The 1,153,433-nt window shown below is 41.1% G+C and overlaps 2 protein-coding genes, 2 long non-coding RNA genes and 1 pseudogene across 5 annotated transcripts; 3 read left to right on the top strand and 2 right to left on the bottom strand.

Moving 5' to 3' along the window:
* The first annotated feature begins 157,024 nt into the window (after positions 1–157,024).
* Positions 157,025–365,525, top strand: LOC110535564 (cadherin-12-like). Its single transcript, XM_021620630.3, has 12 exons — positions 157,025–157,596; positions 243,578–244,004; positions 275,712–276,006; positions 283,038–283,157; positions 287,949–288,116; positions 294,502–294,689; positions 319,234–319,487; positions 327,925–328,061; positions 336,356–336,477; positions 344,514–344,631; positions 346,329–346,580; positions 364,137–365,525. The coding sequence occupies exons 2-12, from the start codon at positions 243,759–243,761 to the stop codon at positions 364,679–364,681; spliced, it is 2,445 nt and encodes an 814-aa protein (XP_021476305.3). The 5' UTR covers positions 157,025–157,596; positions 243,578–243,758; the 3' UTR covers positions 364,682–365,525.
* A 66,192-nt stretch (positions 365,526–431,717) lies between these two features.
* LOC110535563 (cadherin-18) lies at positions 431,718–936,083 on the top strand. Of its 2 annotated transcripts, XM_021620628.3 has the most exons (12): positions 702,326–702,547; positions 736,889–737,478; positions 771,164–771,458; positions 791,280–791,399; positions 863,994–864,161; positions 865,150–865,337; positions 878,155–878,408; positions 893,502–893,638; positions 907,957–908,078; positions 912,122–912,239; positions 925,946–926,200; positions 935,230–936,083. In XM_021620628.3, the coding sequence occupies exons 2-12, from the start codon at positions 737,242–737,244 to the stop codon at positions 935,763–935,765; spliced, it is 2,430 nt and encodes an 809-aa protein (XP_021476303.2). In that variant the 5' UTR covers positions 702,326–702,547; positions 736,889–737,241; the 3' UTR covers positions 935,766–936,083. The 2 variants fall into 2 exon arrangements, with proteins under 2 accessions (XP_090045995.1, XP_021476303.2); XM_090189869.1 differs by lacking the exons at positions 702,326–702,547; positions 736,889–737,478; positions 771,164–771,458; positions 791,280–791,399 and adding an exon at positions 431,718–431,898.
* On the bottom strand, positions 447,783–448,278 carry LOC149979542 (uncharacterized). The gene is made up of 2 exons (XR_016484273.1): positions 448,054–448,278; positions 447,783–447,951 (listed from the first exon to the last, which is right to left on the bottom strand). It is a non-coding gene; the product is annotated as an uncharacterized LOC149979542 (long non-coding RNA).
* On the top strand, positions 549,423–616,346 carry LOC149979541 (uncharacterized). Its single transcript, XR_016484443.1, has 2 exons — positions 549,423–549,893; positions 616,251–616,346. It is a non-coding gene; the product is annotated as an uncharacterized LOC149979541 (long non-coding RNA).
* A 33,256-nt stretch (positions 936,084–969,339) lies between the features above and the next one.
* On the bottom strand, positions 969,340–1,024,856 carry LOC149979540 (uncharacterized; annotated as a pseudogene).
* Positions 1,024,857–1,153,433: the final 128,577 nt, after the last annotated feature.

Below are 1,153,433 nucleotides of genomic sequence, written 5' to 3'. Positions count from 1 at the left end.
TGTCACAAGTGCTCAGTGTGAACCTGCTTTCTTCTGTGAAGAGCACAGGGCGCCAGTGGCGAATTTGCCAATCTTGGTGTTCTCTGGCAAATGCCAAACGTCCTGCACGGTGTTGGGCTGTAAGCACTACCCCCAACTGTGGACGTCGGGCCCTCATACCACCCTCATGGAGTCTGTTTCTGACCGTTTGAGCAGACACATACACATTTGTGGCTTGCTGGAGGTCATTTTGCAGGGCTCTGGCAGTGCTCCTCCTGCTCGTCCTTGCACCAAGGCAGAGGTAGCGTTCCTGCTGCTGGCCTCCTCCACGTCTCCTGATGTACTGGCCTGTCTCCTGGTAGCGCCTCCATGCTCTGGACACTACGCTGACAGACACAGCAAACCTTGCCACATCTCGCATTGATGTGCCATCCTGGATGAGCTGCACTACCTGAGCCACTTGTGTGGGTTGTAGACTCTGTCTCATGCTACCACTAGAGTGAAAGCACCGCCAGCATTCAAAAGTGACCAAAACATCAGCCAGGAAGCATAGGAACTGAGAAGTGGTCTGTGGTCCCCACCTGCAGAACCACTCCTTTATTGGGGATGTCTTGCTAAATGCCTATCATTTCCACCTGTTTTCTATTGCATTTGCACAGCAGCATGTGAAATGTATTGTCAATCAGTGTTGCTTCCTAAGTGGACAGTTTTTTTTTTTACAGAAGTGTGATTGACTTGGAGTTACATTGTGTTGTTTAAGTGTTCCCTTTATTTTTTTGAGCAGTGTATATATAAATTATTCACAGATTACTGCACCTGTCCATAGCCCATCTATAATTTAGCCCAAACAATTACTCCTTACCCTACTTTAGTTATTTATTTTGCTCCTTTGCACCCCATTATTTCTATCTCTACTTTGCACATTCTTCCACTGCAAATCAACAATTCCAATGTTTTACTTGATATATTGTATTTACTTCGCCACGATGGCCTTTTTTTGCCTTTACCTCCCTTATCTCACCTCACTTGCTCACATTGTATATAGACTTATTTTTCTACTGTATTATTGACTGTATGTTTGTTTTACTCCATGTGTAAACTCTGTGTTGTTATATGTGTCAAACTGCTTTGCTTTATCTTGGACAGGTCGCAATTGTAAATGAGAACTTGTTCCTGGTGAAATAAAGGTGAAAAAAAATAAAGTATGTGTTATTTTATAGTTTTGATGTCTTCACTATTATTCTACATTGTATAAAATAGTACACATATAGAAAAACCTTTGAATGAGTAGGTTTGTCCAAATATTTGACTGGTACTGTATATAAAAATAAAAAAACTGGAAAAAAGCATTAACATAAGTATTCAGACCCTTTAATCAGTACTTTGATGAATCACCTTTGGGTGCATTGCTGCACAGCTATTTCCAGGTCTCTCCAATTGTCTTGGCTGTGTGCTTAGGGTCGTTGTCCTGTTGGAAGGTGAACTTTTGCCCTAGTCTGAGGTCCTGAGTGCTCTGGAGAAGGTTTTCATCAAGGATCTCTCTGTATTTTGCTCTGTTCATCTTTGCCTCGATCCTGACTAGTCTCCCAGTACCTGCCACTGAAAAACATCCCCACAGCATGATAATGCCTCCACCATGCTCCACCATAGGGATGGTGCTAGGTATCCTCTAGACCTGACACTTGGAATTCAGGCCAAAGAGTTCAATCTTGGTTTCATCAGACCAGAGACCAACTCCAAGAGGGCTTTCATGTGCCTTTTACTCAGGAGTGGCTTCCGTCTGACCACTCTACCATAAAGGCCTAATTGGTGGTGTACTGCAAAGATGGTTGTCCTTCTGGAAGGTTCTCCCATCTCCACAGAGGAACTCTGGAGCTCTGTCAGAGTGGTTCTTGGTCACCTCCCTGACCAAGGGTATTCTCCCCGATTGCTCAGTTTTGCTGGGTGGCCAGCTCTAGGAAGAGTGTTGGTGGTTCCAAACTTCTTCCATTTAAGAATGATGGAGGCCACTGTGTTATTGGGGACCTTCAATGCTGCCAAAATGTTTTGCTACCCTTCCGCACATCTGTGCCTCGACACAATCCTGCCTTGGACCTCTACAGACAATTCCTTCGACCTCATGCGTTGATTTTTGTTCCAACATCCATTGTCAATGCTAAAAAAACATTTTCTCTTTGTCGTTATGGGGTATTGTGGGTAGATTGATGATGAAAAATATTATTTAATCCCTTTTAGAATAAGGCTGTAACCTAACTGTCATGATATTTCTCCTCTTCATCTGAAGAAGAGAGGCGAGAAGGATCGGAGGACCAATATGCGGTGTGGTGTGTCCATGGTTTTAATAGGTGCAGTAAACACAAAGACAGGAAACAATCACCCACAACATACCCAAAGAATATGGCTGCCTAAATATGGTTCCCAATCAGAGACAACGATAAACACCTGCCTCTGATTGAGAACCACTCTAGACTTACCAACTAAACTGAACACAACCCCATTAATCGAATAAAACCCCTAGACAAGACGAAACACAATAAACCACCCATGTCACACCCTGGCCTAACCAAAATAATAAAGAAAACAATGATAACTAAGGCCAGGGCGTGACACTAACAAATTGCGTAAAAAGGGAAGGGGTCTAAATGCTTACCAAATGCACTGTATGCTATTGGATAAATCATAATTTAGTTGTGTTTATGAATGTCTTGGAAAGAAAACTAAAACATATATACATTTCAAAGAACACAATAGCATTTATTAGTTTATGTTACTGTAGGCATTCTGTTGCCAGTGTGGACACATGTGGAGTGCAATGGAACAGCGATTATTCTAGGAAAAAATGATAGACCTCATCTCTTCAATTTTAAATGTTATTTGGCAAACGTAAGTGTTTTGGAAACCTCAATCTGCTCTTGTCTTATTATATATAGAAATCAGAATGTCTTACCTGCATGTGATTTTATAAAGTAACTTTTTAGTGCTCCTGAAAAAAATTACTTGTCCTCTGAAAATCGCTTATAACACATTATGTTTGGGATATTACAATTCTAACGTACCTGTGTAAAATCAACTTTTTTAGGACAAGTCAATGATGGAATCGGGTAAAGACAAATATTTGCAGAGATGTTTCAGTTTTAAATTCATATGAAATCAAAATGACTTCCTTGGTGGTTGTAGTGTTAAACCACCTACAGTATATGCTTCTTTGTGGCCCCCCTTTTTTATAGTCACTTAGATCTCTTCTTCTAGCAACTGGGAATGTGTGCATGATGGGATGTTAATTTCTTAATTAATTCTGGAACCACACACTCTCAAAACAAATGCTGAGTTGTTTGGTTAACCCAACTGCTGAGTTGTAGGAGTTGCATCACAGGCAGCCTTCTTTTTCCCCACTAATTGGTCTTTTGACCAATCAGATCAGCTAATGATAAATATCTGATGTGAAAAGATCTGATGTGATTGGTCAAAGTTATCATATGTTAAGGTCATACATTGACATTTTTGCAGGTTCAATGAGTCTTACAGAAGTGTGTTCCTGAAAACCCTAAGTAAATCCCTTTGTTGGGATACAATAAGATGGTAGACATTATTGTTATATGTAATAAATCATTGCAATATTATATAAGAATATGTCAAAAGCAAAAATATTTTAAAAAATATTATGAATTTTCAGATTTGCATCTTAACATGATGAACAGGAATGACATTTACACTCTGTGGTGGCCAATATTATCTAGATGAAAGCCACACCCATAATAAGCCATTTCACCAGAAAATAACATAAGGACCCAGCTTCTAAATCAACCCAGCATGAGAGTAAAAAATACACAACTGATAGTTAAATTAACCCATGTTTGGGTAATCCCAATGACACAAATTGTTGAGTTACTCACACAACCATACGGGCTTGGTAAAAAATCATTGAACAATGTCAATTCCAAAATAAATGCTATTTTGAAGCTCATCTTTTTGAATTTATATTAGGGTATTGGATTTTAATTTAATGTTTTTGAATTTATAATGCACATATGTTATTATTAAATTCATATTTTGAACTTGTATTGCATGATTTGAAACAGAATTGAATAAATGTTGCATTCCGTTTTAAAATTAAATGTATATTCAGTTTCAATATGGTAAATAATGCATTCATTGTTTAGAAACTATAATTTTAAGTTGATCAACGTTTCATATATTCAACTTCTCAGATCCATTCAGATTCAGTTTTCAGTTCTCTCAATTCAGATTCAAAACCTGAGACAATATCCTGGTACTTTGCCAGCCAGGAAAGACACATCCATGCTCCAGAGAGTCTTAGCTTTCAGGAATGGGGTCATAATAGATTATAGCCAAAGCGGTTCAAATGCGGTTTAAACACTAAATCCAAAATCATAGGAAGAAAATACATTCAACATTGCACATTGTGTTCAGAAATCATCAGATGCTTCTGTTTACTACAGAGACCATTTTATTCTATTTGTTCTACCTTACCTGGCTGTCAAAATGCCAGGACATTTTCTCTGGTTTTGAATTTGAATTTAGATAACTGAATCTGAATGCATCAAAGAAGTTGAATGACACTTTGATCAACTTGAAATTATGGTTTGTAAACTTGATACTAAAATGTTATATTAATTCAGTTCAGTTTCAAATCATGAAATACAAGTTTCAGTTATTAATTAAATAATCACATAATTACAGTGCCTTGCGAAAGTATTCGGCCCCCTTGAACTTTGCGACCTTTTGCCACATTTCAGGCTTCAAACATAAAGATATAAAACTGTATTTTTTTGTGAAGAATCAACAACAAGTGGGACACAATCATGAAGTGGAACGACATTTATTGGATATTTCAAACTTTCAAAAATCAAAAACGGAAAAATTGGGCGTGCAAAATTATTCAGCCCCTTTACTTTCAGTGCAGCAAACTCTCTCCAGAAGTTCAGTGAGGATCTCTGAATGATCCAATGATGATAAATACAATCCACCTGTGTGTAATCAAGTCTCCGTATGAATGCACCTGCACTGTGATAGTCTCAGAGGTCCGTTAAAAGTGCAGAGAGCATCATGAAGAACAAGGAACACACCAGGCAGGTCCGAGATACTGTTGTGAAGAAGTTTAAAGCCGGATTTGGATACAAAAAGATTTCCCAAGCTTTAAACATCCCAAGGAGCACTGTGCAAGCGATAATATTGAAATGGAAGGAGTATCAGACCACTGCAAATCTACCAAGACCTGGCCGTCCCTCTAAACTTTCAGCTCATACAAGGAGAAGACTGATCAGAGATGCAGCCAAGAGGCCCATGATCACTCTGGATGAACTGCAGAGATCTACAGCTGAGGTGGGAGACTCTGTCCATAGGACAACAATCAGTCGTATATTGCACAAATCTGGCCTTTATGGAAGAGTGGCAAGAAGAAAGCCATTTCTTAAAGATATCCATAAAAAGTGTCGTTTAAAGTTTGCCACAAGCCACCTGGGAGACACACCAAACATGTGGAAGAAGGTGCTCTGGTCAGATGAAACCAAAATTGAACTTTTTTTTTTGGCAACAATGCAAAACGTTATGTTTGGCGTAAAAGCAACACAGCTGAACACACCATCCCCACTGTCAAACATGGTGGTGGCAGCATCATGATTTGGGCCTGCTTGAATCCAATCGAGAATCTGTGGAAAGAACTGAAAACTGCTGTCCATCCAACCTCACTGAGCTCGAGCTGTTTTGCAAGGAGGAATGGGAAAAAAATTCAGTCTCTCGATGTGCAAAACTGATAGAGACATACCCCAAGCGACTTACAGCTGTAATCGCAGCAAAAGGTGTCGCTACAAAGTATTAACTTAAGGGGGCTGAATAATTTTGCACGCCCAATTTTTCAGTTTTTGATTTGTTAAAAAAGTTTGAAATATCCAATAAATGTCGTTCCACTGTACAATTAAATACAACATGAAAAAACATTGAATTCAAATGAAAAATCCTGTTGGCACTGAAATCAATCCATACAAAATAAACCAGTATTTACCCAGTGCTGGTTTACCAAATAACCAAAAAGTGGGTAGTTTTTAACAAAGCATTTTTGTGGAACCTGTGTGGAAGCACCTACTTTCATTATACATTGTATTTTCTGGCAGTTATCTGTAGAGACATTTCTCTTCACCTGGCTTGGGGTGTTTGGAGGGCCTAGGTCAGGGGTCCCCAACTACGTTCAGCCACGGGCCATTTGTGTCGCGTTCTTTATAAGGTTCGGACCAAGGCGCAGCGTTGTATGCGTACGTTCTTATTTATTAAAAGACTGAACACTGAACAAACTAACAAAATAACAAAATGAAACGTGAAGCTATACAGACGAGTGCTGACAGGCAACTACACATAGACAAGATTCCACACCAGAAAGTGGGAAACATGGCTGCCTAAATATGATCCCCAATCAGAGACAACGATAAACAGCTGTCTCTGATTGGGGACCATATCAGTCCAATATAGAAATACAAAACCCCTAGATCTACAACAACCCTAGACATACAACACTAGAGTACCCACCCTAGTCACACCCTGACCTAACCAAAATATATAGAAAACAGAGATATCTAAGGTCAGGGCATGGCAATTTGTTTCTTGAGTGGATGACCAGGGAGCCGGGAACATATTTAAAAATAATTTGTACACTGCAAACTGACCCCAAGAAGCCCAAAAATACATAATATATTACTAAAACATAATAATTTCATACCTTGATTACATTGGGATACAATCACATCTCTCTGTTATGCATGGAATACTTAGAAGCAGATTTCCTAAATTAAAATGGCCTATTCCCCCCCCCCCCCCCACACACACACACACAAAAAATATAGATATTTTGTTTTCCTTCTTAGAAAACTTGGGAGGCTAAATCAAATCAACAGCTTATTGAACAGTGGAGTAACTGATAGATCTCAAACACTGAGAGTGATAGTGGCATGAATCAAATGTCTTCATTCTATTTTCCAAATCGCCCCTGTGACATACTTTTTTCTGTTCGTCTTCTTTTCAAAACTTCGGTGAAGTTCAGTGGATATACTCTGTAAAATCGGTAATGTTCTGTTTAATTAAATGTCTCTATGCTTTTGTGGCCCTGTGGAATGAAGTTCAGACTTTAGAGAGATGAGAGGCTTAAGAAGTTGTACTCTATATTCCCAGACTGCTCCTGCACTTTCCAGTACTGTGATGTCACTCATTCCTTTCCAGGGCTTTCCAAGGCCATCGCTCCGGCCCAGTTTGAGATTATTATTCAGCTTTGCATCCCAAATGGCACCCTGTTCCCTATATAGTTTACTACTTTCCACAATGGTCCATTCAACTTTGGTCAAAAGTAGTGCACTTTATAGGGATTAGGGTGCCATTTGGGATGCATGGAACTGAAATATATTTTACTACCAGGACTTCTACTTTTACAGACAGATTTACAATTCACTTATCACATTTTCTCCACTGGACCCACAGTCAGTGTCTTTGCATGCCAGATATAGTCCTGGGAAATTCAATGAAGGGAAGTAGACTTCAAAGAATGACTGCACATAGGTGCAGCTAATGTGGTTAGTAGAAATGATCAAGCCAACAACTAAAGATGAAGATAATATGTATTTTTCACTTTATAATGCATTTGAGCTGTCAGATAGGAATGAAATTGGCAGGACATAAGGGAAGTTGTTAGGATTTAAAACTTGTAATGTTGGACATCTGCTATTTTTAAATGGCATTTCATCATGATCAGTTCATATTTAGATTATTTTCAGTTAGCTACCTACAGTATCTAGTTATGTCAACCACTCCATCTCCCATGTTTTGGAACATTCACCCTCTGAATGGCACACATGGGTCTTTCTATAAATAAATGGGGCCAATATGGGATAACAAATGGTCCAGCGCCCACATCACTCTCCGCCACATGGCCTCTAACTGCACCATTTTGTTTCTCTCTATCGCCCACACACTTTCAACATTTAGATAATAAAGCACTTTACTTTTCCATTGTGTTAACGACAGAGGATTGGTTGATTACCAGTTTTTAAGTATACATTTTTTCAAGATGATTGACGAGAAAAGTATCATGCAACCCATCGGGTATCTCACTGCACCCTCACATGCCATGTCTTGAAATATACAGACAGGTTAAAAGTACATTTACTTTGTAATACTTCTGACAACTAACTTTTTAACTCTGCCCATAACTTTTGGACTTTCTAACATTCCCAGAAGGCATGGATTATTGAGTCATTGTTAGTTTTATACTTAAGACATGGCTCTGCCGTTGTGCTGTAGAACTTTTGAGTTTTGTCTATTATGACCTAATTGGTCCCACTTTAAATGACATTCAGCTTATAAAGCCTTCATACTGCTTTCATAAGCGCTACATAAATGTGTTACAAAGTATCATAACTGTGTGACATAATCATCAATGTCAAATAACTTATTTTTATCTAACTAGGCAAGTCAGTTAAGAACAAATTCTTATTTACAATGACGGCCTACCGGGTAACAGTGGGTTATCTGCCTTGTTCAGAATGACAGATTTTTACCTTGTCAGCTCAAGGATTCGATCCAGCAACCTTTCGGTTACTGGCCCAACGCTCTAACCGCTAGGCTACCTGCTGCCCCAAAATGTTGAATATGTAATAAACATGGTTTAGACATCATTATGACTTGGTGGCTCTCCTTCAGAAATCAGCAGAATGTTAATTACCTATTTATTGACACTTTATGTAGTATTACTTAGTTTGAAGTGAGACACCTTCAGTCATTCATAACAAATCCATTACGACTTTATATTGCATGATGCTGTACTTAGTTGAAACTCAGACGCCTTTTGTAATTTATAACACACACATAAATGTCAGACACCTTTGGTCATTCATAACACATGCATAAAGGCTTAATAATGCAAGCACAAATGTATTAACACTTAGGGAATAATAAAAAACAGCTCAAGTAAATAGACGTTAAAGACATTTAAAGAACACATTTCTTTATTTATTATTATTTATATATTTTTTACAATAAATACATGAAGTTTCAACATTTTCCATACAAACCTGCTGTTTATTTCGCTCATATTTTGTATATGAATTTGTTTACATCCCTGTTAGTGAGCGTTTCTCCTTTGCCAAGATAATGCATTCCCCTTAAAGGAGTTGCATATCCAGAAGCTTGTGCTGAGGACAATAAAATGTGCAGTTGGGTCACACAAAACACAATGCCAGAGATGTCTCAAGTTGAGGGAGTGTGCTATTGGCATGCTGACTGCAGGAATGTCCACCAAAGCTGTTGCCAGAGAATTTGGCAGTACATCTAACCAGCCACACAACCACAGACCATGTGTAACTACGCTAGCCCAGGACCTCCACATCCGGCTTCTTCACCTGCTGGATCGTCTGCAGAATTTCTGCACTAACTGTCAGAAACCTTCTCAGCGAAGCTCATCTGCATGCTCATCGTCCTCACCAGGATCTTGACTTGACTGCAGCTCGGCATCGTAACCAACTTTAGTGGGCAAATGCTTAACTTCGATGGCCACTGGCTAACTAACTCAACAATTAACTACTACAAACAAATGTATATTACAATAAACTAAAAGGTTAACTTACTTGTTTGTTCTCTGTCCAGAGGCATCACAATTTTGTGACCTCTTCACATGTGCACATTGACATTGACATTGGTGGTTATGTCAAAGTTGTGACACATTTATGAACACTTTATAGAGCATGAAATATGTTTATAGATAACTTGTGACATATTTATGTAGGCTTTATGAAGCCTTTATAAGCTGCATGTCATTTAAAGCGGAGCTGTATAGGTCACCTATCATATGAATATCCTTTTCTGACTCAAATAGGATCCCCTCAAGATTGCTCTGATGTCCTCAAGATTTGAAATCAAAAGTTTGTAATGCAAAACTTTGAAGTTGCATGTAAATTATTTGAAAATATCTACATTGGTCAATCCAAAATTGCCTTTTAAAGATTCATGGAAATACAGGTATTTCCTATAACCAAGTAATTTACGGTTTCTTTACGTTTAGTTTTCCATGTAGACCAATTTATTGGTGACTACTGAAAAGCTTTCCAAGGATTGTTCCATGTGGTTGTGTGTTTAGGGAGTGATATTGTTTGGACCCCAGGAAGAGTAGCTGCTGCATTGGCAGGGGATCTAATAAATACAAATGCTGGTTCTTGTAGAATACTAAAATGTTCTTCCATGTTGTTATAGTGTTATTAACTATGCAGTTGTTGATTTTCTTAGCTTTATCCTTAGGAAATAGGCATGGGATGACCTCAATGTTGTGCAATTATATAATTTATTTAATTGTATATAATGTATAGGGCCTAATATAGACCCCCCTCAAGAAATAATAATAATAATAATAATAATAATAATACAAGTATTGCATTGATATTCAAATTAATATTACATTCTAAAATGTATGAGAATAATACGGACATTGTCTGACTAAATAGATTGGATACATGCATGGAGATTTTTCTGTAGCCTACGCAGGCACGGATAATAAAGCCATGAATAGCAATAGCATTCATCTCACCATCTGAATCAACTTTTGAATCTCACCATCGCTGTTTTTATAATGTGAAAATTACCAAAAAACAAGGTTCCTCTTTTAATGAAAGGATTTGTATGGAAAATCAAGTTGAAGCCAACATGAAATGTTGTCGTCCTCATAATAACCGCATGTGGTTTTACTGCAACAGAGCTGCGCAACACCCGTCAATTGAAGCAGTGGGAAACAAACAAAAGTGGCCGCCTCTCAAAAATGAAATCAAGGATAATTATAAGGGAGTAGGACAACTTGTAAATTGGCTACAATAATTACAAGGACTTTTCAAAAACAAATGTCTGATTTCCATGGTAGGACTAGTAATCCAGTACTTGAATTTCTGAGCTCCAAGTTCATTAAAATTGCAGGTGTAATATGGAAAACAAAATGTATTTGTTTACCAGATCACATTGTGAATTAACCCACTAGGCTATGTAATTTGTTGTAATTATATCCAGAATATTTTATAGGAATAGTGTTGGGCGTTGCACAATAATCTATCCTATTCAATTGTGTAAAGTAGGTTGACTCATTGTCCAAGCCGAGGCACACAATATCAAAAAGATGAACCCATTAACTTGATGCTTTCTCTGTTAATGTCACACCCTGACCTTAGAGATCATTGTTTGTTCTATATATTTTGGTTAGGTCAGTGTGTGACTAGAGTGGGTACTCTAGTTTTTGTATATCTATGTTTTCTTTTTCGGCCTAGAATGGTTCCCAATCAGAGGCAGCTGTCTATCATTGTCTCTGATTGGGGATCATACTTAGGCACCCTTTTTCCCACCTTCAGTTGTGGGATCTTGTCTTTGTTTGGTTGCATGTATTTTTGCACGACAAAGCTTTTCGTTCGTTGTATTGTTTTTTTGCTGGGTCACATTTTAAATAAATATGATGTCCTCAAATCCCGCAGCGGCTTGGTCTACCCTTAACGACGAGCGTTACAGTTAAATCTAACAAGACCCTGCTGTACATCAAGCAGATGATCAATATTAATTTGCTAAGCATATTAGTTCCAACATGGTTAGAGGTACAACTGTCTTCACCAGCATAAGGAATGAGATGCCAACATTTTCTGGACATTCCTCGTGAACACCTTTTTCCAGCCCTTGCATCTCAACAGCAGTTCATTGCTTGACTGTTATTAAAAAAAACGTTTAATTGCTTCCTGGATCAGATGATGTGTGAAAATATCACTGGATAACTAACTAATCTGCTGGACAGAAAATGGTATTCAAAAAGTTGTATGCATAATTATTGAATAATTAACATTAATGACTGTAAGGGGTGTGTACTGTAACTGGTGGCAGGGAAGTTAGACGCAGGAGAGCAAAACAAGATAATAGCCGGAGCAGTTTAATTCCAAAACCAACGGCCTCAAGAAAATAACAACTTAGGTACAAAACCCGACGCGCACCAGTCAACATGTGCACCAGCACTTACAAACAAACAATACCACACAAAGACATGGGGGGAACAGAGGGTTAAATACACAACATGTAATGAGGGAATGAAAACCAGGTATGTGGGAAAACAAGACAAAACAAATGGAAAATGGAAAATGGATCGACGATGGCTAGAAGACCGGTGACGTCGAACACCGGGCGAACAAGGAGAGGAACCGACTTCGGTAGAAGTTGTGACAATGACAGTATCGCTTTAAGTGTAAAGGTGACTCTTTCGGTTAGATGCATGCGATTTTGCAATTTATTATTTTTGATTTGTTTGCCCATAAACTGTTCAATTAAGCTAAGAACATAAAAAACGTCATAGTTAAGAATACTATAACAAGAAAATTAACCGTATTCTACAATAACACTACCTGAAAACACAACCTTATGGAACAATCCCTGGATAGCTTTTCAGAATTCAGCAATGAATTGGTCCAGATGGAAAACTGAAGGCATGGAAACCTTAAATTACTTGGTACCAGGAAATAACTTTGGACTCAACAGTGTAGATAGTTTCAAATACATACAACTTAGAACTTAAAAATAACAGATCTTGGCATAAAATGGAGGGAAAGTTGGTGCATAACAAATGAAATTACAGTTAACAAAAATGTATTCTAAATCTAGTATAAATTAATGTATCAAATGTATTATATACAGTCTATTCAAAAGTATTCAGACACCAATCTACACACAATACACCATAATCACAAAGCAAAAACAGTTTTTTATACATTTTTGCACATTTATAAAAATAATAAACTGAAACATCTTATTTACATAAGTATTCAGACGCTTTGCTATGAGACTCGAAATTTACCTCAAGTGCATCCTGTTTCCATTGATCATCCGTGAGATATTTCTCCAACTTGATTAGAGTCCACCTGTGGTAAATGCAATTGATTGGACATGATATAAGGTCCACAGTTGACAGTGCATGTCAGAGCAAAAAACAAGCCATGAGGTCGAAGGAATCGTCAGTAGCAGTAGAGCTCCGAGACAGGATTGTGTCGAGGCCCTGATCTGGGGAAGGGTACCAAAACATTTCAGCAGCATTGAAGGTCAACAGGAACACAGTGGAATCGGTCATTGAAATGGGAGAAACTCTTCAAATACAGGTGTGCCAAGGGTACTGTCATACCCAAGACTACCTGAGGCTGTAATCGCTGTCAAAGGCGATTCAACAAAGTACTGAGTAAAGGTTCTGAATACTTATGTAAATGTGATTTTTCAGTAAAATTTTTTGCTTAGAATTCAAAAACGTGTTTTTTCTTTGACTTTATGGAGTATTGTGTGTAGATTGATGAGGGAAAAAAATGATTTAATCAATTTTAGAATAAGGCTGTAATGTAAAAAGATGTGGAAAGAGTGAAGGGGTCTGAATACTTTCTGAATGCTAGAGACAAATTTCACAAATTCTACAGCACAATGGTAGTCATGTCTCAAGAGTAAACCTAATAATTACTCAATAATCCATGCTTTCTGGGAATGGTATGAAGTCCAGAAGTTGTGGGTGGAGGTAGAAAGTTAGCTGTCAGAAGTATTACAATGCAAGTATACCTTTAATCTGTCTGTCTGCATATTTCAAGACATTTGGTGTGGTGGACAGTTCTCTCATCACTCCTCTTGAAAACATGTACCGTGCCTTCAGAATGTATTGAGACCCCTTTGACTCATTCCACATTTTTTTATGTTTCAGCCTTAATAAAAATTGAATAAATGTATGTTTTTTCTCACCCATCTACACATAATAAATACCCCATGATGACAAAATGAAAGCATATTTGTATACATTTTTAGCAATAATGAAATACAGAAATATCTAATCACATAAGTTTTCACACCCCTGATTCAATACTGTGGCTTGCAAAAGGTATTCACCCCCCTTGGCATTTTTCCTATTTTGTTGCCTTACAACCTGGAATTAAAATATATTTTTTTTTTGGGGGGGGGGGGGGGGTTGTATCATTGATTTACACAACATGCCTAGCACTTTGAAGATGCAAAATATTTTATTTTGTGAAACAAAAAGACAGAACTTGAGCCTGCATAACTATTCATCCCCGCAAAGTCAATACTTGTAGAGCCACTTTTTGCAGCAATTACAGCTTCAAGTCTTTTGGGGTATGTCTCTATAAGCTTGGCACATCTAGCCACTGGGATTTTTGCCCATTCCTCATGGCAAAACTGCTCCAGCTCCTTCAACTTGGATGGGTTCCTGCAGGTGTACAACAATCTTTAAGTCATGCCACAGATTCTCAATTGGATTGAGGCCTGGGCTTTGACTAGGCCATTCCACAACATATAAATATTTCTCCTTAACTCCTTAAATCACTCAAGTGTTGCTTTAGAAGGTCATTGTCCTGCTGGAAGGTGAACCTCTGTCCCAGTCTCATATCTCTGGAAGACTGAAACAGATACCCTCAAGAATTTCCATGTATTTAGCGCCATCCATCATTCCTTCAATTCTGACCAGTTGTATACCTTCCTGGTGACAGTCCTTCTCATAGGGATAGTAAAGAAGAACTCCCTAAGACACTACTGGAGCACAGATCCTATATATGCAACTCCCTTCTGTGCCACCCTCTTTTTCCAAGACCGCTTCCTAGTTCTGCTGTGGTGCCTGCATTTCATCAACAATGCTACTGCGATCCTAAATGAACTGTTATACAAAAGAAGAAATGTTCTTATCAGCCTGACATCAGCATTTGGTCAGGTCTTTGTGTCATACAAGGACCTATACATTGATATGTCCCTGATGTTATGGAAAGGTAGGCTGGCGTTCCGTCAATATTTTCCCTCCAAAAGGCACAGGTGTGGGGTCAAGTTCTTTGTCATGTGCGACGTGAAGACAAGATTTGTCCAGGACATTAAAGTTTACACAGTGTCCACAACTGATATCCTACATTATGAGGGGCTTGGGGTGTCCGGGTCCATGTTGATGACCATGCTGGCTCGTCATCTCGGCAAGGGTCACACTTTGTATGTGGACAATTGGTACAGCAGTCCCACACTCTTCCACCATCTGCTCTCCAACAACACAGAGACCTGTTGCACAGTCAGGTCGAACAGGAAGGGGATGCTGGCATTCGGATGCAGGAAGATGCAGAGAGGGGAGCTGGAGTTCAAGGAGAATGGTCAACAGCAGGCAGTAAAGTGGCATGACAAATGAGACGTCAATGTCCTCTCCACTGTCCATACACAGGAAAGGTGGACCACCTGTATGCCTGACTATAACCTCAAAATGGGGGCAGTGGATAAGGCGGACATGATAAACAGCTTTGTGGAATGCACTCGGAAAACAACCAAGTGGTATAAGAAGATATTTTTCCATCTAATCCACACTGCTGTCCTCAACAGCCGCAACTAACAGGTGAGAAGATTACTGAACTGCGCCACTTGGGAGTCATAAGGCCAGAGTAGCTTCAAAATACAACACAAGGTAATACTTCTCTGACACAATTAGCATTGTTTTTTCAGAGCTAATAGAAGATTGTAGCTAGCTACATAAGCACAATTGAATATACACCATAAAGTTTATGAAATGAGTAACGTTACCTCACGTGTCTGCGGTTATAAGAAATATACACAAATATATTATGCTCCATACATAAAGTAAGCTACAATAGAACACAGTGGCCTCCATCATTCTTAAATGGAAGAAGTTTGGAACCACCAAGAAATCAAATAAAATCAAATTTAGTTCAAATCAAATTCATTTTTATAGCCCTTCGTACATCAGCTGATATCTCAAAGTGCTGTACAGAATCCCAGCCTAAAACCCCAAACAGCAAGCAATGCAGGTGTAGAAGCACGGTGGCTAGGAAAAACTCCCTTGAAAGGCCAAAACCTAGGAAGAAACCTAGAGAGGAACCAGGCTATGTGGGGTGGCCAGTCCTCTTCTGGCTGTGCCGGGTGGAGATTATAACAGAACATGGCCAAGATGTTCAAATGTTCATAAATGACCAGCATGGTCCAATAATAATAAGACAGACAGTTGAAACTGGAGCAGCAGCACGGCCAGGTGAACTGGGGAAAGCAAGGAGTCATCATGTCAGGTAGTCCTGAGGCATGGTCCTAGGGCTCAGGTCCTCCGAGAGAGAGTAAGAAAGAGAGAAAGAGAGAATTAGAGAGAGCACACTTAAATTCACACAGGACACCGAATAGGACAGGAGAAGTACTCCAGATATAACAAACTGACCCTAGCCCCCCGACACAAACTACGGCAGCATAAATACTGGAGGGGTCAGGAGACACTGTGGCCCCATCCGAGGACACCCCCGGACAGGGCCAAACAGGAAGGATATAACCCCACCCACTTTGCCAAAGCACAGCCCCCACACCACTAGACTCTTCCTAGAGCTGGCCTCGCGGCCAAAGTGAGCAATAGGGGGAGAAGGGCCTTGGTCAGCGGAGTGACCAAGAACCAGATGGTCACTCTGACTGAGCTCTAGAGTTCCCCTGTGGAGATGGGAGAAACTTCCAGATTGACAACCATCTCTGCACCACTCCTCCAATCACGCCTTTATGGTAGCGTGGCCAGAAGGAAGCCACTCCTCATTAAAAGGCACATGACAGCCCGCTTGCAGTTTGCCAAAAGGCACCTAAAGGACTGTCATACCATGAGAAACAAGATTATATGTTCTGATGTAGCCACGATTGAGCTCTTTGACCTGAATGCCAAGCGTGACGTCTGGAGGAAACCTGGCACCATCCCTACGGTGAGGCACGGTGGTGGCAGGATCATGCTGTGGGGATGTTTTTCAGTGGCAGGGACTAGGATACTAGTCAGGATCGAGGGAAAGATAAAAGGAGCATAGTACAGAGAGATCCTTGATGAAATCTTGCTCTAGAGTGCTCAGGACCTAGACTGGGTTGAAGGTTCACCTTCCAACAGGACATTGACCATGAGCACACACCCAAGACAACGCAGTAGTGGCTTCGGGAAGTCTCTGAATGTCCTTGAGTGGCCCAGCCAGAGCCCAGACTTGAACCCGAACTAACATCTCTGGAGGGACCTGAAAATAGCTGTGCAGCAACACTCCCCATCCGACCTGACATAGCTTGAGAGGATCTGCAGAGATGAAAGGGGGAAACACCCCAAATACAGGTGTGACACGCTTGTAGCGTCATACCCAAGAAGACTTGCTGTTGTTATCGCTGCCTAAGGTGCTTCAACAAAGTACTGAGTAAAGGGTCTGAATACTTGCGTAAATGTGATATTTTGTGTTTATTTTTTTTAATATAAATATCTGTTTTTTGTGTGTAGGTTGATGAGGCAATTTTTTTTATTTAATCCAATTTAGAATAAGGATGAATGAAATGTGGAAAAAAATCGGTGGTCTGAATACGTTCTGAAGGCACTGTATTGATGGTTACTTCATGCATCACTGAGTCTACCTTTTAATATTCAATTTTTGAAATGTCTCAAACATTATAAAAATAAAAAAAGGCATCTCTTAGGAATATTTTAGCCCTAATTCATTTTGGCTCAGCATGTTGCAGCACTCCCAAATGGGCCTCATCATTATGTTTCCCAATATCAGAGAAGCAGCTAATAAAGGCAGGCAGCACAGATGCCAACTGCATTTTGACAGTAACCCCGAGCTTATGCGGTGACCTATCTATTTGCTAATGAAGGCCCAGAAGGCACGGATTGACATTTCTCTCTTGTTTGTGTCATTCAGAGGACTGGATCTATGAGAAGCTGTGCAATGGATGGGTCCCAAATAACAACCTATTCCCTATATTTAGTGAATAGGGTCCCGTTTGATATGCAGCCAGTGTGTCAGGTGATGAGGGGCTTGTGATGCAGAGACCATTAATTGGAGAGGGTGTAATTATCACACAGTTTCTAAGTAAGCAAGGGAAATACGACTAACAAAAACAAGCAAAATTCACTGTTCCATTTAACCCTCTGTCTTACTTTTTTCTGCAACCTGTTTCTTTGTGTGCCTCATGTAAAAGGTAGATCTCACTCAAAAAATCGTATTACAATCCGTTCAGACAGTTATAAATACCTCTGCGCTTGTTTACAATATGTCTTTGTGTTACATTAGACTGCATCACAGTCAGAATACTGTGCCAGTCCCCTTTCATATTGTGACAGCTTTGTCAAAGGCACTTGCCAATTTCTGCTGCATTCTACATCTAACTAGCTCTCACAGTCTCATGTCAGAATTTGATGTTCATCCATGTTTCTCAAACACCAACTTTCTAAGTTCTTCCAAGCATCACATTTTGAAGTGTTTAAGGCATGGCACAAGGTTTGAGATAAGTTTAAAACGAAAATCTCAAAAAACAATTTCTATCGCTGGATTAAAAAATGCATCCTTTGGCACCAGAGGCAGATGCTTACTCCCATCCTTCATCCCCTTCTACAATGCCTTAGCTTGTAAGTTCGTGTTGTATTCAGCATATGTGCCAAATAATATTTGATTTGATGTCTGGGGCGGCAGGTAGCCTAATGTTTAGAGCGTTGGGCCAGTAACCAAAATGTTGCTGGACCGAACCCCATAACTGACAAGGTACAAATCTGTCGTTCTGCCCCTGAACAGGCAGTTAACCCACTGTTCCTAAGCCGTCATTGAAAATTGCCATACCAGGCAGTGATGCAACCCGTCAGGATGCTCTCGATGGTGCAGCTGTAAAACCTTGAGGACGCATGACAAATCTTTTCAGTCTCCTGAGTTGGAATAGTTTTTTTTGTGGCCTCTTCATGACTGTCTTGGATGTGCTTGGACCATGTTAGTTTGTTGGTGATGTGAACGCCAAGGAACTTGACATTCTCAACCTGCTCCACTACAGCCCCATCGATGGGAATGGGGGCATGCTCAGTCCTCCTTTTCCTGTAGTCCACAATCATCTCCTTTGTCTTGATCACGTTGAGGGAGAGGCTGTTGTCCTTGAACCAAGTGGTCAGGTCTCTGACATCCTCCCTCTAGGCTGTCTCATCGTTGTTGGTGATCAGGCCTACCACTGTCGTGTCATCGGCAAACTTAATGATGGTGTTGGAGTCGTGCCTGTCCATGCAGTCATGAGTGAACAGGTAGTAGAGCAGGGGACTGAGCACTCACGCCTGACGGGCCCCTGTGTTGTGGATCAGCGTGGCAGATGTGTTGTTACCTAACCTTACCACCTGGCGGTGGCCCATCAGGATGTCCAGGATCCAGTTGCAGAGGGAGGTGTTTAGTTCCAGGGTCCTTATCTTAGTGATGAGCTTAGAGGGCACTATGGTGTTGAATGCTGAGCAGTAGTCAATGAATAGTATACTCACGTAAGTGTTCCATTTGTCCAGATGTGAAAGGGCAGTGTGGAGTGCAATAGAGATTGCATCATCTGTGGATTTGTTGGGAAGTTATGCAAATTGGAGTGGGTCTAGGGTTTCTGGGATAAAGGTGTTGATGTGAGCCATGACCAGCCTTTCATAGCATTTCATGGCTACTGACGTGAGTGCTACGGTTTGGTAGTCATTTAGGCAGGTTACCTTCATGTTCTTTTGCACAGGGACTATGGTGGTCTGCTTGAAACATGTTATTACAGACTCAGACAGGGAGAAGTTGGAAATGTCAGTGAAGACCATTGCCTGTTTGTCATCGCATGCTCGGAGTACACATCCTGGTAATCCGTCTGGCCCTGCGGCCTTGTGAATTTTGACCTGTTTCAAGGGCTTACTCACATCTCCTGCGAAGAGCATGATCACACAGCCATCTGGAACAGTGTTACTTGCCTCGAAGCGAGCATAGAAGTTATTTAGCTCGTCTGATAGGCTCATGTTACTGGGCAGCTCTCGGCTGTGCTTCCCTTTTTAATCTGTAATGGTTTGCAAGCCCTGCCACATCCGACGAGCGTCGTAGCCAGTGCAGTACGAGTCGATCTCAGTCCTGTATTGATGATTAGCCTGTTTGATGGTTCGTCGGAGGGCATAGCGAGATTTCTTATTAGCTTCAGGGTTAGAGTCCCACTCCTTGAAAGCATCAGCTCTACCCTTTAGCTCGGTGCGAATGTTGCCTGTAATCCATGGCTTCTGGTTGAGGTATGTACGTACAGTCACTGTGGGGATGACGTCGTCGATGCCCTTATTGATGAAGCCAGTGACTGATGTGGTGTACTCCTCAATGCCATCAGAAGAATCCCAGAACATATTCCAGTCTGTACTAGCAAAACAGTCCTGTAGTTTAGCATCTGTTTATCTGACCACTTTTTTATAGATCGAGTCAATGGTGCTCCTTGCTTTACATTTTGCTTGTAAACAGAAATCAGGAGGCTTGAATTATGGTCAGATTTGCCAAATGGAGGGCGAGGGAGAGCTTTGTACGCGACTCTGTGTGTGGAGTAAAGGTGGTCTATAGATGTTTTCCCTCTGGTTGTACATTTAACATTATAATAGAAATTAGGTAAAACTGCTTTGAGTTTCCCTGCATTAAAGTATATGGATGGATGTTGAATACTGACTTGTATCACGAGTGACCTGGCTGTCTACATTAGCAGTGAGCTGGCTAAAAGTGTGGCAATGAGTCACAGGCCAGAAAGCAGACAGACAGATACAGTAGATTCTACAGAGGGAATCATTTGGTTGATATCTGGACAGGGTTATACCAGTTACTCAGAGCTCCTGTTTGCTTTTGGTATACTCCATGGGCTGGCGTTGTCACTGTACACATGTTACCTATGTCTTATCTGGCTATGTAAATACATCTGAACTATTGATAAATAACAAATGCAATATTTAATCATATCCAGGTGGCAGACAGGAGCTGCATATGTTTCCTGATTATAGGATGCAATATTTGTTTACTCTCTGGCAAATTTCCTTATTTCCAATTCCCATACCTCAACACATAGGGTGCGTGGGTGGATTCTAATTAGATACAGAAACATATATAACAACTGTGCTTTTGGGATAATTTAAAGCTCTAAGGGGAAACTTGGCACTGATTCAAGTCTTCATTAGAATAGGCAGCATCCAAGGAGCATTGTTTTCAATATTCTATTTCAAATCCCTGTGCTAAGTGTGGTGTTTCCATGGAAATTAATAAATGACGTGACTTCCCACCCAGAGTTTTCAAAGAAAGAGCGAAAGAGTTTATAAGTGAAATTAACAGCAGTATATTGCACCATTCAATGCCAAACTTCACAAGTCTCACAATGCCAAGTAAAAACCAAAGAGCTAATGAATGATGACAAGGCAGATTCATTCAGGTTCTGTCTACATGTAGGAATGCAATTGGCATCCATTGCATTTCACTGAAGCCTATTAATGTTAGTGTCAGAATACAGCATGTTGGGGAAAAATAGCATTTTTTACAAGGCCATCACCTTGATATAACTGTGTCCTATTATCAGCTAGATGCACAGGTCAACACAACTCCATTGGTAATTAAAAATCCCTGTATCCTGCCAAAGTTGTACAGAAAATCTAATTTGCAATGCATAAAGGAAACTGGCTATGCAATGAAAGCTCTTTTTCCTCATTCCCTTTCAAAAATACTGTAGCTTTATCTGGGAATACCAGCTGTTATAGATAGTACTTAGCTATAATGCAAACTCAAATATGATTGCTTAATACTTGCAAGACTTGGGTTTTGATTTATGCATTTATACTGTATATCCAAAATACATAATTTGCAAAGCCTTGCCAACACTTCGTTACATGGCATTGTACATTATTAACATTGTATCTGATATTTAGTCATAATATTGATTACAAAGATGGTCCTTCCCCTACAGTTGACTGCATTGCAACAACTTGTTTTCAGCTAATCATTTAGCTAGCATAATGACAGAATCAATGCTTATTCCACGCAGACAATTAACATTAGCCATGTAGCAGTTTTTACTTTTTATATTTTATTAGGGGCTATTATATCAAGCCAGGGAGCCAACTTGAGCTAGTGCCAGAGCACCCACATGCTAGGTGTTGAATGTGATACACTCACACTGGAGGGTAATTACTAGAAAAGCCTTTTCAACTTGTATGTGCTTCCTAGAATGTCACAGAGAATGTGTTACTGGTCATGGGGAGTTCATGGCCATCTTGGACATTCACTAAATCCATCACTGACAGATGGCTCCAATAAAGCCCTGGGGGCAACAATGATTCTCCATGGTAACCATTGTTTTCTAACATGTTATTTCGTCCTGGTCGAAGTGAAAAATAATGGCATGCTTCAAGTTTTGGCCTCCCACTATAGATGATATGCACTACCCCATGTCCCACTACCTTTAAAAATATAGTACACTGTAAAGGGGTTACCATGAGTTTGACAGTAGCTTGCAGGCAGCTCGCTGGCAAGTAAAATTCTGTATTTCATGTTACAGCACAGCTACTGTAATATAAATATGGTATCAAAGCAAATACTGTTGTCACGACTTCTGCCGCAGCAGTCGTTGCCTCTCCTTGTTCGGGCGGTGCTCGACGTCACCGGCCTTCTAGCCATCATTGATACATTTTTCATTTTCCATTGGTTTTGTCTTGTCTTCACACACACCTGTTTTCAATCCCATTCATTACCTGTTGTGTATTTAACCCTCTGTTTCCCTCATGTCTTTGTCAGAGATTGTTTTATGTCAAGTGTTGTTTTATAGGTGTGCGACAGGTCCTCGTACCCATGTTCGTTTATGGATGTACGTATTTAGTGTTTGGAGCATGTTAAGTGGACTTATATTAAAAGACTCCATTTACACTCCGTTTGACTCTCCTGCGCCTGACTTCCCTGCCACCTATACACACGACTCTGACAACTGTGTAATGACACACAATACATTAATGTAGAATTGACTGTTGTCCTGTAAAAAACAGTAATGCTACTGTAATCGGAATGAATGAATGAAAGAATGGATGACGTAATGAAATTCATTGAGGGGAGGGGTTTGTATTTCACAGTATTTTACTGTAATTACAAGGGATTGGTGCAAGCAGGTTGACTGCTAGGTAAAGTGTTTAGACATTACCATATTAATGAATATTTGGTGTTTTGTATCACTTCATGGGAGAATTAAGCTTTCTGCAACATTGAGGTTTTCCAGCAAATTGTGTCAAAAATAGATTAATTACTCAAGGTGTTGATTAACAGTATACACTAGTGGCACCTGCTGGTCAAAATTATTTTGAGCAGCCAAATTATTGTAGATGACGTCCCACACCCTGTAGCGTATGCTACAGTGGGCGTTTAGCCTTTTTGTCTTCTACCAAACCCAAACCAATCAGGGGGTTGTTTGACAGAACAAAGCTTCGGACGTCATTGATCACGTGCTTCTGATAAAGTGAAACAGGCATCAGCACACTGCTTCGAAGTACACTGCTTGGCAATTTGCCTCGGAGCTCTGGTATCAAACATAACATCACTATTCCAGAGTTCTTAACAAAGTCTTCCAAACTATAGGGCAAAACAGACCAAAAGGACTTGATGATTGAGTTGGAGCATGCTTGGTCACATAGTCATGGGTGAACAGGAAGTACAGGAGGGAACTGAGCACACACCCGTGTGGTGCCCCAGTGTTGAGGATCAGCAAAGAGGTGTTGTTTCCTACTGTTTAAGTTTTAATTAAGACTAGCTCCCACTCCAATGTGTTCCGTATACAAGTCAATGTGGCTCAACAAAAATATACGAGTTAAAATAGTACAGCATTCTCACTCATTTGTACAAGACTCCCGCAATAGTTTCCTACAATGCACCATATTTTACAGTATGCTGCAGTAAAACATTTCAGATTATTTTATTGTTGCTAATACCCACAATCCTGTAAAATTTACAGTTTTCCTTTCCAGTGTAGGACACTTCAATTTTATGAAGGATCTTTCAAACAATCACTTGACAATTTTAGTGCATCCTCCCTGGGCTCACTACTTAGAATTATAACTATGTACAGTATGTCTACTAGTGTGACTTGTTATTGGATGGCCTTTACAAACCAAATCAAATTGTATTGGTCACATGCACGTGTTTAGCAGATGTCATTGCGGGTGTAGCGAAATGCATGTGTTTCTAACTCTGACAGTGCATTAATGTCTAACAAGTAATATAAAACATAACATATACCTAAGTAAGGATTGTATTAAGAATATACAGTTGAAGTCGGAAGTTTACATACACCTTAGCCAACTACATTTAAACTCAGTTTTTCACAATTAATCCTAGTAAAATCCTAGTTAAAAATAAGTGTCTGAGTCATTGAATTGTGATTCCACTTTGTCTCTGTACTGGCGTTTTGCCTGTTTGATTGCCTTCCGGAGGGAATAACTACACTGTTTGTATTCAACCATATTCCAAGTCACCTTGCCATGGTTAAATGCGATGGTTCGCCCCATCAGTTTTTCATTCATGGCTTCTGGTTTGGGTAGGTTTTAGTTGTCACAGTGGGAATAACATCCCCTATACACTTCCTGATGAACTCAGTCGCCCTGTCCGTGTATATATTAACGTTATTCTCAGAGTCTACCCGGAACATAAAGTTGAAGTCGGAAGATTACATACACCTTAGCCAGTTACATTTAAACTCAGTTTTCACAATTCCTGACATTTAATCCTAGTAAAAATGCCCTGTTTTAGGTCAGTTAGGATCACCACTTTATTTTAAGAATATAACATGTCAGAATAAAAGAAGAGAGAATGACTTATTTCAGCTTTTATTTACTTGATTTCTTTCATCATATTCCCAGTGGGTCAGAAGTTTACATACACTCAATTAGTACTTGGCAGCATTGCCTTTAAATTGTTAAACTTGGGTCATAAGTTTAGGGTAGCCTTCAAAACTTCCCAGAATGAGTTTTGGCCCATTTCTCCTGACAGAACTGGTGTAACTGAGTCAGGTTTGTAGGCCTACATGCTCGCAACACACCTTTTGAGTTCTTCCAACAAATTTTCAAAAAGATTGAGGTCAGGGCTTTGTGATGGCCACTCCAATACCTTGACTTTGTTGATCTAAAGCCATTGTGCCACAACTTTGGAAGTATGCTTGGGGTCATTGTTCATTTGGAAAACCCATTTGCAACCAAGCTTTAACTTCCTGACTGATGTCTTGAGATGTTGCTTCAATATATCCACCTATTTTTCCATCCTCATGAGGCCATCTATTTTGAAGTGCACCAGTCCCTCCTACAGCATAGCACCCCCACAGCATGATGCTGGCACCCCCGTGCTTCACGGTTGGGATGGTGTTCTTCGGCTTGCAAGCCTCCCCTTTTTCCTCCAAACAAAACGATTGTCATCATGGCCAAACAGTTCTATTTTTATTTCATCAGACCAGAGGACATTATCCAAAAAGTACGATCTTTGTCCCCATGTGCAGTTGCAAACCATAGTCTGGCTTTTTTATGGCGGTTTTGGAGCAGTGGCTTCTTCCTTGCTGAGCGGCCTTTCAGATTATGTCGATATAGGACTCCTTTTACTGTGGATATAGATACTTTTGTACCTGTTTCCTCCAGCATCTTCACAAGGTAATTTGCTGTTGTTCTGGGATTGATTTGCACTTTTGTTTATACTTGCATACTATTCTTTGTACAGATTAACTAAGTACGTTCATGCATTTGGAAATTGTTCCCAAGGATGAACCAGATTTGTGGAGGTCTAAAATTGTTTTTCTGAGGTCTTGTCTGATTTCTTTTGATTTTCCCATGATGTCAAGCAAAGAGGCAATGAGTTTGTTAGGCCTTGAAATACATCCACAGGTACACCTCCAATTGACTCAAATTAGCCTATCAGAAGCTTCTAAAGCCATGACATGATTTTCTGGATTTTCCAAGCTGTTTAAAGGCACAGTCGACTTTGTGTATGTAGACTTCTGACCCACTGCAATTGTGATACAGTGAATAATAAGTGAAATTATCTGTCTGTAAACTGGATGTCCTAACCGGCTTGCCAAAACTATAGTTTGTTAACAAGCAATTTGTGGAGTGGTTAAAAAACGAGTTTTAATGACTCCAACCTAAGTGTATGTAAACTTACAACTTCAACTGAATATACATACATATCAGAGCGGCATTGGACTAAGATACAGTGGCAAAGTATAAAGTACAGTATATTAATGTGAAATGTGTGATGCAATATTTACAACAATTAAAGTGACTAAGATTCTGTAGAATAGTATAGAGTACAGTTTACGCATATGAGATGAGTTATGCAAGATACGGAGACGTTATGAAACGGGACAGTTGAAAATCATTCAGAGCATTATGTCAAGGTCGCAGATGTTAGAGTAACAACAAATGTTGGAACATATAAGTGTCTTATATCAGCTGAAAGCTTCAATTCTTGTTCACATAACGGCACTGTCCAATGTACAGTATCTATTACTGAGAAAAAATGCCATGCTATTATTTGAGAGCTCCTAACAAAAAAACTGTTTTTTTTGTTCACCGCGATAGGTTTGATAAATTCATCTATGAAGGTGAAATTGTACTTCCATTCTGAATTCTTGCTCTGATTTATCATCCAAAGGGTCCCAGAGATAACATGAAGTGTAGTTTTGTTAGATGAAATCATTTTTCATATCCTAAAAAAGTCCATATAACATGCACGATCGATTTTGTATTTCCACTCATTCAAATGCAAAGAAAGGATTCTGTGAAAATCTCACCCTAAACTTTGTTTCAACGTGTCAAATCATGTCCGTATCTATTTCTCAGAGATCCTAGAAGGTAACAAGACTTCACTATTTCATTAGGGGTGTAGTATGTCCGAAAGGGCACCATATTTGTTCAGAGCGCGACGCTTTCATTAAGCGCCGATGACGCGGGCGGCCATCACTTGAACAACTGTGTCAAATAAGCACCAATCGGGGTAAAACAAAGCGAGCTAGAAGGCCAATGAGCTGGGCTTTACGGGAGTGTCCAGAACCCATGTGTATATGACGTAAAACATAGCTTCTAACCTTGTACGACAACATGCCTTTTGATTTTGGGCAAAAATTGTAAGGACATTCAGAGTTATGAACTCATGAAATCTGGTTGTTTTGCAAATGTTGAACTTATAATATGGCTACTAATACTTGGAAAGCTAAATCAAGTCCAAGTATACAGATTTGATAATATTCTTGCTGAGAAATGGAATATGAATGCAAGTGTGTCCTTCACGATTTGCGCAAATGTACATGAGGAATTCACACTAAAAGTCTTGAGGATCAGTCATACTCCAAGATATCCGAAACATTGCACATAAACTGCTTCCATCCTGTGGACACTATCGGAATTACAACTAGAGTGATGGCTATAACAGAGACCTTTCTCTTGCATTTCAAAGATGGTGGTAAAAAAACACTGGTTGGTTATTTCTTTGTGTTTTCTTCTACCAGATCTATCCTCTACCAGATGTTATATTCTCCTACATTAAATTCACATTTCCACAAACTTCAAAGTGTTTCCTTTCAAATTTTACCAGGAATATGCATATCCTTGCTTCAGGGCCTGAGCTACAGGTAGTTAGATTTGGGTGCCATTTTGGCAAAAATTGGAAAAAAAAGGGGAGCTTTCCCTAAGAAGTTTTAAAGTGGCCAGTGATTCCTAATCTATATCTATAGAAGAAGCCTCTGATGTGCTGGAGATGGCTGTTTAGTCAGTGGTGTTGTATAGAATACAGAACATAAATAATTTATGAAATGGGTGATGCAACATGGAAACATAATTTAACCTGTTATGGCTGCAAACAACTACCAGTGAAAATAGAGGGCGCCAAATTCAAAGCACAGAAATCTCATAATTACAATTCCCAAAACAAACATGTGTCATATCATTTTAAAGCTATTCTCGTTGTTAATGCCACCAAAGTGTCAGATTTCAAATAGTATTTTCAGCGAAAGCACTACAAACGATTGCGTTAGGTCTCCACCAAACCACAATAAGCACAGCTATTTTCTAGCAAAATATAGCATTCACAAAAAGCATAAATAAAGATACAATTAATCACTAACCTTGAATTATCTTCATCAGATGACACTCATAGGACTTCATGTTACACAATACATGCATGTTTTGTTTGATAAATTCATATTTATATAAAAAAATCTGAGTTTAAATTGGCGTGTTAGATTCACTAGTTCCAAAAACATCAAGTGATTTTGCATAGCCACATCGTTTCAACTTAAATACTCATCATAAATGTAGATGATAATACAAGTTATACACCTGGAATTATAGATATACCTCTCCTTAATGCAACTGCTGTGTCAGATTTCAAAAAAAGTTTACGGAAAAAGCAACCCATGGAATAATCTGAGACGGCGCTCAGAACAGTAGCCAAATTAGCCTCCATGTTGGAGTCAACAGAAACCAGAAAATACATGATAAATGTTTCCTTACCTTTGATGAACTTCATCAGAATGCAGTCCTAGAAATCCCAGGTCCACAATAAATGCTTGATTTGTTCGAAAATGTCCGTTATTTATGTCCAATTAGCTACTTTGGTTTGCGCGTTTGGGAAACAATTCCAAAGTCACAAAGCGCGTCCACTATAAATGTCCAAAAGTTCCGTAACAGTCAGTAGAAACATGTCAAACGATGTACTGAATCAATCTTTAGAATGTTGTTTACATATATTTTGAATAACGTTCCAACCGCAAGTCCTTCCCCTGTGAACGCGCCTGGTGAAAGCATGGTCCACTCATGGCTGTGGTGACTTTTTCCTGTGTCAATCGGAAAACTCATGCATGTCTCACTGTAATTTCAATGAGACCTTGGTTGAAAATCTGCCACCTCCAGAAAAAAAACAGGAAGTGGAATTTCTCAGGTTTTTGCCTGCTATTTGAGCTCTATTATACTCACAGACATAATTCAACCAGTTTTAGAAACTTCAGAGTGTTTTCTATCCAATACTATTAATAATATGCTAATATTAGCAACTATAACTGAGGAGCAGGCCGTTTGATATGGGCACCTTTCATCCAAGCTACTCAATACTGCCCCTACAGCCATAAAAGGTTAACAGTGACTAAGATACCGTAGAATAGTGTGGAGTGCAGTTTATACATATGAGATGAGTAATACTAGATACAGAACATTATTAAAGTGGCTAGTGATCCATTTCTAAAGGTTGTCACCACACTCTGGAGAGCTTTGCAGTTGTGGGCGGTGCACTTGCTGTAGCAGGCGGTGATACAGCCCGACAGGATGCTCTCAATTGTGCATCTGTAAAAGTTTGTGAGGGTTTTAGGTTTCAAGCCAGATATCTCTAGCCTCCTGAGGTTGAAGATGCATTGTTGCACCTTCTTCACCACACTGTCTGTGTGGGTGGACTATTTCAGTTTGTCAGTGATGTGTACGCCGAGGAACTTTCCACCTTCTCCATTGCGGTCCAATCGATGTGAATAGGGGGCTGCTTCCTCTGCTGTTTCCTGAAGTCCATGATCATCTCCTTAGTTTTGTTGACGTTGAGCGAGAGGTTATTTTCCTGTCCTCACCTCCACCCTGTAGGCTGTCTCATTGTTGTTGGTAATCAAGCCTACTACTGTTGTGTCATCTGCAAACTTGATAATTGAGTTGGAAGCGTACTTTGCCACACAGTCATGGGTGAACAGGGAGTACAGGAGGTGGCTGAGGACGCACCCTTGTGGGGCCCCTATGTTGAGGATCAGCTAAGAGGTGTTCTTTCCTACCTTCACCACCTGGGGGCGACCCATCAGGAGGTCCAGAACCCAGTTGCACAGGGTGGGGTTCAGACCCAGGGCCTCAAGCTTGATGATGAGCTTGGAGAGTACTATGGTGTATAATGTTGAGCTTTAGCCAATGAACAACATTTTTACATAGGCATGCCTCTTATCCAGATGGGACAGGGCAGTGTGCAGTTTGGTGGCGATTGCATTATCTGTGGATCTATTGGGGCAGTAAGCAAATTGAAGTGGGTCTAGGGTGACAGGTAAGGTGGAGATAATATGATCCTTGACTAGTCTCTCATAGCACTTCATGATGACAGAGGTGAGTGCTATGGGGCGATAGTGATTTATTTCAATTTCATTTGCTTTCTTAGGTACAGGGATAATGGTTGCCATCTTGAAGCATGTGGGGACGATTGTCTGTAGACCCTGTCACATACGTCTCGTGTCTGAACTGTTGAACTGGGACTCAACTTTGTCCCTATACCAACGTTTAGCCTGCTTGATTGCTTTGCGGAGGGAATAACTACTGTTTGTATCTTCCATTTTCTCAGTCTTCTTGCCCTGGTTACATTTAGTGGTTCGCACTGTCAGTTTTGCTCGAATGCTCCCATCTATCCACGTTTTCTGGTTGGGGTAAATTTTAATAGTCAGTGGGTACAACATCTGCTATGCTCTTCTTGATTAACTCATTCACTGTATCGGTATATGTGTCAATATTATTTTATGAATCTACTCTGAACATATCCCGGTCCGTGTGATCAAAACAATCTTGAAGCGTGAATATCTGAGCGTTGAACAGTCCTCACCACAAGAGGTCAATCTCTGATCTTCTGTGTTACATAGTTAATAAAGACATCAAATGTTTGGTCAGTGTGCATGCAATATTTGACAATCACTATGACGTCAAAGAAAAAAGATAACTTGAAGTTGAAGGCTTTTCAAAGTATTTCACTTTCTGTCATTGACATTTAAAGATTTTCCTGAAAAAATATAGATGTACTCAGAAAATATCAGTAGGTAGTTATAAAAATAGTGCTTTGTATTAATAAAGTACTTAAAGTACATTATCTCGGTTGGTGGTCTTAGCTGCTTCACACATTGAATATCTTGAATAACATACGTACGTCCATCTCTCTTCAGAATTAATTCCCTATGGGGTCCACTAATGGACGGAATAATTTCATTGTGTCTTAAAGTAAAACCTATTTAATTCTTGGAATTTGGAATAAAGAATTTCTAACAAAAGCCACTAACAAGTAGGATGCAGATAAGCCACTGTTATGGGGAACGTTACCTCAGCTGAACCTTATTCAGCCGCAGATGTTATTGTCCATGCTTGTATCATGATCCGAGGTTATTACCTTTGACATCCACACACAATAATCATACACTAGGGCTGAGTCCCAAATAACCCAAATATGCTTTACAGTAAGCAAACTAACAGTAGTCGGAATGGCTGATATCATAATGATAACCCAAACTAACTTAACCATTTTGAAGCTACAGCAACCTTGCATTGTTAAATGTGCGGTGATGGTGAGTATTAACCAAGTAAGATAAACCAAGGAGAGAAAATTGCATAGGAGTCTAGAATTATAATTGAGAGAGGTATAGAGTATTTATTTTTGATGGAGATCTGAGAAGTGCTTTTTCTCTGTGTACTAGTCATGGCAGCGATCTAATTAGACTGATGCTAATGAGGCTTGTTTACCCTTATCTGACGTCAAAGTGAAATTGGTAAGAATCTAAATAAAGGTGTCTGTGAATACTCCCTGCCAAGTATGATAAAGAACATAACAAATGTAATTGTGTTTGTGCACTCAGACACAGTATTCCAGTTTATATAGTTATATTGAAAGCCTTGTTGTCATGTCACACCAGTCACAATAACTCATGAGACATACATATTTTAGTAACATTACCATCCTTTCTGATATATCTCCAGGCCAACCCTTTTGGCACAAATATGAAATTATAATATTTTAAGGTTTTGTAATGAGTCACCGGAGTGAATAATGGAATAAGACAACAAAACATTTAAACAAAGCTAAACAGTACATGATATGGCAGTGCCTTGGCAGGTGGAGCTAAAAACATTGTGACAGTTTACAGCCACATTTTTTTTTAATTAGCTTACTGAGTCTTGGGGGAATAATGCCCAGCTATACTGAGATATGAGGTCTTACACGACTTGGAGAAAGACCACGAAGTGGCTTTCATATGGAGTTTCTGAATTGACCCCATTATTTTGTATATCACAATAGTTGTTCTTTGGCATCCTATACGTCTGGTAATGACAAAGATATGCATCCCAAATGGCACCCTATTCCTATATAATGCACTACATTTGAGCAGGGCACATAGGGATCTGGTGAAAAGTAGAGCACTATAAAACCTATGTATATTAATCATTATTAGTTATTAAGTATTGGGACGGCTCATTCTTCTGTTTAGGCTGACTGTGCAAATCAACTTGTGGTGAAGAGAGGTCACTCTTACGGAAAAACCACATGATTTCACATGTGACATTTCCACATTTTTCACATGATAATATTTCACATGAAGTTTCATGTGTGTGTTTTCACATGATCACATAGCCTTTCACTTGAAATCATGTAAAACCATGTGGTTTTGGAACACTTCACCTGATGATACAGTGGCTTGCGAAAGTATTCACCCCATTGGAATTTTTGCTATTCTTCAAGGCAAGACGGCTCCATCTGCTTTAAGTTGGATGGGTTCCACAATATTTAAGTCATACCACAGATTCTCAATTGGATTGAGGTCTGGGCTTTGACTAGGCTATTCCAAGATATTTAAATGTTTCCCCTTATACCACTCGAGTGTTGCTTTAGCAGTATCCTTAGGGTCATTGTCCTGCTGGAAGATGAACCTCCATACAAGTCACAAATCTCTGGAAGACAAACAGGTGTCTCAAGAATTTCCCTATATTTAGCGCCATCCATCATTCCTTCAATTCTGACCAGTTTCCCAGTCCCTGCCGATGAAAAACATCCCCACAGCATGATGCTACCACCACCATGCTTCACTGTGGGGATGAGGTTCTCGGGGTGATGAAAGGTGTTGGGTTTGCGCCAGATTTGGCGTTTCCCTTGATGGCCAAAAACCTCAATTTTTGTCTCATCTGACCAGAGTACCTTCTTCCATATGTTTGGGGAGTCTCCCACATGCCTTTTGGCAAACACCAAACGTGTTTGCTTATTATTATTTTCTTCAAGCAATTGCTTTTTTTCTGGCCACTCTTCCATAAAGCCCAGCTCTGTTGAGTGTACAGGTTAAAGTGGTCCTATGGACAGATACTTCAATGTTATCTTTGGTCTCTTTGTTTTCTCTCTGATTAATGCCCTCCTTGCCTGGTCTGAGAGTTTTGGTGGGCGACCCTCTCTTGGCAGGTTTGTTGTAGTACTATATTCTTTTAATTTCTTATTGGATTTAATGGTGCTCTGTGGGATGTTCAAAGTTTCAGATATTTTTTATAACCCAATCCTGATCTGTACTTTTCCACAACTTTGTCCCTAACCTGTTTGGAGAGCTCCTGGGTCTTCATGGCGCCACTTGCTTGGTGGTGCCCCTTACTTCGTGGTACTGCAGACTCTGGGGCCTTTCAGAACAGGTGTATATATACTGAGATCATGTGACAGATCATGTGACACTTGGATTGCACACAGGTGGACTTTATTTAACAAATTGTGTGACTTCTGAAGGTAATTGGTTGCACCAGATCTGATTTACGAGCTTAATCGCAAAGGTGGTGAATACATATGCGCTCACCACTTTTCTGTTTAATTATTATATATTTTTTTAAACAATACATTTTTTTCATTTCACTTCACCAATTTGGACTATTTTGTGTATGTCCATTATATGAAATCCAACTAAAAATCAATTTAAATTCCAGGTTGTAATTCAACAAATTAGGAAAAACACCAAGTGGGATGAATACTTTTGCAAGGCCTTTTCCCATATTGATGGGAAATAAAGTATATTCCGCAAAGGCTGGGAGGACTCAAACCCACTCCCTCCAACCATGAACCATCAGTATGCTTTTTAGGCAAAATCAGAGCTGTTGACTTATGGTTAAGCCTCTGTTTGACGGTTTTCATTAATTTATCCCTTACAGTAGTTGTTGCGGTTGCACTTTTGTATTTTCACCCAATGTTCAGCACTTGCTTTGTGGAGTCATTTGCACATGATGTCCATTTACTCTTTGCAGGTAGGCCTTAGACTGATGAATGAAAGAAAATACATCTGACAAGTATGCAGCTTAGAAAATATTGAAATATTGAAAATATGTAAATTATTTTTCACATGATAATTATTATTACACACAATAAGAATGGCCCCATGCAGATTCTCATTTAAAAGTCGTATTTATAAACCACCCTCAAATTTGATTATCAGCCTTTAACAGGTTGTTTGATCTCTGAAGACCATGTTGTCTCAGAGGCATTATTCCTCCACATGAACACTCAGAATATAGAATAATTTACCCTGTGGAAAGAAAATGTTAACTTTCATAAAGTTTTATTTGATACGTTTTTCTTCTAAATCGCACACCTTGCAACATTAAAGTGGTTAGGTATTACAGCACTAAGGGTTGTGAGATCGTACAATTATCATGCTATATGCACCATTACCCTACATCTTTACCAATTTTCTGACTTTCACATGTGAAGTACGTCACTCCCTTTCGCCTTTGAGGATATGTCTCATGCAGCTTCTCAGGGTACTTATCCTGCAAAAGTCATGATGAGTCTTGCATCTGATAAGGTAGGATCTAATGGGACATGCATTACTGTATCTTGAATAACAGCAGCAGAATATAACTTCTCTGTCTGATACCCTGTTATTTAACATCTCTGACATTCTAGAACTGGGGCAGAAGCTGCACAGGAAATATGCAAGTTGTAAAATCTCAGTGATGTGGTAAAAAGTGTTGTTAAATCTGAGTGTGTCACATTCGTTATAAGGTTCGGACCAAGGCGCAGCGTGGTATGTGTACATTCTTATTTATTTACAGAATGAACACTGAACAAAATAACAAAACGAAATGTGCCGCTATACAAACGCGTGCTGACAGACACATAGACAAGATCCCACACCAGAAAGTGGAAAACAGGGCTGCCTAAATATGATCCCCAATCAGAGACAACGATAAACAGCTGTCTCTGATTGGGAACCATATCAGGCCAACATAGAAATACAAAAACCCCTAGACCCACAACAACCCCAGACATACAAAACCCTAGACATACAACACTACCCAACCCTAGTCACACCCTTACCTAACCAAAATATATAGAAAACAGAGATATCTAAGATCATGGTGTGACAGAGTGGGGTTAATTATTCTAGTGGGGTTAACACCAGATATTGAAATTGACACCACCTGCTTTGAATAAATGAAGTGTTATTTGAATCACAGTGGAATCAAAGGTTCATGCTGTTGTTGTTACTCAACTGTGTTGAGTTCATTTTCGTTACCAGAGAAAAATATGTGGGAGGGGCTTCATTATCATGACTTTCATGCTTTGCTGCATGTTGAAGTTATTGAATGCAACAACCATGTCTCTCTGTCACTAACAAAAACATTAATGGGTGGGTACCTATTACATTCACTCAAAAGGCTTGCTGGGAATTATGCAAATAAGGCTTTACACCTTACAGTGTTAAAACAACACCACCCCAAAATAATGTTACACTAAACACTATTCACTTTTCCCTAACCCTGAGAAAGTGTAACAACATCAAATCTAATAGTGTTATTTTAAGTGGAAATTTCCGACACCAACACTAGGGGTGTTAGTTTGTCAACACTTTGAAAAGTGTTAGTTTAACACTAGTTCAGTGAGTCACATATTATTTCTAAGAGAGTGCTAAATTGAACACTGCGGGTGTTAAAATGTTGATCTCAAATTGCTATGTAGGATGAAATGGAATGATACTGTCTTATTCAATAAATGTACCCATTTCACTCTGCAGTGGAGGGAGATAAAAGTATTGCTGAGTTATGTAGTGTGGACATGGTCTGTTTATATTGAGGACTAGCTTTCTGCCAGCATCATGCACCACATGGAACAATCTTATGAGACAAAGTGCCACCCACACATACACCATATTGCAAAACTAATGGTTCAGGGTATTGAAACATGAAACATTTTGATGTAAAATTGCATCAAACCAATGCAAATAACCAGAGAGAGAAAATAAATAAACTTTTATTCAGGACAGAGAATACTTTTTATTTGACCATGACAAACCTTATGGATTTCATACACTTGTTTGAAGTCGGAGTCACAGTAGGATGTGGGAAGATGTGACATGACAGCCTTGGAATTAAATTGTCAGGGCCTCGGCATTGCACCACATTCACACCTCTTGTTCAGGTTAATGGCTTCAACTTTTTGGCCCCCGATGCATTGATTACAATGGAGTCCAGCATCTACGTGAAAGGTTTGCCCTTGGATGTTTCTAGGCGTATCACAGAACATATCAATTATTTCTGTATCTGCCAAGGGTTGAAACCTCAAGGTGCATTTTAACAATGAAAATATCCAAGTCAGCAGAGTTGCCAACATCTCTTCCCCATATAGTTTCAGTTATTGGAGGATGCACTAGTTGCACAGGGAAATACTCTATGTACACAAAAACAATTTGCATAATGCATATTTAACTTCATTCATGGTCAGATTTGTAAAAACCCGAGTGGCCAAAGTTCCCTGAAGAAAAACATTCATAAAGTTACATAAGTGCCCAGTTAATTTGTTCTGGATAATTTATCCAGGTATTGCACACCTAAAATCTCTGTGAATTAACCAAATCTGATTTCCTTTGAAGTAAGTGTGAAAGCTGATAAAGTATCAACGGCGTGTGTGACTTGTGCATGTAGTAGGATACCCTACACGGGCCTGGAGGCATCATTGGGGATAGCCCTATCAACTGACAGATATGGTGCAACGATAGTGTCCATTCTAGGCCTTTGCAAGGGCATTACTGTATGATAAGACATCTGACACACTTAATACACACTCCCACTGTCCAGCATGTTCTATGTGAAAAAGCATGACCTTAAAACGAGCAACAGATGATCGCGTGAAATGGTGATGTAAGCAATTTAATAGGTCTCCTTCCCTTTTTTATAATTTTGCTTTTAGGGGTTGGTTGGTGTCTGTATACGTGTCAGAGAAACCTAGTGACCATTACCTCTGAGCTCAAGGAGGATGCAGAAGGATTTGTGTTCTGCCTCACAGCTGCATGCATAATGGTAATACAAACGTTCTAATCCTGCCTATAGGCGGGACTATCTGAGTCCCAAATTGTATCCTATTCCCTATGTAGTACATTACTTTTGATCAGGGCCAATAGGGCTTTGGTCAAATGTAGTGCAATACAGGGAATAGGGGGCCATTGGAACGTAACCTACGTTATTGGATTGATCTATAGTTCCACATGTGTTCCAATAAAATGGAAACCTAATCTGTTCAAAAGAAGAAAATACATATACCATAATATTTCCGATAGTAAAGGTTTTTGGCTAGCACAGCCGTTAAGAAATTACAACAACAGCCTTTATACATGCGGTGACAACTAACCCGGGCACTGCCTTGATGGTCCTGTAAGGATGTCACATTTGACATAACCAAAAAATCATGAAGGTGAAGACATTACATGATCGCTCAACAAAAAATTATAATTTACCCCATAAATGTGTGTGTAACTGTAAACCACTGAGCAGTGAGCAGCAAATGGTTGCAGGTGGTAAGGCTTTGGGGAGGGAGAGGGTAAACGGATATGTCACCAGTCATAAATCACAGTCCACGATTAACAGCTAAACACATTCATCTTCTTAACCTCTTAAAGCAATATTGCAAAGCCCCTGGATTAGGGCACAGCATGCCTGTAATAATTGTTGAGAGATAAAGAGTCACGTCTTAAAAAGGCTTCAATTAGACAAGATATACCACCTGTCAACCATTCAATGGTATTTATCATATTCATAAGATTCAAACATAACACTGAGGAACATTCACATAATATGGCTGTTTAACTACGGATTACTTCCCCCAATGAATCGTAAATGTATGGTTGGAATTCTTAGGAATGACAGACTTGAAGACTTATCAAGGCCTGTGATGGTGAGGACCCTGGAACTAAATACCTCCTTCTGCAACTGGGTCCTGGACTTAACAACACATCCACCATGCTGGTCCTAAACACAGGGGCCTCTCAGAGGTGCGTGCTCAGTCCACTCCTGTACTCCATGTTCACTCATGAATGCTTGGCCAGGTACGACTCCAACACCATCATTAAGTTTGCCGACGACACAACAGTGGTAGACCTGATTTTTTGTATTTTTCCTTGATTTAACTAGGCAAGTCAGTTAATTAAGAACAAATTCTTATTTACAATGACAGCCTAGGAACAGTGGGTTAACTGCCTTGTTCAGGGGCAGAACGACAGAATTTTACTTTGTCAGCCCGGGAATTCGATTTAGCAACCTTTTGGCTTACTGGTCATCCGCTCTAACCATTAGGCTATCTTCCCCCCCTGATCACCGACAACGACGAGACAGCCTATAGGGAGGAGGTCAGAGACCTGACTGTGTGGTGCCAGGACAACAACCTCTCCCTCAACATGATCAAGACAAAGGAGATGATTGTGGACTACAGGAAAAGGAGGACCGAACACACCCCATTCTCATCGACGGACCAGTAGTGGAGCAGGTTTAGAGCTTCAAGTTCCTTGGTGTCCACATCAGCAACAAATTAACATGGTCCAAGCAAAACAAGACAGTTGTGAAGAGGGCACGACCTATAACCTATTCCCCCTCAGGAGACTGAAAAGATTTGTCTTGAGTCCTCAGATCATCAAAAGGTTCTACAGCTGCACCATCGAGAGCCTCCTGATGGGTTGCATCACTCCCTGGTATGGCAACTGCTCGTCCTCCAGATCCAGATCTTCTTCTGACAGCTAGCTTGAATGACAGCTACCTATGCAGATGCGTTCTGCAGGCATTGCACATGTGGATAGTTAGCTGTCATTTAACTCATGTAGGCTAGCAGCTCCCTCTTCATCTACGGCTGCTTCCAATGTCAACAACAAGGCAAACAACCCAGTCCCTGTCAAGAAGAGAAAATATGACCTCGACAAATATGGTTATACGTACAGTACCAGTCAAAAGTTTGGACACACCTACTCATTCAAGGGTTTATATTTATTTGTACTATTTTTTTTACTAGAACAATAGTGAAGACATCAAAACGTGGAATCATGGAATCATTAAGTAACGAAAAAGTAACCAAAATCTGAGATATCTGAGATTGTTCAAAATAGTCACCCTTTGCCTTGATGACAGCTTTGCAAAGTCTTGGCATTGTCTCAACCACCTTCATGAGGTAGTTACCCGGAGTGCATTTCAATTAACCGGTGTGTCTTGATAAAAGTTCATTTATGGAAATTCTTTCCTTCTTAATGTGTTTGAGCCATTCAGTTGTGTTGTGACAAGGTAGGGGTGGTATACAGATGTTTAATCTTGTAACTACCCCTCCCGGATCCGGGAGAATTGTCATCAACTACACTAATTAGCAAAAAATATTACTAGAAAATATTCATATTCATGAAATCACAAGTGAAATATAGTGAAACACAGCTTAGCCTTTTGTTAATCACCCTGTCATCTCAGATTTTGAAATTATGCTTTACATCCAAAGCCAGACAAGCGTTTGTGTAAGTTTCTCGATAGCCTAGCATAGCATTATGTCCAGCTAGCAGCAGGAAGCTTGGTCACAAAAATCAGAAAAGCAATCAAATGAAATCGTTTACCTTTGATGAGCTTTGAATGTTTTCGCTCATGAGACTCCCAGTTAGACAGCAAATGTTCATTTTGTTCCATAAAGATTATTTTTATAGCCAAAATACCTCCTTTTGTTGTTCACGTTTTGTTGAGAAATCCACCGGAAATTGCGTTCACGACAACGGCGAAAAAAAATACAAATTAGATCCATAATATCGACAGAAACATGGCAAACATGTTTTATAATCAACCCTCAAGGTGTTTTTCAAATATCTATTCGATAATATATCAACCGGGACAATTGGCTTTTCAGTGGGAGCGAGAGGAACAATGGCCGCCTTTTGTCTATTACGCACAAATCACTCTGAGAGCCACCACCTGACCACTGACGCAATGTTGATGTTCACGCTCATTTTTCAAAATAAAAGCCTGAAACTATGTCTAGTGGCTTTAGACACATTAGGGAAGCCATAGAAAAAGGAATCTGGTTGATATCCCTTTCAATGGTCAATAGGGATGCATAGGAACGCAGAGGTTTCAAAATAAGAGTAACTTCCTGATTGGATTTTTCTCAGGCTTTCGCCTGCAATATCAGTTCTGTTATACTCACAGACAATGTTTTTACAGTTTTGGAAACTTTAGTGTTTTCTATCCTAAGCTGTCAATTATATGCATATTCTAGCATCTGGTCCTGAGAAATAGCCCGTTTACTTTGGGAATGTTATTTTTCCAAACATGAAAATAGTGCCTTAAGAGGTTTTAACAAGAATTTAAGCTTTCTGCCAATATTAAACATGTCTATGTCCTGGAAAATGTTCTTGTTACTTACAACCTCATGCTGATCACATTAGCCTATGTTAGCTCAACTGTGTGGGAGGGGACCCACCAATCATGAAGAAGTTTTAAATGAAAGACGTTTGGAACACCAACACTCTTCTTAGAGCTTGCCAACCGGCCAAACTGAGCAATCGGTGGAGAAAGGCCTTCATCAAGGAGGTGACCAAGAACCCGATGGTCACTCTGAAAGAGCTCCAGAGTTCCTCTGTGGAGATTGTAAAACCTTCCAGAAGGACAACCATCTCTGCAGCACTCCACCAATCAGGCCTTTATGGTAGAATGGCCAGATGAAAGCCACTCCTCAGTAAAAGGCACATGACAGCCCGTTAGGAGTTTGCCAAATGGCACCTAAAGGACTCGCAGACCATGAGAAATAAGATTGTCTGGTCTGATGAAACCAAGATTGAACTCCTTGGCCTGAATGCCAAGCATCACGTCTGGAGGATACTTGGCACTATACCTATGGTGAAGCATGGTGGCGGCAGCATCATACTGTGAAGATGTTTTCCAGAGGCAGGGACTGGGAGACTAGTCAGGTTTGAGGGAAAGACGAACAAAGCAAAGTACAAAGAGATCCTTGGCGAAAACCTGCTCCAGGGCGCTCAGGACCTCAGACTGGGGTGAAGGTTCACCTTCCAACAGGACAGCAACCCTAAGCACACCGCCAAGACATCACAGGAGTGGTTTCGGGACAAGTCTCTGAATGTCCTTGAGTGGCCCAGCCAGAGTCCGGACTTGAACATGATCGAACATCTCTGGAGAAACCTGGAAATAGCTGTGTAGCAACGCTCCAAATCCAACCAAGCAAAGTTTGACAGGATCTACAGAGAAGAATGGGAGAAACTCCCCTAATACAGGTTTGCCAAGCTTGTAGCATCATACCCAATAATTTTTGAGGCTGCCAAAGGTCTTTCAACAAAGAACTGAGCAAATGGTTTGAAAACTTATGTACTGTAAATGTGATATTTAAGTTATTTTTATTTATTTTTGTTTTTGTATTAACATTTTGGGGTATTGTGTGTGGATTGATGAGGGAAAAAAATACATTTGTATCTGTTTTAGAATAAGGCTGAAACAAAAATGTGGACAAATTCAAGGGGTCTGAATACTTTCTGAATGCACCGTATTCAGAGCCATATCCCCCTAATTCTTAGAGAAGATCTTAGGTCAAGTTTTATTGAAGTGTTGTGGTTGCAAGTACACCTGGCACATCTAAAGCCTTTTATTTTGGGGTGTTGCTATAGGCCACCAAGTCCTAACAGTCTGTACCTAAATAATATGTGTGAAATGCTTGATAGTGTAGGTGATGTAAACAGAGAGGTCTACTTTCTTAGGGACCTGAATATTGACTGGTTGTCATCAAGCTGTCTGCTCAAGAAGAAGCTTTTCACTGTAACTAGTGCCTGTAATCTGGTTCAGGTCACTAATCAACCTACCAGGGTAATTGCAAACACTACAAGTAAAAGATCATCCATATGTATAGATCACATTTGACTAATACTGCAGAACTTTGTTACAAAACTGTATCCTTACCCATTGGATGCAGTGTTCACAATATAGAGGCTAGATCCAGGAAAGCCAAAGTTCCAAAAGCTGGGCCTAAAATAGTGTATAAGATAAATATTTTGCTGTGACTCTTATGTGGGTGTCATGTGGATCCAATGACTCAGATCAGCTTGGCAAATGGCTGACGATGACCAGACCCCCCTCACCCACAGAAGAGGAGAAGGGGGGGATATCGGAACAATATTTATAAGATAGGAATGTTAAGAATGGTCTGTGGGAATCTAAAGAACAATAATGCTGCGTTGTTTATTATTTTGTTATGTCATTAGGAATGGTATCAACAAAAACTATAACTCAGAAAGTGTACACATTGTATCTGTCAAGTTTGCATCCAAATGTTGTGTAAAATACATGATTAAGGATTATAGTATTTCTGATAGGAATGTGATTTTAGTTTTCTAATGAGATAGTTTTTTATATAAACTTTGCACAGTGACTAGACATGCCCCGAATAAGGTCAGAGAGCTTGTCAGCATGGCGGAACTGACCTTTTCGATCAGAGTGCTTAACTTGTTATGGCTGCAATCCCGATATCGGGATAAGTGTCATCAACAACCGCCGAATAGCATAGCGTTACATACGATAATTATTACTATAAATATTTATATTCATGAAATCACATGTGCAATATAGGAAAATATATAATCCACCTGTCGTGTCAGATTTTGAAATTATGTTTTACAGCGAAAGCAATCCAAGCGTTCGTGTAAGTTTATCGATCACATGATAAAACCTTAAGTACACTTAGCATCAGGTAACTCGGTCCCGAAAATCAGAAAAGCAATCAAATTAATAATTTACCTTTGATGAATTTCGGATGTTTTCACTCATGAGACTCCCAGTTACACAACAAATGTTCCTTTTGTTCCATAAAGATTATTTTTATATCCAAAATATCTCCATTTGTTTGGCGCATTATGCGCCGACAGAGATGGCCACCTCGCTTCTTGTTCCTAGGAAACTATGCAGTATTTAGTTTTTTTACATGTTATTTCTTACATTGGTACCCCAGGTAATCTTAGGTTTCATTACATACAGTCGGAAGGAACTACTGAACAGAAGAGCAATGTCAACTCACCATCATTACGACCAGGAATATGGCTTTGTCCTGTGTTCTGCCTTCCACCCAGGACAATGGGTCGGATCCCAGCTGGCGACCCAAAACAACGATGACGTAAAAGAGGCAAATGAAGCGGTCTTCTGGTCAGGCTCCGAAGACGGGCACAACGCGCACATCGTGCACCACTCCCTAGTATACTACTTGCCAATGTCCAGTCTCTTGACAACAAGGTTGATGAAATCCGAGCAAGGGTAACATTCCAGAGAGACATCAGAGACTGTAACGTTCTTTGCTTCACGGAAACATGGCTCACTCGAGAGACGCTAACGGAGTCGGTGCAGCCAGCTGGTTTCTTCACGCATCGTGCCGACAGAAACAACCATCTTTCTGGTAAGAAGAGGGGCGAGGGGGTATGCCTTATGATTAATGAGACGTGGTGTGATCATAACAACATACAGGAACTCAAGTCCTTCTGTTCACATTCCTCACAATCAAATGTCGACCGCATTATCTACCAAGGGAATTTTCTTCAATTATAATCATAGCCGTATATATTCCCCCCCCAAGCAGACACATCGATGGCCCTGAACAAACTTTATTTGACTCTATGCAAACTGGAAACCACATATCCTGAGGCTGCATTCATTGTAGCTGGGGACATTAACAAGGCTAATCTGAAAACAAGACCCCCTAAATTGTATCAGCATATCGATTGCGCAACCAGGGCTGGTAAAACCCTAGATCATTGTAATTCTAACTTCCGCGACTTATATAAGGCCCTCCCCAGCCCTCCTTTTGGAAAAGCTGACCACGACTCCATTTTGTTGCTCCCAGCCGACAGACAGAAACTAAAACAAGAAGCTTCCGCTCTCAGGTCTGTTCAACGCTGGTCTGACCAATCGGATTCCACGCTTCAAGACTGCCTCGATCACGTGGATTGGGATATGTTCCGCATCGCGTCCAACAACAACATTGACGAATACGCTGATTCGGTGAGCGAGTTCATTAGAAAGTGCATTGACAATGTCGTACCCATAGCAACGATTACAACATTCCCAAACCAGAAACCGTGGATTGATGGCAGCATTCACGTGAAACTGAAAGCGCGAACCATTGCTTTTAATCAGGGCAAGGTGACCGGAAACATCACCGAATACAAACAGTGTAGCTATTCCCTCCGTAAGGCAATCAAACAAGCTAAGTGTCAGTATAGAGACAAAGTAGAGTCGCAATTCAACGGCTCAGACACAAGAGGTATGTGGCAGTGTCTACAGTCAATCACGGATTACAAAAAGAAAACCAGCCCGTCGTGGACCTGGATGTCTTGCTCTCAGACGGACTAAATAACTTTTTTACCCGCTTTGAGGACAATACAGTGCCACTGACACGGCCGCTACCAAAACCTGCGGACTCTCCTTCACTGCAGCCGACGTGAGTAAAACATATAAACGTGTTAACCCTCGCAAGGCTGCAGGCCCAGACGGCATCCCCGGCCGCGTCCTCAGAGCATGCGCAGACCAGCTGGCTGGTGTGTTTACGGACATATTCAGTCAATCCTTATCCCAGTCTGCTGTTCCCACATGCTTCAAGAAGGCCACCATTGTCCCTGTTCCCAAGAAAGCTAAGGTAACTCAGCTAAACGACAACCGCCCCGTAGCACTCAGTTCCGTCATCATGAAGTGCTTTGAGAGACTAGTCAAGGATCATATCACCTCCACCCTACCTGACACCCTAGACCCACTCCAATTTGCTTAATGCCCAAATAGGTCCACAGACGATGCAATCGCAACCACACTGCACACTGCCCTAACCAATCTGGACAAGAGGAATACCTATGTGAGAATGCTGTTCATCGATTACAGCTCAGCATTTAACACTATGGTAACCTCCAAACTCGTCACCAAGCTCGAGACCCTGGGTCTCGACCTCCCCCTGTGCAACTGGGTACTGGACTTCCTGATGGGCCGCCCCCAGGTGGTGAGGGTAGGTAACAACATCTTCACCCGCTGATCTTCAACACTGGTGCCCTACAAGAGTGCATTCTGAGCCCTCTCCTGTACTCCCTGTTCACCCACAAGTTTGCGGATGACACTTCAGTGGTAGGCTTGATTACCAACAACGACGAGACGGCCTACAGGGAGAAGGTGAAGGCCCTCGGAGTGTGGTGTCACGAAAATAACCTCACACTCAACGTCCACAAAACAAAGGAGATGATTGTGGACTCAAGGAACAGCAGAGGGAGCACCCCCCTATCAACATTGACGGGACAGAAGTGGAGAGGGTAGTAAGTTTTAAGTTCCTCGGCGTACACATCACGGAGAAACTGAATTGGTCCACCCACACAGACAGCGTCGTGAAGAAGGCGCAGCAGCGCCTGTTCAATCTCAGGAGGCTGAAGAAATTCAGCTTGTCACCAAAAGCACTCACAATCGAGAGCATCCTGGCGGGCTGTATCACCGCCTGGTACGGCAACTGCTCCGCCCACAACCGTAAGGCGCTCCAGAGGGTAGTCAGGTCTGCACAACGCATCACTGGGGGCAAACTATCTGCCCGCCAGGACACCTACACCACCCGATGTCACAGGAAGGCCATAAAGATCATCAAGGACAACAACCACCCGAGCCACTGCCTATTCACCCCGCTATCATCCAGAAGGTGAGGTCAGTACAGGTGCATCAAAGCTGGGACCGAGAGACTGAAAAACAGCTTCTATCTCAAGGCCATCAGACTGCTAAACAGCCACCACTAACATTGAGTGGCTGCTGCCAACACACTGACTCAACTCCAGCAATTGATGTAAAAATATATCACTAGCCACTTTAAACTATGCCACTTTGTTAACATACCCTACATTACTCATCTCATATGTATATACTGTACTCTATACCCTCTACTCCTTCTTGCCTATGCCGTTCTGTACCATCACTCATTAATTTATCTTTATGTACATATTCTTTATCCCTTTACACTTGTGTGTATAAGGTAGAAGTTTTGGAATTGTTAGGTTAGATTACTCGTTGGTTATTACTGCATTGTCGGAACTAGAAGCACAAGCATTTCGCTACACTCGCATTAACATCTGCTAACCATGTGTATGTGACAAATACATTTGATTTGATTTGATTTACGTTCAGAAATCCACAGGCTTGAGCAGTCGCGACATCGCAGACAAAAATTCCAAATAGTATCCGTAATGTCCACAGAAACATGTCAAACTTTTTTTTTGTTTTTAAAATATATAATCGATAAAATATCAACAGGGACTGTCGCTTTTTCTATAGGAGAGGGAGAGACAATGGCTGCCCACTCTGTTGTGCAAGCAAAACTCTGCGAACACCCAGCTATCCACTGACGCAATGTTATTATTTTCTTTATTTTATTTTTTATTTTTCAAAATAAAAGCCTGAAATTTTGTCTAAAGACTGCTGACACCTTGAGGAAGCCATAGGAAAAGGAATCTGGTTGATATCCCTTTAAATGGAGGCAAGGCATCCAATGGAACAGAGAGTTTTCAGGAAAAACAGCACTTCCTGGTTTGATTTTCCTCAGGTTTTCGCCTGCAATATCAGGTCTGTTATACTCACAGACAATATTTTGAAAGTTTTGGAAACTTTAGAATGTTTTCTAACCTAATCTGACAATGAAATTCATATTCTAGTGTCTGGGCCTGAAAAATAGGCAGTTTCAAATGGGTACGTTTTTTAGCCAAAAACGAAAATCCTGCCCCTTACACTCAAGAAGTTAATGGAAGTCACATCACAACAATGGTAAGAATATTTATTGGTCTGATGTGATTAATAAGGAGCATCCAAACACTGCACTTGATGAATTTATGAAATTGCATCATCTAATTATTGATAAACATGCACCTGCTAAGAAACTGACTGTTACTGATGATGAATTGAAAAACTGTATGCTTGAAAGACATGGGGCAAAAGGAGTGGATAATAAGTCTGGTTGCATATTTGACAGGCTGACTTATTGCATATTAAAAAATTACGTGACTAAACTCAACAAAAGGAAGGATAAACTCTTATGAACCCAAGATCAATGATATAGAGAATAATGGGGAAAAAAATCTTTGTAGTACTTTAATTGAAATTATGGGCAGAAACCGATAGATAATTCATTACAAAAACACTTGATGTTGCCAATTATTTTAATAATTACTTAATTTGAAAAGGCGGCAAACCTAAGCATGAAATGCCAACAATGAACAGTGAGCGTACTCATGCATAAAAAAAAACAAATACTGAAAGAATAGCACTGTAAGTTTGAATTTTGTAAAATTAGGTTGAGAGTGGAGGACAAATTATTGTTATCAATCAAAAAATGACAAACCCCCTATCCTTGACAACTTGATGGAAAGCTACTGAGGATGATAGCTGACTCTATAGTCACTCCTATCGGTCATATCTATCATCTGAGCCTAGAGGGAATCAAAAGTCATTCCTCTACCCAAGAGTGGTAAAGCAGCCTTTACCGGTTCTAACAGCCAACCTATCAGCTTGCTACCAGCCTAGCAAACCTTTGGAAAAAACGAGTTTGACCAAATACAATGGTATTTCTCTGTAAACAAATCAACAACAGACGTTCAGCATAAATTTAGGGCACTCAACATGTACTGCACTAACAAACATGACTGATGATTGATTGAAATAAGTTGATAAGATGATTGTGGGAGCTGTACTGTTAGGTTTCAGTGCAACGTTGTTGAGAAAACATATGTGTTACAGCTTTTCAACCTCTGCCATATTGTGGACCTGCGTCATGATCGCGTTTGGTGTGGGGGGACAAAATACATATATGCACGATGTCGCACGCCCGCAGCCGTTTTGGGTTCCGTGTTTGTGATGTTGCAGACTCTGGGACCTTTCAGAACAGGTATAGTTCCACAGATCATGTGAAACTTAGAGTGTACACAGGTGAACTTTATTTAACTAATGATGTGACTTCTGAAGGTAATTGGTTGCACCAGATCTTATTTAGGGGCTTCATAGCAAAGGGGGTAAATACACGCACCACTTTTTGTTTTTGAAAAAGTTGTTTTTTTAATTTCACTTCACCTATTTGGACTATTTTGTGTATGTCCATTACATGAAATCCAAACAAAAATTCATTTACATTACAGGATGTAGCTGTAATGTAGCAAAATAGGAAAAATGCCAAGGGGGATTAATACTTTTGCAAGGCACTGTATTGACTCAGGGGGTTGAATATTTATGTATCAAGATAAATGTGATTTTTATTTTTCATTAAAAAGTATGTGTCTTAGAAACAAAAATCCACTTTGACAACACAGAGTAATTTGTGCAGATTGTTGACAAAAAAAATCATATTAAATAATTTTTACTCCCACTATGTAACACAACAAAATGTGGAACATTTTTAGGGGTGTAAAATAAATACTTTCTAAAGGCACTGTAATTGAGATACCTATATACATAAGTAGGTAGGGGTAAAGTGACTATGCAACAGCAGTAGCAGCAGTGTATGTGGTGTGCATGTGTGTGCGTGATATGTGTGTGTTGAGATGTCAGTGTAAGTTTGTGCGAGTGTGTGGGTTGAGTCCAGTGTGTGTGCATTGAGTCAGTGCAAGAGAGCAAAAAAGGGCAATGCAGGTAGTCCGGTTAGCCATTTGATTAGCTATTTAGCATTCTTGTTTAGTAGTCTTATGGTTTGGGAGTAGAAGCTGTGCAGGGTCCTGTTGGTTGCAGACTTGATACACTGGTACCACTTGCCATGCGGTAGCAGACAGAACAGTCTATGGCTTGGTTGGCTGGAGTCTTTGACAATTTCCGGGGCCTTCCTCTGACATCGCCTGGTGTGGAGTTCTTGGATGGCAGGGAGCTTGGCCCCAGTGATGTACTGGGCCATACTCACCACCCTCTGTAGTGCCTTGCATTTGCCATGCCAATCGGTGATGCAGCCAGTCAAGATGCTCTCAATGGTGCAGCTGTATAATTTTTGAGGATCTGAGGGCCCATGCCAAATCTTTTCAGCCTCCTGAAGGGAGTCAGTATTTAACCCCTTTGTTATGGCAAGCCTAAATACATTTTAATGACATCTTTACAACTGTGTGGGTGTGTGTGACCATGTTAGTTCCTTAGTGATGAGGACACAGAGGAACTTGAAACTCTAGACCCGCTCCACTACAGCCCCATCGATGTGAATGAGGCCGTGCTCGCCCCTCTGTTTTCTGTGGTCCACGATCAGCCCCTTTGTCTTGTTGAGGCAGAGGTTACTACCCTGGCACCACACTGCAGAGTCTTTGACCTTCTCCATATACAGTGCCTTCAAAAAGTATTCACACCCATTTACTTTTTCCACAGTTTGTTATGTTACCACCTGAATTCATTAAATTGAGATTGTATGTCACTGACCTACACACAATATCCCTTAATGTCAAAGTGGAATTATGTTTTTATAAATTTTTACAAATTAAGAAAAAATGTAAAGCTGAAATTTCTTGAGTCAATAAGTGTTCAACCCCTTTGTTATGGCAAGCCTAGATAAGGGGTAAAAATGTGTTTAACAAGTCACATAACTCCCTATGTGTGCAATAACAGTTTTAACATGAATTTTTAATGACTACCTCATCTCTATACCCCACACATACAATTATCTGTAAGGTCCCTGTCGGGCAATGAATTTCAAACAGATTCAATCACAAAGACCAAGGAGGTTTTCCAATGCCTCGCAAAGAAGGGCACCTATTGGTAGATGGGTAGAAATGTAAAAAGAAGACATTGAATATTCCTTTGAGCATGGTGAAGTTATTAACTACACTTAGGATGGAGTATCAATAAACCTAGTCTCTACAAAGATGCAGTTGTCCTTCGTAACCCTGTCCTGCAGTCATGACCAAAAGTGCCCTCTTTGGCCTCGTGTGGAATATTGTTAATAATTTCATTATTAATAAATATGTATTTATTTTTACAATGACAATCTGGTAGTTCTAAGTCAAACAGTTTGTTATATTTCAGTATTCTGTGATGCATTTAAAGTGGAATATTGGGATGCAAACAAAACATTTAATACAACTCTAAATCTGACATGATACAGGGGTCTTTTTAACACCATAACCATGTCTGTGAGGTGTATACTTTTGTATCAAAGTATATTTGTTTAAGAATCACTCTGTTTGACCCTGATTTAGCACATTTCAGTAAAAGGTTAACTCATTTGCCAGAGAGGAAGGAAACAGCTCAGGGATTTCACCAGAAGGCCACTTGTGACTTTAAAACAGTTACAGGGTTTAATGGCTGTGATAGGAGAAAACTGAGGATGGATCAACAACATTGTAGTTACTCCACCATACTAACCTAAATGACTTGGTGAAAAGGAGGAAGTAAGCCTGTACAGAATAAAAATATTCCAAAACATGCATTATGTTTGCAAAGTAAAACTACAAAAAACGTGACAAAGAAATTAATTTATTTCCTGAATACAAAGCATTATGTTTGGGGCAAACCCAACACTGTAAGGACCGACGCCGGTCAGGAGAAGCAGGTACGGGGAGTCAAACATTTATTCAGGAACAGACATAGAACAGGACAGGAACAGCGTCAGGGCACGGGAAAACAAGGACATATGACAAACAATCCCGAAGCAGGGAACAGAGCTTGGGAACAGACAGATATAGACGCACAATTGGCCTAGCGTCGCCCGGGTTAGGGAGGGCTTGGTCGGTAGGGGTGTCCTTGTCTCATCCCGCACCAGCGACTCCTTTTGCGGGCTGGGCGCAGTGTACGCTAAGGTGGCCGGGTGCACAGTGTTTCCTCCGGCGCATGGCTTCCGGGTTGGATGTGCGCTGTGTTAAGAAGTAGTGTGGCTTGGTTGGGTTGTTTATCGGAGGACGCATGACTTTCAACCTTTGTCTCTCCCGAGCCCGTACGGGAGTTGTAGCGATGAGACAAGATAGTAGCTACTACAACAATTGGATACCACGAAATTGGGGAGAAAAAGGGGTAAAAAAAAGAAAAAAAGAAAAAAAAACGAAAATCTATAGCAAGACATGAAAATGATGTCTTGCAATGATCAACAACCAACTAAAAGTATAATGTGCAAATATTGTACAATCCACGTATGCAAAGCTCTGAGACTTACCCAGACACAGCTGTAATTGCTGCCAAAGGTGATTCTAACATATTGTTACGTCCGTCGTTAAATGAAGACCAAGGTGCAGCATTGTAGACATACATTTTCCTTTATGGAGCCCCTAGTTCCACTATTCTTACCTATGATACCTCCTTTGTACCACCTCCCACACATGCGGTGACCTTACCCATTACAACTAGCATGTCCAGAGATACAACCTCTCTTATCATCACCCAGTGCCTGGGCTTACCTCCGCTGTACCCGCACCCCACCATACCCCTGTCTGCGCATTATGCCCTAAATATATTCTACCATGCCCAGAAATCTGCTCCTTTGCTTTGTCCCCAACGCTCTAGGCGACCAGTTTTGATAGCCTTTAGCCGCACCCTCCTTTGTTCTGCGGGTGATGTGGAGGTAAACCCAGGCCCTGCATGTCCCCAAGCACCCTCATTTGTTGACTTCTGTGATCGAAAAAGCCTTGGTTTCATGCATGTCAACATCAGAAGCCTCCTCCCTAAGTTTGTTTTACTCACTGCTTTAGCACACTCTGCCAACCCTGATGTCCTTGCCGTGTCTGAATCCTGGCTTAGGAAGGCCACCAAAAATTCTGAGATTTCCATACCCAACTATAACATTTTCTGTCAAGATAGAACTGCCAAAGGGGGCGGAGTTGCAGTCTACTGCAGAGATAGCCCGCAAAGTAATGTCATACTTTCCAGGTCCATACCCAAACAGTTCGAACTACTAATTTAAAAAAATAATCTCAATCTCACACAAATCCTCAAGGAACCCACCAGGTACAACCCTAAATCTGTAAACAAGGACACCTTCATAGACGTTATCCTGACCAACTGGCCTTACAAATACACCTCCGCTGTCTTCAATCAGGATCTCAGCGATCACTGCCTCATTGCCTGTATCCGCTACGGGTCCGCAATCAAACGACCACCCCTCATCACTGTCAAACGCTCCCTAAAACACGTCTGCGAGCAGGCCTTTCTAATCGACCTGGCCCGGGTATCCTGGAAGGATATTGACCTCATCCCGTCAGTTGAGGATGCCTGGTAATTCTTTAAAAGTAACTTCCTCACCATCTTAGATAAGCATGCTCCGTTCAAAAAATGCAGAACTAAGAACAGATATAGCCCTTGGTTCACTCCAGACCTGACTGGACTCGACCAGCACAAAAACATCCTGTGGCGGACTTGAATAGCAACGAATAGTCCCCGCAATATGCAACTGTTCAGGGAAGTCAGGAACCAATACACGCAGTCAGTCAGGAAAGCAAAGGCCAGTTTTACAAGCTGCATCCTGTAGCTTTAACTCCAAAAAGTTCTGGGACACTGTAAAGTCCATGGAGAACAAGAGCACCTCCTCCCAGCTGCCCACTGCACTGAGGCTAGATAACACGGTCACCACTGATAAATCCATGATAATCGAAAACTTCAACAAGCATTTCTCAATGGCTGGCCATGCCTTCCTCCTGGCTACTCCAACCTCGGCCAACAGCTCCGCCCCCCCCGCAGCTACTCGCCCAAGCCTCCCCAGCTTCTCCATTACCCAAATCCAGATAGCAGATGTTCTGAAAGAGCTGCAAAACCTGTACCCGTACAAATCAGCTGGTCTTGACAATCTGGACCCTCTATTTCTGAAGCTATCCGCCGCCATTGTCGCAACCCATATTACCAGCCTGTTCAACCTCTCTTTCATATTGTCTGAGATCCCCAAGGATTGGAAAGCTGCCGCAGTCATCCCCCTCTTCAAAGGGGGAGACACCCTGGACCCAAACTGTTACAGACCTATATCCAACCTGACCTGCATATCTAAGTCTTCGAATCCCACCGCACATTCTCCGTTGTGCAATCTGGTTTCCGAGCCGGTCACGGGTGCACCTCAGCCACGCTCGAGGTACTAAACGATATCATAACCGCCATCGATAAAAGACAGTACTGTGCAGCCGTCTTCATCAACCTGGTAAAGGCTTCTGACTCTGTCAATCACCATATTCTTATCGGCAGACTCAGTAGCCTCGGTTTTTCTAATGACTGACTTGCCTGGTTCACCAACTACTTTGCAGACAGAGTTCATTTTGTCAAATCGGAGGGCATGTTGTCCGGTCCTCTGGTAGTCTCTATGGGGGTGCCACAGGGTTCAATTATAGGGGCGCCTATTTTCTCTGTGTATATCCTCTTCATCCTACCCCCTCCTTTTTCGAACATTCTGTTAAAAATCGCGCAACTTTTCAGCGTCCTGCTACTCATGCCAGGAATATAGTATATGCATATGATTAGTATGTGTGGATAGAAAACACAATGAAGTTTCTAAAACTGGTTAAATCACGGCTGTGACTATAACAGAGCGTGTGTTTCATCGAAAAGCGCAAGAAAAACTGCTCACTGAAATTTGAAAAAAGTATCCATGCGCCCCTTTCATGGATTATTTAAAGGAAACCAAATTTAATATGGAAACGGATGCAATTCATACAGCTTCCACACGATGTCGCCAAAAAAAAATTTATTGACAAAAATCCATTGAGACATTACGAATAGATCATTGATTCCATCCAGCCTACCTCAATCGATTTTGGAAGATTGAAAAATGGACACTGTTTTCTTTTGTAGCTGCTATTGAATACAGATCGCCCAGTGATCAATTTGATCGCTTATTAACGTTTACAAATACCTAAAGTTGGGTTATAAAATTAGGTTGAAGTTTTTTGTCAAAGAATATAGGCAACTTATATCATTTTTAAACATGACGTTGCGTGTTGGAAGATAGCTTTTTTCGTGATGCAGACAGGCCATACAAATGGATATTTTGGGCATTCATGGACGGATTTTATCGGGAAAAAGACCAATTTGTGATGTTTATGGGACATATAGGAGTGCCAACAAAGAATATCATCAAAGGTAATGAATGTTTTATATTTTATTTCTGCGTTTTGGGTAGCGCCGGCTACCGCAAAATCTGTTGTTTACGTGTCGTGCTGGTATTTTGGGGGGTGCATGCTATCAGATAATAGCTTCTCATGCTTTCGCCGAAAAGCATTTTAAAAATCTGACTTGTTGGCTAGATTCACAACGAGTGTAGCTTTAATTCAATACCCTACATGTCTATTTTAATGAACGTTTGAGTTTTAACGAGTACATTTAGCATTTAGCGTAGCGCATTTGCATTTGCCTACTTGAGACGCAGACGTCTACAACACCATTTTGTATACTTCTGGCCCTTCCTTGTGCTATCTAACCTTCAAATGAGCTTCAATGCCATACAACACTCCTTCCATGGCCTCCAACTGCTCTTAAACGCTAGTAAAACCAAATGCATGCTTTTCAACCATTGGCTGCCTGCACCCGCACGCCTGACTAGCATCACCACCCTGGGTGGTTCCGACCTAGAATATGTGGACATCTATAAGTACATAGGTGTCTGTCTAGACTGTAAACTCTCCTTCCAGACACATATCAAACATCTCCAATCTAAAATCAAATTTAGAGTCGGCTTTCTATTCCGCAACAAAGCCTCCTTCACTCACGCCGCCAAACTTACCCTAGTAAACTAGTAAAACTGACTATCCTTACGATCCTCGACTTCGGCGATGTCATCTACAAAATAGCTTCCAATACTCTACTCAGCAAACTGGATGCAGTTTATCACAGGGCCATCAGTTTTGTTACTAAAGCACCTTATACCACCCACCACTGCGACCTGTATGCTCTAGTCGAATGGCCCTCGCTACATATTTGTCGCCAGACCCACTGGCTCCAGGCCATCTACAAGTCTATGCTAGGTAAAGCTCCGCCTTATCTCAGTTCACTGGTCACGATGGCAACACCCACCCGTAGCACGCGCTCCAGCAGGTGTGTCTTTCTGATCATCCCTAAAGCCAACACCTCATTTGGTCACCTTTCCTTCCAGTTCTCTGCTGCTTGTGACTGGAACGAATTGCAAAAATCGTTGAAGTTGGAGACTTTTATCTCCCTCACCAACTTTAAACATCTGCTATCTTAGCAGCTAACCGATCGCTGCAGCTGTACATAGTCCATCGGTAAATAGCCCAGCCAATTTACCTACCTCATCCCCATACTGTTTTTATTTATTTACTTTTCTGCTCTTTTGCACACCAATATCTCTACCTGCACATGATCATCTGATAATTTATCACTCCAGTGTTAATCTGCTAAATTGTAATTATTTGCCTACCTCCTCATGCCTTTTGCACATAATGTATGTAGACTCTTTTTTAAATTTTTTCTACTGTGTTATTGACTTGTTTATTGTTTACTCCATGTGTAACTCTGTGTTGTTGTCTGTTCACACTGCTATGCTTTATCTTGGCCAGGTCGCAGTTGTAAATGAGAACTTGTTCTCAACTAGTCTACCTGGTTAAATAAAGGTGAAATAAAAATACAAAATAAATAAAATATACTCCAGATTGCGGCGGTCAGTCCAGATGAGGAAAGGGTGCTTAGCCCCCTCAAGCCAGTGTCTCCACACCTTCAGGGCTTTTACCATAGCTATCAACTCCCGGTCCCCCACATCGTAGTTCCGCTCCGCCGGACCCAGCTTCTTAGAAAAGAAAGCGCAGGGGCGGAGCATCGGTGGCGTGCCCGAGCTCTGTGACAGCACGACTCCGACCCCAGCCACGGACGCATCCACCTCCACTATGAAAGGCTAACGAAGGGTCCGGATGCGCCAACATGGGCACGTTAGTAAACAGCGCTTTCAGCTGGTTGAAAGCTCCATCTGCCTCGGCCGACCACCGTAAACGCAGCCCCCCCCCCCCCATTCAGCAGTGAGGTAATAGGCGCCGCCACTAGGCCAAAAGTCCGGATAAACCTCCGGTTGTAATTGGCAAGCCCTAAAAACTGCTGTACCTCCTTTACCATGGCGCTCCTCGTCTCCTGTCTGAGGTGAAACAGTCGCTCACCCGCCGCTCGGCCCTCAGGAGGGTGGTCGAACACCCCCCGAAAACGGCGGGTGAACTCCGGGTAGTGGTCCCGAGCAGAGTCTGGGCCGTTCCAGACAGCGTTGGCCCATTCCAGGGCTCTACCCGTCAAACAGGAGATGAGGAGGCTCCCATTCTCTTCACCCGAGGGAGTCGGACGAACGGTAGCCAGGTAGAGCTCAAGCTGGAGCAAAAAACCCTGGCACCCAGCCGCCGCTCCATCATACTCCCTCGGGGGCGCGAGACGCAACGCGCTGGGACCAGACGATGACGGTGGAGTAGTGGGTTGCGTCGTCTGTGCGGGAGCTGGGGTGGATGCCGGGAGACCACTCCTCTTCCATCGCTCCATCCTCTCCATCATCAGGTCCATCGCCGAACCGATCCGATGGAGGACGGCTGTATGATGGAGGACACGCTCCTCCATTGATGGAAGAGGGGTGGTCGCTGCTCCTGCTGACTCCATGGGTTTGGTGCGGGCTTCTGTCATGTACTTCTAGAAGTTGTCGGTGGAGGAATCAGGCGCAGAGAGCAGGGTAGTTGATATGTGGAATGTTTATTCCCAAAACAACAGTGTCGGTCACACACGGCGCAATAAGTCCCAGTCCAAAACAACAGGACGAAATGGATCGAGAACAAAATGCTTCCACAGAAATCACACACATGAAATAACAGAAAACAAGCCCGCACAAAAGCCGGCGGGCCTACCGGTTTTAAATAGCCCAAAACCAAAACCTAAACAAGAAACAGGTGCAACTAATCAGACAAAACTAAATGAAACAGAAAAGGGGATCGTGGCAGCTAGTAGGCCGGCAACAACGACCGCTGAGCGCCACCCGAACAGGAAGAGGCACCATCTTCGGCGGGATTCGTGACACGGTCGGTCACATATGAGTTACTGTTCCCTATCATTCTTTTGTAAAACAGTAATTCCTGTTTCCTTATTGTTAATAATGTACAATATGTTTCACAGTCTGGATAATACAACAGCATAGACAGAAACAAACAATATTTATCTTAGCAAGCACCAATTTATGCTTTAAATATTCATGAATAGGTGCTATTTGCATTTCAATAACCTTGTATTTAAATAATCTTTCAGAAAATTACATTTCATTTGGAATGCTCAGGCTTAAGCAGAGTTTTTAAACAAATGGCAGCATGTGTGTATTCTAATTTAACTTTTTTCATTGGCAGTTTGCAGATGCATTTAATAACTGTTTGTTGAAGAGGATATTGAACATTTTACAACCTAATTTCATGACAAAGACCATGTAAACAGAGGATAGATTGAATTTAGTGGCACTAGATGTTTACAGCAACTGGCTCCTGATAAATTATAATTTGTTTCTTATTTACCAGTACTACACTATTACTAAGACTTCTATTTGTTAATAATACATTATATTATTTGTCATAGTTTCATGTAAACCCTAATCAAGTGGATACATTTACAGCTTGAAAGCACAAAGGCTAAAGGGAAACTACTACCTCCCCATATAAATATATGAGCTTGGAATATAGGCTACTATTGACGATTAAGTGCTAATCTTGTAAGTGCTGGAGTGCAAATCATACATTAAACAAAATCGAACGCAATATAAATATTTAAATTCCATGATCTATTAATTTTGAGTTTGAAGAGTTGTTTGATATACTGTAGAGGTCTGAGTCATATAGTTATCTACTTTTCTCACATTTGCATCCTTGGTCTTAAATTTGCCTTGTGGGTTTAGCAGAAGGAATTGGAATCAGTGAGTGTATTGAATTCCATATATACAAGCTGACAAAAGGCCTCTCCCAATCTGTAACATTTTCCCTCGTGATAATGGTATTTCTTAGCCTAAGCCCTGCAGCAACTAAAAAAGTTTTCAATTTTGACCTCCATTTTCTGGGCTTAGAGTCTTACTCCTTCATCTGTGTAGGTAAGCTTTTTCTTTTTCTTAGTGTAATATGAGATATTCATAATGTGATGGTCAAGGTGCTTTTGTACAATGGTATGACATGAGTTGGTAAAGTAAAGGAACCTTGATGAAAAAAACTTACACACATTTTTTTCCACATGAAATTGCAGGAAAATTTCCAAGTGATGCCTAATGAGTTATGCCTAATATGTTATGAGTTGAGGGTGAATGTTGAATAGAATCACATGCTTTTTACAAATAATTATGTATTGTACTTGTTGGGTTTAGTGTTATCTCAGAGTCTTTAATGAAAGAAGCTATGATAAATTGCCAATGAAACCCGGTAAAAGGCCACACTGAAGCACTGAGAAAATAATGTCATGGTGTAATCATTGGAGAAGCAAATTAAATAAAGTATATTGATCATCAAAAGGATCTAAAAGCACTGTGAAGATTATTATAACAGAAAGTCAACAACATCAACATGTAGGTAGAAAGTACTAACACCAGAGTCAAGCAAGTTAAAATAAGAACAATTTAAAGAAATGCATCTGTACTATCAAATTATGCAGTATTGTCTTTCTGATATAATTTTTTTTATAGACAAGCAAATGCAATTCTCAATTTTGAAATTATTTACCCCATGGTGGCGGGCATACAGCGTGTGTAGGTTTACACTGCAGTTTTTGTTGAATATCTTGTTTTCATTTCATGGCTGTGCAGTGGACCCCATACAAGGTGGACTTCATACAACAAAATATTTCTGACAGAAATGGGCAAACTGATTAGCTAGACAGATGGCTGTAAATTAAAGTTGCTGTTACGTTGGAGAGTCATTGAACCTTGAGTTATTCACTGTTGGACATCATAATGAAGAATGTTCAGTTTGTAGTGGACAAACATAAGCAGGTGTTGGTCAGTGAAAAATAAAAAAAGGAAGTACATGCAATTTTAACAGCGTGCCAACTTAACCGACACTCCTTGGGCTAGAAGCAATTTGCCCGCATACCTAGCTTAACACAGACAAGCGCTCACTGATGTATAAGCACATTAAGACATACCAGAAGACAGCCCATTCATATTTGATGTGCTTTGTCTCTCTAACCCCATCGTTAAAAAAACATTAACAACATTTTCTGTCTCATTATTGTGATAGTTTTCTTCCTTGTGGAAGTGTGTGTCACGGGCCTGTGGTGGTCGGCAGGGCCATTAGCCGAGCAATGAGTGGTCTTGGAGGTTGGCCAGCAGCTGGCTCCATCCCTGCCTGGCAGAACGTACTCCAACACAGCTACGTCCCAAATGGCATCCTATTCTCTATGTCATTAACTACCTTTGACAAGGGTCAAAAGGGCTCTGGTCAAAAGTAAAGCAATATGTAGAGAAAGGGGTGCCATTTGGGACAGCCATAGTCTCTCCTTGCAGGTACCTCAACAGCAGGTGCCCCCTAGTAGCACTGATCCACTGGGATAATTGAGGTAGCCCTCTCTAGCTAATGGAACACAGTTAATGTTCATCCTGTACGGTAGCATTACCATCATAAAAGGGGGAATATATACAGTGGGGCAAAAAAGTATTTAGTCAGCCACCAATTGTGCAAGTTCTCCCACTTAAAAATATGAGAGAGGCCTGTAATTTTAATCATAGGTACACTTCAACTATGACAGACAAAATTAGAAAAAAAATCCAGAAAATCACATTGTAGAATTTTTTATGAATTTATTTGCAAATTATGGAGGAAAATAACTATTTGGTCACCTACAAACAAGCAAGATTTCTGGCTCTCACAGACCTGTAACTTCGTCTTTAAGAGGCTCCTCTGTCCTCCCTCGTTACCTGTATTAATGGCACCTGTTTGAACTTGTTATCAGTATAAAATACACCTGTCCACAACCTCAAACAGTCACACTCCAAACTCCACTATGGCCAAGACCAAAGAGCTGTCAAAGGACACCAGAAACAAAATTGTAGACCTGCACCAGGCTGGGAAGACTGAATCTGCAATAGGTAAGCAGCTTGGTTTGAAGAAATCAACTGTGGGAGCAATTATTAGGAAATAGAAGACATACAAGACCACTGATAATCTCCCTCGATCTGGGGCTCCACGCAAGAAAACGTGGGGTCAAAATTATCACAAGATCGGTGAGCAAAAATCCCAGAAATACACGGGGGGACCTAGTGAATGACCTGCAGAGAGCTGGGACCAAAGTAACAAAGCCTACCATCAGTAACACACTATGCCACCAGGGACTCAAATCCTGCAGTGTCCCCCTGCTTAAGCCAGTACATGTCCAGGCCCGTCTCAAGTTTTCTAGAGAGCATTTGGATGAACCAGAAGAAGATTGAGAGAATGTCATATGGTCAGATGAAACCAAAATAGATATTTTTGTAAAAACTCAAATCGTCGTGTTTGGAGGACAAAGAATGCTGAGTTGCATCCAAAGAACACCATACCTACTGTGAAGCATGGGGGTGGAAACATCATTCTTTGGGGCTGTTTTTCTGCAAAGGGACAAGGACGACTGATCCGTGTAAAGGAAAGAATGAATGGGGAAATTATACATGGAATCATGTAGTAACCAAAAAGGTGTTAAACAACTCAAAATATATTTTATATTTGAGATTCTTCTATTAGCCACCCTTTGCCTTGATGACAACTTTGCACACTCTTGGCATTCTCTCAACCAGCTTCACCAGGAATGCTTTTCAAACATTCTTGAAGGAGTTCCCACATATGCTGAGCACTTCCTGGCTGCTTTTCCTTCACTCTGCGGTCCAACTCATCCCAAACCATCCCAATTTGGTTGTGCTTGGGTGATTGTGGAGGCCAGGTCATCTGATGCAGCACTCAATCACTCTCCTTCTTGGTCAAAAACCATTACACAGCCTGGAGGTGTGTTAGGTAATTGTCCTTTTGAAAAACAAATGATAGTCCCACTAAGTGCAAACCAGATGGGATGGCGAATCGCTGCAGAATGCTGTGGTAGTCATCGTGCTTAAGTGTGCCTTGAATTCTGATCAAATCATTGACAGTCACCAGAAAAGCACCCTCACACCATCACACCTCCTCCATGTTTCACGTTTGTCAACACACATGCAGAGATCATCTGTTCGCCTACTCTGAGTCTCATAAATACACATCGGTTGGAACCAAAAATCGCAAATTTGGACTCATCATATCAAAGGGCAGATTTCCACTGGTCTCATGTCCATTGCTCATGTTTCTTGGCCCAAGCAAGTCTCTTCTTATTATTAGTGTCCTTTATTAATGGTTTCTTTGCAGTATTTCGACTATGAAGGCCTGATTCACGCAGTCTCCTCTGAATAGTTGATGTTGAGATGTATCTGTTTCTTAAACCTTATTTGCCCTGCAATTTCTCAGTCTGGAAATTCTAATGAACGTATCCTCTGCAGCAGAGGTAACTATGGGTCGTCCTTTCCTTTGGCGGTCCTCATGAGAGCCAGTTTCATCATAGCGCTTGATGGTTTTTGCAACTGCACTTGAAGAAACTTACAATGTTCTTGAAATTTTACAGATAGACTGACCTTCACATCTTAAAGTAATGATGGAATGTAATTTATCTTTGCTTATTTAAGCTGTTCTTGTCATAATATGGACTTGGTCTTTTACCAAATAGGGCTATCTTCTGTATACCTTGTCACAGCACAACTGATTTGCTCAAACGCATTAATTAAGAAGGAAAAAATTCTACAAATTAAACTTTAACAAGGCACACCTGTTTTGTTTGTCAAGCCTACCAGTGGTTTTCCCCTTGCTCCTGTCTTTTTCTTAGTTCATGTATTCTAGTTTTCCTGGTTTTGACCATTCTGCCTGCCCTTTCCCTGAGCCAGCGTGCCATTCTGTACCTTGTCACACCACACTGGATTATTGGCCTCTTCCTGCCCTGACCCCGAGAATGCCTGCCGTTCTGTAATTTATGGACTCGTATCTGGATTACTGACCTCTGCCTGCCCTTGACCTGTCGTTTTGCCTGTCCCCTGTTCTAGTAATTAACCTTTGCATTTTCAACACTGTATGCATCTGGGTCTTCTCCTGAAACATTAAAAAATATTTTGATTTGTTTAACTGTTTTTTGGTTACTACATGATTCCAAATGTGTTATTTCATCGTTTTGATGCCTTCACTATTATTCTACAAAGTAGAAAAAAGTTTAAATAAATAAAAACACTTGAATGAGTAGGTGTCCAAACTTTTGACTGGTACTGTATATTAAAATAAACATTGTACCATACTGTTTTTAATCTCATAGATGTCATGAAATATGGTGATCATCTTGTATGAAAACCTTATTATTAAAGCACAGATAGATAATCATATTGTGTCCCGTGCTGCGTCACAAATGGCAAATATTTTTCTTATATAGTGGTGCACTGTGTAGGATATAGGGTGCCATTTGGGACACATCCCTGGTCTATTCAGATATGAAAAGGCCATTTCCAAACATTTTAGATACACCAGATCAAATAAACTTGTAGCTATCGCATCTCCAGATCTCCAAAGTACTAGCTCACAGTACACATTTTTGCCATTTACCAAGTTCTCAGAGTCAGAGAAGGCGCAATAGAGAGCTGACTGATGTTTCAGGGTATTTCTGGAGATCAGAAAAATTTGGCAGCTACACAATAGGTGCTGTCTAGAACCTAACCAGGGCTCTTTGGCTGTCCCAGTAGGATAATCCTTTTTTTCCCAGGTAGAACCCTTTTGAGTTCCATGTCGAGCCCTTTAAACAGAGGGTTCTACATAAAACCCAAAAGAGTTCTGACTGGAACCAAAACGTGTTCTTTATGGGGACAGCCAAAGAACCCTTTTGGAACCCTTTTTTCTAAGAGCCTAGGCCTTTACTTCATGCTGGTTGGTTCAGTGGCTGATCACAGTTGCTTTACCACAAAAAGCAACAAACGTGGTTCCTCATTCATCGTTCAAATGTCCTTCAGAATTTTTCTATTAGAAATATTCTGCCGACCTGCTCTCATTATTACATCATCATAAGGTTGTCATCTTTTAAATTCATCAAAATAATTTGCCCCATTTTCTTTGAATCAAATGAGTGAGAGGGGGCCAGGCCTGACGACAAGTCTGTGTTGGTATGGATATATGCCAACCTTTAAAAAGACCAGTTGTAAATTTGGTTTGGAGTGAATCTGTCATCAAACATCTGGCCGACCTAGAACAGCATCTCACTGGTCTCCTTTACATTTCAGTAGACACTCTATTCAGAGTGACAATTTTCATAACATTTGTACATTTTTGTTCTGGTCCCCCATGGGAATTAAACCCACAACCTTGGCATTTCAAGGGTGATGTTCTACCAGCTGAGCCACACAGGACCTGCTTTCTGGAAGGAAAAGGAGAGCACTGTGGTGACATAAGATGCACAAAATGTACATTTTGTCTGTGCATATTGATTGAAATAATACATTGACATGACATGAATTTATATGACAATGATATGACAATATTTAAGGTCACCAGCCAACATCAAACTGTTACAATCTGTTACAATACAACTAGAAAGTGATTTGAGAGGAAGCAATCTCGTAACAAAATCTATAGTGACAAAAAAGCCTTTTGTCGCAGGGATAAATAATACATGTGTTTGAATAAAGCCAGACGGTTGGTAAGTAGACTCATAAAAAGATTCAACCAAATTAAATGCACACATCTAAAACAGTTAATGTGTCACATAAAACTGGAGAAGCCACCGTCTACGTGTCCTCCCGAAGGGAAAAGAAGAGGGGGAGGAAGTGTGTAGGGGGAAATCATACAAAAATTGAAGTGTTTACCTTTTGTAAAATGAATCCTCATTTTTGTTAATTTATGCTGTGAATCTAAAAAAACACGTCTTACCAGACTGGTTTCCTTCCATTTCTAACGCGTTTTCTCCTATAACCCCAGGGCTTCTTTTATTTCAATTTATTGGGTGATATATTACTCCATCTCACCACACTTAACACTTAATGTCAATTCATGTACACCGGGAAATGGATACAATGCCATATGATATTAGCTCCAAAGACCTACACTACATGACCAAAAGTATTTGGACACCTGCTTGTCGAACATTTCATTACAAAATCATGGTCCCTCCTTTGCTGTGATTAGGCTGTGCTCGAAGTCGGCGTTCCAATTCATCCCAAAAGTGTTCAATTGGGTTGGGTTCAGGGCTCTGTGCAATCCAGTCAATTTCTTCCACACCGATCTTAACAAACAATTTCTATATGGACCTCGCTTTGTTCACAGGGGCAATGTCATGCTGATACAGAAAAGTGCCTTCCCCAAACTGTGTCAAGAATGTCATTGCATGATGTAGCATTAAAATTTCACTTCAATGAAGCTCTTGATGAATGGTTCTTGTGCTGACATTGCTACCAGAGGCAGTTTGTAACTCGTTAGTGATTGTTGCAACCAATGACAGGCGATTTTTACGCGCTACGCTCTTCAGCATTCCCGTTTTGTGACCTTGTGTGAACAACCACTTCGCGGCTGAGCCGTTGTTGCTTCTAGACGTTTCCACTTCACAATAACAGCACTTATAGTTGACCGGGGCAACTCTAGCAGGGCAGAAATTTGATGAACTGACTTGTTGGAAAGGTGGCATCCTATAACGGTGCCACGTTGAATGTTTATTTTTTGTATATTTTTTTTACCTTTATTTAACCAGGTAGGCTAGTTGAGAACAAGTTCTCATTTGCAACTGCGACCTTGTCACATTCTGACCTTAGTTCTTTTGTTTTGTCTTTTGTTTTAGTATGGTCAGGGCGTGAGTTGGGTGGGTTGTCTATGTTAGTTTTTCTATGATTTTCTATTTATGTGTTTGGCCTGGTATGGTTCTCAATCAGAGGCAGCTGTCAATCGTTGTCCCTGATTGAGAACCATATTTAGGTAGCCTGCTTTTGATTGTGTTTTGTGGGTGGTTGTTTTCAGTCTTTGTGTATCTACACCAGACAGAACTGTTCCGGTTGTTTCTTTGTTGTTTTGTTGACGGCTGACTGGCGGGAGGCTCCGGCAGCTCCTGACTGGCGGGCGGCTCCGGCAGCTCCTGACAGACGGGCGGCTCCGGCAGCTCAGGACAGACCGGCGACTCCGGCAGTTCAGGACAGACGGGTGACTCCGGCAGCTCAGGAGAGACGGGCGACTCCGGCAGCTCAGAACAGACGGGTGACTACGGAAGCTCAGGACAGACGGGAGACTCCGGCAGCTCAGGACAGACGGGAGACTCTGGCAGCGCTGGACAGGAGGGAGCACCTGGAGGAAGGAGACTGAGAGACAGCCTGGTGCATGGCGCTACCACAAGAGGCCTGGTGCGTGGAGTAGGCACTGGATAGACCGGACCGTGGAAGCGCACTGGAGGTCTCGAGCACCGAGCCTGCACAACCCTACCTGGCTGGATACTCCCCGTCGCCAGGCCAGTGCAGCGAGGTGGAAAAGACCGCACTGGGCTGTGCTGGCGAACCGGGGACACCGTGCGTAGGGCTGGTGCCATGTACCCCGGCCCAAGGAGACTCACTGGAGACCAGATGTGCTGAGCCGGCTTCATGGCACCTGGCTCGATGCCCACTCTAGCCCGGCCGATACGAGGCGCTGCGATGTAACGCACTAGGCTATGCCTGCGCACCGGGGACACCGTGCGCCTCACGGCATAACATGTTGCTTGCCCGGTCCACCTCTCTCCACGGTAAGCACGGGGAGTTGGCTCAGGTCTCCTACCTGACTTAGCCACACTCCCCGTGTGCCTCCCCAATACATTTTTGGGGCTGCCTCTCGTCTCTGTTGCACTGCCGTGCTAGTTCCTCATAGTACCACCTCTCGGCTTTCGCTGCCTCCAGCTCTGCCTTGGGGCGACGATATTCCCCAGCCTGTGCCCAGGGTCCCTTGCCGTCTAACATCTCCTCCCAAGTCCAGTTCTTCAGGTATCGCTGCCTCTCGTCACCACGCTGCTTGGTCCTTTCTTGGTGGGTGATTCTGTAATGGTCGTCGGTGGAAGAAGGTGAGGACCAAAGCGCTGCGTGTTACTTGTTCATGTTATTTATTTAAACTGAAAACTATCAAACAAAGAAACAAAAAAGCACAACCGAAACAGCTCCGTCAGGTGCAAAACACACTAAACAGCAAATAATCACCCACAACTCAAGGGTGAAAACAGGCTGCCTAAGTATGGTTCTCAATCAGGGACAACGATTGACAGTTGCCTCTGATTGAGAACCATACCAGGCCAAACACAGAAATACCAATTCATAGAAAAAATAACATAGACTGCCCACTCAACTCACGCCCTGACCATACTAAAACAAAGACATCACAAAGGAACTAAGGTCAGAACGTGACAGAACGGCTCAACCTGGAGATTGCCGCAGTGAAGGTGTGACTCTCTCCTGTGAGATGCAAATACACAGCCATCCATCCAAATAATGCCAAATTGAATCAACAAGCCAGGCAGTCGTTAGCCTCAAATTTTTCCACTACAGTAACTGAATCTAACTGTCAGAACAAGCAAAACCGGAGGCGTGCGTATAGGCATGCCACTGATCCTCTGAGAGGAACAGCTTAAGGGAACGTGGATGTCTATTACCACCCCTGCCAGCCTAAAGCCATTGCTTCGGTTCGTTTAATCTTCATAGGGGACATCAAATGGGTTAATGTGTGCAACAAATCTTAAATTGGAACCCAGCTTGGCTTGACTTCCCTTCTTGGAATAAGATCTAATTATGGTCACTAGTTCGTTCAGAGTTATGTTTTTCTCAAAGTAAAATTCTCTATTGTTCCTTTTTTTTCTAGTGGCATACTTACTCAACATACCAACATTTTCCAAATGTAAATGTCCCTTCTCAGCAATAACTGAAGGTCATAAAAAGGAGAAACAAAACAGTTTTGAAATTTCAACAATCCAAAAAGGTATTTTAACAAATCAAAATAACACTATAAAATCTTCTGTGTGTCTCTGCCTGTGCTCCTTTAGATGTGTAGGAGTCAGACATACAGACAGACAGTCAGAAGAGCACAGCCTGCAGAGATGCTCTTTAAACAGTCTGCATGGTAGCGTGCCAACAACACATTTACAGAATTACTCACATCACTGCTCCTGTGTCTGACAGAAAAACCTGCAGACAGGAGAACAGAACACCAACCCCTTTCTCATCTTCTTCTCTCTAACAAGGGCATTTGGGAGACAATCATATAACCAACATGTCTTTAAAACATGAAGGGGTAGGATATGTAAATGTAGAAAAGAGTCAAATCCCTGTGCTCTCACTTTATTTTGGGTGAAACAACCGAAAGAAAGATAACCAGTGTAAGAGGAGATGTCTGTAACGAGGGAGGCAGGGCGGTGCGGGTAGATTATTTTAAAGGCTATATTGTTATGTAAGTTGCATCAAGTTGTATAAAAACATATTGTTCTTTATAGTATATTGAGGCTTGAGGGTAAATTCTTACAACTCTGGAACAAAACCCACTTTCAAGGAGACAATCAATGTCAATGGTTTGACATTACATTTTATCATATAGGGCTTACTTATTCCCCTGTACTGCAATTATACTGACTCTCTAACCTGACATGAAAACCAAAAGATTTGAGCTACACTTGGGACTTTTTTATTATAATGCCATTGTTCCTTTATCCATAAATGGGATGCTGAATAATTAATGCCAGTGTTACATTTTGTTTCCTCTGCTGTTTAAGGTTGGGTATTTGTGTGTTGCATATTTACAAGTGTGTAAGGCGTCCCCTGCATAAGGCGGAACATCCATAATGCTATACTCAGTGTAACCTTGGCTCCCTATAACAGGGGCAAGTAAATCGTGAATAGAATACCAAATAAGATGGAAGATGACTTCCGCGAATACACTCCCTAACTGTAGCACCTTGGCAGTGACACTGATTTTTTTTTTCACTTTTATTTGTATTTTGTTGCACTGTAATACTGTTGCAAAAGTGGCATCTTCAGCAAGTGGGGCCATGGCATTTTTCAAAGTCAAATCAGACTTCAAGAATATTTATATTGTGAAAAAAATGACTCATTTAGTCCATACTTGCGAACATTAGAAAAAACATGTTTTGTCTCAAAATCGGCATCAACCAATTAAAATTGTTGACGTAGTTGCACGAGATAGAACACTATATGTTAGCTGTTCCCATTAGATAATCTGTCACATTTAGCCCTATGCTAACCTGACCAGTTGGCAGGGATTATTTCCTGTAACAAATTCCGCACCAGCCTATCAAAGATCTTAGACTTTATATCCACCATAAAATGGCTTTTCTTAAAATAGGTCAACTCTGCCACCAGAGGGATATTTTAAACCTCCACATTCAAGGTTTACTTTAAATGTACTGTGCCTATATTGCATGATGCATCCTTGACTAGGCTACTAGTTACTAATGTTTGAAACAATTCTAAAGGCACGTTTTCACAAATATGACAAAATCCCACATTTTTGCTTATCCATTTTACACACATTCATGTGCTATACAGCATTTATGTTAATTGTACATCATTCAAAAAATGTTAACGAGCCTTATGGTCTTGTCAGATATCTCTCATGTACCACAATTACAATTGCTGCTAGGTGGTATACACCGATAAACCAGTTAACTGGGAATCTGCGTGGTACAGTAACAGTGAGTTAGAGGCCTCTTTGCATGTGTGAGGGGGGAATAAGGAGAGAGCGAGTGGGGTACTCAGAGGGGCCATTTAGATATTGTCACCCTTAACCAAAAAACATTTTTGTCGAAGGGATAAATAATACATGTGTTTGAATAAAGCCAGACGGTTGGTAAGTAGACTCATGAAAAGGTTGAATCAAATGAAATGCACACATCTAATACAGTTAATGTGTCACATAAAACTGGAGAAGTCACTGTCTACGTGTCTTCCAGAAGTGTGCAGGGGGATATCGTAAAAAAATAGAAGTGCTTATCTTTTATAAAATGAAAACTCATCTTTGTTGATTTATGCTGTGGATCTAAAAAAAACAGCCGTTACCAGACTGGTTTCCTTCCTTTTCTAATGCGTCTTTTCCTATAACCCCAGGGCTTATATTATTTCAATTTAATGGGTGATATATCACTCCATCTCACCACACTTAGGCACTTAATGTCAATTCATTTAATGACATTGCATGCTGTAGCATTATGATTTCACATCACTGGAACTAAGGGGCCTAGCCCGAATCATGAAAAACAGTCCCAGACTACTATTCCTCCTCCACCAAATTTTACAGTTGGCACTATGCATTGGGGCAGGTATCCCTCTCCTGGCATCCGCCAAACAGCCATATGGTGAAGAGAACACGTTTCCACTACTCCAGAGTGGAGCAGTGGAACCACTCCAGCCGACGCTTGGCATTGCGCATTGTGATCTTAGGCTTGTGTGCAGCTGCTCGGCCACGGAAACCCATTTCATGAAGTTCCCAACAAACAGTTATTCTGCTGACATTGCTTCCAGAGGCTGTTTGGAACTTGGTAGTTGTTGCAACTGAGGACAGAAGACTTTTACTATACGCTCTTCAGCACGCGACGGTCCCATTCTATGTGCTTCTTTCTGTGGCCCACCTCTTCGCAGCTGAGCCGTTGTTGCTCCTAGAGGTTTCCACTTCACAACAACAGCACTCGGGCAGCTCTAGCAGGGCAGAAACTTGAGGAACTTACTTGTTGGAAAGGTGTCTTCCTCTGAGATGATTATGGACGGGGCTGTAGTGGAGCAGGTTTAGAGCTTCAAGTTCCTTTGTGTCTACATCACCAACAAACTATCGTGGTCCAAACACACCAAGACAGTCGTGAAGAGGGCACGACAATACCTATTTCCCCTTAGGATACTGAAAATATTTGGCATTGGTCCTCAGATCCTCAAAAAGTTCTACAGCTGCACCATTGACTGGTTGCATCACCGCCTGGTATAGCAACTGCTCAGCCTCCGACCGCAAGGCGCTACAGAGGGTAGTGCGTATGGCCCAGGACATCACTGGGGCCAAGCTTCCTGCCATCCAGGACCTCTATACCAGGCGATGTTAGAGGAAGTGGGTTGCATTGATCCTCCCCATTTTTGTTTATGATGCTGTTACATGCTGTTTATTATCTATGCAGAGTCACTTTACCCCTACCTACATGTACACATTATCTAAATTACCTCGACTAACCTGTCCCCCCGCACATTGACTCGGTACCGGTACCCCCTGTATATAGCCTCGCTATTGTTATTTTATTGTTGCTCTTTTATTTTTTACTTTAGTTTATTTAGTAAATATTTTTTCTTAACCTCATTGATAGTTAAGGGCTTGTAATTAAACATTTCATGGTAATTTCTACACCTGTTGTATTCGGCGCATGTGACATAACATTTGATTTGATATGACAGTGCCACGTTGCACGTGACTGAGCTCTTCAGTATGAGCCATTCTATCAATGTTTGTCCATGGAGATGGCATGGCTGTGTGTTCGATTGTATACACCTGTTAGTAATGGGTGTGGCTGAAATAGCCTAATCCACTACTTTGAAAGGGTGTCCACATACTTTTGGTGTATATAGGCCTAATAAAACTTGATTATTAACAGAGTGCTTATCTACAAGGCAGAAGAGAGATTTTTAAATGTTATTTTTATTTAAGCTTTATTTAACTAGGCAAGTAATTTAAGAACAAATTCTTATTTACAATGACGGCCTACCACATGGATGCAGCTTCTCTTTAATTGTGTTCTTAATCTTCGTTTTCAATGTGTTGACTGCACTTCCCTTCACAACACACTAACAAAATAAATATAATTCTAAATTTTAAAGGAAAAAACAATATCTCACATGGGAATTGAACTTACCTCCAACTATTCATCCAGTTTCAGCAGGTGTGATGAGGTGACGTTCGACTTCTGTGAAGGACGCTCTCATGCAAAAGTTTTTTATTATATACAACTACGTCAACATTTCAAATTGGCTGATACAGAATTTGTTCAGGGAAATAATCATGTCCAGCTGGCGTTGTTAGCATGGGGATAAGTGTGCTAGGTCATCTGATGGGAAAAGCTAACCATTTGTGTCCTTCACGTGCAACTACATCACATATTTGGATTGGCTGATGCAGATTTTGAGACAGAATAAAATTTTACATTTAAACTTTTTCTGATGTTCACATTAAGTCTGTACAACATACTTAGGCACATCAGCATAGAAAAATAGATAGAGACAATGGCTTTTTGAATTGATTTGATTGAATGGTCCAAACACACACAGACCTCCAGTCTTATATTGTAGGAATAGGTAAACAAATCAAGGACACTTAATTACAACTGAGATTAATGGGAATTAGGCCTATCTCATTAAAACATTTGCAACAATCAAGGCATTGTCAGCAGTGTCTATCACTAGGGTTATTTGACAAACAGTCTGATGGAGGAGTAGAGAGACAGAGACTGAGAGAAGGTGGGGCCACAACGTGAAAATGTGGGTGTTTGATTGTCATACACTAACGGGAGTTATTTTTTGTTTTGTTCTGGTATATCTAAAATGCAGTTCTCAGCATGCTTCCTATAGGTGGTCAGGGTAGTCTGACCATGGTGTGTCTAGGTAGAAGAATACCCCCCTGCCCATCCATCCATCCATCCACCCATCCGTCTGTCTTCCATCCCGATGATGCTGTGCCGAAGCGCTTAACCTGCCAGCTGGGCGCTCGACGGGGGGTCCGGCACCTGAACACTGCTGTCACGAGAAGGAGGTCCGCCGGGACCCGACACAAAAGGCTTGTAGCACGCAAGGCCAGCCACAGTCTGTCTAGTTCGGCACTTACACCAAACAGACAGGACTTGTGTGCATGTTGGTATACTGCTGAGCTGCATAAAATAACATGTGCATTATTCCACCAGAAATGTTTCCATCAAACTGACTTAATGCTGATAAAAGTCTGTGAGTGATGACGTTGTGCACATAAAAATAACATTTACAGTTAAATACAAGTTAAATGGGTTTCCATCAAATTGTAACCTCTACTGATGGTTTTGTCACAAAAACTGTTGCGTTATGTAGCCAATGTGCCCGCTCTGGTTTCGGCATGTGCGCTTGAACCAACAGCTCAATGGCTCGCAGATACAGCGCAGGCAGGCAACCTACAGTAGATTATGAGATTATTATGGATAAATGATTTGTATTTGTCAAATGGCAGCCAAGCTTCGACCATGATGTCACAAGAATAAGACCCTCAATATTTAATGGAAAGGAGCATCAAGCTCATAACTTTCATCACCCTGTGAAGTTCATGATTACTTATTTAATCTATAACCTAAAAGCCTGCATTGTTTCCCAAGTTGTAGTGGGAGGACCACAAAACATACAGTGCAGTCTCAGAAAGTATCTTGTGCTTGTCTCCACACCCCACCAGGTGTCTCCCATTTTCTCTCAATTTCTCCTGTGTACTTATACCTGTATTTTCTGTTTGTCTGTTGCCAGTTTGTCTTGTCTTACCAGACAAGTCTTACCAGCATGTTTTCACATTTTCCAGTAGCTCTAGTTTCTGTTATCTAGTCCTCCCGGTTCTGACCATTCTGCCTGCCCTGAGCCTGCCTGACATTCTGTCTGTGATTTATGCTGCCTTGGATTACTGACCTCTGCCTGCCCTGGACCTGCAGTTTGCTTGCCCCCTGTTTTGTAATAAACATCTGAGATTCGAACAGTCTGCCTCCTGTGTCTGCATCTGGGTGTTAGTCGTATTAGTCATAGATTTTCAAGTAGATGTAAGTCAAAATTATAACTCTGCCACTCAGGAACATTCACTGTCTTCTTGGTAAGCAACTCTGGTGTAGATTTGGCCTTGTGTTTTAGGTTATTGTCCTGCTGAAAGGTGAATTAATCTCTCATTAATGTCTGGTGGAAAGCAGACTGAAGCAGGTTTTCCTCTTAAATTTTGCACGTGTTTAGCTCTATTATGTTTCTTCTCTATCCTGAAAAACTCCCCAGTCCTTAACGATCACAAGCATACCCATAACATGATGCAGCCACTACAATGCTTGAAAATATGGAGAGCTGTACTCAGTAATGTGTGCGTTGGATTTTCCCCCAAAATAACACTTTGTTTTCAGGACTAACAGTTAATTGCTTTGCTACATTTTTAGCAGACTACTTTAGTGCCTTGTTGCAAACAGGATGCATGTTTTGGAATATTTTGGTACAGGTTTCCTTCGTTTCACTCTGTCAATTAGGTTAGTTTGTGGAGAGACTACAATGTTGATGATTCATCTTCAGTTTTCATCGATCACAGGCAATAACCGCTGTAACTGTTTTAAAGATACCATTGGCTTCATTGTGAAATCCCTGAGAAGTTCCTTCCTCTCTGCCCAATTGGACTTCCAATCACAGCCGGTTGTGATACAGCCTGGAATCAACCAGGGTCTGTAGTGACGCCTCTAGCAATGAGATGCAGTGCCTTAGACCACTGCGCCACTCGGGAGCCCAAGTAAGGAAGGATGCCTGTATCTTTGCAATGACTGGGTGTATTGATACAGCATCCAAAATGTAATTAATAACTTCACGTGCCCAAATGGATATTCAATGTCTGCTTTTTTCTTTTTACCCTTCTACCAATAGGTGCCTTTCTTTCCCCTTGAATTTGTAAACATCCGTGGTCTTTGTGGTTGAATTTGTCTTTGAAATTCACTGTTCGACTGAGGGACATTACAATTTGCCGAAACCGGGATTTGCAGATTTTTTATTTTAATTTTTGTATACCTTTATTCAACTATGCAAGTCAGTTAAGAACACATTCTTATTTTCAATGACGGCCTAGGAACGGTGGCTTAACTGCCTTGTTCAGGAGCAGAACGACAGATTTTCACCTTGTCAGCTCAGGGGATCCAATCTTGCAACCTACAGTTAACAAGTCCAACACAATAACGACCTGCCTCTCTCTCGTTGCACTCCACAAGGAGACTGCCTGTTACGCGAATGCAGTAAGCCAAGGTAAGTTGCTAGCTAGCATTAAACTTATCTTATAAAAAAACAATCAATCATAATCACTAGTTACTACACATGGTTGATGATATTACTAGATATTATCTAGTGTGTCCTGCATTGCATATAATCTGACTGAGCATACAAGCATACAAGCATCTAAGTATCTGACTGAGCGGTGGTAGGCAGAAGCAGGCGCGTAAACATTCATTCAAACAGCACTTTGATGCATTTTGCCAGCAGCTCTTCGTTGTGTGTCAAGCATTCCGCTGTTTATGACTTCAAGCCTATCAACGAGATGAGGCTGGTGTAACTCGCTCTGAGCCTTCTGGTAGTTGTTTCTCTTGCTCCGCATGGGTAACTCTGCTTCCATGGTGGCTGTTGTCGTTGTGTTGCTGTTTCAAGCCCAGGGAGGAGCGAGGAGAGGGACGGAAACTATACTGTTACACTGGTAATACTAAAGTGCATATAATAACATCCAATAGTCAAAGGTTAATGAAATAAAAATGGTATAGAGGGAAATAGTCCTATAATTCCTATATTAAATACAACTTAAAACTTCTTACCTGGGAATATTGAAGACTCATGTTAAAAGGAACCACCAGCTTTCATATGTTCTCATGTTCTAAGCAAGGAACTGAAACGCTTTCTTACATAGCACATATTGCACTTTTACTTTCTTCTCCACCACTTTGTTTTTGCATTATTTAAACCAAATTGAACATGGTTCATTATTTACTTGAGTCTAAATAGATTTTATTGATGTATTATATTAAGTTAAAATTAGTAATCATTCAGTATTGTTGTAATTGTCATTATTACAAATACATTTTAAAAATTCTTCCGATTAATCGGTATCGGCGTTGAAAAATCATAATCGGTCGACCTCTATTAGAGAGATGAGGTAGTCATTCACTATTCAGATGAAACACTTAGTGAGTCCATGAAACTTATTTTGTGACTTGTTTAGCATATTTTCGCTAACGAGTTGCTTATTTAGGCTTGCCGGTACAAAGGGGTTGAATACTTATTGACTAAAAACATTTCAGCTTTCATCTCAAATTTATTTGTAAAACTTTCGAAAAAGCATCATACCACTTTGACATGATGTGTAGACCAGTGACAAAAAATATGATTTTAATAAATTTAAATTCAGGCTGTAACACAACAAAATGTGGAAAAAGTCAAGGGGTGTGAATACTTTCTGAAGGCACTGTATCATTGTGTGACTCCAAGGGCTCTATTTTAACAAACCTAACGAAATTGTAAATCTAAGTGCAGGCGATAGCACTATAGGTTCATGGGTGTGTCAGAAATATTTTAGCTATTTTTACTATCACAAATATTGGTGCACTTGTTGCCGTTGGCGTGAAAGGGCTGGGTTTTGATTAAAAAGCAAGTTGTGGGTTTGTCCAGGCTTGGCCTCTCAGTGGTCAATCAGAACATGCTCCATGTCAAAATATGTGGTCGTTTCAAGTTGTGTATTTACGATCTTGTATGTTCTGCCTTCAAATCAACTCCAATCCAATACTAGTCCGTTATAGTTTGTTTTAAATGGCTTACAGAAACTAAATAACAAAATGTAGACCTATCTTCACGAAATTTGTTAACTTGAACCCATTTGTAGTCCACTTTGTTTTAAGTAATTGCATGCCTTCAATAGTATTCACACTCATATAGGGGCTTGGCCTACTGTAAGATTGCATTATGACGGAGCATGGACATGCCAAAAATAGTCAATGAGCAATATTAAATTAATTATTGTATAAGGCTTAAAAAGAGAATGAATACATGCGTTTTATGTAATCAGAGGACTGTTATTAGCATGTTGTAACCACTCATAAAAATGTGGATTTGGTCTTTTACCAAATATCTTTGGTATTCCACCCCTACCTTGTCACAAAAAAACTGATTGGCTCAAACACATTAAGAAGGATAGAAATTCCACACATGTACTTTTAACAAGGCACACCTGTTAATTGATTCCAGGTGACAACCTCATGAAGCTGGTTGAGAGAATGCCAAGAGTGTGAAAACCTGTCAACAAAGCAAAGGGTAGCTACTTTGAAGAATTCTCAAATATAAAATATATTTAGATTTGTATACCACTTTTTTGGTAACTACATGATTCCATATGTGTTATTTCATAGTTTTGATGTCTTCAAATTGTCTTCACTATTGTTCTACGATGTAGAAAATGGTTTTAAAAAAAAAATACTATGAAAAACACTATAATGAGTAGGTGTGTCCAAACTTTTAACTGTTACCATATATAAAAAACAACAACATTTGCAAATCATAAAGTTGGAATAGTTACCACTTTATGTTTGTATGTAATCAGCAGTGATAGGTTCTAAATAACAGTTTTTACTAAGCCTGTGGAGACCAGTAGTGTTATATGAATACGTAACTTCCTGGTCTGTCTAATTCTGAATTACTTACACCGAACAACAATATAGCCGCAACATGAAACAATTTCAAAGATTTACTGAGTTAGTTCATAAAAATAAATCAATTAGGCCCTAATCTATGGGTTGCACATACAGTTGAAGTCGGAATTTTACATACACCTTAGCCAAATACATTTAAACTCAGTTTTTCACAATTCCTGACATATAATCCAAGTAAAAATTCCCTGTTTTAGGTCAGTTAGGATCACCACTTTATTTTAAGAATTTAAAATGTCAGAAAAAGTAGAGATAATAATTTATTTTAGCTCAATTGGTAGCACTGCCTTTAAATTGTTTAACTTGGGTCAAATGTTTCGGGTAGCCTTCCACAAGCTTCCCAAAATAAGTTGGGTGAATTTTGACCCATTCCTCCTGACAGAGCTGGTGTTACTGAGTCAGGTTTGTAGGCCTCTTTGTTCTCACACACTTTTTGAGTTCTGCCCACAAATTTTCTATAGGACTGAGGTCAGGGCTTTGCGATGGTCACTCCAATACCTCAACTTTGTTGTCCTTAAGCCATTTTGCCACAACTTTTGAAGTATGCTTGGGGTCATTGTCCATTTGGAAGACCCATTTGTGACCAAGCTTTAACTTGGTGTCTTGAGATGTTGCTTCAATATATCCATATCATTTTCCATCCTCATGATGCCATCTATTTTGTGAAGTGCACCAGTCTCTCCTGCAGCAAAGCAGCCCCACAACATGATGGTGCCACCCCCGTGCTTCAAGGTTGGGATGGTGTTCTTCGGCTTGCAAGCCTCCCCCTTTTTCCTCCTAACATAATGATGGTCATTATGGCCAAACCGTTCTATTTTTATTTCATCAGACCAGAGGATCTTTCTACTAAAAAGTATGATCTTTCTCCCCATGTGTAGTTGCAAACCATAGTCTGGCTTTTTTATGACGTTTTTGGAGCAGTGTCTTCTTCCTTGCTGAGTGGCCTTTCAGGTTATGTCGATTTAGGACTCGTTTTACTGTAGATACTTTGTACATGTTTCCTCCAGCATCTTCACAAGGTCCTTTACTGTTGTTCTGGAATCGATTTGCACTTTTTGCACAAAAGTACATTCGTCTCTACGAGACAGAATGTGTCTCCTTCCTGAGCAGTATGACAGCTGCGTGGTCCCATGGTGTTTAAACTTGCGTACAGTTGTTTGTACAGATGAACGTGGTACCTTCAGGAGTTTGGAAATTCCTCCCAAGGATGAACCAGACTTGTGAAGGTCTACAATTGTTTTTCTGAGGTCTTGGCTGATTTCTTTTGATTTTCCCATGATGTCAAGCAAAGAGGCACTGAGTTTGAAGGTTGGCCTTGAAATACATCCACAGGTACATCTCCAATTGACTCAAATGGTGTCAATTAGTCTATCAGAAGCTTCTAAAGCCATGACATAATTTTCTGTAATCTTCCAAGCTGTTTAAAGGCACAGTCAACTTAGTGTATGTAAACCTCTGACCCACTGGAATTGTGTTACATTGAAATAATCTGTAAATAATTTAGGGAACATTTTATTGAGTCATGCACAAAGTAGATGTCCTAATTGACTTGCCAAAACTGTAGTTTGTTAACAAGAAATGTGTGGAGTTGTTGAAAAATGAGTGTATGTACATACATGTATGTACACAACCTAAGTGTATGTACATTTCTGACTTCAACTGTACCTATAATAAAATTTGGGACATGGATCAGAAAACCAGTCGGTATCTGGTGTTACCACCATTTGCCTCATGCAGCGTGACACATCTCCTACGCATAGAGTTGACCAGGCTGTTGATTGTGGCCTGTGGAATGTTGTCTCACTCTTCTTCAATGTCTGCTGCTGGATATTGGTGGGAACTGGAACACGCTGTCATACACGTCAATCCAGAGCATCCCAAACATTCTCAATTGGTGACACGTCTGGTGATTATGCATGCCATGGACAAACTGGGATATTTTCAGCTTCAAGGGGGCTCTGTATTGTCATGCTGAAACATGAGGTGATGGCGGGGGATGAATGGCACGACCATAAGCATCAGGATCTCGTCACAGTATCTCTATGCATTCAAACTGCCATCGATAAAATGCAATTGTGTTCGTAGCTTATGCCTGCCCATACCATAACCCTAGCGCCACCATGGGGTACGCTGTTCACAATGTTGACATCAGCAAACCATTCACCCACCCAACGCCATAAGCGCTGTCTGCCCGGTACAGTTGAAACCAGGATTTATCTGTGAAGAGCACACTTCTCCAGCGTGCCAGTGGCCATCAAAGGTATGCCTTTGCCCACTGAAGTCAGTCACAACTCCAAACTGCATTCAGATCAATATCGTAGTGAGGACGACAAGCACGCAAATGAGCTTCCCTGAGACGGTTGCTAACAGTTTGTGCAGAAGTTCTTCAGTTGTGCAAACCCACAGTTTCGTCAGATGTCTAGGTGGCTGGTCTCAGGCGATCCCACAGGTGAAGAAAACGGATGTGAGGTCCTGGGCCGGAGTGGACATGTGGTCTGTGATTGTGAGGCCGGTTGGACGTATTGCCAAATGGATAGAAATTAACATTACGTTCTCTGGCCAAAGCTCTGGTGGATATTCCTGCATTCAGCACGCCAATTGCACGCTCCTTTAAAACTGTGGCATTGTGTTGTGTCCCCAGCACAAGGTGCACCTTTGTAGTGATCAAGCTGTTTAATAATCTATCTGATATGCCACATCTATCAGGTAAATGGATTATCTTGGCAAAGGAGAAATGCTCACTAGCAGGACTATAATCAAATTTGTTCACAGAAGTTGAGAGAAAAAAACATTTTTTGTTTGTATGGAAAATGTTTGGGATCTTTTATTTTAGCTTATGATACATGGGACCAGCACTCAACATGTTGCGTTGATATTTTTGCTGAGTATACAGTATATTAGATTGAAAACAGTGTTAAGAAGATTGCCTCTTACACCGGTGTCACTGAGGCTAAACACTTCTGACAAAACAAAGACTATTAGTGTAACTGGGCGTGACATGAATTTCCAATAATGTAAAAGTAATGGCATTTTGATTTAAGTGCCTATTAATAATAACTTTTATGAAAACAGAAGGTGAATTTGATTGATACAATTTTGATTGCAACGGACAAAGAAGTGCAAGACGAGGAGTGACCCAGTGCCTCGCAATGAAACAGTGCAATACATTACCCTTGTCTGAAAAATTTGCACACTCACATCAGAGCACTGAGGCTGAAAATGGCTGAAAATGCGGTGCGAGTGATTGTCAGTCTGCAGTCTGAGTTTCTACAATGTAGCCCCAAAGGCTGATTTGCCAAAGTGTTGTGAGTAGCGGAGGAGTCAAGCTATGTCACCTGTCCCCCGTCTCACCCCCCTGCCAAGACTTCAGAGGAGTGCTAGGACTCTAGGGAATCTGACGAGGCTATTCAATCATCCAGAATTGATTGACAATGAGAATCATGTCCAGAGGATATAAATTAGAACAAAGGAAAAAAAGAAAATGAAGGCTAGACACGGTGGGTTGTTTGCTGCAGCACATGAGCTGAGACTGTTAGGGACGAAACTGTCTCAAATCAGGGAATAGATGTCGAGGATAAATGTGAGGCTATCGTGTCATGACTATGAGCCATTCCCATGCACGGCACAAGTGGGGTGTTAATATGATTTCGACCATGACAATTTTTTACAGTTTTTTTTTCTTAATTTTTTTGACTGATCTCATAAAAAATAAATAATGAAGATACAAAGGCATATTTTAATTCATATTCAAAGTGAACATTACATGTCTTGTAAAGATTGTTTGAAGAATAACTCAAAATGTCCATAATGTTGGAAGACTTACAGTGGGGCAAAAAAGTATTTAGTCAGCCACCAATTGTGCAAGTTCTCCCACTTAAAAAGATGAGAGGCTTGTAATTTTCATCATAGGTACACTTCAACTATGACAGACAAAATGAGAAAAAAAATCCAGAAAATCACATTGTAGGATTTTTTATGAATTTATTAGCAAATTATAGTGGAAAATAAGTATTTGGTCAATAACAAAAGTTTATCTCAATACTTTGTTATATTTCCTTTGTTGGCAATGACAGAGGTCGAATGTTTCCTATAAGTCTTCACAAGGTTTTCACACACTGTTGCTGGTATTTTGGCCCATTCCTCCATGCAGAATTCCTCTAGAGCAGTGATGTTTTGGGGCTGTTTCTGGGCGACATGGACTTTCAACTCCCTCCAAAGATTTTCTATGGGGTTGAGATCTGGAGACTGGCTAGACCACTCCAGGACCTTGAAATGCTTCTTACGAAGCCACTCCTTCGTTGCCCAGGCGGTGTGATTGGGATCATTGTCATGCTGAAAGACCCAGCCACATTTAATCTTCAATGCCCTTGCTGATGGAAGGAGGTTTTCACTCAAAATCTCACGATACATGGCCCCATTCATTCTTTCCTTTACACGGATCAGTCGTCCTGGTCCCTTTGCAGAAAAACAGCCCCAAATCATGATGTTTCCACCCACATGCTTCACAGTAGGTATGGTGTTCTTTGGATGCAACTCAGGATTCTTTGTCATCCAAACACGACGAGTTGAGTTTTTACCAAAAAGTTATATTTTGGTTTCATCTGACCATATGACATTCTCCCAATCTTCTTCTGGATCATCCAAATGCTCTCTAGAAAACTTGAGACGGGCCTGGACATGTACTGGCTTAAGCAGGGGGACACTGCAGGATTTAAGTCCCTGGCGGCATAGTGTGTTACTGATGGTAAGCTTTGTTACTTTGGTCCCAGCTCTCTGCAGGTCATTCACTAGGTCCCCTCGTGTGGTTCTGGGATTTTTGCTCACTGTTCTTGTGTTCATTTTGACCCCACGGGGTGAGATCTTGCGTGGGGCCCCAAATTGAGGGAGATTATCAGTGGTCTTGTATGTCTTCCATTTCCTAATAATTGCCCCCACAGTTGATTTCTTCAAACCAAGCTGCTTACCTATTGCAGATTCAGTCTTCCCAGCCTGGTGCAGGTCTACAATTTTGTTTATGGTGTCCTTTGACAGCTCTTTGGTCTTGGCCATAGTGGAGTTTGGAGTGTGACTGTTTGAGGTTGTGGACAGATGTCTTTTATACTGATAACAAGTTCAAACAGGTGCCATTAATACAGGTAACGAGTGGAGGACAGAGGAGCCTCTTAAAGAAGAAGTTACAGGTCTGTGAGAGCCAGAAATATTGCTTGTTTGTAGGTGACCAAATACTTATTTTCCACCATAATTTGCAAATAAATTCATTAAAAATCCTACAATGTGATTATCTGGATTTTTTTTCTCATTTTGTCTGTCATAGTTGACGTGTACCTATGATGAAAATTACAGGCCTCTCTCATCTTTTTAAGTGGGAGAACTTGCACAATTGGTGGCTGACTAAATACTTTTTTGCCCCACACTACAAGACATTGGCCCCAAGTTCAATGAGATCGGAAACAAAATCCCCATGTCCTTGCCTACTCGGGGCGCGCGGCCGTCACCAAGGCACGTTTAATGTGAGCGGGTCGGAGAAGCAATCTGATGGCTCACCTTCCCAGAAGTCACAATATTTTAAAACATGTTTAATTAGCATCAAATCTTAAAATGCTCTTGTTGTGTCAGATGTGCATGTTTTGAGTACGGTGATCAACAATAGCCAATGAGAGTTCGGCAGAGAAGAAGTCAGTGAGATGATGACGTTGCATTGCATCCCCCAGAATGTCTAGACTCTCGAGCAGGAGCGATGACTACTACTAGAATGCCTTTCTACTTGACTTTAACCAAAGTGTCAAATCTTTATATCTATGAAGACCACAAGCAATGTGGGAGGCTTGTCACAGCTCAATCTAGCTACATTAACAATAATAACATCATCACTCATTGTTTCCACGGGATGGCGTGATATCGAGAATCCTCACGACCAAGTGAAGAATTTGTGGTGCGTGACCCCCGTCTGTGCCACATCGTTAAGTTTTCACACCACTACATTGGTAACTCAACAAACTATAGGAAAGATGGTCATTTAATGTAAGAAGCTCAGCGATGTTCGGAGTTTGAAAGTCGTGTAGTGTACGCCCGGCATTACAGAAAAATACTTACAGGAAGTGAGAGAGATTATACATTACAAGGTTTCTACGCTTGAACGTAAAGGGTATGCTGTCTTTTTTAAATATGTGGCTCAGCTCCCATCCATTTCACAATTAATTTATTTACAGCTCTCTGCGACTACCTGCTACACATACTTTCTGTTCATTGTAGTTCACAGCAGGAAAGGTGTCAGCCAGAATAGTGAAGGACCTGCATGGACTCATGAGCATTACATTACAGTATGTAAAAGAAAAGACAAATGAGAAATGAATATCTATGTTTCCACAACATGTAACGGCTTGGCAAATTAGAAAAATGCAACAAGGCATATGTAGAGCTTATCATTGCACTGCACGATTGCTCTTGACAGCATCTGCAACCATTATGCCATCTAGCTCAAGACTGAGTCCAAAATTAGGGTATCACTGAAACGAGACGCAATTTCCACACTTTGTGATTCAAATGGGGGAGGAGAATTGATCCCACCTTACACATTTAGAAGGGTATTCTATTGAAGGGCACCGTGCCTTAATGGGCACCGTGGCCTAATGGGATCGATAGAGGTATACAAATCTTGGCCCAAGTGGCTGACTAAGGAGATCAGGAGGATAGTGGATCTTAACTGCACCAGAGACTGATTCATCAAGTTTTACAGTTCAAATAAAAGTTAGTGCTGCTTGCCAACTTCATTATCAAGTTCCCTCTGTGCTGCATTAGATTAAATTAAAATGGCACACTTTACTTTCTCTGCATGAGGGAGATGAACTATTGAGATCAATGTTATTCATTCATTTCCTTTCAAAATAGAGCATTTAGCTCTTTCTTGGTGGACAACTGCCAATGTATCTCCTTCCAATGACTGTTTCAAATGATTTCTACACTATCACTGTTCAAATCACTTTTCCAGATTAGGAATAATAATTTATTCAGGTTCATCCAATTAACAGATTAAGTGCTCTCCATTTAATTATTGATGGCGTGGGATTGATTTTTGAGAAATGTAAGGTTGCCATTATCTCCTCTCCTCTCCTCTCCCTTGTCATCCCCAAGTAATCCTTGAGCTTTTAGAGCTACACTCAAACAATAGATCCCAAACATCCTAAGACCGAGCAGAGCATGGGTGGACGGAGTTGAGGTAAAGCACTATTTCAAATCATATCTTTTGACAGCTTTGCTCCTCTTAACATTTCTCCCAAAAACAACATATAGTCAACAATGTTGGGTACCTCTAAAACCTCTCAAGTCATCAGAATACAGCACTACTTCCATCATGCCTTCATAGAATCATATCTTTTGACAGCATTGCTTGACCCGACTGTACCTTTCCTGTTGCAAAACAGCATTGCCTGAAGTAGGCTCTTTCAGAAAAGCCACAGAATTTCAACAGCAGCAAGTTTTTCACATTTGAAAGTGTACAGTGCCTTGAGAAAGTTTTCCTCCCCCTAGGCATTTTTCCTATTTTGTTACAATCTGAAAATCAAATGCATTTTTGGGGGGTTGTATCATTTGATTTACACAACATGCCTACCACTTTGAAGAGGCAAATATTTTTTTTATTGTGAAACAAACAAGAAATAAGACAAAAAAACTATTCACCACCCAAAAGTCAATACTTTGTAGAGACACCTTTTTTTGCAGCAATTACAGCTGCACGTCTCTTGGGATATGTCTCTATAAGCTAGGCACATGTAGGCACTGGGAATCTTCAAGGAAAAACTGCTCCAGCTCCTTCAAGTTGGATGGGTTCCTGCAGGTGTACATCATTCTTTAAGTCATACCACATATACTCAATTGGATTGAGTTCTGTGCTTTGACTAGGCCATTCCAAGACATTTAAATGTTTCTCCTTAAACCACTTGAGTTTTGCTTTAGCAGTATGCTTAGGGTCATTGTCCTGCTGGAAGATAAACCTCAGCACAAGTCACAAATCTCTGGAAGACTGAAACAGGTTTCCCTCAATAATTTCCTTGTATTTAGCGCCATCTGTCATTCCTGACCAGTTTCCCAGTCTCTGCCGTTGAAAAACATGGTGTACTCGGTGTGATGAGAGGTGTTGGGTTTGTGCCAGACATTGCGTTTTCCTTGATGGCCAAAAAACATAAATGTTTGTCTCATCTGACCAGAATACCTTCTTCCATATCTTTGGGGAGTCTCCGACATGCCTTTTGGCGAACACCAAATGTGTTTGCTTATTTTTTTCTTTAAGCAATGTCTTTTTTCTTGCCACTTTTCCGTTCCGTAAAGCCCAGCTCTGTGGAGTGTACGGCTTAAAATGGTCCTATGGTCAGATTCTTCAATCCCCGCTGTTCGGCTTTGCAACTCCTTCAGGGTTATCTTCGGTCTCTTTGTTGCCTCTCTGATTAATGCCCTCCTTGCCTGGTTCGTGAGTTTTGGTGGGTGGCCCTTTCTTGGCAGGTTTGTTGTGGTGCCATATTCTTTCCATTTTTTTATGATGGATTTAATGGTGCTCCGTAGGATGTTCAAAGTTTCTGATAATAACCCAACCCTGATCTGTACTTCCCCACAACTTTGTCCCTGACCTGTTTGGAGAGCTCCTTGGTCTTCATGGTGCCGCTTTCTTGGTGATGCCCCTTGCTTAGGGGTGTTGCAGACTCTGGGGCCTTTCAGGACAGGTGTATATAAACTGAGATCATGTTAGAGATCATGTGACACTTAGATTGCACACAGGTGGACTTTATTTAATGAATTATATGACTTCTGAAGTTAATTGGTTGCACCAGATCTTATTAAGGGGCTTCATATTAAACGGGGTGAATACATATGCACGCACCACCATTCTGTTTAAATTTCTTTGAAACAAGTAATTTTTTTCATATCCTTACACCAATTTGGAATATTTTGTTTATGCCCATTACATGAAATCCAAATAAAAATCTATTTCAATTCCAGGTTGTAATGCCACGAAATAGGAAAAATTCCAATGTGGGATGAATACTTTTGCAAGGCACTGAAACTCCACATGTGAGAATTTGATTTTCACATAGGAAATCATGTCTGTTTTTCATAAGGGGGAAAGGGAAGGGAAAGGAAGGCAAAGGTTTCTGCCAAGCTGTCCTGTGTTTCTTCAAGCACTTGTCATATTTTGACACAGATCAGTGCAGCACAATCTCAATAATGTTTGCATATTACCCAGGACTCTATCTAATGTGAACAAACATCAATTCCTGCTGCAACGTGTTCCTTCAAAAGCTTTCAAGCCAGCAGCACTTTGGATTTGAAGTGATACAATTACTATGAGGTTAAATGCATACCGTTAGTGTTCATTTGAGGATATGATCATCTGTATCGGGTGAACAGTTTAGAAATTACAGCACTTTTTGTACATAGTGCCACCAAAATGGACCAAAATATTGGGACAAATTCACTTATATGTGTATTAAAGTAGTAAAAGGTCAAAAGTATTTGGTCCCATATTCACAGCACGCAATGACTACATCAAGCTTGTGACTGCACATTTGTTGGATGCATTTGCTGTTTGTTTTGGTTGTGTTTCAGATCATTTTGTGTCCAATAGAAATGAATGGTAAATAATGTATTGTGTCATTTTGGAGTCACTTTTATTGTAAATAAGAATAGTATATTTTTTACCAAACACGTCTACATTAATGTGGATGCTACCATGATTACGGATAACCCTGAATGAATCGTGAATAATAATGGGTGAGAAAGTTACAGATGCACAAATATCATACCCCCTCAGCTAACCTCCCCTGTTATGGAGATATGGAGTGAGGTTATCATGTCTTGGGGGTATGATATTTGAGTACAGAACCAAAACAACAGAACATTTGTCACTGTCCCAATACTTTTGGATCTCACTGTATTTTGATGTTCACGCATCCGCCCACACACACACACACACACACACACACACACACACACACACACACACACACACACACACACTGACTTCACACACAATTTATCAACAGATATTTCTCTCTTTCAAAAGATACTTTGATTTAGATATATCGCAATCGTAAGTATGTTTGAAGTGCCAGTTGCTGCAAGGTGCTAATTGCACTTTGATTTGGAGAGGCCAACGGGCCCCCTGCCAAGGTGCAGATTTAAAGTGGCCTCCCAAACTGCACACCCTGGACTGCATCAGTATCTCCACAGGCAGCTGTGGCCGGTACGGAGAAGGAAGAGGCAGAGCCTGCAACCTGTATTACTGGTTGCATCCCAAATAGCACCCTATCTATATGCCCTGGTCAAAAGTATTTCTCTTTATAGCGAATAGGGTGCCTTTTGGAATGCAACTTGTGTCTCTCACTCTCTTCTGAAGGTCAGGGAGGGGAAAAACACTTTAGCATCCTATAGAGCAACATGATCAGAAGACCAGATAACTGACAAACTGAGGGTTTTACAAAGTCATTTGAGTGTCCAATAGTCTACAGGTCCAATTGAAAAAAATAGGAAGGAAAGTAGAAAAGTTGAATATGACCCACTTAAAAGTTACAGTAGGAAATATCAAAGAAAAGTCAATTGTAGAAGTGGCTGGTATCCAGGAGACCTGGAGTACTGTACAACTGCAATTAAAACCCACATGCTAATCATGCTCTGTCAATCCCAGTGGTGTTCTGTTCACACTGTGTGGAGGTGGGGTGTTGTACTGAGTGCTCAATGGAAAGTAAAATAGCTCAGATCTCTGCATGGAGGCGTACATATTTAACTTATGCCACCGACATTGGATTATCCTAATATTCAGTGTGTCTTTTTTGGGACAGTGGGTGGATTGATTTTGCATGCCCCTTTCAAACTAATCATTGGTCAATTCTATTCTAATGTATTCCACATGTTATTGTAGTGTATGATATACAGTCATAATGAACAACATGGGGAAAGAAAAAAACTGCTCCTGCCTCCTACAGAACAGTATGAGCATATTATCGCTATTCACTGCATCCCAAATAGCACCATATTTCTTAAATAGTGCACCACCTTTGAAAATGGGCCCTGGTCAAAAAATAGTGCACTACATAGGAAATTGGGAAATTAGGACATTTCTTGGATACCTGAATAATTGCAGGACAAATGCAATTGGAAACAGCGCACCAATGGTCCCTGGTTTTCAGCAGCTCATCATTATAACAAGGGCCCAGCGGAGCTCGTTAGAAGAACGAGGTGAGACGTGGTAAATTAGGTTAATTGGGCTATCTGTCAGACCAGGGAAGATGCACATGCTGACACAACAAAACCTGTAACATGATTACATTTTTTTCCTCCCCTGCTACTCGCTGTTCAGGTGGAGATGGTGACATGTCCATGACTGCTGTGGTAGCAGCAAGGTTATTATAGTTTTGAGTTCATATATTCATTTAAAAATAAAGATTTTTATTTGAAATTCAGATTAGTTTCAGTAGTTTAAGTTTAAGTTTTATGTAAACATTAAATTTTTATATTATTTAATTTAAGTTTTAGTGTTAGGGACAAAAAGTAGCCTATGAATGCTTGGAGCCATTTATGTGTTGTAAAGTTTCTGGGAATGTCACTCATTGCCATTGTGGGGCAGTAATGCATGTGGTGATGGTCAGGTCATAGATTAGGTTTAAAAAAATAGACTCAGCGAGATGATGTAGATTAGCGTTTACCAAAATTGGGCCTTGGAGTGCACTTTTAGTTTCTTGCCCTAGCACGAGAGAGAGAGAGAGAGAGAGATTCCTACACCACTCTCATTCAGATTCTTGTCCTCTAGTTCTGCTGTTGCAGGTGTGTGTAATTACGGTACACCAGAGCTTTAATATCCCCTTTCATTAGCATCACAACCTTGGAACTTTTCTGGGTAGAGCCAAACAAGCCCCTTTGATACCAACTGCCCAGACCAGCCGCCCAATAAAATTGGGAGTTAATCACTCGCCCTGTCACCTGCTTTAGAGCACTGTGATAAGTGCACAACTGTTCAGTGTGCAAAAGGCATGTGAAAGAAATAAGCAGTGTTAATGAGATTGATAAGACAATTACTTCCAAGGCTAACTCATTAGTTGTGAGTGAAAAGAGAGGACAGACAGGAGAAAAAGGAAGGCAGAGGGCTGGTTGGTTGGTTAAATATGCATGACATCACCATGCTCAGTCCTGAAAGGTTTCATTTATTAATTTAATAAAAGGATATGCTCCTCTTTACAGTTAAATGTCACCCCAGAAAACTCAATGCAAGAGGCTATAATTCTGCGGTGCCTCTCAACCACTCAAGTCGTCACATTACGGCACATCTCATGTCACAGACAGAGGGACTGTCAATCTGGTAATTAAAGTTCAAATCCTACGATAGTGAGATTCTATTTTGACTCCAAAACATACTCCTGTCCTGCACCTTTTATGAAATCTTAAATGACCGTACTGCTGTTTGGTCCACATACCCCGCCCACACACACACACACAAACACACACACAGGTCCAGGGGTAAACTACTATTTGAGAAGGTCCAGTCACACATACACTACATGACCAAAAGTCTTCGAACAAATCATGACAATTAATATGGAATTGGTCCCCCCTTTGCTGCTATAACAGCCTCCACTCTTCTGGGAAGGCTTTCCGCTAGATGTTGGAACATTGCTGGGCGGACTTGCTTCCACTCAGCCACAAGAGCATTAGTGAGGTCAGGCACTAATGTTTGCACTTGCAGTCGGAGTTCCAATTCATTCCAAAGTGTTCGATGGGGTTGAAGTCAGGGCTCTGTGCAGGGGGCATTGTCATGCTGAAACAGGAAAGGGCCATCCCCAAACTGTTGCCACAAAGTTGGAAGCACAGAATCGTCTAGAATGTCATTGAATGCTGTAATGTTAACATTTCCCTTCACTGGAACTAAGGGGCCTAGCCCGAACCATGAAAAACAGCCCCAGATCATTATACTCCTCCACCAAATTTTACAGTTGGCACTATGCATTGGGGCAGGTAGCGTTCTCCTGGCATCCGCCAAACCCAGATTCGTCTGTTGGACTGCCAGATGGTGGAGCGTGATTCATCACTCCAGATAACACGTTTCCATTGCTCGGGAGTCCAATGGTGGCACGCATTACACTACTCCAGCTGATGCTTGGCATTGCGCATGGTGACCTTAGGCTTGTGTGCGGCTACTCAGCCATGGAAACCCATTTCATGAAGCTCCAGACAAGCAGTTTTTGTGCTGATGTTGCTTCCAGATGCAGTTTGTAACTCAGTAGTGAGTGTTTCAACCGAGGTCAGATGATTTTTATGACCTACACGCTTCAGCACTCTGCAGTCCCGTTCTATAAACTGTGTGGCCAACCACGGCTGAGCCGTTGTTGCTCCTAGACGTTTCCACTTCACAATAACAGCACTTACAGTTGACCGAGGCAGCTCTAGCAGGGCAGAAATTTGACGACCTGACTTGTTGGAAAGGTTGCATCCTATGACAGTGCCACATTGAAAGTCACTGAGCTCATTCCTTTCAGTTCTACACTTTTTAAATTTTTTTTGTCTTTTGATACCTGAGTGACTCAACAAAATTAATGACGCCACCCTGGGGGTCGAGGCCCCTCGGCATGTAACCTGGCCATGATAACTGCAATTTTTAGATAGCTGGTTAGCCTAGCTAACATCGCCAGTAGTGATCAACAGGACAGTGAATGTGAATGACATAACAAGAGGAAAAGTCGGGACCGATCATATTGGCCCCGTTCTGTCTGCCCTACACAAAAAAGTGCTAAGTGAAACCATGTAGTGATCTTCGGTTTGTTCCCATAGGGGAACACTTTTTGATGCTAGTTAGAACCTTCTATGTAGGATTCTTAGTAGACCCCTTGTAAATGGTTATACATAGAACTCTCTGTCAAGGGTTATGCATAGAACCCTGAAATGTTCTACTGAGAACCCTTTTATATTGGGAGGGTTCTTCCTATGACACACTGAATGGATCCACCAGCCTCATTAGCCTTTAAAATTAAACTAAGTATGACAATAATTTACATACACTGAGAGTACAAAACATTAGGAATACCTTCCTAATATTGAGTTGCACCCTCTTTTGACTTCAGAACAACCTCAATTCATTGGGGCATGGGCTCTACAAGATGTCTAAAAAGTTCCACAGGGATGCTGACCTATGTTGATTCTAATTTTCCCTCAGTTTTGTTAAGTTGGCTGGATGTTCTTTGGTTGGTGGACAATACTTGATACACACGGGAATGTGTTGAGCGTGCACCTGGCACATACTACCGTAGCCCTTTCAAAGGCACTTAAATATTTGAATTCCCCATTCACCCTCTGAATAGGACACATGCTGTACATAATCCATGTCTCAATTGTCTCAAGGTTCAAAAATATTTATTTAAGCTGTCTCATCCCCTTCAGATACACTGATTTTAAGTGGATTTAAGAAGTAACATCAATAACTATAATAATAGCTTTCACCTGCTCAGTCTATGTCATGGAAAGAGGTGGTGTTCCTAATGTTTTGTACACTCAATGTAAATCATATGTCATTTCCTTGATGGCCTAGTTACATCCCAAAACAGTAGTTACACCCCATCACTTTGCAAGTCCCATTATGCTGCCTTGCAAAGTGATGTACATTTCCTATTAGAATCCAGCTAGGATAAAATAAAGACAAAACAAAGGAAATAAAGGTCAGAACGTGACATCACCTAACAGTACGAACTCTGAAGATAGATTGGGGGCAATCAATTCACATATTATGTCCAGGGCACAACTGGGGGCCGAGGGGTCAATAACAAGCGGCAATAGTGAGAGACTTGTTTCTGGAAAGGTGGATTTTAAAAGTAGAAGCTTTAATTTTTTGGGCACAGACCTGGATAGTATGATAGAACTCTGCAGGCTGTCTCTGCAGAAGATTCCAACTCCGCCCCCTTTGGCAGTTCTATCTTGTCGGAAAATGTTATAGTTAGGGATGGAAATTTCAGGGGTTTTGGTGGCCTTTCTAAGCCAGAAATCAGACACGGCTAGGACATCTGGGTTGGCTGAGTGTGCTAAAGCAGTGAATAAAACAAACTTAGGGAGGGGGCTTCTAATGTTAACATGCATGAAACCAATGCTTTTACAGTTACAGAAGTCAACAAATGAGAGCTCCTGGGGAATGTGAGTGATGCTGGGGACTGCAGGGCCTGGGTTAACCTCTACATCACCAGAGGAACAAAGGATGAGTAGGATAAGAGTACGGCTAAAGGCTTAAAGAACTGGTCGTCTAGTGCGTTCGGAAAAGAGAGTAAAAGGAGCAGGTTTCTGGGCGCGGAAGAATAGATCCAAGGAATAATATACAGACAAGGGTATGGTAGGATGTGAGTACATTGGAGGTAAGCCTAGGCATTAAGTGACGATGAGAGAGGTTTTGTCTCTAGAGGCACGATTTAAGCCAGGTGAGGTCACCGAATGTGTGGGTCATGGAACATAAGAGCTAGCTATAACATATTGAGCAGGGCTGGAGGCTCTATAGTGAAATAAAACAAAAATGACTAACCAAAACAGCAATAGACAAGGCATATTGACATTAGGGAGAGGCATGTGTAGTCGAGTGATCATAGGGTCCAGTGAGTAGCTAGGCGAAATGTCACCAACCCAAGGTCACGCTATCTCAACCACCTCCGGCACAGTCATTAATTAGAATAGGCCACTCATTGGATTAAAAAAATTGTTTAGATGGGCATCAGGGTTTAGAGACACTTTGCTTGCTTCATTATTTTCTATACGCCATACTGGAGAGAATTAACCTTTTGTAACTAGGGGGCAGTATTTTCATTTTTGGATAAAAAACGTTTCTGTTTTAAACAATATATTTTGTCACGAAAAGATGCTTGACTATGCATATAATTGACAGCTTTGGATAGAAAACACTCTGACTTTTCCAAAACTACAAAGATATTGTCTGTGAGTGCAACAGAACTGATGACACACTTATTTATCCGTCCTTCTGATGATGATGCATAAATAAATGAAAGGATAAACTTTGGGAAGTTCCCACATATACAACAGAAAACGGTCTAAAATGGTCACCTCTTGTTTGTCCCAAATGGCACCATATTCCATCTGTAGTACACTACTTTTGACCCCAGATAGGGCTCACCTAGGGCTCTGTTCAAAAGTAGTGCACTATTTGGGGCAGCAGGAAGCCTAGTGGTTATAGCGTTGGACCAGTAACCAAAAGGTTGCTGGATTGAATCCCCAAGCTGACAAGGTAAAAATCAGTTGTTCTACTCCTGAACAAAGCATTTTATCCACTGTTCCATGGTAGGCCGTCATTGTAAATAAGAATTTGTTCTTAACTGAATGCCTAGTTACATAAAAAAGGCAATAGGATTCCATTTGGGACATAGCCTTGATGTGGGAATGGTTTATGGGCTGAAGGAATAAATCCTTCCCTTTAAACACACCTTCATTTAATTTCCATAGGATTGAGGGGGATGCATCGATACAGCTAGTATGACTCCCAAAAGAGGAAACGAGCCACAGGGATGATATATCCTATGCTGTCAGTCCCACAGTGTTATTCAGACCCCTTGACTTTTTCCACATTTGGTTATTCTTAAATTGGTTAAATAAAACATTTTCCTCATCATTCTACGTACATAATAATGAAAAATTATGTTTTTTTTGCAAATGTATAACATTTCTATAACAGAAATGCCTTATTCACATGAGTATTCAGTCCACTTGCTATGAGACTCAAAATTGAGCTCAGGTGCATCCTGTTTCCATTGATCATCCTTGGGATGTTTGTAGAACTTTATTGGAGTTCACCAGTGGTAAAGTCAATTGATTGGACATGATTTGGAAATGCACACACCTGTCTATATAAGGTCCCACAGCTGACAATGCATGTCAGAGAAAAACCTAAGCCATGAGGTTGAAGGAATTGTCTGTAGTGGTCCGAGACAGGATTGTGTCGAGGCACAGATCTGGGGAAGGGTACCAAAAAATGTCTGCAGCTTCGAACGTCCCCAAGAACACAGTGGCCTCCGCCATTCTTAAATGGAAGAAGTTTGGAACCACCAAGACTCTTCCTAGAGCTGGCCGGCCCAGCAAAACTGAGAAATCGGGGGAGAAGGGCCCTGGTCAGGGAGGTGACCAAGAACCCAATGGTCACCCTGACAGAGCTCCAGACTTTCTCTGTGGAAATGGGAGAACCTTCCATGAAGATAACCATATCTGCAGCACTCTACCAATCAAGCCTTTATTGTAGAATGGCCAGACGAAAGCCACTCCTCAGTAACAGGCACATGACAGCCCCTTTGAGTTTGCCAAAAGGTACCTAAAGGACTCTCAGACCATGAGAAACAATATTATCCAGTCTGATGAAACCAAGATTGGACTCTTTGGCCTGAATGCCAAGCGTCACATCTGGTATAAACCTGGCAAAGACAGATCCTTGATGAAAATCTGCTCCAGAGCTCTCAGGACTTCAGACTGGGGCTAAGTTTTACCTTCCAACAGGACAACAACCCTAAGCACACAGCCAAGACAAAAGCAGGAGCTGCTTCGGGACATGTCTCTGAATGTCCTAGAGTGGCCCAGCCGATCCTGGACTTGAACCCAATCGAACATCTCTGGAGAGACTTGAAAATAGCTGTGCAGCGACGCTAACTATCCAACCTGACAGAGCCTGAGAGGATCTGCATAGAAGAATGTCAGACTCCCCAAATACTTGTGTGCAAAGCTTGTTGTGTCATACCCAAGAAGACCCAAAGTACTGCCAAAGGTGAACAACAAAGTACTGAGTAAATGGTTTGATTACGTATGTAAAATGTAACATATTTTTTAAATATGCATTTGCAAAAAATTCTAAAAACCTGTTTTTGCTTTGTCATTATGGGGTAGTGTCTGTAGATTGATGAGGGAAAAAACAATTGAATACATTTTAGAATAAGGCTGTAACGTAGCAAAATGTGGAAAAAGTCAAGAGGTCTGAATACTATCCGAATGCACTGTATGTTCATACTTGTGTGTGCTCACTTCCCAGTTTGTTTTGTACTGCATTATGTGTACACTGTAAACCCCAACGTGCTGTCATTACTCAAAACCTTTGAGGAAATGTATTGCACTTAATATATCTGAGTTCAATAGTGGGTCAAGATTTGAGTTGTTATGCCCCCACTAGGCCAAGCCTCCAATATAATTTCCCATTGTGTTTAGCCTTTTAGAGAATTGTAGAGTTACAACCCATGACTGTATTTGTTAGTGACGGAGAGATGATTGTTGAATCCATCAAATGTAATTCCTGTGAGAGTCTAGGAAAATATTGTCATTATAACTCTTTATGGCAATACATAACATATCTCATTTGGCCTCCAGAGTGGCCCAGCAGTCCAAGGCACTGCATCTCAGTACAAGAGTTGTCACTACAGTCCCTGGTTCACTTACACCTTGTATCACATCTTGTTGGGATTGGGAGTCCCGTAGGGCGACGCACAATTGGCCCACCATTGGCCCAGAGTCGTCCGGTTTTGGCCGGGGTATGTCGTCATTGTAAATAAGCACCTACTCTTCATGGGGTCCAATTAATGCTGTTCAAACATTTTTAAAAACATTACAATACAATTACAGATTTAACAACACACTGTGTGCCTTCAGGCCCCTACTCCAACACTACCACATATCTACAGTACAAAATCCATGTGTACCTGTGCATGGTGCATGGTGTATGTTATTGTGTGTGTGTATGCATGTGTCTGTGCCTATGTGTGTGTTGTTTCACATTCCCCGCTGTTCCATAATGTGTATTTGTATCTGTTTTTTAAATCTAATTTTATTGCTTGCATCAGTTACTTGATATGGAATAGAGTTCCATGTAGGCATGGCTATGTAGTACTGTGCAGACTCCCATAGTCTGTTCTGGTCTTGGAGACTGTGAAGAGACCTCTTGTGGCATGTCTTGTTGGGTATGCATCGGTGTCCAAGTTGTGTATCAGTAGTTCAAACAGACAGCTCGGTTTCATTCCACATGTCAATACCTCTCATAAATACAAGTAGAGATGAAGTCAATCTCTCCTCCACTTGAGAGATTGAGAGATTGAAAGATTGACATGCATATCCAACTGGACCAACAACTTCGGTAACAAGTGCAAAAAATCAAACTAAATAATTTAATTAGTTTTGAAAAGATGTTATTTATATTTGTGTATCATAAGGTTAATAAACCAACCATTCAATGTACATGCAAAAACAAAGATATTAAAAACAATATTAAAAAAAAATCTACCTGCAGTAGAGCATGCTGGCTGAAAAGTTATTTTGTTATCTTGAAAATTTTTTGTTGATGTGACTTCTCATTTAGTTTGGAGTCAAGTACCACATACTAGAAGTAGTTGAGTTAAAAATGCATTGGGATTTACAGTTTAGTGTATTATAGTTTATTGATTTAGTGTATTTTGTATATTGTGAATTTCCATGCAAATGTAAAGTTGTTGTATATCATATCCTACTTCTCAACATTGACTCTCAAATGACATTGATGGCAAACAAATCAAACATTTTGTTTTTCAGAGACAGAGAGTACACGTAAATACCTCTTTATGATCAAATGTCATGTGCTTCGGATGAATAGGGTGTCAGTTGGAACCTAAATGTCAGTAAAGGCATTGTAAAGGGAAAAGCTCCACCTGTTACCTGTGTCCCCTATACGTCCTGGGTGACGTAGAGAGACAACACGATCCAAGGTTTACACCAGATGAGCAAACATATAAATGCTAGAGTGTGTCATGCACTCACAACTCCTACACAAGAACACATGCAAACAAACTCTTTTCCCTATAGTGTACTACTTTTGATCAGGGTCCATAAATAGGATGCCATTTGGGATGGAGACCCAGAGTCACTCACAGTTTGTTATTTGAATGCAGAGGAAAATAAAAAAAGGCCTATTCAAATATGAATGGAATGCTTTTGTTTCCTGATTATTTCTTTGCAGCTTTCTAATCATCAGGCTATTGCATTAAGTAGTAAACTATATGGGCTTATAACAAAGTAAACTGTCAATACAATGTTCACAATTTCATATTATTTGCTTGCTGTTATAATCAATAGCTTGAGTATTTCTAATCAAACAAAATGTTCCTCTTTAGCTGCAAATTGTAGTTTCATGCAGTGCAATTCACAATTATCAAAATGATTCAACGGTATCAATTGAATGTTGCTAACAATGAGAACATAACAATTTTATAAACACCAATTAAGGCCAGCGGGTCTGTGACTAATAATGCATTTAAATGGGGATAAATCAAGATATTTACAGGACTTTTAGCTCATTATGTATTTTTTGACAGCACAACATGTGGTTAAATAATCAACACAGATTTCCCATTCACCGCACAGTGAAACGTTGTCCCCACGTAGGCTTAGCTAATAACGATACATCATCTGAAGACTATGGGGCTCCAAACTAAATTACTAAGGCTTTCTTTGTCTAGCTTGCCACCTTTGTCTAGAATGACACCATATTCCCTATATACTGTAGCACACTACTTTTGACCAGACCCCAAAGTGAAAAGGGTTCCATTTGGGACACAACGAAAGCTGTGCATGCCTTAGATGTATCTGATATAATATCCTAGCTACTGTGAGGTCTTACTTGCTTTATAGCTCTCTAATTCCTAACATTAGAGCCTGCAGATAAGTGTATGGACCGGCAATGGGAGAGTGTCCTTCATCTACAGCTAGACGAATGTTGCTCCAGTTACAACGCCACTCGATTGTTGTGCCATGAGATGTGTATAAGTCCTCTTGTGCTGACACTGTAGTCTTGTCTGAGTCCACCACAAACACATTGGGCACCACACGCACGATTAAGAGTCCATATAATGCAATATTTACTATTGTAGAGCCTTGAACAGTAATTATCTCAAAGAGCAGAAACTTGTAATCTTGGAGAAAAATCCCTTTCTTTTGTATAATCGCAAATGATTCTCAACTGTCAATGTCATGCGTATTTTGTACTGAGTTCGTCAAAACAAATGTAAGCTATTATTTTGTGATGAGACTAAAAAGTGCTTCTACTTCTACTTCTTCTTGGTTACCTGAGCTGGTCCCAGTAATATGGCACTGACAGACATGGCAGCTCTGCTTCTAGTTGCTAAAGAACTTTGTGTTATTTCTTACATTATTAGCCCAGAACGTTTTTTTGTTTTGTTATTGCATACAGCCGCATCACATACTCACCAGCATTACAACCAGGAACACAACTTTCCCAAATTGGATCCTTTGTTTGTACCTCCAGGGCAATTTAACTTATCCCCGAGGCTGCTCCAAGACACCGCCGGCGGAGAAGAGGTATTCGGTGTGGACTTCTAGTCTGACTCAGTAGGAGTGAACTCCATACATCGTTTCCGAGTATATTACTTCCTAATGTTCAGTCTCTGGACAATAAAGTAGTAGAGCTTAGGGCAAGGATCTCCTTCCAGAGAGACATCAAGTAATGTAACATACACTGTTTCACAGAATCATGGCTCTCTCCGGATATACTGTCCCCGTCCATACAGCCAGCTGGGTTCTCAGTACATCACGCAGACAGGAATAAAGAACTCTCCGGGAAGAAGAAAGGCTACCACGAGTACTTAATCATGCATGTTTCATGATTATCTACTTATGGTGTGATTGTAATAATGTACAGAAACTCAAGTCCTTTGTTCACCTGACCTAGAACACCTCACAATCAATTTGGTCTGACAAAATTGGAATCCATGCTTCAAGATTATTTTGATCACACAAACTGGGATATGTTCTGGGGATCCTCTGAGAATGACATTGACGTATACACAGACACAGTGACTGAGTTCATCAGAAAATGTACAGGCGATGATGTTCCCACCGTGACTATTAAAACTTACCTGAAACAGAAACCGTGGATAGACGCCAGCATTCGCACTAAACTGAAAGCACGAACCACTACATTTAACCAGGAGAAGGTGACTGTGAATATGTTTGAATACAAACAGTGTAGTTATTCACTCCGTAAGGCAATCATTCAGGAAAAACGTCAGAACAGAGACAAAGTCACAATTCAGTCTCTCCCTATCCCCATCTGCTGTCCCCACTTAAAGATGTACACCATTGTTCATGTACCCAAGAAAGCAAGGGTAACTGAACTCAATGACTATTGCCCCGTAGCACTCACTTCTGTCATCGTGAAGTGATTTGAGACACCCTAGACCCACTTCACTTTGCATATTACCCCAATAGATCCACAGACGATGCAATCACCATCGCACTGCACATTGCCCTATCCCATCTGGACAAGAGGAATACCTATGTAAGAATTCTGTTCATTGACTACAGCTCAGCCTTGAACACCATAGTACCCTCCAAGCTCATCATTAAGCTTGGGGCCCTGGGTCAGAACCCTGCCCCGTGCAACTGGGTCCTGGACTTCCTGACGGGCCGCCCCCCCCAGATGGTGAAGGTAGGAAATAACACCTCCACTTTGCGGATCCTCAATACAGGGGCACCACAAGGGTGCGTGCTCAGCCCACTCCTGTACTTCCTGTTCATCCATTACTGCGTGGCAACACAGGCCTCCAACTCAATCATCAAGTTTGCAGATGACACAACAGTAGTAGGCCTGATTACCAACAATGACAAGACAGCCTACAGGGAGGAGGTGAGGGCCCTGGCAGAGTGGTACCAGGAAAATAACCTTTCCCTAAACGTCAACAAAACAAAGGAGCTGATTCTGGACTTAGGGAAACAGCAGAGAGAGCAAGCCCATATCCACAGCTTGAATTTTCTCTGCGAACACATCACCTACAATCTAAAATGGTTCACCCTCACAGACAGTGTGGTGAAGAACAACACCTCTTCAATGTCAGGAGGCTGAAGAAATTTGGCTGGCCCCTAAGACCTTCAAAAACTTTTCCAGATACACAATTGAGAGCATCCTGTCAAGCTGTATCACCTCCTGGTATTGGAACTGCACCTCCCGCAACCACAGGGCTCTCCAGAGGGTGATGCGGTCTGCCCTATGCATCACTGGCTGGACACTGTCTATCCTTCAGGACAAATACAGCACCCAATGTCACAGGAAGGCCAAAAAGATAATCAAGGACATCAACCACCCGAACTATGGCCTGTTCACCCCTCTACCATCCAGAAGGTGAGGTAAGTCGAGGTGCATCAGAGCTGGAACAAGAGACTGAAAAACAGCTACTATCTGAAGGCCGTCGGACTGTTAAACAGCCATCACCAGCCGGGTACCACCCGGTTACTCAACCCTGCACCTTAGGGGCTACTGCCCTATATACAATAACATGGAATCACTGATCACTTTAATAGTGGAACACTAGTCACTTTAATAATGTTTTCACAGAGCTTTACTCATTACAAATCAAATCAAATTGTATTTGTCACATGCGCCGAATACAACAACCTTACAGTGAAATGCTTACATATAAGTCCTTAACCAACAATGCAGTTTTAAGTAAATACCAACAAAAAAAGTATGAGATCAATAATAAAGATCAGCAGTAGCTAACAATAGTGGGGCTAAATACAGGGGGTACCGGTTCAGAGTCAATGTGCGGGGGCACCGGTATCTAGGTGGTTGAGGTAATTATGGACATGCAGGTAGGGTTAGTAAAGTGGCTATGCATAGATGATAACAGAGAGTAGCAGCAGTGTAGGGGGGGGGGGGGGGGGGTTACATTGTCTGGGTAGCCATTTGTTTAGCTGTTCAGGAGTCTTATGGCTTAGAAGCTGTTTTGAAGCCTCTTGGACCTAGACTTGGCACTCCGGTAACGCTTGCTATGAGGTAGCAGAGAGAATAGTCTATGACTAGGGTGGCTGGAGTCTTTGACAATTTTTAGGGCCTTCCTCTGACATCGCCTGGTCAGGAAGTCCAGGATCCAGTTGCAGAGGGAAGTGTTAAGTCCCAGGGTCCTTAGCTGAGTGATAAGCTTTAAGGGAACTATTGTGTTGAACGCTGAGCTGTAGTCAATGTATATCATTCACACATAGATGCTCCTTTTGTCATGGTGGGAAAAGGCAGTGTGGAGTGCAATAGAGATCCACACTGGATCTGTTGGTGCGGTATACAAATTGGAGTGGGTCTAGGGATTGTTGGATAATGGTGTTGATGTTAGCCATGACCAGCCTTTTAAAGCATTTCGTGGCTACAGATGTGAGTGCTTCATAGTCATTTGGGCATGTTACCTTAGTGTTCTTGGGCACAGGGCACCACTATGGTGGTCTGCTTGAAACATGTTGGTATTACAGACTCAGACAGGGAGAGGTTGGAAATGTCAGTGAAGACACATGCCAGTTGGTCAGCACATGCTCGGAGTACACATCCTGGTATTTTGTCTGGCCCTGCGGCCTTGTGAATGTTGACCTGCTTAAAGGTCTTACTCACATCGGCTGCGGAGAGCGTGATCAGACAGTCAATTGGAACAGCTGATGCTCTCATGCGTGTTTCAGTGTTACTTACCTCGAAGTGAGCATGGATGTAATTTAGCGCGACTGGTAGGCTCGTGTCACTGGGCAGATCTCGGCTATACTGTAGTCTGTAATAGTTTGCAAGCCCTTCCACATCCGATGAGCATCGGAGCCGGTTGATGTACGATTTGATCTTTGTCCTGTATTGATGCTTTGTCTGTTTGATGGTTCGCAGGAGGGCATAGTGGGATTTCTTATAAGCTTCCGGGTTAGAGTGCCAACCTCGCTCTGTCCAGGTAGAGAAATACAGATGAAAACTCTCTTGGTAGATAGTGTAGATAGTGTCATCTACAGTTTATCATGAGATACAAAACTTTGAGACTTCTTTAGATATTGTGCACAAGCTGTTGTTTACATAAATGCATAGGCCCCCGCCCCGTGTCTTACCAGAGGCTGCTGTTCTGTCTTGCCAATAGAGTGTATAACCCGCCAGAAGTATGTTTTTAATGTCATCATTCAGCCACGACTCGGTGAAACATAAGACATTACAGTTTTTAATGTCCCGTTGGTAGGATATACTTGCTTTCAGTTTGTCCCATTTATTTTTCAGCGATTGAACGTTTGCTAGCAGAACAGAAGGCAAGGTCAGAATAGTCACTTGTTGCCTGATCCTCGCAAGGCACCCGATATTTTTCCTCTAAATCTGTTTTCTTCTCCAGCGAATCACAGGGATTGGGGCCTGGTCGGGTGTCTGCAGACTATCCCTCGCGTCCGACTCATTGAAGAAAAACTCCTTGTGCAATTTGAGGTGAATAATCTCAGTTCCGATGTCCAGAAGCTCTTTTCGGTCCTAAGAGATGGTAGCAGAAACATTATGTACAAAACATGTTACGAACAACGAGAAAAAACGAACAAAATAGCATGGTTGGTTGAGAGCTGAGAAGACGTCAGCCTGCGTCTGCGCCATCATTTGGAACACTGGTCACTTTAATAATGGAACACTAGTCACTTTAATAATGATTACATACTGCTTTACTAATTTCATATGTATATACTGTATTCTATTCGACTGTATTTTAGTCAATGCCACTCCAACATTGCTCTTTCCAATATTTATATATTCCTGATTTTATTTAGATTTGTGTGTATTGTTGTGACTTGTTAGATACTACTGCATTGTTGGAGCTAGGAACACAAGGATTTCGCTACACCCGCAATAACATCTGCTAAATATGTGTATGTGACCAATAACATTTGATATGAATTGATTACAAATGAGGACATCCGTTCACCTACTCTGCATCTCACATAGCATTACAAGATGCCGTAGCAGTCGGACGTGTTTGTGTTGTCCCGTGTATATATAGTTTTCCCCCTGTTTTTTTCGTATATATTTCGTATATATTTTAATCTCACTTTCCATCTACGGACTGAAAATACTCTCCTGCGACCCACCTCACCCAATGTGGTACAGATCTGCTATTTTTATACTTTAGAACTGGAAACCCCTTCAGCGGCTAGCCAGCTTACTAGCTACTAGCTAAAAGTCAGTTAGCCACTGCTAGCGATCTTCACTGTTAACTCGGAAATCAGCCAGCCTCAGCTCGGTCAATACATGCCAGTCTGCACAGCGCAATATCAACACAGAGCATATCGGACTGCTTTTTCTCTACCACATCTCCAAATTCCTACCTCAAGTTTTGAACCTTTACACCGGATCATCGCAGCTAACTAGCTGAAATCCGAGTGGCTACTCCTGGCTAATGTCTCTGTCCAAAGCAAGCACCAGTTAGCCTGGAGCTAGGCCCATCTCCCGGCAAGCCAAATAGTTCTACCAGCCAATTCTTGGGCTGCAATCCTCTTTTGCCAATGCGCCTGGACCCTTTACTGCTGACACGTTGCCCCGCCGATCCATCACGACTGGTCTGCCGAACGTAACCGTCCGAGGGGGTTTCAACAGGCTCTTCCGTTGCGATGTCGCCGGTGGCCCATGTGCTAGCCCTGGCCCGCTAGCTGTCTGAATCGCCGTGTCTCCAGCTCACCTAGTGTAGTAGTGATTTGGCTCCCTGACTTATCTATTGCTACTCATTGGACCCTATGATCCTCCGGCTACACTTGCCTCTCCCCAATGTCAATATGCCTTGTCTATTGGTGTTTTGGTTAGTGATTATTGTCCTGTTTCACTGTTGTACCCCCAGCCCTGTCCAATATGCCTTAGATACGTAGCTATTTTGTTCCACCCCCCACACATGCGGTGACCTCACCTGGCTTAACTGGTGCCTCTAGTGAGAAAACCTCTCTCATCATCAATCAATGCCTAGGTTTACCTCCACTGTACTCACATCCTACCATACCTTTGTCTTTGCATTATGAATGGAATCTATTCTTCCACGCCAAGAAATCTGCTCCTTTTACATTATGTTTCGAACGCACTAGACGACCAGTTCTTGTAGCCTTTAGCCGTACCCTTATCCTACTCCTTCTCTGTACCTCTGGTGATGTAGAGGTTAACCCAGTCCCCCAGCACAACTCTCAATACCCAGGAGCTCTCATTCGTTGACTTCTGTAACCATAAAAGCCTTGGTTTCATGCATGTTAACTTGGTGACAGGGGGCAGTAATTTTCACGTCCAGATGAAATGCATGCCCAAAAACAACTGCCTGCTACTCATCCCCAGAAGATAAGATGTGCATATTATTAGTAGATCTGGATAGAAAACACTCTGAAGTTTCGAAAACTGTTTGAATGATGTCTGTGAGTATAACATAACTTATTTAGCAGGCGAAACCCAGAGGACAATCCATTTAGATATTTTTTTTTTAGGTCACTCTCTTTTCAATGACTTTTCATTGGGAATCCAGATTTCTAAGGGATCTTCTTGCAGTTCCTACCGCTTCCACTGGATGTCACCAGTCTTTAGAAATTGGTTGAGGTTTTTCCTTTATGTAATGAAGAAGTAGCCCTGTTCAGAACGAGGGTCACTTGAAGTGTACTGTTAGATAGAGGCGCATGACCAGAAAGCTAGTTACAGTTTGTTTTCCTCCTGTATTGAACACAAATCTTCAATTTTATCGATTATTTACGTTAAAAAATACCTAAAATTGTATTACAAAAGCAGTTTGAAATGTTTTGGCAAAGTTTACAGGTAACTTTTGAGATATTTTGTAGTCACGTTGCGCAAGTTGGAACTGGTGTATTTCTGGATCAAACGCATCAAATAAATGGACATTTTGTATATATATCGATGGAATTAATCGAACAAAAGGACCATTTGTGATGTTTATGGGACATATTGGAGTGCCAACAAAAGAAGCTTGTCAAATGTAAGGCATGAATTATATTTGTATTTCTGCATTTTGTGTCGCGCCTGCAGGGTTGAAATATGTTTTACTCTCTTTTGTTTACTGAGGTGCTATCCTTTGCTTTCGTCGAAAAGCCTTTTGAATTCTGACATGTTGGCTGGATTCACAACAAGTGTAGCTTTAATTTGCTATCTTGCATGTGTGATTTAATGAAAGTTTGATTTTTATAGTAATTTATTTGAATTTGTGCTCTGCATTTTCCCTGGCTTTTGGCCAAGTGGAAAGCTAACGTCCCACATATCCCAGAGAGGTTATTAACATTAGAAGCCTTCGTCCTAAGATTGTTTTATTCACTGCTTTAGCACACTCCACCAACCCTGATGTCCTAGCCGTGTCTGAATCCTGGTTTAGGAAGGCAACCAAAAATCCTGAAATTTCCATCACCAAGTACAACATTTTCTGATGAGATAAAACTACCAAAGGGGGCGGAGTTTCAATCTACTGCAGAGATAGCCTGCAGAGCCTGCTTCTACTTTTAAAAATCCACCAATCCAGAAACAGTCTCTCGCCTTTGCCGCTTGTTATAGACCCCCCTCAGCCCCCAGCTGTGACCTGGATACCATTTGTGAATTGATTGCCCCCATCTATCTTCAGAGTTTGTACTGTTAGGTGACCTAAACTGGGATATACTTAACACCCTGGCCGTCCTACAATCTAAGCTATATGCCCTCAACCTCACACAAATTATCAAGGAATTTACCAGGTACAACCCTAAATCCAAAACCATATCATCCTGACCAACTTGCCCTCTAAATACACCTCTGCTGTCTTCAACCAGGATCTCAGCAATCACTGCCTCAAGCCTGCGTGTGTAATGGGTCCGCGGTCAAATGACCACCCCTCATCACTGTCAACAATCCCTAAAACACCTCAGCGAGCAGGCCTTTCTAATCGACCTGGCCCGGGTATCCTGGAAGGATATTGACCTCATCCCATCAGTAGAGGATGCCTGGTTGCTCTTCAAAAGTACTTTTCTCAACAAGCATGCCCCATGGAACGAAATTAGAACTCAAAACAGATAAAGCCCTTGGTTCACCCCTGACTTGATTGCCATTGAACAGCACAAAAACATGGCGTTCTGCTTTATTCAACTTTTCAGGGAAGTCAGGAACCAATATACACAGTCAGTAAGGAAAGCTAACGATAATCGATCATTTCAATAAGCATTTTTCTACGACTGGCCATGCTTTCCCATACTTTCCCATGCTTTCCTTCTGCTCCCCTATCCCAGCCAACAGCTCCTCACACCCTGCAGCAACTTGACCAAGCCCCCACCCCTCCCTACAAATCAGCAGCGATAGACAATCTGGATACTCTCTTTATAAAATGACTTGCTGAAATTGTTTCAGTCCCTATTACTAACCTGTTCAACCTCTCTTTCGTATCGTCTGAGATCCTCAAAGATTGGAAAGCTGCCTCGGTCATCCCCTTCTTCAAATGGGGAAACACTTTAGACCAAAACTGTTACAGACCTATATCCATCCTGACCTGCCTTTCTAAAGTCTTCGAAAATCCAAGCGAACAAACAGATCACCGACCATTTTGAAACCCACCGTACCTTCTCCACTATGCAAACTGGTTTCCGAGCTGGTCATGGGTGCACCTCAGCCACGCTCAAGGACCTAAACAATATCATAACCTCTATCGATAAGAGACTACTGTGCAGACATCTTCATCGATCAGGCAAAGGCTTTCGACTCTGTCAATCAACACATTCTCATTCTCATTCTCAGACTTAATAGCCTTGGTTTCTCAAATGACTGCCTCGCCTTGTTCACCAACTACTTTTCAGATAGAGTTCAGTGTGTCAAATTGGAGGGCCTGTTGTCTGGACCTCTGGTAGTCTCCATGGGGATGGCACAGGATTCAATTCTCGGGCCAACTATTTTTTCTTCATCATATCAATGATGCCACTGTTGCTGCTGGTGTTTCTCTGTTCCACCTCTATGCAGACGACACCACGTCACTTACAAAATAGCCTCCAACAATCTCCTCAGCAAACTGGATGTAGTCTATCACAGTGCCATCCGTTTTGTTACCAAAGCCCCATATACTACCCACCACCGTGACCTGTATGCTCTCGTTGGCTGACCCTCGCTACATATTTGTCACCAAACCCACTGGTTTCAGGTCATCTATAAGTCTTTGCTAGGTAAAGCCCCGCCTTATCTCAGCTCACTGGTCACCATAGCATCACCCACCCGTAGCACGTGCTCCAGCACTTATATAGCACTGGTCATCCCAAAGCCAGCGCTTCCTTTTGCTGCCTTTCCTTCCAGTTCTCTGCTGCCAATGACTGGAACAAATTGCAAAAATCACTGAAGCTGGAGTCTTATATAGCCCTCTAACTTTAAGCATCAGCTGTCAGAGCAGCTTACCGATCACTGTACCTGTACATAGCCAATCTGTAAATAGCACACCCCACACCTCATGTGTTGCCTACCTCCCTACTCTTCTACATTTGAACACACTGTACATATATCTTTCTATTGTGTTATTGACTGTATGTTTGTCTGTGTAACTCTGTGTTGTTGTTTTTGTCGCACTGCTTTGCTTTATCTTGGCCAGGTCGCAGTTGTAAATGAGAACTTGTTCTAAACAGGTTTACCTGGTTAAATAAAGGTGAATTAAATAAATAAAAAAACAGACACGGTGGATGGAACAAAACATCTCAAATGTGCATTCATCAGACCAAAGGACATATTTCCACCTGTTTAATGACCATTGCTCATGTTTCTTGGCCCGAGCAAGTTTCTTCTTATTATTGGTCTCCTTTAGTATTTGTTTCTTTACAGTATTTTGACCATGAAAGCCTTATTCACGCAGCCTCCTCTGAACAGTTGATGTGGAGATGTGTCTGTTACTTGAACTCTGTGAAGCATTTATTTGGCTGCAATTTCTGAGGGTGGTAACAGTAATGGACTTATCCTCTGCAGTAGAGGTAACTCTGGCTTTTCATTTCCTGTGGCGGTCCTCATGAAAGCTAGTTTAATCGAAGCGCTTGATTGTTTTTACGACTGCACTTGAAGAAACGTTCAAAGTTCAGGAAATGTTCTGGTTTGACTGACCTTCTTTCTTAAAGTAATGATGGACTGTCATTTCTCCTTTTTTTGCTGTTCTTGTCATAATATGAACTTGGTCTTTAGCAAACAGGGCTATCTTCTGTACACCACCCCTACAAATGTCACGCCCTGGCCTTAGTTATCTTTGTTTTCTTTAATATTTTGGTTAGGCCAGGGTGTGACATGGGTGATGTATGGTTTTTGTCTCATCTAGGGTGTTTGTACTGTCTAGGGGTTTTTGTAGATTTATGGGGTTGTGTTCATTCTAGGTGTTTATGTAAGTCTATGGTTGCCTAGATTGGTTCTCAATCAGAGACAGGTGTTTATCATTGTCTCTGATTGGGAACCATATTTAGGCAGCCATGTTCTTTGGGTATTTTGTGGGTGATTGTTTCCGTGTCTGTGTTTGTTTCACCACACGGTACTGTTTAGGTTTTCGTTCGTTTCCTCTATTGTTTTTGTATCAGTTGTGTTCATGTTGAGTATTTCTTATTAAATACCATGAACTCTAACCACGCTGCGTATTGGTCCGATCCTTGTTTCACCTCTTCAGAGGAAGAGGAGGAAATCTGCCATGACAATCACCCACCAGTACAGGACCAAGAAGCGTGGTGACAGGCAGCGGCAGGAGGAGCAGCACAATCAGGACTTCTGGACTTGGGAGGAGATCCTAGACGGGAAGGACCATGGGCACAGCCAGGAGAATATCGCCGCCCCAAAGCTGGAGGCAGCGAAGGCGGAGAGGAGCTGGTATGAGGAGGCAGCACGGCGGCGCGGATGGAAGCCCGAGAGTCAGCCCGAAAAATGTATTGGGGGGTGGCACACAGGAAGTATGGCGAAGCCAGGTAGGAGACCTGCGCCAACTTCCTGTGCTTACCGGAGAGCGAGAGAGACCGAACAGGCACCGTGTTATGCTGTGGAGCGCACGGTGTCCCCAGTGCGGGTGCATAGCCCGGTGCGGTTAATACCAGCTCCTCGTATCAGCCGGGCTAGAGTGTGCATCGAGCCAGGTGCCATGAAGCCAGCTCTACGCATCTCGTCTCCAGTGCGTCTCCTTGGGCCGGTGTACATGGCACCAGCCTTACGCATGGTGTCCCCGGTTCGCCTGCACAGCCCAGTGCGGGCTATTCCACCTCTGGCACTGGCAGGGCGACCAGGAGCATTCAACCAGGTAAGGTTGGGCAGGCTCGGTGATCAAGAGCTCCAGTGCGCCTGCACGGTCCGGTCCATCCAGTGCCACCTACAAGCACCAGCCATCTGGTGGCAGCCCCCCGCACCAGGCTTCCTATGCGTGTCCAGAGCCCAGTACTCCCTGTTCCTCCTCCCCGCACTAGCCCTGAGGTGTGTGTCCTCGGCTCAGTACCACCAGCGCCAGCACCACGCACCAGGCCTACAGTGCGCCTCGCCTGTCCAACGCCGCTAGAGTCTCCCGCCTGTCCAGAGTTGCTAGAGTCTCCCGCCTGTCCAGAGTTGCTAGAGTCTCCCGCCTGTCCAGAGCTGCTAGAGTCTCCCGCCTGTCCAGAGCTGCTAGAGTCTCCCGTCTGTCCAGAGCTGCTAGTCTCCCGCCTGTCCAGAGCTGCTAGAGTCTCCCGCCTGTCCAGAGGTGCTAGAGTCTCCCGCCTGTCCAGGGGTGCTAGAGTCTCCCGCCTGTCCAGAGGTGCTAGAGTCTCCCGCCTGTCCAGAGGTGCTAGAGTCTCCCGCCTGTCCAGAGGTGCTAGAGTCTCCCGCCTGTCCAGAGGTGCTAGAGTCTCCTGCCTGTCCAGAGGTGCTAGAGTCTCCCGCCTGTCCAGAGCTGCTAGAGTCGTCAGAGCCGCAAGTCTGCAAGGAGTCGCCAGAGCCGCAAGTCTGCAAGGAGCCGCCAGAGCCGCCAGTCTGCAAGGAGCCTCCAGAGCCGCCAGTCAGCCAGGATCTTCCAGAGCCGCCAGGATCTTCCAGAGCCGCCAGTCATCCAGAATCTTCCAGAGCCGCCAGTCAGCCAGGATCTGCCAGAGCCGCCAGTCAGCCAGGACTCCAAACATTCCAATAATGTAAATTGTGAACTGTTTTTCAGCACCAGCTGTTGAAAGTGCCAATGCCTTCAGAAAGCTCATCACTACTTTAAAGTATTACATTTGTAAGTCACAGAATTGACACCACATGAATGCAGCTAGCACGTCTTTGTCACTAGCTAACACAATCATGGGTGGTACTGGTAACTCAAAAATTCACCTGGGAAATATGCAAATAAGGTGTAAAACCATACAGTAGGGATCTACTCTCACTATATATTTCTAAAAATGGTCAAGAACCTTAGTTGGTTACAATTATCACCTTTATTTTTAAGAGTGTACTAAATGTTTGAGGATTTGGAAAACTGAATTTCAAGGGAATCCATTTTAACATAAATGGAATTATTTATTCTTGATCCATCCACTACTTATGTCAAATCAGGAGTGCTGGCCGACATGTGAATTTATATTTCAAATGGGATTTACCCAAAGGTAGTTTACCAATCAGCCACCAACTAATTTTCAATAACAACAAAACCTTCACATTTGTTTTTTTTCTTCCTGCGTTCATTCATTAATTATAATGGATTTCAACATAGGTAAAGTAAATGCAAATTACTGATCCACAAAACTTCAGAACACGATTTCACCTCACGGCACCAGCACATTTCCTAATATGAAAATATATTTTTTGATGAACGTTTTTGATGAATGTCGCGAACCGAATTGAATTTGGCTCCCTGATTTGTAAACTGCGACTACTGCTTTTTGAGCTTCACTAACATTTAGCCATGTATGGGTTAAAGCACTAAACAGCTTAAAGTCAGTGAGAATGTGTCCAGAGTAGAGCTTTCACAGTTATTATCCCTTAAATGATTCATGATTCATCTTTAGAGCACTTTCAAAAAGCAAATCTAAAAACTACATTACATTATTGATTACAGAGCTACAGTCATTGATCCAGAAATGTCATTAAGCTGCTATTCCAAGATAAGAGCCTATTATTCACAGACACACTTTATTCTTCCAAGTTCAGGGTTGCAGGCAGGTCTGCTGAAAACTTATTGAAAGAAATAGTAAACATTCTCCACCTAGATTTGTAGATTGCCACAGATGATTTGATAAAATGTCCCTGTAGATATACTAGTTATACTAAAGAAATCAATAACTCTCCTCCAGTAATGTGAAGTAATTTATATAAAGTTATACAACAGCATTGTTTAGTACTAATTTCTGATTGGCTAGAAGGGCATATGATAGTTCTCCTAGTAGCATGTGGGGATATTCATAGACAGCTTGATTCCATTGCAGATCATCTGATTTGATCATCTCATACATTCTCAAAACTGTACTCTGGGGAGAATCCAGTCAGAGAAAGTTCACACAAAGTACTGAAACATTCATATCGGCTGCATTTTCACATTTCTGTGTTACCACAAATGTATTATGTATTGTTGGGGGATGAAGTTGAGTAGTAAGAAAAGGTGTGGAGGTTTGAAATAGGGGTATCCAAAAATACTTGATGTTCAAGATTTATCTACTTTAGCACTTGAGCTTTGTCATGGGTCCTTTTCCAAAAATCTTAAAGATGAAGTTCAAGATATTACAAAGGATATTACACACATGTGCAAATGAAGTAAGGAGGTAAGGTAATAAATAGGCCATAGTGGCGAAGTAATTACAATTTAGCAACTAACACTGGAGTGATAGATGTGCAGATGAGGATGTGCAAGTAGAAATACTGGTGTGAAAAAGAGCAGGAGGCTCCGGACTGTGGATCGTCGCTGGAGGCTCCGGACTGGGGACCGTCGTTTGAGGTTCTGGACTGTGATCCGTCGTTGGAGGTTCCGGACTGTGAAACGTCGCCGGAAGCTCTGGACTGGGTACTGTCGCCGGAAGCTCTGGACTGGGTACTGTTGTCGGAAGCTCTGGACTGGGTACTGTCGCCGGAAGCTCTAGACTGTGGAGGCGCACTGGAGACCTGATGCGTGGTGCCGGCACTGGTGGTACCGGGCTGAAGACACGCATCTCAGGGCGAGTGCGGGTAGGAGGCACAGGACTTACTGAACTCTGGATGCGCACTGGAGATCTGGAGCGTAGAGCTGGCACAATGCATCCTGCCTGGAGCACGACAAGTGCAGGGCGCTAGCACAGGACACACTGGGCTGTGCAGACGCACCGAAGACACAGTGCGCAGAGCCGGAGCAGGATATCCTGGTCCAAGGAGGTGTACTGGAGACCAGGAGCGCTGAGCCGGCACCATCCGTCCTGGCTGGATGCCCATTCTAGCCCGGCAAATGCGAGGAGCTGGAAAAGAGCGCACCGGGCTATGAATGCGAACTGGAGACACTGTGCGCATCACGGCATAGCATGGTGTCTGACCAGTCAAACGCTCCCCACGGTGAGCACGAGGAGTTGGCTCGGGTCTCCAACCTGACTCAGCCAATCTCCTCGTGTGCCCCCACCAATTTTCTTTCTTGGGGCTGCCTCTTGGGCTTCCTCTCTGGCTTCTGTGCTAACCGTGTCCCCTCGTATCGTCGCCGTTCCTCCTGCGCTATCTCCCCCTGCTTCCATGGCAGTTTCCTGACAATATTTCGTCCCACGTCCAGGATCCTTTACCGTCCAAAATATCGTCCCATGTCCATGATGTGTGCTCCTCCCGAACACACTGCTTGGTCCTTATATGGTGGATTCTTCTCTCACGTTCATTATACGAATGAGACCGAGGCGCAGTGTGGTATGCGTACATTCTAATGTATTAAAATAATGAACACTGAACAAACTAACAAAACAACAAAATGAACCGTGAAGCTAATATGAATAGTGCAGACAGGCAACTAAACATAGAACAAGAACCCACAAACACCAAAGGGAAATGGCTACCTATATATAATCCCCAATCAGAGACAACGATAAACAGCTGCCTCTGATTGGGAACCATATCAGGCCACCATAAACATACAAATACCTAGATCTACAAAACCCTAGACAATACAAAAACCCGAGACAATACAAAACCCCTAGACAATACAAAAACTAAGGTATCCACTCAGTCACACCCTGACCTAACCAAAATATAAAGAAAACAGAGATATCACAGGGTGTGACATTAGGTCATTATTATAACTACTCTAAGGTGCATTATTGATCATTTAGTTTGAATGCCACTGGTGGGTTAATGCCAAACTACTGTTTGTGATACTATGGTGCTGCAAAATCCAGGAAATTAAAACATTATGCACTAACAAGGCTTTTCAGCATAAGCAGCTTGACTACTGCTAGAGTACTTTAGTTTCTTGCTATATTTTACTTCAACAACATACCAATATGTACTCACATTGGAAGGGTTGATTAGGATTAAAACCTTATCTCAAACAGCCTAATATGTGACTCGTTTTAGGAAACTAGGCATATGTCACGCGTCAGTGCTTCACAGGAGAGCCATTTGAACGTAAATGTTTTTTTTTTTTATCAAAATGACTTCTGGAACATGTGAACTTTCATCTGCCTTAATAACAAACTTGTATGCCATCTGGCCGGGTGGCGCAGTGGTCTAGGGCACCAGAGACTCTGGGTTCGCTCCCAGGCTCTGTCGCAGCCTGCCGCGACCGGGAGGTCCATGGGGTGACGCACAATTGGCGTAGCGTCGTCCGGGATAGGGAGGGATTGGCCGGAAGGGATATCCTTGTCTCATTGCAGACTAGCGACTCCTGTGGCGGGCCGGGCGCAGTGCACTCTAACCAGGTCGCCAGGTGCACGATGTTTCCTCCGACACATTGGTGCGGCTGGCTTCCGGGTTGGATGCGCGCTGTGTTAAGAAGCAGGGTGGCTAGGTTGGGTTGTGTTTCAGAGGACGCATGGCTTTCGACCTTCGTCTTTCCCGAGCCCGTACAGGACGTGTAGCGATGAGACAAGATAGTAACTACTAACAATTGGATACCACAAAATTGGGGAGAAGAGGGGGTAAAATGACATTTTTTAATAATTAAATTATGAGCATAGTTGGTTTAGCCACAGACAAAGTCAGCAACCATCCCGCTAGCCATGATTTTCAAACTAAGGGCAATCATGGTATCCGTGACAAAGAGGGAGAAGAGTCCGTCCATGTAAGATAGTTTAGCTAGCTACATTTTCATAAATTGCACTTTTCAAAATTTGACAGAAGGTAGTTTTTATATCAAGTTACAGTGCACTGCTAGCTGGCTGGCTTGCTAGCTAATGTTATGTGTATGACCTATGTAATAATATTATTCAGATCTCAGAGCCATTAGCTTTGTTAGTTATAGCCTAACCTTAGCTACCTAACATTGAACCTGGTTGGTTTGATACCTGCAAATTCATGCCGGGTAGTAACGTTGTGAGTTGGGATTATTGTTAATTGTTTACCTAGCTAGCTAGTTACATGTCTTAATAAATCCTCTTAGAGCCATGTGAGACGCTAGCGTCCCACCTAGGCAACAGGAAATGGAAGTGCGCAATGCCAAATGCTAATAGTATTCGATAAAACTCAAACTTTCATTAAAACACACATGCAGGGTACCGAATTAAAGCTACACTCGTTGTGAATCTAGCCAACATGTCAGATTTTTAAAATGATTTTAGGCAAAAGCATGAGAAGCTATTATCTGATAGCATGCAACACCCCAAAATACCTGAAGGGGACGTAAACAAAAGAAATAGCGTAGCCGGCGCTACACAAAACGCAGAAATAAAATATAAAACATTCATTACCTTTGATGAAATTCTTTGTTGGCACTCCATAAACATCACAATTGGGTCTTTTTCCCGATTAAATCCGTCCATGTATGCCCAAAATATCAATTTGTTTAGCCTGTCTGATTCAGGAAAAAGCTCCGTTCCAAAACGCAACGTCATTTTTTAAAATTATATAAGTTGACTATATTCTTTGACAAAACACTTCAAACTACTTTTGTTACCCAACTTTAGGTATTTGTAAACGTTAATAATCGATCAAATTGATCACTGGGTGATCTGTATTCAATAGCAGCTACTCAAGAAAACGTTGTCCTTTCTCTCTCTTCCAAAAGTCTCTTCCTGTATGCTGGACGAAAGGAAGGATCTATTTGTCATTACACAAAGGATTTTTGTCAACGAAAATAACGTTATTGGGGACATCGTGTGGAAGTTGTAGGAACTGCAAGCTCACGGTTATATATTTTTGCTTGCAATAAACATTTCAGAGACTGGCGGATTAATACTTTTCTGTGGTTTTTGTGACCAGGTTTTTCCTGGGATTTCGCTTGATGTCACAGACATTATTTAACCAGTTTTAGAAACTTCAGAGTGTTTTCTATCCACACATACTAATCATATGCATATACTATAATCCTGGCATGAGTAGCAGGACGTTGAAATGTTGCGCGATTTTTATCAAAATGTTGAAATAATTCAGGGGAGCTTTAAGAGGTTCCACAATGTAAGTAACCCGATTTCAGTGTGCCAGAGCACAGAATTACTGACAAATTTACGTACACTCAACACCCGTTGAATATGGGTGGTGTCAGTAAACGTTAATTGTTGACAGCAGCACATTTGCAGTCACCAACGCTCTGGATAACATAAAAACAGCCTAACCAGCTCTGCTAGGGTGAGTAAAATGGTCAGTGAGCTGATCTCTCATTTGTGTCTGGAAGTAGCTTGCAAGATAGCCAACATTAGCCCATTAGCTTGGTTGCATGACTGCTGTTGTTTAGAAAGAATGCTCGGATCAACCCTTAAAGAGTAGTATGTACCAAATCATTCAAAGGCCATTTTCTCTAAATGCATAAGCCTACTCAGACAAGGTAGTTGACAGCTTTTGAACATCTTTTGAAGGTTTATATGGTTCCTGTTATAAACAATGGAGTAATGCAAATTCTTTGATAAACATTCATTTGGCCTTTAGCCCATTTAGCCCATTGGCAAAAAAACTGCAGAAAAATTTACCAAAGGAATAAGGTTTTGAAGTGTCTGTCCTACAGTTGAAGTCGGAAGTTTACATACACTTAGGTTGGCGTCATTAAAATTCATTTTTCAAACACGCAAGTTGGTTAGGACATCTACTTTGTGCATGACACAAGTCATTTTTCCAACAATTGTTTACAGGCAGATTATTTCACTTATAATTCACTGTATCACAATTCCAGTGGGTCAGAAGTTTACATACACTAAGTTGACTGTGCCATTAAACAACTTGGAATATTCCAGAAAAGGATGTCATGGCTTTAGAAGCTTCTGATAGGCTAATTTACATAATTTGAATCAATTGGAGGTGTGCCTGTGGATGTATTTCAAGGTCTACCTTCAAACTCAGTGCCTCTTCGCTTGACATCATGGCAAAACCAAAAGAAATCAGCCAAGAACTCAGAAAAACAATTGTAGACCTCCACAAGCCTGGTTCATCCTTGGGTGCAATTTCCAAATGCCTGAAGGTACCACGTTCATCTGTACAAACAACATAATATAAACACCATAGGACACCGCAGCCGTCATATCGCTCAGGAAGAATACGTGTTCTGTCTCTTAGAGACGAACATACTTTGGTGTGAAAATTGCAAATCCATCCCCGAACAACAGCATAGGACCTTGTGAAGATGCTGGAGGAAACAGGTACAAAATGATCTATATCCAAATCACAACGAGTGCTATATTAACATAACCTGAAAGGCTGCTTAGCAAGGAAGAAGCCACTGCTTCAAATCTTCCATAAAATAGCCAGACTACTGTTTGCAACTGCACATGGGGACAAAGATCATACTTTTTGGACAAATGTCCTGGTCTGATGAAACAAAAATAGAACTGTTTGGCCATAATGACCATTGTCATGTTTGGAGGAAAAAGTGGGCGGCTTGCAAGCTGAAGAACACTATCCCAAACGTGAAGCTTCTTTCTTTGCTGCAGGAGGGACTGGTGCACTTCACAAAATAGATGGCATCATGAAGAAGAAAATTAGGTGGATATTTATTTATTTATTTTATTTTACCCTTATTTAACTAGGCAAGTCAGTTAAGAATAAATTCTTATTTTCAATGACGGCCTAGGAACGGTGGGTTAACTGCATGTTCATTGGCAGAATGACAGATTTGTACCTTGTCAGCTCGGGGGTTTGAACTTGCTTCAGGAAGTTAAAGCTTGGTCGCAAATGGGTCTTCCAAATGGACAATGACCCAAAGCATAATTCCAAAGTTGTGGCAAAATGGCTTAAGGACAACAAAGTCAAGGTATTGGAGTGACCATCACAAAGCCCTGACCTCAATCCTATAAAAAATTTGTTGGCAGAACTGAAAAAGCGTGTGCGAACAGGGAGGCCTACAAACCTGACACAGTTACACCAGCTCTGTCAGGAGGAATGTGGCAAAATTCACTCAATTTATTGTGGGAAGCTTGTGGAAGACTACCCAAATTCTTTGACCCAAGTTAAACAATTGTAAGGCAAAGATACCAAATATTAATTGAGGGTATGTAAACTTCTGACCCACTGGGAATGTGATGAAAGAAATGAAAGCTGAAATAAATTCATAATTCTCGCTTTTATTATTCTGACATTTCACATTCTTAAAATTGAGTGGTTATCCTAACTGACTAGGAGTATGTAAACTTCCAACTTCAACTGTGTATCTTGGAGATATGAGAAAGCTCAGGAAATATTTTAGTTTTTTTGTACACATATTTATCCCCTTATTTTTATTTGGCACAAAACTACCTCCATACTTCCATTAATTTGCACAAGTTACCTTCAGACAAGTCCTGTGACACTTGTGGGGGCCGTAGAGTAAAACGGAGAACACCAGCATGTTTGTGAGTCTCCGCTTTCACAGAGGGATCGTATTAGCTTATGGACCAAACGGTTCGCACACATGCTTTCACATCCGTGTTACCAACTTCAGACGTGTCCCATTGTTACGTTCTGACCTTTATTTCCTTTGTTTTGTCTTTATTTGGTATGGTCAGGGCGTGAGTTGGGGTGGACAGTCTATGTTTGTGTTTCTATGTTTTTCTATTTCTTTGTTTGTCCTGATATGGTTCTCAATCAGAGGCAGCTGTTTATTGTTGTCCCTGATTGAGAACCATATTTAGGTAGCCTGGGTTTCACTGTTGGTTTGTGGGTGTTTGTTTCCTGTGTTAGTGTTTGTGCCACCGGGACTGGTTCGGTTCGGTTATATTCACGTTATTGTTTTTGTATTTCATAGTGTTCAGTCTTTTCTATTAAAACATGGACACTTACCATGCTGCGTATTGGTCCGATCCTTGCTACACCTCTTAAGACAAAGAGGAGGAAATCTGCCGTTACACCCATGGAGCAACCAACATATTAAATTAACACTGAATTATATATTTTCCTTAAATTATTTGAATCAGTAAATTCATAGAAGATATATTCTGGACAAATATCTGATTGTTAGTTATTTTAGTCATGTTGCTACAGACGTGACCCAGTCGTAAAAATGTTGCCATAGTTGTTCTAGACATGTTGGTTGTTCAGCAACAAAACCAACGCATACGCAACTATGGGGCAAAACAGATGGGGTTGGTTTAGACTGTTTACATGGAAACTACATTTAGTCTCCAAATGTTTATTGAAAACATTTACAGTTGTTGGTTAGCTAGCTAGCAAATTTTTGCCATTTTAGCATTGACATGATATCATTTAAATAGCCTCAAAACAAGACATGGTAACAATAAAAAGATACAATGAGGTGAAACAAGCCAGCTACGATTCCCCACAAGGCAGCTTCTTTTCACTGTTGCTAGCTATCTGACCATTCTGAAACAAAGCAATGCACACCTTCCGGCCACATCGATGTGTGCTCATCAAATTGGTGAGTTATCAGCCAACCCATCTATGCAAAATTATTGGTTGTTCATTCTAAACAAAATGGTTGCTATGCAGGCTGGATAACGTTCCTTTAATTTGCTAGCTAGCTAGAGCTAGACAACTCCAGATAACTCAGTCACTTCCAACATTTCACCGGGAATTATCATTTTTCTTTGTTTGAGCTTTTTTTTCTATTGGCATTTACATGGCTGTATCCATGATAATGACATTGATGCGTGATTTCGCCTGGCCCAGAAAAAGTTGTCTTATCTTGACCGGGAAGCATCCCTATTGTACAGAGAATGAAATTAAAAAGTGAAACATAATTTCCGATGTCAGACACTCAGACAGCAAGGCGTATATTAACACCTGATGTACCAAACCAAATGCTTGGCTAGAAGCAGGGAGAAAGAATGTGCTCATTAAGAACATGACAGAAATAGCTTCCCGAGTGGCTCATTGGTCGAAGGCACTGCTTCACAGTGTTGCGGTGTCACTACAGCCTGGGGTTTGATCCGTGTTATAACTGCTCTTGACCGTGAGTCCGGGTTAGGGGAGAGTTTAGCCCGTGGGGCTTTACTTAGCTCATTGCACTCTAGTGACTCCTTGTGGCGGGCCGGGCGCCTGCAGGCTGACTTTGTGGTTATCAGTTGAACTGTGTTTCCTCTGACACAATGGTGCAGCTGGCTTCCGGGTTAGAAGCCAGGCTTGGCGGGTCATGTTTTGGAGGAGGCATGACTCGATCTTCGCCTCTTCCGAGCCCATTGGGGAGTTGCAGTGATGAGAAAAGGGGGTAACAAATAAGAACGTGCCATAAGCTCACGCCACAGCTACGTCATGACTAACTAGCCACGGCTAGCTCATGGCTAACTTCTAGGAAGTTTGAAAAGACAGTCTGAGTGGGCAGGGAGTTTATATTCATGAGCTTTCCTTGACTGACAGCTTTTTGAAATGCCTATGTCAAGCAACTTGGATGCAGTGAGCAGTGTTGTAGTAAAATCATCTCAATCAAATTCGGTGATATACACGGCAAATCAAACAAGATTGAAATTGCATCAATAATTGATTAAAATACAGATATATATATATATATAAAGTAAACAAATGTAAATGCAACATGCAACAATTTAAACAATATTGAGTTTACAGTTCATATGAGGAAATCAGTGAATTGAAATTAATTCATTAGGCCCTAATCGATGGATATCACATGACTGGAAATATAAATATGCATCTGTTGGTTACACATACCTTAAAAGAAATGGGCCTCACAATGGGTTTTGGGATCTTGTCGCGGTACTTTTGTGCATTCAAATGGCCAATCAATAAAATGTAATCGTGTTCATGGGGCATGCTGTTCACAATGTTAACATCAGCAAACTGTTCACTCACATGACGCTATACACATAGTCTGCAGTTGTGAGGCCGGTTGGACGAACTGCCAAATTGTCTAAAACAACGTTGGAGGCGGCTTATAGTAGGAAATGAACATTAAATGTTCGACCAACATCTCTGTTGGACATTCCTGCAGTCAGCATGCCAATTACATGCTCCCTCAAAACTTTAGACATCTGTGGCATTGTGTTGTGTGACAAAACTGCACATTTTAGAGAGCCCTTTTATTGTCACCAGCAAAAGGTGCACCTGTGTAATGATCATGCACTTTAATCAGCTTTTTGATATGCCACACCTGTCAGGTGGATGGATTCTCTTGGCAATGGAGAAATACCCACTAGCAGGGATGTAAACTGATTTGTGAATACAATTTGAGAGAAATAAGCTGTTTGTCCTTATGGAACATTTCTGGGATCTTGTATTTCAGCTTACGAAACATGCGACCACTACTTTACATGTTGAGTTTAAATGCTTGTTCAGTGTATATCTATAGATATATAAAGTGCATTGGGAAAGTATTCAGACCTCTTAATTTTTTCCCAAAATATGTTACGCAACAGCCTTATTCTAAAAAATATTGTTTTACCTCATCAATCTACATACCATACCCCATAATAACAGTGAAAACAGGTTTAGAGATTTTTTTGCAAACGTATTAAAAATAAAAAACAGAAATAACTTTACATAATTATTCAGACCCTTTGCTATGAGACTCGGAATTGAGCTCAGGTGAATCATGTTTCCATTTATCATCCTTGAAATGTTTCTACAACATGATTGGAATACACATGTGGTAAATTCAATTGATTGGAAATTAATTGGAAAGGCACACACCTGTCTACAGTATATAAGGTCCCACAGCTGGCAGTGCATGTCAGAGCAAAAACCAAGCCATGAGCTTGAAGGAATTGTCCGTGGAGTGCTGAGACAGGACTGTGTCGATGCATAGATGATTGGAAGGGTACCAATATTTTTTTAATGGAAATTATCTCAGTCGAATAACAGCACCATGCAGTGACTCAAATAACACTTTATTCACCTTACGTGGTGTCAATGTTTGTCCCACTGGTGTTAAACCCAGTATAATCAACACTAACAACACTTTTTACCTTCACTCCGAGATCTTAACACTTGCAAATGTACCCTGTGTAAAGGTGTAAGCATCTCTTCAGACAGACAGACAGACAGACACTTGCAAAAGAATGCCAGCATGGCCATTAACCCAAGCCATCCTTTCAGTGCTAAATGCCAAGCGGTAAGTTGATGGTAACCTTCTCTTAAATATGACTGGAATAAATATGATGCCTGTCAGCGAATTGAGCCAACTTTGTAATAAGACTTAAGACTCTGTTTCATTCCAGAAGGAAATGGTGTCTAGTAATACTCATCTTTCTAGGAAGTACCCTGTGTAATATGTGCACTTTGAAGTCCAGTCATCAACCAGAACATTTACTGAAAATGTATCCCCTATTCATATTAACTAAATGCACTCTCTTAATATTAACCACAGGAGGCCCTTTACTTAAATTGTCATTACCAGCTCCATAAAATGTATGTTAGCATTATACTAATATTTTAGATATTCTCAAAGGGGATGAGGAAGAAGCGGCATGTCAAAGCATTGGGGATTTTTATTTGAAATTATACCATTAGAATAACTTTTAGAAGAAATCAAATTGCAGACTTGAAGGTCATGGTAGAGTAAGTCATTTAATTAAACTTGCTATACATAAAATCCTTAGTGAACTTTTGAAAACTGTTATGCAAGTACGAGTTTAATTATTACCAGAGTGCCTTTGACTGCCTTGTCTGCTTTCGGTATTCCTTTGTGATTCTCCTATAACTCGCACCCCAAACCACATCCTCCTAAATTTAAAGACATTGTTCACAGCTTGAAAAAGTTTTTCCATGTTCATTTTAAGATCAACGGCATTATCTGGCTGCCCAGTCTAACCTAACCGATTATGGAGGATATGTGCCAACACATAACAACACAAAGGTTTAAGCCAAGCCCATTATTATAAAATTGGTCATTAGATGAAAGGAGAACTCTGTTTAGAGGGATAATTTATCGTTTTAAAATGCTGACTCACTAGCTCAGAAAATCCTACAATGGATAATAGGGATTAGATGACCAAATCTAATGAAGTTGGAGCAATTTGTTCATCAAAGGCATTTGACTAATGAAAAGGTCAGTGGATTCATGTGCAGGTATTTGATTGGATGAAAGTTATACTACACCTAATAGTGCGATACAGGGACCTGGGGAGGAGGACTTCTGACACGAACATCTGACCAGGAACATATTCTGCTTTGAAGGTAGAGAAGGAACAAACACATCATTTTTGAAATAAAGATCCAGGATTTAGTGATGATTGTTCAATTTTCTGTGATAATGTCTTGTCTTGAGAGTTTGTTTTGAGATAATAGTTTGCCAAAGGCTTCATTATTTTCACATAGATCCTTTGCTTGATTACTAACTCTTTGTATTTACCTTTTGCTCAAATCATGTATACCTCATGTGTAAGCATGTGTATTTGACAGTTTCCCAATCACATGGAAAGTCAATTTTAGCACCTTCAGATCCATTAACGGATGCACATGACAGGTTTCTCTTTGATTATCCTGAGGTCTGCTTTTTCCTAAAGTATCTACTCTATAACCCAATGAATGTTGATCATGGGGTTGTATGTGCTCAGGAAAACAAATATTGGCAGTACCTCAATCACAATATAAAGGAAGGGCAGGAATTTAAAAGCCCAAGAAAAAATGTGGAATGTAAGCTCCGCTGACTTGGACCCAAGTCAGATATTGATTTGTGTGGCAGCACAGTGAAAATTGCTGAGTACTCGTAAATCCATACTGTGGAATTTTCCAAGACATGGGCTTCCATTATTTAATTATCACTTCCTGGAGTGGGATCAGCTCTCCAGCAGTGCCCTGACAGCCTCCCCTTGAATAGGACCTGCCAAAGGAAGCAAGGACTGTAATTTGCAACTTTCACTTTCTCTCATTTCCGCATAGCTGGTTCACCCTGAAAGCACAGTCGATTCAATCCTTCTGCTGTGAAGAATGCAGTACTATTTCACCATGAGTAATGGCGCTGGTAATGGGATTGATCACCAGAAGAGAGTATAAAGTATAAGAAAATGCCCATGTATGAAACATCCATATTCGGGCAATAAATTCAGAGGTTATACGAACAGCCTTCTTCATCACAGCAACAGAGGTCACAGCAACAGAGAGGCGTATTATGTAAAGATTTGTGTACCTGGATTTCAATAGTGTTGAGGTTCTACCATGTCTAAGGATAGGAACATTATAATAACACTTCTATATGCCGAACTTCCAAGTCAATAATAATTGTCTAAAATCTATAATTTCTTCAAATTTTCAATATGTACTTATAGTTGTTTTGCGAAACGATCCTGTGACGGACAAGAAGCACGCAATTGCTTGCATTAATCTAAACTGGCAGTGCCTTAAAAATAATTGCCTTTCAGAAAACAAAAGGGGTATAAAATATAAGACAAAGATCATACTTTTAACAGAGTTTAAGGCTTATCCAGCAATTCAACCTGCTCTTCCAAAACAAACCAATAATACCACTGGGTGCTGTAAAGTAGCCTCCACACTTCTGAAGTTTGTCATCAAGTACTTGCACCCAAAAAAGCACAGGATGTTACCGGCCTGCACTTACTGTGAACTGAGCCTTAAAAAGCTAAATGCATGGAACAGATAAATAAGTAAACATACACTCACCTTGTATTCTCCATCTTTATACACCCTCTGACTTTAATTCCCAGACCTTTCTTCAAACAAGGTGAAAAGAATAGTCCCCTAGACATTAGAAGTGCATTCGATTTCCCAAACACTACATTAATAATGAAATATATAGACTGAGTTTATCAAACATTAGGGATACCTTCCTAATATTGAGTTGCACCCACCATAGACTCTACGAGGTGTCTAAAGCATTCCACAGGGATGCTGGCCAATGTTGACTCCAATGCTTTCCACAGTTTTGTCAAGTTGGCTGGATGCCCCTTGGGTGGTGGACGATTCTTGACACAAACCGGTGTCCCTGGCACCTACTACCATAGCCCATTCAAAGGCACTTACATTACATTTTGTCTTGCCCAATAACCCTCTGAATGGCACACATATAGAAGCTATGTCTCAAATCGTTCTTTAACCTGTCTGCTCCCCTTTATCTACACACATTTAAGTGTATTTAACAAGTGACATTAATAAGGGATCATAGCTTTCACCTGGATTCACCTGAAAAGAGCAGGTGTTCTTAATGTTTTGTATACTCAGTATAATTTGGTTTATTTAAAAATAATTGAATGCCCCTGCTACCAAGATTATTTATTATTATTTCCATGTGCAAAAGGGAGGAAACGCATCAGAATAAAAAAATAGTTAGATGCCAAACAGTGCCATCAAATAGATTTATTTTCCAGAACAGTGCAAATGGAAGCCATAATGTGTTTGTTCTTAGCTACTGTTCTGTGTGTATGTCAATCCCAAGGAGATTGTGGCCAATGAACGTGATGCTTTCACAGTTGCAGGGCATCTGATGGCTCTTTATCTATGGTATCTACCTGCGTCACTCAGAATCAGAATCGGAGCTATGTTCACCTCCTCCTACACACTGAGTGATTGACACAGATTTGTATTTCCCTCTTACCCCCACCCTATATCACATTCCCATCACCTAAAATACACAAACAGGCATACTCAAGCATGCACACACATCCTCAGACACAACTGCTACCTTCATCCCCCCTTCACCCTCCACAAAACCAGCTCTCTGTATCAGTGTTGCTGGTGTTGCTGTCCTGATACCACAGCATAGCAGTCAGCTCTGATTTGACTCATCCTCCCCTGACCTGCTTGCTACCATTCGCCCACTCTCTTCTCCATTCCAAATTGAACCCTATTCCCTATAGAGTGCACCACTTTTGACCAGAGCTCTATGGGCCCTTTCAAAAGTAATCTACTATAAAGGTAATAGGGTGCCATTTGCTATGCAGATCCACTCTTTTCTATTCTATCCTGTTAGAGTTCTCTACATCACTCCTGAACTGACTCACCTGCTCTTACAGAGGACAATTAGTGGGTCCTGGGTTGAGTGGCTAGAGGTACAACGTGCCAAATCTTCTCTTGACTACCTCTGTTAGGAAACCTATTGGTAATTATCCTTCAACTCAGATTCACCTGATTCTAGGCCTGAAACCAACCAGGCCTAGAACTCACCTCACCTCACCTGTCCAAACGATGCAACGGATAACAATGATGAACACCATGTGAAGACCATGCTCAATTACTACTAATACAAAACCAGGGTGATAGTGCTGTATATACTGTATATACTGTAGGAACAATATGAATGGATTTACTTGTCACAGCTGAGTAAATAAGGGATAGGTCTCCCAGTGGGTATAGATGGATATACTGTACATGTACTGGTAGTTCTCTACCTAAAAAAGTGGTGTTCTCTTTCTGTTTTGTGTTGGTCCACTCTAGAAAAAATGCTGAGTTAAAAACAACTCAATTTGGATAATAGTGTGCCGTGAAAAAGAAATTGCCCCCTTACACTAACTGGTTGTGCCACCATTAGCTGCAACCATACACTTCCTGTAGATGTTGGTAAGTCTCTCATATCATCGTGGAGGAATTTTGGCCCAATCTTCCATGCAGAACTAAACTCAGCAAAAAAATAAACTTCCTGTCAACAGCGTTTATTTTCAGCAAACTTAATGTGTAAACATTTGTATGAACATAACATTCAAATACTGAGACATAAAGCCCTCACTCTCCAATCAAACAGGTCCCAGACGTGCTCAATGAGATTCAGATCTGGGGTCTTCACAAGCCATGGCAAAACACTGACATTCTTGTCTTGCAGGAAATCATGCACAGATCGAGTAGTATGGCTGCTGGCATTGTCATGCTGGAGGGTCATGTCAGGGTGAGCTTGCAGAAGGGTACCACATGAGGGAGGAGGATGTTTTCCCTGTAACGCACAGCATTGAGATTGCCTGCAATGACAAAAAGCGTAGTCCGATGATGCTGTGACACACCACCCCAGACCATGACGGACCGTCCACCTCCAAAATCGATCCCGCTCCAGAGTACAGGCCTTGGTGTAATGCTCATTCCATCGACGATAAATGCAAATCTGATGTTCAGATGTGCCGATTCTGTGCAGGTATTGTTACACGTGGTCTGCCACTGCGAGGATGATCTGCTGTCCGTCCTGTCTCCCTGTAGTGCTGTCTTAGGCGTCTCACAGTACGGACATTGCCCTAGCCACATCTGCAGTTCTCGTGCCTCCTTGCAGCATGCCTAAGGCACGTTCATGCAGATGAGCAGGGACCCTGGGCATCTTTCTTCTTGTGTTTTTCAGAGTCAGTATAAATGCCTCTTTAGTGTCCTAAGTTTTCAGAACTGTGACCTTAATTACCTACCGTCAGTAAGCTGTTAGTGTCTTAACGACGGTTCCACAGGTGCATGTTCATTAATTGTTTATTGTTCATTGAGCAAGCATGGGAAATGGTGTTTTAACCCTTTACAATGAAGATCTGTGAAGTTATTTGGATTTTTAGGAATTATCTTTGAAAGACAGGATCCTGAAAAAGGGATGCTTATTTTTTTGCTGAGTTAACTTTACCCCATAAGAGTCTAAGCCCTGTCTAAGCCGGGGGAGGGTACTACTAAGCTATAAATAATTATTTTAAGATGGTCATACACAGAATAATTTTGCTGCTTGATTTAGAATTTGAATAAGACCCCTTGTATTATATGTTTATATATATATTTTTTGAATGACAGATGTTTTCTGGCCTTACTGCTTAATTACGGGAACGGTTGACCACAACCCTCCGACCCCGGCACTCATCCTTCCTGGCGTTTCTTCATGTTCTTTTTCAGATAGTGTTTCAGTACGTCCTTTCAATGCCACATGTTCAAAGTGGATGGCCCTCTCCTGAGCCGCCACTGTCCTTTACAGTCCATTTTCCTACCGGTACACCAGCAGCATGGGAGAAGTTTGGACTGGATCTCTTTCCATGCTCATTCCACACAGACCCATGTCACACTCCTGAGAGAAAAGGCCGTTGATAGCTTCGACTGGATGCTGTGTACAGATTGCTGGCTCAGACTCAGGTGTCATGGGAGAAGATGTGAAGGACCATATTGAACGTCATTTTCACCATTGCTTAAGCCGGTTAGAGGGGGTGTTGAGGTTTACACAGTTCTTGGTCAAATTATCTTCCATGCATCTAGATACCATCTGTGGCCACCTTTGCTGAGAGAGAGAGAGCGAGAGAGAATCCAGACTTTAAGACAAATGTCAAAGAGAATACACATACAGTTGAAGTCGTAAGTTCAAATTCACTTAGATTGGAGTTAACTTCTTGATGCACCCATCCCGTTAGCGGGATAATTTTCGTCAACATCCTCTGAATTGCAGAGCTTCAAATTAAATTACTAAAAATATTTAATTTTCATGAAATCACAAGTGCAATATAGCAAAACACAGCTTAGCTTGTTGTTAATCCACCTGGCGTGTCAGATTTCAATAAAGCTTTTCGGCGAAAGCTATCCAAGCGTTTATGTAAGGACATCTCTCTCAGTAGACAAAACATTACAAACAGCTAGCAGCAAAGTAGATTGGTCACAAATCAGAAAAGCAATAAAATGAATCACTTACCTTTGATGATCTTCGGATGTTTGCACTCATGAGACTCCCAGTTACACAGTAAATGTTCCTTTTGTTTCATAAAGATTATTTTTATATCCAAAATACCTCAATTTGGTTGGCGCGTTATGTTCAGAAATCCACAGGCTCGAGCGGTCATGACATCGCAGACGAAAATTCCAAATAGTATCCGTAAAGTTCGTAGAAACATGTCAAACGTTTTTTAATCGTTTTTTAATCAATCCTCAGGTTGTTTTTACAATATATAATCAATAATATTTCAACCGGGACTGTAGCTTCTTCAATAGGAGAGAGAGAGAAAATGTCTGCTCCAAGCTGTTGAGCATGCAAAACGCTGCTGGCACCCAGCCATAAAAGCCTGAAACTATGTCTAAAGATTGTTCACACCATGGGGAAGCCATAGGAAAAGGAATCTGGTTGATATCCCTTTAAATGGAGTGAATGCAGGCAATGGAACAGAGAGCTTTCAGGAAAAACATCACTTCTGGGTTGGATTTTCCTCAGGTTTTCGCCTGCAATATCAGTTATGTTATACTCACAGTCAATATTTTGACCGTTTTTGGAAACTTTAGAGTTTTCTATCCTAATCTGACAATTACATGCATATTCTAGATTCTGGGCCTGAGAAATAGGCAGTTTCATTTGGGTACGTTTTTCATCCAAACATCAAAATACCGCCCCTGACACTCAAGAGGTTAAAACTCGTTTTTCAACCACAACAAATTTCTTGTTAACCTCTTGGATTTAGGGGGCGCTATTTAAATTTTTGGATGAAAAACGTTCCCGTTTTAAACAATGTATTTTGTCACGAAAAGATGCTCAACTAAGCATGTAATTGACAGCTTTGGAAAGAAGACATTCTGACGTTTCCAAAACTGCAAAGATATTGTCGGTGTGTGCCGAAGAACTGATGTTACAGGCGAAACCCAGATAAAAATCCAACCAGGAAGTGCCGCATTTTTTAAAACCGCCTCATGCCATTGACTCCTTACATGGCTGTGAATGAGCTATGAATGAGATTACATTTTCCACGTATTCTCCAAGGTGTATACAGCATTGTGACGTCTTTTTAGGCATTTCCATTGAAGAATGGCTGTAAGGGACCATACAGTGCCTTGCGAAAGTATTCGGCCCCCTTGAACTTTGCGACCTTTTGCCACATTTCAGGCTTCAAACATAAAGATATAAAACTGTATTTTTTTGTGAAGAATCAACAACAAGTGGGACACAATCATGAAGTGGAACGAAATTTATTGGATATTTCAAACTTTTTTAACAAATCAAAAACTGAAAAATTGGGCGTGCAAAATTATTCAGCCCGCTTAAGTTAATACTTTGTAGCGCCACCTTTTGCTGCGATTACAGCTGTAAGTCGCTTGGGGTATGTCTCTATCAGTTTTGCACATCGAGAGACATCATTCCTCCTTGCAAAACAGCTCCAGCTCAGTGAGGTTGGATGGAGAGCATTTGTGAACAGCAGTTTTCAGTTCTTTCCACAGATTCTCGATTGGATTCAGGTGTGGACTTTGACTTGGCCATTCTAACACCTGGATATGTTTATTTTTGAACCATTCCATTGTAGATTTTGCTTTATGTTTTGGATCATTGTCTTGTTGGAAGACAAATCTCCGTCCCAGTCTCAGGTATTTTGCAGCTTTTCTTCCAGAATGGTCCTGTATTTGGCTCCATCCATCTTCCCATCAATTTTAACCATCTTCCCTGTCCCTGCTGAAGAAAAGCAGGCCCAAATCATGATGCTGCCACCACCATGTTTGACAGTGGGGATGGTGTGTTCAGCTGCGTCGCTTTTACGCCAAACATAACGTTTTGCATTGTTGCCAAAAAGTTCAATTTTGGTTTCATCTGACCAGAGCACCTTCTTCCACATGTTTGGTGTGTCTCCCAGGTGGCTTGTGGCAAACTTTAAACGACACTTTTTATGGATATCTTTAAGAAATGGCTTTCTTCTTGCCACTCTTCCATAAAGGCCAGATTTGTGCAATATACGACTGATTGTTGTCCTATGGACAGAGTCTCCCACCTCAGCTGTAGATCTCTGCAGTTCATCCAGAGTGATCATGGGCCTCTTGGCTGCATCTCTGATCAGTCTTCTCCTTGTATGCAAATCCGGCTTTAAACTTCTTCACAATAGTATCTCGAACCTGCCTGGTGTGTTACTTGTTCTTCATGATGCTCTCTGCGCTTTTAACGGACCTCTGAGACTATCACAGTGCAGGTGCATTCATACGGAGACTTGATTACACACAGGTGGATTGTATTTATCATCATTAGTCATTTAGGTCAACATTGGATCATTCAGTGATCCTCACTGAACTTCTGGAGAGAGTTTGCTGCACTGAAAGTAAAGAGGCTGAATAATTTTGCACGCCCAATTTTTCAGTTTTTAATTTGTTAAAAAAGTTTGAAATATCCAATAAATGTCGTTCCACTTCATGATTGTGTCCCACTTGTTGTTAATTCTTCACAAAAAAAAGTTTTATATCTTTATGTTTGAAGCCTGAAATGTGGCAAAAGGTCGCAAAGTTCAAGGGGGCCGAATACTTTCGCAAGGCACTGTATATAGCATGGTGTCTCCCGCAGAAAATCTTGCATAAAATACTGAGGTAGCCATTTTTCCAATCGCTTCTTATGAGGAAACCAATTGCCTCGACGAATATATTATCGAATATATATGTTAAAAACACCTTGAGGATGGATCCTAAACAACGTTTGCCGTGTTTCTGTCGATATTATGGAGCAATGTTTGAAAAAAGTTTGGCATTATAGTTGTAGCATTTTCCGATCGATTTCTCAGCCATGCATGATGAAGAAACGGGAGCTATTTCGCCTACAAAAATAATCATTTTGGAAAAAAGTAACATTTGCTATCTAACTGGGAGTCTCCTGAGTGAAAGCATCTGAAGTTCTTCAAAGGTAAATTATTTCATTTGGTTGCTTTTCTTATTTTCGTGAAAATGTTGCCTGCTGCCAGTAGAGCCTAGCATAGCAGTATGCCATGATAAACTTACACAAATGCATGTCTAGCGTTGGCTGGAACGCATATTTTGACAATCTGAGATGACAGTGTTGTTAACAAAAGGCTAAGCTTGTGTTTGAATATATTTATTTTATTTCATTTGCGATTTTCATGAATAGGAAAAGTTTCTAGGGGTATTTTATGTCCGCTGCGTTATGCTAATGCATTTGAGGCTATGATTATGCTCCCGGATACGGGATTGCTCGTCGCAAGAGATTTAACAAACTATAGTTTTGGCAAGTCGGTTAGGATATCTACTTTGTGCATGACACAAGTCATTTTTCCAACAATTGTTTACAGACAGATTATTTCACTTATAACTCAATGTCTCACAATTCCAGTGGGTCAGAAGTGTACATACACTAAGTTGACTGTGCCTTTAAACAGCTTGGAAAATTCCAGAAAATGAAGTCATGGCTTTAGAAGCTTCTGATAGGCTAATTGACATCATTTGAGTCAATTGGAGGTGTACATGTGGATGTATTTCAAGGCATACCTTCAAACTCAGTGCCTCTTCACTTGACATCATGGGAAAATCAAAATAAATCAGTAAAGACCTCAGAAAAAGATTTGTAGACCTCAACAAGTCTGGTTCATCCTTGAGAGTAATTTCCAAATGCCCGAAGGTACCATGTTCATCCGTACAAACAACTGTACGCAAATATAAACACTATGGGACCACGCAGCCTTCAGTAGAGGAGGAGATGCGAGAAGGATCGGAGGACCAAGATGCGGCGTGGTAAGTGTTCATGATGTTGATTTTAAAGACAAATTGAACACTAAAATACAAAAACAAAAATAAACATAACGTGAATAACCAAAACCGAAAACAGTACCGTCTGGTGAACAAACACAGACACGGAAACAAACACCCACAAACAAACAGTGAAACCCAGGCTACCTAAGTATGATTCTCAATCAGAGACAACTAATGACACCTGCCTCTGATTGAGAACCATACTAGGCCGAAACACAGAAATCCCGAAATCATAGAAAAACAAACATAGACTGCCCAGAACCTGAGAGTACCCCCCCCCCCCCCCCCCCCCCCCCAAAGGTGCGGACTCTGGCCACAAAACCTGAACCCATAGGGGAGGGTCTGGGTGGGCGTCTGTCCGCGGTGGCGGCTCTGGTGCTGGACGTGGACCCCACTTCACCACAGTCTTTGTCCGCTTTAGTCTCCTCCTAGGAACGGCGACCCTTGCCGCCGACCTAGGATTGGCAACCCTACTAAATGGCCCCACTGGACTGAGGGGCAGCTCGGGACTGAGGGGCAACTCGGGACTGAGGGGCAACTCGGGACTGAGGGGCAACTCGGGACTGAGGGGCAGCTCCGGACTGAAGGGCAGCTCCGGAAGGAAGGGCAGATCCTGGCTGACTGGCGGCTCTGGCGGATCCTGGCTGACTGGCAGCTCTGGAGGATCCTGGCTGACTGGCGGCTCTGGCGGATCCTGGCTGACTGGCGGCTCTGGCGGATCCTGGCTGACTGACGACTCTGGCGGATCCTGGCTGACTGACGACTCTGGCGGCTCCTTGCAGACTGGCGGCTCTGGCGGCTCCTTGCAGACTGGCGGCTCTGGCGGCTCCTTGTAGACTGGCGGCTCTGGCGGCTCTTTGCAGACCGTCGGCTCTGGCTGCTCATTGCAGACCGGCGGCTCATGACAGACGGGAGACTAGCAGCTCTGGACAGACGGGAGACTCTAGCAGCTCTGGACAGGCGGGAGACTCTAGCAGCTCTGGACAGACGAGAGACTCTAGCAGCTCTGGACAGACGGGAGACTCTAGCAGCTCTGGACAGATGGAAGCACCTGTAGGGAGGAGACAGAGAGACAGCCTGGTGCGTGGGGCTGCCACAGGACCCACCAGGCTGGGGAGACCTCCAGGAGGCTTGGTGTTAGGAGGAGGCACCTGAAGGACCAGGCTGTGGGGAGCACTGGAGCTCTGGTGCGCAGCCTTGGCACCACTCCCCCAGGCTGGATAACTACTCTAGCCCGGACCCTCCAGAGTGCAGGCACAGGTTGAACCGGGCTGTGGGTAAGCACAGGAGATCTGGTGCCTACTACGCGCACCTCTCCCTTAGGCTCCACTCCCACATTTGCCCGGCACGAGCGGAGCGCAGGCATAGGATGCACTGCACCCCCCAGCGCCGCGGAGACACAGCACGCAGAGCCGGCGCAGGATACCCTTGACTGAAAAGGCGTACCGGCGACCAAACACGCTGAGCAGGCACCATACGCCCCGGCTGGATGCCCACACTCGCATGACACTTTCGGGGGGCTGCGCTGTAGCGCACCGGGCTATGGGCACGTACTGGTGACCCCGTGAGCTTAACCGCATAACCCGGTGCCTGACCAGTAACGCGCTGCTTATAATAAGCACGAGGAGTGAGCTCAGGTCTGCTACCTGGCTTAGCCCCACTCCTTGTGTGCCTCCCCCTCATATCGCCGCCAATCAGCTTTCGCTGCCTCCAGCTCTGCTTTGGGGCGGCGATATTCCCCAGCCTATGCCCAGGGTCCTTCTCTGTTCAAAATCTCCTCCCGTGACCAGGAGTGCTTGCCGCTGCTTCTGCTGCTGCTGCCGCTGTCTGTTAACACGCCGCTTGGTCCTTGGTTGGTGTGTGTTTCTGTAACGGTTTTCCTCCTCCTCTTCGGCTGAGGAGGAGAAGCGAGAAGGATCGGAGGACCAAGATGCGGTGTGGTAAGTGTTCATGATGTTTATTTTAAAGACAAACAACACTCAAATACAAAAACGATAAACATAACGTGAATAACACTCCTAGAGATGAACATACTTTGGTGCAAAGTGCAAATCAATCCCAGAACAACAGCAAAGGACCTTGTGAAGATGCTGGAGGAAACAGGTCCAAAGTATCTATATCCACAGTAAAACGAGTCCTATAGACATAACCTGAAAGGCCGTTCAGCAAGGAAGAAGTCACTGCTACAAAAACGCCATAAAAAAGCCAGACTACGGTTTGCAACTGCACATGAGGACAAAGATTGTACTTTTTTGAGATATGTCCTCTGGTCTGATGAATCAAAAACAGAACTGTTTGGCCATAATGACCTTCTTTATGTTTGGAGGAAAAAGGGGGATTCTTGCAAGCTGAAGAACACCATCCCAACCGTAAAGCACGGGGGTGGCAGCATCATGTTGTGGGGGTGCTTTGCTGCAGGAGGGACTGGTGCACTTCACAAAAAAGATGGCAGTATGAAGATGGAAAAATATGTGGATATATTGATATATTGAAGCAACATCTCAAGAAGTTAAAGCTTGGTCGCAATTGGGTATTCCAAATGGACAATGACCCCAAGCATACTTCCAAAGATATTGCAAAATGGCTTAAGGACAACAAAGTCAAGGTATTGGAGTGGCTATCATAAAGCCCTGACCTCAATCCTATAGAACATTTGTGGGCAGAATTGAAAAAGCATGTGGGAGCAAGGAGGCCTACAAACCTGATACAGTTAAACCAGCTATGTCAGGAGGAATGGGCCAAAATTCACCCAACTTATTGTGGGAAGCTTGTGGAAGGCTACCCGAAACATGTTACTCAGGAATGTGAAATAAATCATTGTTTCTAGTATTATTCCGATATTTCACATTCTTAAAATGAAGTGGTGATCCTTTCTGACCTAAAACATGGAATTTTTACTAGGATTAAATGTCAGGAATTGTGAAAAACTTAGTTTGGCTAAGGTGTATGTAAACTTTCGACTTCAACTCTATATCACTCGAGGTGAGAATCTTAAACCAATCAACTTCAAATAATTGTATCCCATAAGCACTCTCTCTCAGTCCTTCTCGTGGTCCAAATCACATGTAGGATTATTGATAAATTATACATTTATTTGAATTATTTGTACTTTACACAGCCCATAAAAAAATATTTTCTCCTGTCTTCTAGTCATGGTGAACGCTATTAATAAGTGAGTGTTTGTTCTCCTGTACCTCAGACATTATTTAAAGATATTTCAAACTATTTGTGTATCAGGTTTACATTGGGTTGTTCAGTACATTTCTTCTCAAGATAATGTTTTTTTTTCACCTTTATTTAACCAGGTAGGCAAGTTGAGAACAAGTTCTCATTTACAACTGCGACCTGGCCAAGATAAAGCAAAGCAGTTCGACACATATAACAACACAGAGTTAGACATGGAGTAAAACAAACATACAGTCAATAATACAGTAGAAAAATATGTCTATATACAATGTGAGCAAATGAAGTGAGATAAGGGAGGTAAAGGCAATAAATAGGCCATGGTGGCAAAGTAAATACAATATAGCAATTAAAACACCGGAATGGTAGATTTGACAGTAGATGAATGTGCAAAGTATAAATACTGGGGTGCAAAGGAGCAATATAAATACATTAATAAATACAGTAGGGGAAGAGGTAGTTGTTTGGGCTATTTATAGATTGGCTATGTACAGGTGCAGAGATCTGTGAGCTGCTCTGACAGCTGGTGCTTAAAGCTAATGAGGGAGATAAGTGTTTCCAGTTTCAGAGATTTTTGTAGTTCGTTCCAGTCATTGGCAGCAGAGAACTGGAAGGAGAGGCGGCAAAAGTAGGAATTGGCTTTGGGGATGACAAGTGAGATGTGCTACGGGTGGGTGCAGCTATGGTGACCAGCGAGCAGAGATACGGCGGGACTTTACCTAGCAGGGTCTTGTAGATGACTTGGAGCCCGTGGGTTTGGCGACGAGTATGAAGTGTGGGCCAGCCAACGAGAGCGTACAGGTCGCAATGGTGAGTAGTATATGTGGCTTTGGTGACAAAACGGATGGCACTGTGATAGACTGCATCCAATTTGTTGAGTAGGGTGTTGAAGGCTATTTTGTAAATTACATCGCCGAAGCATATAAGAATGTATGTGTGTGAAACCAAAACTCAATAGACAACAGAAACTAGAAACTATAGAATAGTTTCATTTGTGTACAGCATCCATACTACACTGTGAATAAATCCCTAAAACCAAATATAAAGACCCCACACCATAAATCTGTATTAACACCACTAACAAATACTAATTAACAGGTAGGTTGTGTGTGGGTGCTGGTGTCTGTGTGGCAAAAATTGTAGGGTAAACACAAACAAAATTTAATGGCCTTGCTTAATTTTGGGATGTCTCTTAACAGCTGGATCCGGTCACTTTTAACTGCTCTCCCAAGGTACCTGTCTCAGAAAGCCTTTCAAAGGGAGAGATACAGAATCATTGATAAACATAAAAATAAACTTGTAGCGGACATTCCATCAGTCCCGATAGAAAGAAAATAAACATGTACTTAGTTTTCACTATGCTACACATTAATCAATCCTAAAATATCTTAATCATTAATCGAGTTTACTGCATCTTGGGCAGAAAGTATTAACAAACCCATGCATATACACAATTATACTTTTGTACACACACAGTATGTACTTCAGACACATCAGATGATACAGTGTCCCGTAAAGCTGAATTGGGCACCTTCTAAAGTAAACAACTCTCTTGTAATATAAATATTTTTGACCTGTTGCATTGACATACAATTCTGAACAAACTGTCCATAATTTCCCCACTGTGTCTCTCACAGCCTGTTTGAGTTCAGTGTCTACTGGCGACCATCCATTGTTCCACAGGAAGCTTATCTTAAATCGCAAACAACAGAATACTTAAACACGAGAGCAGAGGACCAGGCCTTCAAGAGTGAGCAGCCATTAATTTAAGTCGCAATGCTCAATCCCTCTGTTTTACTAATTCAAATGAATAAGATATTGCATTATTTGATTGCTATCTGAAAGTCAATTACCATTCACTTTTACTTTCACTAGTCATGTTTCGTTCAACTAGGACTCCGTATTGAAAGGCATTGTTTTCATTTTAGTATAAGTTCAAAAAGTGACTCTATATTTTTATTACCAATCTCTGTTGGATATTCACTTTCTGCTTCAATATTTATTAAATGTCTATTATTTTAAGATTCATATCTAATGCTTCGGAGGGATCAATATGTATTAACTTGGTTTGCACTGTCTCAGTCCCCAGTAGATGGCATGCCCTTTCCATAATAAGTCTCTACTTTTAAACGGTTGAGTAGGTGAATACAGAAAATCATTGGTTATATTTAACAGGGCTTATTAAAAATTGCTTTACCAAGGTGGAGGAAATCTTCTACCTTTATTTGTATTGTTTTATTGGTTAGGAGTAAGTCAAGTCCCAAACAATGCTTTTACCTTATCATAGCTCAAATGATCCATAAAGGAACCACTCTGAACATTTCTCAGAATACTTTTTACACCACTTACATAAGTCTACGTGTGCATGTGCAGGTTATATATTATAATTCGTTTTCTATTGTTACTTCATCAGATCATCACATTAACCCATTATACTCAATATTATGCTACTTCATCTCTAGTAACCCATCATACATTTGTGTTACATCACAAACTCCTCCTTTAGACTAGTGTTCTATTCATACAGGGGTTTAGATATTTACACTTGTTCTATTTAACAAAAGGCTAAGCTGTGTTTCAACATATTTCACTTGTGATTTCATGAATATGAATATTTTCCAGTAATATTTTTTGATGCTACGGGAGGGGTAGTTCTAAGAGGTTATTTATAGCATATTTGGAAATAGTTCTGTCTTTTGTATATCCATACATAATAATGTTATACCATCAAACTCCACTGATGAGAAACATTATAATTATATAATCTAAAGTCATGTTAACCTCAGAGACATGTTATCTTCATTTCAAATGAGACATGTCATCTAAACATGTTATCCACATTCCTAACGAGACATGTCATCTTCTGAGATGTTACGTATACGATTTATACCTGTAGATCCAACGGCGGCTTTGGACAGACCCCTAGATAATGTTACATATCGAAAAACTCTCCTCACAGAATTGGTTGTGGCATTCATTCACCTCTTTCACACGTGAGCTAGTTCCATGACAGTTCTCATTCACTTAGTCATTTAATAACTCAATTTCAATCCTCTTATTTTCTAAATTTCAATCAGCTCATGCTGTCCAAATATCATTCTTTCAGCTTATTCCATATCTCACAATCACACAACTTTCACATCCACATTCACTTAGAACTATTCCCAAACACACTCGGTAATCTCCTCATCACCCCATGTGCATTGTCAACGATTCTCTGTTGTCGTTACTTGCTGTGCACCATATGTATCATTAACCAAAGCCCCATATACTACCCAACACTGCGACTTGTTTGCTCTCATTGGCTGGTCCTTGCTACAAATTCATCGCCAAACCCACTGACTAAAGGCAATCTATAAGTCTTTGCTAGGTATAGTTCCGCCTTAGCTCACTGGTCACCATAGCAATACCCACCCGTAGCACGCACTCCAGCAGGTATATTTCACTGGTCATCCCAAAGCCAACACCCCCTTTGGGCACCTTTTCTTCCAGTTCTCTGCTGCCAATGACTGGAACGAATTGAAAAAAATCACTGAAGTTGGAAACTCATATCACCCTCACTAACTTTAAACATCAGCTGTCAGAGCAGTTTACCGATCGCTGCAGCTGTACAAAGCCCATCTGTAAAAAGCCCATCCAACCAACTACCTACCTCATCCTCATATTTGTTTTTGTGTTTCTGCTCTTTTGCACATCCTACTTGCACATCCTCATCTGCACATATATCACTCCAATGTAAATTGCTAAATTGTAATTACACTGCTCATAAAAATAAAGGGAACACTTAAATACTTACACAGGGATGCTGAAAGCCAATCTTAATATGAATCATTGCTATTTTTCAGCTCGCTGGAGAGGTTCCAACCAACTCAGTGCACCATAGTACACATGTCAACCAGGAGCTCTCCTTGGGCAGTTCCAGCAGTTGTCCTATATATGAGTATACACAGACAAGTTATATTTGCATTATTTAGCATAATGAATGAATCGTTACAGTTTTGTTTCATTCATGTGACTAACCAATACTGGTTCATAACATGTGACATGCCAATACCTAATGAAGCTTGTTCTCTCTAAACTGAGACCTTGAAACTGGTATTTCATTCTCAAAACAAGGTCTGGGTGTACCGCCAAAAAAGCTACTGATAGTGAAGATTCGTTCAGTCAGCCACTTATTTGTTTTTCAGGGGTGGATCAGTTTAATATTGCGGAAAAAAAAATTGGTTCCATCGATGTAATTGTCTTGCATCATTTCCAATCCCCCATATATTTTTGGGGTAAATATATATATATATCCATACACGCATGCATGCATACATATACACATATATACATACACATACCTATATAGACATACATACTTTTTTTTAAAGAATATACCTTTATTATTATTCCCCGCAAACCCTACCACCGATCTCCCAATTGGAGTAAACACTTTAGCTTTTACCTTCAATTTATACACATTTTACAGACACAGTCTATTTTACAATAGTTATTTTTGGTTTGTTTTTAGTCCTTCCTCTATTTCTGATGTCCATCCAGTTTGATTTATATTTGTATCTGTGCTATTTCACAAAATTTCTGAACCAATATACATTTGACAGGCCCCGTAGGTTTTACATGTTTTAACTTGCAATTAGTCCCACCCTTCAGCTCCATTCAACCTCTCCCATCTATCTCTCAACATCATCCATTTTGGATTTCTATTTGCCATATATTTTTCAACTGTGCTGTGATGCTTCACAAACAAATTGAACCTTTCTATTCTCATAGCTTCTACAGATTGTAAATTAAAAATAACAATTTTTGAAAAAATAATTATTATATTATTGATTGATTGACTGACTATGGCTCTTCAAATCACCCAGTATTGCTATCTGCAGTGTTAGTTCTCGGTAAATGTTTCAATTCTCCAGCCATTCCTGGACCTGTGACCAAAAACGAGCTACACATGGACAAAACCAAAATAAATTATCTGATGACTCTGCCTCCTCACAGCAGAATCTGCAGAGCTGGGAAGATTGTATCCCCCATATATAATACATTCTATTAGTTGCAAGAATTTTGTATAGTAATTTAAATTGAAAAATTTGAAGTTTTGCATCCGGCGTTGTTTTGCGTATCAATTCATAAACCATGTGCCATGGAATGGGTACATCAAAAATCTCTTCCCAACTATTTTGCAATGTATATGACACAGCTGTCAGTTTTTGGTCCTTAAATGAAATTGGTATGTTTTTATTTATCACATTTTTCTTTAACCATTTATGTTCTCAATACAGGGCCGACATACAAGTTCCTTACTTTTTTCCCGTTCTACTTGCCTCTTCCATTTTTGTGGTAATGCAGCAATTAATTTGTTGTAATTTTGGGTAGAGCAGACATTTCCATATGTCTGTATTAGCTGCATGTGTGACATAACTCCACCAGTCCTATTTATGATATCATTCACAAAAATTATACATTTTTTGAACCAACCAAGTTTCTAAGGCTTTTAAAAAAAATAAAGATATTTTGGAGATTATTTCCTTTTCAAACAATCGAAAGTGGGCTGGTGTAATCTGAATAAAGGGAAAAGGGCCCTTCTTGAACATAGGATGGAGACAATCATACCAGTTTACTAGAGAACCACTCTGGATTTAAGTATAACTTTTGTATGACTGGTGCCTTTAGTGAGAGGTCTAATGCCTTAATATTTAATAATTTCTGCCCCCCGAATTCATATTTGTTATATAAATAGGCCCTTTTAATTTTATCTGGCTTGCCGCTCCAAATAAAATGTAAAACTTTATGTTCATGTAATTTAAAAAGCAAGTCACTAGGTGTAGGCAAAACAATAAGCAAATAGGTAAACTATGATATGACTAAATAGTCAGGGTGATTTTTCCACAAATAGACAAGTATTTTCCTTTCCATGGTAGCAAGGTCTTTTTGCTAACTTTCTATAAAAATCTATTCGAGTGAGATAATTTCTTTCTTTTGGGATTTGTTTACCGAGTATGTCCACATCTCCGTCAGACCATTTTATTGGTAAACTACATGGTAATGTAAAATTAGCATTTTTTTAAGTGATCCAATTCGTATTATCATAATTTGGTTTTAATCCAGAGAGAATAGCAAAAGTATCTAGATCCTCTATGAGGCCGTGGAGAGACTCTAATTGTGGTTTTAAAAGAAAACATGAATCATCAGCTTACAATGACACCTTAGTTCTTAAACCACGGATTTCTAATCCCTTAATATTATTGTTTGATCAAATCTTAACAGCCAACATTTTGATGGCAATAATAAATAGATGTGCCGATAGTGGACAACCTTGTTTTACTCCTCTAGAGAGTCTTAAACTTTCTGAGATGTAGCCATTATTTACTATTTTACACCTAGGGTTTCTATACATATCTTTAACCCATTTTATAAGAGATTCCCCAAAATTGAAATATTCAAGGCATTTATATATAAACTCCAGTCGTACTTTATCACAAGCCTTTTCAAAATCAGCTATGAAAACCAGGCCTGGTGTCCCCAATATTTCATAGTATTCTATTGTTTCCAGTACTTGTCTTATACTATCTCCAATGTATCATCCATGTAAAAAAAAAACCTGTCTGATTAGGATGAATAATATCTGACAATAATTTTTTAATTCTATGCGCCAAGCATTTTGCTAGGATTTTTGCATCACAACACTGAAGTGTAAGAGGTCTCCTTTTTTTAAATGGACTGGATCTTTATATATACCACTTGGGTCCTGTTTCAGTAGTAATGATATCAGACCTTCTTGTTGCATGTCTGATAATCTACCATTTATATAGGAGTGGTTAAAACATGCTTGTTTGAGTATATCAAAAAAGGTTTTGTATACTTCCACTGGTATGCCATCTAGCCCTGGAGATTTCCCATCCTTAAAGGCCCCAATTGCATCAAGCAGTTCCTCCTCTGTAATATGGCCTTCACGTGAGTCTTTCTGTACAGATGTTAATTTTACAATATTATTAGGAACAAAATCCATACAATTAGTTCCAGTTAGTGGAGATGGAGGAGCCTGAAACGAAAACATATTCTTAAAGTACTTTACTTCCTCTTTCAAAATATAATTTGGTGAATCATGCGTGACTCCATTATTTGTAACAAGTTTTAATACATTGTTTTTGGTAGCATTCCTATGTTGAAGATTGAAAAAGATTTGGTGCATTTTCCCCCATATTCCATCCAGTTCGCTTTATTTCTATAATCTATTACACTGCATCTTTCTTGAACAAGTTCCTCCATTTATTTTTGTTTTTCCTCTAACTTATTCTGTGCCTCTATGGTACAGTTTTTATTGCTATCTAACTATACTGTTAGTCCTTCAATTTCCTTTGTTAATATGGACCCTTTTGATCTAAGTTGATTTATTCAGTACTCATGCTTATTGATGAGTACTGAATTGCATGGCCTCTAAAGGCACACTTAAAAGTGTCCCATAACATAAGGTGATCTGCTGTACCTATGTTATGTCTGAAGTCTGTTATAAATTCTTCTGTTTTAGATCTAAACAATTTATCATCTAGAAGTCTGATTAAATTTCAAATATCCTCGCTCACGTGGAAATTCTGCAAGAGTAATATATAGGCCAATTATGTGATGATCCGAATGCATTCTGTCCCCTATCAACACTTTTTAAACTTTTGGTGCCAGGCATAAGAAAGTAGTCAAGACGACTAGCTTGATTAAGTCTCCGCCATGTATATCTCACTAGGTCAGGGTATTTAAGTATCCATGTATCCACGACATTCATGATTTCCTTAAGTGCCTGAGGGTGATAGTTTGTAGTGTGATTTCCTTTCCGGTCCATAGACCATCACCCCTTTTGAATTTCTTTGACCATGGGAGAAATATATTTTGTCCATCCCAGTTCTTTTTCCACAAAAGTTCATCTAAAATTGTTGAATGGGTTTCCTGTAAACAATAGATATTATATTCCTTCTCTTTTAGCCAGGTAAATATGGATCGTCTTTTCTTATTACCTGCTAGGCCATTACAATTGTAACTGGCTATACTTATTTCACCACTAACCATCATGAGACACAACTTTCAATTCTGTTTATCAAATATATGTTTGTAAACGTACCATTAAAAAGTAACATGATGATTGAGTGTCTATATAGCTGTACAATGACATTTGCATTGCTACGAAGTAAACCTCCAATTGGTCCCCACCATTCCACCCGCTTAAAGCCCTCCTCATCCCGAGCTGGGCCGTCATCTCAATGCCCGGCAGACGACCTCCGACCCCCCGCATCCCATAGCCCTGAACAGACTGGGATCCATCCTTCGAAAAGAACATACAGTGCCATTTAACGAATTGAAGTAGATCAACTGCCAAATGCCTTTCCATCGCCCTCACCTCAATTTGTATTATATATAGCTGTGCATAATCCTCTATTGTCCCTAACATCTTTTACTCCTTCGCAACAGTTGTGGGATACACACATACACCCACTCAACCCTTTCCCCCCACACAACCATAAACTCACATGATCAACAGTTCCAGACCCGGAGCCCAACTCAAGAAATGTCTTGATTTACAAATGCACTGCATGAGAAGGCCTGCAAGACCGCGCAAAAAAAATGGGCAGAAATGTAGAGATTTTATTAACCATTGTTACATCCTAGATGATGGAGGTCAAATATACACCTTTTCCCTGAAACGCCCACAATACTGTCACCCGTATTGACCATATTCCAAAATATCTCCATGCAGTCAGACTTTTGATTTTGTGCCACCAGTGACACAATAATACACCCCCTCTCTGAATGTCCGAGTGTGACCCCCTCCCCATAGGTTACTGCAGCTAGTGTTGCCAGCACCACCACTGCCTGGGTGGGGGTACCCCACCGGAATCCCCACGACTAGGTACAAGGTCGTCAAGGTTCTCATTAGCAGCTTTGACAATTTCCTTGTATTGTCAGGACCCAGTTACGAACCCAGGTCTCCAGTGTGATAAACAGTCACTTAGCAAACTGAGCCACTAATAGTCGGCAGAACCCAGAAGATGAGGCAGACACAGCAGTACTTGAGACTGTGTTTTAATAAAGTAAAAAGGAAAGTTCTTCAGGCAAAAATATAAATCCACAATGTCAAAAGTAATTCCAAGAGAACAAAGGTAATCCTCCAAGTCAAAAAGGTAAATCCACAAGGTGGTAGGTACATCAGAAAAAAGCCTCAAAAGATAATCAAAAATAAATAAACAAGAACAAAAACAGAGTACCACAAGAGAGTCCAACTGGAGCAACAAATGTTCACAGCATCACTGGGGCTGGGTGCTAACATTCAAACACAGAGCAAAGAACTGAGGAAAACTAAGGGTTTGAATACAATCAAGGGAAACGAGGCACAGATGCAAATAATAACTGGGAACAAGGGAAAACAAAAAGGGTCAATAAGCACAATGGGGGCATCTAGTGACCAAAACCGGAACAACCCTGGCCAAATCCTGACATGTATAGTATGCTCTCACTTTAGGGGACTTATCGTGGACATATTCAAGGAAATGCCAATAGGATAAAAGATCTCATGGGAATTCAGCTAGTTTACTATTATTCCAGGTTCAATGTTTGACGTGACTGAGTTAGCTGAAGTTGGCTAGCTAGCTAGCAGGGGACGAGAACGTTATCAAGCCTGCCTAGCAACCATTTTGTCTAGAACGGACAACCAGTTATTTGGCATAGCAAACATGTAACAACATGACCAAAATAACTAAATGTTTGTATTCTTTGTATTTTGTCGACTGTAGTAAGACATCTGGGAACGTTTGGCTTACGAACTACGACCCATATGCACTCTACATACTCAATTTACGTCACAAATAGTACAGTGAGTGCAGTTAGTATGAGTATTCGAACACAGCTAGGAACTTTTCCTGGAATGTATTTGCTCAATGTATAGACACTGGTTGACTTTAGGCCTACATGGGGAAAGATAGACATTTATCTGTGCCAGTTATAGTAATAACTGATTATGCTGTGTATAAAAGGGCATTTTCATTATTATTATAATTTTTTTATGTTCAACATGTTTTGTTCACTTTTTTATGTTCAAAAGTGAACACAACTTTTTATTGTATTTTATGACTAAGGAAATGGATATGTCAAAGCAAGCCTGGTGATTTAATCAATAAAATGACAATCAATAAAATGACAAGCTGTACTCTCACAGAAGGACATTTATGAGCCTAATTAATGAAATGCTGGGAGGGTGATGTAAAGTTTTGGAGAGCAATTTGTATTCCCGAACTTTAGTGTCACTCCTTTGTCATGTCGAGAGAGTTGAGAGAGGTGTTTATTATACCCTCTGAAGGGTAGACAAAGGCATTCCGCTCCAGTATTGAAATAATATTTTAATAAAATGTAAGGCGGAGCGGGGTGGTGTGTGTGTTTGTGTGTTGCATGCAAGAATACAGATTAATATTAATTTTGGCTCCCATGCCAAAAACAAGCCGGTGCTGCAGGGCAGACGGGTGATTCTCTAGCTTTATTGACACAAGACCATATTATTTTCACTTGGCCACAGTGGACAGTGATTTATTGACCAAATTTCAAAATCCCCTTATTCACCAGATAATTATTTTCTGAATGATAACCATTTAAAAAGTAACCCTGTGCACTGGCAACATCTGAGGCTAATCCTGAATGATATGGCTCATTAGCCGTATTGCCAATGGCTGAGAGAACACGTGGCTATGGTGTGGAGACTCACATGCGACAGTGGTGTAGAGACACACATTTAGAAATTGTTCATAGAACCCATGTGGCAATGGTGCGAACCGGCCTCAGCAATGTTGATCTATAACTGGAAAAGTTGTTTGTCTTAGTTTAATCAGAATAGTAATGCATACAGTTCACGAATTACAACAGCGTGTGTTTTTAAGTTGCACAACATTTTTATTAACAATGGCACTATCTCTTCCCTCCATTTGAACTCAAGCTTAAAGTCATCCATGTATTACATCCATCCAATCCCTAATGAACTGAACACACAGTCCTGGCTTTTTACAAAGGACATAACATGTCGTCTCCTAATGGCAATGTGCTGGAAACCTATGTATGAATAAAACATAGAGCCTATCACAACGAATTCTGTCACGACCCTTCCAGTGATATGTACATTTCAGAGGGAGGCTTGCTGTAAGGCACGACGAAATCTGTTTTAATGCATTTTTGATTGACCACAGCATGGGATCAAAGGCTCTGCATCCCAAATGGAACCCTATTCCCTATATAGTCCACTACTTTTAAGCTAGGGAACATAGAGCTCTGGTCAAAAGTAGTGCTCTAAATGTGGAATAGGGCACCATTTGGGGAGCACACAGATAATAATAACCCTGTGACTTTAGCAGCCTATCAGTGGGGCAGAGGGGCCTAAATCCATTCAGTTGACTAGGAGGAAAGCTGCTTCCCTGGCACAATGCTCCACTCGCAGATTACATGTTTCGGTACAACGTAACAACATCCAAGTTGGCATCACATCAGTGAGAAGAAAGACCTCAATACTCACTTACCCTAAAACAAGCCGCAAGTGGCAACAAAAAAAAAATAAAATGTGTCAAGGGCCACTGGACAATTGAGGGAAAAATATGACACCTTAACATACAAAATATGATTAACACTACACTGAAAAAAATTAAGGTTCTTAAATCATGCTTCCTCAGCTCTTAAGGTTTCTTGGAGAACTATTCCCCAATAAAGAACCTTTGAGTTAAGTGTGGGGTTATTGGCGTAGCATCCATGGCTTTTCAGAGTTCTCAAAGGTTCTTGAAATGTATGGAAGCCTGCAAATTCATAGCACACAGAATTGTTAACTAGTGGGGATTTGTCATTGTAATTGTAACTTTTCTAGTTGATTCAAGATTTAACTTAACACAGCAAAGAGTTAACACTCAGTGGTGTAAAATAACCCCAGTGTTGGTGTTAATAACCATCACAAGAGGCCAGCATACTCTAGTGCAGGTTGATTTTTAAAATGTTTTTTCAATATCTATATTTTTGCATTATCAACCCTTGGCCTACAATTTCTGCACCCCTGTGGACATCTAATTAACATAATACAAAATCCCCATCAAAATCTATCTGTTTAAGCTACAGATATCTACATGCTGCGTTTCAATCCACCGCATCCGCCGATATCGCACTTCCACATCTGAGGTGAAAGGTGGCAGAGCTAGAGCGATGTTTGTCAGACCATGAGACATCCCAAAAATGTGTATTTTCACAAAAACGTCTGTAGCGTCCGCACGGTTTGGCCTACAAAGAATTATGACCCCTATATGGACATCTGAGATGCTCACAAGACATCTGAAGGTCCCAGGTACCAGTTATAAAATTATGGAAGTAAATATGATGTTTCATCCCCAAACATTTTTATATATATATATTTTTAGGGCTTAATACATCTGTTTGTTATTCCAATATAATTAACATACATTTTTATAAACTATACCAATTTGTTACTTGGACTTATTGCACCCATTACTTAAATGGTTTCTGCAGTTTAGATGTTTACGGTAGTCTCATATCTTAGTCTTCCCAACCCTGGCATTCAGTCTGAATGCAGGTTGCGGATGAATAAAAATGCCAAATGTTGGGTATACCCACTCTGGCTGCATTCCAATAGCAATTTCACATTATTTTGCAAGCCAGCATAATGTGACTTGCAGGCCTGATGTGTTGGTAAACTATGACATTCAGGCCACATTATTAGGGTAAAGAATACCCTCAAAAGAAGGCCTTATGAATTACTTTAATTTGAATGACATATTCCATTCTGATCTCATTTTCTGAAGCCCAGGGGACTATGAGTTATTGAATGTCACAAGCATATCTCTGTCATGAACAAACACAGTCATGGGCGGTACTGGTAACTCTAAAATTAACTTGAAATACTTAAAACCCTAAAGCAGGGCTATTCAATTCTGTTTTTTCATTTTTGTATGGTTCTTCAAGGACCAACCCCATGTATAGATCTTCAGAGACCCTAAAATGGTTCCCCTATGGCAGGGTTTTCCAAACTCGGTCCTAGCCCTCTACCTGTGTATGTTTTGTTTTTGCCCTAGCACATCACAGGTGATTAAAATTATCAAAACTTGATGATGAGTTGGTTATTTGAATCAGCTGTGCAGTGCTTGCGCAAAAACAAGTACCCATGGGCGGGCCCAGAACCGACTTTGGGAGACCCTGCTCTATGGTATCGCTCTCAAGAACATTAATTGGTTCCCACTTGCACCTTTATTTTTAAGTGTACTGTATTATGTCAATCTAATGGTCTGTCAGTTTTTGCATTCAAATATCTACCTATTAATTAGATAGTGGATAAATGTTAAGTAACATTTTGTTCTGTTCCAAATCAAGTGGTGGGGGGGTGTATTTTTTATACAATATGAGACAGAGACTTCAGATTGTGGCTGCTTTAATAATAGAGTGACAGTTAACCATGAAAAAACAACAACATCATAATCTTGGAAAGAAAAATGTGTGATTCATCTTCCTTTTTCCCCCTTATGTTATTACAAATACAGCCATGCTATTGTAGATGAAAATACAGCTGGAGTAAAACTAATTGCAACTTTCAAGGGCTAAAAACATCTAATAGAGTTTCTGAAAGAGAATCGTCTGAAAGGGTTGTAGTTCCAGCTAGCATGCAGCCAGGTGAACGCCATGCAGGAGAAAGTAATATAGTGTAGCTGCAGAGCACAATTGAGAGCGTGCCGAGACTGTTACTGCATCTTAGCCCTTCCTCCCTCCCAGCTTCCTTCAGCTGTGGACTGTTCCGTTCTTGTCGCTCAAAATACCTTTGATATTGCATGCTGTGTCCCACACTGGCACGGTGCCTTCATCTCAAATCTCACTACACCCTGTCTGATGTGTTTTCTCCCCCCTGAACCCACTTAGAATCATCCACCAATTCTCCAGCCCCCACACCCGTTAGAACACAGATCCCCCAACCCATATAGCAGACAAATAGTAATTTCGTAGGAGGAGGAAGACTATAGCGGCTGGAATGTTGTGGACGCCCACCTCCCACCTCCTGACCAATGGCCAAAGTATTGCACAGCATAATGGTTATTTGTTCAATTGAGCACATTGTTCATTAAATCAGATATTATTCGGCTGTCTAGGTTTGAGATATTGGAATAGTTGTTTAAAATGTCTGCTTTACTTTCAATTATTCCTCTAAGAAAATGGGTTCTGTGTGTGATATTCTATACAGTATGTGGTTCAGAACTATGCGTAAATTACATCATTACAATAGCTTTTATCTCCTTATTCCCTACATAGTGCTCTACTTTTGACCAGAGCCCTAATGAGCTATGGTCAAAACTAGTGCACTATGAAGGTAATAAGGTTCCATTTGGGACGCATACATCATCAAGGAAACACTAAGACCCTCTCAGGCCCGACCTTGCTAAAATAAGCGTTTAATCTGTTTCATTAGGTCTGCATTACTGCTCTGAGCGACTGATTAGATGTCACAGTCATTCCAAGTGCCTGCAGTGATTGTCGTTAATGGCAACCTGTATTGCCCTGTAATACCCAGCACTACACTTAAAAAAAGGTGCTATCTAAAGGTAACTGCCAAAATAAAGGAAACACCAACATAAAGTGTGTTAATAGGGCATTGGGCCACCACCAGCCAAAACAGCTTTAGTGCACCTTGGCATAGATTCTGCAAGTGTCTGGAATGCCATTGGAGGGATGGAACACCATTATTCCTCGAGAAATTCCATAATTTGGTGTTTTGTTTATGGTGGTAGAAAATGATGTCTCAGGCGCCACTCCTGCATCTCCCATAAGTGCTCAAGTGGGTTGAAATCTGGTGACCCTGAATTATGGTTTATAAAATGTTCATGCTCATCAAACCATTCAGTGACCACTCGCGCCCTGCGGATTGGGACATTGTCATACTATAGGGCATAGCCATAGTAGCCAAAATAATGTCCTGCCCAGCATTTTTATACATGACCCTAAGCATGATGGGATATTAATTGCTTAATTGACTCAGGAACCACACTTGTGTGGAAGCACCTGCTTCAATATACTTTGCATTCCTCAGGTGTTTCTCTTAGTTTGACAATTACTTTTAGAACCAAAAGAGGTTATTTTGGTAGCTGTCCCCATAGGATAACCCTTTGAAGAACCCATTTGGGTTCCAGGTAGAACCCTTTCCACAGTGTGTTCTACCTTGGGTCAAAAAAGCCTCAGAACCTATTTTGGAACCCTTTTTTCTAAGAGTCTATTGCCAGGTAAAATGCAACAACCTCATTCTCTCTTGCAAGCAACACAGTTGGAACACATGGATGTTTTAATTACAGTAATGCAATGTCTGCACACACTGATTGACTTATAAGCCACTGCTTTTCCCCCTACATGTGTGGCTCAGGAGTTGAATGTAAGGGACATGATTGGGGGCGGCAGGTAGACTAGCCTAATGGTTAGAGTGTTTGGTCAGTAACTGAAAGGTTGGTGGATCGAATCCTCGAACCGACAAGGTAAAAATCTGTTGTTCTACCCCGAGAGCAAGGCAGTTAACCCATTGTTCCCAGGGCGCTGAAGACGTGGATGTCGATTATGGCAGCCCCCCACACCTCTCTGATTCTGAGCGGATGGGATAAATGTGGAAGACACATTTCAGTTGAATGCATTCAGTTGTACAGCTGACTAGGTATCCCCCTTTCCCTGTTTGTGTGTGGATGGTAATCAAAGATTCTTCAGCTATGGTTTTAATCACTCCTGTGTGGATGAGGATGAGGGCGGAAGGCTGCATGGTGTGGACAGGATCAACAGAGGGAAAAACCAGAGGCAGCTAGACAGCTCTCTGGCAACAGGAGAACGACAGAGAGTCTATATACTATAACTAGGGTTGTGTCTCAAATGGCACCATATTTCCTATTAAGTGCACTTCTTTTGACCAGGACACATAAGGCACTGGTCAAAAGTAGTTCACTATATAATGAAAAAGGTGCCATTTGGGACAGAGAGAGTCTGTGATAATACTTTTCCATTCAAGGCAGTCAGGGTAGGTGTCATGATCGTCGTAAGAAGCGGACCAAAGCGCAGCGTGGTATGAATACATCCCTTAAATGATAGATGAAAACAAACACGAAGTACACTAAAACTAACTAGACGAACATGACCACTATAGAAACAGAGTGCTAACATGCAACATCACATAGACAATAACCCATGAAATAGCCAAAGAGGATGGCTGCCTAAATATGGTTCCCAATCAGAGACAACGATAAACAGCTGCCTCTAATTGAGAACCAATCTAGGCAACCATAGACATACATGAACACCTAGATGGTAAACAACCCCATAAACCTACAAAACCCCTAGACATTACAAAAACACATACATCACCCATGTCACACGCTGACCTAACCAAAATATATAAAGAAAACAAAGAATACTCAGGTCAGGGCGTGACAGTAGGTGTTACTTAGTAGTCAACCAACTGGATTCTGTTTACCTCTTCTTCACGGCATGCTGCAGTGCTTTTAAGCCTGGCAGTCTAATGCAACATATAAACATAAACTTTTTTTTTCATCTTAGCCTTGACTCCCAAAGGGACATAAAGCTCCCAGCTGTGTTTTTCTTCTTTGGAGCAATGTCAGTGCACATTGTTATGGAACAAATTGTCAGTTGCACACAGTTAGATAGCTACCTAATGACATCATTTTCTCAGATATATGTGGTTAGTAACCATATACAAACCTCATCAATTATAGATTGACTAGATTCTCTTTTTCTCATGGCAATGTTTCCTGCGATCAAGACAATGATGGACATAGAAATGCTATTGTTAGGAATATTCCCTGACACTCCCAACCATCATAACTCCCTAAATGCAAACACAGTTATTTCCCTTTGAGCCCAATCAGAGTCAGACACACAGTGTGTTCCTTGTGATCCTCAAGACACCACACCAGACCAAGGTCCTCGTGTGTTGTGGTGAGGCTGTTTGGACCAATTTTCCTGCCACTCCTCCCAGTGTTTGCAATGTCTGCCACAGAGCAAAGACAGAGCAGACAGTGCCGCTGCCCTCCACTGATCCTGGGCTCCCCCGGGACAGGCTGGTCTTGTGGTCTGGAGAAAGAAAGAAAGGCAGAAGGCAGCCATTCGATTAGCTCACACACTAATGAGAACCACACCTGGGTCCTCATTGTCCGACTGGGCTGCCTTCAACCCCCCCCCCCCCAGCCACTCAGGGAAACTGAAGCAAGAAAAAAACAATAGTCACTGACAGGGAAAATAAAAAAACAGATGTCTAAGTATCAGATATCTAAGTATTTACTCTCCTTTACAATAGGTTTCATATCAGTTGTATACAAAATAGAGAGAAGCTTCCTAATTGTATCTGTCTGAGCTGACACAACTTGTATGAAAACAACAAACCATATCATAGTTAGATACAGTAGAAAACTGGACGGTCTAATCTCTCATCTGTAAAATAAATGATGGAGCACTCCTCAGCAGTTTGGCTAATAAAAGCACTGATCAGCCATGATTTTCTGAAAACTTCAAGGATTTGAGTTAAACGGTATGATAATCCAGAACATTATGGAAAAAAAATGAAAACACCAGAGTTGATTTTATCATTTTCATCTTCTTGACTGTACCAGCTCTACACATCTGAACCTAAACTCTGAGTTTGTGTCAATGCTTTTACATCAGTGCCTTGGCAAATGAAAGCCATTCCTTAAAGGACATTTTATCTTTGATAATCATGGCTTCCAGTAAAGCACGAAACTCAGTACTGGATTTATGGATCCTACATACTGCACATCAATTTCACACATGTATTGGAGGGATTTACTGTATAGGTAGTTATGCAACTTTTTCATTTTCATTTTTGTAACCTACAGGAGTCAAGGCCCCTCTGTAACCAACAGTAGACATCTAGAGCCCTCAGAGTGCAACAGTAGGGGAATGCCCGTATACACTTCTGTGCGTAGTGGTGGTGGGGGGGTTGGGTTGTGTGTACAGTGTATTTTTCCCCAATGGCAACCTATTCCCTATTATACATACACTGCAAAAAATAATAGGGGGGGGGGTCAACCTAGAAGATCATAATTCATCTGGTTACAAGAAAATGAGCTAGGTTTTCTCAAATTAAGTAACTACATTTGTTGAAACCAAATATATGATTAAATGCAAACTGTTATATTTGATTATTAACAAACCTATATGTTCAAGTAGCAACCTACAGTATTTATTTCAAATCTCAACTTAATTTTCCTCTTTGGTTAAACCTAATAAATAGTATGAATACAAACTAAGATGGGCCATATTTGTAATTTGTATTACACTGGGCTGAACTTACACTCCAATGTATTTTGTAACAAGATACTTTTGAGAGCTGTAATTTGTATTATTTTAAAGTGGTTCACCACTTTGTGGCACCCTTTCACACTGCATTGGTATCAGATGTCTGATGGCACTATGGTGTAATAAGATTGTCTGCTAAATTAACTAAATATAAATGTGAATGCAAAATTTGACAATTCCAAAGCATGCTGAGTATTATTCCAATGAATGCCACCAAAACAAGGTTTTGTCTAGTTCCTTGGTGTCCACATCAACAACAAACTAGAATGGTCCAAACACACCAAGACAGTCATGAAGAGGGCACGACAAAGCCTATTCCCCCTCAGGAAACTAAAAAGATTTGGTATGGGTCCTGAGATTCTCAAAAGGTTCTACAGCTACAACATCGAGAGCATCCTGACCGGTGTCATCACTGCCTGGTACGGAAATTGCTCGGCCTCCGACTGCAAGGCACTTCAGAGAGAGTGCGTACGGCCCAGTACATCACTGGGGCAAAGCTGCCTGACATCCAGGACCTCTACACCAGGCGGTGTCAGAGGAAGGCCCTAAAAATTGTCAAAGACCCTAGCCACCCCAGTAATAGACTTTTCTCTGTACTACCGCATGACAAGCGGTACCGGAGTGCCAAGTCTAGGACAAAAAGGCTTCTCAACAGTTTTTATCCACAAGCAATAAGACATTATTAGAAACATGATGCTTGGTAGAGCCCTGTCGCGAGTGGTGTCTGACACAGTCGGTGATTGATGGTGTGAGGGTGCGTACAATATAGCACTTTTTGTCCCAAAATGATGATGTTACCTGTACAGGTAACCAAATGGTTACCCGGGCTATTTGCATTGTGTCCCCCCCCCCACCCCTCTTTTACGCTGCTGCTACTCTCTGTTTATCATATATGCATAGTCACTTTAACTATACATTCATGTACATACTACCTCAATTGGCCCGACCAACCAGTACTCCCGCACATTGGCTAACCCTATCTGCATTGTGTCCTACCACCCGCCAACCCCTCTTTTTACACTAGTGCTACTCTCTGTTCATCACATATGCATAGTCACGTTAACCATACCTAAATGTACATACTACCTCAATAAGCCTGACTAACCGGTGTCTGTATATAGCCTTGCTACTGTTATTTTCAAATGTCTTTTTACTGTTGTTTTATTTCTTTACTTAACTACACATACACACACATACATTTTTTTTTCGCACTATTGGTTAGAGCCTGTAAGTAAGAATTTCACTGTCAGGTGAACACCTGTTGTATTCGGCAAATAAACTTTGATTTGATTTGAGAAAGCTTACAGCTTTTGTAAAAATGTACTTTTCGTTGCAGTTTTTGGAGATTTTACGCAGCAGGTTGGTGACAGATCGAAATTTACTGGGAGGGAGGAGTGGTCGAAAATAGGAGGTTTGTCAATCATTTTTTTTGTTTGTTTTGGGGAGGATTGTGTGGGTGTTTTTGGAGCACAGGGGAGGGCAGTGTCTTTTTTTACATTTTACATTCACTCTTCTGCTTGTATTTTCCCTATAAACAACATCTTGACTTACTTTTGATATTACTCTAATAACGTTTTGAAACATTTGTGAAGGTTTGGTACAGCATGGTGTGGCTATTATTAATCTTTAGCTACTATAGGCCTATGAGCGCGTTGGACTAGTAACTGAAAAGTTCAAATCCCCGAGCTGACAAGTTGAAAATATGTTGTTCTGCCCCAGAACAAGCCAGTTAACCCACTGTCATTCAAAATAAGATTTTTTTCTTAACTGACTTGCCTAGTTAAATAAAGGTAAAATAAATAAAACATATGAGGGCAATGCATCCTGCACTCAAACTGACTCTGTTTAGGCCTACAAGTGTTACTCCTATCATCTAACACTATAAACTTTATCTTTATAAAAATTATTTTGATCGGAAATGAATGATGCAGTAGCCATCGGCATATCTACCCATTTTTTTTGCAGAAAAAGTTTTTTCTGAATTTGTTTCAGGCTGTTTTTAAGGACATGTAAATGTGGCTCATTTGGCCAACATCCCTTGTTTATTGATGTCGCTGGCTGCGCCAGGTTGGATCTGAATGCATATAGATGTACATTAAATTTCACAAATGTCAGTTAAATTAAATCTTTCCTGTCATGCTGTCTGGAGCCAAATTTTCCTTAAGGAAACTCTGAAATGGCAAGCTTGTAAGAATTGTACTTAAACTCTCCCCTCAAACTAATCGGGAGGTTGAGAAGTTTTTTGTCTCTATCTCTGTAATGTGTCTGTATCAATCTCCCGACCTCAAATAATAATACACAGTTTGCTTTGCAGTTCATTTCAGTATGATCATTTCCACATGTGCATTTACATGTTGGTCATTTAGCAGACACTCTTACGGTCAGTGCATTAAACTAAAGGTAGATAAACAACAAATAGTCATAGCAAGTAAAATGGTTTCTGTAACAGTTACTGAGAATATTGTTGCTGTTCAGGTCGGCTACTTGCAAATTTATTGATGTATTTTAAAATACAAAATATATGCATTTTAATTAAATACAGTACATTTCAAAATACAAGTATGCTTTAGTTTATTTTGATACATTTGAGCTTTTTGGTATTTTATAATTGTGTTTTGTCATTTTTGCCCGTCCTTGTATAAACCCCATTTTGTCATTTTGTTCCCAGTTTACTTTCTATTCTGGAATTATCTATGTACATGTATTCAATAGAGTGCAAGCAACTAAAACAATTCCATGTATATTAAGAAATTACATTTCTTTGATACCAGGATATACCATTTCCAAATTTATTTTTTTACAGAAGACCTTCACATTTAGTAACCACTTTTTACAGTGTAGGGAAAAAAAAATAAAAATTGTGACGCACTCCCAGTGACTTTACTGGACCATTCTGACTAAAACTCCCCCCCCCAGGCTGACGCCTCCTGACTCTGAGCATCCGTTCCACCTTTCTCTCGCTCAGTGAAGCATGTGCCAAGAGGATTAAAGATGGCGTCCTCTAGGGCGGCGACATGCCATCTGGACAGGAGTTGATCCGGGAGGGAGGGGTGATGGAGGGGGATAGTAATGAAAGCATCTCAACTGAGTGACTAATTAATGTTTGGTCTGTGCTGTTTATAATTTGGGTTGGTAGTGTTGTCAATCTGGAATATTATTTATCTCAAAAAGAGGACTTTGAGTGCCTGTAATTTTTACACATTCTACAAACAACAGTATTGCAAGGTGTAGTGGAGCATTGCATTTATGACAGATTTTTGTTTCGTTTTTTTGGCACACAAATCCTCTCAATTACTTCCCTAGTGACATTTCAATTGTACTACTCTACTGTGGGTGTTTTAGTACTTTAACTCCAAGGCACTGTTTTTGCCAATACTTTTTTTTTATCAAGTCCACCATATAACTCAGTTTTTTTTAAATGTCTTTCAACTTACTCTTGAAAGTTGTAATAGCAGAATGTACAAGGGAAAAACAATTGGTGGTGCAAAATCTTAAATTGAAAGCTGGACTACATTCCTGCTGACCCCTCAGTTTGGGAACCACTAATGCAGGGGATGGAGAGGTTGTTGAAGTTAGCCTCTCAATTTTAACTGCCTTGATGACCTTGTTGTTGTTGTTTTCCCCCTTGTATCATTGAGCTTGCTATTTTTTAGGTGCCATGCACCTTTGTTGTAATGCACTTTGCTTTTAGTATTTTCATGTTAAAAATTGCTATTACATTTTATTCCTTACTCTGTATGTTTCCTTGGGTATCTTGAAAGGCGCAAATAAAATGCATTATTATTATTATTGTAGTATTACAATCTCCAAATTAAACTTAGTCATGCAGTGGATGTTCTAATGCAGTAAAAAATGGATCATCCTCAAGACAATCCTACTGTGATGTGGATTAGACATGCTAAATGCTAATGCCTCCGTAACCTTTCCCCAGGACTGATGTGTGTCATCTCCGTTTTTCTCATCACATTAAGATCTCATTTGAAAGGTTAAATCTCATGTTTCCTCTTCAATTTCCCAGAGGTGAAGGAGAGACAATGTCTGATGTTACCCATCATGGCCAAGTGGAGTGGAGGAGTCCTCGTCTACAACCCAAATGGCATCCTATTCCCTATATAATGCACTACTTTTAACCAGGACCCATAGGGCTCTGGTCAAAAGTTGTGTACTGTTTAGGGAATAGGGTGCCATGTGGGATGCAATCGATGAGTCCACCTCCAAGTGGAGGAAACTAGCAATGCATTTTAATCATGCAAGACATGGAAATATGAGAATGTAGGTCACATGTTAACGACAACTGACAGACTTCAGAGGGACCAGGAAGTTTGTTTTGATGTTTTTTTTACAGTTTTTGCTTTACTGCAGGACATAGAAAAGGTAAAGGGCTTGTTGTATTGTTTGTGTTCTGTGTGACGGGTTATGAGGGCGTATTAGTGGAAGCCTGCTGATGTACCTGACTCTAATAAGAGTTAAGCCCTAATGGTAAACCAACCCCCTCCCCTTTTGCTATCTCTGTCTCTCCCCTCACCACACTACTACAGTACTCCCCCATTTCCGTGGAATCATCTGTGAACACATTAGCTTGGACGAGATGCCATCCCCAAGTGGCACTACTGTCTTTCTGATTAGAATATCCCCCCAGTGACCACAGCGTACATCACTGGCTCTCTCACTGTAGGAGGGAGGGCTCTCCAGCTCCCTATAATCTGCTTGATGAAGATCCCAGTGCCCCGGGGACCTGACCGGGGGCTGCCTCACACCAATCACGGCTGCCCCAGCTCCCAGCGTACACGCAAGCCCTTCGCCACTGAGCCAGTCAGCGAGCTAGTCAGTGCTTACAAACCCTCTCTCATTCTGTCGCTCTCTTCCACTCGCTCTCTCACACACTCATACAAGCTTGCTTGCTCTCTCTCTCTCTCTCCCCTCTCTCGCTCGCTCTCACTCGTCATTGTAAAACCACAGGGAGACTCATTGTGGCTCCTACATTACCTCTCTCTCACCCTATTGTTTTATACTTCTAGTGGCACACGCTCCGGGATCAGCTCTGGCGTGGGCACTAGGCTATGCACAGAGAAGGATAATGAAAGAAACGCACCAACGAGAGAGGTAGGGGTAAATGAGAAAAGAGATAATTAAAGAGCGGAGGAAAAAAGGAGAAGAGAGGAGAAGCTTGCATTGTATTCTTCACAGGGAAAAGAACCTTGGATTAAGCTGACTTTGAAACTGTTTGCTATAATTTTGATCATTCAAGGTAAGTGTGCTGTTTAATTATATCTTAGTTGGGCTGTGTTTCATTGTTGTTTTTTTAGAAGGTAGGCTATGCTGATAATGAATATATTTCTCCTCCAAGTCAATGATGAACTAACTGAGTTACAGTGCCAGCAACTCATGGACATTTCTGTCACTGCAGCTGCCCCAAATGGCTTTCAAAGCCTCCTTGATGTCAATGCTTTTTTCTATGATATATATTTTGACTTGTCAATAAAGTCTCTTTCATTAACCCCCACCCCCCGGCACATGAGTAAGTTGTTATATGTTATCCACACCACACGTGAGTAGGAATTGCATACAGAGGGAACAGAACCTGCGGGTGTCCTTGAAACAGTTCTTGCAGAAAGAGTTTGAGAGAGACAGGAGGTTTGTGTTCAGAGTACAGTCAGTCCTACTGAAGAATGTCTCCCATGCATGACTGTACTGTCTTTGTGGTCTTTAGGTCAAAGCGAGCCTATCCATTTGTTCATAGATGACACAGTAGGTGTCAGCGAATGCAGATTGGCACATGCGTCAAAGCATCCCTCACTTGGACTGTGTGATGACCCTGTTTAGAAGTCATAGTGAGTGATTTTTGTTCATTTGCATTTAAAAGGCAATATTGATGTTCAACTTGGCATTGGAAAGTGTTCAAACATTGGATATCAAACCATAGCCTGTCAAGTAGTTTGGGCAACATCAAGGAGCTGATTTCAACACTGCCTTGAGGGAAACCAAAAAGCAGAAGTCAACATTTCTTGATTGCATGTGGTTCAGCTTCACAGCAATGTTTAACACTCTTGTAAATCAGATGAAAACAAAACATTTTATCATTGAATTTGCTAAAATAGTTTTAGTAAGAGATTCCATTTAAGGAATATAACTTCACAATGTGAAATCATGTGAAACCATGTTTTTGGAACACTTCACGTGATGATATTTCATATGAAGTTTTACATGTGGATGTTCATGTGATCACATAACCTTTCACATGTGGATTCAGATTTTCACATGTGAATATATTTTTCACACGATACTTAACAGGTGATGCTCTGCAAACAAAATAAATTGTGTCCTTGGGATACAGACACAAACAACACTTTAGAACATAGTGTTTTCAAATCATAAATTTGACACAAATGATTACATTGTGTATGTTTATTGAGATAGAAATTATTCTTCAACAGGTTCAACAAACCTGGGGTTTGAACTCACAGCCTCTTGGTTTACGGCATGCCAATCTTCCTGCTATGCCACCATGTCCGTCTCAGTAACTGATTTCACCTGTATTCCTACACTTTGGACTTATTAAAGTAAAAATATAATATTTATAATATTATATTTATAGTGATTGAGGCATTGCATTAAAACGGAATAATATGGCCTACCAATATTAGACAACTATACAGAAAACCCCTCAAATTGCTGAAATAAATAAATAAAATCAATGAGGAGAGAAAAGTCATATTTAACCGATAACTAAAATAGCAGTGCAGATGGTACTCTTTTGTGAAGATATGTATTATAGGTAATGAATGTGTAGCAAAATGCTACAGAATTTGCAACGCAGAATAATTGTGATTTCAAATCTCAGGTGCAGTCATATTGAAAAGACAGAACTATGTGATCATGTCAAATAGAATCATATTGTCATTGATGAAATATTTGCACACTATTTTAGCTGAATAACGTACCACTTACTTTAAAAGGAAAAGATTATGCATTTAACACATTTTAACACCTCCATTTCACATGTGAGTGTAACGGGGTGAGTGACTGGTTTCCGGGAATTCTATCGCAGGAGAGCAGAGATGGGTGATAACAGGAGAACTTTAATATACACTCTGGCCCAAAGGCACAGGCGAGGCAGCACAAAGCACAACCACGGTAACATGAACTTGATAAACAAAACAAACAAACCTAAGTTTGAAACAAACCTAGCGCAAGCCAGCCTGAGGCGTAACACCCTACACAAAGAACATTTCCACACACAGACATGGGGGAAACAGAGGGTAATATACATTTAGTCTGATGAGGGAATGTGAACCAGGTGTGCGGGAAAACAAGACAAAACAAATGGAAAATGAAACGTGGAGTGGCGATGGCTAGAAGACCGATGACGTCGACCACCGAACGCTGCTCGAACAAGGAGAGGGATCAACTTCAGCGGAAGTTGTGGCAGTAGCCCCCGCTTCAGGGACGACCCGGAGGGCGAGGTGCAGGGCAATCCGGAAGAAGACGGTGGAACTCCCGCAGCATAGAAGGGTCCAGCATCTCAACCTCCGGACCGTAACCCTCTCAGTCCTTTCGCCGAATGCCTCAAATCCAGTATGGAGCGAACGGAGTACGCCGGGACCCCCTCGATGTTTAAAGGGGGCAGAGGAACCTCTAGCACCTCAGACTCCTGGAGCGGGCCAGCCACCACCAGCCTGAGGAGAGACACATGGAACGAGGGGTAAATACGGTAATCGGGGGGAAGCTGTAAGCTGTAACTAACCTTGTTCAGTCTCCTCAGGACTTTAATTAAATGGCCCCACAATACACAGCCCCAGCTTCCGGTGGGGCAGGCGGAGCGGCAGGTTTCGGGTCGAGAGCCAGACCCGGTTCCCAGGTGCGAACACCGGGGCCTCACTGCGGTGACGGTCTGCGCTGGCCTTCTGGTGCTGGAGGTGAACATGGGCGACGTCCCAGGTCTCCTCCGCACACCTGAACCAGTCATCCACTGCAGGAGCCTTGGTCTGACTCTGATGCTAAGACGCCAGAACCGGCTTGTACCCCAGTAAGCACTGGAAAGGATAGAGGTTAGTGGAGGAGTGGCAGAGCGAGTTTTGATCCATCTCAGCCCCGGGCACGAACGCCGCCCACTCCCCCGGCCAGTCCTGACAATCATACCACAGAAACCTACCCACATCCTGGTTAACTCTCTCCCTGTGCCCATTACTCTCAGGGTGAAAACCAGAGGTAAGGCTGACCGAGACCCCCCAGACGTTCCATGAACGCCCTCCAGACCCTCGAAGTTAACTGGGGACCACGATCACACACTATATCCTCAGGCACCCCTTAGTGCCCGAAGACATGTGTAAACAAGGCCTCCGCAGTCTTTAGGGCTGTAGGGAGACCGGGCAGAGGGAGGAAATGGCAGGACTTGGAAAAACGGTCCACAACGACCAGGATTGTGGTGTTTCCCTTTGAGGGAGGTAGATTGGTGAGGAAATCAACCGACAGATGCGACCAAGGCCGTTGTGGAACGGGTAAGGGCTGTGGCTTACCTCTGGGCAGGTGCCTAGCGGCCTTACACTGGGCGCACACCGAGCAGGAGGTAACATAAACCCTCACGTCCTTTGCTAAGGTGGGCCACCAGTACTTCCCACTCAGACAGCGCACCGTCTGACCGATGCCTGGATGACCAGAGGAGGGTGACGTGTGGGCCCAATAGATCAACCGGTCATGGACAGCAGACGGAACGTACAGACACCCAGCAGGACACTGGAGATGAGTGGGCTCTGCAGGTAAAGCCCGCTCAATGTCCGCGTCCAGCTCCCATACTACCGGTGCCACAAGGCAGGAGGCCGGGATTATGGGGGTAGGATCCATGGGCCGCTTCTCTGTGTCATACAGCTGGGAGAGTGCATCTGCCTTAACATTCTGGGAACCTGGTCTGAAAGAAAGGGTGAAAACAAAACGGGTAAAAAACATGGCGCACCTTGCCTGACGAGGATTCAGTCACCTCGCTGTCTGGATGTACTCCAGGTTGCGGTGGTCAGTCCAGATGAGAAAAGGGTGTTGAGCCACCTCAAGCCAATGTCTCCACGCCTTCAACGCCTTGACCACAGCCAACAGCTCCCTTTCCTCTATATCATAGATTAGCTCCGCCGGGCTGAGCTTCTTCAAAAAGAAGGCACAGGGGTGGAGCTTCGGTGGCGTACCCGAGCGCTGAGAGAGCACGGCTCCTATCCCAGCCTCGGACACGTCTACCTCCACCGTGAACACCAAAGAGGGATCTTCTTTTTAGAGAAGGCGAGCACTCTCGCGACCACCCCGTGAGAGCCCTCCGTTGCCATGAAACAGTGTGGTCATGACAGGCTAAAAAGGGAAGGCCTAGCACCACGGAAACGCAGGAGAGTCAATGAGGAAGAGACTGATTCTCTTGCTGTGACCCCCCATGCGTCACCATGACCAAAGGAGTGGTGGCCTCCCTGATAAAGCCAGACCCTAATGGTCGACTGTCCAACGCATGAACTGGAAAGGGCCTAACCACTGGAACAATGGGGATGCCTAAACTATGGGCAAATGCTCTGTCGATAAAATTCCCAGCCGCGCCTGAATCGACGAGCGCCTTATGCTGGGAATGTGGGGAAAACTAAGGAAAGTTGGCTTGCAAAAACAGGTAGGCAACAGAGGGCTCTGGGTGAGAATAGTGCAAGCTCACCTGGGATGACGCCAGAGCGCTCTGCCTACTGCCGCGACCCCCAGAGGAACCAACCCGACACCGACTGGCAGTGTGACCTCTGCGGCCACATATGGTGCAGGTGAAGAGCCCCCCTTCAGGGCTTTCCCCGAGAGGCACGAGAAGAGGGTGGCCACCCTCTCACATCCTGAAGGAGCCCGTGGACGGTCCCCAGATACAGGTCCAGCTGCAACAGGAACCCCTGGCAGAGTGCCGCCATCCCATCTAACTCTGGGAAGGGTGAGATGAATCCCACTGGGACCGGGTGCAGGGGAGGCGAGTAGTGGAGACCCCTGTTGTGCTGGTGGGGGCGCTGAAGGGACTCCCTGTATCTCCCAGCGGTCCATAGTCTGGGCGACGCGGTCCATGACAGCGCTGAGATGGTGAAGCATCGCCGCGTGCTCCCAGATGCGCTCTTCTACCCCCACAACGGGGGCACCCGCTCCTGCTGACTCAATTGATCGGTGTGGAATTCTGTAACGGGGAGAGTGACTGGTTGCCGGGAAGTCAGACGCAGGAGAGCAGAGATGGGTGATAACAGGATAATGTCAATATACACCCTAGCGCAAAGGCACAGGTGAGGCAGCACAAAGCACAACCACGGTGACATGAATTGGATAAACAAAACAAACAGACCTAGGTTTGAAACAAATCTAGCACAAGCCAGCCTGTAGCGTAACACCCAACACAAAGAACATTTCCACACACAGACATGGGGGAAACAGAGGGTAATGTAAATTTAAAATTTAGTCTGATGAGGGAATGAGAACCAGGTGTGCGGGAAAACAAGACAAAACAAATGTAAAATGAAAGGTGGATTGGCAATGGCTAGAAGACCGGTGACGTCAACCGCCGACTGCCAAACGCCGCCCGAACAAGGAGAAGGACCAACTTCGGTGGAAGTCGTGACAGTGAGGAGAATAACATTTGTTCAACTCACATGTTAATTGCAGATTCAGATGTGGAGTTGCATTTTCACATGTGAAAAACTTTGTTGAAATGTTGCATCCCCATGTTGTCACATTTATTTGACCATTATATCATGTTTTCACATGCGGAGCTTCATGTTATCACTTGTTACTTGTACATGTTGTCACATCTTATCACTTTAACTTCACATAAGATCACTTGTTAAACACGTTATTACATGTGAAATGAATGTGTTTTTTCTGTAAGGGATCAGATACTTTAATATTTAAATAATAACTGCAGAAGTGACAGTAAAAATGTGGGTGTGCTTTTCATATGCACTTTTTTTAAATCCAGAAACAACACAGCCTTCTTTGGAATGCTCACATTGCAGGTACGACTTTATATACTGCATATTATAGCCCATGTTTATGTACATTTCTGAATTACCTTAGTGGATTAGAAGATTTCTGGTAGTATCCAAGGGGATTTGTACCAACAACCTGAGAGAATATGAAAAGGCAACACACACTACAGTATATGCTACATGTAGAATAAGGGATCATAGATGCACCATGTTATTCAGATGAGCTGTAGAAGAAGATATGAGTACACCATATTAAATATCTACACTGCTACACCGCACATACCTGTAGGGTTTACATGTGTGGAGACAAATTGAATGCACATGTAGAGAGTTATGCATCTCAGTGATCCATTTCTGTGGAGTATTTGTTTGTCGAAAATCCAATGCATTCATAATGCATTGCATACTGGATATGACAGGATATAGATTTTAGGGAGAATTGAAAGCGGTGAGCAAGCATTTTATTCAGTGGCTGTTTTAGTACATCTACTCTGCTGAAAGTATTTATTTTTTAAGAAATGATTTGGTAACATAATGGTAACATTTTAACTAAACCCAACAGGTACTTTGATATGTGAATATAGGTAAATATTGCCAATTGGAATGCTGTACTGAAAACAATGCAAATGCTGTGTGCATTCACAGTCCTTTCATCTCCATTTTCTGTAATGGAATTCCAAAGGAGAATATAATGTATATATGACAGTGATGACATGTGACACTTCATGAGTTTCCTGCATCTCGTCTGACATCATATTTATGCACAGGCATACTCCCCGACCTATGCCTTCAGATTGCATGCAAAACCCACACTTGCCTACACTGCTCTGCACCACTTTCTCAGAGCAGATCTAATGTCGCACTCTTCAGAGGCATATACATAGCAGTATTTGGGCTGTGTTGCAAATGGCACCCTATTTCATACATAATACAGTACTTTTGACAAGTGCTCATAGGATAAGATCTTTGGGCCCTGGTCACAACAAGTGCAATATATAGGGAATATGCTGCCATTTGGGACACAACCTTGTCTTATCACCATTCAGCTGGAAACACTTGCTTTAGAATAATCAAATCATTCTCCAAGGAGTCCACTATTACATAGAACAGGAGATGGCCCTCTTGAGCAGTATCTATGGAGGGTATACAGGAGAGAGATTAGCATTCAAAACATGCACCCACACTGGCTGTAACTACATGAATTATGTGATAAGCGAGGGAGACATATAATGCATTAATGTACACTGGCGATGGTGATGCTTCATGACTACAGCACATGTCTTGTCTGTTACATTGCTTAGCACTTCTGGAACTGACTTGTGTCAATAGCATTTAGATAGCCTTGATGGGCCGGATGGAGTGCCCTACTAATTGTGTTAATTTATTGACAATCCCATTTTATACAGGTCTGGTTAGATTAACAAAAGTAGAGTCAGGTGACAATCTATTAGATTTGTTAATTGTAAAACTTTACAGTAAACTCAACTGTAACTGTTCTGTAAACCTACCTGTAAATGTTCTGTAAACCTCATAGCTATCCAAGTATCTTTGGGTAATCCACTACACTTACTGTTGCATGACAGGCATGCATCTCCCACAACAAGACAGCAGCAAATACACTCAGCTGAGTTGTGACATCCCCTACGAACCCTCTAATGGAGTTCTTGAGTCCCAAATGGCAGCATATTTCCTACCTAGTATAATAGTTTCTAACCAGAACAATATGGGGCCTGGTCTAAAGTAGTGCACTCAAAAAGGGAACAGGGTACCATACCGCTTCTCATGGTTCTACCCACTTTTACTGCGCTCCATGTAATTTTAATGGCAATACTGAGTGGCTCCACAAAAAGACCAAGTCCGTCTGCAAATTCCTCACTGTCACTATATGAAATAATCTGCAGCACTGTTTGACCAGGGGAAAGAGAAAGGCCTGCATCACAAATGGCACCCTGTTCCATTTATAGTGCATTCTTTTAGGGCTCTGGTTAAATGTAGTGCACTATATAGGGAATAGGGTGCAATTTGGGATGTAGTCAGAAAAAGGAGGGTGTTTATGGATGTGTGTCCTGTATTTATTACCATAAGAAGAGCAGAAATGATCAGTCATTCGGATATGCCACCTATCACCCCCTTCTGCCGAATGTGTCGGTCAAGAGCCTTCTGCTTAAATGGGATCAATACTTGAGATTGTTTGGAGTCTTAATTGTAAAACTTTACAGTAAACTCAACTGTAACTGTTCTGTAAACCTACCTGTAACTGTTCTGTAAATCCACTACACAGAACTGTGTCCCAAATGGCACTCTATTCCCTACATAGTGCACATGTTTTGACCAGACCCTGCAGACCTTTAAGACAAGGCTCAGACAATCAACAGCATGATTCCTAAACATCTCAAATTAAGGTCCTGCCGTGATGGATGAGCCTCTGTCTACAGGAGGTATTGCTCCTCGTTTCCTCCTGACTGATGGGCACTCCAACTCTGCAATTATTTAAATAGATTTGTCACCATTACTTTGTCAAGTTTCTGGAGGTGGTAACTTCTGCTGTGTGCTGGAACACCTCTTTAGAGAGGAGAAAAGGAAACCTCCCCTAATATTTTCCAAATCATTTTGAGAACCACTCATCATTTCAATCAGATGACATTGGGTTAGTTTAAAAATCGACTGTAACGTTACAGATTTGTGATCCCCTGGGAGTGTAGTTAAATAATATGACAGAAGAACAGACATCATGTTGCATGGGTGTCTGTCTGTTTACCCTAGTGAACTGTAAGCTGTAAGAGTGTGATGCAGTGTGTTAGCTAGCTGGATGGCGAGCTTGTGGGCCCAGCAGAAACGGCCAAACCTAGTCCTCTGAGGACCCGGCTGGCCAGGAGATGTGCCGACTCTGCAGGACAGAGATTATTGTGTGGCCATATCAGAGTACAGCCACCACAGACTCCTCCCTCCCGCACTGCCATCGCTTGGTCCTGGCACAGGGGACAGAGTCAAAGCGAGAGAGAAAGGCATGGTTTTCCCTTTCACCCAAAATGTTATTGACATTGTACCCCTGTTCAACCTGATCTTTTATATTCTCTCCTATGGGATTTTATTCCATTCCATTCTGTTCTGTTCATTCTGTTCCAATTAAAACTGTTTCTGGAGGAAAGCTTGGAGGCAGTTTAGAAGTATCAGCTCCTAGAATGTGTACAGTGAAATAGAGACAGAAACCGACCCCTTGTCATTCAGTCAAGTTCATATTTGTCTTTTTCAAACATTTTGACTGGTGAATCATTTTGACTGGTAAATAATTATATTAAAGCATTAGCTAGTTGCCTTCCATTTCTGTTTTTGAATACCACAGCATTAAGACTTAAAAATAGCAGTCACAGCAGTGACTGCCTGAGGCTTTTGTGCCTTTGAATACATTTTGTTCCATGCCTGTGAAACATTCACCACAGAATCCTTGTAAACGGTCGACAGGTGTGGTAGCCATGAATTCACTGGAGGCCATCCATAAGCAAAGCCATGATGGAGAGTGTTGCATTACAACAATGTGTTATAGTTTTATGGTATGTGTCTGTGTCTGTGGTGTATTTGATATTATAGTCCAACTGCACAGGTAAATGGTTTGGCTGGCAGGCAGGCAGGCAGACAGGAAGGAAGGAGGCGGGAGGGAGGACGGACTGTTGGAGGAAAAATTCCACTGTGTGATGATGTGTGGGTCTGGTAGGAGTCCATAACCTTAAACATAACCTCCTTAGCTCCCATTGGCAACACTGCAAAGATTTCCTGTCACACAGGTGAATGACTATTAGTTTACTGACCCTAGAGGTAGAGGGAGATTGTAATGATTTCCAGAGAAGAAAGGTAGCTACTGTAGCTTGGGGCCATTTCAGGTTACTAGTGGCATACCTTGCCTCTGCTGGAGGATAGAGCTGGATATGTGAGGAAAAAATAGATAGGAATAGGAATACCCCATTCCTGGTGAATTCACAACATCTCTGATTGTACTCAAGGGCATTAGCATACCCTTTTAAAGATGATGTCTTTGAGTGTGAGATCAGTATCATTCAAAACATATATTAATTATCTTCTGGTGTTTGGATGTAACTGTACACTTCAAAACAGTATTGAAACACTTTGTGGAATTCATGATTTATTCCAAGAGGGAATAATACATGCGTGTCTGTAATTACTAAACTGGATAATGTATCTCTGCCTTTCACTAGGCATGACTGTGAATTTAGCCCATGTGTTACCATGAAGCTCAAGAGAGAATGATCAAAACCTTTGAATACTCTGCAACAAAAACACAATTTGAAAAATGCATGTGCTTTTATCATGGTTCTGCTGAGATTTTCAGCAGAGTATATGCAGCAAATATATAAAGGTATACACTATTACTTTGATCAGAGAAATATGAATTAATCTTTCCGTTTATGGGGGAAAAGCCTCTTAGCCAAGAAGATAGGCGGCTATCTAATGGATAAAACATATGTGAGAACTCTCACAATATTTATCTCATCTTATCTGTCTGTCTGTTTTTATCCAATCCTTTACTCCTACGCATTTAACATGTTATCCTGTACCGGATGTCACATAGAATTTGGAGTTCCATCCATGCAAAAACTAATCTTCGCTTCATTACAGAGAAACCTGTTCCTTTAAATGCTCCCAGTAAGGCAATGGACACCATATCCCTGTGAAACACCTCATGAAAAAAAATCGACATTCAACCTTTCAAATTTCACACTGGAACTTTTCTGTAATCATAATATAGTAGATTTTGCATTTTTGGATATAATATGTTTGTATAAAAAAAAACACATAAAGGACATTTGGGAATGCTTTTTGCTTCTTTATTCCTCAAATATCAATATTGTACTGATATATCTTTTTACAACAACTAACACCCTTAAAATAGTGGAGCATGGACTTGGATATAAATACTTTGTATTTTGATTGTATCAGCATCGAGCTGGATTATTGGACTGTGGATTCTTTCTGGTTTGGTTAGCGTGCGACTCAGCATTTCTGAGTTTTGACATTGGTTTCAGAGCATCTCTTCTTCCTGATTTACCTCCTCCCCTGTAATGCTTATCTTGACACGGCGGAAATTACATCATAACTTTAAAGAGGAGGTTAGAAGAAGAAGCACCTCTACTTAGCCAGCATAACCACTAACATGATAATAGTACAATCATTTGGTGGGTGCTTATATTTGTCCTGTTTAACACATGTACAAGTGTGTATTAACCCTTTACACTCGCGGGAATTGGCTTTTACGGATAGGGCTAAATTGAAATATTTCTTACAGAAGATATATGAAAATCATATGCATAAGTGTCACACTGTATAATGATAGGAAACAGGGACAGGAATACTTAATAGGGGTATTTATTTCTCCACCCAAAATAAAGTAAGTCATGAAAACAACGGAGACAAAGCCCAAGACAAATACGTGTATATATATATAACACAGGGATGTAATCCAAACAAAAGAGCGAGGTTTAAACCTCTAAAAACACACGGGACGAGACCCGTAATAACGTGCACAATAACGTGTAGCACGAAAGCCAAAACAGAGTACAGACCAACAGACATGGGACAATAATCAACAAGGACAATGGGGAACAGAGGGCAATTATATACACATACTAATCAGAGGGAACCAGGTGTGCGTAATGAGACAAGACAGTCCGGGGTTGGTGGTAATGAATCCAATTCAGTGATGCCTAGAAGGCCGGTGAGCTGGTGAACGGATTGAATAGCAGTACCCCCCCTCCCATCACGCTGCAGCAGGAAGACACCGGCCTTGGGGACGACCACAGGGACGTGGTGCAGGTCGGTCAGTGAGCCAACAGTGATAATCCCTGGTCAGCAAAGTGTCCAGGATGTCCATCACAGGAACGCAGCACTGCTCCTCTGGGCCGTACCCCGCCTTACACCTCAAATTCAGGACTTCACAGACCGAGTATTCCGGCCCTCCCTCGATGTCCAGAGGAGGAGGCGGGGCGCCACTGGATTCAGCCTCAGCGAAAGTACCAGGCACCACTGACCCAAGGAGAGACACATGAATAGTTGGGGTAATTACCCCTCCTCGGGAATTTAAATGGCCACACAGCCGCAAGCTCAGCTTCCGGCAGGGCAGGCGGAGGGTGGAGAGCCAGACCAGGTCACCTGGAGAAAAAACAGGCGCCTCAATGCGGTGGCAGTCGGCCAGTTGATTGTGTCGACGCACGGCCCGCTGGAGACGAGTGTGTGCAGCACTCCAGGTCTCCTCAGCGCGCCGAAACCACTTGTCCACCGCAGGGTCCCCGGTCTGGCTCGTATGCCAAGGTGCTGGCAGTCCCGCACACCCGTGGGCACATAGGCACGGTTCTCCGGTGTAGTTGCGGGTTCCCTGTGCCGGGCCTGCCATATATCAACGTTCATGTCCCACACCAATGGCGCAATGATACGGGCGGAGGGATAATGGGGGTTTCCTCTCCCAACGTCATAGAGGCGAGACAGGGCGTCCGCCTTTACGTTCTTCGAGCCTGGCTTATAGGAAACCGTAACTTGGAACCTGGCAAAGAATAGAGCCCATCTGGCCTGTCTCGGGTTTAGCCTCTTCACTGCCCTGATGTACTCCGGGTTGCGGTGGTACGTCCACACCAGGAAAGGGTGTTTGGACCCTTCCAGCCATTGCACATCAGTGTCTCGAACACCCTCTCCAACCTCCACTGTCCAACGATGCTGCTGGGGACCTCTCAACAGGGAGGTAAGAGGATGAAGCCCCGGATGAACCTCCGGAAATAGTTTGCGAACCCCAGGAATCGCTGGACTTCTTTCACAGAGTTGGGGATGGGCCATGACCTGACTCTGCTGATGCGTTGCTCCCTCCATGGATATAAGGCAGCCCAAAAAGGAGACGGACTGCTGGAAAAACAAACATTTATCTTGTTTAACTCTTAGAACTACCCATCCCGGATCCGGCAGAATTGTCATCAGTTACACTAATTAGCATAGCGCAACGGTCAAAAAATATTACTAGAAAAAATTCATATTCATGAAATCACAAGTGAAATATAGTGAAACACAGCTTAGCCTTTTGTTAATCACCCTGTCATTGAACATTTTGAAATTATGCTTTACAGCCAAAGCAAGACAAGCGTTTGTGTAAGTTTATCGATAGCCTAGCATAGCATTATGTCCAGCTAGCAGCAGGAAGCTTGGTCACGAAAATCAGAAAAGCAATAAAATTAAATTGTTTACCTTTGATGAGCTTCGGATGTTTTCACTCACGAGACTCCCAGTTAGACAGCAAATGTTCCTTTTGTTCCATACTGATTATTTTTATAGCTGAAATACCTCTGTTTCTTGTCCACGTTTTGTTGAGAAATCCACCGGAAATTTCAGTCACGACAACGCCAATTTAGATCCATAATATTGACAGAAACATGGCAAACATTTTTTATAATCAATCCTCAAGGTGTTTTTCAAATATCTATTCGATAATATATCAACCGGGACAATTGGCTTTTCAGTAGGAATGAGAGGAACAATGGCCGTTGTTTAACTCTTAGAACTACCCATCCCGGATCCGGCAGAATTGTCATCAGTTACACTAATTAGCATAGCGCAACGGTCAAAAAATATTACTAGAAAAAATTCATATTCATGAAATCACAAGTGAAATATAGTGAAACACAGCTTAGCCTTTTGTTAATCACCCTGTCATTGAACATTTTGAAATTATGCTTTACAGCCAAAGCAAGACAAGCGTTTGTGTAAGTTTATCGATAGCCTAGCATAGCATTATGTCCAGCTAGCAGCAGGAAGCTTGGTCACGAAAATCAGAAAAGCAATAAAATTAAATTGTTTACCTTTGATGAGCTTCGGATGTTTTCACTCACGAGACTCCCAGTTAGACAGCAAATGTTCCTTTTGTTCCATACTGATTATTTTTATAGCTGAAATACCTCTGTTTCTTGTCCTCGTTTTGTTGAGAAATCCACCGGAAATTTCAGTCACGACAACGCCAATTTAGATCCATAATATTGACAGAAACATGGCAAACATTTTTTATAATCAATCCTCAAGGTGTTTTTCAAATATCTATTCGATAATATATCAACCGGGACAATTGGCTTTTCAGTAGGAATGAGAGGAACAATGGCCGTTGTTTAACTCTTAGAACTACCCATCCCGGATCCGGCAGAATTGTCATCAGTTACACTAATTAGCATAGCGCAACGGTCAAAAAATATTACTAGAAAAAATTCATATTCATGAAATCACAAGTGAAATATAGTGAAACACAGCTTAGCCTTTTGTTAATCACCCTGTCATTGAACATTTTGAAATTATGCTTTACAGCCAAAGCAAGACAAGCGTTTGTGTAAGTTTATCGATAGCCTAGCATAGCATTATGTCCAGCTAGCAGCAGGAAGCTTGGTCACGAAAATCAGAAAAGCAATAAAATTAAATCGTTTACCTTTGATGAGCTTCGGATGTTTTCACTCACGAGACTCCCAGTTAGACAGCAAATGTTCCTTTTGTTCCATAATGATTATTTTTATAGCTGAAATACCTCTGTTTCTTGTCCACGTTTTGTTGAGAAATCCACCGGAAATTTCAGTCACGACAACGCCAATTTAGATCCATAATATTGACAGAAACATGGCAAACGTTTTTTATAATCAATCCTCAAGGTGTTTTTCAAATATCTATTCGATAATATATCAACCGGGACAATTGGCTTTTCAGTAGGAATGAGAGGAACAATGGCCGCCTTTGTCTATTACGATCAGAGCTAATGGGAGTGAGGGGCTAGGTTATTCAGGGAATTTAATGGGAAAACATACTGGTTGAGTTGACAGAAAAGGAGGGGAGATCTTGCATCCTATCTGGGTTGGAGCAGGGGAATTCCCGAACTTGTCACCCCCTCGCCTATTAGAGGATAGAGGGCAGGTCGGGGAGAAATTACCAAATTCTCCACAATAGGAGCAGAGGCCCAGAATGCTCTTCTCCTACGTTCTGCCTCAGGCAAATGTGCAGAGCCCACCTACATCGGCTCTGGCCATGGAGAAGGTGTACCCATGGGCTCCGGATTCCACTCAGGTCTTCGTCGGGACTGCAGGAGGTTGTCCAAACGGATCGCCATACTGATGAGCTGGCGGAGTGACAGGTTGTCATCACGGCAGGCTAACTCCATCTGTACCTCCTCCCGCAGTCCACTGCGGAACACTGTGACCAGAGCCGACTCGTTCCATCCGGTGGAGGCCATGATGGACGGGAACTCCAGGGTGAACTCCGAGGCAGTCCTAGATCCCTTGCATAGTTGGAGTAGGCGCTCACCTCCCTCTTGGCCTTCCACAGGATGATCAAACACCGAGTAGAAGAGGAGGGTGAAGCACTAGTAGAACACGACCTTGGGTCCACCCATTTCCCAGACTGCGGCACCCCAGTCCAGGGCCTGTCCAGTTAGTACCTAGATGACGGTGGCAACCATGTCTCTCCCGGAGACAGCTTCGGCGTAGGGAGCACGGTACAGGTGGCATTGCAGAAGGAATCCCTTGCATCTTGCTGGCGTTCTGGGAGGGACAGGGGTATTCCGCGGACCGGCTCAGGTGGGACGGAGGCCGGTAATGGTGGTGTGGGGGTTGGTTCCGGAACTGGTGCTGGAGACTGGATGGACAGCACATTCCCCTCCAAACGCAGGATGGTTGCCAGCACGCTGTCCATGGCGCTGCTGAATCTGGAGAGACAGTCCTCATGATGCTGGACTGTCTCTTTGATGGTCACCTGCTCGGCCTTTCCCGCTGTCTCCATTTAGATGGGTCGATTATTCTGTTATGCTGTATAATGATAGGAGACAGGCACAGGAATACGTAATAGGGGGTTTTATTTCTCCACCCAAAATAAAGTAAGTAATGACAACAATGGGGAAAAAATCCCAAAACAAAAACGTGTATATATAAAACACAGGGATGTAACCCAAACAAAAGAGCGAAGTGTAAATCTCAAAATAATACACGGGACGAGACCCGTACTAACAAGTGCACAATAACGTGTAGCATGAAAGCCAAAACAACAGAGCACAGTTACTCACAAGACTAACGGACATGGGACAATAATCAACAAGGACAATGGTGAACAGAGGGCATATACTGTATATACACATACTAATCAGGGGGAATGAGAACCAGGTGTGCGTAATGAGACAAGACAGTCCGTGGTTGGTGGTAATGAATCCAATTCAGTGACTCCTAGAAGGACGGTGACGTAGACCTCTGGAGCTGGTGAACGGAATGAGGAGCAGTACCGGGGGATCCATAACAATAAGCATGATAGCAATTGAAAGGGAATAGTGGAGATTATGGTGGAAATGGTTTTTGACCAAAGTTGAGGACACAACAGTTCACCTGACACAAGACTGAATCCAAACATTACACTGTTGATTTTATGTCCATTTTACTGTACTTTTCGGCACATTTGTTGGTAAAGAAATCTAAAAAATACTCTGGATACATTCAGTAGGATGATAAGAATATTCCTGGAACATGTGGGGTAGGTACAACATAAGACAAAAAAATGCAACGTTTTTGAGTGAGAGGATCAACTGTTGTCTCCAAGTGGCCACACACCCCTCCAAAGTATACAAAGTTCTTAAGTAATGTCAATGTGCTTGCTTGTATGACTCAAAGAAGAGTTTTCAACTAAAAGGTGCTTTTTCGAGCTCTCCTAACTGTGCCGTTGAGGAACTAGAGCGGGCACACTTGTAGTTATTTTGCTTGGAACACAAACCTGCATCCCCACCATCAAACAATGACTGTTGTTGTTTACGTAATCCAAAAATTACCCGTTATAAATCGCAATCTAGGTCAGGTGGACATAATTTGAAAGCTTGTTCTATTGCCAACATGACTGGCTAATATTGAAAATACAATCCAACAGGGTTAGGCTTTCACAAGGCAATTCAGACAAACAGATCATAATTCTGGTGCAGATTGAAATGAGTGCATTCAGGTTCGTGTTCCGCAGCAAATTTTCTTCACAATATACAACAGAACAATCCAGAGTATGACACCATGTCATCTTGCAAGTGTACATCAAGCATAGTGATAAAAAAATTACACTTTATGTGACATGAGTTTCATGATATAGAAATCTGAAGTTTCCCAACTAGCAGGAGGGATGGGGGCAACTTCTTGTTGTGTGCAGTGCTCAAGTTCAGAATTAATTTAAGTCAAAACCCATACAGCACTGTGAAGCGGAGAGCCCTGACGTAATTTATAGCATCTTATTGTACATCCACTGTGTTCCAATTTAGGCACTTATCAGTTCCCAAATCTGCCATTTTCAACATGTAAATGGTACGAGTGTAAATTCATTTTTTTGCATATCCTCTCTCCCTGAAACATCCTCAAAGAATTTGGTCACAGCCAAGGTCTGCCATGATGAACTGCAACCCTGGAGAAGTTAGGGTGAAGTGCCTTGCTCAAGGGCACATCAACATATTTTTCAACCTACCAACTTGAGGATTCAAACTAGCAACCTTTCAGTTACTGGTCAAGGCTCTAACTGCACCCAAAGCAATACCATACTCTGCTGTAGTTCCAGACTGTGCATCAGTTTCCAAAACCAGAAAAATCCCAAAGCAAACATGTAGTATTTACTCTTAAATCACTCTCTTCTTCTAAGAATGTAAGATAAGCACCTCCTACACTATCAGTTTTGCCTGCTGAAATATGGCCTTATCAACGTCCCACAAATCTGATGCTATAATACTGTTTACCGACAGTTTATAACAATTTGACTATATTATTGATGTTCATCCATCCTCTTACAGAGATATATTTACAAATACAAACAAGAATTGATGTTCCACATCTCAGACTCGCGATGCATGTTGCAAGGACTAATAGCTATCATAGACTACAAAGGCATATCCAGATGTGTGGAACCCAATGAAGCCTCTCTTTCAGACGAGCTTAACGTATTCTGTGCTCACTTCGAAGCAGATAATGCAGAGCCATCCAGAAAGGCACTCGTTCTTTCGGACGACCAGGTGACTTCGCTCTCCGAGGCAGACGTGAGAAAAACTCTCAAAAGAGTGAATACTCAGAAATCTGCCGTCCCAGATGGCATCCTTGGTCGCGTCATCAGAGTGTGGTGGTCATCTTCTCTGTCAGCTTCAACCTGTCCCTGTCCCAGGCTGTAGTGCCCACTTGCTTAAAGGAGACTACCATCGTCCCAGTGCCCAAGAGAACAAAGGTGACATGCCCAAATGACTATCGCCCTTTCGCACGCATCCCTGTCATCATGAAGTGCTTCGAAAGGCTGGTCATGGCCCACATCAAGGCCTACTCCAATTAGCCTACCGCTCCAACAGATCCACAGAAGATGCCATTTCCATTGCTATTCACACGGCCCTAAACCATCTGGACTAGGGTTGAATGGCGGGAAAACACTCCTATATTTTAAAACACTCCTATATTATTTATTTAAATCAGTGCATGAGCGAGCACTCTCTCACAGTCTTTCTCTCTCTCTCCATCAACTCCAGTCAAATTGCATCCAAAATTGATAGTCCTGTTCAAGATTGATATATAGGCCTATATACAGAAGTCCTAGCCTACTTCTTTCAGGTAATAAATGCAATGCAGTATTAGCCTTATGTTTAGCTAATGAATGAGGTGTTATGCATAATAAGCTTCTAACTTATACCCTCTGTCCCCTGCACAATACGCAGGCACATGTGCTCAACTGGCCTCTCGCTGTAAAAAGCCATGCAGAAAAAAAGTAGAATAGAATAGCTTGCTGGACATTATTTTGTAGCATTTCTTATACCAATAGACTATTAGAAGAGACAAGCAAGCTCTTGTTTGCTGAATGTTAAATACAGCAGCCAATAGAACTCACAGGTAATTTGAAAGAAGATGGCGGTAGGCTATAGCAGTTATATATTCAGACCCATAGCCAGTCAATCCTTGTGAAGAGAAGTTAAAGCCTTCTGTATGTCATTTTAGCCCTATATTATTCAAGCATGACATTAGAATGAGGAAGATAAAGACAACAAAACGAATTTAATTTAACTGTTGAAAGTGAGGAAGGAATGAAGAAACACTAGAGAGAGAATGAGGAGGTAAGCTAATAACAGAGGAAATATTATTACTAATGTAAATTAAATTTGCTAGCCTATAAGCCTACTTGTAATTTTATATGCTGCATTTGCTGCACCAGAATGTTCTCTCCTGATATACCATGGTTTGAACGAGGTGCATAATTCCAGTCCATATTATACAGTATAATACAGTAATGCAGTTCAGCAATACATATTTGCCTACTGGAGCTTGTTTAATTTCTTTACCCAAGAGAACATAGCTACATCTATGTACTTCTATGTTTTTATTTTGTGCGTAATGTGCAGTATCCTGTATATCATATAGCCTATGCATTGGATAATGGCACAGTCATTTGGGATTTTTTTGGGCTTGCGCTCAATAATTATCTTTAATGTAGGGCTCATAAAATGCATTTAATCAGGCTCAGGTAGCATCAGGCTTGACTTTCTGATCAAAGCATCAGGGTTGAATCTTCAATCAAAGTTCTAATCAAGTCAAGACATATTTATATGCTTTATAATGCTTTTGAAGGACACTTCCGGTTTTGGCGGGAAATACAAGGTTACTCGGAGAAAAGGGATTTTTTTTCTCCGTGATGAAACATTTGTAAAATGAAAATCTAGAGGAAGACCTTTGTGAGAATGCTGTTCATTGACTACAGTTCAGCATTCAACTCTATTGTTCCCGCCAAGCTTGTCACGAAGCTCAGAGCCCTGGGTCTGGAAAATACCCTCTGCAACTGGCCACAGGCTGTGAGGATTGGCAACAACACCCCCTCCACACTGACTGTTAACACAGGAGCCCCCCAGGAACTCCCACGACTGGCATTGTGGTGCCAGGAAAATAACCTCTCCCGCAACTTCAGAAAAACAAAGACGTTTTTTGACTTCAGGAAGCAGAGACGGGAACATGCTCTGATCAACATCAATGGGACTGCAGTAAATCAAATTGTATTTGGCATATGCTTCATAAACAACAGGTGCAGACTAACAGTGAAATGCTTACATACAGGCCTTCCCAAAAAATGCAGAGAGAAAAATAGAAACATTTTAGAAAAAATAATAACAGGGGAAATAATTACACAATGAGTAATGAAAACTTGGCTATGCACACGGGGCACCAGTACCAAGTTGATGTGCAGGGGTACAAGGTAACTGAGGTAGATATGCACATATAGGTATGGGGTGAAGTGACAAGGCAACACAATAGATAATAAACAGTAGCAGCAGCTTATATGATGAGTCAAAAGACTCATTGGTGCAAAACGGTCAATGCAGTGTAGCTATTTGGTTAAATATTTAGCAATCTTATGGCTTGTTGGTAGAAGCTGTTCAGGGTCCTGTTGGTTCCAGACTTGGTGCATTGGTACTGCTTGCCAAGCAGAGAGAACAGTCTATGACTTGAGTGGCTGGAGTCTTTGACTATTTTAAGGCCTTCCTCTGACACCGCCTGGTATAGAAGTCCTGGATGGTGCATGGCCACGCAGTTGTGGGTGATCAGGGAGTACTGGAGGAGAATAAGCACTCACCCCTGAAGACCCCCGCCTTAAGTGTCAGCCTGTCGGATGGGGTTTTGCCTACCCTCACCACCTGGGGGGCAGCCTGTCAGGAAGTCTAGGATCAAGTTGCAGAGGGAGGTGTACAGTCCCAGTGTCCTGAGCTTAGGGATTCCTTTAGAGAGCACTACGGTGTTGAACGCTGAGCTGTAATCGATGAACAGCATTCTCACATAACTGTTCTTCTTGTCCAGGTGGGAGAGGGCAGTGTGGAGTGCAATAGAGATTCGGTCATCTTTTGGGGCGGTATGCAAATGAAGGTGGGTACAGGGTGTCTGGGATGATGGTGTTGATGTGAGCCATGACCAGCCTTTCAAAGCATTTAATGGCTACAGGGCCTGTGGGGTGATATTAATTTAGACAGGTTACCTTAGTTTTTGTGGTCACAGGAACTATGGTGGTCTGATTGAAACCAGTAGAAAGAGAAAGCAGTTTTATTTTCTTCTGCATCCACATCACGAGGACTTGACATGGACCAACAACACCACAACTCTTTTCAAGAGGTCGCAACAGTGCTTCTATTCCCAATGCAGCTGCAGAAATGCTGCATGTCACCCGGGATCCTCTCCAAATACTACCGCTGCACCATCGAGAGCATCCTGACCGGTTGCATCAAGGCCTGGTACAGGAAATGCTCTTTCCACGACTGCAAGGCCCACCAGCGGGTGGTGAAGATGGCCCAGTACATCACTGGGCTGTGTTCAAACTCATCTAGGACATCTACTTGAAACGGTCCCTGAGGAAGTCCTGCAGCATCATCAAGGACCCCACACACCCCATCTATGAGCTGTTCAGTCCCAACTGCTGCTTCCAGACTCTTATTTTGCTATTGCTAAAACTCCACAATCCCCAATTCCCTGATACATATTCTACTATAAATTGTGCCTTTCTGTATAATATTTATGCTAAAAGGTTTATTCTACTGAGCCATTTACTTTAAGTTCATATTCTTATATTTTATTATTTATTATTGTTATTGCACTGTTGAGAAGGAACTTGCAAGTAAGCTTATTGTTGGAAGGTGTACACCATGGGTATCCTTGTCACGCCCTGGCCTTAGTTATCTTTGTTTTCTTTATTATTTTGGTTAGGCCAGGGTGTGACATGGGTGATGTATGTTTTTTGTCTCATCTAGGGTGTCTACTGTCTAGGGGATTTTGTAGATTTATGGGGTTGTGTAATATTCTAGGTGTTTATGTAAGTCTATGGTTGCCTAGATTGGTTCTCAATCAGAGGCAGGTGTTTATCGTTGTCTCTGATTGGGAACCATATTTAGGCAGCCATGTTCTTTGGGTATTTTGTGGGTGATTGTTTTCGTGTCTGTGTTTGTTTCACCACACGGTACTGTTTAGGTTTTCGGTCTTTCCCGTTTATTTTTTTTGTATCAGTTGTGTTCATGTTGAGTATTTCTTATTAAAAGAACCATGGACACTTACCACGCCGCATATTGGTCCTCCGGTCCTTCTCGCCTCTCCTCTTCAGTGGAAGAGGAGGAAAACCGTGACAATCCTGTACATATGACTAATAAATTAAACTACCTATGATGAAAATTACAGGCCTCTCATCTTTTTAAGTGGGAGAACTTGCACAATTGGTGGCTGACTAAATACTTTTTTGCCCCACTGTATTTTGCAGTTGTAAGGAAGATCAACTCTTATAGTTAGTAATTTTATAATTTGAAAATAATTAGAAAGCATATAAGTAATTTCAAGCCTTCCTCATACAGTTTTGTTGAATAGGAAATCATATACACTACCGGTCAAAAGTTTTAGAAATGCATTCCAGGTAGGGACCTCATAAAGCTGGTTGAGAGAATGCCAAGAGTGTGCAAAGCTGTCATCAAGGCATAGCTACTTTGAAGAATCTCAAATATAAAATATATTTTGATTTGTTAAACACTTTTTTGGTTACTACGTGATCGCATACGTTATTTCATAGTTTTGATGTCAATTTAGAAAATAGTAAAAAAGAAAAGAGAACCCATGAATGAGTAGGTGTTCTAAAACTTTTGACCATTTGTGTAAATAATTTCAGATTTTCATCATATTTGTATTGTGTACTCAAACGTGACTACACCTCAGCAATATATAACTATTTTTACCAGAAAGGTGGGATATGAACCATTCTTTGAGTATGCAGCATTACTAGTTATTATTTATGGCCCTCTCATGTTAAAAAACAACTTTTTGGGATAAACTAGATAACTTTTTTCGATTACGTTTAGTTGCATTTAACTGTTGTACTATAATATTGTGTGATTGTTAGCATGGAACAGCTCAATTTTTCTTTCAGCAAAATTAACATGAGTAAATATTTGTATGAACATAACAAGATTCAACAACTGAGACATAAAGTTCCACAAACATGTAAGTAACAGAAATTGAATAATGTGTCCCTGAACAAAGGGGGGGTCAAAAGTAACAGTCAGCATCTGGTGTGGCCATCAGCTGCATTAAGTACTACATTGCATCTCCTCCTCATGGACTGCACCAGAATTGCCAGTTCTTGCTGTGAGATGTTACCCTACTCTTCCACCAAGGCACATGCAAGTTCCCGGACATTTCTGGGGGGAATGGCCCTGGCCCTCAAAATCCGATCCAACAGGTTCCAGGCGTGCTCAATGAGATTGAGATCCAGGCTCTTCACTGGCCATGGCAGAACACTGACATTCCTGTCTTGCAGGAAATCATGCACAGAACGAGCAGTATGGCTGGTGGAATTGTCGTGCTGGAGGGTCATGTCAGGATGAGCCTGCATGAAGGTTACCACATGAGGGAGGAGGATGTCTTCCCTGTAAACGTACAGCATTGAGATTGCCTGAATGACAACAAGCTCAGTCCGATGATGCTGTGACACACCGCCCCAGACCATGACAGACCCTCCACCTCCAAATTGATTCCGCTCCAGAGTACAGGCCTCAGTGTAACGCTCATTCATTCAACTGTAAGTGTGAATCTGACCATCACCCCTGGTGAGACAAAACAGCGACTCATCAGTGACGAGCACTTTTTGCCAGTCCTGTCTGGTCCAGCGACGGTGGGTTTGTGCCCAATGGCGATTTTGTTGCCGTTGATGTTCTGCCTTACAACAGGCCTACAAGCCCTCAGTCCAGTCTCTCTCAGCCTATTGCAGACAGTCTGAGCACTGATGGAGGGATTGTGCGTTCCTGGTGTAACTCGGGCAGTTGTTGTTGTCATCCTGTACCTGTCCCACGTGTGATGTTCGGATGTACCGATCCTGTGGAGGTTTTGTTATATGTCGTCTGCCACTGCGAGAACGTTCAGCTGTCAGTCCTGTGTCCCTATAGCGCTGTCTTAGGTGTCTCAAAGTACGGACAATGCAAATTATTTCCCTGGCCACATCTGCAGTTTTCATGCCTCCTTGCAGCATGCCTAAGGCACGTTCACTCAGATGAGCAGGGACCCTGGTAATCTTTCTTTTGGTATTTTTCAGAGTCAGCAGAAAGGCCTCTTTGGTGTCCTACGTTTTCATAACTGTGACCTTAATTGCCTACCGTCTGCAAGCTGTTAGTGTCTGAACGACTGTTCCACAGGTGCATGTTCATTCATTGTTTATGGTTCATTGAACAAGCATGGGAAACAGTGTTGAAACATTTTACAATGAAGATTTGTGAAGTCATTTGGATTTTTACGAATTATCTTTGAAGTACAGGGTCCTGGAAAACGGACGTTTCTTTTTTTTTTTTAATGTGTTGTTGGAGCTAGAGCAAAGCATGCTGGTGTCCTGTGGATGAAATTGAGGCCACGTAGAAGAGGGCAATGTTTCAGCAATATCCCTTCACCCTTATCTCTTGCAAATGACACATAAAACATGTCATTGAGGAGATAGGGGAGAATTGTCATCTGCTTCTTATTTTATTATTCAGAAGACCGCTGATTTAACATAAAATTACCCACCATCCACCTCTCCTGCCCCTAAATCATTGTGACTGGGAAGGACATATTTTTGTGTACAGTGCTTTGACTAAACAGCTTACCATTTCAAGTAGGGTTGGCCCTTCTGCTTTATATAAACCATGACCCCTTTATATAAACCATTGCACTTCTTCTATTAAATGGAATAAGAAATCATCTTGACAGACCCTGAGTCCTGGCCTGGGTGAGTTGTCTTGCGAGAAAGACTTCCTCAAGGTCGGCTTGGTCATACTTTCCTCAGTCAGCACAGACTGGACTTTCCATGATGAATTGGGATTGGGAGTGGGGGGCAAGTGAGTGTGTGTGTTTTTCTGTGCGTGTGTGTGTGTGCATGTGTAGAAGTAGGGAAGCATCATGGGGGTGAAGCATCAGAGGGGCAGATTCACATGGGCTATGCATGCTTTCAATGGAGGCAGCGGAGAGTTGTGCATCTCAGTTGTGAGAGAGATTAAAGAAGCAGCGAGAGCAGAATACCTCTTAATTAATCCCCCATGAATCTGCCCCGCTGATGCTTCACCCCCATGATGCTTCCCCCCTTCTACAAACACATGCGTACACATACGCACGCACTTGACTCCCCCTGACCCCAATTGGCTGAGATGATGGAAGGGTTGAGCGTGCCGATGGTTGGCCATGCGTTTCCATGTGAATCATTAAAGAGATGTGTGGGTCTATATTTTAAGAGCATGTGAATGATTCTGAATGGGCATAAACAAAGAAGATCCCTCTAGCACTAAACAAAATCTTTCAAGGGAATTTTTCTCCTTAGTGAGAACACGTTTATCAACTTTTAAAGCAGCATAACCTTACCATGTTTACTCAAATCACGGTGTATGATATACAATTTTGTAGTTCTGAATCTGTAACATTTCTGGTTTAACATACAGTTATGGGTGACAGGTAACCTATCATTTAAGAGCGTTGGACCAGTAACCAAAAGGTTGCTTGTTTGAATCCCTTAGCTGACTAGGTGAAAAAACTGTCAATGTTCCCTTGAGAAAGCCACATAGCCCTAACTGCTCCTATAAATCGCTCTGGTTGAGAGCGTCTGCTCACGTGTAAAAGGTAGTTCCTGGAAGACTAAACACAAAGAAAACATTTCTTAGTAGATTGACTGTATTGTTGCTACATATAAGGTTGTGTGTATTTTGTCAACGTGTGTGGTAGGGTTGTAGTAGGGTTGAAGGTCTCCCTTCAATCAAGTCAGTCATGTAGGCTACTCACATTAGTATCCCTGGTTGTTTATATGGGCATCGCTGCATGGATGTATTATTCAGTGGTCAGGATGGAGGCAGAAGTTGACATTGTGACTAGACCAGTCGCACATATTAATGTTGTCTCTTCTCTCTCTTTATCAGACCAGACCTTGAGGGTGGAGGCGTCATAATTGTAGACTAAAATAAAAAGGACCAGAAGGTTTCTTTCTGACAATTACTGTTCTGTAAAGGAAAATGTACTTGACAAGCACGTTCCACTGACATCATCGTGGACAATACACAAACCCTATATTCACCCCGCCAGTCGTAACTGCCCACACAGAGTCAGTAACTGGGGGCTCACAAATCTCTCATCTTTTTCATAGGGTACAATACATAATTTTGGAAAGACAGTATACATTTGTGCTACAGCACAATACTGAATGGCTCAATTATGTCTGAGCATGAAATAGGAAATGTTTAGCTACTCAAATGTTTTAAATCTTTGTTTTGACAGCAAAATTGACAGCAAATTCAAAGAACATGTTAAATCAAGGAAAGTTGGTCTTAAGAAGGTTAATCTTGCCTTGGAGAACAAAACAACATCTTGGGAGGATTTGCATTTTGGCAATAGATGTTGCCTCCATTATATAGTCTGTATCCATGAGGGTCACCAGATAGGGGAAGAAAGCTTGTTCTACTTTGCAGAAGAAACCTCAATTCAAATATAAATAATACACTGTTTTCAATTGGGCCCATACAATGTTTGATGTACTGTACAGTATTTCTCAGTTGCTGTGTTACAGATTGGCAGCAAAACCTGAACAAACCAGCTGAACATTGAGAATGTGCATATGTGTCCTAAAATACTCATTAACTAGAGATTCCTCCATTCTTCTCTCACTTCCTTCTCTCTCTCACTTCCACCACAGTGGTGCTCCATGGAATTCCTTGGTGCCCATGTGTTTGAAAATCTAAGTTGCTTTCTTGTGGAATAAATGCTTCTGAAGTTATTGGTGCCTGTAATTTAATCTTGCACAATTATGCTTGCACAATTGCACAATTATACCTTACATTTTCTCCCTCTTAAAGGCGTTATGGTGTCCCTTACGTAAAAATCACATTATTTAACATGCGGAAAGTCACATGATTTCACATTGAAATTTTCACATGTTTTGTAATATAATTTTTGGGGGGAACACTTCACATGATGATATTTCACTTGTTATCACATAACCTTTCATATAGGGATTCACATTTTCACATGATGCCCTGCAAACAAAAAACACTGATTAAGATGTCACAAAATTGCCTCATTGTTTTCAACATAAACATTTTTCTCACTTTGACCTACATGATTAATGTGTATGTACTGTATAGCCATTAACATGAAGATTGCGCCGATAGACATGGCAGCTCTACTTCTAGCTCCTAAGCACAAGCATTTTGCTACACCAGCAATAACATCTGCTAAATATGTGTATGTGACCAATAACATATAACTTGATTTGAATTTTCAACATGCCCTCACCTGGGCTTTGAACTCACAACCTCTTGGTTGACAGCATCACAATCTTCCTGCTATGCCAACATGTCTGTGCCAATGAGTGATTTCACCTGTATTCCTACACTTTAAACTTCAAAGTCAAGCTCAGCTTTGCATAATACACTTAATAAAAACTATTATGATATACTGTATATATGTATCACAGGAAGTTGGTGTCACCTTAATTGGGGAGAACGGGCTCGTGGTAATGACTAGAGCGGAATCAGTGGAATGGTATCAAACACATGGTTTCCCGGTGACTTTGATGCTATTACATTTTGTGCCGTTCCGGACAATATTATGAGCCTCCTGAGATATGCATCATGGTGATTTAGGAGTAACATTAAAACTGAACAATATGCCCCACCAATGTTATTCAATAATACAGAAAACCCCCAAGTTTCTTAAATTCTTCTTCTTAATTAAATAAATCATGACAGAATAGTCGTGCTAACTGATAACTGAAATAGCAGTAGATATGTATTATAGGTAATTATTGTGTAGGGGACTTTGGAAAATTCTAATTCTAATCAGAGAGAGAGCATGCATGAGAATGTCACCAACAGCAGAAGAAAATGTGACATTTTTCAACAATTGAGGAAATACATGGATGAAGTATTATCTTTTTAGGAGGGTGAATTACATAATTAATAATTGCACTGGGGAAATCATGATTAAGCCTAGAAGCTGGAGGGTTGGGGGAAGGGAAGTGAAGAGTTTCTTAGCTAGTATCTTCAGATTAGTGAAGCAATGTCTCACTCCGACACTTCTCATCACCGCTGAATCAATACTTTCTCATTTTAATCTGAAACCTTTAGATTAATTTCACCACATGGTATAGTAGTAGCTACTAAACTAATAAGTCTGGCATGTAATTTATTTTGATTCTGTTTTCTTGATTGATTGTCTCACTGTCTCATCTTTTTTTATTTTTTTCAATTGCATTCCATTTTTATAATCAGTAACTTATTAATAATTATTTTGTGATGAACTAATGCAGTTTTCAGTGAACTATTTATAACATAGTGGTTCTTTCAGCATTCAATATAGTTTTTATAGCATTTTATAAAATAGTTATGATCATTAAAACCTTTTACTGCAGTGGGCTAAATCAGGGTCACACAGACTGTTTCTTGGTAGTCTTAAACAAATCTACATTGAAACAAAGGAATGCACATCACACACATGGTTATGGTCTTAAAAAAGAAGATACCTGTTCCATGTCAGATATAGAGTTGAAATGTATTCAATGTTGGGATGCAAATATTACACTTTATATACATAACAGAAGACTGAAATATAACAAAACCGTTTGACTTAGAAACACCAGATTTTTGGCGGGTTTTTGGAAAAATGGTTTATTAATTAGGAAATTAGGAAAAATATTAATAACATTCCACCCATGAGGCCACTAGGGGGTAATATGGGCATTTGAATGCAGGAAAAGGCTATCCTGCTTTAAACTGCATACAATTTTCCAGAAACTGTTTTCAATTTAGGAACTATTTTTACTTTTTAACAATTCAAATTGACCTTTACCTGTGAAAATACCTTTCAACATTTCTTAGAAATATTTCCAACATGAGTCAGAGCTAAACCAAAACCGGCAGTAGAAGAGAAAACGTTGTATATAAAGTTATTCATAAGCCTTTTATAGCTATTGTCAGCATTAGACTCTGGCTTTTCAATATTTCAGTAGAGCTTGCAAAGAGTGCTCAGAGGAAAAGGAGAGAAAATGAAAAATGTTCCTCCCTTTGGCCTCGTAAGGCAAATATAGGTGCCAAAACAGTCATTGCAAGGTGACAAAACAGTCATTGCAAGTTAAAAAGTAATATTGGGAAAAGTGAGCCTTTCCCATTTGTGTGCAAATGTTATCCTTTCCATGATAATATAGAAATATTTGATCCCCAAACACACATCATCAGTGATGTCAGACACTATTCTCCCTATTCTATATGTAGTGAACTAGGGCTCTGTTCAAGAATATTGCACAACGTAGGGAATAGTGTGTGATTTGTGACATAACTACAGACTAAGCTCCCTAGGAACAGCCTCTAGCCAACTGCTAAGATCACACATCTGATTCAAATCAGGGGGTAGTGTTGGCTTAGTTTTACAATGATGTATTGTGAGTTGTGTCAGTGCTCTGTACACTCTTAAAAATATAAGTGCAAGTTGGAACCAAAATAGGTTATCGAGAGCGATGCAATAAGAGAACCACACAACAGACGTGATCAGAGAGTGCAACAGATCAGTGTACTGTCTACACTCTGTCTGCTGTTTTTAGGAAATAGATTTCATTGAATCTTTTTTAATAATGTCAACAACATCAACATCTTTAACCATTGGAAGTTCCAATAGCTAAGGATTCCGCGACACAGTTAGATTTTTTGGTTGGGACCACAATTTTGTGTCCCAGATTTCTGCTATAAAAAAACAATAGTTAGCGATTAGTAATCATGTTAGCAGAGCAAGATAACGCTAGCAGTGCCAAAGTCAAACACCAGTCTTATTTGTGTCTGTCTTTTCTCAAATGGGCTAGGCTGCGAGATGATGTCAAAGCAAGGGGAGGAAAATAAGGTGGTACTGATAAATTAACATAAATTCTTTGTCTGTTCCAAATGTATCATCATCAAGCAGCTTAGGGAAGAGATTCTCTGGCTGCTAGCTCAGCTGCTGGAAAGAGAAGATGTGCTTTCTGAGATACTTTGTTGCAGCCCAGACACAGAATTTCAGTTCTGAATGCAGCCAGAGGTTGATGAGTCATGCAGTACTGACCTGCTCCAATCCACTGGATAGATGTTAAGCTCAACTCCATTACCAGTGGGAGACCCGACACTGGCAAGGTGAAGGTGGTTTGGTGTGAGGCAGTCTGGTCGGCCTCCATATATTCTAGAAGATCAAATCCTGCTATTAATCAGCTTTGCCCCGCTGGAGGCGGACATACCGGCCCCAGGAGTCAGCTCTGATCCTAGGAGTACACCCACAGCCAGAAGCCATCCAGGGGCACCCTCCACAGCTCTGCCGGTTGCTGACCAAAGGCAACAAGGTCTCAGGCCCTACTCCATCTTCCCGAGGATTCCGACGCCATCCGCTGCTACTTGTACATGTGCGGTGAGTCAACCTGGCATGAGTCGAAGTACACCTCCTCCCCCTGCCCTCTCTTCCTCTCTTCTCTTCCTTCCCCATCGGATTCCATCATGACCACCATTGTCGTGGGCAGCTCGATGGTGAGAGATTTTGGCCTACCTGAGGCCTGTGTCCAAGGACATCAACTATTTCCTGCCCACAGTTCTAGCCAACTACTCTAATATTGGCACCAGTGTCACTCACGTTGGATTTAACGACATTCACTTTCAGCAATCTAAGGAACTGAAGAAGGACAACAACATTCTCTTGAACATCCTTGTTTGTACAGGGAAGAGGACATTCATCTCTGGCTCTCTCCCATGCTATAGAAGGGGTTCGGAAGAAACTCTGCAAAGACAGGAATGGGATTCGCCCTAACAGTTTGGGTTCCAGGATTATCTCCATCAACATAGCGAACTGCTTAAGAGACCGACGGTCTGGGTTTGGTAGTGTTCCAGTCCTCCCTGTCATATTAAGCAACAGAAGACATTGAAATCATATTATATCCCAGAGAAATAGAAGTGCAGAAAATGTAAATAACCTAATCTATGTTCCTTAACTGTTAGCTCTGAGGGTATTGTCTGCAATAATCATATGTACGTATAATTGAATTCCACTGTTTGCACTGAAACTGTCTGCCTAAGGAAGAAGCCCACTGTGAGCAGCCCACTCAGTACCATTGATTGAAATGTCTACCTCAGATCAGCCTCTCAGAATAGCACTAAAAACAAACAAGAAAACCAGAAAAGGACTAAACATAGGCCATATTAACATATGTAGCCTGTTCAACAAGGAACATGAAATTGATAACTTATTAACAATTGAAAACAATCATACTCTGGCCCTCTCTGAAACACACTTAGATAATTCCTTTGATGATGCAGTAGTAGTTATACATGGTTATTGAATATATAGGAAAGATATAAATGCAAATGGAGGAAGTGTTACCATGTATGTCCAGACTCATATTCCTGTTAGCCTGAAAGAGGATCTTATGTCAGATGATATGGAAGTAATATGGCTACAGATTCATCTGCATCACCTAAAGACTGTTCTCGCTCACGACTTCCTCACCCCATTACACTCGCAGGAAGTTGATATTGACCATCAAGTGCTAAAAGTCAGTATTTAGACAATATATGTAAAATGTTGGATAATATGTGATATCAACAGAGGTATAATTTCTGGGTGACCTAACTATCGACTGGTTGGCATCAAGCTGCCCACTCAAAAATAAGCTCCAAGCTGTAACCAGTGCCTGCAATCTGGTTCAAGTCATCAGGTATTTACAACCAGAACACGTCTTTACTAATGTTGCAAAAATCTGCTCTAAAACCAGTATCCACACCCATCGGATGTAGTGATCGTAATATACTGTAATAGCTATATCTAGAAAAAAAATTATTGTGTATAAATTAGAGGTCGACCGATTAATCGGAACGGCCGATTAATTAGGGTCGATTTCAAGTTTTCATAACAATCGGAAATTGGTATTTTTGGGCGCCGATTTGCCAATTATTATTTTTTTATACCTTTATTTAACTAGGCAAGTCAGTAAGAACACATTCTTATTTTCAATGACGGCCTAGGAATGGTGGATTAACTGCCTTGTTCAGGGGCAGAACGACAGATTTTCACCTTGTCAGCTGCATGGGTAACACTGCTTCGATGGTGGCTGTTGTCGTTGTGTTGCTGGTTCGAGCCCAGGGAGGAGCGAGGAGAGGGACGGAAGCTATACTGTTACACTGGCAATACTAAAGTGCATATAAGAACATCCAATAGTTAATGAAATACAAATGGTATAGGGAAATAGTCCTATAATTCCTATAATAACTACAACCTAAAACTTCTTACCTGGGAATATTGAAGACTCATGTTAAAAGGAACCACCAACTTTCATATGTTCTCATGTTCTGAGCAAGGAACTGAAACGTTAGCTTTCTTACATAGCACATATTGCACTTTTACTTTCTTCTCCAACACTTTTTTTTTTTTTTTTGCATTATTTAAACCAAATTGAACATGTTTCATTATTTACTTGAGGCTAAATTTATTTTATTGATGTGTTCATTCAGTATTGTTGTAATTGTCATTATTAAAATAAAAAAAAAACGTCCGATACATCGGTATCTGCTTTTTTGGTCCTCCAATAATCGGTATCGGCGTTGAAAAATCATAATCAGTCGACCTCTAGTATAAATGATCATACAAGAGGTTTTGCAATGATTCCTATGTCGAATTTATGACAAATATTTGTTTGTCTGATGTGTGTAATGAGGAACATCTGGACGCTGCACTTGAAGCATTTATGAAACTGTCTCTTCCGGTTACTGATAGGCATGTGCCCAGTAATTGAAGAACTGTATGGCTGAGAGGGATCAGGCAAAGGGAATAGGTCTGACAACACAGCAGACTGTCAAACATACAGTAAATGTAGAAATCACATAACTAAACTAAACAAAAAGAATAAGAAACTATACTATGGAACATCCTTTATTGAAGCGATTGACTTGTTCTTAACAAAACCCTTTGATATTGCCAACCACATTGAAATATGTTTTAGTTGAAAGATTAGAAAACTTAGGTATGACATGCAAACAACAAATGCTGAGCCTTCATAATAATTCATAATGGACCAAACAATGAAAGACAAGCACTGTCGTTTTGAGTTCCACCAAGTGGGTGTGGAAGATGTGAAAAAATGGTACCGACAACCTGAATGGTAAATTGTTGAGGTTGTAATTGAATACATTGTGACTCCTGTTTGTCACACAAATTTAACTAGACTTTCAGCATGCTTATGGCACTCAGCATCCTCGACATTGACACAAATGACTGATGATTGGCTGATAGAAATGGATAGTAATAAGATATTGGAAGCTGTTTTTACGTCATTGATCATAACCTTTTGCTGAAAAAAATGTAGGTGCTATGGATTTGCATCCTCTGCCTTATTATGGATTGAGTGTTACCTATCTAATTTAACATAGAGGGTTTTTGTTGATGGAAGCCTCTCTCATGCAAATTCAGTTGAGAGTGGTGTACAGCAGGGCAGCTGGCAAGGGACATTACTGTTTTCTGTTGTTACAAATTACATTCCGCTGACCTTGAATAAAGCCTGTATGTCTATCTATGGATGCTGATGACTCAACAATATACACGTCGGCTATAAATAAATAACTAAGACACCCAATATAGAGTTCCAGTCAGTTTTTGAATGGATAACTAGCAATAGGCTGGTGCTAAATATCTAAAAAAAAAAAAAAAAGCATAATTTTTGAGACAAATGGCTCAATCAACAAGTGAAAAAAAAAGATAAGACAATGCCTTTTTATATAAACACAGCAGAGTTGACAGCCCTCTCACTGTCAACTGAATTTATTTTCAGAAAACTTAAGATGTGTAAATATTTGTATGAACATAACAAGATTCAACAACTGAGACATAAACTGATCAATTTCCACAGACATGTGACTAACAGAAATTGAATAATGTGTCCCTGAACAAAGGGGGGATGAAAATCAAAAGTAACAGTCAGTATCTGGCCACCAGCTGCATTACGTACGGCAGTGAATCTCCTCCTCATGGACTGCACCAGACTTGGCAGTTTTTTTTACCCTCCGAAACACAATCCAACCGAGCCGCACTGCTTCTTAACACAGTGTGCATCCAACCCGGAAGCCAGCAAAACCAATGTGTCAGAGGAAACACCATACACCTAGCGTCCTGGTCAGCGTGAACTGCACCCGTCTGCCACAGGAGTCGCTAGTGCGCGATGAGACAAGGATATGCCTGCTTGCCAAACCCACGCTAACCCGGACAACGCTAGGCCAATTGTGCGCTGCCCCGTGGGCCTCCCAGTTAGCTGTGACAGAGCCTGGGCTCCCCGGGAGGCCTTGATTTGCCAGTTCTTGCTGTGAGATGTTACCCCACTCTTCCACCAAGGCACCTGTAAGTTCCCAGACATTTCTGGGGGGAATGGCCCTAGCCCTCACCCTCCGATCCAAAAGGTCCCAGACATGCTCAATAGGATTGAGATCCAGGATCTTTGCAGGCCATGGCAGAACACTGACATTCCTGTCTTGCAGGAAATCATTCACAGAATGAGCAGCATGGCTGGTGGCATTGTCATGTTGGAGGATCATGTCAGGATGAGCCTGCATGAAAGGTACCACATGAGGGAGGAGGATGTCTTCCCTGTAATGCACAGCGTTGAGATTGCCTGCTATGACAACAAGCTCAGTCGGATGATGCTGTGACACACCGCCTCAGACCATGACGGACCCTCCACCTCCAAATCGGTCCCGCTTCAGAGTACAGACCTCAGTGTAACACTCATTCCTTCGACAATAAACGCGAGACCGACCATCACCCCTGGTGAGACAAAACTGCGACTCATCAGTGAAGAGCCCTTTTTGCCAGTCCTGTCTGGTCCAGCGACGATGGGTTTGAGCCCATAGGCGACGTTGTTGCCGGTGATGTCTGGTAAGGTCCTGCCTTACAACAGGCCTACAAGCCCTCAGTCCAGCCTCTCTCAGCCTATTGCAGACAGTCTGAGCACTGATGGAGGGATTGTGCGTTCCTGGTGTAACTCAGGCAGTTGTTATTGCCATCCTGTACTTGTCCCGCAGGTGTGATGTTCGGATATACCGATCCTGTGCAGGTGTTGTTACACGTGGTCTGCTACTGCGAGGGCGATCCGTCCTGTCTCCCTGTAGCGCTGCCTTAGGCTTCTCACGGTACGGGCATTGCAATTTATTGCCCTGGCCACATCTGCAGTCCTCATGCCTCCTTGCAGCATGCCTAAGGCATGTTCACGCAGATGAGCAGGGACCCTTTTTGTGTTTTTCAGAGTCAGTAGAAAGGCCACTTTAGTGCCCTACATTTTCAAAACTGTGACCTTAATTGCCTACCGTCTGCAAGCTGTTAGTGTCTGAACGACCGTTCCACAGGTGCATGTTCATTCACTGTTTGTTTTATTGAACAAGCATGGGAAACAGTGTTTAAACCCTTTACAACGAAGATTTGTGAAGTTATTTGGATTTTTACAAATTATCTTTGAAAGACAGTGTCCTGAAAAAGGGATGTTCATTTTTTTTGCTGAGTTTATGTATTGTATTGTAATTTACACTGTACTATGCATTAGACCTAGACAGTATGTGTATGTACTGATATGTAGGCTATGTGTGATGCTTTAAAATTATGTATTTCAGTCCTTGACGAATGATGTTCTGTACTATGTATTATGTCATGTTTCATGTGGACCCCAAGAAGATTAACTGACGTTCTTGGAGAGGCTAATGGGGATCCTAGATAAATACCAAAAATACCAAAAGTGTACAAAAGAGATTAGCTTAAAAATCTTAACTGGAACAACCATTTCAGTAACGGGTGTAATAAGGTCAAGTAACAGATTGGAATAGTTTAGAAAAATGTGTTTTATTTACATTTGAGTAGCATAAGGTAAATTAATCTATCAATTTGCATGCAAAAACATACCTAGGGAAATAAACAACTAAAAAAAAAATCCTGCAAAAGAGCATGCTGTGAAATATGAGCATGGTTCCAGGTCATCTCTGGTTATTAACATCAACACTGGGATTCTTTTAAACCACTGAGTGTTAATGTAATTCTTTACAGTGTTGATTTAACTACTCTTGAATCAATATCAGAACTTTTACACTGAAAAATCGACACTAGTTAACACTGGCCAATTTGATGTGTGCTATGAAAGTAACACATCTGCAGGCTTCCATACATTTCAAGAACCTTTCAGAATTCAGAAGAATCCCACACGTAACTCAAATGTTCTTCATTGGCAAGAGTTCTCCAAGGAACCTTAAGAGCTGAGGAAGAACCATTTTATTCAGTGTGTATGAGAAGTTCTTACTTCTAGTCTTTAGCTTGTCAATACCAAGGAAGGAAATGAGGCTGAGGTGTTAGGCACTCATCAACTTTACTGACACCTGGGAAGAGAAATGTACATATAATTCATAATCTATTTAACAGTATATTTTACTATAGTAAAGTATTGTCTCAGTGTGTCAACACCATCATGGGAGAGAGAGAGAGAGAGAGAGAGACTGACTGTTGATTGTTCATCCAGGCTATTGCACTTATATGACTCAGCCTCCCTGTGACCTCCACATGATAACTGTTTGGCAGCTATTTCACTTGAGTACTGTGTATCTGAAATAGGCCACCTTTAATAACTAGCACAGGGATTAAAGTTACCACGTTAGAGGTTCTAATATGAAGAATGAAATGCTTGATTACTATGCTAAGAGACCTTCAGTGAGTGGCAAAAAGGTATTTATTTAATTAACGCCAGCCAATTAATTAACCGAAACAGCTTGAAATACTTCTAATGCCCAAACTCCCTCTAAATATTGGGCCCTGGCCTGACTTTGTATAATGGATGTTTGTTGAATGCTAATAAACTCTGTGGACAGCAGCACTACATCATACATTAATACCCAGGCATAGTGGCAGCTGCCTATTAGCAATTTAGCATTCACCTTCTGCCATTAATCTAACCTTACAGTAATAATACATCTATTGACTCTCCGTAAAGCCAGCCTCCTTAATGTGGACAACAGCATAACTGCACCAGCCACACTGTCAAGAGGAGGATTCTTACCCTTTCAAGTCAAGACTACTTTCATTAAATGCTCTGAAAGTACTGCCCGTGTCACTCCAGTTCAGTGTTAAGAGCGCAAGTATTTAAGTAGCTTTATAAATGCCTTTGAGGGCCCAGACCACTCCAGAGTAATGGTGGGGAATAGCAGAGTGTTCATTAGATTATCTTGGGATTTGAGACTGAGGCCTCGGAAGAGTAACATGGATATTCAGAAAAGGGAAGAAGAGCCATGGGATGTATCCCAAGTGCACTACTCCCTAAGGAATAGGGTGCTATTTTGGACACAAATATGGTTTGGAGTGTTAGCAACAGGAAACAGGGAGGCTCTTTTATCAGATAAATAAATGAAAGGGGCTGGGGTAGCCGGGTAGCCAGGCCCCTCATACTTATTGAATCCTTATTCAATTCAAACAGAACACCAGGGTTTTCTAGAGCGAGGAAGACTTTAATGCAGGGGAACATAAAGAGGGACTTCCCCATTAATTGAAAACACATCACCCTCTGCAGCCCTAATGGTCCCTGTCACCTCTGTTGCCAGGGATTGTTTTCAGTATTCAGGACCTGATGACAAAAACACAGCAGTACTGCCACATTCACCACCACCGCATCAAGGCTCTAAAGATTTACAATAGAAGTTCATACCATTTCACCCTTAGCTTAATTTTGCATTTGGAGGTCAGTAAGGATGCTACTTGTTTACATGTTGTTATCAATTGCAGACCCATGATAACATTTGAACATAAACCACAGTACATTTGAACATTCAGATTTAGGATCTTAATTTGATTACACTGTTGTTGCTTACAATTTTCGTGCATCACAGGAAATGCAGATAAGCTTCGTGATTTACATAAATTCACTGCTAACAAGTATTCCACTTCTCATGCAGCCTAATTTTGACCAGCTAATATCCTATCGACAGATCAAGCAACACTCAAATCCTTTTGCTGCAGGATTATTTTCAAATCAAGTCGTATTTGTCACGTCCGTCGAATACAATGGGTTAGATGTCATTAGTACAGACTTATTCTGAAATGGATGAAATAGTTTATTTTTCACAATACCCCATAATGACAAAGCAAAAACAGGTTTTAAACTGAAAATATCACATTTACATAAGTATTCAGACCCTTTGCTCAGTACTTTGTTGAAGCGCCTTTGGCATCAATTACAGCCTTGAGTCTTCTTAAGTATGAAGCTACAAGATTGGCAAACCTGTGTTTGGGGAGTTTCTCCCATTCTTCTCTGTAGATCCTCTGGGGAGCGTCGCTGCACAGCTATTTTCAGATCTCTCCAGAGTTGTTAAATCGGGTTCAATTCCGGGCTCTGGCTGGGCCACTCAAGGACATTCAGAGACTTGTCCCGAAGCCACTTCTTCATTGTTTTGGCTGTGTGCTTAGGGTCTTTTAAAAAAAATAAATATGCATTTGCAAACATTTCTTTGCAAACACCTGTTTTTTCTTTGTCATTATGGGGTATTGTGTGTAGATTGATGAGGAAAATGTTTTACTTCATCAATTTTAGAATAAGTCTATAACGTAACATAATGTGGGAAAAGTGAAAGGGTCTGAATACTATCCAAATGCACTGTATATAGTCTTGTGAGTGTTTATATAGTCAGTGCAAGGTAGGGTCAGTGCAGATTGTCTGGGTAACTATTTAGCAGCTTGAGGATAGATGCTGTCTCGTAGCCTGTTGGTCCAAAAGCCGATGCTTTTGTGATACAGCCAGTCAAGATGATCTCGATGGTGCTGCTGTAGAACTTTTTGAGGATCCGAGGGCCCATGCCAAATCTTTGACAATACTGGTCAAATTAAGATCCTACATCTGTAGGCTACGTAATTGTATTGGAACAATAGAACAGTACATTGTTCATTGAGCAGAGGATGGTCAGATTAAATCATACATGATGTTAGAAAACATATTCATGGTCAGAAAGCAGCCCTAAGGCAGAAATTCCAAACACATTATCTTCCGCTTGTATACCATATGTCTGCATGCATTTAATTCAATGCTATAATTATTGTAATAATTTCCAATATCTATTTTAAAAGCCACATTAGTTCAAGATGAGGAGATTAGACCACTGAATCCATCCCTAACTGAGTTGAGTCAATGAACTACTGTAAGGCTATGAGAAAGTGTTGACTCCCTCGCCTCTGTCTGACAATCTGCTTCCATCAACACCCTGCGATGTTAGAACCATGGACCCCCTCTGAATGAGTCAGGACTGTGCACACAAACACACACACACACACACACACACGCTAAGAATCATTAGCATAAGCAGTATGATCATAGCGGTAGGCTTGGTTTCTGCATTTGTTTTTAACTCTATCATCTCATAATAAGGCTCTGTTTGAATAATAATCCACAGTGTGTTGGAACAAATATAATTTTTTCACATTGAACAGCAGTTGAGCAGAAAATGAGACTAACAAGGAGAAAAGTGTGGTGAGGGCTGGGGATGAATGAAGGAGTTTAAGTGAGCCAGTGGGGCAAGCAGTCTCTTAGCTAGCTCAGTTTGCTCGCCACGGCTGGTTTCAAAGCGAGGCCCTGTGCATTTAGCTCAAAAGGTCTGATTCACCATTTACCCCTTCCTAGCCCCCTGCTGAGACCAAGGTCAAATGCATCTTTTTTGGTTCGCTGAGTTGACAAAATCTACTCTTTAATGAAATTAGGTGCAGAGGTGCTACCTATGGTGAATTACATTCAAGGACAGGTCTATGCAGTGAAGGTGAAATCCCATTACACAGATAGCATTGTACCATTTACAAAACATACAGCACTATTAAAATACTTTAGAGAACATGTCATTATTTGGTGCAACTGAAATATGTGAACGTATTACAACTAAGATTTTTTGAGTGCATTCACATTAGGCACGCTCACGTCAGCAAACAGGTCAATAAATAAATAATTGGCAAAATGACCTGTGTCTGCTAGATTACGGATATCACTCCTAACAGATGGATAAGGGATTTGGTAGAGTTCAGTACTTAAGCAGATCCTTTGATCTCATTAGAATTGTAGAATAGATGTTTAAGAAAGACAAGATAAATTGCAGAGCGAAAGAAAACAAACCAAGTAACAGGTAACATTCATCTTCCTCCTGTTTTACTCAGTCAGCACAGACTTTTTCACACACAAAGCCTGTCGACCAACCACTCTTCCACAAGTTTTGCTGCATCATGCAAGTATAATGAAAATAATTATTGCAATCACAATTCATTAGTTTGATATATACAAATTGTTATACTTGCATTTCTTACCAATAATAAACTTCTGGATAAAGCTATTCTGAAATTAGAGTATAAACACAGTCCTTATGGAAAAAACACATCACGTTGTGGCGAAATCTGCACGTAGCCTTCACCGTGCACTGCCACTTTAAGAGCGCATGAGCAGTAAGGAAGGAGGAAATGAAGAGAGCTCATTCAGCTCTTTGGGGAGGGGCTCTTTGGTGGCGCGACAGTTTGATTGTGTGTGCTATGCTGCAGAAGTTTTGTTTGTTTTCAGCGTGTGTAGTTTATAGAGTATTTAACTCAATCATCGGTGTAATCGCTCGAGGTTGTTTTCGTTTGGGACCACGCCCGTTATGGATCGCATGGATTAGTAGCAACATTGTTGCGAAGCTTTAACATACAAACCATCGGACAGTCAGACAGTACACCTGCACGCCTGAAGACCACAGCTAAGATCTCTCTTGTTCTCTTTCTCTTTTTCCCCTATCGTTCCAGTGCTTTACCCTGCAACAGACTCTCTATTTTTCCAATGCACTTCCCATTAAAGTTCATTGGAGCTGGACTATTATTGCCCTGCCAGAAGTATTTGGACATTTTAGTTAAAAGGGAGGTTGCTTGCAAGTTGTGTATTGTTATGTGAACTGTATTGAGGTGTACTAATGACATGTAGCCGAGAAGACTGTGGACCTTTTTAAGGCCTTTTGTTGTGTCGATGAACACCCCCCACATTCATACCCTCTGCACTCATCCACTAGAAAATATACAGATTATTGCAAATCCTATGTTGATGACTGGGTTCGTTCTTGTATGAAGTTGCTGTTGAATTGCTCTGCCATTATTAGTATTAGTATTATTGTATGCGGTATTCTTGTTTGGGTTACCCCTGCGCTGTGATGTGGGTTTTATATGGTGTGTATTCTTTTTTCTTTCCACTGGCTATCTGGTAAACAGGCTACCCTCTAGGCAGTCTCTTCTGCTGATGTGTGTGGGTCTGGTAGTGGTACTCTCTCTATTCTACTCTTTTCCTTTTGGCATGGTTAATACCTGCCTGGCGCCCGAACAAAATCTTTCTTTACCCCTCTCTAATAAATACCGCTACAACGTGATCATGTGCAATTTGTGATAATGTGTGACAACATGTAAAGCAACGTCTGATAACATGAAACTACATGTGATAAAAGCACACGTGAAAACATGACCTCAAGTCAAATAAATGTTAAATAACAACATTGGGATGCAACATTTGTATATATTTGATATCATGAATCTAGACATTTGACAAAAGCACTTGTGAAAACATGATCTCATGAAATGTTTAATGTGAAATATCACGTGTGAAGTGTTCCAAAAAAATATGTTTTCACATTATTTCACGTCACATTTCAAGTGCGAAATTATGTGAATTTCCACATGTGAAATCATGTCATTTTTGCTTAAGGAAGTGTCTGAATGGAGTATATATGGTATGGAAGTTTGCATGGTAATTTACTCAGAAAACTGCTACAATAAAATAGAATTGTTCAAAGAAAAACTGTAATATAACACATAAAACACCCTTTACTATCTCTACAACGTCTAGAGATACCGCAACTCAGCATGCCAATATAAGGATGTGATGACTCCAGGGCTACTGCGCAATCAAGCCTACATTTTAGAGTCATTTGTGTACAGTAACTACACGCCGTGTGCCCTCAAGACATACTCTAAAGGCTATGTAAATATTCAATAAGCATTAGCAATATGTAGGTCACGAATACCAACATCTTGACTTGGGACACATACTGTACAGTGCTTTAGGAAAGTATTTAGACCCCTTGACTTTTTCCACATTTTGTTCCGTTACAGCCTTATTCTGAAATGGATTCGTTTTTTTCCCCTTCTCATCTGTCTACACATAATATCCCATAATGACAAAGCAAAACGGGATTAAAGAAATATTTGCAAATTTATATAAAATATAAAAATATTAAATATCACATTTACATAAGTATTCAGACCCTTTACTCAGTACTTTGGAACCTTTGGCAGCACCTTTGTAAGCGATTACAGCCTTGAGTCTTCTTGGGTATGACTCTACCTGTGTTTGGGGAATTTCACCCATTCTTCTCTGCAGATCCTCTCAAGCTCTGTCAGGTTGGATGGGGAGCATAGCTGCACAGCTATTTTCAGGTCTCTCTTGAGATGTTCGATCAGGTTCAGGTCCGGGCTCTGGCTGGGCCACTTAAGGACATTCACAGACTTGTCCCGAAGCCACTCTTGTGTTGTCTTGGCTGTGTATTTAGGGTTGTTGTCCTGTTGGAAGGTTAACCTTGCCCCAATCTGAGGTCCTGAGCGCTCTGGAGCAGGTTTTCATCAAAGACATCTCTATACTTTGCTGCTTTCATCTTTCCTTCGATCCTGACTAGTCTACCAGTCCCTGCTGCTGAAAAACATGCCAACAGCATGATGCTGCCACCACCATGTTTCATGGTGCCAGGTGTCCTCTAGATGTGACATTTGGCATTCAAACCAAAGAGTTCAATCTTGGTTTCATTAGACCAGATAATCCTGTATCTCATGGTCTAAGAGTCCTTTAGGGGCCTTTTGGCAAACTGCAAGCACGCTGTTATGTACCTCTTACTGGGGAGTGGCTTCCGTCTGGCCACTCTACCATAAAGGCCTGATTGGTGGAGTGCTGCAGAGATGGTTGTCCTTCTGGAAGGTTCTCCCATCTCAACAGAATAACTCAGGATCTCTGTCAGAGTGACCATCTCGTTCTTGGTCACCTCTGACCAAGGCCCTTCTCCCCCGATTGCTCAGTTTGGCTGGGTGGCCAGCTCGAGGAAGAGTCTTGGTGACTCCAAACTTCTTCCATTTAAGAATGATGGAGGCCACTGTATTCTTGGGGACCTTCAATGCTGCAGATATTTTTTGGTACCCTTCCCCAAATCTGTGCCTCGACACAATCCTGTCTCAGAGCTCTACGGACAATTCCTTTGACCGCATGGCTTGGTTTTTGCTCTGACATGCACCGTCAACTGTGGGACCTTATATAGACAGGTGGGTGCCTTTCTCAATCATGTCCAATAAATTGAACATACCACAGGTGGACTTCAATCAAGTTGTAGAAACATCTCAAGGATGATCAGTGGAAACTCGATGCACCTGAGCTCAATAGCAACTTGTCTGAATTTCTTATGTAATTAAGGCATTACTGTTTTTTAATTGTAAAACATTTGCAAAACATTCTAAAAACCTGTTTTCACTTTGTCATGATGAGGTATTGTGTGTAGATTGATGAGGGGAAAACATTATTGTATCATCTTAGAAATAAGGCTGTAACGTAATAAATTGAAAAAGGGAATGGGTCTGAATGCTTTCCAAATCCACTGTATTGGTGTGATAACGAGAGTTAAAGATTCTTAATTACAAATCAATCCTATACCAGTGGTTATCAACTGGGACCCAACATTGAAAATGACAATTGGGTCGCAACCCAATATTATGGACTTTTGAGGATTGCATTTTGTAATGTTGTATTGCAGCTGCCTTCTTGGGCAGGCTTCGCTTGCCGTCTCTGTCTCAATGGGCTACTATTACGGTATTAAAGAAAGTACTTACACAGCCATATTAACTGAGAAAACATGTATTAACATGTAACATGTATTATCAATTCAGGGGAGTAAGCCATTTAATTAGGCAACCAGTTCAGGAGTGGGGTGTAATAAATGATCAGATTGAAAACCAGTCCAATAAGGTTAATGAACAGTAACACACACAGTACCAGTGTTTAAAATAGAAAAAAACAACAAACATTAGGATATCGTAATCAGCAATTACCATGTGAATAGTTTCACAACCTTGAAAAGTTTTTTTAAAGGTGTACGTTTTTAACCAGTTCAATAAATGTAATATGAATGTCTGAATGAATTAACAATACTAATTATAATACTGAACAATAACTCATGTACCTGTTAATTTATTGTGTGAGTGAGTGTGTGTTTGGCCTATCAGTGGGAAAAGTGGGGGTGTTTCTTCAGTTTGACAAGTTTATTGATGTCTGGGGTGCTGGTTGACAGAGCAACTCGGAGGTCATGCTTCTGTCCAGTTTGTTTTTGCTTTTAGTTTTCAGCAACGGCCATAGCAACGAAGACATTTTCACACAGAGAGGTAGTGCTGAACAGTAGCATGATTCTGATTGCATGACAGGCGAGAGCAGGATACTCTCCGACTACACTCTGCCAGAACTGTAGCAGTGTCATTTCCGGGAAGCGCATGTTCAGTCCGCGATCAAATGACAGCTCAACCAGATGATCCTCTTCATTGCTTGGCAATGTGACACTTGTCATCTCCACTCGAAAGGGATCCTGTATCCAGTCGTCTTGTCTCCTGTTTTCCTCCGGGAAGTTGTTGCAAAACTTTCCCTGCAGCTTACCAAGATACTGTTTAACTGTTTTTTTTTGTGTCGCTGTGCACTTTTTTGATCAGATTCTGAATCTCAAAATCAGCATAGGGAATCATCCCAATCCTCCCGTTAGAAACATGATTTGCCAAACGGTAAGCTTCATCTTCAAGGCATCCACTTTATCATTCTGTTCAAATCGATTGTGCCCCCGTCTAGTGCTTTGACATATTGAGCGAATTCAGATGATCAAAAATATCCGCCAGGTAGGCAACCTTTGCAAGCCATTCCTCACAATCAAAATGTTCAGCCTGAGGTGCCTTGTTTTCCGAAAGAACTGCAGTTATCTCCGCTTGAAGCTCAAAAAGGCAACCCAACACTTTACCCCTGGAAAGCCAGCGGACATCTGCATGATATAGCACATTTTTGTGTTCGTTCCTCATATCCCTCCAGAAGGCCTGGAAACAACTGCTTTTCGTGATAGAGTTTACACACTTGATCACATCCTGGAAAAAGTCTTGGAGCTCAGGCACCATGTCCTTCGCTGCCAATGTCTCCCTGTGTAGGAAGCAGTGGTTCCACTTCGCACTTGGGGCACTCTCCAGGATGCGCTTTACTACTCCAGAGTGCTTTCCCATCCTCGCAGCTGCCCCATCTGTGGTCACACCGACACACCCAGGCCAGTCCCACAGAGCACAGTCACATATCCGGTGTGTTAAAGACAGCCACTACAGTGGTGGTGGTAGGCAAATCAGCACTAAAAAGGAACTGTTCCTCAAAGTTATTATCCCAGACATGTCTGACATAGACCATTAGAATTGCATGGTTAGTCACATCTGTGGATTCATCAAACTGCAGTGCGTAATTGACATTTGAACTGATGGGCTCTGATGTCTGGCGCGTTATGCTCTCAGACATGTCCTGGATTCTTTTTCTCATGGTGTCATTGGATAGGGGTATGGGTTTAAGTTTGTTGGCAGCTGGCTGACTCTCCTAAGATTTCAGTGCCCATATAATTTGCTCCAGGGAGCATGAGATCCTCTGCGCTGGTGTGGGCTTTTTTGCACTTGGCAAAGCACTGGGCCACAAGGTATGAGGCGCAAAGTGATTTTTCTTGTACCTTGCAGACATTCTTCAATGAATCTTGTGAGGCATCCAGATATTTACATTTTCTTTAAAAAAAGTCAGCTGTCTTATCTTTGTAGCTTGGATGCTTGGTGTCCAGATGCCTTTTCATTTTGCAGGGTTTCATGCCCTCATTAGCTAACAGCTCGTAGCATAGGACGCACAGCTGTCTACACTCATCCTACCCGTCTTCTATAACAGTGAAACCAAGTCGGGTTGTATTTTCTCTTGTTGACAAGGACTGGGTTGTCTGCCTTGTTGTTGACATTGGAAAGAGCAGTAGTTGAAGAGGGAGCTGCACGTTTTAAAAAGTTGTCCATGATTTTACTCTGACAGTTAGCGTACATGATTTAAATTACATGACAGCTAACCATCCACATGTGCAATGCCTGCAGAACACATCTGTATAGTTAGCTGTCAATCAAGCTAGCTGTCAGAAGATGTGTATTATCTGATTGGACGTGTCACATTTAAAACAAAACAATGTTGCAGAATTACATTTTTATTTGATCAGTGTGTGTGTGTGTGTGTGTGTGTGTGGGGCGAGGACATTTTTGTATTGGTCAGTGAGTCCGAACGTAGCCATTTCCTCACTGCAGATGTGCTGCACGTAAGCAACAATAAGCAGTGCAGCGCACGCCTGTGTGTAGCGGTACAGTCAGCAACAATAAGCGGTGTGGCGGTATCCTTTCAAAATAAAATAATTATTATTATATATATATTTGACATATTCTTGCACAAGTCCCGCAACCTTAAAATCCTCCCGCGACTCCCACAGTTGGGAATCATTGTCTTGTACAGCTACCCAGTACTGTCCCCTCATGCTGTTACATTAGCCTTGGCCACCAATCACAAGTGACATGCCATGGTGAACAGGCAAATGATAGTTCAAGAGTGTATCCTTATCATAGAGTGACATGTCAGGCCAGCTTGTCGTGCTAGTCTGTCAAGGTTCATCCTTGGAGACCATGATTTATCTTGTCAAAACAAGAGAAGTGGTCAAAAACAGGGAAGTCTTGACTCTTGCACATTCAATGCAGTAGCTTGTGTATGGGTGAAGACTCAGTGCAATTGTGCATGTATCTTCTATGTTAACTCTTCAACCATTTTTTATTAAACCTTAGGCCTTCTGAGGTAGACAGTATATGTATACAGATCTCAACAAAACATAGGTTAATTCAGTCAAACATGGAAAAACTAACACATTGTTATTTTTTGCTCATGCTGCATTTCAATTTACATTTGTAATCACAAAACTCATTACATTGTGTATACTGAAATGTAATGCATGCTCACCCTTTGTAAATAATTATTCACAGTGCAAGTTTTAGTTGCCCACATTGAATCCCGGCTTCCTTTAAGCAAGTGTGTGTGGGAACGTGGGTATACAAGAGATAAATCATCGATAAGGGGTAAAACTGTCATGGAAGAAGTGTTGCAAAATAATTCAGATTTGTCATTTTTGGTCAACAATCTACACAAAATACTCTGTAAAGTGGAAGAAATACAAAATAAAAACTGTAATCGTTAAGGCCAAGCACCACAGGATGAGATTACATTTTTGCATCGACCTATCCATTTTCAGATTTTGGTCAATTAATATACGTTTTTTCAAAAGGTAAACATTCAAATTTCAAAACTTGATTCAAATGTATATTTTCTTAATTTATCATACTACCGTCATCAACATTTTAATGAATTTTAACCACTTTAAAATGGACATTGCAAAGCTCACAACATTAAATTGCACATCATTTAAAAGTCAATTTCATAGATAATATTTCAAACTGGGCTATATTTAATAACTTACTTTGAAGAGGTGGTGATTGGGTCTAAATAGGCGTTTGGCGTTTGGTCGTTTAAATTCAGTGTATTTGTCATCTCCTGAAAGTCATGATTGTAATATGATTAAGGTCAAATGAAGTCAAATTATGAATCCATTTGTGGCTTTAAATAATTAATAATCAAAGTAAAAAAATATGAATTATGAATGCTTATTGGCCCTTATCAGATATGCTCTCCAAATTACTATTGGATTTTATTAAAATGTTAATGACATTTTTCCTAGAAAATTAAACACATTTATAGCACACATTACAGCAAACCCAAGAAAAAACAAACCAATTATTGACAATGAAACAACAATACGAAGTATAAGAACAAGAGCATAAAACAAATGGCTCAGTAGAACAGAATAAATACTTTACCATAATTATAATACAGGATAATGTACAAAGTACAGAGTCAAAAGTTTGAACACAACTACTCATTCAAAGTTTTTTTTTTGTTTTATTATTTTCTACATTGTAGAATAACAATGAAGACATCAACTATGAAATAACACATATGGAATCATGTAGGAAACAAAAAAGTGTTAAACACATGATTCACACGAAGTAGCCACTATTTGCCTTAATGACACCTTTGCACACTCTTGGGATTCTCTCAACCAGCTTCATGAGGTAGTCAACATGGAATGCATTTCAATTAACAGGTATGCGTTGTTCAAAGGAAATGTGGAATTTATTTAATTCTTAATGTATTTGAGCCAATCAGTTGTGTTGTGACAAGGTAGGGGTGGTATACAGAAGATAGCCCTATTTGGTAAAAGACCAAGTCTATACTTTGGCAAGACAAGCTCAAATAAGCAAAGAGAAACGGCAGTCCATCATTACTTTAAGACATGAAGGTCAGTCAATCAGGAAAATGTCAATTACTTTGGAAGTTTCTTCAAGTGCAGTCGCAACAACCATCAAGCACTATGATTAAACTGGCTCTCATGAGGACCGCCACAGGAAAGGAAAGCAATAGTTACCTCTGCTGTGGAGGATAAGTTCATTAGAGTTACCAGCCTCAGAAATTGCAGCCCAAATAAATAATTCACAGAGTTCAAGTAGAAGACACATCTCAACATCAACTGTTCAGAAGAGACTGCGTGAATCAGGCCTTCATGGACGAATTGCTGCAACGAAACCACTACTAAAGGACACCAATAAGAAGAAGAGACTTGCTTGGACCAAGAAACACGAGCAATGGATATTAGACCAGTGGAAATTTGTCCTTTGGTCTGATGAGTCAAAATGTGAGATTTTTGGATCCAACCGCCGTGTCTATGTGAGATGCAGAGTAAGTGAACAGATGATCTCCACGTGCGTGGTTCCCACCGTGAAGCATGGAGGAGGAGGTGTGATGGTATGGGAGTGCTTTGCTGGTGACACTGTCAGTGATTTAATTAGAATTCAAGGCAAACTTAACCAGCATGGCCACCACAGCATTCTGCAGCGATACACCAACCCATCTGGTTTGCGCTTAGTGGGACTATCTTTTGTTTTTCAACAGGACAATGACCAACACACCTCCAGGTGCCTCCACAATTACCTGACCTTAGCTCAATTTAGATGGTATGGTATGAGTTGGACCACAGAGAGTGAAGGAAAAACAGCCAACAAGTGATCAGCATATTTGGGAACTCCTTCAAGATGGTTGGAAAAGCATTCCAGGTGAAACTGGTTGGGAGATTGTCAAGAGTGTGTAAACTACTTGTCATTAAGGCATAAGTTGGCTACTTTGAAGAATCTAAAATATATTTGTACTTATCCAACACTTTTTTGGTTAATACATGATTCCATATGTGTTATTGTTTAGTTTTGATGTCTTCACTATTATTCTACAAAGTAGAAAATAATAAAAATAAAGAAAAACCTTGAACGAGTTTGTGTGTCCAAACTTTTGACTGGTACTGTGTAGTGTTATTGCCAATACTCACAGCCTGTGGTCCGCCCGTCAGGAAGTCCAGGATCCAGTTGCGGAGGATGGCGTCAAGACCCAGGCTCTGAGCTGGGTGTCGAGCTTGGAGGGAACAATAGTGTTGAATGCTGAACTATAGTCAATGAACAGCATTCTAACATACTGTAGGTTTTCCTCTTGTCCAGATGTGTGAATTGCGATAGAAATGGCCTCTTCCGTGGATCTGTTGCAGTGGTAGGCAATTGGAGTGGGTCCGGTGTGTCTGGCATGCTGTCCTTGATGTGGACCATGATCAGCCTCTTGAAGCACTTCATGATGACCAGGGTGAGTGTGACGGGGCGGTAGTCATTTGCCATTGTCAACTTGTTTTTCTTCGGCACTGGGACGATGGTGGTCTCCTTGAAGCAGATGGGGAGGCTGGGCACTACACAGACGGATTTGCCTTTGTAGTCAGTGATGGAATGTAGTCCTTGCCACATGTGTCTGAATTGTCAAACATAAATTCAAGTTTCAGTCTGTATTGTCTTTTTGCATCCCTAATGGATTTGCAGAGCTCGTACCTGCTTGCCTTGTACTCATTCATCTTTGAACATACACTAATCAGTATTCTCAAAAGTCCTTCACTGTGTTAGTAGCTCCCTCATTGTTGCTGCTTGTAGTCTGGTAGTAGGAACAGAGATATTTGATCTGATTGGAAGAAGTGGGGGTGGGGGAGGGCTTTGTATGCGTCATGGATGTTTGTATATACTGTACATGGTCCAACACACATGATTATTTTCATCTGGGGCAGGATGCATGTTGGTGATATTTTGGAAAAACATTTTAAAACGTGCTGTGTTAAAATCACCCGCAACATTTAAGACTGTTGTTAGATAATTATTGCTGGCAAATGATCTCGTACAGTTCGTGGAGTGCCGTCTTGGTGTTTGCTTGTGTCGGTATGTGCACAGTTGTACATACTGCATATAGTGGTGTTGGCATTTTAGCATCAGAAACTCCAGGTCGTGTAATCATGGGCTTGAGAAGTTTTCAATTTCGGTACACCAGGAATTGCAGACGAGGAACATACCTCTCCTCCCTACTCTTACCAGAAGCCGCCGTTCAATCCATACGGAAAATGAAAAAGCTGTCTGGTTGAACAACAGAGTCAAGTATATTGTTTGTAAGCCATGTTTCTGCAAATTGAAGCCTTGCTCTGAGTTCACAAAGTTTATTTTCCAGCAATTGGACAATAGCCATCAGGAAGACACTAGAAAGAAGAGACTGCTTGGAGTCCCCTTCCCTTCCTCTTCTTCATTGACAGCTTTGCATTTGGTCATCTTTGTCAGCAGAAACAGGTAAGCCTTCTCTGTGGGGAGCAAATGCAGTATTTGAGATCTGGGAGACTGAGAGATAAGTGTGTAGCTTCTGATTCATGATGCAGAAGTGTGTTTCGGTTGTAAGAAATTATTGAACAAACATTCGGTACAATGAAAGTAATAGTTAACGCCAAAGCAAGACGCGCGCCCTCCTCAGCCCCGCCATCTTATCTAAGCTTTTCACAGAGTGTGTCACATGACCCTGAAAGTCAAAAAGTGAACAACATTCCAACACAACGCTTGTGTGTCTCATTAACTGCATCAGAGTGAAGTGTGAATAAGGCAGATTCACAACGTCTTTGTCCCAAATGGCACCCTATTCCTGATATAGTGTCCAAACTGTAAGTGCAATGTCTGGCCTTGCCTTGCAAAAATTTACAGCAAGTTTGATAATACTCCAATCATGTTGTTTTTTTCATAGTACTGAATGCAAGGTGTTGTTTCCTATCAGTTTACCTGTACTAGTAAGATGGTATGTTTTGATGCGGTTTACATATAAGATTTTTCATACTCACACAGTATGATACAAATAGTTACTATGTGAAAGATGATATTACTTAATGTGTCAAGTTGTCCAATCTACTATCATCTTGTTGAACTTAGCCCATTAAAAGTGATGTTATTATTGTCATTTAACAAGTCATCCCTCACATGAGTCAGGCATAGAAAGACAAGGGTTAAGTAATCAGCAGAGCAGTTGGGGTATGATTTAATTACTTGATCAGGGTAAGCAAGGGAGCAAGTAGCGTTTCTACATCCAGTCACTACTTATCAAATGTGCAATTAGGCCACGGTCACCAGAAAACAAAGAAGATAAAGAAGATAGACAAGAGACACTGGCAGTGTAGGTACCACATAAACCTCAGAGCACCTCAGTTGAATTACTTCAGTTGAAACAGCTTCTACCCCCAAGCCAAAAGACTCCTGAACAGTTCTTGTTCAGGCTACCAAGACTATTTGCACCACCCCCCTTCTACGCTGCTGCTACTCTCTGTTATTATCTATAATAATAACTCTACATACATGTACTTATTACCTCAACACCGGTGCCCCCGCACGTTGACTCTGTACCAGTACCCCCTGTATATAGCCCCGTTATTGTTATTTACTGCTGCTCTTTAATTAATAATTTTCTTTTTTAAAAACTGCATTGTTGGATAAGGGGTTATTAGTAAGCATTTCACCTGTTATATTCAGCGCATGTGACAAGTACAATTTGATTAGATTATTTTGCTCTACATATTTATCTTACACAGGGAAGAAAGTGTAGAACAATTGAATAAGGGATGCGGACACAGGTATTTTTCCCCAGTCTCAAACCAATGGTTTTATACTCCTGTAATAATTCACTGCTCCGATACAGAGTGAAATAGAGTGACAAAGCAGAAGGGACAACGTGCAGGGGTGAGATTATTGGTATCAGACCACCAGCACGTGTTAAAGTTACACCTAACGGACAGGCAGGTTCACCTGGTGCATTATGGATGTTTTTGCGGAGGAACAGGAAGGGGAGATAGGGGAGAGCAACTCAGCTCTGTGTCACTCAGGACGACACCCATGCAAGGCAAGATTGATGGCAGAGGCAGAAGGGAAGGCAGGAATGATGAAGCCTTTCACTTCCACCAATCCATATCAGTGCATCCAGGAAGGCTGGAGACATAACGGTATGGGAACACAGTGGTTTTCTCCTCCGCAGAGCAAAGCTAAGCCGACCTGACCACTCAAATGGGAAGGGGAATGGAAAGGAAGGGCCAAAACCTCTTTGTATGTCTATCCAGGTGACAACTGCAGTATATCCACAGCAGCTTACTTACACAAATGTTATATCACAGAGGAATAGATCTAGGCTGGATTTTTATTACGTAACAAAAATGTAATAAACCATAGGCCTACCACACACTGCGCAGTGAGCTACGTGAGCCATGACTACACAATTGGTTTTCCTTTGCATTAGTAGTAACTGCTTTACGTTTTGTCTATAAAACCTAATCCAACACAAACCACCAACTACCAGTATCCCAGTGGAACATATGATTGATGCTCTGCCTTAAAACACCTAGCATCTTTGAAAGTGGCTTAATTTAGTTTGGTAACTCCAACCTAAGTGTTTCTAAGGCTGGGGGACATGCAGGGAGGTGTATGAGACCTGACTAGAAACACTGATGTTTCAGAGCATCTTCTTACATCATGTTAGCTAACTCAATCAGCCTTGTCGTCCTCATTCTTATTTAATTCCGCACAAAACACAGAGAAAACAGGGAGGGAGGAAAACACATCTTAATTCTAGTGCAGCATATCCTGTGCCAGATGCATGATCCCGGTGGAAAAAAAGGACACTTTTGAATTTGCATTTAGATTACTGTGGTAATAGAAACCGTGGCGATGAATCTCGTTGTGAAAAAGAGACCGATATGCTTGAATTCCGAATTAAAGCACACAACTTAAATAAAACATTGGTGTGAATTGCTGTGAAAACGGAATCATCATAATCAATCTATCATACTCAGTTCATAATAGATACAGTTTATAAGAGACCTTATTAAGGTTTTATAGCCGCCATTGTTGCAACCACTATTCCCAGTCTGTTCAACCTCTCTTTCGTATCGTCTGAGATTCCTAAAGATTGGAAAGCGGACGCGATCATCCCCCTCTTCAAAGGGGGTGACACTCTAGACCCAAACAGTTACAGATCTATATCCATCCTGCCCTGCCTTTCTAAAGTCTTCCAAAGCCAAGTGAACAAACAGATCACCATTTTGAATCCCACCGTACCTTTTCAGCTATGCAATCTGGTTTCCGAGCTGGTCCCAGGTGCACCTCAGCCAAGCTCAAAGTCCTAAATGATATCATAACCGCCATCGATAAATGACAGTACTGTGCAGCCGTCTTCATCGACCTGGCCAAGGCTTTTGACTCTGTCAATCACCACATTCTTATCGGCAGACTCAACAGCCTTGGTTTCTCTAATGACTTACTCGCTTGGTTCACTAACTACTTCTCAGATAGATTTCAGTGTGTCAAATCGGAAGGCCTGTTGTCTGGACCTCTGGCAGTCTCTATGGGGTGCCACATGGTTCAATTCTCAGGCTGACACTTCTCTGTATATATCAATGATGTAGCTCATGCTGCGGGTGATTCTTTGATCCACCTCTATGTAGACGACACCATTCTGTAGACATCTGGACCTTCTTTAGACACTGTTAACAAACCTCCAAATGAGCTTCAACGCCATACAACACTCCTTCCGTGGCATCCAACTGCTCTTAAATGCTAGTAAAACTGCATGCTCTTCAACCGATTGCTGGCCGCACCCGCCCGCCCGACTAGCATCACTAGTCTGGAAGGTTCTGACTTAGAATAAATACCTAGGTGTCACGCCCTGGTCTTAGTATTTTGTGTTTTTAATTTGGTCAGGCCAGGGTGTGACATGGGTTTTGTATGTGGTGTGTTTTGTCTTGGGGTTTTTGTTAGGTATTGGGTTTGTGGCCTAGTACGGGTATCTAGCATAGTCTATGGCTGTCTGGAGTGGTTCTCAATCAGAGGCAGGTGTTTATCGTTGTCTCTGATTGGGAACCATATTTAGGCAGCCATATTCTTTGAGTGTTTTGTGGGTGATTGTTCCTGTCTCTGTGTTTGTTTTGCACCAGATAGGCTGTATAGGTTTTCGTTACGTTTGTTGTTTTTGTACTGTTCGTGTTTCATCATTATTAAACATGTATCAAGAATACCACGCTGCATTTTGGTCCGACTCTCCCTCACCGAAAGAAAACCGTAACACTAGGTGTCTGGTTAGACTGTAAACTCTCCTTCTAGATTCGCATTAAGCATCTCCAATCCAGTTCAATCTAGAATCGTCTTCCTATATCGCAACAAAGTCTCCTTCACTCATGGTGCCAAACATACTCTCATAAAACTGACTATCCTACTGATCCTTGACTTCAGCGATGTAATTTACAAAATAACCTCCAACACTCTACTCAGCAAATTCAAAATTCAGTCTACCACAGTGCCATCCTTTTTGTCACCAAATCCCCATATACTACCCACCACCGCGACCTGTATGCTCTCGTTGGCTGGTCCTCGCTACATATTCGTCGCCAAAAACCACTGGCTCCAGGTCATCTATGTCTTTGCTAGGTAAAGCTCCGCCTTATCTCAGCTCATTGGTCACCATAGCAACACCCACCCGTAGCACGCGCTCCAGCAGGTATATTTCACTGGTCATCCCCAAAGCCAACACCCCTTTTGGCCGCCTTTCCTTCCAGTTCTCTGTTGCCAATGACTGGAACGAACTGCAAAAATCACTGAAGTTGGAGACTTATATCTCCCTCACTAACTTGAAGTGTCAGCCCATCTGTAAATAGCCCATCCAACCAACTACCAACCTCATCCCCTTATTTGATTTTGTTTTTCTGCTCTTTTGCACACCAGTATTTCTACCTGCACATCCTCATCTGCACATATACAGTTGAAGTCGGATGTTTACATACACCTTAGCCAAATACATTTAAACTCAGTTTTTCACAATTCCTGACATGTAATCCTAGTACAAATTCCGTGATTTAGGTCAGTTAGGATCACCACTTCATTTTAAGAATGTGAAATGTCAGAATAATAGTAGAGAGAGCGAAGTTTTTCAGGCTTTATTTCTTATGTCACATTCCCAGTGGGTCAGAAGTTTAAATACAATCAATTAGTATTTGGTAGCATTGCCTTTAAATTGTTTAACTTGGGTCAAAAGTTTCAGGTAGCGTTCCACAAGCTTCCCACAATAAATTGGGTGAATTTTGGCCCATTCCTTCTGACAGAGCTGGTGTAACTGAGTCAGGTTTGTAGGCCTCCTTACTTGCACATGCTTTTTCAGTTCTGCCCACAACTGTTCTATAGGATTGAGGTCAGGGATTTGTGATGGCCACTCCAATACCTTGACTTTGTTGTCCTTAAGCCATTTTGCCACAACTTTGGAAGTATGCTTGGGGTCATTGTCCATTTGGAAGACCCATTTGCGACCAAGCATTAACTTCCTGACTGATGTCTTGAGATGTTGCTTCAATATGTCCACATCATTTTCATGCCTCATGATGCCAACTATTTTGTTAAGTGTACCAGTCCCTCCTGCAGCAAAGCACCCCCACAACATGATGCTGCCACCCCCGTGCTTCACAGTTGGGATGGTGTTCTTTGGCTTGCAAGCCTCCCCCTTTTACCTCCAAACATAATAACGGTAATTCTGGCCAAACAGTTCTATTTTTGTTTCATCAGACCAGAGGACATTTCTCCAAAAAGTATGTATGATCCTTGTCCCCATGTGCAGTTGCAAACCATAGTCTGGCTTTTCTATGACGGTTTTGTTGCTGTGGTATCTTCCTTGCAGAGAGGCCTTTCAGGTTATGTCGATATAGGACTCTTTTAAATTCAACTTATTGTTTGGAGCTTGTGGAAGGCTACCCAAAACATTTGACCCAAGTTAAACAATTTAAAGGCAATGCTACCAAATGCTAATTGAGTGTATGTAAACTTCTGTCCCATTGGGAATGTGATCAAATAAATGAAAGCTGAAATTAAATAATTCTCTCTACTATTTTTCTGACATATCACTTTCTTAAAATAACGTGGTGTTCCTATCTGACCTAAGACAGGGAATTTTTACTCTGACTAAATGTCAGAAATTGTGAAAAACTGAGTTTAAATTTATTTGGCTAATTTGTATGTAAACTTCTGACTGTAGATACTTTAGTACCTGTTTCTTCCAGCATCTTCACAAGGTCCTTTGCTGTTGTTCTGGGATTGATTAGCACTTTTCGAACCAATGTACGTTCATCTATAGGAGACAGAAGGTGTCTCCTTCCTGAGCGGTTTGACGGCTGCGTGGTCCCATGGAGTTTATACTTGCGTACTATTGTTTGTACAGATAAATGTGGTACCTTCAGGCATTTGGAAATTGCTCCCAAGGATTAACAAGGCTTGTGGAGGTCTTCAATTGTTTTTCTGAGGTCTTGGCTGATTTCTTTTGATGTTCCCATGATGTCAAGCAAAGAGGCACTGAGTTTGAGGGTAGGCTTTGAAATACATCCACAGGTACACCTCCAATTGACTCAAATGATGTCAATTAGCCTATCAGAAGCTTCTAAATCCATTACATCTTTTTCTGGAATTTTCCAAGCTGTTTACAGGCACTGTCAACTTAGTGTATGTTATCTTCTGACCCATTGGAATTGTGATACAGTTAATAATCTGTCTGTAAACAATTGTTGGAAAAGTTTATTGTGTCATGCACAAAGTAGATGTCCTAACCGACTTGCCAAAACTATAGTTTGTTAACAAGACATTTGTGGAGTGGTTGAAAAATTAGTTTTAATGACTCCAACCTAAGTGTATGTAAACTTCCAACTTCAACTGTGTCACTTCAGTGTAAATTTCTAAATTGTAATTACTTTGCCACTATTGGCCTATTTATTGCCTTACCTCCTTATTTCATTTGCACACACTGTATACAGGTTTTTATACTGTCTTATTGACTGTGCGTACGGCCCAGTACATCACTGGGGCAAAGCTGCCTGCCATCCAGGACCTCTAGACCAGGCAGTGTCAGATGAAGGCCCTAAAAATTGTCTAAGACCCCAGCCACCCCAGTCATAGACTGTTCTCTCTACTACCGCATGGCAAGCGGTACCGGAGTGCCAAGTCTAGGACAAAAAGGCTTCTCAACAGTTTTTACCCCCAAGCCATAAGACTCTTGAACAGGTAACCAAGTGGTTACCCGGACTATTTGCATTGTGTGACCCCCCCCCCCACACACACTCCCCAACCCCTCTTTTACGCTGCTGCTACTCTCTGTTTATCTTATATGCATAATCACTTTAACTATATATTAATTTACATACTACTTCAATTGGCCCGACCAACCAGTGCGCCCACACATTGGCTAACCTGGCTATCTGCATAGTGTCCCAACACCCGCCAACCCCTCTTTTTACGCTACTGCTACTCTCTGTTCATCATATATATATGCATAGTCACTTTAACCATACCTACATGTACATACTACCTCAGTAAGCCTGACTAACCGGTGTCTGTATATAGCCTTGCTACTGTTATTTTCAAATGTCTTTTTACTGTTGTTTTATTTCTTTACCTACCCACACACACACACACACACACACACACCTTTTTTTTGCACTATTGGTTAGAGCCTGTAAGTAAGCATTTCACTGTTGTATTCGGCGCACATGACAAATAAACTTTGATTTGGAGAAGAAAACCTACAGTACCTCAAGAGGCAACATTGCTCTGAACAAGTGGTGATTTTCGTATTTATGAATGCTGTATTGTTTGTCAATATTGCTGCGCGTACTGAGAGGGTCTTTACATGTTCCAGCCTTCCCTCTTCCCTAATCACACAAATGATAGCAAGCTCCTCAGTATCTGACAAACTTAAATAACGATTCCATATTCTACAAACACACACACACAATTTAGAGATGTCACAAAATGAAATACTGATCCACCCATTGGGAACCCCTGTGTTTCTCCCTAGTTTTGTGATTTTGCGTAGTACAGGAAAAAAAATAAACGGGACATTAATGAGCATAAACAATGAACAAAAAATAAAGGGGACATTAATGGGCATAAAGTTGGGATCCATCCACCCCCTTCAGTGTTTACTTTTTTCATGCTGTAAATAAAGTCAGAATAGATTCCCCACCTGCTGGCATGGCCTTGAGTAATCCACTAGGCCCTAAGCAAAGGAGCGAAGGCTCTGTATGTGTCCCAAATGGCACCCTATTGCATTTATAGTGCACTACTTATGATCAGGGCCCATAGGGCTCTGGTCAAAATATGTGCTCTATAGGGAATAGGCTACCATTTGGGGCGTAGTCTCTGTCTGTGCATGGGGGCGCGGTGGAGTGAATCTGGGCGAAGGACTGATTAATTTCTCTGCAAAATGTGGAGGCAGACCTGTTGTTCAACAGAAAGCCTGTAAATGGCAATCATTGAACTGTCAGACACCATCAGCATTCAGTCGACTGTAGAGATGAAGACGTTGCCCCTACTTAAGCTTCAGAGGATAACAACACTGAGACAACCGAGACACTAGCTCACTATTCATATTTTAGAATCTCTAAATGCAGACAGAGTAAGATCTCACTGTGGGGAGAGATTTGTTAATTTTCTGATTACAGCATAAACAAGATAAGTGCAATGGAGCAGTTTATGTTGAATGATTTGAGGTTGCGATTGTGACTCCACTTCCCACTCACAGAGAAATCTCTTTGCCAACAATGAGATAGAGGTCTAAATATGTGTATAATTATTGTTAGACCTGTGCATGAGTGCTTGATATACATTTAGCTAGTGAATCAATAAAAAGGGAGTGGACTTCACTACATATTATTATTTCCCTCACCCTGATTCTATGTTGTTGATTTGAATAGGGAGTGGCATCCTTCAAAACACAACCAAAAGCAAACATGTCAGGGGCCCTTTGTGGCCATCAATACAGGAGGAATTGTGTTTGGACCAGTGACTCCACTCATTTTGTTTTATCTCCCTCTCTCTCTCCCTCTGTTCTAAAATTCATTGCCATCTGCCTTGGCGAGGTGTAAATATGAACTCAGACTGACTTGCTCACCCAAGCTTTATGTGTTAACATTTGACAATGTCTAATTTAGTGAAAATCAGGTTGTTTTGGCTAGAAAATGGTTGCAGCCTGATAATGGCAGTCATAATAGTTTGGGATATGTGTCTGTCATACAATGTAAATTAACTTATTAGATCAGGGTAATTAGCGCAAGACAACAGCTGTATTGGACAGAGCTGCTCAGCCATGATTGAAGAGGATCCATCTGATCTCAAGGCAAATCTCTGGATAGTCATGCAATTTAATGAGTGAGGTCACCAAGGCAACACATCAACATATTTTGGTGAATATGAAAGCTTGTTTAGACTTGGTTAAGCAGTCATACTGTAATCTACACTCTTGGAAGTAAAGGTGCCTGGAAGAACCTTTTGGGTTGCCACACCGGTGGAACCTTTCCAGTTGAAAAAGGCACCTCGAGGAACCCCTCTGAAAAGGGTCTTTGAGGAACCCCTGTGTAAAGGTTCAAATTGGAACCTTTGTGTGAAGGGAGGGGCTAAATGTTGAACCTTTTTAATAATACAGTATATTGTAGAGGTGGCAGCCTATCAGATTGGAGGTGTGACTTATTGGTGGCGTGGCTATCAGATAGTTAGTTATTTTTGGTCACGCGTCAGCGTAAATGTAATTTCTGTTAATCATGTTAAGTTTGTACACAGCAAATTTAAATGAGCCTTGAATATTTCTGCATATTATAAATTCTAATATAATATCAATAATATTAACATTGCTGATTACATACAGTAATAAAGTTGTACATTTTCCACTTTTCTGGATTTGCATAGACTCAATAGTGATGGGAAGTTCAACTCTTTTTACTGACTCTGATCTTTTTGACTCTTTCAGTCAAAATAACATTTGAGTCAGTAATGCCCAGAGCACACAGGACCCCCTCCTGGAAAATGATAAACTGAAAACCCAAGAGTCTAAAAGCCTCTTGTTCACCATAAGTGGAGAGGTAGAGGTGAAGTGAAAGGTTCCACTCGCACCAAAATCTGTCAAAAATAAGCCCAATGCTTTTCTGTGGGTTTATTTTGGACCTAAGCTTGTCGCCTACCTTCCTGCCTTTGGGACAACGACTCCCATTGGTAGTGCGGAGACAAGAGATCTTATCATTATATAGAGATCTCTGCCTTATATAGAGATCTCTGGCTTATATGAGGTGTCATTTGTGACTGAGACCTTTAAAAGTGTGCTTTAAACAATATGCATTTGTTGATTTCTAGGCATACTAATATGATGAAGTATCTAGCCTACTTAACTGTTCAGTTAAGAAATAGCTCCAGGAATGGAAATAATATTTCCAGACTAGATGACTCAATTTATGAATAAGATGCTTGTGTCATCTTTTGAGCACGTGCCCTTACCTCTATAAAAAGTACATATGCAGCATAATACACCATATCAGCTAAGTATATAAAGTTTGTTGATAAAAAAAAACGCATTATTTCCTAACCTAAGATATGTAATGAAAATCATACATTTTCAGTCAGTGTTAATAACTACCTTTGGGGATAAGTGCATTTTCTGTGAAGAATTTGTGCTCACAGAGTTAAGAAATATCAGTTGTGTCCTGGACTGTGCCCTTATTAAACAAACTGTTACAAATTAAAACAATTATCATTAACTATGTGGAAGCTCTTCTAGGAAAGCACATGGGAGCCATTACACAGTTTAATGAAGCATTTTAAATCACAGGGAGCAAATGTTGCCACTGGAAAGAATATGCCACTGGCATATTAAAATAGTAGAGTTCATTTCATTCACACTGATAAACAGTTCCATTCACTGACATTCACATGCCAGGGTTCCCAACTGAATTCTCCCTGAAGCACATGCATACATGTAGCCTGAAATCCAGAACCTGTTTTGTGCTAACATTCCACTGCTTGTACTCCATTTCATTGCCATGACAAGGAGTGTAATGATAGCACTAACAGACGCGGTTTCTCCAGGCTAGCATGCATGCACACATACATTGTACACTCTCAGAAAAAGGTTCAAGGTAGTACCAAAAAAGGGTTCTTAATTTTGAAACTGTTGGAGAACCTATTTCTTTTCTTCATTACACTGAGGATTCTTCATTACACCAGTGGGTTCTTCATCACACACTCAATTCCTGGCTACTGGTTGCTGTGGAAATATGGTAAATATACAAAAAGTTGCTGTATTTTTAGAGCTGGATTAAGGTAATATTGCTGTAAGGTATAGTATGCTGCTGTATTCTGATTACTTATAAATCAACCACACTTGGGATTTGAGCACACGGTTGCAAGGGACCTGACTTTCCTGCTAAGCTACCTTTTCTGTGGGCATGATAGAGATTGTTAAAATATTAGAACCAATAGCCACTTAGGACCCTTACATTTTTTAGATCCCTCTCACAAGGAAGTCAGTTTATTTGTCCCTGTAGGCAAACCCAATTGGGTTCTACGTAGAACCCTCTCATTCAGAACCCTCTGGCTGCAGGATTCTGTCATACTGTATGTTGCTACAGACTACAGGAAAAGGAGGACCAAGCACGCCCCCATTCTCATCGACGGAGCTGCAGTGGAGCAGGTTGAGAGCTTCAAATTTATTGGTGTCCACATCACCAACAAACTAAAATGGTCCAAATACACAAAGACAGTCGTGAAGAGGGCACGCCAAAACCGTTCCCTCTCAGGAGACTGAAAAGATTTGGCATGGGTCCTCAGATCCTCAACAGTTTCTACAGCTGCGTCACTGCCTGGTATGGCAACTGTTCGGCCTCCGACCGCAAGGCACTAGAGAGGGTAGTACGCATGGCCCAGTATATTACCGGTGCCAAGCTTCCTGCTATCCAGTACCTCTATACCATGCGATGTCAGAGGAAGGCCCTATTAATTGTTGAAGATTCCAGCCACCCTAGTCAGAGTCAATTTTTTCTGCTACCGCACGGCAAGCAGTACCGGAGCGCCAAGCCTAGGTCCAAGAGGTTTCAAAACAGCTTCTACCCCCAAGTCATAAGACTCATGAACATCTAATCAAATGGCTACCCCAGACTATTTGCATTGACCCTCTGCTCTTTTACGCTTCTGCTACTCTCTGTTATTATCTTTGCATAGTCACTTTAATAAGTCTACCTAGATGTCCTGTAGCTTAGCATCTGCTTCATCTGACCACTTTCTAATTGACCGAGTCACTGGGTCTTCCTGCTTTCATTTTAGCTTGTAAGCAGGAATCAGGAAGAGATAATTATGGTCAGATTTGTCAAATGCAGAGCAAGGGAGAGCTTTTACGCATCTCTGTGTTTGGAGTAAAAGTAGTCTAGAGTTTTTTCCCTCTGGTTTCACATTTAACATGCTGGTAGAAATGAGGTAATGTCACGACTTCCGCAGAAGTCAGTCCCTGTCCTTGTTCGGGCGGTATTCGGAGGTCCACGTCACTGACCTTCTAGCCATCATTGATCCATTTTTCATTTTCCATTGGTTTTGTCTTGTCTTCCTACACACCTGGTTCCAATCCAATCAATTACATGTTGTGTACTTAACCCTCTGTTTCCCCTCATGTTCTTGTCAGAGATTGTTTGTTGTATTTAGGTGTTTATTGTTAATTCTGGTGTGCGATGGGCACCTTCTATTAGTTATTTTGTATATTTTGGTGTTCTGAGGTTTTGATGTTTATTAAACAGCTTTGTTTTTACCAAGTTCATTCTCCTGCGCCTGACTTCCCTGCCACCAGCACGCACCACATTACAGGTAAAACGGATTTGAGTTGCCTACACTAATATCCCCAGCCACTAGGAGTGCCGCCTCTGGATGAGCGTTTTCCTGTTTGCTAATGACCTTATACAATCGCATTGAGTGCAGTCTTAGTGCCAGCATTGGTTTGTGGTGGTATATAGACAGCTACGAATAATACAGATGAAAACTCTCTTGGTAAATAGTGTGGTCTACAGCTTATCATGAGATACTCTACCTCAGGCGATTAAAACCTTGAGACTTCCTCAGATTTCATGATCCAGCTTTTGTTTACAAATATACATAACCCGCCACCCCTTGTCTTACCAAAGGCCACTGTTCTATCCTGCCGGAAAAGCTTATTACCCGCCAACTGTATGTTATTCATGTCCTCGTTCAGCCACGACATAAGATATTATGTTTTTTAATGTCACGGTGGTAGGATATACGTGATTGTAGTTTGTCTATTTTATTATCGATTTATTGTACGTTGGCTAAGAGGAGCAATGGTGAAGGTCGATAACCCTCTCGGCGTCGATTCCTTACAAGGCACTCGAACCTTCGTCCCCAATACCTTTGTCTCTTTCCCAGGCAAATGATGGGGATGAGGACCTTGTCAGGCGTCTGAAGAAAATCCTTTGCGTCTGACACGTTTGAAGAAAAAGTATTCCTTCAGTACAGGGTGAGTTATCGCTGTACTGAAATCTAGAAGCTCTTCTCGGCCATAAGACACAGTGGCAGAAACATTATGTACAAAATATGTTACAAAAAACGCGAACAAATATTAACAATAGCACAATTGGTGACGGGATCGTAAAAAGGCAGCCATCTCCTTCAGGCGCCATTTTTGCCAAATAATGTTAAGCCATCTCGTAATAAAGTTAATTGAAAGTACAGTAACTTACTGATAGCTATTAATAACAGAACATTCACAGCAACATCCAGGAAACTAACCATTACGTTACTGTGAAATGCACAGTAACCTCTTAAATGTGCAGCTCTTTATTGTCAAATGCTCTAACAAAGATTGGAGAACTGACTGTGTTTAGGTAGGTTCTTAACACTCAGAGCACAGAAATTCCACAACTACTAGAATGGAATGGCCATGATGGTCATTCTGACTGTTGATTTTTCAATTGTATAAATATTCCATAATAAATAATATACATTTTTTTTATTTAGGCATGAAGAATAAATTCTTATTTTACAATGACTGCCTATCCAGGCCAAACCTTCCCCTAACCGGACTGATTGATCGAGAATTGCATACATTGACTGTAAACACTAAAATAAGATGACAGTGTATTTTTTGATTGTAGGACAGCAGTTGCCAGTCCAGCTTGCCCTTCCAAACTGCACCTAAACTATACTGAACAAAAATATAAACGCATCATGCTAAATTTTCTATGATTTTACTGAGTTACAGTTCATATAAGGAAATCAGTCAATTGAAATGAATTGATTCGGCCCTAATCTATGGATTTCACATGATTTGAGAATACAGATTTGAATCTGTTGGTCACAGATACCTTTACAATAAGGTAGGGGCATGGATCATAAAACCAGTCGTCATCTGGTGTGACCACCATTTGTCTCATACTGCGCTACACATCTCCTTCACATAGAGTTGATCAGGCTGTTGATTGTGGCCTGTGAAATGTTGTCCCACTCCTTTTCAATGTCTGTGCGAATTTGCTGGATATTGGCTGTAACTGAAACGCACTGTCGTACATGTCAAACCACAGCATCACAGACATGCTTAATGGGTGACATGCAGGCCATGGGTGTATGCAGGCCATGGAAGAACAGAAAACATTTTCAGCTTTCAGGAATTGTGTACAGATCCTTGCGACATGGGACTGTGCATTAACATGCTGAAACATGAGGTGATGGTGGCGGATCAATGTCACGACAATGGGCCTCAGGATCTCTTCACGGTATCTCTGCTTTCAAATTGCCATTGATAAAATGGAATTGTGTTCGTTGTCCCTAGCTTATGCCTGCCCATACTTTAACCCCACCACCACCATGGGGCACTCTGTTCACAACGTTAACATCAGCAAACTACTCGTCCACACAACGACATACACGTGGTCTGCAGTTATGAGGCTGGTTGGATGTACTTCCAAATTATCTCAAACAACATTGGTAGAGAAATGAACATTCAATTCTCTAGCAATGGTTCTGGTGGACATTCTAGGAGTCAGCATGCCAATTGCACACTCCCTCAAAACTTGAGACATCTGTGGCATTGTGTTGTGTGACAAAACTGCATATTTTAGCCTTTTATTGTCCCCAGCAAAATGTGAACCTTTGTAATGATCATGCTGTTTAATCAACTTCTTGTTATGCCACACTTGTCAGGTGGATGGATTGTTTTAGCAAAGGAAAAATGCTCACTAACAGGAATGTTAACAAATGTGTGTACACAATTTGAGAGAAATATGCTTTTTGTGCATATGTGCAAAATCTTGGATCTTTTATCTCAGCTCACGAAACATAGGACCAACACTTGACATGTTCCATTTATATTTTTGTTCAGTGTATGTTGAATTCAAAATAATTTTTGGGGTGTAGTTACAGTGTGGATAGACATTGCTACATTGCACTTATGACTGATATACCTGTTTGCAGCTTGCGCATTTTAGAATATTTTGAAATATATGCTCATAAAGGTGATTTAGGAAATGTTCACAACAGGGTACTTGCATTTAGTTGGCAAGAAATCAGGGAACTGCTTCAGGTGATGCAATAATCTGGCATATTATGAATTCTTTTTTAGATATCCCTGGTTTTTCAACTCAGCATTTTGCTATTATCTTGTTCCGTTCAGCACAGGGTCACAAATATCTACGCTCAATGTTAGCTGTTATATTATAACAAATCTCATCTACCTTATCTTCTACTCCCTGTGCTTAGCTCTCTGTGCCACCAGCTCAGTTTTATGATGCATTAATGCTGTATAATACAGCAACAGAAAACCAGAGACAAAGACGATTTAGGGGCTAACTTCCTCTTTGTTAGCTAACTTAAAAGAACTAAACTAAAAAAATGAACTGTCTGTCAGTGCCTCTAGTGTGAGAACTCAAACTTTAAAGGGGTGGATAGTCAAGTTTCCTTTCCTGTCCATTTGGCCTGTGCTTTACAGTAAATCATGTTCTGACAGCTTTTTCCAAACAGGGCCTTTTGTGTCCAGATCTACTTTGTGAAGATTGGAGTATCTAACAGTGCCTCTGACCCAACGTCTCTGACCCAAACATGCACAACATGTCACTTTTGAAGGATTCAGGAAGCTCCATTATGTGATCAAGTACTCTGTTTCATTTTCTATGTACTGTGTGTCACAGTAGCTTTTACATCAGAGGATGGGAGAAGATACATAATTCAGACCCTGTGAGCGTTTTGGGCTGTCATAATTTTCACTTTTAATTGTAGAAGATCTTTCATTGGAGCTATATCTGTTGCATCATAGCTAGACCTTGTTGGCAGTGAGTGTATCGAGACACGTTCACACACAGGAGAACACTACATCAGTGTGTTGCTTCTTTTCGCCTCTGGCCATTTCTGTCTGCACAGTATAAAGCTTTCCACATCTTCAGGAGGAAGAGTTCAGTCTCACAGAGAGGCATTCGTTCAGTAGGACATGCATCTAATTGATTTATTTTCTGATGATTACGTTTCAGGTAACGTTTTAGGTAATATGCCAGCACTGGGAGTTTGCATACTCAAATTCATAGGGGGGTCTGAGCTAATTCTACAAATGTTACTACATTATTTTCCTGTAGTGCTTGAGGGGCTGAAAAACACATCACTTGTCACTTGATTGGGATCGAGTCCTCGGGAAAGCACAGAGATTAAGCAGGCCCAAGCAATAACTGACATGATTGGCTTTTAATCCAGTCAACCCCAATGTCCCTAGCAGCTTAAGACCCATCCATGGGCTCAGGCCCAAGCCACCAGCCTGCACTCCCCCTCTTCCCCCAGCCCTCTTAGCGCTTCCACAGGCCTGGGAGTGCCAGAGCCCTGAACGCTTTGGGTAGTGGACTGGTACTCTCACATCTAGAAAAGTGTCCGCTAGCGGAGTGTTTCAGGCAGTGGTCCCATATGGCACAGGGTTTGGGATAGGGGTCAAAATAGTGTCACAGCTCCATGTGGTCCTGAATCTGCCCATCTGCTAGCTAGGACACCAATTGCATGCTCAGTTTCTCACTCGCTGACGACTTTCAGCTGTGGGGGCTTCAGACTGACTCAGAAATACAGTATATCTGTATGTATCTGTCTGCTGTCAGTTTCTGACTGCTGCACAATGAAATCACTTGTGTCTAACACGATCATAGAATACTATCTGTACCTGTCACTAGACAGATGTCAGAATAAAACATTGGTGAACAAGATAGCATGGCAGAAAAATTATACCTGAGGTCAAAGCTATTCTGTGTTTCCCCATTTCATCTGATTGTTGTTTTGTTACTGAGTCAACTCAATAGGTTGATTACTATTTGCTCTGGTAGCATACTGTACGAATCAATACCCAACAGACTCAGGCTTTTTTCCCCAGTTGCTTACTCCCTGTACTGCAGATGGTGCATTTCTCTGAACATCAAAGAGCAATTATTACTGTAATAATTATTGCATTGAGAATAATTGGCCTTATGCACTATTAATAGCTTCCCACTGGCCACAAACTGGTTGAATCAACAGTGTTTCAACATAATGTGTCAATGTATTGTGATGTGGAATCTACGTGGAAAATACTTTGATTACTTTTTTCAAATCCAATGTATGTTGTTTTGAGGGTGATATTTCCACCACAGGATGATGTCATAATGGTAACCACTTTTCAGCATAGACAATCATTTTTGGGATAGGGGGCAGCATTTTCACTTTTGGATGAATAGCGTGCCCAGAGCGAACTGCCTCCTACTCTGTCCGAAGATGCAAATATATGCATATTATTATTAGTATTGGATAGAAAACACTGAAGTTTCTAAAACTGTTTGAATGATGTCTATGAGTATAACAGAACTCAAATGGCAGGCGAAAACCTGAGAAAAATCCAACCAGGAAGTGGGACATCTGAGGTTTGTAATTTTTCAAAGCTTGGCCTACCGAATACACATTGAGATATGGATAAAGTTGCACTTCCTAGGGCTTCCACTAGATGTCAACAATCTTTAGAAACTAGTTTAAGGATTCTACTATAAAGGAGGGGCTCATAAGAACTCTTTGAGTCAGTGGTCTGGCAGAGAGCCTTGGTCTCCCGACAGAGTTACCTCATTCCAGTGCTTTTCTGAAGACAAAGGAATTCTCCGGTTTGGAACATTATTGATGTTTTATGTTAAACATCCTAAAGATGTATTCCATACATCGTTTGACATGTTTCTAAAGGACTGTAACAGAACTTTTCGAATTTTTGGACATAAATGATGGAACGTTATGGAACAAATCAGTAATTTATTGTCGAACTGGGATTCCTGGGAGTGCCTTCTGATGAAGATCATCAAAGGTAAGTGAATATTTATGGTGTTGTTTCTAACTTTGTTGATTCCAAAATGGCGGATATTCCTCTGGCTGTTTCGGGTTCTGAGCACCGTTCTCAGATTATGCTTTTTCCGAAATCTGACACAGCGATTGCATTAAGGAGAAGTCTATCTTTAATTCTGTGAATAACACTTGTATCTTTTATCAATGTTTTATGAGTATTTCTGAAAAATCACTTGATGTTTTGGAATCAAAACATTACTGCACGTAAGGTGCCAATGTAAACTGAGATTTTTAAATATAAATATGCACATTATCGAACAAAACATGTGTTGTGTAACATGATTAAATCAAATCAAATATATTTATATAGCCCTTCGTACATCAGCTGATATCTCAAAGAGAGGACAGAAACCCAGCCTAAAACCCCAAACAGCAAGCAATGCAGGTGAAGAAGCACGGTGGCTAGGAAAAACTCCCTAGAAAGGCCAAAACCTAGGAAGAAACCTAGAGAGGAACCAGGCTATGAAGGGTGGCCAGTCCTCTTCTGGCTGTGCCGGGTGGAGATTATAACAGAACATGACCAAGATTTTCAAATGTTCATAAATGACCAGCATGGTCAAATAATAATAATCACAGTAGTTGTCGACCTAACATAATCATATGTTGTGCTTTAGCTGTAAAGCATTATTGAAATCGGACATGATGGGTAGATTAACAAGATGTTTATCTTTCATTTGCTGTATTGGACTTGTTAATGTGTGAAAGTTACATTTTTCTAAATAGTATTTTTGAATTTCGTGCGCTGCCTTTTCAGCGGAATGTTGTTGAGGGGTTCCGCTAGCAGAACGCCTGCACTAGAAAGGATGTCATATGTTCAACATTATAGCCACTATCTGAAGAAGAAAAAAATTGTCTGGGCAACACCTCTTACTGGGAAGTTGATCAATCTACTGCTATCCTTTCGGTCTCCCATTCAATGTTTTAACCAAGCTCAGCCATGCTTAGTGTCACTGGCTACTACCAATGTGCTATAATGAGAATGACTATTGAGAGATCTCTTAACTTGCTAGGTAAAGTCCCCTCTTATCTCAGCTCACTGGTCACCATAGCATCTCCCACATGTAGCACACGCTCCAGCAGGTATATCTCTCTAGTCACCCCCAAAACCAATTCTTTCTTTGGCCGCCTCTCCTTCCAGTTCTCTGCTGCCAATGACTGGAACGAACTACAAAAATCTCTGAAACTGGAAACACTTATCTCCCTCACTAGCTTTAAGCACCAACTGTCAGAACAGCTCACAGATTACTGCACCTGTACATAGCCCACCTATAATTTAGCCCAAACAACTACCTCTTTCCCTACTGTATTTTGTTTATTTATTTATTTTGCTCCTTTGCACACCATTATTTTTATTTCTACTTTGCACATTCTTCCATTGCAAAACTACCATTCCAGTGTTTTACTTGCTATATTGTATTTACTTTGCCACCATGGCCTTTTTTGCCTCCCTTCTCACCTCATTTGCTCACATCGTATATAGACTTGTTTATACTGTATTATTGACTGTATGTTTGTTTTACTCCATGTGTAACTCTGTGTCGCTGTATCTGTCGAACTGCTTTGCTTTATCTTGGCCAGGTCGCAATTGTAAATGAGAACTTGTTCTCAACTTGCCTACCTGGTTAAATAAAGATGAAATAAAAAATAAAATAAAATAACTATATACTGTAGATTCACTGTTGCTATCAAAGCCATTCCAACGGGCAGTGGAAAAAGTTCCCAATTGTCATACTTAAGTAAAAGTATAGATAACATAATAGAAAGGTACTCAAGTAAAAGTGAGTCAGCCAGTAAAATACTACTTCAGTAAAAGTCTAAAAGTATATGGTTGTAAATGTATAAATCATTTAAAATTCCTCAAATTTAGCAAAGCGCCACCATTTTTCTTGTTACAAAAATGTCCGGATAGCCAGGGGCACACGCCAACACTCAGACATTATTTACAAAAATGCATTTGTCTTTAGTGAGTCCGCCAGGCCAGAGGCAGTAGGGATGACCACATGTTCACTTGATAAGTATGTGAATTTGACCGTTTTCCTGTCCTGCTAAGCATTCAAAATGTAATGAGTGCTTTGGGTGTCAGGGAAAATGTATGGAGTAAAAAGTACAATATTTTCTTTAGGAATGTAGTGAATTAAAAGCAAAACTTGTCAATTATAAATAGTGCAGTGTACTTTAAAGTATTTTTACTTTACACCACTGCAAATGGGTAGGTTTAAGAGAGCAAATTAAATGTAACCATACTTTATAAGTCACATATCAATGATACAGTATACACTACCGTTCAAGAGTTTGGGGGCAAAGAAATGTCCTTGCTTTTAAAAAAAGCCCTTTTTTGTCCACTAAAATAACATCAAATTTATCAGAAATACAGGGTAGACATTGTTAATGTTGTAAATGACTATTGAAGCTGGAAACGGCAGATTTTTTTTAAATGGAATATCTACATAGACGTACAGAGGCCCATTATCAGCATCCATCACTCCTGTGTTCCAACGGCCTTTGTTAGCTAATCCAAGTTTATCATTTCAAAAGGATAATTGATCATTAGAAAACCCTTTTGCAATTATGCTAGACTTGTGAGGCATCTGTTTCTCAAAACTAGACACTAAATGCACAGTTGTGCACCGAAGCCTCCCACTACTCTTTCTATTCTGGTTAGGGCCAGTTTCCACCTTCCAGTGAAGGGAGTAGTACACAGCGTTGTACGAGATCTTCAGTTTCTTAGCAACTTCTTGCATGGAATAGCCTTCATTTCTCAGAACAAAATAGACTGACGAGCACAAATGCTGATGCTATCATGACACATGCGAGACCCAGATGCAGACACAGGAGGCAGAAGGTGTTGAGTCTTACAATGTTTATTAATCCAAAAGGAGTAGGCAAGAGAATGGTCGTTGACAGGCAAAAGGTCAAAACCAGATTAGAGTCCAGGGGGTACAGAGTGGCAGACAGGATGTGGTCAAGGCAGGCAGAAAGGTCAGGCAGGTGGGTACAGAGTCCAGAAACAGGCAAGGGCCAAAACCGGGAGGACTAGAAAAAGTAGAATAGCAAAAACTTGGAGAACGGGAAAACAGCAGGTTGACATATAAGACGGCCTAGCACAAAGACAGGAAATACAGGGATAAATACACTGGGGAAAATAAATAACACCTGAAGGAAGTGGAGACAATCACAGGTGAAACAGATCACCTGAAACAGATCAGGGTGTCAGCGGTAGAAATCGGTGATGGGGGCTGGGTCCAACATGTCTTTAGCAGGAACCCAGCACCTCTCCTCCGGGCCATAACCCTCCCAGTCAACCAGGTACTGGAAACCCCTGCCCCTTGGTGGAACCCTCAGGAGACATCTCGCTGTATATGCTGGCTGGCCATTGATTACTCGGGGGGAGGGATGGGCCTGGAAACAGAAGACAAAGGACAGTGAGAGACAGGCTTAATTCTGGACACATGGAAAGTAGGTGTACACGGAGGGTACTGGGTAACACAAGATGGACAGCAGTGGAACTCAGGACTCTGGAGATGGGAAAAAGGACCAATGAACCGGGGAGACAGTATGTGGGACTCTGCCCGCAGAGGCAGGTCCCGATTGGACAGCCATAACCTCTGCCCAATGCAGTAGTGGGGAGCTGAGGTCCGGGGACAGTCCACTTGTCGACGATACCTGGAGTTGGTCTTGAGAATAGTCACCCTGGCTCTTCTCCAGGTACGTCGACAGTGGCGGACAAACATCTGGGCCGAGAGTACGCTGACGTCCTGCTCTTGTTCCTGGAAGAGTGGAGGCCGATTCCCCTTTCGAGTGCTCCATAGGGTGAGTCCCTTGGCAGAACAGGGAAAGGTGTTCCGGGCTTGCTCCAACCAGACCAGTTGATGGCTCCAGGTAGTGGGGTTGGTTGAGACCAGGCGTCTCAAGGTGGTTTCCAGGTCTTGGTTGGCTCGCTACGACTGACCGTTGGTTTGGGGATGGAATCCGGATGACAGGCTGGCTGACGACCCAATAAGGGTGCAGAATGCCTTCCAGAACTGAGACAAGAACCCCGATCGGAGACCATGTCTACCGGGAGTCCATGTATCCGAAAGACATGCTGCACCATAAGCTGGGCCGTCTACTTGGCAGAAGGTAGTTTGAGGAGAGGGATAAAATGGGCGGCCTTTGTGAATTGATCCACCACTGTCAGAATGGCATGTTGCCATCAGACGGGGGAAGCCCAGTGACAAAATCGAGGGATATATGAGACCAGGGACGATGAGGGACCAGTAGTGGCTGAAGGAGGCCAGAAGGAGCTTGCCGTGGAGTCTTGTTCTGAGCACACACTGTGCATGCGGCGCAGAAGGCAGAGACTTCAGGAACCATTGCCGGAGGAAGGCTAGTGTATGACAGGACCCTGGATGACAGGTCAGCCTGGAGGAATGAACCAATTCCAGGAGCTGGGACCGGACTGGGTAAGGGACAAACAGCCTGTTAGCCGGACCCCCTTCAGGTCCAGGATGGGAGCGTTGCGCCTCGCGAACCAGGTTCTCAAAACCCCAATCCACAGTGGCAGCAAAGCTTAAGGTAGGGAGAATGGTTTCAGAGGTCGAGGATGTGACAGAGGAACTGTATCGGCGGGAGAGAGCGCCAGGCTTCACATTTTCTTTACCCTGGGCGGTAGGAAATGGTGAAGTTGAATCTGATAAAAAAGAAGGCCAACCGGGCCTGCCTAGAGTTGCGGCGCTTGGCTGTACAGAGATATTCCAAGCTTTTTTGGTCGGTCCAGACCAAGAATGGCGGTTCTGCTCCTTCCAGCCAGTGCCTCCACTCTTCCAACGCAATCTTAACGGCCAGGATTTTTCGGTTGCCTAAATCGTAGTTCCTCTGCAGGATAGAGATGATGCGACAGGAAGGCACAGTGATGAAGTAGTTGGCGATGGGCAGATCGCTGGGACAGGATGGCCCCAGTCCAACATCCGAAGCATCAACTTACAACACAAATTGACGTGAGGGGTCCGGATTGATGCTGTTGTGATCCGATGCTTCAGGTCCACAAAGGCTTTGTCGACAGCTGGAGACCATTTGAACGGTACCTTGGGAGAGGTGAGTGCCGAGAGGGGGGCCGCCAGGGTGCTGTAATCCCAAATGAACCTGCGGTAGAAGTTAGCAAAACCAAGAAACCGTTGCAAGTGCACCCTTCATGTTGGTTGAGGCCAATTCACCACTGCTTTCACCTTCCCAGGATCCATCTGAGCAATGACATATCCCAGAAAGGTGATAGTAGAGCGGTGGAACTCACTTCTCAGCTTTCATGAACAATGTTCTCCAGGAGGCGCTGAATGACCTTTCTGACATGAAGAACAGAACTTGGGCAGATCGGGAAAAAAACAGGATGTCGTCAAGGTAAATGAACACAAAACGGTTTAGCGTGTCCACTGGCTGTGTTGAATGCTGTCTTCCACTCATCCTCCTCGCGTATCCGAACCAGGTGGTAGGCATTCCAAAGATCCAACTTGGAAAACATGGTGACCCCCTGGAGAGGTTCAAATGCAGAGGAGAGGTAGGGGGGAGTAACGATTTTTAACCGTAATGTTGTTAAGTCCCCGGTAGTCAATGCATGGATGAAGGGTCTTGCATGGATGCAAAACCCTGCGCCGGCAGGAGATGCAGACGGACGGCTCCAGTGGCCAGAGACTCCTTTATGTACTCCTCCATGGCTTTGGTCTCTGGTCAGGACAGAGAATACAACCGACTCCTAGGTGGTGTAGTGCCTGGGAGAAGATCAATGGCACAGTCATAAGGACGGTGCAGGGGAAGGAAAGTAGCACATGCCTTACTGAACACTTCCAGGAGGTCATGGTATTCAGTGGGCATAGCAGAGACATCCACAGTCTTGCTAACATCCTGAGGAAGACGACTTGGGGAAGACTGTGCTGCTTGAAGGCAGCAGGAATGGCAAAATGGGCTCCAACACAGGATGGAGCTTGTGGTCCAGTCAATCACAGGATTGTGCTTTTGTAGCCAGGAAAATCCCAAAACATGGGGAGATGGAATGGGGAGGAACTGTATGGTCTCACTGTGGTTACCAGAAACGCGTAATTGAACGGACACAGTACTATGGGTGACTTCCCCTATAGAGTGGCCATCCAATGCCCTAGCATCCATGGGAACAGAGAGAGGCTGAGTGGGAATACAAAGCTCAGAAGCTATCGCGGAATCCATAAGACATTCTTCAGCCCCAGAGTCAATGAGCACTCGGAGAGACTTAGATTGGTCTCCCCGCAGCACAAGCACAAAAATGGGTGTGCGGGTGATGGGAATTAGGGAACTCCCAGTCTGACTCACCATAGTGCTGGTAGCCACTAGAGACAAGGGTTTCCTAATAGGGCAGTTAGCTATAAAATGTCTTGCCCCTCCACAGTACAGACAACAGTTACTGTTCATCCTCTGTGAGCGTTCCCCAACTGATAACCTAGCTCTTCCCAACTAAATAGGCTCAGGAGTATCCAACTCAACCCTCCTGACATTAGCGTAATAATATACGCTATCTTTGACTGGTCTGAAGGAAACACAGGATTCCCCGAATATCACTCCGGAGGTGGTACTTGGGGTTCTCGGGGAACCGGGATAGGCTGTACAAACTCACTACAGATAAGGAAAGAAATTACGGGGCGATTAGGGTTTTTCAGAGGTGACAGGTAGCCTCTGAGCTTATTCCCTGATTTGCTCCATAATAGCCTTTAACCCATAGTCGTGACCTTCAGTCAAGGAACTGAGCCCTTCCAAAAGGCCCTGTAACAACTCCTCATTTCTCCCAATGGTGGCTCCCTGCAGGGAGACAGCGTGGCGGAGCAGGTCCAAATCTGCTGGGTCTGTCATGGCCAGTTCGTACTATCATGACACAAGGCGAGACCCAGATGCAGACACAGGAGTCAGATGGTTGGAGTCTTACAATGTGTATTAATCCAAAAGGAGTAGGCAAGAGAATAGTTGTGGACAGGCAAAAGGTCAAAACCAGATCAGAGACCAGAAGGTACAGAGTAGCAGACAGGCTTGTGGTCAAGGCAGGCAAAATGCCAGGAAGGCAGGTACAGAGTCCAGAAACAGGCAAGGGTCAAAACCATTAGGAATAGAAAAAAATAGAATAGCAAAAAAAAACAGGCGAACGGGAAAACGCTGGTTGACTTGGAAAACATACAAGAAGAACTGACAAATAGAGACAGGAAACATAAGGATAAATACACTGGGGAAAAAAAGTGACACCTGGAGGGGGTGGAGACAATCACAGGGACAGGTGAAACAGATCAGGGCGTGACAGATACTCAACTAGTATAAAGAAGGACAGTTGTATTTCTTCTTTAATCAGACAACAGTTTTCAGCTGTGCTAACATAATTGCAAAAGGGTTTTCAAATGATCAATTAGCCTTTTAAAATTATAAACTTGGATTAGCTAAAACAACATGCCATTGGAACACAGGAGTGATGATTGCTGATAATGGGCCTCTGTACGCATATGTAGATATTCCATGAAAAAATCAGCCGTTTCTAGCTACAATAGTCATTTACAACATTAACAAGGTCTACACTGTATTTCTGATCAATTTAATGTTATTTTAATGGACAAAAAATGTGCTTTTCTTTAAAAAAACAAGGATATTTCTAAGTGATCCCAAACTTTTGAACGGAAGTGTATATAGCATATATAGCATTTGCAAAGTCATTGAAGCTATTGTTTCAAGTCAATCCGGGATTCAACTAAAAATAGACAATACATATAAGTTTGGATAACTGAAATGTAATCTTCAAGTTGATAATTGATATGTTGGATTTACATTTACATCTCAACCAAACATGAAAGTTTGAATTGATTTGATTTAGTCCTATACTTCAATTTAGATTTTGGTTGAGATGGAGACGTGAATCCAACATACTGTATCAATTATTAATTTCTAGACAAACTGGAGTTAAAGCCAGAATGTCAGTGGTACAAAAGATACATCTCCTTCAAATTGTGATATTAGGTTGCGTTGACAACCAAGTACAATGCAATTTTACTTTGTAATACGGTAAATAGCCTACAGCTATGACTACCTTACAAACTATTGTAGCAGTCTTTTTTCAACCTTAAAAAGAGTAACACGTCCATGGCCACATTTTGAGGTCACTTTAACTATAAATGTCTTCTCTTATGTAATCATAGAAAGTGCGCATGTTCAAGATAGCATGCAAAGGTTGCGGGTCTGTGGAGATCTTCACAATTGCTATAATAATCTACACAGAATCTCAAACCTCATTGATCACTTGCACAATTTACTTTTAATGTAATCTCAACTGCAACCCAGGTCATTTGATTGTGCTTTTAGATTAAACACAATGAGAACACATAAAGGGCTCTATTCAAACAGATCCACCTTAGCTGACATCCGCATAGCGGCTGTTTTGGCAGTGTTAGACGTAGAACTGCAGAGGTGGAACTGCGTTAGGAGCTCCACAAGCAGCTCCTGGCATTATACCTAAAGTGGACATTGCCAATGGCTGCAAGGAGTCGTATTACAAGAAATCCCATCCCATGTTAACAAATTCGAACATTGGAATGTGAGATGTAATCTACACCTCGATTTGGATGATAAAAACCAATCATTATTTAATTTAATGATTTTCAATTTGAGCGTCATTCTTTCTATATAGCCTACACTATAGCCTAACTTTCTCATTCTGAACATCTAATGCGAGTGGGATGGGTGTGGCTTTGTGACAATGTTCAAGAACAGCTGCTCACTGATTAGACAGCTGCTCAGCGATTTGATGCAGTCACACCTCAGACACCGCCGAAAACATTAGCTATGCAGGTTTCGGCTATAGCCGATTGACTCTTGATCTGATTGAATCTAGGCCTAAATTGTTGTACAAGTACTAAATATCTGATATTGTATTCCCATTTGAACTTTGTGGTGGTTTTAAATGGTTGAAAGAAGAGTTAAGACATTTAGATGATAACTACACAAAATCAAACATGGTCTTGCCAATGGAACATGTTTGTGCTTTTAGATGATTGAATGCATAGTAATACAGTGCATTTGGAAAGTATTCAGACCACTTGACATTTTTCCACATTTGTTACATTATAGGCTTTACGTAAAATTGATTTTTTTAAATGCCTCATCAATCTACACACAATACCCCATAATCAAAAAGCAAAAACTGGGTTTTGCAAATGTATTACAAATTAAAACTGAAATATCACAGTTACATAAGTATTCAGACACTTTACTCAGTACTTTGTTGAAACCCCTTTGGCAGCGATTACAGCCTTGAGTCTTCTTGGGTTTTCACATTATTTCACGTGACATTTCAAGTGCAAAATTATGTGATTTTTCACATGTGAAATCATGTGATTTTTGATTAAAATGTCAAAAGTGTCTGAGAATATATGTCGTATGGATATTTGCATGGTAATTTACTCAAACTTCTGCAATTAAATTGGTAAAATTAATACTTTTATACAACACGTAAAACACCCTTTACTATCTCTACAACTTCTCGAGCTCCCGCAACTCAACATGCCAATATAAGGCCGTGATGACATATGGACTCATATCAAGCCTACATTTCAGAGTCATTTGTTTAACTACCCACCGTGTACCCTCAAGACATACTCTAAAGTCTATGTAAATATTCAATAAGCATTAGCAATATGTAGGTCGCAAACACCAACATCTGGACTAGGGACACATACTGTACAGTACTTTTGGAAAGTATTCAGACCCTTGACTTTTTCAACATTTTGTTCCGTTACAGCCTTATTCTAAAATTGATTAAATGGGGGGGGGGGGGGGGGGGGGGGACAGGTTTTAAGAAATGTTTGCGAATGTATTAAAAATTAAAAACTGATATGGAATTTACATAAGTATTCAGACCCTTTACTCAGTACTTTGGAACCTTTGGCAGCACCTCTGGCAGCGATTACAGCCTTGAGTCTTCTTGGGTATGATGCTACAAGCTTGGCACACCTGTATTTGGGGAGTTTCTGCCATTCTTCTGTGCAGTTCCTCTCAAGCTCTGTCAGGTTGGATGGGGAACATAGCTGCACAGCTATTATCAGGTCTCTCCAGAGATGTTCGATCAGGTTCAGGCCCCGGGCTCTGGCTGGGCCACTCAAGGACATTCACAGACTTGTCCCGAAGCCAATCCTACGTTGTCTTGGTTGTGTGCTTATGGTTGTTGTCCTATTGGAAGGTGAACCCTCACCCCAGTCTGAGGTTCTCAGCGCTCTGGAGCAGGTTTTCATCAAGGATGTGCGTTCATCTTTCCCTCGATCCTGACTAGTCTCCATGTCCCTGCCGGTGAAAAACATCCCCACAGCATGGTGCTGCCTCCACCGTGCTTAACTGTAGGGATGGTGCCAGGTTTCCATCAAGAACCATCAATAGAAACAGGTAAAACTAAACAAAGTACAGCTAGTTTGAAGTCTTTCCAGCTGCAGTTTGAAGTGATTGTGTTAGCTGCGTTGTTGGCTGGCTCCTCTGAACAACATTGTCCTAATTAGAGAGCAGATTTTCTTTTCTGAAATCGAGCATCATTACCTCATTGTTATGGATGTAAATGTCACTGGAAAACAGCTTAAACAAATGCAAATGAAGCTACTTCGTTGTTGTTCTGGCTGCACTGTTTAACTTGACTGTAAGTTAGCCGCAGTTTGCTAGCTAGCAAGCAAGGGATAAGAACATTGCAAGCCAGTATGGCAATGGAACATTTAGAACAAACAACTGGGTCACGTCTCTGGCAATGGAACCAATAAAACCAGCGACCAGACGGCTTGTGTAGCAAGCCTAGATTTTTGTCAGGACTATATCTTGTGGAAGGATGAAATAGTGTGAATAAATTAATCAAAATAACGATTTTAATGAAAATATGTCAATCATTATTTAAATATCTTGTTAACCCGTTAAAAGTGATATTAAAAGTGTATAAAGTGATAATGCCCTCGAAGCTGGTATTTAGAGGATAATGTAAATTGGCACAGTTAACAACATCCGTGCCAATATATCCTCCCAACACCAGCTTCGAGGGCTGAGCACTACTACTTTTGACCACAGCCCTTTGGGCCCTTTACTCCCTGATTATTTATGTAGCCTGGCTGGAGAGTTGTTAGTCAATTTTTATTACCTTCCCCATCCTCTCACCCTCCAGGTAGTTTGTCCTCCTCTGACATGTTTTCTCTCTTTGACTACCTTTCCTTTCCCGTCTTCTTTACATTTCCACCAATGCTATGTTCTCCTCCTCTAGTCCCTGAGGCTCCCAGGCATATTAAGACCTGCTTTGGTCTGGCCGATGTAAACACGACTGCACTGGCTACGCTCTCCACTGATGTTGGAGGTGTTTTTCTCCTTATTTGGGTCGTGTCTCTGAATGCCTGTTCATATTTATTCAGTATGCGTTGTGCCAGCCCACCAGCCACAGCTTCCCTACAGTTTCTCACTCTGTGCCTTAAGCATTATGCTGAGTTTGTCGAACCCTGAAACATCTGCTGTCATTACCAGATGAGTTTCCAGTGCAGAAAAAGCACCTTAATCAGCTGTTATGCAGCATTGTGTTCGGCACTGACATGAACAAGCTCAGATTGACTCAAAGCAAATTGGTATACAACCCCATGCAGAGCATCGTAGAGAGAGAGAGAGAGAGACTTAACTTAGTAAAATTTGAAATTGTGTTTTTTTTACATTGGATAAAAGTAGAGACTCAGAGCTACAACATGGTATATCATACATAGCATTTGAGGAACAATGGGAAAGTAATTCTGCTTTGAAAGTTGATCAACTTGTAAACTCACTTTTGAGAAAATCACCTTTAACTGTTTTGGTATCTAGTGAAGAACTCTTCCTTGTCTACACCCATTCACCATCGTTCACACCCTCAAGCGTTAGCCATCTCGGAGCGCTCTCGGAGCTCACACTTGACGTTCTGGCAGATCATTTGTTTACCTCTGGATAATATGAAAACAGCCTAACCAGCTGTGCTGGCAATAATTTAATTATGCATTTTTTGCAGACATTTACTGACACTGGCCATATTCAACAGGTGTTGTACACATGTCACGTAACATCAGCTAACGAGCCAGTCAGCTAACGTTAGCTAGTTAAATATCAACGAACAAAGTGCCAAAAATGCCACAGTGCTGGGAGCTAACCAACCATGTCCAATGTTAGCTAGCTAACATTAGGCTTTAACTAGAAAAGCAAACAGCTCTGGGAAATTAATAATAACGTCAGCAAGGGAGCCAGCCAACTAACGTTAGCGAGCTAGCTATCAGTACACTTTAGATAAAGATATATAGTTAGCTAGCTAGCTAGATAGGTAAACAATGAGCCTAGCTAGGTAAACAGCGTTTAAGATCACACATGTCACATAACATTAGCTAATGAGCCAGCCAGCTAACGTTAGCTATTTAAACAACAATGAACAAAGTGCCAACAATGCCACAGTCCATGGAGCTCACCAACCAGGTTCAATGTTAGCTAGCCAACATTAAGCTCTAACTAGAAAAGCAAACAAATAATAACTTCAGCTAGGGAGCCAGCCAGCTAACTTTATCAAGCTAGCTAACAGTACACTTTAGCTTGAAATGAAAACACTTTCTGTCAAAATTATAAATGTGTAATATCTGAAAATGTAGCTAGCAAATGCTAGACTATCTTACTTGTATACATTATCATGCATGATGCACCCGTCTCCCTGTCAGGAATGCCCTACCATGGTTGCCCTTATTTTGAAGATGTAATCCAGATACTGGTGTTTTCTCCATCTCTTTAACTATCATACTCTAATTCCACTGTTTTCAAAACTTGATCACTACACAATACATTTTTAAACAAGCGGCGTTCGTCAGAATTACCAACACAGACTGACAAGTTCAAATAGACAGAAGCCATCTGTATGGCAGACCAATCCGAACTCCTGTCTCAGCATGTCCATCCCAATCGTGGCTATTAGAATGGTTGCTTACTTTTTCTGTGGCTTAACCAACAAGGCTCGTAATTTAACAATTTTATTCATATTTACAGATGGCATACAAATTTGTTATTAAGGCACATTAAAGTTGACATGTTTGAGAAGGCATTTCTGCCATAAAACACACTTTGATACAAAAAATATTCAAAAGGCTCTCCTGTGAAGTTATGGCTTGCAACAGATGCCTTGTTTCCCGAATCTGGTAAAATGTGTTATACAGAAATGACAGTGTGTATTGACCTACCACCATATAATGGTACATCTAAATATCATATTATGAAAAGTCTTTGACACCTGTCCCCTTAGAACCATGGCCAAACTTTGTAATATAAACAAAATTACAAGACATCTGAGAGTCATGTCTTGTTTTCAAACTCTTGAATCTGGTCCAGACGTGTCCTTAACCTTATTAAAACAACTTTGACTTCTCTGCACCTCAGGACGACACTCATGTCACCCAGCAACGCACCTGTGGTGGTGACACAATTAAAATATCACCCTCCACATCATAAAAAATTAAATATATGCAGAAGGAGAACTTCAACCCGATAACAGTTTTCTCTTTTTTAAAATCTGCCAGAGTCAATACCGTTTATCTGTTTGTCATGTTTACGACGGCCTTGACAACTAGTAACTTTCCGAGGGAGTCTCTTACGGTTCCCAATCTGCGCCACCAGCTCGGTGAGCCATATGTTCTTTGATTATGGGAGGTGATGTGTGAGAATGCTGTCAGCCGGCTGCGTGGTGTTATCTGAGGCAGACACGGTGGGTCAAGGCTTGGCACCGAGGGCCGACACATGCTAATGAACTTATCTCATTAAATATGCATCAAGCGCCCTCCAGGAACGCACAGCGGAGCGTAGACAAAATTCTCAGGAATTATGGGAACAGTCATTTCCCATTATGTCTCTGTTAAATAAGGAGTGACCTGTCTGATCAATGGGGTGACCTCAACGAGATAGTTCCTCCTGATTCTGCAAGGGAACTTTGCAGATTACTTTAGACTTTTAAGATACTGCAGTGACAGTATCAACTTAAATGCCCGAGTGTATGGGGGTGTAACCTTGGTATAATATGCTCCCTCTGACGCCAATGTTACAAGTCTATGAAATTAATCAAAGACAATGATGTCAATGAGGGTTGTGGTTATGCAATTAAAGTCTTGGTGCTCACGTTATTATATCACTCATAACTACATTAGGAAGGAACAAAAGAGAGTGTGTGTGACAGGTGTTGAATCATCCTAAACTAAGTTGTCTCCTTTGTTGATGGACAATTCAGAGTATATTTCCCATGGCTTTTACTCCTACTCCCACTCTTAATACAGGTGTATTATTGACTTCTAGTTTATTATTTTGGCATCCAATGGCTTAAATGCTACTATAAGAAAGTATTAACATTTACTATATATCGGCACCATTGCATTTCATCACATTGTAACAAGACCTTAGCTCAGTTGAAGCATAAAGTATTTCAGCAACTTACAGTTGAACGCTTGAGTGTTTTTAAATGGTTTTCCCATGGTATAAATAATGTTAATGGTTGCTCAATTTATGATTGGCAATGAACACATTCGGTTAATTCTCATTTATAGGGCTCTGTGATCAAATCAATTGTTCACTCATTGATATATTGCCAAAGTTTGGTTAAAATTATTTGTCCCACTTGCCCAGAACAACAGTATTTTGTTTGGATTTCACAAAACCTAGAAAATACAATCTTTTAATTGCTTAACTGAATTCATGATTGGGCCTAATTAGCTCAAATGTTATTTTATTCATGTGCTGTCCGTCTGGATTCATGATTGGGCCTAATTAGCTCAAATGTTATTTTATTCAGGTGCTGTCCGTCTGGATTCAATTGGATAATGTACAGCACATATACTGAAGATTGTCAAGTTCAACGTAAATGTACTGTCTGTGGATAAAGGGTTCTGAGCTAATACATAAATATCTACACAACAAATTCTCCAGTGTAAAAAAAAACAACAATTTTACATTGAGAGTGTTAAACCAACACTGAAAGTGTTGTCTGTGAACCCATATAGACACCGGAACAATGTTAAATTAACACACTGCTTAGTGTTTCCAAGAGTGTCTTGCTTTTCGAGAAAATTATATTTACTACCCATGACTGTATTTGTTAGTGACAGAGACATGGTTGTTGTATCCATTTTCTAGAAAAGCAAACTGCTTGAATAAATGTGATTGAAAATAATAAAAGTTGAAAATCCCCACACTGGCTGGATTGCACATCAGCTTGCAAACCAGCAAGTGACGAGCAGGCTTGACATAGCCTGTAAACTATGAGTTTCAGGCCTTTGTATTACAGTTCTTAGTGTAATGGTACTTTTTAAGGTCATTCTTTGTAGCTTCAGCAATGAGTACATAATTATACCTCAAAACTCCTGTCTAAAGGATTTCAGATTCCCTGCTTTTTTTGAGGAACCTGCCAACCAGGAAAAATGAAAATGATGGGTGTAGTTTTGGTTCAAAGTGATGTGTAGGAGTTTCAGGCCCATGTATTAGGGACCAACTAGGCCCTCAAAGTGAGGCTTCATGAACAACGTATAGTTTGTGTTAAATGTACAGCATATTAGATATTTTTTTGTTTGTGTGTTAACATATTCGCTTAGGATCGAGGGTATTTCAATTAATTATTGTACTTCGTATACAAATTTTAAGTTAACACAATGCAACTAAACTACACTACTAGCCCATGGCCATGTTGAATGGATAAGCTTTGTAAAGCATTTCTTAGCGTGGGTGATATGAAATCAGAATTAAATAGTATTTCTCATGTATTAGTTAATGTGAATACCGGACTGTGATAATTGGAGGAATGAGAGACACTGAAAAACAAACAGAGTATTGGCTTTTTCTGTTGACACTGGTTTGATATGTTTTCTTTCTGTTATTGTTGACAATGGTCTGTTTTTTTGTGTTTTTTGTTTTTAATCGGGCATCGCCGAGGTCTACTAAGCCACATCCAATTGCACACAGACTGTTATTTAAGTACACAGAACAGCAGATAGCTTATCTGATGGGTTTATTTAGTGTTTTTGGGGGAGAAGACTCCATATGTATCCCAAATGGTACACTATTTCCTATTTAGTGTCCATAGGGCTCTGGCCAAAAATAGTTCACTATGAAGGGAATAGGGTGCTATTTGGGTTGCACTACAAACTTTTCATTCCAATGTGTAATTGGAATGATTTGGGAGGCAGTGGGACAAGTAATGGCCTCTATTCATCAAGTTGTTTTTATGTGGCACACTGCTTTGCCAAAAATAGGCATCCTCAATTAAATTGTGATCGCTCCCTTTTATAACAAAAGAGGGAAATCTACCGTTCGTTTTATAAATTATGTCACAATCTTTATTCCTTCCGGTTGGTGTGAATTTAGACCTTTGATGGATTATTTCACCATGAAGGTCTGTGATAAGAAAAATGCATAGTTTCTCTATTCCATCATAGGTAGTAGCCACCTGCTAACCTATGGTGTGGTGCGTGCAAATCTGGAAATATGATAATATTGTACCTTTGGCATGTGTTCACTTCAAAAAGCTATTATCAAGAGCTTTTGAAACTATCAGGAGGCAGCAGGTATCAAGTGATGCTTGCTGAAAAGGACACTCCTACTATGCACTTTGTTACATTTTTTAACAAATATCCTGGATGGGTAAAGCAGGAATGATAGAAAAATAGATATACATTCAAGCATGTATGGCACATTTAATCTTCCACTTTCAGATAGGCACACACCCGCATTTGGAATTCTAAACCGTCTCCAATAGCTCAAATGGCATTTGAATGAAAATACAGTGGAAACAGTAAAGTAGGTAGAAAATATCATATCGGGACAAATAAAATATTCAATTGGATGGGAGCTGGGAGTTGAAATATTTGTTGTTAATCTCCAAAGTGTTCATTCACTCGGGCTCCTGAGTGGCGCAGCGGTCTAAAGCACTGCATCTCAGTGCAAGAGGCCTCACTACAGTCCCTGGTTTGAATTCAGGCTGCATCACATTCGGCCGTGATTGGGAGTCCCATAGGGCAGCGCACAATTGGCCAAGCGTCTTCGGGGTTTGGCCTGGGTAGGCAGTCGTTGTCTTATAAGAATTTGTTCTTAACTGACTTGCCTAGTTAATTAAAAAATGTAAATAAATAAAAGGTGTGTATAGCTGTCAAATTACAGAATTGTGATTGTTATGGCATAATTATGATATCATCCATAGTCATTTCTTTCCATACTCTGTTATACTCAAGGTGACATTTTGACCAAAAATGCAGAAAGTTTGTCTTCAAAATTAGTTGCTCTCTTTTGACACAAGCATTATTTTCTGTGTGTTGTGTAATTGGGGCCTATTAACATTATTCAACAGGTGACAGAGATAAAGGATACAGGCAAAGGAGCTTAACATTTCTTTCTGATTTCTCTCCTCCAGGTGATGAGCTCCATTAATCGTTGAATGTGACGGACAACCCACCCCGGCCAGCGGCTCATAATCTTGGCTGTGTCCAGTCCACTCCTTCACCACGGTTTCAGCATCCCTCCTCTTTCAGTTGTGATCTGGCTTTCCATTTGTTGGGACTTTAACTTGGAGACCTCAAACTCACAGACCGCCAATGCTTACAAGGAACTGCCTGCTACTGTTCCTTTGGTTTGTCTTCGACAAAGGCTCCCTGTCTCCTGTACGCCCGCCAGGCGCACCGCTGAGCAGGAGCAGTCTGGGAAAGGAGCATCCCAGGAGCCTGGTGGGCCCGATGAGAAATGGGGCATCTGGGTTTCCGAGAGTCAAGAGGGGCTGGGTATGGAACCAGTTCTTCGTGCTGGAGGAGTACATGGGGTCAGACCCACAGTACGTGGGCAAGGTAAGGATGCTTTATGTTGTTATTAATTGCATGGGAGTGTGTCATAAATCATAGAGCTAAGAGCTCGGGAGAAATTGATGAGGGTGAGAGAGGGATGGAGTTGAGACGGAAGAGCTACGTTGGTAGTGGTACCAGGAGTAGAGCATGTTTGAATGATAGAGTTCTATGTCCCTTGACATAGCCCGCTATTACCAATTGTCAATCTTTTACTTAGCTTCGCTCCTGGAGCTACATCTGACCATTTTAATCTTATGTTGGGTTGTGTTAGGAAAACGTCTCTTTTCATGAGTGTATTAGGATATGAATGAAAGAAAAATCTATGAAAAATGTCTTTCTTTTTGAGATTTATGCCAATGTTTCAATGTCGGGCAGACACTTTTTATTGCAGCTACACACAGCATTCGTGTGGTGAATGGATCAATGACCCGGCAGGAATATATTTAAATTATGGCTCTTGTAAATCTGTCAGAACATCCTAGTTACTAGGGAGGGAGGATTTTGACAGCAGTAAAAGACAGAGGACACGCACCTCCTAGACTTAAGCCGGGTGGAGACTACACGACTTTCAAAATCCTAACATCAATGAGCCTCTCATGTTAAACAACCCTCTTTCCTGTAGTTTTTTGTGTTGCCAACGATGTGGCACAGACGGTGGTCACACACTAAAAGATTCTTTACTTGGTTGTGAGGATTCTCGATACCATGCTGTCTCGCAAAAAAAATGTGATAAGAATAAATGTAGCAACAAGTTGTGGCTCAAAGCAACATTCACACTTGCCATACAGAGTTGAAATATCTAGCCAACATTTTGAATTTAATAACATTGCTTGTGAACTTCAGATCTGCAACGATATGACGCTTTGGTTAAAAGCAAGTACAAACGCATACTAGTAGTAATTGCTCCTGCTCGAGAGTCCACACATTCTGGGTGATGTGAAACAACGTCATCATCTCACTGGGTTTTTCCCTGGCAAGCTATCATTGGCTATTGCTGATCACCGTTCTAAAAACTTATCGTTGCACATCTCACACTACAAGAGCATTTGTGCCGATAAAATCAACGTTTGAAAATTTCAGGACGTCTGGGACTGCTCAAAGATGAGATCGGGAGCTCTCAGATTGCATCTCTGACCCGCTCACATTAAACAAGTGTCGGTGATGGCCACATGCCCTGAGTAGGCAATGACATGGGGATTTTGTCTCCGATCTCAAAAACTAGTTTTGGACAGCTAAATTGGGGCCAAAATTGTGTAGTGTACACCTGGCCTTATTGAACTGAATTGCATGAAGTCTGCAGTTCACAATATGTTTTTTTCTCCTTGCTCTGGCTTAAGACATCCTTTAACTAAACTCAGAGGGGTTTTAAGGCTGAAGTTGTAATTTGGCACCCCTAGCTTAGGCAGGATAATAGTAAGACTGACTTATCTACCCCGGTGCCACTGCAATCAGCCCTGACGTGCTGCACTGTTTGTGGAAGTCTCACAGGCTAAAGCAGCCCTGGTACTGTCTGTCTGCTGCACTCCTAAATCACTTAATCCCTGGCCGCTGCACCGCTTCAAAATAATTGACTGATTCTCTGCCATATCAAAGGCATTTGGAGATCAAGTCCCTCGACCTTCCGTAGGACAATCTTAAAGAGGGATAATCTGCTGCAACCAAATAAATAGTGTCACGGGATGAGAGACCTAGACAATGGACACTTGATTAACTGGGTGTCAGACAGTGGCTTTTCTTGCAGGGATTTAGATCAAGCACAGTCTTCGTACAGATACTGTATCCAAAATATATCCATAATTATGGTTTATTGTTTTACTGTTTTATTTTCCAGAGTGTAATTGACCAGAGTGGGCTGTAATGCGGCTGGAATTAATGTCTATAATACATCAAGACTAGACTTTGCAGCAATACATTCACATCAGAACACAAACATAATTACTATGCATTCAATTCTAGAATAGAGTTTACCAACATCCAACAACCAGCTTGTTTATGCACTTCGCCTAGCTACTTGTACTAACAGACACAGGATGAGCAGCAGAGAAGAGCCCTGGGATGCATCCCAAATGGCATCCTATTCCCTATATAGTGCTCTAGTTTTAACCAGGGCCCACAGTGTGCACCAGATATGGAATAGGGTACAATTTGGTAAGCAGACCAGGTCTCCTCTCTGCTGCTCAAATCAAATTTTATTTGTCACATGCACTGAACCAACAATGCATTTGAAGAAATATAGTTAATGCAGTATTTACTAAATCAAATAAAGTAAAAATATCTAAATAATCAAAAATTAATACAATACATTTACATAACAATAATGATGCTATATACAGGGGGTACCGGTACCCAGTCAATGTGCAGGGGTACAGGTTAGTCGAGGTAATTTGTAAAGTGACTATGCATAGATAATAAACATCTGCTGCTACTCACTGTTTTTTTGTGGGGGGTTTTACGGTTTCTTGGTCAGTGACTAGGAGATTCTTGTTTATTTCTAAATCATATCTTAAATGTGACTTTGATTATACCCCTGCTTACACATAGATGATTCCATATTGTGAATGTTCCCCATGGGTTAGGTTGAGGAAGGACTCTTGGACATGTTCACTCCAAATTAAGTATGATGGATAGGTTGTGTCATCTTGCCCTGCTGATAATCTCAGATGATGTCATCAAGGCTTCATGGGAAAACGTTTTTGGGATGTCATGAATTCACAACTTGGGGAGGCCTTATGAGGAAAATTCAAAGCTGCTGTGATTTATTCCAAAGATCTGAATTAATTTACAGAATGGGTTCTGCTTTCTAACTTAGACGAGACATCAAAATTGGTCCAAGAGAAGTGTGCCTGCCAAGAAAGTAATGACAACACTCTCTTGCAGTGGCCAAAACACAAAAGGGTGACAACCAAAACAGAATAACACAACAACAACATCCCTATTACTGAAAATAAAAAGTCTAATGAGATGCCCCCTGTTTAAACCTCCATAACAGTGCATCCCTCATGTTTGCATCTACTTGTATTGCAATCCAAATAAATGAAGGTTACAGTTCTGTGGTGAATAAAATGGTTATATTACTGGAGTAGGGAATGGCAGGGAAGAAAGGGAATTCTGAAAGGAATTTTTTAAGACTTCTTCACAAGAACTGCCTTCTCGTCTATTTCGGAATAATGAATGCAAGCAAAGCAACATTTGTTTTCTTCTGTGACACGCCAGAGGAGGAAAAATCTACGTTTGCATTTCCACTTGTCAATGTGTCAAAGGAATAAACGCAATAAAACAACAATGACTTGCATGCATTCGACTTTACTTATGCAAAAATAAATAGCATTTGGGGCATTGCATTGTTTTTACTTTGAGTACTAGCAAACCCCTAAAGCATAATTTCTGCAATGTTCCATATACAGAGATTTAAAACAGTAAAAAAAAAATGGTATTCTCTGCTGGTCTATAATGCCCTTCACACAGCACTTTATGAGGGCAATCCGTTATGCATTCACTTGATACATTAAATACAAACATAAATCTTTCTTTATTGATTACAAAATAACTTAGTTTGCTCTCTATGGGATTACATTACTGTCTGTACAAGCTGCGAAAAACACCACTGCCTTAGTAACAAAAACAGCTATATGCAGCAGATCAACAATTTAACATTTTATTACAAGGAAATAAAGGCCTGGAGAGCCTTAGGGGATAATGTAACAAGACTGATACACTCAACAATTAGATCATGTCCTACAGTCCCAATGTTGAGCAATGGCTATCTGCAAGAAAAACTGCTATCAGTTGATAGGCCATAAATCAAGTCCCGCTCCTTCTTCTCAATCACTATTAAACTCTCCCCGCTGTACTCAGCAGCATGCACTCTCTCTCTATAACATTTATTTTTGCCATCTTGGCAGACATCACTATAATGGTTATGAATGACTGTGTCCCACAAAAGTTGTAGTTTTGGAGAGTAGCTGACATACCAGGCTGTTTCGGCCCACTTTAGGCAATGTGTTTGTCAGAAATTACATGCAAGCTAGCTATCATAAAGCCACTGTACTGTGTATACAGTGCCCATATGGAAAGATATGTAAAATGTATTTGAAGTAGAAGTAGATGCATTTTAGCATAAATGAAAATGTATGTAATGCCTGACAATATTCCAGAAATGCATTGCTATGACATCTAGTCTACATGGTGGCCAAAGTGTTTTCTTAAATAACTCGTTAGGTATTGATCAATGGGGATATTTTTGGGGGGCCACCAAACCAAAACTTTGGCAGGGATATAATTTAAATTACACATTTTTACATCCTGTCATAAAGAGCACATGTTCAACTTCCTAAAAAAACAAGTTTCCCCATCTTAAGAGAAAAAAAAAAAAGTACTATAGTAAGTGCCTCTCTTGGTTAAATAATGAAAAACAATCTAGTGAGACCAGGCACCAGGCTTTTTTTATTATTATTTAAATTGTATTTTGTTTTGATTTATACAAATCTATACATCATACAACACTCCACAATATGTCACATTGTAGGTCCAAGTCTTGTGCTTCCAATTATTGGTATTATACAGCTCTACAGTAGATGATTAGCGGTGTTATGCTGTGTTTATAACTAAGTGGGAAGTGGGAATATACCACATCTGGGAAAAATCCACTTGAATGGCCCGCCAACTGGTAATTACTAGTTAAATCAGCCGTGAATCCCCTTCTGACAGGGGGAATGACATTTTGTTGTATGCAACAGGGAGGGGCAATTTAATGCAAGATTCACATTGTTAAAACTTTTCTAGCCTGTCTATGGGTAACAGGGTTAACGTGTCATGCTCAACCTGCTCAGTTTTTCACCACAAAACACCAGAAAATGGCAAAAAAGAGTAGAACCAGCTCACCTACTTTTTCCACCATGATTTGAATATTGGACATTCAATGTTTCGTTTAAAATTAATGTAAAAAGGAATAGTTTCACCATATTGAAACGAGAGTACAGTTCACGTAACAGGGTTGACCTTAAAATGAATCACTAATCACATTAAATAAATAATAATCTTCAGAAACAAATTTGTCAAAGTAACAAAATAACTATGGCTTTACAATTATGGTGAAAACTTGGTGGTAAGTGGGTTAGAATCTTCTTAGAAGTCACCGAGGGTGCATGGAGGGATGTGTTAAAATGCTTAATTTTTGCACTTTAGCAAGTCGTTATTCATATAAAAAAATCGGATTTATTAAATTCTACATGTGGTCTATGTTAAACGGCACTTCATTTCATATAACAGGCTTTTACATTTCAATATATATTTTGATGTATTCAAAATGTATTAAATAAATTAAAATAAATCATTTTTGGGCCAATTTATTATTTTTCACATGTAAAAATACATTTTAATTATTTTTTTTGTTTTTATTTTTCCATATGGATGGTACTTCCCGTTCAGTGAGAACTTAGAACATGTGTAATGTCACAGTATTCCCTTGACAACAGTTGATAGGGAAGTGGACACTACAGCTTGACGTTGGGCCGAAGTAAATAGATCAAAACAAAAAACAGTACAGTACGTTGTTTTCCCAGCACTTTAGTCATACGTGATAGAATGAAAGCAGATATCTTTTGATTATGATGCTGAGCAATTGATGAGACCTGCAATCTTTGAAAAAGGCAGCCAATGTTGCTGTAACAGCATACTAGCAGAAAATACTGTATGGATTGGATTTATTCCATTTTCAATGGAAGCAAAATTACATCTCTCTTTCTCTCAATCTTTCACCCCTTCTCGCTTTCTCGTTCTTGGTGTATGTGCCTGTGTGTGTGTTGCGACTTCTGTCACAAGAGATCACATAGTCTTTGTTCAAGATCACATACACCCCAATCAGTTTGATATGGGTTTCACTGGGCACACATAAAGCTTTCATGGTCTCTGGGCTCATGGTGTATTTACAAAGGCTGTGGCTCAGTGGGACACCCCTGTGTTGGTTTCCCTGAAAGAACCACACTGCAGACCCATGTCCTTTTCATAGGAATATGAATGGCATGAAAGGGGGGCAGTTGCTAAGGCTTTTTTAAAGAATCATAGTGTAGTATACTAGATCAAATCATTAAAAACGTAACCATGGAAAGTGTAAGGTTTAGCAATGACTTTAAAGTGGCCACGATGTACAATATAAAGCAGGGGTGTCAAACTAATGTTGCCCTGGGGGCCACATTCGGTCTTCATCAAGGTTCGAAGGGCCACACTGAAAATGTGTTATATTTCCTTTGCGTAAAAAAATATTCTATCGCTGTTTTGGGGGGACTTTTTATGCTCCCTCACTGTCTAGCTTTAATTTCAGTGATTATTAGCGAGCTGGACACAGTCAAGAAACTGTATGAATTATAAGTGTAACGGTCGTCGTCATCCAATAAGGAAGAATCGGACCAAAGCGCTGCGTGGTAAGTGTTCATGACTTTTATTTAAACTAAACACTAGAACAAAATAAAAAAGTGAATAAACGAAACCGAAACAGTCCTGTCAGGTGCAGAACACTAAACAGAAAGCAACCTCCCACAAAACATAGGAGGAAAAAAGCTTCCTAAGTATGGTTCCCAATCAGAGACAACGATAGTCAGCTGTCCCTGATTGAGAACCATACCCAGCCAAAACAAAGAAATTCAAAACAGAAAAAAGAACCCCAAATCACACCATGACCTAAAAATCTCTCTAAGGTCAGGGCGTGACAATAAGTATTCACCCGCCTTGGACTTCTTCACATTTTATTGTGTTAAAATGTTGGATTGAAATTGATTTAATTGTTAGTGATCTACACAAAATACTCTGTAATGTCAAAGTGGAAGAAATATGTATATATTTTTTTAAGATTATTAATGAAAATGAAACAAATATACACTGAGTATACAAAACATTATGAATAACTGCTCTTTCCATGACATAGACTGACTTGAGCCTTGAAACAATTGAGTATTGCGTACTGTGTATGAGTGCCATTCAGAGGGTGAATGGGCAAGACAAAATATTTAAATGCCTTTGAGGTATGGTATTAAGTGCCAGGCACACCGGTTTGTGTCAAGAACTGCAAAGCTACTGGGTCTTTTTCACGCTCAACAGTTTCCCATGCGTATCAAGAATGGTCCACCACCCAAAGGACAGCCAGCATTGGAGTCAACATGGGCCAACATCCCGTGGAATGCTTTTGACAGCTTGTAGAGTCCACCGTGTAGATTCCATGCCCAATGCCAACTCAATATTAGGAAGATGTTCTTAATATTCTGTACACTCAGTGTATCTTGATTGGATAAGTAATCACATCCCTGAGTCAATACATGTTAGAAACACCTTTGGCAGATATTATATCTGTGAGTCTTAAGTTAAGTCTCCAAAAGATTTGCACATCTGAATTGTGCAATATTTGCCCATTATTCTTTTCAAAAATCTTCAAGCTCTGTCGAGGTACTGGGGATCATGGCGAGGCAGCCATTTTCAAGTTTTGCAATATTTTTCAAGAAAATTCAAGTCAACCCTGCAACTTGCCCACTCAGGAACATTTATTGTCTTCTTGGTCAGCAATTACAGGGTAGATTTGTCCTTGTGAAAGGTGAATTCCTTTCCCAGTGTCTGGTGGAAAGCAGTCTGAAGCAGGTTTTCCTCTAGGATTTTGCTTGTGATTAATTCCATCCCGTTTCATTTTATGCTGAAAAACTCCCCGGTCTTTGCCAATAGCAAGCAAACCCATACCATGTATACAGCCACCACTATTATTGATAATAGGAAAGCATTTTTACAGTGATGTGTTGTGTTGGATTTGCGTGGATAACTATTCACCCCACCAAAGTCAATACTTTGTAGAGCCACCTTTTGCAGCAATTTCAGCTGCAAGTCTCTTAGGGCATGTCTCTATATGCTTGGCACATCTAGCCACTGGGATTTTTGCCCATTCTTCAAGGCAAAACTGCTCCAGCTCCGTCAAGATGGATGGGTTCCACTAGTGTACAGCAATCTTTAAGTCATTCCACGGATTCTCAATTGGATTGAGGTCTGGGCTTTGACTAGGCCTTTCCAAGACATTTAGATTTTTCCCCTGAAGCCACTCGAGTGTTGCTTTAGCAGTATTCTTAGGGTTATTGTCCTGCTGGAAGGTGAACCTCCGTCCCAGTCTCAAATCTCTGGAAGACTGAAGCAGGTTTCTCTCAAGAATTTCCCTGTATTTAGCTCCATCCATCAATCCTTCAATTCTGACCAGTTTCCCAGTCTCTGCCGATGAAAAACATCCACACAGCTGGCCACTCTTTTCTTCCCACTCTTCTGTAAAACCCAGCACTGTGGAGTATACGGCTTCAAGTGGTCCTATGGACAGATACTCCAATCTCCGCTGTGGAGCTTAGCAGCTCCTTCAGGGTTATCTTTGGTCTCTTTGTTGCCTTTCTGAATAATGTCCTCGTTGCCTGGTCGATGAGTTTTGGTGGGAGGCCCTCTCTTGGCAGGTTTGTAGTGGCGCCGTAATCGTTCCATTTTTTAATAGTGGATTTAATGGTGCTCCGTGGGAACTTCAAAGTTTCAGATATTTTTTTATAACCCAATCCTGATCTGTACTTCTCCACAACTTTGTCCCTGACCTGTTTGGAGAGCTCCTTGGACTTCATGGAGCCGTTTGCTTGGTGGTGCCCCTTGCTTAGTGGTGTTGCAGAATCTGGAGCCTTTCAGAATAGATGTATGTATGCTGAGATCATGTGACAGATCATGATATACTTAGATTGCGTGCAGGTGGACTTTATTTAACTAATTATGTGACTTCTGACGGCAATTGGTTGCACCCGATCTTATTTAGGGGCTTGATAGCAAAGCTGGTGAATAAATATGCACATATGCATTTTTTTAAATTTCACTTTTACCAATTTGGACTATTTTGTGTATGTCCATTACATGAAATCCAAATTAAAATCCATTTAAATTACAGGTTGTAATGCAACAAAATAGGAAAAACACGAAGGGGGATGAATACTTTTGCAGGGCACTGTTAGGCACTGCATTTTTTCCCGGTATAACTTTAGTGCCTTGTTGAACACAGGATAAATGTTTTTGGAATATTTTATTCTATATATTTGTATTCTTCTTTTCACTGTCATTTCGGTAATTATTCTAAAAATGTTCTGATTCATCCTCAGTTTTCTCCCATCACAACCATTAAACTCTGTATCTGTTTTAAAATCACCAATGGCCTCTAGGTGACATCCCTGAGCCGTTTCCTTCCTGTCCTGCAGCTCAGTTTAGAAGTACAACTGTATCTTTGATGTGAAGACTGAATCTGCAATAGGTAAGCAGCTTGTTTTGAAGAAATCAACTGTGGGAGCAATTATTAGGAAATGGAAGACATACAAGACCACAGATAATCTCCCTCGATCTGGGGCTCCACGCAAGATCTCACCCCGTGGGGTCAAAATTATCACAAGAACGGTGAGCAAAAATCCCAGAACCACATGGGGGGACCTAGTGAATGACCTGCAGAGAGCTGGGACTAAAGTAACAAAGCCTACCATCAGTAACACACTACGCCGCAAGGGACTCAAATCCTGTAGTGCCAGACGTACTGCTTAAGCCAGTACATGTCCAGGCCCGTCTGAAGTTAACTAGAGAGCATTTGGATGATCCAGAAGAAGATTGGGAGAATGTCATATGGTCAGATGAAACCAAAATATAACTTTTTGGTAAAAACTCAACTCGTCATGTTTGGAGGACAAAGAATGCTGAGTTGCATCCAAAGAACACCATACCTACTGTGAAGCATGGGGGTGGAAACATCATGCTTTGGGGCTGTTTTCTGCAAAGGGACCAGGACGACTGATCTGTGTAAAGGAAAGAATGAATGGGGCCATGTATCGTGAGATTTTGAGTGAAAACCTCCTTCCATCAGCAAGGGCATTGAAGATGAAATGTGGCTGGGTCTTTCAGCATGACAATGATCGCAAACACACCGCCCGGGCAATGAAGGAGTGGCTTCGTAAGAAGCATTTCAAGGTCCTGGAGTGGCCAAGCCAGTCTCCCGATCTCAACCCCATAGAAAATCTTTGGAGGGAGTTGAAAGTCCGTGTTGCCCAGCAACAGCCCCAAAACATCACTGCTCTAGAGGAGATCTGCATGGAGGAATGGGCCAAAATACCAGCAACAGTGTGTAAAAACCTTGTGAAGACTTACAGAAAACGTTTGACCTCTGTCATTGCCAACAAAGGGTATTGAGATAAACTTTTGTTATTGACCAAATACGTATTTTCCACCATAATTTGCAAATAGATTCATAAAAAATCCTACAATGTGATTTTCTGGATTTTCTTTTCTCATTTTGTCCATCATAGTTGAAGTGTACCTATGATGAAAATTACAGGCCTCTCTTATCTTTTTAAGTGGGAGAACTTGCACAATTGGTGGTTGACTAAATACTTTTTTAACCCACTGTACATGTGATAGTGTGCAAATGCCTTGACAGTATGGTCCGATACCACGTGTTATTTTTCACCACTTATATCGTAAAGGTCTCTCATTTGAATATGAGTCAATAAAAGTGTTTGTTGGAAAGGGCAGCCGTGTTTTCCCAACAACTTGTTTACCTACGTGGTGCTAGGCTGACAAGTACTGGCAATTCTTAATTTTATTGATGGCGCTCCCCTTGCCAGTTTCTTCGAACATTTTGCCACGATTTATGACTGGCTTTGGGTCTGCAATTTAATATTTTAGTGAAAACCTATTATTAGGCTGTAAACTTTTTCAAGAAGACTTATGTGTGATTGATCACCAGGTCCTCCAACAACAAAGTGAGATTTTCAATGCCGGACTGTTTGAGGTTTAGACACTTCATTGTTATTATCCCACATACTGCGTTCCACATTGCAATCAATGATAATGGTAAGCCTATAACAGCAGCATGGCTTTACCTGCTTTGCATAAGTGTAAAACAATGCATGGGTGACCAGCCTTTCCCCCTAGCCACTAATATGGTGGCCAGTGGACAATATAGTAAAATAGCTCAATTGTATCAGTTAATGGTTGGAAGCCAATGCTTAATTACTAGCCTAGAATCACAGGGTCATTAAATTGCATGTCTTGTACCATGCAATATCATGGAGAAGTTTGTTCAATGACCTTCAAGCTAATCAAGGTTGCCATGCATAGAGACATAGCAAAGGAGTTGACAATTATCATGTTGATCTATCCATGAAGCATGCCTAAAGCATTAAAATGGATGTCTGATATAATACAGTACTTTATGGAACCACAGAGGAGGATGAATTGAGGACACAGTTTTGGCTGTTCGCTCTGCATGTCAGATTGTTTGTGGTGTACATGCAGCAATTAGATATTTACATTTCATGATTTGTGAAACAGTATATTCTGAATTAGGGAAATATGTTTGAATGCAGGGATGAAATGTCATAATGAATATAGATTAGTCTCCTAACTGTAATGATGTTCTTATACTCTTTAAACACTCAAACCACTTTAATCTCATTCCAGTGTTTTGCTCAAAGACTCAATGCCAAAATAATTAATGGATGCAGATGTGAAGTAATTTCAACGGATCACTGTACCTATAATAATGCGCCAGGTCTGCCAGTAATTTCATTGCTCATTACAATTTGTTAGCTGATGGCATTTACAATTGTAATGTATGTTGATGATGAATATTGCAAGTCTCTGAAAGGAGAGGAGCTAAAATGAAAGATAATGATGACATTCATCTAGCTCTGCAAATATATTAAATGTTCATATTTTTGTCCACTTTAATAATGGGTTCTGCTTGAATCGGCTTTGGAACATATTTCAAAATGGTTAATGTTACAATCAGTATCACTTACCGGGCCTGCTCAAGAAATTGCTACCAGAACAAAGATGAATAATATCACAATGTCTTTTTACCAAATTCCAACCTATTTCCTGTAATGTACAATATATGGAATATTGTGCCATTTTGGATGCAACCAATGACTAAGCCTAGATGAGAAAATAAACTCAGCAAAAAAAGAAACGTCCCTATTTCAGGACCATGTCTTTCAAAAATAATTCATAAAAATCCAAATAACTTCATAGATCTTCATTGCAAAGGGTTTAAACACTGTTTCCCATGCTCGTTCAATGAACCATGAACAATTAATGAACATGCACCTGTGGAACGGTCATTAAGACAATAACAGCTTGCAGAAGTTAAGCAATTAAAATCACAGTTATGAAAAACACCAAAAGAAAGATGCCCAGGGTCCCTGCTCATCTCTGTGAAAGTGCCTTAGGCATGCTGCAAGGAGGCATGAGGACTGCTGATGTGGCCAGGGCAATATATTTTAATGTATGTACTGTGAGACGCCTAAGACAGCGCTACAGGGAGACAGGATGGATAGCTGATCGTCCTCGCAGTGGCAGACCACGTGTAACAACACCTGCACAGGATCGGTACATCCGAACATCACACCTGCGGGGACAGGTACAGGATGGCAACAACAACTACCTGAGTTACACCAGGAATGAACAATCCCTCCAGTGTGTCACAGCATCATTGGACTGAGCTTGCTGTCATTGCAGGCAATCTCAACGCTGTGCGTTATAGGGAAGACATCCTCCTCCCTCATGTGGTACCCTTCCTGCAGGCTCATCCTGACATGACCCTCCAGCATGACAATGCCACCAGCCATAGTGTTCATTCTGTGCATGACTTCCTGCAAGACAGGAATGTCAGTGTCAGCCATGGCCAGTGAAGAGCCCGGATCTCAATCCCATTGAGCACGTCTGGGACCTGTTGGATCGGGGGTGAGGGCCAGGGCCACTCCCCCCAGAAATGTCCGGGAACTTGCAGGTGCCTTGGTGGAAGAGTGGGGTAACATCTCACAGCAAGAACTGGCAAATCTGGTACATTTCATGAGGAGGAGATGCACTGCAATACTTATTTCAGCTGGTGGCCACACCAGTTACTTTTGATCCCCCCTTTGTTCAGGGACACATTATTCCATTTCTGTTTGTTACATTTCTGTGGAAGTTGTTCAGTTTGTCTCAGTTGTTGAATTTTGTAAAGTTTCTAAAAATATTTACATATGTTAAGTTTGATGAAAACTATGAGTTATTATGAGCTGAGTTTATATCGTAAGATATATGTTTTCATGTCTTTATTAGTGTTTAATCAACTGTGATATGAGAAAAGGTGTCATGTTTTGGCCCCCTAAGACCAATAATCAATCATTTGCGACAAATGATAAACATTATACAAATGCCATGTCATATAATCCGAAATCCAAACACAGGAGATTAATTGAACCCCAATAACATAATTTCTCTCAAAACCCCAAAGGATGTCAGATGGTAAGATTGCTAAAGAGTCTGTATAGACCTCAATTGCCATCCAGGAATATCCCATTTTGAATAGATAATCACTTCATAGGTCTTCATAGGTGATAGGCCTACGGTGTACTAGCTATCTACCCTCTGGAGCCCCACCATGCGCACATATAAAGTCTCTAGGCCAATAGTGTAGGTAGATACCCTCTGAGCTCTTCTATTGCTTTATTTAAGCCTCGTTCTCATTGCTCTCAGCTGGAGCCATGCTACTTAAGATGTTGCATTACCAACATGAAACTCTTATAATCCCGGGTTCGGGAATCCAATTATAGCGTTTTCTTCAGAGGTTGGTTACATTTATCAATTTAATCACTGGAATTAATCAATATGCGTCTCTACTGCATGACCAATGTGGGAGCAAAGCAGCCGTCGCTGAAAATCCTCCAGGAGAGTCCCAGGCAGGCTGCTCACCACGCAGACTCCCCATGAACAGAACAGGCCCCACAGAATAGACTGTCTATGTCACCAAATGGCATCCAACTCCCTACAGTACATAGTGCACTAGTTTTGACCAGAATAGGGTGCCATTTGGGATTACCTCTATGACAGCATCATGAGTAAAATTATATGCATGTACTGTAGCACACTATTCACACAAGACATTATTAAAAAAGGCCCTTCAAAATCTCCTGTGTGGTTTCTTAACTGTATCAGGTAATATTGTATTTTCATGTCTAAAACAGGACAGAAGGGTAAATGTTAATTAGATATTCACTGTACATTTTGTCATGTTATACTACAGGCATATTCTAGGATATACTTATTCATTGCCCTCAGTACCTGACTGTCTATGGTGAGCAATCAAAAAGGCTGTTTAAAGTTTGATTTTTAACTAGCTAAAGTTGTATTATTCCCCTAACAGACACACATTAGATGATAATGAGACATGCATATAATTATTCTTCTGACAACTTGTTTCTTATTATAGATGAATAGTGTCAACAAGAGTTGGGGATCTTGCTAATTGCACCTATTATGAAGAAGGAAGTGTCTAGCATTTAAGGGGCTAACACCTGTCTAACACCAAACACCTGCAATGGACCAACTCAATAGATGGATCATCTCTAGGGAAATAATCTGTTCAAATTAAAACAACAGCATTATTATCGTAGATAAAGCTATAAATTCAAAACATGTTTCTCAGGTATCTGGAGTATGTTTTATGTATGGCATTACATTGTGGCATAGTTCCTCAGTCTGCATCCCAAATGGCACCATACTTAATAGTGCACTAATTTGGACCAGGACCCCACTATTTGGGACGCGTTTCATTGTCTGTCTAAGTCAGCCCTCCACAACCCTAAACATCCATGCTTCAGACAGGAATGCATTGCATCGCTCAAATAGTGCCTTGGAAAAGTATTCACCCCATTGATGTTTTTCCTATTTGGTTGCATTACAACCTGTATTTAAATCGATTTTTATTTGGATTTCATGTAATGGACATATACAAACTAATCCTAATTGGTTAAGTAAAATTCAAAAAATTACTTGTTACAAAAAATAAAAAAACTGAAAAGTTGTGAGTGCATACGTAAGTATTCACCCCCTTTGCTATGAAGACCCTAAATAAGATCTGGTTCAACCAATTACCTTCAGAAGTCACATAATTAGTTCAGAAGTCCTCCTGTATGCAATCTGTATGCAGTCACAATTGTCAAATGATCTCAGTATAATTACACCTGTTCTGAAAGGCCCCAGAGTCTGCAACACCATTAAGCAAGGGGCACCACCAAGCAAGAGGCACTATGGAGACCAAGGAGCTCTCCAAACAGGACAGGAACAAAGTTGTGGAGAAGTACAGATCAGGATTGAGTTATAAAAAAATATCCAAAACTTTGAACATCCCACGGAGCGCCATTAAATCCATTATTAAAAAATTGAAAGAATATGGCACTATAACAAACCTGCCAAGAGAGAGCCGCCCACCAAAACTCACGAATCAGACAAGGAGGGCATTATTCAGAGAGGCAACAAAGAGACCAAAGATAACCCTGAAGGAGCTGCTAAGCTCCACAGAGGAGATTGGAGTATCTGTCCATAGGACCACTTGAAGCCGTACACTCCACAGAGCTGGGCTTTACGGAAGAGTGGCCAGAAAAAAAGCCATTGCTTAAGGAAAGAAATAAGCAAACACTTTTGGTGTTCGCCAAAAGGCATGTGGAAGAGGATAACTCTGGTCAGATGAGACGAATATTGAGCTTTTTGGCCATCAAGGAAAACGCTATGTCTGGCACAAATCCAACACCTTACATTACCCCGAGAACGCCATCCCCACACAGCATCATGCTGTGTTGCTGTTTTTCATCGGCAGGGACCGTGAGACTGGACAGAATTGAAGGAATGATGGATGCCGCTAAATACAGGGAAAGTCTTGAGGGATGATACAATCCCCCCCAAAATATATTTTAATTCCAGGTTGTAAGGCAACAAAATAGGAAAAATGCCAAGGGGGTGAATACTTTCGCAAGCCACTGTATATATTACAGCCTCTGTCTCTGTTAATTTGTTTTCTTTTGTTAAGCAAATACCTGTATGTCTTTTCATTCAAACCAAGATGGCGTAGCAGTCGGACGTGTGTTCTGTCTTGTCCCGTGTAAATATCATTTTTTTCCTTTTTTCCGTATATATTTTAACATCACTTTCCATCTACGGACTGAATGTACTCTCCTGAAAGCCGCCTCACCCAATGTGGTACGGATCTGCTATTTTTTATACTTAAGAACCGGGACACCCATCAAAAGCTCCTAGCTAGTTGTCAGTTAGCCATTGCTAGGCCCATCTTCTAGGCCCATCTCCCTGCTAGCCATAGAGGCCCATCAACCACTCCTTGGGCTACAATCCCTGGACCCCCGCCGACCCATCACGACTGGACTACCAATTTAATTCCAGCAGAGGTTTTTTTCAACTCCTCCGTCAAGACGTCCCTTGAATGCCCACCCGCTAGCCCGCTAGCCGTCTAGAACACATCGGATTGTTAACTTAAGAGGCCCATCGGACAAATTCTTTGACCACTCTACCTATTTTGCCAATTGGCCTGGTTTACCACACGGAGCCCTGCTGGTCCTTCCTCTGAACCGGAACTCCCCAACAGAAGCTAGCCAGCTAACTAGCTACTAGCTAGTAGTCAGCTAGACACTGCTTTGGCCATTAGCTACCTTTAGCCTGGACAATTCTCGCCAGTCTGCACAGCACAACTCAAACCAGAGCAAATCTGACTTATTTTCCCCATTTCTCCAGATTCTTACCGCAAGCTGTGAACTTTTTTTTCCCCCTCACCTGGATCATCGTAGCTAGCCGGCTGCTATCCGAGTGGCCACTCCTGGCAAACGTCTCTGTCCCGAAGCAAGAACCAATTAGCCTGGATCTAGCCTTGCTAGGCCCATCTGCTAGCCGCTGCCCGCTAGCTGTATAGAGCACATCGGACTGTTAGCTTAAGAGGCCCATCGGACAAATTATTTGGCCACTATACCTATTTTGCCAATGTCCTGAATTACCGGAGCCCTAATGAATTACACGGAGCCCTAATGATTTGTCTGCCGACGTCACAGCAAGAGCGGGCCACAACAGACTTTCTTCCGTTGCGACGTCCCTCAAAGGCCTTTCTGCTAGCTTGCTAGCCCCGGCTGCCTGAAGCCAGTCACTGGACCCTATGATCTCTTGGCTATGCATGCCTCTCCCTAACGTCAATATGTCTTGTCCATTGCTGTTTTGGTTAGTAATGATTGCCTTATTTCACTGTAGAGCCTCTAGCCGTGCTCAATACACCTTAGTTAACACTATATTTCTAGAGACAATATCTCTTTCATTTTCACTCTATGCACAGGCTTACCCCCAGTGTATTCAAATCCTAACCTACCTTTGTCTGTACATTATGCCTTGAATCTATTCTACCGTGCCCAGATATCTGCTCATTTTACTCTCTGTTCAGAACGTACTAAACAGTCAGTTCTTTTAGCCTTTAGCCGTACCCTTATCCTACTCCTCCTCTGTTCCTGTGGTGATGTGGAGGTTAATCCAGGCCCTGCAGTGGCTAGCTCCACTCCCATTCCCAGGCGCTCTCATTTGTTGACTTCTGTAACTGTAAAGCTTTGGTTTCATGCATGTTAACATTAGAATCCTCCTCACTAAGTTTGATATATTCACTGCCCTAGCACACTCTGCCAACCCGGATGTCCTAGGAGGGTCTGAATCCTGGTTTAGGAAGACCACCAAAACCCCTGAAATTTCCATCCCTAACTATAACATTTTCCGACAAGATAGAACATCAAAGGGGGCAGACTTGCAATCTACTGCAGGGATAGCCTGCAGAGTTCTGTCTTACTATCCAGGTCTGTACCCAAACAATTTGACCTTCTACTTTTAAAAATCCACCTCTCCAGAAACAAGTCACTTAACATTGCCGCTTGCTATGGACCACCTTCTGCCCCCAGCTGTGCCCTGGACACCCTATGCAAATTGATTGCCCCCCAACTATCTTTAGAGCTTGTGCTGTTAGGTGACCTAAACTGGGACAATCTTAACACCCCAGCCATCCTACAATCTAATGAATCCACCAGGTACAACCCCAAATTCATAAACACAGGCACCCTCAGATATCATCCTAACCAACCTGCCCTCCAAATACACATCTGCTGTCTTCAACCAGGACCTCAGTGATCACTGCCCCATTGCCTGCACCCGTAATGGGTCTTCAGCAAGCAGGCCTTTGTAATCAACCTTATTGATGGAATGATATTGACCTCATTCCATCATTAAAGGATGATTGCTAATTCTTTAAAAGTGCTTTCCTCACCAACTTAAATAAGCATGCCCCATTCAAAAAAATGTAGAACTAGGAACAGATATAGCCCTTGATTCACTCCAGACCTGACTGCCCTTGACCAGCACAAAAACATCATGTGGCGTACTGCATTAGCATCGAATAGCCCCCGTGATATGCAACTTTTCATGGAAGTTAGGAACCAATATACACTGGCAGTTAGGAAAGCGAAGGATAGCTTTTTCAAACAGAAATTTGCACCCTGTAGCACAAACTCCAAAAAGTTCTGGGACACTGTAAAGTCCATGGAGAATAAGAGCCCCTCCTCCCAGCTGCCCACTGCACTGAGGCTAGGAAACACTGTCACCAATGATAAATCCGCGATAATTGATCATTTCAATAAGAATGTTTCTGCGGCCGGCCATGCTTTCCACCTGACTACCCCTTACCCTGGTCAACAGCCCTACACCCCTCACTGCAACTTGCCCAAGTTTCCCCCATTTTCCTTTGTGGATTCACCCAAACCCAGATAGCTGATGTTCTGAAAGAGCTGCAAAATCTGGACCCCTACAAATGAGCAGGGCTAGACAATCTGGACCCTCTCTTCCTAGAATTATACACCGAAGTTGTTGCAACTCCTATTACCAGCTTGATCAAACTCTTTCGTATCGTCTGAGATCCCCAAAGATTGGAAAGCTGCTGCGGTCATCCCCCTCTTCAAAGTCGGAGACCCTCTAGACCCAAACTGCTGCAGACCTATATCTATCCTACCCTGTCTTTCAAAGGTATTCGAAAGCAAAGTAAAACAGATCACCGACGATTTTGAATCCCACTGTACCTTCTCCGCTATGAAATCTGGTTCCCGAGCTGGTCATGGATGCACCTCAGCCATGCTCAAGATCCTAAACGACATTATAACCGCCATCGATAAGAGATAATACTGTGCAGTTGGATTCATCGACCTGGCCAAGGCTTTCGACTCTGTCAATCACCACATTCTTATCTGCAGAGTCAACAGCCTTGGTTTCTCAAATGACTGCGTCGCCTGGTTCACCAACTTATTCTCAGATACAGTTCAGTGTGTCAATCGGAGGGCCTGTTGTCCGGACCTCTGGCAGTCTCTATGGGGGTGCCACAGGGTTCAATCCTCGGGCCGATTATTTTCTCTGTATGCATCAATGATGTCGCTCTTGCCACTGGTGATTCTCTGATTCACCTCTACGCAGACGACACCATTCTGTATACTTCTGGCCCTTCTTTGGAAACGGTGTTAACAAACCTTCATATGAGCTTCAATGCCATACAACTCTCCTTCCATGGCCTCCAAATGCTCTTAAATGCAAGCAAAACTAAATGCATGCTCTTCAACTGATCACTGCCCACACCTACCCACCCATCCAGCATCACTACTCTGGATGGTTCTGACTTAGAATATGTGGACAACTACAAATACCTAGGTGTCTGGTTAGACTGTAAACTCTCCTTCCAGACTTACATTAAGCATCTCCAATCCAAAACTAAATCTATAATTGGCTTCCTATTTCATAATAAAGCATCCTTTACTCATGCTGCTAAACATGCCGTTGTAAAACTGACAATTCTACCGGTCCTTAACTTCGGCAATGTCATTTACAAAATAGCCTCCAACACTCTTATCACCAATTTTGCCCCATATACTACTCTCCACCGCGACCTGTATGCTCTCTTTGGCTGGCCCTTGCTTCATATCTGTCGCCAAACCCACTGGCTCCAAGTCATCTATAAGTCTTTGCTGGGTAAAGCCCCGCCTTAGCTCACTGGTCACCATAGCAGCACCCACCCGCAACACGCGCTTCAGCAGGTATATTTCACTGGTCTCCCCCAAAGCCAATTCCTCCTTCGGCCGCCTTTCCTTCCAGTTCTCTGCAGCCAATGACCGGAACGAACTGCAAAAATCACTGAAGCTGGAGACTCATATCTCCCTCATTAGTTTTAAGCACCAGCTGTCAGAGCAGCTCACAGTTTACTGCACCTGTACATAGCCAATCTGTAAATAGCCCATCCAACTACCTCATATTGTTATTTATTATATCTATTTGGCTATTTTTCACCCCAGTACCGCTACTTGCACACTCATCTTCTGCGTATTTTATTTTATTTTTTTATTTATTTTACTTTTATTTAACCAGGTAGGCAAGTTGAGAACAAGTTCTCATTTACAATTGCGACCTGGCCAAGATAAAGCAAAGCAGTTCGACAGATACAACGACACAGAGTTACACATGGAGTAAAACAAACATACAGTCAATAATACAGTATAAACAAGTCTATATACAATGTGAGCAAATGAGGTGAGAAGGGAGGTAAAGGCAAAAAAGGCCATGGTGGCAAAGTAAATACAATATAGCAAGTAAAACATTGGAATGGTAGTTTTGCAATGGAAGAATGTGCAAAGTAGAAATAAAAATAATGGGGTGCAAAGGAGCAAAATAAATAAATAAATTAAATACAGTTGGGAAAGAGGTAGTTGTTTGGGCTAAATTATAGGTGGGCTATGTACAGGAATCTGTGAGCTGCTCTGACAGTTGGTGCTTAAAGCTAGTGAGGGAGATAAGTGTTTCCAGTTTCAGAGATTTTTGTAGTTCGTTCCAGTCATTGGCAGCAGAGAACTGGAAAGAGAGGCGGCCAAAGAAAGAATTGGTTTTGGGGGTGACTAGAGAGATATACCTGCTGGAGCGTGTGCTACAGGTGGGAGATGCTATGGTGACCAGCGAGCTGAGATAAGGGGGGACTTTACCTAGCAGGGTCTTGTAGATGACATGGAGCCAGTGGGTTTGGCCACGAGTATGAAGCGAGGGCCAGCCAACGAGAGCGTACAGGTTGCAATGGTGGGTAGTATATGGGGCTTTGGTGACAAAACGGATTGCACTGTGATAGACTGCATCCAATCACCCCAGTGATTAATTTACCATACTGTAATAATTTTGCCACCATGGCCTATTTATTGCCTCACCCCCTTATCCTACCTCATTTACAAACTGTATATAGACTTTCTCTATTGTATTATTGACTGTATGTTTGTTTATTCCATGTGTAACTCTGTGTTGTTTTTTGTGTCGCACTGCTTTGCTTTATCTTGGCCAGATCGCAGTTGTAAATGAGAACTTGTTCTCTGGTTAAATAAAGGTGAAATAAAAATAAAACATTTAATGAATAAAAATAATTAAAAAATGTACAGAAGACCATTACTAAAGTTATCATTTGAATGGAGCATGCATAGGTCTTTGTTTTGTTGATTCATGTGTTAAAAAAATGCAGTAAGGCAGAGGGTTTGAGTTGGATAGTTGGATAACTTATTTTCTTACTGTATAACAAATTGACTAAAATTACCTCTGCAGTGTTTATAGATGATTTTATCCTCCAAACCTCTAGCCCGTGAGGCCCTGGTGATTATGTGGCATGTTAAAAAAGTGTACTTGCCTGCCTTCACATTAATTAATCTCTTTGTATAATTGATTACCATTGTTAGCCTAATGGAATTTTTAATTAGTATCACTCAACTTTTCACTTCTAATTAATGTGGGGAATGGGCCTATTCCTTTTTAGGGGTTGTATTTAATTTTCATCTTTAATTGTGCAGTTATGAATCGATTTGCAGGGTCTGATTAAAATGTGTCACTCCTGGGGTTTCTGTATTGAATAAGATGGGTGGTGCGTTGCATAAACCAGAATAAGATACATTTACTCATTCTAAATGAATCCATCACAATACAGGCAGCCTCCCCTTCTGTCCATACATTGATTTACTTAGGGTACACTGAACAAATATATAAACGCAACATGCAACAATTTCAAACATTTTACTGAGTTACAGTTCATATAAGGAAATCAGTCAATTGAAATAAGTAAATTGGGCCCTAATCTATGGATTTCAGAATACAGATATGCATCGGTTGGTCACAGATACCTTTAAAAAACGGTAGGATTGGCGTGGATCAGAAAAACTGTCAATATCTGGTTTGACCACCATTTGCCTCATGCAGCGCGTCACCTCTCCTTCGGATAGAGTTGATCAGAATGTTGATTGTGGCCTGTTGAATGTTGTCCCACTCCTCTTCAATGGCTGTGCGAAGTTGCTGGATATTGGAATGAACTGTGACACCCTGTCATACACGTCGATCCAGAGCATCCCAAACGTGCTCAATGGGTGACATGTCTGGTGAGTATGCATGCCATGGAAGAACTGGGACATTTCCAGCTTTCAGGAATTGTGTACAGATCCTTGCAACATGGAGCATGCATTATCATGCTAAAACATGTGGTGATGGGGGCGGATGATCATTACAGTATCTCTGTGCATTCAAATTGCCATCAATAAAATGTAATTGTGTTCGTTGTCCATAGCTTATGCCTGCCCATACCATAACCCCACCGCACCATGGGACACTCTGTTCATAACATTGACAACAGCAAACCACTCGCCCACACAAAGCCATAAAAGTGATCTGCGGTTGTGAGGCCAGTTGGACGTACTCACATATTCTCTAAAACGACGTTGAAGGCGGCTTATGGTATTCTCTGGCAATAGCCCATGCCATTTGTACGCTCCCTCAAAACTTCAAACATCCGTGGTATTGTGGCCTGTTGAATGTTGTTCCACTTCCATGGAGTTGGACTCTGTTCCTCTTTATCGGTGAGGTAAAAACAATGAATTTTTTTGAGACTTAATGGGGCCACACTTGCGAACATAAGCAAGCATTTAAAGTTAAATGGGTTCTCACGCACAAAATGATTATCAGCCAATGAAAAGCATTGATTTACTTGCATGTGACCAGCACTTGTTCATGGATGGAAGTGTCCTTAACAAGTCAAATCAAATCCAATTGTATTCGTCACATGCGCCGAATGCAACAGGTGTAGATCTTACGTGAAATGTTTACTTAAAAGCCCTCAACGAACAATGCCGTTTTAAAGAAAATAGAGTTTAGAAAAATATTTACAAAATAAACAAACTACTTTTATGTCACAATAAAAGAACAATGAGGCTATATACAGGGGGTACTGGTACCGAGTCAATGTGTGCGGGTAAAGGTTAGTCGAGGTGATTTGAAAATGTAGGTAGGGGTAAAGTGAATATGCATAGATAATAAACAGCGATTAGCAGCAGTATAAAAACAAAGGGGGTGGCCATCTGATTAATTGTCCAGCAGCGGTATGGCTTGGGGGTAGAAGTTGTTACGGATCCTTTTGGACCTAGACTTGGTGCTACGGTACCACTTGCCGTGCGGTAGCAGAGAGAACAGTCTATGACTTTGTGACTGGATTCTTTGACAATGTTTTGGGTCTTCCTTTGACACCACCTATTATATAGGTCCTGGATGGCAGGAAACTTGACCCCACTGATGTACTGGGCTGTACGCACTACCTTCTGTAGCGCCGAGCAGTTGCCAAACCAGGTGGTTATGCAACCATATTGTCAATGGGGCAGCTGTAGCACTTTTTGAGGATCTGAGGAACCATGTCAAATCTTTTCAGTCTCCCGAGGGGGAAAAGGCATTGTCGTGCCTTCTTCATAACTTTCTTGGTGTGTTTAGACCATGATAGGTTGTTGGTGAGGTGGACCCCAAGGAACTTCAAACTCTCTACCCGCTCCACTACATCCCAATCGATTTGAATGGGGGCCTGTTCGGCCATCCTTTTCCTTTTAGTCCACGATCATCTCCTTTGTCTCTGACCCTTCCTATAGGCTTTTTCATCGTTGTCGGTGATCAGGCCTACCACCGTTGTGTCGTCAGCCAACTTAATGATGGTGTTGGAGTCGTGCTTGGCCACGCAGTCATGGGTGAACAGAGAGTACAGGAGGGGACTAAGGACACACCCATGAGTGACCAGTGTGGCAGATGTGTTGTTTCCCACCCTTACCACCTGGGGAAGGCCCGTCAGAAAGTCCAGGATCCAGTTGCAGAGGAAGGTGTTTAGTCCCAGGGTCCTTATCTTAGTGATGAGCTTCGTGGGTCCTATGGTAACCTATGGCGTTGAACACTGAGCTGTAGTCAATGAACAACATTCTCACATAGGTGTTCCTTTTGTCCAGGTGGGAAAGGGCGGAGTGGAGGGCAATTGAGATTGGGTCATCTGTGGATCTGTTGGGGTGGTATGTGAATTGGAGTGGGTCTAGGGTTTCCGGGATGATGGTGTTAATGTGAGCCATGACCAGCCTTTCAAAGCACTTTATGACTACCAACGTGAGTGCTACGGGGCGGTAGTCATTCAGGCAGATTACCTTCCCTTTCTTGGGGCACAGGAACTATGGGTCCTGCTTGAAATATGAAGGTACTACAGACTTGGTCAGGGAGAGGTGCTTGACTTGGTCTAGAATAGGTGCTGGTACCGTTCATATTTAGGTGCAACAACTCTACAATAATTTTTAGCGAATATTTTATAAGTGGTTCTCAAGCAGTAGTACATTTGAGGTGCCAGTACTCAGTTCTGGTGAGCCCTTGCCCGAGTCAAGCACATTATACTGGCTTGTAAAGTGACGTATAATTATTATTGGAATCCAGCCAGAGTTAAAAAATTCAACAGTTTGACTTTTTATTCACTTGCAACCTGCATTCATAATGACTGCCAGGGTCAAGAACAGTATGAGGATACAATCTAACCCATTTAAACGGGAACAACCATTTCAGTAACAAGTGCAAAAAATCGAACTAAAATATTGGATTAGTTTAGAAAAATGAATGTTATGAATCTTTGTGTAGCATAAGATTAATCAATAAATCACTCAATGTACATGCAACAACACAGGTATTAAAAACTATTCCCCCAAAATCTATCTGCAGTAGAGCATACTGGGGGAAAATGCAATTTGTTATCATAACTGGGGGTTATGGTGCAGGTAGAACCCTTTTGGGTTCCATGTTAAACTTTTTCCAAAGAGGGTTCTACCTGAAACCCCAAAACAGTTATCCTAAGGGGACACCAGAAGATAATTTACCTAACAGGGTTCTACCATGGTGACAGTTACAATACTTTTACAGTAGCTGAATATTAGACACAACACAATCCAATCTGTGAGTCTGATGTCCTGTACAGGAGGAAAAATGCTTCCATGTCAACAGGTGTACCGCTTGTAGCCAAAGAAAAGCGTTCTTATAGTGTTAGATTGTGTCCCAAATGGCACCCAATTCTCTTCATGTATTTAATAATAGGGTGCAATTTGGAACACAATCATGGTGTAACGGTTTTCCTCCTATTCTGAGGAGGAGTAGGAAGGATCGTAAGTGTTCGTCATTTTAATCAATAGCACTGAACACTAAAAATACAAAGTAGCAAAAAGAACAACCGAAACAATTTCGTCTGGTAAACTACATACAAAGACAGAAAACAACTACCCACAAATCATAGTGGGAAAACAGGCTGCCTAAGTATGGTTCTCAATCAGAGACAACGATTGCCAGCTGCCTCTGATTGGGAACCATACCAGGCCAAACACATAGAAATAGAAAACCTAGAAAACACAACATATAATGCCCACCCCAACTCACTCCCTGACCAAACTAAAACAGAGACCTAAAAAGGAACTAAGGTCAGGACGTGACACATAGCAATTGTAGAAAGAGGAACAGCACTGTGAATTGGAGAAAGAACTGGGTCAAGCCAGTACATATGCCCCCAGGCTGACAGTGAAAGTCAGATTTTGCAAAGGTGTTTAAAAACAATTTACCTGAAGAAAACACAAACATGCTAAGACAGTTCAGTGAGAGGATTGTTACACTCAAGGTTGAAGTAACGTTAGATGAAGCTAACTCAACACGAAATGTGTATTTCACATGATTTAACAATTTAAGGCAGCAGGGAATTTTTAAGGTCTATTTTATTATTATCATAATTTATTTAAAAAATACATATATTTAAAACATACAATATACTCGCAGTGAAGCCGCTCAACAACTACATCATGTTAGTAATCTAACAGACTGTTGATGATTAACTACAGGAGAGTGAGACCAAATCATGGACGCTGGACAGAGTGGATTTCAGTTGTAACAAAAAGGCAGTTTATTGAGTCAAAATATATCTTGTCCTGCAGTTTAACGTGCACAGACCTGATTCATACAGCTCAGAAGGAGTTTGCTGAAAAAGGGACCTAGACAAAGGTTGTAGCAGATTATATACATGGAATAATGTAGGTGGAGTCTTGTCGTGGTGGTCTTCTGACTGGTCCCGAAGAGTTGGAGGCGGGCCAGCTCCAGCCAGAGCAGGAGCCCCAATGGTGCACAGCAGAGTCCTCTGCTCTTGGCACCCGACCAGTAGAGGGGAGTGGAGTGTGTGTGTGTGTGTCCAGGAGTCGCGAGATAAGGGGAACTGAAACTGGCAGTTTATGGCTGGGGGTAGGGTGCTTCCTGTTTGGACAGGGGTGTGTGCAATGACTTGAGTCAGGCGGCTTAATATATGTGCTTGATATATGAGCTATGTATATGAATATGTGTATATATGACAAGACTCACATCAAGAGTGAAACACACAAGCTACCAGGGACACAACCCTGCTCAAGGGCACGTCGACAGATCTCCCACAAGGTCAACAACAGGGACCCGAACCAGCAATTCTTCAGCCACCGGCCCAAGCTCCCAACCGCCAGGCCACCAACCCTCCAAGATCCCCCCCACACATCCCCAGGAGCTGCCTCTCAACCATTTGATTCCACATCCCAATCCTCAGCTTCCCTCCAGTCTCTGCTGGTCACCGTCTTCGGATTTCTACGCACCATATATCTTTCAACTATGCTGTGACATTTAACACACCATTTTAATCTATCTAATCAAATAGAATCCACAGAGTAATGAAGAGAAATTATTTTATTAAGAGTATTAGTTTATTAGTAATTGACTGACCCAGTCTCTCCAGATCTCCGAACAGTACAGTCATGGCCAAAGGTTTTGAGAATATTAACTTTCACAAAGTCTGCTGCCTCAGTTTGTATGACGGAAATTTGCATATACTCCAGAATGTTATGAAGACTGATCAGATGAATTGCAATTAATTGCAAAGTACCTCTTTGCCATGTAACTGAACTGCATCCCCAAAAAACATGTCCACTGCATTTCAGCCCTGCCACAAAAGGACCAGCTGACATCATGTCAGTGCTTCTCTCGTTAACACAGGTGTGAGCATTGACGAGGACAAGGCTGAAGATCACTCTGTCATGCAGATTGAGTTCGAATAACAGACTAGAAGCTTCAAAAGTAGGGTGGTGCTTGAAATCATTGTTCTTCCTCTGTCAAACATGGTTGGTTACCTGCAAGGAAACACGTGCTGTCATCATTTTTTTGCACAAAAACGGCTTCACAGGCAAGGATATTGCTGCCAGTAAGATTGCACCTAAAAAAAAACATTTATCGAATCATCAAGAACTTCAAGGAGAGCAGTTCAATTGTTGTGAAGAAGGCTTCAGGGCGGCCAAGAAAGTCCAGCAAGCGCCAGGACCGTCTCCTAAAGTTGATTCAGTTGCGGGATTGGGGCACCACCAGAACAGAGCTTGCTCAGGAATGGCAGCAGGCAGGTGTGAGTGCATCTGCACGCACAGTGAGGCGAATACTTTTGGAGGATGGCCTGGTGTCAAGAAGGGCAGCAAAGAAGCCACTTCTCTCCAGGAAAAACATCAGGGACAGACTGATATTCTGCAAAAGTTACAGGGATTGGACTGCTGAGGACTGGGGTAAAGTCATTTGCCCAGATGAATCCCCTTTCCGATTGGTTGGGGCATCCGGGAAAAAAGCTTGTCTGGTGAAAACAAGGTGAAAGCTACAATCAGTTATGTGCCATGCCAACAGTAAAGCATCCTGAGACCATTCATATGTGGGTTTGCTTCTCAGCCAAGGGAGTGGGCTCACTCACAATTTTTCCTAACAACACAGCCATGAATAAAGAATGGTACCAACACATCCTTTGAGAGCAACTTCTCCCAACCATCCAGGAACAGTTTGGTGACAAACAATGCCTTTTCCAGCATGATGGAGCACCTTGCCATAAGGCAAAGGTGATAACTAAGTGGCCCGGGGAACAAAACATCAATATTTTGGGTTCATGGGCAGGAAACTCCCCAGACCAATTGAGAAATGTTGGTCAATCCTTAAGAGGTTGGTGGACAAACAAAAACCCACAAATTCTGACAAACTCCAAGCATTGATTTTGCGAGAATGGGCTGCCATCAGTCAAGATGTGGCCAGAAGTTAATTGACAGCATTTTACGACGGATTGCAGAGGTCTTGAAAAAGAAGGGTCAACACTGAAAATACTTCATGTAATTGTCAATAAAAGCCTGCTTGTAATTATATTTCAGTGTTCCATAGTAACATCTGACAAAAATATCTAAAGACAGTGAAGCATAATTTTAGATCAATGTTATGCAATTTCACCCATTCCTCAACCTGAGACAAGAAACAGGCTACCTGAGGACAATACCAAAATAAATGGCCTATTGATTCTGTATCCTCACAACAAAATCTGCAGAGCTAAGATGATTGTATGCCCCAAATGTTCAACATTTTGTTGGTGGAAAGAATTCCATATAATAATTTTAGCTGAAAAGCACGAAGGCTTGAATCTTGCTTAGTTTTATATATGAACTCATACACCCTGTACCACGGAATCGGTACATCAAAAAATCTGTATGGCACAGCTGTCAACTTCCTGGTCCTCAAATGAAACTCGTATAATTTTTTTTTTTTTTATTCGTCCTCCAGTTTTGATCCTTTATATTGGGCCTCCACCTGCTACCACCTGCCTCCTCCATGTTTGGGGTAATGCGGTTATTAATTGGTTGTAATCTTGGAATGAGCAGACTGCTCAAAGGCTGCTCAGCAAGGAAGAAGCCACTGCTCCAAAACCACCATAAAATGCCAGACTATGGTTTGTAACAGCACATGGGGACAAAGAAATTGAGAAATGGAGAAATATCCTCTTGTCTGATGAAACAAAAATAGAACTGCTTGGCCATAATGTCCATCGTTATGTTTGGAGGAAAAAGAGTGAGGCTTGCAAGCTGAAGGACACCAATCCAACTGTGAAGCACAGGGGTGGCAGCATCATGTTGTGGGGTTGCTTTGCTGCAGTAGGGACTGGTGCACTTCACAAAATAGATGGCTCATGAGGATGGAAAAGTATGTGAATATATTGAAGCAACATCTCAAGACAATCAGGAAGTTAAAGCTTGGTCGCAAATGGGTCTTCCAAATGGACAATGACCCCAAGAATACTTCCAAAGTTATGGCAAGATGGCTGAAGGACATCAAAGCCAAGGTATTAGAGTGGCCATCACAAAGCCCTGACTTCAATCCTATAGAACATTTGTGGGCAGACCTAAAAAAGTGTGTGCGAGCATGGAGGCCTACAAACCCGACTCAGTTACACCCGCTCTGTCAGGAGGAATGGGACCAAATGCTTGTGGAAGGCTACCTGAAACTTTTGACAGAAGTTAAATAATTCAAAGACAATGCTACCAAATACTAATTGAGTGTATGTAAACTTCTGACACTCTGGGAATGTGATGAAATATATAAAAGCTGAAATAAATCATTATCTCTACTATTATTCTGACAAAGTCAGAATAAAATCAAATAAAGTGGTGATCCTAACTGACATAAGACAGGGAATTCTTTACTAGGATTAAATGTCAGGAATTTTTAAAAACTGAGTTTAAATGTATTTGGCTAAGGTGTATGTAAACTTCTGACTTCAACTGTACATGGACACCTTTGTTTTTAAGCCTTGGATTTCTAATCCTCTAATGTTCTTATTTGATCTGATTTTAATAGCTAGCATTTCGATGGCCATGACGAATAGATATAGTGACAGCAGACACCCTTGTTTAACTACTCTTGACATTTCAAAACTCTCTGAGATGTAGCCGCTATGTACTATTTTACACCTGGGGTTGCTATACATTACCATTAACCATTTTATAAAAGAATCACCGAAATAAAAAAAAAACAGTTATTTATAAATACAATCGAGACTTACTTTATCAAATACCTTTTCAGAATCCGCTATAAATATCAGGCCTGGCTTCTTAGTTGTTTTAAGATGTTATTTTACTTCTAGTAGTTGTCGTATATTATCTCCAATTCATCATCCATGCAAAAAAAAACCTGTCTGATCAGTATGAACAATACCTGGTAAAACCTTTTTAATTCTGAGTGCTATGCATTTCGCTTGTATTTTTGCATCACAACATTGAAGTGTAAGAGGCCTCCAGTTTCTAAGATAGACTGGATCTTTATATTTGCCATCTGGGTCTTGTTTTAATAATAGTGAAATCAGACATTCCCGTTGAGTACCTGACAGACTACAATTTCTATAGGAGTAGTTAAAATAAGCTAATAATGGAGCTTGAGTATATAAAAAAAGGCCATATACATCTCCACCGGTATGCCATCAAGCCCTGGGTTTTTTTCAGACTGAAAGGATTTAATAGCCTCAAAAAGTTATTCCTCTGTAATTTTTAAGGTGTTTTAGCAAAGTACATAATAAACTCTTCTCAATTAATATTTGGCCAATCTCTTCCATGCCCACAGACCTTTTGGCATAGCAGGAAATTCAAGTCACTGGCAACCAATGGATTATGAGTTCAAATCCCAAATGAAGTGTTGTGTGCTCACAATGAACAATCTTAGAAGAATGTTACTTTTGACCAAAAGTTTCAAGTTCACTCAACAAGTTGTTAAATATAAATTTGCGAGCTTCACTTACTAACTAGGTTGAAGTAACTTTAGATTAAGTTTCCTGCAACAATAGGGTGATCAAATTAACCTCTGTATTGTTGGGTGTGTCATCATATAGGTAATATGCACATTCAAAATCCCAAACTTTTTCTACCAGATCTGGGCCAAACAGGTACACTACTTTGTATAGCATGAGTGTACAAAACATGAAGAACACTTGCTCTTTCCATGACATAGACTGACCAGATGAATCCAGGTGAAAGTTATGATCCCTTATTGATATCACTTGTTAAATCCACTTCAATCAGAGTAGATGAAGGGGATGAGACAGATTAAATAAGTATTTTTAAGCCTGGAGACAATTGAGACATGGATTGTGAATGTGTGCCATTCAGAGGGTGAATGGGCAAGACAATATGTACATGTAAGTGCCTTTGAAAGGGGTATGGTAGAGCCAGGCACAAGGGTTTGTGTCAAGAACTGCAATGCTGCTGGGTTTTTCATGCTCAACAGTTTCCCGTGTGCATCAAGAATGGGTCGCCACCCAAAGGACATCCAGCCAACTTGACACAACTGTGGGAAGCATTGGAGTCAACATGAGCCAGCATGCATCCCTGTGGAATGCTTTCGACACCTTGTAGAGTCCATGCCCCTACGAAGTGAGGCTGGGGGCGGAACTCAATCGTATTTCTTAATGTTTTGTGCACTCAATGTATATTGAATGTGGGGGGTTTTCTTTGTATTTTATAAGTGCAGTCAGTAAGTGCAGTGATTCCCATCGACTCACTTCATAAACTGCTTTAAAACATTAAATTGTTCTCCCTCAGTGGTCTCAATGAATCATTAGCAGTATGTTAGGACTGAACCTGTCCTTTTTCTCTTGTCTTGTAGCTGCACACTGACCTGGATAAGGGCGAGAGCGCAGTGAAGTACACTCTCATGGGAGAAGGGGCCGGCTCCATTTTCACCATTGATGCAACGACCGGGGACATCCATGCCTTAAGAAGCCTTGACAGGGAGGTGAAGCCTTACTATACCCTTCGCGCCCAGGCTGTCGATATCGATACAAACAGGCCCCTGGAGCCTGAATCACAGTTTGTGATCAAAGTCCAGGACATCAACGACAATGAGCCGAAGTTTCTGGAAGGTCCGTACACAGCTAGTGTCCCTGAGATGTCACCTGTAGGTAAGAAGAAATATCAGATAATAATGTGGCCTATTCCCTTTATAGTGCACTTCTTTTAACCAGAGACTTACAGGCTCTGGTCAAAAGTAGTACACTATGAAGAGAATAGGGTGCCATTTGCCACACAAACAAAATATCACAAAATACGTAATTTACTGTATCTGCTATAACTCTGTAGGGTATGTGGGATGGAAGCATCCCACCTGACCAACATCCAGTGAAATTGCAGAGCACCAAATTCAAAAACAGAAATAGTGATTATAAAAATTATTAAAATATACAAGTGTTATACATATGTTTAAAGATTAACTTCTTGTGAATCCAAACACGGTGTCAGATTTCAAAAAGGCTTTACAGCGAAAGCATACCATGTGATTATTTGAGAACATCACCCAGCAGACAAATCGTTACAAACAGTAACCAGCCAAGTAGACAGTTACACAAGTCAGAAGTAGAGATAAAATTAATCAGTAACCTTTGATGATCTTCATATGGTTGCACTCAGAAGACATTCATTTATTTAAAAAGTGTTAGTTTTGTTCGATAAAGTCTCTCTTTCTATCCAAAAACCTTTGTTCGCACGTTTTCTTCAGTAATCCACAGGCTCAAACACAGTCACAACAGGCAGATAAAAAAAATCTAAATTGTATCCGTAAAGTTCATAGAAACATGCTAAACGATGTTTATATTCAATCCTCAGGTTGTTTTTAGCCTAAATAATTGATCATATTTAAAATGGACAATAACATTAAGGTCAACAGGAAAGGCGTGCTCTCGGGATTGCGCATGAAAAAGCTCTATGACACTGTAGGGTCCAGTCATTCAGACTGGTCTTACTCCCTCATTTTTCAATTTCTAAAGACTGTTGACATCTAGTGGAAGGCATAGGAACTGCAATTTGAGTCCTAAGTCAATAGATACTGTAATGGCATTAAATAGAAAACTACAAAAATAAAACAATCTTACTTCCTGGATGGATTTGTCTCAGGTTTTCGCCTGCCAAATCAGTTATGTTAAACTCAAAGAAAGTATTTTAACAGTTTTGGAAACCTTAGAATGTTCTCTATCCAATTATATGCATATCCTAGCTTCTGGAGCTGAGTAGCAGGCAGTTCACTTTGGGCATGCTTTTCATCCGGAGGTGAAAATAGTGCCCCCTACCCTAGAGAAGATAACTTGTCATAGCAAAATAGATGCATTTCTTAGAATGAACAACACTGTATTGTACTGAGGTTTATATCGAGACATAGTAAAAAAAATACCATAAGAAAGGGAGTTTTATAATCACAGGTAAACAGGAGGGAGATAGAGAACATATGTTGATGTTTCTGTGAGCAAGCCAGTTTTGCACAATGTGCCTGAGTACATTGCAGATCGAGGCTTGCATTTATGATCTCTCCCCAGGGAAGGGAGATCAAGATAATTCAATTTGAGATTGACTCCTCTTGATCTGAATTGCTATGAAGCCCTGGCGAAGAGAACAGCAAATCAGATCTCTACAGTGCTCTGATAGAGATTGTTGAATGGAGCCGGGTACAGTCAATCTACAGGTAATTGCCAAAATAAAGGAAACACTGGCATAAAGTGTCTTAAATAGGCATTGGGGCACCACGAGCCACCATAACAGCTTAAATTTTGGGATAGATTCTACAAGTCTCTGGAAATCTATTGGAGGGGTGTGAGTGATACCATTCTTCCACGAGAAATTACATCAATTGGTGTTTTGTTGATGGTGGTGTAAAACACTGTCTCAGGTGCCACTCCAGAATCTCCCATAAGTGTTCAATTGGGTTGAGATCTGGTGACTGACTGACTGTGACACACACACACACACGAACACACACACATTTTAAACCCCTTATGCTCCTTTGTGATCCCCCTTTTCAATGTCACTGAGATCTCTTCTTCTAGCCATGGTAGCCCCAGAAAATTATCAACTGGGCATTTTTATACATGAACCTAAGCATAATGGGATGACAATTGCTTAAGTAACTAATTTTGCACGCCCAATTTTTCGGTTTTTGATTTGTTAAAAAAGTTTGAAATATCCAATAAATGTCGTTCCACTTCATGATTGTGTCCCACTTGTTGTTGATTCTTCACAAAAAAATACAGTTTTATATCTTTATGTTTGAAGCCTGAAATGTGGCAAAAGGTCGCAAAGTTCAAGGGGGCCGAATACTTTCGCAAGGCACTGTACACCTGTCCTGAAAGGCCCCAGAGTCTGCAACACCACTAAGCAAGGGCCAACACCAAGCAAGCGGCACTATGAAGATCAAAGAGCTCTCCAAACAGGTCAGGGACAAAGTTGTGGAGAAGTACAGGTCAGGGTTAGGTTAAAAAAACATATCCAAAACTTTGAACATCCCACGGAGCACCATTAAATCCATTATAAAAACATGGAAAGAATGTGGCACCACAAGAAACCTGCCAAGAGAGGGCCACCCACCAAAACTCACAGACCAGGCAAGGAGGGCAATAATCAGAGAGGCAACAAAGAGACCAAAGACAACCCTGAAGGAGCTGCAAAGCTCTGCAGCAGATATTGAAGTATCTGTCCATAGGACCACTAAGTCGTACACTACGCAGCGCTGGGCTTTACAGAAGAGTGGCCAGAAGAAATCCATTGCTTAAAGAAAACAATAAGCAAACACGTTTGTGACACATCTGCTCATGCCTCGCCCTCTAGTGCTCATCCGGTGTCTGCCACTCCTCCAGTGCTTTCTCCCTCTCCCTCTGTGTGTGTGTGTGTGTGTGTGTGTGTGTGTGTGTGTGTGTGTGTGTGTGTGTGTGTGTGTGTGGTGTGATTGTGTGGGCGGAGACAGGTTTGCTGGAGTCAGAGCAGATCCCCACCAGCGGAAATCTGTTCCATAATCAAGACCTCTACAAATACTCAGTCCTGCCACTTCCACACTGCCAGATTGTAATCTCTGCACAGTCAGTGCATGATTCTAGCCGTTTGTTCCAGTTGTGCCTGGTTTCCCTTGCCTGACTCCTTTTTCCTCTCCACCACAGTTCTGCCTGCTCTGACTCTGGTCCCTGTCTCCAGTCCGACTTCTCGTCAGTCATGCTACTCTGTCCTGGATTCCCCACTCTACGCTCCCTCCGGACCTGCTTACCCTGTCCCCACACCTCTCGCTCCAGCCTCAGCCTCCGCACTTGGTTTCCAGGAACCTGCCTGAGCTTTCCCTGGCCTGCACTCAATCTCCCCCCTGTGTTCAAAAAACACCTTGGTTATCTCATCCCAGTCTCCTTGTCTGAGTGTGCTCCGAGTGACAGTTTGGTGTTTGCCAAAAGGCATGTGGGAGAGTCCTCAAACATATGGAAGAATGGACTCTGGTCAGATGAGACTAAAATGTATATTTTTGGCAATAAAGGAAAATGCAATGTCTGGTGCAAACCCAACACCTCTCATCACTCCGAGAACACTATCCCCACAGTGAAAGATTGGTGTACACCTGCGAAACCCGTCCAACTTGAAGGAGCTTGAAGAATGGGCAAAAATCCCAGTGGCTAGATGTGCCAAGCTTATAGAGACATGCCCCAAGAGACTTGCAGCTGTAATTGCTGCAAATGCTGGCTCTACAAAGTATTGATTTTGGGGGGGTTAACTGCCTTGTTCAGGGAATATACTATTTAGCATTTTCAAAGTGGTAGGCATGTTGTGTAAATCAAATGATACAAACCCCCCAAACATATATTTTAATTAACCGGTTGCAAAGCAACAAAATAGGAAAAATTCCAAGGGGGGGTGAATACTTTTGCAAGCCGCTGTACATTTTCCCTGACACCCAAAAGCACTTGTTTCACTTTGGATGCATAGCAGGACAGAAAATGGTCCAGTTCACATACTTATCAAGAGAACAACCCTCGTCATCCCTACTGCCTCTGATGTGGCGAACTTTGTAAATGATTTCTGAGTGTTGGAGTGTAAATTTAAAAAACATGAACATCTGGCTGGCTTGATATTACTTTTGATACTTAAGAATATTTTAGCAATTACATTTACTTTTTATACTTAAGTATAATTACAACCAAATACTTTTACTCAAGTAGTATTTTACTGGGTTACTTTCACTCATTTTCTATTAAGGTATTTTTACTTTTACTCAGGTATGACAATTGGGTACTTTTTCCACCACTGCTTTGCATCCCTCATTTACTCAAGAGTTGCCTTCATTTTGGCAGTTACCTGTACACTCCACACACAAACTGTGCTCTAAATCCGCATGGTCCCTTTCACGCTAATCGAAAAAATGTTTCATTCTACAACTCACTGCAGGGAAACAAAGATGGAAGGCACTGAAGCAGACCTTAGTCTCTGTTTGTTGTGTGTTTTTTGAGAATTTAGGACCTGCCTGCGAAATAACTATTTCCTTTAAAGATGCAATATGTAACTTTTTGGGCAACCCATCCAAATTCACATACAAAATGTGTGTCATAGTTCTGTTATTCTCATTGAAAGCTGTTTCAGATTTGTACACCAGCTTTAAACTGCTGAAAATAAAATATTTTGATTTATTGAAAATACATTTCACAGTGGTTTCGATGGTACACGGATTCTGTACAATATACATTGCTTGCTTTGTCACAAACTGAAATTAGGTGAACTATTCAAATGTTATTGCACCTTTAAATGAGGGATTGAGCATGCTTTAGAAATAATTCTTATTTTCAGATTATTCTGCAGTCACTGTTGACAATTTAGCGACTTTGTCCTATATTTAGCGAGTTCAACTACTTTTCAGGCTGCCTTTGGGGAGTTTTGAGACAGAGGGTTTCTATGGTTTGATAGCATTTAGCAACTTTTCCCACTCAGTTCTGATGCAAACAAGAGTGGGAGAAGCTGTCTGAGCAACAGAAATCACAGCAACAGCGCACACACAGGCAGAGAAGAACAAGGGAAGGGGGTGTAAGGTGTCGTAAAAATCTTCGCAGTGTGAAATAGTTCAAAATCGTTTTGATTGTGTTCTGATTGTGATGTCATGCTGCAAAATCTCTCCCAGCGTGAAAATGTTCCCAGTTCAATAATTGCAGGCACATCTCTTTATATGGATGGCTGAGCTCGTGCTGCTGTTTCTCTCACATCCTCCCTCGAGCTCAAAAACTGTGCTAGTGGACACGCGCATTTGCTTCATACATCTGCCAATCAATGGTGGCCAGGAGTATTGAAGTTTGTATCAGAAGCTTGTTGAGACGTGAGGTCAGCATATAAATACCAGGACTTGCAAGTCAAAGTGCTGAGGGTTGATGTGAGGAGATTATTTGCGATTGCAAAGACTTGGGCACTACGTTTTAGATTGACAGTGCATACATATATTTGTTTGTTTGTTTGTTTGTTAGTTAGCTAGTTGTACAAACAAGTTAAAACTGCACGCCTCTGAGAACAAGCCATCTCAACCAGTTTGCAGCTAATTATGCTCATTAGCTAGCTAAATCAAGGGCGAGGGGGTGTGAGAGAAAAATCGGCACGAGCTCAGACATCCACACAAACGCACATGCAATTATTGAGTGGGAACATTTTCACGCTGTGAAAGTTTTTACAACATGACTTCACAATCACAACACAATCAGAACGATTGGGAACTATTTCACTCTTGAAAGATTTTTACATTACATGCGGATGGAGAGGGGGAAAAAACGCTATTTTGGGGACAGCAGCTGTGCCGTCATTGCGGCAACACGTGATCTAGCGACTTCCAGTGACAAATCATGTAGCCAATTGCGGATCTCCCTGAACAATAGTTGGCAACACTGTCTGCAGTGTGTGTGATAAATGGTTCAATAGGGTGTTTATGGAGCGTGTGCCAGAGAAAAATAGGAATCACTGCTAATTACATTAATGAATTTAATGGAACTGAAAGGCCTTCCTTAGGGAAATGGGTGTGGATTCAAAACACCAATTAAAACTGTAGTTTTATTTTCAAATAATATTAAGGAACTGGAATGAGCCAAGTTAAAAAGTGGTGCATAGCTTTGTTTAGCTATTATTAATACATTTTAAACCAAGCACTCGTATTTGAAAGCTTTATGGAAATAGAGGTGTTTCTTAAAGGATTGCATCACTAAAACGCACAAACAAAAACATGAATACAGCACATGCTGATAAACCAGCACAAACTGCCTAGTTGTAAATGAGTGTTTATCCATTAGCATTGGCATAGCAGTAATAGAGCGTGTAGAGCATGTCAGCTACATTCTACCCGGATGTGTGGTGCAGGGCTTAATCTCTCTCACCTAATGTTTTAATACAATTGTTACCATCTGCTCACAGCGCAAAGCCTGTTTAATAAAGGCTTGTTACAGCCAACTAAAAGATTAGCATGTGTCAATAGCCATTTGTGCATGTAGCTTCTCTTGGATGTCCACCAGCAGACAGTCCCAGCCTGTACATATGGAATAAAACAGAGAAATCTCATTTGGCCACAGGCGTGGTTTTATTGAGCTTATAGATACAATAATTGGATTTGTTGGTAGGTTTACATGCTTCTGTGGAGACGGTGGATAATTGCAATTGGTGTTTTAGATTGAAGCTTCAGTAATTACAGAGGATGAGCCCATACTTCTATAACAAGTAATTACTCTGTTCCTGGTACAGCAGGAAGTTTGGATGGCTGCCATCCTGTTTCCTATTCCTGCTGTGCATGGCTCTTTTTTTCCATAATGGAGGCAATGTCTAATGAATGCATGTCTGAGCAGCCATTTTACCCCTGATGTATGTTTCGGCTAAGCATCCACTTAGCTGCAAATGTATATTTCACATAGTGAATAATTCAACGTTCCAATGTTCCACACTCATCTTCTATCATATCCTCTTCACACTTTAGTCTAAGTGACTCTGTCCTAAATGGTTCCCTATTCGCTACATAGTGAACTACTTTTGACCTGAGCCCTGCTCAAAAGTAGTGCACTTTATAGGGAATAAGAGTGCCGTTTGGGAGGCATACATGGTGGCACAAGCTACTAAACTGGATGAAAACTATTCCATAAAAAATGACCCCATCTGAATGTTATATGTGTATGTTTTACAGGGACCTATGTGATGCAGGTGACAGCCACAGATGCAGATGACCCTACCTATGGAAACAGTGCCAGGGTGGTCTACAGCATCCTCCATGGCCAGCCTTACTTCTCTGTTGATCCCAAGACAGGTAAATAAGATGGGCAACGTCAGTCAGCAATGGGTCTAATTTGGTACTTGTTACTCTTTACATAATTGTATATGCCATTTAAAGGACACTTTTCTCCAAAGAAACTTACCGTTTCTATGTACATGTGGTCCTGGGAAGCACCGTGCTCCAACTGAGCCACGTAGGACCCATATGTTGGTCAATGTTGAATGCTGTTATGTTTGGGATTGTGTTAACTATTATCCAGCTTTCTTTGAAATGACAAAAAGGCATGATAATTATCTGTCAAAAAAAAGAATGAGTTTACAAAAAAACAATGAGTTTCCAAATGCTGTAATAATCGAATAGGTGGGCGTATATTCTAACTCTGAAGATTAGTATTGACAAAGTGTTTTCTTGAATTGAATTATACATTATTGATCCGATTAAACAAATGAGTGAGATATCTTGATTTGATTACATTGTAGCTGACCAGGGCAATAGATTAGAAACTGTGGCAAGCTAAAGTTCCTTAAGTTCCTTTATGGTGGACCACATTTCCATCCACACTTTTTAAAGTCACACTATTAAAAAAAACAAGACCGCTGTGATGGAAACAGGATGTTTTGGTGCAACTTTATAAATGACAACAGTTAATCTGTTCGTTTGACATGGTGGGATCTTTTTATATCTGTAAAATTAATGTGTGAAATGGAGGTTGAACCGCCTTTATGCTCCATTATTGATATGATAACCATCATATCGAAGTAAACTTGTAGTCACACGATGATATGGTGTATGGTCCTCCCACTATGAAACAATGCCGTTTATTAGGTTACAGATGAAATAAGTTATGATGAACTTCACATGGTGGTGAAAGTGCATAGTGATCTTGATGCTCCTTTCCAATAAATATTGAGGGTCTTATTCTGGTGACATGATGATTGATGCTTGACTGCCATTTGGCCCCCCAAAATATTCTCGCTCTTATCCACAATAATCTCATCATGCACACTAGCCTATCTGCAGCCAACCTGGTCTCGTAAAGTAGAGGTAACATAGTAAATATAAATCCTGGACATTCAATTTAGTACGATATGTTACATTTTGTTACATCTTATCATATCACTTTAGCATGTTAGCTAATTAGCAACTTTGAAACTACTTACTACTTTTTAGCTACTTTGAAACTACTTAGCTTGTTAGCTAACCCTTCCCCAAACCCTAACCGTTTTAGCTAACCCTTCCCCTAATCCTAACATTAATCATTTTAGCTAAACCAAACCCTTTAACCAAACTCCTAAACTTAACCCTAACCTTAACCCCTAACCATAACCCCTAGCCTAGTTAATGTTAGCCAGTTAGGAACATAACATACGTATTTGCAAATTCATCATATATTGTACGTTTTGCAAATTCATAACATTCAAATTCATAACATACATAGGTGATGGACATCCATAGATTAATATATACTGTACATTGGATTTACATATGGAATAATGCGAAATGCTCTGAGACCAGGCTGTAGTGCACAGCCTACCCACACTGTATCTGGGAGCTGTTGGCTGGAGCACACGTGCCAAGACCAGAGTAGGCATATTTGCTATTTAACAGTTATACAGTAGTGACAAAACTATTGGTAGAGTTGAACTTTTTTTTAAAAATCAGCATATGAAAATTTAAGCACACTTTTGTTGTATAGATCGTTGACAAAACAATTACAATTAAATCAATTTTAAGCCCACTTTGTAACACAACAACACGTGGAGAGAAAAAAATGTCAAGTGTGTGAATACTTTCTGAAGAAACTCTAATTAAATTCAATATACATGTACGTGCAGTGCACATTACTTTGTCCCCTGTAAAATTTTTAATTCAACCAGAAAAGGACATTTCTTACAGAAAATGTGTGTGCTTGCTTGTCTTAAAGTATTTTTGTGTGAAATAGTAGTAGTGGTAGTGCTAGTGGTACTGACTGCAGAAGTAATGGTAGTGGCTTGGCATCTATGACCGTGCCAAAGGATCAGCACCTCTCCGACCCTGCACGCTCCAGTTGTCATGTGTGTCCGGGAGCCAGCTTGTGCCATTGAACATCAATCTTATAATAGACAGCTAACTGTCGAGAACCCTACAACCCTCTTACAGTATGTATTTGATGTAGCCTAATGGTCGATACAGTTTCTACTTCTTATCAGTGTGTTCAAAGATCTGATTGTCTGTGTTATAATTTAGATATGTATTATGTCTTTTGAAAGCAAGTGAAAGAAAATGAATGTATGTCACAGAAAAGGTAGGGGAAAAAATAAAAGGAAAACATGATAACCATTTCCAACGTGATATCAGAGGGAGAAAGGGAATGGGGAGAATCTATCGGAGATTATGCCTTTCCTCCCTGGAGAATATACAGAACACACACTGTGACTGTATTTCAAACCTGATGGTGAAAAAATCCAACTGTTAAAACAAATGTTTCCCACGCTGAGCCTGCCACTACATACATCAATGCAGCTGAACAAACAAGCAGGAGAGAGAGAAAAAAGAAAGGGGAAAGTGGGGGAGGGAATCACATGCCTTAATCACCATGCACTTCACAGCATCATCCCTCCCTGTTAGAGCCGGCATTCAAAAAAGATGAGAAGAATGTCAAAAAACAACATCCTTTGTTGCACTCGCAGAAGACAGGATTTGAGGATCAAATGTGAAATCCGTCCTATTCATGTTACGAATGGGGGAATAAGAGAATAGGAAATGTACACCTTGCCACATTTCTATCCCTTCTATCACGCTGACATCCTCCTAGCTGACCTGGCCATTACTCGGCTGTATTTCCTCTGATGTCAAGGTCCCCCAGACCCTCTGGTGAATCATTATAAAGCCTCACTTAGTTCAGTATTGAATGTCAAGTGTCTCCACTTGGTGAAATGACCTCTATTTCTATATATCACAGCCTTGACTTCAGGCACATTAATGCACCTCTAAGTATAGGCTCTTTCTAATGGGGCTGCTACACTGTAAAACGTAATGTTGCCTTTTAGTTGTTTCAGCTCATTTTCCAAAGTCAACTCAACTGAAAAATACTGAAATTGTTAATTGTGTAAAAATATTTTCAACAAAAACGTGTGTTATCCTACTACCTTAAATGACTTGTTGCGTAAACTTCACACTTTCAGACAAATCAATGTGCTTCAGCTGTTTGTTTTTTGTTTTGCTGACAAAGCTACACTGTTAGCAATTGCTATAGATTTTATGATATGGATAATTGTATGGTACTGTATTACTGTTTTGCTGTGTATTTGCTGACAATCGCAATGTACTTGGTTACTTTTTGGACCGTCCTGTAAATTATCTTAATATGCCTCACTTGCAATTACAGTTATTATTATAGGATATTTCAGATGTGCTTACGGCACACACTGTTAAAAATAATTTATAATTTTAAAGTACTTCACCGGCTACATAGTTTCGGTGAAAATACAGCAAATATGCAACTACTATTGTATTTTTACAGTTAAACTGTATTTTCAAAAGTAAATTTACAAAAACATACTGTATTTTTACTGTCAAATTAAGTTGTTATTGCTGTAAAATGACAGCAGGGATGGTAGGACTCAACAGGCAGTTAGTTATTGTCATTGTACAGGATACATATTACAGTAAAATCTTGTAAAATTCTATACTGTGAGTACATTTTACACTCAACATCATGGGAATTGAACTCACAACCTCCTGGGATTTTAACCTCTATTCTTCTGGTTGCCAGCAACTAGAATGCCACCAGGTCTGTGGAGCTGACAGAGATTGGCCTGACAGATTTAATGTCAGTAATATATTTCTGCACTTTGCTAAAAAAAAATATGCTCAGAATAAAGTGAATACTTGTCCGATTATCTGACAACACCATCTTAAAAATAGCAGTGCTCAGGGACAATTGACGTAAAGTTTGCACAATCTCACTGGAGATTTTAACTTGAAACCTCTTGGTCGCGAGTGCATCAATGTTTCTGCAGTGCCTCAAGGTACATACTGTATTTATTACCAAGAACATACTGTATCACACTCTCTAAAAAGTGGTACAGTTAGAATACAGTGTTGTTCCCTGGTGTACACATAAGGTACCTTTAGAGGTACACATATGAGCTTGCATGGTTCTGCCCGGTACCAAATCTGAGATTGGCCTCAGATGAACAACACTGTACCCTAATCCTTCTCTGATTTTGCGAGTGAGTGGATACATGTTTGCAGTAACAAATATGTACCTGGTGGCACTGCAGAAACATCAATGCACTCCTGACCAAGAGATTGCAAGTTCAAATCCGAAGAGCTTATGCAAACTTCACGTCAAGTGTCCCAGAGCACTGCTACTGTATATGTTGTTGTGGTCAGATAATTGGACAAAGACCTAGTGGTGTAGAAGTTAATATTCAACCAAGAGTTTCTGAGGTCAAATCCCAGATAAGGTTGAGTCTCAAGTGTGCTCATAGTAAGAACTTTACAAGAATGTTACTTTTGACTAAAAGTATCAAGTTCACTCAACAAGTAATTACATCCAAATGTGTCAGTTTCACTCACTTTACTAGGTGGAAATAACTTTAGATTGGACTTGACTTAACATTTTAAGGCGGCAGGGTAACAAACTTGTTTAGTTTGACTCAACTATCATACAGCAACCATCAGCCATCCTTCAGAACACATGTTAACCCTCACCTTGTCCCTTCTCAATTATCTTGCTTCCAGCTATCTTCTATTTGGACTGCACAACTTATGATCATAATAGTGCCTAGATGTCAGATGTCATTTTGACGTGTTCTAAAGATATCATGTTACCATTAGGTATAATAAGGACGGCCTTGCCGAACATGGACCGCGAGGTGAAGGAGCAGTACCAGGTACTTATCCAGGCCAAGGATATGGGAGGTCAGCTGGGAGGTCTGGCTGGGACCACTACCATCAACATCACCCTCAGTGACGTCAATGACAACCCACCAAGGTTTTCCAAAAGTAAGTGAGAGAGAGAGGGAGGGGGGTGCTGTTCTGTGTATGAAGTTTACTTTAAAGTTCCATGTAGACATCTGTTAAAAAAGCATGTTGATAATATTGGTTTTAATATTCATGTTTCATTTTTTTATTGTATAATTGGTTATAATGCTGATTCCCACTGGGCAGATATCTATGTTCTTTCCATGTCTTACATATTATATATTATTTACTTGTAGCTTAGTACCTTTCCACGTAAACAGACATAGGTATTTACCTTCCATTAATCCATTAGTTTTCACTTGCAGTGTTGTTCAACTCAGTGGGAGCTGATGCCTGTAATAAAATAGTTGGAATTATTTACTTTAAGCCAGCAAACAAATCAATTCAATGAAATAGTTCATCAGTGTAAAACGTAAGATACAGGAGGCAGGCCAAACATACAGATTGTGTAATTGTGTAAGATTTTGCTATTCATTCATTTATTGATCTATGAAAGTCAGCATATTTGAACAACATGAATCAATGCCACAACTGTGAATATGCATATTTATGAATATTGCCTTTATACATATATTTAAGATCACTCTCCAAAACCCTGTAACTGAATATGAAAGGTTAATGGAATACTACAAACATGCAATTGTGACTGAGTATTCTGCTCTGGGGCCTCATTTATAAACGTTGCGTAGGCACAAGAAAACGACGCCACTTTCTAAGCAAACTTTGGGATTTATAAAAAACCACACTTGACAGGAGAATATGCGGTCCTCCACGGACACTTTGACATATACTTATGCACATGAACTGGAGTAATGAAAAACTGCGACTCCGATTGCGGAAGGATGAAACACTTTGAAATTGAAACCATTGTGTGAAATAAATCAGAATATTACCTCTCATATATGAAGAGTTCCCTGGACTGCACACAAAAAAACATGATTTAGGGTTATAAATACAAATAGAAATATGGTTTGCAACAAAAAAAAACTAAAACATGTTGTCCAGTTTAATTGAGAATCATATTTAATTGGCTCTGTAATTATTAAACAATACTTGCATGTTATGACATGTATTCTCATAAATAATAAGGTGAATAGTAGGACAAATTACATTTAAACTGATGTCGTTTTCGATGCCTCAGGCGGGAAGATACGAGTGCACAGTTTCATATGTCGTTATCACATGTTTGTTGCGCAGAACTGTCAATGTGATAATGACCCTGTCATTGTCAGTTACAATCAGGGTAATTACCACACCTGAAGGTGTTACGTAATTGGGTAGCTTTCACAATCAAATGGGTGGGTATAAAAAGGCATGCAATTACAATGCGTAATGATGCACAATGGCTACTTTGGCACTGTTGGAAGATTTGGCGAATGGAAGAATTCGGAGAGAGCGAATTCTCAGAGACAAGCAAGATTTACTTGCCAATGATGATTAGTGGCTTATGAGCCGGTTCCGATTACCAAGAGTGGTTCTCTTGGATCTATGTGCTGTAGTGTGCCCAGCCTTACAGAGAAGCACCTGCAGAAACCAAAAGGTGCCTGTCACACTTCAACTCCTTGGCAACCTCGTTAATAGCGTTGATGGTGTCGCTCTGCGTTTGCAGGACTGCATCTGTGAGGACACGGCCGCTGGAGGGTTGTGACGCACAAGGTGCTGTGGAGATGCTGGGGCTGGGCGCACTCAGCTCCTACTCAGCTGCAGCACCACCGACCCCAGTGGAACACGCAGTGACTAAAAACAATCGAAAATGTCACAATTGTCACAAATGTAAATAATTATTGAATGCTTTCGATTTACTCTTTTCAAATGAGGGAATACTAATTACATACCTGGATCATACCGTGCATCTTGCACCGTACTGACAGGATGTAAGAAAATAGCTGTTCATATACTGTGATAGACACAGTTCCAACCCGTCTGTTGGCCTATCACAGTAGAGGCTGCGCGGTTTAGACTTGCTCAGGCTGGTCCCCGCCTCTTGGCGCTTCTTGGAGTCCACCCTCTGTCGATGTATAGATTCTCACTGTTCTGGTATCACACCCTAGTTACTGCAGCTACTCAGTTCCCATTATATGTTATTGTGTTCTTCAGTATTTTCTAATTCAATCAAACCTTGTGATGAGCCTTCCCTCCCTGTACCTGATTAACCACAACTTTGTAAGATACAGCAAGTCACACCGTGTTGCTAAACATTGTCACATACAAACACAAGGACAAAGCATCTGCTGGGCTGTTATCTACAGTTTTGCAACATGCAGCAGTCTCAGCATGTTGCTCAGTCATTGACACACACACACACACACACACACACACACACACAGACAGCTGCTGTTCAAACAATTCAATCTTACGTGATAGAGTAGTGGGTTATAGAGCATAGACATAAATCCTCACAAAGGAAAGTACCTTTAGTCAATCTGCTTTCAGTGTGAGAGCTTCCCATGTCTGGAAAACCCTGCCATTAGACACACACAACTGTGATTAATGATGCACTGTCCCTGTAAAAATAAAAACTACTCAAACTGCAATCACCTTTAATGATCTGACATTGTTCCACGTAATGGAAACAGATTACAATGTTAGACTACATGAACTTTCTTGCTCAAATTCACTGGTGTTACCTAAACAATCAAACCAAGAATCAATAACCATCAGAATACATTATCACAGTGTTTCCTTACTCACACCTGAATCACTTTCAGCTTAACTCTCCTATTTATTTTTCCCCCAGTGGGCAAAAATATAACCCCTCTCATTTCAACGTTTCTCCTTACCTCTATCGTAAGATTAAAACCAAACTTTACAACTTTTTCTTCTCTTTCCTCTTCCCACTTATAAAATGTCCAAGACTATAAAAATAACACACACAGCGCCAAAATTATAACATGTGTCAGTCAATCTATTAGAATGAAAAACATTTCGGTGGGCACCACTCTATCGCCATTATTTCTCCGCTTTTATTTCGAATTTCTTAAATTTAGGCAACTGTCTCCTCTATGATACAGTCATTTAAATATGACTCAATTCTCAATACATTATTCCAGCTGATCATTTAGTGAACAGACACCGTCTTGCATCAAAATTTGTTTTGCTATTATTTTGAATGAATCTAGTCTATCAATTTAACCTAAACAATCTATTAAAAAGTTAAATGTATCCCTTCTTTCGATTTGAACCAAACAAGCTATTAAAACGTTCAGTTTATATCTTATACAAACACTAGTGACCATAACGTTCCAGGCAAAACATACAAATAGTTGAATTACAATCAAAAACTCAGAATTTAGTCAGAGCATTGGCTGGGAACCAAACCCAAGCATCCAGCTTGGAAGGCAGCTATGCTCACCACTATACCACCAACACTATGTGAATGACTAAGATTCTCCGCAAATAAAACCACTTTACAATTGTCCGTATTCGTAAAATCAAGACACGTCACTATCGAGACAATTCCCCCAAAAATAGCTCTAATTTAAAGGTCCAAGCGTTACTTCGGCTATGATTCTCAAATTCTTGCTCCTTTTAATAAAAGTAGATTTCAATTACTTTACTACATCACATTAATCACGCAATGATAATTAATTTGATGGAAACCTTAGGCTTTGAACAACATAAATTACATCGAGATTCCCTCTTAATTCACTCTAATTTATGGAAAACAGTTTATTCAATAAATCCCGCAACTCCTCTCATACTGGGAAGAATTTTTTTTTAAATCAGACCTTAAGGGCAGTTTTATTTCAAATGTTGTACCCAGACAGAGATAATCCAAAAAGCGTTTTATAGTTCAATCAAAGGTGGACACACTAATCAGTTTCTAGAGCTCAATTTCCCAGGTTTTGTAGACTAGTTTAAAAGTGCTTAAAACCTCATCTTTATCAAATTATCCAGTAAAGATACCAACTCAAAACTTACGTACATCTACGAATGGGTTGTTTAAATTGTATCTAATTATATTCTCAGCCATACTTTATGAAATCTCTAGTAATTGATTACACACATACAATTTATCACAATTTCAAATATTCACAGAATCCATATAAAACGTAAGAAAATCTTAGGTACTCACACAGAACTTTAAGGATCACCCACACAGGATTGGTCAGATGTTCACACAGAACTGGTCAGATGTTCACCCAGAACATCAGAACATTCTTGAAAGGTTACCCACACAGAGTCAACCTACCCCGCTCACACAGAACGCTCCTACAAATATTACCTAGTGATCCCATAACAAAATACTCACACAGAGTAACCCAGGGCATACCTGGCTAGCACATTTAAAATAATTGGAATTCACCACCTCTGAGAGTCACTTAGACAGTCACACAGACACATAGAATGAGTTCCTTCTTCCAATAGGGCTTCACCAAGTACCATGTTTCACACAGAACACACAATCATCCTGGCCCCTCACCCCCACAGACCGCACCAATCCCCACTGTGATCAATTCACTGCCGGGACGGCTCTTGGTCGCCCGCAACCAAGAGTATCTTTGAGCCCACAAACTCTCAGATTACTCTCCTCTGACTCGGCCTTGCTTACACCTCCAAGGTGCCCTCCTTACAAAGGAATTCACACTCCGAGTATACATAATAGAGGCATATTTAAAAACTCGACTTCAAGTGTGTGTGGTTCGCTCACCTCTTTCTTTAAAAAAAACCTCAGTTCGAGATGTGGTATCCACTCGGCTCGCTGCCTCTCAGATCAAAGGTTGGTCCATCTGCTTCGTTCCTGAAGTGTGGTTTCCCTGAGATCCCAAGTTTGAGGGATCCCTCGTGCACGATTTATTTACCTAGATCGTCAGGAACGGTCACCAAGTGAAGATTCACATCCGGTTCGTGATGCCAAATGTCGTGGTAATTACCTGTATTACTAAAAATTGAGAGAGCAAATCACACACAAGTCAGAGTTATATTATAAAGTCCATCTTTAATTATATATGAGCTTCACCATAGCCCTGTGACTCTCAGATCTATTCAGTGTCTATAAATTAATTCTCTGATAGTGCTTACAAAACAATTCTTAGTATCATTTATAGCCAAAACACACCCCTCTCAACTCACATGACGAATAACAGATCTTAGGAACATTACACAAAGAACCTTTTACTTGAAAGAGGAGTATCCCATAGCTAGATAGCATTAGCTATAAATTATTGTTCAGTTTGCTCTCTTAGACGAGATTTGAATCTAGTTCTTGGTACCACTTAGGACCAAAACATTACCTCATCCAATGGCATATATCAATGTCAATTCTAGATACCTCCATCTCAAATACACCTCCTCCTGGACAAGATCAGAAAAGACAGTGAGCCTCTTAGGTCATATACTAGGTCAAGATAAGGGCATCCTCAGAGGGGACATACAATAGTTACAGACATATTCCCATAAGAAGACAAGCCTCCATTCTGTCCTCCTCCCCTTCTGATATTCTTCATAGCATCTCTATGGTTTAACAGATACATTGACAAATGAAGACAAGCCTGACCTCTCCCCTTTCTGGGCCCCTAGTTACTAAGCCCTGGAGAAGAGAGAGGAAAATGCAACTGCCAACAGTATTATCCAAAAGAAAACATCATAATGACAAATATCTCACATCTCACAAGCATTATTATGTAAATAAAACATTTTATTTATCAATGTTACCTAACTAATTCTGATTCAGCCACGACAATTCACAGCATCCGCCACATGCTGCCACTAACGCCTTTTTGGAATTTGTAATGCCCACACTGTGTCCACCAAACAATATATTTTTTCTTGCTTCAACCTCTCCTACAAGAACTTTCATTTCACACTGGATGAAATGTATTTTTTTAGCCTTTCTGTCAGGATTTGCCATTGTCGTCTAGCAGTCAGTATGGATGAATATTAATTAGGCCCTGACTATTTATAGGCAACTATGGGTGTTAAAAGGGTGGGACAAGACGCTCACTCACGTGCGCCACATTTTGAGCTGATTGTGATTTATAAAGGGAAACCGGGCATAAGCACTTTTTGTTTCGTTCGTTTGACGTGAATCCTCCGCACAGTCTTATAAATGAGGCCCCTGGTTTTTTAAATATTTTTGACATGCCTTTTACAACAGGCTACTTGGGCAGGTAGTCACTCCACTCTACTAATACTATGATATTTCCATAATGATGTTACAGCACCAAGGTTCAGACCAGAGGTGAAGAGGTCTGTCCTTTCTTTATGTCATCTGCTCTCTCTCCCTTTCTCTTGCTGTATTGCACAAAAACGTACCATGCCAACAATGACAATTCGCAGATGCAGTTGCTCTGCTGCTCACTTCCAAACCATTTAGGGACACACTGAAAAAAAGATCAATACAATGCCAGAAGTTGAAAATGAACTAGACTCTAGATCAATCTATTTGTTTGTTTTTGTCTGTAAGGTTTCTTTCACCTGAGAGTCCCAGAGTCCTCTGCAGTGGGTTCTGCTGTGGGAAGGATCAAAGCTCATGACTTGGACATTGGGAAGAACGCGGAAGTAGAGTACAACATCGTACCGGGGGACGGAGGCAACATGTTTGACATCATCACCAATGAACACAATCAGGAAGGAATCCTCATTCTCAAAAGGGTAAGGGTCTTCATCAGTCACGTGATGGCACTTTAAATCAAAGGACAGGATTATAGTAATGGGCTGGAATGGAATGATTGGAATGTTCCCTTTCAGTGTTCCCTTTCAGTCAGTCCACTTCGGTACTACATACTATGGGTAGTCGCACTCTCGCAAGGATCTACAATCGCACCTGACAAGGCCTATCTTGACGATTGGCTGATCGTGGTTACAACAGATGTGTCCCCCCAAGGGTGGGGCACGCTGTGCAAGGATTACTCAATTTGGGGAGTATGGACGGTGTCACATAGTGCTTGCTATATCAATTACCTGGAACTTCTGACAGTGTACGTAACTCTCAGGCAGCTCTCACAAGTGTGCCCAATTTGACTGCCGCTTGTAGAGAGATTCCCAAAGGCTGGAGCATCACTTCACCAGCTCAGGGCATGCCCACACCAGCATGCATTTGTATTCTACTTGTGTGCTGCTGTAGCCCCTTGCTTTAGCTACCATCATGGAGTTCGGTAAATATTTACATAAAGAAACTGTTAAAACATACAGGTGCTAAATCAAGGTGACTTACAAAGATGAGGAGCAAGAGAGTGATTGTGATGTAAGGTAGTGTCCACAACCAAATAACCATTGTGGAATCTGAAAAGACAGCCTGATGGTGTACTTACAATGTGGACATGATAAAATAAAGGAATGAGGTGGGTAGATAACTAAATGTCAAAGTAGCAAAGTATTTTTAAACTAAAAATCAGATCTCTTAAATGTTTTGTTCATTTTAGTTCTATTAGATAATAGATGTACAATAGGCCATAATTTATATTTTGCCCAATAGGTCTGGCACATTCCCACGTTCAAGGAGCTTTTGATTGGGTTATTTTGCCTAAAAACCTTTAGGCAATGGTGGGCCGTCAGGGCCAGCAAGGCCTTCTCTACTGGCCTAAACATCATCAGAATATAATTTTTTTTAAATATATTTTCCCACAAATATGTATTAAATTATTCCCCAGAGTAAGAGTTATACTCTTCATTTCATAGCTTTCCTCTTGGTTGCACTGCTTCCAGCCCCAGGTTGAGATTTGGAGGGCTGGTCTTTATGTTAGATCTTTTATTCAATCATATTCAGCCATCATGTGTTGCCAGGGGTCTAAAATCTGCCCCCAGGCCTTCAGAATCAACAGTGCGGGCGCTTGTAGCTTAAAGTGAATGGAAATGAAAATTTTGTGTCAACCAATCAGCTTTAGAGTTGGCTATTGTACGCCTGCTGTCTAGCTCCAGTGTTACACAGGAGCCAGCTAGCAGGCGTAGTGCGTGCACGTCTTTTGATTGGATTACCAATATTGAGAGGCAGGTCCTTTGGGCAGGTCTATGCAGAACCTCAGAACTAGGAAACTGAATTTGATAAACAAATTCATTTGCGTACTACTAAGCTGTTTTTTCAACCCACAATGGCGGAAGGAGGAGAGGATATAATTATAACGCCATTCTCAAGACGAACTTTTCAAGAAAAGTTAGACATTGTAAGGAGAGGTCGCCCGACGCCGACGCTACAAAGCCTGTCACAGGCGGGAAAGGGGTTCGTTCGCCACTTTCAAAGTTGGATGGATTTTGTGTTCAAATAATCAGTCTTTGGTGAGTAGGCATACAATGCATTTTATTTTTTATTAAATGTGTATGTATGTTTCGCGTTTTATTTAGTTAATATGAAATAGCCTATATATTAACATAATAAAATGGCAAATAGCCTATGTTGCAAATTATTTGTTTTCTTTCTTTTATTTTCAGTGAATAGTTATGTGTCTTTATCATCACGGTGAAAATGCTTTGGGTGCGACAATGCGCTGTTTAGTGAACACACTGTATTATACTTTTTTTTAACTTAAAGCTCAAAGTTTGTGGACCATAAATGGATAGAAGAAGAATATTAATATAACTCTGTTGCACTCGACTATGTTCTTGCCTATTAGTTGAACTGTACTGTATTGTACTCTTCCCCTGCAATTCTCTGAATAAAAATGTCAATTTCAAGGTGACGCAACGCCTGGTTATACTGCGTTTCTGTCTAAATGTATAGTGTCTAGAGCCATGGCATCATAATGATGGTAATAAGAGGTGGATTAATTTGGGTGGGACTGTGTAGGACCTCACTGAAGGCCCAGGCCCCAGGCCCACGGCTCGCCACTGCATTTAGGCCTACCCATAGAAAAATCTAAAATAAACGTTGCATCTCTGCGAAGCCTGGCAAGACTGGCCAAAATGATGTTTAGCATCCCCAGTGGCCCTGCAAGTATGGAGAGGATATTCTCTGCTGCTGGTTGGCTCTCTAGGCACCATCACATGAGCCTGAAGCCACAGACTGGCCAAACTCGTGTTTCTAAGGCACTAATAAGTCCTTTTTCATTTAATTTGTATTTAATTATGAGTAAGTCACAGCCTATATGGGCAATGTATAGACTATATAATAATTTAATACAACAAAATGTTTTTCTTTACATGCTGAGCTCTTTATGTCCCTACCAGCCTCTTGTGTCACACTCACAAATGCTTCACAATTTACTTATTTGTAGGATATAACCTTGAAATAACTGAAATAATATAGCCTAATTATTCATTTTCATTTGACACACTGAACTCTAGTAGTTGGTAAACCAGGCGAGGCAATCATTTGAGAAACCAAGGCTGTCGAGTCTGCCAATAAGAATGTTGTGATTGACACAGTCGAAAGCCTTGGTCAGGTCTCTTATCTATGGCGGTTATGATGTCGTTTAGAACCTTGAGCGTGGCTGAGGTGCACCCATGAACAGCTCTGAAACCAGATTGCATAGCGGAGAAGGTATGGTGGGATTCGAAAGGGTCAGTAATATTTTTGTTAACTTGGCTTTCCAAGACCTTAGAAAGACAGGGTAGGATAGATATAGGTCTGTAGCAGTTTGGGTCTAGAGTGTCACCCCCTTTGAAGAGGGGGATGACCGTGGCAGCTTTCCAATCTTTGGGAATCTCAGACAGAAAGAGAGGTTGAACAGGCTAGTAATAGGGGTTGCAATAATTTCGGCAGATCATTTTAGAAACAGAGGGTCCAGACTGTCTAGCCTGGCTGATTTGTAGAGGTCCAGATTTTGCAGCTCTTTCAGAACATCAGCTACCTGGATTTGGGTAAAGGAGAAATGGTGGGGGCTTTGGCGGGTTGCTGTGGAGGGTGCCGGGCAGTTGACCGGGGTAGGGGTAGCCATGTGGAAAGCATGGCCAGCCGTAGAGAAATGCTTATTGAAATTCTCAATTATAGTGGATTTATCGGTGGTGACAGTGTTTCCTAGCCTCAGAGCAGTGGGCAGCCAGGAGGAGGTGCTCTTATTCTCCATGGACTTTACAGTGTCCCAGAACGTTTTTGAGTTAGTACTACAGGATGCAAATTTCTCTTTGAAAAAGCTTGCCTTAGCTTTTCTAACTGCTTGTGGGATCAGTGTGGTAGATGTGTTGTTACCTACCCTTACCACCTGGGGGTGACCCGTCAGGAAGTCCAGGATCCAGTTGCAGAGGAAGGTGTTTAGTCCCAGGGTATTTAGCTTATTGATGAGCTTGGAGGGCACATGGTGTTGAACACTGAGCTGTCTATGAATAGCATTTTCACATACAGTAGGTGTTCCTTTTGTCTAGGTGGGAAAGGGCAGTGCAGAGTGCAATAGACACTGCATCACCTGTGGATCTGTTGGGGCGGTATGCAAATTGGAGTTGGTCTAGGGTTTCTGGGATGATGGTGTTGATGTGAGCCATGACCAGCGTTTCAAAGCACTCCATGGCTACAGCCGTGAGTGCTACGGGTCAGCACTCATTTAGGCAGGTTACATTAGTGTTCTTGGGCACAGGCACTATGGTGGTCTGCTTAAAATATGTTGGTATTACAGACACAGATAGGGAGAAGTTGAAAATGTCAATGAAGACACTTGCTAGTTGGTCAGCGCATGCTCGCAGTACACGTCCTAGTAATCCGTCTGTGTGTAGACCCTGTGAATGTTGACCTGTATAATGGTCTTACTACATTGGCTGCGGAGAGCGTGATCACACAGTCTTCCGGTTCAGCTGGTGCTCGAATGCGTGTGTCAGTGTTATTTGCCTTGAAGGGAGCATAGAAGTAGTTTAGGTCACCCGGTAGGCTCGTGTCACTGGGTAACTCTCTGCTGTGCTTCCCTTTGCAGTCTGTAATGGTTTGCAGGCCCTGCCACATCCGACAAGTGTTGGCTTTGCGGGATTGCAGGATTTATTAGAAGCTTCTAGCCTTTAGCTCAGTGCAGATGCTGCCTATAATCCATGGTTTCTGGTCGGGGTATGTACGTACGGTCACTGTGGGGATGACTTCATCAATGCATTTATTGATGAAGCCAATGACATATGTGGTGTACTCCTCGATGCCACTGGAGGAATCCCGAACGTATTCCAGTCTGTGTTAGCAAAACAGTCCTGTAGCTTAGCATCTGCTTCATCTGACCACTTTTTTATTGACCAACTACCTCTTACATGCTCTGCCCCGCGTGTTTGTCGGGCGGCATGTGCAGGTCAATTTCCCGACAACATGACGACAGTGGCATACAGTACATCAACATGCAGGGGGGACTCAGTCCCTCCCCCTCCTCACCTTGACTCGCTCCTTGTTGCTGTTGAGCAGTGCACATTTGCTCTCAGGCGATGCATGTTCCCATTTGCCTTAACTCCAGTGCAGATATGCTATCCAGGGGATGGGGCGCTCTTCCACAGAATTGGAGACTACACCCCTAGGTGGTTGCCCAGATATGGGAGAGGTTCGGCAGTGCCCCGTTGGGAACTGATGTTCTGGCGTACCAGTGGCCTCAGACCTTCCTTAACGCATTTCCGGCGGTGGTTCTGATTCAGCCCATGTTGGAGATGGTGCGGCGGGAGGGCTTATCATTCATTCTTTTGGCTCCCCGTTGGCGCAAGGTTCCTTGGTTCACAGCGATCATTTTCCTTTTGGGGTGGGGACCTGCGGCAAATCCCAATTTCTTTGGTTATTATAACAAATGAACTTTTTTACCCAGCATGCACTAAGGCAGGTTGATTTTTTTTTAAATTGTTTTTAATATCTGTGTTTTTGCATTTACATTGAGTGATTGATTGATGAATCTTGTGCTACACAAAGATAAATCATTTACATTTGTCTAAACTAATCAAATCATTTTGTCATTATGAAAGCAGAAATTCCAGTGGGAAAATTCCTGGCAATACTCCAATAGGATTATAATTTTTTTATCTGGGATTTTTGGAAAAGGTAGTGACATTTTTTAACCCTATTTGCTGGCCTTGTCCCTGTTAACCAGGAGTTTCAGGACACTGTATTAGGGTAAAACGAGGCCTCAAAATAAGGTCTTAAGGTACACTATATAAACAAAAGTATGTATACACCCCTTTAAATTAGTGGATTCGACTATTTCAGCTACACCCGTTGCTGACAGGTGTATAGAATAGAGCACACAGCCACGCCATCTCCAAAAACAAACAACTACTCAAAAGCTCAGTGACTTTCAACGGGGCACCATCATAGGACAAGTCAGTTCGTCAATTTCTGCCCTGCTAGAGCTGCCCCGGTCAACTGTAAGTGCTGTTATTGTGAATTGGAAATGTCTTGGAGCAACAACGGCTCAGCCTCGAAGTGGAAGGCCACATAAGCTCACAGAATGGGACCGAACGGGACTTTGCTGAAGTGCATAAAGCATAAAAAACATCTGTCTTTGGTTGCAACACTCACTAAAGAGTTCCAAACTGCCTCTGGAAGAAACGTCAGCACAATAACTGTTTGTCGGGAGCTTCATGAACTAGGTTTCCATGGCCGAGCAGCCGCACACAAGCCTAAGATGCCAAGCGTCAACTAGTGGTGTAAATCTTGCCTCCATTGGACTCTGCGTTCTCTGAAGTGATAAATCACACTTCGCAATCTTGCAGTCCAACGGACGAATCTGGGTTTGGCGGATACCAGTAGAAGACTACCTGCCCCAATGCATAGTGCCAATTGTAAAGTCTGGTGTAGGAGGATTAATGGTCTAGGGCTGTTTTTCATGGTTCAGCAGACAATGACATTCGAGACGATTCTGTGCTTCCAACTTTGTGGCAACAGCTTGGAGAAGGCCCTTTCCTTTTTCAGCATGACAATGCCCCTGTGCACAAAGTGAGGTCCATGTTGGTTTGTTGGTTGTCTGTTGTTTTCCATTTGGTAATTTTTATTCAATTTGGATCATCGTCATCTAAGAACTGGAATTGTAAGGTGACCAGGGATTTGAAGAGGGTGGAGGTGACTAGGAAAGGATTTGTTGGCAGGGCGGAGGTGAAAGCTCCAACAGGGGTGGGGGCCGTTTCTGGGAGTTGGTTGGTGGGTATGGCGGTGTCTGTGGAAAGGTCTGGGACTGGCTCTTCGTTTCTGTTGTCTGGTGGAGAGGGCAGGGGGGTGGTGGGTTTGGGATTTGTGTTATTGTGTTAGTGGGTTTGGGGGCGGCAGCCCTTGCCCTGCCAGTGTCAAGAACTGAAGAAGTGGCCCTCTTCCCCGCATAGGTTGCAGGAGCTTATGGAGAGGTAAAATCTGTCTTGCAGATGATGGCTGTGCAGGCTGTGGCCAGATGGCCCAGTTGGCCGCAGTTCCTGCACAGTTTGGGAATGCCATAGTAGTGGACGGAGTCCCTGTTGTTTCCCAGCGTGATGATGCTGGAGGGTGTTGGACTCTGCCCAGCCATTGTCGTGCTTCAGTCCTGACGTTGTCTTCGTCCAGGACCCTCCTAGCTGCTGACTTGAGGGTGGCGAACTTGCTTAACCAAACTTGTACAGTTGAAGTCGGAAGGTTACATACACCTTAGGCAAATTCATTTAACTCAGTTTTTCACAATTCCTGACATTTAATCCTAGTAAAAATGTCCTGTCTTAGGTCGGTTAGAATCACCACTTTATTTTTAGAATGTGAAATGTCAGAATAATAGTAGAGAGAATGATTTATATCAGCTTTTATTTCTTTCATCACATTCCCAGTTGGTCAGAAGTTTACATACACTCAATTAGTATTTGGTACCTTTTCCTTTAAATTGTTTAACTTTGGTCAAATGTTGTGGGTAGCCTTCCATAAGCTTCCCACAATTTTGTCCCATTCCTACTGACAGAGCTAGTGTAACTGAGTCAGGTTTGTAGGCTTCCTTGCTTGCACACTCTTTTAAAGTTCTGTCCAGAAATGTTCTATGGGATTGAGGTTAGGGCTTTGTGAATGCCACTCCAATACCTTGACTTTGTTGTCCTTAAGCCATTTTGCCACAACATTGTCCATTTGCGACCAAGCTTTAACTTCCTGACTGATGTCTTGAGATGTCGCTTCAATATATCCACATCATTTTCCATCCACATCATTTTCCATCCTCATAATGCCATCTATTTTGTGAAGTGGACCAGTCCCTCCTACAGCAAAGTACCCCCACAACATGATGCTGCCACCCCCGTGATTCACAGTTGGGATGGTGTTCTTCGGCTTGCAAGCCTCCCCTTTTTCCACCAAATATAATGATGGTCATTATGGCCAAACAGTTCTATTTTTGTTTCATCAGACCAGAGGACATTTCTCCAAAAAGTACAATCTTTGTCCCCATGTGCAGTTGCAAACCATAGGCTGGCTTTTTTATGGTGGTTTTGGAGCAGGGGCTTCTTCCTTGCTGAGCGGCCTTTCAGGTTATGTCGATATAGGACTCGTCTTATTGTGGATATAGGTACTTTTGTTCCTGTTTCCTTCAGCATCTTCACAAGGTCCTTTGCTATTGTTCTGCACTTTTCAGACCAAAGCACGATCATCTCTAGGAGACAGAACGCTTCTCCTTCCTGAGCGGTGTGATGGCTGCGTGGTCCCATGGTGTTATACTTGCGCACTATTGTTTGTACAGATGAACGTGGTACCTTCAAGTTTTTGGAAATTGCTCCGAAGGATGATCCAGACTTGTGGAGGTCTACAATTGTTTTTCTGAGGTCTTGACTTATTTATTTAGATTTTTCCATGATATCAAGCAAAGAGGCACTGAGTTTGAAGGTAGGCCTTGAAATACATCCACTGGTACACCTCCAATTGACTCAAATTATGTCAATTTGCCTATCAGAAGCTTCTAAAGCCATGACGTAATTTTCTGGACTTTTCCAAGCTGTATAAAGGCACAGTCAACTTAGTGTATGTACAATTCTGACCAACTGGATTTGTGATACTGTAAAATAATCTGACTGTAAACAATTGTTGGAAAAATGACTTGCACACAGTAGATGTCCCAACCGACTTGCCAAAACTATAGTTTGATAACAAGACATTTGTGGAGTGGTTGAAAAATGAGTTTTAATGACTCCAGCCTAAGCGTATGTAAACGTCCGACTTAAACTGTTTGTCATAGTCCTGGATCCATACATTGTGAAACTGTACTGTAACTACTTTGGATTTGTGTGTCGGAAAGGGGGTATGCTTGGAATCTGTTAAACGATGCTGATTCTTTGCACTTTCAGAATTTTGACCAAAACTGGATCTTGAAACGGGCGTCTAATGATTCCTGTGGCCCTGGGTGTTTCACCAGGCAGTTCACATCACACTGTACAAAGCCCATACCTATCTGGAAAACTGTCTGGAGAACTAAAGTCAGTGTGGAAGAGGTGAAAAAAGTATTGTTGTTTATCAACAATGACAAGCCACCGAGGTCTGACAATCTGGATGGAAAATTACTGAGGATAATAGCAGACGATATTGCCACTCCTATTTGCCACATCTTTAATTTAAAGCGACTAGAAAGTGTGTGCCCTCATGCCTGGAGAGAAGCTAACGTCATTCCTCCACACTTGAGTAGTAAAGCCCCCTTAACTGGCTCAAGTAGCAGACCAATTAGCCTGTTGCCAACCCTTAGTAAACTTCTGGAAACAATTGTGTTTGACCAGATACAATGCTATTTCACAGTAAACAAATTGACAACAGACTTTCAGCACGCTTATAGGGAAGGATACTCAACAAGCACAGCACTTACATAAATGACTGATAATTGGCTCGGAGGAATTGATGATACAATAATTGTGGGGGCTTTTAGACTTCAGTGCAGCTTTTGTCCTTATCGATCGTAGTTGCAGCAGGAAAAACGTATGTGTTATGGCTTTACACCCCTTGCTATACTGTGGATAAGGAGTTACTTGTCTAACAACACAGAGGGTGTTCCTTAATGGAAGCCTTTCAAACAAAATCCAAGTAGAATCAGGAATTCTCCAGGGTAGCTGTTGAGGTCCCTTGCTTTTTAAAATATTTACTAGTGACATGCCACTGACTTTGAGTAAAGCCAGAGTGTGTATGTATGCGGATGACTCAACACTATACACGTCAGCTACGACAGAGACTGAAATGACTGCAACACTTTACAAAGAGCTGCAGTTAGTTTCAGACTGGCTGACAAGGAATAAGTTAGCTCTAAATATTTCTAAAACTAAAAGCATGGTATTTGGGACAAAACAGTCACTAAACCATAAACCTCAACTAAATCTTGTAATAAATAATGTGGAAATTGAGTAAGTTGAGATGACTAAACTGCCTGGAGTAACCCTAGATTGTTAACTGTCATGGTCAAAACATATTGATACAGTAGTAGCTAAGATTGGGAGAAGTCTGTCCATAAAAAAGCAATGCTCTGCCTTCTTAACAACACTATCAACAAGGCAGGTCCTACAGGCCCTCGTTTTGTCACACCTTGACTCCTGTTCAGTCGTGTGGTCAGGTACAACATAAAAGGACTTAGGAAAATTGCAATTGGCCCAGAACAAGGCATCATGGCTGGTCCTAGGATGTACACAGAGAGCTAATTTTAATAAAATGCATTTCAATCTCTCCTGGCTCAAAGTAGAGGAGAGATTGACTTCATCACTGCTGATATTTATGAGAGGTATTGCCATTATGAATAAATCGAGCTGTATGTCTAAACTATTGGCACACAGCTCAGACACCCATGCATACCCCACAAGACATGCCACAAGGGGTCTCTTCACAGTCCCCAAGTCCAGAACAGACATTGAGAGGTGCACAGTACTACATAGAGCCATGACTACATGGAACTCTATTCCACATCAAGTAACTGATGCAAGCAGTAAAATTGGATTTCAAAAACAGATTAAAAAAACACCTTATGGAACAGCTGAGACAGTGAAGCAACACAAACATAGGCACAGACAAATACATATACACACACACACACACACAATAACATACGCACTATACACATACATACACTTGGATTTAGTACTGTTGATATGTGGTAGTGGTGGAGTAGTGGCCTGAGGGCACACAGTGTATTATGAAATCTGTGAATGTTTTGTCATGTTTTTAAAATTGTATTAACTGCCTTAGTTTTGCTGGACCCCAGGAAGAGTAGCTGCTGCCTTGGCACGAGCTAATGGGGATCCATAGCAAATACAAATTACTCATAACTTATGAGGAAACATGTTGCACTATATGTATCTGCGTACAGTTACTTAAAGTGATTTTGTAGTCATTACTCAAACTGATATGGTCACTGTGACCCTGTAAGGGGTCCAGATGTGAGTATTATCAGCTTGAAAATGTTGAATAACGCCCCCACTAAACCACACCTACAATAAAATGTCCCAGTGTGCCTAGAGTGAACTGTAGCTCTACCACCCATGACTGTATTTGTTAGTGACAGAGACATAATTGATGAATTAGTTCATATTCAATTATTCACAAAGTGAGTTCCTAGTTTGATGTTAACATTATAATTAAACTCTTTGTGAAAATGCATATCTGATGATGCCATGCTTTACTTACTGTTTGAATGGTTTATTATTTATAATAATTATTAATAGAATTTTAATGACTTGAAACTGTAATGAATTTTGGAAATTCAATAATAAAAAAATTAATAAAAAAAATGACCTTTAACTCTAATACAGTGGCCTGAAACAGGCCTGTGAGTATGTGTTTAAAAAAATTGGTAGAATGATTTGGAGGAATCTTCCAATGTGGACTTCTGGAAAACCTGGGAAATTTGCCAAAATGTTGCATGCCTAACTGCAAGTCACTTTATGCTGGTTTGTAAAACAATACATATGTTATTTAACTTTGTGTAGCATAAGATTAACCAATCAATTACTCAATAGGCATGCAAAAACATTATTTTTTTTTACAATTCCAAAAATTCCACATGGGGGAAAAAAGTTAATTTGTTATCTGTTAAAAAATTTAATTGATGTGACTTCTCATTTAGTTTGGAGTCAGTACCACATACACATTTTAAGAAATACTGACTTTACATTGACTTTGAGTTCAACTTACTAGATGTATTTGAGTTAACTAAAGTCGATGTCCGTAACTCCTGACGAAATCTAATTAGTATAAAATAAAATCCCAATAAAAATCTGTCAGTCTAAAATAGAGATATATGAAAGGTGACAGAGCTAGAGCGGTGTTTGTCAGACCAAGAGACATCTGAAAATTGGCTTTCTCACAAAATCATCTGTAGCATTGCTCTAGGATGCCCATAGGCCTCTCAATATTCGTCTGAAGGTCCCCCGGTACCAGTTGAAAAAATGTATGGGAGTATATATGGAGACTGGTTAGTGCCAAAAATAAGGGGTTAAATACACATAAAAGGTCCAAATGATTTTTTGAAATAATATGGGGGATTCTTCAACGGGTCTTAAAATTCTAAATCAAATAGCTAAATAATCATTGGTATGACCTTCTTAAAACAATTCCATATAGCTTAGTAGAACACCCCCTCCCCCAGCTTAGGCAGGGCTTAGATTCTTATGGGTTAAAAATGCCTTGGGGTTTACAACGTATGAGCCGTCCTCCTCTTACCAGCCTCCATGGCTTCAGTCACACGAGCTTGTAAACTCATTAGTATCAGTCCTCCAGGGGATTGGGTATACAGTCTTTTATGACTTAAATACATTGCAGAAACTCTCCCTTTGGCTCTGCTGGATTGGAAGGCTGAAAATTCATTGTTACACAGAGACTTCGCCGCCAAAAAGTTCAACATCAAACAATAGACACTGGGACAATATATTTCAACATCCAAATGTTGGGAATGATGAGAGATGGAATATGGAAAATGAATATCATTAAAATTATCAGAAAGATGCTATAATGGAAACATTGTAACTTTAAGAGCTTTCACACGGTATATATGAAACTATTTTTGAAAAGATCAAAATGTGATTTTAGCCTAATAAATGAGAATTCTGTTTCATGCAAATGTGTGCCCAGTCAGTAGCCATGCCCAAGTGAGCTCAGAGTTTGTGTCAACATGACAGAATGCCCTCAAAGACTAGAGTGCTTAAAAGGACTTGCTAACGAAATTGACATTAGACCAAAACATGCCAGGTTGCTGCCGGCGTGTAAAGTGGTCCTAGCTGTACCCTGAATAATCAACCATTGAGACCAGAGACCGTGAGGCCATGGCCCACACATTGAAATGGTTAAAAAGACTAAACCAAACATTCACGGTTTGCAGCTGTGCATGTAAAGTAGTCTCGGACATTTGACCAAAGACGATAGGGAAGAATAGGTCCTCTCACCACCGCGTGGTATGCTTGAAGTATATATTCTAACGAACACTCCCAGACAGAAGAAGACTACAACAAAGAAGGACATTGTGACTTCTGGTGGACAACCAGAGACTTACATCGAACCACTTCCCATAGACGGATCGAGTGGTTTCAAATCAAATCAAATCAAATTGTATTGCTCACATACACATGGTTAGCAGATGTTAATGCGAGTGTAGCTAAATGCTTGTGCATTAATATCTAACAAGTAATCTAACACATTCACAATGATAACATTATACACACAAATGTAAAGGGATGAATAAGAATATGTACATATAAATATATGGATAAGCGATGGCGGTAAAGGCAAGATGCAGTAGATGATGTAGAATACAGTATATACAGTACATATGAAATGAGTAATGTAGGATATGTAGACATTTTTAAAGTGCCGTTATTAAATCCATTTATTAAATGTATTAAAGTGGCCAGAGATTTGAGTCTGTATGTAGGCAGCAGTCCAGCTATGTTAGTGATGACTGTTTAACAGTCTGATGGCCTTGAGATAGAAGCTGTTTTTCAGTCTCTCAGTCCCAGCTCTGATGCACCTGTACTGACCTCACCTTCTGGATGATAGCTGTGTGAAAAGGCAGTGACTCGGGTGGTTGTTGTCCTTGATGATCTTTTTGGCCTTCCTGTGACATCGGATGGTGTAGGTGTCCTGGAGGCCAGGTAGTTTGCCCCCGGTGATGCGTTGTGCAGACCCCACTACCCTCTAGAGAGCCTTGCGGTTGTGGGCGGAGCAGTTGCCATACCAGGCAGTGATACAGCCCGACAGAATGCTCTCAATAGTGCATCTGTAGGTTTGTGAGTGTTTTAGATGACAAGCCAAATTTCTTCAGCCTCCTGAAGTTGAAGAGGCGCTGTTGCACCTCTTCACCACACTGTCTGTGTGGGTGGTCCATTTCAGTTTGTCCGTGATGTGTACGCCGAGGAACTTAAAACGTTCCCCCTTCTCCACTACTGTCCCGTGGCTGGGGGGATGCTCCCTCTGCTGTTTCCTGAAGTCCACAATCCTCTCCTTTGTTTTGTTGACATTGAGTGAGAGGTTATATTCCTGACACCACACTCCGAGGGCCCTCACCTCCTCCCTGTAGGCCATCTAGTCGTTGTTGGAAATCAAGCCTACCACTGTAGTGTCGTCTGCAAACTTGATGACTGAGTTGGAGGCGTGCATGACCACGCAGTCATGGGTGAACAGGGAGTACAGGAGTGGGCTGAGAATACACCCTTGTGGGGCCCCAGTGTTGAGGATCAGCCGGATGGAGATGTTGTTTCCTACCCTCACCACCTGGGGGCGACCTATTAGAAAATCCAGGACCCAGTTGCACAGGGCGGGGTTCAGACCCAGGGCTTAATGACGAGTTTGGAGAGTACTATGGTGTTAAATGCTGAGCTATAGTCAATGAACAGCATTCTTACATAGGTATTCCTCTTGTCCAGATGGGATTGTGCAGTGTGATGGCGGTTCCATCTTCTGTGGACCTATTGGGGTGGAAAGCAAATTGAAGAAAACTGAAGTGGGTCTAGGGTGTCAGGTAAGGTGGAGGTGATTTGGTCTTTGACTAGTCTCTCAAAGTACTTCAGGATGAAAGAAGTGAGTGCTACGGGGCGATAGTCCACAGTCCTTGATAGCGGGCCGCGTCGGTGGCACTGTATTATCCTCAAAGCGGGCAAAGAAGGTGTTTAGTTTGTCAGGAAGCAAGACGTCAGTGTTCGTGACGTGGCTTGTTTTTCTTTTGTAGTCCGTGATTGTCTGTAGACCCTGCCACATACAGTGGGTCAAAAAAGTATTTAGTCAGCCACCAATTGTGCAAGTTCGCTTAAAAATATGAGAGAGGCCTGTAATTTTCATCATAGTGTACCTTCAACTATGACAGACAAAATGAGGACAAAAATCCAGAAAATCACATTGTAGGATTTTTAATGAATTTATTTGCAAATTATGGTGGAAAATCTGATGCAGCCCTCCATCAACCTCCTTCTTGGTCAAATACCTCTTACACAGCCTAGAGGTTTGTTGGATCATTGTCCTGTAGAAATACAAATGATAGTCCCACTAAGCGCAAACCAGATGGGATGGCATATCGCTGCAGAATGCTGTGGTAGCCATGCTGGTTGCCTTGAATTCTAAATTAATCACCAGCAAAACACCATCACATCTCCTCTTCCATGCTGCACGGTGGGATCCACTCATGCGGTTCTCATCCGGTCACCTACTCTGCGTCTCACAAAGACACGACGGTTGGAACCAAAAATCCCACATTTGGAATCATCAAACCAAAGGACAGATTTCCACCGGTATAATGTCCCTTGCTCGTGTTTCTTGGCCCAAGCAAGTCTCTTCTTATTACTGGTGTAATTTAGTAGTTGTTTCTTTGCAACAATTCGACCATGAAAGCCTGATTCATGTAGTCTCCTCTGAACAGTTGATGTTGAGATGTGTCTGTTACTTGACCTCTGTGAAGCATTTATTTGGGCAGCAATTTCTGAGGCTGGTAACTCTAATGAACTTATCCTCTGCAGCAGAGGTAACTCTGGCTCTTCCTTTCCTGGGGCGGTCCTCATGAGAGCCAGTTTCATCATAGAGCTTGAAGAAGAAGTTGAAGAAACTTTCAAAGTTCTTGAAATGTTCCCAATTTACTGACCTTCATGTTTAAAAGTAATGATGGGCTGTCGTTTCTCTTTGCTTTTTTGAGCTGTTCTTGCCATAATATGGACTTGGTCTTTTACCAAATAGGGCTATATTCTGTTTACCAACCCTACCTTGTCACAACACAAATGACTGGCTCAAATGCATTAAGAAGGAAATAAATTCCACAAGTTAACTTTTAACAAGGCACACCTGTGAATTGAAATTAATTCCATGTTGACTACCTTCTGAAGCTGGTTGAGAGAATGCCAAGAGTGTGCAAAGCTGTCATCAAGGCAAAGGGTGGCAACTGTGAAGAACCTCAAATATAAAATATTTTGATTTGTTTAATAACACTTTTTTGGTTACTACGTGATTCCATATGTGTTATTTCATAGTTTTGATGTCTTCACTATTATTCTGCAATGTTGAAAATTGAAAAAAAAAGGAAAACCCTTGAATGAGTAGGTGTGTCCAAATATTTTACCCGTACTGTTTATGATGCATAAATCAGCGAAAGAGAGAAGAATTACACAAATCTCATTTCATACCTTTGTGCCAGACTTAAATATAACAAAACTCGTAAATGCCACCCAACCAAGTGCTTTTATGAATTAAATTGTGCAGTTCAGACAAAACTACATTTGCAGCAGCTCTCTTGTTGTAGTTTTTCAGAGGTATTTCCCTTGAATTACAATAGTGGTTGCTTCATGTACAAATGTGCAAAATCAACGTTTGTGACAAATAGTTTTAAGGAATATACTGCATACCTAAAAAAAAGCTTTCTTCAAAACTTCTTAGTTGGGAAAATCCAGATTTGTTTTAATAAAGTTCAAAAGAAAAAGAGTACCTAAACCCATGCAGACATGGCAACATGGTGTCATTCATTGCTTCCTGTTTTTTTATCCTTGCCTTTCAAGTGATGTATGCAAATGTGACTGAATTTGACACTTTGGGGAATCACAAATCCTTCAGTTTTTCCTCTGGATTAAATTGGGTTTTTATTGCCTCCACCACTGGTTGGTGTACTCCCTTTATCCTAAACAATATGCAGGGAAATGTGTATGCAGAGTGCATATTCTGCATAGTTTGTGTCTGTGCGCGCATGGCTGCTTGTGTGTGTGTGTGTGTTTGTGTGTGTGCGCGCGTGTGCGCGTGTGTATTTTTAATGTATGTATGCATATGTTTTGCCTATGAGTGGATCGTAGATATATAGATATCCCCAACTGGTGATCACCACTGCTCCCTCCCTCCCCTCTAACTGACCATCAGATGCAGGCCATCAGTCCAGTAAAAAAAAATAAGCTAATTATTATGCTCACTCAGCTGTGCCTCACAAGTAATAAAGCAAAATGATATTTTACCAGTGTGTTCATATACCTACATTTTTTAAATATCATTTCAAAATGGTCTGAGAAGAACTACATTGGCAGGGAAATTCAAGCATAGCCAATATCATTGATATTGTATTGGGCCTATAGCATACGGCACAAACTTCATTGCTACAGAACTGTTTCTAATTAGTTAATGTTGAATAGGCTTACGTCTTTTAAGTCGTGTCTAAAAAAAATCAGAGCGGTAGATCCTGGCTTGCATTTTGACTCAGAATGTGATCTTGACTCAGAAAAGGTTGGTGACCACTGCAGTAGATCATTGAAACTGAACTGACTTGCTCCAATTGTGAATAAGGGAATTATAAACAAGACAGGCCCAGATTATGTTGTAAATGAGGACATTTCTTTGTTTACGTCGTAAAAACCACAGATTGATGGGCCAGGGATTCCTTTCCATCGTATCTCTCCTCTATTGTTTTACCTCCTGTGTTGATACGGTGCCATCACAACAGTGGAACAGTGTGATGTATTCCCCTCGCAGGGAGGCGACTGCACAAAGCTACCATCCATGGGAGACATCTTTGAGCCACTCACACTGGATCCCCCCACAGTGTAATTTTCTAAACGTTCCTTGACCCATCTCTGGGACACAGTGGGGTATGAGTAGAATGGTGTGAAAGGGGTGTAAGAGGGAGATGGAGTCTTTATGAGTTCTTGACGGTGTTACTTCAGAATGCTGACCTGCCTACACACAGTCTTAGAATGGATCGCTGTCCGTCCCTAGAGAGGTGTGTGCAAATAGGCCCTTGTTTGAATCTCTCCCCCTCTCTCTACTACCTCTCTCTTTGTCTCTATCCCTCACTCGCTTTCTTTCCTCTCTCATTGCCCCCACAGCAGTGGGTAGAGGGCAGAGAAACCCAGGAGCAGCAGCTCTGCACACAGTTTGGCAGACCCCAAATCAGGGGCTCAGTGAGGTTTGTTGTATGATAAGAGGATCAGGCAGGGTAACGGGTTCAGGGGATAATCATCGGCTTCCCAGTCTACCCATACAGTAACATGCAGGGTGAGGCGTGGAGGGATAAGGACATACGCATGCAGTGTTAGACATCCCTTCTGCAAAAAAAAAAGATTACCAGAGACAATAGACAGACGCCACAGTAGAGGAATCCCCAGTCCCAGTAAGAGATGTATGCACACCATATTCTTGGAGACACACACTCACACTTGCCTGAATATGCACAAGCAGAGGCACACTTACATGCAGGGAAACACACACACACACATAAACAAACCTACACACTTGCCCAAAGAATGAATGACAGAGGGAGAAAGAAAAAATGGCCCATGCATGATACAGTACATCCTTGGGTTGTGCTGGTAAGAGGCTTGTAGTCAGATTAGTGTGTTTGTGGTGCATTTGTCTGCTCGCGTGTTCATTCGCTTCCTCTAGTCTTCCTTTAAGCGTATGTGAGGGAAAATTGCTGGACTGCCGATATGTGTAATTGAAATGTACTAAGCCTGGAGGAATGGTATTGTTTAGCGGAAACATGTGTGGCATAAACCATGTTGGCTCCTGTCCAGGGGATCCAATTAAATACTATACAGGACTCATGCTGTCTCTCATTTAGAAACACTCTTTATCCCGCAAGCCAACCAGAACAGTAGGATATGACGAGTACCAAACTAGTGCAGCAAAAAATGTGAGGTTCTACTTTCCTCATGACTACTAGTATCACACATTCAAAAAGTACGCAAAAAAAATAGGGATCGTCAAGGGTTCTTTGGGAAGGGTGCTTCTTTGTAAAAAACATACTAACCCAAATAACCCTTTTAGCCATTAAATGGTTCTTTGTCGATCAGAAAAGGGTTACTTCCTCTTTTAGTAATAATAAAAATGTATGGCAACAGCTCATTAGAATTTTGGGGCGAGGTTTTTGCACAGCTCTTTTTGTGGATGAGTGAGTGAGAATGTCTTTCCAGTTTTAACACATTATTTGTATTATGCAATATTGACAATGATTATGGCCAGTGACAGTGTTTTGTGAAACACCAAAAAGGGATCCGAAGAACCATCATTCATTCTTCCCAAAGAACCCTTATTTGGCACTATATAGAACCTTTTGTTTTTAATGTGTACAATATCACATTAACCCTACCGCACCATGAGAGATGCATTTAGCTACACAATAAAATAACAAAGCACTGCAATTTTCAAACACAAAGCATGAAGCGCAATGAACAGCAAAACAGCAATATTGATTTAATAATTTGAAGAATGAACTGAAATGATTCCTTTAACTTGCCTCCAATTTTTCTTTTCAAAGTCAGAACCATTGTCAGTATTAAGCTAGTCTAGTGGACCTTTTATATCCCAGTCAGTTGTCATCAATTAAGCACTTCATTTAGCAAAAGCCAGACAGTCTCATTTCTCTATCAAAAATGTAATTACTGGAATTTTTGAACATTAAATTATCTGAAAGCCTCTAAACCGTTGGCACTTCTTGGGTCCTGATGAGTTACTACTGGGCTCTAAAAAGGTAATGGTCAGAGCTAAGTGCTAAGACGGCAGCACCATCTTCAGTGGAGAAGAAGTGAAAAGTTTGAGCCTGGATTTTCTGCTTGTCACATTGCCACCCATTGGGAACTTCAGAATCAATGGCTTCCAGTAAGCTTTTCAACATTTATTTAAGAACAAATTCCTTGAAAGTACAAAACCAACTAAACTAAGTGATGAAAATAAAACATACATGTGTTTCTGTTCATTTGAATGCTCAGTCTTCCTATACTGTGTATCACTGTTAGAAAAAGTGAGCTGATGGATATATAGCATATAGAGAGACCTTTGCTGACATACCATGCTGAAACAGGGAGAAGAGTCTTAGAACTAAAATAAGTGTTTTGAACTGGATGTTACACTAGGAGGTGAGGCGAGTTATTTTGGGCCTTGGTGTGCAAGGCACCCATGGAGGAGGATGTGGAGGAGGAAGGAAAAGAAGATGCCACAGATCAGCAGGAGATACAGGTGGCCCAACATAGACATAGAACCATCAAACCTTAAATGTGTGCGTGTGTGCGTGTGTGTGCGTGTGTGTGTGTGCGTGCGTGCGTGCGCGCATGAGTGTGTGCATGAGGTTAAGGAAAGAGAGAGCGAGAGAAAGGGAAATTAAGAAGACAAGGGGCAATGCACTCAGGATGGAGTGGTGGTTTTTTCTTTGGTGGTCTGGAGGTGTGAATGTGGGGGTGTAATAGATTAGAGTTGTGTGTCAGAGCTCATCTCGCAGCCAAACCCTGTCCTAGCTAATGTGAGGAGTCTCTCACAGGCACTGATTCCACTCCGCTGTAGGCTCAGCTCGCTGCAGTGTGGACAGCTAGGCAGGACTTCTGCTAGGCTGCTAGCTGGCTGGCAGGTCTTTCAGACCAACACCACATCACTGTGTCTGCGTCCCAAATTTCACACTATTCCAGATACAACCCACTACTTTGGCGAGATCCCTATGTGTCATGGTCAATAGTAGTGTACACTTAAGGGAATAGGGACGCAGTCTCATTCCGACACCACATCACTGTGAGAAGACTGTATGGAGGGAAGAGCAGTGAGAGAGCCAAGGACAATGACCAGTGTGACTGACGGTAGGACAATAAAGTGACCAGCCTCTTTATCTCAGCAGTGTGAGGCCACCAAATTCAATGGAACATCAAGGCACTCTCCCGGGACGTAAATGATCCCCTTACCCATGCTCAATTGACCGGTGATGTCATGGGAGGAGACGGAGGGTTAATGCTAGTCTGACACCCCCATGATGGGGTGAAATTTGTCAAGCTGTCAGTCAGTCAATGGCTGAGTTGACCCTGTGAAAAACACCACCCTAGCTCCAAACGGCTATAGGACCGACCCTCATCCACTGACCCATTTATTATACATACTGCAATGGCTCAACTGATCTGGGATCAGCAAGAGACCCTGTTCCTTTGCCTTTCCTGTAATTATTGTTGTTGTTGATTATGAAAATCACTGTAAAACACACGAGTGGAATTAAAAATGGTGTTGTGATGTTGTGTTGACAGCCCTGTTTGGCTGTGATTTTCTCTCATTGAGGCTGAAGTCAATGGAAGTTAATGCTTCATGAATGACATTGTACTACATACATAATACTAAATGGGATTTATGACTCAGCCACTTATGAAAGATTTAACAGGAAGAATTGCTCAATTTGACACCTGCATTCATCTTCAGGCTTGTTTGTTTGTCTGGCAGTTGTGTTATCAACACAGTTGTGTTGATAATTAGCTGTTGTGATGAAGTGTCATAATGCAACAATTATTCTGTAGAAAAACAGGTTTATATTTATCTCAGGGTGTTAGCATGAGATTGGACACCCTGGTTAGAGGGCTGGGAGGGGGAGGAAGGGAAGTAAGGAGGTTAGGGAGGGAGGGAAGTAGGGAGGGAGGTAGGGTAGGGGGAGGTGAGGTGAGGAGGTTAAGGAGGGAGGGAGGGAGGGAGGGATAAATGGGGAAAGAGGTAACAGGGGGACAGAGGTTGTTGAAAGATCTGTTATTGTAATATTGAACTCAACACAAACAAATGGAGAACCTATTAAAAATGTATCATCCTGCTTCCACTTCCAAAATAAAGCACCAGGGAGTAGCTAGGCTGAGAAATGCCTGCATAAAAAATGTTCATGCGCTCAGGGAGGTAGATCAGAGGGAGAAGCCAAAAGCAGCCCCCAAGTCAAAGCCAGAAATACAGATAAAACATAACGCACTTGACAGTTTACAATATACTGTATGTACTGGTGTTTTTTAAAGGGCTATTATAACAAATATTGTCACTTGTATTGTGTTTTGAATTCATAATTCTTTAAATCAGAGACTAACAACATATTTTCAAGTTTTGCTGAAATCTTAACATCTTTACCTAAGAGATTATGACGACAGTGCCTTGATTAATTCAAAATTAACAAAGTCCCTTGGATCATAAATAGTGTTCAATTGAAAAACCTTGGGTTTCCTTCATTCAGTATCACCGCCAGTGCAACGAAGGTGCACATTAACATATCAAAGGGCTAAACCAGCCCGTCTAGAATTTAAAGCATGCTCTGTTGTGATGTTGAAGAGCAGCAACACTGACATGAGAGGAAGTCTGCATGTCTGTCCTCTTTACACATTCCCCTCTGTTGAGAAGGGAGACCATGTGGTTGCGTCTCCAAGGGTACCCTATTCCCTATATCGTGCATTACTTTTCACTAAGACCTGGTTAAAAGTAGTGCTATATAGGGAAAAGAGTGGCATTTGTAATGCAGCTTTACCGCTCTCTGTCAGTGAGCATGCAATAACACACATTCCTGTCATAATTTAACACTTCAGGAATGTGGAACGCTGGAAATGTATTTACCCATAAGACACCAGACCATGGACATGGATAAGTGGGGCATGTTCTAGATAGGAAGGTAAGAGCATACTTCTCTCTTTCCTGACAGCAGACCCCCAGTACGTCCAGAATGACACCTTATTCCCTACATAGTGCATTCATTTTGAACAGAGCTGGGATTAGGGTGCCATGTGGGACACAGACTTGGAGATGTGATTTGATTACAGCTCAAGCATTGACACATTAGTTAGTTCCTCTCATTACCCCTCTTCACCCCATTTTGTTCCCTTTTCACAGCTTTTTAGCAGAAGCCATTAGCAGATACATACATCGCCAATCTAATAACAGGGCTATCACTGAAGTCAGACACATTAAAAGAGCGATGAAGCTCTTGACATTCTTCCCAACCCTCGCAACCCATGGGTAGTCTATGGGATTTATTTGACATGTAATCATCATAGTGTATGAGTTTGTATATTGTGAACAGGGTGTTCAAAATGGTTGCATTTTCTTACTACCTATAGGGTTGCAAAATTACAGTAACTTTCCCAAAATGTACTGGGTTTCTATGAATCCCAGGTGGAAGATTCACAGAATCAGGAGGGAATAAGCATGGATCCAGAATCCTCCAACCAGGATTCCTGGAAAATCTGGACATTTTGGGAAAGTTACAAGATTTTTGTAACCCTATTTCTGACCATGTATTGCTGAAAACTGTGGCTGGCCAGGAGTGCGTTTTCCAACTCTGACCTCATTCTCATTTTGTCTCTGCTGTTACGATGTTTTAATCCACTGCTTGGCACCCTATATTGTATGACAGTGTTTACAAGCCAAAGTGCTGACCTTGGAAAATAACTTTGTGGACGGGACTTGATAAAAATGTTACAGGACTAAGGAATGTGCAAGCAATAAAACCAGTGCCAGCTGGTATGTTATAGGCTTGGGGAAAGCTACTGCAATTAATTTATGTTCTCTTTCGACATATTTTAAAATATTTGAGTATAGGAACCCATTTACCTTGAATTTGTATATTGGCTTGTAGCATGGTTTTCCTCACTGGATATGGAGGAGGTGCTTTGTGGTGATGCTTTGTGTGTGTGCATGTGCATGCATGCGTGTGTGCTTGTTCTTGCCTGTGTGTGTGCCTTTGTAGATGCGTGCCTGCAGGAGTGGGTACTGCGTGTGTTTGTGGATATGGATATCTCTCCAGGTCTCCAGTGAAAGTATGTCTAAAGAGGTCTGCGCACCTCTCCTCTCAAGCATGGTGGTAGTAGTGTGATGGTTTGGGGATGCTTTACTGCCTCAGGACTTTACCTTAATAGAATGGACCATGAATTCTGCTCTGTATCAGAGAATTCTACAGGAGAATGTCAGGCCATCCGTCTGTGAGCTGAAGCTGGAGCGCAGTTGGGTCATGTAGCAAGACAATGATCCAAAACACACAATCAAGTCTACATGAAAATAGTTTAAAAGCAACACATTTTAAGATTGGAATGGCCTAGTCAAAGTCCAGACCTAATCCCAATTGATGTGGCAGGACTTCAAACGAGCAGTTCATGCTTGAAAACCTACAAATTTCGCTGAGTTAAAGCAGTTCTGCATGTAAGAGTGTGCCAAAATTCCTCCACAGCGATGTGAGACTGATCAACAACTACAGGAAGCATTTGGTTGCAGTCATTGCAGCTAAAAATGGCACAACCAGTTATTGAGTGTAAGGGAGCAATTACTTTTTCAAACAGGGGAATTGGGTGTTGCTTAACTTTGTTAATTAAATAAATAAAATAAATTGGGGGGGATTTGTAAACTCAGGTTCCCTTTATCAAATATTAGGTTTTGGTTGAAGATCTGATAACATCCAGTATCAAAAATATGCAAAAGTAGAGAATCAGAAATGGGGCAAATACTTTTCACTGCACTGTACATGTTAGCATACAAATGCCATCAAGACTATCACCATGTTTTTTCCTCATGTTAAATTCACAACTTTTCCCTCTCGCTTGCGGCCTCTTCAAAAATACATTTTACCTCAGCTTTTACCAGATGTTTTCACTTGTTAACACCATAAGGGGACTTATTTTGTGTGACACAGGACTAGTCGGGTGTGCCTACCATGCTCTGTCTGTCTGTTAGTGCCGCTGAGGCCACACATGAGAGGTCAGCGTGTGTGTGTACGTATAATATGTATGCGTGTGTGCATGTATGTGTGTATGTGTGGACGTACGTGAGTGGCAGCCAGCCACACATGAGAGGCCAGGAGACAGGCAACCGTGAGGACATGGTTGTCACCACTAGTGGATGTTTACATCGCGGCTGCAGACATGGTGTGGTTTCCGATGGTTACGGAGGCAACCCTAAGCTCTAGCTAACTGACCCGGTGCAGAGATGTCAGAGACATTGGAGCGAGAACACTTGAACCTGTAAACTGACATTTGTTGAGAGCTTTTATAGAGCAGTTAATGCTTCTGGACCGTGTAGGTGTATGCAATGCTGGTATTGAGGATATGGAACACATTGAGTGGGTGTAAACTAAATATGCATTATTGCAATTTCACCTTGTTGACGTCAATACATCAACACATCTAATCCCTGTCTTTGTTTCTATCTGTTTTTCAGCCGCTGGACTACGAAACGAAGAAGGCCTACACCTTCAAGGTAGATGCAGAAAACGCCCACCTGGACCCGCGGTTCCACAGCTTCGGGGCCTTCAAGGACACAGCCACAGTGAAGATTAACGTCCTGGATGTAGATGAGCCTCCAGTGTTCACTAAGCCCTCTTACGAAATGGAGGTATACGAGGACTCACCTGTAGGCGACATCATCGGAGCTGTCACCGGACAGGATCTTGATGCTAGCAACAGCCCTGTCAGGTAAAGTTAAAGGTCCTGAAAACTCATTCTGAAAGTACTTTTTCTCTCATGACTAACTAACAGGAAGTTTGAAAAGACGGGGAGATTATATTCATGAGCTCACCTTGACTGATAGCTCTTTGAAACACCTATGTCAAGCAACTTGGATGCTGTGAGCAGTGTTGCAGTAATATCATCTCAATGTATTGATACACAAAGCTACTCAAACAACATTGAAATACAGTGGGGGAAAAAAGTATTTAGTCAGCCACCAATTGTGCAAGTTCTCCCACTTAAAAAGATGAGAGAGGCCTGTAATTTTCATCATAGGTACACTTCAACTATGACAGACAAAATGAGGAAAAAAATCCAGAAAATCACATTGTAGGATTTTTAATGAATTTAATTGCAAATTATGGTGGAAAATAAGCCGGAAGTGGAGGTCCTGGGCTGGCGTGGTTAGACGTGGTCTGCGGATGTGAGGTTGGACCTACTGCCAAATTTTCGAAAACTACATTGAGGGTGGTTTATAGTAGAGAATTGAACATTACATTCTCTGTCATTAGCTTTGGTGGACATTCCGGCAGTTAGCACACCAATTGCATGCTCCCTCAAAACTTGAGACAGTGGCCTATTATTGTTCCAGCACAATGTGCACCTGTATAATGATCATGCTGCTCAATCAGCTTCTTGATTTGCCACACCTGTCAAGTGAATGGATTATCTTGACAAAGTAGAAGTGCTCACTAACAGGGAAGTGGACAAATTGGTGCACAATATTTTAGAGAAATAAGCTTTTTATGCATATAAAAAATTATTGGATCTTTTATTTCAGTTTATGAAACATGGGACCAACACTTTACATGTTGAGTTCATATTGTTCAGTATATATACATCTCCCAGAGCAGCAGTGACGGATGTGTTGACTTGACGACTGCGTTAGAGTTTTGAACGACCCTTCCCTCCTTTTCTTCCATGCTGGATGAAGACCTAGCTAGCCCTTAACTAGCTAACACCAGATACAGATGAAACGGGAAAGATAACTATCTTTGCCATAGATGAAAAGGGTAAAGTAGTAAATATATTTGCTGATACCATACAGTCAAATGTTGGCATCAGTAGAGTAGCTATCTAACTATATAAACCACACCCCTCTGCAAACATGCCTTATCCAATGTTGGTTAGAAGGCTGTACTTATTTACACTATTGGTGCATTAAAAATGAGCCGTGTCCCCTTAATAATAAATCCAAGTGTTTGACATAGGGAGGGGACCAGTAACTTTATGATCAAACTTTATCAATGTAGAAGCAACAGTTATTTTTCCTACTGGTCAGCTTATTTGAATATGTTTTCCTTCCAATATCATCCACTGTCATGAAAAACATGTTTTTGACTCGTCATGACCTTTCTAAATGTTTATTAAGGTTAAGGAAATATTGCAAATAGTATAGGTCTGGGCTCTTCAAGCCTGTTCCTGGAGAGCTACCCTCCCCATAGGCGTTTACTCCAACCCCAGTTGTAACTAACCTGATTCAGTTTTTACTTTAAAACCACACTCTAAAAAAATTATAGGCTAAAACTATTTGGGTTATTTGGTAACCCAGCGCTGTTTACGTAGTGGACTTAACATGTTGGCTTATTTAGACTCCCCAGCCAGTTGGATTGCGTGAATAACCCAACATGTTGGGTTGTTGGGATTACCAAAACATGGGTTAATTTCACCATCAGTTGCATATTTTAAACTCTCATGCTGGGTTGACCTAGCAGATGGGTCTTCTGTTATGTAATCCTTGGGTTGTTTTCAGGAGGTGTGGCTTATTAGGGGCATGGCTTTCACCCATGAGAGTAAATGTAAACTCAGCAAAAAAATAAACATCCTCTCACTGTCAACTGCGTTTCTTTTCAGCAGACTTAAAATCTGTTAATACAAATATTTACACAACAAAACTGAGACATAACCTGAACAAGTTCCACAGACATGTGACTAACAGAAATGCAATAATGTGTCCCTGAACAAAGGGGAGTAAAAAAAACAAAAAAACAGTCAGTATCTGGTGTGGCCACCAACTGCATTAAGTACTACAGTTCATCTCCTCCTTACGGACTGCACCAGATTTGCCAGGTCTTGCTGTGAGATGTTACCCCACTCTTCCACCAAGGCACCTGCAAGTACCTGGACATTTCTGGGGGAAATGGCCCTAGCCCTCACCCTCCAATCCAACAGGTCACAGACTTGCTCAATGGGATTGAGATCCGGGCTCTTCACTGGCCATGGCAGAATACTGACATTCCTGTCTTGCATAAAATCACGCACAGAATGAGCAGTATGACTGGTGGCATTGTCATGCTGGAGGGTGATGTCAGGACGAGGCTGCAGGAAGGGTACCACATGAGGGAGGAGGATATCTTCCCTGTAACGCACAGCGTTGAGATTGCCTGCAATGACAACATGCTCAGTCCGATGATGCTGTGACGCACTGCCCCCAGATCATGATGGACCCTCCACCACCAAATCGGTCCCGCTCCAGAGTACAGGCCTTGGTGTAACGTTCATTCTTTCGATGATAAACGCGAATCCGACCATCACCCCTGGTGAGACAAAACCGCAACTTGTCAGTGAAGAGCACTTTTTGCCAGTCCTGTCTGGTCCATCGACGGTGGGTTTGTGCCCATAGGCGATGTTGTTACCGGTAATGTCTGGTGAGGACCTGCCTTACAACAGGCCTACAAGCCCTCAGTCCAGCCTCTCTCAGCCTATTGTGGACAGTCTGAGCACTGATGGAGGGATTGTGCATTCCTGGTGTAACTTGGACAGTTGTTGCTGCCATCCTGTACCTGTCCCGCAGGTGTGATGTTCAGATGTACTGATCCTGTGCAGGTGTTGTTACACGTGGTCTGCCACTGCGAGGACGATGAGATGTCCGTCCTGTCTCCCTGTAGCGCTGTCTTAGGCGTACGGACATTGCAATTTATTTCCATGGCCACATCTGCAGTCCTCATGCCTCCTTGCAGCATTCCTAAGGCATGTTCACACAGATGAGCAGGGTCAGTCGAGGCCTCTTTAGTGTCCTAAGTTTTCATAACTGTGACCTTAATTGCCTACCGTCTGTAAGCTGTTAGTGTCTTAACGACCATTCCACAGGTGCATGTTCATTCATTGTTTATGGTTCATTGAACAAACAGTGCTTAAACCCTTTCCAATGAAGATCTGGGAAGTTATTTAGATTTTTACAAATTATCTTTGAAAGACAGGGTCCTGAAAAAAAGGGCGTTTCCATGCTGCAAATGCAATTATTACATATTTTTCTCACATTCTATAATATTTAGATGATTTATTAGATATTGTAATAAGTAGTGATGTTACGTTTGATACTGGAGTACTGAGACATGCGTTGAAATTGCTAAGCAGTTTACTTCAAATCACTTTATCAGAAGCACTTGATCAATGATGTCTGAAGCTTCATTTTGTCGAACAACCACCTGATTTGTTTGGCATTTGTTTCGGTAGAAGAAAAAAAGGCTAGTCTGCGCCAGTGCTACAGCGTGTGACATTTTTAGTAATTTGGCCAGCAGGTGCCAATAGTGTACAGTGTGTTGATCAAAGCCTTGAGCAGTGAACCTATTTTTGACACAATTGTCTGGGAAACGTCAATGCTTCAGTTTCCCATTACTAATAATATGGCATACCACCTTAATTTTTCACAAAAATGGGATTGACAAAGGCTTTTGGGAAGTTATACACTTCTGTAAGCTTCAGTCACACAACAGTAACACATATAAAAACCTTTATCTATAATACTTATACAATAGAATACATGAATAGGAATGACATTTACTCTCATGGATAGCGAAAAATAACTTGTTGAAAACACTCCCCTACTAAACTACGCCTCCAGTCTTCTGATCTGACCTGCTGGGTCATATCTCAGTAATCCAGCACCCAGCGTCAATAACCCAGCAGAAAACAACCTAAGTAATTGACCCAAAGCCTGCAACCCAGCATTTTTCTGGAGTAACTAACCTGATTTAGCTTATCAACCAGCTAATTATTAAAATCAAGTGCGCTAGATTAGGGTTGAAGTGAAAACCTACAGGACGGTAGTTCTCCAGAAGGAGGGTTGGAGAGTCCTGGTATAGGACACTTGGTGGCACTGTAAAATCTTTGTTCCAGGCCTACACTGAACTGATTCAACAACTATAAAGCCCAACCATCTCTACCTCTTTTGCTGTGTTACCCAGTCCTGTCAAGTAAGGTTACACGTTTAATTATGGTTTAAAAAATAGGATGAGTAACTATAGGACCTTGGGTAGTGCTGTACTACTATAATCTTAACTCCTGGACTCCTGGGCTTTTGTTACAGATGAACAATACTAATTTGATTAAACTACTCAACAAAAATGAAACCCAAAACTTTCTCTCGGTCTCGTTGCAAACCGCATTTAAAATAATACTCAGTGCATAGTATTGGCAATTGAGTGTTCTGGCACAGATGGAAACAGTGTGCATTGTTTTAAAAACTATGAGGGGTGATTTGTCTTGGAGTCTATTAGTTATTTTTGTTTAGAAAGATTGCTTTTTAGTTCTGCAATGATGATTTCACAATATGTACTACTCAAGGGTTGAACAATACACAGATGTAAAAGATAGCCTGTTGCATCCAAGAAAGTATTTGTTTTAATATGAATATTTAATCTTGTAAAATACAATAGAATGGATGAGGCAGAGATTTGTAGAACAAAAAGCCTTTGCTCTCTGTTGTTTAGATTTTTCACTTTGACTTGAGTGTGTTTAATTATTCAGCAACTCCATAGTTGACATTGTTCATTTTCATGCCATCAGAGAAGAGACTTTGCTTTCTCGCCTCCAAAACAATAGTACCAATGACCTTCCATGCATAGCGAATGGCGCTTTTAGAGTTTTGCCTCTCTAGCTGAGGGAAGAACATGCATGAATTCTGAAAGGAAGAGGTGCAGCATCCAGTGCCCTCGCCTTGGCTGTAAACTTTCAGGCTTCTCCATCATACTCTGTCCATAAAAGGCCTTTATGGCCTTCTGATAGTGACTCGATGGAGGCGAACGTTAGTTTGTGCTGTGGAGGAGAACGTAAGTTTGTGCCGTTTTCAACACAAATACTTGACTGCACAGTTCACATTATTTCAGAATGTTATGTTCAGTTTATGTGCAATCTTCTTCTGCACAGCCAATATTTCTGAGAAATATCGAAAGGAAATATGTTCCAATGTCATGATTGGCAAATTCGAATTCTCTTTTGAGTTAGTTCTCTTTGTGACAGACTACACATTATATGTGAAAGAGTAGAAGAGTAAGTGTGGTGAGGAGTTGTCTTTCCAACTACTCTAGTTTGAGGCTCAGGCCACACTTCAATGCCAATGGGTTGAACAGAGAAAGTTAAGCAGATGTGAACACTGCATAGATATGTGAAATTCAGTGCTATGTCGCTGTCCATCGCCAGTGTGGTGTCAAAGGGGCTGGAAATTAGTGGAGTTGCGCATGACACTGAACAGGATAGAGCTGTCCATGGTTCTGAAAAGTATGCAGTGCTGTCCATAGCCCTGGAAAGGGACTAGATAAGCCCATGGTACAAAACTATGAGTTGAGCTGTCCATGGTCCTAGAAAGTGGACTGAAGCACTGTAATTCTATCCCATCTGTTCATGGCAGTGGAATTCAGTTTTGTTTTGCTTCTCTTGTTCACTCAGTTATTCCAATGACTGACTACAAACATACAGTATGTTAGGTATTCACAATTAAGTATATTGATGTTACACAGCTGTTGATGTGTTTTTTATTGACTAATATTTGCATATGTGTTTTAAAATGAGACAAGAGTGTCGTGCATCTACTATGGTTAAATGAGATGTCATGCTATTTTCAAGTTGATTACCTAACATTTGATAGATTACATGATTGAATTAAACCATGCTACAAATAAACCATTAATAACTTGGGGCACCACGGAAGCATTAGTTTATATAGAACAGCTATCTTCCGAATCCACTCTTAAAGATATGAAGATCTTTTATATCAATAGCAGTCAATCATTATGCATGGTAAACACCCAGAAAGGGCCACGTCATGACAAGGGCATGATGATATTTTTTCTTGTAAACTTAAATATTAAAATAAAATACAAGACTGGATATTTAACTTGTTGGTACATGATAAGAAATCAGTTTGAAGGGATGGTACATTTTCATACTAACCATTACAAAGGATATTTTAAAACTAGCAATTCAAAAAGGGAGGTCATTTATAAATAGAAAGCTAAAGTGATGAGACAGGTTGAGATTCAACCATACAAATATGGGTAATGCCCAAAGGATGGATTTATAAGCATTCACGCATTTGAACCTGTAATCAGAGTTGTAGTATAATATTCATCAAAAAAGTAACATTGAGTGGTCCTTACTAAATCAGGTCTACTTCAAGGCCTTCAACTAAACAGGGTTAAAGAGAGCACTAAGGTAACTGGGAATTTGAATAGAAGGCCCCAAGAATATGGTTAGAACTTTACACTGTCTCTTTAATGATTGACTCTAAAACATGTTCTTGTGTCTCGCTCATAAATATGAGAGACAGGGCTTTAACCATTGACCTGTTCCTCAGCAAACAGAATCTCAGGGTCTACACACCAGATATCATGAATATTCAGGAAGAAATGCCTTATTATAAGTTTTGCAGAGCTGTGCTACCAGCATAGGAAAAGTAAAATATAGGACCAACATTTAATGAACATGCAGCTTGCATCCGTCTTATAATGTTGTGTGTCTTAACGATGTCACTGCTTTCAGTTGCACTTATAAACCTCATTAAATAACTTTTCTAGAGCAATGTTTCTTTTAAAGGCTGCTTGTCTTGAGTCCATTTGTGTTACTTTAGAAAATCATTTTGTTAGCATAAACCAATATACCTGTGCCCCTATTACTCAATTGGGATGCATGCTGCTTACCACAGCCCATTTTGTAGAAATGTACTTAGTGTATGAGTAATAAATAATTATTAACTGCATCCCAAATGGCACACTAGTACTTAAAAAGTGCAATACTTTTGACCAGGGCCCATATGGCTCTGGTCAAAAGTAGTGCGTTGCATAGGGAATAGGCTGCTATTTGGGATGCAAAACCTGGGTCACTATACAGTGCCTTGCAAAAGTATTCACCCCCTTGGCGTTTTCCCTATTTTGTTGCATCACAACCTGTAATTTAAATGGATTTTTATTTGGATTTCATGTAATGGACATACACAAAATAGTCCAAATTGGTGAAGTAAAATTTTAAAATGAATTGTTTATAAAAATTCAAAAAAGTAAAAACAGAAAAGTGGTGCGTGCATATGTATTCACACCCTTGCTATGAAGCCTCCTTAATAAGATCTGGTGCAACCAATTATCTTCAGAAGTCAAATAATTGGTGTCATGATCTGTCACATGATCTCAGAATATATACACCATTTCTGAAAGGCCCCAGAGTCTGCAACACCACTAAGCAAGGCGCACCACCAAGCAAGCGGCACCATAAAGACCAAAGAGCTCTCCAAACATGTCAGAGACAAAGTTGTGGAGAAGTACAGATCAGGGTTAGGTTATATAGAAATATTTGAAACTTTGAACATCCCACAAGCCACCTTTAAATCCATTGTTTAAAAATAGAAAGAACATAGCACCACAATAAACCTGCCAACAGAGGGCCGCCCAGCAAAACTCACGGACCAGGCAAGGAGGGCATTAATCAGAGAGGCAACAAAGAGACCAAAGATAACCCCAAAAGAGCTACAAAGTTTTGGAGATTGGAATATCTGTTCATAGGACCACTTTAAGCAGTACACTACACAGAGCTGGGCTTTATGAAAGAGTGGCCAGAAAATAAGCAAACATGTTTGGTGGGATGTGGGAGACTCCCCAAACATATGGAAGAAGGTACTCAGGTCAGATGAGACTAAAATGTAGCGTTTTGGCCATCAAGGAACATGCTATGTTTGGCGTAAACACCTCTCATCACCCTGAAAACACCATCCCCACAGTGAAGCATGGTGGTAGCAGCATCATGCTGTGGTAATCTTTTTCATTGGCAGGGACTGGGAAACTGGTCAGCATTGAAGGAATGATGGACGGCACTAAATGCAGGGCAATATTTGAGGGATAGTCATGCATGCTCAAGTTCTGTTTTTTTTTGTCCTATTTCTCATTCGTTTCACAAAAGAAATGTGCATCTTCAAAGTGGTAGGCATGTTGTGTAAATGAAATGATACAAACCCCCCAAATATCAATTTTAATTCCAGGTTATAATGCAACAAAATAGAAAAATGCCAAGGGGCTGAATACTTTTGCAAGCCACTGTATTACAACAAATTCTATATATTTGCCCATAGGAAAAATCAATTATTTGCTCTCCTCTTGTACATGTGGGAAATTACCTAATTTACCAAACTTTTTATTAGGTATTCCATTGACTGGAAAAGTGACCTGGACAGCTACTTTGACATTGATCCAGTGGAGGGAACGATTTCCACTAATGAACTCCTGGACAGAGAGAGTATCGCCCAGCACAATATCACCATTGTGGCCACCAAACTTAGTAAGTATGATCGTGATTCATGTAGGTGTCACTGTTGCCTTTCTCTATTGTTATCTACAGTATGTGACGAATTTAAGGTGGATTTAATCAAGTCAATCCCATTTTGTGTGAGTCGTTTATGGGCGACCGTAAAGCATGATGGGTCCTCTGGAGCGAGTTTGATCAGGACATTGTCTCCTCTGGCGTGCCCATCTTAACTGTCTCTTAAACTCTCTCTGTCTGACTCTTCATTCGTTACCCTCTATACATTTTCACTGCCTTCAATTAATGGTGTTCCTTTCATGACTAAAGCATTTTAGGATCTGAGTTTTCTTGAATCATCTTACATTGACGATGATGAAGAAATTGTCTGTTTTCAGTCACGTCACAAAAAAAGAGGTTCTGTAAAGTCAAATATATGCATGATGGAGAGCCCTGCCGTGTTGATTTAAGAGTTCATTTACATCACTGTTATTTTAAGACATTCTATCAGACTAAATCGTTTTTTATGAAGGAAAGTGAAGCAAATATCCATAGAAATAAGCAAATCCATCGTCATCAAGTCATCAAATCTGCTAAGAGCCATCAAAGTCATTATCTGGGAGGCAGGCTGGTGCTCAATCTAAATTACTCACGCTGTATTCTCATTAGGACAGACTGTGAAATAAGGGCCATTAAAAGTTGAGCTGCTTTTATCGCCTTGGAAACTAGAATTATTCACTTCCCCTCAAGGTCGTGTTGGGTGGTGGTGAAATGCTAATTCCTGTTTCTGGAGTGAGTGGAGGAATGGAAGGGGGAGGGATAGAGAGCTGGAGGGTTGGTTGGATAAGAGGCTCAGGCCGTCATACTCATCATGTGAATCAGTGATTGTAATGTTTTTTAGATGTTTGTCTGTCCGTCTCTTTTGTTATATTCACACATTGTGGATTATAATTCTGTTGGGGGGCCAACCATGCTAATAGTCGTAACATATTATTACACTACCCTACGTATTTATTTGGACAGTGAAGCTAAAACTTTAATTTGGCTCAACACAATAAAGGTGCAAGTTGTAACCAAATATGGTTCTTGAGATCGACGCCATAGGGGAACCATTTCAGGGTTTCTGAAGAAGCATATAAAAATCCAAAAGCAGTTTTTTTTTTTGGCCCTCCAGGACCGGAATTGAATAGCCCTGTGTTGGCTTTTAAGCCTTATTTATATTTTTCCCAGGGTGCCTTTCAAGTATATTTTAGAGTTACCAGTACCACCCATGACTGGGTTTGATAGTGACAAAGATATGGTTGTTGCATTCATTTCAATTTCTTTCTGTTGTCTACACCCAAGTCAGATCCTAGGTGAATATATTGTAATTAAACAGTACAACACATTTAATAAAGCCTTATTTTGAGGTTCTAGTTCAACCCTGACATTAAACTCAAGTTTCAGACCTGCAAGTCACATGATGTCTACTTCCTATTAAAATCCAGCCAGAGTGGGGAAATCTAATGTTTAGAATTTTTACTAACCATAACCTGCATATAGAATCACTGCCAGGGTTGGGAAGATATGGGACTACCTTAAACATCTAAACTGGAGCAACTATTTCAGTAATGGGTGCAAAAAGTCCCAAGTAAGTGAGATGCACAAAGGTAATGCCCCCAAAACATGCTAACCTCTCACCATTACCAATAGCAGGGGAGGTTAGCATAAAGATATCTATGACAATCTAACTTTCTCACTCATCATTATTCATGATTCGTTCATGATTATTTGTAATCATGGTAGCTTCCACATACATGTAGAAGTGTTCAGAAGTATTCACCCCCTTGGTATTTTTCCTATTTTGTTGCCTTACAACCTGGAATTTCTGGGGGTTTGTATCATTTGATTTTCACAACATGCCTACCACTTTGAAGATGCAAAATATTTTTTATTGTGAAACAAAAAATAAATAAGACAAAAAAACAGAACTTGAGCATGCATAACTATTCACCCCCCAAAGCCACATTTTGCAGCAATTACAGCTGCAAGTCTCTTGGGGTATGTCTCTATAAGCTTGGCACATCTAGCCACTGGGGTTTTTGACCATTCTTCAAGGCAAAACTGCTCCAGCTCCTTCAAGTTGGATGGGTTCCGCTGGTGTAGAGCAATCTTTAAGTCATACCACAGATTCTCAAATGGATTGAGGTCTGAGCTTTGACTAGGCCATTCCAAGACAGTTAAATGTTTCACCTTAAACCACTCGAGTGTTGCTTTAGCAGTATGCTTAGAGTCATTGTCCTGCTGGAAGGTGAACCTCCGTCCCAGTCCCAAATATCTGGAAGACTGAAACAGGTTTCCCTCAACAATTTCCCTGTATTTAGCGCCATCCATCATTCCTTCAATTCTGACCTGTTTTCCAGTCCTTCCCATTTAAAAACACCCCCACGGCATGATGCTGCCATCACCATGCTTCACTGTGGGGATGCTGTTCTCAGGGTGATGAAAGGTGTTGGATTTGCACCAGACATAGCATTTTCCTTGATGGCTAAAAAGCTACATTTTAGTCTCATCTGACCAGAGTACCTTCTTCCACATATTTGAGGAGTCTCCCACATGCCTTTTGGCGAACACCAAACGTGTTTGCTTATATTTTTCTTTAAGCAATGGCTTATTTTCTGGCCACTCTTTCATAAAGCCCTGCTCTGTGGAGTGTACGGCTTAAAGTGGACAGATACACCAATCTCCACTGTGGAGCTTTGCAGCTCCTTCAGGGTTATCTCTGGTCTCTTTGTTGCCTCTCTGTTTAATGCCCTCCTTGCCTTGTCCATGAGTTTTGGTGGGCAGCCCTGTCTTGGCAGGTTTGTTGTGGTACCATATTTTTCCATTTTTTAATAACGGATTTAATGGTGCTCCGTGGGATGTTCAAAGTTTCTGATATTTTTTTATAACCCAGACCTGATCTGTACTTCTCCACCACTTTGTCCACGACCTGTTTGGAGAGCTCATTGGTCTTCATAGTGCCTCTTGCTTGGTGGTGTGCCTTGCTTAGTGGTGTTGCAGACTCTGGGTCCTTTCAGAACAGGTGTGTATATATACTGAGATCATGTGACAGATCATGTGACACATATTGCACACAGGTGGAATTTATTTAACTAATTATGTGACTTATGAAGGTAATTGGTTGCACCAGATCTTATTTAGGGGCTTGATAGCAAAGGGGTGAATACATATGCACCAATTTCACCAATTTTGACTATTTTGTGTATGCCAATTACATGAAATCCAAATAAATTCAATTTAAATTACAGGTTGTAATGTAGCAAAATAAGAAAAATGCCAAATAGGATGAATACTTTTGCAAGGAACTGTAATATAGTTCGTGATTTGATACCAAATAGGCGTGAGTTGAAATTGCTAAGCAGATTATTTCAAAGCAGTGTGCTGATGATTGTTTCGCTTTATCAGAAGCACTTGAACACTGACGTCTGAAGCATAATTTCGACTAACAACCACGTGATTGGTTTGGTATTGGTTTCGGTAGAAGACAAAAAGGCTACACTGTGGCATGTGCGATGTCATCTATAATAATTTGTCTGTTCTACATTTTTGGGACCAGCAGGTGACACTAGTGTACACTGTGTTGATAAAATCCTAGAGTAATTCATTTTTTTTCTCGACACAATTGGCTGGAAATGCTCAATGCTTCAGGAAGCTTAATTTCCCCATCACTAATTATATTCTAATTTACAATAAAAGTGACTCCAAAATGGAACAATATATTATTTCCCGTTCTATTTCAAATCAGAACACATAACCTGGGTCGATATTCACTCTCACGCTGAGTGGCGATTTTTGTGCAAATCTTGGTGGGGCAAAATTATATGTGGGATGCATACAAAACACTAAACAATACATTAACCTCTAATGGATCGGTGAACGGGACGGGTGAACGGAACGGTTGAGCGGAACGCATGTTCTTTTCTTCGTATTATCTTTTACCTGATCTCATGTGCTATATTATCCTACATTAATTTCAGACTTCATCAAACTTCAAAGTGTTTCTTTCAAATGGTATCAAGAAAATGCATATCCTTGCTTCAGGTCCTGAGCTACAGGCAGGTAGATTTGGGTGTCATGTCATGTTTGGTGGAAATTTAAGAGGTTTTAATTGCACTTTAATGGTGACAAACCGTGCCCACAAACTGTTAGGGCCTACATAAAGCTGTCACAACTGCAGAGTCCCAACAGCAATCGCAACACCTTACCAATGCTACACATGGCTATCAGTGGAGCCTTGTCTGGCAGCAAAAACAGTTAATTCAGCTTTTTTTTACATAGCTGATATTGCTGACATTGAAATGTACAAACTATGGCATAAGGGGACAACAAGCGAATAAGAGGCAATCAGTAATTTCAATTAAGACATTAATGAGCGAGCTAGAATGGACATAGTCAAAATAACTATTTGTTTAGCACTTTTGAAATGTACAGCGACAGAATTCAGAACATGGGCCATTCTTAGATTGTTCTCCTTGTACACCAAGTCAGAACCGTTGGATACATAAAGGGGGTATATAAGCAGACAATGAAAGCTCTTACAATATTTGATGATTACATTTCTCGAAAACAGGTTATAGGCTACATGTGCACCACCAAGTCAGAACAGTAGGCAAAATTAAGAGGTGAAAATATACCAAATTATTAGGGTGAGGCACATGAGCTACTAACAGCTTACCACATAACATACACATAGTATTACTTTCTTAGCTACAGTACACATATCTCCCTGGCATATTGCATAATTTATGCAGCAGCATACAAGTCATTTTTGGACTCACCTTGTTGTGCAAATTTTGTCATTAAACTTTGTCATCAAAGTCTGGAATTCTCTAGATTTATGGTGCTTTCAAGACAACTGGGAACTCGAGAAAAAAAAAGTTGAATCATGTCAGTGATATTATACAATAGGGAATGGTAGATAATTGTACTATCTAGAGATCAAGGGTTAAAATCCTGATGTTATACATGCTTTTATTTCCTCACGCCTATATTTCTGTAACTATTTGTATACATGTCTCAGTCAGAAATCACTCAATCGTCTACAGTTAGTTCAAAATGCTAAAGCTTATAACAGGCACCAGAAAATGTAACCATATCACACCTATTTTTGCTTATCTACACATACTACCAGTCCCCTTTTAGAATAGATTTTACATTTGATTAATATTTAAGGCTTGGCTTGGTTTAGCCCCATCCTATATCTCAGATCTTGTTTCTCCCCACGAGCCAGGACGCAGGGCACTGTTGACCATTCCAAAGTCTAGGTTGAAATGAAAGGGGACTAGGCATTTGCCATTAAGGCCCCAGACTTTGGATGGTCTGTCAGAGGAGATCAGGCTTGCAGATTCAGTGCCTCTTTTTAAATCCCTACTGAAGACACACTTTTAAAGATGCTTTAATGTGTGATTTCAATGTATGATTTTCCTTTCCTTTTGTCTATGTTTCTTTGTTAGTACTTTTTATTTGATTATTTTATGATGTGAAGCACTTTGTTACTTGTATTGACAAGCGCATTTCAAATAAAGTTATTATTATTACTACATTGATTTTAACAACTAAACTATTGCACCATCTAGTGGGGAAACCATTGTGTCACATGCTAAAATGAAAGAACCATTCAGCAAATTGGATGAGGTTTCCCTTGCAGTTCCATGACTGATATAAATACCATTTATTTATATTATTTAGCGACCTCTATTTGATTGTAAATATAGTTTACGATACAAAAGGCCTACACCTCTTGCTTCCTGAAAGGATACAATTCACCTCTCATAGAAATAGTCATTAATAGACATAATTCTCAAAATATGTTTTGTTCATTCTATTTTGATGGTTCCATTGCTCAATGTTCTGGGTCAAAGAGGGCCAAGAGAAAACCCTTGACAGATAAAAAGATCACAGGGACGAAGAAATGAAATGTCCACAATTTCTGCCAACGGAGTAGGAGTGTTAGTGGTGGCGGTCGGTGCGATCAGAGAAAGAGAAGCAAATCCCGTACTCAGTGTCATTTTTCCTTCAGTGAAGAAGATTGCTTTTTCCATCAAGGTCACACACAGGTCTCTAGCTGAGCCTTAGCTGTATCTCTGATTCCCCTGTGGAGGGAGGAAGGCCATCCACCATTCAACGCACCCATCCCTATAAGCCTCCACTGCAAAGCTTAACCTATCCCCCCACTTCATAACCATCAAGTTTACCTTCACTTCTGCCTCGCACTACAAAAAATTAATTTCCTCCAGTGCCCCAGCTGTATAGAAATGTTGTATAAAAAGCACATTTTCTGGTAAAAGAGGTTTAAACTGGCATAAGAGAATGGTTTGAACAATCTTTACGCAAATAATGGGTTCAAGTGTAGCTATCAACTTTCAGTCATGCTGTGTTTATTGTTCATGGAATATATTCTTCTGTTTTTAGATTCCCTGAAGGAACAGATTTATGTAAAGAGGCAATCAGCAGTAGAAACAATAACAAAGCATTCTTCCCTCCCCCCCCCCCTTGTTCAGTAAAAAGCTGAGGGATGGTCCTGGAGAAATGTAACCACTCTCAAATTCATAGACAGTGATATGGATGAAAGGACTGACCTTCCATGATATCAAAATCATAGTTTTAACCATTTTTCTAGGCTATATGGTGTTTGTTTACATTGGAGTAAAACAAGCTTATACTAGTGGTTCTGATGGGGTATGGCAGTTGAACTAAGCTCATAAGCAATATTCTTCAACAATCAATAGGTACATGTAATTCATTTATAAGTCCAAAAATTGATTTAGAAACTGCTGATTGCCCCTTTAAAGGTACTGTCTTCATATATTATTTTCCAATACATTGACACTTTTAAGGAATCCATCAGGCATCTGAGAACTTACACGCATACCACAATGATCAGGTTGTGCCTGCCAGCGATGCACATAAAATTTACACATACATGCTGCTAGAACTGCCCGGGTAAACTATAAGTGCTTTTATTGTGAAGTGGAAACTTCTAGGAGCAACAACGGCTTCGCTGCAAAGTGGGTTGGCCTCAAAAGCTCACAGAACGGGACCGCTGAGCACTGAAGCGCACAGTGTTCCAAACTGCTACTAGAAGCAATGTCAGCATAATAACTGTTTTGTCGGGAGATTCATGAAATGGGTTTCTGTGGCTAAGCAGTCACACACAAGCCTAAGATCACCATGAGCAATGCCAAGCACCGGCTTGAGTGGTGTAAAGCTCACTGCCGTTGGACTCTGAAACAGTGGAAACGTGATGCCTGGAGAGATGAATGACGCTTCACCATCTGGCAGTCTGACAGACAAATCTGGATTTGGCGGATGGCAGGGGCACGCTACCTGCCCCAATGCATAGTGTCAACTATAAAGTTTGGTGGAGGAGGAATAATGGTCTGGGGCTGTTTTTCATGGTTCGGGCTAGGCCCCTTAGTTACAGTGAAGTTAAATCTTAATGCTGCAGCATACAATGACATTCTAAATGATTCTGTGCTTCCAACTTTGTGGCAACTGTTTGGGGAAGGCCCCCTACTGTTTCAGCATGACAATGCCCCAATGCACAAAGTGAGGTACAAGGCAGTTAACCCACTGTTCCTAGGCTGCCATTGAAAATAAGAATTTGTTCTGAACTGATTTTCCTACTCAAATAAATAAAAATTATCACTGCACCCTCATATGACATGTTGTGAAATATGCAGACAAATGGTTAAAAGTAAATTTACATTGTAATACTTCTGACACCCAATTTTCTAACAGCTCCTTTTGGGCTTCATAATATTCCCAGAATGCATGGTTTATTGAGTCATTCTAAGTTTTACACTTAAGACATGGCTCTGTTATTATGCTGTAACATTTGTGAATTGTTTAAAAAGTTGTATAATACTTGTATAACACATATATACATTAGATTATACTGGATTAAGCGTACATTTTTGTTAACTGTAAAGTTGTTTGTTTTGTTCCAACATTCCCTCCTTCTTGTTCCAAATATCAGTTATTTTTAAGCCTTGGGGTTTTTATATTTTAACCTGCATGTCATTATCGGGTCTGGTGTGGATGGACAGAATCAACATGCGGGCGGATGCACCCGGGTGGCCGGGTGTAGTCATCATTTTACCATTTGCCAATTCTAAGACTGCAGTGCATATTACAACCACATGATGTCAGGGTTGTAAAATCAATGGGGAATTGTCTCTTGCACAGTTTTCTCTTCATTAATGTACTAACCCACAGGCAAGCACAATGAAACTCATTAGAAACATTTATAACTGTTCATTGTTGTTTATTGTATGATTTTGACTCTTCAGATAGCCCAGTGCTGACCAGTAGAGTGGCTGTCACCGTTCATGTACTGGATGTCAATGAGTTTCCCCCTGAACTAGCCATCCCTTATGAGAGCTTTGTGTGTGAAAATACCAAAGTAGGCCAGGTAAGTGAATGTGTGTCTGAGCGTGTGGGCGTGCGTGTCTGCGTGTGTCATGTTGATGTATGCTCAGAGGCACTGTCTCGTTAAAGGTGCCATATTGATTAAAAGGTCAGTAGGGAATTTTGAAAATAACAAGCATGAATAAAATGCTAATAGTGAAGGGAAGGATGACTGATTCATAGTAATGGTATGAGCGCCCACACAGAGAGGCTACGTATCAAATGCACTACTTTTGACCAAGGCCCATAGGGATATGAACCAGTAAAAATAGAACCATTAAAATATAATTTTCAGCTGTGTATAATATGCCTTTAAATTATGGTTTAAAACCAAATAAATCATATAAAACAAAGGTATATTACCATGCATAGCACAGGTATCATTGTATCAAAGTTTTGCATGTTGCTAAAACCTTTTGCTTTATTTTAGCTAATGGAGGGGGCATGGTGTGCTTTCCACATCAGGAACCAAGTGTACATTCCAGATTCAATATTTGGATGCAGCGGAGTCTCTGCCTGTATGCATTATAAACCACTTGTGACTACAAATTAGCCTATTAGCAAACATCTCCATGCACGTGCCGACAGAGCTCCTTTGGCAGTTTAACAAATAGCTAGAAAGACTATCCCATCACACACTGGAGAAGCGTTGCTTACTCATGCCTTAATCGATGAACCGTTATTTTTAAAAGTCATTAAAAATCATGCAAAATAGCCTTTTGAGTGACTAGAACATTACACAATATTTCTTCCAGATAGAAAATACTTTTTCTCTCATGTCAAACTACCAGGAAGTCTGAAAAGACAGATTGAAGGGGCGGGGAGCTACTGTAGTAGGCCGAGTCAGTGTGGAGCTCACCTTGGGGGTTTTCTCATTTGGGCAAAATACCATCCTCCATCCTCTGTCCTCTCCTCCATGACCCAGAAACCAATATGTGGTTGAGTGGTCGAGAATTGTATCTGTTCATTAGTAGGCAAACAAAGGAGTGTCCTCCCTTCCTCGATAGCCATCTTTCATTTAGGATACTCACAAGTTTCCTAACGCAGAAAAGTTTTGAAATCTGCCACACCCCCTTTGAATCAACTTTTGTTTTGTAAGAGGAGAAAAACATACACGTTTTAAAAACATGCACAACTCACTTTAAACATGTATTTTGGAATCCACCCCTCTAACAGTAATTTGCCTGATGATGTGTGAGTGGAGAAGGACCATCTCATTTCAATCAAGTGCATTTCCATCCACGTTCACTCTCCTCGCCTACTCTCCTCGATTAACTTTGACCTTTTTCTAAAGGACACGAGAGAGGACGGAGGCGAGCAAATCTATTTGATGAAAGGTCCTTGACTGGCGGTTCTTTAATAAAGCTTATGTCAATTAACATGGACGCAGTGAGCAGTGTTGCAGTGAGATTATCTCAAGCAAATTTGCTGACACACAAAGCAACTCAAACAACATTGAAATTGCATGCAACATCCAATCCTGTCATAAATCACATCATGGTTTCACAAATTATGTGTTTATTCAACTGTTTGGTTATTGTAACAGCATCAATATAGACAAAATGTTAGCTGTGTAATTTTGCTAGCGAGCCCAAATGGAATTGTCAGCACTGTATATCAAGCTAGTTGTTAGTTCAGATTGGACAACTTCCGTTGAAATGTCAATGGGTGAGGTAGCAGCACTTTTCAATAAATATACAGACTGTCCAATGATGTCAAAAAGTTAGTATCCATTTTCAGTTAGGCATGTCCCTAACTGAAAATGTCTACATCAGAGTTTTGTGCAACCCACTTTTGTTCCTTGCTGGCTGAAGACCTTGCTAGCCAGATACTAGCTTACACCAGACACAGAAGAAAGCAGAAAACTAAGTATCTTTACCTTACATAAATAGGGGAAACCAGAATTATATTTGCTGACACGTTGAAGTCAAATTTTGGCACCAGTAGACTAGCTAGCTACATATACAGTTGAAGTCGAAAGTTTACATACACTTAGGTTGGAGTCATTAAAACTTATTTTTCAACCACTCCACAAATTTATTTTTAACAAACCATAGTTTTGGCAAGTCGGTTTGGACATCTACTTTGTGCATGACACAAGTCATTTTTCCAACAATTGTTTACAGACAGATTATTTCACTTATAATTCACTGTATCACAATTCCATTGGGTCAGAAGTTTACATACACTAAGTTGACTGTGCCTTTAAACAGCTTGGAAGATTCCAGAAAATGATGTCATGGCTTTAGAAGCTTCTGATAGGCTAATTGGCATCATTTGAGTCAAGTGGAGGTGTGCCTGTGGCTGTATTTCAAGGCCTACCTTCAAACTCAGTGCCTCTTTGCTTGACATCATGGGAAAAATCAAAAGAAATCAGTCAAAACATCAGAAAAAATGTGTAAACCTTCACAAGACTGGTTCATCCTTGGGAGCAATTCCCAAATGCCTGAAGGTACCACATTCATCTGTACATACAATAGTATGCAAGTATAAATGCCATGGGACCACGCAGCCATCATACTGCTCAGGAAGGAGACGAGTCCTGAAAAGCCGCTCAGTAAGGAAGAAGCCACTGCTCCAAAACCGCCATCAAAAAGTCGACTACGGTTTGCACATGGGGACAAAGATCGTAGTTTTTGGAGAAATGACCTCTGGTCTGATGAAACAAAAATAGAACTGTTTGGCCATAATGACCATTGTAATGTTTGGAGGAAAAAGGGGGACGCTTGCAAGCCGAAGAACACCATACCAACCGTGAAGCATGGGGGTGGCAGCATCCTGTTGTGGGGGTGCTTTGCTGCAGGAGGGACTGGTGCACTTCACAAAATAGATGTCATCATGAAGATGGAAAATTATGTGGATATATTGAAGCAACATCTCAAGACATCAGTCAGGAAGTTAAAGCTTGGTCGCAAATGGGTCTTCCAAATGGACAATGACCCAAAGCGTATACTTCCAAAGTTGTGGCAAAATGGCTTAAGGACCACAAAGTCAAGGTATTAGAGTGGCCATCACAAAGCCCTGACCTCAATAGAACATTTGTGGGCAGAACTGAAAAAGCATGTGTGAGCATGGAGTCCTACAAACCTGACTCAGTTACATCAGGACGAATGGGCCAAAGTTCACCAAACTTATTGTGGGAAGGTTGTGGAAGGCTACCCGAAACTTTTGACCCAAGTTAAACAATTTAAAGGAAAGGCTACTAAATACTAATTGAGTGTATGTAAACTTCTAAACCCTCTGGGAATGTGATGAATGAAATAAATGCTGAAATAAATCATTCTCTTAACTTTTATGCTGACATTTCATATTCTTAAAATAAAGTGGTGATCTTAACTGACCTAAGACAGGGAATTTTTACTAAGATTAAATGTCAGGAATTGTGAAAAACTGAGTTTAAATGTAATTGGCTAAGGTGTATGTAAACTTCCAGCTTCATCTGTATAAACCATGTCACTCTGTGATCACATCTTCTGCGATGTTGGTTACAAAGCTGTACATATTTCAATTAGGTAGAAAATAAGACTTCCATTGGTGTATTAAATGTAGACTTTTATGATGCCTTTAATTATCCCGCCTCCATTCTACCTCCTGAATCCAATTGTTTGACATAGGGGAGGGGACCAGTAACAATATGATGAAACTTTATCAATGTAGAAGCAACAATCATTTTGGTAGTCCTGCTTTGATCTGGTTTCATCCAAATCTGGTTTCATCATCACATTTCCATACTAGTACTTTTCACAGCAAGATTCCGCCAGGTTTTTACTCATAGCTGGTTGGCGATAAAGAATTGAAGTTCTTCTTTTGTAAGAGCCATCACAAGTCCCCCTTGATGGTTAGTTGCACTCACATTGCCTGCCAAAGTACAGACAAAGCACTTATAGTACAGTACAGGTATTCTGAAGCAGATCACACTGTGCAGTTGCAACCTCCCCTGAACAGTCATCTATAACCAGGTATGTATTCAAGTGAGAAAAACAAGAGATACATTTCCAAGTGAAAGCAGGGAGGAAGGCTACGGGACAAACACGCTGTTTCAACATTCTCAGGAAAATAGATTAAGCAGAGGAAAAACCATTATCATAAATACACTTGATTGCTTTCTGAGATAAAGAGGGTAGAGTTGAGTGAGGCAGTGGGCAGCCTCTTAAACTGAAGCCCCATGCACAGAGAGGAGAGTTGCGATGTGAGGAGAGGTGGGAAGGAGAGTAGGTGAGGAGCTGAAGAGAGGAGCTGAGGAAGGGAGGCTAAACAACCTCCCATTGAGATCATAACCCTGTGCACTGATTGATTTTTAGAAACACTGTTAAAACCTCTCTGGGATAGGCGGGACGCAAATGTCTCACCTGGCCAATTGCCAGGAAAAATGCAGCGCGCCAAATAAAAAATAAATGCTATAAAATTCAAACTTTAATTAAATCACACATGTACGATACCAAATTAAAGCTACACTCGTTGTGAATATCAGATTTCAAAAAGGCTTTTCAGCGACAGCATAAGAAGCTATTATCTGATGATTGCACAACAGTAAACAAAGAGACAATTGCATATTTCAACCCTGCAGGCACCACACAAAATGCAGAAATAAAATATAAATCATGCCTTACCTTTGACGAGCTTCTTTTGTTGGCACTCCAATATGTCCCATAAACATCACAAATGGTCCTTTTGTTCGATTAATTCCGTCGATATATATCCAAAATGTCAATTTATTTGGCGCGTTTGATCCAGAAGAAAACCGCTTCCAATTAGCACAACGTCACTACAAAATATCTCAAAAGTTACCTGTAAACTTCGCCAAAACATTACAAACTAGTTTTGTAATACAACTTTAGTTATTTTTAAACATTAACAATCGATTAAATTGAAGACGGGTCTATCTGTTTTCAATACATGAGGATCACAAACTAACACTACTTTTCAAGTCTTGCGCAACTCTCAAACAGTACACATAACGTTATCCTGTTCCAAGATGGCCATAGTTCTTCATTGCACAAAGGAATAACCTCAACCAAATTCCAAAGACTGGTGACATCCAGTGGAAGCGGTAGGAACTGCATACAAGTGCCTAAGAAATATCGTTTCTCAATGAGAACTCATTGAACAGACAGTGACCTCAATTGTTTTTTATTCTGAATGGTTAGTCCTCAGGGTTTTACCTGCTACATAAGTTCTGTTATACTCACAGACATGATTCAAACAGTTTTAGAAACTTCAGAGTGTTTTCTATCCAAATCTACTAATAATATGCATATCTTATATTCTTGGCATGAGTAGCAGGAAGTTTTAATTGGGCACGCTATTTATCCAAAAGTGAAAATGCTGCCCCAGGCTTTACGGCGAAAGCATACCATGCGATTATGTTAGCTCAGCGCCGAGTCACGAAAAAACATACAGCCATTTTCCAGCCAAAGAGAGGAGTCACAAAAAGCAGATATAGAGATAAAATGAATCACTAACCTTTGATGATCTTCATCAGATTGCACTCATAGGACTTAACGTTACACAATACATGTATGTTTTGACCGATAAAGTTAATATTTATATCCAAAAATCTCAGTTTACATTGGCGCGATATGTTCAGTAATGTTTTGCCTCCAAAACATCCGGTGATTTTGCAGAGAGCCACATTAATTTACAGAAATACTCATCATAAACGTTGATGAAATATACAAGTGTTATACATAGGATTAAAGATAAACATCTCGTTAATGCAACCGCTGTGACAGATTTCAAAAAAGCTTTATGGCGAAAGCACACCATGCGATACCCACCATGTTGTGGAGTCAACAAAAGTCAGAAATAGCATTATAAATATTCACTTACCTTTGATGATCTTCATCGGATTGCACTCCCAGGAATACTAGTTCCACAATAAATGTTTGTTTTGTTTGATAAAGTCCATCTTTATGTCCAAATACCTCCTTTTTATTCACACATTTAGTTCACTAATCCAAATGCACAAAGCGCGGGCACTAAGTCCAGATGAAAAGTCAAAAAGTTCCATTGAAGTTCATAGAAACATATCAAACGATGAATATAATCATCATCGTTAGGATGTTTTTATCATAAATCTTCAATAATATTCCAACTGGACAATTCCATTGTCATTAGAAAGGAAAGGGAATGGAGCTCGTGCTCAAGGCTGCGCGCGATAAACAACTCATAACTTTCAGCTGAGGCACTTACTGTGAGTGTTCTTGTTCTCTCCCCTGTCACAATAGAAGCCTGAAACAACTTTCTAAAGACTGCTAAAGTGGATGCCAACCTGTTAAAGCGAGGTGTTCCTCTCAGGGAACGCCCCCCCCCCCCCCCCCCCCGGCGAAAACACACCACATATTTATATTAGACCACCACCGAAACAAAGACAAGAGGCAGCCATTTTGTCCCAGAAATTATAAAAGCAGGATTAAAAAATAAATAATTCACTAACCTTTTGAAAATCTTCATCAGATGACAGTAATAGGACATGTTACACAGTACATTTGTTTTTTTCAATAATATGCCATTTATATCCATAAATCTCCATTTACATTGACTTCATGTTCAGAAAATACTCAAAAATGTCCGGAGAAATTATAAATAGTGCCGCAAGATAACATAAATAGACATCATAAACTTTGACTAAATATACATGTTCTACATATAGTTAGAAAGATACACTGCTTCTTAATGCAATCGCTTTGTCACATTTCTTTTTAACGTTACAGAAATCGTTCACTATTCAATAATCTGAGACGGCGCACAGACGTAAGCAATATTTCTCCGCTATGTTGGAGTCAACAGAAACACAAAATTACAACATAAATATTCCCTTACCTTTGATGGTCTTCGATCAGAATGTAGTGGAAGGAGTCATACTTACCCAAAGCATTGTTTGGTTTCAAGTCGTGTGTCTTTGTATTAGCATATGCTTCAAGTTCCAGCTGAAATCTATCCAAAAAGACTTCTGGTCCCGAACAGTTGCGCATCAAAACTTCAAAATTACATATTATATGTCGACTAAACTGGTCAAACTAAGTGCAGAATCAAGCTTTAGGATGTTCTAAACGTACAAAACAATTATCTAATCTATCGGAGATTCATGCTTCTTCTCTGGCATTCTGGAACAAAGGACCGTCTCTCCAAAAAGCGCGCTCTGGCCACCGTGTATTTTCTCGCGACACTCAGTCTTTTGGCTGCCAAATGGCCAAAACTCGCGGTATTTGCACAATTAAACGCTGTACTGAATGAGGACATCTAGTGGAAGACATAGAAAGTGTCTCCAGATCCATAGCTGGTTGGTAAGGGTGGGGGCGATGACGTCAAAGTTGCCCCAAATTTCAGGCTCCCAAAAATATGTTGGGAGATTGCCTGCCCTGTGAGTTCTGCTATACTTACAGACATAATTCAAATGGTTTTAGAAGCTTTAGAGTGTTTTCTATTCAATAATTATATGCATATATTAGCAATTTTAGACCGATTTTTTTTCAGTTTACTATGGGCACGCAATTCTTCCAAAGGGGGCAGTATTGTCCCAAGCCTTAACAGGAGTGCAATCTGACCCCATTTACACTGGATATTGGATAGGCAATCACTTAAAAACTACAAACCTCAGATTTCCCACTTTCTGGTTGGACTTTTCTCAGGTTTTCGCCTGCAATAAGAGTTCTGTTATACTCACAGACATCATTCAAACGGTTTTAGAAACTTCAGAGTGTTTTCTATCCAAATCTATTGACAATATGCATATCCTAGCTTGTGGGCCTGAGTAGTAGACAGTTTACTCTGGGCACGCTTTTCATCCAGATGTGAAAATACTGCCCCCTATCCCAAAGAAGTTCATTCATTTTCTCTTACAGATATGTCCCTGTTCAGTTCACCCTCATGCATTTGTTGATGTAATTTTTTATGAGTCATTGAACTTAAAGGATAACTTAACAAAATGACATCTTGAGTTTATTGTGTCTAGACGATACTAAAATAACTATCTCAACAGCCATGTAGTCCATTGATGATTCTCTTTCAATTTAATGTTCAAATGTTTTTCTCTCTCAGATAATTCAAATCTTCAGTGCAAAGGACGAGGATCTGCCACAAAGTGGTCATAAGTTCTCCTTCAAACCATCAGAGAGGGACATCAACAACAAGAACTTCACTATCCAAGACTTTGGAAGTGAGTTACAGTATCTTGACCAGGTTTCTGACACTGTGCCAGTGAGGAAGAAAAAGTAGTCCTCATAGTGAAGAAGCATGATGACATCACCTAACATATTTCTAGGTCATACAGTGAATCATTACACCTGCTACAAGGTCACATCAGTCTCCTTTAGACATATGTCGTTATGAGCACCTGATAGATAGTGTTATCATATAACCCAAGAAAAGTACTGCATATTTGTATTAATTTTGTGCAGCAGCCATAGCCATCATCAATGGTAGTCAACTATCTAAAATATTCATAAAATGAGTACTGTTGTGTCAATTCTATATGATTTAGAATATGTTGTCATATATACTTAACAAAAATATAAATGCAACAACTTCAAAGATGTTAATGAGTTACAGGTCATAGAAGGAAATCAGTCAATTGAAATACATTCATTAGGCCCAAATCTATTGATTTCACATGATTGGGCAGGGGTATAGCCATGGGTGGGCCTGTGAGGGCATAGGCCCACCCACTTAGGAGCCAGGCACAGCCAATCAGAATAAGTTTTTCCACACAAAAGGGCTTTATTACAGAACATTTCAGGGATCTTTTATTTCAGCTCATGAAACATGGAATCTACACTTTACATGTTGCGTTTATATTTTCGTTCAGTATAGTATGTTCTCAGAAATGTATCATGTCTCTTTCCAATGGGCATATTGCAAAACACACCCTTTGAAGACGGGTATGAGTATGACCCATTGCAGTATGAAGCTGTGGAAAGGAATGCATTTCTCAACCTTGAAGAGAGACCCGGCTTGAACCCCTGATCCAGATTTACCTTTTGGACACAGAGCATCACAGCTTTCCGCCCTGACGTCACTGTGCCAACAGACACAATCTCCAGATACAGGGATGAGATCTGATGCGCAGGGACAAGGCATTCAAAGCACCAAAGGCGAAGTCTAGCAAAGCAAGAGAAAATAGAAAAAACACATTCCGCATCCAAAATGGCACCCTATTCCCTTTATAGTGCACTATTCAAGTAGTGGACTATAAAAGGAAAGGGTGCCATTTGGAACGAACCCATAATCTGTGCATAACATGTAAGGTGTGTTGAGACACCTTGACCCTTCTGTCAGGAAAAAGTCCCCGGTGTTGTCAGAGGAACAAACCAATCTTGACAGGGGTCAGACAGTCTAGCCACACTGGTCAGGTCTGGGTCTGGTCCAACCTGACACATCGCCCTGTTCGTGAGAAACCCTGTCCAGGTCTATTCCTCTGACCAACTTCACACCTGCTCCAGCACCACCCCAACACCACCTTACTTTCTTAGTACATAATTACCTTACCTGTCCATAGCAGGCGACATGGTTCCTTTATTCTTAATCATTGTTTAACCTTCCAGTTTCCTATAATTATGTCGAATGAATGAACACATAGAAACCACAAATGTTCCCCAGCACACTCTGTTGTAGTGGATAAGGGTGTAAGGCTGCCGTGTTGTCCCGGAGGCAGTTTAGACATTTTCAGAGTTGACTTGCTGTCTGAGGTAACATCAGGTCACCCTTGTTCAAGACAAGGAACCAACTCACAACATTTCTGATGTAATTTCCAACAGGAATACACAGGTTCAGTAAAAGCATTACCATGGTCTCATTGTATAGGCTTGTGTATCCCGAATAGTCATTTGTAGTTACATTTGTTTCGTTCTGTTCCAGATAACACAGCGGGGATAGTGACTCTGCGGAGCGACTTCCGACGGCGTTCCCAGGAGATCTATTTCCTTCCTGTGGTGATCCAGGACAGCGGCTACCCCGTCCAAAGCAGTACGGGCATCCTGACCATCCGTGTGTGTGGCTGCGAGTCGGATGGATCGCTCCTCACCTGCAGTGCAGAGGCCATCTTCCTCCCAGTGGGGCTGAGTACAGGGGCCCTGATAGCCATACTCCTCTGCATTGTCATTCTTCTGGGTGAGTAATTTATTATTCCTCATTCACTCCTCCTAGTCATTGAATGTGTGATGGAGTTTAAGGCCAACCCTGGTTATCAACCAACAATCACAAAAACACTAACATACTCACAAAGCAGTGCCATAACCACTAGACTAACCAGCACCATAGTCAGTATATTATCATTCTATTGGGTGAGTATTGAGTAATTTACCCTTGTGGTAGGTCCTACTCAGTTATGACCGTGGAATTTTGTATTGTATGGCTGAGTACTGGGGCTTTGATAGCCATCCTCCTGTGCATCGTCATTGTACTGGGTGAGACATTTACAGCTAGGGTACGTCCTCCTAATCAGTAATGACTGTGTAACAGTTCAGCGTGTGTCCCTGTACGGCGACACAGGACACAAACCCACATTAACTCTGTATAGTCCTGTCTAAGCCAGGGGAGGAGGGGAGGAGGGTTCAAAGCTAACATATTGAATTATTTTAATAAACCAATTAAGCAAATTTGAGCAGTCTTGATACAACATTTTGAACAGAAATACAATGTTTCATTGAATCAGTCTAAAGCTTTGCACATATACTGCTGACATCTAGTGGCCAACATCTAAATTGAGCCTAACCTGGAATAGTACATTATGGCCTTTCTTTTGCATTTCAAAGATGACGGGAGAAAAAAATAATGTGTATGTTTTTTTTCTTTGTATTATCTTTTACCAGATCTAATGTGTTATATTCTCCTACATTAAATTCACATTTCCATAATCTTCAAAGTGTTTCCTTTCAAATGGTATCAAGCATATACATATACTTCTTCAGGTCCTGAGCTACAGGCAGTTAGATTTGGATATGTCATTTTAGTTGAACATTTAAAAAAAAGTGTTTGATCCACTCCGCCAGTGAAGCTAGAGGGCGCGCAATTCAAATAAACAATTGTAAAAATTATGGATATTAAACATTTAAGTACATACCAGTGTCTTATATCAGTTAAAAGCTTAAGCTTATTGTTAATATAACTGCATTGTCCAATTTACAGTAGGCTTTACAGCGAAAGCATGCCATGCAATTGTTTGAGGACGGCGCTCCACATAAAAATATTATCCACCAGCACAGGTTTCATAAATTCATAAATAGGGTTTAAATATTCACTTACTTTTTGAAAATCTTCCTCTGATTTGTCATCCAAAGGGTCCAAGTTACAGCATGTAGTGTAATTTTGTTAGATAAAATCCTTCTTTATCTCCCAAAAAGTCTGTTTAGTTGGCACTATCGATTTGAGTAATCCACTCATTCAACATGCAGAGAAAGGAATCCAAAAAGCTACCGCTAAACGTTGTTAAAACAAGTCAAAATACATTTCTATTTAATCCTCAGATACCCTAAAACGTGATTAAACTATAATATTTCATACGGAAAGAAGTATGTTCAATAGGAAAATTATATTAGCAGGTGCATGTCCTCTTAACGGTCGCATACACAAAATTGCAAGTCGGTGTCCCTGTATCAAAACTCATTATTCTTCCTCGTTTTGGAACAAACAAGCCTGAAACCTTGAACAAAAACTACTGACACTCAGTGGAAGCCACAGGAATTACATACTGGGAGCTAGATTTAATCTTTCCCCGTACGTTCCATTGGAAGAGCATGGGCTTTCAAAAAAAGAATTCCGGTTGGATTTTCTTTGGATTTTCACCTACCATATCTATTGTCTCATAGTCTCCTTCCCGTTTTAAACAAGATATTTTGTCAAGAAAAGATGCTCGACTATGCATATAATTGACAGCTTTGGATAGAAAACACTCTGCCGTTTCCAAAACTGCAAAGATATTGTCTGTGAGTGCAACAGAACTGATGTTACAGGCAAAACCCAGATAAAAAAAAACAACCAGGAAGTGCCGCATTTTTTTAAACCGCCTCATGCCAATGACTCTGTATATGGCTGTGAATGAGCTACGAATGAGCTTACGTTTTCTACGTATTCCCCAAGGTGTCTACAACATTGTGACGTCTTTTTACGCATTTATGTTGAAGAATAGCCATAAGGGACCACATTTAGCAAGTGGTCACATGATGGCTCCCGCAGAAAATATTGCGTAAAGTACACAAGTAGCCATTGATCCAATCGCTTCTTATGAGAAACCAATTGTCCCGACGGATATATTATCGAATTGTTATGTGAAAAACACCTTGAGGATTGATTCTAAACAATGTTTGCCATGTTTCTGTCGATATTATGGAGCTAATTTGGAAAAAAGTTTGGCGTTGTAGTTACCGCATTTTCCGGTCGATTTCTCAGCCAAACGTGACGAACAAACGGGAGCTATTTCGCCTACAAAAATAATCTTTTTGGAAAAAAGGAACATTTGCTATCTAACTGGGAGTCTCCTGAGTGAAAACATCCGAAGTTCTTCAGAGGTAAATGATTTAACCTGTCTACGATACTGGTTCCCAATTGGGGATCAACCCTCCCACGTTCAGCTGAAACGGTGGCGCATGGAACGCAAAAATATTCTTAAAAATATTTAACCTCCACACATTAACAAGTCCAATAGCTCAAATGAAAGATAAACACCTTGTTCATCTAGCCAGCAAGTCAGATTTCTAAAATGTTTTACGGCGAAAACATAGCACATATATATGTAAAACCACCACCAGACACAGCTCATTTGAATAGCCAAAACATGCAATCAACAAACGCAGGATTAAAAAATAAATCGCTCACTAACCTTTTGAAAATCTTCATCAGATGACAGTAATATGACATGTTACACAGTACATATTTTTTTTTCTCAATAATATACCATTTATATCCATAAATGTCAATTTACAGTGAGTTCACGTTCAGAAATTACTCAAAAATGCCCGCAGGAAATCTATGTAGCGCGGCAAGATAACGTAAATAGACATCATAAACTTTGACTAAATATACATGTTCTACATATAGTTAGAAAGATACACTGCTTCTTTATGCAACCGCTGTGTTAGATTTATTTTTAACGTTACAGAAATCGCACACTATTCCATATGCTGAGACAGCGCTCAGTTCCAAGCTACATTTCTACGTAATGTTGGAGTCAACAGAAACACAGATTTAAGCATAAATATTCCCTTACCTTCGATGGTCTTCGTTCAGAATGTTCTGGAAGGCTTCATACTTACCCAATACATTGTTTGGTTTCAAGTCTTGCGTCTTTGTATTAGCTACTGCTAATAACATCAGCTGAAATGCACCCAAAACGTCCTCTGGTCCGGAAAAGTTGCGCATTAAAACTTCAAAATTACATATTATATGTCGACTAAACAGGTCAAACTAAGTGCAGAAGCAAGCTTTATGATGTTTTAGACACGCAAAACAAACTTCAATTCAATCGGCCATCGTCTGCCCTTCTCCTGAGTGCTGGAACAAAGGAATGGCTGGGACCAATTCGCGCCCATACGCACAGCCTATTCTCTCGTGGCACGCACTAATTTCACTCCCATAGGGTCAATTCTCGCGATTTGAACGATTCAAAGCTCTACTGAAAGAGGACATCTAGCGGAAGAGATAGAAAGTGTCCCCAGAATCATAACTGGTTGGGAAGGGTGGGGGCCATGACGTCAAAGTTGCTCCAACTTTCATGGCCACAAAAACTAGTTTGGAAGAATGCCTGCCCTGTGAGTTCTGCTATACTTACAGACATAATTCCAACGGTTTTAGAATCTTTAGAGTGTTTTCTATCCAATAATAATTTTTATTTGCATATATTAGCAATTTTTGACAGATTTTTTTTCCAGTTTACTAGGTGTACCCAATCTCTCCAAAGGGGGCGTATGTCTGCCATATCCTTAACAGGTTTTAATTTGATTGCTTTTCTTATTTTCGTGAAAATGTTGCCTGCTGCCAGCAGAGCCTAGCATAGCATTATGTCATGATAAACTTACACAAATGCTTGTCTAGCGTTGGCTGTAAAGCATATTTTGAAAATCTGAGATGACATTGTGATTAACAAAAGGCTAAGCTGTGTCTCAAGATATTTCATTTGTGATTTTCATGAATAGAAAGATTTTGTAGGAAGATTTATGTCCGCTGCGTTATGTTAATTAGTTTGAGGCTATGATTACGCTCCCGGATCCGGGTTTGATAGTCGCAAGAAAACCTGTTATGGCTGCGATCCCTGTACAGGGATCAACATCAGAGGAAATTTCATTTAGAGTGACTACGTTTTCCAATTTAAACTAGCTATTACAGAGAATAAATACCATGCTTTTGTTTGAGAAGAGCAATCAACAACAAAAACATTTTCCGCCATGACAGTTTTTACACATTCACATCTGAAGGTAAAATTACGACTTACATTCTGATATCTTGCTCTTATTTCTCTTCCTGAGGGTCCCAGTGATCAAATGAAGTGCCGTTTTCTTTGATAAAAATCAATTTTTATAGCTTAAATCGAAATATTTTGTAACCTGTTTGTGCCGTGAATTCCATCTCGATCATTTTTTTACGGAGCATTCGACGTAATTACACACGGTAAACCATTGTTTAACTAGTCATGGTTGGTTTCAGTGCATTCCTCTGGATGTTTGCAAGACAGCCAAACATCATTGTTTTTTTGCTGTGAGTATTGACCGAAGTGAACTGATTTGAAGACAACGAGCAATGACTACCTTGCGCACCAATCGTTTTAGCGAAGCTTCGTTGATGGACTGTATTTCTGCCCAATGACCACTGATCTTCTTGAAATCTAGCTGGGTAGATAGCCAATGAGCTGAGGTAAACGCCAGTATGTAATGGTTTTGGGTTGGAGCACCATTCCTTGTTTGATATCGCATGCGTAACGAACTCCATTCTCGCCTTGACGATCAGAGGAGTTGCTGTGAGGCTTGTTACGTGCAGCTGTATTTCGGAAAGTTGTATTTTCAACGATTTCATTGAAGATATCATGGCAAATAAGTCAGGAACAGCAAAGTCAAAGTCTAAAGTGAAAGTGAGACAGATTTTTTGTTTGAGGAATCTTTGAGTGTTATGATTCAAACAGGAACTGAGGAGCTTTTTCTGCAAGGACAGGACGTACTTCTGGACGGGTAAGTGCTAATGCCGTTTTATGAAATATAAATATATATATATATATATATATATATATATATATATATATTGCAATGAAATGTGTGGTTTGTTTGTTTGGGTGTGTGTGTGTATATATATATATATTTATTCCATGTCAGATTTATATATTTTCCATGTCAGATTATATTTTCTGTTTTATTATTCAAATGGAATGGAGCAGAACAGCAAACACACACATGGCCACTGCGCCTGCTACTCCTCTTCATTTCCACATGAAATAGCCATTGGGTGCTGTTCAGGGGAGGGCATGCCCAAAACAATGGCCGGAGTTGAATGGAACAGCACTTCAATTTAGTGACTGTTCCCTCTGCTCTAGACAATACATATCTGTTTATTTTATGTGATGATAAAAGGCTCATACAATACAAATCTTTTTTTTATGTTTTCTTTCACAGTGATAGCGACTCCGACTGGGAGCCCCCGGTGCCAAGCTGCCCGCTCTACCTCTGCCCCCAGTGGTGTTCATATGCCACAGTTCATTACTGCAGGCATGACTGTGCCTCAGGGCCAAAATGACACAGCATGGAGGCGTTGTTGTGTTCTGTGTCGCATGAACTGCACGACTTGTTCAGTTTGCCTCTGCTTTACATCAGAAAGAGACTGCTATGTGACATGACACAGGCAGCAAAATATTGTGTCGAGGACTTCCAAAGGGTGTACTGTTTTTTTTAAATATTCATTTTCTAATATTTTTTTAAATGTTTTGTTTTTGTTGTGTGTGTGTGTTAGAATTGCTTTTTGATATGTTGTATATAGTTATTTGCACTGCTGTATATAGTTATAGGTCATTTCACCAATTCAGCCACTTGGGTACATTTGGGCAACTTGTGTGGGACACCTGGGTGACTTCATGCTAAATGTCATGTAGCTCACCCATTCCTGAAGTTATCAGTCTGAAGCGTTGCATACCTACAGTTGCCCTCTTGTGTCATCCATCAAAATTATCTCCAGCATCCTATCTGTCTGAGTGGCTATTCTAGTACATGTGAAAGATGATACTACAACAATAAAAACAGAAAACGTATGCTCTTTCTCTTTTCTTCCACCAGATCTACTGTGTTATATTCTCCTACATTCAACATTTCCACAAACTTCAGAATGTTTCCATTCAAATGATACCAATAATATGCATATCCTTGCCTCTGGGGGCTGAGCTACAGGCAGTTAGATTAGGGTATGTCTTCAGGCGGAAATTGAGAACAAAGGGATGCAGCCATAACAGGTTTAAGGCATAATATATATATATATATATATATATATATATACAACAAAAAATATTTGATGAAACATTCTTAAGGCTAGTGGGCACTATTTTCACATCCGGTTTGAAAAGTGTGCCCAAAGTAAACTGCCTGCTACTCAGGTCCAGAAGCTAGGATATGCATACAATTGGTAGATCTGGATAGAAAACACTCTAAAGTTTCTAGAACTGTTAAAATGATGTATGTGAGTAGAACATAACTTATTTGGCAGGCAAAACCCCAAGGAGGACACTCTCTTTTTTTCAATGGGATTTCTATGTGGATCTAGATTTCTAAGGCACTTGCTTGCAGTTCCTATCGTTTGCACTAGATTTCAACAGTCTTTAGAAATTGGTTGATGTTTTTCCTTTGAGAAATGAAGAAGTAGCCATTTCCTATCTGGGTGGATACCCAAGTGTACTGTTGTGGTTGGGGCGCACAACCTAAAAGCTCGCTCCACATTGTTTTCGTCCGGTATTGAACACTGTTTATTCCATCTTAAATTGATTATTTACGTTTAAAAATACCTAAAGTTGGATTAGGAAAGTTGTTTGAAATGTTTGGATCAAGTTTACAGGTAACTTATTAGATACTTTGTAGTCATGTTGCGCGAGTTGGAACCGGTGTATTTTCTGAATTAAACACGCCAAATAAATTGACATTTTGGAGATATAACGATGGAATGTATCAAACAAAAGGACCATTTGTGATGTTTAATGGACATATTGGAGTGCCAACAGAAGAAGATCCTCAAAGGTAAGGCATTAATTATATTGTTATTTCTGACTTTTGTGTCACGCCTGGCGGGTTGAAATTTGATTTTCATGTGTTTGTTTGATGGGGTGCTGTCCTCAGGTAATATAATGGTTTGCTTTCGCCGTAAAGCCTTTTTGAAATCTGACACTGTGGCTGGATTAACAAGAAGTTAATCTTTAAACCAATGTATAACACTTGTATGTTTTATGAATTAATATTATGAGTATTTCTGTTTTTGAACTTGGCGCACTGATATTTCACTGGGTGTTGTCAAATCAATCCCGTTAACAGGATTGGCGTGCGAAGGGAACACTAATAAAATGAGATTCACTACATGGAACAACAGGTAGTCCCCCCCAAAAAAATTGTTTTGAAGTGTCTGTCCTATATCTGAGAGATATAAGAAAGATCAGGAAACTATTTTTATTTTATGTATTTATCCCCTTATTTTAGGCACATCTCCAAATATACTTCCATTCATTTTTTAAACTGGTACCTGGACCTTCAGACGAGTCTTGTGAGGCTTGTGGGTGTCCTAGAGCAAAGAGTAGCAGCTTTCAATGGAGTTCTCTTAGTTTGTAAGCCAAATCATTCGGAAGGTACAGACGTTTTCGTGAGAAGACTGATTTTCGGGATGTCTCGTGGTCACAGAGGCTCACACCTGTCTATATAACATCCCACAGTTGACAGTGCATGTTAGTGCAAAAACAAATGCCATGAGATCGAAGGAATTGTCCGTAGAGCTCCGAGACAGGATTGTGTCGAGGCACAGACTCGGGGATGGGTACCAAAACATTTCTGCAACATTGAAGGTCCCCAAGAACACAGTGGCCTCCATCATTCTTAAATGGAAGAAGTTTGAAACAACCAAGACTCTTCCAAGAGCTGGCCGCCTGGGCAAATTGAGCAATCGGGGCAGAAGGGCCTTCGTCAGGGAGGTGACCAAGAAATCAATGGTCACTCTGACGGAGCTCCAGTGTTCCTCCGTGGAGATGGGAGAACCTTCCAGAAGGACTACCATCTCTGCAGCACTCCACCAATCAGGCCTTTATGGTAGAGTGGCCAGACAGAAGCCAGTCCTCAGTAAAAGGCACATGACAGCCAGCTTGGAGTTTGCCAAAAGGTACCTTAACCTGTTGCGACGAGCAATCCCGTATCCGGGAGCGTAATTATAGCCTCAAGCTCATTAGCATAACGCAACGTTAACTATTCATGAAAATCGCAAATGAAATAAATATATTGGCTCACAAGCTTAGCCTTTTGTTAACAACACTGTCATCTCAGATTTTCAAAAAATGCTTTTTCAACCATAGACACACAAGCATTTGTGTAAGAGTATTGATAGCTAGCATAGCATTAAGCCTAGCATTCAGCAGGCAACATTTTCACAAAAACAAGAAAAGCATTCAAATAAAATCATTTACCTTTGAAGAACTTTGGATGTTTTCAATGAGACTCTCAGTTAGATAGCAAATGTTCAGTTTTTCCCCAAAAAAAATTTGTGTAGGAGAAATCGCTCCGTTTTGTTCATCACGTTTGGCTAAGAAAAAAACCAGAAAATTCAATCATTACAACGGCAAACTTTTTTCAAAATTAACTCCATAATATCGACAGAAACATGGCAAATGTTGTTTAGAATCAATCCTCAAGGTGTTTTTCACATATCTATTCGATGATAAATCACTCGTGGCAGTTTGGTTTCTCCTCTGAACAAAATGGAAAAATGCACGCACCTGGAGATTATGCAATAGTTTCGACGGACGACACCGAGCAGACACCTGGTAAATGTAGTCTCTTATGGTCAATTTTCCAAAGATATGCCTACAAATACGTCACAATGCTGCAGACACCTTCGGGAAACGACAGAAAGTGTAGGCTCATTCCTCGCGCATTCACAGCCATATAAGGAGACATTGGAACACAGCCCATTCAAAATCTGTCTCACTTCCTGTATGAAATTTAATCTTGGTTTCGCCTGTAGCATTAGTTCTGTGGCACACACAGACAATATCTTTGCAGTTTTGGAAACGTCAGAGTGTTTTCTTTCCAAAGCTATATATGCATAGTCAAGCATCTTTTCGTGACAAAATATCTTATTTGAAACGGGAACGTTTTTCATCCAAAAATGAAATACTGCCCCCAGAGGTTCAAGAGGTTAAGGACTCTCAGACCATGAGAAACAAGATGATTCTCTGTTTTGATGAAACCCAGATTGAACTCTTTGGCCTGAATGCCAAGCGTCACGTCTGCAGGAAACCTGGCACCATCCCAACGGCGAAGAAGGGTTGTGGCAGCACGATGCTATGGGGATGTTTTTCAGTGGCAGGGACTGGGAGACGAGTCAGGCTTGAGGAAAATATGAATGGAGCAAAGTACAGAGAGATCCTTGATGAAAACTTGCTCCAGAGTGCTCAGGACCTCAGACTGGGATCAAGGTTCACCTTCAAAACAGGACAACGACCCTAAGCACACAGCCAAGACAATGCCGGAGTTGCTTCGGGACAAGTCTCTGAATGTCCTTATGTGGCCAAGCCAGAGCAAAGACTAGAATCCAAGCGAACATCTCTGGAGAGACCTGAAAATAGTTGTGCAGCGACTCTCCCCATTCAACCTGACAGAGCTTGAGAGGATCTACAGAGAAGAATGAGATTAACTCCCCAAATACAGGTGTGCTAAGCTTGTAGTGTCATACCCAAGAAGACTCTTGGATGTAATCGCGGCCAAAGGTGCTCCAACAAAGTACTGAGTAAAGGGTGCAATAAATCCAAGTAACAGATTGGATTAGTTTTGAAAAATGTATGTTATTTAAATTTTGGAAGCAAGATTAATTAATCAATTAATGTACAAACAGTTAAAACAATCAACCTCCAATAGAGTATGCTGGGAAATATAATCATGATGGTTTTGGTTTGACACTGGTTATTAACACCAACACTGGGCTGCTTTTACACCAATGAGTGTTAGATTAACTCTGTAAATCTCAAATTAACACCTGAATCAACGCTAGAAATGTTACACTGAAAAATATACACTTGTTAAAAAACATTAGCCATTTTGGTGTAGTAGTGAGAAAGTCAGAGAGGGGATGTAAATATCACTTTGTGATATTGTGTGATGGTCGGCTATTAAAACTGGTTCATTTTTTACAGTGTACAGTAGGTCAAGTATGGCCATGACCCATACAGAATAATCAAAAGAATTTCATCTTTAGCCATAAAATTAGTATTTTTCTCCCTCCACCCAGACTCCACTACAGAGCATACGATCAAGAAAAACTAAAGGGATATGATCAATTTGCAAACCAATGATGAATTACCTAATTGGTTATGGTTAGATGCTAAGATTAAGGGCAGGGTTAAGGTTAAGGTCAGGGTAATGGTTAGAGTTATGGGTTGGCATGCCAGTCACGTCCATTTAGTCACACCTATAATTGACTGAATGTGATTAAGCATCATTTCACTAAATGTCGGAGGCTCACATGTGAAAGTATCTGCAAATGCCTTGTGGATGGCTTCCTTCAAGGCCACCCAGTCTTACTGAACATCGGTGGTATTGCAATCAGAGTATCATTCAGGGAGGTTTTGTTCAGATGGACAGGACAGTCATTTAGCTCTTCTGCTTGTTGTTTGTAGATGTTGTATTTCTGTGTAGAGGTTATGGGTTGCTTTCTTTGCTTGGCGGCCAGTCTGATGGCCATCACAGATTTGATTAGGCGGTGGTCAGTCCAGCAGACTTCAGTACCTCTGATGGCATGGGTGATATTTACATCTCTGAGGTCTTGTGATCTTACAATGACGTAATCTATAAGATGCTATTGTTTAGAGCGAGGGTGCTGTCATCTTTCTTTGCGTTTGTTGCTTTCCTTATGCCATGCTTGTTTTGCTTTGCTCTGCTCTGCCTTGCATTGCTCTGCCTTGTGTTGCTCGGCTCTGCATGCTACTTCAGGGAGTGATGCTCCTGGCCCAAGCTCAGCTACAGTGGGGAGAACAAGTATTTGATACACTGCCGATATTTCAGGTTTTCCTACTTACAAAGCATGTAGAGGTCTGTAATTTTTATCATAGGTACACTTCAACTGTGAGAGACGGAATCTAAAACAAAAATTCAGAAAATCACATTGTATGATTTTTAAGTAATTCATTTGCATTTTATTGCATGACATAAGTATTTGATCACCTAACAACCAGTAAGAATTCCGGCTCTCACAGACCTGTTAGTTTTTCTTTAAGAAGCCCTCCTGTTCTCCACTCATTACCTGTACTAACTGCACCTATTTGAACTCGTTACCTGTATAAAAGACACCTGTCCACACACTCAATCAAACAGACTCCAACCTCTCCACAATGGCCAAGACCAGACAGCTGTGTAAGGACATCAGGGATAAAATTGGAGACCTGCACAAGGCTGGAATGGGCTACAGGACAATAGACAAGCAGCTTGGTGAGAAGGCAACAACTGTTGGCGCAATTATTAGAAAATGGAAGAAGCTCAAGATGACGGTCAATCACACTCGCTATGGGGCTCCATGCAAGATCTCACCTCGTGGGGCACCAATGATCATGAGGAAGGTGAGGGATCAGCCAAGAACTACACGGCAGGACCTAGTCAATGACCTGAAGAGAGCTGGGACCACAGTCTCAAAGAAAACCATTAGTAACACACTACACCGTCATGGATTAAAATCCTGCAGCACACGCAAGGTCCCCCTGCTCAAGCCAGCGCATGTCCAGGCCCGTCTGAAGTTTGCCAATGACCATCTGGATGATCCAGAGGAGGAATGGGAGAAGGTCATGTGGTCCGATGTGACAAAAAGTGAGCCTTTTGGTCTAAACTCCACTCGCCGTGTTTGGAGGAAGAAGAAGGATGAATACAACCCCAAGAACACCATCCCAACCATGAAGCATGGAGGTGGAAACATAATTCTTTGGGATGCTTTTCTGCAAAGGGGACAGGACGACTGCACCGTATTGAGGGGAGGATGGATGGGGCCATGTATCGCGAGATCTTGGCCAACAACCTCCTTCCCTCAGTAAGAGTATTGAAGATGGGTCGTGGCTGGGTCTTCCAGCATGACAACGACCCGAAACACACAGCCAGGGCAACTAAGGAGTGGATCCGTAAGAAGCATCTCAAGGTCCTGGAGTGGCCTAGCCAGTCTCCAGACCTGTAACCAATAGAACATTTTTGGAGGGAGCTGAAAGTCCGTATTGCCCAGCGACAGCCCCGAAACCTGAAGGAACTGGAGGTCTGTAAAAGTGGGCCAAAATCCCTGCTGCAATGTGTGCAAACCTGGTCAAGAACTACAGGAAACGTATGATCTCTGTAATTGCAAACAAAGGTTTCTGTACCAAATATTAAGTTCTGCTTTTCAGATGTATCAAATACTTATGTGATGCAATAAAATGCTAATTAATTACTTAAAAATCATACAATGTGATTTTCTGGATTTTGTTTTAGATTCCGTCTCTCACAGTTGAAGTGTACCCATGATAAAAATTACAGACCTCTACATGCTTTGTAAGTAGGAAAACCTGTAAAATCGGCAGTGTATCAAATACTTGTTCTCCCCACTGTAGCTCACGCTGACAGCACCTGGGTTACAGGATTAGCTGTATATTGAATTGCAATCAAATAGGCTGTAATTACAAATAGTACATTAATTATTTGATCTACAGTCTAAGGTGTAGGAGGAGACATAGGACCACCTGGGAACTGGATATCAAGACAACGATCCAAATGTCATATCATTGCATACTGTTGCTTACAATTATGCTATGTGCTTTAACTCAGTTTCCTTGTGGTTAGAGTATCCACTCTGAGGTTGGAAGGTTGCTAGTTTGACCTCTACGCCAAATTATACCAAAGACTGTAAAAACTGTACCTGATGCTTCTCTGCTTGGCACTCAGCAATAAGGAGATATACTAGTTTCCTGTCCAGGTGGTGTACTTGTACATCAAGCTGCCTCACGCTACAGAAAAAATAGATAAGCTCCTCCTTTATAAGCCGTTCCAGCTCGCTCATGCAAGGCTACTTACTTTACTAAGGGCTCGATTCAATCAGATCCTCTTCAGCCAATTTCCGCATAGCAGTTGTTTTGACAGTGTCAGGGGTGGAACTGTGTTAGAGCTGTCAAATCCACAAGTGGCTCCCGGCATTATACCTAAAGCAGACATTGCGATTGGCTCCATGGAGCTGCATTTACAGAAATACCATGCAGCCTTGTTTACAAGTTCTAACACTGGAATGAGAGATGTAATCTACACTTCCATTAGGATGATATAAATCCTCATTATGTTGTTTAATGATTTTCAATTTCAGCTTAATTATTTCTACATAGCCTACACTTTCTCGTTCTGAACTTCTACAGGAGTGGGGCGGGTGTGGCTTCGTGTCAATGATTGCAAGTGCAGCTGCTCACCAATTTGAGGGCTCCATCTCGACACAGCCAAAACATCCGCTACGCTGGGGTCTGCTATCGCCAGTAAACGCTTGATATGATTGAAACTAGGCCTTAATCTACTTAATTGCTTGTACATAACTTAAAAAGGTCTGAAGTACACAAGTCTTTTCCATCAACCTATGCCTCAGATCACACAGGACACTCAGAGGCAATCCAACCTTGAACTGACTCAAAATGCTGAATATCACTGTTCCAGACAACATTATAAAGTACTAGATGTATCACTGTTCTCATTGTTAAAGTGTAAGTTTATGTATCAGCTTCATATCAACCAAGTGTGTTATGATGCATGCATACGTAATTCAAGATGGTTTTGATCACGCGGACATGGAAATGTTCCAGGCATCCTCAGAGAATGACAAGGATTTATATGTTGACTCGGTAAGTGAGTTTATAAGGAAGTGCATTGGAGATGTTGTACACCCTGTGACTCTGAAAAAATACCATAACCAGAAACCGTTGATAGATGGCGGCATTCGCGCAAAATTGAAAGCGCAAACCACTGCATTTAACCATGGAAAGATGACTGGGAATATGGTCGGATATAAATAGTGTAGTTATTCCCCCCATAAGGCAATCAAACAAGTGAAATGTCAGTATAGGGACAAAGTAGAGTCTCAATTCAACGGCACAGACACGAGACATATGTGGCAGGGTCTACAGGCAATTACGGACTAAAAATAGAAAACCAGCCACGTCACAAACACCAATGTCTTTTTTCCAGACAAACTAAACGCCTTCTTTGACCGCTTTGAGGATAATACAGTGCCACCGACGCGGCCCGCTACCACAGACTGAGGGCCCCCCTTTCCTTCTCCATGGCTGATGTGAGTAAGACATTTAAACGTGTTAAACCTCGCAAGGCTGCTGGCCCAGACGGCATCCCTAGCCGCGTCCTCAGAGAATGTGCAGACCAGCTGGCTGGTGTGTTTACGGACATATTCAATCGTTCCCTATTCCAGTCTGCTGTCCCCACATGCTTCAAGATGGCTACCACTGTTCCTGTACCCAAGAAGGAAAGATAATTGAAATAAATGACTATCGGCCCCATAGCATTCAATTCTGTCATCATGAAGTGCTTTGAGAGACTAGTCAATGACCATATCATCTCCTCCTTACCTGCCACCTTAGACCTACTTCAATTTGCATACCACCCCAACATGTCCACAGACGACACAATCGCCATCACACTGCACACTGCCCTATCCCATCTGGAGAGGAATACCTATGTAACAATGCTGTTCTATTGACTACAGCTCAGCATTCAACACCGTAGTACTCTCCAAAATCATCATTAATTAACCCCGCCCTGTGCAATTGGGTCCTGGACTTTCTGATGGGCCGCACTCAGGTGGTGAAGGTAGGCAACAACATCTCCACTTAGCTGATCCTCAACACTGGGGCCCTACAAGGGTGCATGCTCAGCCCCTTCCTGTTCACTCATGACTGCGCGGCCATGCACGCCTCCAACTCAATCATCAAGTTTGCTAACGACACAACAGTAGTGGGCTTGATTACCAACAACAATGAGATAGCCTACAGGGTTAGAGGGCACTCAGAGTGTGGTGTCAGGAAAACAAGCTCTCACTCAACATCAACAAAAACAAAGGAGATGATCGTGGACTTCAGGAAACAGCAGAGGGAGCACCCCCTATTTCACATCAACGGGACAGTAGTGGAGAAGGTGTAAAGTTTTAAGTTCCTCGCCGTACACATCACTGATGAACTGAAATGGTCCACCCACACAGCCAGTGTGGTGAAGAAGGCACAACAACGCCTCTTCAACCTCAGGAGGCTGAAGAAATGTGGCTTGTCACCTAAAACCCTGATAAACTTTTACAGATGCACAATCGAGACCATCTTGTCAGGCTCTATCACCGCCTGGTACGGCAACTGCACCGCCCACAACCGCAAGGCTCTCCAGAGGGTGGTGCGGTCTGTGAAACGTATCACTGAGGGAAACCTACCTGCCCTCTGGGATACCTACAGCACCCGATGTCACAGGAAGGCCAAAAATATCATCATGGACAATAACCACCCGAGCCACTGCCTGTTCACCCAGCTACCATCCAGAAGGCGAGGTCAGTACAGGTGCATCAAAGTTGGGACCGAGCGACTGTTAAACAGCCATCACTAACACAGAGAGGCTGATGCCTACATAAAGACTCAAATCATTGGCCACTTTAATATATGGATCACTTGTCACTTTAAATATTGACACTTTAATAATGATTACATATCTTACATTACTCATCTCATATGTATATACTGTATCTTATGCCATCTATTGCATATTGCCTATGCCGCTCGGTCATCGCCCATCCATATATTTACATGTACATATTCTTATTCCACCTCTTTAGATTTGTGTGTATTAGGTAGTTGTTGTGGAATTGTTATATTACTTGTTAGATGTTAGTGCACTGTCGGAACTAGAAGCACAAGCATTTCGCTACTCTCACATTGACATCTGCTATCCATGTGTATGTGACCAATAAAGGTTTATTTGATTTGAATTAATAATGTCGATATAATATTGAGATTCAGAAAGCATAATTTGCTATTTGCCGCTAGTGCTAGTAGCCACATCATTTAATACTATGCCCTTGCATCTAAGATGTGCATGTACCCAGGATAATTCTTTATTAATGTGTTACTTGGACCACACCATGACGTCAAGTCTCCACGATGTCAACTTTTTAGAAATTACACGTCCACAAAGATAATGGGGTTTAGAGATTGTTCAACGAGTGTTCTTTCATGAATTAGTCTAGCCAACTTCAAGGAGTAATTGTTAGTATGAACATGGCCTTCTTCACCCACTTTGCTCTCTGTGAATGTAGAGTTAGTGTTGAAACGGTTGACCACTTGGTGAGAGAACTGTTATCAGAGCTCAGAGTCAACATGCCCTGAGGCTATGGTTGGCATCGATGTTATTCCATCAAGTCACGCTGTCCCAGAGAAAGTGCCAGAGTGAATCACAACTTACAGGGATAACTCTCTTTTTGAAAGCCAGTTAGTTTTTGTGGTGGATATGTCAAGCTGACACAGTTGTTCCCTCCTGCGTGTAAATGATGGGGGAATCAAGCTGTCTGTCAAACTGGCTGGCATGAGGGCCTGTCTGGCATTAGCGTTACCTCCCCAGACCATTATAATTAGACCACACCCAGCTACCACCCAAGTAAGTACTGTCCAAATAATAATGACCATGCATGTCAAACCTTGACCACTGGGGGGAGCTGACGCACTGTTTGACTAATATCGTAGAAGAGAAGGCAAAGGAGAAGGAAAAGAAGGGCAGTCAAGATTACAGCTCTCATGCTTTCTATTGTTTTTGTCAATTTTCAACCAATTTGTTTCTTCATTATAATTGAATACTTTCTATACATGTGTTGAACTGTGCATTTCTTTCCCTTGTGAATTGTCCAACAGAAGACCCATATGGGAAATGTACTGTTTTTACCACAGCAAGGAGGAAAAAACAGTGGAATAATCTTTCATCCCCTTACATTACAAAATGAGTGTAGGAGATGTGTGTTCGATATGGGCAGCTCCAGTTAGAGGGAAATTGGAAGGATCTGTGGAGGTACATTCTTAAGAATACCACCCCCATGCCGTGATCAGTGCTTGACTACAATGCAATGTCAGAAGACTATGTCATGTTTTTTGTCATGTCAGTACATAACGTCTGTTGCTAAGGAACAATATGTGTGGGAAATTTGGTAACTTCTTCTTTGGCAAGTCACATGAATGCATACCATGGAAATGTTTACCTTCTCAAGCCACCAAAAAAACAAACAATTGATCATTACATTTCCCTAATGCAAGTTGAACTTTATATTATCTCATACTTTTCATCAACCACTAATGTGTCATCTATCATCTTTGATCTCTCTCCAATGCTGTATTAGCAACATCATATAGCACCATTTAGGCTTCCAATACCATTAAGAGTGATTCATAGTTTCATAAACCACTAATGCGTTATTCTCTCTGTGATCTCTCTCCAGTGATCGTGGTCATCTACGTAGGTCTGAGACGACAGAAGAAGAAGGAGACTCTGATGACATCCAAGGAGGACATCCGTGACAATGTAATCCACTACGACGATGAGGGAGGGGGCGAAGAGGACACCCACGCTTTCGACATGGGCACCCTCCGCAACCCCAAAGTCATTAAGGAGAACCTTCTGAAAGAGAACCGGGACCTTCTCCGACGGGATGTCAAACCCGACCCCAAAACCGGCAAAAAACGAACTCCTGTTTCCCAAGACAGTGAAGATATCCGTGACTTCATCAATCAGCGACTGAAGGAAAACGATGTGGACAACTCGGCCCCACCCTATGACTCTCTAGCTACCTATGCCTATGAGGGAGAGGGCTCTGTAGCAGAGTCGCTCAGCTCCATCGAGTCTCTGGTAGTAGATGCCGATGAGGACTATGATTACCTCAACAAATGGGGTCCTCGATTTAAGACTCTGGCGGGAATATTCGGAGAGCAGTCGCATACTCAAGCAGACACAACGACAACAACAACAACAGAAAACAGACATTGATGATGTTATTCACTTAGTAGACTCCAAAAGTGGACATGAAATGGCATTCTTAACAAAATGTTTTTGTGTTTTTTTTCTATTTCAGGGTTTTATTTTTTGCAAATCAATTTGTTGAATTTTATTCTTTCTATCGTCAATCGCAATATGTTTAAAAGGAGGATAGATAGCGAGTTGAAAAAGACAGCCTTTCAATTACATTTATATTGAATATTGTTTTTTGTCTTATTTATTCTTCTTTATGTATTCACTTCTAGGGGGAATAAAGACAGAAAACACAGAAAATGCAAGCATTTTCTTCTTTGACATCCTTAAAAGTGCCTCAAAATAATTGTTTTCAGATTTTTTTTTTTATTCACTACACATACATTCTGTCTCCTTCTCTCTCTCTCTCTCTCTCCCTCTCTCTCTCTCAAAGACACTGGCATAAAACTGGTCATGCAAGCATAGGCTGACTGGCAGACAGAAGCATGTCGTTTTGGGACTACTCTCAGTTGGACAAGTTATGAGACAATTATGTGGCCCAAGTTTGGCCAAAAAATATTCCGAATGTTATTTATTATTATTATTTATTTATTGTCTGGGTGTTTTTGGTTTTGTTGGTTTCCTTTGGTAACGTATTTATCTATTTATGTCTTAACCATATACATATTTTTGATTTTTGAAGACACTTGAGGATTTTCTAATTATTCCATGACCCACACGAAAATTGACATTTCAGTCAGGTGAGTCAGGTGTATAGACTTGTACTTGTTGTTCAAATTAATTTAGGGCTAACCTAGATAATGCAGTTCAGCCAATGTAATAAATACTGTTTTCATAAATAAACACCACTGATAAAAAACAACCATGTTTAATTTATTTATGTTTTGTTCTATTTTATTTTAATGTTGGGAACGAACACTCAATCTGGTTTGGCTATGTGTGAAAAATGTAATATTATTTTTATCCAGAAAACAGGATACCAGTTTTGATTGAATAAGGACCCTATAGCCTCAATCTACTGAAATGCTGTCCATGGCCAATGTGAGCTGATTTAATGTCTATGACTTCTGGTGACAATATTGTCAAAGGGGAGCGGTATGGATGAGATGGATGGAAATGGGAACAGGCACCATCTAAACAGCTTTATACCCCGAGGCCAGAGACTGAAGTGGTAACTCTGTGGTCTTTGTTTATTTAAGTGATAATGCCCGAGAAGCTGGTGTTTTGTAGGATGGCTTGGGTGTTGTTAGGCCCAAGACGAAGTCCTCCAAACATCGGCTTTGAGGGCATAATCAGATTTATACAACGGGTTACCAATATATTTAAATAATGATTGACATATTTTCATTAAAAAATATATACTTTGATGAATTTATCCATACTATTTCATCCTTCTATAGGCTATAGTCCCAACACAAATCTAGGATTGCTGCCCTAGCCAGCTGGTCGTTTGTTCTATCTGTTCGGTTGCCAGAGACACGACCCAGTCTTTCAGTCTTTTGGTTCTTTTTCTATGAGCGCGACCGGCTATTATCCCTTGTTTGCTAGCTAGCCAACTACAGCTAACTTACAGTCATGTCAAACTGTGCAGCTAGTATAACAACAGTAGCTGCACTTGTAGTTGTTTAAGCAGTTTTCTAGTGACGTTTATTTGGATACATCCATAAAAATAAGCTAATCAGGCGCGATTTTGCCTAGCATAGTAAATGTTCTCTCTTGTCAGAGGAGCTAGCCAACAGCACTGCTAACACAATTACTTCAAACTGAAGCTGTAAAGACTGCAAACTAGCTGCACTTCGTTTCGTTTTACCTTTTTTCAATTGACATTTCTTCGTAAACAGTATATCTATAGAAATGATGTCAGCTGATTCATTATTTCGACTGGCTGAGAAACGCTGCCTGCCTGTCTTTCTCGTCCCGGCATGTTCATTACTATGAGATAGCTGGAGATTGAATTTGAAGATTGAAACAATGTTGCAAATTTTGGAGAGACAGACAGCAAGGTTTATCCAAATCTCCGCAGCTGAAAATGAAATGTTAGTCTAAAAGAAATGTGAGATCATGTCTAGATGTAGCACAAGTTTATAAATTGCCTGGCTGGGCTGATGAGACAGTGGTTTGAAAAGTCAGATGAAACAGTGCATTTAACATCATATATTAAGCCAGTGGTAATTTGTGGAATAGACACTGGCTGAAAATGAGGTTTTAACCAATCAGAATTCACGATTTGAACCAGCTATTGTATAATGAACAATAGTCACCCCCTTCACTCCTTATCAAGGTTGAATAGTGGGCTTTTGCAATTACGAATGTATTGTTTAATCTCTGTGTCTGTTGTTATGGACCAGCACATCCCCCTGCTGTAGTGTGGCCTTTCTGAAAATCACAACACTGCCATGTCAGCAAAGTCACCCTGTTACCGACAGTGGACAGACGCAGACAAACCAAATACAGACATCAGCACTAAGGGACGTTCCCCCTCCTGCATAAATATGAGAGAGAGAAAGTCATCTGACAGATACTGAATAGCTCAGGGATTTTAAACACACAGCACTCAAAGCCAAAGAGAAACTGAAGCAAATACGATTATGATATTTTTTTGAATAATTCTACCATGCCTCTGTGGTCTACTACCTCCAATGTCCATTTTCAGTGATAGGGGTTTACACATAATACCAGTATACACTCCCTGGTAGACGCATGCACTCCCTTCCTAATGAGGAATAAGTACATGCAGTTTTTTTAACCTACTATCGTTTTAACTTCTTGAATCTACTTGAGACGCACATGTCCCAAGTAGGCACCTGGAAATGCAAATGCGCTACGCTAAATGCTAAATGTACTCGTTAAAACTCAAACCTTGATCAAAATTCACAAGCAGGGTATTAAATTAAAGCTACACTCGTTGTGAACCTAGCCAGCAAGTCAGATTTTTAAAATGCTTTTCGGCGAAAGCATCAGAAGCTATTATCTGATAGCATGCACCCCCCAAAATGCCAGCTCGACACGTAAACAACAGATTTTGCGATAGACGGCGCTACCCAAAACGCAGAAATAAAATATAAAACATTCATTACCTTAGACGAGCTTCTTTCTTGGCACTCCTATATGCCCCATAAACATCACTATTGGGTCTTTTTTTCGTTTAAATCGGTCCATATATACCCAAAATAGCTTTGTATAGAAGTAGTGTCATTCAGAAAAATTCATCGTTTTTAAACGCTGCGTAATTTTTTAAAATTAAAAAAGTCGACGATAAACTTTCACAAAACACTTCGAAATCCTTTTGTAATCCAACTTTAGGTATTAGTAAACGTTTATAATCTATCAAAACGATTACAGGGCGATGTCTCTTCAATAGGTCCTCACTTCAAAAACAATGCAATCTGATCTCTCCTTGAACTGCATCCGGGTGAAGACTGGAAAACTTGGGGTCAGACAGATGGATTTTCCAACAATTAATTCGATTGAAAATTAGTACAATGGCGCCATCGTGCGGAATTTGTATGAAGTGCAGGCAAATTTCCATTAAATTCTGTTCTCCTTTAACAACTGGTGGAAGTGACTTATGGAAATTATTTTTTGCTTTCAGAGAGCAGTTTTTCTTGCGTTTTTCAATGAAACACACGCTCTGTTATAGTCACAGCCGTGATTTAACCAGTTTTATAAACTTCAGAGTGTTTTCTATCCACACATACTAATCATATGCATATACTATATTCCTGGCATGAGTAGCAGGACGCTGAAAAGTTGCGCGATTTTTAACAGAATTTTCAAAAAAGGTGGGGGTAGATTTAACAGGTTTTAAGACAGTTAAATTGTCAATTCTGGAGTAATTCAATAAGACAGAGCACGTGTGATTTGAAATATGAATTGTCATTGACTATCAACATTTCAATTGTTTGAGGCACCATACACATTTCCATATGTGCATTCGGAAAGTATTCAGACCAATTGACTTTTTTCATAATTTGTTACGTTACAGCCTTATTCTTTTTTTTCTCCATCATCAATCAACACAAAATACCCCACAAAGCGAAAACTGGTTCAGGTCTCTCCAGAGATGTTCGATTGGGTTCAAGTCCGGGCTTTGGCTTGGCCATTTAAGGACAGGCGGGAGACTCTGGCAGCTCCGGACAGGCGGGAGAGTCTGGCAGCTCCGGACAGGCTCGAGTCTGGCAGCTCCGGACAGGCGGGAGAGTCTGGCAGCTCCGGACAGGCGGGAGAGTCTGGCAGCTCCGGACAGGCTGGAGAGTCTGGCAGCTCCGGACAGGCGGGAGAGTCTGGCAGCTCCGGACAGGTGGGAGACTCTGGTAGCTCCGGACAGGCGGGAGACTCTGGTAGCTCCGGACAGGCGGGAGACTCTGGTAGCTCCGGACAGGCGGGAGACTCTGGTAGCTCGGGACAGGCGGGAGACTCTGGCAGCACCGGACTTGAGGGAGGCTCTGGCAGCGCTGGACATGAAGGAGAACCTTGAGGGAGGAGACGGAGAGACAGCCTGGTGCGTGGGGCTGCCACAGGGCCCACCAGTCTGGGGAGACCTACAGGAGGCCTAGTGTGTGGAGGAGGCACCGGATGAACCTGGCTGTGGGGGTGTACTGGAGCTCTGGTGCGCAGCCTTGGCACCACTCCTCCAGGCTGGATGACCACTTTAGCCCGGCCCCTCCATAGTGCTGGCACAGGTCGAACCGGGCTGTTGAGGAACACTGGAGATCTGGTGCATACCAATCACACCTCTCCCTTAGGCTCAATGCCCACATTTACCCTGCACGTCAGAGCGCAAGCATAGGCTGAACTGAACCCTCCCAACGCCCTAGAGACACAGTACGCAGAGCCGGAGCAGGATACCCTGAACCGAAAAAGCGCACCGGAGACCAAACGTGCTGAGCTGGCACAACCCCGCCCTGGCTGGATGCCCACTCTCGCATGGCACTTGCGGGGGGCTGGCCTATAGCACTCCAGGCTATGAGCGGGCACTGGAGACACAGTGCGCTTCATCGCATAACACTGTGCCTGACCGGTACCACGCTGCCTCCGGTAAGAACATAGGTGTCCCTTTCTGTTGCGCTGACTTACCTCATATCGCCGCCGCTCAGCTTTAGCTGCCTCAAGTTCTTCTTTGAGGCGACGATAATTCCCAGCCTGTGCCCAGGGTCCCTTGCCGTCCAATATCTCCTCCCATGTCCATGAGTCCAACACTTTCTGCTCCCTGTTACCCCGTTGTTTGGCCCGTTTGTGGTGGGTAGTTCTGTAATGGCTTTCATCGGAAGAAGAGGAATCATCGGACCAAAATGCAGCAGGGTACGTGTTCATCTTTAATAATTTCACTGAACACTGAATAAACAAAACAACAAAAAGGAAAACCGAAACAGTCCTGCAAGGTGAATAACACTAAACAGAAATTAACTACCCACAACCTAAGGTGGCAAAAAAGGCTACCTAAGTATGATTCCCAATCAGAGACAACGAAAGACAGTTGTCGCTGATTGAGAACCATACCCAGCCGAAACATAGAAATACAAAAACCTACACATACAAACATAGAATGACCACCCAAATCACACCCTGACCAAACAAAAATGTAAAGATACAAATTAATCTACAGTCAGGGCATGACAGGTACAGTGTGTAGATTGTTGAGGACATTTTTTTTTTTTTTTTATCCATTTTAGAAAAAGGCTGTAATGTAACAAAAAAATATATATAAACAGAGTATGCAACAATTTCAAATATTTTACTGAGGTATCATTATCATTTATCATTATCATTATCATTTAATTGAAATAGATTAATTCGGCCCAAATATATGGATTTCAGATGACTGGAATGCATCTGTTGGTCACGGATACAGATACCACCCTAACAGATGCACAGATGATGCAATCTCTAATCCACTGCCCTTTCCCACCTGGACAAAAGGGACACCTATGTGAGAATGCTGTTCATTGACCACAGCTCAGTGTTCCACACCATAGTGCCCTCAAAGCTCATCAATATCTAAGGACCCTGGGACTAAACACCTCCCTCTGCAACTGGATCCTGGACTTCCTGATGGGCCGCCCCCAGATGGAAAGGGTAGAAAACAACACATCCACTTCGCTGATCCTCAACACAGGGACCCCTGAGGGGTACGTGCTCAGTCCCCTCCTGTACTCCCTGTTCACTCATGACTGCATGGCTAGGCATGACTCCAACACCATCATTAAGTTTGCCAATGACACAACAGCGGTAGGCCGGATCACCGACAACGACTAGAAAGCCTATAGGGAGGCGGTTAGAGACCTGGCCTTGTGGGGTCAGGACAACAACCTTTCCCTCAATGTGATCAAGACAAAATGATTGCGGACTACAGGAAAAGGAGGACCGAGCACGTCCCCATTCTCATCGACAGGGCTGTAGTGGAGCAGGTTGAGAGCCTCAAGTTCCTTGGTGTCCACATCACCAACAAACTAACATGGTCCAATCACACCTAGACAGTCATGAAGAGGGCATGACAAAACCTATTCCCCCTCAGGAGACTGAAAATATTTTGGCATGGGTCCTCAGATCCTCAAAAGGTTGTGCAGCTGCACCATCGAGAGCATCACTGCCTGGTATGGTAACTGCTCGGCCTCTGACCGGAAGGCACTACAGAGGGTAGTACGTACAGCCCAGTACATCACTGGGGCCAAGCTTCCTAGCATCCAGAACCTCTATACCAGGCGGTGTCAAAGGAAGGCCCTACAAATTGTCAAAGACTCCAGCCACCCTAGTCATAGACTGTTCTCTCTGCTACCACACAGCAAGTGGTACCGCAGCGCCAAGTCTAGGTCCACGAGGCGTCTAAATAGTTTCTTGCCCCAAGCCGGAAGACTCCTGAACATCTAATCAAATGGCTACCCAGACTTTTTGCATTGCCCCCCCCCCCACCCCCATCCTCTCTTTTACACTTTTGATACTCTCTGTTAGTATCTTTGCATAGTCACTTTATTAACTCTACCTACATGTACATACTACCTCAATTACCTTGACTAATCGGTGCCCCTGGACATTGACTCTGTACTGGTGCCTCCTGTATAAAGTCTCACTATTGTTATTTTACTGCTGCTCTTAAATTGTTTTACCTCAGCTCTTAACGGATCGGTGTCCCTTCCACGGGACAATTGAGCTAACGTAGGCTAATGAGATTAGCATGAGGTTGTAAGTAACAAGAACATTTCCCAGGACATCAGATTTTGGCAGAAAGCTTAAGAGACTTTATTTTTTTCAGCGTACTATCACAAAGCCAGCTTCAAATGCACCTTTACAAAACTCACTTGCTCTTTTGCCCCACATACTGAATAATCATTACTGTAGTAATATCATGTTGGATGACCTTCTGGAATGTTCTCATAACTCTTTTTGTAATGTGAAATACTATTAATATGAAAAACACAATGATATTTCAAATAATTTTGCTGTTTGCATTATACAGTGTATATAAAGTTTAAAACAGTATGTAACATTAGTGACCAATGTTCAATGACTATGTACATAGGGCAGCAGTCTCTAAGTTATAGTTAGACCAAGCAGAGCTGTACCTTTCATCCACTATGTCATCTGCAGCATTAATATTCATGTATTTGTCCAACAGACCAACCCTGCAGAGGAGGGGTCAGGCCCTCGTCACTTCTCTCTTCTGAAACACCACTAACTGACTAGTAATGCATGCACTGCATCATAATTTGTATAATTGAAGAGAACAGTATGTACAGTACTTTTTTTGTATGTACAGTACTCTTTAACAAAGACCAACGACTTATGGTAAAGACAGAATAGCAAATCAAGTGCTATGAATAACCAGCTTGTGGAATTCTTTAACAACATAGCAGAAGCTACATTATGTAACTTCAGCCATAGACCAATACCTAAACCTAACCTGTTGTTAGTGCATGTAAATGTCAGCCACCTTATCTACACCATTTAAACAAGATTTCTGACACATTTTATTACTTAATCCTTTTCGCAAAGGCTTCCACAAAGCATCCACTGCTGCCAATCCTCAGCCTTTTTCGGGATAGTTTTCCATTACAGTTCTTCATCTTCTCTATGGTTTTTAGCGACAGGTTTCTTTTGGGCCACACTTCCTTTTCCATCTGCTGACACATTAATGTGATACTTCAGGATTTTGGCAATGAAGCCCTTTATCTACTTCCCCAGAGTCAGCTAAACTCGTGGATACAATGTCTATGTATCTACAGGAAGTTGCTAACAAGCATTAGTGCTATGACTGGAAGTCTATTGTAACTGCTAGCATGTACTGTAACTGGGAGTCTCCTGAGTGAAAACATCCAAAGTTCTTCAAAGGTAAATTATTTAATTTGATTGCTTTTCTTATTTTCATGAAAATGTTGCCTGCTGGTAGCAGAGCCTAGCCATAGCATTATGCCATGATAAACTTACACAAATGCTTGTCTAGCATTGGCTGTAAAGCATATTTAGAAAATCTGAGATGACAGTGTGATTAACAAAAGGCTAAGTAAGCTGTGTCTCAATATATTTAATTTGTGATTTTCATGAATAGGAAGATTTTCTAGGAAGATTTGTCCGCTGCGTTATGCTAATTAGTTTGAGGCTATGGTTACGCTCCCGCATTCGGGTTTGAGAGTCATGAGAAGTTAAAATGTTATTATTTATGACAAGCTTTAAACTGTATATCGTAAGGTCTTTCTTTGAGGGCCTAGTTATACCCTAACACAGTGGAGTCAGGAATCTCATGGTTTACAGGCCACATTAGGCCTGCAAGTCACAGTATGCCGGCTTGTAAAGTGATATTTAATTCATATTGGAATCCAACTAGAGTTATGATATGGCAACAAGTGGAATTGTTAATCACCTGCAACCTGCTTTCAGAATGACTGCCAGGGTAGGGAAGATTGAATAGAGAGACTACCTCGGTCATCTACACTGAAACAACCATCTCATTAACAAGTGCAATAAATTAAATTACTAACAGATTGGATTAGTTTAGAAAACTGTTATTTATCTTTGTGTAGCATACAATTTATTAACCAATCAATGTACATGCTAAAACAGATATTACAATAAAATAAACAATTCTGAAAATTGTTTGCAATAGAGCATGCTGGGACATATTATACAGTTGAAGTCGGAAGTTTACATACAACATTGCTAAATACATTTAAACTCAATTTTTTTCACAATTCCTGTCATTAAATCCTAGTAAAAATTCCCTGTCTTGGGTCCGTTAGGGTTACCATTTTATTATAAGAATGTGAATTGTCACAATAATAGTAGAGAGAATTATTTCTTTCATCTTTTATTTCTTTCATGACATTCCCAGTGGGTCAGATATTTACATACACTCAATTAGTATTTGGTAGCATTGCCTTTAAATTGTTTAACATGGATCAAATGTTTCGGCTAGCCTTCTACAAGCTTCCCACAATAAGTTGGGTGAATTTTGGCCCATTCCTCCTGACAGAGCTGGTGTAACTGAATCAGGTTTGTAGGCCTCCTTGCTCACACACGCTTTTTCAGTTCTACCCACACATTTTCTATACGATTGAGGTCAGGGGTTTGTGATGGCCATTCCAAAACCTTGACTTTGTAGTCCTTAAGCCATTTTGCAAGAACTTTTAAAGTTTTCTTGGGGTCATTGTTCATTTGGAAGACCCATTTGCGACCAAGCTTTGAGTTTGAGTTTTGAGTTTATTTCATCTTTACATTGACAGTGCACATTAATCAACATTTCAGCAAAAGTTTCGGTTTTAGCCAGCCGGCTAATTTTCAACCGCAGTCCCTGGGCAGATTAACTTCCTGACTGATGTCTTGAGATGTTGCTTCAATATATCCACATAATTTCCATCCCTCATGATGCCATCTATTTTGTGAAGTGCACCAGTTCCTCCTGCAGCAAAGCACCCCCACAACATGATGCTGCCACCCCCATGCTTCACGGTTGGAATGGTGTTCTTCAGCTTGCAAGCTGGGTTGGCATTCTATGTTGTGTGTCTAGTTTGTCCTTTTCTATGTATGGCCTGATATGTTTCTCAATCAGAGGCGGGTGTTAGTCATTGTCTCTGATTTGGAACCACATTTAGGTAGCCTGTTTTGTGTTGGGGTTTGTGGGTGATTGTTTCGTGTCTCTGTGTTCTCTGCACCAGATAGGACTGTTTTCAGGTTTTGCCACGTTTATTGTTTTGTAGTGTGTTCATGTTGAGTTTCTGTTATTAAAGAACCATGGACACTTACCACGCTGTTCATTGGTCCTCCGATCCTTCTCGCTTCTCCTCCTCAGATGAAGAGGAGGAGGAAAACCCTTACAGAATCACCCACCACAACAGGACCAAGCAGCGCGTTAACGGGTAGCAGGAACAGCGGCCGAAGACACAAGACTCCTGGACATGGGAGGAAATCCTTGACGGGAGAGGATCCTGGGCAAAGCCAGGGGAGTGTCACTGTCCCAAGGTGGAGCAGGAGAAGCAGCAGCGGCAGGAGCAACAGCAGCAGCAGCAAAAGCAGCAGCAGAAGAAGCAACAGAAGCAGCAGAGGAAGCGGCAGCAGCAGCAAAAGCAGCAGCAGCAGAAATGTCAGGATTCCTGGACATGGGATGATGTGTTGGATGGCAAAGGTTGCTACACATGGGAGGAGATCCAGGCTGGTAGGGATTGCCTACCATGGGAACAGGTGGAGTCATTGAGGAGAGCAGAGGCAGCCGGAGAGAGGAGCCATCGATATGAGGGAACGTGACTGGCAAGGAAGCCCAAGAAGCAGCCCAAAAATGTCTTGGGGGAGGGGCACATGGAGCTGTCGGCGAAGCTGAGGGCTGAGTCTGAGAGGATTGAGGAGTTATTGGACAGAATGGAGGAGAGTGAATGGATGGGAGATGAGGAGACACTCAAGGAGGTGTTAATAGAATTGAGGGAGAGTGAAGAGAGAGAGATCAGTTGAATTGGCGTAGTATGCGTGGTGCGTGTCCCCAGCCCGGTACCACCAGTGCCAGCACCCCACACCAGGCTGTCTCTCGGTCCCATCAATATAGGTGCTCCCGCCTGTCTGGCGCTACCAGAGTTTCAGCCCCTCAGTCCAGAGGCACCAGAGCCCTTCAGTCCAGAGGCGACAGAGCTCCTCTGTCCAGCGCGGCCAGAGCATTCCTCCTCTCCAGCGCTGCCGGAGTCTCCAGTCTGCCCAGCGCCGCCTGAGCTGGCCATCTGCCCAGTGCCGCCTGAGCTGCCCGTCTGTCCAGAGCTACTAGAGTCTCCCGTCTGTCCAGAGCTGCTAGAGTCTCCCGTCTGTTCAGAGCTGCTAGAGTCTCCCGTCTGTCCAGAGCTGCTAGAGTCTCCCGTCTGTCATGAGCTGCCAGATCCGCCAGTCAGCGTGGAGCCGCCAGTCAGCGCGGAGCCGCCAGAGCCGCCAGTCAGCGCGGAGCCGCCAGAGCCGCCAGTCAGCGCGGAGCCGCCAGAGCCGCCAGTCAGCGTAGAGCCGCCAGAGCCGCCAGTCAGCGTAGAGCCGCCAGAGCCGCCAGTCAGCATGGAGCCGCCAGAGCCGCCATTCAGCCAGGATCTGCCAGTCAGCCAGGATCTGCCAGAGCCACCATTCAGCCAGGATCTGCCAGAACCGCCATTCAGCCAGGATCCGCCAGAGCCGCCATTCAGCCAGGATCCGCCAGAGCCGCCGATCAGCCAGGATCCGCCAGAGCCGCCGATCAGCCAGGATCATCCAGAGCCGCCAGTCAGCCAGGATCTGCCAGAGCCGCCAGTCAGCCAGGATCTGCCAGAGCCGCCAGTCAGCCAGGATCTGCCAGAGCTATCAGTCAGCCAGAAGCTGCCAGAGCCGTCAACCAGCCTGGGCTATCTCTCAGTCCTAAGCTACCCCTCAGGCCTGAGCTACCCCTCAGTCCTGAGCTACCCCTCAGTTTCTTCAGCTTGCAAGCTGGGTGGGAATTCTATTTTGTGTGTCTAGTTTGTCTGTATGGCCTGATATGGTTCTCAATCAGAGGCAGGTGTTAGTCATTGTCTCTGATTGGGATCCATATTTATGTAGCTTGTTTTTTTTTTGGGGGGGGGGGGGTTTGTGGGTGATTGTTTCCTGTCTCTGTGTTCTCTGCACCAGAGGCTTGTTTTCGGGTTTTGCCACATTTATTGTTTTGTAGTGTGTTCATGTTGAGATTCTGTTATTAAAGAACCATGGACACTTACAACGCTGCACATTGGTCCTCCGATCCTTCTCGCTTCTCCTCCTCAGACTAAGATTAGGAGGAAAACCCTTACATATGATATGAAACACCAAGTTAAGTGGAGTGTAATGATATAATTGTTATTTTTTGATGTTTTAATAGTTCATTCATTTTAAAAAGTTAGTTAGCATAGAAGCTAACACCGGCTAAAGTTAGCATCAGTCAAGCTAGTCTTTGCCTAGTCATGGTGACAAGACCAACAAACTTTCACACATAGTGTAAACAAAGGGAAACGTGAGATAAGATCATAATTGAAAACCGGGAACGTTTCCAGTTCTGTGGTCAATATATCATTAAAATATCCAATGTTATTATCTACGAAATAAAAAAGAGGGACAATTTCGGTTTCATGTATTTAGTCTAACAGGCACACTGTGATAGAGAAATCAACTATATTACAGAAACTCTACCGACAAGACAGAACTGTCCGATCTGAACAGCCATTCAGTGGTCCTGGTAGGTCGGGTTAGAATAAGAGCAGAAGAGTACATGGGAAAAATTGAAAAAAACAGACAATAGTCTATGTGAAATACTTAACATAATAAAGAAACAAGACGATGATGAGATTATATTATGTAGTTACCATTTATACCAACCTAATATTTATATTTCTCAGAAGAATGTATCTTATTCAGGATTGCTCTGTCTTTGGCCAGCTTCTCCATTAACTCCTGGCAGGGGAGGTTAAAGTTTGTCTTCATAATAAGCCTGGCCTTGATGTTAGGAACAGTGAACCTATTTCTTGCTGCTGTCCATATGTCATTCATTTGGGAGAACACTCTCTCGACTGGTGCATTACTTCCAAGTAAGCACATGACAACAGACGTTAATCTAGCCAGGTTAGTGTGTGGGATGTCGTTCTCTTTGAAGTGGGGAACCACCGTGCTCCATCTCTGGCTAAGCGGTGTCTCTGATGTGGATCTCTTCACGCTGAGGTTGCCTTTTTAAAAGGAGACAATGTAAATATTTTAGATTATTTGTGTGCTTTCCCCAATGCCTGCAAGTAGTTCACAGCCGTAGTGAAGAATGATTGGGATGTTTTGAGAAAGCTCTCTTTAGACATTGCACCATTTCCCTCTAGCTCTCTCAGAAGTCCTCTGACCAAAGCTGGAATAAAGTTGTCATCACGTCACTTGCAGTCAATTGTGCCTCAATCTTTCTCAGAATTGCAGCTGACTCCACAGCACAGCGGTCCTGGCCTTCAAGCAGCTTGATCGTGTCACTGATCGTGTCAAGTTTCCATGGACAAAGTCAATCAGTGGATCTTCGAAAATTGTTCGCAGGACAACAGGGCATTTGTCTTCAGAAAGAAAAAAAGGATTTAAATGGTACATACCTTTTGAGCACTCTTTCTAGAGCAGGGAGCATGGACAGCCAGCGAACATTGCTGTGTCCTAAAATGTTATGGTACTCCTGGCCAACAAACTCACAAAAGCTCTTCAGTCTTCCTACTCTGAAGGTGAAAATATCTTTGTGAGCAGGTACCCAACATCAAGGGGAATCATATCCAAAGCTGTTCTGGTCGTGTTATGAATGATATGGGCAGGACAACCTAAGCCAATTACCTCCTGCTGCAGAGCATTTTTAGCATTTTTAACTTTGGTATGGACATTGACCCCCCCCCAGCCTATTCAGTCCTCCAAAGTTGGTATTTGTGTTGTCGGCAGAGAATGCCACAAATTTGTTTTGCAGGTTACATTTTTTGGATGACCACCAGGACCTCAGCTGCAATATCCTCTGCTGTTTCTCCTTTCAATTCAACAAAATCAAGCAGTTTTATTTCCACAGGCATGCTCCTGATGAGGTGGCGGATGGTCTCCTGAGGGATATCCTCCCAGACCTGGACTAAAGCATCCACCAACTCCTGGATAGTCTGTGATGCAACGTGGCGTTGGTGGATGGAGCGAGACATGATGTCCCAGATGTGCTCAATTGGATTCAGGTCTGGGGAACGGGCGGGCCAGTCCATAGCATCAATGCCTTCCTCTTGCAGGAACTGCTGTCACACTCCAGCCACATGAGGTCTAGCATTGTCTTGCATTAGGAGGAACCCAGGGCCAACCGCTCTAGCATATGGTCTCACAAGGGGTCTGAGGATCTCATCTCGGTACCTAATGGCAGTCAGGCTACCTAGGGCGAGCACATGGAGGGCTGTGCGGCCCCCCAAAGAAATGCCACCCTACACCATGACTGACCCACCGCCAAACCGGTCATGCTGGAGGATGCTGCAGGCAGCAGAACGTTCTCCACGGCGTCTCCAGACTCTGTCACGTCTGTCACATGTGCTCAATGTGAAGCTGCTTTCATCTGTGAAGAGCGCCTCCATGCTCTGGACACTACGCTGACAGACACAGCAAACCTTCTTGCCACAGCTCGCATTGATGTGCCATCCTGGATGTGCTGCACTACCTGAGCCACTTGTGTGGGTTGTATACTCCGTCTCATGCTACCACTAGAGTGAAAGCACCGCCAGCATTAAAAAATGACCAAAACATCAGCCAGGAAGCATTGGAACTGAGAAGTGGTCTGTGGTCCCCACCTGCAGAACCACTCCTTTATTGGTGGTGTCTTGCTAATTGCCTATAATTGCACAACAGCATGTGACATTTATTGGCAATCAGTGTTGCTTCCTAAGTGGACAGTTTGATTTCACAGAAGTGTGATTGATTTGGAGTTACATTGTATTGTTTAAGTGTTCCCTTTATTTTTTGAGCAGTGTAGTTAGTTCATAATAAAACATTTTTTAAGTCTGAAATGTAGAAGCATTCCCCTTCCTCCTGTCTGGTCTCACAGTTGACAGACAGTATTCCCAGCACAGGAGGTTAGTGGCACCTTACTTGGGGAGGACAGACTGGTAGTAATGGCTCGAGCAGAATAAGTGAAATGGTATCAAATACATCAAACACATTGTTTCCAGAGGAGATGTAGAATAGCTTTCGGGCCGGGATGTGTAAGTGCTGCAGGCGGCGTTACCCACCTGCCTCAGGCACAGTTGACTGCTACTTTTACAGAAAATTGAGACTCTCTGCTTTCTCTGTAATGCTCTGTCGACGGCCAAAGACAATCATGTTTAGCTCACATATAGAGTCCTGTGGGAAGTTTGTATCAGTAGGAGGAGGGATGAGACAGCCAAGAGGCTGCCACAGCCTTTTTTATTTGAAATTATTTCCACCTTTTATGTACCCACTCCAGTTTCTATTATTTCTCATGGACATCCCGCCATCGTGCCTCCTCAAGCCTTCTTTATTTCAGAATCATGTGGGATATCTTGTTTTGGCCTATCATTTGACGTTGTGCTCCACTTAAGCAGTCTTTATACAGTACCGCAGCACTCAACCAGCCCCAAAGCCTTTGCTGCTGGTGAGTCATATAAGGACCCATGTCCACCATGTTGCACTGCTTATTGTTCGTTAAATATATGATAAATATATGGTTAAGTGGTTTGGGATTAATGTGATTAGACATGGTGTGTGGATATAATTGCTTATTTGACCTTTCATATAATATTTGATAACCAGTTAGGCATAGTTGTACTAAAGGTGTACATTTTATGGGAAGTTCTTCAAAAGCATCTGAATTTGCTTGTGTGTGGGAATATATATATATATATTTTAAAGAACAACTTGCAAACTGCTCTTGCCAGTATCACTTTGGTTTGTTAAGCTTACGTATCCTCTTGGAAATATGAAATATGAATGTCATCCTGACACATGCCAAGAGCTGCTGTGAAAAAAATGCTTATGAAATTGAAGTACTTAGTTCACAGTAGGAGCACCACTTTCTCAATCTAAAGTGTGGCTAGGTGATTTTTCTTCCATTTACAGAATGTTCTATTGCCACTCTTGAATTATGTAATTTTGAAGGTAGATCAAAATCAGCATCTTAGCCATACCGACTCATTAAATACTCTCGATTCTGCTCCAATGTGTGTTTTTTAAGGTCTTATCTCCCATCCATTAAGTGATACATGTTTCTCATGACCTAGTTCCCTCTCCTCTTTTTCCTCCTTCTCTTTTCTTCCTCTCTTTTGTGAGATATGACAGACCAATACTTGCAGTGACAGGAGTGTGTGTGAGAATGTGCATTAAAATGCCTCTTCACTGAAGGAAGGAATGGTTTGATTCTATAGGAACTGTCAGCGTGGATTTGTGGCTCTGACTGCATGATAATGTGGATGGGAGCCGTGCTGAATTTCATCAAATGAGTCCACGTACGTAAACCTGAAGAAGAAAAACTTGAGAGTGAAACTCAAAGGTTTCTTCACAAATGGCACCATATTCCCTATACAGTGCAGTACTTTTGACCAGAGCCTTATGGGCCATGCTCAAAATGTGTGGACTTGGAAGCAAATATGGTGACATCTGGGACGTAGACAGTGTGCCACAATGTTTTGATTGTTTCAAAATAAAGTTTCTTCCTCACATTCAGTCTAACTTGGATGTTGTCACAACCTTGTCAGCACCTTTTCATTAATATTTTTCCCACCGTTTTCCCACTTTTGGCATATATGATGGGAAATGTGATCCCACAAAACCAAACAGAAACACTTTATTTTGATAGTTTTTTATTTGATTTTATTTCACCTTTATTTAATTTATTTCACCTTTATTTAATTAGGTAGGCCAGTTGAGAGTTCTCATTTACAACTGCGACCTGGCCAACATAAAGCAAAGCGACAAAAACAACAACATAGAGTTACACATGAACAAAAGTACAGTCAATACCTGTAACGGCTGTTTGAAGAAGAGGACCAAGGTGCAGAGTGATACGTGTTCATGATTTTTAATGCAACTGAACACTAGAACAAAAAATAACAAAGCTGAACTAACGAAACAGTTCTGTCTGGTGCAGACACACAAAACAGAAAATAACTACCCACAAACACAGGTGGGAAAAGGCTACCTAAGTATGGTTCTCAATCAGAGACCACGATAGACAGCTGCCTCTGATTGAGAACCACACCCGGCCAAACACACAGAAATAGAAAACATAGAACACAAAAACTTAGAATGCCCACCCCAACACACGCAGGGCGTGAAAACCAAAATAGAGACATAAAAAGGATCTCTAAGGTCAGGGCGTGACAATTACACAATAGAATAATCTATGTACAGTGTGTGCAAATGGAAAAGATTAGGGAGGCAAGGCAATAAATAGGCCATAGAGGCAAAATAATTAGAATTTAGCATTGTCACTGGAGAGATAGATGTAGAGATACTGGGATGCAAAATAGCAAAAATATAAAAAACAATATGGGGATGAGGTAGTTGGGTGAGCTATGTACAGATTGGCTGTGTACAGGTACAGTGATCAGTAAGCTGCTCTGACAGCTGATGCTTAAAGTTAGAGAGAGAGACATAAGTCTCCAGCCCCAGTGATTTTTGCAATTTGTTTGAGTTATTGGCAGCAGAGAACAGGAAGGAAAGGCGGTCAAAGTAGGTGTTGGCGTTGGGGATGATCAGTGAAATATACCTGCTGGCGCGTGTGCTAGGGGTGGGTGTTGATATGGTGACCAGTGAGCTGAAATAAGGCTGGGCTTTACCTAGTAAAGCCTTATAGATGACCTGGAGCCAGTGGGTTTGGCGATGAATATGTAGCGAGGGCCTGCCAACGAGAGCATACAGGTTGCAGTGGTGGGTAATATATGGGGCTTTGGTGACAAAGTGGATGGCACTGTGATAGACCGCATCCAATTTGCTGAGTAGAGTGTTGAAGGCTATTTTGTAAATGACATCGCAAAAGTCAAGGATCAGTAGGATAGTCAGTTTTATGAGAGTATGTTTGAAAGCATGAGCGAAGGAGGCTTTTTTTGTGAAATAGGAAGCCGATTCTAGGTTTCATTTTGGATTGGAGATGCTTAATGTGAGTCTGGAAGGAAAGTTTAGAGTCTAACCAGACACCTAGGTATTTGTAGTTGTCCACATATTCTAATTCAGAACCGTCCAGAGTTGTGATGCTAGTCGGGCTGGCGGGTGCGGGTAACAATCGGTTGCTAGTTTTACTAGAATTTTAATGCAGTTGGGAGGTCATGGAAGGAGTGTTTTAGGGCATTGAAGCTCGCTTGGAGGTTTGTTAACTCTTTTGGGATAGGGGGCAGCATTTTCAAAATCAAATCGAATGTATTTATACAGTGCCTTGCGAAAGTATTCGGCCCCCTTGAACTTTGCGACCTTTTGCCACATTTCAGGCTTCAAACATAAAGATATAAACTGTATTTTTTTGTGAAGAATCAACAACAAGTAGGACACAATCATGAAGTGGAACGACATTTATTGGATATTTCAAACTTTTTTAACAAAACAAAAACTGAAAAATTGGGCGTGCAAAATTATTCAGCCCCCTTAAGTTAAAACTTTGTAGCGCCACCTTTTGCTGCGATTACAGCTGTAAGTTGCTTGGGGTATGTCTCTATCAGTTTTGCACATCGAGAGACTGACATTTTTTCCCATTCTTCCTTGCAAAACAGCTCGAGCTCAGTGAGGTTGGATGGAGAGCATTTGTGAACAGCAGTTTTCAGTTCTTTCCACAGATTCTCGATTGGATTCAGGTCTGGACTTTGACTTGGCCATTCTAACAACTGGATATGTTTATTTTTGAACCATTCCATTGTATATTTTGCTTTATGTTTTGGATCATTGTCTTGTTGGAAGACAAATCTCCGTCCCAGTCTCAGGTCTTTTGCAGACTCCATCAGGTTTTCTTCCAGAATGGTCCTGTATTTGGCTCCATCCATCTTCCCATCAATTTGAACCATCTTCCCTGTCCCTGCTGAAGAAAAGCAGGCCCAAACCATGATGCTGCCACCACCATGTTTGACAGTGGGGATGGTGTGTTCAGGGTGATGAGCTGTGTTGCTTTTACGCCAAACATAACGTTTTGCATTGTTGCCAAAAAGTTCAATTTTGGTTTCATCTGACCAGAGCACCTTCTTCCACATGTTTGGTGTGTCTCCCAGGTGGCTTGTGGCAAACTTTAAACGACACTTGTTATGGATATCTTTAAGAAATGGCTTTCTTCTTGCCACTCTTCCATAAAGGCCAGATTTGTGCAATATATGACTGATTGTTGTCCTATGGACAGAGTCTCCCACCTCAGCTGTCGATCTCTGCAGTTCATCCAGAGTGATCATGGGCCTCTTGGCTGCATCTCTGATCAGTCTTCTCCTTGTATGAGCTGAAAGTTTAGAGGGACGGCCAGGTCTTGGTAGATTTGCAGTGGTCAGATACTCCTTCCATTTCAATATTATCGCTTGCACAGTGCTCCTTGGGATGTTTAAAGCTTGGGAAATCTTTTTATATCCAAATCCGGCTTTAAACTTCTTCACAACAGTACCTCGGACCTGCCTGGTGTGTTCCTTGTTCTTCATGATGCTCTCTGCGCTTTTAACGGACCTCTGAGACTATCACAGTGCAGGTACATTTATACGGAGACTTGATTACACACAGGTGGATTGTATTTATCATCATTAGTCATTTAGGTCAACATTGGATCATTCAGAGATCCTCACTGAACTTCTGGAGAGAGTTTGCTGCACTGAAAGTAAAGGGGCTGAATAATTATGCACGCCCAATTTTTCAGTTTTTGATTTGTTAAAAAGGTTTGAAATATCCAATAAATGTCGTTCCACTTCATGATTGTGTCCCACTTGTTGTTGATTCTTCACAAAAAAAATACAGTTTTATATCTTTATGTTTGAAGCCTGAAATGTGGCAAAAGGTCGCAAAGTTCAAGGGGGCCGAATACTTTCGCAAGGCACTGTATAGCCCTTCGTACATCAGCTGTTACGGTTTTCTTCGGGTGAAGTAGAGTCGGACCAAAATGCAGCGTGGTAATTTAGATTCATCTTTAATAATGATGAAAAACGAACAACACAAAAACAATAAACGTAACACGAAAACCTAACAGCCTATACTGGTGCAAAACAAACACAGAGACAGGATCAATCACCCACGAAACACTCAAAGAATATGGCTGCCTAAATATGGTTCCCAATCAGAGACAACGATAATCACCTGCCTCTGATTGAGAACCAATTCAGACAGCCATAGACTTTGCTAGAGAACCCCACTAAACCACAATCCCAATACCTACGAAAACCCCAAGACAAAACACACCACATAAATAAACCCATGTCACACCCTGGCCTGACCAAAAAAATAAAGAAAACACAAAATATAAAGACCAGGGCGTGATATCAGCTGATATCTCAAACTGCTGTACAGAAACCCAGCCTAAAACCCCAAACAGCAAGCAATGCAGGTGTTGAAGCACGTTGGTTAGGAAAAACTCCCTAGAAAGTCCAAAACCTAGGAAGAAACCTAGAGAGGAACCAGGCTATGAGGGGTCCTCTTCTGGCTGTGCTGGGTGGAGATTATAACAGAACATGACCAAGATGTTCAAATGTTTATAAATGACCAGCATGGTCAAATAATAGGTCTGGGACAGGTAGCACGTCCGGTGAACAGGTCAGGATTCCATAGCCGCAGGCAGAACAGTTGAAACTGGATCAGCAGCACGGGCAGGTGGACTGGGGACAGCAAGGAGTCATCATGTCAGGTAGTCCTGAGGCATGGTCCTAAGGCTCAGGTCCTCCGAGAGAGAGAAAGAAAGAGAATAAGAGAGAATTAGAGAGAGCATACTTAAATTCACACAGGACACCAGATAAGACAGGAGAAGTACTCCAGATATAGAAAACTGACCCTAGCCCCCCGAAACATAAACTACTGCAGCATAAATACTGGAGGCTGAGACAGGAGGGGTCAGGAGACACAGTGGCCCCATCTGATGATACCAGGGCCTAACAAGCAGGATATAACCCCACCCAATTTGCCAAAGCACAGCCCCCACACCACTAGAGGGATATCTTCAACCACCAACTTACCATCCTGAGACAAGGCTGAAAATAGCCCACAAAGATACAACCCAAAGGGGGGCGCCAACCCAGACAGGAAGATCACGTCAGTGACTCAACCCACTCAAGTGACGCACCCCTCCTAAGGATGGCATGGAAGAGCACCAGTAAGCCAGTGACTCAGCCCCTGTAATAGGGTTTGAGCCAGAGAATCCCAGTGGAGAGAGGGGAACCGGCCAGGCAGAGACCGCAAGGGCGTTTCGTTGCTCCAGTGCCTTTCCGTTCACCTTCACACTCCTGGACCAGACTACACTCAATCATATGACCTACTGAAGAGATGAGTCTTCAGTAAAGACTTAAAGGTTGAGACCGAGTCTGCGTCTCTCACATGGGTAGGCAGAACATTCCATAAAAATGTAGCACTATAGGAGAAAGCCTCCAGCTGTTTGCTTAGACATTCTAGGGGCAATTAGGAGGCCTGCGTCTTGTGACCATAGCGTACGTGTAGGTATGTACGGCAGGACCAAATCGGAAATATAGGTAGGAGCAAGCCCATGTAATTCTTTGTAGGTTAGCAGTGTAAAACCTTGAAATAAGCCCTTGCCTTAACAGGAAGCCAGAGTAGAGAGTCTAGCACTGGTGTAATATGATCATTTTTTGGGGTTCTAGTCAGGATTCTAGCAGCCGTATTTAGCACTAACTGAAGTTTATTTAGTGTTTTATCGGGGTAGCCGGAAAGTAGAGCATTGCAGTAGTCTAACCTAGAGGCAACAAAAGCGTGGACTAATTTTTCTTCATCATTTTTGGACAGAAAGTTTCAGATTTTTGCAATGGTACGTAGATGGAAAAAAGATGACCTTGAAACAGTCTTGATATGTTCGTCAAAAGAGAGATCAGGGTCCAGAGTAACGCTGAGGTCCTTCACAGTTTTATTTGAGACGACTGTACAACTACCAAGATCTCTTTGTTTCTTGGGACCTAGAACAAGCAGATGCAGAGCCTCAGTCTGACGCCATTAAAAGGTAATTTACCACCTTCACAAGTGCAGTCTCAGTGCTATGATGGGGTCTAAATCCAGACTGAAGTATTTCGTATACATTGTTTGTCTTCAGGGAGGCAGTGAGTTGCTGCGCAACAGCTTTTACATTTTTTTTTCAGAGGAATGGAAGATTCGATATAGGCCGATAGTTTTTTATATTTTCTGGGTCAAGGTTTGGCTTTTTCAAAAGAGGCTTTATTACTGCCACTTTTAGTGAGTTTGGTACATATCCGGTGGATAGAGAGCCGTTGATTATGTTCAACATACGAGGGCCAAGCACAGGAAGCAGCTCTTTCAGTAGTATAGTTGGAATAAGGTCCAGTATGCAGCTTGAAGGTTTAGAGGCCATGATTATTTTCATCATTGTGTCAAGGGATATAGTACTAAAACACTTGAGTGTCTCTCTTGATCCTAGGTCCTGGCAGAGTTGTGCAGACTCAGGACAACTGAGCTTTGGAATCCGTAATTTGCTTTCTAATGATCATGATCTTTTCCTCAAAGAAGTTCATGAATTTATTACTGCTGATGTGAAAGTCATCCTCTCTTGGGGAATGCTCATTTTTAGTTAGCTTTGCTACAGTATCAAAAATACATTTTGGATTGTTCTTATTTTCCTCAATTAAGTTGGAAAAATAGGATGATCGAGCAGCAGTGAGGGCTCTTCAATACTTCACGGTACTGTCTTTCCAAGCTAATCTGACGACTTCCAGTTTGGTGTGGCGCCATTTCCATTCCAATTTTCTTGAAGCTTGCTTCAGAGCTCGGGTATTTTCTGTATACCAGGGAGCTAGTTTCTTATGACAAATGTTTTTAGTTTTTAGGGGTGCAACTGCATCTAGGGTATTGCGCAAGGTTACATTTAGCTCCTCAGTTATGTGGTTAACTGATTTTTGTCCTCTGACGTCCTTGGGTAGGCAGAGGGAGTCTGGAAGGGCATCAAGGAATCTTTGGGTTGTATGAGAATTTATAGCATGACTTTTGATGCTCCTTGGTTGGGGTGTGAGCAGATTATTTGTTGCGATTGCAAACGTAATAAAATGGTGGTCCGATAGTCCAGGATAATGAGGAAAAACATTAAGATCCACAACATTTATTCCATTGGACAAAACTAGGTCCAGAGGATGACTGTGAGAGTGAGTAGGTCCAGAAACATGTTGGACAAAACCCACTGAGTCGATGATGTCTCCGAAAGCCTTTTGGAGTGGGTATGTGGACTTTTCCATGTGAATGTTAAAAATACCAAAAATGTGAATATTATCTGCGATGACTACAAGGTCCGATAGCAATTCAGGGACCTCATTGAGGAACGTTGAAAATGGCCCAGGAGGCCTGTAAACAGTAGCTATAAAAAGTGATTGAGTAGGCTGCATAGATTTCATGACTAGAAGCTCAAAAGACGAAAAGGTCATCTTTTTTTTTGTCAATTTAAATTTGCTATCGTAAATGTTAGCATCACCTCCGCCTTTGCGGGATGCACTGGGGATATGGTCACTAGTGTAACCAGGAGGTGAGGCCTCATTTAACACAGTAAATTTATCAGGCTTAAGCCATGTTTCAGTCAGCCCAATCACATCAAGATTATGATCAGTGATTAGTTCATTGACTATAACTGCCTTGAAAGTGAGGGATCTAACATTAAGTAGCCCTAATTTGAGATGTGAGATAGAGGAGGTCTTTATTCTAGTGAGATTGCTAAAGCGAACACCGCCATGTTTAGTTTTGCCCAACTTAGGTCGAGGCACAGACATAGTCTCAAAGGGGATAGCTGAGCTGACTACACTGACTGTGCTAGTGGCAGAATCCACTAAACTGGCAGTCTTGCACCCTATTTCATTGTGGAGCTAGAGGAGTTAGAGCCCTGTCTATGTTGGTAGATAAGATGAGAGCACCCCTCCAGCTAGGATGGAGTCCGTCACTCCTCAGCAAATTGTATATTTTGGGAGGGGCAGAAAACAGTTTTCAACCAGCGATTGAGTTGTGAGACTGCTGTAGAGCTCATCACTCCCCCTAACTGGGAGGGGGCCAGAGACAATTACTCGATGCGGACACATTTTTCTAGCTGATTTACATGCTGAAGCTACGTTGCGCTTGGTGACCTCTGACTGTTTCATCCTAACATTGTTGGTGCCGATGCTGATAACAATATCTCTATACTCTCTACACTTGGCAGTTTTAGCTTTAGCCAGCACCATCTTCAGATTAGCCTTAACGTCGGTAGCCCTGCCCCCTGGTAAACAGTGTATGATCGCTGGATGATTCGTTTTAAGTCTAATACTGCGGGTAATGGAGTCGCTAATGACTAGGGATTTCAATTTTTCAGAGCTAATGTTGGGAAGCTTCGGCGTCTCAGACCCCGTAACGGGAGGAGTAGAGACCAGAGAAGGCTCGGCCTCAGACTGACTCGCTGCTTAATGGGGAAAACCAGTTGAAAGTTTCTGTCGGCTGAATGAGCGACACCGGTTGAGCATTCCGAAAGCATTTCCATCCAGAAGCCATGAGAAAGTTGTCCGGTAGCGGGGATCGTGCTAGGGGATTTGTACTAACGTTACTCTCTGTACTTACTGGTGGCACAGACGCTGTTTCATCCTTTCCTACACTAAAATTACCCTTGCCTAACGATTGCGTCTGAAGCTGGGCCTGCAGCACAGCTATCCTCACAGTAAGGCGATCGTTCTCTGTATATTATGAGAACAACGACTGCAACTAGAAGGAATCTTGTTAATGTTACTACTTAGCTTCGGCTGTTGGATGTCCTGAAGAACCATGTCCAGATAAAGTGTCCGGAGTGAAATATTTGAATTTAAAAAAAAAGTTGACTGAGGGAAAAACTAAAATTATAAACGTAATTAAAAAGTACGAACCGTAAAGTTGTCAGGTAGCAAAGTAAGGTTGGCAACAAAATGCACAGCAACACATAAACAAGTCTGCAGGTTGTGACAGCCAAGTTCTACAGCCAAGTATTTCTTTAACCTTTCATTATTTGAGTTTTAAATAGTGAAAATATAGTTGAAATGTATCCAAAAAATAAAAATGAAGGATGAAAGAACACAATATGTCAGGGAATGCTATTCTGATATGTCCGATGAAGAGTTAGACCAGAAAGTCAGAGCCATTAAGGTCAAACAGTTCTATTTTTGTTTCATCAGACCAGAGGACATTTCTCCAAAAAGTACAACCTTTGTCCCCATATGCAATTGCAAACCGTAGTCTGGCTTTTTGATGGCTATTTTAGAGCAGCGGCTTCTTCCTTGCTGAGAGGCCTTTTACTGTGGATATAGATACTTTGTACCTGTTTCCTCCAGCATCTTCACAAGGTCCTTTGCTATTGTTCTGGGACTGATTTGCACTTTTTGCATCAAAGTACGTTCATCTCTAGGAGACCGAACGCATCTCATCCTGAGCGGTATGATGGCTGCGTGGTCCCAGGAAATTGTTCCCAAGGATGAACCAGACTTGTGGAGGTCTACAATAGTTTTTCTGAGGTCTTGGCTGATTTCTTTTGATTTTCCCATAATGTCAAGCAAAGAGGCACTGAGTTTGAAGGTAGGCCTTTAAATACCTCCAATTTAATCAAATTATGTCAATTAGCCTATCAGAAGCTTCTAAAGCCATGACATAATTTTCTGGATTTTTTAAAGCTGTTTAAACGCACAGTCAACTTAGTGTATGTAAACTTCTGACCCACTGGATTTGTGATACAGTGAATATTAAGTAAAATAATCTGTCTGTAATAAATTGTTGGAAAAATTAAATTACTTGTGTCATGCACAAAGTAGATTAACCGATTTACCAAAACTTTAGTTAGTTAATAAGACATTTGTGGAGTGCTTGAAAAACAAGGTTTAATGACTCCAAACTAAGTGTATGTAAACTTCCGACTTCAACTGTACAACAAAATAGGCAGAGAGGAAGAGAGAAAAAGAACACAGAATAGTTTAATTACCTCTGGTTATGGACACCTTTGTCAGCAATAAAGCTTCCACAGCCTGTCCTTCGGACAGTGAACATACATCTGGCAAAATTTACATTTTCAACCCCTTGATCAGCTCGCAAGAAAATAGCATATTTTTTTGGGAGATATGAAAGCAATAACAGAGATAGGACCGTCCATCTAAAGCAGCAGATGTCATTTTCAGGATACGTAAATATAGCACAGAACGCCATCTTAGGAGGTTTGTTGAGGAAGATGTCAAGGGTTTTTATACAGAAAGTAACTCCTCACAAGATGTTACAATATGCATAATACACAGAATTTCATTCTACTATATCAATATTTACCTTGAAGGCCATCCATTTCTGCCGACTCCATGCATTAAGTATCCAAAAGCAGTTGATGCTTTGTTATTGGCCGCGTTGTCCAGATAGAACATCTATACAAGAGGTAGCCTATGCTTAACACCAGACTGGTATTGTGGTTGTTCATTAGGTGATGGGAAATATGCAATATGCATACAAAATAATATACTATAAGGGCAAAAGGTGAGACCCAGATGTAGACACGGGAGGCAGATGGTTTGAGTCTTAATACACTGCTCAAAAAAATAAAGGGAACACTAAAATAACACATCCTAGATCTGAATGAATTAAATATTCTTATTAAATACTTTTTTCTTTACATAGTTGAATGTGCTGACAACAAAATCACTCAAAAATGATCAATGGAAATCAAATTTATCAACCCATGGAGGTCTGGACTTGGAGTCACACTCAAAATTATAGTGGAAATTCACACTACAGGCTGATCCAACTTTGATGTAATGTCCTTAAAACAAGTCAAAATGAGACTCAGTAGTGTGTGTGGTCTCCACGTGCCTGTATGAACTCCCCACAACGCCTGGGCATGCTCCTGATGAGGTGGCGGATGGTCTCCTGAGGGATCTCCTCCCAGACCTGGACTAAAGCGAGACATGATGTCCCAGATGTGCTCAATTGGATTCAGGTCTGGGGAACGGGCGGGCCAGTCCATAGTATCAATGCCTTCCTCTTGCAGAAACTGCTGACACACACACGTCTGTCACATGTGCTCAATGTGAACCTGCTTTCATCTGTGAAGAGCGCCTCCATGCTCTGGACACTACTCTGACAGACACAGCAAACCTTCTTGCCACAGCTCGCATTGATGTGCCATCCTGGATGAGCTGCACTACCTGAGCCACTTGTGTGGGTTGTAGACTCCATCTCATGCTACCACGAGAGTGAAAGCACCGCTATGCATTCAAAAGTGACCAAAACATCAGCCAGGAAGCATAGGAACTGAGAAGTGGTCTGTGGTCACCACCTGCAAAACCACTCCTTTATTGGGGGTGTCTTGCTAATTGCCTATAATTTCAACCTGTTGTCTATTTCATTTTCACAACAGCATGTGAAATGTATTGTCAATCAGTGTTTCTTCCTAAGTGGACAGTTTGATTTCACAGAAGTGTGATTGACTTGGAGTTACATTGTGTTGTTTAAGTGTTCCCTTTATTTTTTTGAGCAGTGTAGTTCAATAGTTCAATTGATAGTACAATCCAAAGGGGGTAGTAAATGGTCGTGGACAGGCAAAAGTTCAAAACCAGTTCATAGTCGAGGAGGTACAGAGTGGCAGGCAGGTTCAAGGACAGGGCAAGGCAGAATGGTCAGGCAGAATGGTCAGGCAGAATGGTCAGGCAGAATGGTCAGGCAGAATGGTCAGGCAGAATTGTCAGGCAGGCGGGTAAGCGACACCTGGTGGGGGTGGAGACAATCACAAGACAGGTGAAACAGATTATTACCTATTCACATCCAAACAAGATATGGATATGTTCGCACTTCCTACGCCTTGCACTAGATGTTAACAGTCAGTAGAATGTGGAATGAAGCCTCTAGTGTGATGTATGACCGGATGGGAGGGGATTGAGTCAGTGGTCTGTCAGAATGCCAGTTCCTGGTTGCGCACATAACTGTTGATATCGTCTGCGTTCCATGACTCTGTAGACAAAAACGTTAGAAAGTTATTGGATATATATGAAAATAACATCCTGAAGATTTATTCTCTACTTAGTTTGACCAGTTTATTCGACCGGGAATATAACTTTTTGAAGTTTTCGTCCGAGTTCGCCTGGACCAGTGGCAGCTTTTGGACATGTGAACTAACCGTGCTAGCAAAAGCAGATAATTGGACAATAGTAATGGACATTATGGAACAAAACAATGATTTATTGTGGAACTAGAACTCCTTGCACTGCATTCTGATGAAAGATCATCCAAGGCAAGGGAATATTTATGATGTAATTTCGTATTTCTGTTGACTCCAACATGGCGGAGAAATATATTTACGTCTTAGCGCCGTTTTAGATTATTGCATGGTGTGCTTTTTTCGTTTAAAAAAAATCTGACACAGCGGTTGCATTAATTGAAAATAAAAAAATAAAAACCTGCAGACATCAGGTCCTCCATGGAATGAGTTTGACCCCACTGTGCTGGAGGCCCTCATCTACCTCTTCAAAAAAATATAAGACCTGGACCCCCCATATCACACCCTGACAATACACTCAATACAGTCCAGATGGCTGTTCATTGTTGCCTCCCCACTAGGGAATCAATCTATAGATGGCACATGGTATGTACAGAGACTTGGCCATATGGATGCACTCACGCTGAACACACCTACCAACTGTTTGTGATTGCCGGGTGGGTCTGGGCCCTGTTTGTCCCCTCTGTCCTCCAGCATCAAGCCTTGCCGTCACATCGCTCCTTCTCCAGCACCAGCCCAGGCAGATGGACCTAACCTCCACCACCCTACTCTCTCTCCATCCCATTCCCTCTTCCTTCCTCTACAACTCTCCCTGTCACAGAACCAGAACCAGGAATCATTCATCACCACACCAGAAGAGATGTGGAGAAAGGATCAAAGATCTAGACTTACACCAGGACTGAGCAGGTCCAGATTTTGGGCTTCCAGGTGTGTCTGCTCTCTCTTTAGGTCGTCTTTCCTCCCCGCTGCAGATTTAACAACAGCCCCAGTTCCAGGACTGGACCCAGTTCCAACACCAGACCCAATCACAGCACCAGAACACCGGATGAGGTGTGGAAAGGAGGGACCAACGACCTTCACCGGAGTGAGCAGGTCACAGGAAATACAACCGTTGACCTTTGGGTCTAGGGCTCTCTTGTGTGTCTGCTAACTCCTCCACTCTACAGACCCAGATCCCAACCCAGCACCTGCACCAGCTCAATTTCCTGATTATCGGTTCTGTTTTTTCCAGTCCCAGCACGACTTCCAGTCCCTTACCCAACATCTGGACCAACCCAGGTTTTCCTGGTCCAAGTATTGGAAGTCCAGCACCAAACCTGTACATTTAAAAAAAAAATGTATACTGATCATAAGTATAAACACAACATGCAACAATCTCAAATATTTTACAGAGCTATAGAAATCAGTGAAATGACAATAATTATTTGAGCACTAACCTATGAATTTTAGATTACTGAGCGGGGGCGCTGCCATGGGTCTTGAAGCGCATAGACCCACCCACTTGGCAGTCAGGCCCAGCCAATCAGAATTAGTTTTTCCCATAAAGAGGGCTATATTACAGACAGAAATTCTCAGCACATACATCCACCCCCCCCCTCCCCTCAGATCAAATCAAATCAAATTTATTTATATAGCCCTTCGTACATCAGCTGATATCTCAAAGTGCTGTACAGAAACCCAGCCTAAAACCCCAAACAGCAAGCAATGCAGGTGTAGAAGCACGGTGGCTAGGAAAAACTCCCTAGAAAGGCCAAAACCTAGGAAGAAACCTAGAGAGGAACCAGGCTATGTGGGGTGGCCAGTCCTCTTCTGGCTGTGCCGGGTGGAGATTATAACAAAACATGGTCAAGATGTTCAAATGTTCATAAATGACCAACATGGTCGAATAATAATAAGGCAGAATAGTTGAAACTGGAGCAGCAGCACAGTCAGGTGGACTGGGGACAGCAAGGAGTCATCATGTCAGGTATTCCTGGGGCATGGTCCTAGGGCTCAGGTCCTCCGAGAGAGAGAAAGAAAGAGAGAATTAGAGAGAGCATATGTGGGATGGCCAGTCCTCTTCTGGCTGTGCCGGGTGGAGATTATAACAGAACATGGCCAAGATGTTCAAATGTTCATAAATGACCAGCATGGTCGAATAATAATAAGGCAGAACAGTTGAAACTGGAGCAGCAGCACAGCCAGGTGGACTGGGGACAGCAAGGAGTCATCATGTCAGGTAGTCCTGGGGCATGGTCCTAGGGCTCAGGTCCTCCGAGAGAGAGAAAGAGAGGAGAATTAGAGAACGCACACTTAGATTCACACAGGACACCAAATAGGACAGGAGAAGTACTCAACATCTTCAACCACCAACTTACCATCCTGAGACAAGGCTGAGTATAGCCCACAAAGACCTCCGCCACGGCACAACCCAAGGGGGGGGGGGGGGGCGCCAACCCAGACAGGATGACAAAATCAGTGACTCAACCCACTCAGGTGACGCACCCCCTCCAGGGACGGCATGAGAGAGCCCCAGTAAAGCCAGTGACTCAGCCCCTGTAATAGGGTTAGAGGCAGAGAATCCCAGTGGAAAGAGGGGAACCGGCCAGGCAAAGACAGCAAGGGCGGTTCGTTGCTCCAGAGCCTTTCCGTTCACCCTCCCACTCCTGGGCCAGACTACACTCAATCATATGACCCACTGAAGAGATGAGTCTTCAGTAGAGACTTAAAGGTTGAGACCGAGTTTGCGTCTCTGACATGGGTAGGCAGACCGTTCCATAAAAATGGAGCTCTATAGGAGAAAGCCCTGCCTCCAGCTGTTTGCTTAAAAATTCTAGGGACAATTAGGAGGCCTGCGTCTTGTGACCGTAGCGTACGTGTAGGTATGTACGGCAGGACCAAATCAGAGAGATAGGTAGGAGCAAGCCCATGTAATGCTTTGTAGGTTAGCAGTAAAACCTTGAAATCAGCCCTTGCTTTGACAGGAAGCCAGTGTAAGGAGGCTAGCACTGGAGTAATATGATCATTTTTTTTGGTTCTAGTCAGGATTCTAGCAGCCGTATTTAGCACTAACTGAAGTTTATTTAGTGCTTTATCCGGGTAGCTGGAAAGTAGAGCATTGCAGTAGTCTAACCTAGAAGTGACAAAAGCATGGATTAATTTTTCTGCATCATTTTTGGACAGAAAGTTTCTGATTTTTGCAATGTTACGTAGATGGAAAAAAGCTGTCCTTGAAATGGTCTTGATATGTTCTTCAAAAGAGAGATCAGGGTCCAGAGTAACGCCGAGGTCCTTCACAGTTTTATTTGAGACGACTGTACAACCATTAAGATTAATTGTCAGATTCAACAGAAGATCTCTTTGTTTCTTGGGACCTAGAACGAGCATCTCTGTTTTGTCCGAGTTTAAAAGTAGAAAGTTTGCAGCCATCCACTTCTTTATGTGATGCACGTGAAGATGCACGTGAAGAAGATGGAGTCCGGTTGGATGTACTGCCAAATTTTCTAAAATGAAGTTGAAGGTAGATTATGGTAGACAAATTAACATTCAATTATCTGGCAACAGCTCTGGTGGACATTCCTGCAGTCAGCATGCCAATTGCACACACCCTCAAAACTTCAGACATCTGTGGCATTGTGTTGAGTGACAAAACTGCACATTGTAAAGTGGACTTTTATTGCCCCAAGCACAAGGTGCACCTGTGTAATGAGAATGCTGTTTAATTCTTGATATGCCACACCTGTCAAGTGGATGGATTATCTTGGCATAGAATACATGCTTACTAACAGGGATGTAATCAAATCTTTGCACACAATTTGGGAGAAGTACGCTTTATGTGCATATGGAACATTTCTGGGATTTTTTATAACAGCTCATGAAACATGGGGCCAACACTTTACATGTTGCGTTTATATTTTTGTTCAGTGTAGTAACCATTTCATTAGCCTAAATTGGAATGGTCTTATTATGAATTTTACCTTAATGATATATTGAATGTTGTGAATTTCTTTTAAACTGTTTGAACTTTTTAAACGGTAATGAATTTTGGAAAAAAACAAATATATTGACATAAACTAAACTCATGAAAATGAATGACATGTCTCACATGTAACCCTAATACACTGGCCTGCTCTTCGTTGTTTACAGACCACATCAGGCCTGCAAGAAGAGTTACAAAATTACAGTAACTTTCCCAAAATTCATAGATTTTCCGGATTTCCTGATAATTTCCTCCAGTTTCGAGTTTTAGAGATTATATATCTGATGTTATGCTTGAAGGTCCAATGGAGCCATTTTGATCTCAATATGTAATAATTTCTAGGTCAAAATGAAGTACATTACTGTGATTGTTTTCAATCAAAATGGTCAAAAATATGAAACAATTGCTTGCTTCAAAGAGTAATTTCTCAAACAAACATTTTGCCATGACTATTTGGGATTGGTTTGAGTGAGGAGTATTTTAGTCTGAAAAATATTTTGCCTTTTGAAATATTTCAGGCTGTGACGTTTGCTAAAAAGCAGCTAAATATTTTCGGCTGTGAAGTTAACAGCGCTAGCTAGTTAGCTACATTGTTAGTGGCACTAGGTAAAAACTACTTATTCTTTGGTATTATGGCGGTCCGCAAACAAATGTTATAGTTGCATGCAAAAAAATTGCATATCAGGAAGGGTTCTTTACTGCTGTGATTGTTGTGAAGAACCATTCCACAAAGTTTTACATTTCCGTCATCTAGCAGACGCTCTTAGCGACACATAGTAGTGAGTGCACACATTTTCAGATTAGTCCCCCGTGGAAATCTGAACATTGCTTGCATTGCAAGCATCATGCTCTATCAAATAAGTTACATGGGACGTCTGACACTGTTAAACATTACAGGTTACTACTGGCTGCAGTGAAAGTATGGTAAACAACAACAAGTTACTGAATTTTGCGTATTTGTGCCAATCAAGTGGAAGTCTTGTGCCATTTTAAGTGGTTGATGGTTATGTTGTCAAAAGTTGAGCAGCGCTTTTAACACTTTCAGTTTTCGCCATCTTTGTAAGAGCATGTGACTTTTTCAATGCTCGTTAAGGATACTATAGCTATCACGTTTCACATTTGATTTATTAACTACAGAAATGTAAGATGTGTTTTTAATTCTAGTGCTGCTCTGCACACACAAGCTAGGTAGTTAACGTTTGTGCTAGTCCAACATCAAACAACTCGGAAGTTCAAAGAAATTCAAAGTTCCTCCATAGTAGCCGCTTCACCGTAGGTATAATTCTGTTGGCCTAATTCATATACTGCACTACTTTTTTAACCAGGATCAAAAGTAGTACACTATGTAGGATAAAGGGTGCCATGGGATGCACCCATTGACTCTGCAAAGTCTACATGTTGTTTAAGGCAATACTTTCTTCCCTGGCAGTCTGTGCAGTTATAATAAATTGGGAATCATTCCCGGACTGGAATGCTTTTTCCATTCAATGTTAATCTGTTAAACATTAAACACTATAACATGACATAGGGTGGTTCGAATGGGAAGGACGATTTGATGGATTGTACTAGAATGATTATGATCGGGTATTTTAAGTGTCATCATCACTTGGGTTGACCATTTTATGCAGAATAATTTTGGTGAAGGATGTGGGTCTACATAATGTTCAAACCTATAGGCTTCAGATTTCTGTCCATAAATTCATGATTTTTTATCCTAAGCTGACCTTACAAATGCGAAAACAGATTTATTACAAATTCTATTACAAGCCTTTGTAACATGTTGAACAATGTATGAATCAACTAGATTGGAAGCATTGTCAAATTTTAATGTTGTTTATTTTTCCTGGCAAGAAAATCATTCACTCACTGCAATGTGGCTTTTAGAGTGGTTAGATGGAGTTTCAAAGACTCTGTGATCTTCTCGACTCACTCAGTGTCCAGCAGCAGATAATTACTGATTTCTTAGTGTGCACACTATGAGGCCAAAGGGAATTGGGTGCCATTTGGGACGCTACCACAACCATTATGACCAGATTGATTAAGCAGAATAATTGGCATGTCCCCATAAATTGACACCCATCTGTGGGTGAAGTGTTTTTCATTACAATGATGGCAGAAACTTGAAAACCTAGTACCTGAGTAGGGTAAGCAAGACTATAGGACATACTGATTTACGTTACATGTACTCAATGAATCAAATCTTCAGTACAACAGTAGTGGCAATACATAAAGTAGGTACGTCAGAGATATACATTTTAGGTTTTGCAGTCATGCTGGTGTTGTCATGATATAACTATGTATCGTTTTGTCTCCTCAGGTGAGAAGCCAAGCATGTTAATAAGCTAAAAATAGGATGCATTTTTTCCTCTCCATATTTTGGTGCTGGGGATGTAATGAAATTAATAAAAAACTCCAGGCAAAGGTTGCTATCTCAGCTCTATTACATCTCGTGGCTTGGCACAAGCATTTTTGCCAAAGCAGTTGATATAAGATTACCACAAAGAAGTAAATGACTAATGGACAGCATGATATTGTCACCTTCATATTCATTAGTATACATATTTAGCTTCCCCTCATAATTGTTTAAAATGACTGAGACATTCAGTGAAAGCAATCAATCAATCATCCTGTTGACATAGAGGTGTCCTCTGAGGGTATTTTTTTGTATTTAACCACACAAGTCAGTTAAGAACAAATTCTTATTTACAATGACAGCCTACTGGGGAACAGTGGGTTAACTGCCTTGTCCAGGGGCAGAATGACAGATTTTCATCTTGTCAGCTCGGGGATTCAATCCAGCAACCTTTTGTTTACTGGCCCATGCTCTAACCACTAGGCTACCTGCCACCCTCCCTTTGGCAAATCAGATGACCACTCCATTCTGCTCTTCCCTTCCTATAGGGAGAAACTCAAACAGGAAGTACCCATGCTAAGGTCTATTCAATCCAAGCTTCAAGATTGTTTTGATCATGCATACTTGGATATGTTCAGGGTTGCCTCTGAGAAAAACATTGACGTATTCACGGACACGGAGAATGAGTTAATCTTGAAGTGTATAGGGGATTTCTTCCCACTGTAACTATTCAAACCTACCCAAACCAAAAACTTTGGATAGATGGAATCATTCAAGCAAAACTGGAAGCGCAAACTACCGTATTTAACCAAGGTAAGGTGACTGGGAATATGGTTGAATACAAACAGTGTAGTTATTCCCTGCGTTAGAAAATCAAACAGTCAGTACAGAGACAAAGTGGAGTCTCAATTCACCAGCTCAGACATGAGACATACAGTATGTGGCAGGGTCTACAGACAATCACAGATTATAAAGTGAAAACCAGCCACGTCGTGGACACCGTCCTCATGCTCCCGGACAAGCTCAACAATTCCATTGTCTGCTTTGAGGAGAACTCAGTGAGACCAACGTGGCATGATCCTAAGGACTGTGGGCTCTCGTTCTCCGTGAGTAAGACATTCAAACGTGTTAACCCTTGCAAGGCTGCCGGCCCAGACGGCATCCCTAGCCGCGTCCTGAAAATATGTGCAGACTAGCTGGCTGGAGTGTTTACAGCCATATTCAATCTCTCCTTATCCGAGTCTGCTCTGCTGTCTCCACTTGCTTCAAGATGTCCACCATTGTTCCTGTACACAAGAAAGCAAAGGTAACTGAACTAAATTACTATCGCCCTGTAGCACTCACTTCTGTCATCATGAAGTTCTTTGAGTAGGAAACAACATCTCTACCACTCTTACCAAAGTTAATTGTATGGATTTTTTTTCTATTAATAATGTAAAATTAACAGATATACAGAAAGACTCAAGTGAAGGTGAAAATACAGAGGAGGAACTTCTTGATGCAGTTAAAGCCTTTAAGTCCAGGAAAACTCCAGGGCTGGATGGCATACCAGTTGAGGTATACCAAACCATTTTTTGATATACTCAAAGGACTGTTATTGTCATGTTCTAACCACTCCTATGTAAATGGTAGATTATCAAACACTCAACAAGAAGGTCTGATTTCATTATTACTGAAACAGGGTATAAGTGGTAAATATAAAAATCCAGTCCATTTAAAACATTGGAGGCCTCTTACATCTAGCAAAATGTATAGCGCATAAAATTAAAAAAGGTGTTGTCAGACAATATTCATTCTAATCAGACAGGTGTAAGGAGTAAGGCAAGTACTGGAAACAATAGAACTCTATGAAAAATCTGGGAAACCAGGCCTGCTATTCATAGCGGACGTTGAAAAGGCTTTTGATAAAGTACGACTGGAGATTATATATAAATGTCTGGAACATTTCAATTTTAGAGAATCTATCATAAAATGTATAGTAATCCTAGTTGTAAAATAGTAAATAATGACTACTTCTCAGAATGTTTTAAACTGTCAAGAGTAGTGAAACAAGGTTGTCCAACATCAGCCAATCTATTTATTATGACCATTGAAATGTTAGCTATTAAAATCAGATCCAACATTAATGTCCCGCTAGCAGGATCAAATTCGACAACATCCAGTGAAATCGAAGTGTGCCAAATACAAAATACAAAATCGTAATATTAAACATTCATTAAAATGCAAGTTTCATACATGATTCTTTAGCTTAGAATCTTGATAATCGGCGAAAGCATAGCATTCGATTATCTGAGGACAGCGCCCCACAACAACATGTGTTTTCAAACCAGCACAGGTGTCACAAAATCATAAATAGCGATAAAATAAATCACTTACCTTTTGAAGATCTTCCTCCATTTGCAATCCCAAGGTTCCCAGCTACACAATGAATGGTCGTTTTGTTTGATAAAGTCCTTCTTTATATCCCCAAAAGTCAGTTTAGTAGGCGTCATTGAGTTCAGTAATCCACCAGTTCAACATGCAGACAAAGAAGTCCCAAAAGTTACTGGTAAAGTTCGTCCAAACAAGTCAAATTATGTTTCTAATTAATCCTCAGGTAGTCGTATATCTAAATAAACAATAATATTTAATACAGAGAATAGTATGTTCAATAGGGAAGGAAAATAACGAAGAGCGTGCCCTCATTCACTCGCTCAGAGACTACTTTTGCCTTAGTGCTCCACATGGATAAACTACTATTCCTCATTGGTTTTTCAAAAAACAAGCCTGAAACCATGTATAAAGACATCTAGTGGAAGCCATATGAACTGCAATCTTGGAGGCAGAAGTCATAGTTTTCATTAGCTTCACATTTGAAAATTCTGGATGGATTTTCCTCCGGTTTTTGCCTGCCATATCAGTTCTGTTATACTCACAGACATTATTTTAACAGTTTTCGAAACTTCAGAGTGTTTTCTATCCAATGCTATGCATCTCCTAGCTTCTGGGCCTGAGTAACAGGCAGGTTACTTTGGGCACGTCAGTCAACCGAAGTTCCGAACAAAAACCAGTCCCCAAAACAGGTTAAAAACAAAGGTTTCATTGTGTGCTGATGATTCATGTTTTCTTTTAAATCCACAACTTGGATCCCTCCACAGCCGTAATAGAGGATCTAGATAATTTTTCTTACCTCTCTGGATTGCAACCAAATGCTGATAAGTATATATATACTTATACTATATTATGTATTGGATCATTAATAAAAATGTATTTTAGATGTAGTTTACCAATAAAATGGTCTGATGGTGATATGTATATACTCGGTATACATATCCCGAAAATAAATAAAAGATCTCACTCCAATACATTTGTATAGAAAATTAGCAAACAAAGATAAGATCTTGCAACCATGGAAAGATAAATACCTTTCTATTTGTGGAAAAATCACCCTGATTAGCTCTTTAGTCATATCCCAGTTTACCTAATTGGTTATGGTCTTACCTACACCCAGCGAACAGTTTTTAAAATTATATGAGAAAAGAATATTTAATTTTATTTGGAACGGCAAGCAAGACAAAACTAAATGGGCCTATTTATATAATGAATATGAATCCGGAGGGCAGAAATTATTACATAGTAAAGCATTAGACCTCTCACTGAAGGCTTCAGTCATACAAAAGTTATACTTAAATCCGAACTGGTTCTCTAGTAAATTAGTAAGAAGGTCTCACCCTAAGTTCAAGAAAGGCCTTTTCCCCTTTATTGAGATTACAACCTCACACTTTCAGTTATTTGAAAAGGAAATCATCTCCCAAAGATTGCTATATTTAAAACAAGCCATAGAAAGTTGTTTGCAATTTCAATTTAATCCCCCAGAAAAGACAAAACAATAATACAACAACTATTGTGGCTAAACTTAAGTATACTAGTATACTAATTGATAAAAAAAACATAATTTGTTTAAAAAAGGTATAATCCTTGTAAATTATATCATAAATTTGATTGGTGGAGTTATGTCATACATGCAGCTAACTAAAACATATGGAAATGTCTGCTCTACCCAAAATTACAACCAACTAATTGCAGCATTACCGCAAAAATGAAAGAGAAAAAAAGTAAGGAACTCTGTCGGCCCTGCATTAAAGAAAATTGTGATACATGAAAAAGTATACCAGTTTCATTTAAGGAACAAAAAATTGTCAGCTGGGCCATATAGAATGCAAAATAGTTGTGAAGAGATTTTCGACGAACCGATTTCATGGCACATGGTTTATGAACTGATACGCAAATCGACACAGGATTCAAAACTTTGAATAAATTATTATAAAGAATTCTTGCAACCAACAGAATGTTATTTATATGGGGGATACAACCTTCACAGCTCTGCAGATTTTGCTGCAAAAAGGCAGAATCATTAGATAATTTGTTTTAGTATTGTCCATATGTAGCTTGTTTTTGGTCACAGGTCCATGAATGGCTGAAAATTGCATTATTTAGCTAAAGCTAACCCTGCAGATAGCACTACTGGGTGATCTGGAAAGTCAAAGTCAATCGATCAATAACATAATGATACTTTTAGCAAAAATATATATTTTCAATTTACAAACTGTAGGAACAATGAGAATAGAAATGTTCAGAACGTTTGTGAAACATCACAGCACAGTTGAAACATTTATGGCACATAGAATTCCAATATGGATTACGTTAAGACATCAGTCAGAAAGTTAAAGCTTTGTCTCAAATGGGTCTTCCAAATGGACAATGACCCCAAGCATACTTCCAAAGTAGTGGCAAAATGGTGGCTCAATTAAGGACAACAAAGTCAAGGTATTGGAGTGGCCATAACAAAGCCCTGACCTCAATCCTATAGAAAAGTTGTGGGCAGAACTGAAAAAGCATGTGCGAGCAAGGAGGACGACAAACCTGACTCAGTTACACCAGTTCTGTCAGGACGAATGGGCCAAAATTCACCCAACTTATTGTGGGAAGCTTGTGGAAGGCTATCCGAAATGTTTGACCCATGTTAAACAATTTAAAGCCAATGCTACCAAATAGTAATTGAGTGCATGTACATTTCTGACCCACTGGGAATGTGATGAAAGAAATACAAGCTGAAATAAATCATCAATCAAGTGCACCAGTCCCTGCAGCAAAGCACCCTCACAACATGATGCTGCCACTCCCCTGCTTCATGGTTGGGATGGTGTTCTTCAGCTTGCCACTCCCCCTTTTTCTTCCAAACATAATGATGGTCATTATGGCCAAACAGTTCTATTTCTGTTTCATCAGACCAGAGGACATTTCTCCAAAAAGTATGATCTTTGTCCCCATGTGCAGTTGCAAACCATAGTCTGGCTTTTGATGTCGGTTTTGGAGCAGTAGCTTCTTCCTTGCTGAGCAGCCTTTCAGGTTTTGTCAATATAGGACTCGTTTTACTGTGAATATAGATACTTTTGTACATGTTTCCTCCAGCATCTTCTGTAAATTATTATGCATTTTACAATAACTAGTAGAAAAATGGTTTGCAGTTAAGAAAATACAAATTCCCAGCAAATTCAAATTCAAAGTTGCTGTTAAATTACGTAGCGCAGTGATGATCATACCTTATAGCCTATTGAAAATATTGGTTACAAAAATGTCCCATTATACCTACAAGGTACCGAACTGTACCATGGGAGTTCATATACTGTATGTACTTGTTAAGTTAACCCTTGACTTTTTTGTACCCCTGGGAACAACACTGTACCCTAACCATACCCAAATACCCTCATTTATTTTTTGGATTAATACATGTTCAAAGCAATACGTATGAACCTGGTGGCACTGCAGAAACATTGAGGTTGGAAGTTGAAATATTCCAATCATTCATGTATACTCTATGTCAAGTGTCCTTGAGCACTGGTTGTTTTAAGTTGATGTAATGTTGGTTGTGATAATTGGACAATAATTTTTTCTGATTCTGGGCCGCTTTTAGCGACATGCAGGAATGTAATTCTTGCCAATAAGTCTGTAGTCTTTGCTCTTTTATGCTCACAGGCCTGATGGTGTAGCAGGACATGTACAGTGGGGCAAAAAAGTATTTAGTCAGCCACCAACTGTGCAAGTTCTCCCACTTAAAAGATGAGAGAGACCTATAATTTTCTTCATAGGTACACTTCAACTATGACAGACAAAATGAGAAAAAAAAAAGAGAAAATCACATTGTAGGATTTTGAATGGATTTATTTGCAAATTATGGTGGAAAATAAGTATTTGATCACCTACAAATAAGCAAGGTTTCTGTCCCTCACAGACCTGTAACTTCTTCTTTAAGAGGCTCATCTGTCCTCCACTCGTTACCTGTATTAATGGCACCTGTTTGAACTTGTTATCAGTATAAAATACACCTGTCCACAACCTCAAACAGTCACACTCCAAACTCCACTATGGCCAAGACCAAAGATCTGTCAAAGGACACCAGAAACAAAATTGTAGACCTGCACCAGGCTGGGAAGACTGAATCTGCAATAGGTAAGCAGCTTGTTTTGAAGAAATCAACTGTGGGAGCAATTATTAGGAAATGGAAGACATACAAGACCACAGATAATCTCCCTCGATCTGGGGCTTCACGCAAGATCTCACCCCGTGGTGTCAAAATGATCACAAGAACGGTGAGCAAAAGAACCACACGGGGGGACCTAGTGAATGACCTGCAGAGAGCTGGGACCAAATGAACAAAGCCTACCATCAGTAATACACTATGCCACCAGGGACTCAAATCCTGCATTGCCAGACGTGTCCCCCTGCTTAAGCAAGTACATGTCCAGGCCCGTCTGAAATTTGCTAGAGAGCATTTGGAGGATCCAGAAGATTGGGAGAATGTCATATGGTCAGATGAAACCAAAATATAACTTTTTGGTAAAAACTCAACTCGTCGTCTTTGGAGGACAAAGAATGCTGAGTTGCATCCAAAGAACACCATACCTACTGTGAAGCATGCGGGTGGAAACATCATGCTTTGAGGCTGTTTTTCTTTAAAGAATGGGGCCATGAATGAATGGGGCCATGTATTGTGAGATTTTGAGTGAAAATCTCCTTCCATCAGCAAGGGCATTGAAGATGAAACGTGGCTGGGTCTTTCAGCATGACAATGATCCCAAACACACCGCTCGGGCAACGAAGGAGTGGCTTCGTAAGAAGCATGTCAAGGTCCTGGATTTGAAAGTCCGTGTTGCCCAGCAACAGCCCCAAAACATCACTGCTCTAGAGCAGATCTGCATGGAGGAATGGGCCAAAATACCAGCAACAGTGTGTGAAAACCTTGTGAAGACTAACAGAAAACGTTTTACCTCTGTCATTGCCAACAAAGGGTATATAACAAAGTATTGAGATAAACTTTTGTTATTGACCAAATACTTATTTTCCACCATAATTTGCAAATAAATTCATAAAAAATCCTACAATGTATAAAAAATCCTACAATGTAGGATTTTTTCCCTAATTTTGTCTGTCATAGTTGAAGTGTACCTATGATGAAAATTACAGGCCTCTCTCATCTTTTTAAGTGGGAGAACTTGCACAATTGGTGGCTGACTAAATACTTTTTTTGCCCCACTGTAACAGGACATTTCAAGTGGTTTAAATTCAAATTGCAGTTAAGGCTGAGTCCCAACGCTACAAGATTCAAGTTATTTTATGTACTTCAGGCAGTGTTAAAAAATATATTCTTGGCAAAATATGTGTAGTCAATCTCTGTTATGTTCACAAACCTGGTGGGGCAGCAGGAACTTCAGGGGACCATGACACAATGTTCTAAACAAAAAAAGTAATTGGCGATGTCCTGGGAACTAGACAAAACCTGCAGGGGACCATGACTGTTTTAATTGAGTTCATCTCAATTATATATTATAATGTAGAATATTCTCAATTACATTTGACACCTGGGTTTTCACATGTCACCTGTAGTTTCATGTTATCACATGTTGATATTTTGCATCCCCATGTTGTCACATTAATATCACATGAATCACTTTTTCACGTTGTCACATTAACTTCAGAGAAAATCATGTGAATGTCATGTGGTTTTTCAGTTAGGGATAGACAGCAATTTTCAAGACTTGCCATAGATTGTTAAGCAGATGTAACTTGGCCACTCAGGAACATATACTGTCTTCTTGGTAAGCAACTTCAGTGTAGATTAGGCCTTGTGTTGTAGGTTTATTGTCCTGCTGAAAGGTCTGGTGTAAAGCAGACTGAAGAAGGTTTTCCTCTAGGATTTTTCCTGTGCTTAGCTCCATCCCGTTTCTTTTTTTCCTGAAAAACTCCCCATTCCTTATTAACGATTACAAGGATACCCACAACATGATGTAGCCACCACTATGCTTGAAAATATAGGGGCAGTTACTCAGTGATGTGTTCTGTTGGATTAGACCCAAACATAAGCCTTTGCATTTAGGCAAAACATGTATTCCTTTGTGATGTTGTTTTTTTCAGTATTACTTTAGTGCCTTGTTGCATACAGCATGCATGTATTTGTATTCTGTTATTGTGAATGAACTACAATGGTGTTGATCCATCCTCAGTTTTCTCCCTTCAGAGTACGTGGACTCTGTAGCTTGTTTTAAAATCACCAATGGCCTCATGGTGACATCCCTGAGCAGTTTCCTTCCTGCCCTGCAGCTCATTTCAGAAGGACGACTGTGTCTTCGTTGTGTCTGGTTGGTTTAATACATAAACCACAGCATAATCATTAAATTGATTGTGCTTAAAGAGATGTTCAATGTCTGGTTTGTTATTGTTATCCATCTACTAATCACTGCCCTTAATGAGGCATTCAAAAAACTCCCTGTTCTTCGTAGTTGAATCTGGTCAATACGTGCAATACTTGACTGAGGCACCTTACAGACATTGAATGTATGGGGGGCAGAGGAAGGGGTATATATTCAAAAATCATGCCAACCCCTATTATTTCACAGAGTGAGTCCATGTAACTTATTATGTGATTTGTTAAGCTAAATGTTATTCCTGAACTAACTTAGGCTTGCCTAAACAAAGGGGCTGAATACTTTTGCAACAACTATATTTTTTGTTACATTACATTTTTACAATTTTTTTACATTTTCTTTTCAATTTGACATTATGGAGTACGTCGTGTAGATCACTGATAAAAACGTAATATTTTTTAAATCCAATCCCACCTCATCACAAAACAAAATGTGAAAAATTATGCAGGGTGAATAATTATGATACCTGCTGTATCTCCTCTGCCTGGGGTCGACCATCTTATTCAAATGCTGCTGAATACTTTGACGTCCGGGTCAGCCAGGGACACTTTTGATAGAAGTGTTTGGCCAGTGGCAAAGTGGCAGCGTGCATCCAAAGATACATTACCTTCATACTTAACCTGTGGATGTCAGTATGTTATTCTGCAAATCTTTCCATCTGCTGCAGGTTCGGTAATTTATTTTTAATTCATTTCTTGTTTTTCCTTAAGTGATGCTTTTAATTATAATTTCCCCACAAGACAAAACAAAGCTCCATTTTAAGGGAGCATAATATGTTTATCATCTGTGGATCCAAACTCATAATGGAGGTCAGTAGGGTATATTCCTTTGCCTATTACGCTGATCTGCTGCTCGTACAAATATAATGGCATCGGTAATGCTCCTGCAGGGCCATTGGGATTGTGAGAGATGGTTAAAAGCTCAACTACAATACAATACCAGATGTTGAGGAGGAGAAACATTTTTGTTTTAGGAAACCGTTATAAATGGATGGGGATGGGTTGTGTGTGGGCTATTGGGAAAGATGGTGTAATATCTACAATACAATAGCAGGTGTCAGAGTTTCGGGAGAATATTTGTTTTTGGAAACAGTTGGATAGGGATGGGGATCAGTGGCGTGGTGTAACGTGGGCTGTTGGTCATGGCTGAGTGCTCTGAACCCCATATCTTCAGAGCCCAGACTCGGTCTCAGAGGTCACCTTTACCCACTCAGTGAAGCTGTAAAGGGTCTTCATGCATAATCCTCCATTCCAGGTGTGTAAAAACAGTCGCCAAACTGAGACAGCTTCTATGTTTGTAAAGACTTGTGTTCTTATGCTTGTTCAGGTGGCAGCATAGAATATATTACAAATTATTGCAGACAAAGGTGGATGTGCATTTCTGTCTTACAGGGGAAGTGGTGTTACATGCAGGGGCCATAATAAATCCACACATTTGCATAAATTACAATTTGTCTGTTTACAATTATGATTCCTTGTATGCTGAAATGAGGTGTGTTGGCAGAAGCATCAACTAATCCCACCAGACGGAACAGAGGTATTAGTGATATTGTATTGTCACTTAAATACCATAACCAGAAAGTTGTAATTTTTAAAGGTTCAATGCAGATGTTTTATCTCAATATCAAGTCATTTTTTGAGTAACAACTCAATACCTTAATGTGATTTTCTTCCCCCAATTAAAATAGTAAAAAATAGCTTCTTAGCTAAGCGCAAGAATTTAGCTTAGACTGTCTGGGAGTGGTCTGAGTGGGGAGGGGGAAACTGAACATTAACTAATATTGGCATAGATGTTTGGAACTGTCTTTCTTATTGGTCTATTAACTAATTTACCGCCTGGTGATGTCACCGGGCAGGCCAAAACTCCATCCAATCAAAGCAGGATGAAATGTCAGGCAATCTTTTCAAACAGGTCTTACACTAAAAGGGAATTATCATAAGTTTTTACAATTTCACAGTATTATTCCAACCTCATATTGTGGAAATATACTGTACAACAAAGAGAAATCAAATTTTGGACTGTACTGGGCCTTTAACCTGTTGGGGAATAATCAGAATTAGTTGGTAACATAGGTAAGATGTTTTATATTCATCATATGTTTGTAAGTTACTTCTCATCAGAATGTTATTTTTGTATAATACTGTGGCGGGGTTGCAGTATCTGTTCTATGTCAAGACTAAGATACTTGGGCCGGAGAGAGGTCAAGCGTGTATCTCTTGGCTCCACAATGTCTGTTTGCCAGTCAGGGTGTCTCTGTGATCTTGTCAAGATAGGATGGATTTGATATATGGCTGTTGATATGGAGGATTTGTTTATGGTTCTGAGTTTGAGAAAATAACATAGTTTAGGAGACAAAGCTGAACGATAAATTATGCCTATGCTGTCTGGCTATGTGTGTGTCATTGCTATAAAGGATCTCAGTTACAATGTGTAAGGAACTCTCAGAGAATTCATTGATAGACACTGAATTGATCTGAGAGTCACAGGGTTGTGATAGAGCTCATATAATTAAAGATGGACTTTGATGACTAACTCTGACTTGTTTGTGGTTTGCTCTCATGATTTGGTAAATAGAGGACATTTCCACGACAAACCAGAGACGTGCTCCACTAAACTGGAAACTCTGAGTGAAGTGAGGCAAAAAGTTTGTACTTTAAATGAAATGATCCAGACTTGTTTAGCCACCCACCAACTGGAATTACTTTATATTGAGTTAGAGGTTCTGCCTTGGATAGATGAGCATGTTTCATTAAACAAGGACATTAACATCACACTAACGTACAGTATGACTCTGAGTCGTCATTATGTTGCATCAAATGTACATGATCTTGGGGGCATTGGCAAACACAATGTAAGTAATTGATTTTATGTACCCCTAATTGCACCTAATACATTTATTTATCCTACAGCTATTGTAATCAGTAATCATGAGCCTATAAAACAGAGTTACACTGTTAGCACTGAGGCTAACAGTTTCAGGGTTTATCAGGGAGGTCACCGCACCTTTGTGTATGATAACGCAGGAGGGTCACAAGGAGAAGATTAGTATTTTCCTTATTGATTCTCCTACGTATTCTGTGGTGCTAGGCCTACCCTGGTTAGCTTGTCATAACCCCACTGTTTCTTGGCCACAGAGGGCTCTCACGCGGTGGTCGCAAGAGTGCTCAGGTAGGTGTTTAGGGGTTGGTGCTACTACGGTGGAAAGTCCAGACCAGGTCTCCACCGTGCGCATTCCTTCCGAATATACCGATTTGGCTCTCGCCTTTCTATAAAAGGAAGGCGACTCAATTACCACCCCATCGACGGGGGAATTGTGCGATAGATCTCCTGGTAGACGCTGCATATCCCAGGAGTCACGTGTATCCCCTGTCGCAAGCGGAGACGGTGGCCATGGAGACATATGTCTCTGAATTCCTGCGTCAGGGGTACATTCAGCCATCCATTTCACCCGTCTCTTCAAGTTTCTTTTTTTGTGAAGAAGGATGGCGGTTTACGCCCGTGCCTTGATTATCGAGGTCTAAATAAAATTACGGTGAAATATAGTTACCCACTACCTCTGAAAAATACGGTTATTGAGTCAATGCACGGGGCACGCTTCTTCGCAAAATTGGATCTCCGGAGTGCGTAAAATATGGTGCGTATTCGGAAGGGTGATGAGTGGAAGACGGCATTTAGCACCACCTCAGGTCATTATGAGTACCTTGTCATGCCATATGGGTTGATGAATGCTCCATCAGTCTTCCAATCATTTGTAGATGAGATCTTCAGGGACCTGCACGGGCAGTGGTGTATATCGATGATATCCTGATATACTCTGCTACACGCGCCGAGCATGTGTCCCTGGTGCGCAGGGTGCTTGGTCGCCTTTTGGAGCATGATCTATATGTCAAGGCTGAGAAATGCTTGTTCTTCAAACAATCCATCTCCATCCTAGGGCATCGGATTTCCACATCAGGAGTGGAAATGGAGTGCGACCGCATTGCAGCTGTGCGTAATTGGCCGACTCCAACCACGGTAAAGGAGGTGCAGCGTTTTTTAGGATTTGCCAACTACTACCGGATGTTTATCTGGGGTTTTTGTCAGGTTGCTGCTCCCATTACCTCACTGCTAAAGGGGGGCTCGGTGCGCTTGCAGTGGTCGGCTGAGGCGAACAGGGCTTTTGGACACCTGAAGACTATGTTTACCTCGGTGACTGTGTTGGCTCATCCGGATCCCTATTTGCCATTCATAGTGGAGGTGGACGCATCCGGAGCTGGGATAGGAGAAGTGCTCTCTCATCGTTCGGGTGCGCCACTGAAGCTTCTCCCCTGTGCTTTCTTTTTGAAGAAGCTCAGCCCGGCGGAGCGAAACTATGATGTGGGGCACCGGTAGCTGTTAGCTGTTGTAAACGCCTTGAAGGCGTGGAGGCATTGGCTTGAGGGGGCTAAACATCCTTTTCTCATCTGGACTGACCACCGCAATCTGGAGTACATCCGGCAGGCGAAGAGACTGAATCCTCGCCAGGCAAGGTGGGTCATGTTTTTCACTCGTTTTGTGTTTACTCTTTCTTACAGACCAGGCTCCCAGAACGTTAAGGCAGACGCATTGTCTCGGCTGTATGACACAGAGGAGCGGTCCATGGATCCCACTCCCATACTCCCAGCTTCGTGTATGGTGGCGCCAGTAGTGTGGGAGCAGGACGCTGACATTTAGCGGGCGTCACGTGCAGAGCCCTCTCCCCATGAGTGTCCAGCTGGTGGTCTGTACGTTCCGTCTGCTGTCCGCGACCGATTGATCTATTGGGCTCACACGTCACCCTCCTCTGGTCATCCTGGGATAGGTCGGACGATGCACTGTCTTGATGAGAGGTACTGGTGGCCCACTTTAGCTAAGGACATGAGGATTTATGTTTCCTCCTGCTCGGTGTGCGCCCAGTGCAAGGCTCCTAGACACCTGCCCAGAGGTAAGCTGCAACCTTTACCCGTTCCTCAACGGCTGTGGTCGCACCTATTTTTTGACTGATCTTCCACCTTCACAGGGTTACACCCTGATCCTGGTTGTTGTGGATCGGTTTTCGAAGTCCTGTCGTCTCCTCCCTTTGCCCGGTCTCCCTACGGCCTTACAAACTGCATAGGCCCTGTTTACACACGTCTTCCGGCACTATGGGGTGCCTGAGGATATAGTGTCTGATCGGGGTCCCCAGTTCACATCAAGGGTCTGGAAGGCTTTCATGGAACGTCTGGGGGTCTCGCTTAGTCTTACCTCAGGTTTTCACCCCGAGAGTAATGGGCAGGTGGAGAGAGTTAACCAGGATGTGGGTAGGTTTCTGCAGTCTTATTGCAAGGACCGGCTGGGGGAGTGGGGCGAAGTTCCTACCCTGGGCAGAGATGGCCCAGAACTCACTATGTCACTCCTCCACAAACCTTACTAATTTTCAATGTGTATTAGGGTATCAGTCGGTTCTGGCTCCTTGGTATCAGAGTCAGACCGAGGCTCCTGCGGTGGACAATTGGTTTCGGCGTAAGGCGCCAGAAAATTGGCGCAGACCGTCGCCGCAGTGAGGTCCCGGTGTTCGCACCAGGGGACAGGGTCTGGCTCTTGACCCGAAACCTGCCCCTCCGCCTGCTCTGCCGGAAGCTGGGTCCGCGGTTTGTGGGCCGTTTAAAGTCCTGAGGAGAGTGAACAAGGTATGCTATAGGTTACAACTGCCCAAAAATTACCGTATTAACCCCTCGTTCCATGTGTCTCTCCTCAGGCCGGTGGTGGCTGGCCTCCAGGAGGCTGAAGTGTGTGATGTTCCTCCGCCTCCTCTAGACATCGAGGGGGTCCCGGCATACTCTGTTCGATCCATTTTGGATTCGAGACGCCGGGCGAGGGGCCTTCAGTACCTCGTGGACTGGGAGGGGTACGGGACGGAGGAGAGATGCTGGGTTCCGGTGGAGGACGTGTTAGATCCTTCCATGTTAAAAGAATTCCACTGTCTCCCTCCAGATCACCCTGCACCTCGCCCTCCGGGTCGTCCCCGAGGCCGGTGTCGACGAGTGGCTCGTCAAAGGGGGGTACTGTCACGACTTCTGCCGAAGTCGTTGCCTCTCCTTGTTCGGGCGGTGCTCGGTGGTCGACATAGCCATCATTGATCCATTTTTCATTTTCCATTGGTTTTGTCTTGTCTTCCCACACACCTGGTTTCAATCCCATTCATTACTTGTTGTGTATTTAACCCTCTGTTTCCCCTCATGTCTTTGTCAGAGATTGTTTATATGTCAGGGTTGTGTTTGTTGTATAGGTGCGCGACGGGTCCTCGTACCTATGTTTGTTTATGTCTGTTCTAGTTAGTGTTATGGAGCATGTTACGTTGACATTTATTAAAACCTGTTATGGCAAGGCGATCCCCCAGGGGAACTCCAACCCCCCATTCAGCTGAAAAGGTGGCGCAGGGAATTCAAAAATATTCTTTAGAAATATTTAACTTTCACACATTAACAAGTCCAATACCTCAAATGAACATATTGTTCATCTACCCATCATGTCCGATCTTTAAAATGTTTTACAGTGAAAACACAACATATATTTATGTTAGACCACCACCAAATCAATGGAAAAACGCAGTCATTTTTTTCCAGCCAAAGATAGTCACAAAAGCAGGATTAGAGATAAAATGAATTACTAACCTTTTCAAAATCTTCATCAGATGACACTCATATGACATGTTACACAATACATTTATGTTTTGTTCGATAATATGCATATTTATATCCACAAATCTCGGTTTACATTGACGCCATGTTCAGAAATGCCTCCAAAATATCCGGAGGAATTATAGAAAGCTATGCCAGATAACAGAAATACTCATCATAAACTTTGACTAAAGATACATGTTCTACATATAATTAAAGATACACTGGTTCTTAATGCAACCGCTGTGTCAGATTTCTTTTAAACGTTACGGAAAAAGCCTACCATGCAATAATCTGAGACAGCGCTCAGACGTAAAAGTATTTCTCCGCCATGTTGGAGTCAACAGGAATACGAAATTACATTATAAATATGATGATCTTTCATCAGAATGCAGTGCAAGGAGTCCTAGTTCCACAAAAATGTTTTGTTTTGTTCCATAATGTCCAATACTAGTGTCCAATTAGCTGCATTTGCTACCACTTTCAGCTCACGTGCCCAAAAACTGACTGCTGGTCCAGGACAACTCGCACGAAAACTTCAAAAATATATATTCCAGGTCGAATAAACTGGTCAAACTAAGTAGAGAATCAATCTCCAGGATGTTATTTTCATATATATCCAATAATGTTCCAACCGGATCATGCATTTTCAGCTGCAGCCAAATGGAACGACGGTGGCACCCACAGAGAAATGCGCCACAGGAAAATGGCATTCTGTCGGGACAGTGACTATTTCCCCTCCCATTTGGTCAAAGTTCACAGCAAAAGCTCCATTCCACTTTCCACTGAATGAGGACATCCAGTGGAAGGCGTAGGAAGTGCTACCAGATCCACATCTTGTTGGGAAAGGAGGGGGCGATGAAGTCAAAGTTGACCGACATTCAGAATTTAACTTCTTGTTTGGAAGATTACCTGCCCTATGAGTTCTGTTATACTCACAGACATAATTCAAACAGTTTTAGAAACTTCATTAGTGTTTTCTATCCAATAGTAATAATAATATGCATATATTAGCAATCTAGGACAGAGTAGGATGCAGTTCACTATGGGCACGCAATTCATCCAAAGTGAAAATACTGCCCCCTATCCTCAACAAGCCACATGATTTCCCTACCTTTTGCCTCATCCCTCTCAACCACACCATTTTTTAATTCCTCATCAATCCAAGTGGATTTAACCGTTTTTACAGTCATTTTCTTAATGGGTCCGTGCTTACAGTATTAGTAACTGGAATAAGCAATTTCATAAATGTATCAAGTGCAGCTTCTGGTTGCTTCTCATTACACACCAACATATGAATCACTACAAAACATCTAGTTTGACCACTATATTAGTCCCAGCCTTTGGAACTTTGGTTTTCCTAGATAAGGCTATATTGTATTGAGATCACTACATCCTATGGATTTGAGACCTCCTTAAATTGTACTGAGGTACACCCTCTGATAGATCATTTATATGACAACAACAGTATGCATATTTCTACTATGTTATTGACTTGTTTATTGTTTATTGTTTACTCCATGTGTACCTCTGTGTTGTTGTCTGTTCACGCTGCTATGCTTTACCTTGGCCAGGTCGCAGTTGCAAATGAGAGCATGTTCTCAACTAGCCTACCTGGTTAAATAAAGGTGAAATAAATAAAATAAAATAAAAAGCATGACCACGCTACAACTGTCTGTATGCATGTTTGTGCAGGTGTGTGTAAGTAAGTAGCCTTGCACAAGCTTTGGCTTGTGCGAACCAGAATGGCTCACAGGGCAGGAGCCTATCTCCTGTTTCTGTAGCGTGTGGTAGGCTTGAGGAAGTTGGATATATAAGTGTGTGTGTGTGTGTGCAACATTTTTTATGCAAATAATCACAACATATGTGACCCGTTTCAGGAAAATAGGCGTATGTCGTGGGTCACTACTTCACACGAGAGCTGTTTTTTTTTATCAAAATTTATTTTTTCGGGCAGAAATGCCTTCTAGAACATGTGAACTTTTATGTGCCTTAAAAAAAACTTGTATGCCATCTATTATTATGAATAAAATTGTTAAATAACAAGCCTAATTGGTTTAGCTACAGAAAAAGCCAGCAACCTTCCTGATGGACATGATTGGCTGAGATAATGAGTGTGCTGGACATGTCGAGAGATGAATTTGGATTTGTATGCCATGTAGCACACTTCTGTCCATTTGAGCTGGTCAGTATGTGATGGTAATCCTATCTAACACGGCTTTTTTAAATGTATTGAGTAGTAAAACTGTGTCAAGTGTATTTCGCATCTTGGTGTTAGATGTAGAAATAGGAACCTGTAACCTCACCTATTATCTAATGCATGCCCTTATATGAAATTACTATGTCCTACTTGAGAGTGGAAAGTCATTGTGACCTTAAAAATAAGAAATATTGAGCAATTCCAAGATCCTTTTGGTATGTTTGATATGTTTTAGTAGTAGTGGAAAAGTTAGAAACACGATATTGCAGTGCGATAGGAATGTTATTTGATGCTGGGGTGCCCATCTTAGGCACAATAATAGTGAGTAAAACAACAATTTCACATGCAAATAAGACTTTTCTGAGATCCCAACTGAGACAACACTCAATCGGGATCGACCCTCTCAATTAGACTTGATTTCAAAGACCAAACACCAGAAAGCTTCCCCCACATTTCAAAACATTCGCAACCATTTTTTTTTTTTAGATGTGTGTTTCAAAGACTGTGCAGCGCGTGAGATTTACATTTTTCATGAACCTTCATTAACTTGATTTAGTTATTCAGAGATCCTCTTTGAAGAAAGCGTCTTAATTTTCACTCTCACTTCCTGCTCATTTTTTTTTTTACAGTTTGTCCCAAGAAGATCACCCAGGTGTATTACGTAACCAACAACTATTTGGAGATGGTGACAAACTGATGGACATTTTAGTTCAGTTATACCTTTTGTTCCTTGGTTTTTATAAGCATTAACTAAATACAAATATCAATTACATGAAGAATGATGGTAAAAATCTTTGGGGCACCTTAAATGAAATTTTAGGGAAAAAGGCCAACTCGGTTCCATCATTCATTGAATCAGATGACTCATTCATATTGTCAACTACTTTAATGACTTTTTCATTGGTAAGATAAGCAAACTTAGGAATGACATGCCAGCAACAAACACTGACACTACACATCCAAGTATATCGGACCAAATTATGAAAGACAAGAATTGTCTTGAGTTTCGTAAAGTCAGTGTGGAAGATATGAACAAATTATTGTTATCCTTCAAGGGGGTCTGACAATCTGACAATCTGGATGGAAAATGACTGAGGATGATAGCAGACATTATTGCCACTCCTATTTGCCACATCTTCAATTTAAGCCTACTAGAAAGTGTGTGCCCTCAGGCCTGTAGGGAAGCTACAGTAATTCCACTACCCAAGAATAGTAAAGCCCCCATTACTAGCTCTAATAGCCGACCAATCAGCCTGTTACCAACCCTTAGTAAACTTCTGGAAAAAATTGTGTTTGAACAGATACAATGCTATTTTACAGTAAACAAATTGACAACAGAATTTCAGCATGCTTATAGGGAAAGACACTCAACACGCACAGCACTTACACAAATGACTGAAGATTGGCTGAGAGAAATCCATGATAAAATGATTGTGAGGGCTGTCTTGTTAGACTTCAGTGTAGCTTTTGACATTTTTCCAAATCAAATCAAAGTTTATTTGTCACGTGTGCTGAATACAACAGGTGTAACCAATAGTGTAAAAAAAAGGTATTAGGTGAACAACAGGTAAGTAAGAAGAAATAAAACAACAGTAAAAAGACAGGCTATATACAGTAGCGAGGCTACAAAAGTAGTGAGGCTACATACAGACACCGGTTAGTCAGGCTGATTGAGGTAGTATGCACATGTAGACATGGTTAAAGTGACTATGCATATCCCGAATACACATTGAGATATGGATAAAGTTGCACATCCTACGGCTTCCACTAGATGTCAAACGTCTTTAGAAACTTGAATGAGGATTGTTGTTAGTGTTCACCCCAGTAATCCATCGTCATGAGGCGCGAGCACTTCCTCCAGACAAAAACTCGAAAAGTTCTGTTACAGTCTGTAGAAACAAGTCAAATTATGTATGCAATCAATCTTTATGATGTTTTTAACATAAATCATCCATAAGGTTCCAACCGGAGAATTTCATTGTCTGAAGAATAGCATTGGAACGAGAGCAAACTCTGTCGGGAGCACGCGTCATGAGACCGAGTCTCTCTGCCAGACCTCTCACTCAAAAAATTATTATGAGCCCCTCCTTTAAAGTAGAATCCTCAAACCAGTTTCTAAAGACGGTGACATCTAGTGGAAGCCCTAGGAAGTGCATCCTCATTCATATCTCACTGAGATTTCAATAGGCACTGTTTTGAAAATCGATTTCTCACTTCCTGTTTGGATTTCTTCTCAGGTTTTCGCCTGCCATATGAGTTCTGTTATACTCATAGACATCATTCAAACAGTTTTAGAAACTTCAGAGTGTTTCCTATCCAATACTAATAATAATATGCATATATTAGCATCTGGGACAGAGTAGGAGGCAGTTCAGTCTGGGCACACTATTCATCCAAAAGTGAAAATGCTGCCCCCTATCCCAAAAAGGTTTTAACAACACTATCAACAATGCAGGTCCTACAGGCCCTAGTTTTGTTGCACCTCGACTACTGTTCAGTCGTGTGGTCAGGTACAACAAAAAATGGCTTTGCAATTGGCTCAGAACAGGGCAGCCCGGCTTGCCCTTGGATGTACACAGAGAGCTAATATTAATCATATATTAGAGTAGGGGCCTGAGGGCACACAGTGTTGTGAAATATGTGAATCTGTGAATGTATTGTAATGTTTTTAAAATTGTATAAACTGCCTTAATGTGCTGGACCCCATGAGTAGTAGCTGCCTTGGCAGCAGCTAATGGGGATCCATAATAAATACAAATACACATACAAATTAGCAGTGTGCAAAGTGCCAGTCTCACCAGTTCATGCATAAATATGTTTGGTGCAACTTGAAACATAGAAACCAATATTGTTTTCTTTTCAAATGGCTAGCTGCCCAGTATGCAAATTATTAATTCACACCAACCTCGTTCTCTCTGTCTCTATCTATCTCTCTCACCCTCTCATTTCCTCTCTCTGCTGCATGTTTTATTCATTCTGGATCTCTTCCTTTGGTTCTTTAGTTGTTTGGTTTCTGATTTTGATGACTAGCATGCACTTACATTTCTAGCAGTGATATTGATAATCTATTTTCATATAACCACATTTCCGTATTGATTTTTAGTGTAATTTTCTTAAACAAAAGTTGGCTTCTCTATGAAATTGGTGAATGGCAAAGGCAACTACTTTTCTCTCAGGACAACTTAGAGAAACCTGTTTTTAGAACCATCTACACCCTGCTCTGAATACACACCATCCCTTCCTCTAACAGTAAGCTTGTCTGGCATCTGTCGCTTGTAGTTTTCCTCACATTTCTTTTGCATGAGATTTATACTGTTATTTGGCTCATAGAATCACCATGTCTGTACCTCACTCTTTTTATTGTTGTTGACCTCAGTAGGACAGGCTATATAAACTGGGCTTTGAATCCCACAATGAAATTACTGAATTTTATAAGTGAACGTTTTAAGAGTTTTATATTTTTGCACTAATGATAGCAGATTAAAGCATTTGCAGCAAGGGGCAGTTTGCATGTATTATATTGAGTGATGGATTGATTAATCTTATGCTACACATAGATAAAAATAAAAATAAATGTTTCTAAAATAATCCAATCATTTTGTTAGAAATTTACACCTGTTACTGAAATGGCTGTCCCAGTTTAAATGGCTATTCCTAACCCTGGCAGTCATTATGAATTCAGGTTGTGGGTGAATAAACGTTTCAACTGTTTGATAACTTAATGCTGTCTGCATTCCTATAGACACTTTGCAAGCCAGCATAATGTGACTTGCAGTTGCAAAATATAAATTTCACAGGTTTTCCAGAAATGGAATATTTATGTCTATCCTTCAACCAGATTTTATTTTAAAGGTCCTGAACAAACATTCTGAAAAGTACTTTCTCTTGCATTGTTAACTACCAGAAGTTTGAAAAGACAGGCTGAGTGGTCGGGGAGATTACATTAATGAGCTCGCTTTGACTAACAGCTCTTTCGAATGCCAATGTCAAGCAACTTGGATGCAGTGAGCAGTGTTGCAGTAGAATCATCTGTACATCTCCCGTTTGACATGTCTCTTGCGGTGCACTCCACAGCAGCACTCAGCACTGATGGATGTGTTGACTTGACAACTGTGTCTGAGTTTTGAATGACCCTCCCCTGTTTTATTCAATGCTGGCTGAATACCTAGCTAGCCAGTAACTAGCTAACACCAGACACTGATGAAATGGGAAATATACAAATATCTTTGCCAAAGATGAATAGGGTAAACTTTTAATTATGTTTGCTGACACCCTACAGTCAAATTTTGGCACCATTAGACTAGCTATCTAGGTATATAAACCAAACTCCTGTGCAAAACACCTTTTTCGGTGTTAGTGACAAGGCAGTAATTATTTAATTAGGTAAGAGAATATGTTGTCATTGGTGTAGTTCAATGAGAGTTAAGGTGATGTCACCTTGTCTCCTTAATAATGATGCATTCATGGTGAAGCTGTACTGTACCTACCTTGTATTCTGTTTTGTAAAGGGGGTATGCTCTGAGTCTATTAAATGGGGCTGAATCTTTGCATTTTCTGAATTTTGTCAAAAACTGTTCAAACTTTCACCCCTCCCAGCACCCCCCATTCTATCACCAAGTCAGTACTGGGGGTCACCAAGACCTGAGAACAACCAAGAACAATCCAACAACATAAACGACCAGCTTGAGCACAGGTGTGAGACTCATTCCACAGAGGGCTGAGTGTCTGCAGGTTTTTGCTCCTCCCATGTACTTGATTGAGGCACTAATTAGAAAGGGCACTCCCCACACCTGTCTAGGGCTTAAATCCTCTAAGAGGATTTTTTCAATTTCCGCATGAAGACATACACAAATCTAACTGCCTGTAGCTCTGGCCCAGAAGCAAGGATATGCATATTCTTCGTACGATTTGAAAGAAAACACTCTGAAGTTTGTGTAAATGTGAAGTGAATGTAGGAGAATATAACACAATAGATCTGGTTTAGATAATACAATGAGAAAAAAAACATGCTTTTAATTTTTATTGTTGTATCATCATCTTTAAAATGAACAACATAAAACAAACATTCAGATAGGATAATGGGGACAATTTCTGTGAAAAAATAATATGACTACTTATGTAGCGATCACCATATGTTGTGGAATTTCAGCCCGCTACCGGTTTCCGTGCTCAGAGAGGTTAAGCTCTCTAGGATAGGGGAAGCTAGCATCCCACTTGGCCAAAAGCCAGGGAAAATGCAGCGCGGCAAATTCAAATAAAATTATATAAAAATCTAAATTTCATTAAATCACACATGTAAGATACTAAATTAAAGCAACACTCGTTGTGAATCCAGCCAACATGTCAGATTTTAAAAAGGCTTTTCGGCAAAAGCATAAGAAGCTATTACCTGATGATAGCACAACAGTAAAAAAAGAGTAGCATATTTCAACCCTGCAGGCGCTGCACAGAACGCAGAAATAAAATATAAATCATGCCTTACCATTGACAAGCTTCTTTTGTTGGCACTCCAATATGTCCCATAAACATCACAATTGGTCCTTTTGTTCGATTTATTCCGAACATATATATCCGAAATGTCAATTTATTTGGCACGTTTGATCCAGAAAAAAACAGCTACCAATGTGCGCAACGTCCTACAAAATATCTCAAATGTTACCTGTAAACTTTGCCAAAACATTTCAAACTACTTTTGTAATACAACTTTTGGTATTTTTAAACGTTAATAATCGATCAAATTGAAGATGGGTCTATCTGTGTTCAATACAAGAAGACCACAAACCAACGCTACTTTTCAAGTCTTGCACAACTCTCAACAGTGTTACCCAGTTCCTAGATGGCCGTACTTCTTTATTGCACAAAGGAATAACCTCAACCAAATTCCAAAGACTGGTGACATCCAGTGGAAGCGGTAGGAACTGCAAACAAGTGCCTAAGAAATATTGTTTCCCAATGAAACCTCACTGAACAGACAGAGACCTAAAAAAAAATCTGAATGGTTAGTCCTCATGGTTTTGCCTGCTACATAAGTTCTGTTATACTCACAGACATGATTCAAACAGTTTTAGAAACTTCAGAGTGTTTTCTATCCATATCTACTAATACTATGCATATCATATTCTTGGCATGAGTAGCAGGAAGTTGAAATTAGGCACGCTATTTATCCAAAAGTGAAAATGCTTAAGAAGTTAATGACCATCATTATGTTTGGAGGAAAAAGGGGGAGGCTTGCATGCCAAAGAACACCATCCCAACCGTGCAGCACGAGGTGGCATCATCATGTTGTAGGGGTGCTTTGCTGTAGGAGGGACTGGTACACTTCACAAAATAGATGGCATCATGAGGTTGGAAAATGATGAGGTTATATTGAAGCAACATCTCAAGACGTCAATCAGGAAGTTAAAGCTTGGTCGCAAATGGGTCTTCCAAATAGACAATGACCCCAAACATACTTCCATAGTTGTGGCAAAATGGCTTAAGGACAACAAAGTCAAGTTATTGGAGTAGCCATCACAAAGAGCCCTGACTTTAATCGTATAGAAAATGTGTGGACAGAACTGAAAAAGTGTGTGCGAGCAAGGAGACCTACAAACCTGACTCAGTTACACCAGCTCTGTCAGGAGGAATGGGCCAAAATTCACCCAACGTATGTAAACTTCTGACCCACTGGGAATGTGATGAAATAAATTTAAGCTGAAATAAATCAGTCTCTCTATTATTATTCTGACATTTCACATTCTTAAAATAAAGTGGTAATCCTAATTGACCTAAAACAGGGAATTTTTACTCGGATTAAATGTCAGGAATTATCCAAAACTGAGTTTAAGTGTATTTGCCTAACGTGTATGTAAATTCAAAATAGAAGCCACTTCCTGTTTTGATTTTCCTCAGGGTTTCGCCTGCAATATCAGTTCTGTTATACTCAGACAATATTTTTACAGTTTTGGAAACTTTAGAGTGTTTTCTATCCTAAGCTGTCAATTATATGCATATTCTAGCATCTGGTCCTGAGAAATATGCGGTTTACTTTGGGAATGTTATTTTTCCAAAAATAAAAATAGTGCCCTCTAGTTTCAAGAGATTAATCATGCTCTCTCTCAAGCCATCTGTCTCGCATCTGCAGTTCTGTTTTGATGTGAGAGAGGAAGCCAGTCCCGTCATCGCCACCTCAACCACTCTTAAGATCACCTTCGGGCCAACTGGGAGCCCAAGGCTAGTTAGGAGACACCGCTAGAGACATTATGTAATTGTGATGAACTGAAAGAATATTAGGGTAGCACTGTAATTCATTAATAATATGCTGTCTTCCCTGCTCCTCTGTTTTATCTCTTTCCTTTTCTGTCTTCTACACCCCACCTCTTTCTTCCTCTTTTTTTTAATGCACAACATATTTGCATTGAAGTACATATTGAACTTGTATTTATAATATTACAATTATAATATCTATAATGCATGTAATATGTATTTATAACACCTTTATAATGAACTTTCAATATAGCGTTTCACATTCTCCAGTAGTTGAAAATAAGTATCTCATTGGAATACTACACCTATCCTGTGTCCTCAGACTAATGCAGATGAAGGGAGTTAGATATGCATAGGAAGTGTAGTGTACTGTTTTTTTTCTGTATATATGAATCACAAATCAGCCTTTACTTAAATCATGTTTCTCGTCTATTGCATAGTTACAGTGTGTAGTCATTGATGTCCTTGGAGCAGGAGTGGTAAACGCTGTTGAAGTGTATAATTGTAATACATACATGCAGGCACAGCATCATTCAAAGAATGGAGTTTGATACACCTGGTATTGGATATGACTGAAAAATAATGTCTCACAGAGATTCATACCTGAACAGCACCTTTATTTGCCAAGGAGGAGTACATGATCAGTGAATATATTCAATGTACAGGCTACAATGTGGCGATCTCATGCGTGGTAATAACTACAGTACATCCTTGGCACAATTATTATATTCTACTCAATCCATAGGCTTCATTAATGCCATTCAGACTTGAAGTCGATACACCTTTGATAGCTGAGGTTCATAGATAGGTTCTGAATTAATATTCATACCGAAGGTTTTAGAGTCCGTACACAGATCGGTTACATACTATAGCTAGCTACACATCCATAGGCATATAGTTATTTTTTATCCTCCACTACACAATAAGAAAATAAATAGTTAGCTAGCTATGTTATTTCAGCTGCATTGAATAGCAAATATAAGCAAGGCAAGCTTACACAATTGTATATTCAATTTGCAGTAAATGCTTTAGCTAGCTAGATTCTTTACATCCACTGTTTCACAAGACGACAGCCTGGTGTGCTGGTTTTCTCAGGAGTCCCTAAAACATTAAACAACACGAATTACAATGTCATACTCATGTCATAACACTAGCTAGCTATCTGGCTAATGTTAGCTAGTCAGCTAACTTGCTAAATAGCAATTTTTGTAAATTAACTTTATGACAAATATACACAATTGTTTGTCTCTACATGAACATATCCCTCTCAATTGTAAATGTTTTGCATAACTCATTATGATATTATAATTACTTTCATTTGTTTCCACCGTAATGTTTTTTTTGCTGAAGAAAGTCACCAGGGACAGATGGCTCGCCTCAAATTCGTCATTGGAACCATGATATAAAAAACTTGGGACCCAAATGCATAATGAGTGCTCTAACTCCCCTTGTGGTGGTCTGGAGCAATGAAACCGTGACGCTAGGTACCTCTAAGTCCCGCGGTGTAAGATCGCAACTTTTAAAGGAGGAACCACTGGATTTGGATTTGGATCAAATAAAATAAAATTTATTTTTATGGCCCTTCGTACATCAGCTGATATCTCAAAGTGCTGTACAGAAACCCAGCCTAAAACCCCAAACAGCAAGCAATGCCGATGTAGAAGCACGGTGGCTAGCAAAAACTCCCTAGAAAGGAGTTTGGATTATTACTAGATTTGGATATATTATGGATCCCCAAAGCTGCCAAAGCAGCAGCTACTCTTCCAGGGGTCCAGCAAAATGACTGCAGTTTATACAATTTTAAAACATTACAATACCTTCACAGATTTGACAACACACTGTGTGCCCTCAGGACCCTACTCCACCACTACCACATATCTACAGTACTAAATCCATGTGTATGTATAGTGCGCATGTTATCGTGTGTGTGTGTGCCAATGTTTGTGTTGCTTCACAGTCCCTGCTGTTCCATAAGGTGTTTTTTAATCAGTTTTTTTAAATCAAATTTTACTGCTTGCATCAGTTACTTGATGTGGAATAGAGTTCCATGTAGTCATGGCTCTATGTAGTACTGTGTGCCTCCCATATTCTGTTCTGGACTGTGAAGAGACCTTTTGTGTCATGTCTTGTGGGGTACGCATGGGTGTCCGAGCTGTGTGCCAGTAGTTTAAACAGACAGCTCAGTGCATTCAACATGTCACCTCTCATTAAAAAAGTAGTGATGAAGTCAATCTCTCCTCCACTTTCAGAAAGGAGAGATTGACATGCATATTTTAAATATTAGCTCTCTGAGTACATCCAAGGGCCGGCTGTACTGCCCTGTGCTGAGCCAATTGCAATTTTCCTAAGTCCTTTTTTTGTGGCACCTGACCACACGACTGAACAGCAGTCAAGGTGTGACAAAACTAGGGCCTGTAGGAACTGCCTTGTTGATAGTGTTGTAAAGAAGGCAGAGCATCGCTTTATTATAGACAGACTTCTCCCCATCTTAGCTACTACTGCATCAATATGTTTTGACCATGACAGTTTACAATCTAGTGTTACTCCAAGCAGTTTAGTCATATCAACTTTCTCAATTTCCACATTATTTATTACAAGATTTAGTTGAGGTTTAGGGTTTAGTGAGTGCTTTGTTCCAAATACAATGCTTTTAGTTTTAGAAATATTTAGGGCTAACTTATTCCTTGCCATCCACTCTGAAACTAACTGCAGCTCTTTGTTCAGTATTGCAGTCATTTCAATCGCTGTAGTAGCTGACGTGTATAGTTTTGAGTCATCCACATACATAGAAAGTCTGGCTTTAGTCAAAGTCAGTGGCATGTCGTTAGTAAAAATTGAAAAAAGCAAGGGGCATGGGGAAAAAACCCTGGGGAATTCCTGATTCTAACTGGATTATATTTGATAGTCTTCCATTAACCTTTTGTAACAAGGGGGCAGTATTTTCATTTTTGGATAAAAAAGGTTCCCGTTTTAAACAAGATATTTTGTCACGAAAAGATGCTCGACTATGCATATAATTGACAGCTTTGGATAGACAACACTCTGCCGTTTCCAAAACTACAAAGATATTGTCTGTGAGTGCAACAGAACTGATGTTACAGGCGAAACACAGATACAAATCCAGTATATTTTGAAACCGCCTCATGCCAATGACTCCTTATATGGCTGTGAATGAGCTACGAATGAGCATACATTTTTTACGTATTCCCCAAGATGTCTACAGCATTGTGACGTCTTTTTACGCATTTATGTTGAAGAATAGCCGTAAGGGACCACATTTAGCAAGTGGTCACATGATGGCTCCCGCAGAAAATCTTGCGTAAAGTACACAAGTAGCCATTTTTCCAATCGCTTCTTATGAGAAACCAATTGTCCCGACGGATATATTATCGAATTGTTATGTGAAAAACACCTTGAGGATTGATTCTAAACAATGTTTGCCATGTTTCTGTCAATATTATGGAGCTAATTTGGAAAAAAGTTTGGCTTGTAGTGACCGCATTTTCCGGTTGATTTCTCAGCCAAACGTGACGAACAAATGGGAGCTATTTCGGCTACAAAAATAATATTTTTGGAAAAAAGGAACATTTGCTATCTAACTGGGAGTCTCCTGAGTGAAAACATCCGAAGTTCTTCAAAGGTAAATGATTTCATTTGATTGCTTTTCTTATTTTTGTGAAAATGTTGCCTGCTGCTAGCAGAGCCTAGCATAGCATTATGCCATGATAAACTTACACAAATGCTTGTCTAGCGTTGGCTGTAAAGCATATTTTGAAAATCTGAGATGACAGTGTGATTAACAAAAGGCTAAGCTGTGTCTCAATATATTTCATTTGTGATTTTCATGAATAGGAAGATTTTGTAGGAAAATGTATGACCGCTGCGTTATGCTAATTAGTTTGAGACTATGATTATGCTCCCGGATCCGGGTTTGATAGTCGCAAGAAGTTTTAAAACACCCTCTGTGTTCTGTTAGACAAGTAACTCTTTATCCACATTATAGCAGGGGGTGTAAAGCCATAACACATACGTTTTTCCAGCAGTAGACTATGATCAATAATTTCAAAAGCTGCACTGAATCTAACAAGTCAGCCCTCACAATCATATTATCATCAATTTCTCTCAGACAATCTTCAGTCTTTTGTGTAAGTGCTGTGCTTGTTGAGTGTCCTTCCCTATAAGCATGCTGAAATTATGTTGTCAATTTGTTCACTGTAAAATAGCATTGTATTGGTTCGAACACAATTTTTTACAGAAGTTTATTAAAGGTTGGTAACAGGCTGATTGGTCGGCTATTTGAGCCAGTAAAGGGGGCTTTACTATTCTTGGGTAGCAGAGTGACTTTAGCTTCCCTCCAGGCCTGAAGGCACATGCTCTCTTGTAGACTTAATTTAAAGAGTTGGCAATATCGTCTGCTAAAATCCTCAGTAAATGTATTTATTTTTATTTAGTTTAGTCACATGATTGCATAATTTGCCATACGCTTGCCAATCAGTTGGGCTGACAGACTTATTTGCCATGCATTTTGCCTCCTCCCTCTCAACCATACAATTCTTCAAAACCTCATCAATCCAAGGGGATTTAACAGTTTTTACAGTTCATTTCTTAATGGGTCTGTGCTTATTAGTAACTGTAATAAGTAGTTTCATAAATGTGCAGTGTCCGGTTGCTCCTCATTACTCACCACAGACCAGCAAATATTCTTTACATCATCAACATATGAATCACTACAAAATTTGTCTAACCTATTATACACTATATTAGGCCCAGCCTTTGGAACTTTGGTTTTCCTAGATATGGCTATTATATTGTGATCACTACATTCTATGGATTTGGATACTGCTGTAAATCAAATATGTGCAGTGTTAGTAAAAATGTGATCAACACATGTTGTTGATCTAATTCCTGTGCTGTTTGTAACTCCCCGGGTAGGTTGACTGATAACCTGATCCCGTCAGAGTCGTGTGTATAGGTGGCAGGGAAGTCAGGCACAGGAGAGTCAAACGGAGTGTAAAATGGAGTCTTTTAATAATGCTGTATAAATCTATAGCATCATGTGTATAATGTGCTTATAGATGTGTTATGTATTCTTTATGAACATACCATTAACCTCTTGTAACAAGGGGGCAGTATTTTCATTTTTTTTTAAAAATAACGTTCCCAAATTAAACGGGATATTTTAGAATATGCATATAATTGACAGTTTAGGATAGAAAACACTCTAAAGTTTCCAAAACTGTAAAAATATTGTCTGTGAGTATAACAGAACTGATAATGCAGGCAAAGCCTGAGAAAAATCCAATCCGGAAGTGACTCATGTTTTGAAAGCTCTGCGTTCCGATGCGTCCCTATTGAGCAGTGAATGGGCTATCAACCAGATTACTTTTTCTACATATTCCCCAAGGTGTCTACAGCATTGTGACGTAGTTTTACACCTTTATGTTGAAGTATACCCGTAAGCGGCTACATTGTGTAAGTGGTCACCTGATGACTATCAGAGTGATTCTCGCATAAAATACAGAGGTAGCCATTATTCCTTTCGCTCCTACTGAAAAACCAATTGTCCCAGTGGATATATTATCGAATAGATATTTGAAAAACACCTTGAGGCTTGACTATAAACAACGTTTGCCATGTTTCTGTCGATATTATGGAGCTAATTTGGAATATTTTTGGGCGTTTTCGTGACCGCAATTTCCGGTCGATTTCTCAGCCAAAAGTGAAGAACAAACGGAGCTATTTCGCCTACAAAAATAATAATTTGGGAAAAAAGGAACATTTGCTATCTAACTGGGAGTCTCGTGAGTAAAAACACCCGAAGCTCATCAAAGGTAAACTATTTAATTTGATTGCTTTTCTGATTTTCGTGACCAAGTTACCTGCTGCTAGCTGGACATAATGCTATGCTAGGCTATCGATAAACTTACACAAATGCTTGTCTTGCTTTGGCTGTAAAGCATATTTTTAAAATCTGAGATGACAGGATGATTAACAAAAGGCTAAGCTGTGTTTCAATATATTTCACTTGTGACTTCATGAATATGAATATTTTCTAGTAATAATTATGTGTGTTGCGTTATACTAAATGAAAATACTGCCCCCTAGATTCAAGAGGTTAAACTGACTTTCAAATATTTTAGAAAGGCAGGTCAGGATGGATATAGGTCTAGAGTGTCTCCCCCTTTGAAGAGTGGGATGACCGTGGCAGCTTTCCAATCTTTGGCAATCTCAGGCGATATGAAGGAGAGATTGAACAGGCTATTAATAGGGGTTGCAACAATTTCGGCGGATAGTTTTAGAATTAGAGGGTCCAGATTGTCTAGCCCAGCTGATTTGTAGGAATACAGATTTTAAAAAATCTCTTTCAGAACATTAGCTGTCTGGCTTTGCTGAAGGAGAAGCGGGGGGTGAGGGGGGGGGCTGGACAAGTTGCTACTGGGGGTGCTGAGATGTTGGCTTGGGTAGGGGTAGCCAGGTGGAAAGCATGGCCAGCCGTAGAAAAAAGCTTATTGAAATGATCAATTATCGTAGATTTATCGGTGGTGACAATGTTTCCTATCCTCAGTGCAGTGGGCACACTGGGCACCTCAGTGTTCCTTTTCTCCGTGGACTTTACAGCGTTCCAAAACTTTTTGGAGTTAGTGCTACAGGGTGCAAATTTCTGTTTGAAAAAGCTAGCCTTAGCTTTCCTAATTGACTGAGTATATTGGTGCCTGACTTCCCTGAAAAGTTGCATATCACGCGGGCTATTCAATGCTAATGCAGAATGCCACAGGATGTTTTTGTGCTGGTCAAGGGCAGTCAAGTCTGGGGTGAACCAAGGGCTATATCTGTTCTTAGTTCTACAATTTTTTAATGCTTCCCACAGTTGTGTCAAGTTAGTTTTATGTCCATTGGGTGGTGGACCATTCTTGAAAGACACTGGAAACTGTTGAGCGTGGAAAAACCCAGCAGCATAGCAGTTCTTGACACACTCAAACTGGTGTGCCTGACATCTACTACCATACCCTGTTCAGTCACTGAAATATGTCGTCTTGCCAATTCACCTGCTATATGGTACACATACACAATCCATGTCTTAATTGTCTCAATGCTTAAAATTCCTTCTTTAACCTGTCTCCTCCCCTTCATCTACACTGATTGAAGTGAATTTAACAAGTGACATCAATAAGAGATCATAGATTTCACCGTGATTCACTTTGTCAGTCTATGTCATGGAAAGAGCAGGTGGTACACATGTTTAGTATACTCGGTGTATATGTACCTATATTAGCAAATGGGGAAAACAAAAATACAGTTTAAAACCTGTTAAGGATATGGCAGACATACGCCCCCTTTGGAGAGATTGGGTACCCCTAGTAAACTGGAAAAAAAATCTGTCAAAAATTGCTAATATATGCAAATAAAAATTATTATTGGATAGAAAACACTCTAAAGATTCTAAAACCGTTGGAATTATGTCTGTAAGTATAGCAGAACTCACAGGGCAGGCATTCTTCCAAACTAGTTTTTGTGTCCATGAAAGTTGGAGCAACTTTGACGTCATGGCCCCCACCCTTCCCAACCAGTTATGATTCTGGGGACACTTTCTATCTCTTCCGCTAGATGTCCTCTTTCATTAGAGCTTTGAATTGTTCAAATCCCGCGAGAATTGACCCTATGGGAGTGAAATTAGTGCGTGCCACGAGAGAATAGGCTGTGCGTATGGGCGCGAATTGGTCCCAGCCATTCCTTTGTTCCAGCACTCAAGAGAAGGGCAGACGATGGCCGATTGAATTGAAGTTTGTTTTGCGTGTCTAAAACATCATAAAGCTTGCTTCTGCACTTAGTTTGACCTGTTTAGTCGACATATAATATGTAATTTTGAAGTTTTGCTGCGCAACTTTTCCGGACCAGAGGACGTTTTGGGTGCATTTCAGCTGATGTTATTAGCAGTAGCTAATACAAAGACGCAAGACTTGAAACCAAACGATGTATTGGGTAAGTATGAAGCCTTCCAGAACATTCTGAACGAAGACCATCGAAGGTAAGGGAATATTTATGCTTAAATCTGTGTTTCTGTTGACTCCAACATTACGTGGAAATGTAGCTTGGAACTGAGCGCTGTCTCAGCATATGGAATAGTGTGCGATTTCTGTAACGTTAAAAATAAATCTAACACAGCGGTTGCATAAAGAAGCAGTGTATCTTTCTAACTATATGTAGAACATGTATATTTAGTCAAAGTTTATGATGTCTATTTACGTTATCTTGCCGCGCTACATAGATTTCCTGCGGGCATTTTTGAGTAATTTCTGAACGTGAACTCACTGTAAATGGACATTTATGGATATAAATGGCATATTATTGAAAAAAAAAATATGTACTGTGTAACATGTCATATTACTGTCATCTGATGAAGATTTTCAAAAGGTTAGTGAGCGATTTATTTTTTAATCCTGCGTTTGTTGATTGCATGTTTTGGCTATTCAAATGAGCTGTGTCTGGTGGTGGTTTTACATATATATGTGCTATGTTTTCGCCGTAAAACATTTTAGAAATCTGACTTGCTGGCTAGATGAACAAGGTGTTTATCTTTCATTTGAGCTATTGGACTTGTTAATGTGTGGAGGTTAAATATTTTTAAGAATATTTTTGCGTTCCATGCGCCACCGTTTCAGCTGAACGTGGGAGGGTTGATCCCCAATTGGGAACCAGTATCGTAGACAGGTTAAAGTCACACAATGTATAAACCTATTACAACTGGAGCAGGCCGACCCTGCTGAGTGTGCAGGCTTCAGTTCCAGCCCAGCACTAACACACCTGATTAAATGTATCAAATGTTACGCCTGCCCCCGCTCTCCCTCTCTGGCGCTCGAAGGTGCCAATCTGCCCTTCATTACGCACACTTGTCACCATCATTGTGCGCAGGTGCGTAATATTGGACTCACCTGGACTCCATTACTTTGTTGATTACCCCCTCTATATCTGTCTGCCCCTCACTTTGTTCCCTGTGTCAGCATTGATGTCGTTATTTTCCCACTGTTCAGCCGCTGGTCCTGTTCTATGTTCGTGTTTCATTAAATGTTCACTCCCTGTACCTGCTTCTCGTCTCCAGCGTCGATCCTCACATCAAACATAATTACTTGATAATCAAGTGTGCTATTGCAAATCTGGAAAATAAGTCTGCTCCCCAAGTGGGCAGGGATCAGTGGAGGGAGGTTGGACACCTCTGGTATTGATACTTTTTTGTTCACCTGAAATGTTGCTTTATTAATAATAGCATACTTGTTACTAAGATGTCCAACCTTTACATATGAGTTAGCCTACTTGTACACTTTGAGAATAGATTAAATAAAGTGTGTGAAGTATTTGAAGTGAAGTGTTTGCTTGTCTTAATTGTTCAATTAACTATTATTCAAGATTAACTACTGTCAATGTTGATTTGATCACAGTCGTGCATCAAAGAGGGGAAGGGATCTCTAATTTGTCTGTGTTTCTGTGTTGTATTCTCAAATAAACATAACATTTTTGATCAGTTGTAAGCTCTCCAATTCGTTTTATTTGATTGTCACTCTTTCTCAAGATATCAGCCATTTGCAGCTGATAATGGCATGCAACGCTAAGGCAACCATAGGCCTTGATACTGTACTATGATGGCATTAGCCTTATGGGCATTTGCAATGCACCCCTTGACATTGTGTATCTGAAGCAGAGAATAGCTTTAACTCAGACAATTGTTTACATATTGCTACAAAAAAATTATTTGTTCTCAATTATAGAAATGATACCAGTAGACAGTAGAATTATTCTAATATATTTTGTACATGCCTTGTGCTGACATGAAATTGTTTGGTGCAAATCCAATCCATAGTCGGTAGTGAAATATCTGGAAGCAGGAGATGATGGCATCCCTAGCTTAAAACACACACACAACTGCTACAACCAAGTTCAATGCCAGATACTTTTCTCCCAGAAGTTCTGAGTGGCACTTGTCTCTTGTATTTATTATGGATCCCCATTAGCTGCTGCCAAGGGTTATTCTAAAATTGATTAAAAACTGAAATATAACATTTACATACGTAAGTATTCCAACCCTTAACTCTGTACTTTGTTGAAGCACCTTCGGCAGCGATTACAACCTTGAGTCTTTTTGGGTATGACGCTACAAGCTTGGCACACCTTTATGTGGGGAGTTTCTCCCATTCTTCTCTGCAGATCCTCTGAAGCTCTGTCAGGTTGGATGGGGAGCGTTACTGCACAGCTACTTTCAGGTCTCTCCAGAGATGTTCGATCGTGTTCAAGTCCGAGCTCTGGCTGGGCCACTCAAGGACATTCAGAGACATGTCCTGAAGCCACTCCAGCAATCACTCCTGCATTGGCTTGGCTGTGTGCTTAAGGTCATTGTCCTGTTGGAAGTTGAACCATCTCCCCAGTCTGAGGTCCTGAGCGCTCTTGAGCAGGTTTTCATTAAAGATCTCTCTGTACTTTTCTCCGTTCATCTTTGCCTCGATCCAGACTAGTCTCCAAGTCCCTGCCACTTAAAAACATATCCACAGCATGATGGTGCCACCAACATGCTTCACCATAGGGATGGTGCCAGGTTTCCTCCAGATGTGACTCTTGGCATTCGGGACGAAGAGCTAAATCTTGGTTTCATCAGACCAGAGAGTCATGTGCCTTTTATTGAGGTGTGAGTTCCGTCTGGTCACTCTACCATAAAGGCCTGATTGGTGGAGTTCTGCAGCTCGGTGCATTCTACTTGTCAATTCTTCTCACAAATACAAGTAGAGATGAAGTCAATCTGTCCTCCTCTTTGAACCAGGAGAGATTGACATGCATATTATTCATGTTAGCGCTCTGTGTACATCCTAGGGCCAGCCATGCTGCCCTGTTCTGAGCCAATTGCAATTTTGCTAAGTCCCTCCTTGTGGCACCTAACCTCATGACTGAACAGGAGTGTGACAAAAATAGGGCCTGCAGGACCTGCTTTGTTGATAGTGCTGTTAAGAAGGCAGATTAGCTCTTTATTATGGACAGACTTCTCCCCATCTTAGCTGCTACTATATCAATATGTTTTGACCATGACAGTATACAATCCTGGGTTACTCCAAGCAGTTTAGTCACCTCAAATTGCTCAATTTTAACATTATTCATTAGTTGACTTAGTTGAGGTTTAGGGTTTAGAGAATGCTTTTAGTTTTTGAAATATTTAGGGCTAGCTTATTCCTTGCCACCTATTCTGAAACTAATTGCAGTGCTTGATTAAGTGTTGCAGTAATTGCAGTCACTGTAGTAGCTGACGTTTATTGTTTTGAGTCATCTGCGAACATAGACACAGGTTATACATAGGTTAAGTCAATATAGGACTTGTTTCACTGTGGATCTAGATAATTTTGTACCTGTTTCCTCCAGCATCTTCACAAGGTCCTTTGCTCTTGTTCTGGTATTGATTTGCACTTTTTGCACCAAAGTACGTTCATCTCTAGGCGACAGAAAGCATCTCCTTCCTGAGCAGTATGATGGCTGCGTGGTCCCATGGTGTTTATACTTAGGTACTATTGTTTGTACAAATTAACATGGTACCTTCAGTTTGGAAGTTGCTCCCAAGGATGAACCAGACTTTTGGAGGATTCCCATTTTTTTCTGAGGTCTTGGCTGATATCTTTTGATTTTCCCATGATGTCAAGCAAATAGGCACTGAGTTTGAAGGTAGGCCTTGAAATACATCCACTGGTACGCCTCCAATTGACTCAAATGATTTCAATTAGCCTATCAGAAGTTTCTAAAGCCATGACATCATTTTCTGGAATTTTCCAAGCTGTTTAAAACTTCTTAGGGCTGCAATCCCGTTAACGGGATGATATGACAATAGCCAGTGAAAGTGCAGGGCGCCAAATTCAAAACAACATAAATCTCACAATTAAAATGACTCAATGTATTTTATACCATTTTAAAGGTAATCTTGTTGTTATTCCCACCACAGTGTCCGATTTCAAATAGGCTTTACAGCGAAAGCACCACAAACGATTATGTTAGGTCACCACCAACTCACAGAAAAATTACGCAATTTTTCCAGCCAAAGAGAGGAGTCACAAAAAGCACAAATAGAGATAAATTAATCACTAACCTTTGATGATCTTTATCAGATGACACTCATAGGACTTTATGTTACACAATACATGTGAGTTTTGTTTGATAAAGTTCATATTTATATAAAAAAATCTCAGTATACATTGGCGTGTTACGTTCACTAGTTCCAAAAGCATCTGGTGTTATTGCAGAGAGCCACATCATTTTACAGAAATACTCATCATAAATGTTGAAAAATACAATTGTTAGACATGGAAATATAGATATACCTTTCCTTAATGCAACCGGTGTCAGATTTAAAAAAATATTTTCGGAAAAAGCATACCATGCAATAACCTGAGACAGCGCTCATTATCCGCCTTGTTGGAGTCATCAGAAATCACATTATAAATATTCCCTTACCTTTGACAATATAATATTGTCCATTATTTATGTCCAAGTAGCTACTTTTGTTAGCGCGTTTAGTACACAAATCCAAACGCTCATGCAAGTCCATCCGAACGTCAGACGAAAACTTCAAAAAGTTATATTACAGGTCGAAGAAATTTTTTATAGAATCAATCTTTAGGATGTTGTTATCATAAATCTTCAATAAAGTTCCAACCGGAGAATTCCTATGTCTGTAGAGAAGCCATGGAAAGCAGGTCGCTATCATGTGAAATGCGCATGACCAGGACCTGGCTCTCTGCCAGACCACTGACCCAAAGAGCTCCCATCCAGCTCCAGAACACAGTAGAAGCCTCATTCAAGTTTCTAAAGACGGATGACATCTAGTGGAAGCCCTATGAAGTGCAACTTTATCCATATCCCACTGTGTATTCAATACGGGCTGGGTTGAAAATCGACCAACCTCAGATTTTCCACCTGTTTGGATTTCTTCTCAAGTTTTTGCCTGCCATGTGAGTTCTGTTATACTCACAGACATCATTCAAACAGTTTTAGAAACTTCAGGGTGTTTTCTATCGAATTCTAATAATAATATGCATATATTAGCAACTGGGACTGAGGAGCAGGCCGTTGACTCTGGGCACCTTTCATCCAAGCTATTCAATACTGCCCCTGCAGCCATAAGAAGTTAAAGGCACAGTCAACTTAGTGTATGTAAATTTCTGACCCACTAGAATTGTGATACAGTGAATTTTGTGTGAAATAATCTGTCTTTAAACAATTGTTGGAGAAATTACTTGTGTCATGCATGAAGTAAATGTCCTAACCAATTTTCTGTCACGCCCTGGTCGAGGTATTTTGTGTTTATCTTCATTTATTTGGTCAGGCCAGGGTGTGGCATGGGTTTTTGTATGTGGTGTGTTTTGTCCTGGGGTTTTGTTAGGTATTGGGTTTGTGGTTTAGTGGGGTTCTCTAGCAAAGTCTATGGCTGTCTGAATTGGTTCTCAATCAGAGGCAGGTGATTATCGTTGTCTCTGATTGGGAGCCATATTTAGTCAGCCATATTCTTTGAGTGTTTCGTGGGTGATTGTTCATGTCACTGTTCGTTTGCACAAGATAGGCTGTTTCGGTTATGTTTATTGTTTTTGTATAGTTCGTGTTTTTGTCTTCATTAAAGATGTATCGAACAAACCACGCTGCATTTTGGTCCGATCCTTGCTACACCTCTTCGTCAGAGGAGGAGATAGAAGAAAGCCGTTACATTTTCCAAAACTATAGTTTGATAACAAGACATTTGTGGAGTGGTTGAATCATGAGTTTTAATGACTCCAACCTAAGTGTATGTAAACTTCCGATTTCAATTGTAGGTGTCTTGATAGAGGTCAGCTGGTGAACCTACAGTACATAAACAAATGAAAAGCACACCTGATGTTAAAATATCACTTCTTTAGGTCACCTACAGTATACCATCAGACTCTTGTTTGTTTTTGTTTAATTCATTCTGGTGTTTTACTGTCATATGAAGATTAAATCTATTGCTGGGCTGGAACAACCAACAAAGCAGGTTGTCCTATCCCATTTAGGCCTTTATCCTCCTTATGAATAAGTTCTCAACAAATTGTCATTGGGTCAGTGCCACTGGAATATTATGGACAATAACGTCCTCCGCCAGGCTATATTGTACAATTTGTATCTCCCCTTTTCGCCATCCTAGATTAGATGGTTGGATTCAAGACAAGGTTGTTTTTATTTATCTGTTTGTCAGTGTCAACAGAGTAGGCCTAGGCACCCCTGTGATGTGTCATATTAATAAGATTCTGTTAATGTCCACAGTCATGTAAAGTGTATTAGACTTGCACAAAATGTGTTAATCAAAGGCCACGTTTTTCCCTCACATATAGATTTATGCCACTACGCGCTCAGCAATCTACTAATTAGATTGAGTTACATTATTAGCCTAATAAATTATGACCATACAATCTACTCATCACATTAGGAATAGTGGTCTGCAAATGTAATGATAGATGGATGCAATGCTTTATAAGGTGCAATTTTACAGTGAAAAAATGGCTTCCCCAAAACTTGAAACTCACAAGCCACCTATGAGAGAGACACATGCTAATAGCTAGACTACAAGCTATTAGAAAGCTAATGTTGGCTAAATTAGTCTTGTTGTCAACACCAGGTTAGCATAACCGCTAACAGCTAAACTAAACTCGAAATCGATCAGACTTATGAGTGATAAAATGATCGACACAGACTCTGTACTGACATCTGTCTAGGCTCAGGTCTTGATGGCAAAAAGGCTTCTACGCTTATCTTGTCTTACATTGGCTTATTTTGTTGCCTTACAACCTGGAATTAAAATGGATTTTGGGGGTTGTTTGTATTATTTGATTTACACAACATGCCTACAACTTTGAAGATGCAAAATGTTTTATTGTGAAACAAACAAGAAATTAGACAAAACAGAACACTTGAGCATGCATATCACTTCCGGCGCCGACTGAGATGGCCGCTTCGCGTTCCTAGGAAACTATGCAGTTTTTTTGTTTTTTTAGTGTTATTTCTTACATTGTTACCCCAGGTAATCTTAGGTTTCATTACATACAGTCGAAGAAGTACTGAATATAAGAGCAACATCAACTCACCATCAGTACGACCAGGAAGATGACTTTCCCGAATCCTCTGTTCTGCCTTTCACCCAGGACAACGGAATGGATCCCAGCCTGCGACCCAAAACAAAGACGTCGTGAAAGAGGGAAACGAAGCGGTCTTCTGGTCAGGCTCCGGAGACGGGCATATTGCGCACCACTCCCTAACATACTTCTCGCCAATGTCCAGTCTCTTGACAACAAGGTTGATGAAATCCGAGCAAGGGTAGCATCCAGAGGGACATCAGAGACTGTAACGTTCTTTGCTTCACGGAAACATGGCTCACTCGAGAGACGCTAACGGAATCAGAGCAGCCAGCTGGTTTCTTCATGCATCGCGCAAACAGAAACAAACATTTCTAGTAAGAAGAGGGGCGGGCGCGTATGCCTTATGGTTAACGAGATGTGGTGTGGTCACAACAACATACAGGAACTCAAGTCCTTCTGTTTACCTGATTTAGAATTCCTCATAATCAAATGTCGACTGCATTATCTACCAAGGGAATTCTCTTCGATTATAATCACAGCCGTATATATTCCCCCCCAAGCAGACACATCGATGGCTCTGAACGAACTTTATTTGACTCTTTGCAAACTGGAAACCACATATCCTGAGGCTGAATTCATTGTAGCTGGGGATTTTAACAACGCTAATCTGAAAACAAGACTCCCTAAATTGTATCAGCATATCTATTGCGCAACCAGGGCTGGTGAAACCTTGGATCATTGCTATTCTAACTTCCGCGACGCATATAAGGCCCTCCCCCGCCCTCCTTTCGGAAAAGCTGACCACGACTCCATTTTGTTGCTCCCTGCCTACAGAGAGAAGCTAAAACAAGAAGCTCCCGCACTCAGGTCTGTTCAACGCTGGTCCGACCAATCTGATTCCATGCTCCAAGACTGCTTCCATCACGTGGACTGGGATATGTTCCGCACTGTGTCCAACAACAACATTGACGAATACGCTGATTCGGTGAGCGAGTTCATTAGAACATGCATTGAAGATGTTGTTCCCATTGCAACGATTAAAACATTTCCAAACCAGAAACCGTGGATTGATGGCAGCGTTCGCGTGAAACTGATAGTGCGAACCACTGCTTTTAACCAGGGCAAGGTGACCGGAAACATGACCGAATACAAACAGTGTAGCTATTCCCTCCGCAAGGCAATCAAACAAGCTAAGCGTCAGTATAGAGACAAAGATGAGTCGCAATTCAACGGCTCAGACACAAGAGGTATGTGGCAGGGTCTACAGTCAATCACAGATTACAAAAAGAAAACCAGCCCCGTCACGGACCAGGATGTCTTGCTCCCAGGCAGACTAAATAACTTTTTTGCCCGCTTTGAGGACAATACAGTGCCACTTTACACGGCCTGCAACCAAAACATTCGGACTCTCCTTCACTGCAGCCGATGTGAGTAAAACATTTAAACGTGTTAACCCTCGCAAGGCTGCAGGCCCAGACGGCTTTCCCAGCCGCACCCTCTGAGCATGCGCATACCAGCTGGCTGGTGTGTTTACGGACATATTCAATCAAACCTTATCCCAGTCTGCAGTTCCCACATGCTTCAAGAAGGCCACCATTGTTCCTGTTCCCAAGAAAGCTAAGGTAACTGAGCTAAACGACTACCGCCCCGTAGCACTCACTTCCGTCATCATGAAGTGCTTTGAGAGACTAGTCAAGGACCATATCACCTCCACCCTACCTGACACCCTAGACCCACTCCAATTTACTTATCGCCCAAATAGGTCCACAGACGATGCAATCTCAACCACACTGCACACTGCCCTAACCCATCTGGACAAGAGGAATACCTATGTGAGAATGCTGTTCATCGACTACAGCTCAGCATTTAACACCATACTACCCTCCAAACTTGTCATCAAGCTCGAGACCCTGGGTCTCGACCCCGCCCTGTCCAACTGGGTACTGGACTTCCTGACGGGCCGCCCCCAGGTGGTGAGTGTAGGTAACAACATCTCCACCCCACTGATCCTCAACTTCAGGACACAGCAGAGGGAACACCCCCCTATCCACATCGATGGAACAGTAGTGGAGAGGGTAGCAAGTTTTAAGTTCCTCGGCATACACATCACAGACAAACTGAATTGGTCCACCCACACAGACAGCATCGTGAAGAAGGCGCAGCAGCGCCTCTTCAACCTCAGGAGGCTGAAGAAATTTGGCTTGTCACCAAAAGCACTCACAAATTTCTACAGATGCACAATCGAGAGCATCCTGGCGAGCTGTATCACCGCCTGGTGCGGCAACTGCTCCGCCCACAACCGTAAGGCTCTCCAGAGGGTAGTGAGGTCTGCACAACGCATCACCGGGGGCAAACTACCTGCCCTCCAGGACACCTACACCACCCGATGTTACAGGAAGGCCATAAATATCATCAAGGACACCAACCACCCGAGCCACTGCCTGTTCACCCCGCTATCATCCAGAAGGCGAGGTCAGTACAGGTGCATCAAAGCTGGGACCGAGAGACTGAAAAACAGCTTCTATCTCAAGGCCATCAGACTGTTAAACAGCCACCACTAACATTGAGTGGCTGCTGCCAACACACTGACTCAACTCCGGCCACTTTAATAATGGGAATTGATGGGAAATGATGTAAAATATATCACTAGCCACTTTAAACAATGCTACCTAATATAATGTTTACATACCCTACATTATTCATCTCATATGTATACGTATATACTGTACTCTATATCATCTACTGCATCTTTATGTAATACATGTATCACTAGCCACTCTAACTATGCCACTTTGTTTACATACTCATCTCATATGTATATACTGTACTCGATACCATCTACTGTATCTTGCCTATGCCGCTCTGTCCCATCACTCATTCATATATCTTTATGTACATATTCTTTATCCCCTTACACTTGTGTGTATGAGACAGTAGTTTTGGAATTGTTAGTTAGATTACTTGTTGGTTATTACTGCATTGTTGGAACTAGAAGCACAAGCATTTCGCTACACACGCATTAACATCTGCTAACCATGTGTATGTGACAAATAAGATTTGATTTGATTAAATAGACCCCAAAATGTACTGCATATGTGTGCCAGTTCACGCAAAAGTTGGCATTCATAAAAACTGAACTTGATGTGAGAATGTGCATTCCTCCACGCAAAATTTAAACTATGCATATGCACATCTGCTAGTGGTTGAAAAGTTGCAATGCAAGCTGGCAAGTAAGTATTTTGTGCAAATGGCGGCTATGATGAAAAGCTTACTCATAAAAAATATTTAAACAGGAAAATATATTAACAAGAATGCAACCATTTGCTGTTAATGATGAGCAAAAATCTATTAGAATTTATTTATCTAAAATAATTAGACATAGGAATCTTATTCCTATTTATTTTATTTTCATAACCACTGCAGAATATATTCCTCACCTTTTCTAACCATGAAGGGTTCATATTCCCAAAGGACCCATACAACAAATTACCATGCACAGCTCTCATTTAATTGGACCTAGTAGCCTAGTAAATAGATAAGCTATATGTTTTTAATGTTTTGTAATATCATTGGCAGTGCGGTGTATAACACCTGTGTACAGTCAAATTTAACAGCGGATCTTTTACATTGAGGTAGGCCTATCCATCAAGTTATTGTCAGGTGCACAGGTACAGTGAAATGCCTTTCTTGCTCTTTCCCAACAATGCAGTAATGAATATCAGTAGCACTATCAAAAAAATGATACAAAAATCAAGTAGAAGAAAATAGAACTGTAACTACTGAAAGTAGTGTAATTGCATTTATTTGCCTGTCCTATAATGTTTCAGAATTCACGGGCATTCCATCATATTAAACAATGTTTTGCATCGACGTTTCCTCCAACCCGCTGACAGGTCCACGACAATTTACCATTGTTTTCTCTTCCAGAACCTGACAGTCCTTTCCCAGATACAGCATAAATTACTGCTGAAGATTAAAACATTCTGCCAGCACAGTAAATAGACCGGTGGCTTATGTAAAATATTTCACTGCTGTATGATGGGAGCGGGACATCATTGCCTATTTTATCTCAGAGACAATAGCATACCAAGGCAGAACACACAAACCCAATAATCTATTGAAAACTATTGATAAATGTTAAAAACAATTATTATTTTACATTCCATGGCCTAATAAAGGGTGTTATTGTCACCATAAAAAGGTGAATGGAGGCATTATCCAGGCAGCGTTATAATGCATTTCACACCCGCACAGTTTTATGAACGGTCAGATTTGTAACGGGAAACATGGGTATGTATGATGTGCGGCAAAATTATAAATCTCTATATTTTTGTATGTGCACAGATTTTACAGAAATGGCTCAGGCAGATATTTAGTGCATTTGTGAATAAGGCCCCTGGTGTTGGGACTGGTGCTTGTGCTGGGGCTGTGTCTGGTGCTGGAACAGGGATTAGTGTTGGATCTGCAAAGTGGAAGAAGGACAACCTGAGGAGCGAGCAGACACACTTGAAAGCCCAGGTTCTGAATGTCAGTGTTAGTACTCCCCTGTGGCCTGCTCGTTCTGGCATAGATCTTTGGTCCTTCCTCCGCACTTGGTGTGGTGATGGATCCTGGTTTTGGTGGGGTGGTGGGGGTATGGCCATCGGCCTGGGCTGCCATGGAGCACTCACAAATCGTTGGTACATGTGTTCAGTGTGAGTGCATTCATGGAGGCAGTTCTCTGTTCATACCTTGTGCTGTCTATGGATGGATTCTCTAGTGGAGAGGCAACCATGAAGAGCCGTCTGAAGAAAGTCTTTGTTCTGAGTATATTGTCAGGGTCATGATGATGGGTTATTAGGGGGTTTCCAGGGTTGGTCATTCTTTTGTAGAGGTGGATGAGGGCCTCTAGCGGGTCGTTGGTGTTGGGTGGATCTTGGCGGTTCATGGGTCTTGGCCTGCCTCCCCACTAACTGCCTGGCTGAGGAATGCTGGAAGGGGAATGCTGGAAGGGGTGATGGTGGTTCGGGGGTCCTGAGGCTGGCTGGTTGGCTGCTGTGCGAGATCAGGGCCTTGGGTGGCTGAATGGGGGGTTCAAGGGCTATAAGAAGCAGGATAGATAGATCTCAGCCAGTAAGGGCTGGGTGGAGGATCAAGGGTAGTAAAGAGTGGAGGGGATGTATAGAGTGGTATGGGGAAAGGTTTTGGAGGGGGATACGGTTCCTCTGAGGGGGTAGGGGACATAGGTGGGCCTGCGTGCTGGCTTTGTGGTTAGGGTTTTGATTCTGGGGTTGTTTTGTCGTCTGGTGTCTTGTCTGTGTGCTTTTTTGTCTACCTTTTACATTTTCCATCTGTCGTCTGGATTTTGTGTGTTCTGGCCACAGTGATTCTACTTATTGATTGTTAGAGAAGAAAATGAATTTTAAGAGGGGAAGGTTTCTGGGGGATCTTGGATGGTGGTGGGGCGTCTTGGGCCGTTTCTGGGGCGTCTTGGGTGGTCTTGAAACTGACTTCGAATGATTCCTGTGGCCCTGGGGGTTTCAACAGGCAGTTAAGGTCAGATGACACAAAGCCCATACCTCTCTGGAGAACTGCCCTAATTCATTCCAGGTGGGTCATGGTTTCTGGTCTGGTGGTTGTTGCAGTTGTTGCTGTTGTTCCTCAGCGATAAAGAAGTTCCTTCCTCCATTCCATGGTTGTGGTGGTGTTTTCTGTGTCTGGTCTCTCCTTCTGTTGAACTGCTCGGGATGGTTGACGGTCAGCTGATCCTGGTCCGGAAGGTGGGAGCATGATGGAGGGCAGATGGGAAAAAAAAGAAGCAGGGGAGGAGGTCTGCAGGCCATGTGGTGGAGAGAGTAAAGGCTAGCCACAGAAGCGCCTCGAGGCCTGCAGACCGTCGTCGCCTCAGGAGCTGCTCCGGTGCTGGTTCTGGGTGCTAGGGGGGTCCGTAATGTCTGTGGACTGGGGAGTCAGGTCAGGCCACGGTCAAGCCAACCTTCAGTTGTCGGAGCACTGTGCCACAGTCCGTCAAAAGAAAAAAAATGAGAAGAGAACCTGTCGCTGCATTGCAACATTAAAAGCGGGAGGTGGCGGGGGCTGAAGATGTCTATATCTTTAATACAGGACTAGTAAAGGCCCAGTGCAGTACTTTTGTGATGGGCCAATCAAGGACATTCAGAGACTCGTCACGAAACCACTTCTGTGTGCTTAGGGTCGTTGTCCTGTTGGAAGGTGAACCTTCTCCCCAGTCTGAGGTCCTGAGCGCTCCTGAGCAGGTTTTCATCATCTTCTCTGTACGTTTCTCTGTTCATCTTTCCCTCGATCCTGACTAGTCTCCCAGTCCATGCCGCTGAAAAACATCCCCACAGCAAGATGGTGCCAAAACCATGCTTCCCTGAAGGGATGGTATTGGCCAGGTGATGAGCAGTGCCTGGTTTCTTCCAGACGTAGTCACTTGGAATGTATTTCAATTAACAGGTGTGCCTTGTTGAAAGTTCATTTGTGGAATGTATTTCCTTCTTAATGCATTTGAGCCAATCAGTTGTGTTGTGACAAGGTAGGGGTGGAATACAGATTGTTTTACCTTTTTGGTAAGTGCATATTATGGTGAGAACAGCTCAAATAAGCAAAGAGAAACAACGGTCCATCATTACTTTAAGCCATGAAGGTCAGTCAATATGGAACATTTCAAGAACTTTGGACGTTTCTTCAGGTGCAGTCGCAAAAACCACCAAGGCCTATGATGAAACTGGCTATAATGAAGACTGCCACAGGAAAGGAACACAGAGTTAACTCTTCTGTAGAGGATAAGTTCATTAGAATTACACGCCTCAGAAATTGCAGCCTAAATAATTGATTCACAGAGTTCAAGTAACAGACATCTCAACATCAACTGTTCAGAGGAGACTGTGCGAATCAGGCCTTCATGGTCGAATTACTGCAAAGAAACCACTACTAAAGGACACCAATAAGAAGAAGATACTTTCTTTGGCCAAGAAACACGAGCAATGGACAATAGATCGGTGGAACTCTGTCCTTTGGTCTGATGAGTCCAAATTTCAGATTTTCTGTTCCAACCACCGTGTCTTTGTGAGATGCAGAGTAGGTGAACAGTTGATCTCCGCATGTGTGATTCCCACCGTGAAGCATTGAGGAGGAGATGTGATGGTGTGGGGACTATACATTTTTTACAACAGGACAATGACGAACACATTTTATATAGTTTGTCTTCACTATTATTCTATAATGTAGAAAATAGTAAAATAAAGAAAAACCCTTGAATGAGTAGATGTGTTCAAACTTTTGACTGGTACTGTATCTTTTTTATTTTGATTGTTCAGTGGGTGCTGCAGCACCTACTTCCAGCAGCTATGTTTGCTCTTAGAACCAGTGGTGTATTGTACTGAAGTAAAAAATACTTTAATGTACTACTTGTCATTTTTTGGGGTATCTGTACTTTACTATTTCTATTTTTGACAACTTTACTTCACTAGATTCCTAAATAAAATAGGGTACTTTCTACTCCATACATTTTCCCTGACTCCCAAAAGTACTCGTTATATTTTCAATGCTAAGCTGGACAGGAAAAAATTGTCCTAATCACGCACTTAGAGAAAATCCCTGGTCATCCCTACTGCATCTTATCTATCGGACTCACTAAAAACAAATGCTTTATTTGTAAATTATGTCTGAGTGTTGGAGTGTGCCCCTGGCTATCCGTAAATAAAAAAACAAGAAAATCATTCCTTCTGGTTTGCTTAATATATGTTGAAATAGAAAAATGTATACTTTTACCTTTGATACTTAAGTATGTTTCAAACAAAACACTTAGACTTTTATTCAAGTAGTATTTTACTGGGTGACTCACTTTTACTTGAGTCAATTTCTATTAAGATATCTTTACTTTTATTCAAGTATGACAATTGGGTACTTTTTCCACCACTGCTTAGAAACCAAGGCATGAAGTGGCTTGCAAAATTATTCACCCCTTGGTATTTTTCCTATTTTGTTGCATTACAACCTGGAATGAAAATGTTTTTTGGGTGGTTTGTATAATTTGATTTACACAACATGCCTACCACTTTGAAGACGCAAAATATTTTTGATTGTGAAACAAACAAAAATAACTAAACTTGAGCCTGGATAACTATTCAGCCCCCCAAAGTCAATACTTTGTAGAGCCACCGTTTGCAGAAATTACAGCTGCAAGTCTCTTGGGACACGTCTCTATAAGCTTGGCACATCTAGCCACTGGGATCTTTGCCCATTCTTCAAGGTAAAACTGCTCCAGTTGCTTCAGGTTGGATTGGTTCCGCAGGTGTACAGCAATCTTTAAGTCATACCAGATTCTCAATTGGATTGAGGTCTGAGCTTTGACGAGGCCATTCCAAAACATGTAGATGTTTCCCCTTAACCACTTGAGTGTTGCTTTAGCAGTATGCTTCTGTCCTTCTGGAAGGTGAACCTCCATCCCAGTCTCAATTCTATGGAAGACTGAAACAGGTTTCCCTCAAGTAGGTTTTCATCAAGGATCTCTGTACTTTGCTCTGGTCATCTTTCCCACGATTCTGACCAGTTTCACAGTCTCTGCCGATGAAAAACATCGCCGATGATGTTCTCGGGGTGAAACAAGTCATTTTTTCCATTTAACTTTTTTTGAAATCCCAATAAAAACCTATTTAAATTTCAGGTTACAATGCAACAAAATTGGAAAAACGCCAAGGGGGATGAATACTGTCACGATTCTTCAAAATCGAACCCAGAAGCAGACCAGGACAAGGAGAGTAGGAAGAAGGTGAGTATTTATTTACAAGTGAATGTGAATGGGTAGATATATCCAGGTGGTGTAGCGGGTAGCGGTGGTGAGTTGATGGGAGTAAATAGGTGGATCCAATGGGGAAGCGGAATCCTCTGACGACCAGGCGGGAATGGGGTAAATGACCCGGGTGAGTAACTGAAGACAGAACAAACAGAGGTAAGTTCAAGGCAAGCAATACGTAACAAACAACAAAACAAATTCTATCCAACTTGAGGCTGATACTCTGGCACAACATACTGTTCATGGCTAACGATCCGGCAGGGAATGGAAGTCAGGTCAGAGCTTTTGAAGGGGAGAGGTGATGATCAGGACAGGTGTGCAGATTACTGATGGGATACAGGTGCGGGTGAACATCGATCTCCCAACAAGCTAATTCGCCAGGCAACCAGACAGGGTGCGTTCCAGGACACCGGAAACACACTCCAGGACAGAAACACAGGCAAACACAGACTCAGGAAGCGGGATTTGTGACAAATACGTTTCCAATACACTATATTTCAACTATTGACCATGATGGCGTAAAGTAAACTTCCTGCTTCGTCCCTCTGTCTAGAAGAGGAAATAACTATCATGTCATAAACCTAGCAAGAGTGAACCTTTTGCTCAGTGAATTGGATAATTGTCACAGGAGTTGTGCGTGGGGAGATGACTATTGAAATATGTCAATCCATCTTTCAATGGGTAAAGCTACAATATATTTCATAGGCTATTTGTTTACAAAAGTTGCACTTTCACATCTACAGCCAAGTATTGTTGTGTTTTCAGTGTTAAATCCTTTGTTTGATCCTGAAACAGAGATTCAACTCAATGACATGCAACTACATTACTACTCAATGAAAGTTCCACCAACAATACTATATTGTACCTTAAGAGTATTTTGTAATTGAAAAGCCATAATAGATTTATAATTTAAGCTTATTGATGTTCAGTTTGCAATACTGTTAAAGAACATTACAAAACACAATGGCACTTTCATCATTTGGATGTGTCTGCTGGAGCTATATTGACAATTTATCTGGTATTCCAAGACCTCTGCATATTTAAGTTTTCTGCAGTTCTTATTAAAGAATATGTAAAAAGAGGGATTGATATAGAAAGCAAACTTTTAAATAATTGAGCAATCTGTTAAAATGAGCTAAAACACGGCTCTCATCATCAAGCAGTGCCTGATGCAGCAGCGAACAGCACAGCTCCGAGGTCTACTGCAGTCTCTCATCAATAACCCCCAACGCCTGAGTCTGTGATGTGTTCCAAATTGCACCCTATTCCCTGTATTGTGCACTACTTTTGACCAGTATCCTAAATAGGAAATAGGGTGCCATTTGGGATGAGCATAGCTGAGCCCCACTGTCTTTTATCTGCCCTGCTCCCCAAGCTGTCTCCTTAATGAACTGCTGCCCACACAGTCCCATGAAAGGCGGTGGGAAATTATTCCTATTTTAATAGATCCTTAACTCATAGCTCCATGCAGCCCCTGACAACACCAGTCCCTGATTGCAACTTACTCTGTGAAACTGCAAAGCCTCTGAACTTCAAATGTTCGGCAGCAGCAGAGTCAGTGAGAGTATCAGTTTCTGAACGTCTTTAAAACAGTGTTTCCAAAATGACATGTTAGGGGGTTAATGACTTACCACCATGTCTGGCTTCGTTTGAAAAGCATCAATCTGACCTAATGCATTGTTACATGTAATAGACCAGTAATGAATCTGTGGTATTATGAGTACTGCTACAGATCTATAGGTCAGGCATCAGATATCAGAGTTCTTAAGAACATTAACGTAGGCCTATGATTTTACACACATAGATTACAGCCTAGTTACCATTTAATGGATGACAGTGAGCGATTAAGGGATATTTACCAACAGTCCAGGTCAAGTGAGAGACCACAAAAGACAGAAACCCCAGTGGTTTGTATCAGTATTACAGTCTAAAGAATGTCCACCATTGTAAATGCATCTGAACATTGTGTTTTGATGTACCTGAAATCTGGATAAGGATAGGATTAGAAAAAAATAAGATATTACAGTATTTCTCAAAGCAACCTTTGTTGCCAATGCAGAGCCAAACTGCACAAAGGAAAAAGATCAGACGCAGGAATTTTTAATGAATAATTTCAATAGATGACCTTCAAACCTCCGGTGAAAGCGAGAGTGCAATGCTATTTTTTTCTATTAAGAGGAAACATTGGTAAGTAAAAAAGGTGAGTATTTCAATTCAGTTACTATGCTACATGACCAAAAGCATGTGGAGACCTGTTCGTCGATCATCTCATTCCAAAATCATGGGCATTAATGTAGAGTTGGTAGGCTTTCCACTAGATTTTGGACCATTGCTGTGGGGACTTGCTTCCATTCAGCCACAAGAGCATTAGTGAGGTCGGGCACTGATGTCGGGTGATTATCCCTGGTTCACAGTCAACGTTCCAATTCATCCTAAAGTTTTCGATGGGGTTGAGGTCAGGGCTTTAAGCAGGCCATTCAAGTTCTTCCACACCGATCAATAAAAAACAATTCTGCATGGACCTCAAATGGAGTAACCAAGTAAGTGTTAAACAAATCAAAATATATTGTATTTTAGATTCTTCATAGTAGCCACCCTTTGCCTTGATGACAGCTTTGGACATTCTCAACCAGCTGCATGAGGTAGTCACCTGGAATGCATTTCAATTAACAGGTGTGCCATGTTAAAGTTAATTTATTTCCTTCTCAAAGCTTTTGAGCCAATCAGTTATGTTTTGACAAGGAAGGGGTGGTTTACAGAAGATAGCCCTATTTGGTAAAAGACCAAGTCTATATTATGATGAGAACAGCTCAAATAAGCAAAGAGAAATGACAGTCCATCATTACTTTAAAACCTCTTCAGTCTACCCCCTCCTTTTTCGAACATTCTGTTAAAAATCGCGCAACATTTCAGCGTCCTGCTACTCATGCCAGGAATATAGTATATGCATATGATTAGTATGTGTGGATAGAAAACACTCTGAAGTTTCTAAAACTGGTTAAATCACGGCTGTGACTATAACAGAGCGTGTGTTTCATCGAAAAGCGCAAGAAAAACTGGTCACTGAAAGCTGAAAATAATATTCATGCGCCACTTGCATGTATGTATGACACCAAATTAAATAGGACCAAGGATGCAATTCCCACAGCTTCCACACGATGTCGCCATTGTCGTCATTTTCCTGAGAGTTATTTCTTGGTCAAACAAAGGAAAGGGATTCCATTTCTTCCGGTCTCCGACAGGATGTTTTGGAGGAGAGATTTCCGACCATGATTTCAAGACGTGGAGCTATTGAATACACATCGCCCCGTGATCATTTGGATAGATTATAAACGTTTACTAATACCTCAAGTTGGATTACAAAAGTATTTCGAAGTGTTTTGTGAAAGTTTATCGTCAACTTTTTTATTTAAAAAAATGACGCAGCGTTTTGAAACAATGTTTTTTTCTGAATTACACAGTTTCCATAGATGGCTATTTTGGGTATATATGGACCGATTTAATCAAAAAAAAGACCCAATAGTTATGTTTATGGGGCATATAGGAGTGCCAAGAAAGAAGCTCGTCAAAGGTAATGAATGTCTTATATTTTATTTCTGCTATTTGTGTAGCGCCGGCTACGCTAATTATTTTTTTTACGTCGCCTTCAGGCATTTTGGGGTGTTGCATGCTATCAGATAATAGCTTCTCATGCTTTCGCCGAAAAGCATTTTAAAAATCTGACTTGTTGGCTAGATTCACAACGAGTGTAGCTTTAATTCAATACCCTGTATGTGTGTTTTAATGAACGTTTGAGTTTTGACGAGTACATTTAGCATTTAGCGTAGTGCATTTGCATTTCCAGGTGCCTAGTTGAGACATCTGCCTCTCAGATAGGATTAACTGTTAAGAAATGAAGGTCAGTCAATCCAGAAAATGTCAAGAACTTTGAAAGTTTCTTCAAGTGCAGTCGCAAAACCCATCAAGTGCTATTATGAAAATGGCTCTCATGAGGACCACCACAGGAAAGGAAGACCCAGAGTTACCTTTGCTGTAGAGGATAAGTTCATTTGAGTTAACTGCACCTCAGATTGCAGCCCAAATAAATGCGTCAGAGTTCAAGTAACAGACACATCTCAACATCAACTGTTCACCAGTCTCAACGTCAACAATGAAGAGGCATCTCCGGGATTGTCAAGTCCTGACCTTAGTTCCTTTTTTATGTCTCTATTTTGGTTTGGTCAGGGCGTGAGTTGGGGTGGGCATTCTATGTTTTTCATTCTCTGTTTTGTTCTATGTGTTGTATTTCTATGTGTTTGGATTGGTATGGTTCCCAATCAGAGGCAGCTGTCAATCGTTGTCTCTGATTGAGAACCATACTTAGGTAGCCTGTTCCCACCTGTGTTTGTGGGTAGTTGTTTTCTGTTTTTGTATTCTGTACCAGACAGAACTGTTTTGGTTTCGTTCATTCTCTTTTGTTGTTTTTCCATTCAGCGTTCAATTCATAATAAAAGATGAACATGTACCACGCTGCACCTTGGTCCTCACCTTCTTCAACCTACGACAGCCATTACAGGGATGCTGGCCTTCTAGGCAAATTCAGCTGTTTATTTATCCATCAGTATGGTGACTAAGTCAGGGAAAGCTAAATCTAAGTCTAGATATACAGATGTACACACAATTTTAGAATAAATTGATTGGGAAAGTGAGAGAGAGATTGTTCTCAGATGATTCATTTAGCGATTGTGGAGGAATATATTTTGAATGGGAGAGGACATCGTTTTGGACTGGTAAGTTCTTATCATGCTAATGCCTTTGTTTGAAATTAATAATATAAAATGTTATTTGTGATTTTTATTTTATTTTAGAAGCTATATATATACATGTAATTTCATGAAATGTGAGATGCGTGTATCTGCCGTCCCACCCCAAACCACATGAAATAGCCTATTTGAGGCTGTTGAGGGGAGGGCAGGCCCACAACAATGGCCAAAGTGAAATGGAGACATGATAAATGTCATGTAGCACACTCATTTTGGAAGTTATCATTCTGAACCTTTGCACAAGTACTGTTGCCCTCTTATATTTTTCACTGAAATTGTCCCCGTCATCCTATCTGCATGTTTGCTAATCTTTTCATTTTAAAGATGATGATACAAAAATGAAATAAAAAAACATGTTTTCTTTCATAGTTTTATCATAACCAGATCTATTGTGTTCTCCTACATTCAATTCACATTTACACAAACTTCAGAGTGTTTTCTTTCAAATGGTGCCAATAATATGCATATCCTTGGTTCTGTGCCTGGGCTACAGGCTGTTAGATTTGGGTATGTCTTCAGGCGGAAATTGCACAAAGTAGGGGGGTAGCTGTATTATTAAAAAAACATATGTAAAAGCCGTTTCCAGGTTCAATAGTCATTTACATTAACAATGTCTACATTGTATTTCTGATCAATTTGATGTTATTTTATTGGACAAAAAAACATGCTTCTCTTTCAAAAACATGGACAAGTGACCCTAAACTTTTGAATGGTAGTGATATATATACATTACATACATACATACATACATACACACTTTTCGGTGGAAGCATACCAAGCGTTTATGTAAGGACATCTCTCTCAGTAGACAAAACATTACAAACTGCCAGCAGCCAAGTAGATTGGTCATGAATTTTGTGAAGCTGCCTCAGCTGGAGGCATCACATTCACAGGTGGCCCTGGTGGCTGGCGCGTTAAATGACTGCCGTGACCCGAGGAAGCATTAATTAGTGTTGTCATCGTCCTCCTTGACATCAGGCACTGTGCTGGTGATGGCAATCCATCTCTTGGTTAAGCAATCGCGTGCACATTTCTTTAAGTGGTGCTTGGCTGAGCGCAAGCGGTGCTAGACCATTTGGCGGCAAGCTTTACACCACTCCAGCCAAGGCTTAGCATTGGGCATGGTGATCTTAGACTTGTGTGTGGCTGCTCAGCCGTGGAAACTAATTTCATGAAGCTCCCGATGAACAGTTATTGTGCTGACGTTGCTTCCAGAGGCAGTTTTGAACTCGGTAGTGAGTTATGCCACTCGTGGGCAGGCAATTTTTATGCGGTACGTGCTTCAGCACTCGGCGGTCCTGTTCTGTTTGCTTGTGTGGCCTACCACTTCGCGGCTGAGCCATTGTTTCTCCATTCCACTTCGCATTAACAACACTTACAGTTGACTAGGGCAGCTCTAACAGGACAGAATTTTGATGAACTGATTTTTGAAAAGGTGGCATCCCATGACAGTGCCACATTGAAAGTCACTGAGACCTTCAGTAAGACTGGAACCTCGTGTAGGTGGAGGGGCTCTTTCATCTGATGTGGTTTGAGTATGTTGCAGGGCACACATTTGGACACCTCTGTCGATGTCGGCGTACATGAAGGACTAGAATATGGTTGCTCTGTCCCTGTTCTTTGTGACCTCAATGCGATGGAGGCCCTGATGGACCAATTTCGCTTACTATTGCTAGAGTGTGTGTGGTATGACAAACCTCTGACCCCATAGTAGGCTGCCGTCACTGACAGTGAGCTCAGTGAGCTAGTCCAAATTGGTGAAATTAAATGAAAAAAAAGAAAAGGCTGAAAAGAGGTGCGTGCATACGTATTTGCTTTGAAGCCAATAAATAAGATCTAGTGACAACCAATTACCTTCAGAAGTCACATTATAAGTTAAATAAAGTCCACCTTCGTGCAATCTATGTGTCACATGATCTGTCATATGATCTCAGTACATATATACCTGTTCTGAAAGGTCCCAGATTCTGCAGAAACACTAAGGGGCACCACCAAGCAAGCGGTACCATGAAGACCAAGGAGCTCTCCAAACAGGTCAGGGACAAAGTTGTGGAGAAGTACAGATCGGGGTTGGGTTATAAAAAATATCCAAAACTTTGAAATTCCCACAGAGCACCATGAAATCCATTATTAAAAAAATGGAAAGAATATACCACCACAACAAACCTGCCAAGAGAGGGCCACCCACCAAAGGTCACAGACCAGGAAAGGAGGGATTAATCAGCGAAGGCAACAACGAGACCAAAGAGACCAACAGCGGAGATTGGAGTATCTGTCCACAAGAAGAAAAAAAATTGCATCTTCAAAGTGGTAGGCATGTTGTGTAAATCAAATGACACAAACCATCAAAAAATCTATTTTAATTCCAGGTTGTAAGGCAACAAAATAGGAAAAATGCCAAGGGGGTGAATACCTTTGCAAGCCATTGCAAACAGGGTGTTTCCCCCAGACAGAGCAACCAGCAAGAAGATTGAATGCATGATGTTAGCCTTTGTCAGGCTAACCCAGATGGAGCAACTGAGACGCAGCATCACCCATCCTCAGAACCCTTTAGACTCAGCACCATTGAACACACTGTGCCCAATCACCACTGCATCACAAACAAACAAAATCAAATCAAACTATTTGTCACTTGCGCCAAATACAATTTCCTTACCGTGAAATGCTTACTTACAAGCCCATAACCAACAGTGCAGTTCAAGAAGAGTTAAAAAAGTATTTACCAAATAAACTAAAGAAAAAAAAAACAAGTTACAATAACGAGGCTATACACAGGGGGTACCGGTACCGAGTCAGTGTGCGGGGGTACAGAGGTAGAGGTCGGGGTGAAGTGACTATGCATAGATAATAAACAGCGAGTAGCAGTGGTGTACAAAACAAATAGGGGGGGCACTGTAAAAGTCCAGTGCCCATTTGTTTAGTTGTTAATGAGTCTTATGGCTTGGGGGTAGAAGCTGCTAAGGAACCTTTTGGTTCTACACTTAGCACTCTGGTACCGCTGTTTAATACATCTCAGAAAGACATCTCATGGATGGGTGTTCATCGTTGCCTCCCCCACAATCAATTTAAATCAAATGTATTTATAAAGCCCCTTTTACATCAACCGATGCCACAAAGTGCTATACAGAAACCCGGCCTAAAACCCCAAACAGCAAGCAATGCAAAAGCATGGGGGCTAAAAACTCCATACAAAGGCAGGAACCTAGGAAGAAACCTAGAGAGGAACCAGGCTCTGAGGGGTGGCCAGTCCTCTTCTGGCTGTGCCAGGTGGAGATTATAACAGAACACTAGGGAATTCATGTATATCCCACGGATGCACTGATACAGAAAACATCTACCACCTTTTTGTTGAGTGCTCCATGGCCAGGCAGGTCTGAACACTGTTTGTTCCCTCTGTCTCCCCCAACAGGTTGATGACCCTACCTCGCTTGACAGTGGAGAACATCCTGAATTGTCCTCCTGGCCGATGCACCACCCAACTCCGCCAGCAGTGGAAGACCATCATCGTCAAGTAGGTCCTTAGGGAGACAAGGAACACCAGGGGCTAACAATAACAAACCGTGGACTGAATGACCTTGAGGAGAAGGATCACCATTCTTCTCAGTGACCATGCCATCAGACTTCCATAAAGACCTGAACCAGGAGAGGACGGTATGGGGGGTGGCAAGATGGAAATACATCACCATCTAAACCTCCCTCCGTGCCACCCAAACCAACCCCAGACCTGTCTTAGGCCTTCAGCGTCCAGCCTCGCTGCTGCATCGCTCCTCCTCCACGCCCAATGCCACCCACTATGCCCCCAGCACCAGCCAGGGCCAATAGACACATTCTCTACCCCCAACCCTCCCTTACTCTCTCTACCCCTACCTCCCTCTAACCAGGACTCCCCAACTCTGCTCCTGAGGAGCTACTGTCCTATAGGTTTTCACTCCAACCCTAATCTAACGCACCTGATTTTAATAATTAGCTGGTTAATAAGCTGAATCAGATCAGTTACAACTGGGGATGGAGCAAAAACCTACAGGAGGGTAGCACTCCAGGAACAGGCTTGAAAGCACTGCTCTACACTTATCCCTCTCACCGAACAACGACCAGCCCAGAATCAGGAACTATTCACAACCACAAGAGGGCGGAAGTGGGACCAAAGTTCAGACCTTCATCCGGAGCAAGCAGACCTCAGGAGCACTGCCACCACTGACCTCCAGGTCTAGAGCTTCCATGTGTGTCTGCTTGCTCCTCAGGTTGTCCTTCCTCTCCTCTATAGATCCAGCACCAGTCCAAATATCAGCACTGACCCAGCCTCCTGAATTCAGTGCCAGCCTCAACACCAGAACACCAGACGAGGCGTGGAGGAGTGATCAAACATCTAACATTCACCCGGAGCGGACGGACCACTGGCAAGTTCCACCATTGACCTGCTTGATCCTCAGGCTGTCTTTCCTCCTTTCTACTGACCCAATACCAGCACCAGCACCAGCCTAATTCCCGTTTCCCACTCCCAGCAACAGACCCATCACCAACTCAAATTTTCCAGTCGAAGTCCCAACACCAGCACAATCCCAAGTTTCAGCCCCAGCACCAACCCCTCCAGCAACCATGGACAAAATAGGGGCAAACACAACTGTCACCTCCATCGAGCTGCTACTCTTCAACACCTTGCCCTTCCCTTATAAAAAAATTATAAAATTGAAAACACAGCCATGAAATCTCCATGGACAAACATTGGCAGTAGAATGGTCTTACTGAAGGTCTCAGTGACCTTCAATGTGGCACTGTCATGGGATGCTACCTTTTCAAAAATCAGTTCATCAAAATTCTGTTCTGCTAGAGCTGCCCTAGTCAACTGTAAGTGTTGTTAATGTGAAGTGGAAAGGAGCAACAATGGCTCAGCCGCGAAGTGGTAGGCCACACAAGCAAACAGAACAGGACCACCGAGTGCTGAAGCACGTACCGCGTAAAAATTGCCTGCCCACGAGTGGCATAACTCACTACCGAGTTCAAAACTGCCTCTGGAAGCAACGTCAGCACAATAACTGATCATCGGGAGCTTCATTAAATTAGTTTCCACGGCTGAGCAGCCACACACAAGTCTAAGATCACCATGCCCAATGCTAAGCCTTGGCTGGAGTTTTGTAAAGCTTGCCGCCATTGGACTCTGGAGTGGTGGAAACGCGTTCTCTGGAGTGATGAATCACGCTTCACCATCTGGCAGTCTGACGGACGAACCAGGATTTGGCGGATACCAGGAGAAAGCTAGCTGACCCAATGCATAGTGCCAAGAGTAAAGATTGGTGGAGGAGGAATAATGGTCTGGGGCTGTTTTTCATGGTTCGGACTTGGCCCGTAAGTTCCAGTGAAGTGAAATCTTAACCCTACAGAACACCCGAGTGGTGCAGTGGCATAAGACACTGCATCTCAGTACAAGAGGCATCACATCTGGCCATGATTAGGAGTCCCATAGGGCTGTTTTATTATTTTTTTTTACTTCACCTTTATTTAACCAGGTAGGCAAGTTGAGAACAAGTTCTCATTTACAATTGCGACCTGGCCAAGATAAAGCAAAGCAGTTTGACACATACAACGACACAGAGTTACACATGGAGTAAAACAAACATACAGTCAATAATACAGTAGAAACAAGTCTATATACGATGTGAGCAAATGAGGTAAGTAAGGGAGACAAAGGCAAAAAAAAGGCCATGGTGGCAAAGTAAATACAATATAGCAAGTAAAACACTGGAATGGTAGATTTGCATTGGAAGAATGTGCAAAGTAGAAATAAAAATAATGGGGTGCAAAGGAGCAAAATAAATAAATAAATAAACAAAATAAAATACATTCGGTAGGGTAGTTGTTTGGGCTAAATTATAGGTGGGCTATGTACAGGTGCAGTAATCTGTGAGCTGCTCTGACAGTTGGTGCTTAAAGCTAGTGAGGGAGATAAGAGTTTCCAGCTTCACAGATTGTTGCAGTTCGTTCCAGTCATTGACAGCAGAGAACTGGAAGGAGAGGCGGCCAAAGGAAGAATCGGTTTTGGGGGTGACCAGAGAGATATACCTGCTGGAGCGCGTGCTACAGGTGGGTGATGCTATGGTGACCAGCGAGCTGAGATAAGGGGGGACTTTACCTAGCAGGGTCTTGTAGATGACATGGAGCCAGTGGGTTTGGCGACGAGTATGAAGCGAAGGCCAGCCAACGAGAGCGTACAGGTCGCAATGGTGGGTAGTATATGGGGCTTTGGTGACAAAACGGATGGCACTGTGATAGACTGCATCCAATTTGTTGAGTAGGGTATTGGAGGCTATTTTGTAAATGACATCGCCGAAGTCGAGGATTGGTAGGATGGTCAGTTTTACAAGGGTATGTTTGGCAGCATGAGTGGAGGATGCTTTGTTGCGAAATAGGAAGCCAATTCTAGATTTAACTTTGGATTGGAAATGTTTGATGTGCGTCTGGAAGGAGACTTTACAGTCTAACCAGACACCTAGGTATTTGTAGTTGTCCACGTATTCTAAGTCAGAGCCGTCCAGAGTAGTGATGTTGGACAGGCGGGCAGGTGCAGGCAGCGATCGGTTGAAGAGCATGCATTTAGTTTTACTTGTATTTAAGAGGAATTGGAGGCCACGGAAGGAGAGTTGTATGTCATTGAAGCTTGCCTGGAGGGTTGTTAACACAGTGTCCAAAGAAGGGCCAGAAGTATACAGAATGGTGTCGTCTGCGTAGAGGTGGTTCAGAGACTCACCAGCAGCAAGAGTGACATCATTGATGTATATAGAGAAGAAGAATTGAACCCTGTGGCACCCCCATAGAGACTGCCAGAGGTACGGACAGCAGACCCTCCGATTTGACACACTGAACTCTATCAGAGAAGTAGTTGGTGAACCAGGCGAGTCAATCATTTGAGAAACCAAGGCTGTAGAGTCTGCCGATGAGGGTGTGGTGATTGACAGAGTCGAAAGCCTTGGCCAGATCAATGAATACGGCTGCACAGTAATTGTTCTTATCGATGGCGGTTAAGATATCGTTTAGGACCTTGAGCGTGGATGAGGTGCACCCATGACCAGCTCTGAAACCAGATTGCATAGCAGAGAGGGTATGGTAAGATTCGAAATGGTCGGTAATCTGTTGTTGACTTGGCTTTCGAAGACCTTAGAAAAGCAGGGTAGGATAGATATAGGTCTGTAGCAGTTTGGGTTAAGAGTGTCCCCCCCTTTGAAGAGGGGGATGACCGCAGCTGCTTTCCAATCTTTGTGAATCTCAGACGACACAAAAGAGAGGTTGAACAGGCCTAATAGGGGTGGCAACAATTTCGGCAGATAATTTTAGAAAGAAAGGGTCCAGATTTTCTAGCCTGGCTAATTTGTAGGGGTCCAGATTTTACAGCTCATTCAGAACATCAGCTGACTGAATTTGGGAGAAGGAGAAATGGAGAAGGCTTGGGCGAGTTGCTGTGGGGGGTGCAGTGATGTTGACCGGGGTAGGGGTAGCCAGTTGGAAAGCATGGCCAGCCATATAAAAATGCTTATTGAAATTCTCAATTATAGTGGATTTATCAGTGGTGACAGTGTTTCCTATCTTCAGTGCAGTGGGCAGCTGGGAGGAGGTGTGCTTATTCTCCATGGACTTTACAGTGTCCCAGAACCTTTTTGAGTTACTGTTGCAGGAAGCAAATTTCTGCTTGAAAAAGCTAGCCTTGGCTTTTCTAACTGCCTGTGTGTAATGGTTTCTAGCTTCCCTGAAAAGCTGCATATCACGGGGGCTGTTCGATGCTAATGCAGAACGCCATAAGATGTTTTTGTGTTAGTTAAGAGCAGTCAGGTCTGGGGAGAACCAAGGGCTATATCTGTTCCTGGTTCTAAATTTCTTGAATGCGGCATGCTTATTTAAGATGGTTAGGAAGGCATTTAAAAAAATAACCAGGCATCCTCTGCTGACGGGATGAGATCAATATCCTTCCAGGATACCCCGGCCAGGTCAATTAGAAAGGCCTGCTTGCTGAAGTGTTTCAGGGAGCGTTTGACAGTGATGAGTGGAGGTCGTTTGACCGCTGACCCATTACGGATGCAGGCAATGAGGCAGTGATCGCTGAGATCTTGGTTGAAGACAGCAGAGCTGTATTTAGAGGGCAAGTTGGTTAGGATGATATCTATGAGGGTCCCCGTGTTTACAGCTTTGGGGAGGTACCTGGTAGGCTCATTGATAATTTGTGTGAGATTGAGGGCATCAAGCTTAGATTGTAGGATGGCTGGGGTGTTAAGCATGTACCAGTTTAGGTCGCCTAGCAGCACGAGCTCTGAAGATAGATGTGGGGCAATCAGTTCACATATGGTGTCCAGAGCACAGCTGGGGGCAGAGGGTGGTCTATAGCACGCGGCAACAGTGAGAGACTTGTTTTTAGAGAGGTGGATTTTTAAACGTAGAAGTTCAAATTGTTTGGGTACAGACCTGGATAGTAGGACAGAACTCTGCAGGCTATCTTTGCAGTAGATTGCAACACCGCCCCCTTTGGCAGTTCTAGCTTGTCTGAAAATGTTGTAGTTTGGGATGAAAATTTCAGAATTTTTGGTGTTCTTCCTAAGCCAGGATTCAGACACAGCTAGAACATCCTGGTTGGAAGAGTGTGCTAAAGCAGTGAATAAAACAAACTTAGGGAGGAGGCTTCCAATGTTAACATGCATGAAACCAAGGCTATTACGGTTACAGAAGTCATCAAAAGAGAGCGCCTGGGGAATAGGAGTGGAGCTAGGCACTGCAGGGCTTGGATTCAACTCTACATCACCAGAGGAAAATAGGAGGAGTAGGATAAGGGTATGGCTAAAAGCAATGAGAATTGGTCTTCTAGAACATCTGGAGAGAGTAAAACGAGGTTTCTGGGGGCAATAAAATAGCTTCATGGTATAATGTACAGACAAAGATATGGTAGGATGTGAATAGAGTGGAGGTAAACCTATGCATTGAGTGATGATGAGAGAGATATTGTCTCTAGAAACATCATTGAAACCAGGAGATGTCATTGCATGTGTGGGTGGTGGAACTAATAGGTTGGATAAGGTATAGTGAGGAGGACTAGAGGCTCTACAGTGAAATAAGCCAATAAACACTAACCAGAACAGCAATGGACAAGGCATATTGACATTAAGGAGAGGCATGCTTAGTTGAGTGATCAAAAGAGTCCAGTGAGTAGTGAGGTTGGTTGGGGTCACGGCGATTCAGACAGCTAGCCGGGCCATCGGTAGCAAGCTAGCATAGGATGGAGATCTGTTTTTAGCCACCTCGTGCGTTTCCGTCGGTAGGAATAGTGGGGTTCCGTGTGGCAGAGGGGATCAATCCAATTTGCAAAAAAATAAACAGATATAGTTATAGAGGCCCATGAAAAAAGAAAAAAATTGTCCGATAGGTCTATTCAGATAGCAGCCGATAAGACAGCTAACGATTAGCGGACCGCAGATGGGCGTTCAGGTAACGTCGCGATGGAGGAGCCAGCTGGATAACTCCCTCGGGCAGATAACGTCGGTAGTCCAGTTGTGAAGGCCCGGTGGGGCTCCGCGTTGGCAGTAAAACGGGTCTGGATAGGTGATTGTAGCCCAGGAGAGACTGATGGAACTCTTCAGCTGGCTAGCTCCGGAGTTATTGATGTTTGCTCCGGAATCGACGTAAGCCGATAGTCACACGGATAGCAGCTAGCTAGCTGCCAGATCCAGGTATAAATGTCCAGAGCTTGCGGTTGAATTTCGTGAAGATGGAGAGAAAAATAGGTCCGGTATGTTCCGGTCCGAGACGCGCCGTACAAAACTGGCGATAGATTTTCGAGCTGAAGGATAGCTGATTACCACTAACCGTGGTTACCTGAATACTAACGATTAGCCAGTAAAGAAGCTAACTAGCTTCTGTTTAGCTTCAGGCTAGCTTCTGGCTAGCTTCTGGTTAGCTTCTGGCTAGCTTCTGGTTAGCTTCTATGGAGGATTACAGATTTGATTATTTTTTTAATATAAATTGGTGAGGCGCGTTGCAGGAGAGTGTTTTGAAGATGAGTTCATGGAAAAGAAAAAATATGTATATAAAAAGGTATCCGAAGAAAGTTGTAAATGTATTTGCGGGACACAACAAGACGAGGACAAAAGACGTCTGACTGCTATGCCATCTTGGTGACACTATGCTCAATTGGCCCAGTGTTGGCTGGGTTTGGCTGGGGTAGGCCATCAATGTAAATAAGAATTAGTTCTTAACTGACTTGCCTAGTTAAAAAAAATTGTAGATGATTCTGTGCTTCCAACTTTGTGACAATAGTTTGGGGAATGCCCTTTCCTGTTTCAGCATGACAATGTCCCTGTGCACAAAGTGAGGTCCATACATAAATGGTTTGTTGAGATTGGAGTGGATGAACTTAACTGGCCTGCACAGAGCTCTGACTTCAATCCCATTGAACGCTTCTGAGATGAATTGCAACACTGACTGCGAGCCAGGCCTAAGCGAGAGAGTGATGCCATATGGCACATATGTCAAGCTCATTTCATGGATGTCCGAGTGTCTGCACGTTTTCGCTCTTCCCTTGTATTTGATTGAGGAGTTAAGGTCACCAATTAGTAAGGAACTGCCCTCACCTGGTTGTGTAGATCATAATTGAAAGGAGAAAAAAACACAGCAGTTGGCTATGGAATGTTTGACACCCTTGCCATAAGGGAACCATTTTAGAGTATTTGAAGAATCATACATGGGATGGTTATTTAAAGAACCAGACAAATTTTCAAAACCAGAAATGGCAAAAAGCTCCAGGACCAAAATTAATAGCCCTGTTGTTTGTTTTTAAACCTTATTTGCATATTTCCCAGGGTACCTTTCAAGTGAATATTAGAGTTACCAGTACCACCAATGAATGTGTATTCCTAGCCACCGTGCTTCTACACCTGCATTGCTTGCTGTTTGGGATTTTAGGCTGGGTTTCTGTACAGCACTTTGAGATATCAGCTGATGGAAGAAGGGCTATATAAATACATTTGATTTGATTTGCTAGTGGCAGATACATGGTTGTTGATGTCTACTGTAAGAGTAACTACCATAATATGTAGACTACTAGTCTTTATTATTTGTCTTGTTTGGTGTGTCTTTCTAGTTTAAATGTTGTCCTCATTGTAGCTAGCTTAGTAGGGTGTTGTGCTAGATAGCTTGTTTTGTGTCCTGTGGTGTTGGTAGGCCCTGTTAGCCTTGCTTGGTCTTGCTTTGCCTGCTAGCTTCCTCGGCTTGTTTGCACCCACTTAGTTTTCCCTGATGTTGGGTTATAAAGGGAGTGGGCCTCTATCATGTCAGCAGCACAGGCTGGCATAAGGAGGCACCATGCTGTGCGCTTCCCCTCGTAGGATAAGGGAGGAATATTAATGGAGTTATCCCGTTTGATTTCTCCAGAAATTTCCATCAGAAGGAGCTCGGTTTCAAACCAGCCCAGCCACAATAGCTCAGCTGCGAAATGGTTGGCCACACCAGCTCACAGAACGGGACCACCAGGTGCTGAAGCGCGTAGTGTATAAAAATTGTTTGTCCTCAGTTGCAACACTCACTACCAAGTTCCAAACTGCTTCCTGGGGAAGTTCTGGGGGAAAATCCAGAACACTCTGAACACCCAGGGGTCCTTGACAGAGATGTTTGTGGTGACCAAGATGACGGACAACACCATTAAAACTGTTATTGTCCATGTGTACAATTAAACCGTACAACCAGAGGACATTGCAGTATGGTTGGGCAGGTACTGCAATGTGAAGGGGCCCCTAACCCAGGTGAAAGATCCAGATAGGATCTGGACAGAGACCTGGAGGGTCACTGTCCAGCAGAGGGAGGACCTCGGGGGCTATGGTGGGTTGAAAGCCATCCCATTCACCATAGTCCTTGGAGAGAAAAGTGACCATGTTTACTACCAGGGCCAAATCAAATCAAATCAAATGTATTTATATAGCCCTTCGTACATCAGCTGATATCTCAAAGTGCTGTACAGAAACCCAGCCTAAAACCCCAAACAGCAAGCAATGCAGGTGTAGAAGCACGGTGGCTAGGAAAAACTCCCTAGAAAGGCCAAAACCTAGGAAGAAACCTAGAGAGCAACCAGGCTATGTGGGGTGGCCAGTCCTCTTCTGGCAGTGCCGGGTGGAGATTATAACAGAACTTTGCCAAGATGTTCAAATGTTCATAAATGACCAGCATGGTCGAATAATAATAAGGCAGAACAGTTGAAACTGGAGCAGCAGCACGGTCAGGTGGACTGGGGACAGCAAGGAGTCATCATGTCAGGTAGTCCTGGGCCAGCCCAAGCTGTGCCAGAAATGTGGTGAACATTGCCGCCTGGCAGACACATGCGACAGGGTGATCTGCCTAAAGTGCAGGTGGAGGTGGGACACCACTACGAGAAGTGCACAGACGGAAGATGTGTTACCTCTGAGCAGTCCCACAGCTGCCCCTCCTGGGCCAATAAGGTCAAGGCTGGAAGGATGGTGGTGGCGGTTGCGGACCGAACTACATAGTGCCAAGTGGAGGACGCTGCAGTTGCCACAGTGATGGAGGAGTAGGTTGCAGTGGAAGAGGTGGTGAAGGTGGTTGTTGCGGAGGGTGTGGAAGAAGTGGGGAAAAAACCCTCCCCACCCCAATACCTTGACCAAAGTGACCCCTGAATGAAAAAGGGCAGAGAAAGACAGCTCTGGAGAGTTGCTGAGCAAGATCCTACCAAGTGGGTCAGACAGTATGGAGACGGTGTCAGAGGGCAGAGCATGATGAAATGGGAGCTTCATGAAATGGATTTCAATGGCCGAGCAGCAGCACACAAGCCAAAGATCACCATGCATACTTAACCTTTTGTAAAATGTTTATTTTTCCGTTCATGAAGTGCACAAATGTTTATGTAAAACTATGATCTGTTTTAATGACATTTTACCAATAAACTTTTTCCAAAATATTTTTTTTTTTTATGCATACGTCATGTTGTTATTAAGTTTTGTTGGAGAGGCAGACTGACTAACGTGAGCCTTTCATCATAAGAGATGCTTTGCGTCGTGTACATAATGACTGCGTCCCAAATGGCAATAGCCCTATAGAGTGCCACTTTGGACACAGTCAATGTAAATGAAGATGAAAGAGGCCTACTACAGCAGCAAATTACTAACTGTAAGTGATGGGTGTCAGAGGTCACAGTTATTTAGTGGCGTAAAGAACAGGAGTGAAAACAATCCAGTGCAGTTGTGGACAGCTAGGTTTTCGCTCTAGACAATAATGCACTCATCAATAATTGTTACATTATTTGAACGTAGTTATATTGTCTATTACTATCACTACAGTCCTTCACTTGATACTTTCAGAAAGTGTTAGATATTGCATCTTCAAGTGGAATATTTAATGTGGTAGAGAGAAGAGAACAAAAGCCAAATATAGAATTCTAGAACGCTGCTGTGAATCTAACTTTGAAGAGTGACTGTTGTTCAAAGCACCTTACACCTTTTACGTCATAGAGTGGCAACAAAGAATTCAGAGTGGTTTCAAAATGTTAGAATGAGAAAAAAATCACATGTAGAGTAAAAGTAGTCCCCTTACATTCACAAACGAAGGAAATATTCTAGACGTTTCCACTGATGGTCTCACTGAGAATATAATGAAACACATACAAAATACAACACTGATACTTTTAAAAAATGACTCTCAAACAAAATAAAATTGCTACAACTGATAAAAGTAAATTCAATTTAAAAAACATTTTTTAACCAAATATTTGATTATTGACAAACCAACTGTATATTTCAAGTTGCAACCTATTTATTTCAACACTCAACTTACTTTCCTCAACTTACTTTGGTTGAACATAATATATAACATACATGCAAACCAATACAGTACAGTGTCAAAAGTTTGGACACCTACTCATTCAATGTTTTTTCTTTATTTTTACTATTTTCTGCATTGTATAATAATAGTGAAGACATCAAAACTATGAAATAACAGATATGGAATCATGTAGTAACCAAAACAGTGCTAAAGAAATCAAAATGTATTTTATAGCTAGCCACCAGAGGACAATGCCGTTAAGCTAGTGAGCATACATTTTTGCGATGTAGCCTAGGACAGCAAACTAAAAGGGCTCCCGAGTGGCGCAGAGGTCAAAGGCACTGCATCTCAGTGCAAGAGGTGTCACTGCATTCCCTGGTTCAAATCCAGGATGCATCACATCTAGCTGTGATTGGGAGTCCCATTCGGAGGCACACAATTGGCCCAGTTTTGCCGGGGCAAGCTGTCATTGAAAATAAGAATGTGTTCTTCACTGACTTGCCTAGTTAAAAAAAATAAGCATGTACTGTATGACAGAGTGATAGAACATTTTGGCAACATGAACAAGAGGATGATGGCATTGGCCTTTCTCTACAAGTAGGATGAGTCAACATGTTTTTTTTTTACTTGCAAGTATGCATGCACACGCACGCTCACACACACATCAGTACCATGGACAGCCACATCATATTTAGTAGCTTACGTTGATTGAACTTAGTAGTTTTTGGTATCCTTTAGTTGCCACTGTATTAGACTAAGCATAGGTGAGTTGATGTTGAAATGGTGCTGGTATATTGAAGGCAGCTTCAGTTTTCTTTGTGACTTGCGGTAGCCTAATTCTCCATGGTTCTAAATCAATAGTTGTTTAATAGTCAGAAAATGTCAGGAAAATTAGCTCTAGGTCATGTAAGTGTTTGTTAAATGCAATATGCTATTTGGAATTCACCGGACAGATGTTGCTCTACGGTTTTGTCTTCTTTGTCTCGGCCTTAGGCATATATATATATATATAACAGTTGCAAGGCATATAAACTAACAGGTTATAGGGCAAACAATGCAATTATCATAACACATAATATGGCAATATTTTCCTGGCTTGGCTTCCCCAGTGATTTTACCCACACACTGCTGCCCACAGTAACATTTAAAACAGAATGTTGTATGCTTGCTGCTTATAATTGGGGGAAGACAAACTTCAAGTGTATTTTCCCCCAAAATATCCAACCCCAAAAAGCTGTGGTTTTGACATACACTGTTGGTCCATGCTAATTTTTCTTCCCTTTTTCCCCAGTGTATCTGAAATACTAAGTTATGTATGTGACATCCAATTATGTCGTAGATAAAGTAAGTACTGTATGCATGCTTTAGCCATTTCTATTTTCCACCATTAACACAACTGTTTTTTTACACAGTTATTCTCAGTTTTTCAGATTGTTGCGAAAACTTTAATAATTTGTCTTAATTTACGGCATTGACATCCATACAAAAGATGATTAAGCTGTCCTTTTGAATGTAATTACTAGAGAGAACAGCACACACATTAATTGCACACGGCCTTTCAGTTATTGTGGAACAGATTTGATGTATTGCACAGTTAAAAAAAACTGGGTTATTGTCACCCCTCATTGGTCACTGCTCTATTTAAGAGTGTCTAACTCTTGCTTACTATACACAGAGGGAGGGCTACTGAAGACCTGTTAGTTAGTGTTGCTCAGGGATTAAAGCTTTAAAAAATAGAACCAGCACAAATCAAAGTTACACTATTACTGTAGCTGTCCAGAAGCCTTCAGTATGTCCAAAGTAATTGTTGATGGCTAATAACACACATGCACAACATGCACACCACCCCCTGCACACATCATCCATGTCTTGTGTTGGTATGGTAACAAGCTAATCATAATCCAAGGTAGTCTGCAGCCTGGGGTTAGTATGATGTTTGCATTTCCAAACACCTCTAGAAGGGGAGTTTAAGGTGAACCCATTATTGAGATAGCCAAAGGGCTAAGCTGCCTGGACTACTTATTTCCTGTGTAGGTTGAGAGAAAAAAAATGGGCCTTAAAACATATTTTGCTCATTAGCAAGAACAGGGAGTAGGTACCTGAGGGGTTTTTTGTGATGCTGCTTTAAGGTGGTGCTATTATGAAGCACATTTTCTAAACAACTGACCTTTTCAGGACTTAGCCTACCATACACTCTTATAAATAAGGGTACGGGATTGTTCCCTGGGTTACAAAAATATGTAAATACACAATGTACCTTCAGAGGTACACACAATGATCTCACGTGGTACTGTTCAATACCTTTCATGTGAGGATAGAGTATATATTTTTTAAATTAAGTACATTCATCACACTCAAAAAAGGGGTACATTTCTGTTTTCCAGGATACAATCTTATTAAGTATACCCTCAATACCCACTAAGTTATAATGAGGAATTATTGACACATAAAAGGAAGTAAAGTTTGTCACTGGGGTGGTACCCTAAAAAATGCAAATTTGTACAATACTTATTATCATCCTCATATTTTCTAGCATGCTTTACTGAATGTAGATTTTTTAAAATGTTTTAAATATCCGTGTACATTGATTCATCTTATGCTATACAAAAGATAAATACTGTAACATACATTTGCTAAACTAATCCAAGCAGATCTTTTGAAATGGTTGTTCCAGTTTAAATGGTTTAGGTAGTCTCCTCACAATGTTACTAATCCTGATGTTACCGTCATTATGATTGCATGATGCTAGGCCCCTGGGGGCTAGTTACTCCTTAATGGAAATGAATGTGGGTCTACCTGTCATTTAGACAATGACTAGCCCAGTTAGCACAAGTTTATGCTAACTTGCTAGCCAGCTAGCTTGTTAGCATAAGCTGCTAGGAATGCTAGCTAGCAACCTTACTACCAGATCCTGAGGTAGTAAATACAGTATATATATTTTTTTAAGTAACTTAATTGCAGTTGTAAATAATTCCACTAGTGATTATTTCCAACAGTTCATGTTACTTTATATTATTTTAGCTATTTTACACAACATTTTATGACATATACCTAGATAGCTACGTACATTTTTAAGAGAGAGCTTCAATTGGCATCTCTCCCCTGCAATGATGCAGGAGGTGGGCTCATGAGTTGTACTCCTATTTTAGCAGTTATCCTGGGATATAAAAAAAACCTGCCCCTTTCTGAAAGCATGTCATGAAATAACTAAAAGAAGTGTAAACAGTAGCCATTTATTTCCATTTATAATTTATTCACCTAAGCATCACCTTCATTCACATACAATTTTTTCTCCAAACTTTGTTTTTTTGTGTCAGCAATTAGACATTGTTCTTAGGGGGGGCTTGTTACCCCCTAGTATCCTATGTAGTATAAGTGACAGTGGCTACCGATAGTGGTTAATATTTAACATGATACAAATTGTAAATAATATAGTGAAAAGTTGGCTCAAACACTCTAGAAATCATGAATCAATTTGGTAGATTTGGAGCTACTGTCAGTGTGCACAGATTTCCATAGGATACAACCAACAGATTATTAAGCCATAGGACTGCAATTACAATACTAAAAATAAGACACAGCTATATATACACTTCACTGTGGAAAAGAGACTGAAATACCTGTCATGTTGTCATGCTTTTCAGTTTGCTGAAATATGACTTGTTTCACATTTGTCTCCAGCAATCATAAGGTAGAATAGATCTAAAACAATTGTAATTTATATTTACAATTCCCTTAACCAAACAGATTACTCATTTACCTAGCTCTTATCAATAGCTGTTCAATTAGTAAATTACAGTGGATGGAGAATGGTGTTATTAATAAAAAATTTAGGATATTTTTTCCCACATGGAACCTGCAGGTTCAATAGACCTTATTCAAGGATTCTCCACGCATAAAAGTGGTGGTGGCAAATTTCAAAATACAGCATATTTGTAATGACACCTCTACAACACAATTTCTTTGATCTCCAATTTCTGTGGCTTGAGGCAGCTTGACGTACAAGTACACCCCCTGGAGAGGAAGGACACTAGTATATCGCAGGGTCTTACCCCAAAACTATCTCCTAAATGATGAGTGCCAATCAGAGCCTCATCTGGTCCCATTTCCACAGTCTTTGGTATGACTCAGCCAGGGTGGACACTAACCACAAGGCCACTGAGTTTGTAATTAATAGGTGCTAATTATTAAACCTTATTAGGTTTGAGTTGTGTTTATTAATATAGTATAGTATATTTTGCAGAATTCCATAAATTTGGAAAGACCTTGGTTTGTGTTGTGGTTATCAATGTATTGGAACTAAGAAATAATCCAGATAGTATTGTTTCGACCACATACAGTGGCTTGCGAAAGTATTCAACCCCCTTGCATTTTTCCTATTTTTGGGGGGTTTGTATCATTTTATTTACACAACATGCCTACCACTTTGAAGATGCAACATTTTTTTTCTTGTGGACAGATACTCCAATCTCTGCTGTGGAGCTTTGCAGTTCCTTCAGGGTTATCTTTGGTCTCTTTGTTACCTCTATGATTAATGCCCTCCTTACCTGGTCTGTGAGATTTGGTGGGCAGCCCTCTTGGCATGTTTGTTGTGGTGCCATATTCTTTCCATTTTTTAATAATGGATTTAATGGTGCGCCGTGCGATTTTCAAAGTTTCTGATATTTATTTATAACCCACCCCTGATCTGTACTTCTCCACAACTTTGTCCCTGACCTGTTCGGAGAACTCCTTGGTCTTCGTGGTGCCCTTTTCTTGGTGGTACCGCTTGCTTAGTTGTGTTGCAGACTCTCAGATGCCTTTCAGATGTGACAGATCATGTAACATTTAGAATGCACACAGGTGGACTTTATCTTATTTAGGGGCTTCATAGCAAAGGGGGTGAATACATATGGACGCACCACTTTTCCGTTTAATTTTTTATTTTTTTTTATTTTTGAAACAAGTTATTTTTCCCATTTCACTTCACCAATTTGGACTAATTTGTGTATGTACATTACATGAAATCCAAATAAAAAATAAATTTAAATTACAGGAAAATAGGAAAAACACCAAGAGGGATGAATACTTTTGCAAGGCATTAGTATCCATGAAATATTCATGAATCTTAAGTAATGTGCAGATTTGAGTTGTATGCATCAAAACATGTGAAATGAAAAAAAAAATTATTGGCATAATTCCGAGGTCTGTTTCTACCACATCTTCACGAGTCCCCAATGTCTGGTAATGTTTTCTCCAACAAAAAGGAAACCCAGCAAATAATGGAATAACTCAAGTTACAGGCTCAGGCTCCACAGTCAGTTCAGTGAACACTGTCCCTGTCTTGCTCTGCTCTGCCATGGCTAAGGACTGAGATTTTTTCTACATTAATCAGTCCACATACAATATCACCCCTCAGTGCAGCAGAAGACAGTTGCACTGAGAAACGACTAGGCTATATTTATTCATCAGGACTATCTGGTTGTTGTTGTTTGTTTGTGTGTGTGTGTGTGCGCTTGTGTGCATGTGTGCATGTGTGCATGTGTGCATGTGTGTGTGTGCGTGCGTGCGTGCGTGCGTGTGTGTGTGTGTGTGTGTGTGTGCGTGAAATGCACAAATGCTTTGTCCCCCAGCTGCATTTCAGCAACTCAGTGCTTTGCTCGATTAAAAAAAAAACACTGACTGGCATTATGTTCCTTGAGGTAATACAGTTGTCCTGTGTACAGCTTTGTGCTGCATTTGGTATGAGAAGTGGATTTTTTTATTTTCATCATACAAATCACGCGCCCTGTCCAAACTCATATAGCTCTTGAAATTAAAGGATGATGCCTAGTCTGATTTACGTTAATTCAATTAGGAAGTGTTTCAGTTCAGTTTTAGTTCAGTTTCAGCTCCATGTATTTCAGTTTCAGCTTGATTACAGATGTTATTAAAGATCAGCAGTGGGACCCTATTCCGTATACACTGAAAAAAGAAAGGATCTAAAATGGTTCCTCCTCAGCTCTTAAGAGGCTCCTCTGTCCTTCCACTAGTTACCTGTATTAATGGCACCTGTTTGAACTTGTTATCAGTATACAAGACACATGTCCACAATCTCAAACAGTCACACTCCAAACTCCACTATGGCCAAGACCAAAGAGCTGTCAAAGGACACCAGAAACAAAATTGTAGACCTGCACCAGGCTGGGAAGACTATCTGCAATAGGTAAGCAGCTTGGTTTGAAGAAATCAACTGTGGGAGCAATTATTAGGAAATGGAAGACATACAAGACCACTGATAATCTCCCTCGATCTGGGGCTCCACGCAAGATCTCACCCCGTGGTGTCAAAATGATCACAAGAACGGTGAGCAAAAATCCCAGAACCACACGGGGGGACCTAGTGAATGACCTGCAGAGAGCTGGGACCAAATGAACAAAGCCTACCATCAGTAACACACTACGCCACCAGGGACTCAAATCCTGCAGTGCCAGACGTGTCCCCCTGCTTAAGACAGTACATGTCCAGGCCCGTCTGAAGTTTGCTAGAGAGCATTTGGATCATCCAGAAGAAGATTGGGAGAATGTCATATGGTCAGATGAAACCAAAATAGAACTGACTAAATACTTTTTTTCCCCCACTGTATATGCATATTCTAGCATCTGGTCCTGAGAAATAGGCAGTTTACTTTGGGAACATTATTTTTCCAAAAATAAAAATAGTGCCCCCTAGCTTCAAGAGGTTAAAGAAGAAGTTACAGGTCTGTGAGAGCCAGAAATCTTGCTTGTTTGTAGGTGAACAAAACACTTATTTTCCACCATAATTTGCGAATACGTTCATAAAAAATCCTATAATGTGATTTTCTGGATTTATTGTCTAATTTTGTCTGTCATAGTTGAAGTGTACCTATGATGAAAATTACAGGCCTCTCTCATCTTTTTAAGTGGGAGAACTTGCACAATTGGTGGGTGACTAAATACTTTTTTGCCCCACTGTAATTGACAGCTTAGGATAGAAAATACTCTAAAGTTTCCAAAACTGTAAACATATTGTCTGTGAGTGTAACAGAACTGATATTGCAGGCGAAATCCTGAGAAAAATCCAATCGGGAAGTGACTCTTATTTTGAAAACCCTGTCTTTCTTTGCATCCCTATTGCCCATTGAAAGGGATATCAACCAGATTCCTTTTTCTGTGGCTTCCCTAATGTGTCAACAGCTTTTAGACGTGGTTTCAGGACTTTATTTTGAAGAATGAGCGTAAACGTCCACATTGCGTAAGTGGTCAGATGTTGGCTCTCAGTGTGATTTTTGCGCAAAACAGAGAGGTAGCCATTTTTCCTCCCAGTCCTAGTGAAAAGCCAACTGTCCCGGTTGATATATTATCGAATAGATATTTGAGAAACATCTTGAGGATTGATTATAAAAACGTTTGCCATGTTTCTGTCGATATTATGAATATAATTTGGAATTTTTGTCAGCGTTTTCGTGACCGCTATTTCCGGTGGATTAGTAGGCATAACGCATCAAACTAACGGATGTATTTAGATATAAAAAATATCTTTATGGAACAAAAGGAACATTTGCTGTCTAACTGGGAGTCTCGTGAGTGAAAACATCCAAAGCCCATCAAAGGTAAATTATTAATTTGATTGCTTTTCTGATTTTCGTGACCAAGTTACCTGCCGCTAGGTGTACATAATGTTTTGCAAGTATATTGATAAACTTACACAAACGCTTGTATTATTTTCGCTGTAAAGCATAATTTCAAAATCTGGGACAACAGGGTGATTAACGAAAGGCTAAGCTGTTTCGCTATATTTCACTTGTGATTTCATGAATATGAATATTTTCTAGTAAGATTATTTGACCGTTGCGCTATGCTATTTAGCATAGTTGATGACAATTATCCCGGATCTGGGATGGGTGGTTCCAAGAGTTAAGGTTCCATGGAAAAACTCTTGCTAGATAAATAACCTTTGAGTTAAGTGTGGGGTTCTTGACTTGGCACCTACGGTTCTTCAGAATTCTAAAAGGTTCTTGAAATGTATGGAAGCCTGCAGATGTGTACCTTTCCTTGTATGAGCTGAAAGTTTAGAGGGACGGCCAGGTCTTGGTAGATTTGCAGTGGTCTGATACTCCTTCCATTTCAATATTATCGCTTGCACAGTGCTCCTTGGGATGTTTAAAGCTTGGGAAATATTTTTGTATCCAAATCCGGCTTTAAACTTCTTCACAACAGTATCTAGGACCTGCCTGGTGTGTTCCTTGTTCTTCATGATGCTCTCTGCGCTTTTAACGGACCTCTGAGACTATCACAGTGCAGGTGCATTTATACGGAGACTTGATTACACACAGGTGGATTGTATTTATCATCATTAGTCATTTAGGTCAACATTGGATCATTCAGAGATCCTCACTGAACTTCTGGAGAGAGTTTGCTGCACTGAAAGTAAAGGGGCTGAATAATTTTGCACGCCCAATTTGTCAGTTTTTGATTTGTTAAAAAAGTTTGAAATATCCAATAAATGTCGTTCCACTTCATGATTGTGTCCCACTTGTTGTTGATTCTTCAAAAAAAAAATACAGTTTTATATCTTTATGTTTGAAGCCTGAAATGTGGCAAAAGGTCGCAAAGTTCAAGGGGGCCGAATACTTTCGCAAGGCACTGTATATATATGCAGTGGGGAGAACAAGTATTTGATACACTGCCGATTTTGCAGGTTTTCCTACTTATAAAGCATATAGAGGTCTGTAATTTCTATCATCATAGGTACACTTAAACTGTGAGAGACGGAATCCAAAACAAAAATCCAGAAAAACACATTGTAGGATTTTTAAGAAAATAATTTGCAGTTTATTGCATGATATAAGTATTTGATGCATCAGAAAAGCAGAACTTAATATTTGGTACAGAAACCTTTATTTGCAATTACAGAGATCATACGTTTTCTGTAGTTCTTGACCAGGTTTGCACGCACTGCAGCAGGGATTCTGGCCCACTCCTCCATTCAGACCTTCTCCAGATCCTTCAGGTTCCGGGGCTGTCGCTGGGCAATACGGACTTTCAGCTCCCTCCAAAGATTTTCTATTGTGTTCAGGTCTGGAGACTGGCTAGGCCACTCAAGGAAATTGAGATGCTTCTTACGGAGCCACTCCTTAGTTGCCCTGGCTGTGTGTTTCGGGTCGTTGTCATGCTGGAAGACCCAGCCACGACCCCTCTTCAATGCTCTTACTGATGGAAAGAGGTTGTTGGCCAAGATCTCGCGATACATGGCCCCATCCATTCTCCCATCAATATGGTGCAGTCATCCTGTCCCCTTTGCAGAAAAGCATCCCCAAAGAATGATGTTTCCACCTCCATGCTTCATTGTTGGGATGGTGTTCTTGGGGTTGTACTCATCCTTCTTCTTCCTCCAAACACGGCGAGTGGAGTTTAGACCAAAGAGCTCTATTTTTGTCTCATCAGACCACATGACCTTCTCCCATTCCTCCTCTGGATCATCCAGATGGTCATTGGCAAACTTCAGACGGGCCTGGACATGCGCTTGCTTGAGCAGGGGCAACTTGCGTGCGCTGCAGGATGTTAATCCATGACGGCGTAGTGTGTTACTAATGGTTTTCTTTGAGACTGTGGTCCCAGCTCTCTTCAGGTCATTGACCAGGTCCTGCCGTGTAGTTCTAGGCTGATCCCTCACGTTCCTCATGATCATTGATGCCCTACGAGGTGAGATCTTGCAAGGAGCCCCAGACTGAGGGTGATCGACCGTCATCTTGAACTTCTTCCATTTTCTAATAATTGCGCCAACAGTTGTTGCCTTCTCACCAAGCTGCTTGCCTATTGTCCTGTAGCCCATCCCAGCCTTGTGCAGGTCTACAATTTTATCCCTGATGTCCTTACACAGCTCTCTGGTCTTGGCCATTGTGGAGAGGTTGGCGTCTGTTTGATTGAGTGTGTGGACAGGTGTCTTTTATACAGGTAACGAGTTCAAACAGTTGCAGTTAATACAGGTAATAAGTAGAGAACAGGAGGGCTTCTTAAAGAAAAACTAACAGGTATATGAGAGCCGGAATTCTGGTTGGTAGGTGATCAAATACTTATGTTATGCAATAAAATGCAAATTATTTACTTAAAAATCATACAATGTGATTTCCTGAATTTTTGTTTTAGATTCCGTCTCTCACAGTTGAAGTGTACCTATGATAAACTTACAGACCTCTACATGCTTTGTAAGTAGGGAAAACTTACAAAACCGGCAGTGTATAAAATACTTGTTCTCCCCACTGTATATTGCCTTTGGAAAGTATTCTGACCCATTGATTTTTCACATATTTTGTTACGCTACAGCCTTATTCTAAAATGGATTACCACTTTCTTAAATCCTCAGCAGTCTACTTACAATACCCCATAATGACAAAGCGAAAACAGTTTTTTTTTACATTTTTGCAAATATATTCAAAATAAAAAACAGAAAAACGTTATTTACATAAGTATTCAAACCCTTTGCTATGAGACTCAAAATTGAGCTCAGGTGCATCCTGTTTCTATTGCTCATCCTTGAGATGTTTCTACAACTTGATTAAACTCCACCTGTGGAAAATTGGACATGATTTAGAAAGGCAGACACATGTCTATATAAGGTCCCACAGTTGTGTGCATGTCAGAGCAAAAACCAAGCCATGAGGTCAAAGGAATTTTCTGTATAGCGCAGAGACAGGATTGTGTCGAGGTACAGATCTGGGGAAGGGTACCAAAACATTGCTGCAGCATTGATGATCCCGAAGAGCACAGTGGCCTCCATCATTCACAGATGGAAGAAGTTTGGAACCACCAAGACACTTCCTAGAGCTGGCTGCTGAAAATAGCTGTGCAGCGATGCTCACCATCCAACCTGACAGAGCACAAAACCATTTCATGTCAGCACCAGGCATGTACAAAATATATTAGGATAATTCCACTGTCTACTGGTATCATTTTTAAATTGAAAACATGTAGCTTACTGTAGCAATATGTAAACAATGTCTGAGTCAAGGCTATTCTCTGCTTCAGATACACAATGTCAAGAGTTGCAAAGCTTGTAGCGTCATACCCAAGAAGATTCAAGGCTGTAATCTCTGCCAAAGGGTGCTTCAACAAAGTACTGAGTAAAGGGTCTGAATACTTATGTAAGTGTGTTATCAATTTTTTTTTTACATTTGCAAAAACGGCATTATGGGGTATTTTGTGTAGATCGGTGAGGGGGGGAGAATAAGGCTGTAAAGTAACAAAGTGGAAAAGTCAAGAGGTCTGAATACTTCCCGAATGCACTATAGCTCTGTGCATGGAGGTTTAGAAACCTGAACTTTCAGTTTGAGTCTGCCCTGGAGAGATATACAGTATTAAAATATATCACTGACGTTGAATGGGAGTAACTTGTGTCATGTGTGAAAACATTCTCACACACACCACACACACACCATGTTCATTGTCATGCATGTCAAACAAGTGATCCAGAGTATAAATTAACATACAGAGGAGATACAGGGGTAGGTTGTCAGGGTGTTCTATAGCTGCCATTTACTTGATATTTTCAACTTATGGTTGCAATGGCAATCATAGTATCTATACTGCACTGCCATCAGCAAGATGTTTAAGGCAACACCTTATAAACTCAGCAAAAAAAAGAAGCATCCTTTCACAGTCAACTACGTTTATTTTAAGCAAACTTAACATGTGTAAATATTTGCATGAACATAATAAGATTCAACAACTGAGACATAAACTGAACAAGTTCCACAGACATGTGACTTACAGAAATTGAATAATGTGTCCCTGAACAAAGGGGGGGTCAAAATCAAAAGTAAAAGTCAGTATCTGGTGTGACCACCAGCTGCATCAAGTACTGCAGTGTATCTCCTCCTCATGGACTGCATCAGATTTGCCAGTTCTTTCTGTGAGATGTTACCCCACTATTCTACCAAGACACCTGCAAGTTCCCGGACATTTCTGGGGGGAATGGCCCTAGCCCTCACCCTCCTATCCAACAGCTCACAGACGTGCTCAATGGGATTGAGATCCGGGCTTATCGCTGAAAAAGGCAGAGCACTGAAATTCCTATCAAGCAGGAAATCATGCACAGAAAGAGCAGTATGGCTGGTGTATTTGTCATGCTGGAGGGTCATGTCAGGATGAGCCTGCAGGAAGGGTACCACATGAGGGAGGAGGATGTCTTCCCTGATGCTGTGACACACCACCCCAGACCATGACGGAACCTCCACCTCAAAATCGATCCCGCTCCAGAGTACAGGCCTCGGTGTAACGCTCATTCCTTCGATGATAAACGCGAATCCGACCATCACCCATGGCGAGACAAAACCACGACTCGTCAGTGAAGATCACTTTTTGCCAGTCCTGTCTGGTCCAGCGACAGTGGGTTTGTCCCCATAGGCGGCGTTGTTGCCGGTGATGTCTGGTGAGGACAACAGGCATACAAGCCCTCAGTCCAGCCTCTTGCGGACAGTCTGAGCACTGATGGAGGGATTGTGCATTCCTGGTGTAACTCGGACAGTTGTTGTTGCCATCCTGTACCTTTCCCGAAGGTCTGATGTTCGGATGTACCGATCCTGTGCAGGTGTTGTTACACGTGATATTCCACTGCAAGGACGATCAGCTGTCCGTCATGTCTCCCTGTAGCGCTGTCTTAGGCGTCTCACAGTACGGACATTGCAATGTATTGCCCTGGCTACATTTGCAGTCCTCATGCCTCCTTGCAGCATGCCTAAGGCACGTTCACGCAGATGAGCAGGGACCCTGGACATCTTTCTTTTGGTGTTTTTCAGAGTCAGTAGAAAGGCCTCTTTAGTGTCCTACGTATTCATAACTGTGACCATAATTGCCTACTGTCTGTAATCTGTTAGTGTCTTAACGACCGTTCCACAGGTGCATGTTCATTAATTGTTTATAGTTCATTGAACAAGCGTGGGAAACAGTGTTGAAACACTTTACATTGAAGATCTGTGAAGTTATTTGGATTTTTACAAATTATCTTTGAAAGACAGGGTCCTGAAAAAGGGACTTTTTTTCTGAGTTCAATATATTAAATATTCAACGTCATTCTCCGAATGTGTCCCAAATGGTACACTATTCCCTATTTAGTGCACTACTTTTGACACAAACCCATAAGGATCTAGTCAAAATACATGCATTTTATAGGCAAAAGGAGTGTCATTTGAGATGCATGTCTGAGTCAAGTTGCTGTGCTGCTGGCTTCATGGTTTTGATAGATGGAGAGGTAATTGAGTTACTTCCCCTTCATGTCCATATATCATAAGCACAAATCAAAGCCCCAGTATCTAGTCCAATGTTTCACATGCAGCTAAATAGCTTCTTCTGAATCTTGGCCTTTGAAGCACAATTTATACACTGTAGCCAGTGGGAGGTGGATTTTTTTTTCTAGGATGTAAATTGCAAATACAGATCTCAAATGAAGTTTCATTCCAAAAAGCTATACATCAATTTTCAGTTTCAAGTTGTTGATACATTTGTTTGTTGTTTAAATACAAGATAAGAATATTCCATTCCAGCAAAAAAATTTATATATAAAGTTTTGCAACAAAACCCATTTAATACACATCAAAATTACTGTACAGTACCAGTCAAAAGTTTCAAACACCTACTCATTCAATGGTTTTCTTTATTTTTACTATTTTCTACATTGTATAATAATAGTGAAGACATCACCTATTAAATAACACATATGGAATCATGTAGTAACCAAAAGTGTGAAATAAATCAAAATATATTTTATATTCTTCAAAGTAGCCACCCTTTGCCTTGACAGCTTTGCACATTCTTGGCATTCGCTCAACTAACTTCATGAGGTATTCACCTGGAATAAATTTAAATGAACAGGTGTGCCTTGTTTAAAGTTCATTTATTTCCTCCTTAATGCATTTTAGCCAATCAGTTGTGTTGTGACAAAGTAGGCGTGGTATACAGAAGATAGCCCTATTTGGTTAAAGATCATGTCCATATTATGGCAAAAACAGCTCAAATAAGAAAAGCGAAACAACAGTCCATAATAACTTTTAAGACATGAAGGTCAGTCAATACGGAACATTTCAAGAACTTTGAAAGTTTCTTCAAGTACCAGTCGATGAAACTGGCTCTCATGAGGTCCCTCACAGAAAATGAAGACCCAGAGTTACCTCTGCTGCAGAGGAAACTCATTAGAGTTTATTGCATCTCAGATTGTAGTCTAAATAAATGCTTCACAGAGTTCAAGTAACAGACACATCTCAACATTAACTGTTCAGAGGAGACTCCTTGATTCAGGCCTTCATGATTGAATTGCTGCAAAGAAACCACTACTAAAGAACACCAATAAGAAGAAGAGACTTGCTTGCGCCTAGAAACACGAGCAATGGACATTATACTGGTGGAAATCTGTCCTTTAGTCTGATGAGTCAAAATGTAAGGTTTTTGGTTCCAACTGTCGTTCTTCATGAGATGTGGAGTAGGTGAACGGATGATCTCTGCATGTGTGGTTCCCACCATGAAGAATGGAGGAGGTGTGATGGTGTTGGGGTGCTTTGATGGTGACACTGTCAGTGATTAATTTATAACTCAAGGCACACTTAACCATCATGGAGCGATACGCCATCCCATCTGGTTTGCACTTAGTGGGATTATCATTTATTTATCAACAGGACAATGACCGAAACACATATCCAGGCTTTTTAAGGGCTATTTGACCAGGAAGGAAAGGGATGGAGTGCTGCATCAGAAGACCTGGCCTCCACAATCACCCGACATCAACCCAATTGAGATGGTTTGGGATGAGTTGGACCGCAGAGAGAGGGAAAAGCAGCCAACAAGTGTTCAGCATCTGTGGGAACTCCTCCAAGACTGTTGGAAAAGCATTCCTAATTAAGATGGTTGAGAGAATGCCAAGAGTGTGCAAAGTTGTCAAGGCAAAGGGTAGCTACTTTGAAGAGTAAAATATACTTTGATTTGTTTAACACTTTTTGGTTACAACATGTTATTTCTACGTGTTATTTCATAGTTTGGATGTCTTCACTATTATTCTACAATGTAGAAAATAGTAAAATAAAGAAAAACCCTTGATTGAGTAGGTGTTTCCAAACTTTTGACTGGTACTGTATATGAATTAAACAAAAAAACAACAGTCTGTAATATTTTAAACACACATAAAGGTACCCATAAGCATTCATTTCAGATGGCAAAATTTAAATGTGAAAATTTGCTGGATATAGTGTTTTTGAAATAAACTGTTCAGGGGTGTTCATCCTCTTCTTTCCCAGCCACCCCCTCCAAAAGGCAAACGTGCGACCCACATCATACATTAGCAAAACTTTTTTTTTATATACAGTATGTCTTGACATCATCAGGATCCTATTTTTCAACAGTTATCTATCTGGATTCTATTAATTCTATTTATTTGCATTTAATCATTTCCAGATAACCGGGCCCAGGTGAATGATAATGGCAAGGATAAATGAATAGATTGGGAAGATATTTTTTCATTATTTTGACCTCCCCACATTATAATTGGAAGAGAACGTGTAAACTTTAACATAGGCTACCAGCTAGAAAGGTAACTCCAAACACATTTTCGCTAAGAGCAGCTGTTTAGCTGGTTAGACAAAAATTAACTTTGTGTTGGCAACAATACAATATAAGTCCAAGTCAAGAAAGATTACGAGCAGCCAGTGCCAATTGCAGCACTGGTAGCCTATTCGAGGGTATTTCCAGCAGCCAGCGACACTTACAGCACTGGTAGCCTATTCGATGGTATTTTCAAAGGCTATGTCAGACACTCCAATGAGTGTAATTGGCTCAAATTAGTGTAATTTTTTACAATTTTAGAAGTTCATGAATAAAGTTGACATCATGAGAAATAAGATCGTTCTATTCCTTCGTTCTATTATAAGTGCATAATTAAACATGTGATTATTATGTTTTTGCTGGTGATATTCCTAAAGACGTTAAAATAAAAAATACATATCTTTCACTTGTTATTTGATTTGTATTATTTTTTTGGGACCCCCTGCAGTACCTCCGTGGACCCCCGGGTGAATACCATTGGACATGTTCATTACATTTTGGCATTGTGCTTTGTTGTTTAAGAAGCTTCAATGTTCTTGGGTTGTCACCAACTCCTTGAAATAATAACTGTTTTCCAGATCTCACCCTATTACCTATTCTTTAGTGTACTTCTTTTGACCAGGGCCCATAGGGAATAGGGTGCCATTTGGGACTCAGGCTTATTTCAGTCAGATGTACAGTAGGTACTAGTTATTTTAAGCTGTTTGTTTGTTTACTCACACAACTGTTTAAAGCCAACACCTATAATCAGCAGGTGCCGAACAGTCTGGCAAGTAGATTGCTTGCTAGGTCTTGGCTTCACTCTGAATACAACCTGTCTAAGTCTCTCTCGTTCTCTCTCTCTCGTTCTCTACACCCTTCTGCTCTCTCCACTCTCCCTCCACCTATTCCTTCTCTCTCTCCTTCTATTTATATTTCTCTCATTCAAGGCCACCCATCTCTACACAGTAGTAAACATAATTATGGATATAACTTGTGGTAGTGTTAGCTGTAAGACACTGTGCCGGTAGGCAGAGGAAACTACCAGTCACAAATGGAACATTATAACATTTCTAGTGTGTTACTTTTTCAATAAGTCTCTGGTCAAAAGTAGTGCACTACAGTATGTAGGGAGTAGGGATCCATTTGGGACAATAACAAACACAAGCCACCCCAGGGTGCCCAGTTTACTGGTGTCGGTTGGTTTTCAGGACCACCTGCAGTAAATAAAACAAATAAGCATTTGTCCTTTCCATTAAAGCTCTGCTTTAATTGGTAATAAAAGCAAGTGATCACTTTCGATAAAGCGTTTGTTACCAACCCACATGCCGCTTAAGAGCTAGTAAGACATCTTAGCTGACTGCTCTGTTTAAATAAGTCTACTAATCTACTAAGAGTAGATTAGAAAATTATTGTACAGTTGTTGTTTACTCATGAAATGTCGATTTGAAGATTGCATAGCTGGGTGATAATGAGGAGAAAATGAAACGTGAAAATTCTCTGCAACGACCAAATAGCTCATCAACTACTATTATTGTCTTATTTGTAATAGAAACCATGAGGTGGAATATGGAAACAGATGGACTTTACTTAACTGTAGGATGTAATTTAATTTTGAACCAGCAGAAGGTACATCCTAGGCTCCCCAAAAAACAACTTTTATCTGTGGGCTAGCAATATGCTTTGTGTAGCTAGGAGTGGATTTATGGTGTCAGGCTCAGTTGAAGACACCTGTTCACAGCATGAGATGCACAACTCATATTAATGTTGGCATCAGTAGGATCAAGGTGGAATGCCTCTGAACTGTAAAGCAAAAGTTGTGACCCTGAGATGAATAAAAACGCAATTCTCTCTCTCTCTCTCTCTCTCTCTCTCTCTCTCTCTCTCTCTCTCTCTCTCTCTCTCTCTCTCTCTCGTTCAGTGGGCACATGAAACTGAATGCAAAGCTTTCCTTGATGAATCCAGAAACAGAGAAGCATACAAAAAGTTACTTTGATGGAGGGTAATTTGTTTTGTTAAGACGCCATGCTGCTGCAGGGAAAAATAAATCATATGAAAAATGTATGGACTGTAGGTCTCTGTAAATTACCTGCCAAAATGTTTCGTAACTGGTAATATTCCAGCAACTGAAGAAGGAGGGAATTTTATGCGCTTACATCTGAGCATAATTCCACAGTGATTTCTTCTCAGATTTAAACAGAGCTCATTAATTCACACACAAATAACACAAACATGCAATTATAAATCAAACACTTTCTAGCCTATTTTCACTCTAGAATGTCAGTCCCCTTTTGGAATTGGCCAAAAACAATAATGCACTCTTGACGGACATTCTGATTCAGATTTTTCTTCTGGCCTAGTGATTCATTATGATGCTCTAGGGATGGCATTTGTCATCCTGTCTCTGACTCTGAGGTCTTTAAGATTTGTGCAAGTGCCTTTTGCATCTCATATGGTACCCTATTCCCTATATACTGCAGTGCTTTGACTCGAGCTCTATCGGCCCTGTTTTAAAGCAGTGCACTATAAAGAGAATAGGGTGCCATTTGAGATGCAACCTGACTGTTAGATGAGTGCTCATACGGCATGGCTCACCACATAGTCAGATTATTACTACACAAACCCCCAAAATATTGAGGGGTTCTGTTTCAGGGGTGAGAGTGACTTGTAAAAAAATAAAAAACTTGCATATCAGGAAGGGTTCTTTACTGCTGTGATCGTTGTGAAGAACCATTCTGTTATTTTGGTACACTACAGGCTACTGGTTGCAGTGAAAGTACGGTAAACAACAAGTTACTGAATTGTGTGTATTTGTGCCAACCGTCAGTGGAAGTGTTATACCAGTTTAAGTGGTTGCTTGGATGTTATCAAAGGTTGGGCACCACTTAACACTGTCAGTTATTTAGTCATTCTAAGAGCATGGGGTTGCTGGATGTTATCAAAGGTTGGGCACCTCTTAACACTGTCAGTTATTTTGTCATTCTAAGAGCATGTGACAAAGAGCTGCATTGTCAAGAGGTGATGTTCAATTCACCCTAACTTAGTGGCAGTTAGTTGCCTGGAACCAGCTGTCAGTAACTGCTACTAACTCATCCCGCACTTCAGCCTCCTGGAGCGGACCAGCCACCACCGGCCTGAGGAGAGACACATGGAACCAGGGTTTAATACGGTAATTAGTGGGTAGCTGTAACCTATAACATACCTCGTTCACTCTCCTCAGGACTTTAAACGGCCCCACAAACTGCAGACCCAGCTTCCGGCAGGGCAGGCGGAGGGGCAGGTTTCGGGGCGAGAGCTAGACCCTGTCCCCTGGTGCGAACACCGGGGCCTCACTGCGGTGATGGTCTGCGGCAACTTTTTGGCCTGCGGCCTCCCAGGTTTCCTCCGTGCGACGGAACCAATTGTCCACCGCAGGAGCCTCGGTCTGACTCTGATGCCATGGAGCCAGAACCGGCTGATACCCTAATACACATTGAAAGGGAGAAAGGTTAGTGGAGGAGTGGTGTAGTGAGTTCGGGCCATCTCTGCCCAGGGCACAAATTTCGCCCACTCCTCCGTCCGGTCCTGGCAATCGAAACCTACCCACAACCTGGTTAACTCTCTCCACCTGCCCATTACTCTTGGGGTGAAAACCTGAGGTAAGGCTGACCGAGACCGCCAGACGTTCCATGAACGCCTTCCAGACCCTTGACGTGAACCCTTGACAACAACCAGGATCGTGGTGTTACCCTATGAAGGTGGAAGATCAGTTAAGAAATTCACGACAGGTGTGACCACGGCCGTTGTGGAACGGTTAAGGGTTGTAACTTACCTCTGGGCGGGTGTCTAGGAGCCTTGCTCAGGGTGAAAACTGAGCAGTAGGAAACATAAATCCTCACATCCTTAGCTAAAGTGGGCCACCAGTACCTCCCATCCAGACAGCGCACCGTCCGACAGATGCCTGGATGACCAGAGGAGGGTGACGTGTGGGCCCAATAGATCAGCCGGTCACGGACAGCAGACAGAATGTACAGACTCCCAGCGGGACACTGGAGGGGAGTGGGCTCCGCACGTAACGCATACTCAATGTCCGCGTCCAGCACCCACACTACCGGCGCCACCAAACAAGAGGCTGGGAGTATGGGGGTGGGATCCATGGCCCATCTTTTCTGGTGAGGGTTCAGTCTCCTCGCTGCCCTGATGTACTCCAGATTGCGGTGGTCAGTCCAGATGAGAATAGGGTGTTTACCCCCCTCAAGCCAATGTCTCCACGCCTTCAAAGCCTTGACGACAGCCAACAGCTCCCCGTCCCCCATGTCATAGTTTCGCTCCAAGGCACAGGGGCGGAGCTTCGGTGGCGTACCCGAGTACTGAGAGAGCACGGCTCCTATCCTAGCCTCGGATGCATCCACCTCCACGATAAATGCCAAAGAGGGATCCGGATGGGCCAGCACGGGAGCCGAGGTAAACAGAGCCCTCAGGTGACCAAAAGCCCTGTCCGCCTCGCTGACCACTGAAAACGTACCAGTCCCCCCTTCAGCAGTGAGGTAATGGGAGACGCTACCTGACCAAAACCCCAGATAAAACTCCGGTAGTAATTGGAAAACCCTAGAAAACGCTGCACCTCTTTTACCGTGGTGGGAGTCGGCCAAATACGCACGGCTGAGATGTGGTCACTCTACATCTCCACCCCTGAGGTGGAAATGTGATACCCTTGGAAGGAAACAGACAGTTGGAAGAACAGGCATTTCTCAGCCTTGACGTACAGGTCATGTCGACCTAGCACATTGCGCACCAGGGACACATGCTCTGTGCGTGCAACGGAGTATGTCATCAATATACACCACTACACCCTGCCCCTGCAGATCCCTGAAAATCTCATCTACAAAGGCTTGGAAGACTGATGGAGCATTCATCAACCCAAATGGCATGACGAGGTACTCATAATGCCCTGAGGTCATACTGAACGCTGTCTTCCGCTCGTCTCCCTCCCGGAGATGCACCAGGTTGTAAGCACTCCTGAAATTTAGTTTGGTGCAGAGGCGCACCCTGTGCATTGACTCAATCGCCGTGGCGATAAAAGGTAGCGGGTAACTGTACCTCACCGTTATCTGATTTAGGCCTCGATAGTCAATACACGGGCATAGACCTCCCTCCTGCTTTACAAAAAAGAAACTCGAGGAGGCGGGTGAAGTGGAGGATCGAATGTACCCCTCACGCAGGGATTTGGAGACATGTGTTTCCATAGCCGCCGTCTCCGCCTGTGACATGCGATACACGTGGCCCCTGTTGTGCTGGTGGAGGTGCCGGAGGAACTCCCCATTTCTCCCAGCGGTACATAGCTTGGAGGACGCGTTCCATGGCGGCGCCGAGATGGGGGAGCATCACTGTGTGTTCCTGGATGCGCTCCTCGACCCCCTTACCAGGGGCACCTGACTCCACTCCTGTAAGGGGTGCGTAACTGATGGCGGAGAGGTCAGACGCAGGAGAGCAGAACTGTGTAATAAGCGGAGCAGTTTAATATACAAAACCACTGGCATCCAGAATAACAATGTATGGGTACAAAACCTGTCGCGCACCAGACAACAATGTGCACAAGCACTTGCAAAAAACAATTCTGCACAAAGACATGGGGGGGAACAGAGAGTTAAATACACAACACGTAATGAGGGAATGAAAACCAGGTGTGTGGGAAAACAAGACAAAACAAATTAAAAATGGATCGGCGATGGCTAGAAGACTGGTGACGTCGACCGCCAAACACCGCCTGAACATGGAGAGGGACCGACTTCGGAAAAAGTCGTGACAGTGACTTGAATGCCTGATGTGGCCTGTAATGTCTTAAATAATTAAATTTCAATTACAACATTTATTGCCTTAACCCATAAGAGTCTAAGCTGGGGGGTTTTACTAAGTTTATGGAAAAAATCTAAAGGAAGATTATTCTGAAGTGTCTGGCCTATATCTGAGAGATGTAAGAAACATATATATTTTTTACATGTACACTATATATATATATATATATATATATATGTGGACAGGCCAACAAATTGTTGGATTCGGTTATTTCAGACACACCCGTTGCTGACGGGTGTTTAATTCAAATCGAACACACAGCCATGCAATTTAGAATATGTGGACAGCTACAAATATCTAGGTGTCTGGCTAGACTGTAAACTCTCCTTCCAGACTCATATTAAACATCTACAATCCCAAATTAAATCTAGAATCAGCTTCCTATTTCGCAACAACGCTTCCTTCACTCACGCCGCCAAACATACCCTCGTAAAACTAACTCCCTACCGATCCTCGACTTCGGCAATGTCATTTACAAAATAGCTTCCAATACTCTACTCAGCAAACTGGATGCAGTCTATCACAGTGCCATCCGTTTTGTCACCAAGGCCCCTTATACCACCCACCACTGCAACCTGTATGCTCTAGTCGGCTGGCCCTCGCTACATATTCGTCGCCAGACCCACTGGCTCCAGGTCATCTATAAGCCTACGCTAGGTAAAGCTCCGTCTTGTCTCAGCTCACTGGTCACGATAACAACACCCACCAATAACATGCACTCCAGCAAGTATATCTCACTGGTCACACCCAAAGCCAACAACTATTGGCTGCCTTTTCTTCCAGTTCTCTGCTGCCAATGACTCAAACGAATTGCAAAAATCGCTGAAGCTGGAGTCTTATATCTCCCTCACTAACTTTAAACATCAGCTATCTGAGCAGCTAACCTATCGCTGCAGGTTTACGTAGCCCATCTGTAAATAGCCTACCCAATCTACCTCATCCCCATATTGTTTTTATTTACTTTTCTGCTCTTTTGCATACCAGTATTTCTACTTGCACTCCAGTGTTCATTTGCTACATTTGAATTACTCCACTACCATGGCCAATTTTTTCCTTACCTCCTCACGCCATATACACACACTGTATATAGACTTTCTTTTTTTCTCTTTTGTTATTGACTGTACGCTTGTTTATTCCACGTGTAACTCTGTTGTTGTTGGTGTCGCACTGCTTTGCTTTATCTTGGCCAGGTCGCAGTTGTAAATGAGAACTTGTTCTCAAATAGCCTACCTTGTTATTAAATAAAGGTAATTTTTTTTTTATCTCTATAGACAAAAATTGGTAGTAGAATGTCCTTACTGAAGTGCTCAGCAAATTTCAACATGACACAGTCATAGAATGCCACCTTTCCAACAAGACAGTTTGTAAAATTTCTGCACTGCTGGAGCTGCCTCAGTGAACTGTACATGCTGTACTTGTGAAGTGGAAATGTCTAGGCGCAAAAAAGGCTCTGCCGCGAAGTGGTAGGCAACACAAGTTCACACAAGCGATTAGCCCATACTAACGCATTGAAAAACAGTCACTACATGCAACATCAGAAAACAAATCCAAAGGAAGTTTGTTCTGATGATACAAGGTCAGTAAACATTTTTTTACTTGTATTTAACCCCTTTTTTTTACACTAAACAGTCTCCATATACTTCCATTCATTTTTTTCAGAGCCTATCTACATTCCTGACTTAGCTGTGTAATATTGACAAGCTCAGAACCACTTGTGTTTCGAACAATGGTCCTGTTTTATCAATTGCCGTGCTGCTCAATGGACAATTCATTACCTCTGTCAAAATTGTATGTATTTTTGCAATGAAAATGGTGATGCAACAATACACATTTACAATAGGCCTATATCAACAGACATACAGCCAAATTATCTAAATTTAGCAAAAAAGGAAGGCGCTCTCACTGTCAACTGCGTTTATTTTCAGCAAACTTATTAACATGTGTAAATATTTGTAAGAACATAACCAGATTCAACAACTGAGACATAAACTGAACGAGTTCCACAAACATGTGACTAACAGAAATTGAATAATGTGTCCCTGAAGAAAGGGGGGATCAAAATCAAAAGTGAAGAGGACACCAGCTGCATTAAGTACTGCAGTGTATCTCCTCCTCATGGACTGCACCAGATTTGCCAGTTCCTGCTGTGAGATGTTACCCCACTCTTCCACCAGGGCACCTGCAATTTTCCGGACATTTCTGGAGGGAATGGCCCTAGCTCTCAGACTCCGATCCAACAGGTCCCAGACGTGCTCAATGGGATTGAGATCGCTGGCCATGGCAGAACACTGACATTCCTGTCTTGCAGGAAATCACGCACAGAACGAGCAGTATGGCTGATGGCATTGTCATGCTGAAGGGTCATGTCAGGATGAGCCTGCAGGAAGGGTACCACATGAGGGAGGAGAATGTCTTCCCTGTAACGTAAAGTGTTTAAATTGCCTGCATTGACAACAAGCTCAGTTCGATGATGCTGTTACACACCACCCCAGACCATGACGGACCCTCCACCTCGAAATCGATCCCGCTCCAGAGTACGGGCTTCTGTGTAACGCTCATTCCTTCGACGAAAAATGCGAATCCGACCATCACCTCTAGTGAGACAAAACCGCAACTCGTCAGTGAAGAGCACTTTTTGCCAGTCCTGTCTGTTTGTGCCCATAGGTGACGTTGTTGCCGGTGCTGTCTGGTGAGGACATGCCTTACACCAGGCCTAAAAGCCCTCAGTCCATCCACTCTCAACCTATTGCTGTAACGGTTTTCTGTATGAGAAGGAGAGTCGGACCAAAATGCAGCGTGTAGATTGCGATCCATGTTTTAATGAACAAACGTAAAACACGAATCAATGCAAACACTACAAAATAAAGAACGTGATGAACGTAACGAAAACCTAAAACAGCCTATCTGGTGAAAAACACATAGACAGGAACAATCACCCACCAACACACAGTGAACCCCAGGCTACCTAAATATGGTTCCCAATCAGAGACAATGACGAACACCTGCCTCTGACTGAGAACCATATCAGGCTGAACATAGAAATAGACAAACAAGACATGAAACATAGAATGCCCACTCAGATCACACCCTGACCAATCAAAACATAGAAAATACAAAGTAAACTATGGTCAGGGCGTGACAGTACCCCCCCCCCCCAAGGTGCGGACTCCGGCCGCAAAACCTGAACCTATAGGGGAGGGTCTGGGTGGGCATCTGTCCGCGGTGGCGGCTCTGGCGCTGGACGTGGACCCCACTCCATGACAGTTTTAATCCCCCTCCTAAACGTCCCTAAATAGGTTACCCACCACAATGATAACATGGGACAGAGGGACAGCTCGGGACAGAGGTAACTCGGGACAGATGGGTAGCTCAGCACTGAGAGGAAGCTCAGCACTGAGAAGAAGCTCAGCACTGAGAGGAAGCCCAGCACTGAGAGGAAGCCCAGGCAGGTAGTAGAAACTACCAGAACCTGGCTGGCTGGCGGTTTCAGCAGATCCTGGTCGACTAGCAGATCTGGAAGAATCTGGTCGACTGGCGGATCTGGGAGAATCTGGTCGACTGGCGGATCTGGGAGAATCTGGTCGACTGGCGGATCTGGGAGAATCTGGTCGACTGGCGGATCTGGGAGAGTCTGGACGACTGGCAGATCTGGAAGAGTCTGGTCGACTGGCAGATCTGGAAGAGTCTGGTCGACTGGCAGATCTGGAAGAGTCTGGTCGACTGGCAGATCTGGAAGAGTCTGGTCGACTGGCAGATCTGGAAGAGTCTGGACGACGGGCAGATCTGGAAGAGTCTGGACGACGGGCAGATCTGGAAGAGTCTGGACGACGGGCAGATCTGGAAGAGTCTGGACGACGGGCAGATCTGGAAGAGTCTGGACGACGGGCAGATCTGGAAGAGTCTGGACGACGGGCAGATCTGGAAGAGTCTGGACGACGGGCAGATCTGGAAGAGACTGGTCGACACAGACTGGCTGCTCTGGCTGCTCCATGCTGACTGGCAGCTCTGGCTGCTCCATGCTGACTGGCTGCTCCATGCTGACTGGCAGCTCTGGCTGCTCCATGCTGACTGGCTGCTCTGGCTGCTCCATGCTGACTGGCTGCTCCATGCTGACTGGCTGCTCCATGCTGACTGGCGGCCCTGGCTGCTCCATGCTGACTGGCGGCCCTGGCTGCTCCATGCTGACTGGCGGCCCTGGCTGCTCCATGCTGACTGGCGGCCCTGACTGCTCCATGCTGACTGGCGGCCCTGGCTGCTCCATGCTAACTGGCGGCTCTGGCGGCTCCTTGCAGACTGGCAGCTCTGGCGGCTCCTTGCAGACTGGCAGCTTTGGCGGCATCCTGCAGACAGGCAGCTCTGGCGGCTCCTTGCAGACTGGCAGCTCCTTGCAGACTGGCAGCTCCTTGCAGACTGGCAGCTCCTTGCTAACTGGCAGCTCCTTGCTAACTGGCAGCTCCTTGCTAACTGGCAGCTCTATGCTAACTGGCAGCTCTATGCTAACTGGCAGCTCTATGCTAACTGGCAGCTCTATGCTAACTGGCAGCTCTATGCTAACTGGCAGTTCTGAACAGGCGGGAGACTCCGGCAGCGCTGTAGAGAAGGAAGGCTCTAACAGCGCTAAACAGGCGGGAGACTCCGACAGCGCTGGAGAGGAGGAGGGCTCCGACAGCGCTGGACAGGCGAGGCGCACTATAGGCCTGATGCGTGGTGCTGGCACTGGTGGTACTGGGCCGAGGACACGCACAGGAAGCCTGGTGCGGGGAGCTGCTACCGGAGGGCTGGGGTGTGGAGGTGGTACTGGAAAAACCGGACCGTGCAGGCGCACTGGAGCTCTTGAGCACCGAGCCTGCCCAACCTTACCTGGTTGAATGCTCACGGTCGCCCTGCCAGTGCGGCGAGGTGGAATAGCCCGCACTGGACTATGCAGGCGAACCGGAGACACCGAGCGCAAGGCTGGTGCCATGTAAACCGGCCCAAGGAGACGCACTGGGGACCAGCTGCGTAGAGCCGGCTTCATGGCATTAGGCTCGACGCTCAATCTAGCCCGGCAGACACGCGGAGCTGGAATATACCGCACCGGGCCATGCACCCGCACTGGAGACACCGTGCGCACCACTGCATAACACGGTGCCTGTCCGGTCTCTCTAGCCCCCCGGTAAGCACAGGGAGTCTGCCCAGGTCTCCTACCTGGCATAGCCATACTCCCTGTTAGCCCCCCCCCAAGAAATTTTTGGGGTTGCCTCTCAGGCTTCCATCCGCGTCGCCGTGCTGCCTTCTCATACCAGCGCCTCTCTGCTTTCACCGCCTCCATTCTACGGTAACCTTCCTCGCACTGCTCCAGCGAATCCCAGGCAGGCTCCGGCACTCTCCCTGGGTCGGCCGCCCACCTGTCGATCTCCTCCCAAGTAGTATACTCCATACTGTACTCCTCCTTGGGCTGTTCCTGTTGTTTCTTCTCCCGCTGCACCTTAGTGCGGCTACACTCCCCTGGTTTAGCCCAAGGTCCTCTCCCGTCGAGGATTTCCTCCCATGTCCAGAAATCCTTATTGCGCTTCTCCTCGCGCTGCTCCTGCCTGTTGACACGCTGCTTGGTCCTTTTGTGGTGGGTGATTCTGTAACGGTTTTCTGTATGAGAAGGAGAGTCGGACCAAAATGCAGCGTGTAGATTGCGATCCATGTTTTAATGAACAAACGTAAAACACGAATCAATGCAAACACTACAAAATAAAGAACGTGATGAACGTAACGAAAACCTAAAACAGCCTATCTGGTGAAAAACACATAGACAGGAACAATCACCCACCAACACACAGTGAACCCCAGGCTACCTAAATATGGTTCCCAATCAGAGACAATGACGAACACCTGCCTCTGACTGAGAACCATATCAGGCTGAACATAGAAATAGACAAACAAGACATGAAACATAGAATGCCCACTCAGATCACACCCTGACCAATCAAAACATAGAAAATACAAAGTAAACTATGGTCAGGGCGTGACAATTGCGGACAGTCTGAGCACTGATGGAGGGATTGTGCGTTCCTGGTGTAACTCAGGTAGTTGTTGTTGCCATCCTGTACCTGTCCCGCAGGTGTGATGTTCGGATGTACCGATCCTGTGCAGGTGTTGTTGCACGTGGTCTGCCACTGCAAGGACAATCAGCTGTCTGTCCTGTCTCCCTGTAGCGCTGTCTTAGGTGTCTCACAGTACGGACATTGAAATGTATTGCCCTGGCCAAATCTGCAGTCCTCATGCCTCCTTGCAGCATTCCTAAGGCACGTTCAAGCATATGAGCAGAGTCCCTGGGCATCTTTCTTTTGGTGTTTTTCAGTCAGTAGAAAGGCCTCTTTAGTGTCCTAAGTTTTCATAACTGGAACCTTAATTGCCTACCGTCTGTAAGCTGTTAGTGTCTTAATGACCGTTCCACAGGTGCATGTTCATTAATTGTTTATGGTTCATTGAAGCATGGGAAAGTGTTTAAACCATTTACAATGATGATCTGTGAAGTTATTTGGATTTTTACGAATTATCTTTGAAAGACAGGGTCCTGAAAAAGGGATATTTCTTTTTTTGCTGAGTTTATATATATTTAGTCAGCCACCAATTGTGCAAGTTCTCCCACTTAAAAAGATGAGAGAGGCCTGTAATTTTCATCATTGGTACACTTCAACTATGACAGACAAAATGAGAAACAAAAATCCAGAAAATCACAATGTAGGATTTTTAATGACTTTATTTGCAAATTACGGAGGAAAATAAGTATTTGGTCACCTACAGACAAGCAAGATTTCTGGCTCAGATCTGTAACTTCTTTAAGAAGTCCTCCACTCGTTACCTGTATTAATGGCACCTGTTTGAATTTGTTATCAGTATAAAATACACCTGTCCACAACCTCAAACAGTCACACTCCAAACTTCACTATGGCCAAGACCAAAGAGCTGTCAAAGGACACCAGAAACAAAATTGTAGACCTGCACAGGCTGGGAAGACTGAATCTGCAATAGGTAAGCAGCTTGGTTTGAAGAAATCAACTGTGGGAGCAATTATTAGGAAATGGAAGACATACAAGACCACTGATAATCTTCCTCGATCTGGGGCTCCACGCAAGATCTCATCCCGTGGGGTCAAAATGATCACAAGAACGGTGAGCAAAAATCCCAGAACCACACGGGGGGACCTAGTGAATGACCTGCAGAGAGCTGGGACCAAATTAACAAAGCCTACCATCAGTAACACACTACGCCACCAGGGACTCAAATCCTGCAGTGCCAGATGTGTCCCCCTGCTTAAGCCAGTACATGTCCAGGCCCGTCTGAAGTTTGCTAGAGAGCACTTGGATGATCCAGACGAAGATTGGGAGAATGTCATTTGGTCAGATGAAACCAAAATATAACTTTTTGGTGAAAACTCAACTCGTCGTGTTTGGAGGACAAAGAATGCTGTGTTGCATCCAAAGAACACCATGCCTACTATGAAGCATGGGGGTGGAAACATCATGCTTTGGGGCTGTTTTTCTGCAAAGGTACCAGGACGACTGATCCGTGTAAAGGAAAGAATGAATGGGGCCATGTATCGTGAGATTTTGAGTGAAAACCTCCTTCCATCAGCAAGGGCATTGAAGATGAAACATGACTGGGTCTTTCAGCATGACAATGATCCCAAACACACCACCCGGACAACGAAGAAGTGGCTTCGTAAGAAGCATTTCAAGGTCCTGGAGTGGCCTAGCCAGTCTCCAGATCTCAACCCCATAGAAAATCTTTGGAGGGAGTTGAAAGTCTGTGTTGCCCAGCAACAGCCCCAAAACATCACTTCTCTAGAGGAGATCTGCATGGAGGAATGGGTCAAAATACCAGCAACAGTGTGTAAAAACCTTGTGAAGACTTACAGAAAACGTTTGACCTCTGTCTTTGGCAACAAAGGGTTTATAAGGGTTTATAAGGGTTTATAAGTATTGTGAAACTTTTTTTATTGACCAAATACTTATTTTCCTCCATAATTTGCTAATAAATTCATAAAAAATCCTACAATGAGATTTTCTGGATTTTTTTTCTAATTTTGTCTGTCATAGTTGAAGTGTACCTATGATGAAAACTACAGGCCTCTCTCATCTTTTTAAGTGGGAGAACTTGCACAATTGGTGGCTGACTAAATACTTTTTTGCCCCACTGTATACAGTACACACCGGTGTACATCATCTTAATTGCAAGACATTGTTAAGTCCATTATCCCTCGGAGTATAAATTAGGTTGTTTGAAAAGTTTTGAATCCTATGCAACCTGCCTTCACATTGTTTGAAGTATAATACCTACATAGCTACTGTAGTAGGTCAAAGCTATGCCCTTCAAAGCATGGGTGGAATAGGCATTGTGGTGCTCAGGTGAATTACCTTTGTTGTTCGGCTTCAGACAAATGCCTACTCTCACCTAAAACATGATTTTTTTTGTTTTTAATTTGTTCTATAGTTCTTGCCTTCTCATACTGGTGAATGGTAGTGCAAAGCTGCACGGTTGTGTCGAAGACATTGCATGGCCTGTCCTGTGTTGCCATTTTGAAGTACACAAAGCTATGTTGCAATTATGTCTTGTTTGGTTGAAGGACCGGTAGGTGTATATTTTCTGTGTTCATATGTTATGTGAGTTAAAACACCAAATGATAAAATTATATTTACGTTTTACATGAGAGTAAAGCGACCACACCTGTTTTAAACAAAATATGGAAATCTGTTCCACCCACCACTGACATCTCTCTCAGCTGTAATGCATGAAAGTACATTATGCTGTTACTGTGTGTTTGACGTTATGCAATTACTGTACGTCCTATAGCCTAAATAACAATCTGCATCTGAATATCATGGCTTCTCTAAATTCAGCGTTGTTGTTTTTTGACCTCTGAGCATATTTGTGCACCCATAAATCTGTCTGCTGAAAGAGAGACACGCTCTGAATACAGAGTTTGCCATGTAAATCAATCACTCCTGGGTTGCGTCTCAAATGGCATCCTATTCCCTACATTTACATTTGACCAGGATCTATGCCCTAGTCAAAAGTAATGCACAGTGTAGGGAAAAGTGTGGTATTTGGGATGAAGCCCTGTAAGGGAAAGAGACCAGCAAACACAATCAGGACTACCTAGTCTGAATACTGAAGAAGTGCATCTCCTCCTCTCCTCACTGTCTCTTCCATTTCTCAACTCTGTTTAATAGAGAAAAAAATCCAACAGTCACCTTTGCTAACTGGATCACAAATACCCAACAATATTTGTCTGGACTACAACACATGAGCAATAGGCTACTCTTTGGTAGTCATGCAATCTAAGAATAAACTCCTGAATAAATATGGGAGATAAAAACATAAAATTGTATCACAAGGGTGTAGGCTGACCTTATTTACACCTAGCCAAAGCTATAAACATTCTCTAAAGAGAACATTGTGCCCAGATTGAGTCATAGAGATCTCTCCATTATGGTGCATCGCTTTGGTCTCCACACAGTCACAGTCCTCATAGATAAGGTCAACATTACACATGCATGATAAAAATGTACCTCTAGATTTCTATTTGCAGACACTGTAAACTGTGGAGAAACATGTGTCAACATCGCAAATGCATTATGAGTGAGATAGAAGGGTACAGTGGTCAGTCACCTTGGAACATTGAATGTGCAAAGGAATGTGGATAACTTGTCTGAAAAATCCATATGAGTAGTCTTGTGGTTATGAAATGCAGTGTTAACCTGAAAATGTGCTGATCAGACAGCTTGGAAATGAGGGCATGATGATATACAGTATGTATACCCACAAACCAATCTTATGGTAATATTAACCTAATGGCTGTACCTCACAATACACGCATCCCAAATGGCATGCTATTTTCTTGATAGTGCACTACTTTTGACCAGAGCCTATAGGGAGATAAGTTAAGATGCCTATTGCGGAAGGTTGTATTTAATGCTTTATCATTGCTGACACACATTTGCAAGGAACATTTTCATGGGATGCAATGCAAATATTATTTTATTATTATTTAAATATTATTTATATTATTTATTTAATTGACATGATTCATTGTCAAGGGTCTGGTGCCATTCAGATTCAGGAGGAGGGTTGAAATAGGGCACCATCTCAAATGGCACCCTATTCCCTATACAGTATAGTGCACTACTTTTCACCAGGGCACATAGTCTCCGGTCAAAGTTGTGCAATATGTAGATAGGTTGCCATTTGGGAGACACCCTAGGTTAGCTGTGCTGTACTAATTAGACAGAAATGTGGACTGAAGAGTCTGTCAGAAGAGAAACATCTGTCATGAGATTTGTGTGTGTGTGTGATTTTGAAAGACTCTTTAAATTCAACAACATTATTCTGTAAAATCGGGCCAAGAATTGGGTCCAATGTGTTGTGTCCCCTTGAACACTCTGTATATCCCTTTGATCTGAACCAAAACATTATTCCCAACATTAGTGTGCAATTACTGGTGGCAATACACAACATGACCCTTTAATATGATCCAAAGGGATCTATATTCTGGGGACAACCCATGGCACTTTGTACTTTGAATCAGATACAAAACCGCACCGGATTATCATAACAGAGTAAAAACTTCACACATTCAGAGGGATTCATTTTCTGCAGTGACACCACCAACTAACCGACCAACATAATTTCTCCCCTCCCAAACCTCCCAGCTCCCCCAACCCTCCCAACCACAAAATATTTCTCCCTATTGTGTTACATTAGTTACAAAATAATTGGAGCCCTTTCTATGATGGTTGAATGCTGGCAGCTTCCAAGGCACTCTATGTGTCCCAAATGGCACCCCATTCCATATACAGTGCACTACTTTTGACCAGAGCCTTATGGGCCAAGTAGTGCAATATATAATGAATAGGGACCCATTTCGGACACACATGATCATAGCGGACTGCTTGAGCCCTACAAATAAGAATTGTCATGATCAACCTTTGAGAGCAGCTTGCATAGAGTTCCATAAACTCAATAGTCAATGGATGAATAGAGAAGGTATGAACTGTATTTGTCATAAAGCTTTTTTAGTAATTTGTACATTTGGAATTTATGTTAATCAATAGGCCATTTGTTGGCATGAATTACAAAGAGGGTGAAATAAATGCTCTTGGCTGCATACAGTTCTTCCTACTACGCCACCATGTCAGTGTCAATGACTGATTTCACCTGTATTCCTGTAATAAATCTGTACACCTGTAATAACACCTGTAATAAATCTCAGCTTTTTTTTAAATACACTCAAGAAAAACTATATTTATTATAGTGATTCAGGAGTAACATTAAAACAGAATAATATAGACAACTATACAGGAAACCCCTGAAATTGCTGAAAAAAGTAAATTAAATCAATGAACAGAATAGACAGATTAACTGATAACTAAAATAGCAATGCAGACGGCACTCTTTCACTAAGTGCAAAGATGTATTATAGGTTAAAAAAAAATGTGTAGAGGAATGCTACAGACTTTGCGGCGTAGAGGAATGATCAGTGTCCCAGAGGTTGTGGATTCAAATCCAAAGAGTGGTCATGCTGACAAGTTAGTACTAAGTGAACATGTCGAATGTAATCATATTGTCATTGATTAAATACTTTTTTACATTATATTAGCTGGACAGCATGTCACTTACTTTAACCCCCCCCCCACCCCACCCCCCACTATCATTTAATTTCCTTACAAAAAAAAATGTGTGCATGTATTAAATTTACAGTTCACATGTTAACACCACGTTTTTCACATGTGAGGAGAATAACATGTTTTCACCTCACATGTGAATTGCAGGTTCAGAGGTGAAATTTGCAGTTTCACATATGAAAATCGAATTTGCACTTTCACATGTGAAAAACATTCAGATGTGAAAATCAAACTCAAAATCTAACTCAAATCTAACTCTCACATTGGTTGAACATCGTCCCACTTTTTTTAAATCACCTTATCATTAAATGTCCTTTTATTTTCACATGTGAAGTAGCAAAATCATTTATAAAAAGAGACACGAGGTCAGTTATTCAATTGTGAAACCATATGTTCACATGTATAACATTTTGAGTTCACATGTTAAAACACCACCTTTTCACGTGAGAATAACATATTTTCACCTCACATGTAAATTGCAGATTCAGATGTAAAATTTGCAGTTTCACATGTGACAATCAAATTTGCATTCTCACATGTGAAAAACTTTGTTGAAATTTTGCAGGCCCATGTTGTCAGATTTCTTTCACAATATTTTTTTTTACATGTGCAGTTTCATGTTATCACATGTTGCTTTTACATGTTATCACAATAAATTCACATTAGATCACATGTTTTTCTGTAAGGGTGTAGCTGTGCCTGCCTGTTGTGCCTGATACAGCCCATGTTACAGACGGTGAGCTAAATAAGATATGTGTTTGGGTTGTGTGTGTCACGTTTTTCTAGTGTTTCTGCTAGCCTCCCAGCAACACAGTGCCGCTGAGTAACAATAGGCTTTCTCCTCATGTCTTTTTCAATTAAAGTCTAGCTCATACATCTGCACTCTACTGCTGAAATCAGTACTGTTGAAATCTTCTCACTAGATAGCATGGTGCCTGCTTGGCTGGAAGCTAGGAGAAATATTCTGGTGTCAAAATGTCACCCAACCCTGCTGAGCTGGTTGTTAGAAAACATGTCCTTTCACTTTTATATTGCCACACAGCGTGTGTGTGTGTGCATGTATGCATGCGTGTGACTGTGTTACTAAACCCAGTTGATTGCTATCTACTGAGTCTTTGAAGGGTCTTGATCATCCTGTCAGACATGGTTTCCTCTAATCCATGGGCTTTATAGTACTGGCTACTTTTCGTCTTGCACAGTCTGAGTGCCTCGTGTCTGGAACGTTACATCCAGCAATTATCACATTCATTCGTAAGATAATATCAAAATTGATGACAGTTCTCCTTAAAAACAAATCATTGTATTCTGTTATGGTACACAACATACCACACAGGTTGAGGGTTCATCCCTCTCCACTTGTGCACAGCAAGCAGTCCTCAAACCAATTTGTATCATATATTTTCAATAAATGCAATTAGCAACTGAGTGGGAAGACACACGGAGACTGGCAAGCTGAGTGAGTATAGAGCCAGGGAGGTCATTCAAGATCCAAGTCGATGTTCAAAGTTCGGCCAGGTCCACAGGATCTCAGGAGATGTCTTCAAAACCGGCCACAAGGGGCAATGGTGAGCGTTTTCACCATCAATTAGGCTTAAAACTTCTTAATGATTGGCGCCCCGTCAACGGGACAGTTGTAAATCATGCAGCGCCTTGTGTCACGATCATAGATTTTAGAGAAACAACAAATGTCGGTACATATAAATGTATTTTATTGGATGAAAGCTTAGATTCTTGTTAATATAACACCACTGTCCAATTTACAGCAGCTATTACTGCAAAAAATGCTATGCTATTGTTTGAGGAGAGCTCCTAACAACAAAACACTTTTCACCGCAATAGGTTTGAAAAATTCACCTTTGAAGGTGAAATGTGTACTTACATTCTGAAATCTTGCTCTGATTTATCATCCAAAGGGTCCCAGAGATAACATGAAGTGTATCTTTTGTTAGATAACATCCTTTGTCATATCCTAAAAAGGTCCATATAGCAAGCATATTGTATTTCCACTCATTCAATTTGCAAAGAAAGGAATCTGAAAATCTAGCCCTAAATGTTGTTTCAACCAGCCAAATCACGTTCGTATGTATTCCTCAGAGATCCTAGAATGTAACTATAGGACACCAAAGTTGGTCAGAGAGCGACGCCTTCATGGCACGCAGATGACATGGGCGGTCTTCACTTGATCGACTGACTTTGTCAAATAAGCACCAATCGGGGTCAAACAAAGTTAGATAGATAGCCAGTGAGCTTTACGTAAGTATCCGGAAACCTTGTATCTGTCGCAAAATATAGCTGCTTACCTTTTGCGACAGTCTGCCTTTTCCCTTTGGACAAGGATTATAAGAATATTCAGAGTTATGAAGTTATAAAAACTGGTTGTTTTGCAAATGTTGAACTTATATGGCTACTAATACTGGAAAACTAAATCAAAGTCCAAGTATACAGATTTGACGATATTCTTGCAGAAAAATTTAATATGAATAAAAATGTCTCCTCCACGATTTGCCCAAATGTACCTGGGTGACTTCAGACTAAATGTCATGTTATTCGTCTGAAACTTTGCACATACACTGTCCCACTTCCAGAGTGATGGCTGGAAGTGGGACGTTTCTGCTGCATTTCAAAGATGGTGGTAGAAAAAAAAAAGAAAATTGTTGTTTTTTTCATTGTATTATCTTCTACCACATTTATTGTGTTATATTCTCCTACATTCAATTCACATTTCCACAAACTTCAAAGTGTTTCCTTTCAAATAGTACTAAGGATATGCATATCCTTGCTTCAGGGCCTGGGCTACAGGAAGTTAGATTTGGGTATGTCATTTTAGGCAACAATGAAAAAAAGGGGGCTATCCCTAAGTTAAGCGTGATCAATCCCAGTGCTAGGCACTCATAAAAATCAAACAAGTTGTTTAACCCTATCCCAAACCTTGACCCTTGCATTTACCATTTTGAATGAATGCCTAAATGTGACCATCAAAATTTGACGTTTATTACCCCCCCTCCTCCCTGGACAAACGTTGAATACTGAAGTCAAACAGTGAGATCTTGTTGATAGAGCATCCCTCCTAATCTTTCACTTTATTCAGGCACAGGCACAGGCACAGAGGGAATATAATAACTTTATTTCTGGACTCATACAGAAAACCAACAAAAGGCTGATCCTTAAACAGTAGTCCATAAGGACTGCAGGCAATACACTGTGGGGCACGTGTCTGTGCTTGCATACATTCGTGTGTGTGTGTATGAAAGCCTGCAGATGTATCCCTTTCATAGCACACAACAAATTGGCCAGTGTTAACTAGTGTTGATTCAAGAGTTAAATGAACACTGTAAAGACTTAAATTAGTTAGTAACAAGAGTTGAACCAAAACCCTGCCCATCATTATCAGATTTCCCAGCATGCAGGTTGACATTTTAGAATTTCTTGTTTCAATATATATGTTTTTACATGTACATTGAATTATTAACTAATATTATGCTACTGAAATAGTTATCTGAATCAATTCAATCCACTTGACTGAAATGAATTAATGCAACAATGATGTCTCTGTCACTAGTAAACACAGTTATGGGTAGTACTGGTAACTCTAAAATTCACTCGAAAGGCACCCTGAGAAATATGCAAATTAGGCTTAAAAACCTAGAGCAGGGCTATTCCTTTCCGGCACTGGAAATGAATGGGATGGTTTTTCAAAGAACTGACCCATTTATGGTTATTCTGAGACCCTAAAATGGTTACCCTATGGTATCACACTCAAGAACCTTATTTGGTTTTAACTTGCACCTTTATTTTTAAGTGTAGAATTAGCGGTATTGGTTAGGGTTTGGAGTTAAGGTTAGGGGTTAGGGAAAATAGGATTTTAAATAAGAATCAATTGTTTCGTCCTCACAAGGATTGTATAACAGATGTATGTCTACATGAATGTGTGTGTACACTGATACAAGGTGGACAGCCATTACTAAGCCGTCTCCCGCTGTCTTCCCCCGTCTCCCCAGCCTGACCGTGCAGTCTGGTGACTAATGGCCTAGCCGTCAATCACAAAATCTCCCAGGGAGGAGCGTGCCATGGCCACCCAAACTACAGGCTCAAGAGAGTAGGTTCACATCATGTCTATGTCAGTTGCACAAACACACACACCAGGGTTTCCATCAGATGGTAATAGCCGACTATTTGCCAATAAAAAAAATATATATATATATATATTAAATTGCCCAAGAGAAAAAAAAAAATTCAGTTGCGGAATAATGCATTTTAGCCTATTCTTTAAAGGAAATACCAGTCAACTACCACGAGAGCTGTTGCTAAGGCTCATCAAACAACTGTTGCTGCTGGAGTGAAACTTGCTTTTATAAGCCCAATTACTGCACAACAATTCTAAATCCAATCGCGTTTTAAAAACAATGGCCCACGATTAAAAATATTTACTATTTTTATGAACTGGTAATCGAAGCACGCTTCCCGTTTGCCACTCAAGTGCACTGGCAACTAGGCAGGCTTCGGCATGCATTTTGAAAACATATACTTAACTGTTTGAAACCTGAACGTTTTATTATATCACGTTTCAGGTATGACACAGATGCAGAAAGTGTAGAAGGAACAAAAGTTTATTTCTAATACAGGAGCATGTAAACGATGTGTCAAAGGCAGGCAGGGGTCAATAATCCAGAGAAGGTGAAAAGGGTCCAGAACAGCAGGCGGTCTCAGGGTCAGGGCAGGCAGGGGTCAATAATTCAGTAAGGTGGGCTAAGGTACAGAACGGCAGGCAGGCTCAGGGTAGGCAGAATGGTAAAAACTGGGAAGTACTAGAAAACAGGATCAAGAAACAGGCAGGAGCAGGGGAACAAACGCTGGTAGGTTTCACGAACAGAACGAACTGGCAACAGACAAGCAGTGAACACGGGTATAAATACACAGAGGATAATGGGGAAGATGGGTGACAGCTGGAGGGGGGTGGGATGACACCTGGAGGGGGGTGGAGACAAGCACAAAGACAGTTGAAACAGATCAGGGTGTAACAGATTACATACTATGTGGCATGTTTTACCTTGCTTCAAAGTAGCCTAGCCAAAATACAATCATGCGTGCAAGGCAATTATTTTATAAAGACTTGCCATTAAAACCAGTAGCCTATTTCTCTCATTTGATATTGTTTTCATACATGTACTTTCTTTCATTGTACAGTAGCAAAAGGCACAATCCTAATCATGTTAGCAACTCAGACAAGTTGGATATTTTAATCTCGGTGTCATGAAACTGCTCGCATGTGTGGTGGCTTTTGACAAGGGTGTTTTCCAGCTTATTGCATTATGGAGTGAACGTTCGCGCATAGCCCAATGCCTTGTTCACATTGCTGCGCTTCTAATGTGAAGAAATACTACAGTATTAAAATGTTAAGCATATTAAAGCCAATTTATGCTTGCTCCAGTGATGCAATCTGGAGCATGTGCCGCAATTGTGGCGCCTCTGGAAGCTCGCAGAAGTCAAATCGAGCTCCGTACCGCATCACCGTGTGCCACCCAAATGTTGTTACAATGTGGAGGTCTCCATATAGCTCCGGAATGACATTATTGGTTGACAGTAAATGGGGCAGGAGGTCTTGTATAAACACAACTTCACTTACTTGAGAACTTCCTTCATAACAGCTCTGCTCTGCTCTGCTCCGCATTGCACAAGTAGGAATGCCCTCACTTCTGCTGAGGCCGCATCACAGTAAATGCTGTAAGGCCACTGCAGATTCCGGATTGACCATGCAGAGCCTTTTACCAAGAGGCATATGCTCTTAGCATGAGACATTTGCACTTACCATGATTTTTTAAATGTATTTAATTTCACCTTTATTTAACCAGGTAGGCTAGTTGAGAACAAGTTCTCATTTACAACTGCGACCTGGCCAAGATAGAGCAAAGCTGTTCGACACATACAACAACAGAGTTACACGTGGAATAAACAAACATACAGTCAATAATAAGGTAGAAAAAGTATATATACAGTGTGTGCAAATTAGGTAAGATAAGGGGTCTAGTAAGGCAAGGGGGGTTGTAAAGGCAATAAATAGGCCATGGTGGTGAACAAATTACAATATAACAATTAAACACTGGAGTGATAGATGTGCAGAAACTGAATGTGCAAGGTGCAAGTAGAGATACTGGGGTGCAAAGGAGCAAGATAATTAAATAAATACAGTATGGGGATGAGGTAGTTGGATGGGCTATTTACAGTTGGGCTATGTACAGGTGCAGTGATCTATGAGCTGATCTGACAGCCAGTGCTTAAATCTAGTGAGGGAGATATGAGTCTCCAGCTTCAGTGATTTTTGCAGTTCGTTCCAGTCACTGGCAGCAGAGAGCTGGAAGGAAAGGAGGCCAAAGGAAGAATTGGCTTTGGGGGTGACCAGTGAGATTTACCTGCAGGAGCGCGTGTTACGGGTGGGTGCTGCTATGGTGACTAGTGAGCTGATATAAGGTGGGGCTTTAACTAGCAGAGACATGTAGATGACCTGGACCCAGTGGGTTTGGTGACGAGTATGAAGAGAGGGCCAGCCAACGAGAGCGTACAGGTCGCAGTGGTGGGTAGTGTATGGGTCTTTGGTGACAAAATGAATGGCACTGTGATAGACTGCATACAATTTGTTGAGTAGAGTGTTGGAGGCTGTTTTGTAAATGACATTGCCGAAGTCGAGGATCAATAGTCAGTTTTATGAGGGTATGTTTGGCAGCATGAGTGGAGGACTCTTTGTTGCAAAATAGGAAGCCATTTCTAGATTTATGTGAGTCTGTGTCTGGAAGGAGAGTTTAGTCTTACCAGACATCTAGGTATTTGTAGTTGTCCACATATTCTAAGTCAGAACCGTCCAGCGTAGTGATGCTGGACGGGCGGGCAGGGATCGGTTGAAGAGCATGCATTTAGTTTTACTTGCATTTAAGAGTAGTTGGAGGCCACGGAATGAGAGTTGTATGGCATTGAAGCTCCTCTGGAGGTTAGTTAACAGTGTCCAAAGAAGGGCCAGAAGTTTACAGAATAGTGTTGTCTGCGTAGACTTGGATCAGAGAATTACCAGCAGCAAGAGCGACATCATTGATGTAAACAGAGAAGCGAGTCTGCCCGAGGATTGCACAGATGCACAGAGCACCTTCTGCAACAATCATCTTCAAAGGTTTTGACTGTAACAATAGGCCTTAAATGTTTCTCTGACAGTGGCAATAATAATAATGATATAAATTATTATATGAATAATACATACAGTTGAAGTCGGAAGTTTACATACACCTTAAACAAATTTTTTCACAATTCCTGATATTTAATCCTCGTGAAAATTCCTGGTCAGTTAGGATCACCACTTTATTTTAAGAATGTGAAATGACAGAATAATGGTAGAGAGAACGATTTTTTTCAGCTTTTATTTTTTTCATCACATTCCCAGTGGGTCAGAAGTTTACATACACTCAATTAGTATTTGGTAGCATTGCCTTTAAATTGTTTTCTATGCGTGTCCTTCCTGAGCGGTATGACGGCTGCGTGGTCCATTGGTGTTTATACTTGCGTACTATTGTTTGTACAGATGAACGTGGTACCTTCAGGAGTTTGTAAATTGCTCCCAAACTATTGTTTTTCTGAAGTCTTGGCTGATTTATTTTGATATTCCCATAATGTCAAGCAAAGAGGCACTGAGCTTGAAGGTAGGCCTTGAAATGCATCCACAGGTACACCTCCAATTGACTCAAATAATGTCAATTAAACTATCAGAAGCTTCTAAAGCAATGACATCATTTTCTGGAATTTTCCAAGCAGTTTAAAGGCACAGTCAAATTAGTGTATGTAAACTTCTGACCCACTGGAATTGTGATACAGTGAATTATATGGGAATTAACTTGTCTGTAAACAATTGTTTTAAAAAATTACTTGTCATTGTCACGTTCGTCATAATGATCAGGACCAAGGTTCAGCGTTGTATGGGTACATTCTTCTTTATTATAAGAATGAACACTGAACAAACAAACAAAATAACAAAACAAACCGTGAAGCTAATATCAATAGTTCAGACAGGCAACTAAACATAGAATAAGAACCCACAAACACAAAAGGGAAAATGGCTACCTAAATATGATCCCCCAATCAGAGAAACCGATAAACAGCTGCCTCTGATTGGGAACCATATCAGGCCACCGTAGACATACATATTACCTAGACCTACAAAACCCCTAGACATACAAAACCAGCATACACACCCTAGTCACACCCTGACCTAACCTAAATAATAAAGAAAACAGAGACATCTCAGGTCAGGGCGTGACCATCATGCACAAAGTAAATGTCCTAATCGACTTGCCAAAACTATAGTTTTGGGTGATTAACAAAAGGCTAAGCTGTGTCTCAATATATTTCACTTGTGATTTTCATGAATAGGAATATTTCCTAGGAATATTTATGTCCGTTGCGTTATGCTAATTGGTGTCAGTCGATGATTACGCTCCCTCATGCGGGATGGGGAATCACTAGAGGTTAACAAGAAATGTGTGGAGTGGTTGAAACACTTAGGTTGGAGTCATTAAAACTTGTTTATGTAAGACTCAAACTTCACTTGTCAATTGGTTGTATTTATTATACTGAAATCAATAAAAACACAAATCAAATATTTGCTACTCAGTCCATGTAAAATGTTTATGTCTCTGTGCCTCAGACATATACAGAAGCAGCACACAGCAACGTATACACAGGCACAGGCAGACACACACATACGCCAGCACACGATGTTCATGTTAGATGCACTCTTGACATGATTGAGTCATAGGTACAGTGGCTTGCAAAAGTGTTCAATCCCCTTTTTACCTATTTTGTTGCCTTACAACCTGGAATTGAAATAGACTTGTTGGGGGTTTGTATAATTTGATTTACACAACATGCCTACCACTTTGAAGATGCAAAATAGGAAAATAAGACAAAAAAAGTACTTGAGCGTGCATAACTATTCATACCACTAAAGTCAATACTTTGTAGAGCAACCTTTTGCAGCAATTACAGATGCAATTCTCTTGGGGCTTGTTTCTATAAGCTTGGCACATCTAGCCACTGTGATTTTTGATTCCCAGTCCCTGCCGATGAACAACATCCCCACAGCATGATGCTTCACTGTGGGGATGGTGTTCTCTGGATGATGAAAAGTGTTGGGTTTGCGCCAGACAGGGTTTTCCTTGATGGCAAAAAACATACATTTTAATCTCAGCTGACCAGAGTACCTTCTTCCATTATGTTTGGGGAGTCTCCCACATGCCTTTTGGCGACCACCAAACATGTTTGCTTATTTTCTTCTTTCAGCAATGGCTTTTTCTGGCCACTCTTCCGTAAAGCCCAGCTCTTTGAAGAGTACGGCTTAAAGTGTTCTCATGGTGTCACGTTCGTCGTAATGATGAGACCAAGGCGCAGCGTAATTTGAATACATTCTTCTTTAATTACGAAGAACACGAAGAACACTAAACAAACTAACAAAATAACAAAATGGCCGTGATGCTAATACTAACGAGTGCTGACATGCAATTACACATAGACAATAACCCACAAAACCAAAATGGAAAATGGCAACCTAAATAGGATCCCCAATTAGAGACAACGATTAACAGCTGTCTCTGATTGGGAACCAATTCAGGCCACCATAGACCTACATTTACCTAGACAATACCAAAACCTCATAGCTATACAAAAAAAACATAGACAAGACAAAAACACACATACCACCCTTGTCACACCCCGACCTAACCAAAATAATAAAGAATACAAAGATAACTAAGGTCAGGGCGTGACTTATGGACAGATCCTCCAATCTCCGCTGTGTAGTTTTGCAGCTCCTTCAGGGTTATCTTTGGTGTCTTTGTTGCCTCTCCGATTAATGCCCTCCTTGCCTGGTCTGTGAGTTTTGGTGGGTGGCCATCTCTTGGCAGGTTTGTTGTGGTGCCATTTTCTTTTCATTTTTAATAATGGATTTAATGGTGCTCCGTGGGATGTTCAAACTTTCTGATATTTTTTTATTACCCAACCCTGATCTGTACTTCTCCACAACTTTGTCCCTGACCTGTTTGGAGAGCGCCTTGGTCTTCATGGTGCTGCTTGCTTAGTGGTGCCACTTGCTTGGTGGTGTTGCATGCTTGGTGGTGCCGCATGCTTAGTGGTGCCGCATGCTTTCTGGTGCCACTACGCTTGCTTAGTGGTACTGCTTGCTTAGTGGTGTTGCATTCTCTGGGACCTTTCAGAACAGGTGTATATAAACTGAGATCATGTGAGAGATCATGTGACACTTAGATTGCACACAGGTGGACTTTATTTAACTAATTATGTGACTTCTGAAGGTAATTGGTTGCACCATATCTTATTTAGGGGCTTCATAGCAAAGGGGGTAAATACATGTTTAACACATAATTTTTAAAATTTCACTTCACCAATTTGGACTATTTGGTGTATGTCTATTACATGAAATCCAAATAAAATTAAATTTAAATTACAGGTTGGAATGCAACAAAATAGGAAAAACGCCAAGAGGGATGAATACTTTTGTAAGGCACTGTGAGTAGCAGACTTTTATAAAACCTCTATTAGGCGGGGATAACATGTAGGACGATTCTGAAGGTAGAGTTGTATTTTGAGTGCAGGGCTAATACAGAGGGAATGGGTCACTGATGCTGGAGTGGGGAAAGCAGAGATGCAGGCCGAGACGGTACTGATTGGCCTAAATCATAGAGCCTGATTGGGAGATGGGATGATGGAGGAGCTGTTAGAGAAAGTGTTCAGAGTCGTCCCAAATAGCACACTATTCCCTATGTAGTGCACTTATTTTGACCACGACCCTAAGGACCCTGGTCAAAAGTAGTGCACTACATTGAGGGATAGGGGTGCCATTTGGGACACAGGCCATCTGTTCTATACTCATTTTACTGCTGGCTCGGGTTCACTCAGGTTGAGTGTCTGTAGAACAGACACACACACACAGGCAGGAACACACACAAACACACACACTTACATACACACAATCAGTGTCCCAGTTCTCTAATTTTCTGAAATGTGCAGAAAGTAATTAGAGAGAAAGAGGAAAATGTTTAAGATAATCAAGCATTCAGGGGCATGCAAAAGCAATAAATAGCTTAAAGTAAGACAAATTTGGGTCTTATTACCTTTCATTAAATAGGACTTGGAAATGATTGTTATGTGGCTTGAGTAATGTTCCAGAACATTGCCTGGCAGGGAACAAATGGTACACAAATATTGCGGTTGTTACAACACGACCAAGAAATAACTTTGGAGTCGGCGGTTTTGATTCATATTGGATACAAAGCCATAACATTTTAATGTCAACAGGTACGCTTTATTACCTGACAAAGCATGTTATATGAGGCCTTAAAATGCTTAAAGCCAATGCAGAAACGTGATGACCTTGACATAATTTAGAAAGGTACAAGTGGAAAAACTTAACATACATGTCATGTCACATCATATCCTTTTTTTCCCCACTCTAATAGGGAATAAAATTTGCGCTGATTATCATTACAGTACATTCCACACCACAGGGGAAGTGGTTGGTTGGTTGAGAAATCTTTGTGGTGATATTATGACGGTGTCCCTAAGGGGCAAACCAAAGCAGTTTGGTAAAAGGCTGCAAAATATTTGAAAAGCCTTCTAAGTCTGGAAATAGCTGCAAAGATTGGAAAAAAGCTGTGAAATATTTCCAAAGGCATGTGAAGTTTGGTAAAAGACTGCAAAATATGTTGGATTGAGATTCATTTCGACCTGCAAAGTTTAAAGGCCTGTGAAATATTTCTGCTTGTGAAATACACTGAACAAAAATATAAAAGCAACAGAAAGTGTTGGTCCCTTGTTTCATGAGCAAAAAAAAAAGTTTATCTCAGAATAAAAAATGGCATAAATTTGCTTCTCTTGGTTCTCCTTTCCCAAGATAATACATAATACAGGTGTGGCACATCAAGAAACCATGATCATTAAACAGGTGCACCTTTTGCTGGAAACAAAATGCCACTCCAAAACATGTGACTGCAGTTCAACATCGTAACAGACGTCAGTGCAAAATGCTCACCTTCAATGGCCACTGGCACACTGTACAAGTGTCCTTTTCATGAATTAATCCCAGTTTCAACTGTACTGGGCAGAAGGCAGACAGCATGTATGGTGTGGGGTGGTGGTGCTATGGTATGGTCCGGCATAAGTTACAGACAACAAACACAATTGCATTTTATCAATGGCAATTTGAATCCACAGAGATTCAGTTCTGTGACAAGATTCTAAGGCCCATTGTTGTGCTATTACCTCATGTTTCAGCATGATAATGCATGGCTCCATGTCGCAAGGATCTGTACACAATTCCTGGAAGCAGAAAATGTCCCAGTTCTTCCATCACTTGCATACTCTCCAGACATGTCATCCATTGAGCATGTTTGGGATGCTCTGGATCGACACCGTGTTCCAGTTCCCACCGATATCCAGCAACTTCGCACATACATTGAAGAGGAGTGGGACAACGTTCTACAGGCCACAATCAAGAGCCTGATCAACTCTATGCGAAGGACATCTGTCACGCTGCACCTTTTGTTTCAGGTATCTGTAACCAACATATTCATATTTATATTTCCAGTCATGTGAAATCGATAGATTAGGGCCTAATGTATTTAAAAAGATGCAACATTTTCAAAGCTGGGCAAAATATTTAGTGTGTAAAATATTTTGCCCAGCTAAATATATCAGGTTGCGAAATATTTATGTCAGCGGAATCTTTAGGCCAAAGAACACAGAGAACTGTGACGTTTCAAAGACCTTAGGAAAATATTTCAAAGGCTTGCAGTTTCAATGACGCCTGCTTGATTTCCAATTCTGCTTGGAGCAGGCTAGTCCATGTATCACCAAAGAAGAACAGGAAATAGGATAGGAAAAAAGTCCCCCCATTAAAACCCCAGAAGAAAAGTATGAAGCCATTACCCATGGCATAGGGATTCTGCTACTTCTCACCTCTACTGAATTTTCTGTTTTTTAAATTCATATATAGTTGTGTTCCTCCCACCCCCCGAATTGATTCAATTACAAGAAAACACTTTGCTGGTGTTGGAATTTTGTGGGGAAGGAAAGCCCATCACGGTGGTGTGTATAGCCATGTTGAAGTTATGTGGGTAGCCCTTGAATAACAGTAATGGGCAACGCTGTAACTCCATCCCAAATCATATGGTATTTCTTTCATTGGGCCATGGTAATATAGACCCAAAATGTTTTGCATGTCAGCAATCAGGTTTTCAAGATATGTAACTTTCAATATACAGCCAGTGTGATGCAGTTTGCATCATACAAGCTTTATTTTGGTATTTTGAAAGTAAAGTATATCTTGAAAATACGATCGCTGACATGCAAAACATTTTAGGAATATATCAATAATGGACTAATGAAACAAATCCCCAAATAGTTTTGGGGTGGAATTTTCAAATATCTCAAATGGTCGCCCCTCCATGAGTTTTTTTCTGTGCATGATGTCAGAATGCACTCACTCACGCAGGGTACCCTAGTGGTTAGAGTGTTGGACTAGTAACCGGAAGGTTGCAAGTTCAAATCCCTGAGCTGACAAGGTACAAATCTGTCGTCATTGAAAATAAGAATTTGTTCTTAACTGACTTGCCTAGTTAAATAAAGGTAAAATAAAAATGCACTTAAAACCCACGCTGCCCTCAAACCAATGCAAAGTGCCTGCTAATTATCTATAGGCTTTGTTACAACTTGTCAATATCTATTTTAAATTGAGGTGTTTTCATCCCACTCATTTATTCACATAGAAGTATCCCATAAAACTGTTTCGGAAAATGTATGTTAGAGCTGGACAAACTTTTCTCTTCGAGAGCCAAAGCACTTCCCCAGTGGTTCCCCAGATCAAGTATGTAGACATTTGTGCATCTCCACTCAGAAATTACAAATGTTTTCCCACTGACACATTTTCACGCTGGCGCCCGCATTGCATTCATTGTTGTTTTCCTTATTAATAACACCTTTGGACAACTTTGTCCTATCAAAGTAAGTGCCTTATTACGTTCTCGTTTTAGTTTCTGAATACCTTATTGTTGTTTCTATTTTAGAACACCATATGTATGCATGCAGGCACGTATGCAGGAGCAAAATGTATTTACATGTTTTCAAGTACTGGTGACATCATGCATTCTGATGATTGCATAGATTGTAATGGCCACGTATGATGTGTGTAAAATACTTTTTTGAAGGTTATATTGATTATGATGAACTAATGCTAAGCTAATTGCCAGCTTTGTGTGACGCCATGTTTGTTGACATTATACAATGCATTCTGGTTGTCACGTAAACGTCTGTCAGAGCTAAGTTGCTACGAGTTGAAGGGATGGTTCACTCAACGGAATTACAGTTGAAGTCGGAAGATTACATACAACTTTGCCAATTACATTTAAACTCACTTTTCCACAATTCCTGACATTTAATCCTAGTAAATATTACCTGTTTTAGGTCAGTTAGGATCACCAATTTACTTTAAGAATGTGAAATGTCAGAATATTAGTTGAGAGAATTATTTCTTTCAGCTTTTATTTCTTTCATTACATTCCCAGTGGGTCAGAAGTTTGCATTCACTCAATTAGTATTTGGTAGGATTGCCTTTAAATTGCTTAATTTGGGACAAATGCTTTGTGTAGCCTTCCACAAGCTTCCCACAATAAGTTGGGTGAATTTTGGCCCATTCCTCCTGACAGAGCTGGTGTAACTGAGTCAGGTTTGTAGGTCTCCTTGCTCGCACATGCTTTTTCTTTTCTGCCCACAAATCTTCTATAGGATTGAGCTCAGGGCTTTGATGGCCACTCCAATACCTTGAGTTTGTTGTCATTAAGCCATTTTGCCACAACTTTGGATGTGTGCTTGGGGTCATTGTCCATTTGGAAGACCCATTTGTGACCAAGCTTTAACTTCCTGACTGATGTCTTGAGATGTTGCTTCAAAATATCCACATAGTTTTCCATCCTCATGAAGCCATCTATTTTGTGAAATGCATCAGTCCCTCCTGCAGCAAAGCACCCCCACAACATGATGCTGCCACCGCCGTGCTTCACGGTTGCGATGGTGTTCTCCAGCTTGCAAGCCTCCCCCTTTTTCCTCCAAACCAAATGATGGCCATTATGGCCAAACAGGTCTATTTTTGTTTCATCAGACCAGAGGACATTTCTCCAAAAAGTACGATCTTTATCCATAAGCAAACCATAGTCTGGCAACCCTGTTTAGCTTTCACACTACAGTTAGGCTAGGCAGTAGGCTTGAATTTGGGGTGATGATGTGTGACATGAGAACATTTTAATTAGCTTTGTGATTTGTCAAAAACTATAAACGACTTGTCAAGTCATGCGCTTCGGTTGTTGTATACACTGTAACTAGTACATCAAAGATTTGTAATAAATTGAAAAGTGGGAAAATGGGCACAGCTATCTTTGACTTTGTTTATTTGCGTGTTATAGTGAATGGCATTCTGGGATTAGGGAGTTTTTGCTTTTCAAGCATAAGCAAATATGGCTACCATCATGAAGAATAGCTGCTGTTAGTCTAGCTGACACATCTCTTTTCAAAACAATAATACATTTGTCCCTTGTGCTCACCAGAGATGTGGTACGTTTTAAGCAAATCTAGCTGTTACAGTAGGTTGTTAACTTATGTTGTTTTTTTTCAGCGCAACCTGTTATTTAGACTGGTTTTTGGAGTTTGGCAGTGGATGTGTTCCATGTGATGCATGGATGATGAAGTTCACATTTATCTTTTACAATAAAAGGTGAAATTTAGGAATAAAGTTGTGAAGACCTTGATTTCCAATTAGTACAAAACATTGTTTAGATGTTTTTCAGATTGTTTAGATGCTTTGTTGCATCATATGTTCAGTTGCTATTGTTCCAATCACATATTTGCAATGGTACACTGCAGGGACCACTCAACAATGATCACAGATATGTGATAATCACATATTTGCAATGGTACACTGCAGGGTTCACTCAACAATGATCACAAATATGTGATCGCATGTGTCAAAGGGTTAAGGCAATTTTTATTTAATCTCGAATGTTCTGGCAAAATGTAGATTTCCACCTAAATAGACATACCCAAAAGTAATACTTTTTTATGAGATGGCCATAAGCTAGGCCTGCTGCCTATTTTATCATTTTAAAATAAATATCATCATATTTAGTGACAGTACAAATGTGGCAACATTTCATATAACTGATGACAGATAATTTTCTACCTAGCCTCCTCTGAGCGACACAGAGACAGCATTCAAATGTCTACAGACTCGTTACAACTTCAGCTTTATGTACAAAGGGATTGTGTCCCTCAATATCCAAGAGAATTTGGTCATGTTTAAATTCTACATAATTATTTTTTAATGTTGAGTGCTCTAAATCCAGCTGAGAATTTCCCACCGAGATGAAACCATGACTGCTGGATTTCACTAGGCTGTCCCCTTTCATATGCGGTGTCCCAGTCTGGGCTACTTCAGAGATACTGGATGTAATGATGTCTTCGCCCTAACAACGGGATTCGTTGCCCACAAAGTGGAACGGCGGGCTGTCAAGTCAAGCTCCTGTGTATTCCTCTCTTTGGATTGGTAATTGGTAATTACTTCTTGTTATTTGAATACTTAGAAAAATATTTGATGTCAACCGCATGTATTCAATGGAGAGTGATATGCTATGCTAGCCTCATGAGTATGCACAGTCCGTCTCAGATTTTAATAGGGACAACTCCAATATAAAAGTGTTTTTTCTCAAAGTTGCCAGGATATCACGTGCATCACACTTATATCAGTACATTCCTAACAACCTAATCCTTAATAAGCTTATATTAGACCAAATAATCATCAAATATCAAAATAGAAATTAATTTTAATAATTACTAATTTCGACACTCATTGCCCCCTATACAAAAACTCCCCACTTGCTTAATAATGAATGATCTGCTTTTCTGGCTCATTCGCACAGAGGGAGAGGGAGTCAATTATTTGTCTGGATAGGCAATACAATGGTGACACATGACTCCATATGCAAATATTGGGTGTGGAACCTGACACTTCAAGTCAGCTCCTCTGTCAGAGTGGTAGCGGAATGCAGACAGATGGGGCGGAATGAGTGCTATGTACACCAAAATGTCAGCCTAAATAGGGGAATTAACATCCAACAAGTAAAATTAATCACTATATTGAGTTTTGTTTATTGAGTGATCTAAGGCAGTGCTAAAGGAGTCACTACAGACCCAGGTTCGATCCCGGGCTGTATCACAACCGGCTGTGATCAGGAGTCCCATAGGGCGGAGCATAATTGACCCAGCGTCGTCCGGGTTAGAGGAGGGTTTAGGCTGTCATTGTAGATACAATTTTTTTCTTATCTGACTTGCCTAGTTAAATAAATGGTGGCACAGACAGAGATGGTTGCCTCACTTTGCGTTCTTAGGAAACTATGCAGTAATTTTATTTTATTTCATGTATTACTTCTTGCATTGTTACCCGGGGAAATCTTATTACATACAGCCGGGAAGAACTTACCAACTTACCAACATTACGACTAAGAATAAGACTTTCCCGAAGCAGATCCTCTCTTCGGACCACCACCCAGGACAATGGATCTAATCCTAGCAGCTGACCTAAATCAATGGTGATGCAGAAGGGGCAGACGGAGCGGTCTTCTGGTCAGACTTCATAAACGGGCAGTCCGCTCCCGAGTATACTACTCACCAATGTCCAGTCTCTTGACAAAAATGTAGACAAAATTCAAGCAAGGGTTACCTTCCATAGAGACATCAGAGATTGTACCTCTATCGGGATATGTTGTTGGAATCAGTTCAGCCACCGGGCCTCTCCATGCATTGCGCTGACAGAGATAAACAACTCTCTGGGAAGAGGAAGGGCGGGGGTGTATGTTTTATGATTAACAACTCATGGTGTATTCATAACTACATACAGACACTAAAATCCTTCTGCTCACCCAACCTAAAATTCCTTAGAGGTACCCCATTCTCCTCCTCGATGGATTACGTGAGTAAAACATTTAAACTTGTTAACCCTCGCAAGGCTGCTGGCATCCGTAGCCGTGTCCTCAGAGCATGCGCAGGCCAGCTGGTTGGTGTGTTTACGGACATATTTAATCGCTACCTAGCCCAGTCTGTTGTCCCCATATGCTTCAAGATGACTACCAATGTTCCTGTACCCAGGAAGGCAAAGGTAACTGAACTAAATTACTACTACCCCGTAGCACTCACTTCTGTAATCATGGGGTGCTTCGAGAGGGTAGTCAAGGATCATATCACCGCCAACTTACCGGCCACCCTAGACACACTTCAGTTTGCATACCGCCCAAACAGGTATTTTTGTCCAGATGATGCAATAGCCATCACACTGCACACTGCCCTATCCCATTTGGACAAAAATAATACCTATGCAAGAATGCTGTTCATTGACTACAGCTCAGCATTCAACACCATAGTACCCTCCAAGCTCATCAAGCTGGAGGCCCTGGGTCTCAACCCCTCCCTGTTCAACTGCGTCCTGGACTTCCTGACGGGCCGGGTGGTGAAGGTAGGAAACAACATCTCCCCTTCACTGACCCTCAACACTGGGGCCCCACAAGGGTGTGTGCTCAGCCCTCTCCTGTACTCCCTGTTCACCCACGACTGTATGAACATGCACGCCTCCAACTCAATCATCAAGTTTGCAGACGACACAACAGTAGTGGGCTTGATCACCAACAATGACGAGACAGCCTACGTGGAGGAGGTGAGGGAACTCTGAGTGTGGTTTCAGGAAAAAAACCTCTCACTCAATGTCAAGAAAACAAAGGAGTTGATTGTGGACTTAAGGAAACAGCAGAGGGAGCACCCCCCTATCCACACCGAAGGGACAGCAGTGGTGAAGGTGGAAAGTTTTAAGTTCCTGGGCATACACATCGTGGACAAACTGAAATGGTCCACCCACACAGACAGTGTGAGCACCACTGTGAGAAGTGAATCATGTTTGATCTGACTGTACTAGATGAGCACCACTGTGAGAAGTGAATCATGTTTGATCTGACTGTACTAGATGAGCACCACTGTGAGAAGTGAATCATGTTTGATCTGACTGTACTAGATGAGCACCACTGTGAGAAGTGAATCATCTGCGCCTCTTCAACCTCAGGAGGCTGAAGAAATTTGCCTTGTCACCCAAAACCCTGACAAACTTTTACAGATGCACAATCAAGAGCATCCTGTCGGGCTCTATCACAGCCTGGTACAGCAACTGCACCGCCCTCAAACGTAAGGATCTCCAGAGGGTGGTGCAGTCTGCACATCACATCACTGGGGGGCAAACTACCTGCCCTCCATGACACCTACAGCACCCGATGTCACAGGAAGGCCAAAAAGATCATCAAGGACAACAACCACCAGAGCCACTGCCTGTTCACACCGCTATCATCCAGAAGGCGAGGTCAGTACAGGTCCATCAAAGCTGGGACAGAGAGATTGAGAAACAGCTTCCATCTCAGGGCCATCAGACTGCTAAACAGCAATCACTAACTCAGAGAGGCTGCTGCCTACATTGAGAGCCAATCACTGGACACTTTAATAATTTGATCACAAGTCACTTTAAACAATGCCACTTTAAATATTGCCACTTTAATAATGTTTACATATCTTACATTACTCATATCACGTATACTTGCAATAACTGGGGATATGGGCTGGGAACTTTGAGGTGAGATGGAAGGCATGTATGATGAGACTTTGGAATAGACTGTTGGAAATGCCAAATGCCAGAATAGCTAGTAAAGTTGTTCTATGGGATCTATCCATAAGGGGAGCCTGGGCAACTGAAATGTCCAACCACAGTCTGACTGTGAACATCTGTATGAAAACCAAATTAAGGGAGACATAGATATGATTAAAAAACAACTGTTGATGAAATATGAATAAAAAGAGTGGAGGCGATTAATCATAAACCCTAATTGAGAAGATTTTGTTTGATTAAGGGTGAATTTGTATGTGAGAGATACAGTACATGTGTATATAGAATGTGTATAGGCTTTTCTCCCATATAAATCTTATCTTTGTGCCAGACTGGGTTCAAGTGACTTCTGTTTCATTTTTCCCCCATTTTTTTTCTGTATTTATTTATCTGTATATGGTATGTATGTATATAGAGTTATAATCTGAAGTTTACTTACACTTAGGTTGTAGTCATTAAAACTCATTTTTTTAACCACTCCACAAATTTCTTGTTAACAAACTATAGTTTTGGCAAGTCGGTTAGGAAATATACTTTGGGCTTGACACAAGTAATTTTTCCAACACTTGTTGACATACCTATTGTTATTGAGCATATGTAAATGTCTGACCCACTGGGAATATGATGAAATAAATACAAGCTGAAATAAATCATTCTCTCTACTATTACTCTGACATTTCACATTCTTAAAATAAAGTGGTGATCCTAACTGACCTAAGACAGGGAATTTGTACTAGGATTAAATGTCAGGAATTGTAACAAACTGAGTTTAAATGTATTTGGCTAAGGTGTATGTAATCTTCCGACTTCAACTGTATGTATGTATATTATTTTACAGCTCTAAGGTTATTTACTATTTTGGATAGATTTTTACCTTATTTATTATATATATACAGTGGGGGAAAAAAGTATTTAGTCAGCCACCAATTGTGCAAGTTCTCTCACTTAAAAAGATGAGAGAGGCCTGTAATTTTCATCATAGATACACGTCAACTATGACAGACAAAATTTGATTTTTTTTCTCCAGAAAATCACATTGTAGGATTTTTTATGAATTTATTTGCAAATTATGGTGGAAAATAAGTATTTGGTCACCTACAAACAAGCAAGATTTCTGGCTCTCACAGACCTATAACTTCTTCTTTAAGAGGCTCCTCTGTCTTCCACTCGTTACCTGTATTAATGGCACCTGTTTGAACTTGTTATCAGTATGAAAGACACCTGTCCACAACCTCAAACAGTCACACTGCAAACTCCACTATGGCCAAGACCAAAGAGCTGTCAAAGGACACCAGAAACAAAATTGTAGACCTGCACCAGGCTGGGAAGACTGAATCTGCAATAGCTAAGCAGCTTGGTTTGAAGAAATCAACTGTGGGAGCAATTGTTAGGAAATGGAAGACATACAAGACCACTGATAATCTCCCTCAATCTGGGGCTCCACGCAAGATCTCACCCCGTGGGGTCAAAATGAACACAAGAACGGTGAGCAAAAATCCCAGAACCACACGGGGGGACCTAGTGAATGACCTGCAGAGAGCTGGGACCAAAGCAACAAAGCCTACCATCAGTAACACACTATGCCGCCAGGGACTCAAATCCTGCAGTGTCCCCCTGCTTAAGCCAGTACATGTCCAGGCCCGTCTCAAGTTTTCTAGAGAGCATTTGGATGATCCAGAAGAAGATTGGGAGAATGTCATCCCTGTAGCAGTCAATCCTATACTTACAACTTAAGCCCAGTTAGAATATTATACTGAATTGAATCAACCAAACTCAGAGGAAAACTTCAACGTGTCTTTACTCCATTTCTGTCAGTGTAAAAAGCCCTGCATTCCATCACTGACGTGGGGACGTCATCAGTGGCGATTAGTAAATCTTGGTGGCAAAGTCACAACACAACAATAAAAAATTACATTAATTGCACTAGAATGGTGACAAATAGTGGCAACAAACTGGCCTACATAAAGCTGTCCCGACAGTAGTGCTTTCCTTTCAGCACCATGGAGTGAATCCTTCCCACCGCTACACCTGGCTATCAGCGAAGCCTCATCTGGCAGCTAAACAGTTCACTCCACAGCTGATATGGCTGACTTGCTTAATATTTTTATTTAACCTTTGTTTAACTAGGCAAATCAGTTAAGAACAAACTCTTATTTACAATGACAGCCTACCAAAACGCCTCATGCGGGGGCGGGGGCTGGGATTAAAATAAACAAAATAAAAATATAGGACAAAACACACATCACGACAAGAGAGACACCACAACACTACATAAAGAGAGACCTAAGACAACAACATAGCATGACAGCAACACATGACAACACAGCATGGAAGCAACACAACATGACAACAACGTGGTAGCAACACAACATGGTAGCAGCACAAAACAGGGTACCAAAATTATTGGGCACAGACAATAGCACAAAGAGCAAGAAGGTCGAGACAACAATACATCACGCAAAGCAGCCACAACTGCCAGTAAGAGTGCCCATGATTGACTCTTTGAATGAAGAGATTGAGATAAAACTGTCCAATTTGAGTGTTTGTTGCAGCTCGTTCCAGTCGCTAGCTCCAGCGAACTGAAAAGACAAGCGACCCAAGGAAGGGTGTGCTTTGGGAACATTTAACAGAATAGGACTGGAAGAACTTGAAGGAGCTGGAGCAGTTTTGCCTTGAAGATTTGGCAGAAATCCCAGCCAAGCTTATAGAGACATCCCCAAAGAGACTTGCAGCTGTAATTGATGCAAAAGGCTGCTCTACAAAGTATTGATTTTGGGGTCTGAATAGTTAGTGCACACTCAAGTGTTCTGTTTTTGGTCTTATGTCTTGTTTATTTTGCAAGAAAAAATATTTTGCATCTTCAAAGTGGTAGGCATGTTGTGTAAATCAAATGATACACATCCCTAAAAAAATCAATTTTAATTCCAGGTTGTAAGGCAAGAAAATAGGAAAAATGCCAATGGGGTGAATACTTTTATTAAGCCACTGTATATACAGTGCCTTACGAAAGTATTTGGCCCCCTTGAACTTTGCGACCTTTTGCCACATTTCAGGCTTCAAACATAAAGATATAAAACTGTATTTTTTTGTGATGAATCAACAACAAGTGGGACACAATCATGAAGTGGAACGACATTTATTGGATATTTCAAACTTTTTTAACAAATCAAAAACTGAAAAATTGGGCGTGCAAAATTATTCAGCCCCTTTACTTTCAGTGCAGCAAACTCTCTCCAGAAGTTCAGTGAGGATCTCTGAATGATCCAATGTTGACCTAAATAACTAATGATGATAAATACAATCCACCTGTGTGTAATCAAGTCTCCGTATAAATGCACCTGCGCTGTGATAGTCTCAGATGTCCGTTAAAAGCGCAGAGAGCATCATGAAGAACAAGGAACACACCAGGCAGGTCCGAGATACTGTTGTGAAGAAGTTTAAAGCTGGATTTGGATACAAAAAGATTTCCCAAGATTTAAACATCCCAATGAGCACTGTGCAAGCGATAATATTGAAATGGAAGGAGTATCAGACCACTGCAAATCTACCAAGACCTGGCCGTCCCTCTAAACTTTCAGCTCATACAAGGAGAAGACTGATCAGAGATGCAGCCAAGAGGCCCATGATCACTCTGGATGAACTGCAGAGATCTACAGCTGAGGTGGGAAACTCTGTCCATAGGACAACAATCAGTTGTATATTGCACAAATCTGGCCTTTATGGAAGAGTGGCAAGAAGAAAGCCATTTCTTAAAGATATCCATAAAAAGTGTTGTTTAAAGTATGCCACAAGCCACCTGGGAGACACACCAAACATGTGGAAGAAGGTGCTCTGGTCAGATGAAACCAAAATTGAACTTTTTGGCAACAATGCAAAACGTAATGTTTGGCTTAAAAGCAACACAGCTCATCACCCTGAACACACCATCCCCACTGTCAAACATGGTGGTGGCAGCATCATGGTTTGGGCCTGCTTTTCTTCAGCAGGGACAGGGAAGATGGTTAAAATTGATGGGAAGATGGATGGAGCCAAATACAGGACCATTCTGGAAGAAAACCTGATGGAGTCTGCAAAAGACCTGAGACTGGGACGGAGATTTGTCTTCCAACAAGACAATGATCCAAAACATAAAGCAAAATCTACAATGGAATGGTTCAAAAATAAACATATCCAGGTGTTAGAATGGCCAAGTCAAAGTCCAGACCTGAATCCAATCGAGAATCTGTGGAAAGAACTGAAAACTGATGTTCACAAATGCTCTCCATCCAACCTCACTGAGCTTGAGCTGTTTTGCAAGGAGGAATGGGAAAACATTTCAGTCTCTCGATGTGCAAAACTGATAGAGACATACCCCAAGTGACTTACAGCTGCAATCGCAGCAAAAGGTGGCGCTATAAAGTATTAACTTAAGGGGGCTGAATAATTTTGCATGCCCAATTTTTCAGTTTTTGATTTGTTAAAAAAGTTTGAAATATCCAATAAATGTCGTTCCACTTCATGATTGTGTCCCACTTGTTGTTGATTCTTCACAAAAAAAATACAGTTTTATATCTTTATGTTTGAAGCCTGAAATGTGGCAAAAGGTCGCAAAGTTCAAGGGGGCCAAATACTTTCGCAAGGCACTGTATGGTCATTCTATCAACAAACTACAGTACCTTCAAAAAATATTTACACTCTTGACTTTCTCTACAGTTTGTTGCATTACAGCCTTCATTTAAAAAATATTAAATTCAGATTTTGTGTCACTGGCCTACACACAATACCTCATAAGGTCAAAGTGGTTTAATGTTTTTAGACATTTTTTACAAATGAAATAAAAATGAAAGCTGAAATGTCTTGAGTCAATAAGTATTTAACCCTTTTGTTATGGCAAACCGAAACAAGTTCAGGAGTAAACATGTCCTTAACAAGTCACATGAGTTGCATGGACTCACTCTGTGTGTAATAATAGTGTTTAATTAGTTTTGAATGACTAGTCCATGTGCAACAAAACTAGGGCCTGTAGAACCTGCCTTGTTGATAGTGCTGTTAAGAAGGTAGAGCAGTGCTTTATTATAGACATACTTCTCCCCAGCTACTGTTGTATCAATATGCTTTGACCATGACAGTTTACAATTCAGGGTTACTCCAAGCAGTTTAGTCACCTCAACTTGCTCAATTACCACATTATTTATTAAAAGATTTAGGGTTTAGTGAATGATTTATCCTAAATACAATGCTTTTAGTTTTAGAAATATTTAGGACTAACTTGCCACCCACTCTGAAACTGACTGCAGCTCTTTGTTAAGTGTTGCAGTCATTTCAGTCGCTGTAGTAGCTGACATGTATTTTTATTGATTTATTTCACCTTTATTTAACCAGGTAGGCAAGTTGAGAACAAGTTCTCATTTACAATTGAGACCTGGCCAAGATAAAGCAAAGCAGTTCGACACGTACAACAACACAGAGTTACACATGGAGAAAAACAAACATACAGTCAATAATACAGTAGAAAAATTAGTATATATACAATGTGAACAAATAAGGTGAGATAAAGGAGATGAAGGCAAAAAAGGCCATGGTGGCGAAGTAAATACAATGCACTGAGTTTGTCTTTTTTCCCAACATTTCATTTAATGTGCTCCAAAGCTTTTTACTATCATTCTTTGTCATTTATATGTGTTTCATAGAATAGCTTCTTCTTCTTTTTATTCCATTTAGTCACATGATTTCTCAGTTAGTAATACATTTGCCAATCGGTTGTGCAGTCAGACTTATTTGCCATTCCTTTTGCCTCATCCCTCTCAACTATACATTTTTTCAGTTCCTCATCACTCCAAGGGGATGTAACAGTTTTTACAGTAATGGGTGTTTGCTTATTAGTAACTGGAGTAAGCTATTTTATAAATGTGTCAAGTGCAGCGTCTGTTTGCTCCTTACTACACACCACGGACCAACAAATATGATTTACATCAGCAACATAGGAATCACTACAAAATGTATAGTTTGACCTCTTGTACACTATATTAGGCCGAGCCTTGGGAACTTTGGTTTTCCTAGAAATGGCTAATATATTGTGATCACTACATCTGATGGATCTGGATACTGCTTTAAATCAAATTTCTGCAGCATTAGTAAAGATGTGATCAATACATGTTGATGATCTCATTACTGTGCTGTTTGTTACTGACCTGGTAGGTTGACTGATAACTTGAACCAGATTTCAGTCACTGGTTAAAGATTGAAGCTTTTTCTTAGGTGGGCAGCTTGATGAAAGCCAGTCAATATTTAAATCACCCAGAAAATATACCTCTGTTGATATCAAATACATTATCAAACATTTCACACATGCTATCCAGATACTAACTGTTAGGACTTGGTGGACTATAGCAGCTTCCCACAAGAATGGACTGTAGGTGAGGCAGATGAACCTGTAGCCATATTACTTCAACAGTATTTAACATGAGATCTCTTTAAGCTTTAGAGGAATGTGGTTCTGAATATAAACAGCAACACCTCCACCATTGGCTTTTCTGTATATGTTGTAAACTTGTATTGCTACCACTGTATAGTCTGTATAGATAGTCAGAATATGAATTTCATCTCTTACTAACAAATTATTGATCTCATTAACCTTGTTTCTTAAGCTACGTATGTTAAAGTGGGCTGTTTAGAGCACTTTTCTTCTGGGATGCTTACTTGTTTTCATTGCATTACTGGGAAGCTTAGCAGAAGTAGATAATATGCTCATGTTATTTATGTTAGTGCAGGGTGAGCTGCACATAGGGGACTTCCTACAAGGGCACACAACCTCAGTGCAACAGTATACATTTGGTTCATCGGCACATGATTACTGCATATAATAGCTGTAGGAACAGCAGAGGCATTCAGGGCAGTTAGATGGACATAAATGAGGTTACTCACATTGTGTCTACAATTTTAATGTACATTTGCTGAAGCATTATGACAACTAGGCTTCGCAATGGTAGAGATTAACTGAGCTGGGCTTGGGTCATTGATTCTCAACGCAGCCTTACAATGCTGTGAAAGGATCCAGGAACTAAAATGATTTTGGTGGATCCCATCCAACTTAAGAAATGTGTTTTGTTTCCAAAAGGTATCGAAATTGTCAACAAAAGTTACACCCATTGAGCTACAATGTAGTCAGTTAGGAAGATAAATTATCCTGCTAAAGCGTTCGGTGCCACAACCCAGTGAGGGCACAGGGCCAGATATGATGGGTCTTTTATTAGTGTCTAGCAGAGAGTCAATCAGCTCTTTACAATCAATTTTCAACTGAGCTGCCCCTTCCTAATGTCATTAAAAACCCCAAACTATGATATAATAGATTTCCATGTCCTGACATAGTACATTCAGGAGCAGCTTAGTCATGTAATTTACACAAGCTCTGGGACAGGACATTGTTTATGCACAAGTAATGGTCACATTTCCTACCATGGAGCTGCCCAGAATCACGACTGGCGAGAAACACAAGGAAATCCGCCCACTGCCACTCTTCACAGGATTCAGAGAACCATTTATGGATGGGCGAGAGGCAGGATAAATTGAGCCCTTTTCTCCCTGTGTCTGGTGCAGGCCTCCGACAGATGGAGAAGCCCTTCTCAATCTAGAGCATGGAGGAAGGTTGCCGACTTCAAAATCGTAAGAGTAGGCACTGCGACCGCAGACACAGGTACCCCCAGTGACCAAGGTGCAGGAAGATCAGGCTCCAGCACGGCAAATCTATTAGTTATACCTCATGCGCTCTGGGCCTCTCGTTGGGAGTGTAGACTGCTTTGCGGGAGGCCGCTGTCTTCGGCTTCCACGGTTCGTGAGATGGGACCATTGTTGATTGCCATGTTCTTATTGCTGTGCTCCTTTGACTCCACTATCAGAGGGAGCTCCGGGCAACACTGGCCAATCGGATAGCAACAAATGACAAGGCGGAGTAGCACCTATCAAGCATGAACGCCGTCCAGCCACCGGCTTATAAAAGGTAAACATTCCACTCTGCGTCTTCCCCAGTTTCTTACGTAGGCTGGTGACCTGCATGATCAAAGAAGCCACCACAAGCCTATAATCCTCGGCAAGCAAAACATTGGCTCTTTGGAAGTCTGAGTGATCTGGTTTGTCTCGAAACAAAGCGTAGTAGATACAGCTCCTAGAGTGGCAGGACCCATTTATTTATTTCTCCAGAGAAAGCAAGCTGCATTGCAAAACTCATCTGGGACTAACTTTGTTAGCTTGATAGCTAATAGCTTAGGGACTCTGTCAAGCAGGCTTTAAGCCTCTACAGGATAGATGTCCCCCCTGTGGGATGGTTGAGCTAACATAGGCTAATGTGATTAGCATGAGGTTGTACATTTCCCAGGACATAGACATATCTGACATGGGCAGAAAGCTTAAATTATTGTTAGTCTAACTGTACTTTCCAATTACAGTAGCTATTACTGTGAAATATTGCCATGCTATTGTTTAAGGATAGTGCAGTTACAAATTTGAAAATGTATTAATAAAACAAATTAGGAACATTTTGGCAGTGTTGATACAACATTTTAAACAAAAATTAAATGGTTCATTGAATCAGTCTAAAACTTTTCACATACACTGCTGCCATCTAGTGGCCAAAATCTAAATTGTGCCTAACCTGGAATAGTACATTATGGACTTTCTCTTGCATTTCAAAGATGATGGTACAAGAAAATGTTTTTTACCAGATCTAATGTGTTTTTTCCAATATATTAATTTCTCATTTCCACAACCTTCAAAGTGTTTCCTTTCAAATGGTATCAACAATATGTATAGCATTGCTTCAGGTTGTCAGCTACAGGCAGATAGATTTGGTTATGTCATATTAGGCGAAAATTGAAAGAAAGGGCCCGATCCTTAAGAGGATTCGGGATTCCGGGACAAGAAACAGCGGTCCTAGCTGTTAAAAACTAACCTCGTTCCGGAATCCATGCAAAAACAAGTTTGGTACTTATATTTAATGAATATTGGTATTGTTTTAGTAAAAAATAACAAACCGAGTGTTTCTAGTCGTGTTCAGCTGCACACTCTGATGATGTAGGCCCAGAGGAAAATGAGTGTCCACTACAGGACTGTTGCCAACTGTTGCTGTGCGTATTATGGGTACACTTGTCATCGGCAAGGAATAGGGTGTTTCTCTTTGGATAAAAATAAATGCAATAGAGCTAAGCACAGGTAATACAACACATTACTGAGTACCACTCTCTATATTTTCAAGAATAGTGATGGCTGCATCATGTTATGGGTATTCTTGTAATCATTAAGGACTGGGGAGTTTTTCCATGATAAAAAATAAATGTAATGGAGCGAAGCACAGGACATAATCCTAGAGGAAAACCTGGTTTCTCTTTCCAAGAGACACTGGAAGACAAATTCACCTTTCAGCAGGACAATAACCTTAAACACAAGGCCAAATTTTCCCTGGAGTTGCTTACCAAGACTACATTGAATGTTCCTCAGTGGCCTAGTTACAATTTTGACTTAAGTCAGCTTGCAAATATATGAATAGAATTGAAAATGGCTGTCTAGCAATGACCAACAACAAACTTAACAGAGCTTTAACAATTTTGTACAATCCAGCTGTGCAAAGCTCTTAGTACCCAGCAAGACTCACAGACTCAGGGGTGTGAATACTTCTGCATTTATTTTTCAATAAATGTTCAAATATTTCTAACAACATATTTAGTCTTTGTCATTATGGGGTATTGTGTGTGGATGGGTGCGAATTATTATTATTTTTATCAATTTTTTTATTCAGGCTGTAACACAGCAAAATGTGGAATAAGTCAAGGGGTATGAGTACTTTCTGAAGGCACTGTATCTGTTGATAAGCAAATGCTTGCTAAGGTTAGGGTTAGAATAAGGGTAAGGTTAAGGTTTAGGTTAGGGATAAAGTTAGGGTTAGTAGAGTTAGTAGTTATTTGAAATGTTACTGGTAGTCAGTCGGTAGAGCATCTAGATGGACTATCAAAATGAAGTGTTACCCTGGAATTAAAGGCAAACTAAATCAGTGGTACAAAAGATGCATCTCCTTCAAATGTTATTTGGTTGTGTTGACAACAAAACACAATTCAATATTACTTTGTAATACACAGAGATGTTAAGGCTAACCATTAACAAACTATAGAAACAGTATTTATTCAACCTTAAAATTAGTATAACATCCATGGACTGCATTAATCACTTACACTATGTACTTTTAATGTAATCTCAACTGCAATCCAGGTCATTTGGTTGTGTTATTAGATGAAGCACAGTAAGAACACATTAAGTTGTTGCATAGATAAAACCCGTCTGACATTGTTCTTCCATTGTAATTTGGTTTTGCTTTTAGATAGTTAAAATGCATAGTGAAGATACATTTAGGAATTCAAAGAACGTCTGGCTCTCTTTTTTTACATTGTGAATTCTCATTAATCTACATCTTAACCAAATATTACCCACATTTTCGTGTTGAAATGATGTGGTGTGCCCAGTGGGATGGTATTGACACATCAAAAACATGGTTTCCTTGTGTTTGATACCATTCCATTCACTCCATTCCAGCCATTATTTTGAGCATCCTCCCCTCAACAGCCTCCTGTGGTAAAACCATACCAAAACAAACCTCAAGGCTGTTTAAACGCCTTGTAAAGTGAGAACACAACTGCATCCCAAATGGCACACGATTCCCTGTATAATGCCATACTTTTGTAGTAGCCCTTACGGAAAATCACATGATTTCACATCTAAAAATGTAATTTCACATGTGAAACCATGTAGTTTTGGAACACTACATGTGACGAAAAGTGTTTTCAATTGACATGTTTTCAACTTACAGTGTTTTCAACTTACATATCTGACACACTTTGACATACATGATTACATTGTGTATGTTTATTTATACAGCAATTAGTGCAGAGATGAATTATAGGTAATTCATCTGTCGGGGACTTCTCAGAATGCTACAGACTTTGTGGTGCAGCAGAAAGATCAGCTTACCCTAAGGTTGTGAGTTCAAGGTAGGGTCATATTGAAAAGTTAGCACTAAGTGATGATATCAAATGTAATCCCATTGATTAAAGATGTTTACACTATTTTAGCTGAGAAGGTACTTATCTTAAAACCCACATACCATTTAATTACTTCCCTTACAATAAAAAATAAAAGTGAAACAGCTGTTTTCACATGTTGACTTGAATTTTTCAAGTGAAAAAAAAGAGACACACGAGGTCAGTTGTTCACATATGAAACGATGTGTTCACATGTATTACATTTAGAGTTCACATGTTGACACCACCTTTTGACATTTTAACACCGTGTGAAAATCTCTCACACATGTGGAATTGCATGGTCTTACATGTGAAACAATGTCAAATGTTGTCACAAGTAGTTTCATGGTATCACATGTTGAAATTTTGCATCCTCGTGTTGAAATGTATTTCACATGAGATCCTTTTCACATGTGCTCAAATGTTTTCACATGCGTAGAAGTATGGTATCAGATGTTGCTTTGACATGTTATCACATGTGTAATGCACATGTGATTTCTTTAAGGGAGTACCAGTAGTACACCATAAAGGGAATAAGGTGCCCTTTGGGTGTGTGTAGCTGCCCTATCTACCTACTGCCTGTGCTGTGTTGCCTGTTATCCATTCTGCAGGGGGATTAAATGGGCCAATTGATCAACAGCAGACGGGTGTATCCTGGAGGGTCATTCACTTACCACAGGCCCGACACAGCAGAACCAATCAGCAACACGGCTAGGGTAGTGATTACAGACACATGGCTGGGTTGAGGCTTAGGGAGAGGAGCTGCTGCTGTCGCTTCATTCGTTCCCTGACAGTTTGACTTGACGGAGAAGAGGAGCCTTCACTGCCGTGCATGCGAGGAGAGAGAGGTATAGAAGGGTTCAACAAGGCATAAACATAACAGGGGTGAAAAACACAGGTGTGAAGCTCAATCAGAAAGCCAAGGGCACGCTTCGGGGGAGACAAATGCTCCTCAGCGTCGCCAATATAATGATACACACACATAGCAGTGGGAAAATGTTTTAAGTTGGCAAGAGAAGGGGGGTAGCGTGAGAAAAAAATCCCCTTTATAATAAAGTATTGTATACATCTACAGTTGATTAAGGGCATTTTTAGGATTTTCCACACAATGAACATTTGTTAGCAGGGGAAATGTTTTCCTTAAATAAATGCATTTCATGCAATTTTATGTCATTTACATGATAGAAAACATTAGCAGATTATTTTTTAACATCACACAATTTAGTGAAATTAGTGAGCAGTAAAAACGACCTGGTTTTGAATGCAAACAATAGCCCAGGCTAATGAAGAGTCACACATATTGTACAATTGTCACGTCCGTTATAATGAGCGGACCAAGGCACAGCGTGCGTAGAGTTCCACATTTTTATTAAAGTGAGCCTTCAAAGCAACAACAACAACAACAAAGCTAAAACGAATGTGCAGTACGTAATGCACATTAGCACTAAACGAAACAATATCCCACAACGCAGGTGGGAAAAGGACCACACTAAGTACGATCCCCAATTAGAGGCAACGATCATCAGCTGCCTCCAATTGGGAACCATACTCACACCAACATAGAAAATAAATACTAGAAAACCCCCTAGTCACGCCCTGACCTAAAACACCATAGAGAACACCGAGGACTCTCTATGGTCAGGGTGTAACAACAATATTAGGAGGAATACATTTACATATATGCTACAGTAGACTTGGTTACTAAATACACTTTCCAGTTGCAGTGTCCATGTCCTAAATCTGGCTTGCCTACTACTTAAACTGCATAATGTGTACTAATCGTACTATGCACTATTTAGCGCATACTATTTAGTAAAAATGTATGCAGTATGCCATGGTGGTAACGTATTACTTTTGGTCCGTTCAAGACAATTGTGAACCCGCAAATAAAATGAGAAATATCTATGATCTTCAGTAAGACTTTTCCCGGTATCTAAGCTCTTTTTTTCTCCAGATTTCCCAGGTGTCTTGAACACTTCACATACTGTAGCTATAAACTGGAAAGGATCATCTGTAGCCATACCCAGTAACCTTTCAATAACACTGCAGTGTTTTAATTGGGCTAACATTAGCTAAGTAGCTAGCAATTGTTAGCTAGCTAGTATATGGAACAAAGTATTTGGAGTAAACTTGTGTGTACAGTACGCATATAGGATGTGCATTCTGTGGTTACTGCCAACTTCAGAAGGTGAAGGTTTGGAATGCCAGAGGCCTGAGAGCCCTGAGGAGACAGGTTTCCCACCTGTCTATTTCATCAACTGTATATTTATGTTATGTAGCTAGCTAGCTAGCTAACTATTTCAGACCAATTGTTCCTACTACTAAACTCTTGAATTTAAGTTAGCTAGCTAGCTACAGTATCTTACTAATGTTTCCCCACATGCCTAATAAATAAACTTGGTTGCTATACCTAGCTAACTAGCTAGCTAATGTTACTGTCGGTACCAATAGCTACTTCAGTTTCTTGATTTGTCATAAAGCAACGAATGGCCGTTCGAGTAGTTATTAACTGCTAACAGTCAACGTTACCTAGTTAAAATTAGCACACTAACTTGGTTTGCCAACTTCCCAATCCAAAATAACGTTAGCTAACATTAGCTTGCTAAGCAGAAAGGTAGACGGGTATAAACAAATTAATATGACCTTTTAATACTGCGGTTGATATATGATCCATGCCCGGATATGTGTCATCCATCCCATCTTCATTCATGGTGTTAGATGACTCAGAGATTTGGACCGTCTTTGACGCCTTATTTTTTGTAATTCATAGGCCTCCCTAATATTGCTAGATAACGTGATGAACGTACGTCACACAGGGAGTGCTGATTGTGATTTGGTCATAGGTACGAGGCCGCAGGCCGAGTGCTGAAGATAATAATATTCAATATAATATTATAATATACTATTCAACAGCACGACCTCGAGTGTGATATTGCTTTTATACAACAGTTGTACAAGCACCAATTATTAGTTAACAGTAATAAGCGACAACAGATTATGATTTGTTTGTTCATTTAATCATTTATTTGGCTCCGCAAACACAAATAGTTCCACAACTGGACTGGGACTGGACTGTTGCCAAGCAACACCTAAACATTTTCCTGCACACTAGCTTGCTACTTTCTGTAGGTCTACACAATTTCTGTCCTCTCCTGACGACCATTCATAAATAAACTCAAATGCTATTTGTGGAAATATGTTCATCATGTTTGTTACAATCTAAGATGGATAACGATCGTTAATGTAATTAACGGTTATTAGAACATCTGTAAAGCGGAGTGATACATGTATAGTTAAATGACCCAGTGCTGGAGGCGGAGCTAGCATGTTGGAGTGAACGGCTGTGTGTGAGAGAGGCTCCTGCAACCTTTTTGCGAAACAATCTAACTTAACCTACTTTATGGCACTTTTTACAACAAATGTCTCTTTCTAATACAATATTGTAACTTTCGATGTGAAAATGCTGAGTTAAAAGCGACCAAAGGACAATAAATCCACATCAGAGGCCTACTCCCCACCAAACAACAAGAAAGACATGGCGGAAGGCACAGGTAACAAAATGACACATACAGAACTTACCCGGGCTCTGGGAGAACTATGTGTTGCTATAGCTGAGGATTTTAAGGCTACTATTGCTGAACTGGACACCAAAATTGAGAGCACCATTCGAAAGGTCGCTTCGCAAGGCCACGCCCTGACCTTAGAGAGCCTTTTTATTTCTCTATTTGGTTAGGTCGGGGTGTGATTTGGGTGGGCATTCTAGTTTTTCTATTTCTTTGTTGGCCGGGTATGGTTCCCAATCAGAGGGATGGTTAGACAGCTGTCTAACCTTCTCTCTGATTGGGGATCATACTTAGGTAGCCCTTTTTCCCACCTTAGATTGTGGGATCTTGTTTAGTTGCTGTGTTAGCGCTACAAAACTTTGTGTCGTTTCTTTCTTTCTTTTTTTTTTTTTCTTGACTACTTTTTGGTTGATGCGAAATTACTCCCCTATACCTGTAATGTGAGGTATCATGATATTATAATCTCTGACCACAGACCACTCACCTTCTCCCTGAGATTGGGTGACATTGTACCAAATGAGAGGGTCTGGAGGTTGAATCCTCAGCTCCTCACAGAATCATTATTCTGTGAACATCTTGATGACCAAATTACATTTTTCTTTGATACCAACGACAACAGAGACTTTCCAAACATTATTGTGGTAAACACTGAAGGCTTATTTAAGAGGCTGTATCATCTCCTTTCAGGCTGCCAGGAGTGGGAAAAACAGAGGAAAATTGGTAGAATTGGTGGGACAAATTCACTTACTGGATAGGGAGAATGCTAGCCATCCATCTATGGAGAAACATTTTTTTCAAATTACCTCTTTAAAATTTGAAAATAATCAGATTCTCTCAGTTAAAATTGCTAAATATTTTCTCTATGCCAAGCTAAAATATTTTGAGTTTGGTGACAAACCACACATACTCGCCAGACAACTTCGAAAAAATGTGAGTGACCGAATGATTCACAACGTTAAATCTGCATCTGGGGAATAACTCTCTTCCCCCAAAGACATCAATGACTGATTCCGTCAGTTTTATGAGACTCTATATACATCTAAAGTGGATCCTAACCCCTTAATTATGCTAAACCTTTTGGAGGACTGTAATCTTCCTGCTCTGAAGCAACTTCCTGAATAAGGAATTATCTCTTGAAGAAATTTGAGAAACAATTAAATCTCTAATGAGTGGCAAGACCCTGGGCCCAGATGGATACCCTGGTGAATTATATAAAACATTCAGCAACATTCTCTCTCCCTACCTGCAGAAAATGTTGGTTCAGGCCAATGGGGATGGAGCTCTCCCACCTACTTTGGATGAGGCGTTCATTAGAGTTATAAATAAGAAGGGTAAAGAACCGGAAGAGGTAGGGTCATACAGACCAATATCTCTCTTTAATACAGACCAAAATATTTTTGCAAAAACTCTGCCTAACAGGCTTAGCACTTTAATTGGCAAATTAGTCCATTCAGACCAGACTGGCTTCATCCCTAACATTCAATCTCAGGCACCTCTTCAACATTATGTATTCTCAGAGGTCACCTAATGTGGACCTTGCTGTTATATCTCTTGCCGCCGAAAAGGCCTTTGACCAAGTTGAGTGGTCCTATCTTTTCAAGGTCCTACAGAAATGTAATATTGGAGATGGGTTTATAAATTGGATCCAGCTTTTATATAGGAACCACTTTGCGAGAATACTCACTAACCAATCATTGTCGCCCCGATTTAACCTTTACAGAGGGACAAGGCAGGGTTGTACGCTGTCGCCTATGCTCTTCACTCTAATTATTGAACCTCTCGCTCAGGCGATCAAATCTCATGCAGCAATACACGGCTATAGTACTAAAGATACTCTAAATAAGATTTCCCTATACGCAGATGACATTCTCCTCTATGTAACAGAACCCCAAGCTAGTATCCCAGCTATTCTTGATGTGATTAATTTGTTTGGTACCTTCTCGGGATACAGAATAAATTGGAACAAGAACAAATTAATATCCATACGGTTGAAAAACACCTCCTGGTCAGAACATCTTCCAGTTAAGTTATCTTCAGAAAAATGTACCTACCTAGGGATTGTAGTAAACAACCAATATTCCTCACTCCTCAGAGAATTTCCCCTCTCTTTTTGATGCAAAAACTCAAGGCAAACATACAATTTTGGAGAACTCTCCCAATTTCTCTGCTCGGAAGAAAATAAACAGAAACAAAGCACATAAATAGCTCTATTGGTGAAACTAAATACAATTTCAAATAATAATCTGCTTCTTTGATATGTGGTACACAGGAGCAGGATCAGCAACTCCATACACCTGACTCGGATGAAGGGTAAAGGGGCATTGAAACAACATGGAGCTGTTACAGTGCAACAAATAAGTTACTCGATTGGTAGCAATCTAGTGAAATTTTTAAGTACTTGGCTCTACTAATGGCGTTCATGTCTATCTTCGCCACCACTTCTCCTGTCACAAACATTAAACTTGTCATGAACTAGTAATGTTCTGCCTGCACATGTCATGACATTCAATGTCCACTTTATTTTTTGGATCTGACAACACGTCACTGCTTTTGTGATGAATGTCAGAGCCAAGCATCCTCTTTCACAGGTAAGATGCATTTTCTGAACAGAGCACAGCATTTGGTTATGCAGAGCATTTTGTGGTGGTTCTGTGATGGTTGAGTTCATTCTTAGTGCTAGGTTGTCCACCTTACTATTGTTGATCCCTTATATATATGTTAATGAATATGTCATTAGCAAAATCTGTATATCATAAGTATCCATGATGGTGTGTTCCAACGTCCATGATTGATGACGTCACCACCTCTCTCTCTTGCTCTCATTTTCAGAAAGGCATGAATGGCATTGTTGCTGGGGTACAGCAGCATCAATTATCACTATTGGACAACCTCAGGAAGCAGATGGAGGGAGTGATAAAGAAGCATTCAGGAAGCACATCAGGTCAACTTGAAAAAGATGCAATAAATATATTTTAACAGTTTCATTGACCCTTTTGCTGGCATTGCAACAACATTTCGACAGGACAGTGTTAATAAGGAGTTTAGCTGTTTGGACGCAGAGGAAATTCCAATTGCTCGAACCCTATGCAGGATGAAATGTGGAGGATCAAAAGTCATTTTCATCAAAGACAAATTATTTCATTATGTACAATTAGTAAAAAAAAAGTCTAGAACAGTTCTTATCACACCCGATGATTTTGTCTATGGTTGAAAAGGGACCCTAGATGTGCAAGGAAAGTTTGTGGAAGGAAAGTGTTTTTGTGCTCTTCTAAAATCACACCCCTTATCTTCAGAGAAACTGAATGCATTGCAGATTGTTCTGTACACGGCTGAAATAGAGATCTGTAATCCTCTAGGATCCCTTGCATCAAAAAAACATGTTGTTAATGGTGTACTACACCCTGGGAAATATAAATCAAAAATGCAGGTCTAAACTGGCTGCTATCAGGCTACTTCCCATGGCTAGATCAGCAGACCTCTGCGCAATCTGGTGTAGATGTAATATGGAATAAAATTACGGAAGACATGGATGCATTGTACAGTGGGGTTAAAATGCAAACTATTAACGGAGAGAAAAAGAAAAATGGTACCATCGTCTCTCTCTGTGGAAAAACCCTGGTGCAACATAAACTAGCAGGGTTCAAAGAGGGTGTGGGCTTTGCCTACAGTAAATGCAGATACTGTGAGTGTTCTTTTGAAGACATGCAGTCACACTTCAATGAGGATGCATATACTAAAAAGACATTGGAGAAGCATGTCAGACAGTGTGATGAAATAGAAAAGGCAAAGACGGACTTGCTTCGCAATAGCCTGAGAACAACATATGGGATCAATAGAAGGAGCAAGTTAGTTGAATTCCCAGCCTTTGATAATATACAACAAACTCCGCAAGACATTATGCATGTAATTCCGGAGGTCTTAGCCCCATTGGAAATCAAATGTGTTTTGAATCATCTTGCTGAGTCAGGACAGATTGATCTGGAGTTCTGCTATTCTTGGTTTCCCTTGTTCCCCTCTAGATGTTAGAGATCGGCCATCCCCAATTTCTGTTAGTACATGATGTCAAGTGATGGTAAACTAAAACAGTCATCTGGGCAAATGCTTGTCCTGCTTGTCACATATACTGCTGCCACACCGGCTAGTGGTCCTCCGGTGTCTGCTTGACCTAAAGCCATTCCCCCAGTACACTCTCTCTCTCTCCCCCTCCTTTTCTGTTTGTATGTGATTGTGTGGTTAGAGACAGGCTAGTGAACGAGCCAAGATTTCCTTTTTGATTGGTTGCCTCTGTGGAGCAGTGCTTTCCTGGGCCACTGCTGTGTGGGAGAGACAGTCACCCATTTGCTTCTCCTATAGTAGATTCATGGAGGAAATGCGGAAGGTTTTCGACCACCCAGTTCGGGGAAAGGACGCTGCTCAATGACTCCTGTCCCTCTGTCAAGGCTCCCAGAGTGTTGCTGAAATGGCATGTGAGTTGCGCACCTTCGCCGCAGAGAGCGGCTGGGATGAGGAAGCTCTTCGGGGAGCATTCTGGAATTCACTCACTGAGACCCTAAAGGACGAGTTGGTGTCCAGGTGAGGAGCCTGATGATCTTGATGAACTAATTTCTCTCACTATCCGCATTGACAACCGTCTCCGGGAGCAGCGGAGAGAGAGAAGGTAGTTAAGGTTGCAAAAACCTTAACATCTGCTTCAGTGCCTTGTTATTCTCCTCCGACTGTATCCCAACCCCAGGCATGTTCTGAACCTGAACCCATGCAGCTCGGTCGGACCCTTCTATATCCAGAGGAGAAGCAGCTGCGTGTCAATACTAAATATATAAATCAGATGTCCATGATCTTTGCTAAAGTTCTGAATGGTAAAATGCCAGAATTTGGACCGGTCAAAAACATATTTATCGTTGAGTCTAGGCTATTGTTTGGAATATCAACCATTTCAAACTATACACTTTGAGGTCCCACACCTTGCACAGGCCACTGAGTTAATGGATGCTGAAAAGCTGGTCGATTTTACCTCATATTACACAAATAGTAAAAAGATCCAAACTTTTGTATAAATACATTTGTATAATACCATCTTGGGGATGTAATAGATTGTACAACAGTTCAAATTACTCTGTGTGTTCCCCAGATATGAAAAGTGTACTGTCTTTTTTATGTACTGTATGTACTGACAATAAAACAGTGAATTCCATTTGGGCATTATCTGTTCATAATATGTGAAGAGATTAAACAGATAAGACGCTTGAAACAAGAAATTCTGACTTTGACAAATCAGTTTTGTACTTGTCATTGTGTCACGCCCTGACCTTAGAGAGACGTTTTATTTCTCTATTTGGTTAGGTCAGGGTGTGATTTGGGGTTGGCATGATATGTTGTTTGTTTCTATGTTTTGGCAGGGTATGGTTCTCAATCAGGGACAGCTGTCTATCGTTGTCTCTGATTGGGAATCATACTTAGGCAGTCTTTTTTTTCCTTTTGGTAGTTGTGGTTAGTTGTCTTCGTTTGAGCATGTATAGCCTTATGGAGCTTCACGTTTGTTTTTTGTTGTATTATTGTTTTTTTGGCGACATTTTCAAAATAAAGAAAAATGTACGCTCACCACGCTGCGCCTTGGTCCATTCCATACGCCGATCGTGACAGTCAGTGTTGATCAAACAGCTTTATAATTCCGGTAATTCTATTTTTAAGCATTAAGTTACTCAGAACCAATAATAAAATCTCAGTAACAAGTTATATTATCTTATTAAGATAATTAAGGACAATAAAGCTTGAAAAAAGTGAAATGCTCTAACAGAAAACTGCCTGGTAAGAAGAAATATCTTGTTAGACAAAAAACAAGTATATATTTGATTTAATATCTTGATTTAAGATATTTCATCTTACTTAGAATTACACTTTTGCATTGCAGCTTTTAAGAAAAACAGCATTTTGTTTGTATATTTAATTGTTTTGTGTCATTACATACAGTCAGGAAGAACTTTTGGATATTAGAGCGGAGGTACTCACCAGAACTTCCAGCATTACGGCCCCTTTGTCCTCCAAACATAACGATGGTCATTATGGCCAAATAGTTCTACTTTTGTTTCATCAGACCAGAGGACATTTCTCCAAAAACTAAGATATTTTTCCCCATGTGCAGTTGCAAACCATAGTCTGACTTTTTGATGGCGGTTTTGGACCAGTGGCTTCTTTCTTGCTGAGAGGTGTTGATACAGGTCTCCTTTTACTGTGGATATAGATAATTTTGTACCTGTTTCCTCCAGCATCTTCACAAGGGCCTTTGCTGTTGTTCTGGGATTGAATTACAGTTTTCGCACCAAAGTACGTTCATCTCTAGGAGACAGAAGGCGTCTCCTTCCTGAGCGGTATGACAGCTGCGTGGTCCCATGGTGTTTATACTTGCGTACTATTGTTGGTAGAGATGAATGTGTTACCTTCAGGCGTTTGTAAATTTCTCCCAAGGATGAATCAGACTTGTGGAGGTCTACAATTGTTTTTCTGAGGTCTTGGCAGATTTCTTTTGATTTTCCCATGATGTCAAGCAAAGAGGCACTGAGTTTGAAGGTAGGCCTTGAAATACATCCATACGTACACCTCCAATTGACTCAAATGATGTCAATTAGCATATCAGAAGCTTCTAATGCCATGACATAGTTTTCTGGAATTTTTCGAGCTGTTTATTTGCACAGTCAACTTAGTGTATGTCAACTTCTGACCCACTGGAATTGTGATAGTGAATTATAAGTGAAATTATCTTGTAATAACCATTATTGGAAAAGTTTCTTGTGTCATTCAGAAAGTAGATGTCCTAACCGACTTGCCAACTTTATTTAATTCTCTCTGGAATATGGTCTAGTTTCCTGAATTTCCTCTTGACTGACGTGCCCAAAGTAAACTGCCTGTTACTGAGGCCCAGAATCCAGGATATGCATATAATTGGTAGTATTGGATAGAAAACACTTTAAAAATGTTAAAATAATGTCTAAGACTATAAAAGGATAGATATGGCAGGCGAAAATCAGAAGAAAAACCGATCAGATTTTATTTTGGGTCCTAGGCTCTTATAATGGAATGACATTGTCCTATGTAATTCCATCTCCCTGAAATTCCTATGGCTTCCACTAGATGTCAACAGTCCTTTTTCAAGGTTTCAGGCTTATTTTTTGAAAAACAAGCAAGAATTTGGAGTTTTGGTGAGGAGCGCAACGGACAAATATCAGTCTTTCGGCCCGCTTAATAATTTTGCTTTCCTTTTGAACATACTAGTTTCCGTATGAAATATTATAGTTTATTTACATTTTAGAGTACCTGAGGAATACTTAGAAACGTTGTTTGACTTGTTTGGATGAAGTTTAGCGGTAGCTTTTTGGACTCCTTTGTCTGCATGTTGAACGAGTGGATTACTGAAATCAATGGCACCAACTTTTGGGGATTTAAAGAAGGATTTTATCTAAGAAAATGACCATTCATGTTTATAGCTGGGACCCTTGGGATTACAGACAGAGGAGGATCTTCAAAAGTAAGTGATTTATTTCATTGCTATTTGTGATTTTATGAAGCCTATGCTGGTTGAAAAATACAGTGCAGAAAGTATTCGGCCCCCTTGAACTTTGCGACCTTTTGCCACATTTCAGGCTTCAAACATAAAGATATAAAACTGTATTTTTTGTGAAGAATCAACAACAAGTGGGACACAATCATGAAGTGGAACAACATTTATTGGATATTTCAAACTTTAACAAATCAAAAACTGAAAAATTGGGCGTGCAAAATTATTCAGCCCCTTTACTTTCAGTGCAGCAAACTCTCTCCAGAAGTTCAGTGAGGATCTCTGAATGATCCAATGTTGACCTAAATGACTAATGATGATAAATACAATCCACCTGTGTGTAATCATGTCTCCGTATAAATGCACCTGCACTGTGATAGTCTCAGAGGTCCGTTAAAAGCGCAGAGAGCATCATGAAGAACAAGGAACACACCAGGCAGGTCCGAGATACTGTTGTGAAGAAGTTTAAAGCCGGATTTGGATACAAAAATATTTCCCAAGCTTTAAACATCCCAAGGAGCACTGTGCAAGCGATAATATTGAAATGGAAGGAGTATCAGACCACTGCAAATCTACCAAGACCTGGCCGTCCCTCTAAACTTTCAGCTCATACAAGGAGAAGACTGATCAGAGATGCAGCCAAGAGGCCCATGATCACTCTGGATGAACTGCAGAGATCTACAGCTGAGGTGGGAGACTCTGTCCATAGGACAACAATCAGTCGTATATTGCACAAATCTGGCCTTTATGGAAGAGTGGCAAGAAGAAAGCCATTTCTTAAAGATATCCATAAAAAGTGTCGTTTAAAGTTTGCCACAAGCCACCTGGGAGACACACCAAACACGTGGAAGAAGGTGCTCTGGTCAGATGAAACCAAAATTGAACTTTTTGGCAACAATGCAAAACGTTATGTTTGGCGTAAAAGCAACACAGCTCATCACCCTGAACACACTGTCAAACATGGTGGTGGCAGCATCATGGTTTGGGCCTGCTTTTCTTCAGCAGGGACAGGGAAGATGGTTAAAATTGATGGGAAGATGGATGGAGCCAAATACAGGACCATTCTGGAAGAAAACCTGATGGAGTCTGCAAAAGACCTGAGACTGGGACGGAGATTTGTCTTCCAAGAAGACAATGATCCAAAACATAAAGCAAAATCTACAATGGAATAGTTCAAAAATAAACATATCCAGGTGTTAGAATGGCCAAGTCAAAGTCCAGACCTGAATCCAATCGAGAATCTGTGGAAAGAACTGAAAACTGCTGTTCACAAATGCTCTCCATCCAACCTCACTGAGCTCGAGCTGTTTTGCAAGGAGGAATGGGAAAACATTTCAGTCTCTCGATGTGCAAAACTGATAGAGACATACCCCAAGCGACTTACAGCTGTAATCGCAGCAAAAGGTGGTGCTACAAAGTATTAACTTAAGGGGGCTGAATCATTTTGCACGCCCAATTTTTCAGTTTTTGATTTGTTAAAAAAGTTTGAAAGATCCAATAAATGTCGTTCCACATCATGATTGTGTCGCACTTGTTGTTGATTCTTCACAAAAAAATACAGTTTTATATCTTTATGTTTGAAGCCTGAAATGTGGCAAAAGGTCGCAAAGTTCAAGGGGGCCGAATACTTTTGCAAGGCACTGTATATGTATACACACAGTACCAGGCAAAAGTTTGGACACACCTACTCACTCCAGGGTTTTTATTTATTTTTACAATTTTCTACATTGTAGAATAATAGTGAAGACATCAAAACTATGAAATAGCATATATGGAATATTGTAGTAACCAAAAAAGTGTTAATCAAAATACATTTTATATTTGAGGTTCTTCAAATGTGCCACCCTTTGCATTGTTGACAGCTTTGCACACTTGACATTTGGCAGACAGCAAAATACCATTCACCATAAGCACAAAGAGTCTCTGCATCCCTAGCTCACCATGCCAGTCTACCGAAGACTGATAAAGGACTATGGCTGCGTTTAAAGAAGGAACCCAATTCTAAAAAAAAAAATCAAAATCAGATCAGTTCTGAAAAATATCTCAGGTGAATTAAGACCAATTAGTGGGAAAAATATCAGAATTGGGCTGCCTGTGTAAACGCAGCTAGTGTGGCTCAGCATTACACCATGTAAAACAGGGGTCTCCAACCCTTTTCCTGGAAAGGTTTCGCTCCAAACCCAGTTGTTAATAACCTGGTTCAGTTTATCAACCAGCTAATTATTATAATCAGGTGTGCTAGATTAGGCTTGAAGTGAAAACCTCCAGAAACAGGGTTGGAGAGCCTTGATGTAAAGCCACCATAAAATAAATATGTATATTTTCTATCACTCTTCGAAATGGATTCACATAATATGTTTATATAAGCTGTACATGGCTCTGTAGCATCAAACAGATGCTAGACATTCAGATATCCAAAGAATGTTTATTTGTCAAAATCTAAAATACAGGGGAGTACACTATTTAATGTTACATGGGTGTGTACACTTTAATGTTACATGGGTGTGTACACTTTAATATTAACTCAAGAGATCTGGGTGTTCAACAGTAATGTTATATGGTAAAATTAACATATCCTTTTTAATTCTGAACAATGTAGTACAGTTCCGTGTTGTAGAGACACACAAGTGCAGAGAACTGTAGGTACATATTGTTACACCAGGTAATGTGATTTACCCAAAGATTTTTTCCTACATCTTGTCTATTTCAAGTGTTCTCTCATTGATCGAGACAGATGGGTGTCCACCCCAAAGTGCTGCATGTCATGATGACAGAGACCTGTCTCAATCAAAGAGAAATAGACAAGATGGCAGCGTACACAGTGTTGGACTACTTCATGGAGGAAAAAAAGTGTTTACTTTAAGAATGGAGCACTTTCTAAATTCAAACGGATCCCCTACAACTGGACACAGACATTTTATGAGACTCCTGCTTCCCCGAATCGAGGAAGAAGAAGGAATCACTGAGGTTGGTTAAACTCTTCTCTGTGCTACACCAAATGGTACCTATCCTGTAACTCCCAGTAATACATACCAACACTCTTTGGTTAAATGGCTTTTGGTGTAACAATCTGTAGCTAAGAGGTCATTATGAAATTGCCATTCACAAAGAAAATGCAATATGATCAGTGTAGTAAAGTTCAGGGAATACTTGTAAAGCTGTGGGAACAGTATTGTCATGATCAAACTGCCATTCAGCTCCGCATGAGTAGTCTGCTTGAAATCGAGCATAATGTCTAATCCTTTGAGAGTGATACACTTCACAGGATACAGTTCTGCTACAATGACACACGCAGGCAAAGGAATTGCTGTATCTAGAATACACTCCAGGAAGAAGTCCAGGCAACAAAGTAGTGTCTGTAAGACAACAAAAATAGTAATAAAGTACACACTATTGTAGTTTGAACAACAGATGAACTGTGCGAGCATAACATTTAGGGTAGGCTAGTTGAACATGCATACATCTGCAAAGGCACAGATATTAAATTTACAACAATGTTTAATAGAAGGAAATATGGCATAACCGTCAACCTTTGCACAGTCACCAGATTGTACAAATGTACCAAGGTAGGTGGGCAGACAGTGTCTACCTACAGACATGTCTAACAGGCATGTTTAAATATTGTCTTATACTAAAACCAACCTAAGTTTATATATTTACAACGGTACATTTTTGTATTATTGTTTATCCTCATTGTTTGCTAGTCATTTTAGCTACGTAGCTAGATTGCTGGATATGCAACACTTGTTATTCAGATCTGTTTGAAATCCTGTCTTTCTTCGTGCCTATAATTTTGTGACATTGAAACACATTCATTGAGTAATTTGAGATGACTAAACTGCATGGAGTAATCCTGGATTATAAACTGTCATGGTCAAAACATGTTAATTCAACAGTAGCTAAAATGGGGAGAAGTCTGTCCACAAAAAAGCACTGCTCTGCCTTCTTAACAAAACTATCAACAAAGCAGGACCAACAGGCACTAGTTTTGTCGCACCTTGACTACTGTCCAGTCATGTTGTCGGGTGCCACAAAGAGGAATTTAGGAAAATTATAATTGGCTCAGAACAGGGGAGCATGGCTGGTCCTTAAATGTACATGTCAATCTTTCATGGCTCAAAGTGGAGGAGAGATTAACTTCATCACTACTTGTTTTTGTAAGAAGTATTCACATGCTGAATGCACCAAGTTGTGTGTTTAAACTAGTAGCACACAGCTCAGACATCCATGCATACCCCACAAGGCATGTCATCAGAGGTCTCTTCACAATGCCAAAGTCCAGAGCAGACTATGGGAGGCAAAACATACAGTGTATTCGGTAAGTATTCAGACCCCTTGACTTTTTTCACATTTTGTTACGTTACAGCCTTATTCTAAAATGGATTAAGTTGTTTTTTCCCCTCATCAATCTATACACAATACCCCATAATGACTGTCACGAACCGGCTCGAAGCCCATAACAAAAAGGGAGACAACGTGGAGATAAGGAATAACAAAAATATGTTTATTTACTGAGGTAACCTATATACAAATAAAGAACGGTGTGTGTAGTCAGTAATCAGTAGTGTAAGTGAGTGGTTATGTGTAAAGATGTGATAATGAGGAGTGTTGAAAGATGCCGAAGCAAATAAAAGAAACCGGCCACAATTTTTTTAGATTTTTTATTTATTTCACCTTTATTTAACCAGGTAGGCTGGTTGAGAACCAGTTCTCATTTACAACTGCGACCTGGCCAAGATAAAGCAAAGCAGTGTGACAAAAAACAACAACACAGAGTTACACATGGAACAGTCAATAACCTAATAGAAAAAAAAGAAAGTCTATATACAGTGTGTGCAAATGGCATGAGGAGGTAAGGCAATAAATAGGCCATTGTAGCGAAGTAATTGCAATTTACCAAATTAAACACTGGAGTGATAGATGTGCAGATGATGATGTGCAAGTAGAAATACTGGTGTGCAAAAGGTCAGAAAAGTAAATAAAAACAATATGGGGATGAGGTAGGTAGATTGGATGGGCTATTTACAGATGGGCTAAGTACAGCTGCAGCGATCGGTTAGCTGCTCAGATAGCTGATGTTTAAAGTTTGTGAGGGAAATATCAGTCTCCAGCTTCAGTGATTTTTGCAATTCGTTCCAGTCATTGGCAGCAGAGAACTGGAAGGTAAGGCGGCCAAATTAGGTGTTGGCTTTGGGGATGACATTGAAATATACCCGCTGGAGCGTGTGCTATGGGTGGGTGTTGTTATCGTGGCCATTGAGCTGAGATAAGGTGGAGCTTTACCTAGCAAAGACTTACAGATGACCTGGAGCCAGTGGGTCTGGCGACGAATATGTGGCGAGGGCCAGCCGACGAGAGCATACTGGTCGCAGTGGTGGGTGGTATATGGGGCTTCGGTGACAAAACAGAGGGCACTGTGACCGCATCCAATTTGCTGAGTAGAGTGTTGGAGGCTATTTTGTAAATGACATCGCCAAAGTCGAGGATCGGTAGGATAGTCAGTTTTATGAGTGTATGTTTGGCGGCGTGACTGAAGGAGGCCGCCAAACAAGGAACTAGGAAGCCTATTCTAGATTTAATTTTGAATTGGAGATGTTTAATGTGAGTCTGGATGGAGAGTTTACAGTCTAGCCAGACACCTAGGTATTTGTACTTGCACATTCATCTTCTGCACATCTATCACTCCAGTGTTTATTTGCTAAAGTGTAATTATTTTGCCACTACGGCCTATTTATTGCCTTACCTCATTTGCACACACTGTAAATAGACTTTATTTTCTCTATTGTGGTATTGACTGTATGTTTGTTTATTCCATGTGTAACTCTGCGTTGTTGTTTGTGTCTAGCCTACCTGGTTAAATGTATATATATTTAAATGGTAGGCAAAGGTTGTAATGCAACAAAATAGGAAAAATGCCAAAGGGGATGAATACTTTTGCAAGGCACTGTATATTTATCTTGGGACAAACCCGGGCCCAGTTGTGACCCATTTCTCTGTCGACCCTCCCGGCTCCGACCTCCGACATCCTAATAATTTAAACAAGAGCAAAGAGAAAGAATTTGACAGACCTAGTGGGAGGATCGTCACATTACAAAGCAAAAACAGGTTTTGAGAAATGTGTTCAAATGCATTACAAATGAACTCTAAGTGGGCTACCATGTGCCTTTTACTGAGGAGTGGATTCTGTCTGGCCATTTTACCATAAAGGCCTGATGGGTGGAGTACAGCAGAGATGGTTGTCCTTCTGGAAGGTTCTCCCATCTCCACAGAGGAACTCCGGAGCTCTGTCAGAGTGACCATTGGGTTCTTGGTAACCTCCCTGACTAAGGCCTTTCTCCCCCGATTGCTCAGTTTAACCAGGCGGCCAGCTCTAGGAAGTGGTTACAAACTTCTTCCATTTAAGAATGATGGAGGCCAATAAGTTATTGGGGACCTTCAATGCAACAGAAAGTTTTTGGTACCCTTCCCCAGATCTGTTCCTTGACACAATCCTATCTCGGAGCTCTACAGACAATTCCTTTGACCACATGGCTTGGTTTTTGCTCTGACATGGACTGTCAACTGTGGGACCTTATATAGACAGGGTTGTGCTTTTCCAAATCATGTACAATCAATTTAATTTACCACAGGTGGACTCCAATAAACTTGTAGAAACCTCTGAAGGATGGAACATCGCTGAAAGACAAGCAAAGGCTCTATCGAACAAGGACAAGCATATCTACATCCGCAAAAATGCATAGTGCGATCAGTAAAACATAGAGCCATTTATATTTAAATCTAGTCCCCCCCCCTCCCCAATACACCGGAAGCTGTCATAGGGTGTATAATTCAGCTCACGAAGCTCAGACCTGCCTTCCTCCTGGGCAACTATGTGTGAAACATCTTACTGTCCTAGAAAGGCCTCTGACATGATGAAAACAAGTCCAGATTCCCCCAGGGTGAAATTCCCCATTAAGTGCCTATGAACGGGGTATGGTAGTAGGTACGAGGCATACTCGTTTGAATATGTCAAGAACTGCACCGTTGCTGGGTTTTTCATGCTCAACATTTTCATGTGTGTATCAAGAATAGTCCACCACCCAAAGGACATCCAGCCAACTTGACACAACTGTGGGAAACATTGGAGTCAACCTGGCACAGCATCCCTGTGTGGACACCTTGACTCACCTTGACACCTTGAGTCCATGATCTGACACATTTAGACTGTTCTGAGGGCAAAAGGCGGTGCAGCTCAATATTAGGAAGGTGTTCCTAATATTTCTTACACTCAGTGTATGTCTATGGCCACAATGCAACATGCTGTTTTATATGTGGTGTACATGCTGCCCGAATTATGGCCTTCCTGACTCTAAGTGCTTGTGATAAAACTTAATCCAAAACTATTTTAGAAGTTATTGATCCTCTGTGGCTAAATGATGCCCTCTATAGTAGTATGTTGAATGATTTTATTCATGTCTGTTCAGACAGGAGTAACACACAAAATGTATTCTGAAAACTGGAACTATTTTGCTGTGAGGGAATTTTATTTAATCATGACAAAATAGCTACTTTAATAATACTGCAATTTAGAGACAATTTAATTTGTCGCACTGAGGGTAATCTTTTGTGACAAACTGTTAACATACATTTTATCATCTGTCGATCTGTGTGATACTTGCTGAGTCCATACATTTCCTCTAATTTAGATTTTGCCACTTTCTCCTCCAGAATGAATATGCAAGTGAGTAATCATTCTTCTGCAATTTTATCTTCTTCATTTGCCTAAATTCTAAATCATACAGCAGGTAAAAACCACTATTGTTTGCATTACTAGTGAAGCGTTGCCCGGGATACAGGCTACAGTACCGCACTCTTGCTAATGGTTGTCTGGTTAAAAAAAAAAGAGGATTATTATCTCCCGTCAGTCTAGATTGATTATACAGACGAGGAATGAGTATGTGTACTCTGAACGGGAAGCGAGTAAACAAGGCACCAGGAGAAAAAACACAGATTGACAAAGAGAGAGAGAGAGAAAGAGAGAGCAAGTGATAGAGAAAGGCAGCAAGCAGAGGAGGAGTGTGATGCAAGTGTTTGGCTGAGGAGGAATTTGTCCACGTACTCTCCACTGCTCCTCTCTTCTTTTCTACTGATCTGTTCTTCCTTAACCTCCCTCCCTCCTCCTTCCCAATCCAGCTGCTGGCTGAGCTCCCTCTGTTCCTCTCATCTCTCAGTGCAAGGACCTGAGTTGACTGAGCCGTTTGATTCATGCAAGAGCTGATTCACGCCATGCGATCTGGGGAGTGAGAGTGGACAGGACAGGATTCCCTCTCTCTACATCCATAATTTAGCGTTCACGCCTTCCTCCTACTCCTGTTATCCTCTTTGCCTTCTTCTTATTCCTACTGCTGCTGCTAATGCCGTACGCTGCAGCTACTGATGCTGTTGTAGGTTACACTCCTGTTGCAGCACAGCCTTCCTGTGGTAATAATTCATCAAGCCAGAGCTCCGGAGTCTCAACTTAAAGTACAAAGGTAAGAGTAAATGTGCTTGATGAGCTTTGGATTGTGTTGGAAATGTAATCATTATTTTACTGTTTGAATCATGTAAAAGTCTGGCTGGTTTGATCTTGTATGTACAGTATGTGTATTTTCGAGCCAGTTCAGAAATGAGAGAATGTGTGCTGGAAAAGAAAGGGAAAGAAAAAAGGTGATTGCAATTTGCAAGTCGTAATGGAAGTTTATTTTGGTGGAAAAAAAATGACTTTTGTTGTATGGGCTTGGTCTCCACCCTGAAGCATTGTGTAAGATTAGATACTGTGCTGCTATGCCTGGTCTGCTTTAAAGTCATAACCCCCCCCCCCACACACACACACACACACAGACACACGTACTCCCCACCCCCCTTTCCCCTCCCTGACTCTTGCTTCATCTACTCGCAGAGGGAGAAGGCAAACCTAACATAACGTGTATTCCCTCTCTTGTTTCTTGGTGGTGCTCAAAGGACACAGGACAGTGCCACTTCTGCTAGTTAGAGAGCCTTTGCCTCCTCTGCGAATAACCCCTATATCATAGCTCTGTGAATAGGCAGAACTGAGACCACATACTGTAAACATTTATACTGTATGTTCTTGAGTGTGTATTTTTGCTGTATACTGAGTGTGTGTCCCTGTATACTGTATGTTGGAGATTTAATTGACAAATTACCAGATATTATTTTATTATAGGCTACACTCTCAACACTGGGTACACACTCATTCCTGACTGATTATGCGGAGGCTAATTGAGTAAATGTGTTCTGCTATTTTGTTTTTCACTCACTGTTAAGAGTGTCAGTGACCCTGGAAATGCCCTGTTTCGGATGGTATTAGACTTAATATGCGGAAGAGAGAGGGATACTTTTTTTCTAGAAACGGTGTGTTCTCGAGTGTGTATTTGTGTGTGTGCCTGTATACTGTATACTTTTTTTTCTAGAAACAGAGCCGTAATATGTCAGCTAGACAGTCCCCTGATGTGTTACCCAATGAAGTGCTAGGTGCATTGAAGCCAAAGTCTGAGACAGCATTGTCAACACAGCTGGATTTCAAAGACTAGGTTCTCACTGTGATACTGTCTAGATTTTACAATTCTTTAAAACAAATTGTATAATTATTTATTTTATAGGTAAAAGATACATGGATGTCTAAATAAAATTACTATCCACAGTCATATCCAAATATATGTCTAATGGAAATACTTGGCATATTTGAATAATTGAGTAAAAGTATTTGGAATGTCATAAGTAACACCTGATGTCAAACATTGCCGTCATATTGACCATTATCATTTGTATTGCACTGATGATGGTGCTATGGAAAGAAGGGGCTTTGCATCTGTATAATTCACTGATACAGGGTTTTTACCAGTATGGTACAAGCAGCATTATGAATCACAACTGTTGATTAAAAATGCCTCCAGCAGGTGTGTTAGATTACACAGCTGCTACTTGCTATTGGAAGGCAATAAGGAGACATTGTGTGAATGCTCTACATTCCAATTACAGTGGGATGTTTTACTTGGATGTTTGTAAATGTCAGAGTACATGTTAAACATTATATTCTAAGCTGTCCATTTTTATATGTGAGGTGTCAATGTGTCATTTTTCTGTGGTCTTCACCAGCTTATTGTTCAAATATTTATTTTCAATATGTGTGTGAATGACAATGCTGGTATATTGGCTAGCTTTGGCCTTCATTGATCTTCACAGATTCAATGCTTGGGGTGTGTTAACCTTGATCACTAGGCCCAGGGGACAAATCCAAAAGCAGTGACCCCTACCTACCACCATACCTTCTTTCCTTTCAATCAGTCCATACTAATCTAGACATAGGACCTAATGGTATCACGATATTACCAATCACTAATAGCAAAATAACTTATTTAGAAAGGAATTTACCCTCTGTGTGATATTAAGGAGTATCTCTCTCTCTCTCGCTCTTTCTCTCTCTCTCTCTCTCTCTCTTCTTCACAGTTAATACTTTTTATTGTCACTGTAAACCATTAGTACAATGATTCTCATACAGATTTTACAGAAAGATACGCCATGGAGTCAGCGAGGTTCTAGCTCACGGATGTTCTGCATGAACGATCCCTTTAGGGGGGTGGGGGATTTTGGCACCAGCTGGCTGCAGAGCTGTTATGAAGGTTTTTAAATGGATTTTAGGGTGTAATTTAAAAATCATCCTATGGTGGCACTGTATTTCTTCCAGTGGAGGGATTTCTGACTGACTAAAAGCAGCATTCCCAGACTTCCATCGATCTTTTGAGGTGATGGTAAAATTCAAAAAGCTTCTAACACTCATAAGTCACATGTACACTGAACATAAATATAAACACACCATGTCATTATTGTTGGTCCCATGTTTTTTGAGTTTAAATAAAATATCCCAGAAATGTTCCATATACTCAAAAAGCTAATTTCTCTAAAATGTTGTTCACAAATTTGTTTACCACCTTGTTGGTGAGTATTTATTGTTTGCCAAGATAATCCAGTCACCTGACAGGTGTGCCATATCAATAAGCTGAATAAACAGCATGATCATTACACAGGTGCAAATTGTGCTGGGGACAATAAAAGGACACTCTAAAATGTGCAGTTTTCCCACACAAGACAGCTGATGATCTCTGGGATTACACAACCAAAGAATTTCTGCTCAAACTTTACGAAACCGTCTCAGGGAAGCTCATCTGTGTGCTCATCATCCTTAACACTGGAGAAGTGTGCTCTTCACGGGTGAATCTCGGTTTCAACTGTACCGGGCAGAACGGTTTGCCGATGTCAACGTTGTGATCAGAGAGCCCCATGGTGGCTGTTGGTTTATGGTGTAGGCAGGCATAAGCTACAGAAAAATGAAGACAATTGCATTTTATTGATGACAATTTGAATGCACAGAGATACCGTGACGAGATCCTGAGACCCATTGTCGTGCCATTCATCCACCACCATACTCTCATGTTTCAGCATGATAGTTTGCTAGGCCCCATGTCACAAGGATCTACAGTGGATTCGGAAAGTATTCAGACCCCTTGAATTTTTAAACATTTTGTTAGGTTACAGGCTTATTCTAAAATGTATTAAATAGTTTTTTCCCCCTCATCAATCTACACCCCATAATGACAAAGCAAAAACAGGTTTTTAGAATTTTTTGCAAATGTATAAAACATAACATTTACATAAGCATTCAGACACTTTACTCAGTACTTTGTTGAAGTACCTTTGACAGCGATTACATCCTTGAGTCTTCTTGGCACGCCTATATTTGGGGAGTTTCTCTCATTATTTTCTGCAGATCCTCTCAAGCTCTGTCAGGCTGGATTGGGAGCATCGCTGCCCAGCTATTTTCAGGTCTCTGCAGAAATCTTCGATTAGTTTGAAGTCCGGGCTCTAGGTGGGGCTCTTCAAGGACATTCAGAAACTTATCCCGAAGCCACTCTTGCCTTGTCTTGGCTGTGTGCTTAGGGTTGTTGTCCTGTTGGAAGGTAAACCTTCACCCCAGTCTGAGGTCCTGAGCACTCTGGAGCAGGTTTTCATTAAGGCTCTCTCTGTACTTTTCTCTGGTCATCTTTCCCTCAAACTTGACTAGTCTCCCTACCGCTGAAAAACATCCCCACATCATGATGCTGCCACCACCATGCTTCACTGTAGGGACTATGCTAGGATTCCTCCAGAAGCGACGCTTGGAATTCAGGAATTCAGTCCAAGGAGTTCAATCTTGGTTTCATCAGACCAGATAATCTTGTTTCACATGGTCTGAGAGTCTTTAAGTGCCTTTTGGCAAACTCCAAAGGGGCTGTCATGCGCCTTTTACTGAGGAGTGGCTTCCGTCTGGCCACTCTACCATAAAGGCCTGATTGGTGGAGTGCTGCAGAGATGGTTGTCATTCTCCTATCTCCACAGAGGAACTCTGGAGCTTTGTCAGAGTGACCATCGGGTTCTTGGTCACCTCTATGACCAATGCCCTTTTCCCCCGATTGCTCAGTTTAGCCGTGTGGCCAACTCTAGGAAGAGTCTGGTGGTTCCTAACGTCTTCCATTTAAGAATGATGGAGGCCATTGTGTTCTTGGGGACCTTCATGTCACGTTCATTATGAAGATGAGAGTAGAGTTACACATGTTCTTAATAAAACCGAAACTCAGCAAAACAAACAAGCACAAACGAAACGTGAAGATATACGAATAGTGCAGACAGGCAGCAAAACATAAAACAAGATCCCACAAACACCAAAGGGAAATGGCTACCTATATATGATCCCCAATCAGAGACAACGATAAACAGCTGTCTCTGATTGGGAACCATATAAGGCCAACATAGAATTACAAAAACCCCTAGACCTACAAAACCCTTGACAATACAAAAACCCTGGACTAAACAAAACTAGCCTACTCACCCTAGTCACACCCTGACCTAACCAAAATATAAAGAAAACAGAGATATCTCAGGTCAGGGCGTGACAGTACCACCCCCCCACAAAGGTGCAGACTTCCGGCCGCAAACCTGAACCTGTAGGGCAGGGTGCGGGTGGGCATCTACCCTCGGTGGTGGCTCCGGTTCTGGATGCAGCCCCCCCTCTTTATACTGATCCCTCCGCCTTGTAGAACCGGGCCACGGATCATCTCCGGAGGTTCCGGACTGGGGACCGTCGCTGGAGACCCCGGACTGGGGACCGTCGCTGGAGACCCCGGACTGGGGACCATCGGCGGAGGTTCCGGACTGTGGACCATTGGCGGAGGTTCCGGACTGTGGCCCGTCGTTGGAGGTTCTGGACTGTGAAATGTTGCCGGAAGCTCTGGACTGGGAACTGTCGCCGGAAGCTCTGGACTGGGAACTGTCGCCGGAAGCTCTGGACTGGGAACTGTCGCCGGAAACTCTGGACTGTGGAGTTGCACTGGAGGCCTGGTGCGTGGGACCGGTACTGGTGGCACCGGGCTGATGACACACACCTCAGGGTGTGTGCGGAGAGGAGGCACAGGACGTACTGGACTGTGGAGGCGCACTGGAGGTCTGGAGCATAGAGCTGGCATAACCCGTCCTGGCTAGATGTTTATTTTCACCCGGCAAATGCGTTTTTTGTGTTTTCTTTATTATTTTGGTCAGGCCAGGGTGTGACTTGGGTTAATTATGTGGTGTGTTTTGTCTTGTTTTTTTTTGTAGGTATTGGGATTGTGGTATAGTGGGGTTATCTGGAAAAGTCTATGGTTGCCTGAAGTGGTTCTCAATCAGAGGCAGGTGCAACTAAACATAGAACAAGATCCCACAAACACCAAAGGGTAATGGCTACCTAAATATGATCCCCAATCAGAGACAACGATACACAGCTGTCTCTGATTGGGAACCATATCAGGCCAACATAGAATTACATAAACCCCTAGACCTAAAAAACCCTAGACATACAAAAACCCTAGACAATACAAAAACCCTAGACAAAACAAAACTAGCATACCCACCCTAGTCACACCCTGATCTAACCAAAATATAAAGAAAACAGGATCTCTCAGGTCAGGGCATGACACTTCAATGCTGCAGAAATCGTTTGGTACCCTTCCCCAGATCTGTGCCTCAACAGAATCCTGACTCGGCGCTCTATGGACAATTGTTCGACCTCATGGCTTGCTTTTTGATCTGACATGCAGTGTCATCTATGGTTCCTTATATAGACAGGTGTGTGCCTTTCCAAATCAAGTCCAATCAATTGAATTTACCACAGGTGGACTCCAAGTTGTAGAAACATCTCAAGGGTGATCAATGGCAACATGATGCACCTGAGCTCAATTTTGAGTCTCATAGCAAAGGGTCTGAATACTTATTTGCATACTTATTTCGAAAAACCTACTTTCACTTCGTCATTATGGGGTATTGTGTGTTGACTTATGAATAAAAATTTTTTTATGAATCCATTTTAGAATAAGACTGTAACGTAACAAAATGTGGAAAAGGTGAAGGGGTCTGAATACTTTCTGAATGCGCTGCCTAGACAATTCTTGGAAACTGAAAATGTCCAAGTTCTACCGTGGCCTGCATACTCAGCAGACATGTCACCTATTGAGCATTTTTGGGATGGTCTGGATTGATGTGTACGACAGCGTGTGGGACAACATTCCAGAGGCCACAATCAACAGCCTGATCAAATCTATCCGAGGAGATGTATTGCACTGGTCAGACTAGATACTGACAGATTTTCTGATCCACGGCCCTACTTTCTTTATTTCTGTGACCAACAGATTAATTTATTTAAATTCATTGATTTCATTATGTGAACTGTAACTCAGTAAAATCATTGACATTTTTGAATGTTGCATTGATATTTATGTCCAGTGTAACATAAACGGTTTTCAGCTCTTGCCATTTGGATTTCACACAATTTCTGTAAAGAAGTTGCAAGGCTGAATTACACTTCATATAAACTACAGTTCAAAAGTTTGGAGTCACTTAGAAATGTCTTGTTTTTTAAAGAAAAGCAATTTTTTTGACCATTTAAAATAACATCAAATTGATCAGAAAGTGTCAGCATTGTTAATGTTGTAAATGACTATTGTAGTTGGAAATTGCAGATTTTTAAAATGGAATATCTACATAGGCGTACAGAGGCCAAATATCAGCAACCATGACTCCTGTGTTCCAATGGCACGTTGTGTTAGCTAATCCATGTTTATGATTTTTTAATGCTAATTGATCATTAGAAATCCCTTTTGCAATTATGTTAGCACAACTGATAACTGTTGTACTGATTAAATAAGCAATAAAACTGGCCTTCTTCAGACTGGTGGAGTATCTGGAGCATCAGCATTTGTGGGTTCGATTACAGGCTCAAAATGGACAGAAACAAATAACTTTCTTCTAAAACTCATCAGTCTGTTCTTGTTCTGAGAAATAAAGGCTATTCCATGCGAGAAATTGCCAAGAAACTGAAGATCTTGTACAATGCTGTATACTATTCCCTTCAGAGAACAGCGCAAACTGTCTCTAACCAGAATAGAAAGAGGAGTGGGAGGCCCCGGTGCACAACTGAGCAAGAGTACAAATACATTAGAGTGTCTAGTTTGAGAAACAGACACCTCACAAGTTCTCAACTGGCAGCTTCATTAAATAGCACCCGCAAAAAAACAGTGAAGAGGCGACTCCGGGATGCTGGCCTTCTAGGCAGAGTTGCAAAGAAAAAGCCATATCTCAGACTGGACAATAAAAATAAAAAATGGGCAAAAGAACACAGACAGAGGAAGATTGGAAAAAGTGTAATGGACAGACAAATCTAAGTGTGAGGTGTTCGGATCACAAAGAAGAATATTCATGATACGCAGAAAAAATGAAAAGATGCTGGAGGAGAGATTGATGCCATCTGTCAAGCATGGGGGAGGCAATGTGACGGTCTGGGGGTGCTTTGGTGGTGGTAAAGTGGGACATTTGTAGAGGGTAAAAGGGATCTTGAAGGAAGGCTATCATTCCATTTTGCAACTCCATGCCATACCCTTTTGACGGCACTTATTTGGAGCCAATTTCCTCCTACAAAAGGACAATGAACCAAAGCACAGTTCCAAACTATGCTAGAACTATTTAGGGAAGAAGCAGTCAGCTGGTATTCTGTCTATAATAGAGTGGCCAGCACAGTCACCGGATCTCAACCCTATTGAGCTGTTGTGGGAACTGCTTGACCGTATGGTATGTAAGAAGTGCCCATCAAGCCAATCCAATTTATGGGAGGTGCTTCAGGAAGCATGGGGTGAAATCTCTTCAGATTACCTCAACAAATTAAAAACTATAATTCCAAAGGTCTGCAAGGCTGTAATTGCTGCAAATGGAGGATTCTTTTTGACCAAAGCAAAGTTTAAAGAACACAATTATTATTGTTTTTAATTTATTTATAACCTTGTCAACTTCTTCGCTATATTTCCTATTCATTTTGCAACTCATTTCATGTATGTTTTCATTGTAATGGTTTTCTTTAGGTGAAGGAGAGGCGGACCAAAACGCAGCGTGGTGGTTATTCATGTATTTTTAATGAAGAACACTATACACGAATAAACTACAAAACAGCAAACGTGAGAAAACCTAAACAGCCTATCTGGTGCACAAACAAACACAGAGACAGGAACACTCACCCACAAACACACAGTAAAACCCAGGCTACCTAAATATGGTTCCCAATCAGAGACAATGACTAACACCTGCCTCTGATTGAGAACCATATCAGGCCAGACATAGAAATAGACAAACAAGACATCCAACATAGAATGCCCACCCAGCTCACGTCCTGACCAACACTAAAACAAGGAAAACACACACGAACGATGGTCAGAACGTGACAGTACCCCCCCTCCAAGGTGCGGACTCCGAACGCACAACCTAAACCTATAAGGGAGGGTGTCGGTGGGCATCTGTCCGCGGTGGCGGCTCTGGCGCTGGACGTGGACCCCACTCCATAATAGTCTTAGTCCACCTCCTTAGCGTCCCTAGATAGGCGACCCTCGCCGCCGACCTTGGCCTAGTAGTCCTCACCAAGGGCCCCACTGGACTGAGGGGCAGCTCGGGACTGAGGTAGTTCGGGACTGAGGGGTAGCTCGGCACTGAGGGGAAGCTCAGCACTGAGGGGAAGCTCAGCACTGAGAGGAAGCTCAGCACAGAGAGGAAGCTCAGCACAGAGAGGAAGCTCAGCACAGAGAGGAAGCTCAGCACAGAGAGGAAGCTCAGCACAGAGAGGAAGCTCAGCACAGAGAGGAAGCTCAGCACAGAGAGGAAGCTCAGCACAGAGAGGAAGCTCAGCACTGAGAGGAAGCTCAGCACTGAGAGGAAACTCAGCACTGAGAGGAAGCTCAGGCAGGTAGTAGGCTCTGGCAGATCCTGGCTGACCCTGGCTGACTGGCGGTTCCGGCGGATTCTGGCTGAATGGCGGATTCTGGCTGAATGGCGGATTCTGGCTGAATGGCGGATTCTGGCTGCTCCATGCTGACTGGCGACTCTGGCTGCTCCATGCTGACTGGCGACTCTGGCTGCTCCATGCTGACTGGCGACTCTGGCTGCTCCATGCTGACTGGCGACTCTGGCTGCTCCATGCTGACTGGCGACTCTGGCTGCTCCATGCTGACTGGCGACTCTGGCTGCTCCATGCAGACTGGCGACTCTGGCGGCTCCTTGCAGACTGGCGACTCTGGCGGCTCCTTGCAGACTGGCGACTCTGGCGGCTCCTTGCAGACTGGCGACTCTGGCGGCTCCTTGCAGACTGGCGACTCTGGCGGCTCCTTGCAGACTGGCGACTCTGGCGGCTCCTTGCAGACTGGCGACTCTGGCGGCTCCTTGCAGACTGGCGACTCTGGCGGCTCCTTGCAGACTGGCGACTCTGGCGGCTCCTTGCAGACTGGCGACTCTGGCGGCTCCTTGCAGACTGTGCTCTCTGGCGGCTCCTTGCAGACTGGCGACTCTGGCGGCATCCTGCAGACTGGCGGCTCTGGCGGCTCCTTGCAGACTGGCAGCTCCTTGCAGAACGGCAGCTCCTTGCAGAACGGCAGCTCCTTGCAGAACGGCAGCTCCTTGCAGACTGGCCATACTCTTGCTGTCCATAACGTCCTCCCATGTCCATTCCTCCTTTCGCTGCTGTTGCCCGTTACCACACCGCTTGGTCCTGTTGTGGTGGATGATTCTGTAACGGTTTTCTTTAGGTGAAGGAGAGGCGGACCAAAACGCAGCTTGGTGGTTATTCATGTTTTTTTAATAAAGAACACTATACATGAATAAACTACAAAACAACAAACGTGAGAAAACCTAAACAGCCTATCTGGTGCACAAACAAACACAGAGACAGGAACAATCACCCACAAACACAATGAAACCCAGGCTACCTAAATATGGTTCCCAATCAGAGACAATGACTAACACCTGCCTCTGATTGAGAACCATATCAGGCCAGACATAGAAATAGACAAACAAGACATCCAACATAGAATGCCCACCCAGCTCACGTCCTGACCAACACTAACACAAGGAAAACACACACGAACGATGGTCAGAACGTGACATTCATGGAAAACAAGGACATTTCTAAGTGAACCCAAAACTTTGAATGTAACGATTTTGTTTCTATGACACAGGCTACCTCAATTACTTCAATTATGAAAGGAGGAAGTTGGGTGGGTGGTAAGCAGGCGCAGACTGGCCATCTGGCATTTCAGGAAAATGTCAGATGCGCTGGTAAATTTTTAGCATGTGTAATAATGGTGGACTCGAGCAAAAAAAAGGATCCGTTGTCGGGGCCTCAAAGGAAAAAATGGTTGGTGTGTTAGAAATGCCAGGGCAGATTTTTGGTTCCAGTGCACCACTGGGGTGTGGGGATGATGCCAACTGACAAATGTATCATCACTAGCATGGCATGTCATCACTTTTTAAGCTTTTCTTCTCCCGACATCATGAAAGATTCATTCAAAGATTTCAATTTTATATGGCAGTTTTAGTTTTATCATGAAGAAGGCGATATTTTCAATCTATGCTAATTACACTAGGTCTTGATCACAGCAAGAGGCCTTGGTAACACTTTTCACACGTCAGATATTGATACATTACATTTCATCTATGAAACAGAATATTTCTATTGTATATTACTGTCAGATGCATTGTAACAAAACAAACATCATGAGACAAGTGCCAGGGAACACCACCCCATAAGCCCCTGGTAGCATCCAGCCATTCAATCAAAGGTCGGGTGGTAGTTTTACATTATCTTTTGTCAGCTATCTATCACCCTGATAACAATCAGATGCAGGGCAGCAGCCAGTTGCCAACAACATTATGATACCCACAACGAGCACAGTGCAGTTTACCAAGCAGTAAAAGAAGCAGAAATGGACTGGCAATAGGGCAGTTCAGGCAAATGCCAGATGGGCTTATCCATCTTCACCCCAGTGGGTTTGTTTAAATTGTGGGTTTTGCACAACGAAAAAAAAGCCTGTGTGTTAGAAGTACCCAGGCCGATTTCTGGTTCCAGTCTGTCCCTGAGCATAAGCAGCAGCAGTAGCAGCAGTGGCAGCAGCTATCTGTGTGACCTCATTTTGTCATATTCAGTTCTGCGTTGAGTCAGTCCCAAAAAGCTGGCCAGGGATTAGATACATTTGTGTGAACACCAAAATTGAGAGGGCAACCAAAGGAATGAAGATAACTTTAAAGAGCCTGAATTGGCATAATACATATCAAACATTTTTGGCTTTGCATGTCTGAGTTGGGAGGTCAGGATTGTCTCATTAATGGTAATATAATATTTTTTATAGGATTGTCTGGGTTGTCTGTTGTAGTTCAACAAGACAGCATCTAATTGGCCCTATTGCTTTCATCCATTTTGAAATGTGGTGATTTCTCATTACTAACCATTTTATTTTCAGCAAGCTGCACAGCTTCTCAGGCAGTAATTTCACAGAATCTTTACTATGAATAAAAATCTAAAGCAGCCTTGAGTGGAGGGAGGGACCAGTAGTCATGGCCGATGTCTGAGGTACTGTCTTTAGCCATGACCTATTATTTGTGGCCAATGGGAAAGAGAAGTGTGCCTGTATGATTAATGGTTATGATTACCTACTCAGAAAAAAGTGGTTTTATGGCCCAGCACTTCCACTTTTATCACTTAAACCCGGGGCAAGATGCTTCATCATGCCCCCAATGCTGCAGACAGCAGCCCTTAAAGACATTGCTATCTCCCAAATGGCACCCTTTATTGTGCACACAGTTTGACCAGGGTTATAGTGCACTCATTTTGACCAGAGCCTTATGGGCCCTTGTCAAAGTAATGCACTATATAGGGACTAGGGTGTAATTTGGGACACAACCAAAGACTGTGCTGGAATGACCAAAAATTACCTATAAAGCTTTTACAGCCATGAAATCTGACCTTTTGCATTGGAAATCATATGGAAAAGAACTAGACATGAGCAAAATGGCTTTGATTTTGAGAGCATGTTTTGTGTCCATGAACAGTGTTAAACTTTAAGTAATTCAGACTAAAGGCTCTATTCAAATCTTATCACGGATGTTCAGTTTTACAAGGTGATTGAAATTTGAAATAATGTTCCCGCTTTAGCGGAGACTGCATTCACGGCAAACATTGCATTTGTCGACACAATTGGAAAATACCTTAAAATGTATATCGCAGAATATGTATTGCTTTAGCTTTACCAATTGAATAGAGCCATACAGGAGTTAGCTAATACACAACATGCATAGTAGTTTATTTTTGCCAAATGTTAAATGGTAGCGTTCAGTATAACATAATGAACAACATGCCTGCATTACTGAGTGTACAAAACATTAGGAAAACCTGCTCTTTCCATGACACAGACTGACCAGGTGAACCCAGGTGAAAGTACAGTATTTTCCTTTTTTGATATCACCTATTAAATCCACTTCAATCAGTGTAGATGAAGAGGAGGAGACAGGTAAAAAAAATATTGTTTTAAGCCTTGAGACAATTGAGACATGGATTGTATATGTGTGCCATTCAGGGGCTGAATGGGCAAGACAAAAGGTTTAAGTGCCTTTAAATGGGGTATGGTAGTATGTGCCAGTCGCACCATTTTGATTGTGTCAAGAACTGCAATGCTGCTGCTTTTTCACGCTCAACAGTTTCCCGCATGTATCAAGAATGGTCCACCACTTTAAGGGAACCCAGCCAACTTGACACAACTGTGGGAAATATTGGAGTTAACATGGGCCAGCATACCTGTGGATTTCTATCGACACCTTCTAGTCCATGCCCTGACAAATTGAGTCTGTTCTGATGGCAAAAGGGGGTGCAACTCAATATTTGTAAGGGGTTCCTGATGTGTTGTAGACTCAGTGTATACCTGCCCTTACAATGGTCTGGATTCACATTTTATTTAAAGCTGCAATCCTTAATGGTGACACTTCCAGTTCCGTGTGAGATATTACAACAAAGAAGTTACTGCAAACAATTAACTCGGACATCATTACACGCGTGATAGAAAAGCAGAATAAAGTATGTACTGCATTTTTTTTACCAAGTTGCACGACGCTCCTCAACTCCGCTTAGTAAAAAAACAAAAACTAATAACAAAGGCGGTGGGATGGACAGTGGCGCTGTTCCACCTACTGCCGATTCCATATTTAAGTTATTTTAAGGTTAGGAGAGAATTAAATTCATATCATAAATAAAAATGTCTGCAAGGTGTGTGAGTGAAAGAGTGTGTGAGAGTGAGAGTTTGCAAAAATCTAATCAAATCAAATGTATTTGTCACATACATATGGTTAGCAGATGTTACTGCGAGTGTAGCGAAATGCTTGTGCTTCTAGTTCCAACAATGCAGTAATAACCAACGAGTAATCTAACCTAACAACTCCAAAACTACTACCTTATACACACAAGTGTAAAGGGATAAACAATATATACATAAAGATATATGAATGAGTGATGGTACAGAACGGCATAGGCAAGATGCAGTAGATGGTATCGAGTACAGTATATACATATGAGATGAGTAATGTAGGGTATGTAAACAAAGTGGCATAGTTTAAAGTGGCTAGTGATACATGTATTACATAAAGATGCAGTAGATGATATAGAGTACAGTATATACATATACATATGAGATGAGTAATGTAGGTTATGTAAACATTATATTAAGTAGCATTGTTTAAAGTGGCTAGTGATATATTTTACATCAATTTCCATCAATTCCCATTATTAAAGTGGCTGTAGTTGAGTCAGTGTGTTGGCAGCAGCCACTCAATGTTAGTGGTGGCTGTTAAACAGTCTGATGGCCTTGAGATAGAAGCTGTTTTTCAGTCTCTCGGTCCCTGCTTTGATGCACCTGTACTGACCTCGCCTTCTGGATGATAGCGGGGTGAACAGGCAGTGGCTCGGGTGGTTGTTGTTCTTGATGATCTTTATGGCTTTTCTGTGACATCGGGGTGTAGGTGTCCTGGAGGGCAGGTAGTTTGCCCCCGGTGATGCGTTGTGCAGACCTCACTACCCTCTGGAGAGCCTTACGGTTGTGGGCGGAGCAGTTGCCGTACCAGGCAGTGATACAGCCCGACAGGATGCTCTCGATTGTGCATCTATAGAAGTTTGTTAGTGCTTTTTGGTGACAAGCCGAATTTCTTCAGCCTCCTGAGTTTGAAGAGGCGCTGCTGCGCCTTCTTCACGACGCTGTCTGTGTGGGTGAACCAATTCTGTTTGTCCGTGATGTGTACGCCGAGGAACTTAAAACTTACTACCCTCTCCACTACTGTCCCATCGATGTGGATAGGGGGATGCTCCCTCTGCTGTTTCCTGAAATCCACAATCATCTCTTTTGTTTTGTTGACGTTGAGTGTGAGGTTATTTTACTGACACCACACTCCTTTACAAACACTTCACTGAGTCCACTTTGGTATTCAAATGTATTTGGTATAAAACCGAGACTTGATTTCCGTTCTTATTATATATCCTATTTCCTGTATCTATCGTTCAATGATCCTTTCTCAGACCAAATTATCTCAATTGAATAGCCAATCTTAGGCACTTTAAAGTACTGTATTTTATGTATCTCAAACACATTCAAATTACAGCACCTGATCTGAATCTTGAGTGGTATGGGTTCATCCAAGTGTCTCCCCAATGGATAACAGTCATGCACTAACCACTTAATCCACTTAATTAATCAACCAAGGCAGAAGGTTGACAGAGTTCATTTGTCTGACCCCATACTATATGTGTATGTGTGTGTATGTGTGTGCATCCACGCTCTTTTGTTTGTGTGTGTGCGGTGCATGTCTGTAATAATGGGGAGCTCCTTGATTATACTCTAATCATTAACCCACAGTTAATTGTTATCACACATACCAACACTTGTTAGGACCCAGTTCTAGCCCCCTGCACTACTAAATTACTCTCCATCTTTCCACTTTGCCTTAAAGGTTAGCCCTCTTAAAAGGTTACGTCTCCCTTTGACATTTAGCTTGATGACTTATTTTGGAGCCGCATCGACTTGCTTGTTGTTGCCACTTATAATTAGTCATGCTTTAAACAGTAACAGGGCATAGCAACCGTTTAGGGGACTGTTTAAAATGTTTACCCTCCCTGTCAACAGTATGGGTGGTGGTGGTGGTGGAGGGTGCATCCTCTCATCATCGTCAGCTGAGATGAATTGCTTGTGAAAAAAACATAATTAACTTCCTCTAGATGCTTAAAAAGCTCATATTTTGTTTGTCCAGAGTTGTTTACTTGAAATGTCTTCAGTTAGAGCTACACAATTAATAAGACAAGGAAGTGAGGAATTGGAGTTCCCATTGCTGTGTTGGTGTGTCTGTGCATGTATGTTTTTTTTATGAGAGGATATTTGGATAAAAGTTTCTTTAAATTTCTTTCTATGTGTCATCCAGGAAATATAAACAACAATATTGGATGTGCCTGGCAGTTTCCTCGTAGTAGCTGCTTGTTCACAGTACCTAAAAAGCTAAACACAGCTATTTTTACACAAAAAGACAAGCTATTGATGCATGACAGTATGCCATGTTGTCGGGAAAAGTGCAACCTGAGTTTGTCAACTTTTACAAAAAGTGGAAAAGAGATTTGTGTTGAAATATGGTTCTAAGATAATTTACTGTTCCTTTGAAACTATTTTTATGGGGGGATACCATGCTCCTGTTTTTGTCCAAGACAAAAAAAAGGCGCATAGAATCATAGAGCAGTTTAGTGTGTGTCTTGGTCTGCATCTGCAAGTACAGTATATCTCAATGAATAGCCTCTAAACTGATAACATTTGTAAAATGATTAATTCATTGCCTTTGTATAAATGTTTATATATATACACTGCTCAAAAAAATAAAGGGAACACTAAAATAACACATCCTAGAACTGAATGAATGAAATATTCTTATTAAATACTTTTTTCTTTACATAGTTGAATGTGCTGGCAACAAAATCACACAAAAATGATCAATGGAAATCAAATTTATCAACCCACGGAGGTCTGGATTTGGAGTCACACTCAAAATTAAAGTGGAAAACCACAATACAGGCTGATCCAACTTTGATGTAATGTCCTTAAAACAAGTCAAAATGAGGCTCAGTAGTGTGTGTGGCCTCCACGTGCCTGTATGACCTCCCTACAACGTCTGGGCATGCTCCTGATGAGGTGGCGGATGTTCTCCTGAGGGATCTCCTCCCAGACCTGGACTAAAGCATCCGCCAAAGTTGGATCAGCCTGTAGTGTGGTTTTCCACTTTAATTTTGAGTGTGACTCCAAATCCAGACCTCCATGGGTTGATAAATTTGATTTCCATTGATAATTTTTGTGTGATTTTGTTGTCAGCACATTCAACTATGTAAAGAAAAACGTATTTAATAAGAAAATGTAATTCATTCAGATCTAGGATGTGTTATTTTAGTGTTCCCTTTATTTTTTTGAGCAGTGCATATATATATATATATATATATGTTAAATGTTATGTTAAATGTTTCGGCTTTGTTCAGAAATGTAACAAAGTCTATATACTGTAGTTAAGAGTCTAGGGGGTTACGCAAAGTATTTGTTTTCATCTCTGGAGGGGCTAGCCAACATCACACACCATGCTAACCTACACTGTACATAAGAGAATCCCATGCATAACACATCACCAGTGGGAATGCTTTCTTTACTCCAGCCCTCGGGCCAAACACACTAGTGCCTCCTAATTACTAAGCACACAGTTTTGTTAATTCACGAAATGAAACTCCACATAGAATAGTGGAGGCTTAGGATCCATCGCTGTGTTATAGTTCTTAAACGCCTTGTTGCCATGGAAAAAAATAAAATAAAGGGCACATAATGGGTATTGTGGGCTACTGTGTATAAATATCATTAAAGTTGAATTTCCTACTATCCTCAGTGACTTACTGATACGTATAGTGCATGCTAATGAAGCCTATTGACTGCAAATTCACATGTTTCTAGGCCTATATCTAACCTGGTGTCAACGGAGAACCAAGAGATTGTTTACTCTTAAATTAATTTAGGAAACGTTAATGTGTGAGTGGCATCTGCTTGGCTGCTTCATTCCAAATGGAGAATAACTATTGTGCTGTCTGTGTTGTAAGACTCCTAAAATGCTCATCACACATTGCACATTTACGCATGGATTAACTGGAAATGAGCTATTCAATCAGTGTTTGCATAGTTATTGTTGTTATGTACCGACTAACAAATTAGGTGACACTTTACATTAAGTTGGCCCTATTAATATGTAACTACACAGTAACTGTAGTAGCAACATAGTAGTTACATAGTAGATACATAGGTGTTACTATGTACTTACATGGTAATAGGATTGTAGCGCTAGCAGTTTTTACACAATTGGAACAAGTAATGCATGTTATTCTATATGTGTAATTATGGATGTTAATACACATTTTCATGTTCCACTATGTAACTAATGTTTTGTCATTTCACATTTGAAATCACCTGTGAATTACTATGTCAATAACTCTAATCATAATCTGACCTTGTTACATGTAAATACAAGGTGCCCACTACTATAAAATTCACATCTAATACCATGGTTGATAAATAGGCTAGGACCTGGTAACAACAATTGTAACAAGGCACACCCTGTCATTAACTACCTGTCATTTTCAATTAGTTTATTTCTATGTTATGACTGGCTCAAAGGCAATACCTAATCAAGTGTAATGTAAGAACAATGAAGTTACATAGGATATACTTGTAATTATCATGTACCTACCCAGGAGAAAGCAACATAATGTCAATGTAAAGGGAAACCCAGTAAGATATAACCTTTATAATTATTTACATCTGTAACAAAGAAATGAACTAATTGAAAACAAAACGGTAGTTAACGATAACAGTAGCATTTATTTTCTCACAGTATACAGTTGTAGGTCATTTTACAGTATTGTACTATGTAATTTCTCTGCATTTTACAGTAACTTGCAGGTAGCTGGTGACAAGTTAGAGTGGATTTTACAGTAATGCCAGAGATGGGCAAAGATGCATCCAAAAGGTATATCTTTACAAATACAGGATTCTTCTTCTTTGATGGGGTTTAAAGGTGGTTGGCATCCAATGTTAATTGGGCATTACCGCCACCAGATTGTTATTGAATAAGAAACTTTTTTTTAAATACATTCCCGGGAAAGGGGTAAAACGACATCATACAAAATAAAAAACGTAAAATAATTTGCATTTCTTTTTTAAATCATCATACTTCTTTAATCACATTCCACTCCAAAACACATCCCTACACAGGCTCAGGGGCCTGTGATGGGGCTACATTCACCAACAGGATTTATTGCACCGCCTCGGCAGTAAAATCATGAAGAGCCCGAAAATGGTCAGCGGCATTCACAATGATTCCAATTTTCTTAAGACTTCTTCGCGTGTGCTGTACAGTTTATGACCATTGCAATAAATAATACAAAGTCCACCTTTTTAACATGTATCATTTCACTATCCCTTGGTTGATGAAAAACCTTCACTGGTCTTGGTGGCTCAACTACCATTGCTTCTCCCCCGCAACTCGCTCCTTCCAATTTTCTCACCGCCTCCAGATAAGAGACACGCTGGACACTCCTTACCCTTGCCACCTCATTCTCCTTCACCCTAACAGGGCACTCCTAGAATTCAGGTGCCAGTTTTTGTCACACACTGATCAGTTTCACCTGTCTTCGTTATTGTCTCCACGCCCTCCAGGTGTGTCTTGTTTTCCCCAGTGTATTTATCCCTGTGTTTCCTCTCACTCTGTGCCAGTTCGTCTTGTATGTTTCCAAGTCAGCCAGTGGTTTTCCCGTTCTCCTGCTTTTTGCATTCTCCTTTTTCTAGTCCTCCGGGTTTTGACCCTTGCCTGTTTCTGGACTTTGTACCAGCCTACCTGACCATTCTGCCTGCCTTCAACACGAGCCTGTCTGCCACTCTGTACCCCCTGGACTCTGATCTGGATTTTACCTTTTTGCCTGTCCACGACCATTCTCTTAACTACCCCTTTGGATTAATAAGCATTGTAATACTCCAACCATCTGCCTCCTGTGTCTGCATTTGGATCTCGCCTTGTTCCTTGATAGTTGTATTGCTTCTTTAATCAGGACAACAGTTTTCAACTGTGCAAACGTAATTGCAAAAGGGTTTTCTAATGATCAATTAGCATTTTAAAATGATAAACTTGGATTAGCTAACACAATGTACCATTGGAACACAGGAGTGATGGTTGCTGATAATGGGCCTCTGTACGCCTATGTACAGTGAGGGAAGAAAAGTATTTGATCCCCTGCTGATTTTGTACGTTTTCCCACTGACAAAGAAATGATCAGTCTATAATTTTAATGGTAGGTTTATTTTAACAGTGAGAGACAGAATAACAACAAAACATCCAGAAAAACGCATGTCAGAAATGTTATAGATTGATTTGCATTTCAAATGAGGGAAATAAGTATTTGACACCCTCTGCAAAACATGACTTAGTACATGGTGGAAAAACCCTTGCAGTCAGTATCTGGTGTTGCCATCAGCTGCATTAAGTACTGCAGTGCATCTCCTCCTCATGGACTGCACCAGATTTGCCAGTTCTTGCTGTGAGATGTTACCTCAATTTTCCACCAAGGCACCTGCAAGTTCCCGGACATTTCTGGGGGGAATTGCCCTAGCCCTCACCCTTCGATCCAACAGGTCCCAGACGTGCTCAATGGGATTGAGGCTCTTCGCTGGCCATGGCAGAACACTGACATTCCTGTCACACACAGAACGAGCAGTATGTCAGGTGGCATTGTCATGCTGGATGAGCCTGCAGGAAGAGTATCACATGAGGAAGGAGGATTTCTTCCCTGTAACACACAGCGTTGAGATTGCCTGCAATGACAAGCTCAGTCCGATGATGCTGTGACACACCTCCCCAGACCATGACGGACCCTCCACCTCCAAATCGATCCCGCTCCAGAGTACAGGCCTTGGTGTAACGCTCATTCCGTTGACGATAAACGCAAATCCGACCATCACCCTTGGTGAGACAAAACCGTGACTCATCAGTGAAGAGCACATTTTGCCAGTCCTGTCTGGTCCAGCGACAGTGGGTTTGTGCCCATAGGAGACGTTGTTGCCGGTGATGTCAAGTGAGGACCTGCCTTACAACAGGCCTATAAGTCCTCAGTCCAGCCTCTCTCAGCCTATTGCGGACCGTCTGAGCACTCATGTAGGGATTGTGCGTTCCTGGTGTAACTCGGGCAGTTGTTGTTGTCATCCTGTACCTGTCCCGCAGGTGTGATGTTTGGATGTACCAATCCTGTGCAAGTGTTGTTACCTGTCTTCTGTCACTGTGAGGACGATCAGCTGTCCGTCCTGTCTCACTGTAGCGCTTTCTTCGGCGTCTCACAGTACGGACATTGCAATTTATTGCCCTGGCCACATCTGCAGTCCTCATGCCTCCTTGCAGCATGCCTAAGACACATTCACACAGATGAGCAGGGACCCTGGCTATCTTTCTTTTGGCGTTTTTCAGAGTCAGTAGAAAGGTCTCTTTAGTGTCCTACGTTTTTATAACTGTTACCTTAACTGCCTACCGTCTGTAAACTGTTAGTGTCTTAACGACCGTTCCACAGGTGCATGTTCATGAATTGTTTATGGTTCATTGAACAAGCATGGGAAACACTGTTTAAGCCAGGGTTTCTTTTTTGCTGAGATTATATCAAATACATGTAACAAAAATATTGACTGTACTTTGCAGTAGCTACAGTACTTGCACTGTAAATCTGCAAAAGTTTACTAACCACTGTGTTTCCAGGAAAACACTGTAAATTCTAGAAGTAAAGCATGTTCCTGTAGTCATGTGTTCCAGTAGTATGCTGTAAATTTATGTTGCAGTAAATCTACAGTAATTTAATGGCTTCTGTGCTGCCAGCAATTTACTGTAAAAATTACAGGACATTTTTTAAAGTGTAAGTAAACACAAGGCCCTCCAAGCAGTTAATTGCATAGCAATTCATGATTGCCAATATACATTTCCTCTGCAAACGTTGTTTAGTCACACTCATAAGCCCTTGAAGGAAAGTCTTGTTTCATATTTTCATCTGTATCTGAGCTATTGATGTTCAAGCAGGCGTAAAAATGCCGGTATGACAGGTTTTGCATCATATGATGTTACGCCATTTTAGTGGACATATGATTTTTTCCTTAAAAATCTGACCCTTTTTTTAAACTTTCACCTAAAATGACATACCCAAATGTCACTGCCTGTAGCTCAGGACCTGAAGCAAGGATATGCATATTCTTGATAACATTTGCAAGGAAACACTTTGAAGCTTGTGGAAATGTGAAATTAATGTAGTATAATATAACAAATTAGATCTGGTAAAAGATAATACAAAGAAAAAAACGTATTTGTTTTGTTTTGTTGTACCATTAACTTTGAAATGCAAGAGAAAGGCCATAATGTATTATTCCAGCCCAGTTGCAATTTAGATTCTGGCAAGTAGATGGCAGCAGTGGCTGTGCAAAGTTTTGGACTGATTCAATTACTTCCATATCTGTTCAAAATGTTGTATCAAGTCTACCTCATTGTGCCAAACTGGTTTATTAATACATTTTCAAGTTCATAATTGTGCAATCTCCTCAAACAATAGCATGATGTTATTTCACTGTAATAGCTGCTGTAAATTGAACAGTGCAATTTAAGCTTTCTGCCAATATCAAATATGTCTATGTCCTGGGAAAATGTTTTGTTTACTTAAAACCTCATGCTAATCACATTAGCCTACGTTAGCTCAGCCATCCCGTGGGGGGACACCGATCCCGTAGAGGTTCCTTTAATAGGTATATGTAATTTTTAGAGAAAGCACAGTAGCTGCTAGTAGTGTATAACAATTTAACAAAATGTAGTAGGCCCAGTCAGATAGTCCCAAATGGTTAACAGTAGACTCAAATATATAGATTATGGTCTGTCCCTACCCTCCCAAAATAAGCATTAAATTATTCTGTATTATCAGGGTTATGTAACAGTGACGTGTGGCTCATCTGTGGTCTGATATAATTAAGATTGTCCATATTCATAGGAAGGGAAAGAGAAATCAGTTGAAGTGTTAGCCAAGACATATGGTGAGGCCCGTTAGCATATTGGGCAAAATCTATAATGCATTTGTTCCATGTTGGATTGAGGGTACATGGGTTAATAATTTAAAAATGTTTCAAAATGATTAATTCATAACTGTGGCTTGTTTTTGACAGTTTGACGACACACTTTTTCACAATAGGCTTTCTCTTCAGTTATATAACAAGGAAAAATTACATTGAGACCTAGGCATCATTTGCAAAAACAATTACTCACTTTAAAATACAAAATGTAATAAAAAACAAATATTATATACACAATAAACACTCTCAACAGAGTAGTTATAGCCAAACTAAAATCCACTCTATTATGAAGGAAGATCACCGTGGAGTGTAGTCCGCTAAGTAGTTTGAAGGTGATGTGTCATTTCCAACAAATTAAAACAATTAAAATCTTGATTAATTGAAAAGGCAAAATAAGATTATAATATACTGAAATGAAATATAAACGCAACATGTAAAGTGTTTGTCCCATGTTTCAAGAGCTGAAGTAAAACATCCCAGAAATGTTGCATACACACTAAAAGCTTATTTCTCTCAAATTTGATGCATAAATGTGTTCACATTCCTGTTAGTGAGCATTTCTCCTTTGCCAAGATAATCCATCCACCTGACAGGTGTGGCAAATCAAGAAACTGATTAAACAGCATGATCATTACACAGATGCACGTTGTGCTCGGGACAATGAAAGGGCACTGTAAAATGTGGAGTTTTGTCAAATAACACAATACCACAGATATCTCAAGTTTTGAGGGAGTTGCAATTGGCATGCTAACTGCAGGAATGTCCACCAGAGCTGTTGCCAGATCATTTAATGTTAATTTCTCTACCATAAGCTGCCTCCAACATTGTTTTAGAGAATTTGGCAGTACTTCCAACCGGCCTCACAACCGGAGACCACGTGTAACCACGCTAGCTTCTTCACCTGTGGGATCGTGTGAGACCAGCCACCCGGACAGCTGATGAAATTGTGGGTTTGCACAACCTAATCATTTCTGCAAAACTGTCAGAAACCGTCTCTGCGAAGCTCACCTGTGTGCTTGTGCTTGTTGTCTTTACCAGGATCTTGACATGATTGCAGTTTGGCGTCATAATTCACTTCAGTGGGCAAATGCTCACATTCGATGGCCACTGATACGCTGAAGAAGTGTGCTCTTCAAGGATGAATCCTGGTTTCAACTTTACCAGGCAGATGGCAGACGGCAGATATGGCATCTTGTGGGCGAGCGGTTTGCTGGTGTCAACGTTGTGATAAGAGTGCCCCATGGTGGCAGTGGGGTTATGGTATGGGCAGGCATAAGCTATGGACAACAGAAACAATTGCATTTTACCGATGGCAATATGAATATACAGAGATACCGTGACGAGATCCTGAGGTTCATTGTCGTGCCATTTATCCGCCACCACCACCACATGTTTCACCATGATAATGCATGGCCCCATGTTGCACGGATCTCTACAAAATTCCTGGAAGCTGAACATTTCCCAATTACTGCATGTCACCCCTTGAGCGTGTTTTGTATGCTCTGGATCGACATGTATGAGAGCGTTGTTCCAGTTCCCACTAATAGCCAGCAACATTGCACAGCCATTGAAGAGGAGTGGGACAACATTCCATTGGCCACAATCAACAGCCTGATCAAGTCTATATGTATGATATGTGTCGTGCTGCATGAGACAAATGGTGATCACACCAGATACTGACTGGTTTTCTGATCCATGCCCCTACCTTTTAAAGGTATCTGTGACCATCAATCTACACACAAAACCCCATAATGACAAAGCGAAAACAGGTCTTTAGCAATATTTGCTAATTTATTAAAAATGAAAAACAGAAATATCTTATTTACATAATGCTATGAGACTTGAAATTGAGCTCAGGTGCATCCTGTTTCCATTGATCATCCTTGAGCTGTTTCTACAACTTCATTGGAGTCCACCTGTGGTACATGAAATTCATTGGACATGATTTGGAAAGGCACACACATGTATATATACTAGCCCACAATTGACAGTTTAGGTTAGAGCAAAAACCAAGCTATGAGGTCCAAGAACTTGTCTGTAGAGCTTCGAGACAGGATTGTGTCGAGGCACAGATTTGGGGAAAGGTACAAAAAGACTCTGCATCATTGAAGGTCTCCAAGAACACAGTAGCCTCCATCATTCTTATATGGAAGAAGTTTGCAACCACCAAGACTGTTCCTAGAGCTGGCCAAACTGAACATTCGGGGGTAAAGGGCCATCGTCAGATAGGTGACCAAGAACCCGATGGTAACTCTGACAGAGCTCCGGAGTTCCTCTGTTGAGATGGGAGAACCTTCCAGAAGGACAACCATCTCTGCAGCACTCCACCGATCAGGACTTGGTAGAGTGGCAAGAGGCATGACAGCCCGCTTGAACAAGATTCTCTTGTCTGATGAAACCAAGATTGAACTCTTTGGCATGAATGCCAAGCATCAAGTCTGCAGGGAAACCTGAAGGTTTCTGGAAGGTTCACCTTCCAAAAGGACAACAACCCTAAGCACACAGCCAAGACAGTGTGGGAGTGGCTTTGGGACAAGTCTCTGAATGTCCTTGAGTGGCCCAGCCATAGCCCGAACTTGAACCCCGTCAAACATCTCTGGAGAGACCTGAAAATTGCTGTGCAGCTACGCTCCCCATCCAACCTGACAGAGCTTCGGAGGATCTGCAGAGGAGAATAGGGAAAAACTCCCCAAATACAGTTGTGCCAAACTTGTAGCGTCATACCCAGGAAGCCTTGATGCTGTAATTGCTGCCAAAGTTGCTTCAAGAAAGTACTGAGTAAAGGGTCTGAATGCTTATGTAAATCTGAAGTTTTTTCTTTTTATACATTTGCAAAACATTCTAAAAACTATTTTTACTTTGTCATTATGGGGTATTGTGTGTATACTGAAGAGGGGGAAAAACAATTTCATCCATTTTAGAATAAGGCTGTAACCTGCATAACTCAAGTCTTCTCAAAATGTCCGTCAGTGCTGCTGTGAACCGCCTCACAAGAGACATGCCAAAAGAGAGATGTATACATTTTTTAAAATATATTAGCTAGGTTTCCAGCCAATTGGCTACAGATGCTACTGCAAATAATCTAAATTCTGCATAAAAACAATATGCACATTTTCCCACCAGAGATGTTTCCATCAAATGTAATTGTTGCTGAAAAATGGCTCTGCATGGTGACATAGCACACACAACATTTTATTTTTCTCTTAAGTTTTCATGTACTGAAAAAAATCTAAAGTTCAAAGCGTTACCATCATATTTAGAGTTTTGTCACAAAATCTGTGTTAAATAGCAAATGTGCCTATTCTGGTCTAGATGCATGCACTCTAGCCAGCAGCTAGCAGATACAGTGTGGCTAGGCTAGGCTACATGATGATATTTTTGAGGATAAGAGCGAAATTATTTGTCTTTGTCAAACAGCAGTCAAGTATCAATCATCATGTCACCAGAAATTGACCCTCAATATTTATTGGAAAGAGCATCAAGATCACCGAGCACTTTCACCTCCCTGTGAATTTCATCATGTTATTCAATCTGTAGCCTAATAAACTGGTTTCCAAAGTCGGAATGGGAGGACCACACACCATATCGTCATGAGACTCCAAGTTTACTTTTGACAAGATGATGATTATTATTTCAATATTTGCACAGAAGGCATTTCCACCGTTATTGCTCGCATAATTAATTTTACTGACACAAAAAGATCCTACCACGTCGAATGAAGATCTGTATGCATTTATAAAATTGTACAGAAACTTCCTGTTTATATCACAGCTGACGTGATTTTTTTATTTATTTTTTACATTGTATGACTTTACTCGTATAAAAACTGTGGATGGAAACAATTTTTGTTGCTTTGTGTATCAACAAAATGGTTTGAGAATAATTTTATTGCAACACTGCTCACCGCATCAAAGTTTTCTTGACATAGGCGTTTCAAGGAGAGGCCAGTCAAGAAGAGCTCATGAATAAAAACTCCCTGCTCAATGAGCTCGTCCTTACAAACGTCCTAGCAGTTAGCCATGAGAGAAAATAAACTCTCTCAGATTTTGAGCATTTTTACTTCTTCACAAAATATGATGGGTGACATTTTTGTCACTCAAAAAGCAAGTTTACATTGGAATCAGAATGACTTAACCTTTAAAAATCTAAACTGGAACCTACATTTCAGTAACTGGTGCAATAACTCCAAGTAACAGAGTAGAATAGTTTACAGAGTAGAATAGTTTAGAATTTCGTATTATATTTGAGTAGGATAAGATTAATTAATCAATCAATGTACACGCTAAACCTAGATATTGAAACAATTCTAAAAATTAACATGTAGTAGAGGATGCTGGGAAATATGATGATGGATGTGGTTTTGGTTAACCACTGGTTATTAACACCAATGTCGCTGTTTTCTTTTACACCACTGAGTGTTTATTGAATTCTTTACAGTGTTATTTGAACTCTCGAATCAACACGAGAAAAGTTACACTGAAAAATTGACACTAGTTAACACTGGACAATTTGATGTGTGCTGTGAAAAGGAAACATCTGCAGGTTTCCATACATTTCAAAAACCTTTTAAAATTCTGAAGACCCATTGATATCATGTCAAGAACCCCACCCTTAACTCAAAGGTTATTTAAGAGATCTCCAAGGAACCTTAAGCTACGACCCACCGGGTCAAATCAGAGGACTGGCGCTGTGGTTTAGTACGGGTGTGGCTTTCAAATAGTTATTTTTGGCCACTATTGAGAGTAAAATGTGATTCCTATTCATGTTGTATTGTATAGAACCCAACAGTGGAGGTGTCATAATAGCCATAATAACCTAGCGATCAAACGCAAATGGTTCCAATCATTTTTCTACCATTAATTTTTCCCATAGGGGATTTTCTAAAAACGTAAAATAAGGGCTGTTTTTCGTGGAGGCGACTACACTGCACTATCAATATATTCAGCTCTATTTAGATTCAGATTTTAAAAATGCTTATTAGAGTGGACCCCTTTGCTATCAAATCAATTCAAATTGTATTTGTCACATGCTCTGAATACAACAGTGAAATGCTTACTTACAAGCCCTTAACCAACTACGCACGTTTTAAGAAAAAATAAATGTAAAGAAAATATTTACTAAATAAACTGAAGTAAACAGTACATTCATCAAAATATTTTTTTTAAAATAACAAATAATTTAAGAGCAACAATAAAATAACAGTAACGAGGCTATATACAAGGCGTACCAGTATCGAGTCAATGTGAGGGGGTTAGTCAAGGTAATTGAGGTAATATGTACATGTACATAGGTAGAGGTAAAGTGACTATGCATAGATAATAAACAGAGAGTAGCAGCTGAGTAAAAATGGGGTGGGAGGGTCAATGCAAATAGTCTGAAGCCTTTTGGACCTAGACGTGGCGCTCCGATACTGCTTGTCGTGTGGTAGCTGAGAGAACAGACTATTACTAGGGCGTCTGGCATCATTGGCATCACCACTGTTGTATAGTCGGCAAACTTAACGATGGTGTTAGAGTCGTGCTTGGCCATGCAGTCATAGGTGAACAGGGAGTCAAGGAGGGGCCTGAGGATGCACCTCTTAGGGGCCTCCGTGTTGCAGATCAGCATGGCAGATGTGTTGTTACCTACCCTTACCACCTGGAGCAAGCCCATTAGGAAGTCCAGGATTCAGTTGTAGAGGGAGGTGTTTAGTCCAAGGGTCCTTAGCTTAGTGACGAGCTTTGAGGGCACTATGGTGTTGAACGCTGAGCTGAGGTCAATGAATATCATTCTCATGTAGGTGTTCCTTTTGTCCAAGTGGGAAAGGGCAGTGTGGAGTGCAATAGAGAATGTGTCATCTGTGGATCTGTTGGGGCGGTATGTGAATTGGAGTGGGTCTAGGATGTCTGTGATAATGGTGTTGATGTGAGCCCTGACCAGCCTTTCAAAGCACTTCATGACTACAGATATGAGTGCTACGGGACGGGAGTCATTTAGGCAGGTTACCTTGATGTTCTTAGGCACAGGGACTATGGTGGTCTGCTTGAAAAATGTTGGTCAGGGGACAGGTTGAAAATGTCAGTGAAGACACTTGCCAGTTGGTCAGCGCATGCTCGGAGTACACATCCTGGTAATCTGTCTGGCCATAAAGCCTTTTGAATGTTGACCTGTCAAAAGGTCTTACTCACATTGGCTATGGAGAGTGTGATCACACAGTTGTCCGGAATAGCTGGTGCTCTCATGCGTGCTTCAGTGTAGCTTGCCTCGAAGCGCACATACAAGTAATTTAGCTCATTTCGTAGGCTCATGCCACCAGACAGCTCACAGCGTTGCTTCCCATTGCAGTCCATAAATTTGCAAGCCCTGCCACATCAGATGAGCATCGGAGCCAGTGTAGTAGGTTTCAATCTTAGTCCTGTTTTTGACACTTTGCTTGTTCGATGGTTTGGAGGGCACAGAGGGATTTCTTTTTTACATTTATTTTATTTTAAATTTCACGTTTATTTAACCAGGTGGGCTGGTTGAGAACAAGTTCTCATTTACAACTGCAGTGTGTGCAAATGAGGTAAGATAAGGGAGGTAAGGCAAAAAGAAATAGGCCATAGTGGCGAGGTAATTACGATATAGCCATTAAAAACTGGAGTGGTAGATGTGCAGAAGATGAATGTGCAAGCAGAGATACTGGGAGCAAAATAAGTAAATAAATATAGTATGGGGATGAGGTAGTTGGAGGCTATGATGGGCTATGTACAGGTGCAATGATCTGTGAGCTGCTCTGACAACTGGTGCTTGAAGTTAGTGAGGGAGTCTCCAGCTTAGGCGATGTTTGCAGTTCATTCCAGTCATTGGAAGTAGAGAACTGTAAGGAAAGGCGGCCAAAGTAGAATTTGGCTTTGGGGGTGACCAGTGAAATATACCTGCTGGAGAGCGTGCTGCGGGTGGGTGCTGCTTTGGTGACCAGTGAACTGAGATAAGATGGGGCGTTACCTAGCAAAGACTTTTATTTATTTATTTTATTTATTTATTTTATTTCACCTTTATTTAACCAGGCAGGCTAGTTGAGAACAAGTTCGCATTTACAACTGCGACCTGGCCAAGATAAAGCATAGCAGTGTGAACAGACAACAACACAGAGTTTCACATGGAGTAAACAATAAACAAGTCAATAACACAGTAGAAAAAAAAATGAAAAAAAGTCTATATACATTGTGTGCAAAAGGCATGAGGAGGTAGGCGAATAATTACAATTTAGCAGATTAACACTGGAGTGATAAATGATCAGATGGTCATGTGCAGGTAGAGATACTGGTGTGCAAAAGAGCAGAAAAGTTAATAAATAAAAACAGTATGGGGATGAGGTAGGTAAATTGGGTTGGCTATTTACCGATGGACTATGTACAGCTGCAGCGATCGGTTAGCTGCTCAGATAGCAGATGTGTAAAGTTGGTGAGGGAGATAAAAGTCTCCAACTTCAATGATTTTTGAAATTCCTTCCAGTCACAGGCAGCAGAGAACTGGAAGGAAAGGAGGCCAAATGAGGTGTTGGCTTTAGGGATGATCAGTGATATACACCTGCTGGAGCGCGTGCTACGGGTGGGTGTTGCCATCGTGACCAGTGAACTGAGATAAGTCGAGGATCGGTAGGAATGTCAGTTTTACTAGGGTAAGTTTGGCGGCGTGAGTGAAGGAGGCTTTGTTGTGAAATAGAAAGCAGACTCTAGATTTGATTTTAGATTGGAGATGTTTGATATGAGTCTGGAAGGCGAGTTCACAGTCTAGCCAGACACCTAGGTACCTATAGATGTCCACATATTCTAGGTCGGAACCATCCAGGGTGGTGATGCTAGTCGGGCGTGTGGGTGCAGGCAGCGAATGGTTGAAAAGCATGCATTTGGTTTTACTAGCGTTTAAGAGCAGTTGGAGGCCACGGAAAGAGTGTTGTACGGCATTGAAGATCGTTTGGAGGTTAGATAGCGCAGTGTCCAATGAAGGGCCAGAAGTGTACAGAATGGTGTCGTCTGCGTAGAGGTGGATCAGGTAGTCATTAGAAAAACCGAGGCTACAGGGTCTGAAGATAAGAATATGGTGATTGACAGAGTCGAAAGCCTTGTCCAGGTCGATGAAGACTGCTGCACAGCACTGTCTTTTATCGATGGCGGTTATGATATCGTTTGGTACCTTGAGCGTGGCTGAGGTGCACTCGTGACCGGCTCGGAAACCAGATTGCACAGCGGAGAAGGTGCGGTGGGAATCGAGATGGTCAGTGATCTGTTTGTTGACTTGGCTTTCGAAGACCTCAGATAGGCAGGGAAGGCTGGATATAGGTCTGTAACAGTTTGGGTCCAGGGTGTCTCCTCCTTTGAAGAGGGGGATGACCGCGACAGCTTTCCAATCCTTGGGGATCTCAGACTAAATGGAAGAGAGGTTGAACAGGCTGGTAATAATAGGGGTTGCGACTATGGCGGTGGATAGTTTCAGAAATAGAGGGTCCAGATTGTCAAGCCCAGCTGATTTGTACGGGTCCAGGTTTTGCAGCTCTTTCAGAACATCTGCTATCTGGATTTGGGTAAAGGAGAAGCTGGGGAGGCTTGGGCAAGTTGCTGCGGGGGGGGGGGGGGGGGAGCTGTTGGCCGAGGTTGGAGTAGCCAGGAGGAAGGCATGGCCAGCCGTTGAGAAATGCTTGTTGAAGTTTTCAATTATCATGGATTTATCAGAGGTGACCGTGTTATCTAGCCTCAGTGCAGTGGTTGGTTGTTCTCCATGGACTTTACAGTGTTCCAGAACTTTTTGGAGTTAGAGCTACAGGACTCACATTTTTGCTTGAAAAAGATGGCCTGACTGCGTGTATTGGTTCCTGACTTCCCTGAACAGTTGCATATCGCGGTGACTATTCGATGCTATTGCAGTCCACCACTGGATGTTTTTGTGCTGGTTGAGGGCAATCAGGTCTGGAGTAAACCAAGAGATATATCTGTTCTTAGTTCTGCATTTTTTGAATGGAGCATGCTTATCTAAGATGGTGAGGAAGTTAATTTTAAAGAATGACCAGGCATCCTCAACTGACGGGTTGAGCTCAATATCCTTCCAGGATAGCCGGGCCAGGTTGATTAGAAAGGCCTACTTGCAGAAGTGTTTTAGGGAGCGTTTGACAGTGATTAGGGGTGGTCGTTTGACTGCGGACCCGTAGCGGATACAGGCAATGAGGCAGTGATCGCTGAGATCCTGATTGAAGACAACGGAGGTGTATTTGGAGGGCCAGTTCGTCAGGATAACGTCTATGAGGGTGCCCTTGTTTACAGATTTAGGGTTGTACCTGGTGGGTTGCTTGATGATTTGTGTGAGATTGAGGGCATCTAGCTTAGATTGTAGGACTGCCGGGGTGTTAAGCATATCCCAGTTTAGGTCACCTAACAGAACAAACTCTGAAGCTAGATGGGGGGCGATCAATTCACAAATGGTGTCCAGGGCACAGCTGGGAGCTGAGGGGGGTCGGTAGCAGGCAGCAACAGTGAGAGACATTTCTGGACAGATTAATTTTTAAAATTAGAGGTTCAAACTGTTTGGGTATGGACCTGGAAAGTATGACATTACTTTGCAGGCTATCTCTGCAGTAGACTGCAACTCCTCCCCCTTTGGCAGTTATATCTTGAAGGAAAATGTTATAGTTGGGTATGGAAATCTCAGAATTTTTGGTGGCCTTCCTAAGCCAGGATTCAGACACGGCAAGGACATCAGGGTTGGCAGAGTGTGCTAAAGCAGTGAATAAAACAAACTTCGGGAGGAGGCTTCTGATGTTGACATGCATGAAACCAAGGCTTTTTCGATCACAGAAGTCAACAAATGAGGGTGCCTGGGGACAAGCAGGGAGTAGAATGAGGGTGTGGCTAAAGGCAATCAAAACTGTTCGCCTAGAGCGATGGGGACAAAGAATAAAAGGAGCAGATTTCTGGGCGTGGTAGAGTATATTCAGGGCATAATGCACAGACAGGGATATGGTGGGGTGCAGGTACAGCGGAGGTAAGCCCAGGCACTGGGTGATGATAAGAGAGGTTGTTTCTCTGGACATGTGTGGGAGGTGGGACAAAGGAGGTATCAGAGGTATGAAGAGTGGAACTATGGGCCCCATTGTAAACTAAAGCAATGATAACTAACCTGAACAACAGTATACAAGGCATATTGACATTTGAGAGAGATATACAGCGAGGCATAAAGTAATAGTAGGTGTTGATTGGGAGAGCTAGCTAAAACAACAGGTGAGACAACAACAGCTTGTCAGCTAACACAACAACAGCAGGTAAAATGGCGATGACTAGAGAGAGAGTCTACACACAGAGTCTGAGTTCGCGGCTGGGGCCGCCAGATAAAAAATAAATAAACAGAATGTAGTACAGTGATTAATGGACAGTCCATCAGGCATCAGCTATGTAGCCAAGTGATCCTAGTGTCCAGGGAGCAGCAGTAGATGGAACAGTGAAGCCGCCACTATGCTAGCGACCCGACGTTTAAAGTTAGTAGCAAGGGGCTAGTAGGAGCGTCTGCTCCAACGGAGGCCGGTTGAAGGCACAGCGGATGGAGTATTTGTCGGCAGACCAGTCGTGGTGGTGCGGCGGAGTGCCGTGTCGACAGAGAATCCAAGCCAGATGGCGAAAGAGGTATTGTAGAATTTAGTTTGCTAGCCGGGAGATGCACCTGGCTCATGGCTAACTGGTGATAGCTTCGTGGCAGTGGCGTTAGCCACTATAGCCAATCGGTAGCAGCGGTGATCCGGTGCCAAGGTCCAGAGTTTACAGCAAGGATCCGGTGGAGTATTGGGTTCTAGCCGTGTATGAGTGGGGTTCGATTGAACAACTGAGTAGGCCGGGAGGTGGGCCTCAGGGATAGCTTTGGTACTGGATGCCACGGTGAGTGCAAGCTAGCTATGAGCTAGCTAGCTGCAGGCTGTGAGCTAGCTAGCTAGCTGCAAGCTAGCTGTGAAGATCAGAAAAAAGTGGTCCAGGGATTACTGCAGGAATCTGGCGTTGTTGTGGAGAGACAGTCGATACTGGTAGACTAGCGAGTATTATCCAGGCTAAAAACAGGTCTGGTTTCTGTGCAGAAGGTAAAATCCGCTAGCAGTGGCTAACAATGACTAATAGCTTGTAGCTAATTAGCTGGTTAGCTTCTAGAGGTTCCTGAATGTGTTCTGAAATTGAAAATAATAGCGATTCCGTATCACATTGGGTGAGGCAACTTACCGGAAGGTATAATCGAATTAAAAATCGAAAAGATATTGAAAATAAATTGAAATATATATACAAAAAATATACAAAAAAATATGAAAAATACAAAGGTACACGAGAGGAACAAGCAAACACGTCGTCACTGCTACGCCATCTTGGAATCTGAGTATGGCGCTCAGAGACCAAAACAACCCAAACAGATATCCGCCATGTGGGAGTCAACAGAAGTCAGAAATAACATTATAAATATTTACTTACCTTCTTAGATGACCAGGAGCCAGTGGGTTTGGCGACGAATACGAAGCGAGGGCCAGACAACGAGACCATAGAGGTCGTAGTATATGGGGCTTTGGTGACAAAACGGATGGCACTGTGATAGACTGCATCCAATTTGTTGAGTAGAGTGTTTGAGGCTATTTTGTAAATGACATTGCCGAAGTCAAGGACCGGTAGGATAGTCAGTTTTACGAGGGTATGATTGGCAGCATGCGTGGAGGACTCTTTGTTGCTAAATAGGAAGCCAATTCTAGATATAATTTTGGATTGGAGATGCTTAATGTGGGTCTGGAAGGAGAGTTTACAGTCTAACCAGACACCTAGGTATTTGTAGTTGTCCTCATATTCTAAGTCAGAACCGTCCAGAGTAGTGATGCTGAATGGGCGGTCAGGTGCGGGCTGCGATCTGTTGAAGAGCGTGCATTTAGTTTTACTTGCATATAAGAGCAGTTGGAGGCCACGGAAGGAGAGTTGTTTGGCATTGAAGCTCTAATGGAGATTAGTTAGCACAGTGTCCAAAGAAGGGCCAGAAGTATACAGAATGGTGTCGTCTGCGTAGAGGTGGATCAGAGAATCACCAGCAGCAAGAGCGACATCATTGATGTATACAGAGAAGAGAGTCGGCCCGAGAATTGAACCCTGTGGTACCCCCATGAGACTGCCAGAGGTCAGGACAACAGGCCCTCCGATTTGACACCATGAACTCTTTCAGAGAAGTAGTTGGTGAACCAGGGAAGGCAGTCAATTAAGAAACCAAGGCTGTTGAGTCTGCCGATAATAATGTGGTGATTGACAAAGTCGAAAGCCATGGCCAGTTCGATGATCGATGGCAGTTATGATATCGTTTAGGACCTTGAGCGTGGCTGAGGTGCACCCATGACCAGCTCGGAAGCCAGATTGCATAGGAGAGAAGGTATGGTGGGATTAGAAATGGTTGGTGATTGGTTTGTTAAAACTTCTTTGGGCTGAGATCCCGCTAACGGGATCGATATGACAACAGCCAGTGAAAGTGCAGGGCGCCAAATTCAAACAACAGAAATCTCAAAATTAAAATTCCTCAAACATACAAGTATTTCACACCTTTTTAAAGATACACTTCTTGTTAATCCCACAACAGTGTCCGATTTCAAATAGGCTTTACGGCGTAAGCACCACAAACAATTATGTTAGGTCAGAGCCAAGTCACAGAAAAACACAGCCATTTTTCCAGCCAAGAGAGGAGTCACAAAAATCAGAAATAGAGAGAGAATGAATCACTAACCTTTGATGATCTTCATCAGATGACACTCATAGGACATCATGTTACACAATACATGTATGTTTTGTTCGATAAAGTTCATATTTATTTTTTTTTAAACTCATTATACATTGGCGCCTTATGTTCAGTAGTTCCAAAAACATCCGGTGATTTTGCAGAGAGCCACATCAATTTACAGAAATACTCATCATAAATGTTGATGAAAATACAAGTGATATACATGTAACTTTTGATACACTTCTCCTTAATGCAACCGCTGTGTCAGATATCAAAAAAGCTTTACCAAAAAAGCAAACCATGTAATAATCTGAGTATGGCACTCAGAGACCAAAACAACCCAAACAGATATCCGCCATGTGGGAGTCAACAGAAGTCAGAAATAACATTATAAATATTTACTTACCTTCGATAATCTTCATCAGAATGCACTCCCAGGAATCCCAGTTGCACAATAAATGTTTGTTTTGTTCGAAAATGTCCATCATTTATGTCCAAATACCTCCTTTTGTTAGCGCGTTCAGTTCACAAATCAAAATTCATTACGTGCTTTCACTAGGAGCAGACGAAAAGTCAAAAAGTTCCGTTACAGTCCGTAGAGAATCAATCTTTAGGATGTTTTTAACATAAATCTTCAATAATGTTCCAACTGGAGATTTCCTTTGTCTGTAGAAATGCAATGGAACAGAGCTCACTCTCATGTGAACGAGCGTCACGAGCTCATGGCATTCTGCCAGAGCCCTGACTCATTCCCCTCTCATTTGCTCCCACTTCACAGTAGAGGCATCAAACAAGGTCCTAAAGACTGTTGACATCTAGTGGAAGCCTTAGGAAGTTCAACATGACCAATATCCCACTGTATCTTCAATAGGGAATGAGTTGAAAAACGACCAACCTCAGATTTCCCACTTCCTGGTTGGATTTTTTCTCAGGTTTTTGCCTGCCATATGAGTTCTGTTATACTCACATCATTCAAACAGTTTAAGAAACTTCAGAGCGTTTTCTATCAAAATATACTAATTATATGCACATATTAGCAACTGGGACTGAGTAGCAGGCAGTTTACTCTGGGCACCTCAGGGCACCTTATTCATCCAAGCTACTTAAACCTGCCCCCATCCATAAGAAGTTATTAACTTGGCTTTCAAAGAACTTAGAAAGGCAGGGTAGGATATATATAGGTCTGTAGCAGTTTGGGTCTAGAGTGTCTCCCCCTTTGAAGAGGGGGATGACCGCAGCAGCTTTCCAATCTTTGTGGATCTCAGGCGATACGAAAGAGAGGTTGAACAGGCTAGTAATGGGGGATGCAACAATTTCGGTTGATAACTTTAGAAAGAGAGGGTCTAGATTGTCTAGCCTGGCTGATTTGTAGGGGTCCAGATTTTGCAGCTCTTTCAGAACATCAGCTATCTGGATTTGGGTAAAGGAGAAATGGGGGAGGCTTGGGCGAGTTGCTGCAGTTGACCGAGGTAGGGGTAGCCAGGTGGAAAGCATGGCCAGCCGTAGAAAAATGCTTTTTGAAATTTCTTAATTATCGTGGATTTATCGATGGTGATAGTGTTTCCCAGCCTCAGTGCAGCGGGCAGCTGGGAGGAGGTGCTCTTATTCTCCATGGACTTTACAGTGTCCCAAAACATTTTTGAGTTTGTGCTACAGGATACAAAGTTCTATTTGAAAAAGCTATCCTTAGCTTTCCTAAATGCTTGTGTATATTGGTTCCTAACTTCCCTGAAAAGTTGCAAATCACGGGGGCTATTTGATGCTAATGTAGTACGCCACAGGATGTTTTCGTGCTGGTCAAGGGCAGTCATGCCTGGAGTGAACCAAGGGCTATATCTGTTCCTAGTTCTACATTTTTTGAATGTGGCATGCTTATTTAAGATTTTAAGCATCCAGGTTAGAGTCCCGCTCTTTGAAAGCGGCAGCTCTACCCTTTATCTCAGTGCGGATTTTGCCTGTAATCCATGGCTTCTGGTCGGCGTATATACTTGCTTGTAAGCAGGAATCAGGAGGATAGAGCTATTTGCCAAATGGAGTGCGAGGGAGAGCTTTGTACGCGTCTCTGTGAGTGGAGTAAAGATGGTCTAGGATTTTTTTCCCTGTGGTTGCACATGTAACATGCTGGTAGAAATAAGGTAAAACGGATTTAAGTTTCCCTGCATTAAAATCCCCGGCCACTAAGAGTGCCTCCTCTGGATGAGCATTTTCTTGTTTGCTAATGGCCTTTACAGCTCGTTGAAAGCGGTCTTAGTGCCATCATCAGTTTGTGGTGGTAAATAGACAGCTACGAAAATTATGGATGAAAACTCTCTTGGTAAATAGTGTGTTCTGCAGCTTATCATGAGATACTTTAACTCAGGCGGGCAAAACCTTGAGACTTCTTTAATATTAGATTTCGTACACCAGCTGTTATTGACAAATAGACACAGACCACCAATCTTTGTCTTACCGACGGCAACTGTTCTATCTTGCCGATGCACAGAAAACCCAGCCAGCTGTATGTTATCAATGTCGTATTCAACCACAACTCGGTGAAACATAAGATATTACAGTTTTAATGTCCCGTTGGTAGGATAGCCTTGATCGGAGCTCATCCACCTTATTATCCAATAATTGCACGTTGGCTAATAGGACAGATTGTGGAGGCGGGTTACCCACTCGCCATCGGTTTCCTACAAGGCACCCCAACCTACGAACCCTATATCTCTGTCTCTTCTTCATGCGAATGACGGGGATTTGGGCAAAGTAAATCCTTTGCTTCCGACTAGTTAACAAAAAAATATTTTGTCCAGTACGAGGTGAGTAATCGCTGTTCTGATATCCAGAAGTTATTTTATGTCATAAGAGAGGGTGGCAGAAACATTATGTACAAAATAAGTTACAAATAATAGGAAAAAACACAAACAATAGCACAATTGGTTATGAGCCTGTAAAATGGCAGCCATTTCCTGTGTCGCCATTATAGGTATTTTGTCAATTGAAAAATTGCCCAAGACAGTTCACAGAATTGTCCATCTAAAAACATTTAGACAATGTATTTTTTACTTAGACAGTCAATCGAGAAATTGTTACCTTTGACTGAATTCAAATCAAATCAAATCAATATATATTGATATAGTAACCTTTTCTGAGAGAAATTTACACTGTTGTCAAAACATCATGCCAGGGTAAGCCTACGCCAAACACAGCCCTTATGTCTAAAATCCCCTCAACCGAATGAATGGTAGAAAAACAATTGGAACCATTCCCGCTTGTTTGACCACTAGGTTTCATGGATATCATGACTCATACTGTGGTAGTCTATAGTCATCACATGGCAAGGTTAAGCACTGACAGTTTTGTAGCTTTATGAGGCTTACACAAGAGTAGGAGTTCCTGAAGTGCCTATGCATATCCCAATGTTGTCAGAGTTCCCACTTTGTTATATTATTTAAATAATAATATTATAAAATGAATATAAAAATATGAGGAGTAGGAGTCCCTGAAGTGCCTATACATATTCCAATGTTAGCAGAGTTCAACTTTGTTATAATATGTATATACATAAAATGTATATACAAATATACCTTGTGCAAAAATAACAAAACATCTTTATGAATTTGCACGTTCCAACTTAACATGATGAAGAGGATTGACATATACACTCATGGGTAGTCAAAATTAACTTTATGACAGCCACGCCCACAATAGGCCACACCCCTTGAAAATAACCTAACAATCAGTTGGGTTTTTATTCACTTTCATGCTGGGATGATGCAGCAGCTGTCTTTTTTTGTTTGTTTTATGCATCGATTGATACCGGCCCACCGAGGCATTGAAATTGCTAAGCAGTGTATTTCTATGCCTGTATCACTTTATCAGAAGTACGTGATCAATAACCACCTGATTGGTTTGGTATTGGTTGAAGACAAAAAAAAAGGCTATGCAGCACACGCACTATGGGGTGTGGGATGAAGCTTTATAATAATTTGGCTACTCTAAATTATTTTGATCAGCAGGTTCACTAGTAATGAACACATTTTCAACACAATTGGTTGGAAACCATTTGATGTCAATACAACATTACAGATGAACCGGAATGACATTCAGTCTCACGGGTGGTCAAAAAGGGCTGTCTTTGAAGCCAGTCCCCTACTACTCATAAGTAAGAAATACCCACACCCTTTTAACTATATTTCCATTAAGCCAAAGAACAAAGTGCTCCTTTTTACACCACATATATTACAATAAAACCATGACAGTGAATAAATGTACAGCATGTTGTTTTCATCATGCTAAGTATGATTACCGCTGGAGGCATCATGCCCATAGAGCACAAGGGCACGCCACCTCAGATTTGTACTGTTTTTGAATTTTTCAACAGGTTCCAACAGGTCATTGCTATACAGTAAATGTCATCTTGGTTGTCAAAAAGTTAATAGATAAAGTATTCACACGCTTTAAAAAATGCTGGGTTAAAAACAGCCCAGCACTTGGTTAAAAACAGCCCAGCACTGGGTAAATAGTGAACAGAACCCACGTTGGGTTATTTTGACCCAGCCAGTTGGGTCAGTTAGATTGGTTGTTTTCTTTGAAGATTGGAGGGGTGGCTTAGTAGATGAGCACCCTCATTTTTTTAGGATGTTCCATAATGAAAATGCTAATGAGTGAGTGTCATGATCTTACAGCTGTGCTGGTTTTCAACTAGATTCAAATCTACAGTATGTCTCGGCCAGTTGGTGATGGATTTGTGAAATTAAAATAATTTTTGGAAGGGCTATTCCACTCTCTATTTGTCATGTCCCAATGTTGTAGATCACCAAGTCCAATACATAAACCCTTGTTTTAAACAACGTTTCCAGGGCTTCAGATGTACACGATAACAAAAGGCAAGAAGCCAATGTCTATTTGAATATATATCTGAGCCTAACGATTGCCATTAAAGTCTCTAAACAGGCAAAATATTTGAAGTTTTATTACTCATAAAGCACTACCGTTTGTATTACTCATCTCGGAGCAGTTTGGATTAGGGTTAATGCTCGTTGGACTTTCCCACTGTTGATTTCCCTCGAGGCTCCGGTTGAACTTTAATGAATCCTTCATCTTTGCCAAAAACCACAGCTCCAAGGTGCTCTTAATGCTACTCGCCAGAGGGTATGGACGAGTAAAATAGACTAACAGCTGAATTGAGTGAGGATGACAGGTTTTGACTCGGGTAAGTAATTTCTTATTAACTCAATCAAGAGCTAACCCTTCGTCAAAAGATGGGGAGAGAAAGGTTAAATCATCCAGGGGAAGTAATGACATTGAATGTTTTGTGGGGGAAAGTGAAACCCCTCATACATGTGTTTGTGTCGGGTGTAGTGCATTGGCCGAAAAGTAGTCAATGGTCAAATAAAACAATTTTGAGAAAAGTGGATAAACAAATGACTTGTCCAGATCATCTCTGACCAGTGTCATTATACAAACCATTCAAGCTGCCGTACAATTACACATACGTGTTTGTACTTACGTAATGAATGATGATAGGTACATATACCCTTAAATGTCTAATGATGTTAAGATTCATTCTGTTACAGTATCTAGAGTTTACAAAATGGTACAATAGAGATAAATAATTATACACAACAAAGAATGACATCTGCCCACCTGATCAAATTGATGTTAGCTACATTTTTTTTGAGAAATTGGGAGATCAGACTTTTTATTGGACATGTAATCATAGAGGACTCTTGTATAACAATCACCTTAAATTGTTAATTGGCTCCAAATGGAATGCTTCATTACACTGATTTCATTATTTTACACTGTGTTTTGCCGCCTGTGATTTTTCTAACTTACGTTGTTAATAAACATAGGTAATTATCACACGAGAGAATAGGCCATATGGAAATATTTGCCTACAGGGACCAGTATATTGGTTTGCCCTTGGTAAGTATGTTATGAGCAATTCCAAGATAGGTATATCTATTTGGACTGTGGTTAGCGTTCACCTAGGGACTAACCTTGATTCCTTTCTCAACCTGTTTATCAGCTAAGCCAGTTATCTACTACTTGGCAAACCTGAAAAAACTACAACTGTGTTATTCCTGCACTGCAATGATTTGAACAAAACATGATAACAGGAACCAATGGGGTTTTATTTGTGCACTATGCAACACTGTCATTTTATTTTTGTTGTTATTTCAAGTCATTCTTGTTAAGTAACCAGTTCCATAGCCTTTATTAGTTTACTCAACTTTTCGATCAGTGTTACCTGAACTTAAAATGTTTTGTTGGCTCAAACTTAGTTCCAACTTGAGAAAAATTCAGTGAACTTAAAATAATGTATTTGCTCAACTTGTCTCGTATGTTTGTTCAATAAAAAAGTATTATTTCACTACTAAAAATGGCTGCGGAACTAGTTACACACATGGTGCTTTTAATCTTACATATTTGACATTGTGCATGCTCATTTATAGAGTACTTTAACTATCATTCAACATGTCATCAACTGACAATCTCTTTGTTCCTGGCATACCAATCTTCCTGTTACACCACCATGTCTGTGTCATTAATTGAACTCACCTGTATTGCTACACTTTGTTAAAAGTACACTCACCTAAAACTATTTTATTTTTCATAGTGAAGAGGTGTTTAAGGAGTAACGTAAAAAAAATTGCCATATGCCCCACAAACATTCAACAACTATCAAGAAAATCCTAAAATAATTCAATCAAATCAATAATGAGAGAATAGTCAGATTAATTGACAATTGACGCTGACATTGTGGCATAGCAAGAAGATTGGAATGCCTTAAACCAAAAGGTTGTAAGCTCAAACCCAGGTGAGGATATGTTGAATAATAATTACTGTATAAATGCACAATGTAATCATGTGTGTCAAATATGTAAGCTGAAAACAAAACCACCATGTATGTAACTTGATCCTAACCCTTTTGTTGTGTGAAAATGCCCTAAATAATTATTTATTTAACCAGGCAAGTCAGTTAAGAACAAATTCTTATTTACAATGACGGCCTACCCCGGATGATGCTGGGCCAATTGCGCACTGCCCTATGGGACTCCCAATCACGGCCGGATGTGATGCATTCTGGATTCATAGCAGGGACTGCAGTGACGCCTCTTGCACTGAGATGCAGTGCCTTAGACCGCTGCGCCACTCAGGAGCCAAAATAATAATTTCTAATTGAATGAATAAGTTGACAAACACATCATTTTAAGTTCACTGAATTTTTGCCTAAACTTTCTAAAGTTGGAGCTAAGTTTGGACAAACAAAATATATTGACCGAAAAGTTTAGTAAACTAAAAAAGGTTTTGGAACCAGTTACTTAAGAATAATTAGTTGAAACAACAAGAAACTAAAATTACAATGTGGCATAGCGCACAAATAAAAACCTGTTATCATGTTTTGTTACAATCATCATTTCGGGATAATTGTTCCAGGAGCATTTGAGGTTGAACACAAAAAAACATAATCTTAACTACTTTGTGTTTCAGTGTTCATTGAAGCTTATCGGCCTGGTGTGGCAGTGTGGCGGTCCAGAATGGAGAGAGAACAATTTTTAAAAAGTTTTTAAAGGGTCGCAGCCTAAAGATTTAAAACAAATAACTGTCTGTCGGCAGTTATCTGACACAACTTTCTACAATGTTCTAGAATGATGCAAACACTCTGCAATAAGGCAGAAATTGGGTATGACCAGTATTAAAAATCACACTTGAGTGGAACTTCAAAGCGTTTCTCTACAGCAGTGGTTCCTAAACTTTTTATAGTCCCGTACCCCTTCAAACATTCAACCTCCAGCTGCATACCCCTTCTAGCACCAGGGTCAGCGCACTCTCAAATACAGTTTTTCGCCATCATTGTAAGGCTGCCACACACACTAGAAGATACATTTATTCAACATGAGAATGATTGTGAGTTTTTTCACAACCTGGCTCGTGAGAAGTGACAAACAGCCAGGGCACAAATAATAATATAATAATAATCAATCATTTTTTCACCATCTTACATACAAAACCTTATTTGTTAATCGAAAATTGTGAATAACTCCCCACAGGTTAATGTGAGGCTCTCCTTGTTCAGATATTGGTAAGTGAACTGGAGGCAGGGCATGAAAGGTATAATGAATCCAGTTGTTTGTGTCATCCGTTTCGGGAAAGTACCTACATAATTGTGTATCCAACTCACTCAGGTGCTTCGCTATATCAGACTTGACATTGACCGTAAGCTTGAGGTCATTTGCACACAATAAATCATACAATGATGGAAATACCTGTTTGTTGTCCTTGTTAATGCAGACAGAGAAGAGCTCCAACTTCTTAATCAAAGCCTCAATTTTGTCCCACACATTGCGGAGAGTCCCTGTAATCCTATATTCAAATCTTTCAGGTGAGAAAAAACATCACCCAGATAGGCCAGTCGTGTGAGAAACTCGTCATCATGCAAGCTGTCAGACAAGTGAAAATGATGGTCAGTAAAGAAAACTTTAAGCTCGTCTCTCATTTCAAAAAACGTGTCAATACTTTGCCCCTTGATAACCAGCACTGCTGTATGTTGTAAAAGCATTACATGGCCGTTGCCTATATCATTGCATAGTGCAGAAAATACACGAGTTCAGGGGCCTTTCAAGCTGTCAGGCATTCCTTTGGCAGCAAGAGCCTCTCGGTGGATGCTGCAGTGTACTCAAGTGGCGTTGGGAGCAACAGCTTGTACCTCTCCACTATGTCTCCCTGTCATGGCTTTTGTAACATCATTACAGATACCAACACAAATTGACCACCAAAGTCCATTTGATGTCACAAAGCTGTCGAGTATTTTAAACGTATCCTCTCCTGTTGTCCTAGTTTCCAGTGGTTTGCAGAAGAATATGTCTTCCTTAATTGACCCCCTATAAATGTAACGGACATATACCAGGAGCTGTGCAAGGCCCGCCAAGTCTGTTGACTCATCCAGCATATAATTCACTCACCCAGCATAGAATTCACTGGCTTGTATGCAAAGCAGTAATTGTTTCAAAACATCTCCTGCCATGTCACTGATGCATCGAGAAACAGTGTTGTTTGATGAAGACGTTGTCTGTACAGTTTTGTAGGCCTTTCCCCCAGCATGGTCACAGCCATATCCGCGGCAGCAGGAAGATTTAAGGCCTCCACAATAGTATGGGGCTTGCCTGTCCTAGTCACTCGGTAGCTCACCAAATAAGACTCTTCTAGCCCCTTCTTATTAATGGCATCTGCTGCTTTTATACATGTCTTACTATTCAAAGTCGTCTTAATTCTCACTCAAAAAACTCCCGTGGATTATTTTTCAAATTGAGAGTAACGGTTAATGTGATTGGATGTTAATTATTTTTACTAGGCTACCTGTATTTGACATTGTGTTGTTATTTCGTGAACACTAGATGGTTTGATTTTATTTTTGGCAGTGAAAAGAGGCTACTCAGACGAGAAAAAAACTTCACCCAAATGGAAAATATAAATGAACTGTTTGAAAATGTGAATCACCAGATAGAAGCCTGTTGTCACAGCACAATCCATTAAAGGCAAAATATCTTACATCTATAGACTCCTTTCTGAGAAAGGAGGCTCCTCCTTTACTCCTTTGAAAACAATTTGGGAAAAGGACCTTGGTCTGACTATCAGTGATGAGTTATGGGCGGAGCTTTGCAACAGGATATACTGCACCTCTACTAATGTAAAAATGAAAGAATCTAATTACAAATGTTTGTACAAATTTTATTATACTCCTTTGAGACTACATAGAATGAAAACAGATATGTCTCCTAACTGTAAAATATGTACCTCTGAAAGTGGAACCTATATGCATGTATTTTGGAGCTGTAGAGAGATTGCCAGAATCTGGCAATCTATACATACTGCTGCATAGAAAATACTAGAGGTACAGTTTGATATTAAGAAGATAGATAGACATCTATCTTCTTAATGCCCAGCATGACTTTGTTCTTGATCCTGACAGAGAAAATTTGCTTATGACTATTACATACTTTGCTAAGAAATGTATTCTTCTATTGTGGGCCTCTAATACTCCTCCTACATTTAAAATGTGGATTGACCAGATTGTTGACTTTCTTCCTCTTGAAAAGCTCACTTATGACCTCCACAAGAGACAGCCCAAGTTTGATAGACTCTGGTCTCCACTATTCAACTATATTTCAAACTGGACAGATTGAACGGGGTGACTCGGGAAATGTGCAGATACTTGTTGTGTAAGGTGCTGTAAAACCTAAAAACAAATTATTGGCTTGTCGTCTCAGCGAAGGCTAGACATAGCTAATAAGAACCTTGATAGTGCTGCTGCAAGTGTTTTTAGTACGTGTGTGTATGTATGTATGTATGTATATATATATTTATATACAGTGGGGCAAAAAAGTATTTAGTCAGCCACCAATTGTGCAAGTTCTCCCCCTTAGAAAGATGAGAGAGGCCTGGAATTTTCATCATAGGTACACTTCAACTATGACAGACAAAATGAGAAAAAAAAACAGAAAATCACATTGTAGGATTTTTTATGAATTCATTTTCAAATTATGGTGGAAAATAAGTATTTGGTCCATAAAAAAAGTTTATCTCAATACTTTGTTATGTACCGTTTGTTGGCAATGACAGAGGTCAAACGGTTTCTGCAAGTCACACACTGTTGCTGGTATTTTGGCCCATTCCTCCATGCAGATCTCCTCTAGAGCAGTGATGTTTTGGGGCTGTTGCTGGGCAACACGGACTTTCAACTCCCTCCAAAGATTTTCTATGGGGTGGAGATCTGGAGACTGGCTAGGCCACTCCAGGACCTTGAAATGCTTCTTATGAAGCCACTCCTTCGTTGCCCTGGCGGTGTGTTTGGGATCATTGTCATGCTGAAAGACCCAGCCACGTTTCATCTTCAATGCCCTTGCTGATGGAAGGAGGTTTTCACTTGAAAATCTCACGATACATGGCCCCATTCATTCTTTCCTTTACACGGATCAGTCGTCCTGGTCCCTTTGCAGAAAAACAGCCCCAAAGCATGATGTTTCCATCCCTTGCTTCACTCTCTGCAGGTCATTCACTAGGTCCCCCCGTGTGGTTTTGGGATTTTTGCTCACCGTTCCTGTGATCATCTTGACCCCATGAGGTGAGATCTTGCGTGGAGCCCCAGATCGAGGGAGATTATCAGTGGTCTTGTATGTCTTCCATTTCCTAATAATTGCTCCTACAGTTGATTTCTTCAAACCAAGCTGCTTACCTATTGCAGATTCAGTCTTCCCAGCCTGGTGCAGGTCTACAATTTTGTTTCTGGTGTCCTTTGACAGCTCTTTGGTCTTGGCCATAGTGGAGTTTGGAGTGTGACTGTTTGAGGTTGTGGACAGGTGTCTTTTATACTGATAACAAGTTCATACAGGTGCCATTAATACAGGTAACAAGTGGAGGACAGAGGAGCCTCTTAAAGAAGGCTCCTTTCTATTTCACCAATTTACAGGTCTGTGAGCGCCAGAAATCTTGCCTGTTTGCAGGTGACCAAATACTTATTTTCCACCATAATTTGCAAATAAATTCATTAAAAATCCTACAATGTGATTTTCTGGATTAGTTTTCTCATTTTGTCTGTCATAGTTGAAGTGGTACCTATGATGAAAATTACAGGACTCTCTCATCTTTCTAAGTGGGAGAACTTGCACAATTGGTGGCTGACTAAATACTTTTTTGCCCCACTGTATGTGTATATATATATATATATATATATATATATATATATATATATATATATATATATATGCATGCACCAAGGATAAAAATAAAAACTCTTATTATTTTTCTTAATCTTTTATTTTAATTGTATTTTTTTCAAATGTATTATTATTGTATTTTTTCTAAAACTTTTTTTTTAAGCCTGTCACATCTGTGAACGTGGAATGTGTTTTGTTGGTTGATTGAAAAACAAGAAAACTTCAAATTGAAAAAAAGAAAATGTGAATCAAATTTATATTTGGCGTACCCCCGATGGCATTGCACATACCCCTGGGTACGCGCAATGTTTGGGAATCCCTGCTCTACAGTATGCAGAGCAAATGGACATAGATAGTTGGTTGTCACACTTGCGTTCTGAAAACATGACAGTGAAAATTTATATTTCTCCAATTTAAGTGTATAATGAGTCTGTTATACATAACTGTTTCAGGTATCTCACCATGGCAATCAATCAATCTGGCTCTTGAGAAAAGTTGGAGAAAAAATGTGTTCCATTGACAGCAATATATAAAAAATGTTAGTAATTTAACAGCTATATGTTTTTTTTGTGTTTTTTTACTTCACTACAATAGCAGTGTATTCCCAAAGATGTGTTCACAATAACACATCTTTGAATTAAAATCTAAATTCCTATATGCACCAAAAACACACTACATACATGGTAAATCAGCATCCTGGGCAGGGTTTGCAGCATTATGTGCAGCATCCTGGGTAAGCTCACCATGGAACATTTCTCTCAAAGTATGTTTCACTCCAATAACCTCCTCCAGAATAAACATGTTACAACTTTACTCCGTAAGGGTACAAATGTTTAATAGATTTCTCCTTTATTTTTGCACACGTTTCTTTATTTCAGTGGAGTCATGGTGACAGCATGCCAATTTGCAGATCAATTGTTGGCTCCTTGCCTCCAGCCACTGCATTGCATTACCATAGTAATATCTTGTGGACCCTCTTTTTAATGTCGAGGTCTACTCTCCAGGCAGGCTCAGAAATGAGTGGTTGGACTGTATATCTGGCATTAATTTCCTCATGTGTAATGGTATTTCTATGGTATGTCTGATTTGGAAGTAAGGATGAAATCAAAGCAGGCCTTGGATATAGTAAAGCATACATTACCAGTCCCCCTAAATTATGACCACTGGATTGTAGTGGACACAGGACAGATTTTATTGAGAGGAACTCATATACACAAGGTGAATCTTTTTACAGCAAATTGCATGCAAATGTCCAAAATGACAGTATTTCTCTCGAAATACTTTGGTGAGATTGGATTTCAATAAGCTATTACAGCTGTACATGATTATATTGCATTCCTACAGCGTGGAGTATCTCCACAATACATATGTGTAAATGTACCATCTGCAATAGCTATACTGAGGAAATGCCGTAAGGTAGCATTAGATCAGAACATAAACATACAGACATCAGAGTCCGTTTCATGTGGCCCTGCAGAGGGGTAGGCTGCTGAGTGAAAAACAATTAATTACAAAAACAAAATCCTTCCGCCAATTCACAGATGGCGGAGTGGCTGCCATTTAAGATGGGGGGATTGATTCCAAGGAATGTCCCCCTGGATGTGAAGAGAACCATGTCTCTTTTGCCAGGCAGAAATTTGGCATTTTCCAACTGTCGGCCGGCGTCATTTACTCTCTCACTATTCTCAGTCTGCACATGCCCATGGTCTAATATCCCAGATATCCACATCCCTAATCCCTGGCACGATGATATCCTCAATTAAAAAGGCATGGGGAAATTAGCTGCACTGCTAACGGGGACAAGAGGACATATTGTAATATTGAAAGAATTACAGAAGGAAGCATAAGATTGTAATATGCATGGATATTTCATCAAAATCGATACATGTGAAGCTCACATTGTGTGTGTTGCAAATTGCAACATTTTCCCTCATGCACAATTTTTTTTATCTACCAGAGCCCTGGTCAAAGATTTTGCACCATACAGGAAATAGTGTGATATAGGGAATAGTGTGACATTTGGGATGCAACCATTGTTTGACCAACCCCTCCCAGTCACTGTGTCAGAAATTGTATTCGGTAGAATTCACAGCTGTTGAATTTCTAGAGATCTACACCCCAGTGTCAGCTTGAGATCTTCTTTAACTAAGATGACTAGTTAACTGATTTTCTCAGCAGAATCAATACTTGTTCCTATAACCCAGACTGGCACACTGTTCCGAATTGTTGAGAAGATTAAGTATCATCTATTTTCCTCTATGTGTTTTGTCACAGTGAAAATGAGTTGCAACAGCGCAAATGTAGTATTGTTCTGAACCCTTCTAACCCTTCAAAAACATTAAGCATCCAATACCATCAGGAGAGAGAGAGAGAGAGAGAGAGAGAGAGAGAGAGAGAGAGAGAGAGAGAGAGAGAGAGAGAGAGAGAGAGAGAGAGAGAGAGAGAGAGAGGATTCAATAAATTCAGGAGTGGCTGGAAAGGAAATACAAGTGGGTCTCGTACAATGAGCTCTACTGTAAATGTCAGGCAATAAAGATGAAGATCAAATAAGATTCAGATTATCATTACTATAGATGTGTGTGGTCAGACCAATCTTCAATTTGGTGCATTTGATTACATAATCCTTGAAATTCTAAATAAGGCCTGTCGAATAATAGATAATTTTTCTTACAGAGTATAAATGCATTATTCATGATTGCAGTTTCTTCCGATAGACCCAATTGCTACACTTCTACTTCTATTGTGGTCTGACCCATCCTTGAAAATCCCTTCACCAAGATTTTAGGATCTAAGAATATGATTATACGTTATGGAGTTTATTATCCCCAGTGGCATAAAGGAATGACAATTCATCATTGCCACTATCATTACAGAAAAACCACATGAATTTCACATGTGAAAGGTAATGTGATCACTTGTGAAAATGTACATGTGACACTTCATGTAAAATATCACCACACGTGAAGTTCCGGAAAAATGTACACATGCAAAACAGGTGGACATTTCACATGTGAAATCGTGTGATTTCAAACATGTGAAATGATGTGGTTTTTCCATAAGGGCAACACCACCTCAAGTGACTTCCTGCATTCCCACAATGCTTCAGCGTTGTGACTTACTACCGAGACCACATATGTCAGTTCTGTCATGTTTACTGTGTTGGTGGGTGTCTTATTTTGATGTTGATTGCCCTGGATAGAAGACAGACTGTCATAATACATATTATGTGTACTATCTCCCCTACATCAGGCTATAGAAATGGTAAATAATATGGTAAATATATCACTTTGCACATACGCCTCAGAGAACACTTACATATTCTATGTACACTGCACAAATTATAAACGCAACATGCAACAATTTCATTGATCTTACTGAATTATAGTTCCTATGAAGAAATCAGTTAATTGAAATAAATACATTAGGCCCAAATTTATTAATTTCACATGACTGGGCAGGGGAGCATCCATGGGTGACCCTGGCAGGGCATAGACCCATTCACTTGGGAGCCAGGCCCACCCACCGGGGTGTCAGGCCTAGGGCTCTATTACAGACAGAAATACTCCTCAGTTTCATCAGCTGTCTTGGTGGCTGGTCTCAGACGATCCCACAGGTGAAGAAGCCGGATGTGAAGGTCCTGGGCTAGCGTAGTTAGACGTGGTCTGCGGTTGTGAGGCCGGTTGGAAGTACTGCCAAATTCTCTAAAACGATGCTGGAGGCAGCTTATGGTGGAGAAATTAACATTAAATGATCTGGCAACAGCTCTGGTGGACAATTGTGCAGTCAGCATGCCAATTGCACACTCCTTCAAAACTTGAGACATCTGTGGCATTGTGTTGCGTGACAAAACTGCACATTTTAGAGTGTCCTTTTATTGTCCCCAGCACAATTTGCACCTCTGTAATGATCATGCTGTTTATTCAGCTTCTTGATATGGCACACCTGTCAGGTAACTGAATTATCTTGGCAAAGGGGAAATGCTCACTAACAGGGATGTAAATACATTTGAAATAAATAAGCTTTTTTTGCATATAGAACATTTCTGGGATCTTTTATTTCAGGTCCTGAAACATGAGACCAACACTTTACATGTTGCCTTTATATTTTTGGTCAGCATATTTACATTTTTATATATTCTGTACATATGCTCCTCTAGTCTTATAGGAGCCAAGTAGTGACTACTTTGGTAGATGGATGTCATAAACTTGAAATGAAAATATATAATTATTTAATGATCCCCCTGAGATATGCCTCCACACAACTGAGGAAGAAAATATGTCCAATATAGTGGAACATAGACAAAATAAGACATCTGTTCTTTAACCAACACACCTTGTATCAATATTCATAATTTGTTATTTGTGCTCTTTATCATAATGCACTATGACTTTAAGAAAATCACCTGTATCGCTCATGTGCATTTCTCATTTAATATTCATAATCTGTTATTAGTGTTTTAGTGCTCTTTATCACAATGCTGTATGCGTAAAAAAAAATAATCACCTGTATGGCTTGTGGGCAAAATGTAGAGATTGTACTGCTTATAATAGTTCCTCATACATAGCAATGCCCTCTGAGATCCCAAGTCCCTTGACATAACTAGACTAGGTTCTAGCTGCATTTATTTATTTTTTTGCTCAAAATTGAGTTGTTGACATAGCCTTGTTCTGTTCAATCTTCTCTACCTATATAGTACTCTCAATTCATGTTGTTAAGTTCAAAAGAATGCAGGCTAAAACAAATAGCTGACACCATTCAGACCAATGAGGGTTTGGAATTTTAAAGCCAATTATCTTAGAATCATCTTTTTCAGATAGAACCCTAGCCCCAAGCGCTCAATAAATCAAAAGGTGGGACAGGTCCCTTGAAGCAAAATGACATGCTAACCACTCAAACATGGTGATATGGTTTGCATTCATGCAGTCATGACACTATTCACTATTTAGTCACTTTGAAAATATCATTAAAGACCCAACTTTGAAAATCCAATAATGTCCTATACGCTTCTAAGAAAGATTAAGGATAAGGATATTATTTGTGTTATTGTTTGTTCAGCTGCTTTTCAAAATGAACCATTCCAAGGCATCACATTATTCACGTTCCTAATGGAAATGAGGGAAAACATCTGTGGGATTTGCGTTGTGCCCTCGTGAGACATCGACAAGAGCGGTTGCAGTTTGTAGGAAAACACACAGTAAATCTGTAAAGCTCTGTGGAGACCCATAGACTCTGGGTGGGTACAAACAAGGGCTGAACTTTGAGTGATCTTTAAATCCTGACGCAGACATGGCTGGCTACCCACGACGACTGTCAATGTCCAGGCCTCAGGGCTACAGTATAGTGGAAGCTGTGTCTGCTAAACCTGGTTAGCTGTGGATATAAACTGGCACCCACAAATCTGCGGTCTGCTGGATAGATTTAAAGTGACGTTTTAATTTGTGGGTCAGGTGTGGTCCAAGAGAGACTCATGGCAGGTATGGTACATATTAAATGCACCCTTCACATAAACTTGTGTGGTTTGCATTGCAGTTATGTGTGTGCATATGCATGTGTGCCTGCATGCGTGTGTGTTCGTATTTTTTCCCAGGTTTGTCAAATTGTGGAAGGCAGATGGTGGATCTGTTCTGGCAGATGTGGTGCAGTTGAAGGTCTTGAAAATCAGACTCACATCGGTCTTTTCTGTGGACAAATAAATTATATTTATAGGAATTTTTAGTAAATGAACAGCAGAGGTTGTTTGTAGAGAGTGAAGTGGTCAAGCCTTGCACGGTGATCTTTGTGACCACCTCATTGAGCCCACTGCCTGATATAAGAAAAGGAGGCTTAAGCCACTGACTGCATCCCAAATAACACCCTATTCTTTACATAGTGCACTACTTTTGGCCAGAACCCCCTGGTAGTGCACACTATAGGGAATAGGGTGTCATTTGGGATGCAGAGTGTGGCTACAGCCTCCTCTTATGTGTTGTTGTTGATATAGAATAGTATAGTATAGAATAGTATATAATATAATATAGAATAGTACAGTATTCTGCTGTAGAATAGTATACTACAAACTGTAGTATCCTTTGATCATGTGCAGTACCAACTATAGAATGTTATAGAATATTATAATGTACAGTATACTACAGTGTTATCAGGGGAAAAAACACAGTACTAAATACTACATTAATGGACCCAAAAACATTACAGTCCACAAAGACCCAATACTTTGTTAACTAAGTAAATACTACAGTATTTCATTTGCATATACCCCGCCCATTCCTCTCCCCCATATCGCAATTTGTGACACTCATAAGTGAGAAACCTACATGCCAAGGAAAGATCATATATTGTGTTTCCTACAGGATATTTGAAAAGAGCAGAAGCTCTGAACTGTTCATTCAGACCTCCTTCCATGCCTACATTACATGTTTTGGAATATTTGCTCTTTTAGTATTTCTCTAGTAGATTTCCTCAAGGAAGAAGCTTCCACTTCAATGTCAAAGATAATAAAATGAATATACAATATATGTCACGTTCGTCATAACGAGGAGACCAAGGCGTAGCTTGATCTGAATACATTCTTCTTTAATAAACGAAGAACACGAAACACACTAACAAACCGTGACGCTATAACACGAGTACTGAAATGGAACTACACATAGACAATAACCCACACAATACCCAAGGAATATGGCTACCTAAATATGGTCCCCAATCAGAGACAACGATAAACAGCTGCCTCTGATTGGGAACCAATCTAGGCAACAATAGACATATAAACACCTTGATATACAACAACCCGTAGACATACAAAACCCCTAGAAAATACAAAAACAACACAAACCACCCTCGTCACACCCTGACCTAACCAGAATAATAAAGAAAACAAAGATAACTAAGGTCAGGGCATGACAATATAGTAAACACTAAATCAAATCAAATTACTACAGTAAATACTGCTGTAAATACAGTCTGCAAAAGCACTCAATAAACACTTTAGTATAGTACAGTCTGCAAAAATATTACGGTAAATACCAAGGTTATTATAGTTGTTTTGATATTAGTTTTTATATCTATTCATTTTGGGATTTTTATTTTGAATTCAGTTTAGTTTCAGTTAGTTTTCAGACCTGTTTTGCTAGTTGTTTTTGTTAAAGTTGTATAAAAATATGTATATTTAGTTTTTATATGATTTAGTTTCACTTTTAGTGTTAGGGACAGGAAGCATGCAGGGGAGGATAAGGAGCCAGTGGGATGTTACTTCTTGCAACTGGGGGGTATTAATAATACATAAGGTGATGGGTAAGGTCATAGCTTAGGTTAGCACTTCCCATGACTCCCATGCTACATAGAGCCCCACAGTGGAGGTGTCATAATAGCCATAAAACCTAGCGGTCAAACAGGAATAAGTGTCACGCCCTGATCTGTTTCACCTGTCCTTGTGGTTGTCTCCACCCCCTTCAGGTGTCGCTTATTTTCCCCAGTGTATTTATCCCTGTGTTTCTTGTCTCTCTGTGCCAGTTGGTCTTGTATGTTTCCAAGTCAGCCAGTGGTTTTGCCGTTCTCCTGCTTTTTTTTTGCATTCTCCTTTTTCTAGTCCTCCTGGTTTTGACCCTTGCCTGTTTCTGGACTTTGTACCCGCCTGCCTGACCATTCTGCCTGCCTTGAACACGAGCCTGTCTGCCACTCTGTACCTCCTGGACTCTGACCTTTTTTTGACCTTTTTGCCTGTCCATGACCATTCACTTGCCTACCCCTTTGGATTAATAAACATTGTAAGATTCCAACCATCTGCCTCCTGTGTCTGCATTTGGTTCTCGCCTTGTGTGTTGATAATATGGTTGCAATCGTTTTTTCACCATTCCTTTTTCCCACGGGCGATTTTAGAAACACTTAAATTAAGGGCTGTGTTTCATGTAGGCTTTCCTTGGAGTGACATTTTGATAATCATGTAAATCTCAAATGTATCACAGATTTCTGAGTTTTTTGTGTGGAATACAGCTTTGAGACAAGTTTTTTTTTTCTCTTCCCTCCCAAGTTTCCATTAGCTCAGGAAGCGAAACGCAAAACACCTCTGTGGGAATCTGTGTTAAAACGGTGCACAGTAAGTGCATTTTTTTGTATTTGTAAAATCATTTTGGGGTGATGAAAGTCCAAAACCATATTGCACGGAGTGATTATTAACGGTTAGATAAAGTGTGTCAGGACAGTTGTGCATGTTGGCCCCGCTGTGGTCAATTGTTGAAATGAGAACAAATGGTTTTATGGCTTTAGGCTCTTGAGATATATGGTTATTGTTACATCCGTTGTTGGAATGAGACCAAGGTGCAGCTTGGTAAGCGTACATCTTTCTTTATTTTGATGAACACCAAAAAAACAAAAGATAAACGAACGCAAAGTTCTGCTAAGTATGATCCCCAATCAGAGACAACGATAAACAGCTGCCTCTGATTGGGAACCATATTAGGCCAACAAAGAAATAGAAACATAGATTTGCCCACCAGAGTCACACCCTGACCTAACCAAATAGAGAATAAAGAGGCTCTCTAAGGTCAGGGCGTGACAGTCATGTTTAAATTATAGTCCATTTCAATGTGACTTGGATTTAAAAGGAATATAACCGAGACTGGTGCAAAACAAATATGGTGGAAGGAAACTCCAATCCAATGCTTTTTACCTTTAGTATTATTTAGGAAGAATCAAGTTAGCTACGTACCTAGCCATTCCCCCCCCCCCCTGTGAGCTAGGGATAGCTAGTGATGATGATGCACAAACTAGGACTTTTTAAACATTCATCTCCTGACCGCATTTACCCGTCCAGATTCATTAGCTTGAAATTCCCCCAAATGCTTGAAAACCCCATTAATTTAGAAAACATAATTCATGCTGGTTTTTATTTTAGTTCACTTTGCATTCAAAAAAGAATAGTTTCAGTATAGCTTTAGTTTTTCAAACTGGTTTGTTAAATTATTTTAAGTTTAAGAAAAGTGTTTCCATTATTTTTTTAAATGTAGTTTTAGTTTACTATAATAACCTTGGTAAATACCACAGTACACTAAAACACTACATTAATTACAATAGTATATACTGTACTACTATTTTCTATTTTCTACTATTTTCTTTTACTACAGTATTTATACTTTATACTGTAACTGTAAATACTAGAGTATACTATAGTAAATGCTACAGTGAATACTACAGAATGGTCCACAAAAACACTACAGTGAATACTATAGTATTTCTGCCATAGTATTTTTTCATGTGGGTTGCTACAATGGAATCAATTTTCACCATTTCGGGAACTTGTCCCACTAATAGACAATCTGGATTGCCATTGGGGAAGCAGAGTTCACTCTCGTGACCTCCAGTGTTTCCTACACTGTACCAAACAACAAATGCTCATGTGAACAGAGTCCATGGACAAAATATTAAACTGAATTGGCCCAGTGCAGTCAAAAATGAGATTTTCCAGTGTTTAATATACTGTATATTTCCACAATGAGGTTGGAGCAATACTGTGAAATTGTGAACATGATGATAATGCCCTTTTAGAGTAAAAGCCGTTTAAAAAGACTGCCTGAATTGTTTTATTGTTTAATTTATTTAACCTTTATTTAACTAGGCAAGTCAGTTAAGAACACATTCTTATTTACAATGATGGCTTACCGTGTCCAAACCCTTCCCTAACCCAGACGACGCTGGGCCAATTGTGCGCCGCCTTATGAGACTCCTGATCACGGCCAGTTGTGATACAGCCCGGGATCAAACCACAGTCTGTAGTGATGCCTCTAGCACTGCGATGCAGTGCCTTAGACCGCAGCGCCACTCTGGAGAATTTTCAGCCTATTTTGGTGGGGTTGAGTTTTGGCCAGCCTGACCACATCACCAGGCGGTAAATTTGATAATAGTCCTATAAGAAAGAGAATTACAAACCTCTCTGCCAATAACAGCTAGTTTTCAGTTTTCGCCTCCCAGTCAGACCATTTCCAGACTTTTAGCTAAATTCTTGCTTGAGAAATTGCTCTTTGCTAAGAAGCTATTTTGTTTATTTATTTTACCATTTTAATTGAAAACAATCACAATAAGATACTTAATTGTTAGCCAGAAATGTTTGATATTGAAAATGGCTGCATTGCACCTTTAATATCCACAGTCCTCACTCAAAGTGCAACGGACATTCCTTTTGTGTGGATTTGTAGATAAGGGATACGTTTACCCCCAACTAAGGAATGTGATTTTGTTTAAATAATTGAATGATGTGACATGCATTCATTGTATTTCAATGCCAAGTTAATGAAAACATATTTAGTGATAGAGATAAAGACCAAGAATAAGGGCATGGACATTGTGTATGGTTGAAGACAGTTTAATGTATTTGTGGTGTAGCGGAGGTAACATTAAATCAAAGAGTAATGGCTGATTATTTATTCTTCTCTATCCTTATGAATAATTCTCCTTTAGACATCATACAGGGTACATCCCAAATATCACACTTTTCTTTATACAGTGTACTACTTTTGACCAGGCTTACTTTTGAACACAGCCTGGTCAAAAACAGTGCACTAAATAGGGAATACTGTGCCATTTGGGACAGGCCCACAGTAACCAGCAGACCTTTTACAGTACCATGCCAGTAATATAGACCTACATATGTTTTCTTGACTGATGCCAACGCAAGCATATCTTCATAACAACATGATAGCATCCATCAATTACATGTATTATGGATATAGTGTGTACAGTATATGATGCTGCAGGGAAATCAGACTAAATAGAGATCTCTTCTTCTTCACAGCACACACATGAAAGAAGACAAGAGAGGCTAGCAGTGAAATGAGCTAGCAAACTGTATTAAACATCCCTGTGTTTGCTAAATTAACCCATTTGGGACTGGGGGATATTGAAGCTCAGCATATGATGAGTGAGAGTCACTTTGTCAGTCTCTCTATCTCCCACCGGCAAGCAATGGGAAGTCTTACTGTAGACTCCGACACCAGCGTTTATCCGTGCAGTTTTTTACTCCTGTCTCGCGATGCACAGTGAAAGTCTTCTGAATGAATTTACATTACAGCATTACATCCTCAGTATGTTAAAGAATACTAGAACCTCAGGGGGAAAATGGGTTGTAAATGCTGTGTGTATTGTATAGTCCGCTTGTTTTCAAATTCAATCTTTCCCATATCCCCCGGCAAGGAATATGACATTGTTATTCAATGTCTAACTCTCTGTGATTTGGAAGTTTAAGGCAGTAAATGACTAAACAAATATTACAAAGAATGAAATGTTGGTTGTGTGACAAGAAAATAATATTCATGGCGTTTATGGACGGTGATAAATTTTGACGATTAGAAATGTGAACTGACAACTTGCATAAGGCGCTGCGAAATCTAGCTGCCCTTAGAGACTGACATAGTGGAGCACATGACACAATAAAGATATTATCCCCCAAAAATAAAACAAAACCTTGCAACTATTCCAACCAGAGTCCTATTGTCATACCACATTAAAAAAGCTGCTAGTTCTAGCCAAGAGATCTGATTGGTGAATTTGGGTAAAGTGATGTTGGCTTCTAGCTTGAAATGAACATATTCATGTTACCATACTAGAACTTATTGATTACTTTACATGTATAATGAATATACAGTACCAGTCAGAAGTTTGGAAACACCTACTCATTCAAGGGTTTTTCTATATTTTTACTATTTTCTACATTGTAGACTAATAGTGAAGACAACACAACTATGAAATAACACATATGGAATCATGTAGTAAACTAAAAAGTGTTAAAAAAAAACGAAATGTATTTTATATTTGAGATTCTTCAAAGTAGCCAACCTTTGCCTTGATGACAGCTATGCACACTATTGGCATTCTCTTAACCAGCTTCATGAGGTAGGCACATGGAATGTATTTCAATTCACAGGTGTGTCTTGTTAAAAGTTAATTTGTGGAATATCTTTCCTTCTAAATGCGTTTAAGCCAATCAGTTGTGTTGTGACAAGGTAGGGTTGGTATACAGAAGATAGCCCTATTTGGTAAAAGACCAAGTTCATATTATGGCAAGAACATCTCAAATATGCAAAGCGAAACAACAGTCCATCATTACTTTAAGACATGAAGGTCAGTCAATCCGGAACATTTCAAGAACTTTGAAAGTTTCTTCAAGTGCAGTTGCAAAAACCATCAAGTGCTATGATGAAACTGACTCTGATGAGGACCGCCACAGGAAAGGAAGACCCAGAGTTATCTCTGCTGCAGAGGATAAGTTCATTAGAGATAACCGCACCTCAGAAATTGCAGCCCAAATAAATGCTTCACAGAGTTGGGGTCAATGGTGGGTGGATATGAACTAGGAGTATGGAAAGTTACTGAGTGAGACAATGAGGGGAGACAGGAAGTTTAAATTCGGTCAAACATGTCATTGTTAAATCTCATGGATCCTATGGACAGAGGGTAAGGGCAACACTCTTTCAGTCACTGATAAGGTAGGACAGCCATGGACTAGGGAGGAGTGAGGAATTCGGCCCGAGGTCAGGTCAGATCAAGTGAAAAGTAACAGTCGTATGACACACACACACACACGTATACTTACATGCCCACAAAAGTTCTAACAGGAGGCGGATGTAGTGTGTACAGTATATGTCATGTCTACACCAGTGAGAGGAACTAATTAAGTTCCTGACGAGCTGCAGAGATGTGTTGGCTGTCAAGATGTGCAATAAGGTGACTCCTAGTCGGAGGGTATATACTGTATATATGTGCTTGTGTAAACATGTCTTTGTCTTTGCAGCTGTTTGACTCAGTGGGTGAATAAACTTGGTTTGAGCTTTTCCCAGTTGCCCGTGAGTTTACACTGTTAGTCAGAACCTACCAGTGATAACACAAATTGTCTTGTGTGTGAATGCTTTAACGTTACAGACCAAACATAAAGCTTTGATCTGTGTAACTATCAAATGCTCCTTAATCTTTTTTTAGTTATAGTATACTTAAGATGTCCTTGGCTGATGCTCTCTTTCTAGCAATATCAACACTTTCAACTGGCAGCTGGCAAACAAACTGGAACATATCATCCCTTTCTGAGCTGCAACTTTCTTTCTCTCTGTTTCACCGTTTAAAGTCAGTGACTGAACCCTTTGATGAGTTACGATTTTTCCTAGAGTAATCTTTTGATATTCCCTGTTTTGCTTTCCTGCTCCGAGCCATGCCCCAATGTCAATGTCAGCCTAAAATATTGATATGGCAATGATCCCCAGCGTTGGCAAGCAGAGGAAGAGGACGAGTAGGAGGAGTAGGAGGGGGTGAAGGGGAGACAGCTAATGTAATTATTTTCTGTCCTCCCTCATCCCCTGCCTTGAACCAACTGCAGGAAGGAACACACCCAGACACACGCACCCACCAAACACACACACGCACTGCTGGAGGTCAAAACAAAGTGGTGGAGCCAAAAAGCGAGATTACAGTGACGGAAAAGAATGGCACTGAGTTGAAAGAGCTATGGGGAGGAGAGAAGGAGAAGATGGATATGGTAAGTGACAGCCCGTCTCATGGATAAAAGATAGCCACTGCCAAAGGAGAGAAGAAAGTAGCAGAGGTAGCCATAAACAAAAAGGTAGAAGAGGAAGGGGAAAAGAAAAGTGGAATATTAGAGACGAGGCAGGGAAGAAACATTTTCAAATGCCAGGATGTTACTTAGGAATATCATCACTTACTCATCATTACTTTAAGGGTTCTAGTTTATACACCTGTAGTTGATTCAACGGCCAAATCACAACATTATTTTGGCCTTGGGCGCAATTCTGTCTAGGAAAGTTGAACAGAGTACATATTCTATTTGAGGCTGGTACATTCTGTTCACATAGCATATTATACACAGACAGATACCATGGAAAATACTGCAATGATCAAATAATAGAATCCATTGAATTCTTGGTTGAAAACGCCTGACAGTTTTTAATAACAACCATAGTGTAACGGCCGTTGATGGAAGAAGGTGAGGACCAAGGTGCAGCGTGGTACGTGTTCATATTGTTTAATAGGATTATAACACTGAAAATACAAAAAAACAACAAAGTGAACGAAACAGATCTGTCTGGTGCAGATACAAACACTCAACAGAAAACAACTACCCACAAAACCCATGTGGGCAAGAGCTAGCTAAGTATGTTTCTCAATCAGAGACAACAATAGACAGCTGTCACTGATTGAGAACCATACCCGGCCAAAAACAAGAAATACAAAAACATAGAAAAAGGAACATAGAATGCCCACCCTAGTCACACCCTTGCCTAACCAAAATAGAGAGTAAAAACCTTTCTATGGCCAGGGCGTGACACATAGCCTGCATACCCTTTAGAAAATGCTCAAAGTAAACTCAAGTGGTTATAATGGAGCCACCTATATTCAATGAACAGACATTTTCCATTCTCATTGTAAAGTACAGGTTAAGAGGAGGTCAGGCCATCACTTTATGCATGTCCTATGTGAGTAATATGGTTATTAATCCCACTTACATGACCCAGCAGTAATAGGAGCATTCAAATAGTACATTTTCCAAAGAAATTAACCATACAGAAAGAGAGGGTTGGTAATGTATGGTGTGGTGTGGGAGTCTCTCAGTCCCTGTGTCTGTGTCAAATGGCATGCTATTCCCTTTATAGTGCACAACTTTTGAGCAGGGCCCATAGGAATTTGATCAGAAAAACCAAATAGGAAATAGGGTGGCATTTCTTAAAACAGCCCAGTCTTAATTAATCACCAGGTTTTTTTCTCCATATCTACATTTTAATAATGATAATGCCCTTTAAGTGTTAACTGCTTTTGGTTGCTGCTATAAGCAGATAAGTATCTGCTGCCTGCCTACCGTGTGTTGTGTTCTCCCAAAGCAGACCTGACACAGCCTTCAATGCCATTATGCCATGTTACACGAATGACCTAACACACAACCCCATGTAACCACCTGCATTAGTAGCCCAGTGCAGAGCCAGACCAGACCTCTTACATCAGAAGCAGCAGCATGTGGCTGGCTATCATACTGTAGTCTAGAACTGTGTCCCAAATGGCACGCTTTTCCTAATATAGTGCATTACTTTTGACCAGGGCCCAGTAGTGCACTAAATAGAGAATAGGGTGCCATTTGGGACACAAACTAGATTATGGACCCATGTGCCCCTAGGGGACATGGAGACACTGATCATAACAGAGCAATAGAACATTAATTAATAGCATTGTAATAAAGTGTCATACCGATGCCATTACGCACGCACAGCAGGGACCCATTTCTTACTGCCCTATCTTGGCTAACCAGCAGCAAGTCAGTTCAGTGCTACAGTACAGTGGCGGGGCAGAGTGGGCAAGACAACTCATGTAACACACACATGCGCACACACACACAGACATACACATATCTACGGGGCTGTAGTGGAGCGGGTCGACACAGCTCCTCTTCCTGCTCAGGAGGTTGAAAAGATTTGGTATGGGCCCTCAAATCCTAGAAAAGATCTACAGCTGCATCATTGAGAGCATATTGACTGGCTGCATCACTGCATGCTATGGCAAGTGCACCGCAAGTGCATCACATGGTGCTACAGAGGGACATGTGGACAGCCCAGCCGCACTCGCTGCCATCCAGAACCTGTATATCAGGCGGTGTGAAAGGAAGGCCTGGACAATTGTTAAAGACCTCAGCCACCCAAGCCATAGACCTTTCTCTCTGTTTCCGCATGTCATGCCGTACCGGAGCACCACGTATTACACAAACAGGCTCCTGAACAGCTTCTATTCCCAAGTCATAAGACTGCTAAATAGCTAACAAAATGGCTGCACAGACTATCTGCATTGACCCTTTTATTTTATTGGTATGAACTTTATGCACACTCACACTCCAACACACAAACACACGCACAGACACACATTCATTCTGACTCTACACACAGGCACACACACTCACATACAATCACCACATATGCTGCTGCTACACTGTTTATCATATCCTGAAGCCTAGTAACCTTACCCCTATACACACTGTATCTACCCTACTACTCCAGTATCCCTGCACATTGTACATATGGTATCGGCACTGACCCTGGCACTGACCCTGTATATAGCTTACTTACTTTCTTGTGTTCCTTTTTATTTCTATATCTCATGGGTTTTTTGTTCTACTTTATTTGATAGATCTAATATGGATTACTGCATTGTTGGGAAAGAGCCTGTGTCACGATCGTTGTTAGAATGATTGGACCAAGGCACAGCGTCCGTAGATCTCCACATGTTTTTAATAAATGAGACTCACTAAAAAACAATACAGAATAAACGAACCGTGAAGTAAAGGCAGTGTTAACAGGCACTACACAAAAACAAGATCCCACAAACAACAGGTGGGAAAAAAGGCTGCCTAAATATGATCCCCAATCAGAGACAATAAAGACAGCTGCCTCTGATTGGGAACCATATCAGGCCAACCTAGAAATATACAAACTAGAGTACCCACCCTAGTCACACCCTGACCTAACCAAAATAGAGAATAAAAAGGCTCTCTAGGGTCAGGGCATGACAGCCTGGAAGAAAGGCATTTCACTGAACTTGTGCACGTGACAATAAAACTTGAAACACACGCGGCTCGCAGGCACACTGTCTGTCAGGATCAACAACAAGGTTAACAGCCTTTTAGCGAGCGGCAGAGCCAGCAACGGTCTGACTCCGGGCCCTTTAAAACAGATCCCTCTTCCCCGGCTCATGAACTTGTCTTGTTTAATGAAATTTAGTAGTGAGCAAGTTCAACTTCTACCCACTGCTTTACAGAGTGTGTCTTCCCTCACACGCAGGATAATGCAAAATGGGAGAATCAGATCTCTGTCTACTCGTCCATAGTGTTCAATGATATGTCATACCTGAACTCATGAACATGTACCCATAACACAATCCAATAACATATTGTATAAGAGGAGACCAAAACTGAGACCATAGCACCTATTGAATCAAAACTGCATTTTGGGCCCTGGTTTATTAAATATGGAATATGGTGCCATTTGGGATGCACAGTGTGTGATGCAGGTACAGTGTCTTGCCACTGCAAGAGCCTCTTGGCACTGCCAGTTTCCTCATCTCACTGGTGTGCAGCATTAGCCTTGAATAGCAGCGAAAACATTTTGTATGTAATGTTGTTAAGACCCGAACGTCAGTCTGCCTGACAGCTGCATCCATCATTGTCAATGCAGACCTCAAGGTTCTGCCAAATGATACACGAGGAATTTGAATGTCTCACTCAGGTGTCTCAAAACATTGTGGAGGGAGAGAGGAGGCAAAGCTAAGTGAAAGTGACAAGGCACACTACGCCCTCCTCTTCTCCGTACTCCTCAGATATCTTTCTAACTGGCTGCGGATAGAGTCATTCCTAACCGAATATTGTAGATATGCCACAACACTGTTTCAAATGCTTCATTGTTGATATCCAGAGGAAGAATTAAATAGTTGTTTATACATTTCGTATATACTTCAAATGCATCTCACTTCAGTTAAAACCAACATGGTACTTTGTGTGTCTTCTGCCACTTGTACAGACCATAAAAATCTCTGATATCTGAAAATATAGAATTTTGTTTAGTTTCACATACACTGTGTGCTAATACTGTATATTTTGTTGCTTACAAGTCGAATGCCCGGATGATGACCAGTCTGCCTGCCCTGACCTTGAGCCTGCCTGCCACTCTGACCCCCTGGACTCTGACCTGGTTTTGATCTTTTGCCTGTCCATGACCATTCTCTTGCCTACTCCTTGGATTCTAATACATATCAGAGACTTAAACCCTCTGCCTCCCCCCGGCTGCATCTGGGTCTCGCCTTGTGCCCTTATAGGTGTCTGTGACTTCTCTCTCTGCCTAACTAGACCATCAGTTCATGAAAGAAACATGAAAGGAACTCACCTGCCTTTCATCATCTGGAGCCTGATTATTACACAAACCAGTCAATTAAAGGGAATTAGACTCGTTAAAGGTTAGAAACACAGATTGCTGTCAAGTAATTTATAGTATCATTAATAGACTTATTTTATGTTTTGTTCATTTTAAATCACAGCCTTTTTAGACCAGGGATTGACCAGTTTTGGTCAGTCTGTTGTATAGTTTTGTTACTATTCAACCCATTCCTCTAACTTATCCTTACATATACTGTGAGGTATGTTGTTGAATTTTTCAACTTTGAATCCACACCTTTTCTTTACCCTCTCCTCCCTAAGCTTGTTTTGTCCCTTCTCTTTGGAGGCAGGTATCAGTGCCCCCTTACCGGCCTGTCAATCTCTCTGCTGTGACTTTTGTCTTGTTTTTCTTCCACCTTGAACTTGTTCTTTGGCCCAAAAAGAGACAGGAGACAGATTAATGCCACTCCTTTGAAATCATAGTCACATAGCTTCCAGGCAGCCACCACCACCACTCGTACTCCACCTCCTCCACCATGAAAATAAATCTCCAGTTTCCCATCTGTTACTTCTGTATAATATCCACTGCCAAATATTCATCTTGATTTTTACCCAAGTTGAAAACACAGAAGAGAGAGACGTTTATTTGGGTGTTCACCGGCCAATGAAGTGACTGCCAGTGGGAGGGCAGTTAGAGGACAGTTATTCTACAAAGCAAAGTTTTAAATTAAACACATTTATGTAGTATGTTAAAAGTAACTCATAAGGGTATTTGTATGCAAGTGTGTGTTTAAAGGCACGGAGCAGTAAAAAATGTGATTCTCCTGTGTTCTATATAGTATATATGAACATTACGAAGTTGGAATAATACTGTGAAATTGTGGAAATTACGATAGTCTTTTTTAGGGTAAGAGCTGTTTAAAAATATCGCCTTCAATATCAGGTTGTTTTGGTTACGTGGAGTTTTGCCCTGCCTGGTTTCAATTAGTAAATAGACCAAAAATAGTTCCAAACCTCTGCCATTTTTTCCAGTAGATGAGTTGCTTGGGAAATTGCTCTTTGCTTGTAGACCATTTCCATTCAAAACAATCACGGTATTTGGAGATATAAATGGTTGCATTGGACCTTTATGTCTTTGGCTGCATGATTCATACATGTACAGTAAAAGGATTGTACATTTTACATTGGATTTTGTACAGTGAAGTGTCAAATTGTAAAATTCACAAAATCAATGAACTTACTGCAAGGTTGCTTTTACCAGAATATGTCCTGAGCAATATTTTTAGATTTCCCATTCCTATATTTAACCCTAAATAGACTGTACAGTAGAATAATGCAGTCAGATAAAGGAGTGCTAATTTACACTGTTTGAGCTATAGAAGATGGAATTGGCTTCCTTGTACAGCATCCATAAGGAGTATGTTTGATCAGTTTTAATTTAATCAGGTTACTTTAGAGGAGAGTATTTGTGAGGAAATCATTTAACCCGAGCGATGTAAATATGTGTGGGCTGAGAAATGGAAAGTTTGAATGACTTCTAATTCTGCCAGATGTCTGTTTCATAAATATAATGAGATGCAAATTGATGTTGTCACAAATAATCAACTGTGGCAGTGTACTGCTTTTACCTCCATATGTTTTGAAAACGGAAGACTTGTGCTGCATCTGAAAACCTGTAGGTAGCTTCTAGCTTCCATTATTGTAATCGCTGACAACTTGTCAAAACAAGTTTGGATTATTTTGTTCTACTAAACATTCCATCATAATGAAGCATTTTAAAAACAATATGTGGAGTGCATTGATCCTCGTGTTTTAAGCTTCTACCTGGTTGTTGTGGAACGGGTTGTGTTGTGGCAATGTGTCTCACGGTGGTACTCTACTGCATTATAGATGGTTTCAAATGTCAAAACCAAACCAAATGCTATTCTCTGTTATTTTCTCTTACAGAGCATAGGAGATGGAAGAGGACTGACCAGTGGGAGACCAAGGGCAGACGCCTCCATTGATCTATGTGAGGAGGGTCTACGGTGCCAAACAACAAGGTGAGCTGTCTAATAAATGACAAGCACACAGATGGGGACTGTTTGTGCACGCCACAAGTGTAGCCTACAGGGCACAAAGCTGATTTATTTTGTCTGGTCTCTGCTCTGTTCACATAGTTTGGATAAAAGGGATGGTGTGTGTGTGAGTGAGTGAGTGAGTGAGTGAGTGAGTGAGTGAGTGAGTGAGTGAGTGAGTGTCTGTCTGTCTGTCTGTCTGTCTGTCTGTCTGTCTGTCTGTCTGTCTGTCTGTCTGTCTGTCTGTCTGTCTGTCTGTCTGTCTGTCTGTCTGTCTGTCTGTCTGTCTGTTTGTCTGTGTCTGTGTGTGGTTAAGTTGGAGGGGTCATGTCTCACAGTATGAGTGTGACATGGTCTGACAACCAAAACTGAGCACTTTCTTTCCATGCAAACAAATCCACCCTGCATACTGTAGGTGCGTGTGAATGAAGACTGAATCATTGACGTGTGAGCATTGATTTAATGAATTAGCAAACAATGGCAAGACCTTGGAGGTGAAAGCATTGTAGGATGTGATAAAGTGTGTGATGTTGTTCGTTTGGTGTAGATAACTGTTCCGTTGTGTGTAAAATAACCCGAATCCCATTGAGTTTCGGTTCTCAGGGATGCAGAAAATGACTAAATGTGTAACCAATTTTCTTCCTGCTTGTACAGGAATTGCAAGGCCAACAAAACACAAAGACAGTTGATGATCCTTAACCGTGTGAAACTGACTCTGAGTCTCATGAATAGATCAAAGGGGAAATTGGTGTGCTACACTGTATTTCTGTGTTGTGGAAACGTTAGGCTCAAATGGCACCCTTTTCCTATGTAGTGCACTACTTTTGACCAGGGCCCATGGGGCTCTAGTCAAAAGTAGTGCACTATATAGGGAATAGGGTGTCATTTGGGATGCTATATTTTGTTCCTCTAGTCTAGATGCTAGGGACATACCCTAAGCAAAAATGCTGAGCCAATAGCTGTCTTGGAGTAGAAATGAGTGATTAAGCATAGTTTTGCAAACTAATCGAAATTGCACACAATAAAGCTAATTTTAGAAGCCCTATTTAGAAGTAATGCCTGGCAAATACAAACAGGCCAGGGGAACCTGTGGTTTTAAGTGGCCAAATGTGCAGTCTCGGTTTATTCAATTTTGCAAGTCACTTAATTTAATGTAGCTCTCGTTTGATAGGGTTGTAAAGGGGATAGAGGAGTGTTCTGTAACAATTGCATAGCAAATTTTACATAGCAGGTTGTCATAGCGGCAAAATAATTCTCAATTATAAAACCACATAAATGCATAAGAACGATCTGTTCACATTTAGTTTTGTTGTTGCAGAGAACACAGTAGTTATTTATTCAACGCAGGATTTGTAAATGGCTCTCCTCTTTGGATTAATGTGGCATTTTGCCGCCATGTGATTGTGTCAAACATCAAAGGGCTGAGTGATTGGTGATTGGCTATAGAACGTTGTAAAACAGACAAAGATATATCAATGCCTTAAATTATCGTAATGATTCAGAATCAGTGCTTTACAGCATACATGCGATTAAGATCAGTCAACCGGTTAAAATGCATACTTAGAATCGGAATCAGAATCACCTAAATTTGCTAAATACATTTGCCTGTTCAGGAATTTGTGAAATGGTGCTGCCACAATAAACATAATATACAGACATTAAACAGGTTATACAGACCACATATGTAGAAGCAGAGTTTACACAAATGTGGTATGTACACTAAGCTAAGAACTACAGGCTACACAATAAACATTGACACATGACACATTCTGTATGTAGAGATGTATAAATAAAAACAGTGATCAGTGATGTAGTGGTAAAAAATAAGGTGGGTAAAAGCTGATAGTTTGTGGCAAATGAAGTAACACTTCCTATATTTTCAATATTTTATGTGTTCAAAGCGTTTAAGTGTGTGTACCCTCCACTACTCCACTGATTGACATGTGTGATCATACCCAGATAGGGTACGAATAAAAAAGACAAGTATTATTATCTAGAAGTTTAGTTATTTTTACAAGAGGAGAAAGTGAGATGACTAAGGACATTTAAAAAAAGGCAAGATACCGATAACCCGAATATGCATTACCTGAAATATATTAGCAATTTACAACTACCATCATGTAAAGGGGATGTGTGTACTCCAATATACAGCTACTACGTTGAACTGAGAAATCAACTTTACGGCTGTTAAGTTTGACTTTAAGATATAGGTAGCATTATTCATTCATCCTCATGTAGTTATTTATTTATCGGCAAAGACGAAAGAAAGTCAGGCTGTGACTCATGAACTCCTTTGATTCATAAAGGATGAATGGGTATAGTACACCAACAATTTGAAGGGAATTGTGTTGTGTCCATGCCAAACAGGGCTGAACTGCACCACTCCTCGAATAAGACAACGTGGCTAAATCAATCATCTCTTTGGAAACACTGTATGGTAGTATTTTTTGGTTCATTTCTCCATGATACTATGATGACTTGCTGTCATAGCCCTATTTTTTTTACCCCTTTTTCTCCCCAATTTCATCATATACAATTGGTAGTTACAATCTTGTCCCATCGCTGCAACTCCCGCACGGGCTTGGGAGAGGCGAAGGTCAAGAGCCGTGCGTCCTCCGAAACACAACCCAGCTAAGCCGCACTGCTTCTTGACACAACGCCAGCTTAACCCAGAAGCCAGCCACACCAATATGTCGGAGAAAACACTGTACACCTGGCGACCATGTCAGCATGTATTACGCACAGCCCGCCACAGGAGTCACTAGTGCACAATGGAACAGGAACATCCCTGCCAGCCAACCCTCCCCTAAACCGGACGACGCTGGGCCGATTATGCGCCGCCCCATGGGTCTCCCTGTCGCGCCCGGCTGTGACAGAGCCTGGACTCGAACCAGGATCTCTAGTGGGACAGCTAACACTGCGATGCAGTGCCTTAGACCACTGGGAGTCTGCTACTTGGGAGGACTTCATAGCCTTTTCTGCCAAGACCATTCATCTTCAAAGGGTGTGAAGCAGAGGAGGCTGGTGGAAGGAGCTAAAGGAGAACAGGCTCATTATAATGGCTGGAATGGAATAAATGACACGATATCAAACATATGACATGTTTGAACACGCCTACTCATTCCAGGATTTTTCTTTATTTTTACTATTTTCTACATTGTAGAATAATAGTGAAGATATCAAAACTATGAAATAACACATACGGAATCATCTAGTAACCAAAAAAGTGTTAAACAAATTAAAATATGGTTTAGATTCTTCAAAATAGCCACCCTTTGCCCTGATGACAGCTTTGCACACTCTTGGCATTCTCTCAACCAGCTTCACCTGGAATGCTTTTGCAACTGTCTTAAAGGAGTTCCCACATATGCTGAGCACTTGTTGGCTACCTTTCCTTCACTCTGCAGTCCAACTCATCCCAAACTATCTCAATTGGGTGGAGGTTGGGTGATTGTGGAGGCCAGGTCATCTGATGCAGCACTCCATCACTCTCCCTCTTGGTCAAATAGCCCTTACACAGCCTGGAGATGTGTTGGGTCATTGTTCTGTTGAAAAACAAATGAGTCCCACTGAGCACAAACCAGATGGGATGGCATATCGCTGCAGAATGCTGTGTTAGCCATGCTGGTTAAGTGTGCCTTGAATTCTAAATAAATCACTGACCGTGTCACCAACAAAGCACCCCAACACCTTCACACCTGCTCCTCCATGCTTCATGGTGGGAACCACACATGCGGAGATCATCCGTTCACCTAGTCTGTGTTTCACAAAGACACAGCGGTTGAAACCAAAAATCACAAATTTGACTCATGACCAAATTTGACTCATGACCAAAGGACAGATTTCCACCGGTCTAATGTCCATTGCTCATGTTTCTTGGCCCAAGCAAGTCTCTTCTTATTATTGGTGTCCTTTAGTAGTGTTTTCTTTCCAGCAATTTGACCATGAAGTCCTGATTCCCGCAGTCTCCTCTGAACAGTTGATGTTGAGATGTGTCTGTTACCTGAACTCTGTGAAGCATTTATTTGAGCTGCAATTTCTGAGGCTGGTAACTCTAATGAACATATCCTCTGCAGCAGAGGTAACTCTGGGTCTTAATTTCCTGTGGCGGTCCTCATGAGAGCCAGTTTCATCATAGCGCTTGATGTTTGTTTGCGACTGCACTTGAAGAAACTTTGAAAGTTCTTGAAATGTTCCGGATTGACTGACCTTTATGTCTTAAAGTAATGATGGACTGTCTTTTCTCTTTCCTTCTTTGATTTTTTCTTGGCATAATGTGGACTTAGTCTTTTACTAATTAGGGCTATCTTCTGTATACCACCATACCATACGTCACAACACAACTGACTGGCTCAAACACATTAATTAAGAAAGAAAGAAATTCAAAAAATACATTTTCTAACAAGGCACACCTGTGAATTGAAATGCATTCCAGGTGACTACCTCATGAAGCTGGTTGAGAGAATGCCAAGAGTGTGCAAAGCTGACATCAAGGCAAAGGGTGTGCAAAGCTGACATCAAGGCAAAGGGTGGCTACTTTGAAGAATCTCAAATATAAAATATATTTTGATTTGTTTAACACTTTTTTGTTTTCTTTTTATTTCATAGTTTTGGTGTCTTCACTATTATTCTACATAGAAAACAATAAAAATAAAGAAAAACCTAGGAATGAGTAGGTGTGTCCAAACTTTTGACTGGTAAGAGCTATAATGATCACTTTTGCAACAAACTGTCAAAATTAAGTACTTAAGTACTGTAAGTACTTTGTTTGTTTTTCTGAGAACTGTGTGTGTGTGCATGCAAGCATGCATTAGTGCGTGCAGCTTTATTTTCTATGGATCCATTTCTGTGATTGTGTAGAGAGCGTAAAGACAAGATCTGCGTCCCCCTGCACCCTATTTCCTATATAGTGGACTACTTTGACAACCAGAAACCTTGTCAAAAGTAGTAAACTATATAGGAAAGGTGCCATTTGTGTGCCAAACCCACACTTCATCAGACAGCATTCTCCTCAAGGACCAAGTATTCTTCCCTGAGGTCAGATGCATATTGAATTAAATCAAGTGGAATAGAGAACTGGGAAACCTAATGGGAAATATAGTCACTGACAGGCAGAAATGCACGGTCATCATATCAGTCAAAATACATTACAGACTCGCTGGGAGCCCAAATCTCTCTCAATAAACTCAAAAGGACATGGGATAGCATGAATAAAGGCAAATCACCTAGATTGGATGATATTCCCCCTGAAATCTTTTGAACATTTTGGAATAAATTAGATCCACTATTGCTTGAAATTATTAACACAGCCATTCAAAGGTTAATTTATATGAATACAGCACTAATTTTACTTTTATAAAAAAAAAAGGTAAGGATGCCACCCAGAGTTCTCACTATTTCCCCCTATCTTTGATAAACACAGATATTAAACTTTTTTTCAAAATGTTGTCATCCCATTTCGAGACGTACTTAACAAATTGGTCCACATGGACCAAAGCAGGTTTGTTAAAAAAACTTAACTCTATTATATAAACAGTATCTTAAATGCTTCATCAGAAACAACAGCTCTTGGGCTGTTTATCCTCTTGATGCAGAAAAAGTTTTTGATAGCCAAATGGTCACTTATCTCTGGTCTGTCTTGGAACATATGGGAATAGGCTCCAATTCATTAATATGATTAAAATGCTATATGCGGCCATAGTTAAAACCTGCAATATCTGCTCTGCTCCGGTCAGAATCACGAGAGCAGCACACGAGGCGATCAGATTCCTCCTTCGCTATTTTTATTATCCATGGAACCCCTATCCCTGGCAATTCATCAATCGAAGGAAATAACACCAATTTCTCTATAATCTACTGATCACTTCATCTCATTACACGCAGACAATATTTGACTATATCCAGAAAATGTATATCAATCTCTCCCAAACGCATTGACGATCATAGATAAACTCAGCTTCACCTCAATTTATAAAATTAATCTATCCAAATCAGCCCTACTGCCTATGAAAACGCTGATAGATGACTCCACCTCTACTTATGGACTCCCAATCATTTCCCACTTAAAATATTTGAGAGTGGATATATATCCCTCTTCAGATTAAACCACTGCCAGAAACTTTTACAGAATGCTCAAATCTGACCCCAGTACATGGACTAACATCCCTGTTGCTTTAATAGGCAGAATATCTATTGTCAAAATGAATAAACTCAGCAAGAAAGAAACATCCTCTCTCTGCCAACGTTTATTTTCAGCAAACTTTAACATGTGTAAATATTTGTATGAACATAAGATTCAACAACTGAGACATAAACTGAACAAGTTCCACAGACATGTGACTCACAGGGAATGGAATAATGTACCCTGAACAAAGGGGGGGTCAAAATCAAAAGTAACAGTCAATATCCGGTGTGGCCACCAGCTGCATTAAATACTGCAGGTCATCTCCTCCTCATGGACTGCACCAGATTTGCCAGTTCTTGCTGTGAGATGTTACCCCACTCTTCCACCAAGGCACCTGCAAGTTCCTGGACATTTCTGGGGGGTATGGCCCTAGCCCTCACCCTCCGATCCAACAGGTCACAGGCGTGCTCAAAGGGATTGAGATTCGGGCTCGTCGCCATGACAGAACACTGATATTCCTGTTCTGCAGGAAATCATGCACAGAACGAGCAGTATGGCTGGTGGCCTTGTCAGGCCACCTGCCATACTGGGTACCACATGAGGGAGGAGGATGTCTTCCCTGTCCCGCATAGCATTGAAATTGCCTGCAATGACAACAAGCTCAGTCCGATGATGCAGTGACACACCGCTCCAGACCATGACGGACCCTCCACCTCCAAATCGATCCCACTCCAGAGTACAGGCCTTGGTGTAACGCTCATTCCATCGACTAGAAACGCGAATCCGACCATCACCTCTGGTGAGAAAATAATGTGACTTCTCAGTGAAGAGCACTTTTTACCAGTCCTGTCTGGTACAGCGACGGTGGGTTTGAGCCCATAGGCGACATTGTTGCCTGTGATGTCTGGTGAGGACATGCCTTACAACAGGCCTACAAGCCCTCAGTCCAGCCTCTCTCAGCCTATTGCGGACAGTCTGAGCACTGATGGAGGGATTGTGCGTTCCTGGTGTAACTTTAGCAGTTGTTGTTGCCATCCTGTACCTGTCCCGCAGGTGTGATGTTCGTATGTACCGATCCTGTGCAGGTGTTGTTGCACGTGGTCTGCCACTGTGAGGACGGTCAGCTGCCCGTCCTGTCTCCCTGTAGTTCTGTCTTAGGCGTCTCACAGTACGGACATTGAAATGTATTGCCCTGGCCACATCTGCTGTCCTCATTCCTCCTTGCAGCATGCCTAAGGCACATTCACACATTCACTTTGTTTTTCAGAGTCAGTAGAAAGTCCTTTTTAGTGTCCTAAGTTAGTGTCCTTAGTGTCCTAAGTTTTCAGAATTGCATACCGTCTGTAAGCTGTTAGTGTCTTAACGACCATTCCACAGGTGCATGTTTATTCATTGATATGGGTTTGGGGGAACGGTATGGGAGGTTGGGTGTGGAGGATCACTTCTTTGTGCATATTTTCCTTGTATATTGTACCTGTAACCCCCCCCCCAAAAAAATTACTAAATTAATACAAATGTGGTCACAAAAAAAGAAAAAAACACTACAGACAAACCTGCCTGACTGTACATTAATGCTTGCTTTCACTCTTTCTTTCTTTATTGTAGACATAATAATAATTTATATTAAAATATGATCCTTATAAATAACATTCTGATTCATAAAATCCTTTCATTATTGGCAAGTAAGGACTATATCAAAAAGGAAAATGGAAGATTGTACATCGATTCTGATGGAGGTGGTAATGCATGTTTATGACATTGTTGCAGGTGGTTGTGCAGGACAAATTGTTTCTTCACAGAGTAGTGAACTGGGCCTTGACCAGATAATGACATTTCAGCATCTCCACTTTTGCAAAAAATGTACTTGTTTAATTAAGAACAGTATCTTGCAGGATTCAATAGTTGCAATTGTAAGAGTTGTTGCCCTGTCCTTTTCTCTGCGATTGTCATTCTAATGGGATCCAGAAAGAACAAAACCCTGTCCTCAAACATTTACATCTAAAGGTGCAAAGTTATTGGCTAAGACACAAGACATCCACATCTAATTAAATAGTACACATTATATTCAGTATTTATTGCAGTGTATAGTCTTAATTTAATTCATTTACTTTAGATTTGTGTGTATTGTGAAATTGTTAGATATTACTGCACAGTAGGAGCTAGAAACACAAGCATTTTGCTACACCCGCACTAACATCTGCTAAACACATGTATGGAACCAATAAAATGTGATTGGATGTAAATGTACATTACTGTATTGTACATAGGCTGGTCATCTAGGTTTGTACTTGTAGACTTTCCATCACCATGAAGAAAAACAATGCATAATACAGTAATTGAGTACATTGAGACATCAACTGGTTTGTGATGACGAGATGTGATGACGTGGCTCAGTTGGTAGCACATGGCACTTCCAATGCCAGGGTTATGGGTTTGATTCCCATGGGGAACCAGTATGAAGATGTAAGCACTACTGTAAGTATCTTTGAAAAATAATGTCTACTAAAATAGAAAAGTAATGAATCGACCATTTTACCATTTCATAGAAATAAGTTGCATTAGCAAAGTACACTGCTCAAAAAAATAAAGGGAACACATAAACAATGCAATGTAACTCCAAGTCAATCACACTTCTGTGAAATCAACCTGTCCACTTAGGAAGCAACACTGATTGACAATAAATGTCACATGCTGTTGTGCAAATGGAATAGACAACAGGTGGAAATTATAGGCAATTAGCAAGACACCCCCAATAAAGGAGTGGTTCTGCAGGTGGGGACCACAGACCACTTCTCAGTTCCTATGCTTCCTGGCTGATGTTTTGGTCACTTTTGAATGCTGGCAGTGCTTTCAGTCTAGTGGTAGCATGAGACGGAGTCTACAACCCACACAAGTGGCTCAGGTAGTGCAGCTCATCAATGTGTGCGAGCTGTGGCAAGAAGGTTTGCTGAAGGTTTGCTGTGTCTGTCAGCGTAGTGTCCAGAGCATGTAGGCACTACCAGGACACAGGCCAGTACATCAGGAGACGTGGAGGAGGCTGTAGGAGGGCAACAACCCAGCAGCAGGACCGCTACCTCCGCCTTTGTGCAAGGAGGAGCAGGAGGAGCACTGCCAGAGCCCTGCAAAATGTCCTCCAGCAGACCACAAATGTGCATGTGTCTGCTCAAACGGTCAGAAACAGACTCCATGAGGGTGGTGTGAGGGCCTGACGTCCACAGTTGGGGGTTGTGCTTTTAGCCCAACACCGTACAGCACGTTTGGCATTTGCCAGAGAACACCAAGATTGGCAAATTCGCCACTGGCGCCCTGGGCTCTTCACAGATGAAAGCAGGTTCACACTGAGCACATGTGACAGACGTGACAGTCTGGAGACGCCGTGGAGAACGTTCTGCTGCCTGCAACATCCTCCAGCATGACCGGTTTGGCGGTGGGTCAGTCATGGTGTGGGGTGCCATTTCTTTGGGGGTGTGGGGTGCCTCCATGTGCTCACCAGAGGTAGCCTGACTGCCATTAGGTACCGAGATGAGATCCTCAGACCCCTTGTGAGACCATGTGCTGGTGCGGTTGGCCCTGGGTTCCTCCTGGGTTCCTCCTAATGCAAGACAATGCTAGACCTCATGTGGCTGGAGTGTGTCAGCAGTTCCTGCAAGAGGAAGGCATTGATGCTATGGACTGGCCCGCCCATTCCCCAGACCTGAATACAATTGAGCACATCTGGGACATCATGTCTCACTCCATCCACCAACGCCACGTTGCACCACAGACTGTCCAGGAGTTAGCGGATGCTTTAGTCCAGGTCTGGGAGGAGATCCCTCAGGAGACCATCCGCCACCTCATCAGGAGCATTTTTGACTTGTTTTAAGGACATTACATCAAAGTTGGATCAGCCTGTAGTGTGGTTTTCCACTTTCATTTTGAGTGTGACTCCAAATCCAGACCTCCATGGGTTGATACATTTGATTTCCATTGATAATTTTTGTTGTGATTTTGTTGTCAGCACATTCAACTATGTAAAGAAAAAAGTATTTAATAAGAATATTTCATTCATTCAGATCCATGATGTGTTATTTTAGTGTTCCCTTTATTTTTTTGAGCAGTGTATTTCAAGAAACTGAAAAACGGAAATGGGGTCTAGTCTAGGTTGACAGCTGACGAAGTAAGACAAGTTGAGGCTGAGGTCGAAGGGGTAGATACAGGTAGAGCAGGCAGTTGGTTGAGAGTTGCCCTGATAAAATGTATCAAAGGCAGGTTGCGGCTACTTGGCCCAGTAAAGAAGCACTTTAATACGTTCCATGCTCAAACCTTCAATATGTTGTACACTTTCATGGTAGACTACAGAACAGCTTTCACAAGCACATTGTAAGATTTTAATTACATAGTTTGACTATACAATTTATATGAATTATGTTGCCAAAGAGGCAACCCTTAATCATCATCCATTTGCTTCGTCCCTAATAGTGAATAGATAGATGCATTATTGTAGCTAATATTAAAATAGACAAAGGAAAACTGCGATACCCAGCCTGGTTTTATAGAGCGACCTCCTCTCAACAGGGAACTCAAGTCACCCTATTGGCCTGCCCTTGATAATCCCCCTCCTTTACCTTTTCCCTGTCTCCTTTTATACGTGTTCCACAATGTGTAACCACAGCTGACAAATAGCCAAGCTGTGGGACAAAAGTAGGGAGGAGTGTTACATGTATTATTTTTTTAGGTATTTGCATTAAGCAAATAGATTCCCTGTTTCTTGTTCCATGCTAGAGGTAATTACTAAAATATATTTTCCTCTGGAGACAGGCAGTCCTCTCTCTCTCCCCCCATTTCGCTCTCTCAATCATTTCCCCCTCTCTCTCTGTCTCTATCTATTTCACTCACTCTCTCACTCTTTCCCCATCTCCCTCTATCAGTTCCCTCCCCCTCTCCCCACCCCCTCTCCCCGTCTCTACCCCTCTCTCCACCTTCTCCCTACCCGGCTGTGCCCTTAAACATTGTCATCTGTGTTTCTGCAGCAGTGACAGTAGATCAGCTGGGCCACAGTGGTGGCAGTCGCAGTGGCACTGTGTGCTCCATGTCAATAAGCCTTCAGCTCAGTGGAAGGGCCCCAGCCTCTAAGCCACCACACATGATCACACAGCGCTAGCTAGGCGAGCACCACAGAAAGGTCCAGGCAACTGATGTAAATAAGGATGCCCCTTTTGCTTTCACTGCTGCATTGCAGCTGTGCTTCACAGAAGAGGCAACCACCAATGTGCCTGGGCCTCATTTCCCAGAGGCCCAGGCACTATAGCATTAAGATCATCGTTAGATGTATCTTTACCCTTATATTTTGCAACTAGGCCACTGTCTGTAATTTTTGCCTCAATGTGTTTCATGATATGTGACAACAATGATGTGCCCAATCTTTGATGTCGTGCTTTATTATTGAGTAAGCATAACAAGCTGCCTCAATAGCCTATTTACAGCCATAGGTGGTGATATATTTCTATGAGCTGATCTGTCACCAGTATTGTGGAATAATTCTAATGTGAAGGTAAGATTTGAGTGGAGAAAGCTGATCCGAGAGCAGCACTGCTATTCTTTTGATCCTATCAGTATCAACACATGGTCTAATGATGCACTTAGTGAATGTTCTCTCTACGTGTTTGTTTGGGAACCACTCTTAAAAAGTTTGGAACGATCATCATAATGCCTAAGTTATGTTGCAACTGGGAAACGAGGCCCTGATGTTCAGTGTTTCCGTGCTGAGCCGGGCCCTCTGACATGGAATTAAGTCATCATGTGACAATAAGAAAGAAGAAGAAAAACAATAAGTGTGAGTCCTCCTCGAATCAAAAGGGGCGATTTGTAGCTAGATGTTTTGATGCAATAAAAGATGATCGGATAGAAAGGCAAGGTTTCCTTTGTCCCCTTTTAGATTTGTTGTCCCTTGTCTTTTGGTTTTGTGTACAGGGCACACAGACAGACACAGTGCTCAGAGGACAGCATTGATTCGATACAGGCTGCTGGCTGTCTACCATCCACTCTGCCACTCCCCCAGCATCAGGTCTCATTGGACACACCACAACACTTTTTCCATTTCTCACTTGCCATGTTTGATGTTTCCCGTCAGCGTTGCTGCCTCCACAGTGTCAAGGTGACTACTACGGAACGCATCCCAGATGGTCCTACTAGGTTCACTCACGTGTGGGTAGTCTATTTCCTATGGATCTTCTCTTGACCACACAGGGTGGGTAAACTCCCACCTGTCATTGTAGATCTGGATTATCCCATGGTATGAGCCTCTTTCCCGGTGAGCGAGCCGTCCTGTCTTCCTACCCTAAACTGAGTTAGCAGTGGAGCACTGGGATCCACTTTAGAAATCCAGGACACCGCTCTTGGTCATCTCTGCTTGCCACAGAGGTTAGCTCTGGTTAGCTCTCGCTCTTCCTACTGTTAACACTTCACGGTTAGTTTGGGACAAAATATATCACACGTCAGAAGGGGACATTTTTGTGTACAATACTAATGAGCAATCCAATATTAATGTATAATGCTCTGCACTATTTTAGCATGGACCAGCTCTTACTACGTGTTCACGAAGGATACGTTCAGCCACGGGATTATACTATTTGTATAAGCGCAGCATAGTCTAAGACACTCCTTCTAGCGGCTGGTCCTCCATTTATAGTTGACCAGACAACACTCTCATGGGTGAGTCACACTCGCTAAGTCCCGGTTATAGGGTTTCAGCCAAGACTAATTTCATGAAATTGATTCTTAGCTGAAAGCCAAGGTTCAGCACTTCGTCTGAGTAAGGACAAACTTATCACATTTTAGGGAAGACCCAGATGCAGACAGTGTCGAAGTAACAAAAGTTTATTACTAGAACAGGTGCAGGCAAAACGACAGGTCAAGGGCAGGCAGAGGTCCGTAATCCAGTGTGGCGGGACAAGGTACAGGACAACAGGCAGGCTCAGGGCAGGCAGAATAGTTAAAACCGGGAAAACTAGAAAACCGCTGGTAGGCTTGACGAACAAAGCGAACTGGCAATAGACGAATAGAGAACACAGGTATAAATACACTTGGGATTATGGGGAAGATGGGTGACACCTGGAGGGGGTGGAGAATATCACAAAGACAGGTGAAACAGATCAGGGTGTGACATAACTATAGATACTCAATACTCCTTTTGTGTGCTTTTTACACATTCACCCTCAATCTCCCCTGTGGTTTTCTGCTCAAGTCAGTGGCCAGACCATAGTTATTACAATGCTGCTCTTCTTCTTAAGCTCTTTATCCAACAAATCATTTAATCAGAAAACTGAAAACCAGTAACACTTCTCTTTTGGTTCCACAGTTTCACAACTGATGCATTTTAATGTTTTTTTTTTAATGTAGAAATTACAGTGCACTAGTTTCTAACAATCGTAATTAAGTTATGTTCTTACCTTACCCCTCAAAGTCTTCTAACTTCAAATACATCAATCGGCTCTGGATCTGTCTTCACCAGAATCTTTTCACTTTCCCTATCTTTTACATTGGTTTTTATAACCCCTTTTTACCCAAGCCCATACCTCTTTTGACTACAGCCACACAAGAGAATCCTCCCCCTTACACTTGACATTTAAGAAAAGTTAAATAACACATGGTCTCCTTTACACGTGATGTCTACACAGAGTCAGGTAACACATTGGTTCCTTCACAGGTGACAACAATCTGTGGTGCCATCAACTTCATGGCCCATGTGCCATCAAGCAACTCTATCAACTCCATCCCGGGGGCCGTGATCTGACGGTGGTGTCACCATATGAGATGAACCTCGGCCTCTGCGGCAGAGGAACATCTGCATACATTCTATCGTCATTTCCTCGCTGCCTTTGACTGGGTTTTTCTGTTCCCCAGCTGCCTGTGGTTGAGGCCTCTTCCTGTCTTTTTGCCACTTCTTCTTGATCTTCCTTGTCTCAGTGTTACCAGAGTTCTTTCTGGAGACTGGAGGAGTCATCAAGTCATATTAACTAGGCTCATTCACAACAGCAGTAATTCTAATGTCCGGATGAGATGTCAACTGTGGTGAATGTTTATCTTCGATTGAAAATGTTGTTTGGTTGTTTCCTTGTTTATGGAAATGCAGATATTTGAATATTGTAATTTAATTGGTAATTACTTGGCTTCATTGTGAGTTAATTGCACTTCCTTAATATGCCAATGATAGACCATCAAACTTCCGGAGCTAAAACTTTAATGTTTATATGTTGTTTATGAGTTATCCTTATCAATGAAACATATTGTTTTTGTTCCATCAGCAACACTTGTAGATTCTGTCATTATTTCCGCACAACAAACGTGTTCTAGAGTGCGTCTGTGTTATAAAGAGACTGCCAAGGTCCAAATACTCTAGATTTGGCTTAACAGTCTTAAAAGCAAATAAGTAATTAATAGAAGTTGGAGGGTAACGGGATAAAATGAGTGATGCCATTAGGATGACTGGGAGAGAGGAAATATGTTTCAAAACCTTGGAGAGGAGATCTCTTGATTTAAATCCCCTTTAAAGATAATATTTCATGGGTTAGATGCATGATGCTTCTCCTCGCTGTGTTGAGAAGGATGAGGGAGAAAATCCATCAGTGGGGTGTACGTAAGTCTGAACATAACAACCCCCTAGTCTCATGTGTAGATCTTCTCGCACTATAATCATAGTAGCAGAACCAACATGTACACAAATAAATAGTATTTTTTATAAAGAATTTCACTAGCATTGCCGCAGGTCCTGTAGCTAAGAGGCTTTTGGATTTATTCAAGTAATCCCATCTGTAAGTACTCTTATATGCGACTCCTGTAAGAGTAGCGTGATGCTAATGCTAAATAAGAGAATAAGAAGGAAAATAATTACTCCGATCGTTCATTTAACTTAGAGGCAACTAGCGGTGTAACATTTTTTGCTTGGTTGAGAGTTGTTTTGGTTTAATGTGATCCGATGAAACTTTTTTTATTCACAGAGGACGTTTGATGTCATCCATCCTACGTACATATTAATTGCCTTGCATTCTGATTAGGGCTGTGGTGAAATGTTTAACTTAAAAGCAATTAAATAAGCTTTTGTGAGAGAAGCGATTGCACCTATCTTCTCTAATGTTCCATCAAGTTTATAGCCAGAAATGAGAAATAAGTGCACTCAGGCTATCCAGTAGGCCAAAGTTAGTTACTTTAAGGAGCAGTTCTCTCTATGTGGGTCTAACCCCAAGAAATTCTGGAAATGGTTAAACCTGGAGAAAAAACCCTCCTCCTCACAGCTTCCCATGTCCCTTAATGTTGATGATGTGGTTGTTACTGACAAGAAGCACATGGCTGAGCTCTTTAATCACCACTTCATTAAGTCAGGATTCCTATTTGACTCAGCCATGCCTCCCTGCCTGTCTAACATTTCCTTATCTCCCACCCATTCTAATGCGACTAGCCCCGAAGCTTCTCCATCTTTTTCCCCTTCCCCGCTACAAAGATTATCCCTGCCGGCAGTCACTGAGTCCGAGGTGTTAAAGGAGCTCCTTAAACTTGCCCCCCAAAAAACATCTGGGTCAGATGGTTTAGACCCTTTCTTCTTTAAGTTTGCTGCCTCTATCATCACCAAGCCTATTTTAAAGGGGGAGATCAAGCAGATCCTAACTGTTATAGGCATATTTCTATTTTGCCCTGTTTATCAAAAGTGTTGGAAAAACTTGTCAATAATCAACTGACTGGCTATTCTCTCTGGTATGCTATCTGGTTTCCGCTCAGGTTATGGATATGTCACTGCAACCTTAAAGGTCCTCAATGATGTCACCATTGTCCTTGATTCTAAGCAATGTTTTGCTGCTATTTTTATTGACTTGGCCAAATATTTTGATAAGGTAGACCATTCCATTCTTGTGGGCCGGGTAATGAGTATTGGTGTCTCTGAGGGATCTTTGGCCCGGTTTGCTAACTACCTCTCTCAAAGAGTGCAATGTATAAAGTCAAAACATCTGCTGTCTCAGCCATACCTGTCACCAAGGGAGTGCCACAAGGCTCGATCCTATGCCCCACGTTCTTCAACTGCAAATCTACCATTCCAGTGTTTTACTTGCTATATTGTATTTACTTTGCCACCATGGCCTTTTTTTGCCTTTACCTCCCTTATCTCACCTCATTTGCTCACATCGTATATAGACTTGTTTATACTGTATTATTGACTGTATGTTTGTTTTACTCCATGTGTAACTCTGTGTCGTTGTATGTGTCGAACTGATTTGCTTTATCTTGGCCAGGTCGCAATTGTAAATGAGAACTTGTTCTCAACTTGCCTACCTGGTTAAATAAAGGTGAAATAAAAAAAAATAATACTCAATTGGCTCCTACCCGGATTTTGTGTTAAATGCTCTACAACAAAGCTTTCTTAGTGTCCCAAAAACTCTACCCTTAACCTTGTTCTGAACACCTCCAAAACAAAGGTCATATGGTTTGGTAAGAAGAATGTTCCTCTCCCCACAGGTGTGATTACTACCTCTGAGGGTTTAGAGCTTGAGGTAGTCACCCCATACAAGTACTTGGGAGAATGGCTAGATTGTACACTCTTTCTCTCAGCACATATCAAAGCTGCAGGCTAAAATTAAATCTAGACTTGGTTTCCTCTATTGTAATCGCTCCTCTTTCGCCCCAGCTGCCAAACTAACCCTGATAACCATCCTACCCATATTAGATTATAGTATGGGTAGGATGATTTATAGATCGGCAGGTAAGGGTGCTCTCGAGCGGCTAAATGTTCTTTACCATTCAGCCATCAGATTTGCCACCAATGCTCCTTACAGGACACATCACTGGACTCTATACTCCTCTATAAACTGTTAATCTCTGTATACCAGTGGGTCTTGCGACTGGTATACAGAGATTAACAGTTTATAGAGGAGTATAGAGTCCAGTGATGTGTCCTGTTATTTATAAAAACCTTCTTAGGCCTCACTCCCCCCTATCTGAGATATCTACTGCAGCCCTCATACTCCACATACAACACCCATTCTGCCAGTCACATTCTGTTAAAGGTCCCCAAAGCACCCCTCACTCGTCTTTTCAGTTTGTTGCAGCTAGCGACTGGAAAAGGCTGCAACAAACATTCAAACTGGACAGTTTTATCTCGATCTCTTCATTCAAAGACTCAGTCATAGACACTCTTACTGACAGTTGTGGCTGCTTCGCGTGATGTATTTTTGTCTCTACCTTCTTGCCCTATGTGCTCTTGTCTGTGCCCAATAATGTTTGTACCATGTTTTGTGCTGCTACCATGTTGTCCTGCTGCCATGTTGTTTTGCTAACATGTTGTTGTCTTGTTGTGTTGCTGCCATGCTGGGTTGTCATGGGTTGCTGCCTTGCTCTATTGTTGTCTTAGGTCTCTCTTTATGTAGTGTCGTGATGTGTGTTATGTCCTATATTATTATAATTTAATTATTTTTATCCCAGACATCATCCCCACAGGAGGGTTTTTGCATTTTGGTAGGCCATCATTGTAAATAAGAAATTGTTCTTAACTACTTGCCTAGTTAAATAAAGGTTAAATAAAAATAAATATAAATAAAATAAATGTGTGTGAGTGAGTGATCCAATATCGCAAACGTGACTTTGTTGTCTAGTCATATGTTTTTATTTGATAGCATCACATGATCAGTACATTTGCAAATTAATAAGGAAGACATTACTTTCTCAAAGTGTGAATGGTTGTGCAAATAAACTAGAGGTTAAAGGTAAATAAAAGCTCATTTTATTTTCCTTGGCAGGGCCAATCACTGTTGTGTATAGGCAATTGTGAATCCAGAGATTGAGCTCAACTGCATGGCTATCTGAGGTACAGTGGGGAGGAAAATTACTTTCTTTAAATTACAGTGAAGTTTATAAATCAGTGATGATAAGGATAGTATGGACCAGCCAACTCCCCAGGGGCAAGATTGAACTGTTCCATCTCCCACAATATAAAGAAATGAAGTATTCTATTCAGTTTCTGCTGCAGATGCATATGTAGGACTATATTAAATCAGAAGATGAGGGAAAGGGAAAAGCAATGTGTGAAAACATTTAAATAAGGGAACTTCATATTGCTGTAGCTTCTGTACACTCTAAAAAATAAAGGTGCAAGTTGGAAGCAAATAAGGTTCTTGAGAGCGATGCCATATTTTAAGTTCTCTGAAAAAACATCAATGGGATGGTTCGAACCATACAAGATTCCAAAACCAGACATAATTTGTCCCTCCAGGACCGGAATTCAATAGCCCTGCTGTAGGGTTTTAAGACTTATTTGCATTTTTCCCAAGGTGCCTTTAGAGTGATTTGATTGTGTTTGCTAGTGACAGAGACATGGATATAGCATTTATTTAATTTCAATCCTATATGAATGTTGTTTAAAAAAAATTTTTTTTTAATCTGTTTTAATAAATATTGACATGTATATATAAAATATGAATTTGGCATTTGGATCATTTCAAAGTGAGACAAATAAAAGTTTTACAATTTATAAGTACAATAGCTTTGTTTACAAATTGCAAGTAAGATTTCTCCATGGCCAAAAGTATGTGGATTTCCAACAAGGAAAGGTGGCATTCTATGACGGTGGTACGTTGAAAGTCACTGAGCTCTTCAGTAAGGCCATTCTACTGCAAATGTTTCTCTATAGAGATTGCATGGCTTTTTCCTCAATTTTATAAACCTCTCAGTAACGGGTGTTCCTGAAACAATCCACTCATTTGAAGGGCTTTCCACATAATTTTGTATATATAGTGTATATTTTTTCTTATAGTGTATATTCTTTCATTCTAGCCTGAGCGCAAACCCTCATTCTGTCTTTCTACATTAATTAAAATCGACATAATAGTTCACATTTCCTGTTGCTTCTGGATTATTTTCCCGCTGTAGCAAACTGGCTCATATTAAGATCCTACAACTGTAGCATGCAATTCCCATAGGTGCAGTTGAGTCATAGGCAAGCAATTGATACTCATGGGCCACATGTTCTCTCTATTTTGTCAATGTTTTAGATTTTTTTAAAACCATGCAAGATAAACATAATGAGTGCCAAGAGATCCAAACAATGCAAAGATATTTTAATTTGGTTGTCATTGATATTTGTAATGCTGTTTAGTCTACTCTCAACCTTTGGGGGTGGATGACACCCATTGCTTGAACAGATGGGGTGCCTTTGAAAATGCACCCTAATCCCTACATAGTGTACTGCTTTTGACCAGGTCCTATGGACGCAGCTCTAGTTTTTGTGTCTGTCTAGAGATCAATTAAGGCACAAGGTTAGGAGTGAACAGGCTCACAGTAAGTGATGCAATTACAGTGTCTCCACAAGTACATTTATCACCAATTAAAACAAATGGACTTTGCACGTGTGTTATAGTCAGCTACATTGCTTTCCAATGGATCTTCATCAACTGTTAATTTGACTTTGTTAAAAAAGGAATAAAAAAAAAAGAAGTCTTGGCAAAGATGTGCAAGGGCCTGATCTAGTATGGTCAGACAAAATATGGTTATAATGAGTTACCCTATCGAGTTTTTCAATTGCAAGAAGGGCAAGTATTTCTGAAAGGATACACCCAGAAGGCTAAATAAAGCTACACTACTGTTCAAATGTTTGGGGTCACTTAGAAATGTCCATGTTTTCCATGAACACACACATGAAATGAGTTGCAAAATGAATAGGAAAAATAGTCAAGATGTTGACAAGGTTAAAAATAATGATTTTTAATTGAAACAATAGCTGTGTCCTTCAAACTTTGCTTTCGTCAAAAATACTCAATTTGCAGCAATTACAGCCTTGCAGACCTTAAGCATTCTAGTTTTCAGTTTGTTGGAGTAATCTAAAGAGATTCCATCCCATGCTTCCTGAAGCACCTCCCATCAATTGGATCGGCTTGATGGGCACTTTTTACGCACCATATAGTCAAGCTGCACCCACAACAGCTCAATAAGGTTGAGATCCAGTGACTGTGCTGGCCACTCCATTATAGACAGAATATCAGCTGACTGCTTCTTCCCAAAATAGTGGTTAGAGCGTTGTACTAGCAACCAAAAGGTTGCAAGTTCAAATCCCCGAGCTGACAAGGTACAAATCTGTCGTTCTGCCCCTGAACAAGGCAGTTAACCCACTGTTCCTAGGCTGTCCCTGAAAATAAGAATTTGTTCTTAACTGACTTGCCTAGGTATTAAATAAAGGTACAAAAAAAAGTTTGGAGCTGTGCTTTGGGCCATTGTCATGTTGTTGGAGGAAATTGGCTTCAATTAAGTGCTGTCCACAGGGTATGGCATGGAGTGATAGCCTTCCTTCTTCAAGATCCCTTTAACCCTGTACACATCTCCCACCTTACCACCACCAAAGCACATCCAGACCATCACATTGCCTCCACCATACTTGACAGATGGCGTCAAGCACTCCTCCAGCATCTTTTCACGTCTCACGAATGTTCTTCTTTGTGATCCAAACACATCAATCTTAGATTTGTCTGTCCATAACACTTTTTTCCAATCTTCCTCTGTCCAGTGTCTGTGTTCTTTTGCCCATCTTAATCTTTTCTTTTTATTGACCAGTCTGAGATATGGCTTTTTCTTTGCAACCCTTGAAGACCAGCATCCCGGAGTCACCTCTTCACTGTTGATGTTGAGACTGGTGTTTTGCGGGTACTATTTAATGAAGCTGCCAGTTGAGGACTTGTGAGGCGTCTGTTTCTCAAACTAGAAACTCTAATGTACCAGCACTCTTCCTCAGTTGTGCCTTGGGGCCTCCCACTCCTCTTTCTATTCTGGTTAGAGACAGTTTGCACTGTTCTGTGAAGGGTATTGTATGAGATCTTCAGAGATCTTCAGTTTCTTGGCAATTCCTCGCATGGAATAGCCTTCATTTCTCAGAAGAAGAATAGACTGACGAGATTCAGAAGAAAGTTCTTTGTTTCTGTCCATTTTGAGCCTGTAATCGAACCCACAAATGTTGACGCTCCAGATACTCAACTAGTCTGAAGAAGGCCAGTTTTATTGCTTCTTTAATCAGGCAAAAGTTTACAGCTGTGCTCACATAATTGTAAACGTTTTTTCTAATGATCAATTAGCCTTTTAAAATTATAAACTTGGATTAGCTAACACAACGTGTCATTGGAACACAGGAGGGATGGTTGTACGCCTATGTAGACATTCCATAAAAAATCTGCAGTTTCCAGCTACAATAGTCATTTACAACATTAACAATGTCTACCCTGTATTTCGGATTAATTTGATGTTATTTTAATGGACACATTTTTTTATTTTCTTTCAAAAACAAGAACATTTCTAAGTAACCCCAAACTTTTGAACGATAGTGTATCTGAACAACCCAACATATGGAAAATCATATTTCTAAATCTCACAGTATCTGGAAATGGTGAATTACTACCACCGTGGATATATGTACATTTCACCAAGCTATTGAAATGCAGTATAGTATAAACTAGAGATGGCAAGGGAAAGATACATCCAAATGCTTTATGGTCGATATCAGTTCTGCCTGCCTTATCCGTTGAGGAGGTGATAAGGGGCGGGGTATCTAACAAATACATTCAACACAGTCACTCCTGTCTGAAGTTTGTTGTTCCCATAGTGGAGCCACATAAAGCATTAGTGACTGGAGAAGGTTGAGGAGAATTGATGGCGAAAGGGGTTTTATAGGTCAAGATTCACAACCTGACACCTCTACTCCACTGTTCAGGGTGAAGGTGTCATTTCAGACCCAACCGGGCCCTATTAATTTACACTTCTTCACAGGGATGTGTTGCCAAAGACTAATGCAGCCAATAATATGGATGTGTGGTTACTCCTAACATGGATGTGTGGTAACTCCTAACAACTCTTCTCGTTGTAGAGTCGGATACATGGGACATCTGATTGGGTATGTGTGCATGTGAACATTTCATGTGAGAGTATTGGATAATGATGTTCCTACTATAAATTACATGCTGAGAATATTCAGTGGCAGTGGGCAATTGGTATAGTGAACATTTAGAAAGAAAGTATTTGGGATTCCATAGTCACCTTTAACCCCTAGCTACTCATCTAATCTCAGAACTGTGTGGCACAGAAAAGAATGAGCAATAAAACAGAAGTGAAGAAAGAATACGTTTGCTTTGCATTAACTCTACAAATTGGCAAGCATAAAGCTCTTACTTGTTCCAAAGTGCTTTCTTCTTTGCCAAATATTTTTTTTTTAGTGGATCTTATCAAAGTCTGTGTTATGTATTTATCATTTTCTGTCCCCACTATGCTCACTGTCAGGATACGCCATTATCTTAGAAGTTGTTTGCAGGCAGCCTTTACTCTGGACAGGGGTTCACCTGGAGGTGCTTTGATCAACAGTAAGTTGCATCTAAAATTACATCATATTCCCTATATGATGCTAAACCTTAGGAAAAGGAATAGAGCTCCGTTTGGGACACAAACCTATTCAATTGGCAAAAATAGAGAAAAAGTAGTGGGAGAGATTTGGAGTATTGTTTCTGTGGGTTGTACTGTATTTAATTGCATACCATTTTGCTGTACTCCATATTACTTAGGATGTTACTGTCAGATCGGCATCTCTCATAAGAGCTAGCTATATATCTAACAATATCTAGAAATAAAAAATACTTTTTGATACAGTTGAGACAACAACATACAGTTGAAGTCAGAAGTTTACATACACTTATGTTGGAGTCATTAAAACTTGTTTTTTCAACCACTCCACAAATGTCTTGTTAACAAACTATAGTTTTGGAAAGTCGGTTAGGACATCTACTTTGTACATGATGCAAGTCATTTTTCCAACAATTGTTTACAGATTGATTATTCACTTATAATGCACTGTATCACAATTCCAGTGGGTCAGAGGTTTACATACACCAAGCGGACAGTGCCATTAAACAGCTTGGAAAATTCCAGAACATTGTCATGCTTTTGAAGCTTCTGATAGGCTAATTGACATCATTTGAGTCAATTGGAGGTGTACCTGTGGATGTATTTCAAGGCATACCTTCAAACACAGTGCCTCTTTGCTTGACATCATGGGAAAATCAAAAGAAATCACCCAAGACCTCAGAAATAAAAATTGTAGACCTCCACAAGTCTGATTCATCCTAGGGAGTAATTTCCAAACGCCTGAAGGTATCACCTTCATCTCTACAAACAATAGTACGCAAGTATAAACACCATGGGACCATGCAGCCATCATACCGCTCAAGAAAGAGATTCTGTCTCCTAGAGATTAATGTACTTTGGGGCGAAAAGTGTAAATCAATCCCAGAACAACAGAAAAGGACCTTGTGAAGATGCTGGAGGAACGGGTACAAATGTATCTATATCTACAGTAAAACGAGACCTATATCGACATAACCTGAAAGGCCGGTCAGCAAGGAAGAAGCCACTGCTCCAAAACCGCCAGAAAAAAGCCAGACTCCGGTTTGCAACTGCACATGGGGACAAAGATCGTACTTTTGGAGAAATGTTCTCTGGTCTGATGAAACAAAAATAGAACTGTTTGGCCATAATGACCATCGTTATGTTTGGAGGAAAAAGGGGGATGCTTGCAAGCCGAAGAACACTTTCCCAACCATGAAGCACTGGGGTGGCAGCATCATGTTGTGGCGGTGCTTTGCTAAAGGAGGGACTGGTGCACTTCACAAAATAGATGTCATCAAGTAGAAGGAAAATGATGTGGATATATTGAAGTAATATCGCAAGACATCAGTCAGGAAGTTAAAGCTTGGTCGCAAATGAGTCTTCCAAACGGACAATGACTCCAAGCATACTTGTGGTAAAATAAGTTGTGGTAAAATGGCTTAAGGAGAACAATGTCAAGGTATTGGAGAGGCCATCACAAAGCCTCGACCTCAATCCTATAGAAGATTTGTGAGCAGAACTGAAAAAGCATGTGCAAGCAAGGAGGCCTACAACACACTTGACTCAGTTACACCAACTCTGTCATGAGGAATGTGCCAAAATTAAACCCAACTTATTGTGGGAAGCTTGTGGAAGGCTACCTGAAACGTCTGACCCAAGTTAAACAATTTAAAGGAAATGCTACCAAATACTAATTGAGTGTCTGTAAACTTCTGACCCGCTGGGAATGTGATGAAAGAAATAAAAGCTGAAATCAATCATTCTCTCTACTATTATTTTGACATTTCACATTCTTAAAATAAAGTGCTGATCCTATGTGACCTAAAATAGGGCATTTTTACTTGGATTAAATGTCAGGAATTGTGAAAAACTGAGTTTAAATGTATTTGGCTAAGGTGTATGTGAACTTCCGACTTCAAATGTAACTAGTCTATGCATTTTCCAAGACACAACATAAACCAACTGTATTGACTGTCAATTCAACATTTCCCTGTTTTTCATCTTGTAAATATGTGGGATTCAGTTCAGTGGATTCAGTTCCAGTTTCCTAGACAATGTTGACATGATTTGTGTTGGCTGTGTGTCATTCTCCATGCAGGGATTATGCTGTGTGGTTGTCATATCAAATTGCAACACCAGAATTTAACAGCACAACTACAGAGCAATAGCTTCCCATTCAGATAATCATCACCTAACATGTCTACCTACATGGGACAACGTTAAACAAGATTCAAAGGTAGTGACACGAATGTACTATAAGCTTGTTAAAGTAGACATAAACATGACATAATATTATGTGAAGGGAGATAGTTTTTCTGTGACTAAAACATCACCCATAATATTTTCTCTCATGCCAAACTACCAGAAAGTCTGAAAATACAGACTGTGTGGGCAGGGAGATAGTAGGCACTCGTTTATTTTTTTAAAAGCCTATGTCAAGCAACATGGATGAAGTGAGTTGTGTTGGAGTAAGATTATATCAAGCAAATGTACTGATACACAAAGCATTTTAAACAACATTGAAATTGCATGCAACATCAAATCCTGTCATATCATGTCATGGTTTCACAATTTATTTTTCCCCCAACTGTTTGGTTATTGTACCGCTACCAATATAGACAAAACATGTCCTGTATAAATTAGCTAGCAAGCCCAATGGAATTGTCAGCACTATTTATTAAGGTATCTAGCTAGTTCATCTTACAGGGTGGGGTATGGGTACTTTTCATTTAAAAAAATGAATTTGTATGAATTTCTTCTTCTTCTATTATATAATGGCAGTCCATGAACAAACATTTTTAAGGTGCATGCTGCCTTCTACAGTGCTGGAGTGTGTGATCAATCAAGGTCTGCCTAATTCTGCACTACTAATAAAATACAACTTTTTTTTTTTTTTTTAACTACTAACTTCTACCACCCCCAACCCCCAAAAAATCCCTCCCAAGCCCCCCAATCCATTCAACTTAATCTGTATCGTGCTGAAACAATCCACCATTAGGATTATTCAGCAAGTCAATAACCCTTTCGACAGTAACGTCTGTCGACAGTAACGTCTCAATAACTATTTTGACGTATCCACTATAGCCTTCAACCTGTAATTTCTGCTTTCCCTAACAAGAGTCGTGTTGAAAACCTTACCAATGAAAGCTATGAAGTTAACTTTATTCACTATCAAAATGTCTTTTGACACAGCACATTCATGATCGCAAGATTTCTGAACAGGCCTCGAAACCATGCCAGGACCAGCAGAAGCACCATCCCCAACAGCAGGTCCACTTAGCACAGGAGCAGACATGGAAGCTCCATCAGTCCACACTGCAGTTCCACCAATGTGTTTTACAGCCTCTGCATATGATAGATCATGACTGATTCTATATCTCTGAGCCTCTCTAGCCTCTCTCTGCACCTGGCATCCATCAAATGCTGCACTATGTACCCAATTACAAAACTTAACCTTCACATTGCTCCCACATTCACCGTAATCATGTTCCCCTCCACACAGTTGGTACATCTTTTCTTTCCTTTACACTGAACAGCTAAATGTCCCATTATTTGGCATTTAAAACACTGCAATGGGGATGGGACAAATGCTCTGACATTGAAACTAAGAAATCCTATCTGTACTTTTCCAGGCAAAACCTTCTCAAACCTCAGCAGTACTGATAATCTTTCACTTCCCTGCCCCTCTTTCCTACTGATCAACCTTTTGGCCTCAATCACTCTAGATCCCTTCACATTTTCTTTAATATCATCTATGGACATACAGTAGATATTGGGTCCCCAGTGATAGCTTCCTTCAACCTAGCATAAGCACCAGGTACTTGTCTTCTTCCCATTAAGCTTTTCCATTATCAGAATCTTCCCTTGCTGAGCCTGGCTACCACAAAATATTAGCAATCTACCTTGTCCAATGAACCAGGCTAGTTTGACTTCACCTGTCTCTTACTCTACGGCATTGGTTAATCAGATAGGGTGTAAATGAGGCCCTGTGGTCTCATCAAACACCATCACCACTTTCCACTCCGACACATTATTACTCTTGCTTCCTACCTTGGCTCTCTTTATGCTTTCTTTAATAAACGCTCCACTGCCTTCTGTATTATGATCTCTCTTCTTCCTATGTCTTTCCACGACAGACCATTCAGATCCTTGACCGTCATCCTCCTGCTCTATATCATCAGAACTGCCACCCATATTTTTCCAGCACAGCTGTTGCTTTACCAACCTTTTCTCCATGCGCTCCATTTCGTCCACACTACTTTCCATTTCCAAAACGAGCCCATTGTACATTGATACACTAACTACCGGTAGGAACAAAACCGCAGAAGTTGGGCGGACTGCAATGTCATCTGTGGTTTGCCTTTGTATAAACATGTCTCTTAAAGTAATGACATGACAATTGCATCTGAGTTTTGTCCTCACCTGATAGACGACATCAGGACAGAGTTTTCTCCGCACCCGAGCCACCTGCAAAGAATTGTTCAGACAGCCGATCTGTGACACAACAAATAACATTTATTTAATTTAATTGTTTTTATGACTCTGGAGTAGGAGACTATTATCCCCCTCCTTGCATGAATTAAGTTGTCTGCATATCTATTCAACATTTGGATAAAAGTAACCCAATGCCATGAATACAATGACAGGTAGCACATTGACAACTAAAATAGCTCAGAAATAAGGGGCTACTAATTAGCCTTCTTACCTAATGAAAGTCTGTAGCCGACAAAACAAAACAAGACCCTAACATTCAATATTGTTTAGATCATCAAATAGTTCAATTGAAAAAAACTATTCCCAGAATCGATTATAGCCTGCAAAAATAGATGTATTTACTACGCTGTAGGCCAATTCAAACTTTTACCAGTTGCACCGGTTTAAACTTGATATGGCCTGCAAAGCCTTTGGTCTAAATCTGGGATGGGCTCATGGATCAATTTACACCAAAAAACAAAACCCACATTTTTTTTTGGGGGGGGGGGGGGTGACGACTCAGACAGGGTCTCAACTTTCTGTCGCTAGTTAGAATAGTAGAATACACAAGGTGCCATGTAGAATATGCAGGGGGGTGGTCATAAGGAGGTCAGATTTATGTGTGGCCCCCATCAAAGTTGCCAATCCTTTGTGTTAATGAACAAAATCCTGAATTAACGTAATGATTAACTGGTAATAAACTGAATATCATAAACAAATACCTACTTGCACTTTTCTCAGGCAGTATATCATTCTACCGGGTTGTTGTCGATGTCCACATTGATTCCAAAATCCTTCCAAACCAGGGATTTCACTTGCACAGCACCTGTTTCCACAATGGTGTATTTCATAACCTTTTCTTTTTATTTATCCAGTTCGTTAAGCTAGGCGAGCCAGAGAAAATAGGGGAATTATGCTAAATTTACCAGGTGGATAATAATCCCTATGTGTGATTATTCTGATGAAGGCCATTTAAGGCTGAAATGTTGATCTTATAACCTAGCTTAAATAAAACAATGCATTTTTAATGCTGAGCAAGAGTTGCTCCTTTTCAATCAATTGGGGGGGATGGAGCATACGTTTCAGCACCACACAAATAATGGACAGTTCCCTGATCCACTGCCTGGTAGCCTATAATACATTAGGTCTGCCTCACCACTCACAGACTGGAATTTGCAACAGAATAAATAATAAAACATGTACAGTTGAAGTCGGAGGTTTACATACACCTTTGCCAAGTAGATTTAAACTCAGTTTTTCACAATTCCTGACATTTAATCCTAGTAAAAATCCCTGTTTTAGGTCAGTTAGGATCACCACTTTATTTTAAGAATGTGAAATGTCAGAATAATATTAGAGAGAATTGTTTATTTCAGCTTTTATTGCTTTCATCACATTCCCAGTGGGTCAGAAGTTTACATATACTCAATTAGTATTTGGTAACATTGCCTTTCATTTGTTTAACTTGGGTCAAACGTTTCAGGTAGCCTTCCACAAGCTTCCCACAACAAGTTGGGTGAATTTTGGCCCACTCCACATGACAGAGCAGGTGTAACTGAGTCAGGTTTGATGTAGGCCTCCTTGCTCGCACATGCTTTTCAGTTCTGCACACAACTGTTCTATAGGATTGAGGTCAGGGCTTTGTGATGTCCATTCCAATTCCTTGACATTGTTGTCCTTAAGTCATTTTGCCACGATTTGGAAGTATGCTTGGGGTCATTGTCCAATTGGAAAACTAATTTGCGACCAAGCTTTAACTTCCTGACTGATAACTTGGTTGTTGCTTCAATATATCCACGTCAATTTCCTTCTCCTCATGATGACATCTAGATTGTGAAGTGCACCAGTCCCTCCTGTAGCAAAGCACCCCCACAACATGATGCTGCCATCCCCATTCTTCACGGTTGGGATGGTGTTCTTCGGCTTGCAAGATTCCCCCTTTTTCCTCCAAACAAAATGATGGTCATTATGGCGTAACAGTTCTATTTTTGTTTCATCAGACATTTCTATAAAAAGTACGATCTTTGTCCCCATGTGCAGTTGCAAACTGGAGTCTGGCTTTTTTATGGCGGTTTTGAGCAGTGGCTTCTTACTTGCTGAGCAGCCTTTCAGGTTATGTTGATATAGGATTCGTTTTACTGTGAATATAGATACTTTTGTACCTGTTTCCTCCAGCATCGTCACAAGGTCTTTTGCTGTTGCTCTGGGATTGATTTGCACTTTTCGTACCAAAGTACGTTCATCTCTAGGAAACGGAACGTGTCTCCTTCCTGAGTGGTATGACAGCTGCATGGTCCCATGGTGTTTATACTTGTGTACTATTGTTGTTACAGATGAATGTGGTACCTTCAGCCATTTGGAAATTGCTGCCAAGGATGAACCAGACTTGTGGTCTACATTTTTTTTTTCCTGAGGTCTTGGCTGATTTCTTTTGATTTTCCCATGATGTCAAGCAAAGAGGCACTGAGTTTGAAGGTAGGCCTTGAAACACAACCATAGGTACACCTCCAATTGACTCAAATGATGTCAATTATCAGAAGCTTGACATAATTTTATGGAATTTTCCAAGCTGTTTAAAGGCACAGTCAACCTTGTGTTTGTAAACCAATTGTTGGAAAAATGACTTGTGTCATGCACAAAGTAGATGTCCTAACCGACTTGCCAAAACTATAGTTTGTTAACAAGACATTTGTGGAGTGGTTGAAAAACCAATTTTAATGACCCCAACCTAAGTGTATGTAAACTTCCCAACTTCAAATGTATATTGATTTAATTGTTCTGAACCGCAAACCGAACCGCAGGCCAGCTGATTTGTTTGTGGGTCAACCGACGTGTTGTATATCCAACCCGATACATGACTGTAATGTAGAAGCAACAGTAATTTTCCATACTTTGTTGTCCTGCTTGATCTGGTTTCATCCGAATATCATCAAATTTCACGAAAAACCTGGTTTTGACTGTTTGTGACCTTTAAATTAAATATTCATAACACTCTCCCTTCGTATGGTTAATATCTTTAGCAATATTTACATCAGAATTTCTGGTAGATTCCATTGCGTGCCTTCGATGTGTGGAAAACTAGGAATGTGTCTCAAATGACACCATATTCCTTACACAGTAGTGGTGCGCAGGTCAGTTGTTTGTTCACCCACACCAGCCCGCAATTGATAATAACCCATCCACAACTGCCTGACAATATGTGATAATGTCCAAAACTTACCCTAACCCCCTAATATATAAAATGACGTTTAGGCTACAGTCAGAAACGGCTGATTTATTTTTTGGCAGAGGGTACAGGATTTTGTTTGCCCTGATTCAGATATGTTTCTACTAGATTTTTTTTTAAATTCTACTTGTCTATAATTAGATACATGTAGCTCCATTCATTTTCCCTTAATCCTGACAGGTTTTCCAGTCTCTGACAATGAAAAACATCCCCAGGGCATGATGCTGCCACCACCATGCTTCACTGTAGGGATGTGATGCTTGGCATTCAGGCCAGATTAAATCTTGGTTTAATCAGAACAGATAATCTTGTTTCTCATGGTCTGAGAGCCCTTTAGGTGCCTTTTGGCCATCTCCAAGCGGGCTGTCATGTGCCTTTTACTGAGGAGTGGCTTCCGTCTGACCACTCTATCATAAAGGCCTGATTGGTGGAATGCTGCAGAGATGGTTGTCCTTCTGGAATGTTCTCCACATAGGATCTCTCGAGCTCTGTCAGAGTTACCATTGGGTTCTTTGTCACCTCTCTGACCACGGCCCTTCTCCCCCGATTGCTCAGTTTGGCCGGGCTGCCAGCTCTAGGAAGATTCTTTCGTGGTTCCAAACTTCTTCCATTTAAGAATGATGGAAGCCACTGTGTTCTTGGGACCTTCAATGCTGCAGAAATGTTTTGGTATCCTTCCCCAGATCTGTGACTCGACACAATGCTGTTTCAGGCCTTCAACCTCATGGCTTCGTTTTGACTTTGACATGCACTGCCAGCTGTGGGACCTTATATAGACAGATGTGTGCCTTTCCAAATAATGTCCAATAAATGTGCAAATATTGTTTTTAAACTGTTTTCGCTTTGTCATTATGGGGTATTGTGTGTAGATTGATGAAGATTTAAAAAAATGTAATAATCAATTTTAGGACAAGGCCGTAACACAACAAAATTTTGAAAAAGTCAAGGAGTCTGAATATATTCCAAATGTAATGTAGTTGGAGAGCAGTTCGTGAGAAAGCGACGCTTGCATATAGTATATAGCCTACCATTTAGGAGCGGGACAATTTGCAGGCAGAGACAAGTAAATGTGTAATATATTTTTATTGGAAAGGATAAGGCGCAACGCTCGCTCACCGTGGTATGCGCCCGTTGCACATTTTCCTTTTCAATTATTAGTATAAAAAAAAAATTGCGCCTCAACTCGCCTTGGTTGAGTTCTCGCCATTTCTTTCCATTATCAATTTTTATTTACAGACACTGTAGTTAACCAATCACTTAAGTTAACTTCATTGGAAAGATAACTGCCACATCATTCTCCGCCCATGCATAGACAGCCTATACTCTATTTCATTAAGACCACATACAGTGCCTTGCGAAAGTATTCGGCCCCCTTGAACTTTGTGACCTTTTGCCACATTTCAGGCTTCAAACATAAAGATATAAAACTGTATTTTTTTGTGAAGAATCAACATCAAGTGGGACACAATCATGAAGTGTAACGACATTTATTGGATATTTCAAACTTTTTTAACAAATCAAAAACTGAAAAATTGGGCGTGCAAAATTATTCAGCCCCCTTAAGTTAATACTTTGTAGCGCCACCTTTTGCTGCGATTACAGCTGTAAGTCGCTTGGGGTATGTCTCTATCAGTTTTGCACATCGAGAGACAGATTTTTTTTTCCATTCCTCCTTGCAAAACAGCTCGAGCTCAGTGAGGTTGGATGGAGAGCATTTGTGAACAGCAGTTTTCAGTTCTTTCCACAGATTCTCGATTGGATTCAGGTCTGGACTTTGACTTGGCCATTCTAACACCTGGATATGTTTATTTTTGAACCATTCCATTGTAGATTTTGCTTTATGTTTTGGATCATTGTCTTGTTGGAAGACAAATCTCCGTCCCAGTCTCAGGTCTTTTGCAGACTCCATCAGGTTTTCTTCCAGAATGGTCCTGTATTTGGCTCCATCCATCTTCCCATCAATTTTAACCATCTTCCCTGTCCCTGCTGAAGAAAAGCAGGCCCAAACCATGATGCTGCCACCACCATGTTTGACAGTGGGGATGGTGTGTTCAGGGTAATGAGCTGTGTTGCTTTTACGCCAAACATAACGTTTTGCATTGTTGCCAAAAAGTTCAATTTTGGTTTCATCTGACCAGAGCACCTTCTTCCACATGTTTGGTGTGTCTCCCAGGTGGCTTGTGGCAAACTTTAAACAACACTTTTTATGGATATCTTTAAGAAATGGCTTTCTTCTTGCCACTCTTCCATAAAGGCCAGATTTGTGCAATATACGACTGATTGTTGTCCTATGGACAGTCTCCCACCTCAGCTGTAGATCTCTGCAGTTCATCCAGAGTGATCATGGGCCTCTTGGCTGCATCTCTGATCAGTCTTCTCCTTGTATGAGCTGAAAGTTTAGAGGGACGGCCAGGTCTTGGTAGATTTGCAGTGGTCTGATACTCCTTCCATTTCAATATTATCGCTTGCACAGTGCTCCTTGGGATGTTTAAAGCTTGGGAAATATTTTTGTATCCAAATCCGGCTTTAAACTTCTTCACAACAGTATCTCGGACCTGCCTGGTGTGTTCCTTGTTCTTCATGATGCTCTCTGCGCTTTTAACGGACCTCTGAGACTATCACAGTGCAGGTGCATTTATACGGAGACTTGATTACACACAGGTGGATTGCATTTATCATCATTAGTCATTTAGGTCAACATTGGATCATTCAGAGATCCTCACTGAACTTCTGGAGAGAGTTTGCTGCACTGAAAGTAAAGTGGCTGAATAATTTTGCACGCCCAATTTTTCAGTTTTTGATTTGTTAAAAAAGTTTGAAATATCCAATAAATGTCGTTCCACTTCATGATTGTGTCCCACTTGTTGTTGATTCTTCACAAAAAATACAGTTTTATATCTTTATGTTTGAAGCCTGAAATGTGGCAAAAGGTCGCAAAGTTCAAGGGGGCCGAATACTTTCGCAAGGCACTGTATACAGGTGCACTTGATCTCGCACCCCAACTAGGAGAGGGGAGGTAGAATGCTGAGAGTATGTGATTAATATGCGACAAAGACAAGCTTTTAATGCAATAGGTAGGACAAGTCAAACGCATACAATGCAGAAAGACCACCGCCCGCTCCCGCCCACAGCATGAAAAAGGCAGACTGCTCCGCAATGATCTCTGTCGGAACCTGTGGCATCCCTATGATTTTTGTATGGTTCTTCAAAGAACCATCCCATGTATGGTTCTTCAGAAGCCCTAAAATGGTTTCCCTATGGCACTTGTCAAACTCGTTCCACGGAGGGCCAAGTTTTTGAAGGTTTTTGCTCCTCTGTTGTACTTCAATTGATGAATTAAGGTCACTTATTAGTAAGGAACTCCCCTCACCTGGTTATCTAGGTCTTACTGTCTAGGTATTACTTGTCTAGGTCTTACTTGAAAGGAAAAACATAAACCAGAGTACATTAGGTCCTCCATGGAATGACACCCCTGCTCTATGACATCGCTCTCGAGAACCTTATTTGTTTCCACCATGCAGCTTTATTTTTTACAGTGTAGCTACCTTACGCAGCCAAGGTGATTGAAAAATAAAACGTTTTAGTAATAAGAATATTCAGGACTTGGCAGGATTCTCATTTATTCATACCTGGCTGATGATCAAGCCAATGCAATGCCAGGCTGAAAATACCCATGGATCCTCACAGAATAGTTAATGGTTGAGAGCAATTAAATCAACAGCCCTGTGTGGGTTTGAAAGCTTACCTTATTTGTTTGAGTCAAAATACTGCACCCATTATCGTTCCTTGCCCTTTGAAACCTGCGGGAGACAGATGGGAGACGCACTGCACAGTATATCGGATCAACTGATCTATAGGAAGCCTGTATCGGTAATGCCACTGTAATGCCATTGTAATGCCATGAGATATCCCATATGCACGAAGTGCTAGCTTAGCGCAAGGTTCCTCATTGTGTTAAGATATTGAGCTCCTATCCCAGATTCATTAGAGCAGATGCCCTGGGCTCTTACCATATGTGTAAGGTCATAAATCCAGATTAATTCACTCCTTGTGTCACTGTGGGCCATATGGTCAGATTTCGCAAAGGTCACTGTATACAAGCTGAGGTCTAAATCCTACAGGTCCTACTGGGAAAGAAGACGAGATCTGATTCAAATGAATACCTGTGCCATGTATTGTATGCTGTGTGCTAAATGAGAAAGAGCACTTTCATCAGTAATGACTTTGATATCCACTCAGACAAAATATCTTTATCTAAGTGTGTGTGTGTGTGTGTGTGTGTGTGTGTGTGTGTGTGTGTGTGTGTGTGTGTGTGTGTGTGTGTGTGTGTGTGTGTGTCTGTGAAATAGTGTGTGTGTGTTTTGCAATGCTTTATTATCATACATAACATGAACATCTGGTCTGTATGATAAACACTGTAAATGCATTCATTAATTGTGTACAGCTGTATTGTCACAGCAAGAGCATCAAAGGCCTTCAGTTGTGGCCATTCTCTGGTTCATTGACTGTCCACCTCTCACAGAAGATGACATTTCATGTGATTACCATGCGAAAGTCATCACCGAACATGAAAAAAGGTAAAGGCCAGCTATGTCTGGGCTGGCCAAACACCATCACTCACCTTTGCATGGACTCATCACTTTCACAGGGAAATAAAATTAGACGTAACCTATGGGTCTATATGTGCTCTGTATGAACTCTAAATATGTTTTCCCAAGGAGCTGACTGGGCTGGAGGGAGCCAGAATGTTTTCCTCGTGAAATTGAGTTCTTAGAGTCATTTGAAATGATCTTAGAGTCGTGTGTCTGGTATGGTCTTTACGTTAACACTTTGCAGCCCTGTGACAAGAAGAGTGTTTCTATGTGCTGTACAGGGCTTTACTCAATCTGTATCATGTTACAGATTGTGCGATAGAACTGTAAAGGTAATTTTCGATTGTGCCGGCATATCCACCGTTTACCATGAATGCACTCTCCGCTAACGCGGGAACATTGCCATTAAAATATTATCACGCTGTAACGCTGAACTTCCGTGATACGGATTGACTAGAGCCCTAGATGACAGGTTCATCATTTGTTGTTCACAGATGTCCATTTTTATTTTCTGGGCAGAGAATCATACGCTACTTATCTCCCATCTGGCATGGGGACTGCAAAGGAGACTGCAGAGGATTCTGGCAATAAGAGTCATTTCCTGTAAAAAGGAGAAAATTAGATAATAGTACACAAAGTACACTTTGTTGACTAAATGTGTATACACACTCTCAGAGATACTCAGAGGCCTATAGGTACACATGTACAAAGTACAAAAGGGGCAGTATTATTCTGGGAACATTGGCTTCTAGAACCTGTTTAGTGTTTGTTCTCTCAAAACAATAGAGTTGAATCACATTTACCCTTAATCTAGTACTGCTTAGCCCTGCATCCCAAATGGCGCCCTTATTCTCTGTATAGTGCATTACTTTTGACAGGAGCCCTAAGTACTATAAAGGATATAGGGAGCAAATTGGGACACAAAGGGGAAGGACAATGAACAGGCAGACAGGCGTCCTTGCGTTGCCCAGAAGGCAGAGTGTCTGCACCTGCCAGGGCCCCATAGATAGTCCATTACCCTCCTGGAGGTGTGCTGGCTGGGACAGCGGCTTAGACCCTTCAGCCACCCTGGGACCTGATGACACAGAATATCCTACTGCCAGGTGGACATTCTCATTGTATGGCTGCCTTATCTCCCCCAGGCCATTCCACTGGAAGACCACTGGAGTAGCACGGGGTGGGGGGGGCAGGTATCTGACTAGTGGTGGATATTCAGCAGCCTGATGGTCTGAGGGTAGAAACTATTGGCCAGTCTTCCAATTTCTGAAATGATGCTCCAGTACTGCCCACATCTGAAAGATTGAAGTGGGAAGAACAAGGCATGGCTTGGGTGGCTGGGGGTCCCTGATGATCTTCTTGGCCTTCCTGCGACACCTGGTCTTGTAGTAGGTGTCCTGTAGGATAAGCAGAATACACCCAGCACGTATCACGCTCTGAAGCGCTTTGCGGTCCACAGCAGTGGAGTTGCCGTGCCAGGCTGTGATGCAGCCAACAGTATGGTCTCAATGGTGCTCCTGTAGAATACTATGAGGGCCCTCAGGGACAGGACACATTTCTTCAGCATCCTGATGTTAAAGAGTTGCTGCTGTGCCTGTTTCACCATGGTGTCCATGTGGTTAGACCATTTCAGCTTCTCTGAAATGTGTACACAGAGGAATTTGAAGTTATTGACCATCTCCACGTCGGCCCCGTTGATAAGAATAGCACCATGCTGTCAGAGTGCCTACCTCCTCTCTGTAGGCTGTCTCGTCGTTGACATGTCGTCAGCGAACTTGATGATGGAGTTGGAACTGTGTGAGGCCACATAGTAGTGGGTAGTAGGAGGACTCTGAGTATGCACCCTTGTGGGGTCCCTGTGTTGAGAATCAGTGTTCACAACCTGGAGGTGTCCGTCAGGAAGTCCAGGAACAATTTGCATTTGAGTCCCTATTAGGAAACCCTCACACTCAGGGAGCCTCACAGTCAAGGAGTTAGCTAAGAGTTATCTAAGACTGTCCCAATATGGACACGGTACATTTGAAGTGACTTGCTAATGCTGTGTCATGAGGTTGGCCTCTTTGGGTATAGCAAGCCCATCCCCCTCTCCCTGCCTCCCCCATGCCTCCTTCAACTAGGTTGCTGTGGTCAGAGAGACCTCGTAAATTCCTGAGAAGACCCTGCCACATGGCCACACAGTAGAAAGAGAGAGTAGATTTTCATGGAGAACAAAGGAAATCATTCCACCTCACAGAACTTGAGGTACGAACAAATTTCATGTTCCGGAGAAAGTATAAAAGATTGGTGAAGAATCCAGCTACGAACAGGTCCGTTTGTCACAACTTGGGAAGCTCATGGGAGACGGTGTGGCCATATTATCATAACACTGTGTTTATAATAGCCCCGGATATAAGGTTTATATCGAATTGTTGTATAAGATGAATGAGTGAGTATGATACTGTTTGCACAATTTTACAATGTGATTTTGGACCGTTTAATGGAGGAAAACTGGATTTGAACTAAATCAGAGGACTGCCACTGAGCCCAGTTAGGGTCAGACATCCTGGGACAGCCTTTTCTGCCATTCCAAATAAATAACCCACTCGGGTTTTCGATCAGCAGACCGAGCTTACCTCAATTACGAGATGGCTAAAGGTTGCAGACCATGTTTTTCTCCATTAGGAGGACAAAGGTTGTAGACCATTGCTGAATCTTTTAACCATACCACGTGGTTAAACTCTTGGAGTATCGATACCTACAGAATAAGAACAAGTCTTTGATATTGATTACCAGTCTGCAGCTAGGAATTCGGCATCATTGAAAGCGAAGAACGACAACCGCTGAAACATCCATTCTATAACGAATGTCACTCTGAACAATCGCCTCTAACCCCAACAGAGGGAGAGAGACGGACAATTCTACAAAATGAATTAACTTTTCACCAGTGATCAAGACGACACACTGAGCGTAAATATATATATATATATTGATTGCAATTGTTCCCGAATGAGTGAGCGTTCATGTGCAAAGGATTAGCATTTCAATTGTTATAATTATCACTTTGTAGTGACTTCTTAGTCGACCCCCACTTCACCTTTTGTCTAACAAGCCGCCATGCCGGTTTAGCCCACTAGGGCACATTCTCCTATCATTACATTTACCTTGTTTGTTTGTTTATGCATTTCTGTGAATTACGTAGTTAGTAATAAATAAATTATTTAAGACAATTGATGTATGGATGACTCATAGTGAAGACTGGGTTCGTGCAGCTATCCAACAATTTACGACGTTTGGAATGAGACTAACGTGAGGTAAAGTAAATATTTCATTAACTCCAAGACTAATTGATCAGATAAAATATCTTAAAAGTTATTTTAGGAAATGATTACTTTGTAATCTGAATATTTTTCCTTGGTGCCCCGACTTCCTAGTTAATTAGTTACGTGATTAATCAGTTGATCGCGTAGTAACTAATTACAGAGAATCTTTAATAAAAACTATCAGACTTCAGTTAATGATAGTAAAGACACGACAGCTGTATGAACAGTCATTCTTTTTTGCGGTGTTATCTACACTGAAAAACACAGTATTAGCATCCATAGAACTAGACACATAATTAATATCACTCATCCAATTATGGCATATTTCTGAGGCCTAACAAAGACTGAACTCATTTAGATGTGTAAATGGTCTCTGGTCTCCGATAACAAAAGTGCTACTTTTTAATTTAAGATAAGACAAAGTAACATATTCTTATGTGAGCGTTTTGTGTTCTGTAGTGTAACTAAACTCCTTTTCAGGGCCCTGTCTTTCAAAGATAATTCAGAAAAGTCCTTAAAACTTCACAGAGCTTCATTTTAAACGGTTTAAACACTGTTTCCCATTCTTGTACAATGAACCATAAACAATTAATGAACATGCACCTGTGGAACGGTCGTTAACCTTTCTAGCGCAGGGGTTCCACTAGCGGAACAACTCAACAACATTCAACAACATTCCGCTGAAAATAAATATCTAACTTTCACACATTAACAAGTCCAATACAGCAAATGAAAGATAAACATCTTGTTAATCTACCCATCATGTCCGGTTTCAAAAATGCTTCACAGCTAAAGCACAACATATGTTTATGTTAGATCACCGCCAAGTCGAAAAAACACAGCCATTTTTCCAGCCAAAGATAGGAGTCACAAAAAGCAGAAATATAGATAAAATTAATCATTAACCTTTGATGATCTTCATCAGATGACACTCATAGGACATCATGTTACACAATACATGTATGTTGTGTTCGATAATGTGCATATTTATATCCAAAAATCTCAGTTTACATTGGCGCCTTACGTGCAGTAATGTTTTGATTCCAAAACATCCGGTCATTTTGCAGAAATACTAATAATAAACATTGATAAAAGATACTAGTGTTATTCACAGAATTAAAGATAGACTTCTCCTTAAAGCAAACGCTGTGTCAGATTTCAAAAAAACTTACGGAAAAAGCATAATCTGACAACGGCGCTCAGAACCCAAAACAGCCAGAGGAAGAGCTGCCATTTTGGAATCAACAAAGTTCGAAAAAACACCATAAATATTCACTTACCTTTGATGATCTGAATCAGAAGGCACTCCCAGGAATCCCAGTTCGACAATAAATGACTAATTTGTTCCATAAAGTTCCATAATTTATGTCCAAATAGCCACTTGTTGTTAGCGTGTTCTGCCCAGTAATCCATCTTCATGAGGCGCGAGCATTTCATCCAGACAAAAACTCGAAAAGGTCCGTTACAGTCCTTTAGAAAGATGTCAAAAGATGTATGGAATCAATCCTTAGGTTGTTTTTAACATAAAATATCAATAATGTTCCAACCGGAGAATTCCTTTGTCTTCAGAAAAAGCATTGGAACGCGAGGTATCTCTGTCGGGAGCGTGCGTCATGAGACCAAGGCACTATGCCAGACCACTGACTCAAACAGGTCTCATGAGCCCCTCCTTTCTGGTAGAATCCTCATTTAAGTTTCAAAAGAGAGTTGACATCTATTGGAAGCCCTAGGAAGTGCAACCTCATCCATATCTCAATGTGTACTCGGTAGGCCAAGCTTTGAAAAACTAATCATAATAATATGCATATATTAGCATCTGGGACAGAGTAGGAGGCAGTTCACTCTGGGCATGCTATTCATCCAAAGTGAAAATGCTGCCCCCTATCCCAAAAAGGGATACGAACAGCTTACAGACAGTAGGCAACTAAGGTCACAATTATGAAAACTAAGGACACTAAAGAGGCCTTTCTACTTACTCTGAAAAACACCAAAAAAAGAAAGATGCCCAAGGTCCCTGCTCATCTGCGTGAACGTGCCTTAGGCAGCTGCAAGGAGGCATGAGGACTGCCGATGTGGCCAGGGCAATAAATTGCAATGTTCGTACTGTGAGACGCCTAAAACAGAACTACCAGGAGACAGGACGGACAGCTGACCGTCCTCGCAGTGGCAGACCACGTGCAACAACACCTGCACAGGATCGGTACATCTGAACATCACACCTGCGGGACAGGTACAGGATGGCAACAACAACTGCTAAAGTTACACCAAGAACGCAGAATCCCTCCATCAGTGCTCAGACTGTCCACAATAGGCTGAGAAAGGCTGGACTGAGGACTTGTAGGCCTGTTGTAAGGCAGGTCCTCACCAGACATCACAGGCAACACTGTCGCCTATGGGCACAAACCCACCGTTGCTGGACCAGACAGGACTGGCAAAAAGTACTCTTCACTGACGAGTCGCAGTTTTGTCTCACCATGGGTGATGGTCGGGTTCGTGTTTATCGTTAAAGGAAAGAGCATTACACCGAGGCCTGTACACTGGATCGATTTGGAGGTGGAGGGTTCATCATGGTCTGGCGATGTGTCACAGCATCATCGGACTGAGCTTGTTGTTATTGCAGGCAATCTCAACACCGTGAGTTAAAGGGGAGACATCCTCCTCCCTCATGTGGTACCCTTCCTGCAGGCTCATCCTGACATGACCCTCCAGCATGACAATGCCACCAGTTATACTGCTCATTCTGTACGTGATTTCCTGCAAGACAGGAATGTCAGTGTTCTGCCATGGCCAGTGAAGAGCCCCGATCTCAATCCCATTGAGCACGTCTGTGACTGGCAAATCTGGCAAATCTGGTGCGGCCCATGAGAAGGAGATGCACTGCAGTACTTAATGCAGCTGGTGGTCACACCAGATAGTGACTGTTACTTTTGATTTTGACGCCCCCCCCCCCCCCTTGTTCAGGGAGACATTATTCCATTTATGTTAGTCACATGTTTGTGGAACTTGTTCAGTTCATGTGTCAGTTGTTGAATATTGTAATGTTCAAACAAATATTTACACATGTTAAGTTTACTGACAATAAACGCATTTGACAGTGAGAGGATGTTTATTTTTTTGCTGAGTTGAGTACACAATTCCCTCAGGATAGCTGAACATGTTTAAAGGTAACTATCAAACCAGTTGTAGTTCAAAAGATCAGTGTGTCCATTACAGAAAAAACACATGAATTTCACGTGAACATGTTATCTCGTGTGATCTCATGTGAGCAGGTGAAAACACGATGTCATTTGATATAAATGTGACAACATGGGGATGCAACATATCAACATGTGATACCATGAATCTACACGTGACAACATTTGAGCACATGTGAAAAGCCAAATGTCAAATGTAATTTTGAATAATTTACATTAATTCATTTTAAACAGTCATGGTCCCCTGGAGGTTTTATTCTAGTTGCAATGAATATACGGTAAACCTGGAAGCAGTTGATGTATTTGTATAGCTAAATGCAGGTGTTAAAATACATTATGTTATTTATTTGGCACTCAACCACATGTGGGATGAGAACATGTGGTTGTTTCCTCTTGTTTGCTTGCTACATAAAGTTCCTGCTGTGCCAACAGGTCTGTAGATGTAATTGAGATGAGACAAAGTGCAGGAATGTATTCTTACCAAAAGTTAGAGTAAAAATAGGTTAAAATATGGAATAGATGGAATTCCTACAAAATATTAGTATGCTGCTGTATTCTCATTTCAATGACTGCAAAACCTTGCACTGTACACACAATTGGGACTCGGCATGAATTCTTTAGATAATAAAAAAACGTTGGGGGTGGTGGGGTGCTAAACTGACATGGAATTGTTTTAAGATGGTCATACTATGGACCATTTAACCCTTTTGTGGTGTTCATGTTTTTGTTAGTCGTCCAGTGTTCGCAGGTCTGATTGACCCACAACATTATTAGGTTTTTAAAACAATACAGCCTTAACAAATTACATAGATGTTAACTTAAATCATTTACAAGCAATATAGACAGCATACATGGCTAATATTTGACATTTACCTCTGCAAGATCACAGTTATCAATAAAAGTGATTTTGTTAAAAAAAATCTATATATATATTTTATAAATTTACATATATATAAATAATCAAGACATGGGTGGAATAAATCATGTTTATCTTGAACAAATATACATTAAACAAGGTTTTCATCACTAATGATGTTTATTGCTTTGAACTGAACCAATTGTAAGGACACATTTTTCATACAATATTTTACGTAAATGATAAATGAGCCCCATTGAACAGAAATGAAGGCTGGTCTACACACCACATGAGGGACAGAGTTGTACTGTGTGTGTGTGTCGCAAATGTATTTCTTGCACTTGATGCATGTGTACTGTCTTCCTGTCCTTCTTTGGTCCACACACATCGCAGCGCTTCTTCTTGTTGCTGCCGGCTGCAATCTAGAATGATGAAAACACTTAGTTCAGGAATTTTACTAACATCTCACTGACTCACTTACATACAGTAGTTACGGCAGGTCAAGGTAGGAGACTCAGACACACACACATATGCAAAAATATCACTCACACTTACTTCCGGTATTGGAGTTGTTGGTTCTGTGGTCCGATGGGGCACCAGCATCCTCCTCCTTAATCCTCCTCACGATGGCTGCAGAAGCTGGGGTCATTGGGATATGTTACTTCCTCTGGATTTGAGGTCTTACCAATGCCTTGCCCAGCTCCCCGAGGAAGAGCTGTCTCCTCTGGAGCTTCCCTCTGTTCCAATCTGGGTTCAACCCCATCCAGATGACAACGCCGAGATGTCCAAGATGTTGAAGAATATCACAAGTGGCTAGCGTAGGGTTCTTCGTTTGCAGCTGTAGCCAGTCAAGAGCTTGTCGAAATTGTCCACCCCTCCTTTTGTGACATTATAATCCATTATGATTTCTGTTTTTTGATGTTCATGGCCACAAATTCTCCCATCCCTATGCAGAGTACTCATGAGTACCACATTTTTGCCTTTCTTTGGACACTAGGGACGTGTCGGCCGTGAACACAAACTTAGAAGGATTGATAGGCCTGCTCAGTGTTTTCAACAGCTGAGGTGAGAGCTCTGGCTTGTTTTTTTAGTACTGTTCCTACCATCGTTAGCTTCCTCTTGAGGAGCTCCTGTCCCAGCGGAGTAAAAAAGTTATCGCATTGGATGTTGTGGCCAGGGAGTCCCTGTGTCACGTCCAGGACAACCTGCATCCGTTGGTTCTTCTCAGAGGCTCCTCCATCTGGCTTCCCCGTACACACTTGCACAGGCAGCCCAGATCTTGATTCCATATTTTGCCGGATTAGACGGTATGTACTGCCTGAAGGAGCAGCTCCCCATAAATGCCATAAACTGCTCATCAACAGTAACGTTGGGCCCAGGGTTGTAAAACAGGGGAAGGCGGTACACCCGCTTGTCCCACACTGACCTGATTGCAGCTAGCTTGTCTCTCTGCCGCCGACCTGGTCTGGTGTCTAGGTTATCGAAGCGGATAATCATGGAAAGAGTTTTCCAGAGATTATTGCAAGGTTTCTGCCAGTTTCTGCATCCCACAAGGATTCTGTGGATCCCCCCATTTGATCAGAAAACACCATCAAAGATTTTTTTCAACTAAGTATGCATGTAAATGAGTTTGGTCCATCTCCTCCCATCTCTCTCCAAAAACATGCCTTCCCTCCAAATTAGTCCAAAATGATTTTATGGATGGTGTCTGGGATGAGGAGTTCAAAAGAAGACTTTATGTCCTGCACATGAGTAACAGCCATGCGGTGTGACTCATTTCTTGGGCAAGAAGACCATTAAATTTCACAATTTTTGACATCCATATTTCTCCTCCTGCAGGCTGCTGATTAGCTGGTTGCTGTGGGGCTGGTCCTGGGGCTTGCTGCTGATGGGCTGGCCTGGGGCTGGCTGAGGGTCAATCTCATCCTCTTCTTCCAACTCACTGTCAGACTTCGAATTGACAGAGACATGATCCTCATATTCGGAAAATGTGTTATCTTCCAAAGAAGAAGACGCTCCTTCCACACTAGCTTCTCTCTCTGCAAAAAATATTTCTAAGGCCCTATTAGCAGAGATTATTTTTGCCATACTGTTTGATTGTGGTAAGGAGCCACAGATGCAAAGCTATTTATTTGTTGTGTATCTCCCCCAATTTCACCTGGTTGGGGTTGAGTGGGGGAAAATACAGAATTGTTTACAATGTGTCGAAATAATGTATTGTAATAACATTGTGCAGATTCCTGCAAGACATTGCATAGTTTCACACACTACAAAGGGTAAAGCGTGCGAGAAAGGTGGGAGACAGGCAGACAGGCAGGGAGACAAACAGTTTTTTGGTGCTCTGTTTAACCTCTCTGGCATATATGTGGGACGCTGGCGTCCCACCTGGCCAAAAGCAAGGGAAAATGCAGAGCGCCAAATTCAAATAAATTACTATAAAAATCAAACTTTCATTAAATCACACATGCGAAATAGCAAATTAAAGCTACACTTGTTGTGAATCCAGCCAACATGTCAGATTTCAAAAAGGCTTTTCGGGGGAAAGCAAACAATGCTATTATCTGAGGATAGCACCTACGTAAACAAAGAGAGAAACCACATTGCAACCCTGCAGGCGCGACACAAAACGCAGAAATAAAAATATAATTCATGCCTTGCTTTTGACGAGCTTCTTTTGTTGGCATTCCAATATATCCCATAAACATCACAAATGGTCCTTTTGTTCCATTAATTCCGTCGATATATATCCAAATGTCCATTTATTTGGCAAGTTTGATCCAGAAAAACACCGGTTTCAACTTGCGCAACGTGACTACAAATTATTTCAAAAGTTACCTGTAAACTTTGCCAAAACATTTCAAACTACTTTTGTAATACAACTTTAGGTATTTTTTTACATAAATAACCAATACAATTGAAGACGGGATTATCTGTTTTCAATACAGGAAGAAAACAAACTGTAGCATGCTTTCTGGTCACGCTCCTCTATCTAACAGTACACTTCAAGTGACCCTCGTTCAAGATGGCCGTACTTCTTCATTACACAAAGGGTTAACCTCAACCAATTTCTAAAGACTGTTGACATCCAGTGGAAGCGATAGGAACTGCAAGAAGGTCCCTTAGAAATCTGGATTCCCAATGAAATAACATTGAAAAGAGAGTGACCTCGACAACAAAAGAATCTGAATGGGGTTTCGCCTGCTAAATAAGTTCTGTTATACTCACAGAAACTTCAGAGTGTTTTCTATCCAAATCTACTAATAATATGCATATCTTATCGTCTGGGGATGAGTAGCAGGCAGTTGAATTCAGGGCATGCATTTCATCCGGACGTGAAAATACTTCCCCCCTGTCACCATGAAGTTAAAGAGCAGGCCCAGGGAAGAGGAAGACAGTGATGGCACACAGGAAACCTTTTTGTTTTATTTTTACTTGTTTTGATCTACTGTACACATACTTTCCCACACCTTTATTACCCTCGGGTCCAGTGGACCAGAACACCACAAATGTAATATAAATGTGTAGGGGGGTGCACAGTGTGAATTCAATGAAAATGTGCAATTTTACGTGTTCTTCGCCGAAAATGAGACAAGGCCAATGAGTCTCAAGTTGAATAAATAATTAATTGTATCATTTTTATTTTTGTAAACACCTTTAGGTATCACAAAAACATGTTCAAAAAAAAAAGATTTTGGCCTTTACTACTAAAACCCATAGAAACACATTGAATTAAACCTTGGCAAAAAGGACAGTTAAAAAAGCATAACTGATTGACAATAAATTTCACATGCTGTTTTGCAAATGGAATAGACAACAGGTGGAAATTATAGGCAATTAGCAAGACACCCCCAATAAAGGAGTGGTTCTGCAGGTGGTGACCACACCACAGACCACTTCTCAGTTCCTATGCTTCCTGGCTGATGTTTTGGTCACTTTTAAATGCTGGCGGTGCTTTCACTCTAGTGGTAGCATGAGACGGAGTCTACAACCCACACAAGTGGCTCAGGTAGTGCAGCTCATCCAGGATGGCACATCAATGCGAGCTGTGGCAAGAAGGTCTGTCAGCGTAGTGTCCATAGCATGGAGGCGCTACCAGGAGACAGGCCAGTACATCAGGAGACGTGGAGGAGGCCGTAGGAGGGCAACAACCCAGCAGCAGGACCTACCTCCGCCTTTGTGCAAGGAGGAGCAGGAAAATTACAGCCAAATTACCTCCAGCAGAACACAAATGTGCATGTGTCTTCTCAAATGGTCAGAAATAGACTCCATGAGGGTAGTATGAGGGCCCGACGTCCACAGGTGGGGGTTGTGCTTACAGCCCAACACCGTGCAGGATGTTTGGCATTTGCCAGAGAACACCAAGATTGGCAAATTCGCCACTGGCGCCCTGTGCTCTTCACAGATGAAAGCAGGTTCACACTGAGCACATGTGACAGACGTGACAGTCTGGAGACGCTGTGGAGAACGTTCTGCTGCCTGAAACATCCTCCAGCATGACCGGTTTGGCAGTGGGTCAGTCATGGTGTGGGGTGGCATTTCTTTGGGGGGCCGCACAGCCCTCCATGTGCTCGCCAGAGGTAGCCTGACTGCCATTAGGTACCGAGATGAGATCCTCAGACCCCTTGTGAGACCATATGCTGGTGCGGTTGGCCCTGGGTTCCTCCTAATACAAGACAATGCTAGACCTCATGTGGCTGGAGTGTGTCAGCAGTTCCTACAAGAGGAAGGCATTGATGCTATGGACTGGCCCGCCCATTCCCCAGACCTGAATCCAATTGAGCACATCTGGGACATCATGTCTCGCTCCATCCACCAACGCCACGTTGCACCACAGACTGTCCAGGAGTTGGTGGTTGCTTTAGTCCAGGTCTGGGAGGAGATCCCTCAGGAGACCATCCGCCACCTCATCAGGAGCATGCCCAGGCGTTGTAGGGAGGTCATACAGGCACGTGGAGGCCACACACACTACTGAGCCTCATTTTGACTTGTTTTAAGGACATTACATCAAAGTTGGATCAGCCTGTAGTGTGGTTTTCCACTTTAATTTTGAGTGTGACTCCAAATCCAGACCTCCATGGGTTGATCAATTTTATTTCCATTGATAATTTTTGTGTGATTTTGTTGTCAGGCCATTCAACTATGTAAAGAAAAAAGTATTTAATAAGAATATTTCATTCATTCAGATCTAGGATGTGTTAATTTAGTGTTCCCTTTATTTTTTTGAGCAGTGTATCTACAGTACCAGTCAAAATTTTTGGACACACATACTCATACTCATTCAAGGGTTTTTCATTTTTTTTACTATTTTCTATATTTTATATAAAAAAAGTGAAGACATCAAAACTTTGAAATAACACATATGGAATCATATAGTAACCCAAAAAGTGTTAAACAAATCTAAATCTATTTTATATTTAGATTATTCAAAGTAGCCAGCCTTTGCCTTGGTGACAGCTTTGCACACTCTTGGCATTCTCTCAACTAGCTTAAAATAAAGAAAACCTTGTGAATGAGTAGCTGTGTCTGAACTTTTGACTGGTAATGTATATACATATTAATTAATTTCTTTACACATATTTAACCCCTTTTTTGGGCAGGCACAAAATTACCTTCATACTTCCATTCATTTTTTTAAGCCAGTACTGGTTACCTTCAGACGAGTCCTGTGACACTTGTGGGGGTCGTAGAGCAAAATGTAGAAAACCATCAAGTTTGTGAGAATCCCATTAGTTTGTAGACCAAACGGTTCTGATGCTACCAAACAGAATTTGGCACATTGAGAGTACCTGACTTCAAACCCCCATCGTGTTCGTGGGAGTCTCTTTTTCCATATAGTGGTCATATTCGTTTGTAGGACAAACTGTTCGGATGCTACAGACGTTTACGTAAGAAGACACATTTTCAGGATGTCTCATGGTCTGACAAACACCGGCCTAGCACATATCTCTAGATTAAATTGACTGACTTTGATTTTTTTGTTAAGTAATTTACATTGATGCACTGGTGCATCAATCAGCTCTAGGGGGTAAACAGGATTTTAACTAATAATGTCTTGGTCGCTACCAACTTGAAATGTCCTGTTACAGTGCAGATACCACCAGACCTATGAACATGAAATAAATATTCCCACAGACTTATTGGCAAGAATGCATTTCTGAACTTTGCTGAAAGCTGCGCAGAACAAGTACATGATTGTCAAATTATCACCACCAACATAAAACTAGCAGTGCTCAAGGACACTTGACATAGAGTATATATTAATTATTTGAACTTACAACCTCTTAGTTGGCAGTGCAATGATGTTTATGCAGTGCCATCAGATTCATATTAATTGCTTGGAACATATATTAACACACTGAACAAATAAGGTATGGTTAGGGTACACTGCAGTGTTGTTACCTGGGGTACACAAAGGTCAAAGTTACACTTCACAATTACTCATATGAACTCAGATTTGATAACTCAAATATTCAATTGAACTCATACAAGGTACAGTTTGGTTCCATGTAGGTATAATGGGACATTTTTCTAACCGTTATGTTAGAATATAAGGTACAATCATCACTGCGCTTTGATAGTTGAAGGCAATGTACTGGTAGGGCTCATTAGCAGATTTGGGGGTGTGGTAAAATGTGAACATGTGTGCCAACCGTCAGTGGAAGTGTTGTAGCAGTTTAAGTGTCTGATGGTATGTGTTATGGTTATGGTATGGTATGTGTTATCGCTGTTCAGCTAAAATATGACAGTACCAGGGATTTGAACTCAGACCTCTGGATAAGACATACACTGATCTTTCTGCTGCACCACAACGTTTGTGGCATTCCACTAAAGGGGGAATCCATTACATATAATACATCTCTGCACTTAGCAAAAATTTGCCATCTGCACTACTATCAGTTATTGTTGTGCAAATTTGTTAAGGGAATGTGTTGTTATTGAGCTGAACTGTGAAGATGTTATTGTGACATTTACAGTCATTTATTACTGTGAATTTATTCATTCCTGACTAGCCATTTTTTGCCAGTAACATACAGGAAATGTTAATCTGGCCACTTTTAGTGAAGTGCATAAATGTATTCTTACCAATAAATCTGTGACCAATCTCTGTCATGGTCCCAGACTGGTGGCAAAGCTGAAAATTGTTTGTATCCCAAGTTTGCTAACCAACGTTGAGGTCTATTCCATATACATAAATTCCAGTTAATTTAGAAAATAAACCACATTTTCTGGTAATGAAAATAATTTAATTAGAATTGGAATTTCTTTGTACTTCCTGAATACAGTTCATTGTTGTGTATTTACTGACACAATACAGTTCAGCTGTAGAAATACATTAAATGTTATTTCCACTATTTTCACCGCAGCTCAGTAACATGTAACTTCCTATAAAATTACAGGATTTTTAAATAACAGTTTGTGCCATAAGCGCATCTAAAGTATCCTATATGTTTAAATGAAATTGCAAAAAAGTACCCAAGTGCATTGCGAGTGACAGTAAATGTATAGCGAAACACTAAAACAGTATCCTATTACTGTAGAAAAATACCATATAATGACTGTAAAATGTACTTCTAAATTAACAGCAATGGCTATTATCACATGTTGAACCACATCATTTCATATGTGGAAAATCACATGATTTCACACATGAAACGTGAAATTTCATGTGGAATCATGTGAAAATGTGTTTTTGGAACACTTCACGTGATATTTCATATGAAAAATGTATTTGTGATTATTTTTATTTTATTTAACCTTTATTTGACTAGGCAAAAGCATGTGTTTTTGGACCACTTCATATGTGACATTTTACATGTAAAAACATGTTTTAGGAACACTTCCCATGTGACATTTCACATGTGAAAATGTGTTTTTCGAACACTTCACGTGACATTCCACATGAGAAAACACTTTTTTTTTTTTTTAACACTTCACATCTGATCACGTTTTCATATGTGTAATTCTATGTGTTATCGCTGTTCAGCTAAAATATGACAGTACCAGGGATTTGAACTCAGACCTCTGGATAAGACATACACTGATCTTTCTGCTGCACCACAACGTTTGTGGCATTCCACTAAAGGGGGAATCCATTACATATAATACATCTCTGCACTTAGCAAAAATTTCCCATCTGCACTACTATCAGTTATTCTGATTATTTTTTCATCATTGACTTAATTTACTTATTTCAGCAATTTGAGGGTTTTCTGTTAGTTGTCTAATGTTGGTGGGGCATATTATTCTCTTTTAATGATACTCCTAAATCACTATCATAAATATAATAGTTTTTCTTGAGTGGATTTTCAACAAGGCTGAGATTTACTTGGCCTGAATACCGTTGAAATCCGTAACTGACACAGAAATGTTGGCTAGCTACCACTGGCCCAACATTAAACCAACTCTCGGAAGTTCAAAGGCATTCAAAGTTCCTTCATAGAAGCTGCTCTTCCGTAGGTATAATTCTGTAGCCCTAATTAAGATTAAGATAATTAAGATTAAGATTAAGATAATGCACGTTAAAACAAGATGCCCAGCACTTCAAGCCAAGCCTCCTCCTCCACCTTATTTCTCGCTCTCCCTACCCGCAAAAATGTCTGTTGCATCTTGCACCCTACACTCTGTCCAATGAAAAAAAAGTGGCTCTATCCACACTGATTGGTGAAGTAATTTAATGTTTAATTTAATTTAATTTAAAGGAACAGAAAGGAACAATATAAACCGTAAGATTTGTTTACTTCGAACAAGTTCAAAACTTTACTTTGCTGGTCCGAATAGAAAAAAAGGAATGCTTCTATTCAGAACAAAACAATTGAATAAAAATGTTGTTGCCAACCCCTGATTAAAAGCACTCTGTGTTTCTTATTTGGAGGGCATCACCTGTGAAATCTTATGTGAAAGATTATGTGATCATGTGAAAATCCACATGTGGAAATGTCACATTTGAAATCATGTGGTTTTTCCGTAAGGGGTACCCTATGTGAAGCATGTTGTCATCTATCTGACACATCTTCAGCATTAAGCCGGCAGTTACTTTTTCACGTAGCCCTTTACACTGTACCTGTATACACGTTGACAATGGGAGGCTTGGGCACTGACAGGGATGAGCAAAAAGTATTAAATACAATACAATAACATAAAGATCAATGCATCAAAACAAACTACAAATATTTGTATTTTGAAATGTATTTAATAAAAATACATGTATTTTGTGTTTTAAAAAACTAAAACATATTTGCAAGAAGCCGGCCCGAACAGGAATAACATTTTCAACATTCTCGGCCGTTCTGAACTTGAGTACCACGTGCACAACAAAAAATTGCCCCTATCACTTCTGCTAATTGGGAAACTTTTGCCAATTTTTTGTTGCCTAAGTGAGAGAAATGCAGTAAATTAAGACTATGTTGTCATGCTGGTATGAAGGATCGGGAGACAGACGCAGGAATGCGTAATAGTTTTTTTTATTAAGCCCAAATTACGGCGTGCCGTGTAAAGGCATGGGGATGAAGACAAAACAAACACGTAACAAAACACAGGATTGAAACTCAAACAAAAGATAGAGAAGTACCTTGAATAAATAACAAAGGCGCACAATGATTAACACAAGGGACGAGACATGGAATCATCTGCGCAATCCACAATGGCAAAAAAGCCGAAACACACAGCACAGGTACTCACACACACCAACAGACATTGTAACAATAATCGACAGCCCAATGGAAACCAAGGGGCAGACTTATACAGGTATTAATCAGTAGGAATAGGGCACACGCAATAGGATCCGTGACATATGTATTTTGAAAGATGAGAATTTGATGATTATAATCAATACTGCTTTGATGTCATGCAAGCATGCCAAACACCCATGAGTACAAATTGCACTTCACAATTCCATTTCATAAAACTCATATTATTTACAGTGCACACTAATAATTCAATATTAAACTGATTATGGCAGAAGGCCGAGTATGGCATTTGTCATGTAAACACCTTACTCTGCTTATCTTAATCGGCTTGAGGTCATAACCGAAGTAAGCATATGCCTATTAAAACACCGGGTTTTCTCAGCAACCTTTCTAATTATTAGGACATGTAAACAGATTAATTGGCGTTCCAGCTGTGTAGTTGATCTGCGCATGTGCCAGCACCAGGTTGAGCAATCCTCCTTCGTGTGCGTGAGTGAAATGAGTTTGGAATAACTGAGATTATGCATCTTATAAATAGTTTTCACATGCAAACTTTATATGTCAGAACATGGCCACTGTGGAACGTTTATTTTGATTGGCGATATACTGCATTTATCAAAAGTCCCATCAGTAGCCTGATTTCAGATGTGTCCATGTAAACAGGATTATTAGGGAAATCATTCTACTGCAAAGCATGTAAACATTTTAAGCAAACTATTATATTAACCTGACTATCCACAATAATCACATTATTGTGTGCATGTAACCATGCTCATCGTAAACGCTTATGATCACTATGTTTGATGTACAGTTACAAGATTACATTTCGTCATACCCTGGGTTATTCTAAACAGAATGAGCCTATGTTTGTCTATTGTGAAGACAATTTGCAGCAGCACACTCTGCCCTCATGACTCCTTCTATGCTTATGAAAATTAATTATCTTTTTCCCTGAATTTCATTGTGAAAGCCTAGTACTGTAATATCATATTTTATAACTTAGCTAGTCATGTTGGCAATAGAACAGGCTTTCAAATGATGCCCACCTGACATTGCATTGAAATTACTTTGGAACTGTGCACATTTTGGAGAGGTGTGTGGCCACTTGGAGACACCAGTTAGTCCTCTCACTCAAACACGTATAATGTATTTGTCTTGTGTTACACCTACCCCACATTTCCCATGAATATTCATATCATGCTAGTGAATGTCTGCAGAGTATTTTAAGATTTCCTTATCATCAAATGCAACGAAATGTACAGTAAATGTAAAATGTTAAAAACAACCCAATTTGGATACATATTGGACAGAACACATGTTGGGTTATTTTGACCCAGAAAGTTAGGTCACAAACAACCCACTGTTTTCTTTAAATTGGGTTCATGATGGTGATGGGTTATTAAGCTATGAGCCACCAGGTCAGATCAGAAAATTGTCAACACATGTTAAGGTTGAGCCTTGACGCTTTGTAGCTTAATGAGGCTTACACAAGTGCCTATGCCGATGTTGGGGTATCTACAACTTCATGATATTTAAATAATGTTATTAATTGTTTATTAAAATATGTTATGAGCAAAATTATTGAAGGGGAATTTAAATTTGCAGTTTAGAAATATAACATGATGAACACGAATTACATTTACTCTCAGGGGTGGCCAAAAATACCTATCTGAAACCCACACCCCCAATGGGCCACACCTCCTGAAAATAACCTATGAATTAACATAACTTCCACTAAAACAATAACCCCAACTCACATCAAATTACACAAAGAAAGTGTTAATTGACCACAAAATCAACATTTTGCAATGGCCAACAAGTCTACGTACAGTGCATTCGGAAAGTATTCAGACCCCTTCACTTTTTCAACATTTTGTTACGTTACATCCTTATTCTAAAATTGATCAAACAAAATGTTTTCCTCATCAATCTACACACAATACCCCATAATGACAAAGCGAAAACAGGTTTTTAGAATGCTTTGCAGATAAAAAACTAAAAAACTAAAACAGAAAGACCTAATTTACATAAGTATTCAGAACCTTTCCTATGAGACTCGAAATTGAGCTCAGGTGCATCCTGTTTCCATTGATCATCCTTGAGACATTTCTACAACTTGATTGGAGTCCCCCTCTGGTAAATTCAATCGATTGGACATGATTTGGAAAGGCACACACCTGTCTATATAAGGTCCCACAGTTGACAACACACGGCAGAACAAAAACAAAGCCATGAGGTCAAAGGGATTTTCAGTGGCGCGCCCAGACAGAATTGTGTCGAGGCACAGATCTGAGAAGGATACCAAAAAATGTCTGCAGCATTGAAGGACCCCAAGGAAACAGTGGCCTCCATCATTCTTAAATGGAAGAAGTTTAGAACCACCAAGACTTCCTAGAGCTGGCTGCCTGGCCAAACTGAGCAATCGGGTGAGAAGGGTCTTGGTAAGGAAAGTGACCAAGAACCTGATGGTCACTTTGACAGAGCTACAGAGTTCCTCTGTGGAGATAGGAGAATCTTCCAGAAGGATAACCATCTCTGCAGCACTCCACCAATCAGGCTTTACGGCAGAGTGGCCGGACGGAAGCCACTCCTTAGTAAAAGGCACATGACAACCCACTTGGAGTTTGCCAAAGGGCATCTAAAGGACTCTCAGACCATGAGAAACAAGATGGTCTTGTCTGATGAAACCAAGATTGAACTCTTTGGCCTGAATGCCAAGCGTCACGTCTGGAGGAAACCAGTCACCATCTCTACGGTGAAGCATGGTAGTGGCATCATCATCATTCTGTGGGGATGTTTTTCAGGGACTGGGAGATAGGATCAAGGGAAAAATGAATGGAGCAAAGTACAGAAAGATCATTGATGAAAACCTGCTCCAGAGGGCTCAGGACCTCAGACTGGAGCAAAGGTTCACCTTCCAACACGACAACTACCCTAAGCACACAGCCAAGACAACGCAGGACTTTCTTCTGGACAAGTCTGAATGCCCTTGAGTGGCCCAGCCAGAGCCCAGACTTGAACCTGATCGAACATCTATGGCAAGACCTGAAAATAGCTGTGCAGCGACACTCCCAACCAACCTGACAGAGCTTGAGAGGATCTTCAGAGAAGAATGGGAGAAACTCCCCAAATACAGGTGTGTCAAGCTTATAGTGTCTTACCCAACAAGACTCAAGACTGTAATCATTGCCAACGGTGCTTCAACAGAGTGGAGAGTAAAGGGTCTGAATACATATGTAAATGTGATATTTATGTATTTACGTAAATGTTGAAACATAAAAAAAAACACTGTTTTTGCTTTGTCATTATGGGGTATTGTGTGTAGCTGGATGAGAGATTAAATAATTTTTTCCCATTTTAGAATAAGGCTGTAATGTAACAAATGTGGGAAAAAATGAAGGGGCCTGAACACCTTCCAAATGCACTGTATTTGAACCCCATTGAAAACCTGTAGTTTGAATTGAAGAGGGCAGTCCATAAGTACAAACAAAGGATATCAAGGATGTGGAAAGGTTCTGTATGGAGGACTGGTCTAAGATCCTTCCCAATATGTTCTCCAATCTCATAAAACATTTTAGAAAAATACATTTTAGAAAAAAAATCTTGAGTACTTGTTAAACAACATTTATTGCTCTTGACTTGCCTGGTTAGAAAAAGGTTGTTTAAGTAAATAAGTTGTAAAATAAATATGAGTAAATAATGTAAGTGTGTAAGTGTGTTGTGAAAGTGCAAACTTTCAGTTTGTCACCAAGAAAGCCAGAGGTTTTGGTTGCTCCTAAACTAAGATGTTGGTCATGTCTTTTTCAATGCCAAAACCCACCTTGTATTATATCCGGTTATCTGTCTTACAAGTAACCATAGCATTTTATATGACAAAGTGTTGCTTAGATTGTCGCTTCTTGTCCTTGCAGATTTAAAGTGGCAAAGTACAAATGGTCCCTATTGAACAGACGTGTTGGAAGTAATTTATACAAAGGCAATCCCTTTATGTGATTTATTTCCCTAAAATGATAAAGAGGGATTACTCAGAGAATTAACAGCAACCCAGGGTAAAAGTGGTTGTTTCTAAGCGTTTTCTCTTGTAGCATTTCACTCAGACGACAAGTCACCACCGACCACCATCCGCATGTGATTTATTGTTATCATTTGCTGGAACTTCAAACTCAACACTGTCTGGCTGCTTTCCTGTCCCTGCCTTGAATGAAAATATTTCCACATTATAGCGCTTAATGAGGTAAGAGATTAAGATGCCGCCCTCCAATCGCTAAGGCTCAATTAGCATGGTGGATTCAAAGGCTTCTCGTTCACCGTAATGTTTGGATAGGCTGTGATAGAGTGCTTTCTGATATTGCTAGACCTCAAGCTCTAACTTGGGAGGTTATAGACAATTTTTCACAGGGTGAAACCATTAACTGTTTTAATGAGGGAACCTGGCAAATGCTTATATGTCATGAAGTAAACTTAATGTTAATTCTGAATGGTACATGTTGTTACTGGAATAATTACAGCCTTAGGTGAGCAACTTACCTAATGTAAAGTGTCACCGGAGTCATACTAAAATGTTGTTAATGTTATATCAGATTAGGACATAACACCCTGTCCTGATTTATCCTTTCCTTCCAAAGGGATCCAATCTAACATGGCTCTAGTAGGGGAGGCTGTGGAGGACAGGCCAATATGGTCGGTGTGAGATGTGACTGACAGGGGAAAGGATTTATTTGAGTGGTTATATTAAGGGTCAATCCCAAATGGCCTCCTGTTCCCTATATGGTGCACTACTTTTGACCAGCCGCCCATAGGACTTGGTCAAAAGTATTGCACTAAATAGGGGATATGGTGCTATTTGGGACGGTCCCTACCTGGGAGATAAAGGACAACCTTAGATTACCATTCACTCGGCTAGCTGGCTTCCTGCACAGCTAATTCTTCAATGTTAAATCAACACTGAAAGAGTGGGACAATATACACACTGGAACCAGTGTTAAATTAAATCAACACTGAGTAAAAGTTACCACCCATGACTGTGTTTGTTAGTTAATTTTGGTCCTATGGACTTCAACAAGTGAGATCTTAAGTCAATGTGTTATCATTAAAAACATATGAATTATAACAAAGTACCATACGTGTTTCATAAGGTCTTATTTTGAGGGCCGAGATTTACCCTACAGGGGCCTGAAACTCATTCACGTGACTGTGAACCAAAACCACACCCATCATTATATGTCCCAGCATGCTCTATTGCAGGTAGATTATTGTTATTGTTTCTTTCAATATCTGTGTTTGAGCATTGATTAATTAATTAATCTCATCCTGCACAAATATAAATTACATATATTTTCTAAACTAATAAAACATGTTACTTGGACTTAATGTACCCAATACTGAAATGGTTGTTCTAGTTTAAATGCTTTAGCTCTCATATATAGGTCTTCACAACCCTTGTATTCATTCTTAATGCAAGTTGTGGGTGATAAAAAATGTTGGTCCTTTTCAGCCCTGTGGTCTTCAATAAGTGGTTTTCCAGGTGAATGTTATCATTATAATTAAACTCTCTTATGGCAATACGTATGCCTTATTTTGAGGCCTAGCTTAATCCTAATATAGTGGCCAGAAACTCGTGGTTGAAAAGTTACATCAGGCATGTAAATTGGGTTGCAAACTTTTCCCAAAATTCCAAGATTTGGTTGAAGGATATCCAGGAATCTTCCAACCAGGACTTCTGGAAAAAATTACCAGTTTTTCCACTGTACCTGCAAGTCATATTATGATGGCTTGCAAAGTGATGTTTAATTCTTATTGGAATCCACCCAGAGTTAAGATATCCAACAGTCTAAAATGTTTTCCTCCTCAACCTGCACTCATAATCACTGCCAGGATTAGAAACATTGAGAGTAGACTACCTAAACCATTTAAACAGAAACAACCATTTCAGTAACGGGTGCAAAAAAAATCTGCCAAGAAGGCCAGCATCCCGGAGTCGCCTCTTCGCTGTTGACGTTGAGACTGGTGTTTTGCGGGTACTATTTAATGAAGCAGCCAGTTGAGAACTTGTGAGGCGTCTGTTTTTCCATCTGTAGAGCATCAACATCAACAAACTACACTGAACAAAAAAAAAGAACACAGACACTGGACAGAGTAACTCTGCCTAGAATGCCATTATTTAAATGGACAAAAAATTTGCTTTTCTTTCTAAAACAAAGACATTTCTATGTGAACCCAAACTTTTGAACCGTTGTGTACATGCAAAAATGCAGATATTATTATTATTTTAAATCAATCTGTCGTCGAGCATGATGGAGGATAAAAACATTGATTATCAAAACTTAAACATATTTAGTTGATGTGACTTCTCATTTAGTTTTGAGTCAGTGCCACATAAACTTTTGACTTTGAGTTCAACTTACTAGAAGTATTGAGTTAAAAATGGCTTTGGGTTTACAGTGTACTTAAAACCCAGAGTGTCTGGTATGTGGATGTGGCCTGAGTCAAAGCCCACAGGGTAAAGATGTGTGTCTAACTGCTGTGACCCTGTGGATAAATTGTGTTTTCTCTATTTGCGCTTCTGAGAGTTGTGGCTGGCGCCTGACCCTTGCTTTCCAAGAATCAATGTTTTATAAGATTACTGAGACATCATGTTTGCCATGCAGGCGTCCTCCAGAGCTATAAAGCCAGCATTTGACCCCATAAACTGTAGCATTGATTAAACATTATGAAATGTTGTGAGTAAGGCACTTATGTTCAGATTTATTTTTCAGAGAAAGAGAGTGAGTAAGAGTTGAAATTGAGGCCAAACTATCCACCAAATTCTGAGTTGTTCTGAGTTGAAAGTAGAAACGGTTCTTGACTGGTAACAAGGTGAAAAAGCTTATCCGTTAGTATTCCCCAGACCTTGACCAGGGCCCATTTGGGACGCAGACAGAGGCCTACTGTTGTGCCTACTGTCGGCTGGATTTAGAAGCAAATGTTGACAGGCCTGACCTCTGGGACAGTGTGAGACAACCTGGGTTACCTGCTGATACACTGCACTGTACCTCACAATTCGCTAATCCCTGCTTTGTCTCTCCCAATTTAAACTGCTCAAGAAATCATTGGCATGCAAAGCAGAACAAGATAAGATATTCAAAATGCAAAAATGTAAATAAATAAAGAATAACTTCTGGAGACTATTTATTATTCCTAAACAGCATTAGAAATATTGTGTTTTTAAATAGCTACTGGAGGTACAGTATAACACTTTAAAATATACATTGAGTAATTTCCATCTTTTTACAAATATTGCCTCTCATTAGACAACCCTAGTTTGTGTGTGTGTCTGTTGTCTGTGTTCATCTGTGTGTGGTAAAATAAGTTATTCCCTGTTCATGTCGCTACTGTTAAATAAACAGATCCAGGACATATCAATTTTACGCTTAAATCTTAGCTGCTGTAGAACCCTGAGCCATTTCCTTTCTAGCTGTGGTGGAGGGTAGGAGAACATAATGAACGCCATCGGAATAGAAACATTTTGTGTGGGAGAGAGAACTGAAGCGGAGACCCACATGCCGAAAGAGCAGCTCAAAACATTTGTGATCCGTCTCACTTCGCAGTGGGAGAGTGCCTTGTCTCGTTCCCAGATTATGAAGCAAGCTTCATCAAAAATAAAATATACTGTTGCTTTGTGTACTTTGGGGTTTGTGTGTGTACAGAGCCGCAGTAAACTTGAAACAGGCAAAGAGAAGAGTACTCCTGCTCTCTCATTCATCTGTAGCCAATGTCACTAAGTCCATGGCCTTGGAAGTATACTGTTGCCTCAGCCAAATTACAGACCTGAATGTTGTTGATGTTATCCTTTTTTAATTCACGCAAAAATAATTATCACAAAGATACTTCATTTACATCTATTTGATTATGTGATCAAGTGCAGATATACATAGACCTACTTCTGGTGAATACAGCATCTCCGAATCCAGGGCCAAGAGTGGTTATATGATGTTTGTATGTTGTGTAAAACGAGTAATTCAATTTCATTGAAGAACTTTCCCACAGAACAAGTTCTCAAGGGTTCCTTTTCAGTTTCTATAAGAGCCTCAAAGAGTGTTAACGTGATGGACAAGATCAGCACTCCAAGGTTGCACATATATCAGAGGTCAACACTGCCAGCCAATGGTAGACAATGAAAGCTGAAGGAAATGTAGGTTTTCTGGAGAGGGGGGTGGTTCTTATGTGCTGGAGAGCACCGTGACTGAGTAAATGAAAGAGAGAGAAAGAGGCAGAAAGATTGTTTTGTCTTCATTGTGTCAGTATATCAAGTCCTTCTGTGTCCAGTGTCTATTCTGATCAGATAGTCCATGTTACTGTCTGTGGACTGTCACCCTCTGGGACAGATGAGCTACACAGGTGTCCCTAAAGGTCACCTCTTCCTTGAGTGAATGGCAACAGCACAGATGGCAGGTCTGCAATTCCCTTAAAGCTTCTGGCTAAAGTCTTCTCAGTCATTGAACCATTGCTAGGGAATATTTGTCATTTCATGTGTCATCGAATGCTATTGAACTAGTTAAATGTACTTGGAAAACCATGACTAGAGTGGCTATTCTTTAGTGTGACGCTTGCAATTACAGTAATGTCTTGTGATTAACATCCTCTGAATAACTAGCCAATAACTAGCTCTTTATACCCTTCAATGTTCATGTAGATTTGGTAGACAGAGACAGAATCTGACCGGGACTGCTGGCTGGGACTGTAGTGGTAACAGGAAATTATTATAATTGGACCCTTAGATTTCATAATCCTATCACTGTAGGTTTACAATTGCAATCTGATGCCAAAACTATTGCATGTTCATTTCTTATATTCCCTATATTGATTTAATTCTGTTGTTGGTGTAGGAAATAGTATTATTACGGAACTGTAGGTATGTGCACTGCACAGTAATTAATGAATGAATGAATTCATTCATTCAACAGACCAGCTGTTTTGAAGATGTTGTAAAATAAAGTGTACAGAAACGGCTTGTTTTTGTGTAAGAAAATGGATGACTAAAGTGTTGTTATATTGGATCAGATAATAACAGAAGATAGGAGTTAAGGGGTTATGCAATAGCCGAATCAGAATCAATGACCATTTCATAGTGGTTTGGTTGAGTTTCGTGTAAAGTTTCAATACCAATGAAACTGTTGCTGTGCCATTCAGAGAAAATACCATGTAAGTGTTCAAACTACGAGGCAGAGGGAGAATAATCAGCAAATAATCGGGCCTAGAAAACAGTGTGAAAACTGTATCAAAGTATTATATGTCAGTGTGTTTCAAATCGATTCTGAACCCATTTATCTAAGGTAGCTGTTAAGAAAACGACAGATGATAAACCTACATGTTGAAAGGTATGGACTAAATGCTCCAGATAGGATCTATCATAGGTTCGAGACGTCATCAGACATCCAGTCTCGCATTAAGCTTTTATTACGGATGATTCAATGGCATTGTGGTTAGTGTTCCTCAATGCCCCCATCACTTAGATTGAATCTGCAGTCAAACCACATGGACCCAGTATTGATTGCCGTAAAGATTCAAAGGGCACAGTGAGTCACTGGCAGCCATTCCATCATTGCATGATAATAAACAAACATACCATTTGTATTATAATTGAATGTGATGAATTGCACATTTTCACAGTGTCAATAGTGATGGAGGGAAACATTGATCTACAATTGATCATGATCCTTATTCGGCTTTTGTTTTGAGGTCAAAGAGATATTCTGAGAATCAGAATATGATGTAACTCACTAGCTAAGCAATGACGAGAAGTACAATGAGTGGAATGTTAGCTAAACAGACTGGTACCCAGGCTAGCAACAGTGGGATTCCACAGAAATATATGTTTGTCGTGATGTGACAAATAAAAGCATGTCCTACAAGCTTTGTGCATCCTGCAAGGTTACCCAACAGCACCATTCCTCAAGTAGCTTGAATACCATGGCAACTATCCTTGGGCGGTTCAATCGAGTTCCTTATGTGTAATTTGGCAGAGTGACATAAACAGCACAATCCATTTCTTTAATCGTCCATCCATGCTGAAAAAATATGATAGCAAGATCCTTTTTTTATTTTTAAATTTTCCCTGATTGCATCTCAACCCTATTCATTATATAGCAGAGGTGTGGACTCGAGTCACGTGACATGAACTCGAGTCAGACTCGACTTTAACACCAATTACTTGTGACTTAACTTGGACTTGAGCCTTTTGACTCGAACTGACTTGATACCCTCCCCAAGCCCAATATTAAAAATGATGCTATTAAAAAAGCATAAACTCTTCATTTAACGGATTACAGTTTGAATCGGACAGCAGCCAATCAAATTGTGCCAGCTGGGAAAAAGATGCGCGTGGTAGTGCAGTGGAATGTCAGCGGGTGAATTCAGATGGAGCCCTTGGAAAGATGATACCCCAAATTATTATTTTCAGATATAAAGACTACGCTGTTAAAAACATGCGGGAAGAAAATTACAGATGGAGGCGTAACAACTTCCAACTTCGTTCGACATTTGAAGCTGCACAAAGAACGGTAAGTCGTGGCTAATATAGCTGACAGCTAACGTTATATAATGTATAACTTTGCTAGTGTAGCATGTAGGTTTATGTAACGTTAAATCAATTATCCTCCACACAGTCAGTCAGTGCGGGAACGTAATCATTGCACCCAAGATTGAGCTACAACTGGCTAGGCAGTTGGTAGCCTAAATCCTGCCTGATGTTAAGGCTGTTCATAAAACCATTGGCATACGTTAGCCTACTGTAACCACACACAGAGAGGGTGTTTGTGTGTGTGTGTGTTAAGGTTGGGCGATTGCGTACAATTCTACATCTCCCAATTGCGCCTCATAGCGATCCTCGATAGTTGATCGCTATGGGGGGGATTCTCTCTCATGGCCACCATGTATTTCCATGGAAATATATATGTTTATTTGAAAAGTTATAAATATATATAAAAACATTCATGATTTGCATAAATGTAAAATACTAACTATTACTCTTGTTGAAAATATGAAATGGTGAAGAGCACATTATGACCTGTTTAGGAATCGAAACTCAAAGTTTAGGACTTGAGACTTGTCAGTCTTGACTTGAGACTTGACTCAGACTTGCCTGTCTTGACTTGGGACTTGAGTGCTAAGACTGGTGACTTGTAATACAATGACTTGGTCCCACCTGTTATATAGTATACAACTTTTGACCAGCGAGCCATGGCCATGGGCATAAGCAATGCACAATAAATGGAATAGGGTGCCATTTTGGACGCAGACCCTGCCTACCCCAACAATCTAAATCACACATGTCAAACTCATTCCATGGAGGTCTGTGTGTCTGTGGGGTTTTTGCTCCACCCTTGTACTTGAGTGATGAATTAAGGTCACTAATTAGGAAGGAACTCCCCTCACTTGGTTGTGTAGTTCTTAATTGACAGGAAAAAAATAAAAACCCGCAGACACTCGGCCCTCCTTGGAATGAGTTTGACAACCCTGATCTAAATGAAACCCATCACTCTCTGACCGTCATGTGTGATAGTCATCACTATTGATTGGGACCAGTAGTGTTATTGCATGTAACCTGCAGTGGTTAGAGTGGGACCTGTTCTGAGGTCTCATTTATAAATCGTGCGTAAGTACAAAATAGACCCCAAAACATACGTGCACCAGTTTTCACGTGAAAATTGGCATTTATAAAAAACGGAACTTGATGTGAAAATGTGCTCACCTTCCTGCAAACTTTAGACCATGCGTATGCACAGTTTCTAGTGATTGAAGGATTGCATCTCAAGCAGACAAGTAGATTACTATTTTGTGCAAACAGGGGGTATGATGGACACAATTATTCATAACAATAATAAAAAAAATTGCCGTTAGTGAAAAGAGAGAATCTATTTAGCTTATTTTGCATTTTAAAATAACTAGAAATTGGCATCTATTTCCTAAGCTATTATTTATTTCATTTCCATGATCATTACATAATTAATTCCTCACTTTTTCTGTGATGGTGTCATACTCATGAGGTAGCATAGGCCTACAACAAGGATACCATTCGTTCCATCTCTCGTTTATTGTACCCACTTCACAGTCGTCAACAGATAAGCTATTTCAAGTATTTAGCTCTGGGCCATCGGATTCAGAGCGTAGTTTATTTAAAATGGAACAGACGGTTGTAGGTTGCTTCTGTAGCTTACATCTCAATACTGTAATAAAAACATTCTCAAGTAGGCAATATCTCATTTATACACACAAGACATATTTTCATAGCCATTACATAATACATTCTTCACCTTTTCTGGCGATGATGGATTCATTTTCCCGAGGTAGCCATAGCTTACAACAAATTACTTCTTATTCTTCTATGGTATAATGGCATTCGTAACAATTAAATGTGCATTCCGCCACCTACAGTGCGGGTGGATAATAAGGATCCCAAAAAAGGAAAATATTTGGATAAATGTTTGGTAAAAATAAATAAAATATCACACAAACTATCAAAAAAATGAAATGAACTAAACAGAATCAATCTGCTTTTCTGTAAAAACACATTTTAAATCAGGTCCCAACACATGCTCAGAAGCCTTCTGTGAGGGCTGGACATTTACTAGCGGCAAAAGTCCTTACTGTTTCTGCTGTAAAGTTTTGGAGCCCCAACAACTTCTCGGCTGCAGATATAATGCAGCTTCTTGGACTTCTTAGACACTTGTGCTGTACAATTAATCACGGTGGCTACAACACAAAATCCAACTTCTTTACCCTAGCAACAGATTGCAATGTATTCACACTGTTGCCTCTTGCCCCTTCGATTCTTCACAGGAGATCTGCTGCACAGCCCTGATCCTTGACACCTCAACTTCCTTCACCCTTAACAGGGCACTCAAGGAAGTCCGGAGTATGTTACAAACATTTTCCATTCACAGATTCTTCAATATCATACTTCTACTGTCTGCAAACATTTGACACTTTTACAATTTCCACACTGTAATGTTTTGGACACAAATGCTTTCACCGCATATCTCACGTATCCAAGCTTCACATATTCAGGTAGTCTCCTCAAACAACAGTAATGTCAACAGGCTTTTCTCATTGGTTCCATTTACCATACTGGACAGGTGACGTGCATTGACCACTCCTGGGATTTTCTGACTAAGGTACTCATCATCTACAGTACCAGTCAAAGTTAGAATACACCTACTCATTCAAGGGTTTTTCTTTATTTTGACTGTTTTCTACATTGTAGAATAATAGTGAAGACATCAAACCTATGAAATAACACATATGGATTCCTGTCATAACCACTAAAGTGTTAAACAAATCAAAATACACTTTATATTTAAGATTCTTCTATGAAAACACCCTTTGCCTTGACAGCTTTGCACACGCTTGGTGTTCTCTCAAACATCTTCATGAGGTAGTCACCTGGAATGCATTTCAATTAACAGGTGTGCCTTGTTAAAAGTTCATTTGTGGAATTTCGTTCCTTCTTAATGCGTTTGAGCCAATCAGCTGTGTTGTGACAAGGTAAGGGTGGTATACAGAAGATAGCCATATTTAGTAAAATACCAATTCCATATTATGGCAAGAACAGCTGAAATAAGAAAAGAGAAATGACAGTCCATCATTATTTGAAGACATGAATGTCAGTCAATCCAGAACATTTCAAGAACTTTCAAAGTTTCTTCAAGTGCAGATGCAAAAATCATCAAGCGCTATGATGAAACTGGCTCTCATGAGGACCGCCACAGGAAAGGAAAACCCAGTTACCGCTGCTGCAGAGGATAAGTTAATTAGAGTTAACAGCCTCAGAAATTTCAGACCAAATAAATGCTTCACAGAGTTCAAGTAACAGACACATCTCAACATCAACTGTTCAGAGGAGACTGTGTGAATCAGGCCTTCAAAGAAACCCCTACTAAAGGACACCAAAAAAGCAAGCAGAGACTTGCTTGGGCAAAGAAACACGAGCAATGGACATTAGACCGGTGGACATCTGTCCTTTGGTAAGGATGAGCCCAAATGTGAGATTTTTGGAAGGTGAACAGATAATCTCCGCATGTGTGGTTCCCACCGTGAAGAATGGAGTGGGAGGTGTGATGGTGTGGAGGTGCTTTGCATGTGACTCTGTCAGTGATTGATTTAGAATTCAAGGCACACGTAACCAGAATGGGTACCATAGCATTCTGCAGCGATACGCCATCCCATCTGGTTTGCACTTAGTGGGACTATCATTTGTTTTTCAACAGGACAATGACCCAACACACCTCCATGCTGTGTAAGGGCTATTTGACCAAGAAGGAGAGTGATGGAGTGCCGCATCAGATGACCTTGCCTCCACAATCACACGACCTCAATGCAATTGAGATGGTTTGGGATGAGTTGGACCGCAGAGTGAAGTAAAGGCAGCCAACAAATGCACAGCGTACACTGCCGTTCAAAAGTTTGGGGACACTTAGAAATGTCTTTGTTTTTGAAAGAAAAGTAAATTTTTTGTCGATTAAAATAACATAAAATTGATCAGAAATACAGTGTAGACATTGTTAATGTTGTAAATGACTACTGTAGCTAGAAACGTCAGATTTTTAATGGAATATCTATATAGGTGTACAGAGGCTCATTATCAGCAACCATCACTCCTGTGTTCCAATGTCACATTGTGTTAGCTAATCCAAGTTTATCATTTTTAAACTGTTGACTGATTAAAAAAGCAATAAAACTGTCCGCTTTTAGACTAGTTGAGTATCAGCATTTGGGTTCGATTACAGGCTCAAAATGGACAGAAACATATCATTTTCTGTTGAAACTCGTCAGTCTGTTCTTGTTCTGAGAAATGAAGACTATTCCATGCAAGACATTTCTAAGAAACTGAAGATCTTGTACAAAGCTGTGTGCTCCTCCCTTCACAGAACAGTTCAAACTGTCTCTCTCCAGAATAGAAAGAAGAGAGAGACATCCGGGTGTACAACTGAGCAAAAGGACAAGTACATTAGAGTGTCTAGTTTGAGAAACAGACGCCTCAGAAGTCCTCAACTGGCAGCTTCATTAAATAGTACCGCATAACACCAGTCTCAATGTCAACAGTGAAGAGGCGACTCCAGGATGCTGGCCTTCTAGGCAGAGTTCCTCTGTCCAGTGTCTGTGTTATTTAGCTCATGTTCATCTTTTCTTTTTATTGGCCAGTCTGAGATTCGTCTTTTTCTTTGCAACTCTGCCTAGAAGGCCAGCGTCCCGGAGTCGCCTCTTCGCTGTTGATGTTGAGACTGGTGTTTTGCCGGAACTATTTAATGAAGCAGCCAGTTGAAAGCTTGTGAGGCGTCAGATGTTCTATCTGTAGAGCATCTACAGCATCTACATGGTCATAATATCAACAAACTACACTGAACAAAAATATTAACGCAACATCTAAAGTGTTGGTCTAATGTTTCATGAGCTGAAAAGAAAGATCCTAGAAATGTTCCATTCACACAAAAAGCTTATTTCTCTCAAATGTTTTGCACAAATTTGTTTCCATCCCTTTTAGTGAGCATTTCTCCTTCGTCAAAATAATCCATCCACCTGATAGGTGTGGCATATCAAGAAGCTGATTAAACAGCATGATCATTACACAGGTGCACCTTGTGCTGGGGGACAGGAAAATGTCACTCTTGAAGAGGAGTGGGACAACATGCCACAGGCCACAATTAACCGCCTGATCAACTTTATGTGTCGCGCTGCATGAGGCGAATGGTGGTCACACCAGATACTGACTAGTTTACTGATCAACACTTCTACCTTTTTAAGGTATCTGTGACCAACAGATGCATATCTGTATTCCCAGTCATGTGAAATTCATAGATTAGGGCCTAATGAATTTATTTCAATTGACTGATTTCCTTATATCAACTTTAACTAAGTAACATTTTTGAAATTGTTGCAAGTTGCATTTACATTTTTGTTCAGTATATCTGTTGATAAACAAATGCTTGCTAATGTTACGGTTACGGTAAGTGTTAAGGTTAGGGTTAGGATAAAGGTTAAGGTTGGGATTAGAGCTAGGGTTAGTAGATAGATAGTTGAAATGTTACCGATAGTCTGTAGAGCACCTACAGATGGACTATCCCAATAAAGTGTTACCAAAAAAATTGAAAGTATATATATATATATATATATATATATATATATATATATATATATATGGATTTTATTTTTTATTTTTTTAATCTACCCCAGGGACACAGAAAATTCTGTAGTTGCAGAATCTCCCTTATGTGATTGTTCTGGTATTAGATCTTGAGTATTGATCTGAACACACAAGACCACTCACATCTCCCAGTGGCTCCAAAAGTCTAGTATTAACTCCCTGATGGCTGCCAATGACCATAAATCTCCCATATCCTAATGCTCTACTGTCAAACCCTTCCCTATAAACCACTTTTTTTAGTTATTTCTGATTGTCCATTATTAAGATTACAGCCTATTCACTATATGTTTTAGGGTGGAAGTAACGTTAAGGTTTTCAATTTGGCTCAGTCTATGAAATACATCCAGATTCACTTTTTGTAACATTAAAAAAAATGAATTCAGGAGTGGCAGATTTTGCAAGTCTCCCTTGATTGGATTTTAACAAATGGAAGGGAAAGAAAGGAAAAAAGAGGCAAAAGAGAAAAAACGACATTGTTATTCCTCAGCATATAGGCTAGAGTAACTCTGATCAAGGTTAGCGTAGCATTAATGAGAGGGAATAATGGTGTCCTGCTGTGTAAAGCCTTAAGGTAGAATGAGAACGTGCGAGCCTGACTGATTATTGCACATTAGAGAGATATTCAAGGTCAATGCAGAACATGAATGGAACCTCCTTTATAACTAAAGGAATGTCCTGTATTGCACAAGTTCAGACTCTTGTGCTATATGTGAACTGAATTAATAGATAGCAAAACTGAACCAATCATTACCCATCAATATCTTAAAATGGCCTTTAAAATGTATTAATGAAACCAGCAAGTTTAATATTTAATATTGGATTACGTTCAATCATTCCACATTCCATTTTAGATGTAGTAATCCAGTTCTGATAATAAACAAGCTACGTTTAGTTTTTTTGGTTCTGTTATTAGACAAAAATATTAGTAGTAAACAAATGATTATTTTTTAGAAGAGAAATGTGATTATTTCCATACTTTCACGAGATTCGTATTCCTTACTTGACCAACTTCTATTATTGTATCTCTTGTTTTCATTAAAACCAGTGTTCTATCCTTCATTGGAATTGCAGTCAGTCTATTAAGACATATCACACTTGACTTGACTGTTGATGCATCCAAAAAGGAGCCCTATTCCCTCTATAGTGCACTACTTTTGACCAGTGATGGCAGTGCTTTTTATGTTGTTTTTCTCTTGTTATTGACCCTGAGCAGGATAACCTATTCCTTTCCTTTGGCTTAAAAAAACAGGGGTAGGCCTATCATGCTGATCAGAACAAATCAATTGATGCAGTGAGCAGTGTTGTAGTAAATTTCGCAAGCAGATTTGGTGAACACAAAGCAACTCAAACAACGGATCAATAATATAACTTTTATATATATATATATATATATATATATATATATACATTTCCCATTTGGCATGTCTCTTGTGCTGCAGTTTACTGACTGATGTGTTGACATGACAACCGCTTCAGTTGTGAACGACCCTTCCCCACCTTTTGTTCCATGCTGGCTGAAGACCTAGCTAGTCAGTTACTAGCTAACACCAGAGACATTTAAATATCTTTGTCAATCATTTCGGTTACCTAGAAGTAAAATAATTGCCAAAGTTGTCACTTCCGTTTAACTTCTGGGGGGAATAACATTAACAATTGTGATGACTTGTGTGAAGGAAGTGAAGTCTCCTCCCTCACAAAAAGAAACTCGGCCAAATCCCTCCCTTCCGCCGCGTGTGGTCACGCACAAAGCAGATTAAGGATGTTTTCAACACAGCTATTTTGAATCTTAGCAGTGTCGTTTAAGACACTGCCACAGTTATGCCAAAACAAATCACTGGCAAAGGATACGTTTTATCATGCTCGCCAACTGGCTATGGCAAAAGTTTAATATATCAAGCGATGTATGGAGAAAAATTATTCAAACAACCGTGTTCAGCAAGCAGTTGATAGGATTTGCCCTGGACTAAGTGCACACTACATTTCAGACGAGCTAAGTGACAACCTTATTGAAGTATCAACTCTGCTGCTTAAGTAGGCTACACTTCCTATTTACATCTGTAGGCTACAGCTAGCTAGCTGATGGGATCCAGCTAATGTGAGGTAGCTTATCAACATGCATTGCTTCTAAAATATGCCATGATCCTTCTTGCTTTACATCTGACAGATATTGCTACCATAGGTAGCTAGATAATAATGGCTTACGGTAATTGCAGTTTAGTTAATTAACTAGCTAGCTATGTGTAAAACTGACAGTCTGGCTGTAAAACACAACTTGTTAGCTATCTAGCTAACCAACTACTACTGTAGCTAACCTTTCTTTTCAGGACAACTCAACATTTTTCTTTCCAATTCAGTTTGACTCCTTCTTGTCTATTGCGTTTCTCAGTCTTCTTCTAGGTTCAAAACTTTATGGGTGTAGACAGTCTGGGGTCCTATTTTCAAAAAGCAACCCACTCATTACACAGCCACCCGGTGCAGTGAATGGCTCGGTGTTCAACCGCTGTTCACTGGCACAGCAGCATCGATTTTCTCAAATGTGACCCATTACAGAAAGCTGGGCTTAAGTCGCACGTCACTTCTTCACACTAGTGATGTTACAATTCATACCGGAGGTCTGAGGTATGCGTCAAAATCACTAAGCAGAGTTTACTTCGAAGCAGTTTGCCGACGCTTGTATCACTTTATCAGAAGCACGTGATCAATGATATCTGACACTTAGTTTTGTCGAACAACTACCTGATTGGGTTGGTATTGGTTTCGGTAGAAGACAAAAAGGCTACCCTGCGCACGATGTCATCTATAATAATTTGGCGTTTTTCAAATTATTTTGATCAGAAGGTGTCACTAGTGTACAATGTGTTGATGAAAGCCTAGCGTCATGAACATATTTTCGACACAATTGGTTGAGAATGCTCAATGCTTCAGGAAGCTTAATTTCCTCATCACTATTTCACAGGAGAGGCAATTGAACGTATTTTTTAAAATCAAAGTGTGAACTTAATATAATAAACATGTGCCTTAATAACAAACGTGTATGTAATCTGTAAATATAAATAAAATGTGAAATCACAAAGCTGTTTAGACATGGAGAAAATATAGAATCTTGCCTAGTCATGATTGGTTGAAACAACGAGGGGGGTGGGACATTCACAAGAAAGAGAGTCCATTCTGTCACTAAAGGCTTCTCTGTCAAATGGTACATCCTGCTCTCTGCTACCGCAGATATTTTAAAGATCTGTTGGATTTACTCATATTTTCATCATGGACAACATGCAAAGTGTAGCTACAGCTTTCAATACCAGTGTTGTTCTGAAGACAGCTCTGTCTTCTGTGGCTAAAGCAGTCTGGACTGGTTGAAGCCAAGTGGCATGGGAAGGATTATTTTGAAAGGGTTCCAGTCTGCCGTGAATCATTATAATCTGTACACCGGTAAGAGTTTATAGTTAAAATTCCAAGATGTACATTACAGTTGAAGTCGGAAGTTTACATACACCTTAGCCAATTACATTTAAACTCAGTTTTTCACAATTCCTGACATTTAATACTAGTAAACATTCCCTGTCTTAGGTCAGTTAGCATACCACTTTATTTTAAGAATGTGAAATGTCAGAATAATAGTAGAGAGAATAATTTTTCAGCATTTTTTCTTTCATCACATTCCCAGTGGGTCAGAAGTTTGCATACACTCAATTAGCATTTGGTAGGATTGCCATTAACTTGTTTAACTTGGGGCAAACGTTTCTGGTAGTTGGGTGAATTTGAGCCCATTCCTCCTGACAGAGCTGATGTAACTGAGTCAGGTTTGTAGGCCTCCTTACTTGCATATGCTTTTTCAGTTGTCTGCCCACAAATTTTCTATGGGATTGAGGTCAGGACTTTGTGATTGCTACTCCAATACCTTGACTTAGTGGTGTTTAAGCCATTTTGCCACAACTTTGGAAGTATGCTTGGGGTCATTGTCCATTTGTAAGACCCACTTGCGACCAAGCTTTAACTTCCTGACTGATGTCTTGAGCTGTTGCTTCAATATATCCACATAATTTTCCTACCACATGATGCCATCTATTTTGTGATGTGCACCAGTCTCTCCTGCAGCAAAGTACCCACAATATGATGCTGCCACCCCTCGTGCTTCACGGTTGTGATGGTGTTCTTCGGCTTGCAAGTCTCCCCCTTTTTCCTCCAAACACAACGATGGCATTATGCCCCAAAAAAATCTACTTTCGTTTCATCAGACCAGAGGACATTTCTACAAAAAGTATGATCTTTGTCCCCATGTGCAGTTGCAAACCGTACTCTGGCTTTTTTATGGCAGTTTTGGAGCAGTGGCTTCATCCTTACTGAGCGGCCTTTCAGTTTATGTCGATATAGGACTCATTTTACTCTGGATATAGATAGTTTTGTACCTGTTTCCTCCAGAATCTTCACAAAGTCCTTTGCTGTTGTTCTGGGATTGATTTGCACTTTTAGCACCAAAGTAAGTTCATTTCTAGGAGACAGAACACGTCTCCTTCCTGACCAGTATGACGACTGCGTGGTCCCATGGCGTTCATACTTGCATACTATTGTATGTACAGATGAATGTGGTACCTTCAGGCATTTGGAAATTGCTCCGAAAGATGAACAAGACTTGTGGAGGTTTACACATTTGTTCTGAGGTCTTGGCTGATTTATTTTGATTTTCCCATGATGTCAAGCAAAGAGGCACTGAGTTTGAAAGTATGCCTTGAAATACATCCACAGGTACACCTCCAATTGACTCAAATGATGTCAATTAGCCTATCAGAAGCTGATAAAGCCATGACATCATTTTCTGGAATCTTCCAAGCTGTTTAATGGCACAGTCAATTTAGTGTATGTAAACTTCTAACCCACTGGAATTGTGAAACAGTGAATTTTAAGTGAAATAATGTCAACTTAGAGTATGGAAAAATTACTTGTGTCATGCACAAAGTAGATGTCCTAACCGACTTGCCAAAACTATAGTTTGTTAACAAGACATTTGTGGAGTGGTTGAAAAACAAGTTTTAATGTCCCCAGCCTAAGTGTATGTAAACTTCTGACTTCAACTGTATGTTATTGTCTCAACTGTATCAGAAAGTATTTTTTATGTCTAGCTGTTGTTAGCTATAAAGCTAGCTAGCTAGACAGTTGCATACAGGTACCATATAGCTTGCATTGTCCTGCAAGGAGACATTCATTGTTTACAGATGGCTTGTTGTGGAACCAAGCAGTGTTAAGACAGCTAGCTTAGCTGGCCAGTTGCATTCTGCTGTTAATGTTGATTGCTGATGTGTTAAGGCATGCATGACATGATTATAAACTGTTTTATGTTTAACTAGCTGGCTACCGAAAATAGCCACTCTGGTGCGAATACTAATCAAACCCCATGTTACGTTATAGGGAGGCATGCATCGTTGGCTAGCTAACTAACCCCAATGAAATGATAGCTAAATAGCTAGCTAGCTACTGGACTATAGAATCGAGGTTGTATCCTGTGTCTGCATTGCCATTGCATTTTAGTACAGCTGTAGCAGTTAACAGGCTATAACAAACTATAGAACACAAATTAATTAATATTTTAACCTATTTTTATGGAATCTGGCTTTCCGCATAAACCTGCTTTCCGCCATAAATCTGGGATGCAAGCTAGTCACCTTTTTGAATCCAAAATAGGTGGCCTACCTGATTCGTGTACATCCGATGAGAAAAGTTTTGAAGGGGATGGGGGGGGGGGGGCTTTGGATCACTACTGGCTGTAAGCGAACAAGTGACGCGCGTTTGGAGCAATACTGGCTGTATCCAAGGCTCAGCCTTCACATAACAACATAATGCAGTGCAGCACGCTACAGAATAAAGAAGAGACAACCAACATGCTAGTTACAGCACCAGTGTGCGCTCTGGAAAGGCTGCTTGCCAGTTACAGCAGCGCGTCCCTGAACAATAACGAAGAGGTAACGTTAGGTGAGAAGCCTGACCATGGAGACGGGTAAGAAGGTGATGAACCGTACTTCATGAGCTGTAACCGAAAAACAACTGGCATTTGGAAAGTTTGAGGTGAGGAAGAAAGTATTGTGGAACAAGTATTGTTAGCATTGTTAAGTATCTTGCTAGCTGGATCAAATTCTCCGTTAGCTAGCCAGAGAAATGTTGAGCAACGTTAGCCAATTTATCTGATCAAATAATTGAGTTTATGGTGTGAAAATATGGTTGCTAATAAAGTCAGAGAGCTAACGTTGGTTAGCTAACGTTACAACATCAGATGAGCTAACATTAGTAACCTAACCATAGTATTTATTAACTGGTATACGACTCCTTGCGGTTCCTCAAGTTATAATGTGTTAGTTACTTATGGACCCTGGCAATCTGTGTGGAATGTTAACTAGCTAATGAACTAACCACTATCTGTTAGCTAATGTTCTCCCTCTACAGTATGTGGTTCATTTTCAGAATGAGAGAATATGGTGAAAATTAGGCATTGCTTGTTAAACATGTGGATTCAGGGGTCAAGTGTAGCTGCAGCTGGGCCTGGCTTAAGCTGGATGCCACTATAGAGTTGAAAGGAACACCACACACTTTCCCTCTTTATTACTTTTTCAATACAGTGGATAAAAAGGGAGATTGCCAGGTCTAAAAGAGAATAATTATGCCAACAAAGGGTATCATGCTCTGCTGGCACATTGTAGAACAGATGTCCACAGGCAGAAAGTGTACAATGTAATAATGTGCAGTGTAGCCCAAATATATTGTTTTTGATGTGTTGAACTTGACAGTAACACTTGTGTGTGAGTGAGGGGGCATTATAAAAATGTTTACTCAGTGAATGTTATTTTTGCACACATGTAGCCTTGTGCACTTGATCGATGTCTACTATAGTGGCCACTATAAAAGACAAAAAATAGAATGCCTGTTTGTTTAATTCTATTTCTACCTTAAGATGTTATTTCCCAAGTTCAATATGTATATGTGTGTGTGGTCACAAGCGTTCTATTATAAAGGCTGTCATGGCTAACTGCAATATTAGTGTGTTGTTTTTTTCTCAACTTGAGAGTCATTTACAGTAAAGTCTAGCAACAAAATAACATTGGATTGCTTTCTTTACATTTTTTAGCTGTGAGTTAGGTTCACAATAGCCATTTTACACACAGAGACTGATCATGTAGATCATATTATTTCTTGGTAAATTAGTTAACCTGCATTTTCCCCTAGCAGGGATTTTTTTGTTGTTGCATGTTTCAGTGCAAAAAGAAAAGTGTCATCTTTTTTGGCCCTCACCAGTTTGCATCCCCGATCAGTGCAAAGAGATGATCGAGGGTGAACGAGCAACACTTCAGGTATTTTGTCTTTACTTTGACCTCATTGCTTGGACTTAGGAGTCAATGAATGCTATTGCTCATATGCAAGGTTTTAATGTCTTGTCTATTTTTTTGTCTACTTTCCTCCTTTACAGCTTTAGTTGTCTGGAGCCTGGTGTTGTTGTGGCCAAGGAACTTTCACTCAGATGGAACCAGGTTTCAGCTACTGTGCAATGTTGACCCCTTCCTCCCAGAGATGTGAAAGCATCCCCCGGACTGGACACAACCTGGCAAACATATATTTTGGAGAAAATCAGGACTTTTGCAATGAACAGGCCATGGACATTACATGCTCTGCTCCAAAGGGTAGGACAGCAATATGCTCTCAGGCTACTGTAGATTTCTTTGTTCATATCAACACATGACCTGAGCCAAAGTTACTCAAAGGATGTAATAATATAGGCCTAGGTCTAGATATCTTTTGTTTTGCTAAGCCTTCATGTGTTTGTGTGTTTTAAGTTTTCCTAATTGTAGGCAACTACCTTTAGCACTGGAAGTTAATAAAGTACTTTATTGTTGAAATCTTTTCTTGTTTTTTTAAGCAATACCTCTTTAGCATTTGGCCACATTTACATGTGGCCAAAGGTGTGAACGATGCTAAATGTGCGTAAACAAAGAGCAGCACTGTAACTGTTCAATCTTTATTATACAACAATAGGCAATTTAATACTGTAAATGGTTTTCCTAATGGGATAACTTTGTGAGATAATGTTCAGAAAATCAATTTTGGCAATTGTTTGAAACTATTCCTTTTCTAAACATGTTTCCCAATGATGAAAGTAGAGCAAGTGTGATAATCACAGCAAAATGGTTGAATGCCTTTTTTCTCCTAAATTGAATTATTTGTTTATCAACTTCTAAAGCAGTACTACTTCCCCATGTTTCCTCCAACTACAGTGTATGTGTGATATGCCATTTTGAAGCTCTGAGTTTGTACTTCTATCCAAGGTAAAAAATAAAAAAAAATGAGACTGTCACAAATGTTGAACAACAAAAACAAAGTGACATACTCCATCGTATTGATACATTTATGCACTACACATTATTGTTTGAGAGGCGATTACTGTGAAACATTGCATTTAATTCAAATATAAATGTAGAACATCTTTAGTGTTTCCCCGGGGGTACAATAACTACTGCGCAGTTTAACCCCCTAAGGTCGATGTCCGTGCCCCGGCGGAAATCCAATTAGCAAAATAAAAAAATCCCCATATAAATCTGTCAGTTTAAGCTAGAAATATCAGGTTTTTTTTTTTGCATTGGACGTGTCTCAATCTACAGATTCCGCCTATGTCTCCTCACTGTCCGAACAGTGTGGCCAACTGTTATGACCCATCTATGGAAAGGTGACTCTCACGAACATGATGATGTTATCTGTTTTGCTCTACAACTCCCACAAGCTTTTTGGGACTCGTCTGAAGCCTGTAAAGCCGATAATGTCAATAAAAAATTGAATATGTGACCAACTGGCTGTAGCAAAATTTTAACTGGTGTTTTTTAAATTGAATAAAAGTAGAGACACAGAGCTAAAACATGGTATATCATACACTACAATTGAGAAACAATAGGGACATTTATTCTGCTTTGAAATTTGATAAACTTGTATCCCCACTTTTGAGAAAATGCCGCTTGAATGTTTTGGTACACCTACTAGAGAGCTCTTCTTTGTCTACACTCATTCAGCATCGTTCACACCCTCGTAAACCTTATCCCCACCCGTCTCCTTAAGGATTCACGTGAAGCCATGTCTAAACAATAAAATCTTTCAAGACTGAAGGCTGGTTTATACTACGTCTATCGACATGTCTGCATACAGTTGTCATTCATTAATACGGGAAAATAAACTCATTATTTACAAGTTACCCTTTTTCATGTGTGAGTTCCAAATATCTCTGACAGTCGCCCCAGCTTGAGTTTTTTTTTTATGAGCATGATGTCAGAATGCACTCGCTGTTCCTAAACGTGATTGTTACGCAACAGGACAGTTAACCCATGCTGCCTTCTAATTATGCATAGGCTATGTTTCAACTTGTCAATTTCAAATTATTTTCTACAACAGTTTGAATTGAGGTGTGTTCCACTTCCTCAATAATTCACATAAGAAGTAGCCCATTTCAAGTTGAGGCTTTACTGTTTAAGGCTTTACTTAGCCGGATAAACGTTTTTAACGAGAGCCCAAGCACTTCCCCAGTGTTTCAAGTATTCAGACATTTGCGTATTTCTAGTCAGAAAAGTCCTTGCACAAACTTTTTCTCCCTGGCACATTTTCTAGATCGCACCCGCATGGTCTTCATTGTGGTTTTCCTTACAAATAATAACTTTGAACATGTGTGCGATCCTATCAAAGAAAGTGCCTTACTTTCTGTATTGCGTGTTGTCGCTCCTACTACAGCATGCCATATGTATGGAGCGTAATGTATTTACTGTTTAATTCACATTTTCAAATCATGCATTCTGATTTTTGCATAGATTGTAATGTGTGTAAAATACTTTTTTGAAGGTTGTACTGATTATGATGAGCTAATGCAAAGCTATTTGCCAGCTTTGTGGTGCGCCATGTTAGTTGACGTTATACAATGCATTCTGGTTATCTTTGGTCTGTCAGACCAACTCGACAGACTTATGGAGCATGCAAGACAATTGGGAACTCAAATCATGGTCAAATCATGACGTCAATGAGGTTCATGTTGGAAAGTCGGAGCTCTAGAAAGAGGATGATCGTTCAAAGCAATTTTTTCCAATCTGACGATGATCTGTGGGGTGAAAACAACATTTATTTCCTTTGTGATTTGTCATAAACTGTAAACGACTTGTCAAGTTATATACTCTGGTTGTTGTATACACTGTATTACATTGAAGATGTATACATTGAAGATTTGCAATATGCTGAAAAGTGTCCAAACTAAGTAAATATTTGTTAGGCAATGGGAGCAGCTATCTTTGCCTTTGTTTATTTGCATCTTATAGTGGGATTCTGGGATTAGGGAGTTTTGCTTGTCATTAACAAACATTGCTGCCATCCTAAAGAATTCAGCTGCTGTTAGCTTAGCTGACATACATCTCTTTTCTAAACAATAATAACTTTCTCCCTTGTTCTCACCAGATATGTTGTACATAGTAAACAAGTCTAGCTGTTAGGTCGCTAACTTAAGTTTTATTTTTTAGTCAGCGCAACCTGTTATTTAGACTGGTTCATGGAATGTGTTTGGTTGTAGATGTGTGATACTTGGATGATGAAGTTTACATTTATCTTTTACCATAAAAGGTTGAATTGAGCAATAAAGTTCTAAACATTGTTTAGATGCTCTTCAGACAACAATGCTGTTAAGATGCATTTGTTGCATCATAAATTCTGTTGCTACTTTGCCAATCAAATATTTGCGATGGTTCGCTGCGGGGACCACTCATTGATCACAAATATGTGATCGCACACGTCAAAGGGTTAAATAAATTTCATCAGAAATTCACCAGTACTGACACTCACTCCGCAGCGGTTGGGAATGGGTATGGGAGCTGAACACGCAGCAACCCAGACCCCTCTACCGTCGGAGATTACACATGCTGACTATTTAAAAATAATAATTATTCAACTTAAAAAAACAAGTGTCTCATTCAGTCCTAGTTGGGCATTATACACTGAGTATACTAAACATTAGGAACAGCTTCCTAATATTGAGTTGTATAACCCTCCAGTGATGCTGGCCCATGTTGACTCCAATGCGTCCTACAGTTGTCAGGTTGGCTGGATGTCCTTTGGGTGGTGGACCATTGTTGATACACAGGGGAAACTGTTGGTTGTAATTGCCAATTGGGTAACTGTATGATCCTGGGGGCAAGTGCTTATATTATGTAGGCCTAACTCTTTGAGCTCCTTTTAGACAGATTCTATTTGGTTTCTCAGGGGGAACCAGTCTCTAGAGTCTTGCCCTCGACCTGTGTCTATTCAGATAGGACAGGTTAAGGCTGAAATTGAGGCTATTTCTTTTGGGCTATTGCCCATGCATATTTACTAAATCTACTTTTATATTTTGTATGATAAATCTACACTCTGAGCATGTCAACCTGCATTGCCTTCTTCCTGCATTGCCTTCTGATTTCATGCCCTTATGAATACTACAATTCGTCCATTGGACAACCTGATGGTGAAGCGTGATTCATCAGTCCAGAGAAAGTTTTTCCACTGCTCCAGAGTCCAATGGCGGCGAGCTTGACACCACTCCAGCCGACACTTGGCACTGTGCATGGTGATCTTAGGCTTGTGTGCAGCTGCTCAGCCATGGAAACCCATTTCATGAAGCTCCCGACAAAGAGTTATTGTGCTGACATTGCTTCCAGAGGCAGTTTGGAACTCGGTAGGGAGTGTTGCAACCGAGGACAGATGATTTTTACATTGCTACGCGCTTCAGCACTCGGTGGTCCCATTTTGTGAGCTTATGTGGCCTACCACTTTGCAGCTGAGTCCTTTTTGATCCTTGACATTTCCACTTCACAGTAACAACACGTACAGTTGACCAGGGCAGCTCTAGCAGGGCAGAAATTTGATGAACTAACTTGTTGGAAAGGTGGCATCCTATGACGGTACCATTCTACTGCCAATTTTCTTTTGAGATTGCATGGCTGTGTGGTCAATTTTATAAACCTGTCAGCAACGGCTGTGGCTGAAATAGCCAAATCCACTAATATGAAGGGGTGTCCACATACTTTTGTATATACAGTGCCTTCGGGAAGTATTCAGACCCCTTGACCTTTTCCCAATTTTGCTGCGTTTCAGCCTTATTCTAAAATGGATTAAATAAAAATCCTCAGTCATTTACACACAATACCCCATAATGTGAAAGCTAAAACAGGTTTTTAGAGAATGTTCCTAATTTATATATATAAAGTACCTTATTTACACAAGTATTCAGACCCTTTGCCATGAGACTCAAAATTGAGCTCTGGTGTATCCTGTTTCCATTGATCATCTTTGAGTTGTTTCTACAACTGTATTTGAGTCCACCGGTGGCAAATTCAATTGATTGGACATGATTTGGAAAAGCACACACCTGTCTAATTAAGGTCCCACAGTTGACAGTGCATGTCAGAGCAAAAACTAAGCCATGAGGTCGATGTAATTGAACGTAGAGCTCCGAGACAGGATTATGTGGGCACAGATCTGGGGAAGGGTACCAAAACATTTCTGCAGTATTGAAGGTTCCCAAGAACACAATGGCCTCCATCAAATACTCCTCAGCACCCCCCTCAGATGATGCCGCAGGTGAAGAAGCCGGATGTGGTGGTCCTTAGGTGACGTGGTTACATGTGGTCTGTGGTAGTGAGGCCGGTTAGACGCATTGCCAAATTCTGTAAAAATATGTTGGAGGCAGCTTAGAGTAGAGAAATGAATAGCAATTCTTTAGCAACAGCTTTGATGGACAGTCCTGTAGACAGCATGCCAATTTCACGATCTCTCAAAACTTGAGAAATCTGTAACATTGTGTTATGTAACAAAACTGCTCATTTTAAAGTGGCCTTTTATTGTCACTAGCACAAGGTGCACCTGTGTAACGATCATGCTGTTTAATCAGCTTCTTCATATGCCACACCTGTCAGGTGATGGATTATCTAGCCAAAACAGAGATGCTCACTAATAAGGATGTAAACACATTTTTGAAAAAAATATAATTTTTGTGTGTATGGAACATTTTGGGGATTTGTCATTACAGCTCATGAAACATGGGACCAACACTTTACATGTTGCGTTTATATTTTTGTTCAGTTTGTATATATATATACAGTGCATTTGGAAAGTATTCAGACCCCTTCCCTTTTTCCACATTTTGTAACGTTACAGCCTTATTCTAAAATATATTAAATTCATTTTCCCTCATCATTCCACACACAATAGACCATAATGACAAAGTGAAAACAGGTTTTTAGACATTTTTGCAAATGTATAAAAAAAACAGACATACCTTATTTATATAAGTATTCAGACCCTTTGCTATGAGACTCAAAATTGAGCTCAGTTGCATCCTGTTTCCATTGAACATCCTTGAGATGTTTCTACAACTTTATTGAAGTCCACCAGTGAGAATTTCAATTGATTGGACTTTATTTGGAAGGGCACACGTCTGTCTATTATTGTGACTTTACTTTCATTAATCTGATGACTATTTATTTTAATCCACAAACTATGTTTAATTGTTACCAAATTTAAATCAATCATGTAACAATTAACTCATTAGGATTTTGGCACCATGGAAGAAGTTGTTTAAATAGTTCCCATCTCCCGAATTAAACTCGATAACATCCATAAAACAGTCAAAATATTAGTCATAACCTCTTATCATTTCATCATTCTGAACGGTCATAACCTCTTGGATCTGCAAAAACCCCAGCCTTGCTAATTTTTCAGTACTATTCTAATTTATTTAAGGATTTATTTACTAGCTAACTAAATAATAACACAGACTAAACACACACACACACATACTACATGAGTCATGGTCGCTAGTGGAATGACAAAATATTGGGCTTATACACAACGAATGAAGAGAGTTGGGGAGAAGAGAGAGATAGCGAAAAAGGGACACTTATTATGGACACGTTCTATAACTTTTATCCCATTAATCATATACTTTGCACACGAACCGCCACCTGTTTGGAGTAAGAAATCATGAATGTATTCATGTGTGAAATGCCTTCGTTTGTTGTTTATCTCTGTCGGATCAAAGCCTTCTTGAAAAGGGCTTGGTTGGGCCTTTCCTCTGCCCACTTGTACATGCTCTGATTGTCTACCAGAGGTCACAATGTCCATTTTCTTAGTTGTCCAAACTCCATAGGGTGTTTCCTCAGAACTTCTTCTTAGCTGTAACAGTGATTGTCTGAGAGGGGAGTTATCTCCACCTCGTGTGGATAATCCGAGTTTGAACCACTTTACACATGAGGCTGCTGACTGGTGATGTCCTGGTCTGGTAGGTGAAGTAATTTTCCTCACCTTGTGTTGAGGTTAAACATTTCAAACGTCTAGCTCTCTGCCTCACGTCTCCTGGTCTAATGTTAAATTCGTTACCAAGGCTTTTTATGCACTATGCACAAAGGGGACGGCTTCGTCCCCTTAGAAGTTATCTCTTATGACTCCTAAAATCATATTCCTATCTTAAGAAAAACTATTTTCTCATTCTTCATATCATATGCCCAACGTATTAGATGGAAACTTGACAGATAAATACGGTATCCTTTCCAAGTTACAGTATTTTGTCCATACAGTTTTTAATGACATCACAAAATGAAAAAAAATATGACATTAGTTTTCTACATCTCCCCACTGACCATAACATTCTTTATGTTCGAATTATTGTACAATTATCCACTTTTTGGACGTTAAGAGTTTTGGCCTGGCAAAAGTCTCTGGAGAAAAAGGGACATTCCTTTAGCCAATACCGGAGGGTTTGGAGAGAGTCCTCTTCTGCTTAATTTACGACCGGGTGTGGAGGTGTCAAAAACCCGGGTGAGAGAATTCTCTCTGCGGGTGAGAGAATGTCTGTTTATTGTCAGACATTGCCAAGCTGATCTGACCAATTGTGATACTCACAGGACAGTCATGACACTATATAAGGCCCACAGTTGACAGTGCATGTCATAGCAAAAACAAAGCCCTGAGGTTGAAGGAACTCTGTAGAGCTCCTCAGGGCACAGATCTGGGGAAGGGTACCAAAACATTTCTGCAGCATTGAGGGTTCCCAAGAACACAGTGGCCTCCATTGTTCTTGAATGGAAGAAGTTTGGAACCACCAAGACTCTTCCTAAATCTGGCCGCCTAGCCAAACTGAGCAATCGGGGGAGAAAGGCCTTGGTCAGGGAGGTGACCAAGATCCCGATGGTCACTTTGACAGAGTTCCTCTGTGGAGATGGGAGAACCTTCCAGAAGGACAAACATCTCTGCAGCACTCCACCAATCAGGCCATTATGGTAGAGTGGCCAGACAGAAGCCACTCTTCAGTAAAAGGCACATGGAAGGCCACTTGGAGTTTTACAAAAGGCCCCTAAAGGACTCTCAGACCATGAGAAACAAGATGCGCCTTAATGCCAAGCGTCACATCTGGAGGAAACCTGGCACCAACTCTACAGTGAAGCATGGTGGTGGCAGCATCATGCTGTGGGGATGTTTTTCAGTGGCAGGGACTGGGAGACTCATCAGGATAGAGGGAAAGATGAACAGAACAAAATACAGAGAGATCCTTGATGAAAACCTGCTCCAGAGCGCTCAGGACCTAAGACTTGGAGCGACAGTTCAGATTCCAACAGGACAACGACCCTAAGCACACAGCAACGACAACACAGGAGTGGCTTTGGGAGAAGTCTCTGAATGTCCTTGAGTGGCCCAGTCAGTGCCCAGACTTGAACCCGATCAAACATCTCTGGAGTGACCTGAAAATAGCTGTGCAGCGACGCTCCTCATCCATCCTGACAGAGCTTGAGAGGATCTGCAATAAAGAATGGGAGAAACTCCCCAAATACAGTCATGCCAAGCTAGTAGCGTCATATCCAAGAAGACTCAAGGCTGTAATGGCTGCCAAAGGTTCTTCAACAAAGTACTGAGTAAAGGGTCTGAATACTTATGTGATATTTCCGTAAATATTTTGTTTATTTTTTGCAAAAAAAGAATAATTTGAAAACATGTTTTTGCTTTGTCATTATGGGGTATTGTGTGTAGATTGATAAAGGCTGTAACGTAACAAAATGTGGAAACAGTGAATTAGTCTGAATACTTTACGAATGCACTGTATTTCTGTAGAATAGTCTGGAAGCTATTTCTTCTCATTTGTTGGATAATTTGCCCAAGGGTAAAAGTATTTACTGTATTTCCTCCATTGCTGCAGTGAAACAATGGTGTATCGCTCTTTAATGGAAAAATGCAATGTAACCTTGATACTTGTCCAGCACCACATAAATTAGACAAGTTATGGGAGGAAGACACATTCTTTATTCCAGCCCGGTAATGTGTCTCCCTATAGCTCCACTGATGCTGGAGCCCACAGAGTTGGCCATTTGTCTGTGTCCCCAGCATGTCCCACGCACACACCCACCTATACCACAAACCATCAGCTTGAAATGAGATTCAGTCGACTGCATAATCTCTCTGTTCTGCTTAGCTGTGATTAATTGACACAAGTGTTTCTTATGGAGGGGACCAACCACAGCAACACACAACCATCTCACACTACATGAATCCATGAATCCATGGTCACACTCGCTCACTCAGGGTTTGAGCTAACAAAATGGCAGACCAGCTTTGAAGTCAATGGTCAGGGCTTAAACCCCTTAAAGCCCAATGAACAGGCAGTGAGGTGGATGCCCTTGGTTTGAACAAAGTGAGAGTTTGTAATTCGATTTATTTGAAAAACAAAGTGGCCACGTTTAGACACTGGTGTGGTGTCTGAAAGGAAATGCTAAGTGGTTAACATTCATGTATGACTGCAACTAGGTGGTGAACTGACCCACATCAATAAACCACCAATAACCACAATTTAGTTTATATTATAGCCCACCCAGTCATTGCCACCCAGATGCGTGTATCATATGAATGCCGAATGAATTCGAGTCAAAAATTGTCGAAATCCTCCAAAACAACCAAACCATTTAATATACTCTGTAATGCGGTTAATCTAAAAATAGTTTTGAAAACCTCTGATGTACTGTCTCTTTTCAAACATATTTCCTACGTTTCAGAAATGTTTAACTAGTAGTATGCAGATTAAACTCTTTAGTAAATGAGAAACACTTCTGGTCTGTCTGAGAGAACTGGGTCTGGATGATAGATGAAGGAGATGGACCACATTGTTAAGGAGAGGCTGTTCCTGTGACGTCTTCCAGTGAGTCCCCCTTTCTTTCAACATCCATTTCTCCCCCTGCCTCTATTCTCAACCCAAGCCTCCCTCCTTGTCTCTGGAGTGTAATCTGTCTCTTCACCAAGCGCCCTCTTTATTTAGACACCTCCACCTCATCCCTCTATCCCCTGTCCTCTTCCACTTTGCCACGTCTTCTATTCTCTTCCTCTCTTCTTGTCTACTTGATGGGTGAACACCTCAAAGTAGCCCTCTCTCCATCTCTCCAATGTGCCATGGTCCTGAAGGACCTCTTTCTCTCTCTCTCCTCTCTCCCACTGCCCGCTCCTCTACCTCCACCCCCAACTCTCCCCTTTCACTCCTCTGTTTATTATTCATTAAGTTTCCCTTTGGAGCTAGAGAGAGTAAAAGCCCTAGGGTACCTGAGAGAGGGAGAGTGTGTGCGTGTGTGTGTGCGCGCACTTGCATGAGAAGGAGAGCAAGAATACAGGGAGAAACGTATGACTGAGGGATGGAGAAATAGGCAGAAATATGTGGATGAAAATGAAGGTTAACATATAGAGAAAGACAGAGGGATGAGAGCGAGAGAGAGAGAGAGAGAAAAAAAAATAGGAGGGTAGTGTGAAAGACAAAGAGGGTGGTGCAAGCCTGACAGACATGCACTCAGCTCTAAACCGACCAATCAGAGATCTCCTCCTCCTGGAGCTGCTGCAGCCATAGAGCAGTAGTCAGGCTGGATTGGACGATGGCTTATACCATTCACACACACACTCCTTCAATCCTCTGCTCACACCCACAGTGAGAGAAAGAGGGAGAGAGAGAGAATGAAAGTGGGCTCTCCGCTAGCCGAGCACTAAGCACTGCCCCAGAGAGACAGACGGTGGTAGAGAAAAAGGGAGAGAGGGAGCGAGAGAAAGAGAGAAAATGGTGAGGCAAGTACAGAAAGTCCTTCTCACTCATCCTCACGAACTGTCAGCTGTCATGCCTGTCAAAGGAAGTCCCACCAGGTATGGAAAAATTAAAGTACCATTTGTGCTTTGAGCTGTTTCTACAGAATATGTGCGTGAGTGTTTGAATGTCTCTCTCTCTGTGTATGTGTATGTGTGAGAGAGACAAAGAAACGGAGCGTGGGGGTTTATCACAGGTTATTTTTCGGTGCTAATGAGTGCACTTGCAGCTCGTTGGCTCTGCCTCTGTCTCCTGTGGTGTGTACGTTGTAAGCCTCCCTCTCGCTCCCTCGCTGGAGTTATGGACTGCTGCTTCTGCCGCTGCTACAGCTGCTGTAGGGGTGTGATAGTGAGTGTGAGTTAGGATAGCTGATGCATGAGCAGCGCCACTGTAGCAGTAGCTTCAGACACGAATATGAATGCGCTGCAGGAAACGGGACTCCACTCATTGATTTCTTATCCTTTTATTAGCAGAGGTCTTTCTCCGTATCAGATTCCATCTCCCACTCTGAAATATAATTTAAAAAGAGAGGCAGGCATGCCCTTATGTTGGAATGCTTTAGAAACACAACTCTTATAAATAAAGGTGCAAGTTGGAACCAAATAAGGTTCTTGAGAGCAATGCCATAAAGGAACCATTTTAGGGTTTCCTAAGAACCATAAATGTGGTGGTTGTTTGAAGAAGCATACAAAAAAATCTAAGACCAGAAATGCTTCATCCCTCCAGGTCCGGAATTGATTAGACCTGCTGTAGGGCTCATAGTTTATGGGACACATCAGGCCTGCAAATTACATTATGCTGGTTTGCAAAGTGATGTGTAATTCCTATTTGAATCCAGCCGGAGTGGGGATATCCAACATTTGGAATTTCTCTCCACACTCAACCTACATTCATATTGACTGCCAAGGTTGAGAAGTCTACAATGTGATACTACCCTAAACAGCTAAACTGGAACAACCAATTCTGTAACGGGTGCAATAAGTCCTTATTGCACCGATTGGAATAGTTTTAGAAATATGTTATTCATATTTTAGCAGCTTCAAATGTAATAATCAATCAATGTACAAGTAAAAAAATAGATATTAAAAGAAGCAATTCCAAAAAATATACCTGTAATAGAGCATGCTGGGAAATATGATAATGATGGGCGTGGTTAAACTCTGGTTATTAACGCCAACACTGGGGTTCGTTTACAGTTACACAATTGAGTGTTAATTAAACTCGTTAGTGTTCATTTAACTCTTGAATCAACACTAGAAATGTTACACTAAAAATGAACCCTACTTAACACTGACCAATTTGCTCTGTGCTATGAAATTGACACATCTGCAGGCTTCCATACATTTCAAGAACCTTTTAGAATTTTGAAGAACCGTAGATGCCATGTGAAGAACCTCACACATAACTCAAAGGTTCTTTATCAAGCTAGAGTTCTCCAAAGAACCTTAAGAGCTGAGGAAGAACCTTTTAAGAACCCCCCCCCCCAGTGTAAGGTAGGTAGTTTTACCTCGTTAGACTCTGCTCAGTTTTGCACTGTTTGATAACGTGATTGTAAATCTCTGTCTAGGAAGGTGTGCTCAGTAGAGTGAGGGGTGACGGTAAAATGGTTGGAATGTGAGGGAATTTATGGAAGCACTGTTGTTGTTGTTTTTGTATCGTTATAGGTTCTCTTGTGCTTTGACAACAGCTTTTGAACATCAAATCCTTGCACAGCATAATAATGCATATACTGTACAGTATGTCAAGCCGCTGTACCATATACAAGTCAGAGTATTGCCATAATTATTTTCATTAGGAACTGAATATATTTTCTGTTCTGACTAGAGAGTTCCAGCCCGCTATTGTGGAGACATTTCACTGCATTACCTGGGCTGACGTTCAATCAACTGTATTTAAATGCCGTCAACTTTGGTGAGAATTTTGGCTGGTGCAGGTAGCATGGCTTTAGGAGTATTCTGTAGTGGCTCCCATCAGAAATCAACCAATATACAGTATGCCTTGATGAAACCTGGACATCCATTGCCAGTGTCCTGGACACAGATTAAGCCTAGTGCTTGTCTACAAAACACTTTAAATGAAGAATCTCCATTGAGCATTATTCTTAATCCAGTACAATAGGTTTAATCTGTGTCCAGAAAACAGCTCATAAGGGATAATAGCAATCACTTCATGACTTTTCATGATGTCTCTAAACTAGCTTCAGGGGATCTAGACCTTTTCTTCATAAAATAAGAACACTGAACATGGATGAAAGTCTGATTTGAAGGCAGAATTATCCCCATCTCTTCATTCAGCCTAGATCAGTGGCTCTGTTTAAAGAGATTCTCCGATATTTGTGTATACTGTACGTTTTAGCCAGTAGTTCTAAGTGGTTCCCAAAAATGGTATACTACGTCACATATATGCACCATGTCATTGCTCTTGCTCTTTTTCTCTGCTGTGTCCACTGAGCCATTGGGACAGCCTTGCAACCTCATTGGATAATGCTGGGTAGGCCTCTTTGGCTGGAACTCAAATTGCTAAGGGGCCAGCCCACGTGGGGAGAAATGTTGGGAAAATGGCGCAGCACAGCTGCAAGAAAACAGTTGCTTTCAAAATAGGGATTTCGTGGCTAATTGAGGTAAAACAGTAATTCTGATAAGAGATTATGGATGAACTACACATTGACACATCCAGCCCAAAGCGGGAGGTTTAAAAAATACTTTCTTAGTTGCTGAAGTACCAGAACATGTCTTTAATTATTTGTTTGAAGCACAGACCTTGGCATCAATGTGATTGTCATTGGTGTAGACCGGGCAATGAACTGGTGTCCTCAGTTACCATTATGTCTTTTAATGGCTCAAGCTTGCTTTCTCTAGAGGCATAGCTGAAACTCAAAGGCACAAATGGTTGCCGTGCGTCACCCAAGTGGGTACTATACTATGTTGGTGGATGAGGTGAGTTTCCCCCTAAAGGGCTTTGAGCACCTATGTGAAAAAAGCACTAAAAAAATCCAATCAATTATTATTATTAAATTATTATAAAGACTGAAGCACAATTCAAAGCTTTTCTCTGATACTGTATTGAATTGGAGTCCATACCAGCCATAGTGTTTGTATAGATTGATATTATAGCACCTGGTCCATACTTTTAGAAAATATTTTGATTGTTTTTATAATTCCTTATCTGAATACATAGTTAAAGTATGCACTTTAAGGAAGACTCATCTGACATCCCCTAAAATATCATACCTAAGTGGCATTTGAAAGTGTCTGGACAGAATCTGGATTCCGTCATTTGTCTCTCCTCATGAGACATTTTACAGTAACCTCTAGATAGCTTGTGGATGTTGACCAGGATCAATCCTGTGATACTGGCCTGTATGTGACTCATAGTAGTCACTTCAGCCAAACTGAATCAGTCATCACTGGAGCACCTCCTACGGCAAATTCAAACCCTCCCTAGCTTTTTGAGGAAATTAGTCAAACAATGGAAACACATGTATTTACTATTCAAACAGCCTCATCAAAGTGTCATTAAAACAATGAATCAGGCAACCATTTCCACCATCGTTGCCAAGCAGTGTTTGTGCCCCAAATGGCACCCCATCCCTATAGTGCATTAATTGACAAGAGCCCTATGGGTAGTGCACTACAAAGGGAATAGATTGCCATTTCGTACCCATACAGTGTTTTCAGAGGCCATCATCCAGCCTTTGTTGCTTGACGTGATGTCAGTTCAAACAACAGATCTTATTGATGCATAACGCAGACAGTGTTTGTAGAATGCTATTGAAAGCATACAGCTTTGGCTACAGACAAATTGAATATAACAGTTTAATTGGAGAGTGAAAGTTTAAACTTAAGGCGTCATGTTTTTGGAGGGTTGGTATGTTGAGAAATGGCTGTGTTGGATGATAAATTGAAATAATAAGTGCACAATACTTGTACGACAGTGAAGACAGAACGGTTTGTACTTTGTCCTTGTCGCTAACACTCACCAACCTCTCCAACCTTGCCAGACAAAACAAGTACTAGGCTATACCTAGGTTAGAAATAGATTTAAAAAAACACTCAACCCAAGGTTTCAAATAATATGCCGTGGCACTTAACACTAGAAAAGCCTTGTTGGACCCCCCGTCGGGCCAATGACGCGTCTTTTGAACATTCTAACAGTCTAATAATTGCATTTCATATATGCTATCGGAAGACTAATCATTTGATTTCTGTTTATGAAGGTAACATTTAGAATCCCAAAGAAAATGTATTTCAATTAACACAATGGCATTTGTATTAGTTTATGTAACAGCACGTACACATGAAAAATCACTAAAACATCACAATTTAAAGTGTTAAAATCCATGAATTAAACACCATCACAAAGATCATTCATTAACAATTCATTAAGGTATGAAGGAAAATGCATTTCAAAAGAACAGAATGGCCTATTTTGATTTGAAATATGTCACTGTGCTTTGAGTGTTGCCAATGTACGCGGAGAGTGCATGTTATTTGAAATAGAGCTCAAGGGGTACATTTATGAGTTGTTTGGCAAGGATGGGTGATTTAGAAACTGCATAATCTCTTCTTTTTGATTATTTCGGATACTACATACACATCAAAAAGTCAAACCTGCTTGTGAATCTAGGATAATTGTTTTAAGTAACTTTTTGGCACTCCATTTTTTTTCCCTTCCTCAGGGTTCTATTCATTCTGTATTGCTAAAGACTTACAGTTTGCGCAATAGAAATGTAAAGTTAATTTCCGATTAAGCCGACTTGTGCAGCGTTTAACGCCAACGCGGGGAACATGAGATTTTTGGTTCCAATCTCTGTGTTTATGTGAGACGCAGAATACGTGAACGGATTATCTCTGCATGTATGGTTCCCACCGTGAAGCATGAAGGAAGAGGTGAGATGGTGTGTGGGTTCTGTGCTACTGATTTATTTAGAATTCAGGGCACACTTAACATTTTGACATGTGAGTTCCAAATAAACTCATCAGAAAAAGAAACATCCTCTCACTGTCAACTGCGTTTATTTTAAGCAAACTTAACATGTGTAAACATTTGTATGAACATAACCAGATTCAACAACTGAGAAGTTCCACAGACATGTGACTAACAGAAATGGAATAATGTGTCCCTGAACAAAGGGGGGTCAAAATCAAAAGTAACAGTCAGTATATGGTGTGGCCACCAGCTGCATTAGGTACTGCAGTGCATCTCCTCCTCATGGACTGCACCAGATTTGCCCGTTCTTGCTGTGAGATGTTACCCCGCTCTTCCACCAAGGCACCTGCAAGTTCCCAGACATTTCTGGGGGAATGGCCCTGGCCCTCACCCTCCGATTCAACAGGTCCCAAATGTGCGCAATGTATTGGGATCCGGGCTCTTCCCTGGCCATGGCAGAACACTGACATTCCTGTCTTGCAGGTAATCACGTACAGAACGAGCAATATGGCTGGTGGCATTGTTATGCTGGAGGGTCATGTCAGGATGAGCCTTCAGGAAGGGTCCTCCTTAGGGAGGAGGATGTCTTCACTGTACCGCACAGCATTGAGATTGCCTGCAATGACAACAAGCTCAGTCCGATTATGCTGTAACACACCGTCCCAGACCATGACGGACCCTCCATCTCACACAAATGAGAAGGGACCCTGGGCATCTTTCTTTTGATTGTTTTTCAGAGTCAATAGAAAGGCCTCTTTAGAGTCCTAAGTTTTCATAACTGTGACCTTAATTGTCTACCGTCTGTAAGCTGTTAGTGTCTTAACGACCATTCCACAGGTTCATGTTCATTCATTGTTTATGTTTCATTGAACATGGGTTAGCATGGGGAACAGTGTTTAAACCCTTTACAATGAAGATCTGTGAAGTTATTTGGATTTTTACGAATTATCTTTGAAAGACAGTGTCCTGAAAAAGGGACATTTCTTTTTTGCCAAGTTTATCTCTAATGGTCACCCCAGCGTGTGTTGTTTTATGCACGTGATGTCAGAATGCACTCACTGTTCCAAAATGTGATTATTATGCAACAGGACAGTTAACAAGCGCTGCCTGCTAATTATCTATAGGCTATGTTTCAACTATTCAATTTCAAAGTATTTTCTAACAACAAATTGAATTGAGGTGTGTTCTGCCTCCTCATTAATTCATATAGAAGTAGTCCATTTCAGTGTTGCGGACAATTTATGTTTGAGACTTTGCAGAGCTGGATAAACTTCTCTCTTCCAGGAGAACCCACCGCACTTCACTCATGTTTGCGCAGATCAAGTATGCATATATTTGCACAGTCTTGCAAGAATTGAAACGTTTTCTTGCTGCCGCTCGCTTTGCCTTCATTGTTGTTTTCTTTACACATAATAACTTTGGACATGTGTGTGTTCCTATCAAAGTAAGTTCCTTATTTTCTGCATATCGTGTTGTCGTTTCTACTGTAGGTGCATACACTATGTACAGTATGTAGTAATGTATGTATGGAGCATAATGTATTTACAGTTTTATTCATGTTTTCAATTACTGGTGACAAATAATGCATTCTGATTATTGCATATATTGTAATGGACACCTATGATGTGTGTAAAATTATTTTTTGCAAGGCTGTATAGATTATAATGAGCTAAGCTATTTGCCAGCTATGTGTGGCGCCATGTTTGTTGACATTATACAATGCATTCTGGGTGTCACGTAATCTGCCATACGGAAGATTTTATAATGAGGTGGAGGAATGGTTCACTCATCTTTCGGGTAAACTTCCAGAAGGGAATGAAGGGAAGTGGATGATCGTAGACGACACACACCCTTCAACATGCATACTATAAACAGACCAAACTAATCTTGTCTCCTCCTATTATCTTTGGTTGATGCGAAAAAAAACAAGCATGGCGGGGCGCACAAACTACCTATCGTAGGACAACTTTAGATTTCTAGAAAGTGCTGTACTCAATTATTTCGATCAATGGTGAGCTCACCCGTGCTGTGATTAATTATAAATAGTATTTGCTATTAGATAATTAATATTGTTGTTTCTGTCAGCCGAGAGTTATAAAAATATGACCGCTTGTGTTATGTCAATCTTTCCTCAATCTTTCCTCAATTAGCGCTAGGACAAATATAGCCTGCATTTTTCCAGTTTGGATGATTGTGTTATGCTGTAGCTACTTCTGTGAATGTCTTAACATTGCATCTAAAAACAAACTGCTCACATTCTGGACATAACTTTGTATGTGCAAAATGTTTCTGAAAAAACTGTGGCCAGCTCAAATGCTGACTGTTGTGTCATTCTAAACTGGACATTCTAAATACGCATTCTAATCACACCGGTTTGATCGTACCTACAGGGACCACTGTAGAATGATCACACCCATGTGTTGGTATAGCATTCTGTACACATCAATGATGTTGCTCTTGCTGCTGGTGATTCTCTGATCCACCTATACGCAGACAACACCATTCTGTATACTTCTGGCACCTCCTTGGACACTGTGTTAACTAACCTCCAGACGAGCTTCAATGCCATACAACTCTCCTTCCGTAGCCTCCAACTTCTCTTAAACGCAAGTAAAACGAAATGCACGCTTTTCAATCGATCGCTGCCCGCACCTGCTCGCCCGTCCAGCATCACTACTCTGGACGGCTCTGACTTAGAATACGTGGACAACTACAAATACCTGGGTGTCTGGCTAGACTGGAAACTCTCCTTCCAGACTCACATTAAGCATCTCCAATCCAAAATTAAATCTAGAATCGGCTTCCTATATCGCAACAAAGCATCCTTCACTCATGCTGCCAAACATACCCTCGTAAAACTGACCATCCTACTGATCCTCGACTTCGGTGATGTCATCTATAAAATAGCCTCCAACACTCTACTCAACAAACTGGATGCCATCCGTTTTGTCACCAAAGCCCCATACACTACCCACCATTGCGACCTGTACGCTCTCGTTGGCTGGCCCTCGCTTCATACTCGTCGCCAAACCCACTGGCTCCAGGTCATCTACAAGTCTCTGCTAGGTAAAGCCCCACCTTATCTCAGCTCCCTGGTCACCATAGCAGCACCCACTCGTAGCACGCGCTCCAGCAGGTATATCTTACTGGTCACCCCCAAAAGTCAATTCCTCCTTTGGTCGTCTTCCCTTCCAGTTCTCTGCTGCCCATGACTGGAACGTATTGTAAAAATCTCTGAAGCTGGAAACTCACATCTCCCTCAGTAGCTTTAAACACCAGCTGTCAGAGCAGTTTACGGATCACTGCACCTGTACTTAGCCTATCTGTAAACAGCCCATCTATCTACGTACCTCATCCCCATACTGGTATTTGTTTATTTATTTTGCTCCTTTGCACCCCAGTATCTCTACCTGCACATTCATCTTCTGCCGATCTACCATTCCAGAGTTGAATTGCTATATTGTAATTACTTCGCCACCATGGCCTATTTATTTCCTTAACTTACCTAATTTGCACTCACTGTATATAGACTTTTTGTTTTCTTTTGTTCTACTGTATTATTGACTGTATGTTTTGTTTATTCCGTGTGTAACTCTGTGTTGTTGTATGTGTCGAATTGCTACGCTTTATCTTGGCCAGGTCGCAGTTGCAAATGACAACTTGTTCTCAACTAGCCTACCTGGTTAAATAAAGGTAAAATTTAAAAATTAACTTAAACATTGCATCTAAAAATAAACTGCTCACATTCTGGACATAACTTTGTATGTGCAAAATGTTTCTGAAAAAACTGTGGCCAGCTCAAATGCTGACTGTTGTGTCAATAGAAACTGGACATTCTAAATACGCATTCTAATCACACCGGTTTGATCGTACCTACAGGGACCACTGTAGAATGATCACACCCATGTATTGGTAAAGCATTCTGCAGCGATATGCTATCCCATCCGGTTTGCGCTTAGTGGGACTATCATTTGTTTTTCAACAGGACAATGACCAAAACAGGCTGTGTAAGGGCTATTTGACCAAGGACAGTGGCAACAGATGACCTGGCATCCACAATCACCCAACCTCCACCCAATTGAGATAGTTCGGGATGAGTTGTACCTCAGAGTGAAGGAAAAGCAGCCAACAAGTGCTCAGCATATGTGGGAACTCCTTCAAGACTGTTGGAAAAGCATTCCTCATGAAGCTGATAGAGAGAATGCCAAGAGTGTGCAAAGCTGTCATCAAGGCAAAGGGTGGCTACTTTGAAGAATAAAAAATATATTTTGATTTTTGTAACACTGTTTTGGTCACTACATAATTCAATATGTGTTATTTAGTAGATTTGATGTCTATTTTACAATGTAGAAAATAGTGAAAATAAAGAAAAGATGTTGAATGGGTAGGTGTGTCAACTTTTGACTGGTACACATGCACACACACACATATATATATATATATATATATATATATATATACACACACACTCACACACAGTGGGGCAAAAAAGTATTTAGTCAGCCACCAATTGTGCAAGTTCTCCCACTTAAAAAGATGAGAGAGGCCTGTAATTTTCATCATAGGTACACTTCAACTATGACAGACAAAATGAGAAAAAGAAATCCAGAAAATTACATTGTAGGATTTTAAATGAATTTATTGGCAAATTATGGTGGAAAATAAGTATTTGGTCAATAACAAATACTTTTTTGCCCCACTGTATGTATGTATATATATATATATATATATATATATATATATATATATATATATATATATATATATGAATACTCAGTAGGGTCTGTAGAATTTAAAGTATACAGTGCATTCAGAAATTATTCAGACCCCTTTACTTTTACCACATTTTGTTACGTTACAGCCTTATTCTAAAATGGATTACATAGTTTCCCCCCTTTACAATTTATACACAATACCCCATAATGTCAAAGCAAAAACATGTTTTTAGATTTTTTTGCAAATGTTTTAAAATTATAAAAACGGAAATATCATATTTACATAAGTATTCAGACCCTTTAATCAGTACTTTGTTGAAGCACCTTTGGCAGTGATTACAGCCTTGAGTCTTCTTGGGTATGACGCTACAAGCTTGGGAAGTTTCTCTCATTCTTCTCTGCAGATCCTCTCAAGCTCTGTCAGGTTGGATGGGGAGCATCGCAGCACAGCTATTTTCAGGTCTCACCAGAGCTCAATCAGGTTCAAGTCCGGGCTCTGGCTGGGCCACTCAAGGACATTCAGAGACTTGTCCTGAAGCTACTCCTGCGTTGTCTTGGCTGTGTGTTTAAGGTCATTGTCCTGTTGGAAGGTGAACCTTCAACCCAGTCTTAGGTCCTGAGTGTTCTGGAGCAGGTTTTCATCGAGGAACTCTCTGTACTTTGCTCCATTCATCTTTCTCTCAAACCTAAATAGTCTCGCAGTCCCTTCCTCTGAAAAACATCAGCCACAGCATAATGCTGCCACCAACCATGCTTCATCGTAGGGATGGTGCCAGGTTTCCTCCAGACGTGCCGCTTGCCATTCAGGGCAAACAGTTCAATCTTAGTTTCATCAGACCAGAGAATCTTGTTTCTCATGGTCTGAGAGTCCTCTACGTGCCTTTTGGGAAACTCCAAGAGGGCTGTTATGTGCCTTTTACGGAGGAGTGGCTTCCGTCTGGTCACTCTACCAGTGCTGTAGAAATGGTTGTCCTTCTGGAAAGTTCTCCCATCTCCACAGAGGTACTCAGAATCTTGGTCACCTTACTGACCAAGGCCCTTCTCCCCCGATTGCTCAGTTTATACGGGCAGCCATCTCTAGGAAGAGTCTTAGTGGTTCCAAACTTCTTCCATTTAAGATTGATGTTTTCTTGTGGACCTTAAATGCTGCATAAATGTGTTGGTACACTTTCCCAGATCTGTGCCTCGACCCAATCCTGTATAGGCGCTCTACAGACAATCCCTCAACCTCATGGCTTGGTTTATGCTCTGACATGCACTGTCAACTGTGGAACATATATAGACAGGCCTTTCCAAATCATTTCCAATCAATTGAATTTACCACAGGTGGATTCCAATCAAGTTGTCAAAACAACTCAAGTATGATCAATGGAAATAGGATGGACTTGAGCTCAATTTCGAGTCTCACAGCAAATACTTTTATAAATAAGGCATTTCTATTTTATTTTTTGATACATTTGCAAACATTTCTAAAAACCTTTTTTGCTTTGTCATTATGGGGTATTGTGTGTAGATTGATGAGGAAAAAAAATGTAATCCATAAATTGGGTACAGTTATGCTAATAGCTAATAGTGTCTCCAGTGTGTGAGCATGCTCTTTCCTCTTACTTGTTGCGCAGTAGAACTTGAAGATTATATATGTTGCTAAATATTGGTGTTCATTGTTTGTTTGTCTCTTCAGAATGTATAATGTTAGCAAAGCATTTATCAGGCTTGTTTGAAACCATAATCAAATGAATTGGTTTCTTGCTTATCATAATAATCAATGCTTTGTAACACTTTAAACCCCTCTTACTGTACGGCATGTCAATTTGAAATTTGATATCTGTCAATATGATGCTAGTTATACATCAAAGTTAAAGGAATTAAACATCAAGCACTGATGAGACACAGAGCAGGCAGTCAAAATGTAGCCTGAATAGAATATCAAAGATATAGACACATTTAGCCTACAAACATACAGTCTTAGAACAAGCATATTGTTATTGTTCTCCAGCTGTGATATGTACTGTACATCTACTGGTTTAGAGGTTTCTTACTTTGTGAGTGAGTGGGTTTCAAAACACTAAAAGAAGAGAGAATATGGAGTTTCTCCTCCCCATTTCACTCTATATCTCTGTAGGAGGGACTTGTGGTAAAACTGAGATAAGTTTGTTCTGCTGTGGGTTGTCTAGGTTCAGTTTCTCATGTAATAGTAATGAATTCAAAGGTTGTTTCTGAACAATGCATGGTCAGTCAGCAAGAGCTGACAAATTGATTTCTTACATAATTTCTTCATTTTTATCATCCCCTTTTCTCTCCATAAGAAACACAACTGGGGCAGTGAAATCATGATGTTTTTCCATTTCCAGATCACCTTCAGTCACAGTCTAACAAATGGCATCCTAATGATTTTAATCAGCATGCCAGAGGTCAGTGATAACCCTGTGATGAAGGCTGATTATGTTTTGGTGTATTTATTAAAGGGGCAATCAGCAGTTGCTCCATACATATTTGGATTTCTAAATGAACGATATGGTTCTTGAAGAATATAACATATACAGTATATGTCTCATGAGCTTAGTTTAACTGTCATACCCCATCCGAACCCAAAATATAAGCTTGTTTTATTGCAATGTTTGTAAACAAAGTAATTGTAAACAAACACACTGTACAGCCTTAAAACATGGTTCAACCTAGGGCTCTATTCAATCCGTATCGCGGAAGTTCAGCTTTTGAGCACAATAAAAGACAATAAAAGACCATGTTCCCGTAGTCAAGGAGACTGCATTCACGGTAAACGCTGCATATGTCAGGTCAATCTGAAATTAACTTTATATTTCTAGCACACAATCTGTAATGCTTCAGCGATACAGATTGAAAAGAGCCCAGAGGCAGGGAAAATAATAGGAGTGCCAAAAAGCTACTATTTAAAATTGTCAAAAGCAGGGATGGGCAAGAATGTCAAAATACCATAAAGATCAACGTATCAAAAATAAACATCAAATGATTTCGTAATGTATTTAATTAAAATACATGTATTTTTGTATTTTAAAATACATCGGCAAGTAGACGGCACGAATACCAACAGCACGCTCAGTAACGGTTACAGAAACCCATTTACTTGCAATGACTGATATGTTTTTCTACCTTATTTGAACAAGTCACTCCAGATAAGTGTCTGCTAAATGACCAAAATGTAAATGTATATTTGAAAATGAACCTACCAACATAAAAGACAGTACTGTGCAGCCGTCTTCATCGACCTGGCCAAGGCTTTCGACTCTGTCAATCACCGCATTCTTATTGACAGACTCAATGGCCTTGGTTTCTCAAATGACTGCCTCGTCTGGTTCACCAACTACTTCTCAGATAGAGTTCAGTGTGTCAAATCGGAGGGTCTGTTGTCCTGACCTCTGGCAGTCTCTATGGGGGTGCCACAGGGTTAAATTCTCGGGCCGACTCTTTTCTCTGTATATATCAATGATGTCGCTCTTGCTGCTGGTGATTCTCTGATCCACCTCTACGCAGACGACACCATTCTGTATACATCTGGCCTTTCTTTGGACACTGTGTTAACAAACCTCCAAACGAGCTTCAATGCCATACAACCCTTCTTCCGTTGGCTCCAACTTCTCTTAAATGCTAGTAAAATGAAATGCATGCTCTTCAACCGATCGATGCCACACCCACCCACCCATCTAGCATCACTACTCTGGACGGTTCTGACTTAGAATATGTGGACAACTATAAATACCTAGGTGTCTGGTTAGACTGGAAACTCTCCTTCCAGACTCACATTAAGCATCTCCAATCCAAAATTAAATCTAGAATCGGCTTCCTATTTCACAACAAAGCCTCCTTCACTCATGCTGCCAAACATTCCCTCGTAAAACTGACTATCCTACTGATCCTTGACTTCGGCAATGTCATTTACAAAATAGCCTCCAACACTCTACTCAGCCAGCAAATTGGATGTAGTCTACCACAGTGCCATCCGTTTTTTCACCAAAGCCCCATATACTACCCACCACTGCGACCTGTATGCTCACTTTACCTGGCCCTCGCTACATATTAGTCGCCAAACCAACAGAAATAGTATGTGTAGGCCTATAGATTTGCATTGAAACATAGCCAAGGATTTATTTTAAACTTTTACAAAGATCCGTCACCTGGGCAATCAAAGAACTATCTTCCTGAGATAAATAAATCATATATACGAGAATATAGCCTCCATTTGCAAAGGACCTGTGATCTCTACTTATTCCATGGGGTATGAAAAGGGCATTAGAGGGTCAGTTAGAAAACTCCATATTTGTGGCCGCAGAGAAAATTACATACTTTTGGGGACCTTTACAAAAAAACATCCTTGTGAACAGAGCATCATTTATAAATAATTTCCCGCCCTCCAAAAAATGTAATAATAATGTTTTCAGTAAAGGTCTACATTATAAAACTCGAGGAAAGAATGCAAAATAAATAGATGATTGGCAATATGTTGCGTTAATATTTAATTTTGCATTTTGGATTTGCTAGGATTTTCTCCTCCTTCATTTGAGAGTGTTTGCTAGGAGCTATTACATTTTTTTCCCCTTCCTTTTTTAAAGAGCTGTTAAGAGGAATAGTGATTATGTAATATCCCTACTGGAGCTACTGCTGGGAACCTAAGGTCTGCCTCCTGGTCCTACTCTTTCTCCTCAAATCAGTTATAGTTTAGACTTGGTTAGCAGCTCTGCCTATGGGCTGAGTTTGAGATCCGCAAGTGGAGTTGCACTGTTGCCATGTGCTAAAATCGCTACAGCACTGTAGGTATACCTCCTTGCCACATTAAAGGGCGAAGGTGTGATTTATATGGGACTTACAATCCATACTCAAGGCTTGGCGAACACCTAGGAAGTATTTACCTGATTTTGTTCTATCTAAACCCTATTTCCTCCATCCCTTTATTGCAGGGGGTCAATAGAAACAGTCAATACTATTCAGTCTAGACAGTGTTAAGATATGGGTAAACTTTCAATTATAGTACAGCTCCAGACACTATTTTTCAACTTCAGATTGATTGTTATATAAACTATGGACTCCCATAAATGAGCAAGCAGAGATTTTAGATTCCATCCAAACACTGGGGGGAAATACACTGAATGACCAAAAGAATGTGGACACCTGCTTGTCGCATATCTCATTCCAAAATCATGGGCATTAATATGGAGTTGGCCTGTTGCTGCTATAACAGCCTCCACTCTTCTGGGAAGGCTTTCTACTAGATGTTGAAACATTGCTGCGGGGACTTGCTTCCATTCAACCACATTAGTGAGGTTGGGCACTGATGTTGGGCGAAAAGACCTTGCTCGCAGCCGGCATTCCTATTCATTCCAAAGTTGTTTGATGGGGTTGAGGTCAGGGCTCTGTGCAGGCCAGTCTCTGCAGGCCCCCTCATGCTAGAAACAAGAAAGGGCCTTCCCCAAACGGTTACCACAAAGTTGGAAGCACAGAATCGTCTAGAATGTCATTGTTTTTTGTAGCGTTGAGATTTTCTTTCACTGGAACTAAGAGGACTAGCCGAACCATGAAAAACAACCCCAGACCATTATTCCTCCTCCTCCAAACTTTACAGTTGGCACTATGCATTGGGGCAGGTAGTACTCTCCTGGCATCTGCCAAACCCAGATTCATCCGTCGGACTGCCAGATGGTGAAGCATGATTTATCACTCTAGAGAACCTGTTTACAATGCTCCAGAGTGGCGGTGAGCTTTACACCACTCCAGCTGACGCTTGACATCGCCCATGGTGATCTTTGGCTTGTGTGCGGCTGCTTGACCATGGAATAGCATTTTATAAAGCTCCCGACGAACAGTTATTGCTTCCAGGGGGAGTTATGAACTCGGTAATAAGTGTTGCAACCAAGAATTTACGTTTTTTACGTCCTACCTGCTTCAGCATTCAGCGGTCCCGTTCTGTGAGCTTGTGTGGCCAACCACTTCGCGGCTAAGTCGTTGTTGTTCCTAGACGTTTTAACTTCACAATAACATCACTTACAGTTGACAGGGGCAGCTCAGTAAGACCAGTCTACTGCCAATGTGTTTCATTGGACATTGCATGGATGTGTGCTCGATTTCTATACACCCATCAGCAATGGGTGTGGTTGAAATAGCCAAATCCACTAATTTGAAGGGGTGTCCACATACTTTTGCATATACTGTGTAGTGTAACTGCTGTACTAGGTCATTACCCAAATGGCACCCTGTCCCTTATGGGCCCTGGTCAAACGCCATTCACTATAGGCAATAGGGTGTCATTTGCTACGCACAAAATGTACTTTTGTTCTCGTCCAGGGATGTCAAACTCATTCCATGGAGGGCCTTGTGTCTACAGGTTTTTGGTTGTTCCTTTCAATTAAGACCTAGACAAGCAAGTGAGGGGAGTTCTTTACTAATTAGTGACCTTGAGTCATCCATCAAGTACAAGGGTATCAGTCAGTCAGTGGTGTGTTGAGTGCAGAGAGAGAGGATGCCTGATGTGTCTCACTGATAATAAAACAGTGTGCTGAGCGGCCTGCCTGTGACTCTGTGCCCTTCACGTGCAATGCAGAGACGGGGAAATGTGAGAGAGATGCTAATTGGCCCATGCCAACACTCTGAGTGAGAGAGAGAGAGAGAGAGAGAGAGAGAGAGAGAGATAGGCAGGGCGTCTCCATTGATTTACAGAACTTAGATGAGAGAGAAGCCGCAGGGTGCTGTCCACACATTACCCACTCACCTCACCACACCCACCACAATACTTCCACACTATCTCCTTCGTCCTGTCTCACTGCTTCCCCCACATTCTCCTTTTTCCACCTCACCCCTCCCCACTCCTTTCTCCTGTCACCTAGCATTTCGCTACTGCACTGGCCTTCATCAGTCCGACCTACATGAAGCTCTTTATTTGTTTGTTTCTCCTCTCTCTTTCTCATCTCTCTCTCTGTCTATCCATCTCTATCGGTGTCTCACTCTCTCTCTCTCTGCTTGACGAGGGGCTATGTGAAAACTAACACCTTTCTCTACCACCTCCTCTCACGGGGGAATCCACCTGGCAACAGGAGGACATTCAGTGTCTCTGTATGAAATGCTAATGCAGACAGCTCCAGACCTCCTTTGAGGAGAGGAGAGCAATAATACCCAAATGGCACTTCATACCCTATATAGGGAAAAGGGTGCCATTTGGAACGCATATCTGGTATTCTCAGTTCTCTGTTTATTTAGCATGTGTAAAATGGGGGGCTGCCAAACTTCCATAGCTTTACACCAAATGCAACCTTTCCAGACAAAAAAGATTCCCAGGGCTGCATGTATACAGCAAATAATCCAATGTTGAATCAACACTAGCTAGGTTTCCATCCAATCGGCAACAGATATTCTTGAGAATATTATAAAACGTGCATAAAGAAAAATGCACGTTTTCCCAACAGTGTCCACCAGACTGACTTGTTGTCGATAAAAATCAGTGCGTGATGACAGTGAACACAAAATGTACTTTTTTTGCTTACGTTTTCATGTACCCAGAATAACAATCTAAAGCTCAATGTGTTTGCATCGCATTTTCAACTCTACTGATAATTTTGTCACAACTGTTGCATTAATTAGCATATGTGCCTACTCTGGTTTTGGTACCTGCACTCTAGCAGTGCGGGAAGTCTGTACGGGTAGGCTAGTCTACATGATGATGATGATGTTATTATGGATTAAAGCGAGAATATTCTTACATGTCAAATGGCAGTCATCAATATTTATTGGACAGGAGCACCCTGTGAAGATGATCACAATTTATTTAATCTAGCCTAATAAACTGCATGGTTTCCCGAGTCATAGTGAGAGGACCACACTACATATAATTGCGTGACTCCAAGTTGACTTTGATATGATGGTGATTATATCAATATTTGAGGGTAAAGGCATTTCCACTGTCATTTCTCACATAATACATTTTACCAACACAAAAAGAACCCACCATGTCGAACTAACAAATGATCTGTCGGCCTTTATACAATTTTACCAAAACTTCCTGTTTCCATCAAAGTTGTCATGATTTGTTTTGATACGTTATGACTACTTGCATAAAAACTGTGGATAGAAATGTGATTACTCACAGTGTTAAATAAAACACTGGGGCAGTATTACTGCATATGGGCCACACTTTTAACTGTTATATTAACACTGTGTTTGGTGCTGATACTGTTACACTTTGTCAGTGTTAGGGAATTGACACTTTTAATGTTATGCAATAACACCTCATGTAGTATTATTACTGGGCGGCTGGTAGCCTAGCGGTTAAGAGCGTTGGGCCCCGAGCCAACTAGGTAACAAATCCATCGATGTGCCACTAAGCAAGTCACCGTAATTGCTCCTGTAAGTCACTCTAGAGAAATTACAAAAATGTAAGCATTTTGACAAGACAGTGTTGCTCAGTGTAGGGTCACATGAATTTTAGAGTTACCACACATTACGATATTTGTTAGTAACAAAGACATGGTTGTTGAATTTGTTAAAATTCAGTCATGTTGCCTTCACCAAGGGAGTTTTAAGATGAATGTAACTAAAATGTAGCTGTTTATTGAGATACATTAGATGTCTAGTAATGCCTTATTTTAAGGCCTAATTTTACCCTAGTACAGTTGCCTGACACTTATTGATTAATAAGGATCTGAATCCTTTTTTCATTTTTCGCCTAAAATGAGGAACCCAAATCTAACTGCCTGTTGCTCAGGATCTGAAGCAAGGATATGCATATTCTTGATATCATTTGAAAGGAAACACTTTGATGTTCCACAATCTTTGAAATGCAAGAGAAAGGCCATACTTTCAGATAGGAGTCTATGTTTCATTTAGAGTTTGGCCGCTAGATGGCAGCAGTGTTTGTACAAAGTTTCAGACTGATCCAGTGAAGAATTACATTACTGCACAATATTTTGCCAGGAGTTTGCCCAACTGTGCTGAATTGCTCAATACATTTTCAAGTACATAACTACAGAGATTATACAACAATTATATGGAAATAAAATATTTTTGTTTACGCACTCCTAGGAATGTCATACATGATGTATCGTTAGCTTATACACTAACTTTCAAACATTTAGATGGCCGGGAGGGGTGGGTGTGGAGCCAGAGAGAGCAGTGGGGTCGAACTGTAGACGCCAGTTCCTACATTTGAACATAAAAATAGATTTTTATCAAACAAACTGAATACTTTTATCTCAGGGACCCTCAGGAGGACAAATCAGAGCAAGATTACTGAATATAAGTTCATTATTTGTCTTCGGAGATAATGTATCAAACCACAAAAAGTGTTTTGTGTTGTGCACTCTCCTCAAAAAAATAGCATGGTATTTTTTCACTGTAAAAGCTACTGTTAATTGGACACTGCAGTTAGATTAACAAGAATTTAAGCTTTCTGCCCATTTAAGAAATGTCTATGTCCTGGAAAGTTGGTTGTTGAATACAACGTCATTCTAGTCACATTAGATCACATTAGCAACAATGATACCATTGAGGTCAAAGGCTAAATTGCCTTCCAAAAGTATTCACCCCCGTTGGCATTTTTCCTATTTTGTTGCATTTCAACCTGTAATTTAAATGGATTTTTATTTGGATTTCATGTAATGGACATACAAAAAATACCCCAAATTGGTGAAGTGAAAAAAAAAATACTTTTTCCAAAAAATTCTAAAACTTAAAAATCGGAAAAGTGGTGCGTGCATATGTATTCATCCCCTTTGCTATGAAACCCCTAAATAAGATCTGGTGCAACCAATTACCTTCAGAAGTCACATAATTAATTAAATAAAGTCCAACTGTGTGCAATCTAAGTGTCACATGTTCTGCCACATGATCTCAGTGTATATATACACACCTGTTCTGAAAGGCCCCAGAGTCTGCAACACCACTAAGCAAGGAGCACCATGAAGACCAAGGAGCTCTCCAAACAGGTCAGGGACACATTTTAAAAAAGTATAAAAAAATGTATTTCACCTTTATTTAACCAGGTAGGCCAGTTGAGAAAAAGTTGTAATTTACAACTGCGAACTGGCCAAGACAAAGCAAAGCAGTGCGACAAAAACAACACAGCATTACAGATGGGATAAACAATCGTACAGTCAATAACACAATAGAAAAATCTGTATACAGTGTGTGCAAATGAAGTAAGGAGGTAAGGCAAGAAATAGGCCAAAATTAGCAAAGTAATTACAATTTAGCAATTTACACTGGAGTGATATATGTGCACATGAGGATGTGCAAGTAGAAATACCGGTGTGCAAAAGAACAGAAAAACAAACATGGGGATGAGGTAGGTAGTTGGTTGGTTGGATGGGCTATTTACAGCTGGACTGTGTACAGCTGCAGCAATCGGTAAGCTGCTCTGACCGCTGACTCTTAAAGTTAGTGATGGAGATATAAGTCTCCAACTTCAGTGATTTTTGCAATTCGTTCCAGTCATTGGCAGCAGAGAACTGGAAGGAAAGGCAGCCAAAGGAAGTATTGGCTTTGGGGATGACCAGTGAAATATATCTGCTGGAGCCATGCTATGGGTGGGAGTTGCTATGGTGACCAGTGAGCTAAGATAAGGCGGAGCTTTACCTAGAAAAAACGTATAGATGACCTGGAACCAGTGTGTTTGGCGATGAATATATAGTGAGGACCAGCCAACGAGAGCATACAGGTCGCAGTGGTGGGTAGTATATGGGGCTTTGGTGACAAAACGAATGGCACTGTGATAGACTGCATCCAATTTGCTGAGTAAAATGTTGGAATATATTTTGTAAATGACATCGCCGAAGTCAAGGATCGGTAGGATGGTCAGTTTTACGATATGTTTGGCAGCATTAGTGAAGGAGGTTTTGTTGCGATATAGGAAGCTGATTCTAGATTAAATTTTGGATTGGAGATGCTTAATGTGAGTTTGGAAGGAGAGTTTCCAGTCTAGCCAGACACCTAGATTATGTGGACAACTATAAATACCTAAGTCAGAACCATCCCGAGTAGGGATGCTAGTCAGGCACGTGCAGGTGCGAACAGCGATTGGATGAAGAGCATGCATTTTGTTTTACTATGCATTTAAGAGCAGTTGGAGGCCACGGAAGGAGTGTTGTATGGCATTGAAGCTTGTTTTGGACGTTTGTTAACAGTGTCCAAAGGAGGGCCAGATGTATACAGAATGGGGTCGTCTGCATAGAGGTGGATCAAAGAATCACCTGCGTGAAAGAGAGCGACATCATTGATATATACAGAGAAAGGAGTCGGCCTGAGAATTTAACCCTGGGACACCCCCATAGAGAATGCCAGAGGTCTGGACAACAGGCCCTCCGATTTGATACACTGAACTCTATCTGAGAAGTAGTTAGTGAACCATGGCGAGGCAGTCATTAGGGAAACCAAGGCTGCTGAGTCTGCCGATTAGAATACAGTGATTGACAGAGTCGATAGCCTTGGCTAGGCTGCACAATACTGTCTTTTATCGATTGCGGTTATGATATAATTTAGTACCTTGAGCGTGGCTGAGGTGCACCCGTGACCAGCTCAGAAACCAGATTGTATAGCGGAAAAGGTACGGTGGGATTCGAAATGGTCGTTGATGTGTTTGTTCACTTGGCTTTCGAAGACTTTAGAAAGTTAGGGCAGGATGGACATAGGTCTGTAACAGTTTGGGTCTAGAGTGTTTCCCCCTTTGAATAGGGGGATGACTGCGAACACTTTCCAATCTTAAGAAATCTCAGACGACACGAAAGCGAGGTTGAACAGACTAGTAATACGGGTTGCAACAATGGCGGCGGATATTTTTCGGAAGAGAGGGTCCAGATTGTCTAGCCCAGCTGATTTGTAGGGATCCAGATTCTACAGCTTTTTCAGAACATCAGCTGTCTGGATTTGGGTGAAGGAGAAGCGGGGGGATCTTGGGCCAGTTGCTGCAGGGTTTGCAGAGCCGTTGGCTGGGGCTGGGGTAGCCAGGTGGAAATCATGGCCAGCTGTAGAGAAATGCTTATTGAAATGACAGTGTTTCCTAGTCTCAGTGCAGTGGGCAGCTGGGAGGATGTATTGTTATTCTCCATGGACTTTACAGTGTCCCCAAACATTTTGGAATTAGAGCTGAAGGATGTAAATTTCTGTTTGAAATAGCTAGCCTTTGCCTCCCTAACTAACTGTGTATTGGTTCCTGACTTCTCTGAAAAGTTGAAAATCGCGGGGACAATTCGAAGCTAGTGCAGTACGCCACAGGGTATTTTTGTGCTGGTCAAGGGCAGTCAAGTCTGGGGTGGACCAAGGGCTGTGTCTGTTCTTAGTTCTACTTTTTTTGAAAGGGGCATGCTTATTAAGATGGTGAGGAAAGCACTTTTAAAGAACAACCAGGCATCTTCTACTGACGGGATGAGGTCAATATCCTTCCAGGCCAGGTTGATTAGAAAGGCCTGCTCTCAGAAGTGTTTTAGGGAGCGTTTGACAGTGATGAGGGGTTGTTGTTTGACTGCGGACCCGTAACAGACACAGGCAATGAGTCAGTGATCGCTGAGATCCTGGTTCAAAACAGCAGAGGTGTATTTCGAGGGAAAGTTGGTCAGGATGGTATCTATGAGGGTGCCATGTTTATGGATCTGGGGTTGTACCTGGTAGGTTCCTTGATAATTTGTGTGAGATTGAGGGCATCTAGCTTAGATTGTAGGACGGCTGGGGTGCTAAACCTCTTTGGGATCGGTGTCCCACTAGCGTTCCACTATGACAACATCCGGTAAAATTGCAGTGCGCAAAATTCAAAATACAAACATCGTAATATTAAACATTCATGAAAATACAATTGTCTTACATTGTTTAAAAGCTTAACTTCTTGTTAATCCAACCGCGTTGTCAGATTTTAAAAAGGCTTTATGGCGAAAGCATACCATGCGATTATCTGAGGACTGCGCCCCACATCAAAATACTTTTTCAAACCAGCACAGGCGTCACAAATCCCAAATAGCAATAAAATGAATCCATTACATTTGAAAATCTGCCTCTGTTTGCAAACCCAAGGGTCCCAGCTACACAATGAAATGTCGTTTTGATCAATAAAGTTCTTCTTTATATCCAAAAAAGTCAGTTTAGTTGGTGCCATTGATTTCATTAACTTTTTATGGCTGCAGGGACAGTATTGAGTAGCCGGCCAGTAAACGGCCAGCTCCTCAGTCTCAGTTGATAATATATGCATATTATTATTAGCATTGGATAGAAAACTCTGAAGTTTCCAAAACTGTCAAAATATTGTCTGTGAGTATAACAGAACTGATATTGCAGGCGAATCCCTGAGGAAAATTAAAAAAGGAAGTGGCTTCTATTTTGAAAACTCCATGTTCCATAGCCTCACTTTGCTGGATTTAAAGGGATATGAACCATATTCCTTTTCCTATCGCTTCCTCAAGGTGTCAGTCTTCAGACATAGTTTCAGGCTTTTATTTTGAAGAATGAGCCAGAACGATAACATCACGTCAAGTGGTCACATGAGTTTTGCTCGCGCAAGTTCAGATAGGTATTGCTTTTCCCTCTCCTACTGTGAAAGACATTTGCGGTTGATATATTGTCGATTATATATTTTTAAAACAATCTGAGGATTGTTGATCCGTTGATTATAAAAAACGTTTGACATGTTTCTGTGGACATTATGGAAACTATTTGGAATTTTCGTCTGCATTGTCGTGACCGCTCCTTCCTGTGGATTTCGGAACATAACGCAGTGCCCAGTTTACTTTGGGCACGTCATTCATGGATCATCACCAAACATCCACAACGCAGAGGCCGGTTTATCATGAAGTCACCCAGGTGTCCCACACAAGTAGCCCAAATGTACCCAAGTAGCCAAATTGGTGAAGGTATACATTTTGAAACAAATAACTATATTACTATAACTATATACCAAAATGGTATTCTAACACACCCCCCCCCCCCAAAAAAAAAATGAGAAAAAGAAATGAATAAAAAAATAATGGGAAAAAAAATAATCATTGATTAAAAAATATATGAAAAAAATATATATATACATTTACAAAATAACATGGGTAACTATTTACACACTTTCAATATTTGGAAGACCCTCAGTCCTCTATCAAATCAAATCTATTTATATAGCCCCAGCCTAAAACCCCAAACAGCAAGCAATGCAGGTGTAGATGCACGGTGGCTAGGAAAAACTCCCTAGAAAGGCAAAAACCTAGGAAGAAACCTAGAGAGGAACCAGGCTATGAGGGGTGGCCAGTCCTTTTCTGGCTGTGCCGGGTGGAGATCACAGTGGTTGTAGAGGTTGCAACAGGACAGCACCTCAAGAGTAAAAATTAACAGTTTAGGGTTCCATAGCCGCAGGCAGAACAGTTGAAACTGGAACAGCAGCAAGGCCAGTTGTTACCTAATTACCTTGCGGTCTAATCTGTGTTTAAAAAGTGACTGCCCCTAAAAAACAACTTCGCGTTTTAAAAACAGCCTGTGGCATCAATATGAGTCAAACATTTATTCTAGTGTTACATTTGACTACACAATGTAAATAGGATTTTTTTGGTCACAAAGTCAGTCTCGTCCAAATCTTCGATTTACATAGACGATAGGAAAACTTACGAATTCTTAAAGTATTCAGACTCCTTACTTTTTTCCACATTTTGTTGTCTCAGCCTTATTCTAAAATTGATTTAAAAAAAAATGTTGCCTCATCAATCTACACATAATGACAAAGCGAAAACAGGTTTTTTGAAATGTTTGACATTTTTTTGAAAATACCAAACAGAAATACCTTATTTACATAAGTGTTGAGACTCTTTGCTATGAGACTCGAAATTGAGCTCAGGTGCATCCTGTTTTCATTGATCATCCTTGAGATGTTTCTACAACTTGTTTGGAATCCACTTGTGGTAAATTCAATTGATTGGGCATGATTTGGAAAGGCACACACCTGTCTATATAAGGTCCCACAGTTGACAGTGCATGTCAGAGCAAAAACCAAGATCTGAGACAGGATTGTGTCAAGGCACAGATCTTGGGAAGGGTACCAAAAATGTCTGCAGCATTGAATGTCCCCAACAACACAGTGGCATCCATCATTCTTAAATGGAAGAAGTTTGGACCCACCAAGACTCAGTCTAGAGTTGGCCGCCCGGCCAAACTGAGCAATCGGGGGAGAAGGGCCTTGGTCAGGGAGGTGACCAGAACCTGATGGTCATTCTGAGAGAGCTCCAGAGTTTCTCTGTGGAGATGGGAGAACCTTTCAGAAGAGTATCTCTGCAGCACTCCATCAATGAGGTCTTTATGGTAGTGACCAGACTGAAGCCACTCCTCAGGTAAAGCCACATGAAATCTCGCTTGGAGTTTGCCAAAAGGCACCTAAATACTCTCCGACCATGAGATTCTCTGGTCTGGTGAAATAAAGATTGAACTCTTTGGCTTGAATGCCAAGTGTCACGTCTGGAGGAAACGGGGCACCACCCCTATGGTGAAGCACGGCGACTGCACCACCCACAACCGCAGGGCTCTCCAGAGGGTGGTGCGGTCTGCACAACGCATCACCGCGGGCTGACTACCTGCCCTCCAGGACACCTATAGCACCCGATGTCACAGGAAGGCCAAAAAGATCAACAAGGACTAAACCAGCCAAGTCACTGCCTGATCACCCCGCTACCATCCAGAAGGAGAGGTCAGTACAGGTGCATCAAAGCTGGGACCGAGAGACTGAAAAACAGCTTATATCTCAAGACCAGACTGTTAAATATAAGAAGATATAAGACTGTTAAATAACATTAGGCTGGGTATCAGTCAAGCAAGACCTGATGAGAAGTTTGATGACATGTCCCCTAGCCTACCACACAAAGGCACTATGGATTTATTTTCTCTGGTTGACACATACATGCTCAGGAAAGTGATATTACAATTTAAGCCTTCTACCTGCCGTCTCAATCCTATCCCCAGCACCTTCTTCAACAGTTTTTAATTGCATATCTGAAGAAGTGCAAGCTATTGTTAATCACTCACTGTTCACAGGCACTTTCCCCACTGCACTAAAAACTTATGGTGAAACCGCTTCTGACGAAAAGTAATCTAGATTCTTCAGCTCTTAGCAATCTCCGGCCAATCTCCAACCTTCCATTCTTTATAAAAATTATGGAGAAATTGGTGTTCAAACTGAATATTTTTAAATTGTGTATTTTGAAAAATTCTAATCTGGTTTTCGTGTTCAGCACAGAGACGGTCTTAGTTAAAGTGGTAAATGATCGTAGAACCAACATAGATGCCAAACAGCTCTCTGTCCTTAGATTTAATTGCTGCATTCGACACTGTTGACCATGATGTCCTCCTGGACAGACTGGAGAGGTGGGTTGGCCTATTTATCTAGTTTAGGACCTATTAACATAACTCAGAGAAAATACAAATCACATGTACAATTCCACAAAGTTTGATTTTGGGTCCAGGACTGTTCAGTTTATATATGTTACCCCTTGGCACCGTTGTCTGAAAGCGCAACATTGATTTTCACACAGACGATACACAACTTTACATTTCTGTGTCACCAGAGGATTTTAGCTCCACTGATAAATTAGTACACTGTATTAGTGGTTTAAATACTTGGATGGCCCACGACTTCCTCCAGCTAAATCAAGACAATACTGGGGTACTTATTGTTGGAGACTAAGCACAGAGAGAATCTAGGCGCACATTTTAATTCATGGATCATCAAGATAACACCTAGGTTTGTTACCTGGTGTTTTATTTTAGATTCTGAACAAAGTTTTGAGTCACACATTGGGAATGTGACCAAAACAGCTTTTAACCGCCTGAGGAACATGCCAAGGTGTGGCCGTGTCTCTCTCAGGCTAATACAGAGACTCATCAACGTGTATCATCAACGCTTTTATTATCAAGCAGGCTTGACTACTGTAACGCTCTCCTGCCTGGTCTACCAATGAAAGCCATTGGTCAACTGCGAAACATAGAGTGCTGCAGAACGGTCAGTGACCAAGATCAGACTGAGCACACATTACACCGTTTTTAAGGTCTCCGCACTGGCTGCCTTTAAGTTTTAGAATTCATTTTAAGCTTCTTCTATAGGTTTTTTAAATCAATCCACGATTGTGCACCCCAATACATGTCAGAAATGCTTTTAAGTTGTGTACCCAGTAGGGTCCTCTGGCCAGTGTTCTAGTACTAAAGACCACATATTAAGTGTCTCGATCTTGTCTCGGTGTCGGGTACATTTGTACTCGTTCCTGACTGGTCTCAGACAGTGAGGACTGGTAATTTCTTCCCGAGACCAGTGGAGTAAACTCATAATTATCAGCTCCCATTCAGTCAGGGCATAAAACCGCTTCCCCAGTCCAAGTATATACACTCCTTTCTTGAAACGTTAATATCTTAACAGCCTTATCTATTATAAGGCCATATAGGCCTTCAGTGTGTGACAGGTTTGTGGTTCTGAAATGACAGCAACTGTAATACGAGCGCACTGAAATAGGAGAGTGCACATTTTGTAAAACACAAAGAGCCAGTGGTGTAGTGGAGGGTATACTCGGGCACAACAGAGAAATCATGCACAAAGTAGCCTATAAAATCGCAAATCACTTGAAATGTATTCACATGAGCGCTGCACACAGCCTAGTTTAAGCATAATATTATCTGCAGGCAGCAGGTGCGTGCAGCTCTCAACTGGTTTTGGGATAGTGCAGCTCACACAATAATAACGTCAGTACCCGGTAGGATAGGAAAGACTTTTCAATTGATGATATCTACCAGTAAATGCTAAGGCAACAATGTGTATGCAATGTGTATACAAACCAGGTATTGAAAAAATGCAGTCCGAAGTGTTTGCATCAAGGGCGTAGACATGGATGGGCCTGGGAAGACGAGTGTACAAAGCTGTCATCAAGGCAAAGAGTGGCTACTTTGAAGACTCTAAAATCTAAATTTTTTTGGTTACTACATGATTCCATATTTGTTATTTCATAGTTTTGATGTCACTATTATGTAAAAAATAGTCCAAATAAAGAAACCATTGAGTGAGTAGGTGTGTTCAAACTTTTGACTGGTACCGTATTTTAAAATAGATCTTAAAACACATTTTTTGCTTTCATTTTCATTAGTGTAATTTTTAGTTCAATTGTTTTGTTTGTTTTGTAGTCAATATTTCAGCATTGTTTTTTATTTAAATGTTTTCCTGTAAAGCACATTGCGTTGCATTCCATGTCTGAAATGTGCTTCATAGATAAAGCTTGATTTGATTGCAGATTTGGATGTCTGTTTGATAACCACACATTTCCTAATTTGTAAAGCTCCAACCTATTACAACAGAACTCAGGAAGCCAATTTTTCTGTCTGTAGCGTGAAATCAAAATGATCTCCTATCCTGAATCTCTTCATGGAGGTTGTGAAGGTGGTTAGGCAGATCTCAGTTTGACAGCAAGGGAAAAGGAAAAGAACACACAAAACAGGTCATAATTATTAGATGATGTAGAGGTGTTTTCTGTCAAGCTTTCGCTTGATTGTGTAATGAAACCAAAACTGTCATCATCTGCAGGTGCTCAGCTGTTAGCTCCATCAAATATGCACTCTGGGGACCAGAAAATATCATTCATTCTGTTGCCAAAAACGGTCTCAAATTAGTGTGAAATGTATATGAATATTCATTAAAAAAAACCTTGTGTTCTGTTCAAGATATAATTTCAGTTAGGGCTCAACGCCGGGATTTGGTTTGCATCCAATTTTGTATATTGTGACATGCAAATGCAGATTAGTTTGGCAACAAATTGATAAACGTTTTCAAATAAACATTAAGCTCATTTGGTAGACATGGAATTTCACAATGGCATTACAATGTCCCTCAAAATTCTCCTTCCCTTCCCCGTTTTGTTATACCACCCACCCTTATTCAATTTAGGAGAGGTGTAAAGTCAAGAGTTCTATTATTTGTGGTTCCTTCCTCTCAGTCCCTGGCCCTGTTTGTTGCAGTGATATGTGTTTGACCCGCTCGCTCCTCTGCTATCTTGTGGTTGACATCAGCAGAAAGCTGATGCTGTGAAACGAATGCAGTGGGTTTGCACTCAGCAGGTGACCAAAACATTAGCCATAAACAGCAGGCAAGGGCTCCCTCAATCTCTCACTCTGTCTCTGTCTCTCTTCCTTTACTCTCTCTTTTCCTTTCTGTTGTAATTAACCATTCACCTCATCACTTATCACAGATGAATAAACAACCGTGTTTGAACACTTCTTTAAATTGAACCTTTATTTAACTAGGCAGGTCAGTTAAGAACAAATTCTTATTGAAAACCACAGCCTACACCAGCCAAACTCAGATAACGCTGGGCAAATTGTGCACCGCCAAATCACGGCCAGTTGTGATACAGTCTGGATTTGAACCAAGTTGTCTATAGTGATGCCTCTAGCACTGACATGCAGTGTCTTAGACCACTGCGCCACTTGGACACCCCAATCATATGTACTATATGTGTATATACCTTCTGAGCTGATTTTTCCACCATATCAGTTGGATCGTGGGATATGGTGCCTTTCACTGACTATGCCAGCTGCTGCTTATTTAATGACTGTCTGACATCACTGTTTTACCACCTATCAGCATGATTACAACACAATTAGCACACTGATTAAAGAGCTACACAGGAGGTGCCAGCCTGAAAGCACTGATAATAGAATAGGCTTACTATATATATAGGGATACAGGTTGCTCACACAAGTCTAGCATAGGGATACAGGCAGTGCTGGGAAAAGTAATTGATTAATAGTAAAGACACATTCATTTAATAGAAAATCACTCAAGTAAAAGTCACCCAGTAAAATACTACTTGGGTAAAAGTCTAAAAGTATCTAGTTTTAAGTACAGTGGTGGGAAAAGCAATCAATTGTCATACTTCAGTAAAAGTAAATGCTATACATCAAATTCCTTATATTAAACAAACCAGACGGCATGATATCTTTTTTTAGGAATTTAGGAACAGACGGGCACACTCAACACATTTACAAACACAGTATTTGTGTAAAGTGAATCCACCAGATCAGAGGCAGTAGGGATGGCAATGTGTTATGTTGATACATCATATATACTGAAATATTTGAACAAATCCCTTCAAATTACTGGATTCAGTTATTTCAGCCAAAAATCGAGCACACAGTCATGCAATCCCCATATACAAACATTGGCAGTAGAATGGAATTACTTACCTTTCAACATGGCATCATCATAGGAAGCCACCTTTCCAGCAAGTCAGTTCGTCAAAGTCAAGTGTTGTTATTGTGAAGTGGAAACTTCTGAGCAACAGCGGCTCAGCCGCAAAGTGGTAGGCCACACAAGCTTACAGAAATTAAGGTCTAGGGCTGTTTTTTATGGTTCGGGATGGACCCCTTAGTTCCAGTGAAGGGAAATCTTAATGCTACAGCATACAATGACATTCTAGACGATTCTGTGCTTTTAACTTTGTGGCAACAGTTTGGGGAAGGCCCTTTCCTGCTTCAGCATGACAATGCCCCCGTGCACAAAGCGAGGTCCATACAGAAATGGTTTGTCGAGATTGGTGTTGAAGAATTTGACTGGCTTGCACAGAGCCCTGACCTCCCATCGAACACTTTTGGGATGAGTTGGAATGCCGACTGCGAGCCAGGCCTAATCACCCAACATCAATACCTGACCTCACTAATGCTCTTGTGGCTGAATGGATGCAAGTCCCCGTAGCAATGTTCCAACATCTAGTGAAAAGCCTTCCCAAAAGATTGGAGGCTGTTATAGCAGGAAAGGTGGGACCAACTCCATATTAATGCCCATGATTTTGGAATGAGATGTTTGATGAGCAGGTGTCCACATACTTTGGTCATGTAGTGTCGGTGCGTGAATTGGACCATAATTCTGTCCTTCCTGAGCATTCAACATTTAACGAGTACTTTTTGGCATCAGGGAAAGTGTATTTGAGTAAAAAGTATATATTTTCTTTAGGAATGTAGTGGAGTAAAAGTAAAAGCTATCAAAATATAATTAGTAAAGTAATGTACAGATACCCAAAAACTACTTTAGTAATACTTTAAAGTATTTTTACTTAAGTAGTTTACACCACTGGATACAGGTAGCTTACACAAATCTAGCATAGTGGTACAGGTTGCCAGAAGATACCGACCTTACCTTTACGTTTGCTTACACTGATCTGCACTGGGGTCAGAACGCAATCATGGTAACATTAAGATGCCGTTGAGCCAGCGCGAGATATGGGTCAGAAATGTCACAGTACTGTGAGTTCAATCCCAGTGCTATAGGCACTCATTAAAAATGTTTCCGTTTGAAACCTATCCCAAACCTTAACCCTTACCTTTAACTTCACCCTTACATGTTATTTTCCCAGGCAACTGTATTAGGGTAAAACTAGGCCCTCAAATAAGGCCTTATGAAATACTTATGGTATTGTTTTTTTTTTTTTTTGTCTTTTATTTCACCTTTATTTAACCAGGTAGGCTAGTTGAGAACAAGTTCTCATTTGCAACTGTGACCTGGCCAAGATAAAGCAAAGCAGCGTGACACAGACAACAACACAGAGTTACACATGGTGAAAACAATAAACAAGCCAATAACACAATAATCAAGTCAATGACACAGTATAAAAAAGAAAGTCTATATACAGTGTGTGCAAAAGGCATGGGGAGGTAGGCAATAAATAGGCCATAGGAGCGAATAATTACAATTTAGCAGATTAACACTGGAGTGATAAATGAACAGATGATGATGTGCAAGTAGAGATACTGGTGTGCAAAAGAGCAGAAAAGTAAATAAAATAAAAACAGTATGGGGATGAGGTAGGTAGATTGGGTGGGCTATTTACATCTGCAGCGATCACTTAGCTGCTCAGACAGTTGATGTTTAAAGTTGGTGAGGGAAATAAAAGTCTCCAACTTCAGCAATTTTGTGTTAAATACATGCATGCTTTATTATAACATATTCACTTATGTCACTTTGTGATGTCCACATGACTAATAAAGGATGGAAGCTACGTGCATGTCTCTGTCTCTAAGAAATTAAATCATGGGTGGTAATACTACAATTTACTCGATAGGCTAGGCACTCTGGGAAATATTTGAATAAGGCTTTACATTAAGCAGTGTGTTAATTTAACACTGTTCCGGTCTCTATAAGAGTCTACAGACTCAACACTTTCAGTGTTCATTTGTTTGTCTTTTTACACTGGAGAATTGTCTGTGGTACTCAAATAGACCATAACCATATCCGGGAATAAGCAGTTAATTATTATTTCAACAAAACGTGTTTTCTTTTTAAATATGCACTTTTGCTGACTTGAATATAATCAAGTGCAAAATTACAGGGGAAGAAAAAGAATACGGGCATTATAAATAGTCATAGTTTTTGCACTTAAATTTTGCCTTGAATATGCAATTTAGTTTTTCGAAGAAGCCCATTTACTAGAACAGTTTTCCGCTTTCATTTTCCATTGCCTACCGAAACACACTCTCCAAATGTCATGCATTTGAGTAGCTTAATATCTGTCGTTATCACCGCAAATGTATTTCTTGCTGCCCTGGTTATAATTCAGATTGCCAAGGCACCAACTAATCCTTTCATACAATGGCCCAGCACTGAAAAATAAATAATAATTATCAACAAAACACCAACTCATCTATGTGAGTCTCTACAGCAGGGGTAGGCAACTGTGGTCCTGGAGTGCAGCAGGCACTTCATGTTTTTAACTGACCTAGAAGGCATTCACTGAACTGATCAAATAGGTGTGGTGCCTAATTGGAACTAAATCCTGCAGCACTCCAGAAACAGGGTTGCCTACCCCTGCACTACAGTTATAGCCCCATACTGGCTTTATAGATGGATCCAAACTCATTGGGCACTATTACTTAGAAAATACCACCTCTGCATCCCAAATGGCACCCTATTCCCTATATAGTATACTACTTTTATCAGGTTCCATATAGGTTTGGTCAATAGTAGTGCACTAAAGTTCTATTTGGGATGCAAACCATTTCTGTTACCTCACCGGCACAGACAACCTTTGAATAATTGAACAAGTCACCTAGGGTTGTGGTGGTCATGAAAGTTTTTCAGCTGGTGATTGTCAAGCAAATAACTGCAGGTCTCCCGATAATTGACCGGTAATTAACATAAACATTTTTAGCATCACCTGGCTTCCACCCATAGCCTACAAGCCACTGATGTAGAACTTTTGGAACATCATTTTTAAAAGTCGAATAAATCTATTTAACATAGCCTACACTATCACAATAAGTCCATGATTTATTTTTGACAGGTCTAAAGAAACATGACATGAAGAAAATGTAGTCTATTTCAGAAGAACAGAATAGAATACTCTGAGTTGTCCTTATGTTAGGCCCTGATATGGTTGTGGGCTTCACTAGTTCAATTAGCAGACAACATTTGCTTAGAGTTCTGTGGAATTATTTTAGTATTATTTTATAGTATGTAGAATACAATTGAACATAGCTGAATAAAATCGAAAGTATATTTTCTCTGAAAGATTTCCAAGGAAATATTAAGTTTTGAGTAAATAACAAAGAAACAGGTCCTCCTATATGCTTAATTTAGAGGTATTTATGCAACGTTAGTTGTCATACAAACGTGTGCCATTGTGCTGAATATAATAATTATAATTCCCGGGTGCTGTTCTCCAAAGCACCTCTCACTTACATGGCTCTCTATGATATCTCAATTCTTATTGGCCAATGTCCCTTGTATGACCGTAATGCCCCCCCAAAAATCCAAGCCTTATGTGGCCAAAATGGCCGTTATGCCATTGGGCTGAATATAAGAATTACAATTCCCTTCTCCCGGCTGCCGTGCACCGAAGCACCTCTCACTTACATGGTGCTCTATGTCTCAATTCTTATTAGCCAATGCCCGTCACATGATCTGGTCCTTCTCACAGCTAAGAATTCATCTACAAGTGAAGACCAACATGTCGGGGATGCAACTGCTTGCGTCCCTCATCAAATTTCCAGGTGCATGTTGAAGATGTTAGAACTGTCCACATTTAGCCTACTTTTTTGTCAGCCATCAAAATGAGTAGGCCTAATGAAAAGCAAAAGCACTGGCCTATGTCAATCTACTATCCCGCACAGTACAAAAGTTGACCTATTCAACTTGTCCTTCTGTGCAAGAAATACATTTTTCCAAACATACGCTGGGACCGTTGTGGGATGCGATAGACCCCAAATTAATACAACCACTCGCATCAACAAAAACTTTAAAAGCAATGAGGCTGATGCAACAGATCAGAACATTTAACTTAAAATGTTAACGAACTATTAGGCTATTTCTTCACATAAACACAGCAATGCGCACATGGCAGTAGGCTATAAGCGTGAATGTTCCAAAATTCAACCAATTAGCGGTTGTAAATCAGATTAATGTCCTTAATTTCAAGAAGCTACAGTATTTGGCTTTTGGCTAGGCTATATGAGGTGTGCAACTATGATTTGAAAAATTTGGCAAAAAAAGGCTGTTTCTTGCCTTACAGCACACACTGAGCATCATTCACAAGTGATAAAACATTGTTCACAAGTGATAGGCTAATATAGTCACTCATCAGACTAATAATATGAGTGAAATTAGTTTTGATTTAGAATAGACCATTATCATGCACCTGTTTCTGTATTCAAAGACATCTATTTAAAATGCTTCCCCTCTGTGTCAAGTATTATTATGGCCAGCTCCTACACATGTTTAGGAGATAAAAAAATGTAATACATCCTTCTCTCTCTCTTTTTCTCTTCCAGGAAACACAAAATGGTCGCCATAATCAACTCCAGTTTCTGGTAAAACTAAACAAAAGCCATAATCCATCCGTGTTTTTCTCCAGACCCTCCCTGGCTGTTCCATAATGTAAATGAAGCTTGCCTTGATTCTACTCAACAGACGGCTAGGCCATGAGCCTTAGAGGATCTACTGTAACCCGGACAGGGCCTTCCCCAGTTTGGATTTAGTGCCACCCTTGTCCTTCTGTTGAGACTGCAAGCCACGTGAGGCTGCAGGCGTGGCCGGTGGTGGTGGCGAAGGCGGTGGTGGGAGGACTTTCAAACGTAGCACAAAAAACACTGGGATATATTTCCAAACATACTGAGGAAACACCATGAGGATATCCACGATCTTCTGTCTCTGTCCCGTACTGGTCTGCCTCTGCTTTCTCCAGAGATGCTATGGGGTTAGCCATCATGTCCCAACATCCAAAGTGCCCATCACAAAGAACCAGACCAAACTGGCCAATGGCGAGACGGAAGTGCACCACAGACCTAAACGTGGCTGGATCTGGAACCAATTCTTTGTTTTAGAAGAACACATTGGACCAGATGCTCAATATGTGGGAAAGGTATTGTTTTATCTTACTTCACAGTACTTCATGGCTTGAATTTAGATGCTTGTAAACAACCACTTTTTCATTACAAGGATATTTGACTCCTTGGCTCTGACTTGTGTCCCAAATGGCACCCTATGCCCTACATAATGCATTACCTTTGACCAGAGCCCTGAGCCATGGTCAAAAGTAGTGCACCACTTATGGAAAAGGAGCCCTTTTTGACAAATACTCTGTTTTTCTGCTCGGCAGTCTTGTGTGTTGGAAATGCATTGTGGCAGGTACAGCTTTGATTATTAATGTGACTTGCCTTGTTGGTATTCCAGGTGCTTTTGTTCTGTCTAATGATGTAGAAGCCAAGGCTATGTTCCAAATTGCAACCTACTCCATACATAGCACAATCATTTTGACCAGGGCCAATAGGGCTCTGGTCAAAGTGGTGCACCGTGTAGGGAATAGAGTGACATTTGGGATGCACAACAAATCTCACTTGGGTATATTTTGTAGAGAAAAGAGGTCTACACTGTCCAAGTTCTTCTCATGATAATGTCTTATGTTTTATGCAGGATTAATCAACAAGCTCCCCTTAGATCATCTTAGTCTGTCACTTTTGGCTATCTGTTAAGGGATGTGACATTCAATTGTGAAAATAGCTTGTTCTTTGTTTGAATTAAGCATAGTACAAAATCAAACCAATCCTTACCAAAAAAACACATGATTTCACATGTGAAATGTCCACGTTGTGCATAAAATGTGAAACAAAGTGGTTTTGGTTCATTTCACATGTGATATGTCACATGAAATTTCACAGGTGATGCCCTGCAAACAAAACTTTGTCATAAGAATGTCACGCAGTCACAGTGTTTTCAACTTACATATTTGACACACTTGATTACATATTCATTTACGCAGTAATTATTATTCAACATGCCCTCACCTGGGATTTTAACTCACAAACTCTTGGTTGATGGTATTCCGATCTTCCTGCTACGCCACCATGTCTATGCCAATAATAGATTTTCACTTTTATTCCTACACTTTGGACTTCAATGTACAATAAATCTCAGCTTCGTTAAAAATACACTCAAGAAAAACATTATATTTATCATAGTGATTCAAGAGTGACATTAAAACAGAATAATATGCCCCACCAACATTAGACAACTATACAGAAAACATTGAAATTGCTGAAATAAGTATTTTTTATTTTTTTATTTCACCTTTATTTAACCAGGTAGGCGAGTTGAGAAGAAGTTCTCATTTACAACTGCGACCTGGCCAAGATAAAGCATAGCAGTGTGAACAGACAACATGGAGTTACACATGGAGAAAACAATTAACAAGTCAATAACACAGTAGAAAAAAAAGAGGGTCTATATACATTGTGTGCAAAAGGCATGAGGAGGTAGGCGAATAATTACAATTTTGCAGATTAACACTGGAGTGATAATTGATCAGATGGTCATGTACAGGTAGAGATACTGGTGTGCAAAAGAGCAGAAAAGTAAATAAATATAAACAGTATGGGGATGAGGTAGGTAAAATTGGGTTGGCTATTTACCGATAGACTATGTACAGCTGCAGCGATCGGTTAGCTGCTCAGATAGCAGATGTTTTTTTCAAAGATTTTTGCAATTCGTTCCAGTCACAGGCAGCAGAGAACTGGAACGAAAGGCGGCCAAATGAGGTGTTGGCTTTAGGGATGATCAGTGAGATACACCTGCGGAACGCGTGCTATGGGTGGGTGTTGCCATCGTGACCAGTGAACTGAGATAAGGCGGAGCTTTACCTAGCATAGACTTGTAGATGACCTGGAGCCAGTGGGTCTGGCGACGAATATGTGGCGAGGGCCAGCCGACTAGAGCATACAGGTCGCAGTGGTGGGTGGTATAAGGTGCTTTAGTAACAAAACGGATGGCACTGTGATAAACTGCATCCAGTTTGCTGAGTAGAGTATTGGAAGCTATTTTGTAGATGACATCGCTGAAGTCGAGGATCGGTAGGATAGTCAGTTTTACAAGGGTAAGTTTGGCGGCGTGAGTGAAGGAAGCTTTGTTGCGGAATAGAAAAACGACTCTAGATTTGATTTTAGATTGGAGATGTTTGATATGAGTCTGGAAGGAAAGTTTACATTCTAGCTAGACACCTAGGTACTTATAGATGTCCACATATTCTAGGTCGGAACCATCCAGGGTGGTGATGCTAGTCGGGCGTGCGGGTGCAGGCAGCGAACGGTTGAAAAGCATGCATTTGGTTTTACTAGTGTTTAAGAGCAGTTGGAGGCCACGGAAGGAGTGTTGTATGGAATTGAAGCTCGTTTGGAGGTTAGATAGCACAGTGTCCAAGGAATGAAATCAATGAGAGAATAATCGGATTAAATTATAACTAAATTGTCACGTTATCACATTAACCTCACATAAGATCATGAGAAATTCCTGTTTCTTTCCCAAGGGATGTACCACAGGTGGCCCGTAATTGGCCAGGCTGGTCTCATAAACTAGACGTAACACAGTAAATGAAAATCCAGGACACTCAAATTAGTATAATTTCTTAAATTTGGTATGGTTACAGAAGGTTACTTATGGCAAAAAAAACAAAAGGAGGGTGGTTGGTCGGTGTGGAAGGGTAGACATATCATGCTAACATCTAGCAATTCAAATGTTCTCATTGGGGACAACTTTAGCATTTTAGCTAATTAGAAATTTGCAACAACTTACTACTTTTTAGCTACTTTGCAAGTACTTAGCATATTAGCTAACCCTTCCCCTAACCTTAACCTAAAGTCCTAGTGTAGCTAACGTTAGCAACCGAGCCACCTACCCAACGGAAGCTGTTCAGGTGCCTTTTGGTCCCAGGCTTGGTGCTCCGGTACCGCTAGCCATGTGGTAGCAGAGAGAACAGTCTATGACTTGGGTGGCTGGAGTCTTTGACAATTTTTGGTGCGTTCCTTTGACACCGCCTGGTATAGAGTTCCTGGATGAAATGGAGTTTGGCCCTAGTGATGTACTGTGCTGTACGCACTACCCTCTGTAGTGCCTTGTGGTCAGATGCCGAGCAGTTGCCACACCAAGCAGTGATACAGCCAGTCAAGATTCTCTCAATGGTGCATCTGTATAACTTTTTGAGGATCTGAGGGCCCATGCCAAATCTTTTCAGCCTCCTTTGGAGGAGGCGTTGTCGTGCACTTTGGACCATGATAGGTTCTTAGTTATGTGGACACTGAGAAACTTGAAGCTCTCAACCCACTCCACTATAGCCCCGTCGATGTGAATGGGGGTGCATTCGATAATCTCCTTTGTCTTTCCAACATTGAGGGAGAAGTTGTTGTCCTAACACCACACTTCCAGGTCTCTGACCTCCTCCCAATAGTCTCATCATCGTCGGTGATCAGGCTACCACAGTCATGTTGTCGCCAAACCTAATGATTTTGTTAGAGTTGTGCGCGGGCATGCAGCCGTGGGTGAAAAGGGAGTACAGGAGGGGACTGAGCACTCACCCATGAGGAGCACTCACCCCTGAGCCCCCCCGTTGAGGGTCAGCATGCCGGATGTGTTGTTGCCTACCCTCACCACCTGGAGGCGGGTCGTCATGAAGGCCAGAATCGAGTTGCAGAGGGAGGTGTTCAGTCCCAGGGTCCTTAGTGATGAGCGGGCATTGAACGCTGATCTGTAGTCAATGAACAGCATTCTCACATAGGTGTTCCTTTTGTCCAGGTGGGAAAGGGCAGTGTGAAGTGCAATAGAGATTGCTTCATCTGTGGATCTGTCGGGGAGGTATGCAAATTGGAGTGGATCCAGGGTTTCTGGTATGATGGTGTTGATATGACCAGCTTTTCAAAGGATTACATGGATACAGATGTGAGTGATACAGAGCGGTAATCTTTTAGACCGGTTACCTTGTTGTTCTTAGGCACAGGAACTATGGTGGTTTGTTTGAAACATGTAAGTTTTACAGACTGGGCCACAGTGAGGTTGAAAATGTCAGTGAAGACACTTGCCAACTGGACATTTCATGCTCTGAGTACACATCCTGGTAATCCATCTGGCCCTGCGGCCTTGTGAATGTTATTCCTGTTTAAAGGTCTTCCTACATCGGCTACGGAGTGCGTGATCATACAGTCGTCCGGAACAGCTGGTGCTTTCACGCATGGTTCAGTGTTGCTTGCCTTGAAGTGAGCATATCGAGCATAACATATCATACGAAATGAGTGATGGACATCCACAAATTAATACTGACCATACCAAACATAACATACAGTTGAAGTTGAAAGTTTACATACACTTAGGTTGGAGTCATTAAAACTTGTTTTTCAACCACTCCACAAATTTCTTGTTAACAATATATAGTTTGGCAAGTTGGTTAGGACATCTACTTTGTGCATGACACAAGTAATTTTTCCAACAATTGTTTAGACATAATATTTCACTTATAATTCTCTGTATCACAATTCCAGTGTGTCTGAAGTTTATATACACTAAGTTGACTGTGCCTTTAAACAGCTTGGAAAATTCCATAAAATTATGTCATGGCTTTAGAAGCTTCTGATAGGCTATTTTGACATCATTTGAGTCAATTGGAGGTGTACCTGTGGATGTATTCCAAGGCCTACCTTCAAACTCATATTATTGACCTCCACATGTCTGTTTCACCTTTGGAGCAATTTCCAAATGCCTGAAGGTACCACGTTCATCTGTACAAACAATAGTATGCAAGTATAAACACCATGGGACCACGCAGCCGTCATTGCGCTCAGGGAGGAGACGCCCTCTGTCTCCTAGAGATGAACGTATTTTGGTGCAAAAAGTGCAAATCAATCCCAGAACATCAGCAAAGGACCTTGTGAAGATGCTGGAGGAAATAGGTACAAAAGTATCTATATCCACAGTAAAATGTGTCTTATTTCGACATAACCTGAAAGGCCGCTCAGCAAGGGAGAAGTCACTGCTCCAAAACCGCCATAAAAAAGACAGACTACGGTTTGCAACTGCACATGGGGACAAAGATTGTACTTTTTGGAGAAATGTCCTCTGGTCTGATGAAACACAAATATAAATGTTTGGCCATAATGACCATCAATCGGCTTGCAAGCCGAAGAACACCATCCCAACCGTGAAGCACGAGGGTGGCAGCATCATGTTGTGGGGGTGCTTTGCTGCAGGAGGGACTGGTGCACTTCACAAAAAGACATCAGTCGGGAAGTTAAAGCTTGGTCGCAAATGGGTCTTCCAAATGGACAATGGCCCCAAGCATACTTCCAAAGTAGTGACAAAATTGCTTAATCCACCTGTCATCTCAGATTTTGAAATTATGCTTTACAGTGAAAGCAATCCAAGCGTTTGTGTAAGTTTAACGATCGCATGACAAAACATTAAGTACACTTAGCATCAGGTAGCTTGGTCACAAATCAGAAAAGCAATCAAATTAATCGTTTACCTTTGATGATCTAAGGATGTCACTCACGAGTTTCACTCACGGGACTCCCAGTTACACAACAAATGTTCCTTTTGTTCCACAAAGATTATTTTTATATCCAAAATACCTCCGTTTGTTTGGCGCATTATGTTCAGAAATCCACAGGAAATTGTGGTCACGACAACGCAGACAAATTCCAAATAATATCCGTAATGTCCACAGAAACATGTCAAACGTTTTTTATAATCAATCCTCAGGTTGTTTTTAAAATATATAATCGATAATATATCAACTGCAAATGTCTTTCACAGTAGGAGAAGGAAAAGCAATACCTATCCAAACTCTGTTGCAAGAGCAAAACTCATGAGACCACTTGACTAGATGTTATCGTTCTGGCTCATTTTTTAAATAAAGGCCTGAAACTATGTCTGAAGACTGACACCTTGAGGAAGTGATAGGAAAAGGAATCTGGTTGATATCCCTTTAAATCCAGCAATGGGAGGCTATGGAACATGGAGTTTTCAAAATAGAAGCCAATTCCTGGTTTGATTTTTCTCAGGGTTTCGCCTGCAATATCAGTTCTGTTATACTCACAGACAATATTTTTCTATCCTAATCTGTCAATTATATGCATATTCTAGCATCTGGTCCTGAGAAATAGGCTGTTTACTTTTGGAACGTTATTTTTCCAAACATAAAAATAGTGCCCCCTAGCTTCAAGAGGTTAAGGACAACACAGTCAAGGTATTGGAGTGGCCAACACAAAGCCCTGACCTCAATCCTATTGACAATTCGTGGGCAGAACTGAAAAAAAAGTGTGTGCGAGCAAGGAGGCCTACAAATCTGACTCAGTTACACCAGCTCTGTCAGGAGGAATAGGCCAAAATGCACCCAACTTATTTTGGGAAGCTTGTGGAAGGCTACCCTTAAACGTTTGACCCAAGTTAAACAATTTAAAGGCAATGCTACCAAATACTAATTGAGTATATGTAAACGTCTGACCCACTGGGAATGTGATGAAAGCAATAAAAGCTGAAATAAATCATTCTCACTATTATTCTGACATTTCACATTTTTTAAATAAAGTGGTGATCCGATGTGACCTAAGACAGGGAATGTTTACTAGGATTAAATGTCAGGGAACTGTGAAAAATTGAGGTTAAATGTATTTGGCTAAGGTGTATGTAAACTTCTGCCTTTATCATACTATTTTGAATGTCCTGGATTTTCATATACTACGTAACGTCTATCCCTGAGTCCGTGTTGAAATGGCTTTTGATTACATAGTTAGTGTGGATTGAATTGAATTTATTTTACAATTTATAAAATACATATAGCCTCCATAAAAAAACTATCAAGGATAACAGAATAAAGTCACTTATTTATGTACACGATATCTACTGTGACTGTGGGCCTTTTGTAGCAGTACGTCTGAGCCAGGGCCGCTGGAAAACGTGTGGCGTGGCAACATTTGCCACAGCACTTTTAAATCACCTTTTATTTAATTTAATTACATATATTGGCAAAAAAAAGAGGGGCAAAGGGCTGTTATTTTTACCAATTTGTTTCGTAGCAGTATATACACCAAAGCATTAGCGATCCGACATGTTTCATTGCATGGAAACGAGACAATTTTTTTGTCTGATCAACTGTAGGCTACTAACAAACGTACCTGCATAGTCTAGCCTACTATGCACCCTGTCCCTCTGGCCAGTGTCACAAAGGAGTAACAATGTGTATTTATAGCCCATTAGTTTGTAAGAAAATGTGATTAGGATCAAATTTGGTTTATATTCAAACTTGGGCTGACTAGACAACAGAATTTTTTGATAAAAAAATCATTAACTTAAATTAATCAATAAACACATTAGCTAGCATAGACTGTGAGTTAATGTTTTATTAGGCCTACAGTTGCATAGGGCAGGACTACATGATACAAACCAGCATAAAGCAAGGTCAGCCCTGTGAGTTTTTTTGTCCAATCATGTTACTTTCTCTGTTTCTGTGTATAGGAAACCCCCCTAGTCCTTATTTCAAATATAATTCATATTAACAAGTGCACAGTTGCTGCAGTTTGACAAGGTTTTCATCATTCCCAAGGCAAGGAGTTTTTCCATCAGATCTTTTAAAACGTGACCTGATTAGAAAAACTCTGGTCCCGTCATGGCCCATCTCAAACCTACAGGCCCACTTACTTTTTTCTGCCACACCACTCTGAGACCTGTGGCTGGTCTGAGCTGCATGTCATACCAGCTATGGGCTCAGACTGTCACAGACATATGGGTGTCACAAAGACTGGTACCAGACTGGTACCAGAGATTACTAGTGGTCCTATCCTCATGCTCGGAGGACAAGACCAACCCAGCAAGTCTGGTCTGCGGTCGCTGTGATGACTTTTCTGTTAGTTACACAATGGGCCACGGGAAACTGGTTAATAAGTCCTCTGCTTGCAGATTGCCTGCCCTCCTTATCTCCTGGAATGTGGAAATGTGTTTCTCCGCTGCAGTGATCATTATTCTAGGCACTCGGGCAGAAGCTAATCCCTTCGACTGGCACTCAGAAAGAACGAGGGAGGCAGATCACTCCTCTCCCTCTGACTGCATGCGCATATGTCTGTATTTCAATACATAGGAGGGAGCATGATGTGGAATAGAGAAATACAACAAAAAAAGAAAGCAGTCCAGAGAGACAACATAGAGGGATGGAAAGAAAACACTAAAACCCTGTAATATCCTTCTTAATGTTATTACTCACCATCACCACTAAGTTTGTTATAATCACCGTGATGACAACAGTGTGCTACAGAAGGCATGGCTTTATCACAGATGCCTGGGTAGTGGTTTTGACAGAGTAGGGAAAAACTAATCCTTATAGGTGTTATTTATTGATGAAACATGCTGATGCTAAGGTTATAAAATGCATGAGTGAACCACAACATTCCCAAGGTGCCGCCAAAACATTCTCTCAGCATTTTTCTGTGGTTCTGTCTGTATTATTACAGCTGACTACCTGGAGTAGTACAAGGATATTAGCGTAGAGAACATCCTTATTGAAACGGCAACATTGTATAATGGCAGTGTATCAGTTGCCACTAATTACATGAGAGAATAATTACTTTCATGGATTATATTAACATGTAATACAGCTGCTGCTCATCATTTGAAGACTTTGATTGGCTTGCTGTCGCTATCATGCTGAGTTGATATTGGCCACGTCTCTCCATCCCTCATATTCTACAGTAGAGGGAGTTGTGATGGGCTGCGTCCCAAATGACACCCGATTCCCTTCATAGTGGACAACTTTTGAACAGGGCCCTGGTCAAAGGTAGTGCATTATATAGGCAATAGGCTGCCATTTCGGACGCATGATGAAAACAAACGAAAACAGGTCATCCTTACTCTGCAGTGAAAATCTCACTTTTAAAAGTTAATATTCTGTTAACACATATTCTGTTAACCCAAATAATGTTGTTGACTCATCCTATATTCATACAGTATTTGTGGCCAAAGCATACACATTAGAAAAAAAAAACACTTCAAAAACCCCATCTCAAACAAATTTGCTTGGATAATGACATCATTATGTGATTTGTCCAGCAGCTTTTTACTTTTTTCCTCATTCTCCGTTGGGGACAACAATCTTTTTCTAGACTAGGGGAGAAACGAGCTTACTGCACAAGTGCAAACTAGCTAGCAAGCCAAGCTATCCACAGCTGTTTTTATCAAAAGGACAAAGCCTATGCAACAACTGTCTTGCCAGTCACTTCTATTTGAAATTATGTGGTTTGTAAGATTTGTGGTTTGTAAGAGGCTCTTTAGAAGCAGTTAGCTAACATTAGCATGCTAACATGAGTTATCATGAGCTAGTTGGTGAGCCAAAAAGAAAGCAAGTCAAAGCAGATCCTCCACACAACAACCATCTCGCCATTCTAATTTAAATCATGTGGTTTGTTGCTAAACATTTTATGTCAAGAGGAAACCTAGTTGGCTGTTGTTGACTGATGTAGGTAGAGGTAGTAGCTAGCTAGCTACTTCATGATGACCTAACTAGCTAGATAGGTAGCTAACAACAAAAATATCAGGAACATAGGACAAAAACAACTCACCCTTGTGAAATAATCAGCCTGCATTTGTTGCTGTAATAGTAAAGTGCCATAGTCGTTCCATCAATAATTTACAAATCCTGAATTCAATCCATTCATCCAATTTGAGTTGGTGCAGCCGGAAGTCTGCCCCCGTGCCCCCAGTTAATATCCAAGTGTTTGTGAGCGTCTTATTGAATGAGCCCAAACCACTCTGGTCTGTCGTAAAAGATCAAGATCGGGCACAAAGAAAAGCTGCTTTTTAACATAGTTCATTATATATTTTTTGTGAATGATATCTATTTAATTCATATTGTAATTAATTTGAAGTAATAATTCATAAAACATCTGGAACACTGGACATGACAGGAATTCATTTGACACACCACATTTGGATGGAGAGAGATGATGAAGTGTCTTGATGGCTGGAGAGAAACTGGGCAACATTTAATTATGAGGCTGCGGGATTGCTGTGCCATGTCTTAATGTGGCTAGGAGACTGAATGACCCCTAATTAAGCCAAGAGAGGAGGATTATATCCTTCACATTCAAACACTATATTGTTCTCGTCACTGCGCTTGACAAAAATTGCAGACACTAGCAAGCAGCAATGAAGGAACGGGAGGAGGTTTCCCCTGAAGAAATTGGCAGGTTTGTTTTTAATGTCGAACCGTGTCCATGCTTTTTTTTGTGTTTTAAATTGCTTAAAATAAATACTTTTGAAAATCATTAGAATAAATACTGTACAATATTTAGTGTAACACATCAAATCACCAGTGCAACCAACTATTAGGACATTTTACACTGAGTATATAAAACATTAAGAACACCTGCTCTTTCCATGACATAGATTGACCAGATGAATCAAGGTGAAAGCTATGATCCCTTATTGATGTCACTTGTTAAATCCACTTCAATCCGTGCAGGTGAAGGGGAGGAGACAGGTTTATGAAGGATGTTTAAGCCTTGAGACAATTGAGACATGGATTGTGTATGTGTACCATTCTTAGGGTGAATGGGCAAGACAAAAGATTTAAGTGCCTTTGAACTGGGTATAGTAGTAGGTCTTACGTGCACCGGTTTGTGTCAAGAACTGCAACGCTGCTGGATTTTTCACACTCAATAGTTTCCCGTGTGTATCAAGAATGATCCACCACCCAAACGACATCCAGCCCTGTGGAACGCATTCAACACCTTGAAGAGTTCATGCCCCGACAAATTGAGGCTGTTCTCAGGGCAAAAGGGAAGGGCGGGTTGCAACTCAATATTAGGAAGGTGTTCCTAATGTTTGATATACACGGTGCACACAGTACACTCCAATATGAGCAGGTGAAGTAATAGTATTCATACAGTATAACACTAATTGCACTGCATTTCTTTCACTGGTTTAGTAAAAATGGGAGAAACATAATGCAACCCAACCCGACCACATGGTGAGAATTCCAAATTACTCTGTGGGCGCTCATGTGTATCTCTTAGCCACACACACATACACAGACACAAATTAAATTGTAGTAGTCAGATGTGCCAAATACAACAAGTGTAGACTTTACTGTGAAATGCTTGCTTACGAGCCCTTCCCGATGATGCCATAAACAATACACATTTAAAATAGTAACACAAGAGGTAATATATATATATATATATATATATATATATATATATATATATATATATATAAGCTATATACAGGAAGTACAAGTACCAGATCAGTGTGGAGGGGTACGAGGTATTTGAAGTAGATATGTACATAAAGGCAATGTAAAGTGATTTGGCATCAGAATGGATAATAAATAATAGAAGCAAGAATGAAGTACAGATTAGCAGAAGCATGTGATGAATGTGAAAGTGTGTGTGTGTGTAGTGGCTTCAGAAAGTATTCATACCCCTTGGCTTATTCAACATTTTGTTGCTATTGCTTGAATTCAAAATAGATTAAATAGTATCTATTTTTCTCTCACCCATCTACACACAATACCCCATAATGACAAAGTGAAAATATGCTTTTAGAAATTGTTGCAAATATTTTGAAAATTAAATACAGAAATAATAAATATACATAAGTATTCACACCCCTGAGTCAATACATATTAGAATCATTTTTGGTAGTGATTGCAGCTGTGAGTATTTCTGGGTAAGTCTCCAAGAGCTTTGCTCACCTGGATTGTACAATATTTGCACATTATTCTCTTTAAAATTCTTCAAGCTCTGTCAGGTTGGTTGTTGATCATTGCTAGCAAGCCATGTTCATGTCTTGCCATAGATTGTCAAGCCTATTTAAGTCAAAACTGTAACTAGGCCACTCATGAACATTCAATGCCATCTTGGTTAGAAACTCCTGTGTATATTTGGCCTTGTGTTTATTTTATTGTCCTGCTGAAATATGAATTTGTCTCCCAGTGTCTGTTGGAAAGCATACTGAACCACGTTTTCCTCAAGGATTTTAACTGTGCTTTGCTCTATTCCTTTCTTTTTATAAAAAAAACTAGATTTACCTGAGTGCAAACAGGATGCATGTTTTGGAATATTTTTATTCTTTTTTATTCTTTATTCTTTTCTCTCTGTCATTTAAGTTAGAATAGTGTAGTATCTACAATGTTGTTGATATATTCTCAGTTTTCTCCAATCACAGCCATTAAATTCTGTACTGTTTTAAAGTCACCATTGGCCTCATGATGAAATCCTTGAGCAGTTTCCTTACTCTCCGACAACTGAGTTAGGAAGGACGCCTGTATCTTGTAATGACTGGGTCTATTGATACACCATCCAAAGTGTAATTAATAACTTTACCATGCTCAAAGGGATATTAAAAAAAATGTAATTAGGTGCCCTTCTTAGCAAAGCATTGAAAGACCTCCTCTTTGTGGCTGAATCTGTGTTTGAAATTTACTGCTCGACTGAGGGACTTCACAGATAATTGTATGTGTGGGGTAAAGAGACGGGGTAGACATTCAAAAATCATGTTAATAAAGACTATTGCACTCAGAGTCAATGCAACTTATTATGTGATGTGTTAAGCACATTTTTACTCATAAACTTTTTTAGGCTTGCCATAACAAAGGGGTTGAATATTTATTGACTCGACATTTCAGCTTAACATTTTTTATTAATTTGTAAACATTTCTTAAAACACTATTCCACTTTAACATTATGAGGTATTGTGTGTAGGCCAGTGACACAAAATTATATTCAGACTGTAACACAATGAAATGTGTGTGCTTATGCATATGTGCATGGTGGTGTGCTTGCGTCTGTGTGTGTCGATATGTGTGTTGTTTTTTTCACCTGCACTGCTGTTTTAGTTATCAGTTCATCTGACTATTCTCTCATCAGTGATTTAATTTACTATTTCAGCAATTTGAGTGCTTACTGTATAGTTGTTTAATGTTGGTGGGGCATATTATTTTGTTTTAATGTTACACCTGAATCACTATGATAAATATAATGGTTTCTCTTGGGAGTATTTTTAACATAGCTGAGATTTACTTGGATTCCTACACTTTGGACTTCAAAGTAAAATCAGTTATTTACACAGCCATGGTGGCATAGCAGGAAGATCAGAATGCTGTGAACCAAGAGGTTGAGCGTTCAAATCAAAGACAAGGACATAATAATGAATAATATGAATAATTACTGTATAAATAAAACAAAATGTTATCATGTATGTCAAATATTTGAAAAGAATGCAACTTCTTGACATTCCGGGGACATGCTTACGACAGATTTTTATTTGCAGGGCATCACCTGTGAATCTTTATGTGATTTATCATCACATGTGAAGTGTTCCGAAGCCACATGGACATTTCACATGTGGTTTTTCCGTAAGGGGTGTGCATAGAGTCAGTGCAAGATAGGGTCAATGCAGATAGTCCAGGTTACCATTTAATTAACTATTTGGCAGTCTTATGACTGTTTAGCAGTGTTCTGGCTTGGGGTACAAGCTGCCTCAGAGCTTGTACCCCAATACGCGCACACGGACACACACACGTGGTAGTGGGATCCATATATGCACACATTGCAGAACTCATTTGAATGAGTGAGTGTGGAAGCCAGTCTGTCAAACTGTGTCCCTAATCCACTTGTTGTGTGAAGTATAATCCCCAGTGACACTTCTCTGGGGACCCATGCATTTGGGAAATTACAGGTCTGTGTAAGTGAGAGAGAGAGAAATACAAGGTAGGGGACTGGCCTTGTGCTGATATGTACAGTGAGACGGGCGGCTGCGTCTCAAATGACACCATTTTCTTATATAGTGAACTATATAACAAATAGTGTGCTATTTGAGAAGCAGACAGGAAGACGCCCACAGGCCCAGGGGAAGGTTTGGATGTGTTCATGTCACCCAGGGAAAGCCACACGGTGCCCTGATGTTGTTACACCAGTTATTAGTAGTATGATATTCTGCTGTATGACAATGCCCATTCTAAAACAAGTCTTCAATTGCATTTCCACGCCCATATGCCCCTACTCTCTCTACACCCCAAAAAATGCTGGATTAAAACAACCCAATTTGCGTAAGGATTAGGCAGAACACATGTTGAGTTATTTTCACCCATCCGGTTGGGTCACATACATACATTCAAATTGGGTTGTTGATGCTGGGTTATTGAGCTATGAACCACCAGGTCAGATCAGAAGACTGTAGGCATGGCTTAGTAAGGGTGTGGCTTTCCGCTAGTTCGTTTTGGCCACCCGTGAGAGTAAATGTCAATCCAGTTAACCTGTTCCATTCTATTGTTCACACATGTTGGGTACTGATGTTGGACAATTAATACAGTTTACATAAGAGTATGAGCTCCCTAAGTGCCTATGCATTTTGAGATTCAAATGTTGTAAAATGTATATAGAACAACGTAAAATTGTATTTATTTAACTAGGCAAGTCAGTTAAGAACAACTTCTTATTTACAATGATGGCTTACCAAAAGGCCTCCTGCAGGGACTGGGACTTAAAATAAATTGAATGAAAATACAGGACAAAACACGGCACGACAAGAGAAACAACACGACACTACAGAAAGAGAGACCTAAAGACAACAACATAGTATGGGTGAAACACATGACAACACAGCATGGTACAAACATTATTTAGCACAGATAACAGCACAAAAGGCAAGATGGTAGTGACAATACGTCATGTAAAGCAATGTGCAAAACTATTGACTTTACATTTTATTTGCAGTGTACAAACTCAAAATGATGAATATGAATGACATTTACTCTCATGGTTAGCCAGAAATAACTATCCGAAGCTATGCCACCAATAGGCCACGCCTTTGAACTGATAAGGGTTCATTTAACCATCAGTTGGGATTTTATTCAGGTTACTTTCAGGAGGCATGTATTTAAAGATGCACTATGCAGAAATCGCTCAGCCTTATTTCAGTTTATGTGACAAAACAAGCAAGTATAGTGAAGATAATCATTGTACCATCTAAACCGCTGTAAAATATATTTTCCATAAAATTAAATATATTGTATTGTCAGCTGTTTGAAGGTGGTGTACAAAACCGAATGTAAAAGTTGCAAAACTAAACTCAAATAACCGGAAGCATAGAAATAGTGCACATAGAACAGATCTAACGCTTCTTAGACTTGCTTTCAATGAAGACTGGAGGATAGGAATGAGAATTACATATCTATGAGAAACATTTCTATGTGAATTTGGTTTGGTTGCCTAAAAAGTTACATATTACAGCCGTAAAGGTAATGCATAGTCCAAATATTTATTTTTCATGAACTTGCATGAAACCAGATCAAAGTATGGTGCAAACTGGTGCTTCTACATTGATAAACTTTCATCATAAAGTAACTGGTCCCCTCTGTATCAAACACTTGGATTAAGGGGCAAGATTATTAAGGGATATGGTGAGATCACCCTTACGCTCTCATTTTAATACACCAATGGTAACATGATATTCTCTTACCTAATTTAAATATGCACCACCTTGTAACCAACATCGGAGAAGGTGTGTTTGCAGAAGGGCGTGGTTTATATAGCTAAATAGCTGCTCCACTGGTGCCAAAATTGTACTGTATGGTGTCAGAAAATATAATTAAAAGTTTACCCTATTCATCTATGGCAAAGAAACAGTATATGTTTCAATAATGTCCACAGTATATGTTTCCCCTTTTATCTGTGTCTGGTGTTAGCTAGTTAATGGCTCGCAGTTAGTTGTCAAGTCAACACATCTGTCAGTGCTGATCTGAACCACACCATCAACAACATGCCAAATGGGAGAACTATGAATTTTTTTGGGATATCATTGATGCAATTTCAATGTCGTTTGAGTTGGTTTGTGTATCACCAAATTGGTTCAAGATGATTGTACTGCAACACTGCATCTAAGTTGCTTGACATAGGCATTTTAAAGAGCAGTCAGTCAAGGTGAGCTCATGAATATAAACTCCCAGCCCACTCAGCCTGTCTTTTCAAACTTCCAGGTAGCTAGCGATGAAAAAACGAATTTTGAGCATTACTATCCAAAACAAAAATGATGGGTGATAGTTTAGTCCGTCAAAAGTCTGTTTTACAAGGGAATTAGAATGACTGTTCGGGACCTTTAATTTGTAGAGCAAAATGCCAACCTCTAAGAAAAGGTACCTACATGTTTTATTCATACCGCTTAAATGGTTTGTGCTGTGACAGAATCAGGCAACTGTCTTATATTTAATGCTACAGTTGAAAAAAGTGAAGCATGGGTTTTAGTTAAATTGCTTTTTTTGTGCCCATGCTTTGCAAAGGAGCTGAGCTGAGCGCTTGCTGGGTTCTGAATGCTCATTACCCATTGAGTGGTAATTTAGAACAGAATAAAATACACTGTCACAGCTCGCGTCATTCACCGTTTGTAATACAGAAAAAAAACAATCCTCCAAGAGTTGGTTTTTACAAAACTCTAAACCCAGTTACAGTTAGGTTATGTGCACTCACAAGTGTAAACCACTTCCCAGATCCCTGAAACACCACCTGCTTGTGTGTGTGTCATGCATCCGTGGTTGTGTATTGATTTTTCTCAGCCTTTCAGTGCACCTGGGGTTGTAACGAATCTCCTCTTCGTCTGAGGAAGAGTAAGAAGGATCGGACCAATATGCAGCGTGGTAAGTGTTCGTCATAATTTATTGACTGAACGCACAAAACAAAATAACAAAGTGAAATGGAAGAAACAAAACAGTTCTGTAAGGTGACATACACTAAACAGAAAACAATCACCCACAACCAAAATGGGGAAAAGAGGCTACCTGAGTATGATTCTCAATCAGAGACACCGATCGACAGCTGCCCCTGATTGAGAACCATACCAGGCCAAACACAGAAATACAACATAGAAAAAATAACATAGACTACCCACCTCAACTCACGCCCTGACAAAACTAACACAAAGACATAAAAAAGGAACTAAGGTCAGAAAGTGACAGGGGTTTTGCACTGGATGCATCTACAAACTACTATGAGACTCTCACAGACACGATGATGTTCTCTGTTTTGCTCTAGGACGCCCCACAATAATGTCTGAATGTTCCCTGAATGTACCAGTTGAAAAAATGAATGGAAGTACAGTATGTATGGAGACTGTTTAGTGCCCCAAAAAATAAGGGTTTCAATACATGTTAAAAAAATGAAGATCTTTCATATATCTATCTGATATAGGACAGTTACTTCAGAACAAACTTACTTCAGATTAAAAAAAAAAAAAAAAAGTATTTATTTTATTTTATATATATTCATGAAAAAATATATAATTTAAGGGGTCTTAAAATTATAAATCAAATAGCTAAATGTTCCTTGATATGACCTTAAACAATTCCGTACAGCTTAGTTGAACCCCCCCTGAACCCCTTGCTAAGACAGGACTGTAATGGGTTTTTAAAGCACCTGTCACACCATTCACAAACTCTAGTAGGCTAATTCTGCTTCAAGTTCAGTGGACTACCTCTGCTCTCTTGTGTTGAGCGTGCGAGATCAAATGTGCCTATGCGTGGAGTCAATTAAAAAGCCTGTAGGCTACATGCATGGGTGGAGAACCAAATGTCTGATGTATTATAATAATTGATTATGCTTATTTCATATTAACAGAAGGGGAGGGGTTATAAGACCCCACCCTCCTTACATTATAAGACCCCGCCCTCCTAGACTACACAATATATATTAATTCAGTATTGTTCCACACTTGTTCTCTGGTCTCTTTGCCTCTTATAAAGAGACCCCTCTGAGAAATGTGTGACTGTGAAGACAGAACTCTGCAGGGAGTGTAAGAGATAAGAGATTAGTCAGACATTCCACTAAAAATCAACTTGGATATTTACTGCTAAGTTTAGATAGCTATATAAACAAGAGTTTTAGTGTTGGTAGGCATGGTTTTGGTCTCATGAGTAAAAGATAATGACATAGGCAGTGACATCACTAGGGCTGGACTTCGGGTTTGATAAAATAACATGCTGTGTTCCTGGTGTCAACTTCTGTCTGCAATTGCAATAATAAATGTTTTGAATGATTTAATTAAAGTTATTGTCATAATGCTAATTTCACCAATGAGCCAATGATTGACAAGGAACAAGGAAACGAACCCCAACACACTACAATTCACATACCGCTCAAACAGATCCACAGAGGAATCAATTGCAATTGCACTGCACTATACATTTCCGACATTTAAGTTAAGTTAAGCCTTCAACGCCATAGTGCCCTCCAAGCTCTTCACTAAGCTCGGGGCCCTGGGTCTGAACCCATCCCTGTGCAACTGGGTCCTGGACTACCTGACGGGCCTACCCAAAATGGTGAAGGTAGGCAACAACACCTCCGCCACGCTGATCCTCGAAACGGGAGCCTCACAGGGGTGCGTGCTCAGCCCCCTCCTGTACTCCCTTTTCACTCATGACTGCGTGGCCACGCATGTCTCCAACTCAAGTTTGCTGGCCACACAACATTGGTAGGCCTGATTACCTTCAATGACGAGACAGCCTACAGGGAGGAGGTGAGAGTCATGGCTGAGTGGTGCCAGGAATAACCTTTCCCTCAATGTCAACAAAACAAAGGAGCCGAAGTGGAGACGGTCAAAAGCTTCAAGTTCACCGTCTTGCACAGGACTGACGACCTGAAACTGTCCCTTCACACAGACAGTGTGTTGAAAAAAGTGCAACAGCGCCTCTTCAACCTTAAGAAGCTGAAGAAATTTGGCTTCACCCCTAAGCCCCTTATAAAATTCTACAGATGCACCATTGAGAGCATCATGTCGGGATGTATCACTGTCTGGTATGGAATTTGCACCGTCCTCAACAGCAGGGCTCTACAGAGGGTTCTGTGGTCAGTCCAACGCACCACCGGGTGTACACTTTCCTAAGAGGGATTACAATTACAATTGGCTGAGAAAAGGGCAGCACAGCTGGCCCTTTAATGTACACGGAGTGCTAACATTCATAATACGCATACCAATCTCTCATGGCTCAAAGTAGAGGAGAGATTGACTCCATCACTACTTGCTTTTGTAAGAAGTATTGACATGCTGAATGCACCGAGCTGTCTGTTTAAACTACTAGCACTCCCCACCAGACATGCCACCAGAGGTCTCTTCACAATCCCAAAGCCCAGAACAGACTACATAGATTCATGACTACATGGAACTCTATTCCACATCAAGTAACTGATGCAGCAGTATAATCAGATTTAAAAACAGATTAAAAAAAACACCTTATGGAACAGTGGGGACTGGGAAGACACACACACTCAGGCACAGACAAACGCTTACATATGCACATGATAAGACACGCACTCTACACACACGTACACATGGATTTCAAATTGTAGATACAGTGTATGTGGTAGTAGGCTGTGGCCTGAGGGCACACACTTAATGTGTTGTGAAAAGTGTTATGAAATGTAATGTCATGTAATATTTATCATTTTGTATAGCTGCCTTAATGTTGCTGGACCCCAGGAAGAGTGACAGCAGCTAATGGGGATCCTTAAAAAAAACAAAACTGCCTGCCCCTGTACATCTACAGCCCCCAGAGTCACAGGAAGGCCAAGAAGATCAATAAGAACCTCAACCATCCGAGCCACGGCCTGTTCACCCAGCTGGGACAGAGAGCTGGTACCGAGAGACTGATAAACAGCTTCTATATCCAGGCCATCAGACTGTTAAACAATCACCACTAGCCGGCCTCCACGCAGAACCCTGCCCTGAAATGCTTTCCCTACGTACTGTACATGGTCATTGAACATAGGTAACTTTAATAATGTTTACATGCTGTTTAACAACTTTATATGTATATACTGTATTCTAGTCATGTCACATCCTATATAACTGTACACACCTTTTCTATTCCGTCAATACTGTCTATACCCACCATTATTTATATTTACGCTACCATTCAAAAGTTTGGGGTCACTTAGAAATGTCCCTGTTTTTTAAAGAAAATTATTTTTTTTGTCCATTAACATAACATCAGATTGATCAGAAATAGAGTGTTGACGATGTTAATGTTGTCAATGACTAGTGTAGCTGGAAACAGCAGATTTTTTTAATGGAATATCTACATAGGCGTACAGAGGCCCATTATCAGCAACCATCACTCCTGTGTTCCAATGGCACGTTGTGTTAGCTAATCCATGTTTATCATTTGAAAAGGCTAATTGATAATTAGAAAACCCTATTACGATACAATAGTCATTTACAACATTAAGAATGTCTACACTGTATTTCTGATTAGTTTGCTGTTATTTTAATGGATAACAAATGTGCTTTTCTTTCAAAAATAAAGATATTTCAAAGTGACCCCAATCTTCTGAACGGCAGTGTGTACAGTTGAAGTCGGAAGTTTACATACACGGTAGCCAAATACATTTAAACTCAGTTTTAAATTTAATCCTCAGTGACATTTAATCCTAGTAAAAATGCTGTGTCTTACGTCAGATAGGATCACCACTTTATTTTAAGAATGTGAAATGTCAGAATAATAGTAGAGAGAATTATTTATTTCAGCTTTTGTTTCTTTCATCACATTCCCAGTGGGTCAGAAGTTTACATAGACTCAATTAGTATTTGGTAGCATTGCCTTTAAATTCTTTAACTTGTGTCAAACGTTTCAGGTAGCCTTCCACAAGCTCCCCACAATAAGTTGGGTGAATTTTGGCCCATTCCTCCTGACAGAGCTGGTGTAACTGAGTCAGGTCTGTAGGCCTCCTTGCTCGCACATGCTTTTTCAGTTCTGCCCACAAATTCTCTATAGGATTGAGGTCGGGGCTTTGTGATGGTCACGCCAATACATTTGAAAAATTAACCACCCCAAGCAAACTTTTACATTTGTGGCAAAGTGGCTTAAGGACAACAAAGTCAATGTATTGGAGTGATCTAGAAGAAAAATAAACGCACACCTATTTAGGCGAGGTGCTGGCTAGCGGAGTATAAAACTTGAAAATAAAAGAGAGCTCTAGGAGCTCAGATGCAAAAATGTAATTTACCAACGTTTCGACAGCCAAGCTGTCTTCATCATTGATACCCTGATGAAGACAGCTTGGATGTCGAAACGTTGGTACTACATTTTTGCATCTGAGCTCCTAGAGTGTGCGGCTCTCTTTTATTTTCAAGTTTTCTACTCCGCTAGCTAGCACCTTGTCCTTAAGCCACTTTGCCACAAATGTAAAAGTTTGCTTGGGGTTATTGCCTAGATGACAGCTTGGTACACTCTTGGCATTCTCTCAACCAGCTTCACCTGGAACGCTTTTCTAACAGTATTGAAGGAGTTCCTACATATGCTGAGCACTCGTTGGCTCAAACCATCTCAATTAGGTTGAGATCGGGTGATGATGAAGGCCAGGTCATCTGATGCAGCACTCCATCACCCTCCTTCTTGTTCAAATAGCTCTTACACAGCCTGAAGGTGTTGGGTCATTGTCATGTTGAAAAACAAATTACAGTCCCCCTAAGCATAGACCAGATTTGATGGCGTATCGCTGCAGAATCCTGTGGTAGCCATGCTGGTTAAGTGTGCCTTGCATTCAAAAAAATTACAGACATTGTCACCAGCAAAGCACCCCCACACCTTCTCCTCCATGCTTCACGGTGGGAACCACACATGCAGAGATAATCCGTTCACTTACTCTGTATCTCACAAAGACACTGTGTTTGGAACCAAAAATCGCACATTTGGACTCATCAGACCAAATGACAGATTTCCACCAGTCCATTGCTCGTGTTTCTTGACCCAAGCAAGTCTCTTCTTCTTATTGGTGTCCTTTAGTAGTGGTTTATTTGCAGCAATTAGACCATGAGGCCTGATTCATGCAGTCTCCTCAGAATAGTTGATATTGAGATGTGTCTGCTACTTGGAATCTGTGAAGCACTTATTTGGGCTGCAGCTTTTGAGGCTGGTAACTCTAATGAACTCTTCTGCAGCAGAGGTAACTCTGGGTCTTCCTTTTCTGTGGCAGTCTACATGAGAGCCTGTTTCATCATAGAACTTGATGGTTTTTGAGACTGCACTTGAAGATTTTCCTGATTGACTAACCTCATGTCTTAAAGTAATTATGGACTGTTGTTTCTCTTTGTTTATTTAATTAAGCTGTTCTTGCCATAATATGGACTTGTTCTTTTACCAAATAGGGTTATCTTCTGTATACCATTCCTACCTTGAAACAACACAACTGATTGGTTCAAACGGATTAGGAAGGAAAGAAATTCCACAAATGAACTTTTAAGGCACACCTGTTAATGTAAATGCATTCCAGGTGACTACCTCATGAATCTGGTTGAGCGAAAACCAAAAGTGAGCAAAGCTGTCATCAAGGCAAAGGGTGGCTACTTTGAAGAATCTCAAAAATGAAATACATTTTGATTTGTTTAACACGTTTTTGGTTACAACATGATTCCATATGTGTTCTTTCACACGTAGTTTTGATGTATAATATAATTTTACAATGTAGAAAATAGTAAAATAATAAAATAAATAATAAATAATAATAAATAAAAACCCTTGAATGATTAGGTGTGTCCAAACCTTGGACTGGTACTGTATATACAGTGTGGAGAACAAGAATTTGATACACTGCCAATTTTACAGGTTTTCCTACTTACAAAGCATGTAGAGGTCTGTAGGTCTGTTTTTATCATAGGTACACTTCAACTGTGAGAGATGGAATCTAAAACAAAAATCCAGAAAATCACATTGTATGATTTTTAAGTCATTATTAGCATTTTATTGCGTGACATAAGTATTTGATACATCAGAAAACCAGAACTTAATATTTGGTACAGAAACCTTTGTTTGCAATTACAGAGATCATACTTTTCCTGTAGTTCTTGACCAGGTTTGCACACACTGCAGCAGGGATTTTGGCCCACTCCTCCATACAGACCTTCTCTAGATCCTTCAGGTTTTGGGGCTGTCGCTGGGCAATACGGACTTTCAGCTCCCTCCAAAGATTTTCTATTGGGTTCAGGTCTGGAGACTGGCTAGGCCACTCCAGGACCTTGAGATGCTTCTTACGGAGCCATTCCTTAGTTGCCCTGGCTGTGTGTTTTGGGTTGTTGTCATGCTGGAAGACCCAGCCACGACCCATCTTCAATGCTCTTACTGAGGTAAGGAGGTTGTTGGCCAAGATCTTGCGATACATGGCCCCATCCATCCTCCCCTCAATACGTTGCAGTCGTCCTGTCCCTATTTTTGTCTCATCAGACCACATGACCTTCTCCCATTCCTCCTCTGGATCATCCAGATGGTCATTGGCAAACTTCAGACGGGCCTGGACATGCATTGTTTTGAGCAGGGGGACATTTAATCCATGACGGCGTAGTGTGTTACTAATGGTTTTCTTTGAGACTGTGGTCCCAGCTCTCTTCAGGTCATTGACCAGGTCCTGCCGTGTGGTTCTGGGCTGATCCCTCACCTTCCTCATGATCATTGATGCCCCACGAGGTGAGATCTTGCATGGAGCCCCAGACCGAGGGTGATTGACCGTCATCTTGAACTTCTTCCATTTTCTAATAATAAGTCAGCAGCAGCAGGCTGGTGTGGTATAAAAATCAGTCCCGCACAGACCTCTACTGTGAACATCAATTGTATTGAACAAAAATATAAATTCAACATGCAACAACTTCAAAGATTTTACAGAGTTACAGTTCATATAAGGAAATCAGTCAATTTAAATTAATTACAGATATGCATCTGTTGGTCACTGATACCTTAAAAAAAAGTTAGGGGCGTGGATCAGAAAACCAGTCAGTATCTAGTGTGCCCACCATTTACCTCATACAGCGCGGCAAATCTCCTTTGTATATAATTGATCAGGCTGTTGACTGTGGCCTCTAGAATGTTGTCCCACTCCTCTTCAATGGCTGTGCGAAGTTTCTGGATAATGGCAGGAACTGGAACACTATGTCGTACATGTCCATCCAGAGCATCCCTAACTTGCTTAATGGGTGGCATATCTGGTGAGTATGCAGGCCATGAAAGAACTGGGATATTTTCAGTTTCCAGGAATTGTGTACAGACAACGTTGACATCAGCAAACCGCTCGCCCCCATGATACCAAATTCTCTAAAAGGATGTTAGAGCCCGCTTATGGCCTTTTTATTGTCCCCAGCACAAGGTGCACCTGTGTAATTATCATGTTGTTTAATCATTTTATTGATATGACACACCTGGCATGTGGATGGATTATCTTTCCAAATGATAAATGCTCAATAACAGAGATGTAAACTTGTGCACAACATTTGATAGAAATAAGCGTTTTGTGCATATTGAGTGCAGGGTTTCATTTTATTTCCCCCAGCAGCAGTAGAAGTCAAAATAGAGGACAGTCATTAGGGAAGATGATGTGCATCAGCGACAAACAGCACATCTTTATCACGACCCCATCACAATCTCCCAATTCACGGTCATTAGCTGTGTGTTCCATCATCACCAAGGTGCCCAAGACTGTGACAAATCAATTGTCAAGAGAGTGCTATGAGGATATGATTGGGGGAAGTACGGACCAAATGCAGCAATAATCAAGCAATAATCAAGCGCACCCACATAAAAAGTGATTAAGTCCTCTTGAGCGAAGAATAAGGGCTGAAATTTAATAAAAAACAAACCCGCCTCGCTAATTGCAAATGTGAGGCCTGGCGCTGAAGAGCCAACCCCTTTTTCTCAAACCGCTTTCCCTCTCCTCCTTGCCTATTTGTGGAAAGACAGAGAGCTCGTCCCTAAAGACACATATCCTTAACTTCTCCAACTCCCCATCAGCACTTTTCTATGTTTTCAGAGATGCTTTCTCTTAGATGAATCTAGGCAGCTTCCTAGCAAGACAGTTGACACCAACACTTGTTTGGTTCCTGCGGCACAGCACAGCTGGCAAATGTGACAGCATATAAATCGTAATGGTCAAATACAAACACTCCAAGTGCACGTACAGACACAAACAACAAGATAATCAGTTGAGATAATCACACATCCCAACAAGTAGATGTACATGCTAATGCATGTCTGTGTCTCAAATAGCACCCTATGCCCTATATAGTGCACTACACTGTAAAAATGTCCTGTTATTTTACGGTAACTTACAGTCAGAGAGTTGTCTATAATTACCGTAGAAAAGGTACAGCGTGTTAGCATACCGTATTTTACGGTATCCAATACTGTTACTGTAATATTTTTTATCATTGTTTTTATGATCACTGACAAGCAACTGGCTACCTATAAGTTACCGTAAAACAACAGTACAGTGCATTACTGTAATCGTATGACGGTATTTGTAACAAATAAATTGATATGTTCTTGTTCATCGACCTTAGCTTATTGCACTGACTGTAAGTCGCTCTGGATAAGAGCATCTGCTAAATGACCAAAATGTAAATGTGAAAAATTAAGACTTGCAAAGCACACTGCTGGGTATTATTTTAATGAGCTCCGCCCCCAAACAAGGCAACATTTGATCAAAATACAAATAGTTAGAAAGTGGCACACATTAGAATAAACCCTACAGTGGGCTTTGGACCTGTTCATTTTTACATTTACATTTTGGTCATTTAGCAGATGCTCTTATCCAGAGCGACTTACAGTCAGTGCAATAAACTAAGGTAGATGAACATGAACATATGAGAGTCATAGCAAGTAAAAATGTTATGTCCACAGCTTTGTCTCTGTGTACCCCTCCATTAGCAGGCTGCACACTGGCCAAGTGATTAAATATATCTAGACTTCGTTTATCAAAGGGTTTGTCTGGGGATCTGAATGTTCCTGCCAGTGACTGTGTTGCCCCTGACAATTTTGATCCCTTTAACACTCAATGTCCTAATGCATTCCATGCAGACAGTCACCATCCACCAGCCATGCGCCAGACAGTCATCCTTTTGGCTAGGTCTTATTGAACTCACCATAGAGAGAGGAAGAGAGAGAGAGAGAGAGAGAAGCACAATCCCTGCATCCTCCTCTCTGTAGCACAGTGGAGGAGAGGGCTCAACTTTTCACCACAGTACGTCTCAAATGGCTTCCTATTTACTTATATACTAATATAGAGCACTACATTTGACCAGAGCCCTGTAGCAGCAGTAGCAGTAGCAGCGGTAGCAGTAGTAGCAGTAACAGTAGTAGCAGTAGCAGTAGCAGCTGTAATAAAAGAGTACTGTACTGTATATGGAATAGGTTGCCATTTTGGAAGTAACTTGTAGTGCATTCGGAAAGTATTCAGACCCTTTGAACTTTTCCACATTTTGTTACGTTACAGCCTTATTCTAAAATTGATTAAACTGTTTTTTTACTCATCAATACCCTGTAATGACAAAGCAAAAACAGTTTCTTAGAAATGTTTGCAAATTTATAACAAATACAAAACTGAAATATCACAATTACATAAATATTCAAACCCTTTACTGAGTACTTTGTTGAAGCACATTTGGCAGTGTTGATGCTACAAGCTTGGCACACCTGTATTTGGAGTGTTTCTCCCATTCTTCTCTGCAGATCCTCTCAAGCTCTGTCAGGTTGGAAGGGGAGCATCGCCGCATATTTTCAGGTCTCTCCAGAGATGTTCGATCGGGTTCAAGTCCGGGCTCTTGCTGGGCCACTCAAGGACGTTCAGAGACTCTTTCCAAAGCCACTCCTGCATTGTCTTGGCTGTGTGCTTAGGGTCATTGTCCTGTTGGAAGGTGAACCTTCGCAACAGTCTGAGGTCCTGAGCGCTCTGGAGCAGGTTTTTATCAATAATCTCTCTGTACTTTGCTCCATTCATCATGCCCTCTATCCTGACTAGTCTCCCACTGAAAAACATACCAACAGCATGATGCTGCCACTACCATTCTTCATTGTAGGGATGGTGCCAGGTTTCTTCCAGACGTGACGCTTGGTATTCAGGCCAAATAGTTCAATCTTTGTTTCATCAGACCAGAGAATCTTGTTTCTCATGGTCTGAGAGTCCTTAAGGTGCCTTTTTGGCAAACTCCAAGCAGCCTATGATGTGCCTTTTACTGAGGAGTGGCTTCCGTCTTGCCACTCTACCATAAAGGCCTGATTGGTGGAGTGCTGCAGAAATGGTTGTCCTTCTGGAAGGTTCTCCCATCTCCACAGACAAACTCTGGATCTCTTTCAGAGTGACCATCGGGTTCTTGGTCACCTCCTTGACCAAGGCCCTTTTCCCCTGATTGCAAGAGTCTTGGTGGTTACAAACTTCTTCCATTTAAGAATGCTGGAGGCCACTGTGTTCTTCGGGTCCTTCAATGCTGCAGATTTGGTACCCTTCCTCAGATCTGTGCCTTGACACAATCCTGTCTCGGAGCTCTACGGACAATTCCTTCGACCTCATGGCTTTGTTTTTGCTCTGGCATGTACTGTCAACTGTGGGACCTGATATAGACAGGTGTGTGCCTTTCCAAATCACGTCCAATCAATTGAATTTACCCCAGGTGGATTCCAATCAAGTTGTAGAAACATCTCAAGAACGATCAATGGAAACAGGATGCACAGGAGCTCAATTTCGAGTCTCATAGCAAACTCCTGAATACTAATTTAAATAAGGTATGTCTAAAAACCTGTTTTCACTTTGTCATTATGGAGCATTGTGTGTAGATTGATGAGAAAAAAAATATTTAATCAATTTTAGATTAAGGACGTAACGTAGCAAAATGTGGAAGAATACTTTCAGAATGAACTGTATGTCTTATTGGTTAAAATAATAAAGAAAAAACTAGCTGACTCTCCCTTAGTGGCCAATCAAGACACAACTCACCTAGCGATGTTTTGCCTGCCTTGAGGAGAGAGAGGAGGAAGCAGCTCAGTAGAGAGGATTTCTACTTATTTGTATGTGGACACTCACCGCTAACTGACAGGCAGTCCCCCACACATCTTTCCATCCCCTCCTAAGGACATTGCAGTTGTTTTTCATATGACCTTCATTATTTCCACACACACAAGCACACACACGCATACACACACACATACACACCCATACACAGACAGTGATGATGTATGTTCAGCTCTTTTCGGACAGGCCCGTTGATGTACTGTATTAACAAAATTAACACTAATTACATCCAAAAGGCGTGGAGTCATGAACATTTCTGAGTGATCATCTTTAATGAACTATAAATAAATGATCCCCGACTACTGGTATTGAATGCATTAGAAGTCACACGGCATAGAGATGTAGCCGTTTACAAAGTATTATGTCCGTTAGAGCATTGAGTGGTCTTCCTAGTAGGTTTAGCCTATCAATATTGACCATCGAATATGATGTAATGGCTTTTATGTCAATCAGGCTTTTCCTGACTCTGCTGGAATCAAATGCATTACAAGTATCAGAAGTGCACTCCACATGGAGTTGTAGCCATAGCCCCAAAGGAAGCTTTCTGTAACACCATAGATTGGTCTACCTAACAGGTTCAACCTTTGATGCTGATCGGTATTGTCCATCTGATTTGGTTTTATGACTTCTGTGTCAGTCTTGTTGTTCCCATGTGGCCTAACAAACTGTGTCTTCCCCTATAGTGTTTGATGTTGGGGTAATGACCCGTAACCTGTTATCACTTTTATCTCCTGGCTTTGGAAAGGGACCAGTCACCATATGCTCAGTGGCTCACACTCTCTTAAGCGACTGTGATATATTAGCTCTTGCCAAATAAGTCAATGGCCAAATTAGCACTCTGACCGCAGGCTAAATTAAATGTATGTGCTTGTACTTGCAGAGTGCCTCCTTCGGACATGCAAGTGGTTTCTTCTCCTGTAGTGAGGTGTTGTTTATTTCCTCCCTACCTCCGGATTTCTCCAAACACTACACACCCTGATCATAACACTCACATGTATAATGCACATTTAAAATCTATAATATTACATTTACTCTAAGTGTAAACAGCCTGTTTCATTGTGTGCATTTGTATGGTTGGTGAGTTGTCATTAACTTAATCCTGATTCCTGATTAGGAGAGTAAAAACTCAATGGGATCTTTGACTCCCTACCTAATTAGAGGCTCTGATGTGTACCAGAGAAAGGACAGTTTGCTCCCATCAAGTGGCAAGCCTTAGAATCAGCCAGCAGCTTTTTAATTAGGGATTCATTTGCTCGGCACAACTTTGATTAGATTTGGACCCGGTACCTTTCGCACTGCTCAACTTAATGTTGTGAAATACAGAGGGGAACAAGGGGAGATGGGGTCAGATGTGTGTAGGGGAGGGGTAATTCCTGACATGCAGAAGGACACCAGCGATTAAGTCTTTTTTATGTCCCCTGCTGTTTTGTATTTGTCTAATTGAGATAATCATTGTAATCGGAACTCAATAGCCTGTTATTGCCAGTGCAAATCAGCTGACAACTAGACCGTGACTCCAAACCATCCCTTGGGTGCTGTCCTGCAGGACTACTAGAGTTCTTTGTAAATAGAGTATTTCACCACCAACAAGCCCTGCTGACTTAATGCAGTACTCATTGTCTGTCACTCACTGGGAGTCTACCTCACCAATAATGGCTACCTCATAAATTCAGTAATGGCTACCTCATATGCGTCATAATGGCTACCTTCAGTGGTGTAGTTAGTGGATGGAAAACACACGTAAATGCTGTTTACGCACCTTTTTTATTTTGCACTTACCTACTGATCTCTGAAAAACACATTGAGAATATGTCGTTCAAACGAGATACTAAGTCGTCCAAACAAGTTATTTTGTTGTTTAAATGGCTTATTATCTGTTCAAACGACTTAATTAGGCCTCAGTTTTATACAGTGCCAGTTGTGTTTTTGAGACCTTTGCTGCAGCCATTCATTCACTAATTCCATCCATTGATATGATTATTCATTGATAGTTCTTTGATAGAGCTGCTTTTGAATGCCAGAGAATGTAAGTGGGCCAACAATATCAGACGGTTTTACCAATTTGACCGCCGATTCTGCCACTTATCCACATTGCTCCAAATGTCAAATGTTTTCAGTGTTATTTGACCTCAGGTTTGCTCCTACTGCTCAGCATCATCATTCCGAAGGTTGCATGTTCAATCCAAGTGGTAAATTATTATTTTTTTTACCCTATCCAAAACCTTCACCCTTCAAATGGTAACCTGGAGTTGCTACATACTTTTTTTGACTTATAAAATAATATGTACACATTGATTATTAAAGAATATAACGTATAAATGCCTCACGAGCTCATTTTAACTGTCATACCACATCAGAACCCAACATATAATCTTGCTTTACTCAAATGTTTCTAATAAAGTAAATGTAAACTACATGTTTGCATCAAAACATGGTTAAAACTACCCTGAACAGAAAAATAAGTGCAGCATGCAACAATTTCAATGTTTTTACTGAGTTACATTTCACATAAGGAAATCAGTCAATTTAAATACATTCATGACTAGGAATACAGATACCTTTCTCTTGGTCACAGATACCTTTTAAAAAAGATAGGGGTGTGGATCAGAAAACCAGTTAGTATCTGGTGTCCATAATTTTCCTCATGCAGCGCGACATGAGGTCCTTCACATAGAGTTGATTGTGACCTGTGGAATGCTGTCCCACTCCTCTTTAATGTATCCTGGATATTGGTGGGAACTGGAACACGCTGTCATACACATCGATCCCGAGCATCCCAAACATGCTCAATGGTTGACATATCTGGTGAGTATGCAGGCCATGGAAGAACTGGGACATTTTCAGCTTCCAGGAATTGTGTACAGATCCTTGCGACATGGGGCTGTGAATTATCATGCTCAAACATGAGGTGAAGGCGGCAGATGAATGGCACGACAAAGGGCCTCAGGATCTCATCATGGTGTCTCTGTGCATTCAACTTGTCATCGATAAAATGCAATTGCGTTCATTGTCCGTAGCTTATGCCTGCCCATACCATAACCCCACCACCACCATGGGGCAGTCTGTTCACAACGTTGACATCAACAAATCGCTCACCCACACATCACTATACACACTGTCCAGTACACTCCAGTACAGTTGAAATCGGGACACTTATCCAGCCTGCCAGTGGCCATCAAAGGTGAGCATTTGCCGAACTGCATTCAGGTCAACACCCTTGTGCCGGCGACAAGCACCCTGATGAGCTTCACTGAGACGGTTTCTGACAGTGTGTACAGACATTCTTTGGTTGTGCAAACACACAGTTTAATCAGCTGTCCGGTTGGCTGGTCTCAGACGATCCTGCAGGTGAAGAAGCTAGATATAGAGGTCCTGGTCTGGGGTGGTTACACGTGGGCAGGGGTTGTGAGGTCGATTGGACTTCCTGCCAAATTCTCTAAAACAATGTCCGAGGTGGCTTATGGTACAGAAATGAACATTCAATTCTCTGACAACAGTTCCGGTGGACATTCCTGCAGTCAGCATGCCAATTGCACGTTCCCTCAAAACTTGAGACATCTGTGACAAAACTGCACATTTTAGAGTGGCCAATTATTGACCACACCACCTATGTAATGATCATGCTGTTTAATCAGCTTCTTGATATGCCACACCTGTCAGGTAGATTGATTATCTTGGCAAAGGAGAGCTGCTCACTAACAGATATATAAACAAATGTGTGCACAAAATTTGAGTATCGAACATTTCTGGGATTTTTTATTTCTGCTCATCAAACATGGTACATACACTTTACATGTTGCATTTATATTTTGGTTCAGTATATAATGTTGATATGGATTGTCACTCCTTGCATCCATAGCACTTTCTTATTGTTTCAACTGCAGATTGCCCCTTTATATTAAGCATCTGGAATTAATGAATGAAGGTGCTGAGTAGGAGGAGCAGCCAAGGGTGCCAAAAACATGGATACATTTCAGAATCTGAAGTCAAATTGGTAAAACCGTGAGATCATGTTGGCCCACGCATGCTTTTGCATTCAAACGCAGCCCTATCAAAAACTGCCAATTAATAATCAATTCAATGGATGGAATCAGTGAATGAATGGCTGCATCAATGGTCTGACAAGCACAACTGGCACTGCATAACAAATGACACCTTATTAAAAGAAAATAACAATTAAGTCGTTTGAACGAGATAATAAGTCATTCAAATGAGATACTAAGTTCCAAGAGTCAAATTTTGTTACACATTTTTTGCCTTGGGCTTCAGGACTTCTGTATATGCTCAATAATGGTTGGGGTAGATACATATGCAATGCCATATGAAAATGGTGCTGCTATCATGAAGCATTATTGCTGTGAATTCAAAATTGCCTGTTGTGGTTAGCCCCTTGACACATTAATTCATGTAGAAGGTGGGAATGTAAATGGACGACTGAACTCTTCAGGCTTTGTTAGATCACTGTATACATTTTAAATGATAAGTTACCTTATAACTTAGTACCTCATATATTTCAAAAAAAAGTTCTGTCATCTTCATTCAAATGAATGAAAACAGTATGGATGGTTATACTGCATTTTCTGTACAGTTATAATGTCCTGATTTGGTAAAGCAGGTGAATAGTATGTAATGTTGGGCGGCAGGTAGCCTAGTGGTTAGGGTGTTGGGCCAGCAACCGAAATATCACAGGTTTGAATACCTTAATCTACAAAGTGGAAAAATCTGATGTGTCCTTGAGCAAGGCACTTAACCCTCATTTGCTGTAAAACTATAACTGACCCCGTAAAACAATCATATTTTATGGTTTTGCTTTTAAGTTCCAACTAAAACGGTCAGGTAATTGGGATTTGGTAAAGCAGGTGACTATTACTGTAAGAACTTCACAGGATACAAACTAAAACTGTCAACTAATTGGGATTTGGATAAAAGCAGGTGAATTTTATGAGATTTGTTGTTAGTATTTGTTGTGAATTTCTGAGCAGAATAACTGGCATGAGAGTTGCAATTCTCAAGTTATCAATTATGCCTGAACAAACTGCTTGGTTTTCTCTCCCATGTTTTGCTCTCTTACTGAGAATTAAGCGTTAGGAAGTGTAGCACTGAGTAAGTAGCCAATCTACGGCACCTTTTTTCTTATAGAGGTGAGGTCCTCTGATAATTACCAAACACTATATCAACAATCTATAATAATACAGGTTCTTTACCAACATAGGTGGAGCATGGAAATAAAAAGTTTAGAATAAAGTTTCAAATACAAACCCTTTTATTTGTTCTGCAGCAGCATAGTTTCAGTTTGTAGATTCCGTAGAATTGCATGGTGATGTCCTCTAATAATCTTCAGAGAGGTCCACTTATAAATATAACAATCTTCGGCGCTGTCAGTTGTAAAGTCATTCTAGTACAATTATTATCTTGACAAGAGCATACAAACAAAATGCATTGTTGAGGGAGACGTGCCACAGGGAGAAGGAGAGTGGTTCCTGGCTGAACAGCACATATTTACGACTAGGCAACCAGGCTGCCTCACTGGGATTTGGACTAAAGACACATTCACCGCTTTCGTCTTCCCCAGGCACGCCTATCTGTGCACATGTAAAAGCAATCTGCTGGCACAGGGAAACACTGGCAAACACATGTTTAGAAATCCCTGGCTAAAGCTTTGTCTATGACATTTTGAATATGTTACATTAAGTAATCTAAGACGCACAGGCTTGTCTGATGTATTAGCTTACCAGCCCACTCACAACTAATAGGCTTCCTTTGATTTTCTAGAGAATATCTCCATATTTTGTAGCATTTTGGACTGGCATTTAGCACTTATTAAATATTTAAGTTTTAAAATTGCTATAACTTAAAGGAGTTAATTATCTAATAATTATGGTTATGCAATGTAGTAGAGCTCTGATATGTTGTCTCTGGTCTCTCTTACAGCTTCATTCCAACTCAGACAAAGGGGATGGCTCCGTAAGGTACATTCTGAGCGGGGAAGGTGCTGGGAGTATATTCATCATCAACGAGGTGACAGGAGATATTCATGCAACTGAGAGCCTGGACCGGGAAAGGAAAGCACACTACGTCCTCCACGCACAAGCCTTCGACCGCAACACCGAAAAGCCCCTGGAACCAAAGTCGGAATTCATCATCAAAGTCCAGGACATCAATGACAATGCCCCCAAATTTCCAGATGGTCCCTTTGTAGCTGCTGTGCCTGAGATGTCTCAAGTGGGTAAGGACAGCCCTGTAATTTGCTACCTGCTTCCAATAAGTTAACTTGACTTTGCAGTATGCAAATACTAGATAAAAGACGTGGTGGCCATTTTGGCATTGTTGGAGTGTGTCCTTTATCTAGGAATTCTTATTTACAACATGTTATTATTTAAATAATTGGAATCTTAAGAAATAGATTGCGAATCGAAAACATCTGGCACAAGACCTCTGTGTTTAAGACATTCTAAAAGATTTAACCCGACTATTTAACCCGACTATTAAAACTCTGACCCTGTTACACTACTAAATTCATTGTTAAAAGCCCATACATAGTTTTATAGTGTACACGTACAACAACAGGACGATAAAAACACGCAACATGTTCCATGTTCTCAGTTGTTTCTTCTCTTTTCCTTTCCATTTTCATATTTTCGTGTGGCAGTGGAGTTTTCCCTCTTTCTTTCTTTCTTTTTCTTTCTTTCTTTCTTTCTTTCTTTCTTTCTTTCTTTCTTTCTTTTTTTGTTTATATTTACTTACTTTCTCTCTCTCTCTCTCTCTCGCGCTCTCGTTCTCTCTCTCTCTCGCTCGCGCTCTCGCTCTCGCTCTCTCTGATGGTTCCCCCGGGTGGGGAAAGGAAGGTCTTTATGAAGCACTCAATAGTGCTCTCCGTCATCCCTCCGTCCCTCCCTCAAGACTCTGCAAGCCTCTGGAAGCCTCTCCATCAAGGAGAGAAAGAGTCCAGTTGCCTCCTCCTGATATGCCTACATCATGTGGCACCACTATGTTGTCTCTCCATTTTAGCTATGGACAAACAAAAGCTGTTTTTAGTGTTTTTTCAGTGCAATGGATTTCTCTCTGCCTGGCAGCCAAATGGCTCTAAAATGTTTTGCTGAAACATATCAGACTTGGGTCCAAAAAGTGTTGTGTTTTGCCCAGAATGATGGCAAGCTTACAGTATATCATCGTCTTTTAGACTCTTGGTCAGATTTTTCAAAGTTGGTGATGATTGGTCTATCAATGCCACTTTTTGTGTTCTTTGAGAAGCTATCCTCCTTTCTGTCCACATTCACCCATTTTGGTGTTTATCGTTTTGAGCTTCTTAGGTGCTTTTGAAAAATGACAAAGTGATGGCCTGGGGTGGTCTAGCGAATAGGGCCTTCAGTGGAATTCACTCAGTGTACTGTATAGACCTGCACTGTAAACCCCAATGTGATGTCATGACTCAAAACTTTTCAGGAAACCTGTAATATACGTACGTAATATACGCACGTAATATATTTGAGTACAGTTACTTATAGTAATTTGTAGTCATTACTCAAACCAATATAGTCACTGTGACCATAAATGGGGTCCAGATTTGACTTGTATCAGCTTGAAAATGTTTTTTTCATTGTATTATCTAAACCAGATCTATTGTGTTATATTCTCCTACATTCAATTCAAATTTACACAAACTTCAGAGTGTTTTCTTTCAAATGGTACCAAGAATATGCATATCCTTGGTTCTGTGCCTGAGCTACAGGCTGTTAGATTTGGGTATGTCTTCAGGCGGAAGAGGTTTAATCAAAGCCTATATTTTACACAATATGCTGGAAAACTTCAGTGCTTCAGGAAGCTTGGTTTCCCCATCACTACCTTCCCATATTTGTAAGTAAGGTGACCAGTAGAGGTCAGTGTTTCAAACAGCTTGGAATCTAAAAAAGCACCGGAACCACAGCAAAATCAGTGGGATCTCGCATTTTGCAACACACGGTTTGAAAAAAGCATGTGATCAAACGAAGCTTTGAACGTCAAAAATTAAGTACTTCTGATAAAGTGATACATGCATCGGCACACTGCTTCGAAGTACACTGCTTAGGGATTTCGACAGAATTACCTACAAGCCTTAACTACAAGCAAAAATATATTTTTTTTATCGTAACTTTCAAAACAATTGTTGCTGTGATGTCTAATATAGATTTGAGTCAGTACCACATAAACATGTAAAGTAATAATTACGTTTAATTGACATTGAGTTCAACTTACTAGAAGTATTTAAGTTTAAAAAAAACTTTGACAGTGTGGATTGACAGTGTGGATCTGTCCAAAATATATTGACTGCTGTAAACCCAATGAGGCCTGTAGAGGCATTATCCTTAAACAGTCAATATGACTTTCACGCCCTGATCTGTTTCACCTGTCCTCGTTATTTTCTCCACCCCCTCCAGGTGTCACTTATTTTCCCCAGTGTATTTATCCTTGTGTTTCCTGTCTCTCTGCCCCAGTTTGTTTGTATGTTTTCCAAGTCAACCAGCGGATTTTCCATTCTCCTGCTTTATTGCTATTCTCCTTTTTCTAGTCCTCCCGGTTTTGACAATTGCCTGTTTCTGGACTCTGTACCCGCCTGCCTGACCTTTCTGCCTGCCTTGACCATGAGCCTGTCTGCCACTCTGTACCTCCTGGACTATGATGTGGTTTTGACCTTTAGCCTGTCCACGACCATTCTCTTGCCTACTCCTTTTGGATTAGTAAACACTCCAACCATCTGCCTCCTGTGTCTGCATCTGGGTCTTTCCTTGTGTCATGATAATGACCCTTGATGTATTCATGCATTTTAATGAGCAGACATGCATTCCTTAGAGCTGTGTTGCTAAACATCTTTCTACAAACCCCATGCATCCATGTTTATAAACCTCTATGAGGCCCTGTTACATACTGGACAATAAATGCTTCGTAATCTCAATGTAAACGTATGATAAAAGCTGACAGGAATGTTTGATGTAGTGGCTGTAGGAATTGGCAGTTCACAAGCCAAATATTGGCTGAATGTGTTGGTGGCTCATTAACAAACTGCTATGTTAATGTAATTGGCTACTGGTTTGAGAGCTTCCATGTTGCATCTAATGTGTTGCTTCGACATTTAATGATTTGACTCAGTTGGGGAAAATCCACAGGTTTCAAAAGTTTCCCTGTTTCCTGGAAAAACATTGCCAACCAGCCAGGTAGCTAGTCCCTAAAACATGTAGAATCAATCAACATTGATGACCCAATGGGAAGAATCAAGGACTGTGATGGCTAAAATAATTACCCATTTTCTCTCCCTCCCGCTCCCCCCTTTTGCTTGTGTCCATTAAAGCTAATCCTCTTCGGCCTGCTGGCGTCTGTGGCATCAAATCGGCTGTAACAATCAACTGTCCTCACACTTCACAGCTCTAATTCCCCTGAGTTTGTCAATACCTGCTCTCTCCTTGCCCATGAACGGGCTGTCTGTGAGTGTGGCGGCTAATTGCCTGTGGTGTTCCTTTTTGCTGTCTAAATTGATTAGCTGGGCATGTGCAAGGGTACTCCAACATTACCATTTCACTTCTCAGAATTGAACTGCAAAAAAAATATTCGGAGGCTTAGATGAAAGGGGTATCCATTTTCTACTCATCTACTCGACTCTGATCTCTGGCAAACACTTCTGCTTGAACATTTTTAAATGGACAGGGGGTGTGCATTTATACATTTCTCTCTCTCTCTCTTTATTGTATACATCTTCCCTCAGCTGGCCAGAATCTTGTTGTTTAATTGGTGTACAATACAAGTTAAACGATTAAGTGTGTTTTCAACTGGTACATGTGGAATGGTGACAATAATTTTGAGTAACTAAAATTATATTTGTTCTGTTCTAGAACGTTTAGATATTAAAAGGAATTCAAGGCCCCAATATAAAAGATGGGACACACATTTCAATCCTCTACCCCCTTCCTCAATCTAAACCCTTGGCAAGTGAGAAATGGGTATCCCAATAGGTGCTGTCACCTGTCATAAAATACAGATCAATGCTACCCCATGGGAGCTGGCAAGAAGAAAGTAATTTTGTCTACGATGAAGTGGTTTTACATTTCTTCAATCCATATTACATGAAAAGTCATTTTTCAAGATGCTGTTTAACAGGGGGATTTAAATTTCAGTTTCTACCTGTCTGTTGCGCTAGGATTCCCCTTTCTGTCTTCTGAGACGATCATCAGGCTAAAAGCTTCAGGAAGTATCGCCTTAGCACTTACTGCTTTTGTTAAACTTTTCATAAAGCACTGAGCTCATTCGATAAATTACCCCATGAACTGGAATTGTTTTCAAACAGAAACTAAATATGTGGTAGTAATGTTGAATTGTCTGAAGGTGGACAGTTTCTCTCTTTTTGCTGTGACTTTCACTGAATTTTACTGAATACCAATTCAGATGGTCATCTTGAGCTCTCAAAACTGCATTAACTGGTTTGTGGTCCCTGCAATAAGTAAACAGCAGACAGTGTAGATTAATGGATTGAAACCAATGGGAGGTAATGAAATTGAGCAGGGACAAGCCATAGGTAATGCTGCATTCGTAATCAAGTAGGAGGTGGGAATTTACTAGTTGTGATGTCTTAAATACCAGTTGGATGTATTCACGTGCTTTGAACTCATTGAGAATCACTGATTGGTTAATGGTCATCATGCTGCATAAACCATAAACTAAAAGTACAGCTATCAAGCTTGTACACAAACGATTGTGTTAAAATAAATATATTAATAGACCGTTTTTTATAAATAATGTTTTGTTGCATTTAAATGCCAAAAAAGCTGTTGTCGAGCATGTGAGAGAAGTGGGAGCTCAGGATGATGAACGAGTTCCCACTAGTAATTACCATTTGGAGGGCCGTTAAATATTGTTCCCACTTGGTTATGAATGCAGCATCACAATAAGATGAGGTGTGTGACATGGGTTCTAAAGGTCTCGAACAGTCATTCTGAATCACATGTAAAATAACCTTTTGAATGACCAAAACATCACCAATAATCATTTTTACAGCTAGAAATGCTCAGCATTTTTGAAAATGTACGTTTTCTAACTATTAAAAAGTCCAAAAAACAGCCTGAGTGGGCGGGGAGCTCACCTAGATGGACAGTTATTAGAAAACGCCCATGTCAAGTAATATGGACACATTGAGCAGTGCTGCGGTGAGATCATCGCAAGCAAATTTGCTGATACGCAAAGCAACTCATACAACATTGAACATTGCATGCAACATTCAATCCTGTCACACACTATGGTTTCACAAATGATTTATGAATTGTCAGCACTGTTTTATCGAGCTAGCTAGCTCATATTGGACTATTAGAGTTGAAACTAGACAGGGTGAAGTCTGGGTACACTTCATACAGTGGGGCAAAAAAGTATTTAGTCAGCCACCAATTGTGCAAGTTCTCCCACTTAAAAAGATGAGGCCTGTAATTTTCATCATAGGTACACTTCAACTATGACAGACAAAATGAGAAAAAAAATCCAGAAAATCACATTGTAGGATTTTTAATGAATGTATTTGCAAATTATGGTGGAAAATAAGTATTTGGTCACCTACAAACAAGCAAGATTTCTGGCTCTCACAGAGAAATGAACATTTAATTCTCTGGCAGCAGCTCTGATGGACATTCTTGCAGTCAGCTTGCCAATTGCATGCTCCCTCAACTTGAGACATCTGTGGCATTGTGTTGTGTGACAAAACTGCACATTTTACAGTGGCCTTTTATTGTGTAATGATCATGCTGTTCAATCAGCTTCTTGATACGCCACACCTGTCAGGTGGATGGATTATCTTGACAAAGAAGAAAGGCTCACTAATAGGGATGTAAACAAATTTCTGTTCAACATTTTAGAGAAATAAGCTTTTTTTGCATATGGAACATTTCTGGGATCTTTTATTTAATCTAATGAAACATAGGACCAACAATTTACATGTCGCATCTATATTTTTGTTCAGTATATATTTGCTGAAACGCTCAGTCAAATAGCTACCGAGCTATGTAAAAAATGCCGAGACTCCTGCAATGTTGGTCACAAGGCAGTACTTATTTAAATTAGCAAAGAGAATAAAATGAAACGTCATAAAAAGGTCACAAAATGCCCTTAATAATCCCACCTCCTGAGTCAAAGTATTTGACATGAGGGAGGGTACTTGTAACTTTATGATAAACTTTATAAATGTAGAAGAAAGTCATATTTCAGACGTTAGTCATCCTATTTTGTTCTGGTTTTATCCAAATATCATAAAAATACATGATTTTGACTGTACGGGACCTTTTTCAAGAGGATAAAACTATCCATCTTGAGCCAAAAAACATGGATCACAAAAGCTGTATAATTCTTCTGTTGGGCAAGTAGTAGTAGACTATCTTTACTGGAAACATATTTTACTTATTAACAGCTTGAGACTCCTGAATGGGAATAACCAATTGGACATTTCAAACGATGATAGTATCATACAGTACCGGTCAAAAGTTTGCACCCACCTACTCATTCAAGGGTTTTTCTTTATTTGTACTATTTTCTACATTGTAAAATTATAGCAAAGACATCAAAACTAGGTATGAAAGGACACATTTGGAATCATGTAGTAACCAAAAAGTGTTAAACAAATCTATTAATATATATATTTTTTTTTAATATATTTATTATATATTTTTTATATATATATATTATATTTGAACATCTTCAAAGTAGCCACCCTTTGCCTTGATGACAGCTTTGCATACTCTTGACATCCACTCTACCAGCTTCATGAGGAATGCTTTTCCAACAGTCTTGAAGGAGTTCCCACATATGCTGAGCACTTGTTGGATGCTTTTCCTTCACTCTTTGGTCCAATTCATCCCAAACCATCTCAAATGGGTTGAGGTCTGATAATTGTGGAGGCCAGGTCATCTGATGCAGCACTCCATCACTCTCCTTCTTGGTCAAATAGCCACAAATGACAGTTCCACTAAGCGCAAACCAGATGGGATGGCGTGTCGCTGCAGAATGCTAGTTAAAACTTCTTAAGGTATAGGGGGCAGCAATTTCACTTTTGGATAAATAGCGTGCCCAATTTCAACTTCCTGCTACTCATGCCAAGAATATAAGATATGCATATTATTAGTATTTTGGGATAGAAAACACTTGAACGTTTCTAAAACTGTTAGAATCATGTCTGTGAGTATAACAGAACTTATGTAGCAGGCAAAACCCAGAGGACTAACCATTCAGATTTCTTTTTTTTTTGTTGTTCTCTGTCTGTTCAGTAGGTTCTCCTTGGTAAACAATATTTCTTAGGAACTTGTTTTCTGTTCCTACCGCTTCCACTGGATGTCACCAGCCTTTGGAATTTGGTTGAGGTTATTCATTTGTGCAATGAACAAGTATGGCCATCTAGGAACTGCGTAACACTGTTGAGAGTTGCACAAGACTTGAAAAGTAGCTTGGTTTGTTGTGTTACTGTATTGAACACAGATAGACCCCGTCTCCAATTTGATCGATTATTAACATTTAAAAATACCTAAAGTTGTATTACAAAAGTAGTTTGAAATATTTTTGCAAAGTTTATAGGCAACCTTTTGAAATATTTTGTATTGACGTTGCGCATTTTGGAAGCTGTTTTTTTCTAGATCAAACATGCCAAATAAATTGACATTTTGGATATATATGGATGGAATTAATCGAACAAAAGGACCAATTGTGATGTTTATGACACATATTGGAGTGCCAACAAAAGAAGCTCGTCAAAGGTAAGAAATGTTTTATATTTTATTTCTGCGTTTTGTGTAGCGCCTGCAGGGTTGAAATATGCTACCCTCTTTGTTTACTGTTGTGATATTAACATCAGATAATAGCTTCTTATGCTTTCGCCAAAAAGCCTTTTTAAAATCTGACACTTTGGCTGGATTCACAACGAGTGTAGCTTTAATTGAGTATCTTACATGTGTGATTTAATGAAAGTTTGATTTTTATAAATATATATTTTAATTTCCCGTGCTGCATTTTCCCTGGCTTTTGCCCAAGTGGGACGCAAGCGTCCCCTATACCATAAGAAGTTAATTGTGCCTTGCACTCTAAATAAATCACTGACAGTGTCACCATCAAAGCACCCCCACCACCCCCACCTCATCACAACTTCTCCTCCATGCTTCTCCTCCACACAGTCTCTTCTGAACAGTTGATATTGAGATGTGTCTGCCACTTGAACTCTGAAGCATTTATTTGGGCTGCAATCTGAGGTGCAGTTAACTCTAATTAACTTATCCTTTGCAGCAGAGGTAACTCTGTGTCTTTACTTTCCTGTCGTGTTCCTCATGAGAGCTATAGTAGTTTCATCATAGTGCTTGATGGTTTTTGCGACTGCACTTGAAGAAATGTTAAAGGTTCTTGAAATTTTCAGCATTGACTGACCTTCATGTCTTAAAGTAACGATGGACTGTCGTTTCACTTTGCTTATTTCAGCTGTTCTTGCTATAATATGGACTTGGTCTTTTACCAAATAAGGCTATCTTCTGTGTACCACCCCTACCTTTGGCTCCCGAGTGGCGCAGTGGTCTAAGACACTGCATCTCAGTGCTGGAGGTGTCCCTACGGACCCTGGTTCAATTCCAGGCTGTTTCACAACTGGCTTTCATTGGGAGTTGCATAGGGCGGCGCACAATTGGTCTGAGGTAGGCTGTAATTGTAGATAAAAATTTGTTCTTAAATGACTTGCCTAGTTAAATAAAGCAACAACAACAAAAAACTTGTCACAACACAACTGATTGGCTCAAATGCATTAGGAAAGAAATTCCACAAATTATCTTTTAACATGCATTCCAGGTGACTACCTCCTGAAGCTGGTTGAGAGAATGCCAAGAGTGCAAGCTGTCATCAAGGCAAAGGGTGGCTACTTTGAAGAATCTCAAATATTGTCACGCGCTGACCTTAGATATCTCTGTTTTTCTATATATTTTGGTTAGGTCAGGGTGTGACTAGGGTGGGTACTCTAGTTTTTGTTTGTCTAGGGTTTTGTATGTCTAGGGTTTTTTGTATGTTTATGTTGGCCTGATATGGTTCCCAATCAGAGACAGCTGTTTATAATTTTTTCTGATTGGGGATCATATTTAGGTAGCCATTTTCCTCATTTGTGTTGTGGAATCTTGTATATGTTTACTTGCCTTAGTGCACATCAGTAGCGTCACGTTTCGTTTGTTGTTTTGTTAGGTGAGTTTCAGTTTGTTAAAATTATGAGGAACTCTACTCACGCTGCGCCTTGGTCTCAAAATCATACCTTTGACTATCTTCCTCTGTTTGCAATCCCAATGTTCATTGTTACACAATGAATGGTGTTTTGTTTGATAAAATCTATTTTTATATCCTAACACAAAACATTTTGTGAACCGCTTGTGTCGTGAATTCCTTCTCATTCAATTTTCGATGACACATTCGATGTAAATACACACACTAAACGTGACTTTATCCAGTCATGTTTGGTTTCATTGCAATCAACTGGTTGTTTGTAACACAACCAAACGTGATGGGTCATTTCGCGGGACGTATTGACTGAAAGAAACCGATTTGAAGACAACAAGTAATGAAATCATTGTGCACCAATGATATGACCGCTGTTTCGTTGATTGACTGTATTTTAACCCAATGACCACTGATCGTCTTGAAATCTAGCTTGGTCGATAGCCAATGAGCTGAGGTCATCGGCAGTATGTAATGGTTATGTGTTGGAAGACCAACCCATGTAGTAAACTCCGGCGTAAAGAGGGTCATTCGCCATTGAAGATTCATACTGGAAGGAGCCACGCATGTTACGCACAGCACTATTTTGGTAAAGTGCATCTTCAGCTGTTTATAAATCAATCAGTATGGCGCCTAAGTCAGGGAAAGCTAAATCTAAGTCTAGATATACAGATGTACACATAATTTTAGAAGAAATTGATCTGGAAAGTGAGACAGAGATTGTTGGAGGACGATTCATTTAGCTAGCATAGCTTTGATTCCCAAATGGAGGAATATTTTTTCAACGGAGAGGACCTCATTTTGGACTGGTAAGTTCTTCTCATGCTAATACCGTTGTTTGTAATTAATAATATAAAATATTATTTGTGATTTTTAATTTTTTTAGTAGCAATATATAAAAGAGTAATGAAATGTGTAAAGTACACATTGGCTATACATTGTGGGACGGGGTATGTTTGTATGTATGTGTATGACCCATAGCCGATGTTTGTATGTATGTGTATGACCCATAGCCTATGTTTGTGTGTGTATATATACATACTGTGGATTAGAGAGAGCATGGCTGAGATGTGTGTGTCTGCCGCTCCACCTTACCCCACCCCCACAATAGCCTATTTGAGGCTGTTGAAGGGAGGGCAGGCCCACAACAATGGCCAAAGTGAAATGGAGACAGTAGATCTAGCTGGTCTGTCATAATATAATAGAGACAATAGATCTAGCCAAATGTTATAATAAAAAATAGACAGATCTAGCTGGTCTGTAATAATAGAAATGAGACAGTAGATCTAGCAGGTCTATAATAATATATTCAACCTTATGTTCCCTGTGCTCTATATATACTGTATATCTGTTTATTATACCTGTTGATACAGGGCTCATATGTGAAACTATTTCAACTGAACATTTTCTTTCACAGTGACACTGACTCTGAATGGGAGCCCCCAGTGGCAAGGTGTCCATCCCCCACTGAAACTGGTTCATCTTGCCGGACACCTGTTGTCTCAGCGCTACTGGGGCATGGACTGCAAAAAATGTACCCATTCCAAATGCAATAAAGGACTACAACAAGTGCATGGGAGGTGTGGACCTGTCAGATGCACTGATAGGCTATTACAGTGTTCTCCAAAAGACGATGAAATGTTACAAGAACTGCTTCTATCATTTCATCGACATTGCTGTGGTGAATGCATTCATCCTACGAAAGGAAATGGCTAAGAGCTGTGGAAAGCCCCCCATCTCACAGCTAGCCTTCAGAGAGCTGCTCATCAAGGAGCTTGCTGGCTATAGCACCACAGCACCACTGCACCACGTTCTGGCCCCTCTACCTCTGTCCCTTCTGCTCTGTGCCACAAGTAGTGTTCATCTGCCCAAATTTATTTCTGCAGGCATGGATGTGTCTCAGGACCAAAAGGGCACAGCATGGAGGCGTTGCTGTGTTCTTTGCAAAATGAAGTCCCCCATAACCTGCACCACATGCTTGTTGACCCTCTGCTTTACAGCAGAAAGAGACTGCTATGGCACCTGGCATCAGCAGCACAATATTGTGCAGAGGACTGAGGGTCTTCCAAATATTGAAAGTGTTATTTTGTAAATGTATATATTTTTTCATGTTTTTTCTGCATTTTTTGGGGAGGGGGTGTGTTAGAATACCATTTTGGTATTTTGTATATAGTTATTCCATTGAAAATGTATAACTTCACCAATTTGGGTACATTTGGGCAACTCGTGTGGGACACCTGGGTGACTTCATGATAAATGTCATGTAGCACACTCATTTTGGAAGTTATCTTTTCTGAAACTTTGCAAAAGTACTGTTGCCCTCTTATGTTTTTCACTGAAATTGTCCCCATCATCCTATCTGAATGTTTGTTTTGTCTTGTTCATTTTAAAGATGATGATACAACAATAAAAAAAAAACGTATGGTTTTTTAATTGTATTATCTAAACCAGATCTATTGTGTTATATTCTCCTACATTCAATTCACATGTACAGAAACTTCAGAGTGTTTTCTTTCAAATGAAACCAAGAATATGCATATCCTTGGTTCTAGGCCTGAGCTACAGGCAGTTAGATTTGGGTATGTTTTCAGGAGGAACTTTAAAAAAGTAGGAGGGTAGCTGTAAGAGGTTAAAGAAAATCCCAAAGGTAACCATTCTCTGTACCCTTGTCACGAGAATTATGTTCTCAATGTTCATAACCCAATTCAATTACACTACTCGGTCTGCAACCCAGAATTTGTAAGATACTGGTTGAATAAAACAGACGGAGGCCCAGCTAAATAGTCAAAATGTTTATTCACGAGAGCGCTAGTTCATTGTACAAAACCATTCATTTTATACTAGCTCCTTACGCACATACATTTACACACAAACAGCAGATATCATATGCACATACATACACACGAACAGTAGGTATCCTACGCACATACTGTATCAATACCCAGCCGACAAAGATTAGGGACCGTGAGAAGCACTCCCTGTCCTCCCTCAAGATTAGAGAGTACTCACTGCCTTCTCCCAAATCTCCCAGAGGCCTCTTGCAAGGTCGGCACTGAATTTTGCTCAGACAGTCTGTGTTTAAGATACTAAAATGATATATTGCAAAGATGTATAATTTTACTGACTAAAACTACACACATCATTAATAATAATTTTATGATCCTAATCAATTTCATACAATTATATGGTTTCAGGGTGGAATATTAATAATAATAATAATAATTACATCAACAATCCACCCTTAATGACTAAATAATATATACTGCTAATGTGGTTAAAACAGCCAGCAATGAACCCCAAGCATTCTACATACCCCGGCCTTTACTGCCAATTAACATATCGAGAGTCAGTCTATTTTACCAGGTCATGAGGGAGGTGGCGAATAATTGGTCAGAGAACCCCTTTACTGCATCCCCAGTATCATTCACAATCTCTGGTGATTATAAAAGATGTCATTAATCCAATCCACATTTTTATTTATTGTCAACCACCAAAAGAACGTAGTGGTAAATTCTTCACCTATTGGATTCATAGCTTTGAATTAATCTGAAACTTCCCTGAGGATGCCAATAGCATCGAGACAAAGCAACTCCCATCCTGGTCAAAACTCCTCCTGTGCCTACTTTAGCCTCCTATAACTGGCCTCTGATGACTTAATATACACATGGTGTCAGATTTCAAAAATGCTTTACAGCTAAAGCACAACATCTGATTATTTTATGTCATAGCCAAGTCGAAAAAACACAGCCATTTTTCCAGTCAAAGATAAGAGTCACAAAAATATAGATACAATTAATCACAAACCTTTGATGATCTTCATCAGATGACACTCATAGGACATCATGTTACACAATGCATGTATGTTTTGTTCGATAATGTGCATATTACTATCCAAAAATGTCAGTTTACATTGGCGCGTTACGTGCAATAATGTTTTGATTCCAAAACTTGACTTTGCAGAAATACTCATAATAAACATTGACAAAAGATACAAGTGTTGTTCACAGAATTAAAGATAGACTTCTCCTTAATGCAACCGCTGTGTCAGATTAAAAAAAAACTGATGATTTTCATCAGAAGGCACTCCCAGGAATCCCAGTTCGACAATAAATTACTGATTTGTTCCATAAAGTTCCATCCATGTCCAAATAGCCACTTGGTGTTAGCGTGTTCAGCCCAGTAATCCATCTTCATGAGGCGCAGGCACTTCATCCAGACAAAAACTTGAAAAGATCCGTTACAGTCCTTTAGAAACACGTCAAACGAATCAATCTTTAGGATGTTTTTAACATAAAACATCAATAATGTTCCAACCGGAGAATTCCTTTGTCTTCAGAAAAGCACTGGAACGAGAAGTAACTCTGTCGGGAGCGCGCGTCATGAGACCGAGGCTCTCTAACAGACCACTGACTCAAAGAGGTCTCATGAGCCCCTCCTTTATAGTAGAATCCTCAAACCAGTTTATAAAGACGATTGACATCTAGTGGAAGCCCTAGGAAGTGCAACCTCATCCATATCTCAATGTGTATTCGGTAGGCCAAGCTTTGAAAAACAACAAACCTCAGATGTCCCACTTCCTGGTTGTTTTTTTCTCAGGTTTTCACCTGTCATATGAGTTATGTTATACTCACAGACATCATTCAAACAGTTTTAGAAACTTCAGAGTGTTTTCTATCCAATACCAATAATAATATGCATATAGTAGGAGGCAGTTCACTCTGGGCACGCTATTCATCCAAAAGTGAAAATGCTGCCCCCTATCCCAAAAAGGTAAACTTCTCTAGGGTAGGGGGCAGCATTCTAAATTTTGGATGAAAAGCATGCCCAAATTAAACGGCCTGCTACTCGGGCCCAGAAGCTATGATATGCACATATCTGGATTTGGATAGAAAACTCTCTGAAGTTTCCAAAACTGTTAAAATAGTGTCTGTGAGTATAACAGAACTGATTTGGCAGGCAAAAACCGCAAAAAACGTTTTGTAGTTTTCTATTCAATGCCATTACAGTATCCATTGAGTTAGGGCACAAACTGCAGCACCTATGCCTTCTACTAGATTCCACCAGTCTTTAGAAATTGTTTCAGGCCTGTATTCTGATAAATGAGGGAGTAAGACCAGTCTGAATGAGTGGACCCTGACTTGTGACAGAGCTTTTTCATGCGCAATCCCGAGAGAGTGCCTTTCTTGTTTACCTTTTATATTGACAACGTTATTGTCCGGTTGAAATATTATAGATTATTTAGGCTAAAATCAACCTGAGAATTGAATATTAACATCGTTTGACATGTTTCAATGAACTTTACGGATACAATTTGGATTTTTTTTGTCTGCCTGTTTTGACTGCGTTTGAGCCTGTGGATTGCTGAAGAAAACGAGCAAACAAAACAGAGGTTTTTGGACATAAAGAGACTTTATCGAACAAAAATACAATTTATTGAGTAAATGAATGTCTTCTGAGTGCAACCATATGAAGATCATCAAAGGTAAGGGATTAATTGTATCTCTACTTCTGAGTTGTGTAACTCCTGCTTGGCTGGTTACTGTTTGTAATGATTTGTCTGCTGGGCTATGTTCTCAAATAATCGTAAGGTATGCTTTCGCCATAAAGCATTTTTTAAATCTGACACTGTGGTTGGATTCACTAGAAGTTCATCTTTAAACCTATGTAAAATATGTTTTGTTTTCTGAATTGTTATATTGAGTATTTCTGTATTTGAATCTGGCGCTCTGCAATCTCACTGGATGTTGGCCAGGTTGGACACTAGCGTCCCACATACCCTAGAGATGTTAACAAGATTGTTATCTTTCATTTGCTGTATTGGACTTGTTAATGTGTGAAAGTTACATATTTGAAAAAAAAATTGAGTTCCGCTACCCCTGCGCTAGAAAGGTTAACTCCAACTGGTTGGACCAATAACCCAGGAGCGCAAGTGCCTAACCACCACCTTCTGGTAGTTTCTATCGTATGCGTCCTTTGCTGGTACGAGCCCACCCTACATCAGATAAAGCTGCTGTGAGGTTAAGAATTGTCTCCTGTACTTCCAAACCTAAGTCAGTCACATTAACAATTACCTTTCAGCCATTAACCTCTTTCAGCTAGGGGGCACTATTTTTGTTTGGAAAAATAACCTTCCCAATGTAAATGGCCTATTTCTCATGCCCATATGCTAGAATAATCATATAATTGACAGATTAGGATAGAAAACACTCTAAAGTTTTCTAAACTGTCAAAATATTGTCTGTGAGTATAACATAACTGATGTCTCACCTGGCCAATTGCCAGGAAAAATGCAGAGTGCCAAATTTAAAAAAATGCTATAAAATTCAAACTTTCATTAAATCAAACATGTACGATACCATAATTTAAGCTACACTCGTTGTGAATCCAGCCAACATGTCAGATTTCAAAAAGGCTTTTCGGCGAAAGCCTAAGAAGCTATTATCTGATGATAGCACAACAGTAAACAATGAGACAATAGCATATTTCAACCCTGCAGGCACCACACAAAACGCAGAAATAAAATATAAATCATGCCTTTGATGAGCTTCTTTTGTTGGCACTCTTATATGTCCGAAAAACATCACAAATGGTCCTTTTGTTCGATTAATTCCGACCATATATATCCAAAATGTCAATTTATTTGGCGTGTTTGATCCAGAAAAAAACAGCTTCCAATTTGCGCAACGTCACTACAAAATATCTCAAAAGTTACCTGTAAACTTTGCCAAAACATTTCAAACTACTTTTGTAATACAGCTTATTATTTTTAAACGTTAAAGTGAACCGAGGTGGGTTGGCCGAGTACATGAATCTGGACAACCCAATCTCTCTAGTTATTGCTTTCCTAGGGAATTGTTTAATGTTTACCTTAAATCCTACATCTTGATCTTCTTTGACTCCTTATTCTGTAGTTTATCTTTTACTTTGTATCAATGACAATGGCGTCATATAATCAGTACCGGCAGGTGATAGATCTGGAAGTATCAGAAAGGTTACCAAGACTATGATGCAGCTCAGAGCCCCTACTCTTCCCGAAAACCGCCAACCCTCTCCTGCCCTTAGTCGGTCTGCTAGGTACCACCCCATACTCACACTTCTAGGAGCACACACAGTGATGAACGGTCGGGATAGGAAATGTTTGATAAGGAGGTAACCCCTGGACCCTGTTGGTACTCGGTTCTTCTCCTAACTCTGTGTCTGATCAGCAGTGTCAGCAGTGCTTTTATGTGCACATACCTTCTTGCAGTGGGTAACGTGGACCCAAGTGACTCTCTCAGCTATTTTAATGGCAAAGGCAGTGGTTTTAACAGAACCTGGTATGGGCCTTCCCAACGGGGCTGCTTCCAGTATATTCTCCTCAGGGACTGGATTCACCCCCCCGTCTCCTGGTTGGATTGAGTGAATCACCTTGTCCTGTAATTTCCAGGCCTTTTCAATTTGGTAGGAACATGCCTCTATCTCACTCGTTCCCTTCAAGATTACAGCCCCCAGAAAACATCCGAAAGAAAGACAATGAAGCTTTCCTTTTCACAGAAAAAAAACACTTGGTCAGCATTCATTATACTACCCCGATTCAGAAACCCTAACGTTTACTACAAACAAAACCTAATAATAATGATAATTCCATTGTACTCCCTCCAATCATTAGTTTTAAATTTCCTCAATGATTCATTATACTTAATTGAACGTGCGCTACCCTTGGTTACAATACTGTACTTTAAATCTATGAAATTCCCCTACTACTTGACTAGCCCAAGCTTGCTTTGCAACATTAAATCCCATTCAGTATGACTGCAAACAGTCTCTGAAAATGTTTAATAGGAACACCCTGCCATTAGACACACACAACTATGATTAATGTGCACTGTCCCTTTAAAATAAAATTAACTCAACCTGCAATCCACTTTGCTGACCTGACATTGTTCCACGTAATGGAAACAGATTATAATGTTAGAATACATTAACTTCCTGTTCAAATTCACTGGTGTTACCTAAACAATCTACAACTTTCCCTTCTCTTTCGGCTTCACCCTTATGAATTGTCCCAGACTTAAAAGCAATATGTAAATTGCCGAAATGTATAACCTACATCAGTCAATCCATAAGAATAAAAATACCATTCGATGGGCACAACTCTACCTCTATTATTTAGAATTCCTTAGATTTAGGTAACTGTTTCTTCTATGATTCAGTAATTTCAATACGACTCCTTTCTCAATACGTTATTCCAGTAGATCAGTTAGGCAAGACAACGTATTACATCAAAATAGCCTCGAAGTTATTTAGAATGAATTAGTCTTTCAATTTAACCTAAACCAGCTATTAAAACTTTCAGTTTATATCTTAAACAAACACTAACAACCGTATCTCTCCCGGCCAAACATATCAATATTTGAATTACAATCAGAATGAATTTTAGTCTATTGGTGCATAGGCTGAGATACGAACTCGATTCTCCCGCGTGTAGGCAAGAATTCAACCCCTGGACCACCAACACTATTGAAATGATGGAGACGCAAATAACCCAATTATTATAATTGTCTGTAGTCCTAAACTCCGGCACGTACTACTGAGACAATTCCCAGAAAATAGAGGTCCAAGCGTTTCCCCAGCGAGGATTCTCCTTACTCTCTCTCTCTCTCGTTGTCTCTGCCTCTCTCTTTTTCCTTGTATGTCCCCTTATCTTCTCTTTTCCTTTCCTCTCTTGACCCTTGTCACTCTCTCTATCTCCTACTCAGCATTTAGGAACAATTACTATTATGACTTTTGATAAATGATTAGGTCACACACGCACATAATTTTTTCCCCTGCTGATATCCTTCTGGTAACTTTCTCTCACCCTTTCTCTAAGCTTGCCTTCTTACCTTCTTTTCCGGGATTCAGACAGCCAGGTAGTTAACCCTCAACCTGCTGTTTCCCTTGACTATCTACACACGTCTTAAGTATCTACTTTATCATTAAATCACATTTTTCTATGTCTAGACGTCTCTCAAATTCATACTTCTTTCTTCATTTTGGGCATTAGATTTACCTCTCCATTTTGGGCATTAGATTTATCTCTTATCTCCGGTTAATTCCGGGACCTCCTTTGAGGATTTACTACCCATGGTTAGTCAAACCTTGTAGTTCCTATGCTTATTCTCAAAATCTAGGTGTATGTATTTCTATGATCTATGTATGTGCTCTTTTCCCTTTATTTTATTATCAAAATCTATGTGTATGTATTTCTAATTCTGATTAAATTACTCCTATGTGTCTCACTGATGTGTATGTCACTACTCCCTATGTGTGGGCTCACTATTATAGCTTATTTTGCTATCTCTTAACCGATGTGTGCTTTTCCTTTCTTGAAACTTTATCTATAGAGGTGCCGATCGGACACTAGGTCGCATAAGCTATTTTCCAGGGGTCGTAAATCCCTAGTCAGCAGCCTATTTTTCTGTTGTTGCTTGTTATTTTGATGTTAATATCTCGTAACTCACTCCGCTATATTAGGCTTCCCTTCTTCGTTGGATAATCAGACCTAGATGTGCGAAGATCTGACTCTCCCCTTCCTGCTAATATCCCCTAGATTAATTACATTTAGATCTCAATATTCTCTAGTTTATATTGGTACTGCAGATACCCGGTGTCATTACGGAACCCCTTCTACTGCTGCCTAGGTGGCTCTACACCCAATTCCTATATTTAATTTGCATAGAATAATTTGTTCCCTTTAAAACTTTTCTCTACACACAATTCTAAAGATAGGTCACCGGGTTAGAATGCCTAATGGGTATTTTAAAATCAACACCTAAACTGCACAAAAACAATCAAAAATATATTTCTGAATGTAGCCCGAGCATCAATTCCCCAGAATTTGTGAATAAAGATTTACTGACCTTCGTCTCGTAGACTGGGAAAAGCAATGTAGGTTGGATCTCGTCACCACCTCTGTCGTGTACCAGTTCACCACTGGCCGGAAATAAACCCTCAATTCAGAGGTCAGGTCCTTGTTTTACGGATCCTGGATCCGCCCGTGCACGGTTTTCAGCAGTTTCTTGGGACGACAGAGGCAGGTATTGAGATCCGGCTCGAAGGACCAAATTGTCACGAGAATTATGTTCTCAATGTTCATAACCCAATTCAATTACATTACTCGGCCTGTAACCCAGAATTTGTAAGATACTGGTTGAATGAAACAGATGGAGGCCCAGCTAAATAGTTAAAATGTTTATTCACGAGAGCGCTATTTCGTTGTACAAAACCATTAATTTCATACTAGCTCCTTACGCACATACTTTCACACACAAACAGTAGATATCATACGCACATACATACACACGAACAGTAGGTATCCTACGCACATACTGTATCAATACCCAGCCGACAAAGATTAGGGACCGTGAGAAGCACTCCCTGTCCTCCCTCAAGATTAGGGAGTACTCACTGCCTTCTCCCAAATCTCTCAGAGGCCCCTAGCAAGGTTGGCACCGAATTCTGCTCAGACAGTCTGTGTTTAAGATACTAAAATCATATATTGTACAGATATATAATTTTACTGACTAAAACTACACACATCATTAATAATAATGTAATGATCCTAATCAATTTCATACAATTATATGGTTTCAGGGTGTAATATTCTAGTCATTCATTTAAACATATAAATTCCATCAACAGTCCTGAAACTATTACTTCTTCAATTAAATATATGAAGTTACCCAACATCAAAACAAATTCTGTATGAATTAAAGGCACTCATGAAGACACACTCATAAGTATCACATATCGATAAGAATGCTTGATTCTGATTTTTCTTTCATTATATTTTCAGGTACTTCTGTATATCAAGTTACTGCTTCGGACGCTGATGACCCAACGTATGGAAATAGTGCCCGAGTTGTCTACAGTATTCTCCAAGGACAGCCATATTTCTCTATTGATCCCAAAACTGGTAAGACACAATATTGTACACATTATCAACTTACTTTGAGTGAATGCAGTGCTGGTTTGAATTAGTCATAAAGTAGAATCAACATAAAATATTTATACATAGTATACTATCGTCAGATATGCAGTGATTTTTTATTGATACTTCGGAATTATCTCCACGGAAATCTCTCCACAATGGCACCGTGGGCAAATGACATACAGTGTACCGGTAATGATAGAAGCTATCTCTGAGATGTAAGCAAACTACAGCTATAGAGTACCACAGTATAAGTCATAACACTCATAAAGCATATAAAGAACTACAAATGCCATGATGATCTGGACGAGACTACCGAATCGAGGCAAAGGTAAGAATCTCTGATTTAACTCTCTAATGTTTGCTAAATTTAGTAATAATTAAATTGGCTAAATGTTTTTAAATTGACAGTTCTGTGGACTATCTTGTACAAGTTTTAGATTGACACAATACCTGTTAGCAAAGGTGTCAGCTAGAGAATACGTGCAGGAGCTTACAGGGATTTTTAGTCGTGCATCATGTCTACTTTGATGCTAATTAGCATTTTTGTTTCTGAGAGTAAATATAGCCGAATATATTAATAAAAGTCACCTTGTCCGAGAGAGATTTATATGGTTAGCAAAAAGTCGCACCAGGGTAAGCTTACACGAAATCCAGTGGTGTAAAAAGTACCCAATTATAAGTCTAAAAGTATTTGGTTTTAAATATACTCAAGTATCAAAAGTAAAAGTTTAAATCATTTAAAATTCCTTACATTAAGCAATCCAGATTTTTTTATTCATTTTTTTATTTACGGATAGCCAGGGGCACACTTCAAAACTCAGACATAGTTTAAAAACGAAGCATTTGTGTTTAGTGAGTCTGCCAGATCAGAAGCAGTAGGGATGAGCAGGGATGAAGTGAGTGAATGAACAAGACAATTTTCCTGTCCTGCTTAGCATTCGAAATGTAACAAGTACTTTTGGGTGTCAGGGAAAATGTAAAGAGTAAAAAATTAATTATTTCCTTTGGGAATGTAGTGGAGCAAAAGTAAAAGTTGCCAAAAATATAAATAGTAAAGTAAGTACAGATACCGCAAAAACTACTTAAGTAGTACGTTAAAGTATTTTTACTTAAGTACTTTACACCACTTCACGAAATACAGCACTTATTTTAAGTGATTCTAAAATTCTCTATGGGAAAAATGAATGGTTGAAAAAGGATTAGAACCATTTCCCTGTTTGACCGCTGGGTTTTATAGGTATTATGACACCTCCATTGTGGGGCTCTATACAATCTCCACATTCTTTATTGCAGTGGTCACCAACAGGTCGATCATCCTAGTCGATCACCAAACATTTCTGTAGAAAAGCCAACGACAAAAGCATAAAGGCTTGAGCTCAGTTTTTTTGTGTTGTGCTGTTGGTGGTAGGTGCACTTGGTTCAGAAGCCCTGTGCACCAGGTAGACCATTTAATTCGTATGAAAATACAAACTTTGCCTACCCGGCGGAACAGGGGATCTTTGGCTAAATTGAGTGCTCCTACTGTGCTGTCCAATCTAATAGCCAATCGGAAAGAGCACCAGCTGTTCCGGGAAGACTATGTGACCACGATCCCCATAGCCGATGTGAGAAAGACCTTTAAACAGGTCAACATTCACAAGGCTGTGGGGCCAGATGGACTACCCGAGTGTGTACTCAGAGCATGCAAGGACCAATTATCAATTGTCTTCACTGACATTTTCAAGCTCTCTCTGACCGAGTCTGTGATACCCACATGTTTCAAGCCGACCACCATAGTTCCTGTGTCCTAGAATGCGAAGGTAACCTGCCTAAATGACTACCACCCCGAAGCACGTCGGTAGCTATTAATTGCTTTGAAGGTCATAACTCACATCAACACCATCATACCGGAAACCCCAGACCCACTCCAATTCGCATACCGCCCCAACAGATCCACAGATGACGCAATCTCAATCACACTCCACACTGCCCTTTCCCAACTGGACAAAAGGAACACCTATGTGAGAATGCTGTTCATTGACTACACCTCAGCGTTCAACACCATAGTGCCCACAAAGCTCATCACTAAGCTAAGGACCCTGGTACTAAACACCTTCCTCTGAAACTGGATCCTGGACTTCCTGACGGGCCGCCCCCCCAGGTGGTAAAGTTAGGCAACAACACGTCTGCCATGCTGATCCTCACCACAGGGGCCCCTCAGTGGTGCGTGCTTAGTCCCCTCCTGTACTCCCTGTTCACCCACGACTGCATTGCCAAGCATGACTCCAACACCATCATTCATTTTGTTGATGACAGAACAGTAGTACGCCTGATCACCGACAATGATGAGTCAGCCTATAGGGAGGAGGTCAGAGACCTGGCAGTGTGGTGCCAGGACAGCAACCTCTCCCTCATTGTGAAGGAGATGATCGTGGACTACAGGAAAAGGAGGGCTGAACAGGCCCCAATTAACATTGACTGGGCATGTAGTGGAACGGGTCAAGAGTTTCAAGTTCCTTGTTATCAACATCACCAACAAACTATCATGGTCCAAAAACACCAAGAAAGTCGTGAAGAGGGCACAACAAAACCTTTTCCCTCTCAGGAGACTAAAAAGATTTGGCATGGGTCCCCTGATCCTCAAAAAGTTCTACAGCTGGATCATCGAGAGCATCTTGACCGGTTGCATCACCGCCTGGTATGACAACTGCTCGTCGTCTGACCGTAAGGCGCTACAGAGGGTAGTGGGTACAGCACAATACATCACTGGGGCCAAGGTCCCTGCCATCCAGGACCTATATACTAGGCAATGCCAGAGGAAGGCCCAACAATTGTCAAAGACTCCAGTCGCCCAAGTCATAGACTGTTCTCCCTCCTACCGCACGGAAAACGGTACCAGAACGCCAAGTCTAGGTCCAAAGGCTCCTAAACAGCTTATACCCCCAAGCTATTAGACTGCTGAACAATTAATCAAATGGCCACCCAGACTAGATACATGGACACCCTCCCCCCCTTAGTTTTTAGACTGCTGCAACTCACTGTTTATTATCTATGCATAGTCACCTTACCCCTACCTACATGTGCAAATGACCTTGACTAACCTGTACCCCCACATATTGACTCAGTACCGGTATCACCTGTATAAAGCCTTAAAATTATGTAATTTTATTGTTACTTTTTATTTATTTTTTTACTTTAGTTTATTTAGTAAATATTTTTTAAACTCTATTTCATCAACTGCGTTGTTGGTTGTGTGCTTGTAAGCAAGCATTTCACGGTAAGTTCTACACCTCTTGTATTCGGAACATGTGACAAATTAAATTTGATTTGAAATCCCTCTGTCTACCTACAGCTTCCACGTCCCCGGCCACAGCAAAGTTTGACGCTAGCCTACGTGAGATCTCATAACTTTTACAACCATGACTAGAGAGAGACTGTCAAAGAATACAGCAAAGAGCTGCTGTTTTTATGAGTGACTTCATGTCTAAGTTTTATTCAACCTTATTACTAAACATAAAACTAGCAATTCTCTCTACTTCCACTCGCGCTACAGCTGTAATGAATTAGCTAAGTGTATCGATAGCACTGTGTTTTTATTAATATTTTAGCAGCTCGTCGTGTCTTTTAATATCGAGGAATATTTCACTTCCTCTGGTCATAGTAACAACATACATTTTTGCCTGAGGCAGATGTGGTACGACTCGTGTTTGGCTATTAGGTGCAAGACTGTGTCCCTTCTCTCTGGTCAGTCTCACCGAATGTAAGTTGTAAGCAGGGACCGTGAGAGGCGAACCCTCTGCTGCTCTCTCCCTCCCTCCTTCCACTGAAGCTTAATACCATGTTCAAACCAATTAGGAACTCGGAAATCTCTGACTTCCGATTTCAGTGCATTCAAGACAACTCTGAATTTTTTTTATCCGGCTGGGGAAATTTGTTTTGAATGGTCATCCAACTCGAAAACATCTTTCTAGGGCTCCGACTTTCCGACCTGGTGTTCACTGACATAATTTTGTGTCTGTAGCCCAGTTGTCTTGAAACCTGTCGTGGAAATTTCCTCTATTTACCAAATCATGAGCGCAAACCACACACAAGTCAGAGTTAGTTATCAAAGTCCATCTTTAATTATATCAGCTCTATCACAATCCTGTGACTCTCAGATCGATTCAGTGTCTAACCATGAATTCTCTGAGAGCCCCCTTACAATGCAACTGAGTTCCTTTTAATAGCAAAAACACACATAGTCAGACAACATAGACATAATTCATCGTTCAGCTTTGTTTCCTTTCCCAAACCCCAGAACCATAAACCAATCCTCCAAATCAACAGGCATATATCAAATTGTCATTTAGATACAACCCACTCAAAATACAACCTCCTGGACAAACTCACTGAGAGGAGGGTGAGGCTATAACTTAAGATAGAAACAACATAAGAGGGAGCATAGAATGATTCCAGACACTGCAACCTTCCTTTCCCCACTATGGGAAAGGTAGAGAGTGAAAGATATGTTTACACATGATGACACTTAGACCTCTCCCCTCTCAGCGGACCATGCAACTTAGTTTTGACATAGAACAGATAACTGCAACCTCACCACAGAATTACACAAAAATACCATTCTGATGAGAAGTAACTTACACACATTTGATGAATATTAAACATCTTACATATGTTACCAACAAATTCTGATTATCCCACGAAAAACCCCATCACCATCAGACTAAGGTACCATCAGTCTAGTAAAATTAAAAAGCGAAGTATTTCAATATACGCTTCACTGAGGCTCGCAAGTACTACACCAATATCTACAGTGCATTCAGAAAGTATTCAGACCCCTTCTTTTTTCCACATTTTGTTAGGTTACAGCCTTATTCTAAAATGGATTAAACATTTTTTTCCTCATCAATCTACACACAATATCCCATAATGACAAAGCGAAAACTGATTTTAGCATATTTATTAAAAATAAAAAACAGAAATACCTTATTTACATAAGTATTCAGACCATTTGCTCTGAGACTCGAAATTGAGCTCAGGTGCATCCTGCTTCCATTGAACATCCTTGAGATTTTTCTACAAGTCCATCTGTGGTTAATTCTATTGATTGGACATGATTGGGATAGGCACACATCTGTCTATATAAAGTTACCATAGTTGACAGTGCATGTCAGGGCAAAAACCAAGCTATGACGTCGAAAGAATTGTCCGTAGAAGTCCAAGACAGGATTGTGTCAAGGCACATATCTGGGGAAGGGTAACAAAAAATGTCTGCAGCATTGAAGGTCCCCAAGAACACAGTGGCCTCCATAATTTCTAAATGGAAGAAGTTTGTAAATACCAAGACTCTTACTAGAGCTGGCCTTTTGGCCAAACTGAGATATAGGGGGAGAAGGGACTTGGTCAGGGAGGTGACCAAGAACCTGATGGTCACTCGGACAGAGCTCCAGAGTTCCTCTGTGGAGATAGGAGAACCTTCCAGAAGGATAATCATCTCTAGAGTACTCTGCCAGACGGAAGCCACTCCTCAGTAAAAGGCACATGACAGCCTGCTTGGAGTTTGAGAAAAGGCACTTAAAGGACTCTCAGGCCATGAGAAACAAGATTCTCTGGTCTGATAAAACCAAGATTGAACTCTTTGGCCTGAATGCCAAACGTCACCTCTGGAGAAAACCTGGCACCATCCCTACGATGAAGCATGGTGGTGACAGCATCATGCTATGGGGATGTTTTTCAGCAGCAGGGAGTGGGAGACTAGTCAGGATTGAGGGAAAGATGAACAGAGCAAAGTACAGAGAGATAATTGTTGAAAACCTGCTCCAGTGCATTCAGAACCTAGACTGGGGTGAAGGTTCACCTTCCAACAGGACCACGACCCTAAGCACACAGCCAAGACAACGCAAGAGTGTATTCGGGAGTATCTGAATGTCCTGTGGCCCAACCAGAGTGGCCCAACCAGAGCCCGAACTTGAACCCGATCAAACATCTCTGGAGAGACCTGAAAATAACTGTGCATCGACGCTCCCCATCCAACCTGATATATCTTGAGAGGATCTGCAGTGAAGAATGGGAGAAACTCCCCAAATACAGGTGTGCCAAGCTTGTAGTGTCATAACCAAAACGTCTCAAGGCTGTAATTTCTGCCAAAGGTGCTGAGTAAAGGGTCTAAATACTTATGCAAATGTGATATTTCCGTTTGTTATTTGTAATATATGTAAAAATATTTGTAAAAAATTGTTTTTGCTTTGGCATTATTCGCTAGAATAAGGCTGTAACGTAACAAAATGTAGAACAAGTCAAGGGGTCTGAATTCTTTACAAATACACTTTATTTTGTTATCAAAGCTTGAGTTTTGAAATATTATGGTATGAGAAGAACAATATTGTCATGGCAAGCATATATCCAATATGCTGTGATAATGTATTTGGCCTAATGCACTGTCATGACATTGGCCTGTGGGGGGAGGTTTATGACCCCCATAAATACCTTTCTCCTTTTCTCTCGCTCTCTACTCTATAGAGTTGACTCTTGTAAAGCCTTTGTAACATAGAGATTCTGGTAACATTGAAAGATGGGAAACGGAACCATATTTCGGTAATCCAACCAGTTGAAAATATGCATTGGTACTTAATGAATATGATCTCAGATCAGCTGTTGTCTAAGACATTACTACTAATGACAGGATGACAAACTGTATCGTGGAAAGTCGACACATTCTAGTTATCAGATTCACATGGAATTGTTGTGCATTTTAAATGTTTAACTTCTTATAGATCAGTGGCATCCCACCTTGACAATTCCGGTGAAAATGCAGCGCGCCAAATTCAAATTAAATTACTATAAATATTTAACTTTCATGAAATCACAAGTGCAATACATCAAAATAAAGCTTAACTTGTTAATCCAGCCGCTGTGTCAGATTTCAAAAAGGCTTTACGGCGAAAGCAAACCATGAGGATTATCTGAGAACAGCACTCAGCGCACAAAACATTACAAACAGTTAGCAGCCAAGTAGATTAGTCACAAAAGTCAGAAATAGCAATAAAATGTATCACTTACCTTTGATCTCTGTATGGTTGCACTCACAAGACTCCCAGTTACACAATAAATGTTTGTTTTGGTCGATTAAGTCCCTCTTTATATTTCAAAAACCTCCATTTTGTTGGCGTGTTTTGTTCAGTATCACAAGAGGCAGACGAAAATTCCAAATAGTATCTGTAAAGTCCGTAGAAACATGTCAAACGATGTTTATAAGCAATCCTCAGGTGGTTTTTAGCCTAAATAATTGCTAATATTTAAAGTGGACAATAATGTCTTCAATATAAAAGAAAAACAAGAAAGGTGCACTCTCGGGATTGCGCACCAAACAGGTTGGGGAAATTCCACTGGCCTCTCATTGAAACTGCTCATTCTCCCTAATTTTTTTAGAATAAAGGCCTGAAACAATTTCTAAAGACTGTTCACAGCTAGTGGTAGCCATAGGGAATGGAATCTGGGTCCTATCCCTTTAAATGGTGGGTAGGCTTTCAATGGAAAAACACCCATTTCAAAATAATAACACTTCCTGGATGGATTTTCCTCAGGTTTTCGCCTGCCATTTCAGTTCTGTTATGCTCACAGACATTATGTGAACAGTTTTGGAAACTTTAGAGTGTTTTCTATCCAAATTGTATGCATATCCTAGCTTCTGGGCCTAAGTAGCAGGCAGTTTACTTTGGGCACGCTTTTCATCCAACATTTCAACACTATATAAACCCGTTAACAAAAATGAAACTTCCTGTTCCAGGGACGTGCAGACTTGCGGTCCCCATGTTAAAAAGGACAAGGTCACCTACAGAACTAAGTCAACCTCACCGTGAGCTCTGGTTGAATGACAATAACCTGACGAATCAAATTTAGCATTAGCGCAGCAACTGTAGACGTGGGCTAGGAGAGGACGGACAGAGTATCCATTCTACCACGCTCCAGTTCACCACTAGACATTCTTCAGAGGACCAGAGATCCATGCTGGACCACCCCGCCTTCTATCTACAACCAATCTACCGAAGCGCAGCTCAGAGTAAATATTTATTGCATTTTCAAATGGAGGGTTATTTAGACTGCATAAGATACTGTATTTACGATAACATAGCTTCCTACGGCCCGATAGAGACACAAAACCTTTTTGTTCCTCAGTCCTCCCGCTCTTTCACTCAAACCCAACCCCCTTTCTTTGGGTAACTAGGCCTCATATCTGTTCCGTCCGCTAGGGACGTTTTCCTTTATGACATCATTTGTAATCAATGTATGATACATTCTGTGTATATGTAATGTATATGTAATTCTGTATGATTATTTAGGTATTTAGTAAATAAATAATTAAACCAAATTTTGCATAGCTGATTCAACTTGTTAGCCAGGGTTCGTAAAGATAACCAAGAATTTACAACTTTCAGATGAGCCTGAATAAAGTGACGATTAAATATTCACTGCTACTGACGTAAAAGATTACTAGGTCTTTAAGAGTTTATTCGGAAGATAACAGCTCTATAAACATTATGTCGTGGTGCCCCGGCTTTCTAGTTAATTACATTTACATGATTAGCTTAATCAGGTAATATTAATGACGGGGAAATTATTTTATAGAATAGCATGTCATATCCCTTAATCCGGCATAGCCAAAGACATGACAGCACAAACCTCATTCCTAAAGAACTGTTTTATTAGGTTAATGTTAAATTTTTTGAGTAATGTGTTTTTTTTTTATCGGAGTGGTAGATCTTGGCTTGCTTTTTGACTGTGAAAGTGATCTTGACTCTGAAAAGATTTTCATTGATTATTTTTTTATTTCACTTTTATTTAACCAGGTAAGCTAGCTGAGAACAAGTTCTCATTTACAACTGCGACCTGGCCAAGATAAAGCAAAGCAGTACGACAGAAACAACAACACAGAGTTACACATGGAATAAAGAAGCATACAGTCAATAACACAATAGAAGAAAAAGAAAGTCTATATACAGTGTGTGCAAATGGCATGAGGAGGTAAGGCAATAAATTGGCCATAGTAGCAAAGTAATTAAAATTTAGCAGATTAAGACTGGAGTGATCGATGGGCAGATGATGATGAGCAGATGATGGTCAGTAAGTAGTGATACTGGTGTGCAAAAGAGCAGTAAAGTAAACATTTTTTACAGATGGACTATATACAGCTGCAGCGATCGGTTAGCTGCTCAGGTTGGTGACCACTGCTTTAAGGTATTGTTCAGCTCCCTATTTACTCTGTAGGCAATCACTAACAATCTCCTCTGAGGTCATTTGTATTAGATGCACTCTCTCTCTCTGGGCTACAGTCAGCCTTTAAAATAAAAATTAAAAGAAAGGTTTAAACTGTTTCACACTTTTCAAAAATGCATATTTTGTTTTAGATGGCCTTCATGATTCTATAAAATATTTAATGCAGATGGCAAAGTGCACACAATACTTCTGTGTCTGTGTAAGATGGCAAGGGTGTGTAGCATACATGTGTCTCGTAACATGAACTACTCACATAGAAGCAATGCTTTAATGACCTAGATGAATGAAAGATGACTTGAAGACTAGTTCAGATATGTCTCTTGGGAAAGTCTCTCCATAGAAATGTATGTGATAAAACATGTTGCAGTAGAGCATTGCAGCCTACCGTATGTCCAAACAAAATTAACATCTCCCCATTGCCTAATCAATAACTGGATGTTGAAACCTCTGTAAATGCAGTTGGTATTATTGAGTGTAAGAGGGTTCATTGTTATTCTACACCAAGAATAAAGTATGTAATACCCATATGCAGCAGTGTGCTCTTGGTCATATTTCCAATGGGTTGTTTTGCTCGGGCTGACTCTGCATCTTGTCTGCATTGTAATTCAGCATGGGGCATGAGGCATGGAGGGAGGTGCAGGGATGTGTGTGTGTGGGGGATGTGATCGAAGGTGTAGCAAGCAGCTGCTCTCTCCACTCCATAGCAGTGTTAGCCATGCATGCTAATACAATACTGTCTCTTTCTGCTGTTTTAGTAACTCATCTGTCCAATGCTTTTCACTAACCGAAAGGTAGCTGGTTTGAGCAATTTGGTCCATGGGTGCCGTACTATGGCTGACCCTGTAAAATACCCTGTAAAATAACACATTTCAATGTACCTATCCGGTGCGTGACAATAAATACAAAACATCAAAACTACAACGAGAGTCTACTAAGGGCTATAGCACAGAGGGTCGGAATGAGTTTCCTATACAATTTGTGGTATCTGAAAGGTTTATGGACTGGTGCCCATTTCCCAAAAACGAGCACGTGACTCTAGTGTGTATGTGTGTGTGTGAGTGAGTGAGTGAGTGAGTGAGTGAGTGAGTGAGTGAGTGAGTGAGTGAGTGAGTGAGTGAGTGAGTGAGTGAGTGAGTGAGTGAGAGACTAACTACTGATGGTGGTAAATCCAGTTTTCTGATTATAATGAAAGGTGTCTGGCAGGAGTCGGTTCTGAGTCCAGTACTTTTTATTATATACATTAACAATGCTGGTTTGTCTGTAAAATAATTGTAACCTGTATGTGGACGATACTGTTTATTCTTTTGCCCCCACTGTTGACGAAGTTCTATCTGAATTATAGTCTTCTTTGATTGTTTTACAGAAAACCTTTATTGATCTTAAATTCGTATTGAATGCAGATAAAACAAAGTATATGTTGTTTTCTAGAGCACACAAAAATTGTTATAATGATTTAAGAATATGTACCTTGGATGGTCCCAACATTGTTTGTTTATGTCCCTGCTTACAAGTATCTGGGCATTTTGGATAGGTAAAAAGCATATTTCTGAGTTATTAACTAAGAAGTTGGGCTTCTTCTATAGAAATAGGTCATGCCTCTCTGTAAATATTAGAACGCAGATCATTCAGTTGACATGTATTCCTCTCCTAGACTATGGCGACATCATCTACATGAATGCAGCTGCCACTTCATTATAGCAGTTAGAAGCAGTTTACCATAGTGCACTTTGTTTTATCACGAATGACAGGTTTTGCACTTATTACTGCTTTCTCTGTCAGAACGTAGGATGGCTCACGTAGGTCGAAGCACTGCATTTTATTCATGTCACGTTCATCGTATACATAAGGAGCGGACCAAGGCGCAGCGTGAGTAGAGTTCCAGATATTTAGTAAAGTGAACCTTCAAAACAACAAAGAATAAACTAATGTGAAGTTCGTAGCACACATAGCAATAAACCAAAACAAACCAATATCCCACAAACGCAGGTGGGAATAGAACCACACTAAGTATAATCCCCAATTAGAGGCAACGATCAGCAGCTGCCTCCAATTGGGAACCATACTCACACCAACATAGAAATTCTAGACTAGAACACCACCTAGTCACGCTCTGACCTATTGCACCATAGAGAACCTCAAGGGCTCTCTATGGTCAGGACGTGACAATTCATTTATAAAGCCCTTTTGCTAAAACTCCCACATTACCTGACATCTTTACTTACCCATAGAAGCACAAGTTACCATACCCGATCACAGCGATGGCTAACTCTGGAAATTCCGAATGTTGCGACAGACTTGGGAAAATCTGCTTTAACCTTTTTGGGATAGGGGGCACCATTTTCACTTTTGGATGAATAGAGTGCCCAGAGTGAACTGCCTCCAACTCTGTCCCAGATGTTAATATATGCATAGTAGTATTGGATAGAAAACACTCTGACGTTTCTAAAACTGTTTGAATGATGTATGTGAGTATAACAGAACTCATATGGCAGGCGAAAACCTGAGAAGAATCCAACCAGGAAGTGGGACATCTGAGGTTTGTAGTTATTCAAAGCTTGGCCTACCGAATACACATTGAGATATGTATGAGGTTGCACTTTCTAGGGCTTCCACTAGATGTCAATTGTCTTTCTAAACTGGTTTGAGGATTCTACTATAAAGTAGAGGCTCTGGCAGAGAGCCTAGGTCTCATGACTCGCGCTCCCGACAGAGTTACCTCTCGTTCCAGTGCTTTTTGAAGACAAAGGAATTCTCCGGTTGGAACATTATTGATGTTGTATGTTAAAAACATCCTAACGATTGATTCCATACATCGTTTGACATGTTTCTAAAGGACTGTAACAGAACTTTTTGAGTTTTAGTCTGGATGAAGAGCCTGCGCCTCATGAAGATGGATTACTGGGCTGAACACGCTAACAACAAGTGGCTATTTGGACATAAATGATGGAACTTTATAGAACAAATCAGTCATTTATTGTCGAACTGGGATTCCTGGGAGTGCCTTCTGATGAAGATCATCAAAGGTAAGTGAATATTTATGGTGTTGTTTCTAACTTTGTTGATTCCAAAATGGCGGCTATTCCTCTGGCTGTTTTGGGTTCTGAGCGCCGTTCTCAGATTATGCTTTTTCTGTTTTTTTTTAATCTGACACAGCGGTTGCATTAAGGTCTATCTTTAATTCTGTGAATAACACTAGTATGTTTTATCAATGTTTATTATGATTATTTCTGCAAAATCACCGGATGTTTTGGAATCAAAACATTACTGCACGTAACACGCCAATGTAAACTGAGATTTTGGGATATAAATATGCACATTATCGAACAAAACATACATGTATTGTGTAACATGATGTCCTATGAGTCTCTTCTGATGAAAATCATCAAAGGTTAGTGATTCATTTGACCTATATTTCTGCTTTTTGTGACTCCTATCTTTGGCTGGAAAAATGTCTGTGTGTTTTTTTGACTTGGCGGTGATCTAACATAATCATATGTTGTGCTTTAGTTGTAAAGCATTTTTTAGTTTGGACACGATGGGTAGATTAACAAGATGTTTATCTTTCGTTTGCTGTATTGGACTTGTTAATGTGTGAAAGTTACCAATTTCTGAAAAATATTTTTGAATTTCGCGCGCTGTTGTCGAGGGGTTCCGCACTAGAAAGGTTACGTTTCTTTGCACGACATGTATGGAAAAATCTTCAGAGTTCCCTACATATGGATGTATTGGTGCCTTTCGGGCAGTTCAGAGTGTTGATTCAGGACATTTTTGCTGACTAGTGTGATTGTTTTCTTGAGTGTGTTTATTTACATTTTCTGGTGTATTTCTGATGTGTAAGTTGTTGTGTAATTGTAAGATCCAAGGCTACCTTAAAACCCTTGACTGTTTACAGGAACAATGGTGACGTGTTTGCTCTGTCCCTGTACTATAGATTGCCCTTTAACCTTTTTAGCCTTCTGCCTGGTGTGTTTAACTTGTCTAAAGTATGGTACAGTGCCTTGCGAAAGTATTCGGCCCCCTTGAACTTTGCGACCTTTTGCCACATTTCAGGCTTCAAACAAAGATATAAAACTGTATTTTTTTGTGAAGAATCAACAACAAGTGGGACACAATCATGAAGTGGAACAACATTTATTGGATATTTCAAACTTTTTTAACAAATCAAAAACTGAAAAATTGGGCGTGCAAAATTATTCAGCCCCTTTACTTTCAGTGCAGCAAACTCTCTCCAGAAGTTCAGTGAGGATCTCTGAATGATCCAATGTTGACCTAAATGACTAATGATGATAAATACAATCCACCTGTGTGTAATCAAGTCTCCGTATAAATGCACCTGCACTGTGATAGTCTCAGAGGTCCGTTAAAAGCGCAGAGAGCATCATGAAGAACAAGGAACACACCAGGCAGGTCCAAGATACTGTTGTGAAGAAGTTTAAAGCCGGATTTGGATACAAAAATATTTCCCAAGCTTTAAACATCCCAAGGAGCACTGTGCAAGCGATAATATTGAAATGGAAGGAGTATCAGACCACTGCAAATCTACCAAGACCTGGCCGTCCCTCTAAACTTTCAGCTCATACAAGGAGAAGACTGATCAGAGATGCAGCCAAGAGGCCCATGATCACTCTGGGTGAACTGCAGAGATCTACAGCTGAGGCGGGAAACTCTGTCCATAAGACAACAATCAGTCGTATATTGCACAAATCTGGCCTGTATTGAAGAGTGGCAAAAAGAAAGCCATTTCTTAAAGATATCCATAAAAAGTGTTGTTTAAAGTTTGCCACAAGCCACCTGGGAGACACACCAAACATGTGGAAGAAGGTGCTCTGGTCAGATGAAACCAAAATTGAACTTTTTGGCAACAATGCAAAATGTTATGTTTGGCGTAAAAGCAACACAGCTGAACACACCATCCCCACTGTCAAACATGGTGGTGGCAGCATCATGGTTTGGGCCTGCTTTTCTTCAGCAGGGACAGGGAAGATGGTTAAAATTGATGGGAAGATGGATGGAGCCAAATACAGGACCATTCTGGAAGAAAACCTGATGGAGTCTGCAAAAGATCTGAGACTGGGACGGAGATTTGTCTTCCAACAAGACAATGATCCAAAACATAAAGCAAAATCTACAATGGAATGGTTCAAAAATAAACATATCCAGGTGTTAGAATGGCCAAGTCAAAGTCCAGACCTGAATCCAATCGAGAATCTGTGGAAAGAACTGAAAACTGCTGTTCACAAATGCTCTCCATCCAACCTCACTGAGCTCGAGCTGTTTTGCAAGCAGGAATGGGAAAAAAATTCAGTCTCTCGATGTGCAGAACTGATAGAGACATACCCCAAGCGACTTACAGCTGTAATCGCAGCAAAAGGTGGCGCTACAAAGTATTAACTTAAGGGGGCTGAATAATTTTGCACGCCCAATTTTTCAGTTTTTGATTTGTTAAAAAAGTTTGAAATATCCAATAAATGTCGTTCCACTTCATGATTGTGTCCCACTTGTTGTTGATTCTTCACAAAAAAATACAGTTTTATATCTTGATGTTTGAAGCCTGAAATGTGGCAAAAGGTCGCAAAGTTCAAGGGGGCCGAATCGCAAGGCACTGTATATTTAAAGCTTTTTTTCTTTTCTAGTTTAGTATATTATTTATATTGCTTTGTGTTGTCTTTTCTGTGTATCTGTGTGTAAATCTTAATAAACAGAGTTAAAAAAATAAATGTAAAAAAATAAAATAAAAAAAGGTATTGTCGTGCCCTCTTCTTGACTGTCTTGGTGAGTTTGGACCATGATAGTTCATTTGTAATGTGGACACCAAGGAACTTGAAACTCTTGACACCCTCTACTACAGCCTGTCAATGTTAACGGGGGCCTGTTCGGCCTGCCTTTTTCTGTAGTCCACGATTAGCTCCTTTTTCTTGCTCATATTGAGGGACCACACTGCCAGTTCTCTGACCTCCTCCCTATAGGCCGTCTCATCTTTGTCTGTGATCAGGCTGATCACTGTTGTGTCGTCAGCAAACTAGATGATAGTGTTGGAGTCGTGTTTGGCCACGCAGTCGTGGGTGAACAGGAAGTACAGGAGGGGACTAAACACGCACCCCTGAGGGGCCCCCGTGTAAAGGATCAGCGTGGCAGCGTGGTTGTTGCCTACTCTTACCACCTGGGGGCAGCCAGTCAGGAAGTCCAGGATCCAGTTGCAGAGGGAGATGTTTAGTCCCAGTGTCCTTAGCTTAGTGATGAGATTCGTGGGCACTATGGTGTTGAACGCTGAGCTGTAGTCAATGAGCAGCATTCTCACATAGGTGTTCCTTTTGTCCAGGTGAGAAAGGGCAGTGTGGAGTGTGATTGCGTCATCTGTGGATCTGTTGGGGCAGTATGCGAATTGGAGTTGGTCTAGGGTGTCTGGGAGGATGCTGTTGATGTGAGCCATGAACAGCTGGTGCTCTCGTGCATGCTTCAGTGTTGCTTGCCTCGAAGCGAGCATAAAAGGCATTTAGCTCGTCTAGTAGGCACGCATCTGTGGTGCAGCTCGCGTCTGGGTTTCCCTTTGTAGGCCGTAATAGTTTTCAAGCCCGGCCACATCCGATGAGCATCAGAGCCGGTGTAGTAGGATCCAATCTTAATCCTGTATTGATGCTTTGCTTGTTTGATGGTTCGTCTGTGGGCATAGCGGGATTTCTTATAAGCGTCCGGAGTAGTGTCCCGTTCCTGCTTTAGCCTTTAGCTCGATGCGGATGTTGCCTGTCCACCAGTGGTCAACTCAATGGATTGGACATAATTTTTAAAGGCACCTCTCTGGAGGTGAACAAGAATACGATAGTCAACTCTGACAGAGCTCCAAAGTTCCAGAAGGACAACACCTCTGCAGCACTCCACCAATAAGGTAGTTATAGTAGAGTGGCCAGACGTATACCCTTAGAGCCCGTACTGATCGAACAGCCCGTAAGCTGATCGAACATCTCTGGAAAGACCTGAAAATAACTGTGCAGCAACGCTCCTCATTCAGCCTGGCAAAGTTTGAGAGGATCTGCAGAGAAGAATGGGAGAAACTCCCAAATACAAGTGTACCAAGCTTGTAGTTGTAGCGTGACTCAAGAAGACTCGAGGCTGTACTCGCTGCCAAAGGTGCTTTAACAAAGTACTGAGTAAAGTTTCTGAATACTATGCAAATATAATATTTCATGTTTAATAAATTAGCAGAAATGTCTAAAAACCTAGTTTTGCTTTGTCATTATGGGGTATTTGTCACGATTCTTCAAAATCGAACCCAGAAGCAGACCAGGACAAGGAGAGTAGGAAGAAGGTGAGTATTTATTTCCAAGTGAATGGGAATGGGTAGATATATCCAGGTGGTGTAGCGGGTAGCGGTGGTGAGTTGATGGGAGTAAATAGGTGGATCCAATGGGGAAGCGGAATCCTCTGACGACCAGGCGGGAATGGGGTAAATGATCCGGGTGAGAAACTGAAGACAGAACAAACAGAGGTAAGTTCAAGGCAAGCAATACGTAACAAACAACAAAACAAATTCTATCCAACTTGAGGCTGATACTCTGGCACAACATACTGTTCATGGCTAACGATCCGGCAGGGAATGGATGTCAGGTCAGAGCTTTTGAAGGGGAGAGGTGATGATCAGGACAGGTGTGCAGATTACTGATGGGATACAGGTGCGGGTGAACATCGATCTCCCAACAAGCTAATTCGCCCGGCAACCAGACAGGATGCGTTCCAGGACACCGGAAACACACTCCAGGACAGAAACACAGGCAAACACAGACTCAGGAAGCGGGATTCGTGACAGTATTGTGTTCAGATAAAATTTATCAAATCTAGAATAAGGCTGTAACCTAACAAAATGTGGAACAAGTCAAGAGGACTAAATACTTTCCAAAGGCTCTGTGTGTTTGTAGATATATATATATATATGTATACAGTACAAGTCAATTGTTTGGACACACCTACTCATGCTCCATGCTTCATGGTGGGAACCACATATGCAGAGATCATCTGTTCACCTACTCTGCGTCTCATGAAGACATGGCGATTGGAATCAAAAATTTGGACTCATCATACCAAAGGACAGATTTCCACCTGTCTATTGTCCATTGCTCGTGTTTCTTGTCCCAAGCAAGTCTCTTCTTCATATTGGTGTCCTTTTAGCAGTGTTTTGTTGGCAGCAATTTGACCAAGAATGCCTGATTCACGCTGTTTCCTCTGAACAGTTGATGTTGAGATGTGTCTGATATTTGAACTCTGTGAAGCATATATTTGGGCTGCAATCTGAGGTGCAGTTAACTCTAATGAATGTATCCTCTGCAGCAAAGGTAGCTCTGGGTATTAATTTCCTGTGGCGGTCCTCATGAGAGCCAGTTTTATCATAGCGCATGATAGTTTTTGCGACTGCACTTGCAGAAAGTTCTTGACATTTTACATTGACTAACCTTCATGTCTTAAAGTAATGATGGACCGTAATTTTTATTTGCTTATTTGAGCTCTTCTTGCCATAATATGGAATTGGTCTATCTTCTATCTTCTGTATACCCTCCCTACCTTGCCTTGTCACAATACACCTGATTGACTCAAAAGCATTAAGGAGGAAAGAAATTCCACAAATGAATTTTCAACAAGGCACAGCTGTGAATTGAAATGCATTCCAGGTGACTACCTCATGAAGCTGGTTGAGAGATTGCCAAGAATGTGCAAAGCTGTCAACTTAGTTTTGATTAACACGTTTTTGGTTACTGCAGGATTCCATACATGTTATTTCATAGTTTTGATGTCTTCACTATTATTCTACAATGTAGAAAAGTACATGACTGGTACTGTACATACATACAGACATACAGACACACAAATATAAACGCGACAGTATTGGTTTCATGAGTTGAAATAAAACATCCGAGACATTTTCCATACTCACAAAAAGCTTTTTCTCACAAATTTTGTGCACAAATTTGTCCCCTGTTAGTGAGAATTTCTTATTTTCCAAGATAATCAATCCACATGACAGGTTTTGCTTGTCAAGAAACTGATTAAACAGCATGATCATTACACAGGTACACCTTGTACTGAGGACAATAAAAGGCCACTCTAAAATGTGCAGTTTTGTCACACAACACAATGCCACAGATGTCTCAAGTTTTGAGAGAGCATGCAATTGACATGCGGACTGCATGAATGTCCACCACAGCTATTGGCAGAGTATGTAATGTTAATTTTGCTACCATAAGCCGCCTCCAACGTCATTTTAGAGAATTTGGCAGTAGGTCCAACTGGCCTCATAACCGCAGTCCACGTGTATGGGGGTTTGCTGATGTCAACACTGTGGACAGAGAGCCCCATTGTTGCATTTTTGGGGTTTTTGGTTTGAGCAGGCATAAGCTATGGATAACGAACACAACTGCATTTTATCGATTGCAATTTGAATGCACAAAAATATTGTGACAAGATCCTGTTGCCCATTGTGAGGTCCATTTTTTAAGGTATCTGTGACCAACCTGTGCAAATCTGTATTCCCAGTCATTTTAAATCCACAGATTAGTACCTAATGAATTTATTTCAATTTACTGGTTTTCTCATATGAACTGTAACTCAGTTAAATCTTTGAAATTGTTGCATTTTGCATTTTAACTTTTTGTTCAGTATATACAGTGCATTCAGAAATATTCAAAAATACACCTTGCATTAAATAATTAGTTTCCCTCATCAATCTATTCTAGCAAAAACTGGTTTTTAGAAGTTTTTGCAAAGGTACTACAAATAAAAAACAGAAATACCTTATTTTACATAAGTATTGAGACCCTTTTTTTTGTGAGCCTTGAAATTGAGCTCAGGTGCATCCTGTTTCCATTGATCAACCTTGAGATGTTTCTACAACTTGATTGGAGTCCACCTGTGGTAAATTCATACCCAAGAAGACTCGAGGCTGCAGAGACATAATAATGGTATCTACAAGTTTACCTGACTCTGGGTAAGTAGAACAAGGGCTTGACTGCCGGAATCTCGCAGTCACCCAATAAGTATAGTGTTACTTGAATCTAAACTACTCTTGCTGTAGGCCTGCGTAACAACAATGTAATAAATCCAACAACATCTCCCAGAAATAAACAGTAGGCCAATGTGTAAACTTCTTATTGCACTCAGAATTTGGTTCCTTCATTACCTGTGTGAAATACTGCCTGCAATTATGCCTAAAACATCAAGCAGCAATTACACATTTTTTTTTCTTGTTGCCAATACAATTTTGCCAAAGGTACAGACAGATTTCAACATGCCTTCTTAAAGTATACCTGAAGTGCTTGTTTCCATGGTGATGCACCTGCCTGCAACCTATATGCTCTTAGCCTTCAACAAGCACACAGGGGTCAGTCAGCAATTTACACTGTCACCTCTAATCATGACCATTCACGCTTCAGGCTGTTATGTGCAAACCTGTCACCAAATGCCTCACACTCTGATGATAACTAGAGTTTGGAATTCTGGATGTTAAATTACAATTTGACAGACTGCATGGCTGAAAAGATTTGATTGGAATCTTGGATTCTAAGAAGTGTTTATGAGTTCTTAGAATGCCTCCCTCCTCAGCTTCCTACTCTTATTAAGGCATCTCAAGCCAAGCATGTGTTATTAAACTGTGTCCTTGTTTCACCCACTGAAGTCTGTTTCTGAGATTCATTTGACAATCTTCATTTTTATGTATAACTTAAGTCTGAGAAAGTGGTATGGAACTTTATCACAAAGATTGGCTTGACAACAATAATGAACTATGACACATTATATTGAACATAAAACTCTTTATGTATTGATCAATGGAGATCATTGCATGGGTCACCATGCCAACACTTTGGTACTATCCAGGTTTCAATCCAACCTTTAAAAAAAAATTACCCCCCTTTTCTCCCCAATTTCGATCTTTTCTCATCGCTGCAACTCTACAACAGGCTCGGGAGGTGAAGGTCGAGTCATGCGTCCCCCCGAAACAGGACCAGCCAAACCACGCTTCTGAACACTAACCTCTTAACCAGGAAGCACCAATGTGTCTGAGGAAACACTCTTTAACTGACGACCAAGTCAGCCTGCAGGCATCCGGGCCGCCACAAGGAGTCACTAGAGCGCAATGAGCCAAATAAACTTTCCTTGGCCAAACGCGGGCGACGCTGAGCCAATTGTTCGCCACCCTATGCTACTCCCAATCACAGCCTGGGATCAAACCCAGCTCAGTGCCTTTGGACCCCTGCACTAATCGGGAGGCTCTCCATCCAACCTTTTTATGGGAATAAAGTACATGGGGTAAAAAATGTAATGACAGGCCTGATTTTTCTGTAAACATTCCAAATGTCAAAACTAATCAACGTCTTGGCTATATTTCCTATTCATATTGCAACTCAGTTCATGTATGTTTTCATGAAAACAAGGACATTTCTAAGTGACCCCGAACTTTTGAATGTTAGTGTATATCTCTGTGTGTGTAACTGCATACTTCATTAATGATGACATCATTCTTTGCAGACATGGAGTCTTCTCATGTGAATAATTCTCGACTCTCATAAGACATTGCATGATAGATTGAATGTTTACAAACAGTATGAGTGCCTAAGAAGACATTGCTCTGTTGCAGGTGAAAATCTTGTGAAAAGTACAATGACAGTTTACACATAGTAGGAAAAACCAATCCTGACTTGTAGAAAATTAGGCCAACCATTACTATATAAATCAATGGCATGTCATAAAAGTTAGTTAAATGGATTCCCTTGATGAGCGCAGTGAGTGAGTTTTGAACTGCTCAAAATGCAAGCTGGATCTTTTTTAGCATTACATGTTTTAGCAGCAGAACAGAAGGTAAAAAATAATTTATCCTTTTTAATAGCCGGGTCATATCTCCCGTCTTCTCCAATCATTAGTACAGTTACCCAGGGAGTTAACTAAGGCATGTAGTCAGCTCACTGGCTGAGTTTCTGGCTGTGTCCCAAATGGCACACTGCTGAGTTTCTTAGTCTGATGGTGAACCCACCCTCCTACCCCTCGGTTCCCACTACATTTTAAGTAGGTTAATTTCTCAGCTGATCTGGAATTCAATTGAAGGAGCTGACACAGATTGGGTGGTTTTCTCAGAGCATGGATTAGGTTCTACGCCTTGTTGGATCAAATTAAACACCGTCACTTGGTCACCTAGACTATACCAGTCAAGAGATTTACCTTGTAGTTAACAAAAAAACAGTCTAACCCTCACTGCTAGATGTTAGGGAATACGCCTTGTTCACACAATTAACCATCACTATTTTTGCTTTAATCCTCAATTGTTGATTTATACCTCTTTTTCTACAGGGTGCGAGTCTCCATCTCTTCCCGTATTCGAAAACTTTACATTAAGTTACCCCTATTACTATGCAACTACACAGTAAAAACTGTAGTAACAACGTAATAGTTATATAGATGTTACTATGTAAGTACATGGTAATAAGGTTGTAGTTCTATCAGTTATTACACAATTGGAACAAGGAATGTGTAATTACACATCCATATGCAGATGCTTATTTCACATGTCTAATTACTGATTGTATTACACATTTTATTTTTCCACTATGTATCTGCTTTGTAATTACATGTTTGAAAGTCACCTGTGAATTACCATGTTAATAACTTAAACCAAAATCTGACCTTACATGTAAGTGCAAGGTGCCACTACCATCGAATCCGCGTGAAATACCATGGTTGATAAGTAGGCTAGGACCTGGTAACAACAATTGTAACAAGGCACACCCTGTCATTAACTACCCGTCATTTTACATGTGTTTATTTCCATGTTATGACATGGCTCAAAGGCTAATCGAATCAAGTGTAATGCAAGAACAATTTATTTACATAAGGTATACTTGTAATGATCATCTACCTACCCAGGAGCAAGCCACTTAATGTAAAGTGAAACCCAGTAGGGTATAACCTTTATAATCACTTTGTAACAATGTAGACAATATGCTAACCAGGATAAAATAGGCGATAGAAGAACGTTAGGTACAAATAACCCTTTGTACTTAAAATGTAACAATCTTTAACAACCAGCTCTGTAATTAAAATATTGTTGCAAGGGATATACATGTATTATATACAATGTACTTACCTAGGTGCATTGAAGTGATTTTTTTTTTTGTAACTCGGGATAAATAAGGAGACAGGATTTTTTTTATTCTGTTTGACCTTTCTTTAACGGATTTGGCAAGGACGAATTTTCAAACCATTCAAATTCAGTTCCCCATTTCAGACTCCAAGGAACTATTTTAGTTAGTGAAACGTACTAACCCAGAGTGGTAAAACTAGCTAGCATTTCCCCATTATTCACTAATATAGCTAGCCAGCAGATAGTTTAGCTTACTTACTTGTGGGTTTGCTGATGATTGTTAAAAGTGGGATACACACTGTCTGCTACAGACGGAGCACACAAAGGCATGTCCTGTTGTAGCTGTCCATATAGCATCTGTCGCGTCAGGCAATCCTCTGGTATTCGGATGGCATAGCTGAGCCATCTAAGTTGGTGGTGTGTGATGGACGCCTCAATGATCCTGCAGTTGGTTATCTGCAGGATCTCTGAGTATGGAGTACGGTCCTGTCAGGTCACTTTGAAGATTCCTCAGAGGCATTTTATGTGAAAGGCTGTAGACTGTCCATGTTTCACATCCAAAAAGGAGAGTACAGTGCAATAGGACCACTTGATTTTTTCCACATTTTGCTATATTACAGGCTTATTCAGACCCTGTGCTATTGAGCTCAGATGCATCCTGTTTTCATTGATAATCTTTGAGATGTCTCTACAACTTGATTGGAGTCCACCTGTGGTAAATTCTATTGATTGGACATGATTTGGAAAGGCACACACCTGGGGGGAGAAGGGCCTTGGTCAGGGAGATGACAAACAGAGTACCTCTATGGAGATGGGAGAACTTTCCAGAAGTACAACCATCTCTGCAGCACTCCACCAATCAGGCCTTTATGTGGCCAGACGGAAGCCACTCCTCAGTAAAAGGCACAACAGCCAGCTTGGAGTTTGCCAAGAGGCACCAAAAGAACTCTTAGACCATGAGAAACAAAATTCTCTGGTCTGATGAAACTAAGATAGAAATCTTTGGCCTGAATGCCAAGCGTCATATCTAGAGGAAACCTTGCACCATCTCTACAGTGAAGCATGGTGGTGGCAGCATCCTGCTGTGGGTATGTTTTTCAGCGGCAGGGACTGGGAGACTAGTCAGGATTGAGGGAAAGATGAACAGAGCAAAGTACAGAGAGATCCTTGATGAAAACCTGCTCCAGAGAGCTCAGGACCTCAGACTGGGGCAAAGGTTCACCTTCCAACAGGACAACGACCCTAAGCACACAGCAGAGACAACGCAGGAGTGGCTTTGGGACAGGTCTCTGAATGTCCTTGAGTGGCCCAGCCAGAATCTGAACCCAATCTAACATCTCTGGAGAGAGCTGAAAATAGCTGTTCAGCGAATCCCATCCAACCTGACAGAGCTTGAGAGGATCTGCAGAGAAAAATGGGAGAAACTCTCCAAATACAGGTGTGCTAAGCTGGTAGCTTCATATCACATATCTGACAAGGTCTTAACTTTACCTCATTTGTATTTGTTATAACAGGAAAATAAACTCACAACAAGATCATTATTGACAATTTAGTGGTGAGCTAATTACAGAAAATAGCTTACGTTTGTGATTGTGACTAAATAAAAGCAGATCATTTTAGAACTTAGACACTGTCTCGTAGACCTAACGTAACGACCTAATTTGACTTTGGTGCAGGTCCTGTTTTTCTTCACATTACCGTCTCTGGTAAACATACACTATATGAAATGAAGTCAAAGTTTATTAATCACATGCACAGGATACAAATCAAATCAAATGTATTGGTCACATACATATGTTTAGCAGATGTTATTGCGGGTGGACCGAAATTCTTGTGCTTCTAGCTCCGACAGTGCAGTAATGTCTACATATACCCAAAATACACGTAAATCTAAGTAAGGAATGGATTAAGAATATATATATATATACTGTATATATATAGAGCAGCATTGGACTAAGATATAGTGGCATAGTATAGAGTAAAGTCTATACATCTAATGGGTGATGCAATATTTACACACAATTAAAGTGACTAAGATACTGTAGAATAGTATAGAGTACAGTTTATACATATTTGATGAGTAATGCAAGATACGGAGACATTATTAAAGTGGCTAGTGTTTCATTTCCTTAAAGTGCCAGTGATTCCTAATCTATGTCTATAGGCAGCAGCCTCTGATGTGCTGGAGATGGCTGTTTAACAGTTAGTGGTGTAGTATTGAATACAATACAATATATACATATGAAATGGGTGATGCAATATGTAAACACAATTTAAATGTGACTAAAATACCATAGAATAGTGTGGAGTGCAGTTTATACAGTACATATGAGATGAGTAATGCTAGATACGGAAACATTATTAAAGTGGCTAGTGATCCATTTCTAAAAGTGGCCAGTTATTCCTAATCTATGTCTATAGGCAGCTGCCTCTGATGTACTAGTGATGGCTGTTTAGCAGTCTGGTGGCCTTGATATAGAAGCTGTTTTTCAGTCTCTCGGTCCAAGCTTTGATGCACCTGTAATGACCTCCTCGCCTTCTGGATGATAGCAGGGTGAACATGCAGTGGCTCGGGTGGTTAATGTCCTTGATGATCTTTTTGACCTTCCTATGGCATCGGGTGCTGTAGGTGTCCTGGAGGGTGGAAAGTTTGCGTTGGGCAGACCGCACCACCCTCTGGAGAGCCTTGCGGTTGTGTGAAATGGTTACTAGCTAGCTAAACAATGAACCATAATCCCAACTCATAACGTTACTACCTTGCATGAATCTACAGGTAGCTCAAGCTAACCAACTAGGTTCAATGTCAGCTAGCTAACTAACATTAGGCTAAAACTAGAAATGCAAATGCCTCTGAGATACGAATAACATTACTACACAGATCATACATGTAACATTAGCCAGCTAAAGTTAGCTATCTAACAGTACGCTTTCACTTTCTGACCAAATTAGAAACGTATATAACATGAAAATGTAGCTAGCTAGACTCTTTTACATGTATACATGGATATATGCTTATCCCTCTCTGTCACGGATGCCATGGTTGTGCATGTAATCCAGAGACAAGAGACAGCCTTTTGTTTGTTCTCTTTTCAACTCCCTACGTATACAGTGGTTTGCGTAAGTATTCACCCCCTTGGCATTTTTTCTATTTCGTTGCCTTACAACCTGGAAATAAAATATATATATATATATATATATATTTTTGGGGGGGGTAATCATTTGATTTACACAACATTTACAACAATCTTTAAGTCATACCACAGATTCTCAATTGGATTGAGGTCTGGGCTTTGACTAGGATATTTCAAGACATTTAAATGTTTCCCTTAAACCACTCGAGTGTTGCTGAAACAGGTTTCCCTCAAGAATTTCCCTGTATTTTGCGGCATCCATCATTCCTTCAATTCTGACCAGTTTCCCAGTCCCTGCCGATGAAAAACATGTTCTTGGGGTTATGAGAGGTGTTGGGTTTGCGCCAGACATAAACTTTTCCTTGATGGCCTAAAAGCTACATTTTAGTTTCATCTGACCAGAGTACCTTCTTCCATATGTTTGGGGAGTCTCCTACACGCCTTTTGGCGAACACCAAAAGAGTTTGCCAATTTTTTTCTTTAATCAATGGATTTTTTTCTGGCTACTCTTCCGTAAAGCCCAGCTCTGTGGAGTGTAGGGCTTAAAGTGGTCCTATGGACATATACTCCAAACGCCCTGTGGAGCCCTGCAGCTCCTTCAGGGTTATCTTTTGTCTCTTTGTTGCCTCTCTGATTAATGCCCTCTTTACCTGGTCCGTGAGTTTTGGTGGGTGGCCCTCTTTTGGCAGGTTTGTTGTGGTGCCATATTTTTTCATTTTTTTAGAATGGATTTAATGGTGCTTCGTGGGATGTTCAAAGTTTTGGATATGTTTTATAACCCAACCCTGATCTGTACTTCTCCAGATCTTTGTCCCTGACCTGTTTGGAGAGCTCATTGGTCTTCATGGTGCCGCTTGCTTGGTGGTGCTCCTTGCTTAATGGTGTTGCAGACTTTGGGGCTTTCAGAAAGGGTGCATATATACTGAGATCAAATTGGAATTTGTGTAATGTACATGAATGCTTTATGAAGAAAAAAATGGTGTAGTATTCTCAATGCGTTATATCTCCTGGTTAGCCTATTGTCTGCAAAGGTTGTTGAATTGTAACTACAATGTAGATTTGCTTTAATCAAAATAGTATTTTTCATTAAATCACCGTAACTGGCAATTCTTTGTTATGTCTTTACATTTTTGGTTTAGCGGAAGTGTGAAGGCATGTGGGTAGATGCATAACAAAACTTCCAAATATGTTATTGTTCAAAATAATTAAGATGGCTATTTTGAATGCTTGAATAAACCTTGAAGATGTAACAAGAAAATTAGGTGTGAGAAGTCCTGTCTTGTCTCATCATTTAAAAGGTTCCTGTTCTCCAAGACTCTTGAAGATCCATGCAGATTTGTCAATTCAAAGATCAATGTCCACAGTTTGTTCAATCTGATAATTGTTTTTATTTGTTAAACCACAGAACCACAAAAAAATATTATTTGTTTTTCTCGCAGTATGGCACTTTAGGCAATTAGTTTGTCTGAAGGATCTTAGGATCATAAAGACAAGATACATACAAAGGATTGCACTGTGGACCACAAAATCAAGGGCCCCTGAAGCAGGCGAGAGCAGGAGAAAAGCTTTGGTAATCTCCCCATAATCCTTTCTGTTCACCCTGGAGATTGTCCTCCTTTAGAAGTTTCCAGCCAGACAAAGAGGTGTATATTGTGATGGTATCAACTCTAATAGACTGGTGGGGGTTGAAGTTAAGGCTAACCATCTCACTCACTCAAATAGCCCTGGGTTCAAGCAAGACAGCTACTTTTCAATTATTTTCTAAATTAATGGGCTTGTTCCATTGAGACCTAGCCCAGACTATCAGGGATGGATGTAAGCTAAAGGAAATCGGTAGAGGAGGCGATTCAAGGATCATTCTTATGTCAAACTGTCAAGGCACCTTTCAGGGCAGTGCGTTTTTGTTATAGTACCTCATTTTGGAGGAAGTATATGCACTTTGTCTTTGTTGTGTTTGGTAGGATATTTCCCTGAACACATTTGGCCAATTTGGATCCAGAGTATGTACATCCAGAGTATGTATTTTAGTGAAATATTCAGAACTGTAGCATTTGTCTCTCACAGTATAGTTACACATCTATTGAATGCATGTGTTCTAGAAATATTAATATTAATTAATATTAACAGTAAACAACTGTTTTTGATTCTTCCATAAGCCTATTTTAAGCATCCCTTTAAGATTGTATATCTAAGATTTAGTGCGAGCAGTAATGGATAGGGGTTCAAGCAGTAAAACTTGTGAAACCCTATAGTATTTGTTCCATGTCATTATTGTTATTTTTATGGTTCCTTTTTCTGCAGTTTTGGTGGAAAAAAATCAAATTCCTGTGAGATGAAAAGGCCAATGACTTTGCAATTTAGCAACATGGTAAAGGCCCAAGGGCCACACCCTCTCATGCAATACCATGCCAATTGGCCACATGGTAGAGCTATGACAAGCGAATGAAAAGGCATATTTTGAAAGATCAGCTCGTACCACGTGTGACCTAGAGTCATGAAATGTAGTTCATAGGTCCCTCTCCTCACAAGGAATAGATTTCCCCGGTGAAACTATTAACCATTTTGAATTTTGTGAAAATTACTTAAAATGCTACTCCTCTAGTACCGATTTGACTGATCAGCATGAAACTTGACATGTGGCATTTACGGACCAAGGTCTCGAAATGCAATATTTTCCAGACTTGTGACAAAGCAACATGGCCACTATTGATCAATGAGCATTCACATGGACATGGTTTCGTACATAAATGCATGCAAATCAGACAAGGACCTTTGTATTGTGAGAAAAATGGGTCCACATGTTACAAACACTGTGAGCCTCAACATATGTAAGCACATTTTGATCGAACACACAGTGGCACTAATTTTTTAATCTTTATTTAACTAGGCAAGTCAGTTCAGAACAAATTCTTATTTTCAGTGATGGCCTAGGAACAGTGTGTTAACTGCCTTGTTCAGGGGCAGAACGACAGCTTTTTGCTTTGTCAGCTCGGGGATTCAATCTTGCAACCTTTTGGTTACTAGTCCAACACTCTAACCACTAGGCTACCTGCCGCTGTAACAGGCACATGTTTATATCTCTTGATATGTTTGACTTAGTAATGAAATTTGACACACACACTCAGGGAGGTGAGGCTAGCTAACCTGTAGCGTATGGTTGAGTTTGGCCGCATGGTGGCGCTGATGGAAAGGACAAAACGTTCATGCAAGCTCATTGGTTCATGTTGTTTTAACTAGACTCTTGGAAAATGTTGCATTTAAAGACGTGCACAAATACAGTAGATGCTACAGTTGAAGTCGGAGGTTTACATACACTTAGGTTGGAGTCCTTAAAACTAGTTTTTCAGCCAACCACTCCACAAATTTCTTGTTAACAAACTATGGTTTTGTCAAGTCGGTTAGGATCTACTTTGTTCATGACACAAGTCATTTTTCCAACAATTGTTTACAGACAGATTATTTCATTTATAATTCACTGTATCACAATTCCGCTTTAGAAGCGTCTGTTAGACATAATTTGAGTCAATTGGAGGTGTACCTGTAGATGTATTTCAAGGCATACCTTCAAATTCAGTGCCTCTTTGCTTGACATCATGGGAAAATCAAAAGAAATCAGCCAAGACCTCAGAAAGACATATGTAGACCTCTACAAGTCTGGTTCATCCTTGCATGCAATTTCCAAACACCTGACGTTCATCTGTAAAAACAATAGTACGCAAGTTTAAACCCCATGGGACTACGCAGCCGTCATATCGCTCAGGAAGGAGACGTGTTCTGTCTCTTAGAGATGAACGTACTTTGGTGCGAAAAGTGAAAATCAATCCCAGAACAACAGCCAACTTCTGACTTCAACTGTACTAAACTTGGTTCCGATCGGTTCAGCGGTTCAGGAGGAGACATTTAAAGTAGTCAATATCATACAAATTTGTCCAAAATACATCAAAAGCATTTTGCATGATTTGGTTTATTTTGAGTTCTAATATTTGCCAACTCTGCTATGGAGTTGTAGAGCATGGCGCTTGCAATGGTGTTTGCATGACACTTGCAACTCTAAGGTTGTGGGTTTGATTCCCACGAGGGACCAGTATGAAAAAAGAAAAGTTTGAAAATGAATGTCTTTACTACTAAGTTGCTTTTGATAAAAGCGTCTGCTAAATGACTAAAATGTAAATGAGTACAGAAGTGTCACACCCTACGGCAATGTGTCCAAATTTTCCTGATGGTGACATAGTGGACCACAGCTTGAACCCAGGCAATGCTGCTTGCAACTTTAATTGTTGTTGTTGTTGTTGTAGAAGTGGTATGTCTAGTGAGTTTCGTCCATTTTCCATCTCCCTGACAGATTTCAGACCGTCATTGGGAGGAGGCTGACGATTCATTTTCAGACACAATAGCTGGATGGAAAAGTGCAGAATATCTAGAGCCAAGAGACATTTCATAGTTCATTGTGGGGCTGTGCTCACTATTCCTAAACAATATTCGGTGAATGATGGCTCGGGAGCGATGCACCTTCATGAGTAAATCAGGAAAAAGCCACTGTAAAGGTCAGATCATCTGTCTTTGTATTGGTTTAATGGAAACCGTGGCCATTTGCCAAGATTTTCTGTTACTTAAGGACCTCAGATTAAGTAATAACCTGGTTCCAGTTAATATCTTGCCTATACAGAGCCACCAATGCATGTCAGTCAAATGTATTTATAAAGCCCTGCTTACATCAAATCAAATCAAATTTATTTATATAGCCCTTCGTACATCAGCTGATATCGCAAAGTGCTGTGCAGAAACCCAGCCTAAAACCCCAAACAGCAAGCAATGCAGGTGTAGAAGCACGGTGGCTAGGAAAAACTCCATAGAAAGGCCAGAACCTAGGAAGAACCCCAGAGAGGAACCAGGATTCTTCTGGCTGTGTCAGGTGGAGATTTATGGCCAAGGTGTTCAAATGTTCATAGATGACCAGCAGGGTCAGATAATAATAATCACAGTGCTTGTAGAGAGAGAGAGAAATCATGTCAAATGTAATCATACTGATTCAAACTTCTTGTTCCCGCTACCGGGATCGGTATGACAACAGCCAGTGAAAGTGCAGGACGTCAAATTCAAAACAACAGAAATCTCATAATTAAAATTCCTCAAACATACAAGTATTTTACATCATTTTAAAGATTAACTTGTTGTTAATCCCACCACAGTGTCCGATTTCAAAAAGGCTTTAAGATGAAAGCACACCAAACGATTATGTTAGGTCTGCACCTAGTGACAGAAAAACACAGCCATTTTTCCAGCCAAAGAGAGGAGTCACAAAATGCAGAAATAGAGATAAAATGAATCACTAATCTTTGATGATATTCAGATGACACTCATAGGACTTCATGTTACACAGTACATGTATATTTTGTTCAATAAAGTTAATATTTATATCCAAAAATCTCAGTTTACATTGGCGCGTTACGTTCAGTAATGTTTTGCTTCCAAAACATCTGGTGATTTTCCAGAGAGCCTCATCAATTTACAGAAATACTCATCATAAATGTTGATGAAAATACAAGTGTTATGCATGGAACTTTAGATAAACTTCTCCTTAACGCAACCGCTGTGTCAGATTTCAAAAAATCTTTACCGAAAAGCACACCATGCTATAATCTGAGTACAGGGCTCAGAGACCAAAACAAGCCATACAGATATCCGCCATGTTGTGGAGTCAGCAGAAGTCAGAAAAAGCATTTTAAATATTTACTTACCTTTAATGATCTTCATCAGAATGCACTCCCAGGCATCCCAGTTCCTCAATAAATGTTTGATTTATTCGATGAAGTGCATACTTTATGTCCAAATACCTCCTTTTTGTTTGCACGTTTAGTACACAATCCAAAGGCGCAGGCAAGTCCAGGCGAAAGTTCAGACGAAAAGTTATATTACAGTTCGTAGAAACATGTCAAACGAAGTACATAATCAATCTTTAGGATGTTTTTATCATAAATCTTCAATAATGTTTCAACCGGAGAATTCCTTTGACTGTAGAAATGCAATGGAACGCAGGTCGCTCTCACGTGAGCGCGCGTGATCAGCTCATGCCATTCTGGAAGACCCCTGACTCAATCAGCTCTCATTCCCCCCTCCGTCACAGTAGACTCAAACAAGGTTCTAAAGATGGTTGGCATCTAGTGGAAGCCTTAGGAAGTGCAATATGACCCTATAGACACTTATTATTCAATAGACAGTGACTTGAAAATCTACTAACCTCAGATTTCCCACTTCCTGGTTGGATTTATTCTCAGGTTTTTGCCTGCCATATGAGTTCTGTCATACCTACAGACATCATTCAAACAGTTTTAGAAACTTCAGAGTGTTTTCTATCCAAATCTACTAATCATATGCATATACAGTGCCTTGCGAAAGTATTCGGCCCCCTTGAACTTTGCGACCTTTTGCTACATTTCAGGCTTCAAACATAAAGATATAAAACTGTATTTTTTTGTGAAGAATCAACAACAAGTGGGACACAATCATGAAGTGGAACGACATTTATTGGATATTTCAAACTTTTTTAACAAATCAAAAACTGAAAAATTGGGCGTGCAAAATTATTCAGCCCCCTTAACTTCTTGCTCCTACCTGAGACGCAGATGTCTCAACTAGACACCTGGAAATGCAAATGCGCTACGCTAAATGCACTCCTATATGCCCCATAAACATCACTATTGGGTCTTTTTTTCGATTAAGTTAATACTTTGTAGCGCCACCTTTTGCTGCAATTACAGCTGTAAGTCGCTTGGGGTATGTCGCTATCAGTTTTGCACATCGAGAGACTGAAATTTTTTCCCATTCCTCCTTGCAAAACAGCTCGAGCTCAGTGAGGTTGGATGGAGAGCATTTGTGAACAGCAGTTTTCAGTTCTTTCCACAGATTCTCGATTGGATTCAGGTCTGGACTTTGACTTGGCCATTCTAACACCTGGATATGTTTATTTTTGAACCATTCCATTGTAGATTTTGCTTTATGTTTTGGATCATTGTCTTGTTGGAAGACAAATCTCCTTCCCAGTCTCAGGTCTTTTGCAGACTCCATATGGTTTTCTTCCAGAATGGTCCTGTATTTGGCTCCATCCATCTTCCCATCAATTTTAACCATCTTCCCTGTCCCTGCTGAAGAAAAGCAGGCCCAAACCATGATGCTGCCACCACCATGTTTGACAGTGGGGATGGTGTGTTCAGCTGTGTTGCTTTTACGGCAAACATAACATTTTGCATTGTTGCCAAAAAGTTCAATTTTGGTTTCATCTGACCAGAGCACCTTCTTCCACATGTTTGGTGTGTCTCCCAGGTGGCTTGTGGCAAACTTTAAACAACACTTTTTATGGATATCTTTAAGAAATGGCTTTCTTTTTGCCACTCTTCAATACAGGCCAGATTTGTGCAATATACGACTGATTGTTGTCCTATGGACAGAGTCTCCCACCTCAGCTGTAGATCTCTGCAGTTCATCCAGAGTGATCATGGGCCTCTTGGCTGCATCTCTGATCAGTCTTCTCCTTGTATGAGCTGAAAGTTTAGAGGGACGGCCAGGTCTTGGTAGATTTGTAGTGGTCTGATACTCCTTCCATTTCAATATTATCGCTTGCACAGTGCTCCTTGGGATGTTTAAAGCTTGGGAAATCTTTTTTGTATCCAAATCCGACTTGATTACACACAGGTGGATTGTATTTATCATCATTAGTCATTTAGGTCAACATTGGATCATTCAGAGATCCTCACTGAACTTCTGGAGAGAGTTTGCTGCACTGAAAGTAAAGGGGCTGAATAATTTTGCACGCCCAATTTTTCAGTTTTTGATTTGTTAAAAAAGTTTGAAATATCCAATAAATGTCGTTCCACTTCATGATTGTGTCCCACTCGTTGTTGATTCTTCACAAAAAAATACAGTTTTATATCTTTATGTTTGAAGCCTGAAATTTGGCAAAAGTTCGCAAAGTTCAAGGGGGCTGAATACTTTCGCAAGGCACTGTATTAGCAACAGGGCCTGAGTAGGAGGCAGTTTACTCTGGGCACCTTATTAATCCAAGCTACTCAATACTTCTCCCAGCCATAAGAAGTTGAAAGATGTTTACACTATTTCTGCTGAACAGCGTACCACTTACCTTCACAGTTAAATGTAACTAAATGTAATCAAAAAGCAATGCCGCATACTCCAGGTTAAAATCAAACCTTTCTGGTAAAATGTTTTATAAATTGCTACACTGGAGTCATTTTTGAGGACACAAGCTCAATTACACAGCAAAAAGATGATAGAAATATGCTATTATAAGTATTTGATGATGTGTTTCCTATTCAACAAAACTGTGTGAGTAACGCTTGAAATGACATATGCTTTCTAAATGTAGTATAATAATAAAATTGCACCTTCCTTATAACCTGTAAAATACATATTTGTATGTTTAGTGTTAGAGAAGAATCGCTTAATCAAAACATCTGCCCCCATTGCTGTGAACGTATCACAGAGCTTAAAAATCCATAAATTATTTTATATTCACAGCTACAGTATATATCGATCTCTGAATTTGCTACAGTGATGAAACCATTCTCTCCTGCTGTGCTACGATGTAAGGATTGCATGCATGTCCTTTGTCAGTAGCTGTGATGTAGGGCTCAGCCATGGATTGGTGGACAGTCGAAAGAGCGAATGAAATGGTAGGAAGGACATCCCGGCTTCAGTTAGTTTCAGATTTCATTGAAAATATACTACTGTGTCCGTGAGAATCAGGGCTACCACTCAATGCCATCCATTTCGATCCATGGTTGATTTATAACTCAAAATGTCGGTTGGAACAGGTACCAGAACCATGCACGTCCGCTAAACAGGGGACTTTACATCTAAGAAGATTTATTAAAACCCCCATACCATTTTATTACATCCCTTGTAAAAAAAAATAACAAGTTTACATGTGACAAACATTAAAATGTTGTCACGTGTTGAAGTTTCCATCCCCAAGATACCACTTTTATTTCACATGCTCAAATTTTCACGTGTCGTTTCATGTCATCACATGTTGCTTTTGCATGATACTTGTTATAACATTAACATAAGATCACATGTACAATTCATGTGGTTTTTCTGTAAGGGATAAGAACATGAGATACTTTTGAAGAGGAATGAACAGGAAAGGTTAAGGTTATTTCATGCACAAGTACTGGGCTAAGGCGAAATCAAACATTCATTCCTTTCCTATCTAGTTTGCTTACCCAGCTATGCATAATGTACATTTTGAAAGGTTGCATTATTTCCAGATTCCAGATGATCTAGAACAGTTCGCAAGATGGGCTACCAATGTATTGAATGTGTGTTATGCCACCAAGGGTGGCCTGTGCAATAAATACAGAAAAATGGCTTTTTGACTTAATACTTTGGCATACACAAGGCCTACCCATTGTGACTATAAATTCTTTCTGCATTCTGCCCCTGGTAGTCAAAGCTACTGGCCCGCCAGCACAGCATCCTCTTATCTATTGTGTGCTTAAAGCCGTCTATCTCTTTTCTTTGAAATGGAAGGCTACGGTAGTGTGGAGATCAGAGAGCACAGACAACTGGACTACTTGATCCGTTCCCCTGGGTGACAGATGAGGCTGCCTCCCAAATGGCAACCTATCCCCTATTTAGTGCATTACTTTTAACCGGGCCCAAGTTTGTGTAACTGATAAATGCACAATTACAAGCACACACTATGACACACACCCACACATTATTATTATTTCGTTGAATTGTTTCTTATTTTTGTGTGTGTGTAAATATGTCTATTGTATTTTTATATAGTATATATATATATATATATATATATATATATATATATATATATATATATATATATATATATATATATATATATATATATATACTGTATACACTGCTCAAAAAAATAAAGGGAACACTTAAACAACACAATGTAACTCCAAGTCAATCACACTTCTGTGAAATCAAACTGTCCACTTAGGAAGCAACACTGAGTGACAATACATTTCACATGCTGTTGTGCAAATGGAATAGACAACAGGTGGAAATTATAGGCAATTAGCAAGACATCCCCAATAAAGGAGTGGTTCTGCAGGTGATAACCACAGACCACATCTCAGTTTCTATGCTTCCTGGCTGATGTTTTGGTCACTTTTGAATGCTGGCGGTGCTTTCACTCTAGTGGTAGCATGAGACGGAGTCTACAACCCACACAAGTGGCTCAGGTAGTGCAGCTCAGCCAGGATGGCACATCAATGCGAGCTGTGGCAAGGTTTGCTGTGTCAGTCAGCGTAGTGTCCAGAGCCTGGAGGCGCTACCAGGAGACAGGCCAGTACATCAGGAGACGTGGAGGAGGCCGTAGGAGGGCAACAACCCAGCAGCAGGACCGTTACCTCCGCATTTGTGCAAGGAGGAGCAGGAGGAGCACTGCCAGAGCCCTGCAAAATGACCTCCAGCAGGCCACAAATGTGCATGTGTCTGCTCAAACTGTCAGAAACAGATGCCATGAGGGTGGTATGAGGGCCCGACGTCCACAGGTGGGGGTTGTGCTTACAGCCCAACACCGTGCAGGACGTTTGGCATTTGCCAGAGAACACCAAGATTGGCAAATTCGCCACTGGCGCCCTGGGCTCTTCACAGATGAAAGCAGGTTCACACTGAGCACGTGACAGGCGTGACAGTCTGGAGACGCCGTGGAGAACGTTCTGCTGCCTGCAACATCCTCCAGCATGACCGGTTTGGCGGTGCGTCAGTCATTGTGTGGGGTGGCATTTCTTTGGGGGGGCTCGCCAGAGGTAGCCTGACTGCCATTATGAGATGAGATCCTCAGACCCCTTGTGAGACCATATGCTGGTGCGGTTGGCCCTGGGTTCCTCCTAATGCAAGACAATGCTAGACCTCATGTGGCTGGAGTGTGTCAGCAGTTCCTGCAAGAGGAAGGTATTGATGCTATGGACTGGCCCGCCCGTTCCCCAGACCTGAATCCAATTGAGCACATCTGGGACATCATGTCTCGCTCCATCCACCAACTCCACCCTGCACCACAGACTGACCAGGAGTTGGCGGATGCTTTAGTCCAGGTCTGGGAGGAGATCCCTCAGGAGACCATCCGCCACCTCATCAGGTTCATGCCCAGGCATGGTAGGGAGGTCATACAGGCACGTGGAGGCAACACACACTACTGAGCCTCATTTTGACTTGTTTTAAGGACATTACATCAAAGTTGGATCAGCCTGTAGTGTGGTTTTCCACTTTAATTTTGAGTGTGACTCCAAATCCAGACCTCCATGGGTTGATACATTTGTGTGATTTTTGTGTGATTTTGTTGTCAGCACATTCAACTATGTAAAGAAAAAAGTATTTAATAAGAATCTTTCATTCATTCAGATCTAGGATGTGTTATTTTAATGTTCCCTTTATTTTTTTGAACAGTGTATATATATATATATATATATATATATATATATATATATATATATATATATATATATATATATATATACACACATAGTTGAAGTCAGAAGTTTACATACGCCTTTGCCAAATACATTTAAACTCAGTTTTCACAATTTCTAACATTTAATCCTAATAAAAATTCCCTGTCTTAGGTCAGTTAGGATCACCACTTTATTTTAAGAATGTTGAATTTCAGAAAAAAAGTAGAGAGAATTATTTATTTCAGCTGTTATTTCTTTCACCACATTCCCAGTAGGTCAAAAGTTTACATACACTCAATTAGTATTTGGTAGGATTGCCTTTAAATTGTTGAACCTGGGTCAAACGTTTTGGGAAGCCTTCCACAAGCTTCCCACAATAAGTTGTGCGAATTTTGTCACATTCCTCCAGACAGATCTGGTGTAACAGAGTCAGGTTTGTAGGCCTCCTTGTTCGCACACACTTTTTCAGTTATGCCAACAAATTGTCTATAGGATTGAGGTCAGGGATTTGTATTGGCCACTCCAATACCTTGACTTTGTTGTCCTTAAGCCATTTTGCTACAACTTTGGAAGTGTGCTTGGGGTCACTGTCCATTTAGAAGACCCATTTGTGACCAAGCTTTAACTTCCTGACTGATGTCTTGAGCTGTTGCTTCAGCATAGCCTAGTGGTTAGTGTGTTTGACTAGTAATTGAAAGGTGCAAGATCAAATCCCCGAGCTGACAAGGTAAAAATCTGTTGTTCTGCCTCTGAACAAGGCAGTTAACCCACCGTCATTGAACATAAGAATTTGTTCTTAACTTACTTGCCTGGTAAAATAAATATCCACATAATTTCCCTCCTCATGAAGCCATCTATTTTGTGAAGTGAACCAGTCCTTCCTGCATCAAAGCACCCCCACAACATGATGCTCCCACATCCGTGCTTCACAGTTGGGATGGTGTTCTTCAGCTTGCAAGCTTCCCCCTTTTTCCTCCAAACATAACGATGGTCATCATGGCCAAGGTCCTTTGCTGTTGTTCTGGGATTGATTTTCACTTTTCGCACCAAAGTATGTTCATCTCTAGGAGACAGAATGCGTCTCCTTCCTGAGCGGTATGACGCCTGCGTGGTCCCATGGTGTTTATACTTGCGTACTATTGTTTGTACAGATGAAATTGGAAATTGCTCCCAAGGATGAACCAGACTACAATTTTCTTTCTGAGGTCTTGGCTGATTTCTTTTGATTCTCCCATGATTTCAAGCAAAGAGGCACTGAGTTTGAATGTAGGTCTTGAAATACATCTGAAGGTACACCTCCAATTGCCTCAAATGATGTCAATTAGCCTATCAGAAGCTTCTAAAGCCATGACATAATTTTCTGGAATATTCCAAGCTGTTTAAAGGCACAGTTAACTTAGTGTATGTAAACTTCTGACCCACTGGAATTGTGATACATTGAATTATAAGTGAAATAATCTGTCTGTAAACAATTGTTGGAAAAATTACTTGTGTCATGAACAAAGTAGATGTCCCAATTGACTTGCCAAAACTATAGTTTGTTAACAAGAAATTTGTGGTAAAAAAACTAGATTTAATGACTCCAACCTAAGTGTATATATGTGTAAGTGTATATATATCTAAGTGTATATACACTATTTGAATCGTTATTTTCTCATCAATCTACCCACAAAACCCCATAATGACAAAGAAAAAAAACATTTTTCTAAATTATTAATTTATTAAAAACAAAATACTGAAATAACACATTTACATAAGTATTCAGACCCTTTTCTAAGTACTTCATTGAAACAGCCTTTGGCAGCGATTACAGAATCAAGTTTTCTTGGGTATGACGCTAGCTGACAAGGTACAGATCTGTCGTTCTGCCCCTGAACAACCCACTGTTCCTAGGCCATCATTGAACATAATAGTTTATTCTTAACTGACTTGCCTGGTTAAATAAAGGTGAAATAAAAAGAAAAGCAAAATAAGATCCCCCCCCCCTCCAAGAACTCAGTGGCCTCCATCACCCTTAAATGGAAGAAGTTTGGAACCACCAAGACCTCCTAGAGCTTGCCTTACTTCCAACAGGACAACGACCCTAAGAACACATCAAGACAACGCAGGAGTTACTTTGGGACAAGTCTCTGAATTTCCTTGAGTGGCCCAGCTGGAGCCCGGACTTGAACCCGATCAAACATCTCTGGAGAGACCTGAAATTAGATACTTGAACTTGAGAGGATCTGCAGAGAAGAATGGGAGAAACTCCCCAAATACAGGTATGACAAGCTTGTATTTTTGTATTTTACCTTAATTTAACCAGGTAGGCTAGTTGAGAACAAGTTCTCATTTACAACTGTGACCTGGCCAAGATAAAGCAAAGCAGTGCAACAAAAACAACAACACAGAGTTACACATGGGATAAACAAACATACAGTCAATAACACAATAAAAGCTATGTACAGTGTGTGCAAATGTAGTAAGATTAGGGAGATAAGGCAATAAATAGGCAATAGTGGCAAAATAATTACAATTTTGCATTACACTGGAGTGAATAGATGTGCAGATGATGATGTGCAAGTAGCGATACTGGGGTGCAAAAGAGCAAAAAAATGATTAACAATATGGGGATGTGGTAGTTGGGTGAGCTATTTACAGATGGGCTGTGTACAGGTGCAGTAATTGGTAAGCTGCTCTGAGAGCTGATGCATAAAGTTGGTGAAGCTTCAATGCTGCAGAAATGTTTTGGTACCCTTCCCAAGATCTGAGCCTCGACACAATCCTTTATCAGAGCTCTACGGACAATTCCTTCGACCTCATGGCTTGGTTTTTGCTCTGACATGCAGTCAACTGTATGGCATTATGCAGTCATGACTTTCCAAATCATGTCCAATCAATTGAATTTACCACAGGTGGACTCCAATCAAGTTTTAGAAACATCTCAAGGACGATCAATGGAAACAGGATGGACCTGATCTCATTTTCGAGTCTCATAGCAAAGGGTCTGAATACTTACGTAAGTAAGGTATTTCCATTTTTTTGTTTTTTTGCTGTCATTATGGGTATTGTGTGTAGATTGCTGAGAACATCAATTTTAGGCTGGAACTTAAGAAAATGTGGTAGGGTCTTAGGGTCTGAATACTTTCTGAAGCAACTATATAGCACAAGGATGTGAATGGGTTAGGTAGTCTCATGTCTTAGTCTTCCCAACCCTGACAGTCATTCTGAATACAGGTTGTGGGTTAATACAAATTCAAAATGATGGATATCCCCATTCTGTCTGGATTCCAATACAAATTACACATCACTTTGCAAGCCAGCATAATGTGACTTGCAGGCCTGATGAGGCATGTAAACTATGAGTTTCAGCCCACTCTATTAGGGTAAAACTAGACCATCAAAAGAAGGCCTTATGAAATATATTGTAATTTAGTACACTCTTATCTAGAACAAATGCCAGTAGTGAGTGCATACATGTTCATACTGGTCCCCCGTGGGAATCAAACCCACAACTCTGGTGATGGAAACTCCATGCTCTACCAACTGAACCACACAGGTCTTGTATTGTCTTAAATAATTACATTTTAATGACAACATATTCACCTAGGACCTCACTTGGTGAAGGCTCAAAGAATACAACAACCATGTCTCCATCACAGTCATGTGTAGTACTGCTAACTCTAAAATTAATTTGAATGGGTTAAACCCCTACAGCAAGGCTATTTTATCCAGATCCTCAAGGGCTGAAACATTTCTGGATTGGGATTTTTGTGTGGTTATTCAAAGAACCATCCCATTAATGGATCTTCAGAGAGCCTAAAATGGTTCCCCTATGGAATCGTTCTGAAGAAACGTATTTGTTTCCAACTTCCACCTTTAATTTTAAGAGTGTAGTAACATTGGTACTCTTCTATTATTTATATTCTTCTCCCCCTGTCCAGGAGTCATCAGGACTGCCTTAGCCAACATGGACTGGGAGACTAATGAATTGTATACTGTATATGTTTGTAATGTATATTTTAATGGTTAACATTTTTGCCTGTAATGTATTTTTCGTTATGTCTGGTAGACTTGCTGTCTGCATTTTTTATATATTTTTTTTAAGTAGTGCACTAAACAGAGAATAGGGTGCCATTTGGGATACAGGCAATATTTAACCTAGCCTCCCATATCCATTGGATGGTAAAAATGTTGGCTGCATTGCTCCTTGACCCACTTCTAGTGATTATTCTGCCCGAGGCAATTGGATTGGATTATTTTCTGCCTATAACATCTTCTTGAAAAGAGAAGAAAGAATGGATTGCTGTAAGAAAACAAACATCAGTAGGGCCTCTTTTGTCCAAACTTGGTTTGATGGTGCATGATAAAATCTAAATATGGCTTCGCTCTTAAAATCCGATCAGCGGATGATCAGTGGATTCTAAGAATACAATAGAATAAGGATACAGGGAATAAGGTTTATCTATAGATTAACAATATCTGGCAGGATTGTAATGAAAACACCTTTCTTTTGAAACATTGGAACAGTTAGAAATCCAAGATGGCTTTGCTCTTAGAATCCGATCAGAGTACAAGAGGATACATTCTTTTTGTCCAGCAGGACTGGTAATGGAAAGCAACAGCCTATTTTTCATTAACATTTCATTATTTCTATTCAAACAGATAGATAGTGATCATGGATAAGTCATGAATAAATTGTTACAATGTCTCTGTCCTACCAAAATCAAATAGACACATTTTGCTCAGAAATAGTAAAACCATATTGCAAATACTTACATTAGATATGCACATAATATTGCAACTCTGTCTGTTGTGTGGGTGCCTTTCGGCTTCCCATTTATTTCTTCTCCACATTAATGTATTTTGATTTATGGCAACGGTGGGCGTGAAACTGAGAAGATTGTAACTAGTTATGTGCTCTTTCCAGACGTAAACCTTTGTTTTGTTTGTTTGTTACTTTGAGGATTTTTACACATGCAGAGACTACCTTACCAAGTAAACAAGTATTATTTTTACCCTCAAGGAAGAAGTACATAGAAAAGGGGTTGAGTAAGAAAAAGGAAAACAAGACAAACTGCACTTTTACTCCAAGAATTTACAGATCGTCTCCTAGAACGTTCCTGATATTGTTAAAAGTAAACAACCCAATTCCTGCAAACATAGTCACTGAATTCCATATTGACATATTATTCAAGGGGCCTTGTAGTGATGAAATCACACATGACTGCTTATCTTTTCTATAACCTTGTCATTGATAGCTGTGATTTCATTTAACCTAGGACACACTCCTCTTCAGTAGCAACCACTTCGTTTCTTGATCAATGATTTTATATCACAGGCGAGACCCTGCTGTGTTCTGTAGATTGCTGTTACAGAGTTCACACACAGGTTCACAAGAACACAAGTTCACCAGTTGCTCTAGGGTTTTGCCTCCGGGGGAGAGAAACAGAAAATCAAGAGCGAGAAAGAGATTGAGAATGAAAACTGAGGTAACAGGCAACACATAGTAAATCAAGGTCCTTGATCTGGTTTCAGTGTACAGCGGGGCGAGACAGTGGGTCACTTTAACCCCCCCCCCCCCCCCACACACACACACACACACACATACACATAAACACAGTGTGTGATTTCATTTGTATATGCACAAACGACTATCCCCCCTTCGCGCTCACCTCAATCATCATGAAGTGCTTCAAGAGGCTGGTCATGCCCCACCCCACATCAAGGCCAGCATGCCATGTACACTGGAACCACTCCAATTTGCCAACCGCTCCAACAAATCAATGAAAGATTCCATTTCCATTGCTGTTCACACAGCCTTAACACATCTGGACAAGAGGAACACCTATGTGAGAATTCTGTTCATTGACTTCAGTTCAGCATTCAACACTATTATTCCCTCCAAGCTTGACTTCAAGCTCAGAGCCCTGGGTCTGGACATCACCCTCTGCAACTGGATCCTGGACTTCCTGACAGGCAGGCCACAGGCTGTGAGGATTGGCAAACGGAAAAGACCACACCTCCTCCACACTGACTCTTAACACAGGGGCCTCCCAGGGGTGTGTCCTCTGTCCTCTGCTGTAGGACTCTGTGTGGCTTTGCACGACACCAACTTCATCAAGTTTGCTGACGACACCACGGTTGTAGGCCTAACCAAAAACGACGAGTCAGATCATAGGGAGGAGGTAAGTGAACTGGCATTGTGGTATTGTGATGACAACCTCTCCCTCAATGTCAGCAAAACAAAGGAGTTGATTGTTGACTTCAGGAAGCAGAGGAGGGAACATGCCCCTATCCACATCAACGGGACTGCAGTAGAGAGTGTCATGATTTATAAGTTCCTCGGCATTCACATCACTGAGGACTTGTCATGGACCAACACCACCACCATTACTCTTGTCAAGAGGGCGCAACCGCGTCTCTGCTTCCTAAGATGGTTGAAAAAATTTGGCATACTGCCCCGGGTCCTCTACAAATACTACCACTGCAGAATCGAGAGCATTTTGACCGGTTGCATCACGGCCTGGTATGGGAGTTGCTCCATCCATGACTGCAAGGCCCTTCAGCGGCTAGTGAAGACAGCCAAACACACCCCTGGGATCGTGCTCCCACCTCTCCCGGGAATTTACTCAATGGTGTATGAGGAAGACACGAAGCATCATAAAGGACCCCACACACCCCAGCCATGAGCTGTTCTCTCCCTTACCATCGGGCAGAAGGTATCGGAGCATGAGGTCTGATAAAAACTGTCTCTGAGCCTGGTGGTATCTTCAAGCCATCAGACTGCTAAAGACTTGAACTGGACTGGCCATTTGCTCTGATTCTCCGCACCTTAGCAAACATGCGCACACACACACACACACACACACACATGCTACACACATCACAACTGCTGCTACCAGACTATTATACTGCCCAATTCATACACTTTCCCCCCGTCCCCCTTCCCCAATGCATGTGTAAATATTGGACTATAAATTGTGACTTCCTGTATTATTCTTATGCTAAAATGTATAATTATATTCTGCTGCCGTTTACGTTATGTTTGTATTCTTGTCTTATTATTTCTTATTGTTATTGCATTTTGGAGAAGGAACCTGCAAGTAAGCATTTCGTTGGACGATGTACCGTACATATCCCATACATATGACTAATAAAACTTGAAATACGCACACGCACGCACACACTCACGCAAACACACACACACACACACACACACACACACACACACACACACACACACACACACACACACACACACACACTAATCTGGATGTCAGGTAGCCTAGCCGGCAGGTAGCCTAAGTAGATTGAACCAGTAACTAAAAGGTTGCTGGTTAAAATCCATTTGCTAACTAGGTAGAACATCTCTTGATGTGCCTTTGAGCAAGGCACTTATCCCAAAATGTTCCTGTAAATCACTCTGGATTAGAACGTTTGCTAATGGACTAAAATGGAAGTTTGTTGAACAGATTATGTACTCTTTTCAATGTGTGGAAAATTAAATATAGTACAACAGCTCCAACATTACATTGAGAACACATTTTTTAATTTGTAGTGACAACTTACCTTCCTACTTTAATACTATATTTACTGTAGTATGCAATGCTTTGATGCAGGATACCTATATTTAACCCGAGTAACTCACTGCACCACTTGGGGGGCTCCTGAGTGGGGCAGCGATCTATGGCACCTCATCTCAGTCCTAGAGGCATCACGACAGACCCTTGTTTGATTCCAGGCTGTATCACAACCGGAAGTGATTGGGAGCCCCGTAGGGCAGCGCACAATTGGCCCAGTGTCGTCCGGGTTTGGCCGTCATTGTAAATAAGAATCTGTTCTTAACTGACATGCCTATTTAAATAAAGGTGAAATAATAAATAATAAAAAGATCATGGTGCTAATTCATGCGTTATCATAGTGATGAACATGATTGAATGGGTTATTTCAGGAAGGTTGCATTCTCTGTCCTACAAAGGTTGCATAGTCATTTGAAATATAATGAAAAGTGGAGAAGCTAACCTTGGCAATGAAATAAGAATCAAGATCGTAAGGATATTGGAGCAGCCTATTATTATGAATGCATCTTAAACTGTCAAACTGTATGATTATTTTTAACAAGGCTCTTGTGAGAATCCAAATTCCATCCTAGACAGTAATGGCATATTAACTCAAAGACTTCCACACCATAACTTCCTCCCTTCAGAATCTATTTTCTAAAATTGAATTATCAGTAACTGTAAAGTAAAGAGCCTAGGGTCAGGCTCTTTTACCACCATGTATAAAGGGGTTGCCATGAATTGAACAGTAGCTTGCAGGCAGCTCGTGGCAAATATTTATTTTTATTACAATAGACCTACTGTAATATAAATACATTATCATAGCAAGTACCGTGTAATGACACACAGTACAACACTGTACAATTGAATGTATTATACTATAGAAAAGTAAATGCTACTATAATTGGAATGGATGGATGGATGGATGAGATTCATTGAGGGGAGGGGTTTGTATTTCACAGTATTTTACTATAATTACAAGGGATTGGTGCAAGCAGGTTGGCTGCTAGGTAACGTCTTTACATACATGACACCACATTCATTTATTATTTGTGTTTTATATCACTTACACTTCTAGAGGCCTTAAAGGTCCCGAACAGTCAATCTGATTCCCATGTAAAATAGCCTTTTGAGTGACAAATATCACCTAGAATTTGTTTGGGATAGAGATGCTTAACATTTTTCAAAAATAAATGTTTCTCTCATGGCAAACTACAAGGAAGTTTGAAAAGACTGGTTGATTGGGCGGGGAGCATATATCCATGAGCTCACTTTGACTGATAGTTCTTTGTAACGCCTATGTCAAGCTACTTGGATGCAGTGAGCAGTGTTGCCATCAACTCATCTCAAGCAAATGTGGTGATACACAAAGCTCCTCAATCATTTAAAATAGCATCAACGATGTACATTTTTTTTTATACATCTCTCATTTGACGTCTTTTGTGATGCATTTCACAGCAGCACTGACGGATGTGTTGACATGACAACTGTGTCAGAGTTTTGAATGACCCTCCCCCCTTTTGTTCCATGCTGGCTCAAGCCCTAGCTAGCTAGTAACTAGCAGACACAGATGAAAGGGAAAACATATACAGTGGGGAGACAAGTATTTGAAACACTGCCGATTTTGCAGGTTTTCCTACTTACAAAGCAAATAGAGGTCTGTAATTTTTATCATAGGTACACTTCAACTGTGAGAGATGGAATCTAAAACAAAAATCCAGAAAATCACATTGTATGATTTTTAAGTAATTAATTAGCATTTTATTGCATGACATAAGTATTTGATCACGTACCAACCAGTAAGAATTCTGGCTCTCACAGACCTGTTAGTTTTTATTTAAGAAGCCCTCCTGTTCTCCACTCATTACCTGTATTAACTGCACCAGTTTGAACTCGTTACCTGTATAAAAGACACCTGTCCACACACTCAATCAAGCAGACTCCAACCTCTCCACAATGGCCAAGACCAGAGAGCTGTGTAAGGACATCAGGGGTAAAATTGTAGACCTGCACAAGGCTGGGATGGGCTACAGGACAATAGGCAAGCAGCTTGGTGAGAAGGCACCAACTGTTGCCGCAATTATTAGAAAATTGAAGAAGTTTAAGATGACGGTCAATCACCCTCGGTCTGGGGCTCCATGCAAGATATCACCATGTGGGGCATCAATGATCATGAGGATCACAATGACCACAGTCTCAAAGAAAACCATTAGTAACACACTACGCCATCATGGATTAAAATCCTGCAGCCCACGCAAGGTCCCCCTGCTCAAGCCAGCGCAAGTCCAGGCCCGTCTGAAGTTTGCCAATGACCATCTGGATGATCCAGAGGAGGAATGGGAGAAGGTCATGTGGTCTGATGAGACAAAAATAGAGCTTTTTGGTCTAAACTCCACTCGCCGTGTTTGGAGGAAGAAGAAGGATGAGTACAACCTCAAGAACACATCCCAACCGTGAAGCATGGAGCTGGGAACATCATTCTTTGGGAATGCTTTTCTGCAAAGGGGACAGGACAACTGCACCGTATTGAGGGGAGGACGGATGAGGCCATGTATTGCGAGATCTTGGCTCACAACCTCCTTCACTCAGTATGAGCATTGAAGATGGGTCGTGGCTGGGTCTTCCAGCATGACAACGACCCAAAACACACAGCCAGGGTAACTAAGGATTGGCTCTGTAAGAAGCATCTCAAGGTCCTGGAGTGGCCTAGCCAGTCTCCAGACTGAAAATCTTTGGAGGGAGCTGAAAGTCCGTATTGCCCAGCGACAGCCCCGAAACCTGAAGGATCTGGAGAAGGTCTATATGGAGGAGTGGGCCAAATCCCTGCTACAGTGTGTGCAAACCTGGTCAAGAACTACAGGAAACGTATGATCTCTGTAATTGCAAACAAAGGTTTCTGTACCAAATATTAAGTTCTGCTTTTCTGATGTATCAAATACTTATGTCATGCAATAAAATGCAAATTAATTACTAAAAAATCATACAATGTGATTTTCTGATTTATTTTTTAGAATCTGTCTCTCACAGTTGAAGTGTACCTATGATAAAAAATTATAGACCTCTACATGCTTTGTAAGTAGGAAAACCTGCAAAATCGGCAGTGTATCAAATACTTGTTCTCCCCACTGTAAGTATCTTTGCCATAGATGAATAGTGTTAATGTTTAATTATATTTGCTGACACTCTACAGTAAAATTTTGGCACCAGTAGAGCGGGTATCTACAGTGCCTTGCGAAAGTATTCGGCCCACTTGAACTTTGCGACCTTTTGCCACATTTCAGACTTCAAACATAAAGATATAAAACTGTATTTTTTTGTGAAGATTCAACAACAAGTGGGAAACAATCATGAAGTGGAACGACATTTATTGGATATTTCAAACTTTTAACAAATCAAAAACTGAAAAATTGGGTGATGATAAATACAATCCACCTGTGTGTAATCAAGTCTCCGTATAAATGCACCTGCACTGTGATAGTCTCAGAGGTCCGTTAAAAGCGCAGAGAGCATCATGAAGAACAAGGAACACACCAGGCAGGTCCGAGATACTGTTGTGAAGAAGTTTAAAGCCGGATTTGGATACAAAAAGATTTCCCAAGCTTTAAACATCCCAAGGAGCACTGTGCAAGCGATAATATTGAAATGGAAGGAGTATCAGACCACTGCAAATCTACCAAGACCTGGCCAACCCTCTAAACTTTCAGCTCATACAAGGAGAAAACTGATCAGAGATGCAGCCAAGAGGCCCATGATCACTCTGGATGAACTGCAGAGATCTACAGCTGAGGTGGGAGACTCTGTCCATAGGACAACAATCAGTCGTATATTGCACAAATCTGGCCTTTATGGAAGAGTGGCAAGAAGAAAGCCATTTCTTAAAGATATCCATAAAAAGTGTCATTTAAAGTTTGCCACAAGCCACCTGGGAGACACACCAAACATGTGGAAGAAGGTGCTCTGGTCAGATGAAACCAAAATTGAACTTTTTGGCCACAATGCAAAACGTTATGTTTGGCGTAAAAGCAACACAGCTCATCACCCTGAACACACCATCCCCACTGTCAAACATGGTTTGACAATGATCCAAAACATAAAGCAAAATCTACAATGGAATGGTTCAAAAATAAACAAATCCAGGTGTTAGAATGGCCAAGTCAAAAGTCCAGACCTGAATCCAATCGAGAATATGTGGAAAGAACTGAAAACTGCTGTTCACAAATGCTCTCCATCCAACCTCACTGAGCTCGAGCTGTTTTGCAAGGAGGAATGCGAAATTTTCTCTCGATGTGCAAAACTGATAGAGACATACCCCAAGCGACTTACAGCTGTAATCGCAGCAAAAGGTGGCGCTACAAACTATTAATTTAAGGGGGCTGAATAATTTTGCACGCCCAATTTTTAAGTTTTTGATTTGTTAAAAAAGTTTGAAATATCCAATAAATGTCGTTCCACTTCATGATTGTGTCCCACTTGTTGTTGATTCTTCACAAAAAAATACAGTTTTATATCTTTGTGTTTGAAGCCTGAAATGTGGCAAAAGGTCGCAAAGTTCAAGGGGGCCGAATACTTTCGCAAGGCACTGTAGCTAAATATACCATGTCCCTCCTCAAACATGCCTTCTCCGATGTTGGTTACAATGCAGAACTTATTTAAATTAGGTACGAGATGTCACCCCACCCTCTTGATAACCATGCCTCCTGAATCCAAGTGTTTGACACGGGGTAGGAGACCATTAACTTTATGATCAAACTTTATCAATGTAGAAGCAAAAGTCATATTTCATACTTTGGTCATGATACCTCTATCTGTTTTCATCCAAATACCATCTAATTTCATAAAAAACATGACTTTGACTGTTCATGACCTTTATCAAAGGTTTCCAAAGGCAACTGCAGGGCAAACAGACCAAAAGGACATGGCAAAATGTCAACCTTTTAAGGTACATATTTTCATATTTTTCCTAAATTCACAAAGTCTACATTTCAAATACAATTTAGTTCAAATTCAAAATAATTAACAATTCAAACAATAAGCAATCTATCCAATTTAAGTTAATCAACTCAAAACAAACAGCATCAACAACAGCATAAATTTAATAAAAAAATAACAAATAATAACTGGTAACAATCATCAGTCCATCACTTACGTAGACAGTAATGGTTGGTCTGGTGGAGTGGTTGAGATTGTGTTTGTGTCTTTGTTGGGAAAGGGGTGGAGTCTGGGCAGTCAGTTGCTGGATGGAGGTGGCAATTGTGGTTGGTCGGTGCTGGTCTTGGGGCTGGGACCGGAAAAACCTGGGTTGGTGTTGGTACCAGGACTGGAAATCGTACGGCTACCTGGGCTGAAAAACCAGGTGTTGTGCGGGGTCTGGTGCTGGGACTGGGAGAAACAGGAACCAGAAACTGGGGCTGGGGCTAGTGATGGGTTGGGATCTGTGGAGGGGAGGAAGGACAACCTGAGGAACAGGTTGACACACAAGGGAGCCTTAGACCCAGAGGTCAAGTGTGGCACTCTATAGTTTGCTCGCTCCAGGTGAATGTTTGTTGTTTGGTCCCTTCTCCGTGCCTCTTCCTGTGTATTGACTGGGTCTGTTGCTGGAAATGGTACTGGTGTTTCATCTGCAGAGTGGAGGAAGGACAGTCAAAGGAGAGAACAGACACACCTGGAAGCACAAATCCCGGAAGTCAGTGATGATACTCCCCTGTGGCTTGCTCACTCCGGGTGTAGGCCTAGAGCTTTTGTCCTTCCTCCGTGCCTCTTCAGGTCTGGTGATTAATGGTTCCTGGTTCTGGTCTAGTTCTGTGAGAGTTATACATTTAGAGGGAGGAAGGGTGAAAGGGATAAAGAGAGAGCAGGGGGTTGGGGTTGGTGGAGGGCCTGTCCATCTGCCTGGGTTGGTGTTGGAGGAGGAGCGATGCAGTGACAAAGCTGGATTCCGGATGCTTGAAGACAGAGGGAGCAAACAGGGCCCAGACCCACCTGGCCACGGAGCACTCACAAACAGTTGGTGGGTGTGTTCAGTACGATTACTTCCATGGGGGCAGTTCTCTGTACGTACCTTGTACTGTCTATAGGTGGATTCCCTAGTGGGGAGGCAACCATGAGCAGCCGTCTGAGGAAAGTCCTTCTATTTGGAGTGTGTTGTCAGGGTCATGATGGGTTATTGGGGGATCCAGGTCTGATAATTGCATTGGAGATTTGGATGAGGGCCTCAGCGGGTTGAGGGGGGTGGTCCGTGGACTTGGGAGTCAGGTCAGGCCATAGTCAAGCCACTGTTACCTTTCCTTCGTCCCCAGTCCTTCAGGTATCGGAGTGGTCTGTGAACTAGGGGAACAGCACCAGCCGCGTTAAAGACACTGTTACTAGCACTGTCCCCAAGTCTGTCAATAGAAAATCCAAGACAGAGAAAATATGGTAGATAGAAGGACACAACCCTAGAAAATGCTCACCACGCCTGGTGTGGTTAATGAAGAGAAACCAGAGTCTAATATATTGTTTACGGTTTGAGACTTGCTGCCACTATAGAGACTTGCTGTGCCTATCTGTCCCCTATACATCTTAAGTTTTTGGGGAACTATAACCACATTGGAGTTAAATTGGTACAGCAGTCTCACTCACAATGTAAAAAATAGCTGTCACGATCGTCGTAGTGAGGAGACCAAAGCGCAGTGTGATTAGAATACATACTTTTTAATGAATGACGAAGAACACTTAACAAACTATATAAAACAACAAACCTAACGTGACGCTATATTATACTAGTGCAGCCACAGGCAACTAGACATAGACAATAACCCACGAAATACCCAAAGAAGATGGATGCCTAAATATGGTTCACAATCAGAGACAACGATAAAGAGCTGCCTCTAATTGAGAACCAATCTAGGCAACCATACACATACATAAACACCTAGATGATAAACAACCCCACAAACCTACAAAACCCTTAGACAGTACAAAAACACATACATCACCCATGTCACACCCTGACCTAACCAAAATATATATAGAAAACAAAGAATACTCAGGTCAGGGCGTGATTTCATTGGGAACTGTGGTGAATACATACCAAGCTCAGATTTCTCACTTCCTGTTTTGATTTCTCCTCAGGATTTTGTCTGCCATATGAGTTCTGTTATACTCGCAGACATCATTCAAACAGTTTTAGAAACTTTAGAGTGTTTTCTATCCAACAGTAATAATAATATGCATATATTAGCAACTGAGACTGAGGATCAGGCCGTTTACTTTGGGCAACTTATTCATCCAAGCTACTCAATACTGCCCCCTATTCATAAGAAGTTGTAATGAGCCACTAGTGCTCAAAAGGTTTTTGCGCTCCATAAATACAGTACGGTAGTGTATTCTGTGGGGTCAAATCACAGTATCGTTATTATTTCCCAGGACAAAACATGTTCCCACAATGCACCAAAATTTACAGTATGCTGCAGTGAAACGTTTCAGAGTACTTTACTGTTAATAATTCAAAAACTTACTGTATAATTTACAGTTTTCCATTACAGTACAAATATGTTGCTTCCATCGTCACTTCTCCCCACTTAACAATAGAAATAACACATGCATGTCAAAAATCCAATAAAGGGTCTCCAAACAGAAAGATATTAACATAGGTATTCTTCTATTCAACTCCCCCTGTCCAGGAATCATCAGGACTGCATAGTCATACAATACGTTACATTGGTATACATTGGTAACAAAATGTTCTCCTCCTGTCCAGGATGGTCTTATTACTGTACTTTATGGCCTAGCTGTATATTACAGCATTCATACAGTACACTGCAAAAATACCTTTCTTAAATGTTTGTATCACGACGCAGGATATGATCGAGATGGAGGCACATGGTTCAGTTCTCAGAAAATTGATTATAACAAAGGGGCCGGCAAAAGGGCAGGTCGAGGGCAGGCAGAGGTCCTAAAGCCAAGGCAGAGTCAAAAAGGGACAGAATGGCAGGCAGGCTCAGGGCAGGCAGAAAGTTTGGAACCGGGAAGACGAGAAAACAAGAACTAGAGAACTGGAGAAATGGGAAATACGCTGGTAAGACCTGACAAAACAAGACAAACTGGCAACAGACAAACAGAAAACAGGAGACAAAGGGATGTGAGACAGATGTTTAATCTTAGACACATGGAAAGTGGGATGAATACAGAGGGTTCAGGGCAACGGAAGATGAACAGCAGTGGGGCTAAGGATTTTAGAGATGGGGAAAGGGCTGATAAAGCAGGGGCAGATCCCGAGTGGAGAGCCATACACTCTACCCAAAACCATAATTTGCAAATAAATTCATTAAAAATCCTACAATGGGATTTTCTGCATTTTTTTTCTCATTTTATCTGTCGTAGTTGAAGTGTACCTATGATGAAAATTACAGGCCTCTCTCATCCTTTTAAGTGGGAGAACTTGCACAATTGGTGGCTGACTAAATACTTTTTTGCCCCACTGTATATATATAAAAAATCTCAGTTTACATTGGCACGTTACGTGCAGTAATGTTTTGATTCCAAAACATCCGGTGATTTTGCAGAAATACTCACAATAAACATTGATAAAAGATGCAAGTGTTATTCACATTATTAAAGATAAATGTATCCTCTGTGCAACCGCTTTGTCAGATTTAAAAAAAAACTTTACGGAAAAATAATAATCTGAGAACGGCGCTCAGAACCCAAAGATATAGCCGCCATTGTGGCGTCAACAGAAGCTACAAAAAACACTATAAATATTCACTAACTTTTTAATATCTTCATCAGAAGGCAGTCCCAGTTCGACAATAAATGACTGATTTGTTCCATAAAGTTCCAAAAAGCCCATAATTTAGCCACTTGATGTTAGCTTGTTCAGCCCAGCATTCAATCCTCAAAAAACACAAGCAATTCCTACAGACAAAAACTCAAAAAATTCCGTTACAGGTCGTAGAAACAAGTCAAATGATGTATGCAACCCATATTTAGGATGTTTTAAACACTAATCAGCAATAAGGTTCCAACCTTTCATCCAAAAGTGAAAATGCTGCCTAGCCTCAACAGGTTTTAACCTCTCTTGGATAGGGGGCAGTATTTTGACGTCTGGATGAAAAGCGTTTCCAATGTAAACTGCATGTTACTCAGGCACAGAAGCTAGGATATGCATATAATTGGTAGATTTGGTAACTCTAAAGTTACTAAAAATGTCTGTGAGTATAACAGAACTGATATGGCAGGTGAAACAATAGAATAATATATTTCAGCCTACCTCCATTTTCAATGGCTATCGCTTTAATTAATTAAGGCCAAGTCCTCCCAGATTGCAGTTCCTGGGGCTTCCACTAGATGTCAACAGTCTTTAGAAAGAGTTTCAGGCTGGTTTTCGGAAAAATTAGCCAAAAATTGTAGTTTTTCTGGGGGCTCCCATTTTGGCTGTAGTGTTTTCAAGCACATGGAAGAGAGCACGTTCTTTGGTATTTTTCACCGGTAAAGACAATAACGATTCTCCATCTTAAATGTTATCGTTTATTTACCCGTATACCCGTATAAGGGTACTTAAGGTTTGAGTATAAACGTTTTTTGACTTGTTTGGAAAAGTTTATTAGTAACGTTTGGGATTCATTTTGTATGCATTTAGATGGAGGGAAAATGGATGGATTATTGACTGAAGCGCTCCAGCTAAACTGAGTTTTTATGGCTATAAAGAAGGACATTATCGAACAAAAGGACCATTTGTGATGTAACTGGGACCTTTTGGAGTGCCAGCAGAAGAAGATCATCAAAGGTAAGGCATTTTTTATATCGCTATTTCTTACTTTTGTGTCGCACCTGCCTGGTTGAAATATGTTTTTCATGTGTTTGTGTGCGGGGCGTTGTCCTCAGATAATCGCATGGTCTGCTTTCGCCATAAAGCCTTTTTGAAATCTGACACAGTTGCTGGATTAACAAGAAGTTACGCTTTATTTTGATGTATTACACTTTAGATTTTATGAAAGTTAAATATTTATAATAGTGTAGTTTGAATTTCACACTCTGCAATTTCACCGGATGTTGGCCAGGTGGGACGCTACCTGGCCAACATCCGGTGAAATTGCAGAGTGCGAAAATCAAACTACACTATTATAAATATTTAACTTGAAAAGGGAATGAAAAGTGTGGCTTTGGAAAACCTATCCACAACCGTAAGGATGGTGGTGTTTCCATCTGATGGGAGGAGACCAGTGACAAAATCCAGGGACCTGGGGTGGTGAGGAACAGGGAGTGGTTGAAGGAGGCCAGCAGGAGCTTGCCGCTGAGTATTGTTCTGCCCATACACAGTGCAGGCGGCGACAAATGCGGAGACATCAGGAACCATGGTTGTACACCAAAAACGTAATTGAATGAAAGTCAAGGTCTGATGGGAGCCGGGATGACAGGTAAGTTTAGCGGAATAAGCCTATTCCAGGACCGGGAACCTGGCCGAATCAGAGACAAACATCTGGTTAGCTGTCCCCCTGGGTCCGGCTGGGAACACTGCGCCTTGCGGACCAGGCTCACGATACCCAAGACAAGGGTAGCTGCAAGACAGGATGTAGGGAGGATGGTCTCTGGGTCAGAGGGTGTAGCCATAGAACTATACAGGTGAGAAAGGTTATCAGGCTTAACATTATTGGACCCAGAGGCGGTAGGAGATTGAAAATGGAACTGAGTGAATAACAGAGCCCAACGAGCCTGCCTTGAGTTGGAGCGTTTGGCGGTGCAAAGATATTCTAGATTCTTATTGCCGGTCCACACTAAGAATGGGGGTGTTCCGCCCCTTCAAGCCAATGCCTCCACTCCTCCAGGGCCATCTTGACTGCGAGAAGTTCCCGATTACCAACATCATAGTTCCTCTCAGCGGGATTATGGCAATGGGATGTTAGGGCAGGGATGCAACTTTTCCTGGGCAGAACGTTGGGACAGAACGGCCCAACATTAGATGCATTGACCTCCACCACGAACTGATGGGACGGGTCCGGATGGATTAGGATGGGGGCAGCGGTGAAAGATCCACAAATGCCCGGTCAGCAGCTGGGGACTACTTGAACGGAACCTTGGGAGAGGTGAGTGCAGAGACAGCCAGGGTGCTGTAACACCGAATGAAGCAATGGTAAAAGTGTGCAAATCCCAGGAAACTTCTTAGCTGCGCTCTAGATATGGGTTGGGGCCAATCCACCACCACTCTCACCTTGCCAGGATCCATCTGAACGTTCCCTGCAACAATGACGTATCCCTAAAAGGAGATAGTGGGGCGATGAAATTCACATTTATCCGCATTGACAAACAGCTGGTTCTCCAGGAGGTGCTGGAGGACTTGCTCTTGAGCCGAACGGGAAAAGGCAAGGATGTCGTCGAGGTAGACAAACACAAACCAGTTTAACATGTCAAGGAGTACATCGTTGAACAGGGCCTTGAACACTGCAGGAGTAATGGTTAGTACCAGGACTTCTCAGAGATCCTGGTACTCCGCAGGAACAGTGGAGAGATCTAAGGCTTTTACCAAGCCCGCAGGAGGACGTCCTGGGCAGTGGTGTAAAGTACTACTTAAGTACTTTTACTTCACTACAGTCTTTAAGAAAACAATGTACTTCTTACTGCCTACATTCTCCTTGACACCCAAAAGTAGTCTTTACATTTTGAATGCTTAGCAGGACAGGAAAATAGTCAAATTCATGCATTATCAATCGAACAACCCTGATCATCACTACTGCCTCTGATCTGACGGACTCACTAAACCTACATGCTTTGTTTGCGCGTGCCATAAAAAATAATTAAATAAGGAATTTGAAATATTTTCATACTTTTACTAAAGTATTACTTCTAGGCGTGTACACCATCCACCGTTTCCAAGTATATTACTCGCTAATGTTCTGTCCCTGGACAAAAATTGGACAAACTCAAGGCTAGGAGCTCCATCCAGAGAGACATCAGGGACTGTAACATACCCATACATAGCTCAGCATTCAACACCATAGTACACTCAAAGCTCATTATTAATCCTGGGGCCCTGGGTCGGAACGTTAGCCCTGTGCAACTGGGTCCTGGACTTTTTTTTAAATTACCTTTATTTAACCAGGCAAGTCAGTTAAGAACAAATTCTTATTTTCAATGACGGCCTAGGAACAGTGGGTTAACTGCCTGTTCAGGGGCAGAACGACAGATTTGTACCTTGTCAGCTCGGGGGTTTGAACTTGCAACCTTCCGGTTACTAGTCCAACGCTCTAACCACTAGGCTACCCTGCCGCCCCCCGCCGACTTCCTGAAGTGCTGCCCCCAGGTGGAGAAGGTAGGAAACAACACCTCTAATTTGCTTATCCTCAACACATGGGCCCCACAAGGGTGCATGCTGAGCCCAATTCCTGTTCACCCATGACTGTGTGGCCACTCACGCCTCATCAAGTTTGGAGACTGATTACCAACAATGACGAGACTACAGAGGGGTGGTGAGGGCCCTGTTTGAGTGGTGCCAGGAAAATAACATCAACAAAACAAATCAACTGATCATGGACTTCAGGAAACAGCATAGGGAGCATGCCCCTATCCACATCGACAGGACCCCAGTGGAGAAGGTGGAAAGCTTCAAATTCCTCGGCGTACACATCAATGATGATCAGAAATGGTCTACCCACACAGACAGTGTGGAGGAGAATGTGCAACAGTGCCTCTTCATTCTCAGGAGATTGAAGAAATGTGTCTTGACCTCTAAAACTTTTACAGATGCACAATTGAGAGCATCCTGTTGGGCTGTATCATTGCCTGGTATGGCAACTGCACCTTCTGAAACCACAGGGCTTGCCAAAGAGTGGTGCGGTCTGCCCAACGCATCACCGGAGGCAAACTTCCTGTCCTCGGGACACCTACAGCACCCGATGTCACAGGAAGGACAAAAAGATCATCAAAGACATCAACCACCCGAGCCACGGCCTGTTCATTCCGTTATCATCTAAAAGGCAATGTCAGTACAGGTGCATTAAAAGCTGGGACCGAGAGACTGAAAAAAAGCTTCTATCTCGAGGCCATAACTAGCCGGCTTCCACCCGGTTATGTAATCCTGCACCTTAGAGCCTGCTGCCCTATATACATAGACTTGGAATCACTGGCCACTTTAATAATGGAACACAAGTCACTTTAATAATGTTTACATACCGCTTTATTCATTTCATATGTATATCCTGTATTCTACTGTATTTTAGTCATTGCAACTCCGACAATGCTAGTCCTTATATATAAACATTTCTTAAATCCATTATTTTACTATTAGATTTGTCTGTATTGTTGTGAATTGTTAGATACTACTACAGCATTTCCCTACACCCGCAATAACATCTACTAAATATGTGTATGTGGTCAATAAAATATGATTTGATTTGTGTACAGCATAAGCAAATCTAATATGTCAATGGCAAGTGAGGCCAGCTACTGCATTCTCCATCTTTCTCTCCCACAAGCACACGTGTGTGTACACACATATCACAGAAATCAACACACACCCGCGTGTGTCTGTGGTGTGTTTGTACACATGTAGTACTAAACACTTCAAAAACAACAACCAGATGAATCATACATTTGGCATATTTGAGCATAGAACAAGTCAAATAACAATGCTATATGACGTTAAACTATTTAATTCTGAAATGCATTTCAAAATACATACGTTGAAATTATTTTAATGATATTTGAACATTTTCTCAAAATCCCAACTTTGATTGTTATTATCTATCATACTTTCTGTGTCAATCTTAAAATGTCAATGTGGCCTGTACGTGCACTTGTACTCTGCTGGCACCAAATTTCATTCACACCAAAACCGAATTTGTTCAATGGCACATTTTGATATTGCACTAAATATAGTGCCTTCGGAAAGAATTTAGACCCTATGACTTTTTCCACTCTATGTTAGGCTACAGCCTTATCCTAAAATAGATTAATTCATTTTCCCCTCATCAATAAACACACAATACCCCATAATGACAAAGTAAAAGCAGGATTTTAGATTTTCTTTTATTTTTATTAAATTTAAAAAACTGAAATATCACATGACTATTCAGACTTTTGTTGAAGCACCTTTGGCAGCAATTACAGCCTCGAGTCTTCTTGGGTATGACGTTAAAAGCTTTGTATACCTGTATTTGGGGAGTTTCATTCTTCTCTGCAGATCCCCTCAAGCTTTGGCAGGTTGGATGAGGAGCGTTGTTGCACAGCCACAACCATGCTTCATCGTAGGGATAATGCCAGGCTTCCTCCAGACGTGATGCTTGGCATTAAGGCCAAAGAGTTCAATCTTGGTTTCATCGGACCAAATAATCATTTTATCTGTCGTAGTTGAAGTGTACCTATGATGAAAATTACAGGCCTCTCTCATCCTTTTAAGTGGGAGAACTTGCACAATTGGTGGCTGACTAAATACTTTTTTGCCCCACTGTATATATATAAAAAATCTCAGTTTACATTGGCACGTTACGTGCAGTAATGTTTTGATTCCAAAACATCCGGTGATTTTGCAGAAATACTCACAATAAACATTGATAAAAGATGCAAGTGTTATTCACATTATTAAAGATAAATGTATCCTCTGTGCAACCGCTTTGTCAGATTTTAAAAAAAACTTTACGGAAAAATAATAATCTGAGAACGGCGCTCAGAACCCAAAGATATAGCCGCCATTGTGGCGTCAACAGAAGCTACAAAAAACACTATAAATATTCACTAACTTTTTAATATCTTCATCAGAAGGCAGTCCCAGTTCGACAATAAATGACTGATTTGTTCCATAAAGTTCCAAAAAGCCCATAATTTAGCCACTTGATGTTAGCTTGTTCAGCCCAGCATTCAATCCTCAAAAAACACAAGCAATTCCTACAGACAAAAACTCAAAAAATTCCGTTACAGGTCGTAGAAACAAGTCAAATGATGTATGCAACCCATATTTAGGATGTTTTAAACACTAATCAGCAATAAGGTTCCAACCTTTCATCCAAAAGTGAAAATGCTGCCTAGCCTCAACAGGTTTTAACCTCTCTTGGATAGGGGGCAGTATTTTGACGTCTGGATGAAAAGCGTTTCCAATGTAAACTGCATGTTACTCAGGCACAGAAGCTAGGATATGCATATAATTGGTAGATTTGGTAACTCTAAAGTTACTAAAAATGTCTGTGAGTATAACAGAACTGATATGGCAGGTGAAACAATAGAATAATATATTTCAGCCTACCTCCATTTTCAATGGCTATCGCTTTAATTAATTAAGGCCAAGTCCTCCCAGATTGCAGTTCCTGGGGCTTCCACTAGATGTCAACAGTCTTTAGAAAGAGTTTCAGGCTGGTTTTCGGAAAAATTAGCCAAAAATTGTAGTTTTTCTGGGGGCTCCCATTTTGGCTGTAGTGTTTTCAAGCACATGGAAGAGAGCACGTTCTTTGGTATTTTTCACCGGTAAAGACAATAACGATTCTCCATCTTAAATGTTATCGTTTATTTACGTATAAGGGTACTTAAGGTTTGAGTATAAACGTTTTTTGACTTGTTTGGAAAAGTTTATTAGTAACGTTTGGGATTCATTTTGTATGCATTTAGATGGAGGGAAAATGGATGGATTATTGACTGAAGCGCTCCAGCTAAACTGAGTTTTTATGGCTATAAAGAAGGACATTATCGAACAAAAGGACCATTTGTGATGTAACTGGGACCTTTTGGAGTGCCAGCAGAAGAAGATCATCAAAGGTAAGGCATTTTTTATATCGCTATTTCTTACTTTTGTGTCGCACCTGCCTGGTTGAAATATGTTTTTCATGTGTTTGTGTGCGGGGCGTTGTCCTCAGATAATCGCATGGTCTGCTTTCGCCATAAAGCCTTTTTGAAATCTGACACAGTTGCTGGATTAACAAGAAGTTACGCTTTATTTTGATGTATTACACTTTAGATTTTATGAAAGTTAAATATTTATAATAGTGTAGTTTGAATTTCACACTCTGCAATTTCACCGGATGTTGGCCAGGTGGGACGCTACCTGGCCAACATCCGGTGAAATTGCAGAGTGCGAAAATCAAACTACACTATTATAAATATTTAACTTGAAAAGGGAATGAAAAGTGTGGCTTTGGAAAACCTATCCACAACCGTAAGGATGGTGGTGTTTCCATCTGATGGGAGGAGACCAGTGACAAAATCCAGGGACCTGGGGTGGTGAGGAACAGGGAGTGGTTGAAGGAGGCCAGCAGGAGCTTGCCGCTGAGTATTGTTCTGCCCATACACAGTGCAGGCGGCGACAAATGCGGAGACATCAGGAACCATGGTTGTACACCAAAAACGTAATTGAATGAAAGTCAAGGTCTGATGGGAGCCGGGATGACAGGTAAGTTTAGCGGAATAAGCCTATTCCAGGACCGGGAACCTGGCCGAATCAGAGACAAACATCTGGTTAGCTGTCCCCCTGGGTCCGGCTGGGAACACTGCGCCTTGCGGACCAGGCTCACGATACCCAAGACAAGGGTAGCTGCAAGACAGGATGTAGGGAGGATGGTCTCTGGGTCAGAGGGTGTAGCCATAGAACTATACAGGTGAGAAAGGTTATCAGGCTTAACATTATTGGACCCAGAGGCGGTAGGAGATTGTAAAATGGAACTGAGTGAATAACAGAGCCCAACGAGCCTGCCTTGAGTTGGAGCGTTTGGCGGTGCAAAGATATTCTAGATTCTTATTGCCGGTCCACACTAAGAATGGGGGTGTTCCGCCCCTTCAAGCCAATGCCTCCACTCCTCCAGGGCCATCTTGACTGCGAGAAGTTCCCGATTACCAACATCATAGTTCCTCTCAGCGGGATTATGGCAATGGGATGTTAGGGCAGGGATGCAACTTTTCCTGGGCAGAACGTTGGGACAGAACGGCCCAACATTAGATGCATTGACCTCCACCACGAACTGATGGGACGGGTCCGGATGGATTAGGATGGGGGCAGCGGTGAAAGATCCACAAATGCCCGGTCAGCAGCTGGGGACTACTTGAACGGAACCTTGGGAGAGGTGAGTGCAGAGACAGCCAGGGTGCTGTAACACCGAATGAAGCAATGGTAAAAGTGTGCAAATCCCAGGAAACTTCTTAGCTGCGCTCTAGATATGGGTTGGGGCCAATCCACCACCACTCTCACCTTGCCAGGATCCATCTGAACGTTCCCTGCAACAATGACGTATCCCTAAAAGGAGATAGTGGGGCGATGAAATTCACATTTATCCGCATTGACAAACAGCTGGTTCTCCAGGAGGTGCTGGAGGACTTGCTCTTGAGCCGAACGGGAAAAGGCAAGGATGTCGTTGAGGTAGACAAACACAAACCAGTTTAACATGTCAAGGAGTACATCGTTGAACAGGGCCTTGAACACTGCAGGAGTAATGGTTAGTACCAGGACTTCTCAGAGGTCCTGGTACTCCGCAGGAACAGTGGAGAGATCTAAGGCTTTTACCAAGCCCGCAGGAGGACGTCCTGGGCAGTGGTGTAAAGTACTACTCAAGTACTTTTACTTCACTACAGTCTTTAAGAAAACAATGTACTTCTTACTGCCTACATTCTCCTTGACACCCAAAAGTAGTCTTTACATTTTGAATGCTTAGCAGGACAGGAAAATAGTCAAATTCATGCATTATCAACCGAACAACCCTGATCATCACTACTGCCTCTGATCTGACGGACTCACTAAACCTACATGCTTTGTTTGCGCGTGCCATAAAAAATAATTAAATAAGGAATTTGAAATATTTTCATACTTTTACTAAAGTATTACTTCTAGGCGTGTACACCATCCACCGTTTCCAAGTATATTACTCGCTAATGTTCTGTCCCTGGACAAAAATTGGACAAACTCAAGGCTAGGAGCTCCATCCAGAGAGACATCAGGGACTGTAACATACCCATACATAGCTCAGCATTCAACACCATAGTACACTCAAAGCTCATTATTAATCCTGGGGCCCTGGGTCGGAACGTTAGCCCTGTGCAACTGGGTCCTGGACTTTTTTTTAAATTACCTTTATTTAACCAGGCAAGTCAGTTAAGAACAAATTCTTATTTTCAATGACGGCCTAGGAACAGTGGGTTAACTGCCTGTTCAGGGGCAGAACGACAGATTTGTACCTTGTCAGCTCGGGGGTTTGAACTTGCAACCTTCCGGTTACTAGTCCAACGCTCTAACCACTAGGCTACCCTGCCGCCCCCCGCCGACTTCCTGAAGTGCTGCCCCCAGGTGGAGAAGGTAGGAAACAACACCTCTAATTTGCTTATCCTCAACACATGGGCCCCACAAGGGTGCATGCTGAGCCCAATTCCTGTTCACCCATGACTGTGTGGCCACTCACGCCTCATCAAGTTTGGAGACTGATTACCAACAATGACGAGACTACAGAGGGGTGGTGAGGGCCCTGTTTGAGTGGTGCCAGGAAAATAACATCAACAAAACAAATCAACTGATCATGGACTTCAGGAAACAGCATAGGGAGCATGCCCCTATCCACATCGACAGGACCCCAGTGGAGAAGGTGGAAAGCTTCAAATTCCTCGGCGTACACATCAATGATGATCAGAAATGGTCTACCCACACAGACAGTGTGGAGGAGAATGTGCAACAGTGCCTCTTCATTCTCAGGAGATTGAAGAAATGTGTCTTGACCTCTAAAACTTTTACAGATGCACAATTGAGAGCATCCTGTTGGGCTGTATCATTGCCTGGTATGGCAACTGCACCTTCTGAAACCACAGGGCTTGCCAAAGAGTGGTGCGGTCTGCCCAACGCATCACCGGAGGCAAACTTCCTGTCCTCGGGACACCTACAGCACCCGATGTCACAGGAAGGACAAAAAGATCATCAAAGACATCAACCACCCGAGCCACGGCCTGTTCATTCCGTTATCATCTAAAAGGCAATGTCAGTACAGGTGCATTAAAAGCTGGGACCGAGAGACTGAAAAAAAGCTTCTATCTCGAGGCCATAACTAGCCGGCTTCCACCCGGTTATGTAATCCTGCACCTTAGAGCCTGCTGCCCTATATACATAGACTTGGAATCACTGGCCACTTTAATAATGGAACACAAGTCACTTTAATAATGTTTACATACCGCTTTATTCATTTCATATGTATATCCTGTATTCTACTGTATTTTAGTCATTGCAACTCCGACAATGCTAGTCCTTATATATAAACATTTCTTAAATCCATTATTTTACTATTAGATTTGTCTGTATTGTTGTGAATTGTTAGATACTACTACAGCATTTCCCTACACCCGCAATAACATCTACTAAATATGTGTATGTGGTCAATAAAATATGATTTGATTTGTGTACAGCATAAGCAAATCTAATATGTCAATGGCAAGTGAGGCCAGCTACTGCATTCTCCATCTTTCTCTCCCACAAGCACACGTGTGTGTACACACATATCACAGAAATCAACACACACCCGCGTGTGTCTGTGGTGTGTTTGTACACATGTAGTACTAAACACTTCAAAAACAACAACCAGATGAATCATACATTTGGCATATTTGAGCATAGAACAAGTCAAATAACAATGCTATATGACGTTAAACTATTTAATTCTGAAATGCATTTCAAAATACATACGTTGAAATTATTTTAATGATATTTGAACATTTTCTCAAAATCCCAACTTTGATTGTTATTATCTATCATACTTTCTGTGTCAATCTTAAAATGTCAATGTGGCCTGTACGTGCACTTGTACTCTGCTGGCACCAAATTTCATTGGCAGCCAGGGTGCTGTAAGATGGCGTAGCAGTAGGACGTATTGTCGTGTTGTGTCCCTTGTATATATCGTTTGTTTTCGTTTTTTTTTTTTTTTTTTTTTCTTCACATATCTTTAAAACTTTTTGCTGAACCTCAACTTCTTCTAAATACTCTCCTGCAACCCGCCTCACCCAACGTAGCTATTTTTCCTAAAGTATTTATATTTACTTCGGACCTTGGAACCCCTCAACTGAAGCTAGCCAACGAACTACCAGCTTCAGCAAAACATTGCTAGCGGTCTTCAGCTAACCGGTCATCAGCTAACCTTTAGCTCGGAAAGCTCTCGCCAGTTCGAACAACGCGACTCTAACCAGAGCATAACGGACCTATTTATTATTTTATTTTATTTTTCATCCCCGGATTCCCATCGCAAACGGAACATTCTGAGCTCCTGGGCTACAATATCCAGACCCACGACCGGTCCATCGATGTCACTGCATGAAGAGGAATAAACAGATACACCCATCGCGACGTCCCCAAAGGCTAACTCTCTAGCCCTTGCTATCTCCTTGCTTGCAAACTCGGCCTGCTAACTGCTAGCTTGTTTAGCCCGGTCCGCTAACTGCTACCGTGTTTAGCACCGTCTACTAACTGTTAGCTTGTTAGCACAGGCCTGCTAACCGTCTGAATCGCCGCGCCCCAAACACTCACTGAACCCATATTTACTTTCTATCCCTTTTCGATTTTTAATTTGTTTATACCTTCCGGTAACCTGCCTCACCCTATGTGATACGGAACCGCTATTATCTTTACATTTTTAGAACACACTCAAGAACCTCCAGAAGCTACCAGCTAACTGGCTACAAGCTATTTGGTCATTGTTAGTTTTCTAACCTGGATAACACTCGCCAGTCCAGCTTCCCTGCCCCATCCACCGCTGCCCCTTGGACACTGATCACTTGGCTACATAGCTGATGCATGCTGGACTGTCCATTAATCACGGTAATCCATTCTGCTTGTTTATGTTTTATCTGTCGGCCCCAGCCGCACTTAGGCTCTGTGTGTAGTTAATCCGACCCTCTCTGCCTAATCAATCGCCATTCTACCTGCTGTTGTTGTGCTAGCTGATTAGCTGTTGTCTCACCTACTGTTTTAGCTAGCTCTCCCAATTCAACACCTGTGATTACTGTATGCCTCGCTGTATGTCTTTCTCAAATGTCAATATGCCTTGTATACTGTTGTGCAGGTTAGTTATCATTGTTTTAGTTTACAATGGAGCCCCTAGTTCCACTCTTTATACCCCTGTTACCTCCTTTGTCCCACCCCCCACACATGCGGTGACCTCACCCATTACAACCAGCATGTCCAGAGATACAACCTCTCTCATCATCACCCAGTGCCTGGGCTTACCTCCGCTGTACCCGCACCCCACCATACCCCTGTTTGCGCATTATGCCCTGAATATATTCTACCATGCCCAGAAACCTGCTCCTCTTATTCTCTGTCCCCAACGCCCTAGGCGACCAGTTTTGATAGCCTTCAGCCGCACCCTCATACTACTCCTTCTCTGTTCCGCGGGTGATGTGGAGGTAAACCCAGGCCCTGCATGTCCCCAGGCACCCTCATTTGTTGACTTCTGTGATCGAAAAAGCCTTGGTTTCATGCATGTCAACATCAGAAGCCTCCTCCCTAAGTTTGTCTTACTCACTGCTCTAGCACACTCTGCTAACCCTGATGTCCTTGCCGTGTCTGAATCCTGGCTCAGGAAGGCCACCAAAAATTCTGAGATTTCCATACCCAACTATAACATCTTCCGTCAAGATAGAACTGCCAAAGGAGGAGGAGTTGCAGTCTACTGCAGAGATAGCCTGCAAAGTAATGTCATACTTTCCAGGTCCATACCCAAACAGTTCGAACTACTAATTTTGAAAATTACTCTCGCCAGAAATAAGTCTCTCACTGTTGCCGCCTGCTACCGACCCCCCTCAGCTCCCAGCTGTGCCCTGGACACCATTTGTGAATTGATCGCCCCCCATCTAGCTTCAGAGTTTGTTCTGTTAGGTGACCTAAACTGGGATATGCTTAACACCCCGGCAGTCCTACAATCTAAGCTAGATGCCCTCAATCTCACTCAAATCATCAAGGAACCCACCAGGTACAACCCTAACTCTGTAAACAAGGGCACCCTCATTGACGTCATCCTGACCAACTGGCCCTCCAAATACACCTCCGCTGTCTTCAACCAGGATCTCAGCGATCACTGCCTCATTGCCTGTATCCGCTATGGAGCCGCAGTCAAACGACCACCCCTCATCACTGTCAAACGCTCCCTAAAACACTTCTGTGAGCAGGCCTTTCTAATCGACCTGGCCCGGGTATCCTGGAAGGACATTGACCTCATCCCGTCAGTTGAGGATGCCTGGTCTTTCTTTAAAAGTAACTTCCTCACCATTTTAGATAAGCATGCTCCGTTCAAAAAATGCAGAACTAAGAACAGATATTGCCCCTGGTTCACTCCAGACCTGACTGCCCTCGACCAGCACAAAAACATCCTGTGGCGGACTGCACTAACATCGAACAGTCCCCGCGATATGCAACTGTTCAGGGAAGTCAGGAACCAATACACACAGTCAGTCAGGAAAGCTAAAGCCAACTTCTTCAGGCAGAAGTTTGCATCCTGTAGCTCCAACTCCAAAAAGTTCTGGGACACTGTGAAGTCCATGGAGAACAAGAGCACCTCCTCCCAGCTGCCCACTGCACTGAGGCTAGGTAACACGGTCACCACCGATAAATCCATGATTATCGAAAACTTCAACAAGCATTTCTCAACGGCTGGCCATGCCTTCCGCCTGGCTACTCCAACCTCGTCCAACAGCTCCCCCCCCCCCGCAGCTACTCGCCCAAGCCTCTCCAGGTTCTCCTTTACCCAAATCCAGATAGCAGATGTTCTGAAAGAGCTGCAAAACCTGGACCCGTACAAATCAGCTGGGCATGACAATCTGGACCCTCTATTCCTGAAACTATCCGCCGCCATTGTCGCAACCCCTATTACCAGCCTGTTCAACCTCTCTTTCATATCGTCTGAGATCCCCAAGGATTGGAAAGCTGCCGCAGTCATCCCCCTCTTCAAAGGGGGCGACACCCTGGACCCAAACTGTTACAGACCAATATCCATCCTGCCCTGCCTATCTAAGGTCTTCGAAAGCCAAGTCAACAAACAGATCACTGACCATCTTGAATCCCACCGTACCTTCTCCGCTGTGCAATCTGGTTTCCGAGCCGGTCACGGGTGTACCTCAGCCACGCTCAAGGTACTAAACGATATCATAACCGCCATCGATAAAAGACAGTACTGTGCAACCGTCTTCATAGACCTTGCCAAGGCTTTCGACTCTGTCAATCACCGTATTCTTATCGGCAGACTCAGTAGCCTCGGTTTTTCGGATGACTGCCTTGCCTGGTTCACCAATTACTTTGCAGACAGAGTTCAGTGTGTCAAATCGGAGGGCATGCTGTCCGGTCCTCTGGCAGTCTCTATGGGGGTGCCACAGGGTTCAATTCTCGGGCCGACTCTTTTCTCTGTATATATCAATGATGTTTCTCATGCTGCGGGCGATTCCCTGATCCACCTCTACGCAGACGACACCATTCTATATACTTCCGGCCCGTCCTTGGACACTGTGCTATCTAACCTCCAAACGAGCTTCAATGCCATACAGCACTCCTTCCGTGGCCTCCAACTGCTCTTAAACGCTAGTAAAACCAAATGCATGCTTTTCAACCGTTCGCTGCCTGCACCCGCACGCCTGACCAGCATCACCACCCTGGATGGTTCCGACCTTGAATATGTGGACATCTATAAGTACCTAGGTGTCTGGCTAGACTCTAAACTCTCCTTCCAGACCCATATCAAACATCTCCAATCGAAAATCAAATCAAGAGTCGGCTTTCTATTCCGCAACAAAGCCTCCTTCACTCACGCCGCCAAACTTACCCTAGTAAAACTGACTATCCTACCGATCCTCGACTTCGGCGATGTCATCTACAAAATTGCTTCCAACACTCTACTCAGCAAACTGGATGCAGTTTATCACAGTGCCATCCGTTTTGTCACTAAAGCACCTTATACCACCCACCACTGCGACTTGTATGCTCTAGTCGGCTGGCCCTCGCTACATATTCGTCGCCAGACCCACTGGCTCCAGGTCATCTACAAGTCCATGCTAGGTAAAGCTCCGCCTTATCTCAGTTCACTGGTTACGATGGCAACACCCATCCATAGCACGCGCTCCAGCAGGTGTATCTCACTGATCATCCCTAAAGCCAACACCTCATTTGGCCGCCTTTCGTTCCAGTTCTCTGCTGCCTGTGATTGGAACGAATTGCAAAAATCGCTGAAGTTGGAGACTTTTATCTCCCTCACCAACTTCAAACATCTGCTATCTGAGCAGCTAACCGATCGCTGCAGCTGTACATAGTCTATTGGTAAATAGCCCACCCATTTTCACCTACCTCATCCCCATACTGTTTTTATTTATTTATTTTTCTGCTCTTTTGCACACCAATATCTCTATCTCTACCTTTACATAACCATCTGATCATTTATCACGCCAGTGTTAATCTGCATAATTGTAATTATTTGCCTACCTTCTCATGCCTTTTGCACACAATGTATATATAGACTCCCCTTTTTTCTACTGTGTTATTGACTTGTTAATTGTTTACTCCATGTGTAACTCTGTGTTGTCTGTTCACACTGCTATGCCTTATCTTGGCCAGGTCGCAGTTGCAAATGAGAACTTGTTCTCAACTAGCCTACCTGGTTAAATAAAGGTGAAATAAAATAAAAAAATAAAATTCACACCAAAACCGAATTTGTTCAATGGCACATTTTGATATTGCACTAAATATAGTGCCTTCGGAAAGAATTTAGACCCTATGACTTTTTCCACTCTATGTTAGGCTACAGCCTTATCCTAAAATAGATTAATTCATTTTCCCCTCATCAATAAACACACAATACCCCATAATGACAAAGTAAAAGCAGGATTTTAGATTTTCTTTTATTTTTATTAAATTTAAAAAACTGAAATATCACATGACTATTCAGACTTTTGTTGAAGCACCTTTGGCAGCAATTACAGCCTCGAGTCTTCTTGGGCATGACGTTAAAAGCTTTGTATACCTGTATTTGGGGAGTTTCATTCTTCTCTGCAGATCCCCTCAAGCTTTGGCAGGTTGGATGAGGAGCGTTGTTGCACAGCCACAACCATGCTTCATCGTAGGGATAATGCCAGGCTTCCTCCAGACGTGATGCTTGGCATTAAGGCCAAAGAGTTCAATCTTGGTTTCATCGGACCAAATAATCTTGTTTCTCATGGTCTGAGAGTCTTTAGCTGCTTTTTGGCAAACTCCAAACGGGCTGTCATGTGCCTTTTACTGAGGGGTGGCTTCTGTCTGGCCAATCTACCACAAAAGCCTGATTGGTGGAGTGCTACAGAGGTGGTTGTCCTTCTGGGAGGTTTCCGAACTCCACTGAGAGACTCTGGAGCTCTGTCAGAGTGACCATCGGGTTCTTGGTGACCTCCCTGGCCAAGGCCCTTCTCCTCCGATTGCTCAGTTTGGCCAGGTGGCCAGCTCTATGAAGAATCTTGGTGGTTCCAAACTTCTTCTGTTTAAGAATGATGGAGGCCACTGTGTTCTTGGGGACCTTCAATGCTGCAGATATTTTTTGGTACTCTTCTCCAGATCTGTGTCTCGACACAACCTGTCTTTGAGCTCTACAGACAATTTCTTGAACCTCATGGCTTGGTTTTTGCTCTGACATGCACTGTCAACTGTAGGGCGTTATGTAGGCAGGTGTGTGACTTTCCAAATCATGTCCAATCAATTGAATTTACCACAGGTGGACTCCAATCAAATTTTACAAACATCTCAAGGACGATCAATGGAAACAGGATGGACCTGAGCTCAATTTCGAGTCTCATAGCAAAGGGTCTGAATACTAGTGTAAGTAAGGTATTTCCATTTATTTTGCTTTGTCATAATGGGTATTGTGTGTAGATTGCTGAGGATGTTTTATTGAACACATTTTAGAAGGCTGGAACTTAAGAAAATGTGGAAAAAGTGTTAGGGTCTCAATACTTTCTGAAGGCACCGTATAGTACAAGGATGTGAATGGGTTAACCTGTCTACGATACTGGTTCCCAATTGGGGATCAACCCTCCCACGTTCAGCTGAAACGGTGGCGCATGGAACGCAAAAATATTCTTACAAATATTTAACCTCCACACATTAACAAGTCCAATAGCTCAAATGAAAGATAAACACCTTGTTCATCTAGCCAGCAAGTCAGATTTCTAAAATGTTTTACGGCGAAAACATAGCACATATATATGTAAAACCACCACCAGACACAGCTCATTTCAATAGCCAAAACATGCAATCAACAAACGCAGGATTAAAAAATAAATCGCTCACTAACCTTTTGAAAATCTTCATCAGATGACAGTAATATGACATATTACACAGTACATATTTTTTTTTTCAATAATATGCCATTTATATCCATAAATGTCCATTTACAGTGAGTTCACCTTCAGAAATTACTCAAAAATGCCCGCAGGAAATCTATGTAGCGCGGCAAGATAACGTAAATAGACATCATAAACTTTGACTAAATATACATGTTCTACATATAGTTAGAAAGATACACTGCTTCTTTATGCAACCGCTGTGTTAGATTTATTTTTAACGTTACAGAAATCGCACACTATTCCATATGCTGAGACAGCGCTCAGTTCCAAGCTACATTTCCACGTAATGTTGGAGTCAACAGAAACACAGATTTAAGCATAAATATTCCCTTACCTTCGATGGTCTTCGTTCAGAATGTTCTGGAAGGCTTCATACTTACCCAATACATCGTTTGGTTTCAAGTCTTGCGTCTTTGTATTAGCTACTGCTAATAACATCAGCTGAAATGCACCCAAAACGTCCTCTGGTCCGGATAAGTTGCGCATCAAAACTTCAAAATTACACATTATATGTCGACTAAACAGGTCAAACTAAGTGCAGAAGCAAGCTTTATGATGTTTTAGACATGCAAAACAAACTTCAATTCAATCGGCCATCGTCTGCCCTTCTCTTGAGTGCTGGAAACAAAGGAATGGCTGGGACCAATTCGCGCCCATACGCACAGCCTATTCTCTCGTGGCACGCACTAATTTCACTCCCATAGGGTCAATTCTCGCGGGATTTGAACGATTTGAAGCTCTAATGAAAGAGGACATCTAGCGGAAGAGATAGAAAGTGTCCCCAGAATCATAGCTCGTTGGGAAGGGTGGGGGCCATGACGTCAAAGTTGCTCCAACTTTCATGGCCACAAAAACTAGTTTGGAAGAATGCCTGCCCTGTGAGTTCTGCTATACTTACAGACATAATTCCAACGGTTTTAGAATCTTTAGAGTGTTTTCTATCCAATAATAATTTTTATTTGCATATATTAGCAATTTTTGACAGATTTTTTTTCCAGTTTACTAGGGGTACCCAATCTCTCCAAAGGGGGCGTATGTCTGCCATATCCTTAACAGGTTTTAAGGTAGTCTCATATCTAAGTCTTCCCAACCCTGACAGTCATTCTGAATACAGGTTGCGGGTGAATACAAATTCAAAATGATGGAAATCCCCATTCTGTCTGGATTCCAATAGAAATGACACATCACTTTACAAGCCAGAATCATGTGACTTGCAGGCCTGATGAGGCCTGTAAACTATGAGTTTCAGCTCACTGTACTAGGGTAAAACTAGACCCTCGAAAGAAGGCCTTATGAAACATGTAAAAAAATATGTTGTAATTTGGTAGACACTAGAACATATGACAGTAGTGAGTGCATACATGTTCATACTGGTCCCCCGTGGGAATCAATCCCACAACTCTGGTGATGGAAACTCCATCCTCTACCAACTGAACCACACAGGTCTTGTATTGTCTTAAATAATTACATTTTAATGACAACATATTCACCTAGGACCTCACTTGGTGAAGGCTCAAAGAATACAACAACCATGTCTCCATCACCAGGAAACACAGTCATGTGTAGTACTGCTAACTCTAAAATTAATTTGAATGGGTTAAAAACCTACTGCAAGGCTATTCAATTCAGATCCTCAAGGGCTGAAATATTTCTGGTTTGGGATTTTTGTGTGGTTATTCAAAGAACCATCCCATTTATGGTTCTTCAGAGAGCCTAAAATGGTTCCCCTATGGAATCGTTCTGAAGAAACGTATTTGTTTCCAACTTGCACCTTTATTTTTAAGAGTGTAGTAACATTGGTACTCTTCTATTATTTATATTCTTCTCCCCCTGTCCAGGAGTCATCAGGACTGCCTTAGCCAACATGGACCGGGAGGCGAGGGAACACTATGCTGTAGTCATTCAAGCCAAAGACATGGCAGGATCGGTTGGAGGACTCTCTGGATCCACCACCATCAACATCACCCTCACCGACGTCAATGACAACCCACCCAAGTTCCCGCAAAGTGAGTACTGTATAGACACCAGGGTTGCCTTCAGCAGTCAAACGTTGTAGAGTGTTCAGAGAGAAAGAACAAAGATACCTCTCTGACATGTGGAATAAGGAATCACATCAGTTTTATTCGTAGACTTTATATCAGCAACGTTTCACACCATTTACAGAACGTTGCACAGTTACTCCATATCACTTGGAACGTGATTTTAAAAATGGCTTTACAGTATCTAAGAAATCGACTGACTATTTCTGCTAAATACTAATTCCTTTGTTTAATAAACAGCAGTGCTTCTCAGATATGTCACGTGACTGGCACAATGTCAATTTGAGAGTATTTTTAGCAGGCCAATTACAAATGGAGATTTCTCATATATCTATTAAAGAATCGAAATACACTCCTCCTCACTCAAATGGATTGAGCTTAATTACAGAAAAACTAAACAGCTTTAATTGACTGTCAGGAGCCCAATCGTTAATAATTAACAGATGTTCAACATACATTAGTTAGATGAGTATAGCATTGAGTAAAACCTTACCAATTGTGAATCCTGATTTTATATATTTTTTGATCTATCCTATGTAATAATAATCATATATTGATATGACATTTGATCTCAAAATCTATCTCATCAAATGCCATGCTGGCTGAATAAATATGTAAGAACACTGAACATCAATACTGTAAAATTATAGTTTAATAATCACATCTCTTTTAGAGTCCAAGTTAAAGTAAATTATATTCAAGTGCCCTCAGACACATTGTAGCTCTAAATGTTGATTCAAGCAATCTCTTGATATGAAAAGGTATTTAGTAACAATTCCATTCTGTGAAGTCAAATCAGGGTGACACAGGTAAAATACATCATAATTTGGAAAATTCACCCAAAATATGGCACCAACTAGTGATGCTAAGCTGTTTCTTAGCCTTTGTCCCAAATGCCACCCTATTCCCTATGAGATGCAAACAATGTCTGTATTGTTATGTTCATGATCCACAGAAAATTACCAGTTGTACGTCCCTGAATCAGCCCAGGTGGGCAAGCCAGTAGGGAAGATTAAAGCCAATGATGAGGACCTTGGCGTAAACGCAGCAATCAAGTACAGCATCATCAACTCAGAAGGAGCAGCCACGTTCTCCATCGCCACAGACAGAGACACCAGAGAGGGAATCATCAGCCTCAAGAAGGTATACAGAGTGAATGAATAAATTCATTAATTCATTAAAGAATAAATGAATGAATTAACAATGACAGGCACTCTAGGGAAGGAATAATCAATCTCAAGAAGGTACATGACAGAGTAAATGAATGAATCAATGAATGAACGAAACAGTAACAGGGACAACAGGGAGGGAATAATCAACTTCATGAAGGTACATGACAAAGTTGTGCTTAAGGCACTCTTTTCCAAAAGTGTGTACTTGCACACTCCCTGTCATGGATTTAAAAGCATACAATTGTTGTAAGCATTGGTTGGAGAGAGTTTCTACCATTGTAAAAATCCATGTGACATATTTTGCAAATGCAAACTTTAGGAAAACAATGATATTGCTCTCTATTCCTGTGTAATAACACTGTTATTATTTTAGTAAAAACATTGTATTAACTCAGGGGTTCCCAAAAGTTTTTGGCCTACGATCCCATTTTGATATCGGAAAATTGTCGCGACCCCAACCATGTGAAACAATTATGTAATTAATAGCCAATGTTAACTTTTTTATTTGGGGCTATAACAGTCAATTGAAAAACATTAACAGTATTTCTGATTGTTTTCTCAACTCACCATCACATACTTTAAATGTTGGGCTATGACAGTCAATTTGCAAATTAGTCTGACATAATGTACAGTATCTTGTCTCACCACCACTAATGAGATCGGTGTGCTTGATGCATGTTACGTCAAAACTTCTCAAAGTCAGGGGGCGTGGTCGACAGTCGCACATAATTTGAATGCATTCGATCAGCTGTTCGATTCAAATCAAATCAACGTTTATTTGTCATGTGCACCGAATACAACAAGTGTAGACGTTACAGTGAAATGCTTACTTACAGGCTCTAACCAATAGTGCAAAAAAAAGGTTGGATGCCAAGCAATTGCCGTACCAGGCAGTGATGCAACCGGTCAAGATGCTCTTGATGTTGCCGCTGTAGAACCTTTTGAGGATCTCAGGACCCATGCCAAATCTTTTTAGTTTCCTGAGGGGGAATAGGCTTTGTCGCGCCCACTTCACGATTTCGATTACCGGCATGTCAACTGAGCCAGGATCACAGTCAAACGAATTGGGAAGTATGTCCCAAACTGCTCGTCTGAGCATTAGAGGTGAGAAGTCATCAGTTGTGTGGGACACTTAATGATACTGTTTTCTGTCAATAAACATGCACTGCCGCGGAAAGGGGACGTGGTTCGCTTTTGAAAGACTCTATCCAATAATTATTATTTCCTCTGAGTCCACTGATTCGGTCATTCATCTGTAGAATGTTTTTGTATTATCCCTGCATGATTTGGTTCAGTTTCCCAAATATGTCTGTTACAGAGGCAAGGAGACACAAGTCCGACACCAAGTCTGTTTTTTCACATCCATTTTGAATGACAACAGATCCTCTTTCATTACAAAAATCTTTCCAACACCCCCCCTCGATAACCACCAAACCTTGGTGTGAAATAGAACATTGTTATTCTCTGATCCCATATCTCCAAAACAAAATAACATTTTATCAGTCACATACACGTGTTTAGCAGAGGTTATTGCGGGTTTAGTGAAATGCTTGTGTTTCTAGCTCTGACAGTGCAGTAATATCTAACAAGTAATATCTAACAATTTCACAACATATACCCAATACACACAAATCTAAGTAAAGGAATGGAACTAAGTATATGAATGAGCAATGTCAGAGCGGCATAGACTATGTTACAGTAGAATATAATAAAATACATTGTATACATATGAGAAGAGAAATGCAAAATATGTAAACATTGTTAAAGTGACTAGTGATTTCAAGTCTATGTATATTGGCAAAAGCCTCTAATGTTTAACAGTCTGATGGCCTTGAGATAGAAGCTTTTTTTCAGTCTTTCGGTCCCAGCTTTGATGCACCTGTACTGACCTCACCTTCTGGATGATACCAGGGTGAACAGGCAGTGGCTCGGGTGGTTGTTGGCCTTGATGATCTTTTCGGCCTTCTTGTGACATTGAGTGCTCTAGGTGTCCTGGAGGGCAGGTAGTTTGCCCCCGGTGATGCTTTAGGCTGACTGCACCACTCTCTGGAGAGCCTTGCGATTGCGTGCGGTGCAGCTGACATACCAGGCGGTGATACAGGATGCTCTCAATCTGTAAAAGTTTGTGAGGGTTTTACATGCCAAGCAACGTTCTTCAGATACAGCCTGACAGGATGCTCTGAATTGTACATCTGTAAACATTTGTCAGGGTTTTAGGTGCCAAGTCAAATGTATTCAGCCTCCTGGGGTTGAAGAGGCGCTGTTGTGTCTTCTTCACCACACTGTCTGTGTGGGTGGACCATTTCAGTTTTCAGTGATGTGTATGCCGAGGAACTTGAAGCTTTCCACCTTCTCCACTGCCCATCGATGTGGATAAGGGAGTGCTCCCTCTGCTGTTTCCTGAAGTCCACGATCATCTCCTTTGTTTTGTTGACGTTGAGTGACAGATTGTTTTCCTGACACCACATGTCCAGATCCCTTACCTCCTCCCTGTAGGCTATCTCATCATTGTTGGTAATCAGGCCTACTACTGTTGTGTTATCTGCCAACTTGATGACTGAGTTGGAGGCATGCTTGGCCAATGAAGTCATGGGTGAACAGGGAGTACAGCAGTGGGTTGAGCACACACCCTTGTTGGGCCCCAGTGTTACGGATCAGCGAAGTGGAGGTGTTGTTTCCTGCCTTCACCACCTATTGGTGGCCCGTCAGGATGTCCAGGACCCAGTTGCACAGGGCGGGGTTCAGACCCAGGACCTTGAGCTTAATGATGAGCTTGGAGGGTACTATGGTGTTGAATGCTGAGCTATAGTCAATGAACAGCATTCTTACATATGTATTCCTCTTGTCCAGATGGGATAGGGCAGTGTTCAGTGCGATCACTGTGGATCTATTGGGGCGGTAAGCAAATGCGTCTAGGATGACAGGTAAGGTAGAGGTGATATGATCCTTGACTAGTCTCTCAAAGAACTTCATGATGCCAGAAGTGAGTGACACAGGGCGATAGAAATTTAGTTCAGTTACCTTTGCTTTCTTGGGTACAGGAATAATGGTGGCCATATTGAAGCATGTGGGGACAGCAGACTGGGATAGGGAGAGATTAAATATGTCCGTAAACACAACAGTCAGCTGGTCTGCGCATGCTCTAAGGATGCGGCTAGGAATGCCATCTGGGCCAGCCGTCTGGTTCAGGTTCTCGTCACTGGTACATCCTGTTTGAGTTTCATCCATCTGTCAAGCATGGTGGAGGCAATGTGCTGGTCTGTGGGTTCTTTGGCAGTGGTAAAGTGGGAGATTTGTACAGGGTAAAAGGGATCTTGAAGAAGGAAGGCTATCACTCCATTTTGCAAAGCAATGCCATACACAGCTGACGGCGCTTAATTGTAGCCAATTTCCTTCTACAACTGGACAATGACCCAAAGCACAGCTCCAAACTATTCTGTCTATAATGGAGTGGCCAGCACAGTCACTGGATCTCAACCCTTTTGAGCTGTTGTAGGAGCAGCTTGATCTTATGGTACATAAGAAGTGCCCATCAAGCCAATCAAACTTGTGACAGGTGCTTCAGGAAGCATGGGGTGAAATCTATTCAGATTATCTAAACAAATTGACAACTAGAATGCCAAAGGTCTGCAAGGCTGTAATTGCTGCAAATGGAAGATTTTTTGAAGAAAGCAAAGTTTGAAGGACACAATTATTATTTTAATTAAAAAATCATTATTTACAACCTTATCAATGTCTTGACTATATTTCCTAATCATTTTGAAACTATTTTCATGTATGTTTTCATGGAAAACAAGGACATTTCTATGTGACTCCAAACTTTGGAACGGTAGTGTACTTCTTGTGTCTGAGCCATTGAATTGTGACTCCACTTTGTCTCTATACTGACGTTTTGCCTGGTTGATTGCCTTGCGAATGGAATAACTACACTGTTTTGTATTCTGCCATATTCCCAGTCTCCCTGCCGTGGCTAAAAGCGATGGTTCGCGTTTTCAGTTTTGACGAATGCTACCATCGATCCATGGTTCCTGGATAGGGTAGGTTTTAATAGTCACAGTAGGTACGACAGCTATACATACACTTCCTGATAAACTCAGTCACTGTATCAGTATATTCAGCAATATTATTATTGGAAGCTACCCTTGTCCGCATTATCAAATCAAATGTATTTATATAGCCCTTCTTACATCAGCTGATATATCAAAGGGCTGCACAGAAACCCAGCCTAAAACCCCAAACAGCAGGCAATGCAGGTGCAGAAGCACGGTGGCTAGGAAAAACTCCCTAGAAAGGCCAAAACCTAGGAAGAAACCTAGAGAGGAACCAGGCTATGAGGGGTGTCCAGTCCTCTTCTGGCTGTGCCGGGTGGAGATTATAACAGAACATGACCAAGATGTTCAAATGTTCATAAATTTCCAGCATGGTCAAATTATAATCACAGTAGTTGTCGAGGGTGCAACAAGTCAGCACCTCAGGAGTAAATGTCAGTTGGCTTTTCATAGCCGATTATTGAGAATATCTCTACCGCGCCTGCTGTCTCTAGAGAGTTGAAAACAGCAGGTAGCACGTCCGGGGAACAGGTCAGGGTTACATAGCCGCAGGCAGAACAGTTGAGACTGGAGCAGCAGCACGGCCAGGTGGACTGGGGACAGTAAGGAGTCATCCCGCCAGGTAGTCCTGAGGCATGGTCCAAGGACTCAGGTCCTCTGAGAGAGAGCACCAGACACCGGATAAGACAGGAGAAATACATCAGATATAACAGACTGACCCTAGCCTCCCGACACATAAACTACTGCAGCATAAATACTGGAGACTGAGACAGGAGGGGTCAAGAGACACTGTGGCCACATCCGATGATACCCCCGGACAGGACCAAACAGGCAGGCAATAACCCCACCCACTTTGCCAAAGCACAGCCCCCACACCACTAGAGGGATATCTTCAACCACCAACTTACCATCCTGAGAAAAGGCAGAGTATAGCCCACAAAGTCTGGGTTGGGGGGGCGCCAACCCAGACAGGAAGACCACGTCAGCAACTCGACCCACTCAAGCGACGCACACCTCCTAGGAACGGCATGGAAGAGCACCAGTAAGCCAGTGACTCAGCCCCTGTAATAGAGTTAGAGGCAGAGAATCCCAGTGGAGAGAGAGGAACCGGCCCCGCAGAGACAGAAAGGGTGGTTCGTTGCTCCAGAGCCTTTCTGTTCTCCTCCACACTCCTGGGCCAGACTACACTCAATCATATGACCTATTGAAGAGATGAGTCTTCAGTAAAGACTTAAAGGTTGAGACCGAGTCTGCGTCTCTCACATGGGTAGGCAGACCATTCCATAAAAATGGAGCTCTATAGGAGAAAGCCCTGCCTCCAGCTGTTTGCTTAGAAATTCTAGGGACAATTAGGAGTCCTGCGTCTTGTGACCGTAGCGTACGTGTAGGTATGTACGGCAGGACCAAATCGGAGAGATAGGTAGGAGCAAGCCCATGTAATGCTTTGTAGGTTAGCAGTAAAATCTTGAAATCAGCCCTTGCCTTAACAGGAAGCCAGAGTAGGGAGGCTAGCACTGGAGTAATATGATCAAATGTTTTGGTTCTAGTCAGGATTCTAGCAGCTGTATTTAGCACTAACTGAAGTTTATTTAGTGCTTTATCCGGGTGGCCGGAAAGTAGAGCAGTAGTCTAACCTAGAAGTAACAAAAGCATGGAATAATTCTTATGCATTCTTTTTGGACAGAAAGTTTCGGATTTTTGCAATAGAATACGTAGATGGAAAAAAGCTGTCCTTGAAACAGTCTTGATATGTTCGTCAAAAGAGAGATCAGGGTGCAGAGTAGCGCCGAGGTCCTTCACACTTTTGTTTGAGACGACTGTACAACCATCAAGATTAATTGTCAGATTCAACAGAAGTTCTCTTTGTTTCTTGGGACCTAGAATAAGCATCTCTGTTTTTTCCGAGTTCAAAAGTTGAAAGTTTGCAGCCATCCACTTCCTTATGTCTGAAACACAGGCTTCTAGCGAGGGCAATTTTTGGGCTTCACTATGTTTCATTGAAATGTACAGCTGTATGTCGTCTGCATAACAGTGAAAGTTAACATTATGCTTTCGAATGACATCCCCAAGAGGTAAAATATATAGTGAAAACAATAGTGGTCCTAAAATGGAACCTTGAGGAACACCGGAATTTACAGTTGATTTGTCAGAGGACAAACCATTCACAGAGACAAACTGATATCTTTCCGACAGATAAGATCTAAACCAGGCCAGAACTTGTCCGTGTAGACCAATTTGGGTTTCCAATCTCTCCAAAAGAATGTGGTGATCAATGGTATCACAAGCAGCACTAAGGTCTAGGAGCACGAGGACAGATGTAGAGCCTCGGTCTGACGTCATTAAAAGGTCATTTTCTCCAAAATGGAGTTGTGGTCAGATTTGTCGAAAGGAGGGCGGGGGAGGGCCTTGTTGGCATCCTAGAATTGGAGTAGCAATGGTCGAGTGTTTTAGTAGCGTGAATACTACAGTCAATGTGTTGATAGAACTTCGGCAGCCTTTTTCTCAAATTTGCTTTGTTAAAATCCCCAGGTCCAATAAATGCGGCCTCAGGATATGTGGTTTCCAGTTTGCATAAAGTCCAGACAAGTTCTTTGAGGGCCATCATGTTGTCAGCTTAAAGGGGGATATACAAGGCTGTGACTATAACCGAATATACTTTTCTAGGGAGATAATACGGTCGGTAGTTTTTAGTTTAGTTTATTAGTTCGACCATTTTAAAAAACAAGCACACATAAAACTTGAAAAAGCCATACATGCACATTAATACAATCATTGAGGATAACACACAATAAAGTCTAGGACTTATTTCTATTGTGATCCTCTTGAGACAAGATGGCTAGACAAGGTCGAACACAGTATGGCAGTGAAAAAATAAAACATAAACAGAGAAGAAGGACATCTATCTCATCATTCCAGTTACATCATAGGGGTCATTCATATGGGCACAGAAGACATTAAACATATTATTACTTTTTTTTAAAGCTGCCCAGAGAGGATGTTGTTTTTATGGGCAGAGGCAACTCATTCCATTCTGAGGCTCCAGTATACAAGAAAGTACCTTTCCCAGAATTACTCCTGAACCTGTATAAGTACACATCAGCAACACCTGATCTGGTGCTGTGATTGTGTGCATCCATAACACAAGGAAAGTAATCACTCAGATATCTGGGCACAGGACCATAAATACTCCTGTAAACCAAACCTAGCCTCAACAAGCAGCCAGTATAGTTCCTGAAAGCAGCTCCTGCCTATGTGAGTACGTGGACTCACCTTCAATACTACACTGATCAGCTTATTCTGGGCAATCTGGAGCTTCCCCTTCATAAGCTTAGATAAGCCCCAAAACCAGGAAGTACTATAATAGTCTAAATGGCATTGAATGATGGCAGTAGCTAGCACTTTCATGGAGTCGTTATCAAGCATCTTGGACTTTCTAGCCAAAAACTTATCCTGGCATTAATCTTCCCTAGCACTTTATTAGCCATGCTCACACCTCCCAAGCTTCCATCAAGGATACATCCAAAGTAGCTAACAGAGGTTTTAGTAGTCAGCACCCTAATTCCACTGATTTCAGAGGGCCTACTCAATTTAGGTCTGGATCCCAAAATAATTGCTTCAGTTTTCCCTAAGTGCAGAGATAGCTTATTATCTCCAAGCCATTTGCTAATGTTAGTAAACTCTGTGCTAAGTATGCTCTCCAACATAGTTTTACTTTTGTGAGACACCAGAAGTGTAGAGTCATCCATATCGTTAATATAGAATAAAAACAGCAGAGGCCCAAGCACGCTCCCTTGCGGAACGCCACAACTGAACCACTAACCTCAACTACTTGCTCCCTTCCTGACTTTACCCAGTCTAGAGGGATACTGCTCAACCCCAGTGCCTCAAGTTTGGAGATTAGGAGACAGTGGTTAACTCTATCAAAGGCTTTATGTAGGTCAATCAGTACCAGAGAATTACAAAAATTCCAAATTATATCCATAATATCGACAGAAACATGTCAAACATGTTTTATAATCAATCCTCAAGGTGTTTTTCAAATATCTATTCGATAATATATCAACCGGGACAGTTGGCTTTTCACTAGGACTCTGTTTTGCGCAAAAATCACACTGAGAGCCAACAACTCACCCCTTACGCAATGTGGACGTTTACGCTCATTCTTCAAAATAAAGGCCTGAAACTACGTCTAAAGGCTGTAGACACTTTAGGGAAGCCACAGAAAAAGGAATCTGGAAGATATCCCTTTCAATGGGCAATAGGGATGCATAGAAAGACAAGGGTTTTAAAATAAGAGTCACTTCCTGATTGGATTTTTCTCAGGCTTTCGCCTGCAATATCAGTTCTGTTATACTCACAGACAATATTTTTACAGTTTTGGAAACTTTAGAATGTTTTCTATCGTAAGCTGTCAATTATATGCATATTCTAGCATCTGGTCCTGAGAAATAGGCAGTTTACTTTGGGAACGTTATTTTTCCAAAAATAAAAATAGTGCCCCCTAGTTTCAAGAGGTTAATCCAGCAAACCATGCTATTATCTAAGGATAGCACCCCATTAAACATACACATGAAAATCATAATTCAACCCACCAGGCACAACACAAAAGTCAAAAATAACATATAATGCATGCCTTACCTTTGAAGATATTCTTCTGTTGGCACTTCATTATGTCCATTAAACATCACAAATTGTCCTTTTGTTTGATAAATTGTGTCGTTATATATCCAAAATGTTTTTTTTTGGCACGTATGATTCAGAAAAGACACCGGTTCCAACTCCCGCAACATGACTACACATCTAATTAGTTACCTGTAAACTTGATCCAAACTTTTCAAACAACTTTCCTAATCCAACTTCAGGTATTTTTAAACATAAATAATCAATTAAATTTAAGACGGAATAAACTGTGTTCAATACCGGAGGAAAACAAAGTGGAGCGTGATTTCAGGTTGCGCGCCTCATCCACAACAGTACACTTCACTCGATCCTCGTTCTGGACAGCCCTTCTTCATTTCTCAATGGAAAAACATGAACCAATTTCTAAAAACTGTTGACATCTAGTGGAAGTGATAGGAAATGCAAGCAACTGCCTTAGATTTCTAGATTTCCATTGAAATATCATTGAAAAGAGAGTGACCTCAATTTCTTTTTTTCCTGGATGGTTTGTCCTCGGGGTTTTGCCTGCCAAATAAGTTATGTTATACTCACAGACATCATTCAAACAGTTTAAGAAACTTCAGAGTGTTTTCTATCCAAATGTACTAATATGCATACCTTAGCTTCTGGGCCTGAGTAGCAGGCCGACACTTTTCATCCGGACATGAAAATAGTGCCCCCTAGTCTTAAGAAGTTTTAACAAACAATGCAGTTTTACGAAAAATACCCCCCAAAATAGAAATAAAATATACAAATAAATAAAGAGCAGCAGTAAAATAACAGTAGCAAAGCTATATACATGGGGCACCGGTACAGAGTCAATGTGCGGGGGTACCGGTTAGTTGAGGTAATTGAGGTAGTGTCCACATGTACATAGGTAGAGTTATTAAAGTGACTATGCATAGATAATAACAGAGAGTAGCAGCAGCATAAAAGGGGGGGGGGGGGCAATGGAAATAGTCTGGGTAGCCATTTGATTAGATGTTCAGGAGTCTTATGGATTAGAGGTGGAAGCTGTTTAGACGCCACTTGGACCTAGACTTGGCGCTCCGGTACCGCTTGTCATGCGGTAGCAGAGAGAACAGTTTATGACTAGGGTGGCTGGAGTATTTGACCATTTTTAGGGCCTTCCTCTGACACCGCCTGGTATAGAGGTCCTGGATGGCAGGAAGCTTGGCCCCAGTGATGTACTGGGCCGTACGCACTGCTCTCTGTAGTGCCTTGCGGATGGAGGCCGAGCAGTTGCCATACTAGGCACTGATGCAACCCGTCAGCATGCTCTCGATTGTGCAGCTGTAGAACATTTTGAGGATCTGAGGACCATGCAAAATATTTCCAGTCTCCTGAGGGGGAATAGGTTTTGTTGTGCCCTCTTCACAACTGTCTTAGTGTGCTTGGACCATGTTAGTTTGTTGGTGAGGTGGACGCCAAGGAACTTGAAGCTCTCAACCTGCTTCACTACACGCCCCCCGTCGATGAGAATGGGGGCGTTCTCGGTCTTCCTTTTCTTGTAGTCCACAATCATCTCCTTTGTCTTGATCATGTTGAGGGAGAGGTTGTTGTCCTTGCACCACATGGTCAGGTCTCTGACCTCCTCCCTATAGAATGTCTCTTCGTTGTTGGTGATCAGGCTTATCACTGTTGTTTCATTGCCAAACTTAATGATGGAGTTGGAGTCGTGCCTGGCCGTGCAGTCATGAGGGAACAGGGAGTACAGGAGGGGACTGAGCACACTCCCCTGAGGGGCCCTAGTGTTGAGGATCAAAGTGGCGAAAGTGTTGTTACCTACCCTTACCAACTGGGGGTGGCCCGTCAGGAAGTCCAGGACCAGTTGAAGAGGGAGGTGTTTAGTGCCAGGGTCCTTAATAACTTAGTGATGAGCTTTGAGAGCACTATGGTGTTGAAAGCTGAGCTGTAGTCAATGAATAGCATTCTCAAATACAGTTGAATTCAAAAGTTTACATACACTTAGGTTGGAGTCATTAAAATTTGTTTTTTAACCACTCCACACATTTCTTGTTGGCAAGTCGATTAGGACATCTACTTTGTTCATGCCACAAGTCATTTTTCCAATAATTTTTTAAAGACAGATTATTTCACTTATAACTCACTGTATCACAATTCCAGTGGGTAAGAAGTTTACATACACTAAGTTGATTGTGCCTTTAAACAGCTTGGAAAATTCCAGAAAATGATGTCATGGCTTTAGAAGCTTCTGATAGGCTAATTGACATAATTTGAGGCAATTGGAGGTGTACCTTCAGATGTATTTCAAGACCTACCTTCAAACTCAGTGCCTCTTTGCTTGAAATCATGGGAAAATCAAAATAATCAAACATTTTAGACCTCCACAAATCTGGTTCATGCTTGGGAGCAATTTCCAAATGCCTGAAGGTACCACGTTCATCTGTACAAACAATAGTACGCAAGTATAAACACCATCGGACCACGCAGCCGTCATACCGCTCAGGAAGGAGGAGCGTTCTGTCTCCTAGATATAAATGTACTTTGGTGCGAAAAGTGCAAATCAATCCCAGAACAATAGCAAAGGACCTTGTGAAGATGCTGGAGGAAACAGGTACAAAGCATCTATATCCACAGTAAAACGAGTCCTAAACAGATCTAAGGTGAAAAGCCGTTCAACAAGGAAGAAGCCACTGATCCAAAACCGTCATAAAAAAAGCCATACTACGGTCTGCAACTGCACATGGGGACAAAGATGGTACTTTTTGGAGAAAACAGAACTGTTTTGCCATAATGACCATCGTTATGTTTGGAGGAAAAAAGGGGAGGCTTGCAAGCAGAAAACACCCTCCCAACCGTGAAGCACGGGGGTGTAGGGCAGAACTGAAAAAGTGTGTGCAAGCAAGGAGGCCTACAAACCTGACTAATTTAACCTTGCATATTCCTTAGATATCATGCAACAGCTGTTGTTTACAAATGTACATAGACCGCCACCCCTTGTCTTACCAGAGGCTACTGTTCTATCCTGCCAGTACAGTGTATAATAAGCCTGCTGTATGTTATTCATGTCATCTTTCAGCCACGACTTGGTGAAACATAAGATATTACAGTTTATAATGTCTTGCTGGTAGGATATATGTATATATTATTATTTATTGTTTTGTAGAAATTCTCCAGCTACTCCATTTTCATATTACACAAACCCACGTGGGGTCGCGAACCGTAGTTTGGGAGCCCCTGGTGCAGAGTTTGTTGTCCTCTGGCAGGTTCTCCCATCTCAGCAAAGGAACTCCGTATTTCTGTCACTAGTGATTGGTTTCTTGGTCACCTTTCTGACCAACGTCCTCCTTGCCCGTTTGCTCAGTTTGGTAGGACGGCCAGCTGTATGCAGAGTCTGGGTAGTTCCATACTTTTTCCATTTCCCAATTATGGAGAACACTGTGGTCTTGGAAACTTGGGGTCGGGTACCCTAGTTTGGGAACAGCTGGATTAACCCTATCTCTCCCAAAACCCCAGCAAAGATTGGCTTTTCATTTATCTGAATTTCATTTATCTGCATGTCCATCCCCTGTATTTGGCCTCACACTTAAGTGTTTTTCCATTCCATTTTACAAATGTCAATAAAAATGTTTTGCCAGAGCAAAAACCTGCTAAAAATTAATTCATATGAATGCTGTACATTTGTTGTTTGCTCGCTGTGAAATTAATATGCAACTAGTCAGTGACAATTGTGTGGAGTTTGTGACAGCAACCATGTGAGATTATTACAGTATTATTTACAATATGTCATGGGATTTCTAATGATCTTCTTTGTAGAAGAACCCCTTACCTTGTAACATCACTTCTATAGCTTGTGAGCGTCATAGAGCAAATGTTCCATGTGCGTGTTCTTGAGCCTCTCAGCTCTTCCTTGATAGAGCTAACCCAGAAGTCTGTAGACATCTCAAACACACTGGTTTAAAACATGCTGGTGTTGCTGTGGGACGCATTGGTTTAAAATGTTGTAACATAGTACTTTAGTGGGCTACTTGCATTGTAATTACATGGTACACAAGTGGAGTAAAGTATGTTCCTAATCCTGCATGTTTTCCTGGTGCCTTTTTCCTGGACATACAGCCACTGAACTATGAGAGGAAGAAGACCTACACCCTTCACATTGAAGGAGTGAATACCCACGTGGAACCTCGTTTTTCCTACCTTGGTCCTTTCAAAGACACTGCCACCCTAAAGATCACTGTGGGAGATGTGGACGAGCCTCCTGTATTCTCTATGGATTATTACATCATGGATGTTTATGAAAACGCTCATATTGGTACAGAGGTGGGGGCTGTAACAGCCCGGGATCCAGACAGCAAAAACAGTCCTGTCAGGTAAGAGCTTGGAGACAATCTATTCTCTGTCTGCATCACCTCATCGCTAAGCCTGGGTAGTACAGTTTCCAGAACTAGGCTAATCATGTGTCCACTCCATGTTTTGTGTTCAAACATGATTCTCCAGTCTGGTCAGGCAAATGTTTTGTTGTTATGAGTATGCATTTAACTACTAGACAACACATAATATGCATGTATGCTCACGCGCAAAGATATGGTAATATTAACCTGATTTTATAAAAACATACAACCTTTCAAGTGTCCTAATAGGAATCAGCTTTCCTAGTTTGCACGGCATGGGCTCCAATTATCATGTCTAAAAGCTTAGGGCCATTCAGTCTATACAAACCTTGTATTCATTTTCACATTCCAAGAAATGAAGAGGGAATTGCGTCATAACCTCATATCAGATACAGTATATTATCCATACCCCAATAGATTGTAATCTAATATTCCATATTACATGATATAAGATCTTGGTTTTGTGAAACACCACGCTGTACATATGGGAATTCCTCAACTGTATTAAGCACTGAACCGCAGTCCCTTCACATGTTATTGTGGCCATATCTCTTTCCGCCATGTCTGCAAAAGACAGGCTGGCTAGCCAGACCCTTTATGAAGAAAGATGTATCTATAATACATTTTCAAGGAGTGATAGAGATGCTGACGGAGTCTGACATTTTTTAAACAAGATTCTTATTGTGAATCAACAGTTTAAGATATTTGAAAGGGATTTGTGTTAAACAAAAGGACATCTACATATGAAAGGGTCCTGGTGGGATACCTCCCCTCGTCTAATTCGTAGAGCTCTCTGTCTCACTGTTCACCACCAGAATGGAAGAGACAATGGGAAAGGTTTGAATAAAATCCATTTGAACTGAGGAAAAGAAAAATGCCACAAAATAATATTCCTTGAGTTAGTGGTTGACGGTTTGCTGTTGGGGACAGATAGCAATCTCTCTCTCTCTCTCTCTCTCTCTGATTGCTGATGCTGCTTTTGCCTCATGTATCATTTATGTTCCCTCAAGATACAAAGAAATAAGGCCAGTAGTTAGATTTTATTAAAGATAATTTCAGGTCCCTTTGTTATTGACACATTTTAATTGCCGAACAAGGTGGTGAGTCATAATCATCACAGCAACATCTTGAAGTTCCTCTGACCAAGGTGCTGTCTGATCTGACACCTCCATGATGAGAGTTCTCTAGCAACTCCTTAAGTTACAGAGAGTAATAACCTGTGTCACACTTGTAGTGCACTGTAAATGGCCTTCTGTAATAGTACTAACATCTTTTTTAATAAAGCCCTCTGTATGACTCAGGGTTAGAGAGTTATCTGATTACAAAAAATACAAAAAACTGTACACACTAAAATATGAGGGTTCCTCAAGGGTGCTTTGGGAAGGGTGATGGTTCTATGTGGAATCATAATGACTCAAATTAACCTTTGAGTTCTTTGATGGTTCTTTACAGTTCACCAAAGGGTTCTTTGCTCGTTTAGTCATAATTCAAATGTAGGGGAAGCAGCTCATTAGAACATTTTGGGACGGCTCTTTTTGTGCAACCGTGAGTGAGTGTCATTCCAGTTCATCTAACATGTTGTTTTATGCCATTCTACACTATGGCCAGTGACAGTGTCTTGTAAAATACTTTGAGTCAATTGAGAACAATTGAGAATGGTTGACTAAATCAATCAATGGTTTTCAAGTCTCTCCTCAGGGAACTGCAGCTGTTCCAGAGGAAGCTCACTTAATTAAACGTGTCACCTAACCCAATAATAACACCTATGGAATTTTAAGAATATAATATGGCTTCCCGTAATAAAAAAACCTGTATGGTTCTTTGAAAGGATCTACAAATAGTCATTCTTTATAGAATCATTCTCCATAAAGGTTATATAAAGAACCATAAAAAATGTATCTATATTGCAATGAAAGGGGTTTTACATTTATAAAATATGTTTGCAAAAAAATACATTATGACACCTTTCAGTCTTCTCAATGACATTTAATTCAGCAGTGAAAAAAGACACAAGTTTACGTTTGTTCCACCACAAGTCAGAGACCACTATGATGACACACCAAATGCGTTTGATTGATCCTTTTTTGTCTTCTAATGCCTCTTAAAGACATACTCTGGAATTTCGGTGAATAATAAGCATTTTTTAAACCTCCCTCTTTGGGCTTGATGTGTCAATATGTAGTTAATACATGCATATAATCTATGAGCATAATTACTGTTTTACCTCAATTAGACACGAAAATCCTAGTTTGAAAGCAACTGTTTCATGGAAGCTGTTTGGTGCCATTTTTCCTACACGTGCGCCAGCCCCCCTAGCAATTCGAGTTCTAGCCAATGAGCTTCAGCCCCTCGCCATTTGAGTTACAGCTAGTAAGATGCACACTGAGAGAGAGAGAGAGAGAGAGAGAGAGAGAGAGAGAGTTTTGAGTTTTTATAAAACCTTTATTTTTTACTCAAGTGTTAACATAAATAATGACGCACTGCCTTTTCAGAAATGAAACAACAAATGTAATTCCTAAACAAAAATAAATACATAACATATACATTCAACTTATTTCAGCAGCAAAAAATAATTTCCCCTCTTCTACAAAACAAAGCGCTCCTTCGTAGGCCCACTTCTCCTCAAATAATAGGAGATCTTTTACAGCTGAAAATAACTCAAAATCTACTTTTATTCTTGCTTTCACTAAACCTTTAAAAACACATCTTACATCCTGCCCATATCCCATTTCTATCTTATGTTTCCTACTCAGAAAAATTGACATCTTAGCTTGTCCCAAAATAAAATTTAACATTTGACATTTTCTTTTCTGTTGTTTATTATTGAAACGCCAAAATAAAAACAGTGTTATTGAAAAACTCCCCTACAGCTTTAAACAAAGATTCCAGCATTTCCAATAGAGGTTTTATCCTCTCACACTCCATAAAACAGTGAAAAATGGTTTCTCTTATATTACAAAAAGGACATCCATCTCTAACATCTGAGTTAATAACAGATACAAAAGCATTAACTGCAATGATGCCACGTAAAACCCTCCATTGCATATCACCAGTACCCTTTTGTAACGGTGGCTTGTACAGTGCTCTCCATGCTGGCTTTACCTTGTCATCAATGCCCAATTTTACCCTCCATGGAGTATCTTTTCTATTTTTCAATTTATCTTTATTCAACACCTTGACACAGGTGACCCCTTATACAATTCCTTCCCATTCACCTCATCCAAACCCACCTCCTCCAACCCTCTCAAATCCAGCAATAACGCCTTTCTTTCTGACTCTGGGATATTTGGTGTAATCCCTAGTTTTGGAAATGAGACGTCTTCATCTTGCACCTTCTTCTTGTGGCTACTAAGCATACCCCATTCTTCCGCTGACAGAGCCTTCCTACAGCTCCCCAGCATTTGTCCGACAATCCTTTCCGACCTCATCCCCAAATGTTCTGCCACCCGTCTTCCATCCATTAAGGCGGGCCCAGCCATGGCCATTAACTGTCTTAAGGTGATGATTTTCCCCTTCACCAGAATCTTGGAGAAATGTGGAACAGCTGCAGTTGTACAATCCAGTCTTGCCCCATACACCAGAGGTTCCTCCAACAGCCAATGCACTGACTCCGCTGAAGTTCGTCTGGACACCTTCATTATGCTCCACACTCTGAGAAGGCCTCTGTAAAACGGAGGTACTCCCTCCCTAGAAATCTGGCTACTATCAACCAGAAATAAAGCCTTCTTTAAACCTAATCCTCCAACCCGCTGTAATATAAGACCTGCCACCCCTCTCCACACCACATTTTCCGGTCCATAAAGCAACCTTTGAATAAACTGAAACCGGAAAGCAGCAGCCCTACTAGCAAGATGTACAAGACCTTGTCCTCCCTCGTCTTTTGACAAATACAAAACACTTTGTGGAACCCAGTGATATTTATCCCAAAAGAAATCCACAATAATTGCCTGTATCTTAGCCAGAAGGCCAGATGGTGGTTCTAAAACTGACAACCGATGCCACAGTGCAGAGGCAATCACATTGTTAACTATAATAGTGCGCCCCCAATATGACATACGAGATAGTAACCAACGCCATCTCCTCATCCTCCCTTCCACCATTTCAACCACCCCACTCCAATTTTTTTCCATAGTCCCCTCATCTCCTAGGTACACTCCAAGATACTTAAAACCTCCCTTACACCATTCTAGCCCCCCTGGCAAAGCCATGATCCCTTCAGACCATTCTCCAATCTGTAAAGCACAACTCTTTTCCCAATTTACCTTTGCAGAGGATATTCCCCTAAAACGATCAACCATTAGACTAAAACTATCCACCACCGCATGATTTTTCACTACATCATCAGCATAGGCTGAAAGACGAATAGGAGGAATATCCTCTGAAAGTCACACCCCTGCAATGCGACTTCTAATGCTATTTAGTAGTGGCTCTATAGCAATAGCATATAACATCCCTGACATAGAACATCCCAGCCTAATACCTCTACACACTTTAAAAGGAGCACTCAAACCACCGTTAACTTTCAATACACTTTCAATGTCACCATATATCACCTTTATCATGGCAATAAAACCAGAGCTGAACCCAAACGCCTCAAACGTGTGCCATAAATATTGATGTTCAACTCGGTCAAATGCCTTTTCCTGATCAATTGAAATTAGACCAGCATCCAACCCAATAGCCCTAGAGACGTCCAAAAAATCACGAATCAGAGAAATGTTATCCCCTATCTGCCTGCCAGGAACACAGTAGGACTGATCCGTATGTATGATTTGCCCCATCACCTCCCTCAGCCTGTTGGACAAAGCCTTTGACAATATCTTATAATCAGTACACAATAAAGCCACCGGCCTCCAGTTCTTCACCTCCCTCAGGTCACCCTTTTTGGGCAGTAGGGTGAGGACAGCCCTTCTGCAGCTTATTGGTTGTAACCCTCCGGTTAAACTATCATTAGCTACTTCTAACCAATCCTCTCCCAACATAGCCCAAAAAGACTTAAAAAAGTCAACGGGAAGCCCATCAATGCCTGATGCCCTTCCATTTTCCATGCCTTTTAATGCAGTGTATAAATCCTGCAAAGACAATGGTTGCTCAAGCTCAACCTGAGCTTCTGCAGCCACCTTTGGGAGCCCATCAAAGAACTGCTGTGTCACTGTTTTGTCCTCTTTGTACTCACACTTGTAGAGCTCAGCATAGAACTCTACTGCCCTCTTTCTAATTTCACTAGGGCTAGTGAGCTCTTGTCCAACAGCTGATTTGAGACAATGAATCATTTTTCTTTGTCCATTCTTTTTCTCTAAACCAAAGAAAAATTTGGATGAGGCATCCATTTCAGATATTCCCTGAAATGTACTTCTCACCAGTGCCCCCTGTGCTCTGATACCCAGCAGGTCTGCCAATGCAGCTTTTCTCCTCTTGAGGGCCTGAGTATGGCCTCGATCTCCTGTGGTCTCAACCAACGTCATGAGTTCCACTATTTCAATCTCTAGGGCTTTCATTGATCTGGTGATATCCTTGGTGACATTCCTCGTGTATTGATTACAAAATAGTTGAATCTGGATTTTCCCTATATCCCACCATTGTTGAAGGGATACAAAACTGACCTTTTGAGACCTCCACCTCTCCCAAAAAAAACGGAAACAGTTCCTGAAGTGAGCATCACTCAATAAAGTTATATTAAAATGCCAGTATGCGCTTTTAGGTGTTACATCGTTAATGAACACCACCTCTGTTATTAAACAATGATCAGAAAATCCCACTGGAGTTATCACACTTGATTTACAGACCTGAGATTGATGCTCAAAAACATAAAACCTATCTAACCTGGCCATAGAGATGATGTTCTCTCTCACATGCGCCCAGGTGTACTGCCTTGTTCCTCCATGTTGACTCCGCCAAATATCACACAGTTCATTTGTTACAATAAGGCGTTTTAAAAAAGTCCTTGAGGCTATATGAGGTTCTTGGTGATTTCTATCTAAATCGCTAACTGTGCAGTTAAAATCCCCAGCAATAAACAAATAATCTTCTTTGTTACATTTCTCAATGGTATTTGATAATGTCTCTAAAAAACATACCCTCTCAACTGTCACCACTGGGGCATATACATTTATCAGACACATATTGATGTTTTCATACCTTGCTCTAACTTTTCATAACCTCCCCTCAACTACCTCTTCAACCTCATATGACAAAGGCAAAAACCCTTTTGAGAACAAGATAACCACACCCCCACTTTTTGAGTTTTTATGACTACACACCACTGCCCCCCCCCCCCCCCCCCCCCACTCCTGTTGCCACATAACTTCATTTTCCAAATTACTATGCGTTTCTTGTAGAAAAATTATGTCACTTCCCTTTCCCCTCATTAGCTCATACACCATGGCTCTTTTTTTAACATCTCTTGCCCCATTTACGTTTAAAGAAGAGATCTTAAAACTGCTCATGGATAAAAAAAAATACAGAGGAAGATACAGCCACCACATCTCTTTACAGAGTTAAAACTGCAACTGAACTCTTTCATTTTCTTTAGAATTTACATCACTTATTACTCTCGTGACCACTTTCTTGAGTCTAGCCATTTCAGGGCTTTTCAAACCTCCCCCTGTAATTTTTGACATCAGAAACTTTGCTGATTCAATAAACAATTCACGTTCAGGGAAAAAATCAGTTACATTGTAATCCTGCATATATTTCTTCCCTTTTGTCAACCTTCCACCCCATCTATCTCACTATATTGTTGTGACACGTCAGATGACTCACTCTCGCTATCTCCCCAGAAGAAAACTCCATCTCTACAACCTGTTCATCTTCAACTGATTTATCCATCTCTACCTTTCTCTTAGAATTAGACCCTTCACCACCCCTTAAATTCTTCCTTTTACTCCTCGGTATTTTGAAAACATCTGCTTCCTTTTCTGTTATTTCAATCTCCTCTTGACCTCCAATTTCATTTTCCAGCACCACCTCAGCGACGGCAGTCGCAATCTCACCTACTGTTTCCCCTCCCTCTTTGTTCTGATCTACCACAATTGCCCCCACATCTGCCCACCTTCTCTCTTCCCCTACACCTGTAGTATTTTCATCCCTTCGCTGTGGTACGTTAGTTGCACCCGCACTAAAGCTACTACCAGGCTCAGTGCGCTCATTCTCTGGACAACTACGCACCAAATGCCCCTCTCTTCCACATCCAAAACATTTCATTGATTCAGTAGATGCATAGAAGACATAATCAAATCCATCAATCTTAAAACTAAACGCTAAATTCAGTTCATCTCCTTCCTTTTTTAAAATCATATGCACTTCTCTCCTATGAGACACGACATGTTTCAACAACGGAGATTTGCATCCAAAAAGAACCTTCTTTATTGTAGATAAAATTTGACCATGGCGAGATAACTCTCGCTCTAACACTTCATCTCTAACAAATGGTGGCACGTTAGAAAGCATAACTTTCTTCGCCGGATTCATAAGCGGAAATACCGGCATCTGTGTCTCCCGCAACACAACACCCCTCTCAACTATCTTATTCACCTTTTCAATTGAATCTAAGAATATCACCACAGCGCTATTCATCCTTGAGGCTGATTTGATGCTATCATACCCAATGATAGCACCCACAGCCAAGCTACATTCTTCCACTGAACACCCAGCCGCAGCAGGAATTTTTACTCCATGCCTCCGACTAAGTTTTTCAAACTCTACACTTCCGCGAGTGGCCATTGCAACCAGCCCCACCCGCTGGTTGTGCCCTCGCGAAAAACCAACCTCAAAGATCCCACCACCCCTATACGTGCTTAGTGATAGTTAAACAATATACCCTTAAAACAACTAAACTAATCAATATATATGTACATACCAAAACCCAATAGAGTGAAAAGAAATTCCATTCGCTCTCACAATCACCCCTGCTTGACGACTCACTCCCAGCATGCACTCCGACGAGAGAGAGAGAGAGAGAGAGAGAGAGAGAGAGAGAGAGAGAGAGAAATATGACATGGTGCAAATATGAGGTAGTAGGCAGTTTTCAGGGACCACTTCTGTCTCGTGAGTGCTACTTTCAGAACAACTGGCTAAAAGTATACAGAAGTACTGGAGAATCTTTTTACGGGGAAAGCATTCCGAAAGTAACTGAAAATAATCCGATTAAGTTACTGAGTTTTGGTAATCCAAAAGTTACGTTACTGATTACAATTTTGGACAGTTAACTAGAACCTGTAAAAATTACATTTATAAAGTAGCCTGCCCAATTCTGGACTTACTTGACCCCTATAAGGAGTATAGGCCATTAGCGAATGTCCATCTCAGGACACTGACATGTGAATAATTGACAGGCAAACTTTGTTGGAGGATTTCAGTTTACCAGGAGAGTGTAACTTTTGCCATCGTATTCAGTTACCTTATAGACTGATGCAAAACCCACCACACCAAGCAATTGATATGATATGAGGTTGTGTTTAGGCATTTTTTGTGCTGTCAAAATTTCACACTTAAAAACATTTCACTATTTTGACGTCTTATGGAATCACATGATCATGCAAACGCCCATTCTGTTTTTGATTCCTCCCATGTAATCACCAAACGCTTGAACCTTGCTGTTAAAATCTCTCTTTCAGTCTTAATTGGTTCATTAAAAGATAAATTACCAACCACACATTCAATGTTCATTTCACACATAATAAAAATCTGACCTGCATATAGGCTAACATATGGAATTGTTTTAAAATGGTCTTAACATGCATTATATAGCTATTTTATTTGACATTTTAGGACCTCTTTAATTATAAATATACAAATATATATAATTTGATAAAATATTGAATTTTGCCTTTACTACGAAAAAAGTATGAAAATGTATGCACTCTACTGTAATTCACTCTGGATAAGAGCGTCTGCTAAATTAATAAAATGTCAAATGTAAAAGTACTTTTGCCGATAGAAATGGGTTGAATAACACATTAATAAATGGCAGTAAAATACAGTCAAAAAAATAATCATAATGTATACGGTTTTGAAGTGTCTGTCCTATATCGAGGAGATATAAGAAAGCTCAGGAAATTTTTGTTTTTTGGATACACATTTAACCCCTGATTTGTGTTGCAACAAAACTACCTCCATACTTCCATTAATGGGTCACCTTCGAACGTGATCCGTAGAGCAAAACAGAGAGCTTAGAGTGGCCATATTAGTTTGTAGGCCAAACCATTCGACGCTACAGACGTTTTCATCAGAAGATCGATTTCCGGGATGTCTCATGGTCTGACAAACACCACTGTAGTGGTTGAAAAAGTTGCCATTCGTCATATTGAGTAAAAATACCTTAATATAACATGACTCAAGTAAAAAAGTGGAAGGCACCCAGTAAAATAATACTTGAGTAAAAATATTTTGTTTTAAATATACTTATTAAGTATCAAAAGTAAAAGTATAAATAATTTCAAATTCCTTATATTAAGCAAACCAGATGGCATGATTTAATTATTATTATTATTATGATTTTTAATATGGATAGTCAGGGGCACACTCCAACACTCAGAAATAATTTATAACAAAGCATTTGTGTTTAGTGAGTCTGCCAGATCAGAGTCAGTAGAGATGACCAGGGATTTTCTCTTGATAAGTGGGTGAATTGAACCATTTTCCTGTCCTTCTATGTGTTCAAAATGTAATGACTACTTTTGGGAGACAGGGAGAATGTATGGAGTAAAAACTAAAATTAATTGTAGGAATGTAGTGGAGTAAAAATATTAAATAGTACTTTAAAAAATGGAATAGTACTTTAAAGTATACTTAACCCTTGTGATGTCTTAAGGGTCAAAACAGAGTGCAATGAATACTCAGGGATAAAAAAAGTGTAGATTCACGCGCAGAGCATGGCAGGTGTTAATTTCGCATTCACAGAAGGCAGGAATTATAGTCACAGGCAGGCAATGATCATACACAGGTAGGCAAACAGGCAGGTAAATCAAAACGAGGACTGAAGGCTCTAACTGGTTCACATAAACAAGCTAGGAAAAGGTTTAGTAGTCTAAATGAAGAATACCTCACAAAGGCACAAACAGAATAAACTGAACTAAATAAGGAGCTGATGAGACCAGGTGAGTAACTAACACAGGTGAAAGAAATGAACAAAAATGAAAGACAGGGCTACGTTCAAGAACACAATGAAACAGGGCCACCACCAAGTACACAACGAAACAGAAAACAAGGTTGACTAAGAAAATAAAAACAGAACATTACAGTACCACCAGAACTTACGGGACCGGTGGTTCGTGTAATGCTCGGATGTCCTGACACCAAGGACTTGTTACACCATTGCATCAGTTGGGGCTAACAGCTGCTGGTATGTAATTCTTCCCAGCTGGTGTCTCAGGAGGAGCCTGGTCTGAGGTTAGGGCTTCTTGTATGGCAGAGTGAACCTCCCACTGTACCGGTCCCATAATGCATGAGAAAGGAAGAATGGGTGTAGGGTCTGAGTTACTGGACAGAATGTCAAACTGGTGGGAGCGAGGACCAGCTTTTACGTTTTTCTTTACAGGGACGTAAGTAACATAAAAATGGAAATGTGTGAAGCAGAGAGCCCAGCCGGCTTGTCTGGAGTTTAACTTCTTGGCCCCTCTGATATATTCCAGATTATGATGATCTGTTAGGATGAGAAAGGGATGTTGTGCGACCTCCAACCAATGGCGCCACTCCTCGAGGGCCAGCTTGATGGCGAGGACTTCTCTGTTCCCCACATCGTAATTCCTCTCGGCAGGGGATAACTTCCTGGAGAAGAAGGCACAGGGATGTGATTTTGGAGGTGTTCCCACCCGCTAAGAGAGGATGGCTTCTACTCCTACTTCGGAGGCATCCACCTCCAGGGTGAAAGGAAGGGTCGGATCAGGTTGGCGAAGGACAGGAGCTGAGGTGAAGAGGCGGTTCCGAATGAACCGGCGATAGTAGTTGTAGAACCCAATGAAATGTCGGAGTTCCTTAACGGTGGTGGGTTTGGTGACTTGTTCTCGGTGACTTTGTTCTCATCCATGCTGACCCCTCCAGGTGTCCGTACGAAACTGGGGAAGGTTACAAAGGTTACATTGGAGGTGCTCTTTTCAGTCTTCACATAAAGGTTATGGTCAAGGAGCAGTTGAAGAACCTTTTGCACATGCTGTATGTGTTCATTCAGGGGGTGTGAGTAAATCAGGATGTCATCAATGTAGACGATGAGAAAGCAGTTGATTATATCCTGGAAAACCTTGTTTGTGAAGGATTGGAAGACGGCGGGGGCGTTAGTGAGGCCGTAGGGCATGACCAGGTATTCGTAGTGCCCTTGTGTGGTGATAAAGGCCGTCTTCCATTTGTCGCCTTTACGGATAAGGTTATATGCACTTCGCAGGTCGAGTTTTGTATAGATGTTGGGGCGGCCCACTTGTTCAAGGGTCGCTGGGATCAGAGGAAGAGGGAAATGGTTCTTTACCGTGATGTCATTCAGGGAATGGTAATCAATACATGGACGGAGACCACTGTCCTTTTTACCAACGAAGAAGAAGATGGGGAAGAAGAAGGACAAATAAAAGCGTTTTAGTGATTCATCAATGTAATTCTCTGTTGCCTCATTTTCCAGGATAGATAGTGGGTAAACACGGCCCTTCAGTGGGGACACTCCAGGGCGTAAGTCAATAGCCCAGTCCCCTGGGCGATGTGGTGGCAGAGTGAAGGCCTTGATTTTGCTGAAGACATTGCTGTACTGGTCGTATTCAGATGGTATGGTGGGTGGCACTGCAAAGGCAGAGTCCTCAATGGGGGTGACTCTGCAGGGTAGGCTGAGACAACTGGTGACGCAGATAGAAGACCAGGACAGTAGTTCACCTTGTCTCCACGAGATGGCAGGGTCGTGACGACAAAACCTTGGGTGTCTGAGGATGAGTGGCTGTTTGGGGGAGGAGAGTTCCATGAGTTGAAGAGTTTTGATGTGGAAGACTCCAATCTGGAGGGTGACACTCTTTGTTAGGTGCGTAATGAAGCCCGTGCCCAATGGCTGCCCGTTCAGGGTGTTAAACCTTAAGGTAGAAAGAGGGGTGACAGGTGTTAGATCATTGTCAAGCTCTTGTACTAGCTGGTGATCGATAAAATTACCTGCTGCACCCGAATCTATCAAGCCCTCTACGTACTTAGTAACCTCCTTCACAGCTATCAATACTGGGATGACGAATTGCTTCTGGGAGATGTTTAGAAATAAGGACACACCTACCTGCATGGCAGCGGAGGGACCCTTCTCATCTCTCCGTGGGGGGCAAACAGGGCAATGTCTGAGTAGATGATCTTTCCCTCCACAGTATAGGCAGAACCCTTCTTGGACCCGCTTTTGACATTCGATACACGGGAGAGGAGCATGGCCCAACTGCATGGGCTCTGGAAGACTTGGACGGGATGGCAGAATCATGGAAGGAGAAGGTTTCGGGTTCTTGGGTGGCAGAGTTCTTCGGCGGTCGGCAACGATGGAGATGGACATATGAACGTATTGATTTAAATCCTGAAGGTCACCTCTACAGGCCAGCGCCACCTGAAGTTCCCTATTGAACCCTCTTCGGTAGACGGTAAGTAAAGCAGCCTTACTCCATCCACTCCCTCCAGCCATGGTGCGGAACTCGAGGGCATACTCGGCATCTGAATTGCATCCTTGTTGAAGTTCTATGAGGAGGTGTCCTATAGGATGACAGGAAGGAGAGTGATCGAATACCTCTTTGAAGAGGGTGTGGAAATTGGTCTTGGATCCGAGTTCTGTGCTGTTGGCAGTCCATATGGCAGTGGCCCAATCCAGGGCTTTGCCTGTAAATACATTGAGCACAACCCCACTAACTTCGGTGGCAAAGTGAAGCTTGAAAAAGGCTTAGTAGTCAAAATGAACAATACCTCACGAAGGCACAAACAGAATGAACTGAACTAAATAAGGAGCTGATGAGACCAGATGAGTAACTGAAACAGGTGAAATCAATGAAAACAGGGCTACTTTCAAGAACACAACGAAACAGACGACAAGGTTGACTAAGAAAATAAATACAGAACCTTACACAGAGAAAACCCCCTACATGATAATTTTTCAACTTGAAATTTGAGTGACCACAACATTAGAAAAAGTGAAACATCGCCTTTGTTCATATTTCCATAAAAGCTGTAACCCACCAGGGTACAAAGATTGTCTTAGGGTCATTTTTGACCCGGCAGTTATAAAATAATTTATACACCACTAAAACCACAAAGACACACACACACACATACAATGACAATTTGAGATTGTGTGTGCTACTGATCGAACTCAGCCAGCAGCTCCTGAAGAGGAGGATCACCATGGCTGGCACAGTTAGAAAGAACAAGCCTGAGCTCCCTGCACTCCTCGCAAAAAGGGGGAGAGAGGCCTTCTCATCAAAGTTTGCCTTCACCCCCACTACCACTCTAGTTTCTTACCTCCCAAAGAGGAACAAGAATGTGGCCCCCCTGAGCACACCGCACAAAATAGCTGAGATCAGTGATCATGAGGACAGAAAGCCAACCGTCATCCTGGATGACAACCACAACAAAGGAGGTGTGGACAACCTGGACAAGGTGACTGGAACTTACAGCTGCAGGAGGAGGACTGTCCTCTGGTCCCTGGTCATCTTCCATAGCATCATTAATGTGTCCTCATACAATGCCTTCGTGGAACAAGATCAACCCTAACTGGATGCCTGATAACCTGAACAAGAGGAGGGTGTTCCTGGAGCAGCTGGGAAAGGCACTTGCAACCCCACACATTCAAAGAAGGGAGCACCTCCCCCGCACAGTGGCCTCTGCAGCACTTGAGAAAGCTGTTGAATCTTGTCCTGATCCACCTGAGGATGCAGTTGGGGCAGGCAAGAGGAGGATTTGCCAATTTTTCCCCCAAAGAAGGACTGTAAAACAAATACTATGTCCTGCACGTGATAAATACATCTGCAAGTCCATGAACACACACTTGCATACTGTCCTACATGTTTGCTAATTAAATTTGATTGATTTATGTTCATCACATTTTTGTTTGTATCTATTATCTTCTTTTATTCTTATTTATTGTTGTTGTTTATACACCTTGTGGGTGATGGAAATGGTTCAAAAAATGGTAGAAGACTAGTATTTTGTAGTTGAATTCCTCATTGTACAGAATATATCACTATGTTGCCAAAAAAGTTCAAGACTGTTATAGCTTCCTTTCAATAAAATGCATTCAAAACTACTTTCTTCACATTTCTGCAACTTTTAGGCTATACAAGAGCTATCTCTTGCTAAAAAAAAAACATGTTTACACCTACGCAGTATCTTTAGCAATAATAATAATAAACCTCTACTTTAGTAAATAAAACAATTATGACAGGTGTGTTATAATAAAAACAGGTGGTGTCCACTGATTAAATGCAGTCTTTCTGCATTGTGAAGAGGGAAAACACAGATATTCACAAGGTTTGTGATGAAGGTTGTTTCTTCATGCAAAATAGATTTGGGGTTTAAAATTCAATTAAGCTGCTTTATTTTAGGGGTTAATTGAAGGAGGGTAATTGTTTACCCTTAGGACATGGGGAGTATACAGAATGTTAAGACTACACAAGGGTTAAGTACTTTACATCACTGCACTGCTGTAGCTCGGCCATCTTCAACCGTAGATGCGTAAGGCGGACATAGGCAGATTGAGAGATAGCCCATGCAAAAAAACTCAAATCTGTAGCTTAAACTGACATATTTTGATGGTGATGTTTTTTATTATGATACTTAGATTGATGCAGTCCTATGGGTCCTGATCTTATAGTGAGCCCTAGTCCTATGGGCCCTAGTCAAAAGTAGCGGCCTAAATAGGAAATAGGGTGCAATTTGGGATGCACAACCACTGTACTGTAAACTGTGGACCGTAGACTCCATAGCACACAGGGATACATTTGACATCAACCCTTCAAGGGTAATTTTTTTTTGCATTGTGATGCATTTCCCATTTCCACAGGTCTGCATGACATTTTTATTAGACTGTGCAGAAACGATATTAATGCGTTTTTAAACTATCCTCTACCTCCTCCTTTCTCAAAATAGGTATTTCATCAACCTCAGTGAACATGGAGATAAGTATTTTAACATTGACATGGACAGCGGAGTTATAAAGACTACCCAGAGTCTGGACCGGGAAGACATGCCGTGGCACAACATTACTGTGATGGCCTCGGAGGTTGGTAGGTACCCAGGGTTTCCATTCCTACTGCAGCAGGGTGTGTGTCTGTATGTGTGTCTGTGTGTGTGTCTAAAGGGTAGGGGAAGCATCAAACTTAAAATCTAAAATCTACCGTATAGAAGTTTGGGAGGTGAGGTTTGAAGGGTCAATCAATTCATATATTCTTGTTCTGACCTCATCACTGCTATTAATCTTTCCTTTAGCCTTTACACAAACATAATGATGTACTAATGGTATTGAGGTATATGCCTAGATGGTTGCATCAGATTTGGAGATGATTCAATATGAATTGGTGTGTATGTCACTGTTGAATTTGAAATGAGGGGTTTAGTTGTGGTTGTAAGGAGGTGACTGAGTGATAAATGACTTATGAAGCTGTTGACATCCCTGCTGTGGGGCTGAGTCACAGTGTGTGACCCAAATGACACACTATTCCATAGGGCTATGGTCAAAAGTAGTGCACTAAATAAGGAATAGGCTGCCATTTGGGACGTTACCCTATGATTAATTAATGATTGTGTTTTATATAACCTATTATAAAGCATTTCAATTCTGGTTGTCTAATGTGTCATTTATGTTACCGTTTCCAAAATGCTGTTCTTTTATGAAAAGCACAACTATAGAGATGTTGTTTTGGAAAAGCTTTAACAGTCTATTCATAGCACATTTAATGGAAAAAAAATACAATTCCAATACCATTTTGGCTTTTAAAAGTGTATTATTATGCATGGGTCATGAAGAGTTGCAAGATTTCTCCTCGAGTGTTGAAAAACATGACTTTAAACAGCTTTCAATTTGTTTATATCCCATCCACAGAATTAAGCACTTCAGGCTCACTGCTGGTAAAGCAGATGATTGACAAAGGCAATGTACTGTACTCCGTCTCAGATTGAACAATTATTATTTAAGTTATTGGTCAATTAGAAGGAATAGGGGAAAGCTCGCTCATAATTAAAATATTGATGCTTTATTTGTCAAATTATAATTAAAATTATGACATTTTGGCCATCAATGCCCTTCACTATTCTCATAAACATAGTTAGTTCCACTTGCATTGTACTGCATGCACTGAAACATTAACAAAACACAAAACAAAAACAACATTCTAGCTAGCTAACTAGACAGTCATTCGTGCTGACAGATTGAAACTGATGTGTTTCAAATTATCCCACACAACATGACATTGCTAACCAGGCCTTGGCATACACAATTTGCAAGTTTATTAGGAAGTTTAATAAGTTACACTCACCGGACAACCCTGGTGGGTATTTTAGCTAGCTTGGTTTCCATTTTCCAACAGATTTTTCTTCTTCCCCTGACTGCTTGTCAACGGTTACTGTTCTTGGAACTCGTGTTCACCAGAACTGGCTTCTGGCAAACTGTTTGCCACTACTGGCAATAAGTATTGTTGCCACAAGTTTGCCACAGATTCAAATAGAATGTTGAGAAAATAGTTTGCCAGATAAAAACCTCTGGCACTCTGTTTGCCTCTAGTGGCAATAACTATTATTTTTGTCAATGTTTTGCAGCAAATTCACCAATAGTGGCAAACATTTTCAATCTTCTGGCAACATTTTGTGGCACACTATATAGTTTACAGTAAATTTGACAAACTTGCAGGAAGTTTGCCGCAACAAATAATCGCGTATACTGGAGATTGAAATAAGAACGTCTCATACAAACCCACATGATATACATGTCAAGATGTCACTATGTCAACATCTTTATGATACAAGTATTTGGAATAATGATATAAAGTGTTCTATCTAACAGCATAGCACTTAACTGCAATATTTCAGCATCACAAAGACTCCGACATAACATTGCAAAGGGGTGATGATGCACTTATCATGATGATATCTACAGGTAACTGCCAAAATAAAGAAAACACCAAAATAAAGCGTCTTAGGGCATTGGGCCACCACGAGCCAGAACAGCTTCAATGCGCCTTGGCATAGGTTCTACAAGTACCTGGAACACTACTGGAGGGATACCATTCTTCCATGAGAAATTAAATCATTTGATATTTTGTTGATGGTGGTGGAAAACTCTGTCAGGCACCGTTCAAGAATCTCCCATAAGTGTTAAATTGGGTTGAGAACTGGTGACTGAGATGGCAATGGCATATGGTTAACATAGTTCATGCTCACCAAACAATTCAGTGATCACTTTTCTTCTTCTTCTTCTTCTTCTTCTTCTTTATTATCGTGCTCCGCGTACAAATGTTATAAACGTCCCTCTTTCAGGACCCTGTCTTTCAAAGATAAATCGTAAAAATCCAAATAACTTCACACATCCTCATTGTAAAGTGTTTAAACACTGTTTCCCATGCTTGTTCAATGAACCATAAACAAGTAATGAACATGCACCTGTGAAACGGTTGTTAAGACACTAACAGCCTATGGTAGGCAATTAAGGTCACAGTTATTAAAACATAGGACACTAAAGAGGCCTTTCTACTGACTCCCGAAAATCACCAAACAAAAAATGCCCAGGGTCCCTGCTCATCTGCGTGAATGTGCCTTAGGCATTCTGCAAGGAGGCATGAGGACTGCAGATGTGGCCAGGGCAATAAATTGCAATGTCCGTACTGTGAGACGCCTAAGACAGCGCGTTACAGGATGGAAACAACAACTGTCCGAGTTACACCAGGAACGCACAATCCCTCCATCAGTGCTCAGACTGTCCTCAATTGTCTGAGAAGCTGGACTGAGGGCTTGTAGGCCTGTTGTAAGGCAGGTCCTCACCAGACATCACCGGCAACAACGTCACCTATGGGCACAAACCTACTGTCGCAAAAAGTGCCCTTCACTGATGAGTCGCGGTTTTGTCTCACCAGGGTTGATGGTTGGAGTCGCGTTAATTGTCGAAGGAATGATCGTTACACCGAGGCCTGTACTCTGGAGCGGGATCGATTTGGAGGTGAAGGGTTCGTCATGGTCTGGGGCACTGTGTGTCAGCATTATCGGACTGAGATTGCCTGCAATGACAACAATCTCAATACTGTGCGTTACAGGGAAGACATCCTCCTCCCTCATGTGGTATCCTTCCTGCAGGTTCATCCTGACATGACCCTCCAGCATGACAATGCCACCAGCCATACTGCTTGTTCTGTGCGTGATTTCCTGCAAGACAGGAATGTCAGTGTTCTGCCATGGCCAGCGAAGAGCCCGGATCTCAATCCCATTGAGCACGTCTGGGTTCTGTTGGATCGGAGGGTGAAGGCTAGGGCCATTCCCCCCAGAAATGTCCGGGAACTTGCAGGTGTCTTGGTGGAAGAGTGGGGTAACTTATCACAGCAAGAACTGGCAAATCTGGTGCAGTCCATGAGGAGGAGATGCACTGCAGTACTTAATACAGCTGGTGGCCTCACCAGATAGTGAATGTTACTTTTGATTTTGATCCCCCTTTGTTCAGGGACACATTATTCCATTTATGTTCATCACATGAGTGTGGAACTTGTTCAGTTTATGTCTCAGTTGATGAATCTTGGTATGTTCATACAAATATTTACACATGTTAAATTTGTTGAAAATAAACGCAGTTGACAGTGAGAGGACATTTCTTTTTTGCTGAGTTTAGGTGAACAACGTACTGAATTGGCAGTCTATCAGCCTACTATTCTGTAGTATTCATTACACTTTGTGAAAAAAATTGCCCTACCAACTAACTCCACACCCATTAAAAACAGAACACCAAATAACATTAGAATTTTGATTTGATTTGACATCCTTAATTGGCTTCATCTGGTTAAAACTCAGTAGTACATACAGTGTCTTCTCTGTTTCACCACACTCTTTCACCACACCACACTTTCACCACACTCTCCACTGTGCCTGCGTTGCACCAAACAGAGGGCGTCACAGACACCAGGAATCTTCAACTTCGGTTGACCCTCCTCAACATTTCACACCTCTCCAGTTATCATTCCTTTCAACTGCGCCCTGCTATGGAGAGGAAAGCAAGTCACAATTCTTGTCCCCAGTCACGTGGTGTGGAGCACACACTCCCTCTGGAAGGCAGAAATGCAAAAAATCTACATGATTACACTTTGAGTCCCTTTCATCGACCAAACATTCCCGGACCTCTTTTCCACTCAACCCGACACCACATATGGATCAGCCAGAAGGCAAGGATCCATTCTCTCCAAAAATGTCACTCCGACTGGGCAAAAAAAACATATTCATCACCATCAGGATGAGATTGAAACTTTGCCAACGCAGTTAATTCATCCTCACTCTCTTCATGATCAATATTATTCTGCAGCAACCCATATGTACTCTTATTATATTCCACTCTCTTAATTTTTTTTCCTGCCCGCCTTCTTACCGGCCTCAATGGGTTTAAACACCGATTCAACCACAAAAACCAGAGAGGTTTTCCAATGCCTTGCAAAGAAGGGCACCTATCGGTAGAAAAAAGCATACATTTAAAATCCTTTTGAGCATGGTGAAGTTATTTATTACACTTTGGATGGTGCATCAATACATCCAGTCACTATCGAAATGCAGGTGTCCTTCCTGACTCAGTTGCTGGATAGGAAGGAAACCTCTCAGGGATTTCACCAAGAGCCTAATATAGACTATAAAACAGTTACAAAGTTTAATGGCTGTGATACAAGAAAACTGAGAATGGATAAACAACATTGTAGCTACTCCACAATACTCCACAATACTAATTGACAGAGTGAAAAGAAGGAAGCCTGTGCAAAATAAAATATTCCAAAACATGGCACTGTTATTTTAGCAACAAGGCACTAAAGTAATGCTGCAAAAAATGTGGAGAAGCAATTTGCTTTTTTGTCCTGAATACAAAGTGTTATGTTTGGGGCAAATGCAATACAACACATTACCAAGTAGCACTGTCTATATTTTCAAGCATAGTGGTGTTATGGGTATGCTTCTAATCGTTAAAGACTGGGGAGTTTTTCAGGATAAAAAAAATAAACGTAATGGAGCTAAGCATAGGCAAAATCCTAGAGGAAACCCTAGTTCAGTCTGCTTTCCAACAGACACTGGGAGATAAATTCACCTTTCAGCAGGACAATAACACAAAACACAAGGCCAAATTTACACTGGAGTTGCTTACCAACAAGACAATGAATGTTCCTGAATGGGAAAATTACAGATTTGAATTTAAATATGCTTGAAAATCTATGGCAAGATCTGAAAATGGTTGTCTAGCAATGACCAACAACCAATTTGACAGAGCTTGAAGAATTTTGAAAAGACTAATGGGTAAATGTTGCACAATCCAGGTGAGTAAAGCTCTTATAGACTTATCCAGAATGACTCAAAGCTGTAATCACTGCCAAAGGTGCTGCTACAAAGTATTGATTCAGGGGTGTAAATACTTTCTCAATACATTTCTAAAAACATGTTTTCATTTTGTCATTATGGGGTATCGTGTGTAGGTGGTTGAGAATCTACAGTATGTAAGCCATTTTGTACATTGACTATAAGACAACAACATTTGGAAAAGTCAAGGGCTATTAATACGTTCTGAAGGCACTGGAAGTTATTATGAACTTCACAGGGTAGTAAAAGTGCAAGGTGATGCACTTGATGCTCCTTTCCAATAAATATCAAGGGACTTGAACTCAGTAGAGTTCAATTTGATTTCAACATTTTATGTGCACTACCTCATCCCCCACAGCTTATTATTATCTGATTAAGTCAATGTGATGGAAGCACATCTCTAGTGGGAAAATGTGCATATTGTTTTTTGCACATTTTTGAATATTCACTTGAAAATCTGTCGCCAATTGGATAGAAACCTAGCTAATGACCTCAACTTGCACATGCCAAATCTAACCAATAACTAACTAAAAAAATATTCTCACACCCACATCTATATGCTTCAAGTTTAGGTAATTTTTGTATTTCTATTGCTAGGACATTGTGGAACTTATACAATAAATGTTCACATCATATACAGCATAGACTGATATTATGATTTATAAATGTAAAACCGTTTGGTAAGAAAATGCAAAAAAACTAAGTCATACATACAATACATCAAATATTTGCACATTTATAGCATTGGTTTAAATTGGACAGTCAGACATTTGTGTCCTTAGCTATATTTCCTATTAAATAATCAATTATCAAATTAGTCAATGTTCCACTGTTCTTTGTATTCTTAATATTATGTTGTAAATTCATTAAATCAATTCGGGCCCCGACGACTTCAGGAATTCCTATCAGGCTAATTTGTAATCACAATTAGGCAATCCCTCACCAACTGACGCTGAGGCTGCATACAAATGTGTCTTTATCTTTTTGCCTCTCTTTAGTATGCAAAAGGTACAATGGCATGTTTAAACTTTTCCCATCAAAATTGTGAATAATATGTTTCTATATCAAGACTGATTTCTTTCAAATGGGCCTTTTTTCCCAGACACAGATTGAGCCTAGTCCTGAATTTAAAAGCATAGAGCAGGTAAGAGTTTGACCAATGCGATGGAAAGGCCACACACATCCCCTCCCATGCAGGGTACATACAGAAGCTCCTAATTGCCACCCACCAAAATTAGCCTTCATTTAGGCTATTGTTTATATATAGTACCCGTTAAAAGTTTGGACACACCTACTTTTACTTTATTTGTACTATTTTCTATATTGTATAATAAAAGAAAATACATTAAACCTATGAAATAACACATATGAATCATGTAGTAACCAAAAAAGTGTTAATCAAATCAAAATATATTTTATATTTGAGATTCTTCAAAGTAGCCACCCTTTGCCTTGATGACAGCTTTGCACATGCTTGGCATTCTCTCAACCAGCTTCATGAGGTAGTCACCTTGAATGTATTTAAATTAAAAAGTGTGCCTTGTTAAAAGTTAATTTGTGATATTTCTTAATTTCCTTAATTCTTAATTGGCATTTGAGCCAATCAATTGTGTTGTGACAAGATAAGGGCGGTATACAGAAGATAGCCCTATTTGGTAAAAGACCATGTCCATATTATGGCAAGAACAGCTCAAATAAGCAAATAGAAAAGACAGTCCATCATTACTTCATTTCACTGGCCTGAACTACAATTCATGTCACCTATTTGATAAAATATTGAATTTGACCTTCACTACTATCGCCCATAGAAATGCATTGAATAACACATTCATAAATGGCAAAAAAAACACCGTCAAAAAATAAATCATAAGGAAAAAGGTTTTGATGTGTCTGTCCTGTATCTAAGAGATACAAAAAAGCTCAAGATATATTTGTGTTTTTGGACACATATTTAACCCACATATATAACTACCTCCATACTTCCATTAGTTTGTATATGTTACCTTCAGACAAGTCACGAGTCCCATAATATATGTTAGTCTGTAGGTCAAACAGTTCGGACGCTACAGACAGAAGTTGGCACAACAGCATTACCGATTTCAGACGAGTCCCGTGATCCTTGTGGGGGGTCGTAGAGAAAAACGTCTTTCGTAATAGTTTGCACGCCAAACCAATCGGACGCTACATACGTCCTGAGAAGACAGATTTTCGGGATGTCTCATGGTCTGACAAACAACGCAGATATGGAAGGCCAACATAGGTAGATGCAGTGTTTTGAGACACAGCACATGCAAAAAATATATCTAGCTTAAACTGACGGATTTTGATGGGGATTGTTTTATTATGTTGCTTTGATTGACTCACGGGTGCTGCAGTAAATATATAGCATAACAGTACTTTATTGTTAAATTACATTTTAATACATCTACAGCAATTGCTAAAAGTGAATATGGAATTATATATTACAGCGTGCTCAAAAATACAATGTGTCACTATTGCAGATGGAAAATGATCATCTCGGCATGAAAATCTCAACATGATGCAGAGCAATAACAAAATTCACAGAAGTGTTCCCTTGTATCACCTCGAATGATTTCAATATGCTGTTTCAGTAAATTGAGCACCTAATATACATGACATGTACACTGAACAAAAATATGAACGCAACATGGAGTGTTTTAAGGCAATCAATGTTTGTTTATTCCATGTGTAACTCTGTGTTGTTGTTTGTGACGGAGTGCTTTGCTTTATCTTGGCCAGTTGAAAATGAGAACTTGTTCTCAACTAGCCTACCTGGTTAAATAAAAAAATCGGAAAAAAATAAGTTAGGTGAATTTTGGCCCATTACTCCTGACAGAGCTGTTGTAACTGAGTCAGGTTTGCTATTGTGTTGTATGACAAAACTGTATATTTTAGATTGGCCTTTTATTGTCCCCAGCACAAGGTGCACCTGTGTATTTATCATGCTTTTTAATCAGTTTCTTGATACGCCACACCTGTCAGGTGGATGGATTATCCTGGCAAAGGGGAAATGCTCACTAATAGGGCTATAAAGAAATGATAAATAAGCGTTTTGTGCATTTGAAAAATGTCTGCAATCTTTTATTTCAGCTCATGAAACATGGGACTGCCACATTACATGTTTTGTTTATGTTTTTGTTCAGTATACAGTACTTGCATAAATGCATGAAATTTCCTTTGAATGCATCAGCGAAATCAGAGCTGTTATTCGTCAGCCAGAGAGAATGGTCCATATACACATGAATGGACACCGGCACATGGTTTAGTAGACTGGGCCCTTACTCTGATATGCTGAATAATCGCCTATGCAAGCTTGGGGACCAAATGATCCATCAACCACAACATGAATGAACTAAAACATAATAAAATATATTGTTTTTTATGTTTATTTGGCTTCCAAGTTAAGAAACATTTTGCTTCATGACTTCTCCTACTTCTAGAATATCTTGCTGAATAGTTTAGTTTTTTGTTTTATTAGAAAATCTAATGTAGAAACAGTGTGATACAAGTCCATTTTAAGTACACAATATGTCTTTGGTGTGCAAAGTAAGATGCATTGGAAACCAATTTATCAGTTTGTGTTTTCTCTACTTAAGGACCTGTATTCATAAAGTGCCTCAGAGTATGAGTGCTGATATTGGAGCAGTTTTGCAGTTAAGATCTTAATTAATACGATTAGCCAATGTGAACAGGGGCTAACATGATCTTAGATCACAGAGCAAATTATCCAGATAAATAAATAACACTGAGTCTTAAATCAACACTGGAAGTGTGGAGTCTGTGGACCCATATACACATCGGAACAGTGTTAAATGAACACACTGTTAAGTGCAGGGTGTGACAAACTCATTCCATGGACAGCCTAGTGTTTGCAGGTTTTTGTTTTTTCCTTTCAATTAAGCCCTAGACAACCAGGTGTGTGGAGATCCCTACTAATTAGTGACCTTTTTCCTCACCCATCTACACACAATAACCCATAATCACAATGTGAAAACATGTTTTAAGATTTTTTTTCACATTTATTGAAAATTAAATACAGAAATATTTCCTTTACATAAGTATTCATACCCCCTAGTCAATACTTTGTAGAAGCACCTTAGGCTTTGAGTCATTTGGGTATGTCTAAGGCAGATTTGAAAATCTGGATTTGGCCATTTTCTCCCATTCTTCCTTGCAGATTTTCTCAAACTTAAATTGAGAGAAACTGTTAAATTAGAGGGGGAGTGGCAGTGAACATAAATCTTCAAGTCTTTCCACAGATTATAAATGGGATTCAAGTCTGGGCTTTCATGGACTTTCACATTCTTGTTCTGAAGCCAATCCAACATTGAATTGCTGAATGCTTTGGGTTGTTGTCCTGTTGGAACCTACATCTTTACCCCCAATCTAAGGTTGTTAGCACTCTGAAGCAGGTTTGTATCAAGGATTTGTCTGTATTTGACTCCATTCATTGTTCCCTCTATCCTTAGCAGTCTTCCAGTCCCTGCCGCTGAAAAGTGTCCTCATAGCATGATGCTGCCACTACCATGATTTGCGGTAGGGATGGTGTTAGATGGGTGATGAGATGTGCGTGGTTTTCTCCAGACATAGCACTTGGCCAAAGTGTTACATGTTTGTCTTATCAGACCACAAACTATTTTGCCTCTCAAAGTCTTTCACATACCTTTATGTAAACTCCATGAGTGTGGTCTTGTGCCTTTTTACCAGGTGTGGCTTCCATCTGGCCACTCTCCCATAAAACCCAGATTGGTGTAGAGACTGTTGCCCTTTTGGCAGGTTCTCCCAACTCAGCCAAAGAACTCTGTAGTTCTATCAGAGTGGTCATTGGCTTCTTGGCCACCTCCCTGACCAACACCTTTCTTTCCCGTTTGCCCATTTTGGTCGGATGGCTAGCTCTAGGCAGAGTTGAGGTAGTTCCATACCTTTTCCATTTCCCAATGATGGAGACCACTATGCTCTTGGAAACTTCCAACACTAGAAATTGTTTTATACCCTTCCCAAGATATATGCCTCATCACAATTATATCTCGGAGAGCTACAGCCATATCCTTGACTTCATGGTATAGTTTCTTCTCGGACATGCACTGTCAACTGTTGAATATTATATAGAAAGGTGTGTTTTTTTCCAAATCATATCCAAACAATTTAATTGGCCACGGGTGGATTTCAATCAAGTTGTGTTTACAGAATCAAGGATGCTCAAAATAAATTGTATGCACCTGAGCTCTGTTTTTCGAGTGACATAGCAAAGGGGTGTGAATACTTATGTAAATGAGATATTTCTGTGTTTCATTTTCAATACACTAAAATATCTAGACACATGTTTTGACTGTCATTACGGGGTATTGTGTGTAGAAGGGTGAGAGAGAAAAAAATCTAATTAATACAGTTTGAATTCAGGCTGTAACACAACAAAATGTGGAATACATCAAGGGGTCTGAATACTTTTTGAAGGCACTGTATAACAAAATACTATATGTTTTTCATAAGGCCTTATTTTGAGGGCGTAGTTTTACCCTAATACAGTGGTCTGCAACTCATACACATCACATTGAACCAAAACCACGCCCATCACTATCTTATTCCCCAACATGCTCTATTGCAGGTTTAGACTTGTTTGTTTAGATATTTACAGTGCATTCAGAAATTATTTGGATCCCTTGACTTTTTCCATATTTTATTAAGTTACCGCCTTAATCTAAAATGTACTAAAAAATTATTTCCCTCATCAATCTACACACAATATCCCATATTGACAAAGCGAAAACAGGTTTTTACAAATTTTGCAAATTTATAAAAAAATGTTTTTTGAAATGCATTATTATTATACAGAAGTATTCAGACCCTTTGCTAGGAGACTCAAAATTGAGCTCAGGTGCATCCTGTTTCCATCTTCCTTGAGCATTTCTGCAACTTGATTGGAGTCCACCTGTGGTAAATTCAATTGATTGGACATGATTTGGAAAGGCACACAACTGTCTATATAAGGGCCCACAGTTGACAGGGCATGTCAGAGCAAAAACCAAGCCATGAGGTCGAAGGAATTGTTTATACAGCGCCGATACAGCATTGTGTCGAGGCAAAGATCTGGGGAAGGGTACCAAAACATTTCTGCAGCATTTATGGTCCCCAAGAACACAGTGGCCTCCATCATTCTTAAATGGAAGAAGATTGGAACCACCAAGACTCTTCCTAGAGTTGGTCGCCCGACCAAACTAAGCAATGGGAGAAGGGTCTTGGTCAGGAAGATAACCAAAAACCCGATTGTCTCTCTGACAGAGCTCCAGAGATCTTCTGTAAGATGGGAGAACTTCCAGAAGGAATGGTAGAGGGGCTAGACGGAAGTCACTCCTTAGTAAAAGGAACATGACAGCCTGCTTGGAGTTTGCCAAAAGGCACCTAACGGACACTCAGACCATGAGAAACAAGATTCTCTGGTCTGATGAAACCAAAATGAACAATTTGGCTTGAATGGCAAGAGTTACATCTGGAGGAAACTTAGCACCATCCCTATGGTGAACTATGTTTTTCAGCTGCAGGGACTGTGAAACTAGTTAAAATCGAGGGAAGGATGAACAGAGCAAAATACAGAGATCCTTGATGAAAACTCGTCAAGAGCACTCAATACCTCAGACTAGGGCGAAGGTTCACCTTCCAACAGGACAATGACCCTGAGCACACAGCCAAGCCAATGTAGGAGTGGCTTCAGGACAAGTCTCTGAATGTCCTTGAGTGGCCCAGCCAGAGCCCGGACTTGAACCTGATTGAACATCTCTGGAGAGACATAAAAATAGCTGTGCAGCGACAATCCCCATCCAACCTGACAAAGCTTTAGAGGATCTGCAGAGAAGAATTGGAGAAACTCCCCAAATCCTTCACAAAGATAAATAACATTCAATTATGCACCGGTTATTTAAATGTTTGTTCCATTTTAAATACAAGATTCTAACGATGGCATGCATTCTGAATGCAGGATGCTGGTGAATACAATATTCAACTGTTGGATAGCTTTGCTTCTGATGGACTCTATTAAAAATAGACATCACTTTGCAAGCCATTATAAAGTGACTTGAAGGTAGGGTTGCAAAATTCAGGCAACTTTTCTAAATTCCTATGTTTTCCAGAAACCCTGTTTGGAAGTTTCTTGGAAACAGAAGCAGGAAATCAAAATCTTTCAACCAGGACTTCAACCAAGTCTCTGGAATTTTGCAACCCTACTTGCAGCCCTGAAGTGGGCTGTGTTATGAAATGGGGTACATTTATGCACTTTAATTAGTGATGTTACGTTTGATGCCTGCTAATCGCTAAGCAGTGTACCTCGAAGCAGTGTGCCGATGCCTTCATCACTTTATCAGAAGTACTTTATCAATGGCGTCTGGAGCTTTGTTTCGTCGCACAACCACCTGATTGGTTTGGAATAAAACAAAGAGGACGCGCTACGGGGTACGGGACGTCATCTATAGTAATTTGACTGCTCTAAATTATTTTGACCAGCAGCTGCCAGTAGCGTACACTGTGTTGATCAAAGCCTTGAGTAATGCACCTATTTCCGATACAATTGGCTGGAAACCTTAATTTCCCCATCACTACTTATAACTAAATGCACAAACGACGATCTTACAGGTTACCACTACAGTGACAATTGTTTGTACCCCTTTTGGAAAAAATCAACATTTTTTTTTCTGAGAGTGTAATACAATGACCTGAAACTCATCGTTTACACAACATGAGGCCTGCAAGTCACATTATTCTGGCTTGTAAAGGGATTCCTATTGGAATTCATTACGTGTGGGATATCCAAGATTTGACAATTTTAATCACCTGCAACCTGTATTCAAAACGACAGCCAGGGTTGGGAATACTAAGTTATTATATTACCTAAAGCATCTGAACTGGAACAACTGTTTCAGTAATGAGTGCAACAAATCCATGTAAGATATTGGATTAGTTTAGAAAATGTTTGTAATTTGTATTTGAGTTGCATATAAGCTCAATTAATTAATCAATCAATTGCGCAAATATACATCTTGAAACAATAAAACAAATCTACCTGCAATAGAGCATGGTGGATAAATATGATAATGATGTTTTTTTTTCAAAACAATGTTAATGAGTTTCAGGCCCATGTTTTAGGTTAAAACTAGGCCTGCAAAATAAGGCCTTGTGAAATATGTATTGTATTGTGTTAAATATGTTTTTGGATGGTAACTGGATGAAACAATATCAAACTATCAAGACCAAAGTATAAAGAAATGACTGTTGCTTCTATATTGATAAAGTTACTGGTCCCCTACCCCACGGGAGACAGCGTTTTTTTTATTTAACCACGTGTTCATTGTATTTTATTTAACACTGGAGAATTTGCTGTCCAGCACTCCTACTCCAAGATGCTTTAAAAATATGATATCCTTGTGATTCTTCTACATCCTTGTGAATATATTTGTTCAAAGATGTATGCTATGTACTGTATCTGGGGTTTATTTAATGTTTTAATAAAAACTTGAACCCACTCTTGAACTTCTAAAACTAGAGAGAAAGTATTTTTAATTGTAACAAACCTATATATTTTCAAATAACTACCCCTCGTCTGGCCCACATATTGATTTCAACAAACAATCGTTAAAAAAAAATATCTGTACGGCCCTTGCTTGAATTTCGAAATTCTGAGGTGGCCCTTGAGCCCAAAATGTTGCCCACCTCTGCCATATAGATGTAGGATCTTCATTGTATCTGTATTGTCGCAGCAAAATAATCCTGCAGCAACAGGACTTGAATGTTTTTTTCATTATGTTGCTTGATCGTAGTTTTAGGCTACATGAAAAGTGGAATATTGTTAATATAACTGTGTTGGTGTATTTTTTTGTGAATTTATGTAAATCACAAAGCTCATTTTCATCACTATGGTGAAGGAAAATTATTCAGACCTGCCTAGCTTCTCTACCTATTCTCACTTGTGTGTTTTAATATTATTTATGAGTGTTTGTGTTGATGTTTTGTCCAGACAACCCCAGCCTCCTCAACCACGTCCCAGTCACGGTGCAGGTTTTGGATGTGAACGACAACCCTCCTGAAATTAAAACAGATGAGGAGGTCGTCGTTTGTGAGAGCTCGAGACCAGGACAGGTGAGCATCATGCACGTACACATGAGTGGAGGGGGCGGTGATAAGGTGCAGTTAATACATTTTTAAGAGCGAGTTTATTCGTGTCACCTTGGCAACAAAACCTTGAGTTAAAGAAAATAAGTATATTTTATTTAAAAAATTGAGGGGGGTTCATAAAGTTTGATTTTGAATGAAAGTGCTACTCAATAAAGGAACACTGATTGACAAAATATAAAACATGGCTTTTAAAGCTGTTTATACTTAACGATTATTATCTAAAAAAAAGAGATTTAGCTGAAAATGAACTGCCAAATTGGCAAAACCTTGTCAAGGTGGATAGGTGTGGTTCACACTGTTTAAGTGGTCCATATTTAAGTAGCAGCAGATTTAAAAAAATACACTTAAAGCAGTAATCAGTAGTAGAAACAATGAGTATGTTTACTGTACATGCACAGTAAAATCTCAATATTAAACAGATTATGGCAGTAGGCAGATTATGCAACAGTCATGTAAACACCTGTTAATCTTAATTGGCATAAATTCAAAATCGGGGGAAGCATACGCTGATTAAACATCTGTTTTTCTGAGAAATCTTTCAAATTATTAGGACATGTAAACACCTTAATCGGCATTCCAGCTGTGTATTTGATCTGCATATGTGCCAGCGCCAGTAGCGCAAGCCTCCCTCGTTAACGCGAGTGAAGTGAGTTCAGAACAATTGAAAGTATGCGTCTTAGGAATAGTTTTCACATACAAACTTTATTGGTCAGAACTCAGAATCAAATATACTTCCCAAAAATAACATTGTAGATGTGGTAGATTGTTTATTTAGATTTTGACATTTTCTACATTTATCAGTGTGCCATCAGGTAGCCTGACTTCAGATGTGTCCATGTAAACAAAATTATTAGGGAAATTGTTCTTCTTGCAAAGCATGTAAACATTTCAATCAGACTTCTTTATTATATCGATCCAGAATAATCGCATTATTGTGTGCATGTAACCGTATTCAATAACAAATCATTTTCTGTAAAAAGTCGAGGGATGGGGCTGGAGAAATGTAACTGAATTTTACCATTCAGTGTTTTTAAGTATATTTCACATAATTTTAACATTTTGTCATAAAGGGCAGATATTCAACTTCATAAAAAAAAAATGTCCCATCTCAAGTTGTTAAATAAAAAAGACTATAGTAATTGCCTATTAAGTGCCAAATAAAGTAACGGGGTTGTCCATAACATCTTAAATCAGCCATAAATCCCCTTGTGACGGGGAATGAAAGCTTGTTGTGTGCAACAGGGAGGGGCAATTGAATGCAAGCTGTAAAAATAAGAGGGTTGACGTGTTATGCTTGACCTGCTCAGTTTTCCAACACAAAACACCAGAAATTGGTCAAAGGAGTAGAACCAGTTCAACTGCTTTTACACTATGATTTGACTACTAGATGTTCAATATGTATTGGTTATGGCTAGGGTTAAGGTTAGAGTTAGGGCTAGGGTTATGGTTAGTAGATAGTTAGTTGAAATGTTGCTGATAGTCTGTAGACTATCCAAATAAAGTGTTAATATTTCATATTTAGTTTCACCATTTTAAAACGAGAGTTCCGTTCATGTAACAGAGTTGACCTTAAAGGTCCCGATCAGTCAAAATCATTGGATACAATTAGGATAAAAATGTAAGTAGAACTGCCAAATATGAAAAATTATTGTTGCTTCTTACATTGATAAAGTTTGATCATAAAGTTACTGGTCTTCTCTCCCATATCAAACATTTGGATTCAGGAGGCGGGATAGAGGCAAGATTATTAAGGTATTTTTGTGAAATCACAAAAAGCCTTATGTCAATGCACCAATGGTATCGTCTTATTCTTCTACCTAATTTAAATAAGTACCGCCTTGTAACAAACATTGCAGCAGGCATGTTCGCAGAGGAGTGTGGTTTACATAGCTAGGTAGCTAGTCTACTAGTGCTAAAATATAGTGAGAGGTTTACTCTATTCATTCAAGGCAAATATACTTATAGATTTCTGCTTCATTTGTGTCTGGTGTTAGCTAGTAACTGGCTAGCTAGGGAAGAGTTGTCCAAAACTCTGGAGCAGTCATTACATCAAGAGACATGCCAAACGGAAAAGTTATACAATCTTATTGACATTATCGATAGTCATGGTCCAGTATATCAAAATCATCTGATAGACAGTATACATATTTCATGACAAGTACCCTGACTACACCCTGTAAAGTTGTAACTGAAATTCTCCAAGATGAACTGTCTAGCTTGATAAACAGTGCTGTCAACTAAATCTTGGCTAGCTAGCTAAATTATACAGCCAACGTTTTGTCTATATTGACGCTAATACAATAATCAAACAGTTGCATAAAAAAAAGCTATTTTGCATGGGAATCAGAAGGAGAGTTTGGGACACTTAAAATTATGGACAGACGTAAAGGAATCACAAAACACATTTCACGGGAAAATGTTTACAGTGTAGGACTTTACAATAATGGGGAAAACATGGAGACATTTTGTGGTTGAGTGGGTTAAATCTTCCTAAAAGTCACAACAGGGAGGGGCAACGATGGACATTTCAAAATGCTGAATTTTGGCACTAGCTAGTCATTATCCATATACAAATCCGATTTATTGAATTCTCCATGTGGTCTATATTAAAGGGCACTTTCATTTCTATACATACTAGGCTTTTACAAATTCTATATTGGTGCTCAATTTCTACTTAAAATATGAAAGGGACACAAAATGCACTCTTTTTGTGGAACAACCCAACTACACTCAAATTCATAGACAGAGCTATGGATGCAAGGACTGACCATCCTTGATATCCAAAGTATAGTTTTGAGGCTATATAGTGTTTGTTTCCATTTACTTTGTTTACAAACATGCTGATGGGGTACGACAGTTGAACTAAGCTCATGAGGTATTTATACATTCTTCAAGAATCAATGGGTACGTATCATTAATTAATTTTAGTCCTAAAAATGGATGTAGCAACTGCTGATTGCCCTTAAATTAGTGCCCTTAAGCAGCTGAGGAGCCCTTGTCCTCTAATTCCAATGTAAGTTTCTGAATGCCTTACATGTCGGAAAGTTAAATAGGTTGGCAGTAAAAGCGGTAGCAGTTTTGTGCACCTCAAAACATTTGTATACATCAAAACATTACCCACAGTGGCGGGGTCTGTCGGGTCAGCCTTCTCCTGGGGTGCCTCTCCTTGGGCTGGTTCTCAGTCTCTTACCAATTAAGGGTAACAAGCAGACAACCGTGCAGAAGGGTCATTTATGAGATCACTCGTCAGGCCTTTGATGATAACTCCTACTGTCTGCGAGGCTGGAGCAGGACGTTCAAGAATTTGTAGGCCCTCAACAATTCAGCTTCCATCACATAAAGGAATGTACGTGAGGACAACAGATGGTTGCCAACGAGAAGTGTTTTGATAAGACAGGGGTGGCATCTGAAATGGCACCCTGTACCCTATATAGTACACTACTTTTGACCAGATCTCTATTCACTCTGGTCAAATGTTATGCAAAATGTGTCATTTCAGACATAGTACAGGTATTTGTTAAGTAGATGATTATGCATGATGCATAGGTCAGATTGATATGTCTGATGCATGTGATCAGAATAACTAAACAAAATTATGAATTATAAATCCGCTGCAAATGTTTTAAACTGTGGTTCACATTATATTGCGTATCGAGGACTGACTTCTGGATGTTCACTTGTTAGTTAAGCATGAACGTACAGATGTAGGATCTTAATTTGATCACTCTTTTGTTACTGAGAAGTTACTGCACTTTACTGCTTTTGTGATTTACATAAACTCACTGAAAACCCACACCAACACAGTTATATTAACAGTATTTCACTTTTCATGTAGCCTACTTTTGGCCAGCTTAACCACTGATCAAGCAACATTATGGAACAAACGTTCAAATCCAGCCGACCATAAAATGTGCATACATTTTGGTTTGCACTGTTTTTAATATGAAGACAGGTCATGACTCATTATTAGTTAGTTATTGATGTTGTTCTTTCCTGATAAACAACAGGTGATTCAGACTATCGCTGCAGTGGATAAGGATGACTTTGCAAACGGCCAGCGATTCTCCTTCTCTTTGCTGAGCGGAATCCCTGTCAACCCCAACTTCACCCTCAAGGACAATGAAGGTATTTATTGCGTTCAATATAGTCTGTGTGCATTTCTTATGAGTTTTCTCTAGCTATGCCCTTTGGCTAAACCTACACCCAAGGTTTCACATTCAACCACTCAATACCAGATATCTTTAGATACCTGCTACTTGTAAATATACATAGCTTGATTGTCAAACACATCACAGTTAGGCACTGTTGACATTTCAGGGAATGAAATTTCAATGAGGGCTCATATTATGTGATTTCCTCAAAACATTAGAGTACATAAAAGGATTGGAATAGAATGCTTGGGACTGTTGTTGTTGTCAGACAGATTACTTGCTTTAGTCCGTGCCTCTCTCTCTCATTGCTTTAGTCCGTGCCTCTCTCATGGTACTGCTCTACCACTTGCCTTATTGTATTGTGTACCAAGGCAGAGGCCGAGTGAGCAGTGAATAGTTACCATGGCAACTGGCAGTCAGGGGTGAGTGTCAGGGGGATAGATAGGCTACTTATCTTAGCTCTAAGACCCACAGGTTGGTTTCTGTGTTGCAATCATGAGGCTTTTACACTCTCTTCTGCGGACGATAGACCCCATAGGTAGGTAGCCCTGGGAGATGAGAGTTCACAGATCTCTGGATGGATCCCTGAGGAAGAAAGAGGAAGGGGAAAGAAGCAAAAGAAAATCAATGCGATAATAGGAGATAAGGCTGTTGAGCCTTTATAGTACCTTAGGTCCACACCACCAATACAGACCAGAGACGATGAATGTGTCCCAGATGGCACCCTATTCTACTATATAGTTGTTAACCAAAGCCCTATGGGCCTGGGTCAAAATAGTTCACCATAAAGGGAATAGGGTGCCATTTAGGATGCAAACCTTACCATAGCTCTGTACCATCCGCCTACTCTGTCCACCTTCCCTTTATGAACCCAGCCCAGACACTGGATTTACCGTGTTTATCCAAGTGGCACTTGCAGACCCTCCTCACTTCCTCTCAACCTATACCTTCCATGGAGGTAGTTAGGTCAACAACCAAAAGTACTGACTGGTCTGGAGTGTTTAATGTTGAGGTAAAAAAAGTGACAAGGGTGCAATTACAGCCTGCAATTCAGGGAGTTCCTTTATGTGGGCATTCCTGCATCTGCAGGAACCCCTAATCATTTTCTATTGGTCAATTTTTAAGCTAGGACAAGCAGAAGGTGGGGCGCTCCAGTACAGAAGGTGGCGTTAATGCATAATAAAGTTGGATGCCAGCCGCCGATAAACACCACAGAAGAAGGGGGTGGTGTCAACAACTGTTGCTAGCTAGCTGTACACAGTTAGTGTCCTTCGTCCCCGCCTGTCGTGAACTGTTTCCCGACGGCGTGGGCAGGTGTTCGTCAGGCGGTAGCAAAGGACTCTGTGTGCTAGCTTAGCTAGGCTGGTACACAGCAGGAGGGAGCAACACCGTCTGCTAGCTCTAGCTAGCACATTGTGTTCCTAACTTGTAAGATAGACAGTTTGCTAACACTAGGAACTCAAGCCCTTTTGTTCACCTAACCTAGAATTCCTTACACTCAAATGCCGAAAGCATTATCTACCAAGAGAGTTCTCTTCGATTATAGTCACAGCCGTGTATATCCACCCCCAAGTAGATACCTCGACGGCTCTGAAATAACTTCACTGGACTCTATGTAAACTGGAAACCATATATCCTGAGATTGCATTTATTGTAGCTGGGGATTTTAACAAAGCTAATCTGAGAACATGGCTTCCTAAATTCTATCAGCATATCGAAGGCGCGACACGAGAATGCTGGTAGCATTCTGGACCATTGCTACTCTAACTTCCTTGATGCATACAAAGCCCTCCCCCCCTTTGGCAAATCTGACCATGACTAAATTTTTTTGCTCCCAGCCTATAGACAGAAACTAAAACATGAAACGTCCATGCTCAGGTCTATCCAGCACTGGTCTGACAAATCGGATTCCACGCTTCAAGATTTCTTCGATCACGTGGACAGGAATGTGTTCTGGGTAGCCTCAGACGATAACATTGACGTATTAGCTGACCCTGTGAGTAAGTTTATTAGCAAGTGCATCGGTGATGTTGTACCCACGGTGACTATTAAAACCTTCCCTAACCAGAAACCATGGATTGATGGCAGCATTCGTGCAAAACTGAAAGCACCAACCACCGCTTTTAATCATGGCAAGGTGACTGGAAACATGACAGAATACAAACAGTGTAGTGTAGCTATTCCCTCTGTCAAACAAGCAAAGCATCAGTATAGAGACAAAGTAGATTCGCAATTCAACGGCTCAAACACTAGACGTATGTGGCAGGGTCTACAGTCAATCACGGATTACAAAAAGAAAACCAGCTCCGTAGCCAGACATCGACGTGTTGCTCCCAGACAAATTAAACAACTTTGCTCGTTTTGAGGACAATACAGTGTCACTGACACAGCCCGCAACCAAAGCCTGTGGGTTCTCCTTCACCGTGGCCAACGTGAGTAAAATGTTTAAAAGTGTTAACCCTCGCTTGGCTGCCGGCCCAGACGGCATTCCTAGCCGCGTCCTCAGAGCATGCGCAGACCAGTTGGCTGGTGTGTTCACGGAAATATTCAATCAATCCCTATCCCAGTCTGCTGTGCCCATATGCTTTTAGATAGTCACCATTGTTCCTGTTCCCAAAAAATCGAAGGTAACTGAACTAAATGACTATTGCCCCGTAGCACTCACTTCTGTCATCATGAGGTGCTTTGAGAGACTAGTCAAGAATCATACCCTCTCCATCCTACCTGATACACTAGACCCACACCAATTTGTTTACCGCCCCAATAGGTCCACAGACCACGCAATTGCCATCACACTGCACACTGCCCTATCCCATCTGGACAAGAGGAATACCTATGTAAGAATGCTGTTCATTGACTACAGCTCTGCATTTAACACCATAGTACCCTCCAAACCCGTCATTAAGCTGGAGGCCTTGGGTCTCGACCCCGCCCTGTGCAACCGGGTCCTGGACTTTCTGATGGTCCGCCCCCAGGTGGTGAGAGTAGGAAACAACATCTCCATCCTGCTGATCCTCAACACTGGGGCCCCACAAGGTTGCATTCTCAGCCCTCTCCTGTACTCCCTGTTCACCCATGACTGCATGGCCAAGCACACCTCCAACTCAATCATCAAGTTTACAGACGACACTATAGTGGGCTTGATTACCAACAATGACGAGACTGCCTATAGGGAGGAAGTGAGGGCCCTCAGAGTGTGGTGTCAGGAAAAGAACCACTCACTCAACGTCAACGAAACAAAGGAGATGATCGTGGACTTCGGGGAACAGCAGAGGGGGCATCCCCCCATCCACATCGACAGGACAGTAGTGGAGAAGTTGGAAAGTTTTAAGTTCCTCGAAGTACAAATCACGGACAAACTGAAATGTTCCACCCACACAGAGAGAGTGGTGAAGAAGGATTAACAGCACCTCTTCAACCTCAGGAGGCTGAAGACATTTGGCTAAATCACTCACAAACTTTTACAGATGCACAATCGAGAGCATCCTGTTGGGTTGTATCACCGCCTGGAACGGCAACTGCTCCACCCACAACCGCAAGGCTCTCCAGATGGTAGTCCGGTCCTCACACACGCATCACAGGGGGCAAACTACCTGCCCTCCAGGACACCTACACCACCCGATGTCACAGGCCAAAATTATCATCAAGGAGCCACTGCCTGTTCACCCCGCTATTATCCAGAAGGTGAGAGACAGAAGATATTTTTCAATCTCAAGGCCATCAGACTGTTAAACAGCCATCACTAACATAGAGTGTCTGCTGTCAACTTACAGACTCAAATCTCTGGCCACTTTAATACAAAAAAAATAGATTTAATTTAGGTATCACTAATCACTTTAAACAACACAACTTTAATGATGTCTACATATCCTAAATTACTCATCTCATTTGAATATACTGTATTGTATACCATCTACTGCATCTTGCCTATGCCGCACGGCCATTGCTCATCCATATATTTATATGTACATATTCTTATTCGTGTAGAAACCAATGGGATGTTCGTGGGGGGGGGGGGCATTCATGTAGAAATCAATGGGAGGCTTGAGGGAATGCTCACGTGCAGGAATGCTCCAAATTGCAGGCTGCAGTTGCACATAATTGAAAACAGTGGTCGAAATGTGTTTATGTGTGAAACTAAAAATGATGCAAAATAGTATGCATTCAACTGGGTTTGCCCTTGAATTGTCTGTCCAACTTGACATCATGTTTTCTTCCAATTTTAGATAGTCTGTGACTTGTGTGTACCTATCTCTGAAGAATTTCCTTCTCAGGGTTGATCAAATGTGCCTATATCTTACCTTTGTCGATTGTGGCTTGATTTGATTAAATTATCCTAATACACTCTTATAAAAATTTTAAGTACCACATATTCCCAATTGGATGGAGGTCTAGGCTTTGACTAGGTCACACGATGTGCCCGTCTCCGGAGTCTGACCAGAAGACCGCCTCGTTTCCCTCTTTTTCGGAGTCGTTTTTTTTGGGTCGCTGCATGGGATCCCTTCCGTTGTCCTGGGTGAAAGGCAGAACACAGGATCCGCGTCGCGAAAAACATATTCTTGGTCGTACTGGTGGTGAGTTGACGCTGATCTTATATTCAGTAGTTCTTCTGGACTGTATATAATGAAACCTAAGATGACCTGGTGTACTAATGTAAGAAATAACACGTAAAAAAACAAAACACTGCATAGTTTCCTAGGAACGCGAAGCGAGGCGGCCATCTCTGTCGGCGCCGGAAGTCTACACCAAACGTGTTTGCTTATTTTTTCTTTTAACCTGTTGACGGGTAAGGGTTCCCTTTTGGGAACGACCCCTCCCACGTTCAGCTGGAACGTGGCGCATGGAATGCAAAAATATTCTTAGAAATATTTAACCTCCACACAATAACAAGTCCAATACCTCAAATGAAAGATAAACACCTTGTTCATCTACCCAGCATGTCAGATTTTTTAAATGTTTTACGGTGAAAACACACCACATATTTATATTAGACCACCACCGAAACGAAGACAAGAGGCAGCCATTTTGTCCCAGAAAATATAAAATTATAAAAGCAGGATTAAAAAATAAATCATTCACTAACCTTTTGAAAATCTTCATCAGATGACAGTAATAGGACATGTTACACAGTACATTTTTTTTTTCAATAATATGCCATTTATATCCATAAATGTCCATTTACATTGAGTTCATGTTCAGAAAATACTGAAAAATGTCCGCAGAAAATATAGATATCGCCGCAAGATAACGTAAATAGACATCATAAACTTTGACTAAATATACATGTTCTACATATAGTTAGAAAGATACACTGCTTCTTAATGCAATCGCTTTGTTACATTTCTTTTTAACGTTACAGAAATCGCTCACTATTCAATATTCTGAGACGGCGCTCAGACATAAGCAATATTTCTCCACTATGTTGGAGTCAACAGAAACACACAATTTCAGCATAAATATTCCCTTACCTTTGATGGTCTTCGTTCAGAATGTACTGGAAGGGTTCATACTTACCCAAGACATCGTTTGGTTTCAAGTCTTGTGTCTCTGTATTAGCATCTGCTAACAATATCAGCTGAAAAGCACCCAAAATGTCCTCTGGTCCCGAAAAGTTGCACATCAAAACTTCAAAATTACATATTATATGTCGACTAAACAGGTCAAACTAAGTGCAGAATCAAGCTGTAGGATGTTCTAAACGTATTTTCAATTCAACCGGTCATTGTTAATTCTCCTCCGGAGTGCTGGAACAAAGGAATGAATGGGACCAATTCGCGCCCTAACGCACAGGTATTTTCTCATGACACGCACTCAATTCACTCCCAAAGGGCCAAAACTCGCGGGACTTGAACGATTAAACGCTCTACTGAATGAGGACATCTAGTGGAAGACATAGAAAGTGTCCCCAGATCCATAGCTGGTTGGGAAGGGTGGGGGCGATCACGTCAAAGTTGCCCCAACTTTCATGATCCCTAACTAGTTTGGAATAATGCCTGCCCTGTGAGTTCTGCTATACTTACAGACATAATTCCAACGGTTTTTAGAAGCTTTATAGTGTTTTCTATCCAATAATAATTATTATATGCATATATTAGCAATTTTGGACAGATTTTTTTTCAGTTTACTATGGGCACGCAATTCCTCCAAAGGGGGCAGTATTCTGCCTAGCCTGCAATGGGTTTTTTATGGCCACTCTTCCGTAAAGCCCAGGTCTGTGGAGTGCACGGCTTAAAGTGGTCCTATGGAGAGATACTCCAATCTCTGATGTAAAGCATTGCAGCTCCTTCAGGGTTATCTTTCGTCTCTTTGTTGCCTCTCTGATTAATGCCCTCCTTCCCTGGTCCGTGAGTTTTGGTGGGCGGCCCTCTCTTGGCAGGTTTTTTGTGGTGCCATATTCTTTCCATTTTTTTATAATGTATTTAATGGTGCTCTGTGGGCTGTTCAAAGTTTCGGATATTTTTTTATAACCCAACCCTGATTTGTACTTCTCCACAACTTTGTCCCTGACCTTGCATAGTGGCGTTGCAGACTCTGGGGCCTTTCAGGACAGGTGTAGATTGCACATAATCTAAGTGGACTTTATTTAATTAATTATGTGATTTCTGAAGGTAATTTGTGAATTTTTTTAAATAACTCTTTTTTTTTCTCTTTTTTTTAAATTTCACTTCACCAATTTGGAATATTTTGTGTATGTCCAACATGATGTCCAAATAAAAATCTATTTAAATTACAAATTGTATGCAACAAAATAGGAAAAACACCAAGGGGGTGAGTCCCTTTGCAAAGGAACTGTACATGCACCGGTTAGTCGGGCTAATTGAGTTAGTATGTACATGTAGGTATGGTTAAAGTGACTATGCATATATGATAAACAGAGAGTAGCAGTAGCGTAAAAGGGGGGTTGGCTGGTGATGGGTGGCGGGACACAATGCAGATTGTTCAGGTAGCCAATGTGCGGGGGCACCGGTTAGTCGGGCTAATTGAGGTAGTATTTACATGAATGTATAGTTAAAGTGACAATCCATTTATGATAAACAGAGAGTAGCAGCAGCGTTAAAGATGGGTTGGGGTGGCGGGACAATGCAAAGAGTCCTGGTAGCCATTTGATTACCTGATCACTCTATGAAGAGTTCTACCGATAACCCTGTTATCGTTGAAGGGTTCTTCCTATAACCCTTGATGAACGGTTCCACCGTAATTAGGAGTACTGTCTTGGATTCACTTTCTGTTAGTGTGAGTTCCTTCCTCAAAAACTCATCAATAGTTCCTATTCCCATTCGTCTGCAATACAGACTCCCACTCTCTGTCTCTTCACGTGGCCATTTTACCCTTTTACTTCTCTGTATCCATTAACAAAGCATGTTTCTTGTTTAGTCGTACTGAAATGCCACTATTTCATTTTTTTTTATTATTATCTTTAACTGCATTGCTGGAAAAATAGCCTAAAGTAAGCATTTCACTGTTTGTTTACACCTACAGTTTACAAAGCATGTGGCAAAAAACATTTTATATTATTTGAATTAAGATATTTTTTTTTTCAGGTTTCAAAAGGGTCTCATGTCACAATGTATTACCAAGGTTATTTTCAGTCTGTACTGTACTCACAGTGTTAGCAGCTAGTCAGAGTGTGAGTCATAGAACCCACCCTGCACGTACTGTTGACTCTGTACTGTATTTGATACACTCTTAGAAATAAAGGTGCAAGTTGGAACCGAATAAGGTTCTTGAGAGCGATGCCATATGGGAACCATTTTAGGGTCTCTGAATAACCATAAATGTGATGATTCTTTGAAGAACCATAGAAAAATCCCAGACAAGGAATGTTTCAACTCTCCAGAATCAGAATTGAATAGCCCTGCTGTAGGGTTTAGTTGCATATTTTCCAGGGTTATTTGCATGTGAGTTTCCAGTACCAGCCATGCCTGTATTTTCTAGTGACAGAGACATTGTTGTTGCATTCATTCCTTTCCTGTGGTTTTCACTGAGTCAGTTCCTAAGTGAATATCATTCAAATGTATATTTTAAGACAATACATATTTCGTAAGGCCTTCTTTTGATGTCCTAGTTTTATGCTAATATAGTGGCCTCAAACTCAGTACATGCCACATCAGTCACATTTTGCTTGATCGAAAAGTGATGTTTAACTCCTTATAGAATCTAGCCTGAGTGGGGATATCCAACATTTGGAAATATTCACCTGCAAACTGCATTCATAAATATTTCAGAAAGACTTACATATGAGACTATATTAAAATGTAAACTGGAACAACTAATTTGGTAACGGGTGCAATAAATTCAAGTAACATATTGGAATAGTTTAGAAAAATGTATGTTATTTATATTTGAGTAAAACAATATTAATGAACCAATCAATGTACATGCAAAAACACAGATATTGAAACAAACCATTCAAAAAAATCTACCTGCAATAGAGCACGCTGGGAAATATAACCATGATGTGCATGGCTTTGGTTCAATGCTGGTTGTTAACACCAACACAGGGTATGTTACACCACTGAGTGTTAATTGAACTCTTTATAGTTTTAATTCTACTCTTTAGTCAACACAAGAAAAGTCACACAAAAATATACACTAGATAACACTGACTAATTTGCTGTGTGCTATGAAAGGGACATATAGTGTCTGCAGGCTTCCATTTATTTCAAGAACCTTTCAGAGTTCAGAATAACCGTAGATGCCACGTCAAGAAACCCACAATTAACTCAAAGGTTCTTTATCGGGCAAGAGTTCTCAGAGGAACCTTAATAGCTGAGGAAGAACCCTTTTAAGAATCCTTTTCCCCCCCATGTAGAGTCCTTGCCCTTGCCTCTTTACAGAAGGCTCTTGCACTACTACAGAGGTTGGGAGTGGATGTCTGTCTGCCAGCGCCTAATACTTCCCATCTGTTGTCGTGAAATGTAAGAAAATTCCTCACACACACCCTCAGACAGACAACCCCTCCTCCCCCATCCCTCAACACCTCCTCCCTCATCCCTCTCTCCACCCCCAGTCTCCCTGTTATGTTCAAAATGGTCCTCATAGACACAACATTGTGGATTTTGCATCCCAAATGGCACCCTATTCACTTTAGAGTGCATTACTTTTGACCAGGGACCATTGGGCACTATATAAGGAATAGAGTGCCATTTAGGGAAGGAATAGAGTGCTATTCGGGACAAATCCTATGCCCTATCATTGCGTTACTGCTGCTGCAAACACTTTTACACTTTTAGCCATAAAAGCTAGGTTAAAGAAAACACACTGGCTAAGTGATACGTTCTGAACGCTGCTATTGTTAAGGGTGTTATGTCGTCTCTGGTTTCAGCTGACTGCCCGTTTCTGCGTTTTAAAACAGCCCTGAAAGCATTACGGATACTTCAGAGGCCCATTTCTCATGTCTGCTTGCAACCCCATCTTTGCTGAATCTCTAAAGCTATTATAAAAGCTGAATTCTATTGTGTGCTATTCTCTGTTCTTCTCAGAATGAGTAGTTATTATTTCATTATTTCAAATCAAAAAGCCATGGCGTAATTTATGTTGCAGTGTTTCATTAACAATGTCTATGGGAAAGAGGTATGTAAGACAACAGCTGATGCACACAATGCAATCGTGAGTTGTAGAATCTGGGGCTCGTCTCAAATAATGCTGGTAAAGTAGTGCAGCGTATCCCACATTTTGTTACATTATCTACATTAAAAAAAAAGATAAACAGACATTGCCTTTCCCAATGGTGATTTCCAATTACTCAACATTACATCCCTCTATGATCGGAGTTTTCTGTGCCACATCATTGCGGTGACATTTGCTTTTCTTCACTGTTAATTATCTAGAAGGCTATGTTTTCTAAACAACCCAGTTATTTGAATAGATCAAGAGATTTGTGAAGGCCTTTCACACAGAGGACCTTTTGTTATTCCAAGCTAACCAGCTCGGTAGAAAGCAACGCTGTCAAGCCATTGATATTTGGAAATTTTTATGAGCCTATGTATCATCCTTACAACAATTTACCGTTGGTGCTCTATTTCTATCTAACATTTGAGACACGATCATCTGGTTTAGCTTTTGGAGTATTTGTGCCAAAGAGTACTATAAGAATCCAGTGTTTACGATAATTCTTAACTTCAAAATGTGCTTGCTTTGCTAACTTGGGTAAGACACTAAGACATTTATATCAAAAGCCTACATTAAAGAAGAATCTATTTGCATGAGGCAGGCATTTGATGAAATGTGTTATAACATGCATTACAAAACATCCAGTGACGTAGCATGGCATAACATATTATCTGAGCCAGCTAGACATTGAAATACTTAGGGCTCTACGCAATCTGTATCTTTGAAGAAAGGTCATTTCCTATTGAGCTGACATCTGCAGCAATCACCATGAATGCAGTCTCCACTAACGCGGGAATATTGCCTTTAGTCAAAATGACGCCAGTGGGGATGGCTGATGTTTAATGGGCTCTTAACCAACCGTGCTATTTTGATCGTTTTTTCGCATTGTTTGTAATTTATTTTGCACATAATGTTGCTGCTACCGTCTCTTATGATCGAAAAGAGCTTCTGGACATCAGAACAGCGATTACTCACCTTGAACTGGACGAATCCTTTTTCTTTAATGAGTCGGACGAGAGGGATTTACTCCAGACACCCGAACAGGCCCTCATCCCTGTCATTTGCAGCAGAAAGAGACAGAGGTTTCGCGGAAGGAGATCGGGGCGCCTTGTGAGGATCCGGCGACGAGTGGCTAGTCTGCCTAGACCAAGCGTACTATTGGCCAATGTACAATCGCTGGATAATAAAGTGGACGAACTACAAGCACGTATATCCTACCAACGGGACATTACAAACTGTAATACAGCCACGACTGTGTTTGTATTACAGGGACATTAAAAACTGTTCAGCCACGACTTGTGAAACACGACGACATGAATAACATACGGCTGGCAGGTTATACACTGTATCGGTAGGATAGAACAGTCGCCTCTGGTAAGACAACCAAGCTGGTCTGACCAGCATGATCTATCTGGTTATGGTGCAGACCAGTATGGTCTAGCTGGTCAAGCTGGTCTGAACAGCATGGTCTAGCTCAGGCCTGGTCAATTATTTTCCATGGAGGGCCACATTAGATTATATTTTTTGCCATCGCGGGCCAGAATGATATTACAGGATTACACATCATGTGTATGACTGTGTTGACAGATGTATCTACTGTAAATCACATCCAGATATACTACTTAATTTACTGTTTTAACATGCACAGAAATAGACCACATTCATGTTTTCCTTTTGGTAGGTATTTTCATTATTAAATATTCAATGAACTACAAGGAGGGAAAAGTACATTGTGCATTCAGCACCACGGACAGAACTCTTGTTAACGGGTATGCACAAAACACAAGAAAGAGAGAGAGCTCAACATTACATTTAAACTACTCAATCAGTGTGAGGAGTGAAGTCTCTGATGGATATTGACTAGAGCAGTAAAGTCAGGTATAGTTTCTGACATCGCTATGCACAGGATGGCTGAGAGGTGAGAGTCAGTAAGAGATGATCTGTGCCTTGACTTGTTATATTTCATCACTGAAAATGTCTGTTCACATACATATGTTGACCCAAACCGTACAAACAACATAACTCCTAATAATTAGAAAGTTTTGTTCGTCGAGAGATGCATAGAACCTCGTAAGTGACATTGTTTAGAATAGTTTTCCAATCACTGCATCAGACTGAAGATCGATAAGCTCAAGTTGCAGGTCAGTGGGAGCGTTATCCACATTGAAGGTGAAAAGAGAGGAAACCAACAGCATGTCATTTTCCAACACTTTGAAATCCTCAAAAGGACGAGAAAACTCACCATTCAAAGCACGCAGCAGCGATGTATACTTGATCATCTGATAGGGAACAGACTAGTAGTGTCGGAAGGTAGGTGAGATTGTTGGCTTCTACTTGATGGGTCAGGAGGAGACATTTTCCATTGAAGGATTTGACAAGGCTGTACATTTGATGTGAAAAAAGAACCTTCCCTTGTAGTTTGGAATTCAGTTCATTCTTGAGGGCCATTGATGTCTACAGTGAAGGCAAAATCAGTCAACCATTCTTTATCTTGCAGTTGAGGGAAATCCACATATGTTCTTTTAATTTGCAAAACTTGATTCCGCAGGCCGTAATGAATCATGTCGCGGGCCGCATACGGCCCCCGGGCCAGCCTTTACCCAGGCCTGGTCTAGCTGGTTATGCTGGCAGATCGTTATGATTTCACTGGTGACCAGCCTTCAATGTGTTTTGGTCACTTGTGACCAGTGTAAGCCAAAGCAAAAATAGCATCAAGTGACATTATGTTGACAAAAGGATGTTTAATTCCCATTGGAATCCAACCAGAGTGAATCCCAAAATCTGCATTCAGAATGACTACCAGGGTGAAAAGGATGATTTAATGAGACTACCTAAAGCATCTAAACTGGAACAACCCTTTCAGTAATAGGTGCAATGAATCCACCTAACATATTTGATTACTTTAGATATGTTATTTATCTTTGTGTCACACAATATCAATTAATTGATTAATTAATCAATCAGTGTACATGCAAAACACATATATTGCAATAAACAATTAAAAAATATATCATATTCTCTTTTGCCAGCTGCCTGAATTTCCTCCTACTCCACTGTATGATACAGATTGTTAAAAGATTAGAACCAATAGACATTCTGTCATTTTTCCCTTTGGGGGAAGTTTTTTGGGTGCCACATAGAACCATTTTATTTGTCCCTGCACACCAGGAGGCTCTCATGTAGTCTATATTATCTTGGATCTGGGCTTCAGAAATGCAAGCTATGATCGTGAATACCAAACATCACTCTCTCTTTCTTTTCTTTATCTTACAGCTCTCACTCTGTATTTCTCTCTCTCTCTCTCTCTCTCTCTCTCTCTCTCTCTCTTCCGCCCCCTCCCGTCTTGCTGATAATGTGATACGGCGAGTCTGAGTTAATAAAGCTTGAAGTACGTGTTGTCATTCCGACTGTCAATCATTGTAATTATTCCATAGATGGAGTAGAGATTAGAGTGTGAGGTGGTGGAGGTCTAGGAACACTAGTTTGGTAGCTACTACTTTACACTACAGTGCTGTCTGTGTGGAGGAAGTGTTTTCACAGTGAAGAGAGAGGAGCCAGTGCCTCTCACAACCTCCACTGGAATATCTCCTTTTATTTCCCTTTTTCCATCTTTCTTTCATTTCTCTTTCCTTCCTGTCTCACCTTTATTAGTAGAGTGGCCTCATGGATGTTCAAGGTGAACTGCTTATTTCGTGGTTTCTTGGAATGACTCGGATATGAACTATAACAGGAACAAAAAGTAAACAACAAGCAGAGTTAACAGACACAGAGAAAGAGACATTTACCAGCTTGAAAGAGACAAGAAGTATGTATGTGTATATCGGTAGACTTGTGGAATAGAAGAATTTTCTATTTCAAAGGGAAAGTGCATTTGCTCGCTGTCTCCATTAAAAATCCATCTGTGGAAGTGGGTTAGAATGGAGCGCTCTGGACAGAATCCCCGCTAATGGGAAGTGCGGCCTGAGTAGCTAGTCGTCCTGAATGAGTCCTCTCCTCTAATTTGTCCTAATGAGTGTATTTTCTCTCTCTCTCTCTCATCGCTCTCTCTCTGTCTCTCTCTCGTTCCAGACAACACGGCCAGTATCATTGCGCGCCGGAGGCGGTTCAGCCGACTGGTCCAGGAGTTGTATGAGCTGCCCATCGTGGTGTGGGATGGTGGGGAGCCGGCACTGAGCGGCACCAGTACTCTGACCCTGCAGGTGTGCCCATGTCAGTGGAACGGGAGGGTGCAGACGTGCCAGGATGAGAGGGGCCTCCTCTCCTCGGCAGGCCTCAGCACGGGGGCCCTGATCGCCATCCTGCTGTGCATCGTCATCTTGCTGGGTAGGTGTTGCCTGGGTCTGGGTAACATCAAGCCTAAGGGTATGGAGGAGGTTATGGGCCAACTGGCGGGCCCCCCACCTTTGGCCGATTATTGGTGGTGATGATGGATGGTATGGGTGCAGGCCTAGATGGCATCACGCTTTAGGGCATGTTTTTGGAACACCCTGGGGGCATCTTGTCTGAGGGGCAAGGTGGTGAAGGGTATGGGTGTTAAAAACGCCTGAAGACATGGTGAAGTGTAAGGAGTAGAGCAGCAGGAGGAGGAGTGGAGACCTCACAGAAGGAGGGATGACAGACCAAGGGTAGAGGAGGAGATAGGGAGAGAGATGAATGGAAGGGTAAGGAAGGACACAAGTGGGTTTTAGAAAGAGGGAGGATAGGGACAAGGTCAGGATGATGTAGAAGTGGATAACAGAGAGTTAGTGAGATTGGGCCAGATGGGGAGATGGATGAGTGAAGAAAAAAGGACTAAGAGGAGAATAGAAGGAGGTAAAGAAGGGAAACAAGACTTTAGAGAGCGTGGCACAGAAGGGGGATAGAGCTGTGTTAGACCTGTCCAGAGATTTTCTGATGCTTTCTATTTCCATAGAGTCAGGATAAACACACTATTTAGGTTAAATTAATGTGTTGTCTAATAATAAATGCTTTATAATCAGAGATCACAGAGAATTCATGTGCCACATAATTCATGTGAATTTCAGCAAAGGGGAAACGGCACTGCCCCCACTGCCAAATACCAACAAAGTGCCTCTCCAGAGCAAACAGAACAGCGGTAGGACAGTGAAGAGACTGTGTATAATGAACAGAATCCGCCATCACCCACTCACCCCATCTCCCTTGATTGTCTGTGGACATCGGTGCGTGAAGGTGATGAATATTCATATCAGTCTCACCACGGCTTTGTCAGAGACTGAGGCACCCAGCAACTAAATGCCATCATCACTGTTTGAAGCAAACACATGAGTGAGAGACTGCAGAGTGAGAGACTGCAGAGTGAGTGAGTGAGTGAGTGAGTGAGTGAGTGAGTGAGATACTGTCTGGTGCAGGAATATTGAGATAAGGTGGGGAAGGAATTGTTAGTGTGATACAAAGCTGTTTCATGCCAAGAGAGAGATTGACTGAATGGTCTTACTGTAATGAGCCCTCCTCATTATCCTAAAAACGCCCCCCCCCCCCCCCCCCCCCCCCAAAAAAAAATGCATTTTGCAACACCATAACCTCCACACAATCACATTACACAGTACACAACAGTACAATACACCCTTCAGCACCACATTACAACAGTACATCCAGCCCCTCCTCTCCAGCTATAAAGACAGCCCCCTTTAGCCCCCATGCCTTCGGAAACATCTCCACACTGTTGATCATTTTGTAAATCTTTATCTCAAACCTAAGACACGCAGAGACCATGCATTTGAATAATAACACTGGATCTGATGCCCCCGTCAGTCCCACCTGCTGTGCCAACTCTTGGGCAGTTTTCCACCTCCCGGCCGCCGTAGGTCTGCTAGTCTCGTGATGCTTGCTGCCATTATACGTCTGTGCAGGGTGGCTGAATGACCAGACCTCAAAGGGATAAGTGGGTCGTGGAACATGGGCTCCTCCCACACCCATGGCCCAGGCACCATACCACCCCTCTCGTGTGGGTCTCAGCAGTTGCCAGGCCCTCAGTACTGCAGCACAAAAATCAGAGACCACTGCTATGTCTCTCCGGCCGCATTAGGAAAAGCTGCAGATCTAGCCCCAAACCACCAGCCCTCCTCAATAGAGCACATGCTGGTAGAGTACCTTCTCAACAAAGCACAGTATGGTAGAATACCTTCTCTGCCGCTTTGAGTCGGATCCCTTCCACCCTGCTCTCCAGGTCCAGCAGGCCTTGTCCCCTCTCCAGGTACAGAACCGCCGCCCTCAGCCAGTGATGCCCCGACTAAAAAAAATCCACTAACTTGCGCTGCAGCTCCGCAAGCAGACCATCGGGGGCATTGAGAACGGCCAATTTATGCCATAGGGAGGATGCTGCCAAGTTGTTGATGATCAGCACCCTCCCTCTGTATGACACTTGGACAGGAGCCATCTCCACTTCGTCAACCTTGACAGCACTGCTTGTGCCACTCCTTCCCAGTTCTTCCTAACCCACCCCCCTGAGCCCAGACACCCCAAGCATCTTGAGACCCTCACAGCACACTGCAACCCCCTTCGAAACTGCAGAGGTGCCCTGTCCCTCCATGCCCCACATAACAGAGCCTCACTCTTGCCTTGTACACCCTCAAACTATTTCTTGCTCATTCTTAACCAACACTGAGACATCATCAGTATATGCTGACACTGCTATAACTGTCGCCAACCCTATGCCTGGCTCACACACTCCCGGTAGTCTCCTGAGTAACAGGCCCAGAAAGGACAGAATAACAAGAGTGTATAGCGGCCCCGACAGAGGGCATCCCTGGCGAATGCCCTGCCCTACCCAGACTGGCCTACTGAGCCCTCCCCCGACCTTGACCATACATGAAGCCCCAGCATACAACACTTTAACCCAGGCCACAAAATTCTCACCACAACCAAATAAGACAACACATTGAATACATATCCATGGTCCACCCAATCTTCGGCTTCCTCCTGGTCCAAGGAAACCATTTAAAAATGTACATTTGAAAGCCTTGACAGGCATGTCCCTGATTATGAACAGATTATCAGTGATTGAGCATCCTGGTGAAAAACAAATGTCTTGTGCCAATGACTGTTGAAAAGAACGTTTCAACATTGGAGTACAGGGCTTGGCGTGTCTCTCGAGGAGGCTAAAAAGAGATTTCAGCTTGGAAAAGTTGAATATTTTCAGGAATTGGGTAATTGGGGAGCAGGATGGGAGGGGAACAGAGAGGAGGTTCAAAAGACTTAGGGATGCAGAGGATGGGTTTGAATCTGTTGAAGCTAGTAATAACAAGGGAGAGGGTTTGTCGAGGAAGATTGGTGTTAAATCCAAACATAGCGAGCCGGACACCAGTTTGAGTTCTGGAGGTGAAATGGAAGGGGTAGAAGGTGTTGTGAGGCGCTCGGAGCCCAAGCCTTGCATTGATGGACATGGTTATGATAAAGATAGGTTTGGTCCAGTGGGAGTGAGATTTTTGAAGTTGGATGGAAAAGATGGTGGGTACTGGTGAAGGTACCCCCCCCCCCCACCCCCCACCCCCCCACCCCACACACACACACACACACACACACACACACAGTACCAAATTCTTTATGATGGCAGCCATGTTTGTTTCTGTTTGACAAGCTGAAATTGACAAATCCCAGAATACCATTCGCTTTAATTAAGACGCAAATAAACAAAGTCAAAGATGGCTGCACCCATTGCCCGAATAAGACCAACTTAGTTTGTTCACTTTTGTGTTTATTACAAATCTTCGATGTGCTTGTTAAAATGTTCGATGTGATTGTATACAAGAACTGAAGCACATGACTTGAAAAGAAATTTGATTGTTTTTAACAAATTACAAAGCAAATAGTGTTATCACCTCAAAGATGATCAATACAAGCCTACGGCCTAGCCTAGCCGTAGGGCGAAAGCTAAAACAGCTTGCCAGATTAGACATTTTTTCGGGGGGTTTCTAGTCAGTAATACTTGAAGTTTATACAAATGTAAACACGTTCTGGAAAGAGATTGATAACTGGTCCATCCACGTAACATTCAGCCCATAGATGACGCCAATGTAAAAACCTAGATAATCCTGTCTAGCTCCTAAATTTAAGAAATTATATCTACAACCTCGCCTCACTCGTGCCACGGTCTCTGCACATGTAGCTGATCACACGCACACACCATTCAATCTGATAATCCACACAAACTACCTCACTTTGTTCTTCACATGACTTTGTCCACTACCCTGTTCTCACTCTCCTCCGACCGACCGGGCTTAAACCTATCCAAGTCATAACAACTCACTGCGTTTGACGATTGCGAAATATCTTTCTTGCTTGGCAATGTGGCAGGTAGGCGACATGTCCAGTTGTAATAATACATTGACATGATGATAAAATGTTGTCACAGCTGTAGCCTAATTTTTCCAGGTGAAAATACATTCAATTAATTCAAAAAAATTAACAAAAACTATTTAGGATGCCAGCGTTTCCCTTAGCGATGGTCAGCATATGTAATACAGTGCATTCGGAAAGTATTCAAACCCCTTGACCTTTTATACATTTTGTTACGTTACAGCCTTATTCTAAAATTGATTAAATAAAAACATTCCCTCATCAATCTACGCACAACACCCCATATTGACAAAACAGAAAAGGGTTTTTAGAAATTCTTGCAAAAAAAACAACAAATAGAAATACCTTATTTACATAAGTATTCAGACCCTTTAATATGAGACTCGAAATTGAGCTCAGGGGCATCCTGTTTCCATTGATCATCCTTGAGATGTTCCTACAACTTGATTGTAGTCCAGCTGTGGTAAATTCAATTGATTGGACATTATTTGGAAAGGTCTATATAAGGTCCCACAGTTGACAGTGCATGTTAGAGGGAAAAAAGCCATCAGGTCAAGCCATCAGAGCTCAGAGACAGGATTGTGTTGAGGCACAGATCTGGGGAAGTGTACCAAAACATTTCCGCAGCATTGAAGGTCCCTAAGAACACAGTGGCCTACATCATTCTTAAATGGGAGAAGATTGGAACCACCAAGACTCTTCCTAGAGCTGGACACCCAGCCAAACTGAGCAATCGGGGGAGAAGGGCCTTGGTCAAGGAGGTGACCAAGAACACGAAGGTTACTCTGACAGAGCTCCAGAGTTCCTCTGTGGAGATGGGAGAACCTTCCAGAAGGGCAACCATCTGCAATCAGCACTTTATGGTAGTGACCAGACGGAAGCCACTCCTCAGTAAAAGGCACAGCCTGCTTGGAGTTTGCCAAAAGGCACCTAAAGACTCTCAGACCATGAATACCAAGCGTCATATCTGGAAGAAACCTGACACCATCACTACGGCGACGCATGGTGGTGGCGTCATATGTATATGTTTTTTACTTTCTTTGCTTTCCGGCCCACAGGATGGGTTGTTAATGTTTGTCTCTGTGGTATGATTATGGTGGTTAATGCTTTGTATTTGTGTACCTTTAAAAAAAAGTGGGAGCCCACGGCTGGATGAGCGCTAACTATTAATTTACATGAATTTTACCCTCCAAAAATATATATAGATTTGGTGACAAAATCATGTCATTAGTGCGCAGCAATACTTTCTCGACTCATTTCTTTCATGATTTATTTGAGAAATACTGCATCAATCGCCTTAGCTAGATGTAAAATTGCACGACTAAGACCTCCTTAGCAAAAATGTATAAATTATTTACAGATTTATTGATTTATCTTAGATTGATTCTGACTATTTTAAGGAAATTACTATTTGGAGGAAAGGGCTATGTTGTTGCCATGGTAACTGAAGAGGGACTAGCAACAGTACCTGCCGGGGTACGATATACAAACATAACACACCCACATCAAGCCACAGCCCCCAGAAAACTCTTGTTTGGGTAAAGTCTTGGCCGCTAGCATTTCTTAGTGAGCAAAATTCAAAACAAGGCCAAATGAGTAAGTGCAGTCAACCTTTAATCAATGTTCACGAAAAAACAGATATTGAATCAAACCATTCCAAAAATCTGCCTGCAATGAGCATGCTGGGAAATATGATAATGATTGGAGTAAAATGCTGTTTATTTATGTCAAGAACAAAAAAATGTATTTTCCAACCCATATGATCTAGTACATAAAACATTTACAAATATGATGGTATAATATTAAAAAAACATTGTGACTGAATGTGCCTTTTCATACTTCGTAATATGTCCATATATCATTAAAATCTGTTTTAAGAACATGTACTCAAAATATTTTACCTTCTTTACCAAACATACTGATAGTCAAACAGACAAGGGAGAAGGGCTATGTAAAGGCCTTGGTTTTGTTGTTCTGAGCATATGCAATGTGTCTGACGTAAAACAAGTGTTTGCCTTCCACACAAAATTACTTATTTTATTATTTTAGGCTTAAGGAAGTGTGTAGGTCGCATACTTTATCTTAGAGCTATGAAAGTTAGGTATTTAGATCTGCCTGCTCAAGACAAGTTCAGTGATTGCTTTGCCATGTCTGTGCCGTGAAGCAGTGGATACATGTTTTTCTGCCCCTTTGACGTAACATTGGAGTGAAGTGATATAAATTGATATAATGATGTAGCCGACCACCAGCAGGAGGCAATACACGTTTATTCGACAGAGGACATTGACATGGTCCTAGGAAGCTCTAGATGGCTGTCTTCTGATTTATAAAACGGTGAGAAATCAACAAAATGTGTAATGTAATCTACATATATTTTTGTAAGTAATTCTAGTGCCCAATTTCGGGGGCTGTCAACTTAAGAGGTTAGGGAAAACCATTAAAGAACCCGATTTTTAACAAGGTCGTGACCCTTAGGAAAAAATGAAATGTTCTGCCTCGACCTAGCTCAAAATCTAGGCATCGGATAATAACAAGAATACAGCCTTCGTAAAGGGACCATTGAATTTGCCATGTTTCAGAAGTTACAAGTTTGTATGTGTAACAGTTTTTATTAAATTCATAATTTATTGCTCTCATGTGCCCAATCAAAACCAACTATGTGCAACTTTTTTTATAGCATTTCTGACCATGCTAATATCTTTTTCATCTGAATCTCAAGAGTTCTAAAACCGGGTACAGCAACTCGGTTGCTCAACAACTCAGCATCACAAGCCTTCTCACACTCGTATCCCTCGATGTGTCACTGTTGTCGCTTTGGTGTGATAGTGATGGCATTGGGCTACCATAGGTTGTGTAAGCTGTGTGGTTGTTTTACAACAAAAAAAGTAAAATAGGTGGTAAAACAACAACAACATCATTGCTTGCTTGTGTGACCTGTGTGTAGTCAAAATAAAATGCAATGCTTGCTAACACGTTTAGTTGTGTCAGTGGTTCCCAACCAGGGGTACAAGGACCCCTGGGGGTACTTGGCCTAACCACAAGGGGGTACTTGAGAAGACTCATGAGACCATAGACTTACTGGTAAAATGCACATGAGGGGGTACTTCAGGGGTACTCCGGGCAGTCTTAAATTCAGTTAGTGTTACACTAACCGAAAAAGGGTGGGAACCACTGAGCTACATGATAAAATTAGTCTGTTTTCAACAAATCAACTGTTTTAGATGGTTGTCTTTTAACCAAGCAAGATAAACAAATGTTCAATCAGCACTGAGTGAATGAACAAAAACGTTTTGGAACAAATGGTTCCTATCATCACCAGACTGTCCATTTAAATAGACTGTCAAGTTAACATGTTTACGACTGGGTTTGTAGCGTAATGGTTAGCGTTACCACCTAGGGCTCTACATTTTCTCATTTATAGTTTGACAGGCACACACACACACACACACACACACACACACACACACACACACACACGTATTTACATTTATTAGGTGGCTCTTAAAAGAGCCTTTGGGTTCGTGGAGTGGCAGGCAAGTGACTGAGTGTGGTGGTGTGTACTACTATGTGCATCTTGCTAGAACGGAGGAGAGACCTGGGCCAGTTTCCACAAAGCATCTCAGAAAGGGTCTTAGGAATCCTGTTAACCTGATTTAAGGCAAAATAAATCCCAGTTTAGAGTATGTTATAGGATGATGTTAAGACATTGCCCAGACAAACTCTGAGCTAGGAGTAAAATCAATTCATAAAGGTTTCTCAGCTGGTAATCATGACAGTTTGAGGTACCGCCCAGGGCCCATATCCACTAAGCGTCTCAGAGTAGAAAATTGTTTGTAAGTGCTGAGAATAGAGCCATTTTATTCCTACTCTTTTGGGTAAAAATAAAAACTATTTATGAAGAATCTTTAGTCGTTAGAGTCCAACCTAGTCAACAGATATTTAGGAGACCTCATGAGCTGTCCAAACCAGTTAAGAGTTACCATCAAGCATCTTAATATTATAATAATGAAGCAAGTCAATGGTTCCGGCGCCACATACAGTTGTTTTCAGTTGTTAAAGTAATGTTTTAATATTTCTGTTTTGATATGATCAATACATAAATACTCTAGACCTACATACAACAGTATCTCTTGCGGTTTTGGCAATGATTTCACAATACTAATTTCCTATTACATTAAAATATGTAATGTGCAAAAATAAAGAATTGGCCCTTAACAAAAGTAGTGAACTATATAGAGAATAGGTGGCCATTTGGGACTCAACCTATAATGAGAAGATTCTCATCAGCATCCTAGCAGCTTGCATTCAGAGCATCCTCACAGCTCATACTGATGACTGCTAATGTGAAATACTGATTTACAGCTCTGCTCGCTTCTGTGTATAATCAGGAATTAATATGAATTATAATAAAAAGAAGGAATGTTTCAGGGCCTATATTCCAAATGGTACTCTTACCTTTATAGGGAGTAGAATGCCATTTGGGACAAAGACAGAGCTTTCATTTTGTTAGCTGTTTACGACCCAAAACATGCACATTTTGTATGACTTAATACATTACATGCAAACACCACATGCAGAGCATGGAATTAGCATGCGACCAGGCTTGGATATTGTGCTGAAACGCAACTGCTACAATAATGATGGGGTGTTGTTAAACCAACCGTTTTGTTGATGTTTCCATTGCAGTCATTATTGTTGTTGTTGACATGGCTTCTCTACATGTCTCATTTCCAAATTTTATCGATCATCGTTCTGTTCATCACTCTCTGGAGTGGCATTGTAAAACCACCATTTTGTTGATGTTGTTTCCATTATTGTTGTTTCTGTTGACATGGTGTCTCTGCTTGTCACGCTCTTCTGAAGCGATCGTGGCTCTGTTCATCACCATTTTGTTGTTGTTGTTGTTATTGACATGATATCTCTGTTAATTTCTCTCTTCTTACAGCGATTGTGATTCTGTTCACTGTTTTCTTGATGGCATTGTTGATATTATTGTTGTTGTTGTTGACACAGCATCTGTCCTTGTCTTCCTCCAGTGATCGTGGTTCTGTTCATCACCCTGCGGCGGAGCAAGAAGGAGCCCCTCATCATCTCAGAGGAGGACGTGCGTGAGAACGTGGTAACCTACGACGACGAGGGCGGCGGTGAAGAGGACACTGAGGCTTTCGACATTATTGCCCTGCGGAACCCCGCCGCCGCTGAAGAGCTCAAGTTCCGACGGGACGTTCGGCCGGAGTCGGCCCGACAATGTGGCAGGCCGGCGCGAGGCTGCCACAGTCCCCCAGAGCTGGACCAGGTGAATGTGCAGAAGTTTATTAAACAGAGACTGGTGGAGGCAGACATGGACACTGGTGGGCCTCCCTATGACTCCCTCCAGACCTATGCATACGAGGGTCAAGGGTCGCCCACAGGCTCCATCAGCTCTCTGGACTCCCCAGGAACACACTCAGAACAGGATTATAACTACCTGGATGACTGGGGGCCCGAATTTCAGAAACTAGCAGAACTCTACGGGGAGGATATGGATGTGGCAGAGTTGGATGTAGCGATTGCAGTGACAGTGGCGACCTAGACTCTCAACGTCTGTCACAACGTCTGTTAAACTAATCCTCTCTCTCTCTCAATCCTCCTCCTGAAATCATTTTAAAACAATGAAACAGAAATGCTTTTGAACTCATTCCAGCTGATCTACTTTTACTGTTGAATAACTGACTGCCCCTTTTTTCAGTTTTCCTTTTGGATCATGGGTCTAATATGCAGAAGAATTTAATCAGATTTCGTGGATGGAAAAATATTAAGGATAAACGGAAAAAGGAAAATATTTTCCCTGGTGTATATTTTTTATTGCTCAATAAAGTCCTGAATTCCATATGAGTGGATATATGTGAAACAGAGTGTCAACTTTTTTTCTGAAGATCCACTGAGTAAGGGTTATCTTACACTCTTAAATTTAAAGTTGCAAGTTGGAACCAAATAAGGTTATTAAGAGCGGTGCCATAAAGGAACTATTTTATGGATAGTATCATACAAGTATCATACACAAATCAAAAAACAGAAATGTCTCCAGAACCAGAATTGAATAGCCCTGCTGTAAGGTTTTAAGCCTTTTTTGCATATTTCCCAGGGTGCCTTTCGAGTGCATTTTAAAGTTACCAGTACCACCCATAAATCTGTTTGCTAGTGCCAGAGAAATGCTTGTTGGACTAATTAATTTTCTTTCCTGTTGCCTTTAACAAGTGAAGTTCTAAATGGATATATTGACTTTTAAATTGTATTCATGAAGACAATTCATATTTCATAAGGCCTGCTTTTAAGGGCCTGTTTTTACCCTAATATAGTGGCCTAAAACTCATGGTTGACAGGCCACATCGGGCCAGTAAGTCACATTATACTGAATTGTAAAGTGGTAAGTAATTCTTATTGGAAAGGGGATGGAAAACATTTGGAAATGTAATATACCCGTAACCTCCATTCACAATGACTGCCAGGGTTCGGAAGACCAGGATATGAGACTACCCTAAACAACTAAACTGGAACAATCATTTCAGTAAGGGGTTCAATAAGTCCAAGTAACACATTGGAATAGTATAGAAAAATGTATGTTATTTATATTTGAGTAGTATAAGATTAATTAATCAATCAATATAAATGTAAAAACCTAGATATTGAAACAAACAGTTGTAAATATCAGCCTGCAGTAGAGCATGCTGTGATATATGATAATGATGGGTGTAGTTTTGGTTTAACTCTGGTTATTAACACAAATCCTGAGGTTATTTTACACCATTGAATGTTAATTTAACTCTTGAATCGAGGGCTGACCCTAGTTAGTCAACTGCTCGATTGTTTGGTTGACCAAAATTGTTTTAATTGACCAGTAGCATCTCTCTCTCTCTCTCTCTCTCTCTCTCTCTCTCTCTCTCTCTCTCTCTCTCTCTCTCTCTCTCTCTCTCTCTCTCTCTCTCTCTCTCTCTCTCTCTCTCTCTCTCTCTCTCTCTCTCTCTCTCTCTCTCTCTCTCTCTCTCTCTCTCTCTCTCTCTCTCTCTCTCTCTCTCTCTCTCTCTCTCTCTCTCTCTCTCTCTATGACTAATGACTAATGACTAATGATGATAAATACAATCCACCTGTGTGTAATCAAGTCTCCGTATAAATGCACCTGCACTGTGATAGTCTCAGAGGTCCGTTAAAAGCGCAGAGAGCATCATGAAGAACAAGGAACACACCAGGCAGGTCCGAGATACTGTTGTGAATAAGTTTAAAGCCGGATTTGGATACAAAAAGATTTCCCAAGCTTTAAACATCCCAAGGAGCACTGTGCAAGCGATAATATTGAAATGGAAGGAGTATCAGACCACTGCAAATCTACCAAGACCTGGCCGTCCCTCTAAACTTTCAGCTCATACAAGGAGAAGACTGATCAGAGATGCAGCCAAGAGGCCCATGATCACTCTGGATGAACTGCAGAGATCTTACAGCTGAGGTGGGAGACTTTGTCCATAGGACAACAATCAGTCGTATATTGCACAAATCTGGCCTTATGGAAGAGTGGCAAGAAGAAAGCCATTTCTTAAAGAAATCCATAAAAAGTGTTGTTTAAAGTTTGCCACAAGCCACCTGGGAGACACACCAAACATGTGGAAGAAGGTGCTCTGGTCAGATGAAACCAAAATTGAACATTTTGGCAACAATGCAAAACGTTATGTTTGGCGTAAAAGCAACACAGCTGAACACACCATCCCCACTGTCAAACATGGTAGTGGCAGCATCATGGTTTGGGCCTGCTTTTCTTCAGCAGGGACATGGAAGATGGTTAAAATTGATGGGAAGATGAATGGAGCCAAATACAGGACCATTCTGGAAGAAAACCTGATGGAGTATGCAAAAGACTTGAGACTGGGATGGAGATTTGTCTTCCAACAAGACAATGATCCAAAACATAAAGCAAAATCTACAATGGAATGGTTCAAAAATAAACATATCCAGGTGTTAGAATGGCCAAGTCAAAGTCCAGACCTGAATCCAATCGAGAATCTGTGGAAAGAACTGAAAACGGCTCGAGCTGTTTTGCAAGGAGGAATGGGAAAAAATGTCACAGTCTCTCGATGTGCAAAACTGATAGAGACATACCCCAAGCGACTTACAGCTGTAATCGCAGCAAAAGGTGGCGCTACAAAGTATTAACTTAAGGGGGCTGAATAATTTTGCCCGCCCAATTTTTCAGTTTTTGATTTGTTAAAAAAGTTTGAAATATCCAATAAATGTCATTCCACTTCATGATTGTGTCCCACTTGTTGTTGATTCTTCACAAAAAAAATACAGTTTTATATCTTTATGTTTGAAGCCTGAAATGTGGCAAAAGGTCGCAAAGTTCAAGGGGGCCGAATACTTTCGCAAGGCACTGTATATATATATATATATATATATATATATATATATATATATATATATATATATATATACAGAGAGAGAGAGATTTGCCACATTTTTAATCAAAATGCGTTTTTTGGGCAGAAAAGCCCTCTCGAACACGTGACCGTTCATGTGCCTTAATAACAAATATGAATGTAAATACGAATACAATTGTAAATACGAATACAATTGTTAAATTACGAGTCCAAATGGTTTAGCCACAGAATAAGGTAGCAACCTTTCCGCTAGCCGTGATTGGCTGAGATAATGAGTGGGCTGGACATGACGAGAGATGAGTTTGGATTGGTCTGCCATATAGCACGCATCTGTCTATTTGAGTTAGTCAATATGTCCAAGTACAAAAATGGCTCCAACAGAGATGGTCGCTTCGCGTTCTTTGGAAACTATGCAGTATTTTGTTTTTTTTATGTATTATTTGTTCTTACATTGTTACCCCATGAAATCTTAAGTCCTATTACGTGCAGCCGGGAAGAACTATTGGACATAAGAGCAACGTTAACTTACCAACATTATGACCAGGAATACAAGGGGCAGACGGAGCTGCCTCCTGATCAGGCTCTGTAGACGTGCACATCGCGCACATCGCTGACCGCTCCTGAGTATACTACTCGCCAATGTCCAGTCTCTTGACAACAAGGTAGACAAAATTTGAGCAAGGGTTGCCTTCCATAGAGAGATCAGAGATTGTAACAGTCTATGTTTTCACAGAAACATGGCTCTCTCGGGATATGTTATTGGAATTGGTTCAGCCACCAGGCTTCTCCATGCATCGTGCCAACAAATATAAACATCTCTCTGGGAAAAGGAAGAGCGGGGGTGTATGCTTTATGATTAACGATTCATTGTGCAATCATAACAACATACAGGAACTCAAGTCCTTCTGCTCAAATGACCTAGAATTCTTTACAATCAAATTCCGGCCATTTTACCTACCAAAAGAGTTCTCATCATTTATAGTCACAGCTGTGTACATTCCCCCTCAAGCAAACACCAAGACGGCCTTCAAGGAACTTCACTGGACCCTATGTAAACCAGAAACCATATCTCCGGAGGCTGCGTTTATTGTAGCTGGGGATTTCAGCAAAGAGAATTTGAGAACAAGGCGACCTAAATTCTGTCAGCATTTTGATTGCACGAATCGCAGGGCTAATACTCTCGATCACTGCTACTCTAACTTCTGCGATGCATACAAAGCCCTCCTCCGCCCTCCTTTCGGCAAATCCAACCACGACGCCATCTTGCTCGTTCCGTCTTATAGGCGGAAATTCAAACAGGATGTATCGGTGAGGAGAACCATTCAACACTGGTCTGACCAATCGGAAGCCACACTTCAAGATTGTTTTGATCACGCAGATTGGAATACAGTGAGGGAAAGAAGTATTTGATCCCCAGCTGATTTTGTACGTTTGCCCACTGACAAAGAAATGATCAGTCTATAATTTTAATGGTAGGTTTATTTGACAGTGAGAGACAGAATAGCAACAACAAAAATCCAGAGAAATGCATGTCAAAAATGTTATAAATTGATTTGCATTTTAATGAGGGAAATAAGTATTTGACCCCTCTGCAAAACATGACTTGGAGGCAAAACCCTTGTTGGCAATCACAGAGGTCAGACATTTCTTGTAGTTAGCCACCAGGTTTGCACACATCTCAGGAGGGATTTTGTCCCACTCCTCTTTGCAGATCTTCTCCAAGTCATTAAGGTTTCGAGGCTGACGTTTGGCAACTCTAACCTTCAGCTCCCTCCACAGATTTTCTATGGGATTAAGGACTGGAGACTGGCTAGGCCACCCCAGGACCTTATTGTGATTCTTCTTGAGCCACTCCTTTGTTGCCTTGGCCATATGTTTTGGGTCATTGTCATGCTGGAATACCCATCCACGACCCATTTTCAATGCCCTGGCTGAGGGAAGGAGGTTCTCACCCAATATTTGACTGTACATGGCCTCGTCCCTTTGATGCGCTGAAATTGTCCTGTCCCCTTATCAGAAAAACACCCCCAAAGCATAATGTTTCCACCTCCATGTTTGACGGTGGTGATGGTATTCTTGGGGTCATAGGCAGCATTCCTCCTCCTCCAAACACGGCGAGTTGATGCAAAAGACCTCCATTTTGGTCTCATCTGACCACAACACTTTCACCCAGTTGTCCTCTGAATCATTCAGATGTTCATTGGCAAATTTCAGACGGGCATGTATATGTACTTTCTTGAGCAGGGGGACATTGCGGGCGCTGCAGGATTTCAGTCCTTCACGGCGTAGTGTGTTATCAATTGTTTTCTTGGTGACTATGGTCCCAGCTGCCTTGAGATCATTGACAATATCCTCCCATGTAGTTCTGGGCTGATTCCTCACCGTTCTCATGATCATTGCAACTCCACGAGGTGAGATCTTGCATGGAGCCCCAGTCCGAGGGAGATTGACAGTTATTTTGTGCTCCTTCCATTTGCGAATAATCACACCAACTGTTGTCACCTTCTCGCCAAGCTGCTTGGCGATGATCTTGTAGCCCATTCCAGCCTTGTGTAGGTCTACAATCTTGTCCCTGACATCCTTGGAGAGCTCTTTGGTCTTGGCCATGGTGGAGAGTTTGGAATCTGATTGATTGATTGATTGCTTCTGTGGACAGGTGTCTTTTATACAGGAAACATGCTGAGATTAGGAGCACTCCCTTTAAGAGTGTGGTCCTAATCTCAGCTTGTTATCTGTATAAAAGACACCTGGGAGCCAGAAATCTTTCTGATTGAGAGGGGTCAAATACTTATTTCACTCATTAAAATGCAAAACAATTTCTATCATTTTTAACATGCGTTTTTCTGGATTTTTTGTTGTTGTTATTCTGTCTCTCACTGTTAAAATAAACCTACCATTACAATTATAGACTGATCATTTGTTTGTCATTGGGCAAATGTACAAAATCAGCAGGGGATGAGGAGTAACAGCTCCTCTTCAACCTCAGGAGACGGAAGAAATTTAGCTTGTCACCCAAAACACTGACCAACTTTTACAGATGCAAAATCGAGAGCATCCTGTCGGGCTGTTTCACAGCCTGGTACGACAACTGCTCAGCCCTCAACCACAAGGCTCTCCAGAGGGTGGTGTGTTCTGCACAACGTATGAACGTATGGCTGCCGTTATGAGGTCAGAACGTTCGGATGAACCTCAGTGTGCGCTCTGAACACTCAGTGTGCGCTCTGAACACTCAGAGAGCGAAACACTCTGAATTTACAAATGGAGATTCTGAATGGGTAAGGAGGAGTACCTGATTACACATGCAGTTGAAGGCCGAAGTTTACGTACACCTTAGCCAAATACATTTAAACTCAGTTTTTCACAATTCTTGACATTTAGTCCTAGTCAAAAGGATGATCACCACTTTATTTTAAGAAAATGAAATGTCAGAATAATAATAGAGAGAATGATTTATTTTAGCTTTTATTTCTTTCATCACATACCCAGTGGGACAGAAGTTTACATACGCTCAATTTGTATTTGGTAGCATTGCCTTTAAATTGGTCATTATGGCCAAACAGTTCTATTTTTGTTTCACCAGACCAGAGGATATTTATCCAAAAAGTATGATCTTTGTCCCCATGTGCAGTTGCAAACCGTAGTCTGGCTTTATTATGGCAGTTTTGGAGCAGTCTGGCTCCTTCCTTGCTGAGCGGCCTTTTAGGTTATGTCCATATAGGATTAGTTTTCCTGTGGATATAGATACTTTTGTACCTGTTTCCTCCAGCATCTTCACAAGGTCCTTTGCTGTTGTTCTGGGATTGATTTGCGCTTTTCGCACCAATGTATGTTTATCGCTAGGAGACAGAACGCGTCTCCTTCCTGAGCAGTATGATGGCTGCGTGGTCCCATGGTGTTTATACTTGCGTACTATTGTTTGTACACATGAACGTAGTACCTTCAAGTATTTGGAAATTGCTCCCAAGGATGAACTAGACTTGTGGAGGTCGACAATTTCTTTTCTGAGGTCTTGGCTGATTTCTTTCGATTTTCCCATGATGTGAAGCAAAGAGGCACTGAGTTTGAAGGTAGGCCTTGAAAGACATCCACAGGTACACCTCCAATTGCCTCAAATGATGTAAATTAGCCCATCAGAAGCTTCTAAAGCCATGACATCATTTTATGGAATTTTCTAAGCTGTTTAAAGGCACAGTCAACTTAGTGTATGCAAACTTCTGACCCACTGGAATTGTGATACAGTGAAGTATAAGTGAAACAATCTGTCTGTAAACAATTGTTGGAAAAATGACTTGTGTCATGCACAAAGTAGATGTCCTAACTGACTTGCCAAAACTATAGTTTGTTAACAATACATTTGTGGAGTGGTTGAAAAACGAGTTTTAAGGACTCTAACCTAAGTGTTTGTAAACGTATGACTTCAACTGTAGGTTCTGGTACTCATTTTGGGTGCTGGTAGTATTTATATTTAAGTGCAGGTGCTCCACAATACTTTTGAGCTAATATTCTATACAAGGAACAGGAGATCAAGCAGTAGACAATTTGAGGTGCCGGTACACAGGTCTGGTGAGCTCTCTTGAGCAAATAGCCTACAGCTATGTCTGTCCTGAGCTCACTGGTGTGGGAAACTCTGAATGCACAGAATAATGAGGGCCCAAGTTATTAGTTGATACAATGTTTCAAGTTCGTTGCAGACAGTCCAAGCGTAGCCAATGTGATTGATAGCATATTTATTTTTATCAGTTCATATGGAAAAATACATGTTTAAAATAAGAACAGACAACTTTCGTTTGACCAAGATTGTTTTTAGTCTGGGACAGTCCTACTTGAATCAACACTTCAAATGTTACACTGAATAATCAACACTATTGAACGCTGGCAAATTTGCTGTGTGCTATGAAAGAGACACATCTGCAGGCTTCCATATATTTCAAGAACCTTTTAGAATTCTGAAGATCCGTAAATCCCACCTCAAGAACCCCACATATAACAAAAGTTTATTTATCTGGAAAGAGTTCTACAAGGAAACTTATGAGATGAGGATGAACCATTTAAGAACCTTTTTTTTGTGTAGAACCGAGTTTACGCAAAGCTTTACATACTTAATGCACAAAAAGTTATATTGAACCATCACTTGCACTTTAATAACAATTTGAAAGTGTAATATTTTCTATCATTTCAGGTTTATCTATTTTAAACAACCACTTAAACTGGTCATGTGTGACACCCCACAAAACAATGAACATAGACTTTCAAGCTTTCCCTCAATGCATTTTGTAATTTGGGTGAACTATTCCTTTAATCTATTTTACACCATAGACAGCAACCATGATTCTTCTTAAAAGGGATATTGATTTCAAAACAGCCACTGAGTTTTTCTTCCAGTAGTACTTCATATAGCCTTCATAAAGCCTTCATAAACTCTACAAAAAATATTTGACAAATTATCTATAACCATATATCATGCTTTTAAAAGGTTTAAAAGTGTGGCATAATTATGTGACACCACCAATGTCAAATGTGACATACACCTGTGCTTTATAAAGGGTGGCATAAGCACCGCTTCAGCTAGAGAATATTTTTTTGCATTGGATCCGTCTCAATCCACTGCATCCATCTATGTAACACTCCCACATCTGCTGTGAAAAATGACAGAGCTAGAGCTGTGTTTGTTAGACCATGAATCAGTCTTCTCTCAAAATCGTCTGTAGCAGTTTGGCCTTCAATGTTTTATTACAGACAGAAATACTCCTCAGTTTCATCAGCTGTCAAGGGTGGCTGGTCTCAGATAATTCTGCAGGTGAAGAAGCCGGATGAGGAGGTCCTGGGCTGGCTTGGTTCCAAACTGGTCCGCAGTTGTGAGGCCGATTGGAGGTACTGCCAAATTCTCTAAAATGACATTGGAAGCAGTTTATGATAGAGCAATTGACATTCAATTATCTGGCAACAGCTTTGGTGGACATTCCTGCAGTCAGCATGCATATTGTACACTCCCTCAAAACTTGAGACACCTGTGGCATTTAGAGTTCTTTTTATTGTCCCCAGCACAAGGTGCACCTGTGTAATGATCATGCTGTTTAATCAGCTTTCTGATATGCCACACCTGTCAGGTGAATGGAGTATCTTGACAAAAGATAAATACTCACTAACAGCGATGTAAACACATTTGTGCATAACATTTGAGAGAAATTAACTTTATGGAACATTCCTGTGATCTTTATTTCAGCTCATGAAAATGTTGCGTTTATATTTTCGTTCAGTCATTTATGAACCCCCTATGGAGAGATGGGACTATCATGAAAATAAGGTATTTCTGCTTTTTATTTGGAATAAATGTCAAAAAATTCAAACAACTTGTTTTCGCATTGTCATTATGGGGTATTGTGTAAAAAAAAAAAAAGTTATTTCATCCATTTTAGAATAAGGCTGTAACGTAACAAAATGTGGAAAAAGTCAATGGGTCTGATTACTTTCCGAAGGCAATGTATATGGAGGCTGTTTAGTGACAAAAATTGATAAATACATGTAATCTTTCTTAGACACGTTACAGCCTTATTCTAAAATGGCATAAATAAAACATTTTCCTTGTCAATCTTGGTCAGGGAGGTGACCATGAACCCGATAGTCACTCTGACAGAGCTCTAGAGAACCTTCCAGAAGGACAACCATCTCTGCAGCACTCCACCAATCAGGTCTTTATGGTGGCCAGACGAAAGCCACTCCTTAGTGAAAGGCACATGACAGCCTGCTTGGAGTTTGCCAAAAGGCAACTAATGGACTCTCAGACCAGGAGAAACAAGATTCTCCGGTCTGACGAAATCCAAGATTGAACACTTTGGCCTGAATGCCAAGTGTAATGTCTGGAAGAAACCTGGCACCATCACTACGGTGAAGCATGGTGGTGGGAGCATCATGCTGTGTGGATATTTTTCAGTGCCAGAGACTGGGAGACTAGTCATGGTCAAGGGAAAGATGAACGGAGCAAAGTACAGAGAGATCCTTGATGAAAACCTGCTCCGGATCACTCAGGACCTCAGACTGTGGCGAAGACTTCCAACTTTCAACTTCCAACAGGACGATTACCCCAAGCACACAGCCAAGACAACACAGGAGTGGCTTCGGGACAAGTCTCTGAATGTCCTTGAGTGGCCAGCCAGAGCCCGGTCTTGAACCTGAATAGCTGTGCAGCGACGCTTCCCATCCAACCTGACAGAGCTTGAGAGGATCTGCAGAGAAGAATGGGATAAACTCTACAAATACAGATGTGCCAAGCTTGCAGTGTCATACCCAGGAAGACTGAAGGCTATAACACCTGCCAAAGGTGCTTCAACAAAGTACTGAGTAAAGGGTCTGAATATTTATCTAAATATGTTATTTCAGTTTATTTTTTGTCAGTATTGGGTATCGTGTGTAGATTGATGAGGGGGGAAAAAACAATTTAATCAATTTTAGAAGGATGTACTGTAACAAAATGTGGAAAAAGTCAAGTGGTCTGAATCCTTTCCGAATGCGGGTAAAAATCGACTGTCCTCAGTTGTAACACTCAATACCGAGTTCCAAACTGCCTCTAGAAGCAACGTTAGCACAAGAACTGTTCATCGGGAGCTTCATGAAATGGGTTTCCATGGCCGTGCAGCCGCACACAAGCCTAAGATCACCATGCGCAATGCCAAGCATTGGATGGAGCGATGTTAAGGTTGCCGCCATTGGACTCTGGAGCAGTGGAAATACGTTCTCTGGAGTGATGAATCACTCTTCACCATCTGGTAGTCCGACAGACAAATCTGGGCTTGGCAGATGCCAGGATAATGCTACCTGCCCCAGGTCTGGTCTGGGGCTGTTTTTCATGGTTTGGGCTAGGTCCCTTCGTTCCAGTGAGGGTAAATCTTAAATCTTAACTATTTTTAACTTAAAACCCCTTGAAGCTAGGGGGCACTATTTTTATGTTTGGAAAAATAAAGTTCCCAAAGTAAACAGCCTATTTCTCAGGACCAGATGCTAGAATATGCATATAATTGACAGATCAGGATAGAAAACACTCTAAAGTTTCCAAAACTGTAAAAATATTGTCTGTGAGTATAACAGAACTGATATTGCTGAAAATCCAATCTGGAAGTGCCGCTTATTTTGAAACGCTTCTGTTCCTATGCATGCCTATCCTCCATTTAAAGGCATATCAACCAGATTCCTTTTTCTAGGGCTTCCCTAAGCTGTTAACATTCTTTATACATAGTTTCAGGCATTTATTTTGAAAAATGAGCGTGAAAGATCACATTGCGTAAGTTGATCGGTGGGGGCTCTCAGAGTGAGTTTTGCACTACAGACTAAAGCTGCCATTGTTCCACTTGTGGTTATTGAAAAACCTACACACTCGGTTGATATATTATCGAATATATATTTTAAAAACAACCTGAGGAATGATTATAAAAAAAATTGACAAATTGACAAATTTCTGTGGACATTATGGAGACTATTTTGAATTTCCGTCTGCGTTGTCGTGACCACTCTTTCCTGTGGATTTCTGAATATAACACGACAAACAAACGGAGGTATTTTCGCTATAAAAAATTATCTTTATGGAACAAAAGGAACATTTGTTGTGTAACTGGGAGTCTCGTGAGTGAAAACATCTGAAGACCATCAAAGGTAAACGGTTAATTTGATTGCTTTTCTGATTTTCGTGACCAAGCTTCCTGATGCAAAGTGTACATAATGCTATGCTAGGCTATCGATAAACTTACACAAATGCTTGGATTGCTTTCGCTGTAAAGCATCATTTCAAAATCTGAGACGACAGGTGGATTAACAAAAGGCTAAGCTGTGTTTTGCAATATTGCACTTGTGATTTCATGAATATGAATAGTTTTTAGTAATATTATTTGACTGTGGCGCTATGCTATTCAGCGGTCGCTGGCGAAAATGATCCCGCGACAGGGATGGGTAGCGTCAAGAAGTTAACTACTTTTCGAGATCGGTGTGGAAGAACTTGACTGGCCTGCACAGAGCCCTGACATCAACCCCATCGAACACCTTTGGGATGAACTGGAACGCAGACTGTGAGCCAGGCCTAATCGCCCCACATCAGTGCTCAACCTCATTAATGCTTTAGTGTCTGAATGGAAGCAAGTCCCTGCAGCAATGTTCCAACATCTAACGGAAAGCCTACCCAGAAGAATGGGGGCTGTTATAGCAGCAAAGGGGGATCAACTTCATATTAATGCCCATGATTTTAGAATGAGACGATCGATGAGCAGGTGTCCACATACTTTTGGTCATGTAGTGTATGTGACCTTGTAAGAACAGTGTCATATGATATAAGGCATTTATGTATGTGTTATAAATTACCAAAGGGGTCTTACTTTAAATTAAGTACAACGTCATGCGATATAGTCTATATGGTTGTGTTATGAATGACCAAAGGTGTCTCACTTCAAAGTATTAAAGGACACTACATGAATTACAGGACACTACATGGATCCACAGGTAAATGTAGGGTGTGAGAGGTATGTAAATTGCTTGATGGACCTGCAAAGCTTGCGTTTGTGTGTGTGTGTGTGTGTCAAAATCTACATTATTTAGAATTGTCCAACATGACACTACCGCTGGAAACTAGGGCTTGATAACATCCTGTTACAATGGTGCCAACATTTTGAGTGGGTAAATGTGTCAAAGACCTGTATGGGTCCAGCATCTCACGGTATGGCAAATCTTTGTTGTGTCCGTGTTTGTGTACTGACTGAACAACATGTAACTTGGTTTCAGAAGAAAGACACTTTCAATTTCTTTAGTTTGGGGGCTTTCATCAAGGTAAGTGTTTCTTGGTGTGATGTCATCCCCAGGCTATTGCAAACACTGCACATATAAGCCTGGGATATCAACCATTCAAATGTGGCCTTAGTGGGAGTGAACATAGAATTCTATAGGAGTGACCTTACTGAGTAATGTATTTGTCATCATCATTACTTAAAGTAAGTGGTACGCTGTTCAGCTAAAATAGAGTAAACATCTTTAATCAATATAATTACATTTGACATGATCACTTTGTGCTGAGTCCCATAGGGCGGAGCACAATTGTCCCAGCGTCTTTAGGGTTTGGCCGGGGTAGGCTGTAAATAAGTAAATAAGAATTTGTTCTTAACCGACTTGTCTAGTTAAATAGAATTACGAACCTGTCACACACTGAAGACCGATAGGTTAGCCAAACATGCAAACATGTTTATAATAGATATGAAGGCTGTTAAAATAGTGTATTAGTGCTTCAAGAAAGGAGTGTATACTGTGTATTTAGGCCTGGCGAAGCCGTTTTATGCGTTGACTGAATGGAAGCTGGTCTTATGAGTCCTCACTCTCTGTGACTGAGTCAAGACCCAGTACAAATGTATCTGATACCGAGATAAGACAGAGACACTCAATATGTGGTCTAGAGACTGGATTTGTGTAATACAAAACTGCTAACGACTCATTTCTATTTGCAGGTGAAATCTCTTGAAAAATATCCTTTTGAAATATCATCACGTGAAGTGTTCCAAAACCACATGATTTTGCATGTGAAACGTTATATGATCATGTGAAAATCCACATGCATAACTTAGAAATGTCACATGAGAATTCATGTGTTTTTTCCATAAGGGATGGCTGCTACTAAGACACTGACAGGGTCTGGATGAAGGGATGGGAGACTGATGAATATTACAGACTCACTCTTTATCTCTTCACATCTCCTCTATCTCCTTCTCTCTCATTCTCTCTATCTCTGTCTTTTGATACCTCCCTTACTCCCTCTCTGGCGTGGGCGTATGCCTCATGGCCAACGTGACATGGTTTGATGAAAGAAACATACAGGAACTCAAATCCTTCTGTTCACCTGATTTAGAATTCCTCACAATCAAATGTAGACCGCATTATCTACCAAGAGAATTCTCTTCGATTATAATCACAGCCGTATATATCCCCCCCCCAAGCAGACACATCGATGGCTCTGAACGAACTTTATTTAACTCTCTGCAAACTGGAAACGATTTATCCGGAGGCTGCATTCATTGTAGCTGGGGATTTTAACAAAGCTAATCTGAAAACAAGACTCCCTAAATGTTACCAGCATATCGATTGCGCAAGCAGGGGTGGAAAGACCTTGGATCATTGTTACTCTAACTTCCGCGACGCATATAAGGCCCTGCCCCGCCCCCCTTTCGGAAAAGCTGACCACGACTCCATTTTGTTGATCCCTGCCTACAGACAGAAACTAAAACAAGAGGCTCCCACGCTGAGGTCTGTGAGATGTTTCGTATTGCGTCAGATAACAACATTGACGAATACGCTGATTCGGTGTGCGAGTTCATTAGAACGTGCGTTGAAGATGTCGTTCCCATAGCAACGATTAAAACATTCCCTAACCAGAAACCGTGGCTTGATGGCAGCATTCGTGTGAAACTGAAAGCGCAAACCACTGCTTTTAAGGTGTCTGGTAACATGACCGAATACAAACAGTGCAGCTATTCCCTCCGCAAGGCTATCAAACAAGCTAAGCGCCAGTACAGAGACAAAGTAGAATCTCAATTCAACGGCTCAGACACAAGAGGCATGTGGCAGGGTCTACAGTCAATCACGGACTACAGGAAGAAATCCAGCCCAGTCACGGACCAGGATGTCTTGCTCCCAGGCAGACTAAATAACTTTTTTGCCCGCTTTGAGGACAATACAGTGCCACTGACACGGCCTGCAACGAAAACATGTGGTCTCTCCTTCACTGCAGCCGAGGTGAGTAAGACATTTAAACGTGTTAACCCTCGCAAGGCTGCAGGCCCAGACGGCATCCCCAGCCGCGCCCTCAGAGCATGCGCAGACCAGCTGGCCGGTGTGTTTACGGACATATTCAATCAATCCCTATACCAGTCTGCTGTTCCCACATGCTTCAAGAGGGCCACCATTGTTCCTGTTCCCAAGAAAGCTAAGGTAACTGAGCTAAACGACTACCGCCCCGTAGCACTCACATCCGTCATCATGAAGTGCTTTGAGAGACTAGTCAAGGACCATATCACCTCCACCCTACCTGACACCCTAGACCCACTCCAATTTGCTTACCGCCCAAATAGGTCCACAGACGATGCAATCTCAACCACACTGCACACTGCCCTAACCCATCTGGACAAGAGGAATACCTATGTGAGAATGCTGTTCATCGACTACAGCTCGGCATTCAACACCATAGTACCCTCCAAGCTCGTCATCAAGCTCGAGACCCTGGGTCTCGACCCCGCCCTGTGCAACTGGGTACTGGACTTCCTGACGGGCCGCCCCCAGGTGGTGAGGGTAAGCAACAACATCTCCTCCCCGCTGATCCTCAACACTGGGGCCCCACAAGGGTGCGTTCTGAGCCCTCTCCTGTACTCCCTGTTTAGCCACGACTGCGTGGCCACGCACGCCTCCAACTCAATCATCAAGTTTGCGGACGACACAACAGTGGTAGGCTTGATTACCAACAACGACGAGACGGCCTACAGGGAGGAGGTGAGGGCCATCGGAGTGTGGTGTCAGGAAAATAACCTCACAATCAACGTCAACAAAACTAAGGAGATGATTGTGGACTTCAGGAAACAGCAGAGGGAACACCCCCCTATCCACATCGATGGAACAGTAGTGGAGAGGGTAGCAAGTTTTAAGTTCCTCTGCATACACATCACAGACAAACTGAATTGGTCCACTCACACAGACAGCATCGTGAAGAAGGCGCAGCAGCGCCTCTTCAACCTCAGGAGGCTGAAGAAATTTGGCTTGTCACCAAAAGCACTCACAAACTTCTACAGATGCACAATCGAGAGCATCCTGGCGGGCTGTATCACCGCCTGGTATGGCAACTGCACCGCCCTCAACCGTAAGGCTCTCCAGAGGGTAGTGAGGTCTGCACAACGCATCACCGGGGGCAAACTACCTGCCCTCCAGGACACCTACACCACCCGATGTCACAGGAAGGCCATAAAGATCATCAAGGACATCAACCACCCGAGCCACTGCCTGTTCACCCCGCTATCATCCAGAAGGCGAGGTCAGTACAGGTGCATCAAAGCTGGGACCGAGAGACTGAAAAACAGCTTCTATCTCAAGGCCATCACCACTAACACTGAGTGGCTGCTGCCAACATACTGACACTGACTCAACTCCAGCCACTTTAATAATGGGAATTGATGGGAAATGATGTAAATATATCACTAGCCACTTTAAACAATGCTACCTTATATAATGTTACTTACCCTACATTATTCATCTCATATGCATACGTATATACTGTACTCTATATCATCGTCTGTATCCTTATGTAATACATGTATCACTAGCCACTTTAAACTATGCCACTTTGTTTACATACTCATCTCATTTGTACATACTGTACTCGATACCATCTACTGTATCTTGCCTATGCTGCTCTGTACCATCACTCATTCATATATCCTTATGTACATATTCTTTATCCCCTTACACTGTGTACAAGACAGTAGTTTTGGAATTCTTAGTTAGATTACTTGTTATTACTGCATTGTCGGAACTAGAAGCACAAGCATTTCGCTACACTCGCATTAACATCTGCTAACCATGTGTATGTGACAAATAAAATTTGATTTGATTTTGATTTGATTTGCTATCTCTACCTACAGTTGCTATCTCTACCTACAATCTCTCTCTCTCTCTCTCTCTCTCTCTCTCTCTCTCTCTCTCTTGCATTCTCACTCCCTTTCTGAAGCTTTCTCTCTCACTTTCTCTCTCTCTCCCTTTCACTTGCTACTGTATCTCTCCTTCTCTTCTATATTATCTGTCTTTTCTCCTGAAATTCACAGTTACAGCATTAAAGACACGTGAGTCACGTTTTTGTGGAATATTACAGTTTTTCTCAATTGCTAAAACACAATTTCTGAAACCTTGCTCCATTTCCTGAAAACATTAAACACAAAACCTCATCTTCAAGCACTATTTACATAACCTCTGACTCCTCTTGCAAAATGAAACATTCGCCTCAAATAATTTGTATTTATTTTTACAGTACTGTACCCTGCATCTCACAAACGTATCCTTTGTCTCTGTGATACTGTAATTCTTGTTCTTTGTTGATATGAATCTGCAACCAGTCAAAATCTATTGAGCAGTCAGTACTGTTAATAAATAGAAAGCACAATGTTCAGGGCCATACAATTTGTCCATTGCACAGTATACCGCCTACAATGCACTGTACTACAGTATCCATTCTCAGACTTTCTCCTTGCCACCTTCAACAACCTGTTTGCTCTCTGAACTGGCTTATTTTGGTTGTGTCGCATCATTTGAAACAGGTTAAATCAATTTTGAGTGGTTGTGTTCAATCAATGACATATGTTCTCTATTTGTATTTGATTGTTGCCACTTGTGTTGACCAGTATGGATGACATGTGCATTAGAGTGCAGAATGTGTTTTGAGAATGAAAATGTGTTTAGAGTTTTGCTGAAAAGTCTAAGTGAGATCTGCAAATTGTGTTTTACCATGTGAAATGGTTTAAGGTATTGACAACAGACTGCATAATTAGCTAAATGGCAACTGAGAACTTTGTTCAGCCAATGGGTTTTAGTGTTTTAGCAATTGAGAAAAACTGTAAAACATACAATCTACTTGCAGTGAAGCCCCTCAACATTTTCATTACATTTTCATCTAGCAGACTCCCACCCAGATCGATCCACAGAAGAAACCAGGGTCAATGCCCTGCTCAAGGGCACGTCGACAGATCTCCCACAAGGTCAAAAACGGGGACCCGAACAAGCGACCGATCAGCCACCAGCCAAAGCTCCCAACCGCGAGGCCACCAGCCCTCCAAGATCCTCCCCACAGTTCCCAGAGAGCTGACCCTCAACCATCCGAGACCCTCCCTCACAGTTCCCCCACCGGGAGAAAACAATAATCCCCCGATGTGAGTCACATTGGTGTTAAAATATTGGGACATGGTTAGATTAGAAAGCTTTGAGTTACTGGATGTTGGTTTGGAGCAGAGAGTATCACTATCTCCCATTAACGTATGTAGGAGTGTGTGTGTGTGCGCGTGTGTGTGGGTTTGCATGTCTTTGTGTATGTGTTTATGTGTGTGCTTCCCTGTGCCCCAGATAATGTCCAAGTCAATGGTTTCCAGTGTCACTTGCCAGGAAATCACTTGCCAGCTCTAATTGATGTAGTTGTGCAATCAACACATTTCAAAACGTCTAATTTCCTCCATCCACCACCGTCTGTGTGTGTGCGTGTGTGTGTGTGTGCACGCTCATGTGTGTGTGCCTGCGTGTGTGTGATCTTTACACTCAAGCCTAAAATACAGTGCAGAGGATAAATCTAGTAAAGAAAAGAACAGTCTTGTAGTTTATATGAGGGGACATCTTTCAAACATGACTGGCATAACTCATCTCCCATCAATTACCGTTTGCAGTTGAGAAACAATCTTAATATCATATTTAATCGATTGTAATACGACACGGTTTGTGGAGACATTGTGCTTTGAATTGTGTTTGTGTGCAGAGGTAACATAACATGGAAAATGGCACTTTATAACATTTTAGTGTCAGTAGTGAGTAAATCTCTGCACATCATAGATTTATGTTGCACCAGATTTCTATGACAAGGAGTAGGTTGAGGCTGCGTCCCAAATTGTACCCTGTAGACCTTTTGCACAACATATCAAAGCCCACTTCCGCTCAACATCCTACCCGATACATAGCTTCCTGTCTCGATTGCGTCCTGTCAGCCTGATTGTAGCCATACTAGCCTCGAAGTCGTTCAGTTAGTGATTTTCTGTGTTCTGTGTCTTTTTTTGTCTCTTTAGCTACCTAACGTTAGCTACCAGTACCTAGCAAACGTTAGTGCTAACGACGTTAACGTTATTAGTTGGTGCGGCATCTTTATTGAAAGTTTCATTGAACCTTCTAGTGGGCTTTCATTGAACCTTCTACCTTCTAGTGGGCTTCGACATCTGAAGAAGAGAGCAGTACCTTTGCTATTCCAGTGGAATAACTACCATGTCCAAGACATCCTCATGTCACTGATGGGAAGCATCAACTGCATCTGGGCTGTGGCTTGCCTTCTCACAAAACTACCAGTGTGGGCCTCTTGTGAAGCCGTGGGCCAAGGAGCAATGAGCTACTACTGCAATGCATCTTTCCTTTTTTTCCTGTGACCATCCACATTGTCTAACACCCCGTAATCTATTTATAGATAATACACACCTCTGCTTATACTCCAAACATAATGCTATAGAGTTTTTATTTAGTCACAAGAGAACAGAAAAATTTAACTGAATTCATGTAAATTATTAATTAATTAATTGCACAGACAGATTTGTTGGTTTGTTTCTCTTTCATTAATTGAACGATAAAGGAGCCTGTCCCTTTATTTAGTTATTTAGTCTTTCCTGCCTAAGAACTTTTGCATGTACACATAAATAGTACCAGTCACCCTTCTCTCTAATTAGTGAGAACACCACTGGGTCTCTATGTATTCTCTCACCTGAAGAGACTACGTGAAGCTGGTCTTCTTCACTGAGCACAAATGTGCAACCTTGAAAGTTGCTCTCCAGTCTGTAGTCATCCAGGAGCAGTGAAGGGAAGTGTGGTGTCTCCTTATGGTGAACTACATGTCGCGTTTTGATTGGAGGCTGCTGGTAAGACAGGAGGCTCCCCACCTGTCGCTTTCCAAAATGGGAGTCGACTAAAAGCTTTTCAGCAGACATCCCCATGCTGCAGATCAATGGCTTGGATAGAGGGTCAAAGTTATTGTATGCCTCTTCTATCTGGAGAACTGAGAGGTCAGGGAGTGGTTCAAGAAGGGCGCTGTAGAGTGTACTTCTGCAAAGCAAAGCAGCCGCTGTGGTTAGCCAATCTAAACAATGTACTTGAAACCACCTGAAATTAAATAATTTGATACAGTCAAAGTGTAATAGCACATGACCAGCTACTACCTACTATTCTGGCTATTAGGGAATACTCACCTAATCCCTCCTGCCATGAGCTTTTTGGTGGGCTTGGTGATGGTCATTTTGCCTATGGCCCAGGTTGCAGACCCTGTAAAAAGACAAGAGCACTATTCTAAATCTAATCATGAGACAATATAAGTTTTCATTCAATTATTTATTAGCATCATGATGTGATTATAATCATTTGATGTTGATATGTGGTATAGCTATTAAAACATAGCACAGTCCTTGGCTTATGCCACTGCTGCTTGGCCTCTGTGCAGCTGTGCACCGGTGGGACAACTGGTGTTCCCATCTGTGAATAGTGTGCAGACTGGAATAGCAATGCAACTGTGTGGTTGCGTAATGCAGTGCCAGCAACACATGAACAGTGATGTTGTGTCATTGTTACTGGCTCAGAGGGCTTCAGTACAACCTACGTGGGGATATAAAAAGAAAAGGATTAGACTATAAAATCACTCAACATGTGTCATGACCAGCAAACAGAAGTGACTGGCGCAACATGCAATAGCCACTAAGTTCATTACAGCAACAAGGGTTTAAACTTTTCTATTAAGAGTATATGCCCTTGTTTAAATGTAATCTAATGCGTCCAACATAACAGAGCTCACAGAAACAGCAAGGAAGACGATTGAACAATTACTACACTAAGAACGGTTTCATAGACATAGGTTAAGCCTAGTCCTAGACTAAGCAATGCCTCTTAATGCAGATCTCCATTGAAAGGAACTTCTTAGTCTAAGACTAGGCTTCATCTCTGACTGTGTAAACGGCATGTAGTGTGTCGCAAACAGCTGAAATTTCACCCTACACTCAAACTTTGTGGTTTCTAATTTTTCCTCATGGACCTGTAGCAGCAAGCCCTTATGCTGACCTCTCCTGTGACTTTGTCCCTGTTCGAAACTATTTGGAATATAAAGAATGAGCAATCATAATGTTAGCTAGCTACTGTAAAAGGCATGTTTTAAACTATGTTATTGCTTTGAGTAAATGTCTTGTCTGGTCTGATAGGCAGCTTTTTTATTTAATTTAACCTTAATTTAACTAGGCAAGTCAGTTAAGAACAAATTCTTATTTATAATGATGGCCTACGGCCTACCAAACAACTTGGCTATACTTACCTTCATAGTTCAAAGGTAACTGGTGACAAAGTTTGAATCCTTTTTCCAACTTGGAGGTCGGTGCTTTGCTACTTGTCTTGGCCAGACAATGTACATCCGTCACTGCTATCTTTATCAGCTCTTGCAAGCACCTTGTGTAAAACAGTGTTGGTAAGGGAGGGGGCCAATTGCTAGCCACCTTGCTAGTTAGTGCGTTAATAGCTCGCTAGCTAAGAGACACAAAAAGACACAGAACACAATAATCGACTTACAAAAATCCCTGACTGAATGGATAAACAGAATTTTCAACAAGAATGATAATAAAAATGGAAATATGATTATATCAATATACTGAGATCATGATAAAACGAGTGACTTCGAGGCTAGTATGGTTAAAATCAGGCTGATAAGGACATGATTGGGACAGGAAGCTATGTATCGGGTAGGAAGTTGAGCGGAAGTGGGCGTTGCTACCTTGTTCAAAAGGTCTAGTCCCTATATAGGGCCATGGTCAAAAGGAGTGTACTGTATAGGGAAAAGAGGGACATTTCACTGATTCCAGAGCATTGCCTGTATATTTGATTAAAGTTGTTGCATGTGTGTGTGTTTTTGTGTGAGTGTTGTGTTTTTAAGTACCGTATGTGTGTGTGTGGGGGCACCTACCTGCCTTCGAGTGTACACATGTGTGCAGGTCCTCACGGAGTACGGTGGTTGCGTACACTTGGCCTTAAGAGTCAATACTGAGAGGCCTTTCATGGCATTTGAGGTCAGAGGCTCCCCAGAGGACTGCACACAGCCTGCCAGGCATCACGGACGGAGGGTATACTGTAAATATGATTGAAGGAGGGCCTATCTTTGCATACTCTGAATTTTCATGAGTCTTCAAAGTGTCTGAAGGTGAAATGGAATTAAAAACATCAAAGAACTAAGCCCCTCTTCAAAAGTCAATCCACTATCATTAGAGGGGAGTTGTTGTGTTGAAACGCAAAGAAGTAGACGTTGTGTTTTTGCAGTGAGAAAAGTCATGAGTTATGAACAGTTTTTTATGCTGATATTTCACTTCAAGAAGAAAGTGGGAAAGTTCCTTATTGACCAGGGGTTGTCACATAGAAATATAATTACATATGCCTTGATTCTAATTCTACATTATGTGTTGCCATTCAATGTTATTATGTATTACCTTACAGACATCTTGGCTTAGTCAAAGGCCTTGGAACTATGGACAAGAATGTGCACGGATGCATGCACAAGCACGCACACACACACACACACACACCGTTCATAAACATCTACTCTTCATGAAATATTTATATCCATCTACAAATGGAATTTGTTTCTATACAACAAGAAAATCAGCATGTACACCCTTTGACTAGAGCGCATCCACTATGACAATAATCTCCATAGAAACGCCCCCAAAAATAAATGACTGTGAGAGATGAGAGGCTCAGAATGCCTCTGTCAGCTAGATGGATAACCTAGAAATACCCCTCTCACGGCTCTGAACTCTCACCAACATTACTGACTGTATGCTGTTCTAAGTCTGCATCCCAAATGGCACCCTATTCCCTATATAGTGCTATACTTTTGACCAGAGCCCTATTAAACAAAAAACAAAGTTTTAAGTGAGAATAAGCATTGGTCTGAAGCTGAATAAAAGGAAATTCACATGAGCACCATAATGCCTATTCCACCCATGCTCTACCAAGGTTTTCCAGCATAAAGCTTTGATCTACTACAGTATCTATGTTGGTATTGTACTTCAAACTATGTCTAGGCAGGGCGCTTAGGGTTCAAGACACACACAGTAGTGCACACCACCACACTCAATGGCACTTGCCTGCCTCTTTTGGATTCTAGCTTGAAATACTTGCTATGCTAGAAATTGATTGCTTTACATGTATAATGAATATATATGTTGTGGTCAATGGTGGGTGGATGAGAACCAGGTGTATTGAAAGTTACTGAGTGAGAAAAGGGAGGGCAAAAACTTAACATTCTGCAGAATATGTTAGTTTTCTATGGATAAGTGCAAAGGACAACAGTCTGGTTTCAGTCATTGATAAGGTAGGACAGCCGTGGAGTAGGGAGGAATGAGGAACTTGAGCTGAGGGCAGGTCAGATGAAGTGACAAGGAACAGTTATATTACACACAAACCACCTCCTGCCTAACAACAGAGACATATTGGCTGTCGAGAAGTGCAAGGAGGAGACTGCGCCAAATAGGAGGCTGTAAATAAGTGTGTCCACAATTTGACTGGTACTGTATATCAAGCCACACTTTTCACTGGTGATATACATATACATATATATACAGTGGCTTGTAAAGGTAGTCACCCCTTGGCAGTTTTCCTATTTTGTTGCCTTACAACCTGGAATTAAAATAGAAGATTAAAATAGACTTTGAAGATGCAAAATATTTTAAATTGTGAAACAAACAAGAAATAACACATACATAACTGTTCACCCCCCCCCCCCCCCCCCCCCCAAGTCATACTTTGTAGAGCCACCTTTTGCAGCAATTACAGCTACAAGGCTTTTGGGGTATGTCTCTATAAGCTTGGCACATCTAGCCACTGGGATTTTTGCTCATTCTTTAAGGTAAAACTACTCCAGCTCCTTCAAGTTGGATGGGTTCTGATGGTGTACAGCAATCTTTAGGCCATACCACAGATTCTCAACTGGATTGAGGTCTGGGCTTTGACTAGGCCATTCCAAGACATTTACATGTTTCCCCTTAAACCACTTGAGTATTGCTTTAGCAGTATGCTTAGGGACATTGTCCTGCTGGAAGGTGAACCTCTGTACCAGTCTCAAATTTCTGGAAGACTGACACAGGTTTCCCTCAAGAATTTACTTTTGCAAGGCACTGTACGCATACGTATACACTGCCGGTCAAAAGTTCAAGAACACCAACTCATTCTAGGGTTTTTCTTTATTTTTACTATTTTATACATTGTAGAATAATAGTGAAGGCATCAACACTATGAAATGACGCATATGGAATCATGTGGTAACCAAACAGGTGTTAAACAAATCAAAATATATTTGCTATTTGAGATTCTTCAAATAGTGACCCTTTGCCTTGATGACAGCTTTGCACACTCTTGGCATTTTCTCAACCAGCTTCACCTGGAATGCTTTTCCAAGCCTTGAAGGAGTTCCCACATATGCAGAGCACTTGTTGGCTACCTTTCCTTCACTCTGCGGTCCAACTCATCCCAAACCATCTCAATTGGGTTGAGGTCGGGTAATTGTGGAGGCCAGGTCATCTGATGCAGCCCTCCATCAACCTCCTTCTTGGTCAAATAGCCCTAACACAGCCTGGAGGTGGGTTGGGTCATTGTCCTGTTGAAAAACAAATGATAGTCCCACTAAGCCCAAACCAGATGGGATGGTGAATCGCTGCAGAATGCTGTGGTAGCCGTGCTAGTTAAGTGTGCCTTGAATTCTAAATAAATCACAGACAGTGTCACCAGCAAAGAACCCCCACACCATAACATCTCCTCCTCCATGCTTTACGGTGGGAAATACATTTGTGGAGATCATCCGTTCAGCCACACCACGTCTCACAAAGACAAAGCGGTTGGAAGGACAAAATTCCACCAGTCTAATGTCCATTACTCGTGTTTCTTGGCCCAAGCAAGTCTCTTTTTATTATAGTTGTCCTTTAGTAGTGGTTTCTTTGCAGCAATTCAAACATGAAGGCCTGATTCACACAGTCTCCTCTGAACAGTTGATGTTGAGATGTGTCTGTTACTTGAACTCTGTGAAGCATTTATTTGGGCTGCAATTTCTGAGGCTGATAACTCTAATGAAATTATCCTCTGCAGCATAGATAACTCCTGTGGCGGTCCTCATGAGAGCCAGTTTTAGCTCTTGATGGTTTTTGCGACTGCACTTCTTGAAATGTTCTGTAATGATGGACTGATGTTTCTCTTCGCTTATTTGAGCTGTTCTTGCCAAAATATGGTCTTACCAAATAGGGCTATTTTAGGTATACCCCACCTACCTTGTCACAACACAGCTGATTGACTCAAATGCATTAAGAAGGAAAGAGATTCCACAAATTAACTTTTAAAAAGGCACACCTGTTAATTGAAATGCATTCCAGGTGACTACCTCATGAAGCTGGTTGAGAGAATGCCAAGAGTGTGCAAAGCTGTCATCAAGGAAATGTGTGGCTATTTGAAGAATCTCAAATAGAAAGAATAATTTGATTTGTTTAACATTTGTTTGGCTACTACATGATTCCAAATCATGTAAAGCAGCGGTGTAAAGTACTTAAGTGTAAATACCTTAAAGTACTACTTCAGTAGTTTTTTTTGTGGTATCTGTACATTACCTTACTATTTAGTTATATTTATAAAGTATTTTTATCTGCACACTTTCTGGTTACCTGGAATATTTCTTTATTGTAGGCTACTTCCACCTTTAGTCTTAATCTTAACTTTTTTTAAGATTAGGTACAGATCAACAATTTACATTGTTACATCATACAAAACAGAATGCAGGTATTAACAAGAAAATACTAAAACATACAAAAAATATCAATGAAATAATAAATAAATTAACAATTCTAGTGCAAATGTAATCACTCTGAAAAAATCTTATTATAATGATTCAGGAAAATGTTCTTGTTGTTATTCACCAGGGTTAATGTTTAAATAAAATATATAAATTCAATCAAAATGTGTAATTTTGGTATAGAGTTTTTTATTTTTTGTTTGTGTATAAAGTATTTGGCAACAAGAATAAAAATGCCCAATCATTTCAATTTTTTTTTACCTTTATTTAACTGGAAACGTCAGTTAAGAACAAATTCTTATTTTCAATGACGGCCTAGGAACAGTGGGTTAACTGTTCCTGTTCAGGGGCAGAACGACAAATTTGTACCTTGTCAGCTCGGAGGTTTGAACTTGCAACCTTCCGGTTACTAGTCCAAAGCTCTAACCACTAGGCTACCCTGCAACGGTTTTCCTCCTCTTCTGAGGAGGCGTAGGAAGGATCGGACCAGTATGCAGGGTGGTGCTCATCATTTTATTAAACTGAACTGAATACTAAGACAGAAAACAACTACCCACAACCCATAGTGGGAAAACAGGCTGCCTAAGTATGGTTCTCAATCAGAGACAACGACAGACAGCTGTCCCTGATTGAGAACCACCAAAAACAAAGAAATACAAAAACATAGAAAAAAGAACATAGAACGCCCACCCTAGTCACACCCTGGCCTAACCAAAATAGAGAAATAAAAGCCTCTCTATGGCCAGGGCGTGACAATACCCTTCATGTCAAAAACATGGGTAGTGTTCATAATGGTAAATAAGTATTTTGCAAGGTTCATAATGGTAAATAAGTATTTTGCAAGGTTTTCCCAAAATTCGGACACAAATTTTCATTCAAAGAACAAGTGAGACCGATTATCACCTTGTTTTTCACAGAAAATGCAGATATCATCAATAGTCAAAAATGTGGATAACATAGAATTACATGGATATATCTTATGTAAACTTTTAAAGTGCACTTCATCAACTTTGTTTGGTATACAATATTTGTAAAGCTTTAACTGTCACGTTCGTCATAACGATGAGACCTAGGCGCAGCGTGAGATGAATACATTCTTCTTATTAAAACGAAGACCACTAAACGAACGTGAAGCTATAACCACGAGTGCTGCCATGCAACTACACATAGACAATAACCCACAACATCAAAATGGCAACTTAAATAGGATCCCCAATCAGAGACAACGCTAAACAGCTGTCTCTGATTGGGAACCAATTCAGGCCACCATAGACCTACATATACCTAGACATACCAAAACCCCATAGAATTTAAAAAAAAAACTAGACAAGACAAACCCACATACCACCCTCGTCACACCCTGACCTAACCAAAATAATAAAGAAAACAAAGATAACTATGGTCAGGGTGTTACATTAACCATGCATTTTTCCCGACAATGTCAGGAATACGCATGTACCAGAACAATGTTCCTCTCAGTGTAAGTTGGTTTTGTGAATGGAGAATTTGTCTTATATATTTATTACAAGATTTCTCAAGTAAGTCCAAGCCTTCCAGTCTGAGTTCTGAATAAGTTTTGTGATCATTACCAAAGCTAAGATGAGTTTTCATTAGTGTAGTTAGACCACTGGGAACAGCTTTGATCACAGAAATAAACTCTCTGAAAGGTATTGGAAACTCTTTCAATGTTATAAATTGTTCATATGTAAGAATATTACCCCTGTTGTCAAAAACATCAAGATCAAAGTCAATATTCCTCTCATGCCAGCTGGTGTAGAACAAGGACTTATTCCTTACAGTTATGTCTGAATTATTCCACAAAAGAGCTTTATGTGGGGAACAATTGTGCAGGAAACGTGTTTTCCAGGACATTAAAACTTGTTAGTGAAACCTAGCCAATTTAGCGGGTAATCTTTCAGGAATATAATTACATTTCAGTAAAAAATTGAAGACCTCCCAACTTATTAAACACATTATTTGGAACGAAATACCATATTGAATCAGTATTGATCAAACATTTTTTCAACCAGTTGATCTTGAAAGTGTTATTTATGTCAACAAAATCCAACACTTCCAGACCGCCTTCAGCTCTTTTATTAGAAAGGACTGACTTTTTAGTTTGTAAGACTTATTTTTCCAGATGAAGTCAAGAAAGGTCCTTTTGATCTTATTGATGAAGTAGAAGGATTTACAAATAAAGATAATGAGGAGTACACACAACGAGAAGTCCCTCTGCCTTGTACAGAAGTACTCTCCCAAGTATAGAAAGATCTCTTTGTAGCCAATTATTAAATATATGTTTGGTTTTCTTAATTTTAGGAGAGAAATTCATATGTCGTCTGACTAAGTGGTTTTTTGACAGATGTATTCCTTAACATTTAACACAGTCCTTTACAGGAATATTTTCTATTTCTTTATCATCAAAGTCAAATAAACATAAGATTTCACATTTAGAAACATTCAGTTTTAACCCTGATGCAATAGAAAATGCAATTATAGCATTGAGTGCATGGGCAACCTGGTCTTTGTCAGTCACGTTCTGACCTTAGTTCTTTTATTATGTCTTTGTTTTAGTATGGTCGGGCGTGAGTTAGGTGGGTTGTCTATGTTAGCTTTTCTATGATTTGCTATTTCTGTGTTTGGCCTGGTATGGTTCTCAATCAGAGGCAGCTGTCAATCGTTGTCCCTGATTGAGAACCATATTTAGGGAGCCTGTTTTCTATTGTGTTTCGTGGGTGATTATTTTCTGTCTTTGTGTCTACACCAGACAGGACCGTTTCGGTCATTATTCGTTGATATTTTGTTTGGTGTTCTTATGATAATAAATTATCAATATGGGCAAAATTGAACATTTGAACATTAATTTATTTTTAGGTCACTTAAACTTTTTGGATTCTGTGAAAATGTTATCAAAGTCATTCGTATGTTTTAAAAATATATAAATAGTTGTGTTACTAAACCTTAATACTTCCAATTGATTCAGTATCAACACAAGTGTATGACAAGGATGCCCAATTTTGCCATTTTTGTTCATTTTGGTTGTGGAACTTCTATCTCTAGATATTCTGAATAATGTACATTTGTATGGCTTAACCATTATTAACAAAGAAATCCAAATTTCCCAACTGGCTGATGATACTACTTATTTTTTAAGCGATAATGTAACGTTCGTTGTCTTCCTCTGATGAGGAGAAAGAGAGATCAGACCAATTTGCAGCGTTGTACAGTGGGGCAAAAAAGTATTTAGTCAGCCACCAATTGTGCAAGTTCTCCCACTTAAAAAGATGAGAGGCCTGTAATTTTCATCATAGGTACACTTCAACTATGAGACAAAATGAGGAAAAAAAATGCAGAAAATCACATTGTTGGATTTTATGAATTTATTTGCAAATTATGGTGGAAAATAAGTATTTGGTCACCTACAAACAAGCAAGATTTCTGGCTCTCACAGACCTGTAACATCTTCTTTAAGAGGCTCCTCTGTCCTCCACTCGTTACCTGTACTAATGGCACCTGTTTGAACTTGTTATCAGTATAAAAGACACCTGTCCACAACCTCAAACAGTCACACTCCAAACTCCACTATGGCCAAGACCAAAGAGCTGTCAAAGGACACCAGAAACAAAATTGTAGTCCTGCACCAGGCTGGGAAGACTGAATCTGCAATAGGTAAGCAGCTTGGTTTGAAGAAATCAACTGTGGGAGCAATTATTAGGAAATGGAAGACATACAAGACCACTGATAATCACCCTCGATCTGGGGCTCCACGCAAGATCTCACCCTGTGGGGTCAAAATGATCACAAGAACGGTGAGCAAAAATCCCAGAACCACACGGGGGGACCTAGTGAATGACCTGCAGAGAGCTGGGACCAAAGTAACAAAGCCTACCATCAGTAACACACTACGCCGCCAGGGACTAAAATCCTGCAGTGCCAGACGTTTCCCCCTGCTTAAGCCAGTACATGTCCAGGCCCGTCTGAAGTTTGCTAGAGAGCATTTGGATGTCACGTAGAGTAGGCCAGAAGGCTAAACTGGATAACCTAACCTCTATCAAAATAAAAATATGGCGGAGCCGCAAAAGTTCTTCTGTGCAAAGGTGTTTATTTACAAGTGATTCCGGAACAAAAAAACAACAGTACTGCCATCAACGTCTACCTTATGGGACAGCTTAAAAACAATGCTGCCCCATCCACAGCTCAATCCAAAAAATGCCTCCTTAGAGACTGTAGAGAGGCTCCTTTTGTAGGGCTAGCCCCTCCCCTCAGAACAATTAACCCTAATTAATTAATCAATTAACAATACAAACCTACATTTTCCATGAACTAAACATACTAAAGGATATATATTGCAACACGGTTTTAAACAATATCACAACATAACATTTACAACATTACATCACTACTGACAATATCTTTCAATATGCCCATATGCATTAATGAGCCATTTGGGACAGGCACTATAAAGCCAACCCAATTCCCATAGCTCGGGTCCTTTTCCAGCATACCCGGAAGCTACAGAGATGGAGAGAGAGGAACAGAACAAACAAACAATGTGCTCATCCACAACATTGATAAGTATAATAATTATTGTATCTCTCAAATATGAACATTGACAAGTGTGAAATGCCTGCACCAAGACAGAAGTTAATTTGTGTGTCGACCCACATTGTTAACTTATGGTATAATGGCGCAGGGAGGAGTGATGAATATGTGTGTGCGTTAAAGAACCCAATGCTGCCCGCGGCCAGTGACGGACTTCTACGTCACAATCCAGAAGAAGATTGGGAGAATGTCATATGGTCAGATGAAATGAAAATATAACTTTTTGGTAAAAACTCAACTCGTCGTGTTTGAAGGACAAAGAATGCTGAGTTGCATCCAAAGAACACCATACCTACTGTGAAGCATGGGGGTGGAAACATCATGCTTTGGGGCTGTTTTTCTGCAAAGGGACCAGGACGACTGGTCCTTGTAAAGGAAAGATTGAATGGGGCCATGTATTGTGAGATTTTGAGTGAAAACCTCCTTCCATCAGCAAGGGCATTGAAGATGAAACGTGGCTGGGTCTTTCAGCATGACAATGATCCCAAACACACTGCCCGGGCAATGAAGGAGTGGCTTCCTAAGAAACATTTCAAGGTCTTGGAGTGGCCTAGCCAGTCTCCAGATCTCAACCCCATAGAAAATCTTTGGAGGGAGTTGAAAGTCTGTGTTGCCCAGCAACAGCCACAAAACATCACTGCTCTAGAGGAGATATGCATTTAGGAATGGGCCAAAATACCAGCAACAGTGTGTGAAAACCTTGTGAAGACTTACATAAAACGTTTGACCTCTGTCATTGCCAACAAAGGGTATATAACAAAGTATTGAGATAAACTTTTGTTATTGACCAAATACTTATTTTCCACCATAATTTGCAAATAAATTCATTAAAAATCCTACAATGTGATTTTATGGATTTTTTTTCTCATTTTGTCTGTCATAGTTGAAGTGTACCTATGATGAAAATTACAGGCCTCTCATCTTTTTAAGTGGGAGAACTTGCACAATTGGTGGCTGACTAAATACTTTTTTGCCCCACTGTACAACGCTGCAAATTGGTCTGATCTCTCTTTCTCCTCATCAGAGGAAGACAACGAACGTTACATTATCTCTTAAAAAATAAGTAGTATCATCAGCCAGTTGGGAAATTTGGATTTCTTTGTTAATAATGGTTAAGCCATACAAATGTACATTATTCAGAATATCTAGAGATAGAAGTTCCACAACCAAAATGAACAAAAATGGCAAAATTGGGCATCCTTGTCATACACTTGTGTTGATACTGAATCAATTGGAAGTATTAAGGTTTAGTAACACAACTATTTATATATTTTTAAAACATACGAATGACTTTGATAACATTTTCACAGAATCCAAAAAGTTTAAGTGACCTAAAAATAAATTAATGTTAAATTGTGTCAAAGGCTTTATAGAAGTCCAAAAATAAGACAACTACATCTGAGTCAATTGCATCTGAATAATCTATAAGTTCCAAGACTAAAATAATATTAGAGCTTGTGACAGCCCTTCATAAATCCTGTTTGAGTCTCATTTATAATGGTATCTATTCCTTTCTTTAATCTTTTGGCATAAACCAAAGCAATCAATTTGTAATCAATATTTAATAAAGTAATTGGTCTCCAATTGTCAATGAGAGAAGGGTCTTTATCGGGCTTCAGAATCAATGAAATAAGGTTCTGTTTCATAGTGGAGACCATTTCACCACTTTTAATGCAACACATAAAAAAAGTAACTCCCAAAACTGTCTATAGAATTCAACTGGCCCTGATGGCCTTTTTTTCATTGAATTCAGAGACTCTCTTATGTCTTCAATTGACACAGGTGAATCGCAAATTGAGTGGAAATCATCCTCAACTACAGGGACATAAATTGAAATTGAGAGCTGAGGGCTGTAAATGTTTTCATAAAAGGAATTGGCAAATTATGATATTGTAATGGGATCTTTGCATAAAACATCATTCATTTTGAGTGCAGTTAGATTTTCTTTTGTAGTTTCTCTTTTCAAGTGCAAAAAAGTAACTAGTGTTTTTTTCCCCATCGTCCATCCATTTTGGTCTTGATCTTACAAAGGCAACATTTGCCAGATCCGTGTAAAGACTTAAATACAGACTCTTATTCAGATAGATTATCTTTCTTTAGAAAACTGTCAAGCTTGCTCATCAACTCTTTTTCTCTAAGGTTATTTAAGTTGGGGCGGCAGGGTAGCCTAGTGGTTAGAGCGTTGGACTAGTAACCAGAAGGTTGCAAGTTCAGACCTGCGAGCTGACAAGGTACAAATCTGTCGATCTGTCCCTGAACAGTCAGTTAACCCACCGTTCCTAGGCCGTCATTGAAAATAAGAATTTGTTCTTGCCTATTTAAAAAAAAGTGCATCAGCTCTTTGACTTTATATTTGAAAAACTCCCATCTACTTCCATGACCCAACTCTTTTCTTGAAAAAATATCTTTGGCTAACGATTTAATGTTTTCAATGAGAGTAGGATCTTTAAGAAGAGTGTTGTTTAATTTCCAATATCCTCGAGTACCTTTTGAATTTTTAGTAGCTTGTAAATTCAGGAAAATCAAGTGATGATCAGAAAAGGGAGCCCACTGATGATCTGCATCTAAAACAAATTGTAACAAAATGGGGGAAATTAGGAATAAATCTATTCTAGATTTACGTGACATAGGTTTGTTGGTCCAGGTATAACCCTTTGAATCCGGGTTGAAATAACGCCAGGCATCATCAACACAGAGATCCTTGCATAATGTAGTGATTATTTTGCTATTTTGAAGGCTTTGAATCGTTCTAAAAATATCAACAGATGCATCAGGTGTTTCATGAAATAATTAGAAAAGCCTCTGAGTATTTGTTGCTTAAATCCTGTACTTTTCTGGTAAATTGGGTAAGAAGGGTCTTATTTTGAGGTATGTGAGTTATGTCCATATACATTACAAATGATGAAAATAGCATTGTCAAGTTTAACAGTTACTATGATCCATCTCCCATCCGGTGAAGATGTGGATTCTAGAATGTCACCTTTAAACTTGTGAACAAGTGTCAAAACACCAGCAGAATGATTTGATACATGATTGAAAAAGGCCATGTCTCTCCATTGTGATTTCCAAAATTTCAAATCACCTTCACCCGAATTAGTTTCCTGAAGGACAAAATTTGCGTTACTGGGTTTACAATATAAAAATAAAGCTTTCCTTTGTGTAATATCTCTCAAACCCCTAGCATTCAGACTAACAATATTGAGTTGAAAATGAACTCATGCATTAAAAAAATAAAGAACACAAATTAGATAACAAAAGTAGTAATGTGAACAATAAAACAAACATTGAACCTTGAGAGGATTACTCAGACGGAAAACTACGCTCAGCTGAGGTATAACAAATCTATTTACTTCCTTTTTTTATATTTGGCAAGTGTTCATCAGTTGTAGTTCCAACGGTATATTTACACGTGGCAGTACATTAATAACTGTACACTTGGCAGTACTCACAGTTCCAGTTTTATTAATGTCAACAGAGTTACCCAGCAATCATTCTTTCTTCAATAAATCGTGTGGGCCCTTGAACCCAGCCTTCTTTTCCTCTTGTCATGGCTTCTGTATAAGCGGCCACAGTTTCTCCCTGGCAGTCTGATCCTGTGGTATCAGAGCTTCTTTGATGCGGAGCTTCTTCTCGTCCAGAAACTTGTTCCCCTTGGCCATTTTCCAGATGATGTCCCTGTAATGGCGCATAGTTAAGCGCAAGATGACATTGCGAGGGGGTCCATCAGATCTTCGATTCCCAAGTTGATGCACCACGTCGATCACGTCTCTTAGCTTGTCTTTGATGCACGGAGCCACCTTTCCCAGGATATTAATGACTGCTTACCTAATATCCTCTCCCTCTACCTCTTTTACACCTTGGATTTTCAGATTCCACCTGCAAGAGTACCTTTGAACTTCAGCTACATTCTCACACCTCAGTCATCCAAACTTCCGAATACTTCCCCTATCTCTCTAAGACGTTTTAAGTAGCAACATTTCAAATTGTTTTTTTTACATTGGATCAATGTAGAGTCTCAGAGCTACAAAATGGTATATCATACACTACAGTTGAGGAACAATGGGAAATTAATTTTGCTTTGAAAGTTGATAAACTTTCAAACTTACTTTTGAGTAAATGGACTGGAATGTTTTGGTACTACAACTGGAGTGCCCTTCTTTGTCTACACCCATTCAGCATCGTTTACACCCTCCTAAGCTTTTGCCCCACCGATCTCTTTAAGGTTTAATCTGAGCATTCTGTACAAGCAACAGTAGTCAAGCACCCGTGTAAAGACCTTTATTATACACAGATTCAAAATAACTATTGATAACAAATGAATATTTTGTGGTTGTGACCAAGAGACTCTTGACCCATTATATTGGGACTGTTCTTATGTAAGAAGATTTTGGAGAGGGTTAGATTTTATATTAAAATAAACTGCTATTAATGTTAACTTGAAATACTCTGATATTATGTTTTACTTTGATCCAAATTATATGGACCCTGATATAACTTCCATTGTTAATTTGTTGCACATAACCCCCTCTTCGTAATGTTTACGTACCATAAAACTTTTTGTCAAATTGAAAATGTATCTGAATGTGTAATAGCCCTGTCTGTTATGTTTATGTACTCCTGTTTGTATATTTCTTGCTGGCTACTTCCAGACGCAAATGAGAGAACAGCTCACTGAACATTACTCGCCCTAGCATAACTGGTCGGGCTGTTTTTATGTTATCCAGAAAGTTAGTGACTGCAACTGTGCTGTCAGATTGTCCATTCATAAATTCAGCGCGTTTCGCTCTAGGAACGTTCAAGCACACACTGAACGCTTTGGCCAAGGAGTAGGGTTTAGCCGAGCTTTCTGACCTCACAACGGCAGTCAAGCAGTCAAGCTAACTGGCTAACATTGGCTAGCTTGATAGCTACTTCCAGACACACAAAACTCTGACCATTTTACTCGCCCTAGCAGAGCTTGTTAGGCTGTTTTCATGTTATCCAGTGTGTTTGTGACTGTAATTCAAATAAAATCAAATTTATTTTTAAAGCCCTTTTTACATCAGCTAATATATCAAAGTGCTGTACAGAAACCCAGCCTAAAACCCCAAACACCAAGCAATGCAGGTGTAGAAGCACGGTGGCTAGGAAAAACTCCCTAGAAAGGCCAGAACCTAGGAAGAAACCTAGAGAGGAACCAGGCTATGAAGGGTGGCTGTGCCGGATGGAGATTATAACAGAACATGGCCAAGATGTTCAAATGTTCATAGATGACCAGCAGGGTCAAATAATAATAATTGTGCTGCTGGCAACAATTGAATGATGCTTTTTTGCTGACAATTACTGACAGCGACCATATTCTTCGTAAATTCATCAGTTATTCTGCTCTCTGGCACACTCAGACGAGAGTCTTTTATTAAGACATGTAGCTAGCTGGCTAGGTAACATTGACTAACCCCATTCCGTACAGATTTGCACAACCGCGACATTCGAACGAGGCTGCAATGAAAACTAATGGGATTGTAGCGACCGTGTTAACATCAAAATCTAGGGTGTGAACTACGTTTCTATTCAAGCGATGATTGTCATGGCAATAGTATTGGAGAAAAGTTTAAAAAACTGCCCCCTCTGACGCTGTATGTTCATTAAATTGTGATGTTATGAAGTAACGTACAGCACGCATAAAGCAACTCATTCTGTGTCTTACAGCCTCTCTCCACCAGGTGTAGCGCTTCTCTCACAGTTTAAAAATAACAAAGGGACAGGGACGGGGTAAGGGATACCTAGTCATTTTTTCCATCATCACTGCAAGCCATCATGACTCTCATAAGCCGCAACAGCCGCTGTTAACTTCTGAAGATGACTTTAGCCATGCCCTAAAACCTGATTCAAATGTGACACAAACCTTCAAATAGGTATGTAATGACACATTGCATAAAATCTTTATAGTGTTTTATTTACATTTTAGAGGTGATAAGATGATAAGTTGGACAGATCGGGTGAAAAAAGCAGTTTCCCCACGCAACATATCTCTCTCTCTCTCCCTTTCACTATCACGCAATAGGTTACACTTCCCCACCCACTGTTTTTAAAAAGACAAGACAGAGCTCATTGCCTTCTTGAATCATGCAGAGATGGGTATCATGAAGGTCTCGTCATTAATTTTGTTGGAAGGGGAGAAAGTGTGCTTTACAATGGTATTGATATTACAGTTGATCTGGAAGTATTACGTTTTTTGGGCGCTAAAATAAGGTCAATTGTACAGACCAGCACGATGTACAAAAGTGAGTTAGTTACAATGAACATAATCCCAACCTATGATGTTACTACCCTGCATGAATCTGCAGGTAACTCCCCAACCATGGTTCAACGTTAGCTAGCTAATATTAGTCTATTACTAATTAAGCAAATGGGTCTGAAATACGAATAATACGATCCTACACGTAACATTAGCTAGCGAGCCAGCTAGCTAACAGTACACTTTAATTTGAAATGAATCTACTTTGTCAAAATTGGAAATGTGTAATATCTGAAAATGTTGCTAGCTAGACTATCTTACCCATACACATCATTCATGGATGTGTTTGTCTCCTGTAGGAAGCCATGGTTGCCCTTAGTTTGAAGATGTAATCCGGAGACAGGTGTTTCTCCATCTCCTTAGCTATCCTACTCGAATTCCACTGATTTCAAAACTTGGTCCTCCAGAAAGTGGAGACGATACATGTAACATTAGCTTGCTAACAGTACACTTTAACTTGACATTAGGCTTATTTAGGTTTACTACGAGATAGATACATAAATAATAACATGTTAGAGAGGATTACCTACACATTGTAACCAGATCAAATAGACAGAAGCGTGTTATATGGCTGACCAATCTGAACTCATCTCTCGGCATGTCCAGTCCACTCCTTATCTCAGCTAATCATGGCTAGTAGTAAAAAAAAGATTAAGTTCAAATGGATCTCGTGTGAAGTAGTGACCGGGGACATACGCCTAGTTTCCTGAAACGGGTCACATTTTGTTCATTCACTCAGTAATGATTTCATGTTTTTTTCTCTTGCTTGGTTAAAATGCAATAGTCTAAAACAGTCAATTCATTGAAAACTGACTAATTTAATTAAGTCATTAAAAAGCATTTCCTTTTCTTTTGACTGAGCGCTGCTGCAGGCGGCAACCTGTTCTCATAGCAATTCGTATTATCCTGTACGTAAAACTGAAATACTCTATTTAGAATGATATATTATGAATTACAATTCGTATGATATGTTACAAATTGCTATTTGTATGGTATGTATTAATTTGTGGATGTCATCATCCATTTCACATGATATGTTATAAATTAGTTACGATTTGCATTTCGTATGATATGTTCCGAATTTTTATTTGTAAACTATGTTAGAAATTTACAATACGTATGATATGTTACCAATTCCAATTTGTTGTAACTGACGTTAGCTAGGTGTCAAACACTGAAGTTAGCTAGGAGGCTAATGTTACTTATGCTAGAGGTTAGGATTAGGGTTAGGAGTTATGTTAAATGTTATTAAAGTTGGAGTTAGGGGAACGTTTAACTAACATGCTAAGTAATTGCAAAGTAGCTCAAAAGTAATAAGTAGTTGCAAAGTTTGGTAATTAGCTAAAATGCTAAAGTTGTCCATGATGAGATTCGAAGACTCAACTTTTGGGTTGCTAGACATTCTCGTTATACGCCCATCCTTCCACCCCGACCAACCACCTTACGTCTTTTGTCTTTAAGGATAATTTACCTATTTCTGAAGTAATCTCCATTTTTGATGGAAATGTTATGGAAGGGTCCTCAATGCTCGTTGTACAGTATCAGGGCACATTTAAAGACATGATTAAGCTCCAAAAACACCTAAAGAAACAGACATGCTCTCAGTATAGTGATGTAGGTCATGGCCTGATACAGCACAATGAGCAATAAGAAAGTGAATCACAGCTGGGATAAGTTTCTCAAAAACAAGGCAAATCACAAAAAAATCGCCTTTTTACTTTTGAAATGGACATTTTTTTCTGTGAAGACACTGAAAAGTAACTTGACACTGTTGATCCATCAGTACGAATTGGATTTATTATGAATGACAAGACAGCAGGAGAAAGAGTTTATGCCGGTGCTGGAGTCTATTCACTGATTGAAACAGTGATGCTGTCAGTCAAGTCTGGTAAACAGAGGTTCTGTTCACATGTGCATTTGTGTCTACATTTACTCTATCTTACTGTTTCTTAAAAAAATGTTTTCTCGGCTATGGTTTGTGTGGTCTTGGTTGTTCTTTGATTAAATGTAGCGTAGCTAACTGCAGCTTTTCTCCTGTCTGAAATCTGGCTACTTCATCTTTACCATAGATTGGTCTGTGTAATGCAAATGAACTTGAGTAGAGTGGCAGTTTCCCAAAGTTTAGTGGTTTTAAACCTAACGTAACTAACTAATTATGTTTTGTGTTAGAAAGTATGGTCTATTGTGGTACATGAACTTGCCATACACGTTAGCCAATGTTACAATCTATGTTGGCTAAGGTTAACATTACTTAGCTAGCTAAAGTTAATTGGCTATCATTGCTGCCAAGACATTAGCTAGTTTATTTGCGCATATGTGTTTGTGCTCCGATTACACACACGTGTCAAGATCAGCAGTTTACACATGATGACTTCAGCCGTATGTGAAAAACCATACTTGGCTAAATTTAGCTAGATGGCCATATTCCTCGCTTGTTACTTAGCTACATAGGCGCCGTTAGCTTTCATTTGACTGGTATAACATTATGTTTGCAAGGTAGCTGCCTACCTAGCTAATCAAAATAAAACCACATTCGTTGGCTAGCTACATTTATTTGCCTGATCTTTAGCAAGCTAAATTTCAGCTGACTGATGAGAGATAACTAGAGGCTAGTTGCTGGACTTTAACTAACGTTAACTAGTTAGATACCTAGCTAATCAAAATATCTATTTGCATTTATTGATTAACCTCAGCTTGAATACCACCATATAGCTAGTTATATACAGTAGCATAGGTTAGTTTGCATATACTTCTTATGACTGGCAGCGGCAGGATGGTGCAAGCAGCTGTGTTGTTGCCGAGCAACCAGCCTGGTTTTAGAACTCTGGAAAAATATGTTAGCATTGTTAGAAATGCTGCAAAAAGGTAGCACATCATTGGTTCTTAACGGACAGAAATTAGCACGTGAGAGAGATACATTATAAATGTAATAAAAACTATTGCACCTACTAACACTGTTGCATTTCTTTTAGGTCCAACGGTCACTTTATGGGCACTATCGTCTCTTTTTAATCTAACGACTACAATTTGAGATCGGCCAAAGCAAGAAATACTCTTAAAAATAAATTACTAACGGTATGTGGTTCTCGGTAACCACGGGACAGCTCATGACAAAGGAGAGGAGTGTGTTGTGTTCTTCCAGTCGAGTCATTGAGATTGGTGTCAAATTGGCTTAGATATGATGGTAGGGAGATTTGAATTCAACATTGAGCTTCAACCAATACCTATTCTGTATATAGGGTGCCATTTGCTACGAAGCCCAAGTGATTAATTTTGGTTTCAGCCTCTGCACCATTCCCAGGAAGGATCCCAAAATGCACCCTGTTCCCTATTTAGTGGACTACTTTTGACTAGGTCCCATAGGATGCCATTTGAGAAGCAGACATATTTCAAAGAGTAAATTATTCATCTGAGACCTCATAACCGGGATTCAAAATGAAAAACCCAATGAAGGGATGGTAAATATAATTTTCCTGTGAAACACACCCCCTGATGGGAGTCATGTGGTTGAGTGAGTTGAATAAATAGCAACCAGTTTATTAATTTCTACCAGGACGTTGTTGATCATTACTATATTAGGGAAGCATTAATGAAAATGTAAAAGCAATGTAATTACAACTAAAACTGTCATTCACCACTTCCTACCAGAGACTGATATTTCCAAAATAAAAGGCTATGCCTACACAAAAGGTGCTATGTAGAAAATGTGTCCCCATAGGGGAACCCTTTTTTGGACATAGGTTGAATCCTTTGCAGAGGGTTCTACCTAAAACCCTCTATGTACTGTAGGGTTCTTCATTGAACTCCCTGTATATGGTTCTACCTAGAACCCTCTATGAAGGGTACTGCCTATAACTCTCAAGAATCCTTTAAATCATCTACGGGTTCTTCTGTGAACCCTCTATGAGTGGTTCCACCAGCCTTATTAGCTTTGCAATTAAAGGATTTATGACAATACATTATAAACACAAGTATACAAAACACGGGTATACAAAACATTAAGAACACATGCTCTTTCCATGACATAGACAGTTGAATCCAGGTGTAAGCTATGATACCTTATTGATGTCACTTGTTAATTACACTTCAATCAGTGCAGATGAAGGGGAGGAGACAGGTGAAAGAAGGATTTTTAAGCCTTGAGACAATTGAGACGTGGATTGTGTGTGTGTACCATTCAGAAGGTGAATGGGCAAGACAAGTACCTTTGAACGGGGTATGGTAGTAGGTGCCAGGTCACAGGTTTGTGTCAAGAACTACAACTCAAAAGTTTCCTGTGTGTTTCAAGAATGGTCCATCTGTGGGAAGCATTGGAGTCAGCATGGGCCAGCATCCCTGTGGAGCACCTTCGACACCTTGTAGGTGTTCCTAATGTTTGGTATACTCAATGTACAGGCCTTTGATTTGAGGGCATAGTTATAACCACTGTTTTACAGGCCACATCAGGCCTACAAATATATTTGTATTTATTTATCCTTTATTTAACGAGGCAAGTCAGTTAAGAACAAATTCTTACTCACAATGATGGCCTACCAAAAGGCAAAAGGCCTCCTGTGGGGATGGGTGATTAAAAATACAAATATAGGACAAAACACACATCACGACAAGAGAGACAACACTACATAAAGAGATACCTAAGCTGACAACATAGCATGGCAGCAACTCATGACAACACAGCATGGTAGCAATGCAACATGACAGCAACATGGTAGCAATGCAACATGGCAGCAGCACAACATGGTAACAGCACGAAACAGGGTACAAACATTGTTGGGCACAGACAACAGCACAAAGGTCAAGAAGGTAAAGACAACAATACATCATGCAAAGCAGTCACAACTGTCAGTAAGAGTGTCCATGATTGAGTCTTTGAATGAAGAGATTGAGATAAAACTGTCCAGTTTGAGTGTTTTTTGCAGCTCATTCCAGTCGCTAGCTGCAGCGAACTGAAAAGATGAGCGACCCAAGGATGTGTGTGCTTTGGGGACTTTTAACAAAATGTGACCGGGTGTTGTATGTGGAGGATGAGGACTTCAGTAGATATCTCAGATAGGGGGGAGTGAGGCCTAAGAGGGTTTTATAAATAAGCATCAACCAGTTGGTCTTGCAACGGGTATACAGAGATTACCAGTTTACAGAAGAGTATAGCGTGTACTGATGTGTCCTATCAGGAGAATAGGTGGCAAATCTGATGGCCGAATGGTAAAGAATATTTGTTATATTTTTTATTTAACCTTTATTTAACCAGGTAAGCTAGTTGAGAACAAGTTCTCATTTACAACTGCGACCTGACCAAGATAAAGCAAAGCAGTGCCCCATAAACAACAACACAGAGTTACATGTGGAATAAACAAGCGTACAGTCAATAACACAAAAGAAAAAAAAGAAAGTCTATATAAAGTGTGTACAAATGGCATGAGGAGGTAAGGCAATAAATAGGCCATAGTAGCAAAGTAATTACAGTTTAGCAAATTATCACTGGAGTGATAGATGAGCAGAGTAGAGATACTGGTGTGCAAAAGAGCAGAAAAGTAAATAAAAACAATATGGGGTGAGGTAGATAGATTGGGTGGGCTATTTACAGATGGGCTATGTACAGCTGCAGAGATCGGTTAGATGCTCAGATAGCTGATGTTTAAAGTTAGCGAGGGAAATATAAGTCTCCAGCTAGCCGCTCAAGAGCACCCTTACCTGCCGATCTATAAAGGATTTCTTCATAATCTAGCATGGGTAGGATGGTCATCTTAATCAGAGGTGGTTTGGTGGCTGTGGTGAAAGAGGAGCGATTATGATAGAGGAAACCAAGTCTAGATTTAACTTTAGCCTGCAGCTTTGATATGTGCTGAGAGAAGGACAGTGTACTGTCTAGCCCTACTCTCAAGTACTTGTATGAGGTGACTACCGCAAGTCTGTTAAGAACAAATTATTATTTACAATGATTTACAAATACCTACAGTACCAGTCAAAACCTACTCATTCAAGGGTTTTTCTTTATTTTTTGTTCATTCTTTATTGTCAGCAAGCTGGAGAGGACACAGTCAATCTTAGATGCATAAAGTACAGGTCTGAAGTGAGCTCTAACGGGGCAGTCCCATTTAGTTCCCTTATATACTGACTGCAGACACGTTACATAGGCATAGTTCATAGAGTTGGTTATGTCTTGTGTCTAGCACCGTCTCCTATCTTACCTTAAAGAACATATTCTGGGCGTTCTACCACATAGTCTAAAGGAGGAGGTCATTAATGCTACCCCTCACATCTTTGCCATGCACAGGCAGCTGCTAAGGATGGTTTATAACACCAAAGACAAGATTCACAAAGTAAAAAGTATGTATTGTCCATTTTCCTGCTAGTCCACCAGCAGCATGAGAGAAGTTTGGATGGGATCTCTCTCCATGCTCACTCCATGTGGACTCCTGTCACACTCCTGAGAGAAAAGGCATGAGAGAAAAGGCAGTTGATAGCTTCGACTGGATGCTGTGTACAGGTTGCTGGCTCGGACTCAGGTCTCATGGTAGAAGTGGTGAAGGACCATACTGAAAGCCATTGTCACAATTGCTTCAGCCAGTTAGGGGGGGATTGAGGTTCACACTATTCTTGGTCAAATGATCCCTTCCATGCATCTAGATACCATCTGTCGTCACATTCGCCATAACCTTGAGAAAGGACAGGCCAGAACAACAGTTTAGTTTCGGGCATTTCTGACTCAGGAAATCCAGACAAATGCTTTGCTGTATGACATATTATTACTACTACCTGATTCTTAATACAGATTTCTAAAACAAATGTCAAAGAGAATAACAACACACAGTTGAAACCATTTCTTCCCCCAAATTGGCTTACACTCCACTCCCCTATCATCTTGGCAATCTCACTGCAGAGTTACAGGCACAGGGCCAGGGAGTTAGAGGGCTAATAATTAGGGAGAAATCCCGAACATCTAGCAGACCCAATCTGGTGAGATATGTTATTGAAGCAAGACAAAAACAAAAAAAGAAAGAAAGCAGCAACAGCAATACAAACATTTCACTCGAGGTGGGGAAACTTCAATCCATGTGGAGTATTAAGTCAACCATTACGAACATATTTTAACTTTTACTGGCAGGCATGTGAAGAAAAATAATTAGCATATATTCAGTATTAAAAACGTTTACTTGGATCTACTTCAATTCTGGACACAGTGCCACATAATGAAAAAAGATTATTGTTTTAGATGACATTACCTTCTTACTTAAATCACTGGTTTTACCCAAACAATAGAATTTATAAATAAATTGTGACCCATTTCAGTAAACTAGGCATATGTCGAGGGTCACTACTTCACAAGGAGAGCCATTTGAACGTATGTTCTATTTTAGCTAAATGTGTTTTTTGCCAGAAATGCCTTCTCGAACATGTGAACTTTCATGTGCCTTAATAACAGTCACAGTCACATGTATGCATCTTTAAATATGAATACAATTGTTAAATTACAAGACTAGTTAGTTTAGCTACAGAAAAAGTAAGCAACCTTCCCGCTAGCCATGATTGGCTGGGATAATGAGTGGGCTGGATATGCTGAGAGATGAGTCTGGATTGGTCTGCGATATAGCACGCTTCTGTCTATTTGAGCTGGTCATTATGTCTAGGTAATCCTGTCTAACACAGCTTTTTTTAACCTGTCTAAGATATTGGTTCCCAATTGGGAATCAACCCTCCCACGTTCAGCTGAAACGGTGGCGCATGGAACGCAAAAATATTCTTAAAAATATTTAACCTCCACACATTAACAAGTCCAATAGCTCAAATGAAAGATAAACACCTTGTTCATCTAGCCAGCATGTCAGATTTGTTAAATGTTTTACGGCGAAAACACACCACATATTTATATTAGACCACCACCGAAACGAAGACCAGAGGCAGCCATTTTGTTCCAGAAAATATAAAATTATAAAAGCAGGATTAAAAAATAAATCATTCACTAACCTTTTGAAAATCTTCATCAGATGACAGTAATAGGACATGTTACACAGTACATTTTTTTTTTCAATAATATGCCATTTATATCCATAAATGTCCATTTACATTGAGTTCATGTTCAGAAAATACTGAAAAATGTCTGCAGAAAATATAGATAGCGCCGCAAGATAACGTAAATAGACATCATAAACTTTGACTAAATATACATGTTCTACATATAGTTAGAAAGATACACTGCTTCTTAATGCAATCGCTTTGTTAGATTTATTTTTAACGTTACAGAAATCGCACACTATTCAATATGCTGAGACGGCGCTCAGATACAAGCTACATTTCTACGTAATGTTGGAGTCAACAGAAACACAGATTTCAGCATAAATATTCCCTTACCTTCGATGGTCTTCGTTCAGAATGTTCTGGAAGGCTTCATACTTACCCAATACATTGTTTGGTTTCAAGTCTTGCGTCTTTGTATTAGCTACTGTTAATAACATCAGCTGAAATGCACCCAAAACGTCCTCTGGTCCGGAAAAGTTGCGCATCAAAACTTCAAAATTGCATATTATATGTCGACTAAACAGGTCAAACTAAGTGCAGAAGCAAGCTTTATGATGTTTTAGACACACAAAACAAACTTCAATTCAATCGGCCATCGTCTGCCCTTCTCTTGAGTGCTGGAACAAAGGAATGGCTGGGACCAATTCGCGCCACAACGCACAACCTATTTTCTTGTGGCACGCACTAATTTCACTCCCATAGGGTCAATTCTTGCGGGATTTTAACGATTCAAAGCTCTACTGAAAGAGGACATCTAGCGGAAGAGATATAAAGTCCAGAATCATAACTGGTTGGGAAGGGTGGGGGCGATGACGTCAAAGTTGCTCCAACTTTCATGACCACAAAAACTAGTTTGGAAGAATGCCTGCCCTGTGAGTTCTGCTATACTTACAGACATAATTCCAACGGTTTTAGAAGCTTTAGAGTGTTTTCTATCCAATAATAATTATTATATGCATATATTAGCAATTTTTGACAGATTTTTTTTTCAGTTTACTAGGGGTACCCAATCTCTCCAAAGGGGGCATATGTCTGCCATATCCTTAACAGGTTTTAAATGTATTGTGTAGTAAAACTGCATAAGTATTGCTCTCCACTCTCTGCAGGACAGAGTTTTGAAATCAGTGAAATTCGAGTATAATAGCTCATGGAGAAAACACCTGTCTCTGGATTACATCTTCAAACTCAGGGCAACTATGGCATCCGACAGGAGACGCATCCATCCATGAATGATGTATACGGGTAAAGTAGTCTGGCTACCTACATTTGCAGACATTACACGTTTCTAATTTTGACGTTAAAGTGTTGTCAGCAGCACAGTTACAGTCACCAATGATCTGGATAACATTAAAACAACCTAACCAGCGCTGCTAGGGCGAGCAAAATAGTCAGAATGGGGTGTTCTTTCATTTGTGTTTGGAAGTAGCTATCAAGCTAGCCAATGTTAGCCAGTTAGCTTGGGTGCTTGACTGCCATTGTGAGGTAGGAATGTTCAGATCAACCATACATTGAATGTTCCAAGACTGAAACACTCAGAATTTAAGAACAGACAATCTGACAGCACAGTTGCACTCACCAATGCTCAGGATAACATAACAGCCTAACCAGCCATGCAAGGGCGGGTAATGTTAAGTGAGCTGTTCTCTCATTTGTGTCTGGAAGTAGCTAGCAAGTTAGCTCTGGTGCTTGACTGCTGTTGTTAGTACAGAACGCTCAGATCAACCTTAAAGACATGGGTGGAGCTAAAGCTTAAGAGGTGGTGGATGATGCTGAATGGGTGTAGACAAAGTGTATGATAGCTCTGAGTCTCTACTTTTATCCAATGTAAAAAACTAAATTTCAAATTTTGCTACATAAGACCGATTTGAGCCGGTAGGTGTCTTATTCAATATTCATACCTCAGTTATTCCTTTCCCCACTGTCTCTCTTACAGCCTCTTTGAGTTCAGAAGGTACTGGCAGCTATCTATTGTTCCACAGGAATCGTATCTCTAAACCAAAAAACAGATTACACAAGAGCAGTGGACCAGGCCTTGAAGAGTGAGCAGCCTGTAATTTAATATCAGTCCCAATGCTCAATCCCTCTGTTCGTCCTTATACTGAAAAATGAACTTCTTCAAATTACTAAGACAATTTCCTTCAACAAGGACTCCATTCTTACAATTGGAAAATCCTATCTTTAAAAGGCACAGGCAGGAACCAAGGATTGTTTGTGACACCAAAGACGTAGATGCACAAAGTAACATTTCCTTTACACAATCCTAGACCATTATTCCTCCTCCACCAAACTTTACAGTTTGAACTATGCATTGGGGGAGGTAGCATTCTCCTGGCATCCGCCAAACCCAGATTCACCTGTCGGACTGTCAGATGGTGAAGCATGATTCATCAATCCAGAGAACGCATTTCCACTGCTCCAGAGTCAAATAGTGTCAAGCTTTACACCCCTCCAGCCGACGCTTGGCATTGCACATGGTGATTTTAGGCTTGTGTGCAGCTGCTCGGCCATGGAAACCCATTTCATGAAGCTCCCAACAAACAGTCATTGTGCTGACGTTCCTTCCAGAGGCAGTTTGGAACTTGGTAGTGAGTGTTGCAACCAAGGACAGACGATTTTTACACTCGCCGGTCCCGTTCTGTGAGCTTGTGCAATCTAGTCGTTTTTGCTCTTAGACATTTACATGTCACAGTTATAGCCCTTACAGTTGACCTGAGCAACTCTAGCACGGCAGAAATTTGATGAACTGACTTGTTGGAAAGGTGGCACCCTATGATGGTCACTGAGATCTTCATGTTTGTCTATGGTGATTTCATGGCTGTGTGCTCAATTTTATACACCTGTTTGTTTGTTACATGCGTCTTATAAAAACCTTATCGTGAAATGCTTACTTACAAGCACTTTAACCAACAATGCATTTTAAGAAAATAGAGTTAAGATAATATTTACAAAAAAAAGTACAAAATTACATGTACTGTAGGTAGTAAAGGGGGTAAAGTGATTATGAATAAATAGATCATAAACAGCGAGTAGCAGCAGTGTAAAAACAAAGTGGGGGTCAATGCAAATAGTCCGGGTGGCATTTTGATTAATTGTTCATCAGTCTTACGGCTTCAGGGTAGAAGCTGTTAAGAAACCTTTTTGACCTAGACTTGGCACTCCAAAATTGTGCATATATCATATATATAGTATATATACCAATCCCCATGTTTTTTGTTGGGCCTGACTTTATTGTACAGTGCCTTGCGAAAGTATTCGGCCCCCTTGAACTTTGCGACCTTTTGCCACATTTCAGGCTTCAAACATAAAGATATAAAACTGTATTTTTTTGTGAAGAATCAACAACAAGTGGGACACAATCATGAAGTGGAACGACATTTATTGGATATTTCAAACTTTTTTAACAAATCAAAAACTGAAAAATTGGGCGTGCAAAATTATTCAGCCCCCTTAAGTTAATACTTTGTAGCGCCACCTTTTGCTGCGATTACAGCTGTAAGTCGCTTGGGGTATGTCTCTATCAGTTTTGCACATCGAGAGACTGAAATTTTTTCCCATTCCTCCTTGCAAAACAGCTCGAGCTCAGTGAGGTTGGATGGAGAGCATTTGTGAACAGCAGTTTTCAGTTCTTTCCACAGATTCTCGATTGGATTCAAGTCTGGACTTTGACTTGGCCATTCTAACACCTGGATATGTTTATTTTTGAACCATTCCATTGTAGATTTTGCTTTATGTTTTGGATCATTGTCTTGTTGGAAGACAAATCTCCGTCCCAGTCTCAGGTCTTTTGCAGACTCCATCAGGTTTTCTTCCAGAATGGTCCTGTATTTGGCTCCATCCATCTTCCCATCAATTTTAACCATCGTCCCTGTCCCTGCTGAAGAAAAGCAGGCCCAAACCATGATGCTGCCACCACCATGTTTGACAGTGGGGATGGTGTGTTCAGAGTGATGAGCTGTGTTGCTTTTATGCCAAACACAACGTTTTGCATTGTTGCCAAAAAGTTCAATTTTGGTTTCATCTGACCAGAGCACCTTCTTCCACATGTTTGGTGTGTCTCCCAGGTGGCTTGTGGCAAACTTTAAACAACACTTTTTATGGATATCTCTAAGAAATGCTTTCTTCTTGCCACTCTTCCATAAAGGCCAGATTTGTGCAATATACGACTGATTGTTGTCCTATGGACAGAGTCTCCCACCTCAGCTGTAGATCTCTGCAGTTCATCCAGAGTGATCATGGGCCTCTTGGCTGCATCTCTGATCAGTCTTCTCCTTGTATGAGCTGAAAGTTTAGAGGGACGGCCAGGTCTTGGTAGATTTGCAGTGGTCTGATACTCCTTCCATTTCAATATTATCGCTTGCACAGTGCTCCTTGGGATGTTTAAAGCTTGGGAAATCTTTTTGTATCCAAATCCGGCTTTAAACTTCTCCGCAACGGTATCTCGGACCTGCCTGGTGTGTTCCTTGTTCTTCATGATGCTCTCGGCGCTTTTGACGGACCTCTGAGACTATCACAGTGCAGGTGCATTTATACGGAGACTTGATTACACACAGGTGGATTGTATTTATCATCATTAGTCATTTAGGTCAACATTGGATCATTCAGAGATCCTCACTGAACTTCTGGAGAGAGTTTGCTGCACTGAAAGTAAAGGGGCTGAATAATTTTGCACGCCCAATTTTTCAGTTTTTGATTTGTTAAAAAAGTTTGAAATATCCAATAAATGTCGTTCCACTTCATGATTGTGTCCAACTTGTTGTTGATTCTTCACAAAAAAATACAGTTTTATATCTTTATGTTTGAAGCCTGAAATGTGGCAAAAGGTCGCAAAGTTCAAGGGGGCCGAATACTTTCGCAAGGCACTGTATGCATACCCTGTTTACCTTTACTGTATGCATACCCTGTTGTCTGTCTCATATTTTTGTTCAGTTGTTATCTGTATTCTCTATCCTGTATTTTTTTCCAGAGTTATCTAACTGTAGTCTGTAACAGTTTCACCCTTTGTTTTGATTTGTTAAAGTCAAGTTCTAAATCGAAGTCTCCAGAGAGGAGCAATCTAAACATGAGTAAATGCCTAAACAAGAGTAAATGATCCTCCCCGTTCCCCATCGGACAGATTTTCCCATAATGCATCTCAACAACTCATCTTGAAGACTAACAGTTGTGCATGAAATCCCAGGAGGAAGCCTTCCACATTCCACCTTCTAAATTATTTTTTGGAAGGAAAATAATTCTACCTCAGATTCTATGGAATATAGGCTTACTTTGCATAAATGGTATACAGGCGTCTATGGGATTATTTGATCATCTGACAGACAGACAGGAGTGCGGATGCTACAATACACTATCCCAGGTATGTCATTGAGAGCAGGGCCATGGGATACCAGGTGTAGTCATTTGTTTTCAGAATAATTAGAAATTAAAGAGATAATGAGCTCTTTGGAGACAAAGTCAAGTGGCAAAAAAATATATAAAAATAGGGCCTACACTTTATGAGAAGAAGAATTTAAGATATATTTGTTGCGAATTCCCTCTTTATCCATCATCCATGACATGCATAAGACCAAACAATCACAATTTCTGATTTGGAGTGTAGGGGAAAATGTAGCACTGCAGTCTGTTGTTTATACGCTTATTGCAACTTCATATTCAGTCATTTTCTGTAGTGGAGTGTATATAGGAGTGCATACTTTACAGTGTAAAGTGTTCCATGGGGAGAGGCCATTCCATTGGTTGTTTTGTTGGTATTATAGATCATCCAACTGAATCCAGTGTGCATTCCGCTATGCCTTTGTAGTGTCATTAAGCATGCTGAAGACATGCAAGAAGATTTGGGAATACCTGTAGTGAGAGACAACAAACACTAAAGCCCTATAGGTGATAGTAAGAATTGTCAGTGATCATTAATGTTTGCAGTTTCGTGATTATGTGTGACCATTTTCATGGCACATGGGGACTTATTATTCTTACCGAAGCGGAGATAAAAAGCTTGTGTTGGCCTTTAGGGAGGTTTCTTGCCGGTGCTGTCCACATTTCCTGAGCCGTTTATGTATTTAGGAGAAGCACGTAGACGACATATCCACACAGAACCACCACCTTGCTGCATTCTAAATCAGAATGAATGAAGCCCTAGAGATGAAAGGCAAACGTATGCAGAGATTATGAAGGAACAACGAACAGTGATGTTCTTGGAATAGCTACATATAGAACAACCTCAAAGATTCACGAAGTGGGTAACTAAAGTATTCTCCTCGACTGCTTTAGTAAAGTCTTTAGTCAACATAAAATACCTCAGAAACTGAGATGTTTTGTCTTGAGGCATTTTAATGGAAAATGTCAGAGCAAAGGACCGGAGTTTGCTTTTTAGCTCATTTACATAACCAACATTTCCATCCCACTTTAAAGAACCAACAATAACTTTATAGAGCATTCATAAAGTCTTCAAAAACATTTCATCGATACTCCACAACCCTTCTGTGTGATCCTTTAGAATTGCGTATGAAAGGTTTCTGAAACATCTAGGTGGCTTTATAAAGTGTATAATAAGTAGCTTAGATCTTGGATCCTCACTAATAGTCTATCAGGCCTTGAGTATCTTCCTTCAGATGACTCCCCAGAGAACGTTAGAGTGGAATCCCTTTAATTATCATGCATGTACTGCATAAACTGTATATGCTACTCTAACTGCTCTTTCCCTCCATTCCCTTGTCTTCGGGAAAATATTACTGGAATGTGAACCAAATTTTAAAACAATATAGCTACCGTTGAATCTTGAATCTCTGCATGTTCCCTCTTACTGAGAAGGGAAACATTTTATTCTGCCTGCTAGCAAAAACCAAGGCCCGGGTATCCAAATCTCAGAGGAGAGATTATTTAATATGATTCTTTAGAGGAAATAAATGAAACCCCTGCTACCGAGCACTTTATTAACACTTGCTCTGGAGTTCCCCTGCGACCACTGTGTGTTTATTGGAAACACCAAAGGATCTAAATTCTGTTCAGAGTGTGTTGACCCTTATTTCCAGTCAGATTCACCCTGGACTCCGATTCTTTATGGAAAGAAAACTACAATTTCTCACAGCAAAAACACTAGTTGTGTGAGGATGACCACTAGAATGACTATATAACATTGGTTGAGAAGAGTAGGTTTGGTTGGAAGAATACTGGGAAATATTGTATATATCCCAAATGGCACCCTATTCCCCCGTAGGGCTGTGCTCAAATGTAGTGTACTCTTTAGGGAATAGGGTGCCATTTGGGATGCAAAATGTGATCTAAATGAATAAAGGTTAAATGGAAAGTAGGTGTAAGGAAATGTGATAGAGACAATTACCATTACCAAATCAATAAGGAGCCAAACAGTTTTAAGACAAACACGTCCACATATCCACTCTAACGTCATTGAGTTGAATGATAAGTCACTGTCTGCCAACTTAAAACCAACCCAATCCTTTTTTCCCCCATGCTGAGTATAGCATACACCTGAGCTGTGTTAATTAGTTTGGTAACACCTCATATTCTAGAATAATTTATTGATATTCTGGGATAGTTTATTTATGTAGGCCTAGTTTTGTTGTATTTCACCAATCTATCAATGATACTGATAAGCATCCAACAAATGTTCCATCTGGTGTCCAATCAATATCAACAATAAAAATGCTATGGTCATGTAATTCTTCCACACATACTGTATTGTGAAAACCACTTCTTGTTTAGACAGCAGATAGTGGAACAAGTTTAGTTTTCTATGAGTAATACCGTAGTTCTAAAATGGGTCTAGATGTTGATACCCTTGTCAGTTCGCTGCTGTTCAAGTAATTTATCTGGCTGCTGAGTTATTTTCTCAGAATTTCAAAGTTTCTCTGATTACCTTTGCAGATAATGATCTTCCCATTTTGATTACCTTATTACATCCTCAGACAGTGGGTTGTATCCTAAATGACACCCTATTCCCTTTATAGTGCACTACTTTTGACAGGCTCTGGTCAAATGTAGTGCATTATACAGGGAATAGGGGTCCATTTGGGATGGACCACAGACTGTTTCATGCTGCATTCAGAACAAGATGGAGTGATAATCATAATCAGAGCCCCCACCAATCAGAGCTATTCAACAGGTTATGTGACGCATTCAAATCGACAAAGAAGCTTTTTCTGCAAAAAAAGAAAAAATCCACATTATTATAGCACTACTTTGAATGCACCTGTGTGTCCCGTAGATAACCCCCTTAATCAGTAAGGAGAGCATAAATAAATAAACACCTCAAATGAGACCTGGTTTTATCCACACACTAGATATCCAATTACAGCTTTTTCCACTCTTTCTTTTTTCTTCTTCTACAATCACATCCTTAATCCACTTTTGTCAAATCCAATGTTCCTTTCTGTTGCATCAACCTTTTGAGAGTTAGGTTGTTGAATGTGTATAGAATGTTTTGATTGTGGTGGTGGATCATGACTTTTATGGGAATATTACTCAGGGCTCTATTCAATCAGATCCGCTTGAGCCAACATCCACATAGCGGTGTCAGAGGTGGAACTGTGTTAGAGCTGTCAAATCCACAAATTGCTCCCAGCATTACACCTAAAGCATATATTGCCATGACAGTCGCATTAACAGAAATCCCATGCAACCTTGTTTACAAGTTCAAACACTGGAATGATTAGGATGATAGAAATTCTCATGATTTAGTCAAATTATTTTTCAATTTGACCATAAATGTTTCTATATAGCCTACACTTTCTCATTCTGAACTAATGCGAGTAGGGTGGCTTCATGACAATGATCTCCAAACATCCACTATGTGGGTGTCTGCTGTTGCCAGTTAACGCTTGATTTGATTGAATCTAAGCCCTAATATTATAGGAACTGTCAGGGGTTTGAAAGGACAAGAAGGAAGATAAATGTACCTTTACATTAACCTTTTACATTTACCCCCTACTGCACCTCTGAAAGAATTATGTCATCATACCTTGATCTTTCAATTGAGAGGGCGGATATGTTGAGAGGGCATAATATATTACATGGCCATGTTTTAATGAACAGAACAGCTGTTCCACAACATTCAACTTGCATCTACTATAAAAGTCCCTTTTTCCAAGAGATGCAAAACATGATGCAATTTAATGTAGTCTAAATCTGCTGACTGTATATGCCTCCACCACAGATTTATATTTATGGGCATTATAAACAAAATGCCAGTGATATCGCTTTAAGTTGTCAGCCTCCATTTGGCAATCTGCTCTTTCTCTTTTAGTTTGACTGGATATGAAGCTAGTTAATATATTTCTGTTCTGCTGACTGGATCCTTCCCTTATTCCAAATTGAGGTATATTAACGACAGTCTTTTAATATGGAGCTAGGGCTGACTGTGTGCCAAATGGCACCCTATTCCCTAAATAGTACACAGCTTTTGACCAGTGCACTATGGGCCCTGGTCAAAAGTAGTGCATTAAAAAGGGAATAGAGTGCCATTTGGGACGAAGACAGCCTTAGCTCCATATTAAAAGACAGTCTCAGCTCAATTGGCTTTTCATCCTTCTAATATCTGAGAGAGAGGAAATTAGAACATGTTTTAAGGATCATTGTGAATTGATATTTTTCTTCCTTCCATGAGAGTTTTTAATCATTGGAATATTTTTTATATTTTGATATAATGTGATAATGATAAAAATCCAACTAAGAATTCCCCTCTGGACAGATGAAGTTGCTTCCCAAATGGAACCCTATTCCCTACATAATGCATTACTTTTGACAAGGGCCTTGATCAAAAGAAGTGTACTATATAGGGAATAGGGTGCCACACACAGAAATGAGAGCTCCATCATGGCTAGATATATCAGGTTTTTTACACCACCGGGTCTGTGGGTATGATAGAAATTGTTAAAAGGTTAACCACTTAAACTGGTACAACACTTCTAGCGACGGTTGGCACAAATACACAACATTCAGTAACTTGTTGTTTACTGCATTTTCACTGCAACCAGTAGCCTGTAGTGTACTGTAAAATTACAGGAAATTTTTAACAGTATATCATTTCATGGCATAAAGGAAAACATGGTGGAGGAGAAGGAAAGAACAGGATGGTTCTTCACAACCATCACAGCAGTAAAAAAAACTGCCTGAGCAGTAACGAACTCTGCCTGAAAAATCGTTACACAAATCATCCTCACCCCTGACAAAGACCCATCAATAAAACATTTTTGGAGAGTGTAGACTTCAGAGAGAGAAATATCTCTTGTTCTCTACCGAATTTAAACATGATGGTATAGACCCTAACCTCAAATGTAGTTATCTACTTAAATACCCCAGGGCTCACACTTTCTTATGAAGGAGAAACATTTAAAATCCTGAGACTTCACGCTTGGCATTTTCACGTGGGAAGAAAAAGCCCTATGGTTGTGCTTTGAGAGATATCTTAATGCTACCTTGATAATGACATGGAGGAGAGAACTATCTATCCTTTGTCGTCCTTCATTTCCCCACCTTATCATTAATCCCCTTTCCGATACAGATAATTTGCTGAACAAACAAGATGGTAGCCATGTAGCCAGGGTGAACCTTAAAGCTGCAATATGTAACTTTTTGGGTGACCCAACCAAATTCACATATATGTGTGTTATAAATCTGTCATGCTCAATGAAAACAAGTCTAAGAAGCTGTTGATCTGTTCTATGTGCGCTATTTCTATGCTTCCCGTTCTTAAGTTTAGTTTTTACTTCTTTTACTCTCGGTTTTGTACACCATCTTCAAACACCTGAAAATACAATATTTATGGTTATGGAAAACAAAATTCACAGCAATTTAGATGGTACAATAATTCTCTACACTATACTTGCTTGTTTTGTCACATAAACTGAAATGTTTATGTCTCGCGAATTTGCTGTCTTGTTGCATTTGTAAATATAATGTAAAATCTCCAGAGGGGCCAGAGCCTACTTATGATTAGTAATTGACAAATAACTGAGATTATATTTCTTATTTATATTATATTATATTATATTTCTTACTATTACAATATTAGTAACCAGGAAATGGTGGAGCGATTTCTGCATAGTGCATCTTTAAAATACAATATTTAGGATACTCTGAAATTCTATGTACTGTGTATTGGCATTACAACAAAGATGCTCTGTATACGTTTTGAACTGTGAAATACTATTTTACCACTAAAGGCAACTTGCAAACATGCAAACATTAAGATAGTTATGTTGTATGTACTGCATTACCTTTCAATAAAGACATCTACACAGTTTGTGCTGTGAGAGACCACACGTTTTCTCAGTAATTTCAGTCGTTATCTAGATACCACTTGAGGGGACTATTACTTAGAAAATAAACATCAGAAATTTTCCAAGTTCTTCTTATGGTTATTTTCATAATTCATCATTCATCTTGCAATTACTGCTAATTGCATCCAGTAGCTGGCTGGCTGAAAGCTACCACTCACAGCTATTCAGTGCCCTATTCACAGATACAGAATAATCAGGGGACTGAGTGCATCATTCAATCTAGTGTTGTGGTTTTCACCCCGACCAACTGTGTCAAATTAAATTGTTACAGTACACACTAAAAACAAATAATTCTATATAGTTCCAAATAAGTGTTATTTGGCTTGTAACCATAGCAGAACCCTTTTTTGGTTCTATAAAGAACCATGCTCATAAGGTTCTAAATGGAAACTGTAATTCTAGTTAAATTATATCAATCTAGAACAGGAGAGTGCTTGCGCATGCTTTGATTTATATCAACAATATTCAAGTGATAGGCTGTTTCAACAATCTGCAGCTGAAATGTAAAAATATTACAATCTTTACAATTAAAAAACAAGGTGACCCCGAAAGCCAGATGGAGATGGGTAAATTAGATGCGCATTCGGTCTTTATTACTGCAGCATAGGCTATGCGGCAGCAAATGTAGACCTACCTGTGACAAGAAAAAAAAGTTACCATGATGAGATGATAGGTCTAGTGTACATGCATTGTGAAGGGCACTCTGTACTAAGATGGGCTATTTGTCCCCACCCTGAGTGTTGATTCATCATCCAGAGGCTGTAGAGAAGCCAGATTTAGACATCACATACAGTATAATTTAATTGTTCCATTTCACACCATGCTATTCATATAATAATTTACTATAATTTACCAGTTTCTCGCTGTTATTTATCCCGGGAAAAGGGAATGGTTTTGGGCGGTAAATATCGGTAACCTGCCATTCAACCCCAGTTACAACCCTTTGGGGGCTATTTAGAACCCTTTTTATGCTTATTTATAGAACTGTTATATAGAACCATACAGTTTTTTTTTATTATTCTGGTTTAACCCTTTAGACCCCAATAGAATTCTAGAATGATGTTGTACTTTACTGAGCAAATTTTCTCACACAATTCAAACAAACAGACATGCAGTAGCTCAAAAACACAGGACATATGACAATTACAAGTTAACTTTGTTTTAAAGAGCACAACCTCTTCTTTAATATGACACCACATTCATGTAAATAGGAATAACACACATGTTGTCTTCCATTGTGTAAAGAAATTCACCATGAAAAAATGATTAACGCTCAACAAAAAAAAACTAGAGTATTTAAATTGTAGTACAATTACTCGCTAAAAACGTACCAAGTATAATATATTATACTTATAAATATTAATTACATATACATATTAAAGAAATGCAAAAATGTGACCAGAGGACAATATTCAGAAAGTATTTCAAAACCCACACAAAGTAGGCTATTTGAGTGACAACAATTCTTACTACTGTAACATGAGTAAAAATGCAAACTATTCAGAGACTATTTCTGTCAGCGTCGTGTGTATAGGTGGCAGGGAAGTCAGGTGCAGGAGAGTCAAAATGGAGTGTAAATGGAGTCTAATAAATGTCAACAGAACATGCTCCATAACACTAAAAAGTACAGACATGAAAAAAACATGGGTACGAGGACCCGTCGCGCACCAACACAACAAATAAACAACACTGACAATAAAACAATCTCTGACAAAGACATGAGGGGAAACAGAGGGTTAAATACACAACAGGTAATGAATGGGATTGAAAACAGGTGTGTGGGAAGACAAGACAAAACCAATGGAAAATGAAAAATGGATCAATGATGGCTAGTAGACCGGTGACGTCGAACGCCGAGCACCGCCCGAACAAGGAGAGGCAACGACTTCGGTCGCCAAACTTACCCTAGTAAAACTGACTATTCTAACGATCCCCGACTTCGGCGATGTAATCTACAAAATAGCTTCCAATACTCTACTCAGCAAACTGGATGCAGTCAATCACAGTGCCATCTGTTTTGTTACCAAATCACCTTATACCACCCATCACTGCGACCTGTATGCTCTAATCGGCTGGCCCTCACTACATATTCGTTGCCAGACTCACTGGCTTCTGGTCATCTATAAGTTTATGCTAGGTAAAGCTCCGCCTTATCTCAGTTCACTGGACACGATAACAACACCCACCCGTAGCACACGTTCCCGCAGGTATATCTCACTGATCATCCCCAAAGCCAACACCTCATTTGGCCGCCTTTCCTTCCAGTTCTCTGCTGCCAGTCACTGGAACGAATTGCAAACATCGATGAAGTTGGAGACTTTTATTTCCCTCACCAACTTTTAACATCAACTATCTGAGCAGCTAACCAATCGCTGCATCTGTACATAGTCCATCTGTAAATAGCCCACCCAATCTACCTACCTCATCCCCATACTGTTTTTATTTTATTTACTTTTCTGCTCTTTTGCACACCAGTATCTCTACTTGCACATCATAATCTGCTGATTTATCACTCCAATGTTAATCTTCTAAATTGTAACTATTCTTTCCTATGGCCTATTTATTGCCTACCTCCTCATGCCTTTTGCACACACTGTATATAGACTTTCTTTTTTTTCTACTGTGTCATTGACTTGTTTATTGTTTACTACATGTGTAACTCTGTGTTGTTGTCTGTGTCACACTGCTTTGCTTTATCTTGGCCAGGTCTCAGTTGTAAATGAGAACTTGTTCTCAACTAGCCTACCTGGTTAAATAAAGGTGAAATTTAAAAAATAAAAAATCTCCACGTTGTCTCCCTTTTTGTTATGCACTTTGAGCCGGTTCGTGACAGGAGTGACAACTCACTCCACATTTTCCGGTGCCACACTCTTGTTTCCTATCTTCCTGTCACTGTAGCCATACCACAAATTGAATGCACAAGCTACATTTTGAACACCTTTAGGGACGAATGCCTGTGGTATTTGGGAAGGGGCTTTGCAGGATCCCCTACACAATGTATGCATTTACGATGGCAATGTTGAGCATCCCCAAAACACATACTTCCACCATGTTCTGCCTGTGCGTTTAACACTGTAATAGCTCCTCAGTTGGTCAAGAGGGTCAACCCTGCCCATGTTCTTATCGTAATCCATTACAAGCACTGGAACAGATATCAGTTCCTGCCGCTTTTAAAAACAACTCCAAAACCCCTGCCACTGTCACTTTAGGCCCAGGCTTTGTGTTACAAGGGCGAATGGTTGGACTTCGGGCTGACATGCCATGGACACGTAGGCCCTCCTCTAGGGTGTGCTCTCCTTCTTCCCCTCTCTTCCTCCCCCTCTCCCTTTGCGTCTTCCTCTCCCTTCACTTTCCTCTCCCTCCCCTTCACTTTCATCTTCCCCTCCATCTCCTCTCCTTCACTCTCTTCTTCCTCTATCCCTCCACTCTCCTCTCGCTCCACTCCCCCACTCCTCACTCCACATCTCTATCTCTTATTCCTCCCTGGCTTCTGCTGTGTACCTTTATTTTACAATCTGTAGAAACTATGAGAATAGAAAGATTGAGAACTTTTGTGAAACATCACAGCACAGTTGAAGAATATATGGCAAATAGAAATCAAAACTGGATGGTGTTCAGAGATAGATGGGAGGGGTTGAGTGGAGCTGAAGGATGGGACTAAAAACAAAAAAAAGATAACTAATATAAAACATACTGTGTCCATAAAATGTGCACTACCGTTCAAAAGTTTGGGGTCACTTAGAAATATCCTTGTTTTTGAAAGAAAAACATTTTTTTTTGTCCATTAAATTAACATCAAATTGATCAGAAATACAGTGTAGACATTGTTAATGTCTATTGTATCTGGAAACGGCTGATTTTGAATGGAATATCTACATGCGCATAAAGAGGCCCACTATCAGCAACCATCACTCCTATGTTTCAATGGCATGTTGTGCTAGCTAATCCAAGTTTATAATTTTAAAAGGACAGTTGATCATTAGAAAACCCTTTTGAAATGATGTTAACACAGCTGAAAACTGTTGTCCTGATTGAAGAAGCAATAAAACTGTCCCTCTTTAGACTAGTTGAGTATCTGGAGCATCAGCATTTGTGAGTTCGTTTACAGGCTCAAAATGGCCAGAAATAAATAACTTTTTTCTGAAACTCGTCAGTCTATTCTTGTTCTGAGAAATGAAGGTTATTCCATGTGAGAAATTGCCAAGAAACTGAAGATCTCGTACAACGCGGCATACTACTCCCTTCACAGAACAGCGCAAACTGGCTCTAACCAGAATAGAAAGAGGAGTGGGAGGCCCCGGTGTACACCTGAGCAAAAGGACAAGTACATTAGAGTGTCTAGTTTGAGAAACAGACACCTCACATGTCCTCAACTGGCAGCTTCATTAAATACTACCCACAAAACACCAGTCTCAACGTCAACAGTGAAGAGGCGACTTCGGGTTGCTGGCCTTCTAGGCAGAGTTCCTCTGTCCAGCATCTATGTTCTTTTTGCCCATCTTAATATTTTATTTTTATTGGCCAGTCTGAGATATGGCTTTTTCTTTGCAACTCTGCCTAGAAGGCCAGCATCCCGGAGTCACCTCTTCACAACTTGTTGTTGTCGTGCCTGGATGTTTGGTGGTTATTTTCTTTAAACTCTTTCAAACGGAAGGGTGCTAACAAGTAGACTGGGCAGGCTGCCATCACAGGGTTAGGGTTAAGGCTAGAGTTAGGGTTGAGACTAGAATTAAGGTTTGTGGAGGGACCAAATATGCTGCCATTATGCTTTCCACACAATCCCCTTGGTGCCCTTTTAATTTGCTCACAAAGGAGCTAACATCAGGTTCCATTTCACATACAAAACTACTAAACACTCATCAATGTATCAGAGACATGCACTCACACACACACCCACACATTACATCATCCAAGGTGTTATCTTTCTCTGTTATCGTTATTTATATCAAAGGACAAAAGGTTCACACACTTGTCGTGACTTTGTATTAATTAATGTGACGACTGTTGTTCATCAAATTATTAAAGTTTCTAATTGCGTGATTAACTGAATCAAGCAATTATTAACTCATTAACCTGGGGCACCATGGGAAAACTAGTTTTTATTGAGTTTCTATTTCCCAAATGAACTCTAAGAATATCAGAATATCGATTTTACAGCAGCCGCTAATTAACCAGTTGCCTCTACCAATCTCGTTCTGAACGTCGTATAGCCCGTGAATCTGCACGGACCTGGGTCTCACCAATGAATTCGTACCACACCAATCTTGGTTTAAAATGTATTTACTAAAAAGCTCAAATGATAATAAAAGATACACATAGACAAAACACATTATAGGCTATTGATTAGAACTTAGTATAACGGGCCAACACACTATGGCGTGTGTTGCCCACGATGGGGATTTCAATAGAGAGAGAAAACAGAAAGTACACGAGAAATATACATTTGGGTGAATTTGTCAGCTATGCTATTCTAACCCTAGCCTTGCCCCAAACTGCTGCTCTTATGGGTCAGAATATAATGATGTAATTATGTGGGGATGATCTCCGAGGATTCTCTGCGTAGGCCTTCAGCTGTTCGACGACGCGCTCCTCCGGAGCACCTCTCTGAGAGTCCTCCCGATGTCAATGTCCTTTTTGGCTTAGGAGTCTGTTTCCTCACCCTTGGCTCTGGAAGGGGTCTTCTGAGGACAGACAGCTCTGTAGCTCAGAGCTCACAGCATAGGAATGAAAGCCTTTAGATACCATGATTCGATGGGAGATGGAGACTAGGTGGTTCGACTTGAATTCACCCGCTTAGACACAGCTACTCATCCGTAGCTTGGGTAGAAAAGGATTTCTTTGTCCTCAAACTTGCGTTGAGTTCTGGGTTCGTTGACTTTTTAGACGTTGCTGCAGCTGGGGTCACATAGTCCTCTTGTAAAATCTATACTCAAAGGTTTTATACCCTTGGGTCAGAAGTGGTTGTAACTGCCTTTAGGGCAATTCTCTGGGCATACCAAGTTAATGAGGCAAGGTCTAAATTTTATTAAAATCCAATTTTAGACAACAAACTTAACATTTCATCTTCCCCAAAACATTCTCTTTGATTTGTATATTTTCCATACAACGTACAATGTATAAACATCAAATATATACTAGGAAAACTCATCACATTACAATGTTTTCGTAATAACGTGAACTATTAACCTTTAATAACAAAACAAAAATAACATACATTTTCATATTCCATCTATAGTCATGACCACCATTGTGGCTGACGGAAACCATTGTTCCAAAGTCCCTTTATTTTATGTTTAATGTTCTGAGGCTGGTTCTCCATAGTAACAGGACAAAGGAATTTGTCTGTGGCCTGAGATTTACCAGGGACGTGAAGGGTCATAAAACCCTCCACATCTTCAGACCCCTAGATCTCTCCTCCTCTATTGGGGTTGAGAGATAATCTGTAGGGTTGTGGTCTCCTGTAACCTGACCTGGTCAGGACAGTCATGACACACTCCATTATCTCAGACGACTGTTCAATTTCCTGTCGAACATGAACCGGTATAAAGCGGAGCAGACAGTTATCATGTGGAAGCGGCTAACGGGCGGAGGGCCATGCTGCAATGTTTTTACGTGGTGAGTGTGTGAACATGGAGCTCTATTAGACGCCAGCCGCCTCGGCTTCTCTGCAGTACCCTCAAACACAATAGACCATCTTTTTATATCTATCCCCTGCCCACCTGACCGCCTGGCTGAGAGGCACTGAGAGGCCTGAATAGCCATACTCAAGCTGCTGGTGATCATGGGCTGCACAGACCTTTTTGTGCCCTGACATCTGGACCATGAGCTCTGTGACAAGGTTTTATTCAGTCTCTCTCAATTTCATTTTCAATTTAAGGGGCTTTATTGGTATGTGAAATACATGCTTACATTGCCAAAGCAAGGGAAATAGATAATAAACAAAAGTGACATAAACAATAAAAAATGAACGGTAAACATTACATTCACAAAAGTTCAAAAAGAATAAAGACATTTCAATTGTCTTATTATGGCTATATACAGTGTTGTAACAATGTGCAAATAGTTATAGTACAAAAGGGAAAATAAATAAACATAAATATGGGTTGTATTTACAATGCCGTTTCTTCATCACTGGTTGCCTTTTCTTGCGGCAACAGGTCACAAATCGTGCTGGTGTGATGGCACACTGTGGTATTTCACCCAAAAGATATGGGAGTTTATCAAAATTGTATTTGTTTTTGAATTCTTTGTGGGTCTGTGTAATCTGAGGGAAATATGTGTCTCTAATATTGTTATACAATTGGCAGGAGGTTAGGAAGTGTAGTTCAGTTTCCACCTCATTTTGTGGGCAGTGTGCACATAGCCTGCCTTCTCGTGAGAGCAAAGTCTGCCTACGGCGGCCTTTCTTAATAGCAAGGCTTTGCTCACACGATCAAAGCTTTCCTTCATTTTGGGTCAGTCACAGTGGTCAGATATTATGCCACTGTGTAGTTTCTGTTTAGGGCCAAATAGCATTCTAGTTTACTAATTTATTTTGACAATTCTTTCCAATGTGTCAATTAATTATCTTTTTGTTTTCTCATGATTTGGTTGTGTCTAATTGTGTTGCTGTCCTCGGGCTCTGTGGGGTCTGTTTTTGTTTGTGAACAGAGCCCCATGACCAGCTTGCTTAGGTTTACTCTTCTCCAGGTTCATCTTTCAGTTGGTGATGAATTTGTGATGGAAGGTTTGGGAATCTCAGAATATATCGCCTCTTTTCTGGATTTTGAAAATTAGCGGGTATCGACCTAATTCTGCTCTGCATGCATTATTTGGTGTTTTGCATTGTACACAGAGGATATTTTTAGCAGAAATCAGCATGCAGAGTCTCAATTTTGTGTTTGTCCCATTTTGTGAATTCCTGGATTGTGAGGGGACCCCAGACCTCACAACCATAAGAACAAAGAGTTCTATAACTGATTCAAGTACTTCTAGCCAGATCCTAATTAGTATGTTGAATTTTATGTTCCTTTTGATGGCATAGAAGGCCCTTCTAGCCCTGTCTCTCAGATCGTTCATAGCTTTGTGGAAGTTCTGTTGCGTTGATGCTTATTCCGAGGTATGTTTAGTTTTTTTGTGCTCTAGGCCAACGTTGTCTTGATGGAATTAGTATTTGTGGTCTCTCTTTCTCGGCATCTGTCTCGCCGTTCTCTTTCTTTCTTTCTTTCTTTCTCACGCTCTTTCTGTCTCTCTCCCTCTTAAATCCAATGTTATTGGTCACATACAAGTGATTAGCAGATCTTGTCGCGGGTGTAGTGAAATGCTTGTTCTTCGAGCTCTGACAGTGCAATAATATCTAACAAATTACACAACATATACCCAATACACACAAATCTAAGTAGGAATGAATTAAGACTATATACAGTTGAAGTCGGAAGTTTACATACACTTAGGTTGGAGTCTTTAAAACTAGTTTTTCAACCACTCCACACATTTCTTGTTAACAAACTATCGTTTTGGCAAGTCAGTTAGGACATCTACTTTATGCATGAGACAAGTACTTTTTCCAACAATTGTTTACAGACAGATTATTTCACTTATACTTTAGAAGCCTAATTGACATAATTTGAGTAAATTGGAGGTGTACCTGTGGATATATTTCAAGGTCTACCTTCAAACTCAGTGCCTCTTTGTTTGACAAAGAGGAAAATCAAAAGAAATCAGCCAAGACCTCAGAAAGAAAATTGTAGACTTCCACAAGTCTGGTTCATCCTTGGGAGCAATTTCCAAACGCCTGAAGGTACCACATTCATCTGTGCAAACAATAGTACGCAAGTATAAACAGAATGGGACCACGCAGCCGTCATACCGCTCAGGAAGGAGATGCCTTCTGTTTATACTTGCGTACTATTGTTTGCACAGATGAATGTGGTACCTTCAGGCCTTCTGTCTCAATCCCAGAACATCAGCAACAGACCATGTGAAGATGCTGGAGGAAACAGGTACAAAATAATCTATATCCACAGTAAAATGAGTCCTATATCGACATAACCTGAAAGGCCGCTCATCAAAGAATAAAGCACTGCTCCAAAACGGCATAAAAAAGCCAGACTACAGTTTGCAACTGCACATGGGGACTAAGATCATACTTTTTGGAGAAATGTCCTCTGGTCTGATGAAACAAAAATATAACTATTTGGCCATAATGATCATCGTTATGTTTGGAGGAAAATGGGGGAGGCTTGCAAGCCGAAGAACACCATCCCAACCCTGAAGCATGGGGGCAGCAGCATATGTTGTGGGGGTGCTTTGCTGCAGGAGGGACTGGTGAACTTCACAAAATAGATGGCCTCATGAGAAAGGTAAATTATATGAGTCTCCCTCCTGTCCAGCGCTTCTAGAGTTTCCCTCCTGTCCAGCGCTTCCAGAGTCTCCCTCCTGTCCAGTGCTTCCAGAGCCGCCCGTCAGTCAGGAGCTGCCAGAGCCGCCCTTCACTCCGGCGCTGCCAGAGTGCCTGAGTCGCCCTTCACGCCGGTGTTGCTGGAATCTCCCGCATGTCCGGCGCTGCCGGAATCTCCTGTCTATTCGGGGCCCGCTGCAAGGTTCCCCAGTCCGAGGTCGGCGGCAGGGTCGCCGCTCCAAAGGCGCCACTTAAGTGGGCCAAGACTATGGTGGAGTGGGGTCCCCATCCCGCGCCAGAGCCCCCACCGCGGACAGATGCCAACCCAGACCCTCCCCTATGGGGTTAGGTTTGGGGGGGGGGGGGGGGGGGGGGGGGGGGGGAGTACTGTCACGTCCTGACCTTAGTTCCTTTTTTATGTCTCTGTTTTACTGTGGTCAGGGCATGAGTTGGGGTGGGCATTTGATGTTTTTGTTCTATGTTTTGTATTTCTGCTTTTGACCTGGTATGGTTCTCAATCAGAGGGAGCTGTCAATCGTTGTCTCTGATTGAGAACCATACTTAGTAGCCTGTTTTTCCACTATGATTTGTGGGTAGTTGTTTTCTGTTGTGTGTCTGCACCAGCCAGAACTGTTTCGGTAGTTCACTTTGTTATTTTTATTATTGCTGTGTTCATTTAATAAATATGGACACATACCACTCTGCACCTTGGTCCTCACCAAGGTTTATGTAAACGACTAAGATACAGTAGAATACTATAGAATACAGTTTATACATATGAGATGAGTACTGCAAGATATGTAAACATTAAGTAGCTAAGATGACGTAGAATAGTATAGAATACAGTTTATACATATGAGATGTGTAATGCAAGATATGTAAAAAAAATAGTATGGAATACAGTACAGTGGGGCAATAAAGTATTTAGTCAGCCACCAATTGTGCAAGTTCTCCCACTTAAAAAGATGAGAGAGGCCTGTACTTTTGATCATAGGTACACTTCAACTATGACAGACAAAATGAGGAAAAAAAAATCCAGAAAATCACATTGTAGGATTTTTAATGAATTTATTTGCAAATTATGGTGGAAAATAAGTATTTGGTCACCTACAAACAAGCAAGATATCTGGCTCTCACAGACCTGTAACTTCTTCTTTAAGAGGCTCCTCTGTCCTCCACTCGTTACCTGTATTAATGGCACCTGTTTGAACTTGTTATCAGTATAAAAGACACCTGTCCACAACCTCAAACAGTTACACTCCAAACTCCACTATGGCCAAGACCAAAGAGCTGTCAAAGGACACCAGAAACAAAATTGTAGCGCTGCACCAGGCTAGGAAGACTGAATCTTCAATGGGTAAGCAGCTTGGTTTGAAGAAATCAACTGTGGGAGCAATTATTAGGAAATGGAAGACATACAAGATCACTGATAATCTCCCTCGATCTGGGGCTCCACGCCAGATCGCACCCCGTGGGGTCAAAATGATCACAAGAACAGTGAGCAAAAATCCCAGAACCACACGGGGGGACCTAGTGAATGACCTGCAGAGAGCTAGGACCAAAGTAACAAAGCCTACCATCAGTAACACACTACGCTGCCAGGGACTCAAATCCTGCAGTCTGAAGTTTGCTAGAGAGCATTTGGATGATCCAGAAGAAGTTTGGGAGAATGTCAAATGGTCAGATGAAACCAAAATATAACTTTTTGGTAAAAACTCAACCCGTCGTGTTTGGAGGACAAAGAATGCTGAGTTGCATCCAAAGAACACCATACCTACTGTGAAGCATGGGGGTGGAAACATGTTTTGGGGCTGTTCTTCTGCAAAGGGACCAGGACGACTGATCCGTGTAAAGGAAAGAATGAATGGGGCCATGTATCGTGAGATTTTGAGTGAAAACCTCCTTCCATCAGCAAGGGCATTGAAGATGAAATGTGGCTGGGTCTTTAGTATGACAATGATCCCAAACACACCGCCCAGGCAACGAAGGAGTGGCTTCGTAAGAAGCATTTCAAGGTCCTGGAGTGACCTAGCCAGTTTCCAGATCTCAACCCCATAGAAAATCTTTGGAGGAAGTTGAAAGTCCGTGTTGCCCAGCAACAGCCCCAAAACATCACTGTTCTAGAGGAGATCTGCATGGAGGAATGGGCCAAAATACCAGCAACAGTGTGTGAAAACCTTGTGAAGACTTACAGAAAACGTTTGACCTATGTCATTGCCAACAACGGGTATATAACAAAGTATTGAGATAAACTTTTGTTATCGACCAAATACTTATTTTTCCACCATAATTTTCTCATTTTGTCTGTCATAGTTGAAGTGTATCTATGATGAAAATTACAGGCCTCTATCATCATTTTAAGTGGGAGAACGTGCACAATTGGTGGCTGACTAAATACTTTTTTGCCCCACTGTATATACATATGAGATGAGTAGTGCCAGAAATGTATACATTATTAAAGTGACCTGTGTTCCATTCCTTAAAGTGGACAGGTATTTCTAGTTCGTGCCTCTCCACCCTGCAGTACCTCAGCTAGGGACTCTACTTTATTTCTCCTTCCTTTTATCTGTCCCTCTCTTCACAATTACTCTCCGTTTCTCGCCAAGTCTTTTTTCTTTCACACAGTCTTTGTGTTTTCTTTCTTTCTGTCTTTCTTTCTTTCTTTCTCCCTCCATCCCATTCACTCATCCTACCTCCCCAGTGCATTGTCTTAACACCTATCTGTCTTTCTCTCCTGTTGTTGTTCTTTCCCCTCCTGGTCTGCTCTTTGTCCCATGCAGCTATATCTGTCTTACTTTCTTTCTCTACTACTCTCCTCCTCTGTATCCTAAATGTGTTTCTTGTCCTCTCTATGCACCTCCTGATACTCCTATTTTTCTTTGAGCCTCCCTCCATATCTCCCCCCCCATCTCTTCCTCCTGCAAAGCTACTCCTGTCGGGCCCACCTGCACACAGTCCTTGGGGAGTGCTGACTTATTTTCTGGTAGCGGCATTCCGGCTGGGCTGGGAGGAGCACTTTATATTGGAGTGGAGAAGGGCAGGAACAGCGTTAGACATATGCTGCTTGTCAGACATTGAGCTTATGCAACATCTCCTGAAATGCCAGACGGCAATGCATCATTATTTGGATTACTCCATGGAGTCCATGCCCCCGTGTTTGTTAACCAGCTATTTGCACTAGACTACTAGACAAACGGGTGTAGGCTATTATGTCATATGTGGCGCCCAGGCTTTAGGAAGGGTAACAAGGTTTTAAACATTTAAATTCTTGTTTGTAGATAACGTTGACGTCAATACTGTAGCAGCAAACTGTGACAAGAAACAAACAATGAATGAAGTTGCATGGTCCATTTTTTAGTTAGTCCTTTGTCAATGTTCCCAATGTTAAGAGAAGTAAACATTAAAGGCTCTTTTTCACGCCTGTGGCACAACCGCTTAGTACTACTAAGCCATAAACAATTTATTAAGGCTTGTTTGCATTTGAGTATATTATCAACTCAGTTCACACTGTCAGAATAGCTTTAGTGTGGACTTAATGTCTTCAAACTGCTGGTTCGGTGTGTATAACTCGTTATCTGTCTGTCATACTTCTCTCTGTGCTGTGTGGGATTAATGAGGGTGAATTTTCAAACACCACCCTATTCCTTATATACAGTAGTGCACTACTTTTGACCAGAAGCCTATGAACCCTGGTCAAAAGTAGTGCACTAAATAGGGAACAGGGAGCCATTTGGGATGCAATCTCAGTCATTAAGATGAGGACCATCTACATTCATGTCAATGTCATCCACTCTGTGTACACATTCACCGCTAGCACACACAACATCCGACGGCGAGCACGATGGGTCCATTTCCAATCTACAATGTAATCTGCCCATTTAAAAACCCCAGGCCAACTGGGGGTGGGGGGGTTCTGAAAGGTATAACAACTACCATTCCCTCAGACAAGTACCTAAATTAAACAACAGCAGAGCTAGCAGTCTGAAGAGAGAGTATGGCTGCTGCTCCATCACATTTCCTCTCTGGCTGTAATGTAATAGCCACTCCATGCTATGCTGAGAGATAGGGAGAGCGGTCACATATTAATTAATGCCGCTATTTGCATGCAGAAGCGGTTTCTGAGGGTCTATCAAAGCAAATTGCTTTATGTGGAGAGAACATGACCCTGAGAACCACTGGGTTTTGTAAATAAGCCATTATCCATCTAAAACATAATTACATCGCTAATGCCCTGCACCGGTGCAGGGCCCCCGCCAGCCCGACTAGACACATACCTGGGCCTAATTGATAAACGTATCACACTTCAACGTTTACAACTCGGGAATGGAAATGTTGCTTAGTTGACCTGCCAGGTGAGAGACACTATCGAAATGAGCGGACGAGCGGGACACGTGATCAAGGAGGTCATTCAGCTCTGGCAGACAGAGAGAGGGATGGGGGTAAAGAGAGACAAAGGGGAGAGAGAGAGAGAGCGGGGGAGGTAGGGTAGAGTGAGGGCGATAGAGAGAGAGGGAGAATTAAACATGTTGCCTCATATTTTCTGTTAGGTCCCTATGAGGTGAGGATCATGACATTATCCATTGTAATCTAAGTAAATATGCCAAGGTGTTGGGTGACATGTTCTGAATCAGTAGAGATTGGAAAGACAACACCTGCACATATGCGGTACAATTAATCCCCTTAAATTCCATGATAACTGCTAAATAACATGTAGCTTGTCATCATAACCTAATAACATATACCTTGTCATGATAACCTAATGCACCCTATTTGCCTGGTGATTGCTAAATAACATGTCACGCACAGGTCTAAGAGCACTATGATCGAATTGAAAGAGTAACACCGTTAGAGCTGGTTACATGTAATGATGTGATAGTTTGATTAAAACCTGCTCGTGTGCTGTTTTGAATGAGAGTCATCATACAACTATCATGCTGTGAGGAGCCGGCAGGTGGGAGAAGAGAAATTCTATCTCGCGATGCTGTCCATGTGGTAATCAGCATGTGATCACACATCCTGTGTATTTAAACAGGTTGCTGTTAATTGGCTAGCTAGCTGCGCCCCAACTTTTATTGTCGCTATAAATAATCTAGCTGTGCTACAGCAATGAATTGCAAATAGTCTCATCTAATTTGTATAATACTGTGTTTTTTTCTTGTGTCTCTTTACTATAAGTCTGAGTGTGGGTTTTTGTTAAATATTTGGTTAGAGAAAGCTTTTTAGATTTGAAATGTGTGAATGTTGAATGTTTTGACGTCAAATCTGTAGCAAGTGCTCCATGTGTACCAATTGCATTTATTGTTAGCTGACCTAATAGCTTAAAGTTGTTCAAAATAAAATAACACTTAACTATGTTGAACAAGAAGTGTCTGTTTTCAGATAGATATGAAGTGTTCTCAATTCTTAAAGTACAGCTTTACACTACTTTAAATTAGAATAATTGTGTCTAATAATCCTCTCCTTAGGTGACTGGGTTGTGAAAATAGATAATTTTCTTAACTCTCAGTGAAATACTCAATTGCTCCTTTCTTCCTTGAGGCGTGTTGGAGAGGACAAGTCGTTCAGCTGCTATGTGGCTCCTGCTGTGACTTCAGAGAATTTGCGTTGTTAGAGCCCTTTACATCCTTAGAAATCGCTAAAGGTCGGATGTTTGAGATGTTTCCACATTTTTATTTTCACACAATGTCATTCCTTTTTATATAATGACATTACTGCAATGATCTTTTGGTGCATGGATGTCAAAGTGGAACGCCAACAATAGGAAAGTTAAAGGACCACAAACGCCACACTGAATGTTGATCTGACATTTGTCTGCCGATTGTTTGGCGTGCTGTGTTATAGGAACCACCCCTGGTGGGCGTCTGACTGCCAACATTATTGTGCAATTCTATTGCACTCTGTTCAGAGGTGCTAAGTACAGTACTCTCGGCCGGCAAACGCTATTGGTGTATCCAAACCTTAAGACTACACAGAGACAGCACACAGAAGCTATGTAAAACGTGTCTTTATTCTCTAGAAGTAAGCACCATCTCAATCCATTTACGTGATAGACAATAATTTATAGACACAAGACAGGCATTACTATCAATGATGAACATGAAATTCACATCCTTACATAAGTCCCCCTCTTACAATTTTTTTTATTGTTTCTCAAACATAAAAGGAATGCTGTACTTTTTAAAAGCAATATACTTGAACAGAATATGCATATTGCCGAGATACATTTTATACAAATAATCCTGATACAGCTAACATTACCCGAGACTATCATAGAAAATGCAAAAAAATGTTTTATAATCTCCACACACATAACAAAAATGTACCACTGACAGAAAATGTAATTAGCTAATATACCAACAGTGTAAATTAAACTTCCACTACACCTTTACAGTCTTCTTTGTTAACAAAGTTGAATTAACATTTCCTTGAAACCACCAAAGTCCACGAGGGTGGTCGACTTGAAGTCCCATGAATGGGCCCACATGCACACAACAGGCCACTGGTGCACCGGCCTCCTCGAGACCTATCTTGGTTTCACACACGCAGTCAAAAAGTGACAAAAGCAGCTAAGCTACAGTAAGTTTTCCCACCCGGTACACAGGTAGGCAGCTCCATCAATCCCTAACGAGTACCCAGCTGGTCGGACAGCAGAAATCTTCTTGCACGAGTGCGCACCCATGCAGCTATGTTGCATCCATTTTGAAAAAGCAAAAGCAAAATATACAGTGAGGTCCTGTGACAACCCTCCCACTCTGTCTGCCGTATTCTGTCTTTGTTCTTATTTCCTTATTAGGATGCCGGTGGGCGGAGTTGGGAGGGTCGTCAGCTACATGGGAAACACCTGGGCCAGGTGTGTCCCAGGATAAATAGACCTCTTCCACATTCATGGAAGAGACTCTCTCCATGCAGACACCTTTGTAGATTGTGTTGTGGTTCTTGGTGGCCTTTTGTTTGTTTTGTATATTTTCCTTAGTTGCTTTAGTTAATAAATATATATTTTGTTACTCCTTATCTCCATGTTGTCTCCCTTTGTTACGGGCTTTGAGCCGGTTCGTGACAAGTGGGGGCTCGTCCGGGATCTTTGAACTATTGGTTTGGGAGACCATGGAGGTACGTGTTTGTTTGCATATTGTGTTTGAGTTTGATAGGCCCAGTATTGGTTGCCTTTTGTTTGGTTTGTGTGCTGTGTTGGAGAGCGATAATGGTTAGTTTCCAGGCCCTACCTAGCCTGGAAAAGTTTTTTCTACTTTCTGTTGGGAAGTCTGAGGTAGTAAATTGGCTGTGTACCTCGGTAGGAGATTTGTGTAGGGTAGTGGAACTTGCTACCCGGAGCTAAGCCTTTTTCCCCTGATAGGCTTAGCGATGTGTTTCAATTTTGGGCATGGTTAAATGTTTTATTTTGTGTGGTGTCTGTGGACTGAGCAGTTGTCTCGGGGGCACATCTGTGGCTTGGTGGAATTTGCCAGCATGCTGGGGAGTTCTATTTCCTTGCCAGCGGGCTACAGTGTGTAAATACCCACCGCAAATCTGCACGAAGACTAGGGTTAAGTTATTGTAGGTTTTGGGGAAGCTCTGTATCTCATCTCTCTTCTGTGGTACTCAGGGTGATTGTCATTTCTCTGGTTGTGGTCTGATGTGCTCAGAGGGGTTGAGCAAGATTATTTACTTATGACTATGGTGTCTCATGTAGGCAAGTTCATTCGCTTTCCATCAGGAACTGTTAGAATTATGTACTAAAGAACAGCTGTTGAAGATCGCTGAACACTACAAGGTTAAATTATTGAAATTAGTGATTCTGTTTCGTTGGAAGTGACTATGAATCGTTGGAAGTGACTATGAATCGTTGGAAGTGACTATGAATTGTTGGAAGTGACTATGAATTGTTGGAAGTGACTATGAATTGTTGGAAGTGACTATGAATTGTTGGAAGTGACTATGAATTGTTGGAAGTGACTATGAATTGTTGGAAGTGACTATGAATTGTTGGAAGTGACTATGAATTGTTGGAAGTGACTATGAATTGTTGGAAGTGACTATGAATCGTTGGAAGTGACTATGAATCGTTGGAAGTGACTATGAATCGTTGGAAGTGACTATGAATCGTTGGAAGTGACTATGAATCGTTGGAAGTGACTATGAATCGTTGGAAGTGACTATGAATCGTTGGAAGTGACTATGAATCGTTGGAAGTGACTATGAATCGTTGGAAGTGACTATGAATCGTTGGAAGAGTTGTAAAAATTAAGGACCCTGATGTTCTTCTCGTTGGAGTTTGTAGCTGTTGGTCTTGTGCCATGTTCCTGAATGTTTGTGACTGACCATTGGTTGGGGTTGTCATGTTCTATCCTGTCTGTTCCCTCCGGGTCTTGTGTTCTTCTTTCCTCTTAAATATTGCTTCCTATGCGCAAAGGTTGCTGAGGTCTGGGGAGAAGGTTGGCTGGGGCAGGTGGAGGTGTGAACACATAACCCCTCACCAATTTGGGACGCAGAGGCTGTGTCAATTTGGGACGCAGAGGCTGTGTCAATTTGGGACGCAGAGGCTGTGTCGTTGTTCCGGGGTCCTTGTTGGTCCCCGGTTTTATGGGGGGGAATGTGACGACCCTCCCACTCTGTCTGCCGTATTCTGTCTTTGTTCTTGTTTCCTTATTAGGATGCCGGTGGGTGGAGTTGGGAGGGTCGTCAGCTACATGGGAAACACCTGGGCCAGGTGTGTCCCAGGATAAATAGACCTCTTCCACATTCATGGAAGAGACTCTCTCCATGCAGACACCTTTGTAGATTGTGTTGTGGTTCTTGGTGGCCGTTTGTTTGCTTTGGCACCTTTCAACACCCTGCATTATCACATTTATGCATGCAAAACACTCACTTACACTAATGATTACACACCATTGTATATTTTCCTTAGTTGCATAGTTAATAAATATATATTTTGTTACTCCTTATCTCCACGTTGTCTCCCTTTGTTACGGGCTTTGAGCCGGTTCGTGACATTATTTGCATTGTTAATAAAGATGAGCAAAAAATAGTGTAGAATAAATAATGCTGAGCTATATTGTATGCTTTCGTTTTGACGCCAAACCCACCACTGGTGTGCATCGCCAAAGAGCTCTATTTTCATGTCAATTGACCATAGCACCGCCTGGAGATGAACAGCATTTGAACTTGGATTGGAACCAGTGCCATGGTCAGATGACATGCACACTGATTAGAAGTACTTGAAGCTAGGGGGCACTTTATTTTTGGAAAAATAACATTCCCAAAGTAAACAGCCTATTTTTCAGGACCAGATGCTATAAAATGCATATAGTTGACAGCTTAGGATAAACACTCAAGATTCCAAAACTGTAAAAATATTGTTTGAGTATAACAGAACTGATATTGCAGGCGTAAGCCTGAGAAATCCAATCAGGAAGTGACTCTTATTTTGAAACCTCTGTGTTCCTATGCATCCTTATTGACCATTGACATCAACCAGATTACTTTTTCTATGGCTTCCCTAAGGTGTCTACAGCCTTTAGCCATAGTTTCAGGCCTTTATTTTGAAGAATGAGCGTGAACGACCACATTACATAAGTGGTCAGGTGGGGGCTCTCAGATGTTTTTGCGCAAATGAGAGAAGTGGCCATTGTTCCTCCCGGTCCTAGTGACAAGCCAACCGTCCCGGTTGATATTATCGAATAGATATTTGAAAAACACCTTGGGGATTGATTACAAAAAACATTTGACATGTTTGACATTATGGATATAATTTGGAATTTTTGTCTGCGTTGTCGTGATCACTATTTCCGGTGGATTCCTGGGCATAACGCACCAAACTAACAGAGGTATTTGGATATAAAAAAATATCTTTATGGAACAAAATGAACATTTGCTGTCTAACTGGGAGTCTCGTGAGTGAAAACATCCAAAGCCCATCAAAGGTAAACGATTAATTTGATTGCTTTTCTGATTTTTGTGACTAAGCTTCCTAATGCTAAGTGTACATAATGCTATGCTAGGCTATCGATAAACCTACACAAACGCTTGTATTGCTTTCGCTATAAAGCATAATTTCAAAATCTGAGACGACAGGGTGATTAACAGGCTAAGCTGTGTTTCTCTATATTTCACTTGTGATTTCATGAACATGAATATTTTCTATAAGTATTTTTTGACTGTTGCGCTATGCTATTCAGCGTTGCTGATGACAAATATACCGGATCCGGGTTGGGTGGTTTTGCCCGAGTTTAAAAGTTTAAAAAAATCTGCCACCCTTAAACTTAAGTCTTCACAGTGGCAGTACACAGGGGCTATGTTAAAAACTTATCTGATGATAGTACACAAAAAAAATACAAAGAACAGTTGTTTTTTTTCTTAGTATTATCTTTTACCAGATCTATTGTGTTATATTCTCCATTCCTTTCACATTTCTGCAAACTTCAACGTGTTTCCTTTCAATTGGTACCAATAATATGCATATCCTTGCTTCAGGGCCTGAGCTACAGGCACTTAGATGTGGGTATGTCATTTTAGGTAAAAATGGAAAAAAAGGGGCACATCCTTAACAATTCTTCATTCTCTAGACGCAACCACTACCTTAATCACATGACAGATGCGAATTTATAGACACAGGTCAGGCTTCACTAATCAATGATAATCATTCACATCCTTACATAACCATTGAATCTATTGTCAGTTCTTAAACAGACAGTGCACATAAATAGACAGTTATTCAATAGACAGTGCACATAAATAGACAGTCCTTGAATAGACAGTGCGCATAAATGCAAATGATTTAAGACAACAGCATAGCATTTTCATTAGTGAATGCATATTCAACAATGGAACAAAAGTAACAAATGTACCTAAATAAAGAGACTAACATGATACAACAACAGCTAACGAGACGCTACAAACATGAAGTATGGGTCGGAATCCATATAAGCAGCCAGGCAATTACAACAAGAGTGAATGAATCCCAAATGGCCCCCTGTTCCCTATACAGTGCACTACTTTTGATCAGGGCCCATATCACAGCAAATTCTCCAGTGTTAAATCAATACTGAGAGTGTTAAATCGACACTGAAAGAGTGTGACCATATTGGAACCAGTATTAAACTTAATCAACACTGAGAGTGTTAAATCAACACTAAAAGAGAAGGGACCATATACACATTGGAACCATTGTTAACACTGGAGAAGGTGCTGCGTAGAGCTGTGGTCAAAAATGGTGCACGACATAGGAAATAGGGTGCCATTTGGGATTTAGAAGAGTATGCTAGGCATGCACCCACCTGATGTTTTGTGTCTATGTGAGACAGATGAATGAAGAGACAGTGTTCGTGAAGAGTGTGCATGTGTGCCTCCCTTTGTGTGATAAACAAAATGTGATAATACCCTCGTTGTGCTTCACCTGCGTTTAATGTCTGCACAGCCAGACAGATATGCTAATGCACTTTCCGCTATGAATATGAGGAGTATAAATACGAACAATCACACTGCCAAGCACTCCCTCTGGGGATATCATACAATGTATTGGGATTTTAGGTGCAGGTTTTCCAAACATCCCACAGTCTGGGTCTAACAGGGCCAGGATTCTGAAGTGCTGTGTAATTAATTGCAAAATAGGATTAAGGACCAGCCATTGCACTAGATAGACTCCCTTCAATATCATTCAAAACAGCATGATCTGATGTTGCATTGTCCTGAAGCTACGGATTAAGACAACTGCTGTGTATTAGCGCAATTTAGATTACAACCAGATTAAGACAAACGTGTTTATTATTGTTAATGATTTACTGAATTCTTTAGCAACCCCACCCTGTCCCGGATATACTGTAGGATTTTGCCTGATACCCAAATGGGCCTCTGGTCAGAAGTGGTGCACTCTAGGTAATAAGGTGCCATGTGGGATGTAGACAATGTACTACAATTTTTCACAGACCCTGAAAATAACATTTTACCACTTCAGGAAGACCTTGTGGGGTTGAGGAGTTACTAATAATAATAAAAGTTGAGGTGTTTATTGTTCATACAAAGACTACCTTTCTAAAGATTCCTTGGAGAACTCTTGTCCGATAAAGAAACTATAATTTAAGTGTGGGATTCTTGTCGTGGCATCTACGGTTCTTCGGAATTTAAAATGTTCCGGAAATGTATGGAAGCCTGCAGATATGTCCCTTTCATAGCACACAGAAAATTGGGTTAGTGTTGATTTTTCTATGTGACATTTATAGTGTTGATTCAAGTTGAAGGAACACTCCAAAGAGTTAAATTAACACTCGGCGATGTAAAATAACTCCAGTGTTAAAAACCATTAGGGATATGGAAACGAAGCTTCCTGAAGCGTTGAGGCTTTCCAGCCAATTGTGTCGAATAAATAGATTAGTTACTTAAGGCTTTCATCCACACAGTGTAAACTAGTGGCACTTGCTCGTCAAAATAATTTTAAAATACATTATTATACCTGACGTCGCACTCTTCCAAAACCAAAGCCAAACCAATCAGGTTGTTGTTCGATGAAACTAAGTTTCAGATGTCATTGATCACATGCTTCTGATAAAGTGATACAGGCATCGGCACACAACATAAGGTAAACTGCTTAGCGATTTAGACGCATGCCTCAGAGCTCTGGTATCAAATATAACATCACTAGTAACCAGAGATGATCCAGAACCACGCCCAGCATGCTCTATTGCAGTTGATTTTTTTTTTGCATGTACATTGATTGATTAATTAATATGAACCTGCTCAAATATAAATAAAATACATGTTTCTAAAGTATCCCAATCTTTTTTTAAATTATTTAACCTTTATCTTCTTTGGGATAGGGAGCAGGATTTTCACTTTTGGATGAATAGCGAACTGCCTCCAACTCAGTTCCAGATGCTAATATATGCATATTATTATTAGTATTGGATAGAAAACACTCTGAAGTTTCTCAAACTGTTTGAATGATGTCTGCGAGTATAACAGAACTCATATGGCAGGTAAAAACCTGAGAAAAAATTTTAACGGGAAGTGGGAAATCTGAGGTTTGTCTTTTTTGAACTCAGCCCCTATCGAATTCACAGTGGGATATGGGTTATTTTACACTTCCTAAAGCTTCCACTAGATATCAACAGTCTTTAGAACGTTGTTTCAGGCTTATCCTGGGAAGGGAGTCTGCCAGCATCCTCGTTCTCAGTCACACGCATTTCACATGAGAGGTATCTCTCGTTCAATTGCTTTTCTACAGACAATGGAATTCTCCGGTTGGAACATTATTGAACATTTATGATTAAAACATCCTAAAGATTGATTCTATACTTAGTTTGACAAGTTTCTTTGACCTGTAATATAACCTTTTGTACTTTTCGTCCGACTGGACCTGAACGCGCTTTTGGATTTGTTTACCAAATGCCCTAACAAAAGAAGCTATTTGGACATAAATGGACATTATCGAACAAAACAAACATTTATTGTGGAACTGCGATTCCTGTGAGTGCATTCTGATGAAGATTATCAAAGTTAAGTGAATATTTATAATGTTATTTATGACTAATGTTGACTGCGCAACATGGCAGATATTTATTTTGGCTGGTTTGGGCTCTGAGCGCCGTTCTCAGATTATGCTTTTCCGTAAAGTTTTTTTTACATCTGACACAGCGGTTGCATTAAGGAGAAGTGTATCTAAAGTTATTTCAGTATTTCTGTGAATTCATGTGGCTCTCTGCAATATCACTGCATGTTTTGAAACTACTGAACATAACACGCCAATGTAAAATAAGATTTTTGGATATAAATATGAACTTTACCGAACAAAACATACATGTATTGTGGAACATGAAGTCCTATGAGTGTCATCTGATGAAGATCAAAGGTTAGTGATTAATGTTATCTCTATTTGTGTTTTTGTGACTCCTCTCTTTGGCTGGAAAAATGGCAGGGTTTTTCTGTGAGTTGGTGGAGACCTAACATAATCGTTTGTGGAACTTTCGCTGTAAAGCATTTTTGAAATCAGACATTGTGGCTGGATTAACGAGACTTTTATCTTTAAAATGGTGTCTAATACATGTATGTTTGAGAAATAAAATGTATGAGATTTCTGTTGATTTGAATTTGGCGCCCTGCAATTTCATTGGCTGTTGGCTAGCGGAACCCAGCAGAACTACATAATCGGAACTATATAATCATGTTGCATGATAAATAACATACGCATGGCAGCTATACTATAGCAAGAGTCAGCTTGTTAGTTGCTGTCTCTTGTCTTTCCCTGCCTCCCTGCTCCCCTATGTCCCTCACTCACATAAGCCTCCCCTGAACCATGTGTTGTCATGACAACTGCGCCAGAGTTTTGAATGACCCTTCCCCCTGTTTTGTTCCATGCTGGCTGAAGACCTAGCTAGCCAGTAACTAGCTAACACCAGACATAGATGAAAGTGGAAACATGTAAGTATCTTAACAGAACTGATATTGCAGGCAAAAGAATGACAAAAATCCAATCAGGAACGCAGCGGTTTCTAAATAAGAGTCCCTTCCTATGCTTCCCTATTGAGCAGTGAATGGGATATCAACGAGATTTTCTATGGCTTCCTTGATGTGTCTAGTATCACAAGACATAGTATCAGGCTTTTATTCTGAAAAATGAGCCTGAGCGACAACATTGCGTCGGTGTCCACCTGATGGCTCTTTGTGTATTTCTCGCGCAAAAGACAGAGGAGGCCATTTTTCCACTCGGTCTTACTGAAAAAAGCTCTGTCCCGGTTGATATACATATTATCAAATAGATATTTGAAAAACACCTTGAGGATTGATTATAAACAACGTTTGCCATGTTTCTGTCGATATTATGGAGCTAATTTGGAATATTTTTCAGCGCTGTCTGGACTGCAATTTCCAGTCGTTTTTTCAGCCAAACGTGAAGAACTTTTTTGGCCACAAAAATATTTTTTCTGGAAAAAAGGAACATTTGCTATTTAACTGGGAGTCTCGTGAGTGAAAACATCCGAAGCTCATCAAAGTAAACGATTTAATTTGATTGCTTTTCTGATTTTCGTGACCAGATTGCCTGCTGCTAGCTAGGCATAATGGTGTGCTAGGCTATCGATAAAAATCTGAGATGACAAGGGGATTAACAAAAGGCTAAGCTGTGTTTGAATATATTTCACTTGTGATTTCATGAATATGAATATTTTCTAGTAAGATTTTTTGTCCGTTGCGTTATGCTACTTAGTGTCAGTTGATGACAATTCTCCCGGATCCGGGATGGGTAGTTACAAGAGTTAATGCATGTTAACATCAGAAGCCTCCTCCCTAAGTTTGTTTAATTCACTGCTTTAGCACACTCTGACAACCCTGATGTCCTTGACGTGTCTGAATCCTGGCTTAGGAAGGACAGCAAAAACCTCGAAATTTCCATCCCCAACTACAACATTTTCCGACAAGATAGAACTGCCAAAGGGGGCGCAGTTGCAATCTACTGCAGAGATAGCCTGCAGAGTTCTGTCATACTATCCAGGTCCGTGCCCAAACAATTCAAGCTTCTGCTTTTAAAAATCCACCTTTCCATAAACGAGTCTCTCACCTTTGTCGCTTGTTATAGACCCCCCTCAACCCACAGTTGTGCCCTGGACACCATATGTGAATTGATTGCCCCCCATCTATCTTAAGAGTTCGTACTGTTAGGTGACCTGAACTGGGATATGCTTAACACCCCGGCCGTCCTACAATCTAAGCTAGATGCCCTTAATCTCACAAATTATCAAGGAACCTACCAGGTACAACCCTAAATCCGTAACCATGGGAACCCTCGTAGATATCATCCTGACCAACTTGCCCTCTAAATACACCTCTGCTGTCTTCAACCAGGATCTCAGCGATCACTGCCTCATTGCCTACGTCCGTAATGGGTCAGCCGGTCAAACGACCACCTCTCGTCACTGTCAAACGCTCCCTAAAACACTTTAGTGAGCAGGTCTTTCTATTCGACCTGGCCTGGGTATCCTGGAAGGATATTGACCTCATCCCGTCAGTAGAGGATGCCTGGTTGCTCTTTAAAAGTGTTTTCCTCACCATTAACACTTTTTGAGTTTAAGGCCCATTTTCTAGGATTAAAGGAAAAAAATGGTTATAGAGCGCTAATTTGACTGTTTCATGTCAAAGTACATGAACCTACGGTGTAAGGAAAAAAAGAACCAGCCATTTATCTATCGTACTTTAACAAACTATAGTTTTTGCAAGTCGGTTAGGACATCTACTTTGTGCATGACACAGATTTTTTTCTCCAAAAACTGTTTACAGGCACATTATTTCACTTATAATTCACTGTATCACAATTGCAGTGGGTCAGTGTAGCTGTTCCCTCTGCAAGGCAATCAAACAAGCTAAGCGTCAGTATAGAGACAAAGTAGAGTCGCAATTCAACAGCTCAGACACGAGAGGTATATGGCAAGGTCTACAGTCAATCACGGACTACAAAATGAAAACCAGCCCCGTCGCAGATCCTGATGTCTTGCTCCCAGACAAACTATACAACTTCTTTGTTCGGTTTGAGGAAAATACAGTGCCACCGACGCGGCCCGCCACCAAAACCTGCGGGCTCTCCTTCACCGCAGCCAACGTGAGTAAAACATTTAAACGTGTTAACCCTAGCAAGGCTGCTGGCCAAAACGGCATCCCTAGCTGCATCCTCAGAGCATGCGCCTACCAGCTGGCTGATGTGTTTACGGACATATTCAATCAATCCCTATCCCAGTCTGCTCTTGCCACATGCTTCAAGAGGGCCACCATTGTTCCTGTTCCCAAGAAAACTAAGGTAACTGAGCTAAACGACTATCGCCCGGCAGCACTCATTTCCGTCATCATGAAGTGCTTTCAGAGGCTAGTCAAGGATCATATCACCTCCACCCTACCTGACACCCTTGACCCACTCCAATTTGCTTACCACCCCAATAGGTCCACAGATGATGAATTACAATTAAACTGCCCTAACCCATCTAGACAATAGGAATACCTATGTAAGAATGCTGTTCATCAACTACAGCTCAGCATTTAACACCATAGTATCCTCCAAACACGTCATTAAGCTCAGGAACCGGGGTCTCGCCCCTCTACTGTGCAACTGGATCCTGGACTTTCTGAAGGGATGCCCCCAGGTGGTGAGGGTAGGAAACAACATCTCCACCCCGCTGATCCTCAACACTGGGGCCCCACAAGGGTGCGTTCTCAGCCCTCTCCTGTACTCCCTGTTCACCCATGACTGCGTGGCCAAGCATGCCTCCAACTCAATCATCAAGTTTGCAGACGACACTATAGTGGTAGGATTGATTACCAACAACGACGAGATGGCCTACAGATGGCGAGATGGCGAGATGGCCTACAGGGAGGAGCTGAGGGCCCTTGGAGTGTGGTGTCACGAAAATAACCTCACACTCAACGTCAATAAAACAAAGGACAATAGTGGAGAAGGTGGAGTCTGAGCTCATGGCATTCTGCCAGACACCTGGCTCAAACAGCTCTCATTCTCTCCCCCTTCACAGTAGAAGCCTCAAACAAGGTTCTAAAGACTGTTGAAATCTAGTGGAAGCCTTAGGAAGTGCAAATGACCCCATAGACACTGTATATTTGACAGGCAATGACTTGAAAAACTACAAACCTCAGATTTCCCACTTCCTGGTTGGATTTTTTTCTCAGGTTTTTGACTGCCATATAAGTTCTGTTATACTCACAGACCTCATTCAAACAGTTTTAGAAACTTCATAGTGTGTTCTATCCAAACATATAAATTATATGCATATTCTAGATTTTGGGCCTGAGTAACTGGCAGTTTACTCTGGGCACCTTATCATCCAAACTACTCAATACTGCCCCCAAGTCCCAAAGAAGTTAACTAACAGTGCAGCTCAAGAAATAGTGAAAAAAATATTGACTAAATAAAATAAAGTAACATTAAAAGGAACACAGTAGAATTACATACCATTAACGAGGCTATATACAGGGGGCCCGTTATCGAGTAAATGAGCCTTTTGGACCTAGACTTGGCACTACAGTAATTAGCACTGCCAGCAGTTGTTGTTGTGTTATTATCATATTTTGCCTATTCCAATGTTTGTATCCGGACACACTGTATCCGGACACAAGGGTATCCGGACACACTGTGGACACGGTAGACACATTTAAATGTAGATAGAGATGCATGACGCAAACTATATGATCAGAATACTAAAGCTGCATGAACTGTCAAGTGTAGATATGGCCTTGGACTTACACCTTTACTAAAATAGTTGTTTGAGTTTAGATGGTTTAGGTAATCTCGTTCTCTCATTTTTCTAACCCTGGCAATCATTCTGAATGCAGATTGTAGGAGAATAAAAGTTCCAATTGTCGGATATTCCAATAGGAATTAGAAATCACTTTGCAAGTGAGCATAATGGGACTAGATGCTGGTTTTGCGAGTGACCGGTACGCTGGTGATCAATTTATGGTGGTCACCGGTGTCCAAAACACAGTGACCAGCGAAAACACAACGAAGGCTGGTGTATGCCGTTTTCTTTTCAGCAGGGTACTAAATTAAATTCCATAATTCTTATCTCAGAGGACCCATCTACTGTACAGCACAGGTGTAAAGATAGATGAAAACCTATGTTGTTTTGTACTTGTAGCATTCCTCTAGGTCTATTAATAATATATTTTTCTCTGTACTTGAACAGTATGGCTGAGGGAGAGGAAACAACATGAATGTTAAATCAAACACACTATACTTTTACCTTCCAGTCACTACAGTCTATCCAGGAAATAGCCAGGAAGGAGGCTGATTTAGTGGAAATGCACAACTAACCTCTTTGAAAATGTCCTGCAGCAGATCTCCAAATTGTAATTCTAGACCATACCGTTATGTTTAAAATGTGACTGACTGACTGACCATGTCAGACTTAGATTTAACCAGTTCTTAATCTATTACCTTGGTAATTGACTAAGTGTACAAACCCCCCCCCCCCCAAAAAAAAAAATACCTTCCTAATATTGAGTTGCCGCTCTTGATACACATGGGAAACTGTTAAGTGTGAAAAACGCAGCAGTGTTTCAGTTCTTGACACAAACCGGTGTGCCTGGCAACTAACTCTATACCCCTTTCAAAGGCACTCAATTATTTTGTCTTGCCCGTTTACCCTCTGAATGGCACACATACACAATCCATGTCTTAATGCTTACAAATCATTCTCCTCCCCTTCATCTACACTGATGGAAGTGGATTTAACAAGTAACATCAATAAGGGATCATAGCTTTCCCCTGGATTCACCTGGTCAGTCAATGGAAAGAGTATAATGTTCATAATGTTTTGTACACTCAGTGTGTATAAAGTGTCAACATCTCCACAGAGCCTGATCAGCTGCTTTCTAGTCAACACTTCCAAAATAAGACAAGATAATTACAGAAGTAAAGTGGTTTCTTCTGGGAAAAACACGAACTGGCATGCTTTATTCATAAACAATTTATTACAACATTTGATTGCAGTTTAGTGATATGAATGTCTTTCATTTGTTATACTGTTCTGTCATATCACTATAATAGTACAAATATAATTTGATTGAACCATGAATCCCCACATTTACATCTGCAATACAAGTCTTCATTATACACTTGCAAGTAAACAAAGATGGAGACATTTAAAGTCACATCTACTAAAACATATTTAAATCCAATCATTTTCTCAAAACAAGGGATGACTATTAAAACCAGCATGGCAACTCATTACTGTCTTTGATGGTTCTAAGCTGCTTGTTTCCATTGTGTCAGACTACTAAGTAGCCTGGGGAGACAATATGTAATGTATTCACTCTAGTTCTTTTAACTGTAGAATTGGTTTGGTAAATTGAAAGATGAGCAACGGCTTTATAATAATAATCAATTTAGTACAACATTGTTGACATGTTTCACCTGCATTTCCTGTTCAAACAGTTCATCGAGCTTTACAGATCATCCAATACTAATAAAAATGAACACTGACTCAGTGGTATTGATATTGGTTTGAATGTCAGTGCATAAATACAAGCACAATCTTCCTGTTAGTGTCTCTGCGAAAGAGCTCCATGGTCAATAGCCAAATGTCAGCTGTGAAATAATGAGGAATATAAAAGGTTTTATCATGAACTAACAGCTTGTAATTTAGAAACCCTATTGGAAGTTATTTCAGAGGATTCCGTTGCTTCACATCTTGAAACAAAGTCTTTGATTTTATGTTCACAATTCTAATTAGACTAAGCCCATCTTGAAGTGTATTATTCCACCTTAAAAGATTGTGTTGAATCTGATTTAATTTAAGAATGAAAAAAGTTATTATGTTTTAACTAGAGAACCCACTTAGAAGTGTACACAGATACATAGAAGGATCCTAATCCGAAGAATCTACATCGGTTCTCTCCTGTTATCTACCCTCAGATCTGCCAGCTCTGAACAACATCAAGAATATGAATTTCGTACGGTATGCTATTATGTGTTTATAATGAATTTAAGGGAAAAGCTATGCTTCAAGGAGTATATCCGTGACTGCATAATATGGCATCTTCTTAGGTCATATTACATGACATACATTTATCCTAGAGACAGCAGCTAAGTTATTGAGGCCACACTTGTCTCCCTATTGTCACCTCTAACAATGTGTGTGGCCCAAAAGGCACCCTTTTCCCTATATAGTGTACGACATTTGACCAAGGACCATTCAAAAAAAAAATGTATTACAGTTTTTTACAATTGCAAACAAGCCTGTACCTATACTTAAAACCTCTTAAGGATCCAACCGTTTTTTTCAATTTTTGCCTAAAATGACATACCTAAATCTTACTGCCTGTAGCTCAGGCCCTGAAGCAAGGATATGCACATTATTGGTACCATTTAAAAGGAAACATCTTGAAGTTTGTGGAAATGTGAAAGGAATGTAGGAGAATATAACCCTATAATAAAAGATAATACAAAGAAAAAACAACAATTTGTTTGTTTTTTTATTTGTACCATCATCTTTGAAATGCAAGAGAAAGGCCATAATGTATTATTAGATTTTGGCCACTAGATAGCAGCAGTGTATGTGCAAAGTTTTAGACTGATCCAATGAACCATTGTATTTCTGTTCAAAATGTTATATCAAGACTGCCCAAATGTGCCTAATTTGTTTAGTAATAACTTTTCATGTTCAAAATTGTAAACTCTCCTCAAACAATAGCATGGTATTATTTCACTGCAATAGCTACTGTAAATTGAACAGTGCAGTTAGATTAACAAGAATATAAGCTTTCTGCCAATATCAGATATGTCTATATATATAGACATATCTGATATTGGCAATATTGGCAGAAAGCTTATATTCTTGTTAATCTAACTGCACTGTTCAATTTACAGTAGCTATTGCATAAGACCTGAAGTGTAAAAATGTTTGAAATATCCAATAAATGTCATTCCACTTCATGATTGTGTCCCATTTGTTGTTGATTCTTCACACTTTATGTTTGAAGCCTGAAATGTGGCAAAAGGTCGCAAAGTTCAAGGGGGCTGAATACTTTCGCAAGGCACTGTATTTTTTCCTCGTTTTGTCTGTCATAGTTGAAGTGTACCTATGATGAAAATTACAGGCCTCTCATCTTTTTACCTATCTTTTTACCTCTCATCATCTTTACCTAGCAAAGACTTATAGATGACCTGGAGCCAGTGGGTTTGGCAACGAATACGAAGTGAGGGCCAGCCAACGAGAGCATACAGGTCGCAGCGGTGGGTAGTATATAGGGCTTTGGTGACAAAACGGATGACACTGTGATTGACTACATCCAATTTGCCGAGTAGAGTGTTGGAGGCTATTTTGTAAATGACATCGCCGAAGTCAAGGATCGGTAAGATAGTTTTACGAGGGTATGTTTAGCAGCATGAGTGAAGGAGGCTTTGTTGTGAAATAGGAAGACCAATTCTAGATTTCATTTTGGATTGGAGAAGCTTAATGTGAGTTTGGAAGGAGAGTTTATAGTCTAACCAGACACCTAGGTATATGTAGTCCTCGGCAATGTTCTTGTTACTTACAACCTCATGCTAATCGCATTAGCCTACGTTGGAAGGGAAGGGACACCGATCCCGAAGACGTTAATTAATTACAAACTCTACATTTCAAAATGCATATACTAACTCCATCAAAACACGACAAAACCGACTCAATATCTAATAATTCTGTCAAAACATTAGCACATGTTTTCTGTCCAAGAGGAATATAGTCAATCATAGCACAATAACTTAAAAAATATGGCATTACAAAAACTGCATTACTTTTTATGTTTCAGTTCTACCTGCATACAATAGACAATGTGAAATCCATTGTTTATCATAATTCATTTTCCTTTCACTGTAAACCACTCTACATTTTTTGGTTGAGTGTCGAATGTGTGCATTTTTGGCAACATACTAAAAGTGAATGAGTCATCTTTACTTTATAGAATGTACAGTAGAATTGTTTTTGTAAGTGACAGATTTGCTGCAGTGAAAGCTTTATTAAAAACATGAAATTGCTGCTAGTAATCACCAAAAAATCCAACATACATGGCCTTTGGTCCACATGTGTAAAAATAAAACACAATTACATTAAAAAAGGCACAGAAGGGCAAAAACACAAAAATGCACAGTCCTGTTCGAATCTATACGATCTTCAGCATTTGGCCACATGTTCTCATCCACATCTCATCTTGTGTCTTCTCTCGCTATGCACCTTGGATAGAAACGCTTGGCATGCCTTATCCACCCCTGGCAGTCTTCAGCTGAGAGATCCCTGTATCCATTGCATCCAGGAGAGACATTTGGTCATGTGGCCAATGATCATACACTTACCACCTCTAGGCAGAAAAAAAAATCTTCAATGGGGTTGAGGAAAGGCGAGTAGGTGGGGAGGAAAAGGGAAACCATTCTTGGATGGGCTGCAAACCAGTTTGTGATTGCATGTGAATGGTGGAATGCTAAATTGTCCCATGCAATCACAAATGTCCTCCTGTGTCCTCCCACCTGTTCCCTTTCTGCTTCTGGCACCAGTTGTTGGTGGAGGTCATCTAAAAATAAAAGAAGACGCTCAGTGTTGTAGGGACCAATCTGGCATTTCTGCAGGGCCAAACCAGCACTCGAGATTGCAGCACACATTGTGATATTTTCTCCCCTCTGACCCGGCACATCAATGGTGGCCCTTTTCCCGATGACGTTTCTTCCCCGCCAAAGTGTTTTTTCCAGGTTAAACCCTGCCTCATCTACATAAATGATTTCATGTGTGGTCTGATTAGCCTCCACCTCCATGACTCTCTGAAAGAAATCAAACACAGTATGTGTCAATGCTTTTCAGTATGTCCTACTGTATGTACTGTAACCCATGTTTACATGTAGAGTAGCATAGTGTAAAACTCACTATAGAACAAGACATATTGGAGAGACATCATACCTGGGTGTATTGGTGCCGGAGTTCCTTGACCCGCTCACTGTTCCTTTCAAAAGGAACTGTGTACAACTCTTTCATTCGAACTCTGTGTTTGGTCAGAGTCCGAGCCATGGTAGTCAGGCTGATGCTTTCCACATTGTGAAATACCAGGTTGTCCTCTACAATTCTGGTCTGAATTTCTCTCAGTTTTATTGCATTCTCAGCAATGACCAATCCTACAATTGCATGCTCTTGGTCTTCACTGAGGACCTTTCCTCTTCCCCCAGCGGGAGGAAGACATTGCGTCCTTTAGAAGAACAAAAATACAACATATGCATTTGCATTGGGACTGGTGGCCTACAGTTACTATGGGACACAGCAACAGTAATGATAGAAGAAGCCCTTGTGAAATGCATTACCTGTTGGTTTGTTGAAAATTCCAGATAATGGAAGCCACCATTGACCGTCTGAGATTAGGCTGGACTCTTTCACCACCCTCTCTCAGTGATAGACCATGTTTTATCACATGGTCTATGGTGGTGGCTCTTATTTAATCAGTGACAACAGCTCTTTCTCTCCTTTGAACACCACCATGCATTCTTACTCCTCTCCCCCTACCTCTCCTTCTCCCTTGTCCTGGTCCAACTACTCCTCTGTTTGGTACCGCTACTCATCTCCCTGGTCCAGCTAATCCTCTGCCTGGTCCAGCTATTCCTCTCCCTGGTCCAGCTACTCCTCTGTCTGGTCCAGCTATTCCTCTCCCTGGTCCAGCTACTCCTCTGCCTTGTCCAACTATTCCTTTCCCTTGTCCAGACATTTTTTCTCTCTGCTCCTCTGTGTTGTTCTGCATCCACATTGAACTAAATCAATCCAAAGAGTCGCCTTTTTACTGTGTATGTCCATGTAATTGAAAGAACTTCAACACCTGTCTATGTTTCCCATTGAGATAGGAATCAGCTGTGGTTGGTCTATTTTACGCAACTTACAGTAAATCAGCTATTTCTCAATGTTTCAATGATCTGTTAATTCAAAAATGCTTATCAGATATTTCAATATATCTTCTGAGTTGCTGTTGATGCAGAAGTAGAGGCTTTATACTATATTCAAAGTTTTGAACATTAGGTCATTCCTCGCATGCCGTGTGCAAGCAATTGTAAATAAGACAAGAAAGAGACATCATGTTGGTATTGGGTAAGCTTGTATGTAAAGAAAATTGAAGCATTTTAGAAATGTGTTAATTGCCTGCATATTCTGGGAAAACAACATGAATTGTGTTAAAGGTATGGTCCACAACAGACAGATGTTGTGCTAATTGTGTTTAGAGTTTTGAAAATGTGATTACAGATTGGACAAAAAGATGTTAGTGATTGTAAAAAAATAACTGTATAACTTATACTGAAAAATATAAACAATATGTTATTAACAGTATGTAAATGTAACTTAATGAACAGGAAGGACATTTACTCCATTGGGTGGCCAATTAGATCGAGCTGAAAGACACCCCAAACCAATGGGCAATTTTCAAAAAGACCCACCTGCTACAGTAAATCAACCCAGCATGGGAATTAAAAAAGACCTAACTGATGGTTAAATAGACCCATTGTTTGGGTAGTCTCAACAACCCAACTTTTTGGGTTATTCACTCACTCCCAACTGGTTGGGTCAACATAACCCAACATGGGTTCTGTTCACTATTTAACCAGCACTGAGATATCAAATAATCCAAATGGGGTTGTTTTTAGCCCATTCTTTTTTTGAGTGCTTGATGAGAGGGAATGGTGTGTGCAGGTGGAACACTCTTGGAGGGGGTAATCAGCAGAGATGTGGACTCCAGTCAGACTCGATTCACAAATATGATGACTTGCAACTCGACTTTGACTTTAACACCAATGACTCGTGACTTGACTTGGACTTGGGCCTTATGACTCAACCTGACTTGATACCTTCCCCAAGCCCAAATATTAAAAATTATGCTACGGATTACAGTTTGAATCGGACAGCAGCCAATCAAATTGTGCCAGCTGAGAAAAAGTTGTGCGTGGCAGTGCAGAGGAATGTCGGCGGGGGAATTCAGATGGAGCCTTTGGAAAGATGATACCCAAAATGTTTATTTTCGGATATAAAGACGATGCTGTTTCAACAAAAAACGGATTGCAACTTGCAAAACATGCGGGAAGAAAATTACAGACGGAGGCGCAACAATTTCCAACTTTGTTCGACATTTGAAGCTGCACAAAGAACGTTAAGTCGTGGCTAATATAGCTGACAGCTATATATTTTATTACTTTACTAGTGTAGTAAAGTAATGTTAAATCAATGAGCCTCCACACAGTCAGTCAGTGTGGGAACGTGATCATTGCAACCAAATTGATCTACAACTGGCTAGGCAGTTGGTAGCATACAGTGCCTTGCGAAAGTATTCGGCCCCCTTGAACTTTTAGCACATTTCAGGCTTCAAACATAAAGATATAAAACTGTATTTTTTTGTGAAGAATCAACAACAAGTGGGACACAATCATGAAGTGGAACAACATTTATTGGATATTTCAAACTTTTTTAACAAATCAAAAACGGAAAAATTGGGCGTGCAAAATTATTCAGCCCTCTTAAGTTAATACTTTGTAGCGCCACCTTTTACTGCGATTACAGCTGTAAGTCGCTTGGGGTATGTCTCTATCAGTTTTGCACATCGAGAAACTGACATTTTTTCCCATTCCTCCTTGCAAAACAGCTCGAGCTCAGTGAGGTTGGATGGAGAGCATTTGTGAACAGCAGTTTTCAGTTCTTTCCACAGATTCTCGATTGGATTCAGGTCTGGACTTTGACTTGGCCATTCTAACACCTGGATATGTTTATTTTTGAACCATTCCATTGTAGATTTTGCTTTATATTTTGGATCATTGTCTTGTTTGAAGACAAATCTCCGTCCCAGTCTCAGGTCTTTTGCAGACTCCATCAGGTTTTCTTCCAGAATGGTCCTGTATTTGGCTCCATCCATCTTCCCATCAATTTTAACCATCTTCCCTGTCACTGCTGAAGAAAAGCAGGCCCAAACCATGATGCTGCCACCACCATGTTTGACAGTGGGGATGGTGTGTTCAGCTGTGTTGCTTTTACGCCAAACATAACGTTTTGCATTGTTGCCAAAAAGTTCAATTTTGGTTTCATCTGACCAGAGCACCTTCTTCCACATGTTTGGTGTGTCTCCCAGGTGGCTTGTGGCAAACTTTAAACAACACTTTTTATGGATATCTTTAAGAAATGGCTTTCTTCTTGCCACTCTTCCATAAAGGCCAGATTTGTGCAATATACGACTGATTGTTGTCCTATGGACAGAGTCTCCCACCTCAGCTGTAGATCTCTGCAGTTCATCCAGAGTGATCATGGGCCTCTTGGCTGCATCTCTGATCAGTCTTCTCCTTGTATGAGCTGAAAGTTTAGAGGGACGGCCAGGTCTTGGTAGATTTGCAGTGGTCTGATACTCCTTCCATTTCAATATTATCGCTTGCACAGTGCTCCTTGGGATGTTTAAAGCTTGGGAAATCTTTTTGTAACCAAATCCGGCTTTAAACTTCTTCACAACAGTATATCGGACCTGCCTGGTGTGTTCCTTGTTCTTCATGATGCTCTCTGCGCTTTTAACAGACCTCTGAGACTATCACAGTGCAGGTGCATTTATACGGAGGCTTGATTACACACAGGTGGATTGTATTTATCATCTTTAGTCATTTAGGTCAACATTGGATCATTCAGAGATCCTCACTGAACTTCTGGAGAGAGTTTGCTGCACTGAAAGTAAAGGGGCTGAATAATTTTGCACGCCCAATTTTTCAGTTTTTGATTTGTTAAAAAAGTTTGAAATATCCAATAAATGTTGTTCCACTTCATGATTGTGTCCCACTTGTTGTTGATTCTTCACAAAAGAATACAGTTTTATATCTTCATGTTTGAAGCCTGAAATGTGGCAAAAGGTCGCAAAGTTCAAGGGGGCCGAATACTTTCGCAAGGCACTGTAAATCCTGCCTGATGTTACTGCTGTTCCTAAACCCATTGACATATGTTAGCTGTAACCACCCAGAGAGAGTGTGTGTGTGTGTTGTGTGTGCTGTGTTTCTGTAAGGTTGGGCGATTGTGTACAAGCCTACATCGCCCGATTGCGCCCCATAGCGATCCTCGATCATTATTAGGGGGGTGTGTCTTTCTCATGGCTACCCATGTATTTCCATGGAAATATAACATTTATTTGGAAAGTAATAAATATATAGACATTTTTAAAAGCATTCATGATTTGCGTAAATGTAATATACTTACTTATAATATACTACACATTATGACTTGTTTAGGACTCGAAACTTGACTTGATACTTGATGGTTTTGACTTGAGACTTGACTTGGACTTGCCTGTTTTGACTTGAGACTTGACTTGGGACTTGAGTGCTAACACTTGAGACTTACTTGTGACTTGTAAAACAATGACTTGGTCCCACCTCTGGTAATCAGTGGCTATGACTGTTGACACTCAATCATCCCTATTTTGAACCCTAAATTGAGCCTCTCCAATGCCACATGGGCAAGGTTTGCACTTTTGGGACTATTCCGAAAAGCAGGCTCAAGTTCTTGGAAAATTACGTTATTGTAAAGAAAAAAAACTATTTGTACCCAGGACACAAAATTATGAAAATAAATCATTAAATGAGCAGTGAAATATCTATGCCAGAATTATTGAAAAATGTCAAGTCAAGAGACGAAACACCGCCAAAAACCATTGCATTATAGATAAGTGCTACTTCACTAAATAGCATTGTTACAGTACATACCAGCCCAACACACAGAGGGTGATTAAAACCTATTAAGATTGTCTGCCATAATAATTAATCAATTAAGTTGTATATGAATAATTAATGAGGCCTATTTTCTTAGGCTTTTGCTTAATTCCTCTGCATTCATTAGCGTGTATGAGTATTTTATTGTAGTAACATGGAGTGCATCCCAAATGGCACGCTATATAGTGCATTACTTTTGGGGCGCTGGGAACAAAGGGCTGGAGGGCTAAGTGGTGGTGAATGAAATTAATCTGCGGCCAATTTTCAGAGAAAGAGAACTGTCGGCTGTCCATGCTACCCTTCACTTTGGTCATACAAACTGTTCAAAGGCAGTGCACTATATAGAACATAGGGTTCAATTTGGGATGCATCCTATGTACTTCACTGTATCCATGCAGACTCTCCTTTAGAGACCTTAAAGGAGGGCCTGGCTGACTGACTGAAATAGGTTGAATGTGTAGACGCTGTGATCGCTGCATCCTCCGTAGATTTGACAAGCTGATAGGAGGGGGTAAACAGATCAAATGAACTGAAGCAAGCAGGGTCAACTAGCTCGTTTACCACAACATTATTTTGATGGAATAGTGCCACCTGGGTGAAAGTATTGCATTGTTGGTGATGGACATGGTAGAAAAACACACATCTTTGAGATGAACATCACACAATAAAGAGTTAGAAATAATTGCCAATGGAGACGATGCTACGTTTTCTTTCTACACCTTATGGTACGGATATATTCTATGTTTAGATATCATATCCACTGCCTGGGGGCTACCACCTTTATGAGTCAAGGAACACCATAAATATCCTATCCATTTCTCCCTTGATACAAATCACACAACATACAGTAGGCCTATCTTTTAGTGTTTTAAAAAATATAGATATTACTCACATTTCCATGTTGGAGGTTGTGGTAGTATGAAAAATATCAATCATAATAAGGGCAATTCCGTGGTAACTCACTTTCAAATGTATGCCAAACAAAACGCATTGATTTCAAAGTTTAACAAACCATACAACTAACTATTTGAAAAAAAAAATTACTGGAAGAACTGTGCACATGCAAAGTTTGGTAGAAGATTTACAGTAAAATGTCCCAGTCTTTTGTGTGACCATGTTTTCCAAACACAAATTAAGATTAAAAGATTTCTGCAGACAGAATGGAGTATCAGTTACAATGTAAAGGGGTTACTGTGAATTTGACAGTAGTTTAAAGGCAGCTCGGTGACAAAAAGAATTATGTATTTCATATTACAGTAGACCTACTGTAATATAAATATGGTATAATTCCTAAATACACAAGCAGACACATTTTTTCCAATCTCTGAAAGTGTGCTTCGTGCTCTGGCCCCCGTCCCTCCCCCAAAGTGGGCTTTTTTTAATAGGAGGCAGACAATAACTACAATCCTTTGGGCAAACTGAAAGTACTGACCAGACGCAATGGCTTCAATTGATTCCTCTCATCAGCACGAATTTGACGATGAAGCATTTATTAGCTACACGGTGACTTTCAACCATACATGTTTAAAACGGAATATACAGTGCCTTGCGAAAGTATTCGGCCCCCTTGAACTTTGCGACCTTTTGCCACATTTCAGGCTTCAAACATAAAGATATAAAACTTTATTTTTTTGTGAAGAATCAACAACAAGTGGGACACAATCATGAAGTGGAACGACATTTATTGGATATTTCAAACTTTTTTAACAAATCAAAAACTGAAAAATTGGGCGTGCAAAATTATTCAGCCCCTTTACTTTCAGTGCAGCAAACTCTCTCCAGAAGTTCAGTGAGGATCTCTGAAAGATCCAATGTTGACCTAAATGACTAATGATGATAAATACAATCCACCTGTGTGTAATCAAGTCTCCGTATAAATGCACCTGCACTGTGATAGTCTCAGAGGTCCGTTAAAAGCGCAGAGAGCATCATGAAGAACAAGGAACACACCAGGCAGGTCCGAGATACTGTTGTGAATAAGTTTAAAGCCGGATTTGGATACAAAAAGATTTCCCAAGCTTTAAACATCCCAAGGAGCACTGTGCAAGCGATAATATTGAAATGGAAGGAGTATCAGACCACTGCAAATCTACCAAGACCTGGCCATCCCTCTAAACTTTCAGCTCATACAAGAAGAAGACTGATCAGAGATGCAGCCAAGAGGCCCATGATCACTCTGGATGAACTGCAGAGATCTACAGCTGAGGTGGGAGACTCTGTCCATAGGACAACAATCAGTCATATATTGCACAAATCTGGCCTTTATGGAAGAGTGGCAAGAAGAAAGCCATTTCTTAAAGATATCCATAAAAAGTGTTGTTTAATGTTTGCCACAAGACACCTGGGAGACACACCAAACATGTGGAAGAAGGTGCTCTGGTCAGATGAAACCAAAATTGAACTTTTTGGCAACAATGCAAAATGTTATGTTTGGCGTAAAAGCAACACAGCTGAACACACCATCCCCACTGTCAAACATGGTGGTGGCAGCATCATGGTTTGGGCTTGTTTTCTTCAGCAGGGACAGGGAAGATGGTTAAAATTGATGGGAAGATGGATGGAGCCAAATACAGGACCATTCTGGAAGAAAACCTGATGGAGTCTGCAAAAGACCTGAGACTGGGACGGAGATTTGTCTTCCAACAAGACAATGATCCAAAACATAAAGCAAAATCTGCAATGAAATGGTTCAAAAATAAACATATCCAGGTGTTAGAATGGCCAAGTCAAAGTCCAGACCTGAATCCAATCGAGAATCTGTGGAAAGAACTGAAAACTGCTGTTCACAAATGCTCTCCATCCAACCTCACTGAGCTCGAGCTGTTTTGCAAGGAGGAATGGGAAAAAATGTCAGTCTCTCGATGTGCAAAACTTATAGACATACCCCAAGCGACTTACAGCTGTAATCGGAGCAAAAGGTGGCGCTACAAAGTATTAACTTAAGGGGTCTGAATAATTTTGCACGTCCAATTTTTCCGTTTTTGATTTGTTAAAAAAGTTTGAAATATCCAATAAATGTCGTTCCACTTCACAAAAAAATACAGTTTTATGTCTTTATGTTTGAAGCCTGAAATGTGGCAAAAGGTCGCAAAGTTCAAGGGGGCCGAATACCTTCGCAAGGCACTGTATGTTATTTCATAGTTTTGATATCTTCACTACTATTCTATTATAGTAAAAAAAAGAAAAACCCTGGAATCAGTAGGTGTGTCCAAACGTTGACTGGTACTGTATCGATCATCAAATTGGCGAGGGCATTAGAACACTCTGCAGCAACCAGCCTTACCTTACTAGAATCTGGATTCACATGTCTACTGTTTGCTGATGATCTGGTGCTTCTGTCCCTAACGAAGGAGGGCCTACAGCAACACCTAGATCTTCTGCACAGATTCTCTCAGAACTGGGCCCTGACAGTAAATCTCAGTAAGACAAAACCAATGGTGTTCCAAAAAAGGTCCAGTTGCCAGGACCACAAATACAAATTCCATTTAGACACTGTTGCCCTAGAGCACACAGAACACTATACATACCTCGTCCTAAACATCAGTGCCACTGTAACTTCCACAAAGCTTTGAATTATCTGAGACACAAGGCAAGAAGGACCTTCTATGCCATCAAGAGGAACATAAAATGTAGGATCTGTCTAAAAAACTTGAATCAGTTATAGAACCCATTGCCCTTTATGATTGTGAGGTTAGTGGTCCACTCACCAACCAAGAATTCACAAAATGGGACCAACAGTAAATTGAGACTGCATGCAGAATAATGCAAAAACTATCCTATCAACAGAAAAATTAGTCATTTCCTGTGGCCTTTCAAGTGCTTAGAGTCAGCAGGTTAGCTCAAATTAGCCCATGATTATCAGGCAGCAAATAGATGTGTCAAATAAGTGACTAAGACACACAAAAAAAACACACACACAGAAACACCTACACACACCTCCAAGCTTACTAAAACAGGATAGTCACGCTTGTCAAGATGAAGAAGGAGTGGACCAAAGCGCAGCGTTGTACGTGTTCATGATATTTATTGCAATCTGAACACTTGAACAAGAATAACAAAGCACGAACTGAGCAGTTCTATAAGGTAACTAAAACTATACAGAAAACAACTACCCACAAACCCAGGTGGGAAAAAGGCTACCTAAGTATGATTCTCAATAAGAGACAACGATAGACAGCTGCCTCTGATTGAGAACCACACCCGGCCAAACACAAAGAAATAGAAAACATAGAAATAAAGAAACTAGAATGCCCACCCTAGTCACACCCTGGCCTAACCAAAATAGAGAATAAAAGCCTCTCTATGGCCAGGGCGTGACACCTCTAGAGCAATGTTTACCAACTCCAGTCTTCCAGTTCCCCCAACAGCACACATTTTTCTTGTAGCCCCGGACAAAAACACCTGATTCAACTTGTCAAGGACTTGATGATTAGTTGACAAGCAGAATCAGGTGTGCTTGCCCGGGGCAACAAAAATATGTACTGTACTGTTGGGAGTACTCGAAGACCGGAGTTGCAAAACACTGCTCTACATTATCAATTGCCTCCTCCTCTCTTTTGATTCCACTGGAGGGGGTCAAATATACATCAAAAGATAAATAATTAATCAATAAGTCTTGGAGTTATTCAGTCAGACTTTCAATACATGAGAAGAGTGAGGGTACAAAGGAGTTCTACTGACAAAGGCTATGTCTCAAATGGCACCCTATTCCCTGTATAGTGCACTATCTTTGACCAGGGCCCATAAGTAATAGGGTGCCATTTGGGATGCAACCAAAGGCTCAGTGTAGCTCACCCCAGTGCAGAACATATCATAACAGAGAGACTGTGTGCTTGTGCCTCTCCTCTGGCCTAGAGAGGATAGGTGGAGGGAGGTGGAGAGATGTAGGGAGGGAGGTAGAGAAAGATGGATGGAGGTAGAGAGAGTAAAAGCAGGCCTGGCAGCATTTAATTTCTTTAACAAAGCATAGCGGCTCTACGGGTAACAGCTAGAACATGAACATGACAGCCCTGCCATACACTACAATATCTTAAATCTGAACTGTGGGGCCTCTCTATACGTCTGCTAAATTTTCTGAGCCTATACACTTGCCATACACTACAGTATGTGTCTTCAATCTGAACTGCGTGGTTCTATAGGTCTTCCAAACACTACAGTAGCTTCAATCTGAACTCTTTAGGACGATACGGCAAGATCCCAGCCCATTACATAGGTACAGTATTCACCCCCCTTGGCATTTTTCCTATTTTGTTGCCTTACAACCTGGAATTAAAATTGATTTTTTAAGGGCTGTGTATAATTTAATTTAAACAACATGCCTGCCACTTTGAAGATGCAAAATATGTTTTATGCTTAGGGTCATTGTCCTGCTAGAAGGTGAACCTTCGTCCCAGTCTCAAATCTCTTCAAGACTGAATCAGGTTTCCCTCAAGAATTTCCCTATATTTAGCCCCCATCCGTCATTTCTTAAATTCTGACCAGTTTCCCAGTCCCTGCCAATGAAAAACATCCTCATCGCATGATGCTGCCACCACCATGCTTCACTGTTGGGATGGTGTTCTCGGGGTGTTGAGAGGTGTAGGGTTTGCGCCAGACATAGCATTTTCATTGACTGCCAAAAAGCTCAATTTTAGTCTCATCTGACCAGAGTACCTTCTTCCATATGTTTGGGGAGTCTCTCTGCTTATTTTTTTCTAAGAAATAGCTTTTTCTGGCCACACTTCTGTCAAGCCCAGCTCTGTGGAGTGTGCGACTTAAAGTGGTCCCATGGAGCTTTGCAGCTCCTTCAGGGATACCTTTGGTCTCTTTGTTGCCTCTCTGATTAGTGCCCTCATTGCCTGGTCCATGAGTTTTGGTGGGCAGCCCTCTCTTGGCAGGTTTGTTGTGGTGCCATATTCTTTCATTTTTTATAATGCATTTAATGGTGTTTCATGGGATGTTCAAAGTTTTTTATATTTTTTTATAACCCAACCCCGATCTGTATTTCTCCACAACTTTGGCCCTGACCTGTTTGGAGAACTCCTTGGTCTTCCTGGGGCCGCTTGCTTGGTGATGCCCCTTGCTTAGTGGTGTTGCAGACTCTGGGGCCTTTCAGAACAAGTGTATACGTATATACTCAGGCGGGTAGCCTATTCCTCATAAAGTGTGCTACTATTGACCAGAGCCCTATACATATGCATGCACCACTTTTTTTGTTTTGTATTTTTTGTATTTTCCCCAATTTTGACTATTTTATTAATGTCCGTTACTTGAAATCCAAATAAAAATCGATATAAATTACTGGTTGGAATTGAACAAAATAGGAAAAATTCTTATATGCACTATATAGGGAATAGGGTGCCATTTGTGATGCAAACCTCGGTAGAACCAAACAACTCCCATCTCCACTGGACTCTTTACTCTGTCTGGACATATATCATATCATGCCCATCTGCAATGCACCCCACTGCAGTAATAAATGCTAATTAAAAAAGGACATGCACAATTAAAGCTGGAAATTCTTGATCCTAATTAAAGTCAGTGTGTCAAGCATGATATTATCTCCCTCTTAAGTATAAAGGGCAAAGGACACATATATTATCCCCACTAGAATAATTATGGTGATGAGTGCATTTTAACACAGTGGTGATGCCAGTACATTAATACTGTAGCATTATAGGAGGATATTGTTTTTTGGAGTTGGACGTGTTGCCAATGATAGACACAGGCTGGTAGCCTATTCCTTATAAAGTGTGCTACTATTGACCATAGCCCCAGACAGAGATAAGATAATCTGAGCACTAATTCCACAGAAATAGAAACCTAGAAAACAATCAGCTTGACAGAGAATAAGTGTGTGTTTGAAGGACATTAGGAAGGGCAAAGGACACATACAGTGCCTTCGAAAAGTATTCAGAGCCATTTACTTTTTCCAAATTTGTATAGCCTTATTCTAAAATGGATTTAAAAAACTATCTAAACACAATACCCCATAATGACAAGCGAAAACTTGTCAAATCTTTGCAAATGTATTACAAATAATAAACAGTAACACCTTATTTACCTAAGTATTCAGACCCAGACCCGAAATTGAGCTCAGGTGCCTCCTGTTTCCATTGATCTTCTTTGAGATGTTTCTGCAACTTGTTTGTAGTCCACCTGTGGTAAATTAAATTAATTGGTCATGATTTGGAAAGGCACACAACTGTTTATAAAAGGTCCCACAGTTAACAGTGCATGTCAGAGGAAAAACTAAGCCAATAGGTCGAAGGAATTGTTCGCAGATCTCAGAGACAGAAAGTTTGGAACCATCAAGGCTCTTCCTAGATATGGCCGCCTGGCCAAACTGTGCAATCGGGGGAGAAGGGCCTTGGTCAGGGAGGTGACCAAGAACCCAATGGTCACTCTGACAGAACTCTAGAGTTCATCTGTGGAGATGGGAGAACCTTCCAGGACAACCATCTCTGCAGCACGCCAATCAGGCCTTTATGGTAGAGTGGCCAGACGAAGCCATTCCTCAGTAAAATGCACATGACCACCAGCTTGGTGTTAGTCAAAAAGCACCTAAAGTCTCTCAGACCACGAGAAACAAGACTCTGATTAAACCAAGATTGAACGCTCTCCATTCAACCTGACAGAGCTGCTCTCCAAATACAGGTGTTCTAAGCTAGTAGCGTCATACCCAAGAAGGCTTGATGTTGTAGTCACTGCCAAAGGTGCTTCAACAAAGTACTGAGTAAAGGGTCAGAATACTTATTTAAATGTGATATTTCAGTTTTTTTAATATACACATTTGCGAAAATGTCTAAAACCTTGTTTTCGCTTTGTCATTATGGGGTGTTGTCTGTAGATTGATGAGGGGGAAAAAACGATTTAATAATTTTTAGATGAATGTTGTAACCTAACAAAATGTGGAAAAAGTCAAGTGTTCTGAATACTGCCTGATGGCACTGTATTAACCCCGCTAGACTAATAATGATAATGAGTGTGGGGCAGTCCTGCATTTTAAAACAGTGATGATGCCAGTGCATTAATATCATAAGAGGAGGATGTCATTTTTTTACTGTTGTTGCCATTTAAATGAATTATGCCTCCTCGAATTTGCCTACTCCCATCACCATGAGCTGTCCATTTCCGATTGATGTGCCACGGCTGCTGCTTCAAGATTCAGCACAAATACATCATGGGCAAGAAACATATTGTTTTTAATAAAATCAATTATAGTAGTAGCAAGCTATCCTCTTTCTGATCATCGCGACCTCCTTCTCAAACTGAGCAGAACATGGGCTACTACTATCAAACTGAAAAGAGCATAGGCTATATGCTACTCCACTCACAAGTGGTTTTGGACTAGGCCTGATAAAAAAAACTATTTTCTGAAGAAACCTTTCGAAACCTTTGACTCTCCTCTTGAACTGTTACCATAGGACTACACTGCACAGGCATTGGTTAAGCAGTGTGAAATGCAGCCTAGTTTTATTAACACCATCCCAGCAGCTATCATAGATATATAGCTATGCTCTCTGCTTCTCCGAGCATGCACGTCATAGCCTATAGCTTATATGCTATGGATCATTTGATTGAGACGACACTAAAAAGCCTATAGTCACAATTAATATTGCATGTCCAGCGGAGAGTCATAGATGAGGGGCGGAATCGTGCACACGTCGATACATAGCCTAATAAGCAACTTATTCTAAAACACTGAGAAGTATACAGTTGAAGTCGGAAGTTTACATACACCTTAGCCAAATATATTTAAACTCAGTTTTTCACAATTCCTGACATTTAATCCTAGTAAAAATGCCCTGTTTTAGGTCAGTTAGGATCACCACTTTATTTTAAGAATGTGAAATGTCAGAATATTAGTGTAGAGAATGATTTATTTCAGCTTTTATTTATTTTATCACATTCCCCGTGGGTCAGAAGATTACATACTAATTGAATGTATTTGGTAGCATTGCCTTTAAATTGTTTAACTTGGGTTAAACCTTTCGTATAACCTTCCAGATGCCACCCACAATAAGTTGGGTGAATTTTGGCCCATTCTTCCTGACAAGGCTGATGTAACTGAGTCAGGTTTGTAGGCCTCCTTGCTCGCACACACTTTTTCAGTTCTGCCCACACATTTTCTATAGGATTGAGGTCAGGGCTTTGTGATGGCCACTAAAATACCTTGACTGTTGTCTTTAAGCCATTGTCTTTAATCTGTCTCCTTCCTGAGCGGTATGACGGCTGCGTGGTCCCATGGTGTTTAGACTTGGGTACTATTGTTTGTACAGATGAATGTGGTACCTTCAGGCGTTTGGAAATTGCTCCCAAGGATGAACCAGACTTGTGTAGGTCTTTTCTGAGGTCTTGGCTGATTTCTTTTGATTTCCCCATGATGTCAAGCAAAGAGGCACTGAGTTTGAAGGTAGGCCTTGAAATACATCCACAGGTACACCTCCAATTGACTCAAATGACTTAGCTTAGCAATTAGCTTTTCAGAAGCTTCTAAAGCCATGATAACATTTTCTTGAATTTTCCGAGCTGTTTAAAGGCTCAGTCAACTTAGTGTATGTAAACTTCTGACCCAATGGAATTGTGATACAGTAAATTATAAGTGAAAAAGTCTGTCTGTAAATAATTGTTGGAAACATTACTTGTGCCATGCACAAAGTAGATGTCCTAGCCGACTTGCCAAAACTATAGTTTGTTAACAAGAGATTTGTGGAGTGGTTGAAAACAAGTTTTAATGACTCCAACCTAAGTGTATGTAAACTTCCGACTTCAACTGTAGTTGTTATGGCATGGCTGCTATTTTTGGTATTGCCAAGAACACATGGTGATATTGTGGTGGTGGCATAGCGGGCATATTTTGATGTTTTGATGAAAAACGTACCCAAATTAAACTGCCTATTTCTCAGGCCCAGAAGCTAGAATATGCATATTTTGCATGTTTTGCTGTATTGCACTTGTGATTTCATGAAAATTGAATATTTTTAGTAATTTAATTAGAATTTGTCTCTCTGCAATTCAGCGGATGTTGACGAAAATGATCCCGCTAACAGGATGGGTCCATCAAGAATTTAAGAGCATTGGGCCAATAATCGAAAGGCCGCTGGTTCGAATCTCTGAGCCAGCAAGGTGAAAGAATCTGCCATTCTTCTCTTGAGCATGGCAGGGTAACTCCCAACTGCTCCCTAGCTACTGATTACCTAGAAGTTGATTAAGGCAGACCCCCACACCTCTCTAATTAAGAGAGGTTAGGTTAACACTTCTTCACCCCTCGACAACATTCCGTTGAAAAGGCAGCTCGCAAAATTCAAAAATATTTTTTGTGCAATACACCAAATGAAAGATGAACTTCTTGTTAATCTACCCATCGTGTCCGATTTCAAAAAGGCTTTACAGCGAAAGCACAATGATTATGATGATGATATGATTATGTTAGGTCAGAGCCAAGTCACAAAATCACACACATCCATTTTCCAGCCAAAGAGAGGATTCACAAAAAGCAGTAATATAGATAATCATTCATCACTAACCTTTGATGATCTTCATCAGATGACACTCATAGGACATCATGTTACATAATACATGTATGTTTTGTTCGATAAAGTGCATATTTATATCCAAAAATCTCAGTTTACATTGGCGCGTTACATTCAGTAATGTTTTGCTTCCAAAACATCCAATGATTTTTCAGAGAGCCACATCAATTTACTGAAATACTCATACTAAACATTGATAAAAGATAAGTGTTATTAAACGAATTAAAGATAGACTTCTCCTTAATGCAACCGCTGTGTCAGATTTCAAAAACATTTCAGAAAACGGAAAAAGCACAGCATGCAATAATCTGAGTACGGCGCTCAGAGACCAAACCAGCCAAAGAAATATCCGCCATGTTGAGTCCACATTATTTATAAAGAGCATTATAAATATTCACTTACCTTTGGTGATCTTCATCAGAATGCACTCCCAGGAATCCCAGTTCCACAATAAATGTTTGATTTGTTCGATATTGTTCATCATTTATGTTCAAATTCCTCCTTGTTGTTAGCGCGTTCAGCCCAGTAATCCATCTTCATGAGGCGCGAGCACTAGGTCCAGATGAAAAGTCCAAAAGTTCCGTTACAGTCTGTAGAAACATGTCAAACGATGTATAGAATCAATCTTTAGGATGTTTTTAACATAAATCTTCAATAATGTTCCAACCGGAGAATTCCTTTGTCTGTAGAAAAGCAATGGAATGCGAGCTACCTCTCACGTGAACGAGCATCACGAGTTTGTGGCACTCTGCCAGACCACTGACTCAGTTTACTCTGGGCACTCTTATCATCCAAACGTGAAAATGCTGCCCTCTATCCCAAACAGGTTAAATGCGGAAGACACATTTTGGTTGAATGCATTCAGTTGTGCAACTGACTAGATATCCCCTTTCCCAACACTAGCCACCCCTTCCACAGAATCTGCTCTTAGCATGCAGTATGATAGAACACAGATACATTTTACCCAGGTGCAAACAGAATGTTTTTGCAGATCCTTACCCACATGCTATGAGGCTTTTTAACTTCTCCCCAATTAGTTATCTATAGTGGTGGGATAATCTTGTTAGATTCATATCATGTTAGAATGACCTTCGCAGTTCTATTGAGAGCTCTCAAACAGCTCATTCTGACATACAATTTATATTTTAGTCATTTAGCTGATGCTCTTATCCAGAGCAACTACAGTTAGTGCATTTATCTTAAGATAGCTAGGTGGAATATTCACATATCACATGCATAGAAAGTATATTTTCGAGGTGAGGAGGAAGATTAAGATACTGTTTGAAGGTAGGGTTTCAGATGTTTTTGGAAGATGGGCAGGGACTCTGCTGTTCTAGCTCCAGGTGGAAGCTTGTTCCACCAGGACAAAGAAGAGCTTGGACTGGGCTGAACAGAAGCTGTGCTCCAGTTGGGGTGGGAGGGCCAACAGACCTGAGGTTGCAGAACAGAGTGCTTGGGTTGGGGTGTAGGGTTTGAGTATAGCCTGAAGGTAGGGAAGGGCAGTTCTACTTGCTGTTCACTAGGTAAGCACCATGGTCTTGTAGTGGATGCGAGCTTCGACTGGAAGCCTGTGGAGTGTGTGGAGGAGTGGGATGACATGAAAGAACTTGGAAAGGTTGAAAACCATTCTGGATAAGTTTCAGAAGCAGGGAACCCAGTCAACAGCAAGTTGCAGTAGTCCAGATGGGATAGGACAAGCGCCTGGATTAGGACCTGCCCAGCTTCCTTTGTGAGGTAGGGTCTTTCTCTACAGATGTTGTAGAGCATGAACCTGCAGGAGTGAGTCACTGCTTTGATGTTTGCAGAGAATGACAGGGTGTTGTCCAGGTTCACGCCAACGTTCTTTGCACTCTGGGAGGGTGGAAATGTGGAGTTGTCAACCGTGATGGAGAGGTCTTTGAGCGGGCATGCCTTCCCTGGGAGGAAGAGCAGCTCTGTTTTGTTGAGGTTGAGCTTCGGGTGGTGGGCCGACATCCAAGTTGAGATACCTGCCAGGCACTCAGAGATATGTGTCGCCATCTGGGTGTCAGAAGGGGGAAAGGAGAAAAGTTGTTGAGTGTCATCCGCATAGCAATGACAGGAGAGACCATGTGAGGACATGATGGAGCCGAGTGACTTGGTGTATAGAGAGAAGAGGAGAGGACCTAGAACCGAGCACTGGGAGACACCAGTAGTGAGAGTACGTGGTCCAGACAGAGGGAGGAGGAGGTGAATAAGAGTGTCCTAGGATAAGAGGCAGAAGCTTGAAATGTAGAAGAGGATGGAGTGAAAGTATGATAGGTCCTCCAGAAGTTTATTTTTCCACAATTTTTGCTCAGCTGCCCGCAGCCCTGTTCTGTAAGCTCGCAATGAGTCACTCAGCCACGGAGCAGGAGGGGAGGGCCAAGCCGGTCAGGAGAGAAGGGGACAGTGCGAGTCATAGGATGCGGAAAGGGAGGAAAGTAGGGTTGAAGAATCAGGAGAGAGAAGGATTTAGCATAATGGGGAGATGATAGGATGGAAGAGGAGAGAGTCAAGGGACTGAAGGGCGGCATAGACTGAGATGAACTCTGTGTTCTTGACCGCAGATCGGCAGATCCAAACACTGCTGGATAACTGTAATTCTACATGGGTTGTGCATGCAGGGTACACTAAATTAGAATGGTTGCAGCTAAGCGGTGGGGGGCGTCTGTAAAGCCTACAGAGGGAGGTGCAAACAGGTATAGAAAACACACACAGAGTTGACGAAACTAGAAAAGAGCAAAATAAGAATCTGTAAATAATTAGGTAAGAATCTCAAGTGAGAGAGTGGTGTGGAACCTTTCTCTCTTTCCTTCCTCAAATAACTCAGCAGAACCATCTTTGTTTCAATTATGTTTTACAAAACAAACATTATTTATTGGTTTTGTTTGTACCTTTTTTTTTATTATTATATTTTAATTTTGCAGTTTCCATCAATGTAATTGTCTGCATCATTTCCAATCCCCCATATCTATTTTTTGTACATACATATCTCTTTTAAATATATTTCCCTTTGTTATTTTCCCCTAACCCTACCACCCCTCCCCTAATTGGAGTAAACTAATGGACAACAACACTTAGGCTTCTACTTCCATCGTATACTATATAAATTTTATGGACATGTCGTGGAAATTCTTACACAGGGACACTCAAAGTCAATCTTAAATGTGTCATTGTTTATTGTCAGCGCTGGAGAGCTTCCAACAAACTTAATGCACCATAGTGAACGTCTGTCAAAAAGCTCTGCTGGGGCAGTCCCAGCAGTTGTCTTTTATACCGCTAAGTTATATTTGCATGATTTAGGGTAATTAATTCATCATTACCGTTTTGTTTCATTCATGTGACCGACCAATACTGGTTCATAACGTGACAGACCAATTCCTCACGAGACTTCTTCTCTCTAAGCTGAGACCTTGAAACTGAGATATCTTTTGTTCTCAAAACAAAGGTCTGGCCCTACTGCCAAATTGCAGCTACTGATAGTGAGGATTCATTCAGTCAGTCACTTGCATGAACACAGGAAACGGTTATTAGAAAAGCACATGAATAGAACACAGAAATTAGTTATATTTTGCTATATATGTTCACCTGTGCTTTTTCACAAAAGTTCTGAACCTAGTGCATTCGGAACGTATTCAGACCCCTTGACTTTTTCCAAATGTTGTTACGTTATAGCCTTATTCTAAAGTGGATTAAATAAAACAAATGATCTACACACAATACCCCATGATGACAGTGAAAACAGGTTTTTAGAAATTCTTGCAAAAAAAAAAAGTAATACCTTATTTACATAAGTATTCAGACCCTTTGCTATGAGATGCAAAATTGAACTCAGGTGCATCCTGTTTCCATTGATCATCCTTGAGATGTTCCTACAACTTGATCTGAGTCCACCTGTGCTAAATTCAATTGATTGGACATGATTTGGAAAGGTGCACTCCTTTAAGGTCCCACAGTTGACAGTGAATGTCAGAGCAAAAACCAAGCTATGAGGTTGAAGGAATTGTCTGTAGAGCTCGGAGACAGGATTGTGTGGAGGCACAGATCTGGGGAAGGGTACCAAAAAATTCTGCACCATTGATGGTCCCCAAGAACACAGTGGCCTCCATCATTCTTAAATGGAAGAAGTTTGAAACAACCAAGACTTTTCCTAGAGCTGGCCGCCCCACCAAGCTGAGCAATCGGAGAAGGGCCTTGGTCACGGAGGTGACCAAGAACTCGATGGTCACTCTGACAGAGCTCCAGAGTTCCTCTGTGGATGTGGGAGAACCTTGCAGAAGGACAACCATCTCTGCAGCACTTCAACAATCAGTCCTTTATGGTAGAGTGTTATGGTAGAGTGGCCAGACAGCAGCCACTCCTCAGTAAAAGGCACATGACAGCCCACAAGGAGTTTACCAAAAGGCACCTAAAGGACTCTGGTCTGAATGCGAAGCGTTCCATCTGGAAGAAACCTGGCACCATCCCTACGGTGAAGCATGGTGGTAGCAGCATCATGCTGTGGGGATGTTTTTCAGCGACTAACAATATTATATTACTAGCGACTAGTAATATTATATTATTGATCGATTAACTGTGATTTTTCAAATCACAGAGTAGTGCTATCTACAGAGTTAGCTCCAGGTAAAAGTTATACTTCTTCAACCATTCCTGGACTTGCAAACAAAAGCTACATATAGACAATACCGAAACAAATGAATGAATGAATGATTCTGTCTCTGCAAAATCTGCAGAGCTGGGAAGGTTTGGCTTTGGTCTTAGTTTTGTGACAAAAACCGCCACCGCCATGACGGCCGCTTACAGCTGCAGCTGAGAAACCAGGGGAGACTGAAGTACTATTACTAATTGCTACACATACTGTACAGTAGTTAATCATCTGGCTTGTGGTTCTGCTGTTTTGGGGGATTTGATATAGCACCTCATGCTCACTGCCTATCAGGGGCACAACTTTTACTGGGGACAGGGGGGGGGGGGACATGCCCTCCCATTCTGAAATTGCATTTTTGTCCCCCTCAGTTTTATCATTGGAATGTGATACAAAACTCTGCAACGGTATGCTTTAGGACCATGCGGATGCCTCCGAACAGTAGGGTAGGCTGTTTAGAGTGTTGCGCTGACTGGATTTATTTAAAGAAAAATAAATGGGTAATCCAAACTTATTGTAAAGGAAAAGGTGCATGCTCGCTCACCATAGTAGCTAACCTATGTGCGCATTGTGCCTTTTCCTTTTCAATGGTGATTACATTTTTGGATTGCACTTAGACTCACGTTGGTTGAGCGCCCTCCACTTATTTTCTTTACACATTTTTATTTAATAGACATTGAAGAAACAGTCTAATCATATTTAAGTTAATTTCATATTCAAGTTACCTGCCAAGTGATTCTCCGCACATGTAGGCAGCTTACTCTATGTCAATGAGACCACACATTCTAGGAACACGTGAACTCTCATGCCCAACTAGGAGAGGTAGGCTACTGAAGTTGAAGCAGCAAATTTTGAGTGTGTGAATAATGCGAAAAATATGCGCTTTTAGTACAGTAGTTAGGCTAACACGAACAAAGCAGAAAGAGGACAGTTTCTGTGGACAACCAAAATATTTTCATCACAATGTCATCTGTCTAACCTCCTGCTTCCGCCTGCAGCCTGAAAAATGCTGACCGTGCTGCAATGCTCTCTGTTGGAACCGCAGGTCCTGCAGGCATCCAGGGGGAATGCAGCCCTCTAGTGCAGTCAGTACACAACACTATGTTCATCATGTTAAAACAGGATCAGATGCTGGCGAGGGTCCCAGCAGGGTCAGACAGCCAGGGAAATCCAGTCTATGGAGCTCAGGTGAATTTTGCATTATATTCAGAGAATTAACAAAGTTCCATCTTGAAATGATGGGTAGACCTACAGTAGATACAGGACAGTAACTTAAGCTCAAAGCTACAGTCTGAGATCTGGGAATAATGGTCATTTCAATTATTGAAACGTTGATTCTGTTTTCGAATAATATAATGTATACAGAATACAGACAGACAGACAGACAAACAAACAGACAGACAGATTGAATACAGACAGACTAAATGCAGACAGTCCTCCACACTTAAAAATGCTGGGTTGTTTGGTTAACCCAACTGCTGGGTTGCAGGCATTGTGTCACTTAGATCATTTTTTTGTAACGCCTCATTATAGGAGGATCAGATGGTGACAGGGACCTCAGCATGGTCAGGCAGCCAAGGAAGACCAGTCTGACAGAGGTGAGATGAATTTTTGTAGATACAGTTGAAAACAGAAGTTTACATACACTTAGGTTGGGGTCATTAAACTCGTTTTCAACCACTCCACAAATTTCTTGTCAACAAACTATAGTTTTGGCAAGTCGGTTAGGACATCGACTTTGTGCACGGCACAAGTCATCTTTCCAACAATTGTTTACAGGCAGATTATTTCACTTATAATTCACTGTTTCACAATTCCAGTGTGTCAGAACTTAACATACACTAAGTTGACTGTGCCTTTAAACAGCTCAGAAAATTCCAGCAAATGATGTCATGGCTTTAGAAGAATCTGATAGGCTAATTGACGTAATTTGAGTCAGTTGGAGTTGTGTGGATATATTTCAAGGCCTACCTTCAAACTCAGTGCCTCTTTGCTTGACATAATGGGAAAATCTAAATAAATCAGCCAAGACCTCAGAAAAAAAGTGTAGACCTCCACAAGTCTGGTTCATCCTTGGGAGCAATTTCCAAACGCCTGAAGGTACCATGTTCATCTGTTCAAACAATAGTACACAAGTATAAACACCATGGGACCACACAGCCGTCATACCGCATAGGAAGGAGACGGATTCTGTCTCGCTTAGAGATTAACGTACTTTGGTGTGAAAAGTGCAAATCAATCCCAGAACAATAGCAAAGGACCTTGTGAAGATGCTGGAGGAAACAGGTACAACTATCTAAATCCACAGGAAAATGAGTCCTATATCGACATAACCTGAAAGGCCGCTCAGCAATGGAGAAGCCACTGATCCAAAACCGTCATAAAAAAAGCCAGACTCCGGTTTGCATCTGCACATGGGGACCAATATCGTACTTTTTGGTCTGATGAAACATAATGACCATCACTATGTTTGGAGGAAAAAGGGGGAGGCTTGCAAGCTCAAAACCACCTTCGCAACTGTGAAGCACAGGAGTGGCAGCATCATGTTGTGAGGGTGCTTTGCTGCAGGAGGGACTGGTGCACTTCACAAAATAGATGGCATCATGAGGTGGGAGGAAAAGTATGTGGATATATTGAAGCAACATCTCAAGACGTCAGTCAGGAAGTTAAAGCTTGGTCGCAAATGGGTCTTCCAAATGGACAATGACCCCAAACAAACTTCCAAAGTTGTGGCAAAATAGCTAAAGGACAACAAAGTCAAGGTATTGGAGTGGCCATCACAAAGCCCTGACCTCAATCCTATAGAAAATGTGTGGGCAGAACTGAAAAAGTGTGTACAAGCAAGGAGGCCTACAAACCTGACTCGATTACACCAGCTCTGTCAGGAGGAATGGGTCAAAGTTCACCCAACTTATTGTGGTAAGATTGTGGAAGTCTACCTGAAAAGTTTGACCCAAGTTAAACAATTTGAAGGAAATTCTACCAAATACTAATTGAGTGTATGTAAACTTCTGACCCACTGGGAATGTGATGAAAGAAATAAATGCTGAAATAAATCATTCTCTCTACTAATATTCTGACATTTCACATTCTTAAAATAAAGTGGTGATCCTAACTGACCTAAGACAGGGAATCTTTACTAGGATTAAATGTCAGGAATTGTGAAAAACTGAGTTTAAATGTATTTGGCTAAGGTGTATGTAAACTTCTTACTTCAACTGTATACATTTACAAACAAATATATTTGGGGGATTGAAAATGATGCAGACAATTACATTGATGGAACCCACAATCTATCTGCAATATTAAAGCTGATCTACCCCCCTGCTGTACTTCTAAAACCAAAGTCGCTTCCCTGAGTTATATTATCCTCCTTATATGACACTTCTCTCTGGCAGTGAGCTACACTGAAGGAGCAAAGCCCGAACGCCTATAATTCTAATATGGTGTACATACAGTATATGGTATTTCCTTTCTGAAATAAAGTGGAGATGGTACATAAAGGAAACCCAAGTGTGGTGGCATCAGCGGATATTGCACCAATGGAATTTACACTCTACCTACATGCAGTGTATTTACGTTGACCAGTTACACATGCTTCCTCAATGCCAGATGTCACGTATAGGCATGTGATGGTGTCTCTTGCTGCCATTGCTTTTCTGCTGTTACTAGCTGTTACTCGCTTTGCTTGCTGTTTTCTGATAAAACACCACCTCCACCTGTCTGGGTTCTGTTTCTTTCTACAGGGGATTTGATATAGCATATTGTGCGCACTGCCTGTAGTTATATTATCACCTTCATATGCACGCCGCTCTGGCAGTGAGCTACTCTGAAGGAGCAGAGACCTTACACCAAGACTATGCATTGTAATCTTTTCTAATAAACGTTTATACAAACATCTAATGTTTCCTTTCTGAAACGTAATAATGTACTTATTTTGACAAGAGCACATTCAGAAATAGTGCACTATATATGGAATAGGGTGCCATTTGGGACGCTTTAATATATATTGTTTCATTTGGGGTGTCACGTAGGTCATAAGTGATATCTAATCTGAAATTATCTCTGGGACTGACAGTGGGAATAGCCATATGTTGCAGCTGCATAGCTAGGTTTGATTCATCAACCCAGCCAAGGTAATGGGAAACCCATGCGACTCCTGTAACACGGATGGGGAGACTAAGAAAGAGAGAGAGGGAAAGAGAGAGATACAAAAAAAAGAAAGAGATAAAGAAAATAATACAAGAATACTGTCATACCAGCTCAAATTTGCCCCATGCAGTGACTTTCAGTAACTGTCCTCAGCTCCTTTTTGTTAACAAGTCTTTCAAGTCCTCTGTCAGTTTCCTTATTTTCTCCCGCTTTGCCACAAAGAGAAAAATCACCTGACCCAGTTAACATTTACCTAAGAGTACCCGCTGTGTGAACCATGTATCCTTTATCTCTATTTCCCTTCTCATATTTTATGTGGGACTGTCTTGAGCCTCTTCTCCTCTTTTATTTTCTCTTCTCATATGTTATCGATCAATTGTATTTATGAAGCTCTTGTTACATCTGCAAATGTCACAAAGTGCTATACAAAAACCCAGCCTAAAACCCCAGACAGCAAGCAATACCGATGTAGAAGCGCGGTGGCTAGGAAAAACTCCCTAGAAAGGCAGGAACCTAGGAAGAAACCTAGAGAAGAACCAGGCTCTGAGGGATGGCCAGTCCTCTTCTGGCCGTGCGGGTGGAAATTCTAAGAGTACATGGTCATTTAAGGCCAGATTGTTGTTCAAGATGTTCAAACGTTCATAGATGACCATCGGGGTCAGTACCTGAGGAGTAAATGTCAGTTGGCTTTTCATGTACGAGCATTGAGAGGTCGAGACAACAGGTGCGGTAGAGAGAGAGAGAGAGTCGTAAAACAGCAGGTCCGGCACAAGGTAGCACGTCCGGTGAACAGGTCAGGTTTCCCTAGACGCAGGCAGAACAGTTGAAACTGGTGCAGCAGTATGACCAGGTGGACAGGGGACAGCCAGGAGTCATCAGGTCAGGTAGTCCTGAGGCATAATCCTATAGGGCTCAGTTCCTCTGCTAGGGTAGGGAGAGAGAGAGAATTAGAGGGAGCATACTTAAATTCACACACCAAACCAGATAAGACAGGAGAATTACACCAGATATAACAGACTGACCTGACCAGACTGCTCCCGGGCACAAAGAATATTGCAGCATAGATACAGACAGGGAGACAGGGGTGGGTCTGGGGACACTGTGGCCCCATCCAATGATAGCCCCGGACAGGGCCAATCAGGCATTATATAACCCCATCCACTTTGCCAAAAGCACAGCGCCCACACCACTAGAGGGATATCAACAGACCACCAACCTACTACCCTGAGATAAGGCTGAGTATAGCCCACAAAGATCTCCTCCACCGTACAAGCCCGAGGGGGAAGCAAAACCAAACAGGAAGATCACGTCTGTGACTCAACCCACTCAAGTGACGCACCCCTTCTAGGTATGGCGCGGAGGAGCACTAGTAAGCCACTGACCCAGCCACCGTAATAGGCTCAGTGGCACAGAATCCCAGTGGAGATTGGGGAGCCGGCCAGGTAGAGACAGCAAGGGTAGGTCTTCGCACCATTCACCTTCATACTCCTGGGTCAGAGTACACTCAATCATTGGACCTACTGAAGAGATTAGTCTTCAGTAAAGACTTAAAGGTCAAGACCGAGTCTGCATCTCTTAAATGGATAGGCAGATCATTCCATAAAATGGAGTTATGTTGGAGAAAGCCCTGCCTCCAGCTGTTTGCTTAGAAAAGGACAATAAGGAGGCCTGCGTCTTGTGACCGTAGCGTACGTGTAGGTATGTACGGCAGGACCAAATCTGAGAGATAGGTAGGAGCAAGCCCAGGTGATGCTTTGTAGGTTAGCAGTAAAACCTTGAAATCAGTCCTTGCCTTAACAGGAAGCCATGTTTATTATGAGAATTTCTGTTATGAGTTTCATGCTCTGCAATTTCACCGGATGTTGTTTGAGACAGTGGATTACTGAATAAAACGCACTAACAAAACGGAGGTTTTTGGATATAAAGAGGGACTTGATCGAACAAAACAAACATTTATTGGGTAACTGGGAGGTTTGTGAGTGTAACCATATGAAGATCATCAAAGATAGTAAGTCATTAATTTTATCGCTATTTCTGACTTTTGTTACTCATCTACTTGGCTGGTTACTGTTTGTAATGATTTGTCTGCTGGGAGCTGTTCTCAGATAATTGCATGGTTTGCTTTCGCCGTAAAGTCTTTTTGAAATCTGATACCGTGGTTGGATTAACAAGAAGTTCATCTTTAAACCGATGTATAACACTTGTATGTTTCATTAATTTCTATGAGTATTTCGGATTTGAATTTGGCGCTCTGCAATTTCACTGGATGTTGGCCAGGTGGGACGGTAGCGTCCCACACCCCCTGGAGAGGTCATCTTCTTGTTAATCCAACCACGTTGTCAGATTTCAAAAAGGCTTTACGGCAAAAGCATACCATGCGAATATCTGAGGACAGTGCCTCACACCAAAATACTTTTCCAAACCAGCACAGGCGTCACAAAAGTAACAAATAGCGATAAAATAGATCACTTACCTTTGAAGATCTTCCCCTGTTTGTAATCCCAAGGGTCCCAGATACACAACAAATGGTTGTTTTGTTCGATAAAGTCCCTCTTTATATCCAGAAAATGTATGTTTAGTTGGCGTGCTTGATTCAGTAATTGACTCTTTCAATATTCATACAAACGAATCCAAAAAGTTACCAGTAAAGTTCATCCAAACAAGTCCAAACAAGTCCAAACAAGTCAAACGATGTTTCTAATTAATCCTCAGGTACTCCAATATCCAAATAAATTATACAATTTAAGACGGAGAATAGTATGTTCAATAGGGAAGATAAATAAACGAATAGCGCGCACCTCATTCACGCCCGCAACAAGACTACATTTCTAATGAGAGACACCTTGGAAAAACTAAAACTACTAAAAAAAACACACAAAAACAAGCCTGAAACCCTTTCTAAAGACATCCATTCCACATCCATTCCACATCTAGTGGAAGCCATAGGAACTGCAATCTGGGAGGAATTCCTTTGAATATCCCATAGACAAGCATTGAAATGGACTGTGACCTCAAAAAAACCTTTTCCGGATGGATTTCCCTTGGGTTTTCGCCTGCCATATCAGTTATGTTATAGTCACAGACATTATTTTAACAGTTTTAGAAACTTTAGAGTATTTTCTATCCAATTATACCATTATATGCATATCAGGCAGTTTACTTTGGGCACGTCATTCATCTGAAGTTCCGAACACTGCCCCCTAGTCCTAAGAGGATTTATAGGAAAGACAAGGTCTATTGTGACTTTCGATCAAGTTTGTGGGTGAAGGGGGGGGGGCGGTTGTTTGGGCATGTTGAAACAGTTTTGGTGTTGAGGGTAGGGTTTTGGTTGAGGGGCCTGTTGAAACTGTTTTGAATGAGGTGTGTCTCGGGGGTCGGGTTGAAATCCAACATTGTAATCAACTGGTTGGGGGTAGGCTTAGGCCTCCCAAAGCAATCACACCTGGCCCAGTGGGGTATCAGCAAACAGTTTACTGGACTTCAGAGCCTTGGAAGTTAGATTTTTGCCAATCACATTGGTACAATTCGTACAAGTATGTGGAACATATTCAAGCACATAGAGTTCATACCCCTTGACTTTCTCCACACCTTATTCTAAAATGTATTAAATATTTTTCCCACTCAATATACACAAAATACCTCATAATTACAAAGCAAAACCAGGTTTTTAGAAATATTAACACATTTTATAAAAATAAACAACTGAAATATCACATTTTCATAAGTATTCAGACCCTTTACTCAGTACTTTGTTGAAGAACATTTAGCAGCGATTAACTTCTTGAGTGTAGGGGGCAGTATTTTCGTTTTTGGCAAAAAAACGTACCCATTTGAAACTGCCTATTTCTCAGGCCCAGAAACTAGAATATGCATATAATTGTCAGATTAGGATAGAAAACACTCTAAAGTTTCCAAAACTGTCAAAATATTGTCTGTGAGTATAACCAAACTGATATTGCAGGCGAAAACCTGAGGAAGATCCAACAAGGAAGTGTTGTTTTTCCTGAAAGCTCTCTGTTCCATTGGATGCCTTGCCTCCATTTAAAGGGATATCAACCAGATTCCTTTTCCTATGGCTTCCTCAAGCTGTGAACAGTCTTTAGACATAGTTTCAGGCTTTTATTTTGAAAAATGAGTGAGCCAGCAGAGTTTTTCATGCGCAACAGCCATTTTCTCTCTCTCGCCTATGGAAGAAGCTACATTCAGGTTGACATATTATTGATTATATATTGTAAAAACAACCTGATGATTGATTATAAAAAACATTTGACATCTTTCTATGCACTTTACGGATACTATTTGGAATTTTTGTCTGCGATGTCGTGACCGCTCGAGCCTGTGGATTTCTGAACATAACGCGCCAAACAAATGGAGGCATTTTGGATATAAAATTAATCTTTATGGAACAAAAGGAACATTTATTGTGTAACTGGGAGTCTCGTGAGTGCAAACATCCGAAGATCATCAAAGGTAAGCAATTTAATTGGGTCAATTGAGCACCGCCCTATGGGAATCCCAATCACGGCCGGTTGTGATATATCCTTCTTGAGTCTTCCTGGGTACAATGCAACAAGCTTGGCACACCTGTATTTGTGGAGTTTCTCCCATTTTTCTCTGCAGATCCTCCCAAGGTCTGTCAGGTTGGATGGAGAGTGTTACTTCACAGCTATTTTCAGGTTTCTCCAGATATGTTCAATCTGGTTCAAGTCCGGGCTCTGGCTGGGGCAATCAAGGCCAATCCTGTGTTGTCTTGGTTGTGTGCTTGGGGTCGTTGTCCTGTTGGAAGGTGAACCTTGGCCCCAGTCGGAGATCCTGAGCGCTCTGGAGCAGGTTTTCATCATGGATCTCTCAGTACTTCACTCTCCTTTCATCTTTGCCTCGATCCTGACTAGTCTACCTGTCCCTGCCACTGAAAAACATTCCTACGGCATGATGCTGCCACCACCATGCTTCACCGTAGGGATGGTGCCAGGTTTCCTCCAGAGGTGACACTTGGCATTCTGGCCAAAGAGTTCAATCTTGGTTTCATCAGACCAGATAATCTTGTTAGGTGCCTTTTGGCAAACTCCTAGAGGCCTGCCAGGTGCCTTTTACTGGGGAGTGGCTTCCGTCTGGCCACTCTACCATAAAGTCCTGATTGGTGGAGTGCTGCAGAGATAGTTGTCCTTCTGGAAGGGTTTCCCATCTCCACAGAGGAACTCTGAAGCTCTGTTAGCGTGACCATCGGATTCTTGGTCACCTCCATGACCCAGGCCCTTCTCCCCTGATTGCTCAGTTTGGCCAGCTCTAGGAAGAGCTTTGGTGGTTCTAAACTTCTTCCATTTAAGAATGATGGTAGCCACTGTGTTCTTGGGGACCATCAATGCTGCAGAAATGTTTTGGTACCCTATCCCCAGATCGGTTACTCGACACAATTCTGTCTCTGAGCTCTACGGACAATTCCTTCGACCCCATGGCTTGGTTTTTGCTCTGACATACACTGTCAACTGTGGGACCTTATATAGACAGGTGTGTACCTTTCCAAATCATGTCCAATCTATTGAATTTATCACAGGTGGACTCAGATCATGTTGTAGAAACAGCTCGAGGATGATCAATGGAAACAGGATGCACCTGAGCTCAATTTTGAGTGTCATAGCAAAGGGTTTGAATAGTTATGTAAGTATCTAAGGTATTTCTGTTTTACATTTTTTTATACATTTGCAAACATTTCTGAAAGACTCTTTTCGCTTTGTTATTATGGTGTATTGCGTGTAGAATGATGGGGAAAATAATATTTAATCAATTTTAGAATAAGGCTGTGATGTAACAAAAGGTGGAAAAGGTGAAGGTGTCTGAATACTTTCCAAAGGCACTGTATATATTTTTACTGTACAGCCACTGTATTTCAGTTTAGGCACCTATCAGTGCCCAAATCTGCCATCTTCAACCCGTTTACGGGTACGTTTGTAAAAGTTTACCATCTAGGATAGTAGTACAGTCGTAGCATGTTACAATGTAGTATTAGTGTAGTACTACAGTCCTGACATATCTTGACAACTAAAATACATATAGTAACATCCTTTAAGAGTATAATTAATTGTCAGAACGCGCCTTCTGCATATGTATAGTATTTAAAACATCAGTGTCTCCCTGTTTCACCGTAGGTTATTTTTCTCAATGGTTAAACAATAACAAATAAACAATATTTCACTCACCTGTAAAAACATATTTTTGAAGAATAAACATCTGAAATGGGGCTGCTAAGATAGTCGATGTGGGTCAAAATTATTCCCAAGATGTGATATGGATAACCTTTAGTACTAAGACTCTCAGGGTATGTGAGAATCTGTATTTCAAAACAACTTGGGCATGAAGAAGTTTCAGTGGATTAGGAAATTATTCCATTGTGTTAGTCACACCACACAATTATATTACTTCTTATTTTCACATTTAACCTGTGAATGAAGAAATGAAAGTATGCTCAAAACAAATATATTTTTTAATTAAACTGTAAAACATACTACAAACAAAATCCATATTTACACAACACCCTGAGACTAACCGATTATCAGAAACAAAGAAATATAATCACATCAGCAACAATCTTTCAGAAAAATGCATAAAACCGTATGGAATTATTTGAAAACAGATTATTACAACTTTTGAGTTTTGTCTGAATGATTGTTCAGTAGTCAATAGGAAATTCAGCAGTATGGTAAAGGGCCTGAAAAACATGAACAATTTACTAGTGATGGAGACGGATATGGAAAATCCATCTAAAACATCAGACAATGATACGCTTGTCACACCCTCATTTGTTTCGCCTGTTTTGTGCTTGTCGCCAGCTCCCTCCAGGTGTCGCCTACTGACCTCTGCCTGCCCTTGACCTGTCATTTGCCTGCCCCCCTGTTTTTGTAATAACTTTTGTTACTTCAAAACTGTCTGCATCTGGGTCTTCTCCTGAGCCATGACAGTATGAACTGGCAATGACGGACCCAGCAGACTCGGACCAGCTCTGCAACGCCATCTCCTCCCAAGGAGCCACTATTGGAAGGCATGAGGAGTTGTTTCATGGTCTTATGGAAGGGTTCCAGACCTTAGCTGAATGCCATGACCGTGCGTTTAACACATTGCTGGAGCAATTCCGCTGGTTGTCTGTCAGGCAGCCTACTATGACGGTAACCTCCCAGCCCCTCAGTAACCCAGCCTGTTAGCAGCGCAGCCTCCCCGGCCAACCCGGTTTCCCGAGAACCCCGCTTACCTCCCCCGGAATGCTGGAGAGTCGGGAACCTGTAGGGCGTTTCTCGTTTAGTTATCTCTCATCATAGAGCTGCAGCCCTCCTCCTTCCCCTCAAACCACTCAAACATAGCTTAGCTCATCACATTGATGTCTGGGAGGACTCTCGTCTGGGCTACGGCTGTGTGGGAACAACAGTTGGCCGTATGCTTCAGTCTGGAGGAGTTTGTGGCGGAGGTGAAGAAGGTTTTCGATTGTCCTGGAGAGAGGCTGCCAGGAAGTTACTCCAGCTTTGGCAATACTCCCACAGTGTGGCAGATGATGCGGTGGATTTCCTCACGTTGGCAGCTGAGAGTGCCTGAAACCCAGTATCAGTGTTTGACACATTTCTGCATGGATTATCGGAGGAAGTGAAGGACGAGCTTGCAGCATGGGAACTACCGACAGATCTCAACTCGCTCATTATCATCTGCATCGATGGGCGGGTTCGGGAATGTAGGAAGGGGAGGAGGTCCAATTCCACCTCACCTCCGAAGCATCCCGGAAGTCCCCGCCGTCTCCGTGGCCGAGAGGACCCGAGGCTACCTGAGTTCCCCCGAGAGTCTCCGAAGTCTGCCGATTCACTGCTTCCCGAGCCGATGCAACTAGGCAGAGCTAGGCTGTCCCCAGCCGACTGTCTACACCGGCTTCACAAGAAGAGTTGCCTGTATTGTGGGACTACTGGTCATTTTGTGTCCTCCTGTCCACTAAAAGACCAGGTTCACCGTTAGGGGTGAGTACTCTGGTGGGCCATACGGATAACTTTTCCTCTCCCCTTACTCGCACCCCTTTCCATACCATCCTGCTGTGGGGGAACCAGTAGAAATCTCTTCAGGTACTCATCGACTCTGGGGCCAATGAGAGTGTAATGGATGCTACCCTGGCGTCCGAGCTGTGCATCCCCACTCAGCCCCTCTCCAATCCCATGGACGTTAGGCAGTGTCACCCGCAGTACCACTCCCATCAACCCACGAGTGTCAGGGAACCACAGCGAGGCAATCCAATTCATGCTCCCGTGGTATTTGGGATTCTCTTGGTTCCAGCAACACAATCCCCTCATAGACTGGACTGCTGGTCCCATCATGGGCTGGAGCCCATTCCTCCCCCGCAGGCAGAAGGTAATTTCTTTGTGGAATAGAAGGACAAAGCCCTGTACCTGGCCTCAATGACATCACCGCTACCAGCTCCCACTCATCGCCTCAGCCTTCGAGTCACTCCAGGGGGCCACCGTTTTGTCCAAGTTGGACCTGTGGAACGCCTACCACCTGGTGTGAATACAGGAAGAGGAAGAGTGGAAGACTGCCTTCACCATGGCCAGCGGTCACTACGAATATCTGGTCATGCCATTTGGCCTTACCAACACTCCAGATGTGTTCCAGGCCCTGGTTAATGACATTCTTCGCGACATGTTGAACCGGTTTGTCTTCGTCTACCTCAACGACATCCTCGTTTTCTCCCACTCAGCCCAAGAATACGTGCTCCACGTACGACAGATTTTTGTGAAAGCCGAGAAATGTGAATTCCATCTCTCCACCACCCCCTTCCTTGGTTACATCATTGCTGAAGGGAATGTACAGATGGATCCCGGGAAGGTGAGGAGTGGTGGTGGATTGGCCCCAGCCTACATCCAGAGTGCAGCTGCAACGTTACCTGGGATTTGCCAACTTTTATTGCCGCTTTATCCTGGGTTACAGCACCCTAGCTTCCCCCTGTCGGCACTCACCACTCCCATGGTTCCGTTCACATTGTCCCCAGCTGCTGAAGCACCACAGCTTCACCACAGCTCCCATATTGGTTCATCCTGACCCGTCCCGTCAGTTCGTGGTGGAGGCTGATGCTTCGGATTTCCCAGTGGGGGCTATCCTGTCCCAGCATTCAGCCCTGGACCTCAAGTTACATCCCTGCGCCTTCTTCTCCCATCGCCTCAATGCAACGGAGAGGAATTACTATGTGGGGAATCGTGAGCTTCTCGCGGTGAAGATGGCATTGGAGGAGTGGAGACACTGTTTGGAGGGGGCAGAACAACCTTTCATTGTGTGGACAGATCACAAGAACCTGGAATATCTCCGCACCGCCAAGCGTCTAGATGGGCCCTGCTTATTTTTGAAATGCTGAATGGAAAGAATAGATGGACATGCATTATTTTTAAAATCTGTATACAATGGTAGGTTGTGAGTATGTTGAGAAATATGTCAGTCATATACACTGAGTAAAAATTTTAACGCAACATGTAAATTGTTGGTCAAATGTTTCATGAGCTAACATAAAGTATCAGAGAAATTTTCCATAAGCACAAAAAGCTTATTATTCTCACATTATGTCTACAAATTTGTTCACATCCCTGTTAGTGGAACATTTTTCCTTTGCCAAGATAATCCATCCACCTGACAGGTGAGGCATATCAAGAAGCTGATTAAACAGCATGATCATTACACAGGTGCACCTTGTGCTGGGGAAAATAAAATGCAACTCTAAAATGTGCAGTTCTGTCACACAACACAATGCCACAAATATCTCAAGTTTTGAGGGAATGTGGAATGTTGACTGCAGGAATGTCCACCAGAGCTGTTGCCAGAGAATGTAATGTTCATTTCTCTATCATAAGCCACCTCCTAAGTTGTTTTTAGAGAATACCTCCAACCCTTCTCTCAACTGCAGATGTGTACGGTGTCATGTGGGCGAGCGGTTTGCTGATGTCAACGTTGTGAACAGATGGCGGTGGGATAATGATTTGGGCAGGCATAAGCTACAGACATTGAACACAGTTGCATTTTGTCAATGGCAATTTGATTGCACAAAAATACCATAAATACATCCTGAGGACCATTGCGAGGCCCTTTTTTTAAAGGTATCTGTGACTAACAGATGCATATCTGTATGTAGGGCCTAATGAATATATTTCAATTGGTAGTGTCATGACTTGACTTTAACATTCATCTGAAGATTGTTATTTATCTAATTAACTAACTATTTTTAATTGTTACCAAATTAAATTAATCAATAGGATCTGGGGCACCACGAGAGCAGTTCTTCAAAGAGTTACCATCTTCCGAATTAAACTCTAAAAAGGTATTTACCTATCACACCTATAAACAGTCAACTTTTTAATCAGAACTTCCTACCATATAATTATTCTGAAAAGTCGTAACCTCCTTGCATCTTCAAAAACCCGAACCTTACTTATGATTCATTAAACCACAAATTGGTTTAATTATTTTTTACTAGCTAATTAAATGGGAACACAGAATAAACATACACACTCTGCACCGGTTAATGACTGGAGATGTAATATGCTGAAAACAGGTCCCTAGCGGAATGACAACAACATTGATGCTTGTTAAAGAAGAGATGGAGAAGGACAGAGGGACAGACACACTTAACAATGGTACATTCTGAAACTACTCTCACCTGCAGTAACCATATACTTTGCACGCGAACTGCCGCCCGCTTTGAGTAAAATCATGAATGTATTTACGTGAAATGCCTGAGTTCGCCGGGAGGTCTCTCGGTGAACAGGGCCGTCTAGGAAAGGGGGTTGGGCATTTTCGCGGCACGCTTGTAAGGCTCTGATTGTCCAAAATGGTTTCAACAAGTCTTCTATTGTTGTACTTTTTTGTGACTTGTCGTGTTGTCCTGAACAGAACTACAGAGTTGACTTTCCTTCCATTCACTCTTGAAGATGCTTCTTTGAAGATAGGCTAGCCAGCTATACCGATTGTTTGAGCAGAGTAACAGAACAGTCCTACTTAAATTCGGTTTAAGACAGCTAATCAGCCATACCAGTGAATGTCCGGGAGGTGAGTTTATCATCTCCACCTCGTGTTGAGATTAAAAGTTCAAACCAGCTGCAGCTTTACGCTTTTCTGGTTCAATGTGTTTTTTTCTTATCACATAATTTATACAGTTCGCTCGAAAGTGGCTGTTCCGGCAGACTGGCATGTTCCCTGACCTCACTCCAGGCGCTAACTACTCACTGTGCAAAGTTACTTGTTTTACCTATCTCTTATAACTTCTCAAATCACACCCCTCTCTTAACAAAATCACTTTCATCATTTTTCATATTACATGCACAAGGCAGAGTATGGAAACTTCATATATGTAGTGGGTATACTTTCCAAGTTACAGTATTTCCTTTATAATTTTTTAATGACATCACAAAATAGCAAACAAAATTACATTAGTGTTCTATAGATCGCCTCTGACCATTCCCCAACTTCTATGTTAGAAATATTGTTCCAGTATTCACCTTTGAACGTGTTAGTTTCAGCAGGACAAAGTCTGTTGAAACAAAGTACATTTAAGTGATAGTTAACTGTATTGATAGCATGACATGAATATTGCATTTTGAAAAGCAGATACCTAGAGCTAATATGTATCCACATTTAATATGTGATTTGGTGCAGTGAATAAGTGACTTTGGGATTGTTTGTTGTAGTCAGTCAATTGAAAATGTGCTTAGAGTTTTGAAACACGAGCCATTTTGATGAACTGTTTTGATTTTGTGCTTAGAGTTGTTAAACTGTACCGCATACTTGTGAAAATTGCACCAGTGATTGAAAAATAAACTTCCAAGACTCTGTGAAGTCCGGGAAACTGCTTGTTGATTCCCCACTAGGGCAGGTGTGAATGCTCTGGTGGCCTAAGCCTACCCAATTTGAATACAATGCAGAGCCCATCAACCAACAGCAGAAAATTAAGTATGCTTGGTTGAGAGCATTTGAGAACGTCTGAGAGAGTGATGTGTGCCTACAGGAACAGTCATGTAATTTACAGTGTAGGTTAACAGCAAGGATAAACTGATATCACAATACACCTTGCTCAGATCGATATCTATCAAAATCATATTGAAATAGCGATATTGGTGCCCACCCCTAAAATGTACAAAAAATTTAGGGGAGAAGTAATTGTATTGATCATGATTCTATGCTTAGCTTTGTGTTTTGCTTGAGTGCTTGTTTTTGCAATAACGGTATTTAAAAACCTCTACTGGATCGGTGTGTTCCCCGCGGGATGGTTGAGCTAACATAGGAAAATGTGATTAGCATGAGGTTGTGAGTAACAAGAACATTTCCCAGGACATAGACATATCTCATATTGGCAGAAAGCTGAAATTCTTGTTAATCTAACTGCACTGTCCAATTTACAGTTGCTATTACAGTGAAATGATACCATGTGATTGTTTGAGGAAAGTGCACTGTTAGGAACTTTAAAAGGTGTTAATAAACCAATTAGGCACATTTGGGCAGTATTGATACAACATTTTGAACAGAAATACAATGGTTCATTGGATCAGTTTAAAACTTTGCACATACACTGCTGCCATCTAGTGGCCAAAATCTAAATTGTGCCTGGGCTGGAGTAATACATTATGGCCTTTTTCTTGCATTTCAAACTTGATGATACAAAATCAATACATAATACTTTGTATTATCTTTACATTTACATTAATTTAACATTTCCACAAACTTCAAAGTGTTTCCTTTCAAATGGTATCAAGAATATGCATATCCTTGCTTCATGTCCTGAGCTACAGGCAGTTAGATTTGGGTATGTCATTTTAGGTGAACATTTAAAAAAGGGGGCAGATCCTGAATAGATATCATTGTATGTTTGAAATATCAATGCTGTATAGAGCTCAGAGAAATTAAATATCATGATATTCCTTGCTCATATTGATATCAAAAGATATCAACATCATAATGAAATTGCGATAATGGGGCCCATGACTAATATCTAGGATGAAAAATGTCATCCTTAATTATAGAAAACTAATGTCTGCAGCATTGGTAAATATAATTACATGTGTGGGTGTAAATGTAAGAGAGCCATCTTGATCTTAAAAATCTAATTTATGTTCATAGTACTCAAAACCAAGTTACAGCTATAAATCCAGACACCCGATGAGCTGTCTTGTTTTAGGATGAAAGCGAATCAACAATTTTTATGCAGAATTAAACATTGCAAAGACTTCTAGCGGTGATCTACTTTATCCCATGAGTGAAAAGACCATTCAAAAAAGTACTTCACCTCCCACATACCAATTTCTCTACAACTTTCCCCACCTCTTTTGGATTAACTGATCTATTCAATTGCTGCTTAAAACTTCTTGCTCCTACTTGAGACGTCTGCGTCTCAAGTAGGCACCTGGAAATGCAAATGCGCTACGCTAAATGCTAAATGTACATGTAGGGTATTGAATTAAAGCTACACTCGTTGTGAATCTAGCCAACAAGTCAGATTTTTAAAATGCTTTCGGCGAAAGCATGAGAAGCTATTATCTGATAGCATGCACCCCCTGTTATGCACGTGAGTGAGGACCCAAAAGCGGTTTAACAAAAACAGAGTCCTTTAATGTCAAAACACAGGTAAGACATAGATCCTCTTCAAATCCACTACGATGGCAAAATAAACAACCCGCAGAGAGGGCAACAAATGAAACATAAAGTCCTTCTGAATATCACAGACGAGTTCCCCTTCTAGCAGCAGAGGAGAATAGCTGGGTTAGAGTCCCCTTCTAGCAGCAGAGGAGAATAGCTGGGTTGTAGAGGACAGAGGTACCTGATCACACGTAGCCTCAGATGAACAGGCAGATTCCGACAGGACAGGACAAGGTTGAAGCAAACAAGACGATAGTTAGGTTCTGGCATGAGAAACTCAAACGAGAATCTGACAAAGACAGAAGCAGGAACAGAGAGATAAATAGAGACCTAATCAGAGGGAAAAAGGGAACAGGTGGGAAAAGGGTGAACGAGGTAGTTAGAGAAGATGAGGAGCAGCTGGGGGAAGGAGAGGGAGAGAAGGTAACCTAATACGACCAGCAGAGGGAGACGGAGTGAAGAGAAAGAACAGGAACAAGACATAATATGACAATACATGACAGTACCCCCCCACTCACCGAGCGCCTCCTGGCGCACTCGAGGAGGAAACCTGGTGGCAACGGAGGAAATCATCGATCAGCGAACGGTCCAGCACGTCCCGAGAGGGAACCCAACTCCTTTCCTCAGGACCGTACCCCTCCCAATCCACTAGGTACTGATGACCACGGCCCCGAGGACGCATGTCCAAAATCTTACGGACCCTGTAGATAGGTGCGCCCTCGACAAGGATGGGGGGGGAGGGAAGACGAGCGGGGGCGCGAAGAACGGGCTTAACACAGGAGACATGGAAGACCGGGTGGACGCGACGAAGATATCGCGGAAGAAGAAGTCGCACTGCGACAGGATTAATGATCTGAGAAATACGGAACCGACCAATGAACCGCGGGGTCAACTTGCGAGAAGCTGTCTTAAGGGGTTCTGAGTGGAGAGCCAAACTCTCTGACCGCGACAATATCTAGGACTCTTAGTTCTACGCTTATTAGCGGCTCTCACAGTCTGCGCCCTATAACGGCAAAGTGCAGACCTGACCCTCTTCCAGGTGCGCTCGCAACGTTGGACAAAAGCCTGAGCGGAGGGGACGCTGGACTCGGCGAACTGAGACGAGAACAGCGGAGGCTGGTACCCGAGGCTACTCTGAAAAGGAGATAGCCCGGTCGCAGACGAAGGAAGCGAGTTGTGGGCGTATTCTGCCCAGGGGAGCTGTTCTGACCAAGACGCAGGGTTACGAAAAGAAAGACTGCGTAAGATGCGACCAATAGTCTGATTGGCCCGTTCTGCTTGACCGTTAGACTGGGGGTGAAAGCCGGAAGAGAGACTGACGGAAGCCCCAATCAAACGGCAAAACTCCCTCCAAAATTGAGACGTGAATTGCGGACCCCTGTCCGAAACGACGTCTGACGGAAGGCCATGAATTCTGAAAACATTCTCGATGATGATTTGTGCCGTTTCTTTAGCAGAAGGGAGCTTAGCAAGGGGAATAAAATGAGCCGCCTTAGAGAACCTATCGACAACCGTAAGAATAACAGTCTTCCCCGCTGACGAAGGCAGTCCGGTGATAAAATCTAAGGCGATGTGAGACCACGGTCGAGAGGGAATGGGAAGCGGTCTGAGACGGCCGGCAGGAGGGGAGTTACCGGACTTAGTCTGCGCGCAGACCGAACAAGCAGCCACGAAACGACGCGTGTCATGCTCCCGGGTGGGCCACCAAAAACGCTGGCGAATGGAAGCAAGCGTACCCCGAACGCCGGGGTGGCCGGCTAACTTGGCAGAGTGAGCCCACTGAAGAACGGCCAGACGAGTAGGAACGGGAACGAAAAGAAGGTTCCTAGGACAAGCGCGCGGCGACGGAGTGTGAGTGAGTGCTTGCTTTACCTGCCTCTCAATTCCCCAGACAGTCAACCCGACAACACACCCCTCAGGGAGAATCCCCTCGGGGTCAGTGGAGGCTACTGAAGAACTGAAGAGACGAGATAAAGCATCAGGCTTGGTGTTCTTAGAGCCCGGACGATAAGAAATCACGAACTCGAAACGAGCGGAAAACAGCGCCCAACGAGCCTGACGCGCATTAAGTCGTTTGGCAGAACGGATGTACTCAAGGTTCCTATGGTCAGTCCAAACGACAAAAGGAACGGTCGCCCCCTCCAACCACTGTCGCCATTCGCCTAGGGCTAAGCGGATGGCGAGCAGTTCGCGGTTTCCCACATCATAGTTACGTTCCGACGGCGACAGGCGATGAGAAAAATACGCGCAAGGGTGAACCTTGTCGTCAGAGAGGGAGCGCTGAGAAAGAATGGCTCCCACGCCCACCTCTGACGCGTCAACCTCGACAACGAACTGTCTAGAGACGTCAGTTGTAACAAGGATAGGTGCGGATGTAAAACGATTCTTGAGGAGATCAAAAGCTCCCTGGGCGGAAACGGACCACTTAAAGCACGTCTTGACAGAAGTAAGGGCTGTGAGAGGAGCTGCCACCTGACCGAAATTACGGATGAAACGACGATAGAAATTCGCGAAGCCGAGAAAGCGCTGCAGCTCGACGCGTGACTTAGGGACGGGCCAATCAATGACAGCTTGGACCTTAGCGGGATCCATCTTAATGCCATCAGCGGAAATAACAGAACCGAGAAATGTGACGGAGGAGGCATGAAAAGTGCACTTCTCAGCCTTCACAAAAAGACAATTCTCTAAAAGGCGCTGGAGGACACGTCGAACGTGCTGAACATGAATCTGGAGTGACGGTGAAAAAAATCAGGATATCGTCAAGGTAAACGAATACAAAGATGTTCAGCATGTCTCTCAGGACGTCATTGACTAATGCCTGAAAGACAGCTGGAGCGTTAGCGAGGCCGAAAGGAAGAACCCGGTATTCAAAGTGCCCTAACGGAGTGTTAAACGCCGTCTTCCACTCCTCCCCCTCCCTGATGCGCACGAGATGGTAAGCGTTACGAAGGTCCAACTTAGTGAAAAACCTGGCTCCCTGCAGGATCTCGAAGGCTGAAGACATAAGAGGAAGCGGATAACGATTCTTCACTGTTATGTCATTCAGCCCTCGATAATCTATGCAGGGGCGCAGGGACCCGTCCTTCTTCTTAACAAAAAAAAAACCCCGCTCCGGCGGGAGAGGAGGAGGGGACTATGGTACCGGCGTCAAGAGCTACAGACAAATAATCTTTGAGAGCCTTACGTTCGGGAGCCGACAGAGAGTATAGTCTACCCCGGGGGGAGTGGTTCCCGGAAGGAGATCAATACTACAATCATACGACCGGTGTGGAGGAAGAGAGGTGGCCCTGCACCGACTGAACACCGTGCGCAGATCGTGATATTCCTCCGGCACCCCTGTCAAATCACCAGGCTCCTCCTGTGAAGAAGAGACAGAGGAAACAGGAGGGATAGCAGACATTAAACATTTCACATGACAAGAGACGTTCCAGGAGAGGATAGAATTACTAGACCAATTAATAGAAGGATTATGACAAACTAGCCAGGGATGGCCCAAAACAACAGGTGTAAAAGGTGAACGAAAAATTAAAAAAGAAAGGGTTTCGCTATGATTACCAGAGACAGTGAGGGTTAAAGGTAGCGTCTCACGCTGAATCCTGGGGAGAGGACTACCATCCAAAGCGAACAAGGACGTGGGCTCCCTTAACTGTCTGAGAGGAATGTCATGTTCCCGAGCCCAGTTCTCGTCCATAAAACAGCCCTCCGCCCCAGAGTCTATCAAGGCACTGCAGGAAGCTGACGAACCGGTCCAGCGTAGATGGACCGACAAGGTAGTGCAGGATCTTGAAGGAGAGACCAGAGTAGCAGCGCTCACCAGTAGCCCTCCGCTTACTGATGAGCTCTGGCTTTTACTGGACATGAAGTGACAAAATGACCAGCGGAACCGCAATAGAGACAGAGGCGGTTGGTGATTCTCCGTTCCCTCTCCTTAGTCGAGATGCGGATACCCCCCAGCTGCATAGGCTCAGCACCCGAGCCGGCGGAGGAAGATGGTAGTGATGCGGAGAGGGGGGCAACGGAGAACGCGAGCTCCTTTCCACGAGCTCGGTGACGAAGATCAACCCGTCGCTCTATGCGAATAGCGAGTTCAATCAAGGAATCCACGCTGGAAGGAACCTCCCGGGAGAGAATCTCATCCTTTACCTCCGCGCGGAGACCCTCCAGAAAACGAGCGAGCAAAGCCGGCTCGTTCCAGTCACTGGAGGCAGCAAGAGTGCGAAACTCAATAGAGTAATCTGTTATGGATCGATTACCTTGATATAGGGAAGACAGGACCCTGGAAGCTTCCTCTCCAAAAACAGAACGATCAAAAACCCGTATCATCTCCTCCTTAAAGTCCTGATACTGGTTAGTACACTCAGCCCTCGCCTCCCAGATTGCCGTGCCCCACTCACGAGCCCGTCCAGTAAGGAGAGATATGACGTAGGCGATACGAGCTGTGCTCCTGGAGTAAGTGTTGGGCTGGAGAGAAAACACAATATCACACTGGGTGAGGAACGAGCGGCATTCAGTGGGCTCCCCAGAGTAACACGGCGGGTTATTGATTCTGGGCTCCGGAGATTCGAAAGCCCTGGAAGTGGCCGGTGGATCGAGGCGGAGATGGTGAATCTGTTCTGTGAGGTTGGAGACTTGGGGGGCCAGGGTCTCAACGGCATGTCGAGCAGCAGACAATTCCTGCTCGTGTCTGCCTAGCATCGCTCCCTGGATCTCGACGGCTGAGTGGAGAGGATCCGAAGTCGCTGGGTCCATTCTTGGTCAGATTCTTCTGTTATGCACGTGAGTGAGGACCCAAAAGCGGTTTAACAAAAACAGAGTCCTTTAATGTCAAAACACAGGTAAGACATAGATCCTCTTCAAATCCACTACGATGGCAAAATAAACAACCCGCAGAGAGGGCGACAAATGAAACATAAAGTCCTTCTGAATATCACAGACGAGTTCCCCTTCTAGCAGCAGAGGAGAATAGCTGGGTTAGAGTCCCCTTCTAGCAGCAGAGGAGAATAGCTGGGTTGTAGAGGACAGAGGTACCTGATCACACGTAGCCTCAGATGAACAGGCAGATTCCGACAGGACAGGACAAGGTTGAAGCAAACAAGACGATAGTTAGGTTCTGGCATGAGAAACTCAAACGAGAATCTGACAAAGACAGAAGCAGGAACAGAGAGATAAATAGAGACCTAATCAGAGGGAAAAAGGGAACAGGTGGGAAAAGGGTGAACGAGGTAGTTAGAGAAGATGAGGAGCAGCTGGGGGAAGGAGAGGGAGAGAAGGTAACCTAATACGACCAGCAGAGGGAGACGGAGTGAAGAGAAAGAACAGGAACAAGACATAATATGACAATACATGACACCCCCCAAAATACCAGCACGACACGTAAACAACAGATTTTGCGGTAGCCGGCGCTACCCAAAACGCAGAAATAAAATATAAAACATTCATTACCTTTGATGATATTCTTTGTTGGCACTCCTATATGTTCCATAAACATCACAAATTGGTCTTTTTCCCGATTAAATCCGTCCATGAATGCCCAAAATATCCATTTGTATGGCCTGTCTGCATCACGAAAAAAGCTCTCTTCCAACACGCAACGTCATGTTTAAAAATGATATAAGTTGCCTATATTCTTTGACAAAAAACTTCAACCTACTTTTATAACCCAACTTTAGGTATTTGTAAACGTTAATAAGCGATCAAATTGATCACTGGGTGATCTGTATTCAATAGCAGCTACAAAAGAAAACAGTGTCCATTTTCCAATCTTCCAAAATCGATTGAGGTAGGCTGGATGGAATCAAGGATCTATTCGTAATGTCTCAATGGATTTTTGTCAGTGAAAATGACGTTTTTGGCTGTAGGAATTGCATCCGTCTCCATATTAAATTTGGTTTCCTTTAAATAATCCAGGAAAGGGGCGCATGGATACTTTTTTCAGATTTCAGTGAGCAGTTTTTCTTGCGCTTTTCGATGAAACACACGCTCTGTTATAGTCACAGCCGTGATTTAACCAGTTTTAGAAACTTCAGAGTGTTTTCTATCCACACATACTAATGATATGCATATACTATATTCCTGGCATGAGTAGCAGGACGCTGAAAAGTTGCACGATTTTTAACAGGATGTTCGAAAAAGGAGGGGGTAGGATAAAGAGGTTTTTAACAGGCTGCCATGTAGGATTAAGACCTGTCAACTTCTCACTGGCAGGACTGAGTTCCTAACATAAGCTTCACTGACCACAATGTGACAGATTGTATATGTGATGATGTATATATTTGAACATCAGACATTTTCCATCACCAATGTAACTCCTAGAAAACTGATGTCTACTGCATCACTAGTGGAATTATAGTCATATGTGCAAGAGATCTTCAATTATCTTACAAAACGTGGTGTAATACAATTGTAAATGTTACATACATGTATATGTGTAAGAGATCTTATGTTATCTACAAATGCTGGTCTAATAATATTTTAAATGTTGCACAGTACTTGAAAGTACACACTCCATTCTATAGAAATTAACCCCTAATCACAAAGTTGACATTTGTGATCATTAGCCCACCTCGTTGGTCAGGTTCCACCTGACATTACATCAAGCTCTGGTTATTAAGGCCCCTCATTGGAACTCCTTACCCCCAGTGGGGAGTTATGATGCTATCAGCCCTGAATAGGGATACCTACCATTAATCACATCATCAGGCTCCCAGGATCTTCCCTCGGAGTCAAGGCCATTCCCCAAACTATTTAATAAAATGTCATATTGCATTCCGTCTTTGTTCAATCAGTTAAGCCTGTACTTGATTGAAATAGATTTTGTGAAGGAAGATGTGACATCTGGATATTTTCTGTCATTGATAGCTTTTATATGCAAGTACCTCTAATGTCGTTACTAACTAGAGACAGCTTTGACATATCAAAGAAATTAATGCGATTATCAGCCACTTTGTAAATTGTCAATCATGCATCTGATTGTTGCACAGTAAGCCTACAGGTTATTTTCCAGAGTTAGGAGCAAATACTATTTTGAGATTCCTTTGGATAACAGTAGCAAAAACCAAACTTCATTCAACACACATACATCTACCATTACCTGATGTGAATTAAAACTACCGTCTAAGCCTTGTCCGAGCCAGAACGGCCCATATGGCAGGAGCCCATCTCCTGTTTCTGTAGCATGAGGCAGTTTGATGTACAAGTACACCCTCTGGACAGGACTACAAACTACCTTTATATCCTAGGTAGCGTACATTTCCTTCCCAGTTGGAAATACAGACCAGAAAGTGCACGATGCAGTAACACAATGCAGATGATAGTTTGCTTCATGTGTAATGGAAGGGGTGGGAAGCATTAACTGTGAGCCTGTGGAAACCCAGACTGAGAACAAAAGGCCTGGGCATCCATCAGACACTGGTTTAATAGAGTAGGGAGAGAGCCCCCTCTCGGGAGACGGTCCATGCTGTCAGGGATCCTTGGAAATAATCATAGAACTTGCACTTGGGAAAGACTTTCAATATTTCTTTCTTTCTTTTGCTTCTCACAGAAAAGTGGTATCAATCCACTCTGCAATGGTGTTTTACGTTTTTATTTGACTCTGACCCTCTGTCCAAATTACTTTAATATGAGTCTGGAAGGAGAGTTTACAGTCTAGCCAGACACCTAGGTATTTGTAGTTGTCCACATATTCTAAGCCAGAACCGTCCAGAGTAGTGACGCTTGGTGAGGGCAGCGATCGGTTGAAGAGCATGCATTTTGTTTTACTAATATTTAAGTTGCTGCTGGGGATTGCAGAGCTGTTGGCTGGGGTTGGCGTAGCCAGGTGGAAAGCATGTCCAGCCGTAGAGAAATGCTTATTGACATTTTTGATTATTGTGGATTTATCAGTGGTGACAGTGTTTCCTAGTCTCAGTGCAGTGGGCAGCTGGGAGGAGGTACTCTTATTCTCCATGGACTTTACAGTGTCCTAAAACTTTTTTGAATTAGTGCTGCAGCATGCGAATTTCTGTTTGAAAAAGCTAGCCTTTGCTTTCCTAAATGACTGTGTGTATTGGTTCCTGACTTCCCTGAAAAGTTGAAAAACGCGGGGTCTTTTTGATGCTAGTGCAGTACCCCACAGGGTGTTTTTTTTGCTGTCAAGGGCAGTCAAGTCTGGAGTGAACCAAGGGCTATATCTGTTCTGAGTTCAATTGTTTTTTAAAGGAACATGCTTATTTAAGACTGACGAAAGGCTGAGAGAAATTTATGATAAAAAGGTTGTGGGCACTGTTTTTTTAGACTTCAGTGCCGCTTTTGACATTATCGATCGTATTCTGCTGCTGGAAAAACATATGTGTTATGGCTTTACACCCCCTGCTATATTGTGGATGAAGAGTTACCTGTCTAACAGAACACAGAGGGTGTTCTTTAATGGATGTGTCTCCAACATAATCCAGGTAGAATGAGGAATTCCCCAGGGCAGCTGTCTAGGCCCCTTAGTTTTTCCAATCTTTACTAACGACATGCTTTGAGTAAAGCCAGTGTGTCTATGTATGCAGATTACTCAACACTATACACGTCAGCTACTACAGGCTCTAGTTTTGTCGCACCTGTTCAGTCGTGTGGTCAGGTGCCACAGAGGTACTTAAGAAAATTGCAATTGGCTCAGAACAGGAAAGCACGGCTGGCCCTTTGATGTACACTGAGAGCAAACATGAATAATATGCATGTCAATCTCTCCTGACTCAAAGTAGAGGAGAGATTGACTTCATCACTACTATGTTGAAACACCGAGCTGTGTAAATGACTAGTACACAGCCCACAATACATGCCATCAGAGGTCTCTTTACAGTCCCCAAGTCCAGAACAGAATATGAGAGGCACACAGTACAACATAGAGCCATGACTACATGGAACTCTATTCCACATCAGGTAACTGATGCAAGCAGTAGAATCAGATTTTTTTGTAAACAGATAAAAATACAACTTATGGAACAGCAGGAACTGTGAAGAAACACAAACATAGGCACACACACATGATAACATAGGCACTATATAGGGCTAATTTCAAGGTTTTACTGATAACCTACAAAGCATTGCATGGGCTAGCTCTTACCTATCTCTCTGATTTGGTCCTGCCGTACATACCTACACGTACGCTACGGTCACAAGACACAGGCCTCCTAATTGTCCCTAGAATTTCTAAGCAAACAGCTGTAGGCAGGGCTTTCTCCTATAGAGCTCCATTTTTATGGAATGGTCTGCCTACCCATGTGAGAGACGCAAACTCGGTCTCAACCTTTAAGTCTTTACTGAAGACTCATCTCTTCAGTGGGTCATATGATTGAGTGTAGTCTGGCCCAGGAGTGTGAAGGTGAACGGAAAGGCTATGGAGCAACGAACCGCCCTTGCTGTCTCTGCCTGGCCGGTTTCCCTCTTTCCACTGGGATTCTCTGCCTCTAACCCTATTGCAGGGGCTGAGTCCCTGGCTTACTAGGGCTCTTTCATACTGATATGGCAGGCAAAAACATGAGGAAAATCCAGCCAGGAAGTGCTTTTATTTTTAAATGCCTGTTTTTCCATTAAAAGCCTATCCACCATACAAAGACTTAGGACCCAGTTCACGATCTCTATGGCTTCCTCTACATGGGGCCAGTCTTTAGGCATTGTTTCAGGCTTTTACTCTGAAAAATGAGGGAAAAACAGCACTTTCAATGAGTGGACAGTGGACATTTCAAGACATGAGTCCAGTGCGTGACCGGGAGCGCGCCTTTCTTGTTTCTCCTTTTCTATTGATGAAGCTTTTGTCCAGGTGAAATATTATTGATTATTTATGACAAAAACAACCTGAGGATTGATTTTAAACATCGTTTGACATGTTTCTATTTTATGGTACTTTTTTTATTTTTCATCTGTCTGTTGTGATCGTGCTTTGTTCCAATGGATTACTGAACACAACGCACCAACAAAACAGAGGTTTTTGGCCATAAAGAGGGACATTATCGAACAAAACAAACATTTATTGTGTAACATGGAGTCTTCGGAGTGCAACCACATGAAGATCATCAAAGGTAAACTAAAGATTGAGTGTTCAAACGATCGAAGAGGCCTGCCACCTATGTGATTCCAAAAAACATATTATACAGCCCAAATATGCAAAAGTTTGGCACGAAACCACTGAGCCACGGAAGGAGATCTTTACTGGCTGCTACTGTTGAAGATCAGGCAAGATATGACAAAGCTTCTCACTGGCCAATCAACACTATGCACTGGTTCCAGAGATGTCATCATTGTGACAAACGCACTACCTATGCATGTGAGAAATGCAAAGTGCCACTGCACATTGAGAGCTTCATGATATACCACGGACAGTAGAAAAGGAGATCAGAGTGAATGAAAAAGGACTGAAAAAGACAATGAGTGAAAAATAGAAATGTCAATAAAGGGTGAGGAGAAGCAGTACAACGGACTCTAAGACGAAAAGAAAAGTTGACGAAAAAGGTAATGAAATTGTCTGAAATGTTTTTGGAAAAGAGGATCAATTAATTCAAGACATACTGTATGAGAGTAGGTCTGGCTGATCACAGTTCAAAATAGTGATGCACAAACTAATCTTGCACTTGGTTCTGAAGCCTACCTCCATGATATAAATAAGCACTCAATGTGCAGTGGCACTTTTTTATATATATAATTATTTTATTTTGTTCAGTGTAGGCCTCTACTTGAATGCATATTCTACATGCTACCTCTATCCTACATTTTACCTTTATGTTCAGTGGGAATGAATCACACGACTGCTATACAGTTGTTAGTGAATGTTGCACTAAAATGTCACAATGACATTGTTACAATGAATATTGCACCAAAGTACAAGTTCAAATGTTACAATATTAATGTTTCAATAGATGTTACAATAATGTAACAATGTTGAAATATGTTGATGGTTTTTGTTTTTTTGTCTTTGCTTTCAGTATTCTGATCGGTGTTGTATAAGGGTTTTTGATGTGTAAAATAGTCACTAGAATGTGATGGGGCATTCTAGAGGCATTGCTGGGGACTGCCAGTGATAGAGTTTTAAATGTGTTAATAACTGGTCTGGGATATATAAGAATTTTGGTGACTGCATAGGAGAAATATGTTCATTTAGTATACATCACATTATCCCACCAACCATAAAACACACTTTTTCACGAAAATGTAAAAAATAATGATTGATTATTTCAAAGGGTTACTGATGACACTTGATTTTGATATTTTCATGTCTGGGAAAAATTTGGGATTAAATTCTTGAAAATACAAACTGCGTTGTCCAATTTAAAATAGCTATTACAGAAAAAAATGCCATGCTTTTGTTTGAGAAAAGCGAACAACAACAAACTTTTCCCGACATGACAGGTTTGACACATTGATATCTTGCACTTATTTCTCATCCTGAGGATCCCAGTGATCAAATGAAGTGCCGTTTTCTTTGATAAAATCAATTTTTTATAGCCTAGCACAAAACATTTTGTAAACCTTGTGTCGTGAATTCCGTTTCTATCCACTTTTGATGAAGAAATTGAAAGTAATTACACACACTAAACATACATTTATCTAGTCATGGTTGGTTTCATTGCAATCCTCTGGATTTGTAACACAACACTTGATAGTTAATTTTGCGGTGAGTATTGACCGAAAGAAACTGATTTGAAGACAACGAGCAATAACCTCATTGCACACCAATAATATTAGCGAAGTTTCGTTGATTGACTGTTTTCTGCCCAATGACCACTGATCTTCTTGAAATCCAGCTTGGTAGATTGCCAATGAGCTGAGGTAAAATTCAGAACTGCAGGCATGAATGTGCCTCAGGTCCAAAAGGGCACAGCATGGAGGCATCGTTGTGTTCTTTGCCGCATGAAGTCCCCCATCACCTGCACCACTGGTTCGGTTTGCCTCTGCTTTACAGCAGAAAGAGACTGCTATGGGACATGGCATCAGCAGAAAAATATTGTGTAGAGGACTGAGGGTCTTCCAAGGGTCTACCCCTGTTATTATTTTTGTATATATATATTTTTTTTAAATATTATTTCAACATCTTTTTTTTGTGTTAGAATTCCATTTTGCTATGTTGTATATAGTTATTTGCATAAACATTTATAATTAAATAAATATATATTTTTAAAACATTTTTATAAAAAAATGTGTGTTAGAATTGCATTTTGTTATGTTGTATATAGTTATTTGCATAAAAATGTATCACTTCACCAGTTCGGCCACTTGGGTACATTTGGGCAACTTGTGTGGGACACCTGGGTGACTTCATGCTAAATCTCATGTAGCTCACTCATTCCTGAAGTTATCCTTCTGAAACTTTGCACAACTACAGTTGCCCTCTTGTGTATTCCATCTAAATTAACCCCAGCATCCTATCTCACTGTTTGGCTTTTCTTGTACATGTGAAAGATGATGCTACAACAATAAAAAAAAACTAAAAACGTATGCTCTTTCTTTCTCTTTTCTTCTACCAGATATATTGTGTTATATTCTCCTACATTCAATTAAAATTTCCACAAACATCAGAATGTTTCCATTCAAATGATACCAAGAATATGCATATCCTTGTTTCTGGGCCTGAGCTACAGGTGGAAATTGAGAAGAAGGGGGGCAAGCCATAAGAAGTTAAGCATCTCCAATCCAAAGTTAAGTTAAAGTTAAATCTAGAAATGGCTTCCTATTTCGCAAAACAAAGCCTCCTTCACTCATGCTGCCTTACATACCCTTGTAAAACTGACTATCCTACCGATCTTTGACTTCAGCGATGTCATTTACAAAATGGCCTTCAACACTCCACTCGGCAAATTGGATGCAGTCTATCACAGTGCCATCTGTTTTGCCACCAAAGCCCCATATACTACCCACCATTGCGACCTGTGTGCTCTCGTTGGCTCGTCCTTGCTACATATTCGTTGCCAAATCCACTGGCTCCAGGTCATCTATAAGTCTTTGTTAGGTAAAGCTCCTCCTTATCCCAGCTCACTGGTCACCATAGCAGCACCCACCTGTAGCACACTCTCCAGCAGTTATATTTCACTGGTCATCCCCAAAGCCAACACCTCCTTTGGCTTCCTTTCCTTCCAGTTCTCTGCTGCCAATGACTGGAACGAATTGCAAAAAATACTGAAGTTGGAGACTTCTATCTCCCTCACTAACTTTAAGAGTCAGCTGTCAGAGCAGCTTACCGATCGCTGCAGCTGTACTGTCCACAGCCCATCTGTAAATAGCCCATCCAAACAACTACCTACCTCATCCCCATATTTGTTTTTCTGCTCTTTTCCACACCAGTATTTCTACTTGCACATCAATCACTCCAGTCTTAATGCTAAATTGTAATTATTTCATGGCCTATTTACTGCCTTACCTCCCTAATCATACTACATTTGCACACACTGTATATATATTTTTCTATTGTGTAATTGACTGTACGTTTGTTTATCCCATGTGTCGTTGTTTTTGTCGCACTGCTTTGCTTTATCTTGGCCAGGTTGCAGTTGCAAATGAGAACTTGTTCTCAACTGGCCTACCTGGTTAAATAAAGGTAAAATAACCCTTTTTTAAAGTAATTTGTGTAAGTTAAATGTCCTTCTCTAAAAGCATGATGAAAGTATGTTGTCAATTTGTTTCCTGTAAAATAGCGTTGTGTCTGGTCAAATGCTATTTAAAAAAAAACTTTACTAAGGCTTGGTATCAGGCTTATTGGTCAGCTATTTGAGCCAGTAAAGAGGGCTTTACTATTCTTAATCAAGTAGCGGAATGATTTTTGCTTCCCTCCAGGCCTGAGGGCACACACTTTTTAGTAGGCTTCTACTGAAGATATTATCACGGCTCAGGAGAAGACCCAGATGCAGACAGTTCCAAGTAACAAAGTGTATTACAAAACAGGGGGCAGGCAAACGACAGGTCAATGGCAGGCAGAGGTCATAGCAGAGTCCGAATGGTACAGAACAGCAGGTAGGCAGAATTGTCAAAACCGGGAAAACTAGAAAACAGGAACTAGAGAAAAATTACACAAGGGATAATGGGAAGATGGGCGACACCTGGAGGGGGTTGGAGACAAGCACAAAGACAGGTGAAACAGATAAGGGTGTGACAGATATGGAAAAAAGGGGTGGCAATATCCTCCACTATTATCCTCAGTAATTTTCCGTCCAAGTTGTCAGACCCGATGGCTTGTCATTGTTGATTGACAATTTTTTTAAATTCACCTCTTCCACACTCACTTTACGGAATTCAAAATTACAAATCTTTGAAGCTTTTTCTTGAGGTGGCAGCTTGATGAAAGCCAGGTCTACAGACGCTTCCCACAAGCATGGGCTTCAGGTGAGGAAGATGAACCTGTAGCCACATGACTTCAACAGTAGTCATCATGAGATACTCTTTAATCTTTGCAGCCGGGGTTCTTAAACTTTGTCAGCCTGGGACCCAATTTAGAAATGCTGTGTTTTCCTGGGACCCAAGCTTATGAAAACATGATACTATACATACTGTACGTATCTGTACATTTAATTGCCCTTATGCCTAAAACAAATGCAAATAACAATGAAATGATTTACCCATATACTGTAAATAGAAATTCATGTTTATTTTTCCCAGTTAAAAACACTCTTACATATCTGTCTAGGTTGGAACTGTTGCTGTTAAACTATAGTAAATCATTTTCATTTTGAACTGGAATAAACTGATCGATCACATCACACAGATGTATAACAGAACACACACAGGCTCCATTTCTGATAGTGCAACCCTAAGTAACAGTACAGATGAAAGATTATCAGGCCTACTGTATATCTTACCGTAGAAAGTATTGTTGAAAAAAAGGTCTAGGTTGGAACTCTTGCTGTTAAAATACAATACAGAATTTTTATGTTGAATTGGAATAAAAAGTATTTCATCACATCACACAGATGTTGACCATAAAATAAACACACGCACACACACAGTCCTATTGAGAGGTGTGTGGCTGGTTGAAGTTTTCAGCATGTCTATACTGGGCTCAGTTTTTGACAGTGCAACCCTGAGGTCATGTTCAGCATTGAGTTAGTTTCTGTACTTGTTTTTTAAGTACCCCATAGTTGAGAACTCTGACTCGCCTAGGTATGTGGTTTCAAACTGGATCAGAACATCTACTGCTTTATCAGGCAGGGGACTGCTTCCTGCAGTAGATGAGCAACCCAGGACTGTGTTAGTGTTTGCCTCAAAAATCATCTTGCTTCAATCAGTTTATTCCCAAAATACAATTACAATTACTATTTTAACAGCAACAGGTCCAACCTAGACTTGATTTCAACAATTATTTCTACAGTAAGATGAATAGTAGGCCTGATAAGTTTTGATCTCCATCTGTACTGTTACTTATGGTTGCACTAAGTACAGTAGCTAACTAACTTGCTTTGACTAACATTAGCTAGCTATTAGCTGTGTACAAGGGGATTGTTTGAAAGAGAAACTCACATCTACTACTATGAGCGATAGTACTCCCTTATTTCTGCTTATCATCCATCACCTGTTAGAAAATGAAAACGCTAGCTGACATACTTTTCCACTGTCGAAGCGCTGTATCCTGAAGCATTGTGCCCCGACAAAGAAAGTGGAGCCGTATACGCCGTCAGCGATTGTAGATGGAGCTTTGTAATATTCGTTGCCCTGAAGAAAGGTGAGGTATGAACCCAACCACACACGTGAACACCTACTTATCACCGTTCACCTTATTCGCATCATTCTCCTGATCCTTTAAACAGAGCTCATATGAGGCTGATGTATCTGTAGTTATACAGTACCAGTCAAAAGTTGAGACACCTACACATTCCAAGAGTTCTCTTCATTTTATACATTTTAGAATAATAGTGAAGACATCAAAACTATAAAATAACACATATGGAATAATGTAGTAACCCAAAAAAGTTTTAAACAAATCAAAATATGTTATATTTGAGAGTCTTCAATGTAGCCACTGTTACCATACGACTCTTGGAGGAGGGAACACAACACCCCGCTAGATCTCAACTCCCCGTGGAGTGAAAAAAGTGTGTGATTGTTGGTGCGGGGAAGGACGACAGAGGCAGAGAAAAATACAGTTTATAGGGAATTTATTATTCCTAACGCACGGTAATGTGGGGAAAAGGGTCTGGACAGAACAAAAGCAAAGAAAGTAAAAGTTAAGGAATCCCCTGCCCTACCTTACCACTTCTAACCTAACCTTTAGCAAAACCTGGCGCGCGAACCAAAATACAGGGGGTGGTCTGCCCAGGTCTTACCTAGTGTGCATAGACAGATTTAATACTATGGGTTATGTATGCCCGCAGGCCTCTTGCCTAAACACTCCCAAGGTGCGCTCCCCTTTCGCCCTGGGAACAAATGAAACACAGAATAATTTTCCAATACTTTAAGTGTGAAATTTCAATAACCACAAACACTAAGTCCTATTGTCGGCTACAAAATAATATAAAAAAAACTTTTACTGACCACCACAACAACCTACACAGGACATAAAAAGAAGCTCTCCTCATTCGAAGGAACACTTTATCAAGCTGGAGAAGGAGTTGGTAATTGAAGAAACAGCTGTATCCCCTGACGAGAGGGAGGGATCAGAGCGCCAATCAGCGATGGGGCCGACCAATCTGCTGCTTTAGGAATCCAGGAAGCCATTTCCTGAAATAGACACACATACAAACCCACGACAACACAGAAACTGGGGAACGTAACACCACCCTTTGCCTTGATGACAGCTTTACACACTCTTGGCATTCTCTCAACCAGCTTTATGAGGTAGTCACCTGGAATGCATTTTAATTAACAGGTATGCCTTGTTAAAAGTTCATTTGTGGAATTTATTTCCTTCTTAATGCATTTGAGACATTATTTACATTGTGATAAGGTAGGGTTATACAGAAGATATTTGGTAAAAGACCAAGTCCATATTATGGCATAAACAGCTCAAATAAGCAAATGGAAATGACAGTCCATCATTACCTTAAGACATGAAGGTCAGTCAATATGAAACATTTCAAGAACTTTGAAAGTTGATTCAAGTGCAGTCGCAAAAACCATAATTCGCTATGATGAAACTGGCTTGCATGAGGACTGTCACAGGAAAGGAGACCCAGAGTTAACTCTGCTGCAGAGGATACATTTATTAGAGTTGCCAGCCTCACGCTGATCCTCAACACAGGGGCCCCTCAGGGGTGCATGCTCAATCCCCTCCTGTACTCCCTGTTCACTCATGACTGCACGGCCAGACATGACACCAACACCATCATTCAATTTGACGATGACACAACAGTGGTAGACCTGATTACCTCAATCGACAAGACAGCCTATAGGGAGAAGGTCAGAGACAACGTGATCAAGACAAAGGAGATGATTGTGGACTACAGGAAAAAGAGGGCCAAGCACACCACCTTTCTCGTCAATGGTGCTGCAGTGGAGCAGGTTGAGAGCTTCAAGTTCCTTGGTGTCCAAATCACCAACAAACTAACATTGTCCAAGCACACCAAGACAATCATAAAGAGGGCACGACAAAACCTATTCCCCCTCAGGATACAGAAAAGATTTGGCATGGGTCCTCAGATCCTCAAAAGGTAATACAGCTGCACCATCGAGAGCATCCTGATTGGTTGCATCACTGCCTGACATGGCAACTGCTCGGCCTTCGACCGCAAGGCACCACAGAGGGTAGTGCGAACAGCCCAGTACATCACTGGGGCCAAGCTTCCTGCCATCCAGGGCCTCTATACCAGGCGGTGTCAGAGGAAGGTCCTAAAAATTGACTAAAAAAGACTCCAGCCACCCAAGTCATCTCTGCTACGGCATGCCAAGTCTAGGTCCAAGAGGCTTCTAAACAGCTTCTACCCCCAAACCATAAGACTCCTAAACATTTAATCAAATGTCAATTTTATTTTATTTGAAAGAAATGCGTCACAGAGTTCAAGTAACAGACACATCTCAAAATAAACTGTTCAGAGGAGACAGGCCATAATCAGGCCTTCATTGTTGGATTGCCGCAAAGAATCCACTACTAAAGGACATCAATAAGAAGAGACTTGCTTGGGCCAAGAAACACGAGCAATGGATATTAGACTGGTGGAAATATGTCCTTTCTTTAGATGAGTCCAAATTTGAGATTGTTGGTTCCAACCGCCGTGTCATTTTGAGACGCAGAGTAGGTGAACGGATTTTCTCTGCCTGTGTGGGTCCCACCGTGAAGCATGGAGGGGGTGTGATGGTGTGGGGGTGCTTGGCTGGTGACATTGTCTGTGATTTATTTAGAATTCAAGGCACACTTAACCAGCATGGCTACCACAGAATTCTGCAGCGATACGCCATCCCATCTGGTTTGCACTTAGTGTAACTATCATTTGAGATGCTTTGGGATGATTTTGACCGCAGAGTGAAGGAAAAGCAGCCAACAAGTGCTCAGCATATGTGGGAACTCCTCAGAACTGTTGGAAAAGCATTCCATGTGAAGCTGGTGGAGAGAATGCCAAGAGTATGCACAGTTGTCATCAAGGCAAAGAGTGGCTATGTTGAAGATTCTCAAATCTCAAATATGTTACTACATGATCAGATATGTGTTATTTCATAGGTTTGATGTCTTCACTATTACTCTACAATGCAGAAAATAGGAAAAATGAAGAAAAACCATTGAATGAGTAGGTGTGTCCAAACTTTTGACTGGTACTGTAGTTTAACCAAAACATTAGATTGTGATTCTAAAGACAGAGTTAGTTAGTTTCCTCTTTTCCACCAAGAGAAGTCTGTTCTGCGAAAAACCATTTCCTCAATCGGATCCCTCATCTCCTTATTTTCTATAATTATGTTCCTATTTATCCTTTAAGAAGCCTTTTCTGCCAAACAGGAGGTTGCATCAATTTAACTAACTTCAACAAACAGAGTGACTGCATGGGTGCCCTCTATTGATAATTTAAGTCAGGATAACTTTCTGAAGGCAATAATTATACTTTGGGCAACTGATGTTGTTCATAACCACTTTGCAGGTGTTCTGAAATAACTTCCTAGGTTTACTGTCATGCTGTGGGCTTTTGGTCAGGACGTGTCGTTTTAATTTGTTCGTTTTGAGAGACTAATTTCTTAGCGCTTCCCTGCGCAAAACACATTCTGGGCACTCCTTGTTCTTTCTCCAAGTTTGCAAGAAACCAAGAGAGAGAAACGCATCGCTGTATTTGTGATATGTGAGCTCAGTCAGAACTTGGGGCTAGCTTGAGTACATTTGATGACAGCGGTGAGTGATGGCGAGTGAGAATGACAAGGCAGTGGCTGACAGCGCAGCATCTTCTAGTGAACGACAGCGCTGCAGTGTGTGGGTCGTGGAGTGATCTTCAATAAAACTGCAGAACAAAGATCTGGTAAACTCCGAAGCACATGGGCATCTCCCTCCCATTCTCGCAGCTGCCAAACTGAGCAGAGACACCGCTGCTAGCAGAGATTGCAATTGCACTTGGCCAAATCAGTTCCAGTAATGAATGAAGTAATTATACCTATACTCTGACACTTCACGACCCCATCCATTAACAGGTCTGCTACCCACTTTTAAGAAAGGCTGCTTTACAGGAATGGGGTTCTGAATATAAACAGCAACACTTCCAACACTGGCATTTCTGTATATATTTTTTGTTTTATCCATGGTTTTTCTGACAAATTTTGTGACATCAAATTGTTAGTTACAGTTTTTCCCATCACTGCAACTCCCGTATGGACTCGGGAGAGGCGAAGAGCCATGCTTCCTCTGACACACTGCTCACTTAATTAACCGGGGCATGCCGGCCGGCCAAAACCTCCCCTAACCTATACAAAGCTGGGCCAATCGCCTCATGGGTCTCCCGGGTCGCGGCCAGATCGAAGCCGGATCTGAAGTGACATCTCTAGCACTGCGATGCAGTGCCTTAGACCGCTGCACCACCCGGGAGTCCCACATTTCTGTCTTTTCTGTAAATACTACCACTATATCATCAAATGTATTGTGAGTGAGTTTCAGAGACAGGATGAATGTGAATGTCATCTGTTACTAGCAAGTTATTAATGTCATGAACCTTGTTTCTTAAGCTACATATCTTAACGTGGGCTATTTTGAGCACTTTTCTGGGATGCTTGCTTGTTTTACTTGTTTTACTGGGAAGCTTAGCGGAAGGAGATATTCTCATGTTATTTACGTTAGTGCAGGGTGTGCTGCACACAGTGGACTCCCTACTAGGATGCACAGTGTCATTGCTAACTGCATAAATCAGGTTCATAGACACATGATTGCTGCATACAATAGCTGTAGGATCAGCAGAGGCATTCAGTACAGTTGAGGGACATACATTAGGTTACTCACAGTACATTGTGCCTACCAATGCTCCTGGTATAATGTACATTTGCTAAAGCATTATGTTGACTCAGCAACACAATGGTAGGGATTAAATGAGCTGGGCTTGGGTCATAGATAAGTCATAGTCTGAATGCAGCCTTACAATGCTGTGAAAGGATCCAGGAACCCAAATGATTTGGGTGGATCACATCACTCCTTAAAACAAATGGTTTGTTTCCAAAAGGTATCTAAATTGTCAACAAAAGTTACACCCATTGAGCTGCAATAATCACGTAGCCAGTTGTGAAAAGAAAGAATCCTGCTAAAGCGTTCAATGCTATGAATCAGTGAGGGCACAGGGCCAGATGTTATGGGTCTTTTATTAGTGTCTAGCAGAGTGTCAGCTCTTTGAAATCCAGTTTTAACTGTTCAGAGCTGTCATTCATAATGTCATTTAAACCCACATGGACTTCGGTAGAAATGATGTCCGAGTCCTGGCATAGTACATTAAGGAGCAGCTTAGTAATGTCATTTCCTCGAGCTCCGGGATAGAACATTGTTTTTGCACCAGGAGCAGTTGTATTTCATACCATGGAGCTGCCCAAAATCATGGCTGGCAAGAGGGACGAGGAAATCTGCCCACTCCCATGCTTCACAGGATGGTGCAGGCCTCCGACAGATGGAGAAGGCCTGCTCGATCCAGAGCAGGGACGGAAGTTGCTGACGTCGACTTCGAAACCAACTTGAATAAATTTGTGAGTGGTCTAGTTGTAGTTTTGACTTACATTGGCTTAAAAAATCTATGTCAAGACTTGAAAATGGCTGTCCAGCAATGATTAACCTGTCTGGGAACCCCAACAGCCAATGAAATTTCAGGGCGCCAAATACAAATCAACAGAAATCTCATAAATCAAATTTCTCAAACAGACAAGTATTAGGCACCATTTTAAAGCTAAACTTCTCGTTAATCCAGCCACAGTGTCTGATTTAAAAAATGCTTTACAGCGAAAGCTCCACAAACTATTATGTTAGGTCACCACCAAGTCACAGAAAAACCCAGCCATTTTTCCAGCCAAAGAGACAACCAAGATACTCATTATAAATGTTGATGAAAATACCTGTGTTATTCATGGAAATATAGATAAACTTCTCCTTAATGCAACCACTGTGTCAGATTTTTTATTTTTTATTACGGAAAAAGCATCATCTGAGTACGGCGCTCAGAGCCCAAAACAGCCAAAAGAAATATCCGCCATGTTGCGCAGTCAACATTAGCCAGAGATAGCATTATAAATATTAACTTACCTTTGATGATCTTCGTCAGAATGCACTCCCAGTACTCCCAGTTCGACAATAAATGTTTGATTTGTTCCATAAAGTCCATCAATTATGTCCAAATAGCTTCTTTTGTTAGGGCGTTTGGTAAACAAATCCAAACGCGCGTTCAGTTCCAGTCGGACGAAAAGTTCAAAAAGTTATATTACAGGTCGTAGAAACTTGTCAAACTAAGTATAGAATCCATCTTTAGGATGTTTTTATCAGAAATGTTCAATAATGTTCCAACCGGAGAATTCCATTGTCTTTAGAAAAGCAAGAGAGCTACCTCTCATGTGAAATGCGCGAATGAGAACGAGGCTGCTCTCATCCGGCCCCCCTTCACAGTAGAAGCCTGGAACAACGGTCTAAAGACGGTTGACATCTAATGCAAAATTACCCATATCCCACTGTTTATTCGATAGGGGTTGAGTTCAAAAACTACAAACCTCAGATTTCCCACTTCCTGTTTGGATTATTTCTCAGGTTTTTGCCTGCCATATGTGTCTGTTATACTCACAGACATCATTCAAACAGTTTTAGAAACTTCAGAGTGTTTTCTATCCAATACTAATAATAATATTCATATATTAGCATCTGGGACTGAGTAGGAGGCAGTTTACTCTGGGCACGCGATTCATCCAAAAGTGAAAATGCTGCCCCTATCCCAAAGAAGTTTTAACAACCAACTTGACAGAGCTTGAATCATTTAAACAAGAAAATTGACAAATATGGTACAGTCCAAGTGTGCAATGCTCTTAGAGACCTATCCAGAAAGGCGCTGCCAAAGGTGATTCTAACATATATTAACTAAGGGGGTTGAATACTTCTCTAATCAAGATATATTAGAATTTAATGGTAAAATGGTATTTTGTGTAGATCCATTTTATACCCACTTTGTAACTTTGTAACACAACACAATTTGGAAAAAGAAAAGGTTAGTGAATACTTTCTGAAGGCACTGTTTGCTTATGCAATGCGTGCAGAACTTAAGATGAAGTGACACTGAGTAACAATGAATATTTATAACCAGATAAATATAGCTGATCATTAATTATAATTGGAAGTCACCACCAGTAGCCTATATGGAGAAACAAACATCACGGCAAATGCTAATTGCTACCACAATCTCTGCGATAGAAGGGATATGCTGTAGCCTGGGATCAGAAGTTTTAAAGACGGCTGCTACATCCTCACAAGCCAAGACCCTCTAGCACACATGGGGTAGGGCAACAGGAGGCTGACGAGGTTGATGTCTTTCCCTTGAAGGATCGTGGTTCTCTGCAGGGGGGGACATTGGCTGCCGAGGACATGTAGGGCCTACTTTCATTGGAAGATGCCGGCATAGGCCAGGGTATAGGCTCCATGTGTACTCCTGGGAAGGACATCTTGCACTAGCTGCAGGAGCACCCGCTACTACCTCCGTCAGTGCAGAGGCTGGAAATTATACCGGAAGCAGAGTTGCCTTCGATCACTCTGAGCCATGCATCAACAGAGGATAGCCGCCAGCACCGGGTTGTTTGTTGCAACAACAAGAGGGGCCTGAGTGGGGACGATGGAGGAAGCCGCAGCGGCGGCGTTGCAGTGGAGGAAGAAGGACCAGCCTGATCAGAGACAGACATAGGCTCGCATCTTGGAGTTTTCACCTTTGCTGTCAAAGCCGTTTTCTGAAGCCTTTTCACTACAGACCCTGGTTCGTTCCCAGGTTGTGTCACAACCGGCCGTGATTGGGAGTCCCATAGGGCACAATTGGCCTAGCATCGTCTGGGTTAGTGGAGGGTTTGGCCGGGGGGTAGGCCGTCATTGTAAATAAGAATTTGTTCTTAACTGACTTAACCTAGTTAAATAAATAAAATAAATAAACATTAGTAGTAGCCAGTTAGAGGAACTCATGGCTTGATATGCCTGGAACAACTGTGATGCCTCTTTAGGCCACTATTCCCAGAGGTTGAGCGTCAAAATATGGGTTTGCTTACCCAATGGCAATAGTCTCACTTCTTCTGTGGGAAATCCTAGTTGAGGACGAATCACCTGGATAACCTGGGAGTGGGTGTAGATCACCTCCCTCAGTGGAGATTTTGGTGTCTGATATGACAAACCAACACAGAAGGCGATGACCGTCGTTGGAAAACTATAGCTAAAAAACAGCAAGTGAGAGAACAAGGATAAGTTGACAAAATCCCAAGATTTATGTCCATTGGTTGAGAGAGAGGAAGGAGATAAGTGCAAGAATGAGCCCATGATCTAAACAGCAGGAGTGAGAAATTGGCATTATTTTGAGGTAAATAGGATAATAACATTCCGCACATGGTTAATAAGAAAGAGGAGAATAAACAAGACACTATACTGATTATATGTTTGTATTCACTCCCACTATGCCCGTAGAGATGGAAACAAAGTTAATTATGTTATGCTTACTGGATGAAGTTAAACAAGCATTCAGACCAACCTTCCTGATTGACCTTTTGTAAAACACACTGAACAAAAATATAAATGTGATATGTAAAGTGTTGGTGCCAGAAATCCCAGAAATTGTACATATGCACAACAGCTTATTTCTCTCAAATGTTGTGCACAAATTTGTTTATATCCCTGTTATTGAGCCCTTCTCTTTTGCCAAGATAATCCATTCACCTGACAGGTGTGGAAAATAAAGTAGCTGATTAAACAGCATGATCATTACACAGGTGCACCTTGTGCTTTGGAAAATAAAAGGCCACTCTAAAATGTGCAATTTTGTCACACAACACAATGCTATTGATGCTATGGACAATGAACACAGTTGTATTTTATTGATGGCAATTTGAATGCACAGAGATACCATGAACAGATCCTGAGGCCCATTGTCGTGCCACGTATACACCGCCATCACCTCAAGTTTCAGCATGATAATGCCCCTTGTGGCAAGGATCTGTACACAATTCCTGGAAGCTGAAAGTGTCCCAGTTCTTACACAGCCTTCATACTCACCAGAAATGACACCCATTAAGCATGTTTGGGATGCACTGGATCGATGTGTAGAACAGCATGTTCCTGCCAATATCGAGCAAAATGAAAATGAAACAAAAGCAACAATCTGATGATTTGACAGTCTGCAGTTATAGCGGAATACATTTTTTCCTCAAAACCATAAAATATTATTTGACCTCTAAATACAACATTTTACCTGTTCTAACAGATGAAATTAGCCTCAATAATTGGGAGCAGGAGAATGGGACCTGACAGCTGGTTTAAAAGAAGTATCATTTGTTTCCTGTGTTACGTCAGAAAGATTTGCTCACGGGCCGATAACGACATACACGCTGACAGAAAAGCAATATAGCCAAAGCAGATGACACAGAGTTATGGCTTCCACATAGGATGAATTAATTAACATGATCTCATTGTCATCTCGTGGTGGACAGATGGGCGAGTGAACAGGGGGAGGGAGAACCATATTATGATCTGCCCAGATCGCTAACTCAGTGACAGAGCACCCTTTAAATGTCTCGAAATTCATTAGAGGAATGGACCCGTTTGTCCAATGTTAGCTAGGCTACATATCGGATTGAGGCCTTGGGTTAGTCAGGATTGGGGTGTTGGCTGAGGCACTGAAAATGAACGAGCATGTGAAATCACGTGTTTTTTTAAACACTTCACATGATGATGAAGTTTCACATGATCACATACCCTTTCACATGTGGATTCATAGGTGATGCCCTGCAAACAAAAATGTGTCTTTAAGATGCACACACAAACACTGCTTTTAGCTAACATATTTGACATGCAGTACATGATTAAATTGTGTTTGTTTATAGAGTAATCATTAGTTCATCACCAGAGACTTGAACTAACAACCTATTAATACACAGCATTTGGATCCTCCTGCCACATCAACAATCAATCAATGACTGAGTTCCTACACTTTGGACGTCAGTGAAGTCAGTCTCAGCTTTGTTAAAAATACAATCAAGAAAAACTATTACATAAAATCTGCAACAACAAAAAAACGTCCTCTCACTGTCAACTGCATTTATTTTCAGCAAACTTAAAATGTGTAAATATTTGTATGAACAAAACAAGATTCAACAACTGAGATATAAACTGAGTTCCACAGACATGTGACTAACAGAAATTGAATAATGTGTCCTTGAACAAAGGGGAACAGTCAGTATCAGGTGTGGCAACCAGTACTGCAGTGCATCTCCTCCTCATGGACTGCACCAAATTTGCCAGTTCTGCTGTGAGATGTTACCCCACTCTTCCACCAAGGCACTTGCAAGTTCCCAGACATTTCTGGGGGGAATGGCCCAAGCCCTCACCCTCCGATCCAACAGGTCCTAGACGTGCTCAATGGGATTGAGATCCGGGCTCTTCGCTGGCTATGGAAGAACACTGACATTCCTCAGTCCAGCCTCTTTCAGCCTATTGCGGACAGTCTGAGCACTGATGGAAGGATTGTGCATTCCTGGTGTAACTCAGGCAGTTGTTGTTGCCATCCTGTTCCTGTCCCACAGGTATGATGTTCAGATGTACTGATCTTGTGCAGGTGTTGTTACACATGGTCTGCCACTGCGAGGACGATCAGCTGTCCATCCTGTCTCCCTGTAGCACTGTCTTAGGCGTCTCACAGTACGGACATTGCAATTTATTGCCCTGGCCACAGTTGCTGTCCTCATGCCTCCTTGCAGCATGCCTAAGGCACATTCACACACATGAGCAGAGACCCTGGGAATCTTTCTTTTGGTGTTTTTCAGAGTCAGTAGAAAGGTCTCTTTAGAGTCCTAAGTTTCCATAACTGTGACCTTAATTGCCTACCATCTGTAAGCTGTTCCACAAGTGCATGTTCATTATTTGTTCATGGTTCATTGAACAAGCATAGGAAACAGTGTTTAAACCCTTTACAATGTAGATCTGAGTTTGGATATTTGGATATTTATGAATTATCTTTGAAAGACAAGGTCCTGAAAAAGGGCTGTTTCTTTTTTTGCTGAGTTTATATAACATAACTTTCAACATATGCTATTAACTTTATGTCTCAGTCTGACATGCTTAGGTCTTCTGAGGGCAATTCCATTGTTTATTAGCATTGAGCATTAGCATGCATTTCCACATGTTTGAGTAGATCAACTGTTTCATAATGTATTAAAGAACGGATGTTTTTCCTCTGTCTCTATGGGATCCCTGCTTTGGATGGTGGAAAATCAGTGTGCATCCCAATTGGCACCCTATTCCCTAAAGAGTGCACTAAATTTGACCAGAGCCCAATGGACCCTGGTTAAATGTAGTGCACTATAAAGGGAATAGGGTGTCATTTGGGGGGCACATTCCCGCAGCACAGAGAACCAGACTGAGAAAGACCGTGTGTAATTGTGTCTTACCTTAGAGGGCAAACTGTTTATCCTTCTGAGTGAATTTTGCATGACTCCCATCGGTATAAGCCCCCAAGGGATTTCCCTTTAATCTTTCTGTAAGAAAATAAACTAAATTGCTAGTTTTGCTGCCTTACAATAAATACCAGTAAACAAAGTCTAAAGCATGCTCCTGATCTGATTACTTTTGAAAGAACACATGGTACCACAATTAAAATCATTGGATATTTTTTGTCTCTGAATTGCAATTCTTGTGCACCATAAAAACAGCATGCTAGCGCATTAGCGCAAGTATAAATCTACATCTTACTTATTCCTCCTTGCTCATAGGGGACAGACAGACAAGCTTTTGACTAGTTTGCATGTTTCATATTGACTTCAGTAGCTAGTTAGCTAGCTGGCTAACACGTATAGCTCTTGCTTCTCATCATGTCAATTTAGCCTAATGTTCAATCTGTACAACTGCATTTGTCAGATCAACTAATATTCCAAATGGAACCCTATTTCCCATAAAATGCAATCATTTTTACTAGGGCCCAAGGGGTTTTGGTCAAAAGTAGTGCACTAGGGAAGAGGGTGATATTTGAGACGTAGTCTTATATGCTTCAGCAATCGGTCAAATAAGGTAACCCATTGCCTTAGAAGTATGATGTAATAATGTAATTCAAGGTTTTAATAGCTTCCAGTAAGAGAAAGTAGGGAGCTAAAGGAAGAGGGCTGCATTTAAAGTGGACCGCTGATGGGCTAACAGATTAGCTAACATACTTTAATAATCTATTTTACTTCCCCCAACGGACCGGTGGTGTCCTCGCTCACTGCTTCACCCAAAACCTATTTTGCACTGAAAGGCACAATTACATAGCAAGGTCTGGTACGTTTCACTACTGAGTTAAGTAGACAGAAAATATCACCCACCAGAAAGCTCAATTTCACTATTTTAGTGCTCATGACTGAGAGAGAGAAACCCTCTTCTATGGTTGTGTCCCAAATAGCACCCTATTCCGTACATAGGTCTCTGGTCAAAAGTAGTGCACTATGGGCCCTTGTCAAAAGTAATGCACTATATAGGGAATAGGGTGCCATTTGGGACTTGTCCTATCTACATGGGTCACATTGTCTCATTAATTGCTTATGAGTTATCGCTCTACACATGTGAAACAGCTGGGGGAATATAGTGATTTGGTGAAAACAATACCCTAAAGAAATCGCCCTTTCCCTGACCTTCACAGCATTGTTTTGGAGACAATTACTGAGTGTTTGGAACCAGTTGTTTCTAATAACCATTTAATTTGAGAAAGAGAGAGAGAGGTTTGTCCCCATAGGGGAACCCATTCTGGTGCTGGGGAGAACCCTTTGTAGAGGGTTCTATCTAGAACCCCCTGTATATGGTTCTACCTAGAATCCTCTATGAAGGGTTCTACCAAGAACCATTTCCTCTCATGAGCTAAACATTCTTCCTAGAACTGTCCATGATGGGTTCTACCGAGAGCCCTTTTATTTTTGGAGGATTCTTCCTCGAACCCTCTATGAACAGTTCATACATTACACATATAAGAGTTTCTTTGAAGGCCTAGTTATACCCTACAAGATCAGTGTTAGGAATCTCCTGGTTTACAGGCTACATCAAGCCTGCAAGTCACATTATGCTGGCATGCAAAGTGATGTTCCTAATTCCTATTGGAATCTAGCCAGAGTTAGGATATCCAACAAGTGGAATTTTTAATCACCTGCAATCGGCATTCAGGCATTCATGGTTGAATTTCAGCAAAGAAACCACTACTAAAGGACACCAATAATAAGAAGAGACTTGCTTGGGCCAAGAAACACGAGCAATGGACATTAGACTGGTGGAAATCTATAATTTTGTCTGATGAGTCCAAATTTGAGATTTTTGGTTCCAACCGCTGTGTCTTTGTGGGATGCTGAGTAGGTGAATGGACTATCTCGGAATGTGTAGTTCCACCGTGAAGCATGGAGGAGGAGGTGTGATGGTATGGGAGGGCTTTGCTGGTGACACTGTCAGTGATTTATTTAGAATTCAGGGTACACTTAACCAGCATGGCTACCACATCATTCTGCAGCGATACGGCATCCCATCTGGTTTGCACTTAGTGGGACTATCGTTTGTTTTTCAAGGCTATTTGACCAAGGAGAGTGATGGAGTGCTGCATCACCCTAGCTAAACCCAATTAAGATGGTTTGGGATGAGTTGGACCACAGAGTGAAGGAAAAGAGGCCAACAAATGCTCAGCATATGTGGGAACTCCTTCAAGACTGTTTGAAAAGCATTTCAGGTGAAGCTGGTTGATAGAATGCCAAGAGTGTGAAAACCTGTCATCAAGGCAAAGGGTGCCTACTTTGAAGAATCTAAAATATATTTAGAATTGTTCAACACTTTTTTGGTTACAACATGATTCCATATGTGTTATTTTATTGTTTTGATGTCATCACTATTATTCTACAATGTAGTGTTATAGAAATTCTTACTTAGGGACACTCGAAGTCAATCTTAATTAGGGTTAGGCGTCCCGCCAGCAGGACACCGGTCGACAACTTCTGGTGAAATTGGAGGGCGCGCAATTCAAATAAATAATCATAACAATTATGGATATTAATAATTTAGGTACATACAAGTGTCTTATATCGGTTAAAATTCTTAAATTACTTTTCATCGAACTGCATTGTCCGATTTACAATAGGCTTTACAGTGAAAGCATGCTATGCGATTGTTTGTGGACGGCGCCCCACATCAACATATTTTTCCACCGGCACAGGCTTCATAAAATCACAAATAGCGATTTAATATTCACTTACCTTTTGAAAATCTTCCTCTGATTTGCAATCCAAAGAGTCCCAGCTACAACATGTAGTGTCGTTTTGTTAGATAAAATCGTTCTTTACATCCCAAACGTCAGTTTAGTTGACGCCATCGATTTGAGTAATCTACTCGTTCAACATGCAGAGAAAGGAATCCAAAAAGCTACCGCTAAACTTTGTTAAAACAAGTCAAAAAACGTTTCTATTTAATCCTCATGTACCCTAAAATGTAATTAAATTATAATATTTTATACTGAAAAAAGTATGTTCAATAGGAAAACGATATTAGCAGGTGCGCGTCCTCTTCATCGCCTGCGCAGAGACTGAACTCTGAGTCCCAGTACTAAAACTCAAAATTCTTCCTCGTTTGGAAGAAACAAGCCTGAAACCTTGAACAAAGACTGTTGACATCTGGTGGAAGCCATAGGAATTGCAATCTGGGAGCTGGATTTGGATATGCCCCTAAAAAATCTGGTTGGTTTGTCTTTGGAATTTACTCCTACCAGATCTATTGTGTTATAATCTCATACATTAGTTTTTAATTTCTACAAACTTCAACGTATTTTCTATCCAATGGTACCAATTATATGCCTATCCTGGCTTCTGGGCCTGAGTAACAGGCAGTTTACTTTGGGCACGTCAGTCAGACGGAAATTCAGAAAAAAGGACCCTAGCCTGAAGAAGTTGAATCATTGTTTAATGTCAGTGTACTGACTGGAGAGGTTCCAACCAACCCAATGCACCATAGTACACATGTCAATCAGGTATCCAAACTTTTGACTGGTACTGCATATATATATATATAAACCACAACTAAGGACACAAAACATTTCACAAATGAAAAAGAAAATGGAAATAATGCAACTAAACAATAATTGTTTGCATGGCAAAGAGGGACTTTGCAATTAATTGCAATTCATCTGATCACTCTTCATAACATTCTGGAGTAAATGCAAATTGCCATCATACAAACTGAGGCAGCAGACTTTGTGAAAATTTATATTTGTGTCATTCTCAAAACTTTTGGCCACGACTGTATGTGTGGTCTTGTTATTCTATCCTCGTGGGGATCTGAAATCCCCAAAGGTCCCCACAAGTATAGTAAAACAATAACAATTCTACCACAAAGACTGTTTTAAGCTTAGGGGTTAGGTTTATGGTTAGAATTAGGTTTAGATTTAAGGGTTAGCTTTAGGGTAAGGCGTTAGTTTTAGGGCTTTGGTTAGGGTTATTTATGGTAAAGGTTAGGGTAAGGGGTAAGGGAAAATAGGATTTTGAATGGAATTCAATTTTAGGTCCCCACGAGGATAGAAAAACAAGTGTGCGTGTGTGTGCATCTATTACTTACACATATATGTCGGTACATACACACAAAACCTATGTCACATGGGGGAGAGGTGTTGTGCCGTGAGGTGTTGCTTTATTTAGATTTTTAAAACCAGGTTTGCTGTTCACTTGCTCTATATGAGTTGGAAGGGATTTCCATGCAATCATGGCTCTATATACTGTATGTTTTCCTGAATTTGTTCTGGACCTGGGTACTGTGAAAATAACCCTGGTGGCATGTATGGTTGGGTAAGTATGTCTGTAAGTATGTAAGTTGATTATACAGAACATTTTGAATTTTCAACACATTCGTATTTCTCACAAAATCAAGAATTGATGCAGTCAATCTCCTCTAATTTGAGCCAAGAGAGACCAACATGCAACAACAGGTGAACATTAGCTTTCTGTGTATGTCGAAGGGCAAGATTTGCTGCACTGTTCTGGGCCAGCTGCAGCTTTTCTAGGTCCTTCTCTGCAGCACTAGCAATAGTAAAAAAAAAAAATAGAGCCTGTAGGATTTGTTTAGTTGACTTTGGTGTTAAAATGATGAGCATCTCTTTATCACAGATAGAGCTCTCCCCATCTTTACAACAATTGAATCAATATGCCTTCACCATGACAATCTACAGTCTAAGATGACACCAAGAAGTTGAGTTTCCTCAACTTGCTCAACATCCACGTCATTCATGAACAGAATCCTCTGAGGTCTAGAACTTAGGGAATGATTTGTACCAAATACAGTGCTTTTAGTTTTATATATGTTCAGGACTAGTTTACTGCTGGCTACCCATTCCAAAACTGACTGCCCTCTTTGTTTCGGATTGCAGTGATTTCACTAGCTGTGGTTGCTGGCATGTGTAATCAAATCAAATCAAATGGCATTTGTCACATACATGTGTTTAGCAGATGTTATTGAGGGTGTAGCGAAATGCTTGTGTTCCTAGCTCTAACAGTGTAGTAATATCTATCAGTAATATCTAACAATTTCACAACAATACACACACATCTAAAGTAAAGGACTAGAATTAAGAATAATTAAATATTGGGCAAGCAATGTCAGAGCGGCATAGACTTAGATACAGTAGAATAGGATAGAAAACAGTATATACACATAAGATGGGTAATGCAAAATATGTTAACAATAGTGACTAGTGTTCCATTATTGAAGTGGCCAGTGATTCCAAGTCTATATATATAGGGCAGCAGCCACTAATGTGCTAGTGATGGCTATTTAACAGAATTGAAGTCTGATGGCTTTGCGATAGAAGCTGTTTTTCAGTCTCTCGGTCCCAGCTTTGATGTACCTGTACTGACCTCACCTTCTGAATGATAGCGGGATGAACAGGCAGTGGCTCGGGTGGTTGTTGTCCTTGATGATCCTTTTGGCCTTCCTATGACATCAGGTGCTGTGGGTGTCCTGGATGGCAGGTAGTTTGCCCCCGGTGATGCGTTGGGCAGACCGCACTACCCTCCGGAGAGCCCTGGGGTTGCGGGCGGTGAAGTTGCCAGACTAGGCATACAGCCTGACAGTATGCTCTGAATTGTACATCTGTAAAAGTTTGTAAGGGTTTTACGTGCCAAGTCAAATGTATTCAGCCTCCTGAGGTTGAAAAGGCGCTGTTGCACCTTCTTCACAACACTGTCTGTGTGGGTGGACCATTTCTGTTTGTCAGTGATATGTCCGCCGAGGAACTTAAAGCTTTCCACCTTCTCCACTGCGGTCCCGTTGATGTGGATAGGGGGGTGCTCCCTCTGCTGTTTCCTGAAGTCCATGATCAACTCCTTTGTTTTGTTGACGTTGGGTGAGAGGTTATTTTCCTGGCACCACACTCCCAGGGCCCTCACCTCCTCCCTGTAGGCTGTCTCGTCATTGTTGGTAATCAGGTCTACTACTGTTGTGTCGTCTGCAAACTTGATGATTGAGTTGGAGGCGTGCAAAGCCACGCAGTCATGGGTGAACAGGGAGTACAGGAGGGGGCTGAGTCATCAGCGTAAATAGACACACAGATGAGGAGAGAGAAGGCAATACAATAAGAAATACTAAATGGACTGTTAATTAATGTGGTTTCTTGGTTTCTTCCCAAATATATATTTCTCCCAACGACATGCAAGCTTGGCAAGACCTCACACTGCTAAATGAAATATATGATAAAACATATCCCTCTGGGTTATTGGCTCCACAGCAAGCATGCTGGGTAGCAGCGAACTCAATACTTGAGTAGCAGCGAACTCAATACTCAACACTCACAGCACAGCTTTACACCCATTACAGATCCAAGCAGGTAGCGTGATCATGTCTCTGGATTTGTCACAAATTGCATCCTATTCTGTATATTGTGCACTATTTTGGGGACTACTTTGGATCAGTACCTGTAGGGTTGTGGTCAAAAGTATGCACTTTATAGGGAATAGGTTGCCATTTGTGGAGCACATTTGTTTCTGCTCAAGGATACACAGAAAAGACGGTTCCTCAAGGGTTCTTTAGGAAGGGTGATGGTTCTATATGGAACCATACTGACTCACAGTATTTATTCTGAGCAGAAGTCCCAGAGGAGCTGCGGGACAGTCTCGGGGCTACTGCACGCCTGCACACACATGCAGTTTACAGGGAACATTGGTGTCCACTTACTTTTGTATATAGTGTACTTAACGGTCCTCATTCCTACTTTATTCAATGGAATTTGGAGCTTTGTAAGATTATTGTGAAGTAACTACTGTAGATTTATTGGTTACAAGTTTGGCAGTATAAGCAACTATGTTCAACCAACCAAATTGATTATTATGCAAAGGTCTGGGGAGACTAATCTATGAGACTACCTAAACCATCCAAATTGGAACAACCATTTCTGTATACAACCATTTCTGCGTACAATAGAAAACTAATTCACATCACAAAATCATGTTTGGTTGATCTTGAATTGTGGATTGGGAGACCAAAAGATTTTGCCTGTTTAAGTATGCATATATTTACCTTCCCTCTCTGTTTACCACTCAGTGGTAATCTAGCCAGAGCCAATTACAACAAGATGTGTTTCTCCCTGACGTGATTGTACTGTGTGCGTCCCGAATGGCACCTTATGCCCTTTATAGTGCACTACAATGTCTAGGGTCCTGGTGCACTACTAGTCCATAGGGCTCAGATCAAAAGTAGTTCACTACATAGGGAATAGGGTGTCATTTGGGACAGTCTTTGTGTTACTTTGGCACTTGGGGAAATTAAAGAAAGCAGTCCTCAAGTTACATTTCATCAGTTATGAGAACCTCTTCTGTCAGCCTCAAGACAATTAGCAAGTCAGGCTGCTGGGGTAGGAAGCTACAGCATGGGCCTCGCTAGTGCCCTACCTCTCCAGACATAATAAATATTAAGTCAGTCATTCTCTTCCTTTCTGTTCCGTAGAGTTAATTAAAGTGTGGACTGTTTATATTTGAATTTGACGGTTCACATTAATCAACATCCACACCTCCTGTCCGGGTCGGAGTGTTATGAAGAACCGCCCCCAGATTTTATAATGGAGGAAGGTGTAACGTGCGTGGGTCTCCGGAGGTGGGGGGAGTCCAGACGACAACAGTCGCCTCAGATTGTGTAGTAGACATCTAGTATGTGAAGGTGACTTCTAAACGTGTATTTTTTTGTTGTTCTGTTTCAGAAACACACAGGGAAGGAAGGTAAGGCAGGGGCTAGAAAAAGGGAACAGCTCAGGAAGTACTGGCATCTAAGCAGCTAAGCCTAAAGATTCCCATTATTTTCAGATGAACGTCATGCTCAGATAGAGAGTTGCAGGAACCCATCTTCAAACAAACTGTGCAGCCATACAAGATGAATCCTACCCTCACATCCTCATCAGAATGTTGTTTTCTGAGGTGGGTTAGTGTAGCCTAATTGAGTTGTGGTGCAGTAGTTGTATGAGTCATCTTCAGCAGTCCCTAATTGCTTTGTGTGTGTATGTGTGTGTATGTGTATGTGTGTGTGTGTGTGTATGTGTGTGTGTGTGTGTGTGTGTGTGTGTGTGTGTGTGTGTGTGTGTGTGTGTGTGTGTGTGTGTGTGTGTACATGGGCGTTTGTGTGTGTGTGTGCGTGCGTGCATACATATGCCCGCACCTGTGTATATGTGTGCTGCCTGAACAGAAGAAAGCATTCAAGACAGGCAACCACTTTTCTACTCCTGTTGAGGTGTGGTCAGGTCATTAAAATGGAAACAGGTCTTGAGTGGAACACGAGAAACATCTCCAGTTCCTGTTAGAAGCCCACTGATCCTGATTCATAATTGATACATGAACCACCCAATGCTACGGTTTAAATATCTGTTCAAAATGTGATCCTACACCATATTCTCGCTCCAATCTATAATGTATGCTCTCTGCTGGACTTGTTTTGACTCCAAATCTCCAATCTCCAATACTATACTGAACAAAAATATAAACACAACATGCAACAATTTCTAAGATTTTACTGAGTACAGTTCATATAAGGGAATAAGTCAATTAAAATAAATTCATTAGACTGTAATCTATTGATTTCACATGACTGGGAATACAGATATGCATCTGTTGGTCACAGATACCTTTAAAAAACATAGGGGTGTGGATCAGAAAACCAGTCAGTATCTGGGTTAACCACCTTTTGCCTCATGCAGCACGACACAGCTCTTCGCATAGACTTGATCAGGCTATTCATTGTGGCCTGCAGAATGTTGTCCCACTTCTCTTCAATGGCTGTGGGAAGTTGCTAGATATTAGCGGGAACTGGAACACGCTGTCGTACACGTCAATCCAGAGCATCCCAAACCTGCTCAATGGGTGACAAAAAAATCAAAAATTAAATAAAATTGTATTTGTCACATATACATATTTAGCAGATGTTATTGCAGATATAGTGAAATGTGAATTGAAGTGAATTGTGTTCCTAACTCCGACAGTGCAGTAGTATCCAACAAAATACAACAATACACACAAATCTAAAAGGAAAAGAATGTAAGAAATATATAAATATTAGGACAAGGAAATTTAAGCCAAAATTCTTCAGCCTCCTGAGGTTGAAGAGGCATTGTTGCGCCTTGGATAATTTCAGATTGTCAGTGATATGTATGCCGAGAAACTTGAAGCTTTTCACTTTCTCCACTGCGGTCCGGTCGATGTCGATAGGGGCGAGCTCCCTCTGCTGTTTCACCTCCTTCCTGCAGGCTGTCTAGTCATTGCTGGTAATCAAGCCTACTACTGTTGTGTCGTCTGCAAACTTGATGATTGAGTTGGAGGTGTGGCCACGCAGTCATGGGTGAACAAGGAGTACAGGAGGGGGCTGATCACGCACCCTTGTGGGGCTTCTGTGTTGAGGATTAGCAAAGTGGGGGTGTTGTTTCCTACCTTCACCACCTGGGGGGCGGCCCGTCAGGAAGTCCAGGACCCAGTTGCCCAAGCGAGGTTCAGACCCAGGGCCCTGAGCTTATTGATGAGTTTGGGGGGTACTATGGTTGTGAAGTAATTTAGTTCCGTTACCTTTGCAATCTTTGGTACAGGAACAATGGTGTACATCTTGAAGGAAGTGGGGACAGCAGACTGGGATAGGGTGAGATTAAATAGGTCTTTAAACACTCCATCCAGCTGGTCTGCACATGCTCTGAGAACGCAGCTTGGGATGCCTTCTGGCCGGCAGCCCACAGTCCTTGAGAGTGGGGTGCATCGGTGGCACTGTGTTGTCCTCAAAGCGGACGAAGAAGGTGTTGAGCTTGTCTGGGAGCAAAACGTCGGTGTCCGTAATATGGCTTGTTTTCCCTTTTTAATGCGCGATTGTCTGTAGACAAAGTGGGTTGGGTGTTCTTAGTAGAAAAAGTGGGTGGCGGTATCTCTACCGCTCCTGCTGTCGCTAGAGAGTTAAAAACAGCAGGTCTGGGACAGGTAGCACGTCCAGTGAACAGGTCAGGGTTCCATAGCCGCAGGGAGAACAGTTGAAACTGGAGCAGCAGCACGACCAGGTGGACTGGGGACAGCAAGGAGTCATCAGGCCAGGTAGTCCTGAGGAATGTTCCTAGGGTTCAGGTCCTCCGAAAAATAGAAAGAACGAAAGAAAGAGAGAAAGAAAGAAAGAGAGAAAAGGAGAGAGAATTAGAGAGAGCATACTTAAATCCACACAGGACACAGGATAAGACAGGAGAAATACTCCAGATATAACAGACTGACCCTAGCCCCCCGACACATAAACTACTGCAGAATAAATTATAGAGGCTGAGACAGGAGGGGTCGGGAAACACTGTGGCCCCGTCCGACGATACCCGTGGACAGGGCCAAACAGGGAGGATATAACCCCACCAACTTTGCCAAAGCACAGCCCCCACACCACTGGAGGGATATTTTCAACCACCAACTTACCATCTTGAGACAAGCCCGAGCATAGCCCACGAAGATCTTCGCCACGGCACAACCCAAGTGGGGGCGCCAACCCAGACAGGAAGATCACGTTAGTGACTCAACCCACTCAAGTGACGCACCCCTCCTAGGGACAGCATGGAAGAGCACCAGTAAGCCAGTGCCTCACCCCCTGTAATAGGGTTAGAGGCAGAGAATCCCAGTGGAGAGAGGGGAACCAGCCAGGTAGAGACAGCAAGGGCAGTTAGTTGCTCCAGTGCCTTTCCGTTCACCTTCACACTCCTGGGCCAGACTACACTCAATCATAGGACCTACTGAAGAGATGAGTCTTCAATAAAGACTTAAAGGTTGGAACCTAGTCTGCGTCTCTCACATGGATAGGCAGACCATTCCATAAAAATGGAGCTCTATAGGAGAAAGCCCTGCCTCCAGCTGTTTGCTTAGAAATTCTAGGGACAGTAAGGAGGCCTGCGTCTTGTGACCGTAGGTATGTACGGCAGGACCAAATCGTAAAGATAGGTAGGAGCAAGCCCATGTAATGCTTTGTAGGTTAGCAGTAAAAGCTTTAAATCAGTCTCTGGCAACATCTCTGGTGGACATTCCTGCAGTCAGCATGCCAATTGCACGCTCCCTCAAACTTGAGATGTAAGTGGCAAAAGTGCACATTTTAGATTGGCCTTTTATTTTCCAAAGCACAAGGTGCACCTGTGTAATGATCATGCTGTTTAATCAGCTCCTTGATATGCCACACCTGTCAAGTGGATGGATTATCTTGGCAAAGGAGAAATGCTCACTAACAGGGATGTAAACACATTTGTGCACAACATTTTAGAGAAATAAGCTTTTTGTGTGCATGAAAATGTTCTGGGATCTTCTATTTCAAGGTCATGAAACATGGGACCAAGACTTTACATGTTGTGTTTATATTTGTTTTCAGTGGAGAAGCCCTGTGCAGAGGCAGCATTTGCAGGGTTTGGTCAAAGTAATATGAGGGCTTATGCCATATTGCTGGATCTCCACCTTATGATTTCACATGTGAAATGTCCATGTTTTGCACATGTAAAATGTTATTTCACATGTGAAATCATGTGAAACCAACCATGTGGTTTTGGAACACTCCTCTTTCACGTGTGGATTTTCACGTGATCACATAACCTTTCACGTGAAATTATGTGGTTTTGGAACACTTCACATGTGGATATTTTCCACGCAAACAAAATTGAGCCGTTAGGATGACCTCAGAACTTCACACAGTGTTTTCAACTTACCCAATGTATATCTTCAACTGGGATTTGAACTCACAAATTATTGATTGATGGAATACTGATCTTCCTGCTACACTGCCATGTCTGTGTCAATAACTGATTTCACTTGGATTCCTACACTTTGGACTTCAAAGTAAATTTCAGCTTTGTAAAAAATACACTCAAGAAAATATTATATTTATCATAGTGATTCAGGAGTAACATTAAAACAGAACAATATGCCCCACCAACATTAGACAACTATACAGAAAACCCTAAAATTGCTGAAATAAGTCAATTAAATCAAGGATGAGAGAATAGTCAGATGAACTGATAACAAAAATAACAGTACAGATAGCCCTCCTTTTCTAAGTGCTGAGATTAATTATACTTAATGAATCTGTAGGGGACTTCTGACAATGCTATAGATTTTGTAGGACAGCAAAAAGATCTTAGTACCCCAAATCCAGAGGTTTGAGTTCAAATCCCAGGTGGGGTCATGTTGGAAAGTCTGCAGTAAGTGATCATGTCATATGAATTCATATTGATTAAAATGCTTACACTATTTTAGCTGAACAGCGTACCACTTACCTTAAAACACCCATTCCATTTAATTTCTTCCCTTACAAAATCATATTTTCACATGTGAAAACAAAAATCTGCAGTTTCATATGTGAATAACTTTCACATGTGAAAATCGAATTTGCACCATCACATGTGAAAATCCAACTCTCACATGTGGAATTGCATTTTCGCATGTGAAAAACATTCACATGAAAAAATCGAATTTGTTTCCATATGTTTGATGTTTTTGATACTGTTCCATGTATTCCATTCCAGCCATTACAATGAGCCCATCCTCCTATAGCTCCTCCCACCAGCCTCCTCTGATTTAATGGTATTAAATGGTGAAATGTTGCATCCCTATGTTGTCACATTTATTTCACATGAGATCATGTTTTTACATGTGCTCAAATATTTAACCCTGTGTAGTTTCATGTTCTCTCATGTTACTTTACAAGTTGTTACATGTTATCACATTAACTTTACATAAGATCACATGTGAAATTCATGTGGTTTTTCCATAAGGGCCAGCCTACTACAACTACTGCTACAACTACTAAAAAACATTCTAACCCTCTACCCCCTACCCCTTGTCGATCTGGACATAGGAAATGTAACTAAAGTATTTGAGAGATTGCTTCCCAGCCTCCCTCCAACCCCTCCTATACTCAGCATACAACCGACTGCATAGGGCACGGCAGACGCCACTCAGCCATTTCCTGGCATGGTTAATTTATAGATCCATGCTGGTACTCACACTGGGTGAACCAACAACTCCTGCTTTATTCATTCTTGGATGCTTCCCAAATGGCACCCTATTTATTCCTTTCCTAGTGCATTACTTTTTGACCTGGGCCCACAGTGCTTTGGGATTAGGTGCCATTTGGGACTCCTGCTGAGCAGGATTCCTGGAACCAAGGATTCCTGCTCAATGCGTTCTTGTCTATTCATGGCTTTGTGTGCAGAATGGCAGTGGCAGTAGAAGCATCCCTTCTGTCCTCATGGATATTGTAACTATCATGAGCATGCCATTAGATTATTACACTAAAAAACTATAGTGCCCCACAGGATCGACAGCACCATGGACAGCTACGGTGCCAGTCCCATGGACAGCTCAACCAGCAAGCTCAATGGACAGCTCAGCCAGCATGCACCATGTACAGTTTAACCTGGACCGCTACACAACAAGCACTATGGACAGCTCTGGCTGAGTGATAGAAAGTTTCTCAATGGCACTGAGTAATAGTTCAAATGTTACACTAGTCAAATGTTTTATGCATGGATAATCACTTTTATATACAGCATCTTCAACTCAAAATGTAATGTAGTTAAACAGAGAGAATGGCCGAGCCCTTTTCTGAATTACACAGCATGCGCCCATTGGAATCCATGTCCAAGTGCACAACGAAATATATTTCACCTAGTTAGCTTTGGGATACGAACCAGCTATCTTTCGGGTACTGGCCCAACACTCTAAACTGCTCGGTTACCTGCCGCCCCTTATGCTAGTTTTCTGTTTGGCTGAAGAGTCACAGCCTTTTACTGTCTTCGGTTTTAACCTCACGTTCAAACAGAAAGGCTATTGCCCAAATAGTGCACAACTTTTGACCAGAAGCCAAATTTACATTAAAAGAGAACGGCCTTGGTTACAGGCAGCCGAATGTGTTGCATATTTAATCATGAGAAAAAAAATATTTAAAAAAAAATAATAGAATGCAAAAGTTTTGGAAAAGTGAACTGATACCAAGCTCATAAAAGACAAATGACGTTTATTGAAATTGGGCACTCTGCCAGTGGATGCACTGATCCCCAAATGGCCATGAGGGTTTTCTTTTTCATCCATCTGTAAGTTCCAAAATGATACATCAAACATTCATCATGTCTTGAATGTGTTTTTAATATTGAATGTCAGGGTAATGATAAAGAGAGACTGAGATTTCCATTCGAGGCAGTCGACTGGAACTTCAGGTAAGGGATATGTGAGGCTGCACTGGGGAAATATCTGCATGTAATACACCAGGCACCAGTTTCCCCCCAAACCCTTCATCATGCACACACACACACACACACACACACACACACACACACACACACACACACACACACACACACACACACACACACACACACACACACACACACGCAGGCGGGCACACACGCAATTTACCAATCCCAACCATGCACACACACCCATCCACTGTGAGGCAGACAGGCTCTCCAGCATGATGAGCCCGTCCTATGTGGATGTATCCCAGCCTCCGGCCCCATCTCTTCCCATCACTCAGCAGACAGGCAGCCAGCCACCTGCTGGAATTCCCCCTTGATCAACGGCAGGACAGGCCTGTTTTTGACAACTCCTGCTCTCCCCCATCACACCAGGACAGACAATACCAGATGTCACTGCAGCATCCCGGGACGGGGATAAAAAGGACAGAAAACAAAGGAAAAGGAGAAACATTTAAATGCCTTTGTCGTAACCAGGCTGCGATTCCAGTAGCCAGCAAACCGCCTGCAACAGATTCAGTCGTGTAAGTAATTTAATGAGCGTGATCATTTCCAATGGCAGGAGGAACTGGACTCTGGCCAGCCCTAGTCCTGCTCTGCTCATTTGCCTGGCATACAAAGCCCCATTAGGAGTGTGGAGCTAGCAACCGTGTAAGTTCCCTAAGAGTAGTGTCACGACTTCCTCCGAAGTTGGTGCCTCTACTTTTTTGGGCGTCGTTCGGCGTCACCGGCTTTCTAGCCTCCACCGATCTGCATTTCTTTTTCCATTTTTTTTGTCTGTATTGTACACACCTGGTTCCCATTACGTTTGAATTATTTCCCTATTTAACCCTCTGGAGCCATCACGATTTTGTGCGTGTTTATTGTTGTCAGTTGTCTCGTTTATGTGATTCTGGATTTTCATTCTCCTTGTTGGAAGATTCTTTCTGAGTAAAGTTGCTATTATTACTCATCTCTGTGTCCTGCGTCTGACTCCGCCTTACCCACATCACCTAGACTCTGACAAGTAGGTCCTCTGAGCTTACTCCCCCTTAGGGAAACCTATTCATGGTTGCAGCAGAGATCTGTGGGTTGATCTGTGAGCCTTCCAGCTTTTCTTGGTGTTCGCTCCTCGTTTGTTGCAGAGGCAGGGCTGGTGCCTGCCACACTCTTGATTCCCACTGATCAAGAGGTGTCTCTGTTAGTGAGACAGAGTGAGAGATGAGAAGGGAGAATGCGAACAGGCTGTAAGGGGGTGAAGTGAAGAAAGCAGAATAGAGGAGAGAAAGAGATAGAGAAGTCTCCAGCTGTGTCTGAAATGAAACCCTATTCCCTATATAGTGCATTTATTTTGACCAGGTCCCATCACATTATATGGAATAGGGTGCCATTTGGGACTCAACCTTACTCTCAGTATTTGAGAACAAACCGTGCTCTGTGACATGCAGCCAGTGATCTGTGTCTTCAAAACGTAGAATTAGCCCCATTGATATGCGTCTGTCACACGGGCCGAGAGGGGCTGTGCATAAAATGACTCATCTACCAAACTACGCAAGTTCCTGTTTGATGAAGGGGAACACCTCAACCAGTACATAAGAAACACAGGTTCCTGACAGGCCACCCTGGAGTTGGGTCATGAGCAATGCAATGGAACAAACAACACTTTATAAAAAAAATATAAAATGTAAACATTTAAAACCAACTGGCCATATTCTGTTTCAACTATGCCAGAATAAATAACAACAGTCAATCAATACAGACCTGGATGGTGGCTTGCACACTACTCAGACGATAATAATACCTAGGACTACAATCACATTCCTGTCACTTTAAGAGCAATAAGTTATGTCCTATATCATATCATTAATCATAACAAATCTACCTGGCGAAGCCACCCATCATCACAGCCGTGGGGAAGCACAGGGAGTGGCGCTTGGAGCAAGAACTACAAAAAGTTTTTGTCGGGGGGTGGGGGAGGATGCCGAAAAATGTGTTTTGCCCGCACTCCAGACGGCTATATCAGACCACTGATACAGGACTAGTAAAGGCCCAGTACACTACTTTTGTGAAGATTTGTATTTTATTTTTATTAATTAATTTTAAAAGAAAATGTCAGGGGGTGCTGTAGCACACTCAGCACCCCTACTTCCCATGGCTGTGAGAGGAGGGTGGTTAAATAAATATACAAGCACAGCAAATCTCCAGGTCACAGTACACACATGCAATCAATCAAGGGCAATCAGCAATCAATTAAGGACAATCATTGATGAAAGCGTGCAAAGATCAGTGAAAATGCCGTTAAATATGGAAGCTAAAGTCCACCCCTTTCTCAGCATCCAGCGCTACACTGTGTATCTGGCATATTCATAAATTAAAACATTAGGCACCCACTCGCTATAATGGCTACACACACACTCACGCGCAAGCACACACACACAAACTAGCATGCATTTGCTCGTCTTTGAGGAATATCCCACCCTCATTAGTAAAACTTTACACATACTGTACATGATGTTCAACACTGCAACACAGACAAACCATAATGGAGGGTGTGAAAGGAGGAGTTGAAGAGAGGGTAATGAAGGGGGTGAGGATGATGGAGTTGTAGCCCAAATGACACCCTAGTCCCTATAAAGAGCATAGAAAGTAGTGCACTATTAAAGGGAATAGGTTGCCATTTGGGACTCAGCCATGTTGATGGCTTAACCATTGGGTTGGTGGAGTCATATTTACTGACCTGAAAGTGAGGACAGACAATCAGCTGGACACAGAGAAAGAGACAGTGAGAGCAAATTTAAAAAGATGACACGAGGAGGGAAAGGTGGAGGAGGGTGGAAGAGATGTGCATGAGCGGGTCATCTTCCTTTTTGTTTGCTCTTTTAGTTGACAGTTTACAGAGAAAGAGACAAGGGGGGGAGAGAGAGAGAGAGAGAGAGAGAGAGAGGTGAATTGGGAGAGAGAGAGAGGGAGAGAGAGAGAGGTGAATTGGGAGAGAGCAAGGAGAAAGCGGGAGCACAGTGTGGAAATTCAGTGGCACTGGAGATTCGGTGACAGGATGCCACGAGAGGAGAGGAGCTGTGTTCGCGGGATGCTCGGCGGGGCGGGCGGGTGAAAGTAGAGAAAGGACTCATCTGACACCCAGGCTGAGATATGGGAGCTGACAGGGGGGAGCGGGAAGGGGTGGCATCCTGCGGAGGACGAGTCCAACAACTCCTACATGACACTTCCAAAAGCTAATTTAGCACATCTGAATGATGATGTGTCAAGCAGCAGAGCCTCTCTCTTTCGTCGACACAGTGCTACTTCTTCGTACAGACATAGAAGAGATGTAATTATATACCCAGAGACTGTGTATGTGCCAATTGGCACCTTATTTCCTATATAGTGCACTACTTTTGACCAGCCCCCAACGGGCTCTATATAGGGAATAGGATGCTATTTAGGACACAGACAAATTGGTGCATTGCATACAGGACAGTCTAACATTCTGTCATTTACGTAATACTGTTGGCCTAAATATTTAAGGTTTTAAGCTCACACATGTCACTTACAACTGCATTTCCTCCCTAAAGTGTCACTTAAATTGTCAGTTGAATTGTGAGATATATAGTATGGTAAGAAAATACCATCTACATTTAAAGGGAAAATACACAAAGAAAATGGTCATCATGGTGCTTCTTGAAAGTCCAATATCTTGAATACTTGACTGCTGACATGCAAAACCTTTTTGGGACTGTATCAACATTGGACTAATGAAAAACAAACAAGTACACTAAGCATGAGCAGCAACATGTGAGGTTCATAGGAACATGTCAATTTAGGTGTCAAATGAAAGCTAAGAGTATATTATTATAATTTTTTACTAAGGCATATACTTATTTTCCACCATAATTTGCAAATAAATTCATTCAAAATCCTACAATGTGATTTTCTGGATTTTTTCCCTCATTTTGTCTGTCATAGTTGAAGTGTACCTATGATGAAAATTACAGGCCTCTCTCATCTTTTTTAGTGGGGGAGTTGCACGATTGGTAGCCTTTTGAACGTAAAAAACTTTTTTCATCATCAAAATGCGTTTTTTTGCCAGAAATGCCTTGTATGCCATCTGTAAATACGAATACAATTGTTAAATTACGAGCCTTGTTGGTTAAGCCACAGAATAAGTCAGCAACCTTCCCTCTAGCCATGATTGGCTGAGATAATGAGTGGGCTGGACATGCCGAGAGAGAAGTTCGGATTGGTCTGCCACTTCTGTCTATTTGAGCTGGTCGGTCTGTGTTGGTAATCCTGTCGAACACGGCTTTTTTGTGTGTATTGTGTAGTGGAGCTGCATAGTTAAGTGTTGCTCTCCACTCTCTGGAGGATCGAGTTTTGAAATCCGTGGAATGATAGCTAAAGAGATGGAGAAAACACCTGTCTCCGGATTACATCGCATCCATGACAGGGAGACTCGTTCATCATGCATGATGATGTATACAGGTAAGATAGTCTAGCTTTAGCTAGCTACAATTTCAGATATTACATGTTCCTGATTTTGACAGAAAGTTGTTTCATTTCAAGCTAAAGTGTACTGTTAACTAGCTAACTAATATTAGCTGGCTGGTTCCCGGCTGACGTTATTGTTCATATCCCGAAGCTGTTTGCTTCAGTAGTTAGAGCGTAATGTTTGTTAGTTAGCTAACATTGAACCTGGATGGTTAGCTCCCAGCATATTCATGCAGGGTAGTAATGACATGATTTGGCCCTATGTTAATTGTTGTTTAACTAACTAACTTTAGTTGGCTGGCTTGTAAGCTAACATTACATGACGTGTGTGATTTACTCGTTGTTTACCTAGCTAGCTAGCTACATGTCTTAAGCTAAAGTGTACTGTTAGCTGGCTGGCTCCCTAGCTAACATTATTATTTGTATCCCACAGCTGTTTGCTTCAGTAGTTAGAGCCTAATGTTAGCTAGCTAACATTGAACCTCAATGGTTATCGCCCAGCATATTCATGCAAGGTAGTAACGACATGATTTGGCACTATGTTCATTGTTGTTTAACTAGCTAACGTTAGATAGCTGTCTTGTCAGCTAACCTTACGTGACGTGTGTGATCTTACATGTTGTTTACCTAGCTAGCTACATGTCTTAAGCTAAAGTGTACAGCACACATTGAATATGGCCGGTGTCAGTCAAAGTCTGCAAAGAAGCGTAATGAAAATGTTGCCAGCAGAGCTGGTTAGGCTGTTTTCATGTTAACCATAGGTAAACAAATCATCCTCCAGAGCGTCAAGTGTGCGCTCTGAACGTTCCGAAGTCGAAACAAGATGGGTGGGGCTAAAGCTTAAGAGGATGTGAACAATGCTGAATGGGTCTAGACAAAGAAGAGATCTACACTAGATACCAAAACATTCAAAGGCCATTTTCTCAAAAGTGAGTTTACAAGTTTATCAACTTTCAAAGCAGAATTACTTTCCCATTGTTCCTCAGCAATGCAGTGTATGATATACCACTGTGTAGCTCTGTCTCTACTTTTATCCAATGTAAAAAAAACACCCTTTCAAATTTTGCTACATAAGACCGAATGCAGGTGGTGAGTCACAAATGTGGAATAAGCAAAGGCTCTGGTCAAACAGGTAGAAAAGGGGTCTTAGACATCATCTACCAGAAAAAGTCTTAAAAGGTAGTAGAGATATATCAAAACACAATAATGTTGAAGTAAAGACCCCTGCCAACTAATATAATATAAATTATTTGCCTTCTGTAAATTTAAGAAACATTGCCTGGTGCCTTGTAATCTTTAAGATATGTTCAAATGTCTCTCCCACATGCGGAGGAAGGATAATAAAAGTGTACAGAAGTCAAAAGTAATGGTAAACCTACCAATTAGTTATATTGTTTTTAACCGATATCAAGTTTGCTTATGAATTACTAAGTAATTCAAACTCGTAATTCTGTTACAAAATTCGTAACGGAATTACCGACAATTCTGTTATTCCGAATTATTTAAATTGGCTACAATGGGAAATTATAATAGTCACAAACCACAGTTGGGTCACCTGCTACTGTCCTCCCTTCCACTGGTATACTGTTATGTTACTCTTTCTGTTGTCTGGTGGTCAAAGCAAGACTTGAAAACAGTCTGAACATCCCCTCACTCTCCTTCCCTCTCTCTCTTCTCTCTCCCACGCTCTTTCTCGCTTCTCTCACTACAGTTAATGTTACCTCTCCCGGCTCATACTGACACCTACCCCCTTTATATTTACTGTAACAAGCTTTCTCACCCACTGAGCACCGACTAGCACCAGACGTCCGTGGACGTTGAAAAGTAGTTTAAATATATTCAGTCCACCCTGGCCGGACCAAATCTGAGCCAATAATTTCTGTCTATGTTTCACAAGTTTGGACAGCAGTGCAGTACAGTAGAGACCAGTACAGTACAAAATAGCACAGGATAGTACTGTGCAGTACAGTACTGTAGATTAGAGTAGTTTCGATATAGTACATTAGAGCACACTAGAGTAAAATACAGTATAATGTACTGTACTGAACATATCCGCAATACTCTACTGTGCTGTAATGTCATTTACTGTGCTATACTGTTATGTCCAAACTGGTGAAACATAGACGTCTAGGATTGTTTCAGATTTGGTCTGGTCCGGACCAACCAAATGTGGTCTTGTTTGGTTGGTTATATTACAACAATAGCCCATGTGTAGATTAATACTCAGATATGCAAAAGAAGGATATTGCTTATGTCTACCTTTGTGTAACTATGCAGGATACATCACCATCAAGAGAATGATATTCATATCTATAATTTTGCATTTCTGTATACTACAGATCAGCGCCCCATTATGTAATTCTGTTACCGTAATACCTTTACCGGATGTAACTCCACTTCACCTCCTGCAGTTCAACCAAAATAAAAATGTAATGGTTTTCAATGGTTTATTAATCTTTGAAATCAAGGGGTTTTGTTTGGCACACATTTTAAAGTGGAAGATCTGAGTTAAAGCATAATTCAGTTACAGTGGAGTTGCCCTGTACCAAAGGAGTAAATCAATCAAATTATGACATTTTATAACATTTATTAAATTTCTTGCTCATTTAAAATGTTCAGATCACTGTCCCTCGTCCTCTGAACGTCACAGGGAAAACATACTTATATCCTTGTGATCATCATAAATAGATCTTTACTGCATCAAATAACATTCGTCTACAGCACAAAGGTCAAGGTCAAAGGTCAAATTGACTTCAGATCAGTGTTGCTCAGCCTCTGAGCATCATATATCTTTTTTTTTCTCGCCTACCTACACACAATACCCCATAATGACAAAGTGAACACATCTTTTTAGCAAATTTATTGAAAATAAGTATTCACACCCTTGAGTCAATACTTTGTAGAAGCACCTTTGGCAGCGATGCCAGCCATGAGTCTTTCTAGGAAAATCTCTAAGAGCTTTCCACACCTGGATTGTGCAACATTTTCCCATTATTATTTTCAAAACTCTTCAAGCTCTGTCAAATTGGTTATTTATCATTGCTAGACAACCATTTTCAGGTCTTTCCATAGATTGTCAAGTAGATTTAAGTCAAAACTGTAACTGGGACACAAATTCATCAGTGTCCAGTGGAAAGCAGACTAGCTAGCTAGGTTGTAATGGAGCCCACTTCACCTGGAATAGCTAATGAACGTTTCCAACACTGTAGAAGTTGTGACAATATTGACAATCCGGAGTTCCAATGCAGCATTTGTTTGCTAGCGGAGGAATACAGGAATGAGGTGGCTATGCTTAGCAAATAAATCTAATTTCTGCTTGAACTTATGGGGAAAATGCAAATTGGAACTTTCTCGTTATCAACTCGTATGGCAGGAGGCCGCTTGGGCTTAATGGATGTTTCCCCACCTTGTCATCTGTCCCTATCCAAATGGCCTGTGCTACCTGTAACTTGCCTGCCAAGGAAGTTGTCTCCATCTGCTTCTCCTCCTCCACCGTGTAGTGAAGTAGACGAAGAACAGCAAGAAGAGTGTTCCAATCAGCGCTGGTCCCATGTCACAAGTCGTGGAAACCGAAGGCAGTGGCATGCTGCTCAGCGGACGGGAGTGACTGTGAGATGTTCGGAGCAGAGTGACATAAGGAATAGCTTCGATGCACTGGTGCCTGATCTAACTGCGCCTTCATCACGTCTGCGAAGGCGGTTCTAACTCCAACTACGCTGACTCCGGCAGCGGCTTCATCGTCGAATTCAGCTCCTTTTCCTCTCTATGGCTCTGACGGGGCACTGCCTGCTGTGGGAGGTCTGGACCTATCGCCGGGAGCAGCGGGCGTACGCTATCCTGCTTTTCGTGGGCCCGTGGAAGGCTCAACGAATTGTGTGAGGGGTCGGAATGGCCATACTTCTCAATTCCCTTCCCCGGCCATTGTATTGGGCAGCTTAATGGTAAGAAATGTCTCAGTCCCTGGAGAAAAATGTTGTGCTATACAGGAGCAGGAACACAGGACATCAATTATCCGCTCCCAAACATTTTAAACCTGCATCAGGAAATTGAGTCTATCATATGAAGGGCAGCTCAGGACAGCTGAAGATAGATTTTAAATAACTGATTTGGTCACTACTTGACACCAACAAACGCCCCATAATATCTGGCCTTCTGTCCTCCCTAAATCGTGGCATTGAACGTTTCAGCAGAACGGTTCAGCAGCCCTCCATAATTGGCTATGAGACTATTGCAGCTTTGTGGGTGTAACATTTTTCGTCATTTTTTTTCCATTCTGGAAACTCGTATTACATGGAGGATGGGATCCACCTGAATCATTTGGGTTACAGAATCCTTTCACAGCATTATAAGGCTGTGTTGAGACAATGACTTGGCAATTACCCAAGTCCAGCTCAGTTAATCCCTACCATTGTGTCACTGAGTTGTCATAATGCTTCAGCAAATGTACATTATCCCAGTGGCGCTGGAAGACACAATGTAAGTAACCTAATGTATGTCCGTCTTACTGCCCTGAATGCCTCTGCTGATCCTACAGCTGTTGTGTGCAGTGAGCATGTGCCTATGAAACAGAGTTATACTGTTAGCACTGAGACGGTGTGCCCTAGCAGGAAGTTCACTGTCTGCAGCTCACCCGGCACTAACATAAATAAACCTCATGTGTACCTCTGCTAAGCTTCCCAGTAATGCAATAAAAAAACAAGCATCACAGAAAAGTGCTAAAATAGCATGCATTAAATACCTGTGGATTGATGAGGAATTTAAAAATTGTATGGTTGAGGCAAAATAAATGGCAAATAAGTATGGCTGCACAACCGATTGGCAAACAAACTGTAAATTGAGAAATCATGTGACTAACCGGAATAAAAAGAAGAAGAAACTACACTATGAAACAAAGATAAATGACAAAGTATGATAGTAAAAATCTTAGGAGCACCTTAAATGAAATTTTGGGCAAAAAGGCAAACTCTGTTCCATCATTCATTGAATCAGAAGACTCATTCATCACAAAACCCACTGATATTGCCAACTACTTTAATGATTTTTTAATTGACAAGTTTAGCAAACTTAGGCATGACATGCCAGCAACAAACACTGACACTACACATCCAAGTATATTTTATAAAATTATGAAAGACAAGAATTGTAATTTTGAATTCCGTAAAGTGAGTGTGGAAGAGGTGACGGGGTCTGACAACTTGGACTGAAAATTACTGAGGATAATTGCAGATGATATTGCCACTCCTATTTGCCGTATATTCAATTTAAGCCTACTAAAAAGTGTGTGCCCTCAGGCCTGGTGGGAATCAAAAGGTATTCCCCTACCTAAGAATAGTAAAAACCCCTTTACCGGCTCAAATAGCCACCCAATCAGCCTGTTACCAACCCTTAGTGACATTTTTTGGGGACCAGATACAATACTATTTTACAGTGAACAAATTGACAAGAGACTTTCAGCACGCTTATAGGGAAGGACATTCAATAAGCACAGCACATACACAAATGACTGATGATTGGCTGAGAGAAATTGATGATAAAAAGATTGTGGGGGCTGTTTTGTTAGACTTCAGAGTGGCTTTTGACATTATCGATCATAGTCTGCTGCTGGAAAAACATATGTGTTATGGCTTTACACCCCCTGCTGTATTGTGGATAAAGAGTTACCTGTCCAACAGAACACAGAGGGTGTTCTTTAATGAAAGCCTATCCAACATAATCCAGGTGGAATCAGGATTTTCCCAGGGCTGCTTTCTAGGCCCCTTACTTTTTTCAATCTTTACTAACGACATGCCACTGACTTTGAGTAAAGCCAGTGTGTCTATGTATTTGGATGATTCAACATTATACACGTCAGCTACTACAGCGACTGAAATGACTGCAACACTTAACAAAGAGCTGCAGTTAGTTTCAGAATGGGTGGCACGGAATAAGTTTGTTCTAAATATTTCCAAAACTAAAAGCATTGTATTTGAGACAAATCATTCACTAAACCCTAAACCTCAACCAAATCTTGTAATGAATAATGTGGAAATTGAGCAAGTAGAGGTGACTAAACTGCTTGGAGTAAGCCTGGATTGTAAACTGTCATGGTCAAAACATCTGTCCATAATAAAGCACTGCTATGCCTTCTTAAATAGTTGTTAATCTACCTGCACTGTCCAATTTACAGTAGCTGTTACAGTGAACGAATACCATGCTATTGTTTGAGGAGAGTGCACAGTTATGAACTTGAAAGTGTATTAATAAACCAATTAGGCATATTTGGATACACGTCATGGTAATACGTCTGGTCCTGCGGTTTTGTCAATGTTGACCTGCTTAAAGGTCTTGCTCACATCGGTTACAGAGAGTGTTATCGCATGGTCAGCCAGAACAACAGGTGCTCTCGTGCATGCTTCAGTGTTGCTTGCCTCGAAGCGAGCATAAAAGCATTTAGCTTGTCTGGTAGGCTCGCTTCACTGGGCAGCTCGCGTCTGTGTTTCCTTTTGTAGTCCGTAATAGTTTTCAAGCCCTACTACATCCGATTAGCATCAGAGCCTGTATAGTAGGATTCATTCTTAATCCTGTATTGACGCTTTGCTTGTTTAACCTGTTAGAGCTCTAGGGGCGCTATTTCATTTTTGGATAAAAAACGTTCCCGTTTTAAGCGCGATATTTTGTCACGAAAAGATGCTCGACTATGCATATTCTTGACAGTTTTGGAAAGAAAACACTCTGAAGTTTCAGAATCTGCAAAGATTTTGTCTGTAAGTGCCCCAGAACTCATTCTACAGGCGAAACCAAGATGATGCATCACCCAGGAATTAGCAGAATTTCTGAAGCTCTGTTTTCCATTCTCTCCTTATATGGCTGTGATTGCGCAACGAATGAGCCTACACTTTCTGTCGTTCGCCCAAGGTCTTAGCAGCATTGTGACGTATTTGTAGGCATATCATTGGAAGATTGACCATAAGAGACTACATTTCCCAAGTGTCCGCCTGGTGTCCTGCGTCGAATTCGGTGCGCAATTGCCAGCTGCTTCCACTTTACCATTTGATTCAGGGGAGAAAGCATGTGTCCAAGAACGATGTATCAATGAAGAGATATGTGAAAAACACCTTGATGATTGATTCTAAACAACGTTTGCCATGTTTTCAGTCGATATTATGGAGTTAATTTGGAAAAAAGTTTGCGTTTTGAGGACTGAATTTATGGATTTTTTTTGGTGGCCAAATGTGATGTATAAAACGGAGCTATTTCTAATACACAAGGAATCTTTTTGGAAAAACTGAGCATCTGCTATCTAACTGAGAGTATCCTCATTGAAAACATCAGAAGTTCTTCAAAGGTAAATGATTTTATTTGAAGGCTTTTATGTTTTTGTTAATGTTGCGTGCTGGATGCTAACGCTAATGCTAACGCTAAATGCTAACGCGAAATGCTAACTCTAGCTAGCTACTTTTACACAAATTATTGTTTTCCTATGGTTGAGAAGCATATTTTGAAAATCTGAGATGACAGTGTTGTTTACAAAAGGCTAAGCTTGAGAGATGGCATATTTATTTCATTTCATTTGCGATTTTCATAAATAGTTAACGTTGTGTTATGCTAATGAGCTTGCTGATAGATTTACACAATCCTGGATACAGGGTTTTTTTCATAGCTAAACGTGACGCAGAAAACGGAGCGATTTGTCCTAAACAAATAATCTTTCAGGAAAAACTGAACATTTGCTATCTGAGAGTCTCCTCATTGAAAACATCTGAAGTTCTTCAAAGGTAAATGATTTTTTTGAATGCTTTTCTGTTTTTTTGTGTAAATGTTGCCAGCTGAATGTTAATGCTAAATGCTACGTTAGCCATCAATACTGTTACACAAATGCTTGTTTTGCAATGGTTGAGAAGCATATTTTGAAAATCTGAGATGACAGTGTTGTTAACAAAAGGCTAAGCTTGAGAGCTAGCATATTTATTTCATTTCATTTGCGATTTTCATGAATAGTTAACGTTGCGTTATGGTAATGAGCTTGAGTCTGTATTCACGAACCCGGATCCGGGATGGGGAGATCAGAAAGGTTAATGGTTCACCTGAGGGCATAGCGGGATTTTTTTATAAGCATCCGGATTAGTGTCCCACTCCTTGAAAGTGGCAGCTCTAGCCTTTAGCTCGATGCAGATGTTGCCTGTAATTCATGGCTTCTGGTTGGGATACGTATGCATGGTCACTGTGGGGGGGGAGTCGTCGATGAACTTATTGATGAAGCCAATGACTGAGGTGGTATACTCCTCAATGCCATTGGATGAATCCTGGAACATATTCCAGTCTGTGCTAGGAAAACAGTTCTGTAGGGTAGCATCCACATCATCTGACCATTTCCGTACTGAGCGAGTCACTGGTTCTTCCTGCTTTAGTTTTAGCTTGTAAGCAGGAATCAGGAGGAAATAATTATTGGCAGATTTGCCAAATGGAGGGCAGGGGAGAGCTTTGTATGCATATCTGTGTGTGGAGTAAAGGTGGTCTAGAGTATTTTAATTTTTTTGCACATATGACACGCTGGAAAAATGTGGTAATACTGATTTAAGATTGCCTGCATTAAAGTCCCCGGCCACAATTTTCCAATGATTGCACGTTAGCCAGTAGAACGGATGGCAGTGGGAGTTTACTTGCTCGCCAACAGATTCTCAGAAGGCAGCCTGACCTGCACCCCCTTTTCCTCCGTCTTTTCTTCACGCAAATGACGGAGATTTGGCCCTGTTCCTGGGAAAGTAGTATATCCTTCTTGTCGGACTCGTTAACTTTTTATGGCTGCAGAGGCAGTATTGAGTAACTTGGATGAAAAGGTGCCCATTGTAAATGGCCAGTTCCTCAGTCTCAGTTGCTAATATATGCATATTATTATTAGTATTGGATAGAAAACACTCTGAAGTTTCTAAAACTGTTTGAATTATGTCTGTGAGTATAACAGAACTCATATTGCAGGCAAAAACCTGAGAAATTCCACTTCCTGTTTGTATTTTTTCTGGGGGTGGCAGATTTTCCACCAAGCTCTCATTGAAATTACAGCGAGATATGGATTCGTTTTCACTTCCTACCCCTTCCACTAGATGTCAGCAGTCAATAGAACTTTGTCTGATGACTCTAATGTGAAGGGGGGCCGAATGAGACAGGAAATAGTCACCCGTGCCACGAGTTGACCATTCTTTCACCATGCACGTTCACAGGGGAAGGACCTGCGTTCCACCGGTCCTCTGAAGTCATTCTAATTCTCCGGTTGGAACGTTATTCAAGATATGCTGTATGTAAACAACATTCTAAAGATTGATTTAGTACATTGTTTGACATGTTTCTACTGACTGTTACGGAACTTTTGGACATTTCTTCACGTTATAGTGGACGCGTTTTGTAACTTTGGAATTGTTTACCAAACACGCTAACCAAAGTAGCTAATTTGACATAAATAACGGACATTTTCGAACAAATCAAGCATTTATTGTGGACCTGGGATTTCTAGGACTGCATTCTGATGAAGTTCATCAAAGGTAAGGAAACATTTATCATGTATTTTCTGGTTTCTGTTGACTCCAACATGGTGGCTAATTTGGCTACTGCTCTGAGCTCCGTCTAAGATTATTGCATAGGTAGCTTTTTCAGTAAACTTTTTTTTAAATCTGACACAGCGGTTGCATTAAGGAGAGGTATATCTATAATTCCATGTGTATAACTTGTATTATCATCTACATTTATGATGATTATTTCTGTTGAAACGATGTGGCTATGCAAAATCACTTGATGTTTTTGGAACTAGTGAATCTAATACGCCAATGTAAACTCAGATTTTTTTATATAAATATGAACTTTATCAAACATAACATGCATGTATTGGGTTACATGAAGTCATATGAGTGTCATCTGATGAAGATAATTCAAGGTTAGTGATTAATTTTTATCTCTTTCTGCTTTTTGTGAATGCTATATTTCGCTGGAAAATGTCTGTGCTTATTGTGGATTGGTGGAGACCTAACATAATCGTTTGTAGTGCTTTCGCTGAAAAGCCTATTTGAAATCGGACACTTTGGTCAGATTAACAACAAGATTAACTTTAAAATGATATAAGACACATGTATGTTTTAGGAATTGTAATTATGATATTTCTGTGGTTTGTATTTGGCGCCCTCTATTTTCACTGGTAGTTGTCATATCGATCCCGTTACCGGGATTGCAGCCATAACAAGTTAAAGGAAAAAGCTTATTCCAGTTTGAGGTGAGTAATCGCTGCTCTGATGTCCAGAAGTTATTTTTGGTCATAAGAGAAGGTAGCAGAAACATTATGTACAAAATAAGTTACAAACAACGCAAAAAAACGAACAAAATAGCACAGTTGGTTAGGAGCATGTAAAACGTCAGCTATCTTCTTCGGGGCCATCTTGCATGTTGGTAGAATTAATTTAATTCCATCTGATTATTGGGACAGATATGAATTGCCATTTTCGACAAATCTAATAAAACCACGATAATCCACACTCAACCAAGGCTCTCCAACATCTGATTAAAACCTCAATAATGCCTGGCAAGCGCATAATACACAAGCAAACAAGTACACTTTAAACTCAAACAGGCATAAAACATTCTCCCAAACGTATTTTCTATTAAAATTAAGAAAATATACATTTGACCAAGGGGCTTGTCTGATCACCACGCCTGCTACTGCCAATTATAGATTTCAGAATCTCCTAAAAGTTTCTGTCACGCCCTAATCTGTTTCACCTGTGCTCGTGATTGTCTCCACCCCCTCCAGGTGTCACTTATTTTCCCCAGTGTATTTGTCCCTGTGTTTCCTGTCTCTCTGTGCTAGTTCGTCTTGTATGTTTAGATGCAGAAAATTATTTGAATAAATTAAAATGGTCATATATCTTGGAAGATATGGGAATTCAATTTTTTTTTTCTAATTTTATTAATATGGTTAAAATACTGAATGCCAATCCCTCAGCCAGTTATAACAGGCAATATCTGCTCTGCTCCATTCAAAATCACTAGAAGCAGCAGATGAGGTGATCCGATGTCTCCTTCACAATATTTATTATCCATGGAACACCTGGCCCAGGCAATTTGTCAATCGTATGAAATAACACCAATTTTCCTATGGTCTACTGATCACTTCAGCTCATTATACGCAGACAATATCTTACTATATTCAACCAATGTATCTCAATCGATCCCGAAAGCATTGAAGATCATAGAGAAATTCAGAAATTCATCTCATGTTATTCAATTTATCAAACCACATCAGCCCTACTGCCTCTCAAGACCCCGATGGATGACTCCATTTGTACTTATGTAATCCCAATCATTTCGCATTTAAAATATTTGGAAGTAGATATATTTCCTTCCATAGATAAAACCATTGCCAGAAACTTTAACAGAATGCTCAAATCAATTCAATCCGACCTCAGTAAATGTTGTAACAGCCCAGTTGCTTTATCCGGCAGAATATCAAAATTAATATATTGCCACGGCTGAATTTCTGTAGGTCAATGGTTCCCATGTCTCCCCCTTCTTGATATTAGGATAAAATCCAGTGCGGTTCTCAAAATGTACAAGGCAAGTTAAGTGATCACAGATGGAATTAACAAGTCCAATAGCTCAAATGAAAGATAAACATCTTGTTCATCTAGCCAGCAAGTCAGATTTCTAAAATGTTTTACGGCGAAAACATAGCACATATATATGTAAAACCACCACCAGACACAGCTCATTTCAATAGCCAAAACATGCAATCAACAAACGCAGGATTAAAAAATAAATCGCTCACTAACCTTTTGAAAATCTTCATCAGATGACAGTAATATGACATATTACACAGTACATATTTTTTTTTTCTCAATAATATGCCATTTATATCCATAAATGTCCATTTACAGTGAGTTCACCTTCAGAAATTACTCAAAAATGCCCGCAGGAAATCTATGTAGCGCGGCAAGATAACGTAAATAGACATCATAAACTTTGACTAAATATACATGTTCTACATATAGTTAGAAAGATACACTGCTTCTTTATGCAACCGCTGTTTTAGATTTATTTTTAACGTTACAGAAATCACACACTATTCCATATGCTGAGACAGCGCTCAGTTCCAAGCTACATTTCCACGTAATGTTGGAGTCAACAGAAACACAGATTTAAGCATAAATATTCCCTTACCTTCGATGGTCTTCGTTCAGAATGTTCTGGAAGGCTTCATACTTACCCAATACATCGTTTGGTTTCAAGTCTTGCGTCTTTGTATTAGCTACTGCTAATAACATCAGCTGAAATGCACCCAAAACGTCCTCTGGTCCGGATAAGTTGCGCATCAAAACTTCAAAATTACACATTATATGTCGACTAAACAGGTCAAACTAAGTGCAGAAGCAAGCTTTATGATGTTTTAGACATGCAAAACAAACTTCAATTCAATCGGCCATCGTCTGCCCTTCTCTTGAGTGCTGGAAACAAAGGAATGGCTGGGACCAATTCGCGCCCATACGCACAGCCTATTCTCTCGTGGCACGCACTAATTTCACTCCCATAGGGTCAATTCTCGCGGGATTTGAACGATTCGAAGCTCTAATGAAAGAGGACTTCTAGCGGAAGAGATAGAAAGTGTCCCCAGAATCATAGCTGGTTGGGAAGGGTGGGGGCCATGACGTCAAAGTTGCTCCAACTTTCATGGCCACAAAAACTAGTTTGGAAGAATGCCTGCCCTGTGAGTTCTGCTATACTTACAGACATAATTCCAACGGTTTTAGAATCTTTAGAGTGTTTTCTATCCAATAATAATTTTTATTTGCATATATTAGCAATTTTTGACAGATTTTTTTTCCAGTTTACTAGGGGTACCCAATCTCTCCAAAGGGGGCGTATGTCTGCCATATCCTTAACAGGCTTTAGCGAAAGACGAAGGACTATTCATACCAAACCTTACATTTTATTTCCAGGCACTAGCTTTTCACCACGTCACTTAAACAATGAAAGCTGTACTTGTGTCCTATTATTGCTCACACATTTTCTATTTGTTGCAAAATCAGAAAGAACATGTAACTGGGAATCAAAATGGAATGCCAATACTGCAAGATTTCACAATAATGCCTTGCAATCTGGAGGCTGGTATTTTACATCCCCCAATGGTCCAAATGTGGAATCTGTACACTAGCCAATATCCTGGATAGTATCAAGGCACAAGGCGAGACCCAAATGCAGACAAAGGAGGTACTGTAGATGGTTGTAGTCTTGCAACTGTGGGAGCAATTCTTAGGAAATGGAAGACATACAAGACCACTGATAATCTCCCTCGATCTGGGGCTCCACGCAAGATCTCACCCCGTGGGGTCAAAATGATCACAAGAACGGTGAGCAAAAATCCCAGAACCACATGGGGGGACCTAGTGAATGACCTGCAGAGAGCTGGGACCAAAGTAACAAAGCCTACCATCAGTAACACACTACGCAGCCAGGGACTCAAATCCTGCAGTGCCAGACGTATCCCCCTGCTTAAGCCAGTACATGTCCAGGCCCGTCTGAAGTTTGCTAGAGAGCATTTGGATGATCAAGAAGAAGATTGGGAGAATGTCATATGGTCAGATTAAACCAAAATATAACTTTTTGGTAAAAACTCAACTTGTCGTGTTTGGAGGACAAAGAATGCTGAGTTGCATCCAAAGAACACCATACCTACTGTGAAGCATGGGGGTGGAAACATCATGCTTTGGGGCTGTTTTTCTGCAAAGGGACCAGGACGACTGATCTGTGTAAAGGAAAGATTGAATGGGGCCATGTATCGTGAGATTTTGAGTGAAAACCTCCTTCCATCAGCAAGGGCATTGAAGATGAAACATGGCTGGGTCTTTCAGCATGACAATGATCCCAAACACACCGCCCCGGCAACAAAGGAGTGTCTTCGTAAGAAGCATTTCAAGGTCCTGGAGTGGCCTAGCCAGTCTCCAGATCTCAACCCCATAGAAAATCTTTGGAGGGAGTTGAACGTCCGTGTTGACCAGCAACAGCCCCAATACGTCACTGCTCTAGAGGAGATCTGCATGGAGGAATGGGCCAAAATACCAGCAACAGTGTGTGAAAACCTTGTGAAGACTTACAGAAAACGTTTGACCTCTGTCATTGCCAACAAAGGGTATATAACAAAGTATTGAGATCAACTTTTGTTATTGACCAAATACTTATTTTCCACCATAATTTGCAAATAAATTCATTAAAAATCCTACAATGTGATTTTCTGGAGAATTTTTTTTCTTCTCATTTTGTCTGTCATAGTTGAAGTGTACCTATGATGAAAATTACAGGCCTCTCTCATCTTTTTAAGTGGGAGAACTTGCACAATTGGTGGCTGACTAAATACTTTTTTTGCCCCACTGTATATACTGTACTCTATCATCTACTGCATCTTTATGTAATACATGTATCACTAGCCACTTTAAACTATGCCACTTTGTTTACATACATACTACATTACTCATCTCATATGTATATACTGTACTCAATACCATCTACTGCATCTTGCCTATGCCGTTCTGTACCATCACTCATTCATATATCTTCATGTACATATTCTTTATCCCTTTACACTTGTGTGTATAAGGTAGTAGTTTTGGAATTGTTAGGTTAGATTACTTGTTGGTTATTACTGCATTGTCGGAACTAGAAGCACAAGCATTTCGCTACACTTGCATTAACATCTGCTAACCATGTGTATGTGACAAATACATTTGATTTGATTTTGATTTGATTTTGATTTTGAGTGAACAGGGAGCACAGGAGGGGACTGAGCACGCAACCCTGAATGGCCCCCGTGTTGAGGATCCGCGTGGCCGATGTTGTTACGTATCCAGGATCCAGTTGCAGAGGGGGGTGTTAGGTCCCAGTGTCCTTAGCTTAGTGATGAGCTTTAAGGGCACTATGGTGTTGAATACTGAGCTGTAGTCATTGAATCACATTCTCACATAGGTGTTCCTGTTGTCCAAGTGAGAAAGGGCAGTGTTGAGTGCAATAGAGATTGCATAATTTGTAGATCTGTTAGTGCGGTATGCAAATTGGAGTAGGTCTAGGGTTTTTGGGATAATGGTGTTGATGTGAGCCATGACCAGTCTTTCAAAGCACTTCATGGTTACAGATGTGAGTGCTATGGGTCACTAGTCATTTAGGCAGGTGACCTTGGTGTTCTTAGCCACTGGGACTATGGGGGTCTGCGTGAAAGATGTTACTAGCAATTACAGTCAATGCTTATGAATGGACTATTTGTATATCAATGATTAACACAAGGGTTGAATTGTTCAGCAACATGTGCAGTGAACATGGCTTTGGTGATGAAAGGTACATAATGCATTTATTGTAATCTCCCCATCAGGCCACTGCATGCTGTGACATGGGCTTGGATGATGACACACATCTTGTTCAAACTTCCTGACTGAATACTGGGGTCTTCAGTGGATTCCAGAAACAAGGGCCTTACCATGGAGTACAGCAACAGTCTCTCCGTCTCGCAGTCATTCTGTCAACGTGTATTGTATGTAATAGTGAAGGGTGCTTACATAATGCATCAAATATACTATTATGAGTGGTGCTTACTTCTCTGTGCTCTGGAGAGATCGCAGGTAGTTGGTCAGATGGCTCTGGAGGTCCTTGGACCAGTCTGTCTCTGTATCACTTGGAGAGACACAGATAGAGTTAGTGAGTGTGCTTTAAGGAGTGAGCCGTCATCCCTGACCTACCACTGGCCCGGGGCTTCCTGCCTAATCCTCTTATCGCAGTCTCTCTGACAGGGAGTTACTTCAGGATGGTGCAAAGGGCTTCTCCACTTCTGATATAAGTGTAGTATTAGCTCTTGAAATGGGATAATGCATTGTAAAGGAAAAAATGACATGACTTTTTATTGAACCTTTATTTAACTAGGCAAGTCAGTTAAGAACAAATTCTTATTTACAATGACAGCCAACTCTGGCCAAATCTGGAAAACGCTGGGCCAATTGTGCACCACCCTATGGGACTCCCAATCACATCAATTATCCCAAAAGATAATTCATTTTAAGTATTGATAGTGTGCAAAGTACCATTTGTACCCGCATGCACACTTGAAGTCGGACGTTTACATACACCTTAGCCAAATACACTTAAACTCAGTTTTTCACAATTCCTGACATTTAATCCTAGTAAAAATGCCCCGTCTTAGGTCAGTTAGGATCACCACTTTATTGTAAGAATGTGAAAGGTCAGAATAATAGTAGAGAGAATTATTTATTTCAGCTTTTATTTCTTTCATCACATACAGTTTACAAACACTCAATTAGTATTTGGTAGCATTGCATTTCAATTGTTTACTTGGGTCAAACCTTTCGGGTAGCCTTCCACAAGCTTCCCACATAAAGTTGGGTGAATTTTGGCCCATTCCTCCTGACAGAGCTGGTGTTCCTTAGTCATGTTTGTAGGCCTTGCTCGCACACACATTTTCAGTTCTGCCCACACATTTTCTATAGGATTGAGGTCAGGGCTTTGTGATGGCCACTCCAATACCTTGACATTGTTGTCCTTTAGTCATTTTGCTACAACTTTGGAAGTATGCTTGGGGTCATTGTCCATTTGGAAGAGCCATTTGCCACCAAGCTTTAACTTCCTGACTGATGTCTTGAGATGTTGCTTCAATATATCCACATCATTTTCCTTACTCATGATGCCATCTATTTTGTGAAGGGCACCAGTCACTCCTGCAGCAAAGCACCCCGCAACATGACGCTGCCAGACCCCGTGCTTCACGGTTGGGATGGTGTTCTTCGGCTTACAAGCCTCCCACTTTTTCCTCTAAACATAACAATGGTCTTTATGGCCATTACTGTTTCATCAGACCAGAGGACATTTCTCCAAAAAGTATGATCGTTGTTCCCATGTGCAGTTGCAAACCGAAGTCTGGCTTTTATATGGTGGTTTTGGAGCAGTGCCTTCTTCCTTGCTGAGCGGCCTTTCAGGTTGTCTTGATATGGGACTCATTTTACTGTGGATATACCTTTGTACCTGTTTCCTCCAGCATCTTCACAAGTTCCTTTGCTGTTTTTCTGGGATTGATTTGCACTTTCCGCACCAAAGTACATTAATCTCTAGGAGACAGAACGCATCTCCTTCCTGAGCGGTATGACGGCTGCATGGTCCCAAGGTGTTTATACTTGCGTACTATTGTTTGTACAGATAAACTTGGTACCTTCAGGCGTTTGGAAATTGCTCTGAAGGATGAACCAGAATTGTGGAGGTCCACCATTTTTTTCTGAGGTCTTGGCTGATTTCTTTTGATTTTCCCATGATGTCAAGCAAAGAGGCACTGAGTTTAAATGTAGGCCTTGAAATTCATCCACCTCCAATTGACTCAAATGATGTCAAGCTTCTAATTGACTCAAATGATCAGAAGCTTCTAAATCCATGACATCATTTTCTGGAATTTTCCAATATTTTTAAAGGCACAGTCAAGTAAGTGTATGTTAACTTCTGACCCACTGGAATTGTGATACATTGAATTATAAGTGAAATAATCTATCTGTAAACAATTGTTGGAAAAATTACTTGTGTCATGCACAAACTTGCAAAAACTACAGTTTGTTAACAAGAAATTTGTGGAGTGGTTGAAAAACGAGTTTTAATGACTCCAACCTAAGTGTATGCAAACTTCCGACTTCAGCTGTATTTAAATTGGCATTAGTTGTTTGTCAACTCCACATGGGCAGCTTGCATTTCTCAATGACAGGTCCATGCCCATAATCCGTCACTCTGCCATAATGAGCTGTGTTCCTGGGCAGTACCGTAGGGAAGGCATGCATCTCACGGATGAGGGCAACAACCTCTTCCTTGAGAGTCTGAGAGCTGGTCTCTCCATTGTTCTAGCAAGAAACACACAGTAGTACACACGACCACACTCACTGCCACTCCACGAATCCAAAGGCTCTTTTAAGTGTGCGTGTGCGTGTGTGTGTTTGTGTGTGTGTGTGTGTGTGTGTGTGTGTGTGTGTGTGTGTGTGTGTGTGTGTGTGTGTGTGATAGTTAGGGGGCTGTCAAAACTATAAATGAAATAATGGTCAAAATGTTTCCTCAGGGAGATGAACTCACAATCTTCAGATCCACATGAAGTAACTCTGACCATTACAACACAAACCCTGCTCTTCAAACATTGACCCAGACAGACCATTTAAATGGACAGTCTGGAAGCATATGTTCCAAAAGGATTTTGTTCATTCACTCAGTACTGATTGAACGTTTATTTTTCTTGCTTAGTTAAAATATAATAGTCTTAAAGAGTTGATTTGTTGAAAGCAGACTCATTTAATCACTTAGCTAACCAAGTAAGCAAACATGTAATTGTATTTTCACTGCGCACAGCACGGCACTCAATTTCAGCAAGCAGAGAGGGTTTTCGATTAATTTGGCCCTGGTACATGGTCTGTCACATCATAGGTGAAAGCGGGGAAGGATGGCATATAAAGCGTTTTTAACTAAAGCAATCACTTTTGCACGTGAAAACCCAGAATCCTACTCATTACTACACACGCTTATTTATGTCACTTTTTTTTTTAGCCAACTTCGCCATAGGACAGAGCGGGGCATCTGGCTCACACCTGGGAGACAGCCAGGTTCCGAATCGAATGTAATAAACTTTCAGCCAATGCAAAACACACCTACAGTGCCTTGCGAAAGTATTCGGCCCCCTTGAACTTTGCGACCTTTTGCCACATTTCAGGCTTCAAACAGAAAGATATAAAACTGTATTTTTTTGTGAAGAATCAACAACAAGTGGGACACAATCATGAAGTGGAACGACATTTATTGGATATTTCAAACTTTTTTAACAAATCAAAAACTGAAAAATTGGGCGTGCAAAATTATTCAGCCCCTTTACTTTCAGTGCAGCAAACTCTCTCCAGAAGTTCAGTGAGGATCTCTGAATGATCCAATGTTGACCTAAATGACTAATGATGATAAATACAATCCACCTGTGTGTAATCAAGTCTCCGTATCAATGCACCTGCACTGTGATAGTCTCAGAGGTCCGTTAAAAGCGCAGAGAGCATCATGAAGAACAAGGAACACACCAGGCAGGTCCGAGATACTGTTGTGTTAAAGCCGGATTTGGATACAAAAAGATTTCCCAAGCTTTAAACATCCCAAGGAGCACTGTGCAAGCGATAATATTGAAATAGAAGGAGTATCAGACCACTGCAAATCTACCAAGACCTGGCCGTCCCTCTAAACTTTCAGCTCATACAGGAGAAGACTGATCAGAGATGCAGCCAAGAGGCCCATGATCACTCTGGATGAACTGCAGAGATCTACAGCTGAGGTGGGAGACTCTGTCCATAGGACAACAATCAGTCTATCAGTATATTGCACAAATCTGGCCTTTATGGAAGAGTGGCAAGAAGAAAGCCATTTCTTAAAGATATCCATAAAAAGTGTTGTTTAAAGTTTGCCACAAGCCACCTGGGAGACACACCAAACATGTGGAAGAAGGTGCTCTGGTCAGATGAAACCAAAATTGAACTTTTTGGCAACAATGCAAAATGTTATGTTTGGCGTAAAAGCAACACAGCTCATCACCCTGAACACACCATCCCCACTGTCAAACATGTTGGTGGCAGCATCATGGTTTGGGCCTGCTTTTCTTCAGCAGGGACAGGGAAGATGGTTAAAATTGATGGGAAGATGGATGGAGCCAAATACAGAATTAGCATATCAGAAGCTTCTAAAGCCATGACATTATTTTCTGGAATTTTCCAAGCTGTTTAAAGGCACAGTCAATTAGTGTATGTAAACCTCTGACCCACTGGAATTGTGATGCAGTGACTTATAAGTGAAATTGTCATGTACTGTCATGTTGTCTTGTCTCTGTCCTTTCCCTTCACCCTGTCTCCCTCTGCTGGTCGTGTTAGGTTACCTTTTCTCCCCCGCTTTCCCCCAGCTGTCCCTTGTCTCCTCTAACTACCCATTCACCCCGTTCCCCACCTGTTCCCTTTTTTCCCTCTGATTAGGTCCCAATATCTCTCTCTGTTTCTGCTCCTGTCCTTGTCGGATTCTTGTTTGTTTGTGTCATTCATGCCTGAACCAGACTGTCGTCATGTTTGCTGTAACCTTGTCCTGTCCTGTCGGAATCTGCCGGTCCATCTGAGCCTACCTATGTTTGGTAATTAAAGAAGCTCTGTTTAAGTTGATTCGCTTTTGGGTCCTCATTCACGCACCGTAACAGAAGAATCCGACCAAGAATGGACCCAGCGACTTCGGATCCTCTCCACTCAGCCGTCGAGATCCAGGGAGCGATGCTAGGCAGACACAAGCAGGAATTGTCTGCTGCTCGACATGCCGTTGAGACCCTGGCCACCCAAGTCTCCAACCTCACAGAACAGGTTCACCATCTCCGCCTCGATCCACCGGCCACTTCCAGGGCTTTCGAATCTCCGGAGCCCAGAATCAATAACCCGCCGTGTTACTCTGGGGAGCCCACTGAATGCCGCTCGTTCCTCACCCAGTGTGATATTGTGTTTTCTCTCCAGCCCAACACTTACTCCAGGAGCACTGCTCGTGTCGCCTACGTCATATCTCTCCTTATTGGACGGGCTCGTGAGTGGGGCACGGCAATCTGGGAGGCAAGGGCTGAGTGTACTAACCAGTATCAAGACTTTAAGGAGGAGATGATACGGGTTTTTGATCGATCTGTTTTTGGGGAGGAGGCTTCCAGGGCCCTGTCTTCCCTGTGTCAAGGCAATCGATCCATAACAGACTACTCTATTGAGTTTCGCACTCTTGCTGTCTCCAGTGGCTGGAACGAGCCGGCCTTGCTCGCTCGTCTTCTGGAGGGTTTCCGCGCAGAGGTAAAGGATGAGATTCTCTCCCGGGAGGTTCCTTCCAGCGTGGATTCCTTGATTGAACTCGCTATTCGCATTGAGCGACGGGTTGATCTTCGTCACCGAGCTCGTGGAAGGGAGCTCGCGCTCTCCGTCGCCTCCCTCTCCGCATCACTACCATCTTCCTCTGCCGGCTCGGGTGCTGAGCCCATGCAGCTGGGAGGTATCCGCATCTCGACTGAGGAGAGGGAACGGAGAATCACCAACCGCCTCTGTCTCTATTGCGGTTCCGCTGGTCATTTTGTCACTTCATGTCCAGTAAAAGGCCAGAGCTCGTCAGTAAGCGGAGGGCTACTGGTGAGCGCTACTACTCCTGTCTCTCCTTCAAGATCCTGCACTACCTTGTCGGTCCATCTACGCTGGACCGGTTCGTCAGCTTCCTGCAGTGCCTTAATAGACTCTGGGGCGGAGGGCTGTTTTATGGACGAGACCTGGGCTCGGGAACATGACATTCCTCTCAGACAGTTAAAGGAGCCCACGGCCTTGTTCGCCCTGGATGGTAGTCCTCTCCCCAGGATTCAGCGTGAGACGCTACCTTTAACCCTCACTGTTTCTGGTAATCATAGTGAAACCATTTCTTTTTTAATTTTTCGTTCACCTTTTACACCTGTTGTTTTGGGCCATCCCTGGCTAGTTTGTCATAATCCTTCCATTAATTGGTCTAGTAATTCTATCCTCTCCTGGAACGTCTCTTGTCATGTGAAATGTTTAATGTCTGCTATCCCTCCTGTTTCCTCTGTCTCTTCTTCACAGGAGGAGCCTGGTGATTTGACAGGGGTGCCGGAGGAATATCACGATCTGCGCACGGTGTTCAGTCGGTCCAGGGCCACCTCTCTTCCTCCACACCGGTCGTATGATTGTAGTATTGATCTCCTTCCGGGAACCACCCCCCCCCCGGGGTAGACTATACTCTCTGTCGGCTCCCGAACGTAAGGCTCTCGAAGATTATTTGTCTGTAGCTCTTGACGCCGGTACCATAGTCCCCTCCTCCTCTCCCGCCGGAGCGGGGTTTTTTTTTTGTCAAGAAGAAGGACGGGTCTCTGCGCCCCTGCATAGATTATCGAGGGCTGAATGACATAACAGTGAAGAATCGTTATCCGCTTCCTCTTATGTCTTCAGCCTTCGAGATCCTGCAGGGAGCCAGGTTTTTCACTAAGTTGGACCTTCGTAACGCTTACCATCTCGTGCGCATCAGGGAGGGGGACGAGTGGAAGACGGCGTTTAACACTCCGTTAGGGCACTTTGAATACCGGGTTCTTCCTTTCGGCCTCGCTAACGCTCCAGCTGTCTTTCAGGCATTAGTCAATGATGTCCTGAGAGACATGCTGAACATCTTTGTTTTCGTTTACCTTGACGATATCCTGATTTTTTCACCGTCACTCCAGATTCATGTTCAGCACGTTCGACGTGTCCTCCAGCGCCTTTTAGAGAATTGTCTTTTTGTGAAGGCTGAGAAGTGCACTTTTCATGCCTCCTCCGTCACATTTCTCGGTTCTGTTATTTCCGCTGAAGGCATTAAGATGGATCCCGCTAAGGTCCAAGCTGTCATTGATTGGCCCGTCCCTAAGTCACGCGTCGAGCTGCAGCGCTTTCTCGGCTTCGCGAACTTCTATCGTCGTTTCATCCGTAATTTCGGTCAGGTGGCAGCTCCTCTCACAGCCCTTACTTCTGTCAAGACGTGCTTTAAGTGGTCCGTTCCCGCCCAGGGAGCTTTTGATCTCCTCAAGAATCGTTTTACATCCGCTCCTATCCTTGTTACACCTGACGTCTCTAGACAGTTCGTTGTCGAGGTTGACGCGTCAGAGGTGGGAGTGGGAGCCATCCTTTCTCAGCGCTCCCTCTCTGACGACAAGGTCCACCCATGCGCGTATTTTTCTCATCGCCTGTCGCCGTCGGAACGTAACTATGATGTGGGTAACCGCGAACTGCTCGCCATCCGGTTAGCCCTAGGCGAATGGCGACAGTGGTTGGAGGGGGTGACCGTTCCTTTTGTCGTTTGGACTGACCATAGGAACCTTGAGTACATCCGTTCTGCCAAACGACTTAATGCGCGTCAGGCGCGTTGGGCGCTGTTTTTCGCTCGTTTCGAGTTCGTGATTTCTTATCGTCCGGGCTCTAAGAACACCAAGCCTGATGCTTTGTCTCGTCTCTTCAGTTCTTCAGTAGCCTCCACTGACCCCGAGGGGATTCTCCCTGAGGGGCGTGTTGTCGGGTTGACTGTCTGGGGAATTGAGAGGCAGGTAAAGCAAGCACTCACTCAAACTCCGTCGCCGCGCGCTTGTCCTAGGAACCTTCTTTTCGTTCCCGTTCCTACTCGTCTGGCCGTTCTTCAGTGGGCTCACTCTGCCAAGTTAGCCGGCCACCCTGGCGTTCGGGGTACGCTTGCTTCCATTCGCCAGCGTTTCTGGTGGCCCACCCGGGAGCATGACACGCGTCGTTTCGTGGCTGCTTGTTCGGTCTGCGCGCAGACTAAGTCCGGTAACTCTCCTCCTGCCGGCCGTCTCAGGCCGCTTCCTATTCCCTCTCGACCGTGGTCTCACATCGCCTTAGATTTTGTCACCGGACTGCCTTCGTCAGCGGGGAAGACTGTTATTCTTACGGTTGTCGATAGGTTCTCTAAGGCGGCTCATTTCATTCCCCTTGCTAAGCTTCCTTCTGCTAAAGAGACGGCACAAATCATCATCGAGAATGTTTTCAGAATTCATGGCCTTCCGTCAGACGTCGTTTCGGACAGAGGTCCGCAATTCACGTCTCAATTTTGGAGGGAGTTTTGCCGTTTGATTGGGGCTTCCGTCAGTCTCTCTTCCGGCTTTCACCCCCAGTCTAACGGTCAAGCAGAACGGGCCAATCAGACTATTGGTCGCATCTTACGCAGTCTTTCTTTTCGCAACCCTGCGTCTTGGTCAGAACAGCTCCCCTGGGCAGAATACGCCCACAACTCGCTTCCTTCGTCTGCGACCGGGCTATCTCCTTTTCAGAGTAGCCTCGGGTACCAGCCTCCGTTGTTCTCATCTCAGTTCGCCGAGTCCAGCGTCCCCTCCGCTCAGGCTTTTGTCCAACGTTGCGAGCGCACCTGGAAGAGGGTCAGGTCTGCACTTTGCCGTTATAGGGCGCAGACTGTGAGAGCTGCTAATAAGCGTAGAACTAAGAGCCCTAGATATTGTCGCGGTCAGAGAGTTTGGCTCTCCACTCAGAACCTTCCCCTTAAGACGGCTTCTCGCAAGTTGACCCCGCGGTTCATTGGTCCATTCCGTATCTCTCAGGTCATTAATCCTGTCGCAGTGCGACTTCTTCTTCCGCGATATCTTCGTCGCGTCCACCCGGTCTTCCATGTCTCCTGTGTTAAGCCCGTTCTTCGCGCCCCCGCTCGTCTTCCCCCCCCCCCCCCATCCTTGTCGAGGGCGCACCTATCTACAGGGTCCGTAAAATCTTGGACATGCGTCCTCGGGGCCGTGGTCATCAGTACATAGTTTACTGGGAGGGGTACGGTCCTGAGGAGAGGAGTTGGGTTCCCTCTCGGGACGTGCTGGACCGTGCGCTGATTGATGATTTCCTCCGTTGCCGCCAGGTTTCCTCCTCGAGTGCGCCAGGAGGCGCTCGGTGAGTGGGGGGGTACTGTCATGTACTGTCATGTTGTCTTGTCTCTGTCCTTTCCCTTCACCCTGTCTCCCTCTGCTGGTCGTGTTAGGTTACCTTTTCTCCCCCGCTTTCCCCCAGCTGTCCCTTGTCTCCTCTAACTACCCATTCACCCCGTTCCCCACCTGTTCCCTTTTTTCCCTCTGATTAGGTCCCAATATCTCTCTCTGTTTCTGCTCCTGTCCTTGTCGGATTCTTGTTTGTTTGTGTCATTCATGCCTGAACCAGACTGTCGTCATGTTTGCTGTAACCTTGTCCTGTCCTGTCGGAATCTGCCGGTCCATCTGAGCCTACCTATGTTTGGTAATTAAAGAAGCTCTGTTTAAGTTGATTCGCTTTTGGGTCCTCATTCACGCACCGTAACAGAAATAATCTGTCTGTAAACAATTGTTGGAAAAATGTAAAAGTAGGTGTCCTAACCGACTTGCCAACACTATAGTTTGTTAAAAATACATTTGTGGGTTGGTTTAAAAATGAGTTTTAATGACTAACCTAAGTTTATGTAAACTTCCAACTTCAACTGTAAGTGTTAGCTAGCTTTACATTATTTTGTTGGGTAAGATTACCTTAATACTGAAAGTGCAATGATACGTTTCCAATAAACAATGTGTCACTATTTAAAATTACGTTTTCGTATGGACCCCAGTTAAAATTATTTATACCATTTGGGATACAACCCCAAACTGCATAGGATGGCATTTGGGATCCAACCACACAATGTGGTGAAGCTGCAGTATTTCACACTGAGATCAAGATGCCAAGGCCTTATTAAACTGCACTCTCAAACAAGCTCATAACCCCCTCCCCCGGATACTCTGCCCTTACTCTGTGCATGCCCCTGTCACCTTGAATTTCTGCAAGTGGCAGGCTCAGGGGGAGGCGAGGTGCAGGAGGCAGGGTAATGAAAGATTTCATGGAGAACCCTCCACCATGTGTCGCCTCCTCACCTCCTCCACTGCCCCCCACCTAATTGTGTCACCTCCTCAACTCCTCCACTGCCCCCATCTCAACTGTCACCTACTCACCTCCTCCACTGCCTACCACCTCCCCTGTCGCCTCCTCACTTCCTCCACTGGCCAGTAGTAAGCGTAGGTAGGCTGATGTGGAGGAGGAGGACACGGTGTACAAACCACCAGTACTGCTCACCAGTAAACCTCATTAACTGCGTAACTAAAATTACGCTCAGAATCTCTGTTAATTAGCTTGATTATCAGTGTACTGCCACAGTATGTCCAACCAATTATCTACAGTTAGATATTGACAGAACAGCAGTAGGTACATGTACAAGCTCCTTACATCAACAAATGCAGTACTAATAAAATTACTTAGCATTGCGACAAGAGGGATATTTGCTTGTTTTATAAAATTTACAGATTAGATCAAATAAAACTGAAAACGAAATGTAAGTTAATAATTAAGGGAGAGATTAGATCTTAATGTAGCTTGTAAATAAATAAAGACAGTTTCATGTTGTTATTACCTTTAATTTTACTGTATTTTATTCCCTACTGGGATTAAGTACATGCTGAGAAAATATCATGGTCTATAGAACTAGAAGCACAAGAACTCGGAACTAGAAGCACAAGCATTTCGCTACACTCGCATTAACATCTGCTAACCATGTGTATGTGACAAATAAAATTTGATTTGATTTGATTTACTCTGTGTATGTCCCAAATGGCACCCTATTCCCTTCATAGTGCACTATAGTACCCATTATAAGGCCCATAGGGTGCACTGTATAGGGAGTAGGGTGATATTTGATATGCAGACTCTGTCTTTGAATCCATGCTGTCTTTGAATCCATGCTGTCTTATACTTTATGGGCAATTCCATGACGCATTGGACTGAGACTTTTGGTTATTGAACAACAGTAAGTGAAGTGGTTTTAGATACGGTAACGGAATTGCGGTAACAGAATTTCATCATGGTTCCCTGATCTGTGCTACATAGAAATGCATAATTATGAACATGAAAGTCATTCTCTTCATTGTGATGTGTCCTAAATAGGTACACAAAGATATAAATATGCAATATCCTCCGTTGCATATTTGGGTATTATTCTATTCACAGGCTATTATTTTAATGAGCTCAACCCTCAAACAAGACCAAATTTGGTTGGTCACTCTGGACCAGACCAAACCTGAAACAGTCATAGACGTCCAAACTTGTGAAACATTGACATCAAAGTACAGCACAGTAGAGCTCAGAAGAGTTCAGTACAGTACAGTAGAGTAAACTATTGTACAGTAGAGTACAGTAGAGTTCAGTACAGTAAAATAGAGTACAGTTCAGTAGAGTACAATACAGTACATTATAGTGTACTCAACTCTGTGCTTTACTGTGTACTTTACTGAACTCTACAGTACTGTACTGAACTATACTAAACTTTTCTTTACAGTACTGTGCTGTACAAACTTGTGAAATGGAATGGGCTTACAAAAAAGAAGACACCTGTACCATGTCAGATATAAAGTTGGAATGTATTCAATTTTGAGTTCGACAAAAGTACACTTTATATACGTCACAGAAGACTGAAATATAACAAAATTGTTTGACATAGGTTTTTATTTTAAATACGTTTTTTTTATCAATGATTAAATTATTAAAGTATTAATAACATTCCACCCATGAGGCCAAAGAGGGCGCTTTTGGTCATTGACCGCAGGAAAGGGCGACAGATACATGATGTGGTTTTTTGGTTAACGAAATTTCAAGGGACAGTGAAATGTTTCTTAAACTTACAAAAGGCAGAACAAAATCAAAAAAATAAGTGTTGATATTAGTTGTCAGAGGTCTTTGCTTCAACATTGTTTTTTTAAAATGTATTTCTAACACCTTTTAAGACTTTTTGTGGTAGGTGTTTTCTAAGACCCCTTTTCCATCTGTTTGGCCAGAAATCAAGGACTTTGCCTATTCCACATTTTTAGGATGGAAAATGGTTGACAAATGTATATTTGCCTATATATAGACTCTTAGCTTTCATTTAACACCTAATTTGACATGTTCCAATGAACTTCTCATGTTGATGCTCATCGTTCCATGTATTTCTTAGACTCATTAAAATTAGCTTCCAGTGGCAGACAGTACAGTTGTCAGTACAGTTGTCAGAGAAGGCATTGAGTTTTTGTATGTGCTCATGTGTCCTTTTACATGGAAATGACCTCATGTCATTGAAGGTATTTCTTAGACTCATTTAAATGAGGTACCAGTGGCAGACAGTGCAGTTGTCAGAAAAGGCATAGAGTTTTATCTGGTCATGAGAACTAGTATGTGAAGTGTTTCAAAGGTTGACTGGCTGGCTGAACGGTCTGTGCCTTAATTGAAGTCAGAACCTCACTTTGTCACTAGCTCACATATCAGGAGAGGTAGAGGGGCACTGAAAACCATCAACCTCACTCTCTCTTCCTCCATTACTCTATCCCTCCAGCCATGGTTCACCACAGATGGAGTTAAATTATTCATCTCAAACTGTTTGGTATATAATGTTTGCAGAGTGAGGAAAAAAGAGGGAGTAAGAGAGGGATGGGCAAAATGCAAACTACCATTAAATATCAATGTATCAAAATAAACTACAAAATACTTGGATTTTGTATTGTATTTCATTAAAATACATGTAAATTGTATTCTAAAATACATTTGCAAGTAGACGGCCCCAACAGCAACAGCATTATCAGTAACTGTTCCAAAAAAATACACTTTTCTTGCTATGTCTGTGACATGTTGTTGTTTATCTACCTTAGTTGAGCAAGTCACTCTCTATAAGAGTGTCTGCTAAATGACTAAAATGTAAATGTGAAAATGAACATACCAAAATGAACTGCAATGCAAAATGGCTATTATTATTATTGGCCTTGTTAGGCACACCTCATTAGAATAATACTCAGCATGCTTTGCAATTGTTCTTTTTTTTTCATATCCAGAACACACAAGTGCATACTGACACAACACAAACACACATACACTTGACACACACTTGCTACTACTCTGTTTTTTATTTTCCTCTTATTATTATCTATGCTGTTGCCTAGTCACTTTACCCAGCCTTCATGTACGTACTCTGCACATTGATCTGATACTGGCACTCCTGTTTACAAGCTCCATTCTTGTGCATTTTTACTTGTATTATTATTTTTAAACTCTGCATCGTTGGGAAGAGCTCCTAAGCAAGAATGTCACAGTAGTCTACAGCAGTTGTATTCATCGCATGTGACAAATAAAACATTTATTTCATGGTCAACATTTTTACACATTTATATTTAGTTCAATTAGCAGACGCTCTTATCACACCATAGTGCTATCAGATTTCTGATACCAATGCAGGGTGAAAAGAGGGCTACAAAATGTGAACCTCAAAAAAAAAAAACATATTTAGAAATTAATTTTGAAAGTACCAATTGCAGTATTTTGAAAGTACAATATACATTGAAGTTCATCCCAGTGTAATTCTAATTACAGAATACTCAGCAGTCATTGAAATACTCTTTTTTTCAAATGCATGTAACAGAAATACTGACCATCTCTGAGTGTTGCCTATCCTAGGTACTCTTTTTTTTCCCCCCCAAACTGAAAATAAGGCTGTGTCACACTCCTATTCCTAGGCCTGGCTGGCTAAAAAAAATCCTCATGGAAATGTATTTGATACAGTGATAGACTAAATTTACCACAGCCATCCCACGCAAGCAAGCAGAGATGAGGATGCCATATCACCTCTCCACTTCACTCTTTCCCAGCTAGCTGCATGCTGCAAGCCAGGGGGATCACAGTATTGAGATTAGCTTGTTATGAATATGAGCACCCGTGATTTATTTCGAAAATTGTCTGGTGAAGTGAAGGGAGCTGTCAGTGAATATGTAGACATACTCATGAAGCCCTTTCAATATGCTTTTAATCGTAATACACCACACATTGTTATTGGCAATGTCTAGCTGCTGAATAACCGAATTACTTAGTGTGGTGACTATGGCTGGTTATGATGGTTATACTGATAGTGCTCAGACTGTGTAAAATACCTCAGCCCTCTTCTCTGCCTTCTCACACATTTGCATTCTAATAAGTTACACAGCCCATGTTCCCTTCTTCAACAACCAAAACACATTGCATTTCAGTCGAAGGCACAGAGGTGATAATCTGTGCAATCAGAACAAACCTAATATTCTCCTGAGGAGCAGACTCTTTTTATGTCATACTTCACTAGTAGCCACTATCCACCATGCCAGTTTCCCCACATAGTGAGGCTTGTACTGCAAGAGAGCACCAGTTTATAGCATATAGTGCCTGGCTGAATGACAAGCTACAAGAGACCATGTTAAATATAGTGACCACCGTGTTAACCACCGGCAGCATGATTCAGCATACTACACTATGAATACACAGGTAGCAGAATCTCCATAACAACACCTTCACATCCTCAGCAATGATTCCTATTGTGTGTGTGTGTGTGCGCACGTGTGCAAGTCAGTAGTTGAGCAATGCAGAGAGATGCCTGCGTGCGTACATCAGTAGTTGAGCAACGCAGAGAGATGCATTGTGAAGTTAGACAAAGACCGAAGTTCATATTGATATATGCCAAATTAGATAAACAAGCCTACTGTAAATGTGCTACAAATCACTATGGGATCCCCCTTGGTGTTGTCTTCTGTTGCTGTTATAGTAGTAGGCAACTTTAATTATGCATTTGAATTCATTATAGTGATGCTAGACAAAGTGTGGATAAATATTTCATTTAGAGAACCAGGAAACTATGATAATGGTAATTAGTAATGGACGACCAAGCACTGTCGCTACGCATCAGAATGGAAGGGTGTAAAAAGTGTTTCTGATGATACCTGACATGAATGGTGCAGAGACACTTACAGCGGATAAACATTAAATTAGTAAAGCAAAGAAAGGGGAAAGGAGAGAGAGAGAGAGAGAGAGAGAGAGAGAGAGAACTCCCAATGGTTCAATAATGAATAGCAAAGCTCAAGTAATTGTAACAATTAGCCTGTGTCGGATGGCTTCTTCTGACTAACATACGATGCATGCTCTTGGTTGAATCCCAAGAATCATACCCCCCCCCCCCCCAAAATGCTAACCATCCCTGTTATTGATAATGGTAAGATGTTTTGGGGCATGATCTTTGTGCATCTGTAACACTCTCAAAATTCATTCATGATTATCCATAGTCATGACATCCACATTAAGGTAAAAGTGTTCAGAAAGAATTTCTATTCTTATTTACAGTTAAAGTGACTCGAAAATGACACTATGTAATTGTGACTCACCACTTGGATTCGGTCTTATGTTGCAAAATTTGAAATGTTCATTTTTTTTACATTGGATAAAAGTAGAGACAGAGCTACAAAATGGTATATTAAACACTGCATTTGAGGAACAATTGGAAAGTAAATCTGCTTTGAAAGTGATCAACTTGTAAACTCACTTTTGAGAAAATTGCCTTTGAATGTTTTGGTATCTATTGGAGAGCTCTTCTTTGTCTATGGCCATTCAGCATTGATCACACCCTCTTTAAGCTCAAACAGCAACAACCTAATTGACATAATTTGAGTCAATTGGTGGTATACTTTAGGATGTATTTCAAGACCTCAGAAAAAAATTGTAGACCTCCACAAGTCAGGATCATCCTTGAGAGAAATGTCCAAATGCCTGAAAGGTACCACGTTCATCTGTACAAACAATAGTACGCAACTTTAAAGACCATGGGACCACACAGCCGTCGTACCGCTCAGGAAGGAGACACATTCTGTCTCTTAGAGATGAACGTACTTTGGAGCGAAAAGTGCAAATCATTCCCAGAACAGCAGTAAAGGACCTTGTGAAGATCCTGGAGGAAACAGGTACAAAAGTATCTATATCCACAGTAAAACAAGTTCTTTATTGATATAGCCTGAAAGGCTGCTCAGCTCCAAAACCGCCATAAAAAAATCCAGACTAAGGATTGCAACTGCACATGGGGAACAATATCATACTTTTTGGAGAAATGTCCTCTGGTCTGATGAAACAAAAATAGAACTGTTTGGTCATAATGACCATTGTTATGTTTGGAGGAAAATGGGGAAGGCTTGCAAGCTGAAGAACACTATCTCAACCGTGAAGCATGGGGTGGCAGCGTCATGTTGTGGGGGTGCCTTTCTACAGGAGGGACTGGTGCCCTTCACAAAATAGATGGCGTCTTGAGGCAGGAAAATTATGTGGATATATTGAAACAACATCTCAAGACATCAGTCCGGAAGTTAAAGCTTGGTCGCAAATGGGTCTTCCAAATGGAAAATGACCCCAAGCATACTTCCGAAGTTGTGGCAAAATGGCTAAAGGACAACAAAGTCAAGGTATTGGAGTTGGCATCACAAAGCTCTGACATCAATCCTAAAGAAAATGTGTGGGCAGAACTGAAAAAGTGTGTGCGAGCAAGGAGTCCTCAAACTTATCTTTTGGCATATCCAGCCAACTCATTAACTCCAAAACCCTAATATCAATAGAGGGAAATACAAACGTTTGTGGCTAGTACTTAAGAAACTTTAAAAGACTACAGTAGGTCTGGGATACGAGACTAATTATTGTTAGCCTCTAAAATCCTTTAACATTGATTTCTCTCGAGGCTCCACACTCAATGTGGGTGGGCTGCTCTCTGTTGCGTGCATCCCAACTGTTACCCTTTCCCTACATAGAGCATTACTTTTGACCAGAGCCCTATGAGTAGTATTATAAAGGGAATATCATGCCATTTGGGACTTAACCCGTGCCCCAGTACAGATGAGTTCATTCAGCTCTCTCCGACGGAAACACTGTAAATGGAAACACTCTTTTCAGCTATTCCTGCACCAAATTAAACTGTGTCCTTGTGTCAAGGAGGGCCGTTTGTTTTTGTCAAGTTTCCCTTCCTCCAAAGGTCAAGTGAATAGACACTCATAGTGTGTCCCAAATGGCAGGGACCATAGTAGTGAACTATATAGGGGATAGGGTGCCATTTGGGACACAGATTTTCAGCGCGTCCCAGGCAACCCTGTGTTTTATCTATGCCTGGTATCATTTCTCCTCTTCTAGAGGATGCATTCTGCATTCAATAAAAAAGAGCCCAGGCTTACAAATGTGGGAAATGTGAAAACACAGGAGACAGAGTGGTTGGCCATTCTTTGTGTTCCAATACAGAATCCTAACAGAGAATAGGACAGGAAACACTCCAGAAAGGCATCGGATGGCCACAGTGTTTTAGCAATCACCTGCTGGGTATCGATGAATGGCGGTGATTCGACATGTCAATGTGCACTACACAGCAAAATCTGACGTTTTAAAAGGCCCCAAAAAGTCATTCAGATTCCCATGTAAAATAGCCTTTTGAATGACTAAAATATCAGCCATAATATTTGTTTTGGATAGAAATGCAAAAGAATTGAGCTACTAGGAAGTTTGAAAAGGCAGGCTGAGTGGGCGGGGAGCTTATATTAATGAGCTCGCCTTGACTGACATCTCTTTGAAACGCCTATGTTAAGAAACTTGGACGCAGTGTTGCAGTAAAGTCATCTCCAGCTAATTTGTTGATGCACAAAGCAAATTGAAATTGCATCATTGGCGACAGAATTTCATGCGAATGTTCTAAAATCTGCGTAGCGAAAATATGCACATTTGTGTGTGTTTCTACCAAACTGACTTGTTGCAGATAAAAATCAGTGTGTGATGACAGTGCACACAAAATGTACCTTTTCGCTAAAGTTTTCATGAACCGAATAAAAATCTAATAAGCAATGTGTTTCCATGGCATTTTCAACACTACCGATAGTTTTGTCACAAAAACTGTTGAATTAAAAAGCAAATGTGCCTACTCTGGTCTTGGCACATGCGCTCTAGCCAACAGCTCGCAGATACAAGCTGTGTTCAAAGACTCATACTAACCGCACTAAACACACTATTTGTGACGTAAATTGTGTATGCTTATTGGTCATAGTTTGGACATAGTTAGTATGTCAAAAGCTCCTGGATGTCGTACTACATTCACCAAAATACGAAGTATATAAGCAGTGAACACTATTTTCGTTCTTTATTGGCCCATAATGCAATTCTTCAGAAAATGAGCATGGCTTCACAAAGTTTTCAGATTTGAAGAAAATGGCAGAAAATATGCTGCCAAAGTCCAACGAGAGCAGATATAAATTCATTGCTTTAAAACATCTATGGGATCGGTGTCCCTATACCAGGACGGTTGAGCTATATTCAAATGTATGTACTGGGTTCTGAGAGCTGAACTAACTCAACCCCTGCAGTCTCTGGCTCCACACCCACCCTGCCCGGCCATCTATATGTGTGAAATTTAGTGTATAAGCTAATGATCCATCATGTATGACATTCCTGGGAGTGTGTAAACTTCAGGTCCTGAGCTACAGGCAGTTAGATTTGGTTATGTCATTTTAGACAAAAAAATTTAAACAGGGTCCGATTCTTAAGAGGTTTTAACATTATCTAGTCGAAATATGGCATGATTCCACCAACTGTAACCTTCTGCATCACTTTCATAGAGGTACTTTTATTTTGAAGGCAAACCGCAAATTCCACTATTGTGCCTAATCCTTATAGTGGCTAGCTTCACAACACATAACACGGTCCGGTCGAGCCTCGTGAAGCTAGCTGGCTACTTATAAGCTTTGTGCTACAGGGTATGGTAGTATATACAGTATTTAATATTAACATCTGATTTTCAGGAGGGTAGTGAAAAACCGGAAACCCATTCAAGCCAATATGAAGTATTTTAACAAGACAAGCGAGTAAGCTCCTGGAAAATACACAAATAATCAACATGTAACTCACCCATGAACTATTTACATACATTATTGACTGTCACATTAGGTGAGTCAGTCAGCAAGGCCTGAAGTGCCACAAACTGCTCGGTGTTCTGCGACAAAGCCGGTAGCTAGCTAGCCAGGGACAACGGTAGACAGTGTCCTTCTCCCTGCCTGTCGGGAACTGTTTTTCGGAAGTTCTGTTAATGATGGCGAGGGCAGGTGTTCGGCAGGCATTAACAAAGGACACTGGGTGCTAGCTAGTTAGCTATCTAGGACTCCAGCACACCGCATGCGGGTAGGTAGCTAGCTAACGATAGATGGGACACGAGTAGACAGTGGCCGTGTCTGAATACCCATACTAGCGTAAAACAAACTTAAACTGCATACTCTATACTAATCGTTGCATACTATTTAGCACGTAACGTTTAGTAAAAAGTATGCAGTATACCACAGCCGCAAGGCAGTAGAGGCTCCTTACTGGCTGAATAGGTGGGAGTGTGGATGGATTTTTCCAAATTCAACTGACATGCATCGCATTAACCAGCCTGATACTAGGTAATTTCCAATTGGATTAAATTCTCTAAACTCTGAATAGAATAGGAATGGAGATACAGGCCTACTCAGGCTGGTTATAGGCAGACTATCACATTCAACCTATCCTGTTTAAAAAGGACTGAAGACAGAAATAAATAAATAGGTTCCATTTCAACATATTTATTAGTAAAACCAAAGTGATGTACCATACAGTTTAAACATTAAATCAAATAGCCTAGTGCACACACCAAAAGCTGTTTTTCAGTCTCTCGGCCCCAGCTTTGATGAACCTGTTTCTGACCTCACCTAGATCTAGATGCTCATCTAGATGCTCGGCTGGTTGATTTCCCTGTGGCATCGGGAGCTGTTGGTGTCCTGGAGGGCAGGCAGTGTGCCCCAGGTGATGGGCAGACCGCACCAGTGTATAGAGAGCCTTGCAGTTGTGGGCGGTGCAGTTGCCGTACCAGGCGGTGATACAGCCCGATAGGATGCCCTCAATTGTGCATCTGTAAAAGTTTGTGAGGGGCCAATCCCTTAGGGGCCAATCCGAATGTCTTTAGCCTCCTGAGGATGAAGAGGCGCTGTTGCGCCTTCTTCACCACACTGTCTGTGTGGTAGGACCATTTCAGATTGTCACTGATGTGAACACTGACGGCATTTATAAAATTGTGCCTAAACTTTGTTTCTATCACAGCTGTCTGTCACGTTCTGACCTTAGTTCCTTTGTTTTGTCGTTGTTTTAGTATGGTCAGGGCGTGAGTTAGGGTGGGCAGTCTATGTTTGTTTTTCTATGTTGTATTTTGAGTTTGGCCTGGTATGGTTCTCAATCAGAGGCAGGTGTCGTTAGTTGTCTCTGATTGAGAATCATACTTCGGTAGCCTTTTCCCACCAGTGTTTTGTGGCCGATTGTTTTCTGTGTCTGTGTGTTCCACACGGAGCTGTTTCGGTTTTCATTTCTGTCTTTCAATTTGTTATTTTGTATTTTTGTGTTCAGTGATGTTTCATTAAAACATGACGAACACGTACCACGCTGCAGATTGGTCCGATCTCTTATACTCCTCGTCAGAAGAGGACGAATCCCGTTACACTGCCCTGATTCTTTTATATGGTATGACTTTACTTGCATAAAAACTGTGGCTGAAAACATGGTTAATGATGTCAAAAATGATTTATACATCTCCCGTTTGGTATGTCTCTTGTGATGTGGTTCACAGCAACACTGACGGAAGTGTTGACTTGACAACTGTGTCAGAATTTTTAACGACACTTCCCCCCACTTTTGTTCCATGCTTGACCTAGCTAGCCTGTAACTAGCTAACACCAGACACAGATGAAAGGGGAAACAAATACGTATATTTGCCATGGATGAATACGGTAAACTTTAAATTACATTTGCTGACACCCTACAGTGAAAGCTATATAAACCATGCCCCTCTGCTAACACGCCTTCTCCAATGTTATTTACAAGGTGGTAGTTATTTAAATTAGGTAAGATAATTTAATTGGTGTATTAAATTGAGAGAGTTACGGTGATGTCACCCTATCCCCTTAATAATTTCACTTCCTGAATCCAAGTGTTTGACACAGGGGAGGGGAACAGTAACTTGATGATCAAGCTTTAATGTAGAAGCAGCAGTCATAGTTTATACTTTGGTCATCATACTTTTCATCCAAATAAAAAATCTAATTTCATTACAAACATGATTTTGACAGTTCATGACCTTTAAACGAACTCGCTGTAGTGTAAATGTTAACACTTTTGAGGTGTGTATATGCATCCACTCTCAACAGAGTACATTTCACACTTTCAAAAGTGTTAAAGATGTAAACATTTAGACATAACTATAACCCTATACATGGGAGAAAATGTACATTGGCTATGTGAAATTCACTCTACACTGGAGTGAACTAATAGGCATTTCACTAGTTAACTTATTAGTATTTCACTCTATTCTGAAGTGAAACATAAAATTGACTCATTCTACTGTGGGGTGAAAAATCACACAATTTCACTCTTCATTGGAGTGAAATATAATTAAATAGTTTATGATATCATGCCTCATTTGTGTATTTCCCAGGATGCATTTTGTAGTTTACTGTATTTGTTAGTGTCACAGAGACATACTTTTTTTTGCATTTAAAAGGCCTGTGGCTTTCACCAAGTGAGTTCCCAAGTGAATGTTATTGCTGGAGTGAAGTGAAATGAAACGACATGACATGTATACTAAATCATAAGGCCTTACTTTGATTGCCTAATTTTACCCTAATGCATGAGTGTGGGCCTGAGTGGGCACAGACCCAGCCACTGGGGAGTTAGACCCACCCAATCAGAATGAGGAAAATGTTTTATTGTGTGCGTCTTTATGCTCAACTTGTCAGTGTCCCAAAAGGGATATTATTTGTATTTTTACCTAAGTACAGTACTTGACTTGGTTAGGAGCTCACCGGAACTGAGCACCCTCACCTCACCTCACACAGAATTTTATGCCAAAACTATGGAGGAGATCCTGCACTTAAATATAGATTCTACAGGCACCCAAAATGAGTACCCACACCTATTTCAGTCAAGCACTGGCCTAAAGATACACCATCAGATAGAACTCATAGTAGGGAGTGGGTGGGAAAACAGAAAGGATATATATTGACAATAATAATAATACGTAGGCCAACAAGACTATTTGGTCTGTAACGTGAAGTCACACGTTAGATGGTATATTGTTTGCAATCGATTATGGTAGGGTATAGGGTAGGCTATGTTTTTATGATAATTTAAAGAGGCCCACCTTAACTTTTTGCTGGCCCTGCCGGATTTCTGCCGACGCCACTGCAGTGGTGTTAGGAAAATCCTGGTACATGCCACATCAGGCCTGCAAGTCACATTATGCTGGCTTGTGACATGTGTAATTCCTGGAAAAAGGAAAAGGCCAACGTGATAAGGCTGCTGACGGGGTGCAACACTGTTGATAGTGATATTTTCTCTCTCGCCTTCCTATGTTTAGATTAAATTGCTATATTGCGACTTTATTTATCCCCTCCGGGACCATTAGGAAAAACCATGGTACAAATATTAACATCCATGCTACATTAGCCTTGTTTTTGATCCTTATTTGCATCAAGTGTACATACATTGGCACAGTCCAATGTATGTATATACATTGGACTGTGTATGATTGATGAAGCTCCAACAGTGGAATGTAACGCCTAAGGTACACATGCACGCAGGCACAAATGCACACCCGCACACACACCATGAATAAGGCAGTGGCACACATGCAAAATGATTGACATACGTGAGGGAAGAATAAATTGCTATGTGGTAAATTACTATTTTTCTCCAAGACTACCGCTGTTGATACCCCTACCATAAATCAACTAGAGTTTTTCTTTCTCCATGCTTCCATAATCTGTCTCTGTGTCAGTTTTGCTATAGTAAGCTAATTTGAGTACACACCACAACCATCCCCTCAGAATGAAATTAGCTAAGCATAATCACATGAAGATAATGATTTCCCTAACCTATAGACTCGGCAGAGAGGGTAAGATGGCAATTAAGTTTGGAAATATGTGCTTATGGATTAGCTGCTTAAATGAAGAGGTCATCAGATAGTAGTTTGCCCAGTCTAGCATGTTGACTTCATTTATACTGTAATGAAGACAAAAGAGAGAGTTGAAGTAATAATTGTTATGCCAACACCATGCTTGGAAATGACTTGTTAATTGGTGAAAAATGTTGACAAAAAAGAAAGCACACAAATACACCATGAAATAAGCTACACAAATATCTTGCGAGTATCTACATTTTTTGTTGTTTTCCCATCCTCATGTCTATTTCATGCCCATTTTACAGCTCAATTACTTGTTCATGCTTTTCTCTTTCTAGTCATCTAACAACCCACAACAGAAACACACCTGAGAAAGAACTGTATGTCTCAAAGAAACCATTATTGTAACGGCTGTTGTGGGTTGAAGAAGGTGAGGACCAAGGTGCACCGTGGTACATGTTCATCTTTTATTATGAATTGAACACTGAATGGAAAAACAACCAAAGAGATTGAACGAAACTGAAACAGTTCTGTCTGGAACAGAATACAAAAACAGAAAACAACTACCCACAAACATAGGTGGGAACAGGCTACCTAAGTATGGTTCTCAGAGACAATGATTGACAGCTGCTTCTAATTGGGAACAATACCAGGCCAAACACATAGAAATACAACACACAGAACAAAACAGAATGAAAAACATAGAATGCCCACCCCAACTCACGCCCTGACCAAACCAAAATAGAGACATGAAAAGGGAACTAAGGTCAGGACGTGACAGTACCCCCCCCCCCTCCCCCCAAAAGGTAAAACCTGAACCTATAGGGGAGGGTCTGGGTGGGCATTTCACCGCGGTGGCGGCTCTAGTGCGGGACGTAGACCCCACTCCACCTTAGTCTTGGCCACTTAGGTGGCGCCTCTGGAGTGGCGACCCTCGCCGCCGACCCCGAACTGGGGACCCTTACAGCGGGCCCCGAATAGGTGGGACACTCTGGCGGTGCCGGACAGGCGGGAGACTCTGGCGGCTCTGGAGTGACGGGCGCCTCCGGACTGACGGGCGGCTCTGGCGCCTCCGGACTGACGGGCGGCTCTGGCGCCTCCGGACTGACGGGCGGCTCTGGCAGCGCCGGACAGACGGGCGGCTCTGGCAGCTCCGGACAGACGGGCGGCTCTGGCAGCCCCGGACAGACGGGCGGCTCTGGCAGCTCCGGACAGACGGGCGGCTCTGGCAAGCTCCGGACAGACGGGAGGCTCTGGCAGCTCCGGACAGACGGGCGGCTCTGGCAGCTCCGGACAGACGGGGGGCTCTGGCAGCTCCGGACAGGAGGGCGGCTCTGGCCAATCCGGACTGGAGGGAGACTTGTTTCTGGGAGCAGGCACAGGCCTCACCAGGCTGGGGAGACCTACAGGCGGCGTCTTCCTTGGCCGAGGCACCGGATGCACTGGGCCGTGGAGGCGCACTGGAGGTCTCGAGCAACGAGCCTGCACAACCAGTCCTTGCTGGATACCCCTGTAGCCCGGCAAGTGCGGAGAGTTGGAACAGGCCGCACTGGGCTGTGCTGGCAAACCGGGGACACCGTGCGTAGGGCTGGTGCCGTATAACCCGGGCCGAGGAGACGCACTGGAGACCAGATGCGCTGAGCCGGCTTCATCCCTCCTGGCTCGATGCCCACTCTAGCCCGGCCGATTCGAGGAGCTGCGCATCAGGCTATGCGTGCGCACTGGGGACACCGTGCGCTTCACCGCATAACACGGTTTCTGCCCGATCACTCTCTCGCCACGGTAAGCACGGGGAGTTGGCTCAGGTCTCCTACCTGACTTCGCCAATCTCCCAGTGTGCCCCCGCCCCCCCAAAAAATTATGGGGCTGCCTCTCGTGCACGTTACCTCGAGCCTATTCCTCGTAGTGTCACCACTCCGCTCTAGCTGCCTCCAGCTCCTCTTTTGGACGGCGATACTCTCCCGGCTGTGCCCAGGGTCCCTTGCCGTCCAATATTTCCTCCCATGTCCAGGAGTCCATTACACGCTGCTTAGTTCTTTGGTGGTGGATAGTTCTGTAACGGCTGTTGGTGGAAGAAGGTGAGGACCAAAGCGCAGCGTGGTACATGTTCGTCATTTATTAAATAGAACACTAAATACAAAGTAACAAAAAGTACAACCGAAACAGCTCCATCAGGTGCAAAACACAAAACAGAAAGCAACTACCCACAAAACCAATGTGGGCAAGAGCTACCTAAGTATGGTTCTCAATCAGACACAACGATAGACAGCTGTCCCTGATTGAGAACCATACCCGGCCAAAAACAAAGAAATACAAAAACAGAAAAAGGAACATAGAATGCCCACCCTAGTCACACCCTGGCCTAACCAAAATAGAGAATAAAAGCCTCTCTTTGGCCAGGGCGTGACAATTATCACCTCTTGATGTTGTTTTTTTCACAGGCTTGGCTGAAAATGCCAGTTTGAGTGTTGGGCCATGATGACATACAGGTAACTGGCAAAATAAAGGAAACGCCAACATAAAGTGTCTTAATGGGGAGTTGGGCAACCCCGAGACAGAACAGCTTCAATGCACCTTGATATAGATTCTGTTGAGTACATGAAATATCAGAAAAATAGTATGTGCACAAAAGTATTGGCATTTATAAACCTGTCGTAAAAATGTGCATACGTGAACGCATATTTTACAACCGTAACTCCTGAAAAATGCCCATCATTCACCATGTATGTACACAATAACGCCTTTATTGGATGTATACTGGAAGTATTGGAATTAAGCCACGGTAGTATCTAAAGGAAATAGTAATGGCAAGCTTGATCAAATGTCTCTGGGTGTGTTGGCAGACTGTTTTATTTTGTGTTGGCATTTGCTGTATCTGACCATTTCTGAAATACAAAAACAATTGTTAATGGTTGTGGACCTGAAAACAGCTCATTTGAATTCAATCATGTTTTGCGTTTACTTTTTGCTGAACCTAAATATGCTGCACTGCCCGCGAATTTTGAAACATTGTCTAAAGAAAATGAAAATTAGGCCTATTTACAGTGATAGCCTACACACTTCAATGCAAATGATCAACTGTTTACCAGTACATTTCTACTGTATGTTATAAACTGCCTTCCCTTTTGGATGATAATAGCCTATCTAATAGGTCAAATTACATTTGAGATGCACATGGTAATTTGTTGTATGGCTACTTCAGGAATATGAACTCATCATAGCCAGAAAAGGTGAGGAATTTATTCTGAAATGGTCCTGATACATGTATTATGTATTAGGTTTATAAATTAAGTCATGTTTACTGGATACATTTCACATTACAGTATTCAGACATAGCCTTCAAACATAAATAGAAAAGGTGAACGGTCTGTTCTACCAAACAGCAAAATCAGTGTTGTACATTTAACTCGGAAAGTGTTAAATGTACATTATCTTCAGCGGACATATGAGTTCCACTGAACTGATGTTAAAATAACACTTTTGAAAGTGTTAAAGATTTAACTCTGTTGTGGTGTTACCCATTCAACTCTTAAAGTGTTCAAATGAACTTGATTGTGGTGTTTGCATAGCTCTACAGTAGAGCAGTGGATCTCAAACTGTGGGGCATGCCCCCGTCCCACCAGAAAACACACACAAGTTATTTTATTTTTTAAAGGAACTCATTCCGGATTTAAACTTACTCTTGAAAGTTGTAATGGTAGAATGCACAAGGTGCAATTTCAAATTGGGTAGTGCGTCATTAGTTCCTCTTGTCATGTTAGTCCTTAGAGCTATTTACTTGTCTATTTACTTGTCATAAGTATGTCCAGATGTCCAGATCCACATGTCCAGATCAACTAGCTCATGCAAGCTAATGTTTTTTTATTCAGGTTTGTTTGCCCATAGATGTTGTCATTTTTTTTTGTCACTCAAATATCACATGAATACACATTAGACATGGACAAATGAAATTGTTCTTTGCACCCCATGACAAAATGTGTAGAATTGCAGGAAATAAGGTTTAGACCTGCAAGTGTCAGAAATTAACACCTGTAGTGTTACAGTAAATCATTTGTGGGTGGCAATATACAACTTTTTGGGTGACCCGACCAAATTCACATAGAAATGTGAGTTATAGATCTATCATTCTATTTAAAAGCAAGTCTAATAAGCAGTAGATCTGTTCTATGTGCACTATTTCAAATGTTCCCGTCCTTTGTATACATGTCCCCCCAACATTCTGAAATTGCATTCCCCCCACAGTTTTATCATTGGAATGTGATACAAAACAAGGCATTGGTGCGCTTTAGGACTATGTGGATGCTTCCGAGCGGTCGGGTAGGCTGTTTGGAATGTTTATCTGACTGGATACATTTTTTTGTACAAATATATCTCCCCCCCACTTCTAAAAACAAACTTGAAAAGATCAACACCGGCCAATTGGCTGTGTGTTTTGTTAAACTGCACTTTGGATCAGATTGCAAAGAGTAAAATGCTTTAGATAGCTTATCTATTTACTGTGAAGTGGGTCCAATTAAATGAGAGACGAATGGTAACCTATCCTATCCTTGTTGTAGGCCTATAGGCTATTTCACGACTATGAAACCATCACAGTCAGAAAAGGTAAGGAATGTATTATGCAATGATCATAGAAGTGAATTAAATAATAGGAAAGATGCCTATTTCTAATTATTATAGAATGCAAAGATAAATCGATTTTCGCTCTTCTCGCTAACGACAAATGATTGCATCTTGTTATTATTGTGAGTACTGCCTCTCCGCATGAGCAGTCTGGCAGTTACCAAGAACCACATACAGGATATTTAAGCAAGGTTGGAATGTGAAGCAATGAAATGGGGTATCAGCCTACTCGGTGACTTTGCAGTTAGCCTTCAAAATTAAAGAATGTCATTGACAGTGATGCAAATGAATACAAATAGTAGAATTATGCCATAATTGAATAGATCATGCTAAATGAGGTTGGAATGTTATATAAAATCAACAAATGACAGTTTGTTAATTTGACAAAAATCTGTTGAAATAACACTGGATGTATAAGACTTTAGAATTGCAATGGGGAAATACTTATTTCACTGTACAGCCTTACCTATGCATTGGTGCTCATTTGACATGCAAAGACCCAAACGGCATTCCATACCCACGCTCTACCAAGGTTTTCCAGCACACAGCTTTGACCTAGAGTGCCTTGAAAAAGTATTCATCCCCCTTGGCATTTTTCCAGTTTTGTTGCATTACAACCTGTAATTGAAATTGATTTTTATTTTGAATTCGTGTAATGGACTTACAAAATAGTCTAAATTGGTGAAGTGAAATGAAAAAAAATATTTATTTAAAAAATATATACTGTATTTAGAAAAACATGGAAAACTGATGCGTGCATATGTATTCACCCCCTTCGCTATGAAGCCCCTAAATAAGATCTGGTGCAACCCAATACCTTCAGAAGTCAAATAGTTAGTTAAATAAAGTCCACCTGTGTGCAATCTAAGTGTCACATGATCTGTCACATGATCTCAGTATACATATACCTGTTCTGAAAGGCCCCAGAGTCTGCAACACCACTAAGCAAGGGGCACCACCAAGCAAGGGGCACCACCAAGCAAGCTGCATCATGAAGACCAAGGAGCTCTCCAAACAGGTCAGGGACAAAGTTGTGGAGAAGTGCAGATCAGGCTTGGGTTATAAAACAAATATCTGAAACTTTGAACATCCCACGGAGAGCCATTAAATCCATTATTAAAAAATGGAAAGAATATGGCACCACAACAAACCTGCTAAGAGAGGGCTGCCCACCAAAACTCATGGACCAGGCAAGGAGGGAAAAGAGACCAAGGATAACCCTGAAGGAGCTGCAAAGCTCCACAGCAGAGATTGGAGTATCTGTCCATAGGACTGCTTTAAGCCGTACATTCCACAGAGCTGGGCTTTATGGAAGAGTGGCCAGAGAAAAACCATTGCTTTAAGACAAAAAATAAGCAAACACGTTTAGTGTTTGTGGGAGCATGTGGGAGACTCCCCAAACATATGGAAGATGGTACTCTGGTCAGATGATACTAAAATTCAGCTTTTTGGCCATCAAGGAAAACGATATGTCTGACGCAAGCACAACACCTCGCACCACCCCGAGAACACCAATGTTTTTCATCGGCAGGGACTGAGAAACTGGTCAGAATTGAAGAAATCATGGATGGAGCTAAATATAGGGAAATTCTTGAGGGGAACCTGTTTCAGTCTTCCAGAGATTTGAGACTGGGACGGAGGTTCACCTTCCAGCAGGACAATGACCCTAAGCATACTGCTAAAGCAACACCCAAGTGGTTTAAGGATAAACATCTACAGTAAATGTCTTGAAATGGCCTAGTCAAAGCCCAGATCTCAATCCAATTGAGAATCTATGGTATGACTTAAAGATTGCTGTACACCAGCGGACCAATCCAACTTGAAGGCGCTAGAGCAGTTTTGCCTTGAATAATGGGCAAACATCCCAGTGGCTAGATGTGCCAAGCTTATCGAGACATATCCCAAGAGAAATGCAGCTGTAGTTGCAAAAGGTGGTTCTACAAAGTATTGACTTTGGGGGGGGGTGAACAGTTATGTACGCTTAAGTTTTTCGTTTTTTCCTATTATTTCTTGATTGTTTTACAATAAAAAACAATTTGAATCTTCAATGTTGTGTAAATCAAATGATACAAATCCCCAAACAATTCCAGGTTGTAAGGCAACAAAATAGGAAAAATGCCAAGGGAAGTGAATAATTTTGCAAGCCACTTTACTACAGTAGCTATGTTGGTCTAGTACTTCAAACATGTGTCGCAGGTTGTTTAGAATTCAAACCTTCTCAAACAGCGTAATTCATACTATTCAGTAGAGTAGTGGACTTCACAGTTTTCTAATATAAAAATACATTGAAATTATACATACACATCTGTATATAGAGTATATATATATATATATATATATATATTTATATATAAACTCAGCAAAAAAAAGAAACATCCTCTCACTGTCAACTGCGTTTATTTTCAGCAAACTTAACTTTAATGTGTAAATATTTGTATGAACATAACAACATTTAACTGTTGTACTATAATATTGTGTGATTGTTAGCATGGAACAGCTCAATTTTTCTTTCAGCAAAATTAACATGAGTAAATATTTGTATGAACATAAAAAGATTCAACAACTGAGACATAAACTGAACAAGTTCCACAAACATGTAAGTAACAGAAATGGAATAATGTGTCCCTGAACAAAGGGGGGATCAAAATCAAAAGTAACAGTCAGCATCTGGTGTGGCCACCAGCTGCATTAAGTCCTGCAGTGCATCTCCTCCTCATGGACTGCACCATATTTGCCAGTTCTTGCTGTGAGATGTTACCC

The sequence above is a fragment of the Oncorhynchus mykiss genome, chromosome 11 (assembly GCF_057628025.1).
Source record: "Oncorhynchus mykiss isolate SJ-2025 chromosome 11, ASM5762802v1, whole genome shotgun sequence".
NCBI lineage: Eukaryota > Metazoa > Chordata > Actinopteri > Salmoniformes > Salmonidae > Oncorhynchus > Oncorhynchus mykiss.
The sequence above is the reverse complement of the archived record's forward strand: the minus strand, read 5'-3'. Positions and strand labels throughout refer to the sequence as shown.

Excerpts from the sequence above, each read along its gene's own strand:
- LOC110535564 (XM_021620630.3), top strand. The coding sequence starts at position 243,759 with ATGCTTACAAGGAACTGCCTGCTACTGTTCCTTTGGTTTGTCTTCGAC. Across the intron at positions 276,007-283,037 it reads CCCTGAGATGTCACCTGTAG|GGACCTATGTGATGCAGGTG; the intron begins GTAAGAAGAAAT and ends TATGTTTTACAG. Across the intron at positions 294,690-319,233 it reads GAATCCTCATTCTCAAAAGG|CCGCTGGACTACGAAACGAA; the intron begins GTAAGGGTCTTC and ends TCTGTTTTTCAG.
- LOC110535563 (XM_021620628.3), top strand. The coding sequence starts at position 737,242 with ATGAGGATATCCACGATCTTCTGTCTCTGTCCCGTACTGGTCTGCCTC. Across the intron at positions 771,459-791,279 it reads GCCTGAGATGTCTCAAGTGG|GTACTTCTGTATATCAAGTT; the intron begins GTAAGGACAGCC and ends TTATATTTTCAG. Across the intron at positions 864,162-865,149 it reads CCCACCCAAGTTCCCGCAAA|AAAATTACCAGTTGTACGTC; the intron begins GTGAGTACTGTA and ends CATGATCCACAG.